The sequence below is a fragment of the Rhinopithecus roxellana genome, chromosome 13, assembly GCF_007565055.1.
Source record: "Rhinopithecus roxellana isolate Shanxi Qingling chromosome 13, ASM756505v1, whole genome shotgun sequence".
NCBI classification, from domain to species: domain Eukaryota; kingdom Metazoa; phylum Chordata; class Mammalia; order Primates; family Cercopithecidae; genus Rhinopithecus; species Rhinopithecus roxellana.
In genome coordinates, this window is record NC_044561.1 from 15,424,975 (window position 1) to 16,365,276 (window position 940,302).

Sequence of the window (940,302 nt, forward strand, 5' to 3'; positions counted from 1 at the left end):
TTCAATTAGCTGTTTGCATTCTTGTTTTACAGATGAGAACACCGAGCCCCAGACAGGATACGTGCTCTGCTTAAGGTCACACCAAGAATCTCACAGCAACAGAAAGTCTGTCTGGCGTTTCCAAAGCCCACAATCTTTCCACAAGTCTATACTGCCTCTAATCCAAAACCGGGACCTGATTCTCTATCCTCAGCAGTTCTTGTTTGTTGAACATTAAATATGGGATGACTTGCTGATCTATCAAGTATTTAAATGCTTCACTCATCTGCAAAGCATTTTGCACTCCTGGATCTTCACGTGACTTTCATTTTATTTCCATTTGGGCAAACACCATGCTGCAGGTGGATAACAGGACCTCCATGTACTGTACTCATGCCTCTAATGGTAAGAAAAAGTTACTTATCTTCACTGACCTTGAGCGCCACCCCTACTCCACCTATCCTCCTCCTATTCATCTCCCTCCTTCTGTACCTCAGTCCACATAGAAGGAATCCCTCCAGGCCACAGAATCCTCCACGTAGCAGGATGTATTGGGAACGTTATACCTTGGTTCTACTTTAGGGAAGGGTAAAATTTTATTTAAAAAATAAAAAAGACTAGGCCAGGCACGGTGGCTCACGCTTGTAATCCCAGCACTTTGGGAGGCTAAGGCAGGCAGATCACGAGGTCAGGAGATCGAGACCATCCTGGCTAACACTGTGAAAACCCGTCTCTATGAAAAATACAAAAAAATTAGCCAGGCTTGGTAGCGGGCGCCTGTAGTCCCAGCTACTAGGGAGGCTGAGGCAGGAAAATGGTGTGAACCCGGGAGGCGGAGCTTGCAGTGAGCTGAGATTGCACCACTGCACTCCAGCCTGGATGACAAAAAAATAAAAACAACTAAATTAAATAAGCGTACCCCCAAAAGCCTTGGATTTAAACTCAGTTATGGCATTTGTCACCTTCTAATTGGCTTCTGAGTCAGCTGCAGAATGTGGTCCCTCTCACTCTATGTAAGTGCTTTGTGGTCAGAGCCAGAGTCTTCCCTATCTTTGTATCCACAAAGTTGTCCTCACCCAGTGCCTGGGCAAGTAATTAATGCCTTCGATGTCCACTTTCCTCATCTCAGAATGGGAAGAACAATGCCCAACCGAGCAGGTTGATGTCAATAAATGAGATAAGCATATGCCCAGCAGATAGAAGCTACTCAATGAATTTTTAGCTTTCTTAGTTCTTTTGTTTGGTGGTGGTGGGAGACAAGGTCTCTCCCTCTCTCTGTTGCCTAGGCTGTAGTTCAGTGTCATGACCATAGCTCACTGTAACCTCAAACTCCTAGGCTCAAGCAATCCTCCTGCCTCAGCCTCCCAAGTACCTAGGCTTACAGGCACATGTCAGAGGGTCTTACTCTGTTGCCCAGGCTGGTATCAAACTCCTGGCCTCAAGTGATACTACCTCCTTAGACTCCCAAACTGAATTTTCTTAGTTCTTAAAGGAATGTGGGAAAAATTAAATACAAGAAGGATAGCTTTATATTTAAATAAGTTTTACCGTGTGTTGTGCAAGACTAGCCTTTTTTTTCTTCTGTAAAGGCATTTCACACTTCTTCTAGGTATAATTTGTTATGAGAATATATTAGTACCTATGGTATTCTTACCACGATGCCAGTGATTATTGCAAGGATGGGCAGGAGAAGGCAATAAATATGATAGAAGGAAAAGAAGGACTAACACTTATTGAATAACTACTAATTGTCAGGCATTGTTAAGAGCTGAATTTTGCCCCCATCTCAATTCATATATTGAAGCTCCAAACCCCAGCACCACAGAATGAATGTACTTAAGAGACAAAGCCTTTAAAGAGGTGATTACAGTAAAACGAGGTCAAATGGGTGAATCCTAATCTGATATGATGGTGTCCTTCTAAGAAGAGGAGATGAGGACACAGACATGCACAAAGGGAAGACTGTGTGGGCATGCACGGAGAAGACAGCCACCTGCAAGCCATGGAGAGAGGCCTCAGAAAAAAAAACAGCCCTGCTGGGCTGTGTGCTGTGGCTCATGCCTGTAATCCCAGCACTTTGGGAGGCAGAGGCGGGAGGATCACCTGAGGTCAGGAGTTCGAGACCAGCCTGGCCAACATGGCGAAACCCTGTCTCTACTAAAAATACAAAATTAGCTGGGTGTGGTGGTGCGTGCCTGTAATCCCAGCTACTCAGGAGGCTGAAGCAGGAGAATCGCTTAAACACGGGAGGCGGAGGTTGCGGTGGGCTGAGATTGTGCCACTGCGCTCCAGCCTGGGTGACAGAGCAAGACTTCATCTCGGGGAGGAAAAAAAAAAAAAAGGAGAAACAGCCCTGCTGACAACTTGATCTTGCACTTCCATGTTTATCAGACATTCACATGGTAGCTACAGTGGACTGGGCCTAGTATAAAACAAGCCAAATGTGGTTCCTGCCTTCTGGGAACTTCCAGTCTGGTGTTTGTTATTTCAATCATCCCCATTGTACAGATGGAGAAACAGAGACTCTAAAAGAGCAGCTAGGCAGCATGATCCACAATGTCGAAAGATCCATAGGACACTTAGGGAAGATTAAAACAGACTAAGGATCTGAGAAGACCCAATCCAATGGCATGGCATTTGGAATTCAAATCCAGTGACATGGTGGCTCATTCAAGGCCCTCTGTTAGTAACCAGGAAGCAAAGGACAGGGCTAGATCCACCCTCACCCCTTAGGAAAGGAACTGACAAGAGGTAGGTAGCATGAACCCATGTCAAGGGCACAGCCTCTGTGGAGTCATAGAAAATCTGTGCCAGTTTGGGAGTAGACACGGGGTCTCTGGGCCTCTCAATCAGGACGCATCCTGGGTAAGTCCATAGGAGATTTTCTAACCTATTTGCTGGGGATTCTACATACTCTGCACTACCTTCTCACAAAAAAACTTACCAAAACTACAAAACCTACAATACAATTGAATTTGGCATCAGAGTCAACGAAGAGTCAGTGTTTGTAGGAAGGTCAGCTCAAAGCTAGAGGAAAGCCAGCTCATAGAGTGGAAGGGATGGCTAGTGTTTGAGTTATTAAAAAAAGAAAAAGAAAAAAGAGTTACATTACTGTTTCCTTTTATCAAACACAGACTGTGTGCCTGAGATCATTACACAGATTAATTCATTTAACATTTACAATATCCTTACAAGAAAAGGAATGCTATCCTTTGCATTTGCCATTGAAGAACAAAAGGGGCCAGAGAAGTTCCTAAGGTTGCTCGAGACTGTAGAGTCAGTAACAGGCAGGACTTGGGTTTGAACTCAGATCTGTCCAATCCCCAATTCGTGCTCTTAACTACTGTTTGCTCTACAACTTCCCAGATTAAGCAATTGGGCCCGTCCTGCAGAGGGGAATGTCTAGGAAAGAGTAAGATCGACAAGGTTTTTTTCTTTTTGATTCCCCACGACCCTTTCCTCCAATTCACCAGGTGCTTTTCTTTTACATTTAGGTAGCTTCTTGCAGGAGGAAAGGTCAATTACATGGCCCTACATCCTGCTCGCATCCCAAAACCCTATAACTAGGAGGATATATTTGAAAAAGGCTACGTCTATGGCAGGGATGAAAACCATTAAAGGACAAGTGGGTCAGAGGAATATCTGAGAGATCAGAAGGCAAACAGGATCAGGCCCGTGGAGGAAGACATGACCTAAAACATCAATAGGGGCTTGCTGGATACTGGAGGAGTTCCAATATTAGAGATAATGCACGTGAGAAGCAGGTAAGGGACCTGCCGAAAACCTCAAGAGGATTGGCTGGGAGACCCTAATTTAAGCATCCAGCTACGTTAGTGCCTTCTGTGCCCTCTTATGCCAAGCAGGGGCAGTAAAGGCTCCGACCCCACCCCCATCCCCATCCAGGCTAGAATTAGGAGTGTGGTTGTTTTGGCTAAAGAACCAAGACCAGGCCGGGCGCAGTGGCTCATGCCTGTAATCCCAGCACTTTGGGAGGCCGAGGCGGGCGGATCAGGAGGTCAGGAGTTTGAGACCAGCCTGACCAACATGGTGAAACCCCGTCTCTACTGAAAATACAAAAATTAGCCAGGCGTGGTGGCACATGCCTGTAATCCCAGCTACTTGGGAGCCTGAGACAGGAGAATCGCTTGAACCCGGGAGGTGGAGGGTGCAGTGAGCCTAGATAGTGCCACTGTATTCCAGCCTGAGTGACAGAATGAGGCTCCATCTCAAAAAAAAAAAAAAAAGAAAAGAAAGAAAGAACCAAGACCAAGGTAACATCAAAGAAGAATGGGGACCCCCCATTTGTTAAAGAAAAGAATTTACTGAAAGGCCTTCTTGTAATCACGTCCTGTTGCTTCTCTGCAACCTTCAAGATAGATGGTAGTAAACAAAAAGAAGCCACAGATAGGCAGGTAGGGAAGTTCAAATGCAAAGATAGGCGTGAGGCCTGAACTCACTGATTATCAGAGAAAAGCAACACCCTGAGAGATATCCTAGCTTTAAATAGGTTCACCAAGAAGTTATCTTGAAGTCCTAACTTCCATAACTGTGAATGTGACCTTATTTGGAAATAGAGCCTTTGCAGATGTAATCACGTTAAGATTAAGTCATATTGGATCAGGGCCCCTAATTCAACAACTGCAGTCCTTATAAGTAGGGGGAATTTGAACATGGAGACATATTCAATGTGTCAAAAGGTAGAACGTAACAAAGATTAAGACACAGAAATAACTAGAAAAAAGCCCAAGCATCTTCAAATAGGAATCCCAGAAGAAAGAATGGAGCAAATATAGGAGAAATAACAGTAATATGAAAAAGAGAAAGAAACATTTCTCACAGCTAAAGAAAGATGTGTGGCTTCTGATTTAAAGGGCACAGGAATGCTGAACAGTCTGAATGAGAAAGACATTATTTTGACCTCATAAATGTGGGTACTCGGCACAAGAAGGACTCAGAGGTTTCCCACCTTTACCCTTCACATTTGATGCTAGGCACATCGTTCTATGGAGATAGCTTCCTTTCTCTCTCATCTTCAACGGGACTTCTCTCTGTTATCTAAGATGAAATAAAAGCATTCATTTTTAATTCATCTTTGATTCTGGGCCGATATTTGTGGTGTATGGAATTGGAAGTGTCCATTTCAGAAGAGGGTTGTGGTGTAATTAGAGTTTATTAGTCTCTGCAGTGTGTATTCATCAGAAGTTCATCCAGTTTGACAGTGTTGGCCTGTGACAGGCTAAAGCTTTAATCCCTGCCAAATTAGAGGGGAAATCATGATAAGGAACCATCTTGAGATTTTTTAAATGCAGATAAAACATACAAAATGTTTTTTGAAATCTCATGTAACGATCTGTTTGGATAATATTATTGGAGATGTTGACATTTAAGTGAGAAAATTATTGTGCATAAAGTGAAGCAGAATGAAGATGGTAAGAATCTCTGAGCAGATAGCAAAAATAAAATGCTACGTAAACCAATCGATTTTTAAAATTAGCACAGCTTTAATCTGAGATGCGAGATACCAATTTTGTAAGCATTATTCAGGGCTGGTGAGGTCCTGGTGAGGTCCGGGTCACTTGGTGAGGTCCTACGTCTCTGGAGGAGTAAACAGTTCATGGGATTATTTTGTTAATCAACTCTGAGGAGAGAGATTGGGACAAAAACACGTTACTTAGTAAATGAAACATATTTAATTTGCTGTCTCATTCTTTGTCAGTTTGTCATTAGAGGAACCCATATCAAGACTTACAGCAACAGCTTTCCATCAATAATTGTTTGACAGTTACTATGCTACTAGGTGCACCTTTCAAATTTATAATTAGGAAGACTTGGCAGATGGGACATATTGATCAATAACATAGTCAATTTTCTATTACGGAAATAAATTGATATTTCCACTGTAAAAGCATGTCTTTCAGTACCTCAGAACAACACTATTTATTTCCAGCAAGAAGGTGACTAAGAGGAGGCATAAATGTTAGACAAATTATAGTAGGTATTTACCAATTCTTTCAACTACATTCCATTCTCAGTATTCCTAGGAGATATCAGGGCTTAGCAACTTTCTTACGGGAAATTATTCTCAGATTTTTGCCTTCGGTCAAAAGAACTGGATCCAATACTCCTCATATAGTTCATCCTATCAGGATCAACGTTATCGGAGATGGAACTGGCATTTGTGGGAGAAATAATACAATGGAATGAGCATAGTTTTAAGAATCAGACAGATATAGACACAGGTCTTAGCTTTGAACTTGAAGACATTGCTAATTTTGTCTGAACCTTAGCTTCCTTGCCTATAAATTGGAATCAACTCAATCCAGATTCAAATTCTGACCCTTTTACTTATGCTAGCAAGGTGAACTTGATGAGTTTACTAGGCTTCTCTTAGCTTTGCTTTCCTCAATGAACTGTGATGAGAGTGAAACAAAATACATACATAAATATCACAGCACCAGGGGCATGCCTAACGAATTTTAGTTCCTCTCACCTTCCCTATGCTACGTTATCTGAGCAATGTACAAACAAGGCACCAAGGTATAGAAATTTGAGGCACAGTTGTGCAAAGTATTCAGTCTTTTCCTCAGAGGCATTTCCTCTTAGAAGATGAATTTATATTCCAATATGAAATCACATGAATGTACCAGCTTTGTCATCCATTGTTGATGGCACCTAAATAAGCAAATCAATCTCATATCTTTGTTGAGAAGCAATTACACACAAGGTATGAGAGCGGATGATATGAAGACCATGTCATACCGCCAAACTCAAGAAGGTTAAATCCAGCGGGGAAGGTCTCTGCTCAGTCCAAGAACAAACATAGTTATGACAATGACACTAATGTCTCCCAGGGTGAAGGGGAGCCTAGACTCTCAGGATCTCAGGAATTTTCACCAGTAGCTAACTTCTGCTGAAATAGATCAGATCTTCTATGTTCTGAGTCTCCTGGCTCCTGGGGTATGCCTTTCCCACGATGAATCTAGCCTGCTTGAGGAGGTGGGAATGAGTCAGTCCTGCTTTAATTACTGACAGTGTTATCATCAGCACAGTCTACCTCAGGTTGAGCTATTATCTACTCTCTCCATTGCAGCCACTTCCATATTGAAGAATGATCTGAATCAGAATCAAACCTGGCCACTGCCTTGGGACTCGGGTCTTGGAAACCAACTCACGATGCTCAGGATGGACAATGGTACCATTTATAAGGAAGATAAGCAGAAAAAAAAATTTTTTTAAATCCTTGTTTGGGAAGAGTATGAGAATGGAAAATCAAGAGTTCTATTTTGAATATGTTAAGTTTTACATTCCCACTCAACACCTGTGTGGAGATGTTTAGTAGAATTTTAGATATGTGAGTCAGGAACTCAAAAAAGATGGCTGAAATAGTGAACTGATGTTATAAATTGGAGAACTATTATTACATGGAGCTAAGAGAGCCATGAAATTATTATAGATTTCCAGAGGCAAGAATGTAGAGAAAGAAAATACACCAGCCCAGGGGAAGATCTCCTGAGGATATGGCATTGAAGAATGAACAAGATTTGGATGAATAGAGAGAGAGGAATGCCTTCAGGTAGTTCAGCATATGAACAAAGACCCTGGAGAACACATTGTGATGTCTTGTTTGGGGATACTAAAGATACTAACTAAATGAGTTTTCAAATAGTGTCCTATGGAACCCTGTGGTTCCCCAGACCTACTGGGGGCTACCATTTTGGGTCTAAAAAGAGGTCAGCCATGTGGGTCTCTAGTCTCCCATCCCTGCTTCAACCATAACTACTTATTTCTAGTCTCTTTTATGATTTTTCATATAACATTGTATGTAAAGAAATTCAATGCTTCTTAAAATTATATATTTTTTTGTTTTTTGTTTTTAGTTGACATATAATAATTGTACATATTTATGGAGTAAAGTGTGATGCTTTGATGCATGTATACATTGTGTACAAATTAAATCAGGGTTTTAGCATACCCATCACCTCATATGTTTATTATTTCTTTGTGGTAAGAACATTCAAATTTTGGCCTTCTAGTACTTGAAATATACAATCCAATATTGTTAACCATAGTCACCCTACTGTGCAATAGAACACCAGAACTTATTTCTCCTATTTAACTGTAACTTTGTATCTGTTGACCAGTCCCTCTCTACTGCCCCCTCACCCTTTCCAGCCTCTAGTATCCATTATTCTACCCTCAACTTGTACAAAATCAATGTAATGTTTAGATTCCACATATGAGTGAAATAGTGTGGTATTTATGTTTCTGTGCCTGGCTTAGTTTACCTAACATAATGTCCTCCAGGTTCATCTATATTGCTCCAAATGACAGGATTTCATTCTTTTGTTGTGACTGAATAGTATTCCATTATCTATATGGAGATTATATATATATATTTGTATACATACTTGGATATTTACATATATCACATTTTCTTTATCCATTCATCTGTAGTTAAGACACTTAAGTTGACTCCATATTTTGGCTATTGTAAATAGTGCTGCAATAGACATGGGGGTGCAGATATCTCTTCGACATACTGATTTCATTTCCTTTGGCTATACACCCAGTAGTAGGATTGCTGGATCATATGGTAGTTCTATTTTTAATTTTTTGAGTAGCCTCCATACTGTTTTGCATAATTGCTTTGCTATTTGCATTTCCACCAACAGTGTATAAGAGTTTCTTTCTCCACATCCATGCTGGCATTTGTGTGTGGTTTCTTTTGATAATAGCCAATCTAATTGCAATGAGATGGTATCTTGTTGCAGTTTTGATTTGCATTTCCCTGGTGCTTAGTGATGTTGAACATTTTTTCGTATATCTGTTGGCCATTTGTATGTCTTTTGAGAAATGTCCAAACAGGTATTTTGCTCATTTTTAAATCAGAATTTTTGGTTTTTTGCTATTGAGTTGTTTGAGTTTCTTATATATTCTGGATGTTAACACCCTGTCAGATGCATAGTTTGCAATTATTTTCTCCCATTCCGTAGATTGTCTTTTCACTCTGTTGCTTATTTCCTTTGCTGTGCAGAAGCTTTTAGTTTGATGTAATCCCATTTGTTTATGTTTGCTTTGGTTGTCTGTGCTTTTGAGGTCTTATCCAAAAAACCCTTGCCCAGATCAATATAATGAAGTCTATGTTTCTTTCTAGTGGTTTCATAGTTTTAGGTCTCACACTTAAGTTTTTAATCCATTTTGAGTTGATTTTTGCATATGGTTAGTAGAGATAGGGGGTCTAGCTTTATTCTTCTGCATGTGAATATCCAGTTTTCCCAGATGCTTTATTGAAGAGATATCCTTTCTCTATTGTGTGTTCTTGACACCTTTGTTTCAATTCAGTTGGTTGTATGTGCAGGGATTTATTTTGGTGTTCCCTACTCTGTTTTATTGATCTATGTGTCTGTTTTTATGCCAGTACCATGCTATTTTGATTATTATAGCTTTGCAGCATATTCCAAAGTCAGGTAGTTTGATGCCTCTAGCTTTGGTCTTTCTTCTCAAGGTTGCTTTGGCTATTAAGGGTCTTTTGTGATGTCATACAAATTTTAGGATTGTTTTTTCTATTTCTGTGAAGAATGTCATTTTTATAGGTATTGCATTGAATCTGTAGATTGCTCTGGGTACTATGACATTTTAACAATATCAATTCCTCCAAGTCATGAGCATGGAATATCTTCCCATTTATTTAATTATTTTAAAATAAGTAGGTTTTCTTACAATATCACAGGTCCAGGAGTACCAAGAAATATCTTGTCATCTAGATTCTGGCACTTACGTCGATCGTTTGCTCACATATAAAATGAGGCTACTAGCCTTTCCAACTTAGTCAATTAGCTGAGAGAATTAAATAAGAAAATTTGTAAAAGTAATTAACAGAGCATCTGACATCTAGTAGATTCTCAACCCTTGCTGGTTTCTTTCCTTTCTTAAATGAGTGCTGACCTGGAAAAATTAATCCCAGGAACAGCAGTTTCTAGATTCTCTAGCATTGCTAGCCTGATTCCCAAGTCTTTTCATCTCCTTCGGGGTCTTTTTTTCTACTCCCAATCTCAGCAACATACACACACACGCTCACACACAGGCACTTATACACAACTTTATTTTCTTCCTGTTGCCAACAACATCAAGTTTTCATTTTATTACAGCCTCACCTGTTCAGGCTCCCTCTCATACCTGTGAATTCCTACATGGCAGTCCTGCTGGACCAATGCCTCCCCAGGGCCCAGTGAGCTCCCTGGTGCTCTGTGCAGCTACCTGGTCCTGTCTGGGAACCTGCTGTAGGGAGGAAACTGCCCAGTGGCCACTTAAGTGTGAGACCAAAACTATGAAACTGTTCATGCTCCTCTTAGGGGCCGGGCTTGAATGGGAGGCTTTGAGAGTTCGTGAACTCACTTTACCCCACTTGGAGCCAGAACTGAAGATGTCTGGGGAGAGAGCTAGGTGCCTGGAGAATGGAAAGAGAAATATTTTAGACGTTCGGGACTTCTTTTTTTTTTTTTTTTTTTTTTTTTTTGAGACAGAGTCTCACTGTGTTGCTCAGACTGGAGTGCAATGGTGTAATCATGGCTCACTGCAACCTCAAACTCCTGAGCTGAAGCAATCCTCCCACTTCAGCCCCCTGAGTAGCTAGGATGACAGGCCTGAGCCACCACACACAGCTGATTTTTAAATTTTTTTGTAGAGACAGAGTCTTACTATGTTGCCCAGGCTGGTCTTGAGATCCTGGCCTCAAGCCATCCTCCTGCCTCAACATCCCAGAGTGCTGGGATTACAAACATGAGCCACCACTCCTGACTGACAAGAGAGACATTTTAAAGGTCTCTTTAAATGATGGAAAAGTGATAAAAGTCTGCTTTCCTCCCTGGGCCAGAGTGTATTTTCCAAAGACGGCAGCACCATTTCCATCCCTCGGGCTCTTCTACAATGTGACTCTGACACTCCTCCATCAAGAGGTAGGATCCATTTCTCCTCCTTTTGAAATCGGAGCTGATTGTAGGACTTCCTTGTAACCAGCAGAATGCAGCAGAAGTGCTCTGTGACTTCCAACACTGAGTAAGAAAAGGCCAGGCAGCTCCCACCTGGTTTTCACAGAATGCTCCCTCTGCCGACACTCCCTCTCGGAAATGAGCCTTCATGCCACGTGGAGAGGCCACACAGAGGTGCTCTGTTGACAGGCCCAGCTGTGCACAGCCTTTGAGTCATCCCAGCCCAGGGACCAGATGATAATACGTGAGTGAAGGAGCCTCCAGAGGACTCCAGCTCCCAGTTGTCTGAGTGTCCTCAAGGGAAGCCCCAGACATTGTGGCCCAGAGACAAACCATCCCCTTTGTTCCCTGCATGAATTCCCAACCCTCATCATCTGTGAGCTTAACAAAATGAGCATCATTTTACACCACTCAGCACGGAGTGGTTTGTTACACAACATGAGTGACTCGAACACTCCCCCAATGCATAAAATAAGTAAACATACATACACACGTGCACACACACACGCATCTTCACTCGTGGTGGAGAATGGGTTAAATGTTAAAGAAGAAAGATCAACTCACCAGCTCTCTCTACATCCCAGTTTCTTCATCCATCAGGTGATAGGGAAAAAAGGCCCTCCCTGCTCTGACACCCTGCCTCTGTGATCTTCCCCCACTTCCCTTCAGTTAAGCCTGGTTGAAACCCTTCATTTTCTCTGAGGTAGCTGACAACTTCCCTGGACTAGTTGCACTTTAGACAGCCTCGGAGCCTAAAGGGAAAGGAACAAAGCTTTGATGGTGGAATTTCAGAGCCAGTGGATTATTATTATTGTTTTTTTAAGAGATGGGGAGAAGTGGTTATCTTAAGTCTTGAAATTAATAGTATCGATGTATCCTTATTATATAAATGAATTCTATGATATACAGTGGTTGTTATTGTACATGGAATGTTACTATGTGTTGATGCTCACTTTGGGCTAAGTATTCTTCTGGGCATTGAGCATGCATTATCCTATTTAAATCTCACAGCAAGAAATTCCCTCACCCCGTCATGAGCTGTACCTGCCCTGGCACCACGTTAGGGAGTATAAAATGTCACGTGGAGACGTGAAGATGCCTGAGAATTCCGCACAGAATGTTGGTTTTAAAATTTGCTGCAGCAAGAAACGTTCTATACTTTGAATTGAGGTGTTCTCCTAACAGAATCGGATCGTATTAATTTCTTCATTTGCAGGGGAACTATGTTAATGCAGAGGGCTTTCACTTTTCCTCCCATAATTTTTGTTTAAAAATCTTTGATGTCCGCTCCCACTTGCTGGTGAAGAAAATCAGTTCTAGCTCGAAGGGAAAGCAAATGTCACAGTAATTATGAGAATGAGCTCGAATTGGACCTAGGTACCAAAAAATGAACAAAATGAATCTGCCGTTTACTGGGGCGTGACCTTGGACTTGTCATTTAACTGTTCCAATGCTTAAACCTGTTGTCTGTAATGTGGGGTAATTATAGCTCCTCTCTTACAGGGTTGCCTTGGCATTGAAGAGATTATGTATTCAGCACAATGCCTAACACACATAAATAGTTCATAAAAGTTTGCTGCTTTTGGCCGGGCATGGTGGCTCATGCCTGTAATCCCAAGACTTTGGGAGGCTGAGGTGGGCGGATCACAAGGTCAGGAGATTGAGACCATTCTGGCTAACACTATGAAACCCTGTCTTTACTAAAAATACAAAAAATTGGCCAGGCATGCTGGTGGGCGCCTGTAGTCCCAGCTACTCAGGAGGCTGAGGCAGGAGAATGGCGTGGACCTGGGAGGCGAAGCTTGCAGTGAGCCGAGATCACACCACTGCACTTCAGCCTGGGTGACAGAACAAGACTCCGTCTCAAAAAAAAAAAAAAAGTTTGCTGCGTTTACTAATAATCCACTCCTGTATCATGGTAGGCAAATTCAAGAGAGATGGCAATTTCCAAAGTAATATTGACCTGCTAGAGGAATTTTTTGAAAAAAGGAAAATTGTGTGTGCCTGCATGAACATCTGAGTTTTGCAAGCTACATAATTTCTTCCAGTAATAGTTCCATATTGTTCATTAACTTTCCACTTTTCTTTTCTGATATAAAAATACCCTGCAGAAAAGTAATACACTGATTGGGAAAAAACATTCAGAGAAGAACAAAAATAAATTCTAATCCTTAGATAAGTTACTTATGTTCTCTAAACCTTGGTGCAGACATATATAAAGCGCTCAATACATGTTTGGTGAAGAAAATTCTAAAAGTTATTATACTAATAGCTGTTTTTCATTTTAGGATTAAATGAGATACAAAATGAAGGTACTTCTCACAGTTACTAGTTGGTGAATATTAGTTTTCTTTATTTTTCTCTGAGCAACAAAGTAAGACCCCGTCTCTACAAAAAAAAAAAAAAAAAAAGAAACTCCAAATTTGATCATTTCTGTTCATTCCTGATAAATTTTAATTCTCTGTTTATCATACAGATAACAGTGTTTTAGCTCTCAGAGAAACTGAACAGGCTGCACAGAAATTAACCTAAGAGGCAGCTGTGTCTGCTTTTGTCACTGAGACACACACACACACACACACACACACACACCCCTTGAATATAGTGTCTCATAACCATGAAGTCTGAGATAGTCCTGGAATCATTAGACTCTCTTCCTCTGGAGATAAATTTAGATATCCATATCTTCCTAAAGAAAATCATTTGTTTCATCTTTAAAATTAAGGAAGGGGGGATGAGGATTCCAGTGGTTCTTTTTTAATGCTCAGCAATTTCTACTCTTCCACTTAGAAGCAACTAAATTTCCATCACATGACTCACCTTCCTGCCATGAATCAGGTGATCAATCTAAAAGCCCCAGCCTGTCAGCCATTTCCTAGGTAACCAACCCCAAGTGATTTTATTGGACGGCCCATAACAGACAGAAACCAGCCAGAGATAGGAAAAACCTGTTGTTTTGAGCTTTTTTCTCAATACTTTTAAATAATTAAAAACACCATCAAGAAGCTAATCCATAGATAAAATGATATGTAAAATATGATTGCATAGTGCTTTTCTGCCTTCATTAATTCATTCTAGATGGGAAAGAACCATTTACTCCAAGCTTTATTTGTCCTAAAAGAAATTTCTCCTAACCTTTGATGTGGAGTTAGAATTATCAAACCAGATCTTGTTAAGGGAGTGAGTTTCAAATGAGCCTGAGCTAATTATTTGCAGCAGTAATGACCTCTAAGTTTCTTTTTAATCTGAAAAGCTAAACTAACTCTTTTGGGGGTGCACATTGCCTTGAATTTAGTAACTCAAGTAAGTTTAAAGGTTAGGGTCATTCCATTAGGGAATCAGTCCTCAGTGACTCTTTGGTCCAACACTTAGCAGTTGCATGACTTTTGGAAAGGATACATAAGCTTTCTGAGACCCTATTTATTCATCTGTAAATGGGAATAATAAGAATTAGTTGTATCCTGTCACAGTGCTGGGAATCAGGAAATTCAGATAAAGCACTGAATACAATAGGAGCCGCATAGTAAACACGTAATAAAGGTTAGAAATAAGTGAACACAAGAATAATCAGCTTTTCATATGTAAATACTTACTAAATGTCAGACACCAGACTAAAATACTTACACACATTAAAATGCTAGAGCTATCAAGAATTAAATGGCTCCTGAATTGAAAGGAAGAAAATAATTAACCTGAGAATATTGGCAGCAGCATCATAAACAGCAAACATACCTTGAGCACCCTCGATTAATGAAACAGTGGAGCAGAAGGAGACAGCATGGGCTTTAGAATAAGAGAGAATCACATTTAGATCCTCCTTCTGTCTTATGAGCCATGTGGCCATTACTAAAGTAAATTAAGACAAAAAATAGGCCAGAAGAATCCCTGAGCAGAAAAAGCCAGTTAGACCTCATAAGTTACCTTAACCTTGCTTGATATGCAAACATAAGCAAAACTAAACCTCGAGCTATTTCTTTTCATGCCTGTATTAAGCAAAACCAGAACTTCAGCTCAACCAACCAGAAGCAGCCAACGATTTATAATTAGATGACTAGGAACTTTTCAGGGAGATAGACCAAATAAGGCAACTTTATAACCAATTAAATATTTAACCAATTAAATATTTTCTTTCGATTATTTCTGCATTCACTCTATAAAAGCCTCTTTTGGTTCACGGCATCCTGATTCATGAACCGCTTTTTGCTCAAATAAATTCTTTTTTTTAAAAAAAAGTTATTGTGGGCCAGGTGCGATGGCTCACACCTGTAATCCTAGCACTTTGGGAGGTCAAGGAGGGCAGAATCACTTGAGGTCAGGAGTTCGAGACCAGCCTGGCCAACATGGTGAAACCCCATCTCTACTAAAAATGCAAAAGTTAGCCAGGCGTGGTGGTGGGCATCTGTAATTCCAGCTACTCGGGAAGGCTGAGACAGGAGAATTGCTTGAACCGGAGAGGCGGAGGTTGCAGTGAGCCAAGATTGCGTCATTGCACTCCAGCCTGGGCAACAGAGCAAGACTCCATCTCAAAAAAAAAAAAAAAAAAAAGGTATACTGTCTCTGTTTACCTTTTAACACCATGAAAAACCAACCTGCCCTCTCATCTTCAAAATGAGTAAGTCCATCAGAGCTTACAGTTGCAATCAACATAAATGATTCAGCAATGTTAACCAAAAAAGCAATTCATTAGAAGTACAATAGATGCTTACAGGGTCAATGAGAAACTGGAAGAACTGTTTGGGAAACTGGTAAAAGTTTGCTAAGATAAGACACCAGAGGGTTAGGTGGAAGGAACCATGGAAAAACCACACAGCAGCTGCTGGCATGAATACCACCTCCAACTGGCCCTATGTTGTTGGGTTCCTGGCTCAAAATTCAAAGTCTTCAGTTATGACTGCTGTATCACTCACAAGCTGCTGCTATCTCTCCCAGGATAAAAGAGGCCTCCTCAACCTCCATCATTGGAAGTAGATATTACCTCCACCATGACCGTACATATTGAGCTCTTCCAAAAAGGCTGCAGTTGGGTACCCAAATGGCAAATGCCCACTCTGATAGGAATAATGTTACAACATCTTTGTTGTGAGAACAAAGGAACTAAGGTCTTTGAAATACAGCACAATGCCCGGCATATGGTTGGCACCCAAGTGGAACTGTTAAATTGGAAGCTATTATTATTAGATGTTGAAAGTATACCCTCTGGGCCGGGTGCGGTGGCTCACGCCTGTAATCCCAGCACTTTGGGAGGCTAAGGCGGGCGGATCACAAGGTCAGGAGATCTAGACCATCCTGGCTAACACGGTGAAACCCCATCTCTACTAAAAATACAAAAAAATTAGCCGGGCGTGGTGGCAGGCGCCTGTAGTCCCAGCTACTCAGGAGGCTGAGGCAGGAGAATGGTGTGAACCCAGGAGGCGGAGCTCGCAGTGAGCTGAGATCGCACCACTGCACTCCAGCCTGGGTGACAGAGCGAGACTCCGTCTCAAAAAAAAAAAAGGAAAGAAAGAAAGTATACCCTCTGGAACAAAACAAACTTTAATCTACCACTTATTCTGTGCCTGGTTCTATGCTAGGCTGAGGATACACTAGTGACAATATAGGTTAGTATGGTAATACATCTCTTCACCGTGTAATGAGGATGGCAGATGAGTGAACAATAATAACTGGAAATACCTGTGATGAGGACTATAGGTTCCAGGTAGGCACAAAGTGCTCTGGACTCAAAGAAGAAGGAACTATTCATTCTCTTTTGTGTGTCTGGAGGAAGTGGAAAGGGAAAGGAATTCCTCACTGAAATGGTGGCATTTGAGTCTGGAAGACATTCTTTTCTCCAACTATCCTGATGCTTCACATTCTTCAAGATTCTGCTTCTAATGAAACAGCCTTGACTCTGAATCCAAAATGCAGGTTGTAAGATTTGAATAGAGAAAAGCTCTGGAATGAAATCCTCCAGGTGGGCAAGAAGTTGTCAATTAAAGAAATTCTTACATGAAATGTTGTTCTTCATTATTTTCCATAGTTATCCCTTCCTCACATCCAAGGGGACATTTTTCCTCCATTATTCATTATCTGGCCCAAAGGAAAGCTTTTTCTTTCATTATTCATCATTTCAATGGATGGTCAACTTTTATTGAGGAGGTGACCCAGGCAGTATTTCCTAGTGATTAGGCACTGGGTTATGGAATCAAGCAGATCCCAATATAGATCCTACCTTTGCCCTCAATTCTCCAGGTAACCTTCAGCAATCTGTTTGATTGAATCTCATTGAATCTGTTTGACCTTATGTAAACCAAAGATGACCATAGTAAGCACAAACAGAGCTGGTGTGACACTGCACACATAAACCTTTGCAAGATAATAGGTATTCAGTGAACGTTAGCTATATTCTTACTATAATCAGAGTTGGGAGAAAGTGCTTTTTATCAGCAAGGAGAAGAGGGGGCTGTAATTTTCAAAGCCTTTGCTAAATACTAGCAGAGACAGGAAGGAAATAAAGAAAATTCAAGAAATACTACAAAGTTCGACATAATCAAGGGCAGATTTCTGATTCTTCCATAGCTAGCCCGTTCCATTTCACTGTTTTTTCAGGACCTATGACAGCGGCTGGCACCAACAAGGTGTTCTATAAATATATTGTGAATTATATCTTGTGAATTATTTAATTAATGGCACCTGTTTAATCAGTCAACGAGGTTTACCCCTTGCACCACTCCAGGAGATACCATTTATATATGACACACATAGATGACAACATCATGCTTCAGAGCAGTGGTTCTCAAACTTAGTGGGACTTTGGAACTACCTGAGAACATTTCAAAAATACTAATGCCTAGGTCCCACCCCTAGGGAATTCTGATTTTAATTGGTATGTAGCATGGGCTAGGCATCAGAATTGTCTAAAGCTCCCAGCAGATTAGCATGTGCGGCAAAGTGTGAGCACCAATTCTCCAAGAGGCCATTGTATTCTGTGTGAGTTTTGAGTCCTGGTCTGTGCAACAAAGTGGTCCACACTGCTCAAGTTCTGTGTTCCCTAAGATATACAGTGAGGGGGGAACGTGGGTGATTCTGCTAAAGGTGGCAGTTTATTGTGGTAAAAGAATACAGAATGGAGGTTGTTTAAACCTAGGTTTAAGTCTAGGCAAATGTATTACTAAATTGTGTAACCTTGGGCAACTCACCCTGGAGGCCTCAAAATTCAATGAGCTATAATAGAGTGCCTGGAGGAAGGGTGAGCCCTGTATGAAAGATGATTATATTTATGTCTTCCCTGACTGTTCAGGAGTAATCACGTCTGTACCCTTCTCTCACATTCAGAGTCTGCACCAGGGGTTGGAAAAGTGCCTATGTATAGATCAAATCCAATTGGCCACTTGCTTTTGTAGCTAGTTTGACTGGAACACAGTCATGCCCATTCCTTTATGTATTATCTAAGGCTGTTTTTGCTCTACAGCATTAGAGTTGAGTATCTACAACAGAGACCATATGGCCCACAAAACCTAAAATATTTACTGTCTGGCTCGTTAAAGAAAAAGTGTATTGGTCTCTGGTCCAATCACCAATTAATTACATTTTACATGCTACTTTGGATAATGAAGATCGATTGTTATTTGCAAACCCCCTCCCCCGTTAAGATTTTAAGTTCTTTGAAGCTGAACCACCCTCCTGCAGTTTTTCCCTAATAGTACTATTTGACATTCACTTCCTGCTTTCCAAAGAACTTTGATGTGTGAGCTATCATTTCCCACAGAGTCTAGTCTAGTGTTGAGCAAACAGAAGACACTCAAAAAATATTTGACTGATTGATTGCATTTATCTGATTTATTTCAAGTTCTAAGCAATTGGGCCAGTGGTTATTTTTGTCACTGATGTGAAGGGTCATGAAAACCGTCACAAATCCCTATATCAAGTGGGAATGGAATATTTCAAACCATTGTACAAAATGGCTTTTTGTTACATTTCTGGTTGTCACTAGTTTTTATCCAAACCCTTTATAAGCATTATGTGATTCCTCCCACAAGAGACAGAGCTGTTTCTGTAAAAGAGAGCAATGTTTACAATCAGACTTGAGTTAAGACTCCAGCTTGGCCTTTTCCTAGCTTTGAGGCCTTGGCCATATGGCTCATGTCTTAGTATCATTTAGAATCTAGACAAGTCAGAAACATATTCTCCCCTCCACTTGTATGTCTAAGTTTCACTTATCTACCTATTAGCTCCACAGAAACAACAGTTTAGACTGGGAAATGGCTTTTTATAGTTGTAGATGAGGTTTAGACTGGGAAATTGCTTTTTATAGTTGTAGAGGAGGGCACAGACCAATCTAAAGTCAGGTAAACTTGCTAAGAGAAAAAAATGATGAGAAGCAAATGTTCAAACATGAAACACGCATGCCTGTCTGTGAAGCTCTGGAATGATATGACATGTCTTGTCGCTGGTTTGACCTACTTAAAGCTCTTCTATGTAATAAATGACAAAGCACTCAATACTGTTAAATATTCTACTTCTGCACAATGTATAGTTAATTTGAATGATGCTCTCTAGTTATTTTATGCTTGTTATTATATGAGCCAGGAAGGCTTATTTTTTTTTATTTTTTATTTTTTATCATGGAGTTAACCAGGGAGATTTCATTATAAACCTAAAGCTGAACGTGGCCCACTGCTTAATGTTGTGGCTAAGAGTGATCCACTTTGAGATTTTCTTTCTATTATTTGGATATTTATATAATTATTTTTGGTTAATTCTGTCTTTATTCCAGGTATTGGATGCTTCTTTGTTGGACTCTTGTATATATTTTGTGCTGTATTTGTGTGTTGTTAAGAATGTGGATAATTGGCTGGGCATGGTGGCTGAAACCTGTAATCCCAGCACTTTGGGAGGCCGAGGCGGGTGGATCATGAGGTCAGGAGATTGAGACCAGCCTGGCTAACATGGTGAAACCCCGTCTCTACTAAAAATACAAAAACTTAGCCGGGAGTGGTGGCAGGCGCCTGTGGTCCCAGCTACTCGGGAGGCTGAGGCAGGAGAATGGCGTGAACCTGGAAGGCGGAGCTTGCAGTGAGCCGAGATCACGCCACTGCACTCCAGTCTGGGCGACAGAGTGAGACGCCGTCTCAAAAAAAAAAGAATGTGGATAATTTATAAAAGAGCCCCAGACATGGATTATTCTGCAGCTAGAAAACAAAATCAAGTGCGGAATTGAAGAAAAGAAGCTGGAAAAGATGATTTCCAACTATATGAGAAGACGGCATAGTCACTAGCAGTTCCGTACACTATTGCAGGTAGCCAAAGATATGAATTATCTTCTCTACAAGCCTAGATTTGGCAGCAGAAATGAATTCTTATATTTATATTTGAATATGGAAGAATATTGTATTAGGAGAAACTCACTTCAAATTAAATAATGAGCCATGAGAACTTAAATGTGGGTACTCTTCAGAACCTTAAACATGATAAGGCTGACTAACAGATAACAATAATCTCTCCATGGTACCTATCTTACCTCATTTGATCATTACAATGATGTTATAAAGTAGCCATGGCAGGCATGAACATTTCTATTTTATGGAAAAAGAAACTCTCCTCAAGGAAAGCCGGAGCTTTCCCCATGCACATGTACCTGGGCTTTAAGCCCATAGCTGACTTCAGGTACTTTGAGGTCTCCAACCCTTTATATATGAGCCATCCTCTGCTCCCCAGAAGAGGGGCAAGCCTGGTCCTAACAATTTTTCTATGCTCGCTCTTCCTACTTCATTCCAGGTTCTGACTTTCTTTTTTTTTTTTTTTTTTTCTGAGATGGAGTCTCATTCTGTCACCAGGCTAGAGTGCAGTGGCACCATCTCAGCTCACTGCAACCTCCACCTCCCAGGTTCAAGCGATTCTCCTGCCTCAGCCTCCCGAATAGCTGGGACTATAGATGTGCGCCACCACGCCCAGCTAATTTTTGTATTTTTAGTAGAGACGGGTTTCACCATGTTGGCCAGGATGGTCTCGATCTCTTGACTTCCTGATCCGCCTGCCTCGTCCTCCCAAAGTGCTGGGATTACATGCGTGAGCCACCGCGCCAGGTCTGGTTCTGACATGCTCTTTGGTTTTGTTTCACAGCTCTAATCTGCACTTTCCCCTTGGGAATCATCACACAGTTTACCTTGCCTCTTTGTGACTAGATTTCTGGCTCCTGATTGCATGAAGCTAACTACCCAGTCCTATGAAACTCTGCTTCTAAACCCAAATCTCTTCCTTTTTTTTTTTTTTTTTTTTTTTTTTGAGACAGGATCTCTCTGTCACCCAGGCTGGAGTGTGGTGGCACTATCTCAGCTCACTGCAAACTTCGCCTCCCGGGTTCAAGTGATTCTCATGCCTCAGCCTCCTAAGCTGGGATTACAGGTGTGTGCCACCACACTTGGCTAACTTTTTGTATTTTTAGTAGAGACAGGGTTTCACCATGTTGGCCAGGCTCGTCTCGAACCCCTGACCTCAGGTGATCCACCCACTGCGACCTCCTGAATTGCTGGGATTACAGGTGTGAGTCACTGTGCCTGACCCCAAATCTATTCCTCTTCACCCTTGTCAAACAGAGCCTGTTCTAAGAATGTATTTTGGTACTGCAAAGAATCTGTGCATGCCATTTACTCTGGGGGCCTCTATTTAGAGACTACTGGTAGAGACTAGAGTTCTTGCTGGGGTCTGGGGACAGAAGAGATGAAGACTATGAAGAGAATGTCCTCGTCCGTCTGGCTGGCTACAAGAGCTGGTTTTAGATAGGAACAAGACAGGCAGGTTGTTTGTTTGTTTGTTTGTTTTCCTTGAGATGTGAGCAAAATCAAAGCTACTTTGGGGCTTAGGATGGTTATTCATTCAAGAAATATTTAACGAGCAACTACTGTCTACCAGACACTGTTAATAGACACTGAAGCTACATCAAGAAATGAAACAGAAAAATATTGCTGCCCTCAAAGAGCTTGTGTTCTATGGGGAGATGCAGATAAAAAACATATAAACAAAAACATGTAAGTTTGAGAGTTCCAATCCTTGAACATGGTATATGTTTCTATTTATTTTGTTATTTTATGTATTGCAGTAATGTTTCATAATTTTAGTGATTATATCTTGACTTGCATTAAATTTAGTTTTAGGTATTTTGTGTTTTGAAAGCAATTATACATGGAATTTTAAAATTCCATTTTCCAATTGTTTGCTGCTAATATACAAAAATAGCTCCTTTTTGTATTAACATTCTGTACAACCTTATCAAATGTATTTATTAGCTTTAGTAGTTGTTTTGTGGATTCCTTGGACTTTTCCTATGTAAATTACCATGACATCTACAAATAGAGACAATTTTGCTTCTTTCTTTCTGGTCTTTATGCCTTTTATTTCCTTATCTTGCCTTATTGTAAAGGCTAAGACATCCAGTACAATATAAATAGAATGATAACAGTGGACATCCTTGTCTTAATCTTAGAGGGAATGATTCAATATTTTACTATTAATTATGATGTTAGATACATAAGTTCTTTATAATGTCCTCCGGGCGTGGTGGTGGGTACCTGTAGTCCCAGCTACTCAGGAGGCTGAGGCAGGAGAATGGCGTGAACGTGAAAGGTAGAGCTTGCCGTGAGCTGAGATTGTGCCACTGCACTCCAGCCTGGGTGACACAGCGAGACTCTTGTCTCAAAAAATAAACACATAAATACATAAATAAAACATCCTCTAACAGATTGAGGAAGTTTCCTTCTGTTCCTAGTTTGTAGAGAGATTTTTATCATGACTAGGCATTGACTTATGTTAAATGTGTTTTTGCATCTGTTGAAATAATCATATGGTATCTTAGTCCATTGGTACTGCTGTAACAATGTACTACACACTGAATAATTTGTAAATAATTGAAATTGATTTTTTATGGTTTTGAAGGCTGGGAAGTCCAAGATCAAGGCACCAGCAGAAAATGTGGTACTTATAAACAATGGAGTACTATTCAGCCACAAAAAGAATGAAATTCGGTAATCCGCAACAACATGGATGGAACTGGAGGTCATTAGGTTAATTGAAATAAGCCAGGCACAGAAAAACAAACATCACATGTTATCACTTATTTGTGGGATCTAAAGATCAATACAATTGAACCCGTGGAGAAGAGAACAGAAGAATGGCTACCAGAGGCTGGGAAGGGGAGTGGGGTGGGTGAGGGGGAGGTAGGTATGGATAATGGGTACAAAAATAGAGTGAAAAAATAAGGCCTAGTATGTGATAGCACAACAGGGTGACTATAAGCAGTAATAATTTAATTGTGCATTTTAAAATAAAGAAAAGATTATAAATCGATTGTTTGTAATACAAAGGATAAATGCTTGAAGGAATGGATACCCAATCTTCCATGATGTGATTATCACACATTGCATACCTGGATCAAAACATCTCAGGTATTGCATAAATGTATATTTCTATTTTGTACCCACAAATATTAAAAAGAAAGACACCAGCAGGATTGGTGTCTATTGAGGGCTGCTCTCTGCTGCTGAGATGGTGCCGTATTACTACATTCTCTGGAGAGGAGGAATTGTGTCCTCCCCTGATGGAAGGGACAGAAGGGCAAGAGAACTCCCTCTCTTCAACCTTAAGCCCTTTTATAAGGGTACTAATTCCATTCATGAGGGTAGAGCCTCCCAAAGGCCATACCTCCTAATACTGCTGCATTGGGAATTAAGTCTCAACATGAATTTTGGAGGGGACATCGTTATTCAAACTATGGCATATGGCTTTTTAAATTTAGTCTGTTAATATATGAACTACACCAAATCTTTAAACACAGATACATTTTAAAAAGTCATAGAATAAATGCAATAAGGAAAACAAACAAGTTAAAGGGAGGAAGAGTAATGAGATGCACTGTTTCAAACAGCGTGGGCAAGGAAGGTCTCTCTGAAGAGAAGACATTTGAGTAGAGACCGAAATAAAGTGAGAGAGCAAGCTATGCAAAAGCATGAAGGAAAGAGCATTCTAGAAACCAAATGGTAGAAGACAGGTTTGAAGAGATAACCAGGGGCTGATTATACAAGCCCTTGGGGGCCATGAGAAGGAGTTGGGGATTTTATCTTGAGTGTCATGGGAAGTCATGAATAGGTTGTAAGCAACAGAGCTCCATGAATTGATTTATGGTTTTAAAAGAACATTCCACCTATTATGTGGAGAATTGAATGTGGGTGGCAAAAGCGGATGAGAAAATTAACCAATAGACTATTTTATTATGCCACAGGGATTATAGCATGGTATATGCTATAATTAGAAAAGTAACAGAAGAGCTAGTCAAAGGTGATCTATATGGGATCAATTTTGAAAGCTGAGTCAATAGACTTTGCTATTGCATTGGACCTGGGTTAAGGAAAAGTGAGAATGCAAGATCTCCTTGGGTTTGGAGCCTGAACAACTGGATATATGATGGTGCCATTTACTGAGGAGGGAGAAGAGGATTGGAATAAAGAACCAAAATATGTGCTTTTGGAATTTAGACATTCACCTATTTGGGTGAATCCAAAATAGCCTGGGTGCAGTGACTCATGCTTGTAATCCCAGCACTTTGGGAGGCCAAGGCGGGCAGATCACGAGGTTAAGAGTTCGAGACCAGCCTGGCCAACACAGTGAAACCCAGACACTACTAAAAAATACAAAAAATTAGTCAGGCGTGGTGGCACACGCCTATAATCCCAGCCACTCGGGAGGCTGAGGCAGGAGAATCACTTGAACCTGGGAGTCGGAGGTTGCAGTGAGCCAAGATCGTGCCCCTGCACTCCAGCCCAGACAACAGTGTGAGACTCCATCCCCCACCCCCACCAAAAAAGAAAAAGATAACAATCCAAAATAGATGGCTGAGTATACAATTCTGGAGCTCAGAGAAGAAATGAGAGTATAAAAATAATTGGAGAGTCATAAATGTAATCCCACGGGGCTAAGTGAGTTCACAGAGGAAATGAAAGTAAATAAAATTGTGCACTAGGAAATTCCAATGCATAAAGAGTCAGGAAGCAGAGGAAAGACCAGCTAAGGAAGTTGAGATGCAGCAGCCAGTGGAAGAAGAGGAAGATTAAAAGAGTGAAGGTGGTGCAAATGCCAAGTGAAGAAAAAATGTCCAGAAGAGAGTGCCCAATGTTCCTGAGAGGCTAAGTGAGATAAAGATCACAAAATTGACCATGGAATTTGGCTGGAAGACACAGGAACCTCGAAAAGAGCAACTTCAGTGCAGACAGTGTTGTAGGAGTGCTAAATAGAATAAATTAAAGAAGAGAGAGATTTGGAGTGGCTTGGTTGAGTGGATTGCCGTCAGCAAGTATAGACAAATTTTTTACAAGTTTCATTTTAAGGGAGCGCAAAGAAATTACTCAGGCCAGGAATGAGAAGCAAAACCTAAGGATAGTTTAATTTTGTGTAAATATCATAGATATTTCTTACATGTGTATATGTGGTGGGAATGAGTCAGTAGAAAGGGAGAAGTTGATGATGCAAGAAATAGATGGGATAATTGAAGGGGCAGCAAAGTCTGAAAATTGTGGGGGCAGGATAAGGTCCAGTGTGCAGCAGCCAGAGCTGGCCTAATTCAGGAGCTGGACCAATTTGCCCACTGTCACAGCAGGAGAAGCAGGGTATCGGGGAAGCGAAGATTGGTGAGTAGATTAGAAAGTGCCAAGATGAGGCAGTTCTCTTCTGCTTGATTCCATCACCACAGCACAATAAGATATGAGATCATCAGCTGGACTGAAGAGGCTGGAGCAGGGATGGAAGTTGAGGGAGAGAAGTTATTAAATACCAGTCTAAAGGGTTAGAGAATGAGTGGATTAGGAAAATCTAGGACAGTCAGACAATGCTAAAGTCCAACTAGGAGTCGTTATCATAATTTGAATTGTGATCCACCAGCTCAGTCCCTATGTGCATTTTTCTACCTCTGTGTTCTGCTACTTAGGCAAAGAAACACGTAAGGAGGAGAGCAGAGTACATGGGGTGTAGCATGCTCGTTTAATGGAGGTGCAGGGAGGGAGAAGGAAAGCAGGGTGTAGTACGCCACCATTATTGCATTGCTCTAAAGAAATATCTGAGGCTGGGGAATTTACAAAGCGAAGAGGTTTAATTGACTCACGGTTTTGCAGGTTGTACAAGCATGGCACTGGCATCTGCTGGGCTTCTGGGAAGGCCCCAGGGAGATTTTACCCATGGTGGAAGGTGAAGAAGGAGCAGGCAAGTCACATGGCAAGAGTGGAAGCAAGATGGATGGGTGGGGAGGTGCCACCCACTTTTAAACAACCAAATCTTGGGAAAACTCACTCACTATCTGAGGACAGCACTAAGCCATGAGGGATCTGCCCCCATAACCCAAATACCTCCCACCAGGTCCCACCTCCAACATTGGGGATGACATTTCAACATGAGATTTGGATGGGACAAATACCCAAACAATATCACAGAGTATACACCAGGGATTGATTGCAGGGATGGACAATGTTATCTACACCGAGTAAAGGAGAGAGTGACAGATAGCAAAACAGTGTTAGGGTCGATGGAGGCCCCAGTGAGGTTGGAGGAGTGTGTTTGTGGAGATAGAGTGGTAGTCAAGTGAATGAGTTAGAAAAACAGAAAGTAGTTATCGAAGCAAATGGATGTTTAAATGAAGAATTTGAAGATAGCCGAGCTGTGGCTAATGACAAGGTCTATGATTTAACCATGTGAAAAGATCCTTGACATTTGGGGGTGGAATGAGATCCTGTGAGGTGAGAAGGGTATGAAATGGAAGACCGAGGCCTGGGTGTTGGACGAATCACTTACCTAAATGTTGCTCTTGATGTCTTGTATTTACACGTCGTTCCCCTCTGATATCTGCACAGCTTACTCCCTATTAACTGGCTTTCTCTTACAGTTCTCACTGCTGTCCATCCCCTGCCCACCCTGCTTTATTGTCTGTGCTATTTATCACCAGCCAACACGTTACATGGGCGTTTGTTATTTGTCACCATGCTCACCATGAAGGCAAGGACTTTCTGCACTTTGGTTTACAGCTATAGCTTCAGAATGGAGGGACAGTAGGTAGAAGAGACGATGACAATCACTGAGGACACATATCTCACCTCCTAGCCTGGTGACCCTTGTGCAGATAGAAAATATCAACGAGTTTTTTTTTTTTTTTTTTTTTTGAGAGACAGAGTCTCTCTCTGTTGCCCAGGCTGAAGTGCAGGAGCACAATCTCAGCTCATCTCAGCTCACCACAACCTCTGCCTCCTGGGTTCAAGTGATTCCCCTGCCTCAGCCTCCCAAGTAGCTGGGACTATAGGCATGCGCCACCATGCCCAGCTAATTTTTGTATTTTTAGTAGAGATGGGGTTTCACCATTCAACCAGCTCTTGAAAGGGCTGCCAAGGAGGCAGTGCTCTCAGAGGAGTCAGGGTCATGAGGGGAAGGGGATGCAGAGAGAAGGGGTTACAGCTGTAGAATTTGTGAGTGTGTGTCAGAGGACAAGGTAAATGGGTATGAAATTGGGTCAAATTAGTGGATGTGTGGGGTGGTCTAGGGATGTGCCCGGGGCAGGGATGGCCAGAGAGGCCTGGGAGTGTGATAGTGACTGAAGTAACAGGGATGGAAGGGCATAACGGGATCAGTGCTAGTGGTCTTATAGGGGAAGGTGAGTTTGCAATTTTCACCACGGACTCCCTTTAGGGATTGGCCTAGTGAGTAGTTTGTTGTGGGGCGGTGGATGGTCTTACCAAGAGTTCAAAGACTTCTGGGGACCTCTTTAAAGAGTGTGGTGGGTTACATTATGGGGTGTCTCTCCCCACCTCTGCACAGAACGCTGCACCCAAGAACTGGCAATTTGGAAAGAACTGAGTCACTCCACACTTGTGTGGATCTAGGCATCCTCATGACATCACAGCAATGACAGCTGTGTGCAGGGATCCTTTAAGCAGATGCCAAAGTAGTAGAGGTGAATGATGAGAGCTGAAGCAGGAGAGGAGATGTGGGATGGAGAGCTTCCGAGTCACTGCAATTTGAGAATCAGTGTGAAGTCATCCCATCCTCTAATAGGTAGATAAGGCCAGAAGTCATAGAAGTGACAGACAACAGTTTTAATATAAAGCCTCTACATCACTGTCTCTATATAGCCAAAACTTTTCTCTATGTATGTATGTATGTATGTATGTATGTAAGTATGTATGCATGTATGGATGGATGTATGTATTTATCTATTTATTTTGGAGACAGAGTCTCACTCTGTCGCCCAGGCTGGAGTGCAATGGTGCGATCTTGGCTCACCGCAACCTCCACCTCCTGGGTTCAAGCAATTCTCCTGCCTCAGCCTCCTGAATAGCTGGCATTACAGTTGTGCACCACCACATCTGGCTAATTTTTGTATTTTTAGTAGAGATGGGGTTTCACCATGTTAGCCAGGCTGGTCTTGAACTCCTGATCTCAGGTGATCTGCCTGCCTCGGCCTCCCAAAGTGCTGGGATTACAGGCATGAGCCACCACACTTAGCATCCAAAACCTTTCTCTACATAACTCACTTCTTGCTTCCCCTCTTTAAAAATATGGCAAAATTTGCCTTTTTAAAAAGCTTCCCTAATGTAGAGTTTCTTAAGCACTGAGATTTCAAAGGATGTCTCAGTTTGCAGAGTTACCCAGAGTTGAGATGTCAGCAAAGTTAGAAAGTCGAGAATCACAGCACTTTCCCCTACAATTGTGCAAGTTATTCTTCACCAGGGCACACTTTCCCGATTTCAAGAAACATCCTTTACTAATTTGAACAAAGACATTAGATGGGCAAATGGCAGTCCTGAGTCAATCAATTTGAAAGCAGAATCAGAGCATATGTTGAAGAGGCAACAGAGTACTTTTCATCTGTATAACATGGGAGGATGTGGATCTCATTTATGGGAGGAGACATTCAGGTTAAAAGTGGAGAAAGAGACCCAGGGGTTTCTTTCTAAGGAGCCATTGAGAACAGCCTTTTCAGCAAGTCCTCCAAAAGACAATGTATGAAGTTTTAACATCAATTCTTCCTGGGGTAGAGGGTCTCTCAAGGTCTCTTCTCGTCCTAGTAATATATTTGCTTTTGTGTTTTCCCTCTTATTCAGAGGGTTAGGATCATAACCTTATTTATCTTTGTGTGTCCAGGACTTGGCCAAAAGTGAACACTCAGAATACTTTAGAGGGGCCTGGTGCGGTGGTTCAGGCCTGTAATCCCAGCCCTTTGGGAGGCCGAGGTGAGCGGATCACCTGAGGTCGGGAGTTCCAGACCAGCCTGGCCAATATGGTAAAACCCCATCTCTACTAAAAATACAAAAAAAAAGAAAAAAAAGGAAAAAAAATTTGCCAGGCGTGGTGGCAGGTGCCTGTAATCCCAGCTATTCAGGAGGCTGAGGAAGGAGAATTACTTGAACCTGGGAAGTGAAGGCTGCAGTGAGCCAAGATTGCACCAATGCACTACAGTCTAGGTGACAGAGTGAGACTCTGTCTCAAAGGAAAAAAAAAATATATATATATATATATATATACACACACACACATACATATATGTTTTTGAACTAAATTGTATAAAATACTGCATGTAATAATGTAAAGTTTCAGTTCTCAGGCAATTCTGAGCTCAGAACTTTAAAACCACAAAATCAGAATACATACTAAGCCTAACTAATCTTTTTTGAAAGCACTATATGAATTATTTAATACTCATTACAAAGCTCATAAGGTATAGTTACCTCCCTTTTACTAATAACAATAATAATAAATGCTTACATAGTACTTAATACATGCCAGCATATGGTTCTAGGTATTTCTACTCTTGTTGGAAGAACAGACCTTTGAGGGAGGTACCATTATTATCCCCATGAAACTGATAGCAAAACCGAGTTGTAGGAAACACATTTAGTAAGTAGCAAAGCTTATAACCTCTCTGGCTCCAACATCCATGTGATTAACCAATCAATTTTACTGTCTGCCCAAATTATTTGGTCAAAATAGCAACCATACCAGGATCTTTCAAAACATCTATACTGATCTTATCCCAAAACCAGTATTTCTCTGAACTTTGAATCCCAAAAACAAAAATCAGTGTTTTTTTTGTTTGTTTGTTTGTTGGTTTTTGAGACAGTCTCACTCTGTCACCTAGGCTGGAGTGCAATGTCACGATCTCGGCCCACTGCAACCTCCGCCTCCAGGGTTCAAGTGATTCTCCTGCCTGAGACTCCTGAGTAGCTGGGATTACAGGCATGCGCCACCACACCCAGCTAATTTTTGTATTTTTAGTAGAGATGGGGTTTCACCATGTTGGTCAGGCTGGTCTCAAACTCCTGACCTCATGATCTGCCCACCTTGGGCTCCCAATGTGCTGGGATTACAAGTGTGAGCCACCCAGACCGGCCAAGATTAGTGTTCTTAAGAGAAGGGAGACTAACAAGAAATGGGACAGTGCGTCTATGAATATGTTCAATTCCAACGAAACATTGAAGGAAGAAAAAAATCCCAAGAGTTTAAAAATGTTATTTGAAAGCCTGACTGCACACCTTCAATGATCAGAATGCCACCCTCACAGCAAGTGGCTCGAGTATAGATTTCCCGTTTGGTCATTAACACCCATTATCTCACTCCCGCTACAGACTTGCCAAATTTACTTTTAACTGCTCTCAGCACTGAGACAGGAGGAGGGCAGGATAATGAGTCTTCACAATGTATAATTATTATAAATGAGCAGAGATAAACTACACCTGTCAAAATAAATGATCAGCATCCGAAATCGCTGGTTTCTCCATTTACTGTTTTGTAAACTTGAGTTATTCACCCTTGCTAATCTCTCCCACTGCTGTTCCCAAGATATTTTTTCCTGATCCGAGCCCCTAGAGTTAGCTCAGAAGGTGCTTGTCACCTCCAAAGTCTTCTGAGGATGAGAGAAAAGCGTGAAGTAAATTGTTCCTGCAGGAAATGAATTACTAAATAACTAGACTTCCCTGAAAGAATGTCAGACATGGGTCGGTTCATTGTAGCTCAGTCTATCAACGTTCAGCCTTTCAATAATACCCCCTTTTTGTTCTTTTCCTACGGTTCTGCCAAGTGACAAAGAGACAATAGCCACACAGCATAGGAGCCAAACCAATTTTAAGTATAATTGTATTTAGAAAATGTTCAGCCGACAGTATTTTAGACGCAGGGAAACTTATTTCCATACTTATTTCCAATACTTAATTCCAGGAATACTTATTTCTGAAGTTCAAATCCAACAGATAAAACTATTGACTGGTTTCCCTGCATTCACTCAGGAGTAAAGTAAAATAATTGTGTACATGGTTTTTAATGATAGTACGCTTACATTTTTTTTTTCCTGAGAATTTGTTTTCTTATTATCTAGGTGCACCATTCAAAATTCTTAGGATGTGAGCAACAGGAATAAGGAAAGAAGCCTTACTAGAAGGACAATGAGATCACTGAGCAAGTCATAGAGCTGAACAGTCAGATGGGAACCGGGGCCACTCTGAGCATGTCAGACACAGGAACACAGTACTTCCTAGAGGGTCCCAATCAGATGAATTTTAGCATCTTCCACTTCCTTTGGGAGAAAATCTGATTGACCTCGATAGAGTTATGCAACTGCAAGAGCAGGTGAGAAGGATACTCCGTGAAAGGTGAGCTAGAACCAGAGAAAGGGTGAACAAAGAACAAACAAAAATATAGCTCTCACCATGAGTTTGGTTTCTGACTTCATACAAGAAACCATTTAGAGACCAGCCTGGACAACATAGCGAGACCCTGTCTCTATAAGAAAATTAAAAACTGGCAGGGTGTGGTACATAGTCCCAGATAGTTGGGAGGCTGAGGCAGGAGGATTGCTTAAGCCCAAAAGTTCAAGACTGCAGCGAGCTGTAATCATGTCACTGCATTCTGGCCTAGGCAGCAGAGTGAGACTCTATTTCCACAAAAAATTTTGAAACTGACCAGGTGTGATACATACCCGTAGTCCCAGCTACTTGAGAGACTGGGGCAGGAGGATCAGCTTGAGCCCAGGAGGTCGAGGATGCAGTAAGCCAGGATCACGCCACTGCATTCCAGTCTAGGCGACATAGTGAAACTCAGCCTCAAAAAATAAAATAAAATAAAAAGGAAAGGAAAGAAAGAAACTCTCAGCCTTCCAAAATTTAGTTCCTGTTTCAACACACTCTGACCCAAGACATAAATCCATACTTCTTTAAGTTCCTGGGTGTCAAGCAGCTCTAAGAAAAGAAAGACAAGCAGTGGTCAGTACATGAGGCTGTTTGGACAAGGCTGAGACCATGGATTTGCTCTTTGCTGGACTGGCCTGGTATGATGGTTAAGACTGAGTGTCAACTTGATTGGATTGAAGAATGCAAAGTATTGATTCTGGGTGTGTCTGTGAGGGGGTTGCTAAAGGAGATTAACGTTTGAGTCAGTGGGCTGGAAAAAGCAGACCCATCCTCAATCTGGGTGGGAATAATCTAATCAACTCCCAACACGGCTAGAATAAAAGCAGGCAGAAGAACGTGGAAAGACTAGACTGGTTTAGTCTTCTGGCCTCCATCTTTCTCCTTTGCTGGATGCTTCCTGCCCTCCAATGTCCGACTCCAAGTTCTTCAGCTTTGGGACTCAGACTGGCTTCCTTGCTCCTCAGCTTGCAGACAGCTTATTGTGGGACCTCAACTTGTGATCATGTGAGTCAATACTCCTTAATAAACTCCACTTTACATATACATCTATCCTATTAGTTCTGTCCCCCTAGAGAACCTGACTAATACACCTGGATTCAGTGTAAGGAGGGTAAAGATTAGCTGGCCTCTATTTACCAAACACCCCTATAGTATTAGTCTTTTCCTGACTTGCTATAAAGAAATACCTGAAACTGGGTATTTTAAAAAGAGGTTTAATTGGCTCATGGTGCTGCAGGCTATACAGGTAGCATGGCTGGGGAGGACTCAATGAAGTTTCCGCCAGGCACGGTGGCTCACACCTGTAATCCCAGCACTTTGGGAGGCCCAGGTGGGTGGATCACGAGGTCAAGAGTTCGAGACCATCCTGACCCCAACATGGTAAAACCTCGTCTCTACTAAAAGTACAAAAATTAGCTGGGCATGGTGGCGCACGCCTGTAATCCTAGCTACTCTGGAGGCTGAGGCAGGAGAATCACTTCAACCCGGGATTCAGAGGTTGCAGTGAGCTGAGATCATGCCACTGCACTCCAGCCTGGCAACAGAGCAAGACTCTGTCTCCAAAAAAAAAAAAAAAAAAAAAAAAAGAAGAAGAAGAAACTTTCAATCTTGGCGGAATGCAAAGGGGAAGAAGGCACATCTTATACGGTGGGCGCAGGAGAGAAAGAAAGTGGAGGTGCTACAGACTTCTTTTTTTTTTTTTCCCCGAGACAGAGTCTCGCTCTGTCACCCAGGCTGGAGTGCAGTGGCCGGATCTCAGCTCACTGCAAGCTCTGCCTCCCGGGTTTACACCATTCTCCTGCCTCAGCCTCTCGAGTAGCTGGGACTACAGGGGCCCACGACCACGCCCGGCTAGTTTTTTTTCTATTTTTTTTAGTAAAGACGGGGTTTCACCGTGTTAGCCAGGATGGTCTCGATTTCCTGACCTCGTGATCCACCTGTCTCAGCCTCCCAAAGTGCTGGGATTACAGGCTTGAGCCACTGCGCCCGGCCGGTGCTGCAGACTTCTAAACAACCAGATCTCATGAGAACTCACTATCACGAGAATAGCAAGGGGGAAGTCCACCCCCGTGATCCAATCACCTCCCACCATTCTCTTCTTCCAACATTAGGGATGATAATTTGACATGAGATTTGGGCAGGAGCACAAATCCAAACCATATCACCCCCGTAAGACTACTTACTTAAAGATATCTCTCAGACACCCCCCATCCAATGGTGATCCTGTGGTTCGTTTAACCTTGGGGATGAATCCAAGTGTGATTGACACTCAAAACCTTTAATGATCTGCATGGCAGAGCCTCTTCTACCCCCCAGAATAGCTTCAGCCCCTCCTGTGCCAGAAATTACCCCTTTAGTTGCTGGATCATGGAAAGGTCCAATTCTCTAGGGGAGAAGCTGGGTGGTCAGGACAGGACCAGGACCACTCAGGGGTCTCAACATCACAGCTTGTTTACCCACCCGCACAGAATGTTTCGGTATTTTAACCATCAGTATGCCTGTTTTGGTGTATTTCTTTTTTTTTTTTTTTTTTTTTTTTTTTTTTTTTTTTTTTGAGACAGAGTCTCGCTCTGCCGCCCAGGCTGGAGTGCAGTGGCCGGATCTCAGCTCACTGCAAGCTCCGCCTCCCGGGTTTACGCCATTCTCCTGCCTCAGCCTCCCGAGTAGCTGGGACTACAAGCGCCACCCACCTCGCCCGGCTAGTTTTTTTTGTATTTTTTAGTAGAGACGGGGTTTCACCGTGTTAGCCAGGATGGTCTCGATCTCCTGACCTCGTGATCCACCCGTCTCGGCCTCCCAAAGTGCTGGGATTACAGGCTTGAGCCACCGCGCCCGGCAGTATTTCTTAATATTAGCCTGGTATACAGCCCCTGGAGGACTTAAGCATGTGGGTCTTTGGTTCTTTAAACAGATTAAAAATCTGACTAAAAGCAGCCTTAGCCATTGGAAGTTTTGATTGAAGAAGGAGAAACAGAGGGGATTAAAAAAAAAAAAAAAAGATGTTAGGCAGATAAATCCCAACAGCAACCCAATGCTTCCTCCTTCTCCCAGGTGAGGGTCCTCTAGTCTTAGGGACCCTGTCCTTTTTCCTGCAGTTGCAGCCTCTTGATGCTCACCTATAGCCCAGGTCTCAGGAGCATTCTGGAGCCCTAGTCTGGGACTTGGCATCAAGCCCTTTCTCTTCTTATCTGAATCTGATGGGTTGCCCCAGTTGGAAAGCTGGGCTCCAGCCCTACTCAGGAGCTCTAGTCCCCTCTGAGTGACCCAATCTAGAGAAGCTAATGACACTCTTTGTCCCCTAAGGCCACCCTTTGTCCCTTGTAACTGGCTTCTGTTACAATAATCTGCCTGGTGTCTCCTTCCAGACCCATGATGGGGGCACGACCTGCTCTGCATCATTTCCTGCCATTCATTCATTGGGCCACTTACAGACATTCCCCGGGGAGCCCGGTGTGGTGGCTCATGCCTGTAATCCCAACACTTTGGGAGGCCAAGGCAGGCGGATCATGAGGTCAGGAGATCGAGACCATCCTGGCTAACACAGTGAAACCCCATCTCTACTAAAAATACAAAAAACACAAAAAATTAGCCGGGTGTGGTGGTGGGCCCCTGTAGTCCCAGCTACTTGGGAGGCTGAGGCAGGAGAATGGCGTGAACCTAGGAGGCGGAGCTTGCAGTGAGCCGAGATCACACCACTGCACTCCAGCCTGGGTGACAGAGAGAGACTCTGTCTCAAAAAAAAAAAAAAAAAAAAAAAAAAAAAAAAAAAAAAAAAATTCCCTGGAGATTGCAGAATTAATCTAACACAATTAATTCTTGTAGACCTTGAAGAATCAAAGTTCTACTCTTGAGCACCAGTTTGTGCCTGGACTTGACTACCTGTCGATGGACCTTTGTGGAAGGAATAACCTACTTGTATATCTAGACGTCTCTGTGTATGAAATTCCAGAAGATATTCTCCACCCATTTGTTGGGAAACCTGAATACTGGGGTGGTCACTGGAGACTGGAACATTTAGATATTAGAATGTATCCTTCCTTTGCTATTGTGAGAGGTTGCATTCCCCACAAACGGGATGATTTTAGCCCTCCTGTCTCTCTCTCTCACCTTCCCTGGTCTTACTAAGTAACCAGGCACATCTAGCAATGGCCCCACATAGCAATCTTTTTTTTGTTTGTTTGAGACAAAGTCTCGCTCTGTTGCCCAGGCTGGAGTGCAGTGGCACGATCTCGGCTCACTGCTCACTGCAACCTCCACCTCCTGGGTTTAAGCAATTCCCCTGCCTCAGCCTCCCGAGTAGCTGGGATTACAGGCGCGCACCACTATGCCTGGCTAATTTTTGAATTTCTAGTAGAGACGGGGTTTCACCATGTTGGTCAGGATGGTCTCGAACTCCCGACCTCGTGATCTGCCCGCCTCGGCCTCCCAGAGTGCTGGGATTACAGGCGTGAGCCACTGTGCCCGGCCACCACATAGCAATCTTAAGTTCCTCCTACATTCTTGGTTCATCATCATGGAGATTCCTGTGTTTTCCCTATTTATTGGAAAGTTCAAGGCCATGGGCTATACTAAATGTGAATGTTCCACTTTTCCCGAAGTCTCTGCTTTAAAATAAAAAATATAATATGAGCTTAGAGAGGTCACCATAAAAAATCATCACTAAAAATAGGTTATTAATTCAGTAGATGCCTGATTTTGAAATGTCCTACTTTGTTACCCTAAATTTCAACCTTTGCAATATCCATGTTTGGCTAACAATTAGCTATCATAGTGTTTATAGAATATAGGAGATTGGAAGAATTGCCAGAAATGTGTTTGAGGGTATATTTGTCCTTCAGAGAGAAAATAGCCCCCAAAGCAAAATGTTGCACATATCAGACAAATTTTTGTTTTATTCTAAAGGCAACCAAGACACATAACTGGTGATAACGAAGCAGGCACCAAATTGTCTTCTGCTATTAGTTTTGTAGTGAAGCGAAACCTACAAAGGTTAGCAGGTAAGGTTGTGTTGGCTGCACGAAAGCATCTTATCAATGTCCTAAGATGTGAAGAAGAATATTTCTAGGTGCAAAAGGCCATTGGTATTCAGCCCTGCAAGAACCTGTCTCTCTGATTCATAAACCTAGACTTCAAATACCCAGTGTCACCTGGTCTGACGCTCTTTCCCAGGACCACTCAGCAAATTGCATTCTCACCTGGTCCCAATTCCCCAGACTTCCAATCCCGTTATCCATTTTCTAGCTAACAGCCTTGGTCCATCTTGAAAGCCTAATATTCAGTCCTTCTTTCCAAGCAATGACTTTGACTGACATTCGGAAACCCTCTCCAGCTACTCTGCCTCTAGATGCAATGAGTAAATTCCTTTCTGGGCACTTCCATAGTGTCTCCATTTACAGAGAGAGAGAGAGAAAGAGAGAGAGAGAGAGAGAGAGAGAGAGAGAGAGAGAGAGAGAGAGAGAGAGAGAAAGAAAGGATTATTAGCTAAGCATAGTTATTCTCTAGAATAAGCTAACACATGTCTTTCCCATAAAGATTGGCAATGACATGAGGCCATTCCCTTCAAAAGAAGCTATGAAATCAACTGCCTTTACTTCTATCTGGAATTTCATAAGGTTTTGTGCAAAAAAAAAAAGAGAAAAGCCCAAAACTAAAATCCTGATTTGCTGTGTAAGTGGTAAATTGGGAAGTTATGTGGACTTCATAGCTTGTCTTTGGTTTAAGCAGCAGGACTTCCCAGCTGGTTTCTCTTGGCCCAGCTCTTGGATGTTGACATGATCTCTACAAAGAATACTCATCACTTTTGGCTATTTGGTATGCTGTAATAATTTGCTGGCAGTTTAAATGATAGATAACAGAGCTTTTCAAAACAGATTTTTTTCCTGCCCCCCTGGTCAAAAATGCAGGGCTTAATTGTTCTTTCAGAGCATTACTGGAAGAGTTGAGGGAAGGTGTGGAAACTAAAACAACACTGAAGTCTGTGTGACAAATTTTCTGAAAACGTTCCATCATGCACCTGCTTGCTGGGCAGTGAAATTTGTTAAGAAAAACATTTGAAAAGGAGAGGTAACTCCTAGACTTAATGTACTGCTGGATTTCGTTGTTGATCAAAGCAAGGAAGCAAAACCATTCTTTTGGTTCCATTATTTCAAAAATATAAAAATTATACACCTCAGCCTTACTGTGTAAAGCTCTGTCAAAATATGTTTTAATAGCAAGAATTCTGGACTCTGAATTATAGACTGGATTCTGCCCCCAACACATCATATGATCTAGAGTATGCACTCATTCATTCATTCTTAAATATTTATTGAATAGCTAGTATGTGCCAGACACTAAACTGGGCATGAAGTATACTTAAGTAAGGCAAACACCCTTCCTACTGAAGAAGTCAAAAATAAGAACTGAGTCCAGACAGGTGGAGGTCAGTGGCAACCTTAGCGAGAGTCATTTTCCTGGAAGTAACAACATCAGAAACTTTACTGGAGTGGGTGGAAGAGTAACTGGCAGGAGAACTAGAGATAGCAAGGACCAACAAGTGTTTCTAAACTTCTCAAGAAGGCAAACATATCTGAATTGCCCACTCTTACAGCAGAGACCTGATTTGCTGCCTAAGTGGTAAATAGGTACACAGATCAAATCCCCTCCCCAGATATAGTAAAAGGATAGTGCCAAAATTAAGCATGTGATGGGCAATTTCTCTCAATGAACTTTAAATTCAGAATCATTTGGATTCTCTTCCACTGGTGCAGAATGATTGCCATCTTAACAAGGCTTAACCAAGGAAGATTTTTCTCTTCTAGGCGTACACGTCAGTCCTCAGATACCACTGATTCTCTGCTGTGCCTTTTGGCAACTATAACATGAGTTCAGACTAAGGGCTTGGCTTTTAGAACACAATTTTGCTTCGAGTAGATGATCGAAGAGCTGAAGACTGACATACTCTCTTTTTTTTTTTTTTTTTTTTTTTTTTTGAGACTGAGTCTGGCTCTTGTCACCCAGGCTGGAGTGCAATGGCCTGATCTGGGCTCACTGCAACTTCCACCTCCCGGTTCAAGTGATCCTCCTGCCTCAGCCTCCCGAGTAGCTGGGGACTACAGGTGCATGCCACCACGCCTGGCTAATTTTTTTGTATTTTTAATAGAGACGGGGTTTTGCCATTTTGGTCAGGCTGATCTCGAACTACTGACCTCAGGTGATCTGCCCGCCCAGCCTCCCAAAGTGCTGGGATTACAGGAGTGAGCCACCACATCTGGCTGACAGACATACTCTTAAATTTTGTGGGGGTTGGGCTGGTGCCAGGAAAATTGTATGAGTACTATTGCTAAAAACCTTCCCTGATCCTCAAGCTACTTCTCTGTTTATCTCTTAACAGGGAACACTTCTCAAAACACATGATACAAAGCACCTGGAATAATAGTACCTGGAACATAGTAAACATATGTAAGTGTTTGTTGTTGTTCTTGTTCCTAGGACTTAGTTCCTCTGTCTCCAGTTAGGACTTTGATGATGGGTGTTCCATGTTATCACTGGTAATTCTTGAGCATTAGGCAGGTGATTACAGAGAGCTACCAAAAAGAAACACTTTTATATATAGTAGAGTTTTAAAAAACTATAAAGTTGATCATTACAAATATTGGGGGATTGGGGGACCTAAGTGAATGGCTCTTGAGATATGTGTATGAGAATGCATTCAGCTACAAGTAACAGAAAACATGGACCCACTCAATCTAAACAGTTAAGGAAATTTTGAAATTTCAAATTACCAGCATCCTGAAGGAGAGTGGCTTCAGAGTCGATTAATTCAGGGTCCAGTGACATCATCAAGGACCCATATTTCTTCTGCTTTTCTTTTCTTTTCTTTTCTTTTTTTTTTTTTTGAGACAGAATCTCACTCTGTCGCCTAGGCTGGAGTGCAGTGGAGTGATCTTGGCTCACTGCAACCTCCGCCTCCTGGGTTGAAGCGATTCTCATGCCTCAGCCTCCTGAGTAGCTGGGATTACAGGCATGCACCACCACGCCCAACTAATTTTTGTATTTTTAGTAGAGATGGGGGTTTCACCATGTTGGTCAGGCTGGTCTCGAACTCCTGACCTCGTGATCCGCCCACCTCGGCCTCCCAAAGTGCTGGAATTACAGGCATGAGCCACTGCGCCCAGCTCTTCTAATTTTCAACTGTACCACGGTGCTAGCTTTATCAGCTTTGTCCTTGGTGAAACTATGTTCACGAGATGGCTGCTGCCATTCCACGCACTGCATGCAAGCACTGCAATGTCCAAAGGAAGGAAAGAGCCTATCTCTTCCACTGTCTTTTTTTGTCAGTAGTGAAAACTATATCCCAAAGCTTCAGCATATTTCTAACATCTCATTGGCCAGAACTAAGTCACATTTCTAAACAAGTGTCCGGCAGGGGAGATGCGGATTTAGATGGTAGATTTTGGTAGATTTTGAAGCTTGAGACTTTGCCAGCAAGGATGAGGGCGAATGGCCTTGGCAGTAGGCAATGGACACAGTGTGTATGGCAGAATTACTGCCTGGCCAGCATGTGAGCAGTAAGCAGACTGGTTGCTTTGCTTTAAAGAGTAGAGAATAATCAGGCTTCCTAGGACCTTCATTCAATGCAAAAGTATATTGAGTAGACTAAGTGTTTTTTTTGTTTCATTTTTTTTTTTTTTTGAGATGGAGCCTCGCTCTGTCGCCAGGCTGGAGTGCAGTGGCGCGATCTCGGCTCACTGCAACCTCCGCTCCCAGGTTCAAGCGATTCTCCTGCCTCAGCTTCCCAAGTAGCTGGGACTGCAGGCACGCGCCACCATACCCGGCTAATTTTTGTATTTTTAGTAGAGACGAGGTTTCACCATGTTGACCAAGATGGTCTTGATCTCTCGACCTTGTGATCCGGCCGCCTCGGCCTTCCAAAGTGCTGGGATTACAGGCGTGAGCCACCGCGCCCCGCCGACTAAGAGTATTTTATTGAAAAGTATTTAACAAAGGCCTGCTTTGCTATGCTAAGATTGATAAAGGAACAGTTTTGGAAACACTGCCTTGGGTTGTTTCCTGCTGGATATACATTTATAGCAACTAATCAAAAACTTTCTGTGGACAATGGAAGCTCCAAACTCCTCCTGTGACCCACTGGCTGGAAGCATCTGTTACACGACAAATTTAGTGAGGCTCGACAGTAAAATGTTTAAAACCTTTATAAAAATAAACCCCAAACAAATGAAACAACCACAGCAACAAAAGCCCTGCTTTTCTTTTTCCTAATTGATTCCTTGGGAAATACAGTAGGAAGAGGTTAATGAAAAAGGAGCCCAGATAAATAGTTAAGGTGTTCCTGAGATGTAGGAAGGGCTAGAAGGGAGATTAAGAAATAAAGACTCATGGCCAGGCACGGTGGCTCATGCCTCTAATCCCAGCACTTTGGAAGGCAGAGGTGGGTGGATCACCAGAGGTCAGGAGTTCAAAACCAGCCTGGCCAACATGGTGAAACCCTGTCTCTACTAAAAATACAAAAATTAGCCGGGTGCGGTGGTGCATGCCTGTAATCCCAGCTACTCGGGAGGCTGGAGGCTGAGGCAGGAGAATTGTTTGAACCCGGAAGGTGGAGGTTGCAGTGAGCCAAGATCGCCATTGCACTCCAGCCTGGGCAACAAGCCAGACTCCGTCTCTCCAGAAAAAATAAAAATAAAAATAAAAATAAAGACTCACAATAAAAATCTGTGCTTTGCCCTTTAAAACCCCAAGAGAGAATGTATTTCTCTCTCATAGAAACTGTGCTGTGCGACAGTTGCATGTCTGATGAGGCCAGATTACAGCTTCTTGAAGCTTTTTTAGGGGTAAGTATCATTGTATTAGACACTTGGCTCGACAGTGTTTTCCATGATGACCACTAAAGTTTTCAAATCTGGTTCTTGTTTACCACAATTTAAGTGATAATCATGTATCTCCCACCTTTACCAATAATATTTTGTACTTTTAGATCAATCACAACTCTTCTGAGTTAGCTTTCATAAGTTAACTAAGTACCCACTCTTCACAGAGAAAATAAAATATATAATGTAAAATATATATCACTCTTTAAAGTCTTAATCAAAATCATTTTAAAAATTTTAAGTAGAATTTCTGAATGTTATAACTAAAGGTAGATCGGCTTACACCATCTGGCCAACATCTGTAGCCAAAATATCAGTGAGATCACTAGCTGTTTCTGAATAGTCCCGAAACCTCCGATTTTGCTAGTATCACAAACTGACAAGAGCACGAAAGCTTCTACAAAAAGACAACTAAAATGATAAAGTAGATGGAAGGATCATTCTAATATAGACTAACAATGATTGTACTTGATAGAATGAGACAGAGGGTTTTGGAGATTAGTTAATAAAATCATAAAGGTTAACAAGAAAAACAATAGTCATTATGTATTGGTCATCTATTATGTGGCAAGCATCATACCGCGAGACTTCCAATGAGCAGGGTTTAGGGTTACAAACAACAGAAACCGTTTCTGGTTAAGCGGAGCAGAAAAGGACATTTTGGGAAGGAAAGGCTGGTAAACTCCACACTGAAATCTGGCAGGAAATAACAGGGCCCAGGAAACTGAGACCACAGGGAAGGATGTACCTCAAAGTTAATCTGTTTAGGACATGACCACATCTGAACAACTGCGTATGCCTCCCTGGGACTCTGTGGCTTTCATTTGGTCAGCCTCTACTGACTGCAACATGTCTTAGCTGCCAGAGAAAGGGAACTTCTGCCTTTCCTCAGCTTCCTTATTGAACGGAGAGTTGTATCTCACCAAGGTCCTTCCAAAAGGGAATTTCACCATAGTAAGAATGATATCTTCCAGCTTCATCCATGTCCCCACAAAGGACATGAACTCATTCTTTTTTGTGGCTGCATAATATTCCATGGTGTATATATGCCACATTTTCTCTATCCAGTCTTTATCCATGTCTTTGCTATTATAAATAGTGCTGCAGCAAATATATACACTGGGGCCTGTTTGCGGGTGGGGAGAAAGGGAAGGGAGAGCATTAGGATAAATACCTAATGCATGCAGGGCTTAAAACCTAGATGACAGTTTTTAGGTGCAGCAAACCACCATGGCACATGTATACCTATGTAACAAATCTGCACGTTCAGCACTTGTATCCCAGAACTTAAAGAAAAATAATAAAATAAAATATATATTAAAAAACAATTTATATACTGTACATTCTGAGAAATTATCATTAAAGAATTCTGAGCCAGAAAAAAAACAGAATGATATTCAGGTGCTGGATAGTCTAACAGATAAATAAATGGTCACTGAGGTCCATAACCCTTCTTCCTATATTAAAAAAAAAGACTTTAAAAGATTGCTTTCCACTAACCTAATACCCATGCAGCTATCCTTTTTACAACTGAAAATGAGCTATGAAATGTTCTGCTTGAAACACTGCCTATGGTGAGATGGTGCTCCTTCATTCTCCTGCAAGATCACCCATGAGGGCCACCACAGCGCTAGATATTAGCTTATGTGCACAAGGCAGACTCACAGCACACCCAACTCAAAGGTTTCCTCTTCTGTCATTGGAAAAATCTCATGATGTCATAGATGTGGAATGGCAGCAAAGTAAAAGGAGTAAGTATACTTGGAATCTGAGCAAGGGATGGATCCAATTTATTTGTGTCTTCAAAATCATTTGGGGCCCAGTCTTTGTGTGTGTGTGTGTGTATGTGTGTGTGTATACATTTTAGTCAACCAACCAAGTCATCAATTAGAATGACTTGCAGTTGTTTAAGCTAGTATACTGGATTGAGTCTAAAGAATGTGTGCCCAGATCAAAATTATCTTGCAACTGACCCTTTTTCACTAAGACTATGGTTTTTAATTGAACTCCCAGCTCCCAGCATGCTAGCATATGAGTTTATTTATAAGCATGGAACACATAAATAGAACTAGCTTCTTCTTCAAAGATAATGGCCTTAGGAAAGAGAGTTTTAATACCTTCAAGCAAGAGGAAAAGAGCCTCATCAAACATGAGGAGGAACAGCTGCCTCACTTAATTCTAAGTGGGAGAATTACTGAGGGCTGGGAGTGTCCACTGCTCTGAATCCTCTCATATATCCCTATTCCAACTCTTAAGGGCCTGTTATTTTGTCAACAATAACCTAGTGTATAGAATAACCTAGTTAAAAGACATTTGGTGATGCCGTGAATTCAACAGACATTGCGTTGGCAGCCAACAGAATCAAACTTTGCTTTTGGTTTTCAGCTGTAATCGATGGGAGATTATTTAACTCTAGTCATTCAAAGTTTCTGGTTTCTGAGTTGTGAGCGAACATTTTAGAGATCTGAGGATGTCATCTCATCTCTTTACATTGTCACCCATAGTCCATGAATTCCTCATGCTCTTGTAGATACAAAACACGACACAAACCCAACACATAACTTTCTCTTTCTGCCTTTGTCTTTTCCATATTTTAAGTTTTAAAGCTTCTCAACCTGTTTACCCCCCTCACGGCTAACAATGTGATTTAACTACTAAGCTTGAAGCTGCCCCTTCTAACCTCTGATGAAAGAAATCTCATTAAAGATATTATTATCTCAAGAAAAATAAAGAGATAAATGTTCACTCTTTCCCTTCAGCTACAGAAAAGCAGATATGATTTTGTGTGAGGATGCCACACATACAGTACATTTTCACAACAAAGAAGTCTTGTAAAACTCTCAGACATGAGATGGTTTCAGTGGTCTGGAAAAGTTCCCTTTAACCTAAAGAAGAAAAGCTGCAATTGTCTATTATTTTAATTATTTGATGCCTGAATATAATATGTAGAGTGATAGCCTCATTTTTATAAAGGCTACAAATACTTGTGAAGTTTCTTTGATAAACCAGAAGGGTTTTATTAGTACCTCTCTGTTTATACTACATGCATGGATGTAAGAAAATTTAAAAAACATTTTCACTCTGTTAGATTTCTTATTTAAACAAAGTATCTCAGACTATTTCCATAACATCCTTTAGATTGTTCTATGACAGCAAACACTCACTATGCCTTTGAGGGGATCAGATGCACTGATTTAATTAACCGTAAGACCACCAATATACTTTAGTCTGCCAGATTCTCACAACCCCAATTAGGCTATAAATTATTACAGATTATTCCCTTTCCCCTAACAGTCTACCATTGTCTGTAACCTACTCACTAGTGGCAATTTCTTTACCAATGAGTGTTCTTGGTTGCAAACATCAGATAGAAAATTACCTTATTGGAAGGTTATCATATAGCTCACAGAATATACAGAAGGAATTGACATTAAAGTTCAAAACAAATGTAGTATTAAAGAAAGCGAAGACACTAAAATCACGATCAAGGCCATGTCTCAGAGAGAATGTGGTTAGGGTGCTACTATAGGTACTGTCATCTCTCGAGAGTCACTGCTGCTGCCACAGATTTTTTATTCTGCTGTGTCCACCAGGAACAAACTTTGTATTGCCCTGTATGTTTGTTTTGCTTCCTCAAACGGGACATTTGATTGGTTCAGCCTAGGTCACACGCTCGTGCTCTCCTTGCAAGAGTGTGGAGAGAGGAATCTCTGCCTTGTAATAGATATTTGCATATCATTATCCATGTGTTCTGGCTGCTCAGGACCCTTTGAACATCTTGTAATCTCTAAGTAGTCCACCCTGCCCCGATGGGTCCCACCTTCCCAAGGTAGAAATTTGAAAAAATCTCTCCTCCAGGTACCTTTACTGCTTTGACCCAGACTTGTGACCTCAGCTTCACCCATCAGCAGGGAACTACACAGGGAACCAGGCTCTGTGTGGAACACCCATTTTGTGGGGTTGCTAGACGCAAGTTGAGTTTCTCATGCAGAAGTGGCATCGAAGCTGTAGTAAGATATTGAGATCCTAACAGGGGTGCAAACGCTAGTACTCAGGGCAGCACAGCAGTCTCCTCAACAGGCCAGCTCCCCAGCATGGTCTTGGGCATTGTTCCTAAGCTCTTGAGTTTATTTCTTCATCCCTCCCAGTGATGTAAGTTAGCTCTCTTCAGCTTAGTCATCCAGAATCAGTTTGTTTTGATCAAAGTCAGGAGCTCCTGGCTGGTGATATGTACTCTACTTCAGTTTCCACATCAGATATTGGGACCCTGGGCCGGGCGCGGTGGCTCACGTCTGCAATCCCAGAACTTCTGAAGGCTGAGGCGGTTGGATCATGAGGTCAAGAGATCAAGACCATCCTGGCCAACATGGTGAAACCTTATCTCTACTAAAAATACAAAAATTAGTTGGGCGTGGTGGCACATGCCTGTAGTCTCAGCTACTCAGGAGGCTGAGGCAGGAGAATTGCTTGAATCCTGGAGGAAGAGGTTGCAGTGAGCCGAGGTCACACCACGGAATTCCAGCCTGGCAACAGAGCAAGACTCCATCTCAAAAAAAAAAAAAAAAAAAAAAAAAAGAAAGAAAGAAAGAAATTGGGACACTGCTTCCCACTAAAACCAAAGTAATGAGAATTTCATCCTGAATAAGAAGGATATTCTGGCAGGGAGAAGTGGCTCACACTTGTAATACCAACACTTTGGGAGGCCAAGTGGGCAGATTACTTGAACTCAGGAGTTTAAGACTAGCCTGGGCAACATGGTGAAATCCTGTCTCTACACATGTTTTTTTTTTTTCAATTAGCTGGGTATGGTGGCATGACTCTGTGGTCTCAGGTACTCTGGAGGCTGAGGTGGGAGGATCACTTGAACCTAGGAGGTTGAGGCTGCAGTGAGCTGTGATCATGCCACTGGACTCCAGCAGCACAACATACACACATACAGACACACACACACACACACACACAGGAATAAAAAAAAAAAAAAGAAGGATATTCCAACCTCGGGTAGTCCCCTGCCCCCACAGAAATGACACGCTAATACTACAATAGTATTCTCACATGTATTATCTCCAGTGCTTATAGCAATCCTTAAATTTGCTATGACTTTGTCACTTTAGAAATTAAATTAATCAAGCCTCAAAGAGATAAAACAACTTGTATAAAGTTACACAAGCATGCAGGTGACAGAGCAGCAACTAAACCCATCAAGTTTCGATTCCCAGCAAGCATTCTAAGCCAAAACTAATCCCTAACTCTTGTTATTTTCCACTAGGACACACCTTTTCACTCACTGAAAGTACTAATAAAAACACAAAACAGGCCAGGCACGGTGGTTCACTCCTGTAATCGCAGCACTTTGGGAGACTGAGGCGGGTGAATCACCTGAGGTCAGGAGTTCAAGACCAGCCTGTTCAACGTGGCGAAACCCCGTCTCTACTAAAAATACAAAAAATTAGCTGGGCATGGTGGCCGGTGCCTGTAATCCCAGCTACTCCGGAGGCTGAGGCAGGAGAATCGCTTGAACACGGGAGGTGGAGGTAGATCGCGCCACTGCACTCCAGCCTGGCGACAGAGCGAGACTCTGTCTCAAACAAAACAAAACACGAAACAAAAACCACAATGTTAACAACAACAAATTTTTTCCTCCAAGAAAGCATGTTGTAACTATTGAGAGAATTTTCCGAAAGCAGGTATTATATAAGAACATTCTGGCTGGCCACGGTGGCTCCCACCTGTAATCCCAGCCCTCTGGGAGGCTGAGGCGAGCAGATCACAAGGTCAGGAGATCGAGACCATCCTGGCTAACGTGGTGAAACTCCGTCTCTACTAAAAATATAAAAAATTAGCCAGGCATGGTGGTGGGTGCCTGTAGTCCCAGCTACTTGGGAGGCTGAGGCAGGAGAATGGCCTGAACCCAGGAGGCGGAGGTTGCAGTGAGCTGAGATCGTGTCACTGCACTCCAGCCTGGGCGACCGAGTGAGACTCCATCTCAAAAACAACAACAACAACAACAACAAAAACATTCCATAAGGTGAGAGATAATGCCCTCACCAAGAATTCCACAATGAACAGAGGAGAGGTCCGTTCAGTTGATCCTTGGGGCAGTAAAGCCTTCTATCTGAGCACACAGGGACTGAAGCTTCTGCTATTTGAGCTGAGATGATCCAGAGCAAGTCCTTTGCCTCCTTGAGCCTTATCTTACTTGTCTGATAATAGAACATCTCCTTCATCATGACGGTGGAAAAATAAGATGCATATAAAGCACTCAGGGAGTACAGTGTCTGACATACATTAAATGCTCAAGAAAGGTTGGCTATTATTATCCTTGGGTGACCTTTGATAAAATATGGAGGCATTCCACAGAGAAGCACGTCAGCTAAGGTTCTGAGGGAGGCTATAGTGATGTGGTTGAAGCCTTACATGGGTCCAACTGGATCCTATTCCTCTACCAGAGTAACTCCAGGCTGAGTTTTATTGTTTTTTCCAGAGAAAATAACATTCTGCCTTCCCTAATTCATAGTCATTAAGTGAGCAAAAGAAGATATGTACTTGCCAAAAAAAAAAAAAAAAAAAAAAAGCACTGGGAAAAAAAGTTAAATGCCATCAAGTTGCAAGGTATTGTTGTCCTTGTGGTTGTTATTATTTCTGGAAAGCTTTTACTCTAGTAAATAATAAGACTTGCCCTTAAAACCCTTTAAGTACATAGGGTCTAAATATGCGATCAAAAGGGAGAAAAAGGTTTCAGGAATTTAAATTAGTCTGGCAAAAGGCAGGTTGAACAGGGTGATTTAATTATTTTTTGTAACTTGAGTATTGCCTCCACATGGAGGGTGGTGACCAAATCGTCTGGTTTCTACCAAGGTCTAAAGAATAGGGAATTAGGCCGGGCGCGGTGGCTCAAGCCTGTAATCCCAGCACTTTGGGAGGCCGAGACGGGCGGATCACGAGGTCAGGAGATCGAGACCATCCTGGCGAACACTGTGAAACCCCGTCTCTACTAAAAAATACAAAAACTAGCCGGGCGAGGTGGCGGGCGCCTGTAGTCCCAGCTACTTGGGAGGCTGAGGCGGGAGAATGGCGTAAACCCGGGAGGCGGAGCTTGCAGTGAGCTGAGATCCGGCCACTGTACTCCAGCCTGGGCGACAGAGCGAGACTCCGCCTCAAAAAAAAAAAAAGAAAAAAAAAAAAAAGAATAGGAAATTAGTTTTTGGTGCAAGTGGAGAAGATTAAGTTAACACTGAGAAATACCTCCAGACATTCGGTTGGAAGGATTAAAGATGCCATATGTAAATGCTATCCATGTAACATTAGGGGTTTTCCAGAATGAGAAGTCAAGGTGGATGCTTGAACCAAAAAAAAGAGCCAGTGGTTTATAAAATAAGACGATAAATGTTATTCTAAAGGGAAGTTGGGATGGGCCAAGAGCTCTCTAAAATGGAAGCTCAGAGCCAAGAAGCTGATAGGAAGAAGTCCCAGCAAATCCATGATTATGATGATGATGATGATGATGATGATGATGATGATTTTTCAGATGGAGTCCGCTGCCCAGGCTGGAGTGCAGTGGTGTGATCTCTGTTCACTGCAACCTCTGCCCTCGGGTTCAAGCGATTCTCCTCTCTCAGCATCCCAAGTAGCTGGGACTACAGGCATGTGCCACCAAGCCTGGCTAGTTTTTGTATTTTTAGTAGAGACAGGGTTTCACCATCTTGGCCAGGCTGGTCTCGAACTCCTGACCTGGTGATCGACCCACCTTGGCCTTCCAAAGTGTTGGAATTACAGGCGTGAGCCACCATGCCGGGCCAAATCCATGATTATTAAAAGGCCATCCTATTCCCACTGGGGGAGGGAGGTAGAAGGGGAGGGGGTGAGAGAGAATAGCATAAACCAATTCAGTTTTGAGTCAAAGAAGCACTGACAGTTTTCAGGTAACCTCCCTGTTGAAGACACGGTATTTGCAGAATAGGGTTTAAGATTATGCTACATGAGGAGGTTAAGTCTGTCTCCCGGCGAGAATTAGAGGGATGCAGTTGAGGGCACCAGATGTACCATGACAAAAGTTTGAGCTGGGTTTCCTGCTCCTCCTAACAGAGGCAAAAGTGGAAGACAGAGTGATAGAATATTGTTGGAGAAGGTTCCAGAACTGTGCTGACTCGGATCAGCATTAATTTATGCTAAGGGAATTAGTGAAACCCTGTCTCTACTAAAAATACAAAAATTAGTTGGACATGGTGGTGCACGCCTGTAGTCCCAGTTGCTTGGGAAGCTGAGGCAGGAGAATCGGAAACTCAAGGTAACTCAAGCCTGAGTTTTCAGTAGGACCACACTGCTACTTGGCAATCCATTTATTCATCTCTTTTGATTCCCCTAAATACCGTCAATAGCTGTTCATGTCCTATTCTTCTTTTCAAGACTCTCCCTCCTACTCACTAAGTTTTAGCTATACTGACCTTTGTTTAATTGTTCAGACATGCCAAGTTCTCCTGCCTCATTGCTTTGCACATGCTCTACCTCCTACCTGGAACGCTTTTTAAACTAATTCTCTGAATAACTCCTACTTTATTTATTTATTTATTTATTTATTTATTTATTTATTTATTTATTTTTAGATGGAGTCTTGCTCTGTCACCCAGGCTGGAGTGTAATGGCACGATCTCGGCTCACTGCATACTCCACCTCCCAGGTTCAAGCGATTCTCCTGTCTCAGCCTCCCGAGTAGCTGGGGTTACAGGTGCATGCCACCACACCTGGCTAATTTTTTGTATTTTAGTAGAGATGGGACTTCACCATATTGCCCAGGCTGGTCTCGAACCCCTGAGCTCAGGCAATCCACCCACCTCGGCCTCCCAAACTGCTAAGATTACAGGTGTGAGCCACCATGCCCAGCCCATTACTCCTACTTTATATCTCAGCCTCAATGTCCCTTCCTCAGAAAGACTGTCTTTTTAAAAATTATTTTACTTTAAGTTCCAGGATACACGTGCAGAATGTGCAGGTTTGTTACTTAGGTATACATGTGCCGTGGTGCTTTGCTGAACCTATCAACCTATTATCTAGGTTTTAAGCCCTGCATGCATTAAGTATTTGTCCTAATGCTCACCCTCCCCTTGCCCCACCCGCCCCACAGCCAGGCGCTGGTGTGTGTTGTTCTTCTCCCTGTGACCACGTGTTCTCATTGTTCAACTCCTGCTTATGATTGAGAATATGCGGTGTTTGGTTTTCTGTTCCTGTGCTAGTTTGCTGAGAATGATGGCTTCCAGCTTCATCCATGTCCCTGCAAAGCACATGATCTCATTCTTTTTTATGGTGGCACAGTATTCCATGGTGTATATGTCTCACATTTTCTTTATCCAGTCTATCATTGATGGGCATTTGAATTAGTTCCAAGTCTTTGCTACCGTAAATAGTGCTTCAATAAACATATGTGTGCATGTGTCTTTATAGTAGAATGACTGATAATCCTTTGGGTACATACCCAGTAATGGGATTGCTGGGTCAAATGGTATTTCTGGTTCTAGATGCTCGAGGAATTGCCACACTGTCAGAAAGACTGTCTTGAACTCTAACTTTGCTTATGTCCCATAGTACCTCTCTCATTTTCTTTGTGGCATTTGCCCCACTTAATAATTATGTACATAGTTGTGTTCATTTGCTTAATGTTTGTCTGTGCAACTAGAGAAGAGCTTCTGGGAGACAAAGAACATGTCTGTTCTGTTGATTACTAGCACCAGTCTAGAACGGTAGGCCCTCCATTAATCCTGGTTGAATGAATTAATATTCATCAACTCTGATGTCTCCATTAGAGACCTTTTCCACCAGTTTTCAGCATGGACTTTACCTGTCTTAAGGAATGTGGTAAGAGTTAACTTCCTTACCACACTGGTGTCCATAAAACGATGAATCTAAAACAATAATTTGGTTAGGCTAATCTGGCTTACTTTGGTGATCTCCCCATTCCAAGTATGTTTTCCTGTGCTCTGTTGAAGTGGACAGTTATCTCCAAGAAAAGCAGCAGTATCTGACGTCCCCTCCCCTATCCAACCCCATCCTGTTTCTGTCAGGAAGTTGAAGGATGTGCTTTTCACTAAAATTACAGCATCAAGCACGTCTTCCAGAAGTCGATGCACATGAGCAGACACCCTAGAATCATGGGACAAAAAAATAATAAGCTACAACCGCTCCCTCATGAGCATGAAATAGCTTTGTCCGATTACACCTTGCCTTTCACACTTTTTTGCCAAAAAATGGTATGTATGTAACTGCAGAAAAATAACAAGCTGCACCACACAATAACAAGGCAAAGTGGGCCTGTTAGTTGAGTTTTGTTTTTTGCTTTTTTTGTTTTTTGAGATGGAGTCTTGCTGTGTCACCCAGGCTGGAGTGCAGTGGTATGATCTCGGCTCACTGCAAGCTCTGCCTTCTGGGTTCACACCATTCTCTTGCCTCAGCCTCCTGAGTAGCTGGGACTACAGGTGCCTGCCACCACTCCTGACTAATTTTTTGTATTTTTTTCTTTTTTTTTTTTTTTGTAGAGACGGGGTTTCACCGTGTTAGCCAGGATGCTCTCGATCTCCTGATCTCATGATCCACTTGCCTCGGCCTCCCAAAATGCTGGGATTACAGGCGTGAGCCACTGAGCCCGGCCTTTTTTTTTTTTTTTTTTTTTTTTTTTTTTGAGAGACAGGGAGTCTCACTTTTTCACCAAGCTGGGGTGCAGTGGTGCGATCTTGGCTCACTGCAACCTCGACCTCCCAGGTTCCAGTGATTCTTCTGCCTCAGCCTCCCGAGTAGCTGGGATTACAGGTGCATGCCACCACGCCTGGCTAATTTTTGTATTTTTAGTAGAGATAGGGTTTCACCATATTGGCCAGGATGGTCTCGATCTCTTGACCTCGTGATCTGCCCACCCAGGCCTCCCAAAGTGCTGGGATTACAGGCGTGAGCCACTGTGCTTGGCGGAGTTTTAATTTTCAACTACACAGCTATCGGTGGAGATGGAGAAGCTTAGTCATGCGCTACCTTTATTGGGCCTATAGAAACGGCAGGAGCCTGGAATTCGTAGACGGACCCTTCAACAGAACTCCAACCACCTGCCTTCTATTTCAGAAACTCTAGGTATTGACTCACCAGACTCTGAAAGGTCTAGACGCCACAGGAAAAGCAGAATAGGGACATACAGTGAGAGGAAGAGCTGGGAATTGTAGTTTTGCACACTCCACTTGTTCAGAGTATCAGAAAGCCAGCTGGAAGGGAAAGAGAAGTTTTTTTAGTCTTGATTCAGCAAAGCCACATAAGATGCAAGTCAGCCAGGGAGGGGACTTTCAACCAGGAGTTATTTGTGCATATCAACCTTTTGTCTAGCTATAGAGCTGAAAAATAGTTCAAAACTACTACTCTAAGAATTGGGCGATGGGAAATCCATCAACCTAGGGTATTAGTAAACACTGGGTGTAGATGGATTTGTTCTTACTTGAGGATAAATGAGAAGACAGCACCAACCACACTAAGTCAGTGGAAAACACTGCCCAGTAAGAGAAAGGGAAGGAAAGGGAATATCTTAAAGACTTAAAGAAAGAGAAATTGTCTCCAAATGATTTACTATGGGAAATAAAGTAATGCTTTAGAATGTGCTTGACATCAATAAAACTGTAGCAGAAAGGCCAAGATGTCAAGACAAAGAAAATGAAATTAAAAGGGAGATGGGTGACATAAATAAGGATTGTAAGGAGAACGAAAAATGGAACAGAAATGGAAAAATTAAAGCCTACAATGAAGCCGTAAAGAGCAGAATTGAACATACGGAAATTTAAGTCAGTAATATGGAAGATGAACCAGGGTCGCCCTCTCAGAAGGCATTTATCAATGATTTGGGTTGAAAATAATGAGATAGTGAATGACACTTATATTAGATGGCACATACAGAGAAAAAGTACAAGGCACTATCCTGAATCTTTACCCACTTCCTCCTCAGTTCTTTAGTTAAGACTGCTAACAACCAGCCGGGCGCTGTGGCTCATGCCTGTAATCCCAGTACTTTGGGAGGCCGAGGTGGGCAGATCACGAGGTCAGGAGTTCAAGACCAGCCTGTCCAGAATGGTGAAACCCCACCTCTACTAAAAAAAAATACAAAAAGTTAGCCAGGCATGGTGGCACGTGCGTGTAATCCCAGCTATTTGGGAGGTTGAGGTAGGAGAAATTGCTTGAACCCAGGAGGCGGAGGTTGCAGTGAGCAGAGATCGTGTCACACTCCAGCCTGGGCAACAGAGTGAGACTCCATCTCAAAAAAAAAAAAAAAAGAAAGAAAAGATTGCGAACAACTAGCTGGGTGCAGTGGCTCACACCTGATATACCAGCACTTTGGGAGGTTGAGGCAGGTGGATCACGAGGTCAGGAGTTCAAGACCAGCTTGGCCAGTTTAGTGAAACCCGTCTCTACTAAAAAATACCAAAACATGGCTGGGCATGGTGGCTCACGCCTGTAATCCCAGCACTTTGGGAGGCCGAGGTGGGTGGATCACGAGATCAGGGAAGCGAGACCATCCTGGCTAACGTGGTGAAACCCCGTCTCTACTAAAAATACAAAAAAAATTAGCTGGGCGTGGTGGCGTGCACCTGTAGTCCCAGCTACTTGGGAGGCTGAGTCAGGAGAATGGGGGAACCCGGGAGGCAGAGCTTGCAGTGAGCCGAGATTGCGCCACTGCACTCCAGCCTGGGCGACAGAGCGAGACTCCGTCTCAAAAACAAAACAAAACAAAAAAAACCAGAAAATTAGCCAGGCATGGTGGTGTGTACCTGTAATCTCAGCTACTCGGGAGGCTGAGGTAGGAGAATTGCTTGAACCTGGGAGGTGGAGGTTGCAGTGAGTTGAGATCGTGCCACTGCACTCCAGCCTGGGCAGCAGAGGGAGACTCCATCTCAAAAAAAAAAAAAAAAAAAAAAAAAAAAAAAAGATTGTAAACAACCTTCAGAAAGCCCCTGCGGTTTTGCTTCTAGTGGCTCAGAGCTGTCCCTCCAACTTCATGTCTTCATGTCTTACCTTTTATTCTGATGTCCTTTGTTTGTTTGTTTGTTTGTTTGTTTTAAAGTACTGACACTTTACTTTATAGAGGCAAGGTGGCATGGTGGTTAAGAGCACGCATCTAGAAATAAACCGCCTGTGTTTGGATTCCAGGTCTACTGTTACTGTGTTATGTTTGGTAAGTTATCTGACTGCTTTAGGTCCTAGTTATCTAATCTGTGAAGTGGCCATGATGGTGACAGTAACAGTAACTGTTAACACCTCACAGGGCTTACTATAATTAAATGAGCTAATGCGTGAAGGTGTTTTGAATAGTGCTAGTTGCAAATTGCAACTCCATGGTAAATCATTATTCTAATTTTTTACATTGTCCCTGGTTTCTTCCTTTCTATTCAACCCCAATTAGTACTTCAGGGTTGATATTTCATTTGAGACTTTTAAGGGATGCTCTAGATTTTGGGTTCTCTCTTGGCTGTACTTTCTGGAGGTCATGGAGAAATCTTATCCTTACTGCTTGAATGCTACCCAAACCACGGTCTGGGGCTAGTATCCCAGATCCTCACATAGGGAAGTCAAACTAGAATTACCGATATTTATTGAAAGGAACTAGAATAAATAAGTAAACAGAAGTAAGAAAGCTAGGCGCAGTGGCTCACGCTTGTAATCCCAGCACTTTGGAAGACCAAGGAGGGCGGATCACGAGGTCAGGAGATCAAGACCATCCTGGCTAACACGGTGAAACCCCATCTCTACTAAAAATACAAAAATTTAGCCGGGTGTGGTTGCGGGCACCTGTAGTCCCAGATACATGGGAGGCTGAGGCAGGAGAATGGCGTGAACCTGGGAGGCGGAGATTGCAGTGAGCCGAGATCGGGCCACTGCACTCCAGCCTGGGGGACAGAGCGAGACTCTGTCACAAAAAAAAAAAAAAAAAAAAAAGTAAGAAATATGCCCAGACGTACACTCTGTGGGGGCAATTTGGTTAGCATTTAGGAACTGCGGGACGCGGTGGAGGGGGGGGGGAGGCTATATTAGGAGGCTGATGATAGACAGGTGGGTTTTGTGAGATTCCAGGTGAGAAACAGGGTCTGAGTTAAGACAGTAACAGTTTGGATGAGCAGAGGGAATGGATTTGAAGGATATTCTGAGGGTAGGTTGGACAGGGATTGGTAATTGAGGAAAAACAGTAGATGAAGCTCATGAGTAGTTAAGAATTCAACTTATTACCTTTCTGTGTTTTATCTCTATCTACTTGACCGGGAACCACTAAAAGAACAAGAACTGTCCTTATTTTTCTTAAAATCCTCCATGGTCAGCATAGTAACTGACACAAAGCAGGGATGTATTTTCAACTAATCCTAGAGCAAACTTAGCTTTTCAGTCTCTGATCTCTTAAACAAATGCTTTACCACAGTAATCGCACCCTCTGCTTAACATTCTTGCTGTTTCTCAAAGCTCAAAACTTCTTCCCTTTACAGATGGCCAAATCTTGACAAATCTTCAAAGTTCAACAAGGGCCTTCTCCTTTTAGAGGTCTTCCAAAGACAACATGGACCATGGTAGCCTTGCTCTTGCAGACTCACGGCACTGGTTGTCCTCAATGCATCTTTCATGATTACTCAGTGACAACTCTTCCACTTATCTAACACTCATAAAAGTAGACTTTGTTCCATGAATTGGATCTGGAGATTCTCAAGTATAGGAAACATATCCATATTTCTTTCAGCACATTCTCACCACTACTCTCACCCTGTAGAATGCATAGCACTTGAGCATGTGAATAGTAGCTACCCAATAAATCATGGGCCACATAACCACTCAGTTTCCACTCCTAAATACACAGGTTGTATTTAAAATCTTTTTAAGTTAGAAATTCTTTTGAAATATTGTTTAAGATAAGAAATTCCTCACTTTCTAGCAGGACTGGATAAAACACTGCCAGAAACAGCCCCTCCCTGGCATACAGACATTCTTTAATCTCCCAAGAGAGAGAAGACCAATTTGAGGCTTGGATCTGGGAGTTTAACTGGGACACAATTACTTGCCCTCTTCTCACAGAGGTCATCAATCCACATCCCCTAATTCTGTGAGCACAGCGCACTCAAGTCCAACTGTACAAAAATCAAAGCCGAAGCTCCAAGTGCCAAGGTGAATAAAGGACCTGTTACAGGAACTTTAAATCATGAGCATTTCTCAAGTCAGATTCTTGCCAGAGTGTAGATCTACCAAAGTTAAAGCAAGTGTTCTGGAAGCAGACTCCAGGTCCCACGACGGAAACACTAGCAGGAACTACACGGCAGAGGCAAGGATGGTTAAAGGACCAACCAAGCAGGTGGGGTGTCAGGATTTGATTGCAGATGCAAAACGAAATTAGAATGATATCCAGTCCCCCAGGCAAAAGAAAGGTGTGGTTGAGCAGAACAACCATATGTGATGAGTGTTGGGTGGAGCATGGGAACTTTTTTTCTTTCACAGAAAAGTGGAAGAAAGCAAACCCACTCCCTCAAGCTCTTTTATAAGGGCCCTAATCCCTGCCGTCATGACTTAATCACCTACTAAAGGCTCCACCTCTTAATACAATTATGCATATGGGACATCTAGGCCTCTGTTCATACCATTATAGAACAGTAAATAATTTCCAAACTGAATTTCACTCTGCAGGAAAGGGAGTTCCTTGTACCCTTCCAGCACTGTTTATAATTGCATCCAGGAATAGGGTGGACGAGAATTGCTGAGTCTGAACCTTTTGGCAGTAGGTCTTTATTACCTGTATCAGTTAGGATGTTCAAGTAAGAGAAGACTCAATTAAAACTTACACAATAGTTAGTGGTTTTTGGCTCACATAAACAAGGAGCTTGGAGTCAGGACAAATGGGTTGGTTTCATTCAGCGACTCAATGATATCATCAAGGGTCCTAGAGCAGGTAGTTAGTTGGTACCCAAGAGCCACTTCTTCTCCTCCTTTGCTAACAAAATCAAAAAAATGTTCCATTTCTAGATGGTGATTCTTGACAAATTTAATCACAAGAAGTCTACTAATAAAAGGGAACGCTCTTTCTACCTGCTTCTGTTGATGACTGTTGTGAAACTTTAGTTTTTGTCTTCTTAGTTTAAAATACTTTAAACAAGAGACACACAGCAAAGGAGATGCAGCATAGAGCAATTTATTGCAAAGGAGGAAGTATACTCTGAAAGCTAGGTGCGAAATAGACGGTACAACCTGAGAAAAGATTCAGGGCGGGTTGCTCCCAAGGATGAGACAGCAAAGACTGGCACTAGGGAGACTCACTTTATTGGAGTCTTATATGATTATTCATAAGGGGGTGGGGAGAGGTGTTACTAGTAATCATGTTCTGGGTGGTCCTCTGGGAGCCCATGCGCAGTAGCTGTACATGCTTACTCATATGTTGCATGTCTTATTAGGATCTTAAATATTCACCCAGGGGTGCATTTTTTTTTTATCATTACAATGAGCAAACGGTCAGTCTGAGGACAGGTAAAATAAAAATGCACATGCATTTTGCACAGGGGAAATTCCCAACGGGAGATAGCTTTGCTTGAGTGGGCTTGACCACAGTATGAATGCTGGGGCTTACTGTGTTGATGATGCAATTAGTACAGTTCCTGCATCCCGAGGACATGGTTACTTACTTGACTACCTATCCTGCCTCAATTTGGATTCTGGTTTGAGAACACATTGTCTGGAGCCCTCACAGCCATCTTGTGATCATGAGGGAACATGGAATGCCAATATGCTGAGAAGGCAGAATATCAAGAGTAGAAGATCTTGAGTCCTTGATGAAAATGTTGAGCGGTTGCACCAAACCTGGACTTACTTACCTTGAGATTTCTCATTATGTGAGATCACTATTATTTAAGGTTAGCTGGGTATTTCTGTTATTTGCAGCTCAAGGCATTGCTAACTGATATGGGTTGGGTTTTCTGTCTCTGTGCTCTGTTATCCTCAGTGTCAGCTTTATCCTCTGTGATGGCAAATGACTGCAGAAATACTAAGCTTTGTATCTGTACATCACATTCGTCCAGAAGGTAAAAACACACTTTTAGTGATGCAGCATACACATAAGAGTTGTGAGATTCACCTTGACTGGACCAGCCTAGGTTACCTACTCAGCTTTGAACCAATGATAGTGGTCAGTGATATGGAATATATTGATTAGTTTATGCTATTCAGGATCTGCTCCCAGAACTGAGAATAAGAATCAAAATAAAACCAGGATTCTTTTAGCAAATGCCCTCAATGCCTTGCTCATATCTCCTAGGCTCATCTTGGTGATCACCTCTACCTTTGATGGGCAGTTTCCATATACACTAAAGACTTCCGACCTTAAGCACCTGCAACTCTCTGCTAAGGTTATTCTCTGGCCATGGAAGCACAAGTGAAGTCTCAGGCATTATCAGTTCCCAGGAACCGCCCTCAACAGATGATGGAGTTTGATGGATAAATATTTCTTTAAGTTTCTTGATCTAGTGAGATGGTTCTTATGTTCCACATTTGTAGTGTCCAACACAATAAGCCAACACATGTGGTTATTACAGTTTAATTGACAATAGATAAAATGAAACATTCAGTTCCTCAGTCACACTGGCCTCATTTCAAGTACACAACAATTGCATGTGGCTAGAGGTTACCATATTGGACTGTGTAGATAGGTCATTCCATTGCACAGAAAGTTCTTTTGGGTAGTGCTATTCTGTATAGTCTCTCTGAGTATCCTCTCAGAACTGAGCACATGTTGATCACTTATTAATTCACCTTTTCTTAGCCTTCTTTCCTTACCTATTTTGTTTCCTCATATCTTCACTCTTTCTTAGTCCATTTGTGCTGCTATAACAAAATATCTAAGACTGGTAATTTATAAAGAACAAAAATTTATTTTTTACATTTTTGGTGGTTGGGAAGTCCAAAATTATGGCACTGGCGTTAGGTGTCTGGTAAGGGCCTTCCTGCTGTATCCTCACATGACAGAAAAGCAGAAGAACACAAACCCACTCCCTCAAGTCCTTTTATAAGGACCCTAATCCCTGCCCTCATGATTTAATCACTGCCTAAAGGCTCCATCTCTTAATACAATCACACTGGTGATTACCTTTCAACATATGAACTTCAGGAAATATCCAAATTGCAGCACTCTGCTTCCTGGAATCACCTTCCAAATAAGCTTGCCCCAAAGTCCTTGTCTCAGTGTTTTGAAGAATCCTAACCAAGGAAACACTCTGAGGAAGAGGAAAGAGAGGGAAGGATGTTGTCGATGACCAACACATGTCTTCTACATTCTTGCTACTCAAAGCATGGTCCACGACTGGCAGATATTTAGGAAAGCAGAATCTTGCCAGGTGTGGTGGCTCACACCTGTAATCTCACCACTTTGGGAGGCTGAGGCGGGCAGATCACTCGAGGTCAGGAGTTCGAGATCAGCCTGGTCAATATGGTGAAACCCCGTTTCAACTAAAAATACAAAAATTAGCTGGACATGGTGGCGGTCGCCTGTAATTCCAGCTACTCAGGAGGCTGAGGCAGGAGAATCTCTTGAACCTGGGAGGCAGAGGTTGCAGTGAGCCGAGACTGCACTCCAGCCTGGGCGACAGAGTGAGACTCTGTCGCAAAAAAAAAAAAAAAAAAAAAAAAGGAAAGAAAAGCAGAGTCTCAGGCCTCACCCCAAACCTACAGAACCGGGATCTGCATTTTAAAAAGATTCCCCAGGTGATCTGGCTACACAGTCAACTTTGAGATGTTCTGCCTCACAGCTCTCTTAAACAGAGGGAGGAGAAAACAGAAACTGATAAAACACACCCTTTGAACAGGGCTTCTCACTAAAAAGCTCCAAAAGGTATATGTCAGCATCTTTCATTTCAGGACTCTGGTGCTTTTACTAATGTTTAAATTTTTCATTTTCATTTGTGTCTTGAGGATCTTACGGCCCACTAGCTTGAGCTCCCCTTTCCTTGAGAAGAAAAGCTCCCCTTGTCCTTTGAGTTGACCTCTTTGGCACTGAGTTTTTCCTTTCTGTCTCTAGAGGGTCTTTGACTCCCCAGTTCAGCATTTTATCATAAGGTGGTCAGAGAGCCAACACCTGACAAAGTCCTACTCCGATGGACTTTCACAGCTGGCGAGCGAATAAACCCTCTCTCCTATAGACAATGGGATTCTCTATCTACAGCCAAATTTGTTCTAATTAGCTGGCTCTCAGCTTTGCAGGACAAGTCTTCTGGAGGTTAATAATGTTATTTTGAGAATATCTATATCTTGCCTGTTAATGAACATGATGATGTGAACGTAAAATATTTTTCATTCCACAAAGAAAGACTGTCCCCATTCCCTATCTGATGTCTCCATTCTGGACTTGCTTTGTTTTTACTTAAATTATGTTCAAATCACACTTCCATTAGTGTTAATTTGGTGGCTTTTGCAATGTTTTTTTCGTTCTTTACCTAACAAGTGACTTCTTTGCTTAGTCCTGATGGAGGCATTTGTTTTGCTCAGGAATGTCTTTTGATTATTGGCCTAAATAAAAGAGCAATGTTTCATGCTGGGTGCTTAAATTTTTGCTTGAAGTGTGTCGGGACACAGCATCTTTGGCAGATATTTATCTAGCATCGGTTTAAGGAAAACTAGGCTTTTTCAAACCCGTGCTATCTGAATGCTGTTTGATTCTTGACCCTCATAAAGGACATCTTAACTTTACCTACTGGTAAGATGTGGAAAAAATATGTGACTGCTAAGGATCCGGAAGCCCTGAAAATTTGATTGCTAGTTAAAAATTTTAGGCAGCTTTCTGTAGGATCAGACCCGACATTTAGTTGTTTTGACAAATATAACATTAATTAAGATACTGCAATCCTTCCATACTGGCTAAGTTGCCCTTGCAGTAAGCACCCCTCCACTACCACTGGCTGCCATTCCCACTATACCCTGCCTCCTCACGCCTGCTGCAGGAACCACTCCTTCCTCCCAACATTAACACCACCATTTCACCAGAACTCGGCACTAAAGAATACATGTCTGGCCTAGCAGAGGCCTTCAGGACTCAGCTCTAACGCTAGTGCCCCTGTGGCTGGCTTGACTTCAGATAAGTTGGCAGGTGGGTGCCCTGCTGTACAGGTTGCTAAATATTTTAAATATCCTCTTTGTGAGAATTCAATCATCTTGTTATCTGGCTCTTGAAGAATGTGCAAAACATTCAGAAAACAGTCCTCAAATCTTTGAAAGAATGTCCTGTTTGGAATGACAAACAGAATTGTGCTGACCTTAAGAAGGTTGAGAGTATTAGGTAACCCTCCTTTCAAGGATACAGTATTTCCTTTCGTGGAGGTGGGAAAAGAGTTGAGAAACTAGATTGACTTAGGAGTCAAAATTGGACTCAGGTCATGTATTACATAAAACTAGATTTGCCTCCAAAGTTTGCATTATTATTATTGTTACTTTTTTTTGAGATAGAGTTTTGCTCTTGTCGCCCAGGCTGAGTGCAATGGTGTGATCTCGGCTCACTGCAACCTCTGTCTCCCGGGTTCAAGCGATTCTCCTGTCTCAGCCTCCTGAGTAGCTGGGATTACAGGTACCCACCACCACACCCGGATAATTTTACTATTTTTCGTAGAGTCGGGGTTTCGCCATGTTGGCCAGGCTGGTCTCGAACTTCTGACCTCATGTGATCTGCCCGCCTCAGCCTCCCAAAGTGCTGGGACTACAGTGCACTGTGTTCTTAACGTGTCTTTAGATTCCCCAGTTCCTTGTATCAGGTACACAGAAAAACGGAGTGTTTTCTGGCTTCCTCTTTGAGATGCCTTTAGGGCCCCCTAGTGGCTGTTTTAAGACCTCAGGTTTCTTAGGATTAGGTCTCCTTGACCCTAATAAAAAAAAATAAGAGAGAGACCTTTCCGAATCTCTTCAGTGACAGGTACAATAACTGTGTGCAGATAAATAGATAACAGTTGGCTGGAGCTAGATAGCTCAATTTTTTTTTTCATTTTTCGGTTCTCAGCAAAAGCTGTGCTCATTCTTTAGAAATAACAGATATATCTTACATATTTTATTCTGCATTCTCATACTATATCGTAGAGGAAATCCTTTTAAGACATTTATTTCTTGGTTTATGTCAAAGGGCTGTAATTCCTAGTAACTACATCCTACTTCAGGGTTTCCATGTATATTCATATACATATTTAGTTGCTTGGACTGGGGACTTGAGGTGCTTTACAATTTTCCAACGTAATACTTTAAACGTGGGGGCTTGATGTACTAACCAGAGGGCTCAGTATGTGGCATATTTCAGTCTGACAACATTAATATCATTTAGAGCACTAGCTATGCCAGTGACTGTAGGAACTTGCAACCTTTATTTGATAAAACAAAGCTTTTCCACATTTAAGGTGCTTATTGACCAATGCAAGTACATTTTGTGAAATCCACTAATAAGGCATTATGTCTTCAACATGTCTTACTGACCAGTGTGAATATTGCTATCTCCCACACGATGGTCACATTTTTCTTTCTGAGATTCTATCCAGAGAATGTACACTTGAATAATTATAATGGAGATATTTCTTTCCCGCAAGCTTATCTTTTAGATTCTGATGTTATTCAATTATTTCTCCTTCGTTGGTAAATTTCAGGTCTCTTTTCCTTTCCTCAGTCACGTTATCTTTATTAATATGCTAATATGCTGTAACAATGCATTTTACACCACTAATGAAGTGAAGCAAAGCAAAACGTAAAAAGAAAGTACAAATTCTGGCTTTAACTTTACCCGGTTCCGGGGCGGGGGTGGGGGTGAGAGAGGAGGAAGAGAGTAGGAAGGAAGGACATTCGGGCGGCAAAAAAATAAAAATGATCCCCTTGTTTTCAGCGTGTTCTAGAACTGAGCTGCACGTCAGAGGAAGAACTGAGCAACCTTCGAGCTAAAACACTTGGCATTAAACTTTGACACTTCAATGGTCTGTAGAATATTAGGTAATAGTTTTTCATATAATGTTCTTCTCCGACACGGTAATGGCATCAAAAACAGATAGGATCGGCTATGCCTGCAACGTGCACGGTGAGACTTATCCCCGCAGAGATAAGACAGCAGGACCCCAGCTTCGCAGTTAACTTATCCCGAAGCTCCAAAGCAAACGTCTTTTACTTCTTCGCCGGGGACGCTGCTGTGCCACCGCTGCCTCCCTTTCGCATTCTGCTGGGCTCCGTCAGCCGCTGAGATTAGGTAAACAGCGCCCCGGAGCCGGGGCAGAGCGGGCGCTGCTGCTGCTGGTGGGGGTCGTTGTTTCAAGAGGCTGGAGGGAAGGGGGATGGGAGAAGGGTCCCAGCTCGGTCAAGCCAAAGGCCGAGAGTGTGGTTACCCAGGCGGGAGCCAGGTCCGGAGGGGAGCAGGGGCCGAGCCTCGGAAGCCCCTGCCCACCCCCAGCCCGACCTCGAGGAGTGGGGTCAGCTCGGCAGCCCGAGCTCGGCGGCCTTTTCCCGCGCGCCCCCTCACCAGCCCATCCTTCCCCTGCCCCTTCCAAGAACTAGGGTGGGCTTCCCGCTGCCTCGCCAGACTCCTGGAGCGCGGAGAGGCGCGTAGAGAGGAGGCAGACACCCGGCGGCCCGCGCGGCTGGGGAGAGGTGGAAACCCGGGGGGAAGGGGACCCCAGAAGCCCTGGGACCGAGCTGGGGAAAAACCCGGGAGCTGGATCGCGCGCCCGGAACTCCGGTCTCCGAGTCGGAGTTGTGCAGCCCTCGGCGTCCTCTTCCTCTCCCTGCCTCTCTGCTTTCGCCTCCTCTGGGTCTTCTCTTGAGAGCATCCTCCTTCCATCCATTCTCACACCCCCGCCCTTGTACCCTGACCCATTTCACCCACTCCTCCTGTGGCTTGGGAGGACTCTCAGCACCCCACCCTCGTCCCTAGAACTGGGAGGCTGGAAGTCCATTCAAGGGATGTTGCGCGTCGGGTTCTTATGCCAAGAGGGAAAGAGCGAGAATAAAACCAGCAGGGGAGGGGCGTGTTGTGCGTGCATGGGGTGTGTGTTTGGGGTGGGGGAAACAGAATGTAGTTTCCTCAGAGGAACAGGAAGCCTTGGACAGGATTCTTGGATACTGAGCCCAGAAGATGCCGTCAGAGCCCTTCAGCGGGGCTCCTCACAGACTCCGGCTGCCCCACACCATGCGCACCTCTGAGAGAAGCGGCGACCCGAGGCGGGGAAACTTCCTCCTTCTCACGACGGCTGTTTTGTGCAATTTGGGGAGCAGGCTGCATGGTCCTGCAAGCCTGCGAGCGTCTCTAACACGGCAGCTGCGAGCCTGTCCCGCTTCCCTTCCCCCTCTTTCCGCGAGGCACGCCAAACCAGAGGCGGCCGGGAGCGGCCGGGTTGGGCGGGAAGAAGGGCGGGGAGCTCCCAGCTTGCACCCTTTCATCCCGACCCAGCCCGGGATCCCAGCTCCGGGTGTTGCTTTCGCCTGCCTGCCAGCGAGCTGAAGAAGCACTGGGGCGGAGTCTCGCCGGGGGGGCGGAGCCTGTGCGGGGGCGAACTCTCGGTCCGCGCGGCTGCGGAGCTTGCCATTGGTCGGCCGCTCGGTCACGGGGTCGGAGGCGGGCGCCGAGAGGGCGCCGGCCCCGCCCCCGCTCGGAACCCAGCCCCGGCTCGCGGTCCCCCCCCGGCTGCACAGACATGACACAGACACACAGTCACTGCAGCTGCTAAGCGAGTCCGGCGCTCTGGGCACGCGGAGGCGGCGGGGCCAGTCCGAAGCCCCGACCCCATCGCCCGCCCCTGTCGGCCCCCGCGCGGCAGCCCCCTCCTGGCCGGGGGCGGGAGGCGGGGATCGCGCGCCGGCTCCGGCCAGCGGCGCCCGGCTGCCCGTGCCGGCTGCAGCGGCCGCCCAGCTCCGAGCGCCGGGCGCTCCGGGAAGCCGGTGCATCTCGGAGGCGGCGGCGGCCGAGGCCGGCGAGCGCTCCCGGCGGCGGGGGCCGCCCGCCTCGGCTCCCCGTACCCACCGCGCCGCGATCCGCTCGCCGCGCCTCCGCTCCCGTGACCTTCCCGCGGCGCCTCCCCTAGCCCCGCGCCCCCGGCCCCGCGCCCCAGGCCGGGGCGAGGCCCTCTCCGGCGCCTCCTTCCCGCGGAGCCGCGGGCGGGCGGCGCAGGCCCTGGGGGAGAGCGCGCCGCGGCCGGCTGCAGCGCCCCCTCCACGCGCCGCCGCGCTCGGCGCCCGGCCCGGCCGGTCTGTTCCTGCCCCGCCGCCGCGCTGGAGCCCGGGCGCCTGAAGCTGGGGGCGCGGCCGCGCTCGGCTCGCCGGGCCGTTCGCGGGCAGGCCCTGCCCTGAAGGGACGAATCGGCTGGGAGCGCGGGAGGTGGAGTCGGCCCCGGCGGCCGCTCCCTGGACCCAACCCGAGGCAGACCCAGGCCCCTGCCCATGCGGGGCGTCCCTGGCTCGGAAGAGTCTCCTGGGCCGGGAGCAGCTCCAGGCAGCGGCCCCGGAGGAAGAGGAAGAAGGGACAGGGCTCAGCTTGGGCGACCTGGACCCTCGCCGCGGCATTTGGAGCCGGGGGCAGTCCCGAACTCTGTGATTGGCACCGCCGTTCCGAGTAGGGCAGCGCCTGCCGGGACCCTGATCCGGACCCCGTGCACCTCGTAGGCGGCGTCGCCGCCGCGCCACCCCGTTCTTCCGCGTCTCCCTCTGCCTGGCGGCGGTCACGGCTAAGGTAAGAGCCCCGGAGCGCGAGAGTCGCCGCGGGGCGCCGTGGTGTGCAGCGCCGGACAAGTTCTCCGAACCTGTCGCTGGTACCCCCTGTACTCTGGATGCCGGTGGGAGGAGACCGGGCACACCCTCTGCTGCCCTGGCCGGGAGCCCTGGAGAGGCTGGAGGTGGAAGCCCCCAGTCTCCGACGTCCCGAGGACCCCCTCAGGGCCTGCTCCACTTCTGGGCACACAGGCTGCTGGCAGGGAGCGAGCCAGGAGGAGTTTCTGGTTTACACCAGGAGTGCATGTGACCGATACCCGCACCCCGGGCCTCACTTGTTAGCGGTGAGCACCTGTGGTTTGCGGAGCCTGCCGTGTTTGGAGAGGGCCCTCTTGGGCGGTACGCAACTACCTTTCCTGGTGTGATGCTGTGAATAACTTTTCTTGTTTCTTCTTGCAGACAGTCCGGGGCAATTTGGGGGCGAGCAGCCACAGCTTGCGAGTCCCTCTTTAGGACAGAGTGGTTGGTTGGCATTGCTATCTGTAGGGGGGGAACCCAGCCAGCATGTCCTTCCTATTAGGCAAAGCTGCTTGTGAGGAGTGATCAGTGTACAGCTATCCAGACATTCTTGTAAATGTCACTGCTTTTGAAGTTTTGGAGTGAGGACTCCAAAGTTTGTGTATCCTCAAGTTACTTAGTTCATTGCCTTATCCTCTTTTAAATGTTCTTCTTAAGGAACCTCAGTTGTACAAGCCTGACCTTGCCTGTTTGAAATTTATTAAACCTATGAGCTTCCCCCAGAACAATCTGATTTTAAGTGGGTCACTTCGGAGGGAACAGATTGTCTCTTGCACACTGAATCCATCCCTTGGGTGACCCTGTTTAATGGGGATGGATTTTTTTTTTTTGTCCCTATGCATGTACCTCGGTTGAGCAGGTTGCTGCTGAATTCAGAATCCGTGAATTTTGTCACTCAGTCCATTAAAATGATCTCCTGAGGGAGCAAAATAGCAGCTTACATTTTCCGTGAATGTCACTGGAAGTTTTACAGGGTCTTATGTAAGTGCCCAGAAAGAAAGAGAGAGAGAGAGAGAGGAGGGAGTAGGGGGAGATCAGGCTCCTGCTTCCTTCAAGGGAAGGAAGGGAGGGGGTGGCAGGTGGGGGCGTCCACCTCCCTGACATACAGATGGCTTTTCTCTCTGACACAGGTGTGGAAACCTGAAGTGCTTACCAGTCCGTGGAGGCAGTCACCTCAGGTTAATTTTTCTCCTCACCTTTCCTCTCTTCCCAACTCAGGAGTCAGCTTCGATAGACTTAAGATAAGGAAAGCTTCTAAATTAAGAAAGGAACAAGTGGTGGTGGTTTATTTTCCCATCTCTCACAAATGGGTGACATGAATGAATTACTCACCGGCACACTTGGTCCTCACTAGGGATCAAAATAAAAGAAATAAAAACGCCGGCTTTAAGATTTCGCACATCTCTTAGTGTACCTTTATTGTTCAAGAGTACTTTACTTTAGTGAAAATTGCTTGTGGAGAATGCATTTATCGAGCCTGTCCCTGTTAATTCCATACCAGGAAGAAAACTCACTCGAACAGAGAGGCAAAAGTCACCAAGATTTAGAGGTTAGTGGGTTTTCGAGAGTGGCGAAGAAAGGAATCAAACCCCCCTAGCAGGACAGAGAGGGTTTTAAAGGGAAGATGGCATTGCTGTGGAGTGAGCAGTAGCTGCTGACAAGTGTGGGCCCTCCTGCTTCACCTAATGAAGTGTGCTGGGGTGTGGATTAACTTTTTGATGTGAGCTAATGCAGATACCTTTGGTTTTTAAACCATACCTGGAAGGGCCTTAGAAATGAAATGAAAGGGTTTTTTTCATCTCAGCATAGGTCTCGGAAGTGCTTCCATCTCTTGGGAAGGTTGTGAAGGTTTCCTTTGTTTCTGGGTTCCTGAGGTGCGCTTTAAAGTTGATGCACAGTGCAGGGAGGGTGCGTCCTGTAATGTCGCCATCCTTCAGCCACCTACAGTAGCAGGACACTAGGGGGGACTAGTTATCTTTTCCACCATTGAAGAAGAAAACACCAGGGCCCGTGTTACTGTGGTTTATCTTGAGGGCTCATGAGCCTATATGGTTTATGTTGAGGGTTCGTGAGACTGTCGTTTAATCTTGAGGATTCGTGAGACAAACTTTTTGGTATCCAGTACATGCTTGCACTAATGAGTGGATTCTGAGTGCCTAACGGATGGGCCTGCTCACATCTAAATTGTCATTTGGACAACTTAGAACCAGTTAACTGCAAAATGTTATGTGACATTCTGAAAAGACTCAGTTACCATCTCTAAGTATTTAAGGACTGTACAAAGGCTCTATCCTTTGAATATTAGACCATCCTAACTTTCAGTTCCCTAACAGTTTGTAATCAACACTTCTGTTTGGTTTTTGACGGCCTGTTTCCTGCAGTCATCATAAAATCACCTGGCTTCAAAATGTCTCTGCAGTGGACTCCATCAAACTTCAAATTCCCTTTAAAAATACATTCTTTATACTTAGAGATGTTTTGACTGCGTAGCTGCACTTCCATCTCAGATGCTCTCTGCACTTTTAATAGTATGAAATCATTAGTGTCTACGGGCCTTCCAGCAGAATTGGAAGATAATTCTGCTTCCCTGAAGAGCACTGACTGCTCCATTGCCTAGATTTACCCAAGTAGCTAAGTCTTATCAAAGCTGATTCCAGAGGTTGAGGGAGACAGGAAAGATGCAAGGTAGAGGCCAAGAAGAGCCTGCTCAGTTTAGAATACTGTCACAAAAACAGGTAGATATCACCAAGATGTTGGTCATACTGGATTCCTAAAGGCCCAGTTCAGCATGGAGAGTTAGACTCTTGTTTGAAACCCGTGAACCCACCTGAGTTATTACTTCTCCCTGAACCCTGGGGTCTGGTAGACTCCATTTGTGACCCTTTACCCATATGTGTAATGCATATTTAGGTGGTTGAAGGGGAGCTATTGTTGTGGTCTAGGAAAAATGATCAGTAGAAAGCTTTATTTCTAACATTAGGGCTTTATAGATTGATTCTCTTGGGCGCAGTGCAGCCAAGGGGTAAGAGATTGGAACAGGAAAATACCATTGCATTTGCCATTGAGCACCAATGATTGAAAACCGATCCTGTGGAGGATATATGCTGTCATCCTAAGACATGAATGGGGTCTTATGAATTTGATGGAAGCCAGGTGGCAGAAGTAGAGGCAGGAGGCTGGCCTTCCTTATGGTCCGTGAACAAGATGAAGGTGTCTTTTTGGCTAGAGATTCTCAGAAAGGAGGAGCATCCTGAATTGGGGGTGGGGGATATAAGACCCAAAACGCTGAGGGCTCCAGGCACCCTGCCACTGACAAACCTTGGGGATACAGCCACCTTGCAAAATCTGCTTAGTGTTGGTGAGGCTGCTCTACCTGGAGTATTTACCATTGAGAGGTGTTCAGCATTTCTCTGTCACATTGGCGTGTGGAGAGTAGCAGACAGCAGCCAGTGAAGTTAAGGCTTCATTAAATGTATTTTATAAGACTTTTCATCTTTTCGTTTAACAGATAATAATAGACCATTTACCCTGTGGCAGGTGCCATGCTCTGTGTGGAGGTTATAGAGGTTCTACGTTTAGCTTCTAGTCTTTTATGGGAGGCAGACATTCAGCTATTTTTTGTTTGTTTGTTTCTTTGTTTTTTCTTTTTTTTTGAGATGGAGTCTTTCTCTGTCAGACAGACTAGAGTGCATGATCTTGGCTCACTGCAACCTCTGCCTCCTGGGTTCAGGCGATTCTCCTGCCTCAGCCTCCCGAGTAGCTGGGATTACAGGTGCCCGCCACCGTGCCCAGCTAATTTTTGTATTTTTAGTAGAGACGGGGTTTCACCATTTTGGCTAGGCTGGTCTCGAACTCCTGACCTCGTGATCCACCTGCTTTGGCCTCCCAGAGTGCTGGGATTACAGGCATGAGCCACCATACCCGGCCCAGACATTCAACTATTATTACCCAATAAGTACTATCCTGCAAACTTGTTCAAGAGATGAGTTTGAACTTCCCAGGGGAGTAGGAAGGAAAGGAATCGCAGGCAGACAGAACAGCATGGAAACCCTAAAGTTATCTATTGTGGTGTGTATGGAGAATAGTCATAGTATGGCTAGAAGGTGAGATGTGCCCAAAGGGAAATGCAGTTTTAGAAGAGAAATAATTTAATAGGATTCCATGCTGAGGACCGTGCCCCAGCTTCTTGCTCTGTGTATTCAAATAGTGGCAAGAATGGTTGCGAGATAAAATCTGAGAATGTTAATTGGTTATTCCTCATTGTTATTACAAACAAAGTTTCCTTTTTTGTCCATTATCATTCCACATATAGCATTTTGTCTGTGCTTTAAAAAACTATTAGCAATGCAGATAAAGAAAGTGTCCCTTGTCAACCCTAAGTCTGCCCTCTTGTGTACATGAATTACACTTGGCACTTTCATTATGTCATTATGCAGCAGTGGGAAAAATGACAGTGTTACCTGACAAATGATATAGTATGAAAAAAACACACTTAGGTGAGAACAAATTCCATTGTGTCAGATTTGCTCTGGGTAGAGTTACGGTTGTGTTTTAACACCTGAACAAGATTCTTGTATTATAATCATTTCAGTTCTAGTCTAAACTTTCTTTGCTGTTAGAAAAGAAACAGTTTTGAATATTTGGAATGGGAGCTAGGTGCACGTGTCTGCATGTGTGTGTTTCTTGAAATGAGGAAACTAAGGTGAGGAAGAACAAGCAACAATGTAACCGCCTGAAGGATGTTAGAGAGCTTGGAAAATCACAGTTGTAACAGCCATCTCCAGGGCCAGGTATATTTAGTGTATTTTTTAGAAACAGCAAGCAGGACAATGGGGATAAAAGTTAGAAGCCTCTCTCTGTCCCTCTGTGTGTGTGTGTGTGTCTGTATGTCTGTTTGTGTGTTTACGATTGTATGTTTATCTTGTCTCTATCATCCATCCCTATGTTGATTGGGAGACAGGGTGCTTTAATCAAGCCTGGGGGATCTGAAGTTTAGTCTTGCATCATCCTGTGCTGACTTGCTGTGTGACCTTAGAATAAATATTTCTTGATATCTCTGGGGTTCAGGCGCTGTCTCTATACATTAGCGTGTTATTGACCTTTTAAGTAGGAATTTAGAGGCCCAGGGAGGGAAAGGGTTTGCCTCAGTCAGTTAGCTTAGCGTCTACACTTACCACTCTTTAGATTTTCTAGTTTTTTCCCTCTGAAAGGGAAAGAAAGAGGCCTGATCAGTTCAAAGGTGCACTATTCCTTGAAATGTAAAGCACTACAAATACATAAGGCTGAAGAAAAGAGTCACAAAGTCTGTGATTGGTCATAGCCATTTTCATAAAGTAGCAGCCAGACTTGCTTGCTAACTTCTTACCTATGATGGAAGCCCGTTAGTTCTGAAATGTTACACTGTTCCTTGACCACTGTGTGAGAATTAAGTGCTTTGTGATTAAAAACAACAGCAACAATGCTGAATATTGTGATTATTTCATAATTAAGCAAATAAAAGCGGAGTTGACCTCTCTGGATTTTGCAAAGCCCTAACTGTAACTTGGAAAGGGAAACCCATTCATTTGGCCTGAATGGGAGATTACCTTGTAGGGGAGCTGTTGGGTGAATACCAAGGGTCTTTCGAAGAAAAATAGAGTAGAAGAGCAATTGGGTAGATACATAAGTCAGGAAAATTGCAGAGTGACTTAGTTTGATGCCTCCAAATGTGTGAGTTGCTAGAAAGAGGGCTCCTCACTATGGCTAATCTCCTGGGGGTAGAAGGCATTGCTTATTGGAGAGAGGAGATCTGAAGTAAGTACGGTGTAAATAAAAGGTTTGTTACATTCTTATTTGGAAGTTGAAGCCAGTGGATAGGAGAAGTGGGCATATAAAATGGGATCTTAAAACCAAATAATTTGAGATAAGTTAATTGCAGTACAAAAAGATTTTTACCTTACTAAAGGGATTCATAGGGAGTCTCTTTTTAATAGCTATCAAATTATTTGATGAACACAATCATGAGAGACCCTTTTGGGAGCCTCACCTGTTGTGTAAAACCAAGGACTTTTCAGCTGGGCACAGTAGCTCTTGCCTGTAATCCCAGCGCTTTGGGAAGCTGAGGTGGGCAGATCACGAGGTCAAGAGATCGGGACCATCCTGGCCAACATGCTGAAACCCCATCTCTACTAAAAATACAAAAAAAATTGGCTGAGCGTGGCGTTGCATGCCTATAGTGCCAGCTACAAAGGAGGCTGAGGCAGGAGAATCACTTGAACCTGGGAGGCAGAGGTTGCAGTGAGTCGAGATTGCGCCGCTGCACTCCAGCCTGGCGACAGAGTGAGATTCTGTCTCAAAAAAAAAAAAAAAAAAAAAAATTCAAAGCAAAACAAACAATAAAACAAAAACGAAACCAAGGACTTTTCAAACATAAACTAGAATGTTTTAACAAATAACCGACTAGGAGCCTAGTATTCAACTGTATTGCAGAAAGCAGTACAGTGGTTATGTAAACTGTCGTAACTGCTAACCTAACACATGGAGTTACATCGCTTACTTACTTTTGGCAGATTACTTATTTAACTACTGTTCTTCCTGGAGATAACAGTATTCACCTACCTACCTTCATAAGTTCCTTAACCACCCGCACATTCTACCTCTAAGAATATATCAAGAACAGAAGTGGTTTAAAAAGTAAATTAGGTAAGAGTTTCCAGGATTCTGAGTTTTTATAATTGCAGAAACATAGAATTCATTTTGTTCTGCTTGAGTATACAGGAGAGGTGGTGTGTATGAGACATTAAAAGATATCAAAATCAGGCTGGGCACGGTGGCTCACGCCTGTAATCCCAGCACTTTGGGAGGCCAAGGTGGGCGGATCACCTGAGGTCAGGAGTTCGAGACCAGCCTGGCCAACATGGTGAAACCCTGTCTCTACTAAAAATACAAAAAATTAGCCGGGCATGGTGGTGCATGCCAGTAATCCCAGCTACTTGGGAGGCTGAGGCAGGAGAGTCACTTGAACCCCAGAGGCAGAGGTTACAGTGAGCCGAGATCACGGCCATTGTACTCCAGCCTGGAAACAGAGTGAGACTTCGTCTCAAAAAAAAAAAAAAAAAAAAAAAAAAAAAAATCAAAATCATGCTTATCTGCTGGTTCTTCCTTCACTGTAACGGAAATATCTAGGGCTTTTTTTCCCCCCATTGTTGTTGTTCCTTTATCTCTTATGAAGGTTTCCAAAAAAGAATTTGCTCTAGAAATGGAATAAAATGTAAGATGTTTAAGGCTTCAGAGGTAATTTTGGGCAACCTGGAGTTGCAGGTAATCACAGGCTAGGGCTGGAATTGAAAATGCAGCCTCACCCATAATTTGAGCCTCTTTTGTCACATTATGGGGCTGTGCCTTGGACAGGCAGCAGACGCAGATGGAGATGGAACCCTGACTACTGAGAGAGCTTTGCTCTTAACATAGTCCTTTTCTGAATTACCAAGGCCAATTGGGAAGAAAGGACTTGCGAATCTTTCCAGCTCTCTGTGGTAGCCATAGAAATTAGGAGGATTTACGGCAGAACATGGGCATCTAGGGATTTCTTTCTTCCGATTTTTTGTTTTTTTTTTTTTTAATTCAGAAGGGAATCTTGGGCTCTTGAATGTTATTCTGTGGTTAGGGATTGCTGCGTCTGCCTTGGATGCATTAAATGCATACTTGTTATTACTGAGTAAGGTGAACCTTGCTGCGGCTAACTAGAAGCCATCCCCTCCCCTTTTGTTTTTAGAACAGTTGGCGTAGATCCTTCATGTGCCAACACTGTTTGTTTAATAGCCTCCTTGACTGATGTCAGCTCTTACCTGGGAATGGCATTTTGTGGTTGTTTTAGAAGCCAAGGGAGGCACAGAGGCAAGCTGATAGGCTGGTGAGGCTTTTCCTTTCTTCAAGAGTGGCGCTGGTGCTTAGTAGGTCTGCAGTTAGTAAGTAGTCGTGTCCACACTGAATGATTTTGTTTTGCCAATGAATGGTCATGTTTTCGGTACTGGGGTGGAGGTGATGGGGGAGGGAGAGGTGGGTGAGTAACAGTAGACTTAAATGGTGATGAGATAGACTTAAACTCCTCAAGGCATCTCCCAGCAGCTTTTATTTTAGAAATGTGAAGGATATTTCAGATCAGCAGAATGAATTCTCTGAAGGATCATTGTTGTGGTACAAACATTGATGGCTTTGTAAAAAGGCAAGGAGAGTACAATACCAAAATGCGTGCTTTCCTTCCTTCCGAGTTTGTAGGGATTTTAACTTATCTGGAATGAGAAGAATGGACATGCTGTCAAGCTTGTTCACATTTACACGCCAAGTTGCCTTGACAATGCCTGGGAAGACATTTTCAATATGAGAAACTTTAGGATGGTTGTTGTCCAGCATGGATGATGATGATTATGAAATGACTTAGATGTAGACAGGCGCTCCCATGTCAGGAGGACGATGAAGTGAACTTGGGAGAATGGAGGGAGGGACTCAGTACTTGGTCCCCAGCAGGAAGAACTCTCCTCAGCCATATTGGTGTCTTTACCCCTTTCCCAATATGACTCCATCCCTGCTGGGTTTCTCAGTTACACGAGTGCTCTCTGATGCCTACCTTCTGTAAGGTAGAGCTGCTCTGTTGAGAGACTACCAAGGCTGGAAGAGACCTTGGAGCCCCACTAGACCAACACCTTCATTTTACATCTGTGGAAACTAAGGCCAGACCTAAGGGAGGTCAAGATGATTATTCAGAGGAGAGGTAGAACCAGAACCCAGGCTCCCTGGTCCTCAGCCCTCCCTTCTCTGCAGCATGCTCTGCTTCCGTCTGATCTGCACCCAAAGCACCTTCTTCAGGTGTTTCTTTTGTGCCGGGCACTCTCTCATTTGATCATTTTTGTTATTTTATTCTTACAGCAATCTTGGGAGGGGGATGTGCTCACTCACCCACTTCACAGATATGGAAACTGACACTTGTGCACGGCCCACAGCCATGAAGAAGGAGCCAGGACTCAACTCTCAGCTGTTCAGACTACTCAGTTTGTTGTTCCAGGACTGACCTTGCCCCTGGCTCCCCTGCCTCTCTGGCCTCGCTATATTTCCTAGGACTCCTCTCCAGGTTTTCTCTGTTCCCAGCCTACTAGCCTACTCGCCTAAAAATGCCCCTTGTTTTCCCACTTGAGTGGCCTTGTTATGCTGCTTTGTTTTTGCTGGATCGAAGCCCCCATCCTCTCTCTTGTCTCTGTCTGGCTGAAATCTTTCCTGACTGTAGGGTCTGTGGCACTCTGTCTCTTTGTGGCGTTTCCTTCACTTGCTCAGCCAACGTTGATCAAGCTCCTACTGTGTGCAGGTCCTGACTTGACAGCAGAACACAGAGGTGCAGAGTCACTCATCATCCTTTCAGGAGCCTCGTCTTGGTGAGGGAGGAAGCGTCTCATAAGGGGATGAGTGAAATTCAGAGGGCCCAGAGGACAGTGTATTAGGTAGCATTTTCCTTGAAGAGGTCAAGATGAGAATATTTGATTTGGGTCTTAGTGATTAGGAGATGGGAGGATCGAGTAGGAAAAGGCATCACCAAACACCAACCAAATCAAGGGCTGTGCTTGGCCATCTTCGGCTTGGCATTGTCAATATCTACATACTTTAATTCTTATTCCTTCACTTAGATGTTAGAGGCTGTGACTAGGTGACACCCATCCTTGTATCTGTGAAAGCACCTTGCTAAGCTCTTAGTACTTACTACTCCTCCACTAAACATTTGTTAAATTCAGAGCCTCCTGTCCTTGCCCTCAGGGACATAGTTGGAGAGCTTGGAAAAAATGTGTCATAAGGTAAGCAACAATAGAAGATTAAATGAACAGTTCTGAGCAACCATAGAAAGGATGTAGCAGTGCACTGAATGGATGTGTGCATTGTGGAGGCTGAACACGGATGGGAAGTCAGAGGTGGGAGCTTCCTTTAGCTTCCCAAACTGAAAGGAGGGGTGGGACTTGAGTTGGGTCTTTGGATACAAGACAGGTACGATCTGAATGGAAGGATTAAGGGAGGGTAGTTTGGCAAGTACAAATACATTTTTCGGGTTGGAGAGGAAGCCACCTTGGGTTTCTGTTAGCGAGGCATTGCAGATGAAGTTGGTGAGTTAGTTAGGGCCTGTGGGCTTTGGGAAGGCAGGGTGACTTTTCATCAGGAGGATGTGGTGTGCTCAAGGCCCTTGGTTTGGAAGGTGCACCTGCATCGTGCCGGGGACAGATTGAAGTGGGGAGAGATAGAGGCTGGGAGACCACTGGACAGGATTTTGTACCAGTTCATATATGAAGTTCTAAGGGCCGCTGGGCTGGAACTGTTATAGGAGGACAGAAGCCCAGGGAAGCTTGTGGAGTTTTCTCTGTTGAATCACTGACTCACACACCTTTGCTTGGTATGGAAGTCTGAGACGGCTTTCATTGCCCCCTGTAATATGGCCTTGTTGGAATAAAGTCCACTTGTGACACAAGCAGCAAGTCTTAAAATAGCACTTTCTCCTTTGGCTTGGCTTGGGGTAGGGCTTTGGTGAAAATACACTTTTTGGGGCCTCTCTTATTGGGGATATGTTTAAATGGGCTCAGGGTTATAGAACAACCTTTTTCCTAGCCTTGGATGACACCCAGTAAGGGGCATAATAGAGAAAATTCTTTTCCTCATGAGTGGCTCCTAAAGCAGCTGCACAGAGCTGAGAGTGAAATGCTTGGAGCTCTGACATCTGGGTTCTGGATTCACCTTAAAAGGGAAGCCAGTTTCTTTGCTTCCTGTGATGGCTAGTGTTTCTCTGCCTGAGGAGGAGCTGGCTTTGAGATTACGGTTCACACTTTCCAGCATTGTGGGGTAAGCCATTCTGGATGACAGAATTTCTCAAATAGGATAATCTAATCCCTTACAGACAGCAAGTCTTTATTTTTAATCTAAGGAACGAGGGATTTTCTAGAATGTTCTGTGTGCTTGCCCTCGCTGGCTCACCGTCAGCCCCTGGAAAACATCAGCTCTCTTATTGGGACACACAAAGCTTGTTATGAACCAGGCCTACCTTTCTCTGCAATCTCATCCCCCACCCCTGGCCACCCCCATTTCATGCATCACCAATCTGTAACTTAATCGTTTTCTTCTTTACTGATTATTTCCCCCCTAGACCTGTCAAGCTGTGCACATACCCCTCCTGCCCGGTAAGCTCTCTCCTCCTTTATCTGCCCGGGACACTTGTTTTTTTCCTTCAGAACCCGGCTCAGGTAGTCCTGCCTCTTAAGCTTTTCCTCATACTGAGCATTGAACTGCATCTGCACCTCGGTCTGACTTCTGCGGCTGCACTTTCTGTGCAATAACCTGACTGTTTTGCTAGAGAGCGGGAGCCTTTCAGTAAAACTGCATCTCAGGGGATCTTCTAGGTTTTACGGTATGCCTGGAACATGCAGTCAATACAATAAATAGTTGTTGTTGTCGTTTGAGATTTCATTGACTCAGGCATAATGTAACCCTTTCTGGCTAAACCTTGAGTATCATACTGTGCTGCAGGGGTAGATGGGTTGATGTGAATTAGCCTCTCAAAGTATTCCAGAAGCTGAAGAATCCCTTCCCCCCTCACCAATGACCAGAATGGCTATTGGGCCTTCCTGGGGTGCACTGATGCCTTCAGGAAATCTGGTGGTGCTGGTGAGGGAGAGTGCATCTTAGTAATCACTCCAGACCTAGAAATGTCTTCACACAGGTCAGGCTTGGTGGCTCACACCTGTAATCCCAGAACTTTGGGGGGCCGAGGCAGGTGGATCACAAGGTCAGGAGATGGAGACCATCCTGGCTAATGTGGTGAAACCCCATCTCTACTAAAAATACAAAAAAAAATTAGCCGGGCGTGGTGGTGGGTGCCTGTAGTCCCAGCTACTTGGGAGGCTGAGGCAGGAGAATGGTGTGAACCAGGGAGGCGGAGCTTGCAGTGAGCCAAGATCACACCACTGCACTCCAGCCTGGGCGACAGAGCGGGACTCCGTCTCAAAAAAAAAGAAAAAAGAAATGTCTTCACATAAGCTCTCAAGGGCTGAGTATTGAAGTGGAGGATTAGCAGGTAGGAGGACTTGAAGAACCTTGTACCTTTTATGTTTAATAGCATTCCCCATTCTTTAAAGAGCCAGATGCAGAATGGCAGTCATAATTGATGGAGAAATTATCAGACAGTGATGGAGAGTGGCTAGGGAGGATTGGATAAATTTGTACTGGAGCTTAGCAGCGGTGCCTAAAGACTCTTCTCCACATAACCACATGTTTATGTTAGAATATTTAGTATTGCCTCTAGTATTTGTGAGGTCCATTTGGGTTTTTATGGCACTGCCCTTGTAAGCCAGGCGTGAGCGCTACATGAATAGGTTTGCTTAGCAAATCACAGAGGAGTGACAGAGGAGCCCTGGGCATATCAGAGGGTTTGTGTGATCCAGGCACTAGCAAAACTTTATGAACTTGCACTTGGCATGCGGTGTTGGTTATATGGTTCAGGAAGCCCTGCTGCTTCTCCAGTAGTGGTCTGATTTAATCCATAGCAAGGGATGCTTTCTCTGGGTCTTAGCTTCTGCCATTTTCCTTTTTCCTCTGCTTGGAATTATCCATAACTCCTTTGGAAATACAGCATTTTTGAGCTCATTAAATTTGTTAATGTGTGTGTTATGTTGAGAAAGCACTCAGTTATTTAGAGTTGCTTCATTTCCTTTCCCTTCATCTCTGCCTTCCCCACTTTGTGGTAATTGTGCTTGGTTCAACCAGAAAACCAAAAGCTCCTGGGGATGAGGAAGAGGCCATAGTCTTTCTTTTCTTAGCCCTATCCAGAGATCTCAGAAAATTTGCAGAGGCCGTGAAAGTAAAAGCAAAAGCCTGCCCCCTAATCACCTGAGGCAATTTTTCAGGAGTTTTCTGTCCACCTTACACTTTTCTCTCAGGAAATTTGGGCTCTGACAATTAAGAGAGATGGGAGCCAATGAATGGGATAGGAAAGGCCCTTTCCTTAGCAATTTGTTAGAAACAGTACTGAGGCGTGCTTCCTTTTGACAGCTTTCTAAGCGGAGTAGTTTCATTTTACAGCTAAGGAAACTGAGGCTTGGAGAGGTTATTTGCTCAAGTAACAAAGTACAGAGACTGGAAATGAATTTTGTTTTCAGAATATTTGCTTTTAATCTCTGTTCTATAATCCAACAACCCAGGTATCCTGATAGTAGAAATATACATACCCCTGGGAAATCCATGAAGACTTTTCATGGAATATGCAGATGTGGGTAGTTCTAAGAAAATCAATTTTCACATCTCCAGCCTCACATAGGTGCCCTTCCCTGAAATTGATCGACCTGAGACTATCCCTGTCTGTTCCACGGTTCTCCCAATCCACCTTTCATGGTTATCCTCCCTCATTTTATTTATTTTTATTTTTATTAATTTTTGAGACAAAAGTCTCGCTCTGTCACCCAGGCTGGAGTGCAGTGGCGCAATCTCGGCTCACTGCAATCTCCACCTCCCAGGTTTAAGCCATTCTTCTGTCTCAGCCTCCCGAGTAGCTGGAACTACAGGCGCCCACCACCACGTCTGGATAATTTTTGTATTTTTAATAGAGATGGGGTTTCACCTTGTTGGTCTGGCTGGTCTCAAACTCCTGACCTCAGTTGATACACCCTCCTCGGCCTCCCAAAGTGCTGAGAATACAGGTATGAGCCACTGCGCCTGGCCCTATCCTCCCTCATTTTGTAAAGGCGCAGCTCTTAGCCAGAAGTAGTCTTATTCTGGCATGTTGCTCTGGGTATGAAAACCTCAAGGGCCACCTAACAAAGGAACTATTTGAAAGTAGTATGTTGAGGTCCTTCTAATCACAGCACTGCCACATGGTTGTCCCTTTCCCTTTTGTCTTCACCCTGTTGGAACTTGGTGCCAGAAACAGGGCATTTAAACCCCTTTCTCATGTGAAAGAATGATATAATATTTTCAGTTCTTAAAAAATAACTTGCTGTTGGATTTTGAAAATGAATGATGGATATCAGATTGCTAGATTCCATTTAAAACTGTGATGTGAAAGTTTTATTTTAAAATGTTAATGTTTACAATATGCTGAAAATTGTATCCTTAGAAATTATGTAGTTTAGGATGAAAACTTTATGTCAGACTAAAAATAGGCACAGCAGTACACGTTTTTCAAATTTCAGAATTCAAGGGCCCAGGCATGGTGGCTCATGCCTGTTATCTCAGCACACTGAGGGGCCAAGGTGGGAGGATTGCTTGAGCCTAAGAGTTCGAGACCAGCCGTGGCAACATAGCAAAACCCCATCTGTTAAAAAAAAAAAAAAAAAAAAAAAAAAATTAGCTGGGCATCATGGTGCGTGCCTGTGGTCCCATCTACTCGGGAGACTGGGAGGTGGATTCCTTGAGCCCAGAAAGTTGAGGGTGCAGTGAGCCGTGGTCATGCCATTGCACTCCAGCCTGGGTGACACAAGATGCTATCTCAAAAAAAAAAAAAAAAAAAAAGAAAATTAAAAAAAAAAAAGCTTAAATACTTATACCTCTGTACTATTCTGTCTCAGATACTAAAGTTTGGAGTGGGTAATTTTTAGGTTGTTTTCTGCTGTAGACCCTTATACACCTGAATATTTCTTTCCATAGAATTTAAAGGACATCAGTATTTCTTTTTTCTTTTTTTTTCTTTTTTTTTTTGAGACGGAGTCTCGCTCTGTCGCCCAGGCTGGAGTGCAGTGGCCGGATCTCAGCTCACTGCAAGCTCTGCCTCCCGGGTTTACGCCATTCTCCTGCCTCAGCCTCCCGAGTAGCTGGGACTACAGGCGCCCGCCACCTCGCCCGGCTAGTTTTTTGTATTTTTTAGTAGAGACGGGGTTTCACCGGGTTAGCCAGGATGGTCTCGATCTCCTGACCTCGTGATCCGCCCTGTCTCGGCCTCCCAAAGTGCTGGGATTACAGGCTTGAGCCACCGCGCCCGGCCGACATCAGTATTTCTTAAAGCTCATACATTGCCCTCCTGATAAAGCACACTTGAAATTCTGTGGGGTTTCAGGATAATATAAACATCCTTTAAATGTTGATGAAACTTTTACACATGTAGCTAGTCATGTGATCGTGTATGCCAGAGTACCTCAGGGGCTCACTGAGGACTGTTTCAGGTACGAATTCTAGAAACGGAACTCATTGTGATGTTAAAAAACCATTCCACTTTATCTGCTTAAGTAACTGAAAACCCGAGGGCAGTGTCAGGTAGGGCTGGATCTAAGTCCTTGAACAGCATCACTGACTCTGCTTCCCCACGCCTGGCTCTGCCTTCTGTGTTGGCTGGGTTCTCAGGCAGCCTGTCACCACGGGATGCCGGGAGCCCTGGGTGCACGTTTGACCCACCTCACCATCGCAACTGAGGAAAAGCATCTTTTCTCCAGTATATCTGGCAAAAGTCCTGGTTGTGGCTGGGTGCGGTGGCTGATACCTGTTATCCCAGCACTTTGGGAGACTGAGACGGGTGGACCACGAGGTCAGGAGATCAAGACCGGCCTGGCCAACATGGTGAAACCGCATCTCTACTAAAAATACAAAAATTAGCCGAGCATGGTGGCACACGCCTGTAATCCCAGCTACTCGGGAGGCTGAGGCAGGAGAATCACTTGAACTAGGAAGTCAGAGGTTGCAGTGAGCCCAGCCTGGTAACAGACTGAGACTAAAAGCCCATGTTGTAATCTGGTTGGAAGAACCTCCACCACATCCCTGGAGCTAGTAGGAGGAAAGGGGTCAGTCCTATTTGAATTGTTGGAAGAGTAGGGAAGGAGTGGTTCTAGGAGAGAAGCTGGGTAGACAAAATGCCCCAAAATATTCAGTAGGACGATTAATCTGAAGATCTAGAAGTCACGCAAAAGAGACCACAGGTTTCTATAAAACCTTTTGACTGTCCTGTGTGCACTTCCCCTACCAGTGCCAGTCAACACTTTCCCTGCTAGGATACTCATCTGCCCATTAACACAATGGCGTCAGTGCTACCTTCTGTTCCCTGCATTGGTCATTTCAAGAGTTTTTTTATTTTGTTTTGTTTTGAGATGATGTCTCCCTCTGTCGCCAGACTAGAGTGCAGTGGTGCGATCTTGGTTCACTGCAACCTCCGCCTCCCGGGTTCAAGTGATCCTTCTGCCTCAGCCTCCCAAGTAGCTGGGATTACAGGTGCCTGCCACCACGCCCAGCTAATTTTTGTATTTTCAGTAGAGACAAGGTTTCACCATGTTGCCAGGCTGATCTCATTCTCTTGACCTCGTGATCTGCCTGCCTCACCTCCCAAAGTGCTGGGATGACAGGCGTGAGCCACTGGGCCCGGCCAATTTCAAGACTTTTAAGGACACAGTGAAGAATCCCTGACAGTGTGTTTTGCCATTTTTTTTTAAACCGTTATGTGATTGTATTTATTTTTTTAAAAAATTCAGAATGGTGAAATTCCATCTATTTTAGTTTGCCAGGGTGGCCGTAACAAAGTACCATAGACTGTGGCGCTTAAACAATATTAATGTATTTTCTCACTGTCCTGGAGGCTTGAAGTCTGAGGTCAGGGTGTTGGCAAAAGCCTCGCCCCTTGGCTTATATGTGGCTGTCTTTTCCTGCTGTTTTCATATGATCTTCCCTCTGCATGTATCTGTGCTCTAATCTCTTCCTGTTATTAGGACATCAGTCATAGGCCCACCCTAATGACCTCATTTTAACTTAATTACCTTTGTATTTTTTGAGATGAAGTTTCGCTCTTGTTGCCCAGGCTGGAGTGCAGTGGCTCGATCTCGGCTCAGTGCAACCTTCGCCTCCCGGGTTCAAGCAGTTCTCCTCCCTCAGCCTCCAGAGTAGCTGGGATTACAGTAAGGCACCCGCCACTGTGCCCAGCTAATTTTTGTAGTTTTACTAGAGACAAGGTTTCACCACGTTAGCCAGGCTGATCTTGAACTTCTGACCTTAGGTGATCCACCAACCTTGGCCTTCCAAAGTGCTGGGATTACAGACATAAGCCATTGCGCCCAGCCTTAATCACCTTTTTAAAGACCCTGTGTCTAAATATGGTCCCATTTTGAGGTTCTGGGGGTTAGAACTTCAACATACGAAGTTGGGGGAGGGGATGGAATTCAGCCTATAACATCATCTGTTGTTTTAACACTGTGAATGAGTTGTATTTTGAAAAACAGTGTACATATCTTGTTTGAAACACAAATTAGTAATAGATTCACCTAGGCGGTGCAGACTGTTTCAGGGATGGTTCAGTTTGATGTAGAGTTTATCATTTGGGTAGTGCTTTCTCTTTAATAAGAGTAGAGAGAAGACAAAACGTACAGATGAGAACTGGTTATGGGTTTGTGAAAAAGGCTTGGGGTTGGATAGTGAGAACCCAGACCTTCACCTCCCTAGGCTCAGTGCTGCCATGTGGGAATTGTAGCATTGTCTTTGCAGATGACGGCTTCTCTGAGATACTCTGAGGGTGGACTTGGGTTGTAAAATGAGTTTTATGACTTTCTGGGGAATGGGATGGGTGGCTGCCCTGAGGCACAACTCTGTCTTTGAGACCAACAGCTCATGTTATTCTTTCCACTGGAGCAGTGGATTGTCCAAGAGCTCTGCTGGGCATGCCAGCACTCCTGTGTGTGAGAGAGTCTTGTCATCTTGTTTTTTTGTGTGTCTTAGGGACGAAAGTTGTCACGTGTGGGGTTTTATGAGTCCATTTGGCCCAAGTGGTAAAAGTGCCACTGTTGTGTTGGAATGATTTCTGTTCATTCTCAGAGCTAATCTTTAAGGTTCTGCCTGTTCATTGTTCCACTTTGTCAAGAAGTTGTCATTGTTCTCGCTCTTGCACTAATTACTGTTTTAATGTGGCTTGTATGTTCATTGTCTGGTCTGTCTCTGTGTAGAATGAAACATCACAGCCGAAGAGATGTGGGGAGTAGGTAGCAGCTTTCAGATTGTAGTCTTTTCACATCAGAACCCAGAAATCCCCTTCCCAAATTTTGCTTGCCTGCAAACCAGAAATTTCAGTGCAATTTTAGAAAGCCATTTGCTATACGATGTGGTTAAAGTATGCATATGTTCGGGTCGAGGGCCTGAATCAGTCATCCATGTATCATCACCCCTTTATCTGCCAATGTAGATTGTGTTAACTGATGGGAAGATTGTCTTTTCAACATTTTAATTTAACTTTTTATAGAGATGGTGTCTCACTCTGTTGCCCAGGCTGGAGTGCAGTGGTGTGATCCTAGCTCTCTGCAGCCTTGAGCTCCTGGGCTTCAGCGATTCTCCCACCTCAGCCTCTCCAGTAGCTAGGACTTGCAGGCATGTGCCACCTCACCCGGCTAATTGGGGGATTGTCTTTATGGAAAACATTTCACAGTCTCTGAGAGAGTAGGACATAGGATCAAGAAGTTTTGGCAGAACATGGTGTATTGTTATTTCCATGCTAGTATTTCCTGGCTCCCCTTGGGTAAGGCGCTTACTTTCTTTGCATTCATTTCCTATGGCAACCATAACAATGTACCACATGCTGAATGACTTAAAACAACAGACATTAATTGTCTCACAGTTCTGAAGGCCAGAAGTCCAAAGCCAAGGTGTCTGGAGGAGTCATCAGCAGGACCACACTCCCTCTCCAGTGGCTCTTGGTGAGAACCCTTCCTTGCCTTTTCTAGCTTCTGGTGATGGCTGGCAATCCCTGGTGATCCTTGGCTGGTAGACACATCCCTCCAGTCACGTGTCTATTTTCTCCTTGTGTGTCTTCATGTTGTCTTCCCTCTGTATATGTCTGTGTGTGCAAACAACCCCCCCACTTTTTTCTGAGACGGAGTTTTGCTCGTGTCACCCAGGCTGGAGTACAATGGCACAACCTCAGCTCATTGCAACCTCCGCCTCCTGGATTCAAGCGATTCTCCTGTGTCAGCCTCCTGAGTAGCTGGGATTACAGGCATGCGCCACCATGCCTGGCTAATTCTTGTATTTTTAAGTAGAGACGGGGTTTTGCCATGTTGGGCAGGCTGGTCATGAACTCCTCACCTCAGATGATCTGCCTGCCTCGGCCTCCCAAAGTGCTGGGATTACAGGCGTGAGCCACCACACCCGACCAACTTCCCTTTTTATAAGGACAGCAGTCATATTGGATTAAGGCCCACCTAATGATCTCATTTTAACTTGATTATCTCTATAAGGGCCCTATTTCCAATGAAGGTCACATTTTAGGTACCAGGGTTTAGGACCTCCTCATGTCTTTTGGGGGATTATTTCAACCCTTATTACCCTCTGAGCTTCATTTTCTTTCTCCTCTGTAAAACATGGTCTGTCATCTGTTCTCACCTTTCATGGAAGGATCAAACCCAAGTTCATGAGAAAGCAATCTAGAAATCATATCCCCTGGGTGATGGCCGGATGCCCATTGGACATTAGAGGCTCTTCATTCCAAGCACGTGACATCTAGTGAGTGTTTGGGTCTGACACATGACGTGGTCTGTGAGAATTTTCAGTTGTAAGTGTTTGGGAAGTAAGAATGTTGGACCTGAGCTGTGTGTTCGGTGGAAGCGTAGAGTGAGCTGAGGCTGGGCTTGCAAGGAGAGCACCCCCAGGAGCTGAGCTGCATCTTCCTAGATGTTAGGACTGCTGAGTTCCTCTTCGTCCTGACTTGCTGGCCAGTGACTGTTGCCCTGTGGTACAATTTGAGTGTAAATCCTGAGATAGCTGTTCCAACTCTTGAATCTTTCATGGAGAGCGTGGGAATGTATTCTGGTTTTATTGGTTTGTTTTCATGAGCTGTATTTTGCTATTCAGAAGAGGTTCACTTGGGGCAGAGGCTAAGAATGTTTTCAGACTGTGTTTCTCTTTTGTTTCTTCCTAATAACTTGCAATGGTTAGGGAAAAAAGCTACAAAACAAATACACCAAAAACAACCCTCAGAACCCACACACTGACATTGAAAGGATTTGTGCTTTTTACTTGCATTTACTTACAGCATCGTACAGATTGCTGTCTGAATATATACATCTGGATGTATTCTTTGAAAGGCCCAAAGCACTGCAGAAGTCTCACTTCTGTGTTAAATAGATTTTCATGTTATTCCCATCAGTTGCCTCAGAGTTTCTGAGGGCTGCTGGTCATCGATGTCACTTTGCGCAGATTCATTCCTTCATTTGCTGATTCAGTGAACACACAGTTGCTGACCCTCTGTTATATGCCAAGCACTGTGCTGGGCACAGTGAGGGGGCGGGTGAGGAGGAGAACAAGACAAAGTCCCAGTCCCTGCTTGCATGGAACTGTCATTCTGTGCGGCTTAGTTCATTGTGAGATTAGGTCGACCCCTGGCTGTCATGCTTCCAGGCAAAGCTATCCCTTTTGTCACTTGCCACCTGCAGCTCTGGGCTAAAAACTACCATATGTATAACTCCTCTTGGTAGGTATTGGTTCGTTACATCAAATTTTGCAAAGCCTGATGCATCGTTTGGTTAGAAGGAATTGTCTTTATTCCACTCCCAAGAGTCCGCTCAACAGGCTTTGATGATCCATTAAACCCAGTTCCATTTTTGACACGGGAGAGCCTGTAACTTTTTTGCCTGTTTTGATTTTGAGTCGTTTATAGGGTATTTTGAGAGTTAGGCAGCATCAGGTGGGTTTGATGTCAGTGCCTCTCAGGTGGGCGATGAAGTTCTGTGATCAATTTTGTTATATGGCCGCCTTGTACAGTGTCACACTGGAAACTTACATTTCATGGTGAGATTGAGATGTGGTGATTGAAATGGCAATTCCTGAAAGGACTACTGATGTCTCCATACTGCAGGGAGGAGTCCACAGCCATCTTGCTGAAGAGCAGAGGGGGTTTGTGGTCCTGTTCACTTCTGACAGGGAGCAGCATAAATAGCACATCCTGTCTTTACATGCCTGCCCTTACATTCACTTCCTGATGGATACAGTTGTGTGAGGACTTGTTTATAATGAATGGTCCTGGAAAACAACATCTCAGGGAATGAGGAGGCAGGAGGGAACATTTCTGCAAGGATAGGAGAAGGAACTAGTAGAAGATATCTTGGAGAATTGGATAATGGATTGTTTTTATCTTAAGAAGAATCTTTTTTTTTGAAATGGGGTTTTGCTCTTGTTGCCTAGGCTGGAGTGCAGTGGCACAATCTTGGCTCACCGCAGCCTCCACCTCCCAAGTTCAAGCGATTCTCCTGCCTCAGTCTTCCGAGTAGCTGGGATTACAGGCGTGCGCCACCACACCTGGCTGATTTTATATTTTTAGTAGAGACAGGGTTTCCCCGTGTTGGCCAGGGTGGTCTTGAACTCCTGACCTCAGGTGATCCACCTGCCTCAGCCTCCCAAAGTACCGGGATTACAGACGTGAGCCACCACACTTAGCCAGTCTTAAGAAGAATCTTGTAATGATCTTGTGGAAGGAAAGGAGTGTTACCTGGTGTAAAGTGCTTCACACTACCTCTGCATCTCAGAGAAATGCAGAACTTTTGGGCTCTCAAGAGGGATGTGGACGAATGGGATGCCTTATTTTGTGGATGGGGGCACTTGGGCCCAGATCAAGGGAATCGTGTACGGTCACACCAACTTAATGATAAAATCCAGGCCACCTGACCTGCGACCTTTTATTTTCTCCCTCAAGCCCAGGCTGTCTTCCTCATCATTCACTAGCTCTTTTAAGCCTGACTCAAGCTTTCTTGGGGCGTGTGGGCCCCCAAAGAAACTGCATAGTCCTCTTGGTAATTGTTGGGTACCTTTCAGATGGCTACAGCTGCGACCACGTGTATGCTGAAAGGAGTGACAGGACTGGGTCTCCTGTTTTTTAAATAGGATCTCATTGCAACAATTATTGAATGTATCTTTTAAAGATGAATATAAAACAGCTACCCTCCCAAGCAAATCATAAAACAAATTATGCCCTTGCCACCCAGAACTACAGAGAAACAGCAGGCTTTTCGTGGCACAGAGAGTAATGGCTGCAATATTAAAACAATGATGGGAAAACCAGGATCCAATAGCTGAAAGCAGGGAGGAAAACAGCCTCGTAATCCCCCAGGGATAATGGGTCTCACCGACAGGTCCCTGTGATTTATTGTGCTTAATGTACTTATTTTTATTTGTCCCCTTCAACACGGAGCTTTGTCACTGAAGAGATTTGATAATGGCCTGTTTGCAGTCACTTAGACTCCCGTAATAAAGCGCCACATTTTGGCTGTCTGTGGATTCCGCTGGCTTCATTGGCATTCCCCCTCCGATTTCACCTTCACTGGCTGAGCTGGGATAGATCTAGATAAGGGCTGCCTCCCTTGAGTATTCCCGTCATGCTGCCCTGTCCTGACTTCTGCCTGATAGCCAGACTTAACCCGGTGGCTCTCCAGGCCCAGCCTGCCTCCTGCTCTCATTTTGTGCTACTTTGGGACCGCAGACCCCTTATTCTGCCTGAAATAATAATAGATCCCTGGGACTTTATCTTCCTAGACCACCAATGAGAGTTTACTGCTTGCGGCTTTTTGGGTGAGCAAAAATAAAAGCGGAGGAGTGGGTATGTGGGGTTTTGCAAAAGAATGGGCTTGATTTAAAGGCTATAGTGCCTTCTGAATGTGGTAGCCAGCTGCTTTGCAAAGAAGGGTGTGTGGGATTCAACAGTTGTGAGTGAGTCAACCTGAGGCTTTCATTTCAGCTTCTTCCTGGGCTTTGAGGGAAGGGAGGTAGAAGCTCTCCAGGGAGCTCCACAAAGGAGGCGTGACTGGCCCTCCTTCCTGCAAAACTGTCTCTGATTTGCTAACGTTGGGGTGAAGAAATCCAGGAAGTGAGAGACAGGGGCGATAACCGGAAAAGCAGCTTCAACTCTTTTCCAGGGCAGCACGTGTGTTTCCTCTCTTTGAGGACCTCTCTCTGATATCCCACCATCAGGTCTGGTCAGCGGGGAAGGTGCTGTGCTGGGTTGCATCTGACACTTGGCCCTTCTAGCACAGCTGGGAGAGAGCATTGCTTTCATTCTGAATACTGAGAGAGAACAAGTGGGTATCTAATTACAGAAAACTCAAACAGTGTAACTGAAAAAGACTCCTTTAAAATGCAGGAGCAGCAGCGAAAGTCAAGCCCACCAGGGGTGGGAGCTGGGAGCGGAAGGGGTCAGCGTCGCTAGGCCTCAGTAGATGGAGTGCTGCGGACACTGTGAAGTTTGCACGTTCTAGCAAGATGATGGCATCATTGAGGGAGAGATGGTGCTAACAATTAGGACGTTGCTCTCAGTCACCCGGGCACCCTTTACTTTCCTATGCCTCTATCAAAAGTTTTAACAGGCTCCCAAGCCACTGGACCCCAGTACACGGTACACTTTGGCCTCAGATGTGCCCCTGGTACCGTAAGATCCAGCAGTTCTGCTGCTGAGTATATACCCAAAAGAGTTGAAGGCACAGTTCTAAAGAGATACTTGCATACCCACGTTCATAGCAGTGTCATTCACAATAGCCAAAATGTGGATACCACCCAAGTGTTCATCAACGGAAAGGCTAAACACTATGTGGTATAGACATACAATGGAATATTATTCAGCCTTAAAAAGGAAGGAAATCCTGTCACATGCGACAACATGGATGAGCTTTGAGGACATGATGTTGAGTTAAATGAATCAGTCATTAAAAAGATAAATATGTATCATTCCACTTATGTAAAGTCCCTACAGTAGTCAAATTTGTAGAAACAGAAAGTAAAATGGTGATTTCCAGGGACTAGGGGAGGGAGAGAATTGGGAGTGACCTTTTAAGGCAGACAGAGTTTCAGTTTGGGAAGATGAAACAGTTCTGGAGGTGGGTGTTGGTAATGGTTACACAAAAATATGAATGTGATTCTACCGAACCGTTCCCTTAAAAATGGGTAAAATTATTAGTTTTATGTGAAGTGTATTTTACTACAGTGAAATAAGGTGTCTTTGGCAGGCAGACTCTAAGTTGGCCTTCATGATCCTCACCTCCTGATGTGCTCTTGTGTATTCCCTTTCACTTGGGTGTGCAAGGGACTTGTGACTTGCTTCTAACAAGACCGTAGCAGAGGCGAAGGATGTCACTTCTGTGATTACGTTTCCTTATATAAGACCCCATCTTTGTAGCAGACTTGCCGTGAAGGATTTCCTTCTTGGCTTGATGAAGTTGGCATGTTGGGGGAGCCCACGTGGCAAGGAACTGTGGGTGGCTTTGAGGAGCAGAGGGTGACCCCTGCCGACAGCCAGCAAGAAGGCAAGGACCTCAGGTACAGGGAGATGAATTCTGCCAGCACAGGAGGGAGGTTGCAGGTGGATTTGGCCCCAGAGCCCCCTGGGGACACCTTGGCTGTAGCCTTATGAGATTCTTGAACCACAGACACAGCTAAGCCATGCTCAGGCTCACACTGAGCTATAGGAACTGTGAAATAATGAATATGTGCTGTTTTGAGTCATCAACTTTGTGACAGTTTGTTACACAGCAATAGATAACTAATATGTAGCCTCCCAGGAGACCTGCCTGAGTCCATTCCATCCTAGTTTTCCGCTCTGGTCACCTCAGGTCTCCCATCTCCTTCTCTTGTCCTCTGTGAGTGGGCAGATGGCCTGCTTTTCTGTTTTCTGTTTATGCTCAAATGCATTCATAGTTAGAGCCAATTCGTCCTCCCTGTGCCTTCCTGCTCTCTCTGGTTTCTGGTTTGTGTGTCCCATCCAGAGACTGAGGTTGCCAATTCTGCCCACCTCTGTACGGGTGTGCTCTCTTTCCCATCCCCCACAGCATCGCCACTTGCCTCTCCAGTATAAGGTTCATGACACAAAATACAGGTGATCGGTGATCAGATTTTGTAGGGTGACTCTAATTTCAAATATTCTGCCCCATTTGTTATCCCCATAAACCATTAAACAGTCCCAGATACTCCACTTTGGTATATAAGCTCTTCCTGGACTGGCTCCCATATAACAAATTGAGAAGCACCGCTGCCATTTTTTGAGCACCTCCTGAATATCAGACGTTTGATTCATGATTCTCATTGTGTTATCCCAACAGCCTGATGAAGTGGCTGTCATGGTGCTTGACTTACAGAGGAGCACACTAAGACCAAATGAGGTTCATTTCCTTGTACGAGGTCACACACATGGGACTTGCTTCTAGTTCTCTAGGGAGCTCTCTAGGTCACACATGTGTGGCCTCGTACCAGCTATGGGTCCAGACTAGGATGAGAACTCCAAAGCCCAGTCCTAACTTGCCTGGGGCCACTGCCTCGGAAGAGCACAGTAGTGTTTCTGCCAGGTCCCATGTCCCAGTTTTGTTTGAAAAATAGAGTTGCTGCACACGGAGGCTACTAAGAGTTTTCTGATAATTCATTCTGATGGACAGCAGTGGGACAGTGTTGGGTAGGGGACACAACTAAAGCCTCAAATTGAAATAAGGAGAGGAGACAAGGGGGTCAGGAATAAGGTTGCAGCTGGGGTAGCCACCCTAGTGAGTGGAGTAGGGGTCCACAGTGGATCTCACCTAGGATATGTACTAGAATTCTCTGGAAAGCTTTAACTGGTGCTGATGTCTCGGATCCACCCCTAGAAATAGTGATTTTAATGGTTTGTGATGCATCTTGGAGACCAGGATCAAAAACTCCCCAGGTGATCTGCATAGGCGGCCAAGATTTAGAACACATAGGCCTCCATATGGTACAGGCTGAGGAGGAAGTAGAGAAGACACAGCCTTAGGATAAGGGTGGGGCTCGGACCAACAGCACAACCTCCCTCCCCATCTAGAGGATGACCCTGAGTGCTCACAGGGTCATCCTCTAGATGGGGAGGGGAGTTGACCCTTAGAGCATCCAGGTCTGCAGGGCCGGGAGCCCAGTTTGGGGACCCAGTGAGGCCTGCTCATGCTTTTCCTGTGGAATTGATAGATTGCCCTCATCTTCAGTGCCTTCAGTGCACTTCCTATTCAACATGTAGTGAAAGAGGTGCAGGTGCCCTGTGAGACTTGCAACATTCAGCGGGCCTTAATAATATGCATGCATGGACTGCCTTTTGTCATTGCTTAGAGTTCATGGTTAAACGTGGGGTTTGTGGTGTTCCCGTGTGACTTGAATACCACTCGATGAGAGGGATTAGATTGCAAACACCTTGTGGGTGGGGACACAATATTTGTGTCTGCTAGAATGAGTGATGTGATGGTTTACCTGTACCACTTAAATTAATGATTGATTTCAACAGCTTTAGAAAGTTGAAGCACAGAAGCCTTAATGTCACTTACGGAGGTGAAAAACTTGGTGATTTTCATTGTATTTAAATTTGTGGCTCTCTGATAACTCCACCCTTGCCTTTTTTACCCTGCTCTGTTTTTTTCCTGTAGCATCACCATTTGTTAATATGCTGTGCGTTTATCTGAATGTGAGCTGATGATGGCAGGGTTTCTGTCTTTTTGTGTCTCAGGCATAGAGGACTCTCAATGAGTATTTGTTGAGTGAATGGAGTAAATGGTGGCCTCTACTAGTGTTAGTGGATCCAGAAAGGACATAGAATAGTTTAAGATTTATTCCTTGGTTGAGTTCCAGGAGGAACTGCAGGATTTACTGGGGTGGTGGGAAGGGGAAGGGGGACAGTGCTGTGGATACATTTTGTTTTACCTACCCTTTTGGAGCTGGTGTTTTCTTTCTCAAAATGTATTTTCTTTTTTTTTTTTTTTTGAGACGGAGTCTGGCTCTGTCGCCCAGGCTGGAGTGCGGTGGCCTGATCTCAGCTCACTGCAAGCTCCGCCTCCCAGGTTCATGCCATTCTCCTGCCTCCGCCTCCCAAGTAGCTGGGACTACAGGCGCCCGCCTCGTTGCCCGGCTAGTTTTTTGTATTCTTTAGTAGAGACGGGGTTTCACCGTATTAGCCAGGATGGTCTCGATCTCCTGACCTTGTGATCCGCCCGTCTCGGCCTCCCAAAGTGCTGGGATTAGCAGTTACTTTGTAATGGAAGATGACACTTCTGCCGGTTTTAGTCTTATGTCTTCTAAACCGAGTCCTTTCCTCCTGCTGTGGCTTCAATAATGCATCGTTTCATAAATTCACAGAATTTAATGTGCTTCTGCTGAACCCGTAGTCTCAGCTAGATAGTTAAATGTAAATTAACCACCGTAGGTTGGATTCAAAGTCACCTATTCACCTTCTCCCTTTATATCCCCTTCCCTCACTCCACATATGCCAAGCAGTGTTGCATTTTTCTTTTTTGAGAAATAGGGCATGATGTGTGCTTGCACACGGGCTCTTGTATGTGAAAGGGAATATTTATTTGTTTCATAATCAGAGATCCATGAAAAAATAACACTGTGAACATACAAATTTTTGAAATGCTGCCTCTTCCACTAAAGTACAGTGGAGTCTAGGGACCTGCAGCAAACTAATATTTAACGAGGGTGCCACTGTTGTACCACCTTTAGAATTCACAGTGGCTGCTAGTGAAACTGGCATGTGTCTTGACAAGGCTGTGAAATGTAGTCAGTCTTCTTTCATTTATTCATTTGTTCATTTATTCAGAGCCAGATGATCATTTTATATGCATGAAGCACCTGAGTGGTGGATGTGATAGTCTGATTGCATTCATGGCCTCAAATCTTCACACCTTTCTGAATTCCTACCCAGCTCCTTTGACTTTCGACATTGAGTTTCACCACGTGACTTGCTTTGGCCGGAAGTATGAGGTGGAGGGGATGGTATGCCAGTTTTAAGCCTATGCCTTAAAAGATCTTGAGCATTTCTGCTTTTTTGTGTGTCCCTACCTTTGCCACAAAGAGTATGCCCTACCAGCTGCTGGTCAGAAGAGGAGTAGGAGAGGGGAGCAGAGACACACAGCCAATTCGTGGGCCATCAGTGAGATACCAAGCCCAGTCTAGATCAGCCAAGTCCCAGCTGACCTGCAGGTGCATGACTGGAAATAAGTGATCATTACCTCAAGACACTGGTTTTGGGATGATTCATTAGGTAACATTATTATGCAACAAATGACTGATGTGGTGGGTTACTAACATGATTCAGACATGAATCCTGTTTGAAAGAAGCTTTATAGTTTTGTGAGGGTAGCGAGAAGGCCAGGACAAGATTGTGAATTCTCGTACATGGTAGAGAAGGTACGAAACGTCTTAAGAAAGGACCCGTGGTGGGAGTGGCTTTTGAGAAGGCATTTTTAGATGATGTTGTCGAAGTCGAAATAGAGAAACTATTAGACTAGGATCCTATCTGACTAGGATTGTGAGTTAAAAATATGTGATATTTCAAAGTCGATTTCATCACGGCCAATGCATTGATGCCAATTTTCCATTAAATTTCTATTGACTTTGGATAAACCCAAACCAGACTCTTATAACTTAAAGCTAAGTTGTTGTCAGAGAACATTTCCTTTTCAAAATAGCCAACATTTACAGTGCTTATCACAAAGAATTTTACCCTGCATGTATTTGGTCTGTGTACTGCGTGCCAGGGATGTGTTTGCTAAGCATTTTATAGGTATGATCTCATGTAATCCTCCTCATCATCTTAAGAGTTGCAGGTACTAATGTTGGGTCAGTTTTTCAGGTCAATTAACCAAGCCAGAGAAGGGTAAGTTACTTGCTAAGGTCACACAGTAACATCATATTCTCATTCTTCTTCCTGCACCTGTCTCTCCTGCTAGGATGGCATCCTCTCAATACTGTTTTTAAATTTTTATTTATTTATTTTTTTTATGGCTAGCCCATAGCATGGTGCCTTGCACATAGTAGTTGCTCAAAAAGATGTTTTTGTTCAACAAAAAGTGAATGAATCTTTTAAAAAGGAATAATGGCTTCATCCATGTCCATATGGAAGTCGTAGCCAGTAAAGAAATGAATTTCTGGACTAATTGCTGTAAAACAAAGGGGCAAGTTTAGTGGTGGAGATATTGGAAATTTTTATAGGCATTTGGTGTAGAGCACAGAAGAGAGCTTCTTGATTCAGCCTCGAAAGATAATGTTTCTGGAGCTGGTGAACTCTGAAATGAGTCTCAAATGAGGGATCTGAATGAGGCAAGGGGGAAGCAAGGGGGCCTACCTGTTGAGGAGACGAGGGTTTGCAGAACCATATACAGCTTCGCATATGCACAGAACCATATGGAGCCCAGGGTAGCTTCGGGGACAGGTAGGTGCTCAGTTGTAAATGTTTGTTGTTCTGAGCTGTTGCATGCCTTGGCACGAGGGCAGTAAATCTCTAAGCAGCTATGCCCAGTAAAGCCATGAACACTTGAGTCTCTATAGTCTCATAACCCCTTGTTTCCACCTGCCTAATGCTTGTTGCTTTAGGGAAACTGAGGCAGCACACCCCCCCCCCTTCCTCACCCCAAAATTATGACCCACTCTGTCCTAAAGAACCTGAGGAATTGTTGCCTATGAGGGCTGGCTTATCACGAAGGTCATGATCCTTTTGAATAGATCTGGGAATTTTACAGATGTAAAATAAATTGGAAATAGCTTGTTGTTGTTTAAACCTTGACAGCATTATGTGCAGTGATTCTTGGTTGTTGAAACAGTTTTTTGATGATTCTCAACTTGACTCAGACTCCGGCATGTACCTGTGAGATTTTGGTGAAGTTCTGTTGCAACATTTTGAGCCTCAGTTTTTTCATTTCTTGCAGCTTTTTGAGCCTCAGTTTTTTCAATTGTGAAACAGAGATAAAATATGCCTCCTAGAATTGCCGTGTGAGTTAATTTGAAAAAAATAAAAAAAAAAGCTCATTTTTTTTAAACCACCAGCTACTGTGCCAAGCACTCTTTTTAGCCTCTGTATGAATGAATTCATTTGACATTTTAAATCCTCACAGAAAACCCTAAGATGGAATAAACAGGAGTGTGAGCCCCGCCTTGCATCTGAGGCATTGTGGAGTTTGGTAACTTGCTTAGGGTTACAGAGCTGAGTAGGGGAGAAACTAGGATTTGAACACCAGAATTATTAACTTAACCCTGAAGCTATAGTAGCTGTGTTCCTAGAATGTGGGAGGTGCACATGGGTTGCTAGTTCCCCTCTGTCTTCAGACCACTGTCATTGCTCTTTCCCAGACCTGAGGAGCCAGTGGGCCAGCTGGGCTGGGAGGGCTTGGCAGGGCCCTGGCCTGGCTCCCCGCTTATGAGGGGGCAGAAACCTGGGGCCTCCCATTCAGCACTGACATGGCTGGTAGTTTGTATTTGTCTATATGTGCCTCATCTGTCTATCCCATGAGGTTTCACACTACACAAGGGCGGGGGCCATTTTCGTTTTCCTGGTTCACATTGTGTTTCTGGCACCAAGCTTCATATCCTTCATATCCTCATTGAACACTCAGAAAATCATGAATGAATGAATACGTTTTCATTCACTTCTCCCCTCCCCTATATTCTTGTCACTCCAGACCACTCTCCCTTCAAGACCCGGTTCCAATGACCCCATCCCCCTGTAGGTGCCTCCGTGAGTATTGCTTGCGTTTCCTTTGTTTCCTGCCCGTGAGCCCCTCTGGGACCCCCTGCAAACACCAGACCCAGAGCCTTCCTCCCCATGTTGGGTGTTCCCAATCAATGGTCTTGGTGTGAGTTGATTGAACTGAGTCCCCGTTTGAGAAGAGCCCGACTTATGCCTCTGCTAGACTTTTGAGGGGACCAAGAATGAAAGATCTATTTAAGGAAACCATTTTGCGAAATTTCCAGATATGTATTATTCCAGCTCCAGAATCTCAAACTTATGAATGGACGGGCTCCAAAAGACACACATTCTTTTCTCTCATTGAAAAAGATGTCATAAATGGTGCTAAGAAATGCTGCCGGTGTGCAGAAGTCTGCCTAGCCCAGGAGGGAGCTTCCTGGACCTTTGCCACGAAAATTGTCAGACAGATGCACTTGCAAACCTGACAATTGAAACGGAAGACAATGCAGTAGAATAAGAATCTTCTTCATTTCTATTGAGTGAGGGGGCTTGAGAAAAATCTCACGAAATTAAAAGGAGAATGAAGACACTTCTGAAGGGAGCTTGGTAAGAATTTTAGGGGCAGGTGGCATCTGTTATTTATTTATTTATTTATTTATTTTTATTTTTATTTTTTTTGAGATGGAGTCTCGCCCTGTCGCCCGGGCTGGAGTGCAGTGGCCGGATCTCAGCTCACTGCATGCTCTGCCTCCCGGGTTTACGCCATTCTCCTGCCTCAGCCTCGCGAGTAGCTGGGACTACAGACGCCCGCTACCTCGTCCGGCTAGCTTTTTGTATTTTTTTAGTAGAGACAGGGTTTCACCGTGTTAGCCAGGATGGTCTCGATCTCCTGACCTTGTGATCTGCCCGTCTCGGCCTCCCAAAGTGCTGGGATTACAGGCTTGAGCCACCACGCCCGGCCGGCATCTGTTATTTATTGTGCAAATTTTGATTTCAGATTACAGTATATGCTTTCTTTTGGGGAAGTGAGGTGATAATCCTGGTTGAAAGCTCAGGCTTTAGGGTCAGGCAGGTGTTGATTTACATCAGGAACTTAAATGTGTAACTGACTTTAAGTAAGCTACTCAAAAACCACCCGTCTCCTCATCTCTAAAGGGGATGAAGTATTTTACAAGACTCGTGAGTGTTGTATGAAGATATATTTGTTTTTTGTTTTGTTACTGAGACGGAGTCTTGACCTGTTGCCCAGGCTGGAGTGCAGTGGTGTGATCCCAGCTCTCTGCAACCTCTGCCTCCTGGGTTCAAGCGATCTTGTGCTTTAGCCTCCCAAGTAGCTGGGATTACAGGCATGCAGCACCATGCTTGGCTAATTTTTTGTATTTTTAGTAGAGATGGGGTTTCGCCATGTTGCCCAGTCTGGTTTCTAAGTCCTGATCTCATGTGATCCACCCAGCTCGTCCTCCCAAAGTGCTGGGATTACAGGGGTGAGCCACCGCACCCGGCCTGTGTGAGGATATGTTCGAAGGTGCTTTGTAGGTAGTTGGGGCTCCATGAATGTTACCCAGCTCCCCCGTGTGTGATACGAATACTCTTTATCACGAGCTTTATTAGCACAGTTGTCCACCATGTCCACAGCTTTTCTTGGTTGGAAGGGAAATGGAAGGGCATTTGCAAATGCAGAAGGAAGGGATTTTCTTGAGGTCATAAAAGATGGTGACAAAATGGAAGGGAGGAAGGAGTTTGTTTCTCAGTGTTCCTTCATGGGCTCATGGATGTTCTGTAAGACTTTTTTTTTTAATTACTTTTTTTTTCATTTAGTTTAATAAAAATTGACATTTTGATGTCATCTAAAATTAATATAAGCATCTTCTGGGTCATGAATGTGACTACTTATAAACAAATACTGGCCCTAGCTTTGTACCAGTGAGGCATTGCTTTGGTACAAAGTGGTGCCTCTTCAGTTGAAGAAAGAGAAGGAAGTGCAGAGGGACCTGACTGGAATGGGAGCATTGGTGGTTCCACAGTGTTGTCCACGTTGGGAAGGAGCGACGGAATGAGCTCCATGCACAGGGTGGGGCCACCATCTTCAGGAGAACCTGGCTAGCCTGAGCAAAGCGGACCCTACTCCCCCTGGGAAGTGGTGGTTTAGATCAGGGGAATAGAAACAAACGTATGTTGCGTCCACTGAAACTTGTGTTGGCATTGATCTTCAAAAAGAACTTTGGAAGTTTGTTTTGATTTCATGATTGTTTTAGAGCAAAAATCGTAGGCATGAGAACCTTGTCCTAGTCTGTTCAGGCTGCTGAAGTAAAAATACCATCAACTAGGTGACTGTTTTTTTTTTTTTTTTTTTTTGAGATGGAATCTTGCTCTTGTCACCCAGGCTGGAGTGCAACGGCACGATCTCAGCTCACCGCAACTTCCACTTCCGGGTTCAAGCAATTCTCCTGCCTCAACTTCCCGAGGCACCTACTGCCACGCCTGGCTGATTTTTGTATTTTTAATAGAGACGGGGTTTCACCATGTTAGTCAGGCTGATCTCAAGCTCCTGACCTCAGGTTATCCACCTGCCTTGGCCTCCCAAAGTGCCAGGATTACAGCTGTGAGCCACTGCACCCGGCTGGGTGACTTTTAAATAACACAAGCTTATGCATTCCAGTGCTGGAATGTGGGAATTCCAAGATCAAGATACCAGCAGATTCAGCACCTGCTGAGGGCCTGCTGTCTCTTAGCCTTCTCATTGTGTCTCCACCTGAAAGAAGAGGCAAGGGAGCTCTCTGGTGTTTCTGTTTTAATGGCAGTAATCCCATTCTCGAAGACTCCACCTTCATGGTGTGAATACTTCCCAAAGGCCCCACCTTCTAATAATACCATCACATTGTGGGTTAGGATTTTGACAAATCGATTTGGGGGAGGACATAGGTATTCAGACCACAGCAGACCTCATTCGGTGTTCACATGCTGTTCTTTTCACTTGGAATTCTGTTTCCTTCCCTTCCCCACCCCGGCCTTAATGAGCCCTGCTCTGACCCGGGTCTCTGTTTAATTACAGCTTTTTCAGCCTACACTCACCACCTTGCCCAGGTCAAAACTTGCCTTCTGTATTTGTAAAGCCCTGCGAGGCACTTTTCCCAGTTGACTTTAAAGGCTTTTATGGGATGTTCACATTCCTTTCTTTCTTCCCTGCTGGACTGGAAGCTTCACGAGAGGCAGGAGTGTCTTTTTGTCATTTTCCTTGCCACTGTATCCTGCAGTGGTGAGCGTAGTACCTGACTTGGTGCTCAATAAACATTTACTATACAAATACTTTTTAAATTTTAATGTCTTACATGTTTTTCTTTTCTTTTTCCCCTCCCCTCCCCTCCCCTCCCTCCCCCCCCTCCCTCCCCCCCCTCCTCCCTCCCTTCCCTTCCCTTCCCTTCCCTTCCCTCCCCTCCCCTCCCCTCCCCTCCCCTCCCCTCCCCTCCCCTCCCTCCCTCCCTCCCTCCCTCCCTCCCTCCCTCCCTCCCTCCTTCCCTCCCTTCCTTCCTTCCTTCCTTCCTTCCTTCCTTCCTTCCTTTTTTTTTCTTTTTTTGGGCAGAATCTCACTCTATTGTCCAGGTGCATGATCTTGGCTCACTGCAACCTCACGAGTTCAAGCAATTCTCCTGCCTCAGCCTGCCACAGTGCTGGGATTACAGGCATGAGCCACTGTGCCCAGCCCACTTTAATGTTCAAATAACAGGAATAAAAACAATTTAAGCCCAAACTAGATTCTCTGCCAGTTTCTTTTCTGTAAATGTGCCCCCTAGTCATACAAGTCCCAGGAACATCCTGTAGGAGGGCTAGAGGGCCTAAGCAGGAAGTGTCTGAGACCCCAAGTGTAGGAGAGGAAAATGGGAGGTGGGAATTTGTTGGGTCCTTACTGAGCTCCAGGGAGCTGGATTGCTGTGGGCTGGCTTCCATGGATCTAGCCTGCATCTCAGCTTGGCTGCATGGTTACCTGAGATGCTTACAGGAGGAAGTTCTAATTCAGCGATACCCTTCCTGGGGCTCACTTATTTTATTTTATTTTATTATTTTATTTTATCTTTTTTATTATTATTATTATTTTTTTATTATTTTATTTTATTTTATTTATTGACCAGAGTCTCACTCTGTCACCCAGGCTGGAGTGCTGTGGCATGATCTCAGCTCACTGCAGTCTCTGCTTCCCAGGTTCAAGCAATTCTCATACCCCAGCTTCCCCAGTAACTGGGATTATAGGAACACCACCACGTCTGGCTAATTTTTGTATTTTCTGGTAGGGATGGGGTTTTGCCATGTTGACCAGGCTGGTCTCGAACTCCTGGCCTTAAGTGATCCACCTGCCTCGGCCTCCCAAAGTGTTAGGATTACAGATGTGAGTCACCATGCGTGGCCACATCTTTTTTTTTTTTTTTTTTTTTTTGAGACAGAGTCTCGCTCTGTCGCCCAAGCTGGAGTGCAGTGGCCGGATCTCAGCTCACTGCAATCTCCGCCTCCCGGGTTCACGCCATTCTCCTGCCTCAGCCTCCCGAGTAGCTGGGACTACAGGCGCCCGCCACCTCGCCCGGCTAGTTTTTTGTACTTTTTAGTAGAGACGGGCTTTCACCGTGTTAGCCAGGATGGTCTCGATCTCCTGACCTTGTGATCCGCCCGCCTCGGCCTCCCAAAGTGCTGGGACTACAGGCTTGAGCCACCGCGCCCGGCCGTGGCCACATCTTTTATGACATTTTATGAGAAACTCGGGCTCCAGCGGAAGGTGAATAGGAAGTTGTAGCGTGGGTGTTTCATCTGGAGGGTAGCTGAGCTGCTTCTACCTGCGGTGAGACCTATGAATGGGTGTCACTCACTAGATTTCATTATAATTCTAACTTTGTTTTAATAGCCTTTCAGAGTCTATAAAGCACGTTAACAAGCTTCGTATTGCTCTGTCAATTTCAGTAGTTCCTTAAGGCAGCCTTATGATGTTGATGTGAGATAAACATTCCCATTTTTGCAGATGAACAGACTGAGGTTTAGGGGGATTGGTGTGAACCTGGGGCTTGAGACTTCACGTGTATTTAGCCATTTGAAATACTGGTGTGTACCCCAGTTCTACTCCTGGGATGAAGTATCAGAGGCTGGAGTTGGAGCTGCCCCCTCCACAGAGGGTCCGCTAAGATACCAGCTTAAAATAAAGTGGCTCAGTAGCAATGTAATTATATCTTCAGCAACTTAAAAAGTGATAGAGTCATTGGTATAAGGAAGCGTGAGATCTCCTGTGGAACACACACCCTTGTGCCGTGTAAACCTAGGTTTGAAAGCGAAGGCTGTCACTTTCTGGCTCATGTCGATTACTTATCAGATGAGCCTTAGTTTCTTCATGGGCAAAATGAGGATGATAGTGTTTAATCAGAGCGTTAGGATGAAGTGAGTTATCATTTAAAAACTGCCTAACTCAGCATTTAAACAAGTTCCAGTAATTATTTGTATTCTTCTGAAGAGTTTACCTGCCCTTTTACTAATTTTTTTCTCCCCTGTGGAAAGCCTCACAAATACATGTGCTATTGGGGCCATCATGGGCTCAGGGTGACTCCGCCTTTGTGTGCTTGGCAGGCATCTCAGAAGCTGCAGGAAGCTTGGGCTTCAGAGAACAGGAGGGGAGGTTGATTTGTGCCATCAGGAAACCTAGGGTCGCCCCTGTCATTGTCCTTTGTAGACAAAGGTTGACTTTTGGAGTAAGTGCATGCATGCCACTAAGAGGGTGATTTGCAGGAGGTGGAGGATTTCCTTCCCTGGGCAGGCAGATTAAAGGCGGGGTTGCCGGCCCTCCGCAGTGCAAGCGGTGACCTCGAGAATCTGGCAGCTCCGCGGGATGGTGGCATCTGGCCTTTCAGGGCCTCCCCAATCTGGTCTTGCCCGGTCTCCCACAGATTCCCTGCATAGTTGTGACATTCCAGCCAAACTGACAGTCACTTGGATGTGGCACATACCTTCCCATAGTCAGGCCCTTTGCGTGGGCTGGCACAATATGGGGGCCTCAGAAGAGAAGTGGGGTTTGATAAGTGGGCTGCTTCTCCCGCACTGACTCACCCTGAATGACAGCCGTGTGTGAAGAGCACACTCGTTAATGCCATCAGAGGAAAGAGGGTCAACGTACAGTGACCCAGGATAATGTTCCCTGCAAGCGCACGATCGCTTTAAACTGGTGTGTTCCCAGCAGCGTGGACGGACAGCTGCAGTAATGATTCGTACACGGAGGAAGCTGGCATTGACCGAGGCCAATTGCACGGCCTTGGTTTCTGCCCTGAATGAGCTGACATTCTTGTTGAAGGTGAGACAGGTGGTATGGTCAGTGGGCAGAGACCAGCCTGACTTGGATAGGTTCAAGTCTTTATTTTTCTCATTGATTCATCACACAACTATTTATTGTGCGCTACTGTGTATGAGGCACTGTTCTGAGTACTGTGGGACTATTAGTAAACCAAGGGATATGGTCCCTGCCTTCATGGAGTTTGTGTTCTGGCAGAGGGAGATAGACGAACACACAAAATAAAGAAAACATACTGTGTCTCCTGTGGTGGTAAATACTCGGAGAGAAGAAGATACAGAAGGGAGAGAGAGGGAGGATAGAGTGTGTGTGTTGACAGGAGTGGGGTAGGGTTTGCGGTTTTAAAGAGGTTGGTCCAGGAGGGTGTGCAGAGGTATTTGGAGCAGATGCCTGAAGATGGCGAAGGAATGAGTCATGGGGATTTCTGGGGAAAGAGCCAGGCCCATGCCAGTGCAAAGGCCTTCAGGCCATTTCTTAATTGCCCATAGAGAGAACACAGAGGGATCGTGTGCCTGGAAGGGAGCAAGCCCCTAGAAAAGTAGCGAGAGAGGATGACAGGGAACCCCATTGTTCTGGGTCTCCTGGGCACGGTGTGCATTGGAAGAGATAGGTGAGCTGATTCATGTTTATCAGATTCGCAAGGCTACTCCTTGGTTGTGCATTGGCCCCAGGTAGCAAAGGTCGAAACAGGGAGACTTTGGAGGGCTGTACTTCAGGCAGGAGATGAGGGTGACTTGGGCCAGGGTGCAGTACTGGAAGGCTTTGAGAAATACATGAGTCTGGGTCTCTGTTGCTTGCATTCTCTATGACCCTGGTTGAGTTGAATTACTTTATCTTATTATACTTTAATTTTCTTGACTCTGCAATGGAAATAATAATACTGAAACTTCCTGGGGAGGCTGCAAGCTGGCAGCCAAGCATCAGCCTGCTTGCAAAGCAGCACTCCCCCACACTGTGGGTGCTGGAGGTGTGTGCATGGCCCTTTTCATCATATCTCACCAGAAGGGTCTTAAGCTGCTGAGGCTGAAATGTAAAGATAACAGCAGCTTCCTGCTGCACAGACTTCTCCGGCATTGACATCCGAGGATATCTTTAGAAATCTTCTAACCCATTCTTGGTTATTATTTGCAATCCAGGGCCCAAAGTGATGAATTTTCCCATTTTCGACATAATTCATCCAGCTGTGTGTCATGTCTCATGGCCTCTTGGATCTGTGGAGAGATGGGGGTGATTTGTAGACCCACGTGAGGAAAATCGGATTATGGAGTGATTAATTAAAAGAGCGCTCCATCAGCCTATTGAAAACCCCATCATTTGGGGCTCTTGGAGTTCAAGTTAATTGTAGCAGAGGTAGGAGAACAGCAGGAGAAAATTAAAATTTCTGTCCATTTGTGTAAGCAGGGGATGCTTGCCTGTTGTCCCGTGATCGAATCTCATGGGTTTCCTAGACATGCTGAGGTGAGGTAATTCAGTGCATCCCATTACTCTGTGGAATGTATGAAACTTTATTTGCAAAATACCTTATTTGTAATCTTAGTTGCCTTCTATGATAAAGATTAGCCTTGCTGTTCCAATGTTACTGATGAGACACTGCCTTTCATCTTTGGTGTTTTTCCTAAGCTTTAACAATGCCCCCCTGCTGAGAGGTCTCCTGGCTGGCCTCTGCTTCCCTCGCCTGCCCCTTTATCACTGCCCAGCGGGGAACTGGATGGGGGGAGGGGGTGTCTTGGCATGATTTGGATGTAGCCTGCACTGACTTGAAACACAGGCATTTCATTTGCCCCAGGTTACTGACCTTTTATCATTTCATAGAAGGCAAAGAGAATTGATAGCATTTGCTGGTGTGGCAAGGGTGTTAGTACCTCATCTCCTCTATCAAAGTGCTGTTGGAGACTTTCACTGAGCCATGTTTGGCCATCCTGGTTATGGTACTGCCCTGAGGGCTTTGCAGTGTTAGTCTGATGTCTGGAGAACCAGCCCGGTGTGCCACTGTTTTCATATTCAGGCTCGTGAAGATGATCACTCACTCAAGGGTTCCTATTTCCTTAACTCTTTGTAGTGAGACATTGTAATTTGGTTCCTGAATCCCCAAGGCTTAACATGAGAGAAATATATTCTGTAGATGGGTCTTTTTCAAAATAAGATCCACGGGTCTATACTTTGTATGTTTTAGGAGAGGGAACTATTTAAACAAAACTATTCCAATTGGGGTTTGTATTTTGATGAATCTGAAAAACAGATGGCTGTGATTCTTTGCTGTGATAATTTGCCATGGAAACATATTTTCATACGTGCCTTTTAACCACACTTCTCCTTTAAAAAGGGTCAAGTTATTACCCACATTTGAGAAAGCCAATTATAATTCTTATTTCTTTACCTTTCATTTCTCAAAATCCTTTCCAGGTGATGAGGTTTAGACCAGCCTTCCCACACAGATGCTCACCTTTCCTCTGAGTCCTCCAGCTGCTCATTTGGAGAGCTGGAGGTGACTTTGCCTGGGCGATTTAGTGCAGGGACCTCTGGGGGCACCAGGGCCGCTACAGGCTTTGAGCAGGTTGCTTGTTGAGCTGGACAGTAAGCTGTGCAGCGTATTGTCTGTGCAGAGCTTCTTTTGTGGCCCCAGGGGGGCTCGTAACTGTGTTCTGGAAACCTGGTACACAAGAAGGCATCTGGAACGTCAGCCTCTCCATATGGGAGCCTGTCAGGGAATGTCATTGCATTTTGGCCTAGCAGCGTCTGTGGCATCTTTATTGAAAGAAAAAAAAAATTTAAAAAGCTACTTATTAAGTAGAAGAGGACAATTTGGAAGAGGACGGTTTGGGGGAATAGCATTTATTCTTTGCAATCAGAAGGCTAAAAAGCACATTAACGTAAATACAAAGTATATTAAACATAAAATATATTCTAATAAAAAGTACATTCACATGTAAAATAAATCTCGCTTCCATCCCTCTGCTGCTGGGTTTGCTGTCCACAGAATGGTGCACGGCAAGGCAGGTGTGAGAGAGAAGCATTTACCTATGTTTGTATATAGTCCAAAGTAAGAGGACCAGAGGGAATGAAAATATCTATATGATTTTATTTTATTTTTTCCCGGAATTTAAAGCAACATCTAGTTGACGGTTCAGATGAAAGAAAACATCTCAGTCCCTTATGACTGGGAGGTTTAGCAAAGCTTTCCCAGAGGAAGGAACACATCATTTGTGTGGGGTGGCTCTGCTTCGCTTGAAATGACCAGAACATGGCTGTTAAGTCTGGGAGGATGAGTCAGGCCACAGGATCAGGTAAGAGTGTACTCTTCAGGCCCCACATGGCAGAGAGTGGGCATGACTTGTGCACTGATAAGGTCTGGGCCTTATCTCTGTCTCTACTGGCTCTGGACTATAGTACATTTCTCCGTTAAGCCTCAGTTTCCTTATCTAAATGCTGGCATGGCAACGGCAGTCTTGCAGGATTGTTAGAATGTTCAGATGAGAAAGCGTATCATAGTTTGCTCTGCTGTTTGCTCCATAGAAGCTGCAGCTGGTTGAGATTTTGGTCAAGACCTTTCTTTCGTCTGATCTGACTTGAGCCCAAATATTTGGAAAAATGTGGCAATCATGCTGGGACCAAAAGGCCGTGGGATTCTGGCTTTTCCTTCAGCTTAAACCTGTTTTATTGGCCTTCCGGAAACGCTTGCAGAAATAAGAGCATGTTAACGTGGGTGGACACCATTTGGAGTGCTTGATTAACTCAGCAATTAATAAAAATGGAGAGGTGACAATCGGTATTACCAAGTTCCAGTTGAAAGCAGTGCACTTGGCCTCTCTCCATGCAAGCAGATTGGTGGCAAAGCCCCCCATGGGGAAGAACATCAGAATTCAGAAGAGTGAAGCCGGTTGGGAAAAAGGTACTCAGAACAAAAAACAGGGTGTCAAGATGAGCTGGTTGCTTATTGCATTCATTTAATCAGCAGATACTTACTGAGTAATGCCCATGTACCTGATACTGTGCCAGCAGCCAAAGATACCTACTCGGATTAGGCACAGCTTCTTCTATGAAGAGAGGCCCGTGCTGTTGCGGAGGTAACAGATATAGAAGCAACACATTCTAATACACTGTGGCGAGTACAGGACAGATGGTGTTTCAAGTTCACGGGTGACCAAAGGAAAGAGTGGTTAAGTACTTTTAGGAAAAGGGAGATAACAGTATTGGCTTTAAAGAAAAAGTGGTTAGAGCCAGACCTGGCAGAGTAAGTCGATTGGAAAAGACATTCTAGCACAGCGGGGCTAGCGGAGCAAAGACAGGGATGCCTCAAATGAAGGGTGGATTTGCAGTTGTTAAGTGGGAAGACTAGGTGTAGACTGGGTTTGAAGTCTACTCTGCCACTTACTAGCTGGGTGGCTGTGGACAAATCAGTAAGCCTTCCTGGGAGTGGTTTCATCGTCTGTCAAGTGGGGATGCAAGATCCATGTCTCATGGGGCTTTTGGGAGGATTCCATGTTAGTTTAGTGTGCTTGGGAGGTGGCAACCCCTCCTGAACATTACAGCCCTGAGACATCCCATTTTCTTTGATGTGCTGTATATAAGAAGAAAAGAGACGGGCGTGGTGGCTCACGCCTGTAATCCCAGCACTTTGGGAGGCCGAGGCGGGCGGATCACCTGAGTCAGAAGTTCGAGACTAGCCTGACCAACATAGAGAAACCCTGTCTCTACTAAAAATGCAAAATTAGCCAGGCGTGGTGGCGCATGCCTGTAATCCCAGCTACTTGGGAGGCTGAGGCAGGAGAATCGCTTGAACCCAGGAGGCGGAGGTTGTGGTGAGCTGAGATCATGCCATTGCGCTCCAGCCTGGGCTCGAAACTCCATCTCAAAAAAAAAAAAAAAAAAAAAAAAAGAAGGAAAGAAACTAGGACTAGAAATGTCACTATGGCCAAATGTTGAAAGCATCTGAATATCACGCATCCTGATATCTCTGCAAACATTTACCCTCACTCTTTTAAAACTATATCTTAAGCTGTCAAACACTCTTACCCTATTAAACACAGCCACCCATTGGTGATCCCCGTGACAAGTAATTGAATGTTAGTTCTGGAGTCTTTCCTGGGGTGATGGCCTGGAGAAGCCCCTCTTTTAAGGATTAGATTTAGAGGTAGAGGTAAGTGAGTGTTGAGTATCAAAAAGAGCTGAGTTCAGCATTGAGTTAGATCCGGGGTCAGATTCTGGCCTTACCTTTGTTAGCCACTTGACCTTAGGCAAGGCACATCATCAGGTTCATATTTAGTTTCTGTATCCATGAAGTTAACATATTTATACATTGAGATGTAACATTTTCTCTGAAGAGCTGGGATTGAAAATTCGTTTGAGAAAGGAATTGCCTTTGTTTAGGAAAACAGTTCGGTAAGCTAGAACAGCATTTGCCAGATAGAAATACAACATAAGCTGGCCGGGTGTGGTGGCTCATGCCTGTAATCCCAGCACTTTGGGAGGCACAGGGGGGCGGATCACAAGGTCAGGAGTTCGAGACCAGCCTGGCCAATATGGTGAAACCCCGTCTCTACTAAAAATACAAAAATTAGTTGGGTGTGGTGGCGGGCGCCTATAGTCCCAGCTATTTGGGAGACTGAGGCAGGAGAATCGCTTGAAACCAGAAGGTAGAGGTTGCAGTGAGCCGAGATCAGGCCACTGCACTCCAGCCTGGGCAGCTGAGCGAGACTCTGTCTCAAAAAAAAAAAAAAAAAAGAAATATAATATAAACCACATATGTAATTTTAAATATTTTAGTAGTCATATTTTTAAAAAAGTAAAAAGAAACAGGTAAAATTAATTTGATTATATATTGTATGTAGCCCAGCATAACCAAAATATATATATATAAATTCGTATGTTACATTCTTTATTTCATACTGTCTTTGGACTTTGGTATGTATTTTGTTTTATTATTTTTATTTTTATTATTTTTTTGAGACAGGGTCTTGTTCTGTTGCTCAGGCTGGAGTGGAGTGGCATGATCTTGGCTCACTGCAGCCTCTGCCTCCTGGGTTCAAGCGATTCTCGTGCTTCAGCCTCCTGAGTAGCTGGGACTAGAGGTGTGCACCACCACGCCCAACTGATTTTTGTATTTTTGTAGAGACACGGTTTCACCACGTTGGCCAGGCTGGTCTCGAACTCCTGATCTCAAGTGATCCACCTGCCTCAGCCTCCCAAAGTGCTGGGATTACAGGCGTGAGCCACTGTGCCTGTGCCTGGCCTGTATATTAATTTATAGCACGGCTCACTTCAGAGCAGCTATATTTCAAGTGTTCTGTAGTATATTCCTGGATCATCATATTGCATCCTTCCAGAATTCTAAGAAGTAATGATTTCTCTGATTTTGAAAATGGGAAAACTGAGGCATAGAGAGGTTGAGAAACTTGCCTAAAGTCATACAATGAAGGTTTGAACCCAAATAATCTGTCTCCAGAGCCTGCTGTGCTAGTTTCTGAAAAAATATTGGAAAAAAAATTTTTTTGGAGGAGACTTTGGGCTTCCGTTTGGCGTAGACTGGGTGGTTTATACCTCAAATGGAGGGATAACCTTGACTAGATTGAACCTTGCAACAGTGTTAATGATAAAATTATACGGCAGATGCACCACCCAGGACACCATTATTATACATAACAGGGCCTCAGTAAATGGTATTCTTTCCCTTCTCTTCAGATGCATAAAATCAGCTTTTTTTTTTTTTTTTTTTAAAGGGACTTTCTTAGTTTTGTTTACCTCTGGATCCATTTCTGGTACATAGAAGATGCTCAGTAAATACTTGTGGAAGGCAGGGAAGATGCTGTGGAGTCACTGGATATGATGATCGCTCAGAGTTGTTGGGGCCATCTGCAAACACAGTGGTACCATTAGATGGTGGGTTTTATAAATACAGCCCTGGGTGAAGGGGGCTTATGTGGAGAGATGACCACCAGAGTGTTCAGATATGGAGTTCTTACTCTGAGCCGAGGACAGTCATGAAGGCCAGTTTTTATGTCCCACGCCAATGCTTTTTTTTTTTTTTAAAGTACATTTGTATTTTATATTTTACCTATTTATTTATTTATTTATTTTTTATTTTACTTTAAGTTCTGAGATCCATGTACAGAATGTGCAGGTTTGTTACTTAGGTATACATGTGCCATGGTGATTTCCTGCACCTGTCAACCTAACCTGTCATCTAGGTTTTAAGCCCTGCATGCATTAGGCATTTGTCCTAATGCTCTCCCTTCCCTAGCCCCGCACCCTCCGACAGGCCCTGTTGTATATCGTTCTCCTCCCTGTGTCCATGCATGCTCGTTGTTCAGCTCCCACTTGTGAGTGAGAACATGCAGTGTTTGGTTTTCTGTTCCTGTGTTAGTCTGGTTTTAAATAGTATAGCATATTATACCAGCAGCAAAGCACAGAAAGCGTAAGTGTGCAGCTTGGTGACTTTTCACAAAGGTAACATATCTGTATCACCAGCTCCCATAACAAGAATTAGTACGTTGCCAGTGCCCCAAGTGCATCCTTCCCCTCTTCCATCACTGCCCCCTGTGTCTCCAAGGGTATCTGCTCTCCTGATTTGTGACTCCATAAATTACCTTCGTGGGCCCACACTTTTGAGCAAATCCTAATGGTTGGAGTTATCATGGGGACTGGTATGGGGGTCCAGTTAGTTTCAGTCCTGTTTTATCCCCAGGCCTGGGGTTCTAACCTGGTTCCCATGCTGATGGCACAGATGATAAACTAAGGCCCGCAGAGGCCATGCTTCCTGCTGGGTCTCACGATTAGAGAATAGATCAGTGATTCAGACACAGAGATTTCTTGCTCCAAAGCCTGCATTCTTGACCATCCTCTATGTTTTCTTCTATGACATTTTGTTCTAAAATCCCAAGATTGGGATGTTTGGGTTGAGGTCTTTGGACTGAGCCTATCTGGGAGTGGCTGCTGGAAAACTGTGGAGGAGGAACCCATAGCTCTGCATCCCAGATCCCAGATGCAGCATGCTCCTGGCCCCCGGGCACTGAAGGCTGCACCTCACCTAGCAGAAGTGACCTGGCTAGCAGAGCCCGTTGGGTGGGGCTGCCGGAGGTGTCAGAGTATGGGACAGGCAGGCTTCTCATTGCCCTTTGTTTCCCACCTCCACCTGCTGCTGACAGGCACTCTCAGGCACTGGCGAGGGAAACTTTCAATTAAACGAAATCAGGCGGCTTCCTCCCACCAAAGTGAAAATGCCCTGTGCTGCCAAGTGCAAGCTAAATTCATCGGTCACCTGCTCTGTGGCATGAGGCATGGCTAGGGCTGCTGCCTGTCGGTTGCTGTGGATTTTAGCACCAGTCACTGCTCAGGGGATGCAGCAGGCATGGCAGGCTAGGGAGGGCCGTCTCTGCTCAGCCTGGAGTCTCCTTGGCATCGTTGGAGATGGGCGTGTGTATTCAGGAGGAGCTTTGCTCTCTCTGTGGCACAGCCCTCTGCCCCCACGGTTCCCCAGTCAAGAGGGACAGGTGGTGGCTGTCATTCTGCAGTTGGCCCTGGCCACAGAGAGATTTGCCAACAATTCTGGGAGGGAGACACCCCCAGCTTCTTTGGCCCAGAGACTGCAGCTTGATCCTTAAAGCCACAAGCAGGCAGTTCCCCCAGCCTGGCTTTCTCTCCAGAATGGTGGAGGTGGGGTGTGGGTAGAGATACATATTATTACACGAAGGTCAGTGCCCCGGGTCTGAAATTTAATTCAAAAGCTCGAATAAAATTGCCCGTCTGGAGGCAATGGCTCTTATAAAAAGGAAGCCAGTAATATTTAGTATAATCCTAGTGAGTGAGTTGTTGGGCAGCTTATTCTTTGCTGGCCACTGGGGCCTAACCTCATAGAGGGAGTGGTGTATCTCTGGAGCTGGACTGCTTGGGGTGAATCCTGTATCCTCTGCTTAGCCATGTCATCTTGGACGTTTTTCAACTTCGCTGACCTTCTATAAAGTGAGGATTGCAGCAGTCCCTACCTTTTAGAGCTGTGTGAATTATTAATCCATGGAAAGCACTTGGAATAGTGTCTGACATGTCAGTGGCTCCATACACGTGTGTAATGTTGGCGGAGTCAGTTACAGTCCTCTGACTGATCTCTTGTGGTGGGTACTTTATTATTCCATGTTTAACAGGCAAGGAAACTGAGGCACAGACAGGCTGAGTTACTGGCCTGAACTTTCACAGACAGTAAGTACCAAGGTGGAATTTGAACCCAGGGGATGCTGACTCCACACTTTGCAGCGATTGTTGGGTGGAAATAGTGTCTTGCCCAAGATGTATTACCTGAAAATGAAATATATTTCAAAAAAAGATACCCCCAGACTCTAACGCTTGCAGTAAAAACAGGACAAATACTCTTTATTTTATAATCCATTTAAAATAATGAACATAGCTGCAGTTCATTGAGCAAATTGCTCCATTTCAGCAGCCACATGTTACATTGCCTTTCTGTTTGAGTCATGCCCTGAGACATTTGTGAACAAGTTGTGAGGTCAGATCAAAGCAGCGGCTCATGTGCTCCTGGAAGAGGAGGTGTCCTGGGGAGTGAAGACAGTTGCAGTAGCCTCTTAGAGAAGTCAAAACCTGAAGACCAGCTTTCTACCCTTTGTCTGCACGAGGTTTCCTTGAGGTGAGGCGTGCCTGTGGACCTGGCCCCTTGAACCTCTAACCTCAGCATGTCTTAGGTCCTGTCCTCAGATTCAGGCAGGCTGTAAGAAAGGACTGAGTTAGCCAGGAAAGAAGAGGTTTTGCGTTTGACAGAGGTAGGATGCAAAGAGCGGCCTGCGGGGATAATGTACCATTTTCTCACTTAAGTTCCCTGAGTGGAGGCAGGAGAATAGAGGACAGGAGGAGAAGAATAAAGGAGGAGGAAGGGAGGGAGGGAGGAAGGGAGGGAGGGAGAGAAAATACAGGCAGGTGGGGAGGAAGGAAGAAATGTCAGGGTTGGGAGGTGAGAGGAGAGGGGATGGAGCCACAGTGGAGGAGGAGGGAGAGGAGGAGGAGGGAAGTGAAACCAGTGACTTGGGTTTGGCTTCTTGTGACATGGAGGGGAAGGCAGGGCAGGACCCAAGTGGGAGGCAGATCCTAGGCCTGGTGGAAAGGAGGAGGAGGAAGGATGTGAAGTAGCAGACAGTGGGAGGGTAAAGAATGGCGTATGAATCTGAGAAAGGATCATACGAGTTTTAATGCCAGAATTGGTGATGGAGCGTTGTGGATGGGTAAAGGGAGGCACGTTGTTGGCACCTGGTCAGTGGTTGTTTCCAATGCTCTATGGTTGTGACATGCTGCTTTCCTGGGTGGGTGAAGAGGCCGGACCCCAGGCAGACGAGCACACCGAGTGCCACCTGCTCCTCGCTTCCACCCGTCCTGTGTTGCCCGCTGACATCTCAGCTTCCCGGAAGGCCCCAGGAGGGACGTGGCCTTCAGGGCTTTCAGCCGGGGGCAGGAAGTGCTCCACCTGACACCATTCAGAACAGACTATACAAATAACTCCACAGTATGTCTCAGTAGGCCGGGAACGATCCAGCTAATCGAGGCGTGCCTTTGTCGTGTGCTGCTCATGCCAGGGGGGTTAAAAAAAGACATACGCCTGATCCCAAGGGCCTTTTGTGGGCAGGGCAGAAATAATAAACCCAAATACAAAGTCAGGCCACCCAGGAATGAGGTGGTGTGCTCTGTCAGGGCCACCCAGCTCCAGATCATCTGGTCAAATCTGCACCCTCCTCCTGGGCCTCCCTCTTGCTAGGGGCGGTTCAGGCAGAGGTGAGTGGGTGTGCTTTCTGGTAAAAGGATCCAATTTTAATGTAAGAGGCTTGTTTATGTGTTTTCCCAGCTACATTACTTCCATGGCTTTTTTTTTTTTTTTTTTTTTTTTGAGACAGAATTTTGCTCTTGGCACCCAGGCTGGAGTGCAGTGGTGCAATCTTGGCTCACTGTAACTTCTGCCTCATGGGTTCAAGCGATTCTCCTGCCTCAGCTTCCCGAGTAGCTGGGATTACAGGTGTCCGCCACCATGCCCAGCTAATTTTTTGTATTTTTAGTAGAGACAAGGTTTTGCTATGTTGGCCAGGCTGGTCTTGGAACTTCTGACCTCAGGTGATCCACCCGTCTTAGCCTCCCAAAGTGCTGGGATTACAGGCGTGAGCCACTGCGCATGGCCATGACTCTTTACCATGCTCCAAATTCACTTGGTTTCTGGCTCTTCCTGCCAGCGTGTTCCATAAGACCAGCTCCCAGGGAGCCGGAACCAGCCCTCCGGGTGCCCTGCACTTAGCGTTCAGTCTGTAAATTTTCATGGAACTTGCTTCATAGCTGTAGGAACCTCAGGTTCAAGGGCATAAAGGATGTGCCCACAGCTTGTGTGTTGCTGGTGGAGTGGTGGTGGTGGTGGTGATGATGGGGATGGCGATGATGATGGTGGTGACGAAGATGGATAGCAGCTGCTGTGTATTTTCTCAGGAACTGTGTTAAATTTTTTGATGGCAAAGATCGTGCTAGAAATAATAAAAACAATGGATAGCATTGACTGAGTGTCTACTCTGTGCCATGGAAGGTTCTGAGCACTTTTGGTACACTCAACCTGAGAATGACTCTCTGAAGTGGATGCTGGCATGCCCATTTCACAATGCAAGCAATGAAGGCAGTGTCACGTCAGAGTCTGCATTCTTACTGCTAAGCCACATGACAGTCAAGACGGTGTGCTCTGTGTGGAGTGACCAGCCTCTGTGGGTGGACGAGTGACTGACTGAAAGGTTGATGTCAGGGCATGCTCTATTTTGGGTTCTTCAACTCGAAGGAACCCCTTCTGTCACCCCCACCTCCTGCCACCCTAGTTCCTCATTCCTTTCACCAGTATTGTTTTCTTTCGCTGATTTAGAAATAGATTTGAATTCCTGGTGCTGAGACTGTTTAGATGAATCACCATGAAACACTAATCACCATTGCTAGTTAGCTATGAACTTTAGTGCTTCAAGGCTCTGACCTTAAATTTTTTTTTCTGAAGGTCATCAATGAGCTTTATTTACTTCATTATGGATTAGTAATCATTAGGTGAATATTACCATTTGTTCTGTGGGTCACCAGTGTGGTTCATGCAGTGAAAAAATCAAGTGTTTCAGTGAAAAGTTGCAGAGAGAAAGAAAAAAGGAGAGAATGAGGGAAGACAGAGGAGTGCATGTGTGTGCGTGCGTGTGTGTGCGTGTGTGTGCGCGCGCGGGGGCGCTTGTGTGCCCACAGGGGAAGGAGGTTGGTAGTAGTGGTGTTTAGATTAGCCTTAAAGTAAGAAGCTTGAAATTAAGGGTAAAGGTCTGGTACCAGATGCTCTAAAGCCATCTGCTATTTACCTGGGCAGATTTCGATACCTCTCCTCTGTCCTTTAATAGCATCTCTGTTCTGACTTCAGTCCTTGTACTTACCTGGATATATGGTAATGTGGCCATTTCCATGTCCTTCCAGATGGAGCACCTGCCAGGCTGAGTCTGTGTCTTTTGTATCCCCCTTACCTGACGCAGTGCTGGCACACAATATGTGCTCATTAAATGCTTACTGAAATGACCTAGCACATAAAAGCTTTGTAAGACAGGAGCTTTATTTTACTCTGCCTGCTTTGTACTCTAGACACCCCAGGTATTCTTATTCTGATTTCTGTTGCTGCTATAGAGCTGGGTCAGCCTTAAAATGAATATAAATATACTTTAATTTGAGCTAATGGGATATATGGAAACCACTGCTCATCTGATTAATTTGTTTGTGCCATGAAATACTTTTTTTTTTTTTTTTTTTTTTTTTTTTTGAGACGGAGTCTTGCTCTGTCACCCAGGCTGGAGTGCAGTGGCCGGATCTCAGCTCACTGCAAGCTCCACCTCCCAGGTTTATGCCATTCTCCTGTCTCAACCTCCCAAGTAGCTGGGACTACAGACGCCCGCCACCTCACCCGGTTAGTTTTTTTGTATTTTTTTAGTAGAGACGGGGTTTCACCGTGTTAGCCAGGATGGTCTCGATTTCTTAACCTTGTGATCCGCCCATCTCGGCCTCCCAAAGTGCTGGGATTACAGGCTTGAGCCACCGCGCCTGACCGAAATACATGTTTTAAGGTGCTCCTGAGTGCAGAGCATTCTATTAGCAGGTGGAATACCAAGTTGTAAAAGAGGCGAGGGATGTGGGCTGCGTCACCAGACCTTCTGAGTTCCATTCGAGATCAGACACTGTTCTGGTCCTAGTGGGTCAGGGCACAGATTCTGGATCTGGGTTTGAATCCACATTCTACCCCATACAAGCCTTGTGTCCTTATGCAAATGATTTAATCTCTTTATGCCTCAGTTTTCCCTCCTTTAAAATGGGACAGGCCGGGCGCGGTGGCTCACGCCTGTAATCCTAGCACTTTGGGAGGCCAAGACGGGCGGATCACCTGAGGTCAGGAGTTCAAGACAGCCTGGTCAACATGGGGAAACCCTGTCTGTACTAAAAATACAAAAATTATCTAGGTGTGGTGGTGCACACCTGTAATCCCAGCCACTCAGGAGGTTAAGGCAGGAGAGCTGCTGGAACCCGGGAAGTGGAGGTTGCAGTGAGCTGAGATTGCGCCCCTGCACTCCAGCCTGGGCAACAGAGTGAGACTGTCTCAAAAAAAAACCAAAACCAAAACCAAAACGGACAATCATGGGGATGTTGTGGGGTTAGGGTTGTTGTGGGGTTAGGGTTGTTGTGGCAATAAAATGAGTTTGTCTGTAAAGCACTTGGTACCATGTTGATATCTGTCACTGGTATTATTTATTGTTAATGAAGATTTAGTGACTTCATGTGTAAAACCCAACCATGTCAGTACCTGTCTTCATAGAATTGTGGTGAGGACTGTATCAGTTTCCGAAGGCTGCCATAACAAACTGGATGGCTCAAAACAACAGAAATGAGTTAATAATGTCTCTTGATTCCAGAGGCCAGAGTTGTGTTGGCAGAGCCATGCTCTCTGAAACCTGTGTCCTTCCTGGCCTCTGCTTAGCTTTTCTTCGGCACTCCGGCTGGTAGATGCATTACTCTAAGCCCCTGTCATCACTGGAACTCTTTCTGTGTGTCTCATCACATGGCCATCATCTTATGAAGACACCAGTCAGACTGGGTTAAGGGCCGACCCTTCTCCAGTATGAGCTCATCTTAACTGAATTATACCTGTAATGAGCTTGTTTCCAAATAGGGTCACATTCTGATTGGGGATAGGACTTCAGCACATCTTTCTGGAGGATACACAATTCAACTCATAACTAGGGTGAAATGCAAGACTCCACATGAAGTATTGAGCCCAGAACCTAGAACAAAACAGTGCCTTCAACATCAGCGGTGTCTGTTGTTGCTTCTCTGTCCTCCTGATGGCCCTTTGCGGAGTGGCTTTGGGCGGTTCTCTGAACATCTTTGAATTTCCATTTTCCGTCTTTTCACTGTGATGTGGCTCGTCTTCCAGTGACACTGAATTATGTAGTTTTCCTGGTCTGCGTTTGCCTCATCTCTGAAATGGGGAGAAAGGCGAGCCACCTCCCAGAAGGAACCCCCTCCCAGGATGACACGAGGGTACGCACGTATGTGCTGGTGGTCTGGACATGTGAGTGCTTCCCGTGGTTGCTACCTCCTTTTCTGCCTGGTGTTTTCTCGTCCAGTGAGGACAAATGGCTTTTGTAGTTCCCCTGCAAACCACTGCACAGACCCGAGGAGGCTCCTCTTTTCCTTCCCATGGGGTTGGGAAGCTCAGAGGCATGTCCAGATGTGAGGAGGCTTCGATGTTCCAGACCCCTGGGTTGCTTTGCAGTCAGAATGGAAAATACATTTTTTTTTTTTTCCACTTGGGAGGGAGCTGAATGCATTTGCTACAGACAAGTCTAGATATCTATGGAAACAGTCCTAATTTTAGCCTTGCCATACTTAATGCCAACTCTGAGAGTGCTGTTTTGGGTCAGAGCCCAGGGAGTAGGGAAGGTGAGTAGGTCTGCAGGGGTCAGATCAAGCAGGGAGTAGCTAACCAACAAACAAGAGGAGGACACAGTAGAAATCTTAAGTGGATCCAAAGGGGCTGGCTCCAAGGGTAAGAGAGGGCCGGAATGATGAGCATTGATCAGAAAGTCGGATTTCAAATGAAAGGGCCTCCCCTTCTTTCCCCCTTTCGCTCTCCCTGTCTACATTCTGCTCATTTTTGGAGCCTCGTTCATGGCCCTTCTTTCCACATCTCCACGTTTGGAATCAGCCCGTCCTGCCCTGAATGCCTAGCATCTTAGAATTCCGTTGAAGTACTAGTGGCTGCCCGTTTAGTTTGGCTGTTAATCCACGTACCTTGCAACCCCCGCTTCCATTTGGTTTCGAGTCCCTCAAGGTCAGCCATGGTCGTTGTTGAGTCTGTGTGCTGTGCCTGCCATGGGGTAGACATACAGAGAATGCGTGATGAGTTGGGATTTGACATGAGAGGTGATTTCTGGTTGACCAAACCAGGGGGTAGGCAATCACCAGAAAGGGAGGAGTTTAGTGAGGAGTTTAATAAGAAGGAGTTTAAAGAGGCACAGAAATGATTTTTGATGGGAGGAATCCACCTGGTTGGGGGAGTGGAAATTGCCTGTAATTCAATTAAGGACAGATTAGGGAGGGCCGTGGGCAAGAGGAGGTCATGGTGTGGCAGATGCTGGCTGGGATGGTGAGGGGAGAAGTGAGGGACAGGGATCGTTTTAGGCCACGTGGGGAGCATCTCCTAACTTCATTTCAGCCCTGTCCTCCCCACCAGGTGACCTCCTATCAGGAATCCTTGTAGATCAGACACAGGAAGACCCTTACACATCATCTCGTCTTGAAGTGTGATATTCAAGACAGGCATTTTTACGTTAAAACTTGGCTAAAACTTGGCTACGTTAAAACTGGCGTTCCTCAGGGGTTTCTGCTTCCGACGAGGCAGGTCGTGGTAGTTCCCTCTCAGTCCCATGGATTCCAGGGTTGCTGTTCCTACACACCCGTGCACATGTGACACCTGCAATGAGCAAAAGGCCTGTTGTCACCATTTGGAACTAAGGCTTATGCAGATGGATGAGGTTGCTGGTATGAATTCTGGCACTGAATTTCCATATGCTTTGTATTCTTTTCAGCAGGATGAAATGCACCATGGGTGTGGGAAAATGGAGCGGGTAGTGTGCTGCAAGAGATCGCAGGGTAGGTGGCACGGATCCAGTGTGGCCCTCTCCTTTTAAATGAGGAGGGCATTGGGCAAGGTGCAGGTAGACCAGGTGGCCCCGATATGGCCCTCTCCTTTTGAATGAGGAGGGCATTGGGCATGGCGCAGGTAGACCAGGTGGCCCTGATAGATAGTGCCTGCACTGGTACTTAGCTGCATCTCCTCTTCTTGTCTAGCCATCTTGGCATTCTAGATGGGACGTGAGCTGGGTCCTACCAAAGACTTGGGCACTTTATTTAAGTTCTGTCATGTAATCCTACTAACAACGTTGTGAAGCATGCACTATTTTTACTTACTAAACAAAAAAGGAGCGATCGGGACTAGAGGACTTGAAATAACTTTCTGAGGCCCAGCCTGCTGGTAAGGAGTAGATCCAGTGATTCAACGTGGCTCCATCCCATGACATTTAGCTGTCAGGGAGCTGCAAACCTATGAAACAGAGCTTTCAGATTTTGGAAATAGAAACGCAGGCAGGCGCGTGGTGCCACTTGCCGCCTCCCGGGAAAGCCCCTTTGTCGTGAATAATAGAACCAGAGCTAGAAGGCACGTTGCTCAGGCCGGCAGGTGAGTCCGAGGGCTGGGGAGAGGGGTTTTCTGGGCAGTGGGACACCTCCCTCTTAGGGGGTTTCGTTTGTCCAGGGCCAGTGAAAGGCTGTTCGGTCCCTCCGCTGAGTGAACAGCCCCAGCCCACAGGATGAGTCAGAGCAGAGTCCAGAATAGAAGCCAGAGGGCATGTGCGTAAAGGCCATGTTTATCCCAGTCATTTGGATCTTAAGATTCCTGTTCATGATGATGAAGGTTTTATACATAACACTGTTTGCAGACTGTTTTATGATCATTTATGAGTGTCACCTGGCAACCGCTGAGTTAGCCACATGCATCCACCGTGGGGTGATTAACTCTGGACCCACCCAGAGCCCAGTTCATCGCTTGTGCATTATTGAGCCGCCTCCCCACACCCTCATTCATTAATCTATCCATCCATTCGTTCAGTAGAGCCCTTTTGTCAGATGCCACCTTTGTGGGTAGCTTTATGGTTGGCGTTTCTTTTTCGTTGCTGAGAATATGTAATATGCTGGACGTGTTGGTGTTCCTGTTAGCGTAAGCAATAATCAACCCCTTTAGTGAGACTGTACGCTCCCTGAGAGCAAGGCCTTTGTTCACTTCTATGTCTCTGGTGCCTAGAAGAATGCCTAGCCCATAGTAGGTGCTCTGTGAATATTTATTGAAAAAAAAAAAAGTGAATGGACTGAGTGTTTGCTATGTTTGGGCCTGTGGGAGGTGCTTTCTATAAAAATCTTTCTAATCCTTGCAGCAATCCACACTGCACCATAAGGGTGTCTGTCCTCCATTCTAGGGTTCCATCTGGTAAGTGTTTACCATTATCATAAACATTATTGTGAGTGCTTGCAGAGCCCATAATCCTTATGATGACTGAATAAGGTAGCTACATTATCCCCATTTTACAAATGAGGAAATGAGGCACAGAGAGGTGAAGTAACTCGCCCAAGGTCACACAGACCCTCAAGCTTCACGTCACTCCTTCACCTCCATATCAGCACTGTCCTGTAGAACCTTCTGCAGGACGGAACTGCTTTCCATCTGCACCATCCGATGTAGTCACCACTAGATGTTGGTAGTTACTGAGTACTTGAAAGGTGGCTAGTGCAACTGAGGAGCTGAATTTTTAATTTTGTTTAATTTTAATGAAATCTAAATAGCCATATGTGAGTAGTGACTCCCATACTGGGCAGTACAGCCCCCTATATGTTGTCTCTAAAGAACAATAACAGGCTGGGTGCAGTGGCTTGTACCTATAATCTCAGCACTTTGGGAGGCTGAGGCAGACGGTTTTATGATCATTTATGAGTGTCACCTGGCAACAGCTGAGTTAGCCACATCCATCCACCATGGGGTAGTTAACTCTGGGCCCACCCAGAGCTGAGGCTGGAGGCTGAGGCAGGAGGATTGCTTGAACCCAGGAGTCGGAGACCAGCCTGGGCAACATGGCAAAACCCTGTCTCTACTAAAATTACAAAAATTAGCTGGGCATGGTGGTGTTCATCTGTAGTCCCAGCTGCTTGGGAGGCTGAGATGGGGGGATTGCTTGAGCCTGGGAGGCAGAGATTGCAGTGAACTCAGATCATGCCACTGGACTCCAGCCTGGATGACAGAGCGAGACCCTGTCTCAAAACAAAAAACAGAAAACAGCTAACATTGAATGCTTACTATATACTGAGTATTTTTCAGATGTTTTACATGTAGTAAATGCTTCAAGTTAATCCTGACAACCACAAATGAATTAGCAAGAGTCAGAAGTTAAATACCTTCTTCTACTCTCAAGATCTTATAGCAAGATACTAGTGTAGCTGGATTCTCCCCGAGGATGAATTCTGCCTGGCCCAGAGTTTTAAACTATCACCCTGTTTTTCTCCTTATTTTCCCTGTGTACAGCAGTGGATATCACCATGGAAAAGATCTCGTTGTTCATAATATTTGTCAGCCCTAAACACAATGCTACCCACCACCCTTCTTGGTAAAGAGGTCAACCTTTACGCAGGCTTGCGAACTCACTGTTCCAACCAAATGACTCATTTAGGTTGAAAATATTTATTTGCACAAAGTGGAGTTGTGTCAATGTCACTTTGAAAAGAAAAAGACGCCAATATTCCCTACCAGGATGTTCTGTTGTGAAAACAAATAAATGAAACAAAATCTACTTCGAGGTCAGAGTGAGAAGAAGAGAAGGTCCAGCTGAAATTATCTGCAGTCTTGCTGGAGGGAACAAACGGTTGCAGCTTGTGGGTATAGTGACATTTTACAGCTCCCAGCTGTGCCTTCCCTTCTTGAAGATGGGTGAAGGGGAATAGGTTCTGTGCTAGACTTGGGGCTATGGAGCAAAAGCAGAGGGAGCTTGTCCTGCACAGATGTGGAAGCAGAGGTGACTGAATTCTGTTCCACAGTAGAGGTCAGCAGTACTTTATGATAACTGAGCATCCAAACATGTGCTGTCTGCTGAGCTGGGCCTGACACCCACAGCTGTGGCTCTTTCAGAAACTGTGAACCAACCTGGGGTGGGCCAGGGGTCTGGGTCAGGAGCAGAAGTGGGTTAAAGGTGATCGAGAGAGACATGTGAGAGAGTGAGTGAGTGAGAGAGGCCTGCGGGATGAGGCCACATCAGGAGTGCAGTCCAAATATAGGCAGTGATTGTGAAATCCAGGGACTGCAGGCTAAGAGTGCTGTAGATTCTGAAAGTAGGAACAGGGAAAATGTGGCCATGGGCCTCTGGGGAAAGCCCTGTTCTGTGGGCTTTGGCCACTTAAATCTACGTGTCTTCTGCTACTGTGCGCTGACTATCCATCTGCCCATCTATCTATTCATCCATCCATCAATCCAGCGTTTGAGTCTTTATTCTATGCATGGTATTGGGGATAGTGTGGTAAACAGGGCACCATCCCTACCCTCAAGGAGCTTACAGTCTTGCCTGGTAAAACGTATAGAAGTATGCATTTTTGAAAAAAGTAAAGGAAGAACACTTAGGCGCTCTCCACTCCAAGGCCACCTGCACCTTGCCTGTGTAGCTTTCCCCAGCAACACGAAGCCAGCGTTGGTTTCTTTACTTCCCTTCTTGTCTTTATCGTGTATGTGCTTAGTATCTGTTGTGCTTTGGGCTATTTATTTATATCAGTGTAGCACTTTATTGCATCTTTCTTGTAAATAACCTTCCTGAACATAGGGGCCTCCGTGTCTTCACTGGGTCCCGGCTCCATGGTAGGCGTTGATGGGGGCTCCAGGATTATTGAAGTAATTGGGAGCCCCTTAAACCTGCAAGGAACCTTAATAGTCCTCAGTGGTCTGAAGGGTCTTCTTGACCTTCCCTGCCTCCCAACTTCCTTCTGCCTCTGTCGGGTCAAGACTTTACTTGCCTGGTAGGTTCTGTACAAACTATTGCCAGGCAATGGAAGAAGAAAGGGGAACTGCACACCTCACTGGAGGTGGAAGTTCCGTGATGCTTGTCATAGCTCCATATGCCTCACGTTCACCTGGAAACATGGGAGGCATTAGTTAGGCCAGATTAACAGATGTGGGATGTTGCATAATGACTTTGCCTTCAAGTGAAACTGCAATCCAGTGGGAGCATGCCCCAGACATTGGCCTCCTCAAAACTCTGGGTTACTTTTAGTGTCTTCCAGTTCAGGAACCACGATTTTCAATTTTTCTGAAAATGAAAGTACTCCTATCTCCTCTCATTTCTTTTTTTTTTTTTTCTTTTTTCCTTGAGACAGAGTCTTACTCTGTCATCCAGGCTGGAGTGCAATGGCACAATCTTGGCTCACTGCAACCTCCACCTCCTGGGTTCAAGTGATTCTCCTGCCTCAGCCTCCTGAATAACTGGGATTACAGGTGTCCGCCACCACACCCAGCTAATTTTTGCATTTTTTTTTTTTTTCAGTAGAGATGAGGTTTCACCGTGTTGGTTAGGCTGGTCTTGAACTCCTGACCTTGTGATCCACCCGCCTCAGGCTCCCAAAGCGTTGGGATTATAGATGTGAGCCACCGGGCCCGGCTCCTCCTTTATATTTCTAATAAAGTTTATCTGAGCTTATAAGGTCTTCTAGAAATGGGGGTCCCTGGCCCTTCCCCTGAGGCAGGAGACTATTGGGCAAGCTGAGAGGGCAGGGACCCCACCCTCTTGACTGCTAAAGGAAATAAAGACGACAGCATTATTGAGCGCTTCTCTGTGGCAAGTGCTTTGCCTTAATTACCTGATGAGGTTGGATTAACCTCCATTTCAGAAATGGGGGAAGTGAGGCTTGCAGAGGTGACACGCCTGAGATCAAAGAGTGACTGAGTGGCAGAGCTGAGACTTGAACTGTAAACTGTCGGCTCCCGTGTTCCTGTCTGCCACGGTGCTGTGTGAGAAGTGGGAACGGTGAGTTCCCTGCTGAGGCTCAGTATGGAGGCAAACCGCTTTCTGCAACACGTTCCTATGCTTTTGGGCAGCTTAACTGACTTCTGTGCCTCAATTTTCTCATCTGTGAAAGAGCATAATAATAGCAGTAGACTAGAAATTGGCCAGGCCCTTAGTGAGGACTCAGTGTGTGCTACCTCTGATAGATACTAATATATAGGTATAGTAGAAACATCAATCATCAATATTGTTTTGACTGTTTTTACCTCTGGTAGCAGTTTTGACCATGGACTGCCCCTTTTTTGTTAATAGATTTGTTGGGTCAATGAAAACACAGCTCTCACAAAAAGAGCTTATGTTTTTTAACACCAAGCCCACAAACTAATGTCATAATGGCCCACGAGGACACGTAACAGAGCTGGGATGGGAACCAAGGCCTGTCTGGCCTCTGTGTCCCCACACTGTTTCTCCTGGGACCCAGGTGTCCGGCTGGCCTTCCACGTCCTGTGTTCATGGTGATTCTGCCCTGGCGGTCACAGTGTCAGGTACACCCACTTGGAGTGGGTTTATGATACAGTTATGAAGGAGCCCAGGCCTCAACACTGGTAAAGATGAGATTGCAGTGTTGTTCAAGGCCAGGAGCCTCTCTGCTCAGTGACTGCCATCAATCCTCTTCCCTGAGAAGATCGCTTGTATTGTTCAAGATGTTCATATATAACCTCCCCCAGGAAGCCTTCCCTGATGACATACACACCTCGGTCGCAGGCTCCCAGGTGGGGTGAATAGAGTCTTCCTTTGCTCCCGTGGCAGCTTACAGGGTCTTTGGCAGGCTTTTCCATGATGTTTTCTTCCTGGGGGTTTGTGTAGCTTGTCTTCACCACTTGCCATGAGCTCTCGAGGACAGAGGATGTGTCTGCGTTAGAAACGTCTGGTTCCCGCTGGGCGCGGTGGCTCACACCTGTAATCCCAGCACCTTGGGAAGCTGAGGCAGATGGATCATTTGAGAGAGTCAGTAGTTCGAGACCAGCCTGGCCAACATGGTGAGACCCTCTCTCTACTAAAAAAAAAAAAAAGAGCTGGGCATGGTGGCACGTGCCTGTAATCCCAGCTACTTGGGAGGCTGAGGCATGAGAATTGCTTGAACCCAGGAGATGGAGGTTGCAGTGAGCCGAGATCATGCTACTCCAGCCTGGGTGACAGAGTGAGACCTTGTCTCAAAAAAAAAAGAAAAAAAGGAAACGTCTGGTTCCCAAAATCCACTTCTCTTCTACTGAGGACACAGGAATGGCCCCCTTCCCTGCCCCTTTCTAGGGCCATGAGGCTCATTCTGGCTGAAGGGTGGTGAGCAGAAGTGAGTTGCATAATCCCAGTGAAAACATTTATTTGCTGGTGCAGGAGCTCCTGGGGCTGGCGTGAAGTTCTGGGGGGCAGGACTGAGGAGTGGTACCAAATGCTGCGTAGGAGAGTTCTTCAGATTTGACAGTCATGGATCTTCATGGCAACATGGAGAGGCCAGGCTTGTCTGCATGGCCATTCTGTGGGTGAGGAGCCTGAGGCTTAGTGAGGTTAATTGCTTGTCCCAGGGATCTTGTGCAAATTCCATGGCTTGTTCTATGGCAATATGCTACCATTCGCTGCTGTGATTTCTTGTTGTTGCTGTTAATTGTAGGCTAAGGGTGTGTGCGTGCGTGTGTGTGTGTGTGTTTGTGTGTAGGTGGGTGAGGAGTGGGAGTGAGAAACAGCTAGCCGAGTTGCAGTGCTTGGTCCTCTTGCAGAGTGGGTGTTAGCAAAGGCTGGCATGCTTAGCCCAGGTGGTGGCTGCACTCGGCCACCAAGTTAACGGAGGGAAAAACGAGTTAGCTGTTATCTCCTCACAGATGTCAGTTTTCCTTTAATGTGGAGCTTTGGGGAGAATACCAAGATGGAGCTGTGCTTACTGACCTTTTCCTCGCCACACAGATGGGAATAAGGGGAGTGGAAGAAAAGGAGGAAGAAGAGAGGTATTCGAGGCAGAGGCTGCCTGGGCGATGCCGCTTCCTTACCCACTCTCAGCCTAAGGGATCCTTGCCCACCCTGAGATTCCAGGATGAAATCTCTCTAGCGACAATGCCCGGGATTGCACTGGGCAGGAGTGCAGGCTTCACCCTCCAAGGACCTTGCTGAGGGTGCATGGATGTGCGGGCTAGGGTCGTGGCTGTGGTGGCAGTGCAGTGGGTTATCAGAGAGGCCTCAGGCTGGCCGGGCCCACTGTTCCCCCTGCTGGCTCCTGCTTGCAGGCAGTTGCACCATTCTAATTGTTGTGGGCAGCTGGAGTTGAGGACTAGCCCAGGAGGGTCAGGGTAGTGGCCTGGTAGTTTGCACGTGTTGGTCTTGTCCCCACGTTGCTCTGGTGAGCCCTGAAGTCATGTTTGTATGGGCCAGGCATTCTCCTGATCACCGTTGCACGTCCGTCCTCAGAAGAGCTCCCTCTGAGGTGCTGATCACACCACCACTTTCACAGCTCAGGACGCTGAGTGTCAGAGAGGCTAGGTCACCTTCCCGAGGCCACGCTTGCTGCTGAGTAGAGAATCCAGTGTGGAGCCAGGACACTGTGGCCCTGGAGTTCCGAACCACTAGGATTGCCCCTCCAGGCATTTAACTTCTCTGATCACAACTTTATTTCTTATTCTGGAAACAAAGACAGTGGGAGAAACAAATGTTTATTTGAACATCTAAGGTATGCCAGGTGCTATGGCTAGATTGTGTACATTATTTTCTTTAAGTCTTATTTCAAGCCCTGGGGTTAAGTATCAGCTTCTTGACTTAAAAAATTCAGAAAAGGCCAGGCGTCGTGGCTCACACCTGTAATCCTAACACTTTGGGAGGCCGAAGCAGGAGGCTCACTTGAGTCCAGGAGTTCAAGACCAGTCTGGGCAACATAGTGAGACCCCGTCTGTACAAAAAAAAAAAAAAAAAAAAAATCTTAATTTATCAAAAACCTTAAAATATTTTAATTGTAAAATACACATAAGATTGACGATCTTAAATATTTTGGGGTGGACAGTTCAGTAGTGTTAAGTATCTTCAGATTGTTGTGCAGCTAATCTCCAGAACTGTTTGGATCTTGCAGAACTGAAATTGTGCATCCTTTGAACAAGAACTCCTTATTCTCCCCTCCTCCCAGCCCCTGGCAAGCAGCATTCTCTATGGGTTTTTGTCCTCCAGATACCTTATATGAGTGGAGTCACACAGCATTTGTCCTTTTGTGACTGGCCTATTTCACTTAGCATGAGGTCTGCAAAGTTTGTATCACGTGGTGTAGCGTGTGATGATATTTCCTTCTACTGTATGTATTTGCCACGTATCACATTGGTTTGCCCATTTATCTGTTGCTGGACACGTCCTTGATGAATCTTACATGTCGTAATGGGTTGCTTCCAGCTCCTGGCTACATTTTGTTGATTTCGTTAATCACTCAAGACCAAGAAAACACACCCGGATTTAAGCCCCCCGTCTCTGTTTGATACCCGATTTCTGACTGCTTTTTACTTCCAAGGATCCTCCAGCTTTAGGAGTTGAGAAGAATTTTATACTAATATGGCCTTTGTTAAGCCTGAAACTGCTTTGGGCCCGTTGAAAACTCCCTTTTTTTTCTGAGTCACTGCTCAGACAGCACTTCTTCCAGAAGCCTCGTGGGGACCCAGTTTGTACCGCCAGAGGCCACCGTGTGAGACAAAGGCTTTTTGTTTCTATCTGTTGGGTGCCCATTGTTTTCCTAGTGTCACTTCTTCATCTGCTGAATCTTCTTCCAAAACTTGTGTGTTTGTTTCCATGTTCTAAAAATGACTATGATGAGATGTCATTCTGAAATTAGGAAGTACAGTGATACAACATTATTATCATGATATAGGTTTGCATTTGTAAGGTGAGCGCCCTTGAGGCTAGTCATTTTTTGTTTTAATTAGCCTTTAAGTTCTAGGAATACATGTGCAGAATGTGCAGTTTTGTTACACAGGTATACATGTGCTGTGGCGGTTTGCTGCACCCATCAACCTGTCGTCTACATTAGGTATTTGTCCTAATGCTATTCCTCCCCTAGTCCGCCACCCACCGACAGACCCCGGTGTGTGATGTTCCCCTCCCTGTGTCCATGTGTTCTCATTGTTCAACTCCCACCTATGAGTGAGAAGATGCAGTGTTTGGTTTTCTGTTCTTGTGTTAGTTTGCTGAGAATGATGGTTTCCAGCTTCACCCATGTCCCTGCAAAAGACATGAACTCATCCTTTTTTATGGCTGCATAGTATTCCGTGGTATATATGTGCCACATTTTCTTTATCCAGTCTATCATTGGCATTTGGATTGGTTCCAAGACTTTGCTATTGTGAATAGTGCCACAATAAACATGCGTGTGCATATGTCTTTATAGTAGAATAATTTATAATCTTTTGGGTATATACTCAGTAATGGAATGGCTGGGTCAAATGGTATTTCTGGTTCTTGATCCTTGAGGAATTGCCACACAGTCTTCCACAATGGTTGAACTAATTTACACTCCTACCAACAGTGTAAAAGTGTTCCTGTTTCTCCACTTCCTCTCCAGCATCTGTTGTTTCCTAGAGGCGAGTCATTTTTTCTCAAGCCCAGGTCCTAAGCAGGTAGCTGCCCTGGGTGTGCAGTAATATGGTTTATGGTGTCAAAGGTGAGATCTCTTGTGTGATAGGCCAGAGATTCTCTCTGATGCACTCGATTACTGTTTTCTATTTAAAATAGGCATTTTGTTTATGTAGGAGAGCATTAATTACTAATTACTAATGTTTACCGATAAACAATTATAAGAAATATTTCAGTAAGTGTTTTGTTAGTATGTTTCCTTGAAAACTTACTGCAAGTGAACATGTAATTTAACTTGGCCGTTTTCTGATTGCGTCATTTCTTGCAGTTGCATGTCCAGTGGGAGTATTTATTGAATTCTTGCCTTTTGGGGCTTCCCAGCTGTCTGGGTATCAAAAGCTCACAATGGATTTTTTTCTCCTGCCCTTGAGGAGCGTCTGTTTCTTTTGACTTCCAGCTTAGAATAAAAGAGCCTCGGCCGGGCGCGGTGGCTCAAGCCTGTAATCCCAGCACTTTGGGAGGCCGAGACGGGCGGATCACAAGGTCAGGAGATCGAGACCATCCTGGCTAATACGGTGAAACCCCGTCTCTACTAAAGAATACAAAAAACTAGCCGGGCGACGAGGCGGGCGCCTGTAGTCCCAGCTACTTGGGAGGCGGAGGCAGGAGAATGGCGTGAACCTGGGAGGCGGATGGCGTGAACCTGGGAGGCGGATGGCGTGAACCTGGGAGGCGGAGCTTGCAGTGAGCTGAGATCCGGCCACTGCACTCCAGCCTGGGCGACAGAGCCAGACTCCGTCTAAAAAAAAAAATAAATAAAAAAAATAAAATAAAAGAGCCTCTAGTCTGTCTGCCCCATGAACCTTCCCTTAAAAGATGTTATTTTAGGCTGGGCACGGTGGTTCACCCCTGTAATCCCAGCACTTTGGGAGGCTGAGAAGGGCGGATACCTGGAGCCCAGGAGTTCGAGACCAGTCTGGCCAACATGGTAAAACCTCGTCTCTACTAAAAATACACAAATTAGCTGAGCCTGTAATCCCAGCTACTGGGGAGGCTGAGGCACAAGAATCACTTGAATTCAGACGGCAGGGGTTGCAGTGAACTGAGATCACGCCGCTGTATTCCAGCCTGGGCAATAGAGCGAGACTCTGTCTCAAAAAAAGAAAAAGAAAAAAAAGTTATTTTAGCTTTTTCTGCTTGCTCTTGGAAAAACAAAAATTAGGGAGCAGAGGGGATACAAAAAAGGATAATGACAGACAGGTTCATCTGACCTTAAAGGGGCCTTGTCTATTTTTCAGAACCTACATTAAGAAACAGATTCAGATCCATCAGCCGTTTGTAGAGCACCTGTCATGAGCCAGGTAAGATGTGTAGCGTTTTCAAAGCTGTTTTATTAAATCCTCACAGAAACCTTTGCGAGTTGCTGTTTTTCAGCTGGGCAATCTGTGCTGAAGTAAGCTACCTCGCTTGGCTCACACGGCTAAAAGTAGAAGCACCAGCCTAGGGCTTGGTGTTGTCCGCTTCTAAGTTTAGGGCTGTAATCTGGTTCTTCCACCAAAGAAGACACAGTGGCTGCCTCAGAGGGATCTGGAAACGGGGTCTAATTCCCAGTTCTGGTGGGATTTCCCCTGTGTCTTCCTCTCTTGACTGATGATCAGTAGATCTGTTTATCACTCCTAGGAGCTGCGCCTTGCGGCTTCATTTCAGCCTCTTTATACAGACCTCACTGAGGCTCTGAGGGGGAAGTGGCTGCTTAGACCCACCACCCATCCACCCACCCACCCAGCTTGTTCTATCAGGAATGGTTCCGACCCTCTTCCATGGAGAGGCATGTGACTGTCTGGGTGTAGGACATTTCCAGAGGAGGATGGCCCCCGGAGAACTGGTCCGGGGATGGCCACAGTTCGGCACTCTGGTTGGATTCTGCACATGAAACATTTTGGAATCTTTTCAGTGGAAGTTTGGCTCTTGGACAGCTCTCTTCTGCTGTCCCCTAAATCCCCTATTCCTACTGAGGTTAGAGGCCATTTTTTGTGCATGGTCATCACCCAAGTGCCAGCATAGGGCTGGGTGCCCGGGAAGCCTCCAGTAAGCAGCACTGAAGTGAGGGTTGCATCTCAGGATGCCAAGACTTGATCCCGACTCCATCATTTATTGTTCCAGTTCTCTTAACCTTTTAAGCTTCAGTTTCGTTGTCTTAATAAAAAGGGGACATGTGAAGAGATGACAGTAGTCCTTCGTGGTTTGCTGTAAGGACTCAATGAGCAAAAAACGTGTAATGAGGGCAGGTATGGGCTTTATTATTTTTTGTATCTTGAGGTTGGTATTCACTACATATTCATCAGAATGATGATGAAAATGTAAGGAACCTCCTCTCTGAGTTTCATTTGCCCGATTTTAAAAACTAGGATACTGGTGTTAATCTGTGGTTCCTGGGGGGAGAGGGCTGCTCATCAGAAATTCCTGAGGGCCTTTACCAGAAGCACAGGACCAGGCCCCATCCCTGAAATTCTGATTCCTGCCATCTTGGCTGGAGTGTGGCACGTGGGTTCTGAAACATGGGTCCTGGGGATTGTGCTACACAGCCCTGGTGAGGCGTGATGGACCCTCTAGCCTCTGAGTTCTCTCGCCAGGTCCTTTCTGGGTTGGGCAGGTTGGAGGCTCATGGAGTGTCTAGCAAATGGTTAGGGTTCTGACAGTTTCCCACTCCACCCCTCTACCTCCCACCCATTCTTCAAGGCCCCCTTTAAATGGCACCTTCTCCAGAACGACTCCCTGGGCCTTCTGAGCTGGAAAGTACTCTCTCTCTGCTGAGTGCCCCGTGGTCCTGCCTCTGGGGTTTTGTCATGCTGCAATCAGCCATAAGCTTGTGGAGGGCACAGCCTCGGTTGATACAGCAATGACACCCCACAGCATCTTCGCCGGGCTCTTGCATCCAGTTGGCATATCATATATATTTACATATGTCACCAATACATTTATGAATAACTGTTTCAACAGCTAACTCTTTGGTTTTATAAATCACAAGTGCATCTCCCAAGATTCCTTCTGTTTCTCTTCAGACCAGTAACACAGAATGTCTTTGTTAAATTGGTCCTTTTTCTTTTTTTTTAATAAACTGGAGATACTTGGGGAGAAAAAAGTGATGTACTCTTCCTTTGTAATTAGCTATGATGATGAGACTATCTTTTCCATTATGTTTTATTTTTACTTGCCTTGGAATTTATCAAGTGGCCTCTTTTCTATGAAGGTTACCCTTCAAGTAAGTAAGGGAGCTTGGTGAGAACACTGGGGGATTTACTTTGTACTTTTTTAAAAATAAGACTCATGATGGAGAAGGCTGATGTGAGCTGATGGTGAAAGCTCAGCCTGGAGCTATAAAAAGGGGGTCTCTGAGCTGAGAAACTGAAACCGATCCTCCATGATCAAGATTTATTTTTTCTGCCATCAACTGCCGAAGTAATTAATAGTCACTTTTATTTTAGAATTTGTTTTATATATTTAACAAAGCCTTCTGAGTAGCCCTTCATGGCTTCTCTTCATACCCAGGGCAAGGTCTTTTTTTTTTCCCTTAAGTACATTTATAATTGCATTGATCAACTCTGACTTTGTGATATGCCAGCTCCTTGAATGTGATCCTCATTTGATTTCATGTTTTTGATGCAAATGGATCTTGGAATCCATTCTAGAGTGCTTTGGTAGATTTCTTCATCCATAAGAGGCAGTTTATCTTGTTCAGCCTCTACAAGGACTGTCTGGTATGGCCGGTCTGGGCATCTGGCTGGCCACGAGCCTGCCCAGTAGGGACTCAGTTAGGACCTGCTGAGAGCGGTTTCGCTTTCACATTTGCTGCTGCTTGTCCACAGCTGAACTGAGAGGTGTTCTCGGGGATCCCTGGAGTATTGAGAACAAAGAGCAGAAGGAAGAACTTGCATCCTTCTATTTTCCATCCATTCAGTGAATATTTAGTGCCTGCCCCAAGGCAGTTCTGAGGATACAGCAGACGGCACAACAGGCAGTCCCTGTCCTTGTGGACGTGCTCTGGCACCAAGCTGTTTCCAACTCAGCACATGTGGGAAAGGAACTGGCATTTTTTCATATCCTTGCTATCTTCGGCATATGTGGGCATACTTATTTAAACCTCACAACTCTCTGTGAAGTAGGTATTATTAGGGGTTCTGTAGGCCACATGTATCTGTGAACATCATACTGGTGTGTGGTGTTTTGCATAATAGAGCTATGAAATTATGCAGCTGGGGTTTGAAAATAAACCCTGCCTTTTGCCATCTAAATGTTGAACAAGGGACTTAAACGCTCACAGCCTCCTCCTCTTCCCCTGTTTTGAATGAGGCTAAAGGTTAGACCTCTTAGGATCTTTTGGTAGTTAACACTTTGCAGGTTGGCGTGGATACACACAGGTATTGTAAACCCGTGTGTGCTTGGAAAACCGAGGCTCTTTCTGCCTGTGATTCTGGAGTGACTTCTGGATTTGATCCTATACAGAATGCTCTTACATCCTATTCGTTATAGGGAAGGAAGCTTGTGGCAGGGAATCTGGAGACCCACGTTCCATCTGGTTCTGCCCTCAAATTGTGTGTTCTCGGACAAGTTCCTAGACTTCTCTAGTTCTCAGTTGTCGCATATCTGAAATGAGACAATGGTGCTGATTTCCCTTTGGATTAATTTCTCCTTGGATAAATTTATCTTTGGTGGCTTTGTTTGGGCCCTCCTCTTCATTTTCATCAAGACTTCTCATGTTTAAATTTCACATGGTGGAGGGCTTGCCTGGTTGCCTCATTGATCACTGTGACCCTCGCCTGGCATTCCCAACCCTCTTTACCCTGTTCTGCTTTTTCTTTATTTTCATAGCACTATAGCACTTATCACTTTCTTTCTTTCTTTCTTTTTTTTGGAGATGGAATCTCACTCTGTTGCCCAGGCTGGAGTGTAGTGGCGCAATCTCCACTCACTGTAACCTCTGTCTCCCAGGTTCAAACCATTCTCCTGCCTCAGCCTCCCAAGTAGCTGGGACTATAGGCGTACGCTGCCACGCCCGGCTAATTTTTTTTTTTTTTTTTTTAAGCATAGACAGGTTTCACTGTGTTGCCCAGGCTAGGCTGGTCTCGAACTCCTGAGCTCAGGCAGTCTGCCCACCTCGGCCTCCGAAAGTGCTGGGATTACAAGTGTGAGCCACCGCGCCCGGCCTTCATAATACTTACCACTTTTTAACAGACTGTATGTTTTTTTAAATTTATTGTGTTTATTTTTATAAACAAAAAAGAAATCTTACCTTTACTGGAATGTAACCTAATTAAAGAGTGAAATCTTTATCGATCTTGTGCCCAGACCACCTTGAAGCCATGAAGGGCTGCTCAGGAGGCTTTGTTAAATATAAAACAAATTCTGAAATAAAAGTGACTATTAATTACTTCAGCAGTTGATGGCAGGGAAAAAAATATTGATCTGGGAACATCTGTTTCAGTTTCTCAGCTCAGAGGCCCCTTTTTGTAGCTCCAGGGCTGACTTTTCATGGTCGACTCATATCAGCCTTCTGCATCATGAGGCTTATTTTTAAAAAGTACAAAGTAAATACCACAAACAGGTATTGTGACTTGTGGAACAAGTTGTCGAGAAAATTACAAAGAATAGTTCCTTCTGCTGCTATTTGCTTAGAGCCAGCCTGGCTCTAATAGCTAGGGCCCTTGTGTGTTCTTTTCTTGAGCATAAAGAGTTTCGCAGAATACGGACATAGGAGGGAGTCACTCTATATTGGTGGTAGAACAAGGCAAAAACAAGACCACTTAATCATCAACACGGAGCACAGATAAAAGCAAGATCCCTGCGAGGCGCAGAAACGACCAAACGTTCCCCAGTCTCAGCTCACATGAATGTTTCTTTACCAATTGTGGCTTTAGCCTCATTCTGTTCCTCCTGCCTCTTAGATAAAAATTAGGAAGCTACGTCATCATAAAATTTCTGCTCTGTTGACAGCGCACCCAATTCAGAGCAAAACTGTGTTTCTCTGAGCCTACCCCTAAATCACTGAACACAGTCCAAATTGTATAATGAGCTCCTCCTGACATCCTCGTGCTGAGATATCTGAAATTCTGCCTGGCATCGTGTCTACCTTGTTGCAGTCAACCAATAAACTCAACTTTGTTTGACTACAGGTATGTTTCTGGTAGTCTTTAACTGGAGCCAGTGGCACAGTCACTTGGTGAATAAAACCTTGTCATAGGCATCACTGTAGAAATGTGTAGGTTATTTTACAGCTGAATGGTATTGAATAGACTCACACACAGCTTAATTGGAGAGCTGAGTCACTTGATCATTGTGGAAACAGAGCAGGATGTGACAGAAGGCGGAAATGCAAAGGTTGGGTAAGTGTGCCTCGAAGTGAGTAGGTTGAGAGAAGGAGAAAGCCTAGAAGGCTGGGGTGGTAGAGAGGAGAAGGTGGGTAGGGCTGGAAGAGACAGTGGGGTCTTGAGTAAATCGCTTGTTTAGGAGTCTAGACACCCAAGGTCTTATCCTGGATTTACTGCATATGAGCTCTTGACAACTCCAGTAGTTAGGTTTTTCACTTGTAAAAAACAGGGTCAGTAATCTCTCCTCCTTATCTCACATAGTAGTTAATTTGTGTGAAACACCTTATAAAGTGTCCTGTGCTGGAAAAGTATAAGGCCTGGCTCTAATTGTGGAGAAAATCAAAAAACACGCAGTTTCAAGGTGTTTCACCCATAAGCCAGTTGCTAAATGATCCCTCTCTGTCTTCCACCACCCAAACTTTAGAGATGAGGGTTGCCATAGGAACCTTGTCATTATCATTCAGCAGCTGTAGACTTGCTTTGGTGGTGTATGTTTTTTAAGACCGGTTAGGTTACTTAAAGGGTCTTGGGAGCATGAGTGTGGTGGGAGGGGCTTAAGAGAGAGGCAGGGATAGAATTAGAGAAAGGAGCCAGCAAAACCCTTCCCCCATCAGATGAAGGGCCTAGGATCCACCTGCTACCTTTACACCCTCTGCCCTATCCCCCTCCACTCTGAGTCAGACTTGGTTGTTCAAGGATTTAAATGGGAAAATGTGTTAGCCAGATTATCCTTCCAAATAAGGTTATAAAGTCTACCGTATTAAAGAGGGGAAGATTTCCTTCTGTGGAATTTCAGATCTTGATGATAATAATGGTAATATTAATAATATGACTGTCTGTCGTTTATTAGGTGTTTGTTATATGCTGGACACTGAATTCAGCATTTATGGGTGTTGCTTCATTTAGTACTTGAAATAAATTCATTGTTATCCTTCTTTGCAAATGAGGAAGCGGAAACATAGAGGTTAAATGACCTACCCACAGTCACCAGTCAGCCGGCCTCATGGGAATTGGACTAGGTCCTTCTGACCTCAGATGTGGAAGACTTAACTCTGCTCCCTGGTTTCCTTGCAGATAATCCTGGGATATGAGAACTATTATCTAGGACGCTCATCTTTTAGATGGGAAAATAGGGGTTAGAAGAGGTGAAATCCCTCTTTGAAGGCCATGTTATTGCTGCTGCTGGTGGTAGGTCCTGGGTGAGGCCCGAGATCTTCTGATCATTATTGCAGACAGTGAATAGGACTTTTCTCCTGGTGGGTTTAAATATGAGTGGTTGTGGTCGCTGGCAGTTTCCGCAACAGAGGTATGGTCCTCCTTTAACTTTTCTGTGGAAAAGGCCCTGAAGCTACGGAACCAGATTATCTGGTCTCTCATTGTACCTCTACCTGCTAACATCCATCTGACCCTGGGCTACTTCTTTAATTTCTCTGTCCCTTTGTACTTCCTTGTATGGAAAATTGGGATAACAACTGTACCTATGCCTTAGTGTTGTAATAAGAACTAAAGGAGGCTGGGCGCAGTGGCTCACACCTGTAATCCCAGTACTTTGGGAGGCAGAGGCGGGTGGATCGCCTGAGGTCAGGAGTTTGAGACCAGACTGGCCAACATGGTGAAACCCCGTCTCTGTTTAAAATAAAAAAAAATTAGCTGGGCATGGTGGTGCTCATCTGTAATCCCAGCTTCTTGGAAGGCTGAGGCAGGAGAATTGCTTGAACCTGGGAGGCAGAGGTTGCAATGAGCCAAGATTGCACCATTGCACTCCAGCCTGGGCAACAGAGTGAGACCCTGTCTCAAAAACAAACAAACAAACAAAAAACTAAAGGGATTAATATGTTGAAAACTTGTAGCCTGGTGTCTAGTACCTAGTAGGTTTTGAGTAAGTACTGCCTGTTAATAATGTATCCCATCCCTCGTTTGAAAGATGTAATCCTCATTTGAGTTTTTTTCAGTAGACCGGAGCTCCTGCCTGCGCCCCGTGGAATTAATATCCTCTGAGATACATGGATACTGTTGACGTTATGGTGAAGATGGTGAGGTGTTGGGAGGTGGAGTGGAGAGAGACTGATTGATGTAAAAACGACATTAGCTTGCTAAGGACACCCAAGTGGTTGAGATGTTCTGTGAAGTGGGCCTGTGTGTCTGCTGGACCTGGAGTTGAGGGGACAGGTTTCTTTTGATGCAGCGTCTTATCCTGGGGTGACTCTGGGAGGCAAAAGCATTGCCTTTTCATGAGACTGATGACACACTATCATTCCTAGACCAGAAATGGTGCAAGAACAGAGAGGATTTATCCTGCTTTTCTTTCTCTACACAGTCCCTGTGACAGAGAAGGTGTCTGCTGAGTGGACAGGCCAAGAACTGTTCTCCAGGACTGAGTGCAGATGAAATAGGGGGTATAAACCCATGAAGAACAATGAGGCAGAGGGAGTGAAGCGGGACACGCTGGGGTGGAGGAGAAAGAATTTGCCTTTATTACGCGGTTAGCCTTTTTGGTTCTTTAAGAGCTTTAGGAGGTAGTGAATATGGTCCTCCAGTCTACAGACCAGAAGAGGCATCTCAGGCAAGTGATTTGCCCAGTACTAGTTAGGGATGGATCAAGGACCTGGCCCCAGGTCCCTCTCTCTGCCTCAGAGGCCCTCTGGGATCCGTTTAAGGGACTTGTCTTGAGTAATTAACTGAATACTGGTTTATTCAGAATGAGGGGTCTTTAGTTGGAGCATAGGCTTGTCTTTGGTGAAACCACTGGGGTTTTTGGGTCCAGCGTCTGGCAGTGTGCAAGGAGCCTGGGGCATCTTTGTCACAATGTGGCTTCAGGAAGAGCCCTCCTTCCCTTCCTGAGTAAGGCAGAATTTGAGTCAGGCTGGGGTGGGCTCCTGTTGTGGGAACAGGTTACTGTGGGTGCTGGAGGGAATGACTTTTAGTCTGAGTCATTCAGTGGCCTGCGGGAGTGCAGGGCTGGGGGTGGAGAGAGAAATAGAGGTGCTGGCCAAAAAGTCTCAGTGCCTGCCCTTTCTTACCCCTAGGGCCCATGAGCCTGGTTTAAAAACCACTTATCCACCACCTTGTTTTCATTCTCACTCACTGAGTCCTTGAGATGTAAGCGTGTTGGTGAGGAAAACTACTGCGGTGGCTGAGATGTGCTGGGCGAAAGATTTTCAACCAGTCTTTTCCTAATAAGCAGCGACTTGTTTATATTCTGAGCTTTCACAGCAGCATTCTAGAAAAAAAAAAGAATACGGAGGACTCAAAAAAAAATGTGCTGCCTGATTTAGTTTTGATTGCTCATGTCTCTGGCTTCTTTCACGGAACTATTAATTGACTGTAGGGAGTTGCTGCTTTTCGCACAGTAAGCTCCTAGGCATGAAGCAAAAGGATGACATTGATCATTTTGGGGTCCCTCAGACTCTGGCCACGTTGAAACAGGCTGTCAGGTTTTTTTTTTTTTGTAACCCTCAGACTCTGGCCACGTTGAAACAGGCTGTCAGTTTTTTTTTTTTTTTTTTTTTGTAACCCTCAGACTCTGGCAACGTTGAAACAGGCTGTCAGTTTTTTTTTTTTTTTTTTTTTTTTTGTAACCACCAGTTAGCATGAGTGGGGGTGGCAGAAATTACCGGTTTGATTTTTGATCAGGGGCTATGGCTTATACTTAAGCTATTTGGAGGGAGGAGGAAGCGTGAATGAGTGAGTTAAGGCAGGAACAAGATGGAGCCATGCTGGGTTTTTTAGGCAGTTGTTTCAAAAACAACACAAAGTAAGAAATGGTGAAAACCAGGAACTGTTTGACTTTTTCTAGTTTACAATGAGAGAAGAAAGATGTTTGGGGAGTTTTAGAAGACTTGAGTCTGTTGCCTAGTAAGTACCTCTGGTGGCGTCCTTGTACAGATCAGTTCACAGTATACCACTGCTTAGAAGTGGACTAGATTTAATGGGACTGGCTATTTATTCAGCAACAACTTATTATTCACCTTCTATGTATAAAGCACTATTCTGAATAAATGTCTTCTGAATTGTTAGAATCTAAACTGTACTCGATATTGTTACCATGTGAAGCATATCTTATGGAATTCTGATTTTTTAAAAAACTATTACTCCCGTGTCATTCAATGAAAAGTTTCAGAACAATGGTAGTTGAATGCAGTTTGGGTACAACTGTGAATATCTAATGTTCTATATTTGTATATGGGTGAAACATTTCGGAAGATGGGTAAGATGCTGTAAAATAATCAGTCTAATAAAGTCAGTGTTTTAATCTGTGGCTGCCAGTATTACCAGAGAGAAACAGCCAGAGGTCATGTGCCTCTCAGTGGAACTTGGATCTGATCAAGACCCTCCATCTAGCTAGGAAGTCACAGGAAATACACGGAGGGCAGAGACGCAGGTTAGATGACAAACAGAGACACTGTCATGAAAATTCAGACAGCAGAGAACTCTGTAGAAAAACAACCCTGTTCTTCATCAAGGGAATTGTAAGGGGGAAAATTGGATAGTGCCAGTGGCTTGTGGATGTTAGATGAAGTTAAGGAATTAATGTTCTTTTTTTTTTTTTTGAGACGGAGTCTCGCTCTGTCGCCCGGGCTGGAGTGCAGTGGCCGGATCTCAGCTCACTGCAAGCTCCGCCTCCCGGGTTTACGCCATTCTCCTGCCTCAGCCTCCCGAGTAGCTGGGACTACAGGCGCCAGCCACCTCGCCCGGCTAGCTTTTTTTGTATTTTTTAGTAGAGACGGGGTTTCACTGTGTTAGCCAGGATGGTCTCGAACTCCTGACCTCGTGATCCGCCCGTCTCGGCCTCCCAAAGTGCTGGGATTACAGGCTTGAGCCACCGCGCCCGGCCTAATGTTCTTTTCTTAGTGTGGTAATGAAATTGAGATTTAAAAATAAAGGTTTTGAAACCATTAGGACCAAGATGATAGTATATTGGGGATTTGCTTGAAAGTAATCGCGGGGTGGGGAGAGAGGGAGTCATGGGAATGAGTAGGGTAGAGAGGAAACAAGACTGTAATGATCATGACTTGATAATTACTGATACCAGGTCACAGATATATAGGGACTCTCTTTTTTTAAATGTTTTTAACATTTTTCATAATACAAATGTTAAAGGAAATAATGATTTAGTCTGTTTCTTAGCCATTTCCTAAAGATAGGCATTATAAGGTCCGTTATAGGCCAGGTGCAGTGACTCACGCTTGTAATCCTAGCACTTTGGGGTAGATGATCTGAGATCGGGAGTTCGAGACCAGCCTGACCAACATGGAGAAACCCCGTCTCTACTAAAAGTACAACATTAGCCAGGCATGGTGGCGCATGCCTGTAATCTCAGCTACTCAGGATGACTGAGGCAGAAGAACCGCCTGAACCCGGGAGGCAGAGGTTGTGGTGAGCCTAGATCGTGCCATTGCACTGCAGCCTGGGCAACAAGAGTGAAACTCTGTCTCAAAAAATAAAAATAGATAAGTAAGATCTGTTATAAGTAACATCCTGGAGTTTTTCAACTTGATGTGATGCTCGAAAGATGGTGTAGTTCCCTAACATCATTCCATGAACTTCTAGGATTCTGGGTTTCCGGGGGGCGGGGGAGGTAAGGGAGAGAGACCCAGGTCAGTGGGACTTCAGAATCCTGGAAATACACTTCAGTCACAGATGTGTCACCTGTACATTTTAGATCTTTGTGTTTCCCAGAAGATTTTGTTGGGGACAAAAAGGAGGCTCGTTATTTACAGAAAGAAAAGTTTGGGGCCAGGCGCAGTGGCTCACGTCTGTAATCCCAGCACTTTGGGAGACCGAGGCGGATGGATCACGAGGTCAGGAGTTCAAGACCAGCCTAACCAACATGGAGAAACCCCGTCTCTATTAAAAATACAACATTAGCCAGGCGTGGTGGCGCGTGCCTGTAATCCCAGCCACTCAGGAGGCTGAGGCAGGAGAATCACCGAGCCCAGGAGGCGGAGGTTGCAGTGAGCCGAGATTGCGCCATTGCACTCCAGCCTGGGCAACAAGAGCCAAACTCCATCTCAAAAAAAAAAAAAAGAAAGTTTGGAAACCACACTCTTGTTTTATAAACAAGGAAACCAAAGCACACAGAGGGGAGGTGATATACTCAAGTTTGCACAGCAGGCAAGTTGCCAGTCCTCAGACCTCATGGCAGCTGTTCTTACACTCTTCAGTCACGCCAGTCCCCAGTCATTACCCTTTAGACCTCTTGGACAGGGGCCCCAAGGAAGATAGGTCACCTGCATGCAGGCTTCCAGTGCTGCCTGATCCTCCTAAGTGGAAGCTGTGCTGATAATGGAAATCACTTTCTACGTTCAAAGCACCGAAAGGAAAGCCACATTGGAGATGCACTTACTGCATGCTCCCAGCTCCCAGCTTTCTCTTTTACTAAACTCCCTGTGCCAGGGAGCATTGTAGCAGGAGGGAGACATTGAATTTGGGAAACAAACAGTCCCACTGGGACTCTTCCTGGGCTAGAAAACCTGTATGTTGAACACTTAATCATTTTTAGTGCTTGTTTCATCTGCTGCTCATGTTTATTTGTCCTCAATAAAACCAAGAAACCTTGGAGGGTCTCGAGGTATCCTGTCTTTCAGGGTTAGGGACACTGGAGCACAGTTAGAATCTAGGGTTACACGTGGTGTCTGTAAATCGGATGGTTTCCATTTTTTTTGTTTCTTTTTTTTTTTTTTTGAGATGGAGTTTTGCTTTTGTCACCTAGGTGGAGTGCAGTGGTGCCATCTCGGCTCACTGCAACCTCCGCCTCCCCGGTTCAAGTGATTCTCCTGCCTCAGCCTCTTGAGTAGCTGAGATTATAGGTTCCCGCCACTACACCCACCTAATTTTTTGTATTTTTAGTAGAGACGGGGTTTTACCATGTTGGGTAGCCTGGTCTCGAACTGCTGACCTCAGGTGATCCCCGCCCCCCTCGGCCTCCTAGGAAAGAAAGGAGATGAGTAAACTGGAAGTGGGAGGAAGGGCGCCGGGAACAGACTGTGGGAACTAAATTGTACATCTGTTCTCTTACGGCCTTGTTAGACCAGTGGCTTTTAAACTTCTTTTACTGCATTCAAACCTGCAGGATAAGGCTTGTTTTCATCCGTAACATTTTAGTAGCGGTTTGGCCAGGTTGTGGATACAGGGAGGGCTTGGGGCAGGGGTGGGACCTCTGGGGAGGATGGTGATGTCTCACTAGAGGGTTTGAGTGCAGTTTGAATAAACCCACATATGCATTTTGGATGTTCCTGCATGCTCACTACTCTTCCTCTGTCTACCTCTGTTGAGACCTCTTTAATTTTTAATTATTTATTTATTTATTTATTTATTTATTTATTTATTTATTGAGAGGGAGTCTTGCCCTGTCCCTCAAGCTAGAGTGCAGTGGCGCGATCTCAGCTTACAGCAAACTCCATCTCCCGGGGTCAGGCGATTCTCATGCCTCAGCCTCCGGAGTAGCTGGGATTATAGACATGCGCCACCATGCCCGGCTAATTTTTTGTATTTTTAGTAGAGAAGGGGTTTCGCCATGTTGGCCAGGGTGGTCTCGAACTCCTGACCTCAAGTGATCCACCCACCTCGGCTTCTCAAAGTGCTGTGATTACAGGCATGAGCCACTGAGCCCAGCTGAGACATCTTTTTAGTTTCCTAGTTTGACCTTTAGAGTAAGGCCCTTTAGCATTATGGGGAATACTTAGAATTGAGTTCAGGGCTGGCATCCATCCACTGGAGGCATCATTAGTCATTTTAATTTTTAATGAGTACCCACTGTATGCTGTGCTCCTGGGTTTCAGGGATGGCTAAGATCTAGTCTATACTTAAAAGTGCACAGTCTAATAATATAATGAAAAACAATACATAAGAGATTAATGTTATGACATTTTTGCTCTTTGCCAGGTACCCAGGCAAATGTTGTGCTTGTGTTTGGACGTTTACTTAATCTTTGCAACAGCCATCAAGAAGGGTTATCATTAATAACCTAATTTTACAGATGAGACACCAAGGCTTGGAGAGATCATCTAACTTGCATAAGATCTTAGAGGTAGTAGTAAGTGTTGGAGACAGGATTTAATGCTAGGCAGCCATCTCCAAAGTGCTTTTTTTTCTTTTTGTTTCTTTTAAAGACGGAGTCTTGCTCTGTTGCCCAGGCTGGAGTGCCGTGGCGCGATCTCGGCTTACTGCAAGTTCCACCTCCCGGGTTCTAGCCGATTCTCCTGCCTTAGCCTCCCGAGTAGCTGGGATTACAGGCACATGCCACCACAACGGGCTGAATTTTGTATTTTTAGTAGTTGCGGGGTTTCACCATGTTGGCCAGGCTGGTCTTGAACTCCTGACCTCACGTAATCCACTCGCCTCAGCCTCCCAAAGTGCTGGGATTACAGGCGTGAACCACTGTGCCCGGCCCAAAGTGCTCATTGTTACAGCCACCCTCTCTGCCTTTCAATCTGGAAAGGACGTGCTCCCGACCCATTGCAGTATAATGAACATAGCCACAGAGACGTTCACATGCACAGGGCAGTGGGGAAGCAGAGTTCACGCATTCACAAGCAGGGAAGATAGAACGAAAAATCAAGGACAGCTTCACAGAAGAGATAAAGCCTGGGTTGGGTTGTGAGGATGAAAAGGAATGTCTACCAGGAAGGCTAGGAGTATGGAAATCCATATGAATAACATAGACAGGACCCCAGAGGAAGAAAACAGATGCCTTGTTTGGAGAACTGTAGGTGTTTTTGTGTGTGTGTGTGGGCTAGAATGGGAAATGTGAGTGAGAGAGAGCAACAGGTAAAATGCTGGAGAAATTCTCAAGGGTAACATCCCAGCTGCCCTCCCAGTCAGTAGCCATTAGCAGCATGTGGCTACTTTAAATGAGTTGAAATGAAATAAAATTAAAAATATAGTTCCTTAGTCTCAATAACCACCACATGCAGCTAGCAGCCACCATATTTTAGAGCACAGATGTAGAAAATATACATCATGACTGAAAGTTCTGTTGGGCAGTGCTGGGCTGAATATTTCCTTATTTGGCTCACATCTGTCAAGCTGCACCTGGTGTTTTTTGACACCTGCACACGTCAGGTTTCAGAGGGGTTTGCTTTGTTTTGGTAGAAGAGCCTGCACTGGCTGCTTAGGGCCACAGTGGAAGTGCCAGAGAGATTGAATGTATAGTTAGAAGCAATGTACAGTTGCTCAAGATATATTAGTAACTTGGTTTTTTTTTACCACTGCTCAGATGAATATATAAAAATCCCAAGAAATATGTTATTTCCCCTCTAAGCCAGCAGAGCTACTAGTTTTATTAAACAGACAATGGCAAATCTATTTTTAATTTTATTTTTTATTAAAAAATGCCCTACTGCTTGAGATTCTAATCTCTAGCTGAATAATAAGTGTCATTTTCGAGTTGCAAATTGCCAGAGCAGTAGCGTGCGTTGAAGGCACTTAATAAATAGGATTCAGTGCTTTGCGTCCATGTAGAGACAAAAATAGGTCAAAAAGCTTTTCCCTTTTTCTTTTGAGTACAGTGTTCTGACTTTCCAGGTGGTAAGGAACCATTTAGAACTATAAAGGGATTTTGATTTTGATAACGGTAACTGTGTTTAATTTAACAAACTTTCTATTTTGTAAGAGGCTTTCTTTGAAGTCCTGTCGGCAGTTTGTTAATATTTTAGACTGTTATTTGTGACCAAGAGATTCAGTTTGGAGGACTTTTTGTGATCCACCTGTGTGTTTTAAAATAATTTGCCACTATTTTTGGAGTACATGGTCCCGGGAGATTTGTGCATGAGTCCTGATTTTGTCTCTTAGTCACGGTGTGACTCTGGGCAAGTGTGTGCTGAGGATCTCTTGGCTTTCTGACTTTGTATTTATTCACCTTGCTCAGTTTTCCCACGGAGACCCACACTCACACCCACCCTTTAGCACGTGGACTTTGGTGGAGATGATATTGTGCAGGGCTTCAGGGGGAGACATAGGACTCAGATTATTCCTGATACTGGCTTTTAGTAATTGGCTTAGAGGTGGTTTCATGACCTAGTTGGAGCCCATAAGATGTGATGAGACTTTTGTTGGGGCTGTTGAGAGGCACATGTGTTCTTTTCCACTGGCCTTGAACCTCAGAGGGTGGAGCTGCAGATATCGTAGCTGCATCCAACCTAGCAGCTGTCTTGCCACTGCATGACGCCTGAGAATGAAGTCCATGTGGATGAGAGCAGAGCTGAGAGGTGGAGAGGGACCAGGCCACCTCCTGGACCCAGATCAGACCTTGCCAGAGGGTAGATTCCCCTCTGGATCTTACAGATTGTGAACTATTCAGTCCTTTATTTTGCCTCCGTTAGTTTGAGTTGGATTTTCTGTCACTTTCATTGGAAAGCTCCCTCATAAACTCTGACACCTTTTTTCTACATTTGTAAGAGGAAAAAAAAAAAATGAGAGTAACAGAACAGATGCACCTTGGCTTAGCATAGATTGCATCCTGCTAATCTCATCATAAGTTGAAAATATCAAGTTCAGAATTTGCATTTAATACATTTAACCTACATTACAGCGTGGTTTAACTTAGCCTACCTTTCATTGGCCTGTATTTGGGCAAAATCATGCAACCTAAGCCTAGATATATTGAATACTGTACTGAAAATGAAAAACAGAAGGGTTATGTGGGTACTCAAGTATAGTTTCTATTGAATGCATATTGCTTTTGTATCATCATAAAGCTGAAAAGTCACCCAGATGAGGTGGCTCACACCTGTAATCCCAGCACTTTGGGAGGCTGAGGTAGGTGGATCACTTGAGTCCAGGAATTCGAGACCAGCCTGGGCAACATGATGAAATCTTGTCTCTACAAAAACTAGAAAAATTAGCTGGGCATGGTGGCATGTGTCTGGGGAGTTTAGGCTGCAGTGAGCCATGATGATGATGACGCCACTGTACTCCAGCCTGGGTGAGTGAGTGAATGAGAGAGACCCTTTCTCAAAAAAAAAAAAAAAAAAAAAAAAAAAAAAAAAAGCTGAAAAATCTAAGTCAAATTATCCTAAATTGGGGACTGTCTGTACTTGCCTCATACCTTGGGCTGCTGTAAAGATGAAGGAGGGCAATAGATCCAACAGCACTTTAAACGTGGTAAAATATTAGATATTTGCAAGAAAAGATGCCAAAACCTTTCACACCAAATTTTGACTCTTTGTGTTAGAAATAAATCAACAATGTAGTTTCACAGCTCCAAGCTAATAGAGATTAAACTGTATCACTCTCAGTATTTTGCCGAAGTGAGTTGGTCTCCAAAAATAGTTTTAAAAGGATATATGTATACAGAGTTCTTAAAGACAGGAAGTAAGACTGCAACAGGATTTCTTACTGATTTTTATGACCGTTTTTGTTTTTTTAAAACTAGGTCTCTTTCTGTGCATGGATTCTATTATTTTTCCTAGATTTTACAATGGGGGGATGTGCATTTTCTTGAGGGGGTGCAGATTTGGTGCAGTGCTAGCTGTTTTGCATATATTATTAAATCAATTATTATTATTTTTTTTGAGACGGAGTCTCGCTCTGTCGCCCGAGCTGGAGTGCAGTGGCCGGATCTCAGCTCACTGCAAGCTCCGCCTCCCGGGTTTACGCCATTCTCCTGCCTCAGCCTCCCGAGTAGCTGGGACTACAGGCGCCCGCCACCTCGCCCGGCTAGTTTTTTGTATTTTTTTTTTTAGTAGAGATGGGGTTTCACCGTGTTAGCCAGGATGGTCTCGATCTCCTGACCTTGTGATCCGCCCGTCTCGGCCTCCCAAAGTGCTGGGATTACAGGCTTGAGCCACCGTGCCCGGCAAATCAAATAGTTTTATAATTGAATATGAAGTAGGGCAAAATCCTAAACCTAGTTAGTATGGATGTGCGTTTCCTGCGTATTCATTTTCCTATATTGGTTTACGTAGTTTCCTACCACCTTTGATTCAGAGGCATTTTAGAGGCATTTTCTCCAATGATCTGGCCCATAGGTAATGCCCTCATGATCCATAAGTAAATGGGATCAGCGGAGTGTTATGTCTCCTACAGCAGAAGGTGCCTGGGCTTTAGGGTTGAACGCATCTGGGTTTGAAGCCTGGAGCCCCCGTGTTCCCTGGGTTCAGGTGATCTTCTCCGAAACAGTGAGGGGCATAGTTCCCTGTAGTAGGTATGCATGAAAGTTAGATGAGGTGACGTAAGTCAAAGTGCCTCATACCTGGTAGGTAGTTAATAATCGCTTTTCTTATTTTTTTAATTAATGTAAACGTGTGGTTTGAAGGCAGTCAGTCTGTCTCTGGGGAAATTAAGAATTTTATTAACAGAATCAATTGGTCCCCGTAGCATTCATATTTTAATTCTTTAGGCTACTAAATCTTATTCTCACTAGTTGTTCTGTGTTTGTAATCTATACAGGCTGTGGTAGAATGAGAATGTTCTCTATTGGCATGCTAGCGTATGGTCACTTACTTGTTCAGTTATTTGTTTGTTCCAACATATGTGTAAATGGGGATCTTCTCTGCCAGGGGTTGAGGAAAACACCCTTTTTTTCTCTCTGATATAGTTTGGATGTTTGTCTCCTCCAAATCTCATGTTGCAGTGAAATCCACAGTGTTGGAGATGGGGCTGGTAGAAGGTAACTGAATTATGGTGACTGATTCCTTATGAATGGGTTAGCACCATCCCCTTGGTGATGAGACAGTTCTCACTCATGGGAGATCTGGTTGTTTAAAAGAGTCTGAGACCTCCTCCCTCTCTCTTGCTCCCACTTTTGGCATGTGACATGTCTGCTCCTCTTTCACCTCCCGCTATGATTGTAAGCTTCCTGAGGCCCAGCAGATGTGGGTGTCATGCTTCCTGTACAACCCTGCAGAACCATGAGCCAATTAAACCTCTTTTCTTTATAAATTACTCAGCCTCAGGAATTTCTTTCTAGCAGTGCAAAAATAGATTAATATATTCTCCTAAATTATTTCTTGACTTTTTGGTAGGTCTATGCATTGGGCTATTTCTGAAGCCTCTGTTTAGGTAAAGCATTGTTTGCTATTAGAAATTCTACATTCACTTCCTCTCCTGGCAAAGATTTTTCTATTATGGGAATAGTTCATTCCTTTCATTTTTTTCCTCCCCTGATATAAACAAAAAATGTGGAGAGCTGTCATGGGTAAGATGGATTTGTTTAATTCTGCGGACACCATCAGGGAGACCCAGGAGCCCTTGCTTGGGGGAGTGAGGGAGATGAACATCATCTAAGGAAGAACTTTTAACCTCTGGAGCTCCCCATCAGTAGGATGGACTGTTCCAGAATGCAGTTGAGATCTACTGCCAAAGATGTTTTATTAGGATAGAAATCCCTAAAGGGCAATTATTTATTTATTGTTTTTGGGGACAGGGTGGAGTACAGTGGCACAATCGTAGCTCACACTGCAGCCTCAAACTCTTGGGTTCAAGCGATCCTCCTGCCTCAGCCTCCCAAGTAGCTGGGACTGCAGGCATGCTCAGCAATATCCCACTAATTTTTAAACTTTTTGTAGAGATGGGGTCTCGCTCTGTTGCTCAGGCTGGTCTCAAACTCCTGGCTTAAAGCAATCTTCCCACCTTGGCCTTCCAAAGTGCTGGGAATACAGGCATAAGCCACTACACCTGTCCAATTTTTTAAAAAGCATTTTTTGAGATCCTAGTACTGTATGAGTCACCGAAGATTGAATAGATGAGATTTCAGCAGCCATAGTCAGAAGCTTGAAATTCCATGTTGTTAGAGATCGTGTTGGGGTAATGACTGAGAGCAAGAGTTGGCACGCTATGGGTCAGTCTGTCTTCCTGTAGCCCATGAGCTAAGAATGGCTTTTACATGTTGAAAGTGTCCAAAAAAAATCAAAACAAGAGTACTGTTTTGTAGCACGTAAAAATTAAATTTCAGTGTCCATAGATTAAGTTTTCTTGGCATACAACCATGCCTGTTTCCTCTTATCTGTGGTTACTTTCCTACTACAGTCATTGAGAGTTGCCAGAGAGATGGTATGGCATGCAGAGCTTTCGTGACTTACTGTCTCACCTTACACATAAAAAGTTTGCTGGCCTGTGTTCTAAAGTAGAGTATCCTTAACTTTCCCACCCTGAAACTTTGTGGAAAATGATGTTTGTTCAGCATACTGGGATAAGTGGATGATACCTTGCTGGCCTGAGGCTGAAGGCACCACCCAGCACACCCGAGGCTCATTTGCTGCAGAGCCTCTAGAAGTTCTCACTGAGAGCCGGCCGTGGCCATAGGTTTCAGCCCGACCTGCAGCTGTTTGATACTAACATGCCCACCTGGGTCAGCTCTTCTTAGCCATCTTCAGGATGCCTGGACTCACATGATCATAGTCATCTACGTAGCTAAGTCTCACAAAGGTTTTCGCAGTTTACAAATGCTTTTCACTTAGGGCTGCTCGCTTTTTCTCTGTTTTCAGTGGTTATGTTTATCTCTCATAATCCTTTTGGTCCTGGTCTCTCTCCACTTGAATTAGCCTTTCTTGAAGATGTTAGGGCATGTATGAAAGTGTTTGTTATTTAAAAAAATCGTAATGTTGCAGGGGGAGACAGGAAGGATATATACATACCCTCACACACATATATACACGTATATATACACACAGATATGTATACTACATATCTGTGTGTATATATCCTGTTTGTATCCATATGTATCCATATGTATGTATGTATACGTATGTATGTGTGTTTATGTGTATGTGTGTATATATGTAATACTCCATATATATATATGGAGTGGCATGTGAAAAATAAATTTCACTGCCCTTAAGAGTATTACAAAGTCCCTGTGCCTTTGGCATTTTAATCACAATCATGGATGTAGCAGTGGGACGGGAGGCTGCAGAAGACAGAGCCAGACCTTACAGAGTTAGCTGGAGGCAAAGCTCACCCTCTCCCACGGAGCTCACAGAGCTCACTGTCCCCCACAGAGGTCCCATGTGCTGCCTGGGCTCTAGCTACATCTTCTGTATTGCTCGGTTTTACTACACTTATTATTCTGGGATTCATGTGCGGGCCCATCTCCCTTTTCGTCCTCAATGTGTTCATGGCAAACTGCTATTATCTGAACTGGCTTATTGAGTCTCTGTTTGTTGTGATCAGGGCATAATGGTAGTTGGTACTTACAGTGTTCCAGGTCTTGTCCTCACACTTTACATGGATTAATTTGTTTTGTTTTGTTTTCCAGTAAGGTAGATAATGATGGCCATCCCTATTTTACAGATAAAGAATCGAAATCACAGAAAGGTTAAGTTACTGGTCTAGGCCACCAACTAGGAAATGAGAGGACTGAGGCTTGAACCCAGGTGGCTTGTTGCTGAAGCTCATACTCTTTGATACCTTGGGCTGCCACTTGAAGCCATGGAATGCAGCTGAAATACCTGGGTGTGGAACTTGGTGGGAACAGAGGGAACATTGAACTGTAGATGGGTGGCCAACCTAGATAAGTGAGATTGGGCCTGGCCTGGTGCAGCAGCTGTAGAAGTTGCAGGGTTCATGGTGTGCAGGAAGCAAATGGACAGAAAAATATGACAAGGCTGGTCCTTGGTCCTGCTGGCCAGAGGGAGCCTTCCAGTTTTCTGGCAGGGACTGTGAATGGGGAGACGAACACAGTTGACACCATTGTGTGCCAGGCGTTTGTTACGGTATTTAATCCTCCTAATAACTCTGCCAGCTGGTGGTCTTGCTTCCATGTTCCCATTTTACATAGGAGCTACCGTGGTCAGAGAGGTCAAGAGCTCCCCCAGGATTAACTAGTGAGTAGAGGCTAGAGCCAGAATTTAAGCTTTGGAATCATCTGCCTCCACTGTCTTTCCTTTCCATCACACCAGCTCTGTAGGAAGCAGGCTGAACTGGACCCTCCACACTAGTCATTGTCAACCTTATCCCTTTGATAGTCTCTTGAAATATGGCCTCTTCCCCAGAAGTGCTTGTTTGTGTACGGCATGCACACAGTTTTGAATGCAAAATCTGGAGCTTTACTAATCCCATCTATAGGTTCAGAGCTGTTTCTGACCTTGTAAAGTCAAGCTAAACCAGGGCTAATACAGTTGGGAGGAAGAGGAATGGAGTGATTGCTAACTACTGACTTCATCTGGATCTTTTTCCCGATTAGCAGTGACTTTGCTCATTCTGGGTAGTTAGTGCCTAATGTGTGTTAGGTTCCGGACCCAGACCTCACATGCTCGATTTTATTTCAGGACCCCTTTAACCCTATGCCGTAATTTCCCCTATTTTAAAGATGATAAACGGAAACTTGGAACTTGGAAATTTATCCATGCCAGGTGAGCTGGAGAACCTGGCTTCTAACTTAGCTCTTCATTATAATGACTTTCAAAATAGTCAGGCTACAGTTAGTGCCAGCAGGTCTTTAGCATGAATAAGTGAGTGCTTGAGGATATTGCCAGGCCCTCAAATGTCATTTCTCACCTGCCTCTGTTAGGCAGCTCAGATCCACCAGCCTGGGGAATGCTGCTGAATTTCTGGTTTTATTCTGAATGCCATCCGATGCATTAATTAACATGACTGTGAAAGCACCTCACACTCTTGGAGGGTTATAGAACTAGGAAGTCCTTGCAGCCTCTATTGCAGGCAGCAGTGCAGTTAATCCCTGCTGAGACAGTGCCAAGCTGTCTAGGGGGTTGAAAATCACAGGAGGTTTGCAAAGACTTGCCTGCCTTTACAGACTGCAAAGTGTAGAATTGTAAATGACAGGACACTTAAAGATGCCGTGTATTGTGTGAATGCTTCTCTAGCAGTAAAATATTATACCACCATAAAGCCCTTATGAACATGCAATCATAATTTCTGCATAAGCACCAGCAATAAAGTGAAATTCAGCTCCATCCAGTTTTGCAAGAATTTTCCCTGGTGGTGAGTGCTAGCCATTGTGTGAATTCTCATCTGGGTGAAGAGAAACAAAATCCATTTCTCTGAACATGGTTATTCTTTGAAATAGCTTTGGCCTCAAACTTTAGAGCAAAAATTATCCTGCATGGGAAATGCTAACTGTATCATTTCTAAAGCTGTAGCTTTGTCGCTGAGGCATATTAACGTGATAGAAACTTTTCCTTGGGGCTCATGACTTGCCTCTGCCTGATTTTTTTTCATAAACTTAAAGACCAGTGAATGGAGTGAGCAGTGCTCCCGTGAAAATTCACTGTTACCGTTTGGCTTTTTTGAAAGACAACTTTGTTTGGCTTAAATGTTTATAGTAAAAACTGTAGAATGGGATGAGAAAAAAAAATTGCTCACATTCCTACCACCCTCCAGTTATTGCTGAAGGTACTTTCACTCGCGACCCTGTGAAGAGGCCACCAAGCTTTGTGTGAACTATAAAGCTTTTTTTTTTTTTTTTTTTTTGAGACGGAGTCTTGCTCTGCCACCCAGGCTGGAGTGCAGTGGCCGGATCTCAGCTCACTGCAAGCTCCGCCTCCCGGGTTTACGCCATTCTCCTGCCTCAGCCTCCCAAGTAGCTGGGACTACAGGTGCCCGCCTCGTCGCCCGGCTAGTTTTTTGTATTTTTTAGTAGAGACAGGGTTTCACCGTATTAGCCAGGATGGTCTCGATCTCCTGACCTCGTGATCCGCCCGTCTCGGCCTCCACAGGCTTGAGCCACTGCGCCCGGGCTCTATAAAGCTTTTTAATCACCTGGGTGCAGGCGGGCTGAGTCGGAAAAGAGAGTCAGCAAAGGGACATAAGGGTGGGGCTGTTTTATAGGATTTGGGTAGGTAGTAGAAAATTACAATCAAAGGGGGTTGTTCTATGGCTGGCAGGGATGGGGGACACAAGGTGCTCACTGGGAGAGCTTTTGAGCCAGGATGAGCCAGGAGAAGGAATTTCACAAGGTAATGTCATCAGTTAAGGCAGGAACCGGCCATTTTCACTTCTTTTGTGATTCTTCCGTTACTTCAGGCCATCTGGATGTATACTTGCAGGTCACAGGGGATATGATGGCTTAGCTTGGACTCGGAGGCCTGACAGGTACATATTTTATATTTTCTTGATTATGGTTATTTTTCCTCCCTATTTGTCTGAAAGCTCTACTAGAGAACAAATTTTGTCCCTTTTGGCTGCTGTAGTATCCTTAGCACTTTAAAAAGATCTTAGCAATAATAGATGCCAAACAAATATTAGTTGAGTAAGTATTATATTCTTGGTGGTAGAAGGAGTCAGGCTTTATGACCTTGAATCCCAGCTTTCCCACTTAGTGGCTGGGTGGCTCCAGCAAGTTACTTAGCTTCTCCGAATTCCAGTGTGCTGCTAAAATGACAATAATTGGGTTGGGCGCAGTGGCTCATGCCCGTAATCCCAGTACTTTGGGAGGCCGAGATGGGTGAATCACTTGAGGTCAGGAGTTCTAGACCAGCCTGACCAACATAGTGAAACCTCATCTCTACTAAATAAGAAAAATTAGCCAGGTGTGGTGGCGCATGTCTGTAACCCCAACTACTTGGGAGGCTGAGGCAGGGGAATCGCTTGAACCCTGGAGGCAGAGGTTGCAGTGAGCTGAGATCACACCATTGCACTCCAGCCTGGGCAACAAGAGTGAAACTCTATCTCCAAAAACAAAAATAAAATAAATATAAATGACAATAATTGTTCACCAAGACTGACCTCACCTGGTGTATTAGTTTGCTAGCCCTCTCATAACAAAGTACCACAAACTGGGTGGCTTAAACAATAAAAATATATTATGTCACAGTTCTGCAGGCTAGAAGTCCAAGATGAAGTTGTTAGCAAGGTTGGTTTCTTCGGGGCCTCTCTCCTTGGCTTGTGGAAGGTGGTCTTCCTGTGCCTCCATATGGTTTCCCCTCTCTGTGTGTCTGTATCTTTATCTCGTCTTATAAGGACACTGGTTATTCTAGATTAGGACCCACTCATACATTCCCATCTTACCCTAATTACTTCTTTAAAGATCCTGTCTTCAAATACAATCACATTCTTAGGTACTGATGGTTAGAACTTTAACATATGCATTTTAGGGGAGGCACAGTTAAGCCTGTAACCCAGGGTCACTGGTTTGATTAGACTTTGTAATTGGTAACCTGCCATTCAGATGTTTTAGTATTACATTAGTTTCAAATCTAATTGAGGAGATAATGTAATTAAAGGTTAACATAAAAGTCAGCTACCTCTACAGGCTGAGACATCATCTGCTTGGTGAACACAGTGCTCTTGGGGTTCTGGAGTTGACTGCCACCCCTGTACTGGGGTATCCTGCAGTTACCCCGAAGGATGAAGACACAGGTGCCTCTGAGACTTACTAAATCACTGTGGCCTGTGTTTACCCCCCTGAGGGCAGGCATCACACCTCAGACCAGATGGGCCTGTAGTGCCTGCCAGGCCATGTCTGGCCCAGTCCAACAACAGTTGTCTAATAACATTTAGCACTTATTGAGTGCTTACTGTATACTGGACATAGATCCTGATGGGCCTCAGTCTAGAGTTCCAGTTAACTGCCCCAGGACTACACAGTATGTGCCAGAGTCTGTGTCAGGCTCTGTGCTCTCTTGCCTGCTGGGCTGGACCGGTTCCCAGGGAAGGTATCTTTCTGGTGGCAGCTGGGAGCCCCAGCCAGTAGCAAGTCTGGGGCTGCAGCTTACCCAGCCTGTGCCCAGTAAGTACAACCAGCTGATTGAGAGCCCTCTGGGGTTGCCCCATCTTGATCGATCCTTCCTTCCTTCCATGCTGTTGAGGCCTGTATTGGAGGATCCGAGCCACAGCTTGCATGAAGCCTGGGTGCTCTGGGTCCAGGCCCCCTTGGTCGCTGACAGCACTGTGTGTGTTAAGGCTCGAGTATGTCCCATGGGCCCTCCAGTTGTGTTTTGGACTTCTGTACCTCCACTCCCTCTCAGTTCTGTTCCTGATCTGTCTTGTTCTTTAGACAAGAGCTTACAGGGTACCTCGGTACTTGGGCTTTGCTGTAGACTTGGGACTTTTCACCGATGAGAATGGGACTCCATACATGAGAGAGGAAGATGGCTGTGTGCTTTCTTCTGGTTCCGGAGCTCGAGCTAAGTGAGCTCTGCATGTCTGAGCTTTCTAGGAGACTGGTTATTATGATAGGTGCCGGCACTCATGCTGAAAGTACTCCAGTAAGAAAAGCACCGTATTATGGGAGCCCAGGAAAGGGACCACTGACCAGAAGCTAATAATTCCTGAATCTTGAAAGCTGAGTTGGTGTTAGCCGGGTGAAAGGAAGAAGGGAGGGCTTTGTAGACAGTGGGAACTGCAGGAACAGAGAGGTGAGAAGTGTTTGAGGTGTGAAAGAGAGCATTATTCTAGGGCCGTTACTACAAATGTCCAGAAGCTTACGATTTGCAAAGGTGAAGTGGTTGCCTCGGGATTACGCCTGGGCCAGGCTGGGAGGAGCTTTGTGTGCAAAGCCAAGCAGCTTGAATGTTACCCTCTTTGGGGGCTCACGTCTGTGTCTGTGTCTGTGTATGCGTGTATATGTGTGTACATGCGTGCGCGTGTGTGTTGTGTGAGGACCTGACCCTGTAGCTTCCACTGTTCCCTAGTGGTATGTCTGTGTCTCAGTTTGCAAACTGTGCAAGTTCTTGTCCAGTTATATTTTTTAAAATCTTAGGAATACTTTTCCAATCCAATTGCTGGTTTCGGGAAGCCATTGTCAGTGGCTTGAGAGTGCTACTCTGGCCCCAGGGGCCACCTAGGGACCTGGGCAGGCATCGGTCCTAGGGCAAGAGGAGAAAAGGCAGCTTCCGATGAGCCTTCCACTTCATCCTCATGGCAGGACTCCCTGCCCTCTCACCTGACATCTTCCAGCTCTCCAGGCCCTGGCTCCCTGTCTTCAGAGTGTTCTGGAGAAACAGGAAGGCAGAAGCAGAGGGAGAGAGCATGTATGTATCCACATGCAGGATCAGAAGGGACTTTTTACAAATTCTCTTCTTGACACTCCTTTTTTTGTGTCACGACTTTGCCTGTGAACCCTTAGAATCTCTGCTAATGAGCTGGTCATGGTGGCTCATGCCTGTAATCCCAGCACTTTGAGAAGCAGAGGCAGGTGGATCACCTGAGGTCAGGAGTTCGAGACCAGCCTGGCCAACATGATGAAACCCTGTCTCTACTAAAAATACAAAACTTAGCCGGGCGCAGTGGTGGGCGCCTGTAATCCCAGCTGCTTGGTGCTCAGGAGGCTGAGACAGGAGGACTGCATGAACCGGGGAGGCAGAGGTTGCAGTGAGCCGAGATCGCGCCACTGCACTCCAGCCTGGGCGACAGAGACAAAAAAAGAAAAAAAGAATATCTGCTAATATGTGAGCAGTATCATCGTCATCACCACCATTGTCGTCAACATTGCTATGGACCACATGTTTGTGCCCCTGCAAAATCCATAGGAAACCTAACTTTCAAGGTGATGGTTTAAGCCTTTAGGTGACACTTAGGTCATGAAGGCAGAGCCCTCATGAATGAGATTAATGCTTTTATGTAAAGAGACCTCAGAGAGCCCCCTCACTCTTCTTCAGCATGAGGGTATAGCAAGAAGACCATGGTCTGTGAAGCAGCAAGGGTGCCCTCACCAGACACCGAATCTGCTGTTTCCTGATCTTAAACTTCTCAGCCTCCAGAATTGTGAGAATTTGTTGGTAAGCCACCCAGTCTATGGTATTCAGTTAAATTTAAAGCAGCCTGAATGGGCCAACAGAACAACCACCACCGCCTCTGTCATCATCTCCAGCCTCTATAAGCTTGTGTGTATCAGCATTTGCTTGAGGTATGTTTAATTCTCACAGTAACCGTAGGAGTTAGCTACTTGTTGCATCCTCATTTCACCCTTGAGGAAACTGAGGCAGGGAAATGCTCAATAAGTTGTCCAAGGTCACACAGCTGATAAGTAGCAGAGCTGGAGTTCAAAGGCAGGCCATCTGGCACAAGAGTCGGCTTTGAACCATTTCCTCCTGCCTCTCGCAGAGGAAACGTGTCCCTGACAGTTCCTTCACCTGTGAGCTGGAAGGAAGGAAGAATCGACAGCAGCCAACTCCCTTTGCCTTGGCATCTGCGTGATGTTGCTGTCCTCTTCTCTGTAGAGCTCCCCTGAGTTTTATGTTATAATCAAATGTGGTCAGCATTTGCTTATGGAATCTGATTTAGCTGGACAGGTTCTCTCTGTAAATTTTGCAGGTGCAGTGTGCCATGAAGACAGAGTGGCCATGGGTCTCAGGCCTTGGGTGTCACGGTGGGAGCACACACGGTTGCTTTAATAAATGAGCGGAGAGCATGGCTGGCGCCTAGCCCAAAGGACCTTGTTGACTGGTGGGCACATGGTATGTTACATCTGTCGTTGCGAGAGAATTCCTCATCTTCCTACAGACATTATCTTGCCAAAGCACTTTTGCTTCCATCTCATCCTTTCCTTGGACAAGTCATCTATAATCTCTCAAGCAGGGGCCTCATCTGCCTCCTGCCTTCACCCTTGTAGGGAATGGTGGTTTCTTCTCAGGATGTCTGGGAGCTCCTTGGCTCAGAATGGGTTAAGTCCAACCCGGGTTGCCTCCTGAGGACCTGTCCCCCTGGATCACTGTTGGTTTTAATCTTCATTATCTTGAATGGCAATGCTGTCAGCACTCGGGAGGGGTCCTTGAACAGCCAGATGGTGGCTGGATTTTTCTGCCAGTCATCAGTTTTTGTCTGATTGCAGTGCAGGTGCAGGGAGGAGGAGGGGTTTTAGTACTTCCCATGCCTTCTAGTGTTCAAGCACATTCCTCCAGGAACCCTTAAAAGAGCTATTAAGGCTGGGAGAATTTTTGAGAGGTAATATAGTGGATTCATTCACTTAATAAATATTTATTGAGCACCTACTGTGTGCCGGGAACTGTACTAGGCACCGGGGATAAAGGAATGATTGAAGCAAAGCCCTGTTCCAGTGGGTCTTATAGTAAACAAATAGGTATGAAATATGTCAGGTGGCATAGAGTGCTGAGAAGGGGAAATACAGCAGGTTAATGGTACTGGGGTCAAAGGCTCACTGGGGCATGCATGAAGGGTGGGATGATGTTGTTTTAGAAAAAGAGACTACCAGACCAGGCGCAGTGGCTCGCGCCTGTAATCCCAGCCCTTTGGGAGACCGAGGTGGGTGGATCACTTGAGGTCAGGAGTTCGAGACCAGCCTGGACAACATGGTGAAACCCCTCTCTATTAAAAATACAAAAATTAGCTGGGCACGGTGGCACGTGCCTGTAATCCCAGCTACTCAGGAGGCTGAGGCAGGAGAATCGCTTGAACCCAGGAGGAGTTGGTTGCAGTGAGCTGAGATCACGCCACTGCACTGCAGCCTGGGCAACAGAGCAAGACCCTCTCAAAAAAAAAAAAAAGAAAAAGACTGCACAAAGTGTCTCTGAGAAAGTAGCATTTGATCTAGCACTGCATGAAGTGAGAAAGCAAACCTCTTAGATAATTGAGGAAGAACATTCCAGAGAGAGGGAACAGAAAGTATAAGGACCTTGATTAGCGAGGAGGCTGTGGTGGCTGAATGAAGCTAGGGAATTCTACACACCAAATGTATGTGCAAAGAACTTTTTCCCTTCTCTTCTTGTAGCATTGTTGTGTTTTCTCATTCATGCGTTTATGCGTGCATTCATTTAGTAATTCTTTTCTGAGGGTAACATTGGTTTTGGGCACAACATTAGGAACTGGGACTTCACAGATGTTCCTTTGGGGAAACCGCAGGGGTGCTGGATGCTGTCATGGAAGGTACCCTTAGAGTTGTCTTTCTCAATGTTGCTTCCTTCTCACTCCTCCTTCATCACTAGGCTTCAAAGAAGAGCCTGCAGTCAAAGTTTTCACTTTTTTAGCTTTGCCACCCAAACTTGGCTTCCTTCCCACAAGCTGCTGCCGTGTGCTGTTAATGACCTAGTTGTCAGATCTAAGCACCTTTCTTCCATCCTCATCTTTTCTGAACTCTGCAGTGGCAGTTCATGCCATTGACCATCTCTTTCCTTGTTTAGAAGCCTTTCTGTCTGCCTTCCTTGAAGAAGACTGTCTCAGGATGCCCTGGGTTCTTTGAGAACTCCCATCCAATCACCTTTGTCAGCGTCTCTCTTCTTGCCCTTCAAAGTCAGGTCAACTCCAGGTTCTGTGACTTCTTCTCATGGATGAACTTACTCCCTTGGTATGTGAGTTACCCTATCTGTCCTGCTGGCACCTTTAAACTTAGTATCTTCAGTGGAGAGCTCATCTTCTCCCCTCCTGATAATTCTTCCTTTACACTGCGTCTGTGCTGGTGAATACACCTGTGTCCCCTTCCGCTTCCGCCATCTCATTTCTTCTCATCTGCCCAAATCTTAGCAATTTCTGTAATGCTCTCTCTGATATCATCTTTTTTTTTCTAGTTCTTCTGCTCCCTGGGCTAAGTCTTCCACAGGACAATGGCTTTCAAACTGTGCTTCCCAGCCCTGTAGTACGCATCACCTGGGAACTTGTCGGAAATCCAAATTATCGAATCCCACCTAGATCTCTAGAATCTGAAACTCTGGGGGAAGTGATATTGAGGGGAGAGCAGCAATCTGTTTGAACAAAGCTCTGCAGGCGACAGTGATGTTCCTAAAGTTTGGGAACTGCTGAAGTAGACAGTGGAAGTAGCTTCCTTCCCAGTCTCCATGACGGGCCCACTTGGCTCTACACCACGATGTCAGCTTTTTCTTCAAAAAGAACAGCCCTGATCTGATGCCTCTTCTCATCACACGCCCTCTGTGGCTTCTGCATTGGCTCCGATGGGACAGATCTGAGTTTATATTGTCCAGGAGCGAATTCAGGCCAGGCATTTTGCACTTATTTCCACTCTTCAGGGCTAACCCAGAGTTGCTTTTTAAGTGTAGATTACATTCCTCTGTAAAGATGTGTCTCATTTTTTGCAGTCCATGTGCCAAAAGTTTATGCATGATATATTTTTTTTTGGCAGGGGGATGGAGGGGCGAGGAGGGTAATAGGACATTCTTTTCAGTGAAGTCTTTTAAATGTCTTAGGAGAAACCATTGATCAAAGTAGCTTTAGTTTGGTAGGCTGCATCTTATGGGTAATCCAGGGTGAATTGCCTCCATCCCAGACCCTTTTCAGGTGGAGGAGGCTGGAGTTAGCTGATTTCTAAGGCTACTTCCAGCTTGGATATTCTAGGGTGAGAAGGGTGGTGACTCTTATTTATCTGTTTTAAAAGGTTAATTTTTTTTTATTGTTTAAAAACTGAGGTAAGATGAGAACTGTAGTAGGCCAATGATAACAGACTCCAGTTCCTGAAACCTGTAGCTGTTTCCTGATTTGGAAATAGGAAAAGACCCTTTGTGGATGTGATTAAGTTAAGGATCCTGAGAAGAGAGAAGCATGGATTATCCAGGTGGGTACTAAAGGCAATCACATGTCTCCTTATAAGAGGGAGGCAAAGCCGGGCATGGTGGCTCTCACCTGTAATCTCAGCACTTTGGGAGGCTGAGGTGTGCAGATCATGAGGTCAGGAGTTCAAGACCAGCCTGGACAAGATGGTGAAATTCCATCTCTACTAAAAATGCAAAAACTAGCTGGGTGCTGTGGCAGGAGCCTGTAATCCCAGCTACTCAGGAGGCTGAGGCAGGAGAATTGCTTGAACCCAGGAGGCGGAGGTTGCAGTGAGCCGAGATTGCGCCACTGCACTCCAGCCTGGGCGACAGAGTGAAATTTCATCTTAAAAAAAAAAAAAGAGGGAGGCAGAGGGAGACTGAACATATAGCAGAAGGCAGTGTGACCGTGGGGGTAGAGATTGCAGTCATGCAGCCACAGGTCAAGGAATGCTGGCAGTTATCAGAAGGTGCAAGAGTTGAGTAATAGATGTGTTTTCCCTAGAGTGCCTGGAGGGAGCACAGCCCTGCAGCATCTTGATTTTGGACTTCTGGCTTCCAAACTTGTGAGAGAGTATGTTTCTGTTGTTTTCAGCCACCAAGTTTGTACTATAGCAGATGTGGAATTTTACCACTATATTAAAAAAAGAGAGAGAGAGAAATGAACACTCCTGTGTTGAAATGTGATCTGGACAGCGGGTCTCTCTGTCCTTGGCATCAAGGTTCCTGGCAGGATGTATGTCCTTGGCACTGCCCTCCCTAGCTCTGCGCTCTTACTCAGGAGTGGCAGTTTCTGTCTCCCAGCCTTGTCCCTCCATTATAACGCCTTCTCATATCCACACCTGCTGTTCTGTTTCATTAATTGCAGCTGGGGAATTTAGCAGCTTCCAGTCTCTGTTGGAGTCAGGATTGATGGGTAGTGGGAAAAAGCCACAGTGGGCTTTGTTCCCTCTCTCTTTCACCATCTGATATGGTTTTGCTGTGTCCCCACCCAAATCTCACCTTGAATTGTAGTTCCTATAATCCCCAATGTCATGGGAGGGACCTGGTGGGAGGTAATTGAATCAAGGGGCAGTTACCCCGATGCTGTTGTCCTTGTGTTAGTGGTGATAGTGAGTGAGTTCTCAGAAGATCTGATAGTTTTAGAAGGGGCTTCCTCCCTTTTGCTCAGCATTTCTCCTTGCTGCCACCATGTGAAGAAGGACATGTTTGCTTCCCCTTCCATCATGATTGTAAGTTTCCTGAGGCCTCTCCAGCCACCCTGAACTATGAGTCAATTAAACCTCTTTCCTTTATAAATTACCCAGTCTCGGGTGTGTCTTTATGAGCAGTGTGAGAACAGACTAATACAGCATCCTGTATTTGGGGATTGGATAAACATCCATATTCTGAAATGAACAAATTGTCTCTGGAACATTCCTTTACAAAGGATTTCCTTCATAATGCAAAGTTATTTTGGGCCACTCCATAGTGCTTTCTAGTAGAAGCCAGCATTCTCTAAAGAGCAAACTGGGGGAATTGTCTGGGATGCTCAGTCTTTAAGTTGCTCATTGACTGATAACTGCTAGAATGACAAATCATAGCTTTTTAAAACTGGTCTCTGGAGATGACCAAATTTACTTTCATCATCTTGCAAATAAGAAAACAAAGACCCAAAGTGTTCCTGGGATGAGCTGTAGTGGAATATAGCATTATACTTGGCCCCTGCTGCCCACCTGTGTCTGTCCCTTCTTCCCCAAAATTGTGCAAAACTGTGTTGTTGGACAATAGCTGTTATTATATTCAGTGTTATAAACTGACATTTATTGAAGCCATACTGTGTATCAGTACTTCTCTTAACACTTTTCTTGTATTAAGTCATTTCATTTTCATTATAGTTACTATGAGTTACATGCTACTGTTAGTAGAAAATGTTTGGACTTTATAATTGGTCAGACTTTTAAATTCTGGAGTCACCATTTTCTGGTTAAATATAAACCTCATGTGTAGAGTAGGGGTAATGTGGTTCCAGCACGGGTCCTTAATGAATGTCTATAGGTGAAAGGAATAAATGAATGAGTGGGTAAGTGATATGGTTTGGCCCTGTGTCCCCACCCAAGTCTCTTGTCGAATTGTAATCCCCAAGTGTTGGAGGAGGGGCCTGGTGGGAGGAGATTGAATCATGGGGGTGAACGTCCCCCTTGCTGTTCTTGTGATAGTGAATGAGTTCTCATGAGATCTGATTGTTTAAAAGTGTATAGCAGGCCGGGCGCAGTGGCTCAGGCCTATAATCCCAGCACTTTGGGAGGCCGAGACGGGCAGATGACGAGGTCAGGAGATCGAGACCATCCTGGCTAACACGGTGAAACTCTGTCTCTACTAAAAAATACAAAAAACTAGCCGGGCGAGGTGGCGGGCCTGTAGTCCCAGCTACTCGGGAGGCTGAGGCAGGAGAATGACATAAACTGGGAGGTGGAGCTTGCAGTGAGCTGAGATCCGGCCACTGCACTCCAGCCTGGGTGACAGAGCGAGACTCCATCTCAAAAAAAAAAAAAAAAAAAGTGTATAGCATTTCCTCTTTTGCTCTCTCTTTCTCCTGCCAGCATGTGAAGACATGCTTGCTTCCCCTTTGCCTTTTGCCATGATTGTAAGTTTCATGAGGCTTCCCAGCCATGCTTCCTGTACAGCTTGCAGAACTGGGAGTCAGCTAAACCTCTTCTGCTCATAAATTACCCAGTCGCAGGTAGTTCTTAATAGCAGTGTGAGAATGGACTAATAGAGTAAATCATGGACATGGGGAAATACATATAATGAAGAAATGTTCATCAATAAAATGTTAGCAAAACTCAGTCGGGCATGTGGCATCAACCTTTTGGGTCTATCGTTTTCTCATCTGTAAAGTGAGGATAATGATATCAGCCTTAAAGGATTGCTCTAAGGATGTGATGGGATAATAATATAGGTACCTACCATGATGGCTTGAAGTTACTGAGCACTCAGCTAATGGCAATAATTACTATTAACTGGTAGGCACTTAACAGGGCAAATGAGGAATGAACTATCACTGGGTGGTGGGGTGGTGCTGTCAGGTAACTGTGAAGCCCTGTATCGAGACGTGCCCTTTAAATAGGACAGCATGGAGGCATGAACTGCAGATGACTCAGTTCGAACAAAGATAATCCTGACCCCAAAGGGCAGCAGAAAGAGCTCTCTCCATAAACTGGCCTAGCTGGAAAATTCCTCGCTATCTATGGGGAAGGCACAATGGGTGGGATAAGTCATTGGCTGTGTGCAGATGCATCTGTCTACAGTCACACTGTATATAGGGATGAGTCACTGCTGTGTCCTCAGATGCGAAGGGCAAGGACAGGGACAAACCATGTCATCGGACCTATCTGAGGGGTGCGTGAGGCTCTGTGCTGGAAGTATGGCCGGACCTCATTTCCTTTTCTGGTTACAAGTTCCACGTAAACTTGGATAAGGTGTTGTAATTATTTTTTCCTTCCTAAGAGATAGCAGGATGGTTAACTGAGATGAGTTTTTATGGACCTCTGCTCTGTACCAGGCACTGTATCAGATTCTGGGAAGACAGGATGAACACATAAGGCTTCTGTCTTTGGGCAGCTTATTACACAGGCAAGGAAGCCAGCATTAACAGGTGTACCATGATCCTGTGAAAGCGTTTATACATGTGTCCATACACACAGACACACAGCCTTTGGGCAGCCGAGGTATGTGTTATGGTCTGAGTTTAAGCTCATGACTTTTTCTCATTGGAAGGCCTCTTGACTGATGAGTCATGAACTTGTTATTCTTTTTTAATACGTCATTTATATTTGTCAGGATGGATTAGGTTGTGCTATTTATATGAACAGCCTCAATATATCTGTGTAGTTCAAAAAAACAAAGATTTATTTCTTATGCAACACGTTCATCTGCGGTTGGTATGCAGGTGGGGGGTTTTATTCTTCCCCCGATAACTTACACCCTGGGATGCAGGTGTTTCCATTAGCTGGAGTGTCACAGATCACTGTAGGCAGAGGAAATTGGAAATTGGGGGATCATGTTCTACTTCTGGCTTTTGATTATAGTTCATTGGCCAAAGCAAGTCACATGACCACTGCTCGCTTCCAGGAGCTGAGGAAGATCATTCCTACCTGTGGCTGGAAGAATAGAAACCAGAGGATTTCTGATAGCCTTAATGACTTCCCCTTTGTTCTGACCAGCTTTTTACATTGGCATTTCTTTTTTTTTATTCATATTTTTTTGAGATGGAGTCTTACTCTGTCACCCAGGCTGGAGTGCAGTGGCGTGATCTCGGTTCCCTGCAACCTCCGCCTCCCGGCTCAAGTGATTCTCCTGTCTCAGCCTCCCGAGTAGCTGGGATTACAGGCGTCTGCCACCACACCCAGCTAATGGTTGTATTTTTAGTAGAGACAGGGCTTCACCGTGTTGGCCAGGCTAGTCTCAAACTCCTGACCTCAGGTTATCTTCCTGCCTCAGCCTCCCAAACTGCTGGGATTACAGGTATGATCCACTGCACCTGGGCTACATTTGCATTTCTAATACTACAGGAGATCAGCACAACAATGCATTTGAAAGGAGAACTTCAGAAGCCAGCCAGAAACAGGAGCAAGAAGTGACAATCTGACCTCTAGGAGAAGTGTAAGAAAGCCCTGCTTTCCAGCTGTAAGAACTCAAACTGGGGCAGAATGGAACCACGGCATAGGGTAGGGCTGATTGTCCAGATGTGTTTATAGCTCCCAAGGGCACACATAGTGCTGTTGGCAGCTTAGTGAGATTTAATGCTACACAGTGCCTATGCCAGGCATCAGGCCAAGGTTGGGAATATATAATTAACCGGGATCATTAAGAAAAATTTAGAATATATTTATTATAGATTACAAGATCAGGGAAGTGTCTTTTCACTTAGTTAAAACTAAATGTATCCGCAGTAGAAAGATATCTTTTTTTTTTTTAACCTAAAAAAGTCACTTAAACAGAACCCGAGTGATTGGGACATCACTGTTTATAGTTTTCCATTTCCTTCATATGAAGTTTTTAATGCACTTGGGCAGACTTTTCAGTCCAATTCCTTTGCTCCTGTTTTTTTTCTTAGTCATTATACTTAATGATTGTTGAAGATTTCTAATAATGTATTGAAAATTGAACTCCTTTGATAACATGTATACACACACACACGTATGTATACATACACACACCTTTCTGCTGGGAAAAATATGGGCTTTATTGGTCAAAGGCAGTGATTGGTTGGGGCTAAGGCGGGTACAAGTCATCACTGGAGCAGCCTTGCCTGTTATCTCCACTCTGTTCCCCTTCTCGGCATGCTCTTAGATGGTTTTTACGCAGGCTGGTGGAGAGAAATCTTTCTAGATACATTTGGCTCACTTTCTTGGACATCCTTACCATCTCATTAGTTCAGACAAACATTTGTCAGATGTGGTTTATATCCGTGAGGCATGGTGGAGAAAGAATGAGAAGTGTAAGGCATGACCTCTGTACTCTAGGAGTTTATCTTTTCAGAGTGGGGAGGTAAACTAGTATTTGCTTGCTGTGTGTCAGGCACTGTTCCAAGCATTTTTTTTGGACTACACCGTCTCCTTTGACCCCACAGTAGCCCTCAGTAGCTGCCATTTTTTTCTAACTTCGTGATGATGAAGACATTGAAACTTAGAGAAGGTAACCAAGGTCATCTGTGCTTAGGAAGCAACAGCATTTGCGAGTGAAGCTGGAATTCTCCTAACGCCTTCTCTGCCTTAGTCACCACCTCTGCCAGCCATGAAGCAATTAGAGATTCCTAAACTGGAGGAGAATCTTGGGAGGACAGAGATATTTGTTTGTTCTCTTCACACTGTATCCCTGGTGACTAAACAGACATCTGCAATAGAAACAGTGGTGATTAAGGAAGGTTCCTGCCCTCAAGGAGCTTGCAGTCTGGGGCTGTGAAACTGATAAGTAAATATATGATGTTGGTGGTGCAGGGTGTCAGGTACCTTGGAGCAGAGAGCCATGTGGGAGGCAGAAGAGGAGGTGGTGCACTTAGCCCAGGAGGAGCCTCTGGAGGTTTCCAGCAGGGGTGTAGCATTGCTGGGGTGGGTTAGACAGCGTGTGTCTCCTGAGCAGCAGCAGGGAGAAGAACCAGAAGAAAAGGGCAAGTGTGGATATAGCAAGCCTGGTTCAGGTGCCACGACGAATGAGAAGGTGGTGAATCAGATGGTAGCACTGGGGTAGAGAGGAAGTATAGGGCCTGGCAATATAATCGGTGTGTGATTAATTTTTTTCTTCTTTATTTTATCCTGTAGTATTTAGCCCCAAGACTTTAAAATGAGAGACTGTGGATGGTGGCTCAAGTCTATAATCCTAGCACTTTGGGAGGCTGAGGCGGGAGGATTGCTTGAGGCCAGAAGTTCTAGACCAACTTGGACAACACCACAAGACCACATCTGATCTCTACTAAAAATAAAAAATTAGCTGAGCGTGGTGGCATGCGCTTGTAGTCCCAGGGACTCAGGAGGCTAAGGTGGGAGGATCTCTTGAGCCCCCGAGTTTGAGGCTGTAGCGAACTATGATTATGCCACTGCCCTCCAGCCTTGGTGACAAAGTGAGACCTAGTCTCTAAAAAAATTAATAAACATAAAATGACAATAGAAGTTATGGCAAAATGCTGTGGGAGAAAATGAAGGGAAGAAAAAAACATCTATTTTATTGTCAGGCCTTACGTCAGATCTTATATGGGGAGGTTTGCAAATTTTCATTATTTGATCAGCATAACTATTCCTTTAGGCAGGAAGAATAGTGCATTAGTTAAAGCAGGCTGAATGGACCCCAAAATGCATAATGGCCCAGGATGTTTATTTTGCACTCACAGAATGAGTGACTATGTGGAGTAAATGAAAGCAGGGGAGGTGCCTCTGCTCCACACAGTGACCCCGGCTTAAGGAAACACCCTGGATCATCCACATGCAAGCTCTGGACACTGATGTCCAGTGAGCAGAGGGCATTACCTGCGGGTAGGGCCCACATCACGCTGCGCATGTCCTACTGGCTAGGGCTTAGTCACGTGGTCACATTTCACTGTGTGGAGGCTAGGAAATGTCTCACCCTGTGCCCAGGCTTTGGTGAACAACTGGTCCACGAGTGGCCCAGAGTGTAAAAAAAGAAATGGAGTTTCTTAGAAACAAACTTCCTTAGGGTTACAGAGATTTTATACGGAGTAGGCAAGGTTCAGATTCAGGGCAGTCTTTCACCCCATGGGAAATGTGGAAGGGGTGGTTGAGGAGGTGGGGATTAAATGAGGTGGATTTAGTGGGATTAGGTAATTAATAAAGGTAACTTAATTATCTGAAGTCTAGGCAGTTGACTTCAACCCTTAGATGATGTCAGGGGCTGGAGCTGGTGCTAAGGAGGTTCGGTGGGGAGGTTTGTTGATATCAGGGAAATTAAGGATTTAGTGAAACAGCCTGTGGATGGATAGCCACAGGCCTGCTGGAGTTGCCCTGGATAGTGGCATAATTGGCAAGGGGAGAAAAACCTGAGATTGTTAGATGACAGCAGAGGGATAAAGCTTGTGACCAGAAGGTCTGAACTTTAAAAAAGTCATCCAGAGCATTCGTATGTGTGAAATAGCTCATTTTTCAGCTGTGCCATGAACTTTGTAGAATATTAGCGCAATGAAGAGCTTTGTACTCCCACACCACTGGGAGGAGACATAATGAGATATGATGATGGGACTGACAAAAGTTGGCTGTTATGAGCCATACTTTTGGATCACAAAGCCCCCAGGAGCCCATGCGAACTCTGAAGTGGTTTGACATCTGGGACTGTGCTGCTGGTGACGTCAGTCCATCCAGTCCTCCTCAGGCTGGTGGTCTTTGAAGTTGTTTTTGGGCATGATGATAAATCAGCCTGTCAGTCAGTATTTATTGAGTGCATACCATGTGCCCAAGTAGTAATTAGGCATCCGTTCCTGGGATGGTGCTGGGAAATAGGAATGCTGTGTAGTCTGCAGCCCTAGTCAGAATCTAGTTGTGGAGGGACTAATAGAACTTTCAGCCCACCCAAGGGAGACCACAGTGTACAAAGTTTCTGAAGGTGGGGAAGTCCTGGACTCTTGCCCTGCTGAGTTCTTACCCTGCCAATTTGCCATGAAAAAGCCACTGGGCTCCCTGGTCCTGCCTGGGGTGCCTAATGTGTTTAAAAACCAACAAAAATCACAGGCAAATCTCTTTGTTTTCATTATTCGGTAGGTATTTGCTGTGTATCATTTCTTCAGGTCCATGAAGCATGGAAGGGCAGGATACAGAGAGACTACCCTCAAGAAGCAGAAGGAACAAGCTTAATTCATTCAGGAGGGAAAAGTCAGGCTTTTATAGGCTGTCAACAAATACTGATTGAGAACCTCCCTTTTTCTGGAGCTCTTCTCAGGGCCACAGTTCACCTTCCTTCTCTCAGGTCAGTTACCATCTAGTGCAGCTGCTGAATGAACTTCCTCCCCTCCTCTCTTCTCCCTCTTACTCTTCCTTCCCTTCCCTGTCCTGTATTTATTCAGAAAATATTCATTGAACACCTATAATTTATCAGGCTCTGGAAAGACAACCCTGAGTGAGTTGATAGGGTCCCTGTCCTTGTAGAGTGTATGTTCTCCTTGCAGCGACAGACTACAAACAAACTATAAACCAATAGGGTGATTTCAGATTTTAACCCATGCCCTGAATCAACTGAAGACGGCAGGGTTTGGTACGTGACTTGATGGGGCACGGTTGGATGGGAAGGTCTGAGTCTTGATGAGAAGGAACCGCCACCTGGCTGGGGGACTAGTGCCTAATCCAAGAGTGGAGACATGAACCATCCCCATTTTTATAGGAGAGAAACTAAAGCATAGAACCTGCCCAACGTCAAATTAGTTGTGGATCTGGGGTCTGAACCTAGGTCATCTGCCTGTAAAGGCCCTTCTTCCGCAGTGTGAAGCTGCCTGCACCACCATGCTACCCTGTTCTTCCTTCCTCCCCTCCCCCTTTCCTCCCTCCTTCAGCTTCTCCATCTATCATGAATGGATAATGATTTTGTCCTACCTTACCGCTGACCCCCTTGATAATATTGACCTAGCGGGGAAGTTGTAAGGCATAACTAATAAAAATGACAATGAAGCATTTGCCAATAGAAGGTGTGCTACTGAATGCTAATATCGGTGAGAGCCTGTCTGTGATGGGAGGGCAGATTTATTAGGCAGCTGTTTAGCCAGCATGAATCTCCCTGCCCCCAACTTTATCAGGCAGCTGAATCCAGTTCCAGCAGCTCCGTGCTCTAGACTTTGCCTGTTACCTCTCTGTGGTCCCTTCTTGTCTGGATGTGCAGCAACTCAAACACTCTTGTGCAGTGAATTGGGCTTGGCTGTCATGAGAACAATGGATAGCGTGCTGGGTATGCAGCCATGAAGGTTGTGGGGTCTGCTCCAAGGCTCCCCTGCAAGAGAGAGAGAGAGAGAGAGAAAGAGAGAAACACAAACAAGTGATCTGTCTATGGCTGTAAAATGGGGTGGCAGTACTGATTCCCTCACAGAGCTATTTAGAGCATTAAATGAATGTATATATATGCAAAGGGCTTAGAAAGTATCCAGTAGACAAGTACTTTAAATACCTCTAAGTGGAGGTGTCAGTACCTGCAAATGTACTGACATTTGACTTTGAAAATAAGTGCCTTCAAAGGGACTAGATGGGAGACAGGGTTGTCAGCAAGCACCAGGTTTTGAAGAAACTTGTGTGCCTGGCTGAGGTGAACCTTAGGGAAACTGCTGAGCCTCCAGTGTATATATTTGATTGTATGTATATGTGTTTGCATATATGTATATCTGTATACATATAGCATGTGTGTATGTATAGAAACAGGTATACACATATAAATGTCTATGTGTGTGTATACATGCCCCCCCTCTCCCCCCCCACACTTCCCAGGGTCTTAGCTGTCGAGGCAGATTGTGGTGGGTGAGGTCAGGTTGAGGAGAATGACTTGAGTGAGAGAGGCACTTAGAGGAGGTTGACAGTGTGTTAGACTCACTTTTCCTGGAGAGCATCCTGGAATTTGAAATGATTGAGAATACTGTGTTGTGAAAAGGATATTAATTTTGGCAGTCAGATATGGCTGACTTTGAATCTTGGCCCCAACATTGTCTGTATCTATCTGTCTGTCCATCCGTCTGTCCATCCACCCATCCATCCGTCTGTCTGTCCGCTTACCCGCTTGCCTGCCCACCCGCTTGCCTGCCTGCCTGCTTGCTATGGTCTGAATGTGTGTGTTGAATATATGTCAGAATTTGTATGTTGAAATCTAACCTGCTATGTGATGGTATTAGGAGTTGGGCCTTTGGGCAGTGAGGTCTTGAGGGTGGAGTCCTCATGAGTAGGATTAGTGCCCTTAAAAATAGACACAAGGGAGCCTTTCACCATGTGAGGACGTAGCAAGATGACCATCTGTGAACAGAAAGCAGACTCTCACCAGACACTGAATCTGCTGTGGCCTTGACCTTGGGCTTCCCAGCCTCCAGAACTGTGAGAAATAAATGTCTGTTGTTTATAAGCTACCTAGTCTGTGGCATTTTGTTATAATAACTCGAACAAATTAAGAGTCTGCCTACCTACCTGGAAGCCAGACTGCTTATGGAGGATGAAACCAGGCATGAAAATCCAGGTGCTGTCCTGCCCTGTTCATGGATGAATTTTTGCTCTTCATTTCCTCCCCCGCAGCCCACAGGCGTTGCTCGCCAAGTCAGGCCTGGAGTTCCCATCACTCTTACACCCTTTTTATTTGTGAAAACAGTATGGGCATTGGAACACCAGGCCATGCCTTTGTTTGCTTATTTAATGACAAAATTGAATACAAAAGAGGAAAAGTTTGGAGATAATTGGACTCAGGAGGGTTGCCTGTGTTTTTGGAGGTGATGAACAGTTGATAGTCTCATAAGTAGTACTTACAATGATCTGCAAATGGTTCAGCAGCTGAATCTCTTACTTCCATGGCACCTCTCCTGGTGATTTTACTCACACCACAAACCCTTTCTGGTTCTCTGAAGATGCATGAGACTGCACAGCCCTAGCCATATGCATGGATGTGAATACATACATGCCTTCCAGTGTGATTCACAGAAAGACAGAGTTAGATCTTTGCTACAATTCTGTGCTGAGAATTCATGGCCAGGCAGTCTCTTCCCTGAAGTGGCAAGCCCAGGTGTGCGAGTCCCTGGGCTGGGTTGACAGACAGATGCTTGTACTTTGCACACCATCAGATTACTAAGAATGGTTCTTGGCTGAAGAGTCCTTTCTGGTTGTAGAAGCCACCATCAAAAGCCAATCCCTCACCTACTTATTTTAAAACAGATGAAGGCAACCCAGTGTTTTTTCTCCGATGGCGCATTCTCCCGGCATGAGGAAAGGAACATAATTGGAAAATGGGCAATATTCACAGAACAATTACAGTGCCTCTTAATGAGGTTTGCATGACGGCTTCCAGTGAATTAATGAAGAACAATGATTTTTGGCATTCGTGTTGAACAGCTGGACAGCAGCGATAAGGGTGCAGACTGTGAGGTCCCTGGCTTAGACGAGGTGATGAGGACTGGAGGAAGTTCTAGCTTCTGCTGGCCCCTTCCTCAGTTCTCCTTTGGTCTCACTACTGTCCTGGGAGAAATTGAATGTGCTAGGCTGCCAGACTGTGCCTCCCCAACAAAAGGTGAGAAGAACCAGTTTGGCTGGGCTGTGGGCTTGCATCTTGGACTGTTTTTCTAGATATATTCAGTGGCAGATCATTAAATCTCCTCCTTGCCTGGGCTATTCTCATTAGGAATTATGGTGACTTTTGCGGGGCAGCGTGTCTTGTGGAAAGCAGCATGCCATGTTGAGTTGAAGATATGAGTCTAAATTATGGCCTTGTCATTTAATATCTGTGTGTTCCTTGGACATGTTATTTAGCTGCAGGCAGGGAGCTGCAGTTTCTTCACTTCAACAAAAAGGGATCATACTTACATAGGTGACCTGTTATGAGTATCAGATAGCCTGTATGAAATTACATTATGCATATGTTAGTATCAATCAGGGTTCTCCAGAGAAACAGACCCAATAGGATGGTGTAGTTGTGTAAACACACACACATACACACGCGCGCGCACGCGCCTGCGCATGTACCTTGATTTTAAGGAATTAGTTTATGTGATTGTAGGGCTAAGTCCAAAGTTGTAGGTCACACTGGCAGGCTGGACACTTGGGCAGAAAATAAAGCTGTGGTCCTGAGGCACAGGCAGCATTTTTCTTCCAGGAAAACTCGGTTTTTCCTCTTAAGGCCTTTAGCTGATTAGATGAGGCCCATCAATACAATGGAGGATAGTCTCCTTTACGTAAAGTCAACTGATGGTAGATATTAACCGCATCTACAAAATAACCACAGGAGCACCTGGACGGTGTTTGATTAAGTAACTGGGGACCATAGCCTAGCCAAGCTGACGTAAAACTAACCATCACAGTCATTATTATTGATATGTCCAGAACCAAAGTATTTGACCCTGTTGGGCCCAGGTGGGGACTGTTGGAAAAGCATCATTTGCTTGCCTGTCATGTGCTCAGTGTCATCCCTAGCTTTAGGGATAGATTATCAGGGGTGAGGTCAGGTTGAAGAGAATGACTTGAGTGATAGAGGCACTTAGAAGAGGTTGACAGTCCATCCGACTAGCCTTTCTTGGAGAGCATTCTGGAATTTGAAATGAATGAATGAGAGTGAATACTATGTCATGGAAAGGATATTAATTTTGGAGACGAGATATGATTTACACTCTTGGCCTCAGCATCTCTTGGCCTCAGCATCTTCCCCCATTGAGATAAGTAAGTTAACTTCAGTGATGCTTTTAAAGGTTTTCCTCTAAACAGGGAAAAGTAATACTTACGTTTTAGGCTTGTTGCAAGAGTGTGGAGTATCTCTGGCATGATTTAAACACTCAGTAAATAATTGTTTCCCTCCTTGCATATTTGTTCAGTGTTTGTTGAGTTGTTCTAATGTGACATTTGTTCTATTGTGGAGATTTTCCTATAAGGTATTTAAGGCTGAAGTTTGGAGCATCACAGAATGCAAGAGTTTGGGAAATACTGGAGATACCAGTCAAGATGGAGAAAAGGATGGAGTTCAAGGGTACCTGGGCTTCCTCTCTTTACTGTGAAGATGCATTTCACTATGAGATCTTTACTAGGCAGAAAAGATGGAACATCCTGCAGTAGTGTTTTGTCATCAAGCCACAGCCGAGGTCGAACAGAAGCTGCATGTTGTTCCTCAATGGTTGTGTTCAAATGGGAGTGACTAGACTTCAACTTTTCTGAAGATGAATGGTCACCGTTCTCAATTCTGTTTTATGTATCTGATGGGCCATTGAGCAGAAGAGATTCCAGATGTCAGACTCATCTGTCCTCCACCAGGATGTTTGTGTGGGACATTGCTTTTGTTTTGTTTCTGGTTTTGTTTCTGGTCTTGTGGCATTTGACTATCAGAGATGAACAAAAGAATATGCAATCCTGGTATATTTCCACAAGCTTCTTAGGACTAGGGCTTGACAGTCTTGCCTGAGGAAGCTTGTTGCTTCTTAAGAGTGGCACTTTTTTTTTTTTTTTCCCCTTGAGACAGAGTTTTGCCCTTGTTGCCCAGGGTGGAGTGTAATGGTGCGATCTTGTATTTTTATCAGAGACGGGATTTTGCCATGTTGGCCAGGCTAGTCTCGAGCTCCTGACCTCAGATGATCCACCTGCCTCGACCTCCTAAAGGAGTTGCGATTACAGGGGTGAGCAACCGTGCCCGGTCTAGAGTGGCACTTCTTAATGCAGTAGATGTACTTCATACCACCACTTAAACCAATACTAAGAGAATAGTCTGTATTCATACGCCAATTTGGAACCACCTAATGGGAGAAAACCAGAAATATCTCTGTCTTACTTGTCTTTTAGTATCTTTGTCTCCTTGAGGAGGCTGTGGACTTCTTGAAGGACAGATCATTTTCATCTCTGTGCTTCATTGTCTAGCACAGGGCCTGGTGTGTTGTCAGGTCTGAGTACATATTTGTTGGATGAGCAAATAAACTGTGAAGACACTTCTTGATCTGTGTTGGCCTGGACAGCTGTTGAGGCTTGACTGTGCTTATGGAATGAAATATCCACACAAAGGGAAACTTGGTAATAGCCCAGAACCCCAAGGGGATCATTGCAGAGGGACTGATAGATGGACAGGATGGCCCGGCAAGGCCTGGGCCATCTGTGCCTTCAACCCGGCAGATGAAAGATGAATGTGTGATTGAGTGAGGCCTCACCAGTGACAATGCACCCTGGCTGGAAAATGCACACCAGGAGGCTCTGGTTTGAATCTCAGTTTTCCTAGAAGACTTGAATGAAGAGAAAAGGCACCGTAGTATGCAAAGAGAGAGTCATCACTTGTGCACGTGTCTGTGGGAAGTGATGAATAGAAGACATTACATGTCAAAAAGAGCCTCGTCCAAAATGAAACCAAGTGACCGTCACAAGTTCTGGGCAGGTGAGATGCTATGTCAGAACGTGAGAAGGCAGGGGAGGCCAGGCACAATTCCCAGTATGTTTTAGAGCATACGTGGAGCTTAGCATGGCCCTGACTTCATGGTCCAACCCTTTGGGGCGTGTACTCCTGGAACCTTAGTTATTAAGTGCCCTTGAGTGGGAAAATAAATGAGTTTTTAATGTCTGTGTGTACCTGTTGTTAATGGTTTTGTGCATTTGCCACCTGGGTTAAACCTATCAAATTAGTTTCCAGTAGTCCCCTGTAAGGCATTGTTATATACCCAAGGTGGAAATTTCACAGTCATCCTTAGAGACTTTCTCTATCCAATTTCCCCTTTCCTTGTTCCTCTCTTACTTAGGTCATCCAATTGAGCGCTCAGCCCTGGTCAGCCCATTTCCTGTGTGCTGGTCTTTTTCTTTCCATCTGTCACAGTTCTGGGCTGGGCTCCCATTATCCCTGGCCTGAAGTATTGCACTAGCTGATGCTCCGGCCTCCTCCTTCCTGTGTCTCCTAATCCATCATTCTTATACTGCCAGAATGACTTTTCTAAGGCTCAGAGCAGCTCATGGCATTCCCTGCTTGAGCCTCTTTGATTACTTCTTCTTGCCTCTAGAAAAAGTTGGAACAACTTACCCTGACATAATAAAGCTGTTCCCAGTTGGGCTCCGGCATTCTTTCCTGGTCTTGGGCCCAACCTCTGTATACCAAATCATGATTTTACCCCTTCCTAAATTCAGCATGCTCTTCCACGTTGCGAATATTTGGGAAATCTTTTTTTCCTTGGAAAGCCTGTTCACTTTTTTTCCCTGTCAGACTCCTAGTAATCCTTCAAGACTCAGGTTTTGTTGGTTGAACTGAATCTCATGCAAATGATCACTTAAGAGGTGCTGAGATTGGCATACTTCTCCGGAGTACCTGGCTTTAGTGTAGTGGAAATTCTCTTCAGCCATGAGTGTCCCACAAGGGAACCTAGTTTGTTCATGTCTTTACTCGCTCTGCTGAATTGTATTTTATTAATGTGTGTGCTTGTACTGTTGCTCAGGCTACTGTGCTAATGACTGATAATTGCCTTAATGAGCTATTTGTAAGAAATACAGTAATACCAGTAGGGATGAAACCAGACCCCCACTGCAGTTGGTGGTCTAATAGCCTTTTGACTGACTTTAGGGAGGAGCAGACTGCAGGGTTATTGCAGTTAACATAAGCAAGAGCTCAGAATCACCCACTTTTCCCTGAACACCCAATTTACCCATCTTCCGTTCATGTGTTAATCATGTGTATATGAGTTGGGGGCAGGTTAGGTTTTGCTGCAGTAACAAATCTTGCATAGAACAAAAAAATCACTTTGGGAGGCCGAGGTGGGCGGGTCACAAGGTCAGGAGATCGAGATCATCCTGGCCAGCATGGTGAAACCCCGTCTGTACTAAAAATACAAAAAGCTAGGCGTGGTGGTGCACGCCTGTAGTCCCAGCTACTCGGGAGACTGAGGCAGGAGAATCGCTTGAACCCAGGAGGCGGAGGTGGCAGTGAGCCAAGATCGTGCCACTGCACTCCAGCCTGGGCAACAGAGCGGAGACTCCATCTCAAAAAAAAAAAAAAAAAAAGAAATTCTTCCCACTCCCTATACTACAAGTGCATCACAGGCTACTCATGGCACTGCTGCATGTTGTCTTCACTATGGGATCCTGATAGTGAGGCAGTTTCTATCAGGACTACTGCTAGTCCTTAAGGTAGAGAGAAAAGGGCGCATAATGGTTCCTAAAGCTTCCAGTGAGTTGCATGCATTCTTATTTCATTGGCCAGAGTAGGTCCCATGGCTGTTCTGGGCCAGAGGAGTTCTATCTTGGTGTGCTCAGAGCTAAACAGCTGATATTTGTGAACAATATGAGAGTCACCACATCATGGTAGAGTCGTGCATTCATGTGCCTTATGTAATTTGCTTCTAGGGAGTCAAGAAGGAAATTTTAATTGCCTTCCTTGGAGGCCCAGAGAGTACTGTGGGACCAAGAGTATCGAGCTATGGCTTTGGGTTCAGCCAGTCACTGGTTCAGATCCTGACCAGCGCTTACTAGCTATATGATCTTGGTCAGTGTAAACTCTCTCAACCAGTTTCTTTACCTGCAAACGTGAAAACAGCAATACCTGTTTTATAGGATTGTTATGTATTCCATGAGATAATGGGTTGGAAAGTTTTATAATTTTGTCATAATAAATGCTAGTTCTCTTCCCCTCCCCCATGCTGTGTCTTGTTCAGAGTGAGAGATCTGGTGTCTGTTGCATGCAGACTACTGTAGTTTTTTTCTGTGCTCTCCTGGGTGGTAGCAAAACCCGCCTATAACTACCAAGTGCTTGAAATGTAGCTAGTACCACTGAGGAACTGAACTGCAAATTTTAAAATCTATTACATCTAAAAACTGAAGCAGTGTAAAGTGTGTGTGTGTGGTTTGTTTGTTTGTTTGTTTAACACAAACTTCTGGTTTTGGAGGGATTATTTCACTTCTGTCATTGAAAATTTAGCACCCCAATCGAGATATACTTAAGTGTAAAATATGCATCTGATTTTGAATATTTAGTATGAAAAACTATAAAATATCTCAGTTATTTTTATATTAATGACATGTTGAAATGATAGTATTTTCAGACATTGGAGGAAATAAAATATATTATTTAAATTAGTTTCACCTGTTAGCTCTTTTTAACATGTGGCTACTAGAAAATGAAAAAACTACACATGTGGCTAACTAGCATTATATAATATTTCCATTGAAAGTGCTGGTTTAGACATACAGAGTGTGAGGCCCACGCCTCACTGGAAATTTAGACTATTTATCCATCTGTCCTTGCATCTAATAATACATATTTATTGACAACTTCCTATGTGCTGTGCACAGGTGCTATGCTAAGTTTTTGGGAACTAGTGCTGGTCAAAACAGGCACATTCTCTGAGCTCACTGCTTAGTGGGGGCATGGAAGCTAATCATATAGTTGTATATGTTCATAAGTATAAATGGTAATTCCATCTAGAAAAGTCCAGGAGGCTAGGGAAATACATCACACAGGACCTAATTTTTTTTTTTTTTTTGAGATGGAGTCTCACTCTGTCACCAGGCTGGAGTGCAGTGGCACAATCTCAACTTACTGCAACCTCTGCCTTCCAGGTTCAAGCGATTCTCTTGCCTGAGCCTCCTGAGTAGCTGGGATTACAGGCGCCCACCACCACGCCCAGCTAATTTTTGTATTTTTAGTAGAGACAGGGTTTTTCCATGTTGGCCAGGCTGCTCTCGAACTCCTGACCTCAGGTAATCTGCCCACCTTGGCCTCCCAAAGTGCTAGGATTCCAGGTGTGAGCCACCACACCTGGCAGGACCTAATCTTTTTAATACATGGGGTGGGTGGGTGGGGTTAGGGAAGGATGTACTGAGATTCTGAATAAGGTAAGAAGAATGGATGAGGATGGGTCTGGGATTTGAGACCCAGCAGGCAGTGTCAAGAGCTTGTGCCCAGGTTCTGAGGCTGAGGGGGAAATAGGTTCAATGGTGCTATTGGGTCTGTCTTCAACAGCTTTGGAAGTTCACAAACAGTTCATGGGGAGATGCAAAGAGGATAGTCTTTGTGTGAAACACCGGTTCCTTTTGCTGCATCCTCAAAGAAGTGCAACTCCAGTGTACGTATCACTGTGTGAAATTGATCCAGTGATACGATACATGTGGGATCGTGAGCATCATCAGGGCAGGGGAATACTGGGCTTTTTTCTTGTTTATGATCCCAGCATTGTGCAGGGTGCCTTGTGGTTTGTAAACATTCCATAAATACTGTTTGATTCCATTTACTTATTACTGCAGAAGACTTACTATCTGGATTCCCCCCAACCTACATGTGCCACACACCTTGGTGGTAGGGGCAGGGAGCAGCTGCTGTTGTCTTCTTGCTGACTCTCAGCACTCTGGCAAGGCTTCCTTTTTCTTTTCTCCCTACAAGGAGCTGGATGAACATACCAAGAAGAAAACAGACAGCCCAATTTAAAAAGTGGATCAAAGACCTTAACGGATACCTCCCCAAAGAAAATACACAGATGGCAGATAAGCACATGAAAAGATGCTCCATGTCGTATGTCATCAGGGAAATGCAAATAAAACCACAGTGACATACTGCTACACACCTATTAAAATGGCCAAAACCTAGAACACTGACAACCCCAAATGCTGGTGAGGATGTAGAGCAACAGGAACTCTCATTTGTTGCTGTCGGAATGCAAAATGGTACAGCCACTTTGGAAGACAGTTGGGCAATTTCATATGCAACTGAACATACTCTTACCATACAACCCGGAATCTCACAACTTGATATTTACCCAAAGGAGCTGAAAACTTATGTCCACACAGAAACCTTCACATAGATGTTTAAAGCAACTTTATTCATGATTGCCAAAACTTGGAAGCAGCTAAGGTGAATGGATAAATAAACCATAGCATATCCAGGCAATGGAATATTATTCAGCGCTGAAAAGAAATGAGCTATCAAGCCATGAAAAAACATGGAAGAAATTTAAATACATATGACTAAGTGAAAGAAGCCAGTTTGAAAAGGCTACTTACTGTTTTCCAACTGTGACATTCTGGAAAAGGCGCAAAACTATGGAGATAGTAAAAAGATCAGTGGTTGCCAGGGGTTGGGAAGAGGAAAGGATGAATCAGCAGAGCTCAGACTATTTTTAGCGCAGTATAACTACTCTGTATGATATGTGTAAGTACACATTCCTCAAAACCAATAGAATATTTATCAAAAATGAACTCTAATGGAAACAGTGGGCTTTAGGCAATAATGATGTATCAATGTATGCTCACCAGTTGTAAGAAACTTACCACTCTGATGGGGGATGTTGAGAATGGGGGAATCTGTGCATATGTGGGAGGAGGAGGTATATGGGAAATCTCTCTGTGCCTTCCTATCTTGCTGTGATCCTAAAAATAAAGTCTATTTTTAAAAAAGTGAAGACTTGGTTATGAAAGTGAATGCTTATTGAACACTTACAATGCACTGGTTCCTTATCTAAACACTCCATGTAATTTATTTAATCCCAAACAGTCCTGTGAGGTAGGTACCATGACTGTCCTCCTGATTTTGCAGATAATGAAACTGAGCACAGAGAAGTTAAGAAATTAACTCAGGGTCACATAGCTTGGAGGTGGGAGAGCTGGGATTTGCACACAGACACACTGTCTCTAGGGCTTTGCTCTTAATGACTTGTTGTTGCTTTACCTGCTGCAACAAACTGCCTATCCAGCTGTCTTTCTGGAAGTTGCATGGTTTGAAATTGCAAGGAAGAGGATTTGAAGTCAGCTCAGAGTCTTATCTTCCTTCGAGCAGCACAGCTGGCATCACTGCATCACTGAAAGCCTTCCAAGGCCCGGACACTGCTCTGGGTACCCAGATTCAAAGATGAATTAGCTCTTGCCCCATTTTCAAGGAGCTTATAGTTGACGAGATGTCACATTACAGGTAATTTTAATGTAATGATATAGCCATGTTCCTGGAAAGTGTTCAAGGAACCATTGTCCTCTTGCTGTATGTGATTATGTGAAGAGGTGTTTCTGCAGAAGATCCTGTAAACACTGGGTCTGGAAAATGTGCCAAGCTTATTGGTGAGACTCTGGGCTGCCCTGGAGGCCAGACTTTTGGACTGCAGCACGCTCACTTGTGTCTCTAGCTCCATTTGCTACAGCTACCCACTCCTGGTTTTGGTTTCAGTATCTGATCCTCCCAACACCTCACATGAAGCTTACAAAACTCTTGCCATAAACTTAATTTCTAGCAGGGGGTAGAGAAAGAAGTCAGATACAAGAGGTCACATTATTGTTTGATCTCATTCATAAGATATATCCAGAGTGGGTAAATTTATGGAGATGGAACATAGATTGGTTATTACCAGGGGCTGGGAGGGAGGGAGAAAGGGCAGAAGCTGCCTGATGGGCATGGGGTTTTGTTTTGGAGTTAATGGGAAAGTTTTGGAATTAGATTGAGGTGGTGGTTGCACAACATTGTGAATGCACTAAATGCCACTGAGTTGTTTAAAATAGTTCATTTTATTTTATGTGAATGTCACCTTAATAAATTTCAAAAAATAATAATCATAACAATGTAGCAAGAGGAGGGAGGCATTAGACAAAGTTCATAATGACAATGAACATTTTTTAAATGGAAGAGAAATGGGACATTAGGTATAATGATGGTTGTTATTTTAATTTATTATTTATTTAGGTTTTGAGACGGAGTCTTGCTCTGTCACCCAGGCTGGAGTGCAGTGGTGTGATCTGGGCTCACTGCAACCTCTGCCTCCCGGGTTCAAGCGATTCTCCTGCCTCAGCCTCCCCAGTAGCTGGAATTATAGGCATCTGCCAACATACCTGGCTAAGTTTTGTATTTTTGTAGAGACAGGGGTTCACCATGTTGACCAGGCCGGTCTCAAACTCCTGACCTCAGGTGATCCACCCATCTCAGCCTCCCAAAGTGCTGGGATTACAGGTGTGAGCCACCGTGCCCGGCCAGGGTCGAGTCTTTACTCTGAAGTTGGGAGCCACTGGAGTGGTTGGGGCAGAGGAAAGAGATTCCTTGGCTTGCTTTTCTAAAAGACCTCCTTGGTTACTGACTTGAGAAGAGCTTGCAGACAAGAGTAGAGGCAGGGAGATCAGTTGGGAAACTAGGACAGTTGTCTTATTCAAGCTGGAGATGCTGGTGGTTTGGACCAAGCGTTGTAGTGGCCAAAGTGTTGGGATATAGTCCGAATCCAGGTGTGTCTTCAAGGTAAATTCAGCAGGATTTTCAGAGATATTGGATATGAGACTAACAGAGGAAGAGGAGTCAAAGGTGTGTCTAAAGCTAAAGGAAGCTAAAGGAATGAAGCTGGTGGAGTTCATTTGAGCAGCTAAAGGAATGAAGTTGGTGGAGTTTGGGAGCTGTCCATGTATTCTAACTGGGAAGACTGCAAGAGGAACCAGTCTGGAAGAGAACATTAGGAGTTCCGTTTCAGTCTCATTGAATTAGTGGTACTTTTTCCATATATCCAAGTGAATATATTGGGCCAGGTAGTGGGATATGAGCCAGGAGTTCTGGAGCAAGGTTAGGGTGGGAGATACAGATTGGAGGTTGCTGGCCTTTACAGGCCATTGAAAGCCAGGAACCTGACTGGAATCAGCTAGAAAATGAATGAAGGTAGAGAAGAGGAGGCTGAACTTGACTGCACTCTGCATGCTCTGGAAAAATAAAACCTGGGTTGCACTGGGGACATTGGAGGCTAGTTCAGTCATTTTTTAAAACAGGGGTTTTGTTGTTGTTGTTGTTTTTGTTGAAGCTAGGCATTTTAATCTTACTTTCAGGGAAAATCAAAGTAGGTTGCTCAAGGTACCCAAAACACACAGATACGCAGCTGGCTTTCTGCAAAGTGTTCATGGGAAGGGGTGCCAGGTGTGTGCCTGGTAAGTGTGTGTTTTACTGAGCAGCAGGGAGCTGAACTGTAGATCTTTTGGAGCCTCCTTTTTCATAGGTGTGTCTCAAGCAGTCAGCCTGCACATTGTTTTGTATTCAGAAGGTGCCAAATACATGTTCCTGGAATGAATGGATAAATGGTCCTTGCCCTTTGTGCCTGAAGACCATGGTAGAAAGGTGCAGTTTATTATTTTATTGTTGACTCGTAGTTTGAACCAAAGAGGTTTTTGCATATATGTTGGCTATTAGAGATCAAGTCTGCCTTCAATGTTGGAGATTTATTATAGTTTGGATAGATAGAGGTCTCTAAAGGCAATTCCCAAAGAAATCCAAAACTATTGTCGACAAAGGCAGCCTTAGTGGAATCACTGACTAACTTCCCAAAAAGTTATGTTAAGCAGGCCTTTCTAAGGATAGCAGTCAGGATTGCTATGTTGTCTTCTGTATAGGGAGGAGAGTACAGGATGGCAGCCAGGATGGCTGTGTTAATTCTCTTCTGTATAAAGAAGAGAGTACAGAAGACAGTTAACATAACAATCCTGACTGCCATCCTTAGACAGGCCTGCTTACGAGGTTGACTTTGGCTGTCATCTGGGGACTTGGATTTTAGGAGGGTTTCCACCATTCTCAGACCCGATAAGACTGGGTCACTGTGCTTAAACTGTTGATGCAAACAATATAGTTTACTTTGAACATCTGTTTTCCTTCTGGGAGTCTACAATTTTGGATGGCTGCCTAACCAGTCCTGGGTAAAACCCCTAGGCACTGAACCTCTAATGAGCTTCCCTGGTAAACATGTTTTCACACATGTTGTCACAACTCGTTGCTGGAGGAATTAAGTGTGTCCTGTGTGACTCTACTGGGAGAGGACTCGAAGCTTGAACCTGGTTCCCTCCAGACTTTGCCTCATTTACCTTCTTCCTTTGCTGGTTCTACTCTATGTCCTTTCGCTGTGATGAGTCATAGCCATGAGATGCTGTAAGTCATAGCCACATCTATATGCTGAGTCTGGCGAGTCCTCCTAGTGAATCGTTGAACTTTACCTGCTCTGCATTTTTGGTGGTTGTTGTTGTTAAACAGCCAGTCGCGTCATCTTACGGAGCTATGAATTCCATTAGCATTTACTGGATTCCAGCTATTTACAACATACTTGTAAAACTCCAGTTTGCCTTAGAAACCGAGTCACACCACCAAATATGTCCAGGAGTAACTCGTTCCCAAGACATTTCCAGATATCAGGCAATATGGAAGCTACAGAGATGATTGAGGTCTAGACCAATGAAATCTCAATTTGAGATAGGAAATATAAGTTGTGTAGAAGCAGAACCCCTAGAACATTGGGAGAAATGAGTGCTCTACCAATTCCGTAATGTAATAGTAGCTTTTATTAAGAGGAAGGTCGTGAATGCTATCTTGGGGGAGTTAGATAAGTGACTTTAAGGCATTGGTGGACTTTGCTGGTGTTGAGAAAGAATATTTTGATCTTCTCTGCTATCCCTAGTCGTCTTTTAGCTTTCATTTTTGTGTTGATCTATTCACCCGTCATCCTGTCCATCCAGTTGTCTGTCTACCCACTCACCCACCCATCTATCCAGCATCGCCAGGCAGCTTGTTACATTCATGAGCTTTGATTATGTGTTAGGCTGTGTTCAAGGCACTGGAGCACTGGGGTGAATTGAGTAGGGTCCCTGCCCTCTTGTGCAAAGGAATGATTTGGTTGGTTGGGAGATGACTAATGAATCCGTACCATGGTGGTATTGTTTAGGGAGAGGGAGATAGACCTGGGAATAAATATTTATTCCTACATAGAAAGATGTGCACAGTTCTTTCTAGGGATACACAGGTACACATGCACCTTGGTGGGTTGAGTGGGGAGAGGGGCAGGGTGACAAATAAGACTTACTTGTCATGTTACCTACTGTATATCTAAACAGATTATCCATCCAAAGAGATCAGTGCAGGAGATGTCCTGTGTCCTTGTCTTCATAACTATTTAAGTAAAGAAGGGGGAAGAGAACCTCTTCCTTTGAGTTCCCTGAAAGTTAATTTAAAATATTATTTTCATTTGGCTTTAAGATTACTCAGAGCCATCTTTAATACACAATTAGGGACATAACCATTCCTAAAGGTAGATGGCAGCTGCCTTCATTCACCTGCCAATAATAATCAAAGGAAGATTCCTGGCCTGCCTAGTTTGGAACATTCAGCAGGGCCTAAGAGCTCTTCTCTAAGTGATGATGGGACTGAAGCCATCTCTGTAGTGCTTTCCTTGCCTTTCTGAGCCATTTGCAGTGGGAATAAGTGTTGATGGAGTTAGCATTTGTGAGTTGGAGGAGGCAAATTATTACTTTTATTTTTGGCTCTGCTTGGGGTCAGAATTTCTTTTGTTTCTGATTTACCTTTTATTTGAGAAACTTGGCATGATGTCTGTGTTCAGAGGATTCATTAGTCATCTGCCTCTCAACCAAATCATTCCTTTGCACTTAAAATGTGGCTTTGTAGGAGAATCTGTTAGGAGGGCAAAAAGAGAAGCCACTGACTGGGAGAAAAGTGTGTAAATGACACATTTGACAGAGGACTCATATCCTGAATATATAAAAATCTCTCCAGACTCAACATTAAAAACCAAACAATCCAATTAGAAAATGGGCAAAAGACTTAGACATGTCACCAAGGAAAATACACAGATGGCAAATAAGCACATGAAAAGATGTTCAACAACATCAGGGAAATATAAATTAAGACCATAATTAGCTACCACTACACACCTATTAAAATGAATAAGGTAAAATTTGCTGGCAATATCAGATGCTGGTGAGGTTGCAGAGAAACTGTGTCTTTGGTGGGAATGTAAAATGGTATGACCATCTGTTTGTCAATTTCTTAAAAAGTTAAATATATACCATATGTGTTAGTACATTTTCATGCTATTGATAAAGACATACCCGAGACTGGGAAGAAAAAGAGTTTTAATTGGACTTACAGTGCCACATGTCTGGGGAGGCCTCAGAATCATGGTGCAAGGCAAAAGGCACTTCTTACATGGCGGCGGCAAGAGAAAAAGGAAGAAGAAGCAAAAGCGGAAACCCCTGATAAACACATCAGATCTTGTGAGATTTATTCACTATCATTAGAATAGCATGGGAAAGATCAGTCCCCATGACTCAGTTACCTCCCCCTGGGTCCCTCCCATAACATGTGGGAATTCTGGGAGATACAATTCAAGTTGAGATTTGGGTGGGGACACAGCCAAACCATATCACCGTATGATCCAGAAGTCATACTTCCGGAAAAATGAAAACTTGTGTTTATGGAAATACCTGTACACAAATCTTTTTACGAGCTTTATTTGTAATAGCTCAAAACTTGTAAACTACCCCAAAGTCCTTAACAGGTGAATGAATGAACAAAATACATATCCTTACAAGTGAACACTACTCAGCAAGAAAAAGGAATGAACTTGATGCATGAGACTCTTGTTGCCCAGGCTGGAGTGCAAAGGCCAGATCTTGGCTCACTACAACATCTACCTCCCAGGTTCAAGCAATTCTCCTGCCTCAACCTCCGACTAGCTGGGCTTACAGGTGCCTGCCATCATGCCTGGCTAAATTTTGTATTTTTAGTGGAGATGGGGTTTCGCCATGTTGACCAGGCTGGTCTTGAACTCCTGACCTCGGGTGATCCGCCTGCCGTGGGCTCCCTAAGTGCTAGGATTACAGGCACGAGCCACTGCGCCCAGCCAACATCTAGGTACCTTAATGTGTAGGTATGATAGCATGTATTGCTTTATGTAATTCATGCAACACCTCTGTGCACTAGGATTATGATCCTCATTTTATAAAAGGTGAGCCACATGGAGGTTAGGCGAGGAGGGATGGTTAGGTTGCAGTTGTAAATGGCAAAGCTGAGATAAGACTCAAAATCAGTTTATCTTCAGAACCATTTTGCAAGTAAGGGAGGATCCCAGACCTCCAAGTGCCTGTATCAGTTAGGATGCCTTTGTGCCTTTGTGCCTTTGGTTGTGAGAAGAATCTACAAACTGGCTTAAGCAGGTGACGGAATATACTGGAAGTTTGCCATAACTGAGAACCCCAGAGGCAGAGCCAGCTTAGGGGAGATTGGTTAGGGCCGTCACTTGTTTCCTGCAGTTTCCTAGGCTCTGTCCTCTTCCATGTGCTTCTCCTCTTCCTCCAACTACCTTTGGCTCCTCCATCATTGGAGTAACTCCGGCTCATGCCCACTGGAATCAGTCACTATGGCAAGGAGGCTTTGATTGTACTGGTTGTGTAGGTTAACACAATGGTTTTACAGAACCATCTGTAAAATTTGGATGGTGGGATATCTCCCCAAACCCAGACTTCTGGGCACCCTAGATCCTTTTGGGAAGAAGAAAGAGGAGAAAATACCTGTCGACAACGTCCAAAGGCAGAGAAAGGTGGAGCTAAGGTCTTGGTGAAGGGGAGCTGAGAAGGGAGGAGGTGCAGGCTAGGGAAGGTGAATAAGCTGGCCAGAGGGATTCGCCCTTCTTGTCTTTTTCCTCTGCCTGCTGCTTCTGTGCTGACTTAAATACCCAGCTACTCACGGGTCCATCACCCTCTTCTGTCCCTGATGTTCTTTGCCAAGCTCCCACTCTTTTTAATTAACAACTTTTTAAAAGAGCCCAAGTCTGGCCAGGCGTGGTGGCTCACGCCTGTGATCACAGCACTTCGGGAGGCTGAGACGGGTGGATCACTTGAGGTCAGGAGTTCAAGACCAGCCTGGCCAACATGGTGAAACCTGGTCTCTACTAACAAAGCAAAAATTAGCCGAGTGTGGTGGCACACTCCTATAATCCCAGCTACTCGGGAGGCTAGGGTAGGAGAATTGCTTGAACCCAGGAGGCGGAGGCTGCAGTGAGCTGAGATCTCCAGCCTAGGAGACAGAGAGACATCCCATCTAGGGGAGGGGGGGAAGCCCAAGTCTTACTGCATCACCTTTAAGGTACACATCTCCCCTCCTCCTCCACCTGTGTCTGTTTCTTTGCATTTTCCAAGTTCTTCCACAAGAGGGACTTTGCTGTTTTCTTTCAGCAGTTTTTTTTTATTGGTGTTTTGGTATGATGCTTTTGGTGGGATAATTTTACTTGGAAAATAATATTTCTGACCTATCTCCTTCTTTGATTAATTTTTAAAAGATTTATATTTTGCTTTTCTTATGAATCTTCTGGATTATTTTGGGTGTTTCTCTCTTTTTTGTTTTCCCTGGGAATTTGAGTCTAATGGGGCCTCAAAAGAGGTTCCTTTCTGTAGTTGCTTTGCCTGGTGTCCTCCCAGTCAGAAGTCGGCGAGGCTGGTCGGTGGTGCAGCCTTCCCTCCAAACTCTGTCTGCCTCCTTCTTTTCTGATATTCTGAATCCCTAGCTGCCTCCTCTCCACTTCTCATTGAAACCAACTGTTAGAAAAAGTGCTGATGACATATTAAATTAGCTACTTTGAGTAGGTATATATATGGATATATACTTGAGTAATACTTGAACTCTTAATTTGTTTTATTTTTATTTTTATTTTTATTTTTTTTTTGAGACGGAGTCTCACTCTGCCGCCGGGACTGGAGTGCAGTGGCCGGATCTCAGCTCACTGCAAGCTCCGCCTCCCGGGTTCCCGCCATTCTCCTGCCTCAGCCTCCCGAGTAGCTGGGACTATAGGCGCCCGCCACCTCGCCCGGCTAGATTTTTGTATTTTTTGGTAGAGACGGGGTTTCACCGTGTTAGCCAGGATGGTCTCAAACTCCTGACCTCGTGATCCGCCCGTCTCGGCCTCCCAAAGTGCTGGGATTACAGGCTTGAGCCACCGCGCCCGGCCATAATTTATTTTAATTATTATACCTTGATTATGTTATTTAAACTTCAGAATTCCTATGAGGTACGTACGAATGCCACATTTTACAGATGAAGAAACTGAGGCCCAGAGATGTCAATTGACTTGCATAAAGTTATACAGTTTAGAAATAGCAAAGGTGGGATTTGAACCTAGGTAGTCTCTGGCTCCACAGCCTATATTCTTAACCACTATGTCTAGTGTGTTTCTCTCTCTCTCTCTCTCTCTCTCTCTCTCTCTCTCTCCCCCCCCTCTCTCTCTCTTTCTCTCTCTCCCTCCCTCCCTCCCTCTCCCTCTCCCTCTCCCTCTCCCTCTCCCTCCCTCTCCCTCTCCCTCCCTCTCCCTCTCCCTCTCCCTCTCCCTCTCCCTCTCCCTCTCCCCCTCTCTCTCTCTCTCTCACTCTCCATCTCCCTCCTAAAACTCCTTATACATAGATCCATTAATATATATAGTCATGGTTGCTGCAAGGATCAAGTTGTTTGCTTCTGTGTAAACGTACATATAAGTAAGTAGTGGTAGTAATTATTATGGCTAACAGTTAATGAAATACTTACTGTATACCAGCAATTGTGCTAAGTGCTAAGTGCTTAAATTCTCCCATGCTGAGCTTTCAGCAGCCCAACAACTTGTTACTGTATTTATCCTACTCCTACTTTTTAGATGAAATTGAGTTTTAGGATTAATTTATACCAGATTACGCAGTTTACAGAGACGGAGCCTGAATTCAAACGTCTTTAAAGACTAGTTCTCTTAAAATGGGATCAGCAACAACTCTTACTATTCATTGAGTCCTATGACATGCTAAAGATAAAGGAAAACAATGCTTACGCAGTCTCACTTCAAGCATCCTCTGAGGGATTTTGGCCTCATTTTACATGAATGGTGTTCCGTTTTACCCTTGAAATTGTCCCATTTTAAGGCCGGGTGCCGTGGCTCACAACTGTAATCCCAGCACTTCGGGAGGTAGAGGCGGACAGATCACCTAAGGTCGGGAATTTGAGATCAGCCTGGCCAATATGGTGAAACCCTATCTCTACTAAAAATATAAAAATCAGCTGGGTGTGGTGGCACATGCCTGTAATCGCAGCTACTTGGGAGGCTGAGGCAGGAGAATCACTTGAACCCAAGAGGTGGAGGTTGCAGTGAGCCGAGATTGTGCCACTGCACTCCAGCCTAGGTGATAGCGAGACTCCGTCTAAAAAAAAAAAATTTCCCACTTTCACCAAATGAGTCTGTGGTTTCTAGACGGATGAGAAAACTGAGTTTAGAGAACTTGTGCCACTTGTCCAAGGCCACACGGCAGCAAAAGGATAGACTGAGGTTGGAACTCTGGTCTGTCTGAAGAGGTCAGGCTCTTCACCCTGACAGCTATCTGACTCCTGGTATTTGCTGTTCTTGCTCCTCTTTGAGAGCAGTTCTGACTTTAAAAACAAGTTCTGTGGGCAGAGGTACTCCATACCCCAGCCTGAGCCCTCGGGGCCCACCTGTGATTGGTGGTGTCTGGGCGATCCCAGTCTGAGCCCTCGGGGCCCACCTGTGATTGGTGGTGTCTGGGCGATCCCAGTCTGAGCCCTCGGGGCCCACCTGTGATTGGTGGTGTCTGGGCGATCCCAGTCTGAGCCCTCGGGGCCCACCTGTGATTGGTGGTGTCTGGGCGATCCCAGTCTGAGCCCTCGGGGCCCACCTGTGATTGGTGGTGTCTGGGCGATCTCAGGGTTCCCTTCCCCCTTCCCTCCCTCCTGAGAAGAATCAAACTCAGACACCATCTTTTGTGGTCTAGTGTTTGGGAAAAGACGGCTGCACAGTCTCCACCAGCATTTGCAAATTATTCACAAATTATATACACAGACACGTGGGGCCCAACTGCATATGTCGTGGACTTGAATGTGGGTCCTGGGAAGCTTCTGGATATGTGAGTTTGGGGGTTGGACATCACATCTAGTGTAAACTTACCATCTTCATGCTTGCAGCCTTACAATATACAGGCCCTGTTTTCCCCTCAACATTAATAAACTTTATTTTCCTTGCAGTTGTAGGAGACAGAGGCCCTATAGAAAACTTGGAAACAAAAATATATTCTTTTGGAAAAAAGCAAAAAAAGCTATGGTTATCAATTCCTTCTTTATTAGTTTTCCTTTATTTTTAGATCCATTTGCATGAAAGCAAGAGATTCTCACGCCACCCCCTCTTTGTCTGATTATGACAGAGAGGCAGTAAGAGGACAGATTCTTATGAACAAAAAAAGTTTGGGGGGTGCTTGCCTTATATGAGAAGGCAGAAATCTGCAATGATGAAGCTACACATACCACGTGGCTTAAGAGAGGAGCTGGAAAAAAGTTCTATTTAGGGAGAAGGATTTTTTCCCGTGTTCTTGCGGGAGGTAGGAGGGACTCTGGAAGTGACAGTAGCTATCCGTATTCTGGAATAAAAGCCGTTCTCCTGAGAGAAGAAGCAACATTCTTCACTTCTCACAGCCTGTGCCGGGTTTCAGGTTTGGGAGTGGGAATTGGACATTTGAACCGTTTATTTCCTAAATGGAATTGCAATAAATAAAACCACAGTTAAGTCTTAATTTCAGTAAACATGGGGGAGCTCTTGGAAGCTGCTGCTCCCTGTTTCGGAGGATTATCTTCCATTCAGTCCTGGTGGGCATTATGTATGCCAGGTGGGAGCGGAGACTGATTTGGTTCTTCCTCGTTGAAGCCTGGAAAAGTCTAGTATCTTTTATCAGATGTGGGGTGGTTGGCTGTTTCATTTTCTCCTCCAGCCGTGGTATTTTTAAAATTGACAGCCCCGTTGTGATCCAGGGTGATGAGAGAGAGACTGACATTTTAAAGTTTCAGAACATGTTTTTCAGCTCTTCTTTGGATTGCTAATGTGAATAATAATGCCACATTGAACACTTATCTGTGCGATGCTGTAGGAGTGTGGTAAACATCTCATAAATCTTCGTGGCACTGCTCGCTGCAGCATGGCCAGTCGTGGAACTCCCTGCCTCTGTCTCCTCTGGGCACAGGCACGCTCAGCGGCTTTCGCTGTTTGGGTGAAAAGCTGTTTGTGGATATTAAAGGAGATGGTACTTGGCCTAGAGGAGGTGCTCAATGTCAGTGTCTTCTTTAGCCCCTCCCCGGCCCCACCTTCTCCTTTCTTTTTTCCATGGGTGGGGTTTTGGAGAAGTCCCTGAACACAGTGAGAAAGGGAGTCTGTTTTCTCCTGAGTAATTTGAAAATCTTGGCTAAGGATGGGGGAGAGAAAGGAGGATGTGGATGGCACTGGGAGAGAGCTTGGAAAGTCCTACATTTCCTATGGATGAAGAGTTTCAAAACTTGTGTTTTTTTGCTTCTGTGCTTTGCTTTTTTGTTTTTGAATATGTGACTTGATTATTCTGGTTTGTACCAGTGTCTTTAGGGAATGAAAGATGCCTCATTATTTTCTGATTCCCCAACATCCTGCCCTCTTAGGGGTTTCCAGTAACAGATTTTCCTGGTTAGACCTTGCCCTCCTGTGTTAGTTCATTCTCACGCTGCTAATAAAGACATACTCTAGACTGGGTGGTTTATAAAGGAAAGAGATTTAATTGATTCGCACTTCAGCATCGTTGGGGAGGCCTCAGGAAACTTACCATCATGGTGGAAGGGGAAGCAAGCACATCCTTCTTCACATGGCGGGAGCAAGGAGAAGTGCCAGCAGGGAAAATGCCAGACACTTACAAAACCATCAGATCTGAGACACACTCATTATCACGAGAATAGCATGTGGGTAACCGCCCCCTGTGATTCAGTTACCTCCTAACAGGTCCCTCCCATGACGTGGGGATTGTGGGAACTACTGTTCAAGGTGAGATTTGGGTGGGGACACAGCCAAAGCATGTCACCTCCTAACAAGTATAATCCTAGGGTGTCTGTGGCTATAGTGCGTTCTGTCTTACGGAATTGACGTCTCTGAATCTGAACACTGGTTCTGCTGCTGACTAAGTGCTCTGGGACTCTGAGGCTCTGCATTTAAGCTCTCTGGGCATCTATTTCTCACACAGAAAAGGGAACAGATAATAAAAAAGCCTACCCTTTGGGGCTGTTGTGAGTAGTAAACAAGGTAATGTTATCAAGTGCCTATCTTAGCATGCAGTATGCACTTCACAAATAAGACACATAAAGATTTCTTTTTCCCTTGGTCACAAGACTTAGAGTATTTTTCCTGGGACAATGGTGGTAGTTGTAAGTAGTAATATGAGTAATAATGGTACTAGTGCTGGCAGTAATAGTAGTAGCACTAGTGCTGGTGGTAATAGAAATAGTAAGTCTTTGGCTTGGCTTCCATAATGAAAGTCTAGAATGATTTCTTTATAATAATCTGTGATCTTTAGCAGCAGTTTTCCAACAGAAATTTATCCATAAAGTGCTCAATAACCTAATGATAAGGCATTGTTAGCAGTAAAATATTCCGTAGAAATGAATTTTCAGATGAAGTGGCACTTTTCTCTTTGGGCAGTAACATTGCTAAGCACAAAATGAAACCAAAGAGGCATAATCACTTTGTGGAAAATTTTCTAAACTAGTATTTTTCTTCCTTTGCAAACAGAAAAGTCTGAAAATAATTAAATTTTTTTTTGTAATATGACTCAGTTCCCCTTTGTGCCATATTGTAATCCATGGAAATTACTGAGGTGTGCAGAAAAGTTTACTCCTAGAGTATACAACCTCAAAGGATCACACTTTTTAAATTCTTGAGACTGCTCTTTGTTCTTTTTTAATTTTTTTGGCTAGCCATCATGGTACTGTGCAGATATGCTCACCATTCCTAAACTGCCATGGGGAACGTTTAAAGGTGGCTACAGCCTTTCCAGTGTACAGCACAAAGACATTTTAATTTTAATGATTTATCTCACTCATGAGCTTTTTCTCATTTACTTATAGAATAAAGTTTTCATTCTTCATTTAGAAGGCTTTTTTTAAAACTAGTGCAAGTTATAAAACAGACCATCTATTCTTTATGTTCTTAAGAAAATTGTGTTTGTGGTAGGTACAATGAAAAGTTACTGCCGTTGTTTTTGGTAGAATTTGCCTGGTGTTCACCTTGAAACAAGATGTGCTTGTGGGCATTTTAAAGCAAAAACAAAATAAAAAGAGGATTGAAACTTCTGAAGTTATCTAAATAAATATTATGGGTATGTATTGCTGTGAAAACAAAATTCGAAAGAGCTTTTAGATGTACCTGTCAGTTTTATCTTATATTTTGTGGAACTTGAGAAGTTGACATATCAGATTAGTAGATGCTCTGGATGCGGAGTTTTTCAATCTTTGTGACAGGTAGGATACACTTAAACTTTGGTCAGCTTCCGGAGAGGCATAGCCTGGTCTTTCATCATATATCTGAAGGCAAAAAGATAGATGGAAATCTCTGAGCAGTATGAATTGTAAGTATTTCTGTTGAGTTATAAATACCTCAAGGAAAAGAACTATCTTAGTTTTCTTTTATTCGCTTAACAAATATATATTGGCTTTTGAAGTAGTCGAGTGTAGAGTTCTAGAGTTAAAAGTATTTTGGACTTAGAGAAAAAAAATATTGGTTTAAATTCCTGCTGTATCCTTGGATGGTTCAGTCTAGGCCAGTTTCCCTTCACAATAGTTATTGAGGGGCTACTGGGTGTCAGTTGCTATGCCAGGTGTATTAGCATGTTCTCATGCTGCTAATGAATACATACTGGTCACTGGGTAATTTATAAAGGAAAAGGTTTAATGGACTCACAGTTCCACATGGCTGGGCAGACCTCACAATCATGGCAGAAGGTGAATGATCAGCAAAGTTATGTCTTACATGATGGCAGGAAAGAGAGGTTTTTCAGGGGAACTCCCATTTATAAAATTCTCAGATCTTATGAGATGTATTCAGTACCATGAAAACAGTATGGGGGAACCCCCATGATTCAGTTATCTCCACCTGACCCCGCCCTTGACATGTGGGGATTATTACAATTCAAGGGGAGTTTTGGGGACACAGCCAAACTATATCATTCTGCCCTTGGCCCCTCTCAAATCTCATGTTCTCTCATTTCAAAACAAATTATGCCTTCCTAACAGTCCCCCAAAGTCTTAACTCATTTCAGCATTAACTCAAAAGTCCACAGTCCAAAGTCTCATCTGAGACAAGGCAAGTCCTTTCCACCTATAAGCCCGTAAAATCAAATGCAAGTTAGTTACTTCCTAGATACAATGGGAGTACAGGCCTTGGGTAAAAATACCCATTCCAAATTTGAGACATTGGCCAAAATGAAGGAACCAGAGGCCCCATATAAGTCCGAAATCCTATGGGGCAGTCAAATTTTAAAGTTCCGAAATGATTTCCTTCTATACTCACATCCTTTAGGTCGTGCTGATGCAAGAGGTAGACTCCCATGGAGTTGGGTAGCTCTGCCCCTGTGGCTTTGTAGAGTGCCTGAGGCTTGATGCAAGCTGTTGCTGGATCTACCATTCCAGGGTCTAAAGGACAGTGGCCCTCTTCTCACAGTTCCACTAGGCAGTGCCCCAGTGGGCACTCTGTGTGGGGGATCCAATCCCACATTTCCATTCCACACTGTCCTAGCCGAGGTTCTCTATGAGGGCTCTGCCCCTGCAGCAGACTTCTGGCTGGACATCCAGGCATTTCCATACATCCTTTGAAATCCAGGCAGGGGTTCCCAAACCTCAATTACTGACTTCTCTTTACCCCCAGGCCCAACAGCATGTGGAAGCCACCAAGGCTTCAGCCTTGCACCCTCTGAAGCAGTGGCCTGAGCTGTACGTTGGCTCCTTTTAGCCTTGACTGGGACACAGGACACTAAGTCCTGAGACTGCAGAAAGCAGCAAGGCCCTGGGCTTGACCCACGAAACCATTTTTTCCTCCTAGGCCTCCAAGCCTGTGATGTGAGAGGCTGCTGTGAAGACTTCTGACATGCCCTGGAGACGTTTTCCTTATTGTCTTGGCAATTAACATTTGGCTCCTCATTACTTATGCAAATTTCTGCAGCAGGCTTCAATCTCTTCTCAGAAAATGGGTTTTTTTTTTTTTTTGAGACGGAGTCCTGCTCTGTCACCCAGGCTGGAGTGCTGGAGTGCAGTGGCATGATCTCAGCTCAGTGCAAGCTCCGCCTCCTGGGTTCACGCCATTCTCCTGCCTCAGCCTCCTGAGTAGCTGGGACCACAGGCACCTGCCACTACGCCCGGCTAATTTTTTGTGTTTTTTAGTAGAGACGGGGTTTCACTGTGTTAGCCAGGATGGTCTCGATCTCCTGACCTCATGATCCGCCCACCTCGGCCTCCCAAAGTGCTGGGATTACAGGCCTGAGCCACCACACCCGGCTGGGTTTTTCTTTTCTATTGCATTATCAGGCTGCACATTTTCTAAACTTTTATGTTCTGCTTCTCTTTGAAACATAAGTTCCAATTCTAAACCATATCTTTGTGAATACTTAAAACTGAATGCTTTTAATAGCACCCAATTCACCTCTTGAACACTTTGCTGTTTAGAAATTTCTTCCACCAGATGCCCGAAATCCTCTCTCTCAAGTTCAAGTTTCTACAAATTTCTAGGGCAGGGGCAAAATGTGACCAGTCTCTTTGCCAAAACCTAGCAAGAGTCACCTTTATTCCACTCTGTTCTCACACTGCTAATTAAGATACACCTAAGACTGGATAATTTATAAAGAAAAGAAGTTTAATGGACTCACAGTTCCACATGACTGGGAATGCAAAGGAGAAGCAAAGGCACATCTTACATGGCAGCAGGCAAGAAAGCTTGTGCAGGGGAATGCCCTTTTTTGTAAAACCATCAGATCTCATGAAACTTATTCACTACCCTGAGAACAGTGTGGGGAAAACCGACACCATGATTCAGTTATCTCCACCTGGCCCTGCCCGTGACATGTGGGGATTATTACAATTCAAGGTAAGATTTGGTTGAGGACACAGCCAACAAATAAAACCAGGTATGGTGGACATAGCTGAGAACCTTGGATGCTTGGCCCCTGGCCTCCTGGACTTTACTGGGCAGGGTTTCATGAACTCTGTCATCCTCATCTCTATTTATAGTGTTTGGCCACATCTTCTTAAGACATTGTTATTTACTTAAATACATTTAAGACATTCAGAAGTTTATGTCATTCTCTGTAAATAGGAGGGAATCAAAGGAACTAAACCATGTTCAAGTCTAGCTGGATGCTGCTACTAGCCCAAAGCTATCTGAATGGGAACGTTCAGTTCCCTCTTACCATAGTTGAAGGGCTGTAAGGACACACTAACAATGTACTGAGACTTGCCTGGAATGCATTAGAAGAGTTGTCAGGGGAGGGGGTAACTTTCTCACTAAGTCCTTTTGAACCAAGAGATGAAGATTTTTAAGGTGGACTTAAATACCTGATTTTTCTCATTCTGATTGAGCTGAGTGCAACACGTTGGGAAGGGCTTCATGCAGGAAGCCTGCGGTGAATGGGATTTGGAAGAAGACTTTGGAGTTTTTTTGGAAGGAAGATAGTTTGGAGGCGGACTGGTCATAAAATTGCCTTTATTTGCTTTTGAAATATTATTTTGTATCAGGTGTCAATTGTAGAAATCTGAAATTCTGGAAATGAAAAGCTATTTCAGAACAATATTGAGATATCACCCATGAAAATCCTGTTTTGTTAGGAGGAGTGTAGGGAAAATGCCATGCTCAGTGCACTCACTTATTGCCGTGGACGATAACATCACCACTGGGAATAAGGTTACCAGTCTAACTAGTGCCCCATAGTCTGTAAAACTTGCCTCTCCAGTGCTTTTCCAGAGGTGTAGGTTAACCAGCAAATCAGAAGTCTCGAAGATCTTCTCTAGTTCCTGCTTAAAATTGGGTAGAAGATAATACCAGCTGTTAGGTGGAAGTGGAGCATGACATTCACTTAAGGTGGAACGAAACAAGCCTCTGCTCACATGGAGCTTACATTCTGAGAGGGAAGACCCATTACAGTGCATGTGCACCATTATCTTACCTTTTTTTTTTTCTTTTTGAGATGGAGTCTTGCTTTGTCACCCAGGCTGAAGTGCAGTGGTGTGATCTGGGCTCACTGCAACCTCTGCCTCCCGGGTTCAAGCGATTCTCCTGCCTCAGCCTCCCCAGTAGCTGGGACTGCAGGCATGCACCACCATGCCTGGCTAATTTTTGTATTTTTTTGTTGTTGTTGTTGAGACAGAGTCTCGCTCTGTCGCCCAGGCTGGAGTGCAGTGGCCGGATCTCAGCTCACTGCAAGCTCCGCCTCCCGGGTTTACGCCATTCTCCTGCCTCAGTCTCCCGAGTAGCTGGGACTACAGGCGCCCGCCACCTTGCCTGGCTAGTTTTTTGTATTTTTAGTAGAGATGGGGTTTCACCGTGTTAGCCAGGATGGTCTCGATCTCCTGACCTCGTGATCCGCCCGTCTCGGCCTCCCAAAGTGCTGGGATTACAGGCTTGAGCCACCATGCCCGGCAATTTTTGTGTTTTTAAATACAGATGGAGTTTCACTGTATTGGCCAGGCTGGTCTCGAGCTCCTGACCTGGTGATCCACCCACCTTGGCCTCCCAAAGTGCTGGGATTACAGGCGCCCAGCCTATCTTACTGTTAAGTTGTAATGGTGGTTTAGGCAGGACAGGTATTTGGTACTGAGGGAGGCTCTTCAAGGATGTGAGAATTAAGCTGAGTGAGACCTGAAGGAAATGCCAGAGGACCCCCTCAGGAGGGGAGGCTCTGGAAGGAGGAGAATTCTCAGAGACCCTCTGGAGGGAGTGGGGGGAGAGAGAGGTCCCTAACCCCCTTCCAGGGTGCCTTTTTATAAGATTGGAATATTTTATACTGTTTCTTATCTTTTGGAGAGAAGAGTCCACCCTTTCCCAGGTAACCTCTCCCAGCTTTGGAGAGGCTGAGATGGAATTCCAGGGCTGTGACTGGGACCAAATCTAATTAATTCCTCAAAAGAGAAGTGCGTTTTGGCTGGGAGTAGCAATGTTGAATCTCACCTTGATAGCTCCTGGTGGAGCAATTTGGAGAGAATATATTGGGGATGCTTTTCTCCAATTAGTATGCTTCAATAAGAACTTTGGTCCTCCTTTGCAGCATAAAATGAATGAATAGTAAAAATAAGAGCCTTTTTCTTCTAACAAGGGCCTTTATTAGAACTTGGAAAACCACCTTCCTAGTCTTCCCAGCACCTGAATACTGTGCCCTACTTATGCCCAAAAGACAATGGACTTCTTGAGGAATTTTGGTACTTTAGAAGCATGTTTTTGCTACCTACAGGATTAAAAAAATAAAAATAATAAAGATGCTGTCAGACTTGGCCTCCAGGCAATTTAGTGCTGCCTGTGGCTTCTGATACTGTGCATTTTAAACAGTCCTGCTGCTTCTCCTTTTTATTTTTTTTACCACCCTGCCCTGCTTATGGCAACTTAATACAGCATGTCTAAATATCTACCCCTTGTTTGCACAGAAATAGTGCACAAATTAGATAAAATGGCATTTCCTTTCTCTCTTGACAGCTTGGATTTTTTTTTTTAAGTGGCTTTGACAAGAGTCAGGGCCAAATTATGAAATCACCAGGTGACCCTTTCTGTTCATCAGCTGCTAATGAACTTAGAAAATTGAGATCTCATCTGGCAGACAAACTCATTTTGTTTGACAAACAGCTTAAAAGTATTTGTAAATGAACAAATTATGTTTTTTTCCCCTCCAATTGGCCCCGTGATCACTACACACGGGCTTTACAGTTTTGTTTGTTTGTTTCTTTTTTAAACTTGTCAGAGGTCTGTAGAAACCAGGCACTGGGTTTCTTCCTGTCTTGATTCCTTTCTTGTTGTGCACTGTTAGCCTAGGGTAGCTGATTCACACTAGCTATTCTGGAATTCACTGGCTAGGGTATTAGAAGGAGTGCTGGATGTGGAACAGGCAGACCTGGGGTGAGATACACCCGTTATTCATCGAGTGACCTTGTGAGTTGTGTAACATCTGAATACTGCAGTTTTCTAATTCATAAAATGGATGGTTAACTTAAGTGATGTGTGTATGTGTGTATATATACACATATACCCATGTATATATGCATATATACACATGCATATATACACGTATGTATACACATATACATATATACACACATGTATATACACACATATATAATATACAGTATATATAATGTGCGAATTATAGTATAAATATTTGTGTACAAATATCAACTGTGTCTATGGGCATACATTATACATATATGTATATATGTATATGTGTGTATGTATATATACTATGCAGTATACATACTGTATGAATATACAGTATACATATTGTTTATGTACAAATATAAACTGTGTGTGTGTGTGTATAAAATAAAGATTCATTTTGTTCATATAAGTACCTGTGACTGTCTCCCGAAAGCAGGACAGACTTCTTTGAGGGTAGAATGTCACTTTTAGTCTAACTTTTCAATACATTATTGATCTTGCACTGGAGCACCTAAACTCTGAACTGGTTTAAAAAGTAACTTAGGGCCGGGCGCGGTGGCTCAAGCCTGTAATCCCAGCACTTTGGGAGGCCGAGACGGGCGGATCACGAGGTCAGGAGATCGAGACCATCCTGGCTAACACAGTGAAACCCCGTCTCTACTAAAAAATACAAAAAACTAGCCGGGCGTGGTGGCGGACGCCTGTAGTCCCAGCTACTCAGGAGGCTGAGGCAGGAGAATGGCGTAAACCTGGGAGGCGGAGCTTGCAGTGAGCTGAGATCCGGCCACTGCACTCCAGCCTGGGCGATAGAGCAAGACTCCGTCTCAAAAAAAAAAAAAAAAAAAAAAAAAGTAACTTAGGGCACTAGAAATCCTTCTTTTGCTCCCTCAAATTTAAGCGAGAAGTTAGTAGTTCTTTAGTTAACTTCCAGGCGCTCCCACGCTATCCACAGGCCATATGGTGGCAAGTAGACATTCTGGAGTCAGATTGCTGGGTTTATAGTTTTGTTCCATCATTTACTGGCTTGTGACTTTGAGCAAATTGCTTTATTTCCTCTTCTGTACATTGGGGATAGTACTACCTAATTTATAGGGTTGGATTTTAGTAAGACAACGTATGTAAAGCACTCACGTATGTAGAGCTTGGCATTGGCAGAGAGATACTGCTCAGTATATGATAGAAAATCCTACTACAAGTCGTAATGTTATTGTTTTATTCATTAGCAGTAAAGCATTGTTGCAGTTGTTAAACAAAATGGAACAGAAAGGCATTCTAATTAAACAAAGTCTAGTGAGAGCTCAGAGGAGTCTGAGTTGGTTTTACCAATGAGGAGGTCTCTAAAGGATGGATTGGAAGTAATCTTGGATCTGTCATGCACAAAAAGGGGAAAAAGGAAAAAGAAGAAAGAGAGAAATTGTCTTACTGATTCAGAATTGATTGGCTTTACTAACTTGGACGTTCCTTTTAAACACATAGGTCCTCTTTAGAGTCCATTGATGAAAGACCACTTTGATCTCCCTCTACTGCCCACTGCCTGCCCACTACTTTCAGTAGAGCCTGGTGATCAATAACCCCCAGGGAAGTTAGAGCCCGTTCTCCAGCAGCGATTGTCAGAATCATGCAGTGGCACCAGCACTGCCATTCTCTTGTCCTGCGACCATATCCCCTGGCTGGATTGCAAACAATTTCTCATATATAGTAGGCCACAATGGATGCTTGTTTGATTAAATCAACAACAACCACAACAACAAAATATTGCTCTTCTGTCTGGAGAATACTTTTAGTAGACACCTCTCCTTCCTTTCGTGGTAACTCTCCATACAAATTTGTGTTTTTTGAGATGGAGTTTTGCTCTGTCACCCAGGCTGGAGTGCAGTGGCACAATCTCAGGTCGCTGCAACCTCCACCTCCTTGGTTCAAGTGATTCTCCTGCCTCAGCCTCCAGAGTAGCTGGGATTACAGGCACGAGCCGCCGCGCCCGGCCCAATTTGATTCTTTATTTTGGTAGTAGCTAATCCTTGTGATGAAGCTCTGACTCTTCATTGTTCTCATGTCACTGATTTAAAAAAACAAGAACACATTGAAATATGTGTTTAAAATGTGCAATTCATATAGTGTACAATTCACTGGTTTTTAGTATTTTCACAAGGTTGTGTGATTGTCACAACTAATTCTAGAACATTTTCCTCACTCCCAAAAGAAACCCCATATGCATTATCAGTCACTGCCACTCTCCTCTTCTCCCAGCTCCTGATAACCATGTTCTGTCTCTGTGGATTTGGACTGGCTGAGTCATAAAGGGTTACTGTCCCTCCCATCTTAAATGCTTCGCAGTCATGAACCTTGCCATGTTTTAGTCCTTTAAACATTTTAAAAAATAGTTGATTTGAGGAGGAGGAGGAAGATAAAACAGACACAGCAGAACCCAAAAACAAGAACTTGGACTCCAGACTTAATTCTGTCCTTTGCCCTCTGGCTAACTCTGGAGATGCCAGTTCTTTGAGCCTCATTTTCCCCATACAGATCATTTACATTGTATTAGAGAACTACCTCCTCCCCAAGCTCTCTTTCAGGCTTAAATTCAGTGATCTTGAGTTTGTGTGTGTGTATATATATATATATACACACACACACACATACACACACACACACACACACACACACACACACACACACACACATTGATTTTCTTTTACCATGTGCTGATTCTTTCAGTCTCTTGCTGCTTTCTGTTATCCACAGAGCTGGCATTGCTTTCTATTTTTATCAGTGTACTATTTAAATATAGAAATAAATATCTTATGTATCTCTATTTGTGCGTGTGCATAAAGCAGTGGCATTTATGGACTAATGAGGTCACTTACGTAAATTACTTCACACAGGGTTTGGCACATACTAAGTGCTAGATAAATATTATTTGCTAGGTGAGTGATGGGTCACCCTGGGGTAGACCAGTTGACATTTGCTCATATGGAACTTGTTCAGTGAGTTGTGTTAAATGATCACAGTTGGAAGCTGTTTTTGGTCTTTGGATGGGGCTTCTGCTGTCTGCATTCTTTCCTCTTTGCTTTCACTAGTTTCTGGAACACGTCAGTGTGATTTTTTTTTTTTTTTTTTTTTTTTTAAGACAGAGTCTCAGTCTCATTCTGTCGCCCAGGCTGGAATTCGGTGGCGCAATCTCGTCTCACTTCAACCTCCACTTCCCAGGTTCAAGTGATTCTCCTGCCTCAGCCTCCCGAGTAGCTGGGATTACAGGCACCCACCACCATGCCCGGCTAATTGTTGTATTTTTAGTATAGACAGGATTTCACCCCGTGTTGGCCAGGTTGGTCTTGAACTCCTGACCTCAGGTGATCTACCCATCTCGGCCTTCCAAAGTGCTGAGATTACAGGTGTGAACCACCGCACCCAGCCGTCAGTGTGAAATCATAGATTTGGAAAAGCAAATTCTGTGAGAAGAGCAATTTGCCTTACCCTGCTCTCTTCAAGTGGCACGGGAAATGAAAAACGTTCAAACTAAGACAAATTTATTGGATACCAAAACCACCAGGCTATTGATTCTTAAAACCAGACAACAAGGTTATGAATTGGGTGATAAAAATGGAAAGCATTTAGGTTGACTTCTAAGATGGGGGCACCTTTGTGTGCTGTCACAGTTATTGGGTTCTACTGACAGCCCCACAACTGATGACCTAGCACTTGTTAACCAGACTGTTTACTTTAGGTGCTACATCTGTCTAATGTGTTGCGTGAGTGAGATATATCTAAACAATTTGGTTTTGTATAGAGGCCGGGATGCCTGAGACTCACTCTGTAACTTTGAAGGTTGCGAGAACATTAGCTAAAAGTTCTTAGCTGCAGCAAGGAAAGCAAGAAATTGTTCTAAGCCCTAAATAGTTTTGCACTGCTGCAGAGGAGGGATTTATATCTCCTGATGGATTTTGGAATGGATAAGCAGATGCTGTGTGTTAGATGTTAGAGATCAGTTATTGAACCCACAGTTATTTTAATTTGGATGCTGAGATTCAGAGAGGCTGTGTTCATCAGGGTCATAGTCAGTTGCTGACTGAGATTTCCTGAAGCTTTGCTTCATGTTCCTTCTTTCACACCATTCAAAATGTTGAGGCCTGTGGCAGCTGTCCAGGCCGTCCTGTCCATCCTCCAGCTGCCTGGAGTCAGCCCCTCTGCTCTTCGACAGGGGCTGCTGGGGACTGGGTGTCACTGACTTCGTGGAACTGAAATGCCTCTTTTTGACTCTGTCTCACTGTGGTTTACTCTTGTCTTTTACTCGATGGTGCAGGTAACTGTTACAGGTTGAATTCTGTCTCCAGAATTCATATGTTGAAATTCCAATCCTCAGTGCCTCAGAATGTGACCTTATTTGGAAATTGGGTTGTTGCAGATGCAATTAGTTGAGGTCATACTGGAGCCAGTTGGGTCCTTAATCCATTATGAGCAGTGTCCCTATAACAGGGGAAGTTTGGACACAGATGTGCACACAGGCAGAATGCCGCGTGAAGATTGGAGTTCTGTTGCCACAAGCTAAGGTCCTACCAGGAGCTAGGAGAGAGGCCTGGAACAGATCTTTCCCTAGTATGTTGAGAGTGAGTGTGCCCTTGTTCACACCATGATCTTGAACTTCTAGCCTACAGAACTGTGAGACAAATTTCTGCTGTTTAAGCCACGCAATTTGTAGCACTTTTTGTTACAGAAGCCCTGGCAAACTGATACAGTAGCCTAGTAAGCATTCTATACCATGAAAGTAGAATTACGAGAGGAGGATATAATAGACTGTACCTTCTTACCACCCTCTAGTTCTTTTTTTTAATTTTTTAAGTTTTTTTGAGACGGAGTTTTGCTCTTGTTGCCCAGGCCAGAGTGCAGTGGCGTGATCTCGGCTCACTGCAACCTCTGCCTCCTGGGTTCAAGCAATTCTCCTGCCTCAGCCTCACAAGTAGCTGGGATTACAGCACAAGCCACCCCTCCTCCACACCTGGCTATTTTTGTATTTTTAGTACAGATGGGGTTTCACTGTGTTGGATAGGCTGGTCTCCAACTCTTGACCTCTGGTGATCCACCCACCTCAGCCTCCCAAAGTGCTGAGATTACAGGCGTGAGCCACCACGCCTGGCCTTCTGTTTTAAAATTATCAGACTGTCACTAAGAACTTAACTACTTCTCACTGTAGACCTGCTGGGTGCCAGATTACAAGCTAGGTACGTTTCTACCATGATTAATCCTGGTTCTGCCCCATACTACTGTGTGTGATATATGGCATATTATTTAACCCACCCTGAGCTGTGCTTGTCTGATCTGTACAATAATGGGTGAAATAATGACAGACAAATATTAGGAGTTTGGGGTGGATTTAACACCCACCGTAGAGCCAGACATATATAATGAAATAGCTACCATTCCTTGAGCTCCTTATGTGCTAGATTCTAGAAATTTAGAATCATTAATAATAACAAAGATAAATCCCATGTATGCAGATCAAAGAGATTTAGATAACCTTAAGAAAAGGCATTCTTCTCAAACAAGTACTCACATGCAAATGTTTGTAGCAAAACTATTCAAAGTAAAAACATACCAAATATAACATCACCTGATGAAAGGATAAACCAAATGTGGCATATCCATGCGAATCAGCTGTGAAACAGGATGCCAGGCCAGGCGCAGTGGCTCACACTTGTAATCCCAGCACCTTGGGAGGCCGAGGCGAGTGGATCACCCGAGGTCGAGAGTTTGAGACCAGCCTGCCCAACATGGGGAAACCCCATCTATACTAAAAATACAAAAATCAGCTGGGCTTGGTGGCGTGCACCTGTAATCTCAGCTACTGGGGAGGCTGAGGCAGGAGAATTGCTTGAACTCAGGGGACGGAGGGTGCAGTGAGCCAAGATCACACCACTGCACTCCAGTCTGGGCAACAGAGTGAGACTCTTTCTCAAAATAATAAAAAAAAAAAAGGATGCTGTGTGACAAGTTCTGACAAGTGCTACAACACGGATAAACCTTGGGCACGTGATGCTGAGTGACAGGAGCCAGACACAGAAGGCCACGTGTTGAATGGTCTCACGTACATGCAATATACAGAACTGCTAACTCTGTAGAGTCAGAAAGCAGACGTTGGTTGCCAGGGACGAGGAATAAGGGAAAATGGGAGGTGACTTTTGTTTCAGATTGATGGAAATGTTTTAGAGTTAGATAAAGGAGTGGTTGCTCAACATTGTGAATGTACTAAATGCCATTGAATTGCACTTGTTAAAATGGTTAATTTTATGCCGTGTGTATTTCGCTGCAATAAAAAGAAAAAAGCCCATCTCACCACAAGGATATTTATGTGACTCAAATCAGGGGGACATTGAAACAAGGGTTAAAGGGCATTCCTGTTGGAAACCATCACATGGTACAATTCAAGGTTCTTGGAATCAAGAGTCCCTTCAGAATCTGTGCTTTATCCTTACAGAGACTTTTTCTATGACCTGAGGCAACTAATGTTTCCATCTGTCTAAAAGAATTTCTTTCCTGACTGTTTTCCTTCTGTAGTGGCTTTGGTGACACTTTGATGACTTCTCCTTTCATTGCAGCTCATAACTAGAACTGTGTCACAGGTCATCCCTGAACCAATTCCGGGCAAAGGAGATGTTGCTCTAAAGCATGAGACCAGTCATGGTTTATCCGCTGCAGCTAGAGGCCCCACTCCTCAGCATAGTGTTACCCTGTGTGACGGAATCTGCAATGTGTTAACAAGGAAAGCCCCCCAAAACAGGGGCATAACTGTTGGGAGGGCCCCCAGAAGGGCGTCCCAGAAGAAAGTTTCACATTGGCCTTTGGGCCTCCACCTAAACAAGCCCTTCTTGTGCTCCACCTCAGGGTCATTAGTCCTCCCTCCCTCCCTCCCTCCAGCTGCCTTCCCTTCGTCTGCCTTCCCCTCCCCCTCCCCCTCCCCCTTCCCCTTCCCCTCCCTCCCTCTCTGTTGCCCAGGCTGGAGTGTAGTGGTATCATCGTGGCTTACTGCAGCCTTGACCTCCTGGGTTCAAACGATCATTTCACCTTGGCCTCTCAAGTAGCTGGGACTATAGGCATGTGGCACCACACCTGGCTAATTTAATTTGGTACAATCTTTTTTGTAGAGATGAGGTCTCATGTTGTAGCCCAGGCTGGTCTTGAACTCCTGGGCTTAAGAGATCGTCCAGCTCAGCCTCCCCAAGTGCTGGGATTACAGGTGTGACCCACCATGCTTGGCCATTGATTGTCTTAAGCACAGATCCCATCATTCCTGCTCGGGAATCTCAAGTGGCTCCCTAGGGGCCGTGGAAAGAAGTTCAAATTCTCCTTCACTGAGCATTCAAGTCCTGTCCCAGTCCCATTATCTGAGTGTTCTCTGTACCTTTTCTTCTAGAAGGAGCGGTTGGTTGCCACACCCTGGTTCCAGGCCTTTCATTTTTTTCTAGTGGTTCTTTCTGCCAGGAATGACTTCTCTGTCCTTCTCACTCTTTTGAAATTGTGCCATCCTCTGGCTCAGCTTATTTTTCCCTGAGAGTCATGTGTCCCTGGCTCCCGACTTATATTCATGTTTGTGGTGTTTGTGTCTGCCAGACTGTCCCGTACGCTCTCTTAAGGCCCCTCAAGAGCAGGGGCCCGTGTCCTGTCCACGTCTGCATCCCCATTCTCCAGCCCTGGACCTGGCCTAGCCATGTACCCCAGTCAGTAGGCGCCTTGTGGACTGTAGTGAATGGCAAGAGGTAGAGAAAAGGTAAAGCAATAGCTGTCTTCCCTGTATCATTTGGCACCAGAGATATTTACATGAAATCTCCCTAGGCCTTGGAACTTGGAGGAACAATACACTGCACATCAGACAAGGCAGGTCCCTTCAACACTAAGGAATACCGAAGTGCATTTGCCAGTGTTGGTTCTTGTGAAATGCTTATGAGTATTTGCTTAAGCAGAATGGAAATGTGAGGCCTGCCTGCTTACATCGTCCGTTTCCAGAATGAAAATCAGAAGAACGAAGATGGAAATACTCCAAGGCAGGGCTTCATAGGTAGCCTCATGGATGTGATTAAGGGCTGATTTAACATTCAGAAGAAAAACATAAAAATCAGCCTTCCTGAAGCTGTAGTCTGACCCTGGGAAGAAGGTATATCCTCAGGAAAGATAAATTTGCATTAAAGATCTCTTTGGCAATGCATTGTTGAAAGAGGTTAGTATTGGAAGTGGAAATTTTTGATTACTTCTCCATTCTTTCTCCCCATTTGGTTCCGTACCTGTGTCACCCCAGAGAGAGCTCTATGCTAGAAGTAATGTCCACACCACCTGCCTGCCTGTGGCTCAATTAAACTTGAGTTCCTGCCCTTTTAAAGCACAGTCCAGATTGTGTGGAACAGTACCAAGGGTAGAAATTAAGAAAACTCGTTGGGATGCAGATCAATGGACTTCACTTCCCCAAGCCAAGGAAGATGACTCTGGAGGAAAAGATAAAGATGACCACAGTGCATTTGCAGGTCATCTTTTGTGCCTGTGCTCGATTGAAACATCCTTGGAGCCTTTCAGTGAGGGAAGGGTCCTCTCTGAAGTGCTTACCTTAAACTGGGGTTTCCCAGTCTGAGCCTTGTTGTCATTTGGGACATTATCCTTCTTTGTTGTGGGACTGTCCTCTGCCTGGTAAGATGTTTATTAGCATTCCTGACCTTGACCCACCCAATGCTAGTAGCATCCCACCCTCCTGAGTCTTTTTTTTTTTTAAAAAACAGTGACTTGTTCTGTTGCCCAGGCTGGAGTGCAGTGGCATGATCTTGGGTCACTGCAACGTCTGCCTCCCGGGTTCAAGTGATTCTCCTGCCTCAGCCTCCTGAGTCGCTGGGATTACAGGTGCGCACCACCACAATTTTTATATTTTTTAGTAGAGATGGGGTTGCATCATGTTGGCCAGGCTGGTCTTGAACTCCTGACCTCAGGTGATCTGCCCGCCTCAGCCTCCCAAAGTGCTGGGATTACAGGCATGAGCCACTGTGCCTGGCCAAGCCCCCAGTCTTAATAATCAAAATTGTCTCCACATTGCCAAATGTCCCCTGGGGGTAAATTACCCCCTATTGAGAACCACTGACTTAGAGGCTCCCCATGGGGAAAGGCAGAGTTGGTGTGGGAAAGTCTAGCAGTTAAAAGAGGCAGCAAGTGGAAAGGCAGAGAAGTGTGAGGCCACATAGCAGCTTTGCCCATGTGGTGTTCCTGGATTAGAAGGCGTGATTTGGACCATGCCAGGGTATGAAGCTGGAAAGGCGAGGTTGACAGGGATCAGATTTTGGAAGCTTTTGCTACCATGTTGAGAGAAGCACATTCAATTTGAAGCCAGAAATCTTGGGGTTATTCCCAGCATCTCTCTTACAGCTGTGGGACCTAAGCCACTTAACTTCTTTGAACCTCAGTGCCCTTCTCTGTTAAGTGCAGTCGCACAGATGGATTGTAAAAGCTGAGTGAATTAAGGCCATGAGAAAGTGTCAGTGTGGTACCTGGGTATCCTAGTTGCCCAATAAATGTTTTCTTCTTTCCAAAGCACTGTCACATCCAGTTAAATCCGGTTCTCTGTAGTTCTGCTGCCACTAACTCCTACTGCTATTTATCCAGCCTGTATTACGGCAAAGCTTCCCGGGCTCTCTGCCTCAACTCCATTCTCAAACAGTGTGATGTAAAGGTTTGGAAAATACTGACACCTGCACAGTCCAGTACCGTGGCCACTAGCCCATGTGGCTCTTAAGCACTTGAAACGTGGCTACTTCCAACTGAGATGTGCTGTCAGTGATAAGATAAGATGTGTTCTGTGAAGACTGAGATGAGAAAAAGAACTAAAGCATCTCATTAGTGGTGCTTTGTATTAATTACGTGTTAACAGGCTAATATATTAAGCATACTAGGTTAAATAAAATATTAAGATTAATGTCTGGCTGGGTGTGGTGACTGACGCCTGTAATCCCATCACTTTGGGAGGCCAAGGCGAATGGATCACCTGAGGTCAGGAGTTTGAGACCAGCCTTGCCAACATGGTGAAACCCCATCTCTACTAAAAATAGAAAAATTAGCCGGATGTGTTGGCACGCGCCTGTAATCCCAGCTACTTGGGAGGCTGAGTCAGGAGAATTGCTTGAACCCGGGAGGTAGAGCTTGCAGTGAGCCGAGATCATGCCACTTCACTCCAGCCTGGGCCACAGAGCAAGACTCTGTCTCAAAAAAAGAAAAATAAAAAGCTTATTATCTCCTATTTTTTTAACCCTTTTTTTAAGTCGACTATGGAGAACGAGGTAAGTTTTGTAAGAATGGCCATTGTCTTATCCAGGGAAGCCTATGAACTCTTAGGAGAGAATCATTTCCTGGTGCTAAATTTTGAGACATAATTTGTTTCATAGGGATGGTCTCTTTTGAAAAATGGATATGATTCCTTCAAAAAGAGCAGTAACATATTGAATAATGTGTTTGGAGGAGTTCCTCCTGCCTTCTGGTATATGTAAGAGTATTCTTTCCTTTTTCAATACTTCTTCCTTTTCCAAGATACACAGCCTTGAGGCAGAATCAGAGCACATCCTCCCCACCTCACACCTGATTTGTGGTTATCAAAGGAAGGAAACAGTAGTGTCTGTACTGTCCTTAGATTTTGATTAGTCGAGCAGCTATAGTCAATCAATTTATTTTAGTCATATTAATACTACATAGCATCTCATATTGTGTTATAATCGCATTTTGGATTTCATTTGATCTCTTGCAATCCTTGGAACAACCACGAGTGCCTGATATTGCCATGGGCTTTCCCAGAAAATTGATGGGAGGCTCCAGGATAACGAATCAGTTGCCAGGCTCCTGCAGCTTGTGTCTGCAGAGCTGATACTTGAGGCCAGGTTTCCTGACTCCCAGAGCTTTGTAAATGCTGTGAGGCCCATGTGAAATGCAAACTGTGCATTGGAGTTTGCTTGTCTTATAACAGAGACAAGATGGGCAAAACTCAGGTGACAAGTAATGTGTCTTGACTGCAGAGCTGTATGAAAATGGGTGGTTGAGGACTGTGTTGGATGCCTCAGGGGGGACCACTGCCCTGATCTGTGACGTCACAGTGGTTCTGAGGGCAAATGTGAATGTTTCTCTGTAGCCAGAGAATTTGACTTCACAGCAGGATGAAGACAAACTGAGTTGGCAGGAGTGGACCCTTGTGGTCCTTTCAACATCGTGAACTCGGAAGTTTTCAGTGTTTGTTTGAGAGCATATTGCATGCGGCCTTTAAATTAGAGTTTACACGATGAATTTTTTAATAGTGCCTCCAAGGCCAAGTGCCATTAAGGAGTGCCAGTTTGACAGGCCACAGGATCACCTTCAGGGAGGAAATTCTACAGAGACCCTTGCGTGGCCCCGGACCCAGAGGAGGCACCAGTTGCTCCCTGTGTGATCATTCCCATGGAGCAGGGAGAAGGAGAGAAAGTTACCAAAATGAACTTTGCAAATGACCTCACATGTACGAGAGGGTGTCTGAGGGGCAGTACTTCATTGCCACAGGGACCTCTGTGGGATGCTGCATGGATTTCATTTCTCATGTTACAGATGTTGTATGGTCAGACAGCTAGTTCCTGGACCTTTGTTTTAAAGGGTTTATTGGAGCAGTACGAGAGTGACTGCAGGCTTCCTGATGGTGGAACATTTGTTCATTTATTCATTAGTTCATTCATTCATTCTGCAGATATTCCCTGAGTGCTTCCCCTGTGTCTGAGTATACCTTGAATATAAAGTAGTCATGGTTTGTGCCCAAGTAGAAATTAAAATCTAGCGGGCGCAGCAGCTATTAAGCAAGTAATCAATCAAATAATTGTTTAATTTAGAAATCTGATGAGTACTATGAACGAAACGACCACAGCATGGTGATGGACAAAGTTGGGGAGGGGACTACTGAGGCATAGGATTGTCTGGGAAGAGTTCTCTGAGTCAACAGCATTCAAGGTCTAGTCTAGAGGGATAAGGATGCAGTCCAGCAAAGAGCCCAACATAAGCATTTCAGGCACAGGGAGCACACTCGCAAAGACGCTGAGGCATATTCCAGAAGTGAAAGGGTCAGTGTGGCTGGAGTAGAGCAGAGAAGAGTGGCCAGAGACGAGGTCGGAGAGATCGAGGTCAAGCCAGGTGCTTCTAGGTGGAGCAAAGAGTTTGGATTTAAGAGTTGATGAGAAACACTGAGTAATTTCCATTTTTTTTTTTTTGGAGACAGAGTCTCGCTCTGTCGTCCAGGCTGGAGTGCAGTGGCGCGATCTTGGCTCACTGCAAGCTCCACCTCCCACGTTCACGCCATTCTTCTGCCTAAGCCTCTCGAGTAGCTGGGACTACAGGCGCCCACCACACGCCTGGCTAATTTTTTTGTATTTTTAGTAAAGACAGGATTTCACTGTGTTAGCCAGGATGGTCTCGATCTCCTGACCTCGTGATTCGCCCACTTCGGCCTTCCAAAGTGCTGGGATTACAGGTGTGAGCCACCGCACCCAGCCAACATGGAGTAATTTCAAGTGGAGTTTGAATGAGGCTGCTAATGCAGAAGCCATGGGCATGGGGTGCAATGGTAGCTTCGATTCATATAGTGGCAGGAGAAATGGAGAGAGGAAGATGTATCCGAGGCATGGAATAGCAGAAATTTGCCTGAATTGGAGGATGCGTGGATTGCCCAAGATGAGCTGTTTGAGTGAGGAATTGAGACTGGCTCCTATATATGTGGCTTGAGCAATGGAGTCAATGATACTGTCCTTTCTGAGCAGGTTCGGAGGAGGAAATCAGGAGTTGAGGTCTGAGATGCATGCGGATTTATCCAGTGGGTATATAGGAAGAAGGTCATTGTACACATGGACCTGGAGCTAAGAAGAGAGGCCAGAGCTACAGGGAGGAATATGGGAGTCGTCAGCCTGGAGATTGTTTTGCAAGCTGTTGGCATGGGGGTTTTCAACTAGGGAGAAATAGAAAGTGTGGACCCCACATTGAATTCTGGAATACTCCTGAAATTTATCATTCAGGACGGAAGAGGTTTGAGGAAAAAATCTATGAAATAAGTATCTCAGAGGTTGGGGAAGTGAGCTTACTAGAGAAAGGCAGTAGCATTTCTGAGCAGTTGACTGCCCATTTGAAATCAGAAATGATTAACTGAAACATATCTGCCAGCCTGCTAGTGTGATTTCCTACCCCGTTTGGCTTCACACGTAAAGCTGTGAAGAGCAAGGAAAGTTGCATTCATCTGAAGCATCGGATTTTCCCAGGCTAGTGCGGTCTGAAACAAAAAGGGCCAAGGGAGGGGGTTACTATAAATAGAAGGGGTTTATAGTAACGAACCGTGGCAGCATCTACACTGAACAAGAGAGAATACAAAAAACAAACAAACAAACAAAAAAACTAGACCTGGATAGAGAGTGTGATAAAGAAGGGCAGTGGATTGGGGGTCATGGTGACAGTAAAGAATATCTGTGCAATTGTAGCCTTAGAGGGCTGGCAGTGGGACTGTGAGGGATTGTGGGGGATATTGACATTTGACATTTGAAACTATGCAGGTTGCGCTGCTTTGGGTGACAAGGCCTAGAATGTGAACGTGGTTTATGTGAAGTGGCAGATATTTTGAATGGGCATTTTCATCACGGAAGTGAGTGGAGAGGAGGAAGAGTGTGAGAATGGTCTTGGGGAGATTACAGTTATCGAGAATGGGAGGAGTAAATGACCTCCCCTTATGGATTATGGGTGATTGCTTGTGTGTGATATGGGGGATTGTATGTGCACACACATACACATATATATATATTTTTCATCTGCAATAGCAATATAGGATGTTGCCTTTCACCTTTTTTTCTTTTTTCTTTTTTAGAGATAGGGTCTCACTCTGTTGCCCAGGCTGGAGTGCAGTGGTGTGATTTTTAGCTCACTGCAACCTTAGACTCTTTGCTGAAGTGATCATCCTCCCTCAGCCTCTGGAGTAGCTGTGACTACAGGCAGATGCCGCCATGCCCAGCTAACGTCTTTACATTTTCTTAGAGATGGAAGGTCTCTCTGTGTTGCCCAGGCTGGTCTTGAACTCCTGGCCTCAAGCAGTTCTTCCCCCTTTGCCCTCCCAAATGTTGGGATTATAGACATGAGCCACTTTGCCTGGCATGTCTTTCACCTTTTAAGTTCAGGGAACAGTTTGTCCTGGCCACACATATGTTATCAGTGCAATGCTTTATGAAGCGTTAGAAATGAGCTGAAGACTTTCTTAAATAATGAAACATAAACATGACATTATTTTAGTGTCTTCAAATAAATGATCTGAGGATGTGTTACACGTTTTAACATCAACACTTAAGTTGTAATTTGTACGTTTGCATTGGCTATATATGCGAAAAGATTATTAGCTACAATGAGATGGATTCCTTAATATCTATGTTGTTCTACCTTGCTAATGCCATATAATAACTTGCATTTTAAAGTACATTTGTGCATTTTGTGTATTATGTTCTATGGTTGCTTTTGGGTTTTCCATACAGATTATTTTTGCTGATATTAAATGGAAATTGTAGGCCTGAAATATGCTGTTCTTATGTGAACTAAATTACTGTAACCTATTGGCTTAAAAACGTGAATGAGAGCCGTGACCAGTAGTTGCCAAGGACAGGACGATGGTGAGCCACAGTGGGAACAGGCATCTTCATAAGAGAGAGTGGCAGGAGGATCCAGTAGAGACAACTGGAAGCCAGAAGGACAGAGACCTGTTTCCTATCCCTTAGTTGGGTACATGCTTTGCAAGAGGGGAGCAGATCTTTCTTTTAGGGGAAGCAGTGATTTAGGGGACAGCTCCATTTTCACATAAAAGCAAGAGGTAGGAATGACGTGAGAGGAAGCAAGTTGGATATAAAGAGGAGTTTTCTGATCTCATAGTAGAAGTTCATGGCATTCCACAGATGGGCTTGGAGGGGAAGGGTGGGCTGAGGGGTGTTGTGTGATTGGAGTAGTTTGTATGGTAATGAATATCCAGGGAGATTGCTGCCGTGATGGAGACAGTCATTGATCCATTCAATAAATATTTATTGATCAGCTTCTTTTCTATATGCTAGATACTGTGCCAGTAATGAACAAGGCAGCAGTGGGCAGAATGGACAAGTCCCTGCCCTTGTGACATTGATGGTCTGATAGGGGAGATAGACCGTAAAGGAAACAATACGAGAATTTGAGTGCCAGGGTTTCCAACCACTAAGTCAGCGTCTTTAGCCTCTCTTAGTCTCAGTTTTCCCTTTGGTACGGTGGGTGTAATGAAGTGGGTGGTGCTGGTGCCATTCAGTCAGTATTCACGTGTGGGAGAAGTTTTTGATGAGAAGTCCAGCACATCATGAGAGCCAACCCTAGTCCATAGATGTTTTTGTTTGGTTAGAAAAAGGCACGTGTTTAGAAACTCTGCTTTCGTGTCTCAGAAAGCTGTTGTAACAAATTTGCAATCAAGGAAGTCTAGGATGTGAACAGTTTGCCCTACTGCCCTGGCGGATTCCTGCTCTGGTGAAGCGAGGAGCGGAGAGGAGAAGGGGCGGCCAGCTCTGTTTATTAACCAGTTATTTACTAAGTGCTTTAGTACAGGCTTCTCAGACAGTCATGTATACATGAATCACCTGAGATCTTGTTAAAATGCCAATTCTGATTCAGTGAGGCTAGGGTGAGACCTGAGATTCTGCGTGCCTGAAAAGATCAGCTGATGCTGATGGCTGTTGGTTCAAGGACCAACACCTTTGAGTAGAGGTGGGTTAGTGTAAACATTCCGTGGTCTTAGATGCTGGTCTCAGAGAGAGACTTGAAACTAACTCTAGATCCTTTGCCCTGAAGGAGTTTTAGTCCAATGAAGAGAGATTAAGTAATGCCTAGGAAATGACTAGAAGATAATTAAGTGATTAGGAGTGTGCTGCTGACTCCTGTTGGAGTTGAGAAGCAAAAAGGGAGAGCCTTCAGGGCTAGACTTGACAGAGAGGTCCTATAGAAGCAGTGAAGACTTGATTCTACTGAGGCTCCAGAGAGGAGGAAAGACGTCCAGGATATAGTAGGCAGGGCAGGAGACTGTGTGTGTGTGTGTGTGTGTGTGTGTGTGTGTGTGTGTGTGTGTGTGTGTGTGTCTGGAGTGTGTGTGTGTGTCTGTGTGTGTGTATGTGCACAGGAGAGTGTGGCCTGGGTAAAGGTGTGCATTGGGAAAATAATAATGGCAGTAATACAAATAATGATAATAAAGCTAACATCTTTCAACTATCCATCTGCCATAGGACCGTTTTTTTTGTTGTTGTTGTTTGTTTGTTTTTTTGAGACGGAGTCACGCTCTGTCGCCCAGGCTGGAGTGCAGCAGTGTGATCCTGGCTCACTGCAAGCTCCGCCTCCCGGGTTCATGCCATTCTCCTGCCTCAGCCTCCTGAGTAGCTGGGACTACAGACTCCTGCCACCACACCTGGCTAATTTTTTGTATTTTTAGTAGAGATGGGGTTTCACTGTGTTAGCCAGAATGGTCTTGATCTCCTGACCTTGTGATTCACCTGCCTCGGCCTCCGAAAGTGTTGGGATTACAGGCGTCAGCCACTGCGCCCGGCCTATAGGACCTGTTTTATAACAAAACCTCGGTGGTGTCCAGCTCTTTCTCTTTCAGGTGCTGGGACAGCACCTTGTAAGAAAGGTTCACTGAATATGAGTGACAATATGAGAGTGGCAGGATTCAGGCAATCTTCTAGTTAGAATCAGTGGTCCAAATCCTCCAACTGTTGTATACACCTAGGATCAGTTTGGGATCCTAAGCAACTCTGAAGGGTTTGAGTCATTTCGTTCCCCATATATATGTGTGTTTGTGTGTATGTGTGTATATATATTTTTTCTTAGATTTTTATTCCTTCTTCATGTGCAGTGTTTCTAGACAATCCACACATCTCGAACACCCATGAAAAATTATTTCTAACATCCATGATGCTAATTAAAAGACAGCCTCTGGTGCTGACAAGAGATAGCTGGAGTACACGCTTGAAATGTAGGCTTCTGACTGAAGTCTCTCAAATGGTAACCAGCCATCCCTGGAGGGTGTATTCCCAATTAGGACACAAGAGATGTTAACTCACTGCACTGAACTTGTAAATTAAAGCTTATATATATACACACACGTATATATACACATATATATATATTTTATACTGTCTGTGCTGAGGTATTTTGAATTGCAAGCAATATAATTAAGACGTAGAGATCAAAACTTTTAAATAACATTTATTTATGAGATGGAGTCTCGCTCTGTCGCCCAGGCTGGAGTGCAGTGGCAAGCTCTTAGCTCACTGTAACCTCCGCCTCCCGCGTTCAAGCGATTCTCCTGCCTCAGCCTCTCCAGTAGCTGGGATTACAGGCATGCACCACTGCGCCCAGCTGATTTATTTTTATTTTTATTTTTTTTTAGTAGAGACAGGGTTTCACCATGCTGCCCAGGCTGGTCTTGAACGCCTGATGTCAGGTGATCCACCTGCCTCAGCATCCCAAAGTGCTGAGATTACAGGTGTGAGCCACCGCACCTGGCCAATTTTTAAATAACTTTTAAATTATAAAAGCAATGCTGGCCGGGCACAGTGACTCACACCTGTAATCCCAGCACTTTGGAAAGCCAAGGCGGGCGGATCATGAGGTCAGGAGATCGAGACCATCCTGGCTAACACGGTGAAACCCCGTCTCTACTAAAAATACAGAAAATTAGCCGGGCGTTGTGGTGGACACCTGTAGTCCCAGCTACTCGGGAGGCTGAGGCAGGAGAATGGCATGAACCCGGGAGGTGGAGCTTGCAGTGAGCTGAGATCTTGCCACTGCGCTCCAGCCTGGGCGACAGAGAGAGACTCTGTCGCAAAAAAAAAGAAAAGCAATGTAGGCTTCTTGTATCAAATTTCAGGAAGTATATATATAATGTGTATATATACACATATATATAAATGTGTTGAAATTAGTCATATTCTATACCGAAAGATAATTTACAACATTTAAGCCTTTTTTTCGTATATCGATATGTAGGTATTTGTACACATATATAAAATTTATTGCTTTGGACTGAAGGATATTTGTGATCACATTATATAATACATTTAGCTTTGAATTCTGTGTTTGTAGTTTAACAGATCAGCCAGGCATGGTGGCTCACACTTGTAATTCCAGCACTTTGGGAGACCAAGACAGGTGGATCACCTGAGGTCAGGAGTTTGAGACCAGCCTGGCTAACATGGTGAAACCCTGTCTCTACTAAAAATACAAAAAATAGCTGGACGTGGTGGCAGGCGCCTGTAATCCCAGCTATTCAGGAGGCTGAGGCAGGAGAATCACATGAACCTGGGAGGCGGTGAGCTGAGATCATGCCATTGCACTCCAGCCTGTGCCACAAGAGTGAAACCCTGTCTCAAACAAAAACAAAAACAAACAGATCATGGTGATTTTTTTGGGTTCATACAATGTTCTTCATAAACGTAAATTTCGTTGGTTAAGACAGATGGGAGATGACAGATGGAGTACATGTTTAGGAGGAGGAGTTGGCCAGCATGGCCGAAGAGTTGGATGTTGGAGTTGAGGGAGAGGTGTTTAGGGATGACTCTTAGACACCTGGGTTAACAGGTGGGGAGGTCTCCCTCGCACCAGGCAGCAGTAGGGAGAGAGCAGGTTAGAAGCTGGTTTTCCCAGTTAATTCACTAACACTTACACATGTTTGGGATGTAATTTCCAGCCCACCTCCTGTTTCTTCCTTCCTTTCTTCTTGTGTTGATTTCTGTGTTGACTTCCTGGAGTAACTTCTGATATAGATTGAGATTTTTCTTAAAAATGTGTTTTTAGTACACAGAGGTGTCATTTAAAAGTGAAATCCATGAAGGAGTATTTTTTACCTGCTGGGTTTAATTTCAGATGCCTGTGTTATCATAAAAGGGAAACCACCATAGATTCTGTTTTAAAACTGTTTTAAAACTTTGTACAAATTGTATGTATTGATACTAACTTCTGCAGATGGAGAGAGGAAAAGAGAAAAGTAAGTGTTTTATTAAAGAGTTTTTTTTCCCCAGTGTTATTTGAGTATTATTAATACCAAATGAGTTCAGTTCCTATCCTCCTCCCTTCCTTTACAATTTGTCTATAGCTTTTTTTTTTGAGATGGAGTTTTGCTCTTGTTGCCCAGGCTGGAGTGCAATTATGTGATCTCGGCTCACTGCAGTCTCCACCTCCCAGGTTCAAATGATTCTCCTGCCTCCGCCTCCCGAGTCGCTGGGATTACAGGTGCGCACCACCACAATTTTTATATTTTTTAGTAGAGATGGGGTTTCATCATGTTGGCCAGGCTGGTCTTGAACTCCTGACCTCAGGTGATCCGTCTGCCTCAGCATGCCAAAGTGCTGGGATTACAGGTGTTAGCCACTGGGCCCAACCCTAGTCTGTAGCTTTTTAATGTCTTTCTTTTGTACTTTTTTCTGGAATAAGAGTGAACAGTTATGATATATTTGACCCTGGGAAAGAAATAATCATAATATTCAATAGGAAGGATTTGGTTTAAAGCAAAAGGAAAAACGCCCTCTGGCAAGAGTTCTCTTAGGATCAATTGCTGAGGGAGAGCAGAGCCTGAGGTGCTTTCGCCTCTTACTAGTAGTGTGTAATCCTTGGCCAGGTAATTAATCTCTCTAGGCCTTAATTTTCTCATCCATACAGTGGGGACTGGAAATAGTGTTTATCTCATAGGTTATTTTGAGAATTACATAAACAGTTATTTGCAAAAAATACAGAAAAGTGCTTGACATAGAAGTGCTGCTTACTGCTAGTTGCCTTGACTTATTGCTGTAAGTAAACTGTGAAAACAAAAATTGCGATTTGAATGTTGTGATACAGTCAGCCCTTCATATCAGAGGCTTTCACATTCACAGATTCAACCAACTGCAATTGAAAATCTTCAGGAAAAAGGCCGGGCGCGGTGGCTCACGCCTATAATCCCAGCACTTTGGGAGGCGAGGCGGGCGGATCACAAGGTCAGGAGTTCGAGACCACGGTGAAACCCCGTCTCTACTAAAAATACAAAAATTAGCCGGGCGTGGTGGCGGGCGCCTGTAGTCCCAGCAACTTGGGAGGCTGAGGCAGGAGATTGGCGTGAACCCGGGAGGCAGAGCTTGCAGTGAGCCGAGATGGCACTGCTACACTCCAGCCTGGGTGACAGAGCGAGACTCTGTCTCAAAAAAAAAGAAAGAAAATTTACAGGAAAAAACGGATGGTTGCATCTATACTGAACATGTGCAGACTTTTTTGTCATTCTCTAAACAATACAGTATAACTATGTCGCATTCACATTGCATTCAACGTTTTTTTGTTAAGTTTTTTAAAAATGTATTATTATTATTACTATTTTGAGATGGAGTCTTGCTCTGTTGCCCAGGCTGGAGTGCGGTGGCACAATCTCGGCTCACTGTAACCTCCATCTCCCGGGTTCAAGTGATTCTCCTGCCTCAGCTTCCCGAGTAGCTGGGATTACAGGTGCACGCCACCACACCTGGCTAATTTTTGCATTTTTAGTAGAGACAGGGTTTCTCCATGTTGGCCAGGCTGGTCTCAAATTCCTGACTTCAGGTGATCCACCTGCCTTGGTCTCAAACTCCTGACCTCAGGTGATCTACCCACCTCAGCATCCCAGAGTGCTGGGATTACAGGCATGAGCCACCGTACCCGGCCTGCATTAGGTATTATAAGTAATCTAGAGATGATTTAGAGTAAAGTATATAGGAGGATAGGTGTAGGTTATATGCAAATACTATGCCCATTTATATGAGGGACTTGAGCCATCTGTGGATTTTGGTATCTGTGGGGGGTCCTGAACCCACCCCTCACAGATCCCTAGGGAGAATGGTAACTCTGGTAGGAGAATTGAGTAGGTGGATCCTTCAGGTTTAAATCACCTATCTGGCCTATTGGGCAATACCTATTTTTTGGGATCTGTTTCCTACCCAACCCTGTGGGGGAAGTGAGGGAGTGGAGAAAGAGAAAAAACCTCATTAAAGGCCGGGTGTGGTGGCTCACGCCTATAATCCCAGCACTTTGGGAGGCTGAGGTGGATGGATCACAAGGTCAAAAGATTGAGACCATCTTGGCCAACATGGTGAAACCCCATCTCTACTGAAAATACAAAGATTAGCTGGATGTGGTGGCGTGTGCCTGTAATCCCAGCTACTCAGGAGGCTGAGGCAGGAGAATCGCTTAAACACGGGAGGCATAGGTTGCAATGAGCCAAGATCGCACCACTGTACTCTAGCCTGGCGACAGAGCAAGTCTCTGTCTCCAAAAAGGAAAAACAAACAAACAAACCTCATTAAGGCTGCTTTTCTGCCCTCCAGGAAGGAAGGATCGACCCTGAAATGTACTTAAAATATCTTTGGTAAGCACTTCGTCAAGGGCTCTCTCATTTGAGCCTCAAAGCAACCCTCCAAGATAAAGGGTATCATCTCAATTTATAGATGAATGAGGAAGTTTATCCAGAGACAGGGGACTTGTCAAGGTCACAGCCAGCCGAGTGCAGCATCTGGGCTTGAACCCACCTCTATCTGACTGCACAGCCCTCTTTTCCTGCACTTCCTTCTTCTAAGAGATTCACGGGTCTTGGTGGTTCTCATTCTCTGTGACTAGTGGAATGTGTACGTAGGGTTTGTTTTCTATGCTTTAGAATGAACATTCCCTAGAGGGGACTTTTTTCAAGTCAACATTCTCTGTTCAGAAGGATTTTGCTTTTTTCAGTTTTACTTTCTAGTCTACACCCTCCAGCCCTGTGGTCTTTCATCTGTTCCAAAAGAAGGCCATGTAGAAAACCGTGTCAGAGTGATTGCAGAAGCAGGCTCAGTGTTGACAGTTGTGATCGGCTCCGTTAGGTGTTTATTGTCGGCAACTCGCTGAACATAAACTCCTGAAGCTTGAGAGGGTGGCCTTTGGATAGAATCTGATTCCATGTATTCATTTAGCAGATGGTTGTCAGGCACCTGCAGCTGACAGGCAATATGCTAAGTCTTAAAGAATGCGAGGTGGATCTGATGGGGCGGGTACCCGTCTTCTGGAAGGTGGTGGGGAAAGGAGTCAGTTCAACCAGACCTTCGTCATGGCAGTATAAGGGTTACTCAAGAGGGAGGGATGCATTTGGGAATATAGAAGGGGAGAACCAAGCCAGCTGTTTTACAGACATGTGTTCCTTGGGAATCTGAGGCCTTTTATAGCTGTGTGCAATGGGTGAGTTCTGCTCTGTTACGGAGGCACCATGTGGGTTTATCTTTCTTTCCACCTATAGTCAGCGTGACACCTATGTTAGGAGGTGGGTAGAGATGAGGTCTTAGAGTCCATTGGATTTTTAACTCCTTTGTAGGTTTCATGATTCCCTGGCCAAATATTCAGGTGAAAGATCATGGGCTGTCCACTCTGTCTGCACTGACCTGCTCCCTCTTCCGGTGACACATTCACGGCCACTCTGCTGCCATGGTCTGAAGAAATGCCCTCCCCAGGCTATCCGTTTGTTCTTATCCCTTCTCTGCATGTTTTAATGGTTTCTGTGATTCTCTGGACCTCTTCTTCCGTGTTGAAGGTGGAAGCTATGAAGACAGTCCCTAGTGAGTGTGTTCAGTTGTGATTAGGGTACAGTCCCATGCAGATGGAGGTGGTGGCCTCTCCCATCTCCTTGCCTTGGCATGTGCTCTTTAGTCCATACCAGTGCCTTTCTCAGTTCTCCTCTGCCCAGAATGCTGGAACTGCTCTGCCATCCTGACCACATACAAGGCAGTCAGTACCTTTATCTGCCTTTCCAGAGTGGTCCATGCAGATCTCAGCTTGGGGTTCTCATAGATCTTTTCTGTTGGGCTATCTCATTAGACTGCACTTTTTGAATCCATCTTCTGTTATAGTATTCTTTTTTTTTTTTTTGAGATGGAGTCTCGCTCTGTCCCCCAGGCTGGAGTGCAGTGGCGCGATCTTGGCTCACTGCAACCTCCGCCTCCCAGATTCAAGCGAGTCTCGTGCCTCTGCCTCCTGAGTAGCTGGGATTGCAGGCGTGCCACCATGCCCGGGTCATTTTTGTATTTTTAGTACAGACGGGGTTTTACCATGTTGACCAGCTGGTCTTGAACTCCTGATCTCATGTGATCCACTCATCTCAGCCTCTCAAAGTGCTGAGATTACAGGTGTAAGCCACCGCGGCCAGCCTGTTCTAGTCTTCTTTTGAAGCATAGCACGTGATTCGTACATGGTACATAATAGGTGCTAACTAAATGCTCCTTTAAGTATGTTAGTTCAGGTCTCAAAGTTAACCTGTACTATAAAGTGTTCATGTATGTGCGTGTGCATGTGTGTGTATGCATGTGTGTGAGAGAGAGATCTCACAGTTTTTGTCATTTACTTATTTATTTATTGTCTCAGTTGTGAAGACTGCAAGACTCTAGCATCATCTCTTGGGATGAAAGGTTAGCAGGAAGCCTAGATCGGTCAAAACCCTTTCAGGATCTATGAGATATTTCTCTTCCGTAACTTACATCCATCTCCAGTACTAAGAACTCAGGCCTTCCTCTTTGCTCTTCCTTTCAGAAAGTATTATGAGGGAGGCCGAGGACTTCATGCTCCGGACAGAGAAACGGCTCTGGGATTAGGGATTGCCACTTCCGAGAGGATGCTGGGAATCTGCAGGGGGAGACGGAAATTCTTGGCTGCCTCATTGAGTCTTCTCTGCATCCCAGCCATCACCTGGATTTACCTGTTTTCTGGGAGCTTCGAAGGTAAGAGTGGAAGCCAAAGTGAGAGGGAAGGAGGGAAGAAAGGGAACATCAGCTGTCACAGAACCCTAGAAAAGAAACTCAAAGCCATCTATTGGGAATGTGGATTTCCAGTCACGGGAAGTGACTTGTCTAGGGTCACATGGGTAGTTGGCGGCAGTCAACAATGTGAGGAGAAAAAGGGAAAAACAAGCAAAATAAGGCATACCTTGATGCAGTGGGAGGGTAGTGGGTACAGAAATGTCAAATCAAGTCAATTACTTTGTCGATAATGGGGGAAAATGTTGGGCCCTAGAGAAATTACTGAGATATTCATGGAGCCATATGTTTCAAGAGTTGGTCCATCTTTTCATTCGTTTATTCACCCATTCAACATCGTGGTGGTGGTGGTGATGGTGGTGTTTTTTGTTTGTTTGTGTGGGTTTTCTTGTTTTGTTTTATTTTGTTTTGTTTGAGACGGAGTCTCGCTCTGTCACCAGGCTGGAGTGCAGTGGTGCGATCATGGCTCTCTGCAACCCCCGCCTCCTGTGTTCAAGTGATTCTCCTTCCTCAGCCTCCCGAGTAGCTAGGACTACAGGTGCCTGCCACCAAACCCAGCTAATTCTTGTATTTTTCATAGAAACGGGATTTCACCATGTTGGCCAGGATGGTCTCGATCTCTTGACCTTGTGATCTGCCCACCTCGGCCTCCCAAAGTGCTGGGATTACAAGCGTGAGCCACTGCGACCGGCCGTGTGGTTGTTGTTACTGGATGCCTGCACTAAACTTGGTGCTGAGAATATGGAGATAACAGATCTGGAGAGTCACAGGATAGTGGAGGAGACAGATAGGCTAACAAACCATCGCGGCACGTTGCGATCTGCGTTGTGATGGAGGAAGGCAGGGTGCTGTGGGAGAGGGTTGTTGGAGCTGTCAGGCCTGGGCTGGGGATGAAAGATGATCAGTTACATGACAGGCCGAGCACAGGGAGGCAACAAAAGATTTGCTCTCTCCAAAGAAATAAAAACAAATGATGATACCTGCTACTTTCCAGAAATCAGTGGGAACAGCAAAACTCGCCATTTTTCTAGCCAGCAATTTCAAATACAGTGCAATGTTTTGCCTATCAAAGATGGTTTTCTAGGCTTCAGAGAGAGAGGGAACGGCAGTGGTGAAGAGCTTACTGTATTTTTATTTACCCCCACACTTGAATTTAAGAATGAAGATCTCAAATGAAAATCTGTCTCAAGGAAGTCACAACTGTGTTTTTAAACGTTTCCTTTATGCATAATTTTATTGGCAGCTCAAGGCTACCTTTTAATTAGGATCTCCACTTCACTTTCTGAGATTCGCCTTGAGTTAGCTAGACTGAATATAAACAAGGTGGAACTGGGTGCCTGCCTAGCAGGGAGGGCTCAGGATGCTTAGCCCAGGGCTGAGGCCGGGTGACACACCCCTGTCCCTGTTCCTGCCCCTGAGCTGCATCCCTGGAGCAGTCAGAACCTTCATCTAAGCAGGTAGATAAATTATGCCATGGCAGTGGATGGTAAGTTTGTGGAAAAGGGACTAAAGAGAGGGGAAGGGAAGTTGATGTTGGTCTTGATATAAGGAAAGCTTCTCCCAGAGATCATGGAAAAGCCCCTTTTATAAAAGAAGGCAGAGCTACCCATGCTAGTATAGGTTTAATAAGTAAAACATTGACTTTTAACTAAGCTGGTAATAATAATAATAATAATGGTATAACAATGACAGTGATGACAGACACTGTGATTCTGTCATCACAGTGATGACAACAGTACAAACGACTAGTATTTTGCATATTTCTACAGGCCAGGTATTGTTATAAGGACTTTTACATGTGTTCACTCTTTCTTCACAATGATTCTTTGTGGCAGGTACATTTAATAACACCTATTTTACAGATGGGGAGGATGAGGCAGATAAGCTTCAGTGATCTGCCCATGGCCCCAGAGGCGGTCAAGATGGAGCCCGGATTGGACTCAAGAGCTTGAGTTTTTAACTGCAATACCATGCTATAGATTGGGGCCTCAGTGAGTGATTAAACTTTGGTCAGGGATTTGACAGGGTGTCACACAGTCTGGGTGAGGAAAGTTGCAGAATTTTGATTTGTACTCTTTGGCAGAAAGCCAACCCAAATTGATTTTTGGTGAAAAGGGAATTTGATAGTTAATAGGATTTGTAAGTTCAGAGATAGGGCAGGCTTCAGGTAGAGTTGGATCCAGGGGCTTTGTAGCTAGATCTCTGTATCTCTGTCCCTTTGTTCTGTTTTGCTCTGCCTTGGTTTTTCTCAGGGTGACTTTATCTACGTGGAGGAAGTTTCAGGCTTGCATCCTGTCCTCACCAACCCCAGTAGAAAGAGGATTTTTTCCTTTTTCTAATTCCCTAATATTGCCTCTGTTGCCTGTGGTAACTCCTGAAATCAGTCACTGCGGTTATGGGAGGGTAGTGAGGGAGGCTGGTACTTTTTTGTTAACTTGAAGCCCTGTGCCTATTTCTGGTCACAGGATGATGGAGAGTTGCTTAAAACACATGGGGTGAGATTGGGTGACTGGGATGGCCACCAAAGGCAAATGGCATAGTTTCCCAAAGAGAAGAGATTAGAAGTTGATCTGGATTATGGACAATTCATAACTGTCTGTGTTTATGGTTAGATGTGTTTATGGTCAGTTTGAAGGCAGCTTAGAACCATCATGACCAGTGGAGTGACTGCGATCACTAACTTTGAGCAATTTGACCAGACTGGCAGATGGATTATGGGAAACTGGAAAGATAGTGAAAATGCTTTGAGGCAGCATGACAGACTGGGTGTAAAGGCTGTATCTATCAACATGATCCTTTAGAATGAGAATGAACCCCACGCTTGGGACCAAATCACAAGCAGCATTTAGTAGGGGCGGGGTGATGTGGGCATGTTAACACGGTATTTTAGCTAGGATGACAAAGGCAGCAGATTTCTGTTACTGAGTGTCAGTGTGCCTTAGGGCTGCTGCATTTGTGTTTGTGGACTCTACACTGTAAGGACAATCTAGATGAGGCAGCACACTTAGGAAAATCCAGGTGAGTGACAGAGCCTGTTCAAATCTGTTTATGTAAGAAACGGTGGGAAGAATTGAGGATGTTTACCTTGGAGAAGCAGAGGCTCAGGGTGTACATGCTCAGCTTCAGCAAACAGACAAAGGGCTGTCCCCTGAAAGAGACATTGGGATTGCTCTGGTGGCCCCGAACCTACGGAGGGACGTGACAAGGAGCCAGATGTCAAGCTCCTCATAATGAGGACCATTCTGTCCAGAGCTGGAATGAGCTGCTCAGGGGGTAGTGAAACACCTGGCATGAGAGACGCAGAAACACAAGTCCAGTATCGTGAGAGGGAGCTGAGCGAGAGGGGCAGTTACACAAGGTGACCCAACTGACCCCTCCTGACCCAGAGATCCTGAAGCTCTGGGAAAGGCTGAGTATATCAGAACACAAAGGCAATAATACCTCCATGAAGCTCCCTGCCGGTTGCTGCAGACATCAGTGCATTTCCCAAAGGGCCCGCAGAGACATTATTTTCTCTGTAATTAAACATCACAACAATGTTACAATCCATTTATTGACACCTTTGAGTGTTTGGTTTTGTGGCAGGTGAAGCCATAAATAAGGGGCAGAGTTGCTGCCTGTATTCATGGAAATACTATTCATACTTTACATGGGTTTATTTATTTTTCGACTCTGTTTAATTTCAATGGATCTTCTGAGAGCAGAGCCAAGAACTCCTTCCGAGATGTGGATGCTCTCAGCATAGGGTTTTGGAGTTGGATTACACGCCACAGCATGATATATTGAGAGAGCCCTGGAGGGGGTCAGCTGTCTCAGGATCTCCAATCAGCTCAGCCAGAGGAGCTGGGTGATCTGGGGCACACTTGCTCTTCATGCTAGGCCTTCGTTTCTTCCAATGTGAAATGAAGTTGTCGCGTGTACGTAGCAGGGCGCTGACATTCTAACTACAAGCTTTTTTTTTTTTTTTTTGAGATGGAGTCTCGCTCTGTTGCCCAGGCTGGAGTGCAGTGGCGCGATCTCAGCTCACTGCAACCTCCGCCTCCTGGGTTCACGCCATTCTCCTGCCTCAGCCTCTCGAGTAGCTGGGACTACAGGCACCCACCAACATGCCCGGCTAATTTTTTGTATTTTCAGTAGAGATGGGGTTTCACTGTGTTAGCCAGGATGGTCTCGATCTCCTGACCTTGTGATCCACCTGCCTCGGCCTCCCAAACTGCTGGGATTACAGGCGTGAGCCACCGTGCCTGGCCTTCAAGCTTCTGATTCTAACATCTGATGTAAGTGAATTGAAAATGACCAGACTCTTCACCGATTAAGGGGAACTATGACACTAAGAGGGAGTCGGTTTATTGTGATTTGCTCCTGAGCGTGGAAGCAGGATCAATGCATAAATGTTATGGGGAGGCAGGCATTATCTCCCTGTAAGAAAAAACACCTGTTCCAGCAACTCAGTTGTCAGGCATGAAAGAGATGAGATTCCCATTCCTTGAGCCACCTTTCCAAGGCCCAATGACCACTGGTAAAGGACGCTCATCAGGTGGTGTTTTTGTTAGTGCATTAACCCCTTAGTTCTCAAACCTAACTCCTTGTTTTTCTTTCTTTCCCAGTCCACCTTTCTTTCTCTGACACCTCAGTCAGCATTCCTAGCTCCACGCTGTTCAGGCCCTAAACTTGGGAGTAATCCTTGTCTCCCTTCATTCACTCCGTGTCTAGGATGCCACCTCTTGTTGAATCTAAGCTTGGCCTTGTAGCTGCGTCGGTTGTTTCCCGGCTTTTACCACTGCTGTCGCCCTGGCTCTTTGTCCTTTGTGATTAGGACTAAACACAACAGCCCACTTTCTTGCAGGTCACCTTCGTTCTTCAGAGTCCTCAGAGCTAAATCACTGCACCTCTCTGCTCCTTCTCAGCCCCTCTGGCCCATCCCCTAACCCCCACCATCCTGCCTCCCATCATCTGGCATCCTCTGCCCAGCCATGCTGGATACCTGTAAGTCCTGGCGTACATCGCCCTCTGTGGGCTCTGCTCTTCCCACCTGCTCTTCCTGCTCCCTGACACCCTCTATTGCTCGTTTCCTTCCTCTCCTTTGCCTGGCTGCCTTGATCCTTGGGTCTCAGCTGAAACACAATTAATGTCTCCTGACCCTTAACTAGCGGGCTTCCTCAGCTCCCATTTACCTAACTTCCTTGTATGTACCCTTAATACTCGGGGCTCTTTATTTTTCTTGTTTTTACAATCTTTTGTTTTCACAACAGATTGACAAGCATTGGGAATGGAGGCAACAGGTCTCTTGAGCCTGCCCTTCCACCTCTAGCACCTACTGCAGTGCTGGGAGAAGATTTGGTCCCCAGATGTTTGTTGAATGAATGCGTGAACGAACACAGGCTCCCTCTTCTGGCTTGGAGTGCTCACAGGTCTCATCATTGCCTCCTGGATCCACTGTGGACTCGTTACCATGACTCTGGGGTCTTCCCCACTTATTTTTTCCTCAACCTATACTGTCTGTCTTCAGGGTATAATACTCTGTTGAACTCCCTGAGAAAACGACTTCTCTGATTCTTAATTTTCATTCTTGTGTTCTCTCTGCCCACTATTCAGTTCTTTTTTTCCGTAACCCTCCCTCCCAGCCAACACCTTCGATGCCCATATTCAATGTCATTTTCCCCCTAATGCCAGATCCCATGTGGAAACTTCTATGACCAGCACTCATCGAAAGATATTTTGCTTGTTTGCTGTCCTTCTAACCACTTACCTATGCGTTTCTTGAGAGAAGGAAGTGTTTTACTCATCGTTACACTCCCAGTGTCGAACTGAGCACTCACTCCTAATGTGTCCTTAGTGAATGTTTCCTGAGAAGGGCTCTGGTATTGAGGGATGCAGGAGCCACCGGTAGGGAAGGGCTCCTGGTGCTGCGAGCATCTGTGATTTTTGAGACCTGAGGACATGGTTCCTTTCGTTTGGTCGTGATGTTAATTCTAGGACGGGAATAAATCTGCTCAACTACAGCCCCATTAGAATTTAGAGCCTGCCTGTTATTTTCTATCAGAATCACCTTTTCTCAGAGCCCAGTGGGTTTTATTGTGGGATGTGGTTCTTCTTTTCTGTCCATCAAGGAGATGCGTTCAGCTATTAGACACTTATCAGCATGTGGAAAAAGGGTGCTTTTCCGCCATTCAGAAAACTCTTCACACATGCTGCCCTCTGATAATTCATAACCAGTTCAGTGCAAGGTTTCCCATTGTCAGGGAGGCGGGCTGGGACAATGTGGGTGTTATTTAAAAGCAAATGTCTTCAGAGGATGCAAAGTCCTGAACACTTAAAACCAGTGTCATGAAAAGGCAGAGGATCTTCACTTCTGAACTGGTATCAGCCTGTACCCCTGTTTTGTCATCCTAAAGCCCGAGTTCACTGTTCATTCCGTTTTTATCAATATGAACCCCCTCTGAAATGAATGTTTTTGAGTGTTGTCACAGTAAATTTCAACAGAAAGAAATGAGGTCCCGATACTGGGCTATTTTGAAGAGTTAGAGTGAGAATGAAAGAATTGTAAGTTAAAGCTTTTTCTTTGCATTATTATTATGGGGGAATCCCAGGGCACTTGTGTGGTGGAATAGGCAAGATGAGGGCGGTGCATTTTACCCAAGGAGGGCTTGTCCAGACATGACTGATTCCCCATCCCCGTGTCTGCTCCCCCGTCTCTCAGCCCAGACAGAGAGTGTGCTAGAAGGTCTGGGAAGTTAGACTGTACAGGGTACTGGTGAATATTCTGCTGGAGCTTTCAGTATCCCCCAAGTCTAGGCTATGCAGCAGCTTTGGCAGGAAAGCCTATTTTTGGTGTCCTGACAGTGGTCCAAATGTATCATTTAATAAGGGTATTATGGAGTATAAGAAAATAGGATGCTGAATGCAAAATGAAATGTGACTTATAATACAAAAGTTGTGTTTTTTAAAAAATGGATAAAAAATGAAGAGCTTTTCTAGCCCATGCTTAATAACTGTTACTGCTGAGCTTGAGCAAAATCTTGCAACAAATGAGAATAGTGCCCAGGTGACACATACATCCCGAAAAATGCCCAGTGCATGTGTCTGTAGTTCTTACCTTAGGACTATTAAGAGTCTCTTTAAGGTCTTGGCATCTGAGAGGGCAGTAAAGCCTATCCCAATTATTTGTGAGATGGTTACAAAGATGACCTCTACTTTCCTTTTCCTTTTTTTTTTTTTTTTTTTTTTTGAGATGAAGTCTTGCTCTGTTGCCCAGGCTGGAGTGCAGTGACACAATCTAAGCTCATTGCAACCTCTACCTCCCAGGTTCAAGCAATTCTCCTGCCTCAGCCTCCTAAGTAGTTGGGATTACAGGTGCCTGCCACCACAGTTGGCTAATTTTTTTGTATTTTTAGTAGAGATGCAGTTTCACCACCTTGGCCAGGCTGGTCTTGAACTCCTGACCTCAGGTGATCCACCTGCCTTCGCCTTCCAAAGTGCTGGGATTATAGGCATGAGCCACTGCGCCTGACGACCTCTGCTTTTCTTATACACAGCCTTTGATCTTAAAATAATATTGGCCATCCTGCTAGGGTGGAAAAAATTGACCCTGCTGCATCTGTTGGGTACATCTCCTTTAAGAGGTCATGGCAAGAGGCCTGGACCAGGACTCAGGAAATGTGGTTGCCATGATTCCCAACATGCAACTTGTATGAGTTTCCTGTGGCTGCTGTAAGAAACCACCACAAACTTAGTGGCTTAAAAAACCCATACATTTATTATCTTACAGTTCTAGAGGTCAGAAGCTCAAAATCATCCTCACTGGGCTAAAGTCAAGGTGTTGGCAAGGCTGGTTCCTTCTGTAGGCTCCAGTGAAGAATCTGTCTCCTGGTCTTTTTAAGCTTTTTGAGGCTGCCCACTTTCTTTGGCTTGTGGCGCCTTCCTCCATCCCCAAGGCCAGCGGTGTGGCATCTTCAAATCTTTCTCTCTGACGCTGACCTCTACTTCTATTGTTACATTTCCTTCTCTGACTGTGACTCTCTTCCCCCTCTCTTATGATGACCCTTGTAATTATCATTATTATTATTATTACTATTTGTGTGTGTGTGTGTGTGCGACGGAGTCTTGCTCTGTCACCAGGCTAGAGTGCAGTGGTTCATTCTCAGTTCACTGCAACTTCTGACTCCCTGGTTCAAGGGATTCTCCAGCCTCAGCCTCCCGAGTAGCTGGGATTACAGGCACGTACCACCATGCCCAGGTAATTTTTGTATTTTTAGTAGAGATGGGGTTTCACCATGTTGGCCAGGATAGTCTCTATCTCCTGACCTCATGATCCACCCGCCTTGGCCTCCCAAAATGCTGGGATTACAGGCATGAGCCACCCCGCCCGGCCGGACCCTTGTAATTACATTGAGCCTACCCAGAAAATCCAAGATAACTCCCCTATCTGAAAATCCTTAATTTAATGGTACTGGTGAAGCCCTTTTGGCCATGGAAGATGACATATTCATTGGCCATGGGGATTAGGATGTGGACATCTTTTGAGGGGTCATTGTTGCACCTTACATACCACTTTCCCATAGTCCCGTGCTCCTACATCCTCTCCATCCTCTTCTTGTGCTTTATGGATAGAGCAGAGATGATGTGCCATGCACTTTTCATGTGGACATCTTATCCTTCCCTTGGAGTTTTGGGTTCTTGCATTTGAATTTGACATGTATGTATCCAGTATTTCATTTACAGCTCATGAGAAAGGCATTGTATTCAGATGTATTGGTCTGAATCGTCTGAATGATTTAAGGCCATAATATTTCATCTGTGATTGGTGTTTAATCAGTAACTGATGATGAGTTAAGATTTTCTGAAAAGATAAGTTCAGAATATCTGCTCTTTGTTGCGGGTTTCCTGGTTTTAAGTCAATTGTATTTTATTTTATTTGTTGATTTTGGATACGAATTTAACAAAAGGAGGGAGGATTTTACTCCGAGGGTACTTTTGATGTCTGAATAGGTCTCTCAATTTTAAGAAAAGGATAGCCATTTATATAACTACTTTGGAAAACTTACCCAAAGTATCACCAAGCAAAGCCAAGCATACCACATGATCCCTTAGCTCTAGCGCTAGCCATACACCCAAGAGAAATGCACGTAGGTGGGAACAAAAGACTAGTACTAGAATGCTCACATCAGCGTTATTTATAATAGCACCAGACAGGAAACTGTGAAATGTTCATGAACACTAAAATGCATAGTGGGACTGGGTGTGGTGGCTCACACCTGTAATCCCAGCACTTTGGGAGGCCAACGCGGGCAGATTACTTGAGGCCAGGAGCTCAAGACCAGCCTGACCAACATGGCGAACCCCCCTCTGTACTAAAAGTACAAAATAGCTGGGCATGGTGGTAATTAGGTAGTAATTAGTGTACCTGTAGCTCCACCTGATAGGGAGGCTGAGGCAGGAGAATCGCTTGAACCCTGGAGGCAAATGTTCCAGTGAGCCAAGATCATGCCACTGCACTCCAGCCTGGGCAACAGAGCAAGACTGTCTCAAAAAAAAAAAAAAGACTAGTGGTACGTTTATATACTGAAGTACTATAGAGTGATGAAAATGAAAGTACTCTCAATATTGAGCAAAAGAAGACATACACAAAATAATACATACTCTAGGGTTCCAATTATACCAAGTTCAAAAACGGGCAAAAATTAATGTAGGTTCTTACCAACCCAGATGGTGGTTAACTCTGGTAGGGAGGGTAGAACAGAGACTGGGGCAGGGCCCAAGGAAGACTTTAGGATGCTGCTAATATTTAATTTTAATTTTAACCTATGTGATGATTATATAGCTGGGCTCACTTTATGGTAATTCACCAAGTATTTCACTCAGGACTTGTTCATTTTTCTGAGTATGTTATTTTAGTTTTCAAAAAAACTATGCAAATCTTGATGGTAGCAGAATTTGAAATGATTTTGTAGGTTTTGCATTGTTTTTAGATGAGAGGAATTTTATTAACCTTTGGGATTTATGAATCTATGTCCTTGTTCAACTTTGAAGTTCAAATGCTTTTTAAGAATGAAACTTTTCTTTAGGGATCATTGTTTAACACTTCTATGCTATGACATTGGCTTTTTTCCTTTCTGATATACCTTACCATTTGGACAGATATTTACCCTATGAGAGTGGATCACAGCACTGACTTCAAGATCTGAAATTTACTCATGAAATCCCTAATCTGTGTGAGTGTTTTCATCAGTTGGAAACAAGACCAGTATTCTTACCAGCTCTTGCAATGACACGGCTCTAATTAATATTAAAACAATATTATTGCTTGATATTGACTCCAAGCCACATTAGATAATGTTCTTCTTTGTGTTATTCAACAAACATGCATTTTCATAAAATCCTGATTCCTGGAAATGGAAAAAAAAAACCCTTTTATTATTGTATTGTGGAAGATATAGAAACACAATAAGGAAATGTACTATTTAAACTATAACGATAATGGAAACTGTAGCAGTCGTTTCTATTTATCTCATGTTAAATCAAGATTGGCTGCATCTGGCTTGCACTTGTGTTGGGTTTGGCCCGCCTACTGCTTTTACCATTTCTGAATTTGTTGCTAATGGTTAAACATTGAGAGATTGCACATACAAAGCCATGGTTTTTGGCTTTCCTTAAAAAAAAAAAAAAAAAAAGAAAAGATCTGCAAAACCAGACCCTCATTTCGTCATAGTAGCTACTAGCTGGAGCTGAGTGCTGGCTCTCCATGTGCACAGAGCTCAGATGATCCCTTTTGTCACGGTCTCCATCCTTCCCTGTTGATCCCCGTGTCATCCCTGCACTGTTGTTTACATAGAACAGAATGGAGAGGGAAGAGCTTCTGGTATCTGCGTATGGCAGTGGTTGACCTGTCTGGCTCACTTAGACTTTTGAGTTTCCACCTTTTGGCCTGGTGCTGGGCTAGGAATTTTACACATATTATCTCATTTTTTCCCCCAAACAACTTCATCCTCGTCCCATTTTATAGATGAGGAAACTGAGGCTCAGGGACATTGTACCGTTTGAGCAAGACCACCAAGATAGCAAGCAAGGGAGCCTGTCCTTGTCTTAAAAGGTCCTTTACTCTGTAGTCACCCAAGAACTTGCAGATATAGAAACAACTGGTAGATAACATTTCAAAGTCAATAAGCTCAAGCTTTAGGCAAGGACAAGACAAACCCCGAGACAAGTGAAAATGGGGTATCTTGGACAAGAGAGAAGACACACCATCTTCTGTGGCTAGCAGGATTCTTATAAACCAGTATAACGAAAAAATTCAGTTAATTCTTTAATGCAGTTTACATTTTGTTTCTGTCATAGACTCATACAATTAAGAGAAGGAATGGACATTAGGAGTCATCTAGGCAGGCTTACAACCTAAGCAGATAAAACCTTTGAAAATTACAGAAGGACTTTTTATAGGGCAAATGTTGATGGTTGAGGGAACATAGCCCCTGAGGACAAGTGGATGGGAGTTTGAATTTTAGTAGACACCATTTAAATCACAGAGTGAAATAGACAAGTTACTCAACATCATTGCAGGTCAGTTTCTTCTCCATTAAAAGGAGAGCACAGGGCTGGGTGCTGTGGCTCACACCTGTAATCCTAGCACTCTGGGAGGCCGAGGCGGGCGGATCACCTGAGGTCGGGAGTTCAAGACCAGCCTGACCAACATGGAAAAACCCTGTCTCTACTGAAAATACAAAATTAGCCGGGCGTGGTGGCACATGCCTGTAATCCCAGCTACTCTGGAGGCTGAGACAGGAGAATCACTTGAACCCAGGAGTCGGATGTTGCGGTGAGCCGAGATCGCGCCATTGCACTCCAGCCTGGGCAACAAGAATGAAACTCTATCTCAAAAAAAAGAGGAGAGCACAACCTATAGCTTACACCGCTGTTATAAAGACTAAATATCCTGTTATATCTGACAGTGATCATTTAACAAATCTTTGTTTTTCCTTTCATTCTCATATTTTTCTAGAATCCTGGAAAGTCTCCTGGGAGGGATGCAAAACATCACCCACCTGGTCCAGAGAGACCCTTGTTTTGCAACTGAGGAACTGAAACCTAGAAAACTGTGGTATAATGAATCTCACAGCCTCAGCAGCCTTCTTTAGGCATTAGAAAGGGGCAGGGAGAGACTCCCTAACATACTGTAGCTGTGGTCATAAATGCACTGGCACTTTCTTGTGAATGCATTGGCCATGTTTGGAGAAAATTAAATTATTTCACCAAAATCACCTGTAGTGAGAACTTTAAAGAACAAAGAGGAAAGGGCCATCCTGTGATGCAGAGTTTAATCCCTTTCCTAACAGATTTGTCGGATGCGGCTGTCTAAGTCCCAGTCCTCCTTTTAAATGCTGTGTGTCCACACTGAGTCACTGAACCTCTCTTACCCCAAATTGGCTCTGCATAAATTGGGGGTGCTGTTGAGGGTTTTTGCAAAGATGAAAAGGAGTCCATGGTCCCTAGCATGGATTAGGTTTTGCTGAGTGTTGATAAGTGCAACAAAGTAAAATAAAGCAGAGTGAGATGATAGTGCCGGGGCAATGGGCTTGGTGAGGTGTGGGGAAAGGGAAGTGCTGTGTTAGTAGGGTGATCTGGGCAGGCCTGTCTTACAGGTGACATTAAACAGAGCCAGGTGGCGAGGGGAAGGAAAAGTGTTTCAGGCAGGGAGAAGAGCAAGAGATGATGAGCGCTTGGTGCTTTTGTAGGATGCCAAGGAGGAGTCTGGGTGGCTGGAGAGAAAGAGAAGAGAGGAGAAGCAACATGATTGATGAGGTCTGGAGGAGAAGCGACATGGTGGATGAGGTCAGGAAGCATAGGCAGGGACCTATCACACAGGCCTGCAAAGTGGATCTTGGCACCTTGACCCCTGGCTTCTCATTCCTTGTTCTCCTCTGCTCAGGAAGCTGAGTCCTTGCAATCTGGACTTGCCTCTAGCTGCTAATCAAAGTTGAGAGGAACCTGAGAGAGTATTTCCTTTTCTTGCCTATTAAGGAGGTCACCTAGATCTCTGGTTCCAGCATTTGCTAGCTGGTAAGAATCACCTGGTGCATTTGTTTAACATATAGACTCCCAGTCCACCCTGCAGCACTTAATGAACAAGACAGCCCAGAATCCTGCCCTAGATCTACTAAATGGGGTTCCTCGGGGGAGGTGCCCAGGTGTCTGTATTTTTAACAAGTGCCTCTCTTCTGGCCCGTTTGAGAAGTTTGACCTGGATAAAGTACAGCCCCTGGGTTCCTGGTCTCCGCTCCCCTCCTCCTCTCCTGGGCCCCGGGACTTGGGTTTAATAATAACCAGCGTGGTAACGACATTGCTGATGGAGTGCCTACTGTTTGTCTTGCCTAGCAGCCTCACTCCCTATTTTATCTCCTCTGACTTAAATCTTAGTCTCCACACCAAGTGCCTGGCCACTATGTTGTTTGTACTTCTGTTAATCATTGATTATGTTGAATTGCACTTCATTTATATAGATAACTTCCTTTTTAGAACTTTCCTGTGGACTCTAATAATGTCGCCTAGAAAAGTGCCCAGCACTTACTGAGTGAGTGCTGGCAAAATCATTGTTATTATTATTTGTTTGGATTTCACACACTTCAGATAGTGAGGACTCACCTTTCCATAGTCATATCCAAATCCTTAGTCTTCGGCAAAATACCTGAAATAGAGTAGATACTCAATGAATCTTGAAGTGCCAGAAATAAAAATAATATTAGTTACTCTTTATGGAGCATTTATTGTACATCAAGCACCAAGTCCTTGACTTGTAGTAACTAGTTTCTTCCGCAGAACTGTCCTATGAGGTAGGTGCTAATATTCTTTTTTTTTTTTAAGACGGAGTCTTGCTCTGTCGTCCAGGCTGGAGTGCAGTGGCGCGATCTCTGCTCCCTGCAAGCTCCACCTCCCGTGTTCACGCCATTCTCCTGCCTCAGCCCCCTGTGTAGCTGGGACTACAGACGCCAGCCACCGCGCCTGGCTAATTTTGGTGCTAATATTCTTATTGTGCAGATGGGGGAACAGAGGCACAGAGAAGTTTGGTAATAGGTAAAGCTGAGATTGAACCCAGGCAGGCGTGTCTTCCGTGATCTCTCTAAGGTTTCTTTCATTTCTTAAATGGACATGATTCTGGATCTCCTTTTTTCTGTGTAAGTTTGCTTTCTGCTGCTTAGTTCTCCATAGAGATTCGGTAGAGTTGGTTCTCTCCCTGTGTATGAATAATGCTTCACAGATCCTAAGAAATGAACTAGATCGGAACTTCCACCCAGGCTTAGTGGGCTTGGTTGTGTTGATTTTATCACTTTTCAAGCCATGCGTTTTCTTTGCCTCCTGGGATCATGTGCCAGTTGCCTTGGCTCCTGTGGCTGATGGATAATTGGATCCAGCCTTTCAGGGCAGATTAGGGTCAGCCTGCTCCAAGCAGTAGCGAGAACCAGGCCCTTGCCTTTCCTTTCCTAGAAGCCTTACCTGTGAGTTAGCGCTTCTCAAAATGCTGCACTTAGCTCACTTGAGAGCAGTTTGGGGGCAGATTGGTTCTTGGACTCTTCAGATCCCCAGTGCAGACAGGAATAGTCTTCTGGGTGCTCAGATTGTCAGGGCACACACAGGCACTGGTTCTGAGCCAGCACTGAAGGAGACAGGTCTGAGAGAGACAAGCACCTCACCCACGGCTTAATTTCATGTTTTGGATAAACACTGAGAAGTGAGTGGCATGAAGGGGCGGATAAGCAAAGATCGCCGAGAGTGAGTATTTACAAAATCTTTTCATTTTGCTCTCACCAGTCTTCTTCCTAATAGCTCTTGCTGCTCTAATGGCTCTCTGACAAATTGAAAGGAGCCTATTTTCCCTTTGGTCCATACCTCTGCTCCAGACAATCCCTGTCTTGCATTCCAGATGCTTCAGTGACAGGTAGTCATCAGAAAGAGACCCTGGGATTGTATTTTTCTTGGCTTCTTCGCTTGTTCTGTTCCCCGGGTGAAATCCCTCAGCTCCTTCAGGCTTCGAGGCAATTCCTTCCCTCTGTCCTTAGCATAGGATAATAGAAGTTAACACTTGGTGGGGCTTTGCCGTGTGTGTTTCTCGAAAGCACTTGAATTTATGTTGAGGACACATCACCCAGGGAGGCACTAGCGTCACCCTCCTTTTAGAGGGAAAGGCAGGTGCAGGATGTTGAGAAACTTGCCCTAGGTCCCACCCTGGGATTGGCAGAGCCGCTTGTGTGGCCTGGAGCCCACGTTCTCACCCACCATATACACAGTGCATCTTGCTGCCTGTTTTCCCTCCTTCTCCTCCCTCCCTTCTGTGACAATCGTTCGGCTGTAGTTCCTCCTCTGTGTTGAGCACCGTACCAGTCAGTAGGGAACAGGGACGAATGAGGCGTTTTCCTGGGCGTGAGCGTGGCAGAGCCATCCCGAAGTCCAAGTGCAAGTGTGTCCCCCGTGCGATGAGAACACAGTACGCAAGACCTAATGGGGCCCCGTAGGGCCAGAGGTCAGGAGAAGGCATCGTGGCAGCAGGCATGCTCCGGTGACCCATGAGAAAGCACATTGTCATTTGGGAAGACACAGAGGAGCCACATAGGCTGGGCAAGAGGGAGACTAGCAGCTCCCAGGTATGCCAGGCATCCCCATTCCATTCCCATCACAGAGAGCATCCACCTCCTGAGAGTGGGGATAGTAGGACTGGAGCGGACGTGGGCTTTGCAGTCAGAACACTGTGGGTTTGAAACCTGTCTGTTCCACTTACTAGCTGGGTGACCATGGGCTTGTCTCTTTCCTTCTGTAAGTTTTCTCATGTATAAGTGGAAACAATACCATCCTGATAGATGTATTTGAAAGTCTAAGAATGATGACTTTTGCAGGCAACTGACACGTATTAGGCTCTCAGCAAATTGCAGATACTTGTTTTCTTTCTTTTTTGAGGGTGTCATGTATTGATAAACTTCAGATCTGTGATTGCAAATAAAATAGAGTGTTAAAAAAGTCTGTTGCAGCGTATAGTTGTTGCTCAATAAATATAAAGCAAAGGCTTAATTTGCACACAGTTGGACTGGATTCATAGCCAGCGGGGCATGATGGAAAATTGCACAAAATGACAACTGAGAGTGGCTAAGTGGATTGCTCAGGGTCACTCAGCTGGTACGTGAAAGAGCTCACTTTCTTGTTGAATCTCCATAACAGCCCTGTGAGTCAAGCTGGGCTAACATTGTCTGTCTCTTAGAGAAACGTAAAACCCAGGGAAGGTGAATGTCTTGTGCAAGTCAAATTACTGGATCCTAGAATAATGGACTTCATCACTAAATAGCCGTGTGACAAGTCGAGGACTCCCTTTCCTCATCTGTAAAATGGGGGTGGTGATGTCTGCCCTGACCACCTCAAAGAGTTGTGGTGGAGGTCAGATGGAAGAGAGATAATAAGCTTGGCTTCGGTATAGAGAATGAGCTATGGTGGGCAGGAATTTAGGCCAGATCACCAGCTGGCTAGCCAACATGGTTATCCAGATAAGCAGTGAGGTGACGTGAACTTAGATGGTGGCAGTGGCAATGGAGATGAGGCCGAAGTGGCTGCCTGGGAATAGGTTTTGGAGGTAGAGGCTTCAGGCCTTGGTGATGTTTGGGTTGTGAAGGAGAGAGAAAGAAAGAGTCAATGATGACTCCAGGTTTTGACGTGAGCAAATGGATACTGGCAGAGAGGTTGGTCGGAAGAGCTGTGTGGGATGGGTGATCCATGGCTGGTTCAGGACATATTGATAACTGATCAAAGATCTGACAGTGAACTTCCGACACGCTCCTACCTGGGTATATTGAGCCATTCTTGCGTTGCTCTAAAGAAATACCTAAGGCTGGGTAATTTATAAAGAAAAGAGGCTTATTTGGCTCATGGTTGTGCAGGCTATACAGGCATGGCACCAGCATCTGCTTCACTTCTGGGGAGGCCTCAGGGAGCTTACAATCAGGACAGAAGGCAAAGTAGGAGCAGATGTGTCACGTGACCAGAGGAGAAGCAGGAGAGAGAGTAAGGGGAGGTGCCATACATTTTTTAAACAACCATATCTCACAAGGATTGCACCGAGAGAATGGTGCTAAACCATTCATGAGAAATCTGCCCCCATGATCCAAGCCTCTCCTACCAGGCTCCTCTGCTAACTTTGGAGATTAGATTTCAACATGAGATTTGGAGGGGACAAAGATCCAGACTCTATCACTGGGTGCTGGAACACCTGAACCAGTGACATCCAGTAGTGAGGTGAGCTAGAAGCCGGTGTCAACCATCTTTATTAGGAAAACAATAAAAAAGACATTATATAGAAAGAAAGATTTGGATGCCTTTTAAAAATTTCCAGTGTGAAAAAGACATTGTAGTTTTATTTTTATTATAAAGAAAAATCCGGTTGAAATAAAGCTGAAGTGTCCACGTGGTTTTACTAGGCAGTGCTCTCGCCATGTGGTAGGGTAGAAAGTGCGGGGATTCTTGTACCGGAAAACCTGGGTCCTGAATCTGATGCTGCGACTCGCTGGCTACGTGGCCTTGGAGGGGTCCCCTGACCTTTCTGAACCTCAGACCAAGTGGGCTTCTAGTCCTTGCTTTAGGGGCTCGTATGCTAAGTAAGGGAACTCATCCTACATGACAGCTTCCTTGTACACAGTGTGCTCGGTGCATGAAGGTTGATGAGTGAGTGATCACCTCCTTTAGGAGAAAAGGATAGGAACGAACAGCTACGTCATCACATCAAGAGTAGTCACTGATGCTTGTATGGAGCACTTGCCATATGCTAGGTGCTGTTCTCTGTGATTTACTTAGATTAACTCATTCTGTCTTCACAACCGCCCTATGAGGCTGGTCCTATTATCCCTGCTTACAGGCGAGGAAACTGAGGTACACAGAGGTTCAATGACTTTCCCAAAGTCACTCCCCTGGGAAGTAGAGTCAGGAGGACTCCAGGGCTCACCGTCTTGTCTCCAGGGACCATGCTTTTGCTTACCACGCTATATTGTCTCAGCATGTAAGGAGGAACCCTTGTTAGCCTCATCTTACATATGAGCAAACTGAGGCCCCAAATGGTTTAATGCACGACAGAAGCACAGCAGTTTGGTGACAACTGGTACATTCTCACTTGTGAGTGGTTAAAAGTGGGGTGTCCGAAGCTTGTTCTGCTGAGACCTTCAGCCAAGGAGCAGTTCTTTGTCCTGAACGGAGGCTCCATCCATCTGGAGGGTGGGCATGGAACCCACTCACATTCTCTTGCACTCCCCTCCTGGCCCTGGGCTTTGGAAAGGTTGGATTTCTCGCTAGGTGATTGCAGGACCACAGAGCTCTCTCTCTCTTCCCGCTGCCATTCCAGGCGCTCGGGCTATGCTTTCTCAGTGTCTGTTTCTGTGCAGTCACTCTCACGGGGTCCTCCCCTCATCCTGCTCGTGGCATCGTGAGAAATTATGGTCATGGGTATTTGCAGGCTGTATTGGTGCTGCCAGAAACCTGCTCTTCTTGTGACTCCAAGCCCAGCGGGACTGGGTGCAGTTGTTGGTTCTGCATTGCTGCACTTGGCTCGAGCACACTTGGGTGTGTAGGAGGGTCTCAGCTCCCTCCACCAGAAATGTTTGCAGCTAATCCAGGTGACTAATATTTGATGTTACAGTTGTTGGTCTTTCTATAGATATTTATATTGCTATCAACCTGTAAGTGCCTTGAAGGTTAAAACTGGCTTTTGGGCCTCTTTAAACCACCTACTGTGCTTTGCACTTAGTGGGAATGCATTCAGTAGTTGAGGTGGTGTTCCTATTTCTGACACTTAATTTGCATTTTTAACCTACCCGAGGGAGCATGTTATTGCATGATCTATCAGGTGAGCTGTTGTCAAGACTATAATCTAGTTAATTGCTGGGGCCCAGAAGCCTCAGTGCTTATAATGCTGCAGCATTTATTCCACATGTGTGGCCTTCATGCTCAGTGTGCCGCTTATCATACACACAGCAGACATATTTTGACAAAGGCTTGCCTTCTTTTGTGAATCCCAAACTAGTAGCCTTCACATTTGCAATTTTCCTTCTATTTAATGAAATGGTTCCAGATCATTCTGTGACAATCGAAGGTAAGCACTGCTCTGCACAAGGCCCACTCTTCTGGGATTCTTCCATGCCTGTTTCACATTTCTCAAACTCTTAGGCCCAAATGTCAGATGGTGTGGGATTTGGAAAGTCGGGAATCCTGAGCATATTTGAGTTGAAAATTCACCCAGAGCTGGAGTGAGTGAGGATGGAGGTGGCGGGGGAGGGCATGAAGTGTTTTTGCTTGTATTTAATGGCACACCTTTGAGAATGATCTTGTGGCTTTTGAGCAGATAAGAGTGGGTTGCAGGACTTCAAGGTCTCCATAGTGGTTTGTTTTGCACCTTTCTTTTTGGATGTGGAGGTTTCCCCTCGGTGGCCAGCTGATTTTTTGGTGCCTCCGTTTATGCCCTAACCCCTTGTTTTTCTCTTAGATCATTGCATACTGAGCACATAAATTAAGTACCAAGTATACGTCTGATACTGGACTAGAGTCCGAGAAAGACAGTAAGATTAAGACATAGTTTCTGCCTTGATGAAAATTGTTCTTTTTCAGTCTTAGGTGGTAATGACCTTTCTTCATGTGGTCATTTTCTGAAGATAATAGGTCCTCGGAGGAAACCAGGAGATGAGATGATGGCAACACTGATTAATGAGTAAAAAGGGAAATTATAGAATGGTGGGAAGCAAGAATTTAAGGCTGAGAGCAATCTTCTTTTGGAGGGGAGGACTCACTGTTGCCATTTAACATACTTGCTATAATAGAAGTATGTATGCTGGTGTTCAAGAATCCAGAAAAAGGGACACCTAAGTATCTGCGGACATCCAAAAAAGCTTTTGTGGAAGAAGATGCCTCCTGGGCTGAATCTTGAAGCATGCCTAGGAGTAGGCCAAGGAGAGGAGTCAGAAGGCCACCCTTGAGTCCTGCCATCGTTGGGATCTCCAGGAAGCGGTGGTCAAGGTCTGTGTGCTGAGATCATATGCCAGATGTGGTGTTTGTTTAACCCAATCAGTCAGATGATCCCAGTGGGAAAAGCAACACAGCGAGTCTGAAACACTGTATCATACCACACAGTGCCTCAGCTCTCAAATTTCTCTGTTAGCTTTGTGAGCCCTGCAGAAAATCAGCTGTGTCTTTCTACTTTCAGGGGGTCCTTCTCTACTTCTGCACTCATACCTTGAGGTGCTCTCATCTCATGCCCTGCCTCCTTCCATGCCCTCATCTTTGGCTTTCAGTGATTCTGTATTAATAGCTACGATTAAACTGACTCATCTCGTCAGGGAGAGATATTAATCTTCATCAGGCCCAGGGAAGAGTTTCGCTTTTTTCTGCTCTTCTCCTCTCCCCAGGCTGCCCCACTGAGCTCAGGTGCTGTCAGCTGCACCACTGTCTGTGGGACGTGTAGTGATCTGCTTCTGCAGATGCATTTTGTTGAGTTCACTTCTCTGACTCTGTCCCTTAGCCTCCCTGCACCCAGAGCTTCACAGGCTGTAATTGAAGACCACTGTCAGGAGAGGGAAAGAAGGGGAAAAATACTCCCTCAAATAGAAATTCCCAACTTCATTGTCTTGCGCTGCTGCAGGGTAAATTAGACCAGGACGGTACCGCCGCTGGAAGCTGTAGGCTTTTTGGTTTATGAAATCCTATTCAGCCCTTGGAGAAGTATGCCTCTTTTCATGCTATGATTCTGGTGATTAGCTATGAACTGAGGATGTTAGATGCCCAGGGGCAGAAACAGCAGACAGGGAGGCTTGAGAGTTCACCAGGCAATTAGGATGGAAAAGAGCTATTCCCAAAGCCAGGCATCCCAGGCTGGTCCTGCCGGTGTGCACCAACAGCCAGTGACCCAAAGCCAGGCGTCCCGGGCTGGTCCTGCGGGTACGCACCAACAGCCAGTGACCCAAAGCCGGGCGTCCCGGGCTGGTCCTGCTGGTGCGCACCAACAGCCAGTGACCCAAAGCCGGGCGTCCCGGGCTGGTCCAGCTGGTCCTGCCGGTGTGCTCAGCATCCATCGAGTTTCTGCATGTGCCCAGTGAGCACAGGGCTGGCACGGTAAATGACACATAGTATCTCATTTAATTTGACAAGCTTGCCAGGCTTGTACTGTTATTCCATTTTTCCAATAAGGGAACTAAGGCTCGAGAGAGTAAGTACGCAGGCTGAGGTTACATGGCTTGCAAATTCTGTCTCAGCTTTCTTCACTCTTCGTGTCACACTCTGTGCACTGTATCTAGGATGACTGTATAATGTCTTGTCCAACCTGGAACACTGTTAAGAATGCAAGGGGGATAGGGACATACATGGGGAGTGGTCCATGGAAACTGAGAAGCATGGTCTCTTACTACTACCCAACACTTCCATGCTCCTTTGGAAGCAGGGCTAGCCAGATGGACACCATTCCCCCTTCCTCATTTCCCTGCCCTCCTCTCCTCCCATCTGAGTCATCTAAGGCCCCTGAGTGCCCTGCTGGCTTTCCAAATGCCTGATGCTAGAGAGCCTGATTAGTTTGCTTTCACAATGAAGAATCTCAAATAACCACTGCCCCTTGGCTCAGCAAGGAGCCTTCATACCCAGACCACCTCCTAGGATCTATTTAACTCCCTCTACTCTGTGGGATTGGCCTTTGTTCAGCCTTTGAGCACACCTGGGTTGGGGAAATGATTCTTTTTCCCAGAATGGGCTTTATTTGCATTCCACCAGCAATCTTCTTACTCGGAGGGATTCCTGGGACATTAAATTAGCAGAAAATGACATTAGCGCTAAGAACCAAATTCGATTACCTGAAATACAAGTATTATTGTAAGAAATAAAACAACCTCATCTCCGCCTCCACACCCCCAGATCATACCCTCACACTGAATTGTATTAATGCCAGTTTCCTTTTAGTTGCTGGCTTTGTGTGTGTGCGTGGCAGGTTGTCTCAAAGGCACAGAGTGTATAATAATAGTACATGTCAGCACAAGGCGAGCTTGTACGGGGTTTTTCCCCATGTAATTTGCCGGCTCTTCTGGCCATGGTGTGTGAATGTGAATTCTGGCAGAGGCTTGTACACTCTGCCTTTACACAGCCCTATCTCCCTAGAATCCAGCCACATCACTACTCACTTTTTCTTCAACTTGACAGGTATTTTTAATGCCTTTATTGTTGCCCCACTCTTTGCTTTTTCTCCAGGGAAGATTCTACAGTGAAAGCTCCACCTACTTCCCCCTGTACTTGAAACCTTGCCAAACTCTTCACTCTTTGCTCCTGGAGGCCTCTAGGTATTCCTCTGTTGGTGCTGATCTCTAGGTAGAGTGCTTTGCTCAGGGTGGCGTGTGATATGTCCTGGAAAATGGAACAGTGATCACTTCCTCATAACGCTGTTACGGACTTAAGTAATGCACCTAAAGCACAAAAACAGAGCCAGGTGTGTAGTAATTAATATTAGCAGTTAACGCTTGTTATGACTAAATGTTGACAAAGTGTTAAAATGCCGGGACTTAGCGTGTGTCGCTCCCACAAAACTGACAGCTCTGGGAGGGCAGGGCTGTGTCATCTTGTTCAATTTTGCATCCCCAAAGCCAAAGACAAGAGTACCTGGGAAATGCTCAGTGAGTTCAGCTGAGTGAATGAGACAAAAGCCCATGAAAAAGCCCATGACAAAAGCTTTGGAGAAGCCATTCTATTCCCTATATACCTGGGGTAGGTTTCGAGGGTGGAGTGTAGGGCCTGAGATTTATCAGAAACAGTTATGGGACGAATAAGAAGCAAATGACACAGGGTCATTTCAGGCTGCTGCACATCTGAATCTGACTGTTTACATGGGGGGGGCGCCATAGTCTTGTGTGAAGAGAGGGGAGGATCCCTTCTGGCCTACACAGCATCCAGGTCTTCATGCGTGTCGGGGAGGTTTGACCTGTATCTCTTTTGTAGGAAACCAGAGTCATCTGTTGACATCGAGGCAGAGATCTTGCCTCTGAGTCCATCCATGCCTGAAACTCGTTTTGTGCCCAAGTTATTTATCTCCTTTCTAGAATCTAAAATATGTGTTTTAACTCCCCCAACCCCAAGCCACCATTTTATATGGATTGCTATCCTCTAAAAAGAGTAAAAATGAAAATAAACTCAAAGTAAATCAACCGAAAGATCAGAGCTAAAGCTGTGAGATTCTTAGAAGGAAACATAAGAATAAATCTTTGTAACTTTAGATTAGGCAACAGTTTCTGAGATATGACACTAAAAGCACAACCAACAAAAGAAGAAAATAGATAAATTGGACTTCATCAAATTAAAATATTTTGTGTTTCAAAGGGTTCCTTCAAGAAAATTAAAAGACACAAAATAGGAGAAAATGTTTGTAGTCATTTATCTGATAAGGGACTTATGTACAGAATAGATGAAGAACTCTTATAACTTAACAATGAAAAGACAGATAACCCAATTAAAAAATTGAGTGATGGATTTGAGTAGGTATTTCTCCAAAGAAGATACATAAGTTGTCAAAAAGCACATGACAAAATGCTCAGCATCATTAGTTATTGGGGAAATGCAAATCAAAACCACAATGGGATACCACTTCACACTCACTAGGGTGGCTGTTATCAAAAAGATAGAAAATAACAAGCATTAGAGAGGATAGGGAGAAATTGGAACCCTTATACATTGCTGGTGGGAATATAAAATGGAACAGCCACTTTGGAAAACATTTGAGTGAAATGTAGAGTTGACCCAGGTATCTATGCCCAAAAGAACTGAAAACAGGTTCTCAATCAAAAATGTGTACAAAATTCTTCAAGACAGCATTATTCATGATAACCAAGAAGTGAAAACTACCTGAATGTCTATCAATTAATAAATGGATAAACAAAATGTGGCCTAGTCATACAATGGAATATTATTCAGCTATTACAAGGAATGAAGTATTAATACATGCTATAACGTGAGTGAAATTTGAAAATTTGAAAACATGCTGAGTAGAAGAAGCCAGATAGCAAAGGCCACATATGTATATGTGATTCCATTTTTTGTGAAATGTCAGAATCAGCCAGTCCATAGAGATAGAAAGTAGATTGGTGATTTTGAAGGTTTGGGGAAGGGGGGAATATGGGGGGGGTCTGTGTTTGTGTTTTGGGTGACTAAAATGCTGTGGAATTAGATAGTGGTGATAGCTACACAACTCTGTGGATACCCTAAAAACCACTGAAATGTACATGTTAAAAGGGTGAATTATTTGGTATATAAATTATATCTCAATGGAATTATTTAAAGAAGGGAAATGGAGCTGCTGAAGGCAAAACAGGACCAGGAGACTTGGATCCCCTCATTAACTGGTTCTTTCGAGCCTCCCTTTCCTCTGCTGCTGGGGTATTTTCTGAGATACCTTTGTTGGGGAGAAAAAAAATCAATTTTCCCTCTACTCTTAGTTCTTAGCTGGGACGGACCTCTGTAACAAAAGACAGATTAACAGGAGAAAATCAAACAGAAGTTTATTAAGGTGTGGCATTTCGTGTATGCAGGGGGCACACCCAGGGAAGGCATGGTTCTCAAAGAGGTGGTTTAGAAATCCAGCTTATAGAGTGTCTTCGACAAAGAACAGTAAGTTTTTAGATAAGTAACAAAACAAAGGAAAAAGGCTTCGAGTCCCTAGGTGCAGCAACTGCGGGAAGGCAAATATCAAATACATGGGAATTTGTTAAGTAGATTCCTCCAGCGCCTTCTCCGGGCTGAGAAGGACCAAAGCTTCTTTCATGATCAACCTTTGTCCTTCCTGGAAGAGGAGGAGGAGGGACGCTGCTACCTTTGTAAACTGATGTCCTGCTTTTAAGCACATAGTGGGAGGGCAGAGAGCTTAGATTCTGTTTATTCTCAGTTGTCTCTCATTCAAAATAATGCTTTTGCTAAAGTGACATGTTTTTGGCTGGCAGATTCTGATCTCCTACACTTTCCAAGTTCCAGGAACATATTTTGGAGGACTTCTATAGATCCTTCCAACTTGGTTATTGTGTGTTTCCAGGAAACAGGAGTGAAGCATCCCGTGGTAGCCAGGGGTAGCATGGAAGATGTTTCCTTTTGCCTGTGTCTCTGAACCCCTTACTCTGAAGGGGCATGACCACCGACTCTCCCAGTTTAAATAGAAGTGGGAGAAGGTCTTTGTGATGACTTTCCACTTAGTTTATAGACCAGTCCTATACCATAGCTGAGGCCAGGATTGTTAGGAAGGAGAAACATGAACCCCATACCCCTCTCCTTCATCGAAACATGAAAGCTAAACAGGGCTTCCATGCAATTTCCTAGGACAAAGAGAAACAAGCAAGAGAGAAAGCAAAAAGCCCTCCCACAGATGGACAAAGAGTATTTCAAAGCACAATACTGTTGTTGTAGTTCCTCTCATGAAACTCTTCAGTGATCTCTCACCACTAATAGGATGAAGTCCAGCATCGAGGCCTCTCATCACCAGTGTCATCCCTCACCTCTGCACCAGCTCCCCCATCCCATGGTCTCCCATCCTCTGTTCCTTTGACCACATCAGTACCCTCTTCTGCCTTCCTTGTAGGCAAGCTCATGTTCCTCTTTCAAGATCCAATGCATCACTATGATGGCTAGAATTGTGTCTTCCACAAAAGATGTTGAAGTCCTAACCCCCTGGTGCCTGTGAACATGACCTTATGTGGAAAGAGAGTCTTTGCAGATAATTAAACTAGGATGAGGTCATTAAGTCGGCTGTAATTCAATTTGACTGTGTCCTTGTGCAAAGGGGAAATTTGGACACAGAATGATGTGTACAGAGGATCAGATGATGTGAGACACACGGAGGATGTCATTTACAAGCTAAGGACTCCTGAGGTTAGTAGAAGTTTGAAGAAAGCCCTAAGCATATCCCTCCCTCACACCCTTCAGAACCAATCCTGTTGATGGTTTGATCTCAGTCTCCTAACCTCTAAAACTGTGAGGCAGTACATTTCTATTGTGTAAGCCATCCAGGTTGTGGTTCTTTGTTGTGGCAGCCCTGGAAAATGAATACCCATCATCTCCATGAATGCTATGGTCTTTCTGCTTCTCCCCAGCAAGCCATTCAACAAGCCGTATCTCCTAGCACTTTGTCATTTGATTATTATACTTAATTTACATTATATTCACTGCTGTTTGTCTCCCTAAATATACTGTGATGGCAAGGTTTATCTCTTTGCATTCCCAACAACTAGTGATTTACCTGTCACTTAGGAAAGATGTGCTGGCTGGATGGATAGATGGATGGATGGGTAAAACATCAGTCTTTTGATTTATTCATTCCAAAAGAGAAAAACCAACTTGTATCAAAGCTCAAAGTTTAAAATGCAAATTAACATGTGAAAGATATATGTGTCATCTTTATTTGAGTCTCTTTGGCAGGCAATCTTAAGCATGCATTTCCCAGTGTAAATAACTCCGGATGTGTTAAAAAGTTCACCAGTGTTTAAGTTCATTAAATTAATGTTGTCATTTTGAGCTGCCGAGTGTGTTGCAGGTTGTAAGCTGTTCATCACATTTCTTTAATTTTGCAGTAGTGTCATCTTCAGGAATGTAGGGTGTATTAAAAATAGAAGAGTTATTTTATATCAAAGAGCCCGGGACCAGGAATTAAATTACTAGAGTCTGCCACTTAATGCTGTGTGACTTTTATTGATTCCTTCATTCAGAAATGCAGCTAAAATCTGAGAGCTGACTTTGTGCCATGGACTCTGTTGGGCATGAGAGGTGCAGAGGTAAAACACCAGCTTCCACCCTCCAGTGGCTTAATACTCTGGGGTTGTTGCAAGATGAATGAAGCCAAATTCACGAGCAGAATGATGAGTGATATGGGGAACATTGTCACAAGGGGCCATGAAGGCATGGATAGAGGGCACCCCGCTCCAAGTTGGTCATCAGGAAGGGCTTGGTACAGGAGATGACATGACCACAGGAGGTGCTTTGCCTGCCCACAGGTGAGGGGATAGATTGTGTTCCAGACTCATAGAAAGGCAAATGCAAAGGCCCTGAGGTCCATGCAAAGACCCTGAGGCCCATGCAGGAACTTGAAGGCAAATCCCTAGGAAAAGGGCCGAGGTGAATGGCTGTCACAGGAGAGTGTGCAAGTGGCCTCTGGTGGTGAGTGCTTCGAAGGTGACTGCAATCTTCTGGATGCAGAGATTCCAGGGGCTTCTGATATATGCAGTCCTATACATTCAATCTTTTCTCCTTTTGCAAAGAATTTGCTTACTTAGCCTTTTATTACTCACCTGTTCTTCCATTTCTGGAACACAGACTCTGGTATCTGGTACTATGCTCAGCACCGTACATGTGTCACTGAATCAACCAAGCCTCCTGGAGTTTCTGTTTGGAGAGGAGGCTTCGTATTCTCTGTCAACTTTCCAAATCTTATTCACTGTGTTCCTGGATCATAGGCTGGTTCTTTCTACCCGCTCCTCACGTGAACTCCTGCCCCAGGGCCTTTGCAGTGGATTCTGGTTCTGTTCTACTGCCCTTTCAGATCTACTCATTCTTCTTCAGGGCATCCACAGGCTTCCTGGCCCCCAGCTCCCTGTTGTGAGGTCTCTGGCAGAAGATCAGCCAAAAGGAAAGGAGGGAGGCCAGGGATTCCCCAGCCCCACCCCCTGCCCTGGGCTGCTTCTCTGTGGGCAGAAGGAATGAAGCGATGAAGACCACAGCTCCTGCACACTACCTTTCTGTGTTGTTCTCTTGTCTCATTCTTGATCTCCTTTCTGGGACCACTTCAGGCCTAGAGGTGGCGTGGTGCCTGCTATCACTAACCCAGGGCTACCGAAGCTCTTGTCATTTCCCTAAGCCCTGCTTTTTTTTGTTTGTTTGTTTCATGAATTTACTGCATAATAGATAAGGTGATTTCAGAAGACATAGTATAGCTGAATAAAAGCAAGGCATTTGAATGCTTAATCATTATTTTCCTGTAGAGAAATATGGTCTGAATACAAGGACTTTTAAGTAGATTAATTACTGATTCAGTGACTGTATCTAAAGCTGCCTTGTTTGTTTTTAAAACGACTTTATGGAGGATGAATGACATACAAAAAGCTGTACATATTTAATGTGTACAAGTTGATGAGTTTGTAGATAAATGTATACTGGTGAACCCATCACCACAGTCCATAATCCATCACCTCTGTTTCCTGCTGCTCTCTTTAGTTATTCTTAGTGATAGGGCTTAACATAAAACCTACCCTCCCAGCAAACTTTGAAGGCTACAATAGATACAGTATTGTTAACTGCAGGCTCTGTGTTTTGCAGTAGCTTTCTAGGACTTACTCATCTTGTATAACTGTAACTCTGTACTCTTTGAATCATACCTCCCCAGTTCTTCCTCCCCCCAGCCCCAAGAAGCACCATTCTACTCTTTTACTGCACACTCTTCAAATTACCCAGTTTGAGTATGCCCTCTTTTTCCTGCTACAGCTCTGACGTATACAACTAGCCATTCCCTTTCCTGAATTTAACCCCCTCAGATACCCCAATTTTGCACCAGTATCACCATCTCAGTAAGTTTCCTCGAATCATTCTACTTAGAAATGCAGGCTGGGCCAGGCGCGGTGGCTCACCCCTGTAATCCCAGCACTTTGGGAGGCCGAGGCGGGCGGATCACGAAGTCAGGAGATCGAGACCATCCTGGCTAACACGGTGAAACCCCGGCTCTACTGAAAATACAAAAAATTAGCCAGGCGCGGTGGCGGGCGCCTATAGTCCCAGCTACTCGGAAGGCTGAGGAAGGAGAATGGTGTGAACCCGGGAAGTGGAGCTTGCAGTGAGCCAAGATCGCACCACTGCACTCCAGCCTGGGCGACAGAGCGAGACTGTCTCAAACAAAACAAAACAAAATAAAACAAAACAAAACAAAAAAACTGCAGGCTGCGCACGGTGTCTCACGCCTGTAATCCTAGCACTTTGGGAGGCCGAAGCGGTTGGATCACCTGAGGTCAGGAGTTTGAGACCAGCCTCACCAACATGGTGAAATCCTGTCTCTACTAAATACAAAAAAAAAAAAAAAAAAAAAAAATTAGCTGGGCGTGGTGGCGCATCCCTGTAATCCCAGCTACATGGGAAGCTGAGGAAAAAGAATCGCTTGACCCTGGGAGGTGGAGGTTGCAGTGAGCCGAGATAGCACCTCCAGCCTGGGCAACAAGAGTAAAACTCCATCTCAAATAATAATAATAATAATAATATAAATAAATAAATAAATAAATAAAATAAAATAGAAACACAACCCCCTCTCCACTTCTCATTTTTCATCCCTACTTTATTTTTCTCCTTACTGCTTTTTAGTATGTTGTATAATGCAGTTATTTACAGTTGACTCTTGAATAACATGGGAATTAGGGGCACTAATGCCCGCTCAGTCAAAAATTGGTGTAAGCTTTCAAAACAATTTTATGGATACATAGTAGGTGTATAGATGTACAGCGTGCATGAATTGTTTTGGTATAGGCATACAATGTGAAATAAGCACATCGTGGAGATGCATATAACTTTTGACTTCCTGAACGTTTGACTCCTGATAACCTACTGTTGACCAGAAGCTTTAACAGTAACAGTTGATTCACATGTTGTTTGTATGTATGTTATATATTATATACTGTACTCTTACAGTAAACTAGAGAGGAGAAATTGTTATTAAGAACATCAAAGGGAAAATATATTTACTATGTATTAAATGGAAGCAGATCATCATAGAGGTTTTCATCTCCATCTTAATGTTGAATAGGCTGAGGAGGAGGAGGGGTTGGTCTTGCTGTCTCAGGGGTGGCAGAGGTGAGAGAAAATTTGTGTATTTGTAGACTCATGCGCTTTAAACCTCTGTTGTTCAAGGGTCAGCTGTGTTTTGTTCTCTATCACTCACACACACACACACACACACACACACACACACACAAGCATACACTTCATGAGGGCAGGGACTTCTGTCATTTCCATACCCCAACATTGAGACTCATGCCTGGCATCTTATAGGTCAAAGACTTGATGAGGGGAGAACGGGTAAGCATGAGAGCCTCTACATGTGTGTACGTGAACTCATTTGCTTCTATTGACAGCCCTCTTCAGGAAGCAGAGATAATGATCTTTGCAACTGTAGGAACCAAGGCTTAGGGAAGGGGCCAGGGCCGTGTCCATCCTGCGTTCCTGTTGTTGATCTTCATTGTCCTTGATATTGCCTGTTGCTTGGGAATGGGCTTTGCAGGCCCTTAAATAAGGGCACCCAGCTCTTTGAGGGATTGGTGGCATTTTCAGTGGAAGTAAATGAAAAGCCTCCTAATGTGGCTACTTTGAAGCAGACAGAGTCATTAGATGGAGAAGGTCTGGTGGGTTAGACCCTAACTGATCATATTATTAGCACATTTATCTCCTAGGATATTGAGCACAGCAAGTAAATTTGATTCCTCATCTTCTGGAATGCATTAGTGATAGTTTATATCACTTGAAAGGCTGAGGCTTAACCCATTTCCCATGACATTGTTCAATGTCCCTTCTGTCACAGGAGAGAGACCTAATTCAACTCATGTCTTTTTCTCTTCCTTCTGTGGCTGCCTTAAAATTGGATGGTTGATTGCAGTCAGTATCTTTGGCTGTGACTTCATGTAATTATTTCCTTCCCAATTCCTTTCCCCATTGCATATCGCCTTTTGCTTAATCTGCACTTTGGTGTTCTATATACATGTATTTTAATTGTAAGTTAACTCATTTTGGGGGAGGGCAGGAATTAAGGCTTACATTATAAATGAAACAAGAATTCTTATCACTATACCATCGTCAGTTCATCATCTCTATGCATTATTTTATGATGACACTACATAAATTAGTTTCTTTTCTGAAATAAAGGCTCATTCCAAGAATACCTTTAAAAAAATTTATTTATTTTATTTTTTTTATGACAGTTAATACCCTTGAGCTTCTGGATCTTTTTACAAACATTATCAGACAAGTAAAGAAAGCTGGATATTACTTCTTTGACAAAATAGAGAAAGTTGAGGTCAGCCGTAGGCCAAGGACTCACTCATCTCATGCTATATTTGCTCCCTTCCTCTATTCGTAATCGTCTCTTTGTAGACTTGATAATTACTGAGTGTCTACTACATGGGTGTAGACCTATGGGTCCTGTCCTCTGGAAGCTAGTGAGGAAGTGGGACATAGCAGGACAGTCTAGTATAGCAGTATGGCATCCTACCTGCCTGGCAGAGGCATTGTCTACTAGGAGTGGATCTGTCCTGTAGTGTCAGGGACAACTTCCCACTGGTGGCGGCCCTGGAAGAAATCCCCTGGAATTTCTTTTTTTTTTTTGAGACGTAGTCTTGCTCTTTTGCCCCAGGCTGGAGTGCATTGGCGTGATCTTGGCTCACTGTAGCCTCTGCCTCCCAGGTTCAAGTGATTCTCCTGCCTCAGCCCCCTGAGTAGCTGGGATTACAGGCATGCACCAGCATGCCTGGCTAATTTTTGTATCTTTAGTAGAGACGGGATTTCACTATGTTGGTCCAGCTGGTCCTGAACTCCTGACCTCAAGTGATCCACCTGCTTTGGCCTCCCAAAGTGCTGGGATTACAGGAGTAAGCCACTGACCCTGCCATCCTGTAATATTTTTGATTTGTGGGATAAAGAGTCTGTAGGCTTGGAGGAACAGCCTGCTTGTGTGTATAGGGGTAGATGATGAATTTGGGATACTCCAAGTGGAGTTGGGGCTACTAGAGAGGAGCCAGATCATATGAATTGAGTAGCACAGTTGATGTGAAGTCATTTCAAGGGCTTTGAGCAAGACATTGCTGGGTCAGACTTGGGTGTTCTCTCTGTTTATGTGGACCCTTGGTCTTTCATATCAGGGCTTGTGAGTGCAGATCCATCTACCTGACCCCTGAATGCCCCTTACCTGTCCCCAGTCCTTTGATCTCACCTCTCCTCCCTGCTGATGTCTTCAATGCTGGCCTTGCTCTGCTCAAATCTCACCCGCCTTAAGAAGCTTCCGCTGACCTTTCCAAGCCTCAGGAAGTCCTGCCTTCCCTGACTGTCTTTGCCTTGGTTTTCTGTGTTAGCCATTTAGAGAGAGGAACTAGTTTCAGGTCCCAGCCTTATCAGCCAGTAGATTTGTGATGTCATGTGTATCATGAGATTTTCTGGGTCTTACTTTCTGCATCTATAAAGTGGACATGATAATAATACTTTCCAGACCAAGAAGATAAACAGACATACATTTGTATTCTTCCTCAAGCAAATGTGAATTTGGGCTTGATCACCTTCCTCTTAAACAACATTCATGGTGGGGATTGAAGCCACAGGGCTCTAGTAAGCTATATCTCTCTCCATGTTATGTTGTCCATCTTCACTGACATTGCTGTAGGGTGGTGAGACAAACAGGGCATTAGATACACTCTTTTACTTTATTTGGTTTAGCAAAATATTAGCACCTTTATGGGCCTTGGTTTCCTCATTGCGATATATACAAGAGTAACATCTGCTACATCCTTTAATATGAGAATTGAATCAGATGGTGAATGGATCACCCTCTGTTCAGTGCCCAGCCCCAAATAAATGCTAATTAAATGGCTTAATCAAACCAGCTCAGGCTGTGACTGGATGTCATCCCTTGGTACAGTCTGACATTTCTTGATTCTTGTTAACAGCCCTATAACAATATTGTCATAAGAAATAGAAAACATTTTCTTTAGGGACCAATTTGGAGCCCATCCATAACTGTCTTCCAACTCCTCCTGGCTTCCCCCTGTCACCTTGACCTTCAGGGAGCCTTGTTTCTGCTGCTGGCATTGACCCATCCATGGTAGCCATGACAAACTGATTCTCCCCACCCGGCTTTTCCGAATCTACTCCCATCTCATCTCAGAACCTCTTTCTGTCATCCATATTGCCTTGCTTTCTCATTCCTTTGCCATTTAGTAGGTATTGATTTCTATTAAGATGATCATCAGGATTTATTGAGCAGAGAAGTAGATATTGACACTGGCTGGGAGACATGATCCTAATGGGAAGGGAATTCTGTCCCTGCACCCCAATTCCCCCAGTCTTGCCTGCTGCTGATAAAGTTAACTGGAGTCCCAGTGTGGTGCCCCATCTGTGCAGTAGGGAAATTATTGCTCACCTTGGCCCTGGCTCAGTAATGGACGCTTCACAAATGCACCATATTAAAAGGGGCTTTGCACATCTGGTATTAGAATATTTCCAGCCCTGGCTCAGTGCATGGCACAGGTGACTATTCACAGATATTTTTAGAAGCAAGGAAAGGAGGAGGGGAGGAGCATATCATAAGGCATTTGGCATCTCCTGCCTTTGCTGAGTAAAGGGGAAGGAATTTAGGATTTGTACGGGGAATATTACCACATGTTTACGAGTATTTATATAAAGCTAATATTTCAGCTGCAGGGAAAAACTTGCCCTGAAAATGTTAAAGCTGGAAGTCAGTGATCTCCTACACCCTCCTGTAATTTTATAGCTGTGTGCACTCAGGTTTAGAGTCAGGAGAGGAAGGCCCAGGGCCATGTGTCATTTCTTGGCATAACTTGGCGTAGGACTGCTTTTCATCCATTCCCTGTACTTTTCCGTATTTCCCAGTCTTCCCATTTTTGTCGCAATCTGTCTGCCTATCTGTTCCCTCTACCCATCTATGTATTGACCTGTCGGCTCCCTCGTTTGTGCTCTCGAATGTGGCCCACTGTGATCTCTCGGGCAAGTTAATGTCTCAGGGCCCATTTTCCTCAACTGGGGAAAAAAGAGTAGCTGTGAAGATTAAATAAGCTGAGTGGTTTATAAGCGTTAGATTTTGGGGGCTGGAAAATCCTTCGTTACAGGGGGCCGGGGGGGACTGTCTTGTGCATTGTATGATGTTTTGCAACTTTCCTAACCTACTAGGTACCAGCAGCATCTCTCCCCGATTTGTGATTCCAAAAGTATCTCCAGACATTGCCAAATGTCTCCGGGGCAGGGGGGCATATTGCCCCTGTCTGTAAAGTACTGGCATAGAGTAAGCAATTATTAAATATTGTTTAAAAAAAAGAACACTGTTGTTATGACTATTCTGCAATTATTTAATTTATCTGAAAAGTATTCATTTGGTGCTTACTGTATATACTGCAGAGCACTGAGCCCTGAGAGGCAAGTGAAAAATGTAAGCCTGATGTTTTTGCTTTCTAGGAGATTACGACGCGGTTCACAGTCACACACACGAGGATGGGCTTTCGAGGTGGCTTTGAACGTGTTGTTCCAACCTAAATTTAGCAAAAGGACAATTGTGAGGCTTGAGAGGCACATCTGCATGCTCCCAGACCTTCTCTTTGGGTTCGTGGTCCCACCGTACCCTGCCCCTTTTGATTACCAGTAAATGCAGCAATGGCGACAGGTAATGACCTTGTTGACTGGTCCTCTAGTTCCTGAGGAACCCTCAACTGGGAGGGTCTGTCTGTGAATCAGAGCAGCTGGCTCTTTGAAAAGAAAGGCACTATTGCACAGTTGCTGCTGCTGACCCTTGCATTCAGAATACCGCCCGAGGCCAATGGACAGGTCACCACCCTGTCGCCTCTGTGCTCCTGCCTCCCAGACCACATCCTGGGATTCTTCCCTTGCCCCATGTGGTAGCAGAACGGTGTCACAAAGCGACTCTGCTCAGACCCACCATCAGACCTGACCGCCGGCCTTTCCAGAGCTTCCAGAACCCCTCAGCCCTGCCCTCCTGGCTCCACCTCCCGTGGCCCCCACCCTTGTGTCTTCTCTTGCTCACCTCACACACAGCTGCTCTCCTCACTGTGTGCACTGCCCTGGCCCCAGTTCTGGGAATGCTCTTTCCATGGATCCCTTGTAGCCCCTTTACTTCCTGTAGGTATTTGTTCACACTTCACCTTGTAAGAGAGGGCCCTTTATGAAGTCAGAACCCTCCTCCACCCACCCCACCTTTCCTTCCTTTATTTCCTTCACAACTCTGATCACTGCCTGATGCCTCCACTGTATTTACTGGCTGTTGAGACTGTCTCTTTTCTGTATTCTCCTGCTAGACTGTAAAATCCCTAAGGACAGGTGATTGGTTGGTCATGTTCAATACGTTTAGAAGTGCCCAGCTTGTCCCAGACACTCAGTAATAATTGGCGAATGAATGAATGGATGAATAAATGAATGAACCAAGGAGGAGAAGTTACTATGACTGTTACAGAGTTGATAAGTGCATGCAGAACCTTTGTTCACCATTTTCTGGGAGGGGTGGGTCTCCGGTACCATAGCCCACGGGCATGGCTGGGTGTAGTTTGGTCTACATTATATCAACTCTTCCCTCCTTCATCTAGAGATAATTCTGTCCTTGTAATGAGCCCACTGGGGCATACAGATGAGGGCATGAGGGTGACACTTACAGAACTGTGGCTGAGAGCCAGAGATTCCCACTTCCACCTCCACCTCTGCCCCCATAGCATCATCAGCCTAGTCAAGAAAGACCCGTGGTCTCTGGCCACTGCACTCCAGCCTGGGCGACAGAGCGAGACTCCGTCTCAAAAAAAAAAAAAAAAAAAAGGAAAGAAAGAAAGACCCTTGGTCTTTGTGTTCTGGGACTTAGTCCTTCATTGACCCTGTGGCTCTGCTTTTCACCCCGTCTCATGCTCTCCTTCTTCACCGTTCCTATCTGATGCATGCCAAATTGTTAGGAGAACAGAAAACATGCATTCGTTTGCTGACGCTTCTCTACCTGTGATTGTCTTCCACTCTGCATCATGTGCTGTATCCGCCTGTCACCCCGGCACACTCTGTCACCCACGCAGCCACTCGTTCCCTGTGTTTCCTTGCACACTCGTGCTCTGCTGGCCTCTGTCACTTTCACTGGGCATCCTGCCTGCCTTCCCACCCCCGGCACGTGTCCCTCTTGGCACTTCCCTATTCACACTCTCCTCTCCACCAAGTTTCCTTTGACGCTTCCTCTTTCAAGCTGTGCAGCCTTCTTCAGCTGACGCTTCAGTATCGTTCCATTTTTGAAGCAGAGGACTGGTTTGGTCGGCACTAGCTCCAAGTTTGTCTTTATGGTATTTCTAGCCTCCTTCATTCTCTTTCCTGTTTTGGCTGCAACCAAAGGCTGGGCTCAGTGATGAATCCCAATTGGGTTGGTGGCCCAGCCAGGCCCCTTCTCAGGCTAAGGGTGGTGTAGGGAGCTGTGTGAATGAATGAGGTCCCGCAGAGAGACCATCACAAATGGGTAGAGGGGGAAAAAAAGGGGGCTCAGAATGCCTGTGTGGATGGCAGTCTCCTGATATAGAGGAGTTTCTCTTTAAGGTACACCACACAAATTTTATCTTTCAACATTTCTTAGTCATTTCCCAAATTCCATGTCCCTTTTCCCTTTTACCTTGATTCCTTGATTAACTTCACATGACCCTTACCCAAATCCACCTGATATCAGAGATGTGTGTCTGTGTGTAAGGTTTTTGGAATCAGCAAGCACCTTTTTCATTCTTGTTTCCACTCATCACCTTACAGTACCTCACTGGACACAATGGATTTCCGAAACATCTATAGACATGAGCTGATTCTAGAATTTCTTTGCACATCACCTGGAGCTGTTTCTTGGGAGAAAGAAAGATGCCATGCCTCCCTTTGTCCCTGGATCCTGAAGGCTGTGCTCTTTACACAGTGAACCCAAATCTGAGCTTGCTCTGCAGCCAACCTGGAAATTCACGACTGCATTTTCTTTTTGACAAGAACTTCATAAAGTTCTTTTAAACTAGAAACTTCTCTTTCTTGTAATTGTTTCTAATGGCTGCCTTGTTCGAATAAGCCTTTGCTAGCTCCTGTCTGACCCCTTTGACTTTGCCTTCTGCCTCCTTTTATCCTCCAGCCTTTCGTATGGATTCCAGAGAAATCTTCCTCAAAGGCTGTGCCACTCCCTGTTCAAAAGCTTTCTGTGGCTCCTCGTTGCCTAGAAAGCAAACGAGTAAGGCCAGATATTGTTAGTGGCTCACTTACCGCCTTCTAGGATCTCGCTCTAATTTCCCTGTACAACTTCATCAGAACAGCTCAGGCCCAAGCTCCCACCTCAGTTCACACTTGCGACCCCAATCAGCAGTCTACCCATGCCACGGCCAAGATGGTTCCCCAAATGCACGTGTTCCTTTTCTGTCTCTGAGTTGTTAACTCGGGCAAGGTCCACCCTCTTCTTCCTAGACCTACCTCACCGTTACTGTAGAGTCCCTCTTCCCTGTTTCTTCCATTCTGTCTTATCAGGGTTATTTTTCTGTCTTTGGTCTTGCCATTATACTTCCCTCCGTTGGGTGACTTACTATAACGTGCCTTCTGCTGTGACTCTGTGGTGTTTTTGTCTGTTCATTCAATTCTAAGGGCAAGAATGATGTATTTTCCCCCATAATGTGCAGCTCGGTTCCGTGCACATCATAGGTGCTCAGCACGTTTTCATTCAGTTCAAGGACTTTTACCATTGTATATGTCACAATATTTGTTACTGTTATTTTTGTCATCACCACATCATTGTCCTTAGTATCTTCATAATGACTTATAATTGACAAAGTAATTCCCTCCCTTTCTCCCTCCCTTTCTCTCCCCTTTCCTTCCTTCCTTCCTTCCTTCCTTCCTTCCTTCCTTCCTTCCTTCCTTCCTTCCTTCCTTCCTTCCTTTCCTTCCTTTCCTTTCTTCTCTCTCTTTCCCTCTCCTTTTCCTTCTCTGTCTCTCTCTCCCCCCTCTCCATCCCTCCCTCCTTCTCCCTCCCTCTCTCTTTCTCCCTCCCTTTCTCCCTCCCTCTCTCCCTCTATCCCTCCCAGGCTGGAGGGCAGTGGCGATCTCGGCTCACTGCAACCTCCGTCTCCCAGGTTCAAGTGATTTTCCTGCCTCAGCCTCCCAAGTAGCTGAGATTACAGATGGCTGCCACCATTTTTTGTATTTTTAGTAGAGACGAGTTTTCACCATGTTGGCCAGACTGGTCTTGAACTCCTGACCTCAGGTGATCCGCCCGCCTCGGCCTCCCAAAGTGCTGAGATTACAGGTGTGAACCACCGCGGCCGGCCAACAAAGTAATTTCTTATTCAAGGATCTCCACTGTGGCTGTGACTGCTGCCTATAAAACAATACACCAAAGACAAAAATAAAGAGTACAAAACAGTATAGGGGTTGTACATAAGGCTTTTGTGTTCCTGTGTAGTACTGAGGAGAAAGATACCACTCAGACCAATCAGGGTGCACAGTCCAGAGCTTCTGTGAGAAGTTCTTTGTCCTTCTATGCCACTTAAGAGCTTTTCTACAATACCTTTAACCTACACCATTTAATAAGCTTAAAAGGAGCAGCATATGCATTTACTGTGTGGCTGCTGTGATTCTTTGGCAAATGTATAAGCTGCTCTTCAGTTGGGGGCATGGATTTGCCTTGGAAGATCATCTTTAAAGACACTTGCTGAGAATGTTCACAAGTGTGTTGCCTCTTTATGCTCACAGGTGTGTGTACTTTCTTGTTCTTTGCCTTTCCCTATTTCATCCAGACATTTAAGGTAAGTGGGTGAATTTCGATATGGTATGAATTGATAATCGTCCCCTGTGATTATCAAGCGTGGCACCCATAAGAAACTTGCACATTCAAATTCTCACCTAATCGTCATAATACACCGGTGGAAACAGGAATTTTTGCCCATATTCTGTGAGTGAAACTAATGCAATTCAGAAGGAATGTCTGTTTTGTTCTGGTTTAATGTCTTGTTCAAGGTCCTACATCTGGAAAGCCAGGATTCCAGTGTAGAACTAGCAAGTCTTAAGTTCAATCCTCTTCTCCTCCACAACACCTGATTCCAAAGTCACTTCTACATAGATAACCTCACTAAATATTGTAGCAGCTGCAAATTATAAAGCCCAGTTCTGTCGTTTAGTTGACACCGCACTGTTGAATTCCACTTCCCTTGCCTCCATTTCTTTGTTTTCCATCAAGAAGATTTGGTTTACTTTCGTGCTCTGAATTTCTGGTTTTCTTTCACTCCTCCAGGAATCTCATACATACAAAGGACCCCAAAATTACCCTCCCAAAGCAGGCTGTCTTTCCCTGCTTGCGGAGGGCATTCCTGGGAATTGGGCTGTTCTTTTTCCAGCAGCCCCCTGGCCTCAGTTGCCTTATCTTTTCTTAGGAACCATCTCTGCTGTGACACCAGATCAGCAGACCAACCACTACACTCCCTTGCTTAAACCACCCGTGGCTTAAGGCAGGCTGCACTTCTTCAGGCCTACAAGAATCTGTGGGATATGGACCCTGTCCACTTTGTAGCCAGTTCCTTCTCTGACATTTTCTTTTCCAGTCTTATGTAACCACAGGCCACGTTCTCTGGCCTCTGGGACTTGGACCTCAGGTGTGTGCTGGTACAGTCACTCTCAGAAAAGAAAACAAATTATTAAAAAGTAATTGTAGCCAGGCGTCGTGGCTCACGCCTGTAATCCCAGCATTTTGGGAGGTCAAGGCGGGCGGATCACAAGGTCAGGAGATTGAGACCATCCTGGCTAGCACGGGGAAACCCCGTCTCTACTAAAATTACAAAAAATTAGCCGGGTGTGGTGGTGGGCGCCTGTGGTCCCAGCTGTTCGGGAGGCTGAGGCAGGAGATTGGCGTGAACCCGGGAGGCAGAGGTTGCAGTGAGCTGAGATCACGCCACTGCACTCCAGCCTGGGCGACAGAGCGAGACTCTGTCTCAAAAAAAAAAAAAAAAAGTTATTGTAGTACTTTTGTAGTATAGTCATGCATATGACGGAGATACATTCTGAGAAATGCATTGTTTGGCAATTTCATTGTTGTGTAAATATCATATAGTATACACCTAGCCTATATGGTATAGCCCAGGGGTCTTCAGCTGCTGGTACCAGTCCGTGGCCTGTTAGGAACGTGACCACACAACAGGAGGTTAGGGACTGCCGGCTAGTGAGAGAAGCTTCATCTGTATTTACAGCCACTCCCCATCACTCACGTTACCCCCGAGCTCTGCCTCCTGTCACATTGGCAGTGGCATTAGATTATTGCTAACCCTACTGTGAACTGAGCATGAGCGGGATCTAGGTTGTGGACTCCTTATGAGACTCTAATGCCTGATGATCTGTCACGGTGTCCCATCACCCCCAGATGGGACCATCTAAGTTGCAGGAAAACAAACTCAGGACTCATGCTGATTTTACATTATGGTGAGTAGTATAATTATTTCATTATATATTAATGTAATAATAATAGAAATAAAGTAACAATAAAGATAATGTATTTGAATCATCCCTAAACCATCCCCTTCCCTCAACCTTTGTCTGTGGAAACATGGTCTTCCAAAAAATCGGTACCTGGTACCAAAAAGGCTGGGGACTGCTGGTATAGCCTTTGCCTCTAGGCAGCAAACCTGTGTAGCATGTGACTGTACTGACTACCGGAGGCAATTGTAACACAATGGTAAGCATTTGTGCACCTAAACATGGAAAAGGTACAGTAAAAATATGGTATAGATGGGCCGGGCGCGGTGGCTCATGTCTGTAATCCCAACACTTTGGGAGGCCGAGGCGGACAGATTACGAGGTCAGGAGATCGAGACCATCCTGGCTAACACGTGAAACCCCATCTCTACTAAAAATACGAAACATTAGCCAGGCGTGGTGGTGTGCCCCTGTAGTCCCAGCTACTTGGGAGGCTGAGGCAGGAGAATTACTTGAATCCGGGAGGCGGAGGTTGCAGTGAGCAGAGACCATGTCACTATACTCCAGCCTGGGTGACAGAGTGAGACTCTGTCTCAAAAAACAAAACAAAACAATATATATATATATATATGTAGATGTGTATATGATATGGTATAGAAGGCATACCTGTATAGGGCACTTACTGTGAATGGCGCTTGCAGCACTGGAAGTTTCTTTCTCTGGGTGAGTCAGCGAGTGAGTGGTGTGTGAATGTGAAGGACTAGGACGTTACCGTGAACCACCATAGACTTTCTAAACACTGTGCACTTACGCTACAGTAAATTTGTAAAACTGTTTTGCCATCTTTGTCATGCTACGTTAGTTTACTGTAACTTTTTTACTTTATAAACTTTGAAATATTTGTAAACTTTTTGACTCTTCTGTCATAACACTCAGCTTCTAACAAACACATTGTATAGCTGTACAAAAATGTTTTATATCCTTACACTGTAAGCTTTTTGCTGTTTTAAAATCTTTTAATTTTTACTTTTTAAACTTTTTTGTTGAACACAAAGATACAGCCTGGTGTGGTGGCTCACGGCTATAATCCCAGCACTCTGGGAGGCTGAGGCAGGTGGATCACCTGAGCTCAGGAATTTGAGATGAGCCTGGACAACATGGTGAAACCCCATTTCTACTGAAAATAAAAAAAATAGCCGGGCATGGTGGCGGGCACCTGTAATCCCAGCCACTTGGGAGGCTGAGGCAGGAGAATCACTTGAACCTGGGAGGCGGATGTTGCAGTGAACCATGTTCATGCCACTGCACTCCAGCCTGGTGACCGAGCCTGGGCGACAGAGCGAGACTCTGTGTCAGAAAAAAAAAGAAAAGAAAACAAAGATACAAGTGCACACTTTACTTTAGCTGAGGCCCACACAGGTTCTGGATTATCAGTATCACTGTCTTCCACCTCCACTTTTTCTTTCACTGAGAGGTTTTCAGGGGCATGAACATGCATTGAGTTGGAGTTAGGATAGGGAAGCCACCTCACCATAAAATAGTTATGGATGAGGATGGAAAGAAAGAACTTAGCCCACTGGCCATGTGGCCAGCCAAAAAGCTCATGTTGTTTTCACCCAATAAGAACCTATGTCTATTAAAAATAATCATGGCTTCAGTTTCTGTGACTACCTCTGTGAGTCCATTCAACACATTAATTAATTATCCTCAGTGTGAACAGATTTCCTTTCTTGTTTATTTTCTTAGCCTCATTCTGTGCCTTCCAGTTTGTCCAATCTAGTTCCTCTCATAAATTGGTCACTGTCTTAGCTTTTTCCCAGCATGTTGTCTAGCTCTGCCCAGTGCTGTCTTTGGTGAGCAGCTGAGGTCCTGATGGATCACACTTAGCCAGGGTTTCTCAGAGCAGGAGGATGGGCCTCTGCTTTGGTCAGCCTGTTGGTATTGATCCCCAGACGTTTGTTCTCTGGACATAGTTAGTCAATGTGCTAATAAGGGACCCTCAGCTGACTGTAAATAACAGCGTATTTGGTGTGCTTGAAGGGAAAGCCTAGCTAGTGTACATAATTTTCTGCAACCACATGGAAAAGTTGTCTCTACTGCAGTGTTGTGATTGAGCCTCTCTTCAAATGGCGTATCTCACAAAGTACAGCAGGAACCTGGAGATTAGAAAGGGAAATTTTAGAGCCGAGATGGAAGGAATGAAAACAGAGTGATGACAAATAAAGGGATTGCTCAGCGTGGACATGAGTGGTGACTGGACTGGGCAGGCCTGGCACAGAGGCCTGGAGTAGGGGTGGACACTCTGGCTCATGGGGACAAAGCGACTTTGGCAGAATGCATTTGACATGGGATTTCAGAATGGTTAGTTAAGTGGTTTTCTGTATGGTTTTATTAATTTTCATCCTTCATTCCTTGTTTCTTTTTTCATTTGTCACATCAGAGAATTAGTGCTAGTTGTTTTCTTGAGTCCATTCACTAGTGCTTGGGACTGTTCACAAAAGAAACATCTGTTAGGTCAAAAGCCTTCTCCAGTAACCTGTGGCTTTGAGCCCTCGATTCCACTGTGGGGATTTGAGTGTTCTCAAGTGGATGTATTGATCTTTAAAGGCTCCTCTGTGGCTTTCTGGATTTCTGCAAGATTATAATCTGACCCCAAGGAAATACTGAGTAGATGAGGAGAAGAACTGGGTCAACAGAGAGTCCGGGAATGTGTCAATACTGGAAAGGAAAAGAAAAAGCTCTTATTCTGTCGTAGCAGCTGAGAGCAGATTCACAAAATACACCTCCAAAAGAGGTCCTTGATGGAAAATGTCAGTGATTGACTCAGAGTCAGTCAGAAGCACTCATTGGGATGCCTCCCAATAGTTCTAGAGCCTGGTTTCATTGGATATTACAAGAAAATGAATCGATAAATCCATGGTACACTGTGGGGGTAGATGGATGGATGAATGGGTAGGAAGGTGAGTGAGTGGGTGAATGAGTGAATACATGAAGGAGATGGAGGGAGGAAAGAAGAGACCCACCAATGTGGGCCATGCAGAAACAGGTGTTAATATATTTGGAGAGGGAGAGTACAACATATACAGTGAAGAGGGGTATCCTTTGGGTATCAGTTGGGAATCATTTGTCATTTCTAATAACAACAACAACAACAAAATTAACTTGTTTAATGTTTTAAACAAGTAAGAACTCATTCATTTGATCTATAACGAGATCTTGGTTGTTGACCCTGGTCTTGTGGCTCCATAATGTCTGTGCTGTGAATGGGCATCTTGGCAGGTCTTTTTGCCTTCTCATATTTGCAGGATGGCTTGCAGGGTCTCCAACCATGAGCCAACAGTAACATTTATCCCCTTCTCGCTAACCGGTTGTTAAACATTTACCAACACACTCTGGCTCCAGGTCTTGTATTCACAGCAAGTGACACACAGTAGAGGCTCAGTAAATATTTTGGGGGTGGCCAGGTGTGGTGGCTCATGCCTATAATCCTAGCACTTTGGGAGGCTGAGGCAGGTGGATTGATCTTGAATGTAGGAATTTAAGACCAGCCTGGGCAACATGGTGAAAACCTGTCTTTACAAAAAGTATGTAAGTTAGCTGGGTATAGTGGTATGTGCCTGTGGTCCCAGCTACTCAGGAGACTGAGATGGAAGGATCGCTTGAGCCTGGGAGGTCAAGGCTGCAGTGAGCTATGATCACACCACTGTTTTTGAGCCTGGGTGACTGAGATTCTGTTTCAAAACAACAACAACAAAGAAAACAAAAAGAAAAAAATTTCTGAACAGATGCACAGATGAGGTAGAGTTGCCATATAAAAATGTAGTCCCCGCTGTTAAATTGGAATTTCACATAAACAATGGACAATTTTTTTAGTATAAATATATCCTAAATATTGCAGGGCACATGTTCATACAAAAAAAATTTATTGTTTATCAGAAATTCAAATCTAACGGCCATCCTATAGTTTAATTTCCTAAATTTGTCAACCCAAGGATATAGGAATCATTTTATGGGAACAGATTTGAAGACTTATCTCTGTTTCCCAAAGTAAGGGCTACCTGTGACCTGTGTTGATCATACTGAATTAAGCATATAGGGTGAGATGGAAATTTGAGTGTACATTGTGCAAGGAACTGGGACAATTTATCTGGAGGGAAACATGAGTTTGGAATTAGTAGTTAGTAATGGGGAATTAACTCAGAATTAAATAAATTTGTGGATGGTTTATAATTCTTTAGAGAAATTTCTTAGTGCTGGTTTCAGAACAGTAAAAGGAAAGCCATTGTCAGCTGGGATCTGCCGCGTTTCCATGGGGGCCCTTTGCTCAATGATGTCTGTCTGTGATCCTGTGAGAGTGACAACTTTAGCCTCGCCTGTGCGATGCCACTGCATTTGCAACTGGGGGCTCATCTGCTTTCCAATCCTTGCCACGTGTTGTTTGACTGGGGAGCTAGGGGAAGAGAATTTCTGAACTGGGAACTTGTTTGAAATACAAATACTTGGACTCTGTTTCAGAGGCAGATGCTCTGGGGGCGTAGGGCCTGGTGATCCTACATTTCACGCAGCCCTCCAGAGGACCTTGATGCTGGATAAAGTTTAGGAGCCACTGCTGTAGATGGTACAAGGGGATGGGGCTGTGGAAGAATGTTTGCTTTACAGTTAAAAGGATGACTGCATATGCAGTGTGGGGATGAGAGTGCAGCCAGCCAGGAAGACCACTTTGAAAAAGTCACTCAGGTGTTACCCAGTATCCAGTTACCAGTCTGCTCATAAGAACATTAATTCAAAGAACTAGGACGACATGGATCTGTTGTACCTCTAAGAAGTATGGGAGGACTCAGTGAGCTTGGAAAAAGACCATCCTATTAGTGGTAAAAAGAGAGTCATGAGTGATGTTAAGAAATGGGAAAAGCCTGAGGTGATAGGCCGGTAACTCTGGGTTGTAGGCCTGACCTAGCCAGTAACTTAACAGAGTGATCTCATACAACTGCTTAATTTTCTCTGGACTTTGTGTAAAGTGAAGATTTTGAAGGAACGACTCTCTAATTCTGATTTTTTCTAGCTCTAGCTTCTCATGCAAAGGTAGGAGCCCAAAGATGGCGGAAGTGGAGCCTCCATCAATTAAGCATGGAGTTCAGGTATTCCTGCTACTTAAATGGTCTCTTCTCCTTCCTGATTTCTTTCCACCTCTTGACAACATGTCCTTCTGGCAGCATGCCTCCAAAGGATATGAGAGGGGACTGCCTTTGAATTCCAGAAGACAATCTGAAGGGGGTGAGGAATGTGTCCTATGTTCATTACATAAGAGGTAATCTTCCCATAACCTGAGATGGTGTAGATTGGAATTTAGAGTACGTGGAGGCAGAGTGGGGTTTGAATGGGTCAGAGAGCTGCGTGTGGTTGCTGTTCCTTCATACAAGTACTTGAGGCCAGTTGGGCCAAGGGAGGCCACAGGCCTGAGTGAGAACAACTTGGGTAGCAACGTAGGACCATGGCACAGTCAGTTTCACCTGAACAGTGAAAATTATCCTACCAATTTCTTTTGTTTTTCCTTTCTTCAGTTGATTTGTTATCAAGATAAATTTATATTACAGTTCTTAATTTGGCATTTATATGATTAAACCAGTTATTATTTGTCATTGTCCCGAGTAGATCATGTGTTGTCTTTTATCTCATTTTTGACTTTGGTCATCTAATTCTATTAGATGGGTATAATTATGTCTCCCAGTTTACAGATGAGGCCTCAGGCTTAGTGAGGGTAAGGAATGTCTCCATGGTATCCTGCCAGAGAAGATGAGGGTTGAACCAGCCTTATCTGACTCTGGAGCTGGGATTTTTTGTCTCCATGCTCTTGAATATGAGGCTATTCTCTGAACAAGGGGGTCCTCATTTTTCCAGGCCAAGACCAGCTTTTTGCATTTCTTTGGAACTTGAGCATGTGTGTGATGGAAGAGGGGCGGCATTTTTAGCCTGCCGATCACCATGGTGGTAGGAGGGCAGGAGTCAGTCTGCATGGACCAGTTTTCAGGATGATTCTGCTTTTCATTATTAACTATTGGGTACTCATTGTTTTGTTTTGATTGTTTTATTTTATTTTATTTTATTTTTATATACTTTTTCTTTGAGACAGGGTCTTGCTGTCACACAGGCTGGAGTGCAGCAGCACCATCCTGGCTCACTATAGCTTCAATCTCCCAAACTCAAGTGATCCTCTCACCTCAGCCTCCTAAATCGCTGGGAACACAGGCACACGCCACCATAGCTGGCTAAGTTTTTAAATTTCTTTGTAGGCGCGGGGTCTCGCCATGTTTTCCACGCTGGTCTTGAACTCCTGGGGTGAATCGATCCTCTCACCTTGGACACCCAAAGTGCTGTGATTACACGTGGGAGCCACTGTGCCCAGTCCTGGGCACTCATTTTAAAATGCTGAATATCAAGGAGGAAGAGTAAACAAATACATGGATTGATCATTTATGTATTAAGAAACTTTAACCTGAAGAAAAAAAAAGAAAAAGAAAAAGAGCCTAAAACAGAACCACCAATTAGGTAATTAAGAGTGCCGACCTGGTTTGCTGCCGACCTGGTTTGCTGTGTCCAACTGTGTGTGCTGGCTTATGTGTTTCAAATAAACCACCAGTGACCACGGAATGAATGAATTCTGAGCTGTGATTGATGTGCCTCCCAGTAGCCAGATATGGTTCCCTGCATTTATGTACTAGTGGAATAGCAGGGGGGATTCCTAGCAAAAGGCTGTTTAGGGATACATTTTAATGTGGTTCCAGAAGGGAGCAGAAACAGCCCTCTCATTTTTCTTTATGTGATCCTGGGGGAGCTGGGACTTTTTTTTACAAAACCAACTCTATCCGTTCCTTTAATGATCATCTGAACAGCCAAACCTTCTGGGACTATTATGTATAATCCTTCTCTAAGCTGAATCTATTTTCCCTCATCTGTAGATATATCTATCCCCCTCCTCCTCTTAAAATAAAACTGATTAATTATAAGAAAATAGATATGAAATGAAGCACTGAGTTTCTTCTTAGCACATGTCAGCCCTCAAGTGATAGGATTTTGCTTTCAAGATGGAGAGGTTCCATAAAGGGCGATTTTTCAGAACAAACACACAACAAATTAGCCACAGGATAGGCAATTTAGGTGCCTTTGAAAGTGTAACTGTCTTCCTCACCGTTGACAAATACTTATGATATACCTTCTGTGAGGACAAAGGCGATGCAGAGCAAATTCCTAAGGCACAGAGTCCGCACCATAGAAACATAATTTAAATTTCACTCCGGTTGAGGCTGTTGAAGAATGCTCGGGGTCAAGGTTTCTTCCCTGTGTTGTTGCCTCTGCTTTCTTTTTTAGAGACTAATAGGTTAGTGGCTTTTCTTGCTGGCCTCAGCAGGGTGTATGCTACCCACATGTAGACACACACACACACACACACACACACACACACACACACTCTCTGTACCCCTCACCCCTCAATTTCTATGACTCTAATTACTGTTTGTTTCCTACACTTCTCCACCCATACTTCTCCACCCATTTCTTTCATCTCTTCACCACTTGGAGTCAAGGAGGGGTTTCCTTATTAATTTCCATTGATGATGGAATGGACTGTATGACTCACCTAGTTACCCCATGGCTGGACCCACCTTGTAGCCAGTGGGTTCCCGGCCTCCGTGAACATGCCCCTCTTGTGCTGGTCTCCTCTAGAAGCCTTCGAGCCTGTGATCCGTCTGCTGCTGCCTGCCTGAAGACTGTTGAGATGCTCAGTGCAGGGCCATTTCTCCCACTGAGGCTGGCATCTTTACTGGCTCAAGGCCATTCATTTCTAGTGTTAGGTCTGCCATCCAGGCTCCAGCTTTCCTGTCCAGGTAGGATTTGCCCTTTCCCCGCCCCCCATCCCCAGGGTTGTGCCAAATGGGATAGTGGTAGTGGTTAACATTCTCCAGACTCAAACTGCCTGGGGTTGAATCTTGGCATATGCTCTGCTCGTTGGATGGTTTGGTTGGGACAAGTACTCCAACTTCTCTGGACTTCAATTTCCTCCTTTACAAAATGGCATACCACTCAATATGCAGCACACATTAGCTCTTACCTTTATCTTCTGAAATCTGGAGAACGCAATGCCTGTTTAAAACCCTTATTTCTAGGTCAGGCACTGTGGCTCACACCTACAATCCCTCAACACTCTGGGAGGCTGAGGCAGGAGGATTACTTGAGGCCGGGAGTTTGAGAGTAACCTGTGCAACATAGCAAGACCCCATCTCTGCAAAAAAAAAAAAAAAAAAACAATAAAAATAAAAATTAGGCAAGCATAGTGGTGCTCACTTGTAGTCCCAGCTCCCTGGGAGGCTGAGGAAGGAGGATCGCTGGGAGCCCAGAAGTTTGAGGCTGTAGTGAGCTGTGATCACACCACTGCTCTCCAGCCTGGTGGTAAAGCAAGACCCCAACTCTAAAACAAACACAGACAAACTCATATTCTTACCTTTTCCCTTCTGTGTGCTCTTTCCTTTTAGTCTTCTTTCTGCTTATATCATTTGGCCATAGGTAGCAGTCAGTTTTCCTGAACAGCATCCTGTGTATCAGTCAGCTGTGGACAGCTCACCTAACTTCTCTCCAGTAAGGAGGTCGGCCTCATTCCTGGTTTCCAGGGTATCCTTCAGACCCATGTTCTATTCAGTATTTTAGGACACATTTAAACGAAAGTGTGAAGAATTCCAGATTGAGGCATGGTATAGCAGAGGATTTTAATACAGGGGTTAGAACCCTTGACAGAGACCAATCTATTCTAACCTTCAGATCTCGGTTCTTCCCTGTCTCCTTTCCTGCTGCAGACCCCCTGGAACCCTTTGCTCCGGCAGGTTACAAACGTGGGAGCCTGGTGACCACACCTTGCTCTTGCACAGCTCCTAACTTGGCTGGGCTCTTCTCTCTCCTGCCTTGCTTCACCTTGTTCACCTGGGGAAACTGCTGCACCTCTGTGGGATTAAGCTGGAGCTTGGTGTTTGTCACCCTACAACTGCTCCTATAAGACTTGGCCCACTCTTGCTTGCTTGGGATCTGTATCCAGCACAGTGCCTCGTACACAGCAGGGGCACAATAAACGATGAGCAAATGATTTCCTACATAAAGCTTTGGGACAGTTTGCTACCAAAGATCTTTTCCAGCTGTGTGATTTGTTGCTTTGGACATTTCTAAGTTTTAACTGGTCTTTTGAGAAGAAACATCATACAGCATTTATCTTGCATTCTAATGCCTCTTTTTCAAAATAATGACTTCCCATTGAAATGTGCCCCTGGTTTTAAAGAATTTTGCCATTTCCTTCTCTAGTGTGTAGGACCACCCCGTTACACTGGGATCGGCATACCTGCCATTGTGGTGATCCTTGATTTATTCTACTCAAATGACAGCAGAGCTGTTGGAATGTTATGAATTCCTCAGGAATTTGCATCATTCTATTCCTCTGCTCAGAAAAATCAAATGAGTGCCTTGTGCCCATTGTGACCAGTCTAAATGCCTCTGATTAAAAGAACCTTTTGTGGTCCTCCAGGAACTCTCTGCACCTGCTGCTGTCATTCCCATTCTCCTTTCTCCAGCCAGCCAGGGACGAGTTGTTCTTTTCCCCTTGACACACAGTTTGGCTTCTGAGCCTTTATTGCCGCTGTCTTCCTAACTTGTTCAGTTCCCTGGCCAGTTCATCACCATGGCCATCCATTAGACCATGACCTAGCCATTTTCTGGGGCCAATTCTTCCAGTTTTCATTTTTAATTTGATTCTTTGATTCATGGATTCAGTGTCTTCTCTTCTGAGCAGACTTTAGTCTTTTAAAACCTTTACCCAGACAGGTTATTCCTCAAAGGCTTAACACTGAATACAATTTGTATTACATTATTCTGCATTCTTAAGTTGTTTTTTTTCTTTTTTTAATCTCCATGAATTGCTTGTAAGTGCCTTGCTGTCATGAGCTATTGTCTTCTGCTTCTTTGGAAAGTGCCCAGGGTAGTTCTTTGCTTGTATAGCTACTCACACAGACATTTGTTGAAGGGCAGTAGCATTTTCCAAGTGGGAACATAGACAGCAGGGACAGTGGAATTATACAGTGATGATGAAGTTTTCCTTTTTTTTTTTTCTTCTGTTTTGTTTTTGTTTTCCACCTAGCAAAGGTCTGATGAGAGAGGAAAGTACATCAAAGTAGCATTGGCCAGCTGGGCATGGTTGCTCATGCCTGTAATCCTAGCACTTTGAGAGGCCGAGGTGGGCGGATCACCTGAGGTCAGGAGTTCGAGACCAGCCTCGAACTAACGTTGCTAACATGGCAAAACTCTGTCTGTACGAAAAATGTAAAAATTAGCTGGGCGTGGTGGTGCATGCCTATAATCCCAGCTACTTGGGAGGCAGAGGCACGAGAATCGCTTGAACCCGGGAATGGAGGTTGCCGTGAGCCAAGATGACACCACTGCATTCCAGCCTGGGTGACAGAGCATTACTGCATCTCAGGAAAAAAAAAAAGTATTGGCTTTAATTATAAAGGAAAAGTTTAATTGGTTCCCAGAGCTTTCTATCATTTTGTGCCTGGGCAAAAGCCCATTATTCTCAAAAACAGCTTCTTATCCCTGCCTTGATTTGGTTGGTGATGCTGCCCTGACATGCTGGCTTTGTTGGAGGAAGATACACTGAAGAGATCAAAAGTTCTGGTTTAGATCTAATGCAGTGCTCAGCCATAGGGCAGCAGTCCCACTGTGTCACCCCCTAGAGCAGAATCATGAAGCTTAAAGCTGGGAAGGGCCTTTTGAGGTTCCTTGAACCACTTTGTCTGTCCATCCATTCATGCATTCAGCAAATATTTATTGGGAAACTACTAAGTACAAGGTTTTATAGTAAGCACCACGGAGAGTCCCCAAGGAAGCATAAAGTACAAATCGGAGAGCCAGTGTCAGTTACATGGGGACTCACTGAAGGATGCTGTGATCATATAGTTGAATGGCCTTTAATGAAGGATTTTAAATACCTTTCTTAAGATTTGTAAATATTAAGAAATTAATTTAAGAATTGGAGAATTAGGCCGGGCATGGTGGCTCATGCCTGTAATCCTAGCACTTTGGGAGGCCGAGGCGGGTGGATCACGAGGTCAGGAGATCGAGACCATCCTGGCGAACACGGTGAAACCCCGTCTCACTAAAAATACAAAAAATTAGCCAGGCGAGGTGGCGGGTGCCTGTAGTGCCAGCTACTCAGGAGGCTGAGGCAGGAGAATGGCATGAACCCGGGAGGCGGAGCTTGCAGTGAGCTGAAATTGCACCATTGCACTCCAACCTGGGCAACAGAGCGAGACTCCATCTCAAAAAAAATAAAAATAAAAATAAAGAATTAAAATGGAGAAAATGGAGAATAGGTACCTCTAAACAACCATGCTGCCTGGACCACCCTGAATAGAGGAGAACGAGTTATGAAGGAAGGGCACTACTGCCTCACCAACGAAGAGTTTAAATCCAAGTGCAGTCAGTCTTGGCGTGCATTCAACGCAAATGACTAGTAGGGGTAAAGCTAGATAGACCCTAGGTATGAGTCCCAGTGCACTCTTTTTAGATCCATGACCCTCTGGTAAGTTCCTTCACCTTCCTTAGCCTTGGCTCTCTTACCTGTAAAACAGGGCCTGATGCCAGCAACCTCACGGGTCTAGGCAGCTTCGTGGCGTGGTGGGATCGTGTTTTCAGGGTCTTGGAGGTTTGGATTTTAATCCTGGCTCTGCTGCTGATGAGTGGTGTGGCTTCTGAGAAGTCACTTATTTCCTGTGTGTCTCATTTCGCTCAGTGGTATGAAAGTGGTAATGACTGTGATTGGCTGAATCATGCCCCTCCATTTCCAAAATTATGTGTTGAAGCCCTAACCCCTGGTACCCAGGAATGTGACTGTTGGGGATAGGGTCTTTACAGAGGTGATTAAAGTAAAATGAGGTCATTATGGTGGCCCGTAGTCCGATGCGACTGGTGTCCCTGTAAGAAGAGGAGATTAGAACACAGATACAGAGTAAAGACCTTGTGAAGACACAGGCAGAAGACGGCCAGCTGCAGGCCAAGGACAGGCCTCAGAAGAAACTAACTCTGGACTGGGCACAGTGGCTCATGACTGTAATCCCAGCACTTTGGGAGGCCGAGGCGGGCAGATCACAAGGTCAGGAGTTCGAGACCAGCCTGACCAACATCGTGAAACCCTGTCTCTACTGACAATACAAAAATTAGCTGGGTGTGGTGGCACACACCTGCAATCCCAGCTACTCAGGAGGCTGAGGCAGGAGAATCGCTTGAACCCCAGAGGCAGAGGTTGCAGTGAACCGAGATCACACCACCTCACTCCAGCCTGGGCGACAGAGCAAGACTCCGTCTCACACACACAAAAAAGAAGAAACAAACTCTGCCAACACTTTGATATCAGACTTCCAACCTCCAGATCTTTAAGAGAATGAATTCCTGTTGTTTCAGCTCCCCCAGTCTGGTATTCTGTTACATCCGCCCTAGCAACATAGTACGATGACAATCACCTGAAGGGATGAAATGCCTCAAGCAGGCATGTAATGTCTGTTATGGCGAGGGGCGCTCAGGAGGGCTCCTGGCTGGGCTGGGTATGAGGGTCTCTGTCTACACACTGGCCACCACAACCCCCTTCCAGAGCCTCTTTTCCCACAGACAGCCTCAGTCCCCAGTGCACTGTCATATTCCTTAGATTTTTCTTTTCTCTTCCCCTCCCTCTTTTCCTCCCTGCAATAGCAGCTCCACATCAGCAACTTCTAACTTCTGTTCAGTCTGTGGAGGCTGGACTCACCACAGTGCCAAGCTTGGTTGAAAACACTCTTTTCTCCTCTGGGACAGGTGCTTTCTTAGTCCCGAGCCTGACATTCTACACATTGGCCAAGGGAATTTTCCCAAAGGGTGGTACTGAGTGATATTTGGGACTGGATCCTTCTCAGCAGCTTGGACATCATCAGCCTGGTCAAGTGTCATCCTCTCTAAGGCCCTGGCTCATTCCATCGTGTGTGTGTGCACAGATGTCCATATGATGCATCTCTGCTTGGTGATTCTGCAGACACTTCCAGAGCTAAGCACACTCTGGTTCCCTAGTTTCTGTCTCTCTGGCTTTCTCAGATATGGTTGATATTGTTGATTTCTATGGGGGTTCTCGCCCCCAGGGCCCTCACAGTGCTACTAAAATCATAACGGTGACATCAGCCACTTGGGTGTGTGGGTCGACCGTGGGAGGCAGCTCCATCTGGAAACTAAAAAGAGACACAAAATCTCTTTTGCTTCCCCCGGACTTATCTGTATCTGTGCAGGTAGATAGGGCCAAGTGGAGAATTTACAAATTGACACTTCTCTAAAGCAACTTGATATTTTAGAAGGTTCCCTTGATTCCCAAGAACTGAGACCAGGGAGTAGGATTGGCTGCAAAGCCAGAGCAGTTGGAGAAAGGAGGGAGGGAGCATGATGCATGTGTGCTTGGACAGTCTTGGCTGTTGTGCATCAGAAATGTAACCATAAACCCCAGCTATAGGATTTCAGGAACCTAATAACCACTTCCAGCTGTTAACACCTTGAGACTCTCTAAGTTATAGTCAAAGAGGATCCCTGGCAAGCCAGCGTTGATTTTATAAATCTTGTTATATGGAGGTTGAATGCTTTTCCTATTCACCTGGATACTCCCTCTATTTTACCGATGGACTCACAGTAAAATGATGGGGTTGCTTGTGCCAAGGGGCAGGTGTGGCCCCGGGAGCTCTCCCTTTCTCACCTGGCATGTTCATCTAGTGTCAGGGCAGTGAAGGAGTGAAGCCAGCGTGTTTTCCCCATTCCCTCCAACGTCTTTAGTAGCCATGACATTTTTCAGCTGGAATTGGTCTCGCGTGCCAGTTCTGGATCTACTGAAGATGATAGAATTCTTACTCGATGATGGGGTAATGGTTTCTTTTTCAGGCTGCTTTCATTCTGCAGTGGTTTCAGGATCTGAGATGCTGTGGATCAGGAAGAATCTGAGATTGTACCTGTCTGAGGGCAGAAAGGGGCCAATTCACAGGGATTTATGTCTCTGTCTTTTGATGAAAAGAACTTCTAAGAAGGTAGGTTAGCTATGCAAGTGATCTGGAGACCAGGTATTTTCTGTCTGGATTTGCCAAATCATTTCCTTTCTTTAAAGCGATTCAGTTTATTTTTACTAGAACCTCTTCCATCCCCTTCCAGGAGGGAAATCTGAAATTACATCAAGTTACTTGTTTAATAATTTTATTAGTTGTCCTGTGACCAAGACTGACTTACCCCAGGTCACACATTGAGTTATGTGCAGAGTTGGGACTTGAACCTGTAGCTTCTTTCCTAGCCTCGAAGCTCGTCCCTTATGCCAGGATACTCTTGCTGCTTTCTAGGAGCTCCCCCTTCCTGTTTCCTCCTCTGCAGTGCAGATGGTGCCCTGAGAGGGAGCTTTCCCTCTGTTCTCAGGCCCTGACGAGGTCCCTCTTGGCCATTGGAGGCGGTACCCTGGAGGCTTGTGTGGGGGTGTGGGCTGAGCCGTGTGATCCATGTTTGCTATAATGGGAAGCAGCCCCCAGAAGAGAAAGACATGCATTTGTATGCAGCCAGTCTGATGGGGTTGAAATAAACTCAGCGCTGATCAAACGACACACAGCCGGCACATTGCAGGGAAGACAAACTAACACGGAATGCTGATTTTTCTCACTGTCATCTTTAGAAACCGTCTTTCTTGTCGTCCACCTGAGGCAGTTAACTGTTAGGAGCCAGCCCTGTGTTCAAATCCATTTATTGATGGATGTGTTTTCCATTTATCATCTGTGGGACTCTTGGGGGATGTCTCTTTTCTGAGCTCCAGTTCTTTCATCTATAAACTGGGCATGTTCAGACTAACTCATTTTTAGAGTTAAAATAATGTAAGTACCTTACACAATGCCTGCATGTATTAAACATTCAGTAGTAGGTAGGTGCTACTATCATCATTAGCAACATTATCATGTTTATTGCCTTATTGACTTGGACGAACGCGGTAGTGTGTATAATCAAGTAGCCTCTAGAACCTGGCCTATGGTTATGTGTAATAAATGAGAGCTGTTGAAGTAGTGTGGGATAACTCAAAGACCTGAATAATTCAGCAGATACAATGGAGTTGGAAGATTCCAGGGACTTAGATCCTTCTCCCAGCTCTGTATCAAAATAACTGCATTGCCTTGGGCAAGTCGCTTTGCTTTCCATAACTTCACTTTCCTCATCAGTCAAATGGGGCTGAGCATTGTGTGATATTGGAAAAGAATAACTGAAGTGCTTGGTTCCATGCTGGAATGAAGTAGGGACATGAGCAGTGCTGTCTGATCTGACTTGGTGGGATCGACATTGCTCTTCCTGGAGAGAGCCAGGTCATCACAAGAACCATAAATTGTGCATATCCTTTAACTCTGTGATAGACCCTTCAACTCAATGCTTTTATTTCCAGGGAAGTACTGTCTCCAAATACAGATTCTAAAAGAAAAGATGAAAGGGGGTGGAATAGACTGCAAGAATCTGTTCATGACAACACTGTTGAAAACAGCTCAAATTTGAGGCTTCAACATGCCCAGTGTTGCCAGGTGTGTGTTGTGTTGTGTTGTGTTGTGTTTCCACCACAGAGCCCTCTGTGGCTGTGGGACCTGTCAGATGCATGGGAAGTGTCGCTTTCTAACTTGTGGGGTGCACCATGGTGGCAAGCGTAGGTGATGGCCATACCCTCCTGTTTTGATGGAAGGACAGTGACTTGGCCAAGGTTCCATAGCCGTGAAGTGTCTCAGTGAGGATTTGAACTCAGGCTTCTTATGCCTTGGATCCTCCTTGGTTTGGGTCCCCTGCTCTGGCAACAGCCAGAGCACTGCTTTAGAGCCTCTGCGTGTCTGGCCATGGCCTCAGGGGTCTAGCGGCAGTGCTAGAGCAGACCCAGCTTGTCAGATCCGGGGCTGCTTACAGGCCACCTAAGTGATTCCTTTGGCAGCAAGCAACATTCGGCCAAAGACATAGCTGGCAGGGGCCCTGATGCAGGGTGTGTGAGTGCATAAAGGTTGGTGTACCAAGAGTGAGTGAGAAGGAGGAGGCCGGCTGGAATTCTACCCTTCAGGGCTTTTCTGTGTGTAGACAGAGACTGGGCAGAGGTAGGTAGGGACCATGTGTAGGTGGATTATCATCTTTTCCAGGCTTCACTGATGGGTGTCGTGCCTTGCAACAGCAGTGCTCAGGGAATCGGGCTCAGTTACAAGAGACTCCTGGCAGCTGAGGGTACTGCCCAGGAGGATCGTGGAGAGCTCAATGATAGGACGTTCACAAAGCTTCTGGCCCTAAGAGAGCACTCAGTGAACATGGGTTGCCTATCCTGTTCCTGGAGTTGAGGCAGGGTGGGACATTTGAACAAGATCTTTGTAGCCATACAGCAGTCATCAGGCCAGGATTCTGGGGAGAAATCCCCAATTTCCAGTAAGTCTCCCTGTCTGCACACCCATGCTTATACTGGATCACAGCCCTGCAGATACGTGTATGCATCTTCAAGAACATTAGAGTGGAATTTGGAGGGATGAAATAGCCTTCTATATTCCATTAGGTTATTCCTTTGTTTTATACAGCCATTACAGTCTATAATAAAAGAAATGAGTCAATAAAATGGAGAATTAGACATGTGGTCATTGCTAAGATTTAAGATCCAGAAATTTGATGAGTCAGCGCTTTAGTATCCCTCTGCTAAGACGCTTTAGTGGACGCTCCGCATTGAGGATAAAACTTAAACTCAGGCTGGTGCACAGATCCTTCCATGACTTGGCCTGAGCCTGCCTCCTCTGATTCAGTTTTCTGATGTTCTTCCTTAACATTCTGGAATACACACCCTTAACATGTGTATGTTAGTTTTCTGTTGCTACTGTATCAAATCACCATAAACTTAATGGCTTAAAATAATACAGATTTACTCTTTTAAATAATACAGATTTACTCTTTTATAGTTCTGGAGGTCAGAAGTCCAAAATCAGTCTCACTGAACTAAATTCAGGGTGTCCATAGGGCTGTTTTCTTCTGGAAGCTCTGAGGGAGAATCCCATCCCCTTACCTTTTTCAGCTTCTAGCAGCCACTTGCATCCCTTGGCTTGTGGCCCCATCCTCTGCAAATGAATCACACCACTTTCTGCTTCCATTATCACACCAACATTCCCTCTGATGCTGACTCTTCCTGCATCTCTCTTACAAGGACCTTTGTGATTATATCAGGCCCAGCAGGATAATCTGGGATCATCTTCCACCTCAAGGTCTTTAATCATACCTACAAAGTCCTTTTTTTGTTATGTAATGTGATACTCACAAATTTCAGGAATTATCAGGTGGTCATCTTTGGGAGGCATTATTTAGCCTATCATGATGTATCTCTCTAGTCTTTTTTTTTCTTTTTTTTCCACTTTAAGTTCTGGGATACATGACCTGAACGTGCATGTTTGTTACATAGGCATACATGTGCCACGGTGGTTTGCTGCACCTGTCAGCCCGTCATCTAGGTTTTAAGCCCCGCATGCATTAGGTATTTGTCCTAATGCTCTCCCTCCCCTTTCCCTCCAACCCCTCCCCCCACCAGCTAGGCCCTGGTGTGTGATGTTCCTCACCCTGTGTCCATGTGTTCTCATTGTTCAAGTCCTATTTATGAGTGAGAAAATGCGGTGTTTGGTTTTCTGTTCCTGTGTTAGTTTGTTGAGGATGATGGTTTTGAGCTTCATCAGTGTCCCTGGAAAGGACATGAACTCATGCTCTCTAGTCTTTGTACCTGGTGGTCTCACTTCCTAGAACACCTTTTCCTGCCTTCTTTGCCGGGGTAACTTCTATTCACCTTTTAGAACCCCGCCTCAGGGTCTTCTGTTCTACAAGAAGACAACTTTGTACCTAATCTTTCTCCTGCTCTGTTGTTCTGGCAATCTGCCCCTCTTCCTTGCTTATCTAATATCTTGAGTCTGCACATCTCGTAACATTTACTTCACACTGTATTGTAGTTATTGGTTTATTTTTCTTGCCTCTGTAGTCCTTGGGGACAGGAGCTGCTATAATCACCTTTTTGTCCCTACCAGTCAGACCTGTGGCTGCATATAGTAGGCACTAATTTGATGGATGCCCAGGAAAACAGGGACCACCATAGGAACCTCATCTCACACCATAGAGGCATCCCAAGGAGAAACCCTTTGTCCCGATTTCCATGTAGCCTTCGTTGTTGGCCTGGAATTACATTTCCTGCTGGAAACTACAGTCTGTTGGGCTTCAGCCTGTCAAGGTCCTGTGTTTTCCTGTCCCACTGGCTGTCTAATTCCCTCTTTGTTGGTCTGCCGTAGATTAGCCTAAGTAAAAGTGAATAGACAATCTCCTATTAACATTTATATTGCTTTTCTTTTCTATTTCTTGGCAAGGCCCTGAAAACTAGGATGGCTGTCGAAAAATGTTCTTTCATCTAAATAATGTCCCTGTTGGGGCTAGATTCTGGCTTTTGGCTGGGCCTTGGAGAATGGTAGGTGTGGTGGACACATGAGCCACAGGAAAAAAACTAAGGCACAGAGGTCAGTCCAGAAGCTACAGATTAGATTCAGCCAAAGCACATTGAGTGCCTACTGTGTGTCTGCACCCATACTGGGTCTTGGTGCATATAATTCATATCTAGCATTTATTAAGTGATTATTATGTGCCCAGCGCATAATATGTGCCAACCATTGTTCCAAGTGCTTTATCTCCTTGACTTCTTAGAACAACCCTGTGAAATGCAGCCACCATTATTGGAGGAGATGGCAGTGGAACTGGCTCTTGCAGATGAGAAGGATTGGGACAGGTTTTTTATGACAGAGGAGAGGAACACTCACACTAATGAACTAGCGAAATCACAAGACACAAGTAGATTTAGACACCCGTGAGCACAAGAGGCTGACACTCAAGTATCCCCTAAGAATCTGATTACTTCACTGTGCCCTCCCCCTTTTGAGTTGTCACCATGGATTCCACTTGCAGCAAGGACTGCCACGTTGCCTCCCTACATCCATTGTCCCTTTTCTGCTTAGGAACAGACCTCTGCTTACATTCAGGAGAGCAAAACAACCAGAGAAATGACTATGTCTCCCTGCCCCTGTGGCAGTTGGGCATAGCCATGGAACTTCAGGGAAGCCACTTACAATGACTTTTGCTGTTGAGATGCATCCCCATCTTTGGCTTTCTCTTCCACTACTTTTGGCTGCCAGCCTGCAACAAGGATGTTGATGCTCTAGCATGATATTGGACACTGAGGGGCCTCAACCTACAGCTGAGGATGGCAAAGCAGAATGATGGGATCCTGGGAAGCCAATGGCACTATTAAATCACATTCCACCCTGCACTACCAACTTACTGACTTTCTGGATGTGAGAGAGACATAAAAGTCCCTCTGGTTTAAGCCACCGTTATCAGGAACTTATTGTCACACACTGCCTGAGACTAATTGCGGTGGATGCACTGTTCTGTTTCCAACAACCTCGTTTTCGTCTGCGGAACTCCATGTTCCGCCTTCGCTTTATAAAAAACTTTTGCCCCCAATTCCCGTTTTCCTTTCCATCTATTGCCATTCTTCTGAAAACACCATCATGGGCCCACCCAACCATGTATCCTGACAGCAATGTAAAGGCATCATTTCCAAGCATCTTCATGCACTCTCCCTGTAGCACCTGCATTCACCACTCCGAGTGTGATCCCAGCATCACCTTGGAGCTGCTCAAAAAGACACAACTGCAGGCCCATCCCGAGATTATGAATCAGATCCCGCAGTTTAACGAGATTCCAGGAAATCCCATGTTCCTCTTACAGGGTGAGAAACACTGCTGTCAACATCTTTGTTCTCACTGCCAGCTGCTCACATCAGACCATGGATGTGGAAATCCACTCTCAGGCTACACTCTCCTGTCCCTCCCGATCTCTCACTCGTCAGCCTTTTCTACAAGCTTAAAAGGTACCTAAACTACTGCAGATTGCTACCCACTCTTCCCTGAACAAAATAATTACTTTCACACTTCCCTACTTTTGTTTCTGTTTTTCCCTCTACTCGGAATGTCCTTCAAGACCTCTGCCTACCTGTGGGTTTACTACTCACTCTTCAAGGCCAGCTCAGACACTGCCTCCAGGCCACCAGCATTTGGGGGAGAGGGACTGTGCCTCTCCATCGGTAAGAGAGCACCACAGTGGACTCTGAACAGCTTCTTCACCTATAAAATTCAGAGATGAAGTCCACCGGAACTCTTGGATCAGAATCAGTCCTCTATTCCCCTGAACAGAGCATGGTTCTGGCATCCCCGCCAGCCCTCACGTCATCCCATTTTTGTATTTTATTTAGTCATTTACACACATACCACTTTGGATTGTGAGGCAGCATTCAGCCTTCCACATAGTGCCTGGTGCACAGTTAATTATCTGGACATTTTAGTTAAGCTTCAATGAGTGGTGACACTTGAGTGGTCAAGTTGATGGTAGATGGTACTGGGTGTTTTTCCTGGAGCAGCGATTCTCAAACTCTATAGCATGAGTCATAATGACCTGAAAGACTTGTTGGAACACCCTTCTTCTCCTCCAGTGTCTGAATTAGCAGGTCTTGGGAGGCCTCAGAATGTGCATTTCTTTTTTATGGTTTTTTTTTTTTGAGGCAGAGTCTCGCTCTGTTGCCCAGGCTGGGGTGCAGTGGTGCGATCTCGGCTCACTGCAAGTTCTGTGTCCCGGGTTCACGCCATTCTCCTGCCTCAGCCTCCCAAGTAGCTGGGACTACAAGCGCCTACCACCATGCCTGGCTATGTTTTTGTATTTCTAGTAGAGATGAGGTTTCACTGTGTTAGCCAGGATGGTCTCAATCTCCTGACCTCGTGATCCACCCGCCTCGGCCACCAAAAGTGCTGGGATTACAGGCGTGAGCCACCGTGCCCGGCAAATGTGCATTGCTAACTACTGTCTAGGTGATGCTGATGCTGCTGGTCCCGGGACAACGCTTTGAGAACCACTGTCCTTAAGGAATACATAGTTTTGTTGACTTTCCTGGAGGCAACAAATCTCATGCCCCTGGAGAGAAGGCAACAAATCTATGTACACGTTAAGGACAGTAGGTGCATTGGAACCTGCAATGTAAGTCAGTGGTTGTTTTGGAATCTGCAACGTAAGTCAGTCTTGAAAATAGACATGGGAATTAAATACAGGGAAATTAGGTCAATGGATGAACCAGTAGAGAAGTGTCTGGGGTCAAGAGTGCTTTGAAGTCTTGTTTTTCAGTTTTTTTTTTTCAAACAAATTCACCTAACCTTAGATGCTGCTGAGTGTAAGACATGGCATTATTTTATGTAAAGCCAAGAAATCTTTTAATTAAATCATGGCACAATTTTTTTTTTTAATCGCTTTGAATCTTTCTTTTATGCTTATTGAAAGAACTATTTTAGACTTGGGTTTTTGCCATGTTTTATTGCTATGCGTACATATAAAGGAAAGTATAAGCAAATATATTGGCTCAGATATTGCAAAAGCTTCTTCTCTTGGAGTCTCACTCTTCAAAATCCATTTTTCAACTCAGTGCCGTCTCCTGCATCTGTCTATATTGTGCTGTCCTCTGCGTCATTGTGAGCATGCAGCATTTCTTATGAGAATCCTGTGAAGACGACGCTTAACCCACTTTGCAGTTCTGTGGAGCTGGCCTCCTCCTGGCTTGGCTTCTAGGAATGTTGCTAAACACATCTGGTTCTCCATTTCTTCCTGCCTCTTCCCACAACCATTTGGTTCATAGTGGTTAAAAGAGTGACGCCCTTCATTGTCTCTGGGATTTTCACGGAAGCCTCTGACACCCATTCTGCGAAGAGGCATTAGTGGGAACAACTGTGTCAACCTCTGCTCTGTGATCTCCAGTGATTGCTCAAACTTTCTCAACTTCAGAGATGTTAGAATGTGAAAAACAGTTTTTCTTAGAAACAATGAAACTTGTAAAATGCTCACTACATGCTGAGCACATGTTTTCAGGATCGTGGATTTTAATATAACCAGTCTCAGTTCATATTTACAGCAGTTGTTCAAGGTCAGCTTTGGGAGGTCAGCCTACAGAGGAGGACCCCGAGTCTCTGTCAAACTTGCAGGCAGACATTCATTCACTCCTGAAAGATTTATGGAGTTCCTACTATGTGCCAGTCACAGGGGATAATCAGTGAAGAAATAGGTATGTATATAAGATTGAGACATTTGAGTGTTATGGGGGAAAAGGTAAGTCAGGGGAGCAGGGTGTTACGGAAAGCTTTTTGAGCAGACACTAGAGTGAAGTCAGGGTGCACAGCACACAAATATCAAGAGGATGCAGATTCCATCCAGTGGACATTGCACGTGTGAAGGTCCTGTGGCAGGAGTGTGCTTGTCTTGTTGGAAGATCAGCAAGGAAGCCAGCTGGGCTGGATGAGTGGAAGCTCAGTAAAGGTTCAGTCAATGGCCCTACCTGGGATGTAGCTGAGCTGAAATGTCCATCCAGATCTTTTTGAGTTCCAAGCTAAGGGTTTGTTGGCTGGGCGCAGTGGCTCACGTTTATAAACTCATCACTTTGGGAGGACTGAGGTGGGTGGATCGCTTGAGGCCAGGAGTTCAAGACCAGCCTGGCCAACATGGTGAAATCCCATCTCTACAAAAAAATACAAAAATTAGCCGAGCATGGTGGCGTGCTTCTGTACTCACAGCTACTTGGGGAACTGAGGCAAGAGAATCACTCGAACCTGGGAGACAGAGGTTGCAGTGAGCAGAGATTGCACCACTGTACTGCACTGCACTCCAGCCTGGGTGACAGAGTGAGTGAGACTCCGTCTTAAAAAATGAATAATAAATAAGGGTTTGTCCACATGCAGTGAAGTGTGAGAAGCCACTGCAGATTACATCTTTCTCTGTTTATTGCAGTGAGTTGAATCTTTTAAGAAACAAATATCTTGATTAATCTAGCCCAGTAGCAAGGCACGGGAGAAAAATATGCTCATTGCTGTCACCATTGTGCTGCCTAAGAAACACCCACAGTGTCTCATTCCTGAGCAGTGGTTTAACTCACCCAGGCAAAGATAACCACACATGTAGAGTGAAAAGGATGTGACAGAGAAATACAAACATTTCATTCCCAGTGTGTGTTCTCAAAATAGAATGTGGGACTTTCAACTCTTTCTTCTTTGAAGAACATTGTTGAGAGAAAGACTGCAGCGCACTGCAGAAGAAAGAACGGAGATCTGAGTTTTGATCCCAGCTCTGCCAGTAATTAGCTGTGGGACTATAACCATTAGAGTTCAGTTACAGACAAGAGGATGCATGAGCTTCAACAGAAAAAGATGTATTTCTTTTTTCTTTTTTTTTTTTTTTTTTTTTGAGACAGAGTCTCGCTCTGTTGCCAGGCTGTAGTGCCCTGTTGGTCAGGCTGGTCTCAATCTCCTGACCTCGTGGTCCGCCCGCCTTGGCCTCCCAAAGTGCTGGGATTATAGGCATGAGCCACTGCGCCCAGCCAGTGTATTGCTATTCTTTTTTTTTTTTTTTTTTTTTTTTTTTTGAGACGGAGTCTAACTCTGTCGCCTGGGCTGGAGTGCAGTGACCGGATCTCAGCTCACTGCAAGCTCCGCCTCCTGGGTTTATGCTATTCTCCTGCCTCAGCCTCCCGAGTAGCTGGGACTACAGGCGCCCGCCACCTCGCCCGGCTAGTTTTTTGTATTTTTTTAGTAGAGACGGGGTTTCACCGTATTAGCAGGATGGTCTCGATCTCGTGACCTTGTGATCCGCCCATCTCGGCCTCCCAAAGTGCCGGGATTACAGGCTTGAGCCACCTGCGCCCGGCCGTGTATTGCTATTCTTAAGTGCCTTGCAGAATCCTAAGAGAGGCTAGAGGCACAGGCGAGAACCGTATCAAACCAGACCACCAAGGAAACTGTGGTTAAGAAGCCACGGGGCGGCTGCTCCCTTAAGGACCCTACCGTGTCTGCTGAGAACTGTGTGAGCAGGATGAGAACCATACTTTTTGATACTTGAGAAGTTTGGGACCGGACTCACAGCTCTAACAACAGCTACCTCAAAAGCAAAATAACATCCCTTGCTCATGCTTGCCAGAAAACAGCAGAAGCAGGCCCAAGAGCATCCTCTACCTCCTGACTTTCATTTTTGCCTCTGTCATCTCATGCAGGTGTGTGTGCTTGGTGGAAACTGAGTTTCACAACAGAGTCCGAGTTGTAAAGGAGTTTGGAAAATGTCTAATGTGGCTTTTGATGTATGTAAGGGAAGTATTTAAGGCCATCCTACTGTAAATGAGAGAGGATAAAGGGATACAATAGGAGTTAAGTGTGCTGCAGTTCACTCGAACTGGTAAAATGTCAGCCCCAGTAGACTTTGATAAATTATGCATATGTAATGTAATATCTAGAGCAACTGTTCAAAAAGCTATACAAAGAGATGCATTAAAAACCACCGTAGGTAAATTACAATGGAATTCTAAAAAATGTTCAGGTAACTCATAGGAAGCAGGAAAAACCACAATGAGATGCCATTTCAAACCCACCAGCGTGGCTAAAATTAAAACAAAACTAACAACATCAGATGTTGGTAAGGATGTGTTGCAACTGTAACTCTCACATATTACTGGTGGGAATATAAATGGTTCATCCCCTTTAAAGAAAGGTCTGGTGATTTCCTATAAAACTGAATAGATAGGTCTGTAATCCTAGCACTTTGGGAGGCCGAGGCGGGCAGATTGCTTGAGGTCAGGAGTTCGAGACCATCCGGCCCACATAGTGAAACCCTGTCTCTTTTAAAAATATAAAAAGTTAGCTGGGTGTGGTGATGTACGCCTGTAGTCCTAGCTACTCAGGAGACTGAGGCAGGAGAGTCGCTTCAACCTGGGAGGCAGAGGTTGCATTGAACCGAGATCGCGCCATTGTACTCCAGCCTGGGCAATAGACTGAGACTCTGTCTCAAAAAAAAAAAAAAAAAAAATACTGAATAGATATCTACCTCTGACCCTTCCATTGCAGTTGTAGTTATCGCTGGACTATGAAGCTGTTATTGCAAAAACAGCCCAGGTATTCATCACTGAGAGAATAGATAAATAATTTGTGTTCTGTTAATATTATGGTATGCCACTCACCAAGCAGTAAGTAAAAACAGATTAGCAGTACATGAAACAACTTGAATGAATTGCAGAAACTTGATGCTATGAGAGAAAGCTTACTCAAAGAGTGTGTACTTCAGGATTCCTAATAGATTGAGTTTGGGGACAGGAAGAACCAATCTGTAACTAAGCTTAATCAAGAAGGGATTGCCTATGGTGGGAGGATGCAGATATTGTCAAAGGAGGAGCTTGAGGGAACTTCCTCATCACTCCAGAACTTTCTGCATCTTGAAAAGTGTTTGGGTTACATAGGAGTATGCACTGTCAAAATTTACCCAGTGGTTTGTGCATTTCATTGTATGTAACTTTTACCTTGAAGGTGGGGGGAAAATCCCATAAACACTATTGAACCTGGTTAATGATATACACATTAAAATGCCTAGGAAGTAATGTGCTGCTGACTGTCTTACTGTTTTGAAATGCATTAAAAAAAACCAAAGATGTGTTGACGGATGGATAGAAGGATAAATATGATAAAAGCAAATATGGTGAGAGGGTCATGGTACATTATAGGTGCAGCTATATATATGTTCATTGTAAAATTCTTTCAACTTTACTGTGTGTTTGGAATTTTTCATAATAAAATCTTAGGGAAAAATCTGAAAATAAAATCATATAGGATGTGATTTCATCCTTCATCTGCATCAGGTGGCAGTTGTTTGTCAAGAAAATCACGGCTGGGTGCTGTGGCTCACTCCTGTAATTCTAACACTTTGGGAGGCTGAGGTGGGTGGATCCCTTGAGGTCAGGAATTCAAGACCAGCCTGGCCAACGTGGTGAAACCCCGTCTCTACTAAAAATAGAAAAATTAGCTGGGTATGGTGGCGCGTGCTTGTAATCCCAGCTACTCAGGAAACTGAGGCACGAGAATTGCTCAAACCCGGGAGGCAGAGTTGCAGTGAGCCAAGGTCGTGCCACTGTGCTCCAGCCTGGGAGACAGAGTGAGACTCTGTCTCAAAAAAAATAAAAAAGAAAATCACTGCAGCTATCTGATCATTGCTTTATGGGACAAGGGTGATTTTTGCTGAATTGAATAGAGAGTACACAAAATTAAAATCTTAGGGGACTGAAATAACTGGGATTGGGGATATGGTCTGGATACAGCATTCACTAAAGATGCTCGGTAAGCAATTTATTTCTTTTACTTTGTAAAGATAAGCCCAAAGTCTCATTCTCTAATCTCCTCATCCTTGCTCGTGCCCCCCAAAGTCAGTGCTGGCCATGCAAACGTGACCACTAGTCATCTCTTAGGTAAGGTTCAGTGCAAACTTTTGTAATTGGAAGAGACTAGGGGACTACCTGATCCTATTTTTTTCATTCTCTCCTCTCTCTCCCTTCCCCCTCCTATCTCTCTCTCTCTCTGTCTCTCTCCGTGTGTGTGTGTATGTGAGTGTGTGAATTTACCTAAATCAATTTGGTCATGGACAACTCTTAGCTGAATTTGTAGGTAATAGTAGTGGCCAAAAAGTTGAAGATGAAAGAACCTCAAACTAGAATTTCACTAACATATTGTGATGAAAAAAAAAATTATTCCACCAGATTCTGCCACACAGAAAGACATTTATTGATCAAACATTCATTAGTAGGCACACAATGATTCAGCCAACAGTAAAGATATGTTTCTGCCCTCTGTCCTTTCAAATGCTCTGACCACTCTCTTATAGAAAGGTTCACTAGAGGCAAGCGTGACACTGTGACAGGGACCATTGCTGTCACCCTCATAGTTGGCATTAGGCAAACAGAGTTTCTTCTAAGCAGCAGCTGGAAACAGGCTCGCTGTGGATCACCCCTTAGACAGCATCACTAAGAATGTTGATGTCAGCCTCTCCAGATTTTCATTCTGTGTTATGAAAAAGTGGCAAGTATCTCTGATAAACTGTAGCCAGTCCACATTGTTGATAGCACTTTTATCTTACCAATGAGAGCCCTTTCCTAACATCTAACATGTCATTTGACATGCTGCTGATGTCACCAGGAAAAACTGATGCCAGAATTCACTCGATCAAGACAGTGGTAACAGAGGGAGCCACCTCAGGACTGTATCGGGCCTCAAATACTGTGAGCAGATACTGCTCCTTCCTCCAGGGTGAGCCCCTGAGTAAAATGGTCACTGGCTACAGCTGGGTTGCAGGGCAACCTAAGACTTAGCATATAAAGTCTATCATGATGCATAGGCACACCCTACAGCATGCTTCTGGGTTGAGCTTTTCTTTTCTTTTCCTTTTTCTTTTCTTTGTTTTTCTTTTCCTTTTTTTTTTTTTTTAAATAGAGATGGAGTCTCACCCTGTCGCCTAGGCTGGAGTGCAATGGTGTAATCTCAGCTCACTGCAGCCTCTGCCTCCCAGGTTCCAGTGATTCTCCTGCCTCAGCCTCCCAAGCAGCTGGGACCACAGGCATGCGCCACCACACCTGGGCCACCTTCTGCATCTTTAGCAGAGTTGGGGTTTCACCATGTTGGCCAGGCTGGTCTTGAACTCCTGACCTCGTGATCCGCCCACCTCGGCCTCCCAAAGTACTGGGATCACAGGTGTGAGCCACCACGCCCGGCCATGAGTTGAGGTTTTCATAGTAGAATGAGTCTTGTTTGTTTGTTTCAATTTGGTAAAATATACATAACACAAAATGTACCATTCTAACCATTTTTAAGTGTGCACTTCAGTGACATTAAGCACAGTCACAGTGTTGTGCATCTGTTGTCACCACCCATCTCCAGGATGGTTTCATCACCTCAAACAGAAAGTCTATATTGATGAAAAAATAACTCCCTATTACTCACCCCCGTCCCCCACCTTTGGCCCCTGGTGACCTGTATTTCTGTTTCTGTGAGTTTGACTACTCCAGATCCTTCCTCTATATGGAATTATAGATTGGTCCTTTTGTGTCTGGCTTGTTTCACTTAGCACAATGTCTTCAAGATTCCGGTATGTTGTAGTATGTGTTAGAATTTCCTTTCTTGTGAAGGCGGAGTAGTATTCCATTGTATGTACATATCACAGTGTGTTTACCCATTCATCTGTAGATGGACATTTGTGTTTTTTCCACCTTGCCTATTGTTAATAATGCTGCTGCCCCTTGGTTTTTTAAAAAACATGATCTGGCTGGGTACGGTGGCTCATGCCTGTAATCCTAGCCCTTGGGGAGGCCGACGCGGGCGTATTGCCTTAGCTCAGGAGTTCAAGACCAGCCTGGGCAACATGGTGAAACCCCGTCTCTACTGAAAATACAAAAATTAGCCGGGTGTGGTGGTGGACACCTGTAATCCCAGCTACTCGGGGGGCTGAGGCACGAGAATTGCTTGAATCCAGGAGGCGGAGGTTGCAGTTAGCCGAGATCACGCCATTGCACTGCAGCCTGGATGACAGAGCGAGACTCTGTCTCCAAAATAAATAAATAAATAATCTCCTTTCCTTCCCTTCTTGCCTTCCTTGTCTTCCTTGCCTTCCTTCCCTTCCTTCCCTCCTCCCTTTCTCTCTCTTTCTCTCTTTTTCTTTCTTTTCTTTTTCTATTCTTTTTTTTTTATTTCAGTAGCTTTAAGGTTATAGGTGGTTTTGGGGTACAAAAATAAATTGTGTAGTGGTTAAGTCTGAGATTTTAGTGGACCTGTCACCCAAGTAGTGTACATTGTACCCAGCAGGTAGTGTTTTGGCTCTCACTTCCCCGAGCCTTCCCGCTTCTGAGTCTCCAGTGTCCATTGTACTGCTCTTTCTGCCTTTGCGAACCATAGTTTAGCTCTCACTTGTAAGTGAAAACGTGGTATTTGGTTTTCTGTTCTTCCGTCAATTTGCCTAGTATAATGGCCTCCAGTTCCATCCAGGTTGCTGTAGAGGAGATGATTTCATTCTTTTTTATGGCTACATAGTGTTCCATGGTGTATATGCACCACATTTTCTTTATCCAATCCACTGTTGATGTACATTTAGGTTGGCTCCATGTCTTTGCTATTGTGAATAGTGCTGCAGTGAACATATGTGTGCATATGTCTTTATAACAGAATGATTTATATTCTTTTGGGTATATACTCAGGAATGGGATTGCAGGTTTGAATGGTAGTTCTCTGCCTTTTTTTAAAAAAATACCTAAACTTCATAAAAAGGACATATGTCATATTTTTGGAGTGATGTTTACATACAGAGAATTTATACTTACATTGTAAAAATTAATACAATACTTTTAGCAAAATGATGTGTGTGATAAATATTGAGTTACAGGACTGATACAATTGGTAGAACGTCAGAATGATATATACACATTTTGAAAACCTTAAGCATCAACAAGAGGATAATCAGGGTCTAAAATGGTGCCGTCGGCCGGGTACAGTGGCTCATGCCTGTAATCCTAGCATTTTGGGAGGCCAAGGCGGGCAGATCACCTGAGGTCAGGAGTTCATGACCAGCCTAGCCAACATGGTGAAACCCCATCTCTACTAAAACTACAAAAATAAGCCAGATGTGATGACGGGTGCCTGTACTCCCATCTACTCGGGAGGCTGAGGCAGGAGCAACACTTGAACCCAGGAGGCGGAGGTTGCAGTGAGCTGAGATCGTGCCATTTGCACTCCAGCCTGGGTGACAGAGCAAAACTTCGTTAAAATAAAATAAAATAAAATAAAATAAAATAAGATAAAAGTTGTTGTTATTGGGAAAGGCCGTGTTACTGCATGCATAGCCACTATTGGCTGATGGCTGCATAGATAGTTTTGAGATCAGGAAGCAGTGTTTTAAGCATTTTGTATCCTAACAAGAGAAGTTGTCATGTACATACAAGTATCTAATGGTACTTTCTTTTCTATTTTGGACATTGATTGGAAAGGGAAGTGGGCAGTTTGCTTAGCATACAATAAATTTTAATTTTTAATTGTAATTTATAATTTTAATTATAATTTGTCCTACTTAAAATAATAGGAGATTGGTTCCATGGTGGCCTTTTGGCACAAAACATTTTATTTTCAGAAACAATTCAGGGACATAATGAGGGAGATGCTTTTCTCTAAGGTCTATTCAAGGTACTGTAACCCTTTTCACTTAGGAGAAAAGAAATATGGGGGTGGAGAGAGGAAGAGAACTGCTCTCCTATAGTCCAAGGAGCTGCCTAGAGAGGATGAGAGGCCACCTCTCCTAGGCCAAGGCTGTTCTAAGTTCCATGTGGGTCTCCCATTGTCTTCCTGTGAGACCCATTGAAGGATCTGACCCAGACAGTAGGAGGAGGCTAATTGTTAAGTGGAGTCATGGCCTTTGCAAATGCTTGTTAGAAATCAGCCATGATGGCCCAGGACATGCTGCGAATCTTAGATGAATGGGGCTTAGCAGATTTTTATGTCTGAACCTGTGTAGAGATATATGGATGTGAGCAGAGAGGCATGCGTTTTGCTTGCTGACTGACTTGTTTCCTGCCCCACGAGGAGCCGTATTCCAGTCTTGAGTTTCTTACTGCGCAGTCAATATTTGCCGGTGAGAAATGAGCTCACTGGTACTGCTGCATCTGATCCTCTGCCGTGCTTATTCTCTCTGGGATCAATGTCGTGTGCATGGCTTGTAGAGTTAAGGCAGCAACAAATCTATTTTTAATTCCCTCCTCCTTCCTATCTTTTAGAAATGGCCGAAACCATTTCTCCTGACCAGTAAGCCTCTTCTTCTCCTCCTCCCTCCCTCTCTCCTCCCTCCCTCAAAATGTCAATTGGATTAACATTTTGCAGTTGTGGCTGCCTCCTCATCTGCTAACAGAGCGTGGCTGGACTTTGGAAAACAGTTGCCCAGAGCCATTCTGGGATTTCTATATTTATTTCTTTCAATGACATCCATAGCAAATTTGCACTGCTCTCAAGCCAAAGGTTGATTTGTTCCATGGGCTGCCCAGTCAACCTGGGTTTCCCCTGGAGATGAGGACTTAGGGTCTGGTGCCCTGCCAGCCCTGGTGTAGGTTCCAGAGTTAGGAAAGAACTGGCAGACTTGTTGTGGAGGCGCCATGACAAGGTCCACGTGAGTGCCTGCTCTGTGTTGTGGCAGTGGTTCTGTGGTACTGGATGAGACTGCGAGGGTGATGGATGGAACCATGGAAAGGTGTGGGTGGAGGGATGGACAGGCATGTGTGCGGAACAGCAGGAAGTTGCCAGGGAGTTGGCAGCCTGCAACATCAAGTGCCAGTCTCACCAGCTAGCAGGGCCCCTGATGTCAGATGGAGATGGCCCCCAAGCCAGCCTCCACCTTGGCTGCCTCTGTCAAGGGACCTCAGGATATCTCTTACCATTCTTTTTTTTTTTTCTCTACTCTGGTCTCTTTGCCTTCTCACTCTCTCTGTCCTCACCCTACAGGGAAAGGTCCTTCTCCCTTTCTTTTCTTCCCTGTTTTCCACACTTCCCTCCCTCCTTTTCCCTAGTCTCTAGTAGAAGGAGCATTAGGTGTGTTGGAATTCCACCTCCTGTTGATCTTTGGGAGAGTAACTCAGGTCAGGCTTCCTCCAGCCTCACCTGGGGATGTAGATACCTATTTCTGGGGTTTGTGGGAGGGTGGAATGACAAACTTTTACAACCTTTACATTCACATAGCACTTACTTCATGAGTGCTGCTTCATGAGTACACTTAGTCCTGAGGACAGCCCATGAGATGAGGGCCATTATCTTCAGTTTATAAAGGAGAAAACTGAGGCGTAGGAACATTAACCAACTTGTTGAAGTTCACTTAGCTGTTACGTCATCTTGCCTAACTCTTCTTTCTTTTTGTCATTTCTACCTTTTGGGTTCCATTTTCCCTCTTCCTATTTCCATTTCCTTTCTGCCTTTTTCTTTTGCCCCAGGCAACTCAGGGCAGCCTGGCCACAGAGTACCCTCTCTTACCCTTCATACCCTTCCTTGGAGACTCCCCATGGAAACAGCTAGCACGGGAGGGATGGAGGACAGACATCTAGTGATCATGTAGGAGTGAAGGTTCTGTCATGTGTAATGTGAAAGGTGTACATCATAAGTATCTACAAGATTAGTTATTTGTATAAATTTTCCCTCTTTTTTTTTTTTTTTTTTTTGGAGACAGTCTCACCCCGTCACTCAGGCTGGAGTGCAATGGCACGATCTCGGCTCACTGCACCCTCTGCCTCCCAGGTTAAAGCGATTCTCCTGCCTCAGCCTCCCAGGTAGCTGGGATTACAGGCAGGCACCACCACGCTTGGCTAATTTTTTGTATCTTTAGTAGAGATGGGTTTTCACCATGCTGGCCAGGCTGGTCTCGAACCCCTGACCTCGTGATCTGCCTACCTCGGCCTCCCAAAGTGCTGGGATTACAGGCGTGAGCCACCGTGCCTGGTGTTCTCTCCATTTTAATTCTTCCCCCTGCCACTCCCCTCCACCCGCCCTTTACTTTACATTTCCTTCTTCTGAGTATTTGCCTATCTCTTCTTCTTTGTGTCATTTCTACTTCTTGGAGTCCCCAATATATTCCTTCCTCTCAGTACCCATTTCCTTTTTGCCTCTTTCTTTCGTGCTCCTCAAATCACTCTTCCCCTAACCCTGCCCCTTGCTTGTTTGGTTTTTCCCTTCGGTCACCGCCGTCTGTCTCGTCTCTCTGTGTTTTATCTGTCACGATACTGGCCAAACCAAGCCCTAGAGATGCGCTGAAAGCAGCTTCCTGGGCATTCATCCGGGTGTGCTCTGGAGTTCTTCCTGCTCGAGCAACCATACAGCGCCCACTGCCGCTGAGAATTTAACCTCACCAGAGTCAGAAAAGTGCTGAGATTTTGCACTCCTCATAAACTTAGCCAACCTGACATACACACATGCACGTGCACGCACACAGAGAGAGAGAGAGGGAGAGAGAGAGAAAGAGACAATAAATTTGTCAGGCCTTACAGTAGCACGCAGTTCTAAATACGGGCATAGTAGGAAGAGAGATGGTTACTGTGGGAACTATAACTTTTAATTTCCTGGCCTGAAGCTCTAAACCAGGGCTTGATGTTTCATGTAGTGTTTTTACATTTGCATGTGTGCTTAGGAAAGGCATAAAACTTTTCAAATCTAGGGCCAGTGCTGGGGGGAGTCACTGAAGGAGGTTCAGGAGTGGTGGAAAAATTAGGGAGGTGGAATGGGCCGCCTGGGACCCATCAGTGTACCCTGCCAATCAGAAGAGGCAGAAATAGACACATTACGGACAGCACAGTTGGTCAGGATAGGAGGCTTAATGACCAGACCAGCAAGGGAGGGAGACTTTATGACCATCCCTCCACTTGCAAAGGAGACCAAGATCTGGAGAGAAAAGATGATACAGCCAGGGGAGGAGGCTGAAGATGCATGACTTTTGGAAGTCTGAGTTCAAAACAATGCAGGGCTGGGTGCAGTGGCTCACACCTGTAATCCCAGCACTTTAGGAGGCCAAGGCAGGCAGGTCACGTGAGGTCGGGAGTTCAAGACCAACCTGACCAACATGGAGAAACCCCATCTCTACTAAAAATACAAAATTAGCCAGGCGTGGTGGCGCATGGCTATAATCCCAGCCACTCAGGAGGCTGAGGCAGGAGAATCGCCTGAACCCAGGAAGTGGAGGTTGCAGTGAGCCGAGATCGCACCATTGCACTCCAGCCTGGGTGACAAGAGCGAAACTCCGTCTCAAAAAAAAGAAGAAAAAAGAAACAATGCAAACTGCAGGGGATTTGGACTCTGACAATCTGAGCGTAAAGAAATGATGATCACTTACCTACTGCTTCCTATGGGCTAGCACTGTTTCCAGCAAGTTAGTACTCACCCATTTAATTTTGACCACAGCTCTGTGGGGAGGGACTTCTCACCTCTACTTTATAGGTGGACATTGAGATAGAGACAGCATTCGAGTAGGATCTCATCCCAAGGAGCCTGGCTTCAGGGTTGATGCACTTCATTACTTTCGTTTTGCTGCATTTAAATCCTGACATTGTTACTTACATGCTGTGTTATCTTGGATAAGTTTCTTCACCTCTTTGAGCCTTGACTTTCTCTCCAGGAAGATGAGGGCAGGAATACCTTCCATGTGAGGTTGTGGTGGGTCTAGGGAGGGAATAAGCATATGGAAGTTCTCTGTAGGTGTGTCACTGTATTATGTTTACCATCAAGAGAGAAGGTGAATGGAGGCGCCATCAGATAAAGAATAGGACAAATATTAGTATTTGGTATTTTTACTTTTTAAGTGGGTAGCACTCAGGTTGGCATCAGGCCTACCTGGTGAACGGCAGATTCTCTTCCCACCTCCCACCTCCTCCATCTTCCATGTGAGTGGGTGCATTGGTCCCAAGTGCTCCTCTTCCCCTCCCATCTCTCCACACTTTCCCTAACACGTGACATAACTGAGAAGTCAGTAACACCTGCTGGGGTGTGTCGGCCTGGCACAGCTTCGTGTGCGGCTCTCAAGAACACGCAATGCCTCCTGGAGCCTTCACTCATTGAACAAATGTCTGCTTCTTACCTACTCTGTGCTCCCTGTTGTTCTCAGTCCTGGGGATATGTTAGTGACCAAGGCAGATGCAGTCTTTGCCCTCATAATACTTACTTTCCAGTAAGAGAAATGATAAGAACCAAGTTCTATCAGCTGGTGATGAATATTACGGAAAAAAAAAAAAAAAAGGCAGCAAGGTAAAGAGATGGAGACTGGGGCATTGGGTGGAGAGTAGGATTTTAGAAGGTCAGAGAGGACTTCTTTGAAGAGGTCAGCTTGAGGCCATGCACGGTGGCACATGCCTGTAATCCTAACACTTGGGGAGGCCAAGGAGGGAGGATTGCCTGAAGCCAGGAGTTTGAGACCAGCCTGGGTAATGTGGCAGAACTCCATCTCTACAAAAAAAAAAAAAAAAAGGAAAAAGAGAGAGAGAGAGAGAAGAGGTGGTCATCTTGGAGCAGGATGGTCATCTTGGAGTGGGAAACCAAGCAGAGATCTGAGGGAAGAATATTCCAGATGGAGGGAGCAGCCAGTGCAGTGATCCCGAGACAGAACAAGCTTGGCATGTTCAAGGGACAACAAGGAGGAAGAGATGAGAACAGAGAGTCAGGCCAGCATCCATGATTGGGGGCCTCACAGATGCTAGCCAGGAGATTGAGTTTTGTTCCAAGTGCAGTGGGAAGCCACTGGCATTGGGATTGCCAGATAAAATAGAAGACAGCCTGTTAAATTTGAATTTCAGATAAACGATGGATAATTGTTTGGTTTGGACGTAACTGGACATCCTATATTTTTGTTTGCTAAATCTGGCAACCCTACATTGATGGGCTCAGAGCAGGGATCTGCCGTGTGGAGAGAACATTGGGCTGGAAGGAAAAAAGCGGTCAGGAGACCAGGAGGGAAGGGCGCCATAGTCCCCAAGACCAAAGCATGGCTGGTCTAGGCCATGATAGGCCAAGTGGACATGCTGAGAAGTGTTTGGATTTGGGGGTATGTTGTGATGCCTGTGTAGCTTGTTAGTGGATTGGGTACACCAGGGAAAGAGGGCAGTCAGACAGAGCCAATCCTAAGCTCCAGTTTACAGGGAGGGATATGGAGCATCTCAGGGCCCGGTCGGCTGTACACCAAGTCTCCACTTGTTTGCCTGAGCCCAACCCACATGCCTCTAGATGGGTTAGCTTTAGGTGCCCACAAGGAAAGAGAGTCGGCTGATTTAATTTGCCATGGCTTGCTGCATTTTTTTTTGAACTCTCAGTGAATTTTTATGCACTCTGTATAGATAGATGAGTCGATAAATACTACCGTAAAAGAATTCATCATCTTTTGAGCACTTACCCTGTGCCAGATTCTCTGCTAATTAATTGCTCTGCATGTTTGTCTCTTGGTTGAGCCTCACAACAGGTGGGGTTGTGCTGTGATGGTCCTCATTTTACAGCTAAGAAAATCGAGACTCAGGAGAGTGTGACACACATTCTACTGTATTTGCTTTATGGTGTCATGGTTATTTCTTTCTCTCCTGAAGTTTTGTTGGCACATGTATCTCCCAGACCCACAGTCAGCTCTCAGAGGGAACATGGTTTAGATGAGGGCACATCTTGGAAAGCTGCCTCAATCCTAAATGCTAGAATTAGAACCCAGTTCTGATTCCAGAACTTTATAGAGCAGTGTTCACAGACTTTAGTGGAAATAAAAAGTACCTAACAAATTTGTTTATAGTACATATGCCTGAGTCTCGTGCCTAGGATTCTAGTTCGGTCAGACAGGGGGTGTAATTTAGGAATCTGCATGTTAACAAAACCACAATTGATTCAGATGCCACTATTCCTGTATCTGCTTTGGGAAATGCTGTAGGACTTTGCCTTAATCATACCAAAGAGAAAACCCTGTCCCCCAAATGATCCCAAGGAGTATGACTGGGTTCTATAATTTGGGTATTAGGGATGCAAGTTTGACTACAGGTTGATGTCACTCATATTCCTGTTGTTAGGCATTTGCACATGCTTTACTAAATGTCTTCAGGAAGTGCTTTGTTCAGCATTTCAGGCAGGATGGCTGGGATTTCTTTTGTGTTTAATATCCCCTGGCATTTGTTCAGCACTTTCCAGGGCCCAGGGTTTCCAGGTCACCATCACACTACCTCTCTCCACTCTCTTCTCATCTCCAGAGCCTATGCCAGTTACCCCAGTCACTGTCTTGACCAGAAGCTCTTGCCCTTTTCTTGTGTGTGTGGGTTAGGGTGGGTTCCCACTGACTGTGTTTCCATCCCATCTCATCTCAAGGGAAATCTCTGGAGTGAGGAGCTTGCAGTGCTAGGATTGCTCTGTGCTTGGTGGCTCCACCCCCCCGTACACCTGAAAATCCTCAGAATGAAACCAATGGACACGGAGCCTCAGCAAACATCATTCATCACCTTGAAGAAGTGAAATGAAATATGAACAACCTTGGTTGAAAAGTAGGGGAACAAGTTGATCTCAATCAACTGTGGTTTGTTAAAATGCAGATTCCTAGGCCACACACCCCCTTTTTGATGGAGAAAAGGGAAGGCCATCACTGTAGGAAGCACATGGGGTTGGGTGGCATCCCGGGGTGAGCTTTAGAATGAGTTCTCAGCTTTTTAGCTCCGCCCTAGCTGGCTTGGCAATATTTTTCTTCATCCTTGCATGTCCTAATGAGGAACTTACCATTATGCACACAGTAACCTCTACTGAGCTAGGTTCTCAATTTCCTCAGTTCCTCATGGAGTTACAGGCAACCACTAACTGTCCCTAAACGGGCCATCCCTTAGTTAATAGGCAGTGCAACTTAGAAGAGCAGTGGAACACCAGATTCATTCTCAAAGGAAGGGTTCTCAGGGTGACCTCTATGGGATTTTTCTCTTCTATCTGTCTTGTTTCTCGGGGGCAGATCAGGGCCTGTGGGAGCCGGGGATGTGAACAGTATAAATCACATGGGTAGCCTGAGCCCGAGGCTGAGGCTCTTCTCTAGGTCCTTGCACTCTCGTTGGCCTTGATAATTGTATATTTCTCTTACGTAAATTTGTTACCAAGGTGTCGGTGGTGGGGATTGAGGGCAGAGAAGGGAGTGGATGATATAGAGAAGGGATTCCAGAGGGAGGTGTTGCACAACAGCGCTCGTTCCCCAAACACATTCCACATTCACCGGGTGTACAACCTGCAATGATTTCTGCTGTTGCTGACTTAAGAGCAAGCACATTCAGTACTAAATCTTGCCTCGTGTCTTATTAAATTGCTGCTCACTACAAAACTGTTAGTATCTCAGAACGGTTTACTCTCAGCACCTTCCTATTCTCCTGGCTGTCATGCCAAAGGACAGTCTTCCAGCGAGGGCCATCTTGCTGCTATTCGTACAGCCACTGGTGATGCTGAGATAACTGCCACGGACCAGACTCTGGTGGTGCTTTACCTGCAGTAAACCCCCAGCTCCATGCTAGTACTTCTGGACCCGGGCTGGGCTTTTCATCAAGGGCTCCAGAGAGAGTATACTCTGTTATCTTGGTGGTGTATAGTCAACTTGCTGGGAAGAGAAGGCATGGACCCAGACTGGCAGAGTTCAGATAGTATCTCTGTCATTTAGTAACTATGTGACTTTGGGTATATTGCCTTACCATTCTTTTCCTCAGTTTTCCTCTATCTCCATCTGTCTTCTCTCTGTCTGTTGTCTGTCTGTCTAACCATTCTGTTTCTCAGTTTTCCTCTATCTCTACCTATCATCTGTTCATCCGTCTGTCCATCTGTCCATCCATCCATCCTATTGATTCTGTTACATATAATATATAAAGAGATTTATTATAAGGAATTGGCTCATTTAATTATGGAGGCTGAGAAGTCCCAAGATCTTCCATCAGCAAAGCTGGAGACCCAGGAGAGCTAATGATATAGTTCCAGTCTGAAAGCCAACAGACTCAAAACCCACAGCTATATTTCTGTTCACGTTTAAAGGCAAGAAAAGACCAGTGTCCCAGCTCAGCTGTCAGGCAGGCAGAGTTTCTTTTGACTCAGCCTTTTTATTCTACTCAGATCTTCAGTGAATGGATGAAGCCCCTCCCCGTTAGGGAGGGCAGTCTCCTTTATTCATTCTACCAAATCAAATGTTAATCTCATCTAGAAACACACTCATAGGCACAACCGGAATAATGTTTGACCAAATGTCTGGGCACCCTGTAGCCTAGTCAAGTCAATTTATTACCATCACAGATTACATCATATATCTTATGGTATTATAAAACAAGAGCACAGAATGGCTAGAACAATTCTTGTGATATAGGAGACCCTCAGTATATGTTACCCATGATCATTTCTACCATCATCTTTGTTGTTGCCATCATCATTGTTTTCATTACTAACCGGAAGTGGGTTGGAGCCAGCAAACTTGGAATGGGACTGCTGGCTCTGTTCCCTGCCATTGGTATGGCCTTGGGCCTGAGCCTCTGTAAAATAAAACCATGTGTCTCTGGTTTTCCTTTGGGTTCAGATAACAGCAGCAAGCTCACAGCAGAGTGCCTGACTCACAGCAGGTCACACACTGTACCAAGTTTTTACTCTGTGCCCGCCATTGTGTGTATTACTAGAGATCCAGTAATTCAAAGATTCATGGTTCTTGATTTCAGAGTACCTACTATTTCCCAAGAGCTCAGGTGTGATGAGAAGGGATTTCATACAATGAGAGGGTTGCAGAAATGGAAGATGGTATGAGGGCAGAGGAACCAGTCAGGAGGTGCTCATTTTGTCCACCAGCAGGAGTCAAGAAGATTTCTCATGGATTTATGATGAGGGAGACTTGAGAGTTGAGTAAGAATTTCCCATTTGCGGGCAATAGTAGCTGCCTGGATGTCAGGGAACAGCCTGGGGATGTCCTGGTGCAGGAGAAGAGGTGGGAAGGGTGGGAGAAGGAGGCCAGGGCCAGATCACAGGTCATTTGGACTCAATTTCTTCAATTTGGTATCTTGCCATCCCAAGGTACAGTTTTCACAGACCACTGTGTTAATGTAAATTCTTTTCATTTTAATATTACTTAAATGTGCAATTTGGTGCAACCTCTGTATAGAGATAGCCTGCATGAACTGGAGGAGTACAACAGATTTATATAGTAAATTCTAACAAAACTATAAAACTAATGAAGTTTAAGTTATCAGCATGTTAACGTGTCAGGTGATACTGTGTTAATATGGTGTGGATCACTTTGGCATGGAATTTGCAGTGTCCACGCATCACACCATGGCTCATATTTCTTTCCAACCAGAGAGCACCCAACCACTTTGCAGCAGATTCTTGGTCTTTGCATGGTAGAAGTTCATCAGTTAGGTATCTAGCCTTTTGCTGGTATCTTCTGATCAGCGTGGGGCAGTTAAGGTAGTGGGTACAATCTGGGGCTAGCATGAGCATAGACTTAGGTACAAAAGTGGGCTGTGACATTGGGCTCCACTAAAAGATGACTGTCCAGATGACCCTGAACGTGCCTCTGTACATTTTTAAAAAGATAATTATCAAAGTAAAAATTCCAAATTAGCAAATACTTTTAGAAAACACAGAAACCCCAGCCACTATTACATTTGAGACATAGCAGTGATAAAGAGAAATTTTGGAGAGACCTGGTTGATTAAATCATGCTAATGTAGAGTGGGAGACTGATGATTGTTATTGCACAAATGATGGTAATCTTTAGTAGTATAGGAAATACTGATTCTAGCAAGTGCTTAAATTTTGCTTCCCATGTGCCACATACTGTTCTGAGAACTTTATATATGTTATCTGTTTTAATCTTCACCATATCCGTATGAGGTAGGTGTTATTAGTGTTCCTATGTAACAGAAGAGGACGATGAGGCCCAGAAATCGTAAGTCATGAACCTAAGGATACAGGGTTAATAAACAGCAGACCTGGGATTCGAACCCTCGTAGTTTGGCCCTTGACTCCTCGCTTCTAACAACTGAAAGTATGAATTAACATTTCAACGCCTTTTTAAATAACTTTCTACGCAAATAACTAATGGCCCATTCACATTATCCCCTGCAAACGTTTTGGGGTGACAGCTTGTTAAAATTCAACATTCAGAGCAGTATGGCCCCAGCTATTTGACAATTTCAGATATAAATCTACCTAAAAATGTACAAGTACAAATTATGCAATTTGATTTTTAAGTGCTTTTCTAGCAATATAAATAATGAAGTGTGTTGGAACTGGCAGGTATAGTACATTAAATTGAGTGCAATTAAAACACTGTGATATTTTTAAATTAACAAGAAAAAAATAAGTGGCAAAATTAAGAAACCTGAATCTGTCTTTGCAGCCTCCTCCAGCCGATAACTGGGTGGGCGACTGCAGAGGGTATTAGTAACATTTATACTCTGGATTTCAAGTATGATGGTTGTCACATTTAACACAAAGAGCACTTCAATTTCACTTCTGCATAACAGGCAGATGACATTTCCCACAACATCATCTTTTCAGTTTTTTTTTTTCCTAAAGCAGATGACAAGGGGGTATTCTGAGAAGACATCTGAGATTGAAATAATGACTTGCCTTCTGGATAATGTCTCAATGAGACATCTGAAAGTCAGGATTCTCTTTGTTAGACACAGGAAGCATTTGCATCTTTCCCACTCATGCATGGCCTTCACCCTCTCCAAAAGCTAACAGTCTGTTCATTGGAAACCAGGAAGGTGGTGCAACTGTTGAGGTTGCTTTTCACGACCCTCCCAGAGGTTTGATATGGACAGAGTGAGATCTGCTTTCAGTCAGTAGTTATTGTAAAAATAAAGCCTGATCAATACAGATTTGTACATCACAGATCTGTTCTGCACCCCGCCCCATTCTGGAGTTAGAAATCTCCCAAGGGTTTGATATGGATAGAGTGGGATCTGCTCTCCGTCAGTAGTTATTGTAAAAGTAAAGCCGGATCAATTTTGTGCATCAAAGGTCTCTTCTGCATCCGCGCCGAGCCCCATTCTGGAGTTAGAAAAGTCCAGGCATAGACTGTGGACTGATTTTGTCATACACACACCTGTACCTTTGCATTTCTTCTGATTGTGTTTTCCCTGGAATGGACCATCTCACTTACTTCTCCACTTACTGCCATTACTTAGCGCCCTTCATCAGTGTTGACAGACTCCGAGGGAACTCTGTGTTTAAAACTGGATGCATGACCTGAAGCATGTTGTTTTGAGTGGGCCAAATCAGGGCCATGAGCCACTTTAGACTGGAATGTAATCCCCTCCATTTGAAGTCCCTGCAGCTGCTGTAACAAAGTACCACAAACTGGATGACTGAAAAAAAAGAAATTTGTGTCATACTTGTGGAGGCTAGAAGCCCAAAATCAAGGTATTGGCTAAACAGTACTCCTTCTGGAGATGCTAGGGAAGGATGTTTCAGGCCTCTCTCCTAACTTTTTTCTTTTTTTTTTGAGACGGAGTTTTGCTCTTGTTGCGCAGGCTGGAGCGCAGTGGCACGATCTCGGCTCACTGCAACCTCCACCTCCCGGGTTCAAGCAATTCTCCTGCCTTAGCCTCCCGAGTAGCTGAGATTACAGGTACCCGCCATCACACCCAGCTAATTTTTGTACTTTTGGTAGAGACAGGGTTTCATCACGTTGGCCAGGCTGGTCTCAAACTCCTGACCTCACGTGATCCACCTGCCTCGGCCTCCCAAAGTTCTGGGATTACAGGTGTGAGCCACCGCACCCGGCCTTTCTCCTGACCTCTGATAGTTCTTTGGCTTGTGGCAGCATGACTCCAATCTTCACAAGGCATTCTTCATGTGTGTGTGTGTGTGTGTGTGTGTGTGTGTCCAAATTTCCCCTTTATATAAGAACATTGGTTATAATGGATTCATGGCCATTTCTACTCCGGTATGACCTCATCTTAACCAGTTACGTCTTCAACAGCCTTACTGCCAAATAAGGTCACATTCTGAGGTGCTGGGGGTTAGTACTTCAACGTATAAATTTTAGGGGTGGGACACAATTAAATCTATAATGCTCTGTAAGGAGCAAAGTGTCTGGCACATAGATGATTGATTCATACATTCATTGTTCATTGAGTGAATATTTGAGTGTATGAATCAGGCAGTGTTCTAGATACTGAGGATAAGGGGATGACCAAAGCAGACAGACTTCTTGGTCTTCAGAAGCTTTTATTTTAATGGCAGAGATAGATATTAAACAAAAAATACCATCTGGAGAGTTCTGCAGGTGGCCGATTCTGGGGTCCCCACCACTACTTGCTGAATTGAGGGAGTCTGGGCTTGGCATCTATTTTTTTATACAAAGCTCTGAGGTTAATTCTGCTACACACTCAGGGTTAAGCATCGCTGCCCTAATGCATTGGCACAATTTCTGTAGTGGTCAACTGTTTCATCAAGGAAAGTGGATGGGCAGTGGACTTCAGTTCCCACCACAGTGTTTTGACCATGGCATGGCAAGACGGTCTCAGATGTGCCTCTTCCTCAGGGTAGTTATGCAGGGTTCTGTCCCATGGTGCGCTCTGCTCTCATTCGTGGAGGATATGTCATCTTACCCACACTCTCTTCAGATCTCCCAGTGTCATTAAGAAATGCTGAGAGATCTGGGTCAGCTTGGAGAAGCAGGAAAGAGAGAATTAGTTGCTAGTGCTGGTGCTGAAAATAGAACTTGAGCTGAGATTTATCTTCTCGTCTCCTAAGCACCACTAGAATGGAGAAATTAAAGACAATAATGAGGCTTCCTATTCTAGCATCTTCCTGGTACAATTTTATGTAAAGTGAGGAATTCTTTGCAGTATCAGTCACCCCTCCTCCCCCAAATGTTTTGTGTATGCATTTAGGTGGTGGTTTATACTAGGTTATCTGTGTTAATTTAGATAGTTCATGGTATCCATTAGCAATCTATATTAGAATATATGGTCAGATTCTTCAAGTCAAAGAGGAGGCCCCAACTCGAGTTATTGTTCCTTCTCACTGTCTCCTTTATAGGGATAAAAAGCAGCCTTTCGCAGCTGTGGAAATAGTATCCCTTTACATAAAATAAGAACCCTCTCCACATGCATAATGTAGTTTTACATACTGGGTTTCTCATCTATATGACTATCACTCTGTTTTGGTCTCTTTTGAGCTCTCCAGATTCTTCCTGAATTGAGTAAATATGTCCCACTTCTTTTATGTTATTTTTACAAATGCATTTTTTATTCCCGTTGGTTTCTGCTCCTCTGATCTGTCTGCTGGTTTTCTCAGATTGTAGATCCCTATAGTCCTCTCGCTTTTCCTGATACTAGACACATTGAGGTGCGTGCCCAACTGTCAAGAACTGACTTTGTCTCTAGCTCCTGCATTCTGAAATATGTCTGGTACTGGAGGACCGCGTTCCATCTTTGGCCATAACTGGACTAAGATTGCACCTGTAACCCATGCCTAGCTAACTCCTGTGCTCACATGTGACTAATTGGGTCTCAGGAATTTGGACAGATAAACAGGGTGTATAGCTGTTGGTCTGGACCAGGAGAAGCTGACTCAGGGCAGTGGTACCCCTCTGGCAGGCATCCTTGTTCCCATGTCGACTGGAGAGGCAGGCACCCTTGGGCAAAAGAAGAGCTGGTAGGAAAAAGACCATGCTGCAAACCCCAGGTAAAACACAAATGAGAAAAGCTTAGGCTTCTGACTGAGGGCCATGGTGGGGCACAGGGAAAGAAGAGAGAAGGGGAAAGAAGGAGGGAGGAGATAAAGAGTGATGGAGAAAAATATGAAATATGGAGAGAGTGAGGGAGGGGTAAGGGGGAGATAGATGGAAGAGACAGAGATAAATATGGAGAGATAACTGTCGTAATTTCCAGTGGGTGTCCAGTTCCTGCAAGAATCAGAATACGTTGTTCCTATACTAGTTCCGTTGTTTATGTGTTTATGTTAAACTGTCTTTTTCCCTTGGGACAGTTCGAGTGGATTTCTTTCTTTCTTTCCTTCCTTCTTTCTTTTCTTTTCTTTCCTTCCTTTCCTTCCTTCCTTTCCTTCCTTTCCTTCCTTGTCTTTTCTTGTCTTTCTTTTCTTGTTCGTTCTTTCTTTCTTTCTTTCTTTCTTTCTTTCTTTCTTTCTTTCTTTCTTTCTTTTCTTTCTTTCTTTCTTTCTTTCTTTCTTTCTCTTTCTTTCTTTCTTTGTCTGTCTTTCGTCTGTCTGTCTTTCTTTCTTTCTTTCTGTCTGTCTTTTGTCTTTCTTTCTTTCTCTTTCTGTCTTTTGTCTTCCTTCCTCCCTCCCTCCCTCCCTCCCTCCCTCCCTTCCTTCCTTCCTTCCTTCCTTCCTTCCTTCCTTCCTTCCTTCCTTCCTTCCTTCCTTCCTTCCTTCCTTCCATCTTTCTTGTCTTTCTCTCCTGGAAGACTGGACTGAATCACACTAGGAGCTGTTACATCTTGAGGATCATTTTATTATCCTCCCCTGTCTTTTTCACCGAGGGATTGTTTCTCTGTCATTAAGCAGTTAACCGCATGGGATGGTGAGAAGAACCTGATCATTAACACATCAACACACCTGGGTTCTAATCCTGGCCCTGCCACTTGTGAGCTGGCCGGCCCTGTGCAAATGGTCAGAGGTCTCTGAGCCGTTGATTTTTTCTTCTGTAAAATGAGGATAAATGATATTTGCTTTATGACATAGGGTTTTATGAAAAACAAAAACTTTTGGAAACATTTTAATTTTCCTTCTTGTGTGATATTGAAGCTCTGTGTTATTGCTCTGAAGAATCTGAGAAGGCTTCTTCTTGACCTTTAAGGACAGGTTGCCAAGTTATGGCCTGCAGGTTAAATCTTGCTCCCTACATGCGTCTGTAAATACACTTCTATTGAAACAGAACCATGTCTCGATCTCTGGTGGCCACTTTCAAGCTACAATGGCAACAATGGATATTTTGACCCACAAAGTCTAAAATATTTAGTATTTAGACCTTTGTAGGAAACGTTTGCCAGTGCCTGTTCAAGGATCTTACAGTCTTGATGAGAATTAATAAAATGTTCTTCTGATATACATGTTGTTTATTATTGTAGATTTTCTTTTTTTTTTTTTTTTTTTTTTTTTTTGGTGGTGTTTTTCTTTTCCTGTACCTGCTGATGGCAGATATTGTAGATTTAGCTTTTTATTTTATTGTATAGCTATCTTGGTCTTTGATATGTATTTTGGCTTTTCACGTAGAAGTCTGGGATGTTTTATGTCATCCTCAGTTATCTATCACTATTGTTATAAAACACTTTGAGCCAGCCAGCATTTTTTTTTTTTTTTTTTTTTGCCATTGAATATGTAACATATGATGTGTAGGTTTAACCTGCTGGACGTATTCTCTCATGTGCAAATAATTTGATGTAGTTGGTGACATCTCTCAGAGGATTCTCCCACCTGCAGCTGACTGGCTTCTCATTGTCCAGTTTCATCTCCAGAATTTGGTCTCTTTGGAGGAAACTCAAGCTGTGACCTAAGTCTCTGCAGCCAGTATAGTGAGCAGTGTATCTGCAGAAGCCACTTTTTGATGTTTTGTGCAAAAATATCTTTTGTTACTAAAATATCACTCTACAACTTGTACTGCTAGTGCCTTTAATGCATAAAAACATAGAACTCTCTTTGGAACAAGAATTTAAATAAGCATTAAAAAAAAAAAATCCTCCAGGCTTTATAGGAGCTATGGTTTGGTGAAAATATCGTGGATTTTGGAGTCAGATTTTTGTTCACACCTGAGGCCCTTTCACTTACCAGCTGAATGACCTTGGGCCAATTATTTCACTTTCCAATTATTTGACTTTTCTTACCTTTAATATGCTGTCCTCTAAATTGGAGTGAACACCAATTGTAGAGGCTATTGAAGGGATTAACTGAGAAGATATCTACAAAGCAGTTTGGGTCATAAACGCCTTTTGTGAGGGGAGTGGTCTTGGAGAGTTATTTAGAGACAGGTCCTTTGGCAAGTGACCCAACATTGTGGTACCAGGTATAATAGAACTTCCTTGAACCGGAAGTCTGGCTTCAGAGACCACCAATGTGCCATTGTCTTTAGGTCAGGCAGTTCATCGCTGGGTCTCCTTGTTCACCCTGTTCCACCCACACTGGCCTTTGTTTTGTCTTATTTTGTGGTTTTTTTGTTACCCAAGTACATCAACCTCTTTCTGACCCCACAGCTTTTATACCTGTCCAATCTGAGATATGCGCTTCTCTGCCACAGTCGACGCCCCACTTCCCGGTTATTTTCTTCTTATTCATTCCTTCTGGTTCTTCAGTTCTTGGATCAAATCTCACTTTCTCAGGCATGCCTTTCCTGAACCAGTCTTGGTCAGGTTCTGCTCTTGTGTTCTTTTATTTTTATTTATTTATATATGTATTTATTTATTATTTTTTATCTTTTTTTTTTTTTTTTTTTGAGATGAAGTTTCACTCTTGTCGCCCGGGCTGGAGTACAATGGCGCGATCTCGGCTGACTACAACCTCCGCTCACCGCAACCTCCACCTCCTGGGTTCAAGCGATTCTTCTGCCTCAGCCTCCCAAGTAGCTGGAATTACAGGCATGCGCCACCACGCCTGGCTAATTTTTTGTATTTTTAGTAGAGACAGGGTTTCTCCATGTTGGTCAGGCTGATCTCGAACTCCCGACCTCAGGTGATCTGCCTGCCTTGGCCTCCCGGAGTGCTGGGATTATAGGCGTGAGTCACCGCGCCTGACCCCTTGTGTTCTTTTGTAAGCAAGCAAACATTTGTTTTCTGAGCCCCTACTATATGCTAGTACATATGCTGGATGCTGCAGATAGAATGGAAATTTAAAACATACACTCCCTCTCCTCATTTGAAACTTCTGCACTCAGCAGAAGAGAGGTATTGCAAGCATGCAAGCATACAGATAGGTTTTGATGTCACTGCAATTGAGCTCCACACAGGAGAAAGTCATGCTGCCAAGACAGCTCATAGTCAACAAATTGGATGTGCTGGAGATTTCAGGGGAGACTTTCCTGAGGTTGAGGATCATGGGCCCTTATCTGAAGGATCAATGGGAGTGGGTAGACAAGATCCTGGAAGAGTGATCCATGCAGTGGGAATGGCATACAAAGGCCTGGCAGTAGGAGAGATGGATGAGACAGTTTGCTGCACCCGGGGCACTGAGAGTGGGAGTGGCATGCTGGGAAGTCACTGGGGGCTGAGCATGCACGGACTTGAGCGATGCGAAAGAGTTTGGTCTTAGTCTTTTGAGAAACTAAAGCTACGTGGAGGGCTGGCAAGATCAGATTGGCATTTTGAACAGCTCCCACTATGCAGAGAATAGATTGGGAGGCAAGAGTGGATTCCAGTTAAGGACATGATAGTAGGTGAAATAAGCCAGTAATAAAGGAGTAAATACTATATGATTCTAATTATGTGAGATTCCTAGAGCAGTCAAAGTCAAAGCAACAGAAAGTGGAATGGTGGCTACCAGGGGCTTGGGGGAGGGAAGAATGGGAAGTTGGCTGAGTGTGGTGGCTCACATCTATAATCCCAGCACTTTGGGAGGCCGAGACGGGTAGATCACATGAGGTCAGGAGTTCGAGACCAGCCTGGCCAACATGGCAAAACTCAATCTCTACTAAAAATAAAAAATAATAATAATAATAAAATTAGCAGGATGCAGTGGCTCACACCTGTAATCCCAGCACTTTGGGAGGCTGAGGAAATGTGGATCACATGAGGTCTGGAGTTCAAGACCAGCCTGACCAACATGGCAAAACCCTGTCTCTACTAAAAATACCAAAAAAAAAAAAAAAAAAGAAAGAAAAAAGAAAAAAAAATTAGTTGAAATTAGTTGGGTGTGGTGGCGTGTAATCTCAGCTACCCAACAGGCTGAGGCAAGAGAGTCCTAGAACCCGGGAGGGAGAGGCAGCAGTGAGCCGAGATTGCACCACTGCACTCCAGCCTGGGCGACAGAGCAAGACTCCGTCACAAAATTAAAAAAAAAAAAAAAAGAATGGGGAGTTATTTCATTAGGTCTGGAGTTTCCATTTTACAAGATGAAGAAGTTCTGGAGATGGATAGTGATGATGGCTGCACAGCAGTGTAAATATGCTTCATGCCACTGAGCTGTGCACTTCACATGGTAAAGATGGTCAACTTTATGTTGTGTATATTTTACCACGATTAATAATTTTTTTGACAAGAACGGATGCAAGGGGATCAGCTGGCAAGCTGTTGCAGCAGTCAGACAGAGAGACCTGCTGAGAGTTTGGGATGTGGAATTGGGGGTGGAGATGGATCTGAGAGGTGAGAGGGGATGGATTAGCTGTGGTGCGGTTGGCAGCATGGAAGAGAGTACAGTGTCAAGGGAGGCTGTGGGTCAGCCTTATCCAACTGGTGGGGCATTTACCAACACAGAGAATCCTTTTTTGAGACAGAGTTTTCACACTTGTTGTCCAGGCTGGAGTGCAGTGACGTGATCTGTGCTCTCTGCAACCTCCGCCTCTCAGGTACAAGCAATTCTCCTGCCTCAGGCTTCCAAGTAGCTGGGATCACAGGCATGTGCCACCATGTCTGGCTAATTTTTTTTGTATTTTTAGTAGAGACAGGTTTCACCATGTTGGCCAGGCTGGTCTCAAACTCCTGACCTCATGATCTGCCCGCCTCAGCCTCCCAAAGTGCTGGGATTACAAGTGTGAGCCGCTACACCTGGCCAACACAGAGCGTCTTGATGCAATCTCTCAGAGCACCCTGCACTTATCACAGTGTAACTAAATAATTATTTGGGCGATCGATTGTCCTCCTCATAAGCTGTAAAGAACACACAGGTAGAGACCATATCTGCCTTCTTCACCAGCTGTCTTCAGCACCTGGCATTGGCTTGCACATAATAGGTGCCTTATAGATATTTGTGAAATGCAGATGATTTGGGGTATTTTAAATCTACCTCCCTACCAACTCCTTTGGTTCTTAAGCTTATAGATGGGATAGTTTTTCTTGCCGCAATTTTCAGAGCTGTTGGTTTTTCTGAGGGAGGTGTTATGAGTGGCCAAAGTCTCTGGTCCTCTGACCATTTTCTGTCTAGTGTAAGAAAGAACATGAGAGACATGTGGGTACCTGTCTCCTCTTCTATGCTTATCTGGGACAGCCTTTATGACATCTGTCTTCTTAGTTCTTCTTCTTTCTAGCACCCAGGGGTGTACATGATGATTTTTTATTACCTAATATGTAAATGTTTCCTAACTTTTGGAACTGCCTGATGAATTGGCTGATAGAGCAAGTGTAGCTTAAGATTGATAAAATTTTTTTGTGCCTGGTAAGAAATGTCTCCTAAACATAATATTTGAAAGGTAAAACATCTTCGTGTAAAATGTTTTAGGAGATCAATTGTCAGTATTCTTTATTGTCAAGTATATCACACATGCAGACAAGAATGGCCATCATTCTTAACCCACTTACGCTGGAGGTTGCAATTTTTTGAATTTTTGCAATTAGACCTTAGCGATGACCTTGAACAGTAGGCGATCAATAACCCTCACGTGCTTAGTGTTCCAATAATGGAATACTAGGTGTATATCGGTTAAAAATCTTACACAATGCTTCAGAGAAAGGAACATTATGTTGATTCTGCATGCTGAACATATTGCATCATGAAGTTAAGCAGTTCAGATTTCACCATATAGCCTTTTCTCTTCATATCCAAATGTTGTGTTACAGATTAGAGAATGAGTGGTTCTAGCTATATCTAGCATAAGCTTTGGTAATAATATGGAACCAGGAAAGGAGACATTAACAGCTTGAGGGTTTGAGGCAGGACTCAACTTTGCTGTAGATTGACTAATTGTAGAGTGTGAAACACATATATGCAAATGCTAGGTAATAACTTTTCTTCGTAAAGCATTTTACACTTTACATATAGCATTTACTTTGGTTCAGTGTTTAATGAGGTATCTACATAATGGATGGTGAAATGTAGCCATTCTGGGAACTGGGGAAATCCAGTAAAACTCCTGTGGTGGTGTACTTCCTGCAGCAGGGAAGTTTAGAGAACAACTCTTTTTTAGCTCCCCCTGGCCTCGGGATAAAATTCAGGTTTTTTGGTGTGCCTAGAAGGCCCTCTGGAATCTGATCCACTTGTTTTTCCAGCAGTTTCTTTCACTGGTCCCCACCTCGACCAGGGCTTGAGTCATATCACAGTATTTTATGTTCACTGGAAACTCTGCTCCCTCTGATCTCCAAACATAGGATCTCACATTTTCTCATTTTTTGGTACCTTTGGCATCTCAGTAAGTTTTTCACAGCACCCGTAGGTAAAATGAAATACCTATTTTGTTTATTAAGCATTTATGTCCTAACAACTTAGTAGCTCTCTGAAAAAAAGAATACGTATAAATTGAAGGGAAAAATACAATTATTTCACTCTTATCCACATTTACTTACTTATGGGATGTATGCACCTGTTGGACACTACAATTTTTCAAACTCTGGCATCAGATTGGACAGGTGTTGCACACTGATTTCCATGCAGTTATTGCTTTTTATCATAGCAAGTTCTGAAAATTCAGCTGTGTTTAAATACAGCCACCAAAGGAATTAGTGCATTCTAATGTTGAAACCTGTTGTCCAGCAGGTGCTGAGAATTGCTGCCCTTCTCTGGAAGTTTTAAAGTATCCTGCGGTGCCCCCGTGGGTTCACTTTGGCTCCCTGGGGCACCTTGGCACACAGTTTGGGAACCATGGTTCTAAGACATTGTATATGCCACTTCCTCTGCTTGAACATGTCCCTCAATCCAGCATTTTGGTGCTCACCTTTTCCATCTCAACATGTACATGATGAGTCCTCAAAGTTTTCCCTTTATTTTTAAGACTGAGCTAGGAGGTGCTTCTAAATGCTATTTCAGCACTCTGTCCTTCACCCTGCTGTTTTTCTCTTTGCAGTGTGATTTTATCTTTTTTCTTCTCCTAGGCTTTATAGTGATTGATAGGGAAAGTGACTCTATAGTGACATTGCAGATATTTCATAAATGTATGACTTTAATGAGCGAAAGAATGAATGAATAACTACTATTGGATCTTAAGCAGAATGAGCTTGTTGGCTAGAGAAAATCAAATAAACAAACTGATTGACAAGTACAGGGCTCCTTTCATTTGTAGGAGAAGAGCTTCTGTAAAAGCCTCACCTTGGGGACGTGCAGTGTCTCTTGCATCCTGCGACCTCACATGCTCTTTGGTTGCACACAATGGCACTCCCTAGTTACAGCAGAAGGCCTCATGAATTACAATACAAACAGCAGTGCAGGTCAATATGAGCCGTTTGCATTTATTCATGTTTTGAGACATTCACCCATATGCATGTCTCTGTTCAGAAATTGTAGGTATAACTTGGTTCATATGTATTTGTTCTTTCCTTTAGAGGGAAATATATTAAGTTACCTGATGGCTCAAACTCCTGGCATATTGCAGCATTACAGAAAATACGGATGTGCTGCAGTAATTTAATCTAGAGGTGATGGAGGCTTGGGGACTGTGGCACAGCTGCCGTCACAGGGAGCAAATCTTAGGCTTTACCCCACAGCAGGTGGGAAAGGTCTCCCCAGGCCTCAGCTAGCAGGTATTTCTGTTTCTGGAACTAGTAGAACATCAGGAACCTTCTGATACAATGAATATCAAGGAAGAGGGATGTGCCTTTCGCCTTCCAGACTGAAAGAACTCAAGTGGCTTTTCTGAGCTCTGTGGACATTGTTTTACTTCGGTTTTGCCTTATCCCCATAATGGGATGATTCTAATGCTATAATCTACCACAGATGGCTGTTTTTATGACTAAATTGAAGAGCGTGGTGCATGAATGTTGGCTAATGATAACAGTAATAGTAATCTCCATCAGTCCTGTGCATCTCCACTTAAGGAGAAGGTCATGTCCCATTCCCTTAAGATTTCCTGTTTTCCCTAGGCCTTTCCCGTAGGCTTAAAAATGCATTTTCAAAAGAGCCCTGAAAGATAGATGGAAAGCTCTTCCCAGTTAATGGAGGCTGAGAGATATAAAATTACTTCCCCAAGGTCAACATGGCTGGTAACTCTTCTGAGTCCTCCTTTGTAATGGCTCAGTTGCTGCAAAGCAAGGGGAGCCTTTTCTCCACTCTGCTGCCACTCTGTGGGTCTGGGAGATGCCAGTAACACAGTCTGAGGTGTCAAGACTCAAGGTTGGCTGAAATGTACCATGAGGAAGGACAGAGGTCTGCTGAAGGGTCTTCATGAGTGCTGCAAATCAACCCTCTCTTGCCCTTTCATTATTGTGAGGGAGGATCTGTTTCTATCCATCTTTTTACGCCATTACATACTTACCACAGTGCTTCCAAAGTTAGGAAGGTGAGAAGACGCAGCGAAATGTGTACTAAACGCAGGTTCAGGGAATGGGAAATAACAAAAGAGGAAAGGAGTTGATTCTCTCTGGGGTCCTGCTTCCAACCTTCCTGCAGATCTTCGGAAAGTGCCTGTGAGTCTCTGGGTCTCACCTGCCTCATGTAGAGTGTGCACAATCACTGTCTCTTCTATACCTGCATCAGTGGACATGAGAGATCAACGCCTAGCACAGCCTCAGATGCTCCAAAATCCGTCTCCAAGTTCTGCCGATCTCAGGGAGTATTATTTTTCTCAGAAGCATATGGGAGTTTATTTCAGAGAAACACTCACACTTGACAGGGAAAGTGACTTAACCAATATAATAAGGTAAATAATAAGAACTTTTGTCTAGCCCTTATCTCATACTTAGCTGGGGCAGCTAAATGCCTCTAGTGCTTCATCTCATTTATACGACAATACCACGAGGTAAGTGCTCAGTGGAAGATCCTTAACTCCCCTCCACTGAAGAACACGTCCAGTAAGCAAGGATTCCTCCGTTCCCTCTGTCAAAGGAGGGTTCGCTGCCCCCTGAATGTGGAGTTTCCAGCTACCAGCTTACTTTCTACTACCGTTTAGCATTGCTGATTGCACCAGTTAAACCAGTTAAATGGTGTGCTTAGTATCATCAAACTTATTATGGCATATCTTTACCTATAATTAACAAATACAGTTGAATTAATTATTCCATAGAGCAGTGAAATATGAGTGCAGGAAGGAGTGTTTCTATAAGAAATAAGAAGTTGTGTACTTTGGAACAGTAGCCTAAAGGCAAATTGCCTTAAAAGAGCTGTCAAATAAAATGTCAAGACAACTAAAAAGTGGGGGAACAGATTAAAATAGGAAAGAAATTCTGTACTCTGATTGGTTTACAAATTTAAGTTTACCCCACACTATAAAAACAAACAAACAAACAAACAAAACAAGATAAAAGTGTGTGGCAATGTCTTCGAGATTTATGCAAGGAAGGCAATGTAGGATTTCAGACAGCGGGCCTGTCCTTACAGAAAAGGCCTTTGCCCCCTATCCAAAAATTGTCCAATGAATGCATGTTTGTATGTGATAAGCTAAAGTGTTCCTAGTTTATATATGCCTTGATGGTGGTGTATAACAGTATGCCTATTTTTACCCCCATTTAACAGATGACAGTGAGGACCAGGGGATCATGATCTTAACCAGTGATGAAGAGACCCAGAGTTAATAATTTATATTATTTGTTAATCCTGTTGTCTGCTTCTGTCTTTCGAATGTTTTAAGTGTAATTTTAGGCACCTTTTCTTGGGCCCAGTGGCTTTCTCATTCCAATCAGGCTGTAGTGCCTACAGCTGACACTGGTATTTAGCCGTCTCTGATTTTTCAGGCCGGGCTAAGGCTGGTGTTCCTGGCTTTTCTCCTGGGAGTGATGGCTTTTCTGTTAAGGCATCCTTTCCTGTAGGAGGAGGAGCTCAGTGACTTTCCTCACAAACTGAGATCAACGTCATGATAGAGATAAGCCATCAGATACTTAGAATTTGATGCTGTTTGCATTTCCTTCTGGCTTGTTCTTTGGGGCTGACGCTTCTTAGTCCACAGGTGCAAAGATGGAAAAAAGTGTCAGGAATATGTGAGAAGGATGGAAGCCTTCTTTCTGGAGAAACTCATATAACACTCCCATCATCCAGCAAAACAACCCAGGTGTGTGTAGATGCGAGGGTGTGTGCACGTGGGTGCGTGCACCGGGCTGAGTAATTATAACCCTTATAGAGGCTTATTGTGGTGGAATGCAGCCTTCTGGGATCTGGAGAGCGAGAGGTCTCTTATGTGAGCTCTGGATTTTGACAAATGGCATATTTTGGGATGTGGGGTTTATTTCTGCTGAATATCTGGCTTGATTAGCGTGGAGAAGCACATGCAAAGCAGGCTGGAGCCCCACCCACACAAGCCTCCCCAGTGCTGTACAATCAGGAAGTGCATTCTCACTCCCATTGTGGCTTTGGAGGGAAGTGTGCTTTACATATGCAAATCCAAGCCCCAAGTTTCACTTAATAATTATCAGCTGGAGATTCTATTGATGAGCAGCTGAAGCTACTCATCAGGAGAGAAACTGTGAATTAACCATTTCTAGGCCATCCTAGAGACTGCTGCCTCAGACCAGCCTCTGAATCCACTGGTGATTGCAGAAAAAGATTTCTGATTCCCCCTGTGTGTCACTTCTCCTGTCTGACCTGAGCCTGGCAGCTGAGACCTCCTGACCCCTTTTATTATCATGTATGCATCTCTTCCCTGCTCCCACCTCCTTTGTTTTGTAGGCTGCAGAAGGCAGAATAGATCCATCTCTATTGGCAGTAGCAGAATTGCTTACAGCTCTAGAAATAATGGCCTCATGCACTCTCTGCAGTCGCTCTCCTGCTTAGGCAGCTGCCAGTGTCCTTTTGAAAGGACACAGGACAACTCAGGCAGGGTAGCCAGGGTGTTCAGATTAAGATGTCAGGAAATCGCCTTCTTTCTGATTCTTCTTTCCTTTCTTCTGCATCCATGCTTGCCCTCTGAGTGTAATAATAGTATACTTGGGCTGCTTTATCAGCCTCGCTTGTTCTTGCTGGGCCTTGGTAGAGTTCAGCAGACTGTTAAAAATGGTATGATTTGATGTTCCCCTTCTGTGTCCAAGTGACTTAAAGTATAATAATAAAAAAATTAAAAAATTTTAAAAAATGGTATGATTTGGATTCTCTTGGTTATTCATCTTTCTGCACTGAGTTCCTTACTTTCCTGAATCTTATTGAAACGAGGCTGCTGCTTCTCTTTCGTGCAAGTGGTATCTCGCAAGAGGGTATCCTCAGCTTGTTGCATAGAAGGACAACCTTTATTTCCTGGAAAGAGATATTTAGATGCAGAAAGTAAAATGAAAATCAAGGGGTTTTTTGGAGTCAATTTGATCTTTTTTTTTATAACTTCTTTTTGCAGTAAATCTTGCAAGTTACTTAAGCCCAGTGAGGCTCTATTTCTGCTTTTCTTTTTTTTTTTTTCTTGAGACGGAGTCTCGCTCTGTCGCCCAGGCCAGAGTGCAGTGGCGCGATCTCTGCTCATTGCAAGCTCCGCCTCCTGGGTTTACACTGTTCTCCTGCCTCAGCCTCCTGAGTAGCTGGGACTACAGGTGCCCGCCACCACGCCCAGCTAATTTTATTTTTTTTAGTAGAGATGAGATAATTCTCCGTGTTAGCCAGGATGGTCTCTATCTCCTGACCTTGTGATCCACCCGCCTCGGTCTCCCAAAGTGCAAGAATTACAAGCGTGAGCCACCGTGCCTGGCCCTGTTTCTGCTTCTTTAGAACGGGGACAATAAACCTGTTTCCAAGAACTGAAATAACTACATAAGATAATGTATGACATTCATCCAGCCAAAGTGGCTGGTCAGTAAGGGAGTCCTAATCATGCTCCTCATTTGAAATCTGATTCTCATCACTGAACTGCTGCAATAGTTGCTTGTATTCACCTGCATTCTAGATTTAGTGTTCAAGATGTGTCTTTTCAGTGCTTACTATGTGCTTGGTTCGAGACCCCGGAGATATTGTTGTTGAAACAGATCCACAGAAGACTCTGCTACCATTGAACTTGTGTTCTAGAGGTGGAGACAGGCAAATAAAAAGGAAACAGATAAGTTTATACTTGACGGGCGTGTTGTGATGTGTGGAGTGGAGAAGAATAAACCAGGGGACAGAGTGAAAGAAACACTCTGGCCTCAGGGTGGGCAGGGATGGGGTTTTAAAGGCTGGTTTACAGATGCTGCTCTGAAGAATGGTATTATATTTAAACAGATTCCTAATGAACAGGGTGAGAGGCAACAGCAAGTGTAGAGGCCCTGAGTGGGAGAGTGCTTGCTGTGTATCCCAGGAGCATCTGCCAGGCCGGCATGGCTGGCGCCCGGGAAGCAGAGGAGCATTTTGACATCAGAAAGATAACTGTGGTTGAGACCTTATGTGCAAGTCACTATAAGGTATTTGAGTTTTGTTTTAAGTTTGATGGGAAGCCCTGGGAAGACAGGTTCGAAGCCCTGGGTTCGAACAGGATAGACATGTGGTCTGATTACCAGTTTTTTTCTGTTGTTGTTGTTTTGAGATGGAGTCTTGCTCTGTCACCAGGCTGGAGTGCAGTGGCCCAATCTTGGCTCACTGTAGTCTCTGCCTCCCGGGTTCAAGCGATTCTTCTGCCTCAGCCTCCCGAGTAGCTGAGACTACAGGCGCACGCCACCACACCCAGCTAATTTCTGTATTTTTAGTAGAGATGAGGTTTCATCATGTTGGCCAGGATGGTCTTGATCTCTTGACCTTGTGATCCACCCACCTTGGCCTCCCAAAGTTCTGGGATCACAGGCATGAGCCACCGTGCCCGGCCCTGATAACCATTTTTAAAGGCCACCTGGCTGTGAGTGACAAGTAGAATGAGTGAGGCAGAGTAACCTGTTAGGTGGCTATTGAGTGAGTCCAGGTAAGAGGTCCCAGAACTGGGGTCATAGTGGTGGGGGTTGTGGGGAAGTGTTTGTATCCAGGGTATATTTTGAAGATCAAACCAATATTCAAATACATTGCTAATGACGTGCATGTGGGACACGAGGAAAGAAATTCAGGAGTGAGTCCTAGATTTTTGGCCTGTGCAGTGAGAACAAAAGTAATGACATTTGCTGAGAAAAGAAGCAGAAGGTTTTGGAGGTGGAAATCCAAGGCTGTTGTTTGGATGTGGGGACGTGAAAGGGCTCCTAAGTCATCTCCTTCCACAGTGTTGTGGCAGCATAAGAATGGCCGCTGCGTATGCACATTGTGCCAGGCACTGGGAAACCCAGATGATTCAGCCTGGCTCCTGCCCTGAACAGGTGTTCAGCTGATGTGCTGAGACAATGGAGGTAGAATAAAGAGCTGTTACACGTGGAGTGAGAGCCACTACCTTATCTGTGTTGTGGAAGGTAGTAGGAAGTCCGAGATGGTGAAAGAAGAGGAGGAACCGGCTCACCTGGGGCAGATTGGAGAAGGGTTTCTAGAAGGGATTGTTGAGCCTGGTGTTGAGGGTCCATGGTAATTCACCAAATGACAAAACATGCAAAGGAAATAACACAACATTCTTAATGCTTATTCCAACTGCCAGCCTTGCATTCAGGAACTTGGCCTAGGGCTTGTATGTGTAGGGGCTTCTGAAATCCTTGGTGATGAAGATCATTGGTTCACTGAGGACGCTTCAGAGCCAGAACATGGAGGTATAAAGTGCAGGAGATTTCACCAGCAATTTCAAAAAGTTTAGCAAAACTTGAACCAGGATCTCCTCTTGGCAGATCAGCCCCGTCATCCCCATCCTGACACCGTCTCTGAGATCAGTCCCTCAGGTGGGCCTCTGTCCTGCAAGGGGCTTTTCTCTTTGGAGTCAGAAAGTAGGATCCTGTACTGGAGGCTTCACCATCATAGACTTCCCCTTGGTCCTCTGTGCCTGTTACTGCTTTCTGCACTCAAGCCCATCCTTCCTCTCAACTTGCAGAGGAAAATCCTGACTTTGCCTTATAGTGGTGTTGAGTTGAGCATTCTTAGTTTTATTCTTTTTACCTTTATAAGACTGCTGGAAGCACCTTATAAAAACTCTCAGGTGTAGGACTTGGAAGAAAATACCCGTTCCGTCAAAAGTAGAGATGCTGGGTTTTGATCTTAATAGGTATTAGCACGATATTTTATCCAAACATCTATCTTGCTCTTGGTAACATGTTATCTTTGCCAAGTGCCCATCCTGATAAAGCGTTATTTCTGTCAAGCTGAACTCCTGATGAAATCTTCTATTCCCCTCTCTCCCTGATCTATTTCGATAAAACCTCATTCCTCATTCTGATTTTCTCCTAAGGGATGGTTTGGATTTGTCAGGAAAGGGGGAAAAAAGAGGTGATTTTTTTTTTTTTCATTTTCCTCCTCATTTCTTTTTCTAATGTAGATACTTGTGAGAATTGGAATATAACTCTAATGTAAGTCAAACTGATAAAGGGGGGTTGGACACTACTATGAATAAGGAAAAGAAGATAGGAAAAAGGAGGGCAGTCACTTATAGGCAAAAGAATGTCCAGGCAGGCTTTTGCTTGTTTTCTCTTGTTTTTAATTTACAATGGAGCTGAGGAAGATAACACTGATTTAGGTGAAGGGGCCGTTTACAGCAGAGGGATGCCATTGAAGGAATCAGCCACATTCACAAAACTACTTGCTTCCATTTCTTTTTAGAATATTCTGGATGGCAGCTACTCATGCTGTTGGATGGCTGTGTTGCCACTGCTAACTTTAACAAGTACAGAGTCCTCCTTATCTTTGATAACTAGCTCTTTCTTTTCCTCTTTTTACCAGCCTTTCTTTCTCTCTTCTGGTTCTTTTTCTTTCTCTCGTCTGGTTCCACTATCGTACAGTGAACACTGCAGGCCAGAGTTGGACACTTCTGGTGAAGTGTGGCTTCCACACCAGGTGGTCTCCATAGAAGGTTGGGCAAGGGGTGGGGAGTTTGGATGAAGGGCGGTGGTTTGTCTCAAAGCCAGTTGACTGTAGAGGAGATGGGGTATGTCACAGGGCCCCAAGAATATGGTGCAAATCAAGTCCGTCCTCACTGATGCTGGAGCTCCTGAAAAGATGGGGCAGGGGCTGCTTACGTGCAGTATAAGGGAAGAGAACTTTTACTCAGGTTTGGCAGGTGCGCCCCTTCAGGTGCAGTGGTCAGATAGGCAAACTGACCACTCTCCCTGACGCATAGCCTAAAGAACACTCTAGACCAAGCTTGTCCAACCTGTGGCCCAGGACAGCTTTGAATGAGGCCCAACACAAATGTGAACACTTTTAAAACATTATGAGATTCTTGTGCATTTTCTTGTTTGTTTGTTTTGTTTTGTTTTGTTTTAGCTCCTCAGCTGTCCTTAGTGTTAGTGTGTTTGTGTGTGGCCCAAGACAATTCTTCCATTGTGGCCCGGGGAAGCCAAAAGATTGGACACCCCTGCTATAGACTTTCAGTAGTGCTTCACATTCAGTTTTCTTCTTACAGTCCCAAGACATACGTGGAACTACTATCTTCCAAATACAGAGAAGGATATCAAAGTCTAAGTAGGTTATCCGGTAGTCCCCCTTCCTCCCAAGGACAGCAGAACACCATAGTTCAATTCTGATGCAGTCCAATTAGAGACACACTCACGATGTAAGGTCATCATTCTGTTGGATCCTTGTTGATAAGGGTCCCTAACTCTTCTCTGTAGATCTCAATATCACTTGGATATTTCACCCCTGAAGTGAAGTAGGAGGGGCATAGAAGCCCAAGGAGCAGGAATGAATGGGGTCAGGGCTTTGCTGATTTGTCTGGCATCCTCAAATAGCTGCTGTTTGCCATTGAAATCTTTCATCCTCTGTAACCCAAACCAGACATTATTGTCAGTGCTCCTCTTAAAAAAAAAAAAAAAAAAAAATCACAGAAATGCCGGGTGCAGAGGCTCACGTCTGTAATCCCAGCACTTTGGGAAGCTGAGGCAGATGGATCACTTGAGGGCAGGAGTTCAAGAACAGCCTGGCCAACATGGTGAAACCCCGTCTCTACTAAAAATACAAAAATTAGCCGAGCTTGGTGGCATGCGCCTGTAATCCCAGCTACTCGGGAGGCTGAGGCAAGAGAATCACTTGAAACTGGGAGGTGGAGGTTGCAATGAGCCGAGATGAAGCCCCTGCACTCAAATCTGGGCAACAGAGCGAGACCTTGTCTCAAAAAAAAAAAAAAAAAAAAAAAAGGAAAAGAAAAGAAATCACAGAACCTTTTTTGGTAAATGAATATGGCCAATAAGAATGACAATTTGAGGCTTACAGCAAGTATGGATTCACAAAGTGAGAAAAGGATAGTTTTCAACATACTTAGTGTGATGAATGCAAAATAAAATTAAAAACCTTTGCTAAAAATTCATCCCATGTGGGTCTTTTGATTGGAACAAGATTTTAGCAACAAAAAAAAATCAAACCTCATTAAAAATTTTTACTGTAAAATATGATTCTTCTCAGCACATGTGATTCGCCTCACTCTTGGAACATTTTAGTGGGATTTTATAAGGGCTATGAATATTTCATATAAAATAACACATTTATTGCAAAGATTTTAAAAAATTTAATCAGTGGAAAAAACACTTATGAAATCTTTCATCTTGAGTGCTGCTAAAGAGAAAATTAAGAAATTCTATAGTATTTTCGCATCTGATTTTGTAGTAAATAGCCACATTGAGGACATTCAATTGACGCTTTGCAAAGGATAAAATCGTTATGGTTGTTTAGCTTTTCGTCTTGATGAATCTACCAACAAAGGGGATTGTGTCCAACTATGGCATATGTATGAAATAGGACTCAAGGAACTGGGGAAGGAGAAAGGCTGCTTTCTCAAACTCACCCATTGGAGACTGCCACTAACGCTGGTGTTGTCTTCGAGGCTATGTAAAAAGTGATTGAAGCTTAGGGGCTCTTCAGTCGGGGCAGAGGCTCTTCAAAGATGACGGGAATGTGAATTTATTGTGCTCTCACACACAGATCAATGGTCAGGATTTGCGGTGAATATCTATTCTTTTCTAGTATACACTGTTATCATTACCCTCCAATGATGGTTTTCTAAACCACCTGGTGATCTAAGAGAAGACCTTGACTCTGCTGTCAAGTCCTTTCATTTTTCTAGGAAACAGAGCACTAAATACATTATCTTTTTTCTGGCCTTGTTTGGTGACAATTTGAATGCTACTAACAAAGCCCTTTTGTCCATACTCAGACTCCTTGGGAATATGATGGACCAGTTATAGAAGCAGGAAGACGTGGTTGCCCCACCATGGTAACAGCAGTTCAAAGACCAACTGCCTCCAACTTTCAGAACTTAGCATATTTGGCAAACAAACAAACAAACAAACAAACAAAAAACACAACAAAACATTTAAAGCTGGCTGGGCGCGGTGGCTCACGCCTGTAATCCCAGCACTTTGGGAGGTCGAGGTGGGCGGATCACGAGGTCAGGAGATCGAGACCATCCTGGCTAACATGGTGAAACCCTGTCTCTACTAAAAATACAAAAAATTAGCCGAGCGTGGTGGTGGGCGCCTGTAGTCCTGGCTTCTCGGGAGGCTGAGGTAGGAGAATGGCGTGAACCCGGGAGGCGGAGCTTGCAGTGATCCGAGATCACGCCACTGCACTCCAGCCTGGGCGACAGAGCAAGACTGTGTGTGAAAAAAAACCCAAACAAACAAACAAAAAAAATCTGAAGCTTTGAAATCATTGAACCTCAAGTTTCAAGAGACAAAAACTGGTATCATTGCTCGTTAGAATACACTTCAAGCATTTATAGTCTAAACCCAGGTATGGGTACAACAAATTGGTGCTAAAAATGTCTTCATTTTCTTGACTTAATGAAGCTCTTTAAGCTAACGTTCTTGGAAATGATTTTATGGAAGACAAAAGTCAGATCTCATTCAGCCTATTATGGTGCAATGAATTCAGGCCTCTTTCCCTGGCACTGTGGTTGCAAATTCTTTTTAGAAGCTTGTGAGGGACTCTCTTTTTTTTTTTTTTCAACTGTTCTTCCGTCTTTGTCAGAAGATCTGTCTCCAGGGCCTTTGCTGGAACTCAAGTTTGCTTTGGTTGCCAAAGATAACTTCCAGAAAATCACTTAGGGGAATTTTGGGGTAAAACATTCCCTGTGTACCTCGTAACAAGCGAGCAGCCTTTGTGTGTCATCATTGCCATTTTCCTTCCCACAGCAAATCTGATTCCATGCTTTTGAAACTCAACCTGGACCTATGTCTTGCTGGGACTTATAAACTGCCTAGAAAGGAAAAGCTGATGACACGTTGGCAGACTCAGCTCTCCTGTGGACATCTCGTGATCAAAATTAACTTTTAAGATCAAACTGAGTTATCTAAATTTTTCTAAAATGACTTTGGCTGCAATATTTAATTTACTTTGAAATATCAAATGATATTGGATATTTGGCATTGGATGAGGGTATGAAATCTTTATGTTAATTAAAAGGAGGGCATTTTCTAACAAAAATTACAAATTGCTCAATGAAGAGAGTCTCGTGGAAAATGAAAAACTGAAACATTTCTTGGAATAAGGTGACCTATGATTGGTCAACAGAAGGGAGCCAGAAACCAGGGAAGCTGGATAGTCAGACAGCTGAGCTAGAAGGGAACTGCTTCTGAAGGAGACTTTCTTCCAGAAAGCAGGGGGATGCCAAAGAGCAAAGCAGGCCCTATGCTTGGAGGAGCTAGAGTACCAGGAAATCATGTGGGTCTGGGTCACATGATGGTAGCTGCTGAAAGAATACAGTAGAGGCTTGTGTTAGGGAAATGGGGTGCAGGGTCAAAGCAATACTATAATTAAGTGTGGCAATGCTAAGTGTTCCTTTGCATCTAAGTTAGAGAGTTTGGGGAAATGCCTCAGCTAGCATTTCTCAACCTTGACCACACATGAGAATCCCATGGGAGTGGTTGCTTTTAAAAATGCTGAAAACCCAAAGGAATATAAATCATTCTGTTACAAAGATATATGCACACATATGTTTATTGAAGCACTATTCCCAATAGCAAGGACTGGAATCAACCCAGATGCCCATCAGTGATAGATTGAATAAAGAAAATGTGCTACATATACACCATGAAATACTATGCAGCCATAAAAAGGAATGAGATCATGTCCTTTGCATGGAGATGGATGAAGCTGGAGACCATCATTCTCAGCAAACTAACACAGAAACAGAAAACCAAACACCACAGGTTCTCACTTAAAAGTGGAAGCTGAACAATGAGCACATGGACACAAGGAGGGGAACAACACACACTGGGGCCTGTTAGGGAATTGGCGGGGGAGGGAGAACATCAGGAAAAATAGCTAATGGAATCTGGGCTTAATACCTAGGTGATGGGTTGAACTGTTGCAGCAAACCACCATGGCACATGTTTACCTACGTAACCTGCACGTCCTGCACATGTATCCCGGACCTTAAAATTAAATAAAAAAGTTTTTCTAATGCCAATAACTAGACCCCCACCTCCAGAGATGCTATATGAATTCATCTAGGTTGGGACCTGTGCGCATTCATACTTTTAAGTTTCCCCAGTTATGTACTGGCAGCCCAGATTGAGAACCACTGGCCTGACGGACCAGGGAATGAAGCAGAAGCAACAACCACAACCACAAATTAGGCTGGACTTGTTCCGAGAGTGTTGAACGGGAGACATTCCGGTTTGGTGCGGAAAGAGCCATTTATCTGGAGCCACTGAAGCTGGGTTCAAGACTGTCCCTCTGCCATTGTTGCTGGGATGACATTGAACTAGATCATGTGCCTGTTTCTCTTTCTCTCTTTTTTTTTTGTTTTCATTAGTCAGATGGAAATAGTGAGAACACCCACTTCATGACAGTGTTGCATAAATTAACATGAGACGATGCAGACACAGCACCCAAGGACATGTACTCAGGGGGAGCTGACCAAGTGTTTGTTGAATTTGACGGATGACCTTGAAGTAGATAGAGTTGTTTTTGTGCATTATCAGACTGCAAACATGGGGGAAGTAGGATTGAAGAGTGTTATCCACGGCACCTGCAAATGAGCTGACAGGAACAGGGAGAAATCGGAGGCAGGGGCACTAGCCCAGGAGACCTACACAATGTTCTAGGACAGGGTCCATAATCTCTGGCCAAAAAGTGTGCCTGATCTGGCCCTCTGCTTGTGTTTGGAAATAAAATTTGACTGGAACACAGCCACAGCCATTTGTTATGTATTTCTGTGGCCGCTTTTATGCTACAATGGCAGTCGAGTGCTTGCAGCAGAGATAGCGTAGCCTGCAAAGTAAAGCACATTGACTCTCTGGATATTTACAGAAAAAGTTTGATGACCCCTGTTTTAGGATAAGATTAAGAGGCTTGGCTTTGGATGAGATGTTTGAAATCAAAGGAGAAGAGCAAGTGCTTCAAACATCAGGAAGGAAGAATTGGCAGGCTTCAGCGACAGATTGTACGTAGGGAGATTTTGCCATATAAAGGTTAGGGATGTGTCTTTATCACGGGCAGGATGATGCAACAGGACAACCTTCCTGAAATCTGGCACTGAGTGCAAGAGTTTGCTTTCCTAGACTAGAGAGATCTGGGTCTGTCACCCCTGAAAGGCCCCGGCCCTGCCTGCGTTAATGAGTCCCAGTCCTATTCATTTCAAAGTGATGGATCCCACACGCAGTACCAGATGCCAGCACTCTGGAGAGATCCAGAGATATTCAGCACATTCAGATTGATTGAGATCATCACTTAGGACATTTTGGATGGTAAGTCCCTAATCTCTGTCACTGCACTGCACGGAGGTTGATTTTCAATTTACCTTCTTTGTTCTGAATCTTAGATGTTTTGATTCTTAATTCAGAACATTCATCTCAAGTGGATTCAGCGATTCAGAGTCGATGATAAATTCATGTTTGTTGAGAAGTTTTGCAGGGAGGAGGATGATGTTGTCAGCTTAGTTTTTGAATAATGTCTTGTTTGACATTTTAAGCTGAAAGTGGGCTGAACTGCAGATCAACACACACACGTATTCCGTGATAGAATGATACATCATGTTCATACATAGATTGTGTATATCTAAAGAGTAGAAACCTGGAAGGAAAGGTAATAGAGAAACAAAGGTAAAGGCACTAACACACAACGGATCCTGTCCACTGCTGCCTTTATGTGCCCTGCCTACAGCTTCAGTGGGCTTGGGCTGGAAGAAGAGCAGGGGTTTTGAGTATTGATATGGTTTGGCTGTGTCCCCACCCAAATCTCATCTTGAATCGTAGCTCTCCTAATTCCCACATGTTGTGGGAGGGACGCAGCAGGAGATAATTGAATCATGGGGGCGGTTCCCTCATACTGTTCTCGCGGTAGCGAATAAGTCTCGCAAGATCCGATGGTTTTATAAGGGAAACCCCTTTTGCTTCACTCTCATTCTCTTTTTGCCTGCCGCCATGTAAGATGTGCCTTCGTTCTTCCTTCACCTTCCACCATAATTGTGAGACCTCCTGAACCATGAGGAACTCTGAGTCCATTAAACCTCTTTTTTGTTATAAATTACCCAGTCTCAGGTATGTCTTTATCAGCAGTGTGAAAATTGACTAATACAAGTATCTACTCTGTGTAAGCCTGATAATGAAGTAATATTTGTGCATGCACGCACACACACACACACTTATGCTTACGCTCCCATGTCCCCCATTTTACATAAGAAGACACTGAGTCACAGAAAAGTTAAGTATTTTGCCTAAGTTATTTATTAGTAAGTGGATGAACCATAATTCAAGCTCCACTCTTTCTTACTCCAAATCCCATGCTCTTACTCATCTACTTGATTTGTTTGCTTTTCTCACTTCTCTCTCTCTCTTCCCCAGCATTTAATATTACAATGAGATGTCTTTTAAAATAACTGGCAGTTTATGATGTGCTAGGCATATTACACCGTTTTTTAACAAAAAGTTCTAGGTGTTAGTTTTTCTCTTTCTCTCTTCTTCAAATGCTTGTTAAGTATAGAGAGCATGCCAGGACCTTGGGATGGAGACTAGAGATTGGCAGTGCCACTCAAGGTGTAATCTGAAGGCCGTTGTTCGTCCTTGTATTTGTCAGGGCTCTTTAGAAAAGCAGAACCAGGCCGGGCACGGTGGCTCAAGCCTGTAATCCCAGCACTTTGGGAGGCCGAGACGGGCGGATCACGAGGTCAGGAGATAGAGACCATCCTGGCTAACACGGTGAAACCCCGTCTCTACTAAAAAAATACAAAAAGCTAGCCGGGCGAGGTGGCGGGCGCCTGTAGTCCCAGCTACTCGGGAGGCTGAGGCAGGAGAATGGCGTCAACCCGGGAGGCGGAGCTTGCAGTGAGCTGAGATCCGGCCACTGCACTCCAGCCTGGGCGACAGAGCGAGACTCCGTCTCAAAAAAAAAAAAAAAAAGAAAAGAAAAGCAGAACCAATAGAGAGTGCATATACAGCTATGTTTATTGTAAGGAATTGGCTTGCATGATTATGGAAGCTGACAAGTTCCAAGATCTGCAGGGTGAGTCAGCAAGCTGGAGACCCAGGAGAGCCGATGTGTAGTTCTAGTCTGAGTCCGAAAGCCTGAGAACCAGGAGATCTCATGATGTAGTTCCAGTCCAAATTCCAGCAGGCTCGAGACCCAGGAAGATTTGGTGATTCAGTTTGAGTTCAAAGGCAAGAAAAAGATGATGTCCCAATTCAAAGGCTGTCAGGCAAGATGAGTTCTCTTGAATTTGGAGGATGGTCAGCATTTTTGTTCTCTTCATGCCTTCAGCTAATGGGAGGTAGCCAACCCACAGCAGGGGAGGACACCTGCTTTACTCTGTCTACCAGTTTAAATGCTAACCTCATCCAGAAACACCCAAAGTGATGTTTGACCACATGTTTGGTTACCACCTGGCCCAGTTGAGCTGACACATAAAATTAACCGTGCCCTCAACAATAAGTATCTGGTCTGCAACAAGATACATATGGAACTTGAGACTAGGCATTTAGAAGCATCTAGAGCAAGTGGACTTTGTGGCCAGCGTCAAGTGTATGATAATCTTGATTAACATAGTGTAGACCAGTTTGTTTAATTCAAGTGTTGAGTGACACATGGGCCAAGCTCTATTTTACCTTTGAGGGTTAGGGGCAAATTTTTGTCCAGGATGGATTGGGGGAAGGAGGAAAACTGGTTCTTCACCCAAGCTCCTTGGGCTTCCGTGCCTCTCCTGCTGTCTTCACCACTGGTAGTTTGAGAAATATCTGTGTGGGCACAGTTGTTTACATAGCCATAAAATCCTATGTAGTGGGCTTTATAACTACGACCTGTACATAAAGCTTGGGGAGCGTTCCTGGGAGGAACCAATACCTGTGAAACATAACAGAAATGCAGACCGCATTTAAGGAGGCTGGCTGTTCACTACCCTGACCCTCTCTCCTCCGACTCCCAGAGAGTCAGGAAAAGCCTGAGCAAAGAGGTCAGGCACCGGAAAAAGGAATAGTCAGGAATAAAAACAAGAGTTGGGATGAATAAAACAAGAATGAGCTGTGAATCTGGCCAGGCAGCAGGGCCCACTGTATTCACTTCTGATCGTGCGGTGTTGGGAATCACCTGGACCTCACAGCTGTGGAGAGTTAGAGCTGAGAGAGGACTCTGAGCACATCTGCAGGACCCCGCCTTTCAGAAGGTGAAACTGGCGGAGGAAAAGGAAGGGACCAGCCCAAGACAACGGACCATTAAAACAAACAAACCAGAAACAACAGTTCTGCCATTCATTGAGCACTTCCTCCATGCCAGGAGTTGGGCACAGCATGAACGTTGCTTTTTTCAACATTGGTTCCTCTGAGACCTGACATTAATTATTTAGTGTGGCTTCATTGGTGACAAATCTATAGGGCTTTTAAAAGTGGGAAAACCCCTGCACGTCTTTGAGAGTTAAGTTTGGTTAAAACCATTTGGGGTCTAAAGCAGGGGAGAAATGGACACAGGATGTCGATAGCATTTCTTTTAAGCCAACAATCAGAAAATCATAATTTACCTAAATGTTTAAAATATGGGACTTTCAGGAGGTGGGCTAGAGAATGTGACCTGGCCTCTTTGGTGAAGCCTGCCTGCCTGCTCCCCCTTGTTCTTAAGGATGAACCATGACCTGGCTAAGGATGAAGGCAGGAAACTCAGCAGTGTCTCCTCTCAGAGTATATCTCAAAGGAAGCCAAGGTCTGTTACCTACTTCTTCCCCCATATAACACACGGAACAACCCTGTGTTCGGAAAATACACAGTGCTTTACACCTTAAATTACATCATCGACTCATCTTACCCATGACATCACCTTCCCTCACTGAGACAGGGTCACAGGAACTCACTGATGCCAAGCGCCTCCCAATAAGGGGCACAGTGCTCTGTATTTTGTTATCTTGCTTCAGCCTCCCATCATTCTTACTGGAACATTTTATGTTCCCATTTCACAGAAGAGAAAATCAAAGCCCAGAGCATTGATTTAACTCCTCCAATGAGGAATCTCACAGGTCCCATTTGTTAATTTTCTAGAGACCCTGAGACCTTGTTGAGCTTCCTGCATTTCTGCCCAAATGCTCCAAAATCCTTTCCCGAGAAGGAAGACCCTCTCAGTCTCTGGAGCGTCTTTACCTCTAACTTAGCATGTAAATGCAGGAGCATAGCTGAGTGCAAAGTCCAGGAGACCTTGTTTACAGCCAAGCTGCAACATAATAGGAACAGGGTTTAAACTTTAGTCTCGGTTTCTGCATCAGCAATGGGGATAACTATTACCACTTCATTGTACTGATAGCAACCTAGGGCATTATCAGCATGAACTACCTAGCGTGATGCAGATCCATGATAGACACTACAGAAAGTATAACTCCTGGGGAAGCCAGAGGTTCATCTTTACCCACCCCTGCTCAAAGGGTCGATGTTGGTTGAGAAAATGCGGTTATTAATAGCTGCCTATTCTTTTTCATTCTCAGTTGTACCAAACAGGGAGACAGGTTTCAAAAGCTTGGGTTGGAGCTTGTAATTGGCCAGTCCGGTGACAATGCAACCCTAATCAACCTGTGATTTCATGTCCCCTACTGATTCTGCCTCGGCCTTTGATTTGTGGTCCCAGGCAGTGCAATTCATTGAGTCATATTTGTTGCATTGATAGGGAGAGGACCAGGAGCTTAGGCGTTTAACCCTGAGGTGATTAAGGGGGAAAAAAATGAGTCATATTTGTTAAGGTCCAAAGATACATCAAAAAGCCCTGGTCAGAGGCCGACACAAGCACAGGTGAGACCTGCAGGGTGTAATTCATCACATTCTTTGATCCTCAAGTTTGTGAGTCACAGAGACTCTCTGGGACAGTTTTGAAGCTCATGGGGTCTGGGCAAGAAGGAAAAACTTGAAGTATGGAAAAAGAGGAGCGTTTTTTTGACAGGCAGCTGACAGAGGATGATTTTCTAGAGATATGCTTTTTTTGCTTGGTAACCCCTGAGGTGGCTGTAAATGTAGCTGGAGCCCAGGATTTCTGCAGAGTGGAAACAGAAATTTTAAGTGATAGCTTTGGGTATGCCTTGTGCCACTGAGACTCCTGAACAGTAAGCATGCCTTGAGCACCTACTGTATACAAGGTGATTAAAATATCTTTGGGAGATGAGGTTTTTATACTAATACTTTTTTTTTTTTTCCCATGTTAGCTCTCTGAATAGCCTATAATGAAAGTTTATTGAAGTGGAGAGTGTACAGGCCCAGATATCAGAGAGACCTGGGCACGAATTCTGATACCACCATTCTGGTGGCGTCACATTGAGAGACCCGCTTATCTTCTCTGTGCCTCAGTTTTTTGTGTTTGTTTGTTTTTTGAGACAGAGTCTTGCTCTGTTGCCAGGCTGGAGTGCAGTGGTGCAATCTCGGCTCACTGCAACCCCTGCCTTCTGGGTTCAAGTAATTCCCCTGCCTCAGCCTCCTGAGTAGCTGGGACTACAGGTGCGTGCCACCATGCCCAGCTAACTTTTTGTATTTTAGTAGAGATAGGGTTTCACCATCTTGGCCAGGATGGTCTCGATCTACTGACCTCGTAATTGGCCCACCTTGGCCTCACAAAGTGCTGGGATTACAGGCGTGAGCCACCACACCCGGATGTGCCTGTTTTTATTGCAGGGTTATATGATTGTTACACGGAGTGTTGCTGGCACTCAATTTAGTGGTAACTTTTTCTGGGAAAACCATGAGATGGGTCATGCTTCTACTTCTTTTGTCCTTGTTGCCTTTAATTATTTTATTCTTGGCATGGAGCTATGCATCCACCCTTTCAGCATTTCTCAGACTTTGTGACATGTTACCACAAAGACAGGTAAGACCCGCCTTTGCCTACATTGAACTCCCAGTCTTCATAGGAAACATGTAGTAAAGCTGTTTATTAAATACAATATGGCAGATACATGTTTTCATAGCGCTACATACAAATTATTGGAATATGTGGAAGGATATCTTGCCTGCAAATGGAGGAAGGTTTCCCCTGAGAGGTGATGGCTTTCAAAACAGGATTTTGAAAGATGTATAGGAGTCTGCATAGGAAGAGTTCAATAAACTTAGTGATTATTATTCTCTTTTTTCTTTTCTTTTTTTCTTTCTTTTGTTTTTTTTTTTGTTTTGTTTTGCTTTTGAGACGGAGTCTCACTGTCTCCCAGGCTGGAGTGCAGTGATGCAATCTTGGCTCACTGCAGGCTCCGCCTCCTGGGTTCATGCCATTCTCCTGCCTCAGCCTTCCTAGTAGCTGGGACTACAGGCACATGCCACCACGCCCGGCTTGCTTGCTTGCTTATTTATTTATTTATTTATTTATTTATTTATTTATTTATTTGTTTGTATTTTTAGTAGAGACAGGGTTTCACCATGTTAGCTAGGGTGGTCTTAATCTCCTGATCTCATGATCCGCCTATCTTGGCCTCCTCAAGTGCTGGGATTACAGACATGAGCCACCGCACCCGGCCTATTTTTTTTTTTATTTTTACTCCTTCTGTTCCTCTTTTGCTCTCCTCCACTTCCTGGTACTCCTTCTCCCCTCCCTTGTCTTTCTCCCCAATCCCCCCACTTTGTATTCATAGTTCTTTATTGTTAAGAAACCTACCTGGAAACATGACAAGTAGGGAGAGGAAGACAGTGCATTTAATTAGAAACAATTTTATTATGATTGCCTCCTCTAAAAGGCATATTAGCTTTTATCGCCATAATAAGTTGTTCCGTTCTCAACTTTGTTCCCAGTTCAATCTGGATGCGTTTGTTTGTAACTCACTTTCCATCTGTTTCCCTTAAACATGGGATTGTGCAAGGAGCCTCACCATGTAATAATGGCTGTCTGGGGAACTTGGAGGGGCTTGAGGCATGGCTCATCCCGATTAACGCTTCCCTGGTGTTTTGCTCCCCAGATGGAAAGCCCGTGTCTCTGTCTCCGCTGGAGTCCCAGGCGCACAGCCCCAGGTACACAGCCTCCAGCCAGAGGGAGCGTGAGAGCCTGGAGGTGCGCATGCGGGAGGTGGAGGAGGAGAACCGCGCCCTCCGCAGGCAGCTCAGCCTGGCCCAGGGCCGAGCCCCAGCCCATCGCCGAGGCAACCACTCCAAGACCTACTCCATGGAGGAGGGCACTGGAGACAGCGAGAACCTTCGGGCTGGCATCGTGGCAGGCAACAGCTCCGAGTGTGGGCAGCAGCCGGTCGTGGAGAAATGCGAGGTAAAGGGCACCTGGAGCCTGGGGAGGAAGTTGTCCAAAGTCCCGATTGCCCTCACCCCTTGCAGATGCCGCCTGGAAACACAGTCAGATGCCAAGAGCTGGCATTCTTGATTCTAGCCCGGATGTGTAAGTCTGGCTTGCTAATTTTGCTGAATGGCCTGACAAGTCATTTAGCCTCTGTGAGCCTCCGTTTTCCCGTCTGAAAATGGGGATAAGAGGGCGTAATCTGCAGATATTAAGAGGAGCTAACTGATGGAACCTACCGCTTGTTTCTGTGTGGCTCATTTTGACATGGTCAGGGTTTCAACACCTAGCTGTCATCCTGTAGGCCCCTGTTTCTTAGACTATAGTGTGAATGGTACACCTTGAGTTGTGTAGCCCAGTTGAGCAGTTCTCTTAGACCTCATTATCACTTCACCGTATAAACAACCGCTCCGGTTCAGAACCACAGACTCGTTCCTTATCTAAAGCAGTAATTTGAACTCTTATAGCTTAATATCACTTCTCCCCTTTTAGGGTATGCTTTCTTTCTTAGCAGCTCTTTGGAAATGTGGGATATTTATTGTCCTCTATTTCCTCAAATACCTGCATCCATGCTTCTAGGTGCAGTGAACACACATACACTCGTTCTCTACTATTTCCAGTTCTCGTGGTGGAGACGAATTAGGGCATGCCTATTCACAGGAAGGCCTTTTGAGACATGGGCAAGACTGAATTCATATCCCAGCTTTAGTGGTTTATGCAGTGAGCTCCCTTGAGCCAGTTGCGTAACTTCTGTGAACTCCAGGTGTCTCATCAGTAAACTTCAGGAAATAATACCTGCTTCATGAAGTATTTGTGAGAATTAAACAGGATGGCCGTATAAAGCCTTGACTAGCGCCTAGTACATAGTATATTTTCAAAATTATGGTTAGCTTTTACTATTTTTAAACACAGATAGGACCTGCTGTTTCTTTATTCCATTTTATGGAATAAAGAGTGGTTAGACTTCAAACTCCCTAAAGAGAGAACACTTTGCAAACTGTAGTATGCTATTCGTGTGAATGGGATTATTAGTAATATTGCTGATACTATCCAATGTCACTAAAAAATGGCTTCCTCAGTGATGTAGACTAAGTTCTTTGGAAGTTCAGTGATGAGGGAGGAGGACAAGGAGAGCCCCTGAGGACAGGAGCATTTCTCAGATTTCTTCAAGCCTGGTTGAAGTATGGATTGGTAGAGAGGTAGAGGACGTCCGACAGAGGATATCCAAAGAGGAATGTGTCATATGAGTAGGAACTATGTGAAACAAGCATCCGTCATAGCAGGATTCAGGACACTGTGAGTTGGTCTTTCAGCCAAGCCCAGAGAACCCAGGCAAGGAGGTGGTTCTATCGCATCATCATCATTCATTGATTTATCCATTCATTCGGCAAACATACTGCACTCGTGTTTTGCATCTCACTCTGTTTTGTGTGTTGGGAAACAGCAGTGAACAACAATAAAAAGACAGAACCCCCTTCCCTCTGGTTCTTACATTCTGTCATCGGAGGTAGGGGGAGAGATGATAAACAAATAAAGAAATACAAATGTCAGGACACGATAAATGCTGCGCATTTATTCAGCCCTGACTGTATGCCAGGCCCACTGCCCTTTAGTCTTTGACAGCCACTGTCAGTGGCTTGTGTTACTTAATATCTCTATGTATGAAAACTGGCATTCAGCCACGTTAACAAATTTCTTTAGTCTAGGCTGGTCTGAGGAGGTCCCTAATTTCTTCTGTTCTTGCCTTGGTGAAGGCATATTTGATTTCTTTCAGGTACTCTGCTAGCAGATCACAGCCATGGTGTTGGTTTAAGAAAGGGTTAGTTCGGCCGGGCGCGATGGCTCAAGCCTGTAATCCCAGCACTTTGGGAGGCCGAGACGGGCGGATCACGAGGTCAGGAGATCGAGACCATCCTGGCTAACATGGTGAAACCCCGTCTCTACTAAAAAATACAAAAAAAAACTAACCGGGCGAGGTGGCGGGCGCCTGTAGTCCCAGCTACTCGGGAGGCTGAGGCAGGAAAATGGTGTGAACCCAGGAGGCGGAGCTTGCAGTGAGCTGAGATCCGGCCACTGCACTCCAGCCCCGGCGACAGAGTGAGACTCCGTCTCAAAAAAAAAAAAAAAAAAAAAAAAAAAGAAAGGGTTAGTTCAGATGGGAACTCTGCTACCCAGGTGAGATGGCCCAAAGCAAGCAAATTTTTTCCCCAAGTGTATTTACACTACTATGACATAGAACCTAAAGAACAAATAAGAATCGAGGAGGGGAAAAATAAAAAAGGAAAAAGGGAAAAGAAGGCATAAAGGAGAGAAAATGAGTTGTGTTTGTGGGGAGGTTTCTCTTCCTTCTGTAATCTCTCTAGCCAGGAGTTTCACTCAGTTTTCTGAGAAATACTTATTGTAATTTGGGAGTCCCCTGCACAATTGTGTAGACCAAAGACCATTGGCTTTTGAAGCTTGGAGTTGTGAGTCTAAATCCTGGCCCCATTTCTAGTTTAATAGCTATGTAGCTTTGAGCAAGTGAGATCACTTTTCTGTGGCTCAGTTTCCTCATTTGCAAACTGTGAGTTAAAGTTAAGTTCTGGGCCTGGAGCAGTGGCTCATGCCTGTAATCCCAGCACTTTGGGAGTCCGAGGTGGGCGGATCACAAGGTCAACAGATCGAGACCATCCTGGCCAACATGGTGAAACCTCGTCTCTACTAAAAATACCAAAAATTAGCCAGGTGTGGTGGCGCGCATCTGTAGTCCCAGCTACTTGGGAGGCTGAGGCAGGAGAATCACTTAAACCCAGGAGGCAGAGATTGCAGTGAGCCAAGATCCTGCCACTGCACTCCAGCCTAGGTGACAGAGCAAAACTCAATCTCAAAAGAAAGAAAAAAAAATCAAGTTCCTGCCTTGTACTATTTCAGTGGTGACAATAGATATTGGAACTTGAGGGAAGCTCTAACATAGTTAGTTGTGTCAGCCTTAGATTTCACTGCAGGTTATCAAAAATCCCAGCTAACACTGGCTTAAGCAAGATTTGCATCTTCTGTCTCATTGTGTTTAAGATGTCTGGAGGCCATCAGTGTAGGGATGGCAGTATTGGGGATTTGGGATTTCTTTGTCTTTCACCCCAGCCTACTTGATTGACATTCCCAAGATCATCTCATGACCTATAATGATTGTCAGAGCTTCAGCTATGTTGTCCACATTCCAGCTGGCAGGAAAGAAGTGTTAAGGTGGGACATACCACTTTCCTTAAAGAACGTATCTTGGAAATTTCACACTTCAGATCCTTTTAGATCCTATTGACACGACTTAGTTACAGGGATACCCTTAGCTGCCACCTAGGTCCAAGAGAGCCTGGAACAGATAGATTTTACTCAAGGAAGCCATGTTTTTTGGAACGTTCTGGAATTCTATTACTATGGTCACAATGAACAATGTCTATCACATGGGTGGTTCTCAAACTTGGTTGAGTTTTTAAATTACGTATCAAAAATGCATATTCATGGGACCTACCCCAGACCTACTGACTGAGAATCTGGGAGTAGCACCTGAGAATATGGGTATTTAACAAAATAATATATCCAGATGATTCTAAGATAGGAGAGATTGTTTGGAAACCATTGCTTTAGGCTGGGCACAGTGGCTCACACCTATAATCCCAGCACTTTGGTAGGCCGAGGCGGGTGGATCACCTGAAGTCAGGAGTTGGAGACCAGCCTGGACAACATAGTGAAACCCCGTCTCTACTAAAAATAGCCGGGCATGGTGGAGGGTACCTGAAATCCCAGCTACTTGGGAGGCTGAGGAAGGAGAATCGTTTGAACCTGGAAGGTGGAGGTTGCAGTGAGCTGAGGTCATGCCATTGCACTCCAGCCTGGGCAACAGAGTGAGACTCCATCTGAAAAAACAAAACAAAACAAAAAAAGGAAACCACTGCTTTAAGGAGCAGCACATAGGATTGATGAATTTTCTTTATCCCTGTGTTCCTTGAAAAATAAAATAGTCATACAGGAGTTCAGATCTTGAACTCATTGACTTTTTTTTTTTTTAAGTTCTGGAATATATGTGCAGAACTTGCAGGTTTGTTACATAGGTATACATGTGCCGTGGTGGTTTGCAGTACCCATCAACCCATCATCTAGGTTTTATGCGTCACATGTATTAGGTATTTGTCCTAATGCTCTCCCTCTCCTTGCTCCCCACCCCCCTACAGGTCCTGGTGTGTGATGTTCCCCTCCCTGTGTCCATGCTTTCTCGTTGTTCAGCTCCCACTTATGAGTGAGAACATACGGTGTTTGGTTTTCTGTTCCTGTGTTAGCTTGCTGAGAATGATGTTTTCCAGCTTTATCCATGTCCCCACAAAGGACATGAACTCATTCTTTTTTATGGCGGCATAATATTCCATGGTGTTTATGTGCTACATTTTCTTTATCCAGTTTATCATTGATGGGCATTTGGGTTGGTTCCAAGTCTTTGCTATTGTGAATAGCACTGCAGTTAACTTACATGTGCATGTGTCTTCATGGTAGAATGATTTATAATCCTTTGGGTATATACCCAGTAGATTGCTGGGTCAAATGGTATTTCTTATTTTAGATCCTTGAGGAATCACCACACTCTTTTACACAATGGTTGAACTTATTTACATTCCCACCAACAGTGTAAAAGCATTCCTTTTTCTCCATATTCTTTCCAGCATCTGTTGTTTCCTGACTTTTTAATGATCGCCATTCTAACTGGCATGAGATGGTATCTCATTGTGGTTTTGATGTGCATTTCTTTGATGAGAAGTGATGCTGAGATTTTCTTCACATGTTTGTTGGTTGTATAAATGTCTTCTTTTAAGAAGTGTTTCTTCATACCTTCACCACTTTTTGATGGGGTCATTTGTTTTTTTCTTGTAAATTTGTTTAAGTTCCTTGTGGATACTGGATATTAGCCCTTTGTCAGATGGATAGACTGCAAAAATTTTCTCCCATTCTGTAGGTTCCCTGTTTACTCTGATGATAGTTTCTTTTGCTGTGCAGAAGCTCTTTAGTTTCATTAGATCCCATTTGTCAATTTTGGCTTTTGTTGCCACTGCTTTTGGTGTTTCAGTCTTGAAGTCTTTGCCCAAGACTATGTCCTGAATGGTATTGCCTAGGTTTTCTTCTGGGGATTTTATGATTTTAGGTCTTATGTTTAAGTCTTTAATCCATCTTGAGTTAATTTTTGTATAAAGTGTAAGGAAGGTGTCCAGTTTCAGTTTTCTGCATATAGCTAGCCAGTTTTTCCAGCACCATTTATTAAATAGGAAATCCTTTCCCCATTTCTTGTTTTTGTCAGGTTTGTCAGAGATCAGAAGGTTGTAAATGTGTGGTTAATTTCTGTGGCCTCTATTCTTTTCCATTGATCTATATATCTCTTTTGGTACCAGTATCATACTGTTTTGGTTAATCTAGCCTTGTAGGAGTACCATGCTGCTTTGGTTACTGTAGCCTTGTAGTATAGTTTAAAGTCAGGTGGCATGATGCCTCCAGCTTTTTTTTTTTTTTTTTTGCTTAAAATTGTCTTGGCTCTACGGGCTCTTTTTTGGTTCCATATGAAATTTAAAGTAGTTTTTTCTATTTCTTTGAAGAACGTTAATGGTAGCTTGATGGGAATAGCATTGAATATATAAATTACTTTGGACAGTATGGCCATTTTCATGATATTGATTTTCCTATCCATGAGCATGGAATGTTTTTCCATTTGTTTGTGTCCTCTCTTATTTCCTTGAGCAGTGGTTTGTAGTTCTCCTTGAAGAGGTCCTTCACATCCCTTATAAGTTGTATTCCTCAGTATTTTATTTTCTTTGTAGTAATTGTAAATGGGACTTCACTCATGATTTGACTCTCTGTTTGTCTGTTATTGGTGTATAAGAATGTTTGTGATTTTTGCACATTGGTTTTGTATCTGGTTTTGTATCCTGCAATTTTGTGAAGTTGCTTATCAGCTTAAGAAGTTTTGATCTGAGAAGATGAGGTTTTCTAAATATACAATCATGTCATCTGCAAACAGGACAATTTCACTTCCTTACTTCCCGTTTGAATACCCTTTAATTCTTTCTCTTGCTTGATTGCCCTGGCCAGAACTTCCAATACTGTGTTGAATAGGAGTGATGAGAGAGGGCATCCTTGTCTTGTGCCGGTTTTCAAAGGGAATGCTTCCAGCTTTTGCCCATTCAGTATGATATTGGCTATTGGTTTGTCATAAATAGCTCTTACTATTTTGAGATTTTTTTCCATCAATACCTAGTTTATTGAGTGTTTTTAGCATGAAGGGTTGTTGAATTTTATCGAAGACGTTCTCTGCATCTGTTGATGTAATCATGTGGTTTTTGTCATTGGTTCTGTTTATGTGATGGATTACATTTATTGATTTGCGTGTGTTGAACCAGCCTTGCATCCCAGGGATGAAGCCAATTTGATAGTGGTGGATAAGCTTCTTAATGTGCTGCTGATGGATTCGGTTTGCCAGTATTTATTGAGGATTTTTCCATCGATGTTCCTCAGGGATATTGGCCTGAAATTTTCTTTTTTTGTTGTGTCTCTGCCAGGTTTTGGTGTCAGGATGATGCTGGCCTCATAAAATGAGTTAGGGAGGAATCCCTCTTTTTTTGTTGTTTGGAATAGTTTCAGAAGGAAGGCATCGGCTCCTCTTTGTACCTCTGGTAGGAATTGGCTGTGAATCCATCGGGTCCTAGGCTTTTTTTGGTTGGTAGGCTATTAATTACTGCGTCAACTTCAGAACTTGTTATTGGTCTATTCAGGGATTTGATTTCTTCCTGGTTTAGTCTTGGGAGGGTGTATATGTCCAGGAATTAATCATTTCTTCTAGATTTCCTAGTTTATTTGTGTAGAGATGTTTATAGTATTCTCTGATGATAGTTTGTATTTCTGTGGAATCGGTGATATCCCCTTTATCATCTTTTATTGTGTCTATTTGGTTCTTCTCCCTTTTTTCTTTATTAGTTTAGCTAGTGGCCTATGTATTTTGTTAATCTTTTCAAAAGAACAGCTCCTGGATTCATTGATTTTTTTTTTGAAGGGTTTTCCATGTCTCTGTCTTCTTTATCCATGAGCATGGAATGTTTTTCCATTTGTTTCTGCTCGATCTTAGTTATTTCTTGTCTTCTGCTAGGTTTTGAATTTGTTTGCTTTTGCTTCTCTAGTTGTTAGGGTGTCAATTTTAGATCTTTCCTGCTTTCTGTTGTGGACAGTTAGTGCTATAAATTTCCCTGTAAACACTGCTTTAGCTGTGTCCCAGAGATTCTGGTATATTGTGTCTTTGTTCTCATTAGTTTCGGAGAACTTATTTATTTCTGCCTTAATTTCGTTATTTACTCAGTAGTCATTCAGGAACACGTTGTTCAGTTTCCATGTAGTTGTGCGATTTTGAGTGAGTTTCTTAATCCTGAGTTCTAATTTGATTGCACTGTGGTCTGAGAGACTGTTTGTTACAATTTCCTTTCTTTGCATTTGCTGAGGAGTGTTTTACTTCCAATTATGTGATTGATTTTAGAATAAGTGCTTTATGGTGCTGGGAAGAATGTATATTCTGTTGATTTGGGGTGGGGAGTTCTGTAGATATCTATTAAGTCTGCTTGGTCCAGAGCTGAGTTCAAGTTCTCAATATTCTTGTAAATTTTCTGCTATTTGATCTGTCTAATACTGACAATGGAGTATTACAGTCTCCCCCTATTATTTTGTGGGAGTCTAAGTCTCTTTGTAGACATCTAAGAACTTGCTTTATGAATCTGGGTGCTCCAGTATTGGGTGCGTATTTATTTAGGATAGTTAGCTCTTCATGTTGCATTGATCCTTTTACCGTTATGTAATGCACTTCTTTGTCTGTTTTGATCTTTGTTGATTTAAAGTCTGTTTTATCAGAGACTAGGCTTGCATCTTCTGGTTGTTTTTTTGTTTCGTTTTGTTTTGTTTTGTTTTTTGGTTTCCATTTGCTTGGTAAATATTCCTTAGTTTCTTTATTTTGAACTTATGTGTGTCTTTGTACATGAGATAGGTCTCCTGAATACAGCACACGGATGAGTCTTTACTCTTTATCCAATTTGCCAGTCTGTGTCTTTTAACTGCGGTATTTAGCCCATTTACATTTAAGGTTAATATTGTTATGTGTGAATTTGGTCCTGTCATCATGATGCTAGCTGGTTATTTTGCACATTAGTTGATGCAGTTTCTTCATAGTGCCATTGGTCTTTATAATTTGGTATGTTTTTGCAGTGGCTGGTACCAGTCTTTCCTTTCCATATTTAGTGCTTCCTTCAGAAACTCTTGTAAGGCAGGCCTGGTGGTGATAAAATCCTTCAGGAGGATTTACTTGTCTGTAAAGGATTTTATTTCTCCTTCACTTATGAAACACAGTTTGGCTAGATATGAAATTCTGGTTTGAAAATTCTTTTCTTTAAAAATGTATTGGCCCCTACTCTCTGGCTTGTAGGGTTTCAGCAGATTGATCCACTGTTATCTGATGGGCTTCCCTTCATAGGTAACCTGACCTTGCTATCTGGATGCCCTTAACATTTTTTCCTTTGTTTCAACCTTGGAGAATGTGACAATTATGTCTTCGGGTTGCCTTTCTGGAAGAGTATCTTTGTGGTGGTCTCTGTATTTCCTGAATTTGAATGTTGGTCTGTCTTGCTAGGTTGGGAGAAGTTCTCCTGGATAATATCCTGAAGAGTGTTTTCCAACTTGGTTCCATTCTCTCCGTCACTTTCAGGTACACCAATCAAATGTAGGTTTGGTCTTTTCACATAGTCCCATATTTCTTGGAGACTTCATTCATTAGTTTTCTTGTTTTTTTTTTTTTTTTTTCCCACTAATCTTGTCTTCACGCTTTATTTCATTAAGTTTATCTCCAATCTCTGATATCCTTTCTTCTGCTTGACCGATTCAGCTCTTGATACTTGTGTATGCTTCACTAAGTTCTCGTGCTGTGTTTTTCAGCTCCATCAGATCATTGATGTTCTTCTCTAACTTGGTTATTCTAGTTAGCATTTCCTGTAACTTCTTTTCAAGGTTCTTCACTTCCTTGCATTGGGTTAGAACATGCTCCTTTAGCTTGGAGGAGTTTCTCATTACCCACCCTCTGAAGCCTACTTCTGTCAGTTTGTCAAACTCATTCTCCATTCGGTTTTGTGCCCTTGCTGGAGAGGAGATGCAGTCATTTGGAGGAGAAGAGGCATTCTGGTTTTTGTTATTTTCAGCATTTTTGCAGTGGTTTTTCTTCATCTTCATAGATTTATCTACCTTTGATCTTGGATGCTGATGGCCTTTGGATAGGGTTTTTTTGTGGGCATCCTTTTTGTTGATGTTGATGTTATTGCTTTCTGTTGGTTAGTTTTCCTTCTAACAGTCAGGCCCCTCTTCTGCAGGTCTGCTGGAGTTTGGTGGAGGTCCACTCCATACCCTGTTTGCTTGGGTATCACCAGTGGAGGCTGCAGAACAGCAAAGATTTCTGCCTGCTCCTTCCTCTGGAAGCTTTGTCCCAGAGGGGCACCTGCCTGATGCCATCTGGAGCTCTCCTGTTTGAGGTGTCTCCCAATCAGGAGGTACAGGAGTCAGTGACCCACTTGAGGAGGCAGAGTCTGTCCCTTAGCAGTGCTCAAGTGCTGTGCTGGGAGATCCACTACTGTCTTCAGAGCCAGTAGGCAGGAACGTTTAAGTCCGCTGAAGCTGTGCCCACAGCTGCCTTTTCCCCCAGGTGCTCTGTCTCAGGGAGATGGGAGTTTTATCTATAAGCCCCTGAATGGAGCTGCTGCCTTTCTTTCAGAGGTACCCTGCCCAGTGAGGAGGAATCTAGAGAGGCAGTCTGGCCCCAGGTGCTTTGCCATGCTGTGGTGAATTCTGCACAGTCAGAGTTAACAGTGTGAGGGGAAAAACCACGTACTCAAGCTTCAGTATGGTGGACGCCCCCTTCCCCATCAAGCTCAGTCATCCCAGGTAGACTTCAGACTGCTGTGCTGGTGGGGAGAATTTCAAGCCAGTGGTTCTTAGCTTGCTGGGCTCTGTGGGAGTGGAACCTGTTGAGTGAGACCACATGGCTCCCTACCTTCCGCCCCTTTTCCAGGGGAGTGACCGGTTATGTCTCTCTGGGATTCCAGCCTCCACCAGGGTATGAACAAAAATTCCTGCAGCTAGCTGGGTGTCTGCCTGAGCAGCCACGGTGACTTTTAGTATAACTTATTTTCTAGTCTTTTGCACCTGAGAATTAGGTTTTGTTTTTCTTCTCTTTCTTTGTGTTTACTGATCACGTTCACTTCTTAGATTCTTAAAAAGTTATTTTTGGTAGAATTCTTCTGTGATGAACCCCTGGTCCTGTTCAGAAGCTCCAGTAGACGCACTTAAAAGTCTTGGCCTGCTGCAGCCATATTTCAAAGCACACTCTCTGCAAGCTGCTGGCCTCCTGCCCATGAGCAGTACGCTTCCTCTGTCTCCATTGTTTGGTGTCTTTAAGGATTTTAATGAAAAAGCCATAGAGGCAGACAAGAAATGTCAGTCAGTGGAGTCAAAATAGAAACTCTCTTCATCACAGCGCTTTTTGGTTCCAAGTGCTGAAGCTCATCTTGACATCCTGTCACGGTACAGGGCCACGTAACCAGGGGTGCCGCCACCATCTGTGGGTGTTGCTGAAACTTCTCTGGGCTCTGAAAAGCATTTCTGAAAACTCTTCTATCACAATGCCAAGGCTGTCCGCTGAGCTATCTGGTGATAGGAACAACGGGCCCTCATCCGTCCCTTTGCGCTCTTATCATTTGGTAATTATGTGTGTTTCAAACAGCTGCCTGTCTTACTCTTGCTTATTTCTGTTGCCTGGGCAGTGCTGTTTCAGTGATGGCCTGGCCTCTGTGTGCCTCAGAAGTTGGAGCAGAATGATCCCCTTTGATCTTCACTCATTCACATGTTTGTATGGATATGTGTATTTTTCTTGCCTTTCCGGTTCAGGTCTATTCTGGGACTCAGCTATTGTACAGAAGAAAAAACAGTCACTGGAACTGGTATCAGAATTCCTGAACAGGAGACTTTCCTTTGCTACTCATTAGTCCTGTGACATTAGACAATTCAGTTACCTTTGGGGAGTCTATTTCATCATTGTAAAATGAAAATAATAACATGTTCTTCCCAGTGCAATTGTGAGGATGAAATGAGGTGGAGGCAGAGGAAGCTAACTGTGTAGGAGTGTCACATATACTCATTATAAATATTCTACTTCTCCACTGCTACCTGAAAAATCAGCTAACAGTCAAATGATTTAAAACAGCACCAGTTATTTTATTAGCTCTCATGGTTTCTGTGGGTCAGAGATTTGAGAAGGGCTTAGCTGAGTGGTTCTGGTATGGGGTCCCTCATACAGGTGGCATTAGTGTGTGGCTGGAGCTGGAACAGTACAATGCTGGAACAATGGGTGCTGACCCAGCCTCCCTTTCTTTTAGACTCAGGTCCTCACGTGGTCTCTGCATGGGCTAGTTTGAGCTTCCTCACAACATGGCGGCTCTAGGTAGTCAGCTGCTTGCTTACATGGTAGCTACAGGCTTTAAGTACAAGTATTCCTGTAAGCAAAGCAGAAAGGAAGCACTTTTCATGACCTGGCCTCAGAAGCCACACAGTGTCACTTCTGCTGATAGTGTATTCTGTTAGTTGAAATGGTCATGAAAGCCCACTCAGCACATACCCATCTCTCAATGCGAGTAACGTCTAGGAATTTGTTGATGTACTTAAGAACTGCCATGATGGATATTGTTATTATGGAACGTTAATGCATGTTACCCTCTGATGTCAGACCACTCCTTAAGGAAGTACCTATTTTTCCTTCTGCTCCTTGCTTTGAACTTCATATCTCAGTAGTAATGTATTATAGTAGTAACAGTTAATCAGTCTCCTTGAAATGTATCAGACTTCATGCTAGAGCTTTACATAAAATATCTCATGTAATTCACACAACATACTTTCTTCATTTGACAGATTAAAAAACTGCTAGGAAAGGTTTTGTCATGATTTCAGGGTCATACAGCCAGAAAGAGGTGGAGCTTGGGATTAAACCTAGGCAGTTTGATTCCAAAACCTGTTCTTTGAACCATTGCACTGAAGCTCTGTGAATTAGAGCTTGTGGGACCCAGACCCTCATCAGCTGCTGAGCCCAGATCCTTATTGTGTTTTTCACAGGGGCCTCACCTCTGCAGACTTTAGGGTCACCAGTCATGATATGGGGATCATCTTTCACCTTGATTGCTTTAGCAGCCCCATGAGGTAATCATTCCTCCGTGAGTTTAGGCAAAGATCTGTCTGTTCTTCTAAAAGAAGTTGGAATGTTTTAAATTATTTTCCAGACTATGGATGTATTTATTAGCTCAGTGGGACATTGGTGTTTGCTGGAGACAACATGTTTATAAAACTCAATGCTTCTCACCTGTATATTCTGGGTCCTAACTAACCCTACAGTATTTTGATGCACTTTTTCTTTCTTTTTTTTTTTATTGTGTCTTCATGGACTTACGGACTTCATGGACATAATGACCCAGCAGTGAAGGGATTTGCCAGCTGTCTTCCCATATCCCACATTGTTGTTGGAGGATACTATCATAGCATTTAGGCTCACATTTCATTAACTTCATATGCCTTCTTTGGGGCTTCTTCAAGGATGTAAATCCACAAAAATAAAAATGTCTTCTTTAAATTTCAGACCCTGGAATTAGGGGATGTTATAGCTGGAAGAAACCTGGTGGTATTGTCTCGTGCAGTTGTTTTCAGGGCACCTTAGGTACCCTCCCTGTATATGAGTTATTTATTGCTACACAGCCAGATACCCTCAAAACTTAACAACTTAAAATGTCAAGCATTTATTATCTTGTACAGTTTCTGAAAATTAGGAATCTGGGAGCAGCTTGGTTGGGGATTATGACTCTCAATCTTTAAAGAGATTGCAATTAAGATGACATCAGGGGTTGCAGTCATCCGAAGGCTTGATTGGGGCTGAAAACTCTGCATCCATGTAGTTTACTCACATGATTGGAGTTCTCATTTCCTTCAAGTGTTCTCATAACATAGCAGCTAGTTTTTCCCAGAGTAAGCAGTTTAAATGGAGAAGAAGTAAAAAGCTACAATGACTTTTATAACTTAGCCTCGGATGTCATATACCATTACTTCTACTGAATTCCATTGGTCATACAGCCCAGCTCTGACACAGTATAGGAGAGGCTACACAGGGCATGAAAACCAGGGGGCAGGGATTTTTGGGGACAGTCTTGGAGGCTGGCTCCCACACTATGGCCAAAGCAAGGTACCATATCTCTGCCAGCCCCTTGTCTGCTGGCCTCAGAGTAGCCTTCTGTTGTGGCATATTGTGCTTTCTTGTAAAATTTATTTTAGATATTGTGCCACTGAGAGTAACAACAAATAAAGATGCAACTCTCTCATTTTAAAAACGATGAAAGGGTTTTGCCTAAGGTTACAAAGTTGCAGCCACAGCCCAGATGATGAGTCAGGTGTCTCACCTCCTTATTCCTGTGTTATCTGGGGAGAGGTGACAGGCAGTGTCGGCATTTGATGGAACAGAGGGAATTGGGTACCTTGAAGACCTTCCTTTCAATGATGGGAAAAGTACTATCCCAACCTTACTTGAAGGTAGAGGAAAGAGTAAGAAGAAAAGAACTTGATGCCTGACATTTGAGGAAATTTTGGGCTCATACCTTAAATGTAGAACCTTCTGCTTACAATAAACTATAATTGTTATTATTATTGATGATTGCTGATACATACCCATTACTTACAAGGTACCGGGCTCTACACCCTTTACGCGAGTCATCTCAGTTACTTTGCCCAACATGGGGCTGGGCACGGTGGCTCATGCCTGTAATCCTAGTACCTTGGGAGGCTGAAGTGGAAGGATTACTTGAACACAGGGGTTCAAGACCAGCCTGGGCAACTTAGCGAGACCCCGTCTCTCCAAAAAAAAAATACAAAATTTAGCTGGGCATGGTGGAGAACACCTATAATCCCAGCTTCTTGGGAAGCTAAGGTGAGAGGATCACTTGAGCCCAGGAATTTGAGGCTGCAGTGAGCCATGATTGTGCCACTGCACTCCAGCCTGGGTGACAGAGCAAGACCCTGTCTCTAAAATAAATAGTTGACACTATTTCTTACTCTTCTTTATAGATGAGGAAACTGAGGTCCCAAGACGTGGAGTTATGTCTTGAAATGTGGGGAAGAGTTGGATAGGTGAGGTGAAGGGTCAGAGCATTCTAGAATGAAGGCACATTCAAGAAAGCTTGATGAGTCATCTAGCATGACCATAGCATAGCGCTACAATGATCATTGTTGAGTGATTGGCTAATGCATGTGGACTTTTTGGACCAGGCCAGTCTTCCAGAGGCCCCCATGATGGATCAGTATTGGATTGTTGTTAGATAACCCACCTACCCCAGACATGGGTCTCCCTGTATCGATTACACTTCTCTTCACCGACCCCAAAATCGGTCTCATCCTTTAATATGTTTTCTGTGTAAAATTTGGGTTTCTGATTTCTCAGGTGGCTATGCTCTTCATAACACAAACAAGTCAATCCTAAAGCAGGTTGGGATATGCAGGATAGAAAATCCCGGATGGTTCATTCATTCATCATCCGTTTATGTGCCTTGTCCATGGAGGGGACACCCAGAGACTCCCTGTTCTCACACCAGGCCCTGGAACCCATGTGGTCACACCTGTTCCTTGCTGAGCCCCTGAAGGCTTGGCTTACAAAGCTAGGAGGTACATCTACTTCCGTTTTCTGCATAGTTGAAATAATTTTGTCTTTGCATCTGTGGTTCAGCATTTAGAGTGGACAGATTTAGATCAGTGGTGTCCCAAATCCTAGAGGTTTGTAAGATGATTTGAGAGGGCACATTTGCCATATGTTTTAAAAATGTTAATAGGTACATATGTGTTTTATTGAGGCCATTACTGCAGGCTTAACAGCAGGACCGTGAATTCAACCCATCACTTCATCATGGACTAGCTGAGCCCTCGGACCTTGGGCAAGTTACTTAACCACTCTGTGTCTTACCTTCTTCAGCTTGAATTTGGGAAAAACCTGGATGTTAGGAAAATGCTGTATAGAAATTCTAAATCCTTTGTTTGATAGAGGCAGTGGCTGAGGATCCAAGAGGTTAGGTAATTTGCCCCAAATCACTTAGCTGGCACAACTGTGTCATACTGGACCCCTGTTGACTCCAATAAGGACAACACCATGTTCGAGAGGTTGAAGAAGAGACTCAGAGCCAGTGAAGGAGACAGGGTTTATGGAGAACTTACATACAGGGGTAGACCAGTGACCGCAGGCTGAACAGCAGAACTGCTACCGTTTGTAAAAAGCATGCAGTTGATACCGTGTTTTCACTTAGCAGTCTCCACCCTGCAACCATCACTTAACCAAAAATAAAGGGCCTCGTTCCCCTGTACAGTCTGTATCCCAGGAAATGGGGTGGCGTTCGGACACTCCATGATTCTTTTTGTTTGTTTGTTTGTTTGTTTGTTTGTTTGTTTGGAGATGGAGTCTTGCTCTGTCACCCAGGCTAGAGTGCAGTGGCGCACTGTCGGCTCACTGCAACCTCCACCTCCCGGGTTCAAGTGATTCTCCTGCCTCAGCCTCCTGAGTAGCTGGGATTACAGGCACCCACCACTGCGCCCAGCTAATTTTTGTATTTTATGAGTAGAGGTGGGGTTTCACCATCTTCATCAGGCTGGTCTTGAACTCCTGACCTGTGATCCACCTGCCTTGGCCTCCCAAAGTGTTGGCATTACAGGCGTGAGCCACCGCGCTTGGCTTAGGATTCTTAGCTCAGAACTCCAAACACACATCCTTCTTAGACCATATGGTCATTCTCAGAAATTGCCTAGGTAGAAGCCTGCACCCGTTCTCATCTCTTTACATTTTTCCTCACCCTGAAAAGAGTAACAAATTCCAAGGCCTTGGGACACGTGGTGGTAGCTGTAGGAAGAACGCAGCCCTTGTTTTATCCAAGTGAGGAAAAGTGGTGCTCTCTACTTGAGAGGAATTGGAAATAGATTATTTGCACACCCTCATACTCTCTCAAAATAATCACAGTTAACATCTGTTCAGTTTTTACTATAGAGTCTCTTCAAAGTGCTTCTGCTGGAGCAGCAGTTCTCAAAGTGTGGTCCCTGGGCCAGCAGCAGCAATGTCGCCTGGATGCAGACTGTTCTCAGGCCCCCACTCCAGAGATCCTGGATCAGAAACTGGGGAATAGCCTGCACTCTGTTTTAACAAGCCCCCCAGGTGATTCTGATGCATACTGGAGTTGGAGAGCCACGTACTCTGTGTCCTCAACAAGCCCTTTAAGATTATGTCCCCCATTATACAGATGATGAAGTCAAACCAGGCGGACTCTGAACAGCATCTTGTGCTGTTTATTCATTCAGGAAACATTAATAAGGATTTATTAGGGATACTTTATTGCACTTATTTGTTTGATCCTCACACAACCCAATCAGTAGCTATTTTTAACTCCATTTTACGGATGAGACAAGTGAAGCTCAGGGACACTAAATAACTCTTCCAAGGTCACGCGGCCACTTAGCTTTGAGGTTGTGGCTCCAATCAAGATCTCTCTACTCTTGTTGCGGGATTTTCACACTACGTTGCACCTGCCTCTGACCCTCACTGCTGCCTGTCTGACCCCAGCTGTTTGCTTCTCCCCAGCTCTCAGAGCATCTGTCCTCTGGGAAGTCTTGCCTGTCCCCCTCAACCCCACCAAAAGTCTGCAGCTGCCATCCAGAATCTGGGCTGAGCCTGTCTTTCCATAGCACACCTGATGCCCAAGTTTAAATGGGTTTCGCCTCTCACTCCCTCAGTCTCTCTGATAGGAGATGCGTTAACTGAATCGTGCCCCCAGGCAGAATGACCTGAAGGGATCACCAGGCCCTGTGGGCAAGAGAAGCAGGGTGGGCAGGGTGTTGAAGGCTTCTGCCAGGGCCACAGCTTGCCTGGCATCCGTTAGTTTGGTGTGAATTTCTTCTGGGATGATGATGATTTTTTTTCCCTGTATTTGTGTGTGAAAAACTGTCCCCTGGCGATTCTTTCCTGCTGGGAGGCAGAGCATGGAGAACTTTGTTTTTCAGGTTTTCATAGAGCCTGACCAGCACAAAGTCACAAATGCAGGCTGGCCCTGATATCACCAGTTGCTCTTGTGTAGTCACTGAAATACCTTCTCCTCCAGGATGCTCTCCCTGCATCATCTCTATCTGGGTGATGCTGGCCACTCTGGGATACAAAGACACTGAGCTTGCCGTCGTAGGATCGCTCTCATTCTCCTGGGGGATCTCCTGGTTAGCTATCACATTGTCTCTGCACCTGACTTTGGGGAATGGGAATTGTCTTAAAATGTACCTTTATTTCCTCCAAGCCCAGCACAGTGCCTGGATCGCTGGCAACTCTAAAAACATCAATGTTATGAATCTTTTGTGCAGGTTCTAAGACAAGGGTCATCCCTTGACCCCAGCGGGGTCAGGAATGAACCCAGTTCACAGTTCTGCACTACCTTACCTGTATCATCAGGTACAGCCTGCAAGATTCAAGGTGTGCTGGGCACCATGTCTAGGATGACAGGAAATGAGTGGAAGCCTTAGCATTGCCTTAGAAAGAGATTTTATGGTTCATTACTCAAGAGCTTTGTAAAACTTTTAAAAAGTATAAAATGTATAAATTCTCAAGTTGGTTACATTGGTGCCGTTTCCTTTAGGGATCAGAAATTATCTATGAATGGCTGAAAGTCTTCCGTGCTTTCTTTCCAGCCAACAGGATACGTGGGATGCTGAGGAAAGGTCCTCAGTGTTGGGCAGGTCCTGGCAGGTTACAGCTTGCATGCTCAGGGGCTGAAATGGCTCCAGGAGAGGCCAAGAGGTGTGGGCAGCGCTGAGGGGAGGCAATACACAGGCAGGAAGGTGTTAAGGAACTCAGTAAGGACTGGAACTGTGGGATCGGGGCCCTGACAGAAGCCGGGGAAATCTGACCTCTGAGACCCCCACTGGTGCCTTCTAATGACCAAACTCAACCCAAAATCTGAGGCAAAAGGAGCCCACTCAACTTGGTCTATAAAGTTCAGACTCGGGCAGGCACGGTGGCTCACACCTGTAATCCCAGCACTTTGGGAGGCCGAGGTGAGTGGATCACGTGACGCCAGGAGTTAAAGACCAGTCTGACCAACATGGCCAGACCCCATCTCTACTAAAAATACAAAAATTAGCTGGGCATGATGGCCGCATGCCTATAGTCCCAGCTACTTGAAAGGCTGAGGCAAGAGAATCGCTTGAACATGGGATGTAGAGGTTGGAGTGAGCTGAGATCATACCACTGCATTCCAACCTGGGCAACAGATAGAGACTCGGTCTCAAAAAACCAAACAAAAAGGCCAGACTCTCCAGACACAGGACAATTAGGAGAAGGGTAGAGAGTGAGTTGGAGGGGCAAATGAGAACATCATATCATCCTCCATCTGGACTTTGTGACAGAGAAACATGAGTGTTATGTCTATACAGTCATGTGTTGCATAATGACATCTGTCAATAGCAGACTGCATATACCACACTGCTCCCATCAGATCATAATGGAGCTAAACATTCCTATTGCCTAGTGACATCATAGCCATCTTAACATCACGTGCAACACATTACTAGTGTTTGGTGATGTTGGTGTCAACAAACCTACTGCACTGCCATTTGTATAAAACTATAGTGCAATTATGTACAGTACATAATACTTGATAAAAAATGGCCGTTACTAGTGTATGTATTTATCATACTATCATTATTTTAGTGTATTCCTTCTACTTATTTTTTTTTTAAGTTAACTGTAAAACAGCCTCAGGCAGGTCCTTCAGGAGGTGTTTCAGAAGGCATTATTATCCCAGGAGATGACAGCTCCATGTGTGTTAATGCCCCTGAAGACCTTCCAGTGGGACAAGGTAAGAAGGTAGAAGACAGTGCTATTGATGATCCTGACTCTATGTAGGCCTAGGCTAAGGTGTGTGTTTGTGTCTTAGTTTTTAACAAAAGAGTTTTAAAAGTTAAAAATACTTTATTTTAAAAATAGAAAACTGCTTATAGAATAAGAATATAAAGAAAAATATTTTCATACAGCTGTACAAGGTGTTTGTGTTTCAAACTATGTGTTGTTATAAAAGAGTCGAAAAGTTAAGAGCCAGGCACAGTGCGGCGCACTTATAGTCCCAGATACTCTGGAAGCTGAGACGGGAAGGTTGCTTGAGCCCAGGAGTTCGAGGCTGTTGTGTGCTGTGATCATGGCTGTGAATAACCACTGTACTCTAGCCTGGACAATATAGCAAGACCCCATCTCTTTAAAAATAGAGATAGTTTTAAAAAAAATAAAATTTGTAAAGTAAAAAAGTTCCAGTAAGCTAAGTTTAATTTATTATTGAAGAAAGAAAAATATGTTTTATAAATTTAGTGTAGTCTAAGTGTACCATGTTTATGAACTAAGTGTACACAGTAGTGTACTAGAATGTCCCAGGCCTTCACATTCTTTGACCACTCACTCACTGACTCACCCAGAGCTACTTCCATTTCTGGGAACTGTAATCATGATGAGTACCCTATACAGGTGTACCATTTTTTTCTCTTATATTTTTACTGTACCTTTTCTATGTTAAGAGAGAGAAGTACTCACCATTGTGTTACAGTTGTCTACAGAATTCAGTGTAGTATCACGTATACACATTTGTAGACTAGGAGCAATAGACTGTACTATATAGCCTTTGTGTGTTGAAGGCTATACCATCTAGGGTTGTGTAAGTGCACTCTAAAGTTACTCAGAAGACAAAGTCACCTGACGATGATAGGCTACTCAGAAGATATCTGTGGTTTTTTGTTTATTTATTTTTTTGAGACAGAGTCTCACTCTGTTGCCCAGGCTGGAGTGCAGTGGCGCGGTCTCGGCTCACTGCAAGCTCCGCCTCCCGGGTTCATGCCTTTTTCCTGCCTCAGCCTCTCGAGTAGCTGGGACTACAGGTGCCCACTACCACGCCTGGCTAATTTTTTTTTTTTTTTTGTATTTTTAGTAGAGACGGGGTTTCACCGTGTTAGCCAGGATGATCTCGGTCTCCTGACCTCGTGATCCGCCCACCTTGGCCTCCCAAAGTGCTGGGATTACAGGCGTGAGCCACCACGCCCGGCCGTCTGTGTTGTTAAGCAAAGCATGACTGTAACTGCAGGTGTAGAGAGGAAGGCCTAGTGCAAGGACCAGTGGTCACTGATTCTGACATTCAGATCCCAACCTTTGGTTTGTTTGTTTGGTTTTTGGTTTTTGGGTTTTTTTGAGAGAGGGTGCGGTTTGAGACAGAGTTTTCTCTTGTTGCCTAAGCTGGAGTGCAATGGCGAGATCTGGGCTCAGTGCACCTTCTGCCTCCCAGGTTCAAGCGACTCTCCTGCCTCAGACTCCTGAGTAGCTGGGATTATAGGCACGTGCCACCACGCCTGGCTAATTTTTTGTATTTTTAGTAGAAACGGGGTTTCACCATGTTAGCCAGGCTGGTCTCAAACTCCTGACCTCAGGTGATCTGCCCACCTCGGCCTCCCAAAGCGCTGGGATTACAGGCATGAGTCACCACACCCAGCAAAATTAGCCAGCAGTGATGGTGTGTGCCACCGTGTTGGCCAGGCTGGTCTCGAACTCTTTACCTCAGATGATCCGCCCGCCTTGGCCTCCCAGAGTGAGCCACAGGCATGAGCCAAGACCCCACCCTTTGATAGGAGGAATGTTGAGTAGTTGTAACCATTTTTAATCTACCACACCAAGAAACTTAAAAACTGAACTTAATAGCTTGAAGCCCTAAAGTCACAGGACAAAACCATTTTTGAGACCCCATTCTTTCGAGGATCATTTAGCTTTCTCCCTACTCTCCCCATTCTCACTCCAACCCCTGCCCCACTCATGGTTCACTTCTGTAACCCCAAATTTTGCACCACCCAAAACTCCTCTAAGAGCATAGTCGATGCCACTGTGATTTTCTGCTTTCCCGGGTAGCAGGGCCCTGCTGCTACGCCTCCAGATGATGCATTTATTCATGGTGGCAGGTGTATTCGATGAAACTAAAGATATTGGAAAATTATGTAAAATGTTTGAGAATGTGCATGCTTATGCTTGGATTTAATGGGTCCGTTTAAAAAAGTCCCTGAACCCTGAAGCCAAGACAAAGTTTGATATCTCTGAGGCCGTATGTTTACATATTTGCGATTCTGAAGAGCCTGATTCAGCGTGTTTTTCCCCATTCTCATCCCCTTCCCAGTTATGTCTTCCATGTGCAGGCGTTTTCCTATTCATTTCCCTCATGATTGAAATGGTGACAGTTACATCTGCATTATAATCTTTCATCCTGAGTCTTTTACAGATATTATCCAGAGATAAGCCATGGTGTCTTTCTTTTACAGGTGGAGAAATTAAAATATGCATAAATTAGCCTGAAAAAAAGGTACCAGAAAACCCAGAGCGATCTGACATCACTTCATTTTGCTTCATTTTGCTTCATTTTGCTCCATTTTGCTCCCTCATCCCTCATACAGGGTTTTATAACAGCAGTCCTCTTGACCTTTGGGGAAGGATAGGTCTTTGTTCTGGGGGCTGTCTTGTGCATTGCGGGATGTTTAGCAGCATCCCTGGCCTCTACTCAGAGATGCTAGGAGCATCCCCCTGCCCCCAACCCCGGACCCACCAAGTAGTGACATCCAAGACTGCTTCCAGGCATTGCAGATTTCCTGAGGGTTGGAGGATAGGGAGGTGAGTTGTCCCTGGTTGAGAAGTACTGCCTTCCAGTAGAGCATTTGAAGCTCCTGGGCGTCAGGGACTGTGAATTACTGGTTTGAGGGATGGAGGGCCTGGGGCACAGAGTATACCTTAAAAATCTTTTGAGTGTTTCTGATGTACCACCAGGGTTAAGAATCTGTTCCAGGCGGGGCACAATGGCTTATGCCTGTAATCCCAGCACTTTGGGAGGCCGAGGTGAGTGGATCACTTGAGGTCAGGAGTTTGAGACCAGCCTGACCAACGTGGTGAAACCCCAGCTCTACTAAAAATACAAAAATTACCTGGGCATAGTGGTGGGTGCTTATAATCCTAGCTACTCAGGAGTCTGAGGCAGGAGAATCACTTGAACCCAGGAGGCGAAGGTTGCAGTGAGCTGAGATCGCACTACTTCATTCCAGCCTGGGTGACAAAGTGAGACTCTTGTCTCAGAAAACAGCAAAAACAATCTGTTCCAGAATTCAAATCCCAATTCTCTAAGCCTGAGTTTCCTGATCTGTGATACTAAAATGATAATATTGTACCTGTCTCATACAACTGTGAGCCTGAAATCTGGTAATATTAAGCACAGTGTCTGGAATGTCATCATTTGCTCACTGCATACTAGCTTTCATGATGCTTCTCATTCCTCTCTTTCATCTCCCCTCCTCTTTCTTCTTGGAAGCAAGTATAAGAGCAGAGGCCAGGCTGTAGCACCCATCTGGGTTGGGAATTTGCATTTTGAGTGTGGGGGTAGGGTATATACGGGAGATGAGAGCAGAGTGGGGTGACGGTTCAGATGAGCCCTGGTGGGGGCCGGCATGGAGCCTCACAGTCAAGGGCAAAGGGACCCTCCATAGAAGAAGAGGAGTGGTAGAGTGATACGAGGCTCTGAGAGTCCTACTCATATGGCAAGCCCATAATTGTAGGATTTCTGAGAAATTTAGATTCTATATGAAGCCAAGGTCCAGTTTCTCATACTGGGAATAGGTGTCCAAGGTGGGGTGAAGGTCATTGGGGTTACATGGGTCATGGATGTGGATTTGAGGCTGTGGGATGGTTCATCCCTGATGGCCGAACCTCCCGTGCTGATGTAAGAAAGTGGGGTGATGAAGGAGGCCTGGGAACCAGAGGACGTTGTCACGTCACCCTGTATGGGAGGGACCCAGATATCAGAACTGCATTTTGACATGACTGTTTGGGATAACGAGGTATCTGGAAGCCCGTGTCGTGGGAGCAAGAGCTGTGAGGAGTCCTGGAAAAGAAAAGACATCTCTCAGGTGCCCTCCTTTAATGGATGTACTGAGTACTGGAGGAAACGTCATCGTTCTACAATACTCCCAGGACAGAACGCAACTGGAGTGGGTGTTAAGAGGCAGGTTTCCATTCAAGGAAGGCTGTGCTTCCGTAGAAAGGACAAAATCCAGAAGTGTGAACTGTCCATTCTTTCTGAGGCTGGATGATGATGTCTTGTCCGGGATGCCCTAGAGTGGTGCTTTCCGATCTTTTTCAAGTTGTGCTACACATAGAAAATGATAACTGCTGTGGTGCAGGAGGAAAATAGAAAAGTTGCTTGAGGATGCCAACCCTGCCCAGTAACTTAGAGGGCGTAAACAGATGAGTATATTTGTCACCTGTAATTCGATCATGGCACACTGGGGTGCCTCGGCACTCCATTTGGGAAGCCCAGCTCTGGAGGTCCTTTTTTGGCATCATTGAAACTCAGTGTGGTGGGCAGCATATTCCCCTCTTGGCATTGTTCCCTCACTCCTTAGCACCATCCTGCAAGACACGTGTCGTGACGCTTAAGTGGCAATGAGTTAGTGGACCCTGCAGCTCTCCCAGGGTCACCCTGGGTTCAAGGATTCATGTCTGAGGCCCATGCTCCTGGCTACTTAGTTGAGATGACCCCTTGGGTTCCCTTCAGTTCTGCCAGTTTTCTGTTCTTTGAACTGTATCCCAGATGGGGTGCAGGGGTGTCCATGTGTCCCCTTTGGCCCTTTTATTAGGTTGCCTCTAACCCAACACATCTTGTGGGAACATTTCACAAACTCTCTGAGCCATAACTTCTTAGTGTGAGATCCCCGATTGTTGGTTCATACTTTCAGGACGTATTTCTTTCCTCTCTGTTTAACCAGTTGTCATTGTCACTCAGCTTGGGGACAGGAGACTCACTGTTTGCCTATTTGAGCCAATCACCATCTCTCTTGTCCCCAAAATGTAATTGGAAGGAGACTTAATGGTTTCCAAATGATAATAGCTCCATAAACCGATTAAAAAGGCCTTCATAAAACTGTCTTGAGTTATTTTCCACAGCTGCAGACGGTGTCCTTTGTTTTCTAATGATGCCAAAAAGAAATCAGGGCCATTTTTCTTTCTAGTGTGATCTGAAGCACCAGGAAGGCCTTCTTCCGTCTGTCTGACTGCTCACCCTGTCCTCTTTTCTTCCCAGACAATCCACGTTGCTATTGTCTGCGCCGGATACAATGCCAGCCGGGATGTCGTCACCCTGGTCAAATCCGTCCTGTTCCATAGGTAAGAACAACTTCTGTGCTGTGTGGGCAGAGGTCTGTCACTGCCTGCCTGTGTATTTCCTTGGGGAAGGGTTAAATAACAGCAAAAGTTCTCATCAATCATTCTAGCTGCCATAAAAGTGTAATTTTTGTCTGAAACCCTGAGGAGATGATTGTGTTAACAATGTTTAATGACAGCGATTAGGTGCTGTCTTGCCGTGTTTAGAATTGTAACTCTCAGACCTAATGCAATCTTAAAGGGTACCTCACATCTGATGCTTCAGTCTCTCTATCGGCTTCCCCTGCCTGGCATTTACCAGACCTCAGTTGTTATACATCCTTGTCGGTAGGTTGTGTTATGGATTGAGTTATGTCCACCACAGTTCTTATGTTGAGGCCCTCATCCCTGGTACCTGAGAATATGACTGTATTTGGAGATAGGGTATTTAATTAGATTAAAATGGGGTCCTTATAGTAGGCCCTAATCTAATATGACAGGTGTCCTTTAAAAAAAAAAAAAGGAGATTAGGATACAGACATGTGCCAAACACAGACCATGTAAACATACACTGAGAAGGAGGCCATCTGCAAGTCAAGAGAGCGGACTCAAAAGATGTTGGACTTCTAGCCGCATAGATGGTGGGAAAATAAATTTCTCTTGTTTTATCCACCTAGTCCGTGGTGTTCCACTGACTTTCTCTATTCTGATGTGGGCTGTCCCACTACTGGGCATTTCTGACTAAAAAAGTCCTGCCTTACATTAAAGTTTCCCAACCTGTGGATGATCCCCATTGACTCTGATGGATCCCCCATGGGAACCATCATCTTAAGGATTGGTTCTTCTTCTACCTGGAAGTGATAATGCCTCTGGATGCTCATCACTTCTCCTTGTGACACTTCCAGCACTGGCTTCTGCTTTCTCTGGGAACTTTTCTTCTGTTCCTCACTATTTTGATTGGCATCTACACCTACCCAGGGTCCTATCCAGAATGGCGTTCACGGTTCCAACCAGTGCCCTTGGTTCTGCTTTAACACTCTGGCCAAGGGTTTGGATGAAGCTTATCCACAGCTGTAGCCAACAGCATGGAAACCTGTTGGGTGGATGAGTCAGGATCCAGGAGGCTCTCCATAGTAGGAATAGTGGTGAAAAGTTTTCAGAGGTCAGCTGAACAGAGATCCATGTAAAATGCTGCACCTGAATCTGTCAATGGCATAAACAAAGATGGGAGCCATGGTGGGCTTCCCAGACCTACCAACCCTGCAAGGAACTGGGATTTCATCATTGGTTCCACCTTCTCTCTGTCTTCCAACAAGCCCATCTGCAGTCAGTGCTTTGCGATTCTCCCTCTGAGATAGTTTTCACTTTCTCCCCCTTTCTCTCCATCCCCTCGGCAACTGATGTCGTTCAGGGCCACCTGTCCTCTCACCTTCATGTGTCCTTCCTGCCTCCCCAGTGTCTACTCTTCAGATCATCTGCTGTGAGTCCAGAATGACATTTCAAACAGGCACATCTGGTTTCTCAAAACCTTTTAGCGGCTTCTCCTTGTCAAGGGGTGGAAATGAAACCTCTTTACCGTGGCACAAAGACCAGGTTGATCTCCATGGTGCTTTCTGTCTCCTCTTTTTGCTTTGACTTCAGACTCCAGCAGCTCTGAACTGCTTGTAGCTCCCCAGCCCCCGCATAGCGTGTCCGGCCTGTTGTGTCTCGTTATGCTGCTCTGTCTACCCATTTCTCCCTCCTTCTCCATTTCCTCCCACCCTCACATTGGCAAACTCCCTCTTAGTCTTTCAGACTTTACATAAGCATCTTTTCTAACAGGAAGCCAACCTTCTGCCTGGATTGGGGTTTCTCGTCTACCAGCCCACAATACCCCGTGCGTCTTTCCATCATTAGATTTATTACATTATGTTTTATATATTTATTCATTATAGGTCTGCTGTAGCAGAATGTGGGCTTTCTGGAAGACAGAACCCATGCTGTCATTTTCTATGTCCCTAGTATCTTAGCAAAGTACCTGACACATATTACATGCTCAATGAATGTTAACTTACTTGACAAGTCAGTCTGGGGGAGTTCATTAATAAAGAACATGAAGATATTTATTATTCAATCAGTTAACCAATATATCCAGCCCAGACTTAGTTCAGTTCCACATTCATGACACTATATAGCTGAGTGATTTTCATCAGGTCATTTTAACTTTATTTTTATTTTTATTTATTTATTTTTCTGAGATGGAGTTTCACTCTTGTCGTCAAGGCTGGAGTGCGATGGTGCAATCTTGGCTCACTATAACCTCTTCCTCCTGGATTTCAGTGATTCTCCTGCCTCAGCCTCCCCAAGTAGCTGGCTTTATAGGCGCCCGCCACCACACCCAGCTAATTTTTGTATTTTTAGTAGAGACAGGATTTCTCCATGTTGGCCAGGCTGGTCCCGAACTCCTGACCTCAGGTGATCCACCCACTTTGGCCTCCCAAAGTGCTGGGATTACAGGTGTGAGCCACTGCCCCCAGCCATTTTAACTCCTTATACTTTAGTTGTTTTATAATCAGTTAACTTTTGCTGTGTGTCAGTTCACCCTAAAACTTATTGGTCTAAAACATTTTCATATTCGTTCGGTTGTTTCTACTGGAGTTACCAGTGCGGTTCTTTTGCTGGGCCCCTTATGTGCCTGCAGCAAGCTGGCAGGTTAGCAAGCGTCAAATTCACTGCCCAACCTGAATGAGGAAGTGGATAGGAGAAGTAAGCAATCGACAAATAGATAACAGTTCACTATAGAGGCTGTCAGTTCTTCGTCAGTTCTTCGTCATAGCGCTCTCCAGTTGGAGTTATGATTTCAGTTGTATATTTGAGGAGGAAATGGGAACACCAGATAAAGAATGACCAAATGGGGCTTGACCTACTGTCTTCTGAACTGAGGTGAGATGCCCTTTCCCCATTGTTATTGTTTCTCTGCAGTTTTGAAGGCTCCTTTCAGTACTCCGGCCTTCATCCTGTGGCTTAAAACCAGGCATTTTGTACACTAAGCATTGAAGTAGATGAATGGTCTTCAGCCTTTTATGTATTTACTACTTGTTGCCATGAGGTATCAGGTCCCTCCCTGATTAACAACAACTACAACAAAAAAGCCCACTTTCTACGAAAGGGCCTTTGCATGATTAAAGGTATTCAATTATGCTATTTGTCAATTATGACAAAGTTAAAGGTCATAAAAACCTCTGGTGTTGTGTACAAATTTTATTCCTGTTGCTTTGGCTGCAAATCAAATAATCTAATAGTTGTTGAAACTAAGAATCCTGTTGGGTATAAACTTTTACTCCTACAGTAACAGTGTAGCACAAAGATGTTAAATTTAAAAATAGCAGTAGTAGTATTATTAACTGCTGATGGCATGTCATACTTTTAAGGTGGCGTGGGGACTTGAGAAGAAAGCAAATCCTTAGTATGTGCTATGAAAATTCTGTATCCCATTTGTTATGCTGAGCCCCTGTCTACTCCAGTGGGCATGGCACCAGGTTCAAGAGGCCAAAGAAGAGACCCAGGGCCAGCAAATGAGATATTGGGTTTAACTGAGGGCTTACATATATGGGAAGAGATTCCAGTGGCAGTGGGCTGGACAGATCTGCTGTATGTACAGCCCAGTGGCAACAAGCTGGTCAGGAGAACCCCAGGACGCAGTGGCAGCAGGCTAGGCAGGAAAACTGCAACTACTTATGAAAGGCACACAGTTTATATAACATTTTCACTTAGTACCTGTATTAGTCCATTTTCATACTAGTATGAAGAACTGCTTGAGAGTGGGTAATTTATAAAGGAAAGGGGTTTAATTGACTCACAGCTTAGCATGGCTGGGGAAGCCTCAGGAAACCTACAGTCATGGCGGAAGGTGAAGGGGAAGCAAGGCATCTTCTTCACAAGACGGCAGGAAGGCGAAGTGCTGAGTGAAGGGGGAAGATCCCCCTAGAAAGCCATCAGATCTGGTGAGAACTCACTCACTCACTATCATGAGAACAGCATGGGGGAAACCACCCCCACAATTCAGTAACCTCCACCTGGTCTCTCCCTCCACACGTGGCGATTATAGGGATTATAGGGATTACAATTCAAGATGAGATTTGGGTGGGGACACAAAGCTTACCCATACCAGCACCCTTTCCCTAACAACCTCCAGTGGGGGTGGCACCAGGAGGTTGCCAAGTAGCACCACTTCAATCACCCCAAAACTCAGGGCCTCAATTCCCCATATGGCCTGTATTCTGTGGTACAGTTTGGGAGCTCTGAAGGTTCTTATAGACAAGGAATGAATCTCAAGGTTGGCCTCTCCTGGATTCTCCAGTTCAGAACACACATTCAGGTGCATCTGTCATACAGGGTCATTCTCAGGGTATGCTTAAGTTGTTGCTGTCAGGTGCATTTACCATACACCATTTTAATGACTACTGACCACCTTGGACCAAATTACCATGGAAGTTCCTGTCATCCCTGAAATTATACAAATGGGAATGATTCTGTGAATTGATATGCTGGTGATGAGTTGAGATATCAAGACAAAAGGACTTTTGAAAGACTTTCGGCTCAGAAAGTCCAGCTATAAATATCTTCATTGCTTCCCAAGCACATTATGGGGATTAACTAATACATGGTTATAAAATACATTGACAAATGAAGTACCTTACTAATGTTAATAATAGTATAATAATAGTGGTGCAGGATGCTTCTTTTGGCTTTCACTGTTAATTACAGTAATTAAATTTATTTTCCAGACAAGATTTTTAGCAAATTTTCATTTAAGGCTTGCTTTGTTACATCAAATCAGTTTTACTTCTGCCATATGCTTGATGACATCTTTTAAAAGATAATAAAAGAGGAATAAAGGCACACTTGCACACTAATGCCAACACTGACAATTGCTGTGACCTGTTGGAGAGAAATTCATACAATGTGGGAAGACCTTGACCCAGTATGCCCACCTTAGGGACTCTCCCTTAAAAAGATAACCCTAACAATAGAAAAGCCTTTTATAAAATATTGCTTTGTAATTATAAAATTGGATAATACTTAAGAACGGAATAAAAAATGGAGCATTCTCTTATAGTAAACCGTGTACTCAGTTTTGAAAAGTATGGCATACCATGAAGCAATGCTTATATAAAATAAGGGAAAATATAATTTAAAATGGGATGCATAGTATATGTTTCAATATATAAACACATGCATATATGTGACAGTACACATATACAGGGTCAAAATACAGACTAGCAGAAAATACGTAAGAAATAGAACTTTTGCATGTTGTGTTTGCGTGATAGAAATAAAGGTAATCTTGTTTTTTTTAGACAGAATCTCGTCCTGTCATGCAGGCTGGAGTGCAGTGGCCTGATCTTGACGCAATCTCGGCTCACTGAAACCTCCACCTTCTGGGTTCAACCGATTCTTCTGCCTCAGCCTCTTAAGTAGCTGGGACTATAGGCATGCGCCACCACGCCCGGCTAATTTTTTTTGTATTTGTTTAGTGGAGATGGTGTTTTACCATGTTAGCCTGGCTGGTCTGAAACTCCTGACCTCAGGTGATCCACCTGCATCAGCTTCCCAAAAAGCTGGGTGGGGTTACAGGTGTGAGCCACTGTGCCTGGGCATAATCTTGTTTTCGTTTTCAGTGTTAAATATATTTTTGGTTGTGTCACCATACAACCTCTATGGTGAAAAAGAAAGATGGATGAGAAAAATATATACAAATTATAAAGGACAAAGGTTTGTTTGTTACCCAGTAGAAAATGGCACAATATATGTCTGTATCACCTAGACGGCAGGATATTCAGAGGAAAATTGGGGGGCATGCCTGTGACTCCAATACCAGTTGCAAATAAACTGGGAAATATTGCTGGTCTTCAAAGAAACTAAACTCTTAGGGAGCAGAGAGAAGAAATATTTATTTAGCAACTAAGTGTTTACCTCCTGGGCAGGAAGGTGGATCAGCTTGTAAAAATTTAATATTTGTTTGCTAGCATGATCTACATACTCTCATACTCTATAGCCCTGTTGGCAGGATGAAGCTGGGCTATTTGCCTTACTTTGCATATCAAGTAGTTGTTTTTGGTTTTGTTTTTTTAAACCTCACTTGTGCCCCTGAAGGACATGGTGAATAAAAAAGCATATTCATGACCAGTATCTGCCTTTTATTGTCTTTTCCCTTATTCAGGCTTGAATTCATTGTAGAACTGTCTAAGTTGTGCATAGAATTTGAATAAAACAAAGAAGCAGGCCTAGGTTCTGGTTCTGCTCCTACCAGGACTAAGCTGGGTGACGCTAAGCGAGTGACTCTACATCTTGGAGCTTTGACTTGTTTCTCAACCTGCCATAGAGCCCCGTTTTGAATATGGGAAGACAGGCTCTTTGTAAAACTTGTCTGTATTTTATTTATGTAACAAATAGAAATGTAGCTCTTGCTCTGTGTCAGGGTCTGTTCCAAGTGTTTCCCAGATACGAATGCATTGATTCCTCATATGCCTTCAGGAGGTGAGCACTAGTATGATGCCCATTTTACTGAGAGTGAAACTAAGGAACAATTTGCTAAGTCATGGCTCGAGGTCTCAGGGAGAAGATGGGCAGAGCCCGGATGGAAACCAGGCAGTCTAGCTTTGGAATCTGAGCTTCTCACCACAAAGAAGTTATCATTTTTATGCCTTTTTTTTGAGACAGAGTCTTACTCTGTCACCCAGGCTGGAGTGCAGTGGCACAATCTCGGCTCGCTGCAACCTCCGCCTCCCAGGTTCAAGCGATTCTCCTTCCTCAACCTCCCAAGTATCTGGGATAACAGGTGCCTGCCACCACACCTGGCTAATTTTTGTGTTTTTAGTAGAGACGGGGTTTCACCATGTTGGCCAGGCTGGCCTCGAGCTCCTGACTTCCAGTGATCTGCCTGCCTTAGCCTCCCAAAGTGCTGGGATGACAGGTGTGAGCCACTGTGCCCGGCCTCATTATTCTTACTTTTTCTTAATTTTCATTTTGGGTGATAGTGTAGACGTTGTGATCTCCATAATCATTTTGATGCAGGATTTTTTGTTCCTTAGCTCAGCTAGGTCTGGGTTCTTGCCTCGTGACCAGGACGAATTAGGCACACGGACACTTAAAGAATGAGCAAGATAGGAAGTTTTATTGAGTGATGAAACAGCTTTTAGTGGGAGAGGATGTGGGGGTGGTCCCCCTACCCAAAGGCAGGAGAGTTCCCAGTATGGCTGAGTGCAAGACTTTTGTGGGCTCAGAGTAGGAAATGCATGCTGATTAGTTTGTGACTATGCAAAAGAGGTTAGAGCAAAGACACCACACAAAGGTGGGCATGATAGTGTGGAAAACCAATTAGGAAAGGGTAGGTATGTGTAAAATAGGTGAAGGATGTGGATTAATTAGAGGAAAGCATGCCAAACAGTAAGGTGGGTTCTCAATTTAGTTCAAGGATTTACCCAGGACTGTTTCTGGCTTGAAGGTTGGATTTCACCAGGGACCTGCTCCTTTCTGCCTAGGCATTTGTCTGCCTTTTGCCTCTATCAGTTCTCACCCCTTCCAGGTATGTATTTTTGAGGTGTTAAGTGTAGACTCAATACAGGTTTTAAAGGCCTGGGCATCAGTATTTCTACTAAGTCTGAGAAAAATAGCATGGGCAGGTGATATCTATGAACAGGTAAGAGATCGGTGGTACTTGGTCATACCCACAAATATTAAAACCAAAGGGAACTGCTTTTTATAGTGAAGATGTTAAGCTTCACATGGGCTATTGCATTTGAATGTCATCCCAACCTGGTGCAGTAGATGCCATTATCCCCACAAACAGATGAGGAAACCAAGGCTCAGGCAGGTTGAATAGCTTGTTCAAGGTCACAGGTGAATCAGTCTCCAACCTGGGCTCTGCCAGCCCCTACAATCCATGCTGCTTTTACTGCATTAGAAGGTCTTTTGATTTTTCTTTTCTTTTTTTTTTTTTTTCTTTTTGAGACGGAGTCTTGCTCTGTTGCCCAGGCTGGAGTGCAGTGGGACGCGATCTCGGCTCACTGCAAGCTCCGCCTCCCGGGTTTACGTCATTCTCCTGCCTCAGCCTCCCGAGTAGCTGGGACTACAGGCGCCCACCACCGTGCCTGGCTAATTTTTTTGTATTTTTTAGTAGAGACGGGGTTTCATTGTGTTAGCCAGGATGGTCTCGATCTCCTGACCTCGTAATCCGCCTGCCTTGGCCTCCCAAAGGGCTGGGATTACAGGCGTGAGCGACCGTGCCCGGCCTGGATTTTTCTTGAAAGTTGCTCTGTTCTTCTTTTCTGGAAAGCTTTTCTGATACGGCACTGACTTGTCCTTGATTCTTCCCATATCCTCAAAGGCACTTGGCCACTCTCAAATGAAAGACTTACTGAAAACCCCTCATTCTGTCTGTGGTGATTTTCTGACACGAGTCCTATTAAATCTGTAAGTGCAACAGATTCACTGAGAATTCGAGTTGCTCTCACAGGTGCTTTCTTTTCCTAAGATTACCATTGCATTGTAAACTGAATAATTAAAGATTATTTCAGCTCAAATGTCCTTGTATATTTTAATGAACACAGGCCCTAGATTGCCTTGGAGGGACCGTGGCAATCCTGACAAAATAAGAAAGAGTGGCAGGAAGAAAGCAATGGTTTAATCATCTTTGCCTCTTTGTAGTACCAGATTTATTGCATCTCAGCCTGGAACAAGGGAGCAGTTAAGGAAACCAGAGGCAGCAGGAGCGTTGCTCATTAAGAGTGAAGTCTGCAGGCTCTACTGGAGAAGAAGCACACCCTTGCTTCCTTCTTTGGTGTAGAATTGTGGTCTGGTCTGTCTGTGGACCACACTTGATGTCTGAAGCAATATCTGGGTGAGAGTAACTTTGTGTTAAGATGCGTACCCAAGCTGGCCCGTCCAGGCAGAAGCTTTTCCTAATAGGCCTCAGGCAATGCTCGCAAATGTATTTATAACTGGTAGCTGGCATAAAAGACTATTTTAGATGTTATACAAATATAAAACTGAATCGCCTTGAATCATATATTGAGAAAATTATTCCTCTGAATGAGTTTTTATTATCTGCAGTTGGTGAAATTCTCTTTGGTGTAAATATGTCCTTAACATCTGTCTAACTCTTGCTAATCTCCCTTTGAACAAAAGAGAATAGGATATAGACTCACAGGCTTTGGCTGATTTTTGGAATTTGCAGGGCTCTGTCATTAACACGATTTCTTACCTTCCTGAGTTAGGAACCAAATGTGAAATGAGGCTCAGAAGTCGCACATATGAGGAATGAAATAGTCTCCTTTATTGCTGTTAGTCTTGAATACAGGATGTTCTTTCAACTGTGTCCACAAATAGGGCTCTCACTTATGTCTCCATGAATTGGACTTACCTCCGGGTCAGAGGCCAACCTGGACAATTGCAGGGTTTCCCACGTGGGCACACCATTTACTGCTTAGCACATCCCCCTAGAGAAGGAAGTCCAGAAACAGAAGGAGAGCAGACCTGCTTCCCTCTCCCAAATATGCAGGTCAGACGCACATTCCAATATTTACCTATTCCTGTGAGATGAATAAGTAAATACGATAAAATTTGCTCTTTAAAAGTTTACAATTTAGTGGTTGTTTAGTAAATTCACAGAATTGTGCAACTATCCTTGGTATTTAATATCAGAGCATTTTTATAACCTTAAAAAGAAATCCCCAGCCCCAATACTACTCATTTCCTCGTCTTCCCATCTCATACCAACCACTCATCTGCTTTCTGTCTTTTTGGATTTGCCTGTTCTGGACATTTCATGGAAGTGAAATCATAAAATATTTAGTCTTTTGGACTGGCTTTTTTCATTTGGCAGAATGTTGTCAGAGTTCATCCCTGATGTAGCATGTATCAGTTCTTCAGTTATTTCAATTATCCAGAAATATTCCATTGTATGGATATACCCCATTGCATTGTCCATTATCAACTGATGGCCATTTCAGTCCCCCCCCCCCGCCTTTTTTTTTTTTTTTTTTTTTTTAATTGAGACAGAGTCTTGCTTTGTTGCCCAGGCTGGAGCGCAATGGCGCGATCTCGGCACACTGCAACCTCTGCCTCTTGGGTTCAAGCAGTCCTCCTGCCTCAGTCTCCCAAGTAGCTTGGATTATAGGTGCCCACCACTATGCCCAGCTAATTTTTTTTTTTTTTTTTTAATTTTTGGGAGACACAGGGTTTGCCATCTTGGCCAGCCTGGTCTTGAACTCCTGACCTCAGGTGATCCACCCGCCTCCGCCTCCCAGAGTGCTGGGATTACTGAGCCACAGTGCCCGGCCATCCACTTCTTGACTATTATGAACAATTTTGCTAAGAATGTTCTGTATAAGCTTTTGTGTTGACATCTGTTTTCATATTTTTATAGATATTTTTATTTTTATGCTTCACTTTTTGAGAAATTGCCAAACTGTTTCTCCAAGCAGCTGCTTCATTTTACAGTTCCACCGGTAACCATTGAGGGTTCCAATATCTCCAAATTCTTAATCACCATTTGTTATATATCTTTTTTTTTTTTTTTTTTTTTTTGCCATTCTAGTGGGTAAGTAGCTTATTGTGGTTTTGATTTGCTTTTTCCTAATGATTAATGATGTTGAGTGTCGTTTCGTGTGCTTATTGGCCATTTGTATATCTTCTTTGAGAAAAGGTTATTTAAATCCTTTGCTCAATTTTTATTGGCTTACTTGTCCTTTTATTGTTTGAGCTGTAAAGTATCTTTATATATTGTGGATACAAGTTGCTTATCAAATATATGCTTGAAAATATTATCTGGTAGTTCTCACTTTCTTGATCATGTCCTGTGAAGCACAAAATTTCTTCCTCTTTTTTTTTTTTTGTCTTAATACTAATTTATTTCATATGGTTCCAAAGTTGGGGAAGTCTGAGATCAGGGTGCTGGTCTGAGATCAGGTTCTGGTAGGGACGGACCCCCTTCCTGGTTTGCAGATGGCCACCTTCTTGCTGTGTCTTCACATGGCAGACAGCAGAAAGAGAGAAAGCGTTTTTTAAAAATTATTTCAGTGAAATCTATTTTTTTTTCTTTCATGGTTTGCGCTTCAGGTATCATATCTAAGAAACAATTACTTAACCCAATGTTAAAAGATTTGCTCCTACATTTTTTTCTAAGTGCCTCTGTACCTAACTTCCAGGTAATTGTGTCAAGCTGTGGGCATTTGAATCTCTTTGGCAATGGTGTCAAACTGAGGGCATTTGGATCTTTTTGGTAATTATTCATTTGGTATTATTTATTCATTCTTTCCTTAAACAATCACTGAGTGTTTTTACCTGTAAGGGGCTGTAAAAAAGAAAAATCTAGGGATAAGGTTATTAACAAAATAAGGCACCCATGCTAAGATTCCATCTAGCAGGGAACAAAGAAGTAAATAGTAGATTATTTCAAAGACCTGAACTAAGGTTTGAGCATAGACTCAGCTGGAGCCACTAAGAAGGGCATCTATCACAGTGGAATGGCCTCCTCAGAGCCTTGGTGTCTAACTTGAGAACAGAAGGCCAGACGCAGTTAGTGGGGTGAAGTGTAGATGGTCCAGGAAAAGGCGACAGCATGGGCACAAGCCTGCCAGGAGAGCATGCTCAACCCTGGAACTGCACCCAAGACCAGCTAGATGCTCTCTAAGCACTGGGGTTGTAGAGGGAGTAAACAAGAGAGGAGGTAGTTTGTGAAGCTGGAGAGGCTCTATCCTCCACAGCTGACAGTCTCGTGGAGGGTAGGAGATAGTCTTGGAAGTTAACATGGAGATTTCCAGTAGTAATAAATGCTAGGAAGAAATTTGACGGGACAGTGGGATGGAGAGTGATGGGGGAGATGGGGCTGTGTTGGATGGGGTGGTCCTGGAAGGTTTCCCTGGGGATGTGGCTCTTGACTTTATTCCTGCAGGAAGAGCAGGAGCTGGTCACAGGCAAAACTGAGGGAGAAACGGCTGGCGTGCAGGGTTTAAGGAAGGGGTGTGAAGACATGAGTTTTGAGGGACAGATAGGGTGAGATCGCGGAAGGTCTTGTTTGCTGCATGCAAGAGGCTGGGGCTTATATATCGTACAGTGAGCAGGGGGTTGTGTGATTACATTAGAGCAAACATATGGCTTAGGGGCTAGAGGATATATCAGAGAGAGTAAGAGAGTCAGAAGAACAGTGAATATATTCATGAGAAAAAAGAGTGAATATATTCATGAGATATCCCCAAGGTTGGATAGGATAATGAAGCTAACATTTACTCACTTCCTGCCAGTCCTGGTTCTAAGTGCTGCATATGTTTTAGCTCAATCGATCTGACAATAACTATAAGGTAGGAGCTATTGTGATCAAGCCCATTTTGAAGATTTGGAAACTGAGACTCAGAGATGAAGAAGCTTTCCGAAGTTTGAACATTTGTTCATGACAGAACATGAACAAGTTAAGAAAAAAAAAAACAGGCAGTTGTGCTTTCAAGACCCAGCTCCTAACCATTAAGCTAAGCTGCCTTTCAGGGCTTGAGGTTGATTGAGTGTGTGGCATATAGCTGGGGAGGGGGCCCAGGGCGTGCCCCCATTTCTAGCTTATGAGGCTGGGTGAATGGGGCACCTTTAACCCAGGCAGGAAATTCAAGGGGAAACTTGCATAAGGGACCAAGAGAGGGAAAACTGATTTCTGTTTTGGAAATTGAGGACGCCACTCATCCATGCAGTCCTGCATAATAAACACAGGCCCCTGCTTACTGTGTCAGGCGGTGTTCTGGGAGCTAGGATGCAGCAGTAAATGCAAGACCCAGTCTCTGTCCTCAAGGAGTTTATATTCGAAAGAAGAGACAAGTCCCAGACAAACACTCCACAAATCATTGGAAACTTGGTGTGTAGTAGCATTGAAACTGGGGATTTCTTGATTCCCAGGGACCTGTGGGATGTGGAAGTGGGGCCATCTGGTTGGCAGTCAGATTTACAGGTTAAAGCTCAGGGGAACTATTTCGGCTCACACAGAAGCTCCAGGAAAGGTGGTTTGGGCGGTATTTTCAGGTGCTTGTGCCATGGCTCGGTGAGCCTAAAAGAAAAAGGCCACTGTCAGGAACTGCAGTCTGGGCCCAGACTCTTATCATGGTACCCAAAGTGGAATATTAATGGAACCCCTCCAGCATGCTGTCTGATAGGAGTCAGACACAGGCTGCTGATAGCCCGCCTTTGATTGCTGAGACAGTGTCAGCAAACTGCCAAGGTCTTGGTGTTCACCTGGGCTGAGGGGCTCATGTGTTTTCTGATTAAGCATTTTCATATTCTCAGGGAAGCTAATGAGACACTCTATTCCCTTTGACAATGCAGACACCTACTATTGCCATAAAGGTGAGGCTGAGGCTTCTTTCTGGGTTTACTCAGCCTTCTAGAGAGATGCTTTAAATAGACCAGAGGCAGAAGAAGATTGGAGGAGGAAGCCCCATCCTAATGTTTGCAGCATCTTTCTCTAGGGCTTGCTCCTCTTACCCCACACTGGTCCAACTTCTGCTCTGTAACCAGGTTAAAACTTCCCAGATTTATAACTTCTGTTTGCTCCTGCCGAGCCTCCAAACCTTGTCTGGCTGTTTCTCTGACAGAATGCAATTTGCAGTTCTTAGGAACTCACACATTCTAGCCCAGTCTGTCCTGAAGACGTGGTCTCTCTTTCTTCTTTTTATGCTCCCTATTTCTGGCATGAAGCAGGTGTCCAGTAAATGTTGTTGTATGATCCACCCAAATATGACTATTGTTCTTTCACAGACCTGCTCTGTACTTTGCCACCTTTGTTCCTTTCTTGTTCTATCAGAGTCTTCCCTTGGTATACAGCGGGGATTGGTTCCAGGAAACCCACGTATCTAGAATCTGCACATATTCAAGTCGTGTAGTCAGCCCTGTGGTACCTACCTCTGTTAGACGGTTCTTGTGTAAAGAAATACCTGAGGCCGGGTGCGGTAGCTCATTCCTGTAATCCCAGCACTTTGGCGGATCTTGAGGTCAAGAGTTCAAGACCAGCCTGGCCAACATGGTGAAACCCCATCGCTACTAAAAATACAAAAATTAGCTGGGTGTGGTGGCGGGCATCTGTATTCTCAGTTACATGGGAGGCTGAGGCAGGAGAATAACTTGAACCCAGGAGGCAGAGGTTGCAGTGAGCCAAGACCGTGCCACTGCACTCCAGCCTGGGCAATAAGAGTGAAACTCTGTCTCTGCGGGAGGCGGTGGGGGGGGGGGGGGTCTTGATACTGGGCAATTTAGAAAGAAAAGAGATTTAATTGGCTCACAGTTCTGCAGACTGCACAAGTATGGTGCTAGCATCTGCTTGGCCTCTGGGGAGGCCTCAGGGAGCATTTACTTATGTCAGAAGGTGAAGAGGAGCAGACATATCACATGGTGAAAGTAGGAGCAAGAGAGAGGGTGGGAGGTGCCACACCCTTTTAAACAGCCAGCTCACGTGAGAACTCACTCAGTATTGTGAGGACAGCACCAAGCCATTAGGAATCCGTCCCCATAACCCAGACATCTTCCATCAGGCTCCACCTTCAGTGCTGCGGATTACATATCAACATGAGATCTGAGTGGGGGAAAAATATCTAAACTATATCATTCCGCTCCTGGCCCCCCAAATGTCATGTCCTTCTCACATTTCAAAATACAATCATTGTTTCTCAGTAGCCTCCCAAAGTCTTATTCCATTCTTAACTCAAAAGTCCCAAGTTCAAAGTCCCATCTGGAGATGAGTTCCTTCTACCTATGAAACTGTAAAATAAAAAACGCAGTATTTATTTCCAAGATACAATGGTGGTACAGGCATGAGGTCAATACTTTCATTCCAAAAAGGAGAAACTGGCCAAAAGAAAGATGCTACAGGCCCCCACACAAGTCTGCAACCCAGCAGGGCAGTCATTAAATCTTAAAGCTCCAAAATAATTCTTGACTCCATGTCCCATATCTAGGGCACACTGGTGCAATGGGCAGGCTCCCAAAGCCTTGGGCAGGTACACTCCTGTGGCTTTGCCGTACATAGCCCCTGCAGCTCCTCTCATGGGTTGGAGATGAGTGCCTGTGGCTTTTCCAGGCACAAGGTGCATGTTGCCAGTGGATCTACCATTCTAGAACGTGGACGATAGTAGCCCCCTTCCCACAGCTCCACTAGGCAGTGTCCCAGAGGGGACTTTGTGTGGGGTCTCCAATCCCACATATACCCTAAGCAGTGCCCTAATAGAACATCTCTGGTGGGCTCTGCCCCTGTAGCAGGGTTCTGCATGAGCACCCAGGCTTTCTTATACATTCTCTGAAATCTGGTAGAGACTGCCAAGCCTCCTTCCCTCTTGCACTCTGCATCCTGACAGGCTTAACACCCCATGGAAGTTGCCAAGGTTTATAGCTTGCACTCTCTGAAGCTGCAGCCTGAGCTGTATCTTGGGCCCTTTGGGCTGAGGCTGGAACTGGAGGGGCCACGATGCAGAGCAGCCTTTTAGGATGGTGCAGGGCAATGGTGTCCTGGCCCAGGAAACCATTCTTTCCTCCTGGGACTCTGGACCTGTGATGGGAGGGGCAGCCTGGAAGACTTTTAAAATTGTCTTCAGGGCCTTTTTCCCATTGTCTTGGCTGTCAGTACCTTGCCCCTTTTTAGTTATGCCAAATATTTCTAGCAAGTTGTGGGTTCTTCTCCCCGCAACTCCACCGCCATCCTAAAAAGCCTTTTCTTTCTTTTCCACATGGTTGGGCTACAAAATTTCCAAATTTTTACACCCTGCTTCCCTCTTTAAGTTCCAACTTTTAGATTATTTCTTTTCTCCTCTATCTGGACACTTTGCTGCTTCGAAATTTCCTTTGCCAGATACCCTAGGTTGTCCTTCTTAAGTTAAAACTTCCACAGATCTCTAGGGCATGGACACAATACAGTCAAGTTCTTTGCTACAGCATATCAAGGGCGACTTTTAGTCAAGTTCCCAGTAAGTTCCTCATTCCCATCTGAGAACCTGTCAGCCTGGACTTCACTGTCCTTGTCACTATCTGCATTTTGACCACAACCATCAAACCAGTCTATAAGAAGTTCCAGACTTTCCCTCATCTTCCTGTCTTCTTCTGAGCCCTCCAAACTCTTTTAGCCCCTGTATGTTACCCAGATCCAGAGTTGCTTCCATATTTTCATATATGTTTATAGCAGTATCTCACTCCTGGTACCAGTTTTTCTGTGTTAGGCTGTTCTTGCATTGCTATAAACACCTGTGACTGGATAATTTATAAAGAAAAATGGTTTAATTGGCTCGTGATTCTGCAGGCAGTACAAGCATGGCACCAGCATCTCCTGGGCTTCTAGGGACACCTCAAGGAGTGTTTACTTATGGCAGAAAGTGAAGCAGGAACAGGCACATCACATGCAAGAGGAGAGTGGGAGCAAGAGAAAGTGTGGGCAGGTGCCACACTCTTTTTTTAGATAACCAGATCTTGAGAAAATTCACACCATGAGGACAGCATCAAGCCTTGAGGGATCCGCTGCCATGACCCAGACACTAACCATCAGGCCCCACCTCCAACATTTGCGATTACGTTTCAACGTGAGATTTGGTTGGGGAAAAGTGCTCAAACTATATCACTGCCTGTGGGAAAAATCAGCCCTCCGTATACTTGGGTTTCCCATTCCAGGTTTTGTTGAAAAAAATCCATAGGTAAGTGGACCCGTACAGTTCAACCCCGTGTTGCTCAAGGGTCACCTGTACTTCCTGCTTGAATACCTCCCTCTCTCCTCTTCCTTTACCCATTTAAAGCTCCAGTTTACTTGCCACATAGTTCATGGAAACCTCCCAGATTCTTCACTACCAAAATATCATCTCTCTCACTCTCAGCGCCACGTAGCTTTTGTGCTCCTCCTTGTAGAATCATCATGTATGGTTGTGCAGGTTGTGCTCCATCTAATTCTAAGAGTATCCTGCACATTATTACCCGTTAGTCTTTGTGGAAGGCTCCCTGGGAAGTGGGCCGTTCTCAAGCTGTGCAGTTGTGTGTGGCAGCCCAGCACAGAGGCGAATCCATGTTCTGATGTGTGTGGCCTTTTTTGTATTCTGTCTTCCTCTGACTCTCCAAGATTGCAAGCTGCCTGAAGAGAACACTCATAGCTCATTCATCACCTATATCCCTGTTGTAAATTATATGTAGTTATTGCTTAATAGCTCTTTGTTGGATATTTGTTCATTCAGCCCGTTTTTTTATCTGTGCTTGGAAGAACTAATTGAAAATACTTCATCGAACAGTCGATGCAAAAGTAGTAGAGGAAAAAAAAGCAGTATCGTAAGTTAATATTGATAATAGATAACCTGTATTGAAATCTTACCATATATCAGGTAGTACTTTACTAAGCACTTTATGTTTATTATGTCACTTTATCCTCACAATTATCCAATATAATATTCCTTGCTTCCCATGATCTCTCCTGCTTTGAAGATGAGGAAATTGAGGCCTTGAGAGATGAAGTGACTTGCTTATAGTCACTCAGCAGGTACTGCAGCCGGGATGCCAAGCCAGGCATTCTGGAACACAGCCCAAACTCCGAACTCTTGATAACGGAGTGTGCCATCAACTGTTTCTGCCCTCCTATGATGGTGGTTACAGTGATAACAGAAGGAGGGGCATTGGCTTTTTGTTGTTCTTACAAGAGTATCTGTGGAGGACCCATGAGTCACCAGGCTCTTTGCTGGATACTGTGGATGGAGATGAAAAGATGGTTTCTGTCCCCCGTGATCTCACAATAGGGACAGGGAGCCAGCGGTTTGAATCCGTATCATAATGCCTTCCTACAGATGGCAGGTGAGCTTTTCACACGAGGTGCAGAGTTAGCGGGAGAAAGACACAAGGAAGGGCTCACGGAAGGTTTCCAGGAGGAGGTGACTTACACAGGGAATTTTGAAGAATGACAGGAATTCATGGGGCTTCCAAGCAGGGAAGGGCATTCCATGGAGAGGGAACAGAAAGATATAGAAATGTGGGAAGTATGATGCGTTAGAGCAAATACAAGAAGCTTGGGCCTTTTATTATTGTCACCCCCTGGCTCAAATTAAGCTGCCCCTCCACTGTAGATGAACATGCAACTTGACCGTGCCATAGGCTTACCTTTATCCATTCTCCATTAATAAGACTCCATTATGGCAACTTGGCCTTGGGAGACAGTCGTGGAAACGGTGAGGGCCAAATGGACCATCTATATCCCAGTGACTTTGTCCTACTGCCTCTGACTTGGCCCTCAGGTAAGCCAATGGGCCAACACAGCATTGTCCCTTCATGCCACCAAACATCACCACGGCCCAGTGGCAGCTTCTTATAGGGCGTTTAGGGAAGCTGTAAGGAAGATATGCCCCTTTCCACTGAGCGTGGTGAGCGTGGATAATTTTATGGGAAAGTTGCAGTCTTTACGCAGTGGGTCCCGTGGGGAAATTCTGCAGTGCTGACTGCTTTTTGATTCGTTCATTCAGTTTATTACCCTCAGGCACCTGTCACGTGTATGGCGGGTTGACTTTCTTCAGGTCTAGACCCACCTATTCAGCAACAGCACTGGCTTTGCCACCCCCGCCTTCAGCTTGGTGTGCCCAATCCCAGACTCATGTCCTCCTCCACAGTGCCTTCCTCATCGTATCCCTGGTCCTGGAGCCGTTGCCACCCACCCAGGAACCCCAATGTTGCCCTCCGCTCCTCCTTCTCTTTTTTTTCTCATATCTAAGATCTGTTCTTCTGAAATCCTCTAGATTTAGCTTCCTTGTCGCTCTTCCTGGCATAGACACTGGTTTGGGTTTTTTTTTTTTTTTCTCTTTGAGACAGCGTTTCTCCCAGGCTGGAGCGCGATGGAGCAATTTCCGCTCACTGCAACCTCTGCCTCCTGGGTTCAAGTGATTTTCCTGCCTCAGCCTCCCAAGTAGCTGGGATTACAGGCATGCACCACCACGTCTGGCTAACTTTGTATTTTTAGTAGAGACGGGGTTTCTCCATGTTTCTCCATGTTGGTCAGGCTGGTCTCAAACTCCTGACCTCAGGTGACCCACCCGCCTCAGCCTCCCAAAGTGCTGGGATTACAGGTATGAGCCACGGCACCTGGCCAACACTTTTAATCAGATTCTCATTTCACACCCCCAAGTCTGATGATCTCCTAAATGACATGTCTACATCTGTTCCCCTCATCTGTCCACAACTCACCACCCATCGATCCATTCAGTTCACTTATTAAACTCTTCCTGTCTTCTAGGCACTGTGCTGTAGATCATGGATCTGTCCATTTGAACACATCTGATGTGATCCTTAACCTTGCGGAGCTCCCAGGGGGGTTGTAGACAAGTAGACAGGCAACCACTACCTAAGGACGAGTAGGTGGGTACATACGGCTGGGATAACAGTTAGGGCCCCTGACCTAGACATGGGGAGTCAGGAAAGGATTCTAGGAGCAAATGATGGTGGCCCTAAAGCGGACTAAGATAACCAAGTACTGAACGTGGAGGTGCAGGGTGGGCAAGACTGTGAGCTCCATGACAATGGGGACAGTGCAGGTGTGTCTGACTCACCACTGTGGCCCCCAGCATCCGGCTCATCCCCTGACAAATGGGGTGTTCTCAGTAAGGATTTATTGAATGAGCAACTGCGGGACAGTTCCCTGCAGAGCAAGCTGAACATGATAAGGCCCAGGGTGGAGAGACAGCACAGGGTAGGGGGTGGGAAACTGAGAGAGAGTCTGTATGTCTGGAACATAGGACAGGGCTGGGGAGTGACCAAGCCGACGGCTGGAAGCTAAAAAGCCAGTCATCCTGCCCCCAACACCTCCCTGAGGTCTAGTCTGTTTGTTTTTATTTTATTTATTTATTTATTTATTATTTATTTATTTGGAGACGGGGTCTTGCTCCGTCACCCGGGCTGGAGTGCAGTGGCACAATGTCGGCTCACTGCAGTCTCCACCTCCCAGGTTCAAGCAGTGTTCCTGCCTCAGCCTCCCAGGTAGCTGGGACTACAGGCAAGTGCCACCATGTCTGGCTAAATTTTTGTATTTTTAGTAGAGACGGGGTTTCACTGTGTTAGCCAGGATGGTCTCGATCTCCTGACCTCATTATCCGCCCACCTTGGCCTCCCAAAGTACTGGGATTACAGGTGTGAGCCACCACGCCCGGTCTGGACTGTTTCAATTAAACTTTCATTGCATTCTCATGTCCATCCTTCTCTGCTCCAACCGTGGAGCCCTGCTAAGCCCCACCACCCCCGGCCCCCACTCCTAATACACCCTGGGCCCAGCCTTTGTCTCCTGTTGCTCACCTCGGATTGCATCCCCTCTGCCGTCTCTTCTTGTCAAAGTCCTGTGTTTCCCTTTAGGGCACAGCTTCCCTCTCCTCTTACACGTCCTTCTGACCCCGTCAGAATTGGCTGCTGCTTTACTCCCATGGAACGTTGTGTTCTTTTGTAGTCCTTATCACATTCCGCGCCGTGCTTATATTTAACTGCGCTCATCTGTCTCTGAGCAGTATGAGCTCTTTGAGGTCAGCGGGCCGGGTCATTCTCATCTTTGTATTTGCCACAGTGCTCTATTGCTAGTCGGTACTCATGCCATGAATGAGTTACGCTGTAACTCATGGCATTAGGCTGTATGTCATTACTTGTAGTAGCGCAATAGTATTTATGCCAGTAGTTCTTGACTGACGTATTGTTTTGTGTCTAGCCGGTTCCTCATTAGGGCACATCTGCTATTGATTATTATCCCATGTTTATTTTTGATGTGCCATAGTTTGCACTTCTTATCGTATTTAATCAACACAGCAGCCTTATGAGAAGGTGTTTCTCCACATTTTCCAGAATGCAGAAATAGCAGTGCAAAGGGGTAAGTGACATGCTTAAGATTCCCACTCATAAATTTCAGACCTGGGTTTGAAACCCATTTCCATTTAACTCCGGAAGTTTTGCCCTTGCGTAATGCTCTTTGATGTTTTGGGTGCTGCCTCAGTAAAAGCAGCATCAGACATCTCAGCTCCTAACTGAAAGTGTTCAGGGCATAATGAGGTTGTTTCCCACCAGAATCTGATTTTATTACCAAAAGTATTAAAGTAATCACTTTGTTAGCACAAAATCCACTTTGGTCTGAGTTCTGGCCACCAAGGCTTTCTGTAGAGGCTGGAGGCCATTGGCCTGGTATACAATCTGAAAGTGGTCTATTTTGGATGAGTAAAAGCTATAGAAATATTAAAAGGGTGGATCACGAGGTCAGGAGATCGAGACCCTCCTGGCTAACACGGTGAAACCCCGTCTCTACTAAAAATACAAAAAACTAGCCGGGCGAGGTGGCGGGCGCCTGTAGTCCCAGCTACTGGGAGGCTGAGGCGGGAGAATGGCGGGAACCCGGGAGGCGGAGCTTGCAGTGAGCGGAGATCGCGCCACTGCACTCCAGCCTGGGCGACACAGCGAAACTCCATCTCAAAAAAAAAAAAAAAAAGGCAAGCTGACACTGGGCGATGGGATCTCCGGATGACTCCGTCTTAAAGCCTTATTTTCTTTTGGAGAGGAACAAGCAGAAGACTGAATTTACACCATGCTGTGAGAGAAGTCTCTTGCCAGCCGCCTGCAGCCAGTCTAAAAAACTTACCCTATGTTGATGTGTTTCTGCGTTAAGGCTGATAAGTCCAGGTGGCAGATATAAAGGTTGACCAAATTGTTAACACATGCTCTACTTACGACTTTCAGGAAAAAAATGAATATCCTCATAACAGGTATGGCATTTGGCCTGAATTGGGTGTCAGTAGTGATCGGTGGTTGGTTGTCACTTCTCTGAATCACGGAGGTTGGGTGAGATGCCTTCTCTCCTTTTCAGCTCCTGCAGCCTCACCAGTGAGTACTGGTTTTGTAACATGCCAGATTTACTCTCGCAATTCCCTTTAGAAAGGAGCCCCGCCATAGGAACTGTGAAGAGTGTGTTTTTGCAGCTGTGATTCAAAGAGCCTTACATCTCTGCCTGACCCTTCCTTCTCACACTCCCCACAGACGGAACCCTCTGCACTTCCACCTTATTGCTGACTCCATTGCGGAGCAGATCCTGGCCACGCTCTTCCAGACCTGGATGGTGCCCGCCGTGCGTGTGGACTTCTACAATGCAGACGAGCTCAAGGTATGGGCAGGAGGGGAGGCACCTCCGTGATCTCCTCTAGCTGGAAGCGGTACTACTTGTGGTTTAGTAGACTGTAGCAATGCCAGAAATCTCAGCTCCTAACTGAAAGTGCCTACGGCGTAATGAGGTTGTTTGCCACCAGAATTTGATTTTATTATCAAAAGTATTAAAGTAACCACTTTGTGTGCACAGAATCCACTTTGGTCTGAGTTTTGACCACCAAGTCTTTGTGGAGACGCTGGAGGCCATTGTTCTGGTGTAGAATCTGAAAGTGGTCTATGGTAGCTGTCATCTAGAGAGTTCTATTACCCAGTGAAGTAAGTGCTAAACTCAGACCCCCATGGGCTGGAGTTTAAATCTGCGTAATGTCACTTACTGGTCAAAAGACACAAAGTAAACCACGCACCTCTGCTGGACCTGTTTTCTCATCAGTAGAAAAGGTGGATGAAATACCAAACTCATGGGGATAATTAAGAGACTCAAATGCGAGAATATATTTGAATGTGCTTTAAAAAGACACTGGTGAATAAATATTAAAGGTTATGTCAGGCTGGAGGGATTTCAACCAAATGAAACCTTTTTGGTCATCTCATCACCTTACAATTTTTTTGTAGTACCATTTCGCTTGCATCATGTTGAGACCCACAGACCAATTAAGAAGTCCTGAATATTCTGGCTCTTGATTCTACTTCCGGTCTTGTCACTGGCATTCCTGTAAACCTTTACTATTCCTTTAACTCTAAGTAGCAGAGCACACCTCTGGTTCCCTTTGCCCCCTCTTCTGTGTTTGAGTCTTTGCTTATTCTGTTCCTTCCATCTGATATGCCCTTCCCACCTATCTTGCCACAACTCCTGTTCATCGTTCAGGACTCAGCTGCGGTGCCAACTCCTCTTAAGAAACACCTGACTTTCACAGGAAAGAGGAAGACATTTTTTGTTCACTTCTCTGTCTACTGGACCCTTCTTAATGGGATAGGAGGAGAGGAGCCACATCTTCTTTTCTGTATTTCTGGTGCATAGTAGGTACCTGCTAATGCTTGTGGATTTAACAAATTGCTGTGATTAGAGGAACATGTAACTTTGCAGAAATACACTGATGCTCTGTCTCCGATCACCTTAGGAAGGACTTAACACCTAAGCATGAAGCTGACTCTGGCAAATTGCTTGTTCCAAACCTCATAAAACCATTATCTTTTCATTTTACAGCCATAACATTTTTAATAGATCACTGACATGCTGGCAGGCCAGAGTTTCCGATTTTCACATATTTCAGGCTCTGAGGTTGATGGAGATGTTCAGAATTTAGCATTTGGGGATTGTCGTGGTAATTTGCGTGCCATTCCAATCTATTCTGAGCTAAAATTGATTAACACTCTTAAAAAGGGAAAAACAAAATTTAGCAAATTGCTGCGCTAATTAAGGTGAAAGCAAGCCACTCTGTCTCCCAGGGTCTTAGTGCCAACACCATGGGGAAAAGCACCCTGGAAGGAGGAGCGGCAGCTGGTTCCGAAGGATGCCTCTGCCACTGCGTTCACCATTTGCCTTTCTTTCGGTCGGAGTCCAGTGCCACGTCCCCTGTGAGCCTGCACAGGGAAGACACCGAAGTGGGCTGGGCGTAATGGCTCATGCCTGTAATCCCAACACTTTAGGAGGCTGCGGTCGGGAAGATCACTTGAGCCCAGGAGTTTGAGACCAGCCGGGGCAATATAGTGAGACCCCCCACCTCTACAAAATATTTTAAAAATTATCCAAGTATGATGGCACACACCTGTAGTCAGTCGAAGCTGCTCTGGAGGCTGAGGCAGGTGCTCTGGAGGCACTTGAGCCCAGGAGTTTCAGACCAGCCTGGGAAACGTAGTGAGATGCCTGCCCCTACAAAAAGCTAGCTGGATGTGATGACTGCACTTGTAGTCCCAGCTACTCTGGAGGCTGAAAAAGGAAGCTCACTTGAGCCCAGGAGTTCAAGACTGCAGTGAACTATGATCGTACCACTGTATGCCAGCCTGGGTGATAGAGCTGACATGGGGTACGATTGTAGTGGTATGCGGTATGATGTGGTATGATCATAGTGGTAAGATCATGGCTAAATGAATGTATCATTTTTTTTTCTCCAAAAAAAAAAAAAAAGAGGAAAAAAGGAAAAGAAAATACAAAGTGATTGGGGAAAAAACTAATTTCAAGTCCTGGTTTACTGCTGAAGAATTCTCTAACTGGTTTTGAACCTTGGTTCTCTCAGCTCTCAGATGGCTTGGGACTGAGCCACAAAGGAAGGGATGAGATAAGATGGCCCAGTGTACACAACATGGCAGGTTCTTAAAAATGCTTCATTCCACTTGCAGCTAAGGCCAGAATGACTTAAAATGCACTTGGGTGGTGTGGCCTGTTGTGAAATCCATCAATAGCTAAGAAGTGGAAGGAGTAAGGTACTGTGGACTGGAATTCCCTCCTGGAAGCCCCTTCCGTGAGGTCTCGGATGAAAGGGGAGAAGGGGAGGAAACACTGATGCTCTGACTCTGTCATGCCTACTTTAATCCAGGGAGACCAGCTGTCTATTATTTTACATGCTGGCTTTTTTTTTTTTAATACATCCGAAATGAATCCTTCATAGCTTAAAAAATGATAATTTAGAAAATACAATCTGATACGTTCAGAAGAATATTGTCTCTAGAGTCCTGTCCTCTAACCCGATCTCTACTATTGAAGACTTCATTGAAGTTTCCTGACACCTGCTTTTTATTCCCCTACCAATTAACCACCTATCTCTCTCACATTCCTGAGTCCCCTGAGAGCGTTGTCAGAATCCAGTACAACAGTGAGTATGAAAGTATTTATAAAAAGTAATTTTTTCATAATAATAATATGATTTATGGCAAAGCCAGGATGAAAACCCAGACCTGACTTCATGATCTATTAGATGTATTATAATACATCTGTCTATGTATTAGTTTATACATAACCCAGATCAACAACTCCAAAGCCATGATCTGCCTACTCCACCAGCTTGACAACCCCCTCTGCAGTGGCATCGCCATCTGCTTAGTTGCTGATACGGAACTGAGAGCTCATCTTTGTCCCTTTCTCTTGCCCCGGGTCTAACCACATCACATCCTAGTGTGGCTCCACCACCCACTGCACCTACCTAGTCCATGCTTTGTGATCTTTCCCCAGCACAATGGCAAGTGTTTTTCAGACTAGTCTCCTCCCACCACTGCTCACCTCTCCTCCCCCATATCTTTTCTCTCATTAGCAAAAGTCAGCTTTCCAAAAACAAGTGCAGTCATGCCACTCTTTTCCTCTGGGTAAAACCTTCCCTGGTTTCCTACTGCTGTGAGATAGAGGCCATAGTGTGTGTTTGTTTGTTTGTTTTTTGCAGATGGAGTCTCGCTGTGTCGCCCAGGCTGGAGTGCAGTGGCATGATCTCGGCTCACTGAAACCTCCACCTCCTGGGTTCAAGCGATTCTCCTGCCTCGGCCTCCTGAGTAGAGTAGCTGGGACCACAGGTGCGCACCACCGGGCCCAGCTAATTTTTATATTTTTAGTAAAGACAGGGTTTCACCAGGTTGGCCAGGTTGGTCTCGAACTCCTGTCCTCAAGTGATCCGTCTACCTCAAGTGATCCACCTACCTCAGTCTCCCAAAGTGCTGGGATTATGAGCATGAGCCACTGCCCCCAGCCGAGGCCACAGTTCTTAACCGAGTCGCATCTCTCTGTAGACTCTGGCTCCTGCCTCTTTCTAAGGTGTACTCGCACCACTTGTGTCCTTCCTTACTCTCCAGTCCTGCAGATTCACTTTGCTCCTTCTTTCCCACCAGAGCACCTTTGAACAGGTGATTTCTCCTATTTATTAAACCGTTCCTCCCCATTGCTAACGAATAACAAGTTCTTTTGCTAAAGTTACATGTACTCAGGGAAACTTTCCCTGCCTTTATCATTTCATTGGGGTTGCTTTGTTACATGTTCTCCTAGAATCACATACATTTCTTCGGTAAACTCAACACACAGAGTATTATTTCATGCTTTTGTGTGATGAGCTAATACATGTCTGTCTGTCTCCTATACTGTAAGCTCCCAAACCAGGATCACGTCTGTTTTTCACCACCTTTGTATCCCAAATGCCTGGTGTAAGGCTTTTAAAGATGTTTGCTAAAACATTTTTCAAAGAAGTTTTATAGATGTGTGCTACAACTTATAAAAATGCTTGCTAAATGACTGGCTTGTAAAGATGTTTATTAAATGACTGATACACAATGAATTTAGAGCTGGATCCCTAAGAATAATAAAACCAATGGCAAGGAGTTTCTCTATCACTGTCAGGCCCAGGAGTTCACGTTTCTTTATCACTGTGGAGCCCAGGATCACCACATTCCTAATACCTGTTTGTGTCCTGGAGGCTTGTGTGGGCAGCTAGGAGTTTGCCCACCAGCCACCCTGAAGTCGCATAGATAAGGCCTCTCCATTTGCACCAGCTCACCTCCTAAGAGCAGTTCTGGGACAGGTGAGTGAGTGTCTTTCCATGACAGGTATGCTAGGAAGGAAACACATTAAAACACCATCCAGTAGACGGCCTCAGGGAAGGAGAAAGAACAGGAGAGAAATGGCCTTGTGCTGTGGTCTGTAGTTGAGTTCAGGAAACAAGTCAGACGGTACCCTCAGCAGACACATGTGACGGTCTCCCCCGATATAGCTCCAAGAAATCACTTGGTACAGCTGTTGGAAATGGCATTTCTCAGAAATGCTCCTGTGGGCCCCTTATGAAATCTGTTAGTACTGGAGAATGAAGTAATAGGGAACAGGAAATTTGTGAGGGATCGGGCATGATTATAAATGAACTGTGGGAAATTCGCAGTGGACCGGTGCACTTCCCTCTGTAATGACCAATTAGGGCGGGATTTGCAAGTAGTGATGGCTCAGCCTGCCTATCTCGGTGGCCTGTGAAATGCTCATTGGTCTTCCCGATGTTTACATGGCCCATTTGTTTCCGGCCTCCAAGTCCTGGTACCAACCGGCTACCAGGACTGAAGGTGCCTCTCCTCTGAACTCTACTCAAAACATGCAGCTCCTGTCTACAGGAGGAGAACTTATTTTTGCGTAGAGCTTTGTCAGTGGTGCGTGCTGTCACTCATTTCTCATGACGAACCTGGGGGTTGGAAAGAGAAGTATGATTACCTCCATCTCACAGATAATTCTTAAGTTCAAGTGCGGGGTTGAAGAGCATTTGCTGAAGATTAGGCTGCTAACAAGTGCTGACGCTGATATTCGACTTTTCCCTTCCCAGATGAAATGACATGAGATAGAGGATTGTATAATTCAGTAGGCATGGATGTGCCGGAGATCTTAAGGGAAGTTGAAAGACATGGGCCACAGCCCCTGGGAAATGACTGTTGGTTATGACCATCGATTTGCACTTGAATTCAAAATTCCTCTTTTCCATGACTTTGGATCCCACAGGCTGTGATCTAACATCTATTGCTTAAGAATCACTTAATCATTGTGGGAGACAGTGTGGTAATTCCTCAAGGATCTAGAACCAGAACTACCATTTAACTCAGCAATCCCATTACTGGGTATATACCCAAAGGATTTTAAATCATTCTACTGTAAAGATACATGCACATGTATGTTTATTGCGGCACTGTTCACAATAGCAAAGACTTGAAACTGACCCACATGCCCATCAATGATAGACTGGGTAAAGAAAATGTGACACATATATACCATGGAATACTATGCAGCCTTTAAAAAGGATAAGTTCGTGTCCTTTGCAGGGACATGGATGAAGCTGGAAACCATCATTCTCAGTAAACTACACAGGAACAGAAAACCAAACACCGCATGTTCTCACTCGTAAGGGAGTTGAACAATGAGAACACATGGACACAGTGAGGGGAACATCACACACCGGGGCCTGTCAGAGGGTTGGGATTGGGGGAGGGATAGCATTAGGAGAAGTCCCTAATGTAGATGATGTGTTGACGGGTGCAGCAAACCACCATAGCACGTGTATCCCCGTATAACAAAACTGTATGTTCTGCACATGTATCCCAGAACTTTAAGTATAATAATAATAAAAAAGAATCATTTACTTCATTTCTCATGTTTTACATGGTTCTCTCATGGTCTGTTTCTCACAACACCTCTATGGACTAGGTCCTGTTGTTATTCCCACTGTACATACAAAGGAACCAAGACATAGGGGAGTTAACTAACTCCAAATCACGTAGCTGGTACATGGCAGAGCCAGGGTGAATATCCAGAACTGTCTGACTCCAGAATCTGTGCCCTTTATCCTATGTCCTATTTCCCTCTCTGTGGCTTATTTCAGTTCAGTTACTGTCATTGTGTCTAGACAAGGACTCTCTGAGCTTTTGCGAGGGGGGTTCCTTCTCTGGCTGTTACTAAAGAACCAGTACATTAAGCATGGCCCCTGCGTGGAAGGCCTGCTGGGAATGGTACTTCCTGTAGGGGATAAAAGGGAGTCCTTCTAAGGATGCTGCTGAGAATAGGGATGGCCCTGTCACTTCCATCCAAGGATCCTATTCTAAACTAACAGTCATCACTCTAGACAGTTGGCTTTAAATCGGGAAAACATTTCTTGCCAGTTTTCAGACAAGGCCCTACATGTCTACCAGCCTTTGATCTTGCCCCAGCTGGCCCAGAAAGTCACCCCCATGCCATCACTGGGGTGCGCATGATCCCGAGCTCAGGAAGGGAAGCGGCAGGGCAGTGGCTGTTTCATGATTCACCTGTCCAGCTGGGAACCCTAATTTATCTCCTTTTCTCTTAGCCCCGATGCCCGCTTGTTACCAACATCAGAAAGATGATGAAGTGAGATTCAGGACTGTGGTTGCAGAAAATATTGATGGTGGAACTCTAAAAATTGGCCTCCTACTCATCCTTAATTGCCTTTGTGCTGGTCTCTATGGAGGATGACAGAGGTTGTCTTCAGATAACTCATCTTTCAGCCCCCTGCCATCCTTTAGGAGGCAGACTCATTGTTCCTCGCAAGTAGGGGGTGGGTAAGCTGCTGCCTACCCTGTCTGTTTCCTGGGAAGCTATGCTTCCTGAATACTGGACATTTTCTTCTGGGAGAGACTGAAGAGAACATGAAATCATAGGATTCTAGCATGGGAAGGAGGCTTAATACTTACAGTTTGTTGTTGTTGTTGTTGTTTTTGATGAATTAGGCAAAGAAGGGCAACTGAATTGCCCAACAAGATATCACATATGTTTCTTTCTAACATATATGTTTTCCCAGAATGGGATCTGGGTTTTCTGGCTGCTGAGCCTGGTTTATAGTTCAATGGGGACCACACTTAACAATGGTTGAACTTCAGGTGCTGTGACCAAATGCTCTCATGAGGCTGGAGCAGTTCCAGTGAAGCTGGGCCTGCAGAGGAAAGACAGAAGATGTAGATATGTCTCATGGAAGGGCATTATCTGCTCTGGGATGCCCTGTAGAAACATGAGAAATGCAGTAAGGTGTGTGTGGCCTTCCGAATCCCCCAGATGACTAATAATGTGGTAATACCCAGAGCAATGGACAGAGGTGAATAAATAGCCTATCAAAATGGTTATTTCTGGCTCTTCTTTACTGGTGAAGATTAAATGCAGTTAAATGAGGACTTGTAATGGAAAGCAATGCTTGGCACATAATAGGCACTCAACAAATCCTGCTTTCTTCTTTTTGTTCCTAATGTGGCTGCCTTTCATATATTTAAAGATGACTGTAATTAACTTCTTAAATCTTTTCTAAGCCCACCATGTCAACCCTTCCTCTTCTCCTCCAACAATGACTGCCGACCTCTCATCAGAGGGTCTACATTATGGCTTATTTTTCTAGAATAGTTGATGGATTGATGCTCTTGTTCCTTCTTTCCTTTGTGGTCCTGTGTTATTCGGCAGGGTGACAGAGGTTAAATATTATGTGCAGGTCTGGAAAAATTACCACTTTCCCATTTTCTTTATTGTTTTATTGGTTCTTGGATTATCTGTGTGGTTTCTGAATGTGAAGCCTGGTTCTGTAAGGTCAGCAGTGTACTTCTGGCCTCTGTCATGGGCTTTTCTCTCTCACACAATGAGGGCAAGATCACAGAATGGACATGGAAAAACGTAAAGCACTTGAAAGCATACCTTTGTGTATTTATAAGACTGATGTTTGACTGTGAAATACTGGACATGGAAAATTTTAGACAATGAACGCAAACTCTAATCTGCATTAGAAAATAATCTTTTTATGTCATTTGTTCAATTCACTTTTTACACAGGCAGATTTTTCTTTATTTAACAGTCTTCTAATGAATGGGTCTTGTCCCCTTTTGAGAAGCATAGAATCTTAATTAGAAAGAAACTTGGCAGTCATCTAGCATAACCTTCCACTTTCTTCTATAATATTCTATAGAATTGGTCATTAATCTTCTGCTTTTGAATACTTCCAGAGATAAGAGATCATTACCTCCCAAAGGACCCTGTTCCATATTTGGAAACTCTATTAGAAACATTCGCCTTAGGCTTTACCAGAGTCTTCATCTTTTTTATTCTCCTCATTGGTCCACCTGAGCATTAATGAAGCTCAAGTGCAAGCCTGTGTACCATTTGTCTGTTCCCTCATCTGCCTTCTCTACTAGACAGAGGGAACCTAGAGGGCAAGGTCTGTAACATTTATGTTCATGCCCAGCCTTTGGACAAAATCTGGCCAATCCTGGCCTCCAACAAATGCCTGGCTTCTATGTGTTGAGCTACACAGTGTGGATCAACCAGTTGTTTGAAGACCTGACACATTTACTGAGTCCTCTCTTCTCAGTAATCACTACTCCATTTCTTCAGCTGTCCCCGAAATGACAGTGCATGGAGCCTAGTTGGCAGTTGACCCTTAAACATGTCTTCTCATCAGCTTGCGGAATAAACTTCTTCCAGATTGCTGACTTGCTTAAATGTGCTCCCCATTGTGTCTCCATCCCATAGATAGAGACATTCTCCGTGGTTCTGCAGATCACAGCACTTGGTCTAGATCCGCATATGTGACATGCCCCACCTAGAGCTACGATTGGTCTGAGCTCAGAGTCTTAAACTCATTTAAAAGCAGTGAAGTGTCCCAACTCACCTTTTTTCTCATCCTGAGTGTTGTTTCCTTCTCATTCTTATTTATTGTGGTCTTCTTGTTCATACTTCATTCACTTGATAAGGAAATACTTTATCTGTACCAAAACATGTCTTGTACCCCATAAATATGTACACCTGCTATGTACCCACAAAAAATAAAATTTAAAATTTAAAAAAAAGAGAGAAATGATTTCATATACCTACCTACTTTCATTGTGGTTCCTCCCAAGAACTCCATGCTACAGAGAAGACATGTGTTTTATTATGTTTTATTTCTAAGGAATTTGCCAAAACCATTAACCAAATGCTGCTAAGGAGAGCAGCATTTGGATGGAGCAGATGCCAGAATCTCGTTCTTGTGAGCCTTCCCTGCTGTGCTATTCTCATGCACCACAAATCTTACCTACCAGAAACTTGAGTTAAAAAGCAACTTCAGGGGCCCAGCACTTTGGGAGGCCGAGACGGGCGGATCATGAGGTCAGGAGATCGAGACCATCCTGGCTAACACGATGAAACCCCGTCTCTACTAAAAAAATACAAAAAACTAGCCGGGCGCGGTGGCGGGCGCCTGTAGTCCCAGCTACTCGGGAGGCTGAGGCAGGAGAATGGCGTCAACCCGGGAGGCGGAGCTTGCAGTGAGCTGAGATCCGGCCACTGCACTCCAGCCTGGGCGACAGAGCAAGACTCCGTCTCAAAAAAAAAGAAAAAGAAAAAAAAAAAAAAGCGACTTCAACCGGGCCTGGTGGCTCATGCCTGTAATACCAGCACTTTGGGAGGCTGAGGCGGGCAGACCACCTACGGTCAGGAGTTCAAGACCAGCCAGGCCAACATGGTGAAACTCTGTTTCTCCTAAAAATGCAAAAATTAGCCGGGCGTGGTGGTGGGTGCCTGTAATCCCAGCTACACAGGAGGCCGAGGCAGGAAAATTGTTTGAACCCAGCAGGCGGAGGTTGCAGTGAGCTGAGATTGCGCAATTGCACTCCAGGCTGGGCGACAAGAGCAAAACTCCATCTAAAAAACAAAAACAAAAAACTTCATTGATTCAAGGGTGTGGTTATAATGACGGAGTTTGGATCAAAAAAAGAAAGACAGACCAGAGGTGTCTGACAAATAATGAGAAAGCGATGGGCAAGGTAAACTGGAAATTCTGATGAAGTTAGGAAATTTTTGCACTGAGCACAGAGTCTTTGTCCAAATGTTATGAAAGGATAAAAGGCTAGATTTGAGGAGTGAGATGTTAGAGATTTGGTATTTTTATGAGGCCCTTTTTTGGGGTTTTTTTTTTTGGCATGTTAGCCTCGGATTGAGTGGCTGAGGTGTTGTTGGAAAAAGTTAATGAAAACTATGGTCTCCAGATACTGCAAGAGCCAGGGTGCTGGCTGCTTCATCCCTAGGATGATGGAACTCAAGGAAAATTGTCAGGCACCGAAAAGAATTGTATACATGCAGATCTAAAGGAGCCTCTACAATCCAGGTAAAATCAGTGATTAGTTGCCCACGTTAGCGTACACCCTAGAAAATTATTTGAATTGCAAGGATTAAAACAAAATCCTTCTTTTAAGAATAATAATTCTCATTAATAAGAGTTGATTATGTGCCAGCCTAATATGCTTAACCTGCATAATCTTCTTTTATCCCTACTATTTCCTGGCGAGGAAACTGAAGCTTAGGAAAGAGACTTGTTCAGATTACTCAGCAAATGCATTGTAGAACCAAAACATAAATTCTGACTCTTGAGCAGCACTGTCCAGTGGAAATAAAATGGCAAGTCATCTGTGTGATTTTAAATTTTCCAGTAGTCACACTTTGAAAAGCAAAATAGAACCACTGCAATAAATTTTAATGATCTTATTTAATACTATTTATCCAAAATAGTATCATTTCAACCTGTGATCAGTATTTTAAGAATTCCTGAGATATTTTACAGATTGTAAATATTAAGTCTTTGAAAACTGGTATATATTTTGAACATCTCACTTTGGGCACGCATATTTTAAGTGCTCAGTAACACGTATGGTTGTTGATGTCTGTGGACAAGGTATGGAGCTTGGTTTCTCACACTACATGGTAATACCAGGGCAGAGGGTGGAGACAAGCTTATTATCTTGGAAGAATAAAAATCCCACCTCAGCTTTTGCACTGTAAGAGTAGGTGTCCAGATAAAATGTCTGTAGAGTTTTGAGCAAAATAGACAGAGATCCAAGAATACCAACCAAGTTCTCTCATGTTATAAGGCAACAGAAAAAAAATGATAGGCTGTGCAGGAACTCAGAAAATATACACCAAAACGCAAGGTGCAGTGGCTCACGCCTGTAATCCCAGCACTTTGGGAGGCTGAAGTGGGTGGATCGCTTGAGCCCAGGAGTTCGAGACCCACCTGAGCAACATGGCGAAACTCCGTCTCTACCAAGAAAATATACAAATTAGCCAGTCTTATAACCTGGTCTCTAAATAAATAGATTTAAAAATTTTTTACAAACAGAAAAAATATATATACACAAGTGTATTGTTCTTGAAGAAACTATAGCTTATTTGCAAGCCACCCCCAAAAAGTGATCAAAATGAATATTCAGGAATGAAAAGATATTGTCATAAAGGGCAGACAGTGTGTACTGAGTTACACATAGAGTGATCTGGAAATAATTGTTTTAAGTCAGTTGCAAGGCTGATTGCAAATGCCAAAAAGTATTTGCCCTCAGAACATACGCAAATAATAAGCTGATCGCAGCCATTTTTAAAACACACTGGAGAGTATGAGTTGGGTTTAAAAGCTGTTAAATATAAGGGATTTTCTGGGGTAACTTAGGTGGTATCTTTTAACTCTTCACTTTGATCATCCTGGGAAAAAGGGTAAAATATTTCTGCAAAGCTCAGACGTGACCTCTGATGAAATAAGTAGAATTAGATCTACCTGATTAGTGATGATTATTTCCAATGAAATAAAGCCTAAGTAAAATAGGTAAGAAGCAAAGAAGATGAGACAGAAAAACATAATAAAAAGAAATAAATAATAAACTATTAGATAGCCACATGGGAAAAAATAAATCTTGCTCCTCACTTCATACCACATACAAAAATTAACTTGAAATGAATCTTAACACCTAAATATAGGAGCTAAATCTGTAGAACTTACAGAGGAAAACAAAGAAAGTTATAGTGACTTCAAGTCACTATAGGAAGGGAGGGGAGGGGAGGGAACCTCAGCCTCAGCCCTCCGTAAACTTTACTGTGAAATGTTCCTCTTATGTAAGTACTGGGATTACAGGCATGAGCCACCACACCCAGCCTTGGCAGCTTTTTGAAAAGTTAAACATATACTCACAATATGACCTAGAGGTTCCTCTCCTAGGTGTTCAACCAAGAGAAATAAAACCTATGTCCACTGGAAAACTTATACATGGATATTCATGGCAGCTTTATTCATGGACTTCACTGTCTGTCAGCTGAAGAATTGTAAACAGCTGTGGTATATCTCAGCAATGAAAAGGAATGAAATGATGGCACATACAGCAATACCAGTGAAAAGGTTTGATGCTAAGTGAAAGAAAGCCAGACCAAAAGACTACATGGTAAATGATTCCATTTATGTGACATTCTTGAAAGCAAGACAAAGTTAATAGGAACCAGAGGGTGGTGTGGTGGGGATTACCCAGAAAGGGGCACTAGGGAATTTCTGAGGGTGATCGAATTGTTTTATAAAGTGATTGCCGTGGTAGTTGTTGCAAACTGTATACATTTATTAAATTGAATTGTCCATTTAAAAGAGGTGAATTGTGACAACGTAAAATGTTTTTCTCAAAGCTAAAAAAGAATGCATAAAAATACGATTACAGAAGTAAAATCAAGCATCAATTATTTTAATAAATGTAAATACTTTAAACTCTTCCATTACTGGCAAGCAACTTTAATTCTTGGTTAAATAGCAATATGGTGTATGTTAATTTTTGACTAACTCAAATACAATAAAATATATTTAATTAGATAAAACCAATAATTTTAAATTGATACACTTAATACCTGTTAGAGGATGTAATAGCCAAGTTATTTTCCAAGTAGAAAACTTCCAGATACACAAAAAGCAAAAATTGATAGAAATATATGGTGGGAGAGCTTCGGCCACAGAAAAGTAAGATGAATCATCTTGTTAATGACAGAAATGATTTTTAAACCATAATATCAATAGTTACCGAACTGCCTGTCTTGTGGAATGAAAATGAGTTAAGTGTTTATCAAAAAAATTACACAAATGATAGATACTATGGCACAAGAAACCTCATTAAATTCCAAACCATAAAAATTACACAGGCCCTACTCTTGACCACAGTGCAACAGAACTACATATCAGAAACAAACTTTTAAATGGGAAATTCAAACTACTTGGAAACTAGAGGAGGGTGAGGAATTTTCCTAAATGCTATTTAATCCAAAAGGAAATAAAAACTAAAATTATAGCCTGTTTTGGTATCAGCAGAAGAAGAACATTTCACAGTAAAGTTTATGGAATGTGCCCAAAGCTGTCACTGGAGATATTTTAATAGCCTCTACTTCTTTCATTATTCAAAAACAAAGATAATGATAAATGAATCTTACATTTCATGCGTTAATTGAAATAGGAACAATGGTGTGTCCCTAAGGAAAGCAGAAGGGAAGTGGAGTTCACAGCAGAAGTCTGTGAAGTAAGAAAAATAATAAACAGAAAAACAAATATTTTTCTAATATTTGTTAAACTAAACAAATATTTTGATTAATTAAAATATTATTTTAATTAATTTCCATATATAAGAAGATGGCAAACCTCTGGTAAATTTAATAAAACAATGGAGGAAATATTAATAAGCAAAACAATGAATAAGATGGTACACAACAATATAAATTTGAAAAATGGTAATCAAAATCAACAATAGGCAACATTTACTTGTCACTTATCATGTGTCAGACATAGTACTGAACATTTAGTGTTGATTAGCTCATTGAAATCTCATGACAGACCCTTGAAATTAGTGCTGTGATACAACCTTTTACAGAGGAGGAACCTGAGAGTAGAGGCAGCTAGACCAAGACTTCTAGCTGTGGAGTGGTGGAAACAAGAACTGAGCCCTTCCGCCTAGCCCTGGGCCCTAGCCTTTCCTCCTTACTTACTGCAGTTGAACTCTCTGTGAAATTCCATGCAGATTTATGAAAGCCTGAGGTGTAATGTTGTGTTTGCCAGAAAGAAGCTTTGCATTTATTGCGGCCAGTCACCTGAGGCAATGGCAGTCCTAATCACTTTGAATTAAATTCTGCATTTGAGGTCTGTCAGATACCAGGTAGCTTGAGTCCAGACAACACACCACTCTGTGATCCATCTTGAGGGTGCTAATTCTCAGGGAAGGCCTCCTACCCCCACTTTAGTAGTCATCCAGATAAAAATCTGTGTGTTTTCTGTTCCTCCCTTCTGTGGGGGGGAGTTTTGTTTCTAAATCACCTTTATGCTAAGAGTGTAGGATGTGGGGTCCTAACTTTAGGCAAAGGTTCTCTCTCTGACTCCCCCTTAAGCCAGGCCATTGGCCTCATCTCCTAAGCAGAAGTTCAAGAGCCGTTCCCCTCAAAGCAATACTGAGTTTCAGAAATTACTTATATTCTAATTTTCCAACTTGGACTTGCTTTTAATTTTTGTAGTTTTGCTTTGATGCCAACTCAAGTTTTATGCACGCACTCACACACATACACAAACACACAAACACACACACACACACATATATGTTACTTGTTAACTTTCCAAAATGTTTTTACTGTGAGGGTTTTGAGGTTATCTAGTTCACTATGTTACCTGAAATAGGAATCTGCCCTCCTCATCTTTCTTCTAGAGCTCAGTTATCATCTCAAGGAAAGTGTTCTGGGCCCGGCATTCTGTTCAAATTTGGGTTCCCTTGCTAAAGGTCATCTTTCCACCTGTTACTTCATTCTCTATGACATGGATCCTCGGGTACTTATTTGTTAAATACCTTTGATGCATGGGTATTGGTGGATGTTTGTCTCACTTGCCCACTGCAGTGTGGAGCCTACGTGGATGGACCCCTCTGCTCTTACCTCTGCTTCCCAATTCTTAGCATGTGCTTGCTCATAATTGACTCTAACCAGGTGTTTGAATGACGAAGTCTTGGTAAGAATTTTGAGGCTGTTTGATTTAGCACAGAGGAATCCCAGTACCGTTATTTTATCTGCTGTGAACATAAAAAGAGAAGGCTGATAACTTAAGTTCTGGGTGTCCATGGTCCCTTGCTCAAGGACGAATTTCCAACCTGTAGAGAATGAATAGATTTATGCAACAAAAGGCATGAATGTGATTGAGGATTTGGAAAATGATCTAATAAGATATTACCAGATTAAAAAAATAAATTTTGTATTGATTAAAGGCTTGAATTTTAAAACAGATAACATTAAACAAAACTAGAAGAAACATACGGAAATGTTGGTCTAAGAGTGAGGAAGGTTTCTGTGTGCCCAAGGAAAATGAAAAAAAAAAAAAAAAAAATCTTGAAGGAAAACTCCAGTAGATTTGATTAATTACAATGGAAAAAATTAAGGGAAAAATTCTGAATAAACTGAAACAAAATTAAAGGACAAGTGATAAATTGGAAAAATTGTAGTTGAAACAGATATAGCATGTAATACATAAAGAGCTGTTACAGATAAATAGGAAATACAGACCCACAGAAAAATGGGTAAAGGATAAGAATAAGGGAACTCGTGAAAAAATGCAAATGGTAAAAATATATATTCAAAGAAAGAGGAAAATCTGTAAAAAAATCTTACAAAGGATTTTATATCTGTATAGGAGTCTTTAAAAATTTATATTACTTATTAATGGCAAGTATCCATGAGGGCCAACCCTCCTTAAATTGTCTATTGTAAGTCAACATCAGAATACCCTTTTTGTGATATTTTGGCAATATCAAGATTCTTAAAAATTATATACAGATTCTGTGATGCAGAAATTCTTTGCTCCAAGGAAATAAAGGTGGAATCAAAGGATTTTCATCACGGTATTGTTTCTTTGCAGCAGTAAACCTTAGACACAACCTAAATCCCAACATTCGTGAAAGAGTAGACAAATTATGGTACATCGTTGCAATAAGATAGTTGAAGCTTTTCCAAACCATTTTTAAATAACCTTTTATTGATTTAATAGCAAGGTTGAATGTTGCTTGAATAAATGGAAAGGGAAATACTCATGATGTAATATTAAGCAAAGACACAAAACTAGTTCCCTTCAAAGTTTAAAAATGTCTGTATAGTTATATAATTATTTACAAAGGCAGATCATATGGCAGTGTTCAGTGTTACCTCTGGGTACCAGTATTCTAGTTTTCTTGTTTTCATTGCATTTTGCAAAATTTCTGTAGTAGCAGTTTTTAAAAATATATTTTTCTCTCGACTTTGCAAGGAACAGAGGGAGAGAAGGAAAGAGAAGGGCCGGGTGCGGTGGCTCACGCCTGTAATCCCAGCACTTCGGGAGGCCGAGGCGGGCGGATCACGAGGTCAAGAGATCGAGACCACCCTGGCTCACACGGTGAAACCCCGCCTCTACTAAAAATACAAAAAATGTAGCCGGGCGTGGTGGTGGGCACCTGTAGTCCCAGCTACTTGGGAGGCCGAGGCAGGAGAATGGCGTGAATCCAGGAGGCGGAGCTTGCAGTGAGCTGAGATCGCGCCATTGTACTCCAGCCTGGGTGACAGAGCAAGACTCCGTCTCAAAAAAAAAAAAAAAAAAAAAAAAGAGGAAAGAGAAGGTAATGACTTCAAATATATAGATAATAAGAATAGAAACCTTGTTGTTCTCCCTGTTTGGGGGCAGCATGGCATATTCACAGGTATAAGGGCACAGCATACCACGGAGTTCAGCTCACCTGCATTATGACTTGTGACTGTCATGGGTGTCATTGTTTCTGTAAGAAGGGCTTGCAAGGGATAATCCAGGTAGAAGAGCACCCACAAACTTATAGAGGCTTTGTGCGCATTCGAGCGCCCACCCTTTTTACTTAGATCATTTTGGAGGTGTCTTTTGGGAACACGTGAAGAGTAACATCAGGTTTTCCAAGCCAGCTGGTTTCCCTGTGCTACTTAAAAAAAAATGAAAACTCAACTGGCAGTCCATCCATCTTAATCCTGAAGGAACTGGGACCTTCCCCACGTACTTACTAGGTGACTCAGAAAATCCTAACGTGATCCAACCCAAACTCCAAACAGACTAACTTAGAAGTCACAGATGAAGAAGAGAGAGTGGGCCGGGTGCAGGGCCTCATGCCTGTAATCCCAGCTCTTTGGGAGGCCGAGGTGGGTGGATCATTTTAGGTCGAGAGTTGGAGACCAGCCTGGCCAACATGGTGAAACCCCATCTCTACTAAAAATACAAAAACTATCTGGGCATGGTGAGCGTGAAGGAACCTAATGGGGAGAGGTCACGAAAGACTCACTTTACATCCTTTTGTGCATCTACAGTGTTTCCTCCCATTATTACCTATGTGGTCAGTTTCCTGGTCTTTTATGTTGTGATCTTATGTGTAACCTGAGTAAAGTGTCTTAAACAGTGTGCTAGTTTTGTCTCAAATATCAAGAAGCCCATAGATTGGCAGTTCCAAGGGTAGTGGTTGTGATTGTGGGGATTTTCATGGGCTTGTCGTGGTCGAGGGGTGAGAATAAATCCAGAAGTCTGCTGTTTACAGGACTGGAGATAGGAAGAAGGAAGGCAGCCTTGTTCTCATATGCACTCTCTCTCTCATTACCAGAGAGGGAATCTTCTCCCCCAGATTTCCTAGGAGACTTTGCTTCAGGTACGTTGGCCAAGTTGGTGTCTCACGCCCGTGACCTGTCTTCAGGGAAGACTGAGAAAGTGATTATTCTTTGTGTCTTTGCCTGTGTGTTTTTATGTGTGTCTCAGTGTGTGTGTCTGTGTGTTCTCCACCTTCTCAGTAGGGAATCTGAAGTGTAGCTCTCTGGATAGGCAACCAAAAGAATCTCTCCCGTTTCCTTTGTAGGTTTGTTGTGAGAAGAAAATGCTTATCTTAGGAGCAGGAATAATTAATATATATAAGTGAGTTTCTCCTCTCACACTCCTTTTTCTGTGGTTTTTTGTTGTTATTGTTTTGTTGTTGTTTGTTTGTTGTTTGCTTTTTCCTTGAGACGGAGTCTTGCTGTGTCGCCCAGGCTGGAGTGCAGTGGTGCGATCTCGGCTCACTGCAAGCTCCACCTCCCAGATTCAAGCAATTCTCGTGCCTCAGCCTCTGGAGTAGCTGGGATTACAGGCACACATCGTGACGCCTGGCTAATTTTTGTATTGTTAGTAGAGACAGGGTTTCACCATGTTGGCCAGGCTGGTCTCAAACTCCCGACCTCAAGTGGTCCGCCAGCCTCGGCCTCCCAAAGAGCTGGGATTACAGGCGTGAGCCAACACGCTCAGTCTACTTTCTCTTTTTCATCTGTGACTTTTAAGCCAGTTTGGAGTTTGGGTTGGATCACGTTAGGATTTTCCGAGACACCTAGTACGTACGTGGGGAAGGTCCCACTTCCTTCAAGATTCAGATGGATGGACTGCCAGCTGAGTTTTCATTTTTTTCCGTAGCGCAGGGAAACCAGCTGGCTTGGAAAACCTGATGCTAACTCTATTTAATAGGTAGCTGAATTCTCATCTGATTAGAAGGAAGCAACTCAGGTCTGTACCTTGATACAAATCAGTCAGTGGATAAGGATTTGCCGAATGCACACTGTTCCAGAATTCAGGTGAGGAAAAGCTCATGTCTTCTCCAAGAATTTAGTGAAAACGAATGAAATAGGGAAGAGTGTAATGCAAATAAGTTACCAGCTGGATAGTCAGGAATGACTTCACAGAGGAAGGGGGACCCTGAGCCGAGCCTTGGGGGCCACTGTGATTTCCAGGACTGGAGCGGAAGTATGGTGTTCCCCATGCTAGATACATCATTATCAAGAACACAGAAGCTTTGAGGAGGTGGTGAAGAGGAGGCGTAAGAGCATTTTATCTTGCTCTTTGAGTTAATGACAGGCTTTCATTGCCCAAAGAAGAGAATACCTTTCCCCAAGCAAAACTCCTTTGCCTGCTTATTATCTGCTCAGCTTAGCTATAAAAGTTAATACTCTTATCATTAAACTTTTTCTATTAGAAAAGAAAGAAATGCATTTCTTTTCTCTGCCTAACACTTCCTTCGCTTTTTCGCTTATGAAGGGCATACCTTTTTGATAATTGAGGAAACTAGTAAACCAGATCTCTAAAACTAACATCCAGGACTGGTCAGGATGCCCATAGTGGAGAAAGTTGAGCCAATTTTTATCTCTGAGGTTTCAGTATCAGTATAGTCAGTATGTCCACATTTTGATTAAAAGAAAGCAAATAAATGGAATGCCTATGTATGTGTCTTGGAAAGTTCTAAAGGAGTTTCCCAGGTAAAAATAGTAAATATCTATCACAAAGGGTGTTCTTATGGGGGAGATATATGTGTACTCCAGTTCTTTACTGAAGGGGTAAACAAGGCGAGGGAAGCACAGTTTGTACTGGATAGGTGGGGACCCAACTGTCCTCATATTTGGAAAATTGAACTTTCATTTTACAGTGTGCAGAATCCATTTTAAAGTCAATGTCCCTGACCCATTCATTGGGTTCAGGGGCAGAAGATAGAGCTGAATGAGATAGGCATTGTTAAATTTCCTTCCGAGGTTCTCATTTTCTTATTTATCAGGTAACTTGCAACAGGCTGCCTGCTGTATACCTTGTGAAGCACTGATTGCTACTAAGTCCAAAACCCTGACCTTAAAGGTTTTCAAGTCCGGTGACCTGGTGACAGTATGGATCCTGAGGGTAGGAATCTTCTTGGTGGATGAGTAGAAAATCAAGAGATAAAATTGATTTGTTTTCTCCAGACTTAGTGTTTTGCCCTGTGATGATTCTCAAAAAGCAGGTGTTTTGGTGGAAAAGTACTTCCATGCACTGCCTTCATCCTGTGGAGGTGACTGCCTTGAGAGGCAGATTCATTTTTACAGCTGACTTGACAGGGAGGGTTTGACATGGTGGCTGTGACAGAAAGGTAGATCTGGGATGTGGGGGAGAGGGATCGTGTCTAGCTCCTAGAATTCTGGAACAAGCTGGTGGGTACATGGTGGTAGGAAGATGGAGAAAATTGAGGAAGGATTGAGCTTTAGCAGGAAGAACAGAAGTCCTGTTTGTCATCTAGACAGGCTATAATATATGTGACCAGAGCTGTCCAAGGTAGACACATGCTCATACTTAATATGGTTTGTTTCCCCTGAACAATGACATAGTACAGTATCAGCAGGGGGCACAAATGCCCATTCTTTCAGCGTCCTGCAGTGAGGTATTCCTGGTTGAAAGCAGAGCCAGGTACGGCTTGGAGCTACTATCTAGCAGAAGGAATTCACTCTCCTCTTCTTGTTGTACAAGACAAGCATGAGGGTGCTCTTGACCTAGTGAAGTTACCATTTGGGGCTCAGATGCTGAGAGTCTGAACTTTGGTGGAAGTATTTAGGGGAATGCCAGGTAACATCAGCTGTCCAGCACCTGGAGCTTGGAGACCTTGGTTCAGTGTGAAGTTGGGTTTAGGATGAGGCATACCTGCTGGGTGGACAAAGTGCCTAGGTAGGGTGGAAAGGCGTAATCCCTCTTGTTAAGAGAATGGCAGCCAATGGCTAGTTCATTGCCTCCAGCCAAGAGAGATGTCCCTGAGTCAGTCATTGGACAATCTAGCTTATCTAAACTTTATATTCTCTCATGTGTAAGTCTCATTCAATTCTCTTATATGTAGGAGTTAAAGAGTTGTCACTTTTCTTTCTTTAAGTAAGGATTCTGAGGACTTCAAACTCATCTTTTTTCCTCTTTCAAGGTCTTTCTTACCTCCAGATAATGAAGTATTTTCCATTAGGTCAAAACTTGGACAAAATGTGTACTCTCATGTACCAGGACAAAGACTCTGCATCCACATCCATTTTGTTCTGAGTTTCAGCTGGTACTTTTCAGCAAGGTGCCTCGACCTTAGCACTCATGATGTTCTGGGTCAGATAGTTTTTTTGTTGTGGGGGCCGTCCTGTCTGAGGATATTGAGTGGCGTGCCTTGCCTCTGCCCCCCAGATCCAGTAGCACCCCAATGCCCAAGTCATGACAACCAAAAGTGTCTCCAAGTATTGCCAAGTGTCCCTTGGGGGCAAAATTGCCCTTCATATTAGAAACTGACACAATTGGGGTGACTTCACGGTCTAGGCAGGTGCTGACTGTGAAGGTGATGGGATAGAAAATGGAAGCACTCAAGTCAGAGGCCAGTTCAATGGATTTGTGCCGTTTTATTCCCAACCATGTGAAGCATTAAGATGTTGCCATCACCTGGTGACCCCATGGTGATGTCTATTCATTATTCTCTTTCCTCATTTGGGACACTGATGGGTCAAATTCTTTTTTTTTTTTTTTTGAGACAGAGTCTTACTCTGTCACCCAGGCTGGACTGCAGTGGCATAATCTCGGCTCACTGCAACCTCTGCCTCCCGGGTTCAAGCAACTCTCCTGCCTCAGCCTCCTGAGTAGCTGGGACTACAGGCACGTGCTACAGGCACACCCGGCTAATTTTTGTATTTTTAGTAGAGATGGGGTTTCACCATACTGGTCAGGCTGGTCTCGAACTCTTGACCTCATAATCTGCCTGCCTCGGCCTCCCAGAGTCCTGGGATTACAGGTGTGAGCCACTGTGCCCCGCCAGATTCTCCCTGTCTTCTAACTGAAGCATGGAAAACAAGCCATGTAAACAAAATAACTTTATTTCTAAACAAAGCTAACTTTGGATAGGAAACTTGGAAACATTTCAAGTTTTCATCCTTGATTGTACCATTTCACCAAGCTGATTTTAGGAAAAGGTGCACAAAGGTATCAAAATGTGAATTTTCTTGCCGAGAACAATAGATGATACTTCACAGTCTCTTAATTCCATCTGTTTCCCATGATAAAGTTCCAGCATTAGGTGCTGGTGTTAGAAGGCCCTCGACATTTTAACAGTGATTTTCCTGAAGGTCAGAAGGGGCAAATTTTAACTCTCTCACTTACTACCTGTGCAATTTGAGACAATGATGTGTTTAAGTCTCAGTTTCCTACATGTAAAATAGAGATATGAATCCCTGACTTGCTTAATTCACAGACTTATTTCAAGCATCCAATGAAATGATAGATGGAAAAATTCATTGTAAATGAGAAAATGCTGCACACGCATCCTCATTATTACTATTACCGTCATCATTGTTCCTATTACCATTTTTGAAAGATGGACGTCTTACAAACTGACCGGTTATGTATCCTTTTGTATAGTCAACTCCCTTGGCTAACAACCCATCTAACTAGAATATTTTCATTGGATTTAACCACTCAGCCAGGCTCAATTCAAGAACCCCAGTGGGTTTTAAATCTGCTCACTACTGGCTAAATAACATGTTTGAAGAGAAAATAGCAAGCAATGATCAACATCTTATTCAGAGGCATAATAGCACTGCTGAAACTCCCCTTTCTCATCCCCTGTTATTATTAATGTGCTGCTATTACTTACTGTACATTGTGTTCCAGAGTGTGTGTGTTGCCTTTACACTGTATATATACGTAAGTCCCACCCTCCAAAACCAACCATTATAAAGAAGGAGAGAAAATCACAGCTGATGACATGTGGTAAAGGACTAGCATCTCGAGCTCACTCACTGTGATCAGGCCTTTATTCCACCTGTCACATAATGAAATATTTCTTCCTTCTTGATGCAGAATAAGCCAGCAGCTCGGTTCTGTCAGATCCTCTGCTGGGTATTTTCCTGTACATCATCCCATTTTCACGCTGACAGAGCAATAGGTGGCCTTGTGTCTGCTTTTTTTTTCCCCCCCTTCCTTTTGTGACGGAGTTTCACTCTTGTTGCCTAGGCTGGAGTGCAATGGTGTGATCTCAACTCAATGCAACCTCCACCACCTGGGTTCAAGCGATTTTCCTGCCTCCGCCTCACGAGGCATGCACCACCACGCCCGGCTAATTTTGTATCTTTAGTTGAGATGCGGTTTCTCCATGTTGGTCAGGCTGGTCTCAAACTCCCAAACTCAGGTGATCTGTCCGCCTCGGCCTCCCAAAGTACTGGGATTACAGGCATGAGCTACTGTGCCCGGCTGCCTTGTGTCTGCTTTGCAGATGTAGAACCTGAAATTCAGAGAAGGGAATTGACCACACTCCAGCTTGTATTCAGGACAGTGCTTGTGCCATCATTCCATGTTGCTTCCAGATCAAGGACACTTAAATATTCCCAGGAGATTAAAAAATATGTATACTATGTAGGAACTCAGCAATGCCTGTGCAAACAGAAAATAAAGTTACAGAGCCGTGCTTTTAAGTTGGGTGTTGATCTTCCCCAGTTAGAATTAATTAATTGGCTCACTTCCCAATTGTTGTGTGTCTCAGACTTGATTGCACATAAGAATCAGTTGGTACTGTTGGTAACACAAAACAACACACCCAAAACAATGCTAGGGGCCACTCTGGATGACTCTTTAGCATGGCTTGTGATCCAAACCCAAACAAGCAGCAATGCCAGGCCCTACCACTAGATGTCATAGTTTAGTTTTTCTGGGGCAGGCCCAGTAGTGTGGGCCCATGTGATTCCAAAGTGTAGCCAGCCCTGGGCTGGGGCTGCAGCAGGTCTTTGTCCGTGTCCTGAAGGAGGACACCCAGGCTCCGCTTGGCTCCTGCTCAGGACCCTGCGTAATGTGCAAATGCTAGCCGTTAGTTTTAGAAGGCTGAGACTTTCCCTGGCACACTGTGTTAGTTCATTTTCACAGTGCTGATAATACCTGAGACTGGGCAATTTACAAAAGAAAGAGATTTAACTGGACTTAGAATTCCCCATGACTGGGGAAGCCTCGCAATCATGGTGGAAGGCAAGGAGGAGCAAGTCCCATCTTACACGGATGGTAGCCGGCAAAGAGAGAGCTTGTGCAGGGGAACTCCTCTTTTTAAAACCATTGGATCTCATGAGACTTATTCACTGACACAAGAACAGCACGGGAAAGACTTGCCTCCATGATTCAATTACCTCCCACGAGGTCCCTCCCACAACACCTGGGATTTCAAGGTGAGATTTGGGTGGGGACACAGCCAAACCATATCACACACTCTTTGGATATTAAAGTACAGAAGTTAAAAATCCATTATCATAATCTTCCTGGGTCTGGACGTATGTTTCCAAGCGTCCCTTCCTGCTTTGTGTTTTGGTATTAACAGTTGCGTCAGTTGAGTGTTACTGGCCACTTGCAGTCCTTGGAGAAACATTTGTACTGAGAAGGTATATGACTCTATTATAACTACATTGGAATGTTTGTTTATGCTAAAAGTATGAGCTCAATCTAGTAGTCACCTTTGTCTTTCCTGATTTTATTTCCTGTTTCTGAGTACAATTAATTTTGCTATGTTCTGAGAATGTTGATAAGAATTTCAGATTTCACTGCGTAATCATCATGTGAGTATCATATTTGAATCAGTTTCCAAAAACAATTAAGGTTTTTGGAAAGAGGCAAATCTGATTTTTAATCCCAGCTTCTATAATTCATTATAATTGGGTGATTTCCTTGATGTCTACATCACACATAGTAATAAAGGTTATTGTGTGAATTAAAAGATACTTGTAAATTGCTTTAGTATACTGTCTGTTACATAGTAAGCATTCAATAAATGTTATTGTTATTATAAACATAATAATATTCTCTCCCATTTAATGGTGATCTAAGAAAGGAACATTTTTCATTTACTCCTCTTTCCTGAGGATCTAGTACAGAATTTGGCACACACAATGAATGTTTAGATAAGTGAGTCACTTTTGGAATTAGGTGATTTTTTTTAAACGGGATTTAGAGCATTAGGAATTCCTTTGATCAGTAGCCAAATCCCCAAGTGGAAGTAAAAGCATAATGGAATTACCTTGTACCATGTACCGTCTTCTGTAGTACCTTCTAAGGGTGACATTTTTCCCTTCTGCATTCTCATGTATGATAAATTCTAAATCTAGACAGGTTAGACAGCCATCCTCACAATCTGGTTGCCTTGACAACCATCATATTAAACAGTAAGGGCCTGTTGTTGGGGGGTGAATGTCAACATTACCACGGTCTAAATCTTCTGAAGCAGGGCTTCAAGGTCAAGGTTAAAAATATTCAAAATTGCAATAAGACCTTTGGTTAATGTTCGTTAGATGTATTACAAGAGCTGAGTGAAGCCATCATCTTTTCCGGGTGACCAGTGAAGAGACTCCTTTTGGCTGTCAGCCGGAAGAAATTCGGACTGCCATTGACAAGGTTTTCCTTTTACTACACCAAGAGACTTTTGCCTTGTATGTGTGGTGAAAGAAAACAGTTTTTAAACCAACCAGAAATTAATAAAGGGACACCTCTGGGTCATCCTCCTCAACTCTTTTTGCCTGCTTGTACGTTGCTGCCCATGTGTTTAAATTCAACTGCAAGGTAGATCTCCACAGCTGGCAACAGAGATTGTCACAGGCAAGGATGTCACCTACAAAGTGCTAAAGAGCCCTCTAAAAATGAAAAGCAAAATGCCTCATTAATGCAGAGCAGTGTGGGGCTTCTTTAATTGCAGCCTATGTGGCTGCCCTTTTTAGATGGCTCCATGGGAAGGCGGAGGTAAGAGTGGAAGAAGGAATGGTTGTGATAGCGAGAGAAATTGCTCCCCAAATATCCGGATGAACTTGACAACAGAGAAGTGTGTTTTCTGATTCAGCTGCCTTCTGATTAAATTCAGAAAGGCAGGAAAGAACTGTTGGATTCAGCAGAGGCTAAGATCAGGGAGCAGGTTTTTGAGATGTGTGTGTGTGTGCTTTTGCATACTTCTCTGTTTTGTGACTATTTTAGTGTTGTATGATCCTGGAGGGTGATATTTCGTAATCTCTTTTTAAACAATATCACTCCCCTCTCCTGTGTGCCTTTTTATACTTTTTATTTCCCTGATTAAACCTCTAACATGATATTTTCATACCAAACCATTGGAATATCTGATTTTTTTTTTTGATCCCCACAAGAACCAACTTTTGTATCTGTTAAGAATGCATGCAATAGAATAAATTTATGGTAACAGAAATGAAGTCTTTTTTTCCACTTGCATTTAATAGCAGAATGATTATCTCTCTTCTTAGCACTTTGAATGGGAATTAAATATAACTAAATACACCACACATATATAGTCACCTATATATATCTGTGGGTTCTGTATTCTTGGATTCAACCAACCAAGACTTGACAGTATTCAGGGGAAAAGAATAGATGGGTACACCTGAACTGAACATGTATAGATATTTATTTTCTTTTCAGTATTCTCTAAACAATACTGTATGACGGCCATTTACATAGCATTTACATTGCACTAGGTATTAATAAGCAATCTAGGATGACAAAGTATATGGGAAGATATACCTAGGCTATATGCAAATACTACACTATTTTATGTCAGGGCATTTGTGCACCTAAGGATTTTGGTATCCTTGAGGGTGCTGCAACCAATCCCCCACAAATAGAGAGGGTATGTATACACACACACGTATGTATCCATATGCATACATATGACTTTAAGTTACAGTCAGAGTCCAGTTTAACCAGTGTATCTTCTCTGTAGGCCACACTCTTGTACCTAGGTTGCTGGTGATATACGTACATATGAGCATATTCACATACATATGAAGACTGCAGATAGACAGGTTATGGCATACACTGATAAAGCACCATGTCATCTAACTTAAAACTAGAACAATAGCACCAAAGCCACCTGGATATCTTCACCATCCCATGCCCCAGCCTCCCTCACTCCCACTTCCTATCAGGGTAAACCATGACCGTGACAGCTGTGATCATCCTTTTTGAAATATATTTTGAAATAAAATAAATAAATATTATATATATATTTTAAAAATGAAATAAATATTATAACAAATATTATTTGTTATAATTTCAAAAACGGTGCTGTTATTTCCTCAAAGCAAGCGTCTGGCACAGAACTTGACACTTAGAAGTCTCTGAAGTGTTTGTTGAGTAAATGAATGAGTGAATGAATGATGAATGAATGAAGCAGGTCCGTCCATCAGTATATCCCCATCAGAAGCAATGGTTCTCAGTAAGTGTTGTTTGCATAAATGCGTTGTTTTGGTTTTTCAAAACTATTCATTGAGTGCCTATATGTCAGACACTGTGCTAAGTCTACATACATAAATACATACTGTGCACTGTAATAAGAAGAATTGCAGCTTCTAAAAATATTAAGATCAGGCTACGCAGGAGCTAATGCAATTTTCTCCTCAGTGCATTGAAAAATCTATTAGTTAAGAAGGCAGCTATATTTCAGGAAATTAAACCACTGTAGCAGTCCAGTTCACAAATCAGAACTCCCAGTGCTTTGAAATGCTCCATTTCGTAACATAAAGTACTGAGGGATGTTCCAGCAATCTGTAAATGCTCCAGTGACCAATCCTCTCAAGCTTCGCAAAGCTAAGTAGAGGATGCGTCTTGCTGGGCGATGAGAGAGGAAGGGGTTTTGTGCCACCGATAGGAGGAGGGACGTGTCTGTAGATCCACGATCACATTCCCTTTGGTTCACTTCACCTTTGTCGTCATTCTGGAATGACTTATGTTTGCAGAAGATCATTTCTTAGTAGACCTCTGAATAATGAGCATTTTTAGGTGCAAGCCAGCTAATCTTATTATGGGCTTGGGTTTTATGTCTGAATAAATGTTCATTGATGCTTACAGGAGATTGCTGTCACCTGCAAAGACCAGTTTTAAAGCTCTCACAACATTTTCTTCTAAGTTGCTAATGTAAGAAGACATGAAATATGTCATTCAGTTCTCCTGTTGATGCTGGTTACTGAATTTTGCTGTAGCTGACCTAGAGCTGCTTGTATTGAAATAGGACTTCTAAATGTAAAGAGAAGTACAGCCAAGAAGCCTTCCTGGCCTCACTGTCATTAACTACCTATGAGGCATAGAGATAGCTAAAGAACTCCTGATCTTACGTCAACACTTTCTTTTATTAATATGTGAGAAAGGTCTACTCTCCCTATAAATCCAACAAAGTATCAGTTTCAGATGGGGCACTTAAGCTTGGGGCTATCTTATGACTTGTTTCTGAACAATAAGTTGGTTGTTGATCCAGTGCAAATGATTCAGCCAAGAAGACCTTGAGAAATAGCATTTTCTGTGTCTCCTAACTTGGTGTTTCTTAGAGTGTAATCTGTGGAGATTTGCTTTTGAGTCACCCGGGGTGCTGGTTTTAAAATACGGATTTCTAGGCCCTTCCACAGATCTAATGAATCATAACCTCTCAGTAGGATCCTGGGAATCTGCATTTTCACCAGGCTTCCTCCAAGGTTCTGATGCCTCTCAGCTGCCTTCTGTTAATCTTTCCTCCATAAATCATTAGAGTATATTCCAAAAATACAGATGAGATCACATCTCTTAGCTAATGAAACCCGTTTTGTTTTTCCAACCATCTCTGGGATATTATCCAGTGCTCTTTTGCATGGCATATGGTCCTGGTCTTCTCCAACATTTGATCCTGTCCTGCCTTTTCATATCCATCTCTATCATTTTCAGCTGTAAGTTTTTTCATTAAGTGTATCAGACTATAGTTATGTTACACACAAACACACACACACACAATTGTTTATTTATCTGTGCCTTCATTGTCCTATCATGCTTTTCTCCCAATATTTGAGAATCTCAATTTTCAACTCATTTTTCAAGACCAACTTTAAGGTTTATTTCCTCCAGACATCTCTATCTGATTGTTGTCCCTCCTTTCTTATCACTCCCCTTTAATCGTCCTTCTAGTGGACCACTGCTGTACATATCTCAACCCACCAAGGGTTGAAAACACTTGAAAAAAAAAATCAGATGGTTGCATCTATATTGAACATGTGTAGACTTTCTTGTCATTCCCAAAACAATACAACAACTGTTTACGTAATTTTTACACTGTAGTAGGTGTTAGAAGTAATCTAGAGATGATTTAAAGTATACAGGAGGATGTGCGTAGGTTATATGCAATATGGCACCATTTTATATCAAGACTTGAGCATCTTTGGATTTTGATATCCAAGAGGGGTCCTGTAACCAGTACCCCACAGACTCCGAGGATGGCTGTACTTGGAAATATCACAGTGCAGTTTCATACCATTTTATAATTAGAGATGTGGTAGCCAATTTCCAAGATGGCACCCAGTAATTCCCACCTCCTAGCATTCATTCACTCCCATGTCTAGTCCCTTCCCACATTGCATAAACTTACCTGTATAACCAGTAAGACATTGCAGGAATGATACCATGTTCCTTCTGAGGCCAAGTCTTCAAAATAGCCTTCCCTCCACCTTGCTGTCTTTGGGACTTCACTTTGGGGAAACCCAGCCAGCATGTTGTAAAGACTCTCAAGCAGCCTTCTGGACTGGTCCATGTGGCAAAAACCTGAGCCTTCTTATTGACAGCTGGCATCACCTGCCAGGCACGTATGTGGGAGTCAGCATAGAATTAGATCTTACATCCCAGAGCGAGTATTCAGATGACTGCAACCTCATGAGGAATCCTAAGAACCACCCCCAGTGAATACACTCCCAGATTCCTGACACACGGAAACCATTTGAGTTTATAACTGTTGCTATTTTAAGCTGCTGCATTTTGAGGTAACTTGTTGTGCAGTCCTGGATACTGAATATCCGCTAAACCACAGACTCCTTGAGAACATCAGCCATGTTTCCTTCATCATGGACCCTGGTCCCTCACCCTCCTCAGTACCTGCCCCATATTAAGGTGTTCCATAAATGTCCCATTAAATGATCTCAGCCGAGCTAAACTGGAGTTTCTCTGTGCTGCCAAGGATGAATACTCACAAATGCAGAGGACTTTTTGTTTGTTTGTTTTGAGATGGAGTCTTACTTTGTTGCCCAGGCTGGAGTGCAGTGGCTTGATCTCAGCTCACCGCAACCTCCACTTCCTGGATTCAAGTGATTCTCCTGCCTCAGCCTCCCGAGTAGCTGGGATTACAGGCGTCTGCCACCACATCCAGCTAATTTTTGTGTTTTTAGTAGAGATGGGGTTTCACCATGTTGGCCAGGCTGGTCTTGAACTCCTGACCTCAGGTGATCTGTCTGCCTCGGCCTCCCAAAGTGCTGGGATTACAGGTGTGTGACAGCAGATGCCTTTAATAGAGGTGAATATTGTCTTTTGCTCTTATTATCATCAGTCATAATATTAACAGTTAACAATAGCCATTGCTTATATATAGCGCCAGAATTCTCACAATCCCATGGAATATGTGCTGTAAGTAGCCCCATTTTACAGATGAAAACTGAGGTACATAGAGATTTAACTGCTTGCCCAGAATGACCCAGACAGTGAATGATGGAGCCAGTATTCAAACCTAGACAGTCTCCAGAGTATGTGTTGTTAACCATTTTATTTATTTTATTTTGTTTTATTTCTATTTATTTATTTATTTATTTATTTATTTTGAAACAAAGTCTCACTCTGTCGCCCAGGCTGGAGTGCAGTGGTGCAATTTCAGCTCACTCCAGCCTCCACCTCCTGGGCTCAAGTGATTCTCCTGCCTCAGCCTCCCAAGTAGCTGGGATTACAGGCATGCACCACCATGCCCAGCTAATTTTTGCATTTTTAGTAGAGATGGGGTTGTACCATGTTGGCCAGGCTGGTCTTGAACTCCTGACCTCAAGTGATCCACCCACCTTGGCCTCCCAAAGTGCTGGGATTAATGGCATGTGTCATGAACCATTTTAAACACTCATATTGAGCCCTTATGTGGCAAGCATTGTGCTAGGCACTATGATTCTACTACCTCATTTAATGCTTTTTCAAACCTCATGCAATGTGTATTGTTTTCTCTGTTTTATGGGTGGGGAGATTGAGACATAGGTGAGTTTGCCAGGCTGGTTATGGTAGAGTCAGGATTCAGAATTGGGCCAAACAGACTCCAAAGCTCGTGCTCATTTCACGATCTTCTTCCAAGGCATCCGCCAGTGTCTCTGTCCCAGCATCTTAAGCCCCACCCCACTTCTATTTCTTAACAATTATACTCTGAACATATAGGTTGGTTGCCAAGACAACCACTCAGAAACAACATGAAAGGCAAATGACTTTTCAAACATTCTGCAGCTGAGATGACTTCTTTTTTTAATTTTTTAAAATATGTCAAGGTGATTTGCAATCCACAGCAAAATGTTAATATAGGTAAGCAGTCTGTTTTGAGCAAAAAATATTTCCAGTATGGTAGAGGGGAGCTTACAGATTACAAATATAGTAACACGTTAGGAAGGAAGCAGGATATGCTACTATTACCCTTTTTACAGGTGAGAAAATTTAGGCCTGGAGAGATTTGGAAGCCAGGAATGCCCAGCTCTAAAGACATTGTACCTAATTATCTGAAAAGCTGCTTGGAGAATGAAAATTTGTCTGGATGGAGGCAGAGGCTCAGTCCTGACCCTATAGTAAATCAGAAGAGTGAAGAGCACATCTGAATAGGCCAGGGCCAGTGGGAAAGGAGGGGAAGAGAGAAACACATCATTTCAGAATAGAGTATCTAGGACTGGAGGACTGAAAGTTGAGGTAAGGGAAAGGACCCCCAAACTTTGGGTACTAAGTAATATATAACCCTTAAGCTTGTTAGGAGGGGTTTAAATAGGCCAGCCCATATAAAGGTCTTGCCACAATGCCTGACACCCAGTATGTGCTAGGCGTATTTTCTATTATTATCTTGACTAGGGTATCTCAATGACTCCTGGAAATCCACATCTCGAAGAAGGAATGAGCATCATTTCCTGACAAAACCAGCCTCTTTTCCTGTCTTTCCCTTATTCATCAAAGGTCAGAAATGTGTCATCACCATTGAGACATGGCTTTCCTCCATCCCCTGTGTTTTGAGCAGTCACCTTTAGAGGTGAGGTGTGTCCACTGTCTAGTCCTCTGCCTCCATGCTCATACTGCTAATCTGGTCAACTTTTCTGTGGACCACCTGGCATCAGATACACCCTAGAACCACCTGCACCGCCTCATAGATGCTCCCCTTTGGGTACACCTGGTAATTGGCAGCTTCTTCAGGACAGCAAATTTCCCTTTGAAAGCATCCCCCACCCCCCAGTTTACATAAAACCCTTAAAACCTGGGGTTGCCTGTGCTCCCTTTACGTAAGTGAATTAGGTGATAATCTTGGGCATGACTGCATTTTTGCTGATTGGAGTTGAGACCATGCTGCTTAGAATTATTAACAGCCATTGCAAGGATAATGATCTGCCCCTTAGAATAAACTAACTCTCATTTTTATTATCTTTTTAATTACATGAACCCTTTGGCGTGTTGATAATGATGAACAACACGGTGGGTTATTACTCTGCCAGGTGTTGTCTTCTGTATGGGATGCTCTTGGGGAAATCTGCGTGGCGCTCTCCAGGTTTCCTCAACCTGCCTTTGAGGGTGCTCTTCTCTCCGTTGAGCCCATGATGTGAGAAGTTCCTGGTTGGACTGAAGTGTGTTGCGGCGTGGAAATGAGATTAATACCGGTGTGGATTGCATGAAGAGACTGCCCCAAAGGTTGCATGGCTAATCACTCCCACGCACTTTTCCTCCTCCTCAAACCCAAAGTGTGCTGTCCAGGTTTGGAGATCTACCAGAGGGAGGGACTTTACATTTTCCAGATTTCAGCTTGTGATTTTTTCTTTTTTCTTTTTTTTTTTTTTTTTGAGATGGAGTCTCGTTCTGTCGCCAGGCTGGGGTGCATTGGCGCTGTCTCGGTTCACTGCAAGCTCTGCCTCCTGAGTTCAAGCAGTTCTCCTGCCTCAGCCTCCTGAGTAACTGGGACTTCAGGAGCCCGCCACCATGCCCAAGTAATTTCTGTATTTTTAGTAGAAACGGGGTTTCACCATGTTGGCCAGGATGGTCTCCATATCCTGACCTCATGATCCGCCTGCCTCGTTTTTTACAGAAACATAGGACAAGGTGATAAGTAGCTTATTTCCCGTGACAAAACCATCTGCATTCCTGACTTCCCCTTTACTTTCAAAGGTACCAGAATTTGCTGCTTTTATCATGCCCCAAATTCTGAGTCATCTTAACTTGGGTATTGCTGATAGGCATTCACTGAGAGAGGAGAAATGGGCTTGGCGGAGACCTGTTGCTTGCCCAGCATGAGGCTGGATGCTACACCTTCTCCTGTGAATACCATAACATTGTAGGCCCCCATTTTCCAGATGAGAAAAATAAGACTCAAGAAGGTTAAGTGAGTGACCTGAGGTCACACAGCTCATTAAAAGTGGAACCAGTTCTATAGCCCAGGCTTCGGGGCTCAACAAACTGCCTCTTCCATTGCACCGTACTGACCCTGGATTTTACCAATCGTGAACATTTCTGCTCCTAGGTGAGGAAAATGTCAGAGGAAAATGAACTCAGGCCTGGCTGACTCCATAGTCATGCACATTCATCAAGCAGTTTTTGAGTAATTACTATGTTGTTACCACAGTAAAAAAGACATTGTCCCTGCCTCAAGGAGTTTCAGTCAAGTGCAGGAGAGGGGCATGGAAAATTGAACCCAGCAGGATAACATGCTGTGCTAGAGGAAGGGAAACAGCTTGCTTCTTGCTTTGGGAGCCCCTAATCCAGCCTGGGGCTGTGGGGGTGGTGGTGGCTGGAAGGCAGTGATTTCTAAGTTGAGACTTGGAGGAGGAGAGTATGGACGGAGGTGGGGGAAGAGTGTGCTAGATATCATGCTGTTTCTAAGAGGCTGAGCTATTCGTAATAAATGTACCTGCTTCTTGCCACACGTTCTTTCCCCTCCACAAAATTTCTTAATTTTCCACCTTTTCCTGGGGCTTTCTTTCTGAATACAAACTCATCCCATTGCCTCCTTTATGACTAATTGGACACTCGGACTTAATTGATTATGTATTAAGTTGGGGACTTGGAGCGACATTCAGGACTGGGCTCATGTTGAGATTAATTTATTCCTGTAGTCTTCCTGTTTTGCGGTGTAACTGAGTGCCTCACATGTGTGTTAAAAATAAAACGGAGAGTCAGGGCAATCTAATTAGACAGCTTAACCCATCACTCTGGTGTTCAGTCTTCACCCAGCTCTCCTGCTTTGATGGTAACCAAAATAGATGAGTAAGTTAATCAAAGGTCTGATTAAATAGCACGGCTCTGCAGCATGGACTGATGATTGCCAAGCCTCAGTTCAGGCAGATTGTTAGAGGAGAGAGGAGGCTGAGCTGAGCCCCAAAGGCCAGGGCTTTCATGAGGAAGATGTTTATAAAGCACATGGGAGGGAATTCCTCACTGAGTCCTCGGATCTTACTGTGATGGCTAGTCAGGAATCTCACTCCAAAGGAAGGATGATGTAGTTTGGGGAAAGAACACAAACCTTCTCCTGGCAAATTGTGACTCTTAGAGCTTTGCACCTTGCTTGCTGTGGGATTGTAGACAAATCGCCTGCCCTCCTGTGCCTGCCTGCCATCCATCATCCATCCATCCATTCATCCATCATCCATCCATCCATCCATTCATCCATCATCCATTCATCCATCCATCTGTCCATCCATCCATCATCCATTCATCCATCCATCCATCCATCCATCATCCATTCATCCATCCATCCATCCATCCATCTGTTCCAGAAATGTGTTTTGGATGGATTCATCCATTCATCCATCCATTCATCCATCATCCATCCATCCATCCATCCATCCATCCATCCATTCATTCATCCATCATCCATCCATCCATCTATTCATCCATCATCCATTCATCCATTCATTCATCCATTCATCCATCATCCATCCATCCATCCATCATCCATCCATCTGTTCCAGAAACGTGTTTTGTACCTATTATATACAAGACATTGTGCTTTTTTTTTTTTTTTTTTTTTTTTGAGACAGAGTTTCGCTTTTGTTGCCCAGGCTGGAGTACAATGGTGTGATCTCTGCTCAGTGCAACCTCTGCCTCCCAGGTTCCAGCGATTCTCCTGCCTGAGCCTCCCGAGTAGCTGGGATTACAGGCGTGTGCCACCACACCCAGCTAATTTTGTATTTTTAGTAGAGATGGCATTTCTCCATGTTGTTCAGGCTGGTCTCAAGCTCCTGACCTCAGGTGATCCACCCGCCTCAGCCTCCTAAAATTCTGGGATTACAGGCGTGAGCCACTGCACCCGGCCAAGGCATTGTGCTTTGATTTTGTTGTTCATTTAATTTGTCCTTTTGTTAACTGTATGACTCTGTTGGTTGTGTGAGTTTTTTCCTTCTAGGTACTCTCTTGCCCTAACCCTCACTTTATGCTCCATGAGGCTGATGCATAAAGCATCTCTAATCTCACTTTCGCTCTGGTTTCCATTAGGGTTGACCAGAGGGCTCCCCTCCCGGGATACTGGTGGGCAGGAGGAGGGTAACATTGAGATGTTTTTTCCTGTTCTGGCTTATGGGTTGCCACAGGTAGGCTGTGTCCCTCTGCTGAAGGTCACTGCCTCAGCCAGATGGCCTTACTCATACGGCAGTTCTCTCTGGATTCCAGCATCTGTTGGCCTAGACGCTTTTGGCCTTGGGGTAGTACTGGCCCCAAGTACTCTTCCTGTCCTCTAGTAACTGTACAGTTCTTGTTAAACTGCCCCTAATTCTGCATATACTTAGATTAAATAGTCCTTTTATTAAATCTTCCTTAGATTCCCCAGGAGAGTGTGCTGTTTCCACCCACACCCTGCCTGATAAGATGAAGTAAGTGTAGCAACATGGATGGAGCTGGAGGCCATTATCCTAAGTGAGCTAACTCAGAAGCAGAAAATCAAATATCACACGTTCTCACTTACAGGTGGAAGCTAAACAATAGGCATACATGGATACAAAGTTGGAAATAATAGACACTGGGGTCTCCAAAAGAAGAGAGGGTGAGAGCTGGGTAAGGGGTGAAAAATTGCCTGCTGGATACAGTGTTCAACATTCAGGTGACAGGTGTATGGGAAGTCCAGTCTCCACCATTACACAGTGTACTCATATAACAAACATGTGTGTGTACCCCCAGAATCTAAACTTAAAATTTTTTTTAAAAAGGAGGGATGACCTTTATAAATAGCAGAAACTCAGACAAGCTGAGCAAACCTGTCCAAGGTGACATGGCGATGAAGTGATGATACCAGAATCTAAATCCAGGCATGTCTGACCCTGCCACCTCGGTTTTTTGTTCTCCTGCATACATCCTGGAGACCCTTACCTTCATCAGGAAGTACTGAAAGAGGCATTGATGTCTAAATACTTGGAATAAGATAGAGGGATCAGGAAGAAGGGTGGGTACCAGGCCCTTGAGTCCTTTAATATCTTTTAATTTTTATACCACCGTGTGAAGTAGGCATCATCTCCATTTTACCAACTTTTAAAAATGAGCAACTACTCTTAAAAGAAAAACTAAGTAACCACATTGTTTTCAAACATGTCATAGTCTGGTGATGGTGGGAAAACAGGCACACAGGAGGCCAATTTAGGGAAGCTATGAGACAGGCTCTCCATGCTGACTCATGAGACCCATTCCATCTCTGAAACACACTCCATTTTACAGGTAAAGAAAACAAGGCTTAGAGAGATCAAATGCTCTGTGGGGCTAGAGCCCAGTTTTGAACTCCTGTCCGTTTTCCCCTCCTCCATGATGCCTGGGTATAAGGTGACAGGGTCTCATACACAGAGTTAGGGATGCTTTTTCTTGAAACTAATGAGAAGTAAAGCCAGTGGACTTCCTGGGTCGAGTGGGGACTTGGAGAACTTTTGTGTCTAGCTAAAGGATTGTAACTGCACCAATCAGCACTCTGTAAAAACGCACCAATCAGCGCTTTGTGTCTAGCTAAAGGATTGTAAGTGCACCAATCAGCATTCTGTAAAAACGCACCAATCAGTGCTTTGTGTCTAGCTAAAGGATTGTAAATGCTCCAATCAGCACTCTGTAAAATCGCACCAATCAGTGCTCTGTGTCTAGCTAAAGGATTGTAAACACGCCAGTCAGCACTCTGTAAAATGGACCAATCAGCAGGATGTGGGCGGGGACAAATAAGGGAATAAAAGCTGGCCATCTCAGCCAGCAGCAGCATCCTGCTGGGGTTCCCTTCCAAGCTGTAGAAGCTTTGTTCTTTTGTTCTTCACAATAAATCTTGCTGCTGCTCACTCTTTGGGTCTGCACCCCCTTTAAGAGCTGTGCCACTCACCACAAAGGTCTGCAGCTTCATTCTTGAAGTCAGTGAGACTAAGAACCCACCAGAAGGAACCAACTCCGGACACAATTGGATGTCTTGCTGCTATTTTTTCTTTCTCTGCATAAAATTTGGGTGAATGTGTTTCATTTGGTTTGATTACACATAGTTGCTTTTAAGTAAAAGCAGTTTTAAAGCTTGTTTTTTTCCCCTTTAACATCATATGCAGGTTTTTAGAAACTACATCTTAATCCACTTTGTTTTAAACAATTACATAGGATGCTATCAGAAAGAAAAGAGTCTCATGTTTGAATTAATTGTTCCATTTTGGGGCATTTTGATGGCTGCCTTTGGTAACATGGGAATGAACATCTTTGGTGTCTAAAACAGAATTTTTAAATCTGAATTTTTTAACGAACATCTCCTCAACATAGTCAAAGGTAAGGTCAAAGGAGATGAATATTTTTTGGAATCCTGGTAAGGTGGCCATATTCCCCATTTTAAAGGGTTCTATTAAAAGGGTTACCCGCTTGAAAATAAGTGTGCTTTGGCTCCCATGGAAACTCCCCATAGCGGCCAGGTTGGGGCCTCTGCCCACGATGATCTTCATAAATGACTGTGCATATATGAGAGCTTTCATCACACTGGTGCTTTTATTTTTATCCTTGCCTTTGGACACAAAATGGCACCCGTGTGTGTGCCTTGCTGATGACTCTGCCCATCTGCGAGCCATTGATTGTTCCATTATATTATGTGAGGATCACAATGTCAGTGCTCCATGGGTGGTTGATTTCTGTCCTATGTGTGTGTCCTCTATTGCTGTCAGGTGAAGAGTGTCGCATGATGACTAGGTCCTCCTTGTGGGTTTATCTGAGAATAAAGAGAAGGCAGTAGTAGCAATCTATTCAATTACAGTTTTAAAAGAATAAGCATAAGCTTTAACAATACCGTTACCCACTAATCTTTAATGACACGTAAATGGAATATGATTTAAAGAAATATATGTACATAGGAACAATTTGATATTGGTTGCAAAAGTATATGTAGTGGGATTCAGTTTTTGGACCTTTATGTTTTTGCGTGTCCTTTTTTTCTCTAGTGGATCTATTTAATTTCTATAATAACAAAAGTTTTATTTAAAAATCTCAACATAGGATTTGTGGTAATAATTATTTCACAACTATTACTTTTCCTCTCCCTTAATTCAGATACATTTTCCTCCAGAAAACTTCACGTGTCAAAATGCAAATTATATAAATCTTTAAAAGAAAACTCATTCATTTATTCAACAAATTTGTATTGGATACTTTTCGTGTGTTAGGCTCTATTTATGATGTTTAAGCAAAGAATTAATATAGTGATTTTTCTTTTTTTCCCTTTCTCCAACTCCCTCTCTGCCTTGTTCTGTCTAGTCTGAAGTTTCCTGGATCCCCAATAAACATTACTCTGGGATTTATGGTCTGATGAAGCTTGTCCTGACCAAGACTCTTCCTGCCAACCTGGAGAGAGTCATCGTCCTTGACACAGATATCACCTTTGCCACCGACATTGCAGAGCTGTGGGCTGTGTTCCACAAGTTCAAAGGTAATAGTAGCCCATTTGCTTCCTCCCGATATCCTTGTAGGTATCACCTTGCCAAGAGTAGGGGTTGATTGTTTAAAAAAGGTGAGGTCACCTCAAATGAGGTTGTGCTAATGCGGTAGGTAAGGAATTACAAATACAGTTCAATATCAGCTCTGCTTGGATTTGAAAAATAATAGAGTAAAACAGAAACATGTTTACATTTCTTTAGTAAATGAAGATTTTTTAACAGATGAATATCAAATGTGTGTATTTTGTATGCAGATAGTGGAGTGTTCACATACTGGTGTTGGCACGTGCGTTCATTGGTTTTCTTTTTATCCACGGATAGTCTAATTGCCAAGAAAGCCTGTGAGGTAGTAGAGATGAGTATTGATTCCAGAGTTTTTGAAAATGTTCTTAGAGCTTTTGCTTTCATTAACGTTGTGGTTTATCATTTTAAGGAGATGTATGTGTTTGGCTTTACAAGACATTCTTTCTAGTCTGGTGGGTTTCTTTATAGCTGCTATTGTAACTCTCGTCACAGCCTCGAAGTACAGGAGAGTACCTAGTGGGAAGTCGTGAGCTCGGTAGGTGTATTAACTGTGGCATGGATATGTGAGAGAAGTGGCAGGTTAGCACAAATCTCAGACTGTTACTTTAATACCTCTCTCCCAGATGTCTTTTTAAAAATTATATTGTTTTAAAAATTCTTCTATATTGGATGAGTACATTGAGAAAGAAATTCGACAGTGAAATTTTTCCTTTTTTTTTTTTTTTTTTAATTGCACACTGGCCCCTTCTATGTTTAAAATGCCTTCTGCCATTCCTCTTAGCTCCATATGCTATGAAAGCAAGACACTACTTAATGATTTTAAATCCCAGCATTTTCATAAATCACGGGATATTCCTGTTGGTTTCTGTTTCTATTCATGAACAGAGAGTGAATTTCCTTGCCTGCCCCAGTCACTCCCTGCTTCCTTCTCAGGGCGTCTGAGTTCTGGGCTAATTGAGGAAAGTCTTCACCAAATCATGGGAATGACATTGTGATCCCTGGGACTCTTTCCCTTGTCGGAATCAAAATTTACTTTTCTTATTCATGTCAATAATGACACTGACAATGACCTCATTTAGGACAACTGTTGAAAATGAGTATGTCACAGCTCTCTAATCTTCATAGAACGCGTGGACATGTCCTTTTATTTCATAAAGAAAGAAACGGAAGCTCAGAGGGATGCAGGCTTTTCCCAGAGGTGAGATCAGAGTGCCTGTGTCTTGGCTTCCATCCACTGCCCTTTTCAAGTTCCCCTATCGTGTCTGCTTTGTTTTTCTCTTTCTGATCACAGTGAACTCACGAGGGGCAGTTTTTCTATAATTACATGGTGTTTTATTCATTTCTTTATGCTGATGTTGAGTGTTCAGTGATACATGTCTTCAGCCAGCGTTTATTGCATCCCTACTGGGTGTCAAGCAGTATGACTGGCTCTGCAAATAAGGAGATGAGTAATGAGAGGACAGTGAGAGTTGTCACCTCTCCTAGAGGGGTTAGAGAAGGTAGCTGGGAAGGTGTCATGGAGGAGCTCCTAATTGTGCTCTGTCTCATCGGATGAGAATGGTGGTCGTATGCACTAGACTCCCACATTCTCCTTTGGGAATAAAGACCTTATTACCCCAGCTGCTGGGAGTAGTCCCTGCAAAAGAGGCTCCCCGGCATCGGCCCTTTTTGCAGTTGCCTTAGTTGAAGTGAGTGGCCATGCCTGTGGCCACACCCCTTCCCGGGACGCCACACATCATGGAATGACTGATGGACATGAGATCCTGCAGGATCATCTGCTACACTCGGAGACTGCCTCACAGGTCGATTTTCCCCTCTGCCTAGTCCTGCTTTCCCCTTCCCTTTCATAGGTGCTGTTCTCAAGAGCTCTCTCTAATAAACCTTGTATACTGACTTCCATCTTAGAGTCTTTTTCCAAAAATACTCAACCTGCACCATACAGTTAGAGCTATAAGTCTCCGTTGGATAAGTATAACCACCATAGTCACCAGAACAGGTCATCAGAAATTGTAGAGCTGTAGCTAGGAAATCACGTTTATTCTCTTGCAGCTTGCAATGGCTATAGTGCTAGTGGAGCTCTGTAGCCAATAACAACATGAATTATCATGGTTATTTTAAATACACTGATATCATCCATTCCAGGGAAGGCACCAGAGCTCTTGTTGCTCCCGTAGCTGGCCCAAGGACTTGATTTGGAGGACTCTTAGATTCAAGGCAGCTCCTGGGGCTGAGCAGGGTATATGGGCCAAGGTCAGGACAGGGACAAGGTAAATTTGAATGCAAGGAGCTGAGTTAATGGACTGCATTTTATTTGCTCGTTCTTTTGTTGGTTTATTTCTAGCATTTGTTAGGCCCCCACTGTGAAGAGGAATACATTAGATGCTGTTGTTACCTAAGGCTGTTGAGAACACAGCACCTGCCTTCAAGGAACTCAATAACAAGGCAGAGTGCATTGCGCGTTTATCTATCACCAGCAAAGGAGTACAAAACATCAGAGGTTTTCCCATGCCCACCCTAATTTTTCTGGAAAAATACAGAGATGAAAAGAAAATAAGTAAGCTCATCTCTTCTCCATATGTCCCTATTTTGTATCACTTTTGTATGTGTGCGATCGTTTTTCTAAACCGAACTATCAAAAGCCAGGTCATGGAATAGGAAGAAAGCCTGTTAGGCCCATAAATGTAGAATGTTCAGATCCGAGAGAGAGTGTCCTTCATAAAGGCAATTGTCGTTGACATCTTTCACTGTAAACAGTTGGAGTGATGTTGATACAATGTGGCCTGGCTAATTTTTCTCTCTGAGAACACCTGGTTGTCTGGGGCTGCAGTGGCTCTTGGTCAGATCGCGCGTAGACTAGGTTCCTTTGTGGCGTGCTGTGAAAGCCCCTTGTTCCTAAATTCATTACTGGGAGAATTACGAAGAAGCCTTTTTAAGGACTTAGACCCATCCTCAGCCTCTACCAGAAGAAGCCTCTTAGAGATGTCTCCATCTTCCCTGAGCTCGACTTCAGCTAAGTAGCAGATACCTCCCTCCCAAGTCAGTGGTTTGCACCTTTCCCCAGCCTGCACCAGCAGCTGGAAGATTTTCAGAACCACCCATTCTTGGCAGAAAGAATCAGACATACCATTATTGGCCAGGTTCAGGAGCCACCCATTCGGTCAGTATTTACTGGGCTCCTTCTAGGTGCCAGGTAGTTTTATAACTGTTGGGACTGTTGCAAGAATAAGACTGTTTGGAGAGCCCCTAGCTACACTGGGGTGGTAGTACCAGAGTGGCTAGCAGCCCTGTCCTAACAGAAAATTCAGGGGAGCTGAACGTGGGTATGGTATGCTTCTCACGAGATACATCTGGTGTACCTGGCAGGGGTCCCTCATATGGGAAACTTATTTTTATAGGCAGATGTCCTTACAGCTCTTGTCTGACCTATGTTCAGTTTACACCTGTCTGAGCACCAACTACTCTGCCACTGGGAACCTGACCTTGTCCTCTCCCTGGCATACAAGGGAAAACCGGCCTGGGGCAGCCCCTGGTTCTTCAATGGAAAGTGCAAATTCAGCACCCCCTTACAATGGAAACAAGTTCAAAGATTTTTTACCTCCTTTTTTTTTTTTTTTTTTTTTTTTTTTTTTTGATACAGAGTCTCGCTCTATCACCCAGGCTGGTGTGCAGTGGCATCATCTCAGCTCACTACAGCCTCCACCTCCTGGGTTCAAGTGATTCTTCTGCCTCAGCCTCCCAGGTAACTGGCATTACAGGTGCACGCCACCACACCTGGCTAATTTTGTATTGTTAGTAGAGACAGGGTTTCACCATGTTGGCCAGGCTGGTCTTGAACTTCTGACCTCAAGTGATCCACCTGCCTCAGTCTTCCAAAGTGCTGGGATTACAGGCGTGAGCCACTGTGCCTGGCCGATTTTTTACTTTCAAATCCTGAGCAGGGAACATGCAGTGGATCAGGAAGGCAGTCCTCCATCCATGGTCACACGAGGCAGGAACGAAGAGTCAGGCACAGAGAAACACCTAGCTGTAGATTAAGCAAATAGGGTGTGGGTCACTGTGAATTCTAGGGCAAATGCCTGAATATTCCATTTAAAGAAAGTGGGAAAAGTTGGCCAGGCCCAGTGGCTCATGCCTGTAATTCCAGCACTTCAGGCGGTCAAGGTGGGCAGATCACCTGAGGTTGAGAGTTCAAGACCAGCCTGACCAACATGGAGAAACCCCACCTCTACTAAAAATACAAAATTAGCCAGACATGGTGGCACATGCCTGTAATCCCAGCTACTCTGGAGGCTGGGGCAGGAGAATCGCTTGAAACCAGGTGACAGAGGTTGCGGTGAGCTGAGATCGTGCCATTGTACTCCAGTGTGGGCAACAAGAGTGAAACTCTGTCTCAAAAAAAAAGAAAAGAGGGCCGGGCGCGGTGGCTCAAGCCTGTAATCCCAGCACTTTGGGAGGCCGAGACGGGCGGACCACGAGGTCAGGAGATCGAGACCATCCTGGCTAACACGGTGAAACCCCGTCTCTACTAAAAATACAAAAAACTAGCCGGGCGAGGTGGCGGCGCCTGTAGTCCCAACTACTTGGGAGGCTGAGGCAGGAGAATGGCGTGAACCCGGGAGGCGGAGCTTGCAGTGAGCTGAGATCTGGCCACTGCACTCCAGCCTGGGTGGCAGAGCGAGACTCCGTCTCAAAAAAAAAAAAAAAAAAAAAGAAAAGAGAAAGAAAGTGGGAAAAGCAAGGAGCCCAGTCTACATACTGATCTTCCGCCACCAGCTTGTGTGGTGTGGAACCCGAAACCCTGTCAAGGGTGACTGAGCCCTGGGTCAGTATACGAAAGTTAAACATATGTTCCAAATTGATACGAGGCAACAGAAAATTATAAGAATTCACTACAAAGCAAAACCCAGTCCCTCCCCCGTGGGAGGGAGTGGAGGGAGACAGACAACAGAAAAATAAACAAGTAAAGTATCTAATGTGTTAGAGGTGATTGGCGCTCTGCCTTTATCCAGGGGAAGAGTGCAAGGCGCCCTAGCACTAAAGGTAGCAAGGATGAACTTTGCAGAGTGGAGTGGCCTGTTTCAGGAACGAATGGAGGTTGGATCAGAGCAGAGGGAGCCCAAGGGCATGCTGGGAGGCTGCTAAGTTCAGGTCATAGGGGCTACAAAGGTCAGGTTGTGGGGACCTTATTTGTCAGGTCATGAGAAGACTTTGCCTTTCTGTTCAGTGGTTTGGGGAGCCATTGGCGGGCTTTGAGCAGAGGCGTGATTCAGTCTGATTTAGTATTGTTAATGACTTACCCTGGCTGCTCTTTTGAGACTAGGATGAACAGTAAAACCTATCCTCAAAAGGTTTAGGAGGTAATCCAGTCATCCAGGGGAGAGATGATTTTGGCTGAGACCCAGGTGGAACAGTAGAGATGGTAGAAGTCATCATATTAGGGGTGCATTTTGAAGCTCGAGTCATTGGGATGTTCCATTGATTGGATATGGGGAATGAAAAAAGTGGGCTTGAGGATGACCCCATGGTGGCTGGCTGGGTGAGGTGACATCTGTGAGACACAGAAGACTGCAGGAAGAACAGGGTGTGTGGGAAGATCAGGAGTTTGGTGTGAGGCTTGTGAAATCTGAGATGCCTAACACACATCCACATGGAGCTGGTGAGGAGCCAAGTGGCTAAATGAGTGTTTGTAAAACACAGGGAAAGCTAACTACCATTTCTTAAGCAGGTCTTAGGTTCTGGGCACTGAGCTAGAAGCTTTGCACACTTGAAAGTTAAATAAACTGGCGGCTCACGCCTGTAATCCCAGCACTTTGGGAGGCTGAGGCGGGCGGATCAGGAGGTCAAGAGATCGAGACCATCCTGGCTAACACAGTGAAACCCCATCTCTACTAAGAAAATACAAAAAAATTAGCCAGGTATGGTGGTGGGCGCCTGTAGTCCCAGTCACTCGGGAGGCTGAAGCAGGAGAATGGCGTGAACCCGGGAGGTGGAGCTTGCAGTGAGCTGAGTTCATGCCACTGCACTCCAGCCTGAGCAACAGAGCAAGACTCTGTCTCAAAAAAAAAAAAAGAAGTTAAATAAACTGGGCTCAGGAGAGATTAAATTACATGCTCAGAGAGCTATTACATACCAAAATTGAACCCCAGTCCATATGGCTTTAGATTTTGTGCTCTGTCCACTGACCCAGGAGGCTGTGCTGTGCTTAGAACAGGTGTGATTGCCAAGTACCTGTCACCTTGGACCCCTGCGTGCCTTGGTTTTTACTGCACAAAACACTGGAAATAATATGTGATTGTCATCATTTGGGGAGGCTGTTATGAAGACATAAATAATACATGCACACCCATAATCTGAAGCTTTTGGAAGGAGGCCGTGCTGAATATTCAAGATAGTGTTTTGATCCATAAGCACAGATGCCTCCTCTCTAAGAGGGTCTTCTTGCCACAGTGTAAAATTCTGACCCTAAGCAGGTATGGTCAAACTATCCGGCATACGTGGGCACTACCTTCCTCACCCTCATGGCACCGCAGATGTGCCATGCCACTGGGTATCGTTCAGGGCCTAATAGACTCTGTGTGGTTCCTTACAGCTAACATGTTTAAGCACTTAGTCTGTGCCAGCCACTCTGTTAAGTACTTTATGGATAAACTTATTTAATCCTCACAACCCTCCCATGAAGTGATTACTGTTCATGTTCCTATATTAGAGATTTGGGACCTGATGCTTAGGGAGGCATAGTTTACCTGGAGCCTCACATGTCTTGTCATGAAACTGAGATTTGAACCCAAACGGTCTGACTTTGAATCCAGTCCTCTTTACTCTGCACCCTTCTTTCCTTTGAAGAGGAGTAAGAGAAATCATTGTCATGTGGGTGGAGTTAAGAGTGTCTTTGGAGAGACCAAAGTTAGATTCGTGAAAGAACTCAAAGTGATCATATACACCAGTTTGTAGAGGGCGGGCCCAGGGCGATCCAGGCATTTAGAGAACAAAGGCAGGGAAGCAAAATTAGCATAGAAAAGTGTAGTTTTCCTAGGATTTGAGAAATAAAATCCCAATCTCCAGAATTCTGGCCCAGCATGTGACTTCCCAGAACATTGTCTTTAAGTAGCTAGAGGTGGGGTCCAAGAGCTCTACCTAGAGACTCAGCATGTCCAGAGAATAAGTCAGGATCGCCCTGATGACTCCGTCACCACGGGCACATGCAGTGGCCTGAAGGTTTGTGTCCTCGCAAAGTTCCTGTGTTGAAACCTAACCCCCAGTGCAATGGCATTAAGAGTAGAGCCTTTAGGAGGCGATTAGCTCATGACAGCTGTATGAGTGGGATTAGTACCTTTGTAAAAGAGGCTTGACAGACCTTGCTCACCCCTTATATGTGAGGACACAGTAAAAGGGATACCATCAGCAGGGTGCGGTGGCTCACACTTGTAATCCCAGCACTTTGGGAGGCCGAGGGCGGTGGATCACCTGAGGTCAGGAGTTCAAGACCAGCTTGGCCAAGATGGTGAAACTCTGCCTCTACTAAAAATACAAAAATTAGCTGGGCCTGGTGGTGCATGCCTGTAATCCCAGCTACTCGGGAGGCTGAGGCAGTAGAATCGCTTGACACTGGGAGACAAAGGTTGTAGTGAGCCAAGATCACACCATTGCACTCTAGCCTGGGCGACAGAGCAAGACTGCATCTCAAAAGAAAAGGGTACCATCAGTGAGGCAGAGAGTTCTCACCATGCATCTGATCTGTTGGTGCCTTGATCTTGGACTTCCCAGCCTCTAGAACTGCAAGCAATACATTTCTGTTTTTTATAAATTACCCAGTGTCAGATATTTTGTTTTATCAGCTCAAACTGAATAAGACAGCAATCTTAGTTGATTTAGGCTCAGAGAAGGAATAATGCTAGCGGGGTCTTTGTGAGAATTGCACAAGGTAATGTGCATTATTTTTCCACATTCCATTTTCTCTAAGGACTCCTGCCGGAGTGAATGGGATGACGGCGGACATCATTAATGTGTGTCTGCTCCATTAGCTCACAGTTCCGTCCACAGAGCCATTGGGGCTGTAAAATAATATAGAAAAGCTGAACATGAAGAACATTGAAGTATTACTTTTGAAAAGTAATACATTTGTAGAAATGTTATGCTTATAATCAGTTGCCTCGAAGGAGTTTTTAACACTCTTTGAAGTTTCTTCAGGTCTCATCTTTCTTTGTTACCTTGCTGCCCTGCCTGTCTCCTCTGATGGAATTGGTGGAGTCAGAAGAGCTTAGCAAAGAAGAGACCAAGTTTCAAGTCCCTGCTGGTCTTCTGTATCAGCAGGGTGATCTTAGGGAGGTCATTGAACCACTCTTGACCTCGCCTCTGCACCTGTAGAAAGAAAATACTGACATCTGCTCAGAGCGGTTGTGTGAGATTTGAGGAGGTGATTCAGTGATCCTGGTACCCAACAGACACTTGGGCCTTGTGTGTTCCTTTCCCCTTTCCTTCCTCCTGTCTCCTGTGGTTACATTTGGTATTGTCCCATTGGCCCGTTTTTCCTCGACTTTAAATCTTTCTCCTTTCCTGCCTTCCCTTATCTCCAAATGAAACTCAGTGTCCCCCGCCCTGTTAGCCCATAGAAAAGGAATCAAAGAAGACCTTATAAGACAATCCCATGACCTCATGCCAGTCAGATTTTCCTGATTAAAGCCTTCCCTTCTTGGCTGACCCAGTGTGCCCCTTTCTAGGGCTCAGCATAGACAGATTTCCACGCATCTCACATTGACTCCTGACAGTTCCTAAACTTCAGAGACTGTTTTGCCACGGGGAAAAAAAATAGAAATTTTAAAAGATGAAATTCTCAAAGTCCTGTAAAATGACACCAACAGCTGGTGTCTGTAGAGGCAATGCGCTCTTATCACAGAAGGCACTGGAATTCAGCTGGGAAAGAGAGAGGCTGGGCTTGTTCTTGGTCAGCAATCATCCTGGGCATTTCTTTTTAATCTGTGCTGGGCCTTTAGATGTTCTCCTGGGCTGGGCACAGTGGCTCACGCCCATAATCCCAGCACTTTGGGAGGCTAAGGCGGGTGGATCACCTGAGGTCAGGAGTTCAAGACCAGGCTGGCAAACATGGCGAAACCCTGTCTCTACTAAAAATACAAAAAATTAGCCAAGCGTGGTGCTGGTCACCTGTAATTCCATTTACTTGGGAGGCTGAGGCAGGAGAATTGCTTGAACCCTGGAGGCAGAGGTTGCAGTGAGCCAAGATTGTACCACTGCATTCCAGCCTGGGTGACAGAGCGAGACTCTGTCTCAAAAAATAAATAAATAAAAAGTTCTCCTGCACTCCCAGTATTGATAAAGTTGCCTCCTCACTACCAGTTTTCATGGTTTTGTTTAGGTCTTTAAACGCCCTCTAGCTCCTAGTTGATTTTCCACTTGGAGAATTTTGATGACCTCTTCCATTATTTCCTCCTTGTACCCTCCTGCTTTCTCCGCCTCTCTTAACCAGCCTGCCTTCTACTCAGAATCAGAAACTAGTGCTTTGATTTTCTTAATAGATGCTTCCATTGCTTAATAGGTTCTTCCATTGGTCCAGCCCAGATGTACAACACTGAAGCAACCCCAAGAATTTTTTCACTGGCAGAATTGGGTGAAGAGGTTTTAATTATTTTCAGATTAACTTTGAAGCAAATCTGCCTTGTCTTACTATATTAGGAAGATCATTTAACTTCTCAGAGCCTCGTTTTTGTTGTTCTGTAAAAGTGAGGGAATGATGCATTAATAACTGCCCCATAGGCTTTATTTTGGTGATTAAGTCAGATAATGGCTCTGTATTGCACAATACCTAGTAAGTGATAATTCTGTTCTTTTCTTTCTGTGTCTTAGGGGGGTTTGTTTGTTTGTGAAACAGAGTCTCACTCTGTCGCCAGGCTGGAGTGCAGTGGCACTGTTATGCCCAGACCGTTTATTCCCCGAAGAAGACCACCAGAGTCCAGAGTCAAAGCCAGGCGGCAAGGATCTTTAATGCAAGTTTGAACTTGGTCCCTCCGTTCTACAACATACAAGAGGGCCTGGAACAATGCCTGCGCTTGCTTTTTATAGCTCGAGGTAAACAGGACTTTTCAGGTTACGGAGGAACAAAGCATTTCTCTAGGCTACCGCATTACAATTGGTTTACCTTTTAAATTATGCTTTTAGCAGCTTTCTTATTGGTTCCTGCGCTTTTACAAACAGTTGTAACCTTATCAGAGATTTTCCAGGTGTTGTTTTTCTTTGAAATATATGGAGGAATGTGTTTGTGTCAGGCCCAGGAAGTGGAGGCATTGCTCAAGGCTGTGATGTGTTTGTGTCGGGCCCAGGAAGTGGAGGCATTGCTCAAGGCTGTGATGTGTTTGTGTCGGGCTCAGGAAGTGGAGGCATATGGGGGGATGTGATGTGCTCAAGGCTGTGATGTGTTTGTGTCGGGCCCAGGAAGTGGAGGCATATGGGGGGATGTGATGTGCTCAAGGCTATGATGTGTTTGTGTTCTTTCAGCACGATCTCCGCTCACTGCAACCTCTGCCTCCCAGGTTCAAGTGATTCCCCTGCCTCAGCCTCCCGAGTAGCCGGAAGTACAGGCGTGCACCACCATGCCTGGCTAATTTTTTGTATTTTAGTAGAAACGGGGTTTCACCATGTTGGCCAGGCTGGTCTCGATCTCCTGACCTTGTAATCTGCCCGCCTCGGCCTCCCAAAGTGCTGGATTACAGGCGTGAGCCACTGCGGCCGGCCTCTTTCTTTTTGTTTTTTTTTCTTGCTCTTCAGCCTGAAATTTTGGAGAGTTCACGGACCAGAAACTAACCCTAACCTCTACCTACCTTCCTGAGTTCCTTTCTCCCTCCTTCCCTCCTTCCCTCCCTCCCTCCCTCCCTCCCTTCCTCCCTTCCTTCCTTCCTTCCTTCCTTCCTTCCTTGCCTGCTGCACCCATTCAGTCATTCATTCTTTCATTAATTTACTACATTCTGAGCCTCTTGGCCTGCCCTAGGCCCTGGGGGTAAAATATTAACTGAGACAGACCCAGCTGTATCCTCCTGTTGCTTATATCTATTAAATGTGTTTTATGTGTCGTGCCCTGGACCATCTCATTTAGCCTTCATAAAAAACTCTTTACGTCTGTTGCCTGAAATCACTAACTACAAGTTAGTGGCAAAACCTGGACTGAAGCCAGGCTGATCTCAGAGCCCACACTTAACCACTAGATTCTAGATACATCTGAACACATAGTTACATGCAAGTGTAGAAAGTCTCTTGAAAGGGAAAAGTCCGGGTGAGGTTGAATCACATTTTAGGGAAAGCATTGCTAGTGAGGGAAGTTGGAGGGAGTCAGGAGGGCTTCTGAAGGGAAAGAGGTGGATGCACTGCCCTCTAGTCTCACTTAGAGCAGCATATGCGAAGACCTGAGATCCAGAGAGAGAGTGGTACAGACAGAAACCGAAAGAAACATTCAATCTACTTTTTTTTTTTTTTTTTTGAGATGGAGTCTTGCTCTGTCCACCCAATCTGGAGTGCAGTGGTGTGATCTCCACTCACTGCAACCTCCACCCCCTAGGCTCAGGCGATTCTCCTGCCTCAGCCTCCCGAGTTGCTGGGATTACAGGAATGCGCCACCACACCCGGCTAATTTTTTGTATTTTTAGTAGAGATGGGGTTTCACCATATTGGCCAGGCTGGTCTCAAACTCCTGACCTCCGTCGATCCACCTACCTCGGCCTCCCAAAGTACTGGGATTACAAGCATGAGCCACTGCACCCAGCCCCTCAATCTACTTTTCAGACAGGCCAGACAAGCTTCTACCTTTGGTCCTCTGCTCTAACGTTCCCTGTAGTACCTGGAATGCTTCTCTCTTCCAGATCATTCCCTGTCTCGCTACCATAATGCCCTTGGATTCTTTGCCCAAACCTCAGCTTCTCAGCAAGGCTTTTCCTGACTGTCCCATTGAATCCTACAGCCTGAGACACCATCCCATTTTTCTCCACTGCTCTTTCATTTTTATTTTTTTTCAAGAGGACTCATCACCTTCTAATGAGTATGTAATTACTTATCAAGAGGGCTGCTCTGCCTCACCCCATAGGCAGCACAGACCCAGGTACCAGGATACAGCTGGCTCCATCTGGTTATTGTGTGTTCTTTCTAGGGACCTCCCACAGATACCAAAATCTGCAGATGCTCGAGTCCCTGATATATAAAATAGTGCATTTACACATCATCTGTGGACATCCTCCTGTATGCTTTAAATCATCTCTAGATTATTTATAATTCCTCATGCAATTCAGTTCAGAAGATTTGAAAAGATCCCTTTGGCTGACGTGTGGGGATGATCTGAAGAGTGAGACAGGAAAACAGTACTTTCAAAAAGAGTTGGCAGCAGGTAGGAGGCTCCAGTCTCAGCAAAAGACCATTGTGGCCCATAGCCGGATGTTAGCCTTGGAGGCAGAGCGAGGGATGCAGATTAGAGATTAATGGGGACGTAGAGTGGATAGCACCAGATGGTGAGTTCGGTCTCGGACATGCAGAGATGGGGTAAACAGGTCTAGATCTTACAAGAAGGGTCAGGGCTAGGGGTCTCTTCATTTTTTTTTTTCTCAAAAAAGGTCTCTTCTGAAATAGAGCTTTTTTGGTGTTAAAATAGATATTCTCACCAGATGGTTACAGTTTCCTTTTCTGGATGGCCAGGTGAGCCCCATTGTAGAATCCAGTGGGGGCAGCCTTGTAGTGCCTCATACAATGTAAATGCCCCGCAGGGAGAGCTGGGGGGTAGGGGGGCGCGGGGGAGGATTTGATGAATCTAAAACGGGGCTCATTGGATGGGGGCAGGATGAAATCAGCAAGCGCAAAGGCTGGGCAAGGTGTGATTGGCAAGCTGTGATTTGCGAGGAGGAAGAACGGAATGGATGCCGAGCGGAATTCATGAGGCAGGATCCCTGGACTCTCCCTGATTGTGTCCTGAGCTCCTCCTTGTACAGCCCACATCCAGTGAATGGTGTTCGCTGCTGCCTCCAGCTGCCGCTGCGTTGTAAAGCCAGCTGTGCCCTGGGTCCCTGGCTCTGTGCTGCTTACTGGGTGGGGCAGAGGAGCCTCTTGGATCCATCACCAGGATTCCACGGACCTCTCTATCAGTTTGGGGACTTTCTTAGATTCACAGGGCTCAGACTCTCAGGGAGGTGAGCTGGAGGACACTTCTAGGCTCCTCACCAAGGGGAGGAGAGACATCTCTGGAGGTAGACATGAGATGTTTCTTTCCCCACTCCCTTTCCCAACTCAGGTATTCACTCCAAGGGTGGAGGGACAGATGTGTCAAGGGCCCTTCCTTGGGGTTGCTTTGCATCCTCTTGCCATCTTTGCAATGTCGGGGTGTTGGGCTCAACTCTAAACCTCTGTCTCCTGTGGGCAAGATGGGGAGAATGATACTCCTGGGGTATTGGTGTGAGGGTAACGTGACGTGATACATAGCAAAGTCTTAGTGCTCTTCCTGACACAGTAAGCTCTTGACAGTGTTAGCTTCTGCTGTTACTAATATTAGAGCTATTTTGTTTTGTTTTGTTTTTGTGACAGGGTCTTGCTGTGTCACCCAGGCTGGAGCGCAGTCGTGGGATCATAGCTCATTGACACCTGAAATTCCTGGACTCAAGGGATTCTCCCGCCTCAGTTTCCAGAGGAGTTGGGACTATAGGCATGTGCCACCACGTCCGGCTATTTTTTTTTTAATTTTTTATTTTTGCAGACACAGGGTCTCACTTTGTTCCCCAGACTAGTCTCAAATTCCTGGGCTCAAGCGATCCTCCCACCTCAGCCTCCCAAAGTGCTGGGATTACAGGCCTGAGCTGCTGTGCCCAGCTGAGACATTTTATTGTAATCACAATGAGATGGCTGTCTACATACCTCTAAACAATTCAGGATGGGAGAGGTTCTTAATATCAGAGGAGACAATACTAGGCCTTGGAGTAAACACATTTCCCAGAATAATCTCTATCAAGATGGAGAAAAAAGCCTGAGAAATGGTTATGGAAAAGCACAGGAGTTGGGGGTTTGCTCCTGATTGGAAAGAGCTGGCTGTGGGTCCCAGTGGACAAAGTACGGGCTGTAGAGTGGGATGATTCCGAGACGTGGGTTTGAGGCCTCACTCTTCCGTGCACTTTACAATTCAGCTTCTCATTCTCAATGGGAATATTATGTTAGGAGCAAAATATGTAACTCACCTAGTATTTTGCAAGTATTTTGCCCTATTATCTCAGTTCTGTGATACAGGACTTTTCACATTTTCCCATGTCCAAAATCGAGATGTCACTTAACAAAGCAACTTGACAGATGGACTTTTTCTCCTGGCAAATGTTTTGATATATCGTACAATCAGCAGCCTCTTAGAATCCAGAAAATACGTTGTGATTATTTTTATTAGCAGTATCTCTGTAGCTTTTCTTTTTATCTTTGAGTTGTACAGGGGAGAAGGAGGGCGAATAGGACCATAGACTGAAAAGAAGAAAGAGCGGAGTCCGTCAAAGAGAGGATTTGGGGGTCTTAGCAGACTATTCATTGATTAACTTTTATTGTTTGACCATAGGGTCCTGGAGCATGTGCACCATTGCTGTTTTGTTGTTGTTGTTGTTGTTGTTGTTGTTTTCTTCTGTAAATATCCTGCTTGTGTCTCCCATGTTGGAATAGGTGCCATCTTTTGGTAAGCCTTCCCATGTGGAGACCGACGCCTGTTTCCTGGAAGCAAGTGTTTGTATAGGTTGGGGTCAAGGAGAGAGGGGAGGTCAAGGGGCAGAGTTGTGGTACAGAAACATTTGGAATTTATTTGAGAATATCAGGAAGAAATATTGAAAAGCAGAACAGCATTAAATCCAGAACTCCAGGAAGCTGCTCTGCCATGATGTCTCTTCTTGCTCATTCAGACATTTATAAATATTTATTGAGCACCTACTTGTTACCAGATGCACAAGTTATACTCTTTAATACTCAGTCCGTTAGAAATTCATGACTGATTTAGCCTTCCTTGAAAAGATCTGATATTTCTGGGAACATTTTAGCATTACATGTGATTAATGTGAATGTTTTAGCTAGATGACTTTTTTTTTTTTTTTTTTTTTTGAGACAGAGGTTTGCTCTGTCGCCCAGGCTGGAGTGCAGTGGCGTGATCTCGGCTCACTGCAAGCTCCGCCTCCTGGGTTCACACCATTCTCCTGCCTTAGCCTCCCAAGTAGCTGGGACTACAGGTGCCCGCCACCACACCCACCTAATTATTTTTATATTTTTAGTAGAGATGGGGTTGCTAGATCACTCTTAACATCAGCAGCCTTGAGTTCAAGACATTTTTATCACAAACACAGCTATTGTGGATGCATAGAGGGGACAGGGCTTTCCAAAGACATTCTGGACAAAGAGGGTGAGTGAGTAGGTTAGGACTTAATAAAGGCAATAAATCCCTTAAGGCAAGAAACAAATGCTTGTTGAATGAATTTGTGGAGATAAAGTCCACACCTTTAGAATCATGTGCTAAGAAAAGAAGCCAGTTTCCTTTTTCTTGTTTATTCTAGATGTATCTTGGCTGGGAATCCTACATGAAAGTTAGGGTTACTCCTACTCTATGTAAGCAACAGGCCAAATTGAATTAATAGCCATGTGAAGGCTAAACAACAACCTCATGATCATTGACAGCTCTGCCTTTTGAACAGTAATTCTGAGCCATGGGGAGGAGGGTAGCTGAAGTATTGGAATTACCTGTGGGGTCTTTTCAAATTGCACAGGTTCGTGTCCACTGTCATCCCTCCACAGTGGCCTGCTCATCACCAGTGACTGGAGAATCTTTGCCTTAGTACAGGGCTTCTCCATGTTGGCACTATTGATATTTTGGGCTGTATATGTCTTTGTGTGTTTTTAACAGTTGTGCAAATGTATGGGGTACATATACAATTATATTACAGGCGTAGATTTTGTAGTGGTGAAGTCATGGCTTTTAGGGTATCTATTATACAAATAATGCGCATTATACCCTATACCCATTAATTTCTCATCATCCACCCCCTTCCCATCCCTCCACCCTTCCGAGTTTCCATTTTCTGTTTTTCCACTCTCTACATCCATGTGTACACATTTTTTAGCACCCGTTTATAAATGAGAGCATGTGATAGTTGACTTTCCCTGTCTGGCTTGTTTCACTTAGACAATAACCTCCAGTTCCACCTATGTTGTTTCAGAAGACATGATTTTATTCTTTTTTGTGGCTAAATAGTATTTCGTTGTACTGTGGTATACATCTATGTACCACATTTGCCTTATGCATTGATGGGCGCGTCGGTTGATTTCATGTCTTTGCTATTGTGATATTGTGAGTAGTGTTGTGATAAACATGAGTGCAGGCGTCTTTCTTATATAATGTTTTTTTTTTTTTTTCTTTGGTGAGATACCGAGTGGTGGGATTGCTGGATTGAATGGTAGTTCTATTCCTAGTTCTTCAAGAAATCTCCATACTGTTTTCTTCTAATTTACATTCCTACCAACAGTATATAAGAGTTCCTTTTTCTCCACATCCTCACTAATGTCTTTTATTTTTTATCTTAGCAGTGGTCATTCTGACTGAGTTTAAGATGATAGCTCATAACTTTTTGTGGTGGAAGGGCTGTCTTTCACACTGTGGGATGTTTAGCAGTATCCCTGGCCTCTTCCCTCTATCCCATGCCCCCCAGCTGTGACACGCAAAAATATCTCTAGGCATTGCCAAATGTCCCCTTGGGGAAATATCTTTCCCTTTTGAGAACCACTTCCTTAATGACCCACTGTTACTGATGGAAATGTGTAGGGTCCTTGAGGAATATGTAGTGGACTTGGTGGTTTTAAGTGGTTAATAACGACTGACCCAAGAAATGAAATCTAAACCTTCCACAACCTCTTTTTTTTTTAATACTTTAAGTTCTCGGGGACATGTGCACAACGTGCAGGTTTGTTACATGTGTATACATGTGCCATGTTGGTGTGCTGCACCCATCAACTCATCATTTACATTAGGTATTTCTCCTAATGCTATCCCTCCCCCCACCCCCACCCCGATGGACTAGATTAAGAAAATGTGGCACATATACACTACGGAATACTATGCAGCCATAAAAAAGGATGAGTTCATGTCCTTTGTAGCGACATGGGGGAAACTGGAAACTATTATTCTGGGCAAACTATCGCAAGGACAGAAAACCAAACACTGCATGTTCTCACTCATAGGTGGGAATTGAACAATGAGAACACTTGGACACAGGAAGGGGAACACCACAACTTCTTTTTCAGTTCATAACTCATAGTCCCCGATCCATGTGTTCTTTGACTTGACTTCTTAAACTCCTGTTGTATGTGCTTCTGACTTCCTTCTTATTTGTAATCAACACTAGCCTCAAAAAGATGCATGAACTGTGAATTTTCACTTTCAGGGCCACAGATAGTTGAACATCTAGTAGTGAATTTCCTCTTTCAGATGATAAATAAATACATTCATTCCCCTGGATCTAGAAGGATACACAATACCAAAAGAAAGTGTGATCGAATTAACCAGACTCAAAAGCATTCACATCCACAGAAGGGCACGGATTCAATTAGGATTCATTAGAATGTATGATCTTCCCTCGAAATTACAAGAGGGCAGAACTTGCAGCTCATCTGCATATCTGTGAAGAGGGGAACCAGTGTATGCCCTTCTATGACTATCAAGAGGACACAACCTTTTTTTCCCTCCTAAATGCATATACACAGATTATGAGAAGCATCTAATATATGACAGAGACATACGTGGCCTGTCAGTGAAGAGAAATATGCTGGTCTCTCCTCTGTATCATGCACTGGGCTTGCCCATCTGGAAGGATGCAGCAGGCAGAGCTATGTATGCAGGGGCCTTACTGAGATGAATGGAGGGGCCTTTTAAAGGAACACTGTCAACCAGAGTAGGTCCTGGTGGAAATTACCAGCGTCCCTAGAAGCAAAGGGATGCTTTTTTCATTAATAACCACCTCCATCAGAAAAGGAAGGTCTGGCTTTTATTTTCTTATTTGCCTTCTAATGACTTTTAGGGACAAAGAAGGCATGATGAATTTAGGCTTCTCTTCTTTACTGCTTAGATGTCAAAAATGACCACAGGTCATATCCCATGGTAGCAAAAATTCTTATGAGATAAAAGAGAAGATTTCCCAAATCCAGCCAATAATCCTCTGTTTATATTTTATTGTTGAGACGATGTATACTGCAATATAGATAACAGAGGGAGCCTGTATTAGTCTGTTCTCACACTGCTGTAAAGAAATACCTGAACTGGGCGCGGTGGCTCACACCTGTAATCCCAGTACTTTGGGAGGCCGAGGCAGGTGGATCACTTGAGGTTGGGAGTTCGAGACCAGCCTTACCAACATGGAGAAACCCCGTCTCTCCTAAAAATACAAAATTAGCCAGGCATGGTGACACATGCCTGCAATCCCAGCTACTCAGGAGGCTGAGGCAGGAGAATTGCCTGAACCCGGGAAGTGGAGGTTGCAGTGAGCAGAGATTGCGCCATTGCACTCCAGCCTGGTCAACAAGAGCAAAAAGTCCATCTCAAAAAAAAAAAAAAAAAAAAAAAAACGGAGCACCTGAGACCAGGTAATTAATATGAAAAGTGGTTTAATTGGCTCCCAGTTCTGCAGACTGTACAGGAAGCATGGCAGTATCTGTTTCTTGGGAGGCCTCAGGGAGCTTACAGTCACGGCAGAAGGCAGAGCAGGGGCAGGCATCTTACATGGCAGGAGCAAAAGCAAAAGAGAGTAGGGGAAGGTGCTACACATTTTTTAATAAACAGATCTGATGAGAACTCTATCACCAGAATAACAAGGGATGGTGCTAAACCATTCGTGAAGGATCCACCCCAGTGAACCATTCACTTCCCAGTAGGCCCCACCTCCAACGTTGGGGATCACAATTGAACATGAGATTTGGGTGGGGACACAGATCCAAACCATATGAATCCTTGAAGCACCTGCCTTATATTGGGAGTTGTGGGGTGACGTACGGTTGGTCGGCAGTGATGGACTTTTTATTTTCTTTTTTAAAAATAACTTTTTTTATGGCAACAGTTTTAGATTATAGAAAAATTATGAAGATAATACAGAGAGTTCTGATATACCCTACAGCCTGTTCCCCTTATTATTAATATGGTACTTTTGTTTTTTAGAGAACTTACTTTTTATTTTTTGAGACAGAGTCTCACTCTGTCACCCAGGCTGGAGTGCAGTGGCACAATTTCAGCTCACTGCAACCTCCGCCTCCCGGATTCAAGCAGTTCTCCTGCCTCAGCCTCCTGAGTAGCTGGGATTATAGGCACATGCCACCACATCCAGCTAATTTTCTTTTCTTTTCTTTTCTTTTCTTTTTTTTTTTTTAAGTAGACATGGGGTTTCACCATGTTGGTCAGACTGGTCTTGAACTCTTGACCTCATGATCCACCTGCCTCAGCCTCCTAAAGTGATGGGATTACAGGTGTGAGCCATGAGAACCTGCTTTTAAGAAGCCTGGTATGGTCTAGACCAGGGGTTCCCAAACCCTGAGCCCCAGACCGGTGTGGTCTGTGGCCTGTTAGGAACCAGGCGAGCAAGCATTACAGCCTGACCTTCATCTCCTGTCAGATCAGCGCTGGAATTAGATTCTCATAGCAGCGCAAACCCTGTTGTGAACTGCACATGTGAGGAATCTGGGTTGCATGCACCTTATGAGAATCTAGCTAATGCCTGATGATCTGATGATCTAAGGTGGAACAGTTTCATCCCCAAACTGTCCTGCCTTCCCCAGCCCCACCACCCTTCATGGAAAATTGTCTTCCATGAAACTGGTCCCTGGTGCCAAAAAGGTTGGTCTGGGACTGCTGTACATACAATTTAGGTATTCTACATACATTAGCTTCTTTCATCTTCACAATAGACCCGGCAATAATAGTCCTATCCCCATTTTAGAAGAGAAAAAAATGCTTAAAAGGGTTAAATAATACTCAATACTAAAATCATCTAACTGGCAGGTGGCAGAGCCAAGATTACAACCATCTCCACTATTACGGGTTGATTTACTCCACAGGTTTTGAAACACTGTTCCTCATCAATCTCTAAATCAGTACTGAGTTTGTAAGAATGGATAAGATGGGCTAGGTGCAGTGGCTCACGCCTGTAATCCCAGCACTTTGGGAGGCCAAGGCGGGCAGATCACCTAAGGTCAGGAGTTCAAGACCAGCCTGGCTAATGTCGTGAAACCCCATCTCTACTAAAAATAAAAAATAAAAAATTAGCCGGACTTGGTGGCGCGAGCCTGTAGTCCCAGCCACTTGGGAGGCTGAGGCTAATAATTGCTTGAACACAGGAGGCACAAGTTGCAGTGAGCCGAGATCGCACCATTGCACCCCAGCCTGGGTGACGGAGTGAGACCTTATCTCAAAAAAAATAAAAAATAAAAAAAAAAATGGATAAGATGGTTCACCTGCCTTCATGGAGGTCCTGTTCTACCTGAGAATCCAGAAGGGCAGACAAAGATAAAGGAGAATGGTGAGAGAAAAGGGGGCGTGTGCCAAACATAATGGTATTGCCATGGAGAGAGTCATTAATTTTGAAACCTGGGAAAGACGTCCCCTGTAACCCAAGAGAAATCGGTCCTTGTTGATTGGCTGGAGCTCTCCACCCGGGAAAAGGGGAACGAACAGGCCATTCCAAACAGAAGGCACAGAATGGACCAAAGGCAGGAAGGCAAGATAGAGCGTGGTGTGTTCCCTTTGTCACTTGCATTCCCTATGGCTGTAATATTTAGTACAAAGAATCAGGTGGTTGGCGAGAGGGGAGGGTTTGGGAAGGTGATGGCAGATTGAAAAGTGGGTAGGAGCTAGGTCATGGAGAGTTCAGCATGCTGTGCCATGCCGAGGAGTTTGACCTTTTCTGGAAGACACTGAAAATCCACTTATAGTCTCATAAGGAGAAGACTGACCGGGTCATACTAATCAGTCCTCAGTATAGAAAGGTAAGTGTGCTCTAGTAAGAGAAATGGTTTGGAGGAACCAAAAACAGAGCGTCCAATTAGGAAGCCATGTCAATAATTCATGTAAGGAATGATCATGGCCTGAACTAAGGCAGAGGTTTAGTACAAAAGCAGAATCAAATGCTATTAAAGGATTAGAATGGGTGTCCAGGGCATCTGCTATGGCTCATGCCTGTAATCCCAGCACTTTAGGAGGCCAAGGCTGGTGGATCCCTTGAGCTCAGGAGTTCGAAACCAGCCTGGGCAACATGGCGAAACCCTGTCCATACAAAACATATAAAAATTAGCTGAGTGTTGGCTGGGCACAGGGACTCATGCCTATAATCCTAGCACTTTGGGAACCTGAGGCAGACAGATCACTTGAGGTCAGAAGTTCGAGACCAGCCTGGCCAACATGGCAGAACGCCGTCTCTGCAAAATATACAATTAGCCAGGCATGGTGGTGTGTGCCTGTAGTCCCAGCTACTTGGAAGGCTGAGGCAGGAGAATCACTTGAACGCGGGAGGTAGAAGTTGCAGTGAGCCGAGATTGCGCCACTGCACTCCAGCCTGGGCAACAGAGCAAGACTCCGACTCGAAAAAAAATTGTGTGTGTTTGTGTGTATTAGCTGGGTGTAGTGGTGCATACCTGTAGTCCCAGCTACGTGGTAGGCTGAGTTGGGAGAATCAGTTGAATCCCAGGAGGCTGCGGCTGCAGTGAGCTGAGATCATACCACTGCTCTCCAGCCTAGGCAACAGACTGAGACCCTGTCTCCAAAAAAAAAAAGAAAAGAAAAGAAATACGTATTCTGGTCAGATGTAGTATAAAAGAAAAAAGATTTGTACATGACCTACTTTCCCAGTTTACAGATTAGGTGGGGAATACAAAAAGAAGCACAGATTTGGAGTGAGAATGAATTCATCTCTTCTATGTCTGTGACTTTTCTTTTTGTTGTTGTGTTTTGATGTTTCACTATAACACGTGCTTCCTCATGATATACAATATTTGTGCTCTACTGTGCTAGTTGTGGTGTTCTGCCTGCTCAGCATACATTTCTTCCTTCCACTAACATCAGCAGAATGGCTCTTTTTCTGTTGGAAACCATCTCTCTCCTTGCTTGTTTCAGTTGGTTTTTAGTGTGTGTGAGGAGTGTTGATCTCATCCCTGGCTGCAGAGAAAAGAACATGACCCAGTCCTGGCCAGCTGCAAGACCACAGACATCTCCCTGGCTGTTGTGATTGGTTTAGGGCAGATATGTGACCCAAGCTGAGCCAATCAGAACTAGTAAGCATTACGCCAAGGCTTTTTGCTAGCACTGTTGGGAAAGGTACTCGTTGTTGTTGTTGTTGTTGTTGTTTTGAGACAGGGTCTCGCTCTCTTTGCCCAGGCTGGAGTGCAGTGGTGTGATCTCAGCTCACTGCAACCTCCACCTCCCTGGTTCGAGTGATTCTCCTTCTTCAGTCTCCCAAGTATCTGGGATTACAGGCGCACCACTACACCCGGCTAATTTTTGTAATTTTAGTAGAGATGGAGTTTCACCATGTTGGCCAGGCAGGTCTCAGACTCCTGACCTCAGGGGATCTGCCTGCCTCGGCCTCCCAAAGTGCTGGGATTACAGGCGTGAGCCACCGTGCCCGGCAGAAAGGTACTCTTTCCACTGTATTTGCTAAACTATGGTGAGGCGAAGCTGGAGCCACCATTTGTCATTTCGACACTGCCAGGGGTTTCCAAGACCACCCCTAAATTCACTGGTTTGCTAGGAGGACTCACCAGACTTAGTATATGTCATACTCACAGATACGATTTATTACAGCAAAAAGATATAAGGCAGAATCCACAAAGGAAAGAGGCTCATGGGGTGAAGTCCAGAGGAAACCAGGCTCAAGCTTCAAGAGTCCTCCCCCAGTGGAGTCACACAGGACATGCCAGTTCCCCCAAAAATACACTGTGACAGCACACATGAAATGTTGCCCAAGAGGGAATCTCATGAGAGACTCAGCACCTAGGATTTTTATTGGGGGCTGGTCGTGTGGACATCCTCTAGGACATACCAAAATTCCAGACTCCCAGAAGGAAAGCAGCCATGTATCATAAACTATTTTGTTTGCACAGTTTAGACACAGTGAGCTCTTAGAGAATAGCAGGAAGCTTCCCAAAACCCCAGTTCTCAGATGCCAGCCAAGGGCCAGTCTTGCAAGCAGTTCATCGTTCTAAGGACAGCAGTGTCAAGCCTGCTGTGTTACCTCTTTCCTACACAGTCACTTTGTCTGAGAGGGCAAACAGATCTGAGAGCTTGAAAAGAGAAGACAGATTTTAGATTACATTGTGTTGGAGTCTCTAGTTCCAGCCATGCCTGAAGCAAAATTTCTCTTTTTAAAAATTGCTTAAGTCTCAGTAAAGTCTCTGTCACTTGCAACCTTAAGAAGCATGCTGGCTGATAGAACCCATGCTAAGTAAATAAATGTTTGCTTTTGACTTCTCTCCCACTTACTACCATCATTGTTTCCCTTCTTAAATTGTCAGAGCCTCCTTCTTGACAGGGCCTTCACCCCCATAGCCTAGCATAGCACCCAGCTTATGATAGACATTTGTAAATTTTTGATGCATGAATGAGTTTTCTGTAGCAGTTTAGAGGATTAATCTGTTTAGATGGAAAAGGTAGAACCTGCAGCCTATTTATCCACGAAAGTGACCTAAACTAAAATTCTGACCAAGCTGAATTATCTCTTTGAGCTTCCCTTTTTACAAATTCCTCTTCACTGAGCAACTGGTCACTGCTCTTACTAAGTAGTACTTCCCACTTGGACTCACCATCCTAAGCTTTTTTTTTTTTTTTTTTCTTGTTTGGCCTAATTAACTGTGTCACCATTCAAGCCAATTAGGTGTGTACCTTATTGGGAGATCAATTATAAAAGAAATTAGTGTCAAAGTGGGAAGGGATGTGTCGAAAGATAAATTTTCTTTCCAGTCTTGTACAGAGGAAGTGGGAAACAGAGCATTTTGTCGTGCTTTGCTGACACATACACATGTAGGAAAGAAGGACTGGAAGGGATCTTAGAGGTCATGAGTTAGCTCAGTGCCTTTTGTTGCAAAGGTCTCAAGAAAGGTCTAGGAAGGTCTTTGACTTGGGTGATGCAATTTCAAGGAACTTCGCTTGGATTCAAGTCTGTGTTTCATCTTTACTAGCTGTAGGCAAGTCCCTCTACCTTTCTGATCCTAAGCTGTCTGTTCAGTACGTACTTCACTGAATGACTGTAGAAAGCATGAATGATTAGTAAAATAAATGGATTTGAGTAGTGGACTCAGTGTCTCTCAGTTCTATGGATCTGATGCAAAGTCACACTGTCAGGGGCAAAGCCAGAATCATATAAATGAGGGTGTCTTTGGTACCGCTCTTGTCGTCATACCCTACATTTATCTTCCAGTAAGTCCTGCTGTCTCTGCCTTCAAGGTTCTATACCTATCCAAGTCTAATAGATACTAAAATATTAGTTACTGAATAAACAAAATTAGGTCTCTGGCCTCTGGGCTCTTTGGATTCTACGATACGTTTTTCTCCCTTCTGTTCCTTTAAAGTAGCAAATAACAGGTACCCTGAAGTCACCAAGGGGGACTTGAATCGCTGAGTTTATATCCAGGCATGAAACACTGTCCAAGGCAGGAATGGAGACACAGAGTGAGGAAGAATGATGAAATCTGCCCCAAACAGGGTTCCCAGGAGAGTTCAACTAAGTGAATAGTGACCTGTTGGCTCAGCCCAGGGACAATCTCAAAACATAACATTTGGCTTCCAAATCATGCTAGATTGTAGTCTGTATCTCTGGAGACAGATCTGGTAGCAGTTACAATGGAAGTGGGCTTTCGAATAGCTTTTTTTTTTTTTTTTTTTTTTTTTTTGAGACGGAGTTTCACTCTTGTTGCTTAGGCAACAAGAGTAGTGCAATCTCAGCTCAATGCAACTTCCACCTCCTAGGTTCGAGGATTTCTCCTGCGTCAGCCTCCTGAGTAGCTGGGATTACAGGCGGCTGCCGCCACACCCCGCTAATTTTTGTATTTTAGTAGAGACGGAGTTTCACCATGTTGGCCAGGCTGGTCTCGAACTCTTGACCTCAGGTGATCCACCCGCCTTGGCCTCCCAAAATGCCGGGATTACAGACATGAGCCACCGTGCCCAGCTTTGAATAGCTCTTTTTTTTTTTTTTTTAAGACGGAGTCTCGCTCTGTCGCCTAGGCTGGAGTGCAGTGGTGTGATCTCAACTCACTGCAAGCTCCACCTCCTGGGTTCACGCCATTCTCCTGCCTCAGCCTCCCGAGTAGCTGGGACCACAGGCGCCCGCCACCACGCCCAGCTAATTTTTTGTATTTTTAGTAGAGACGAGGTTTCACTGTGTTAGCCAGGATGGTCTTGATCTCCTGACCTTGTGATCCACCCGCCTCGGCCTCCCAAAGTGCTGGGATTACAGGTATGAGCCACCACACCCGGCCCTTGAATAGCTCCTAATGTTTCTCATGGACACATACAGTAGGGGCTCAAACCCAAGTGTTTGTTTCCTTGACTTAAGTTTTTAGAGATACCCTGATATCCCATGACGTCAGCACTGCCTTTTTTATTTTTTATTTTTTTAATTTTTGGAAAGAAAATGTGTTTTCCTTGTAGAATAGTAAGAGGATAACTCCAGACAGGATGAGGGCAGTCAGCACAAAAAGGCCCTCTGGGCCTCATTGTAATAGTGAAGGAAAAAACAAGAATTGACTAGACCTTTTCAAGAATGGATTGCTCTGCTGGAGGCATCATTAAGGTTCTCCAAACTGATCCACTTTATACATGTGTGTCATGAATAAAACAATGCATGTCCGTATCAGCACAAAGGTAAAGAATGAAACTCAATTGTGTTTATTTCTACTACCTAGAGTTAGCTATTGTTAATATTTCAGATGCTTTTCTGTGCATATAGGATGGATTCTTTTATAAAATTGGGATCATAATATAATCCCGTTTGTATACCAGTCTTTTTCGTCTTAACTTTTCTTCACAACCATTTATCCTTGTTACACTAAAACATAAAAGTCAAAAAGTCAGCTGGCCCGGTGTTCAAGTCCCAGCCCTGGCTCTATAATCTTGGTGATCCAATTAACCTCTCCCTGCCATATTTTCTTTCTTTTTTTTTCCCTCCACTTTTTTTGAGACAGGGTCTTGCTCTGTAGCCCAGGCTGGAGTGCAGTGGCACAATCACGGCTCACTGCAGCCTCAACCTCCTGGGCTTGGCTGATTCTTCCACTGCTCCGCCTGCGCCCACCCCCCCGCCACCATGAGTAGCTGTGACTACAGGTGTGCACCACCACACCCGGCTAATTTATATATGTATACTTTTTAATAGAGATGGGTTTTTGCCACATTGCCCAAACTGGTCTTAGACTCCTGTGCTCAAGCAATCCGCCTACCTCCACCTCTCAAAGTGCTAGGGTTACTGGTGTGAGCCACACTGTGCCCACCTGCCATACTTTCTTTATAGGAAAACTGGGCACCTTCTCTTCTCTGACTATACAGTTGTTGTCAACACTGCCTTTGAGTTATAATCATCTGGGGAGCACGTGAAGAATAATGATGCCCAGGTCTACCCCACATCAGCCAAGTCAGAAGCTCTGGTATGGGCACTGGCCTGCCATATTTTTAAAAGCTTCCTGCATCATGCTGAAATGTGGCCGGGGTTGAGATTCACTGCCCTAAGGTTGCTATCTCGGGATCTGCCGGCTACTGCAACAAAAGAGACACTGTGTCTTGGCTGTTTTGTCATGGGGGCAGTGGGGCAGGATTGGGAGGAGTGTTTGGAGACAGGATTAAAGTCCTGGCGCTTGTGCCTCCCAGGGAAAAGGGTCAACCTGTTTATTTTGTGTCAAGAACTCAAACAGTGATCAAAATCCAATCCGACATCATAAATACCAGGAAAGGTCAGGGCTGGGCTGGTCATAGGATCGAGCACACACAGCCGAGCCGAGGTTGGCACTTAGTCAACTCCAAACTCTTCACTGGCAAACAGCACGGAGCGGGGGACTTGGCAAGGCCCGGCCACTTGGCGCCCCAGTCACAGAATGGAGGTTCACATGGCTCTGTTGTTTTTGTCGAAGGAGGAGAAATGCCATTTTCTCAGCAGTCCTTCTCCTTGACTCATTAGTGTAGTTGGCATGTGGTTATTTTTTAACTTCTCTGTAAATATTCATAGAAAGAGAAGGGGAGTAGAAGGCGGGAGCTGTTAATGTGTACCGAGCTCCTATTTTTTGCAGGCCTCCGCAGGGTGAAAGGGGCTGGCCCCATGCACCAGGCCACTGCCAGTGGTGCAGTTGAGGGACCTGAGCCCCCGCAGGCATCTGAGGTCACATGGTCGGTAGAACTGGGAATTTTATCCCGGGTCAGAAGAATTTCAAAGCCCATATTTTTTCTTATTACTATACATCTTAAGAGATTAGAGGGCCGGGCACAGTGGCTCACACCTGTAATCCCAGCGCTTTGGGAGGGCAAGGCAAGGAAATTGCATTGTAGGCTATTGAAAGTAACTTTCCACATAAGTTTGTCAAGCCAGCATAGGTAATAGAACAAGATACATTTGAGCAAGTTACTTACCCCGTTGGGTCTACGTGGAATCCCTCTGGCTCCTTTAATAAAAGAACATCTAGTCCTCAGGGTTAGGTGATAGGATGAATGTGAAATGCGGATGCCTGTGGGCATGGGGAATTTATTTACCAGTTCTTTTACTAAAAGAGCTGGTGGGATTCTATTACCAGGACTTGCTTTTTTTTATTTCTTTTAATCAGAAAATTTTGACAAAGAATCTATGAAGTGCAGATGTAGGGCCAGTAATACTTTTCACACTTTTTTGATTGTATCCTACAGTCAGAAATACATTTTTCATCACAATCCAAAAGACATATATGTGTGTGTATGTTTATATAGGCATATATATATATACACACACACATACGCAGATGAGCAATTAAAACAATATATTCCAGCCCTGCCAACATCTTGACTTTAACCTGCTAAGACTGATTTCAGGCTTTCTGACCTCCAGAACTGTAAGAGAACAAACACGTATGATTTCAAGCCACGTCATTTGTGGTAAGATGTGGTACAGAAAGAATAGGAAACTAACACAGTTCTTTAAATGGCCTTTCACCGGGCGCAGTGGCTCACGCCTGTAATCCCAGCCCTTTGGGAGGCCTAGGCGGGCAGATCATCTGAGGCCAGGAGTTCAAGACCAGCCTGGCCAACATGGTGAAACCCTGTCTCTACTAAAAATACAAAATTAGCCGGTCATGGTGGCGCACCCCTGTAATACCAGCTACTCAGGAGACTAAGGCAGGAGAATCGCTTGAACCTGGGAGGCGGAGGTTGTAGTGAGCTGAGATTGTGCCATAGCACTCCAGCCTGGGCAACAAGAGTGAAACTCTGTCTCAAAAAATAAGAAAATAAATAAATAAATAAATAAAATGGCCTTTCAACTTTATTCCCCCTCTGTAAGCCTCAGTGTCCTCATGTGTGAAAATGGGGATAGATGGGAGTCATCATGCCTGAAGTGCCAGCCTCATCGGGTAAACCTCCTTCTGGTAAGGACGGTGTACGTGTCCTGAAACATGGGCCTTAGCCTACTCTGTGGCACATCATAAGACCAAATTTATTTATAGAAGTAGATAAAGATGAAACAGGAGAGGTAATCACGGATCAGATTTATGCTTTATTGAAAATGCTTGTTGACTTGTCTTTGTTTCTGGCTAAGCTACAAGTGTGGAGTGGAAAGGGCCTTATCTGTCTGGTTTATCACTCTCCTCAGTGCATAGCATGGCACTCAGCATGTTAAGCCTTCTATAATTAATTGATCACTGATTAAATGCGTGCTCTGTTCTATTTGGAGATCCCAAATCATGAAACGTACAGAAGACCATTTGTAGAGAGAGAGAGAGATTACAGGTAGGGAGGCCAATGTGGCCACCACAGTAATCTTCATGAGAGATGATTTTTCATATCTACTTAAAATCCTTCATGTTGCACTTTTCTGCTCATGCCCTTTCGTTCTGTTCTCAGAGCAAGAGAACAGCTGCAGATTGTCCTCAAATAGTCTCGTCCCTACCATTAATTTGTTCTTCAGCCTTCTCTTTCCAAGCAAAATGACCCAAATTATTTTGGCTTTCCCTTGTTCAGAGTGCCGTATTGTAATGCCCTGCAGATGTTGCAAGCGGATGGCCCAGAGGACAAAGTGGGCTTGCACATGTGTTTTAAGTGACCGTGCGGACTCTTTTGTTTAATGTGAATTGTAAAACAGAGCAACTTGAACACATGAACTCATTTCCATGCTCTCTCAAAGTCCACCAAGATGTCGGGAAAGGAATAAAAGAAGGCATCGTTCACAAGGACTAAGATACTGGAAGAGGAGAATGCAGACAAGGGTTGCTGGCAAATTTGAGGAGTGAAAATACAGATGGGACAGGAGGAACCGACATCACAGATCAGCGGTCCCATCGGGCAGCAAGGCGAGGAGGAGGCTGATTGGCTTTGTTGATCCCAGACAGGGCTCAGCCATGAGAGGCTCCAGGTATTCCCGAATGCCACATGGAATGGATCCCCAGCCCTATGAGGGGGTCGGTCCATAGTTTGTATACGAAATAGTTAGAATTCCTACCCTTCCTCCAGCCTATACAGCCAGGGAAATATTCCTCTTTGGTCCTCCCTGCTGGAGTTTTTGTTGTTGTTGTTTTGTTTTTTGTTTTCTTTTGGAGTTTTGCTCTCATCACCCAGGTTGGAGTGCAATAGTGCGATCTCAGCTCACTGCATCCTCCACCTCCTGTGTTCAAGCGATTCTCCTGTCTCAGCCTCCCAAGTAGCTGGGATTACAAGCACCTGCTGCCACATCTAGCAAATTTTCGTATTTTTGGTAGAGACAGAGTTTTGCCATGTTGACCAGGCTGGTCTCAAACTCCTGACCTCAGGTGATCTACCCACCTCAGCCTCCCCAAGTGCTGGGATTACAGGCATGAGCCACCACGCCCGGCTTGCTGGAGGTTTTTCTCTTGGACCCACAGCATCAGCGTGGCTCTGGACACACACACTTCATTGTGCACAGATAGGGTCGCAGCAGGGTGCTGGGGTGAAACCAAGGAGATGAACAGAAGGTGTACGCCCTGACAGCGGAGGCCCCTCAGCCCCTGCTCTACTCAGCAGTCAAAAGGCTTGAGGCCAGTTTTCTGTCCTCCAGACAAGAGATTGTATGATTCCCCTCTGGGGAAACAGCGCAGCCCGAGATTGTGATACTGATGCTTAGGATATGCCGTGTGCTCATGTAAAGTCGTATTATTACTCTCGGCTTCAACCCACCCTACTGGACCCTGCACTGAGACAGTGGGAATGGGACTCTGTATTTCAGCATTACCAGTATCTTTTGGGGGTTTTACACATGGAGTGCCTTGGGGAGACTGAGGCCAGAGGGGAAGAAGAGACTTGCTCCTGCCTGTCTGCTTCCTGTTTTTTTGTCAGAATCAGCCCAGCATTGCAACCTCACCTAGTCGTGTTGTTGATTCTAGTTGCAGTTCATCCTCTCCCTAAACCCAGAACCAGCACTAGGGCAGCCCCTCCTCGGAGGCCTGGGTCCAGCACTGTGGGGCTCCAAATTCTAATAATCCACACTCTTTCTCTGTGTTACCCCAGCCCGAGGATTGCAATTGACACCTGCAGTCGCCATTTGTGTGACATGTCAGCATTCCCCCTTTGCTCTTACAGCTCCCACGCCTGGCCAGCAGCTCTTTATGAAAGTTCCTCTAGCTGGGGTTTCTTGACTAGACCCCGACTTGCAGATGCAGTAGAAGTCAGGGAGTGACTTCATCTCTTTTTTTTTTTCTTTGAGACAGAGTCTCACTGTGTCACCCAGGTTGGAGTGCAGTGGCACGATCTCGGCTCACTGCAAGCTCCGCCTCCTGGGTTCACGCTGTTCTCCTGCCTCAGCCTCCCGAGTAGCTGGGACTACAGGTGCCCGCCACCACGCCCGGCTAATTTTTTGTATTTTTAGTGGAGACAGGGTTTCACCGTGTTAGCCAGGATGGTCTCGATCTCCAGACCTCATGATCCGCCTGCCTCGGCCTCCCAAAGTGCTGGGATTACAGGCTTATTAGACAATGGAGGAAAAGCTATGATAAAAAAGTCAGAGGTTAGTTTTGACAAAATAAAAAAAAAGAAATGGATAGGAAACAGACAAGACAGAGAAGAGCAGAAAACATTAAAAAAAAAAAAAAAAACCTGAAATTAATGGCCTCAGAAAGATGAAACAGCTATTTCACTCGTAAAATATGAACAAGATCCTACATTTTAACAAAAAGGTGGCTTTGAAAACAAGGAAGAGCTTTAGGAAATTAAAAGCATGAGTGTTGACATGTTTTAAAATGGGTTAAAAATCAGAAGATGAAGTGGGGCAGTTTACCATCTAGGTTCTTTGAGATGACTTTACTCATGAGAAATAAACAAAAACATACATTTATTGAGTGCAGTTGCTGGGCTATCATTTCCCGACTTGATATTAGCCCATTTATTACTGATAAAAATCCACAAAGTTGGGCATTTTACATCTGTTGGATTAAACAACTAAGGCTGAGGAAGCCCCGCCTGATTTCACAGCTGCTGTTAGCCTCATCGCCTCTGAGAAAGAGAACCGTACGCCAACTGAGGCGGTCTGCCGCAAAGTTTCCAAGGGGCCACGAGGGGAGACAGCCTCTTCATTGTCTAGCTAATTGAAAAAAAGGAAGGTGCTCAAATGGAACTCAGCTGATATGAATAGTCCCAAGTGAGGACTCGGTCTTTCAGGCATGGACAGGGCCACCCGGCAGCTGACGGCGTTAATAAAAGTGTCAGGCGGCTATTAGAATAGCTTAAAATTATTCCATTTTTATAGGTACCTAAAAAAGCCGAACAGCACTTGTCTGCTCATAAAACGAACATCTGTTAGCTCCCGGAAGACTGGTACCCATTGTTAATGGCTGGCCCTTGGTACGTCGCTCAGCCCAGGATGCTCATAATGTAGTAGGGTTTTACCCCCTTCTTTAACGTGGGCCCTGCAGTAGACATGCATATACTTGCTGTTTCTTTTTTCTAAATAGTGTTTTTACTTTTCTCATTCCTTCCACTGAAAGACCATGAAATCAAACATTTGGATTCAACACGCACCTCTTTGAGCTCTAACCTACCACGTGTCTTGCTCTGTACTGGCCCTTTGCGGCTCTAGCTCATGCTCTCAGTGGCCATTTCAAGTAAACAACTAACTGGACATCATCAAGCAGCAGGTTCCAGGGTCGTTGTGCCTAACACTGCTTGACACTCACCAAGGAGTGAACACGTTCTCGGTGTATGTATAGTGGAAAAGGATCTTAGGGCTGAATTCTTTTCTTGCATTCTGATGGCTCAGCACAGTCTGAATGTTACGTCTTAGACATGTCAACAGAAGGACCCAAGAAGCCTGAAACTTAAGCACAGATTATAATGATAATGAGAATAATTTGCAAGCAAGAACTATGCCACCTCTCACCGTGCGTTGGTGTCGGCCAGCCTCTGTTAGCCTTGGTTTTTATATCTGTAAAGCGGGGATGAAAATCTCTGCCTTAGAGTGTTGTTGTCTGGATCATTTGAGATAATGTGTGTAAAATATATGAATTGGTGTCTGGCACAGAGTAGGGGTTCAGGAAATGGCTGTTCTTTAGTCTCCCCCTTGTCAGGGCTTGCACATCGAGGGATTTCTTTGCTACAGGTACAGACCCAACCTAGAGCCTGTGGGGACAGAAACAAGTATAAAACAGAACATTTTTCCTCAAGAAGCTTACTGTATCACACGTTGTAGCCTCCTAAAATTTCTCAAAGGTGGTTAGAACAGGTGTTGTAGGTGGGGAGGAAATAAAACATCAAAAGAAATTCGGAAGCCCAAGATTTCCTTGTACAAGGAAACAAAAGCTTGGAGAGATTATTAGAGTTAGCAAGTGGTGGGAATGAAATAAGGGGTAGATTTGGTCCTCTTCATCCCTGTTCTATTCATCCGTTTATTTAGCAAATGTTAATTAAATGCTTACTATATGCTAGGCACATCAAAGTGGTGCACCACTACTGCATCTAAGTTGATGGCAAAAATGTACTGAAACAGCTTTCTACATCATCTTGGCACTCCTGAGGCTTCAAACACCTCCTTGCAATCCCCACCTGGCAGGCCTGCAGCGTCTGTTGCGTGGATCCATTGGAAGGAAGCTCACCAGGCAAGATAAGCTTCTCTTGTTCTGGGCAGCTTGAGCAAACCTTGCATCCTAAACCATTCTTTCTAACTTCCTCTCCCTTCTGTGAGTTTGGTCCTTGAAACCCTACAGCTGAGGCTGATTGGTTGTACTGTGACTGTCCTTCAGGTCATTAAAAGTCTGCTATCAGAGCCTCCTGGGTGGCTTCCCTCCTCCATTCTGCATTCCTCCAGGTGAAGGATTCCAAGTTCATCAGGATCTTTATCTTAAGACAGCAGCACACAATTACAAAACCAACATCGGTGCAACATATTCATGTTTCCTTGTGCCATTTTCTAGCTGTGTGATCTTCAGTCAGTAAATTAATCTGCATTAGGCTCCTCAGAAGGAAGTGTGGAGGTCACAGTGGTGTCCACATCCAGGTAGTTGGAGAGATAATTGATGTAATTCAAAAGAATGCTGGCCAGGTGCAGTGTCTCAGGCCTGTAATCCTAGCACTTTGGGAGGTCAAGGCGGGTGGATCACCTGAGGTTAGGAGTTCGAGACCAGCCTGGCCAACACGGTGAAACCCCATCTCTACTAAAAATACAAAAATTAGCTGGGCATGGTGGTGGGCGCCTATAATCCCAGCTACTCGGGAGGCTGAGGCAGGAGAATCACTTGAACCCAGGAGGAGGAGGTTGCAGTGAGCCGAGATCGTGCCATTGCACTGCAGCCTGGGCAACAAGAGCGAAACTCCGTCTCAAAAAAAAAAGAGAGAAAAAAAGTAAAAACAAGAATGGAGTAGGTGATCCAGTTTGTCTACAAGTACAGCACTACTGGCTTGATGTTGTCAGGTCTCGGGTTATGGATGGAGAGGCCAAAGTACAATTAGGTCAAGTCAGTCACCAAGACTGTCACATCTGTTAGTGTAAAGATGAGGAATGAGACCAGATATCAGTGCCCTGTCCGCATTGAATGACTGGGTATAGAGTCAGGCTCTGCAGTTCCTGAGTCTCTGGTGTGTACTCTGTGGTACTTAATGGCCAGTCAATAAGACACTGTTCTTTTAGTGGCAAAGAAAATGACTAGATAGCCAAATAATTGCATCGGAGTCCAGGGCATATCATGTAGGCTGCTGTTTCTCAAATTTGAATCTGCGTGATAGTTCATCACACAGGGAGCTTTTAGCTCCTGGTCCTCAAATTTGAATCTGCGTGATAGTTCATCACACAGGGAGCTTTTAGCTCCTGGTCCTCATCCCTGGAGATTCAGGCTCTGCAGGGACTGTGTGATAGGCCTTGTACTTATGAAGCTGATACATGATCCTCATGGGACATGGTCCTCAGAGCACAACTATGCCTAGCTTCTAAATGCCTAAGTGAGCTGAATCTTGTAAGGCCAGAGAAAACAAGAGTGCTTAAAGGAGAAGGAAGTTTTCTGCCTAGTTGTTTTGTTTTCGTTTTAACTTACATGGAAAATATAAAAACTGTATCATTAGGAGGCTTATCTGATGGCTAAAAAAATTGCCTCAGCAAGAGTCTTTTCCAATAGGCAATGGTGTTTGCTACCTTTCAATGGGCACTCTTACGTTTCCAAGTTCTGTGCCAGATGTTATTTATATAGTCTCAGTTAGGAGAGCTTTTGGCTGCAAGTAACTGTGCTGTAAGCCATAAGGAGATAGACAGTCCATTGCCTGTGCAGCAGCTCAGCAGTGTTTCCAAGACCCCTGATTCTTTTCATCGTTTTTCCATTCTCAGCACATTGGATTTTTATCTTCATACTTCCCACTTCGTAGCTGCAAGATGGCTACCATAGCCCCGGGTGTCTTGTCTTCAGAGTCCCAAACAGGAAACAAGAAGCAAAGCCAAAATTCCTTCTTCTCAGAAGTCTCTGCCTTTTTATTCAGGATAGGAACCTCCAAAGCAGACTGCTCTTTACATCTCATAGTTTAGAAATTAGTTATAAACTGAACCCTAGACCCTATCGCTGCTAATAGAGAAGGGGATTACCGTGGCTGGTTTATACAGCTTATGAGTTATTTCCTGGGGATAGGAAGAGGCCCACCTTTCCTGAAATCAGCAGTCTCCTGCTGTTGCCAAAACACAAACACATGGTTCTGTTAGCTGGTGAGAAGGGGGAAGATGTTTGGGTAGATATTAATAACAGTGAGAATCCCTCATGAAGCTCAGAAAGGAGAACTAGTCTTCCGAGGACACACAGCCAGCAAAGACAGAGTCAGTCTTCAAATTTAGGTTTGCCTTTGAAGCCCATATGCTTCCTATTTTACCATCCTGCATCTTAGACCACGCAGCCTTCTCATCAACCAGAGATGCTTTCTGTTCCAGCAAACCTCAGAAAAAGATCCGATCCCCTGCCCTCGTTTCACAGATGGGAAAATGATGGCCAGCATGGGGGAAGTGATTCACCTAAGTTCACTGGCCTATTTGGCAGGCTGTGAGCCTTGTCATCTTTCCTTTTGGCATTTAGTATTTTCTGCCCTGCTAATCGCTAGGCACGTTGGCGCTGCTTTTGTCTTGTGTATACTTGTCTGCTATCATTTTTTGCTTTAGCATCCCCATTGGTAAGTGCTCTTGCATGGATTCCCAGTAGGTAATGGGGCATCCACGGTAAATTAGGAAGGTAATTCGAGCTATTGCATTTTGATGCACCTCAGTGGTAGGATGGTGACTGTTTTGCTAGTTCAACCCGAGGGACACATGAGCAGGAAGAAGGATAGAGAGCTCAGGGCTTGGACTGCCAAGGCAAGGGGCCATGATGGCACTCAAAGGCGATGAGCCAGGGATTAGAGAGGGCTCGCCATTTCCACTCCTGAAAAACAAGCAAGATAACCTTTAAAGTCCCTTCCCAATTCTTTAGAGAGTTTCCTTTGATTAAGGTGTAAGCTGGTAGGAAAGATACTGAGGAAGGACAAAAGAGAGAATAATTAGAGAAAAAATGCTATTCCATGTGCAGGAAGTGAGATAAGGAAAGTGGTGAGTTGATGAGTTTCTCTCCTGTAAAAGATGAGGTTGATGACATGAACTGCCTTTCAGGGTTGTTCTAAAGAAGAAATGACTCCATACATGCACAATGTATAGATACAGAACAATGCCCGTCATGTAGTAGACACTCAATAAATGTTAAGTACTGAGAAGTAAAAATAAAATCCTAAGCCCCCCAACCAACCAGACCATCTCTTGGTCAAGGAGACCCCAGAGTAACCTTGACAACTAAGTTGTCGGCCATGATGGGATGGGGGTGTCAGTGTCAGATATACCTCGTTATACCCCCTCCCTTGCTAACCACCATTAGGCTTTCTTCTGCAAGGGATTAACAAAAACCAGCCCTCTCAAAAGACTGATATCCACCAACCTACTGATGCAGCCCCTCCTTTTTCACCTGATCAGAGACCACCCAACACAGAGTGGTTCTGGCCAGTCTTTGGAGAATGCGCAGTAAGATTTTTTGTGTGCTTTGCTTCACCTTTTGGCATCAGAGGATCGAAGCCTCCACCCTTGGATAATGCTAACTGTGCCATTTTTTGTACATGAGACACGTGAAGAGCCATGAAACTCAATTGCACATGGGCATGTGTCTCCTTTTATAAATATTCATGACTCCTCCTATAGCTTATTGAATATGTATATTTGGTCACCCTACTCAGCATAAATTTGTTTCCTTTCTCCCTCTGGTGAAGAGTCTGTTTCTGGTTTCTGGCTGGAGTTGACAGCCCCCAGCCTGTTAGAATAACCACCCCACAGGCTGCGACCCATTATGAGAAATAAAGCTCTCCTTTCCAAATTTATGAACTTCATCATTCTTTAGCTGACACTACTGTATTATCCTTAATATTGGACATCTTGTGAGATTTTACCCCGCCCCGCCCCCCCGACCTCTGCCAGGACCCACAGTTTGAAGAACAAAGTGGGTATGTCTACTTTGTGCAAGGATCTGTTGCTAGAACATTTTACTCATACGCTTTTTTTTCTTATGTAATCTTTCCAACAGCCTGAGAGATCAATATTAATATTCTGATGTTGCAGAGCAGAAAATTTAGGGGACCCTGAAAGATTAAGCTGTTTGTTCAAGTCCAGAAAGTTGTTGGCACCAAAGCTGCCCTGTTTTTCTGTACAGGCACTCCACCTCTGCCTGCAGCCAGCTGAGTCCTGCTCTAGGAGCAGGTGTGGTTTGTCATTTGGGAACCACTGTTTACAACTCCTCCACTGCCTCCTGGGCCCTTTCTCTCCCTCCCTTCTTTCCTTTTGTTATTATGGTTTGTTCTGGCCAAGCGGCCAGTCACTTTCTCTTTGTGCTGTCACCTTCCTTTAATGGGTTCCGCATCTGGGCAGATGATTTTGCCTTCCCTCTAAAGAGGGTGTAGAGGAGCCAGGGAACCTCAGACTCTGGGTGGAGTGGGTGTCACACTGATGCAGGAGCATGTCAAGTCACCTTGACGGAGAAAGACAGCAAGAGGGGTTAAAGTTGGCACTCATCTTTGAGAGAGTCTCTGAACTGATTCTCATCCGAGTACTACCCACCGATGAAAGAGCTGTTCAGAATTTCTGTCCCCTGGGAAGATAAATCCAGTCACCTTGGCTCTGTGTCTCCACTGCATCACCTCACTGGCCCTTTGAGCTCCTTCCACATGGTAATGCCGTTATCTTTGTATGTGGACCACCTGCCTCAGAACCATTTGGGGCACCCTTGGGAAAGAGATTTCCAAATCTAGCTCATCAGACCTATGGGGGGTTTTTATCCCTGGAATTCGCTTTTTTTTTTTTTTTTTTTTTTTGTGAGATGGAGTTTTGCTCTTGTTGCCCAGGCTGGAGTGCAGTGGTGCAATCTCGGCTCACCGCAACCTCCGCCTCCCAGGTTCAAGCGATTCTCCTGCCTCAGCCTTCCGAGTAGCTAGGGCTACAGGCATGTGCCACCATGCCTGGCTAATTTTGTATTTTTAGCAGAGATGGGATTTCTCCATGTGGGTCAGGCTGGTCTCGAACTCCCAACTTCAGGTGATCTGCCTGCCTCGGCCTCCTAAAGTGCTGTGATTACAGGCATGAGCCACTGCGCCCCGGCAGGAATTCGCATTTTAAAGCAACTCCCTTGGTAATGCAGGCGCTGTCTTCAGGCCATGCTTTGAGAAATGCTGCAGTCAACTGTGAGCTGCAGAGGAGGATGTCTGTGACTCTCTCTTTGTATTCACAACCCCTCGCCTTGTGTATTTTTTTAATCGAATGGTGGATTGAGTATTTGATTAATTAGTGTACAAAGAGAACAGAAGGAAGTCCAGGAAATGGAAAGTTTTAGTTTCTCAAGAGTAAAGGAAAACAGAATAAATCAAAGTTGCCCTGGAAGACCAGAACGGCCTTTGCAGTTGATGGACTTGCGTTCTGTGTTCTCACTCTGAACTCTTCCCGGCATCTGTCCAGCGCAGGGTCTCTGTTGAGCCATGTGAGAACACACGGATACGGCACTCTCTGAATCTTGTACACTATGGAAGTTTCATCACAAGCAAAACCCTTAGCCCAGACACCTAGCTGAAATGTGAACCGATGCCCGTACTACCCTTCTTCATCTGATAAATGCCTCCAAAGGCCCCAAGTCCAGTATTCAATACTTCCTTTTCTCTGAAGCCTATTCTCTCCCCTCAAGCCACGTTAGGTCCATCTCTCTTTTATTTAAGTGTCATCTGGGCCGGGCGCGGTGGCTCATGCCTGTAATCCCAAAACTTTGGGAGGCCGAGGTGGGCGGATCATGAGGTCAGGAGATCGAAACCATCCTGGCTAACACGGTGAAACCCCGTCTCTACTAAAAATACAAAAAACTAGCCGGGCGTGGTGGCAGTGCCTGTAGTCCCAGCTGCTGGGGAGACTGAGGCAGGAGAATGGTGTGAACCCGGGAGGCGGAGCTTGCAGTGAGCTGAGATCGCGCCACTGCACTCCAGCCTGGGTGACAGAGCAAGACTCCGTCTCAAAAAAAAAAAAAAAAAAAAGTGTCATCTGTGGCGAAAACAGGCCTCTTTAATAAAGTGCCTGACATTGTACCTGTTTGTTCACGTGTATGTTTCCTTCATTAGACTAGAAACTCTTGAAGACAGGCTTTCCACTAATCCTCTGTAGAATTTTTTCATATAAATACAGCTTTTTTCTCTTATACAATCGTAAAACATGTTATCTTTTGTGACTTCTTTCACATGACATAATGTTTTCAAGGTTTGTCCATGTTGTAGCATGTGTCTGTAGCACATTTTTTAGGGCCAAGTTAGACTCCCCTTTTTGGATATATACCACATTTTTTAATGTTTTCGTCAGTTGGTAGATATTTGGGCTGTTTTCACTTTTTGACTTCCATGAATAATGTTGCTATGAGTATTTATGTACACAGTTTGTGTGGACATACATTTTCAGTTCTCTTGAGTATATTCCTAGGAGTGGGACTGCCGGGTAATATGTTGACTCCACGTTTAACATTTCAAGGAATTGCCAAACTATTTTCCAACTGGCTGCACCATTTGCAAGCCTGTATTTTACACTTAGCTGTTCATGTGCTAAGAATACCAATACGTACCAATACGCTGTGTCTTCACTGAATGCCAGCTAACCAGACAGGTGAAACACAGGTGATGAATGTGGAGTCGAGACCTGCAGAAGCTTCCCGTCCCTGTAGCCTCTCTGAGCACCCATTCAGAAATAATGAGTGGATCCAGTATGCTGGGGGGAAACAAAGGGGACCCGGGACTGACGGGGTCACCTAGGAACAGGTGAAGTTGTTTAACCATGAGCTAAAGGCAGGATGGTATTTAATAGATAGATTTTCATGTCTGGGACCTGCATCTTAATTAGAGATCAAATATCACTTGCATTTGTTTTTCTTTATTCTCAGTGTCATGCCACAGAAGAGAGGCTTTATTTGAGAGGCTGTTTCGTGCAGCTTTCAGCTTGCTTCAGTCTGTTTGTCTACCTTGCCCAGTAGTCACGATGAAGATTCTGAATACCTCCAGTTTCTTCTTGGAGATCATACTTCTTATGCTGCAAATCACGGTGGTACTATGGGCCTGGGGTAGTAGTGGAATTTGCAGCAGAAGCAGTTTCATTGAAGACATGTTTTCTTTGCGCCTCAATCTTGAAGTACCAAGCTGAGCATATTTACTGTCAGAAGGTCAAGGGACCCTCTGTACTCTGTGGCAGACCTGCAGAATGGATTCAGGTTTAATTCTCTTCCTCCTTCCTCCGTGCCCTAATTATCATTTGTCTTGAGTAAGCCATGAGTTCCATCTTGATGACATCAACACATTGCCTGATGGAAAGATGCTAAACAAAAGATTAAACATTTACACCTTCCTAATCCAGAAGATCTGTGTGCTAAAGAAATAGTACTAAACCATCTCAGTGTTTGGCAACCTTTCTGGATTTCAGACAATTCTCTGGGATGCCTCTTGCCTGGTTTCTCTACCAAGACAAACTACTTCTGCTGTCCAGAGATAAATTCAGTAGATAAACACGGGACAGAAAGCACCTTCTTTGCAGTACTTTTTCCCAGTGGGCTGTACTTTGCTTATAGCTTTTGTGGGACTTAGGTTGTTTTTGTTTGGTTTGGTTTTGCTTCTTTTTTTTAGCTTTACCTAGAAAGTTTTGGCAGATCAGTGACTTCAGCCAACCAGGAAGAGTGAAGTTGTTTTCTCACACCGTGGGGGAGACTTGTTCTATTTTCTCACACTCATGTTGGAGTGGGAAAAGAGGGCTTACTCCAAGCCCTCCGGGAGGAAAATCGTTGTCTGGTACCAGATGTATTTTCGGAAAGGGGTGGGTTGGAGCGAATGGGAGAGCATGGGACAATGATGAGGGGTGAGACATTCTGTGGCCCCAGGATTGAGTTGGACGTTTCTTTTGCTCAGGTAAACAAATTTTGCATCTGATCCTGTGCTAAGAAACTTATTAGAGAAGATTTTGTAAGATGACAAGAGGGTAAATAAAAAAATAGGTTAGAAAGGTGATAATATTGGCAGGTACCAGGAGTTAGGGATGTGGGGAGCCTGGCAAGGAAATGGGCTTGATTTTATTATTTATTTATTTATTTACTTACTTACTTACTTACTTACTTATTTTGAGATGGAGTCTCACTCTGTTGCCCGGGCTGGAGTACAATGGCGCAATCTTGGCTTACTGCAACTTCTGCCTCCTGGGTTCAAGCAGTTCTCCTGTCTCAGCCTTCTGAGTAGCTGGGATTATAGGTGTGAGCCACCACGCCCTGCTAATTTTTGTATTTTTAGTAGAGACAGGGTTTCACCATGTCAGTCAGGCTGATCTCGAACTCCTGACCTCATGATCCGCCCACCTCGGCCTCCTAAAGTGCTGGGATTACAGGCGTGAGCCATCGCACCCGGCTGGACTTGATTTTTATAGAGGTGCAGATTTAAGGAGATTTTAGTGATGATGGCACAGTTCTCTGTTTTGATTGCCTTGATAGTTTCTGAACACATACGATAAAATGGCCTAGAACCATACACACATATTGTACCCATGACAGTTTCTTCATTTGGATATTGTACTAAAGTTATCTAAGACAACAACATTGGCGGAAACTGAGTAATGGGTACATAGGACCTCTCTGTACGTTTTTTGCAATTTCCTATGCATCTATTGTTATTTCAAAATAAAAAGTTATTTTTAAAACCTGGAATGGGGAAAGGAAATAGTAACACAAATAGAAAAAAAAAAAAATGATATGATGGACAATGCAGATAATGGCATAGCATTAAGCAGGTATAACCTCTACTCGGCTCCTGACAAATGGTGACATTTAAAACAGGGCAACCACACTGCAGCTAATGCGGTGGCCTTCATTAAGATTTTCCAAGAGGAAAATGTTTGTGACTCATGTCACAGACAATGGGCTAATCTCAAAATTATGTACAAAGAACCCCTAGAAATTAGTATTTTAAAAGACCAGTAACCATGGCACAGAGTATCAACCCATAGTTCACAGAGGAGGAAGTGCAAATTGTTGGTTTTTAACCACAGAAAGAGAAGCAACTTCTGCCTCACAAAAATAAAAAGAAAGGAATGCAAATAAAAACAATAGTGAGGGCTGGGCAGGGTGGCTCACGCCTGTAATTCCAGCACTTTGGGAGGCGAAGGTGGGCAGATACCTGAAGTCAGGAGTTGGAGACCAGCCTGACCAACATGGTGAAACCCCATCTCTACTAAAAATACAGAATTAACCGGGTGTGGTGGCACATGCCTGTAATCCCAGCTACTCAGGAGGCTGAGGCAGGAGAATTGCTTGAACCCGGGAGGCAGAGGTTGCAGTGAGCCGAGATCACGCCATTGCACTCCAGTCTAGGCAACAAGAGTGAAACACCTTTTCAAAAAAACAAAACAAAACAAAAAAAACAGTCACCCAAGCTGAAGTACAGTGACGCAGTCCTGGCTCACTACAGCCTCTACCTCCCAGGCTCAAGTCATCCTCCCACCTCAGCCCCCCAAGTAACTGAGACTACAGGTGTGTGTCACCATGCCTGGCTAGTTTTTGTTCTTTTTTTTTTTTTTTTTTTTTTGAGACAGAGTCTTGCTGTTGACCAGGCTGGAGTGCAGTGGCACAATCTCAGCTCACTGCAACCTCCACCTCTTGGGTTCAAGTGATTCTTCTGCCTCAGCCTCCCAAGTAGCTGGGATTACAGGGGCATGCCACCATGCCCAGCTAATTTTTGTATTTTTAGTAGAGACAGGGTTTCACCATGTTGACTAGGCTGGTCTTGAACTCCTGACCTCGTGATCCACCACACCTGGCCTTTTTTGTTTCTTTTTTAAAGACAAAGTCTCCCTATATTGCCCAGGCTGCTCTGGAACTCCTGAGCTTAAGCGACCCGCCCGCCTCCACCTCCCAAAGTGCTGGGATTACAGGCATGTGCCAGAGATGCCATTTATTAACTCTCAGACTACTGAAAATCTGTAAGTTTGGTAACACATTCTGTTGGTGATGCTGGTGGGAGTGCAAATGAGCACACCCCCTGTGAACTGCGTTTCAGCAACATCTGCAAAATGCCTGTGACAGAGGTGGCTAACTCTTCACCAGCATTTGTCTTGCTCTTCCTCAGTAATGCAGTTACAGCTGGGAAGTAGCTCAGCAGCTAAGGGCTTGATATAGTTTGGATGTTTGTCACCTCCAAATCTCATGTTGAACTGTGATCCTCAGGGTTTCAGGTAGGGCCTGATGGGAGGTGTTTGGGTTTTGGGGGCGGATCCCTCATGAACGGCTCAGTGCCATCCCTGTGGTAATGAGTGACTTCTTGCTCCGAGTTCACATGAGAGCTAGTTGTTTAAAGAAACTAGCACCTGCCCTTTCTCTCTCCTGCTCCTGTTCTTGCCATGTGACTTGCCTGTTCTCCCTTTGCCTTCTGCCATGATTGGAAGCTTCCTGAGGCCCTCACCAGAAACAGATGCAGGCACTATGCTTTGTATATAGTCTGCAAAGCTATGAGCCAAAATAAACCTCTTTTCTTTATACATTACCCATTCTCAGGTATTCTTTTATAGCAATGTGAATAGACTAACACAGAGCTATACCTCCCAGCTTCTCTTGCAGACATTGCTAGTACTCTGCATTAGAAAGAATGTGAATAGAAAAAAAGCGGTGTAAGTATATGTGTTTGCAGAAAATGGCCACAAGTTTTTCCCCTGCCTACATTGGTTCCTTTCACCAAGACGGTGTAGCTCCTCCCATTAAGAGGAGGCATCTGTCTCCACTTCCTGAATCTGGGCCGATCCTGTCATTTGTTTTGGCCAATGTAATGGTGTAAGCATGACACAAGCAGAGACCTGGAAAGTACTTGAGCACTGGGGCTCCCCCTGCCACTCTGGGAGCCCTTCTGCCCTGTTGTGAACAAATCCAGGCTAGCCTGTTGGAGGATGACAGCCCATGTGGAGAGAGGCCCCATCATCCAAGCTATCCTGTGCTAGCAGGCAACGCCGCCCTATAGTAGCCAGTCCAGCTGATCCAACAGCTGTATTTACGACTGCAGAGGCATAAGCACCCTAGCCCAAACCAGAACAGGCCAGCTGTGTCAGACCAGCTTGCCTACTTGCATTTTAAGCCACTACATTTGAGGATTACTTGTTACACAGCAATGCTGACTGAAACAGTGTGCTACTTCTTGGAGAAGGTTTTTAAGAACCACGTATTTCTTCACTGTGTTCTCTTTTTACTGTCCTATAGTCATTCCTGAAATAACCCATAGTTCCCAGCCAGTGGGACATCTCATTTTGCAACCAGGCAACAGTGCCAAAAAACACTCATCCAGGCTCCTCTTCGGCAAGTGCTGGGGACTGAAAATCGGTGCCCTGGCCTCAAGGAACTCACCTGCCAGCAAAGACGGACACATGTAAACAACACAATACAATTACTGTTTGTTTTTATTATTAATAGATACATTGACTTCAGGCGTTGATCAGTGCCATGAGAATACAGCTAGAAGCTTGTTATGCCTTAAAGAAGTGAGCTGGTGGGAATCACTTCACAGAGCCACTCCACACTTTCTTTTTACAGTGAAGGAAGAGAGGCCCACACAGAAGTTCCAAAACAGCAGCTCGTGTTTTGCACAGGAATCCCATGAATTTCTGTCAGATCATGTCTCATAGAGCATTACTAAAACCAGGACAGAAAGACGCAGAAATCTTCCGGGAGTCAGGCAGAGCAGACTGGGATTAGGATTCAGATGTGAACAGAAAGCAGCTGCGAGCTGATGTGGCTCAGCTGAACGCCCAGGTGGGCAGTGGGGGCAGGTGTTGGTGGGGAAGTAGGTTAGAGATGGCCCACCTCAGCACCGCTGTGTTCTGCAGAGAGTTCAGAGTCCCCTCCCGTGCTTGTCAGAGAGCAGAAATTTGCTGTCTCCCTGCAGGATTGTGGGATTCGGGGAACAGCCACTCCCATGCATCTCAGGTACAGGATGGTTTAAGAAGCACTGAGGCCAGACACAGTGGCTCCTGCCTGTAATCCCAGCACTTTGGGAGGCTGAGGTGTGAGGATTGCTTTAGTCCAGGGTTTCAAAACGAGCCTGGGCAACGTAGTGAGACCGCCCCCCCCATCAATACAGAAAATAAAAAATTAGCCAGGCATGGTGGCACATGTCTGTAGTCCCAATTTCTCAGGAGGCTGAGCGATACAAAAAGTAGAAAATTAGCCAGGCGTGGCAGCACAGGCCTGTAGCCCCAGCTGCTTGGGAGGCTGAGGAGGGAGGATTGCTTGAGCTCAGGAGATCGAGGCTGCAGTGAGCTCTGATCACACCCCTGCACTCCAGCCTGGGTGACAGAGTGAGACCCTGTCTCAAAAGAAGAAAAGAAAAACCACTGAAACAGACAAACAGTCTCTTAGCTTCTCACCAAGAGGAAGCCAGGGAGTACAAACTTGTTAATCCTAAGGAAAAGAAAATGCTACTTCAACTAAGTATCAAGAAGAGACAAATTCCCTTGTGCGTAAGAACACGACTTGGAAATGTTCTCTTTTTACCCAGCGTCATAAACAGAGTGTGGGCTAGTGATGCAGCCATGTAGATCAGGCCTCTCCAAGAATGAATTGTTTTCTTTCTCTTTTTTTTTTTTTTGCCTTGTTTTTCACTTCTAAAATACTATGTTTCCTCTTTTGGTTAAATGACAGACTTGCTTGAGTAGAGCAGTTAAGGATGTAAAAATAGTGATTTCAAAGAAAGCTGGGAGAGAATCATCATTTACGTGTTTTTGTTTTTTTAATTTGGGAATAAGCTCCCAGTGCGGGTGGGGAGCGTCTGGAGCCTCAGACAGAACCTGGGTGTCTTTGGGAGCCAGTGCAGGGGCTGGTACTTTATTTTATGGGGACCTGTGGCCTGAGATGCATTTTAAAGGTAACAGTGCCCCCTTCTGGTCCAAATGAATAAAGAGTTGAGGTTTTTCTAAGTATAACTTAGAAATCCCTGTGGCAGAGTGGAGCTTTTAAACTGGGGCAGAAATTATGCTTTGGCTGTTCCTCCTCACCACCCGACCCCCACCCCCGGGGAGCCCCCCCCCCACAGTCTCCTTTGAGGCAAGCTTCTCTCTGGGGCATATGTGACCCCCACGCCCCACTCCCCACAGACACACACACACACACACACACACACAGGCAGCTCAGGGACCTGCAGAATTGCCAGATACCATTGCAGTGAGTCAGGATTCCTCTGTTTTGTCTTGGATCTTCATTCTTCAGCTTGAGTATATCCATGAGATTTTTTTTTTTTTTTTTTTTCAATCTGCAGTAAGCCAGAGTGCTCTGTGGAATCAAACTGCCTGTGAAAGTGTTTCTTTTCTTTTCCTTTGCCTAAAACAAATTCCAACTAGCTGTCTTGTTTTAGGTCAGTTCCAACTGGCTGACTTCCATCTGGTCAGCTAGTGTACAGTCATATGTGCATACATCCAGGGGCAGGAACATCTAGGATGTTGGTCCCTGGATGTGCGGGTCCCTGGATATATGTACACATGACCGTCTTTTTCGACATACATCAGGATGTGATCAGAATCAACACTTCAACCCCCACAGTCAGTACCACACCCCTTTCTCTGCCCCACTCTAATCCCCGGCCGAGCTGAATCCTGGTTCCCATTGCCTTGAGAAGAGAGGGAGCCTCAGCTCCCAGAAAAGTCAGTAGGGGTTGGAGTGATCTAATGACAGCAAGGAATGTGAATTTGGGGCCTCACCCAGTTCTCCTTGTAATCTTCAGACCAGTCCTGCTCACTGCAGTCCAACTTTGTAGCCTGATTTTTCCAGATGAAGCTGCTCTTGTTGACCCAGATCTCCCCCTTCTTCTTTAAGGTATGCTGTATCTGTGGGATGCAGACGTAGGGCAGGACTGAGCCAGCTTCTTGCCATGTGTTCCCCTTCCTAAGAGCTTCTTACTCGGGGTCTGTGGGTAGATTCTAGAGCTTCTCAGACTCTCTCGAAAGTTGTATACAAAATTCTCTGTGCAGCCGGACACGGTGGCTCACGCCTATAATCCCAGCACTTTGGGAGGCTGAGGCAGGCGGATCACAAGGTCAGGAGTTCAAGACTATCCTGGCCCATATGGTGAAACCCCGTCTCTACTAAAAATACAAAAATTATCTGGGCCTGGTGGTGGGTGCGTATATTCCCAGCTACTCGGGAGGCTGCGGCAGAAGAATCGCTTGAACCCAGTGAGCCAAGATCGCACCACTGCACTCCAGCCTGAATGACAGAGTAAGACTGTCTCAAAAAAAAAAAATTCTTTGTGCATTATATGTATGTTTTTGTAGCTCTACTCCACCGAGTTCAGCCCTTTTCATTGGGCAACTTTCCTAGAGGCTAGAGTGCGTCTTTAGTATTTGTTGGGTGATGATGGGACAGAGAGCAGTGTGGAGGGGTTGAGGGATATAAGCTTGTAACCACTTCCCAGTTTTTCATCCTCTAGTAACTTTTCTTAGTTATCCAGAGTTAGCGTTCCAGTGGCTCAGGTGTACGGCCCTGGAATGATCAGTTAATACATATTCACAGTTAAGGGGAATTTGTAGGCAAAAAAAAAAAAAAAAAAAAAAGGCCACATGCTGCTTCCCAGAGCTGAGGATTTTCATCAGCTCTTCGGAATTATTCACACTCCTGGTCCCTTTTTTAACGTAGATAACAAAGAGTTGGTAGCAATATAAGAGTGTGTGTTTGCCTTTTAAGGCTATAGTCAACATATAAAAATAAAATGATGTGTCCCCTTGGGTACTTACTACTCTCTAGTAAACAGGGGACAGAGGTGCTTAAATAGGAGGAAGTGGGCTGGGCGCGGTGGCTCACACCAGTAATCACAGCACTTTGGGAGGCCGAGAGGGGCGCATCATGAGATCAAGAGATTGAGGCCATCCTGGCCAACATGGTGAGACCCCATCTCCATTAAAAATAAAGAAATTAGCCAGGTGTAGTGGCGTGTGCCTGTAGTCCCAGCTACTCAGGAGGCTGAGATGGGAGAATCGCTTGAACCTGGAAGGCGGAGGTTGCAGTGAGCGGAGATGGCGCCTCTGCACTCCAGCCTCACGACAGAGCAAGACTCTGTCTCAATAATAATAATAATAATGATAGGAGGAAGTAGAGGAGACTTACACCCCATCATCTTGGTCCATCCTCAGTAGTCTGATGAGATGCAGGACCAGTTGTATAATTTGTGAGGCTTGGTACACAAGAAAGGTGGGGCTTCCTTTAAAAACAAAAAGTGTTAGGAATTTCAGAATGGTGACAGCAAGCCACTAAACCAAGCATAGGGTCTTTGTCAGTACAAGGCCCTTTAGATCCTGTGTCCCTAAAGCTGGCCCTGGTGAGACATAGGGATGTGGGCCTCTCCCCACATCCTCACACCATTTCAGCCCTCTGGATGTCTTGCCTGCCTTCATCACCCCAGGCACACATCTGCCTTGCCTGCTTTGTGCTTCCTGTTCCCCTGCCTTTAAGCCTCTCTCCCCAGATAGCCCTAGCGCTCGCTGCTTCATTTCCTGCAGGTTTCTGCCCAGAGCTCACCTTAGCAGAGGGTCCTCCCCCATCAGCCTTCTCTCAAACAGCATCCCTCACACCCTCCCTGCATCCTCTGCAACAAACACTCAGCTTTCACAATGGATTTATCTGTTTATCATTTATCGCTCTTCTCACGCTGGTAAAGCGCAAGCTCTTACAGGGCCTGGACAAGGTGGCATTGCTCACTCCCAGACTCTCTGAGGCTGGCCAGGTGCCGGGTGCCAGGCTGATGCTGTGTGTGTGGGATACACAGGTAGGAGTGTTCTTTGCTAACTGGGGGAAGGCAAGCCAAAGGGTGAGAGGCCAAGGGGAGGGCAAGGGGTGACTCTGGACTCATCACCTCTCATCCTGATCTTGTCCGGCGGGAGCATCTCCTTCCTGCCAGTGTTCATCATTCTGGATGCCTTTCGTAAGATCCAGGGTACTGACCACAGAACCTTCCATGCACCACCTTTGGGCAGATTAAATCCAGGGACTGCCGCCTCCCCTACCTGAGTTCTTCAGTGTATGAAATGTGAGGGGGTTTCTGGGGCAGGTTTTCTGGCTGTTTTCTCATTGAATGTGTTGTTGATGAGTCCAGAGTTTTTGTTTAGCTCCAGTGTTCTGGGAAAGAGTGTCCTGGCTGTCTATTTTCTGCTCCTTGTGAAAATTAGTTCATTTGTTCAACAAATACATATCAAGTGTCAATCATGTGTCAGGTACTCTTCCAGGCCCTCAGAATGCAGTAGCAACACACAGCAAGCTGACCCTCTGGAGTTTACCTTTTCATGGATGTCTGCAGGGATGAACAATTTGTCATGGATAGATTTGCTGCTGTCTTTCTAGGTCTCTCTGCATCAGTTTTCACTGGAAAAGCCACTCGTAATGCTGTAAAAGAAGGAGTATTTGGAGCAAAAGTCTAGAGACCTGCATTAAAATCTAGGTTCCAAGGCCTCAGCACCAACAAGGGTGGCTTTGGGGTCAAGAGCTTGTGGTCTGGCATCACATCATGCAGGATTCATTCTTTTTTATTGTTTTTTACTATTTATTTATTTATTTATTTTTAGCTACACCTGCTGAAATGGGAGGGGTTCATTCTTGGCTCTACTGTTTTCTGAGAACTTGAACAAATGAACTGCTCAGTATCAATTTGTTTTTGTTTTCAATAGCAACATAGGGATAGGAACATTACCTGCCTGCACGGAGATCCTTTATCTAAAGCACTTAGCACAGTGCATGGTTCATGCTGTTCACGCAGTGCTGTGTGTTCACGTTATTGACAGCCTCAGTGAGCTAAGGTCACTTTGTTTGGGCCTTGGCTCTCCCCTTCTGTCAAGTGAAGTGGTTGTTTCCACCCTTTATAGGTCTGTGTCTCTGATTCACTTTAATAGTACTGAAACTTGTGACTGTCTCTCCTCCACATGTGGACTAGCCAACTGAAAGAAGGCTATGTGAGATATATGTACACGTAGTTGTCCCTTGATATCCACAGGGGCCTCGTTCCAGGAACACCGTGGATACCAAAATGTGGCAATGCTCAAGTTCCTTGTATTAAATGGGGTCGTATTTACGTATAATCTGTGCACATCTCCTGCATACTTTAAATCATCTCTAAATTACTTATAATACTTAGTACCATGTAAATAGTTGTTATACTGTGTTAATTTTTTAATTTTGTATTACTTATGTTTACTTTTATTTTTATTGTTTTTTCTTAGAATATTTTTGATCCACATTTGGATGAAGTCGCAAATGTAGAACCTGCAGATACAGAAGGCTGGCTGTATACACCTATGATACATATGTGTGTGCATATGTCTATATATATATACATATATACACACACGTAGGCATAACTATGTGTCATCATTTGTGTGTGTGTGTGTGTGTGTGTGTGGACACACATAGACCAGCCAACTGAAAGAAGGTTATGTGAGATATATACACACGCAGTCGTCCCTCGGTATCCACAGGGGACCGTTCACCTAAACATATATGCAGTCTGTGACACTTAATGATGGGGATATGTTCTGGGAAATGCATCATTAGGTGATTGCATCATTGTGCAAACATCACAGAGTGTACTTATACAAACATAGATTTTATAGCTTCCTACACAGCTAGGCTATATGGTATAGCCTGTTGCTTCTAGGCTACAGCCTGTACAGCCTGTCACTATACTGAATACTGTAGGCAGTTGTAACAAAATGGTAAGGGTTTGTGTAGCTCAACATAGAAAAGGTACAGTAAAAACAGTGTCATAATCTTATGGGACCACAACACTATACTGTCTGTTGTGACCAGTGTGGCACATGACTCTGTGTGTGTGTGTGTGTGTGTGTGTGTGTGTGTGTGTGTGTGTGTGTACATCAGCTCTTAAGTCTCTAGAGCTTTCTGTATCTGTCATTGCAGTCTCTCAGCCAGCATTCACCCTGAGAGATGCTGCTTTGTCACATATGGGAGCGTTCCGAGATTGGAAAAATGAACTCATGTCTCTTCCAACTCAAGGGTTCTATGAGTCCTGTTGCAATCCAGACAGATTTTACTTAATTTCCTCTCTTGCACGTGTCTGTTTTGTTTGTGTATTGGAGAGAGTTGCATCTCGCTGCCTCCCGGATCTCCTTGTCAACACTCTTTTCCGGGAGTGTGTTCTTGCTGCTGCTGGCCTCCCTTATTCTCGATATGCCATTTGTAAGATTCAGGACCCTGGCCATACAACAGTCTGGAACAGGAACCAAAAAGTGTTTGAGTTGCTGTATGCTCAATACTGCACTGATTTCACAAGGTTTAGCCCATTTAGCTCACAGAGGAATCTCAGCCAAAATTTAGACATGGGTAGCTTTTCTTATTACCTTGAAATTAGTCTCGATTACCCTTAAATTATTGAAGATTGACCACCATGCAAAGTGGTTTCTCCTTTCATTAATCTTACTAACTGGCTGCATTGTTACAAATCTTTTTTCCTAGCCAGCACAAGATTCCTTTTCTGCAAAAGAGTTTCTCCCGCAGTGCCTTTCTTTTACATTCCTTACTTTTTAGCGGTTTGATTAATGGTCACACCCGTACACATCCCGATAGCCGTGCTTCCACTTGTGTATCACCAGCAAAACCATCTGGGTGGAAGGATTGCATCTTCTGGGATCCTTGGGCATTAAGCACCTCCTTTTGCATAAACCTGGGTTACAGTGATGTCACACATCTGGTTCAGGCATTTAAAAAACAATATTAAAAAAACAGTGAATGTGTTTGCTTATTATAGAGTACCTTGTGAGCATCACAGGGTACGTCGAAGATAAGAGAAAATTAAGGAGAAAGAGAAGAATCCCTTACTACCTGAAGATCACCATTATTTTATTATTTTATTTTATTTTATTTTATTTTATTTTATTTTATTTTATTTTATTTTATTTTATTTGAGATGGAGTTTCACTATTGTCGCCTGGGCTGGAGTGTAGTGGTATGATCTCTGCTCACTGCAACTTCTGCCTTCCGGGTTTAAGTGATTCTCCTGCCTCAGCCTCCCGAGTAGCTGGGATTACAGGCGCCCACCACCACTCCCAGCTAAATTTTTGTATTTTAGTAGAGATGGGGTTTCACCATGTTGGCCAGGCTGGTCTCGAATTCCTGACCTCAGGTGATCTTCCCGCCTCAGCCTCCCAAAGTGCTGGGATTACAGGCATAAGCCACTGCGCCTGGCCCACAATTATTTGATCAGTTACTTGCAATCTACTTTTCTGTGTATTTTTTAAGACAGTTGTTTCCCTCCTATATGTAATTCTGACTTCTGCCTTTTATTTTCACTTAACATTATCGATCTTTGTAACTATTGCTTTCACTGGCTGGGTAATGTTCCATCTAGTGATAAATCATAATTTTTTGAAAGACATTCTCCTATTTTGGGCCAGTCAGGATGTTTCTGGTATTTTGAAGATTTAATTAAAGACTGTTGAATTTCTTTGGCATACAACATTCCCTATTTCCGATTCATTTTTAATATAAATTAGCATAGTATGATTTCTGGGTCAAAGGATTTGAATTCTCTTAAGATTCTTAATCTATATTGTCAATTTCCTACCTAAGAGGCAAGTGTCTCTTTATACTGCAACCAAAATGTCAGAGAGAGCCCTGTCAGAGGTAAATTTAATATTTTAGCTCATAATGAAGTTCTATGACATTAATTTTTTACAGGACTTTTTTAAGAATAAGGAAAAAAACGTGGCTTTACAAAAAGCAACTGTATGATCAACCCACAAGTAAACAGTTCCCTTTCCCGGGCCTCAGGTACAATAAAGAGATGAGACGAGATGATATACTACAGTCCCATCCACTTGTAGGGGGGTTAGTCATTGCAGTTAGACAGTTTGACAAAAGCCATCTCTAGCTGTGGAATCAAAGGAGGAAAGCTGGGTACTAAGTAGAAAAATGACATTTCGTTTCATGGAAAACAAGCAACCTTGACATTACTCAGATTTGTCTTACCAGGATGGAGTGAGCAGAAACTGCCTTGCCAGAGACGCAGTTCACAGTGGAGGCAGTCAGAGATAAGAAGACAGACTAGGGCCGTGCATAGCTGAATGCATCCCTTCTACCAAGTCCTTTTCCAGGGTAAAGCTCTCCATCACTGTCATAGGGTCTGCAAACATCACAGCTGCTGGGGTGAGGAAGGGTCCATTCTCTAGATTGGATCATGAGATCAATCCCCACTGGTTGTACTTCTTAGGTCACCTAAAATCCATGGAGTATTTGGGAACTATGATTACAGAGCTAGATGTACCCTGGAGTTTATGATGCAAAACTGAATCCCCCTTCACTCTGAGTAACAACACAGAAAACCTCTTTAAATGCCGGGGAAATATCACCCTTGTTGTCTGTATCAGACTCTTCAAGTATTCTTAACAGTTTAAAGGATACTCAGTAAATAGTACCACATGGGGTATTAAGCTTCCAGATTACCCCACCTCAAGGCATAAGGCAGTACACACATAGGTACAACTCATGTGGGTGGCCTCAGCAACATGAAGAAATAGCAACAATAAAAGCTGTGTGTGAAGATACCTGAGTACAGCTGCCACATGTGGAAACATCTGTCCAAATGGGAGCAAAGTCTGGCTGCCCCAGTTTGGTCTCATCAGTCATTTAATGGCCCATCGGTAAAACAGGAAGAAAATCACTATGTGTGTGATGGATTGCCTGACAATACAGAACTGTATCGGCACCCACCGCCTTGAATTGGGTTCATTTGTATATATGCTTGCCTTCTCTCAAGAACAGGGACCATTTGCCAGTCATCGGAGAGCCTGGGGCATGTAGCACAGACTTCAGAACCAAAAGCTAAGCCAGGCTGGGTGCGGTAGCTCCCTCCTGGTAATCCCAGCACTTTGGGCAGCCAAGGTGGGCGGATTGCTTGAGCTCCACGAGTTCAAGACCAGCCTGGGCAACACAGTGAAATTCTGTCTCAACAGCAACAAAGAAATACAAAAAATTAGCCAGGCATGGTGGTATGCACGTATATTCACAGCTACTCAGGAGGCTGAGGTGAGAGGATCATTTGAGCCTGGGAGGCCAAGCTTGCAGTGAGCCAAGATTGCACAACTACACCCCAGCCTACCCTCCTGGAGCCAGACCCTGTCTCAGAAACAAAACAAAAAGCAGCAAGCCAGTTTCTAGCCTCTGTGGGCTTTGGTATTTTCTTATCAGTGAAATGTGGGTAATGCTACTTACCAGCAGAGGTGATAAGAGTATAGCAGTCATTAGCACACCCTCTGGAGACGGGCAGCCTGGGTTCCAACTTTACCTCCACCTTTTACTAGCACAGAGACACAAGCCAATTGTTAGAGGTCTCCTCTCTATGGCTGAATTTCCTCACCTGTACAGTTCCTAACTCATATCATTATTGATTAAATCAGTAAATACGTATAAAATGCTTCAAGGAGACTTGGGACCTAGTAGGCACGTTATTCAAATTTGCTATCGTCACCACTACCCCCTTACAAGGTGGCTACGGGGATTAAGACTTGCATCTTTAGACTGCTTTGTGCATGGTCGGTGCTTAATAAATGTAGTTACTATTATTGTGTTTACATCCTTAACTCCCAGTACATTGCTTGCTTATGGTAGTTTATTAAGTAGAATAATGAGCTCATTTCTCAGGTTTATCCTCTAATCTGTTAGGTAGGTGCTAGAATATTGATTTGGTTTTATTATTGTACTCACACATTCTTGTTCTTTAGGTTTCCAGTGTAGGTCAAAGCAAGGTCAGGGATGAGGGCTTGCAGGGGAGTGGGGAGACTTTTTCCCAAATGCCAAATTGTCATAGCTCGGTGACGCCCAGGTAAACATGCACCGCTCACTTTTCCTTCACTCGCTGTGATTCATTTCTGTCTAAATGAAAGCAGACGAGAGAGATTTTAAATTACCCAATTAGGTTTGGGCAAAACACAGATCATTTATAAAAACACAGAACATTTATAAAATCTTGGGCACAATGGCACACACCTGTAATCCTAGCACTTTCAGAGGCCAAAGTGGGAGGATCACTTGAGCCCAGGAGTTGGAGATGAGATTGGGCAGTATATCTAGACCCTCTCTCTACCGAAACATTTAAAAATTAGCTGGGTGTGGTGGCATGCACCTGTAGTCCCAGCTACTTGGGAGGCTGGGGTGGGAGGATCACTTGAGCCCAGGGCTTTGAGATTGCAGTGAGGTATGATTGTGCTTTGCTCTCCAGGCTGGGCGACAGGGCAAGACTCTGTCTCTTAAAAAAAAAAAAAAAAAAAAAAAACTCCCTCTTTCCATAGAGGTGTATCTGTTAAACGTGGCACCATTTCATCCTTGCAATGGAATGTGTGCTTGGGACCTCCAAAACCATTGTTTTTGTTGCGCTGCCTCCATTTTGCAGATGAGACAGACGAGATGGGAAGAGGGTGCCTTGAATCAGGTTGAGGGAGAGTTTTGATGAGGCCAGTGGTTGTCAGCAGGTGGCCCTGGGACCAGCAGCATCAGCATCACTTGGGAACTTGTTGGTATTCAAAGTCTTGGGGTGCACCCCAGGCCTACTGAATCAGTAACCCTGGGGGTGGGACCCTCAGTGATTATAATGCATGGCAAAATTTGAAACCCACTGGGTTAGATGGATCGTTTGAGGCAGGTGATGTCTTTTGGAAGGACAGCCTAAGGCCTGATATACCTGTTCTTTTCCTCACTCCCCAAGCAAATATATACCTGTGACCACACAATCAGAGCGGTAAATTGAAGCCAATTAGCAGCTAAGTAACTGCCAGCACTTGTCACCAGGGTAGTTGTTAGTAATTAGCACTAATGACTCTAGAGAGGAAAACAGTTGTGGTTCAAAGACATCCCCACCATTTGAATTCACTCTGGGTTTTTTCCCACACTTCCCTGCCATATTTTCCTTTTGCATGCAAACACCATCACAATTGGATGGATGCTTCTCTGGAGACAAATGTCACGTGAAGTAATAATAGGCGATGAGTTTTTTAATGCTTGCCAGGATGAGCTTGTTCTGTTGGGGTATGTATGAAAGTTGCCAATCAACCTTTTGGATACACCCACGTAATTCTGACAGGATGTCATGGATGTACGTTGTAACTTTCTCCAGGAAGCAAAAAGTGATTTATAAGCGTGATGAATTGTTGGATGAGATCACCACATGACAGTTCTCTGCATTTGATGAGAGTGGTGCGAGAAAGAATAGAAACCGAGAGAAGAGAATTTTCATGGAGAAAGTCAAATAGGTGCACTTCAGTGTTGAGTTACCAAATGTAGGTTTTAGAAAACCCTTTTAAGAAAATCGTAAGGGTATAATTAACATGACCCTCTTACCTGCTTACCCATAAGTGTGGTGTGCATTGGAAGAGGAGAAAGGCTGCCTTGGACCCATGTGCTCCTTGAAGTTGGCAGTGATTGTATTTTTTTGTTTGTTTGTTTGTTTGTTTGTTTGTTTGTTTGAGACGGAGTCTCGCTCTGTCACCCAGGCTGGAGTGCAGTGGCGTGATCTCGGCTCACTGCAAGCCCCGCCTCCCAGGTTCACGCCATTCTCCTGCCTCAGCCTCCCGAGTAGCTGGGACTACAGGTGCCCACCACCACGCCCGGCTAATATTTTTTTTGTATTTTAGTAGAGATGGGGTTTCACCGTGTTAGCCAGGATGGTCTCGATCTCCTGACCTCGTGATCTGCCCGTCTCGGCCTCCCAAAGTGCTGGGATTACAGGCGTGAGCCACCGTGCCCAGCCCAGTGATTGTGTTTTACTCATTCCCAGTGCCCTCCAGTGGCCCCTGTGCCTTGCCCAGGGTGACACCCACCAGTAGAGTCTTCAGAATGTCAGATTAAATTGAGCAGAGTTGGATCCAGCACCACCTGGTTTTAGCTGTGTGAAATTCTCTTGTTCGGTGTAGATCCCGTGTGCTCCACTGTGATCAAAGCTCATCTCTGTGAAAGTTTTTGAGGCTGGCAGATGTTTAGTTGTGCGAGGTCTTGTTAATTAGGAGAGGGAGCACATTATCAAAGGGAAGCATGGCTGTTTCAGTTCTGTCTCTTTTCTTCCTTCAACCCAAAGGTATAAAATTAGGAAAGTTTGTCAGAAACGCGAGGAGGAGGTAGGAATTGTGGGATTTAAAGGCCCCCCTCTTCTAGGAGGTGATAGCTGTTAAAAGCTGCTAGATTGTAACGTGTGAATCCCCAATAGTCCCCCTAGGTATGTGATTCTTGTACCACCAGTGTAGAGCAAGCTGGGGTTCCTAAACTTCCACAGATGAGAAAAGGGTGGTCATGAACCTGTGTCTTCCACCAGAACACCATGCTTCCTGGCATGTTGTTTTCAGAAACATTATTATGGTGAAATGTACCTAACAAAATTTTACCATTTAACCATTTTAAAGTACGTCGTTCGGTAGCATTAAGTGCATTCACGTTGTGGTGCGGCCATCGCCACCATCCGTCTCCAGAATGTTTTCGTTATCCTGAACTGAAGCTTTATAGCCATTAATATATATAATAACTTTACATTCTCCCCTCCCCCAGCCCCTGGTAGCCACCAGTCTCCTTTCTGTCTCTATGAATTTGACTATTCTAGGTATCTCATATAAGTGGAGTCATATGATGTTTGGGTGTTTTTTTGTTTTGTTTTGTTTTTTACTATATGTCTGGTTTATTTCACTTAGCATTGATATCTTCAAGTTTGATCCATATCGTAGCATGTATGAGAATTTCCTTCCCCTGGGCATATACTTCAGGACTGTCAGCATCCTTGGCTGTGCACTCAAACCCCCTCTCTAGGATTAACTCCCAGCACCAGATGCCCATTCAGACAACCTTGTTTCATTGGCAACTTTCTAATGCAAACAGCTTATCCGCTCTCAGGTCTCTATACCATTGCAGAAGCTGATCCCTATGCCTGGGATGTTCATGTCATCAGCCTGCTGAATTCTAGCTCACTCTTAAGGATTCCCTTGACTATCACCTTGGCAGGGGTTGGGGGAAGTGTACTTGGATCACAGCATGTGATACCATCATGACCATTGATTGCTTTACCTCTTCAGCCTGTGAGTACCTTAAAAGCAGACTCTGCCTCGCTCTTGTGTCTCCCAAATATCTGACATAAAGTCTTGGGGTATACTCTATGCTTTGTTGGCTCAAGTAATTCAATAATTCTCCTGAGTTTCTTTTTTTTTTTTTTTTTTTTTTGAGACAGAGTCTCACTCTGTCGCCCAGACTGGAGTGCAGTGGCTCGGTTTCGGCTCACTGCAACCTCTGCCTCTGGGTTCAAGCGATTCTCCTGCCTCAGCTTCCTGAGTAGCTGGAACTACAGACATGTGACACCATTCCAGCTTTCTAATTTTTTTTTTTTTTTTTTTTTTTGAGATGGAGTCTCTCTCAGTCACCCAGGCTGGAGTGCAGTGGTGTGATCTCGGCTCACTGCAAGCTCCGCCTCCTGGGTTCATGCCATTCTCCTGCCTCGGCCTCCGGAGCAGCTGGGACTACAGGCGCCCACCACCACACCCAGCTAATTTTTTTGTATTTTCAGTAGAGACAGGGTTTCACCGTGTTAACCAGGATGGTCTCTATCTCCTGACATCATGATCCGCCTGTCTCGGCCTCCCAAAGTGCTGGGATTACAGGCATGAGCCACCGTGCCTGGCCTCTAATTTTTTTATTTTTAGTAGAGATGGGGTTTTGCCATGTTGGCCAGTCTGGTCTGAAACTCCTGACCTCAGATAATCCACCCGCCTCAGCCTCCCAAAGTGCTGGGATTATAGGCGTGAGTCACCGCGCCTGGCCAGTTCTCCTGAGTTTTAAGAAGAGATGGGCAGCTTGCTAGACAAAGGCCAGACAAGACAGAATTCTCCAGTTTTAACTCAAGAAATTGATACATTTGTGACCAGGCAGAGGCATCCTCTGGCTTCATGCCCCTTTCTCGGCTCCTCCCCAGGTGGGATTGTACATGTTGGATTCAGCCTACGGGAAGAGGAAGGGTTTCCTGGAGGACACAGGAATAGTAGCATGTCTCTGATGCCAGATCCCTGCTCTGGGGGTGCTGATCTCTGGCCTCGAGATGTATGGCTGCTGTGCCTAGTCCAGAGTTGGGGTTGATTGCTCGGTTTAAATGGAAAATTGTTTCAAAAGCAGCAGCTCCCTCTCCAGCCCTGAATAAGAAGAATGTATCTTTCTCTGAGTCCAAAAATATATATATATACACACACACACACATACACACACACACACACACACATATACACACATATATATATATGTGGCACATATATATATATATGTAGCACATGTATATATATATATGTAGCACATACTATGTTCAGGGCGTCCTTTGAGGGGAAGATTTGAAATGAGACCCCATTCTTCCCTTCAGGGAAGATCTGATCTCAAAGGGAAGCTGGGTAAGTGCGGGAATTCGTGGCTGTGAGTCCCCTAATTGAGTGGCAGTTGTAAAGCCTGGGGAATGCTGCCACTTTGATTTGCACATTGGCACCTACTATGCTTCAGGGCTCTGGGGTGTCAGGGATTGGCATGATAATTTTGTCCAATACAAACTATCTGGTACTTTGTATAACGGAGCAGAACACAGAGCACTCTGAAAGCAAAGTTGTCAAATCCATCATTTATTAAGCATTGGTAAGTGAGAGAAAAGAAGGGAAATTGATTGCAAGTGACAGGAATCAAGAGATGATTCCCGAAATGACAGTCTCAGCATGACAAGGAATCCTGAAAGCCTGGGATGGCCACTCACCTAACCCAAGTCATCAGGCAGCCTGTGCACAGACTCCCCAGTGACGGGGAACTCGCTGCCTCTCATGAGAGCTCGTTGTGTCTACAAAGAGCTCTGGCTTTTGAACATTCTTCATATTCAGCCCCAAATCTCCTCTTGTAACTTCTCCCTTTGTTCTGGGTTTTACCCCTCACCATGCAGAATAAATCTCTCTTCCCAGCATCACCCTTCAGATGTGTGAGGCATCTATAATGGGCCCTGTGAGCCTTTTCTTCTTCCAGGGAAACCAGCCCAGTCCCTGCCTCCCTTCTAGGGGTGGGGATGACACATGAGCTGGGCAGAGGATTAGTAAAGCCCATTTGGATCCTCTCATCTCTACTACAATAATGGTATTAGCAGTAGCTCCAGAGAGAAACCTGGCATGCCCCTGCAAACCTGACAGTTCAAAGCCTCAGCTTAACCCAGCCTCTGACGAGGCTACAGGACAGATGTCTGCTCTAGCAGGCCACTCTATTCCACTAATCGTGTGCCTGTCCTGAGCCCAGGTGTCCTCTGCGCACTTTGGGACACAGGGAGGGGACAGGACAGGAGACAGACAAGCTGTTGAAGCTGCGTGCCTGTTGAGTGCTCACAAGATTGAGTAATACAGGCTCTTCAGGAATCCTCTGTGTGTTGAGCAGCTTTAACTTTCAGTATTGAGGAGTTAGAGATGTAGTTGCCTCCTCATACGTGATGCCTCTGGCCATGGCTTGAGGTTACCACCTTTGCCACCTGGAGGTTGCCACCTTTGCCCTGTCGCTGCATCCAAATGAGGATAGATGCTATACACTTTAGCAATACAGTACTTGCCTGCGAATTTTCATTAGTTGTGCTTTTAAATGCCATTTGTGGTTTCCAAAATCATTGTCTATTTAAGGTATTATGTTTTGTTAACTACTCCATGTATTTTTTTTAATGTGAGTATCTTATAGCAAATGTGAGACTAATGCTTCCTATGAAATATTTCATTTTATAGTTACAGCAACCCCGTGAGTTGGTGTTATACGCATCTTGGACCAATGTGGGAACTAAAGCAAAGAGAGAGAAATTCATCTGATCTATTTCACATGGCTTAGTAATGAGTAGAACTGGGATTTGAAACCAGCCTGCCAGTCTCTAATGTTTGAACTTTTAGTCAATATTCTTTTATAAAAATATATATTTCTGGTGGCTCATGCCTGTAATCCCAGCACCTTGGGAGGCTGAGGTGGACAGATCACCTGAGGTCAGCAGTTCGAGACCAGTCTGGCCAACATGGTGAAACCCTGTCTCTACTAAAAATACAAAATTGGACAGGGATGGTGGTGAGCACCTATAATCCCAGCTACTCGGAAGGCCGAGGCAGAAGAATTGCTTGAACCTGGGAAGCAGAGGTTGCAATGAGGTGAGATCGCGCCATTGCACTCCAGCCTGGGCAGCAGAGCGAGACTCTGTCTAAAAATAAATAAATAAAAATTCAACCATTTGTAGTGTATAGTTCATGGGATTTTAGTATATTCAGAGATATGTGAACCTCACCACAATCCAACTTTAAACTTTTCAACTCTCCCAAAGGAAATCCTGCATCCGTTAGCAGTAAGTCCCCGTTTTCCCATTACTGTTGTCCTAGGCAGCTACTAATCTACTCTCTGTCTCTGCAGAACTGCCTATTGTAAGCAATTCCTGTAAATGGAATATATATACAACATATGGGCTTTTTCTCTTTGGTGTCTTTGAATTCACATGACATTTTCAAGGTTTGTCCACATCATACCATGTATGGAATTCCTTTTTATGGCACAATAATATTCCACGATATGGCCAAACCACATTCTGTTTATCCGTTCATCAGTTTGATGGACATTTAGGTAGGTTGTTCTCACGGTTTTGGTGGTGGTGGTGGTGGTGGTGGTGGTATTAAGACAGAGTCTTGCTCTGTTGCCCAGGCTAGAGTGCAGTGGTGCGATCTCGGCTCACTGCAAGCTCCACCTCCCGGGTTCAAGTGATTCTCCTGCCACAGCCTTCTGAGTAGCTGGGATTACAGGCGCCCACCACCACACCCAGCTAATTTTTGTATTTTTAGTAGAAACGTGGTTTCACCATGTTGGCCAGGCTGGTCTCAAACTCCTGACCTCGTGATCCACCCGCCTCGGCCTCCCAAAGTGGTTAATTATTGTGAATGATGCTGCTATGAACACTCACATAAAAGTTTTTGCATGGATGTGTGTTTTCATTCTCCTAGTACGTATGTACCTAGAATGGAGTTGCTGGTCATATGGTAAACTGTGTTGAGTATTTTAAGGAATTCCTCCGGTGCCTGTAATCCCAGCTACTCGGGAGGCTGAGGCAGGAAAACTGCTTGAACCCAGGAGGTGGAGGTTGCAGTGAGCCGAGATCGTGCCACTGCCCTCCAACCTGGGCAACAGAGCAAGACTTAATCTCAAAAAATAAATAAATAAATAAATAAAGAGGAACTCCTAAGCCATTTTCCAAAGCAGCTGGACCATTTATTGGCCACTGTTCTTCACTGCATTTTTGAGTAAAGGAATCACGTCTTTGGTGTTGCGGATAACCCTTCCCACATCCTTTTTATTCTAGTTCAGCAACTCACCTGGTGATTTTGGACCTCCTTGCACAAAGCAGCCATGCTATAGAGTTTCTGAAGCATACATGATTCGAATGTCAACCTGAACTCACCACCTCAGTGGCCTTGGATTTTTCAGCTAGTCTTTCTTTCTGTATCAGACAAAATGAATGGATGTGAGGATTCAATGAGATACGATGTGTAAAAGCCTGGTACAAGGCCTAGAGCATAGCAAGCACTCTTTCATTCACCCAGCACTTACACTTAAATTTCTGCTGTGCATCGTAAAAGCACGTGGCTTGGGAGGCTGAAGTGGGCAGATCACGAGGTCAAGAGATTGAGACCATCCTGGCCAACATGGCGAAACCTTGTCTCTACTAAAAACACAAAAATTAGCTGGGCATGGTGGTGGGCGCCTGTACTCCCAGCTACTTGGGAGGCTGAAGCAGGAGAATGGCGTGGACCCAGGAGGCGGAGCTTGCAGTCAGCCGAGATCACGCCACTATACTGCAGCCTGGGTGGCAGAGCAAGACTGTCTCAAAAAAAAAAAAAAAAAGCAGTGGCAGAATATGCAGAGGTGGGTGGTACCTATGCAACATTATATTTGGAGGATGGAGAAAGGCAGTTCTCCATTCCTGCTTGCCTGTTCAACTTCACCTCTCCCCACATGCCTGCTCCGTGGCTCACTTTCTGCAGACACCCTCATGTCCCTTGTTTCCAAAGCAAATAATTCTCCCTCCACCTCAGGCCCTTTACACCTGCTCTTCCTTCGTACTGGAACTTTCTTTCCTCTGTTTCCTAGGTGACCATCCCACCCTTGCTTGACTGATCTCTGCATGTTTTTCCAACCTCAGCCCGCTGTCACTGCCTTGGGAGTGTGTCACCTGTCCAGATAGGTTCCTTCTTTTTTTTTTTTTTTTTTAAGATGGCGTTTCACTCTGCCATCCAGACTGGACTGCAGTGGCGCAATCTCGGCTCACTGCAGCTTCCACCTCCTGGGTTCAAGCGATTCTCCTGCCTCAGCCTCCTGAGTAGCTGGAACTACAGGCGCCTGCCAGCATGCCTGGCTAATTTTTTGTGTTTTTAATAAAGAGATGAGGTTTCACCATGTTGACCAGGCTAGTCTCGAACTCCTGACCTCAGGTGATCTGCCCGCCTCAGCCTCCCAGAGTGCTGGGATTACAGGCGTGAGCCATCACACTCGGCCAGTTCCTCCTACTTTGTATCTCAACAAGCACTGTGTGTTTCCCCTTCCTAACACATGGTTGTCGTTTTGCACTGAAGTGCATTTGCATGACTCTGTAGCTAACATCCACGTCTCCCACTAGACCTATAAGCCGTTGAAAATCAATCACTTGCTTTGGGCTCTAAGGAGAGCATCACCCACATCATGCCTGGGTGAGTGGAGAGTCATATAGTCCAGGCCGCCTGCCGCCCCATCCGGGTGCCAGGCCTGGCGTTCAATTCAAATAAGTGTTGATGGACAGCCAGGTGGTAAGCAGGTTGAGATTAAGAACGACTTGGAGCATTTGCTAACAGTTCCGGGAGAGAAACCCAGAGCACGTTGAGATCAGAATCGAGGGCTGCCCGTGGGCAGTTCCAGGGAAACCAGCTCATCTCCCACTCTATATATTCAATCCTCCTTCATCTCCATCCTCCTCTCCCCTTTGGCCACCTCCAGCTACCGATCATCGCAGGTGTAAGCGTCCAGATTCATCCCCTGTAGGGCTTGGCTCCTTTCGTAGCAGACACAGAGGCGACCTCCTGGCCTCTCCCCAAGTCAGCATCTTTTGTTTCCTGCTCCTGTTTTTGTGAGGAGCACCCCCTCTCCCCAGCCCCTCTGCCACTCATTGCCTTTGAAGTATACGTAATAAACTTTTACAGATGGTGACGAGAAAAGCCTCATTAGCTTCGTCCCTTACTTGGAGAGTGGCTCTAATCCACTCTCCTTCTGAGTATGACTCTCTAATGTACCACTTCAATTCTTTCCCTCTCAAATACAGCCCTGGAGCTTCTTTGAAGTGTCACCACCCACCCTCCGCCTTTGGTTTCTCCTTAGGGTGTTCTAGTTGTGGAGGGTCCTAGGCTGCCCAGGAAGCCTTCTATGGGCACCCCCACCTCCATCCAGTCTCTAAACCCTTTTCACTGGTCTGATAATGATAGTTGTCCCTCTCCCCTGAGCTGCCACCTATGCTGGGAGTGAATGATCCTCTTCCATTTCTTCTGGGGCTAGCAATCCTTCCTGTAGTTTAGCTATGAATTTCCATTAAACCACTTGTTTGGATGGGCTTCTGTGAAGGCCGGTGTTGAAGTAATGATGATAATGATCCATTCCATTTATTGATAATGCCACTCATGAGACTAATGGCTTCCTGTGTACTGCCTTATTTAATCTCCTAACAATCATGTAAGCAAAGATGCTTTCATCATCCCCATTTTATGGATGAGGATGCAAAGACTTAGAGAGGTTAAGTGGTTTGCCTGAAGTCAAAGAGTCACTAAGGAGAGATTCTGCAGTTCGAGTCAGGCAGAGGGATGCTCCCCTGTCCCCTTACCCACGTTGTAAACCAGGAAGCTGTGAGGAAGCTATTTTTCTTTAACAAACTCACTAGAAGTTTTATATCCAAATAGTCTCCCCCCGGGATATTCCACACTTTAGTGATGTTTTTCTTTTGCTTTAATTGTCAACATCATGGTCCTCAAAGAGTGTTTGTACCTATAATTGGACAGGTACTATTAGGAGTTTTCGAAGATTGAGATAAAGTAAGTGCCCTGTTAATTCCTTTGCTGCCTGAAGATGTTCCAAAGCTTACATTGAATGGTCTTTTGAGAAAATCATCTGCCACTTAGCACCTAACTGTCGGCAAAGTAGCGTGCTAATTACGGGGGATTCAAAGGTGAATTAGACCCACTTCCTACTTTGAGAAGCTTCTATGTGTAAAAGAAAAAAGAAACATTGAAGCAGATTTACATACTATCTTATAGATATGCATAATATATGTATATTTCAATGTGTACACGTTATCTTTATGATATAAAATTAGATATTTTAGGCCAGGTTGATGGCTCATGACTGTAATCCCAGCACTTTGGGAGGCTGGGGCAGGCGGATCACCTGAGGTCAGGAGTTCGAGAACAGCCTGACCAACATGCTGAAACCCCTTCTGTACTAAAAATACAAAAATTAGCCAGATGTGGTGGCATGCACCTGTAATCCCAGCTACTCAGGAGACTGAGGCAGGAAAATCGCTTGAACCCAGGAGGCAGAGGTTGCAGTGAGCCGAGATCGCACCATTGCACTCCAGCCTGGGTGACAGAGCGAGACTTCATCTCAAAAAAAAAAAAAAAAAAAAAAGTTGCATATTTTATCTTTGCATACCTAATACCTATTACAACACATAATTGTGTAAGGTGCTGTAGGAACTGACAGAGGAGCTTAGGACTCCTCATGCCTGTAAGTCAGGAAAATCTACCATATTGGATTAAATAATAAAGGAATGAATTGCTTCATATAACTGAAAAAACAGATAGGAAAGGTGTCATTGGGCTCTGGCTCACTTCTCCAAGGTTCTCTCATCCTTGTCCTCAGGCTGGCTCCCCTTTTGGTAGTGGATGATTTCCATCTGCCCCTGGGGCTGCAGGCTTCCACTTTCATTTCTCAGGGAGGAAGAGTCTTGTGCTGCACCATGATTGTGCCATCTCAGGTCACATGCCCATTCCTTAAACAATCGTTATAACTAAATAAGTGGATAATTGCCAACTGCCTTAGTTAGACAGGGCCTGTATTTTGAACAGGGTTGAGGTTAGTTCCATCTAAACCTAACGGTTATCACAAAATGAGAGAAGAGAGTAGGAAATAGGAGGAAACTGTTAAGCACTAGCCGGCTACAGGCACCTTCCTTAGGCATGCTAATCCTGTTCAGGGCAGAAAGCCCTGGGCTTGGGTTCCACTCTGACCCTAGAGTCCACCCTGCTACTAAGCCCAGCCTCATGGTGTGGAAGGTAGCAGGTAAACTGCAGTATCAAAGAGGCTGCTCCAGATGTCTGTCATCCCAAAAATCATATACACAATTGTCTTTAAAGCCACAAGAGTCTCTGTTTCATACTGTTTTTTATTTATTTATTTATTTATTTATTTATTTATTTATTTATTAAGACGGAGTCTCGCTCTGTCGCCCAGGCTGGAGTGCAGTGGCGTGATCTCAGCTCACTGCAACCTCCGCCTCCCGGGTTCACACTGTTCTTCTGCCTCAGCTTCCCGAGTAGTTGGGACTACAGGCCCCCCACCACCATGCCCGGCTAACTTTTTTGTATTTTTGGTAGAGACGAGGTTCGCTATGTTAGCCAGGATGGTCTCGATCTCCTGACCTCGTGATCCGCCCGCCTCGGCCTCCCAAAGTGCTGGGATTACAGGCGTGAGCCACTGTGAGTAGGGCATACTCTTTATAAAAAATAAAACAGGCCAGTAGGATACGCCCTACTATCCTCTATTAGTACTCATCTTATTTACATGGTTTGGAAGTGTATGGGATTGTTGGCTTGTTCTGAAAATTAAATCAACTCTGAAAGGGAAAGATAATGCCAACGCTTACGTGTTTAGAAGAGTATGTTTTAGGATCTAAGGGCAGTTCCAAAACCCTTGGCTGCTGCAGTGGTAATTTTAACAATAGCACCATCGTTAATATATGTATCCAGCCTCCTTGATGACTGTTCTGGAGAAGAAAATGTTCTAATCACAGCTTGCTTTTTCCCACCAAGTCATTCTAAAAAGTTCTAGAGATTATTTTAAGAGAACAGCCCTGCCTGAAGGACTGTTACTGTTATTTGAGGCTGAAGGAAATCTTGCAATTTGCAAAAAAAAGTTAAATCTGAACCCTCCCCTCCACCACGGGGCCAGGGACAAGGCACAATTCCATTTCTGCCCCCCAGCTTTCTTATCTGAAAAATAAACACCCCTGCCGGACACAGTGGCTCACACCTGTAATCCCAGCACTTTGGGAGGCCGAGATGGATGGATCACTTGAGGCCAGGAATTCAAGACCAGCCTAACAAACATGCCAAAACCCCGTCTCTACTAAAAATACAAAAAAATGTAGCTGGGCATGGTGTTACACGTCTGTAATCACAGCTACTCGGGAGGCTGAGGCACGAGACTCGCTTGAACACAGGAGGTGGAGGTTGCAGTGAGCCGAGATCATACCACTGCATTCCAGCCTGAGCAACAGAGCAAGACTGTCTCAAAAATAAATAAATGAATAAATAAATAGACAAGTAAATAAATGAAAAGTAAGCACCCTGTACCCCTTGCTTTGTACAGTATAGATGAACTGAGGTCAAGTACGCAAAAGCTCTTCTAAACCACTAAGATGCAAGTAATATAGAATCGTTATCATTAACATTAGTTACTTATATGAACTACAGTTTTTAGCAGAGTGTTAGTAAATAGTTAGAAGTAATTAATAATATATTGATGCCTTATTCTAGAAGAAGAGTTACTGTCCTTTATTGAACACGTACTGGACACTTTGTATGTTTTGTCACATCGAATTGACAAGAATATAGCCCTAAGCTTCTGGCAGTGATCTTATGTGAATCATCTCTGCTGAAGCACAGGACTCTTTTTAGACACTGTGCGGAATAATTATGATAGCTGGTATTTACATAGCCCTTACTCTGGGCCAATCACCATAAGGCAGGCATTGTTATTTTTGTCCCTAGTTTATAGTGAAGAAACTGAGACATGGAGTGGTCATTTCATTCGCCTAAGAAAATAGCAGGCTGGGTATATTGGCTCACACCTGAAATCCCAGCACTTTGGGAGGCCAAGGTGGGTAGATCACTTGAGGTCAGGAGTTTGAGACCAGCCTTGCCAACTTAGTGAAACCCTATCTGTACTAAAACTACAAAAATGAGTCGGGCATGATGGTGTGTACTTGTAGTCCCAGCTGTTTGGGAGGCTGAGGCAGGAGGATCACTTGAACCAAGGAGTCAGAGGTTGCAGTGAGCCAAGATGGCACCACTGTACTCCATACCCTGGGTGACAGAGTGAGATTCCGACTCAAAAAACAAAAAAAAGAAAAGAAAGAAAAGAAAATAGCAGAACTAGTTTTCCAACTTCTCAGTCTTTCTCCTGAGTCTGGAATTTGAGTCCCTGCATATACTGCCTTTCCAAGTATAAGATTTCTTCAGAAAGAGCCTATTTTTATGAACAAGATCCCAAACAAAAATAAACAGAAAGCAAAAATAAAATGAAAAAGATAAACCAAACAATGTTGAATTTATTATTTACTTTCTGATAGGCAAGAGAACAGATGCCAGTGTAAAAATTCACTGAGTGCATCCCAAAGAGAAAAGTTAGGAGTTTTTAAGTACAAAAGTGGGATGAAAGAGGTGGAATGAGAGATTGAGTCTGAAAACTGTTTTCTGGGCAGGACAGAATAGTTCATAGGTTTGTACAAAGTTGTGGAAAACAATAGCATAGTTCATTGGCCAGAAAAGAAGAATGTTTCTTTAGTCCTGTCGTAGTCCATTCAGGTGACTAACAACATAGTGTAAACTGAATGGCTCATAAACAGAAATGTGTTTTTCACAGTCCTGGAGGCTGGGAAGTTCAAGTTGCTGGCAGACTCGGGTTGGTGTCTGGTAATTGCCCTTTTCCTGGTTCGTGGATTACCCTTCTCGCTGTGTCTTTACTTGGTGGAAGGGGCAAGGTAGCTCTCTGGGGCCTCTTTTATAAGGGCATTAATCTCACTAATGAGGACTCCGCCCTCCTGACGTTATCACTCACTCTGATGGTTAAAATTGAGTGTCAACTTGATTGGATTGAAGGATGGAAAGTATTGTTCCTGGGTGTGTCGATGAGGGTGTTGGCAACGAGATTAACATTTGAGTCAGTGGACTGGGAGAGGCAGACCCACCCTCAGTCTGGGTGGCGACTGTCTAATCAGCTGCCAGCACGGCCAGAATAAAAGCAGGCAGAAGAACGTGGAAAGACTAGACTAGTTTAGCCTTCTGGCCTCCATCTTTCTGCTGTGCTGGATGCTTCCTGCCCTCCAACAGTGGACTCCAAGTTCTTCAGCTTTGGGACTCGGACTGGCTTCCTTGCACCTTAGCTTGTTGACGGCCTACTATGGGAACTCAACTTGTGATTGTGTGAGTCAACACTCCTTAATAAACTCCCCTTTATAGAAACATCTATCCTGTTAGTTCCGTCCCGCTAGAGAACCATGACTAATAGACATACAGAGGTCCCACCTGCTAATACCACCACACTGAGGACTAGGTTTCAACAGAGGAGTTTGGAGGAACACAGATACTCAGACCACAGCAGATCCAGTTAGAGTCTGCCATGATCATGATCCCTTCATGGTTTCAGCTGTTTCAAAGCAGTCGCATTGAAATACAAACTTTAGTTTTTTCGTTTTGTTTTGTTTTGTTTTGAGACAGAGTCTCACTCTGTCACCCAGGCTGGAGTACAGTGGTGCGATCTCAGCTCACTGCAACCTCTGCCTCCCAGGTTCAAGCAATTCTTCCGCCTCAGCCTCCCGAGTAGCTGGGATTACAGGTGCATGCCACCACGCCCAGCTAATTTTTGTATTTTTAATAGAGACAGGGTTTCACCATGTTGGCCAGGCTGGTCTCGAACTCCTGACCTAGTCATCAGCCCACCTGGGCCTCCCAAAGTGCTGGGATTACAGGCGTGAGTCACCACGCCCGGCCAAACTTTAGTTTTGCTGTGTCCTGGGCAAGTGCTACAGGGGATGGAAAACTTGTTTTTACACTATATAGCATGCACTACATAAGGCGACCGAGGCAGTCAAGGGCTTGGGAGAGCGTAAATAAACAAGATAATTCAGATAGCAGTCAGTGCTATGAAAGATGTAAGACTGCAACATGATGGAGACTCAAAGGGAAGTTTAAAGGATGAGAAGCTTCCACCAAGAGAAGATGCTGAGGAAGTGTTCTAAGCAGAGGGAAGAAGGATGCAAAGGAGAGAGCCTGTGATGTTTGATGGAGAGAAAGGAGGCCTCTGTGTGTGTGTGGGTGGGTGGGGAAGAGAGTGTTAGACAGTGGAATCATGTTCACGTGGGCCTTGCTGATGAATTGTGAGGGAGGAGAGAATAGAGGGAACGAGGAAATCAGCCGCAGTTCCAGACTGGGATAGCATTACTGAGTGGAGTGTGGCTCTCCCCTTGAGCCCTAGCGTGCAGTTATCTGCATAGAGGCAGCGCCGAGAGAACAGAGACTTGAGGACAGTTGCCTGCCCTCTCCCAGATTTGCCCTGTGATTCCAGAGAGGCCGATGATCTTTCTTCACTGTGATTTTGCAGAACCTGCAGGCGGTTTGGAAACGGCACTGGCAGAGGAGAAAACAAGACTCAGATTTCTCATTTTAGCTGTGACAGAGATACCAAGTAACCTAGTGGCTTTGAGCAAGTCCTTTAATCACACGAAACCTCATGTTTCTGATCTGCAAAATGAGTGTAATCGTAGTTAAGCTGCATACCTGCTAGGGTAGTTGTGAATATCAGTTGGGAAAATTGGTGGGAAAAGAATTTGGAACCATTTAAAATATACGAATTGGTAAGGAATCCATGCTATGGATCTAACCAATTAAAATAGAATATGGTGGCGTGATATCTAATCTTTTAATGGAATCATCATCGTTTTCTTCTACCACTTTGAGCACTAACTGTTTGACACCGTACTGAGCACTTCCACATACATTAAACTTTGTTGTATTTTAGCAGCAGCTCAGTCACTTCATTCATTTACTTAAGCTATCCAGTAGCATTAAACCAAGGGAAACTTCCTCAGTCAATCTTGACAGCAGCAGGAACAGGCCGTCTCCATTTTACGGGTGGGAAAACTGGCCTAGTGGTGTGCGCCTGTAATCTCAGCTCCTCGGGAGACTGAGGCTGGAGAATTGCTTGAACCCGGGATGCAGGGGTTGCAGTGAGCCGAGATTGCACCACTGCACTCCAGCCTGGGCAACAGAGCAAGACACATCAGTTCAATTCATTGCCCAGGACCCAATAACCTGTAAGTGGAAAAATTCCGGATCCACACCCAGGATTTTTTGGCTTCAGAGCTCATTAAAGACCATATGCAAAGCTTTCTCTCAGCAAAGCTTTATGCAGCTGTTGAGCATCAGTGCCGTCTGTAAATTAGCTAATGTTCAAACTTGGCCTCTGTGCTGAAGAGCTTAAAAAGTTAATTTCTCGTATTTGTCCTTGGACCTGTGTTAGCCAGAGAGTGGGCATCGCCTTGCACAAAGTAGCACCTTTTAAATGAGAGCCTTCACTCGAGATTGAGCAACTGCTGCGTACTTTGCAAATAGAAAGTGTCTTATGACTGCCACCCAGTTGGAAGACAGGGAGCCCTTGTCAGCACCTGGGTTTGGAGGGCCTCTTAATTATTTCAGGAGTCTGGGCACACTGGTATTTATTAACTTTGTACTATGCAGATGTGGGCCACAGCGGCTGGGTACTTGGAGTCATTGTTTAAAATCAAGGATCTTGAGTGCAGCTGTGTGGCTGTGAATCCCAGCCCCAGGACATCCCAACTAGGTCACCTTGGAAAAGTGGTTCAGTCCCTCTGTCTGCAGTTTCCTCATCTGCAAAATGGGTATGATCGTACTGCCTACTTCATAGGGTTGTTGCTGGTGTGGGGGTGGGTGCTGATTTGGAACTATCCACATAAATAAAGCATATTGCCCAATACTTGGACCAGCGCTCAGACTCCGCTGTCATCACCATTAGGCTGAACCATTTTGTCACCTCCATAAATGTCAGATGTGGACATATTAAAAAACATCATGCTTAGGCCAGGCACGGTGGCTCACACCTGTAATCCCAGCACTTTGGGAGGTGGAGGCGGGAGGATCACCTGAGGTCAGGAGTTCGAGACCAGCCTGGTCAACATGGTGAAACCCTGTCTCTACTAAAAATACAAAAATTAGCCGGGCGTAGTGGCGTGTGCCTGTAATCCCAGCTCCTGGAGAGGCTGAGGCAGGAGAATTGCTTGAATCCAGGACGCAGGGGTTGCAGTGAGCCAAGATTGCGCCACTGCACTCCAGCCTGGGCGACAGAGCAAGACTCTGTCTCAAAAAAAAAAGCCCACCATGCTTGTAGGGATATCCATTTGGACAGAGATGGTTTTAGCAGGAAGGAATTTGAAAGAGGACCCTTGAGTTATGTGCCAGAGTACTGCTACTCTTCTCACTTACACAGGCAGTAAGCACAATTTCGACTTTAATGGGATACTCTGATAATTTCTCTTTTGTCCTGCAAATGGATTGTTAGAGAGGAAGCATCACCGTAGAGTATGTTGCCTTTCAAAACAGGGTACACATTGCCCACCCCCACCGCCCACATTTCCCTCCTCCCTGCTGTGGAGATTCGGTTTTTGTCAGATGCTGTTCAAAGCGCCCAGAACAAGGACAGGACGTCCTTCCATATGAAAGTAGTTTAAAACATTTTTTTTTTCAGTTAGCACACAAACAACCATATTATGAGGTAAAATTTAAAATGTGCACAATTGATTAAAAATGGAGACCTCAAAGAAATCACCGGCTCATTGGCAGGCTAATTTGGGCTGTATATTCATTCTCAAGGGCTCTTGGGAATTGTGTAAACGAAAGAATTTGCAAAGCTCTGGGAGCTTACAGCCTTTGCCTTCAGACAGACCAGCGCTGAGTCCCCACTCTGCTTCCTGTTTGCTGTGCAACTGGAGTTAGTTACTTAGAGGCTTAGTTTCCTCTGCTGAAAATCAAGATACCACTTTCCATTTCAAAGGTTTTGGGGGACAAAGGAGATTCACAGATGTAAAAGGAAAGTGCGGTGCCCAGGAGGTGGTTTGCACCCATTGTCATCCCCCCACTCCTTTGCCTTCACTTGAAAGATGCAAAAGTGTCATCGGCAATGTTCTGCATAAAGCAGACATTGGAGAATCAAGATAGGCTTGTTCCTGCCTAGACTTTGGACCCTGCAGCCCCAGCTCCTTGCTCTTTGTGCCTCTCAGCTATAGGGGCTTCATCTGGGAGCCTGGAGTGTCGCCATGCCTCCCTTGCATCTTCCTGGATGAAACATTGGCTCATCTGTCACCTGCCAGTGGCCGACAAGGCCCCATCAGTCTTGCTGTTACCTATTTATCTACCTGCTTTTTCTTCTTTCTGTCATCACTCATTTAGTAATTCAACACTATTCTGGCACCCACTCTGTTCAGAACACTGCCAGTGACACTTTTGTATCTTTCTATTTTGAAATATTCCATGAAACTCTTCTTACCATTTATGGAGCCATACAGCCACATCAAGGGGTCGGCCTTTCATCTCAGCAAAAATTTTGCATTTCAGCTGCCTCAGGAATGGTTTTGTTTTCCCCCTGACCTTGCCTTTGTTTCATAGTAATTTAGCCACATCTTGAATTCCTCGTCTTTTCTGTTTGAGTTTGACAGTTTTATTTTGTTTCAGCTATGCAGCACTAGCCTTCAAGAGTGATAAATTCACACTATTCCAAAGCTTTTAGCACCTACCCAATGCTGGGCACAAAAATGGGGTTATAAGACTGACTTATGATTGAGTTCGAATTTCAGATTAAGTGTCTTATTGTCTAGGCAGAGGCCCTCGTGATTTCTCCTTCATAGGCAAAGAGCTGAGGCTCAGGAGAAATCCAGCCAACCAACATTTTAATTAAAAGGAAGTTTTGAGAAGATTCTTGCATCTTCAGAATCTTCTCTCACCTTGAAGTGAGCGTCGAGCATTGTCTTTTAAATTATTGAATCCAGGCTGGATGGGATAGCTCAGTCGGGAAAATGCATTCATCTTTTTTAACTACTTTTGTCAGAGGTTCTTTCTGACTCTCCATGCATGTGAGTATAATGACCCTAACCTCTTTCTAGCTGTATGCAGTTATATGTAAAACCGCTTCCTGCTCTTTCCTACTTAAAAATTCTTGTACTGCATTTTTACATTATTACAGGTAGTAGGTAGCCAGCTATCGGGAAACAGCATTTTAGTGCCCTCAAGCTTTTAGAATGTCCCCAAAATGGAGTTAGGCATAGAACAACAATACTATTAACAATTCCATATACTGTGTACCAACACTGTCATCTTAAGAGATGTATATCCACTCAACTGCCCTCAAAGCAGCTTTGTGTTGTCCTAATTGTACAAGAGAAGATCCTGAGACCAAAGATGTGTCTGGCTGAGATGGTCTCACAGCAATTGAAGGGGGATGTTTGGGTATCAGGCTCAGGTTTGTCTGGCTGGGTTGCTGAAATTCTTGCCACTTTCTCCCAGAGAACATGGAGGGAACAATAAAGAGAAAAACAGGAATAAGAGAGAAGAGTACCCAGGAAATTGGTGACAATGGTAGGAAGAGGTGAACAACAAAGAAAACTCAAGAAGTGGAGCAGCTCCACAGCTCAGGGTCACGGGCAAAGAGCTACCAAAGTGTCAGTCCTGTGGGTTTTGAAGACAAAGCATCTCCACCATATTTGAATATAGAGAGTGTCAGAGATGATGTAAAGAGTCAGTAACCATCATTCTTAGCAAACTATCACAAGAAGAGAAAAACCAAACACCGCATGTTCTCACTCATAGGTGGGAACTGAACAATGAGATCACTTGGACTCGAGAAGGGGAACATCACACACTGGGGCCTATTATGGGGAGGGGGGAGGGGGGAGGGATTGCACTGGGGAGTTATACCTGATATAAATGATGAATTGATGGGTGCTGACGAGTTGATGGGTGCAGCACACCAACATGGCACAAGTATACATATGTAACAAACCTGCACGTTATGCACATGTACCCTAGAACTTGAAGTATAATAAAAATAAATATAAATAAATAAAGAGTCAGTAACTACCCCTAACTCGGGGCGATGCCTTCAAATGTGAACCTTGTCTTTAGTGAGCAGGGAAGCTGTATGGGATTCCCAGGTCCTCTGGCATCCACTATCAGATTGATCTTATTCTAGTTGGAGACTAAAATCAGAAGTGCTACAGCAGTGTATTGGATAATGAATGGAGTGATGTAGTTAGAAAACAGTTGGCATACACAAAATTCTATTTAGTGTAGTAATAGTTATAGAAACAACACATATTTACTGAGCCGTTTTCATGTTCTTGGCACTGTGCTAAACACTCTCCATGCACTATTTCATTTAAATTGCACTATTTCATTTAAATAACACCTCAGTCCTTTGTGAGAGATGAATGAGGCGGAAAGAAAATAAGGACAAAATGACAGGGATTCCTCTTCATTCTCTGGTAGGGAAGCGGGGCAAGGTTCATGGTTGATGTTCCATGGAGCTTCTGGCGTGAGTAAATGAAGATGGATACGACGCAGTCCCAGCCCTTGGTAGGAATAACTTACCCAAATATGTAAATATGATGTAATATTGCATGATGCTAGATTAATCAAGTTCTTTACAATTTACAGTGATCCAGTTGAGGGAGCAAGTAATTATGCCTGAGCAGAGCACCATCCGCCCCCACCGCCCCCCCACCAGCTCCAGAAGGAAAGTGCTACTGGAGTCAGGAGTTGGCAGAGAAGGAGGAAGTGGCCAGGGATACAAGGCAGGGAAACTGTGTTCTAGCAAAACAATAAGATGTGCATGTGAAGTCACTGCCTTCCCTGGGATAGGGACCCTCTTTAGAGACAGCAACACCACCCAGCCCAGCCCCATCAACGCTTGTTAATGTCCCCTTAGCACTTACATTCATCTGAGCACCTGCAGTGTGGTGTTTGCTTCTTGTTTCTCTCTGCCACTAGGATGTCAGCTCCCTCAAGCCAGGGCTTTGTTTTGTTCATTGTTTCTATCAGTTTGTTTTCACGCTGCTGAGAACGACACACCTGAGACTGGCTAGTTTATAAAGAAAAAGAAGGTTTAATGGACTCACAGTTTAATGGACTCACAGTTCCACATGGCTGGGGAGGCCTCACAGTCATGGCAGAAGGGGAAAGGCACATCTTACATGGTGGCAGACAAGAGAGAATGAGAGCCAACCGAAAGGGGAAACCTGTTCTAAAACCATCAGATCTCGTGAGATGTATTCACTACCACAGGAACAGTATGGGGGAAACCACCTCCATGATTCAATTTTCTCCCACTGGGTCCTTCCCACAACGCATGAGAATTATGGGAGCTACAATTCAAGATGAGATTTGGATGGGGACACAGCCAGACCCTATCATTGTCCTCACCCCAGCGCTCAGAACGCTGGCCTGCACATAGTAAAGTGTTCAATAAAAATTTCTTGAATGAATGAATGACAGTTTGAAAAGACTTGGGAAGGTAACATCTACATATAAAGAAAGTTGCCCACTTCCCTCTTCCTCCACCACCACGCGTTTTGTGGTCTTCGTAGCACCTATCATCACCATTTGGCATTGTGTACCTTACATATTTATTTTTCTGCTGCCTGTTTTCTCCTGCTACACTATAAGCTCCACGAGGATAGGCACCTGACTTTGCATTCTGTTTTCTTCACCTCTGTCGCCTCAGCACCTAGCATCATATGTAGACATAGAAGCACTTGATAAATATTTGTGGAATGAATTAATGACCAAATGAGACGACTGCTGGTAGATTGAGCAGACAGGGGGAGGTGGTGAACTACAGGTAGGTTGTGAAGGGGGTCACGACTTCTTCGGAGTTGGCAGCCGAGATCGGAATGGCAGAAATCCCAGTTCATGTTGCTCAGAAGAGAATCAAGGCCGTGTCCCTGTGTTCTAATGCTGCACACCAGTTACTGTTCATGGCACCCGGGAATGACTTGGGCCAATCACTGAGTTTGTGGTGATCGCGCAAGGACGTTTGGGACTGTCTTGAGAAAACTGATGATCCTATGCCAAGCCAAGGACTTTGATAGGTACTCCGGGGAAAGGATTGCTTTGTGAAGTTTTTGAAGTTGGGTGTTGTGATTATATTTGCACTTCATAAGGAGCATTTGGTGTGGTCCCAGGGAGATTTAGAGAGGTAGGTTATGTCTGGAATGATGACTCCTTGCATCTTGGAATATTACAAAGCATTTCCCCAGATCATGATGATTAGCACATGATTTATTTTGGGGAAACTCTTCCTTTAGTGCTAGGTTATTAGAATTAACATTGTCAGGGCAAATGGTAGTAGGTGAACCATTTGGCTTATGGGAATGGATTCTATATGACTTTTTAATGTCTTTATTTTTATCTTTACTAATTAGTAAGATACAATACTTCTGAATGGTGCTGAACTCTTAGTAACCATAGCTACTAAAGCTGTCCTGTGAAACCATCCAAATACCCCAGAAAGTACTTAAGACAGCCTCAAAATGAGAACAGTCTCACTCTGTTAGCCATGAAAAATTACTGAAAACACGCCAACATTTTACAAACCTCCATGGAATTGACTCTCTTGCCTTCTCATTCACTTTCTCTTATTTCTCCTCCCATGTCTTATTCTCCATCCCTAAGCTCTATCCAACATAACTTTCTGGACTAATGGAAATGTTTTACATCTGCGCTGTTTGATATGGTAACCACTACCATGTGGTCACTGAGCACAGGAGATGTGCCTGGCATGAATGAAGAACAGAGTTTTAATTTAATCTGAGTTTGATTAATTATGTAAATTTAAATTGCCACATGTGGCTAGGGGCTGCTATGTTCAAGAAGCACAATTCTAGACATTTGGAAGTCAACTGTGTTTGAAATTTCACCAAGTCCTTTGGGCACCAAAGCCTCTTTCTGGGAAACAAATGGCAAAATTCCTCCCCAGTACTTTCACTCTGAGGCTAACGTGAGTAGCACAATTGAATTAAATAAGATTCTGGTTGATAAGCTGCTTCACACAGTGCCTGGCTTATAGTTAATGCTTAATAAATGATAACAATTATTTAATCTTCATGGCAAGCCTAAAGGGAGATATCATGATCTCTATTTTGCAGATAGGGAAACAGAAACTCAGAGTTTCACATCAAGTGGTCAAGAGGTCTTGCCGTCATGAGCAGCAGAGCAGAGCTTCCTTGTCGGTGTGTGCTTTCCAGTACACCAGGCCAAGAAGCAATCTTATTTTCTAGATTTCAGTGAGTTTTATCCTCTTACTCAGCTAAAGGAGGTCATCTCACCAACAGCACAAGCTCTGCATCCTTGGTGGCAGGTTCTTCGTCCTTCTTGATCAGTAAGTCTACTGACCCTGCGAGAGGGATAGGCACTTTCTCTGATTACCCAGCTTGACAGCTGGAGGAAATGTCTTTACAACTAAAGTACTCTCCAAAGGTCCTGCTTTGAGAAACTCATGAGCCGGAAAAGCAAGCAGAGGAGTAGATACTGGGGGGAAGGACCTTAGGCTGCTGTCAAGAAACCCATTAGACTGATGCAAATCAGAACGAGAGGAATTGGTGATTTTCATCACCAACATGGAGTGGAGATCAGGGAATTCAGCAGACCTGTGGTGAGGACAGGAGGCAGCTTTCCAACTCCTGATGCTAGTGAATTGCATCTTTCTCACCAGTTTGAATGAGACTCTTTATCCCGATTGCCTGAATCAGTGTCTTGTTGATGGTACAGGCACAGCAATTATCCATCAGATGGATGAACAGGTGAATGAATGAATAATTTGATAAGCATAAGTTTACTGTTGCCCTGAAGCACACTCCTTCTTAAGGGGGTGGGTGGGGAAGCTTGCTCCTGCAAGCTTGCAGCAATCCAAAAGGGCTAGAGAATAGACTTAGGCTGCAGTCACTCATCCAGAGCGAATGTAAAAAGGAATATTTGCGTCTGCAATTTGGATCTAGCCTTTTGATAAAAGTCACAGAATTACAATAAGAGCACAGTTATATAACCCAGTAAACAGATTTGACAGAGACCTAGATATGTCCTTCTAAATGTGTTGCAGAAGTTTCACCCTCAGATATCTGAGGATTCTGCAACCTTCAAGCCAAGTTTGGGGGGTGAGAGCCAGAGACACTCATCCAGGTCCCCTCTCTCCATCAGAGGGACAAGGAGAAAGCAACAGGAGTCAATGAAGACGGCTAGATCAACAGCAGATTGTGTAATTCCCATTGGATTAGTGAAGTTTGATGGTTGCCAAAGGGGTATTTAAGAACTGGATGAATTCTGTGAAAATTAACTCCCCTGCCTTTTGGTGCTCTTTTTCTCCCTCTCTCTGAAGTTGCAGTTAATTTCTCCAATGGATTTCCTCAGTCTTTTCCTGGCGCGCGCGCGCTCGCTCTCTCTCTCTCTCTCTCTCTCTCTCTCTCTCTCTCTCTCTCTCTCTCTCTCTCTCTCTCTCTCTCTCCTATTTAGTCCTGCTGACTCTGCCATGCCATTTTAGGTGCTCTCCATGCTTGATTTTGATGCTCTGTTTGAGATTCCTGGGCTGATTAGCCAATTGATAAAAGTAATGAGATAATCTAAGCAAAAGCACTTTGTAAACTGTCAAGTCCTGCACCAGTGGAAGGAGGGATGGGTGATCAGATCCTGCTTTCCGTGGCTTTGGGCTAGAGCCCCAGAAACTTCATGCTGTCTTCTCTCTAGACACTGTATGATCTCACTGAACAAAGAGATGGAAGTGCCTTCAGACACCACCCACACCCCGCCCTCTCATTTCTATCAGTGCAAAACTGAGGCTCAGAGTGGGCAAGCCACATGCCCTGGATCACCCAGAGAGTTAGCAGCACACCTGACACTGAGAGCCAAGTCTCAGAATATCTTTCCTCTTCTTCCCTTTGCTGGCAGAAGTGCCAGGGAGCACATCTGCAAGGCCATTGTCCTGAGCGATGGTCCTTGGCTCTATGAGTGATTTACTGTTGTGAAAGAGAAGCACCTGCTCTTCTTGAGATAATCAGGGCTTATGTATCCCTGGGCCCCAGAGGTATAGCAGCAAACAAAACAGACAAAAATTTCTGCCCACATGGAGCTTCTGTTCTCCCCTGGGGAAATACATATGAGTATATATAGTATGTCAGATGGTGATACGAGCCATGGTAAAAAATAAAGCTGAGTAAGTGCGGTTGAGAGTGTGAGGGGAGAGGCGATGCTGTGTTAAATAGGGGGTGTGGACCAGGGTGGCCTCACGGATAATGTGGCATTGGAACTGATGGTTGAATTTGGGAGATGATCTAACTTAGAACTTAATTTGGTAGAAATCAGGACAAGAGTTTAAAAACAACTGAACATCTAAATGATAGAAAGTCCTGGAATATTCACTAAAATGTTAACCATCCCAATCTCTAGTTAATGGGATTAGTTATTTCTAGTTTTGTATATTTTTGTTTCCTAAATTTCCTGCAAGGAACATGTATTCCTTTCTTTATTTAAAAAAAATGACTCCCCAGCACTTTGGGAGGCTGAGGCAGGCAGATCACCTGAGGTTGGGAGTTCAAGACCAGCCTGACCAACATGGTGAAACCCTGTCTCTACTAAAAATACAAAAATTAGCCGGATGTGGTGGCACATGCCCGTAATCCCATCTACTCAGGAGGCTGGGGCAGGAGAATCGCTTGAACCCGGGAGGCAGAGGTTGCAGCGAGCCGCGATCGTGCCACTGCTCTCCAGCCTGGGCAACAGAGCGAGACTCTCTCAAAACGAACAAACAAAAGACTCACACCGGGTGCGGTGGCTCACGCCTATAATCCTAACACTTTGGGAGGCCAACGCAGTCAGATTGCCTGAGCTAAGGAGTTCAAGACTAGCCTAGCTAACATGGCAAAACCCAAGTCTCTACTAAAAATACAAAAAATTAGCCGGGCATGGTGGTGGGAACCTGTAATCCCACCTACTCAGGAGGCTGAGGCAGGAGAATCTCTTGAACCCTGAAGTCCGAGGTTGCAGTGAGCCAAGATCGTGCCACTGCATTCCAGCCTGGGTGACAGAGCGAGACTCTGTCTCAAAAAATAACAAACGAACAAACAAACAAAAAACTCATTAATTACTTTGGGTGAGTGGATATCACTCTAGGACAATAAGTGACAATAGTGACAATTGTGACAATAATGTCACAAAAGTGACAATAAGGAAGAATGAGTAAGAGAGGTCAGAGGATGTGAAGAGGAAGAGAGACTGAACAGAGAGACTGAACAGGAATAACCAGATGGGGCAGGAGGGGGATGGCTTTAGTCCTGATGCTGTACTTATTGACAGACGGTTTCAAAACAATTTGGAGGAAAGAAAGTAAAAGCAACCATTGACTCATTAAGTTAAAGTCAACAAGGCAGTAGAACCCACCGCTCTCCTGTCGTGAAAGCACTTCTGTCATGGAGGCCAGAACTCCTGTTTTGAAGCTCTGATCTCCAGAAACAGTCACAGCCCCTCAAAGCCTTCCTGCAAACCCTCCTTTAACATAGCTCTCGCCTTTAAGATGCAGAAACTCTAAGATGACAGGAAAAGAGGAAATTGATCATCCTTTAACATTTGTTTTCCAGAAACATTATTCTCTTTCCAAGTATGATTCACAATAAGATTTATTGAATAAGTCCTGTTGCTGCATTTAAATCATGATGACATTGGTTTTAGAATAAGAAAGATTTGTATATCATCATTACGTTGAAACTCCTCAAGGTTAGAGACCTGGCTCATTTTTCTTTGAATCACCGATAGCACCTAGCCCCGTAAATATTTATTGATTTTATCAGGAAAGATTGTGTGATGAAGTGAGAGGAACATAAGAACTGTAGCTGACTAATTTTTTAAAAAAAACCCAGGAACATCAGACTCTTCCCGAAGGTGTCTGTTATCCCAGGCTCTTCGTGTATTTGGTGAAGTGCAGCTTTAGAAGGTGTCACGTGTACAACCCAGGTAGATAGATGTATTTGTAGCACTGAGGCCCAGGTCACAGCTTTTCACTGTTTGCACCCCACACGCTCAAGAAAATTCTAAAAGCGAGTGGCCCACTGTCCTGCCTCTATCGGTTTAACAGAGTGAAGATAATTTAATCGTCCTTTAACGAGGCAGGATCTTCAGTGCCTTGTGGTTATAATTAAGAGCATCAGCGATCATTACCAGCATCCATTATCTCAGCCCAACCCCTCCTCTTTCGTTCCCCTTGGCTACTTCCTTGCCCACACTCACCTGTCTCTTTCCTTAAATGCCTAGAGCTGCTGTTTGACCATCTTTAACCTGCCTTTTCACTGCCCTTACTCTTTTACCTCCGTCCTTTCTGTCCCCATCTGTTCACCATCACCCTCTCCGTCCTCTGGACATGAGAACTCAATAGCCAGTTCTGCATGACACTACCTCTGCCCCCAGTATCAGTGTGTTTCCAAGCTTTGCTGGACTGGTGGTTGCGAGGGGAAGCATTTCCATTAATAAAATGAAATCTTGGATCTCCAGAGTGGCTCTGGAAGTAAAAATACCTTCCTTTCTAAGAGAGAGAGCTGTATGAAAGCTTGTATTGGGGTCCTCTGAATTTGACCTTCCCAGGTGAGGCCTCTCTGCCCAGCCTCTGGATGATGCCATGTAAGCCTTAGTGCTCTCACTCAGGTGTGAACCAAATGGAAGGCGGACCAGCCAAGACTTTCGAAAAGATTGAAATCTTACAGGTAGAAAGGACATGGAAGAAAACGATAATAGTGAACAGAACACAGGACGCATAACAACAACCTAATGTAGATGCACGGCAACGGTTTCTGGAGCTGCACTGGTTGGTTTGCTTCCAAGTCCTGTCCATCCCGCATGAAATCTCTGCTTTCCTGGCTTCCCAGCATCAGGTGGAGAAGGTGCCATTTGTACCTCCACCATCCTGGAGCTGCCTCAAGTGCTCAAACTCTTGGCATTGCCAGGATCTATGGAGCCAACTTTCCATTTTGCTTCCCAACACCCCAATAGGGACAAGAGTCTTTTTTTTTTAATAGGGTGCCTACAATCAATAATAATTTCATTGTACATTTTAAAATAACTGAAAGAGTATAACTGGATTGTTTGGGTTTTTTTTTTTATTATTATACTTTAAGTTCTGGGGTACATGTGCAGAATGTGCAGGTTTGTGACAATGGTATATGTGTGCCATGGTGGTTTGCTGCACCCATCAACCCGTCATCTACGTTAGGCATTTCTCCTAATACTATCCCCCAATCCCCCAACAGGCCCCAGTGTGTGATGCTCTTTTAACATGCAGTGAGATCCTCCTTTAACAAGCAGGAAGTGGTTTTCCAAATCCAGAAACTGTGAGTCCCTTGAGGATCCCTATGATATTTTGCTCATCCCTGAGACCCCAATTGCTGGGACAGGGCTCAGCATAGAACACCATAGGTTAATGCCTGATAAATGTGTGAGAAATACAAAAACAGAAGAAAGGAAAAAGGAAAGAGGAGGAGAAAAGCATGAATAACAACACCTTGTATTTGCTAATATTATAGCCATCACCAACCCGTTGCAAAAGGGATAAAGTCTCCAAGAGGTTTTTCTAGGTTATGACCTTTCTTGCAAGTCAGCTTCCAAGACTCCTGCTTTTGACCTCAAACCAAGTAATTCTACCTAATTCCTGATTCAAATCGGTCATAAAATGTAGCGATCATTTTGATAACATTTAACAGTTCAGGAAGCGCTTTCGGTTAGATTTAAGAGCTAGTTTGTGGAGTACAGTAGATATGATCATGATGGTAATGATATCTGATAGGCAGTGAGAAAACTGAAAATCAAAGAAGTTGACCTAACTGCCTGGTAGGTAGACAAGAAGAAACTCTAATGCAGGTTTCCTCACTGTAGATTCTTGACTCTGTCTGTGACCTGTATGTCACTCAAAATTTTACTGTCCTAAATGAGGTGGCCACTGCCTGACTTTTGCTAAGAGAACTGGTACCAATCTCTTTATGACCAATTTTTACATCGTCTGTCAGCCTCTGTTTCGACTGGACAGTAGCTCTAATGGGCAATGTTTACCCAGGGAATATCCACCTTGAATGTTGGCAGTTGCTCTAATGGGTGAGGTTTACCCAGGGAATATCTACCTGGAATGAAATCTCTGCTCATCCAACAGATAAATTAGTGATACACTTGCCATGAATAGTGGTGTTTCTCTCATCTGCCTTAGTATGACTTTACTAGGTACTGTTTGACAAGTAAGAAGCCAAATGAAAAATTCATAGGGTGCATAAGAAGAGGTAACAAAACACCATTAAATTTTTGTTTGAAGCAAACTACTCTAGAAAACATCTACACCATGGATTAAAAATCATGGATCGATATTTCAATATGTAAAATGTTCCTACAAATCATTTAAAAAATAAAGAGAGGAGTGGCCCACAGACATGAAGATTCCTCACTGAAGAAGTAAACCCAAATAAGTCATTTAACACATGAAAAAAACTCTACTTCACAAACTAAACAAAAACTTGAAAACCAAAGCAGTAATTAAACACTGGCAGTGCTTAAAAAAAAAAAAGAAATATGTGTGTGTACGTGTGTTTGTGTGTGTATTTGTGTTATCTATAGTACCAATGATAATAGAGGTATGAAAAATATAACTACTTCTTGCTGGAAAAAGTAAAAATCACTAAAGCATTTTCTTTCTTTTTTTTTGCAGGGCAATTTGAAAGTATGTATCTAAGTTTTAAAATATGTATATATTTGACACAGCCATTTCATTTCCAGGAAATTTTAAGAGATAAAAATAGGGAGCTTTTAGTATTATCGATAATGAGGAAATTTTGAAAACATACGCAACTTCCAAAAACAGATACATTTAAATTTAAGTTGTTAAATTTTGATGTATCCATACAATTGAATAACATGGAAATCATACATAAAATGTGGACTGTCAACATGGGGAATTGTTAATAACGTATTTATAGAACAGCTGTTAAGAGTAAGTAGGTTATATAGTAATTCTACCATTATCCTGTTTTTGTCAAAATATCTATCAGTATATCTAAACACGTAATGAAAGTCTAAGATTGCATTATAAAATTATCTCTAAGTGGTAAGATTGCAAGTAACTTTTGTTCTTTTTGTGTTTTTTCAAGTGTGCACATTTCATGAAAGGATTTTTTTGGTTTTGTCATCAGAACTAAAGATGAAATGCATCCAATGTTATTGGAAACAATGAAATTTGATTTACTGAGATTTCATTTACATGCAGCCCTTGGAGAATGTATACATTACTTAAAGCAGGGCCTGGTTCTCCTCTACTGGAAGAAGGCTGCTTTCTGGAAAACCCTCCCTGGGAGGACAGGAACCTCTACGGGGCTCACCTCCCCTCCCTGGGCAGAGAACCAGAGAAATGAGCAGGAGATTTATACCCGCTTGACTTCTCGTTCTTATCCTTTTTGATTAAAAAATACATCAAGACATGAGACGGATGGGAAAACCCATAAAAATTGTTTTACTGCATCATAAAAGGCTTACATTTCTGACATTAGAATCATGAAGGGATTAATTGATACTGTCACTCTCTGCATTTCTAGCAGAACACACTCTAGCTGGGATGGCGCAGCCCTGCTCCAAGGTCTGTGTGAAGCCGTCCAGGGTACCTGTCCCTTCTGCTTCGGTTGTCATTCACTCTCCTGTGTTCAGTTCAGGCACCACTGGTTTATGTCGTTCCTGGGTGGCAGGGTCAGTGTCTTGATGTAATCACTGAACTTTGTATATTGCTTGACCAATAAGAGGCGTTCTTGCCAGGTGCGGTGGCTCACGCCTATAATCCCAGCACTTTGGGAGGTGGAGGCAGGCAGATCACCTGAGGTCAGGAGTTCGAGACCAGCCTGGCCAACATGGTGAAACCCCTTTTCTACCAAAAATACAAAAATTAGCTGGGTGTGGTAGTGCACACCTGTAATCCCAGCTACTTGAGAGGCTGCGGCACACAAGAATTGCTTGAACCCGGGACGCAGAGGTTGCAGTGAGCCGAGACCGCACCACTGCACTGCAGCGGTGCAACGAAGCGAGACTTGGTCTCAAAAAAATAATAAAATAGGCCAGGTGCGGTGGCTCAAGCCTGTAATCCCAGCACTTTGGGAGGCCGAGACGGGCGGATCATGAGGTCAGGAGATCGAGACCATCCTGGCTAACACAGTGAAACCCCGTCTCTACTAAAAAATGCAAAAAACTAGCCAGGCGTGGTGGCGGGCGCCTGTAGTCCCAGCTACTCGGGAGGCTGAGGCAGGAGAATGGCGTAAACCCGGGAGGCGGAGCTTGCAGTGAGCTGAGATCCGGCCACTGCACTCCAGCCTGGGAGACAGAGCGAGACTCTGTCTCAAAAAATAATAATAATAATAATGATAATAATAATAATCATAAAATAAAATAAGAAAGACATTATTTTTTGTTAATATCCCTTGCTCCTCATTTTGATTTACATGAATTTTAAAATATTCTAGTAATTATGGGGAGCAAACAGATCAGGAAGTAATCTCAGAGCAATTTGATTTGTTGGTGAGTAGCAATTATTTACCACTCATATTCCAAATAGTAGCTTGGCTTATTCAGTCATTCATCCTTTCATTTAAGAAACTTAGACCATCCTGGCTAACATGGTGAAACCCCGTCTCTACTAAAAAAATACAAAAAACTAACTGGGCGTGGTGGCGGGCGCCTGTAGTCCCAGCTACTCGGGAGGCTGAGGCAGGAGAATGGCGCAAACCCAGGAGGCGGAGCTTGCAGTGAGCTGAGATCCGGCCACTGCACTCCAGCCTGGGCGACAGAGCGAGACTCTGTCTCAAAGAGAAAAAAAAAAGTTTGATTTAGTTTCTGTTTTATGCCAGGCACTGTTCTAATCCTGTTGACTACAGAAGTAACTGACAAAGTCCCTGTTTTTACGGAGTTTATCTTCCCATGGAATGGAGACCAGATCCTTCCTTACTTTCTCCCTTCCCTTTCCCTCTTCCTTCCGTTTGTTCATCCAACAGTCCATCCAATCATCCATTCATTTTATCCACCCATCACTTGCTGAATGCTTATCAGGTGCCAGGTGCTGTGCTAGGCATTGGAGGATACCAATAAACAAGGCCGTGTTCCCGTTCTGAAAGAGCATAGGGTCTCATCGGGGGAAGGGGACAATGTCAGGGCTGCCTAGTAAATGCAACATCAGGTATAACCCCAGGGCAGCACCAAGGGGTGCATGGGAGTCTCCTTCCCCCAGTTAGAGAACACCTTTCTCTTGGCCACAGAGGAAACTGGCATCTGCTGGCAGGAGGAAAGTTGGCCTCAGGAATTCAGGCTTAAACAATAAAGGATGCCACTTGCTACCAGGAACACTCATATGAATGGTGAGGTTCCTTGGGGGAAAAGCTGTTGTACAATAAAAATCCTTGGTATCAACTACATGTTGAGCCACCTGCTCCATTCCAGGGGCTAAATGGAAGGTCTGAGTCCCCCAGTACCCAACATCCATGTTCTAGGAAATCTGTCCACTGGAGAAGATAGTTAGCGATGCTCTCTCACATCTTTAAGTGCCACATCAGGGACTTGGACTATCCCTGCTATGGGAACACAGTGAAACTAAGAGAAGAAAGAAAGAAATGCTTATCGAGCACCTACTAGATTCCTCCTAGGCATTGTGCCAGATGCTTTCATGTGCTATCTCATTTAATTCACACAGAAATCCTGTGACAATTCATTATGTTTTTACAGATGAAGAATTTGTGGTTCAGAGGGGTTAATTCACTTGGCCAAGGTCACAGGTAGCAAACGGCAAAACTGAGTTCCCAAACAAATCTGTTTGACCTCTTCATCGTTCTGCAATTAAGAAAGCAGCATGGAGGAAGTTTCGCCCTTTGGCTCTTTATTTGAAGTTCTCTCATGGCCATTATTTCATCCTACTTTGCAATGCAGTGCGGTTTCCCAGACTATTTTGCAGAACACAAGATGTTAATAGGTGTTCTAAGCAGAAGAGCCTCCATGGCTGAATACACTGGAGAGATTCTGGGTGAAACTGGTTTAAGCCTGGAGCTCCTTTAGCCTTCAGTGTACTTACATGTGTTTTGAAGCTCAAAGAAGAAACTATGGCAGGCACACAATGGCTCAGGGCACTGGTGTCCAGTGGAAGCCCATTTGGAAAGTATTGCTTATTTCCCAAGCATTTCATGAGCTTCTCCTCTGAGAATGGTCCCTGTGGTCCACGTTATTGCTCCCTCTGGACTGTGAGCAGAGATGGGACCCTATCCTCCTCCCTCTCCCAGTGCCCATTGAACTTGACATAATTAGAGCTTAATCAACCTAAGGATGGGTGAGTGAAATAGGGCTCACCTTTAACCCTGAAGAGGTAGAGGAGAGAGCCATTGAGTTAGAGAAGGGCTTCCAGGAAAGGAAGGAGTTAGACCTGTGACTCAGATGCAAATAGAGATGCTGCCTGTTTGAGAAATGTAGAAAGAGGTTTGGTTTCGGCAGAGGGTATTTTAGATCAGCGACAGTCAAGGATCCTTTATCCAAGCGCTTGGACTATTTTTACTGCAATGAAATGGAATTTGCAGGACATCAACAGACTGATGGTGACCAAAGGCCTTAATTCTCCATTTGTTACCGATGAATTGCAATGCTTAGTACTTTCCTAGGTCATAGCCCTACTGGTTCTAACCCATTGCTTGAAGGTGGAATTACTCAGCTGAGCCCTAAGACCTGGAGGAGCTCACTGGCATTTTGTGGGGAACGTGGGGGTGGGTGTGCGCATGGCTGGGGATCGTTGTGTCTAACCACAGGCAAGCTTTGGGGGTATTCTGAACGCTTTTACTACTTTTCTTGGACATGGAAATTAAGGTCCCATGATGACAGGCAGTTTTCATTTACCTTATTTGGAATACAGATTGACAAATCTTTCCCTGATCTTTTGTTGAACCCAAAAGAACAAGCAAGCATAGTTGCTAAACAAGGAGGGACTTTGACAAAGAATCTTTAGATGGCATAATTATCAAGTAGAAACTTTTCACAAAGAGCTCTTTAAAGATTGCAAAATTCCCCATTCCTTGGAACTGACAGCAAACCCTTTCTTGGAAGGGACCCATCGGCCTTGCCTTGCTTTTGCTGCAGCCCCGTAATTATAGTCAATTGATCTCCTGATTCATCTAAGAAGGAAGAAATCTATACCTACGAAGTGCCAGGTTCTCTTATGCTCCAGGTGGGGCTTTTTCTGAGAACATTCCTCCCAGAATTTCTTGTCACCAGCGGCACTTTGAAAACTTAACGGTGAGCCGCCACGCAGCTCTGAGCTGTTTCTTTTTTATCTCTTTGGAAACTTTTCCCAGGAAAGTTATTTCTGTGACCTAAGAAAAGAGCACTGTGACAGGCTCAGAAGGCTCCCCACTGTCCTTCGATTCCAGCGAGTGTCACTGAGCCGAAGAATCGCAGGGCAGCACCTCATGACTCACATCCGAGTCATGTCACCCAAGCTGCATGTTGCGTGCATGAAGAGGGTCCTGCATGCACGTTCTGCTAATGTTAGTTAGCCACGCTTTGACATCGCCATTTGAGTTTCTCTGCTTCTGCCCTCCTCGCTTACAATTTTTGGATGTAATTAATACCCTAGTATTCTCTGGGCTGAGGGGCTGGGGGGCAGGATAGGGAAGAGAACCAAAAAGGAAATGCTACTTCATCCAATCATCCATTCATTTTATCCACCCATCACTTGCTACTTCATTTAAACGACATATGAATGCAAAGTATCTGAGAGCAGTCTCAATCAATGTAGAAAGTTTATTTTGCCAAGGTTAAGGACGTGCCTATGACACAGCCTCAGGATGTCCTGACAAAGTGTGCCCCACGGTGGTCAGGTGACCGCTTGCTTGTATACACTTTACAGAGACGTGACACATCAGTCAATATGTATAAGATGTGCCTTGGTTTGGTCCAGAAAGGAGGGACAAGTTGAAGTCGTGGGGGGAGCTTCCAGGTCATAGGTAGATAAGAGACAAAGGGGTTGCATTCTTTTGAGTCTTTGATCATCCATTCACTGAATCCACCATTTACAGTGAGAAGGGGGTGGATAATTAGTCACTTATACCTTAGTCTGGCTCAGTGAATCTGCATTTTTACATAAATGGGGCAGAGGAAGCAATCAGGTATGTGTTTGTCTCAGGTGAGCAGAGGAAGGAGGACTCTCTGTCCCACACCTGTGAAGGTCAGCTAATCATGTATCCGTTTGCATTGCCAGGTGAAGTTCAACAGAATTGTTTTAGAATAAAGATATTGAGTTTCACAGGGAATCTCCTTGTGGGCAAATTGTGAGGGAGATACCTAGCTTTTTAAAAAAAATATTTGTAGCTATCTTATTTAGGAATAAAATGGGAAGCAGGTTTGCCTGAGGCAGTTCCCAGCTTGACTTTTTTCTTTGGCTTACTGATTTTGGGGTCCCACGATTTATTTTCCTTTCACAGACAATATTCTCTAATAGCACCTATCCAAATTAGGGGCTCTGGATGGTGTTTGGGCAGCAGACATGGTTAAAAAGAATGGCTGATTGTACAGTATGCTAATTATATCTCAATAAAGCTATGACAAAAATGACTTAGGCCAGGTGTGGTGGCTCACGCCTGTAATCCCAACACTTTGGGAGGCTGAGGTGGGCAGATAACCTGAGGTCAGGAGTTTGAGACCACCCTGAGAAACATGGAGAAACCCCATCTCTACTAAAAATAAAAAACAATTAGCCAGGCGTGGTGGTGCATGCCTCTAATCCCAGCTACTTGGGAGGCTAAGGCAAGAGAATCCCTTGAACCCAGGAGGCAGAGGTTGCAGTGAGCCGGAATCACGCCATTGCACTCCAGCCTGGGCAACAAGAGCGAAACTCCATCTCAATAAATAAATAAATAAATAAATAAATAAATAAATAAATAAAATGACTTACTAATGCTGATTATCAAGTAAGTACTAGGAAATGGACTAAATATTTGCTCTACCTTGATCTCCCTCAGTTTGTCTTCATAACCATCTCTGTCACATAAATCCTGTTATTATCATCCTTGTTTAACAAGTAAGGAGACTGATTAAGAGATATGCAACTTGCCCTTGACTGGTAAAGTGATGCAAATAGGAAGAAACAGAGATTCAAACCCTGGTAGTCCCACCCCAGTATTCATCTTCTATATGGGATTAGGCAAGATTCCTGAAAAAGCTTCTAAACTCATCATATTAAACACAAAAACTCTGTTCCAGTGAGGAGACTATGCCATTCCCTGCCCCCAAATTCAGCCTGGCTCCCCGTCCCTGGTGCACCTCCTGTAGATGGTGGAGTAAAAAGAGGTGCAGTTTGACAAAAGAGGGCATTCCATCTCCGTAATATTATTCTGATATTACTGTCAGAAACAAGTTCCTGGCCTCTCACTTCTGCTGTCTTCTTTTCAGCCAGTTATCCCCTGAACAAAATTGCCTCAAGATTACAGATGCACAGCTGTGTTTCAGATGCAGGAGCGTTGCCATCTTGCTGACAGCTGCGTTTTCTCTAGGGACATCAGCTAACCCACAGCACCCCACTCCATGCTCCTTATTTTCCTGTAAGCTGTGGTTGGTTTCCTCTTGTGACCGCAAACAAATCAAAAAGAGAACTGTTTCCCAGTTATTCCTTATTATCTCAAAGCAGTTGTTCAAGGTGAGACTCAGGATGACTTATCAAGACTCCAGAGGTGGTTTGTGTCCTGATAACAGTGAGGTCTCAGACTCACATATATGCAGGTGGAAGGCGGGCAGTGTCAATATGCAAAGCGTGCCAGGTGTAAGGGAGTAAGTGCCATGTCTCTACCATTGTCACCAAGCACAACACTTGTCTAGTTGTATAGCCTTTTAAAAGACAGACTAGGCCGGGCACAGTGGCTCACGCCTGTAATCCCAGCACTTTGGGAGGCCAAGGCGGGTGGATCACTTGAGGTCAGGAGTTCGAGACCAGCCTGACCAAAATGGTGAAATCCTGTTTCTACTAAGAATACAAAATTAGTCAGGTGTGGTGGCGCATGCTTATAATCCCAGCTACTTGGGAGGCTAAGGCAGGAGAATTGCTTGAACCCGGGAGGCGGAGGTTGCAGTGAGCCGAGATTGCACCATTGCACTTCAGCCCAGGCAACAAGAGTGAAACTCCGTCTCAAAAAATAAATAGATAAATAAAAATAAAAGACTCGATACATTGACCAACAATATATGTTTGAGGCCCTTTGAGTGAAAAAGATTATCGAGATTTAGTAACCTTGAAGTTCCCGTGAAATATGTGATTCTGTGATATCGTGATTCCTTTTCAGAAGGCAGGCCAACCTCTTTTCCCCTCCAAAGATGTTTTGGAGAATACTTTGCAAAATATATAAGAATATGAGATGTCTTCAAACTGTGGGATGGTGAGAAGGTGTGCCTTGGTATCAGCTGCACATTTCTAGAAAAGCGCATAGTCATAGAACAGGATTAATTTTAGCAACTCTGAGAAAATGTCCTGTTTTTTCTCTCCCTCTTCTCCCATTCATTTAATAAATATTTTTTTCCATCACTTTTCATATGCCCAGCACCTTGTGTATGTAGAGGGTATAAAAAAGCGCTGGGCGCAGTGGCTCACGCCTGTAATCCCAGCACTTTGGGAGGCCGAGGTGGGTGGATCACGAAGTCAGGAGTTTGAGACCAGCCTGACCAATAGGGTGAAAGCTCGTCTCTACAAAAATACAAAAATTAACTGGGCGTGGTGGTGGCGTGTGCCTGTAATCCCAGCTGCTCAGGAGGCTGAGGCAGGAGAATCGCTTGAACCTGGGAGGCAGAGGTTGCAGTGAACCAAGATAGTACCACTGCACTCCAGTCTGAGCAATAGAGTGAGACTCCATCTCAAAAAAATAAAAAATAAAAATGCAAAAAATTAGCCAGGCATGGTGGTTGGCGCCTGTAAACCCAGCTACTTGGGAGGCTGAGGTAGGAGAATCGCTTGAACCTGGGAGGTGGAGGTTGCAGCGAGCCGAGATTGTGCCATTGCACTCCAGCCTGAGCAATAACAGCGAAACTCTATCTCAAAGAAGAAAAAAAAAAAGAGAGATATGAAAAAGTATAGGTTGTATCATTTTGAAAGTATAATGCATCTCAATATGTTAATACTCAGTAGAGTGGCTCACTCATCCTCATTTGCCTGGAACTCTCCCAATTTTAGCATTAAAAGTTCTACATTCAGGAAACCCCTCAGTCCCAGGCAAGCCAAGATACTTGACCACCCCAGTGCTCTGGAAGACAAGATGAAATGGTCTTGTGCAGGCATCAACAGAATTCCTGTACACGTGACAGCTACAAATGCAGAAAGATACAGGTGCGTCGTTTGATGACTCAGATGCTGCCAGCAGCACTGCCACTGGTATCATTGCTTTACAAAATGACGAGCAGCTCTTGGTAAAATTCCAAACAAAGCAGAGTACGATCTTCCCTCAATTTACATGGTAGAGGCTTTGCTGGAAAAGTCAGCATATATTAAAATGTGCAGAAACACTCAGAGTTTAAATGTAAAATGTGGTTTAGATTTTATACATAGCTGCTTATTGACGTCTTTTTCATGAAAATGACAATCTGCTGAGATATTTGAAAGTCATGAGAGGCAAGGGACTATTGTGTGTGGTGTGGAATTTCCCCGTACAGTGCAGAATATTGATCATCCCTTGACCTCACCTTCTAAATTTAGCCAATGGCATCCTCTAATTATAGTGACAACAAAAACCACCTGCAGAGATTTCCAAACTACCCCGCTAGGAATCAGTCCTGCTCTCACTGGAAACCACTATACTAGATATTTTAAAAGAAAGAAATACTCAAAAAGAGGTAAGCAACAGTGAGATCCTTTCTCTGTCATCCCTTTTTCTTTATCTCCTCTCCCTCTGCATGCCCCTCTCCTTCTCCTTCATCAGTACAAACTGTTGACATTTTCTCTGTGTTTAATAACATCCTGCAAAGTGCTTGGGAAAGTCTGCAGGTAACTACCATCTTTGCCTCCAAAGAGCTTAAAGTATGCTTGACAATATGAAACCAACTGAATGAATCAGCTCAAAGATAACCCATGGCACTAAATCAGGATTGCCTGCTCAGCTCCACCTGTAACTGAATTGATTGGATGGTCCTCCCATTGTCTCCCCTGGCTCTCCACTGAGGCTCTACTCCTTATCTTTTTTTTTTTTTTTTTTTTTTTTTTTTTTTTTTTGAGTCAGAGTCTCACTCTGTCACCCAGGCTGGAGTGCAATGGTGTGATCTCGACTCACTGCAACCTCAACCTCCTAGGTTCAAACAATTCTTCTGCCTCAGCCTCCCGAGTAGCTTAGGTTACAGGCACCCACCACCACACCCAGCTCATTTTTATATTTTTAGTAGAGATGGGATTTCACCATATTGGCCAGGCCTGTCTCTTGGCCAGGCTGGTCTCAAACTCCTGACCTCATGATCCGCCCGCCTTGGCCTCCCAAAGTGCTGGGACTACAGGGGTGAGCCACTCCTACTTATCTTTTATTGATCATAAGATCAGCCCAGTGCTTTCAGCCTCTTTTTGTACTTTGGCACCTGAGAAGGAGGCCTACACCTCTCTGAGTGGAAGAGTTTCCTGGGCAGCCTTGTGTTTGATCCCAACCGGTTATTCAGCGTGGTCCATATGGGCATTCTTTTGGGTGGGGCACAGGAGTTGGAAACAAGCAATGAATAAAATACAGAAAATTCATGATGAGAGAGAAGAGACCATAATAAATTATTAAAGAGCCACATTGGAAAATTGAGCAAATGCTTTGCATATAAAAGCAACGGTTATAATAAGAGGTATTATTATTATTATTATTGTTTTTATACTTTATGGGGTTGTTCGGGGCTTTCCAGAATCAGTATCTTGTTGTTAGAAGAAAGACTGGGCTGAGCGTGGTGGCTCATGCCTGTAATCCCAGCATTTTGGGAGGCCAAGGTGGGTAGATCAACTGAGGTCAGGGGTTCAAGACCAGCTTGGCCACCATGGTGCTAAAAATCTCTGCTAAAAATATATCTCTACTAAAAATACAAATATGAGCTAGGCGTGGTAGAGTGTGCCTGTAACCCCGGCTACTTGGAAGGCTGAGGCATGAGAATCACTTGAACCCAGGTGGCAGAGGTTGCCATGAGCAGAGATCACGCCACTGCACTCCAGCCTGGGAGTCAGAGCGAGACTCTGTCTCAAAAAAGAAAAAGAAGAAGAAAGACTATTAAGTCTCATCAGTCCTACCACATTTATAAGTCATTTTACAAACATTACCATACATGGTCCTCACAACAACCAACTTAATATCCTATTTTACAAAAGTCCAACCTGACGTTCAGGGAAACTCGGGTTGGCCAAGGTCCCACGTTGTAAAATAGCTCTCTCAAATTCATACATGGTGTTTCTATGAGACTACACTGCCTTTTCCCCAGAGGAGGCATTTGAACTGAATCTAAATGAAATGTTAGATGGTGTGGGCCAGACCAGAATGGGGTCCTGCATTCAGAGAAGCCAGTGCTCCCCCACAAAGAGGTCGAGGTCAGTATGGAAGAAGTGGAACTCACAAGGTGAGGAGGGCTTATGGACTAGAGGAATGAGGGGCCCTTCTAGGGAGGTGAGGGAGAGCATGTGCCCATGCAGGGCTGATGGAGATTTGGGCCCACAGGGAGTCTGCTGGGGAAGATAGGATGAAGATTCTATGAGACTTTTTGGGAGGTAGCTTTGTGTGATGGAAAGAACAGGCCTTTGAAGTCAGACAAACCTGGATTTGAATCCTGGCTCTACCATATTCTAGCTATGTGCCCTTGGACAAGTAGCTTAAGCTGTCAACTTTAGTTTCCTGATCCATACGAATGGGGATTAATATACGTATCTCAGAGAGCCACTGGGAAGAATAAAATAGATGTATGCAGATCTTGTGTTCCTAGGCAATATTCAATAGTTTTGATTTTGTGTCCTCCTTTTTGCCAAAGGAATTACTGATCAGCAGTTGATAAGTAATGGGATTTGGGGCTCCAGAATGTGCTGCCTAAAGATGGTGACTGTAATCAAAAAATTAGATATTGGGGTTTGTTTATTTGTGTTTTTAAAAAGAAATGGGATCTTGCTGTGTTGCCCAGGCTGGCCTTGAATTCCTGAACTCAAGTGATCCTCCTGCCTCAGTCTTCCAAGGGACTGGGACTAGAGGCATGCACCACTGCACCCAAATCAATGGGTTTTTGACATGTTAACTTCGAGTGACAGCCTAGTTGAGATGTCTGGTGTAGAATTGATGATATGGGGCCAGAACTCAGCTGAGACTTGAGAGGGGTGACTTGTGCAGAGACATTGATTTGGAGAGTCCTCAACAAAGGAATGAATGCTCTGATCAAAGAGTCACAAGATCAGAACAGAGACCAGGCTGTTGGTGTTCCATGCGCTCATCAATGCTGTTCATTAGCATTACCCCATCTTAGGAAACATAGCGGATTGCTTCCAGATGTTACCTTCAAGATCTACATTCCTTTCAGATTGCTCGTCTTCTGCCACAGCTAGCAAGATTTGCCTGAACATTGAGGTCACAGCCCCAAATGAGCCCCTCAAAGCCTCAGAATGACAGGAGAGAAGCTCGGTCAGGCACTCCACTGGCATCTAAGGTAGACTGAGCTCTGCCAGTTTCCAAAGACAGATGGAACTGAAGAGCCAAGTTTTGGTAACTTGGACAAAAACCAAAGCAATTCCAGATGTTAGAGCCAGAGCAGCCGGCGCCTCTGTTGCTTTCCACCCCTGTAGCATTAAAATTAGAGAGCAACCGCCAAGTAATGAAGTCTGGGTCACTCCCCATCTGTCTCACTAAATGCCACTTGGAACCAGTGTCTTTTCATTTGACAATAAAATCAATGAATGAAATATCCCAGGGTTGAAAGCAATGCTGTACAGAATTCATTACGGGGGATGCTGTGTTCCAAAGGATGGAAGACTCAACCCTCTGCACTTTACTTTCCGGTAACATCAACACATCTACTTAATGAAACTTGAACCTTCTGCTAATCCTTCACCTATTTGCTTTTAAACTGAGTCCTTTTGAGGAAAGTCTAAAGGCCTTCTCTTTGGATTCTGCCTCTTAATGAATTAGCTATCATAAAACATTGGAAGATGCAGTTGTTTAAGGAAAGAGGGACTAGTTAATTAGGAAAACAGCTCAAGATTGGAGGACTTTTGCCGATAATCACTGGGTCGCTTATCAGCCAACACCGTTTCTTTTGAATTGTTCTTTCCTTTTGAGAAGTATCTCAACACTGAACACACCGAGCTGAGGGTCACAATTTATGCAGATTCAGATACAGTTATGGGGTGGGAGAGAGAGCAAAGAAGGGTGGCCAAGAGAAGAGAGAATGTCCTCACTCTTGGAATTAACACCTGCCTCTGGAAGAATGGGAGACCCAGTTGAAACAATATCATTCCTTTTAAGTAATGAAAACTAGGATCAACATGAGAGAACAGACTCTTTTTTTGAAAGAGTTTTGCTCTTGTTGCCCAGGCTGGAGTACAATGGCATGATCTCGGCTCACCGCAACCTCTGCCTCCTGGGTTCAAGTGATTCTCTCCTGCCTCAGCCTCCCAAGTAGGTGGGATTACAGGTGTGCTCCACCACACCCAGCTAATTTTTTTTATTATTTTTAGTAGAGACTGAGTTTCACCATGTTGGTCAGGCTGGTCTTGAACTCCTGACCTTAGGTGATCCACCCGCCTCAGCCTCCCAAAGTGCTGGGATTACAGGCGTGAGCCACCGTGCCTGGTGAGAGCAAACTCTTAAGGTGTGTGTGTGTGTGTGTGTGTAGAGAGAAAGGTAAATGAGGCCAGGGCTCATTATCTGCTGCCCTTTCTACAAGGGAAGTGTTATTTCCTTGGGATAGTGGGTGTTTGATTTACATATGGGTATTAAACAACAACAACAAAAAAGAAATATCTGAGATGACAGGTAACATTCACAACTCATCTAAGAAATATCTTAAGACTTAATCCAGGCTTCCTTTTTTTTTTTTTTTCTTCAACAAATATTTATTGAGCACTTACTATATTCCTGCTGGGTCCTAGAAAGAATAAGTCATAGATTTCCCTCAAGAGCCTGGGTGTTCAAGTATGAGAGAGAGAGAGGCAAGAGAAAAAGCAAGAAAAAAAACAGTGATGGGCATTAGAAGGCAACAGAGAAAGAGAGAACAAAAGAAAGGAAGGGCAGGGAAAGCTACTTTGGAGAGAGGGACATGAAGGAAGCCTTCTCCAAGGAGGAGAAATTCAAGCTGGAAACGTAGAAAGGCGCTGACCGTGACAAGAGTTGGGGCGAGCATTTCAGCATGTGTGTGGGCTTGAGACAGGACAGAGCGGGTGGTCTTGAAAGGATGGAAAGTCCAACATGGCAGGGATATAGGGAGTGACAGGTGGTATTAGGAAGTGAGCATGGAAATGAGCAGGGGCACATTGGGTAGGGATGTATAGGCTACCACAGTAAGTTTGCGTTTTTATGTCTGGAATTTTCAAGTAGGGAACTGGATGGGAGAAGATGTCATGGAAACAAGGTGACCACTTAGGACCAGGTAATGAAGTTGGTACAGCAGCATTTGCAAGTGGAGGTGGCAAGATCCAAGATATATTTTGGAGTTAGCATGATAAGGATGCCATTGGTGAGGGAGAGGAGGAATTTGGGCAGACTAGCAGATTTCTGTTGTGAGTCACACTAGGAGGATAGAGTCACTGTCACTCAGCCTTTTAAGGAAAGTTCGTGGCACATTAGCAGTGCACTTTGTCTGTGCCAGGACTGGAGAAGCAAACAAGTGTAGAATGCAGTTCCTTCCCTCACTGGGTTCACAGTCAAAACAGGAAGATGGATGTGTGAATAGACACTTAAAGAACACCTTATGGTACTGGCATCCACCTGGAGGTTTTCTGAAGAATGCCCTGCAAAGCCTATTGTTCCCTCATCCACAACCCCCATGTTTGTTTTGTTGCAATCATTATTATTTTGTATTTGTTGGTATATGTGAAATCTATGGCATATGTTCTACTTGGGAAGGAACATATATAATGTTTACATTCTGTTTCAAGAATAATAAACCTAACATCCATGCACGCACCGTCTAGCTTAAGACACATCCTCACCCAAAGACTTGGAGCTCCATATTGTCTTTGCCCCAGAGCTAACTATTGCACCACATTTTGGATTTATCACTTCCATGTACTTAGTGGTTTTAACAGTGACGATCACAAGCAATATATATTTCTTTTGCCTCTTTTAACTTTATACGGTGGAAGCTTTCTATATTAATACTTCTGTGACTTGCTTCTTTTGCTCAAATTATGTTAGTGAGATGCATCCATGTTGCACCATATAAATTGAGTTCATTCATTTCACTGCTGCATGTGAATAAGTCACATTAGATTGATCTCTTCTTTTGTCATAGGACATTTGGATGTTTGCCATTTTTGGCTATTCCTAATACTTCTATGAGTACTATTTATATATCTCCTAGGGTTTTCCTGAGAGGTTACACATAGGAGTGGGTTAGAGAATGTGTGTATGTGTGCGTGTGTGCGTGTGTGTATGTGTGCATGGGTGTGCGCGTGTGCTTGTGTGCATGTGTGCATGCGCGTGGGTGTGCGTGTGCACGTGTGTGCATGTGTGTACACGCGTGTGTGTATACACACAGTCAACTTTATTAGTGGCTGCCAGTGGTTTTCCAAAATGTTTGATTATTCCAGTTTATACCCCTACCCTAGTGATGAAGTGTTCTTATTGCCACCCATCTTAACCAGTTCTTACTCATTATCGTTTTACATACTATGATCTTTTCCAATCTAGAAGAATGATACCTGAGATATTAATTTGCATTTTTTCATCATTAATGAGGTGGTACATTTTTGGTATGTTCATTGGCTGGTAGAATTTCTGAGAAATATCTGTTTATATCTTTTGCCCATTTTTTTCATTGCTCGTCTTTTCCATATTGACTTGTAGCCACACTTTATCTGTTCTGCGAACTAAGCCTTTGCCAGTTTTATATGCTGCAAATATCAGCCCTCAGTTTATTGCATGTCTAATTTTTATGATGTCTTATGATGCGCTGAAGTTCTGCAGTGAAGTTGAATTTATCAGTCATTTTCTTTACGGTCTTACATGTTTTTGGATTCGACTTATGAAAATAAACCAAAACCTGGGGTCATAAAAATGCTCTTCTTATTGTATTCTAAGTTTTTGAAAGCTTTGCCTTTCACATGTAACTCCTTCATTCGGATGAGATTAAATACTTTTTGTATGGTAATGATTTGTCCCAAGATTTTTTTTATTAGCTTTTCCACGCTTATTTGTCACAAATCAAGTTCGTATATATGAATGAATAAGTTCCATTGGTTGTTTATGTATTCCTAAGTCAAAACTACATTGTGTTTAGATTATTATGCCTTTATAATAATCTTGATAGCTAGTAGTGCTAGTTTTCTCACCTGCTCTCCTTCCTTTTTTATAACTTAAAAATTGAACTATTAAAAACATATACAGGACGAGTGCAGTGGCTCACGCCTGTAATCCCAGCACTTTGGGAGGCCAAGGCAGGCAGATCACCTGAGGTCAGGAGTTCGAGACCAGCCTGGCCAACATGGTGAAACCCTATCTCTACTAAAAATACAAAAATTAGCTGAATGTGGTGGCAGGCACTTGTAATCCCAGCTACTAGGGAGGCTGAGGCAGGAGAATCACTTGAACCTGGGAGGCGGAGGTTGTGGTGAGCCGAGGTTGCGCCACTGCACTCCAGCCTGGGCGACGGAGTAAGACTCCTTCTCCAAAAAAATATAGTACCAGCTCAATTAATTGTCACAATCTTGGCCGTTCTTAACTGTATATATTTTGGGATGAGTTTGTCAAGTTCCTTGCATATGTACAAACACACACACATTGGGATTTTCATTGCAATTTTATTTCTGTCTGTAAATCAATTTGATGAGAATTGTTGTCTTTGTGATAATGAATCTTCCTATCTATAAACCTGATTTGTTATTATTTTATTTGTTCTTTAATATCATCCAATAACATTTTACAATATTCCCCTTAAAGTCTTATACATCTTGTATACTTTATCGGTAGACTTCAATTTTTTATGATGTAAAGACTGTATCTAGTAATGTGTTTTTTGTCTATTTTGAATACAAATTGATCAGCTTTTTTTGTATTTGTATTTTCTTTTTCCCTCTTTTTATTTTCCGAGTTTTTCTTTTAAATGATATATAGTTGGATTTATTTAAATTTCCAAATGAAGATCTTTCACCTAAAAAGTAAGAGTCTATTTACTAGATGGCGACCACCAAGATGGCAGGTATTATTTCTACTGCTTGACATTGTGCTTTCTAGTTGTCATACTTTTTAGATTTCTTCATTTCTCCTTTCTAACCTTCTTTAGAATGACTGTAGATTTTTATTTCTCATTCTAATTTTAACCCCTACTAGACTGAAAGTTATATACCAAGCATCTTAACATGAATATTTAACTTCAAGTCTGAAATTAATATCTTCACTATTCTCCAACACAATGTGAGAATGTTAGAAACTCTCATCACCTCCTCCTGGGTTACATGCTTGTTATTTTAAAAGTTTGTTTGTTCTAATTTCATTAATTAGATACCCTTGTTGATTTTCCAGTTAGATAGATAGATGGAAAGATAGATATCTTTTTTTTTTCTTTTTTTTTTTTTTTGAGATGGAGTCTTGCTCCGTCACCCAGGCTAGAGTGCAGTGGCGCGATCTCGGCTCAGTGCAACCTCTACCTCTTGGGCTGAAGCCTCCCGAGTAGCTGGGATTATGGGCACATGCCGCTACACCCAGCTAATTTTTCTATTTTTAATAGAGATAGGATTTCAATATGTTTGCCAGGCTGGTCTCAAACTCCTGACCTCGTGATCCACCCACCTTGGCCTCCCAAAGTGCTGGGATTACAGGCGTGAGCCACCACGCCTGGCCTCAGTTGGTATATTTTAAAATGTTTATCTGTAAAGTTGCTGTTTTATTTTCTCGCTATTCTTCACGTTTCAGACCTTCCTTCTTGGATTATTTTCCTTCCTCCTAAAGTATATCTTTTAAAATTTTCCTTCATGTAAGTGTCTGGTACTAGTAGCATCTGTTTCTTATTATCTGAAAAAATCTTTATTTTGCCATCCTGAAGGGTGTTTTTCCTGGATCTACAATTCTCGGTTGACACTTATTTTCTCTCAGTGCACTGAAGGTATTCCACTCCCTTAATGCTTCCATTGTCTCTGTTGGTGAGTCAGTTGCCAGGCAATTTTTACTTCTGCAACGTTTGTTTGGTTCCTTTTCAAATACACCTGGTCATTTTTGACAGTTTTCTTGTTCTTTTATCATAACATTGTATACTCTGTATAGTTATCTATTCATGAGTAATAAATTACCATAAAACTTACTGGCTTAAAATAAGTAGATGTATTATGTCTCAGATTTTCTGTTAGACAGAAATCCAGGAGGAGCTCAGCTAAGCAAATGTCCTTTGGGAACTTTCCTGCAGCTGCAGTCACACATTAGCATGGGATGGATAATTGACTTCTAAGGTGGCTTGCTCAAGTAGCTGGCAAGTTGATCCCTGCTGTAGGCCAGGGGCTTCATTTCTCCTCTATGTGGGCCTCTCCATAGGGCATCCTGAGTGTCCCTACAACGTGGAAATTGGCTTCTTCCAAAGAAAGTAAACAATAAGAGAGAGAGAGTGTGTGTCTGTGTGTATGCGTGCGCATGCACCAGGCATGGGTCATAAGTTTTTTTTTCTAATTTCTCTTTTTTTTTTCTTTTTTGTAATTATACTGTAAGTTCTAGGGTACATGTGCACAACGTGCAGGTTTGTTACGTATGTATACATGTGCCATGTTGGTGTGCTGCACCCATTAACTCGTCATTTACATTAGGTATTTCTCCTAATGCTGTCCCTCCCCCCTCCCCCTACCCCATGACAGGCCCCGGTGTGTGATGTTCCCCACCCTGTGTCCAAGGGTCATAACATTTTTAATACCTATATTCACATGTCACTTCTGTCAGATTCTATTTATTATCACTTCTGTCCCATTCTATTTATTAGAAATGAGTCACTGAAACAATTCAATGGGAGGGGATCTCTGCCTTTTAAAGGGAGGAAAGGGAAAGAATTTAGAGACAAATTGTATTTGTTTGTTTGTTTTTTAGAGACAGGGTCTCACTCTGTGACCCAGGCTGGAGCACAGTGATACAGTCATAGCTCACTGTAACCTCCAACTCCTGGGTTCTAGCAATCCTTGGAGACATATTTTAAAACCACCACCTACTTCCTATTATTTCTTGAAACATATTAAACAGATTTTCCTTATGTTCTGTGCATGATGATTTTATCAGTCTTTTGGGGTTGAATTCATTGTTACTTCTGCAGTTTTTGTTTATTGTCGTTGTAAGTTCACGTTGTTGGAAATTTATCTTTGAGGCCAGGTTTTAAAATACAGTCCTCTAAGTAGGATTTGTATTTGCTTCTGCCAGGCTACAAGATTGTTGGCTTTCAGACCAACAAGGTAGCTATGATTCTGGCCCCCAAACTACCTGAGAATGGGCCTAGAATTAAGAATTGTCAGTGGAGATCAATGTTGTTTACCCAGACCTGAGGCTAAGACAGGCAAATTTCCTATAGAACTGGCTCCTTACTTCTTTACCCATCAAAGGTGTGACTTCTGGGGGATCCTGTCTTTACTTTTTGTTCTCCAGGGTGTTTTTGTGTAATCCTGGTCTTCATCTCCTTCTCCTGTGTTTGCCCCATTAAAACCAATGCTTAATTCCACTAGTGATAGGCAGTCTTCCCAGAGCAGGCACTGCCTTCAGCTTGCTTAGCTCTCAGGGTTTGTGCTATCTTACCAGTTTCCATTACTGACTGAGGATCTGCCTTATGTTCTTGCCTCCTCATGTATTTCTGTTACACATACATAAACACACCTATGTGCATATATACATACATTATTTTCACATAGCATTTTTATGCCAGAGTTTTGTTTTCCATGATTTATTTTTCTCTATGGTATCAGACACCAAACTACCCAGGCAGCTCTTTAGAAATGCAAGTTTGCCGGCCCAACCCAGAGTTGGGAAATTAGCAATTAGAATCTTCTGAGATGGGTACCAGCTACCTATATATGTTTTTTTAAAACCTCCCCAGAGGATGCTGATGCCTGTCACTGTCAAAGATAATTATTATGATGAAGACATGGTCCAGAAACCGTGGATGCTCAGCAGGAGAGCCAAATTTGGCCCACAAAACTGAGGAAGACTTTATAGAGGAGGAAATTGCATTTTGCCTTTTTTAAACATTTCCTCTCATCCTTTGACTGCTACAGTTAACTTGATAGTATGTAAGCACCTGAGCATCATGCCATGTGTTTGAAGACCCCAGGGGAATGTCCAGAGGCAGCTATCGTCTCACTGTGTGTGGAGCAAGGTCGTGGGACTTGGCCACTGTGTAGGATAAGATTCTCTAGCACTTATCAGTACCCATCCACTTACCTGCCCATTGCCTAGGCTCGGAGCCACTATGGACCAGCTTACAGAGCAGGAGCTTACCTGCATTGTTCTTGGTGCTGCTGGGGTTATGAATTGGGCTGTCTGGGCTGGCGGTGCAATGTAAATATCAGATAAATGTGGCAAGGAGGATTCTATAGAGGTGATAGCTCTCAGAAGGTTGGATTCTATTATTTCACAACCCAGAGCCATAGCAAACCCTGCAATGTCAGGGAGAGAGAGAGAGAGAGCTTTGTTTGACTTTACTGTTCACTGCCCTGTAAAAGACTTTCACCGTGGATCATGCTCCTCGATTCACGTTGAGAGCAGATGCTAAACAGTGCCTGAGGCCTGTGCATTTGGCGGGAAGAAAACGCAGTTTGAATCTCAGCTCTACAACTTATTAGCAGCATGACAAGGAATTTCACTGTCTCCGAGCTCCAGTTTTCGTTCTGTTAAATGGAAGGTAAAAATACCTATCTTCACATTGAGAACACATGGACACAGAGAGGGGAACAACACACACCAGGGTCAGGTGGGGGCCGAGGGGTGAGGGGAGGGAACTTAGAAGACGGATCAATAGATGCAGCAAACCACCATGGCACACGTATACCTATGAAACAGACCTGCATGTTCTGCACACCTTTTTTTTTTTTAGAAGAAATAAAAAAAAAAAATACCTGTCTTCTAAGGTTATTGAAAGACTTAAGTGAAGCAATGTATTTTAAATGCCCTATACTGTACCTGGTATCTAGTGGACATTTCTGTTTATTATTTTTGCTGTTGTCATTCTGAAAGACTCTAATGGATAAGTAGGGCAAGGATTATTTCCATGTTCTTGTGTTTAGCATACATAATGCCTGCTCACCTCTGCATTCAAGTCAAGGACCAGACTTACATATCCATAGCTTGAGCCAACTCTTCCCTTCTAGATTTAGTTCCTAATAAAAAAAGTAAAAATGGGCCGGACACGTTGGCTCATGCCTATAATCCCAGCACTTTGGGAGGCCGAGGTGGGCAGATCACCCAAGATTGGGAGTTCGAGACCAGCCTGACCAACATGGAGAAACCCCATCTCTACTAAAAATACAAAAACATTAGCCGGGCATGGTGGCGCATGCTTATAATCCCAGCTACTCAGGAGACTGAGGCAGGAGAATCGCTTGAACCAGGAGGCGGTGGTTGTGGTAAGCCAAGATCGTGCCATTGCACTCCAGCCTGGGCAACAAGACCGAAACTCTGTCTCAAAAAATAAAAATAAAAAATAACAGTAAAAATATACATTTTTAAAATTTATTAAACGAGTCTCATTTATTTAATTTTTTTTTTTTTTTTTTTTTTTTGAGGCGGAGTCTCGCTCTGTCACCCTGGCTGGAGTGCAGTGGCCGGATCTCAGCTCACTGCAAGCTCCGCCTCCCGGGTTTACGCCATTCTCCTGCCTCAGCCTCCCGAGTAGCTGGGACTACAGGCGCCCGCCACCTCGCCCGGCTAGTTTTTTGTATTTTTTAGTAGAGACGGGGTTTCACCATATTAGCCAGGATTGTCTCAATCTCCTGACCTCGTGATCCACCCGTCTCGGCCTCCCAAAGTGCTGGGATTACAGGCTTGAGCCACCGCGCCCGGCCAACGAGTCTCATTTATTAAACAAATCTGAAGTATCCAGCACCAAGTTAGATGCTTTACAGACATGGTCTCTAGTCTTTTTTTGCGGGGGGACGGAGTCTTGCTCTATCGCCCAGGGTCTGGAGTGCAGTGGTGCGATCTTAGCTCACTGCAAGCTCCGCCTCCTGGGTTCACACCATTCTCCTGCCTCATGCTCCCAAGTAGCTGGGACTACAGGCACCCACCACCACGCCTGGCTAATTTTTTTTGTATTTTTATTACGGAGATGGGGTTTCACTGTGTTAGCCGGGATGGTCTTCATCTCCTGATCTCATCATCTGCCCACCTTGGCCTCCCAAAGTGCTGGGATTACAGGCATGAGTCACCGCACCTGGCTGGTCTCTAGTCTTTATAATAAACTCTAGGTAGGTTTTATTAGCTTCATTTGACAGGAGCAAATCAAAGCTCAGAGGGTAAACGATGCTGCAAGATTATATTCTTGGCCATTGGGTAAGCTGGGATTTGAAACTAAGATTGTGCTGTTTTCTGTATACATACACAGCCTCTCCTTCACCTTACACTTCTCTACCACAATTGCTGTGCTCAGGGCCTTTCCTCAGCCTGGAAGGCCTTTCACCTCCTACTCTGCCCAATAAACTCTTTTGTATCCTTTAAGACCTAACAAATGCTACCTTCCTTGTGAAGAGGCTCTGGCTCCCTCAGGTGCAAAAAAAAATTACTCTTTTGCAATATTTTCATGGAATTTTACTTACATTCCTTTTTTGTACACTTACATTCCATTTTTTGTCTTATGTCTCTTAGGCATATGCATGTCTCTTGTACTTATTTGTAGCATGTTTGAACTCAGCAATTATATCTTATTCTTTTTTATTTAATACAGACTACCTTTATGTTTTGTAGATGTTTATTAAATGTTTATTGAATTAAGAAATAAAAATTAGGCCAGGCACGGCGGCTCACGCCTGTAATCCCAGTACGTTGGGAGGCCAAGGTGGGCAGGTGAATCACTTGAGGTCAGGAGATGGAGACCAGCCTGGCCAACATGGTGAAACCCCGTCTCTAATAAAAATACAAGAAAAATAAATAAATGAGCTAGGTGTGGTGGCAGGCACCTGTAATCCCAGCTACTTGGGAGGCTGAGGCACAAGAATCGCTTGAACTTGGGAGACAGAGGTTTCAGTGAGCCAAGATCACGCCACTGCACTCCGTCTAGCCTGGGTGACAGAGTGAGATGCCGTCTAAATAAATAAATAATAAAATGTTCAGAAAGGTTGTTAGACAGATACATTCTTAAGTATATTTGTCCTTAAATCTTCAGTGATGCTCTACAAGTGACTACCATCTGTTAGCGGGGGAAAAAGTTGACACACACTTGCCCTAGTGCCTGGCTTTACCCTTCTCTGTGAAGTTTCCACATTGCAAGTGCACAAGTGAAGGAGCTTCTGTCTACCCAAGTTTTATAAGTTGCAGAAGTTTATTTGACTTGATCGTATCTCCTGTTCCCAGTCCAGGTCTTTATCTGTGGCCCCTCCAGCTTCTTCATGACCTGTCACATAATTCTACATTTACAGAAGGTCACTGGACCGCATGTTGAGTTCTATTAGCTCAGAGCTGCAGCCGCTCCCATGAACAAGTTCTTAAAATGAGTCATCATGAGGAGACTTTCACCTGAGTTACTGGGTCACTGTCACTCAAAAATTGCATAAGTGGAATGGAATTAGAACCTCTCAGGAGCTAAAAGGTTACATTTACAACAGGTTTTGCCATTTCTGTGATGTCTTTCATTCAGTGACACTTCGATAGAAAGTTAATTGAAATGGAAAAGATCAAGCACAAAGGCAAAAAGCAAAAAGGACTTTACAAGATGTTTAGCCTTATTTATTCCATGCTTTGAGGAGGCAGAGATGTGGAAGCCACAGGCAAGCCAAAAGCTTTGTGTTTCAAAAACTAGTAAAACAATAGTATTTCCAAAATCGGCCTGTCTCCAAGAAAAACTCACAGTACCCCAAATTGGGGAGTATTGATACAGCAAATACGGTAGGTCAGAGTCATTAGATCATTTGGAAGAATCTCGGTTTAGATGGGGTTGGTGATTGTGTCCAGGGTCTTCAGCGGCTCAACAGCTATGAAATAATTGGCAACCACAGAATCCTGGACCATCAGAACTCCAAGAATCTTTGTGGGTTCTTCTGTGGAAATATTAATAATCTTATTTCGCAAGAGCGGAGGTCCAGGGCTAACAACAAGTGGGCCTAGCCTGGAACTCAGACCTCTTGTTGCTTGTTTCCAGTGCTTACCTGTAGTAATTGCTCAGCCAGCCACAAAGCTGCCCATAGCATACGGAGAAAATGTACAGACAAGTCGTTGCTGTGTGATGGAAGAATGGCTGTGGGTAGGGATACTTTGGAGTCACAATCTTATCTCTGAGTGAGGGTCCACCAATTAGAATTAGGTGTCATGTTTCCTGCAGTGCCTGTACCCACAATGCAGTTTCAAATACCAGTTACTTAAAGCAAAGATAGTATTCAAACTCACTCTTCAAACACAAGAATGCAGACTCTGAGGAGATTTCTACTATCCTTCCCAGTTGTTTAAACCAATAGCAACTTTATTTATGTATTTATTTATTTATTTATTTATTTAATTTTTTTTGTTTTTTGTCTGAGACAGAGTTTCACTCAGTCACCCAGGCTGGAGTGCAGTGGCGTGATCTCAGCTCACTGCAACCTCTGCCTCCTGGGTTCAAGTGATTCCCCTGCTTCAACTTCCTGAATAGCTGGGACTACAGGCGCACACCACCACGCCTGACTAATTTTTTGTTTTTTAGTAGAGATGGGGTTTCACCATGTTGGCTAGGATGGTCTCGATCTCCTAACCTCTTGATCCACCCACCTCGGCCTTCGCCTTCTTCCAAAGGGCCTGGATTACAGGCGTGAGCCACTGTGCCCGGCCAAAGTCAACCTCTTTTCTTGTAATTAACCTAGTCTCAGGCATTTCTTTTTTTTTTTTTTTTTTGAGACGGAGTCTCGCTCTGTCACCCAGGCTGGACTGCAGTGGCCGGATCTCAGCTCACTGCAAGCTCCGCCTCCCGGGTTTTTTACACCATTCTCCTGCCTCAGCCTCCCCAGTAGCTGGGACTACAGGCGGCCGCCACCTCACCCGGCTAGTCTCAGGCATTTCTTTATAGCAATGTGAGAATGGACTAATACATACCTGGACTAGGATTACTATGGGAAACAAGTCTGTAATTAATGGGTTTATGGGACATGCACCCCCTGGAAAATAGCACAGAAACTCTGAAATTGTTGGAATATAAAATTGAGATGTTTCATGACCAACAGAGCTCCGTTTAGTGTAAGCAGTGATGCATACACAACTCAGACCTCATATGTTAAATCAGGGCCAGAACACTTTTCCACGTGCCAAGGAATTGGAGGGTGGCATGGGTGGTCCTGGGCTTCTCTCTGCCTTGCCTAATAATTACTTGACACCAAGGCATGAGCTCTGATACTTGTGAATCTGATCCTTTGTGTTATCTCAATTGCTTAATTCAGCATGTTGATTAGACACTCAAATAAAACAGCCTCTGAGAGATGTTCGAAATGCAGTAGGAAAAAGATAAATACCTGGTTTTCCCATTTTTCAGAAGAGATTTTACTAGAAATCCCTTATGAGAAAACTTTGAGAGAACCTAGATCTCTAGTGGAAGCAAAACCATCATAGAAACTGGAAGTTGGAACAAAGTCCACTCCTAGGTGAGTTTAGCGAGAACCAAGTGAATAAAACCAGGACCCAGGAAAGAGAGACAGACGGACACAGACAGAATGAAGATGGACTGCCTCAGACTGCCAGTCAGATGTACTCCAAATCACGGTGCATGCAGAGGACCTGGCTTTTCAGTGATAAGAGTGAACCATTATCTCACTGATTGTAGCTGACTCTCTACATATTCTTGGTAGTTTGATAAACCCTCACCACCAGTGGTGGTAGTTTTGGTTGCTCCCTGGGAAACCAAACTGAAGTATGTAGCTGTCCAAGTTAAGAGTGAAACAACAACTTTTTTTTTTTTTTGAGGCTGAGTCTCCCTCTGTTGCCCAGGCTGGAATGCAGTGGCATGATCTCGGTTCATTGCAACCTGTGCCTCCCAGGTTCAAGCGATTCTCCTGCCTCAGCCTCCTGAGTAGCTGGGATTACAGGCGCGTGCCACCATGCCCAGCTAATTTTTGTATTTTTAATAGAGATGGGATTTCACCATATTGACCAGGCTGGTCTTGAACTCCTGACCTCATAATTCACCCGCCTCTGCCTCCCAAAGGGCTGGGATTACAGGTGTGAGCCACCGCGCCGGGCCTGAAACAACAACCTTCCAACATCTTAGGTTTAGCACTACAAACCTTTCTGTAGAGATGATGAAGTTGGCTTGTCTCTGTCTATTCAGTTTCCTTTTGGGAAAGCTGGAGGGCAGGCCAGGGTGGTATGGCTTAAGCACACAGCATTCTGTGGTTCCTTGCTGCCTTTCAAACAATCCTCTATCATGGTAACTCCTCTCTACCAGGCCTTTGGCAAGCCATATGTAGTAGATTGTGCAGGGTTCATTTCTTGAAGTAAAGGAAATGAGCATTTTGTAAGCTATAGTATCCATTAATTAAAATTGTAATAATTTTGAGTAAGGAAAAGGATGGAAATGCCTCAGCTATTTTCAAGGGGTCCTATTTAAACATCTAGACCTCTGAGCTAAGGGAGCGTGTTGTTTCTATCCAGTCCTCTTTGTGTACCTGAGATGGGCATTCCTGCCAGCACCTTTGATGGTGCAGAAATGCTTTTCTGACAAATCCACTACGTGGCCTTCGTCACCGATTAATTCTCAAATGGCCTTGAGCCCTAAATAAGGAACAGACGTCCCCCCAGGCAGACTTGCCCTGCCACTTGCTACTAAACTAGTGACCTTTTCCAGATTGAGCTTGTGACAACAGCCTCTTTATGTGGCCAGCTCACCTGAGACAGGTGTACCAGGCCTGCCATGGGCCCTTTCCTGGAGGAAAAGCCACCACCTCTGCCTTCTCTGCCACTCTTTCTTCTTTTGCTGGCAGTGCTCTGAGCAAGGGCAATGGCCTTTCTCCTCAAATGTCACCTCAGCTGTGCTTCCCCAAGCCCCACCTTCTGTCTTCTACATAGACCACCCACCCTGCACCCTTTATCTGCTTTCCTTTTTGTAGCATCTCTTGTCACCACTTCGCATTTCATTAGGTGTTTTTTTGTGATCTAGCTTCCGCATTGGAATGAAAGTACCAACAAGGTAGGAACTTTTTGGGTTTTTGTTTTTGTTTTTTTGTTTTAACACTCAGAGCCCAGAGTAGTGCCTGACATACGATCACCGCTCAATAAGTAACTTTTGTATGAATAGATGTGTGGATGAATAAACAAACAGCTGAATGAACAAATGAGCAAATTCAGGTTGGAATGCGGTCTCTGGCTCCTTGTGAAGAGGAACCTGGGTGTAACTGGAGACCTTTAGTCTCAGTGAAGTAACTCAAGAGTGGAAAACCAAACATTGTATGTTCTCACTCATAAGTGGGAGCTAAGCTATGAGGATGCAGAGGCATAAGAATGATAGTGTTCCACAGAGTGGACGTTGGGGACTGGGGGAGAGTTTGAGGGGGTGAGGGATAAAAGATTATACATTGGGTACAATGTCTACTGCTCGATTCATGGGTTCACAAAAATCTCAGAAGTCACCACTAAAGAACTTATTCATGTAACCAAGCACCACCTGTTCCCCAAAAACCTATTGAAATAAATAAGATAAGAAATTTTTTGGCAGCTGAGCATTCTTTTCTTGGTGTTCACCTACGTACACATAGACAAATGTGTTCCCTCTTTTGTTCTCTCCCACCGCTGCCCACCCCCATCTCTGAAACTTTGCCAGACGAAGTTGTTTTCTACCCTGAACTTGGATGCCTCCATCGGAAAGGATATCGAGACTATGAAAAGGCAAGGTCTTATGCACTGGAATTCTTGGTGATTTAATGCCATGCCAGGAGAAGACCACTAGCTAGCCATTGTAGCTGTGTTCTCTTTGGCTTGCTAAGGGGGAATTCGCTCCGAAGAGGGCAGTGGCAAGAGGGAGATCAGCAGGCTGCATCTGCACTGGCTTTGCTGACAGAGCCCCACTCTGCTTTACCCGTGGTTTATGTGGAGTGTGAGTGTGTGCTGTTCAGCATTTGGAGGTGTTGGATAAGAAGGCTCTTGTGTGATGGCCTAAACAAAGCCAGGATCCATCCAGACACCCCATTTTAGCTATTAATTTCAGCAACCTTCATTTCCAGGCTGATACCACGTGGCTGATAAGGACAGTTGTGTTAGGAAACAAGGGTTCCGGCCTTTACTCATCTGTGTGATCTTGGGAATATCATTTACCCTCACAACAAGTCAGTTTTTATCAGTAATATGATGAAAAGGTTGACTAGATGAGTATTAAGGTTTTCTTCCAGGTGTAATATTTTTAACCATATTGGGATATCCATTCATTTATCTGTCTATTTATTTATGAGATGGAGTCTTGCTGTGTTGCCCAGGCTGGAGTGCAGTATCTCGGCTCACTGCAGCCTCTGCCTGCTGTGTTCCAGCGATTCTCCTGCCTCAGCCTCCTAGGTAGCTGGGACTACAGGCGCCCGCCACCACACCTGGTTAATTTTTTTTTTTTTTAGTAGAGATGGGGTTTTACCATGTTGGCCAGGCTGTTCTCAAACTCCCGACCTCACGTGATCACCCACTTCGGCCTCCCAAGGGATCTCCTCTTTATATTGGAGTTCTAATGTTCTTTTTCTCGTCATTCAAATGAGAAGTTTGGTCCAAAACATCGTACAGGCGCTTGCAACTCTGATTCCTGTGCTGTGATGCTGCATCAAATTTGATAGAAGTACAAAAGCCTCAGCCGGGTGCAGTGGCTCACACCTGTAATCCCAGCACTTTGGGAGGTGGAGGCGGATGGATCACTTGAGGTCAGGAGTTTGAGACCAGCCTGGCCAACATGGCAAAACTCCGTCTCTAGTAAAATACAAAAATTAGCTGAGCATGGTGGCGGGCACCTGTAGTCCCAGCTACTTGGAAGGCCGAGGCAGTAGAATCACTTGAGAATCCAAGAGGCAGAAGTTGCAGTGAGCCAAGATCGTACTACTGCGCTCCAGCTTGGGCAACAGAGCAAGACTTTTCAAAAAATAAAAATAAAAAATACGAAAGCCTCATCCTCAATACAGGAGTCCCCTTAGACATAGCAGACTGTTCATAAACATGAGGGACACAGTCTTCTTGATGGGCAGTTTCAGGGCACTGGCAGCCAGGAATGTGGGTTGGGGCTCAGCTTTCTTTTGAAAGTGGGCTGGCTTGGCCAGCATGTTGTTCCATTGGCAAAAGACTGGCAATTGATTGCTCACCTCGAAGCATGTGCATTGAGTTGTATCTCTTCCAGGCAGCCTAACCCAAAGTTGATGAGAATGATTCAGAAACCTTGGTTTTTCACTGAGGATGTTAAGGAAGCCAATTGTGAATCTCACCATAGACAGAGCATCTTGTCTTGTGAGTGAAATGAGGTTGTAGCTGTAATGAACTGGCAGTACGTACCATCTTTGGAGTCAGAGTGCTCGATTGCAAATTTTACATCTAGAAAATTGTGCTACGTTGATAATCTAAAACCCGCACCTGTGGATTTTCCATTGCCTCCCTGTCTCCCATTGACCACTAATTTGCTCTCTGTGGTATTAATACAATACCACAGAGTTGATTGCTGCTGTTACCCTGAGGGAGCTCTGCACAACCCTGCCCAGGGAGACTCCTTTTCTTCCTTCCCTTCCTCTTTGCTCAACAGCTAAGCATCGGAGAGCGCCAACACTCTGCCTTGGTCTTCTCTATAAGCGTCTCCTTTAAATGAGCTCACATTTTAAAATACTATTCATGTTCCAATGATATGCAAATCTATAACTTGAATCTCAGGCAGCTTGGATCTCAGGCTTAACTTCGGGAAAACAGAAGTCTTGATTCCACTCAAATTATGGTATATCCATGCTTGGAAATACCACTCAGCAATAAAAAGGAAGGCAGTATTAATACACATAACACTTGGATGGATTTCAAAAACATCATGCCAAGTACAAGAAGTCAAACAGGAAAAACTACATGCTATATGATTATAATTCTATTTATATGAAATTCTAGAATAAGCTCAACTGCAGTGACAGAAAGAAAATCAGTGGTTGCCTGGAGCGGGTGTGTGGAGAAGTGGATTCACCCAAAAAGAGCACGAGAAGACTTCACGTCTTTGGAACAGTTCTGTATCTTGATGGTCGTGATACACTGTAGCCACCGGACCCATGACTATACCCAGTTACTAACATTTGCTGAACTGCGCTTAAAATGGGTGAATTCATTGAACTGTATGGTACTTCAATAAAGTTGGGGAGGCAGGGAGGATGACGCCACAGTTTTCTGGCTTAAGGGAGAGAATGGATTGCCGTTGACTGACATGGGGAAGGCTGGGGGAAGAGCAGGTGTGAGGGATGAAAACAAGGGTTTGATCTGGGACACCTTACAGTCTGAGATGCTGAGCTGATCAGTGACCCCGAGGGGGCAACCAAGGCCACAGGGGTACACAGAGAGCAGCAGAGCTCTGAGGACTGGGTCCTGGAGCCCCAGCATTTGCGGTGAAGACTAAATAGGATAAACTATGTGAGAATATTATCGACATATACCAAATAATACTTTCTTTTCTTAATTTATTGTTTAATTAACAAATAAAATTGTGTATACTAAGGTATACAAGCCGATGTTTTGATATTTGTGCACATTGTGGAATGAGCGAATCAAGCTACTTGACATACGCATTACCTCCAAGTATTACTTTCAAACTAGCTTCATCATTTTCTGTGGAGGTGAAATTCACATACTTCCCTGTAGTAAACCGTTTTAAAGGGTGCGATCCAGTGGCATTTAGTGTTTTCACAACGTTGTGCAGCCACTTGATGTCTCTAGTTTCAAGACGTCTTTATCACCCCAGGAAAGCACCCCATACCCACCAAATAATCATTCCACACCCGCCTCTCCCTGTCTCCCATTGACCACTAATTTGCTCTCTGTCTTCATGAATGTGGCTATTCTAGATACATCATGTAAAAGGAATCATGCAATATGTGACATTTTGTGTCTGGCATCTTTCCCTTGGCATAAGGTTTCCAAGGTTCATCCAGGTGGCAGCATCTGTTAGTACTGTGCTCCTTTTTATGGCTGAATGTGTTATTTTATTATTCCATTCCTTTCCCCGCACCGGCTCCAGAGTGTGAATGAGTGTTCTTAGCTGAGCCCTTCCTCCTTCCACCTGCTCTGCCCAGCCTGTCCCTCCTCCTCCTGTCTGTGCTGCACCTGCCTTTGTGTCAGTGGTGCCGCCCACCTGCTCCCGAGGGACTCACCCCACGCCCAGCAGCACCTCTTCTTCATCCCCAAGACACACACCATAGTAATTCCTTGAATTCACCTTCACCGCCTCTTTGGCAGAGCCAGATTGGCTCCTAACACAAGCCACAGTGTTGTCTTTTCAACGATTCTGTTCAGCACACAAGAAGAGAGTGCTAGGAGGCCATGCGTTGGGACATGCTGGGGTTACCGGAGCTGCAGAGCCCGCCGTGCCCCTTCCTTCCGGGCTCAAGCCCTTACGTAGATCCCAGGGGAGACAAGCACTCTCGCCTCCCGGCTCCAGGTTTGGCCTTCAGCCCCTGCATGTCACCTGCACACAAGCCCCTCAGAAGATGTTGCTGACCATGATTCATGTCTCCAGCCGTTACCTCTGCCCTCACCTCCGGGCTTGTGTATCCATCATGGAATATCGCTAAAGCAAAGAATGAAAAGTAAACGTTTGATTTCCACCCCCTCAAATCATTCCTCATCCTACTCCACATAGCAGCAAGGATGTTCTCTTCAAAACACAATTCTGGGCCAGTTGCGGTGGCTCCTGCCTTATAATCCCAGCACTTTGGGAGGCCAAGATGGGTGGATCACCTGAGGTCAGGAGTTCCAGACCAGCCTGACCAACATGGTGAAACCCCATCTCTACTGAAAATACAAAAAGTAGCCGAGTGCGGTGTTGCGCGCCTGTAGTTCTAACTACTTGGGAGGCTGAGGCAGGAGAATCGCTTGAGTCTGGGAGGCAGATGTTGCAGTAAGCCAAGATGGTGCCACCGTACTCCAGCCTGGGCGACAGAGCAAGACTCCGTCTCAAAAACACAAACCAACAAACAAAACCCACAATTCTGACCACATCAGCACCTACTCTCAACACCGCCGTGTCACTCAACTCCAAGGGACACTGTTCATGTTGCCTGTGTGCAGACGGTGCCCCGGTGTCGTACAACAGGATGGTCCTGCCCGCCTGCCCCCTTCAGTGGTTCGCCCTGCTTGTCCTTCATGGAGAAACCCGCTTACTCTGGCCATGACCACAAGGCCCCCAAACCAGCCCTCCTGACTTCAGCCTCTTCTCCCTCACCATCTCCTCCTTGGTCTATTCGTCTCAGCCACATTGACCTTGAGTCCCTGCAGAAGTGTTTTTTCCCTCCCGACACAAAGCGATGATCAGATTCTGTGCAGACACCCACTAAGTGTCCTGCAATTCAATTCAATTCAATTCTGACGCTGACTACCCAAAATGAGTGTCAGGCTGCAAGGACTTAAGAGCTCCATCCCACAAAACCAGCATCACCTCAGACGCCAGCCACACATAGTGGGTCCTCAGGCTGCAAAGTCAGAGCTTCCCACAGCACCCACCTCAGGTTCCGTAATTTCTTAGAAGGATATAAAGCTTTAGGAAAGTTATTTTACTTTCTGTTGCAGGTTTGTTGTAAAGGATACAGCCCAGGAACGGCCATATGGAAGAGATGTGAGCTATGGGGGCAGGGCGCCCCCATACATTTTTCAGACATGCCACCCTCCCAGACCTGGATGTGTTTTCCTGCCCACTAGCTCTCTGAGCCCTATCATTTAGGGGTTTTAATGTTGGTTTAAGTACATAGGCATGATTGACTAAGTCAGTAATGATTGGTGATTAAGTCAATCTCCAGCCACTGCCCCCTTCCTTCAGGTTGAGGGTGGAGTTCAAAGTTCCAACCCTCTAATTCTGCCCTATTGTTTCTGTCAGCCAGCCCCCATTCTGAAGCTCTCTAGGGGCCTAGTAAGAGTGGCCCCCTTAGGGCTGGGCGTGTGTCTCATGCCTGTAATCCTAGCACTTTGAGAGGCTGAAGCAGGTGGATCACCTGAGGCCAGGAGTTCAAGACCAGCCTGGCCAATACGGTGAAACTCCATCTCTATTAAAAATACAAAAGGTAGCCGGGCATGGTGGCAGGTGCCTGTAATCCAAGCTCTCGGGAGGCTGAGACAGGAGAATTGCTTGAACCTGGGAGGTGGAGGTTACAGTGAGCCAAGATCCTGCCATTGTGCTCCAACCTGGGCAACAAGAGTGAAACTCGGTCTCAAAAAAAAATAAAGAGTGGCCCCCTTAGAACAAAAGGTGTTGCCCCTGTCACCCAGGAAATTCCAAGGGGTTTAAGAGCTCTGTCTCAGCAATCTAGCCTGGGCGACAGAGCAAGACGATGTCTCATCGTCTCAAAAAAATAAAAATAAAATAAAATAAACTGGTAGCTCCACCGAGGGAAGGGATCGCCTCCGCCCTGCATGGTGCTAGACTCTGACTCTGATATAGATGCAATAAGTATTTGTTGAATAGATGAATAACTTACCTCATGATGTTGACAGAGACCTTTGAAATATGCCTTTCATTAACCTTATACCGAATGGTGCCAAGCCAGCATACCTTTATCCTTTTATTAAGCCCTGGCTTCAATTTCATCCACATTCTTCCTCAATCAACAAGAATTACTACATCTTTATAATCTACCCAAGAATCAGGCTTAAGAATATAAAGAGATTTTCTGCTTAAGTTTCCTGACCACTTCACCATGCAAGGAGGGCCTCTCTCATCAGTGGTTTCACCTCTCAGATTCTGTTTCAGAGAATAACATTTGTGTAAAGTCCAGCCTCTTGGAAAAGTAAAATAGCCGTGAGTAATAAGGTAATTTTTGAAATACTATAAGGGGGACCGGGCACGATGGGTCATGCCTGTAATCCTAGCACTTTGGGTGGCTGAGGTGGGCAGATCACCTGAGGTCAGGGGTTTGTGACCAGCCTGGCCAACATGGTGAAACCTCGTCTCTATTCAAAAATACAAAAATTAGCTGGGCGTGGTGGTGCATGCCTGTAACCCCAGCCACTCAGGAGGCTGAGGCAGGAGAACTGCTTCAACCCAGGAAGTGGAGTTGAAGTGAGCCGAGATCATGCCACTGCACTCCAGCCTGGGTGACAGAGCGAGACTCCATCTCAAAAAAGATAAAAGGAATACTACAGGGGGAAAAAAATTAAACGATAACTACTTAAAACTCAGAAATTTTTGGTGATAGTGATAATACTTAATCAAAATTGGACAGTTATTTTACAATTTAACAATTCATTTTACAGTCAAAACAGGGTTATGATAACAATAGGGTGAGTTTTACTATTATTCACTGTTAAAAAGTAAAAATTAAAGTTCGGAAATTGAGTCATTTGACCCAGGTGGCACAGTTAATAATTGAAAAAGCCAGAACTTAAATGTTGGCCTTATCCTGTAGGTATACAAGTGCTTATTCTACAACCCCTCTTTGCAGCATTCTGGAGAAATTAACAAACAATTTCTCCTAGACACTGATAATAGTAAGTCAAAGAAATGTCTGTGAGTGAACTATTTAAAAGATGCCAACAAATTCTGTTTTTTAAAAAAGACAAATCCAAAATTTCCATGGATGGAGGTTGTAGCTGGGCTGAGGCCGGCTCTGCCGCCTCGTGGAGGCCTCGTCTGAGAGGTGGTGGCAGCCATGTGTCCTGGCAGTCAGTGGGATAAAAGCAGCCTTGGAAGAGAGCCCAGCAGCTCTGCGTTCCTTTTTTAGTTTTTCCCATTTCCAAAGACCAAAGATCACGAAAGGAAGAAGAGAAAAATCATTATTTCAGATGGAACTGAAGTTTTAACCTGTAAATTCAGTTAATGTGCGCCTGTTGGGGATGTCTTGGGGGTTGGGGAGGGTGGACTTGTTCTTGGATCTTGGCAGAAGGAATCGTTATCTGGACCTTTATTGGATTGGATACATTTTTCTGCGTCTTGAGCCTTCCTTCTTTATGCTCCCGAGGTGCCCTGGGTAGGATGTCCTCTCAGCTCAGTGTACTGGGATTGACGCCAAAGGAAATTAAACTCAGAGCATCCCAGTGGGCACCAGAGGGTTCTGCAGAGGGGCCTGGGCTCCTGCCTGCAACCCCAGGTGGCAGTGCAGACAGGAACAGGTGGGCTGGGCACATACACTTCGACCACCCTTTCTCCTCTTCCTTTCTGTGCCCTTTAGAGTCTACCCCATGGTGGTGCCCGCTGTAGCCGTTGCCTTGGGGAGAGAAATGCTTTGCAGATGGTCCTAACCATGAGTGTAGGTGTGAAAACGTGGGCTTTTGTAACTGAGAGGTGGGAATGCAATCCCTTGCTCTGAGATTTCTTGACCTTGACATGTGACTTTAACTCTCTACACCTCAGTTTCCTTCTGAAAGGTAGAAGTAAGTACACTGCCCACCTCGTGGTGTCATTGTATCTCTTTGATGATGCATAAAAAGCAATCAGTGGCCAGGCACAGCGGCTCACGCCTGTAATCCCAGCACTTCGGGAGGCCAAGGCAGGCGGATCACGAGGTCAGGAGATTGAGACCATCCTGGCTAACCCGGTGAAACCCCGTCTCTACTAAAAAATACAAAAAAAATTAACTGGGCGTGGTGGCGGGCACCTGTAGTCTCAGCTACTTGGGAGGCTGAGGCAGGAGAATAGCGTGAACCCAGGAGGCGGAGCTTGCAGTGAGCGGAGATCACGCCACTGCACTCCAGCCTGGGTGGCAGAGCAAGACTCCATCTCAAAAAAAAAAAAGAAAAAGAAAGCAATCAGTATCCCAGTGCCTAGACCAAGTACTAACTAGAGGGAGCAGCACTGAGAAAAACTGACTCTGCTCATAGGGCAGCTGTCCATACGCACATGGACGGCACAAGTAAAAGAAGAACAAGTATGGGGATGTTCTTGATGAGGATGTTGAGAAAACTCATCATTGGCATAGCATAGAGAGAGCTCCCCATCAGGTTGGAAGGGAGCTTTGAGGTCTTCAAATCTAGTCTTCTGCTCAGTGCAGAAATCCCCCTTCCCACAGCATGCCTGGTAGGTGACCACCCCCTTTCAGAGGTCCCCACACCTACCCTGTATCAGAATTAATGGGGGCTATTGTTGAAAAAGAAATTCCCAGGGCTCAGCCTGAGAGTAGCTGCATCCATGAGATTTGAGGCAAAGCCTGGCAAGTGGTAGCTGGACCGTTCGAGAAGCTCTTTGTAAAGATAAAATTCAGAAGGGCCGAGAGCGTGCCTGTTTTCTTCCCTGCTGTGTGTGTAGCAGTTAGCACAATCCTGGTGCAGAGTTGGGACTCCATAAATACCTGCTGGATGAGGGCTGAATCACGCAGCCTCTTCCAGAACCACTCCGGTGACGGGAAGCTTCTCCCTAGAAAGGCAGCTTGTTTCTGTTTTGATTAACTGATGACTAGTTATGGTCTTGCTTATAATAAGCAAAATCTTTCTTCCTCTCATCTTCACTCATTCAGCCTAACTCTTCTTTCAAGAGTGACACAGATTCTATTTCCTCTGAGAAGGGATTATCCCTGAGCCATAGTTCAGTAAGGGTAGAGTATTTTTTCCAAGTGAAATGAGGGCTGAGTGATGAATAAAGTGACGTAGAGGTGCTTCATCAAGTAACTGAAACCCAAGGAACCAGACTGAGTGGCAATGGGTTGGAGTACATAGATTCCATCTGAAGGACATGCAATATAAACCTGGGCTCCCCAAACCTGATTTAAGAGTCCCAGTGAAGCCCTATGAAATAGATACCATTTTACACATGAGAAAAATAAAGAACTGAGAGTTTACTCACTATTACCTATGAGCTGGGTGTGGTGGCACATGCCAGCACTATGGGAAGCTGAGGTGGGAAGATCATCTGAGGCCAAGAGTTCAAGACCAGCCTGGGCAACGTAGCGAGACCCCCATGTCTACAAAAAAAAAAAAAATTAAAGTTAGCTGGATGTGGTAGCACACACCTGTAGTCCTGTAGCTGCTCAGGAGGCTGGGGCGGGAGGATAGCTTGAGCCCAGGAGTTCAAGGCTGCAGTGAGCCATGATCGTACCACTGCATTCCAGCCTGGGAGACATAGTGAGACCTTGTCTCTTTATTAGAGAGAGGGAGAGAATTACCTATTAAATATAGAAGAGCTAGAACTTAAACCAGGTGGAAAATTATATTCAAGTTCAAAGAGGCTGGCTGCGGTGGCTCACGTCTGTAATCCTAGCACTCTGGGAGGCTGAGGCGGGTGGATCACCTGAGGTCAGGAGTTCGAGACTAGCCTGGCCAACATGATGAAATCTTGTCTCTACTAAAAATACGAAAATTAGCCGGGCGTGGTGGCAAGTGCCTGTAATCCCAGCTACTCGGGAGGCTGAGGCAGGAGAATCTCTTGAACCAGGAAGTAGAGGTTGCAGTGAGCCGAGATTGCACCATTGTACTGCAGCCTGGGCGACAAGAGCAAAACTCCCTCTCAAAAAAAAAAAAAAAAAAAAAAAAAAAATTCAAAGAAAGAAGAAGCAGCCGAGTTTGAGACGCATAGAAAATAAGAGGTTCAAGCCAGAGTTTCGGCTCCTGGCTCTTCCATTGACTGTGTGTTTCTATACACAGCTCATGCCCTTGGCGGGCTTCATGTGCAGTAGTAGGTGATTCCAGAGAAGTCATTAAGACCATCACAGCTCATCTGACTGTCTGTGATCCTAGGGTGCTTTGAGCTGGAGCCGAACTGCAAAGTAGGAGCTATGAAACACGCAGGTTCAAAAATTCTCCTTTTCAATCTATTCAGGGTTGTTTAAATATCGTTCTGTGTGCATCTTCTCAGAAAATGTTTTCTTATTCTACACTGACTAGCCAGGAACACCTGGGGCTGTATAGCAGTTCTTTCAGGATGTTTAGTAAACGGTAATATGATACTATATGTTTTCCTATTTATAGACATCCTGCACTCAGACACACATTGAATGGTACTATTAAAGGCTTTTCTATTTTAAAATAGCTTATTAGAATGAATATGAAGTTGGGATAGCACTATTAGGTTCTCTGCTGATAGTCAGGGCAGCCTCTGGTTTTAATATTTTAATATTCACCTAGTGGTATAAGCACTGCTGGTTTGATAGGCAGCAGTGATTGGCAGACTTCCTCTGTGTGCCCAGGAGCTTTTCTGGGGCTGGGAAAAAGGAGACAGCACTGAAAGCATCCTGCAGATCACAGCTTGAGCCTGGTGTTTACCTGGAGAAGTTAACTAGTACGCACCTACTTCCACTCCATTCAGATAGAACTTACCAATTCCAAATGGGCTAGGATGGTGGGTTGTGGATAGTGTTTATTTTTTGTTCATTCTCCCATTCATTCATTCATCCATTCATCCACACACCCACAGTATGATGGACCCCTAGGGCACTGAAGCTTTTTAATCAAGGAAGCAGAATCATCAAATTTGTGCTTTCAGAACATTTCTATGGCTAGGTAGGCAGAATGGAATAGCACAGGGATACCCTGAGGAAAAGGTGATGAGGTACAAATTTGCTAATCCAGGAGAGAGAGAGAGAGAGAGAGGAGGAGGGCATGGTAGAGCAAGGGAAGGGATGAATTTGAGAAATACTCCATAGATAAAATCTGTGGGATGTGGCCGTGGCGAGGACGTGAGGAACAAGGAGCAAGAGCGTTCAAGGTTGATTGAAAGACTTCTAGCTTTGGTGACAAGTTTGATCTTGATGCTGCCAACTAAGAAAACAGGTAGGGGTCACACCTGTTTTGCAGGAGGAGGAGATTGTGGAGTGAGTTTTGGTCAGCCTGCATTGAAAGTCATTGTGGAACAGCCAAATCACCTAAGAAGATGGTGGGCTGATACATAGATTGAAGAGTAGGGCGCTTTGGAAAGAAGTCTGAGCTGAACACGGAGATTGGTGATCATCTTCCAGTCAATGGTATCTGAAGCCACCGGAGTAGATCCCATCATCTGTGGATAAAATAGAGAGCAACAAAAGGGAGCCAAGAAAGGGGAGTTGGGGAGCACCAGCATGTTAAGGGAGGCGGAGAGAGGGAAGCCCCATGGAGGAGGTAGTGGAAGGATGTTCGGAGGGAGTACATCAGCCAAGGAACTGATGTCACAGACGCTAAAGGCTTCAGAAAGGTGGAGTGGGGTGAAATCCAGAGACAGCAGGGATGGGGTGAGGGGTAATGTAGCCAAATTTTGCAGAGTCCAGTCTGTGCAGCTAATGTCAGTGCTTGGGTAGAAAAACCTAGACACTGTGAGCACTGTTCATCCCGAAAGGGAGGAAGGGAAGTGCCTTTAGTTGAGCATCTACCATGAGCCAGCACATTGCATATATCGTCCTTTTTTTTTGAGATGGAGTCTCACTCTGTTCCCTAGGCTGGAGTGCAGTGGCACAATCTCGGCTAACTGCAGCCTCCGCCTCCCAAGTTCAAGTGCTTCTCATGCCTCAGCCTCCCAAGTAGCTGGGATTACAGGTGCATGTCACCACACCCAGCTAATTTTTTTGCATTTTTAGTAGAGGCAGGATTTCACTATGTTGGCCAGGCTGGTCTTGAACTCCTGACCTCAAGTGGTCTGCCCACCTTGGCCTCCCAAAGTGCTGGGATTACAGGCGTGAGCCACTGCACCCAGCCTTGTATCATCTTAATTTGATCTGAATATCCATTCTTGGAGGTCAGAGATAGATTTTATACTTAACCTTTTATGATAAGGAAACTGAGGCCCAGAGAAGCTATACCTTGGTCAAATCATACACAAGTGGGGCTAGAACCCTATTTTGCCAAGTTTTAAAATCCTTTGTCTTCCTAATTTATCATGCTGCCTTTTTTATACCCAATGGACGAATGCTCAGCTCAACCTTTTCATGCCAGATGCACCATGTGGAAGAATTGTGGTTCTCTGCTCCTTGGTTCTCACCTCCTGAGCAGCAGGAGCCGGGCCTTGAGCCAAAAGCTGCAGAAGGGAGAAGAGAGGGGAGTTCCCTGCCTAGAGCCATCCGTCTGCTGGCTGGTGACACCAACACCAGGGCCCCAGCAGAATAGCAAGCTTGTTCGCTCTTGTCTGGCTGTTAGTGGTGATGTATGAATAAGCCAAGAAGACAGCTTCATTTTCATAAGTTAACTTGTGCCTAGAGTAAGGAAGATGGAGAACAGCACACTTAATCGTAACCACAGGCCCAGCATGGAAAACAATGACAAAGCCTTTTCCGTGAGTCACAGTGTTTTATTACAATAACTCCTAAGAAGACGAGACAGGCGGTGCAGCATGCTGAGCGAGCCAGCACCCTGTGGCCACCTGTGTCATCTTCCCCCAAGGAATGCCCTGGGATTTTACCTCTTCACACAATGGCAAGCCGAAGATGTTTGCGTCATCAAGATTACAGCTTTAGACTTGGGCCTCTGGAGACCAGGATTTAGATGCCACCTGGTTGATGGGCTGGAATTGCCGGAGCTGTCACAGATCACCTGTATCATCCATGCTGTCACCTGGTAGCAGAGGGGACTTCTCTCCTGGAAGGGTGTTACCCGACAGAACCCTTATCGGAAAAGCTTTTAGGGAGGTCTGGCTGCAGTGCTGGAAGGGATGTGATAGGTGACTCAGTACAGAGCTTGCCAAGCAGGTATCACCCACTTACCCCCACAGAATCAATTACTCCCTACTCATTATTCCCCCAACTTCTCAGTGTTTCTGTCATTGCTAATATCATGCTGTTTCAGAATTGTTTATCTGTCTCCTCTTCTAGCTGCCCCCAGGGCAAGAACTATGTTTTATTTGTCTTTAGTATTTTGTGTGGTGTCTGACACAAATCAAACCCTCAATCGATACTAAGCTGAACCACTGTCTCAGCAAACTAAGGGCCATGTCAGCTAAGGACAGGAGGAGATGGCTGAGCTGGAGGTCCAGGCAGATGGAGCAGGGTGTAGGGACAGCGAGTTCTGGGTGCTTCCAGAAGAGCAAATGCCTACTGAATGCTTTACTGTTTTCTCGACGCTTTTAGTGGTAATGTTTGAATAAGCACAAAACACAGTGTCATTTTCACAAATTAACTTGTGCTTAGAGGAAAAAAAATTGAATTCAGTGAGGTATGTACTTACTATCTCTATTTTACAAATGAATGAAGAAGCAAGCACAGAGAGGCTAAGTACCTTGTCCAGGGTCACACAGCTAGTAAGCGGAGGAGCCAGGATTTGAGCCCAGGCGTCTGGCCCTGGTGTTCATTTTCTTCGCCTCTTTACTGTACTCAGGAAGTATGGCACTGGAGAGTACCAGTGAATTTTGCTGGTTTATGAGGTGAATGTAGACACACATGAGTTTATTATGTGCCAGTCACCCTACAGGTTTACCCTTGACTAAAGCAGGGACAGAGCTTCCAAACTCCAATCAGTAATTCTCAAACTTGAATGTGCATCTGAATTACCTGGGGAGTTGGTTTATTTCAATTCAAATTACTAGACCCCATGGCCAGAATTCTTATGCAGAAATATTGTGGAGTGAGGGAATTAATATGGGATATTGCTTTCCCATATGCACCATCCCCACCCCTGCCAATATTGAACCAACTTAGAGATAAAGGAGAGAGAGCCAGATGTCACCTTATTTTCGTGATAAAGGTGAAATTGGAGGACTCAACTTTAGAGCCCTTTAATATCTACAATGGCTATTCCTAGCTCCAAAACCCAAAATTGGAATTGGGTCAGCTATCCCAAGAAGTATTAGGCAACCACAGCCTCATTGAGAGGAGGTCTGCTCTATGCAACTTAACAGCATGAAAGAACAGATTCAATGCAGGCTATCTGTCAGCGGGCATGCTGGCTCCTGGAAGAAGGGACAGAGGAAAAGGCTGGGCCACATCAACTTGGTTCCCTCTGAAACTCACCTTTCTTTTCCCCATGGATGTGGAAGGAGTTATCTGTCTCCAGTCAGATAACTGTCACTAGTCAGTTAATTCCTTCCACACCCATGGGGGAGAGAAAAGGTTGACTCAAGATGCGAGGAAATCCCTCCTTCTAGAAACCAGAGAAGTGGGGGAAAGCAGCCTCCCACTAATAACTAACTCCTAGGTTGAGTGAAGCCCGGGAGCCTGTGCTTTTAGCAAGAACCTCAGGTGTTTCTGAAACAGATAGTCCTCAGACCATACTTAGAGAAGCAGAGTTCTAGAATGGTCTAATTGTTTTGCTGGATGACCTCCAAAGAAAACCTCATGGATAAGCTTTCCGTCTGTCAGGGGCTTACTGGTTGGATAGACAATGACATTTTAAAACAGCTATCCTATGTACAGTGCTTAGAGTTCCAGCTTCTGTTCTAAGTATTTAACATACATGAAGTCATTTTAGCGTGTGAAATCACAGCACCTGTAAGAGTTTTAGATAGCAAGGCAGAGATAGGTTAAGTGATTTTTTTCACAGCTACGCAGCTAGAAGGTGGCAGGGCTAGGAACTGGAACCAGGCGGCCTGAGTTCAGTCCACACTGTTTTTTTTTTTTTTTTTTTTTTTTGAGACGGAGTCTCGCTCTGTCGCCCAGGCTGGAGTGCAGTAGCCGGATCTCAGCTCACTGCAAGCTCTGCCTCCCAGGTTTACGCCATTCTCCTGCCTCAGCCTCCTGACTAGCTGGGACTACAGGCGCCCGCCACCACGCCCAGCTAGTTTTTTGTTGGTTTTTTTTTTTTTTTTTTTTTGTATTTTTTAGTAGAGACGGGGTTTCACCGTGTTAGCCAGGATAGTCTCGATCTCCGGACCTCGTGATCCGCCCGTCTCAGCGTCCCAAAGTGCTGGGATTACAGGCGTGAGCCACCATGGCCGGCCCAGTCCACACTCTTTATCTCCAACTATATTGACGTTCACGGTTCCCTCTTCACACAGAAGCAGGGAAAGCACAGCCTGAAAGCAAAACTCAACACCGTTGACAGGCTAAGCAAAATCACTTACCGTTACTACTGTTTTGATCATTGATATGGCAGCTAATGAATTTCTTTTAAAAAGCAAAATGAAGTCTCAGTAGCTGTTGATTATTCTGCTTTTTTTCTCATCAATGGATATTAAAGTTCTAACTATCATGTTGCTAATGAAGGATTTTTTTTTTAAGAGGATTGGCATACGTGAAAGGGTTATGTGGTACTATCAAAAGCAATGCAGCCCAGGTGCAAATTGAGAGAAGAGCAATTTGGATATTATTCTTTGGGATAACGTGACTTTAGGTTAACCATGAAAATCATTCCTTCTCTGGAAATTAAGACCTTGAGTTTAAGCCTTATGTAGAGCAACCCAAGTGGGTGCTGCCTCCCCATCTTTGCAGTTTTACATACAGGGGAGGTGGGTACCTGAGTTCCCAGAGCTGGGTGGAAGGTCTGTTAATGTAGGTGACTGCAGAGAAAGTGAAATGATTTGTGGGGACACTAACACACACCCGATCAGGAAAGATTTACCCACCAGATGTCATTTATTTAGCAGGCATTTATTAAGCACCTACTGTGTGTTCAGTACTACACCTTGTAGTATCTTGCCCTTGGAATAATGCAGGAAGTGGATATTTACAAATGAGGTGTGCATGTGCCTGAATATTACCAACTTTATCCTTTATAGGGTGTAAGTCAGCTGATGGCAAAAATACCAGTAGGGGCCAGGCATGGTGGCTCATGCCTGTAATCCCGGCACTTTGGGAGGCTGAGGTAGATGGATGACCTCAGGTCAGGAGTTCGAGATCAGCCGAGCCAGCATGGTGAAACCCTGTCTCTGCTAAAAATACAAAAATTAGCCAGACATGGTGGCGGGCGCCTGTAATCCCACCTACTCAGGAGGCTGAGGCAGGAGAATTGCTAGAACCTGGGAGGCAGAGCTTGCAGTGAGCCGAGATGGCACCACTGGCACTCCAGCCTGGGCAACAGAGTGAGACTCCATCTCAAAAACAAAACAAAATAAAACAGCAGGAAGTACTAAATAGTGATGTCTTCCATCTAATACAGGAATGAAGATAAAGTAATAGTTCAGAGTTGGGCTTATTCATATTAGGCTTCATGCTGGAGATGGGCCTTGAAAGGATTGTGGGTGGGGATTGGCATGGGGGCAAGGGCAATGCCTGCCAAGGGAGACCTATATGAGCAAGGTAGAAATTAGACCACAAGAGGCCGGGCGCCGTGGCTCACGCCTGTAATCCCAGCCTTTTGGGAGGCCGAGGCAGGCAGATCACGAGGTCAGGAGATTGAGACCATCCTGGTTAACATGGTGAAACCCCGTCTCTACTAAAAATACAAAAAATTAGTTGGGCGTGGTGGCGGGCACCTGTAGTCCCAACTACTCAGGAGGCTGAGGCAGGAGAATGGTGTGAACCCGGGAGGCAGAGCTTGCAGTAAGCCAAGATCATGCCACTGTACTCCAGCCTGGGCGACAGAGTAAGACTCCATCTCAAAAAAAAAAAAGAAAAGAAAAGAAAAGAAATTAGACCACAGGCAACAAAACTATATATTTTTGTTTGGCAGGAATAAAGTATAGCTCATAGAGTATTTGTCTGAAGAAGTAAACAGGCAAAATAAAATGTATGAGATGCCACAGTATAAAATTTGGACTTTCAGATATCTGAAGATGACTTTACCTGAAATTTCGATGGACACCCTAAATTCAATAAAAGATCATTCCCAGGTTGGGCACAGTGGCTCACACCTGTAATCCCAGCACTTTGGGAGGCCGAGGCGGGCGGATCACAAGGTCGGGAGATCGAGACCATCGTGGCCAACGTGGCGAAACCCGGCCTCTACTAAAATACAAAAAATCAGCCGGGTATGGTGGTACGTGCCTGTAGTCCCAGCTACTTGGGAGGCTGAGGTGGGGGAATTACTTGAAGCCAGGAGGCGAAGGTTGCAGTGAGCCCAGATTGTGCCACTGCACTCCAACTTGGCAACAGAGACTATGTCTCAAAAAAGAAAAACCCTTGGGATACCCACCTGGGGCCTTAGTAATTATGTATCACCTCTCTCCCCCAACAATGACACTTCCCCTTTGCGTCCCATCCTCATTGTGAGGTTATTAAATGAGGTCTCTAGCCGGGGCATAGCATCAGGACAGGACACACAGCTTTCCCAACTAAGGGCACCACGCCTTTCAGATCTAATTGTTCTGCACAAATGTCCTAAGCTTGTTGCACGTGGAATTGATTGACTCATGTACTCCCTGAATTGGTGACATGTTTTTCTGAGGAATTCTACAAGTTTTAGATGTAATCATATACAATGACAAAGTGGGTGGTAGTATTTTCCCCATGCCTCTAATTTGTGTATTTGTGCCCGAGGTGGTGATTTAGATGGGAGCTTAATAAAATTGATCAAATAAACTACCCCAAACCCACACACCATCGTTTCCGGGAGCTGTCATCATACGAAGGAGATTCTATATCACCCAGCGTGGTGTTCCAAAACAACCCCTGTGTTTTCTTTCTTTTTTTTTTTTTTTTTTTTTTTTTGAGATGGAGTCTCGCTCTGTCGCCCAAGTTGGAGTGCAGTGGCCGGATCTCAGCTTACTGCAAGCTCCGCCTCCTGGTTCACGCCATTCTCCTGCCTCAACCTCCCGAGTAGCTGGGACTACAGGCGCCCGCCACCTCGCCCGGCTAGTTTTTTTTTTTGTATTTTTAGTAGAGATGGGGTTTCACCGTGTTAGCCAGGATGGTCTCGATCTCCTGACCTCGTGATCCGCCCGCCTCGGCCTCCCAAAGTGCTGGGATTACAGGCTTGAGCCACTGCGCCTGCAGCTGGGCTTTCATGTGGTCAGAAAGGTCTTTTATTTCTCAAACTGGCCAACAATATAACAGCGTAAATTCAAAAGGTATTGGTTAGCTGTGGAAGAGAGTCATTGTTAGTTGCGTGACTTTTGCAAGTTGTTTAAACTCTCTAAACCTCAATTTCCCTTTCTACAAAATGTGGATTGATAATTCCTACCTCAAATACTTGTTTTTGTAAGGATAAGCAATAATGTATCGAGACAGTGGGAGGAATCTTTGTTTCAAACAAATGTAGATGTCTGTCCTAGCTCCACCTTTAGCTGTGCATATCACTGGTCCCTTGTGAGCCTTTTTTCCTAGGCTGTGACATGGTATTGGTTATAATTGCAAGAGAAGACCTTCTGTGTGATGGAGTTGTCTAAAGGAGCCAGGTGGATCTGATGTGGAGGCCCAGAGACGTGTACGTCCTAAGAGAATGACTACAAGGCTAACTTGCCTAAGTTGCTAAGATGCAGCAGAGACTGAGGCCAACATCAACGCCAGCTCTGGGGACAGAGGAGCAGTTGTTATTTAGACAACACTCTTGCATTGATATGATATTGACATGATGCTTGTTGACACAGATAAATATATTTGAGAGGAAGCAGTGAGGGTGAGAACAAAAACCCTGTAAGAAGGTGGACAAAGAGTGGCTCTTCTCTTTGGGCTCTTGTCTCAGCAAACAAGGGTAATCCCTCCTCCCTGATGTGAGAAACCGATCTCAGTCCTTGCCCAGAAAACCAGTAATATGAATGTACAGCGGAAAATGCCAGAATGGGAATGCTTGAGAATAACTACAAGGGGAGGTTCATTTGAGTAGTTTATTTTCGGTTAGGGAGGCAAGTGGTATTAGGGTTAAAACTGTGGTGAATAAATATGTGCTCCATGAGTTAGGAAGTAAATGTGTGTCAATAAATATGTGCTCCATGAGTTAGGAAAGAAATGCATGCGTGAATGAATGCATGGTTTGGGATTCTAGCTTTACCAGATTCACTAGGTGACCTGGGACAAATCAATTAACTGTTCTGGGCCTCCATTTCTTCTCTGTAAAATGGAAATAATAAAAATGGCTGCCTAATGGTGAGAATTAAATACGTTATTGCAAGTTAAGCTCTTAGGTGAGAGGCTGGCACTTCATAAAACCTCTCGATAAGTGAACACTATTGTTGTGATGATTTGTCATTACACTGTGTGTTCAGTAGTCACTGATCCAGATGGCTTGGCGTCTCCTTTTAAGATGTTTATATTCTCTGTACTTTACAGGTCAGCAAGTCCTGGGCTTGGTGGAGAACCAGAGTGACTGGTACCTTGGAAACCTGTGGAAAAATCACCGCCCATGGCCAGCCCTTGGAAGGGGCTACAACACAGGTGAATCCTCAGGGTGGTACGGGCAGAGTTGCAAAAGGTGATGTGAGAGCCCAGTGCTCCTTTCTCAGGAGAGGAGATTGCAAAAGCTCAGGAGGCCACCTGATTGCTTGAATTCAGCAGTGGATGGTATGTGGGCAGTTGGCATTCCAATTCCTTCTTGGTGCTGTAGCCACAGGTGGAGCAGCTATTGGGCCATGGCAGTCTGTGGCGTCTCTCACCAGAAAGCCCCTCTCCTGACCTCTAATCCAAATCCTATTGGTTATCTTTATCAGTATGACCTGTAGGTTCCCTGGCTCTGTTAATATGGACCAGAAGGCCGGGCGCGGTGGCTCAAGCCTGTAATCCCAGCACTTTGGGAGGCCGAGACGGGTGGATCACGAGGTCAGGAGATCGAGACCATCCTAGCTAACACAATGAAACCCCGTTTCTACTAAAAAATACAAAAAACTAGCCAGGCGAGGTGGCGGGCGCCTGTAGTCCCAGCTACTCTGGAGGCTGAGGCAGGAGAATGGCATAAACCCAGGAGGTGGAGCTTGCAGTGAGCGGAGATCCGGCCACTGCACTCCAGCCTGGGCGACAGAGCCAGACTCTGTCTCAAAAAAAAAAAAAAAAAAAATATGGACCAGAGATGATTTTTCAGTAACAACCCCAACATTTCAGTTTCTTAACACAACGGATATGTATTTTTGCCAATCACATTCCACGTCCACTTGAGGTTTTCAGGGATCTGGGTTCACTGTAGGTATTCAGGATTCATCTCCATGCACACTTCCATGTATGTGGTGGGAAAGTAGCAGAAGTCGTATTATCTCTTAAAGTTTTTTGTTTAGAAGTGACACAATTTCATATTTCATTGGCTAAGCATGTTGTGTGGCCATGCCTCCCTTCAAAGAGTATGGGCAAGGGCAGTCTACCGTGTGCCTGGCAGGAGAAAAGGCAGAAATATTTGCTAATCAGCACTTTTGAGGACCACATGTGCCTGGCAGGAGAAAATGCAGAAATATTTGGTAATCAGCTCTTTTGAGGACTACAGACCTCTAACCATATGTCTAAAATAAAATCCATTATTCTACCTTGTTACTAGCCACAAACTTGCATCTCCTTTTTAGTTTCTTTCTCTGTTATTGTCCCTCATTCATCCATCAACCCTTCTTGTTCACCAGCTATCTCTTCAATGCTTACTGTGTACGAGGCCCTACACTGGGTGCAGCAGACACAGTCCATGACCTCATGGAGTATATAAGCAGTGAAACTAGAGTAGCCTCTTCCTTCTGAGGCTCAATTCCCATCAGTGTCTATCTTTGAAATGCTTCTGGATCCTTCTGCCTCTCTCCTCCATCCTCATTGCCACTGCTGTGGTATCCCATTCTCAAAGGATGCAGACTCCTGATCTTTATCAGACTAGAATGTGGAACTCAGGGAACAGTAGAGTGGGTGAGACCAAGAAGCGCTGGAAGTTGGCATCTGAGACCAGCAAATGAGGTGGGTTGGGACAGGTATCTGGCTCTGGGGACAGTACCACCTAAAAGTGATAGGTGAAGCCTGCCCTGGAGGCTGAGGCCAGTCTGTAGTGGGATCAGCCAAAAAGAGATCAAAACTCCGAGAGCCGATGGTCAGACTCCAGAAAAGTCTAATGCAAACACAGGGCCCCAGAGAACAAAGGAGAAGGGACATGAGTCAAGCTTGCAGAGGTGAGAGTTCATAGATGGGGTCAGAATGGGGGTCAAAGCTGGAGGAGGACAAGGAAAGAAAGTCCCGCATCAGTGTCCAGAGGTGGCAGGCAGCCAGGGAGACCTCTATTGAAGCCCATCCTGAGACACGGGATAGTCCTTAGCTAACATTTGCTGGAGTATTAGGTATGCCTTGTGCTATGCAATTTTTTTTTCCTGTAACGCCTACCAGGTAACAGAGGTTGCAGTTGAAGAATGTCAACCACCAGCCCTTCACAGACCCCAGAGCCCCACCCTGGAGTCTCCCATGCTGTGTTGGGCGTTAACCCTTTACTTGCTGGATGGTGGGGAAGTCTGAGGAGTTCCTGAGAGGGGCCAGGTTGGGGAAAGGCAGCTGAAGGCATCAGAGCAGTGGTTCTCTTAGCAGGTCAGGAAGTATTTCACTTTTTCAATAATGGGTAAGGCAGTGCCTCTATATATAATTAGCTGAGTATTAGCCAGGCACCATGTTAGGTGCTTTATGGGTGTCAGTCTCCTTTGATCTCACACTCGCCCCATGAGGCAGGTGCCGTGCTTATCTGTATTCTATGCCAGAGGAAACTGAAGCTTAGAGCATTGAAGGCTGCAACGCTGAAAAATCAAGGAGGCTGTGGTGGTAACTACCAGCCTGTCTTGCTTGAACTTTAATGGCTTCAGGATTAAACACTTTTCAACAATGGAGATTCCCGGGCTCTGCCCTTCAAGAGTCTGATTGACTGGTTCTGTGCAGGAGACTGGGATTCTGCCCTTCAGGAAGCCTCCAGGATGTTTCTGGGGCAGAAATATCCAAGGGCCTGCTCTGATTAAACATGGCACTCCGTTTCCTGTCCCAGCAAGCTGTCCCAGACGCCGTTTTCTCAGAGCCTTGGAGACTGGACCCTCTATGAACCCACAGCACGCCAGGGACGGGGGCTCCACGTGCTTTCCTCTGGCAAGCGACTAGTCACCCCATGTTGATCTTTTGTGTCTGGATTTTCAGACACGTTCCCTCCAAACTTTCATGGAGGTGGAGACACCCATGTTTCTGGGTGGGAGAAAGGAAGTCTCAGGAAAACGCTGGTGTATACATTTCGTTTCTCTCTTCCAAAATACATAATAGAAAATGTCACATAGAAATATACTGCAGTGCCTCAGGGATGCAGCATCAAGATCACGGTTACCTGTGTAAAACAAAAGCCGCTGGTCATCAATCCGGGTTTGCAGGGAAAAGAAGAATGTGGCACACTGGGGAATTTATTACGACCAAAATGGCGTGTCTCCTCCTGCCCGTCCCTATTTGCTATAGAATGTAGCATCAGGAGACACAGGAGCACATAAACCACCTCCAGTTCCCCCTTGATACGCCAAGGCAGTGAGTTACTTCCCTCCTCACTGGTACTCAAAGGGCAGAGCAGAAGGGGGAAAGCCCTGTTGAAGTGATGTGTTCATTTAAATAAGCCAGTGACACTGAGTGATTATTTTGAAAGCACTTAGGCAACATCAAAATGCATTGAGTTAGGCAACATCAAAATGCATTGACTTAGGCAACATCTAAATGCATTGGCTTTCACGATGGGGATGTGTCACTTTAAAACCAAGGATTGCACCACACAGTGAATGAGTCATCCAGACATGTACATTCTCATGGAAACTGAAGACACCACTGGAGAGAACCTGCCACCCTAAATCCCAGCACATCTGAAGCCTCCAAAAAGGATATCTCCAGCAGAGCCTCCTGTCATATGCCTTCAGCTTGATGTTAAGAACCCAAGCAGATCTGGGTTAGAGCTGCAGGACATTTAGTGTTCGTATGCACTTGGCCAAGTCACTTCACTCCTTGAACCTCAGCTGTCTCCGTTTTTAAGATAGGACAAGACTGGGTGTGGTGGCTCACGCCTGTAATCCCAGCACTTTGGGAAGTCACGAGGTGGGTGGATCACGAGGTCAGGAGTTCAAGACCAGCCTGGCCAAGATGGTGAAACCCCATCTCTACTAAAAATACAAAAAATTAGCTGGGCATGGTGGCCGGTGCCTGTAATCCCAGCTACTCGGGAGGCTGAGGCAGAGAATTGCTTGAACCCAGGAGGCAGAGGTTGCAGTGAGCTAAGATCACGCCACTGCACTCTAACTGGGCGACAGACTGAGACTCTGTCTCAAAAAAAAAAAAAAGACATAACAAACCTAGTATGTGAGGATTAGCAACTAATGTTGTAACTTGTTTGATGAGCCTAGCCTGATTGAGGGTACAAAATAAGTACTTAGTAAATCTTAGTCTTTCTCCTCTTGCATTTTTCTCTACTTGCTCTATCAGGAAATGAGATTTACTCACTGGAAAAAGGAGGTTATATGACTGACTGGGGTTTGCTAAGGTCTCCCAAACCCTTCGGTCAGAAAGAACGAGTATTTTACTTTCCCCAGGTGTAATCCAGCTACCTAGCAGTTTTTCCTGTGTCTCTTTACTATTTGAAAAGGTTAGCTTTTTGTATCACATTAGGAAAAAAAAAATGACTATTTAGTTCGAATATCAGCTTCCTCGCTGTGTTTTACTTTGAAAATCCCCAGAAAAAGCATACGAGATGTTTGTGTTGGAAGCTCTACCTTCAAGACCTGGCTTTGTTGCTTTTAAATTCTGTGCCTTTTAGAAAGCTTACCCAAGCTCAGGGAGCCTTGGGCTTCTCATCTGCGAACTGGGGACCTCGGAACCCACTCAGAGGCTCCATTGTGGTCGTGCAGCCATGTGTGCCTGGTAAACCAAAGTGCTTTAGGAAGTTGGTTGTGATTTGTATTTATCCTCCTAACCACAGCCCAACTGAATAACTCTTTTCAGGTAATTCAGATTCAACCGCAGACATCAAACACGGCCTCTTCACTACACATTCATTCATTCACTCATTCCACCAGGCCTCACACCAGGCACCATAGCATGCGTGGGCTTTGTTAATTCCTTGAATTATCTTATAAACTAGATTTTTCCTCTTACAAGGGCCAGTCAGGTTCCCCCGTTCTCTTTGTTTGCTTTTCTTTCCCAGTCTGCTTTTACAAAGCCTACACGGCCACAAAAGATTAGAGAAGATCTTTCTACCATCTCCCATTTATCTCCTTCCCTTCTTACTAGAGCTGTTCCCAACTTAATTCCAGAAGCTACTGAGCCACCGCAGCTTCGGATGGATAACCAGGCAGATCCTAGCACAAAGCTCTTGCCCGTAACTGTTCAGGTGGAATTACGGGCGCGTCTTTCACAGTCTTGCACAGAGATGGGTCCGTTTCTAGCCACTCTGCCCAGGCATCATCTCCTAGATGCAAAAAGCTGTCATTCACCCAGCATTCAGCTGTGAGCAGGACTTTTAGAAAACGACAACAACGAAAATACACCTAGGATTTTGACAGGCTCATTGAGATTCAGCTGTCTTCAGTTCCTAAGCTGATGGATGAATATCTTAAAAACAACAGCAAAGAAAAGGGGAAGGAGGGCTAAACATAGCAGAGGATTGGAGAATGAGGTGAGGGAAGGCAGATGGGTAGAAAGAAGATGGCATGTTTGCAGATAGGTTTATTTGCATGGGATCCCAAAGGCGACTCAAGCACAAGGTGCATCCTCCCCAAGTTGAAGGGCGTAACACTAGCCAGAGAATGTGCTTTTTAAAACAATTTAAAAATAAAATGTATCGTGTTTCATCCAGCCCCCAAATTAGGGCAGAGACAGGCAGAGAGAGACCTGGCTGTTTAGGGAGGGAGGAAGAATTTCTCTAGGAATCCTTCTCTGCAGGACAACAAAATTGGAATGCTTAAGGACTGACCTCTGAGGTTGGAGCAAACCATGGAAGGTGATGGGCAGTCAAGTCAGATACCATGGAAAATTTCGTGGCAGAGATTCAAAAGGAGAAAACACTGGACAGTTTGCCAAAGGACTGTTAAACAAATAGCTTAGTGGGATAAATAGAAATACGCAACCTAGGCTCAACTTACTTCCGCCTCTGACATCCAGCATTCTGGGACCCTGAGCAAGTCCCTTCATTTCTCTGCATCTTAATTGTCTCTGCTGTCAGGAACGAAGATCTCTTCATGTTCTGAAAGAATACTGTGATTGGGTGATTTCTGTCTGTAATAATTGCATCCAGAGAAACTACATTTAAATATAATGTATTTATTCATCACATGCTACTGAATACCTATAAGACTGGCAAGGATAGGGTAGAAAACTGTTTTGTTTTTTTTTTTAATGGGTAATACCAAGAACCTTCCTTGAAAAAGTTTATAGTCCAATAGAGAAGTGTTTGCATATCTGCAAAAAAAGTTAGTATGGCTTGAGCCTCTTCCATGATTGAGATCCAGAATTCATCATGAGCCCTGCACTAGCATCATAACCCCTGGACTAGCGTTTTCTACACTAATTCCAGAAGTCATTGCAAGGGATGTGAATGTGTGTTTAGAAATTGTGAACAGAGGCCAGGCGCGGTGGCTCACACCTGTAATCCCCAGCACTTTGGGAGGCCAAGGCAGGCAGATCATAATGTCAGGAGATCAAGACCATCCTGGCTAACATGGTGAAACCCCGTCTCTACTAAAAATACAAAAAAAAAAAAAAAAAAAAAAAAAAATTAGCTGGGCAAGATGGCACACGCCTGTAGTCCCAGCTACTCAGGAGGCTGAGGCAGGAGAATCGCTTGAACCTGGGAGGAGGAGCTTGCAGTGAGCCGAGATCGCGCCTGCATTCTGTGTCTGCTCTTTGGAGATTCATATGTGCGTACTGGAGATCTTATAAAGTCTGGAAGTAAAGAAAGCAATTACACCCAGAAGCATTTCCCAGTTTTACTTGATCCTAGAGCTATGGAAACACATTGGGGACACACTGCCTGTAGATGGAGTCTGTAGAATAATCCCATTGAAAGATGTGTGCTATTCTAAGAACAGTTCCTCTGACATTGTGCTCAACAGAAATGTCTACTCCCTACTTTCTTTTGTACTGTAGGTTTTCATTCATCTTTCTGCTGCAAGGATGCAGACATTGTCTTCGGTGCTGTAACAGATGTCCCATAGACTGGGTGGCTTAACTACAAACATTTCTCACAGTTCTGGAGCCTGGGGAGTCTAAGATCAAGGCACCCAGCCATTCTAGTGTCTGGTGAGGGCTTCCTTTCTTGTTTGCACATGGACACCTTCTCATTGTGTCCTGACATGGCAGAGAACAGGGAAAGGAAATATTCTGTCTTGTGTCTGGTTTTTTTTGTTTTTGTTTTTGTTTTTTTTTTTTTTTTTTTTTTTTGAGATGGAGTCTCGCTCTGTCACCCAGGCTGAAGTGCAATGGCAATATCTCGGCTCACTGCAACCTCCGCCTCCCAGGTTCAAGCGATTATCCTGCCTCAGCCTCCTGAGTAGCTGGGATTATAGGCACATGCCACAACACCTCGCTAATTTTTGTATTTTTAGTAGAGGTGGGGTTTCATCATGTTGGTCAGGGTGGTCTTGAACTCCTAACCTCGTGATCCACCCGCCTCGGCCTCCCAAAGTGCTGGGATTACAGGGGTGAGTCACCACACCCAGTCTTGTGTCTCTTCTTACAATGTCATTAATCACATTAATGAAGTCTTTACCTTCATGACCCTAATTACTTCCCAAAGGCCCCACCTTCTAATACTGTCTCATTAGGAATTAGGATTTTAAAGTATTTTATTTTATTTTTTGAAATAGGGTCTTGCTCTGTCAGTCAGGCAGGAGTACAATGGCGCGGTCACAGCTTGCTGCAGCCTCGACCTCCTAGGCTCAAGCAGACCTCGCAGGCTCAACGGATCCTCTCACCTCAGCCTCCAGAGTAGCTTGGACTACAACTGTACACCCCCACCCGGGGCCTCATTTTCTTACAGGATCTCACTATGTTGCTCAGGCTGGTCTCAAATCCTGAGCTCAAGTGATCCTCCCACCTCTGCTTCCCAAAGTGCTGGGATTACAGGCATGAGCCAACATGCCTGTATGGGGTTAGGACTTTAATGTGTGAATTTGGGGGAGATATGACATTCAGTCCATTGCAGGTACCATATCATTGCACCTTCTTAATCACTGTGCTGTGTGTCATTGCATAGCCGAAGCAAGCATCCTTCCAAAACCTTCTGTCCATCTGTAGGAATTCTGTGAGAGATGCCTTCTACACCTTTTCCCATCCTGACTGGACATCCCTCTGTGACAACATGGATGGCATGCACCCTTCATGAACGGGGACTCGCTATGCCTTGTGTTCAAGAAGGCAGTGAGCAGTTTTAAAAAGCCCCAGTAGGCCGGGCGCAGTGGGTCACACCTGTAATCCCAGCACTTTGGGAGGCCAGGGCAGGCAGATCACAAGGTTAGGAGTTCAAGACCAGCCTGGTCAGCATGATGAAACACCATCTCTACAAAAAATACAAAAAACTTAGCCGGGCATGGTGGCGGCTCACCTGCAGTCCCAGCTACTCGGGAGGCTGAGGCAGGAGAATTGCTTGAACCGGGCAGGGAGAGGTTGCAGTGAGCCGACATCACACCACTGCACTCCAGTCTGGGCGACAGAGTGAGACTCTGTCTCAAAAAATAATAATGATAAAATAAGCCAGGCGTGGTGGTGTGCGCCTGTAGTCCCAGCTACTCGGGAGGCTGAGGTGGGAGAATGGCATGAACCCGGGAGTCGGAGCTTGTAGTGTGCCAAAATCACGCCACTGCACTCCAGCCTGGGCGACAGAGCGAGATTCCATCTCAAAAATAAATTAATTAATTAATTAATTAATTAATTAAATATAAAAAGCCCCTAGTAATGATGCCTGTGTCAGAGTGTCAGGGAGAGACAGGGGTATCATAAGGCATATATATAAAGTATATGTAGGGGAAATTTATATTCTGGCATATAGCAGGCACTTAATAAACTGTGGCTCTTTTTGCAGAATGTGCTACACAATAGGTAGGAATAGAAGTTAAGAATTATTATTCCACTCTTTCAGAAAGAGTGGTTCAATTGCTTTAAAACTCCACTATAGACATTGCCAGTTATTAGTGAATCTATAGATTCTGATTCTAGATTACCACTGAAGAATGGGATTTTTTTATACCATTTTTAATAGTGTATTAATAGACTATTATTAATAGAATTTTGACAACTCATATTGACATTTGTTATAAAGGACAAATAGTCTGGAAATGCAGTGATGTGCTGGGTTCCTAGCTCACATCGGCTAGTGAAAGCCTACTGTTAAATTTTTAGGAAATATGGGATCCAGTTGTTAAACATAGCCACTATTAAAAATCAAGGCTGGGCACAGTGGCTCATGCCTGTAATCCCAGCACTTTGGGAGGCCAAGGCGGGCGGATCACCTGAGGCCAAGAGATCGAGACCAGCCTGGCCAACGTGGAAAACCCCATCTCTACTAAAAATGCAAAAATTACCCCAGCATGGGGTCACATGCCTGTAGTCCCAGCTACTCAGGAGCCTGAGGCAGGAGAATCGCTTGAACCAGGAAGGCAGAGGTTGCAGTGAGCTGAGATCGCATCACTGCACTCCAGCCTGGGCAACACAGCAAGACTCCATCTCAAAAATAAATAAATAAATAAAATAAAATAAAAATCAAATGATGTAAACTTACAATGAAATATGTCATTTGAAAAACAAAGGTAACAAATACTCAAAACTCTTAAAACCCGTTACTTCCTAATCACTTTACTCTCTGTGCTTCTAAGGTTGTTTGCATCTGCCGTGTCCGTATGGTGGAAATGCCGTGCAATGGGGTCCTGCTGCACGTCTCTTCATAACCGTTCAGTAGCATTGCATTGGTAGTTTGAAATCTTCCTTGGTGGGACTAGTATAGTCTGGAAATTGGAAAACCCTACCATCAGGGGTTTTCTTTCTTTCTGAAGAGTCAGTTGTTGAACATTTACCAGCATACTGCTGAAATATAATAATTATATATATATATATATATAATGTTTTTTGAGATGGAGTCTCACTCTCATCACCCAGGATAGAGTGCAGTGGCACGATCTAGACTCACTGCAACCTCCACCTCCCGGGTTCAAGCAATTCTCTTGCCTCAGCCTCCCAAGTAGCTGGGACTGCAGTCGCATGCCACCATACCCAGCTAATTTTTGTACTTTTAGTAGAGATGGGGTTTTGCCATATTGGCCAGACTGGTCTCGAACTCCTGACCTCAGGTGATCTGCCCGCCTTGGCCTCCCAAAGTGCCGGGATTACAGGTATGAGCCACCACGCCCAGCCAATAATATATATTTTTCGCATTCCCTGAAAGTAAGTACTGTTGACAGTTTGCTTTCCACATATGTAATTATCTACTTTTCTCTCTATATGCATATTCTTTTTGAATAGACTTGTTTACTTAAAAATAAAATATTGGGTATCTTCTACATTAATACAATGGTATATTTTCTTCTTTCTTACTAAGAACTGCATAGTTTGCCATTTGCTGGAGGTACTGTAATTCATTTATTCCATTTTCTATGAGTTGGTATTTTAGCTGTCCCTAGGTTTTCCCCTCAATTATAAACAATACCATACATAAGTCTTCTCATTACCCATGTTTGTTTGCTTACTCAAGTATTCGTACACAATAGCTCCTAAGCTATTGTGGTACTGCTATATTAAATGTTATGGACATTTTAAATTCTGATAGATCAAAATTTAAATTTGCCAAATGTGTCAGTTTACAATCGAGATAAAATTTTAAATTAAACAGATGTGTGCGTGTTTATGTATGCATGTGTTTTGCTTGTTTGTTTTCTGTGTTGGGCATACAGTCTGTGTATTTGCAAAGAATCAGTATTTTGCCAAGGAGCTACTTCATAGGAACCCAACTTGAGCTTTTTCAATTTAGGGAGATGATCTCTGACTAAAAGGTCCAGGTGTCTGAAGCCGTGGATCGTTGACCAGTGGCCAAGTGAAATAAGATGTTTCCTTGCTGTGGCTAACTCTGCCTGGCTCCAACATTCCAACACCTGGTTAAGTGAATTGACCTGGCTTAGTAGTTACACAGGGGTGACCATTCCTGAAAATGTGTCTGCCCCACTCTGCTAACCCATACAAGGTCAGGGGTTTACTCTGTCACTCACTCAGGTCTTTAGCATTGCAAGAGCTAACCGGAGTTATGACCCAAGCACCCAGGCACCTGTATGGTTCCGTGTGCAGTAGAAGGGAAAGAAGGAAGGATATGATCCTAACTCCCCTGGATCCTAACTCTTCCTGACATAAGGAAAATAATCTGGCCATCATTCAGCACATGGTTTCCTTGAAGACATATTTGTGATGGGAAGAGGCACTTGATTTCTTTGGGGCCTCTTAGGTTCACAGTACTAATTGCTTAGATTTGATCCGTGATTTCATGGGCACTAGCTCAAGTAATTCCCATTCTACAGAGGAAGCTGATGGAGGAGGCTCAGCAAGGTTCGTTGATTTCGCAAGTTAGCAGAACCAGTAAATGTCAGAGCCCAGTGCTTAAGCCTGCCTTCCAATCTCTTCTTGGGCCTTCAGTGCTTGAAAGTGGTTGGTAGAGCAGTATATGAATCCATTCTCACACTGCTATAAAAAAATTTAAAAAAAAATACCGGAGACTGGGTAATTTGTAAAGGAAAGAGGTTTAATTGACTCACAGTTCCACATGGCTGGGGAGGCCTCAGGTAACTTACAATCATGGTGTGAGGTGAAGGGGAAGCAAGGACCTTCTTCACATGGCAGCAGGAGAGAGAAGAGTGAGCATCAAAGGCAGAAGAGCCCCTTATAAAACCATCAGATCTCACTCACTGTCACAAGAACAGCATAGAGGAAACTGCCCCTGGCCCTCATGACTCAGTCACCTCCCACCATATAGGCATGTAGGGATTATGGGGATTACAATTCAAGATGAGATTTGGCTGGAGACACAGCCAAACCATATCAAGCAGTTACTTAGCTCTGGGGATTTTTCTAGCTCCCTCCCCAGTCTATAAGGTTAGAGGGCTATGGACCATCATAACAACGTCGTGCTGTCTACTAAATTTACAATAGTACTTGCAATCATGGCGTCATGTTGGAATCACCTGGGAGATCTGAAATAATCCTGGCATCCAGGGCTTATCTCAAACCACTTAAATTAGAACCTCTAGGGTGAGACTCCTCCTTCAGTAGTTTCTGAAACCAAGCAGGTGATCCCTTTATACTGGATAGGCATGTCCTCGTTTCCTTCCAAAACCTGCATTATAAAGACACCATTTGTAATGCAGCCACTCTGTACCTGCTTTCCCTCTTCATTACCTATACCCTATTTTTCTAACCATGACTGGACTCCTAGACTCCATAGCTGCTTGAATTTGTGAACATTCAACCAAGATTTTTTTTTTTTTTTTTTTTTTTTTTTTTTAGACAGAGTCTCACTCTGTCGCCCAGGCTGGAGTGCAGTGGTGTGATCTCAGCTCGCTGCAACCTCTGCCTCCCAGGTTCAAGCAATTCTCCTGCCTCAGCCTCCTGAGTAGCTGGGACTACAGGCATGTGCTACCACACCCGGCTAATTTTTTGTAGTTTTAGTAGAGATGGGGTTTCATTGTGGTAGCCAAGATGGTCTCGATCTCCTGCCCTTGTGATCCACCCACCTTGGCCTCCCCAAGTGGACATTTTATTATTATTATTAACTGTGTATAATGTCAGACCCCATGTTGGGCTCTGGGGATACTTCAGTGGAACAAAGGATCCTAGCCTCAGACTGCCGCTAAGGAAGACCTACAGACACAAGCCATGTGGATGCAGAAGTGCCCTGATGAAGAAAGCCCTTAGACAGCAGGGAAAAGGGGACAGGCAGTGATGTACCACCAGTGGCTTGTTTAAATCCCTATTGTTGCCTGGATCCTGACCTGTTACCCTACACTTTCCCCTGGGGCTGCCAGTGACATCACATAGAGAAAGAGACCAGCCTCCTCCTCCTTCTGTCTCACTGTAAGGTGTTCCCTGTCATCCACCATTATGCTTCAATAGCCCCTCCTTGTTCCCCTGAGCCCTTGCCTGCCGCATCTCCTTTATTGCATATTTGACATTTCACCACAGCAGGTCAGACGTATTTGAATCCGAATGGCACAGAGGGTCCCTGAATTGGTAGGCAGAGCCCTGTGGGACTGCTCCAAGTGAAGGGAATCTCCATGAAGACAATTATCCAAGAGAAACAGCCCATCTCAGCAGGCATCGTTCTGCTTTGCTTATTGAGCCAACGTTTATGAAGCACAGACTTCGTACCCAGCTCAATGCAAATAGGTTCACCTCTAGCAAGGCTCAAGGGAGGGAACAAAAGAAATAGAAAACACAGCCCTTGTCAACAAACCCAGGATTAAGTTGGAGTGTCCGGGCGAATATACCGAGGAAACAGTTGGTTTTCTTTTTTTAACCCTTTTCAGCGTCTATTTAGTATCTGTTCATCGAATGTTTAATTATTGACCGCAGGAGTTGACCCCCTTGCCCATTTTTATATGTCCCAAGCTGGGTTTTTACATTTTCAGATAGTTGAGAAAACTTTAAGACAGGTCTATTTTGTGGCACATGAAAATCATATGAAATTCTAATTGCAGTGTCCGCTAATAAAGTTGTATGGGCTCACAGCCACAGCATTCATTTTTATTTTGTCTATGGCTGTATGAAAGTTGTCAGGACCAAGATGGAATCACTAATATGAGAAAACCCTGATAAATAGGGGAAAGGCCACGAAGGCACGATTCTCACACTTACATGCCTGATAATGAAACAGACTCTACAAAAACCACCGCCTTGCACAAAGACCTCACAACCTTACACAAAAACATTTGTGCAAGGACATCTGCATCTCCAACCTTGGACCAGCGTCATCCTTATTATTGATCTTTGTAGCCAAAGATAATTACTCAAAACAATTATGTACTCCTCCTTATTTTTTCCTTTAAAAATGTTTATCTTTGGCTGGGCGCGGTGGCTCATGCCTGTAATCCCAGCACTTTGGGAGGCCAAGGCGGATGGATCACCTGAGGTCAGGAGATCGAAACCATCCTGGCCAACATGGCAAAAATCTGTTAAAAATACAAAAAAAAAAAAAATTAGCTGGGCGTGGTGGTGCACGCCTGTAATACCAGCTACTTAGGAGGCTGAGGCAGGAGAATCTCTTGAACCCCGGAGGCAGAGGTTGCAATGAGCTGAGATCGTGCCACTGCCCTCCAGTCTGGGCAACAGAGAAAGACTCCGTCTGAAAAGTTTATCTTCTTTACCACCCTGAATGCACGCATACTTTACTATGACATGTGTATTCCCATTACAATATTTAATTCCCAAATATATTTTCTTTTATAGAGTGTCTCTCTGCTTGTTATTTAGATGGACAGCTGCTTTGAGGTTACAAAGACAGAAATTAAGTAGTTGCAACAGAGTCCTTTTCACTTCCAAAGCCAAAGATACGTATTTACTGGCCCTTTCAGAAAAAATTTGCTGATCGAGGTCCACTGCATAGCAGAAAGAGGGTGGTCTGTGGAGTCTAGCAGACTTGGGTTAGGATCTTGCCTGTGCCAGTTAGCTTTCTACATCTAGTCAATAGGAATAATAACATGTTCTTAACAGGCTGAGATTGAATAAAGCCACTGTAAAGGTAACATAAACCCCAGTGATCTAGAACAAGTATTGACGCCTAGTAAATATTGGTTACCTTCACCCACCTTAATTATATACAAATATAATTTCCTATATAGGCAGAAAAAGAAAGAATTACATGAGGCTAGTTCTACTCTCAACTGGGAAGATATGCACAAGAAATAGAAGGAAAGGGAATGAGACTAATACATTCATTGGATACTTTATAAGAGCAGAGTCTCCTCACTCTTATTCAATCCTTTATTCCCCAGCAGCTAGAGTTGTCCTGCTGGGCACAGTGGTGCACACCTATAGTTCCCACTACTTGGGAGGCTGAGTCAGGAGAATCGCTTAAGCCCAGGAGTTCAAAACTGTAGTGTGCTATGATCATGCCTGTGAATAGCCACTGCACTCCAGCCTGCTCAACATAGTAACACCCGGTCTTTAAAAAAGTAATAATAGAGTGGTCCCTGGCATATGGTAAAGGCATAGCATACAGTATATATTATATGCATTTTTGGCTGGGCACGGTGGCTCACACCTGTAATCCCAACACTTTGGGAGGCTGACGTGAGTGGATTACCTGAGGTCAGGAGTTCAAAACCAAAACCATCCTGGCCAACATGGTGAAACCCCATCTCTGCTAAAAATATAAAAATTAGCTGGGCATGGTAGCAGGTGCCTATAATTCCAGCTTCTTAGGAGGCTGAGGTGGGAGAATCACCTAAACCTGGGAGGTGGAGATTGCAGGGGGCCAAGATCCTGCCATTGCACTCCAGCCTGGGTGATGAGGGCGAAACTCCTTCTCAAAAAAATAAATAAATGCATTTTCACATTCAGCCCTCTTAATAATTGATATACTTGTCAAACGTTTTACTTGTGGAGTCATCATCAGGATGAGGCCCCAGATTCTGCTCCTCCACACACCATCACACAGCCCTGGGCATGCCAACTTCTCTGTGCCAGTGTTCACACCTGCAAATGCAGGTCATGGGAAAACGTAATGCGTAGGATCGTCTTGAAGACTGAATGAGATTTAAAGTGTGCCAGATACCCCTGCAACCCAAAAGAGGGAAGGACAGACAAACAGGGAGGGTGTGTGCATTCAAGTCAAAACATGGATGTTTCCTCACACAAGCTTCTTTGAACTCTGTCTCGGTGTGGTAGGAAGCAGGAAATCCTGCAAGGTTTCAAGATGCAAATCTGGCAAGGATCACTGTTTAAGGAACAGCTTCACGGGCCGGGTATCAAGGGGTAGAACTGCACAGACTGTTGAACAGAACGGGAAAGGGATGACCTGCAGGTGGAGGGCGTACGCCAGGCTGTGAACGGGTGTGGCCAGGCAAGTCTGGGTACACAGAGCGGGAAGAGCTGTGGTCATGGAGGAAGCCTTAGGATTGGACTTGAGAAGACTGGAGTCACTACTCACTTGCTTTATGTCTGGAGATCTGATAAGAATGTATCATCAGATTCCCTTATAATGAATCCCATACCTGTTTCTACCAAACACATATTCAGCCTAGTTTCACAGTTTCTTTCTGGTTTCCAAGTTCTTTGGATTGACTCTATACTAGTGATTGGATAAGATTGAGGAAATGTATGTGTTAAGGGAAATGGCAGTGCATTCCCATTGCAATTGTTAATCTTTCCGAAGATTCCTGACTCTGATTTTTAATGGACTTCATTTAATGAGTTAATGTAACCACAGATTAGTGAACAGGGACTATCGATCTTCACAGAGAGCAAGGAAGGAATTTACACTTAGTAAGGGCCCAGTGTTGTACTAAAATCACCGACTTTTCATTCAGCATTGACTCTGCACCAGACCCTGTGCTAAGTGCTTCTCATACTTGCTCTCACTTAATGCCCACTACATCGTTTATAAGGAACGTTACACCATTTATTCAAAATCTCACTGTTAGTTGGCAGCAAAGTCAAGATTGGAACATGGAGCATTCTGTATTGAAAGCAGAAGGCTCCTCCTGCCCCTGTAGTGCTTTAAGTATGTGGTCTGTTGAAATCTTCACTCCCCACCTAGAAAAAAGGAAGAGGGAAGAAAGAAATTACACATAGTAATGTTGATTATTCCCGAAAGTAATTAACTAGGATTGTGCAATGAATGACAACAGAGACAGACCTCTCTTAGGAGGTGACAGTTTAGCCGAGATCTGAAGCGTGTCCTGAAGCCAGCCACACAATTGGCCAGAGAACGAGAATGTAGCAGCCCTGATGTGGGCTCCAGCTTGGCCTGTTCTGGAACTGACAGGTTGGAGGCTGGAAGGAGGAACCTGAGTTGAGACTGGGGAGCTAGGCTAGAGCTTCCTGGACCATGATATGATGACACAGAATTTGCATTTTGTTCTGTAACACACTGGCAAAGGCGGCACCTGACTGAGAATATCCATGAGCTTCTGAACAGTAGCAATAAGAAGTATTGCACATTAATTTATATGCATCATTCTTTGTTCAGTAGTAACTTTACAGGACCACCTCCATGCATTTCCATCAGCTGTTTATTAATGTCCTTTACTTTGCTTGACATACATTCTAAGAGGTGTTTCTCCACCCATCCCTCATTTCTGGTCCTCTCACCAAATGTTTGTATGATTCCTAATTCAGTGTTCCAACTGTGGCTTAGATTATTGGGACAAAATAGACTCTTGCTAGCCTTTATTAATCATCATGTGTTTCTCAGAGATATACCAGCTTCATGTCACTACCCCTTATGGCTCCCTCCAGCACTCAGGGTAGGATAGTCCAGAGGACGCTGGAATGTGGGACCCGGGAAGGAGGGCTGCTGCAGCATCACTTAACCACTTTGCCTTACTCCCCCATTTCCTCTTTTTTTGGGAATTATCACCAACAGGCGCACTCAAAATCTTCATATGATTAAAGTTAAAAAGCTTCTGTTAGAGGACAAGATCCACAGATATCATCCTGCCCAGAGTTGAATATTCCCTAATAGAAACCTACTTTTGGGGAAAAGGACTGTACTGTTGCTCTCATTACAAAGATAAGAACAGAAACACAGAGAGGTTAGTTCACTGTCCCAGTGTCACACAGCCAGAAGGTGTTCAAGACCAGATTCAGATCCAGGTCTGTCTGACTCCGAGACCAGGCTCTTTCCAGTACCTTTGCAGTGGCCTAAAAATATCAAATGGGCTGAGGAGTTGGCTAGAGAAAACTGCCTGATGGCAAAGTTTTTGACATCTCTTGCCATGAGTGGAGATGGGTAATCACTTAACAGAAGATGGGTTTTGACCACATGGTCTATTTGGTTTCGGCTGAAGACAGGGGCTAGGTGGGCCCCTACCCCACCCATTCATCCAGGACAAACTATCTCCTCCAGAGTCCCTGGGATCCTTGTTTTTAATCAGTCAATTGATGAGTGTCACAGCACTTTTTACAGTTAGTCATTTTGCAGATGTTAATCGAGTCTCTGTTAACCATCACTGGGCGGGACCACTGTCTTACTTCTGAACTCATTCATCCATTCACCAGCTCATTCCTAGACATTCTCTGAGTTTGTCTGCTATGCCTCTGGTAGGCCCTGGGCTAGAGACATGACACCAGCCGTGTCCTAGAGAGTTCAGCATCTAGTGGGGGGTTCCTGTAAACGAACAACTGCTGGGCAAGGAGATCAGCGTTTTCACCAGACTGCGTCAGGGTAGAGTGGAGGTACAAAGGCAGGTGGCCATCTCTGCCAGGAGGATCCAGGAAGACTTCAGAAGAGAAAGCTGGGAAGAGAAGGAGGAGAAGAGAGAGTAGAAAGCAAATGAAGAAATGAGGAAGAAAAAGCAAATGCAAGTGGCAGAAAAGTAGAGAATTATACTTTGCTGAATTAGAGCTCAGAATTCTGGAATTTTAAAGAGATCCATAATTAGTTTTCAAGGGATCCAATATTCACCAGTTCCAAAGTAAGGGGAATGAGGGCTACAATTGCATTGTCCTTTTAAGGATCTGTTGAATGCAGGACAATCTTTCTTCCTAGAAAGAAATAAAGAAACAAAGACAAAAATAAAAGACGCAGAGCTTAGGACGGTCCCATTCCCTTAAAAGCCAACAGGAGGAGGACAGCAAACTCCTTTATGCTCCTTTTCCCTACTACACAATGCAAAGTGCAGAGTCCTTCCAACTGGGAGCCTCTTTTGTGGCCATGATGACTAAGAATCACCCTGGATAATTGCTCAGGTATAGCTTTCACCACACTTCCCCCGACTGAACAGAAGCAAAATTCCTTGCTAGGGAAAAAGTTCACCCTGCACTCAGTAGATCCTGCAAAGAACCATGCAGTTTGTCTCCAACCCCTTTCCCCCTTACTTTGGGGTTGTTGAATACTGGAAAAGTGATCAAGGAAAGTACATTTATCACTCTCTTGCCTGAAAGCTTGAGCCGGGGTAATTTTGCACATTCTGTTGAAACGATTGATACGAGAAAGCTGGATTTAGTTCTCCCTTCTTACTTCCCAGCACTAAATGCACACCTCGCTAATCCAATTTCTAAGAAATCCTCCCTCATGAGCAGGACAGCCTGTGGGTTTGCCCGGATCAGGTTGGCAGAGAGTAGATAGGCTCGTTTGTGAGAGCACGTTCAGACCCCAAGGATTACTATGGCCTTATGGCCGCCAGAGCCACTTTCTAGTAGGTAGGGGACCTTTATGTGCCCCCAGAAATAATGTTAATAGTCGTAGCTAACATTTATTGAGCAGTGGTTATGAATGTGGCATTGCAAATGGATTATGATCTTATTTAATTTTCACAGCAGCCTAGGAGACAGGCACTTCTTGCTGTTTTTCCAATTTATCAGCTGGCTTAAGGGCCTTTGCACTTGTGGCTAATTCTGCCTGAGTTCCTCCTTCTTATCAGCATGGCATGCTACCTTGCCTCCTGCAGATCCTGTCTTAGATATCATCTTCTCGGAAAAGTCTTCGCTGACCACTCATTGAAAATTTCACCACGTCTCCCAGCTGAGCTCTCCTTATCTCCCCTCCCTGCTTTATTCTTATCATACAATAGACTATATGTTTAACCTACTTACTTGTTTATCCCTCTTCTGTTAGCACATAGGCTTCCCGAGGACAAGGATTTCTATTTTCAGATGGGTTCTGGTACATAGGAGACTTGCAGAACATACCGGTGTAACGAAACACATAATAGCATCATAACTACTTTGCAAACTAGGAAAGAGAAATTTATAGAAATGAGCTAGTATGGGCTGGGTGTGGTGGCTCACGCCTGTAATACCAACACTTTGGGAAGATGGGTGGATCGCCTGAGGTCAGGAGTTTGAGTCAAGCCTGGCCAACATGACAAAACCCCGTCTCTACTAAAGATACAAAAATTAGCCAGGCATGGTGGCTCACGTCTGTAATCCCAGCGCTTTGGGAGGCTGAGGCAGGCGGATCACCTGAGATCAGGAATTCAAGACCAGCCTGACCAACATGGAGAAATCCTGTCTCTACTAGAAATACGAAATTAGCCGGGCATGGAGGCGCATACCTGTAATCCCAGCTACTCAGGAGGCTGAGGCAGGAGAATCGCTTGAACCCGGGAGGCAGAGGTTGCAGTGAGTCAAGATTGCCCCACTGCGCTCCAGCCTGGGTGACAAGAACAAAACTCCATCTCAAAAAAAAAAGAAATGAAATGAGCTAGTATGGTCCAGGTAAGACAGAAAACAAGTAGCAGACTAGAATTAACCTAGGCCTCAGACCTCCCAAGTGTTTACAACACTACAGAGCCAGCACGTAGCCAAATACAAAGCCTTCTGTGGAACTGTGGTTGTGCTGGGAAATAAGGAGACACTACTCGCTACTACTCCCATTAAAACTTTCCTTTGAAATCAACTTCTTAGTCCTTCAGGATGACAGTTATTGATGTTAACAGAAGTGGAACTTTTTAGCCCCTCTTCTGCTCTAGGACTCTGCTTGTTGAGATCCAGAGGAAATAAGTTATGGTCTCATCTCTCTGGAAGCTCACTCCAGTTCATTGCCAGTGCAGGAGCTTATACTTGTATTGAGTAGACCTACTGTGTGGCACATACTGTGCAGGAAGCTGTGGGTATGGAGTCAGTAACACACACCACTGCCCTCAGGGAGCTCAGAGTTTGGTGCCACAAAGCACCTACAATAACTGCAGCTCTGAAAGGCACAGATGTAGATTGCACTGTGTAGTGGTTTTGTTTGTTTGTTTGCAGCCATAGCCCTGTAAGTAATGTAATGTGTAATGTTCCACATCATCCCATAGGCATCAGTATTGGAAAACGCATGGATTTTGGGACAAGTGAAACTGGATTTGAATCTGGGTTGTCACTAGTTAGTTGCTTACTCAATCTTTCTGTGATGTTTGAAGGAATAGAGTTAATAAGGATGCCTAGCGCGTGGGTCCTGGTAAGCTGCCGCCATCACCGTTAGCTCTCAGTATCATCATTATCATCGTTCTGCCTCTAAGTGACAGTGAGCAGTGAAGTCAGTGCCTACAGGTCAATAGAAAGAAACTAGTCTGGTTAAAAATACACCCCAGGTAATAACAATAGCCCCTTATTTAATTAGGACTGATGTGTGTTAGTCACTGTGCTATGCTGAGTATTTCGTTATCTTACTTGATTCTCCCAACAGTCCTGTGAGTTATGATTAATATCCGTTTTGCAGAAGAGTACCCTAAAGCACAGAGCAGTTATTAAGTAACCTGCCCAAGGTCATGCATGGTGTGTGGGTAGATGCTAGGACCCTGACCCTTGATTTTTTTGCTCAACTGCCCCAGGTCATCAAAGTTGTGTACTGGGGAGGTGACTGTATTCTTGCTGTCATTCCCAAATCAGTCAGAGAAGCAGCAAAAAGTACCAAATCTAGCATCGAGAGACTTGTATTCAAGCCCAAATTCTACCACTGTATCAGCTTCCTGACCTCAGGCCACTGACCTCACTTCGAAGTCTTGGTTTCCTCATCTATAAAATGAAGACGTTGACTTAGTGATGCCCAGCCCCTGGGCCTCTGGTTCTGGGATATGACTCTTTCATTCATCACACAGCAGATCTACCAAAGCCAGCACGCAATGTCATCAGAGTTAGAAAGACCTCAGCTGAAACCCCAGCTCTGTCACTCAGCAGCTGTATGACCACTCCAAACCTCAGTTTCCTTGTTTGTAAAAACAAGCATAAACATACCAATTTCATGGGGCTGTTCCGAGGACTCACTGAAATAACATAACAATCAGGATACCATCACGAAAGACATCTGCCCTTGGGAGTCAACATATTTGAATGAAGGGACTGCATATGGGGGTGAAGGGGCAGGATCAAAGGCATCAGCAAGGGATGCTGGGGCACCCAGGGACTAGCCGGAGCTGAGAGCTGGTACCAGTTCTGGGCTGAGAGATGTGTGTTAGTTTGCTAGGGCTGCCATAACAAAGTACCACAGACTGGGAGGCTTAAACAACATAGATTTATTTTTTTCTCACAGTTCTAGAAGCCAGAAGTCTGAGACCAAGGTGTTGACAGGGTTGGTTTTATCGCACCCTTCTCTCCTTGGCTTGTATATATAGATGCTTCCTCTCCCTACGTCTATAATCTCCCTTCTGCGCATGTCTGCATCCTAATTGCTTCTTCACATGAGGACACCAGTCCTATTGGATTAGCCTGGGACAGCACTGCAGAGCCTCTTCAGGGAGGGTAAAACCACACAGGCTATATACCAGCTACTAAAAAAATGACTACAACTCTCTAAACAGAAATCCAATCTGCTGACTGGCTGGTTGGCATGGAGATTTTCTTTCTTTTCTTTTTTTTTTTTTTTTTTTTTTTTTTCCGAATAATGGGCTGGCCTCTCCCCACCAATCTGGCTAGATGCTTCACTGCACAAGATGATGTCTCATTTGCCTCCCAAGAAGGACGAGACAGTGTGGATGGCCAAGCATTTCTGACCAGTTGAATGGGCACTGGTCACCCGTCTGACCTCATTTTAACTTAATTATGTTTTTAAAGACCTTGTTTCCAAATTCAGTCCCATTCTGAGGTTGCTGGGGATTACAGCTTCAACAGATGAAATTGGGGGAGGACACGATCAACTCATAACAAGATATAAAGAGAAGCAATAATGGTGCCAGAAGCCACTGAAGGCTTAAACCATGGAGATAGCTGCCAAGCAGAGGCTGAAATGGAGGACACAGCCATTGCTGGGAACGTTGCCCATAGGCAAGAGTGTGCGAGGGAGAAATGCACTCTCTTTCCTCCCACCCTCCAAGCTGTTGCCGAAGCTTCCGATTAGGAACCAGCCACCAGGGATGCCAGGTGATCCCCGGGCACAGAGAAGGGCAGAGTATGGACCTGGGAGTGGAAAAACTGAGAATATGTGTCTGGCACAGAAGGGGCACTCACTAAGTGTTCATCCTTCCCACCTCATAAATGAGAAGGGAAAAGTAGAGAAGACGCCTGTGACCTCTGCACCCCTCCCGGAGTGTGTTTTCAGCATCTGCTTTTTTTTTGAGCATGTGAATGAGTGAATAATGAAGGCATACTCAGTTGTACCCTTCCATGCAGGCTCACTTTGTTTAAGCTAGAAGTTGCAGAAAGCTTCTTGCCCTTTCGGCTGTTTAGGAGCTCCACATTCCAGCAGGTGCCAGCACACATTCAACTGGTCAGAGCTGCTCTGCCATCCACGCCATCTTGCCCTTCTGGGGAGGCAAATGAGACATCATGTGCCGTGAAGCATCTCGCCGGACTGATAGAGACAGGCAGATTCATTATTTGGTTAAAAAAAAATAAATAAATATCCATACCACCCAACAAACTGCCCAGCAGATCTGATTTCTGTTGAGAGTTGTGGCCATTTTTCAGTAGCTGGTATATAGCCCGTGGGGTGTCAGACCCTCCCATCCCTCCCCAAGGTGGCTCTGCAGTGCTGTTCTATGCTTCTGCATCTACCCCAGCTCTTCCAATCATTGCACGGTGCTCTGTTTTATTTAGTGCCAATTTTAAGACCAATATCTTGGCACTACTCTGTATATTGTTCCTGCTATACAGCTGCAGAAAATACTTCCTCCTTTCTGAAATAGGCTGGAGAGTTTTTAGTAACTACTTTAACTGCAGTGACCTGGACACAGCCAGAATATCTTCATTCAGTAAATGTTATCTCCCGCATTCTGATGGACTGCCTGTGAAAGCTGTCTTGTCTCAGAGCAGGACCTCTCAGGGACTCGACATCTTGGTGGATTTCTGAGCGGGAGAAGAGACAACGACAGCCCAGTGAGCATGATTTCTGCCTTGGGTTTTTCTTATCATCTACTGTCTACAATGTGCAAAATTACTTGCCTTCTGTGATTTAGTGATTAGCTGAAAATCTGTCCAAATCTGGAAAATGACAGTAGTATTACTTTCCTGGAACTGCTATAACAAAGCACCACAAACAGTGGCTTAAAACAGCAGAAGTTGGCCAGGCACGGTGGCTCATGCCTGTAATCCCAGCACTTTGGGAGGCCGAGGCAGGCGGATCACGAGGTCAGGAGATCGAGACCATGCTGGCTAACACGGTGAAACCCCATCTCTACTAAAAATACAAAAAATTAGCCGGGTGTGGTGGTGGGCACCTGTAGTCCCAGCTACTTGGGAGGCTGAGGTGGGAGAATGGTGTGAATCTGGCAGATGGAGCTTGCAGTTAGCCAAGATGGCACCACTGCACTCCAGCCTGGGCGACAGAGCAAGACTCCATCTCAAAAAATAAAAATTAAAATTAGAAAAAGCAGAAGTTTCTGGTTCTAGATCCTTGAGGAATCGCCACACTGTCTTCCACAATGGTTGACCCAGCAATCCCATTACTGGGTATGTACCCAAAGGATTATAAATCATTCTACTGTAAAGACACATGCACACATATGTTTATTGCAGCACTATTTACAATAGCAAAGACTTGGAACCAACCCAAATGCCCATCAGTGACACACTGGATAAAGAAAATGTGGCACATATATACCATGGAATACTATACAGCCATAAGAAAGAATGAGTTCATGTCCTTTGCAGGGACATGGATGAAGCTGGAAGCCAATATTCTCAGCACTCACACAGGAACAGAAAACCAAGCATCACATGTTCTCACTCATATGTGGGAGTTGAACAGTGAGAACACATGGACTACAGGGAGGGGAACATCACACATGGGGGCCTCTTGCAGGGTAGGGGCAAGGGGATGGAGAGAATTAGGACAAATACCTAATGCATGCAGGGCTTAAAACCTAAATGATGGGTTGATAGGTGCAGCAAACCACCCTGCCACATGTATATCTGGGTAACCAACCTGCATGTTCTGCACATGTATCCCAGAACTTAAAATAAATTTTTTTTTAAAAAAAGCAGAAGTTTATTCTTCCACAGTCCTGGAGGCTAGAAGTCCACGTGAAGGTGTTAGCCAAATCACGCTCTTTCTGAAGCCTCTAGGGGAAGGTTCTTCCGATTCTTCCTTGCCTCTTCCAGCTCTGGTAGCACCAGGCATTCCGGAGGGGCATATCTTCAACCCCTGCCTCTGTCGGGCCTCTTCCCTTCGTGTCTGTCTCTTATGTCTTCTTCTTATAAGGACACTAGCCCTTGGGTTGGAGTCTACTCTAATCCACTGTGACCTCATGTTGACTTGATTACATCTGCAAAGACTGTTTCCAAAAAAAGGGGTCACATGCACAGGTATTGGGGGTCAGGACTTGAACATACCTTTTGGAAGGAACCTAATTCAATCCCTAAGAACACTTTTCCTCAACTTTTTGTTTGCAAAGCACTCTGTGGTTAAAAGAAACTATTTGTGGAATCTCCTCAGATCTGCGGGGTTGACCACGAATTATCCCTCTAGTTTGGCAAGTAAGTCTGAACGGACTAAGGAAAGCTGAGATGAGCTTAAACAGATGGACTATAGAGAAGCAGAGAGTTGGAGGCGTAAGAAATAGCTCAGGAGGAAAGGCGGGGGGAGTCTTAGGGACGTAGATCCTTGACCTTTTTTTTTTTAACTTTGTATTAGTTGTTTTGCTTTGACCAGCCACTTAGTGGCCTTTCTGAGCCTCAGTTTCCTCAAGCCAATGCGGATAGAGAGGGGACATGGATTTGATAACCTTCCTTGAGTTTTGTTTTGTTTTTTTTTCTAGCTTGATGTAGATTCCAGAAAAGACTAGCAAAGTAGGCAGCAGGCATCGCCCAGCCAGCTTTGTGAAGGGGGTCTCTGTTGGTGCATAGCTGGACACGCAAAGCCAGAAATTCACTCATTTCCAGTCAGCTTCGGGACCCACATTCCTTTGCTTTAAAAGTGGGAAGAAAAATATATGAAGAACTCGTCCCAACCAGTAAGAAAAAGGGCAGGCAACCCAATAGAAAAATGAGCCAAAGAATAGGCAGTTCCCAAAAGAGGACAAAATGGGCAATTAACATATCAAAAGACTATGAGCTTCATTAGTCATGAAAAAATGCAAATTAAAATCCATATTGCTATACCACTATACAAAGTGTAGACCTACCCGAAGGCCTAAAATGCAAACATTGAGACAATGCCAGTTTTTAGTGGGACGATGGAACAATTGGAATACTTCAGAAGCACTTTGCAATATCTACTTAACCTGAGCACGTGCACACTCAATGACCTGGAAGTTCCACTTGGAGGTTTGTACTCAACAGAAATGCATACACATGCCGTCGAAAGACATGTTCCAGAATGTTTATAACAGCCCAAATGTCCATCAGTGACACAATGGATAGAATAAGATATTCACGTCATAGATTATTATACAGCATTAAGATGAACAAATGACAACGGCATGCATAGGATGGATGGATTTCACAAACGTAATATTCATACAGAGGGCATGTACGGTATGATTCAAAGCATATAAAGCTCAGAAATGGATAAAACTATGCTATTGTGTAAGAAGGCGAGACAAGGCCAGGCGCGGTGGCTCACACCTGTAATCCCAGCACTTTGGGAGGCTGAGGCAGGCGGATCACCTGAGGTCGGGAGTTTGAGACCAGCCTGACCAACGTGGAGAAACTCCGTCTCTACTAAAAATACAAAATTAGCCAGGCATAGTGGCGCATGCCTGTTATCTAGCTACTCAGGAGGCTGAGGCAGGAGAATTGCTTGAACCCAGAAGGCGGAGGTTGCAGTGAGAAGAGATCACACCATTGTACTCCAGCCTGGGCAACAAAAGCAAAACTCCATCTCAAAAAAAAAGAAAGAGAGATGATGGCAAGATAGTGGGTATGTTTTTGGCTGTAAGGGGGATTCTGGTCTAGTAATATTCTGTTTCTTGGTCTGGGTTCTAGTTATTCAGTTTGTGAACATTCATCAAGCTATACAGTTATGATCTATGCACTTTTCTGAATGTACATTCCACTCTAATAAAAAGTTTGTTTATAAAAGTAAAAAACAAAAGTACTCTGCAAGTTTTTGTTGAAAGGATTTGCCAGCCACCAAACCCTTTGTGTTCTTGGTTCTATCACAACCTTGGCCAGATGATTTCTGTCCAGTGAGATGAAGAGGAAAGGTGAAGTGTTGTCTAAAAAGACCACTTCCCACAACATGAGATGCAACCACACCCTGTCTGCCTAGAACATACCTCCATTTGAGCACCCATAACACCTCCGAGCTCCCTCAAGCAGGGACCACTGTGTTCTTTGTCTCTGTGTACCTTGTGCCTGGCCCATAGAAGTTGCTAAAATATGTATTTATTGAATGAATGAGTGAGTGGATGACCACACTCCATTCCATTCATACTTGAGAAAAACCCAGCCAAGTTAGGGAAGGTTTGAGATGAAGGATTTCCACTTTCTCTCCCACCCCTCCCTCTTTCCCTATCTCTCTCTCTCTCTCTCTCTCTCTCTCACACACACACTCTCAGTCTCACTCTGTCTCTCTCTCTCTCTCTCTCTCTCGAATAGCTTTCAGGAAGAAATAATTTAAAAAGCAAAAGCTAGATTACAGAACCTTTTCATTTATATGATCAAAAGTGAGTCCCAGGTAAAATCAGCAGGGGATTTTAAATTAAGTGGTTTTTAATAAACTTACTTTCTGTCAGATTATGATTAAGAAGAGAACTCTAGTGCTTCAAAGCAGAAGGGAGGAAGGTCGTGATTGTGAGGGTGATTTTCATCAGCATTTCTGAGATGAGAGTCCTCGCGCTCCCCAGAGCCTCCTGCTGAGCAGCTGTACTGTGTCCACTTAGGATTTCTCTGATTCAAACCAGCAAAGCCTCAAAAACCACTGAAGGACTAAGGATCTAATCTTCATTTTCACGTAGTGGCTCTTGCATTACAGGTGGAGAGGCGAAGAAGTGCAGACAGAAGCCAGTGAGGACTCAAACTGAAGGGACAAGCAATATCCTATCAGATTCCTGGGGGGAAAGGGGCAAAGCATTCTGACAATGTTGGAAGCCATAACCACCTTTGAGATTCACTGTACACATTGATATATCAAACCCTGTTTAACTTTATTTAACCCTAATAAATAATATCCTACACTTATGTAACTTATTTAGCCCTGCTTCCACAACATTTACTAGCATCCTACAGAATGCTACATCAGACGCTGTGAGAAGCACTGAGTTTAGGAGTAAAAGGTTTAATCTGAAACTTGCTCTGAACCTCATTCAAAGGAGTCATCCAGGAACTTTGGGTCCTACTTTCTCCTCCTGAGCCAAGGAAGCATGTGGTCTGAATTGACCAACCCAATTCTAGCTACATTCTTGTAGCTGGGCTAAAGAATGAAAATGGGCCAGGGAGGGAATAGTGGCAGAACCTTTTCTTAAACAGTAAGTTTTCATAATGCAAGCTTAAGGCATTCCCCTTTGCTGAAAAAGTTTTAAAGAGTTCTTGCCTGCAAGAAGTAGTCCTGCACATGCTGTGAAGTTACTTGGGTAGTTTCAGATGCAGAAGGAAGGGAATCTCCCTAACACGCAGGAGGGAAAGTTGACATAAGTTAGCGCTGACACAGTGTCCTGAGTTGAATATATCTTGGCTCCATCCGGTTACCCACCATCACTAATCTTGATCAGGCCCTACCCTAGGCCTACAGCTTCCTTTTCACACAGGACTGTCCTCAGGGAAGCCTTCGTTTTCCTGGCTTTTTTTTTTTTTTTTTTTTTTTTTTTGAGACGAAGTCTCACTCTGTCGCCCAGACTGGAGTGCAGTGGTGCAATCTCGGCTTACTGCAAGCTCCGCCTCCCGGGTTCACACCCTTCTCCTGCCTCAGCCTCCCAAGTAGCTGGGACTACAGGCGCCCGCCACCACGCCCGGCTAATTGTTTTGTATTTTTAGTAGAGACGGAGTTTCGCCGTGTGTTAGCCAGGTTGGTCTTGATCTCCTGACCTCATGGTCCGCCCGCCTTGGCCTCCCAAAGTGCTGGGATTACAGGCGTGAGCCACCGCTCCCAGCTATTTTCTGGCCTTTTATAATGATTAGGATCTCCCAGGTTTTTACAGAGGCAGTCTGGTTATGGCCTGTGGTCTTCTCAAAGCCCTTCAAACATTTACTTACTGCTCCTCCAGGAGTTACTCTTTTGTTTTGGCTTTAGACCCCTGATTCATCAAAGCCTCACCATTTTTAGTTATGAGCATGTACGTAGACACACACACACACACATGCATCTCAAGAGGCAACATGGTATGGTTGAGACCACAAATCAAAGAGTGAAATTAATTTCGCCACACATTAGCTGTATGGAAGCTTTAGTTTCCTCATCTGTAAAATGGAGATAATTCCATCTACTTTGCAAGTTTGTCATAAGAATCAGAGGTCATCTGGCTGGGCGTGGTGGCTCACGCCTGTAATCCCAGGACTTTGGGAGGCCGAGGCAGGTGGATCATGAGGTCAGGAGTTCGAGACCAGCCTGGCCAACATGCTGAAACCCCATCTCTACTAAAAATACAAAAAAGTAGCTGGGCGTGGTGGCGCGTGCCTGTAATCCCAGCTACTCAGGAGGCTGAGGCAGGAGAATCGCTTGAACCCGGGAGGCAGAGGTTGCGGTGAGCCAAGATTGTGCCACTGCACTCCAGCCTGGGTGACAGAGTGAGATTTTGTCTCAAAAAAAAAAAAAAAAAAAAAAATCAGAGGTCATCTAAGTTAAGTTCCTTCTCTCTAGTATACAGCAGTTGCTTGATAAATGGTAGGTATTATCATCATCGTCACCATTTTTAGCTTGTTCTCTTTTGATTTTTTTTTTTTTTTTTTTTTTTTTTTGCAGTTGCACTGGCAAAAAATAATGTCTAGCGCATAAAAAAGCATTATTCTCACTTTCCTCTCTGCACAGATACCACCTTTTCTTTCCCTGCCATCTTGATTACTGAGCTATTGCTAAAAAGAAAACATTGCCCTCTGATCCACAGATGAAAAGCCCTACCACTTGACCAGATGTTCACGAGAGGATCCTTTGATTTTTTATTTATTCATTTATTTACTTAGTGTTGGTCTCTATGCTCCCAGCACAACAGCTGTAGGTAAAGCACTGCGGGTCACATGCATCCCAGCCAGCTCCCTTGACAGTGCTTGTCAAATTTAAGGCACGTTGCCTCTGTGCAGAGCACTCAGGGGCAAGGGGCTTGCTCCAAGCTCCCAGACCCCGACGACAAGGATGGGAATAGGAGAATCAGGCGGCAACCAATGCCAGGCAAAGGTCAAAGTCAAGCTTTTTGGCACCACCTTCCTCCTGACAGCAGAAAAGCAGGGTCAAAAGTCTGATTTGGGGCATGCATTCCAAAGCCGAATCCGTGTTGTTTTACCTTAAAAGGGTCCAGTTTCAAACGGAGCCATTTTCATAACTTGAAGCAGTATTCACTTAAAAATCCTGTTTCTATTTTGCACGCATGCACATAATTTATATGAAATCCAGTAGGAATTATGCAAGTTCAGTGAGGGATAATTAGGCACCTTAATGAGGAAATGTATAGTTTCTGTAACTGTCATTTATTAAGCTTTTATATACCACTTCATATTTTGAAAGCCCTTTACAGCCATTAATTAGGATACTTCCGCAGCCCCATAGGAGCAAGGTCAATAAATAGAGTTCTGTTTCTCTTGGAAATGTTGTTACTCAAGTCTTTTATGACCTGGGTGCAAACTCTTAACCTTTGAAGAAACTGGCAGATAGTCTTATAAGCTCGTATCAATATGATGATTATATTTAACATCCTAAACAGACTCCTTAGCTGCTTAATACAATTTATGCACATAATTTTCCATACAGTGGATTTTCTTTCCTTTATTATTTGCTTCCTTCCTGTGGATGTATCTCTTAGCTGCCACTTCGAATAACCTCAAGAGATCTCCTAAGCAGGCAGGCTGTGACACTGTAAGTCAACTCTTTTCAGAACACTGAGAAGGCTATGGGCCTGGAATTATTTCCAAATATTGCAAATATTTCAAGTTGTCCAGTACATTCCACACTCACGGAAATTTTGAAGATTATTAGAATAATCAGTGGATTACAGAGAGAAATTATTTACTAGGTGTGGACATTAATTATCCATTTATAATTCCCACTACAGCACTGATGGATACTCTTCTGCTGTACCAGATAACTTAAAGATGCTATTTTTCTTGTTTTTGTTGTTTTTTTTTTTGTTTGTTTTTTTCTTGAGACGAAATCTCGCTCTATCACCCAGGCTGGAGTGCAGTGGTGGGATCTCAGCTCACTGCAAGCTCCGCCTCCCAGGTTCACACTGTTCTCCTGCCTCAGCCTCCCGAGTAGCTGGGACTACAGGCACCTGCCACCACGCCCGACTAATTTTTTGTATTTTTTTTAGTAGAGATGGGATTTCACCGTGTTAGCCAGGATGGTCTCGATCTCCTGACCTCGTGATCCGCCCACCTCGGCCTCCCAAAATGCTGGGATTACAGGCCTGATCCACTGCACCCAGCCTGTTGTTGTTTTTAAGACGGAGTCTTGCTCTCGTTGCCCAGGCTGGAGTAATGGGGCGATCTCGGCTCACCACAACCTCCGCCTCCCAGGTTCACGCTATTCTCCTGCCTCAGCCTCCCGAGTAGCTGGGACTACAGGCACCTACCACCACGCCCGACTAATTTTTTGTATTTTTTTTTAGTAGAGATGGGATTTCACCGTGTTAGCCAGGATGGTCTCGATCTCCTGACCTCGTGATCCGCCCGCCTCGGCCTCCCAAAATGCTGGGATTACAGGCCTGAGCCACTGCGCCCAGCCTGTTGTTTTTAAGACGGAGTCTCGCTCTTGTTGCCCAGGCTGGAGTAATGGGGCGATCTCGGCTCACCACAACCTCCACCTCCCAGGTTCAAGCAATTCTCCTGCCTCAGCCTCCTAAGTAACTGTGATTACAGGCACCCACCACCACGTCTGGCTAATTTTTGTATTTTTGGTAGAGATGGAGTTTCGTCATGTTGGCCAGGCTGGTTTCAAACTCCTGACCTCAGGTGATCCATCCTCTTCCGCCTCCCAAAGTGCTGGGATTATGGGCATGAGCCACCGCGCCTGGCCCCTATTTTCTTTTTTGTTCCTCATAATCACCTTGGAGTTAATGTGGGATTGTCACTATATTACAAATAAAGATCTGAGATTTAGAAACACAGTGACTTTTTTCAAGAATCATACTGATACTAAGCAGTGACATCAGGACTCAGAGCCAGGAGTGTGTTTTCCAAGTCCACTGTAGTTTTTTCTTTATATGCAACTCCTTCCCCTTCTGGGATAGCTACAAAAAAATAATAATAATAATAAGCCTGTGTTCCCAGAATTCATTCTGCTGTGTCACTCTGAGGATGTGAGGATATCAGTTACAGGAATAACCTGTGGTAGACTGGGCACAGTGGCTCACGCCTGTAATCCCAGCACTTGGGGAGGCCAAGGCAGCTGAATCATGAGGTCAGGAGTTCGAGAGCAGCTTGGCCAACATAGTGAAACCCTGTCTCTACTAAAAATATAAAAAATTAGCTGGGTGTGGTGGTGGGCACCTGTAATCCCAGCGACTCAGGAAGCTGAGGCAGGAGAATCGCTAGAACCCGGGAGGCAGAAGTTGCAGTGAACCGAGTTCACACCACTGCCCTCCAGCCTGAGAGACAGTGCAAGACTCTGTCTCAAAAAAAAAAAAAAAGAAATAACCTGTGGTTAATTATAGATTTATGAGCAAACAAATGTTTTCACCCATGCCAGACAACTTTATGCAGCCTTTCTAAAATTTGGTTTTTGGGGAGAAGAGGGAGGACATGGGTCATTACCTTCTGAGGTCTGCAGTTCAAATGTGGTGGACAGTATTTGCTACCTGCTAGATATTCAGCAACCCATTCCTTTGAAATCAGTGTCCTAAAGAGAGAAACCTGTCTGATTTGACCTTTGTTCTTCCTGTCTCTCACTTGCATAACCTTTTTTATCCTTAAGTTTCAGTGTAGACATCTTTTCAAGATGCCCTTCCCTAATGCTTCCCTTGGGACACAGTCAGTTTCCCTGTACCCCAGCTCCCATAGTTCTTCCCCACCTCCCATTGATCACAGTGCTTTGTGTTTTTGTGATTACCTATCTCCCTTCCCTATCAGGCCTTGCTCGCTGAGAACAAGGACTGTGTTTCAAAAACTTCCAAGTCCCCAGTTAACTAATGAATAGAACCAAAGCAGGTGCTCAAATAAAAAAAATTCTGAAAGGAATCATAGACGAAATACCTTCTGAATGCAGGACCTATGATTAAAAGTAGACAGAGTCAGCTGGGCATGGTGGCTTACACCTGTGTTCCCAGCACTTTGGGAGGCCGAGGTGGGCGGATCACTTGAGTTCAGGAGTTCGAGACCAGCCTGGCTAACATGGTGAAACCCCATCTCTATTAAAAATACAAAAAACATTAGCCAGGCATGGCGGCGAGCACCTGTGGTCCCAGTTACTCAGGAGGCTGAGTCACAAGAATGACTTAAACCTGGAAGGTGGAGGTTGCAGTGAGCTAAGATCGTGCCACTCACTGCACTCCAGCCTGGGCAACAGAGTAAGACTCTGTCTCAAAAAAAAAAAAAAAAAACACAACAAAAGCAGACAGAGTCCCCCTCTGGTTTGGCATGCCAGGGGCAGCTTTCCTGTGGCCCAGCTGCTGGTGTCTGGGAGCCCTGATTCCCACATGAGCCTATGTCAGCCAAACATGTGTGACATTCCTGTTTAAGAGGAAGAAGCATGGTCTTTAAAAATGTCGAGGTACAAAGAAGAGCCGTCCATGGGTTCTGCTGGCACAGGAAGCACAGGGTCTTTATTAGTTCTAATGTTGTAAGATAAACAGGGCAGTCGGAAGCATTTGCCAGCACTGTGACATTGGAAACATCACCTCCGTCCTGGGCACCTCGCTTCCCACATCGAGGCAAACTCAGTAGGAATGTGTAACCAGCCCCCTTTCTAAGAATGTTGTGAAATTAGAGGCGGCTCAGGAAGCTGAGAGTGAAATTCATAAGCTCTGTGACATGTTTGCTCATGAATCGTTTGTGTTTGTTTTGGTTTCTGATTCTTGGTTGAATCGGGGTACAGAGAGTGGTATATTTAGTAAACTTTCCGGAATTCCAAGGAGAAAAGCAGCCTGAGAATCAGCTCATCAAGTTCACAGAGGCAGAGGTTGCGGTTGTTTTATGGCAGAGTGCCATTGTGCCAGTTTTCCTGGAAGAAGTGGTTTGATGAAAGAAAATTAAATTATGCCGAGAACCAGATCGTCTGGCCCCAACCAAGGGGTTATAGCTTGTTCTGAAGACCACCCTGAAATACTGGAGGCCTTTGATCTTGTGAAATGACAGGATAAATGACAGCAACATTTTTAGCCTGGATTTTTCTTTTCTTTTTTTTTTTTTTTTTTTTTTTTGAGACTGAGTCTCACTCTGTCACCCAGGCTGGAGTGCAATGGTGCAATCTCGGCTCACTGCAACCTCCGCCTCCCAGGTTCAAGTGATTCTCCTGCCTCAGCCTCCCAAGTAACTGGGACTACAGGCACACACCACCACATCCGGCTCATTTTTGTATTTTTGGTAGAGACGGGGTTTCACCGTGTTGGCCAGGCTGGTCTCAAACTCATGACCTCGGGTGATCCGCCGGCCTCAGCCTCCCCAAGTGCTGGGATTACAGGCGTGAGCCACCACACCCAGCTAGTTTGGCTTTTCTAAAACATTCTGTTGCAGTCACTCTCTTGCCCCACATCCTTCTCTGGCTCTCAGTTGTCCTCGGTAGGGCTTCCCAACCAGTGTGTCACACATGAGTGACAAGTGCCAACAAAATCATCTCCTCAGCCTGGGGGACACTTTGGTAGGGCCTGGGGCCTCTGAAACCATTGGATCAGCCTTTCCAGCCATAAGCCCCTTAACTCCCAGTAGGTTTTAAGAATAGTATTTTCTCTGTAGGAAATGGCATAAGCGTGGTTGGAATGCACCTGTGTTGCATAGATGCAAGCCTCTTCCTGATGTATTGCCGGCTCATGTGTTCAGGCTTCTGTCCTGGCATTTGCCTAAGCCTGCGATTGAAACCGTCTGGCCATGATACACTCTAGTTCTTATGTAGCCCAATCTTATCATGCATCTTCTGACCTCCGTGCTTTGGCCATGGTGTTTCCTCAGACAGCTTCCCCAACTGCCTGACCAAGTCCTAGCCCAGGCCACTCAGGCCTTCCTCCTTTGAGCTCTCTTCATAAGCACTGGCGTGTTCTCAGTGTTTGCAGTCATCACATTGAATCCTAATGATGGACGTGTCTTATGTGTGTTTCCACAAAAGGGCCTGGCAAAGAATGAATGTTACACCTCCAGTAAATATATGCTGAGCTAATAATATGTTGAATAAAGCCCATGAGATTGGCCAGGCATGGTGGCTCACACCTGTAATCCCAGCATTTTGGGAGGCCAAAGTGGGTGGATCACCTGAGTTCAGGAGTTTGAGAACAGCCTGGCCAACATGGCGAAACCCCGTCTCTACTAAAAATACAAAAAAATTAGCCAGGCGTGGTGGCTGGCGCCTGTAATCCCAGCTACTTGGGAGGCTGAGGCAGCAGAATCACTTGAACCTGGGAGGCAGAGGTTACAGTGAGCCAAGGTTGCGCCACTGCACTCCAGCCTGGGCAACAGAGCAAGACTCTGTCTAAAACAATATAAATAAAAAAGCCCATGAGATTGATGAATGTTGGGAAGCAAAATAAGTACAAGTCTATTTCTACAAATTCACACATAGTAGCTACTCAATAAATAACTGTTGAATGAATGAATAAAATAAATGTAAAAGGCGTTTTAAATTTAGAATCTGTGGACTCAGTAATGGCTGACTGTAAGAGAAAAGGAAGATTGAGTAGTTGAAGATGTCACCAGACAAGGAGCGCCTTCAACACAGCAATCCCAGTCCACCTTTGGAAGCTGTACCTAGCTAAGCTCTCGAGACATCAGTCAAGATTAGGATATTTATTGCAGCATTGTTTATAACGGCAAAAACATAGTAAACAACCAAAATGTGCTTCAGGAGAGGAATGGATAAATAAATGGTGGTATATGTATAAAATGGATGATATGGTTACAGTGACTAAACTACATAGGAAATACAAACATGGTTGAATCTTAAAGACGTAACAGTGGGTGAAAAGGCAAGTTAGAAGAGGAAATACGCAATCCAAAACACACTAAAAATACCATGTGTTGTTATTATATGCATAGAGGATAAAAATGTAAAAACAAGCCTAGAAATAAAACACAGACCCCTCAGAATACTGTCTGCCTTTGAGGAAGAGAGGAGGTAGAATGAGATGAACTTTAGATTTATCTGTAATGCTTTAATTTTTTAATAGTAAATGTGGCAATGTATCATAGGATCCATTATATCTAGGTGGTGGGTATTCATTATATTAGTTTCTGTGCTTTCTTGTTACTTTGAAGTAGATCATAATCTTAAAAATTAAAGTCACACAAAAGAAAAGACTGGCTAACAGGGAGAATGATCCTGCATTTCTGCATTTAGTCATCTGTTTTAGACAGGACACTTTTCAAGCAACCTGGCAAATCACATCTGCCACTTAGGACTTGCCAAGTCTCATACCATTTAAAACTATCAGTTCTCAGCTTGGTCTCCAGAGACTCATAGATTTATCCTGGACCTCTCTAGAGGCTTCAAAATGTGCATTAATGTATTAATCATGCTTGTTTCTAGCTTCCCACCATCCCCCCTCATTTTTTTAATACATTGGAGCATCTATCCAACCTAATTATAATTCATTTTTGTAATAAGATTAATGAAATTCTTTCTTTTTTTTTTTCTTGAGACAGAGTCTCACTCTGTTACCCACACTGGAGGACAGTGGTGCAATCTCAGCTCACTGCATCCTCCATCTCCTGGGTTCAAGCTATTCTTATTCCTCGGCCTCACGAGTAGCTGGGACTACAGGCGTGTGCCACCACACCCGGCTAGTTTTTTTTGTATTTTTAGTAGAGATGGGGTTTCGCCATGTTGGCAGGGCTGGTCTTGGACTCCTGACTTCAAGTGATCCACGTACCTTAGCCTCTCAAAGTGCTGGGATTACAGGCATGAGCCACCACGCCCGCCCGCCCTTTTTTTTTTTTTTTTTTTTTTTTTGAGATGGGAGTCTTGCTCTGTTACCCAGGCTGGAATACAGTGGCACAATCTCGGTTCACTGCACCCTCTGCCTTCTGGGTTCAAGCAATTCTCCTGCCTCAGCCTCCTGAGTAGCTGCGATTACAAGCACACACCACAATGCCTAGCAAATTTTGTTGTATTTTTAGTAGAGACGGGGTTTCACCATGTTGGCCAGGCTGGTCTTGAACTCCTGACCTCAAGTGATCCACCCGACTTGGCCTCCCAAAGTGCTGGGATCACAGGTGTGAGCCACCATGCCCAGCTTCATTCGTATTTATTCGTATATACTGGAATATATTTTCTTAGTCACCAGTGACTTCCATCACTATATTCTCTTGGTTTGTAACTTTCTAAATGTTTCTTTTCCTTCTACCCCTCCCCTCATTGTTTATCTGAGTAAAACAATCAGATAAGACATTTATGGTGAACAATTTCCACTGTGTACCTTCCTCCCCAACTCGGTGTTCAGTGACATCACATTGCTAGCTTGAAATTAGCCATGACAGGAGTGTTTACACCTTGGCAATTGGCAAATGCTACAAATCTGGCCCTTTTCTTCCCCCGGAGAGCTGATGGTTAAACATTACCAACCTACCACAAGAGCGCTTGACAGTTTTCTGAGCTGTGCAGAGCAAGTAGCATTTTTCTCATTCACCACTCATAGAAACTGAGAGTCAACGAAAGACAAGTCTTGACCTGAGTCCCATGGTCCCAAAGTGACATTGCTGGAGCTGTAGTCTATGTGGTTGAGTGGAAGAAGCCCTGGCTTTGGAATCAGGCAGATCCGAGTTTGAATCTGACGTAGCTACTTTTGAACTGTGAATTCACAAGTATCTGATTTAGCCCCCTCAGTTTCCTCACCTATAAAATAAGGACATCAAAATCTATCTTATAGAGATCTGGGGGAGCATTAGGGGAAATGGTATGTCATGTAAACCTAACAAAGCACAAAGGACCTATGCAGCAGATATAATTTGTCCATCAGACTTACAAGTTCAGATCTCTGTGTATTAGCCCATTCTTCCCATGACCATATAGACACTATTTTTTTTTTTAACTCTACCTGGCCAACCACCTTTCACTAAATGGTGAATATGTCTTTTCTCCAAATATGTGCCACTGGAATAAGTAAAAAGGCTTAGAGTTGACATGTGTATGTGATTTGGGGAAATCAGTTTCTTTCCTTGAGTCTTGGAAATGCAGGTACTAGGTTTCAGCTAAGATCATTTTTCAACTGCCTTTAGTCTTCCCGACTGACCATTCTGCTGAGCTAAGCATCCTGAAGAGGACTGATTTGGGGGCCCATGGGTGCTACAGTTCCCCCCACCAAATTGACTGCAGTGGCCTGCAGGGAAATTCTCTTGGCTTTTTGTGTTCTATGCTCTGGGCTTTTTCTGCTAGCTCTAACTGACCTGATGGTAGATAGTTGCTTCTCAGCCATTCAGCTAAGCCTACATGTATTTTTCTTTTTTAGATTTTAACTGGTGTATTTATTTTTTGCCTGAATAATACATTTAGCTGTTTTAGCTTTTTTTTTCTTTTTTCTTTTTTTTTTGAGATGAAGTCCTGCTCTGTCGCCCAGGCTGGTGGAATTCAGTGGCACGATCTCAGCTCACTGCAATCTCCGCCTCCCAGGTTCAAGCGATTCTCCTGCCTCAGCCTCCCAAGTAGCTGGGATCACAGGCATGCACCACCACACCCAGCTAATTTTGTATTTTTAGTAGAGACAGGGTTTCACCAAGTTGGCCAGGCTAATCTAACCCCAGGTGATCCACCCTCCTCCCCTCCCAAAGTGCTGGGTTTACAGGCGAGAGCCACCACTGCACCCCGCTGTTGTTTTAGCGTTTTAAAAAATACAAAAGGGTATAGACAATGGAAATTTCCCTCCCTAAACAACCCTCCATTCACCCAGATCCCTCCCACAGAAAGTAACCAAGAAAAGATATCAAGAAAGAGGAACCACCTCTTATTATTCATTTCTTATGAGCTTCCAGGCTTCTGGAGCTCACCTTAAAGACCCAGTGTGGGTGGACCAAAAAGACCCCTTTGAAATCAGGAAGACTGAGACAGGCCCATGTGGCTTGTCAGTAATCATCGAGCAAATTGGCAAAGCCATACCCAGAATAAAGTCACAGAGGAGCTGCTTTTTGTGTGTACGGATCAGCTCAACCTAGTAGGTGGTCATATCTCTGGGGGAAAACACAGGAGAACCTAATATTTATAAAGAATATGCTGGCCGGGCGCGGTGGCTCAAGCCTGTAATCCCAGCACTTTGGGAGGCCGAGACGGGCGGATCACGAGGTCAGGAGATCGAGACCATCCTGGCTAACACGGTGAAACCCCGTCTCTACTAAAAAAATACAAAAAACTAGCCGGGCGAGGTGGCGGGCGCCTGTAGTGCCAGCTACTCGGCAGGCTGAGGCAGGAGAATGGCGTAAACCCGGGAGGCGGAGCTTGCAGTGAGCTGAGATCCAGCCACTGCACTCCAGCCTGGGCGACAGAGCGAGACTCTGTCTCAAAAAAAAAAAAAAAAAAAAAAAAGAATATGCTCTGTATCCAGTGCAGAGCTAGAATCTTCTTTTCATTATTGTGGTGAAATATACATAAGTTTACCATGTTAACCATGTTTACACATACAGTTGAGTGGCATGAAGTCCATTCACACTGTTGTGCGGCCACCACCACTGCCCATCTCCAGACAATGCTAGGCTGTCCCTGCCCTCCTCACTTACTCCTTACAACAGTCCTTTGAGGCCTGCATGACCAGTCTCCATACAATGAGGAGGTCTCAGGGAGATGGTTTCACGTCTCTTATCAAGTAACTGGTAGGTCCTAGGCTTGAACCCAGGCATATTCATCTCCAAAACAGGTGCCCCATACTGTGGAGCCACATTGGAAGAATTTTTAGAGGGAAGATTCATCTGCAGCAGTGCATAGGCCTCTTGTCCGCATAAGACAGTCATCCCCGAGAGACTGTGGCTGTGCTGTGAGTAGGCGTGCCTAGCTCTCCACCTTACTTTCTTATTTTTTAATTTTCTCTTTTATCCTGTGCTGTTGCCCAGGGGTGATCCTGTTACTTCTGGATAAGCTGCGGAAGATGAAATGGGAGCAGATGTGGAGGCTGACCGCAGAGAGGGAGCTCATGGGCATGCTGTCTACATCCTTAGCTGACCAGGTGAGTGGCCAGGTTCGCTGGTGCTGTTTCTCAAGGAAACCTAAAAGTCAATCAGTCTGAATGGTTTTCTATGTATTGTGTGACCCTGTATGCTCTGATACAGCTGCCTTATTCTTGCCAGTCTAAGACAGCAGCTCAACTCTCTAGTGCCTTCCCTTTGTTCATTCATTTGTTTGTTCAGCAGACTTGCACTGAGTACTGTGTACACCAGGAGCCAAGTTCAGAAAAAGGATGACAGAGATAGACGAAGGATGCAACACTTGCCCTCATAGAGCTTAGAGTCTACTGATACAGACTTATAAGGAGATGTTGATGCCCTCTTCATCGCCAGGTGGAGTGCATAGGGCCTGCTCTCTGGGACCCCAGAATGCCACAGCGTATTTCCCAGGCAAGATTTCACTTGCCTTGCTGGCAAATAGAATCTAACTTTTTTTGTTTTGTTTTGTTTTTTGGGATGAAGTCTTGCTCTGTCGCCCAGGCTGGAGAGCAGTGGCACGATCTCGGCTCACAGCAAGCTCCGCATCCCAGGTTCATGCCATTCTCCTGCCTTAGCCTCCCGAGTAGCTGGGACTACAGGCGACCGCCACCACGCCCGGCTATTTTTTTTTTTTTTTTTTTTTTTTTTTGTATTTTTAGTAGAGACGGGGTTTCACCGTGTTAGCCAGGATGGTCTCAATGTCCTGACCTCGTGATCTGCCCGCCTCAGCCTCCCAAAGTGCTGGGATTACAGGCGTGAGCCTCCGCGCCCCGCCCCAAGTCTAACCTTTAATCTAAGCCTTTTACTCAGATGCTGCACTAGTGTCCCTTTACTCAAGGGAAATGCACTTAAATAGAAAGGATAAACTGCCAGGAAACCACCTTGCTATGCAGGCAGCCTCAGAAACTCCACCAAACTGTTAGCAAATATTCATTTTTATTTATTTTTATTATTTTATTTTATTTTTGAGATGGAGTCTCGCTCTGTCACCCAGGCTGGGATGCAGTGGTGCAATCTCGGCTCACAGCAACCTCCACCTCGTGGGTTCAAGCAATTCTCCTGCCTCAGCCTCCCAAGTAGCTGGGATTACAGGCGTGCAGCACCACACCAGGCTAGTTTTTATACTTTTAGTAGAGACAGGGTTTCTCCACGTTGGCCAAGCTGGTTTCAAACTCCTGACCTCAGATGATCCACCCGCCTCAGCCTCCCAAAGTGCTTGGATTACAGGCATGAGTCTCTGCACCCAGCCAATAAATACTCATTTTGTAAAAACCCATTCCTCATTTTGACGTCCTAGGAAAGTCAGAGGGCTCCAGTCTTTGACTTTGAGTCTACCAGAATCACTCATTTAAATTTTCATCTTCCTGTGGCACTGACAGCTGTCTTCAGGCACGAAGATGACTTCTCTGAGTTTTCTGCATTTCACCCTTTCCTTTTCATCCAAAGAGCCAGCTCACTCTGCATGTTTTTGTTCCAAGTGCAATTTCCTGGTTCGTCGAATGCCTGCAAAGTTTCGTAATACGGAGGAAACAAGAAACCCTGCATGATTACTTTACTATTTTTTAAAGCATTATTATTCAGTATTTCCCAAGCAGCTAGAAACTGATTTCCTTTTTCAAACATGAGATAAGAGTATAATGAATGAGTTTAAGAAAAAAATAATACCCAGGTAGCTGTTTTTAACCTGAGGGGGAAATCGTCCACCAGCCTCATATTTCAAGTCGGGTCACAGTGACTTGAGCATGTCCCCCAAAGCTAGCAATTGTGTGCCCGTGTCCAGTGAGGATAGTTTATTCAGCCATCTTCTGCCACGAAGGCCCATAATTCACCTCCCGGCGCCACCTGTCAGCAGCTAGTTAATAAGTATGGCCTGGTGCAAGAGCTTGGAGAAGAGCCCAGAAAAGGTAAAACCTCCCTAGACAAGTCAGGGTTGGATTTTGAAATGGAGAATGCATATCCTGGGCACCATGGCCTGCAGAAATCCAAGGAGCATCCATCACTGAGTCCACCGCAGGCCCCAGGAAGCGCTGCTGAAAGGGAGGATCTGTAATTTGTCTCAGTCCCTGAATGAGTGGGGCTACTTGTCATCATGCAGTTTCCTCTCCAGGAGGCTCGGGATGGGTAACACAGGGCTCCTGCCTAGGAGGCCAGAGGGGAAGGAGACTTCATTTTTCATATGCCAGCGAGGGTAGGGGAAGACACCGCATGTCTGCACGTGTGAGCTCACTGGATAGGGCTTTATGAGACCAGCAGGACTCTGGAACTTCCAGTCAGCCTGGGGCATTCCCCAGTCTCTATCCAAACATTATTGCTTGGTTCCTAGAGATAACAGGCAAGAGAGATGCCCCACAGTGCGAGCCAGCCTGTGTTCAGAGCAGGTGGTTCAAGAGAAGCCCTATCACAGGGGATGCCACTGCCACTTGAGAGCCAAAATGGGCAGCTGGACCATCCGATTGTCTTGACTGTGTCTTTGGCTTTCATCCCCTAGGATATTTTCAATGCCGTCATCAAACAAAACCCCTTCCTTGTGTACCAGCTTCCCTGCTTCTGGAATGTGCAGCTGTCGGACCACACCCGCTCCGAGCAGTGTTACAGAGACGTGTCTGATCTAAAGGTAGGGTCAACACAGGCACATCCCCGGACGTAGGGTGAGGTGGGCTGAGGGGACCCCTCAGGGGCATGGATGGCTAGGAGATTGATGTGCAATGTGGTGAGAGAGATAAGGGCACAGGAGACCAGAACGAGTATGCTTTTCATCTTTGTGGGGTGTTGGGTTTTTTCCACCCTTATTTGGGCTTTCTGGAAAGCCTAAAGCCTCCTGGCATAAGAACCAGCTTGTGTGGTTATTATTCTTACCATCTGCTGCTGGCTCTTTTGGTTCATGTCAGCTCCCCAAATCTATTCATTCAACTCAAGCAAAAACATTTATTGAGGGCCTGCTCTGCCAGGTGCTGTAGATGTGGATGTGAATAACTAACCTGCTTCCAACTCATGTATGGCTTGGAGGAGGAGAGAAATGTGCAAAGAAATAGGTATTTTAAAAAGGACAAGTGCTATGACAGGTGTGGGTGGGTGAGTGGGGGAGATGCAAGCATAAATGTCTCATTCTTCCTCACAGAGGGGGGACAATGACAGAAAAAGCCTTCATCACCACTCTGTAGGTACCAAACACTGTGGATGGACCTGGCTATAGAAAGAGGAAGAAGACAGGGTGTATTAGTCATCTACTGCTATAGATAATGCTGCATAACAAGCTTTCTGATAGTGGCCTAAATCAGCAACCATTTATATAGTTGATGAGTTTCTAGGCTGGTTGGATGGTTCATTTTTTTTACTGCTTTAACAGAGTATCTGTGGTCTGCTTCAGATGGGACAGCTGCTGACTGGGGCAACTTGGCTATCCTCTGGTGTGTCCTCTGTCCCCTCAGCAGGCCAGTGTGGTATCTTCTCCTGGTGAGGCAGAGGTGGCAGAGGAAGCCTTAACACACAGGAGGAAACTCTGAGTCATGGTTGCTAATATCCCTCATTGGCCAAAGTAACCGCATGGCTGATCCCATATGATTACTTTGAGTAAGGAGTGTGAGTTAAGGAGTGTGTCAGAATTCCCTCCCTACAGTGGAAGGAGTAAAGAATTGACCACAACTATTCACAGAACTATTCACACAGAACGAAGATTTCAACACAGGCCTGTCTGACAGCAAGGGCATTTGCCTCTCAAGTTGTATCGGGGAGGATTTAGATACATGCATCGTTAAAGAGTTTGTTTCATATGAAGTTTATATCCACTGCAAGTTTTAAAAAGGAAAAAGGATTGCAAAGCTGGCTTTTCTAATCAATTAGTCTTTTCTACTTGGCTTCTGATCCATGTCCCCATGTGGGTATTATGTCTTATTTATAGTCATAATGCATGTTAAATATGGTTTTCTGCTTTTCATTTGTTTCACATCATAAGCATTTTCTGGGTCAGCCACACGGTGTTAATGAACATTATATCCAATAGTTAACAGACTATTACCTAGCCATTCCCTCGACCTCAGTTGTTTTCAAATTTTCATAAATATAAATTATATCTTAATTAACAGGTTTGTCCGTGAAGCTCTTCCCTCCAATATTGTTGTAGCTCGCCTTTCCAGGCGAGAGGCAGGAGGCTGTGCTACAAATCAAGCTCTTTAAATTCTCTTTAATAACAAGATTTGATGAACTTCTGGGTTGGTGAACACTATTGTTGCCGGAGGGTGATGTGCCCAGAGAAGGCATGGAAGCTCCATACCCCCCTCAGCCCACACCCCCATATTTTGCCCTATGTCCCTTTTCCCTCTGACTGTTCCCAGGTTCCATCATTGATGATAAACTGGTAAATGTAAGGGTTTTCCAGAGTTTCAGGAGCCATTCTAGTAAATTATGGAACCCAAGGAGGGGATCATAGGAATCCTTGATTTACAGCAAATCTGTCAGAGGACAGAAGGCCGGGACTTGCAACTGGCATCTGAAGTGGGCCACCTCATGGGACGAAGCCACTAACCCATGGCGTCTGATGCTTTTGTCAAGGAGGTAGTGTCACTGTTGTATTAAAGTATGGGGACCCAGCTACTGTTGGAGAATTGGTCATTGAGGAAAATAACCCCACAATATCTGGCATCAGAAGTCTTCTATGTGGGAGTGTAGAAAAACAGTGGTTTTTCTCAATAGGTAACTGTATAATTTATAGTGCAAACAAGGGAATGCTATTATGGGTTACAGAGGGATAGTAGGCCAACAGGCAAAACATAGAATTATTCTGTTGAAATACTATACATAGGACCTTAGGCCCACAGGAAGAAAGACCTCACGTAAAGGCCTCACATAAAATCAGGATCCACAAAGAGTATTATCCTCAGTGGATAAACAGTTAATAAAACTCAGAGTGTAGAAGAAGACAGTAGAGGTTGTTGTCTGTTTCATCCTTGGTTTTAGGTAGAATAAGGGGGAAATGTTTCCTTTGAGATTTTATTTTAAGCCTATGCCTATATTATTTTGGGGGCTGAAATTACATGTGTGGGAGCAAAAATGGAAAGAAAAAAATTAAAAATTTGCCAGGTACCTGGCAGAAACTAACATAAATCTGATCTAGAAGAATATTCTTAAAAACAAGTCTTCAAAATTTTTTAGAGGAAGTTACAAGGAAAGCAAGGTTCTCAGTTAGGAATCACAAAACACATAAGGAAGTAGGCTACCCTGAGAAAATGCAAAAACTGAAGACTGGAGTTAAATCTGAAAGACTGCAAATATTGGACTTACCAGATATAAAACATAAGTATTTTTATTTACATGTAGGAATAAAAAATTAATATTGAAAGTAGGATGAAGGAATAGTAGATTCTCAAAAAAATGAATAGCCCTTTTGGATTAAATAGTATTTTTAGAAGTGAAAGATATAATTATTGAAATTAAATGGATATGTTAAGCAATAGCTTAAACACAGTTGAAGAGAGAATTAGTGAACTGGAAGAGGTATAAGAAATTACCCAAAATTCAACACAGAATGAAAAAGAGATAGAAAAACTGAGAAAGAAGCAAAGAAATTGGGATATGTCTCATTGGACTATCAGAAGGAGATAATAGAGAAAATTGGAAGTGAGGCATATCTTAAGTATGCCAAGAAATAGTAACAGGTTGTATACCTATAAGAATAATCTTTCAAGCATAAGATAACAAAGAGAATTTTCTGCAAATATGCAAAGAAACTTCTAAAGTATTGTCAGCCTTAATAATGAAGAGATTCTCTCTAAAAGAAAATTATATTTATTCTGGAATAGTGCATTACAGTGGGAATATACATGCCATAGCAAACTATGTGCATACCCAGGGAGGTAAAGGAAGAGAAAGGTTTTTAAAGGAAAAATGAAGAGGCTTTTACAATTGGAGATAATTTTCTTTGGCCAAAGGATCAGTAACAGAGTTGACACTAGTCCAAGACTGGACAGGCAGTTGCTGGGCAGACATGCCTGCCGAAGTTTTTATTTTGTGTGTGTAAAGTTACAATGGCATTTGTGCAAGATTGTGGTTTTCACGGAGTCTTTTGTGATCATTCTCGTTACCAGACACTTATGAAATACCTGTCTCCATGGCCTTCCTGGTTCTGTTTGTCAGGGTTTTGTTAACACAAATGACTCCATTTTTATTTTGGCAACATTCACATTTCACCCTTTTGATCAAGATGTTTCTCCAAAAGTGTCACTGATCAATCATCCTTTAGTTAGGTTTTCATGTCTTTCAGTGCCAGGATGGACCTCTCCCAGCTTTCTGGTCTTGTTTCATATCGGAGAGAATGAATGGCAGCTAGGAGTCAATGTCAAAACCTTTTTAACCACATTTGAGCTTAAGTTTAAGTTTAAGGAAGTTTAAGCGGGGTGCTCCTGGCTGTCTACTTGGAGTCTGTAATTAAGTTCAATTTTGTCTGTTCCATAGGCCTATGTTACCATCTCAAAGTGCTGGGTTAGCATTATACTGTTAGGATTTGTACTTTTATAAAAAACTTGAACAAGTAACAGATACAAAATTAAAGAAGAAAATGCAAAGTAAAATTAATAGTGATGTGCCAAGAACAATTTGCATAGGGACTTTGAGCAACAAACCTAGGCTTTGAAGACAACCAATTAAATAAACAAAATGACCATTAACCTACCAAGTGAAAAAGGTGGGTATTATTATATCATTATGACATAGAGTCTTGTTCTGACATCTTGAAAAAAGCTATCTACAGCATGGAAACAATCAACTGTCATCCTGGTTTGCAGTTTGAATGTCTCTGGTAATGGCATCGGGCAGTTTAGTGAACTTTGTGTGGCCCAGACATCAGGCATGAGACTTATTTCTTAAAATTCATCTAGTTTCAGCTTATAGGGCTTCCAAAACAGAGAAATTCCCATTTTTGGTAACTGCGTGGAAGAAAGTAGGATTGTAGAAATTTAGAAGAGTTCTATAGGCAAATAACAAATAGCAAATTGCTCTATAGGCAAGTAAGAACTTGAAAACAGTGCACACAGCTATCATCTAATAACAGTTGTATTCTAGCTTTCCTTTAGCAACATAACTCGTGTCTGCATTTTCTTCTTTACATCATAGCCATATGGTAAATTTTCTGTTTTGTTATGGTTCTCTTTTATTGATGGGCATGCAGTGAGTGTTTCTTGGAAATGGTCAATTTTTATTAAAATATTTCTGGAAGAAAAAGAAAAGCAACAACTTTTTCTTCCTACGGTGATACTGACTTTTCCAAAAATAGAGTAAGACAGATTTGCTTCTAAAATAAATTTAGTTTTTATCAAATATTGTCTGCAAGAATAGTGATTTGACCACAGAGTAATCTCAGATCTAAAAACCTTTTGAAGCTAAGCTGGTGGCAAGTGCCTATAGTTCTAGCTACTGGGGAGGCTGAGGTGGGAGAATTGCTTCACCCCAGGAGTTTGAGGTTACAGTGAGCTGTGATTGTGCCACTGTACTCCAGCATGGGTAACAAAGAGAAACCATGTCTCTAAATAAATAAATAAATAAATAAATAATAAACATAAATAAAAACTTCTTGAGGTTAGTAAGATAACCCAAGACAGACTTTAGGTTATACTTACAGTCCTAAGGTTCCTGGATCTGCCAGGAGAAGACAATTTTTATTCATTTACTGTAAGGCTGAGAACCCTAGAAGTCAGGCAGTTTATACATATTCTCAGATATGACATTTCAGTCAAAGCCTTGATAATATAACACATTGTTTCCATTGTATCCTGCTATAAAGAGAGAGTAAAATTTTTTTTTTCTTTTTAATGGAGTCTCACTCTGTCACCCAGGCCAGAGCAGTGGTGCAATCTTGGCTCATTGCAATCTTCACCTCCCGGGTTCACGTGATTCTCATGCCTCAGCCTCCTGAGTAGCTGGGCTTTACAGGCATGTGCCACCTCACCTAGCTACTTTTTTTTTTTTTGTATTTTTAGCAGAGACAGGGTTTTACCATGTATGCCAGGCTGGTCTCAAACTCCTGGCCTCAAGTGATCTGCCCACCTGGCTTACAGACATGAGCTACTGTGGCAAGTGGAGACAGCAAATGTTATTGAACTTGTACAAATAACCATATTGCCATAAAAAATAAGAATACTCACAAAAACTCTCCAAACTTTGGAGAGATAAAATTGGAAGAAAAAGGAAATGCTTCTACCTTGTTCACAAATGTATAGTGTACCAAATTGTTGTGTACTATAGATAGCTTAGGGAAGAAAATTTCCTTCAATCTGGAAAACAAAACATTTAAGTGAAGAACTAACTGTGTTTTAAATAAAAGTCAAAAACATTATCAGTTACTTAATCTCATGCAGTTTATTTTTGTTCTGTTTGAGCTTGATTAGTAGTTTCATGAATTCATGTTTCTTCATTAGAGTTCTCAAACATTTGCATTTAGTCCATTGATCTTAAAGTTATTATTAACCTATATCTAAGAGTACTTGTTAGAGTCGCTTCCATAAATTTGTTTGCAAATGCCTTTAAAGAAGAATTCAAAACAATAGCTGTGAATAAAAACTTAGAATACCCATGGCTAAAAATCTGATGGGAGTTCATTATAATAAGCAATTAACATGGAAATTTAGTTATTTTTGTGCCACACGACATCATGTCTAGAATTTTAACTAATGTCACATTAGATTTTTAAGAATTTTATATAATTTGGGTACATACCCATAAATGTAATGCAAAGATCTAGCATCACTTATTATTTGATAGCATTTAGCATGCAGTTCACAAAATAAGACTAATCATTTAATATTTCTACAAGATGATAGATAAATTCTTTGAGACTCTCCAGAGGTCCTTCTGGAAAATCCAAAAGTTAATTTCAGGTCAATAAAACTTAAGTTAGAATTTTGATTCAGGGAAACCTGCCAAAGATTTTAAAAGGTTGAAAGCACTTGATGAGAAGTTACTGTGAAGTAATAGTCATTCATGTAACCAGAGCAATTATCAAAAGACAATATGGAAACTTACATGGAAGCTTAGTGCTTTCAAAACTCCATTTTCCTAAGTAATCAAATACTGAATAAAGATAACACAGGAAATTATATTGATAACATATAAAATGTTTGTTTCTTAGGTCAGTTACTAAAAAGGTGAAAAACAACTTCTGCAGGTTGAAAACTTCTCCTTATGAGAAGCCAATGTATAATAGATAACCAGGTAGTCGACCTGATGAAAAGGGTACTTGAGTTTAATCTGACACAGAAAGAATGGGTCCAAGGTTATGGGTGTAGACCATATTATACAGGAATGTAAACAAGAAAACTAGCACCTTGAGCAGGGGAATACATGGCCCTTAGTAATATCATGGGCAGTTTCTTGGTTACATGGGATAATTAAGACATGTCAAGAAAAGGCAAGAGTACAAAATCAAGGTATACTGGTGAAAACATTGCCTTTTTAGACCTTCAAGATAAACTTTTTTGTTGTTTGTTTGTTTGTTTGTTTTTGAGACGGAGTCTCGCTCTGTCCCCAGGCTGGAGTGCAGTGGCACAGTCTTGGCTCACTGCAACCTCCACCTCCCGGGTTCAAGCGATTCTCCTGCCTCAGCCTCCCGAGTAGCTGGGACTACAGGTACATGCCACCACGCCTGGCTAATAGTTTGTATTTTTAGTAGAGATGAGGTTTCACCATATTAGCCAGGATGGTCTTGATCTCCTGACCTCATGATCTGCCCACCTCTGCCTCCCAAAGTGCTGGGATTACAGGTGTGAGCCACCATGCCTGGCCCAAGATAAACACTTAATGGACAAGCCATAACAGCAGAGTTAGAACAGGTGGTGGGGGGTGGGGGTGGTGGGGGAAAGTTACAGGAAGGAATGGAAAACTTAAAGGAGAGAGTTATCCCAGGCCTTCTCAACGGTAGAAAGAGGACGAGCAGAAGGCAATGATGTAAGACCTGAAAATCACATGCAACAAGATACAGCAAAAGTTGAACTTCTGAGATATGAATCTGAAAAGCTTCCAGAGGAAAACTCTACCTCAGGAAGTGAAATTACCATTCTAAATGAAGACGGCATTTCTTTTTCTTTTTTTCCTTTCTTTTTTTTTTTTTTTTTTTTTTTTTTTTTTTGAGACAGAGTCTTGCTCTGTTGCCCAGGCTGGAGTGCAGTGGCACAACTGCAGCTCACTGCAACCTCCATCTCCCAGGTTCAAGCAATTTTCCTGTCTCAGCCCCCTGAGTAGCTGGGATTACAGGCATGTGCTACCATGCCTGGCTAATTTTTGTATTTTTAGTAGAGATGGGGTTTTGCCATGTTGGCCAAGCTGGTCTCAAACTCCTGACCTCAGGTGATCCACCTGCTTTGACCTCCCAAAGTGCTGGATTATAGGTGTGAAGAAGACAGCATTTCTGACCTGAAACTGGGGAAATTAAAATATATCTCAGGAAGAAATTTTGCAGAAATAGAAACTGCACTTCAGAAGATGGCAGTTAAACAGATTTCAGAATTAAAAATTATAATCTCTTGGGGTTTTACTAAGAGCAGATCAGTACCTCAAGAAAACCTTGTTCTAACATAGGGGATGAAATTTTTAGTTTTGTTTTAGTGTATTTTGTTGATAGCAAAGCTCAATCTTTAGGAAGACTTAGAAACAATTCCCTTCTAATTACAGGCAACTTGATCACACACACAATTTCTTTTATAAATTCATCCTTTACAAACTTTATCATGGCTTACTCAGACCTTTCACAACATGCTTAAACTTTCTGCTGTGTTGTTTACTTTCTCTTTATTAAATAACCAGTCATTTTACTTTAAGACAAAAATTTACCACATAAGATTCTTTCTCATAGAAAATTCTCCTTTCTTTTTAAAAAACCATCCTTACCAAAAATACATCCTTATATCCATAACTTTCTTCACATCACTCTCCTGCATACTGATTCCTATCTTGTTTCTCTTTCTTTTCTAAATTTACTTTTCAAGGCAACCTTTGAGTAACCTCTGAACTGGACAAAATTATTCTGTTTTCTCAGTAAGGAACGTATTTTTTATGCATTGTAATTTTGCTCATCAAAACACATCTTATTTTGGTATACTTTGTGATATGGTTTGGCTGTGTCCCCACCCAAATCTCATCTTGAATTGTAGCTCCCATAATTCCCACATGTTGTGGGAGGCACCTGGTGGGAGATAATTGAATCATGGGAGCAGTTTCCCTCATAAATTTCTCATGGTAGTGAATAAGTCTCACGAGATCTGATGGTTTTATAAGAGGTTTCCCCTGTTGCTTGGCTGTCACTCTCTCTTCCCTGCTGCCATGTAAGACTTGCCTTTTGCCTTCCACCTTGATTGGGAGGCCTCCTCAGCCACGTGGAACTGTAGTCCCTTAAACCTCTTTTTCTTTATCAATTACCAAGTCTCAGATATGTTTTTATCAGTAGCATGAAAATGGATTAATACACTTTGTATACAGAATTATATATAAATTAATTAGGATTTTATTCTTAGTAACCTGAATTTCTAGTGAAAACCTAGGAAGCCAAAAATTTTGAATTCTTTGTCACATATCAGGATTTTATAATAAGAATCATTTTATAATTTTTAGAAACATGTTTTAATAGACTCAAATACATTTAAGAAGCCAAAAACAACTTTTATTTATATTCAGCAATTTGTTCTTATTTTTATGGAAATGACCCAGACATTTGATGAGTGTTTATTATAACATAGCATAACCTTATGATTTTAAAGTACATGAAAAGTTATTTTATAAACATTTATTCCACATTCCATTTATTCCGAATGTTTATTTTATAAACATTTACTCCATTTACATTTACCTGATTTACTTATTTTTAACAATTCACCTAGATTGCTTATGAAAACTGAAATATTACACAAAGTGAATCATCATTTCAAGTTATATTACTGTTAACCATTTTTGTATTTTGTGAATACCAGGTGTTTGCTTAAGTAAGAACCTGAAAGTAAAATACATGAGTATTTTGCCTATAACTCAGAAGCTACAACTGTTTTTATTAAACCAATAGTATTAAATTAGTCCTACTTATCAAAGAATTACACAAAGATTATTCTGTTTTCAAGTTGAGTTCATAGTTTCATGACTTTAAAACATGTAGCAGAAACAAATACAAAATGCAGCCAAAAATGTGTGCTGCCAGTTTTGAAGATATTTGTATTTTTATTTTACCAGTGATTTAAAAACCAACTTGTTTATCAAAAGTTTTATTTAAGTCACAGGAACTAAAAGGCATTTGGGTTAATTACTATATATTTTATATGTGTGATAATTCATCTAAGCCAATCAAAATACAATTTCTTAGATTTTTTTTGACCAACTATTCCACATTTTACTATGTAGATTATAGCATAACATATATTATATAACATAATACATGTCATATAATATATGTTATTCATATAACATTATATAACATGTATTCACATTATGTTATAGGAATAATATACTATGAATATATTTCATTATACATTTTATTATACATTTCTAAGATTTTACTATGTAGATATAACATAACATTATAAAACATAAATGTTACATAATAACATTCATGTTATGTTTTATGAATATTATTCATTATGTTATATTCATTAACATAATATTCATTGTTATGTGTATTATTCATACAATATAATATATAATAATATATTATATATAATACAATAATGTTATATGATAACATGTATTATTATAACAACTATTCCAGATTTTACTTTGTAAATACATCATGACATATTATATAACATAATACCTGTACATGGTGGTAACCACACCTAAACACATAGACACACATACACAAAGATCTTCCTGCTTTTATTTTAGAATTTTAGTCATGAGATAGTAATACAAATTTACCCGTTTATAAAACAATGGTTGGATTCAAACTATGTTTCTGACAAAACTGGCACCTTTTTACATGGCTAAACTTTATTTGCTTCAATTGCTAATCTAATGAAGGCTAGCAATTGAATGCTATCAAAGCAATTGAATGGATCAAAGTTTTGGATAAAGCAGTTTGGTTTTTTAAAAAACCTCTTTTACCTGTTTTTGTTTGCGTTCTTCAGCTTCAAATGAGTTTACATATTAGCTGGGACTGACTGAATTGTATAAGAAAAACAAAATCTCCAGTGGCCTTGAATTAGTAACACATTTATCTTTTGTTCGCTGATCCCCTTTGCTAGTCAATGGTTATGGGGAAGCATCTTAACAAGAGTTTTGTTTTCCAGCTATTTTTTTTTTAACGGCCTCTCTATGGCAGACACAACAGTTTTTATGCTGGAAAGAGATACCTTATATTACTGCTCTGACCTCAAGATTTTGACCTGAGAGCCTAACCTTCATAATCACTTATCTAATTTTTATTCTTTTAGGCTGTGGATCCCCTTAATTAATTGCTCTAGCACCCTAAGCAGTTGGTAGCCAGGCAAACCCAAATTTACATTTGCAAAAGATGTATAGGTTGTTGGTTACTGTGGAGCTGTTGTAATATGTAAAGCCATTTATTTGAAAGCCCTTTAACACGTTTTTGTTTTAATCTTGGCTAGAATGCCATAAGCACTGAATTTTATCTCAACACCAGCAGAAAAGTCAACTGATTTAGGCCAGGCGCAGTGGCTCACGCCTGTAATCCCAGCACTTTGGGAGGCCGAGACAGGTGGATCACTTTAGGTCAGGAATTCAAGACCAGCTCGGCCAACATGGGGAAACCTGGTCTCTACTAAAAATATAAAAATTAGCCAGGTGTGATGGTGTGCACCTGTAATCCCAGCTATAAGGAGGCTGAGGCAGGCAAATTGCTTGAACCCTGGAGGCAGAGGTTGCAGTGAGCCCAGATTGTGCCACCGCACTCCAGTCTGGGCAAGAGATCAACACTCTGTCTCAAAAAAAAAGAAAAGAAAAGGAAAAAAAGTCAACAGATTTAAAGTAGGCAGTAAAAAAAGTAGAGATAGAGAACTAAGAAGGCTCTATGTGTTGTCTATATAATCACAAACTCTTAATTTGGAAAAAAAAAAACAAAAAAAAACAAAAAAAAAACAAGAAAAAAGAAGCTTGGGGAGGTCAAATGATCCGTGTTGTGACTGCTGATCCAAAAACATGCATGAGGAAAGCCTTGTAATTGGCTGGAATCTGAACACCTGGCACACCTTCATGTTGGAGAATCCCATTCTATTTCTTATCAATCTCTTGAAAGCAAAGAAAATTCCATAAATCCTATCAGAGAATGTCAGGATTTTGGATTCATGTCTCTTCCTGTGACATTTTGGTAATGTTCATTATTACTATATCTGATTTAAAATACTACATAAACTTAGTTGACAAAGCAGCAGCCGGATTTGAGAAGACTGACTCCAATTTTGAAAGAAGTTCTGTTGTAGGTAAAAATTATCAAACTGCATCACTTGCCACAGAGAAACTTTTCATGAAAGGAAGAGTCGATCCTTGTGGGAAACTTCATTGTTACCTTATTTTACGAAATTACCACAACCACCCCAACCTTTAACAACCACCGCCCTGATCAGTCAGCAGCCATCAACACCAAGACAGGACCCTCCACCCACAAACGGACTGTGACTCACTGAAGGCCAGGTGATCATTAACATTTCTTAGAAATACAGTATTTCTTAATTAAAGTACGTATTTTTTTAAGACATAATGCTGTTGTACACTTCACAGACTACAGTGTAGTTTAAACACAATTTTTATATGCATTGGAAAACCAAAAAATGTGACTTGCCTCACACAGTATTCACTTTATTGCAGTAGTCTGAAACCAAACCCACAATATCTCCAAGTTATGCCTGTATATGTATATATCTGTCCAAATACACACACACACTCAAAGAGAGCTCATTAGAACTCCAGGGAGAAATTGATAAGTCCATTTTCATCATGAAATATTTAACATGTTTTTTTATTTTTTCCTTTTTTTTTTTTTTTTTAAGAAAGAGTCTTGCTCTGTTGCCTAGGCTGTGGTGCAGTGGCATGATCTCAGCCCACTGCAACCTTCGCCTCCCGTGTTCAAACGATTCTCCTGCCTCAGCCTGCCAAGTAGCTAGGACTATAGGTGGCCTCTACCATGCCCAGCTAATTTTTGCATTTTTGGTAGAGACAGGGTTTCACCATGTTGGCCAGGCTGATCTTAAACTCTTGACCTCAGGTGATCCACCCACCTCAGCCTCCCAAAGTGCTGGGATTACAGGTATGAGCCACCGCACCCAGCCCATATTTTTTTCAAATGTTGAAATATCAAAAGACAAAAATTACTAAGACTGTAGAAGATTTAGACTACACAGTTAACACGCTTGACTTATTGGGCAAATAAGGAACCTTGTACCTAATGACCTGAGAGTATACATCCTTCTTAGGCTCATATGGAACATTAATTAAAAAGAAACCAAGTAGTAGACATCAGTACATTTCAAAGAATGATATTATACCATAGTTCTCTGAAGAAAGCAAAATTAAATAAGAAGGCAGTAACAATAATTTTTTTTTTTTTTTTTTTTTTTTGAGATGGAGTGTCGCTCTGTTGCCCAGCCTGGAGTGCAGTGGCCCAATCTCGGCTCACTGCAAGCTCCGCCTCCCGGATTCACACCATTGTCCTGCCTCAGCCTCCCGAGTAGCTGGGACTACAGGTCCCCACGACCATAGCCAGCTAATTTTTTGTAATTTTAGTAGAGACGGGGTTTCACCGTGTTAGTCAGCATGGTCTGGATCTCCTGACCTCATGATCCTCCCGCCTCAGCCTCCCAAAGTGCTGGGATTACAGGCATGAGCCACTGTGCCTGGCCAAGATTTTTAAAAATCTATTTGATTACAAATGAAAACATATTTTTACATTACTCATGGTTCTAAACAGAAATCATAATTTAAACTGAAAACTACTTAGAGCCTAAATGAAAATAAAAATAATATGTCAAAATTAGTGGGATAAAATAACATGTAGGGAAAGGTATATCCTTAAATATTTATATTGAAAAGAAGAAAAGTTGAAAATTAATAAGACAAGTTTACAAATCAAGATGATATATTAATATAAATAACGTGAGAGTCAGCCAGGCATGGTGGCTCATGCCTGTAATCCCAGCAACTCAGGAGGCTGAGATGGGAGGATCCCTTGAGTTCAGGAGTTTGAGACCAGCCTCAGCAACATAGCAAGACTCCCATCTCTACAAAAAAATAAATAAATGCAGGATTGGGGGTGGGGCAGTGGTGGTAGCTACTCGAGTCCCAGCTCCTAGGGAGACTGAGGCAGGATTACTTGAGCCCAAGAGTTCCAGACTGCAGTAAACTATGATTGCACCACAGTACTATAGCCTGGGTAACAGAATGAGACTCTGTCTCTAAAAACAAAACACAATAAAACAGAACATCAAATTCAAATAAAATAAAATTGAAGTTGGTCAACAAATGGTTCAATAAAGTCAAAAATTTGAAAGGGATCAGTAAAATAGACAAAACTATGGCGAGACTCATCAAGAATAAAGAAAGTGAATTCACCAAGAAATGAATAGGGGTGCATAATTCCAGGTCCATTTACTCATTCTCTCAGTGTTTTTGAGCAAGTGACTTCTGAGTTCTAGATATATAGCAAAGATTAAAGCAAACAGTCTCAGTTGGTAGAGCTTTCAATCAATTAACAGAAGTGAAAAAAATAGAATATTGTGAACATTATGTCAAATTTGAGAATTTTTGTTAAATGGACAAATTCCTAGAAATATGTTATTTACCAACACTGATTCAAGAAAAAAATACAAAGTTTAGATTATCTTTTGGCCATTGAACCTTTGAAAACAGAACCCCTAGACAGTAAGTAGAAATAAGTTCTACTCATTTTTTTAATCCAAGGACATTTCCAATTTTAAATAAACTTTTCTAGAGAATATGAAAAGAGGCCGGGCGCGGTGGCTCAAGCCTGTAATCCCAGCACTTTGGGAGGCCGAGACGGGTGGATCACGAGGTCAGGAGTTCGAGACCATCCTGGCTAACACAGTGAAACCCCGTCTCTACTAAAAAATACAAAAAACTAGCCGGGCGAGGTGGCGGGCGCCTGTAGTCCCAGCTACTCGGGAGGCTGAGGCAGGAGAATGGCGTAAACCCGGGAGGTGGAGCTTGCAGTGAGCTGAGATCCCGCCACTGCACTCCAGCCTGGGCGGTAGAGCGAGACTCCGTCTCAAAAAAAAAAAAAAAAAGAGAATATGAAAAGAGGAACACTTTTTAACCCATTCCGCAAGCAGGATATTATCAACACCAAAATCAGACAAAAACAAAAGTGTATTAGTCTGTTATCATGCTACTAATAAAGACACACCCGAGACTGGGTAATTTATAAAGTAAAAAGGTGTAATTGACTCACAACTCCACATGGCCGGGGAGGCCTCACAATCATGGCGGACTCACAGTTTCACAGGGTCGGGGAGGCCTCACAATCATGGCAGACTCAGTTCCACAGGGCCGGGGAGGCCTTACAATCATGGCGGACTCACAGTTCCACAGTGCGGGGGAGACCTCACAATCATGGCGGAAGACAAAAGCGGAGCAAAGTCACCTCACAAGATAGGAAGATTGCAAGCCAGTCTCATGCATGAATATAGATGCAAAAATCTTAAGCAAAATATTTAGCAAACCAAATCTAGCCATGAATAAAATGGATAATATATCATCGCCAAGTTGGGTTTAAAGACAAGAGTGATTTAGCATTGAAAAATCCACAAGTGTCGTTCAGCATGTTAATAGATTAAAGGAGAAATACGAAATAATCATCTAAACAGATGAAGCAAAGTTATTTGACAAAATTACATGCTCATTCATGATAAAACCTCTCATAAATAGTAACTAGTGAAAACCTACAGTAAACTATTGCGAGCATTTGCTCAGGCCGTGCCAATTAATCAGTTGGAAAGAGGAGAACATGCAAGAGCACACACACATTTATGAAAGTATTTTGGTATGTGAAGAGGCGACATACCTGATCACTGAATAAATGATTAAGTTTCCCGTAAACGGTGCTGAGACACCTGATTATCCACATGGAAAAAATTTAAGTGGATCTCTGTCTCATACCATGCACAAAATTAATTCCAGATAGATTAGAAACTTAGACAGTGAAGGGCTAAAATAAACTATTTTTTAAATGAAAAGGGAAACTAGCTTTAAGACTTCAGAATGGAAAAGTATGTATTCAACAAGACATCAAAAATACATATCATAAATGAATGAATCTGTAAATTCAATCACATTGATATTAATAACACCATCAAAGGGGCGTTAAAAAGAGAAAAGCAGGCCAGGCACAGTGGCTCATGCCTGTAATCCCAGCACTTTGGGAGGCCACCGCAGGTGGCTCACTTGAGCTCAGGAGTTCGAGACCAGCCTGGCCAACATGTGAAACCCCATCTCTACTAAAAATACAAAAATTAGCCAGGCATGGTGGCACACGCCTGTAGTCCCAGCTACTTGGGAGGCTAAGGCAGGAGAATTGCTTGAGTCCGGGAGGTGGAGAGGTTGCAGTGAGCCGAGATCATGCCACTGCACTTCCGCCTAGGCAACAGAGCAAGACTGCGTCTCAAAAAAAAAAAAGAGAGAGAGAGAGAAAAGCAAAAGATAGATATTTCAACACATGTAACTGACAGAAGAGCAGTAAACAAAATATATAAACAATTCTTAATGAATGATAAATCTGTAAAAGATGTAAACAGTCCTTTTACTTGGTTGCCAGGCAAATGGCCAATAAACACATGAAAAGGTATACAGCCTCACTGTTAATCAGGGAAATGAAAAGGAAGACCACATTATTAAAATCATAAATAATGTTATAGCCACCAAATTGGAAGAGTGATACTATCAAGTCTTAGTTGATCAGCGGTGTTCTCTTATGTTACCCATAGGAGTGTGTATGGATACACCAAATTGGAAAACACTTTGGCACTATATTGAAAAATTGAAGTGGAATATACCTTACAATCTGGGTCTTGGATGTAATTGGTCACAAATGGAGAAGTGGATGACTTTCTAAAGAAAGTCAGATTCCGCTATCAGTGAGCAAATTACAACAGATAGAAGTAGTGCTTTGGAAGGCCTGTGTCTTCCTGATAAATGACATTTCTTGACCAGGCAGGGCACAGGAGAATTCTAAACTCTCAAGTCTTTTTATATCAAAAATAAAAACGTAAAAATTCCATAAAAATAAGTACAACTAAAAACTTTGGCAGGCCTTGAAAAGGAATAAAATTCTGAAGGCCAGGCGTGGTGGTTCATGCCAGTAATCTCAGCACTTTGGGAGGCTGAGGCAGGTGGATTGCTTGAGCCCAGGAGTTTGAGAGCAGCCTGGGCAACATAATGAGACCCCCATCTCTACAAAAAATACAAAAATTAGCTGGGCGTGGTGGCGTGTGCCTGTAGTCCCAGCTACTTGGGTGGCTGCGGTGGGATGTTCCTGTGAACCCAGGAGGCAGAGGATGCAGTGAGCTGTGGTTGTGCCACTGCACTCCAGCCTGGGCAGCAGAGTGAGACCCTGTCTCAAAAACAAACAAAACAAAACAAAAAACTGACATATGCTATAACTTGGATGAACTTTGAGGACGTTATGCTAAGTGACCTAAGCCAAACACAAAAGGACGAATACTGTATTATTTCACTTAAATGAGTTATGTAAAGTGGCATGAAACATGCTACTTAAAATGGCATGCAATTTAAAATATGAATTATTTCTGGAATCTTCCATTTAATATTTTCAGGCAGCGGTTGACCGCTGGTAACTGAAGTGGAGAAAAGCAAAACCGCAAGTAAGGAGGGGCTGTTGTACTCCCAAGGGAGGAACATAAAAAACAGCAAACAGGCGGTCCTTCATAAATGTGGAACCGGATTCAAAAAAAAAACAAAAGATGGGAGGAAGCGGGGAAAAGAATGAAAATAGCAAAGATGCACTATGACCAGGACTCTGAGACCCAGATTGGCCTGGTGGGACACACGGAGTTCTTAGGTCATCCCTGAGGGCTCCACGGAAATATCCAGGCACTGAGAAGACCTAGAGGGTCTCCCCATCCCGCTCAGTCCCACCGGGAGGTGAATCATCGCTTCATCCAGCATATCCATGCTGTCTACACTACTGGCCCGCGAATCACTTAGTAGCCATCTTAGTTATCAGATTGACTGTCTGGGCATCACAGTGCTTGTGTTCAAGTCGCCCTAATTTTACTTCATCATGGCCCCAAAGTACAAAAGCAGCGGTGCTGACATATTATGATTATTCAGTTTTATTATGTTATTGTTATTCATCTTTTGCTGTGCCTAATTATGAATTAAACTAATCATAAGTATGCATGTATAGGAAAAAATGTGGTATGGGGTTAGGTACTTGATATGGTTTGACTGTCTCACCACCCAAATCTCATCTTGACTTGTAGCTACCATAAGCCCCAGGTGTTGTGGGAGGAACCCAGTGGGAGGTGATTGAATCATGGGGGCGATTTTCCCCATACAGTTCTCATGGTAGTGAAGAAGTCTCACGAGATCTGATGGTTTTATAAGGGGCTTCCTGTTTCACTTGGGTCTCGTTCTTTCTCTTGCTTGTTGCCAATCTAAGCCATGCCTTTCACCTTCCACCATGATTGTGAGGCCTCCCCAGCCACATGGAACTGTGAGTTCTCCCTTAAACCTCTTTTTCTTTATAAATTACCCAGTCTTGGGTATGTCTTTATCAGCAGTGTGAAAACGGAATTATACAGCACTATTGCATAGTTTCAGGCACCCGTTCTGGGTCTTGGAATGTGTGCAGATACTACTGTAGTCAGGGGGACCCTGCCTCTCCTGGTCTCCCTCAGCTCACACTCTGCTACTTTAAAGGAAAGTCAGCCTGCGCAGCCCACCTGTGGGAAATGCGGGGGCCCCATGCTGGGTCAGGTGATTGAAAATGTCAGTTAAAGCAAGAATCATAAAAATATTTTAACCTTGATTTGCTTTCTTTTCATCCACAGGCCGGGTTTTTTGGTCTGCTAATTGAGTGCTGTATTAACTTGCATAAACCACCCTAATGAATCTGCTGTGGTTATCAGTGTCCTTTCATTCAAAGTGAAACAAGAACTTTAGGACTCTTCCAAAACAATTGGAGGACAGTCCTGGGTTAGTTCTATTTTCCCACCTCTTTAGTCTCACCCACACCTAACGCAAAGGCGAATTTGTTTAGGGACTTCTTTTCATTGAGCTATTGCAAAGCGTTTAGTTTGCCTTTCAGGGAAACAGCAGTTCTTTACAGTTACATGCCATAAACTCAAATAATAGCTAATTAGATTTCAAATTGCGTTAGAAATACAAGATATAAAAACGGCTTCGGTAACAATCACAGCTCACTCTTGCTGAGCATAGAGCCCATTTGTAGGAACAGACATCCTCTGACATCCTGCTAGCGAGAGGCTTACCAGCCTGGGGCATCTAGTCTGCCCTAGGTGTCCATGGAGAACTTTGTGCTAAGTAGAGGTTGGTTAAGAGAACTTCTGAGAGGAGAGGTGTTTTCACTGAAGAGGCAAAGGTGTATATCCTTTGGGAGCCAAGCAATCTTGTAAATTCTGATAACGGTTCTGCTTCTTACCAACCGAGGGACTTGAGTAAATCACTTAGCCTCTCCCAGGTTCAGTTACATTATTGAGAACATTGAGGCCGTTATTCTTTGCCCCATTCTCAGCCATGCCCCTTGAGTGGTCCGTAGAAAAACACTTGACTTTACCTCATTCTTTTGTGTTTCAGAGACCTTCATTTTTATCTCTTTAGTCCTTACGCTTGATGACTCAGCCTTCCCTGGTTGAGTCTTAAGAAGAGAAGGGAAAGGCCCAAGGGAGCGTCTTTTTATCACTTACCAGTAGCACAAACTCTTAGGAGACCAGACCGTGTAGTGTGCTGGTTTGGAGAAAGGAGCATGAGAGAGATTCTGTGAAACTTTGCTCTAGTTCTTGAGCCTTTGATGGACCATTAGGGAATGAAGCTGTGGTCAGAATCAGTTGTTAATGACCAGGAAAGGGCAAGCAGAGGGTCTAGCACTGGGTCTCTCTAGGGGTTTCTAGAGTCCCAGAACTGAGTAAGCCATGGTTCCTGCTCTCAGGAAAGTCTCTAGTGAGACCTAACTGGTGAGTAATGGAAAATTCCAGTAGAGGCATCTCCAGAAGCAGATGCCACCATGCTTCCCGTACAGCCTGCAGAACCGTGAGCCAATTAGATCTCTTTTCTTTATAAATTACCAGCTCTGAGGGTTTTTTGTTTTTGTTTTTGGAAGCACAGCCTCACTCTGTTACCCAGGCTGGAATGCAGTGGCATGGTGTTGGCTCACTGCAACCTCCACCTCCCAAGCTCAAGCAGTTCTCCTCCCTCAGCCTCCCAAGTAGCTGGGACTACAGGCACACATCACCACGCCTGGCTAATTTTTGTATTTTTAATAGAGTCGGAGTTCCACTGTGTTGGCCAGGCTGGTGTCAAACTCCTGACCTCAAGGGATCTGCCCACCACAGCCTCCCAAAGTGCAGGGATTACAGATGTGATTTCTTTATAGCAATGTGAGAATGTACTAATACAGAACTCTAACTGGCTACCTTCATTTAACCCAAAACTCCGGACTTTGGTCCCATATATGGGCTCAGATGTTCCTTATAGACAAGGAAGGAATCTCTGGGTTGGCCACTTCTAGATTATGTAGCTCAGAGCACACGTTAAGATGAGTCTGCCATATAGGGTCATTCTAAGGGTATGCTTAAGTTGCTGTTCTCAGGTGTGTTTACCCTACAGAAGTAAGCTGTCACAGCTTCATTGTGGGCCTCAAAAGATGAAAAGGAGTTTTCCAGGATGATTGGGTGGGAATAGTGTTCCAGGCATGGCCTCACTTAATCTTCCCAAGTGTCACAAGGTAAATCTTGTTTTGTTTTATAAGTCAGAAAATGAAGGATCACACAGGTGAAGTCACTTTTCTTGCCCAGTCACGCAGCTAAATATGACAGAGCTGAGGTTCCAACTCACATCTGTCTGATTCAAAAGTCCACAGCATTTTCCTCTGATACAGCAATGAGTTTCTACCTGAAAATACTTTCCGGCCAGGCGCGGTGGCTCTCGCCTGTAATCCCAGCTACTTGGGAGGCTGAGGCAGGCGGATCACAAGGTCAGGAGATCGAGACCATCCTGGCTAACACGGTGAAACCCCGTCTCTACTAAAAATACAAAAAATTTCCTGGGTGTGGTGACGGGTACCTGTAGTCCCAGCTACTTGGGAGGCTGAGGCAGGAGAATGGCATGAATCCGGGAGGCGGAGCTTGCAGTGAGCCGAGATCACGCCACTGCACTCCAGCCTGGGTGACAGAGCAAGACTCTGTCTCAAAAAAAAAAAAAAAGAAAAGAAAATATTTTCCAATGAAAACATGATATATAGGCCGGGCGCGGTGGCTCAAGCCTGTAATCCCAGCACTTTGGGAGGCCGAGACGGGCGGATCACGAGGTCAGGAGATTGAGACCATCCTGGCTAACACAGTGAAACCCCGTCTCTACTAAAAACTACAAAAAACTAGCCAGGCGAAGTGGCGGCGCCTATAGTCCCAGCTGCCTGGGAGGCTGAGGCAGGAGAATGGCATGAACCTGGGAGGCGGAGCTTGCAGTGAGCTGAGATCCAGCCACAGCACTCCAGCCTGGGTGACAGAGCAAGACTCCGTCTCAAAAAAAAAAAAAAAAGAAAACATGATATATAACATAATGACTACATAGAACTATTGTGTGGGAACTGTATGCAGTCCTCTTGTGTAGGACTATTCTGCATGAACTCTGTTTGGATTAAGTAGATTTTCAAGGGTTAACTCCAGAACAGAGACCCTTAATAACACTGTATCCTTGAAAGGACATTTGAATTTATTTATTTATTTATTTATTTATTTTATTTTTTATTTTTTATTTTATTTATTTATTTTTTGAGATGGAGTCTCACTCTGTCACCAGGCTGGAGTGCAGTGGTGCAATCTTGGCTCACTTCAAGCTCTGCCTCCTGAGTTCACGCCATTCTCCTACCTTAGCCTCCCGAGTAGCTGGGACTACAGGCACCTGCCACCACGCCCGGCTAATTTTTTTTTTTTTTTTTAGTAGAGATGGGGTTTCACCGTGTTAGCCAGAGTGGTCTCGAACTCCTGACCTCATGATCCACCTGGCTCGGCCTCCCAAAGTGCTGGGATTACAGGCGTGAGCCACCGCACCCGGCCAGGACATTTGAATTTTAAACAACAGACTCAGAGGCTGAATTTTAGACCCCAGTCCATTTATAAATTGGGAATTGAGTACACCTAAAAGAAAAATCCTAAAGCAGAAGAGAAAAACCAAGAGAAAACATGCCAGCCATAGGAGGAAATGATGTATCTTCTTAGGGGCAATTTGTAGCATTTGCATAAAAAGAGTAGCCCATAACTCAAGCACTGAAACATTTTATAATACTTAGAGTTGTGTCAGTTTCTACATCTTTGGGGGAAGATGAGGGGCTACCATATATCAGCGTACTGAACATGTCACAGCTAAGCAGACTACAGTGAAAAATGAGGCAGGGAAAACACAGGGTAATAAGAATGATGAATGTTAAGGTTGATTTTGGAGGATTGGGATGGATCGAGGAAGAAAAAAAACAGTTGGTTTGGGGGAGAAGATCTAAAATCTCGAATTACTAGCTTCCAGTCAGACTTCTTTTTCAGTTCAGGCCAGTGCCGATTTCATTTCATTGCATGACCTACGTCCAAGGGCTGTCAGTGTTTTATGATCTCTGTGTACACTGCTGTGACCAGTAAACTCAAGGAGTCCTCAGGATTAAATATGAGGCAGCTGGCTCCTGTTTAAGTAGCCTGTCCTTTGGGACTCTTGCCCTGTGGCTTGTACACAGGGATCTCTCATTCCCCCAGCAGACATGGCAGAGTACCCACTCTGGGCCAGGCTGTCACTGAGTTCTTTAGCTTACCCTAACCAAGTCTTTTCATCTGAAAAGCTAGGAACTTTTCCTCATGACTGTAAAGTCATCCTCATGGCTTTATAGAAGCGATGGAAAGATTTAAAAGGGACAATACATAAAATAGTACAAGGCTTTAAGACATTCTAGTGAACCTATTATTCTTTTGTGTATATATTTTTTTCTTTTTTGAGACGGTGTTTCGCTCTTGTTGCCTGGGCTGGAGTGCAATGGTGCAATCTCGGCTCCCCTCAACCTCCGCCTCCCTGGTTGAAGCGATTCTCCTGCCTCAGCCTCCTGAGTAGCTGGGATTACAGACATGGGCCACCACACCCGGCTAATTTTGTATTTTTAGTAGAGATGGGGTTTCTCCATGTTGGTCCTGCTGGTTCTTGAACTCCCAATCTCAGGTGATCTGCCTGTCTCAGCCTCCCAAAGTGCTGGGATTACAGGTATGAGCCACTGTGCCAGGCCTCTGTTTTGTATAAATTTAAGTGGTACAAGTGTAGTTTTGTTACATGGATATATTACATAGTGATGAAGTCTGGGCTTTTAGGATAACCATCACCCAAAATAATGTACATTGTACCCATTAAGTAATTACTCATCCATCTCCCCTCTCCCACCCTCCCACCCTTCAGAGTCTCCAGTGTCTTTTATTCCACACTCTTTGTCCATGTGCCCTCACTATTTAGCTCCCACTTAAAATGAGAACATGTGGTTATTTGGCTTTCTGTTTCTGATTATTTCACTTAAAATAAGGCCTCCAGTCCCATCCATGTTTTCATTCTTTTTCACGGCTGAATAGTATTCATATATATGTATACCTACACCTCACATTTTCTTTCTCCATTAATCCATTGATAGACACTTAGGCTGACTCTGCATCTTTGCTATTGTGAATAGTGCTGCAGTAAACACACAAGTATAGCTATCTTTTTGATACAATGATGTATTTTCCTTTGGGTAGATACTGAGTAGTAGGATGGTTAGATCGAATGGCAGCTCTGTTTTTAGTTCTTTGAGAAATCTCCATGCTGTTTTCCATAGAGGTACTAATCTGCATTCCCACCAACAAGGTATAAGCATTCTCTGCAAGTAATTTCCATTTGGCTGGTGGGCAGACACATAAAAAGGCACTCTTCCTACTCCTTTGTTCTGTCTTATTTCTTTTCTTTTCTCTTCTCTTCTCTTTCTTTCTTTCCTTTTTTTTTTTTTTTTCTTTTTGAGATGGAGTCTTACTGTATTGCCCAGGCACAGTGCAATGGCATGATCCCTGCTCACTGCAACCTCTGCCTCCTGGGTTCAAGCAATTCTCCTGCCCCAGCCTCCCGAGTAGCTGGGATTACTGGCACACACCACCATGCTGGCTAATTTTTGTATTTTTAGTAGAGACGGGTCTCACCATGTTGGCCAGGCTGGTCTCAAACTCCTGACTTCAATCAATCCACCCACCTCAGCCTCCCAAAGTGCTGTAATTACAGGCATGAGCCACTGCGCCTGGCCAACTTTCTTATTTCAAAGATGGGAAATAGAGACACTCAAAGGGGAAATGACTTGTCTAAGGCTAAACACCAGTTGGTGGCACAGCTGGGATAAGTACCTGACCTTCACCTCATGTGTCCTTGGATCATGCCGGAGAATGGCAGGCTAAGCAGATAGGACCTTGGGTGACTTAAGCTTGAGTCTGTTGTCTTCCCCCAGCACTCATCCATTTTTTGCTCATGGTTAATTTTCAGAACTGAACTCTTGAGTTTTATTGATTTCAGTTGTCCTTCATTGGCTTTGTTACACATAGCTGATAAACTTCCGATGCAGTTATTGCTAGAAACGACAACAAGATTCCTAGAAGCAAAGTGATGTCTCTGGAAATTTTACCCTACAACAGCCTTTTCCAGAGTATATGTCCAAACAGTTCTAAGAGCTGTTAATTGGACTCTTTAAAATGGGGGAACTGGAGAGGAGGATGGGGAGAGAGGAGTTCTATGTACTACATACCAAATACTGTATTAGAAAGTCCTGCAGCCAGAAAATCTGATTGATTTTGTTAATCCCAGCATTTTCTACATCTATTTTATATCAACACACAGGAAAGACCCCTTTGATTATAGAATGCCTGGTTGGACAAGTTCCTTAGAAGCCCATTCTTCCTTACATAAATCCTGGCTCTATTAAGAAGAACACAATTTTGAGCAAAGGAAGCATCATTGTAAAGCCGTATTTGACGACCATGGACATTGAGCCACTAACTGAGAGCCTCCCATATAGAAGGCTCAGGTGCATGATATTAACACCGAGCCTCAGAAAGCCAGCAGGCTAGGCAGAGAAAGGGTGGTCCAGGAGGAGTTAGAAGATCTACTTTCGAGATTCTGGAAAAGACCATAAATTGAATGGATCATGGGTTCGTAGCTTGGCCGTGATCAGAGAAGAGTAACCAAGGTGAGCAAGAGACCAAGGTTTAATTTTCCGGTTATAACGAAGGGGGCAGGCAGGTAGCATATCCAGGTATACATCTGAAGATCCAAACTGCCCTTGAGGAAAGGGCTGCAAAATGCATTTCAGCCTCGCAAGCTACCCAGTACTGAGTGCCCGTGGTATGCAAGGGTTTGAAGACACTTAGTGAAGTTGAGGATATAGAGACAAGTTCATCATAATTCCTGCCCTGAAAGAGCCTCACAAACAGGGGAGACAGAAGTTTCAATTGCTAATTTCTACATACTGTGAACAATACTGTGCAATATTGCTTAGAGGTATCCAGGTCAGAAATGAAGGTGCTACATAAAAAGGGATAGTATGAATGAACACAGGGGCCTAAAAGATCATGGTGTCCAGAAATAACAAGGAAACAGGCAGAGAGCTCAGGCTGTGTACTAAGGAACTTGGACTCTGTGGGTCACAGTACTAAAATATTTCTTATCTGACCTATTCCAGTGCAAACATATTTTTATCGTGGTACATGAATATACTATAAAACAGAAAAGTTTCATTTTATGATATGTTTGAGTAATTTGAAGTCAATTTAGTAATAATAAACCCTTTTGCTCTTATGAAAAACTATAAGTATTCATGTTTAAACATAGCAATATTATTGAATGTGCTTCATTATTTTTGAAATGTTGGTTTAGTACTTTATGACACAGTGGTTCGTAGTCTTAGTTTTAAAGGCATGTTATACAAGTACTTGGATTTAATGGCTATGACTGCAAAAAAAAAGATGCCTCCTAAAATTCACAGATCCAAATGGAAATAAAGTACATCATTGACTGTGCTTAATACATTTTATACTCATTGTTTCAGTTGAATCTGAAAGTCATACAAAAATATTTGTAGCAGTCAGCTGTTATATTTAAGTCTCTCTTGATGACCATCATTTGCTTTTGATAATTTATTAAATATTCTTTAGCATTTTGATAACACATTGAAAACCCACTGTACAATAAGTCCTCACTTTAATGTCAACAGGTTCACGGGAACTGTGACTTTTAAGTGAAACAACACACTATGTGTCATAAGAACTTAACTCTTGTTTATATCAACTAACAAGGTAAATTGATTTCTTTATAGGGTATATAATTTCACTTAAAGCTGCAGCCTCCAAGTATCTATCAACCTTAAGTGAAGACTGTAATTTTTTTTATTTGGAAGTTCATTTGGAAGGTTAAATCTATTTTGAAGTTTCCTAAGTATATAGAAATGAGGGCTTTGATAGGTAACATCATTTTTTGGCCTCGCAATCCCATAATGAGGGAAACAATTTCAAACATTTATTTTCTAAAAGCTCTATCCTGTTTCAGAGTTTCTGTCTGAATGCACAATATTTACTTTCTCATCTGTCACCTTTCCACTGAAGGGTCAGATTTAAAGTGGGTGTGTTTTTTCAAAAGTGTAAGATAGAATACTACCAGCATCCATCCTTTCTTCACGTGTGCCATCTCTTACATGTCCTTTGCTTTGAGTTAGCCAGCAAAGCTGTGTGTTACACACATTTTCATTGCCCCCTCATGTCATTAGAAAGTACTGTAAAATTGTAATGCTATTTTTAGTCTTGCCTGTATAAAATTACCTAAATCAATGGCATCTAGCAGTGCATGTGCCTGCCGGCTTCAAGTACTTTGTTGCAGGCTTGCTTAGCAATGATGGAGTCAAAGGAATGCATTGCAGGGTGCTGACTCTGTGACCTGACTCCGGAATCCTTTTGTTATTCCAGTTAAAGCACCGTACCTCTAATGATTCCACATACTCTCTTTTCATAAAATATTGTTATCATTAAAGTAGGAATTTACCGCTCAGTATATAACTCTGCAGGACATCTTGCCTTTAGTACTCACAAAAAAGTCATTCTTTGTGTCTTTCATTATCTAAACAGAATCTATCAAATAGCGTAAGCCCACACACAGTACTCTGTACTTTAATGTAATTCCATAGCAAATCTCCCATGTAATTCAATCTAATACTAGTTGCTTCAGTCCTTCAGCGTAGTTTTCTCTGACTCTTCCTGCAATATTTGCTGACAAAGGAACTTACTTCATTTTCTTACCATAGTATCTTTGTATATTTTTACAGCCATTTTTGCCAAGGCAAAAAAAAAAAAAAAAGAAAGAAAGAAAAGCAAGTATTCTCCTTACTGGACTTCATTATCCTTTATTCTGATGAAAGAAATCTCTAAAGAGACTTCTAACCTCTTTTCACGGAGTTCAGTGAAACATTGTCAAGCTTAAGACCAACTATCACAAGACTTTAAACATCATCCAGAAATGACGGAGACTTCGTCTGCATATTCTGAATGCTTTTGTTTTTAAATGTCTTGCTAATCACGCATCTTTATACTAACATTAAGTAATATCTCAAGGAGTAATACACAGTTTGAAGTTCTCCCTGAATGATAGTGGTTGTAAGTTCATATTTCAAATAGTCTTGAGAATTTAAATTTTTTGCCAATTTCTTGTCAGATCCAATTAGGGAGTCATTTCTCTACTTTGTAATGGAGCTAAGGAAGAGCTTGTACTGGGAACAGAAGTGTCAGCTCAGCTGTTTTCTTACTACTCACATCAACTGGTCTTATTGCTATTCTCAGTCTGTAGCTCCTTTGTAGAACTCCCTTTTTTAATTATAAGCTTTTATTTGGAAGGATGTTAGACTCAAAAGTTTAAAAGGTAGCATAAAGAGTTTGTATATATCTATCATCTGGTTTCACTTTCCCCTCATGTTAACACCTTTTTTTTTTTTTTTTTTTTTTTTTTTTTTTGGTGGAGGGGTAGTGTGGAGTCTCACTCCGTCGCCCAGGCTGGAGTGCAGTGGTACAATCTCAGCTCACTGCAACCTCCACCTCCCAGGTTCAAGCAATTCTGTCCCTGCCTCAGTCTCCCAAGTAGCTGGGATTACAGGCGCCCACTACCATGCCTGACTAATTTTTGTATTTTCTTTTAGTAGAAATGGGGTTTTGCCATGTTGGCCAGGCTGGTCTTGAATTCCTGACCTCAGGTGATCTGCCCGCCTCCGCCTTCCAGAGTGCCGGGATTATAGGCATGAGCCATGAGCCATGAGCCACCGTGCCTGGCCAGCATCTTCTAACAGTGGTACCTTCATCGAAACTGACAAACCAACATCAATATATTGCTTTTCAAGTTAAACTTCAAGCTTTCATTGCCTTTCACTCAATTGTTCCATTTAAGCTTTATTTCCTTAAGTCTCCTTGGGTCTGTCATAATTTCAGAGTCTTTCCTGGTTTTTCTGACTGACCTCAATCATTTTGAGGAGTACTGGTCAGGTAGTTTCTAAAATGTCCCTTAAGTAGGTTTGTCTAGTATACTTTCTCACGATTAGACTGAGGTGATCGGTTTTTGGAAAGAATATCATGGATGTGAAGTGCCCTCCTCCTCACATTGTATCAGGAGGCACACGATGCCCACACACAGCATCTCTAGGGATGTTAGCTCTTCTTATGTAGTAAAGGCAATGTTTGCTAGGTTTCTCCACTATAAACGTACTAGTTTTCGCCTGGGCACGGGGGCTCACGCCTGTAATCCCAGCACTTTGGGAGGCCAAAGTGGGCAGGTCATGAATGCACGAGATCCAGACCATCCTGGCCAACATGGTGAAACCCCGTCTCTACTAAAAATACAAAAATTAGCTGGGTGTGGTGGTGCGTGCATGTAGTGCCAGGTACTCGGGAGGCTGAGACAGGAGAATCGCTTGAACCCTGGAGGCAGCGGTTACAGTGAGCCAAGATCACGCCATTGCACTCCAGCCTGGGTTACTCCATCTCAATACATACATACATACGTACATACATAAATAAATAAATAAATAAATGTTTCTAATTTTCCCTTTCATACTCTATTTTTGGGAAGTGAGTCATTACATCTACCCTGCACTGGAAATGGAGGGATTAAGATGCATCTCCTCAAAAAGGGGGTGGTAGTATCTACATATATTATTAGAATTTCTCTGAAATTGAAGATTGGTCACTTTTTCTCCATTTATATTTATTTATTTTAAAAACCATTTATATCTATATACACTCATTTATTTTATACTTTGGGTTATAATGCCGGACTCTTCTTTAAGCCATTCATTTTGTGAGCGCTATTTTAATTACATATTAGTAATTATAATGCTAATGAAATACACTAAAAATAAGTAATAGTATGGTTGGTTGGTAGAAGATTTTGCCAGAACACCTCAGTATTTGAGAGCGCAGTGCCACCGTATCATGCCTTCTGCATTGATGCAGCTAGATATGGGTGCTCACATGACAGCCTCTCCCTCTCCCTCTCTGCCTTTGCTTTTCTCTTTTATGGCAGAGTGGCTTCCTGAGGCCTCCAGCCAGTAGTTAGAGCTTAGTCATTGATCAGATATTAATTGCACACTTGCTATGAGCTTAGTCATTCAACAGGTATTAATTGCACACTTGCTATGACCTAGACACTGGTTACACAACAATGAACAAGGCAGTCCAGGCCTTTGCTGTCCTTGAACTTACATTCTAGTATGGAATACAGCTATCACACAAGAAAACAAATGATCAATTGTCATTTCAGGCAGAATGTGCAATGAAAACATAAAAAAAGCAAAGGCTAATGGAAGAGTTACTGGTACTCATGGACCCAGATTGAAGAGAGAGGCCTTTTGCTCTCGATGTCTCCTCAAAAGGACTCTGTTGACCCTTCATGGGACAGGTGTCCATGCAAGAGCCCATCTCTGTGTTCTTAGGAATGGTCAGAGTCCATGTCCGTGCTTCTGGCGGGTCAGGCATGACTGACAACCCCATTAGAATCATGGGAAGAAGGCCTGGTCTACTTCTGCAAAGGACGGTGATGCAGGGTAGACAAAAGAGCGATAGTGGGCCCCATGGAAGGTGCCTGCTGGGAACCAAGAAGCTCAGCTGCCTCTCCCAGGGTTTCCAAGCAACGAATCCTATGGTGCTCACCCCCAAGGACATTACTGAAATTCAGCCAAGTTGGCAACATCTCATGGGACTCAAGCCAGCTGCTCCTCAACCCACCTTGGTCAATTTCCTCAGCTAAGGATCCCATGCCAACCTCTAGAATTGGGATCTGCTTCCTTCTAGCCTGCCTGTCCTCCAATCACACCCCCGAGGAGGACACTGTGGGGAGGCTAAAACGTGAATACAGTCTTAGTAATTAATTCCATACAGACAGGAAGAATACGGGCTGGTTATCACTCCTGGTCTTGTGTGGGTTGTCTGCAGGGAAGTCGCATAAAGGCAGCAGTCATTGAGGACACTTAACGCTGTTTGCATCTTTCTTCATGTCCTGCTATCAAGGCATCATCAGGAATTCTTTGCATGTAACAGAATCCAGTTCAAATTGGTTTTTACCCCCATTTTATAGCATAAAGGAACCCAACACATTGAACATGATGAACATTAGAGAAAATACAGCTGAATCGTCTCATGGATTCATGACCTTCCCAGCCCTGAATATTGTGAAGAGTCTCCATTTTCCTGTTGTCCTTTTATCCCCTCCTTAGCCTCTACCTCCTTGGGCAGGGAAAAATAAGAAGTGTTACAGAGGACAGAACAAGAAATGATAGGATATGACACAAGGCCTGGGGTTCATGCATTGGCCTAAGTGTCTACATTTTCCACATGAGAAGACTTAAGTCATGAATGAGTTGGATCTCTTTTCTTCCCCTTTCCTGGATAATGATGTATTTTTTGTCTGGGAAGAAATTTTTCTTTTCTTTTTTGGCCAAGACTACTAAAAACCAAAAGGCAACAGGAATCTGTGTGACAGGAGCCGAAGAGTTATGAGTGCCAGGACCCCAGACTGCACTGTGGCAAACTTTTGTGGCTGAAAGAGATGTCTTGGTGTAAAGGGCACCATTTTTATTTAATTTTTATATAATAGCAGTACCTGATAATTGTCAGGAGTTGGAAAGGAAAAGGAAGAGGGATGGAAAGGAAGCTTCAGCAGCTCATGGGGAAGCTGATCGTTGACAATCCACGGCGAGTCAACAAACATTGGCCAAGCCTCCTTTTGCCTGCAAAGTTGGATAGAACACAGCTCTTGCGTTCAAGGATCCAACAATCCGGGATGTTGGACAGTGTCACTTTAGCTAATGCTGAGCCTTCCTCAGAGAGAGCATCATGTGGGAATGGAGTATGTATATTCCACAGACTTGATTCATATCACAAGCACTGAGCACAGATCTGCTGCAGGCTCCATGGTGGACACCTACATTAAATTCTCCAGAGAAGCAGAACCAATAGGAAATAGAATGTGTATCTATCTGAAGATACTAATTATGAGAATTGACTCATGGGTCATGGAGGCAGAGAAGGCCCACTCTCTGCCGTCTACAAGCTGGATTCTCAGGAAAGCCAGTGATATATTTCAATCTGAGTCTGAAGGCCTGAGAACCAAGGAAGCTGATGGTTAAGTCCCTGTATTCATCCATCTTCATACTTCTATGAAGAAATACCTGAGACTGGGTAATTCATAAAGAAAAAGAAGTTTAATGGACTGACAGCTGCACCGAGCTAGGGAGGCCTCACAATCATGGCAGAAGGCAAAGGAGGAGCAAAGGCATGTCTTGCATGGCGGCAGGCAAGAGGGCATGTGCAGGGGAACTGCTATTTATAAAATCATCAGATCTTGTGAGACTTATTCACAATCATGAGAACAGCACAGGAAAAACCCACCCCGATGATTAAATTACCTCCCACCAGGCCCCTCCCGCAACACCTGGAGATTATGGGAGCTACAGTTCAAGATGAGATTTGGGTGGGGACACAGCCAAACCATATCGGTCCCAGTCTGAAAGGAGGAGAAGACTGATGTCCCAGCTCAAAGAGTGAGCCAAAAAAAAAAAAAAAAAAAACAGCAACTTTCTCCTTCCTCTGCTTTTTGTCCTATTCAGGGCTTCAATGGATTGGACGATGGCTTCCCATACTGGGAAGAGCCATTTGCTTTGCCGAGTCCGCTAATTCAGATGCTAATCTCATCTGCAAACACCCTCACAGACACACCTGGAATAATTGTTTCACCAAATATCAGGGCACACCATGATCCAGTCAAGTTGATACATAAAATTACCTACTACAATGCCATTACAGCTTTTGTTTCATTGATCCTATGCAGCAGATATTATTATTTTCTTTTAAGAGGTTGGAAAATAGAGGTTCAAATATAGTAGGTAGTTTGGAGTGACAGAAAAGGCAATGGTACAATTTGAACCTAAGTCTTACCAGATCAGTGCCTTGCCCTTGCCCTCTTGATCTGTGCCTAGTACTTTTGTGTGTGTGTTGGCGGGGGGCGGGCAGAGTTTCGCTCTGTTGCCCAGGCTGGGGTGCAGTGGTGCAATCTTGGCTCACCACAACCTCCGCCTCCCATCTGCCCAGTACTTTAAACCCAACTTAAAGTGCCTGTGTTTCAGAATAGTCCCCTGTTCGAGTCTCTCCTTGAAGTCTAGCCAGGAGGACCTGCCTTTGGCCTGGTTCATCTCTGGACTGTGTTGTCTGTACCTTCCCTATCCTTGCCCCTCAGGTTGTGTGACAATCTGCAGTCCCTTATTTAAAATCTTGTTTCTTACTCCTCCTTCCCCCATACAGGTTCTGTTTTCATCCAGCCTTCTTCATTGGCAAGGTGACTCTTTCATGAAGTCTAAACCAGATGTCTTTTATAACTGAATGAACACATGCAATATACCTTTATCTCCATCACTGCATCAGTCCTGATATTGACCACAACTTTGCAAAGTAGTTGTGGTTATGCTCCTTCTACAGATGAGGGGCTATCTCTGTGATATTAGGCAACTAGGTGCGAGTTACATAGCAACTAAGTGCATATCAGAGCTGGAGCTGGGTCTGGCTTGTAGGTTTGTCTGCTCCTCCTTTTCTCTCATGTGTCATAATCCCAAAGATGACAAGGAGAAGGACTTGTGAAAATATTGCCCTTCTCTTTGAAAATCCAAACAAGGGGATAACAGCGGGAGCTTAAACTCCTTCAAGAAAAAATGACAAGCTGTTTGTCCCTTAGACAAAGAAAAGGAGAATATGTTTCTCCATCCCAAAGCCCACATTAGTACAGCTTTTATAATTGATTTACCATAGACAGACAGAATGTGAGGATTATTGAGAATGTCATCATCATGATTTCCATTCTTGAACCAAAGGGCAGCTACTGAATACTAACTACGTGCCAGGCACTGTGGCACTCCAAAAGAATAATAAGTCAAATTCCCTGCCAGCCTGGAAATTCACATCCCAGTGCTGCCAGGTGTGGGCATGTAAATAAATAATTACAAGAAGCATACAATGAGTTCTCTAATAGAGCTAACTGCAAGAGCCTGCAGAGCACTGAAGAAGGACCTAGCAACTGCCTAGGGTGTTATATTAGGAATACTTACAATGTGAATCAGAAAACCCAATTTGCAGTGGCTTAAAATAAAGTAGGGGGTTTGTCTTACCTAAGAACTCCAGAGTAGGCAAACACAGACACTGGCTCATAGGAGAGCAATGTGTTGACCTGTCATGGTCACAGGATGGCTGTCATGATTCTAGTCATCACATCTGTTTATGATAGAAAGGTGAGTGAAGTGAGAAGAGGACACTAGCCATATGTGAACGTTTTTATTAGGAAATCGGTGCTTCCCTATGCAACTTTTTAGGCGTTCCTAGGTCACGTGGCTACCCTTGGCTGCAAGGTAGTCTGGGAAATCAGAGACTTGGATCATGATTGGCTTAAATCTTGGGTCATGATCCATTCACAGGGGTGGGGGGCATTGCACCTACAAACAAAATTAGTGTTCTGTTAGGAAGAATGGGGTGGAGGGGGAGACACGCAAGGAGGCAGCCTTCTACCGTGAGTGTTCAGGGAAAGCTTTGCAGAAGATGTGCATTTGAGCTCAGCCATGAAAGATTAGCTGGCATTGGTATGAAAAGAAGGTAGGAGGCCAGGCGCGGTGGCTCACGCCTGTAATCCCAGCACTTTGGGAGGCCAAGGTGGGCAGATCACCTGAGGTCAGGAGTTTGAGACCAGACTGGCCAACACGGCGAAACCTCGTCTCTACTAAAAATACAAAAATTAGCCAGGTGTGGTGGTGCATGTCTGTAGTCCCAGCTACTCGGGAAGCTGAGGCGGGAGAATCGCTTAAACCTGAGAGGTGGAGGTTGCAGTGAGCTGAGATCGCATCATTGCACTCCAGCCTGGGCAACAAGAGCGAGACTCTGTCTCAGAAAGAAGAAAAGAAAAGAAGGTAGGGCATTGTAGAGAGAAAGTAAGGCCATTCTAGCAAGGCGGAGAGCATATGGAAAGACCCAGCATCATGAGAAACACGTTTAAGAAATACCAGGAATGCTTTTAGCCTAGATATAGAGCTGGAATCATAAGTGGAAGGCAGTTTGCATCAGGCTTACCTGTCAGGCTAGGTGTTATTCTGTGGATCGTAGAAGGTCGATAGGAGTGTTGAGATGGAGACCCATTTTCCAATGCCTGTTATCCCAGTAACTTGGAAGAGATAAGATCTATGTTCTTATTCACCTGGGCGTTTGCACACAGGCTCTGATTTCTTTCTTCGCTCTTTTGCGCCATTAATGACTTTTAGGAACCCTCTGGGGTCTGAGTGCATCAGAAGTGTTGGCTGAACTCTTTCCATAGCCTTGTCCTTGTACTGAGGTCTTGTTTCTGCCTTTGAACTGCTTTTTCCTGTGCCTTTGATGGGTGATAGAGTTTCTCATGTCTCCTTTAATCACATTGACTTCTGCTGCCTTCCCAGATGATGTTTAAGTTTCCTGGACAATAATCAATTTCTGTCCATTTTCTCTGGCTCAGTAGAGGCTCACTCCAAGTCTGCACATATACTCAGCCTTTATAGGCATTTCAGATCCAATCAGATCACACCCATGGGGCCTCTGATGCTTGGCAGCTCCTGCAGCCCACCTGGCATGCAACCTCCATGCCCCGCTCTCTCTACTTCCCGCCAGACTGGAGGCTCCACCTGTGTATCTGGGAAATCCTGAATCACCCTGCGGCCTTAGTATCCCAGGGGTGGGTATTAGAAGGGGAAAGTAGGTTTCATTTCTGATCCTGTCATCTTTTGTCAGTCTCGTGTTCATTTCTGTAAACAGAGTTATTTAATATGATGACAGATACGGGAGAAATAAGGGACACAGATTTCTAATTTTTCTATCTGCTTGGGTTCAAATCCTGACTCTCCTACTTTCTAGCTCTGTAATTCAGGCAACGTGCTAAATTTTTCTCACCTGACAGGTAACATAGTGAGAGCTTCACTTGTCTCATGGAGTTGTGTAAAGAGTAAACGAGCTATTAGAAGCAAAGTTCTCAGAACGGTGCCTGGCGTACAGTAAGTGTTGGATATATGTTAGCTGCTAATAATTATTATTATTACTACAGTGATAACGTGCCTCAGAAAGTGGAACAAGGTATCGTAGATTTTTATCACAATCCTTGTAGATCCACATGCACTTATCAGCTCCTCACAAAAATCTATTTTGGGTGCATTCTCCAGTGTCACTCTGTCCCAGAGGTGAAAGCCTGTCAATAAATGTCTACACCACCAGCTTTTGCTACCCCCAAGCCAGCAGTGATGACTGATTCTTTCCCTCAGGGGACCAGGACACGACATTTCTTAGTAGTCACCAGCTTGCTGCCCCCAAGCCAGCAATGATGGGTGATTCTTTCCTTCAAGGGACCAGGACTTGACATTTCTTAGTAGTCAAACAAGCAGTGATAAAAAAAAAAAATATCAGCAACACAGATCCTAAGTCAGATTTCCAGAGTGAGAAATGTGGTTTAGTGGACAGAGCAGTGGCCCGGTAGACAGAAGCTGGACTCTACCTCTACCTCTACCTCTACCTCTGCCGTGTGACTCTGGGTAAGTCACTTTCCCATGCTGGGTCTTGGTTTCTTTCCACTTAATATGACCCTACGCAGGAAGAATCACCAACAGCCTCTTTAAATGCACGTTATCATACTTGTAGTTTAAAAATGGACAGTTTTATGATACCTGCCTCTCTAAGTTGTAAGTTTCAGGAAGAGAGTTAGGGTCTCTTGTGTGTATCTCTGCATTCACAGCCCCTAGATCAGTGTCTGGCACAAAATCAGTGTTCATCTTACTATCTGTTGAATGAATACATGAGATATAAAAGAAAGAAAATCATTTCTGAGTGTGATGATTGATACTGAGTGTCAACTTGATGGGATTGAAGGATACAGAGTATTGATCCCAGGTGTGTCTATGAGGGTGTTGCCAAAAGAGATTAACATTTGAGTCACTGGGCTGGGGAAGGCAGACCCACCCTTAATCGGGTGGGCACCATCTAATCAACTGCCAGCAAATATAAAGGAGGCAGAAAAACGTGAAAAGGAGAGATTGGCCTAGCCTCCCAGCCTATATCTTTCTCCCGTGCTGGACGCTTCCTGCCCTCAAACATCAGACTCCAAGCTCTTCAGTTCTGGGACTTGGACTGGCTCTCCTTGCTCCTCAGCTTACAGACAACCTATTGGGGGACCTTGTGATCGTGTAAGTTAAGACTTAATAAACTCCTTTATATATCTATCCTATTAGTTCTGTCCCTCTAGAGAACCCTGACTAATATCCTGAGCAAGACAGATCTGATTTCGTATTAAGCTTGAGCACGTACGCACTTAGTGACCCTGGGCTAGTCTGAGGTTCAGACTCATCCTCTGTAAAAATGAAGATAGTAATAGAAACCACCGTACCAGGTCGTTTTGATTGAATGTGATCTCATGGTCACATTCATACATTTTGAGGAGGAGTGGGAGACAGTCCATTACATCTGATAAGCTATTCGACCCCCACAGGAGAAAGTAAGGGCAGTAGGGGGCTATGGAGGGAAAGGTGAGAGCTGTTTTGTGTCCTCTCTAATCCCATGATCACATTCAACGTAGAGAAGTAAATAATAGGTATTGTATATTTAACATTCATATATATGTATATGGATACACACATACATTAAAAACCCTGGCCTGGCCAGATGCAGTGGCTCAAAGTGCTGTAATCCCAGCAGTTTGGGAGGCTGAGGCAGGAGGATCACTTTGGTTTAGGAGTTTGAGACCAGCCTGGGCAACATAGTGAGACCTCATCTCTACAAAAAATAAACAAAACTAGCTGGGCATGGTGGTGTGTGCCTGTAGTCCCAGCCACTCAGGAGCCTGAAGAGGAAGGATCACTTGAGTCTGGGAGATTGAGGCTGCTGTGAGCCCAGATTGCACCACTGTACTCCAGCCTGGGTGATAGAGGAAGATCCTGTCTCCAAAACAACAAACAAACAAAAAACACCAGCCTAATGTCTAGCATATAATGGGTATTAGATACATGATAGGTATTTAGGTTGGTGCAAAAGTAATTGCAGTTTTTGCTATTTTCATGGCAAAAACCACAAGTACTTTTTGCACCAAACTAAATATTATTTATTTAGATCCTAGCACAAGGTAATGGAGTATTCTGTGTCCTGATGATTAAAAACTCAGGAGCAAAATGTAAATCTGAATATACCTTAATAGACTTCTGAATGGGCTTGCCGGTCAGAGGGAGCTGGATTGCAAAGAACTCTTCAGAACCCCCTTTGCTTGCCCATGACCTCACCATCCACTCCCCAGTGTTCCTTCTTATATAACACCAGCACTTGCCTGTAGTAAATACACAAACCCAGATCTAGTTTGTGAATACACAAACTAGACAGCTGCAGAGCAGGATGAGGCTTGATGAGCTAACAGATGGCTTGGGGTGTGTTGTGGGGCACCAGGAGACCCGGGTCCTAGTTCCAACCCTGACTTGGCACAGATTCCCCATGTGATGTGGAGTGGACTCATTTCTCTGTAAATTTCACTCTCCTCGTCTGTAAAATGCTCAGCCCTTTAGGACTAGATAGGATAGTAGTTAAGAACCTCAGGTTTAGGCTTTAGAGCTGGCTGCCAGTCTCAGCTCTGCAACTTACCAGCTGTGAGAGACAGGCAAGTCACATACCATCTCCATAAAGTGGACAGTGGGATTCAAATGGGCTTGTTTGGAGGATTTAATGAGACCATGTCTCTTAAGTACCTGGCAGAGTTGTGCACAATACATTAAGCTTTGTTTGTTTGTGAGCCCATAGGCCAGCCCTTCTTTTCACTTAGTTTAAGTTTCTCCCTGTTGAGGAAGCTTACATTTCCTCAGTCAGATCCACATCCATCAACTTTCCTGCTGGCTCAGCACTTGGCAAGCACCGGAATCATTCTCAGAGAAGACAACGATCCCCACTGGGTATGAGTGACACCAGCCCTCATGCAATTATTTTAATGCATGGCCCAAGATCTTCTTATGCCCAGATCGAATGTGTTCTCAGGGGAGAGTCTTCCCTCTCCTACCCTTCAAAAGGCACAAGAAGAAAACCACATATTGCACACTCATCCGTCCCTGAAATGTAAGCCTCATCAAATAGTTTCATCCCTGCCAGCCCTCTGTACCCTCCTGAATGCTGAGTGCTTGCTTCCTGACTGATGCTGGCAGGAAGGAGAAAGGAGGGCAAAACTCCTCCTTCCCTGCCCCATCTTTGAGAGGGAAGGAAACCCACACTTATGGAGCCACTCTGACATGCAAGCACGGAGCTAGGCATTTATTTAACCCTCTTACCTACTTTGTCAGGCTTGCTGATCCCCTCCTTGCACTTGAGGAAACAGGTTCCAAGAAGATAAACCAGTTGTTCAAGGACACACACAGCTAAGTAAAGAGCATAGCTGGGATTCAGACCTCAGCTGGTCTGAGGTCCACAGTTCTAACTCTGGCTACTGTATCATTCATTGCTAGTTATGGGAGGTCGTGGGGATGTGGTTTGGACCAAATAGATTTCCCATCCTTCATTATGCCATGAGAGAGAAAATTGGTCTTCTAGAGCAGTATTTATCCAGCCAGCTTCCATGGGTATTGCTAATGCACATTCCCAAAACAGAGGGCAGAGGGAGCTGGGTCTTCCAGTCCTCCCTTCAGATGGCAGGCTCTGGACCCTGCTGCAGACTCTCATAGATAGAACCCAACCAAAGGAGGAAGCAGGAAGTGACTGAGCTGTGGACACCCAGTTCCTTCCCTCAGTGTCTTAGTCCAGTCTGGCTGCTTGATGTTTATTTCTCAGTTCTGGAGGCTGGGAAGTCCAAGGTTAGGGCGCCAGCAGATCAGATTCGGTGTCTGGTGAGGGCATGCTTTCTGGTTCATAGCTGGCACCTTTCCCATCTGTCTTCACATGGTGGAAGCAAGCAAGGGAGCACTTTGGGGTCTCTTTTCTAAGGGCACTAATGCACTCATGAGGGTTCTTCCCTCGTGACCTAATGACTTCTCGAAGATCCCACCTCCTAATGTCATCATCTTGGCGATTAGACTTTCAGCATGTGAATTTGGTGGGAGAGTGGAAGACAGTCCCTTACATTTGATATACTGTTCAACTGCCACGGGAGGAGAGAGTAAGGGCAGTAGGGGGCTATTGAGGGAAAGGCTATTTTGTTTCCTCTATAATCAGATAAAGCATGAAACAACGTTTTAAAAGCTTGACTTCTGTCCTCCACAGTGTAGAGGAAAGAACGTGGGCTTGGAAATCAGACATGCTTACGTTTGAAGCCTAGCTCCCATGTTTACCAGCCAGGTGGCCATAGGCACGTCACTTCTTCACTGTTTCTTCCTCTTTACGATTGCGTGCCTTGCTAGGGTCATTGTGAGGACTAAAAGAAGCCAGTGAATGTAAAATTGCTGGTGAAGCGCTCAACCCATGGGTGAGCCCCCCAGGAGAAGGCTCCCAGCCAAGGGCATGAAAAGTGGCCCCTCAGTACAGGCTTCCCTTTCCCGTGACAGGTGTCCCATGGAGGGTTCTCTGTGGACTGTGCTCAGGTATTGATGCCATTGCACTGGGCTCAGCTTTGCCTTGGTGTCTGCCAAGGAACATTGAGAATATGATCATATGTGACCAGGGCCACCTCACAGTGCAGCCCCCTTGGGGTCTTTCCCCGGCTTAGCTGTTTTTGATGGTGTGCGATTTCCCTCATCTGGACTCCACCTGTCCCCTTGGACGCTCTGCCTCCACCCATCATTCAGGGTTCAGCTCGTGTGGCTGAGCTGTGAGAGACCATCTCATTGGCCTAGTCCTCAGTCTCCTCGGTCCCTGTGTGCTGATCTCAGACACAGTGCAAGCCCAGTGAGTGGCTAAGCAGGTGGACTCTGGAATCAGGCTACAGAGGTTCTAAGCCTACTTTTCTGTGACCACAGGCAAATTACAGAGTTTTTCTGCCTCTACTTCCCCATCCGTAAAATGGAGTTAGTAATCGTGGTACCCCATAGGCCTGTTATAAGTATTAAATAAACTAATACAAATTATGTCTTACTAATCATGGTTATTCTATAGTAATAATGAATCATTTTTAATACTAACAATGAATGCCACCAGATATTAATAATAAATTAAGGTGCTTTCTTAGAACAAATTTTAGTACTATTTAAATATTCTAGGCCAGGCATAGTGGCTCACACCTGTAATCCCAGAACTTTGGGAGGCCAAGGTGGGAGGATCACTTGAGCCCAAGAGTTTGAGACCAGCCTGGGCAACATGGCCCAGTCATGCCCCCTCTGAGCGGCACCTACAGGCAGCAGTTGGCCGAGCAGAAATAAGGTTTGCAGAGTCGCGTCCTAAGCATCTGCTGAGAGTCCTAAGCATTAGGGCTGAGAGATGACAATGTAATAACTGGCACAGATTATTTCCATTTCATGGATGAGGAAACTGAGGCACAGAGATTCAGTCACTTGTGCGAGATTAAAGGACTACCTAGAGCAGAGTCAGGGTTTGATCCCAGGTGACCTGGCCTCAGAGCCCTTACCCTTAACCACTCTGCCAAAATGTTGAATGAGTGAACGAACAGAGCCTCAAATAATGCTTAGCCTAGTGCTGAGCCATGGCTTCCTACAGGTGTGAGGGCCCCCCCATCCACGCCGCACATGACCACCTCCTTATCTCCCTGCCAGGTCATTCACTGGAACTCCCCCAAGAAGCTCCGGGTGAAGAACAAGCACGTGGAGTTTTTTCGCAACCTCTACCTGACCTTCCTGGAGTATGACGGCAATCTTCTGAGGCGGGAACTGTTTGGCTGCCCCAGTGAGGCTGATGTCAACAGTGAAAACGTAAGTGGCTCGTAAGGCTCGACAGGGAAGGGGCGGCTTCTCTGCTTGTCCATCATCAAGGACCTCCCCCATGCCAGGGTCTACGTCAGGCTCACGGCAGGACCTAGATGAACACAATGCCATTGGTGCCCAGGGTCCACCGTCTAGTGGGGGAGACAGGTACATCAGCGGGTCCCTCGCATGCTGGTCACTGTGGATGCAGACAGTATATTTGATCCAGACGAGGTGAAGTCAGAAGTGAGTTTCCAAGCAGGGGAAACAGATTAAGCAAAACCACCATTGAAAGGAAAAATCAAGTGTCTCTCGTAGCCAGGAAATGCCAGCGTTTTTGCGGACATGACATCCACATGGGAGACCCAGGATTCAGTGGAGTTAGTGCGTGGGAAAACACAAAAAGAGCTTTTCACGGGTAACTGGCTCTTTTAGGGGTCAGCATGGGTGAAGACAGTGTTAAGCAGGTACTCAGTCACCAGCATGGCTATAGTCTACTATAGCTATTCCCGTTTCTCTGTTTCTTCACCACTTACAATTTGTTCATGTTGTATCTCATTTGATGTTCATAGAAACCCACTTTTTTATTGTTGTTGTTTTTTTTTTTTTTTTTTTTAGACAGAGTTTCACTCTGTCACCCAGGCTGAAGTGCAGTGGCGTGATCTCGGCTCACTGCAACCTCTGCCTCCCAGGTTCAAGCGATTCTCCCACCTCAGCCTCCCAAGTAGTTGGGATTACAGGCATGCACCACCACCCCCGGCTAATTTTTTGTATCTTTAGCAGAGACGAGGTGTCACCGTGTTAGCCAGGATGGTCTCGATCTCCTGACCTCGTGATCCGCCTGCCTCAGCCTCCCAAAGTGCTGGAATTACAGGTGTGAGCCACCGCGCCCAGCCAAAACCCACTTTTTAGAGTTGAGTAAATTGAGGCACAGAGAGATTAGGCAGGTTGCCCATGGTCCCACAGGAAACAAGGAGCAACGCTGAGACTTTTTGTGAGTTCTTAGGATATAGAGAAGAGGCACTTTAACAGAAAAAGCAGGGCATGGGGAATCAGGCTGACCTGGGTTTGACTTTAATTCCTTCTAGTTACTACCTGTGTGATCTCAAATAAGTGATTCAACCTCCGTGCTTCGTTTTCTTCAGCTGTCAAATGGGGAATAAAAACTTTTCTGAGGCCAGGCGCGGTGGCTCATGCCTGTAATCTCAGCACTTTGGGAGGGCAAGGCGGGCGGATCACCTGAGGTCAGGAGTTCGAGACCAGCCTGGCTATCATGGTGAAACCCCATCTCTACTAAAAATATAAAAATTAGCCAGGCGTGGTGGCAGGCACCTATAATCCCAGCTACTCGGGAGGCTGAGGCAAGAGAATTGCTTGAACCCCGGAGGCGGAGGTTGCAGTGAACCGAGATCATGCCACTTCACTCCAGCCTGGGCAACAGAGTGAGACTCTGTCTCAAAAACCAACAACAACAACAGCAAAATAAATAAACAAATAAATCTTATGTGGTATGTTTTGAGAGTAGCCGAGAAGTTGCATGCAAAGCACCTAGCTCGGTGTTGGCCCTGTGTTAGATGCTTAGTAAATATTTGCACTCTGCTCTTCCCTTGACCCTTAGTATTAGACACAGAAGCATCTGGTTCATTCATTTAGGCAGCAAACATTTACTGAGGACCTTCTACTTATTCTGTGCACTGAGTAGTCATAGGTGAAAAAGGACTTTGGTTCCTGATCTCATGATATTTGTATTCTGGTGGAGGAGACACAGTTAATAACTAAAGTCTCAGAAAACAGTGATCAGCCAGTGGCAACCGCTACATAGCAATGTATTAGTGAGCAGCTGAGCAGCTCCACTGGTTTGAGGATTTCTATGAGGAGGTGACGTTGAGTCTAAAACCTAAATGACATGAACGAGCCTCCCATAGAAGAGCAAGGGGAGCACATTCCAGGTAGCGGAAGTAGCCGGTGCAAAGGCCCTGAGGCAGGACAGGTTCGGGGTGCGGAACAGAAGGATGGCCAGTGTGCCCAGGAGCTGGTGGGGAGGGAGGGCTCAGGTAGGCAGGAGCCAGATTGGTATGAGGTTGTATGTTGGGTTTAAGAGTTGGAATTTTGATTTGTTGTTGTTGTTGTTGTTGCTGCTGTTTTTATAGTTATTTTGGATGTAGTGAGAATTCTTTTAGGCTCCCAATGGCAGGGAAGGGCACCTATGGAAGGACCAGAGGCATGTACTCGCCTGGTCTTTTATCAGGATGACGCTGGTCACAGTGCACCCCTACTCTAGGTGATTGGGTCCCCAGGTCACAGAGGATCGCCACTGGCTCCAGCCCTTCTCCCCATCACCCTAGAGGCCTTCTCGGCATCTGCCCTCCTTCACATCTGGTGATAAAAGAAAGAAAACCATCAGACACTCCAACTTTCTCAGATTCTGAGAAGCACTCAGAGGCTCAGCAAACACTGTTCTTTCGGTTTTTCCTTCCGTTCTCTTTGCTCACATCCGTATTTGTCATCATCAAGATTCCAGGGTCCATTCGGCACATTTTTCCAAACGTTAAATGGAAACTGTTCTCGTGCCTCATTTATTTCCCCCTCCGTGGAGAAGGTTCCCATAAAAAGCCCTGCAGGATGAAGCCGTCAGTTAATCATCTGTATCGGTGTGTTCCCGTGCCATGCTGCTGCTCAGTGTCATAAGAAATGAGACTCGTTTTATAAGTGACTCACCAGCTTTTCCTACCATCTCCTTCCCCTGGGGGGATCGTCGAGGTGAAGAAGTCGTCAGTGGTCTTTCTTGGAATCTGTGACCGTATTTATTTGCTTATTTGCTCAGGAAGAATGCGTGAATGCTAGCCATCTGCCAGGAGCCATGTAGAGCACGGGGGTTGAACTTAGAGACTGAGCCCGCCCTGTATGTAAGTGGCCTGCCGCTTAACAACTCTTAGAGATGCCAAGAGGAAGGTCTGCCCAGGAGGCCCAAGAATGAGAGAGCAGCTTGCTCTAAGCAGTCACCATGGCTGTCATCCCAGTCTGTCTCCCCTCTCTCATTGACCACTCTGCATGGGCCATACCCACCTCCTTTCTGTGCCTTCATTCCGGGCTCACAATAGGGCCTTGGTGCTTGCTGTTCTCACTGGCGGGAACACCTGTCCCTCTGTGTTTAAATGTCTCAGCTGTGACATCACAGAAACTTTCCAATCCCCTACCCCCACCCGCACACAAAGTAACCTATTAAGCCACTGTCTGTGACATGCCCTGTTTCTTTTTGATTTTTTTTTTTTTTTTTTTTTTTTTTGTGAGACAGAGTCTTGCTCTGTTGCCAGGCTGGAGTGCAGTGGCACAATCTCGGCTCACTGCAACCTCTGCCTCTCGGGTTCAAGCAATTCTCCTGCAACAGCCTCCCAAGTAGCCGGGACTACAGGCACACGCCACCATGCCCAGCTAATTTTTGTATTTTTAGTAGAGACAGGGTTTCACCATGTTGGCCAGGATGGTCTCGATCTCTCGACTTCGTGATCTACCTGCCTTAGCCTCCCAAAGTGCTGAGATTACAGGCATGAGCCACTGCACCTGACTTTTTTTTTTCTTTTCTTTTCTTTTCTTTTTTTTTTTTTTTTTTTTAACAGAATCTCGCACTGTCGCCTGAGCTGGAGTGCAGTGCCGCTATCTCGGCTCACTGCAACCTCCGCCTCCCAAATTTAAGTGATTCTCCTTGCCTTAGCCTCCCAGGTAGCTGGGATTAGAGGTGCCTGCCACCATGTCCAGTTAACTTTTTGTATTTTTAGTAGAGACGGGGTTTCACTGTGTTGGCCAGGCTGGTCTGGAACTCCTGACCTGAGGTGATCCACCCGCCTCAGCCTCCCAAAGTGCTTGGATTACAGGCATGAGGCACTGTGCCCAGCCCGTTTTCTTTTTGTCAGAGCATCTACTCCTGTTTACAATTACCAGATTCATACGTTTGTTTCCTAGGTTTTTTCATAAATGTAATACCAAAACATAAGACTCTTAAAGACTTTGTGCTATTCACCTCTGAGGTTCTCTGCCCTAGCACAGGATAGAATCAAGCACATAATAAGCACTTAATAAATCTTTATTGGATGAATGTACTAAGCAAATTTAAGAAGAAAGAATGACGTACCACCAAGTAAAGGGAAGAGCAGAAGAAAAAGTGAACTGTTGAAAGAGAACATGCTGGAAGTTTGTGTTCCAGAGCACAGGCATGTTGGGGGCATGGCTAGGAACGAAACTGACCAGGAGGCACCCTTGCTATGCTTAGAAGCTTGGAGTTTCTCCTCATGGCAGTGAGGAGCCCCTAAAGGGTTTTAGTGATGGGCAGATTTATATTAGAGAAAAATCACTCCAGGTGGAGGATGAAATGAAAAAGACAAAACTGGAGGGACCACTTAAAGGACATGCCCCATCCCAGGCAAAAACACGATGGGCGGGTCTCTGATCTAGGACAGTAGAAGTGGGAATGGAGAGAACAGATATTGTTTCGTGGGTGCTAAGAACATAGGAGCAGGTGCAGCTAGCACTCATAAATCAAGACAAGCAGGTTCCCGTGCCCTGCTCCAGCCCCGTTCCTCTGCTGGCAGGGACTGGAGCTGGAGCTGGGGCAAAGAGAGAGTCTGTAAACATTGCACTCCTGAACCACAGCTCTATAGGGAGTTTACCACCTGGTCCTCCGCAGCATGTCAAGTGTTATCTGCAAACACAACTGGAGGAAAAGGGTACGATCTTGGATCCAGCCCAAAGCCGATGCTCCCAGCTCTGTAGCAGGAGGTCACTAGAGCTGTGATAAGTGCACAGATGGTGGTGAGTCTGAAAGAAACCAAGTCAGGAACCTCTTCTTTGGACTTGAGATCCTAGATGGGAGCAGGCTCTGATGGCAGTGTCTAAGTGACTTTAGACCCGTTTCATCCACTGGATTAGTCCATTTTCATGCTGCTGATAAAGACATACCCGAGACTGGGTAATTTATAAAGGAAAGAAGTTTAATTGGCTCACAGTTCCACACAGCTGGGGAGGCCTCACAATCATGGCGGAAGAGCAAGGGGCGTCTTACATGGCGGCAGGCAAGAGAGAGGATGAGAACCAAGTGGGAGGGGTTTCCCCTTATGAAACCATCAGATCTTATGAGACATATACACTACCATGATAACAGTATGAGGGGAGCCTGCCCCCATGTTTCAATTAACTCCCACTGAGTCCCTCCCACAACATGTAGGAATTATGGGAGCTACAATTCAAGATGAGATTTGGGTGGGGACACAGCCAAACCATATCATCCACCCAGTTGATAATTCACTTAGTTGCCAGACACAGGGCTAGTGTTCCAGCAGGCAGCATTGCAGATTGAAGCTCGGCTCTTGCAGTGCCTGTTGAGTGAGGGATACAGACAAGCAGAGCATTATTAAGTAGTGCGATTAGTGCCAGAATAGTGGTAGTACTTTCAGAGCACACGAGAAGGGCATTTTACACAACTAGGGAGAGAAGGTGCATCAAGGAAGACTTCCTGGAGGAGGTGAGATTTAAAGGATGAATAGGAGTGAAGGAGTCTGAAGGGTAAACTTGGTGGGTGGGAGGGAGCAGCATGAACACTGGAGACCAGGAGCGAACACAAGCGTGATCACTCGAGGACCTGCTGGGAGCTCAGATTCAAATGAAGGCAGTGTGAGAACTATAAAAATGGTTGCGCCTGGGGCATGGTGGCTCACTCCGGTAATCCCAGCACTTCGGGAGGCCGAAAGCACTTCCAGCCCAAAGCAAGTGATTTTCAGTGGCTTATAGCCTAGTGTGAGATGTGGACATTAGCTACAGAGTCATGCAAATGCGCTTCAGTGTAAAATGACAACCATGTGTTAGGAAGGGGAAACACACGGTGCTTGTGGAGATACAAAGTAGGAGGAACCGGCCGGGCGTGATGACTCACGCCTGTAATCCCAGCACTTTGGGAAGCTGAGGCAGGCAAATTACCTGAGTTCAGGAGTTCGAGACCAGCCTGGCCAACATGTCAAAACCCCATCTTTACTGAAAATACAAAAAGTAACTGGGCATATTGGCGCGCACCTGTAGTCCCAGCTACCCGGGAAGCTGAGACAGGAGAATCGCTTGAATCTGGGAGGCAGAGGTTGCAGTGAGCTGAAATCATGGCATTGTACTCCAGCCTGGGCATTGTACTCCAGCCTGGGCAATAAGAGCAAGATTCCATCGAACGAACGAACGAAAGAAAGAAAGAAAGAGAGAGAGAGAGAGAGAAAGAGAAAGAAAGAAAGAGGGAGGGAGGGAGGGAGGGAAGGAAGGAGGGAAGGAAGGAAGGAGAGACAGAAAGAAAGAAAAAGAAAGAAAGAGAGAGAGAGAGAGGAAGGAAGGAAGGAAGGAAGGAAGGAAGGAAGGAAGGAAGGAAGGGGCTGCACAAGTGAATTTTATTTTAATTTTTTCACTGGGAAATTGATAATGACAATAAGGGTGTGAGCTCTCTGGTAATCTGAATCGCTCATCTAATAGACACATGACCTCAGAGAAGTCACCTAAATGCTCTAAGCCTTGGGTTTACCATTTGAGAAATGGGTCCATGGCGCCATTGCCATGGGGTTTTGTGGACAATTTATGGCCAAAAAAGAAGCACTTGGCACCAGGAACACAGTGTGCCGTGGGATGAGTTTCTTCACAGACCCCAGTATCTGGCCCATGTGATCATAATCCACTGTTCCACAAATAGGCTTTGGGTTTTATTAGCAACTCAGGTAAAAAGATCTAGCAGAGAAGGGCACCTGTAGTGTCTCTGAGAAATCTGTCTGTGAAGAATGTGAGGGGGTGTCACATTTGCTGTAGGTCAGACAATCCCACGTATCCCCATCAATTCAGAAATTCAGGGTAAGAAGAAGAGGCCATTTGGTTTGCCTTACTGCCAAAATAAAAATAAAAATAAATCCATCTAGTCAGAGATGCAATTCTTCATCAAGGAGGTAAGATGTGAAGGGCAGAGCCCCATTTCAGAGCCTCTGGTTGGGCTACTTGCTCTAGGACAAGACTGTTTGATTTGCAAGAGAGCAGGCTCCCCCAGTGCTATGGAATGACAGCAGCTGATTGGCTACAGGCACTTCTCTCCCATAGTTTGGGCATCTCTCCCTGGAACTTGTAAATTCTTTATGTAATGCGGTAAGCATTTGGTATGCATTGGTTATTATTAGTTGATTGATTTAAATAGGGACGGAGGTTAGAATTCTGTACCTTAGCATTTCTCTCCCTTTTCCTCAGCAACCCAGCCCTTCAAGAATATCCAAGAAATGGCAGGGTGCAGTAGCTCATGCCTGTAATCCTAGCACTTTTGGAGGTAGAGGCGCAAGGATTGTTTGAGCCCAGAAGTTCAAGGTTGAAGTGAGCTATGATCGATCCGTTATATTCCATCCTCTGTGATGGAGCGAAACCCCGTCCCTAAAATTAAATTAAATTTATAAAAGAATATCCAAGAAACCCCGGGACTCTCCCAGAACATAGTTGGATAATCAGAGCTATTCTCCACCGTTTTATCTATTCAGAATCATTCCACAGTGTCCCTAATAGGCTTGCATCTGGCTTCTGCTGGAATCCTCCCAAAGACAGGGAGCTCACCACCTTTCAAGGCAGCTTACTCTGCTGTTGGAAAGCTCCAGATGCTAAACTGTTCTACCTCATGCTGGGCTGAAATATTCCCCTCTGTAAAGAACCCACTGATCTGAGCCCTGTCCTCTGGAGTGTGTGTTTTGTTGTTTGTTTTTTTTTTTTTAATGAAACATAAGGAAATAAGGATCCTGCCACCTCCCATGTACCTGACAGCCCAGAAGATAGCATAGGAAGTTTCCATTCAGTTTGCTATTTAGAAACATAGGACTCCCCTAAGTATCGTATTTGTAGAGCGATGCTTTATCATCAAAAGGGCCTTACTCCACCTAAGGGTATTTCCAAGTAAAGGAACCTCATCTTTTTAAATGCAAAACCCATTAAAATAGATGGGTTTTAACCAATTTGGACAGGAAACTTGCTGCTAAAGTATATGCCCTTCCTTTATTAAGCAGATACTAAACTCAGTTTAGTATTAAACTCAGTTTACAATTTCTGATGACTATGGTTGCATTGAAAAGGCTGGAGGAGGTTGGGGGGGTGGCCAGAGGAGGAAACATACTGTTTATCCTGGCAGGAAATGGCCCCAGACTATTCACTGCTTATTCTGTGAATTCCTTTCTGACAGCTGTCACTTTCTGCTTATCAGCTTCAGAGCAACCCTTTCTGGGCTCGCTTCCTTGTTCCTTCTTTCCAAGGGAGCCAACGCCCCCCAACCCCCCACAACCCGCAAAAAAAAAAAAACCCACAAAACCCCACAAAGGTATTTAATTTAGAAAGCCTGATGGTAAAAGAATGATCTGTTGTTATGTTAAAAGCTAGATTATGAAACATATCAAACATCCACAAAGTACAAAAAAAAAAAAAAGACTGGACACCAGTGAATTTTTGAATGTATATGGAATTGCAAGTCAACAGCCAGTGTCTCCGTCCCCTGCCCACAGCAGACATCACTAATTGATGACTGCATTATTCATCTATGCCCAACTTCTTTATCCTCCTCAAGACAGCACTCTGAGTAATCAGTATTGGTCTCCTAGCCTCCTAGTGATAGCAGGGAACCAAAGCCTGCTCGGTATCCCTATGATAGGTATTAGTCATTCTGGTCTCTCCTGCATGAGCACAGCTCTTTGTGCTGTTCTAAGACCTTTCTCTGCTTGCTTCTAGATTTTGGGAATTGGAAATTTTCTGCAGGGAAAGAAAGAGAAAGGGAAATACAACTTTAATCTTCACCACAAAGGGAGGGAGGCATTATGAGTCACATTTCACAGATAAGGAAAGGAAGGCTTCAAAGAAATGATTTACTTGTCCAAGGCCACACAACTCCTGAGTGCTGGGGGCGAGATTAGAAACCATGTCTACCTAACTCTAAAGCCACAAGACAAGGAAGGGCTTCCCAAATGGATGTAGCTATGTATGTTGTATTAATGTAATAGTAAGTTACATTATTACATATATCCAGGTTATTTCACAATTCTCCTAGTTGTTATATGGATACAGTTTTCCTATTCTTTCACTAACCCTTCAAGGTAGTTCCTGTTATCTCTTTTTATTTTTTTATTTTTTATTGTTTTTTGAGACAGAGTCTCACTCTGTCACCCAGGCTGTAGTGCAGTGGTGCGATCTCGGCTCACTGCAAGCTCCGCCTCCCGGGTTTACGCCATTCTCCTGCCTCAGCCTCCCGAGTAGCTGGGACTACAGGCGCCCACCACCTCGCCCGGCTAGTTTTTCGTATTTTTTAGTAGAGACGGGGTTTCACCGTGTTAGCCAGGATGATTTCGATCTCCTGACCTCGTGATCCGCCCGTCTCGGCCTCCCAAAGTGCTGGGATTACAGGCTTGAGCCACCGCACCCGGCCAATTTTTGTATTTTTAAGAGAGACAGAGCTTCACCATCTTGGTCAGGCTGGTCTCGATCTCCTGACCTCATGATCCACCCGCCTTAGCCTCCCAAAGTGCTGGGATTATAGGCGTGAGCCACTACTGTTATCTCCATTTTATACAGAAGGAAATAGAGGCTCAGAGAGGTGAATTCACAGAACAGGTTGGTGGCAGAGCTGAAGCCAGTATCAAGCCCTGATTCATAGTTGAGTGGTCTCTCTACGGCTGTTTAAAATACTCCTCTCTCTAAAATTGCTATGCCTGCCCCGTACCCCAGCACTCCCTCTCTCCAGGGCTCCTTCATTTTTTCCATAGTACTTATCACTAATATATTCATGACTTATTTATTTTTGTTGATTATGTCTGTACCCACTAGAATGTAAGCTCTGTGACTACAGGGCTTTTTATCTGTTTTATTCATCAGTACATCTTCATTAAAGAGTGCCTGGCACCTGATCCATGCTCAATAAATCTTGTTGAACAAATGAACTAGAACAAGTCCTTTTCTTGAAGCATTTGTGGTGTGCCAGAAACATCCCTCCACTTGGACGCGGAAAATTTGGCCCAAGCTGGGCATAGTGGCTCATACCTGTAATCCCAGCACTTTGAGAGGCTGAGGCAGGAAGATCACTTGAGCCTCAGGAGTTTGAAACCAACCCAGGCACCATCGTGAGACCTCGTCTCTGTGAAAAATAAGCAAACCACACATGCCTGTGGTCCTAGCTACTCAGAAGGTTGTGGTGGGAGGATCACTTGAGCCTGGGAGGTCGAGGCTGCAGTGAGTCGAGACGGCACCATCACACTCTAGCCTGAGTGACAGAACAAGACCCTGTGGCCCTAGACTAGATCTATGACTTTAGGCATAACTCTAGCCTTATATGAACCTCAGTTTTCCCATCTGTAAAATGGTCGGTAAATGTACCCACACCAGGCTCTTTGAGGAACGTTAAAGGGGTTAAAGCATTCAAAGTGCTGCGCCACCTAGGCAGTTACTGTTACGAGTACTTTCCAGAAAGCTTGCCTTGGATACCCGCTGTCTCAACTGCTATGAGATCACTGCCTCGCCTCTGAAATGAAGAAGGCTTCCGAGCTCAATTCTCTCACGCTATGAAGGTGACAGGCCACTTCCAAGGCCACGTTCCCTGACGCTCAGCCCACTAAGAAGAAATGACAACAGTATCACCTCAATTAGAAGTTAAGACACATATACACAGATTCTTTTTTTTTTTTTTTTTTTTTTTTTTTTGAGACGGAGTCTCGCTCTGTCGCCCAGGCTGGAGTGCAGTGGCCAGATCTGAGCTCACTGCAAGCTCCGCCTCCCGGGTTTATGCCATTCTCCTGCCTCAGCCTCCCGAGTAGCTGGGACTACAGGCACCCGCCACCTCGCCCGGCTAGTTTTTTGTATTTTTTAGTAGAGACGGGGTTTCACCGTGTTAGCCAGGATGGTCTCGATCTCCTGACCTCGTGATCCGCCCGTCTCGGCCTCCCACAGTGCTGGGATTACAGGCTTGAGCCACCGCATATACACAGATTCTATAAACACTTTATGGCATCACCCTGCAAGGCAATGCCAAGAAACAAATGGCTCTGTGGAAACAGCTGTATCTCAGAAAAACCCCGGAGAAAGCCCAGAATGCATTCCTGCTCTCACATGCGAGCCGCATGTCACCAACTGTTCAGCACACAGCAGGCAGCAGAGCCCAGGATGGACAGCACCCCAAACCCTAAGACAGGCTAGGCTGCTCAAGGCCAGTCTTCAAGGACCCTCTAGGAATGTGTTAAGCTCCAGAGCAGAGGGGGTGAAGGGAAGAGGAGCTGTGGGATCAGGAGACTCAGTGGATATAAGTCTGGGCGCCAGTTTCCCCTTGTGGCCTGGCTGCTTTGATCCTGTTTGGCTGTAACTGACACAGAGCCCTGTTTGACCCCTCTGGGTGCTGTTTGTCATCCTTCTGCACTTGCCAGGTGTTCGGCCCTCCCTTGTCTATAAAGCAGCGCACTCCCTTCCTCTCCTTCCTACTAGATCTCCCACTCTCAAGTGGCGTCTCTTACTTGTGCAGTAGGTAAGGAGGCAGCTCTGGAATGAGGCTGCCTCATGTGAAATCCCAGCTGGACTGCCAGCTGCGGGATTCCCGGTGATCTGCTTAAACTCCCTGCCCCTCAGTTTTCTCATCTATAAGATGGAAATCAGTTATGCCTACCTGATAGACTTAAGAATCAAAAGGTAAGACAGGCCAGGAGCTTAGAACAATGTGGCAGATGGCAAAGACCCCCCCAAAATTAAGGTTTGTGTTACGATTGCACTGTGTTTGTAATTAGTGGCTGACTTCATTGCCTCTCCTCCTAGACCATAGAAATAATATAAATGCAGAAGCAGAAGCTCATTCCCCGTTCATAGCACAAGACTTGACATAAAATAGGAGCCTATGAATTGTATGTGATGTGTGAATTAATACTGATAACTGGGAGGGAGGAGACCGATCCTTTTTCTTATCTCCACTAAGTCGAGGTCAGGGCTGGGCAGACCCTCTCTGAACCTTCACTCAACAGTCCTGATGCAGCCCCCTACCTCCCTGCAAAAGAATGAAAATGGACTCATAGTTTGGTTTCCTTAGTAAAAAATGTGTTGGGTTCCTGGAACTTGTTGATTAATACACACAGCAGGCAACGAGGGAGGTCGTGAGGTTTTTCTACTTGTCTGTGTGACTTAATAAGATGTAACAGCTTTGTGGAAACCACAGGGACAAGCTCTGGGTTAGGTTTCAGGAGACCAGAGTTGGAGCCCCAGCTTCTCTGAGCACTTGGTCCCTCATCTGTCAACTGAGGGCCCTAAGGGCAGCCTCGCCTGTCTTATACAAGAATTGGGGAGGAGAAAAAATGAAATCGTGGATATGAAGCCACTAAAAAGTGAAAGCAAGTTCAAAGTGCAAAGCAACATGCTTGAGTGGAGAATTCCCCATGAACAATTTCACCCGTTGCCCCAAGACGTCAGAAGGAGGGGTGTCCCAGGAAGAAAGAAACGGTGGCCTCCCAGACTCCTTAATTGGTCCATTGTACTATGTCTCCATCACTTACAGGCTATAAGCATTCAAATGTGCCTGTTAGTTAAGGTAGCACAAGCAACTGTAATGTGGCTCAACTTGCTGGAAGTTTATTACTTGCAGAAAGTCCAAATGGGTGTCCATGATTGGCAGGTAGCTTTCCTGCAGGCTGAAGGACCCAGGCTCCTTTCATCTTGTGGCTCCCCCCTCCACAGAACCCCAGCCTGCTCTACAGGATTCTCTTGCTCTGGCTGTCAGCCAGGAAAAGAAGGTCAGTAAAGTTTGTGCCTGAGCAAGGCTTCAGAGTAGTCCGTGTACTAGCCAGAGCCTTTCCAGATACCACTGGCCAGAGCTCTATCACAGAGTTATTCTTAACTGAGGCTGGAGATACAGCCTAGTTCTGTGCCATGGAAGAGAGAATATGGATATTGGTGAGCACGGGATGTTTCTGCCACCGCATGAAACACGTGTGTTGAGTCCTCTGCGGTCACAGAATTGTTTACTGTTAGAACGAGAAAGAAGCCCAGAGGCTGACGAACTAGGCGTTGTAGTGACTTGGTTACCTGCAAGAACACAGAGGAAATACACTTGGGTTTGAATCTCAGCTGCTCTGTTCGTGCGTTGTGTAACCTTGAGCAATGGCTAAACCTTTCAGATGATGGATATCTTCCTCTACTAAAGAGGACTAAGAGTGGTTCCTAATCTATAGAGTTGGTGTGAGTCTTACATGAGAAAGAACCTGCAAAGCTCTCCCCTCTTTACCTGACCCAGTGAGTGCGTGATCCTTGAGAGTCACTTTATGAATCCCAAACCCTTTGTCTTACTAATTCAGAGGCATGACTTGCTCAAGGTCACATAGAAAATGAGTGTCAGAGACATCAGGTCTCGCTTTTCAGTTATCCCCGTAATCTCACTCCTTAGTTTGCCCAACTGTGAACAGAAGTCTGTAAGGCCAGAGCCCAGGATGCACTTGTACTCCCTCTGGATCCTCGGGCATAACCAGCCATCATTTCCAGCAGCTCAAAAGATCAATCTAGGCCACTGTCCTTATGGATGAGGAGAAATAAATGCAGACTGCCTAAAGGGCCATTTTCCCTTGAGTCCAAATCTCCCTCTGCCTCAGCTGGCTGCCCAAAGAAGCAATTTAGCAAATGCATTTTATCTCAGGAGAAATCTGTCTTTTGTTTCTGTGCCTCCCTCATCAGGAGCCCTCTGTTCCCTGTGGCAGTGGTTGGAGAGCAGGGCAGAGTAGCATTCAGACCCTGTTAATGAAATACTCCCTCCGGCTCCACGGCTCTCCAGAGAAATTACCCAAACCCTGGGTGAAAAGGAGGCAGGTTTTGTTTTTGTTTTGTTGTTGTTGTTGTTGTTTGTTTTTTTGGGAGGTTTTGTTTGTTTTTATTTTTTATTTTATTTATTTATTTATTTATTTATTTTGAGATGGAGTCTTGTTCTGTCGCTCAGGCTAGAGTGCAGTGGCATGATCTCAGCTCACTGCAACCTCCACCTCCTGGGTTCAAGCTATTCTCCTGCCTCAGCTTCCCGAGTAGCTGGGATTACAGGCACCCGCCAGCACACCCAACTGACTTTTGTATTTTTAGTAGAAACGGGATTTCCCCATCTTGGCCAGGCTGGTCTCAAACTCCCGACCTCAGGTGATCCGCCTGCCTCGGCTTCCCAAAGTACTGGGATTACTGGGATTACAGGCATGAGCCACTGCATCCGGCTGAGGAGGCAGTTTCTAAACTGCTAGAGTCTCCCCACTGAGATAACATTAGCCACGCAGTCAGGAATAAGCAAGCCTAAATTAGAATTTGAAAAGGTACATAATATAATCATAACCACATTGCCTAGGTTTCTGCAGCACTTGAAGGTTAACAAAGCACTTTTACATGCATAAGCTCATTTGAGAAAATTGCAGGGAACTAGTTAACTACAGGAAAGTTTAAGAAGCCAATACAATTCATCTGTGAATCCACCACTCAGAAAATCTTTGTTAACATTGTAATGTGTTCCCTTCTATTTTTGAGTGGGTTTTTCTTTTTCCTTTTGTCTTTTTCCTGCATTGGGACCACACTTTTTTATGGCCTGCTTCGTTCACGGAACATTGGGTCTTCCACCATCTCATTTGATTCTCACCTCCATCCCCTGGGAAGAAGTAATTGTGTTGCGAAACGTCCCTGGTTTGAGTTCCGAAGACTGGATTCCCATCCCAGACTGCTTCTCACTCGCTGAAGCAGATTACTGAAAGCTTTTGAGCCTTAGTTTCCTCCTTTGTACAACAGATACCTTTGCTGAAGGATTAAACTGATGAAGCAATGCACCTGAAAACATTTAGCATTGCATCAGTCACATAGTAGGTACCCAGATAGTATTAGCTGGATCAAGGTATAAAACACCATGTAGAGGAGAAATGAACATGCATGTTCAAGGATGGCAACTGGTTGGCCCAGAGTCTGGCGACAGGTGTGTCTAACAGCATACCTGACTTTCTTTCTTTCCTGTTTTGTTGTTGTTACTGTTGTTGTTGTTTTGTTGTTTTTGAGACAGAATCTCACTCTGTCACCCAGGCTGGAGTGCAATGGTGAGATCTCAGCTCACTGCAACCTCCCACTCCCGGGTTCAAGCGATTCTCCTGCCTCAGCCTCCCAAGTAGCTGTGATTACAGGCGCACACCACCACACCCAGCTAATTTTTTGTATTTTTAGTAGAGACGAGGTTTCACCGTGTTAGCCAGGATGGTCTCGATCTCCTGACCTCATGATCCGCCTGCCTCAGCCTCCCAAAGTGCTGGGATTACAGGCATGAGCCACAGTGCCCGACCACCTGACTTTTTTTCTACAACACCCAGTGTGGTTGGTAAATGACAATATTCTCTAGGTAATACCCTTTAAACACCGCAGCAGGGACTGCAGGTGAGCTTGGGATGTGGATGCCACCGAATCCCATTGTTGGTACCATGAAGTTCAGAGCTGGAGGTGGCCTCTTCCCCAGGACTGCCCTAGTCAATCCCAGTAGGGCAGGGTGTACTTTAGAAGCCCTGAGAGCACCTCCGTTGATCAGTACTCCCTCTCCTCACATGCAGGGGCTGAGCTGAGCATCCAACAGAGGCTTGCTGAGCATCCAAGATGGATCACGTCGGCCATGCAGTCAGCAATAAGCAAGCCTAGATTAGAATTTGAAAAGGTACATGATATAATCATAACCACATTGCTTAGGTTTCTGCAGCACTTTATAGTTTCCAAAACACTTTACATGCATTAGCTCATTTGAGAAAATTACAGGGAATTAATTAACTACAGAAAAGTATAAAGAAGCCAATAAAATTCATCTGTGAATCCACCACTCAGAAAATCTTTAACATTCGTTATAGAACCTGGATATTCTAGGTTCAGATGGTTCAGAAATGAAGGGGATATAGCTCCTGCTGTTAGGAACCCACCATATGGATGCTTTTTAGAAAGTGGTTCCTGGAACCATTTACCTGGAAATGTCTTTTTCCCCAACTCAAGGGTATATACCTGTGTGTGCACATAGAGGAGGAGAGGCCAGACATAGTAGATCATGCCTGCAATCCCAGCACTTTGGGAGGCTGAGGCGGGCAGATCACCTGAGGTCAAGACCAGCCTGGCCAACATGGCGAAACTCTGTCTCTGGGCCCTTGCCATACAGTCTCCTTCAGGTGAGGTTTGAGGACAAAAAGTGTCCACGTAGGTGTGTTCAGGGGCCCAGGTGTTTCCCTTTCCTGTGATAATAGCTACGATAATAAGTGACATCCATTGAAGGTTTTCTTCAACCGCTATTTTCTCTCTATGCAGCATCTGTCAGAATCCTTCTATAACCTTCTGGGGTAGTGACCACTGTCCTCATTTTACAGCTGAGGACCCTGAAGCTCAGAAAGGTTAGGTCATTCACCCACTTACCTGAGATCATCCAGGCAGGAGTGGGTTAGAACCAGTCACCTTAGCCACTACGTTGCATCTACGTCTTCACGTGAGGCCAAGCAGGCATCTTTCCTGAAGCAGCAGCATGGTGGTAGAGGGGCACAGACCCAGGTTTGACACCGCTACCCTTCTCAACTGTCAGATGAGGCTGCAGATGACTCACAGGGGCTCTGGGGAGGAGAGGAAATCACCTGTACCCAGCACCTTACGTGGAGCTGGGCACATGCTTGTTTGTTTTCCAAAAGCTTTTCAGCCGTCACAGACCCTTGGATGCAAATATTGAAGCAAATGAGGGGCTGAAGAATGGGCTTATTGATCACGTTCTGTGCATATAATTAGAGGATACAAAAGGAAAATTGAAAGGATAGTCTTGACTTCACAGTGATCGCAGGTTTGTTGTATACAGCAAATATTTTTCAGGCATGCAACACATGATACTGAGCACCTGTCACAAGCCAGGCACGGTGCTCGGGACAATGGTAAAGTGTCACAGTCTCACCGGGAAAGTTGCCCTTAAATAATTTCAGTTCAAGTTGATAAGTGCTTTAATGGAGTTGCGAACTGAGCACTCTTGGAGCGCAGAGAAGAAATGGATCGCTTCTCCCCAGCGGGATCAGCAGAGGTCTCACAGAGCAGGTGCCATCTGGGCTGAATCTTGAAAGGTAAATGGAAGGTTTTTAGGTGGAGGAGAGTGGAGCGAGGTGAGGGAGGGCATTCCCGAGAGGGGAAGAGCATGGCACGGAACAAAGTCATGGAGGTGTGAGGGAAAGGCAGGTTTGGGGAGCACAGAGACCAGTGATGAGGCCATAGAGTGTGGGGGGGGGGGTGGGTCAGAGAGAGCAACTCATAATTGTCAACAGGGAAATCTGGGTTTAATCCTACAGGTCAGAAGGAAGCAGAGGGGTCTTAGATCTTAGATGGAATGAGAATTTCAGCTTCCTTGTCTTACATTAAACTGCTGGCCTGGTGAGAATCTTCAAACAGGCAAGGACAGCAAATTGACTTGAAAAGCTGAATATCCCTAATTGCATTCTTTGAACAGTTAAAAATTTTAGAGATAGTTGACAATGTCTCACAGATCACTGGATCTCAACCAGTTTCCCAAGCTGCATTGGGAAATACGCAAGTGCATTCGGAGCTTCACAGGGCTGTCTGGAGAATGCTGTAAGCATTTAGTGGGTAGGAGCTCGGGAGGTTGACTGTCCTTCAATATGTGGGACAGGTCCCCATAATAAAAAAGTGCCCCCCACAAAATACCAGTAGCACTGTATCCGTATCTATTGCTCAAAACCAGTAAGACCTCAGTCGCCTTCACGAAGAAGTATTTATTGGCCGGGCGCGGTAGCTCACGCCTGTAATCTCAGCACTGTGGGAGGCCGAGGCAGGCAGATCACTTGAGGTCAGGAGTTCAAAACCAGCCTGGCCAACATGGTGAAACCCTGTCTCTACTAAAAATACAGAAATTAGCTGGGCGTGGTGGTGTGTGCCTATGATCCCAGCTACTCAGGAGGCTGAGGCAGGAGAATCACTTGAACCCAGGAGGCAGAGGTTGCAGTGAGCTGAGATCACGCCACTGCACTCCCGCCTGGACAACAGAGCTAGACTCTGTCTCAAAAAAAAATAAGTAGTATTTATTGAGGCAGCTGGGCTGGGCTGGCTTATATGACTTGGGCAGTTGGGGCGGGGGGCTGCTCTGCTCCAAATGTCTCATCTTCCAGCAAGCTAGCCTCGGTATCCTCTCATGGCAGTGGTAGGGGTGCAAGAAACACTCTCTTGAGGTCTAGCCTCGAAAGTGAGACAATATTACTTCCCCTGCTTTCTGTTAGCAGAAGTACATCATGATTCCAGCCCTTACTGAAGGCCCGAGAAATAAACTGTGACTCTTTAGTAAGCACCACTGCAAAGGCAAGGATATCTGAGGTGGCAGGGAGTGGGGGAGAGAGAAGGAATTGGAGCAATTAATGCCATCATCTTCCATAGCACACATCTTGAGAAATAACGCCATTAAGTAATCTGTCAAGGCAATGGTCTTAACAGGTACAAGACTATCCAGAAGCAAGTTAATATATTTTCTTGTCAACTGCTATACTGTTAATTTGGGGATTTAAAGAAAGTACACCTTCTTGGAAAAACATTCTCTGATATTTAGCTAGGTTAGTGACCCTTGCCATGTAAACTTTTGTCTGTATTCTATCCTGTGATAGACAAGGCTGATTTAACAGGGAAAAAAATGGAACCAACCCTTCTGTGACCTTTGGCAAATTATCATTTTTTTAAGTTGATTTTTATGGAAATACAGATTGCATCCGACAAGTCTTCCCATTCTTTTTTTTTTTTCATTTTGAGACAGAGTCTCACTCTGTCACCCAGGGTGGCGTGCAGTGTCGTGATCTTGGCTCGCTGCAACCTCTGCCCCCTGGGTTCAAGCAATTCTCTGCCTCAGCCTCCCGAGTAGCTGGGATTAGAGGTGCCCGCCACCATGCCCGGCTAATTTTTTGTATTTTTAGTAGAGATGGGCTGTCACCATCTTGGCCAAGCTGGTCTTGAACTCCTGACCTCGTGATCCACCTGCCTCAGGCTCCCAAAGTGCTGGGATTACAGGCGTGAGCCACCGCGCCCGGCCAAGTCCTCCCATTCGAAGTGCACAGTTAGTTGAATTTTCACGAAAGTGCACGTCCACGTACCCCTCGCGAGTCACGATGGAGTGGGTTTCTGCCCCTCCCAACCCTCTCTTGCCTCTTCCCAGGCCTCTCACTCCCCCACCCCACATGCCCTGGTCCAATTTTTTGTCACTGTGGATTAGCTTTTTGCTAAGTTGTGTCACTTTTTAATTTCAGTTCTTCATCTGTAAAACATACATCATACCTGCCTGGTGGGGGTTCCCGTGAGACCATGTCGGTTGGGCTGCTGCAGATTTGCACATCTGTGTATCTTCCTTGGCATATCTGAAATGTTAACTCCTTAGCTCCCTGTCAGCAGGTGTGCCTGCTCTTTTCACAAGTTGGTGAAGGAAGATAGAAGTACAGCTAGTTAAACAAGTTCTACAAGCAGATTAATGAAGTAAGACTTTGAGAGAGTTCAAAAAGAGAAAAGAGAAAAAAAGTACGGGTGCCAAGATTCTGGTTAAACTTAGGTGAAATGAAAGGAAAAGAATTTCTGTTCTGTTAATGTGCTGGTTTTGTTTTATTTTGTTTTTTCCAAGACCTAGTACAAAGATTGAAATCAGTAGCTCTAGGGAGAGAAAAGCATCAGGTCATACGGAGGTCCTTGTCAGTTTTGACCATTGTCTTCTTTGGACATTTTCTTGTGTTATTTTTGTTTTGTTTTGTTTTTGAGATGGAATGTGACTGTGTCACCCAGGCTGGAGGGCAGTGGTGCGATCTCGGCTCACTGCAACCTCCGCCTCCCGGGTTCAAGAGCTTCTCCTGCCTCAGCCTCCTGAGTAGGTGGGATTACAGGCGTCCGCCACCATGCCCAGCTAATTTTCATATATTTTGTAGAGACAGTGTTTCCCCACGTTGGCCAGGGTGGTCTCGAACTCCTGACCTCAGGTGATCCGCCCACCTTGGCCTCCCAAAGTGCTGGGATTACAGGCATGAGCCACCGTGCCCAGCCCGTTTTCCTATGTTATTTGAAATTGTTACGCTGAGTTGTCTAGGAAAACATTTCTCATTTGTTTCTAAGGAGTTTATGGTTGGTTATATGTTTTTTAGTGAGCACCACCTTTGTTCTTAGCTAAGAGGGGACTCGTTTCTCAGGTGTTCATTGGCATCCTCTTTTTTTGTTTGTTTTTTGGTTTTGTTTGTTTTTGTTTTGAAACAGGGTTTTGCTCTGTAGCCTAGGCTGGAGTGCAGTGGTGCCGTCTCAGCTCACTGCAGCCTCCATGTCCTGGGCTCAGGTGATTCTCCCACCTCAACCTCCTGAGTAGCACTGCAGTCACGCACCTCCATGCCCAGCTAATTTTTCTATTTTCAGTAGAGACGGGGTTTTGCTTTGTTGCCCAGGTTGGTCTCGAACTCTCAGGCTCAAGCGATCTGCTCGCCTCAGCCTCCCAAAGTGCTGGCATTACAGGTGTGAGCCGCCACACCCGGTCCCCAGGCATCTGATTCTTACCATCACCTTTTTGAAATTAGATTAAGTTGCAGAGGGAGATAAAAGTGGTGATCCCTTCCATGTACATCTGACCCATCAATGTCCTGATGGGTGATAAACTCCAGGGAGGGCAGGGCTCGAGGGGCAAGCTCATGGGCACCCTGGGACCTCTTCTTCACGTGCCCAAGCCCTCTCTCCTACCCTGCAGCTCCAGAAGCAGCTGTCTGAGCTGGACGAGGACGACCTGTGCTATGAGTTCCGGCGAGAGCGCTTCACTGTCCACCGTACCCACCTGTACTTCCTGCACTACGAGTACGAGCCTGCGGCAGACAGCACGGACGTCACCCTGGTTGCTCAGCTGTCCATGGACAGGTATGGCAGACGGCCTCACCCACCCCAGTCTCCTCACGGCGGCGCTTTGCATGGAGGATAGAGAATGGAGAAGGGTGTGCTCGCTTCCGCAACACATAATAAAATTGGAGGATGGAGCAGGAAGAGATGGCGCACAGGCTTAGAATATTGAAGCCTGGGCTGGGGGCGGTGGCTCACGCCTGTAGTCCCAGCACTTTGGGAGGCCGAGGCAGGCGGATCACAAGGTCAGGAGTTTGAGACCAGCCTGGCCAACATGGTGAAACCCCATCTCTACTAAAAATACAAAAATTAGCTGGGCATGGTGGTGTGCGCCTGTAATCCCAGCTACTGGGGAGGCTGAGGCAGGAGAATTGCTTGAGCCCAGGAAGCAGAGGTTGCAGTGAGCCGAGATCATACCACTGCACTCCAGCAACAAAGCAACTGTGTCTCAAAAAAGTAAAAATAAAAAAAGAGTACTGATAAGGGTGAGCTGGGTCACATCCCCCCACCTCCCCAGCACTGAAAACCAAGGACTCTTGTCTTATGGTTGTTGTCTGAGGATAGATGAAAGGATCCATTCTTAAGAAGTAGAGCCCTACTCGAATTACGTCAGGAAGAGGGGGAGTGGGGAGACTGGAGCCACAATTGCAACTGGAAAGCAACTGCTGTTTCTTTTCCTTCTATGTGTATTGATGAAACAAACATCATCAAGCACTTCCAGGCAGTACTGACATGAGCCCCGCCCTGATGTAGCTTACAGGCCCACGCACTGCTTCTCAACCTTGTCCAGGGAGATTGAATCACCTCGGGAATTGTATAACATGTTCACGTCCAGGCTGCCTTGCAGAACAGTAAAATAAGGACCTTTGTAGGACGGAGCCCTTGGCATTGTTTTGTTTTAAGCTTATAATGTGTAGCCAGGTCTGAGAAGATGGAGCTAGTCACATAAACAGCAATACACAATTTTTAAAAATGACCGTAATTGCATAAGTGCTTGGAAGGCACCGGGAGAATAATCCCAATGCCAGCTTGGAGACCTTCTTTAGGTCGTGTGGTCGGGAGAAGGCTCTCTGAGGAAGGCACATTTCTACAGAGACCTGGAGGACAAGAAAAGGAGTCAGACATGCGAGTTATTGAGAGAAGAGTTTCCCAGGCAGATGAAATAGCAAGTGCAAAGGGCCTGTAGTGGGAAAGATACCTGCACATTCAGAAACGTCACAGAAGACCAGAGTGGCTGCAGTATAACAGGGGCTTGGGGGGAAGCAGCATGAGAGAAGACTGTAGGAGGTTAGACACTCATGAGATATCCTAAGTGTGGTAGGGAGTTATTGAACAAATTTATGCAGTTACCTAATGTAATTTTTTTTTTTTTTTTTTTTTTTTTTTTTTTGAGGCAGAGTCTTGCTCTGTCACCCAGGCTAGAGTGCAGTGACACAATCTCAGCTCACTGCAACCTCCACCTCCCAGGTTCAAGCAATTCTCCTGCCTCAGCCTCCCCAGTAGCTAGGACTACAGGCATCCGCCACCACCCCCGGCTGATTTTTTGTATTTTTAGTAGAGACAGGGTTTCACCATGTTGGCCTGGATGGTCTCAATCTCCGGACCTCGTGATCCTCCCACCTTGGCCTCCCAAAGTGCTGGGATTACCGATGTGAGCCACCACGCCCATCCTAATTTATATATTTTTAAAAACATCTCTGGCTGCCAAGAAGTGAATGGATGTGAAGCGCCAAGGTCACTCAGCCAGGGCTATGTGGCTTTTCTATACCTGGCCACTTCAGGTGCCCCTTCCCGCCTTGTCTGACTGGCTTCTGCTTCTGTTCACACATGGCCCACGGTGGCTGCCCTTGCCCCTACTCCCTCTTGTGTCATCCCCTGCAATTAGGTTCAGCTCCTACAATTAGGAAGGAAGTTTGATTCCTCATTCTGTGTTTTGAGCCACCTCAGAGATGCCATCGAGCCTATGGGTGAGATTCCATGGGATTGTTCTAAGGATTAAATGAGCTAATGCCTGTACAGTGCCAAGAACAGTGCCTGGGACATCATAAGTGTTCCATAAATACCAGGTGTTATTAGTCATGAATGACGAAAGAATAAACAAACAGATGAAGGAACAAATACCTGGACGCAAAAACGTTTTCGTAAAGGCACCTGAGAGCCCCAGGAAGTGAGAGGAACCTTGCGCTGGAGGCAACGTAGACTGATTCATATTGAAGATGACCTAGGGAAGTGGATTCCTTGCTCTGTGAGTCCCGCCACGTGCAAGCGAATGACCACATGCATAATTCAGTGGCTTCAGGGGCTGGCAGTCTCCTGGGGATTCACAGGCTCCAAGAGAACTTGGAGAAAGGCCACTGGGACTCCTGTGCACAGAGAACTTGCAGATCCTAGCAGGTAACAGGTAAAGTTTGACAGCATGGGACAAAAGAGCAAGGGACAGGCCCGGAGGCTCTAGCACCAGCTCTATGCTTGACCTGCTGGGAGGGCCCTAGCGAGGCGTGTCCCTTCTTGTGGCCACAGTTTTCTCATCTCCACATCCACGTGATCACTCAGCAAATACGGCTCACCATTCTGCACCAGGCACTTAAGGGGAGAGGAATATGTGTTAAAAGACCTATCCCTGTCTTTCAGGAGTATGCAGCCTATTGGGGGCTCAGGCAACCCATTCGTTTTCTCTTGTTAGGTGACAAAGTACCACACAATGAGCAGCTTACAAAGTACACCTTTGTTACCTTGTGGCCGCTCCGGGTCAGGAATCTGGAGGATGCTAGCAGGGCCCTCTGCCCAGGGTCTCAGGACTGAAATCTCAAGGGATTATCCAGGGCTGGGATGTCATCTGGGGATTGGCATCCACATCCACGCTCATTTGGGTTGCAGCAGAATTCAGTTCCATGATGGAGGTCCCGTTTCCTTGCTGGCTGTTGATGGGTGTCCCCCTCAGCTCCTTGAAGCCACTCTCAGTTGCTAGCCATGCAGCCCCGTCCCTACAGGGCAGCCCACTTCTTCAAGGCCAGCAGGAGAATCTCTCTCTGGCCCGTGACACCGGAGCCTTCTATAACATCACATGATCACAATGTGATATTCACAAGCCCTGCCCACACCTGAGAGGGCGATTACACAGGGCGTGTCCACCAGCAGGGTGGGAATCTGGGGGGCCTTCATAGAACTCTGCCTGCCACTGACAGGTAAACAGGTCTACAGTAGAATGTTGAGTTCTGAGTGGCGTGCAGGAGGTGCACCAATGCAATGAGATCCCACAGAGATGGAAAAAGGAAAAGGCAGGGAATATGTCCAAGGGAAGGCAGCACCTGAATTGAGTGGGAGGCTGGGTAAACGGAGAGTAGAAGGCACAGAAGGAGAGAAGGAAGGCTCCCCAAGGTAGTGCGTGCAGCATGTTCACGGGACAGAGAGGACGTCAGGCCCAGTGGGGAACACAATAGTGAAATGTGGTTAGGGCTTAGGGTGTAGGAGGGAGAAAGAGGAGAGCAAATACACATGGCCAGGTAGGCAGGGCTGGATCACAGAGGGCCTCAGGGAACCCAGGGGAGGTGGCCAGCCCTTCTGGCTCAACTCTGGCATCCTGTGTGGGGCTCCATAGGGACACCCAGCTAGTGTCCCAGAGTCACCCCTAAAATTCTCACGTCCCTTTGGCTTCTCACCCAAATTTCAGTTTGGACACCCAGGCTCCCCGCCACTAAGCAGCCACATCAGGAAGTCACCTCACCACAGAAGTCCCTCTTTCCACATGTGTGTTTCCTTCTCCTCCATGGCATTTATAGTAAAAAAAAAAAAAAAAAATCGAATACTCCACATCAGTGCTGAATGATGGTCTGGATTGGTCTCTTTTGACTGCACCTGGCCCCTCCCGTGAGCTACCTGAAACTCAGGTACTATAATCCGTGCAAATGAGAGGGTTTCACTTGAAGCCAGGTGCCCGTCTCTCCAACCATCGCTGGCTCTCTGTGGCATTCAAGCCTCCTGATAATGCATTCAGATTATCAGCAAAATATTCTGAGTCAAGATTAGTGGCCAGTGGCTACCAAAGAAATCTGATATACTTTCTAATCAAAGTAAAGAGTAGCGTAACAATGAAGGACACTTGGTCCCTGGAGTCAGGCACTGTGGGTTGTTTGTTGCCCTGTCACTTTGTTTTTGGACAAGTCACTTAACTTTTTTTTTTGGTTTTTTTTTTTTTTTGTCAGACAGTCTTGCTGTGTCGCCAGGCCAGAGTGCAGTGATGCAATCTCTCAGCTCACTGCAACTTCCGCCTTCTGTGTTCAAGCGATTCTCCTGTCTCAGCCTCCCAATAGCTGGGACTACAGGCGCACACCTACCACGCCCAGCTAACTTTGGATTTTTAGTAGAGATGGGGTTTCACCACGTTGAGCAGCATGGTCTCAATCTCTTGATTTCGTGATCCTCCCGCCTCGGCCTCCCAAAGTGCATCACTGAACTTCTTTAAGCCTCTGTGTCTTCATCTGTATTCTGAAAGTGATAATTATATCATTATCCTCATTATCCTCAAGGTTGTTGTAAAGATCAAATGAGAGAAGGCATGCCCAGTGCTTAGTCCTGACATACATTCAGAGGCTCCCTAAATGATACCAGTACTGTTGACCAGAATCGAAAGGACAGAGAGCCCCGGCTTCAAATCCCACCAACTCGTTCAATCCTCAGCTGGTGTTCTGGGCAAGTCACTTAACATCATTGGGTTTCTGTTTCCTCCTATAAAAGAAGGTTAAAATTACTTGCCTCATAGGGTCCTGGTTAGGAGTAAATAAGAGATCCTCTATAAAAGCCCTGAGCACGTATTTGACATCCAGTAAATACTGGCTAGACCTGAACGTTCTTACGCAGGCATGTGCACGTGATACTTATTTAGGACAGGTAAAGTGATGTAGTAGAAAAGAAAAAAAAGCAAGAATTGGATTCAAACTGCACTTGTGCCACTTCCTAACTGTGTAAGTTTGAACAACTTACTTACCCTTTTTTGAGCCTCACTTGACTCATCTATGAGATGTTGATAATGTCGCTAAATTCACTGATTCTTGTCTGTGTTCTACAAAATAAGATGTAAAGTGCCTAGTAAGTAGTTAATGTGAACAAATATTAATTTCTCTTAATGTTTCTCACCTCTCTGCTGGCTATAGAATTTGCTATCTGGAATTTGCAAACAAGTAGAACAAACATGTTTCTAGTTATTAACAGCTCAAACCCATCCTTCTGTATACACTTGTTAGCAAGAAGAGAATACAGGCAAAACCGAGTCCCTCCTTCTGTTGCCAGTGGGATCCATCCTTCTGGTCTGGACTGCAGACACAATCCATTTAAAAGAAAGCCTGTGGCCAGGCGCGGTGACTCACACCTGTAATCACAGCACTTTGGGAGGCCGAGGCAGGCGAATCACTAGGTCAGGAGATGGAGACCATCCTGGCTAACACAGTGAAACCTCATCTCTACTAAAAATAATACAAAAAAATAGCCAGGCGTAGTGTCAGGTGCCAGTAGTCCCAGCTACTCAGGAGGCTGAGGCAGGAGAATGGCATGAACCCAGGAGGTGGAGCTTGCAGTGAGCCGAGATCGCGCCACTGCACTCCAGCCTGGGCGACAGAGCAAGACTCTGTCTCAAAAAAAAAAAGTCTGGTCCCCACTCACGTCTGCAGCAAGCACCGACCATAGCGGTCTTCCCTTTAAAGCCTGGACAGCCCAAGTGTAGCAGACACACGATACCCACTCCTGTATTGTGACATGTATCGCCATCAGGACAATATCTCAAGAGAACCGAAGGGATTCCAAGCCCTAATGAGAGGTGCTTAGCGGGCCGCAATTAAAAATTATAAAGTGGCACTGCAGGCTGATGAAGAATGGTAGAAATTCCTGCAGCCACTTCCACTCTGTCAACACATCCGATTACGATGCAGCACGCTGACTGGTGCCTGTTAGATTGATTTTTAATTTAAGAAACGTTTCAGATGTGTTTGTAAACCTTCGAGTCAGAAGTAGGGTCTACGTGAATGCCACAACGAATTAGGAGAGCCGGCCTTCGCGCTCCCGTGCCCAGCTCTCTCTGGAATTCCGTTCAGAAAGAGTGAACGTTGCAACCGTGGCCGTGAAGCCAGGAGATCTGCTTCTCCTTCAGCAGCTCAGCACCCTTCCCTCCCGTCCCAGCAGAAGACACCAGTGGTGAAGGGACAGAGGGAGCTGATCACGAGGGGGTCACCTGTCTTCTGACACCTGTCCAGGGAGAGCCTGGTGCTTTAGTGTGTCTTTGACAAAGATGTTAAGTGTTGACTACAGTTGCGGGGCCTCATGGGAATGGCGGGTCACTTCTCTGCTCTCTGTGAGTGAAGGAGAGAGAATGCGCTGGGCTCACAGGGCCCCACTCTTTAGAACAGTGTTGCTTCAAGCCTGCTCCTGGGACCAGCAACACAGCATTGCATGGGAGCTTATCAGAAATACAGATTCTCAGACCCCACCCCAGACCTCCTGAACCAGAATCTCTTGGGTGGGGCCTGGAAATGGGGGTTTTAGTAAGCCCCCTAGGTGATCTTAAACAAGCTTACATTTGAAAGCACTGACCGTTCTAGAGAGCGAAAGGTAATTTTTTCTCCATGTAACAGGCAGAGTGATATTTTAAAAATGTAACTCAGGTCACATCATTGAAACCCTCAGATGACTTCTTGTTACATGTGGAACAGTGTCCCACCTGCCTGCTGTAGTCTTCAAGGCCCATCCAGCCTGGCATCTGTACAACCCCTCATACCTTCATCTCACCTCTGCCCCTCACTGTCCTGTGCTGCACCCACACTGGTCATGTCTCTTCCAGCTTGAACATGCTGAGCCCATTGTTACCCCAAGGGCCATCCCCTCTTCTTGGAAAGCTTTCCCCCAGACTTTTCACAATGCCAGATCCTTCTCATTATCTGCTGTAACAAAATGCCATAAATTATTTGATATATAAACAATGGAAATGTATTTATCACAGTGCTGGAAGTTGGAAGTCTAAGATGAAGGCTTCAGTCGATTTGGTGTCTGGTGAGGATGCACTTCCTGGCTCACAGAGAGTGCCTCACCACTATGTCCTCACATGGTGGAAGGAGCCGGCTAGCTCCTGGGCCTCTTAAAAGGGCATGAAGGCTGGATGTGGTGGCTCATGCCTGTAATCCCATCACTTTGGGAGGCCAAGGCAGGCAGATCACCTGAGGTCAGGAGTTTGAGACCAGCCTGACCAACATGGCGAAATCCCATCTCTATTAAAAATATAAAAATTAGCCAGGCGTGGTGGCACACACCTGTAATCCCAGCTACTCGGGAGGCTGAGACAGAAAAATCACTTGAACCTGGGAGGTGGAGGTTGCAGTGAGCCAAGATCGCAACACTGCACCCCATCCTGGGCAACAGAGTGAGACTCAGTCTCAAAAAAAAAAAGTCGGCGGGACACGAATCTCATTCAAGAGAGTTCCACCCTCATGACCTAATCACCCCGCTATTCAAACCTCTGGTTTGTTGACTGTCTTTTTTCCCCACTAGAATAAAAGCTCCTGAAATGCGGGTGCCTAGGCCCCTTGTCTGTATAGTATACCTGATGCATTGGAAATAACAAATTTGTATTAGGTGAAGACATGTTTCAGAAGCAGAAATAGCACCTAAGGAGGAAATAACAGCTGTCGTATACCGAGTACCTGCTGTATATCTAGCTTTGCACCAGACACTTTGTACCATTAACTCATTTAATCCTCAAATCCAACTAGATGTTGCTGCTTCACAAACTGCCCTGAGTCTTAGCAGCTTAGTACAAGAACTGGAATGAGCTTGTGATTCTTTGGATCGGCAGTGTGGGCTAGACTCTGCTGAGCTCATTCGCGTGTCTGCCGTAAACTAGGTAGCTTTCTGGGGGGTTGTCTGGCTATCAGCAGAGACCAGGGTTACACCAGGGCAAGGTGGTGTAGGGCTAGTTCACGTGGCAGCAGGCACAAGCCCGTTATCTCACCTCTGCTCATGTCGTGCTTACTAACAGCCCATGGACCAAAGCAAGTCATGTGGCCAGAATTCACGTGGGAGATTATTTCCAGAGGATATGGACAGAGGGAGAGGGATGATTTATGGCTATTTTGTAATCTACCAAAGGCATTATTATCCCCAAAATACATATGTGGAAATTGAAGCCCAAAGAACCGTCACTTGCCCAGGAATACTGACACAGCTCAGAGGACAACTCCAGGTCTCTCTGACCCCAAAACCTACAGTTACACGCTGTGTGATATGCTGCGCAGCCTGCCTCACGGGCCGTGCACCAGATTAGAATGGTCTGCCCTGGTGGGTGTCAGTTCCCTATCCCAGCAGACACTGGGTGGTCACTGCCTGGGCTGCTTGGTCCTACCGATGCTCTAGAATTCCTTCCAGCCCTGGTCTTCTGGGTTTCTGACCCAGCCATCTCCCTACCTGCTCCTTTATGACTACACAGACTGTGTGAGGCTTCCAGCCTTAGTGAGACTCTATGGAGTAGCCCTCGCCTGTTTCTAGATCTGCCAGACATTTGTGAGCCTTTGCCCGCCCCTCCCTAGATGAAGCAATGGTGGTCTCCATGGGGAGGTGGGAACCAGCATGGGACAGAGGCAGGCCTTCTGGGTTTAGGGTCAGCTCTTCCATGGACTCATCCAGCGAAAGAAAGCCTGGCCACAGAGCTTGGCATCAGCAAGAACTGCACTGGGACGACCCTTAGGGAACAGACGAGGGGAGAGAACGTGGGAGGTGGAGGTTGCAGTGAGCCGAGATCGCACCACCGTACGCCAGCCTGGGCAACAGAGTGAGACTCAGTCTCAAAAAAAAAAAAAAAAGTAAAAGAAAAGGGGTATGAACCTCATTCATGAGAGTTCCACCTTCATAACCTAATCACCTCCCTAATCAAACCTCTGGTTTGTTGATTTGTCTTTTTTCCCCACTAGAATAAAAGCTGCTGAAATGCAGGTGCCTAGGCCCCTTGTCTGTGTAGTATACCTGATGCATTGGAAATAACAAATTTGTATTAGGTGAAGACATGTTTCAGAGGCAGAAATAGAACCTAAGGAGAGGGCCGAGGGGATTGTGAAACTTTGAGACAGATACCAAGAGGGACTGAGGAGGGGAAGGAGTAGGGAGGCACTGACACCAGGAGGAGAACATACTCTTACTTGGGGAAACAGGCAATGAAGCTAAGGTATTTGGGAACTTTGTTCTCAGCCTAACTCCAATCCATATTAAATAATGACTTGGATCCAGGCTTTGGGGTTAGGTAGACCCGAATGTGAATCTAGGTCCTTCACTTTGTGACTGGGTGACTTGAAAGAAGTTATTTCATCCCCTTAAGCTTCCTTGCCTGTAAGATGGTGATAAGAATCTCAATGTTATAGTTACTATGAGGATTAAATGTGATAGCCACAGTGTGGCAAAGACATGGCAAGCAGCAGGTAAAGGGAGAGATGACTGAGATCATGATCACACCTTAAATATTACCATCCTTTATAGAAAGCTCCGTTTGTCACAGTTATTCAGGTCCTGGCAGGAAGGTTGGTTCTAAGGGACTAAAGATTGGAGAGATTGGGGCTGGGGGACGTAGAAACAGCAGTGCATTGTGTCACCATTCCATCTCACTTGTGGAGGTTCCACAGGACAACATCCAGCTGCGTTATCTCTAAAGCTCGACTTATTTTTCACGTGCAGAGCACCTTTCTTCTGAAAACCTTGAGTATTTTTTCTCTACTTTTTTTTTTTTTTTTGAGACAGTCTCACTCTGGAGTGCAATGGTGCAATCTCAGCTCACTGAAACCTCCGCCCCCCAGGGTTCCAGCGATTCTCCTGCCTCAGCCTCTTGAGTATCTCCTGCCTCAGCCTCCCAAATAGCTGGGACTACAGGTGTGTGCTACCACGCCTGGCTAATATTTTTGTATTTTTAGTAGAGATGGAGTTTCACCATGTCGGTCAGGCTGGTCTTGAATTCCTGACCTCAAACGATCCACCCACCTTGGCCTCCAAAAGTGCTGGGATTATAGGCGTGAGCCACCACGCCTGGCCTCTGTGTTCTTACTCTAAACTCTTGACTGAGCTTAGGAGAGGGACTGTGGCAGGTCACGGGGCAGGGGAAGGGTTCCTTTCTTGGAAAACTGAGACACAGAGGCGAAAACCAAGCCAATGGGAGAATCCCAAGAGGTGGTCCTCTCTTCATGCCCAGCCAAACCCCCCTCCTCCCGCCCACTTCCTTCAGCAGGTCTCATGTCTACATGCTGGAAATTATTCTTGCCTTTTGCTCTCCAGTTCTCAGAGGATTTGTACAAATGGCCTCTCGTGAAGCACAGAGTCCCCCACATTTGCAGAAGGTGAAACAGGTACAGGAGGCATAATTCAAAATTGCAGATCCTCAGAGCCCAGGAGAGGGCAGGCCCCCGCAGCAAAAGCCTGGCACAAAGTTCGGTGCCATTAGGCGTCATGGGGAATGCAGTGCCTTTGTAAGAAATGGCTCTGGTCAATTTGGTTAGCAAGCATTATAATGGATGAGAAATGGAGAGCATTTTGCACTGGTGAATATCTTAACCCTCCCAATTGAATGAGAAAGCTAATCTGGGCAGTGCCAATTCACAGAATTACTGAGAGAAAACTCTGGAAGTCATCAAAAAGGCCACTGAAAAAACATAGGTGTGCCCATTTCCTTTTGTTTAGAAGCATGGAAATGCATGCAATCGATTTCCTGGTAATGGTCCGAATAAAGTGGGCATTCTGACCAGGAGACTGCTGATTACGTACCTCTTGCTGGGTAAGGAAAAACAATTCAGGTAGGCTTTTACTGTTGCTTCGCCATAGATTTTATGTACCAGACACTTCTAACACCTTTGAAAGAAAATATCTTTATAGATTTATCTTCAGACATTTTTGCAGAACCCTCTGTTGCAAACAACCCCCCCTCTCCCTGGCTCAGCATCTCTCAGGTAGCTTTGCAAAGTTGACTGGTGCCCTGGGGTAGTAAGGGCTCTGAAGACAGTGATGAAGATGGCATCACCCCAGGTAGACTTTCGTTTTCAACATTCACATGTTTTTCTATTCCCTTTGTTAGTGTTATTTTTTTCTCACTGACTCCAAGGTCCCATCACGGTACCTGTCTCCACATGTCTAACCTCTCAGTGCAAGAGGCAGAGCCGACTGAACCTATGGCACCTCCATTCCTCCATCAGGAAAATGGGGAGAATGACAGCTAGTGCTGGGGTTGTTGAGAGAATTCTCGGAAGCTCCTGGCACATTGCAGCACATCTTCTATTATAGTTGTTGTTGCTCTTGTGTTTACTGTTTATTTTACCATTCCTGTAACTTAGTGGCCTCTTAGTTTGTCTAAGTCCTCTCTGGCTGGTCACTGTCTTAGGAGATCAGCAGAACTGTTTTATACGTTTGCAGAGAGACAAGTATAGGACTTTGGGGCTGGAAGGGGGTCTTCAGATCATTTAATATACTCACCACCCAGCTTTGAAATGAGGAGTCCAAGGCTTATAGTGGGATACGACTTGATATCACATGTTCAGTTGGAAGCAGGGAAGGACGAGAACCAGCAAGGTGTGTTGATGCCTGTTTTATAGGTAAAGGAACTGAATGAGTCACGTTGAAAGCAGGGATTTGATCCACAGCTGGTTGATCCAGCATCACTGGAGGCAAAGCCCCACGACAGGCCGGGTGGATGATGCATGGATGGCCCAGGTCCCGTGGCTCACCCTCCCTGTCTCTTCCAGGCTCCAGATGCTGGAGGCCATCTGCAAGCACTGGGAGGGGCCCATCAGCCTGGCCCTCTACCTGTCAGACGCCGAGGCCCAGCAGTTCCTCCGCTACGCGCAGGGCTCCGAGGTGCTTATGAGCCGCCACAACGTGGGCTACCACATCGTGTACAAGGAGGGCCAGTTCTACCCTGTGAACCTGCTGCGCAACGTGGCCATGAAGCACATCAGCACTCCCTACATGTTCCTGTCTGACATTGACTTCCTGCCCATGTATGGGCTCTATGAGTACCTCAGGTAAGGACCTGCAGGGGCCTGGCCATCAGGCCAGAAGGCACATAGGGCCTTGCAGTGCCAGGACCAGAAGGCCCTTAGGGTCATCGTCTAGTCCAACAGCTTTCTTTTCCAGATGGGGCAGCAGAGACCCAGAAAACGGAAGGGAACTGCCCACAGCCACCCAGCAATAGAGTTCTCAGTGAACAGACTGCAACCTGAGTTTGCAGAAGGAAATGCTGATAGCAGAGCTTGGTCCAGGAAGCATCTCTTTTTGCCTGCCAGTCTATTGCTTTTTCTGTAGCATCTATGAAAACATACCCTCCTCAGGCGGGCGCGATGGCTCACGCCTGTAATCCCAGCACTTTGGGAGGCTGAGGCAGGCAGATCACGAGGTCAGGAGTTCGAGACCATCCTGGCCAACATGGTGAAACCCCCTCTCTACTAAAAATACCAAAAAAAATTAGCCGAGCGTGGTGGCGGGAGCCTGTAATCCCAGCTCTTGGGAAGCTGAGGTAGGAGAATCACTTGAACCAGGGAGTCGGAGGTTGCAGTGAGCCGAAATCGCTCCACTGCACTCCAGCCTGGCGACAGAGCAAGACTCCGTCTCAAATAATAATAATAAAAGAAAACATACCCTCCTTCTTCCAGTTTTAGACCAGACAACCTTCATGTAACCCAAGAAAGATTTATTGCCCAGCCTTTTAAACAAATCTAAGTGATGATGATGCCCTAGTACTTATGGAAGTGCTTGCTGTGTGCCAGACACTGTTCTGAGTGCTTCACAGATAGGATCTCATTTCCTCCCCCAGAGCCCCTGCCATGGGTGGTAATATGACCTTCCTTTTCTAAATGGGGAACTGTGGGACCGAGACCAGGAGCCGCTGGCCCAGGGTTACTCATCTAGTAAAGGGAAGCTGGGGTCGAAACAGCCAGTCTGACGGCAGAGCCAAGTACGTAAGCACCATCACGACTGCTTCTGTGAATCTGCAGTGTCCCTTTCCAGCTCCCCCGACGTCGTGGGACAGGGTGTCAGCAGATAGAGAAAGCACTCGGCTAATGGAAGGCTTAGATGGATGACTGTGTGAAGAGTGCGTTTATTATAGAATAGTATACAATTAGGACTGATAGGAACCTTGGAAGTCACATGGCCCAAAGGTCCCATTTCACACAAGAAAACTAAAGTTACACGGTATCATGGTGCAGTGACATTTAAAAAAAAATCCTTTATTTACTGCCATTGGTCAGCATGAATTAGGCCTATACCGAGTGAGTGCCTGCCTAGATCCAGGTACCATGAGAGGTGATTTGCATATATCATCCCATCGGTTCTGCACATCGAGCCCCAGAGGCAGGTATAGCTACCTGCATTCTACAGGGAGGAAGAGTGGGGCTCAGACAAGCAAAATAACAGTTCAAGTCCAGAGAGCTTGCGCCAGGGTGTGAACCAGCGTCTGCAGCCCCAGGCCTGCCGGTCATGCTGCTGCACATTGTTGGCCTGCGCTGGGGTTTCTATTTGTCCCAAACCAGACAGGGTCTGATTTCTTTCTCTCTTGTTCTCTTGCTCTCCCTCCCTCCCTCTGACTCTCTCTCTCTGTCTCTTAGTATCTTTCTCTTACTGCCTCTGTCTCTTTCTCTCTTAAAAGAGCTTCTAGGAGTGTTTAAACCTTCTGTAGAGGAGCCAAAGCATCGGTTTAGTCTGCGTACCCTCCGTGCCCTGCGCTCTCTGGAGCAAAGTTAGGCGGCCTGTGCTCTCTCTCCGGCTTCTGAGTCCATGTCCTTCCAGGGACATCTTCGGGTTTCCTAGTGTCAATCCTTCCCCCAGGGCGGGAGGAGTCCCTACCAGACTCTGTTAAAAACAGTAACGTGAGCTACCCCTAGGCAGCATGACCCTGAATCAGGGATGGAAGGTGCTGTGGTACCCAGCACCATCAGCCTTAACCCTTGAACCGCCAGGCTGCAGAAAGGGAACGCTCCCTCCAGCCCCAGCACCTGTGCCAGTGCCTGCTGGGTCTTGGAATCCAGTGTGTGGAGCCAGGGTGCCCCCATGTGGCCAGATAGGGCTTGCAGCCTCTGATCCCTGCAGATTCTGAAACTTGGGCAGCTTGCGGGATGACAGGCTCCCAAGGGAACAGATAGATGATGGGAGTGAGTGCCACCCTAGACCAAGAAAAGAGGCTTCAGGATTGGACCCCTGCCCGCCCTCCACCCCTCTGGGACTCTTCCTTCGCTCCAACCAATCGAAAGTGAGCTGGCCCCATATGAGTCTGTGGTCTCTATTCTCCCTGTGCAAGGACTGTTTAATTATTTGACCTCGTGGGCATCATGTTTTTAAAAACCATACACATGAATAGGCTGGGTTTTTTTTTCTTTGTCTTTCTATGTTTTTATTGATTAAAGACATCGTTCACTGCTAATGCAGACCCTACTTGATGTGAAGTAGCTCGTGTGTCCTTCTACTTAGCATTTGCTTAATGCAGAGTCACTTGAGGTGGTAGTTGGCCTTAGCCACCTTGTCACAAGAAGGTATGTGGTTCCTCTCAGAGGTTTTGAAATATTGCAAATTGCTTTTAAAACTTTATTACCTTCTTCCCAGACTTTTCCCAAGAATGCTGAGTACAATTCAATAGAGAGACCGGAGCCCTGGTCTCAAGGAGCCAGTCATCTCTCCACACAATTGTACAATTATTGCTTTAGGGAGGCAGGGAAGCTTACTGGGTATTCCTATTTTTCAAGAGGAGTTGGGAATCTGGATTTTCATACGAAATGTTTTCTTTAATGTTGGCAACTAATTTTTAAAAATTGGTTTTGGATGATGATTTGGAGCAAAAAAATTGTTTCCAATGCTGTTGAGGCCTACCAAATGTGTCTTCAGGCTGCCTTGACCCCTCACAACCCCACCCCAAACGATCGGAGTGTAACCACTGACCTAGACAATTCCTAGGGCACCAGAGTATTTATGAGAATCAATGAGGAATGTGATTCTCTTTGAAGTCCCAAATAAGCAGGCACTGTTCTTTTCATATGAAGTAATCACATCAACTTACCCTTGGCTTCAGGGACATTTTTTCAGGTGAGTCGACAGATTCGTTTCTGATCCAGACGTTACCAGTGGATGCCTCTTGTACACACCATAGCATCACTGGTGTGAGCTAAGGTTAAGGGTGCTGTTTGCTGTGGCAGCTGAGGACTCCAACGAAGCCCCCAGACCCTTCTAGAAACTGACTTCCTCAGCACTGATCTCCCACAAAATACCCAAGCTCTGTCAAGATATTAATATTGGCCAGGTGCAGTGGCTAACACCTGTAACCCAGCATTTTAGGAGGCTGAGGCGGGAGGATTGCCCGAGCCCAGGAATTTGAGACCAGCCTGAGCAATATAGTGAGACCCCATAGCTATGAAAACTTTTAAAAATTGGCAGGGCACCATGACTCAGACCTGTAATCCCAGCCCTTTGGGAGGCTGAGGCAGGTGGATCACGAGGTCAGAAGATCGAGACCATCCTGATCAACATGGTGAAACCCCATCTCTACTAAAATACCAAAAATTAGCCAGGCATGGTGGTACACGCCTGTATTCCCAGCTACTCAGGAGGCTGAGGCAGGGGAATCGCTTGAACCTGGAAGGTGGAGGTTGCAGTGAGCCGAGGTCACACCACTGCACTCCAGCCTGGCAACAGAGTGAGACTCCATCTCAAAAAAAAAAAAAAAAAAAAAAAAAAAAAAAAAAAATTAAAAAAATTGCCAAGCATTGTGGAGCACGCCTGTGGTTTCAGCTAGTCGGGAGGTTGAGACAGGAGGATCGCCTGAGCCCAGGCAATGGAAGATAGAATGAGCCATGATTGTGCCACTGCACTCCATCCTGAACAGCAGAGCAACACCCTATCTCAAAAAAACACATTTTTGAATTATGAAAAAGATGACAGTTACAAGTTATTGAGCCCTTACCATGCACCGGAAACCCTGCCAGTTGCGCTCTGTCATTACCTCTGTTCTTCACACTGCTCTTTAAGGTAACCACCATTACGGGTGACCAAACTGAGGCCCCAGAGAGGTTAAATGTTAGCGTTAGAGGAGGAAGAAAGCAGCTTTCCTCCATGCCAGACTGCTCACTCTGTCGAAGGGGCCAGGTTACTCCCAAACCTCCAGGGTACCAGAGCAGGCTGACTGGCAGCCCTCAGCTTGTACCCCCAAACACTTAATTATATCACCCTTTTTGGGGTTCTACTTAGTTACCAAAAAAAGTTAAGCATCTTAGCTCTTTGAGCAGTTGCTTACCAACAAGCTAATAGTACAGCCATAACAAACAGATCAATTGGAAAATAATGGAATCAGCTGTATGCATGGACAGTAGCTGCAGAGTTTCACTAAAATCTCCTTCCAGCCCCTTCACCTGCTTTTTCTAAAGAATGAGCTCCTGGATGTCCAGCTTTCACTCTTGATCTCAGAAATGTCAAGTGAAAGTCAGCGGGGCATGACAGAGGTTGCGCAGGCTTGCCTTTGAAGCCAGGTTCCACAGCACTAATCAAGTGTGTGACTTGGGGGCTGCTTGCTTCATCTCCCCATTCTTTCACTTCCTCAGTTAACATAGGAGCTAATCATAGCCTCCTGTGGGGTTATGGTGGGTGCCCAGCAGGAGTTCATTTTCTGCCCCTTGGCCTATTCCGTATTGGGCTTCTGATAGGACTTCTGTGCTAGGCCCCTGCCCCAACCCAACCCCTGCCATTGCAAACTCTGCCACCTTCTGTACAGCCTGGGTAGCTTCATGTGACCATCAACATTTTTTCTCTTTCTGAAAATGAGAAACTATATATTGATACTCATTCTTTCAAAAACGATGTAGCGAGTATGTACTATGTGCCAGGTAGTATACTACATTGTAGGTGACGTTGCTGTCCCTGGGCGTCATTCAGACCTGCATTTCAGTGCAGAGGACTCTCCCTCCCTTTCCCTTCCCTCTTTCCCTTCCCCTTTTTTTCTCCTCCCCCCTCCACACCTTTCCTTCCCTTCCTTTCTTTCTCTCTCTCTTTCTTTCTCTTTCTCTCTTTTCTCATTTTCTCTCTTTTCTTCCTTTCTTTCCATGTTTCTTCCTCTCTCTCTCTCTCTCTCTCTCTCTCTCTCTCTCTCTCTCTTGCTCAGGCTGGAGTGTAATGGTGCAATCATGGCTCACTGCAGCCTCAACCTCCCCCGGCTCCAGTGATTCTCCCACTTTAGTCTCCCCAGTAGCTGGGATTATAGCCGTGCACCATCACTCCCGGCCTTTTTTTTTTTTTTTTTTTTTTTTTTTAACCATTTGTAGAGACAGGGTTTCGCTGTGTTGCCCAGGCTGGTCTTGAACTCCTGGGCTCAAGTGATCCGCCCTCCCAGGCCTCCCAAAGTGCTGGGATTACAGGCAAGAGCCACTGCTTCCGGCTTCTCTCTCTCTTTCCTTTTCTCTTTCTTTCCATGTTTCCTTTCTCCTTTCCTTTCCTTTTTCCTTTCCTTTCCTTCTTCTTTCCTTTACTTCTTTTTAGACACAGGGTCTTCCTCTCTCACCCAGGCTGCAGTGCAGTGGTGCCCTCATAGGTTACTGCAGCCTCGAACTCCTGGGCTCAAGCAATCTTCCTGCCTCAGCCTCCCAAGTAGCTGGGACTACAGGTGTATACCACCATGCCCAGCTAATTTTTAAATTTCCTTTTAGAAAAATAAACATAACCCAGACCATATTGTCCAGGCTAGTCTCAAAATCCTGGGCTCAAGCAATCCTCCTGCCTCAGCCTCCCACAGCCCTGGGATTACAGGCGTGAACCACCGTGACTGACTGATGCTGAGTACTCTTTATTTGGAATTTATTTAACCTTGGGAAATGCACTAAACCTCTCTAACTTGCTTTATCTGTGAAATGGGAATCATACTGCGTTTTCCTCTTCCCCAGTTCTTAAGGAACTGAGAAGATTAGAGCTGATAGTATTTGGAAAGCACCCAGGAATGCCCGAAACATTCTTTGTTCCATGTGTCTGCGTGACCAGGCACTGTTTCAGGTGCTGGGGCTAGAACAGTGAACAGGGGAGACAAAGTTCTGGCCCTCAGAGGTTTGCACCCTGGTGGTCATTGCAACTGTATGTGCCATTGCTAGCATCAGGATTCACACAGATATGAGGCTGAGAGATACAGGAGCTTAAACTAACAAGCGAATGGCCCGATGTGGGTGCATACTGAAGGTCTCTAAATGAGGAGCGAGAAGGGCCTGAGACATGGTGGCATTTCCAGGACCTGGACAGCTTCACTCTACTGAGACTTTCCACATTCATGAGACTGGTACAGGTTTCCGACCTTTCGCTGACCCTGCAGAATCCTCATCTTCTTTTTTTTTTGAGATGAAGTCTCGCCCTTGTCCCCAGGCTGGAGTGCAATGTCGGTCACTGCAACCTCTGCCTCCCCAGTTCAAGCGATTCTCCTGCCTCAGCCTCCTGAGTAGCTGGGATTACAGGCACTTGTCACCACGCCCGGCTAATTTTTGTATTCTTAATAGAGATGGGGTTTCACCATGTTGGCCAGGCTGGTCTCAAACTCCTGACCTCAGGTGATCCGCCCGCCTTGGCCTCCCAAAGTGCTGGGATTACAGGCGTGAGGAATCCTCATCTTTAATCCATGCCCAAAATGTAAAGTACCTCTACTGTCCTCACTGCCTTTGCCTTCTTGGGGACAAACCCTTTTTTTTTTTTTTTTTTTTTTTTTTTTTTTTTGAGACAGAGTTTTATGCCGCCCAGGCTGGAGTGCAATAGCGTGATCTTGGCTCACTGCAATCTCCGCCCCCCAGTTTCAAGCAATTGTCCTGCCTCAGCCTCCCAAGTAGCTGGGATTACAGGCACGTGCCACCACACTTGGCTAATTTTTTTGTATTTTTTAGTAGAGACGGGGTTTTGCCGTGTTGGCCAGGCTGGTCTCGAACTCCTGACCTCAAGTGATCCGCCCACCTCTGCCTCTCAAAGTACTGGGATTACAGGCGTGAGCCACCGCACCCAGCACCCCTCTTGAGGACAAATGTGCCACACTGGGTAGAGACTATATTCTGACACTGTGTAGGAATGCCAGCTTTCTGTTCGATTCTTTTCTCCCCGGCTTGACATCTAACCACCTACCCCTCACATTTTCCCTGGCACATCGTGGTTGTTCTATAAATACTTGTTGAATGAGTGCAGACACGTGAACAAATCCAGGTAGAGGTGGCACCAGGCGAAGCTGACTGGCTGTCTGCCCGGAGACATTACCAGGTGACATTTCCTTGGGCTCATTCATTGTTTTAACTCTGCTGTATCTATAACATTTAACATTTATTGAGCACTTACTATGCACCAAGCACTGTTAGGAGCCCTTTCACCTGTGTTTTACCATTAAAGCCTACCGCAATTCATCTTACAAATGAGGATGTTCAGGCTAAGTAACATGCCCACGGGCACAGCAGTACTAAAAGGATAAGTGGCGGGCTGGGCACACTCGCTCACGCCTGTAGTCCCAGCACTGTGGGAGGCCAAGGTGGGCAGATCACCTGAGGTTGGGAGTTCAAGACCAGCCTGACCAACATGGAGAAACGCCGTCTCAACTAAAAACACAAAAATTAGCTGTACATGGTGGCGCATGCTTGTAATCCCAGCTACTCAGGAGGCTGAGGCAGGAAAATTGCTTGAACCTGGGAGGTAGAGATTGCAGTGAGCCGAGATCACGCCATTGCACTCCAGCCTGGGCAAGAAGAGAGAAACTCCATCTCAAAAAAAAAAAAAGAAAGAAAGAAAAAGGATAACTGGCTCATCTTAGGCTTACCCATAGGTGTTCTATGCTTAGCCTGTTTATTGATCCAGTTGCCCAATAGGCCCATCTTCTCTTCATCATGATGGCCATGACTGTCATCGTGGCTTGCATTTGCCAAGTGTATCCTATCCACTAGGGAACTGTTTTAATCTTTGCACCAGATAATCCACGTAGTTCTTACAAAGTCGCACAGCACAGGTACTAATACAGTCCCCGGCTCACAGAGGAGAAAACTGTGGCACAAAGATGGAATGTGTTCAAGAGTATGAGCTGGTGAGTGTCCACGCAGGTGGTCTCTGAATCCGGGCAGTGTGCCGCACAGCTGCCCTCCTTAGTGTCAGGCTCCCCGTGATCCCCAGCCAGGGTTTAACTCTATGCCAGCACATGGCAAGTGCTCTACAGTGTTTAGCTGTTATTAGTAACAGTAAACATCAGGACAGTGGGGTAATTAGAGAGGAATGTTGACTGTTACTGAGATGATGGCGACAGACTCTCTATCCCAGAGCCTTGCACATAGTCAAGTGCTCAGTAAACTGTGGCAATCGTTATTACTGGTTATTTGTAAAATTTGCCCCAAAAGCTTCTTAGCTTCTCTTTCTCACCTGCCCCTCTCTGACTGACAGGTTCTCCCTCAGAAAATCTTAACGCCATCCATTAAGGAGCCACCGGATCTTGCTCATGCCTGGGAGCCCTTCTGGCTCTCAGAGGCCATGCTCATGTGTGACCTCGTGTATGACGTGTATATTCTACAGTGGCACTATGTGGGCCGCCCTGTCTCCCTTGTTTGCAAGTCCTTGCTGTTGTCGCCACATAGCTCCTGGAAGCCAGTCTGCCAAAAACTCATTTCCTAGACAACTGGCATAGAATCGAGCAAATCCTACTCCCTGGCTTTTATGTTTAGGGATGAGACAAGAGGAGGACGGGGCTGTGCTGAGATCTGCCTCCAGAGTGAGCAGCACAGATGGCTCCTTCCTTCCTCTCTGCCCACGGGTTGTCACCCTGAGGTAGGTTGCCCAATCCTCCGGTGTCATTCACATGATTTCCCATTGCGCTGGTCAAAAGCAGTGCTTACGTCTAGCACTGTTATGTCAGTTTAAACGGCTGTGAGGGACAGCTGGAGACAAGAGGGCTTCTCGTAGTCTCCCAAAGTCACATGGGCACCCACACGCATGCACACACGCATGTGTGCCCTTCTTTGCCTCTCACTGGTTGATCACACCTGTGGCTGCACTGGCCCTGCTGCTCCTCACCGCACATCATGAGCTCACTGGTTCATGCCCACATACCTTGCCAGGAATAAGCTGAAATAAGAAAATGATAGTGCACCTCAGACTCGGGCCTCTGCTTTGTGTTTGACTGCCACTGGCTGATCCACTTCTTACGAGCATCCATCAGAATATGAGTGCATGACCATCTGTAAAGGACCAAATAAGGAAAAAACACTGTTTATAAGTGCCCTCTCTCGTGGCAGGTGCTGTGCTAGGCCCTGGGCAAATGTTATCTTTTTTATGACAACCTAGTCAAAGATAAGTGCTTTTACTCCCATTATACAAGTGAAATTAAAACACAGAAGGTAAGTTTGCCCAAAGGTCATAGGTATTTAAATGGCAGAGCTATCATGTCAACTCAGGTCTTTGTCACTTCCAGAGAGCCCTCTTCACAGTCCCATCCTCTCTACCACATAGGGCAATTGTAAATAGATTCCTCCATTCCCTGTACACTTACTGAGCGCCTACTGTTTGCCTGGCACTGTGCGGGACCTGGAAACGTAACCATGAACAGAGGCTCACCCCAGATCTCAAGCCCAGCAGGGCTAATAGGTGCATGCGCAGGCAGCCACCACCAATGAGCGAAACAGCCTAGGATGAACCAGTCCCAAAGAAGATGCAGACCCAACGTGAAGGGGAGCATCAAGGGAGACACATCAAGGCCCACGGAGGTGGGGAAGGGAGGTGCGGGGAGGCCAGTTTTTCTAATTGCCTGTGCAGCAAGCCTTGAGAGAAATCGATACTGTTCCAGGGTTCTGAAACAGATGCACGCTCCAGCACAGGTTTCTTTACCTCCTCCCATCCCCTTCTAATGTAACTTTCATAGGAGTCCCTGGGAACTTGTGTGAGAACCCCATGGATTCCTTATGACTCAGGTTTCATTAAACAGTGGGCTCTCTGACATTTGATGCTGCAGAACAGGGCTGTGGAAACCCAGGGCTCTGAGAGCTGACAAGTGTGGCTTTCTCCTGGCATTCTGACAGCAGCCCCAGTGCCTTCAGCTCTGCGATTCCCGATAGTTTGTCGCTTGTCAGCATTGGCCTCAGCCATGTATTGCCACACCACAAAGAAGTCAGCATGGGCTCTGCTGTTACAGGCATGGAAACTTGCACAGCAGAGATGGGGAATTCCCCAACCCCTGCCCAAGGAGTAGGGGCCACAAGAGGTCCCAAATGGTTACCAGCATCCAGTGGGCTGAACGGCAGTTACCCTGGTGAGAACAAGAGAGAGGAGAAAGATGCCTTCAGAATTAGGGGCCAGTAGGAGTGGTCGTTAGTGCTAAATGCAGAGAATTCAAACGAGGTGAGAATAAACAAATCTATTAGACTTGACAGTGAGGGGACATTGCTGACTTTGGCCAGATCATAGAGTCAAAGACAGATTATAGTAGTTTGAGAAACTCATGGATGGTAATGAAAGGAAATAGCCAGTATAGGAGGCTCAGTCAGCCAGTGACATGTAGGATCAGTACACATGTTCCTAATCTCATAATACTCTTTGTTTTCTGACCTCCGCCACAGTTTGCTTCTTCAAGGTGGAATCTGCCATGTGGATGAGATTGCATTTAAGGAGCATAGGTACACACATCGTAGCCTCCTGCCTTCTCCCTTTTTTCCATTCCCAACCACTCTCCCACCACTGCCTTGACCCATGAACTCAAAGAAGTTCATTGTTCCAGTTGCAGGGTTGGGAAGACAGACACAATCCCCGCATTAACACACTTGGCCCCAATATATCTTTATTGACTATTGATCTTTCGTGCTTAATTTTAAGCTGGTGCAGACTTTACTAGCATCATTATATGATCATGACGATAAGTACTAGCTGTGTGGTAGTTACTTGTTAACCTCTCAGAACTTTACTGTCTTTATCGTTAAACTGAAAACACGAGTACGTAAGTCATAGGTTGCACTGATTAAGAGAAGTAATGCATATAAAGCACTTAGCATGGGGCTTGATACTCAATGCATGTAAGCATTTATTATCATTTATCGGCCACCTACAATATACCAGGCAGGTGCTAAGAAATTCAGTTTCTCCAATCCTATATGCTTCCTCATTATCAGAGCTTTGCAAATAACCTGGAACACCCTTTCCTGACTGGCTAACTCCTGCTTCTTGATTGGAACACATCTCAGTGATGAGAAGTCTTCCATGACTCTGCACCCAGAGAGGAGTATGCTTCTGTCTTCCTCCCTCCCTACACTGTGAGCTATGCACGGACAAAGGTTATATCTGTTCATTTAGCTCTGTACCCAGCGTCTAGGTCTTGGCTTTATCAATATTCATTAATTGATGAATGTATTATCTTCGTTCTCTTAATCACCAAGTCCATAAAGCATTTATTATTATCAAGATAAGGAAACAAAAGCCCAGGGTGTTAAGACAATGGCCCACAATTGCACAGTTAGTGAAGTGGTGGAATTAAGATGGAATCTATATCATCTGATTAAAAAGATCATGCTCTTTTTTCTCACTCTTCAGCCTCCCTTCAAACTGGCATGCCATGAAATATACCCAGCCCTCAAGTGAGTTGAAGATAATTTCAGTTGGCGCCTCTTGAAATATCAGACTCTGTGGCTCCAATCCCATATGTCAGGCACACAGCTGGAATTGAGGAGCAGCTGAGCATGGGCTCTCCTGTTTATCCCATCCCCTGCTCTCTCCCCTCCCTTTTGTCTCCTCCACGCAGAAGCCTGGCATCCACTGCCATTGAGCACCCTGCTCTATCCCCACCAGCCCACACCATTATCCACATCACTGGCCTGGCCCTGCAGCGGCTTGAGTTTGCCCCCCGAACCACCCAGTTTAGAAAGACACAAACAGGAGATAATTCTAGAATCCTTTGTCCCTGCTTTAACTTGACTGTGCTCTCTCATTTTCTTAACCTCAGTGATGGATTATTTTTCTAATTTTGTTTTCTTGAAGATGACATCAAATTGGGTTTGTAGTATGTCCAGTTCATTTTGTGGTGCTGTAACAGAATACCGAAGACTGGGTAATTTTTAAAGAATAGAAATGTATTCCCCACAGTTCTGGAGGCTGAGAAGTCTGAGAACAAACTTGGTGACAGATTCGTTGTCTGGGAGGGCTGCTCTCTGCTGTCAGGATGGTTCTTTGTGAGTTTTGTTTGCTTCTTTGTGTTTGTTTTTGTTTTGAGACAGAGTCTCACTCTGTCGCCCAGACTGGAGTGCAGTGGCACGATCTCGGCTCATTGCAACCTCCACCTCCCTGGTTCAAGTGATTCTCCTGCCTCAGCCTCCTGTGTAGCTGGGATTATAGGTGTGCGCCACCATGCCTGGCTAATTTTTTGTATTTTTAATGGAGACAGGGTTTCACCATGTTGGCCAAGCTGGTGTCGATTTCCTGACCTCAGGTTATCCGCTCACCTTGGCCTCCCAAAGTGCTGGAATTATAGGCGTGAGTCACTACACCCGGCCCCAAAATGGTTCTTTGAACACTGCATCCTGCAGGGAAACCCATCCAGCTAACACTCTGCCCTTCCATCCATGCTGTTTCTTTGGTTTATGCAGAACCCGGGCAAGCCTACCTTCTGCACCCATCCCTACCCCTTCAGTTGGCATAGGAAGCCTCACTGCTCACTCACATCCTCTCCCCTGCTTGCCAGTTTTGCCAGATTGGAGCAAAAGAGGATATGAACTATTCACATACGTGAGTGAGCTGAGAGCAGGGGCTTGGGGAAGAAAGATACACAGAAGAGGAGGTTGGGGGGCTTTGGAAGATAACTTTCTCAAATTCAGTTTCCCCACTGGTTAGCTCACAGGCTGGAAGAGGTGAATTTACTGTGTGAGCAACACCTGAACTATTTTTGACACAGAGAGGGTCTCAGAGGACTGGCTAGAGACTGAGATCTCATAAGCTCTGTTTCTGTAGATGAGCAAGCAGAAGTCCTCCCTGGCTGTAAGTAGTATGTCGACTTTTCTGAATCCTCCTTCACTCTCGCCCATTCTCTTGCCTTGGATGCACCAGTAGGCTCAGCTGTGAAAGGGGAAGGGGACTTGTTTGTTCAATGAGTTAATTCTAAGTCGGCCACTGCTTTGGGCTCTAGAGCCCTGAGAGATGAGAGATAAGCCTTTATTGTCTCCATGTACACATGGGGAACCTGTGGTTGGAAGAGGTTGCAGAATGTGCACAAGTCAGGAGAGAGAGAGGAGCAATCAGGTTTGGAAGCTGCTGCTGGCTGGCCCCAAGTCACTTATATTCACAGGGTTTCCTGTTGTATCAGCAAGGTTCTGAGTTATGTAGATTGTTTTAAGAACTCCTTGGTCCAGCTGGGCACGGTGGCTCACGCCTGTAATCCCAGAACTTTGGGAGGCCGAGGCGGGCGGATCACGAGGTCAGGAGATCGAGACCATCCTGGCTAACACAGTGAAAACCCGTCTCTAGTAAAAATACAAAAAATTAGCTGGGTGTTGTGGTGGGCACCTGTAGTCCCAGCTACTCTGGAGGCTGAGGCAGGAGCATGGCGTGAACCCAGGAGGCGGAGCTTGCAGTGAGCTGAGATCCGGCCACTGCACTCCAGCCTGGGCGACAGAGCGAGACTCTGTCTCAAAATAATAATCATAATAATCATAATAATAATTCCTTGATCCAATATACTGTAGTAGGTTTGTGAATGTTTTTGCAGGTGTCTTGGACAAGACAAGGGCAACAAAACTTTGAACCTGTGCATAGGCAGGGACTAGGGTCTGCAAAGAGGAGTCAGACCATAAGGAAGTGACTCTGTCAGCTCAGGCCCATGTAGGGGACAAGAACAGCGTGACAGTCCAAGAAGGACATCAACAGAGCTTGGGATCATTGAATGATGAGGAGGAATCCGGACCAGGTCAGAATCAGGACAGTGTTTATTTTGGGTAAGCTACTTGGTATTAATTTATGTTGCTTCCAACTAAACAACCCTAAGCAATATATTACAAGACCCACAGTAGACAGACCCAGGAAGCAGCATGCCTTACCATCACAGTCCTCAGGGGTCTCCAGAGACACAGAGCCAATAGGAGATATATATATATAGTATATTCTATGGATAGTAATATATGTATCAATATGTAGAGCTAGATAGTGATATATGTACTGATAGATTGATAGAGCTTAAGGAATTGGCTCACACAGTTGTGCGGTTGGCAAGTCTGAAATTCACAGAGCAGGCCAGCAGGCTGGAAACTGAGGCAGGGTTTCTATGTTACTGTCCTAAGGCAGTATTCCATCTTTTCTGGGAAAGCTCAGTTTTTGTTCTCTTTTTTTTTTTTGGAGATGGAGTCTCGCTCTGTCACCCAGGCTGGAGTGCAGTGGCACGATCTCGGCTCACTGCAAGCTCTGCTTCCTGGGTTCACGCCATTCTCCTGCCTCAGCCTCCCGAGTAGCTGGGACTACAGGTGCCCGCCACCACGCCTGGCTAATTTTTTTGTATTTTTAGTAGATATGGGGTTTCATCATGTTAGCCAGGATGGTCTCGATCTCCTGACCTCGTGATTCACCCGCCTTGGCCTCCCAAAGTGCTACAGGTGTGAGCCACCACACCTGGCCCAGTTTTTGTTCTTAAGGCCTTCAACTGATTAGATGTGGCCTTCCCACATTATCGAGGGAAATCTCCTTTCCTTAAAGTTAACTGATTATACATGTTAATTATTAGGTTGGTGCAAAAGTAATTGCAGTTTAATGCATCTATGAAACACTTGCACAGCAGTGTCTAAACTAGTACGTGACCAAGTAACTGGGAACCATAGCCCGGGCCATCTGATACAGAAAAGGAACCATCATAGGCATCATGTACCCCGTGCTTAATGTGTGCCAGGCATTGTAGCAAGCCCTTCCACAAGCACTGTGTTTATCTTCATCAACATATTTTACAAATGCATCAACCCCAGGACTCAAAATAGTGAAAGCAATTTGCCCAAGAAGACAGCCTAGTAGGGTCAGAGCTAGATGCCTGGTCTGTTACCACTACACCTGACTGTCTTCCAAAGCTCCCATCTTAATAATCTAAATTTAGCAATCTAAAGAGTAATGGAGTGACCCAAAGTCACTCAGCTTCTCAGGGTGGACCTAGAATTCAGGTCTCCTGGCTCTTCGCCCAGCTTTCTCGCTCATCGTCCTGCCTCATTGTTCCTGGAAGACTGCACTTCATCCTCTGCAGGACTGACTTTCCAGAGGACTAATGGCTGCAAATTGTTGACCCCTAGGACAGCAAGCCCCATCCAGGGTAAGATGTACTAACAACACAGAGCAGAAAGACCCAGGCTGCCGTTACCTTCTCAAAAAACAGATGTGCTCAGAGTTTGTACTATGAAGTCTCTTTATTGCTGAAACAACTTCATAATGAGACCTTTTCAGGACATCAGTATTGAAACCTCCTTGAACTGAGTCTGAAATGGAGCTATCTGGTGATAGATCCATGTTTGTGGCAGTTTGTATTTTAGTGAGATTAAAGGGAGTTTGCCGAAAGCACTCCAGAATCTGGTGCTTTCTATGCAGAGGGAAATAAGGCTTGCTAGGACTGCATTTGTGAGGCATGCTGCTTACTGGATGTGTCTGCTTTGGGTCTTCCAGTATATTGGATAGGGTTGTTTAGTTGCAGGCAACAGAAACCAATACCAGGTAGCTTAAGTAAAATAAAAACAAATCAAAGAAAAACAAAGCAAATAATGGATGGGTTATCTTATGAAATCAAACTAGGACTTGGAAAACCAACAGATAAGACTACAATTAACCAGGGTAGCTCTGGGCCCCTCTGCAGCAGTTCAGAAGTCTTTAGAGCATGATCTGTCATCACTGAAAGTCAGTGCTTTCCCTCTATTTCTATTCAAATTTCCAAGAGTAAGAAACTGATGTGCTCAGCCTGGGTCAAGTGTCCAATCCTAAAAAACCTGCCCTTGCCAGGGATGCAGGTAGGGCAGGCAGAGAACTCTGAGAGCTTGCTTCTATGTATAGAGGGCAGGTTGCCCCCAGAGAAAGGGGAATTATTTTCTAGCAGGAATTAATCTCCAAGAAGCAGCTCCTACAGCAACTGATGATAATAGCAACTTGAGCCTTATGTAGATACAAACATCCATGTTTGTAGATCTCCGTATCCATTGCATATATATGTGTATGTGTCTGTATGTTTTGCCCATTCCCTTTATAGTTCTGCCCTCGCAGCCTTCTATTCTGTTTCTATAGCATTGTATTATAAAATAATCAGCTACAAATATAGTCTGGGACCCCATTTACAAAGATTTTGTCCCTAGGCTTGTAGCATCCTGAGATGTTTATATGAATGTAAGCACCATGCGGGCAGAGACTTTGCTTGTTCTTTTCACCCTGTATCTTCACGTGCCTGGCACATCATAGGTGCTGGGTGATTGTTGAATGGGTAGCAACCACCCACCAGCACAGGGACACCTTCCCCCCTGCCCCAGGGATTCCAAGGGCTTTGCTGTCTTGGTCCAGGGATATTCTTTAGACCCATATATCCCACCCCCAATACCCAGAATCAATAGATAAGGTACCCACCTTTCCAGGGGGAATGGTAAAGAGCCTGGCTCTGCCCATATCTAATCCAGGTTTGATACAAAAGAGAGTGCTAGCTGACACTAGACACCTGGCCATAGAGGAGGGAATGTTGGATGTTTGAAAACTAACATTATTCAGACAAAGTGGGAGAAGAATCCAGGCCAGGACAGGCTGACTCAAACCTCTAAGCCCTCAGACTGGCTAAGTAGAGCTCGCCACACGCTATATCTTGCTGTCGTCCTTTAGGAACCTCCTCTGGAATAGTGGGGAGACAGCTATATAGTATTTGGTATATAGTGAACGTGAGCACTGTGGTAAAGAGTGAACTGCAAATGATATTCAGAGGGTTCCAAAATGAACTTCCAGCCCATCCCAACCACCCCCTCTCTACTGGGAGCTGGTGAGATCCATTAACCAAGGATGGTTTTAGGAAACTGTCCTTATTCTGACCTGATCCAGATTCCCCCTCATCATTCAGTGGTACGAAGCCCTACTGATGTCCTGTGTCCTTCTGGGACTGCCACCCTGTTTTGTCCCATTCAGGCCTGGGCTGACTTAGTCACTTCCTTACGGTGTGAATCCTCTTTGCATGCCAGCTCTAGTCCTTGTTAATGCACACGCTCCAAGTCTGGTTGAGTGAAGTGACTTTAATAATACAGCAGTGGAGGACAGTTTTTTGATTTTTGGTTTTTGTTTGTTTGTTTGTTTTTTGTTTTTTTTTTTTTGAGACAGAGTCTTGCTCTGTCACCCAGGGTGGAGTGCCGTGGCACAATCTCGGCTCACTGCAACTTCCGCCTCCCAGGTTCAAGTGATTCTCTTCCCTCAGCCTCCTGAGTAGCTGGGACTATCAGCACCCGCACCACACCCGGCTAATTTTTGTATTTTTAGTAGAGACAGGGTTTTACCATATTGGCCAGGCTGGTCTCGAACTCCTGACCTTGTGATCCACCTACCTCAGCCTCCCAAAGGGCTGGGATTACAGGCGTGAGCCACTGTCCCAGCCTTCAATGGACAGTTTTATGGCCACGGAAGGCTGCTACTTTCAGTGGTTTTTCAAAATGCCTTACAATGCCTACCTCTTCCCCAGGAAAGTCTGCTTTCTCCATTTTAGAGATAGAAACCGACAGCCATGATGACCTTGAGACCCAAAGGTCAGTGTCCACGCAGGAGGCCAGAATGAATTCCTAGGTCCTGGCCGAAAGAGATCACAGAAGATCCAAGTCAGGGAGTCATGATAGCGCTGCAGTATAATAGTGACCACTTGTCACAGCATGCCTGCCCCTGGCCAGATGTGTCAAGTGGCAGTATATGATTTGTTCAGTCTCCAGGAGGTAGATGTTATTGCCATCGTTTTAGGGATGAGGGACCAAAGGTAGTGAGGAGCTAAATCTCTTTCCCAGGATGGCAGGACCCATAAAGTCACCTTGCCAGGGTTCAAATCCAGTCTGTGTTTATTAAAAACCTCATGCTGGCCAGGCGCGGTGACTCACACCTGTAATCCCAGCACTTTGGGAGGCCGAGGCGGGCGGATAACGACCAGCCTGGCCAACATGGTGAAACCTGTCTCTAATAAAAATACAAAAATTAGATGGATGTGGCGGCATGCGCCTGCCGTCCTAGCTACTCAGGAGGCTGAGACAGGAGAATCACTTGAATCTGGGAGGCGGAGGTTGCAGTGAGCTGAGATCACGCCACTGCACTTCAGCCTGGGTGACAAAGCAAGACTCCATGTCAAAAAAAAAGTCCTTGTGCCATATGGCACTAGATACTTGGCCATTTATGGTCCACCATGAGCCTTTCTCCCTTTCCAAGTGTCAGCCACAGAGCAGGGAAAAGGCAGACAAACCCAGGCGTGCAGAATCGCGGCTCAGAGGAGCAGAGTGGAAGGCCAGGCACTAAGGCAAGACTTTACAGAACCTTCCCCCAAGGGGGATACCAGAGCTGTCTTACCAGTGCTGGCTGCCTACGGTGGCTCTGGCTACTTTAAAGGCTTGGAGTCTGGAAAATTCAAGGAGTTGAGGAGTCACTAAAATGGAACCTGAAAGTACCCAGTTGGGTGATTCTCTCATCGGCTCTCTGTCCACCTGATCTGCTATGGCCAGGGCTGCAGTTGGAGTGATTGACCAGCACAGGGAACCAAGCAGACTGGGCTGTAACCCCTGTGGTCCTTTGAAGCCTTCCTTCTGTGCCTGACTCTGGCAGGAGCACACACTGAAAATGTGTGGGAGGTTCTCCTAGCCCCTCAGTCTGATCTGCCCTCTGTTTATTCTCCAGGAAGACCAAGCTCGCTCTCTCGGGGACAGCAGATCCCGTTCCACACTGGGTTCCGCAAGTGTTTGGCAAGCTGCTTTGCCTCCCAGGGCTCCCTGTCTTTCTTTTCTCTTTTCTTTTCTTTTCTTCTTTCCTTTCTTTCTTTTTCTTTCTTTTCCTTCTTTTCTGTTTCTTTTCTTTCCTTTTTTTTCTTTCCTTTCTTCCCTTTCTTTCCTTTCTTTGCCTGTTTTTTGTTTTGTTTTGTTTTGTTTTGACAGAATCTATCTCAGTCACCCAGGCTGGAGTGCAGCAGCATGATATCAGCTCATTGCAACCTCTGCCTCCCTGGCTCCAGCAATTGTCGTGCCTCAGCCTCCCAAGTAGTTGGGACTACAGGTGTGCTCCGCCACGCCCCTCCAATTTCTTTGTATTTTTAGTGGAGACGGGATTTCACCATGTTGACCAAGATGGTCTCGAACTCATGAACTCAAGTGATCTGCCTGCCTCAGCCTCTCAAAGGCTGGGGTTACAGACGTGAGCCATCGCACCTGGCCCAGTCTCCCCATCTTTAATTGAGAGTCTGACCTGAGCTTTCTCTCCCACACTTCCCTGGGCCAGTGACCACCCCGCCCTCATGGGGAAAAGACTTTGGCCTGGTGTCACAGGGACTCTGTCTCTCTGCCTGTCCCCTCTTTTCAGGAAGTCTGTCATCCAGCTCGACCTTGCCAACACCAAGAAAGCAATGATCGTCCCCGCGTTCGAGACGCTGCGCTACCGGCTCTCCTTCCCCAAGTCGAAAGCGGAGTTGCTGTCAATGCTGGACATGGGGACCCTCTTCACATTCAGGTGAGTGGCTCTATCTGCTGTACTCTGGAGCTGCTCGAAGGCCTTCTTTCTCCTGGGAAACCCAGATGCCAAAGTTATCGATCCGGAAGTTTGTTGCTCACCTTAGTCCATTGTGACGCCAGGAAAGCACCACTTTCTCCAGACAATGTCTGTGTAATCTCCCTCCTCTCCCCCATGCCGGTACGTGCCATGTACTTTTTTGTGCATGGATGACAGACATTATGTGTTCAGATGGAAGGGTAGGCATGTTTGGAGGGCTGAAGGGTAGGAAGGTTTAGCTTATTTCTGTTTGTCCTTTTTACTAAACTCAGTTTAGGTTCCTGCTCCCATCTCCTGGCTCCGAGCTCTCTCTTTTGTGTGCTTGTCCATCCATTCGTTTAGTAGGTGGGTTTCGTTCTATTAGCACCATGGCGGTGGTTTTCCTTCTTCTTTGTGGTATGAGTCGTCTGTTCTCTGAGCCCCTGAGGCCTGGGGGATGTATAGCCGTTGTGTTAACAAATTCAAGTCATCAAGGTGACCCAGCACATGTGGCAGCCAGCTTTCCTGTTGCCCAACTGACCATCGCAAATGGAACCCTGATTTCCTTCTTTCCCAGGCCCCTGAGTCCTACAGGAACATTGCAAGGGAGCTCCCCTGTCACCTGTCCCGAGTGTTGCAGGAGTCTGTGCCACTGCACAGGTGCAAACAGACAGGCTGCAGCATTACATGTAGTGATCCAGGGAGAAGTAGGTGGCCTGCTGCGTGCCATAACTGAGCAGTCTGAAGAGAGGGCTGGTGCTTCCGCCTTCTCCAGTTTGTTTGTTTGTTTGTTTGTTTGTTTGTTTGTTTGTTTGTTTTTGAGACAGAGCTTCGCTCTTGTTGCCCAGGCTAGAGTGCAATGGCATGGTCTCGGCTCACTGCGACCTCCGCCTCCCGGGTTCAAGCGATTCTCCTGCTTCAGCCTCCTGAGTAGCTAGGATTACAGGTGCCCACCACCACACCCGGCTAATTTTTGTACTTTTAGTAAAGACAGGGTTTCGCCATGTTGGCCAGGCAGGTCTCGAACTCCTGACCTCAGGTGATCTGCCCACCTCGGCCTCCCAAAAGTGCTGGGATTACAGGCGTAAGCCACCACGCCTGGCCCTGCTCCAGTTTTAAAGCGAGGCCACTATTGTGAATGATGTCAGAATGGCCAACACTTCCTTGGAGCTAAAAAGCCTACCTTTCTAGACCATCGGTGTTTTATTGAAAACACTATAGTCATAATAAGTTGGGTTTTCATACCACGATTAAGTTTCTAGAAATTTCTAGAAAGTTTCCCCAAATAAACTATATCTTGTGAAAATAACTATGAGACGGGTAGTTCATTCAACAGTTCAGAGGTTATCATTTTTCACATTTTATACAGACGAAGAAACTGAGGAGTGGAGAGGTCCCAGTAGAGCCAGGACTCAAACTCCAGCCTTCTTCCTCTATCAAGAATTCTAGAAAGTGACCTGGAAGAGTTAGTAGGCCCCCACCCAACCCAAGCCTTCCTTCTTCTCGAAAAAAATAACTACCACTTATTGCGTGCTTAGCGTGTGCCAGGCACTGTGATTACATATTTAATTCTCACAATAAATCTATGTGACAGATACTATTATCCCCATTGCCTGGATAATGAAACTGAGGCTCTGAGAAGTTTAACAACTTGCCAGTGACACACAGTCAGTAAATAGCAGAGCCTGGATTTGGCCCAGGTCTGAGGAACCTGTGTTCTTAGTCAGAATACCATCTGGCTACTGATTGAGTCCTGGATTTTTTTTTTTTTTTTTTAACCCAGTGTTTTAAAATGCAGGGTAAAAACTTGCTCCTCGAAATGGAGACTTTCAGACCAAACCTGAGTCTGAGTCTCCCATGGATGCCGTAGTCTGAGCATCTGACACATTTCCAAGGCATCCTTCCTGCCATCTTCATACCACGGTGAACCGAGAACTCATTCCACAGCCACATTTGTGGCCACAAGAGCTGGGGTGTGGCCTGCTGTGTCCATGATTGCCGCTCTGTTCAGCAGCTTGCAAGCCATCATGCCAAATGCTAAATTACAGCCCCTGTCTCTGAGAGATTGCTATTGTCACCTGCTCTCCAAATAACAAACTCTTCAGCCTCTGAGCAGCCGAAATCTGCTCCCTACTACACCTAGAATGAGAAAGCGTCCACACCCCTACAAGTCCTCTAGGGCGGTGGCTCCAGAATGTGGTCCCTGGGCCAGTAGCTTCAGCATCACTTAGGAACTTGTTAGAAATGCAGAGGCTCAAGCCTAGCCCAGACCTCCTGCATCAGAAACTCTGGAGTTGGAACCAGTCCTCCAGATCATTCTAACGCATACTCAAGTTTGAGAACCACTGCTCAAAGCAAAGTGCCCCAAATCTCTTCTCCCCAGTAGCATCCTGTAAGGTGTACCTAGGAAACCTCTCTCATCTTCCCATCCCTTTTTTAGCGGGGAAGGAGGCTACCTGGCATTGCTAGTCTCAGACAGCAAGACTCAAAGTTCGGTGTCTACTGGCCTGGCAATAGGTCATTCACAGGCTGGGGCTTGTTTGAACAATAGGTTCATTATAACCTAACTGCACCCTGTGATGCCCAGCCATTCAGCAGGCTGTCAGTGTCCAGGCCGAAGTGATCAAAGCTGCCTCCTCAGCCAGATGAGTAGAACTGACCGAGCTGTCCCTACAGTGGAGTGCAATGGCACCGCCTCCCCGTTCTTTTCCTTTCCTTTTCACATTATCATTGTCCAACAGTTTAGATTCTAAAAATGGATGGCCAATAATATGGCTGTCAATATCACTGAGAGCAAGACCACTAGGAATCGGCGTCATATCTGGGAAGCAAACAAGGAGAAATAACAGAGAATTTTCTCTCTCTCTCCCTTTTTTTTTTTTCTTTTTTTTTTTGAGACGGAGTCTGGCTCTGTCGCCCAGGCTGGAGTGCAGTGGCTGGATCTCAGCTCACTGCAAGCTCCGCCTCCCGGGTTGACGCCATTCTCCTGCCTCAGCCTCCCGAGTAGCTGGGACCACAGGTGCCCGCCACCTCGCCCGGCTAGTTTTTTGTATTTTTTAGTAGAGACGGGGTTTCACCGTGTTAGCCAGGATGGTCTCGATCTCCTGACCTCGTGATCCGTCCGTCTCGGCCTCCCAAAGTGCTGGGATTACAGGCTTAAGCCACCACGCCCGGCCTCTTTTTTTTTTTTTTTTTTTTTTTTTTTTTTTTTGAGGAATTACCATGTATCAGAAACTGCTCAGTACTGTGTGTGAATCAAGTCACATAATCATTACAAATCTATGAAGTAGATACAGCTATGTCCGTTTTGCCAAGAGAAGGAAACAGAGGTGCCAAGTAGTTAATGTACCCATACCTGTTGAATGACAGAATTCCAACCCAGGCAGGCTGCCTCCAGAACCATTGTTTTTTAACCACTTTGTTAAACTAGCATTTATTGAATTCCTCTTCTATGCCGATATTGTGCCAGGCTCTTTACATTTTCTCATTCAAGCTCCTTGGCAGTTCAACCAGATAGGTACTATTTTCCCCAGTTGACACAAAAGGAAATTAATGCCTAGTTAAAGCATTTGGTTCTGCAAGGCGTTCAGCTCCTAAGTGGCAGAGGTGGGATTTGAACCCTGGCCCGATCACTCCATTGTGCTGTGCTTTAAACCTCATACAAGTTCACGACCATCAGCTGTGCTGTGTCAGTTCTGTCAAAGGCATCAGGTGTCAAGACTGCCCGTTCAGCAAGTTCGCCAATGGAAAAGCAACTGCTTCTGGGCCTAATTTTTGGATCACACCCAAGATTGACATCTCCCGCAATATCCCTTTTCCACACTCCATGAAAATGACATTGCTTCACCTTTCATTTTTCTTCCATTTAAGTGGCTTTGGTTTTGATGGAAGTTGCTGTGTTGATGGGGCTGAAGTTCAAGTTCCTGCCCTCCCCGAGCCTGGCTGTCTCACCCAACAGCACAACTTGATCAAAGCCCACCTATTGGCCACCGCCCGTTCATCCACACTGGCCAGTTCCCTGAGGGTTTGGGGGGAGTCCAGCCTCAATGGTAGAAAAGCAAAAGAAGGAAGCAGCTGCGTTCCCTGCCAGAAAGTGTCCCTTTGGCCACACAGAACACTCACCCTCAGCGCCTCCCTTGCTTTGGAGAGTCTGCCCGCAGGATGAGATAGAATCCAGGACTTCCAATTCCTCTCTTTCTGCAGCTAAGCTCTTGGGTTCCCACCCTTCTGTCCTGTTTTCATTTCATGAAGCTTTTCTTTCCGGCTCTGGATACTCCTTTTCCTAACTGTTCTCTTGGTCCCTGTCTACTCCTTCACTAGATGCCCAGCTTCCTGCCATCTCTCTGTAGCTTTCAGAGGCATATTGCCATCCCACACATGGGCCCATCTCCGGTGCCTGTCATGTTGTTAGGTTACTCATTCATTCATTCAGTTTAGTGCACGATTGTTGAGTACTCGTTCAACAGGCCAGGAAGTGTGGGGGACAGGGACATGTAAGAGAGGTGACCCAGCTGGCCGTGGTGGCTCACGCCTGTAATCCCAGCACTGTGGGAGGCCAAGACAGGCGGATCACGAGGTCAAGAAATGGAGACCATCCTGGCCAACGTGGTAAAATCCCGTGTCTACTGAAAATACAGAAATTAGCCAGGTGTGGTGGTGGATGTCTATAGTCCCAGCCACTTGGGAGGTTGAGGCAGGAGAATCGCTTGAACGCTTGAACTGGGGAGGCAGAGGTTGCAGTGAGCCGAGATTGCACCACTGCACTCCAGCCTGGCAACAGAGCAAGACTCCATCTCAAAAAAAAAAAAAGAGAGAGAGAGAGAGAGTTAGAGGTGACCCAGCCAGTGCTTAAGGAGGCTCCTGGCTCTTGAGCGAGGCTTCCTGGGTTTGAATTGCAACTCCAGCACTTACTGCTTTTACTTTGACATTTGGTAAGTTATAAGAATTTAAAACAATGTCTCTCTGTGTGTGTGTGTGAGAGAGAGAGAGAGAGACAGAGAGACAGATTTAAAATAGTCTCAGTACACAGTAAGTGGTTAACTAATATTAGCTGTTTCTTATTATGGTTATATGACTATATTCATTTTCTACTACTGTATAACAATTTATCACAAACATAGCGGCTTGAAACAAACTTGTGATCTCACAGTCTAGGGGTCAGAGATCCGGCCACGAAATGACTGGATCCTCTGCTCGAGATCTCACTGGGCTGAAATCAAGGAGTCAGCAGACCTGCAATTCTCCTCTTCCCAGATCACTGGTGGTTAGCAGAATTTCTTTCCTTTCATTCCTAGGCCTAAGGTTCCATTTTCCTGCTGGCTTTTGGCCAGGGACTGCTCTCCTAGAGTCTAGTTCTTTGCCACATGGCCCCCATAGGCAGCTCCCAACATAGCTCCTTGCTTTCTTCCAGACCCAGGTCTAAAGGGTCACATGATTCCATTATCTCCCATTTTCACGCAAGGTAAACTGGTGAGTAACCTCATTTATATTTACAACAATCCCTTCTGCCATATAATGTAACATAATCCCAGGAGCGATCACACATATACTCACAGGTTCTGCCCCAAGGGGAGAGCACTGTACAGGGTGAGTCATGGGGGACCATCTTATACTCCTGCCTACCACAGTGGCCTCTGGCAGCAATGACTCTACACAAGCTGACCTGCAGTCAGTTCCTGAGAAATAGCATGGAGCCCTCTAGGAGTTCCTTTTCATATTGACAATCTCCTCGTTAGTGAAGTGTGCAGATAGCAGATGGGATTAGGGTTTCCTGTAGCTGCTGCAGCAAAATAGTAAAACCTGGATGGCTTAACACAATAGAAATTCATTCTCTCATGATTCTGGAGGCCAGAAGTCCAAGATCAAGCTGTCGGCAGGTCCATGCTTCTTCCCTGAGGTCCTAGGCCTCTTTCTGGTGGTTGCCAGTCATGTTTGGCAATCTTTGATTTACAGATGCACCCATCATTCCAGTCTCTGCTGATGCCTGTACATGGTATTCTTGCAGTGCGTCTCTGTGTCTAAATTTTCCCCTCTTGTAAGGATAGCAATCATTGGATTAGTGCCCACCCCAATCCACTGTGATCTTGTCATAACCTCATTATATCTGCAAAGATCCTGATTCCAAATAGGTCCCATTCACAGGCACTGGGGGTTAGGACTTCAACATAGCTTTTGGGAGGAGACAGTTCCACTCTCACCCAAGAACTACATCCATGTACACCTCTTCCTCCTCCACATCGACTGCATTTGGAGAGCTTGCCTTCCTTCCCTCCACCCAATGGCTTTTCTCCGTGTGTCTCAGGTACCATGTCTGGACGAAAGGCCACGCACCCACAAACTTCGCCAAGTGGCGGACCGCCACCACGCCTTACCGGGTGGAGTGGGAGGCCGATTTTGAGCCGTATGTTGTCGTGAGACGCGACTGCCCGGAGTATGACCGGAGGTTTGTAGGCTTCGGCTGGAACAAAGTGGCGCATATCATGGAACTGGATGTGCAGGTGAGAAGAGCGGAGCATCCACCTGGTGCGGCCAACCGGGGAGAGGCCTAGATCCTAGAGCTTAAGGGATCCTTGGAGACAAGAAAGCCAAGAGCTAAGAGGGAATAAGGCATGCTCGAGGACCAGTGGTAATACTGATCCTCGGGCTCTTGATCCCAAACCGTTGCTCCTTCCTCAACCCTTGGGTGAGAGTTGGGTTCTTGGCCGGGACCCAGGTAAACATGAGTTTCCTGTGACAAACCATTTCACCTCCTCATCCTCACCCAACCTGATGATGAAGACACGCAAATGTGACCATTCGTCACTTGGCCTTTGAGTCACGTAACTGACACAAAGCATCCTTGGAGTTCCATATACACAACAAAGCATGCTGCTAAGATGCAGCTAATTATTCCACCCTTTACTAAAAGATTTGTAGATGCATACATCATTACTAACAGAGTGGTGACTCTGAGACTGTGTTTAGTCATGAACTCCTTCATTCATTCCATTGATACATATTGAGCTCCTACTTCAAAGTAGATCTACAGAATTCTAATAGGTGAAACCAAGGATCAACAAACTTTTTCTGTAAAGGATCAGATAGTAAGTGTTCTGAGCTTTATGAGACCTACAGGTCTCCTTTTCAACTACTTACCTTTGCCATTGTAGTTCAGTCTTAGACAGTCTTTAAACAAATGGGTGTGGCTGTTTCAATAAAACTTTATTTACAAAAACATGAAATGGACCAGACATGCTCTAATTTTTCAGCCCCTGTGTTAAACAAACAAAAGCAAAGCTGCTGTGGTTGAATTAGAAGAAGGATTCCTGGGTCCCCCCAACCCAATTTTGGGTTTTTTTTTTTTTGGTTTTTTTTTTTGTGCTCTTCTCCAAGACCTCTCCTCCTGGTGCACAGTGCACATATTTTTCAACAAGAGCACCTCCAATTCAGAAAAAGCTAAGGTTGGATACTGAGTGCTGGCCATTCACGAGAATCACCAGGAGAACTTTCCTTCCCATAGTTCCAGTGTTTGAGAGCAGTCCCAGGTGATTGAGAAGCGCTGGGGTTGAGAACCACTGATGTAGACAGAAGGTTATAGAATCATGTCCATATTTAACAACAGAAAGCAGGGCTGTCAGTATCCATATTTTTGATAATACTTTGAATGAGCAGAGTGCTACTCACGGGCAACAGTGTTCAGTCTGCCTCAGCTTCAGCTTCAAAGGAATGTCGTGTTCATGTGTCCAGCAGTACTGTGAGATGAACTGGTTCAAAGAAAGTTAATACTTCCAGCCATGAGACCTGGACTTTGTTTGTTTTAGAAAGTTTTGACAGAATTCTTGAAAATATGTTGCATATTTTCTTTTCTTTGCCAGCAGCATGTCCCAAACATACTCTTACCCTTTCCAATACCTTAAGGAAGCAATGAGTGCACACCTGCCAGGTAATAACACCCATACCCATGGAGCTAGTGCGGTTGGTGGGGCCTCTTTGTCCCTCCATTAAATGTCCCAGACAGTTCAGCTCTGGGAGATCTTGCATTTTCTTTTGATGGTTTTTCTCACTCATTCCTCACCAGCAACTGTCTTTTCTGGCTGCTGTTGTATTGTTCTACCTATAACAGCCACCTTTCCCCATCCCAATTTTCCCCGAGTTTATTCTTATCTGCTCTGGGCTGGGAAACTAGACAACAAAAGCTTATCAGACAATATGTCCAAAATGAGAGTAAACAGATCTGAGTAAAAGTGTGCTGAGTTCTCCTCTAAGCGATATGACCTAAATCTGGGTCACCTGTTTTGGCTCTTCAGAGGCCTTTTATTTTTGGTCTGAGAATTAAGCTGTATTCTGCCAAGTTGAGAACACTGGATGACAGTGTGACCTGCTATGAGGATGTGTCAGGGAGAGGTTTGTTCTTGGTGAGCTTACGTCCAGCGAAACATTTGTTTTTATTTCACTGTGTCGCTCATTTTTTCTGGTACCTTCTTTTGCACTCATCTGTTGAGGCTGTCAGATCACATTAAGTCCTATGAGGAATCATAAACAGATGTCAGCTAATTGAGCAAGAGAATATCCCATGGCGTGTGTCATCCTAGAGTGTCCATGTGGGTGTGAGCCCACATCTATTAAGAAACCTTTTCTAGCCCATGAGCTCGGCTCAGCCCTTTTTATACAGTATTGGCTTCCCCGTCATGGTCATCATTCAAGGATATTATTACTTTCACCTTATAGATGACAACATGAAGGCTCAGAGAAGCCAGTTTCCTGGTCCAAGGTCATGGAAACAGCCCTGAATTGCCCCACTCCAAAACTATCATGCTGTCCATGTACCACATGCTTGTGGGTGCCATTATCAAGTCATTCATTCACTAGCCATTCAGTCATTCTCTTGGGCCTTCATCATGCATGACCCCGGCCAGGCTCTGGCAGGTTCTCACGCTGCTCTTGTCTTCTTCCAGGAGTATGAATTCATTGTGCTGCCTAACGCCTACATGATCCACATGCCTCATGCCCCCAGCTTCGACATTACCAAGTTCCGTTCCAACAAGCAATACCGCATCTGTCTCAAAACCCTCAAGGAAGAGTTTCAGCAGGACATGTCCCGCCGCTATGGCTTTGCTGCCCTGAAATATCTCACAGCCGAGAACAACAGCTAGCACCAAGAAGCCCACCACTAGGGGGAGACATGCTGCAGGGGAAGTGCCACTCGCTGTTTGGGGCCCAGCCTTCAAATTCAAAATTGAGCCATGCTTTTTTGGTTTGTTTTTATTTATCTCTTTGGCCCAGCCAAGCTGCCCTCACTACAGAGACCTTGCACAAGGATCCAGCCAGTCCCTCTCTGCCCCACAACCCTGCATTCCCAGAGGTTAGATATGCAACCCACCTAGATGAGTCTCTTCAAGAATTTTCGGAAATCAAGGGGTGAGAGGGAGTAAAAGGGTTTTCATCTTACTGCAAAGCCACAAGATCAAGGCAGGGCTTTAGGATGTTCTGGTTGCTTTTTAATAATTATACTTTGCATCATAACTAGGGAGAAAGGGAAATCAGGGTGCTAGGGGTTATTCGTCCCAGGAAATAGAAGCGAAATTGTCTTTATTTAGTGGAAACTTTCCCCTTTGCCCTGCAATGTAGCTGGGCATTCAAACGGAGGGGAAACCAATGACCTGAACCAACCACATGGAAAAACCCAATGGGGACATTGTAGCCAGAGGGTCCTGGAGGTGGGGACGATGGGTTTCCTTATCCCCAAAGTCACTCCTGTTTTGTTTTTATTTGTTTTTCTTTGGGGAGTTTGTTTGTTTATTTTGGGGACTGGCAATCCAAAACAGAAAATCTGATCCTTTGAGGCTCTGCAGGAAAATCAGCTGCCTCTACCAATCACCCTCTATCAGCAGTGGCCCGGGAAGGAGATCAGCCATCTTCGGCCAATACTGAAACATGGGCAGCTTCCTTCAGGATGATCACCGAGGCTCCCGTGACTTTGAACTCCCTACTGTCCAGAATCCAGGGGCCACGATGCGGACTGCGGCATTACGAGGGCTGACTGTTTTACACCGGTCACATTTTCTATTGGCAGTGACTGATTCATGGGAAAGGGCTTTGAAGGAACGATTTCAGTGCACACACAAGGTACGAACCTCTCAGGCCTTTAGAAGAACTTTAATAACTCATGCAAGCCCAGTTCTGAAGATTGACGGATCCATCTAGAGACCTACAGGAAGAACGTGATTGGGTTCCTCTGGTTCTTGCCTGCTTCACTGTGGATGGGAAGAGGTGACAACCTCAGTCTCCCTTTGGGACCTGGCCAAGGGTAGGCAACCACCTTCACCTTCACACAGATTGAGGAGACACTGGACTTTTTACCCATTTTCTTTAATCTTCAATATTAATGTTGTGTTTACATTGATGAGAACAAGAGTTAATGCCCTACCCTCTGCTGGGCTGTTTGTATTGAGTTGCAATGTGACCAGCGAAAGCTGCATTTAATAAATGAAAGTACAGACTGTTTCTTCCCCATTCCCCTCCCACTCTTGCAAGAAGCTACTGAGACACACCTTGACATAGAGAGCTAAATTGCAACGGATAAACAGCAACTTCACACTTTTCTGTTCTCCCATTCTATTTTTCTCATCATTTGAACTTTAACCCTTTTCTTCCCCTTTTGCCTGAGGTTAGATCCCACTCTGTCTCTAACTCAAACCATCTTCAAGTTTTTCCATTCAGCATCCTTCTCAACAGTGAAGCCAGATGTTGTCTTCTACCAGATGTGGGCTCGGAGGGTAAATTCTGGTAATCATTTGTAAAGAGAACATTCCATCCTTGGGCCTGGTAGTCATGTGGCACCCTATAGCAATCCGGTTTGTGAGATCAGTCAGTACGTTAACACGTTCACGTGGATGTTGCACTGAAATTTATACAAGAATTAGGAAAATTACAGTTAGGACTAATTTTTGCATACATATAGCTAGGCTTATGTATATATGTAGAGATATACATATTATAGACAGCATACACGTATATAGCATATATATAAGCATTTATAAATAAAAAGTGATATATATGTACAAAGCAGAACAAAGAAAGTTTTCAGAGTACATGTCAAAAGTCCAATTTCTTCAGTGGCGTGCCAGGCCAGCTTCTACATGCTCACAAGACCTTTGTGGGCGTATCTCCAGTTTCCATGTTCAGTGATTCCTCCCTGCCCATCCCCAAGAACTGGTTGTTAAATATTTACCAGCAGCACATCGTTGACTTTTTCTGTCCCCTTTGTACACACAGACACACACAGACAGATACACAGACACAGAGGCACTCACTAATTTCTCCTCCTTCCCTAGAGAGAATCACTGTTAGGTGATGTACACATACCAATACAGTTGTTGAATTAATCATTACTGGCTACTTGAGCCAAGTGAAAACCTGGTGGCAGCACTGGTTCCTCAATGTTAAAAATCAATTTTTAATTCTCTAAAGCCTTTTTATTTTTAAAATTTTGCTTGGCGCCTGACTCATGCCCAGCCACCTTGCTTTCACTTGCATTTTTATGGGCATAGCTGGTGACCATATAATTTGTCATCTAAACCGGATCACTTCTGAGAATGAAAGGTGCTAATTATTTTTACACAATAGGTGTAAACTAGAAGACGATGTAGCTTCATGTACAGTGAATGTATTAAGGCCAGAAACTGATACTCACACCAACGGGAGAAAATCCTATTTCCCCAAAGACAGGTGCCTGACATTGTAAGCCAATCTCACTTAAGGCTGGAGCTCAGACATTGGCGGATGCCCAACTTCAACAGAGAGGCTGCCAACTCAATGGAGGCTGAGGTCCGCGGAGCCAACAGCCTGCTTTCCCAGAACTTAAATTGGGAGCAGCAGTTCACTGCCAGCCCTAGCTCCTGTGTGGGGAGCTGCAGCCATTTGGGCAGAGGTAATTGCAAAAGATGTTGATTCCTTTGCATCAATTCCCTGGGGGGGTAAAACAGGCTTTTAAATGTGTCACACTGATGTTTTCATGCTTAAATAAGCCAATGCCATCTTGGCTTTCAGTTGAGGGGAAAGACAAGATTCCCTCATTTGGCCCCCTTAACAGTCAGTGTGCAGGGGAACTGAGATGTTTTCAGTAATCACTATGTACAGAAGCCTTTGACACGCATGAGTTCACCGAACCCTTGGAACAAAACTGCAAAGTGGATATTAACATTCCTAGATAGGGAACCTGAGTGCATTCTGTGTAATTAAGTAACTCCTCCCAAATTCAGACCTAGAATTTAAACCGAATCCTTCTTCTTTGAATCCAAAGCCACATAACTTGCAATGCTACTTCCTTTCCCAATGAAAAGGAAACAGACATGAAATAGTGACAGACAAGAGAATTTGAGCCTACGTAGGAAGATTGTTGGATTTCTAGTCTTCTTCCTTCCACATCCATCCAATAACACACACAATCCAGACAGTAATGTCTCCTAAAATAACTCAAAATCTTGCTATGCTCATGGACTTACTGAAAATTCATTTGAAATAGACCTGGGTGATCTATAATCATATTCAGACAGCTGGCTTCCACTCTAGGGCGTAGTAACTGATTGTTTCTCCTTGGTTGGTTCTTAGATTACATGGCTCAGGTAGAGTCACTAAGTTTTAAGCTCTGCCTTGTACCGCGACTTAGCATGCTGCCTCAGAGTGACCTCTCTGAATGTGTTGAACTGATTTACAGAGCACATATTTGCTGAGTTGACTAATAGCCTCTTTGTGCCCCATCATGAAAGGACAGACCCTACTTTAATTCTGTTCCTTTCAAAGACTCTACTGTCTTTGAGTTAAGGCTTCATTTGTGGTCACCAGGCCTTTAGGGAGCTCTGTGTTAGTGAAAGAAATGTGATTAAAATCCCCTCTCAGACACAGCTCCTGCCACTCTTGGTAGAGATAATAAGAACTACCCTTTATTGAACCAAGACTTCTATGGTAGTTGGCAGTGATGGATCCTCACAGCTATGTTATAAAATAAGGGAGGTATTATTATCCCCATTATTTAGCTAGTAAGACTAACTCCCAGAGAAATTATGTGACTTGCCCAAGATCACACAGGCTGCTAACGGAGTGCCAGAATTTGAACCAAAATCTGGCTGGCTTCAAAAACCCCCGTCTTCCCACTAAAATGTGCTACTGCCTTCCCATACAATACTGAAATCAGCTTAGCTGCGAGGCTTATACAGTCGTATCTTCATGTGCTTCATATACTTTGTTTTCCTTATTTTTTTAGCCCTAAGGGTTTATTCTTCAGCTTAGTGCCATTCAAGTTTATGAAATGTCACTTATCTGCCATATGCAGGTTTCAGACCCATAGAATCTAATGTCGGACAAACATGATCTTTGTTTTCATTCATTTAACGAAACTACTTTAATGAAGGTCCTTTAATTTGAAGGAAGAACTGGTGATATCCAAAAGGAGGTAATGGGAGTGCCACAAAAATGTAAGGTTTCTGATTGTGAATATTTAATGGATTTGGTCATTGGTTTGTTCTAACACATTCATGTAGTCTTAAGAGATAATGTCTTCTGGAATGAAAACATGCCAGGCAGTCTGGGAAAGCGTTGCCCAAAGTGTGGTACCAAGGCCATCTGATCAATGAGGCCAGGACAATGTCATGAAATGATTGACAGGGCTCACTGAGAGCAAAGCTTTGACAGATTCCTGGGTACGTAATGCTGCAGTGGTGCTGAAGAAAGAAAAGGGCTCCAGTGACATCAGTAATTTCATTGTACTTTTTATCGGTTTTTTTTCTGAATTCCACAAGTAATTTATTGAGCATCTACTCTGTGATGGACATCATGAATGCAACAGTGAACCAGGTACAGTCTACTTTGATGTAAGTGCAATTCACTAGACAGCAGAAAAGTAAACAGATAATGCTAAGGCTGGTTTCACCTTACGTTTTTCACATAAACAGTTTCAGTTTTGTTTTATTTTCATTTGTTTTTGAAGCTGTAAGTTTGAAAACTTACAAGAAAATTGCAAGGATAATACAAAGAACTTTATCCCTTACATTTAGATTAACCATTTATTAACATTTTGCCACATGCTTTTCATAGTTTTTTCCTCAAACATTTGAAAATGAATTGTAGATGCCATGCCCCTTTAAATTTAAATATTTTTTAAAAACATGACATTGTCTTGTATAACCAAAATACAAGGGTTAAATTCAGAAGTTGTTTTTGTTCAGTGTTTTGAATGAAAAATAAGCATGCATACACAAGGCAATGTATATGTCTATGCATATGATTTTTTGAGTTTATTAATATTATATAGCATATTATGTGACAAAATTTTATGGCAGGTAGTGCTAAAAAGCCAGATTCAGAAGGTGTACCATCAAGATGTATACATTTCTGAGATGATTCAATAGGTGGGTCCCTAACGCAATGTGTACTATAATATGTCACTAACTTAGTCGCCTTATTACCAGACAATGAAAGTGATTATTTTCTACCTGCTTAAAAGTTTTATAACAACTAGGCCGGACACGGTGGCTCATGCCTGTAATCCCAGCACTTTGGGAGGCCGAGGTGGGCGGATCACGAGGTCAGGAGATCAAGACCATCCTGGCTAACAGTGAAACCCTGTCTCTACAAAAATATAAAAAATTAGCCGGACGTGGTGGCGGGCACCTGTAGTCCCAGCTACTTGGGAGGCTGAGGCAAGAGAATGGTGTGAACCCGGAGGACGGAGCTTGCAATGAGCCAAGACTGCACCACCGCACTCCTGCCTGGGCAACAGAGAGAGACTCCGTCTCAAAAAAAGAAAAAGTTTTCTAACAGCTATTAAGATACATTTATCAGTTGAAATGCTTTTTGTGTGAGAATGCACGTCTATGTGTGGATACAAATGTGAACCTTCTTAGTTTTTTTAGTTTCTCAGATATACAAGGAGAAAGATACATCAAAACGGCTATGTAAGAATTTTTGACTTTTGGGGGCCGGGCACGGTGGCTCACGCCTGTAATCCCAGCACTTTGGGAGGCTGGGGCAGATGAATCACTTGAGGCCAGGTGTTCCAGACCAGCCTGGCCAACATGGTGAAACCCCATCTTTACTAAAAATACAAAAATTAGCCGGGTACAGTGGCAGGTGCCTATAATCCCAGCTACTCAGGAGGCTGAGAGGACAATCGTCTGAGCCCAGAAGGCAGAGGTTGCAGTGAGCCAAGATTGTGCCACTGAACTCCAGCCTGGGCAACAGAGCAAGACCCCATCTCACAAAAAACAAACAAACAAACAAAATTCTTGACTTTTCCCATTATGAATGGGTCCACATAATCTAGCTCTTTAATTTTCCAGTTTTGAATCTTCACCCTCCCCAAAGATTATGTAATACTTAGATAAAACTGAGTGACTTGCTTTCCTTCCCCATGAATGTTAAGATGAACATTTAATATTGAGAAGATCAGAAACATCTTTTACGGAAGTGATAGAAAACTGCCTCACCCTACTGATTCCAATACCAATGCAATGGGAGAACATAGAGGCCTCTTTATGTGCAGTGGCCTGGCAATCTGGCCTCAAAGCAAAAAGCTCCACTCAGAAGTCTCTAAGAAATGCCTCTGTTTTCTTGGTGGTCCATGGGTGCTGGGTCACAATCAGCTGATCACTCTCAGAACCCCGAATCCCAGGAAAACCACGTAAGTGATGTGTTCTGCAGTCTAGTGCATCTTGTAGTAAACAAAAGGCAATTCTGAGCTTCACAATTTCATTAACTGAGCTGTTTGAACATAACCCATGTCTAATTCAGCAGAAAGAAATTGATGGAAGACTTTGATGTAATCCTGTCCTTTGACAACAGATCTGCCTTCACGTTCTAATATTGTTCAGAGCTGTCTTTAAGCAATTGCAGCTACCATCGATGGAGCACTTGGGTGCTGGTGTGCTAAATTTGTTGCTTCTGTAGCTTACAGGCCTCCCATGAGAGAAGGGATTTTTTTTTTTATTTTTTGTATGTTTTCTTTTGAGACAGGGTCTCCCTCTGTTGCCCAGACTGGAGTGCAATGGCACAATCTCAGCTCACTGCAACCTCTGCCTCCCTGGATTCAAGCAATTCTTGTGCCTCAGCCTCCCGAGTAGCTGGGCTTACAGGCGCACGCCACCACACCCGGCTAATTTTTGTATTTTTACTAGATACAGGGTTTTGTCACATTGGCCAGGCTGGTCTCGAACTCCTGGCCTCAAGTGATCCACCTGCTTCGGACTCCCAAAGTGCTAGGATTACAGGCGTGAATCACTGTGACTGGCCATGAGAAGGTATTATTATTTTACTAGACGAGGAAACTGAGGCTTGATGAGATTGAGTAATTGGTGGAGTCATAAATCAAACTCTTTTTTTTTTTTCCTCTGACTCCAAGACTGTTCTCTACAGCTTCCTGAATGGGAGTGAAATGAGTGTGAGGTATAAGGACAGGGAGCATGGAGTAAATCAGCAGACAGGAGTCTGTTGGCTGGCCTCCTATGATGTTCCCAAATCCGTCATATGTTCATATGTAGGCTCAGCCAGACCCGCTGTTCCCCCCTGCCCCCTTTAGCGTCTTAGCCTTTTCATACTCTTGCTGGAGAGTCGTGGAGAACAAACGTATGCTGGACAATATACGTTTTCTTATTTAATCAGCAATGGGAAGCATGATGTAGTATTCTCTATATTTTAAAGATAAGGAAACAGAAGCTCAGAGAGGTTTTAAATAAGAGCCCTGGCTGGGCACCGTGGCTCATGCCTGTAATCCCGGCACTTCGGGAGGCCGAGGCAGGTGGACCACCTGAGGTCAGGAGTTCGAGACCAATTCCTGCCCTCAGAGTTCAAGACCAGCCTGGCCAAGATGGTGAAACCCCATCTCTACTAAAAATACAAAAATTAGCCAGGTGTGGTGGTGAGTGCCTGTAGTCCCAGCTACTCGGGAGGCTGAGGAGGCAGGAATCGCTTGAACCCAGGAGGCGGACATTGCAGTGAGGCGAGATAGCACCATTGTACTCCAGCCTGGGCAACAAAAGTGAAATTCCATCTCAAAAAAAAAAAGAAAAAAAAAAAAAAGCCCTGAAAATCAAACCTAGGCCCATGTGGCCCCAGTGCTCATGTTTTCTTTCTTTCTTTCTTTTCTTTTCTTTCTTTCTTTTCTTTCGTTTCTTTCTTTCTTTCTTTTTCTTTCTTTCTTTCTCCTTATTGAGTTCTTGCTTACTGATTTTTATCTCATCTTATATTTTCATGTCTTCGTTTGTCTTGATAGTTTACCAGGAATTCAGATGAACACAAGATTAAGGAATCTTTGCTTTAGAAAGGACTTTAGTAGTTAAAATATGCCTAGTTCTTGGGGAATTTATCTTTTCTTGGCCTATGCCAGTGCTTCTCAAACTTGAATGTGTATATGAATCGTTTGTGAGAGTCTCAGGAAAGTCCGAGTCTGTTGGTGCTGCCTGCGATTCTGCATTTTCTAGCGAATGCCCTTGTGATGCAGAGGACCGCACATAACACTGTCTCCTTACATCTTTAAGAATCCCCTTATTTCCAGATATTGTGGAGCCTTAGCAGCGTGTCTGGCATTCACTGGTTGTGGGAAGAATTCAGTTCCTGATGGTTACAGGACTGAGAGCTCTGTTCTCTAGATGGCTGTTGACCCAGGGCTTTTCTCAGCTCCTAGAGAGCACACACCACTCCCTGCAAAGGGGTCCTCTCTGCCACGTAGCAGCTCACCTCTTCCAAGCCAGCAAGAGCACCTCTCCCTTCATCCTGCTGAGCCTGAGTCTTCTACAACACAGAAAAATCACAGGCGTGATATCCCATCATATTCCCAGGTCCTGTTCATCTTCAAGGAGAGGAAACTATGCTGGGGGATACACCAGGGGTTGGGAATCTTGGAGGGCCTCTCAGAAGTCTGTCTGCCACAGAGGGGAATTCTGGTAGGAATTTGTGATCAAAGAAAGGATGTCTGCAAGGGGAGCCCACTGCCTCTGACAGAGAATGAGATCATTGGTTATCATCCTGACCGGCAGGCGTAATAGAGTGCTGCAGGATTGTGGAGGAGCTGCCTGACCCAGGCTGGGCATCAGTGAAGGGTTCCTAAGGAGGTGACTCTGAGTCCAACATTGACAGGTAGGGCACTGAAGGTCTTCCAGCAGAGGAAACAGTTCACAGAGAAGGAAGATGGCACGAGTGGCAGGTGTGCTCAGAAGGAGCAATGGTCTGGGGCCACTCACAGGCACCCGGGACCCTCTCTAGCCTATGTCCCCTGGCTGCAGGAGGCCCAGTCGTAGACCAGCAACCACAGTGATGACTGACTATGGGGCTTTCAACAGAAAGGAATGGGACTTTCCTAACCGTTCCATGTACTCCCAGAAAGGGTTTGACTGAAAATCAAAGGAAAAGGGAGAATTTCCAGGAGTTCTTTTAGGAAGTGGTGGGCCTGGTCATGAGAGCTCCATTCTTGAAGTCGGACGTGCCAGGGCCGCTGTCTCTACTCACCGCTAGACAACCAGGTGATGGTGAAGCCGATTTACATCTCTGCCCTTGGTTTGCTCAACTATAAAAAAGGAGGAAATCCTGCCCGTCTGTTAAGGCTTTCGTGGAGATGAAAGGCGCTAACACGAGTGTTTACAATGCTTTGTCAACTCCAAGCATCCCATCAGTACATGGTGTCGTTTGCTAGAGAACTCTTTATCCGTTATTTTTTTCTCTTGTTCAGACGTAGTGCTTCATTAACTGGGAAAAGGGAGCCAAGAGTTTGGTTCTTAAGAACATTCCTGCAACAGAGATTCCTCTGAGGCACTGATCTTAAGAGCTGAGAGCAAACATCACAGGCAGCACTGCAACTGGTTGCTGTACAGTTTGATTACTACAGAGAGAATCATTTCAGAGATGAGAAAACAGGCAAAAGAGCATTATTTTCTTTTTTTTTTTTTTTTTTTTTTTTTGAGACGGATCTCACTCTGCCACCCAGGCTGGAGTGCAGTGGCCGGATCTCCGCTCACTGCAAGCTCCGCCTCCCGGGTTCACGCCATTCTCCTGCCTCAGCCTCCCCAGTAGCTGGGACTACAGGCGCCCGCCACCTCGCCCGGCTAGTTTTTTGTATTTTTTGGTAGAGACGGGGTTTCACCATGTTAGCCAGGATGGTCTCGATCTCCTGACCTCGTGATCCACCCGTCTCGGCCTCCCAAAGTGCTAGGATTACAGGCTTGAGCCACCGCACCTGGCCAAGAGCATTATTTTCTAAACTCATTAGCAGAGCAGTCATTGTCTTCTGATTCTGAGCCTCATTTTCTTCACCCCGCCCCACACTAGCAGAAAGTCAGTATAATTCACTCTCCTCAACTTCTGGAATCAAATACAAATCAAATGCTGGTTATGGTTTTTTTTTTTTTTCTTGTTTGATTTTTGTTTTGTATTATGTCTTGGTTTTTGTTCATTTGTTTTTCTTTTTCATACCTTTTATAAAAGAAACAAGATTTTCACACACGCTGTCCTTCTGAGAACCATGTTTGAATTACAATTTGAATTTGGGACACAGAAAAATGGCCCAAGTGCCTTTGGCAGAGGCAGCGTGAGATCGTCTAAGGAGTGAGCATAGGTAAAGAAGAGAAGGGAGCCTGATATAGGGCCCCAGAACACTTCCAGAAGCCTCCATTTCACTGTTCTCTGGAAGTTTAAACATGGCAAAACTTCCATCAAGATAGAATAGATAAACGAAGGGAAACCATGAGAATATCAGCTACAATACTGTGTGGAGAAGCCCCTAGCTGTCACAATAAGTAACCACCTCCACCCTCCTGTCTTCAGGCTTACCTAGGCACTGCTTGAGAGAAAGAACCGTGTCTTGTTCACCACTGTGTCCCCACCTCCGGCACACAGGCAAGCACGAAGGGGTGCTGGTACACGCATGCTGAATGAGTGTTGACTGAAATGCCATAATGTTCCGGAGACTAAACCACTCTTACTTTGGGTCATGCCAGGCATGGTTCTTCCTTCGGGCAATGCATTGGCATTTCATTTTGGAAACCCTGACATTTCTAGGGTGGGGATGTGCCTTTTTCAAGTTCCGTGCTCTTTGGAGCACTCTTCGACGAGCCATCAGCAAGACAGAGCAGCCAGGGTGAGCGTTGGGTCCAAGCGGTTTATCAAAAGTACTCTTTCAGAGCCTGCCAGAGCCCGCAAGGGGCTTATGAAGGGGAAAATAAAAGACTCTGGTTGGATGGAGGTTAACAAATAAAGGAAGCAAAGGTTGAAAAGCTTGCAATAAATCTTCCATGGTTTTTCTCAAGATTCCTGCGTGACTGAACAATAAAACTGGCAGGCAGAGGCAGACAGCAAAGGAGGCTCTCGGTTCACTGAAGGCAACTAACGTGGGTTAAGCAAACCCCTGTCCCGGGTCCTCTGCTGGATGCATGGCCGGCATTATCTCATTTAATCCTCAGTCAACCCTATGAAGGAGACGCCGTGATCCTCATTACTCCAGATGGGTCGAGAAGGTGGCATAAGAGACTCACAGTCCAGCGGCTGGAAAGGGGCACAATGGTGCTATCAGCTCAGGCCAGCCAGACCCCAAAACCCAAGCCTTCCAGCTAGCACATGCCAAGGAGGCCAGAGAGATTTCAAGTGGGGATTCTCAGAAGCAAATGAAAGACGAGAGTCTGAGGAAGGTGTTTTGAAATGTTGGTTTTACTATTCAGGGATGCCGTTGAAAAGGTGGTTTGTTACGCACCATTCCAGAGGAGAGGAGGGGGCATGCCACACCTTACAGGGCCACAGGGGAAGCACCAGGGTGGATCAGGAGGCAGGGGAGTGGGAAGAAAACGTGGGCAATAGCCTTTGGAGGGTTTCAGTGGGGAGGAGCAAGTGAGGTAGGATAAACAGGCTTAGGATTGGCTAGTGTGAATAATTTCAGTGAGCTCTGCGGTGTAAGGGTGATCTCTAATTGCTCGGTACCTGGCCCTGGTATGTTTACAGCAAGGGAATAATGGCCCAAAGTGAAACTGCTTGATTAAGGGAGTTGAGGGTGGTTATAAGCATGGGCTTGGTTAATTTGCATATGGAAGGCAAACTGGCCAGCCCTGGGAGGGCCAGTCTCTCCAGGGTCAGCAAGGCCCCGGATGTCAAAATACCAGACACACATGGTAGATACAGAAGAGCAACACTCAACAAGGCAGGCAGGTTGCCGCACAGACCTTCCAAAGTGGCTTAAGAATGGCACTCCTGGGTCTTCTCTCACTTCTGGAAGCAGAGAGTGGAACTTCATCACACCAGGAGAGACCTCGCCATTGAATTTTCGTCATTTGGAGAAGCCAGGATGGGCATTCTTTTCAGCATCATGACAGCAAGTAATTGTGGATTCAATGACCCAAGTGGGTAAACTAATTGGAATTTAATGAGATCAATCAGAATAAGCTCTGTAGTTCCTGTATCAGAAATGTCAAGACATTGTTTGCTAAGATGAAGACATACATGTAAAGTGTGTGTCTGTCCATGCACACACACACGTACCGTGCACACACAAATCAGGCTTGCAGAGAAACGGAAGGCAGTTGACCAGCCAGGCTGCTAGAAAACTGTGATGTGGCAAGAAACTGAAGGAATTTTTTCCTAAGTGTGTGCGCGCGCGCGTGTGTGTGTGTGTGTGTGTTGCTGTTTGGATTTCTTATGGATAGTAACTGAATCTGCCTTCTCTCTCACTTGTCCTTAACATTATTTGTCAGTGTGGTTAAACGTAAGGAATGAGAATAAGAATCAGATAAACCCTTCAGCGTCTCTTAGAATAAAGATAAAGTTGGCTGGGCGCAGTGGCTCACACCTGTAATCCCAGTATTTTGGGAAGCCGAGGCAGGAAGATCACAAGGTCAGGGGTTCAAGACCATCCTGGCCAACATGGTGAACCCTCGTCTCTACTAAAAATACAAAAATATTAGCTAGGTGTGGTGGCAGGCGCCTGTAATCCCAGCTACTCAGGAGGCTGAGGCAGGAGAATTGCTTCAACCTGGGAGGTGGAGGTTGCAGTGAGCCAAGATCGCACCACTGTACTCCAGCCTGGGTGACAGATCAAGACTGCCTCTTGGAAAAAAAAAAAAAAAAAGAAAGATAAAGTTTATATCAAGGCCTACATGGTGCTACAGGTTCTGTTCTCTCCTTCTGTTATAGGAAAGGGGTCCCAATCCAGACTCGAGAGAGGTAAAGGAAACAGGACGAGTCCACAGTACAAAGGTAAAGCTAGTTTATGAAGAAAGTTAACTGGTAAAGGTATAGCTACTCTGTAAGCAGAGTAAAATGTTCCCAAAGTAAGAGGAGGAACACGTCCACCCTAGGTACAATACTTGTTTATATATAGGATAAAAAAAGATCATGGGGAGATGTACCCTGCTACAAGGGTTTGTAATAAAGAATTAGTTTTCTTAATTACTACATTAATTACTCTATTTTGCAAGAATTGATATTATTATCTTTAAAACAAAATTGGGAATGCTTCTGTTCTCAAGATAGCAGGATATCAGGACACTCCCAATCTGGGTTTGTTTAGCGAATGTATTAATTTGTTCCTTTAACCATAAACATCTAGAGGCTAGAAATACCGAACTTTCTGGAAATGCAACCCAGAAAGTCCCAGCCTCATGTTCCTAGACCTCACTCAAGATGGAGTTGTTCTGATTCAAATGCCTCTGACACTTCCATTTCTCCACATCTAATGCCACACTCTAGCCAGTTGCCTAAAATGGGCTTTGCTCCTTTACCCAGCAACCTCTCAGGCATTCTTCAGCACTCAGTTCTAGCATCTTTCCCTCAAGAATGCATTGCTTGGCTGGGCATGGTGGCTAACATCTGTAATCCCAGTACTTTGGGAGGCCGAGGCAGGTGGATCACCTGAGGTCAGGAGTTCAAGACTAGACTGGCCAACATGGCGAAACCCCATCCCTACTAAAAAATGCAAAAATTAGCCAGGCGTGGTGGCAGGTGCCTGTAATCCCAGCTACTTGGGAGGCTGAGGCAGGGAGAATCACTTGAACCTAGGAGGCGGAGGTTGCAGTGAGCCAAGATCGTACCACTGCCCTACAGCCTGGGTGCTAGAGCCAGACTCCATAGTCTCAAAAAAAAAAAAAAAAAAAATTTCTTGATCCCCCCATCCAAGTCAATCCCCCCAACCTATGCTCTCACAACACCAAGTACTTCTCCTTCCTAACACCGGTCACTGATGAATTTCACATTTGTTTGTGCAACGATTTGTTTGATGACTACCTCTCTCTCAAGGCTGTGACTTCTACATATGGGTAAGAACTGGAATGGTTTTTATTCACCAGAGTAGCTCCAGTTCCTAACATGTAGTAGGTCCTAAATAGATATTTGTTTTTGTTTTTGAGACGGGGTCTCGCTCTGTCTCCCAGGCTGGAATGGGCTCACTGCAAGCCCCGCCTCCTGGCTTTGTGCCATTCTCCTGCCTCAGCCTCCCGAGCAGCTGGGACTACAGGTGCCCGCCACCACGCCCGGCTAATTTTTTGTATTTTTAGTAGACGTGGAGTTTCACCATGTTGGCCAGGATGGTCTCGATATCTTGACCTCGTGATCTGCCCACCTCGGCCTCCCAAAGTGCTGGGATTACAGGCGTGAGCCACCGCGCCCGGCCACAGATACTTGTTAAATGAATGGGTGGACGAGTGAATGTAGATTTCTTCCCAAACCCACCTCTCCACAGCTGCTCATTCTTGAGCAAATTATTCCCCTCTCTGAGCTTCCTCTTCCTCATCCCTAGCATGGGAGCGTTGGTTGAGATGATTTCTAAAGCCCTTCCTGCTCCTATCCTGTTCACGGCTGTTTAAAGGCTTTCGGTGTCCTGTGGGGAGACATGTTATCTCCTAGGGAGGTCTACTTCCTCCTCACAGTCAGGAGAAAGTGGCTTCTTTAAGATTAATTGGAATTTCAGCTACTCATTCCCTCCCTCCCAGCTCTGCCTTTTTTTTTTTTTTTAACCTTCCAAGTAGCGGGGACTACAGGTGTGTGCCATCTGATTTTTGTATTTTTTGTAGTGATGGGATTTCAGCATGCTGCCTAGTCTGGTCTCAAACTCCTGGGCTCAAGTGATCCACCCGCCTCCACCTCCCAAAGTGCTGGGATTACAAGCATGAGCCACTATGCCCAGCCTTCGCCTCCATTTTTTTATTGTTGTTCTTATTGTTGTTTTTGAGATGGAGCTTTGTTCTTGATGCCCAGGCTGGAGTGAAATGGCGCAATCTCGGCTCACCACAACCTCCGCCTCCTGGGTTCAATCGATTCTCCTGCCTCAGCCTCCCAAGTAGCTGGGATTACAGGCATACACCACCATGCCCGGCCTCACCTCCGTTTTTAATGATCTGTGTGTGATCACCAGCTTTGGAGAAATTTGAATTTTGTCTCTGAAATTTACCAGCTCTGAGACTGTGGTTAACTAATCATGTAAACTCTTTGAGTCTTGTCTGCAAAATGAATATACGAACAAAATGAATATATGAACAAAATGAATATACGAACAAAATGAACAGAAATATATGAGTTGATATAGACCACATGATGCTAGGGTGAAGGTGAAAGGAAAACGCATGTGTAACATCCTTAGCATAGTGCCTGGTACCTACTTGGTGCTGAATCGATGCTACTTTTCTTTCTTCTCCTTCCACATGCATGATGGAACAATAATTAATATGGGAATGGAAGGCTGGGACTGTTGGCATATTCAGGTCATGGCAATATTATACACTGTTATGTTCCCTAACACTTTACCAGACAATGTTGTCAGCTATCCAGAAAAGAGATTAATTATCCCCATTTTATAGATGAGAAATGTAAAACCTAGAAGGTTAAAATGACTTGCCCAGGATCACAGTGAATTAGTGGCAGAGCAGGAGGTTTAAGTCTCACACTCCTGGTGCCCATTTCTCTCTGTGTTCTTTTCAACATCTCTCCAACTTTTGGCTTCAGTTTATTTAACAGTCAACCCATTTCAAAGAACGTTGGCTCTGTAAATGGTTTAAATTACACAGACATTCCCCATAGATATTACTCATACCACGCCTGAGAATCTCTTCTATTGTCCTCCAGATGTGCAAAACCACATTTGGAAGACTGAAGAAGCTGTACTTCTGCAGACTAATTCTGCAGGAAGAATTACAGCTGATAAATTCTTGGCTTGTCTTGCTGACAGTTCCCTGCTTCGCTGGCAGAGGAAGCAGCAAGAACTGCCATTCTGGACTCGATTTAGACCGTTAAGGGACAACTGACTGGTTGTCTGGAGATGACGAGGAAATGAAAGAAACAGGTCAGCGTGGAATCTGCAGGGGGTGAAGGCAGGAAGCCCTGGGCACTAAACTTTGATAATGCGGCTGTCAAATGGGAAGTGAGATATGGACTTGATCCCGGGAACTGACTCTTCAAAAGCAAAACACCTCAAGTTGGATAACAGGACCCTCAAAATGAGTCTGACAATATGATTCAAAATATTCTTAGCCAGAGATAAAAGAAGACATTTTAAGAAATGAATGTGGGCTGCACAGATACAACCTATGTTTTAGGTAGGGTCCTTTTGAATGCAAGTAACAAATTCACTTTGAGTAAACTTAAAAAATCAAATAAAGGGGAAGGCATTTAAATGATTCTGGGATAAATTTAAAAAGCCAAGGGCAGCTAAGCCTGTGTAACTTGTTATGAATCTCAAGCTTCAAACTCAGATATATGAGACCATTGCATGACCTCCTTTGATTAAAATCAACTTACATCTGGCTTTGATTCTCTCATTTTGCCAGGCTGGAGGGACACAAAATTTTGATTGTTTTGTAGACATCCTCACCCAACTTCATCCAAGGGGATGCCAGAGAGCAGAGGAAGCCTCTCCAGCATTTGGCCAGCAGTCCAGAGTGTCCATGCATTGTTCCATTTTTCCTGCTGTTTCAGTCTGCGCAGATCTAGCAACTCGACTACTTTCCTGCTGTATGAGAAAGAGTTCTATATTACCAAATGTGAAAGTTCAAAACAAAATAGCAGTGACTCAACTAAGATAGAAGTTTACTTCCCGGGCCAGGCACAGTGGCTCAGCGCTTTGGGAGGCCGAGGCGGGCGGATCACTTGAGGTCAGGAGTTCAAGACCAGCCTGACCAACATGGTGAAACCCCATCTCTACTAAAAATACAAAAAACTAGCCAGGTGTGGTGGCGGGTGCCTGTAATCTCAGCTACTCGGGAGGCTGAGGCAGGAGAATTGCTTGAACCCGGGAGGCGGAGGTTGCAGTGAGCTGAGATCTCGCCACTGCACTCTAGCCTGGGTGACAGAGTGAGACTCCATTTCAAAAAAAAAAAAAAAAAAAAAAAACTACAGGTAGACCATACAGGACTGGGGCAGTGACTACGAGATTATTAGATGTAAGCTCCTTTTATGTCACCACCTCCAGCCTCAGAATTCTGCTTTAAGATCCAAGATAGTTTAAATACCTTGAACTATAGACCAAATAGAAAAAGAGAAGAAGAATGATACTCTCAATAAACCTAGTAAGTACTATGGACCAGAGACTGTCCTAAGTGCTTTACATATTATTTCATTACTTCTTCTAGCAACCCAGTGAGGCAGGTTCTATTATTATCCCATTTAAGAATTGGAAATTGAACCACAGAGAGGTTGGGTGACTTGCTCAAGGTCACACAGCTTTAAGTGGCAGACCTGGAATTTAAACTGAGTCATTCTGGCTCTGGAGTCTATAGCCTTAGCTATCCCTCCTTTGAAAGGAGATGTCCCCAAAGTGATATATAGCACATTTGCTTAGCTCGGAGAAACTGTATATAAAATGGACAATGGCCAGACCGTATCTGACAATGGAACTCTAACCCACAATCTCTGTAGCAACCAACCAAACCACAACCTCTTCAACAATGGGCCTAGTATTGTCAGAGCTTGGTCAAAGACTGTCAACTGTCCTAGTTTTTGTCTGCTGCTTCCAACACAGGCCCAACCAGAGACATCCAAACATCCTCCCCAAACCAGTCACGCATGACTGTCCCATTTCTAGTTAGCCCACCTCCAGCTTCCCCAGGCCAAAAACCTCCAATCAGAGCACTCCTGAAGCCTTCCCCTTTTCTTCATGAAAAGCTTTCTCACTCTTCAGCCTGCCTTTAAGTTCCTGCCAAATGCATGTGGTGGTGGCTGCTTTCATTGCTGTAGCAAGCTCTGAAGAAACAGCCAGTTTGTTCCGCTTTGGGTAGCTTTCACTTATTCCCACACATCTCATTGGCTAGAACTTGGTCACATAACCAAACCTTGCTAAAAGGAGGCTGGGAAATGTAGTCTTTTACAGAGGTGGCCAGCTAAAGATTTGCATTCTTTTACTAAAAAACAAAAGAAGAAGGAAAGAATGAAAATTGGGAAGGAGCTAGCAGTGTTGGTCATACCCACCATCCCCTGGGCATAGGGACCTTTGCCTTCCCCTCTGTGGTGCAGCTCCGTCCTCAGACACTACTCTAGAGTGTTGCACAAGGTGCTGCTCTTCCTGCAAAGGAGTCTGGCTCTGTCACCAGGCTGGAGTGCAGTGGTGCTATCTTGGCTCACTGCAAACTCCGCCTTATGGGTTCAAGCAATTCTCCTGCCTCAGCCTCCCGAGTAGCTGAGATTACAGGCACCCACCACTGCACCCAGCTAATGTTTGTATTTTTAGTAGACACAGGGTTTCACCGTGTTGGCCAGGCTGGTCTCAAACTCCTGACCTTAAGTGATCCGCCACTTAAGGCCCACCTAGGCCTCCCAAAGTGCTGGGATTACAGGCATGAGCCATGTAATCTCTGTTCTTTCCCTAGTCTGTTTCCTCCCAACACACTCATGGTCTCAGAGGCATTCCTCCATCTTCTTTCACCCTCTGAGACATGTAGTACTACTCTTTAATTAGTTTAAGGCTTGGGGGAAAAACAAGGGTAATAAAAAGGACTCGCACTTACTAGTTCCCTCATGATATGATTATCATTGTTCTAAGAACTTTATGTTTTTAATCAATTTAATTGTCACAACAACCCTATAAGATAGGCAGCATTATCCCTGTTATATCTATGAGCAAACAGAGTGCTAAGTAGCTTTCTCAGGGTCTCACAGCCTGGTTCGCTGTCTCCACTTCACTTGACACGTCCGTTCATTCTCCTTTCAACAATTCATTTTGTACAATCCAGTCACATTCCACTTCACACCTTCTGAGCTCATACTCTCCCCATTCTGATGACCAGCCCAGACCAAAAACGCCAATTCAGTCTCAGCTCCAAATTGCTGGGAGAAAGAGTCTGATTCCCCATGTATCCATCCCTTGTCTACCAAACTTTGGTCAAAGAGCATGATGACGTTACACAAACTCTAAATCTAGCAGTGGGCTCTCAGGAAAAGGGAGTGACCCCAAAGAGTGTCTCCTAACCTCTGTTCTTTAAGCATTTGTAAATAATACGATGGGACTCATAACCAAAGAGAAAAACCAACAAAAAATTACATGAACCCAAAAGAACGTGGCTTGGCAGAGCAGAGGCTGACAAAGTTGTAAATAACATCACCAACAAACAAAGGAAGGTACACGTCTTTGGGCAAATGTTAGAATGTTAAAACTTAAAAGGCAGAAAAATAAATGACTCAATTCCTACTTTGCTTCACTGCCAAAGGGAACAATTCCTAACTATAAACAGTAGAAAAGTTATCTTTAAGAGGACACTTCCCTAAAGATAGAAGATAATAATAAGAGAACGTTTAATATGGTTTAAAAGAATTCAAATTCCCAGGACCAGAATAATTACATCTCAGGGCACAGGATGTATTAATAAAATGCATGCATGTTGATGAAGTCAACATTACTACTCATTAAGAAATGATGGAGAAGGAGAGTTAGGCTGGAAGACTAGCGTAAGGTAAATACTGATTTGTTTTACCAACAAGGAAAAAAGGAGGGATTCCAGATATGTATTAATGAGTTTGAAATGAGGGGGGAAAAACTGAAGGAAGTATCATTAAAAAGATGGCTTATAAATATTTATAACTTAAAAAGATAATTATGAGGAGTTAGCAAAAGTTTGAGTAATTAACTCATTCATGAAACATTTGTTGAGTATGCAGTATATCCCAGATATAGAGGTAATAAAAAATTTATAAGATTTAGCTTTGCCATCCATCTAGTGTAGCCTTTACTAACAAAAGGTCAGGACAAACTTAGTGTCACTTTCTTTTCTGTTGCTTTTGCCGACTGAATAGAACATTGGGATGCATTTAGATTTCAGCAAGCTCTGTGAGATAGACTCTAATAGCTTATGGACCAGATGGAGATATATGGACTGGCTGGTAGTTGTTAAATTTTGACTCAGCTGGATAGATCACCATAGACAGAGGTTATTGTCTAATTGTCAGCCTTACCATAGTTCGCACTTCTTTATGAGCCAGGCATATTTTTCCCCGAACAGTGAGAAAGACTGAGCTGAAAGACTGTGCAAATTCCCATCACCAAAGTTGGACAGCTATGGCAGAAACTGATCTGGCAATAGAGGCTTGCAATGGGGTTTGAAAGAAGCTAAATAATAGCACCTCTTTTTCCAACTTAATTTATCAAAGGGTGAGAGATATAAAAATAACAAGTAAAGGAAAAACCAAAATTCTGCCTTTATTACCAAGAGTTGCTATTGATAAGTGTAACATATCTTCAGGCCAGGAGAATCTTTAGTACTAGAATTAAGCATATATATCCACCATGTCACAGGAAGTGTTGAATCATGTCCAGATTGCCCATGTGACAACAGACCCTATTTCATGTTTGGCATGTTTGACTTTCAATTAAATCTTAAAATTTAAAATGAAGATGCTCATAGTCAAAGTGAACCAATAACATACTACATTGCTTATATGTTAAAATTTTCTTAATGTCTTAACTCTTCTTGGTATCTGTTTCTGTTTCTGCCTTTCTTTATACTGATTTAATTCCCGGACGTATTTTGTTTGACCATCCGTATGTTTACTCTTTATTTTCTTTTATTCTGTTTTCTATTTACTATCTCTCTTGTCCTAAGTCTGTTTCAATATACTGTTCATTATCTTTCAACTTTTCTTTTATAACTTCACTTCAGTTTTGAAAGAGTATCACTTGAGTCGAAATTACAGCCTGATTTCATGCCCAAAAAAGTGATTGATGGCTTGTTTCAATTTGAAGGCATGTTCTCAAAGTTATGGTTACTGACTAATACCACTTAGAACACTCTACTTTCAAGGTGTAATTGATCATATTGAAGTTAATTGTGTTTCCTGAGACGAAATTCTATAGTTTTTAATCATAAAATTAATAATTCTATAGTTGTTGCATAGAATCAATAATTCTAGTTGTTGCATGTATTGACAACTACAGAATTATTGATTCCATAGTTGTTGCATATATTGAGTTATATGTATATATATACACACACACATATACAGTTGTTGCATATATAGTTGTTGCATAAATGATGAGGTTGACTATTGAAGGCAAATAACAGATTCAGGGTTTAAAATAAGAAGTGCATTCATAGAAGTGAGAATAATGCAACCAAATTGTTATTGGTTTGACATCTCAGTGAAATGAAAGCCATTTAACTAAATAAAAATGCCAAAGGTGGTGGAAAAGAGTAGCTGGCTAATTCAGTGTTTGGTATTAATTCATTCACCATCCAAGAATTATTCATCATACATCTTTTATGTTCCAAGCACGTAGAGATAGAGCAGTAGCCAGAAGACACAGAATATAGGAAATGGGCAAAGCAAATGCTCAATCATCATAAGAACATGATTCCTCAAACTGATTATTTAAATATAACTGCTAAACAGATGGCAGGAGGCTCCAAGTCCCCCAAGAAACAACCTCTAGAGTTGGCATGAATTTGAGAAAGCAGAATCGTTTTCAAGCAGAATGTATTCACGCAGAATGATTTTCTTGTGCCCAATATGAAAGCACATCAACTTAAAGTGCCTCATAACCTTCTCTGTATGTGTCATAACATCGATGCATGTCGTGTTTGCTAGACCTGAAGACCAAAAGAACATTGATTTCTTGGAATTGTAAAAACATGTTGTTACTTGACAAAGTTAGTAGTACTACTCCTTCAAGGACAGCTGACCCATCTCCCAACCTACTCGAAACTTTGTCCATTTTCATCGACTCCAGGTTTCCGGATTCTTGGCTTCATTCATCTCATTACTTGTGGTTGACATCCAGTCTTCAGGAGATCCTCCACCATTTGAATCTTGAGAGCGCCCAGGATTTCCACAGCCCAGAAGTCTTACAGGGCCGTCTGGTCCACCAAGTGAAAAAACCCATTTGCTCTATTAGCCTTTCGTTGTTTCTCTTTGATTGAAGTGTTCATAGACCCAGTTGAACTCTTCCAGGTGATCTGATGAGAATATTGATCACTGAGTTAAGTCATTTTTGGTAACAAATGACAATAAGTTTTTTTTTCTCAACCCTGAGTAACCATAAGATTGATTTGCTAACAGCTTCTGAATCCCAAGAAATCTAAAGAACTCTGTGGACACATGCAGTCCAACTTGAGATTATCCCTGCAGCTGCACATCAGGGTAAATCACTCACATTGGTGTCACACAGGGTAGGTATTAGTTTAGTTTTTAGATTTTTTTTTATTTTTGAGACAGAGTTTCGCTCTTTATTGCCCAGGCTGGAGTGCAGTGGCATGATCTCGGCTCACTGCAACCTCTGCCTCCTGAGTTCAAGCGATTTTCCTGTCTCAGCCTCCCGAGTAGCTGAAATTACAGGTGCCCACGATCATGCCTGGCTAATTTTTGTATTTTTAGTAGAGACTGGGTTTCACCATGTTGGCCAGGCTGGTCTCGAACTCCTGACCTCAGGTGATCTACCTGCCTCAGCCTCCCAAAGTGCTGGGATTACAGGTGTGAGCCACCAGGTATAAGTTTATTAAGTCATACGTCAGGCACATGGAGTCAGCAGATGTGTTGGGCTCTTGTTCTCTTGTCATCCTGTTGAGAGGTATACCAGGCTAAGCTCAGATGGGAATCCTATCAACTCTGAACTTCTACTGAAACTGTATGGCTCTACAGCAATGATTTTCAAATCTAGCTGAGCACCGGAATCACCCATGTGCCCCTGTCAGGGCCCAAATGAAGCATTACTACTTCCAAGAAGCCTCTCCTTTCCACTCCAGACTTGGAAACATTTTATTTCTTTGCCATGAGATACCATCTCTGGTATTTACTGTTGCCATAGCTACAAAGGATTATCACAAATAATTAAAATTCCTTTCTTGTCTAGACTGGGAGCCAAGGTCTTACTCAATTTTGTTTCTAAATGTCATTCTCAGTATCAGTTTTAACCTTAGCCCTCAAAGTGTATTCAGTGAATGAATAATTAAATGAATAAATATATAAATCAATCTTCAAACAAGCACTGTGATGTCTTTTCTTTACTATAAACCTGAGGGATCACTATTGGGAAAAAGTTACCTGGAAAAATCCAGGTAACACATGCTAGAATGTAATGGGAGTTTTAAGCAGTGGTGTCCAAACATGCCTGTTTAGTATAACCAGTCGTGAAGCCTTGCCCCCAACCTATCTCCCCATCACTCAGGGCCAGGTTATACTGTGGCCCTTGAGAATGAGAATCTCTGGGGGTGGAGACTGGGAACTTACATGTTTAACTAGTGTAGTATTTCGTTGTATGGAGATGTAGACCATTTAATTGTATGACTATACCACGATTTGTTTATCCACTCTTCTGTTGATGGATATTTGAATGGCTTCCAGGGATAGATTATTATAAGTAAAGCAGTTATATACATTATTGATTATGCCTTTTGTGCCTTTTGTAACACAAACTCTCATTTCTTTCAGGTATATACATCTGAGTGATGAGGATCTTTGAGTAGATGTATGTTTAAAAATTAGTAAAATGGACACAGATTTTTCAAAGTAATAGAACCAATTTATACCACCAACAAGAACATATGAGTGATCGAGTTGGGCCTCATCCTCACAAAGATTTCATGTTATTGAGTTTTAAATTTTAACCATTTTGGTGAGTTTATAGACTATAATTTGGTTTTAGTTTATTTTCTCCAGATAAGTAATAATGTTAAAATGTTTTAAACATTGTATTTGAAATAATTTTGGACTCACATAGGAGTTGCAAAACAATGCAGAGATTTTCCATGTAACCTCACCCAGGTCTCACAATTATAGCTTTTTACATATATGTGATCCAATTATCAAAACCAGAAAACCGACATTGAAAGAATACTAATTCAACTTAGTATTGACTGTCTATGTAAGCAAACCTTATTTGGTTTTCAGCAGTTTTTGCATACACTTTTTTTGGGTAAATAGTTCTATGAAATTTCATCACATTTATAAATTCATATAACTTCCACTACAATTAGGATAATTTAATTACTAATTTAATTACCATTTAATTACCCCAGAGAAACATCACCATCCTACCCCATAAAGTAACAACACAAATCTATTCCATCAACCACTGATCTGTTCCCCATCTGCTATGGTTTAAATGTCCCTACCAAAATTCATGTTGAAATTTACTTGCCATTGTAACAGTAGTAAGAAGTAATCCTTTAAGAGGTAAATGAGGGCTCTGTTCTCATGCATAAATGAATGCTGTTATCATGGGAGTGGATAAGTTACCAGGGAAGTAGGCTCCTCTTCAAGGGAAGAGTTTGGGCCCGTTTCCTCTTTCTGACACCCACATGCCGTGTGATGTCTTCTGCCATGGGATGACCCTCTCCAGATGTCAATGCCATGCTCTCGGACTTTCCAGACTTCAGAGCCTGGAGCCAAATAAACTTCTGTTCTCTATAAATTACCCAGTCTGTGTATCCTGTTATAGCAACAGAACATAGACTAAGATGCCATCACTATAGTTTTTAACATTGAGACTGTATTATAAACGGAATACTACAATATGCGATCTATCACTTGTATTTTTCACTCAACACCATGAACTTGAGATCCATCTAAGTTGTGTTCATCAATTTTTTTTTCTTTTTTGTTGCTCAATAGTAGGCCATTGCATGAATATGCCACAGTGTGTTTATCCATTCCCTCACTGAAGACCATTTGTGTTGTTTCAAGTTTGGGGCTATAACAAACAAAACTCCTGTGAACATCCATACACAAGTTTTTGTTTGAACATAAATTTTTATTTTGCTAGGATTCCCAGGAGGGAGATTGTTGAGTCATATAAAATGTATATACACAGTATAAAATTCATATATAAATTTTGCCACACTTTTTTTTTTTTTCAAAATCAGCTGTATTATTTTACTTCCCCTCAGCAATATTTGAGAGTTCCAGTTGCTCTCCATCCTTGATATCAGTTATGTTAGTTTATTATTTTAGCTATTCTAGTAGGTGTGTAATATCTCATTGTGGCTTTAGTTTGCAATTCCCTACTGGCTAAAAATATTAAATTTTTTGTGTTAATTTACTATTTGTGTATCCTCTTTGGTGCAATGGCTGTCTAGGTTTTGCCCATTTTCTAATGAGACTGTTTGGTATCTTACTAAATTTGGAGAGTGATTTAAAATATATATTTACAGTGTAAGTGCTTTTTCAGATACTTGATTCAGAATTTTTTTTCCTGGTTTATGGCTTCATTTTTGTTTTCTTAACAGTGTCTTTCATGAAGCAAAAGTTTTAGATTTAATAAGGCCCACTATATTGGTCTTTTTTTTTTCATGAATCATGCTTTGGTGTTTTGTGCAAGAACTCTTTGCCTAAACCTAGGTCATAAAGGTTTTCTCCTAAATTTTTTTTTTTTTTTTTTTTTTGAGACGGAGACTCGCTCTGTCACCCAGGCTGGAGTGCAGTGGCCGGATCTCAGTTCACTGCAAGCTCCGCCTCCCGGGTTCACGCCATTCTCCTGCCTCAGCCTCCCGAGTGGCTGGGACTACAGGCGCCCGCCACCTCGCCCGGCTAATTTTTGTGTTTTTTAGTAGAGACGGGGTTTCACTGTGTTCGCCAGGATGGTCTTGATCTCCTGACCTTGTGATCCGCCCGTCTCAGCCTCCCAAAGTGCTGGGATTACAGGCTTGAGCCACCGCGCCGGGCCCTCCTAAATATTTTTCTAAAAGTTTTGTAGTTTTACATTTAGATATGTGTTTGTTTCCCATTGCTGCCATAACAAATTACCACAACTTAGCTGATGAAAACAGTATCAATTTATTTTTTCCTTTCTGTAGGTCAAAAGTCCTGATAAGTTTAATTAGTTACTTTACTCTTTCACAAAGCTGAAATTAAGGTGTCAGCTGACTGGGCTCTTATTGGGAGTTTCCAGGAGATTGCACTTCTGGAGTAATTCTGGTTTGGGGCAAAATTCAGCTCCTTATGGTTGTTGGACTGAGGTCTCTATTTCTTGGCTTGCTGACAGAGGCCAATCTTAGCCTCTAAAGGCCTCTTTCCAGTCTTTGCATTTCAGAGCCAGCAATGCATCATTAAATATTTCTCATGCTTAGGATCTGTCTGAATTTCTATTCTGCTGTGGCTTCCTTCTACCTAATATTTTTTAATCACTTCTGTGTCACCTCAGTTGGAAAAAGTTTTCTGCTTTAAGGGTTCATGTTAAAACTGACCCAAAAATCCCATAGACAGGATTTTTAAAATAAAAGTAGAAATTGACCCTTCTTGTCTTAAAGCTTAAAACTTAACATTTGTTTTATCTGAGTTTCTTCTTCAGGAAAGAACCCGTGAGCCTCTTAAAAAGTATCAAAGAACTGAAACTCACCAGATCACCATATCCAGACAATGAGACACCAGGCCCTTTGTTCATCAGGATTGCTTCCTTATCACCCCTTAGTTCCTGTTTTCCCACACATAGTTACATTTCTTCCCTGCTAAATAAACCCCTCATTTTAGTCAGTAGGAGAGATGAAATTGAGACTGATCTCCCATCTCCTCAGGCGGCATATGGAAACTCTTAGTATCTTTGTCTCTCAATTTCGCTGTGAACCTAAAACTGCTCTTCAAAAGTAAAGACTTTAAAAAAGAAATCAGAATGAGTCACGGGTCAAACCTCAGTTATGAGGTTCCAATCTTGGCAAAAGGAAATGGCAAGAATGAGTACTATTGTTAAATTTGTCAAGAGTTGGTGATTCAGGGTAAATTCCCTGGTCCAGGGTCAGAGGCTTTCAGAAGTAAGAGAAGCCTAGTGAGAATTTCTGCAATAGTGTTTCTCAGTTCCTCTGCATTTCCAGACCAGCTCACGGGCATCTGTTGCAGGCAAGGCACCAGTCAGGTTATCTATGTCTAGCTTGATAATGAATAGCTTGAGACGTATGTCCAGGCTCGACAATCAGTACACTGCCTTGTTCTTTATCCCATCAATATTGGAAGATTCCTATTCACACTTATAAGAACACTTAGATAATTATTGATATTCAAATAAAACATTGATGCAGAAAGAACAGATTTATCACTGAAGATTATTGTCCACATTTCATTAGACATAAACACAGCATGTGCAAAGATTTAGCTTTCAGCTAATCTTTCAATTTGAAAGATGAATATCAGTCAATTTTTTGGTTGAATATGTCTCTGGAAAATATTTTCACATGATCTGTGGCAGCATCTGGATGTGATTTTTCAAACATCATCAATAGTATATCATTAGTTTCTTTCACTGACAAAGGAAGAAAATTATCAGCTGCAATGATTGACAAATTTCTTCACAGCTTGGTCTTCTTAAGACATTCTAATATTGTGTCCTGAGTATTATAAATTATACTCCTTTAGCCCCGAAATGATAGATTCAGTTTATTCTAGATACTGACTACAATTTTGAAATGTATCAATCCATTCTAAGTAATTGAAGTAATTAAATCATAAAGAAATCTTTCCTTTTTATGCCTAACTTTTTTTAAAAAAGAACATTTTTTTTTAATTGAACCACTGTATGCCAGTATTTTAAAAGTAGAGTTTTATATTCACTGACCTTTTCTCAACATATCACACGGAAAAGATACACACACACACACACACACACATATACTGGCTGCAATTCTCTTAGTAAAAATTTTCACGGTGCCTTTCAACCTTAGATCAAGATTGTGAGACAAGTTGTTGGCTACTGATTATTCTCTGTGAATAAAATGCTAGAGAAAATTTATGTGTACTGTTGGCATAGATCCCAACACATTTTGTGCTGTTCTTCTCATGGCTCACAAAATCACTTTAATGTTTTTAAAGGCTTTTCTTGTGCCACAGGCTTTCAGTGATAAGAAGCTGTTGACCACCCTCTATGTCATATATACGTTACACATATTTGAGAAATTGATTCACACTCTGCATATCAGTGGTTTAATCCAAATGTAAAGCAAAATATGTGCTGGAAATTCATTCTTAATAATTTCTCTTCACTTTCTAAAATTTATTATTTATTTAGTTTCTAGATGGAGTGTCGCTCTGGCACCCAGGCTGGAGTGCAGTGGCATGATCTCAGCTCACTGCAACCTCCACCTCCTGGGTTCAATGTATTCTCTGGCCTCAACCTCCTAAGTAGCTGGGATTACAGGTGTACACCACCACACCTGGCTAATTTTTGTGTTTTTGTTGGAGACCGGGTTTTTCCATATTGGCCAGGCTGGTCTCAATCTCCTGGCCTCAGGAGATCCACCCGCCTCAGCCTCCCAAAGTGCTGGGATTAGAGGGGTAAGCCACCACGCCTGGCCACTTTACTTTATAAAATCATTGACAGTACATAATATCCCAAAGTGTTACTTGATTAAGAAATTTGGCAAAATTTCCATTAAAATGTTGACTAGTATGGTGGGGTTTTCAGCAATGGTGTGATTTGTACATGTTTTGAATGATGTCTCTTCAGTTTTGGACTCTTCTACACTTGAACATAAAATTCTCATATCACCCTAAAAAGCATTATTTGGTGGAAGGACTTGAGGAAAGAACTTTACTGGATTTCCAAAGAGGTTGCTATTTTATTTTAAAATGGTGCATTTCTATGGCTACAGCAGTATTTGCAAGGTTTCAAGATTGACAGTTCCCTGAGCAGCAGAAGCCAATGAATTGCAAGGTCAATAAAATACATTTTCAGATACTTCATATTATCTTTTAATTTACATTTTTCATTTTTTGGATGAATTTATTTCTTTTTGTTTTTGAGATGGAGTCTTGCTCTGTTGCCCAGGCTGGAGTGCAGTGGCACAATCTCAGCTCACTGCAACCTCCGCCTCCCAGGTTCAAGTGATTCTCCTGCCTCAGCGCCCAAGTAGCAGGGATTACAGGCACCTGCCACCACGCTCGGCTAATTTTTTTTTGTATTTTTAGTAGCGATGGGGTTTCACCATCTTGGCCAGGCTGGTCTTGAACTCCTGACCTTGTGATCCACCTGCCATGGCCTCCCAAAGTGCTGGGATTACAGGCATGAGCCACTGCGCCTAGCCGGATGAATATTTTTTACTCTATATTGTAGAAACACTTTTCCACAATTTATACTTACAATATCATTACAATTTTCATTACTTTTATGTTTTAAATAACTACTTTAAGCCAATGGTACATTTTTTAAAGAACATTTTCGATCATAATGTAGCACAATATAGTAAAATGAAAAGGTAACAAATAAAAGCAACTACACTAATTATATAAATGATATATAATGTTATAGGATGGCTTTGTGGTATGCATAAAACTTTTAAGAATGTAATGATTTTAGGAAACAATAAGATTGCTATAAATATTACAACTAATTCTAATTAATTTCAAATATATGAACAAAATTATTTCCTCACTTTTATTTCTGACACTGCCAAACTACCTGTAAACCATTGGCTATTTTGGGTAGGGTGTATACTCTTGGCACACAGCTGGAAATGATGAGGTAGGGGAAGAGGAGGTCAGGATGTGGAATGGAGTGTACCATGCCAGGAGTGGTTCAGCATGTCATCTTAACTCCCTCATCAGAGGCAGAAGAGAGACCTAAAGGCATAGCTGGGCCACCAACTCACAGAGTCTGAGAGCAAGACTCAACTACAAGCCTTGCTGCTGGCCGGGCGCGGTGGCTCATGCCTGTAATCCCAGCATTTTGGGAGTCCAAGGCGGGCAGATCACCTGAAGTCAGGAGTTTGAGACCAGCCTGACCAACACAGAGAAACCCCGTCTCTACCAAAAATACAAGATTAGCCAGGCATGGTAGTGCATGACTATAATCCCAGCTACTCGGGAGGCTGAGACAGGAGAATCACTTGAACCCAGGAGGCGAGGGTTGTGGTGAGCCAAGATCACGCCATTGCACTCCAGTCTGGGCAACAAGAGCGAAATTCCATCTCAAAAAAAAAAAAAAAAAAAAAAAAAAGCTTTGTTGCTGATAAGGGATGGGAGAAGGTAATCGAAACTTGCTTCAGCTTAGCTCTTCTCAGGAGCTTGAGAGAGGTGAAAGCTGATGGTGGCTCCAGATTCCTGAGCCCAGAGTCAGCAGAAGCAAAGGAACTAAAGTGGGGCTGTAATCTGTTATCAGAACCCCAGATGTACTCACAGAAGGGAAGCTTATCACACCCACTGGGTAAGATCTAATGGTGAATGACAGAAAGAGGACTCAAGACTATCCCAGCAAACTAACACAATAACAGAAAACCAAACACAGCATGTTCTTACTCGTAAGTGGGAGTTGAACAATGAGATCACATAGACACAAGGAGGGGAACATCCCACACGGGGGCCTGTCGGGGGATTGGGGAGCAGAGGAGGGATAGCATTAGGAGAAATACTTAATGTTGGTAATAGGTTGATGGGCGCAGCAAACCACCATGGCACATGGATACCTATGTGACAAACATGCACGTTCTGCACATGAACTTAGAGTATAATAAAAAAATATTTAAAAAGATTATCCCAACAGACTGGAATGATGTGTCTAAATCAACTAAGTAAATTTGTATAGTGTCAAATGAAAATGTGTGTTTAGGTTCTAAAAAATCAGTTGTGTAAGTGTAGATTGGAAGGACACCCAAATGGACAGAGTTCTTATGAGAACAAAAGGGAGAGGTATTTGTAGCACCACAAATTCAATTGTGCCAGTTCAGTCTCTAGAGCATTAATGCAACTCTACATTAATGCAGGCTACATTAATAACCATATCCAGGCATAGATATGTGATAAAGTAATGATAATAATAATGGCTTATCATTTCACAATACAGTTTTAGCAAAACATTTTCATCCTCTGTGTGTTTTTTCCTATTGCAGTTTGCATTATTTGGTCCAAAGTGTGGTAGTTCTTATTTTCACTTTTTAAAAGATTCTGGCACTTTAAGAGTTGTTTTCATGAGGTCATCATACAGAAATAAGATTAGATATGAGAAGCCAGCACAGAGCCTGACACACAGTATGAAGCTCAGTAAATGACAGTAGAATCTGAATGAGTTAAGTCCACAGGGATAAATGGGAGCATGAGGATAACATTTACCTAAATCATTTTATCCAATTGAATCTTCCTGATAACTCCGTAAGCTTGGTTCCACATTCTCGTCACCTAATTAACTGCTCTATACCCTTAAGGACTTACTTTAGATGTCGCGCCTCAGGGCAAATCTTAAAAGCTTTCCACCCCAGTTCCCAAAGTTAGATGTTACATGCAAAATGTTTATTTAGGAAGAGAATGCTTGTTCCCCAGTGCTGCAAATAAATAGCACTCAAACATTAATTTAATTCTCTCATCAAGGCCATTTTTACTTTCTGCAGAAAGGGTGCTCGTCGCAGATGGAACAATGGCAAGAGCACACCTGAACAAAGGAGGGAAGCAATTTTTATTCCTTAAGCAGTTTGTCCTTCCTACTGTAACCCATCTCCATTGGCTGGAGCCAGACCTCACAATTTAAACTAAAATCCGATTGGCTAACAGTTTAAAACTTTTCTAAACAGGTGAAAGTATTGGAAAGAAAAAGGAAAAGAGGAAGTTGCTTATGCCAAACAAGGAAGGGGCATAGGCTATGAGCTGGAACGTGCCTGGGAGCATATTTAACAGCTACATAGGATAGGGCTTTATAAAGAGTTATTAGCACAAAGCAAGGAGGCTTGAAGGAAGTTAGTCTATCAAAGAAACTATTATTTCTAACACTTATGATTTATTCTTTAATAAGAAGGGAAACTTTGAAGAGGAACTTTTTACTTTCTACATTAAATAACTCTGTTCCATGCCTCTGTCTAATTCTGTAATTTCCACCTCAGGACACCTGTCTCAGTTTCATGTTTTGCTTGTTTCATTGTCATTACTCCCATTGGATTCCATGCTTTATGCAGGTGGCAACTACATCTGTTTATCTCCATGTTATTTCCCTAGTACCTTAGACAATGCTTGGTTAAAGTAACAGTGCTTAATAAAGATTGTTTAACTGAATGAATGAATAAAATTGAATTCAGCATGTCTGAGACATTAAAAATCTCATAGTCTGCAAGGGTAGGTGCCCAGACCAACACTCAAATGGTTTGGGAACTATGTCCTGTGCATTTAGCTTAAGAAAGACCTAAATTTATTCAAATCATTGAAAGTCTACCATGTAGAAGAAGTCGACTTATTCTGTTACTTCAGTCAACAAATCTGTATCTCATTACCTACAGAGCAGGGGATTTAAACTCCAAATAGAAATACTGTAAAAAAAAAATTGAATGTTACTAACAATGACATTTAGTCCATCTGCAGTGAGTCATCATTGGATGCTTTCGAGAAAAAGCAAGTAACTGCCTGTGAAAAATGCTGGGAAAAGACTTCTGAAGTTGGAGGAAGTAGGGAACCAACAACTTTAAAAAATTTTTAATTGTGATAAAATACACATAACATAAAAATTTACCATCTTAACCATTTGTAAATGTACAGTTTAGGAGTGCTACAAGTATATTCACGTGTTGTGCAATAGTTCTCAAGAACATTTTCATCTTGCAAAACTGAAACCCTACACCCATTGAACAACTGCTCCCTGTTTTAGACCCTGGTAACCATCCTTCCTCTTTCTGTTTCTACAGACATTTCCTGTAAGTGCTATCTTATGGTATTTATCCTTTTGTGACTGGCTTATTTCACTTAGTATAATGTTCTCGACACCTATCCATATTGTAGCATGTGTCAGAATTTCCTTTCTTTTTTTTTTTTTTTTTTTTTTTTTTTTTTTTTTTTGAGACGGAGTCTCGCTCTGTCGCTCGGGCTGGAGTGCAGTGGCCGGACCTCAGCTCACTGCAAGCTCCGGCTTCCGGGTTTACGCCATTCTCCTGCCTCAGCCTCCCGAGTAGCTGGGACTACAGGCGCCCGCCACCTCGCCCGGCTAGTTTTTTGTATTTTTTAGTAGAGACGGGGTTTCACAGTGTTAGCCAGGATGGTCTCGATCTCCTGACCTCGTGATCCGCCCGTCTCAGCCTCCCAAAGTGCTGGGATTACAGGCTTGAGCCACCGCGCCCGGCCTCCTTTCTTTTTAACACAGAAGGTTATTTCATTATATGTACACTGTATACCACATTCTGTTTATCCATTCATTCATCAGTAAACATTTAGATTGCTTCTACCTTTCAACTATTGTGAATAATACGGCTGTTAACATGGTTGTACAAATATCTCTTTAAGACCCAGGCTGGGCGCGGTGGCTCATACCTGTAATCCCAGCACTTGGGAGGCCAAGGCGGGTGGATTACTTGAGGTCATGAGTTTGAGATCAGCCTGCCCAACATGGTAAAACCCCGTCTCTACTAACAATACAAGAAAGTTTATGCTCATTCCTCTCATCAAACAAGGGCTAATTTGCAAGTGTTTCAATGCATCATAAGACAACCACCTTGCAGTCTTGATTTGGCTCCTTCTGACTTCTTTCTGTTTCCTAATCTTAAAAAATCTTTAAAGGGCACTCAGTTTTCTTCAGTTAATAACGAAAAAAGAGGGCATTGACATAGTTAAATTCCCAGGACCTTCAGTTCTCTACGGATGGACTAAATGGCTGGTATCATTGCTTACAAAAGTGTCTTGAACTCGATGGCGCTTATGTTGAGAAATACAATTTGCATTTTTTATTTTTATCGTTTAATTTTATTTTTCCACAAACTTTTTGAAGTCCCCTTGTATGAAGACTTGGTGGGGCATTTTGAGGGTAGGAGCTGTTGTTTTCGCCACTGTTTAAGTTGTTGTTGTTATCTACTTCCCCTCCCCCTCCTTACATACACTGTATGATTAGAAGCATCCTGGTGATCACTAAGAGCTCCACCATTTCAACATCCTTTCTTCTAATTATTTCATGAATGGATCAGATTTTAGACATGATTTACGCCATCAGTTAAAGATCCTTAGCTGTGGCAGGCATAGTTGATTTCTAACTGCCTACCGAGACTAGTGTATATCTTTTCTTTGAAGACCCCTAAAGGCAGATCTGGTGCCCATGTTCAAAGGGGCTTAGGTTGCCCTGCAAAGTGCTTCTTCCAGGGACTCCCTTCCACTTTGATCCAAACAAACGGAATTTTGGATAAAATTGGGGCTAAAGAATGGAGTTCAGGGAGCACAAAATGATGAGTTGAAGGCTTGGATTCATCCAGCTCTCTTGTAAATAATTGCTTGGCCTCTTTGAGACTCAGTTTCCTCATCTGCACAATGGGGATGGTCATCTTTGCTCAGATTTTAGAATCTGTGACAGTAATTGAATTAGACAAAGAATATGAAAAGACTTTAAAAACTGTAAACCACCACACAAAGTGAAATGACCACATTATTTACCACTGGAATGATGATACCTACACTTTTGCCTGGAGTGGGTTTCAGGATTTTTTTTATCAAGAATGGGCTCCATGGGTAGTGGCTAACGCCAATGACGTGCTTGGCTGATTTTACCACTTTCAGAATAAAAAAAAAAGTGACCTGAAAACTGTTTGTGCATGACTCAACACTTTAATGACTCAACACTTTCTTCTCTTTTCTTTTTCTTCCTTTTTTTTTTTTTTTTTTTTTTTTTGAGACCGAATCTCGCTCTGTCGCCCAGGCTGGAGTGCAGTGGCGCGATCTCGGCTCACTGCACGCTCCGCCTCCCGGGTTTACGCCATTCTCCTGCCTCAGCCTCCTGAGTAGCTGGGACTACAGGCGCCCGCCACCTCGCCCGGCTAATTTTTTTGTATTTTTAGTAGAGACGGGGTTTCACCGTGTTAGCCAGGACGGTCTCGATCTCCTGATCTCGTGATCCGCCCGCTTCGGCCTCCCAAAGTACTGGGATTACAGACGTGAGCCACCGTGCCCGGCCAATGTTGGCATATTCTTGAAGTGAAATACTACTCAGCAATAAAAGGAAAAAATTACTGATACACATAAAATGGATGAATCTCACAGGCATTACATTTACAGAAAAAATGCCTGACACTGAAGACTACAAAGTATATAATTCCAAGGAATATTTGATGTTCTAGAACAGGCAAAACTAATCATTGGTGACGGAAATCAAAGAAGTGGTTGCCAGAATGGTGAGTGGGGTGGGGAATATTAATTAAAAAGAGAAGCAAAGGAACTTTCCGGGGTGATAAAAATGTTTTATATTTTGATAGTGGTAGAAGTTAAATAGATGTGTACATGTGTCAAAATGCATCAAAATGTACACTTAAAATATATATAAATTATATCTAAATAAAGTTTTACTTAAAAGTATGTTTTGATATAAAGCTTTATTTAAAGTTTTCAGTGGTTATTGTTAATTCTGTCTTGTTGTGGGTTGAGTTAGCTCTCCTGCCCCCCATGCAAATTCATATGTTGAAGTCCTATCCCTTGCTACCTCAGAATGTGGCTATTTGTAAATGGAGTCACTGCAGATAGAATTAGATAAGATGAGGTCATCCTGGAGAAAGGTGAGCATCCAATCCAATATGACTGATGTCCTTATAGAAAGGGGAAATTCAGACAAATAGACACGCACACAGGGGAAATGCCATGTGAAGAGGAAGGCAGAGATGGAGGTGATGCTTGTACTAGGCAAAAGTGTCAAAGATTGCCAGCAAACCACCAGAAGCTGCTGTGAAACATGGGACAGGTTGTTCTTCACAGTCCTCAGATGCAACCAATCCTATGTGACATCTCAGTCTTCTAGGCTCCAGAACTATGAGACAATACTTTTCTGTTCATATGCCACCAATTGTGGTACTTTGTTACAGTCGCCCTAGCAAACTCATACATATCCCTAGAGGTTAGTTCTCAGTTCACTAACTGCTCAACTCAACTATGTTAATTGAGCACCAGCAAGACCCTGTGAGAAAAACATAAATAAAAATTGTCCTTCTTGGATAACATATATATGAAAAAAAGGGAAAGAAAAACTTAGTTCTGTTAGTTCCCAGCAGGAGTGCTGAGACTGCGTCCATATCATCCAAAATTATGTAAAATAGCTTTAAAAAGTACAGAGCCAACATACTCACTTACAGTGTGCAATCTATCTAGCAATAGACTGAGAATGTATCACTCAGCCAACACATTTCTGTTCCAGTTTAAGAAATCTACTTGGGGAAGTGCATTAAGACTAGAAGATTGATAGGTGCATATAAATTGAATTTGGTTAAGGGATATTTTTAACAAGTGCTGGGAGAAGAATGAATCACCTTTCCCCACCAGAGGTACGTAACTGCCCTGAGGTCATTAGTGATTCAGGGTTTCTACCTGCTAACAGTATTCTATGAATATACTGAAAGTCTACTTACTATTCATTCTTGATCTTTAAAAATTTATTTTTAATTGAAAAACAACATCTTAAATATATTTATGGGACACAATGTGATGTTTTGATATATGTTTACAACGTGAAATGACTAAATCAGGCTAGTTAACATATTCACTACCTCACATACTTTTTTTATGGTGAAAACATTTAAGATATACTTTCAGCAATTTTGAATTACGTAACGCATTATTATTTATTATAGTCACCATTCTGTGAAACAGATCACTAAAGCTTATTCCTCTTGTCTAAATGAAACTTTCTACCCTTTGATGGACAGCTCTGCTTTCCCCATCCTCTCCCGTCCCCCAGCCCTTGGTAACCATCATCCTACTCTCTACTCTAAACTCTCTACTCTAAACTCTCAACTTGTTTAGATTTTGTGAATAAGAACATGTGGTAGTTGCCTTTAGTGTCCTCTAGGTTTACCACATTGTCTCAATGACAGGATTCCCCGCCTTTTTAAGGCTGAATAGTATTTCACTGTGTGTGTGTGTGTGTGTGTGTGTGTGTATATACACACTCGTTTGCTATATATTCACACTCATTTGGTTTCAAACAGCAACAACACACACACATACATTGTATATATACACATTGTGTATATATATACATTGCGTATATACACACACAAATATATACATATATGTACATATATATGTAACTTTTTTTCATTTATCCACTCACTTAATACATATGATGGAGGGCTTTGTATGTGCCAGGCTCTGTGATGAATGCTAGAAATTCAATAGTGAGAAAGACTCAAAGCAATATTGAAAACCCAGGAAAAATTAGGAGGACTGACACAATCTGATTTCCAAACTTACCATTATCAAGACAGAGTGTTATTGGCTCAAGGAGAGACAAATAGATACACAGAATGTGGTAGTCTGGAGATGCACCCACACGTATGTGGTCAATTGATTTCTGGCCAAGGCACCAAATCAATTCAAAGGAGCAAGGAAAGTGGTACAGAAACAGCTGAATATTGTTTTGGAAAATAATGACAAAGGACTTATAACCAGAATATAAGCATATAAATATAATTCTTTCAAATCAATAAGAAGGCAAATATCTAATAAAAATGAGCAAAGACTTGAAAAGTAACTTAAAAAGGCATGTTAATTAAAAATATGCAAATGTGATTAGTCTTCAGTGGAATTTAAATTAAACCACAAGAGACACTATTATATCTTATGCCCACTAGAATAACCAAAGGAAAAAAGACAAAACAAAATGCTGGTGAGGATGTGAAGCAACTGGAAACCTCATACATTATTGGTGGCAATGTAAAAATTATACAACCATTATGAATAAAGCTTTGGCAGTTTCTTACAAAGTTGAATGCACTGCTCCACGATGACTAGGCTTTTCACTCGTAGGCATCTGGCTCCCTAGAATTGAAAACATATGTTCACAAGAAGACTTGCAAATATATATTCTCCCACGTCAGGAGATACTTGCTATGCGTTTAACTGACACAAGATTAGTGCTAGAGTTTATAATGAGGTTCTTCAAATATAAAAGAAAACGCAAAGAATGTAATAGTAAGGGGTGCAAAAGATGTGAAAAGGTAATTCACAGAGGAAACATATGGAAGTATCCTCAGTTTAGTAACCAGGAAAGTGCAATTAAAACCACTGTGATACCATTTCACACTCGTTTGGTTTCAACCAACAACAACAAAAATCTGTTGATACTAAATGCTGGCCAGCCTGTGTGTAAGTGGGCAGTATCTTCCTGGTAGGACTGTAAATTACACTAATTACTTTGGAAAGAAGTTGGCAATATGTATTCAAGTAGACTATGTATAACCTCTTTGATGCAGCAGTTTCACTAGGTATGTACCCATCCCCTTAAATTCCAGCATGAACAGAGAAACAATAATGTTTAGCATAGTATTCTATTACGGTTTATAAAATATGCAGGTCTGTTGAGGTTTTTGGGGTTTTCTTACGTTCCTAATAAGTTAATTTTTGCCTTCTGTCTCCTTTTTGCGATGAATCTTGCCAAAGTTTTAATTGATTAGTTTTTTGAAGATAACTTTGATTTGGTTGATCTTATGTTTTTTCTATTTTATTAATTTTGACCCTTACTTTTATTATTGTTTCCATTCTATTCGTTTTGGATTTAATCTGTTATTTCTCTTTGATCTTCTTAAATGTAACCACTTCCTAAAGTATTTTCAGTGTTCCTTATTTCTCAATTTATGAATTTAAGGCTATACATTTTCCATGAACCACTACTTCAGTAATGTCATAAAGGGTTCTGTATGTACTGGCTTCACTGTTATGTGATGCTAAATGTTTGCTAATTCCATTGTAATTTTTCCTTCAAAGCATGAATTATAAAGATGTGTATTTTCAGTTACCAAGTGAGTGTGACTCTGTATTCTTGTTATTGACTTCTAATTTTATGGCACTATAAAATATTTCTTCTTTGGTACTTGCTGAGATTTTACTTACAGGCTATTCTGTGGTCAATTTTTTCAATAATTTCACATGAGCCAGAAAGCAAATGTATTTTCTTTAGTGGTAAATTTCTCTATTTTGTCCATTAACTCAACTTTGCTCATGAGATTATTTAAATGTTCTAATTCCCACTAATATTTGGTATACTAAATATATCAGTTCCTGACACAGACATTGTCAAATCACATCCTATGATTATAGATATATTACTTTTTCTTTGCAATTATGTCAATTTTTGAGGTTCTCTGGCTAGCCACTTACAGGTTCAAGATATATTCCAGACAGTCTCATTTTATCACCTATGTCTCTAACTTTTATTTTATATTTTCTCTTTATCTCTTTTTGTTGCATTCTGGCTAATTTTCCTGGTTTACTCATTCTCTCTCTAGTTGCATCTAATTTTATTTTAACCTAACTACTGAGTTTTTAATTAATTGTAGTTATATTTGTTGCTCCTGTAAAAATTCTAAACAGCTTTTTTTGGTTGTTGTTTCCAATTTATTATTATTGTAACCAGCAGCTTAGCAGCTGAGCCTCAAACTGCATTTAAAACCTTTTCCTTCTGTCCCCTTTCCACTTCCCCATCCCGGTCTCAAGACATAATTTTGAGACAAACTGCATATATGTTACCTTTCATCTTAAAATACAGCCTCTGAATGTGCTGTGAACCTCCACTTCCTTTCCTTTACCATACTATACTCCCATGCCTTATGCACATTTATTTACCTAAGTGCTTGTTAAGCATGGACCATGCTGTCTCATCTGGTCATATATTTCCTTAGAAGCTTCAGGAGTAGGATCTTGATAGGGGCCAGGCACCGCTGGATATCTCTTTCCAACAAAAGATTACTTCAAGGATGGAACCCACACCTGCCTGAAGAGTGGAATTGCTTTCTGCTCTTCCTCTGCTAGCATGGATAATGAAATCTCACTCCCTTTTATCACAACTCATTATTATTTTTGACTTTTTTCCACAAGTGGTGAGCAGCCAGACCCTTTTGCCAGTTACAGTATTTCTATTTCTTATTACTTTGTTCATTTGAAATATACTTCTAGTTCTTTTAGATTTAATGTATTGGTTGCAGGTTGGTTTTTACAGGGGGAGTAATTCTTATTATATCACCTCATAAATATTCATCTCCTTAAATATTCTTTTTTTCCCTAGCAAAGTCAACTTTAGCAGGATTATTATTATTATTTTTTCTTTTAGGTCAAAAGGAGAAAACCAGGAAACCACAGAGTTCAAGTATCTTGGGACTAATTTTAGATTTCCTTTCTCAACTTGTGTTTCTTACCATGCATGTTTAAACTTATCATGGTTTAAATATACCATGCATGTTTAATTCTTATACTCATGCATGGCAAAGTCATGACATTTTGCTAATAAACTGGACAGAGAGCAAGTTTCCTCACCATTGATGGCTGGATCCTTAAAATGTCCATATGGCAGTGAGCTCCCTGTCAGTGAAGAAATTCAGGCCAAGCTGCATAATCTCCAGAGGGATGTAGTGGCAGGATTTGGTAAGAGTTGGACTAAAACACCGTTATGGTTCAATTCTAACCACCCATGATGATCTCTACTCTCTTACATTTGTTACATTTCAAAGCTTGTCCACATCCACTGTCTTACTTGTCAATGAGATGCCAGTGATTCGATGGTCTTTAGGCTTCATGCTTTAAATCTCCTATGCTATACAGGCATGTTCAGAAGGCCCAGGACACTTACTTAAGTCTCTCTTTCCCATGATTGGGACAGACTCCATCTTTTCAGACCCTGAGGTAGCTGCCACATCTACCCAATTCCTGTGGTCTCCTGGTAGGTTTGGGCTAGACTGGTCCTAATGCTTTGTGGGAAGGAGCATGGAGAGGAGCAGCAGCATCCACCAACACCTTCATGATTAATTATGGTTCCTTGGTCTCAGCCACAGCAGGAGCTCAGAAATTGTCAAAGCTTGAGTTCAGTGTTTACATCCTGCTGAGAAAGTGTTTGAAATTCAGTCTGGCAGAAAAAATCATGAAATTTGCAGGTTGAGGTGTAAGCTGTAGTACTAACTCAGGGGAAAATGTTGGTTTGCTCATGTTCCAGCACTTCCCAAAGAAGATTTTTAGGAGACTTATCACAAGGAACACATACACACAGTCATGAACAGAAACAGAACATATGAATTCCCAAAGAAAAAGGAAATCAAGCTGGCAACTACTGAGTCTATTATTGCTTTTGGATATAAACAGTTGTAGCAGATTGTCCTTTCCAAAGATGGCACCAGAGTCTCCCATCATTGTTTTATTATTCTGTAATGCAACCTTAACCCACTCGGGCAGGGTATTTCTCCACTTGTGTATTCGTTTCCTAGGGCTGTCATGCAAAACGGGAGGCTCAAAACAATGGAAATTTATGCTCTCACAGTTCTGGAGGTCAGAAGTTCAAAGTCAAGGTGACAGCAGAGTTGGTTCCTTCTGGGGGATCTAAGGAGGGATCTGTTCCATGCCTCTCTCCAGCTGTGGTGGTTGCTGGCAACCCTTGGTGTTCCTCGACTTAAGGTTGCATCACTCATCGCCGCCTCCATCATCACATGGCTTTCTTCCCTGCATCCCTCTGTGTCTGTATATCTCCTCCTGTAAGAATATCAGCCATTGGATTTAGGCCCCACTCTAATCGAGTATGACCTCATCTTAACTAATTACACCTGCAAAGAACCTATAAAATAAAGCCATATCCCGACATTCTGGGCAGATAGAAATTTTAGAGGACATTTTCTACCCAGTATAACTCCTTTGAATCTGAGCAGGTCTTGTGATTGCTTTGACCACTAGAATATTGGAGGAGGCTTTTCGCCTCCTGGGATATTTAGTCTTGGACATCTTCTCTTGGAACCAAGCCATCCTGCTACGAGAAGTCCATGCCACCCGGAGAAGCTACATGTAGGGAGAAGATGTTTAGATGGAACTTCAGTTAAGCTTCTAGATAACAGCTACCATCACTTGCCAACCATATGCCTGAACCACCTTGGACATTCAGTCTAATGGAGCCTTCACGTGACCACAGCCTCAGCCAGCATTTGCAACTACATGAGAGATCTGTTTGTTTGTTAAATGCACCAAGCTTGTCCCAGACTTGGGACCTTGGAACTAACTCTTCCTTTCGTACAAATTACTTTTCCCTCAAGCATTCACATGGACAGTTCCTTAACATACAGGTCTGAGGGCAAATATTACTTCCTCAAAATAGCCACTCAAATGCATAACCCGTGTTATTTTCATTATAGTACTTATTGATATCTGAAACTCTCTTGTTTATGTATTTGTCTACTGTTTTTTATTCCAGATTTCCTAGTCTTTCCCTTAAAATTTAACCTGCATGCAGGAGAAACCTTGTCTCTCTTGCTTACTGCACTATTGGCAACTTCCTAACAATGTTGGACATATAGTTGATTCTCAATAAAGAAATGTTGAATGAATAAACAAATGAGAATATGTGTTTTCAAGTTAGAAGGGAGTCAGGTAGACTGGGGTCCAAATTTTAGCTGTACCATTTGTTTCAGTCCTCATGCAAGTTATTTAATTTCTCATAGCTCAGTTTTGTGGTCTGTAAAATGGGAATCAAAATATTCATCTCAAAGTGCTCTTATAATTATTTGATGAAATAATTTATGTGTAGCATGTACACACTCCAGTTGGGGAACTCAGATTTTTTAAAAATACAATTAATGTTATTAGAACTTGCTTTTTTAAGATGTGGTGGCTCACACTTGTAATCCCAGCATTTTAGGAGGTTGAGGCAGGCAGATCATCTGAGGTGGGGAGTTCAAGACCAGCCTGGCCAATATGGAGAAAACCCAGCTCTACTAAAAATACAAAATTAGCTGGGCTGTGGTGGCTCACGCCTGTGATCCCAGCCACTCGGGAGGCTGAGGCAGGAGAATCACTTGAACCCAGGAGGTGGAGGTTGCAGTGAGCCGAGATGGTGCCACTGCACTCCAGCCTGGGCAACAAGAGCAAAACTCTGTCTCAAAAAACAAACAGAAACAACAATAAAAAATCAACTTGCTTTTTTATTATAAATCCACTGTGTCATAAGCATAATCTCAAAACATTCAGGATTCTCAGGTTCTGTTGTCTTGTCACTAAGTGCTAGGTATGTGGGGCAGTCATTAATGCTCATCACCAAACATTTCTACTTTCTTCCTTCCAGACACATGACAAGCAGGATTGTTCCCTTTGAAGACAGGCATATGCCAATGTGATTCACATTGGCCAATGAAATTTAAGTGGGCATGATATATGTCACTGCCTTGAAGGAGCATTGACAGTCAGTGTTTAATATGCCATAGTCTCATTCTGCAAGCATTTTCACTGTGCAAGCGCATAGTGAGATGAAGGCTTCATTTGCTAGCCTGCTGAGTGATTTGGATGAGCAGAGACTCCTTATTGACACACCCTGGATATGTAACATGAGCAAGACTTTTGTAGATTAATTTGCTGGGTGTGAAGGTTGTTACTGCAGCCTATCTTGAATGATGCAATGCATTTCCTAGGGCAAAGGCATTTGGTAGGACATTTTGGTTCACGGGAAGCAGTGTAATATAGAAGTATAGGGCAAGATGTGTTCAAAATATTTCACAATTAGTATAACAGAGGCATGCCAATCTAAATGGCAGGAAGAACCACTTGAAGATGCAGAGAGAAAACACCATCTACGAGCCAAGGAGAGAGATCTTACAAGAAACTCATCTTGTCCACACCTTGATCCCGGACTTCTAGCCTCCAGAATCATGAGGATATGTATAAATTTCCATTGGTTACAAGTTTGTGTTACTTTGTTATGACAGCCCTAAAAAGCAAAGAAAGTTATCTCTTAGGGTGTCAAACTATGAGGCCCTTTTCTTAGGGACTCTCACCAACATTGAAGGTAGGTGTCCCCAAAGGATTATAAATTATGCTGCTATAAAGACACATGCACATGTATGTTTATTGCGGCACTATTCACAATAGTGAAGACTTGGAACCAACCCAAATGTCCATCAGTGATAGACTGGATTAAGAAAATGTGGCACATATTCACCATGGAATACTACGCAGCCATAAAAAGGATGAATTAATGTCCTTTGCAGGGACATGGATGGAGCTGGAAATCATCATTCTGAGCAAACTATTGCAAGGACAGAGAACCAAGCACCACATGTTCTCACTCATGGGTGGGAACTGAATAATGAGAACACTTGGACACAGGGTGGGGAACATCACACACTGGGGCCTGTCGTGGGTTGGGGGTATAGGGGAGGGATAGCATTGGGAGATATACCTAATGTAAATGACGAGTTAATGGGTGCAGCGCACCAGTATGGCGCACGTATACATATATAACAAACCTGCACATTGTGCACATGTACCCTAGAACTTAAAGTATAATAAAAAAAAAAAAAATGACTGAGGATATCAAAGGTCTAAGAAAAAAAAAAAAAGAAGCAGCTAGGTGTTCCCTCTCCCCTATCCTTTGTCTGGGAACTCTTTTCTCATCTGCCCAAGCATACCTCTATCCCGGGAATTCTTATCATGCATTCTCCATGGTCTGAGACCCCCGCACAGCCTAGACTTTTCAATCCTAGAGTAAACATGAGGGAGGAAAGAGGCCAAGTAAAGAAGAAATGGGGTGAAAGCCAGAGAGAGGACAAGAGGAAGGAGAAAACATGACATCTGTAGACATAGGACACGTGTCACATATAAAAGTTCTTAGCACAGGCTTGGCATAAAGTGAATGCTTTACTAGTGGTAGCTGCTATTATTGTATCATCATTGTCATCATCAATCATCATCATCATCATCATCATCACTAACACCACCACCACATAGGCTGCTAACAACCTGACTTAGACAACTTCCTATACCTGGAAGTTACCTCTCCTCCACCCTCATTCTGCTTTGTCTCTCCCCAGAGTCTACTCGAAATTTCTCCTTGCTACCTTGCATGCTCAGATGTCTGGACCTGCTTTAGAAAACAAGCTCTTGATGGGGTTTAGCAGCCCTTGGAAAAATGAGAATTTGAATGAGTTCAAATAACTTAGAATTCAAAGCACATTCAACCTTTGAAGCTTTGCAGAGTTTTCCAGGGTTCGTGAATCCCCCAGGCCAGATGATGAATGGTGCACAGAAATACCACATGAGGCATAAGCACAGGCTCCTGCTCCCTGCCCCCAGAAACATGGGTTATATTTGGTGTGCAGTCATTTCCTCGTTTTTCTCCATCATTTTGAAGCACTAACTCCAGATTCTAAAAGACTTATGAGTCCATAAGTCAAGCACCTTGCAAAATGGCTGCCATTACTCCCCCATTTTTCACCCTGCCTTGAGAATAGGCCCCATTTATCTGCGGCTTCCATGCTGCACAGCTTTCTTCTCCCCTTTACTGCTCTGCATTTCTGTCAACTAGACTCCAGTGAGACCATCATTTAGGGATGCACTTATCAAAATAATCAGGCCAGGAGCTGGAATGCAAAAGCCAAAATAAGAAAGCTAAAGGGTCAAGGCTTTCCAAATACCAGAAGGAAGAAGAGACTTATTTTAAGCTAATCTTCAGTCCATCCTCTGCCAGATTCCCACCCTGAGGTGTTTTATCTTGGTCATATTTTGCTCCCTTTCTCCTGGTGGATGAGCATGACCGAACTCATCCCTGCCCTGTCTCCCAGCAGATGAAATCTATGGACTTGTCACTTGCAGGAAACATTGCAAATCAGTGGGTGCCCTTTACTTTGATGCTGTTATAGTTCTTGGAACAGAGGCATCTGCTGTGTGTAGAAAAAGCCATCGGCCTGTGCTTTTCTAAATCATTAAAATGCCATGGGCATTTTGACAAATTGGCACAGATCTTTAGGCTTAGCTACTGGGAGCAATCTGTTTTGCAGGCTGAGAAAAACAGCTGTAAGACTTTGGTGAAAATCTGTTCTATTGTGTTCAAATAACTTTTAGGCAGAGAGGCAGACTGGTAAAATGAAAATGCATGGTCTTAGGAAGCAGAGGGATCTAGTTTGGAACCTTGACCCCTCTGCCAACTGGCTGTGAATGGTAAGCAAGTGAGTTAAAAATTTCCTCATCTGTAAAATGGGGACACGCATACAATTCTTTCAGGATTGTTGTGATGATTAGAGATAATACCTTTAAAGTGTCTGCCAAAAGTTATGCATCATAAATGGTTTCTAGTAGAGAAGAGAGCACAACAGCAGAATTAATGATGGTTGTAGTAATAGTAGTAATAGCAATAGTTGTAGTATTATGAGTACTAATAGTAGTTGTAGTTGTAATAGCAAAAAATAAAGTGATGGAAAGTGCTAGAGAGGAGCCAGGAGACTTGGATTGTACAAGCAGTGGAATTAATGGAGTAAGTGGTAGACTGAGAATCAAAAGACTTGGATTAGTCTTCATAGTTTCTCAACATTTTGAGAGTCAGTACAGAATTACAGAAAATTGAAAAAGTTTTATGGTCTCCTCCAAATCTTCATTTAGATGCCTTCTCTTCACCTGCAATAACATATAAATTAAATAGCAGATGTTTCTTCCTTCTGTGTGATTTAAATGCTAATAAAAATAATGGCACCCTGTGCTAACTTATATTGAGCATGTGCTATGTATCAAACACATTTCAATTTTACACATATTGCTTCATTAAATTCTTTCAAGTGCCCTATGAAATATATCATAATTTTATTTCTATAGTTAGTTAGGTATTGAAGTACAAAGGAATCTAATATCTTACCCCTGGTTACAGACCTAGTTGGAGAATCAGAATTACAGCTCAGGAACCTGACTCCAAAACTTCTGTCTAAACTCCTGTTCTGTACTATACTATGAAAGCTGTCACAACCCAGAGTTGAGGGCACATGGCTTGCATGTTTGATAGAGAAGATTTACATTTTTTAATGTACAGTCTTGTGTTATAATTTGTCAGCAGTGGTTTAGCACAGATTAGATGCCAAGATATAAGGACATAAGAACTGTTTTTGTTTATTAAAACAGTCAACAAATCAACCAACAAACAACCAGTATTTACCAATATTTATTTAATCATAGTTATTAAAATTTGACTTCTTTTAAAGGTTAAAGAAGAGTCCATTTGAGAAGGAGAGGGTTAATTCTGGGACAATTGAAAGAGTATATTGGAAAAATTATAATAGGACATGATGGCGAAAGGCCTAGAATATCAATCTAAGTCTGAACTATAGATGACGAGGAGTTGGACACCTGCTCTCTGGATGGTCATAGAGGTGTCTATGGATGGTCTGAATGGTCTCTTTTTGAGCACACACATGCTTTACGATTATGAACTTACCTGTTTCCTTTAGTAAGCTATTTATAAGCTCTTTGAGATCTGTGACAATTTCAAAATTCTTCTGACCAGTGCAGACAACTGTGCATCCACCATTAAGGCCCCATGGGCCAGTCCAATTACCCACCCATAATATGAGCCCCACCTATCTCTGAGAAGGGATTTTCTCTCAGAAGTTGGAATAGATTAAGAACCTAAAATCAGCTCAAACTTATCGGCTTTGGGCTTCCTTTCTTTTTCTTGGGAGAAAAAGACATGTTTGTTTTCTTTATGGAAATTCTAGGTTTATAAATACTGGTTTTTTCTCTGATTTTCAGGGTCCTTCTAATCTGCTGCTCTGTAAGGGTAAGACTTAGAAATAATTACTCTAGGAATCTCATCAAAGCAATATCTCACCATTGCTCTTGAATATAAGAGAGCTGGCACAGAATTTCAGCGTGGCAGTTATTTTACATGAGAACTTTGAGGCCAGGTGCGGTGGCTCAAGCCTGTAATCTCAGCAATTTGGGAGGCTGAGTTGGGCGGATCACGAAGTCGAGAGATTCACCTGGCCAACATGGTGAAACCCTATCTCTACTAAAAAAAAAAAATACAAAAATTAGCTGGGCATGGTGGCATGCTCCTGTAGTCCCAGCTACTAGGGAAGCTGAGGCAGAATTGCTTGAACCCAGGAGGTGGAGGTTGCAGTGAGCAGAGATCGCACCACTGTACTCCAGCCTGGTGACAGAGCAAAACTCTGTCTCAAAAAAACAACAACAACAACAACAAAAAAAAAACAAACAAACAAAAATAAAAAACAAAGAACTTTGAAAATGTCCCTCCATAGTTCTGTGAATTCAATTGTTGTTTATGAGACTCCGCTGTCAATCTAACTATAATTATTTTGTAGGATATTTTTCCCCCTCTCCTTGCTTTTAAGGTTTTGCTTTTGTCTTTATTGTTCAGAAGTTTTACCATGATGTGTTAAGATATGGATTGGTTTTTAATTTATTCTTCTCAGGACTCACTGTACTGTTTCAAGTCATCTTTTTTCCACTCAGAAAAATTCTTAGCCATTGTCTCTCCAAATATTGCCTACACTCCATCTTTCTATTTCCTCCTACTAGAATCTTCTAATTTTCCTTTTCTGAACATCCTGTAAGATATGTCCTTGCACCTTCTTATGTTATTATTTTCAAATATCTCATAATTTCTGTGACAAGCTCTAAACTCTACTTTATTTCCTTATGTTTATCTTCCAGTTTACTGAGTCTCTTTTCAGCTGCATCTATTTAAATCTACCAGACTGCTTACAATTTTAATGACTATCTTTTATTCCTCAAAGTATTATTTATTTTAAAAATATGCATAGTCTTTTTTCATGTTCCCTTTATAATTTCTGTTTTGTCTTTTTGTCTCTAATTGTATATATATATATATATGCACAGAGACACACACATGCATATATATATAAATTATTTTTTCTAGTTTGTGAGATGCTAATTTTCCTCATTATTACTTGCTGAATTTCCTTCATTATAATTTATTTTGTTAGTTTATAATCTTAAGTGGAAACTTATATTTGGATGATGTTGTTTCTTCTGTGGGAGGGTCATGTGTCTTGGAACTATTCTTACATAGTGGTTTTGAATTTGTAACTGCTAAGATCCTTGTGGTCACACTAATTTCAAAACAAATTTTGCCTTTATTTCTTATTTGGAGTTTTTAAAATTATGGCAATAATGTGAATTTAGATCACCTACAACACAAGCTTCAGGCTTGGCATTTCCATTTCTTATGGTAACTTTATTTTCTCACTTACAGTTAGATAAAAACTTCCTTGACCTGAATTAAATATTATCTCCTTTTCATAGATGGAATGGCATTTAAAGGTACCTAGCCTTATGCAAGGGTCTCTGTTACAACTTGTTTCCTTTCTCTCTCTCTCTCTCTCTCTCTCTCTCTCTCTCTCTCTCTCTCTCTCTCTCTTTCTCCACCTACCCCTTTTTCTATCTCTCCACCCTCTCACCTCCCCAGGCCAAATCTCCTACCTACTGTGTGGTTGTAAAACTCCCAGTCACTGGTTGATAAGATCCCTGTGAATCAGTGCAACATTATCTCTTACTTAACACTCTTGCCTTAATTTTCCATTTTGTTTTTATCCCTTAAGTATTTTTTTCTTTCCTTTGAGCTCAGCATAAAGGCCAGGAGCAAAGCTGGTATTGCAGAGAAAGATGTATTTAATTAAAAGACTGTGTATTACTTTTTTTCCTGACTTTGGCCAGTATTTGTGGTAGTAAGGAAGTCCTGCAACATGAGCTCAGCCTGCCAAGTTGTTAGAGGTTGCCTTCACTCAATATCGTGAATATTTAGTTTTCAGATAGAGCCAATGTTTGAAAGAATTTGCAGGGTTAACTTCAGAGTAGCACCACTCTGATTTTGAGACACTAGTCAAGAAGCAGAATAATTGTGCTGGGTAAAATTTTACTCCCATGTAACATTTGCCTAACAATGTAGCAGTCAGGGTAAGGATGCACTTCCATTGTCGTTATAATGATTTAATTTGAATTGCAGCTATGCTGCATTTATCTGTGTCACTGCTACCCATTGTTATGGTTGGCAAATAATAACAAAGAACATTTATTGAGCTCTTACCTATGTGCCAGGCAGTGCTCTAAATACTTCAGATATATAATTCCATTTTATCTTTACAACAAAGAACTGAAGCACAGAGAGAATAAATAACTTGCTCGTGGTCACACAAGTGGTAGAGCCAATATTCAAATCTGGGCATTCTAATGCTACAGCCTCATGCTTATTTAAGTGAGCACTTAAATAAACATATGTTGAATGAATGAATAGAAATATGTTGAAATTATTACCATTACTGTGGTCATCATCATCATTATCTTTGGGGAAGAAGAATGCATTTAAAATAGATCCTTGCTGACTGTGAGCAAATGGATGACGGATGAACAAGAAAACCTACAGGCAAGAATTACATTAAGTAGGTTGCATAGGAATGTGCCCAGCCCAAAGGTTTACTTTTTAATTAGAACCGTGACAAATTGTCCTTTTTTCCCCATACATAGCTCCAAGCACACTACTTATGTAGCTAAGCATTGTGGAACTTTTTCTTTTAGATCCAGCTGTACTTCTTCTAAAATCTTCCATTCTTAGAACTGCAGATAGAAGACTTGAAATAAAGCAAATTTTAAAATGATCTTTGGTAATATCCTGTAGATACAATGTTCTGTATAGCGGAAAGAGCATATTTTTAAGACAGGTTTGAGGTCAAATCCAAACTTTACTGCTTCCTGTACCTCAGTTTCCCGACTTGTAGAGTGAACAATGGAGAGATAAACTAGCAGGGCTGTTTTGAAGACTAATTTAGATAATGTAACTGGGTGAGGGAGTTCCATGTCTGAGTCATAGTACTTCTGAACTCCTAATGATGGAAAGAGTGGACACATCATTTCTTCTCTAAGGCCTCACCATTTAAGATTGGGTTTGTCCTTGGGATTGGCTCTCCCTCTGAGCAGAAGAGAACCACTGCAGAGCAGCATGGTCTAGTAGTCAGGAGCACTAACTACAGAGCCAAATGACCTGCTGTAAACCTTAATCTGCCACTAGCTGGCTGTATGACTTTGGGCAAGGCTCTGTGCACCTCAGTGTCCTTGTCTGTCAAATGGGCATAAAAATAGATGCTATCTTATAAGGTAGCTATAAAAATTAAATGAGCTGGCCGGGCACGGTGGCTCACGCCTGTAATCCCAGCACTTTGGGAGGCCGAGGTGGGCGGATCACAAGGCCAGGAGATCGAGACCATCCTGGCAAACACAGTGAAACCCCGTCTCTACTAAAAAATACAAAAAAATTAGCCGGGTGTGGTGGCAGGCGCCTGTAGTCCCAGCTTCTCGGGAGGCTGAGGCAGGAGAATGGTGTGAACCCAGGAGGCGGCAGAGCTTGCAGTGAGCGGAGATCGCGACACTGCACTCCAGCCTGGGCGACAGAGCGAGATTCTGTCTCAAAAAAAAAAAAAAAAATTAAATGAGCTAATATTTGGTAGCTGTCACTTAGTAGGTGTTTACGTAAGGATCTGTTAAATAAATAAATAACATAGTCACTCAGAGTTAAAGATGAATGGTGAGTTTCAAGTGCATATGCTTTGGACACTTATTTAAAACCTCTACTTAATAATTTAAAAGTTATCTTCATCATAGGTGGATGCATCTCCAGTGAGATGTTTTCGTTAAGTTTTTTATTTTGTTGCTTCCTCTTGTGAGGCCTAGAGAATGAGAAGGTATTGGAATTGAAATTGCAGGACTTTAAAACGTGGATTCTCGTCTGGGTAGATAAGTGAGGCTGAGCTCCTCATGGCTACAGGTCAGTGGCTTTAGGTCCTGGTAACAGGAGTGGCCTCCTAGGAACAGACAGGGTGGATGTGTCCTAGAAGCAATGATGTCTGACATCCAGTCACAGTGTAGTGTCCTCATTTTATTTTTGCACTTTGGCAAAACACATCCAATCTGAAGACCTTGTGTTTGCTGTGTATTGGGACTTTGAGAAGACCTTTGGGTCTACTATGGTGGAGAAATAAATGTGCAAAGTGGCCCTGAGAGGCTGGTGGCAATGTGGAGACATGATTTCAAGGCAACCATGGTGAACAGACCTTAGCTCAGAGAAGCAGCCCAATAGGAGAGGGGACAAGCAGCAAAAATATTTTTGAAACATAAACTAGTCTTTGGAAATTCTCAGCATGCCAGTGTGGCAATTCCTCAAAGAACTAAAAACAACAGAACTACCATTCAATGTACCAATCTCATCACTGGGTATATACCCAAAGGAATGTAAGTTCTTCCATAAAGACTCATGCACACAAACGTTTATTGCAGCACTATTTGCCATAGCAAAGACATGAAATCAACCTAGATGCCCACCAATGGCAGACTGGAGAAAGAAAATGTGGTACATGTACTCCATAGAATACTACGCAGCCATAAAAAAGAATAAGATCATGTCCTTTGCAGGAACATAGATGGAGCTGGAGGCCATTATCCTTGGCAAACCAATGCAGGAACAGAAAACAGAATACCATATGTTATCATTTATAAGTAAGAGCTGAATGATGAGAACACATAGACACATAGAGGGGAACAACAGACACTGGGGCCTAGTTGAGGGTAGAGGGTGAAGGTCAGAAAAAAAAAAAAACTATTGTGTATTATGTTTAGTACCTGGATGATAAAATAATCTGTACGCCAAACCCCCGTGACGCAAGTTTACCTATATAACAAACCTGCACATGTACCCCTGAACCTAAGATACAAGTTTAAAAAAGAAAGAAAATAAAGAAATGAAAAGAAAAAAACAGAAATGTCTGGAAAATGTCCTGGCCTTCCAGCAAGCTGTAGGATGAGTGCTTATATTATTTGATTATTTAAAAATAAAGACTTTGCTGGGTGCGGTGGCTCACGCCTGTTATCCCAGCACTCTGGAAGGCCGAAGCGGGTGGATCACAAGGTCAGGAGATCGAGACCATCCTGGCTAACATGGTGAAACCCCGTCTCTACTAAAAATACAAAAAAATTTAGCTGGGAGTGGTGGCGGGCACCTTTAGTCCCAGCTACTCGGGAGGCTGAGGCAGGAGAATGGTGTGAACCCGGGAGGTGGAGCTTGCAGTGAGTCGAGATCTCGCCACTGCACCCCAGCCTGGGCGAAAGTGCGAGACTCCATCTCAAAATAATAATAATAATAATAATAAAGATTTAACTATCTGTACAAGATAGGCATCCAATGTTTATTCTTAAAGCAGCTAACACAGTGCCTAGCACATTGCAGATGCTCAATCATTGATCCCCTTATTTTTCTTTTTTATCTTTTGTGAACTAAGGCCCTCCCAAGGCACCCAGAACTAGTGCCAAGAGGGCAGTGGCTTCCTTGTGTCCTGCTCCCAGGCCTAGAACAGCCTCAACTGCTTTGCCAAGCAGACCGTCCTACCCTGCCTCTCCTGGTTGATCTCTATCACACGCAAGGCTGTACCACCCAGGGACACCGCTTTCCCGACATCAGAGCGGATGTGGAAAAGCAGTGTCTTCTGTTGGCATGCTGAGCAGAGGCTTTCTCAATGAACAATTTGACAGCCCTGACGCCCATGCCAGAGGGACCTTCATCCAGAAAATGTGGAGTATAGAATTATCTGGGTTTCCAGCCAGTGACCTGGCAGGTGCTTGCCTACCCTGCAGGGTCTGCGCTTACCTAAGTATTTCCTGCAAAAGAAGAAAAATCAATCCCTTCATTCTTGTCCTCCAAACAAATGACTTTGAATAATTGTTCTGATTCACTAGAGGAATCCTCTGGCTGGCAGGCCTGGCTCTGTCTTCTTCTGACAGGGGCTGACATCCTGTGAGCCTGTGGCCTACCTCTCCTTGTTCTTCTAGACACCAGCTCTTTTTGTCCTGTTGCTAACAAGTGTGACACTCTGTGCTGCCTTTGACAAGGCATGCAGGCTGGGATCAGACACATTATTCAGCTGGCACAAAGGAGCTTGTTGGATCTCGGTTTAGGTCATGGTGGACCCAAGTCCTAGGCCCACACTACTCAAAGTGTGGTATGTGCACAACGGGTAACAGATGACATGGTTTTCCATGGTACGTGGACTGAACACTTCACTACAGTAGAAAGACACCTGTTTTCACTTAGCATACAGAGCTTCGCCTTAGGTTAGGTTTTTTACTCAAATCACTTAAGGAAAAAAGTGAGTCAGTTTAAAGGAGGTAATAGTGCTGGCAGAATATGGGTATGGAAAAAGTCATGAAGGCAATCTATGAAAAAATATCATGTAGACAAATTTGACTCAGGGAGGAAGCTGAGCTGTCTACACATACAGAGCATTTATTCATCTATCTGTTCACTCAGCGCTTTTTGAGCACTTTTTTTTTCTTTTTTTTTTTTTTTTTTGTGAGACAGAGTCTTGCTTTGTCACCCAGGCTGGAGTGCAGTGGCATGATGATCTCGGCTCACAGCAAGCTCCGCCTCCTGGGTTCACACCATTCTCCTGCCTCAGCCTCCTGAGTAGCTGGGACTATAGGCGCCCGCCACCACGCGTGGCTAATTTTTTGTATTTTTAGTAGAGGCGGGGTTTCACCGCATTACCCATTATGGTCTCGATCTCCTGACCTCGTGGTCCGCCCATCTCGGCCTCCCAAAGTTCCGGGATTACAGGCGTGAGCCACCGCGCCCGGCCTGAGCACTTTCTATGTGCCCCTCACTATCCTAGGCTGTTGCAGAGCTGGGGGCCTACAGGTGACTGTGAGCATACAAGGATGCCGACTAGTGGTGGGGCTGGGTGAGCATTTGTGAATTGTTTTAGGATTGACTGACTGGCGTATAGCAAAAACGAGCTGCAGGGCCAGGTGCTTTGTAGTTCTGAGAGGAAGGGTCTGGTACCAGACCTAAAGTAAGATAACGTCAAAGGCTGGTCCAGGTAGAACTTGACATTTTTAGATACATATATAACAAGCACAGTTCCTTGAGTCTAAACCGAGTCGCAGACATGCAAGCCTAATCCAGTAGGTGACCTTTGAGGGGCTGAATTGCATGAGAGCTGCTTCTATTGAACGAGCTAGGGAGAAGTGTGGCATATGGGTATCACCCTTTTCCCTAATATGGTATAAGAACCATCACTTACTGACCACTTGACAGATCGGGCACTGCACAACCCTGGAGGGCGTCATTCTCATCTTAGGCATTGCTTGCATCTGAATTGTGGCAATTCCAGGCAGATGACAGTAAACTCTCTGGTTCTATCCCAGTCAGCCCACTATAATCATTTTCTAGTAGATGGAAGTAAAGTATCTTGACGAAAAGGTGCCTTTAGCAAATGCACAGGTCGATTCTTGAAATGCCCAAGTGGTACCACATGAGGCATCATTTTTTTTTGTTTGTTTTTTTAATCTGGATGTTGCCTACCATCAAATTCTTGGCTCATTTTCTGCTCAAGCATCTGTCCTGCCCCTTTGACTTATTTCAAGGCTTTAGGAAGCAAACGAATAACAGTCTACTTTCTCCACCCGAGAGGCCAAAGAATCAGGCAGATAGAGATGAAAATATCACCATTATTACGAATAAAACTGGAGTACAGTGGGTCAGCCGGTTGGAAAGCCATCTTGCTAACTAATCCTGAATAAGGCATGTTTATTCATCCAGATGCTGGCACAACTTCTTCACACCCACACATCTCCTTTGATAGGGGCCGGCTATTTACAACGTGTAAGCGAGCAAGTGAGAAAAAGTGTGCAGGTAGGCAGACCCCATTTAGGGGAGACTGGTGAGGGGGTTCTGAAACTCTGTAGTTTAAGTCATGTTGCTTCCTCTGGGGAAAAAGGCCAGGAATATTACTCAAATGGAGACCCCTCTACGTGTGAATGAGGTACCTAGGGCTGCGGTAACAAATTGCCAAACAATCAGGTGCCAAAACCAACAGGTATTTATTCTATTGCAGTCTGGTGGCCCAAAGTCCCAAATCAAAGTGTGGGCAAGACCACGCTCCCCTTGAAGGCTCTACTCCTTGCCTCTTCCAGTTTCTGGTGGCTCTAGGGTTCCTTGGCTTGTGGCTGCATCATTCCAGTCTCTGCCTCTGTCTTCACATGGTCTTCTCCTCCTGTGTGTGTCTCCTCTTCCAGCTCTTATAACATCTCTTGCTATTGGACTGAGAGCTTACCCGGATAATTTAGGATAATGTCATCTCGAGGTCCTTAACTTAATTATATTGCAAAGACCTTTCCTCCAAAGAAGGTCACATTTGCACATTTTGGGAGTTAGGATGTAGACATATATATATATATATATATATATATATATATATATATATATATATATATTTGGAGGCAGCACCATTCAACATGCTGCAGTATGAAAACATGAAGAATGGAGGATAAATGCTCTCCCCAAGGCCTTCTTTCTCAGCAGTGTAGACCCCAGGTTCATGCTGGTAACCCTCCCTTCTAGACCCCTAACCCCTAATCCTGGCTGTCTCTCCTGTTGGAGCACTCAGATGCAGCACCCTAGAGGCACAGGAAGGTCCCACGCAGTCTGCTTGCATCATCAGTGGTGACCACCAACTTCTCTGCCCTTTTTCTTTTTTCTTAAATATATTTTAAGTGTCATGTTTGAAATGATTCCTTGGTGTGTCCTTCCCTTGTCACCCATCCCACATGCTGGCTAGAGCTAAGGCTTTAGTGGAAATAGAGAGAAATTATGTTTTAATGCTCCAGAAAGAAGTAGGAAGGAAAAGAGAGGGAGGGAGAAAAATGGCAAAGAGCCAGCAGAATTAAGTGGAACAAGCTGAGGGGCCAAAGAAAATGTTTAGCTGATATGTAGCCCGCCCATAGATATTTTAAGAAGGGTGAGGACTATAGTGTTCTTATTGCTATCATATAAACCTCCTTTCCCTTTTAAAATCTTTAGTATAGGCTTAGTGTTCACAAATGATTGGTGGGGCTGGTTCCTATTTGGTGGGTGGAGGTTTCAGGAAGTTTCATATCTGGGTCAACCCAAAGCCCAGAAAAGAGGCAGTCCACAATGAGTCAGTATCCAGGAAGTAGAGGGGGGTATGGAAAAGGAAGATTCCAAGCATTTTCAAAAATACAAGAAAAGAGTTTTGGACTTTCACAGGCTGTGGATTGGGGAGAGGTACAAGCCAATATAAGTCCGTCTTTTGGGAATAAGGAGATATCCACCTAATAGCTGGGTTACGTTTTTTCTAGTCTTTTTTTCCTCAATTATTGAAATAAATGCAAATTTCCTTTGATGAATCCACATTTGCTTGACTTTTAAATTCCAGAATAGTGACCTTGAAGATGTATATCCATTTTTAAATAACTTGCATCTTTTTAATGCTTCTTAGCAGCAAAATTTTGACTTTAAAACTATGTCCCAACCTTTACTCAGCAGGTGACCCCTTGCAGAAGAATATCCAGATTGGCAGGAGAGAGAGAGTGGAGATATGAGAAAAAACCGGCACAGGCATTTCCCCTCGATGTTTGTAACTGACCTTGCTAGAGATGTAAACGGCACTAAATTTGTAATCAGAATTGTGTGGAGATAACCTTTGGCTTAATTCCTTTGTGTTATTCTCTCTCCTCTCTCTCTCTCTCTCTGTCTCTCTGTCTCTCTCTTTTTAACAACAGCAAGGTATTAAGCTGAAGCTAGATGAACCTTATAATGTTATAAGTTTCTTAATGACAGGGGGATGTCTGCTTTTGCCTTCAGGTGTGTCTGGGGAGGGTGTGCTGAAGGGGAAACCCAGGGGTTCCAGAGGAATCTTCCCTGACCTTCCAGTTTCTCAGGGCCTCATTCCTGTGGGAGTGAGAAAGAGAGAGAGGAATCGCAAGATCAGAGCCCAGAATCCTTGCTCTAACCATGCAAGGCCGAATCTCTGTCCCCTGCATAGCAAGGGATTACATGCAGCTGTTTATCCGAGAGAGTGAGCATGAAGGATTCAGCTGAAAGCTTTTCCGGGAGATGGTAGGAGAGGGAGGAGGGCAGCCAGCATGGGCCGATAAAGGTACAAGATTCAGAGATTGATTCCTTTTCTGTGCTGCATCCTCTGTTGAACACAACAGACTCCCAGTAGTCAATGGGCAGCTTCAGCACTGTGCTCAGGTAATTTAAAACTTTCTAAGATCATCCCTCAATACCTGTTCCAGACTCAGGAGAGAAGAAACAGGGTCACTGACAATTGTTATGGGTCAGGAAAGTGAAAAGCTGATGTCCAAGCTTTCTTCAAATGAAAAGGGAGGGAGGTAGAATCTATTTTTTCCCCTTTCACTCTACCCTGTTCTTTTATCTGTCTCTATATTTACTCTGTATTTTTCCCCCTCGTATGCTGACTCTCCATTTCCCTCTCTCTTTAGTCTTTTTGCCTGTTTATTTTTCTGTTCTTCCTTTTTTTTCACGTTTTAAACAACTGCTAAAGCAAAAACCAAAGCTGACAAAACAGCAAACACATATCGTTTTATTACCTAGCCTCCGAGTTTCTAACAGTATTAGCATAATATCTCTCCCTAGAGAGATGGTCATTTTGAGAAAATGGCTTGAGCTGGCAGCAAACTCAGTAAATTTCATTCCTCCTGGGCTGTGCATGACCTCACAAATCCAAAGGTGGCCTTTCTTTGTCCTCTTCCATTAACACAGGTTAGCGGTTCTCACAGGAGCCTTCTGCAGTGGAATCCAGGATTGAATCAAATTCACCATCGGCTGTATGATCCCAGCAGTTATCAGCCCTTGTAGAACGCTACAACAAAAACCAAGGTTAGAGTGGACTGTTATGAGAAAGCATTTTTCTTTTTCTCTCTCTTTTTTTTTTTTCTCTCTCTCTCTCTCTTCTCAGGACTAAGGCTGTGTGAGGGGAGGATTCCAGGTCCTTTATGAGAGAGATTGTTGGGAACAAAGTGTCCCTTGTGACAGTGGGGGAGTTTGACCTTCACTGTCGCTCTGCGTTTCAGACTAATTACCGCTCCGTGGGCAGGCTGAACAGTAAATCCACCAGGCATGGCGTCTGAGCTCTGGCAGCTTCAAAGTGAGGCTTCAGCATCAAGAATAGCAGAGGGTCACTTCTGGCAATGGTTGAACGCCTTTCTGACTCAAGAAGGAATCCTGACGGATACTGTCCACTAGGATTTAGGGAATCAGCACTGGATTTAGGATCCAGAAGAGATGGAAAGTTTGGGATCTCTTTCCACAGAAATGCCCTATTGGCTCACACTTTTGTTCATACACTTATGCAGTGCTGCCTGATTCCCTATTCTCTGTAAAATGCTGTGCTGAATATTAGGAGGGAGACAATATCGTTCATAGAAAAGTTTCTCAATATTTAGCCTATGCCAGGTTCTCCTGGGAAGATTGTTAACAAGGCAGATTTTTATTACAAATACGGAAGATTTTCATTTGGAAAATCTGGAGTGAGGTCCCATGTTTACATCTTTTTCAGGCAGCTTTGTAATCCTTGTAGAAATGACCCTTGACTGACATGATGAGAGATACTAGCTTTGTGGTGAAAAGTGCAGGCTTCTGCTGGGCACAGTGGCTCACGCCTGTAATCCCAGCACTTTGGGAGGCCGAGGCAGGTGGATCATGAGGTCAGGAGATCGAGGACATGCTGGCTAACATGGTGAAACCCCGTCTCTACTAAAAATACAAAAATCAGCTGGGCGTGGTGGCACCTGCCTGTAATCCCAGCTACTCGGGAGGCTGAGGCAGGAGAATCGCTTGAACCCGGGACTCTGAGGTTGCAGTGAGCCAAGATCGCGCCACTGCACTCCAGCCTGGTAACAGAGCAAGACTCCATCTTAAAAAAAAAAAAAGAAAGAAAAAGAAAAAAAAGAAAAGTGCAGTCTTCTGATCTTATAGATATGGAGTCATATCAATCACAGCCTCTGAAGCCTAGTTCCACCTCTTACTAGCTGTTTGAATTAGTTAAGATAATGCCAGCAGCTGTATAAACTCCCCAATTTCAGTGCCTCAATACATTTGTTTCTCATGTAGGTGGTGCTTCCAGGTGGATATTCCTGGTTGATTGGTGTAGTCAGAGAGACTCAAGAGCCTTTCTTTAGAGTGGGCTCCTTAGGGTTCTCTGCATCCAGATAGCAGATAAAGGCAGAAGTGGGGAAAGGCACAACTGATTCCTAAACACCTTCGCTTGGAATGGACACACATCATTTGCACTTGGATTCTGTTGCTGAGAACTAGTCACAGGTCCTGCCTGGATGCAAGGTGGCTGGGGAATAATCATGTTGGGTTCCACTTCCATGCAACCACTCTATATTATGGCAATGAAACAACACATTTTGTCAGACCGTAGCCTTCTTCGCCACATTGCGTAAACTTGGCTGAGTCTCTAAATCTCACTGTCCTTATCTGTAAAATGGAGCTAACACTGCCTACCTCATCAGGTTGATGAAAGGATCATAGGAGTAAATAAATATGATACTATATGTACAGTGCCTGGCACACAGTAGGCACCCAATACATTTTAGCTGTTAGTTATGAATTCTGTCCCAGGGAGATCATGGCATGTACAGACAACAAGCTAGTCAGATGTGAGTACCCTGAGAAAGGAGAAGTTAGAGTGTCATGGGGATTTGGAAGAGGGAAGAGATCACTTGCAAATATTGAAATCAGGGAAGACTTCAAAGAATTGACCTATGAACTGCGTTTTGGAGGATAAATAGTATTTGTGCACGCAAGGTATGAGATAAGGGTATTCCAAGCAAAAACAATGGTATGCATATAGGCATAGCAGAGGAAAAGGACTAAAGATGTGCAGAGGACATTTAATATGGTTGGAATATATAGGTGAGTGATGGTGGCTTAAATGTCAGAAAAATGAAGTATTCAAGAAGATAATTAAGAAGTTATGGGACCCAGCACGGTGGCTCATGCCTGTAATCCCAGCACTTTGGGAGGCTGAGGTGGCAGGATCTCCTGTGGTCAGGAGTTAGAGACAAGCCTGGCCAACATGATGAAATTCCATCTCTACTAAAAATATACAAATTAGCTGGGCGTGGTGGCAGGCACCTGTAATCCCAGCTGCTTGGGAGGCTGGGGCAGGAGAATAGCTTGAACCTGGGAGGCAGAGGCTGCAGTGAGCCAAGATTGTACCACTTCACTCCAGCCTGGGCAACAGTGAGACTCCATCTCAAAAAAAAAAAAAGTTATGATAAGGCCAGCTGCAGTGGCTTACACCTGTAATACCAGCACTTTGAGAGGCTAAGTAGGGGAGGATCACTTGGGGCCAGGAGTTCAAGACCAGCCTGGGCAACACAGTGAGATCCTGGTTTTAATTGTGTAATAAGGTATAGTGTAGGGAGTATGGTTATGATGATGGTGAACCATGTAGATGTACCTAGTTGAGGCATTTTACTGCAGAAAGGGGTGCTTCTCTCAACCTTTAACTTAAAAGGTTAATGCTGAAATAGCTGTGCAGTGGGTCTGTAGGAATATTTAAGGGGGAAAAAGAAGTGTAGAGTGGGAAGTGATATGTCTAGAGGGTAAACGTGGGCCCTATTTCAAAAATTTTTAGTGGGATTAATTCTGCGACGATAGGCATGAAGCTGTGATTGGCGCCGCAAATTTCTGAGCATTGTCCGTAATAGACGCCTGGTCATATAGTAGTGAATGTAGTTTGGTTTAAGCGCCCAGGGACTGCATCTGTTTTTAGGCCTAGTGTGGGAATAGTCCATGAGTGCAAGATGTCTTGAGATGTAATTATTATACGGACGGGAGCTTCAATTGGAAGAACTACTCGGTTGTCAACTTCTAGGAGTCAAAGGTCTCCTGGATTTAAGAACAATGGGGGAAGTATATAAGAGTTAAAGACTAATCCCCCATAATCTGTATACTCGTAGGTTCAGTATCATTGATGTCCAATTGATTTGATAGTAAAGGAGGGGTTGTTAACTTCATCTGTTAAATATAGGATGCATAGGGATGGAAGGGCGATTAAGACTAAAATGGTCGCGGGTAAGATGGTTCAAATAGTCTCTATTTCTTGGGCATCTGTAATGTTAGTATTGGTTAGTTTTGTTGTCAGTATTGAGGATAGAATGTATAAGACTAGAAAGCTGATTAAGGATACGATTATAAGAGCGTGATCACAGAAGGCGATTAGTTCTTCTATAATAGGGGATGTGGCATCTTGTAAACCTAGTTGAACTGGGTGAGCCATATAAGATATATAGGGTTTAACCTATAATTTAGCTTTGACAAAGCTATGAAATAATTTTTCTAATATCTTATTGAAAAAGTTATAGAGGTTATAGGATTGGCTTGAAATCAGTTTTAGGAGTTCGATTCCTTCCTTTTTTATCTAGTTTTAATATAGGTTGGTTCTTCAAATGTATGGTAGGGTGGAGGACAGCCATGTAATCACTCTAGATTAGTAGAGGGTTGTTCGATTGATAAGATTTTACGTTTTGAGGCAAAGGCTTCTCAGGTTATGTAGACTATTAATATTATCGCCACTAGGGAGATAAAGGAGCCTATAGATGATAGAATGTTTCATGTGGTATAGCCATCAGGGTAGTCAGAATAGCGTCGGGGTATTCCGGACAAGCTGAGAAAGTGCTGTGGAAAGAAGCTTAAATTTACGCCTACAAATGTAATGGCGAAGTGGGCTTTGGCACAGGCTTGGTCTAGAGTATAGCCTGAAAATAAGGGAAATCAGTGAATAAATCCTCCTATGATAGCGAATACAGCTCCTATTGACAAGACGTAGTGAAAGTGGGCTACAACGTAGTATGTGTCGTGTAGTACAATATCTAGTGATGAGTTTGCTAATACAATACCGGTTAAGCCCCCCACGGTAAAGAGAAAAATAAAACCTAAGGCTCAGAGTATTGCGGGAGATCATTTGATATTACCCCTGTGGAGTGTAGCAAGTCAGCTGAAGACTTTAACGCCAGTGGGAGTTGCAATAATTATAGTGATGGAGGTAAAGTAGGCTCATGTATCTATCTATACCTACTGTAAATATGTGATGGGCTCATACAATAAAGCCTAAAAACCCAATTGACATCATAGCTCAAACTATACCCATATATCCAAATGGTTCTTTTTTTCCAGAGTAATATGCTACAATGTGAGAAATTATCCCAAACCCAGCCAGAATGAGGATATAAACTTCAGGGTGGCCGAAAAATCAAAATAAGTGTTGGTATAAGATGGGATCTCCTCCTCCGGCAGTATCAAAGAAAGTGGTATTGAGATTATGGTCTGTTAGTAGTATTGTGATGCCAGCAGCTAATACTGGTAGAGAGAGGAGTAATAGAACTGCTATGATTAAGACTGATCAAATAAATAAGGGGGTTTGATACTGAGATATCGCAGGGGGTTTAATAATAGTCATGATGAAATTGATTGCCCCTAAAATAGAGGAAATGCCTGCTAGATGAAGTGAGAAGATAGTTCGGTCTACAGAGACTCCTGGTAAATTTCATGTTGTATGTTTTTTAAACCATTATTTCTATTATAAGGAATAATACAATAAATTATTTAAGGAATACCATATTATCAATATAGTTGAAGTCCCCTGTATACCCCTGCAAACTATATATCCTATTCGTTTCCCTCCCAGAGGCAGTCACCAGCCTGAACTTAGTATTTATCATTCCCATGCATTTCTGTTTCATTTTACTACTTCAGATGTATGCATTCATGGGCAGTATAATAATATAGTGAATATTTAAACATTTTCTATAATGGTGTCATATGAATGTATTATCATGCACCCGACTTTTTGCTCCACATGATGTTTGGGAGACTAATCTGTGCTGCCATAGCTCAACTTCAGTGGTTCTCAAACTTTAGCGTGCACTAAAATTGCCTGAAGGACTTGGTAATACACAGATTGCTGAGCTCAACCCCCAGAGTTTCTGCAGTCAGGCTAAGTAAGGACCTGAGAATAAATATTTCTCATAAGTTCCTAGATGATGCCAATGCTATCAGTCCTGGAGAACTACTGCTCGTTATTTATTTATTTATTTTATTTATTTTTTTGCTGTTATTGTTAACTACCTATCATAATTTATTTATTCATTCTACTGTTGATAGATATTTAGGTTGCTTCCAGATTATTTTGTATGATGCTATGAATATTGTGTACATGTGGGACAGTTTCACTTACATAGAAAAGGCTTGCCCAAGTCTTTGCTATTGTGAATAGTGCTACAATAAATATACGTGTGCATGTGTCTTTGTAGCAGCATGATATATAATCCTTTGAGTATATACCCAGTAATGGGATTGCTGGGTCAAATGGTATTTCTAGTTCTAGATCCTTGAGGAATCACCACACTGTCTTCCACAGTGGTTGAACTAGTTTACCATCCCGCCAACAGTATAAAAGTGTTTCTATTTCTCCACATCTTCTCCAGCACCTATTGTTTCCTGACTTTTTAATGATCACCATTCTAACTGGTGTGAGATGGTATCTCATTGTGTTTTTTTTTTTTTTTTTTTTTTTTTTTTTTTTTTTTTTTTTTGAGACGGAGTCTTGCTCTGTCGCCTGGGCTGGAGTGCAGTGGCCGGATCTCAGCTCACTGCAAGCTCTGCCCGCGAGTTTACGCCATTCTCCTGCCTCAGCCTCCCGAGTAGCTGGGACTACAGGCACCCGCCACCTCGCCCGGCTAGTTTTTTTTTATTTTTAGTAGAGACGGGGTTTCACCGTGTTAGCCAGGATGGTCTCGATCTCCTGACCTCGTGATCCGCCCGTCTCGGCCTCCCAAAGTGCTGGGATTACAGGCTTGAGCCACCGCGCCCGGCCTCATTGTGGTTTTAATTTGCATTTCTCTGATGGCCAGTGATGACAAGCATTTTTTCATGTGTCCATCAATGATAGACTGGATTAAGAAAATGTGGCACATATACACCATGGAATACTATGCAGCCATAAAAAAGGATGAGTTCATGTCCATTGTAGGGACATGGATGAAGCTGGAAACCATCATTCTCAGCAAACTATCACAAGGACAAGAAACCAAACACCGCATGTTCTCACTCATAGGTGGGAATTGAACAATGAGAACAATAGGACACAGGAAGGGGAACATCACACACTGGGGCTTGTCGTGGGGTGGGGGAGGGGGGAGGGATAGCACTAGGAGATATACCTAATGTAAATGACAAGTTAATGGGTGCAGCACACCAACCTGGCACATATATACATATGTAACAAATCTGCACGTTGTGCACATGTACCCTAGAATTTAAAGTATCATATAAAAAAGGAAATTTAAAAAAAGAAATAAAAAAAAAGAAAAGGCTTGTCCAGTTCTATCCATCCTTGTTGATTAGCCTTCATGAAAGAGTCCCCATTGTCCCACATTCTTGCCAGCCGTAAGTACTGTCAGACGTTTTAACTTTTGCCAATCTCAGAAGGGTGAAATGCTTATTGTTGTTTTCATGTACGTTTTCCTATTAATGAGACTGAGCACCTGCAGCAACTGCTCCATTTTCCTTGCCTTACCTGAGTCTGCCTCTAGCTCCCACATGTCCAAGCCCTCTGCTGGCTTCCCACTGCAGTCTCCCGCATCTATCTTTCTTCTTTTCTGCCTGAGGGCTTTACCCAGCAGATGGGATAGCTCCTCTGCTGTGATGGATTGGGGTCATGTGCCACATGGTATCTCAGAGAGTACCACTGGGGCTCTACTTCGTTGACCTCCATGGTGAAATGATCATTAATTCTTGTTTGTTTTTGTTTTATTTTCTACAATCTTTGTCTTACTGTCCCTATTTTCTTTTCTTTCTTTTTTTTTTTGAGATGGAGTCTTGCTCTGTTGCCCAGGCTGGAGTGCATTGGTGCGATCTCTGCTCACTGCAAGCTCTGCCTCCCGGATTCACGCCATTCTCCTGCCTCAGCCTCCCAAGTAGCTGGGACCACAGGTGCCCACCACCACGCCCAGCTAACTTTTTTGTATTTTTAGTAGAGACGGGTTTTCACTGTGTTAGCCAGGATGGTCTCGATCTCCTGACCTCATGATCCGCCAGCCTCAGCCTCCCAAAGTTCTGGGATTACAGGCATGAGCCACCGCACTTGGCCTTATTGTTCCTACTTCTTGTGATTCTTGGAGTCACCTTTCGAGTAAACTACTTGCACCAGAGGTCTTGTTTCATGCTGTACTTTTAGGGGGAACCCAAACTAAGAGCATCGCTTTATGTTTATAGGTCCTTTATCTATTTATTTTTTAATAACAGGTTATTTCTATTTTTGCCCATTTTCCTATAGGGATGTTTATCTTTCCCTATTTAACTTGTAATAGTTATTGTATATACTGAATATTGACCTTAATTATTTATGTAGAGAGAGAATATTTTATCCCAGTTTGTGATTATCTTTCCGCTTTTCGATGTTGTCCCTGATGAGTGGAAATTTCAAATGCAATGTAGGAGAAACTGTCAATACTCTCCTTTATGATTTGTGTATGTGCTTTTGTTTTTCCCCTTAAGACTTCATTCTTGAAGTTATAGAAATATTCCTCATCTGTTTAAGACTGGGCGCAGTGGCTCATGCCTGTAATCCTAGCACTTTGGGAGGCCAAGACAGGTGGCTCACCTGAGGTCATGAGTTTGAGACCAGCCTTGCCAACATGGCAAAACCCTGTCTCTTCCAAAAATACAAAAATTAGCCAGGTGTGGTGGCGCATGCCTGTAATCCCAGCTACTTAGGAGGCTGAGGCTGGAGAATCACTTGAATTTGGGAGGCAGAGGTTGCAGTGAGCCAAGATTACGCCACTTCACTCCAGCCTGGGTGACAGAGCAAAACTCCATCTCAAAATAAATAAATAAATAAATAAATAAATAAATAAATAAATAAATAAATATTCGTCTGTTTCTAAAATCGAGATCTCTAATTCAACTGGAATTGGTATTTATTTGGTAGAAGGAAAGGATCCAATTTTATTTTTTTCATATGGGTAATCATTTGTCTCTATGCCTTTTACAGAATACTCCTTCCTTCCTGCATTGTTCTTCAGTACTAGCTCTGTCATGTGCTAAATGTCCATATGTGCCTGGGTCTAGTTCTCTCTTTATTCTGCACCACTGTTCTGTTTGCCAGTTCCTGCACTAATAATACCACATGCTATGGTATGAATGTGCCCCCCCCAAAATTCTTGTGCCAAATCAACAGTGTTGGGAGGTGGGACCTAAGGAGAGCTATCCCACTCTCTCAAGTGCATTAAAGAAGGCTTGTGGGAGCAGGTTCACTCTCTTTCGCTTTTCCACCATGTGAGGACACAGCATCCATCTCCTTTCTGCCTTTCTTCCTTCCACCATGTGAGGACAAACTGAAAGGACACTCAAATACCAGTGTCTTGATCTTGAACTTCCCAGCCTCCAGAATTGTGAGAAATCAATTTCTTTTCTTCATAAATGACCAGTCTCAGGTACTCTGTTATAGGAGCACAAAACAGACTAAGACAGGAATTGGTACCACAGAAGTGGGCTGTTGCTATGAGTACCTAAGAATGTGGAGCCACTTTTTTTCCCCCTGGGCAAGATGGCCAAATAGGAAGAGCTCTGGTCTGCAGCTCCCAGCAAGACCAATGCAGAAGGTGGGTGATTTCTGCATTTCCAACTGAAGTACCCATTTCATCTCATTGGGACTAGTTAGACAGTGGGTGCAGCCCATGGAGGACAAGCAGAAGGAGGGTGGGGCACCACCTCACCCGGGAAGCACAAGGGGTTGGGGAACTGCCTCGCCTAACCAAGGGAAACTGTGAGGGACTGTGCCATGAGGGATGGGGCTATCAAGCCCAGATAATATGCTTTTCCCACAGTTTTCGCAACCCTCAGACAAAGAGAGTCCCTTGGGTGCCTACACCACCAGGGCCCTGGGTTTCAAGCATAAAACTGGGCAGCCATTTGGGAAGACATTGAGCTAGCTACAGGAGTTATTTATTTATTTATTTATTTATTTCATACCCCAGTGGTCCCTGGAATGCCAGCGAGACAGAACCTTTCGCTTCCCTGGAAAGGGGGCTGAAGCCAGGGAGCCTAGTGGTGTTGTTCAGCAGATACAACCACCACAGAGCCCAACAAGCTAAGATCCCCACTGGCTTGAAATTCTTGATGCCAGCACAACAGTCTGAAGTCAACTTGGGATGCTTGAGCTTGGTCAGGGGAGGGGTGTCCACCATTACTGAGGCTTAAGTAGGCGGTTTTCCCCTCACAGTGTTAACAAAGCCTCCAGGAAATTTGGACTGGCCGGAGCCCACTGCAGTGCTGTCAAAGCCGCTATAGCCAGACTACTTCTCTAGATTCTTCCTCTCCAGGCAGGGCATCTCTGAAAGAAAGGCAGCAGCCCCAGTCAGGGGCTTATAGATAAAACTCCCATTTCCCTGGGACAGGGCACCTGGGGGAAGGGGTGGTTGTGGGCACAGCTTCAGCAGACTTAAACATCCCTATCTGCTGGCTTCTGAAGAGAGCAATGGATCTCCCAGCACAGCACTCAAGCTCTGCTAAGGGACAGACTGCCTCCTCAAGTGGGTCCCTGACCCCTGTGCCTCCTGATAGGGAGACACCTCCCAGCAGGGGTTGACAGACACTTCATACAGGAGAGCTCTGGCTGGCATCTAATGGGTGCCCCTTTGAGATGAAGCTTCCAGAGGAAGGAGCAGGCAGCAATCTTTGCTGTTCTGCAGGCTCTGCTGGTGAAATTCAGGCAAACAAGGTCTGGAGTGGACCTCCAGCAAACTCCAGCAGACCTGCAGAAGAGGGGCCTGACTGTTAGAATGAAAACTAACAAACAAAAAGCAATAGCATCAACCTCAACAAAAAGGACAACCATGCAAAAACCCCATCTGAAGGTCACCAACATCAAAGACCAAAGGTAGCTAAATCCATGAAAATGAACAACCAGTGCAAAAATGCTGAAAATTCCAAAAACTGGAAGGCCTCTTCTCCTCCAAAGGATCACAACTCCTCACCAGCAAGGGAACAAAACTGGACAGGGAATGAGTTTGATGAATTGACAGAAGTAGGCTTCAGAAGGTGGGTAATAACAAACTCCTCTGAGCTAAAGGAGCATGTGCTAACCCAATGCAAGGAAGCTAAGAACCTTGATAAAAAGGTTACAGGAACTGCTAACTAGAATAACCAGAGAAGAAGTTTAGAGAAGAAGCTAACTTCTAGCTAACTACAAGTTTAGAGATGAAGATAAATGACCTGATGGAGCTGAAAAACACAGCACGAGAATTTCATGATGCATAAACAAGTATCAGTAGCCGAATTGATCAAGCAGAAGAAAGGATGTCAGAGATGGAAGATCAACTTAATGAAATAAAGCATGAAGACAAGATTAGAGAAAAGAGAGTAAAAAAGAATGAACAAAGCCTCCAAGAAACATGGGACTGTGTGAAAAGACCAACACTGCGTTTGTTTGGTGTACCTGAAAGTGATGGGGAGAATGGAACCAAGTTGGAAAACATACTTCAGGATATTATCCAAGAGAACTTCCCCAACCTAGAAAGACAGGCCAACATTCAAATTCAGGAAATATGGAGAACACCACAATGATACTCCTCGAGAAGAGCAACCCCAAGACACATAATCGTCAGATTCACCAAGGTTAAAATGAAGGAAAAAGTGTTAAAGGCGCCCAGAAAGAAAGGTTGGGTTGCCCATAAAGAGAAGCCCATCAGACTAACAGCAGATCTCTCTGCAGAAACCTGTAAGCCAGAAGACAGTGGGGGCCAATATTCAATATTCTTAAAGAAAAGAATTTTCAAACCAGAATTTCATATCCAGCCAAACAAACTAAGCTTCACAAGTGAAGGAGAAATAAAATCCTTTACAGACAAACAAATGCTGAGAGATTTTGTCACCCCCAGGCCTGCCTTACAAGAGCTCCTAAAGGAAGCACTAAACCTGCAAAGGAAAAACCGGTACCAGCCACTGCAAAAACATACCAAACTGTAAAGACCATCAACACTATGAAGAAACTGCATCATCAACTAATAGGCAAAATAACCAGCTAGCATCATAATGACAGTATCATCAGATTCACACATGACAATATTAACCTTAAATGTAAATGGGCTAAATGCCCCAATTAAAAGACAGAGCCTGGCAAATTGGATAAAGAGTAAAGACCCATCAGTGTGCTGTATTCAGAAGACCCATCTCACATGCAAAGACACACATAGGCTCAAGATAAAAGGAAGGAGGAAGATTTACCAAGCAAATGGAAAGAAAAAAAAAAAAAAAAAAAAAGCAGGGGTTGCAATCCTAGTCTCTGATAAAACACATTTTAAACCAACAAAGATCAAAAAAGACAAAGAAGGACATTACATAATGGTAAAGGGATCAATGTAACAAGAAGAGCTAACTATCCTAAATGTATATGCACCCAATATGGGAGCACCCAGATTCATAAAGCAAGTTCTTAGACACCTACAAAGAGACTTGGACTCCCACACAATAATAGTGGGAGACTTTAATACCCCACTGTCAATACTAGACAGATCAATGAGATGGAAAATTATAAGAATATTCAGGACTTGAACTCAGCTCTGGACCAAGCAGACCTAATAGACATCTACAGAATTCTCCACCCCAAATCAACAGAATATACATTCTTCTCTGCACCTCATCACCCTTATTCTAAAATTTATCACATAATTGGAAGTAAAACACTCCTCAGCAAATGCAAAAGAATGGAAATCATAAACAGTCTCTCCGACCACAGTGCAATCAAATTAGAACTCAGGATTAAGAAACTCACTCAAAACCGCAAAACTACCTGGAAACTGAACAACTTGCTTCTGAATGACAACTGGGTAAATAACAAAATGAAGGCAGAAAGAAAGATGTTCTTTGAAACCATTCAGAACAAAGACACAATATACCAGAATCCCTGGGACACAGTGAAAGCAGTGTTTAGAGGGAAATTTATAGCAATAAATGCCCACATGAGAAAGCACGAAAGATCTAAAATTGACACCCTAACATACAATTAAAAGAACTAGAGAAGTAAGAGCAAATAAATTCAAAAGCTAGCAGAAGGCAAGAAATAACTAAGATCAGAGCAGAACTAAAGGAGATAAAGACACAAAAAACCCTTCAAAAAATCAATGAATCCAGGAGCTTGGTTTTTTAGAAGATTAACAAAATAGATATACTGCCAGACTAATAAAGAAGAAAAGAGAGAAGAATCAAATAGACACAATAAAAATGATAAAGGGGATATCACTACTGATCCCACAGAAATACAAACTACCATCAGAGAATAATATAAATACCTCTATGCAAATAAACTAGAAAATCTAGAAGAAATTGATAAATTCCTGGACACATACATCCCCCCCAAGTCTAAACCAGGAATAAGTTAAATCCCTGAATAGACTAATAACAAGTTCTGAAATTGAGGCAGTAACTAATAGCCTACCAACAAAAAAGAGCCCAGGACCAGACAGTTTCACAGTCAAATTCTACCAGTGGTACAAAGAGGAGCTTGTACCATTCCTTCTAAAACTAGTCCAAACAATACAAAAAGAGGGACTTCTCCCTAACTCATTTTATGAGGCCAGCATCCTCCTGATACCAAAAACTGGCAGAGACACAACAAAAAATGAAAATTTCAGGCCAATATCCTCATGAACATCGAAGCAAAAAATCCTCAATAAAATGCTGGCAAACCAAATCCAGCAGCAAGTTATAAAGCTTATCCACTACGATCAAGTGGGTTTCATCCCTGGGATGCAAGCGCTCGTTCAACATATGCAAATCAATAAACATAATTCATCACATAAACAGAACCAATGACAAGAACCACATGATTATCTCAATAGCTGCAGAAAAGGCCTTCGATAAAATTCAACACTACTTCATGCTAAAAACACTCAATAAACTAGGTGTTGATGAAACATATCTGAAAATAATCAGAGCTATTTATGACAAACCCACGGCCAGTATCATATGAATGGGCAAAAACGGGAAGCATTCCCTTTGAAAACCGGCACAAGACAAGGATGCTCTCTCTCACCACTCCTATTCAACATAGTATTGGAAGTTCTGGCTGGGACAACTAGAAAAAAGAAAGAAAGAAAGGGTATTCAAATAGGAAGAGGAAGTCAAATTATCTCTTGTTTGCAGATGACATGATTGTATATTGAGGAAACCCCATTATCTCAGCCCCAAAACTCCTTAAGCTGATAAGCAACTTCAGCAAAGTCTCAGGATTCAAAATCAATGTGCAAAAATCACAAGCATTTCTACACACCAATAATAGAGAGCCAAATCATGATGAACTCCCATTAATAATTGCTTCAAAGAGAATACAATACCTAGGAATACAACTTACAAGGGATATGAAGGACCTCTTCAAGGAGAACTACAAACCACTACTCGAGGAGATAAGAGAGGACACAAACAAATGGAAGAACATTCCACGCTCATGGATAGGAAGAATCAATATTCTGAAAACGGCCATACGGCCCAAAGTAATTTATAAATTCAGTGCTATTCCCATCAAGCTACCATTGACTTTCTTCACAGAACTAGAAAAAAACTATTTTAACTTTCATATGGAACCAAAAAAGAGCCTGCATAGCCAAGACAATACTAAGCAAAAAGAACAAAGCTGGAGGCATCACACTACCTGACTTCAAACTATACTACAAGGCTACAGTAACCAAAACAGCATGGTACTGGTACTAAAGCAGATATATAGACCAATGGAACAGAACAGAAGCCTCAGAAATAACATCTACAACCATCTGATCTTTGACAAACCTGACAAAAACAAGCAATGGGGAAAAGATTCCCTATTTTAAAAATGGTGTTGGGAAAACTGGCTAGCCATATGCAGAAAAATGAAACTAGACCCCTTCCTTACACCTTATACAAAAATTAACTCAAGATGGATTAAAGACTTAAATGCAAGACCTAAAACCATAAAAACCCTAGAAGAAAACCTGGGCAATACCATTCAGGACATAGACATGGGCAAATACTTTATGACTAAAACACCAAAAGCAACGGCAACAAAAGCCAAAATTGACAAATGGGATCTCATTAAACTGAAGAGCTTCTGCACAGCAAAAGAAACTATCATCATAGTTAACAGGCAACCTACAGAATGCGAGATAAATTTTGCAATCTATCTGACAAAGGGCTAATATCCAGAATCTACAAGGAACTTAAATTTACAAGAAAAAAACAAACAAACAACTTCATCAAAAAGTGGGCAAAGGATATGAACAGACACTTTTCAGAAGAAGAGATTTACGCAGCCAACAAACATATCAAAAAAAGCTCATCATCACTAGTCATTAGAGAAATGCAAATCAAAACCACAATGAAATACCATCTAATGCCAGTTAGAATGGCGATCATTAGAAGGTCAGGAAACAACAGATGCTGGAGAGGATGTGGAGAAATAGGGATGCTTTTACACTGTTGGTGGGAGTGTAAATTAGTTCAACCATTGTGGAAGACAGTGTGGCAATTCCTCAAGGATCTAGAACTAGAAATACCATTTGACCCAGCCATCCCATTACTGGGTATATACCCAAAGGATTATAAGTCATTCTACTATAAAGACACATGTACACTTGTGTTTATTGCAGCATTATTCACAATAGCAAAGACTTGGAACCAACCCAAATGCCCATCAATGATAGATTGGATAAAGAAACTGTGGCACATATACACCACGGAATACTATGCAGCCATAAAAAAGGATGAGTTCATATCCTTTGCAGGGACATGGATGAAGCTGGATATCATCATTCTCAGCAAACACAAGAACAGAAAACCAAACACCTTCTCACTCATAAGTGGGAGTTGAACAGTGAGAACATATGGGCACAGGGCAGGGAATGTCAGACACTGGGGCCTGTTGGGGGATGGGGGGCTAGGGGAGGGATTAGCAGTAGGAGAAATACCTAATGTAGATGATGGGTTGATGGGTGCAGCAAACCACCATGGCACATGTATAGCTGTGTAACAAACCTGCATGTTCTGCACATGTATCCCAGAACTTAAAGTATAATTTTAAAAAAATGTGGAGGCCACACTGGAACTGGGTGATAGGGAGAGGCTGGAGCAGTTTTGAAGCAAATGCTGGTAAAAGCCTGTATTGCTGGGAATGGAGTTCTAGGGCTCAGAGGAAAAGCAGAGCTGTGGAGAAATCCTCATTCTTCTTAAAGATTACCTAGATGGTCAGCAACAGAATATTGGTAGAAATATGGATAGTAAATGGCATTCTGATGAGATCTGAGATGGAAATCAGGAACAAGGTTTGAAGCTAGAATATTGGTAGAAATATGGATAGTAAAGGGCATTCTGATGAGAGCTCAGGTGGAAATAAAGAACAAGGTATTGAAGCTGCAGGAAAGGCCATCCTTGTTATAAAGGGGCTGAAACCTTAGCTGAGTTATGTCATATCCTAGGACTTTATGGAAGGCAGGGCATAAGAGCAATGAACTAGGATATATGGCAGAAGAAATCTCTAAGCAGCAAAGCATTCAGGGTGTGGCATGGCTTCTGTTAACTGCTTACAGTAAAATGCAAGAAGAGATACGTGCTTTAAAGAAGGAATTTATAATTAAAAGGGAAGCAAAATGTAAAGATCTGGAAAATTCTCAGCATGACCATGTGAAAAAAATAAAGAAGGACAGTTTGGAGAGAAAATCAAGGGTGTGGCCAAGTAACCATTTGGTAAGGAGCTTAGCACTGATAGAAGAAAGCCAGGTTGTAGTCACCAAGAAAATGGAAGAATGCCCCTGAAAGTATATCAGAGATTTTTGAGGCTTCTCTTCACATTACAGGCCCAGAGTAGGGCCTTGGGGGCAGAGTGGTTTCCAGGGCACCAGGAGGACCCAGGATGCGCATGTGACCTTGGGGTTTGCTGTCCAGCGCCACCTCAAGTCTTTACTCCCTCCTTTCTGGCCCAGCACTCCTCAGCTGCCCCAGCTGAGGCCAGGCTGTAACACAAAGGAATAAAGCCACATTGCAAAGTCAATGCTCCCAGAAAATTCTAATTCTGCCTCAGGTTGGTGAAAACAGATAATTTCATGTGAAAGACCGGGCTCCCTAGAAAATGGAACCTGAAGGAAAATTCTGCATGCAAACATTTCAGTAGGGAGCCATTCTCTCAGCAAAGAAGGTACGAGATCAAAGAGGGAGTGCAGCAAGGAAGGAGGGAGAGCAAATTGAAGAGTGTGCTGGCGACTGGCCACAGACTTGTACAGGGCCAGGAGATTCCTTGGTCTCTGAGGTCATCCTCAGAAGGGCTGTCTCAAATGACTGTGTCTTCAAATACATCATGGGAAGAGGAAAGGAGAGGAATTTTTCTATTTGAGCACATTTTTCACACTCACCAAACATGCCTGTTATTTATATATTTTGCTCCTCCCAACCCCCCAAATTTGTATGTTGAAGTAGTAGACAGGACTTTCAAGGGCAATTAAGTTAAGATTAGGTCTTTAGGTTGGGCCCTACTCCAATATTACTTGTGTCCTTATAAGAAGAAGAGACGAGGATGCAGATACACAAAGAGAACCCACGTGAAGACACAGGGAGAAGATGGCCATCTACAAGTGAAGAAGAGAGATCCCAGAAGAAATGAACCATGTAAACACTCTGATCTTGGTCTTGCAGCCTCCAGAACTGTGAGAAATAAGTTTCTACTCTTTAAGCTACTCAGTTTGTGGCATACGCACACCTTGAAGACATTGGAGGTTCCATTTCAGACCACTGCAATAAAGAAGGCGGATCATGAGGTCAGGAGATCGAGACCATCCTGGCTAGCACGGCGAAATGCTGTCTCTACTGAAAATACAAAAAATTAGCTGGGCATGGTGGCGGGTGCCTGTAGTCCCAGCTGCTTGGGAGGCTGAGGCGGAGAATAGCGTGAACCCAGGAGGCGGAGCTTGCAGTGAGCCAAGATCGTGCCATTGCGCTCCAGCCTGGGGGACAGACAGAGCAAGGACTCCGTCTCAAAAAAAAAAAAAAGAAAGAAAGAAAAGATAAAAAGAAAATATCACAATAAAGTGAGTCACACAAAGTTTTTGGTTTCCCAATACATATAAAAGTAATGTTTAAACTGCAGTCTGTTTGGTTTGCATTTGCATTATATTTTAAAAAGACAAAGTATAGACCTTAATTTACATATACTTTAAATTTTTATTGCCCCAAAAATGCTAACAATGATCTGAACCTTCAGTGAATCCTCAACTTTTTGCTGGCAGAAGATCTTGCCTTGATGTTGATGGCTGCTGACTGACAGGTTGGCGGTTGCTGAAAGCTGGGGTGGCTGTGGCAATTCGTTAAAATAAGACAACAATGAAGTCTACCGCATTGATTGACGCTTCCTTTAATGAAAGATGTTCTGCAGCGTGAGATGCTGTTGGATAGCATTTTATCCGCAGTAGAATTTCTTTCGAAATTGGAGTTGATCCTCTGAAATCCTGCCACTGCTTTATCATTTAGGTTTATGTAATATTCTAAATACCTCATTGTCATTTTAAGAATGTTCACAGCAGTTTCACCATGGATAGATTTTATCTCAAGAAACCACTTCCTCTGCTGATGCATAAGAAGAAACGTCTTATCCATTCAAGCTTTATTATGAGGCTGCAGCATCTCTACCTCTTCAGACTCTACTTCTAATGCTAGTTCTCTTGGTATTTCCACATCTTCAACTCCTTCTTCCACTGAAATCTTCCACGCCTTAAAGTCATCCCTGAGGGTTGGAATAAACTTCTTCCAGACTCCTATTAATGTTGGTATTTTGACCTCCTCCCATGAATCACAAATATTCTTTTTTTTTTTTTTTAGATGGAGTCTCACTCTGTCGCCCAGGCTGGAGTGCAGTGGTGTGATCTCAGCTCACTGCAAACTCCACCTCCTGGGTTCACGCCATTCTCCTGCCTCAGCCTCCCAAGTAGCTGGGATTACAGGCACCTGCCACCACACCTGGCTAATTTTTTTGTATTTTTAGTAGAGACGGAGTTTCACGACGTTAGTCAGGATGGTCTCAATCTCCTGACCTCGTGATCCGCCTGTCTTAGCCTCCCAAAGTGCTGGGATTACAGGTGTGAGCTACCGCACCTGGCCCAAAAATATTCTTGATAGTATCTAGAATGGTGAATCCTCTCCAGAAGATTTTCAATTTACTTTGTCCAGATTCATCAGAGGAATCACTGTCTATGGCAGCTATAGCCTTATAAAATGTATTTCTTAAATAAGAAGACTTGAAAGTTAAACGTACTTCTTGATTCATGAGCTGCAGAATGGATGTTGTGTTAAAAGACATGAAAGCAACATTAATCTTATATATCTCCCTCAGAACTGTTGCATGACCAGATGCATTGTGAATGAGCAGTAATATTTTGAAAGAAATCTTTTTTCTGAATATTTCTCAACACTGGGCTTAAAATATTCAGTTAACCATGCTGTAAATGATACACTGTTATCCAGGCTTGTCGTTCCATTCATAGAACACAGAGAGTAGATATGGCATAATTCTAGGGGCCCTAAAGTTTTTGGAATGGTAAATGAGTACTGGCTTCAATTTAAAGTCGCCACCTACATTAGCCCCTCACAAGAGAGGCAGCCTGTCCTTTGAAGTTTTGAAGCCAGGCATTGACTTCTCTCTAGCTAAGAAAGTCCTAGATGGCTTTTTTTTTTTTTTAACCTTGAAAATCTGTTGTTTAGTGGAGCTCCCTTCATCAACGATCTTAGCCGGATCTTCTGGCTTCAGCTTCTCCATCAGCACTTACTGCTTCACCTTGTACTTTTTGTATTACGGAGACAACTTCTTTCTTTAATCCTCATGAATCAATCTCTGCTAGCTTCAAACTTCCTTCTGCAGCTTCCTCACCTCTCTCGGCCTTCACAGAATTGAAGAGTTAGGGTCTTGCCCTGATGAGGCTTTGGTTTAAGGGAATGTTGTAACTGGTTTGATCTTTATTCAGATGACTCAAACTTTCTCCGTATCAACAATAGGGCTGTTTGGCTTCCATATCATGTGTGCATTCACTGGAGTCACAGCACTTTTTTTTCTTTGAGACGGAGTCTCACTCTGTTGCCCAGGCTAGAGTGTAGTGGTGCAATCTTGGCTCACTGCAACCACCGTCTCTGGGCTTCAAGCGATTCTCATGCCTCAGCCTCCTGAGTAGCTGGGACTACAGGTGTGTGCCACCACGCCCAGCTATTTTTTTGTATTTTTAGTAGAGACGGGATTTCACCATGTTAGCCAAACTGGTCTCGAACTCCTGACCTCAGGTGATCCACCCGCCTCGGTCTCCCAAAGTGCTGGGATTACAGGTTTGAGCCACCACGACCGGCCTCACAGCACTTTTAATTCCCTTTAAGAACCTTCCCTTTGTGTTCACAGCTAGGCTTTTTGGGGCAAGAGGCCTAGCTTTCGGCCTGTCTCCACTTTCAACATGTCTTCCTCACTAAGTGTAATCATTTCCAGCTTCCGATTTAAAGTGAGAGGTGTGTGTCTTCCTTTCACTCGAACACTTAGAGCCTTGTGAGTGTAACACTTGTAGCGTTATGAATTGTCCTTATTTCAAAACTGTTGTGTCTCAGAGAATAGGGAGGCCTGATGAGGGGGAGCAGGATGGGGGAATGGCCAGTTAGAACATTTATAGATTAAGTTCTCTGCCTTCCATGGTTCATGGAGGCCCCAAACAATTACAGTGGTAACATCACAAATCACAGATCACCGTAACAGATATAATAATAATAATAATAAATTTGAAATATTTGAAATATTGAGAATTACCAAAATGTGACAGAGAGACACAAAGACACAGAAACACAGAATTACCAAAATGTGAGCACAGGCTGTTGGAAAAATAGCACCAATAGACTTGCTCCATGCAGGGTTGCCACAAACCTTCGATTTGTAAATAATGTGACTATCTTCAAAGTTCAATAAAGCCAAGTGCGGGAAAACGAGGTCTGCCTGTACCTTGTTACGGCAGCCAGAGCCAATGAATGCAAGGTCCCTGGGCAATGACTCTCCCACATTTTTGGGGAGCCACAGAGGCATCTGTGATGAGAGCATAGGGGCAGCCTGGGTCAGAGAGGTCCACCATCCACCAGCAGCCCAAGGAACCAGGCCAGGTGAGCCCGTGGCGTGTGAGCGTCCAGTTCTTCTCTACGACACCGGGAGTGGAAGCACGCATGGTGCGATGGGTTAGGCTTGAGGCAAGGTGCCATCAGGTCATGTCTGCCGGTGATACAAGGGCTGGGAACAGCCACCACAGCAGCGGGCCTGGTGGCGGGGTAGGCAAAACATCATGAAGGCTAAGACTGAGTTCAAGGAGGACCTCCCTCTGAGGCCTCCAAGAATGAGGTTCAGCCCTGTAGGCCTCCTAGAGCATCGTCAGTTGCAGAGGACAGGAAACCATGGCTGAGCCAATCCCAGGTGGCACACAGACCAGATTCCACCGGTGTCGTTCTCTTGTCATTTTACAGAGAATGGGACTATTAAGATGAACTTCATTTTTTTAACCACTAGATGTCACCCTTGTGCCACCCCATCTATCTGCGCCAGGCCGTGCTCTGTGGAGGGCAAACAGGACAAGGACACACGCCCCAAAGGCCTGTGGAGGCTGCGAGGGAGGCTGGTAGGGACCCCGGGTCAAGGACCAAGGTTAAGAAGGAGCTAATGGAAAGCGACAGCCTCCTGGATCTGGAGAACACGGCTCTGGACGACTTTCCAACAGTGTTTCTCAACTTTGGCTGCATACAAGGAAAGCTTTAAAAAAACTGATGCCTGGTTCCCACCCTCAAGAACTTCTGTGTGAATTAGTAGAGCATTGGGGTGGGCACTGACAGTTTTGAAAAATCCCCCAGTAGTTTTAATGTAGAGCCAAGATGGTTAAGATTGAGAACCACAGCCGGGCGTGGTGACTCATGCCTGTAATACCAGTGCTTTGGGAAGCTGAAATGGGAGGATCCCTTGAAGCCAGAAGTTCGAGACCAGCCCGGGAAAAATAGCCAGACCCCATCTCTACAAAAAAATAAAAATACAATCAGCTGGTCTGGTGGTGTACTCCTGTAGTCCCAGCTACTCAGGAAGCTGAGGTGGGAGATCACTTGAGCCCAGGAGGTCGAGGCTGCAGTGAACTGTGAGTATACCACGGCACTCCAGCCTGGGAGACAGAGTGAGACCCTGATACCCTGTCTCTATTATTTAACAGAAACGATTGAGAACTGCTACTGTAGGAATCCAGATATTGTACGTAGAGCAAATATTTATCAATTGATTCACAGTTGAAATGTACTCTAGGAGTTTGTTTTTATGAGCAAAACTGAATAAAGGAAAGTCAATGGATTTTTTGGAGCGGGGGTCAGAGTGTGGAAATTGAACTCACCACATCATATTTTCATATGATTGAATTTAATTTGAAAGGTATCTAACAAACATACATTTTATGTGGCACCCTGTGTGAGTCTCATAATATTCTATCACTGAAGAGCTCTAATGTTGGAGGAAAATTACCATATATACCATCTGCTACCTCCTACCTTTGCAGTTGTTAGTTCTGGAGGATGAAGGTGGTGGAAAAGAGCTATAGAAAGAAAGTTAGGCAATGAAAGCTGTAAAGGGCTTAATACACAGTTATTAAAATGTGACTTGTTTAGTTCAACCATTGTGGAAGACAGTGTGGCGATTCCTCAAGGATCTAGAACCAGAAATACCATTTGACCCAGCAATCCCATTACTGGGTATATACCCAAAGGATTATAAATCATTCTACTATAAAGATACATGCACACGTATGTTTATTGTGGCACTATTCACAATAGCAAAGACTTTGAACCAACCCAAATGCCCATCAACGATAGACTGGATAAAGAAAATGTGGTACATATATACCACGGAATACTATGCAGCCATAAAAAAGGATGAGTTCATGTCCTTTGCAGGGACATGGATGAAGTTGGAAACCATCATTCTCAGCAAACTAACACAAGAACAGAAAACCAAACACTGCATGTTCTCACTCATAAATGGGAGTTGAACAATGGGAATACATGGACACAGGGAGGGGAATATCACACACTACAACCTGTCTGGTGGTGGGGGGCTAGGGGAAGGATAGCATTAGGAGAAATACTTAATGTAGATGACAGGTTGATGGGTGTAGCAAACCACTATGGCACATGTATACCTATGTAACAAACCTGCACATTCTGCACATGTATCCCAGAACTTAAAGTATAATAATAAAAAAAAAAGTAATTTGTTTTTAAAGGTTAGTAAAGTGTCCATTTGAGACTCTCCTTTCTTCTAGAAGGATGCTCACAGACCTCCAATGACTACTACACTGGGAAAGTTTGGAATGCAGTGACTACAATGAATAACAATGTTTGATCTTCGTGACATAGTTACCTTGTACTTATCTTGTTGATTGCTAAGAAATCCAAGCATCTTTGAAGACCTGGGTTGCTTGAAACCTAAAACATCCATGCAAGGTGGAGGGGTCTGACATATTCTTAGTTTCTTGGAAGAGAAAATAGAGGGAGATCTTCCAGCCTATTCTATGTGGCCTATACAATTTTCATAGATCTCATTTCCTTGGCCTTCCATTTCTAAAATCCTCACCCTAATTCCTCTCTTTTCTAGAACACCTGCATCTAAACAGGTATAATAAGATGGTAAATATACTCGTTGGTGATACTGGAAGCTAGTGCCCCGAAATGGAGCAGTGAGCCTTAAGCATCCCACTCTGTAAAATGAAAGCATGGCTTCCCTCTTCAGGATTGTTAAAATGAGGTAGAGCTAGTCCTACAGCCAACACTCATCCATACCCTCTCCAGTCTAAAGAAAAGACTAGAAATTTGAAAAGATTGCCTCAACTCAATGGAATTTGTGAAAATGTGGAGTAATTGTGCCTTTAGGGGAGGAAAAACTTCATTTTTTCCTCTCCCCTCCCCTCCTAATGGGACCCACTCCCCACCCAAGTCAAACTAGGGAGTATTCTGCAAGGACCACTTGCAGAGACTACGCATGCCTAAAAGACAAGAACCTGGCACCCCCTTTGCCCTGTTGGATACCTGTTGGAGCAGTGGACTTGCCAATCTTCAATCTGTCTGTGTGAGCAAAGGAAAAAGAAAGAAATAGAACAATGGCTGGGTGGAAAAAGAAGCTCGTAATGGGGCCACCGGTACTCTCACTCCGTGGTGGGTGAGGATCATGAGTTTTCAATGGGCCACATGGAAATGAGAGTCAGCCAGTATTGAGCTTGTCTTGCCAGTGCCCTCCCTCCCACCTGCAAGAAATCTAGCCAGCAGGGGAGAAGTAACAGAGCAATAAGGTATTTTGGAAAGTATTACCTGGGGCAGAAGGGGAATAGATATTTGGAGGAAGTCAAGTCAAAAAGGTTCTCCCACATAAGAGAATTATGCAGTGAGAAGCCTCAGGGACCTCTGGAAGCACTGAACTAGCAGGGAAGAAGCATCAACTGTAGCTGCAAAATAAAAGTGCTTTTGTCACTTACCCATAATCCTCACTTTCAGATCCTGATCTTAGAGAACTTCAAAGCATTAGGAGGAAAAGGGAAGTGGTAATGAAGGAGAATTGAAAGGGCCTACTTCCCAGTGTGCAAGGCAGTTCTGCACTGGAGAGAGGAAATGCTTTGAATTGAATATAAAAATAAAATTTCAAGCTGGACTAACTGGGCTGGACATTTTAACAGCACCTGTGGGATCTGCCCTATATGCCATGAAGGATCTGGAAAGGAACAGCCAACAGCATTTGTTTGAAGACTGATAGAAGAAAAACAAAATCATTTTGTCTTGTGGTCCACCATGTACATGATTGTTCAAAAAACTATTTATGAGAGTTTCACACAGAATCCAACTTTTCTCAAAGACAGTTAATAAGGAGGAGCAGAGACCCATTTGACTGTCCTATGCTTTCCATATGGTTTCTTTTTGACTGCAGGCATGCCAGCCTGGATATATGTGCTTGGGTGACTGGTCATTTGTTCTAGACTAAGTTATCTGTCCCAAAGGACTTGTGAATGAAAGTTTCAACCCTAATGCAAAAAGTCATAGAAAGCATAAACTCATTTAAAAACATCTGAATCTGTAACTAAGTAAGGCAGTAGGGAAGGGAAAACTTGCATGGCAAAATGGAAATAAAAAGTCATGCAATTTGGTCGGTTGCGGTGGCTCACGCCTGTAATCCCAACACTTTGGGAGGCTGAGGTAGGAGGATCACTTGAGGTCAGGAGTTCGAGACCAGCCTGGCCAATATGGTGAAACCCGTCTCTATTAAAAATACACAAATTAGGCCAGGTGCAGTGGCTTTCGCCTGTAATCCCAGCACTTTGGGAAGCTGAGGCGGGTGGATCACAAGGTCAGGAGATCGAGACCATCCTGGCTAACACAGTGAAACCCCATCTGTACTAAAAATACACAAAAAATTAACCAGGCGTGGTGGCGGGCGCCTGTAGTCCCAGCTACTCGGGAGGCTGAGGCAGGAAGAGGCAGAGCTTGCAGTGAGTGGAGATCGCGCCACTGCACTCCAGCCTGGGTGACAGAGCAAGACTCCTTCTCAATAAAAAAAAAAAAGAGCATGGCATGATGGCGGGCGCCTGTAATCCCAGTTGCTCAGGAGGCTGAGGCAGGAGAATCGCTTGACTTGGGAGGTGGAGGCTGCAGTGAGCTGAGATCGGGCCATTGCACTCCAGCCTGGGTATCACAGGGAGACTGTCTCAAAAAAACCCAAAACAACAACAACAATAACAAAGTCACACAATTTAATCAGATTCCAATGAATGTTTTCTCCTCTCTTGAGTAGTACTAAATCAGTGACTCTCCGCATGTATCACATGCTAGAGATGAAATGTTCACTTTTTTCTTTTTTTTTTTTTTGCTGGAAACTTGACAAAAACCTGTTTCTTGAGTCTTTCTGATGAGTTTTTGGAGGAATCCTGCTTCATAAATTCTCCTTTTGTGAAACTGAATTCTGCTGGCTACAAATGAGAATGCTGAGGGAAACACTATTACATTATCCAGTTTCATTGTCCTTAAAACACTGAAACTCTCTTTTTATTTATTTGTTTATATGCTATTTATTATCTGTCTCCATCCACTGAAATATAAGCTTCAAGAGAACAGAGACCTTTTCTATTTTGTTCAAGTCTTTGTGCTCAGCATTGGGAACTTTTTAAAAGCTGCATTAGGGGTCTGCCTTAGAGATTCAGCTTTGGAAAGAGACTTTCCTGTGGCTGGCACAGAGCAGTCTCCCAATTTATTTTGTGTATTTTTTATTGTTTTAGTGCATGATCTTTCATAAAATGTAGTAGGTGATGAGTGCCATGTGAGCATTGCCCAGAAGAAAGGGCTGCATGTTGATCAATTATAGACAGAAGCTTGAAAGGGGCAGCATTTGAGACAGGTCTTAAAGAATGGGTATGATCTGGGGTAGAAATAATGGGACAAGGTGTGACCAGTATATACTGTTGTGATCAGGAGCTACGCAGACTGGTAAAGCTATTTTTTTTTCAGCCTAATATGTCCTTCATGCTTGTCCCTTCATTTGTTTCCATTTCTTTATTCACTTATTTCATAAATGTGTTCTGAGCATTCCTTTGCTATATTTCATCCATGTGCTACAACGGAAGACTACAAAGATACTGAAGCTGTGTACCTCCTTTATGTTGCTTTCAGACACTGGGGAACAGGTCAGGATACTTTCAACAGAAACTTTGTATAGTAATTCCTACAATAGAGGCTTGAAAAAAAAAAATACGGGAATTAGGGCATAAACACAGTGCAAGGGGAACACAGTTGAGGAATGGCCACCTTTGCTGTGTGAAAATGGGGAAGTCTCTTCCCAAAGCTGAGTCTCTAGGGAAGACCTCTAATTCTGTCTTTTTTAAAAAAGGGATCCAAACATATTCCCAGTAGAGGAAATAGCACATTTCTGCTCAAAGGTCTAGACAAGTGTAAGTGTTTGGAGGTGACTTAAGGTGTTTAAGAGACATTTCTGGGATAACAGTGCTTGACTTTGATTAATTAGGTGTTAGAATCAGGGAGAGTGGAGGTTTCTAGGAGTCTTGAAGATACTGAGATTGGGAAGCTGATAAGCCCATTAAGTGAGACGTTTTCAAGCAAAAGGTCTTACATTTTAGTGAAATGCAAAGCTGGAATCCTCTCTGATGATTTTAGTGATCTTCTGAGTTGCAACCCTTTAAATAAGCCATTCTATGACTCTCTTGTGCTTCTGAGATAATAACCATTATTATATTAATTCTGGCATTACATAAATAGCTCCTTCTCTGGCGGTGAAACGAGTTATTTTCTACAACTCAGTAACACTCCCTATCAGTTTTCAGCTCTCTCCAGTCCCTCAATTCTGGCATTTCTTCCCTCAGTTCTGGTATTTCTCCCCTCTCCTAATAACATTGATTTTCCTGCTTTAAAGGCTTTTAATCTGAAATGAATGGCTTTAAGATCCCTTTGATTAAGAAGGCCAAGCTGGCCTATGGTTTCATGCCTGAGAAAGGAAGTACAGTTATCATGTGGAAAGATAAGGTGGCCATAGTCTGTCCACCCCAGGAAGCACTGAGGTCAAGGAGACCTGCCACTCTTGCTGAATGTGGCACAGACTCTGTTCACAGTATAGAAATGGTGGATCATATTCACCTGCCAGGGGCTGGATTCTAAAGTTTGGAGTGGGGAGAATAACTCTCTGTTCCAGTGTCCCAGTGCTTCATGTCAAAGCAGACCTAAGCTCCTGATGTAGTAACAATTGTTACGTTTCTCAGGACAGCAGCCAGAATGATTTTTTTGTTGTTGTTATTTTTTATCACGCCGTGGTGCAATCTCAGCTCACTGCAACCTCCGCCTCCCTGGTTCAAGTGATTCTCCTGCCTCAGCTTCCCAAGTAGCTGGGACTACAGGCAAGTGCCACCATGCCCAGCTAATTTTTGTATTTTTAGTAGAGACGGGGTTTCACTGTGTTAGCCAGGATGGTCTCGATCTCCTGACCTCGTGATCTGACCACTTCGGCCTTCCAAAGTGCTGGGATTACAGGCGTGAGCCACCATGCCCGGCCCAGAATGATTCTTTAAATGTAACTTGGATCAGGCTACTTGTTTGTTCAAAACACTTCAGTGGATCTCCATTTCGCTCATGGTAAAAGCTTAAGTTCTGATGATGACCTACAAGACCCAGCAGGATCTGGCCCTTATCACTTCTCTGACCCTCAGCCCCCTCCACTCTCTTTCTTTACTCAGGCCACACTGGGCGTTTCTTGTTTCCCAAATTCCCTCCTGTCCTTCTGCTTTTTCTGGAGTACCTCTCCCAGATGATGACCTGACCATTTCCCATACCTTTTCCAAATTCTTGCTTGGGTGTCCTCTTCTCAGTGAAAATAAGTTTGACCACTCTATTTCAAATTCCAAGCTGTCTCCCAATCCATTTCAGTTACCCCTTACCTGTTCTATTTTTCCTTTTCTCCCTTCCTTCCTTCTTTCCTTCCTCCCTCCCTCGCTCCCTCTCTCTCTCTTTCTTTCTTCTTTTTCTTTTCTTTTTCTTCCTTGTCTCTTTCCTTCCTTCCTTCTCTTTCTTTTCTTCCTTGTCTCCCTTCCTTCTTTCTTCTTTTTCTTTCTTCCTTTCTTTTCTTTTTTTCTTCCTTTCCTTCCTTTCTTTCTTTTCTTTTCTTTTTCTTCCTTGTCTCTCTTCCTTCCTTCTTTCTTTTTTCTTTTTCTTTCTTCCTTTCTTTTCTTTCTTTCTTTCTTTTTCTTTTCTTTCTTTTTTTCCTTGTCTCTCTCCTTCCTTCCTTCCTTCCTCTCTCTTTCTCTCTTTCTTTTTGAGATGGGGTTTCCCTCTTGTTACCCAGGCCGGAGTGCAATGGTGCAGTCTCAGCTCACTATAACCTCTGCCTCATGAGTTCAAGTGATTCTCCTGCCTCAGCCTCCCAAGTAGCTGGGGTTACAGGCAAGCACTGCTATGCCCAGCTAATTTTGTATTTTTAGCAGAGATGGGATTTCATCACGCTGGTCAGGCTGGTCACAAACTCCTGACTTCAAGTAATCCACCTGCCTCAGCCTCCCAAAATGCTGGAATTACAGGCGAGAGCCACTTGGCCCTGTTCTATTTTTCTTTCATTTCATAGCAACCATGACCTTTTAAAAAAATTGAGATAATTCTTATAGTAGAAAATCACCTCTTTGATGTATACCATTCAGTGGTTTTTTAGGATATTCATAAAGTTGTGACGATCATCACCACTGTCTAATTCCAGAATATTTTCATCATCCCCCAAAGAATCTCTGAACCCATTAGCACTCCCTCTCCAACGCTTCCTTTGCTTGGCTGCTGAAAACCACTGATTTACTTTCTGTCTTTATGGATCTGACTATTCTGTACATTTTATATAAGTTGAATCACAACATCTGTGGCATTTTGTGCCTGCCTTCTTTCTTAACATAACATCTTCAAGTTTCATCCAGGTTGTAGGATATATCCAGGTTGTATGGATACATAACATTTTGTACATCCATTCATCAGTGGATGAACATTCCAGTTTTTTCTACTTTTTGACTAATATGAATAATGTTGTTATGAATAAATCGTGAGAAATTTTTATGTGGAGATATGTTTTCGATCTTTTGGGTATATGCCTAGGAGTGGACATTGCTGGATCACATAGTAACTCCACATTGAACTTTCTGAGGAACTGCCAAAATATTTTCTAAAGTGGCTGCCCCATTTTACATTCCCACCAGCGATGTAAGAGGGTTTTGATTTCTCCACATCCTCGCCAGAACTTGTTATTTTCTCTTTGATATCACCATTACAATGGATGTAAAGTAATATCTCATTGTGATTTATGGTATTTTATATTCTGTATAATTTACTTATTGACTATATTTATCTGTCTCTCCCTGCTGGAATGAAAGTTTTTAAGGGGAAGAATCTTGGTCGCTTTTGTTCACTGACGTTTCCTAGCAATTAAAAGAGAGTCAGCCGGGCACGGTGGCTCATGCCTGTAATCCCAGCACTTTGGGAGGCTGAGGCGGGCAGATCACCTGAGGTCAGGAGTTTGAGACCAGCCTGACCAAGATGGTGAAACTCCGTCTCTACTAAAAATACAAAAATTAGCTAGGCATGGTGGCAGGCACCTGTTATCCCAGCGACTCGGGAAGCTGAGGCAGAGAATTGCTTGAACCCAGGAGGCAGAGGTTGCAGTGAGCCGAGATTGTGCCACTGCACTCCAGCCTGGGTGACAGAGGGAGACTCCTTCTCAAAAAAAAAAAAAAAAAAAAAAAAAAAAAAAAAAAAGGGTGTCTGCACATACCTGGCACACACTATGGACTGAATGTGTCCTTCAAAAATTCCTGTGCTGAAACCCCAATCCTCAGTGTGACATATATGGAGATAGAGTCTTTGGGGGTAATTAGGTCATGAGAGTGGAGGCCTTATGGTGGAATTAGTGCACTCATGAGAAAAGACACCAAGGAGTTTGTTTTCTCTCTCTCTCCACCATGTGAATATTACAGCAAGAAGGCAGCGATCTGCAAACCAGGAAGAGAGCTCTAACCAGAAACTGAATTGGCTGATACACTGATCTTTGACTTCTCAGCTTCCAAAATGGTCAAGGAATAAGTCTCTATTGTATAAGTCACTCAGTCCATGGTATTTTTATAGTGACACCTTGAACTAAGACAGCACACGATAATTAGGTGAATAAATTGAAGTAAACATAGAAAACAGTAAATACTGTTGTGTTTTTATTCCATGCTACTGTTTTACACCATAGTAACTCACTCAATCTTCCCCACAACTTTATGGGGCAGACGCTGTTAGTTTCCTCATTTTCAAGTGAGGAAACTGAGTATCATAGAGATTAAGTAGTTTGTCCAAGATTATGTCGCAAGTAGTTCATGGAACTGTAATTTGTACTCAGGAAAATTTGCCCCCAAAATTTGTGCTCTTAACCACTGTTCTTTTGGGTCACCTATACATACAAGCATTCATTATAAGTACATGCATAAACATATCTGCACACCTAGCAGGCTAGACTAGGACAACACGCAATGCCACGGCAGCTAGCTTAAAGGAATTTTAGCATTAGCTACTCAATGTGTGTAGAACCAGCCCCCTCCAATAACACAGGGCCAGTATTAAGTTCCAGAAGCACCACTCCCCCGCCAACTCTCTCTCACCATATGTTTTTTGCTTGGTACCCCTAGTCATCTTTCTTGATAGTAAACTCAACCAAGATTTCTCTAGTTTATCAGAGATATTCTAATGAGAATCGACCCCATACAGAAGAGGATACAATCTTGGTAATTTTTTTTTTTAATTGGAGATGGAGTCTCGCTGTGTCACCCAGGCTGGAGTGCAGTGGTGTGATCTCGGCTCACTGCAAGCTCCACCTCCCAGATTCACACCATTCTCCTGCCTCAGCCTCCCGAGTGGCTGGGACTACAGGCGCCGCCACCACACCAGGCTAATTTTTTTTTTTTTTTTTTTTTTTTTTTTTTTGTATTTTTAGTAGAGACGGGGTTTCACCGTGTTGGCCAGGATGGTCTCAATCTCCTGACCTCGTGATCCGCCCGCCTGGGCCTTCCAAAGTGCTGGGATTACAGGCGTGAGTCACTGCGCCCGGCCTTGATCATTTTTTTAAAAAAAAGGCTCTGTTCTCCTACACACGTGTCCAGCCTTCCCAAGAGCCTTTCAGCCTTTTATCTCAACTGATGTGGGCATGTGAGGTATCAGGACTCTCTCTGCTGCTGTCTTAGTCTGTTTGGGATGCCATAACCAAATACCATGGACTGGATAGCTTACAAACAATAGCGCTTTATTTCCCGCAGTTCTGGAGGCTGGGAAGTCCAAGATCAAAGTGCCAACAGATTCTGTGTCTGGTGAAGGTTCATTTCCTGAAGATAGTACCTTTTTCCTTCATCTTACAGTGGAAGGGGTGAGCAGGCTCAATCAGCCTCTTTCATAAGGACACTAATCCCATTTACAAAGGATCTAATTACCTTCCAAATACCCCACCTCTTAATCCCCTTGAGAATTAAGGTTTCAACCTAAGAATTGTAGGAGAACACAAAATTGAAGATCAGGGCAACTACTATAGCTAGGATATGAAGCCAAGCTTGCTAACCTGCCCCCCAAAACCTCATATTACTTTCCTTCAAAACAAACACAAAGGCCGATTACTGTTTTACATTTATGTGGTATGACAAAAATGGGCCACTCAAATTGGTATTTTGCCAAACAAAAATCTCCTCTATCAGTGTAAATGAAAAAGACTGCTTGGTAAATGTTTTTTTTTTTTTTTTTTTTTTTTTTTTTTTTTTTTGTCAGTTTTGATGATAACAATAATCACATTTGGCATTTCTTAGCACCCGTAACACTTCTTTTTTGTTTGTTTTTTTTTGAGATTGAATTTTGCTCTTGTTGCCCAGGCTGGAGTGCAATAGTGCGATCTTGGCTCATTGCAACCTCTGCCTCCCAGGTTCAAGTGATTCTCCCGCCTCAGCCTCCCAAGTAGCTGGGATTACAGGCACGTACCACCATGCCCGGTTAATTTTTCATTGTATTTTTAGTACAGACGGGATTTCACCATGTCGGCCAGGCTGGTCTCAATGAGATACTGTAAAACAGTATGTTATAAATCGGGGGTGGGGGGGGAAGCAAATATAAAACATAAAGTAGAGTCAGGGTCAAAGCAAATATGCAAATGCTTGTCATAAAGTCCTTCATATCTGCTGTGAGGGTAAGACACAGAGTTGAATATGAATGTTCTCAGTCACTGTAAAATGAATTCCTGGCAAGTTTAATTATTTGAAGTTATTATTTGATTTAATACATTGATACCTGGACAATAAAATAAAAGCAAATCTGTTGCTAAGGAGAAATACAATTATTCCCATGGTATAATAGCATAACATTCTGAGCAACATCCTTTACATAGATAAAGCAGTTGGTTTCTTGGACCTGTTTATGACCATGTTACTCACGTAGGCCAATGTCCTAATCAGAGTGCAAATAAGCAAGAACTATATAGGATGACACCATGACGGTCCAGTTTTATGGCCACATGACAGTGAGAGCTTCAGGATACAAATAATTCACTCTCTTTGACTTAATTTTTTATTTTAAATGCATGCATTTTTAATATTTAGTTGTATTCTGTGTGGTCTCAGTCCTTTATAATTTGTCAACATTTGTTTCATGGTCCAGCATATGGTCTGTTTTGGTGAATGTTCAATGTCCACTTGAAAAGTAATATACCATGATCAGGTGGAGCTTACACCAGGGATGCAAGGATGGCTCAACATACATGAATCAATAAACATGATACATCATATCATAATAGAGTTAAGGACAAAAACCATATGATCATTTCAATAGATGCAGAAAGAGCATTTAATAAATTTCAGCATCTATTCATGATAAAAATCCTCAACAAGACATAGAAAGAATATACTTCAACGTAATAAAGTCCGTATATGACAAACCCACAGCCAACATTGTTCTTAATGGGGAAAAATGGAACAGGACAAGGATGCCCACTTTCACCACTTTTATTGAGCACAGTGCTGGAAGTCCTCACTAGAGCAATCAGGAAAAACGAATAAATAAAAGGCATCCTTTTATCGAAAAAGAAATTGAAAACAAAGGGGTCAAATTATCCCTGTTTGCTGGTGATAGGATCTTATATCTAGAAAACCCTAAAAACTCCACCAAAAAATTCTTAGATTTGATGAATGAATAGGAAAGCTTCAGGATGCAAAATTCAGATACAGAAATCAGTAGCATTTCCTTTTTTTTAACTTTTATTTTAAGTTCAAGGGTACAAGTGAAGGTTTATTACATAGGTAAACTTGTGTCATGGGGGTTTGTTGTACAAATTATTTCATCACCCAGGTATTAAGCCTAGTACCCCTTAGTTATTCTTCCTAATCCTCTCCCTCCTTACACTCTCCACCCTCCAAAAGAGAAGTGTTGTCGAGTGTGTGTTGTTCCCCTCTATGTATCCATGTGTTCTCATCATTTAGCTCCCACTTATAAGTGAGAACACGTGGTATTTGGTTTTCTGTTCCTGTGTTAGTTTGCTAAGGATAATGGCAAGACCTAAAGACAGAAATACTATTCAACCCAGCAATCCCATTACTGGGAATACATGCAAAGGGATATAAATCATTCTATTATGAAGACACATGCATGTGTATGTTTATTGCAGCACTATTCACAATAGCAAAGACATGGAATCAACTTAGATACCCATCAATGATAGACTGGATAAAAAAAATGTGGTACATATACACCATGGAGTACTATGCAGCCATAAAAATGAATGAGATCCTGTCCTTTGCAGCGACATGAATGGAGCTGGAGGTCATTAACAGTAGCATTTCTGTACACCAGTAATAATCTAGCTGAGGAGCAAATCAAGAAGGCAATCCCATTTACAATATCTACAAGAAAATACCTAAAAATATATTTAACCAAGGAGGTGAAAGATCTCTATGAGGAGAACTACAAAACACTGATTAAAGAAATCATAGACACAAACAAATGGCAAAACATTCCATGCTCACGCGTTAGAAGAATCAATATTGTTAAAATGACTATACTGCTCAAAACAATCTATAGATTCAATGTAATCTCTATCAAGTTACCAACATCATCTTTCATAGAATTAGGAACAAAATCCCAGAATTCATATGGAACCAAAAAAGAGCCCCAATAGCCAAAATAATCCTAAGCAAAAAGAACAAAGCTGGAGACATCACATTACCTGACTTCAAATTATACTACAAGGCTATAGTAACTAAAACAGCATGGTACTGGTATAAAACTAGACATATAGATTAACAGAACAGAATAGAGACCCAAGAAGTAAAGCCACATACGTACAATTAATTGCTCTTTGACAAAGTCAAAAAAATATACACTGAGGAAATGATACCCTTTCCAATAAATAGTGCTGGGAAAATTGGATAGCCATATGGAGAAGAATGAAACTGGACTCACAACTCTCACCATATACAAAAATTAACTCAAGATGCGGTAAAGACCTAAATGTAAGACCTGAAACTATAAAAATCCTAAAAGAAAACCTAGAAAAAACTCTTCTGAACATTGGCTTAGGCAAATAATTTATGACTAAGTTCTCAAAAGCAAATGGAACAAAGACAAAAGTAGATAAATGGGACTTAATTAAACTAAAAATCTTCTGCATAGCAAAATAAACAGTCAACAAAGTAAACAGTTAACCTACAGCATGGGGAAAAGTATTTGCAAACTATGCATCCAACAAAGGACTAATATCTAGAATCTGTAAGGAGCTCAAACAACTCAATAAGAAAAAAGAAAAAAAAAACTCAACAAACAACGCTATTAAAAATTAAGCAAAGGACACAAAGAAACATTTTTAAAAAGAAGACATACAAGTGGCCGACAAATATATTAAAAAATGCTCAACATCACGATCATCAGATAAATGCAAATTAAAACCACAATGAGATAGTGAGATACCATCTCACACCAGTCAGAATGGCTATTATCAGAAAGTCAAAACACAATATGTTGGCAAAGATGTGGAGAAAAGGAAATACTTATACACTGTTGGTGGGAATGTAACTTAGTATGACCTTTATGGAAAACAACATGGAAATTATTCAAAGAACTAAAAGTCTAAATATCATTCAATTCAGCAATCTCACTACTGGGTATATACCCAAAGAGGAACAAATCATTATATCAAAAAGAGACTGGTACTAGTGTGTTTATCACAGCACTATTCACAATAACAAAGGTATGGAATTAACCTAAGTGTCCTTCTACAGAGGGTTGGATGAAGACAATGTTCTATATATATATGTATCTCACATTCCATGTAGTATAGTATTATATATACATACGTGTGTGTGTGTGTGTGTGTGTGTGTGTTTTATGGTGTATATATATACTACAAAAGTTTGGAGGGTGGGAGGGAAGTGAGGATTGAAAAATCACCTACTGGGTACAATATTCACTATTCTGGTGAATATTCCAAAAATTCTAGTTTTAGTCCGGTAGCAGAGTGAGACTCCGTCTCAGATACATGCATTTTATGTCAAAGCTTGCAGATGTCTTAAAAGTGTCTTTCCTTAAAGATATCTTTCAAAGAACAGAGACTCTTAATCTTTATACAATTGAATTCGTTAGTATTTTTCTCTTAATACCTCGTACTTGTTATATTTTTTAAAATGATTTTCCTAATCAATGTCTTTCTCCTTTTCCGCCCTGCCACTGCACCGCTCTGGAGATTGTATATTTTCGCTTTTACATTTAGATTTGTCATCCACTTCAAACTATTTTTTGTGTGCATGTGTGGTTTGAGCTGAGGGTCAGTGTCGATGTTTTATATATATACAAATTTTCTCTTTTTGTCGCACAGCATTTTGTTGAAGATCATTTGATCCCATTTTAGTGGGTCTGTTTCTGGACTCTATTATGTGGCATTGATCCATATGTCTGTTTATATACCAATTCCATACTTAATTGATTGCTACAGAGTTGTCAATTTTGATGTCAGTTCTACCACTGTTATTTTTTAACTGCTTTGCTATCTCAGCCTTTTATATTTACATAACAATTTTAGTATTAGATTATCAGTGTCTCTGAAAAGCCTTTTGGGCTTTTGATTGAGAGTGCATTGGTTATATAAATTCATTTGAGGAGAATTGACATCTTTACAAAATTGAAACTTCAATTTTAAAAATATTGTACATCTCTTCATTTATTCAGAACTTCATTTATTTAGAACTACTGTTCTCTCAACAGTATTACACTTCTTTTATTAAATTAATCCTAAATAAATTTATGTTTATGTTTTTGGTGCTAGTATAAATGAAATTAATTTTTAATTGCGTTTACCATTTTTTATTTCTAGAAGATAATACAATTGAATTTTATTAACCTTATACTCTGCAAATTTAATAAATTCACTTTTTATCTCTAGTAATTGTTTTTATAATTTTTTTGAAGTTTTTATATAAACAATCACCTTTTCTGTAAATGAAGACAGTTTTCCTTCCTTTCAAACATTTGTGCTCTTTGTTTTATTTTACGTATCTTTGCCTTACTGTACTTCTGGAACCTCTTATACAAAGTTGAATATAAGTTAAAAGAGCAGGTATCCTTGCTTTGTTTCCACTCTTGTGGGAAATTATTTAATATTTCACCATTAATTATGTTGGCAGGGGGATTTTTGTAGCTATTCTTTAACAGATTTCTTCTCTTACTATTTTTCTGAGTTTTGTTTCCATGAAAGTGTATGGCATTTTGTCAAATTCTTTTCTCTGTATCTGTTGAAATAACCAAAAGTGCTTTAATTCTGTTAATACATCGAATTAATTCATTAATTTTCAAATGTTAATCTAACATGAAATTTCTGGGAAAACCACATCATGGGGAATTATCCGTTTTATACATTATGCTAGTATGTTGTATATATGTATTTTTTGCATTACGCTAGTATTGTGTAGTTCATTTTGCTAGTTAAGAACTTTTGAGTGTAAAGCCATGAGGCATAGTGGCCTGTAATTATCTTTTCTCTTCTTTTTTCATCCTTTCTCACTCTCCTCACGCTTTTCCTCCTCTTCTTCTTTCTACTTTTTTTATTACTCCTTATTCTTCAGTTCCTCTCTCCCTCTCTCTTCCTCATCCTTTTGCTCTTTTCATTTATAATATCCTTATTAGTATTTACTATTATTGCTATGGTGATCTCAAAGTTGAATGAAGTAACTGTTCCCTCTTCCCTATTTTGTGAAAAATTTTATTTAAGGTGAATTTTCTTCTTCATTTGCCGTTTGATATAATTTATCAGTGAAGCAATCTAGGCATGATGTTTTCTTAATAAAAATAATTTTTAATTACATATTTTATTTTTAATAGATATATGTTTGCTTAGAATTTGTTTGATCTTGCATTGTTTTAGCTAATTACTTTTAAAAATACATTTCCCCATTTCATCTAACTTATTAAATTGAATGCCATAAAGTTGCTCATGATATTTGCTTCATACCCTTTTGAAGTCTGCAGCATCTCTAGTGATAACCCTGCTTTCTTTCCTGTATATGTGTTCCTTCTCTTTTATTGCCCAGTTTAGCTAGGAATTTATCAATTTTATTGATCTCTTCAAAGATACAATTTTTGGCTTTATTATTTTTCTCCATTGTTTCTCTCTTTTTTAGTTTGTTGATACCTGTTTTTATCCTTACTGCTTTTTTTTTTTTTTTTTAATTTACTTTGGGTTTACTTTGCTTTTTTTTTTCTGGTTTATAAAGGTGGTATGTTAAGAAACTAACTTTAGGCCGGGCGCAGTGGCTCACGCCTGTAATCCCAGCACTTTGGGAGACCGAGGCAGGCGGATCATGAGGTCAGGAGATCGAGACCATCCTGGCTAACACAGTGAAACCCGTCTCTACTAAAACTACAGAAAAATTAGCCGGGTGTGGTGGCGGCCACCTGTAGTCCCAGCTACTCGGGAGGCTGAGGCAGGAGAATGGCGTGAACCCGGGAGGTGGAGCTTGCAGTGAGTCGAGATGGCGCCACTGCACTCCAGCTTGGGCAACAGAGCGAGACTCTGTCTCAAAAAGAAAAAAAAAAAAGAAAAAGAAATTAATTTTAGGCATTACTTCTTTTTTAATAGAAGTGTAGAGTGTCATAAATGTTTCTTTAAGCATTGCCTTAGCTGTATCATATAGATTTTGATATATATGCATTTTCATTTAATTTAAAACAGTTTTCTAGTTTCTTTTTTATTTTTTCTTGGACCCATACATTATTTTAAATCTATAATTTAATGTCAAATATTTATGGTTTTCTTAGTTACCCTTTTGTTACTTGTGTCTAATTTAATTCTGCTGATGTCAGATAAGTATTCTGGGTAATTTCAATCTTTTAATTTATTAAGATTTATTTTATGACCCAAAATAAAGCCAATATTGATAAATATAATATAAAATCTTAAAATTAATATGTATTCTGCAATTGTTGGGTCAAGTTTTCTACAGATACCAGTTAGTTCAGAGTAGTTCATAATGTTCAGATGATTTCTCTGCTTACTATTTTACCAGTTGCTGAGTGAGGAATGCCCAAATGTCTAATTATGGAGTTGTCAACTTACGCCTTTTGGAGAAGTATAGTTATTATATTTAGGAGCATCTGTTTGAAAGAAGGGTATTTTCCTATACTAAAAGTAACCAATTTAAATCTTGATTGAGATATGACAGTTCTGATAACTTGATACAGACACATATACTACACCACTTCCTGATAAACGCTTGAACAAAGATTTTAAAAAAGAAATCGTTGGTTAATTTATTCCTTTAATGTATTATCCCCTTAGCAAGCTGAAAAAACTTGGGCAACTTTAGGCCGTTGACAGGGTAGTTAAAATATCGGAGCAATGAGTTGTCTAGAGATTTGGCCTCGCCGCTTTTTTTCCGCGACCTGCCTCAACCTCCCCCTGGAACCCTGGGTGCCTGTCCTTGTCCCCCGGGTTCTTGCCGCTTTGGGGTGTCCCCGCGGGAAGAGACACACACCCTGGGTGAAAGTCAGGGACTCCACAACCCCCCCCCCCCCACACACACACACACGCACCGGGTCGGGCGCGGCGTTTACCGGGAAAGCACGGACAGTACATCCCGGGATAATGAACCTATTCCGCCAGCTTTTTACCAATCTGGCTGTGCTGTATCCTCCCTCACCGCCAGGAACCGCAGCAGCGAGGCGAGCCAGCTCAAGCTCCAGCCTCCAGCATGCGCGGGGACTGCCTCCCCCTTCTTCTCCTCTAAACCAGGAACAGAGCAGCTACGGGTGCCGATGCAGAAAAACCTGTAATCGCAAGCCTCCCCTCTTGGCATCCCTTATATATAAGGTTTAATGCAAATGTAGTTCCTGGACTACATGTTCTGATTGGATGAGGGAAACCTCTAGGCCTATTCTGATTGGACTTTGTTGTCATGTTCTGATTGGATGAGAGCAAGCATTAGCACGCCCAATGAGAGTATGATAATAAAGTCCAATCAGAGTAAGCCTAGGGGTTCATCTTATCCAATCAGAACAGGTAGTCTAGGAGCCGCCATTGCCGTCATTGCCTAACCGCAGTATATAAAGCATGCTGAGGCGGAGGAACACTCTAGGCGTCTCTGCGTCTTCCTGCCCAGGTGTTCTGCGTTAGCTTAGGAAGCCAGTTGCTGCACGTTCTGCTAATGGGTAATACATGCTAGAGGCTGGAGGCTGGAGACTGGAGCCGGGGCCACCAAGGGTGGACTTTCGCCTTGCTTCGCTGCGGTTGGCGGTGGCGACCGAGACTGTGGCGCCCTAAGAACGGTAGGAGGGCCTCCGGCAGCGGGAGGTGCTCCTGTCCCAGCGCTCCGTTCCCCACGTTGGAGGCTGGGGCCTGTGATACCCACCTTGCCTCGCTGCAGTTGGTTACGGCCACGGAGACGGTGCAACTGGAGTGGTAGGAGGGGAGAAAACAGTTTTGGGGTAGATGGAGGGGTAAGAAGAGGGTGGTGAGTGCCAAAGGGAAAAAAGGATTCCGAGCAGGAGTAGGCATTGCAGACAGGGCATGGGGGAAAAGATGGTGGGAAAATAAGTTTTTTGGTAGATGGAGGGAGAAAAGAGGGTGGTGAGCAGCAGGGGTGGGGAGAAGGCTTTGGGAAAAGACGGGGGAAAATATTTTTGGGTAGATGGAGGCGCAAAAGAGGGTGATGAGAGCGCAAGTGGGGAAAAGGTGGTGTGCGGGAGAGTAGAGACGGCTTTCCGAAAAAATGATGGTGGAAAAATGGTGGGGAAAAAGTTTTGGGGTAGATGGAGAAAGAAAAAAGGGTGGCGAGAGGGAGGGGGGCCGAAGGCAGTCGGGAAAAGAAGGTGGGGAAATAATGGTGGGGGAACAAAGGTTTTGGGTATTTTTCTGGTTTTTAAATTAGATGATTTGTGTTTTTGCTTCTGAGTAGCTTTGCTTTCTATACTTTGTATCTTAACCGCTTGCCTGATGCATAGTTTGCAAATACTTTCTTCCGTTCTCTGGATTGTTTTTTCATTCTACTGATTGCTTCCTCTGCTTTTCAGAAGCTTTTAAGTTTAATGTAATTAATTCCATTTGTCTATTTTTGCTTTTGTTGCTTGTACTTTTGATGTCTATTTGAAAATTCCTTGTCCTAATCAATTTTATTAAGCATTTATCGTATGTTTTCCTCTCTAGTAATTTCATAGTTTCAGGTCCTACATTTAAATCTTTATTTTGAGTTGAGTTTTGTAAGATAACGGTGTAGATGTATTCTTCTACATGTGGGTGTTGGGTTTTCCTTATTGAAGAGATTGCCCTTCCCGAAGGTGTGTTCTTGGTGCCTTTGTTAAAAATGAGTTGACTGTAAATGCGTGAATTTGAGTTCTCTATTCTGTTCTGTCTGTCCCTCATTCTCTTGTCTCTCCCCTGCCCGTTTTTTTGACAGTACCCTGCTGCTTTGATGTTATACTGTAGATTTGCAGTTACTGTGGATTTATAGTATATTTTGAAATCAGGTAGTGTGATGCCTCCAGGGTTTGTTTTTATTTAAGATTCTTTTGTCTATCTGAGGTGTTTTGCATTTCAATGTGAATTTTATAATCTTTTTTTTCTATGTCTAAGAAGAATGTCTGTAGGTTTACATGAATTGCGTTGTTTCTGTAGATCACATTGAGTGATACAGATATTTGAACAATATTCTTCCAGTGCATGGACATCAGGATATCTTTCCATTTACTTGTGTCTGCTTTGATATCTTTGGTCTATGTTTTACAGTTTTCGTTGTAGGATCTTTCAGTTTATTGGTTAAGTTTATTCCTAGGTGTCATCATTTTGTGGGGGGTGGGTAGCTGCTGTCCTGATTTCTTATGTGTTTCACAATTGGTGCATCTGTGTGCTACTCATTTTTGTGTGTTGATATTGTATGTTGCAACTTGACTAAAATTATTTCTAGTAGGTTTTGTGTGTGGAATCTTTAGGGTTCTCTATGTATATATGGTCATGTCACCTGCAAACAGAGACAATTTGACTTATTTTTTTTTTCCAATTTGGATGGCTTTTATTGCATTCTCCTAATTGCTCTAGCCAGGACTTGTAGTACCATGATGAATAAAAGCGGTCAAAGTAGCCACGCTTGTTCGAGTGGCTTAGAGGAAGAGTTTTACATACTCTCCATTGATTACGATGTTAGCTGTGGGTGTGTCATATATGGCCTTTGTTGTGCTGATATGTTCCTTCTGTACTCATTTTGAGTTTTTGTGAAGGAATGAAGGAATGTTGAATTTTATTTTTTTAGCATCTGCTGAAATGATCATATGGTTTTTGTTCTTGATTCGCTTGATGTGATGTATGACTTTTATTATTTGTGTTTATTGAGTCATCTTCATATTCCTCCAATGAATCCCCCTTCATCGTGGCAGATGATCTTTTTTATTGTGTTCAAATGCAATTTTCTTAAAGAATTTTGTTGAAGACTTTTGCGTCTATGTTCATCAGGGATATTTGCCTGTGGTTTTCTTTCTGTGTTGTGTCTTGGTCTGGTTTTTGTAGCAGGGTAATGCTAACCTCATAGAACAAGTTTGGATGTATTCTTTCCTCTTCAATTTTGGGGGAACATTTTGAGTAAAATTGTTATTGTCTCTTAAAAATGTTTGGTAGAATTCAGCAGTAAAACCGTAATTCTTTTGTTTTTCTTTGATGGGAGATTTTTATTACTGCTTTAATTGCATTACTCATTATTAGTCTGTTCAGGTTTTTTTTTTTTTTTTTGAGGGGGAGTCTTGCTCTGTCGCCCAGGCTGGAGTGCAGTGGCACGATCTCTGCTCACAGCAACCACGGCCTTCCAAGTTCAAGCGATTCTCCCACCTCAACCTCCCAAGTAGCCGGTATTACAGGCGCACGCCCGGTTAATTTTTGTATTTTTAGTAGAGACAGGGTTTCACCATGTTGGCCAGGCTGTTAACTAAATTTTTGTGGGTTTGAGTCCCATTGATCTAGCAAGGGCTTAGCTTAATTAAAGTAATTGATTTGCGTTCAGTTGATGCAGAGTGGAGTTTTGCAGTCCTTATATATCTCAGAAACTAAGTATGGTGTAACTTACTAAGGGCTTTGAAGGCTCTTGGTCTTAACCTAAATTTCTAGCAAATAGTTAGGGTTAGTGGAGAGATTGGTAAGAGGAAGGTAGTGAGGATAATGAGCGGGGGGATGAGAAGTGTAGGTTTTGTGTTTTCAAATTGTCATTTTATTTTTACATTATTAGATGTGGGGAGTAGTGTTATGGAGGTAGCATAGATTAGGTGTATGTAGAAATACAAGTTAAGTAGGGTTATTTATAATAACTATAATGATAGGAATGATGAAGTTGTTGTTAGTTGTAAGTTCTTGAATGGTAATTCATTTGGGCAGGAAGCTGGTTCATGGAGGTAAGCCTCCTATGGATAGAAGAGTGGATATTAATGGTATTAAGTTAATTTGTTTCAAGTGCGAGATAATATGAGGGTTGTGGTGTTTGAGTTTAGATTTAGGGCTAGAAATGCGGTGGTTGTTAAAATAATGTATACAGTTAGGTAAAAGATTGTGACATTTGGGTTTATGTTAGTGTTATCATTATTCAGCCTATATGTGTAATTGAGGAATATGCTAGGATTTTACGTAGTTGTGTTTGGTTGAGGCCTCCTCAGCTGCCTGCTATGATAGATAGGATTGAGAGGGTTAGGAGAATACTCATGTTAATTGATGGGTGGATTTGATATATAATTGAGATAGGGGCTAGTTTTTGTCATGTGAGGAGAAGTAGGCCAGGAGTTAAGGGTGTTCCTTGGGTGACTTCTGGGATTCAGAAGTGGAAGGGGGCTATTCCTAGTTTTATAATGAGAGCTATTGTTATGATTAGAGATGAGAATTGATTGATGTTGTTTATTATGGTTCAATGTCCGGAGAGTAGGTTGTTGGAAATGATTGCTATTATGAGAATTATAGATGCGGTGGATTGTATGAGGAAATATTTAGTGGCAGCTTCTGTGGAACGAGGGTTTGTTTTTTTAATTAGAATTGGAGTAAAAGCTAGTATATTTATCTCTAGGCCCGCTCAGGCAAGGAATCAATGTGAGCTTAGTGATGTAATGAGAGTGCCTGCGATTATGGTAAGGTAAATAATTTGGGCCAATGGGTTAATCAGTACGGGAAGGGTGTAACCAACATTTTCCAGGTATGGGCCCGATAACTTATTTAGCTGACCTTACTTTAGGATAGAGTGTGATAGGTAGCACGGAGAAATTTGGGTTCTCAGGAGTAGGTTCAACACCTATAGTTCTAGAAATAAGAGGGTTAAGACCTCTATTGTTTACTCTATCAAAGTAACTCTTTTGTCAGACATATTTCTAGGTTTGAGGGGGAATGCCGGAGATTGTGATGGGTATTGAGATGTATCATATGTGGAATGCTAGTGTAAGTGGGAGGAAATTCTTTCATAGTAGATGTATAAGTTGATCATAACGGAATCGGGGGTATGTTGCTGGAGTTCATAGGAATAGGGAGGTTAAGAGGAGAGTTTTGGTAATAAAGCATGTTGTGAATAGCTCTCCATGATAGATGGGGTATAATGTTCCTAGGAAGATTGTAGTTGTTAGGGCTTTTATCATAATAATGTTTATCTATTCAGCTATGCAGAATAGAGCGAATGGACCTGCGGCATATTCAATGTTGAAGCCTGAGACTAGCTCTGATTCACCTTCTGTGAGGTTGAAGGGAGCTCTATTAGTCTCTGCTAATGTGGAAATGAACCATATTATGGCTAAGGGTCATGATGGTAGGAGGAGTCAGAGGTGTTCTTGTGTTGTGATGAGTGCGTGAAGGTTGAATGAACCGCTTATTAGTAACACTGACAATAGAATGATAGCAAGGGTAACTCCATATGAAATTGTCTGGGCGATGGCTCGTAGTGCTCTGATTAGTGCGTAGTTTGAATTTGATGCTCATCCTGATCATAAAATGGAGTAGACAGCTAGGCTAGATGTAGCTTAGAATAAATAAAAGTCCTAGGTTAAAGTTGACTAGAGGGTTGGGCATGGGGAGGGGTGTTATAGTAGGAGGGCAATGGAAAAGGCCAAGGCCGGTGCAGTGGTGTAGAGAGTGGTAGTGGAGGTTGAAGGTTTTAAGGGTTCTTTGGTGAGGAGGTTTATTGCATCGGCAAAGGGTTGTAACAGTCCGTAGGGGCCTATGACATTAGGTCCTTTGCGTAGTTGCATGTAGCCTAGTAATTTTCGTTCAGTAAGTGTGAGAAATGCTATGGCGGCTAGCACAGGTACGATGGTGAGTAGGAGGTTTGTTGTGAACATAATGTTAAGAAGAGGAGTTGAACCTCTGATTGTAAAGTTTTAAATTTTATGCAATTGCCGGGCTCTGCCATCTTAACAAACCCTGTTCTTGGGTTGTGTGTGTAATTTTTTTGTTAAGATTAGGTCATTTATGGAATGAGGGTACTTTATGAAGTGGGCCCTATTTCTTTTGTCCTTTCGTACAGGGAGAAATATAGAATAGATAGCAACCGACCTGGATTGCTCCGGTCTGAACTCAGATCCTGTAGGGCTTTAATTTCTGTTTATGAAAATCAATTACAACAGAATAAAAATGACCTGCTTCTCATATACAGTTGATAATGAAATTTTCAGGGTGAAAAGGGACAAAGATAGCATGTTGGAAAAAAAAAGAGGTTCCATTCTTGATTAGAAATACCATCCCCCTCACTTCTTCTATTCCTGAGTTATCACACTTTTCTACATCAGTGTAAAATTTGTGCCAGACTAAATTTTTAAAAGTAATATAAACTAAATTTTTAAAACTTAGTGTCTTTCTGTAAGAATAGAATTACGAAATCATATAAATCCTATTCATCACCTATATATATAGTGCCTGTTTGATTTTTGTATGCAGCTAAGTCTGTGTACTCAATTATTCCTCAATTCCTGTGACTTAATTTAGCAATCTCTATTGCATTGTATATGTGAAATATTGGCTATTCCTGGAGTAATTTAAAAGAATAGTCCCTCTGCATTTACCTGTGGGTCGACCGAAAACATATAATGGATGCTATTTTAAATGGAGAGATTTAGATAACTTCAAACTCCAAAACTAAATATGTGCTCTGGTTTATACTTCTCTTTGCAGTCACAGCCATTCTATTGATCTGATGATAGATATGAGCTATAAGGAAGTTGATTGACAAACCTTCAAAAACGTGTGTCAAGTAAAAATTTTAGGATAAAAGCAGGAGTGTTGTCATGAAAAGTTGGAACCCTTCAGGAGGTGAACCACTTCAGTGCAAATCTCTATCACTGCTGATTCACGTCACATTTGCAGAACTAATGAATCAAACAGACCATTGTGAGGTATGAAAGTCCCTTAACATAGGTAGTGCCGTATTTTCTAAAGGATTTGTCCAGTTGAGTCTCATTGAGAAGGTATGGGACAGAACAGGTGATACGACTCTGTTGTAAGTAGAGGATTTTAAGAATGCCCAGTTGGTGAGTAAACTGTGTGTGTCTTTGTGTGTGTGTTGTTCCACCAGCCCCTTTGCATGCCAGTTTTTGTCAGGCCCCTTTTACCATACTTAAGTGAAACTGACCCAGCACATCACATAATGCCTGAAATCAAGGGTCTTCAAACAATGGCCTCACGTAGGCTGCTTATTTTCCTTGCCCGTGGCGGCACTGGTGCAGGGTCCGATGTTAAGGATGCTGTCACACACCTCAAAGGTAAGTGGCCAGCTGTGTGCCCAACTGGGCCTTGCTGCCGTACACTTCAATCTCGTCCACGTCATCCTGTGACAGGGACTTGTCCCTGGCTGACCAGCTGACGGTGTGTCCACTCATTTCTTCTCTGAGGGAGGCTTTTCCTTGTCAGCAGCCTCACAGATGGCACTGGCCGGGGGCTACTGCAGCTTCTCTGTGTACTTGAGGAGGAGGGAGTTGCCCAGGTGAGAACCCAGGAACAGGTTCGCAGGCTCCATGGTGACCATGCTGGTGGTGAGGACGCTGGTGACCACCTTGTCAAAAGTGGAATGTTTGGATGCTGCACATGCCATCGGTGATGAGGGTCAGCACTTAGATCTCGCCGTGCTTGAAGGAGATTGACCATCTTGTCATAGGAGATGAAGATGGCCTGGGCGTAGTCCAGGATGATCTGCACAGCCATCTGGGTGTGCAGTGGGAAAGCCATGGTGCCTGTGGTGAGGCTGTTGAGAGCTACGCCGTGTGGGGGAACACTCTGGTTCAGAACAGCGAGCTGACGACAAAGACCACCACCCCACCTATGGACTTGGGCACGGCCAGAGCCTGCATGCAGTCAGTGGGTAGCTGGTGAGGAACTAGATGAAGGGGTGCACCTTCTGCCTGATGTCAGCAAGATGGCCACAAAGCAGCACTGTCTGCTGCGGTCATCGTCCACCATTGCAGTGCGGCTCACTGGTTCCGCCGCCCGGGTTCACGCCATTCTCCTGCCTCAGCCTCCTGAGTAGCTGGGACTTACAGGCGCCCGAGACCACGCCCAACTACTTTTTTGTATTTTTAGTAGAGACAGGGTTTCACCGTGTTGGCGAGGACGGTCTCGATCTCCTGACCTCGTGATCCGCCACCCTCAGCCTCCTAAAGTGCTGGGATTAGAGGCATGAGCCACCGCGCCCGGCCAGGACTTGATTCTTTCTTTGGGAAACTGATGTCGTAGAAGTGTCTATACTTTACTGTCCTGCCACGTGTGGCCCTTGAGCACCTGAAATGGGGCATATAGAATTGAGATGTGCTTTCAGTGTAAAATGCACAATGGATTTGGAAAATGTAATTAGAAATAGAGAACGTAAATGATGTTGTTAAGATCTTTTATTTTTGCTTTTTTTTTTTTTTGAGATGGAGTCTCGCTCTGTCGCCAGGTTGGAGGGCAGTGGCGTAATCTTGGCTCACTGCAACCTCTGCCTCCCAGGTTCACGCCGTTCTCCTGCCTCAGCCTCCCGAGTAGCTGGGACTACAGGCGCCCGCCACCTTGCCTGGCTAATTTTTTTGTTTTTTTTTTTTTTGTTTTTTTTTTGAGACGGAGTCTCGCTCTGTTGCCCAGGCTGGAGTGCAGTGGCCGGATCTCGGCTCACTGCAAGCTCCGCCTCCCAGGTTTACGCCATTCTCCTGCCTCAGCCTCCCGAATAGCTGGGACTACAGGCGCCTGCCACCTCGCCCGGCTAGTTTTTTGTATTTTTTAGTAGAGACGGGGTTTCACCATGTTACCCAGGATGGTCTCGATCTCCTGACCTCGTGATCCGCCCGTCTCGGCCTCCCGAAGTGCCGGGATTACAGGCTTGAGCCACCGCGCCCGGCCAAGAACTTTTAAAGGTTGGCTGGGTGCAGTGGCATGTGCCTATAGTCCTAGCTCCCTGGGAGGCTAAGTCAGGAGGATCACCTGAGCCCAAGAGGTTGAAGCTACAGTGAACTGTGATCGTGCCACTGCACTCCAGCCTGGGTGATGGAGGGAGACCTTATCTCTTAAAAACAATTTTAAAATGGATTTCATGCTGAAATAACATTTTCTGTATTAAAATTTTAATTTTGTTCTTAATTTATTCTCACCTCTGCTCTGCTAGGTGAGACCCTACGGAGACCCTGGCCTCCAACTGCTTCCACTGACAACTCAGTTGGAGGGAGCTCCACTTACAAGGGGTTTTTGTGTAGAATATCCCTCCTCCCACCTTATTCACATCCTGTTTATCATTCTTAATCCAATCAGATTTTGATTTAATTATGCCATGTATTAGATTTTTACTGAAGTCATAAGCAGATTGCCACAAAGGAGATCATCCTCACTGAAAGGTTTTCAAAGTTGATATGGACAAATATTGCCACATAATTCTAAATTAGGTCTTGTATATAGTGGATGTTGATAAGATTTGGGATGGGGATTGAAACTATTCAAACAAAATAATTGGCATCAAAATTAATTGTTATGAACGGAGCTAATTTCAAATTGTTTTTGATCATGAAAATAAAAACTCATAGTTTGATTAAGAAAATTAGTCAGACTTACTCAGAGAAAACCACATTCATTAGACCAGTCGTTTATTAAAAAGGACTTACTCTTGTGAAGATACACGTTTAGAAGAGGTTGAATTCACTTCCACATAATAAATTGTAAATATATTTTTTCTTCATTATGATTTTCTTAAGAACATTTTCTTTTGTCTAGCTTACTTTATTGTAAGAACACAGTATATAACACATACACGAAATATGTGTTAACTGACTTGATATTATGGTAAGGCTTCCAATCAACAATGGGCTATTCATCCTTATTATTGGGAAGTCAAAAGTTATGCACAGATATTGGACTGCCGGGGGCTCAGTGCCTCTAAAAGCTCACGTTGTTTAAGGGTTAGCTGTATCTAAAAATCTCAAGGACATTACCCGTGGCCAATATTTATAATTTTTTCTTTGCTTTCAGACAAAATCATTCCTGTCCATTTAATTTCATTAATATTACTCCCTATATTTGTAAATAGCTTGTACTTAATCTGTGAAGTGTGAACAGGTTTTAGTTTTTGCGTGACTCTTGCAGACATATTTAACCACATTTGATGAGTGAAGTGATAGTGAAACTACCTGGGGTTTTCTCTCAGCTGCCTCCCTCTTCTCTCTCCAGGTAACGCTGTGTGGAAGTTTACGAAGAGACCTGGTCCGGATTCAAGCTTTCTGTTCCCATTCTACTTTCTGAAATGCCCACCAAAAGACACGGACCCCTGGCATCTCATGACCACTCGGGTTAGTCATCATTTCTGTTTTTTAATAGCTGAGGATATCCTGACTACCTGCTCCCCACAAGATTATTACAAATTATACTAGTTTAAATTCAAAGGCAAAGTTTCCTCCTTTCTGCTCCCTGGAAACCTTTATCCCTGAATGACATGGCTAAATGGCTAAGCTCCCCTGCACCCAATGCCCTGATGAAGTGTTTCTTCCTGTAGGAGCCTTTCCTTTTGCCCCAAGGCAGATCCTTTCTCTTTTGTTCTCCCCTGACAGTTTATAAACACTTGTAACAGAATCTGTTACTATTCTTATTTGTATTGATGTGGTCTTTTTTTTTTTTTTTTTTTTGAGACGGAGTCTCGCTCTGTCGCCCAGGCTGGAGTGCAGTGGCCGGATCTCAGCTCACTGCAAGCTCCGCCTCCCGGGTTTACTCCGTTCTCCTGTCTCAGCCTCCCGAGTAGATGGGACTACAGGCGCCCGCCACCTCGCCTGGCTAGTTTTTTGTATTTTTTAGTAGAGACGGGGTTTCACCGTGTTGGCCAGGATGGTCTCGATCTCCTGACCTCGTGATCCGCCTGTCTCGGCCTCCCAGAGTGCTGGGATTGCAGCCTTGAGCCACTGCGCCCGGCCTGATGTGGTGTTAAAAGAGTTAGACAGTTGAGAGCTGTATCTGTGGCCTACATTTTGTTCTGTTTTTGTTTTGTTTTTTCTTTTTTTTTTTGTTTTTGAGACAGAGTCTCACTCGGTCACCCAGGCTAGAGTACAGTGGTGTGATCTTAGCTCACTGCACCCTCCACCTCCCTGGTTCAAGCGTTTCTCGTGCCTCTCCCTCCCACAGAGCTGGAATTACAAGCATGTGCCACCACACCTGGCTAATTTTTGTATTTTTAGTGGAGAGGGGGTTTCACCATGTTGGCTGGGCTGGTCTCGAACACCTGACCTCAAGTGATCCACCCACTTCAGCCTCCCAAAGTGTGTGGCCTACATTTTGGATATGAAATATGAAAAATATTTACCAAAAAATAAACAACAAATAATTACTATTGGATCCATATATAATTTAATCAATCTGGTTTCCTTCATATTTCTTCTTGCTTTTCATCCTCTTGCAATTTCATGGTTCTCTGGAGGTCATCTAAAACAATAATATAATTTAAGGAAGCAAATTTTTTTTCTTGAGACGGGATCTTGCTCTGTTGCCCAGGCTGGAGTGCAGTGGTACAATTACAGCTCACTGTAACCTCAAACTCCTGGGCTGAAGCCATCCTCCTGCATCAGCCTCCCCAGTAGCTGGTACTACCAGTGTGTGCTACCAAGACTGGTTAATTTTTAAACTATTTTATAGAGATGAGGGTCTCACTATATTGCCAGAACTGGTCTTAAGCAATCTTTCCATCTTGGCCTCCCAAAGTGCTGGGATAGCAGGTGTGAGCCACCAAACCTGGCAAGGAAGCAAATTTGATTTTACGTCATCCAAAGACTACGCAAAGGAAGTGTATCTGAGTTGTAGTACGTCAATAAGTGGAAATATTCAGATTCTATATAAATTACTTGTGATTTCCTTTCTGAGAAGGAAGAGACTACAGTTCTCATTATACATGTGCATTTTCAAACATTTCCAAACTTGAGATGAAAAAAAGAAAGAAAATATGAGACAGTGACTGTATTTGAGGTATATTCTTTCAACAGACTATGAACATGTGGGGTTCACACATTTGGTCAGCCAACAACAGGTTCAAAATACATACATTCTTAGTGTTAACAAGGGCTACAAAAAAGTGTAGAACAGCTATCAGTAATATTTTTGTGTTAATAGGAATTCTAGGCTTGGATAAAACACACAGGATATGATTTATTACAACTCTAGATGTCTGCTTTTTAAATGTTATTTCTTTTTTAGGACTTCAGTCTGATTAAATGTTACTTTCTTTTTTAGGACTTCGGTCTGATTAATAGATGTCTTCTTCATCTCTTTTTTCTGGTTTCTTGTTTGTTTTGGTTTGTTTTGTTTGAGACTGGGTCTCTGTCGCCCACTGCTGCTGGAGTGCAGTGGCATAATCATGGCTCACTGTAACCTTAACTTCATGGGCTCAGATGATTCTCTCACCTCTGCCTCCCGAGAAGCTGGGACCACAGGCACATGCCACTATGCCCAATGAATTTTTTCTATTTTTTGTAGAGATAGGAGTCCCACCATGTTGCCCAGGCTGGTCTAGAACCTCTGGCTCAAGTGATCCTCCTGCCTTGGCCTCCCAAAGTGCTGAGATTACAGGCGTGAGCCACCACACCTGGTTGAGATTTCTTAGTTCTATTATATTCTCTAATACAAAGAAAGAAAGGTCATCATCCAGTTTTAAGTGCTTTCAGGGCAATTTCTTTTTTTAATTTTTTTAAAATTATACTTTTAAGTTCTGGGATACATGTGCAGAACGTGCATGTTTGTTACATACGTATACGCTTGCCATGGTGGTTTGCTGCGCCCATCATCAACCCATCATCTACATTAGGTATTTCTCCTAATGCTATCCCTCTGCCAACCCCCAATCCCCTGACAGGCCCCAATGTATGATGTTCGGTGTTCATGTGTTCTCATTGTTCAACTCCCCTTATGAGTGTGAACATGTGGTGTTTGGTTTTCTGTTCTTGCGATAGTTTGCCGAGAATGGTGGTTCCCAGCTTCATCCATGTCCCCGCAAAGGACATGAACTCATCCTTTTTATGGCTGCATAGTATTCCATGGTGTATATGTGCCACATTTTCTTTATCCAGTCTATCATTGATGGTCACTCGGTTTGGTTCCAAGTCTTCGCTAGTTGTGAACAGTACCACAATAAAAATACGTGTGCATGTGTCTTTATAGTAGAATGATTTATAATCCTCTGGGTATATACCCGATAATGGAATTGCTGGGTCAAACTGTATTTCTGGTTCTAGATCCTTGAGGAATGGCCACACTGTCTTCCACAATGATTGAACTTACATACACTCCCACCAGCAGTGTAAAAGCGTCCTATTTCTCCACATCCTCTCTAGCATCTGTTGTTTCCTGACTTTTTAATGATTGCCATTCTAACTGGCGTGAGATGGTATCTCATTGTGGTTTTGGTTGGCATTTCTCTAATGACCAGTGATGATGAGCTTTTTTTCGTATGTTTCTTGGCCACATAAATGGGTAGACTGTATGTTTCTAAGGAACTGGTTCATTTTATCTGGGGTAACCAACTTGTTGGCATACAAATGTTTATAGCATTCTCTTAAAATATTTTAAATTTTTATAAATCAGTATTGAGGCAGGGCTCAGTGGCTCATGCCTGTAATCACAGCACTTTGGGAGGCTGAATCACTTGAACCCAGTGTTTGAGACCAGCCTGAACAACATGGTGAAACCCTGTCTCTAACAAAAAACAACAAACAGACAAAAAGTAGCCAGGCATGGTGGTGTATGCTTGTAGTCCCAGCTACTCAGCAGGCTGTGCATGTGCTCCAGCCTGGTCGACAGTGATACCATGTCAAAAAAAAAAAAAAAAAACGGAACGTGGTCAAGGCCTGTATCCCAGCATTTGGGACGAGTGATACGGGCAGAGATCGAGACCTGGCTACACGGTGACCCCATCAATGCCGGGGGGGTGGCATCACGAGGCAGGGAGGCGTCTTGGGAGGCCGAGGCGGGTGGATCACGAGGTCAGGAGATCGAGACCAGGCTAACACGGTGAAACCCCGTCTGTACTAAAAATACAAAAAATTAGCCGGGAGAGGTGGCGGGCACCTGTAGTCCCAGCTACTCGGGAGGCTGAGGCAGGAGAATGGCGTGAACCCAGGAGGCGGAGGCTGCAGTGGGCTGAGATCGCACCACTGCATTCCAGCCTGGGTGACAGAGCAAGACTCCGTCTCAAAAACAAAAAAAAAAAAGGTAGTAATGTATGCACTTTTATTTCTGACTGTAGGAATTTGAACTTTATTTCTTGCACTTGGGCGTTCGTACATGTATCCCAGAACTTAAAGTATAAACAAAAAAAGAAACATGCAGTCCACCAGCTATGAGTCATGAGGAAGGAAACAACAGACCTGGAACTGGGAAGAAGACTGAGTCGATAATCAAAAACTTGTCGATAAAGAAGAGCCCTTCAGCGGGGACACAGGCCCCCTAGACCTGTCCTGCCTGGCCCCCGAGGCTGCATTTACCCACCTGCCCGCAGAAGGTGGGCCATCAGGGTATCTAGAAGCTGCCAGCCATCAGTTTTCACAGTGAGGCCCCCCCGAGTCCGTCTCATCAGACTTGCTGTGAGCAGCAGCCTGTAGCTGTGGCTGTGACTGGCAGAGGCATCGGGAGTGGGGCCAGAGTAGTCCCTTGGAGCCCTCACACACTATTGGTGGGAATGTAAATTAGTACAACCACTATGGAGAACAGTGTGAAGACTCCTCAGAAAACTACAATTAGGGCCACCACGTGATCCAGCAATCCCACTGTTGGGCATATACCCAAAAGAAAGAAAATCAGTGTATTGAAGAGATATTTGCACTCCCGTATTTATTGCAGCACTGTTCACAATAGCCAAGATATAGAAGCAACGTAAGTGTCCATCAACAAATGAATGGATAAAGAAAATGTGATGTATATGCACAATGGAATACTATTCAGGCATAAAAAAGGAAGTCATGTCATTTGCAACAACATGGATGGAACCGAAGATTATTATGTCAAGTGAAATAAGCTAGTCACAGAAAGACAAACATCTCACATTCTCACTTGTTTGTGGGATCTAAAAATCAAAACAGTTGAACTCATGGCCATAGAAAATAGAAGGATGGTTATGAGAGGTTGGAGAGGGTACTGTGGAGCTGGGAGGGAGGTGAGGATGGTGAATGGGTGCAAAAAAATAGAATGAATAAAACATACTATTTGATAGCACAACAGGGTGACTATAGTCAATATTAATTTAATTGTACACTAAAAAACAAACACAAAGTTGCCCCCTGGCTTTGCTCCTTTGGGGGAGAGTTGTACAAATTGGACTAGTGGCCCAGCACCCTGGGCGACCATCCTGTGCTGGCCAGGCTGTGCCAACCTCATCTGGCTGGAAGTTCGGGGTAGCAGGACTCTGACCCTGCCTCTGCTAAGGGGCTTCCCCAACCAGTGCCACTTAGTGGGATGCTCTGGGTGTGAACCTGAAAGTTCCAGCTCTCTGCCTTGCCATGTGAATGTATTCTTTGCGCCACAAGCACCCACCTTGCTCATGCCTCGCTCCTGCCTCACTCCTGGGAACAACGGGTGGACAATTGCTTTGGGGGCTGCAGAGAGAAAGCTAACTGGACTGAGTAGGGGCCTGTGAAGGGGGCAGGAGGATGGACTTTCAAAGGCTAAGGAGTGGGCAGCTTAAGGTTGCAATGGTAGAGGGGGCTCTGACCCAGGACCTGAACTGCAGAGCTCTTGGGATGTGGGCCACCCAACTCTGCAGCTGACCCCTCCACTGACCAAACGGGAGAAGAATGAGTGTTCTCCCCTGTGCATATTGATGCATTGTTTAGCCTTGGCCGACGGTGGGGTGAAGAGAAGTGTGGGTCTCCTGGGTCAGGGGAGGCTGCCTTTTCTAGTGCTCATGACTTTTTTTTTTTTTTTTTTTGAGATAGTCTTGCCTTGTCACCCAGGCTGGAGTGCAATGGTGTGATCTCAGCTCACTGCAATCCTCTGCCTCCTGGGTTCAAATGATTCTCCTGCTTAGCCTCCTGACTAGCTGGGATTACAGGTGCCTGCCACCATGCCCAGCTAATTTTTGTATTTTTAGCAGAGACGGGGTTTCACCATGTTGGCCAGGCTGGTCTCGAACTCCTGACTTCAGATTATCCACCCACCTCAGTCTCCCAAATTGTTGGGATTACAGGCGTGAGCCACCGTGCCTGGCCTCATGACTTCTTATTCCTCGTCCCATACCTGGACTTGTCTCCATCCGTGTTCAGATTTGTGATAGTTTGTTTTGTCTTTTAGGTTTTTCATCGAACTCCTCCCGTAGACCGCATTGCTCAGAGTGCACTGTTAGGGCACACGGTTCTGCCACTGCCACCCTCCATGAACAGATTTCTCCCTCCTGCCCTGGGGATATGGAGAGTGGCTTGTTTCTTTCCCTATCCTAGAAAGATGATTTGTGGGTTTTTGTTTTTTTTTTTTTTTTTTTCCCCACCAAAGTGGCAACTGGGTTGGTGTTGGGGATTCAAGCTGGCCTCGGGTGGTAGCGCTCCTCCACCGTTTCTCCCTGGTTTCAACAGTGTTAGCATTTGTCCGTGAAAAGACAATCTTTTCTCTAAAGCAATAAGGGGTAACAGCGGGGTGTAGTGACTGCTGCTGCCGCCCCCAGCTCCCCCTATCCCCTAGCCAGGTGTGGGGGAGATTCCTGTTGTGACTGAATGTAAGGACCCCCAGCTCTGCTGCAGCCAGTGTAGAGGAAGTGGGGCACTCCTCCTGTCTCTTTTGCTCTTTACCTCCAGCTAAGAAACTTTGGAGTTAGGAGGCCCAGGAACCTGGAGAGGTCTTAACCCTGTGAGGAAGTATAGGGGGACCCCTCTCCCGCCCTCATCCCCTTCTGAGAGTGGTCAGTGTTTACTAGCTCCTGAGTCCCCAGCCCAGGGACCCTGTTGCTTTCCTTCACCAGCCTCAATCTTCCTGGGCCTTCGCTGCCCCCCTCCCCTTCTTGGGGTTGGGGTGGGGGCAGGCGTTGCTCTGTGTTCCCCTGTCTACCTTGTACCCACAATCATCCCACCGTTCCACCCTGTGTGACTTCCTTTCTTTTACCTACTCCTGTGAGTAGTCCCTTCTCCCAATAAAACTTGGTGTGTATTCTCAAAAAATTCAAAAGAAAAGCCCTTCACCAAATGACTCCCTGGTGAATCCTACCCAACAATTATGGAAGAATTAACACCAATCCACCTTAATCTCTTCCAAAAAAATGAAGAGGAAAGAATACATCTTAACTCATTACAGGAGGCTTGCATGACCCTGATACCAAAAAGAGACAAAGACAGTACAAGAACAGAAAAATACAGAGCAGTGTCCTTTATCAACACTAATGCAAAAATCATCTAAAAAATACTAACCTAATATAGCAGCATATTAAATTATACACCAAGAACATGGGGAATTTTTTCTCAGAATGCAGGGATAGTTCAACATCAGAAAATCAGTCAACATATGAAAAGCAGCCACATTAATAGAACAAAGCAGAAAAAAACACTTGGTGCAGAAAAAGCATTGACAAAATTCAGCCCTTTTTGGATAAAAAACAGTCAACATGGAATATAAGAAAACTCCTTCAACATAATAAAGCCACATATGAAAAGCCTACAGCTAATACCATACTCAATGCTGAAAGACTAAAAGCTTTTCCCCTGAGATGATCTAGACCGTATGGTCTACTTTCATGACTTTAATAAAAAATTATGCGATTAGAACACTTAACATGAGCTTTACCCCCTTAACAAATTTTTCAGTGTACAAAACAGTACTTTTAATTATAAGTACAATGTTGTACAGCAGATCTCTGCCACTTATTCATCTTGTTTAACTGGAACTTTCTTCCTGTTAATTAGCAACTCTCCATTTACCTACCCCCACGCTCTCTGGCAACTGCCATTCCACTCACTAATTCTATGTGTTTGACCATTTGGAGTACCTCATATAAGTGGAATTACACAATAGTTGACCTCGTGTGACAGGTGATTTCACTTAGCGTTAATGTTCTCAAGGTTCATGCACATTGTCGCATATTGTAGACTATTCTACCTTTCAAAGGCTGAAGAATATTCCATTGATGCATATACCACAGTCTTTATCCATGCATCCACTGATGGACATTAGGTTGATTCTGTAGCTTTTGTGAATAGTACTTAAGAACATGGGTATCCAGATACATCTTTTTGAGATGCCGATTTCAATTTTTTTTGGATACATGCCCTGAAATGGATTGCTAGATCACTTGATAGTTCTATTTTTAACTTTTTGAGGAAACTTCCTACTGTTTTCCATAGGAGCTGCACCATTTTACATCCTCAGTGTACAAGGGTTCCAGTTTCTCCACATCCTTGATTCTTGTTGTCTTTTTTTTTTTTTTTTTTTTTTTTTATGATTAACAGCTATCCTGACAGGTGTGAGGTGATACTTCATACTGGTTTTGATTTGTATTTTCCCAATGATTAGTGATGTTGAACAATTTTTTATATACCTCTTGGCCATTGGTATGTGTTTTTTGAGAAATGTCTATTTCATTCTTTAGCCCATTTTAATTGGCTTATTCGTTTTTTTGTTTTTGCCATTGAGTTGTGGGGGATTCTTTTATATTTTGGAATCAACCATACTTCCTCTATTCAACTTAGTATTGGAAGTCCCAGCCAGAATAAGCGGGTAAGAAATAGAAATAATTAAAAGGCATTGTAGTTGGAAAAGAAGTAAAATCATCTCTATTCACAAATGACATGAGATCAGGAGTTCAGGACCAGCCTGGCCAACATGACACAAACCCGTCTCCACTAAAAATATAAAAATTAGCTGGAAATGGTGGCGCATGCCTGTAATACCAGCAACTCGGGAGGCTGAGGCAGGAGAAGAATCGTTTGAACCTACGAGGTGGGGGTTGCAGTGAGCGGAGATTGTATCACCACCCTCCAGCCTGGGCAACAGAGCAAGACTCTGTCTCACAAATAAAATAAAGAATACATAAAGAAAACCTTAGCTGGGCACGGTGGCTCACGCCTGTAATCCCAGCACTTTGGGAGGTCAAGTCAGGTAGATTGCTTGAGCTCAGAAATCCAAGACCAACCTGGGAAACATGGTGAAACCCTGTCTCTACAGAAAATACAAAATTTAGCCAGGCGTGGGGGCACACCTGTGGTCCTAGCTCCTCAGGAGGCTGAGGTGGGAGGATACTGGATCCTGGGAAGTCGAGGCGGCAGTGAGCTGTGATCCACTGCACTCCAGCCTGGGCAACAGAATGAGACCTTGTCAGGGAAGCAGAGCTCAGGAGAGGTTTTCTTTTTTCTTTCCTTTTAAAAACCTTTTTATTTTGAAACAATTGTAGACTCAGAGGAAGTTGCAACAATAGTAAGTAGAATCCCCACAACTCTCCCCGGCTCCCCCAGTATGACACTTTGTATAACTATAGCACATTAGCAGAGTCAGGAAATTGACTGGTGCAATCTGTTCACTACACACCCTGTTTGGTTCTCACCAGTTTTTACAGGCACACATTTGTTCGCTGTGTGTGTGCGCGTGCCATCTGTAGTGCTATGCCATTTTCTTCTTCCACGTATATAGATTCGTGCAACAATCAACACAGTCATGATACAAAACTATTCTGTCACCACAAAATAACTGCCATGTGATACCCCTTTATCACGGCTCCCTACCTCCTATCTGATAGGGAGCACCTTGAGAGCAGAACCCCAAACAATAGAAATAGAAATAATTAAAAGGCATTGTAATTGGAAAAGAAGTAAAATCATCTCTATTCACAAATGACATGAGATCAGTTCAGGACCAGCCTGGCCAACATGACACAACCCCGTCTCCACTAAAAATACAAAAATTAGCTGGAAATGGTGGCGCATGCCTGTAATACCAGCAACTCGGGAGGCTGAGGCAGGAGAAGAATCGTTTGAACCTATGAGGTGGGGATTGCAGTGAGCGGAGATTGTACCACCATCCTCCAGCCTGGGCAACAGAGCAAGACTCTGTCTCACAAATAAAACGAATACATAAAACCTTAGCTGGGCACGGTGGCTCATGCCTGTAATCCCAGCACTTTGGGAGGCCGAGGCAAGAGAATCACCTGAGGTCAGGAGTTCGAGACCAGCCTCGTCAATATGATGAAACCCCGTTTCTACTAAAAATACAAAAAATAGCCAGGCATGGTGGTGTGTTCCTGTAATCCCAGCTACTCAGGAGGCTGAGGCAGGAGATTTGCTTGAACCCAGGAGATGCAGGTTGCAGTGAGCCAAGATTGTGTGTGCCATTGCCCTCCAGCCTGGGCAACAAGAGCGAAACTCCATCTCAAAAAAAAGAAGAAGAAGAAAAAGAAAACTTTACTGGGTGCAGTGGCTCATGCCTGTAATCCCAGTACTCTGAGAGGCTGAGGCAATAGGATTACTTGAGCCCAGGTGTTCAGGACCAACGTGGACAACAAGGTAAAAGACCCCCACCTCTAAAAAAATAAATAAATAAATAAAGTTAGCCAGGCATGGGTGGCATGTGCCTGTGGTCCCAGCTACGGGGGAGGCTGAGATGGGAGGATCACTTGAGCCCAGGAGGTTGAGGCTGCAGTGAGCCATGCTTACCTCACTGCGCTCCAACCTGGGTGACAAAATGAGAACCTGTCTCTGAGAAATAAAAAGGAAATTTTACAATTCAACAACAACAAAAACACAACATAAGGCTATTCTGGGTACACTGCCTATGAGTTGGTCCTGCTCCACAAGAAGTGGTATAAAAAAGAATACAACATAATTTTTCAATGGGCCAAGAAGTTGAATATATAGCCCTCCAAAAAGATGCACAAATGGCTATAAGCACATGAAAAATCATGAACATTACTAGCGATTGTGTTAGTGTAAATCAAAACTATATTGTGATACCCACTTGATACCTACTAGCATGTCTATAATTAAAAGATAAATGACAAGTATTGAGGATATGGAGAAATTAACTCTCCTATGTACTGTGGGAAGAATGTAAAATGGTGCAGCTGCTATGAACAACAGTTTGGCAGTTCTACAAAAAGTTAAACACAGAATTGTCACATGCAATTCCACTTCTACATATATACTCAAAAGAATTGAAAGTAGGGATTCCAACAGATCCTTGCACACCAATGTTTACAGCAGCATTACTTATAATAGCCAAGTATAGAAAGAACCTAACTGCCCATCAACAGTTAAATGGATAAACAAAATGTGGCCTATGCATGTATTGGAATATTATTCAGCCTTAAAAAGAAAGGAAATTCTGATACGTGCTACAATATGGACGAATCTTGAAAATGTTATTACTAAGTGAAATAAACCAAAGAGGAAAATATTGTATGATTTCATTTGTATGAGGTACCTAGAATAGGCAAATTTATATAGTAAGAAAGAATAACAGAGGTTACCAGGGCATGGAGAGAGGGAGAGACAGGGAGTTAGTTTTTAGTGGGTGGTACGTACTTCTGTTTGGAGATGATGAAAAAGTTCTGGAAATGGATAGTGGTAATGGTTGCACAACACTGTAAATGTACTTAATGCCGATGAATTGTATACTTAAAAGGGACTAAAATGGTAAATTTTATGCTATGTATATTTTGCCACAATAAAAAAATGAACTATTAAAGAAGAATTTCTGGGCTTTCCAGTTTTTTTTTTTGTTTGTTTTTTGTTTTGTTTTGTTTTTTTTGAGACAGGATCTTGCTCGGTTGCCCAGGCTGGAGTGCAGTGGCATGATCATGGCTCACTATAGCTTTGACCTCCCAATCACAGGTGATCCTCCCTCTTCGGCCTCCCAAGTAGCTGGGACCACAGGCATGCATCACCACACTCAGCTAATTTTTGTAGAGACAAAGACTCCCTATGTTGCCCAAGCTGGTCTCGAACTCCTGGTCTCAAGTGATGCTCTCTCCTTGACCTACCAAAGTGCTGGGATTACAGGTGTCAGCCACCACGTAGGCTTTACTTCTAACTTCTTCTTAGCTGTGGTCCAGGGGTCTTGTTTCCTGAGTCCTCATGATCCCCATCACATGCTTCCAGGTTGATTCACTTCTCGTACAACCCTCTGACCCAGTGCTCTCCACAGCTCTGCGCAGCCTCAACTCTCCACATATGGTGCCTGAAGAGCCACTTCCTTTCCTATACAGGCCACCAATGTCTTTGTGGCATATGAAACTCACTTCAGAGAAATGTGGGACTTTGGAATCCATGAAAGGCATAATTCACTTCACTGTCAAGGGATATAGCTCATTGGTCAGAAATTGTAGCTGTTCTCTGAGGAACCATTGCATTCGGTCTCTCCTGGCTGATTTCTGGTTCCTTCTCCCCTCCTTGTCTGTCTTCATTTCTCTCAAATCCCCCCTCCACCTGGTCAGATCTCCTTAAAGACCCTGTCTTTGCACTCAAGAGAATGCCCCATGCTCCACCTCAGATTCTCCCCTCATTTCTGGCCCTGCATCCCTCATTCTCACACTCTACCTAGGCTAGCACTCACTGGTGGAGGGCTGGGGTGCCATAGCTTTGGAGGAGAGGTTTAAAGGTCTCCATATCCAGGAGCTGGCTCTGATATCTCGCCCCACCTGCCTGAGGCTGATCATTAACCCAGAACTTATATAAAGATGGTTCATGCTGTGGAATGAATATAGCACTGCCTGCAGCCATGGCCAGTACGGTTAGCCCCAGCACCATGATTGAGACCCCAGAGCCACCTCCATTGTCTGATCGCATCCAAAATGCTGCTGACATCTCAATCATTGTCATCTATTTTCTGGTGGTGATGGCTGTTGGGCTGTGGGTAGGTGGAATCCCAGTGGCACAAGGGTGGGCACAAGGTTTAGGAGGGGGCATCTTAAGGGGGGGGAGGGGTGTGGTCATGACAAAGCTTTTCACAAATGTGTTAGTATCAGAATCATTTTCTTGTGTGTTGCATAAATAATGCTTACAATGAGCTAATGTGTTCTCCTAACAACCCCATCGTGTGCACAGAGGCCGCACCGGGACCTTCAGATTTACTTTGCATCCCCAACACCTGGCGTAATGGATAAAGATGGTATTTTTATTATTGCATTTCTTTCACTTTCTTTTGTTGTTTGCTCACTTTCTGATTGAGTGAGTTGGACTCTTCATTTACGTTGACTTTTTTTCTTTTTGATAAGTTTGAGACTGCAAATTTTCCTGCAAGCATGGCTCACTGATACCTCACATGGTTTTCATAAGTGAGAATAATCACAGCAGTTAAGACAGAAGTTGAGGATTATGATTTTTTTTTAAGTTCTTCCGGCTCTGGGTTTTTACGAAGTGATTGTTTTTGAAGTCCTTTAAAACTTGATAGCTGCAGAACACTTTCCAGCAAAATGTTTCTCTCTGTAGGAGTGCTGAAGTAACCCCTGTCAGCACCCTGGCCAGAGCCTCTGGGGTATCTGGGTGCACTTGCTGTGACTTGACCCTCATCTCTCTTCCCTTCCACTCAGGCGATGCTGAGGACCAACCGAGGTACTATAGGAGGCTTCTTCCTCGCTGGTCGTGATGTGGCCTGGTGGCCGGTAAGTTTTCTGGACCGGTAAGTGGACCAAAGTTTTCTGGAGATAAATTTTCTGAGTGTGTGCTTAAAAGTGAATGTAGGACGGGCGCAGTGGCTCACGCCTGTAATCCCAGCACTTGGGGAGGCCAAGGCTGGCAAATCATCTGAAGTCAGGAGTTTGAGACCAGCCTGACCAACATGGTGAAACCATCTCTACTAAAAATACAAAAATTAGCCGGGCGTGGTGGTGCATGTCTGCAATCCCAGCTACTCAGGAGGCTGAGGCAGGAGAATCACTTGAACCTGGGAGGCAGAGGTTACAGTGAGCCTAGATCATGCCACTGCACTCCAGCCTGGGCAACAAGAGTGAAACTCCATTTCAAAGAAAAAACACAGTGAATGTAGAAAACACTGGGAATGTTGATCAGTTCTGATGTACATTGGTTGCCTAGTCGCTGAGGCTGCTTTCCTAAATCCCTGACCTCATGGCTCCTCTCTGTAATTCCAGGACATGACAGTATGTCACCTATTATGACAGCAGGTTCAGTCTGGCACTGAAGGGCCCCAGTTCAGCCCCACCTCATATTCTTTTCTTCTGCTCTTTATCAAGAGTTTTCTCCTGGCTTATGAGCTCTGCACATTCCTGCTTTGTTGCCAGTCCTGAGCTGATGCTGGCCCTCTTCTTAGGATTGGCCCTCCCTTGTCTGCTGTCCTCCTTCAATCCCTCACCTCAGCCCTTCCTCATCTGAGGAGCCGCCCGGCTCTCCCCATGGGTCCTTATGTCCCAGTGCAGTTATTTATTGTGTTCCCTGTGATGGTGCTAATGCTGGTGCTTCCTGATTCGTGCCCAGTGGGTGTTCTTGTGGGGTTTTGATGTGCGGCCCCCTCAGCCAGGGTCCCACTGCAGCAGAGGCTGCACCTTCCCCTCTGCACCTGGAGAGTACCAGCCCACCATCACATTATACGGTGGGTGCTTAGCAAATGCTTCCTTCACAGGTCTGACTCATTTTCTAAATGATATGAGGAGAAGTGGAGATGGGCAACTGTCCTGGCTGGGGTGATGGAAGCAGAACAACTGGAAGTTTGAAATAAATTTTATTTGGGGCATCCAATCAGACATCGCATTTTTAGGACTGTTTAGTGAAACACGCAAGGAGGCTCAAGCGATCTTGAAACCAAAAAGCAGCTCAATTCCATCCTCTGACCCCATGTAGCTGAGTAGAAAAAGTGATTTTACAGAGGCCTTAAAAAGTGGGAAGAGCCACACCCCAATTCTCTTCTGCCAGGACTGGTGCTCATCCACGCCCACTCAAGAGACCTCTCTTGATCTTTGGGTCTTTAAAACAGCAGGCACTGTGATGGCGAGGGGATGAATGAGAATGAAAAAAGGGTCCCGTGGCTGGGAGGGTGGAGAGAAATTCCCTCCCAGCCAGCTTGGGGTCTTTGCGTATGATTAAAGGGACAAGAGATGGTGGGAGATCTGGCAGTGCTTGGCCAAGGACAGGCTCAACTCAGCATTTTAGTAGATTGACCAATGCTCTCCCAAGACGGGCCAACAAGCTTTTCTGTAAAAGGCCAGATTGTAAATATTTTAGGGTTTTCTAGCCATATCGTCTATTGCAGACACAGAACCCTGCTATTGTAGCACAAAAAGCAGCCCAAGTCCGTATGGAAAACCAATGAGCGTAGTTGTGTTCCAGACAATGAAATTTGAATCATATAATTTCACATTTTTACAATTTCACATTTCACAAAATATTATGCTTATTTAGATTGTTAACTATTATTTAACAATGCAAAAATGTAAAAACACATTCTTGGCTCATGGGCCATTCAGAAATTGACCATGGGCTGGATTAGCCCAGGGGCCGTTGTTTGCTTGACTCCTGCTCTGAGGAGTAGTGACTGAAACATCTCAGCATCTATTTTCTTTCTTTTCTTTTTTTTTTTTTTTTTGAGACAGAGTCTCGCTCTGTCGCCCAGGCTGGAGTGGAATGACTGGATCTCGGCTCACTACAAGCTCCGCCTCCCGGGTTCACGCCATTCTCCCGCCTCAGCCTCCCGAGTAGCTGGGACTAGAGGCGCCCGCCACCACGCCCGGCTAATTTTTTGTATTTTTAGTAGAGATGGGGTTTCACCATGTTAGCCAGGATGGTCTCGATCTCCTGACCTCGTGATCCGCCCGTCTCGGCCTCCCAAAGTGCTTGGATTACAGGCTTGAGCCACCGCGCCCGGCTATCAGTATCTATTTTCAAGAAGTCTGATTTGGATCTTTTAACCCCAACCCTGGTCTGTTCTCTTGCATTCCAGATGGGCGCCTCTCTCTTTGCCAGTAACATCGGCAGCAACCACTATGTGGGGCTGGCTGGTACAGGAGCAGCTTCAGGAGTCGCCACTGTCACATTTGAATGGACTGTAAGTGACATCATAGGGTTTTTCCTTTAAATCAAAACCATATCCAGTGTCTTAGGATGTTTTATGCTGCTATGACAGAATATCACAGGCTGGGTAATTTATAAAGAACAGAAATGTGTCTCTCACACCTCTGAAAGCTGGGAAGTGCAAGAGCTGAGGGACCCACATCTGGCAAGGGCTTCTTACTTCGTCATCCCACGGTGGAAGGTGGAAGGTGGAAGGGAATAGGGCACAAGAGAGAGGGAGAGAGGGATGGAGGATGAGAGAAAGAAAGAGAGAGGAGAAGGGGAGGGGAGGGGAGGGGAAAGGAGAGGAGAGGGTGAAACTCATTTTTTAAACTCAGGAACCCACTCCTACTATAACCAACCTACTATCTTGATAATGGTGAACATCTATTTATGAGAGAAGAGCTCTCGTGACCTAATAACCACTTAATGGTCCAACCTCTCAATACTGTTGCATTGGGGGTTAAGTTTCCGACACATGAACTTGGTGGTACACGAAGTTGAAACCATAGCATCCAGGCATATTAATGAAAGTCATATCCCAGGTTTTTCTGGGTGTCTGTATAGAATGTTCGCCTTTTTGGTTTGATTTTTTTTTTTCGCTTATTTGTTTGTTGTTGTTTTCTTTGTCAATTTTAAGTTCTGGGATACGTGTGCAGAACCTGCAGGTTTGTTACATAGGTATACATGTGCCATGGTGGTTTGCCGCACCTATGAACCCATCATCTAGGTTTTAAGCCCTGCATGCATTAGGTATTTGTCCTAATGCTCTCCCTCCCCTTGCCCCCCACCCTCTGACAGGCCCCAGTGTCTGATGTTCCCCTCCCTGTGTCCGTGTGTTCTCATTGTTCAGCTCCTACTCATGAATGAGAACATGTGGTGTTTGATTTCCTGTTCCTGGGTTAGTTTGCTGAGAATGATGGCTTCCAGCTTCATCCATGTCCCTGCAAAGGACATGAACTGATCCTTTCTTATGGCTGCGTAGTATTCCGTGGTATATATGTGCCACATTTTCTTTATCCAGTCTATCATTGTTGAGCATTTGGGTTGATTCCAAGTATTTGCTATTATTACTATTTTTTTATTTTTAAATTTTTTTATTTTTGAGACGGAGTCTCGCTCTGTCACCCAGGCTGGAGTGCTGTGGCCGGATATCAGCTCACTGCAAGCTCCGCCTCCCGGGTTTATGCCATTCTCCTGTCTCAGCCTCCCGCGTAGCTGGGACTACAGGCGCCGCCACCTCACCCGGCTAGTTTTTTGTAGTTTTTTTTAGTAGAGACGGGGTTTCACCGTGTTAGCCAGGATGGTCTCGATCTCCTGACCTGGTGATCCACCCGTCTCCGCCTCCCAAAGTGCTGGGATTACAGGCTTGAGCCACCACGCCCGGCCAGTATTTGCTATTATAAATAGTGCTGCAGTAAACATGCATGTGCATGTGTGTTTATAGTAGAATGATTTATAATCCTTTGGGTACATACCCAGTAATGAGATTGATGGGTCAAATGGTATTTCTGGTTCTAAATCCTTGAGGAATCGCCACACTGTCTTCCACAATGGTTGAACTAATTTACACTCCCGCAGCCTTGCTCTGTAACCCAAGTTGGAGTGCAGTGGCAGGATCATGGCTCACTGACCTCCTGGGCTCAAGCCATCCTCCCACCACAGCCTCCCATGTAGCTGGGACTACAGGTGTGCACCACCCTGCCCAGCTAGGTTTTTGGTTTTTTGTAGATATGGGGGTCTCCCTATGTTGCCCAGGCTGGTCTCTTAACTCCTGAGCTCTGTGATCCTCTCACCTCAGCCTCCCAAAATGCTAGGATTACAGGTGTGAGCCACTGCACCCAGCCTCCACCTCTTATTTGACCTTCAGCACTTCTGTGGCCCCATTCTGCCTAGCCCATTCCATGCACATTATTGCTCACCTCTAAGATTTTTCTCAAGCAGTTATTCCCACCAGGAATGTCATTTCTATATGCCTCGATCTCTGTTCACTTGATCATTTTAGCTCTCCTTTTCATCTCTCCTCCCTGAGTTCCCACTATGTGTCCAGCCCATCCTCTAGCACCGGGGTATCCAATCTAGCACCGGGGTATCCAATCTTTTGACTGCCCTAGACCACACTGGAAGAAGAAGAATTATCTTGAACCACACATAAAATACACTAACACTAACGATAGCTGATGAGCTAAAAAAAAAAAAAATCACCAAAAAACCTTATTATTTTTAAAGAAAGTTTACAAGTTTGTGTTGGGCCACATTCAAAGCCAGCTTGAGCCACAGGTTGGACAAGTTTGTCTAGCACATGGCTGGACATGTGATGGATATGCTACCAGTAGCTCTTGAGCTGCCTGAGTTTTTCTGTTCGTCTGTCTTACTCTTCCTGGTGTTTTCATTTACATGCATGTGCATATTAGGTAGAAGACGATGCCTGTGTAAAGAAAAGTTGTATCATAGTGGAAGTTTAAACAGACCATCCCTGGCTGAACTCAGAAAGTGACCTTGAGTGATCACACATGCCTGTACCCCTCCCCTGTTGAAGATTTTGCCCCTACATGTACTTCAGTAGTATCCAGGAGTCCAGGATGGACCCAACCTCCAGATATGCCCTTGCCTGGAGCTTTGTTTTAATAGTGCCATGGACACCAGAATTAAGCCAGTCTCCAGAGGCATGACCAGAATGACCTATGGACCAAGTGGGTGTGACAAGCCAGCTGCAGAGAACTCAGCTGCTCCCCCTGTCGCTGTGACCTTGGGCCCCCTTAATCGCTGTAAGGTGTAAGGCTCAAGATTCCCCCTCTGTAAGATAAGAATAACTGTGCTTCTCATATCTGCCTCACTTAGGCTGAGAGCAGCGTAAGTGATATATGTGAAGACTCTGTAAAAGTTGCATATTAATGCTAGATTGCATTACTATCATCATTGTATGTGGGAAGACTTAGGGAGCACTGGTGATATTCTTCTATCTCCAGGTTCCTTTCTCATTGCTTTGTCACTCCATTTATCATTTATGCAACTCAAGAAAAATTCCCTTTGGCCAAGATTGTATGATCTTCCAGGGGTTCCACTGGGATCAGAACCCTTATCTTCTTTCCCTTTTTCACCACAACTTAATCCCCAGAAAATTGTGGCCCCTGAGTCATAGAAACAGAAAAAAAGGAACTCACAATTATATCGGGATTGTAATTGTTTGAATGGGACGGGATTAAGCCAACTTTTTTTTTTTAATATCCAGACTCAGAGGTCATATAAGGAGAAGGTCCACAAGCCAAGCCTCTTTAACGTCTCACTGTCTCTTATTTTGGTTCCTTGTAGTCCTCAGTAATGTTGCCGATTCTCGGGTGGATCTTTGTCCCCATCTACATCAAGTCGGGGGTGAGTATCTGTTACCAAAATGCCAGAGTTCAGTCCTAGGCACTGCTGCTCACTGCACAGAAGACCACTCACTGAGACAATGAGTATTGCCAGGAAAAAAGGCTTTATTTGGGTGCTGCAGCCAGGAAGATGGGAGCTCAGTCTCAAATCCATCTTCCTGATGGACCAAAATTAGGGATTTATATTACAGGGAAGATATGTAACCATGTATAGGAAAACATGGAATTAAGGGTGGGGATAAGGAAGAGAAGTCAGTCAACAGGAAGCAGGTGGTGGGTTAGACAATTATAACGGGCGAGGAGTCTGGCTTCTCACTGTCCAGGTGTGGTGATCTAGTGAGTTTCAGCTCTTTGACCCTATCTGGGAGAAGTGATGGTTGATTTCCTGAGAGAGGAACTCAGATAAGACAAAGATAACTTTCTCAATTTGTAACAGTGGGAGGATCAGTTTCTATGCTTATTCAAATAAACCACAGACATCAGTTCTGTGGGAGAACTGGGCCAGTTCCATATCCTTAGTGTTTGGGTAAATCTGTCAGACATTCATTTATTTACTTATTTTTTCTCTTCAATCATGAAACATGGGTTCCTGCCCTTCACCTGGCCTATTGCTAGAAATATACAGAGAGACAAAAAATCAGATTTCTTGACTAGAGAGGTTTCTGGTATAGAATGTGGCTGCAGCCAGTGGGGAAATCTGTGGTGCCCCTGCATAATGACCCTGGAGCAGAGATGACAGGTTTGATGGCAGAGTAAAGGTGAAGGCAGTGGAGGGTGAAGCATTATGATCAGCTCTAAGACTTGAAGCTCGAGGGTCGGAGTACACGAGGCCACCATTAATGGAGCCAAGGATTCCGGATCAGAGGCAGATGATGGATGACAAGAATGATGATTTCACTTTTCAACAGGATGAGTGTTTGGTGCATTCAGGACACTAAGGTGGAGATGCCCAGCCGGCAGTGGGAAAGTGAGGTCTGCAGATGGGTCAGGAGAGAGACTTTTGCTGGAGTTATCCATGGGAGTGTCCATCTCTTCAGAAGCATGGTTTGAGCACCCACCCTCTGCCAGGCACAGTCATTGTGCCTGGCATCAGGGATGCCTCTACGAATAAGAAGCCATGGTTCCATCACCAGGAAGGGGCCATACACAGCACTTTCACTCATAGGTGCTTAGGAAATGCTGAGTAATCTGAACGCACAGGGCACTAAGGGTAAGTCCCTGTCAATGTCTGTCTCTGCAGGTGATGACGATGCCGGAATATCTCAAGAAGCGGTTTGGTGGGGAGCGACTCCAGGTCTACCTCTCCATCCTCTCCCTCTTCGTCTGTGTGGTTTTGTTAATTTCTGTGAGTTCAGAGCCTCCTGGCATTTTAACTTCAAGAGGTTGTCAGATGGGGCCAGAGTGCTAATATCAGCGAGCTGGATGTGTAGACTGTCAACAGCCTTTAAAGGGTCAAGGTTATGGATGTCTTAAATTCGCAGGGGTGTCTCTTCAAAGTCTTAATGAGAAAAAAGGGAGCTTCCAAGATCCTGTGTTCACAGAGTAGTAGACTTTTAAGTCGTGAGAGGCTCTAGGGTATAAATCTCCCCTCTTATCAAGGATATGAAAAAATGGATGTAAAGAAAGAATAAAACGTCTCATTCAAGAACTTGTGTATATCTGGGGAGGCTGGCAGTGGAGGCTGGCAGTGGAGGCTGGCAGTGGTATAAATGCCAAACACAGCTCTTTAGTAGTAAAGAGAAGGACTTGGTCTCCTGCCTTTTCCATTGCGAGATAACCTTTATATTCATTTCTCAGACCATGTCCAGATTTATATTTTCATTTTCAGTTTGATTATCTGACACATGAACCACAAGGAAAGTACTTTGTATTATTATACTGATTTTTCTTAAGTTCACTCTATCTAAGACCACCATGGTAAGACATATGTCACAAATAAGTGTTAAAAAATTTTAAAGTACATTTTAAGTACTTTTTTAATAAAGTCACATTATTGGGGGGCCTGGTGCAGTGGCGCACACTTGTAATCCCAGGACTTTGGGAGGCTGAGGCAGGTGGATCACTTGAGGTCAGGAGTTTGAGACCAGCCTGGCCAACATGGTGAAACCCTGTCTCTACTAAAAATACAAAAATTAGCCAGACATGGTGATGCGCACCAGTAATCCCAGCTACTTGTGAGGCTTAGGCAGAATAACTTGAACCTGGGAGGCGGAGGTTGCATTGAGCCAAGATCACACCACTGCACTCCAGTCTCGGAGACAGAGCGAGACTCCATCTCAAAAATAAATAAATAAACAAACGTTACATTTTGGGGAGATAATCAGTGAGGAAAGAAGGAATCTGAAGATTCAGCAGCAGGTGTAAAAAACAAAGAGTAACTTATTTGCTCCTCATGTATCAGTGACTAACAAAATAATCTCAAGTTCACAGTCTAGGCAGGTGTCTGAGAGTTCATGAGAGAAAAGGCTGACCTTTCCTATTGCTTCTCTGTTGTGCTGAGTCATTGTTGGAAGTGAACTAGATGCTTAGATTAGATGGCATGAGCCTTCCCAATGCAATGTGAGCATTGCCCAGCACTGACTGCATATTATTGAGCTGTGAGTGAGTGTAGCAAAGATTCTTGAGCAATGGGAGTTTACCATATGGCTAAGGAGATAAGAATTCTGCACATGAAATAGTTAGTCTCGTATGACAGTACATGCAAACGTACTAAAATACATGCTGAACTAGAGTGCACGGACACATAGAGAAAATGTGCTGTGCACACCCAGAGAAGAGGATACTCCCTGATGGATGGCATTGGGGGTCGTACTCTTGGAGAGGGCACTTAAGTATTCCCCAGGATGGGAAGGTTAGGTGAGGCAGAGGGAAGCAGAGTAGCTCACAGGTGTCAGGGGCTTAGAGTTCACACATTTATTAAATCGTTGGACTTGCTAATCTCCCAGTTCTCCTCTGGTGCTGAAATCTACAGCTTTATGGTTCTGAAGCAGACCAGGGGCAGTGGCTCACACCTGTAATCCCAACACTGTGGGAGGCCGAGGTAGGCAGATCATGAGGTCAAGAGATGGAGACCATCCTGGCCAATGTGGTGAAACCTCATCTCTACTAAAAATACAGAAATTAGCTGGGCATGGTGGAATGCACCTGTAGTCCTGGCTACTCAGGAGGCTGAGGCAGGAGAAATGCTTGAACCCGGGAGGCGGAGGTTGCAGTGAACCAAGATCACACCACTGCACTCCGGCCTGGCGACAAGAGCGAGACTCTGTCTCAAAAAAGTAAATCGATAATTTTTTTTTTTTTTAAAGAAAATGAGCAGGCATGAAGACAGAGAACAGAGGACAATGCACAGTGAAAGGGGCCCCCCGAAGGATGCAACCTCCCAGGCTGGAGGGTTGCTGGTGGATGGGGAGGGACAGAATGTTGGTGATCTGAGTGTGGGTGCAGGGAAGCCATGTATAGGTCCGTGGCTGTGCAGAGTCCATGGTTGGCTGGAAAGACACCTTAGCAGGAGTCCATTCTTGCCTGCAAGTTTATGTCTTAAGTGACATTAATAATGATTAACCTTAGACATGACCTTTTGTGTACTCTTACACTGTGATAACGGATTGTGTCCTAGTTACTTATTAAACAGATCGTTATGAGACATTAGGACAGTACAGTTTTCATAACTCTCCTCTGCCCAGGTTGGAAAAGATCATCTTGTTCACTGGTTCTCAAACTGTAATAACATTTGTATTGAGATTTGATACAAACTATTATCTAATCTACAGTCTTTATTCAGATATTGACTATTGTTTTAATACAGTCCTTTATAGCAAAAGAAAATTCTGATCCTTGCAATTCCTCTTTATTATGAGAAATATTTTACAGTCATTGTTAGTGTAACTAATGCCACTGAATTATATACTTAAATGGTTAAAATGGTAAATTTTATGTCATACATGTTTTACCACAATTAAAAAAAAGTCATTGGTGGCTGAGCCCAGTGACTTCTGCCTGTAATCCCAGCACTTCGGGAGACTAAGGCAGGAGGATCGCTGGAGGCCAGGGGTTCCAGAGCTGCCTGGGCTAAATAGTGAGACCTTTGTCTCTTAAAAAAAAAAAGGATTATTTAGCCAGGTGTGGTGGCACACATTTATTGTCCCAGCTACTTTGGCTGAGGCAGAAGGAGCACTTGAACCCAGGAGCTAAGTTATAGTGAGCTAAGATCATGCCACTGCACCCCAGCCTGAGTGACCTGGAGTAGTCCCTATTTCTTTAGAAAAAAAATCATTGATAATGTGTTGACTACTTATATATAATTTCAAAACCATGGATTTAATTCCTTAATAGTGCTATATAATAGAAACAAAGGTCAAGGAATCCACAATAAGATAGTGTGTTTTAATATGAAAATGATTAAGTAGAACTACACATCAAGTCAAAATGCTGTGGTGTAATACTCACCCCTCTGTGGATGAGGATAAAGCAGTATGAGTGAAGACAGCTATAAATGCAGGCAGAGGCAGATATGCATGTGTGGCACCTCCACAAGTAACACTCTTTCTGAAATGCTGAACATTTTTTTAAAAGTGAAATGTTCCCTCAATATTAGTTGGTATTCCTGGAAAACCCCACTGTGCATTAGAGTTACAGAAAGTACTTTGTATTTGTACAACTGAGTTGGGATCTAGGCTCAGAAAATCAAGAACAGGTTTTTGGCCAACATCAATATCGGGTGGGATGATAAAATGTCAGATTTTATTTCAAATCTTAGAGAAAAATACAACCGTCTCCTGCTACACTTGTTTCCAGTCCCAAGTTCTGCAAAGAAACAGAGGCAGTCTCACTATGTCCTCCAGGCTGGAGTGCCGTGGCACAGTCTTGGCTCACTCGGCTCACTGCAACCTGTGCCTCTCAGGTTCAAGCGATTCTTCTGCCTCAGCCACCCTAGTAGCCAGGCACGCACCAACACGCTTGGTTAATTTTTTTTGTATTTTTAGTAGAGATGGGGTTTCACCATGTTGGCCAGGTTGGTCTCGAACTCCTGATCTCAAATGATCCACGCTGCTCAGCCTCCCAAAGTGTCTCTCATATGTTTTTAACTATTTGAGATTGTTATATACATCATTGCCCTTTAACCCCAAAAAGTTCAATGTAAATTTCCCCCCAGATTTAACACTCATTGATGATTCTACCTGATCCAGTGATTTTTACCTGATCCAGTCTTTACTGTGGCAGTTGTAAAATGATGGGTTTTTTTTTTTTTTTTTTTTGAGACGGAGTCTCGCTGTGTCGCCCAGTCTGGAGTGCAGTGGCCAGATCTCAGCTCACTGCAAGCTCCGCCTCCCGGGTTTACGCCATTCTCCTGCCTCAGCCTCCTGAGTAGCTGGGACTACAGGCGCCCGCCACCTCGCCCGGCTAGTTTTTTATATTTTTTAGTAGAGACGGGGTTTCACTGTGTTAGCCAGGATGGTCTCGATCTCCTGACCTCGTGATCCGCCCGTCTCGGCCTCCCAAAGTGCTGGGATTACAGGCTTGAGCCACCGTGCCTGGCCAAATGATGGTTTTTTTAAACTAAGCCTTCCCTGTATATCGTTATTCCTAGGAGCAGGGATAATTTCTTGCAAAACCACAGTGGAATGATCAACTCAAGTAAACATAACATGGATACACTAATCTACCATTTACATTCCAGCTTTGTCAATTGACCCAGTAATATCCTTTTTATCATCTTTTCTTCTCCAGTGCAGGATGCGGTTCTAGGGTTAGGTGCCACATTCAGTTGCCAAAGGTCTTCAGCCTCCTTTCTTCTGGAACATTTCCATACCCCCTTTTCTGTCTTTGATGACACTGACATTTTGAAGGACAGAGTCCCTACTCCACCCTTCTTAATATGACAATCTTTATTTTGGATTTGCCTGATATTTCTTCATGGTTGGATTCAGGTTATGCATTCTTCTTGGCTGGAATACTGCATAAGTGATATATCCTACTAAGAGTATCTTATCTAGAAGTATTCAGGGCCCATCTGTTCCTCAATGGTGATGTTAATTTTAATCACCTGGTCAAAGTATTGCCCAGTTTCTCCACTGTAGAATTACCGTTTTATTTTCCCCTGTAACCAATAAGTGGTCTGTGATAGACGCTTTAAACCATTGAAATATCCCGTTCCTTTTCAAATTTTTCCAGTAGATTTAACATTCATAAATGATTCTTATTAGATCCAATCTTTACTATGATGGTTGCCAAATAATAATTTTCCAACTCTACCACTCCTTCCATAGTTCCCAGCCAGCATTCAGCAGGCTACTGAGGGCAGGAGTCTTCCCTTCTCTATTTATCTATTACTGATATTGGACTGATACATTCCTATTTATCATTGGTTTACCAATATTATTATATGCAGTTATTGGATACTTTTTTTTTTTTTTTTTTGAAATGGAGTCTCACTCTGTCACCCTCGCTGGAGTGCAGTGGCACGACCTCAGCTCACTGCAACCTCCACGCCTGCCAGGTTTGTATTTTCAGTAGAGACGGGGTTTCACCATGCTAGTCAGGCTGGTCTCAAACTCCTGACCTTGTGATCTGCCTGCCTCGGCCTCCCAAAGTGCTGCAATTATAGGCATGAGTCACCGCACCCGGCCAGTTATTTTGATACTTATACCACATTTGGCCAGTGAGAGTTCCTCAAACTGGATTCTGTGTAAAGGATGGAGCATGATCCCATCATTTTGTTGAGCAATTTCTTAAATTCTGGCCTAACAAAATGTTTCAGACTCATCTTGTACCAGCCCTGCTCCAGCCCTGGGGTCATCTGTTTTTCTGGGACAGCCCTGGTTCCTTTAGTGGGGAACGGTATTAGAAACAAAAATCTAGGTGCTAAGTGTGCTTATTGGGTTGACTTTTTTTCTTGACTCTTTTAGCTGACAGAATTAGGAAATAAATGCATACATACACACATGTAAATGCACACACAGAAACAGATATATTCATACACATACATATACTTTCTAGGCAGCTATACACATACATATACAGTTTAGAAATCATGAGTTCACACGAATACCTCCAATTCCAATCCAGCTTTATAGAGTATTTTATTGCCTTTTGCAATTCTATATTTATATGTTCCTTCTTCCACAATTGAGAATCCTGGCCCTCCAAGTCATCAACATATATATATATACACACACACATAAACACACATATATATACACACACACCCATACACATATATACACACACATATATATATATAGTTTGTTTGCTCAATCCTATAATGCATCAAAAATGGTTTCAGAAATGCTTCAGGACATTGGCCTGAGCAAATATTTTTTTGGATAAGATCTCAAAACCACAGATAGCAAAAGCATAAATTGACAAAAGACCTCAAGTGATCCACCCGCTTTGGCCTCCCAAAATGCTGGGATTACAGGCATCAGCCACTATGCCTGGCCGAAACAAAAATAAGTAAATATTTTTAACAAGAAAATTACTTCCAAATTGCCTCACCCGTACTGTTACAAACAAACAAACAAACTAAAAATGAATTCAGAACTTATTTGCAGTCGTTCTCCATCCCCACCAGAAGACTAGTGTATCATCAAGCATGGTGTTCCTCACTTCACCAAATTTTTTTGCCTTTTCTAGAGGTTTCTCCTGGGTGTAGATCCCTGTTCTGAAAGGCAGCTTTGGCTGTTGCTTTTGAGAGCTTGTTTGACCCAGACTACTCTAAACCCTTTTGGAATTTACCAAGTAGCATTTATAGTTGCCCACTGGTTATTAAAACAAAACCTCTTCTATGCTCTGCTATAGTTCTGGAATTGTCCCACTGTGCTTCTCAGCAGTCACCTGGTGGCTCTGTGGGGATGTCGAAGTTTCTTCAGATAAGCTACTGTTCCTCTCTGCCTTCTCCCAGATCTTGCTGTCATGCAGATCTTACGGCTGAGGTTGATTTGCACCTGCCGTCTTGCCTTTTGGGCTTCATGGAAATACCCGGTCATCTAATTTTGTTGGTTTTGCCATAAACTTGCTCTGTCTAATGTAGAGAGTCATGGAAGTTCACAAACCATGCTGCCACATTCACCATCTTCCTAGAATAATTTGTCTATACTTCTCTAAGTGTTCCCCACATATTTCACTAAGTAAAATTCCATGATAACAGTATAACAAAGTGCTTAACCATGTAAGCTTCTGAGTCACACCACACGGGTTTAAATCCTGAGCTTACCACTTTCTATCTGGGTGATCCAGGACAAATTCCCTAAGCCTCCGTTTTCTCAGATGCAAAATGATGACAATAATGCCTTACCTGACAGGTAGTTTGGGGACATGGAGAAGGGTAAGGGTGGATTCTGTCAAGGTTTCAAGGCAGAGATGATCCATGGGCAGCTTAAGTTTTTCCAGAACAGAGAAAAAAATGTTACCCAATTCGTCTCTTAAAAACGGACTCAGTTCTGTTAATAATTTTAGGAAAATTAAAACGAGCAGATAATTATAAAAATCCTCATTGGCAAACAGGAATACTAATTTTAAGAACATATATCTTATTCGTTTTATATATATATAGACACACACATATAATAACTAGCAGGAAATTGTCCTGAATTATTCATGTTAATTATGCTGAGCCAAACCTTGTAGATAGGAAAATGTACTTCCCACTGAAATATGTTTGCCTTAGAGAGATTTCTAAGTTGATCATAAGCTCCCTTTTTTATGGTTAGACCTAAGGGCCCTAGGAGAGTCAGAGACACATGTAATTAATTGAATTCCAGCCAGCATCATGCTTTTACAGCACAGTCTGCATAATCTAAATTAATTCTACATTTTCCCTTCAATTTCAAAACTAATCATAACTGACCCCCCAATTCAAACCAATTTTCAATCATTGTAGCACATATATATTTGGAATATATATGAAACAATGTTCTTTGGTTGTATTCTATTTTGGTACATACATTCTTTCTTTCTTTCTTTTTTTTTTTTTTTTTTTTTTTTTTGAGACGGAGTCTCGCTCTGTCGCCCGGGCTGGAGTGCAGTGGTGCGATCTCGGCTCACTGCAAGCTCCGCCTCCTGGGTTCATGCCATTTTCCTGCCTCAGCCTCTGAGTAGCTGGGACTACAAGCCCCCGGCCACCATGCCCAGCCCATTTTTTGTATTTTTAGTAGAGACGGGGTTTCACCGTGTTAGCCCAGCCCATTTTTTGTATTTTTAGTAGAGACGGGGTTTCACCGTGTTAGCCAGGATGGTGTCGATCTCCTGATCTCGTGATCCGCCCGCCTCAGTCTCCCAAAGTGCTGGGATTACAGGCTTGAGCCACCCCGCCCGGCTGCTTGGTACATACTTTCTATCCAATTACCGCTCACTGCAGCCTCAAACTCCTGGGCTCGAGGAGAAGATATATTTCTAAATACTCCATCACAGTCGAGGAGCTTCCTATAAGCAATTACTCAGCCTCTCTAAACCTCATGGTACAGAAAAAGTTCTCAGGACATGTCACCTCATTTAATAAGCACCTCAACTGAGCAAAGAACTAACTTCTATGAGAATATAGAAGAGAGTGAAGACAGTGAAAATCAGTTTTGAGGCTTTATGGAAGGTATTCCTCTGGGGCCATCTCAGTGCCTTTCTTGAAGGATAAGTAGGAGTCTATCAGAAAAAGAAGGGTTAAGAAGAGTGGACATTGGGGCAGAGAAACCAGTGGCCTCAAATGCATGTTTCTTTCTCATCCTGACTGTTCCCTTTTCAGTCAGACATGTTCGCTGGCGCTATATTCATCAAGCTGGCCTTGGGATTGGACCTTTACCTGGCAATCTTCATCCTCTTGGCTATGACTGCTGTTTACACCATCACTGGTGAGTATGTTGTATATTCTGCTCACTCAGACTGTCTTTTGCTGATCCCACCCCAACCTGCAATTAGCATTCTCAGTGTTAGCCTTGTCGCTGCTGAGGTAAAGGCACCATTTCATTCCCACTATGAGAGTCAAGCACAGCACCAGAAACACAAGTAGAGCATAGAACACAGAATCCTCCGTATTAGAAGTGAGTATCTTGATGGAAGGGAATTATGTGGGGGATGGGGTAGGAAACAGGTCATTTGGTTCAGCTATGTGTTTGGTACCCAGACTGGCACTCAGAATTCAGCATGTCATCCCCACAGACGGTTGAGAGGAAATAGCAGCTCAGACAGGAGACTAGCAAATGAAAGGTGAGGTTCAAATGAACACAGGATGCCAGGGCATGGCCTTGGCCGTGAATGGTACAGTTGAGAGAGGAGAACTGGAGCAGTGGGTTGCTGGTGGGACATGATGTGTGACAATAGTCCAAGCAGGCCCTCGTGAACCAGGTATGTTGATATGCTGCTCATGCATACTAACATAAAAATTAAAGTATACCAGCTGAGTTGGAAGACGTAAGGAAAAATACCAGCTAGAACAGTCAAAACAGTTTTGGGGCCATTTCGGTGCATTTGAGCTGTCAACCTAAAATAAGTGACAGAGAGACCAACTCTCCAAAATGAGGAGTTTCTTCGGGAATAGTGAGGGATTGCAAACAGGATATGTCCTATGGCAGACTATAGGACTTCCAAGGGGGTTGGGGCAAAGGGGAGACTTTTAAAGACAGAGAGCAAAAGTCCATATAAGCTGTTTTGAAACAAAGATGATTGTTTCACCTGCTTCTTGCAGGTGCTGGTGTTCGTTTATTGGTGGTACTGGCTGTTGCTAGGAGACAGTCTTCATGATAATGTCTTCCAACAGTTCCTGTTACCGGCATGGGTGTATGAGGCCCCTACCTGCATGGCCTCCCAGCCCCATTTTGTTAGGGTTTAACATAAGTGTCTCTATTTTGGTACAGACAACTTCCACAGAGCATGTGTTTCAGAATAAGGGAGCGATAAGGGCATGAGTCTCCTGTGTTCAGGATTCATCTTATTTTCTCATGACACTCTCATAAAGGGAATATCTTGTTGCAGGTGCTGGTGACTAACTAGTCTGACAGCCTAGTTAGTCTAGACTTGAAAAAGAAGCTGGGTTTGGGTTTTGTTGTTGTTCAACACTACAGCAAAAGACAAAACACAGTAATTATATCTGGTACTGAATTAATGAAACAATAATACGTTCCAACACTAGAGCAAAAGTGGTTTCGCTAGATATTTTAGAGCAAGTGCACTGTGCTGAATGGGTGTAAATTGAGGGATTGTTAAGAGAAACTTTCATAGTATTAAAGTGCTGCCTTTTCCCCTGCTTAATATTCAAAAACTGACACAAAGATGAAACCTCACTGTAATTCACAGAAACTTTGAATCAGGGCAAAGCAAGGGAATTAGGAGAACCAGTGCTGAGGAGATCATGATGTCAGGACAAGCTTGTGGCTCACCTAGGAGCTTTTGATGTCTTCTGCTGGGTCATTTCCAGGGTTCTGGGTGGAGGAGAACCCAGTGGTGAAGGCAAATACATGGGAACACATGGATAAAATGTCCTGGTTCTTTTCTTTCTCTCACCAGGGGGGTTGGCCTCGGTGATTTACACAGACACCCTCCAGACCATCATCATGCTGATTGGCTCTTTTATTCTCATGGGGTTTGGTAAGTGATGACCCTGCGTGCAGTGCCCAGGGGCCAGAAGTCACGGGACTTGTTTCTGTTCAGTCTGTCTGCTCCTTATTGGGATGCCTTCCAGTTCCATCTGGTCACACTTTCCCGTCATTTATATAATCCCCATCACTGAAATAACTGCCTGACTTCTTTCTTACTTTATTATCTCAGCATAAGGAAATGGATGGTGGGGAAAAGAACATTACTTTCTTTTAAAAATTATTGCTGGCCAGGCGCGGTGGCTCAAGCCTGTAATCCCAGCACTTTGGAGGCCGAGATGGGCAGATCACAAGGTCAGGAGATCGAGACCATCCTGGCTAACACGGTGAAACCCCAGTCTGTACTAAAAAATACGAAAAACTAGCCAGGCAAGGTGGTGGGCACCTATAGTCCCAGCTACTCGGGAGGCTGAGGCAGGAAAATGGCGTAAACCCGGGAGGTGGAGCTTGCAGTGAGCTGAGATCTGGCCACTGCACTCCAGCCTGGGCAACAGAGCAAGACTCCGTCTCAAAAAAAAAAAAAAAATATTATTGCTTAGGTAAGTTATCTCATTTAACCTTAATTTCTTTGTGTGAAGGACAGACAAAATCAGTAGCAGTGGGTTGATAATTTTACAGAAGTATTTGTACATTAGATTCAAAGTCTAGAAACCTTTCATTTACACAGAATTTTTATGAAATGAAGGATTCAATAGTAGGAAAAAATTTGAGAACTGAATATTAGTTCAACTGAATCATACACAGACATAGAATACACAACCTATCTTTGTGTATCTAACAATGTATTGTAGTGGATTTTCATCCAAAACATCCATAACCTCATTATGACTATTTTGGATGGAAATCTATTGCATTGTGACAATACACAAATATAGGTTGGAGTTTTCTTAATAATGCTCACTTATTAGTATCGTTCAGTTCATTGCCATCAAGCAATATTGACCTAATTTACAGCTTGCCAATATTTGTTTTCTCTTATTATGGTATTTATCTTTGCATAGGAAAACTAGCCATACTGGACGGCGTGGATACAGGACAGTTCTATCACTGCAGAATGTTTCTGTTGCACAGTGCCACTCCAGAGGCTAGTTGTTAGCACCAGTTCTTTGTGTACTTTCTATTCAGTTATCCAGAACTTCTGTGCTGTTCTTGTTCATGGTGCCTTGGTTTCTGGCCTCAGTGATGCACTCCCTGGCATTAGGTCTCTAAACCTCAATTCTGCCATCTTTAGGATGAAGAGGGGGACTCTCATCCCTTAGAGTCTCCTATGTATTTTTGTTACAATCCATATTTATCTAATCAAAGCAACTTCCTTGTATTGTCTGTATCCTCCACTCGGCTAAGTTCCTGCCTTGCACGTTTATTTTGCACATGATCCTAGCACGGTGTTTGGCACATTGTAGTCCTTCAGCTAAATAACGAAGTAGATTAATGTTAACTCAACCCTATAATTGTATAATACCCTGATGAATTTTTCATCATTTAAAGCTATACTAAGCTACACCAGATGCCTGGGCTCAGCTTTTTAAGAGCAATCACAATTCTCTTCTGTACCTGACTAGCCTTTCCAGACCCGAACAGGCTGGGTCTCATCATTTTCCCTTGTCACGTCTAACCTGCCACCCCCAATTTCTGCCTCTTATCTTTCCAATTTTTTTTATTGTAACAGGCAAAATATAATGTTGCACCAGAAAGCCAGATTGCAAGTAAGATCAAAAGAGCCAAGCTCTGGGTCAAGAAGAGAGGCCTTTTCCTCCTGATCTTTTCAGAGGAGCTGGGGCTTTCTGATGGATAATTTCATGGGGCTCACTTTGTTAGTTCACATTCCAGTTTGCTTATGCTCTAAATGGTTCTGAGATATCAGTGTCGGCCTGTTGGATAACAGCTTCGTTTTTACCTTAAAAGAGACACTAACTCAAAATTTCAAAGAGCAATATAGGAAGACATGTCAGAGTTATTTGCTTTCTGTACTTCGTGAAAGTCAATCTGGTAGCATAGGCAGTGCCAGTGGAGGTACCAGAAAGACATGGATCTGGGAGAGGGTCACTGAGGATTGGACTGGGCTGATGGGAGGTGCTTGTGTACCTCCACCAAAAAGTAGTCATCATAAACATTGGACGTCTTAGATTTCAGTAAGACATCTCATTTTACTCTGATGCCTTTTTAGCATTTAACGAAGTTGGAGGTTACGAGAGCTTTACCGAGAAGTACATGAATGCCATCCCGTCCGTAGTCGAGGGGGACAACTTGACAATCAGTGCCAGCTGCTACACACCTCGGGAGGACTCCTTCCACATCTTCCGAGATCCTGTGACTGGGGACATTCCATGGCCCGGAATTATATTTGGAATGCCCATTACAGCTTTGTGGTACTGGTGCACAAATCAGGTGAAGTGTGTGTGTGTGTGTCTGTGTGTGTGTCTGTGTGTGTACGTGTGTTTGTTGTTCTTGTCTCATAGAAAAACATTTAGTTTCCATTTTGCACACATATCGTTTAAAGAGTCAAACACTTCTTCATTTTTGTTTTTTGTGTTTTTTTAGGTGGAGTCTCACTCTGTCACACAGGCTGGAGTGCAGTGGCATGATCTAAACTAACTGCAACCTCCACCTCCCGGGTTCAGGTGATTCTCCTGCCTCAGCCTCCTGAGTAGCTGGGATTACAGGTGTGCACCACCACGCCCGGCTAACTTTTGTATTTTCAGTAGAGACGGGGTTTCACCATGATGTTGGCCAGGCTGGTCTCAAACACCTGACCTCAGGTGATCTGCCCACCTCGGCGTCTCAAAGTACTGAGATTACAGGGATGAGCCACCACACCCAGCTTTAAGAGTCAAGCACTTCTACAAAGCTTGCTATTTAGAAACAGCTGCACGGTACCCTGCTTTCTACCCTATTTCTTGTCCTTTAGAGGCAAATGCTTTCAGCTCTTTTAAGTAAGTGTTTTGGCATTTATTTCTGTTCCCTAAATCCTTGTGTTCAGTGTGCAGTCTGTGAGCCATCAACATGGACATCACCTTGGAGCTCACTAGGAGTAAATGCTCTCAGACCCTATAACCCTATCTAGACCCTTTGAATTGGAATCTGCTCATTAACTTGATCCCCAAGTGATTCAGATAAATGCTTGTGTTGCTCCCTGTTGGTTTTAGGATTTTATTGTTGGCTTCCCTATGATGAAGGATGAGAGTTTAGCTGTCTTTCAACTTTCCCTTCCCAGCCCCATGGAAGCACACCTGTTCCCCCATCCTCCCAATAGCTGTCAGTCACAATTTTGGAGAGATCAGCATTCGGTGCCACCATTTTTGTGACTACCCGAATGTAATTCACATGAACCATGTGATGTACATTCCCTGACTTTTCCTTAGCTTTTTTTTTGTTGTTGTTGTTCCTGGAATTAATAATTTTAAGTCTTGTTTTCTTTCTTTTTAAAAAAACATTATTTTTTGAATAGAGACAGGGTCTCACTATGTTGTCTAGGCTAGTCTCAAACTCCTGGACTCCAGCAATCCTTCTGTCTCGGCCTCCCAAAGTGCTGCACTTACAGGTGTGAGCCACCGCACCAGGCCAATTCTTAATTTTTCATTTTGAATTTTCTTGCTAATTATTACTCATTGAATGAAAGGTTCTCCTAGAGTCTTTTGCCCTCTCACAGTCTGGCAGCACTCCCTCTGGTGCCCAACTAACTTATCCAATGACCCCTTCACTGTCATCTTTGGGAATTCGTTTTTGCCCTACTCAGGTTATTTCTCCTTTTTCCAGTATCACCAGTTGTCTTCTTTCTTAGTTTATTCCGTCTTTCAGGGCAAATCAAGCCTTCAGTATCTTCCTGAGCTAGGCCTCAGGAAGTGAGAGTGAGTGAGAATGTGTGATATTTGTGTTTCTGTGCCTGGCTTATTTCATGTAGCGTAATGACCTCCAGTTCCATCCGTGTTGCTGCAAATGACAGGGCTTCGTTGTTGTGTGTGGCTGAATGGTTTTGCATTGTGTATTATGCACATTTTCCTAATCCACTCATCCGCTGATGGACACTCAGGCTGATTCCACATGCTGGCTATTGTGAATAGTGCTGCAGTGAACATAGGAGTGTAGATAGCTCTTTGGTATACTGGTCCACATCATTTCTTTTGTTTTTTTTTTTTTTTTTTGAGACGGAGTCTCGCTCTGTCGCCCGGGCTGGAGTGCTGTGGCCAGATCTCAGCTCACTGCAAGCTCCGCCTCCCGGGTTTACGCCATTCTCCTGCCTCAGCCTCCCGAATAGCTGGGACTACAGGCACCCGCCACCTCGCCCGGCTAGCTTTTTGTATTTTTTAGTAGAGACGGGGTTTCACCGTGTTAGCCAGGATGGTCTCGATCTCCTGACCTCGAGATCCACCCGTCTCGGCCTCCCAAAGTGCTGGGATTACAGGCTTGAGCCACCGCGCCCGGCCTGTCCACAGCATTTCTTATGGCAACATTAAACTCTGGAAAGAGACACTCACTGCCTTGGAAATCATCCCCTGGTTGTTTCATGAGTGTGTCACGTTCTGCCGGCAGGTCATCGTGCAGCGCTGCCTGAGTGGCAAGGACATGTCTCACGTGAAGGCCGCTTGCGTCATGTGTGCTTACCTGAAGCTGCTGCCCATGTTCCTCATGGTGATGCCAGGGATGATCAGCCGCATCCTGTACACAGGTAAGCCCTGAATCGGTATGTTCTCTCTTTTTTTTATGCTTGTATTCTGAGAAGTGTTCTTAAAATGTCATAAAGCCTTGAGAAAATCCATTCTGGATGGAAGTAAAAGCAGAATTCCAGGTGAAGGGCACAGCCTGCACAGCGGTCAAAGGCAGGAAAATGTGGCATATTGAACGCTCTGTTCCTTTATCCTTTTCATACCATCTGCCTGTCTCATAGACATTTGAGTCTGTGAGTTCCGTCTTCATGAGTTGCTTAGATTTAAGGACGTCCAGAGAATATGGCAAAACGACACTGCCAGATGAGGTAGGATTGGGTTAATTTGAGTCAAGTGAGTTGTACTGTCTGAGTTTGGTGACATCTCTGACTGAGAAGGTCTTGGTCCCTCTGAGAAAACTGGAGAACTGAATCAGTTTTCACTGCTTTGGAATCAGGCTGTTTGAGGATATGTAAATTTCTGAGTCAGCTGAGAGTAACTGCTAGTGTTGAATTCAACTTCCTTTATTATGAAAAGTGAAGAAAATACAACCAAATCTTTCTTGACTTATCGAGGAATCATTTTTATCGGGGTAATCCATCAGATAACACTAAATCCACGTCATGTTTTCTCAACTGGGCATCAGTTGATTTCACTGAAATATTGTTAAGTGAACATCAAGGAACCAGCATCCTCCTTATTGCAGCTTTGTAATATTCTTTATAAGGGTAAAGAATATTCATGCCTGTAATCTCACCTACTTGGGAGGCTGAGGCAGGAGAATCGCTTGAGGCCCAGGACTTTGAGACCAGCCTGAGCAATACAGCAAGATCCCATCTCTAAATAATAAGATAAAGTAGCTAGGCATGATGGTGTGTTCCTATAGTCTCAGCTGCTTGGGAGGCTGAGGCGGGAGGATTGCTTGAGCCCAGGAGTTCAAGGCTACAGTGAACTATGATTGCATCATTGCACTACAGCTTGGGTGACAAAGTGAGATCCCATCTCTTCAAAAAAAAAAAAAAGTGTAGGTATCTAACTAGTGGGGAATGGCCAAAGAAATTATTGTGCACCTCCTTTATGGAAAAATGAAAACAGGAGACTGAAGACTATCTCAAAACTTGGGAAAATACTGAGGTTAGGATACTAAGTGTACAAAGAAACTTGAAAAATAATGTCTCAACAACTACCATAGTTTTACAAAAAAGACATTTCTCTATGGAAAAGGATTAGGAAGGAATGAAAAGAAGCTAATGTGCTGAGGTGTTATTTTTCTGGGTGATTCTTTATCAAGCCTCCCTGTCTGTTGTCATAATGTCGTTTAAGCAAAAACAAAAACCAACAAGGTATTGTGCAACTGCCACAGAGGTGAGGCATCATGACACATGGGACAGTCACCCAACTGACCATCACAAGCGACACCTCTTCTTAGATGCAGGTGCAAGATACTAGTCTAAATGTGACTGCACTCAGGACCTAACTTCCCGTTGCTATTGTTGTCAATCTCTTGAGTTCTGTGTTCCTGGAAGAATGTCTTCTTTTGCTGTTTTCCCAGAGGATGGGGTCCACTCCCTCTCTTTGCTCAAATGCTCTTGCTAGGCCACGTCCCAAGAGAGCCCCTGTCCCATTGGTCAGTGCAAGGGGGCTACAGGGATGAGATACTTAGGGTTGTGTTATGGGAATAGAGGGGCCAGATCTATGGTATGGAGTTCAAAGTTGAATCTTCAGTTTCCAGGCAAATATCTTTCCTTCCTTATGATCTTACAACTTTTCTCTTTGTTTAATGGTTGTTGGTTTTGCCTATTTGGGCCTCACTGGACTCACTTCTGAATTCTTCCTCAGATAAGGTAGCATGTGTGGTACCTTCTGAATGCGTGAAACACTGTGGCGTTGATGTCGGCTGCACTAACTATGCATACCCAACGATGGTGCTGGAACTGATGCCCCAAGGTAGGAAAATGTCCCTGCTGAAACAGCCGCAGAGCCCTGTCTACAGACGGGTCTCGTGGAAGGGTTATGGTGCAATTCTTGTACCTTCCATTAATTCAATCCTACTCATCAGACATTTCTTGAGCACCTTCCACAGGCTACCAGCTCTGTGCTAGGCCTGAACATTTCAGAGATGAACCAGTACAACTACTGTTAGAAGAATTCTTACTCCTTCAGATTCAAGACTGTTTTCTGAGGCAGCCAAGAACAAATTAAATGATCCATTTGTCAATAAAAGAGTTGCATAGTCATAAACTTGTAAACACAAGACCTAGAGGTAAACTATTTTTTCTGCTTTTTGTGGGCTAGTGATAACCAAATAAACCAAACAGAATAAACTATTTATCCTTCTTTTTGGAGGGCATTTTTGGGGCTAGTGATAACCGAATAATAGATCTCAATCTATTTAATCTGCAACTATTTATTGAGTGCCTACTAAGTGCCAGGCACTGCTTTGGTGCTAACAAAACATCATTGAAATAGGCACAAAGTCCCCTACCTCTTGGAACTCAAAATCTAGTAATGTGAGATAGAAAATAAACCACATAGGAAATATGTAAATTATTAGGATGCCAGAAGGTGATCATTGCTGTGGTGAACAGAAATGGAGCAGGGTACAGAGCTCAGGACTTGACCAGGTGATCTCGTACCCCATCAAGAGTTGGCTACACTTCTTCCACCTTCCTCCACCCTGACACACAGGAGGGAGGAAGGGACCAGGGCTCACAACCATGACACCACATACTCCCCATCCACACACACGCTGTCCTAGGAGGCCTAGGGCCATTACTGATGGGCAGAGGGAACTGGAGGATGAAGTTCCCATCATGGCTCAAAACTCTTGGCTTTGCCCCTCCAAAGACTTGTTTAGCAGAACCACCTACTGGACTTCTTCTTTTCCAGTTCTCTTAAGTCTTCAGGAAACCAACAGCCCCTACCCAAAGAAAGATAGTGTGATGTTGTTTCCTCTCTTCTAAAACTGGGTTCCAGTAGATGATCTCTAAGTTCATGTTTAGGACTAAAATTCTTTTTGCTTTAATCTGTCCCCTCAAGCATTTATTTTTTGAGTTACAAACAATTCAATTACACTCTTTAAGTTATTTTAAAATGTACAATTAATTTATTACTGATGATGGTTACCCTGCTTTCCTATCAAACAGTAGGTCTTATTCATTCTTTCTCTCTTTTCTGTACCCATTAACCATCCCGCCACCACCCCTAGTCCCCCACTACCCTTCCCAGCCTCTGGTAACCATCCTTCTGCTCTCTATATCCATGAGTTCAATTGTTTTTGATTTTTAGATGACACAAGTAAGTGAGAACATGTGATGTTTTGTCTTTCTGTGCCTGACTTAGTTATACTGGATTATTCTCAGGTGACCAGGAAAATATGCAGGAAACTCCACATGCTGATGTGTATTGATAAGGACATCAGTTAACCAATGTTCCCGATGGTGCTTTTACCTTTCAACGCTCTCTGGTTTAGCAAGGCGCTGTCCAGCCACTAACCAGTGCTTGTACCCTCTCCCGGCTCCAGGACTGCGAGGCCTGATGCTTTCGGTCATGCTGGCCTCTCTCATGAGCTCCCTGACCTCCATCTTCAACAGCGCCAGCACCCTCTTCGCTATTGACCTCTACACCAAGGTGCGAAAGCAAGCGTCGGAGAAAGAGATCCTGATAGCTGGACGGTGAGTTCCCACCTAGAATCCTCTGGAGAAGTGCAGATGTAGAAGTGAACTAGAGTTCCCTTGCCTTTGACTTTGGTGAAAGTAATCCTAGCATCTGGGTGCAGTGACGAGACATTGGAGTACATCGAATTCAAGTGATCACTTTCCAGATACAAAAATTTGAACCATATCTTTAAATGAAATAATCACTTTTTCAGTCTTTGAAATGCTTCTGAATGAATGGCTCTTATTTCTTCCCCTCCTCACATCACCCCCCTATTCACAGCTTCATAAAACTCCACCAGTATTTTAATGGGGTGTAAAATTCCCACCTACTCTGATAGGTGAATGCATTGTTTCTAGCAGTTTCTGTGTATATCACATGGAGGTAACAGAGTACGTCTTCTACACATGAACACAGAGGACTTTATCAGTCATATTCATGAATGATTGGGCTGTGTTACAAAGGAGCAGAGAAGAGACTAATTCCAAGAGGATGCTTGGAGAGTTAAGGCAACCCAGGGGACCCTGAGCAACCTGGGGGCCTTGAAGATAGTGGGAGTGAGATGGAAGGAAATGAGGAAAAAATGGATACCAGAATGTCCTTCCCCTTCACAATTTTCGAGAAGACCCTATATTATCATGGCTTTTTTTTTTTTTTTTTTGGACAGAGTTTCACTCTTTTTGCCCAGGCTGGAGTGCAATGGCACACTCCCAACTCACTGCAACTGCCTCCCAGGTTCAAGCGATTCTCCTGCCTCAGCCTCCTGAGTAACTGGGATTACAGGCGCCCACCACCATGCCCAGCTAATGTTTTGTATTTTTAGTAGAGATAGAGATTCACAGTGTTCGCCAGGCTGGTCCCAAACTACTGACCTTGGGTGATCCATTCCCCTCGGCCTCCCAAAGTGCTGGGATTACAGGTGTGAGCCACCGCCCCTGGCCTGTCACAGCATTTTGTAAAATGTTTTAAAAATCAAAGTACAGCACACATAAAGAAAACAGTTAAAACATGGATGCACAGCTCAGAGATGCGTCACAAAATGAGGACCCATGTAACCATCGATCAAGTCAAGACATGGAAATTGCCAGCACCCAGAAGCTCGTCTTGGGCTACATCATTCCAAAGCTAACCACTGTGACTTGTGACGTGATAGCTTAGTCTTTTCCAACTTCATGCTATTATAAGTAGAATAATTGCATTTGTATCCCTTGAAATACGATTTTTTTTAAAGATGGAGTCTTGCTCTGTCACCAGGCTGGAGTGCAGTGGCACGATCTTGGCTCACTGCAACCTCTGCCTCCCAAGTTCAAGCAATTCTCCTGCCTCGGCCTCCTGAGTAGCTGGGACTACAGGCACCCACCACCATGCCTGGCTAATTTTTGTATTTTTAGTAGAGACGGAGTTTCACCATGTTGGCCAGATGGTCTTGATCTCTTGACCTCGTGATCCGCCCACCTCGGCCTCCCAAAGTCCTGGGATTACAGGCGTGAGCCACTACCACCTGCCGAAATATGGCTTATTTTGCTCATGTTATGTTTGCAACATTCATTCAACCGTGTTGCTATGTGTAGTTGTAGTATAATCATTTTCTTTCTCTGTGATGTTCCGCTGTAGTCAGATATCGGAATTTGTCTAGTCTTTTCAAAGAAATTGGTATGAAGAGAAACTGACAAACTATTTAAAAGACTGTCCTTTGTTGTTGACAGTAACAATAGCTTTAGCAAATTAAACACTTGGGGAAAAACCCAAAGGTCTCACTTGGCCCAGAGCTTGACTCTGGACAAATGCTGTAGGAGAGGGAGTACAGGAAGGCAGGAGCATACTTGTAGTAGAGAAAGTACTGGTTGGTGTTCAGGAGGCCCAAGATGCAGTCATCCCACTAATAGGTGTATGATCTTGGACACACATCCTCCTTAAGTCTCAATGATAAAGCAATGACTTGTTCTTTTCCCCTCTCTCTCTCTGTTATCAAATGCCTACTATCTCACAAAACACAAATAGGAAAAAAACACATATGCTTTTAAAATTCCTGCCTCATAGAATGTATGCCTTTGTCAGGAAGATAGATAATTAATAAAGGTATGCTACCTCAGGTGACCAGAGGCGCTAGAAAGACAAAGCAGGAAGAAAGGATGGAAGCAACCTCATCCAGGTGTTCAGGGAGTCCTCTCTGAGGGGGTGGTGTCTGAGCAGAGCCTGCAGGAAGTGTGGGAGTGAAGCCCATGGTGCTCTCAGGGAAGGAACAATGAGGGCTGCTTTCCTCCTACAGTCACGTATGTGGTATGTTTGAGAACAACCAGGAGTGAGGTTCGTCCGTGAGAAGCCAGTGGGAGAGTGAAGAGCAAGGTCAGAAAGGTGCCTGGAGGCGAGGTCATGCAGGGCCATTGAAGTCATAACAAGACAGGATTTTATTCTACATGTGATAGGAAACTGGAACTGAATGAGTTGGGAAAGCACGTGACTTGCCTTCCAATGGTGATACAGAATAAATACCAACAGTAAGTGTAATTTATTGAATCCTTAGTGTGGTTTAGGCATTATGCTAAGACTTCCCATAGTTTATCACATTTAGTTGTTACAAGGATGCAGTGATTTTGTAATGTTTAAATGAGACACTTGTCTCCTTCAGTCTCCTGCCCAAATACTTGTTCCTTCCTCCACCCCACAACTGCTTCTCTGTTTCATGTGAGCAGAGAGATGAATGGCCTTTTATGCACATTCTAGTAAATTACGTTGGTTCATTTACTCACACAACAAGCACAGACAACGCTGGAGCTTGGAAAGGTGAAGAAGTCATGCTCCCTGGACAACAGGAGCCTTTAACACGCTTTTTACCTGCTGAAGTACTCAAGTAGTAAAATGCGCAAGTTAGCATTTCTTGCTGATTTACTCAACATTCTGAGGTAGAGCCTGTTTCCATTCTAACCTATGCAAACCAGCTTTGTTCCCTGCAAGCTAGGAAAAGAACAAAAAATGGGTCTGCTTTCTTTATTGTACAAGTAATTGCTGGTTAATAGAAATAGTGTGGTACTTATTTCCAATTGATATACTACATATAGTGTGTTGGAGTTATTAATCGCTGATATTTTAACTTCTTATGAAGAGATATTTAATCTCATAGATGAAGCTATTATGATTGATTATAGACAAGCAATTGCTTTATGGCATTTTACTAAAAGATCACCATTAAGCACAGCATGGGTGTATGTACGGTCGAGGAGCTTGATTTTGTTTGGAAAATCAATGAATGGCACAAGAATGAACTCTAGAACTAAAGCACAGTGAAAGTACCTATAGTGCTTTTGTTTAATGTTTAAATTATGTTGTTTTCTTCTCAGAATATTTGTTCTTCTATTAACTGTTGTGAGCATTGTGTGGGTCCCATTGGTACAAGTGTCTCAAAATGGACAACTAATCCATTACACAGAATCAATTTCTAGCTACCTTGGACCTCCAATTGCAGCTGTCTTTGTGCTTGCCATCTTCTGTAAAAGAGTCAATGAACAGGTAAATGAAAACTGGAAAAAAATTTCCCTGCTGGAGTGAGAAAAAATTGCTTATTTCACTGGGGTATCAAAATACATTCTTTCTACCCTATTTATGCAAGTCATGGCCCATCTTAATTTTAGTTGAGGTCAGCCACAATTCCTGATCCTTACTAAAGTATAAAAATATAGCACGCATTCATAGTACAGTCTTTATGTGTTTGTTACAAAGTATTACATACATACATGGTGCAGAGTTGAGGAACATGTTTGGGAAGCAGACTGCCAGGGCCCAATCATGGCTATACCACCTAATCGTATTGTGATCCTAAGCAAATTACTTGAGTCTCTGTAAAATGAAGATAATGATAGCACCTATCCTATGGGATTGTTGTGAGGATTAAGTGAGATGAAATATGTGAAATTCTTAGAAGAAAACCTACCACACTAGTAAGAATTCAAAATATGTTCATTGCTATTTTGATATATGTAATTAATTGATTATTGTGCATCATGTACCCTTAATCTTTCCATGTTCCCTAAGTACTGCCTTACTATTATGATTTTCAGATGAGGAACAGGTGCAGAGGGGTTAGTATCTATGTGCTTTCCACATGTTACTTAGTATTAGTAAGTGGGATCTTGGTATTCAGGCTTAGATCTTCTTCCATCCAAAGCTCACACCATTAGTCTCCATGCAATACTGTTTTTCTAAAACATGACATCTTGAGCAAAGGAACAGACACATGTTTCCACCCCCCATCAACTCCTTACAGACATAAATTATCAAGAGCTTCATAGAACTGTCAAAACTACCTAATACCAGCTCTGGAAATTGTGTAACATAATTGATACTTCTGCTTATTTTATCAAATAAATCACAAGTGTTTTGATCTAACTGTGAAACAAAAGTCAAGGAAAACTTCAGCTTGGGTCAGTGTAGACAGTAGTGTCCTGGTATTGGAGAATCAACAACGGTGCAGTGTTATGTACAGTTCAGGACCATGGAAAGCAGCATCCAACTAACAAGCACTGGTATTTGCAATTTTCTCTACTTCGGTAACCTTGTGCCCAGGGTTAGCCATTTGTGGGTCCTTAACTGAGAAAGCAGGCAGGATTATAATTATGACTTACTTGAATAAGCTTCTCATATTTTCTAAACATTCTGATTTTCTTCTTGCTTCTTTTGCAGGGAGCATTCTGGGGTCTAATGGTCGGACTTGCCATGGGCCTCATTCGTATGATAACAGAGTTTGTTTATGGAACAGCGAGTTGCTTGGCTCCAAGTACCTGTCCCAAGATTATCTGTGGAGTGCACTATCTCTACTTTTCCATCATTCTCTTTTTTGGGTCCATGCTGGTCGTCCTGGGAATTTCCCTCTTAACAAAACCCATTCCTGATGTACATGTGAGTGATGAGTAATGGATATATGCTAATTTTAAAATAAGAGTTATTTGCCTTTTAATGTATGAGTGTATGAGTTCCAGGAAATGTATTTATTGTACCTCTAGAGTTAGAAGAACCCTAAGATTATCATTCGGTCATTGAAATAAAGAACAGTTTGCACCTAGTATGTGCAAAGCACAGTGAATTAAAAAGTAAGGGATTAGAAAATGGACATTATATTTTGTAAATTTCACAGTGTAGTTGGGAAGTCAATCTACAGCATTGTCATAAGACACCAGGAAGAGAATAATTGGTGTTTCCAAAGACACTGGGAAAGACTTCACAGCAGGGCTGTCATCTGGGCTGTGCCTGTTTGGGCCAATAGGATTTCATATACAGCGGCCGGGCGCGGTGGCTCAAGCCTGTAATCCCAGCACTTTGGGAGGCCGAGACGGGCGGATCACGAGGTCAGGAGATCGAGACCATCCTGGCTAACACGGTGAAACCCCATCTCTACTAAAAATACAAAAAACTAGCCGGGCGTGGTGGCGGGCGCCTGTAGTCCCAGCTACTCGGGAGGCTGAGGCAGGAGAATGGCGGGAACCCGGGAGATGGAGCTTGCAGTGAGCCGAGATTGCGCCACTGCACTCCAGCCTGGGCAACAGAGCGAGACTCCGTCTCAAAAAAAAAAAAAAAAAAAAAAAAAAGGATTTCATATACAGCACGAACACTGACTGGCCCAGAGATGGAGGAAAGTACATGGTACCAGGGGGCAGGAAAAGAAAGAATAGAACAATGAGATGCATTTTTGCCTTTCAATTTAGCAAAAATGTTTAATATGAATAATATTTAATGTTAGTGGTTAATATTAGCATTGTGGGAAAATTCTCACAGTCCAAACCTGTTGGAAAGTACATAGATTTTATAATTTATAGTAGAGCAATGGGTAGTATTTATGGATAAATACTTACGAATACTTATGAATCAGCAATCCCAGTTTTAGGAGTTTATTGTGTATAAATAGTTGTTCAAGTAGGAAAAATGTGTATAAGGATTTTCTCTGCAAAAGTTTTCAAACAGGAAGTAGCTGGGAGAAAAATCCAGATTTCATCATGAAGGGAAAGATCACACAAACACAGTGCATTGAACATTATACAGCTGTTTAGAAACACGAGGGAGCTCTATTACTTGTTTTGAAAAAATGTTCATAATATGGTTAAGTGGAAAAATATGTGCAGAATAATATAATGTATAATAGCACTTTCTGAAATAAAACACATGTAGGCATATAGATGTTTGTCTAAGCATACAAGAAAAAATCTTAGAGCATATCCACCTAAGATTTTCAACAAGAGGCATTTCAGGGAGTGGGGAGACACTATAGGGGCCTGGCAAATATTAATTAATTATTTTTAAAATATAAATACTGCTTATATACTAATATTGTTTGAATTGTTTGAATTTATGACTAAATATGTGTAGCTTTTATATATTTTGAATGTATCACTCATAATTTTTGAAGCAATGCTTCTTTATGTATTTTCCTGAGAAGTGGCCAGTAGATTATGTGTGGATGGGAAACCTGAAGTAAGCACAGTTCAAAATGTTTTACCAAGGACATGTCACTGAAATTCCTAACTAAATAGTTACACTGAATATTGAGTTAGATGAAAGAACACTAGAAAACCTAGTTTTTCAATAAATATATATGTTAAATTCTTACTTGCCAATAGGAATAAACAATTTAATTTTTTGTAGGAAAAATTTTTTTAGGAAAAAATTTTTAGGAAAAATATATTGCCTGAAGGACCAAGTGAGACCATTTTTCTGATTTGTTTCTGTTTCATTAATATGCTGCGAGGTTTAACTTTCAAAATAGACTTGATAAATATCATGGTTATTTCAGAGAAAGTCATGAAAACTGTTGTGAATCTAGCCTAACAGTGCAGAAATGAGATGTCCCAGGATGATAGTCTTTCAGCAAAACTAGTAATTACGCTATGCAAGTTAAAAAGAAGTTGAAGGACTCCCAAGAAGAGAGTTTTAACAAAGAAAGTGGATCTAGTACAAGAAATCCTGTGAATGAGAGCTTATGAAGATATGATTAGGAATCTTACTGAGAAGGTGAAGGCATATGTCAAGAACAAATAAAACCAATTACAAATTCTAGTAAATTTGTACAAGAAAGTCATGAGCCAAATTAAAATGAGGCATAACTTAGAATATGATAGATTATGAAGGTTTAAAACCCATTGATAGGCTGGGCACGGTGGCTCACGTCTGTCATCCCAGCACTTTGGGAGGCCAAGGTGGGTGGATCATCTGAGGTCAGGGGTTTGAGACCAGCCTGGTCAAAAACCTAGTGAAATCCCATCTCTGCTAAAAATACAAAGATTAGCCAGGCGTGCTGGCAGTCCACCTTTAGTAATCCCACCTCTTTGGGAGGCTGAGGGAGGAGAATTGCTTGAGCCCAGGAGGTGGAGGTTGTAGTGAGCCAAGATCGTACCATTGCACTCCAGCTGGGCGACAAGATAGAAACTCCATCTTATTAAAAACAAACAAACAAACAGAAAAAGCCATTGATACTTAGAGCAATTTCCTTAGAATGACCCAGGGCTGATATTTACTTCTTGTGTCCAGTCGGTACATACAGCATCAATTCTATTTATTTTCAAATGCTTAAATCAACATACAGACTATGGAAATCTTAATATATTTACAGAAAATAATAAAAATTATATAAAGCACAATAGTTTAAAATGATGGTACAGCTGACAGCAGTTTGGAGGTGGGTAAGGAAAAGGGGTGTGTAAGCGTACTAATTGCAACTGGAATTCAAGAATAGCACATAGATACCAGCCAAATGTGATGAATCCAGAAATGAATTTAAGAAGATGGTTTGAAAGTTATAAAAGCAAAGACTAGATAAACTGAATGAAATAATGATGTGGCTAATAACTGTTGGATGTTAAGGACAATGAGTGAAGCTGGCGTATAGTGTAGGTTAGCTAAATCTTCAACTTTGCTGAAATTACAAATCCAGAAGTAGGTATTTTTAAGTATGTCATTTGAGGTTCTGAATAGCAACCAGAAGAATTAAAAACAAAAAATTTTTTTAAATGATTAGTGTGTTTTGGTGAGTGTGGTAGGAGGCCTTTTCTTTGCGATCTATATTCTCCTATGTGGTTTGACTTTTTAAAAAAACAGACAATAAACAAAGGTACCGTTGCATTATATTATTGCAAACATTTACCTATTACTAATGTATTTTTGTATGGTCCCTGTTCAGCTGTACCGCCTGTGCTGGGTTCTTCGGAACAGTACAGAGGAGCGAATCGATATAGATGCAGAAGAGAAAAGTCAGGAAGAAACAGATGATGGTGTTGAAGAAGGTAATATTTGATTTACATTTGGTTTTCATGTAGGAACTCTGCACAGGCTTTCTAAATGGTTTTCTTTTAATGTTATTAAATCCAGCTTCTGAAAAGGCTGTTAGATTTATGATAAACTGAAACTTAAAATTTTTACCTTTCCAAAAATCAAGACAATATTATTAAATCCATCTATTCATCTGCCTGTCCATTGGTTTGTCCCCCCATCATCCATCCGTAGTTACTGAGATCTCAGTCAGTTACAGACTCGCCTGTTCCTAGTTACATAGTAAGTGTTCAATCTTTTTTTTTTTTTTTTTTTTTTAATGAGACAGAGTCTCGCTCTGTCGCCCAGGCTGGAGTGCAGTGGCCGGATCTCAGCTCACTGCAAGCCCGGCCTCCCGGGTTCACGCCATTCTCCTGCCTCAGCCTCCCAAGTAGCTGGGACCACAGGCGGCCGCCACCTCGCCTGGCTAGTTTTCTGTATTTTTTAGTAGAGACGGGGTTTCACCGTGTTCGCCAGGATGGTCTCGATCTCCTGACCTCGTGATCCACCCGTCTCGGCCTCCCAAAGTGCTGGGATTACAGGCTTGAGCCACTGCGCCCGGCCAAGTGTCCAATCTTGATTGACTGCAAATAAGCATCTAGCCCCACCTTCTCTCCAACTTTATTTCTCAGTATTTTCTCTAACAGACCCTCTATTCCAGGCAGACAGCTTTTCTCACTTTTCCCCACATGTGCCAAGCTCCCTAAAATATTTCTACCTCCTGTCCAAGAGAAAAAAATGCTTATTCTTTAAAACTAAGTTCTAATCTTACTTCCTTCATGAAAATTTCTCCATCAAGTCATCCCTATGGCTCTTTGTTTACCTAATATTTTTTAAGCCTCAGATAAGGTTTAGCACTTCACAATATGTTGTCTTAAATTGGACAATAATTGCTTTGTCTGTTTTGGTTTGGTTTCTTCAAAGTGAAGGAAGAGTCAATGCTTTCTGTTCTTTTTGATTTTTTATATCAGTGTTCCTGAGTATGACTGGCCTATCATTTTCTGGTTTTGTACTAAGTTTTTGGTTTTTGTATTACGATTATAGAGTTATCACAGAATGAATCAGAAATTAGCCCATTTTTCCATTTTATGAAAATATTTCAATAAGATTGAAATAATGTTGCCATTGAGTGTTGGTATTTTGCCAATAATACCATAAGGGCTGTGTGTGTGTGTGTGTGTGTGTGTTGCACATCTTAATTACTGATCACATTTATATAATGGCTATGGAACTATTTAGAGTTTCCATTTCGTCATTAATCACTTTTGGAAAATTATGTATTTCTAGGATTGTGTCCATTTAGTGCACATTTTAAATATATCGGCACAGAGTTATTCATAGTGTCTGCTTATCCATCTATGCTGCCTCTATAGTCGTGTTATCTTTTCAATCTCTAGTATATTTTGTGATTTATCTTTTTTCTTAATCTTACTAAGGATTTGTCTAGTTGGCCGGGCGCGGTGGCTCAAGCCTGTAATCCCAGCACTTTGGGAGGCCGAGACGGGCGGATCACGAGGTCAGGAGATCGAGACCATCCTGGCTAACACTGTGAAACCCTGTCTCTACTAAAAAAATACAAAAAACTAGCCGGGCGAGGTGGCGGGCGCCTGTAGTCCCAGCTACTCGGGAGGCTGAGGCAGGAGAATGGCGTGAACCCGGGAGGTGGAGCTTGCAGTGAGCTGAGATCTGGCCACAGCACTCCAGCCTGGGCGGCAGAGCGAGACTCCGTCTCAAAAAAAAAAAAAAAAAAAAAAAAAGAAAGATTTGTCTAGTTTACTTTTCTCAAAGAACTAACTTCTGGCTTTGTCATTTCTATTATTTTCCTTCTTTTCTATTTCATCCTTTCTGTTTTTATTTGTATTCCCTTCCATTTACATTATTTGGGTTTATTCTCTTATTTTTTTTACTAAGTTGGATATTAACTCATTCATTTCCTCTGGAAATTTGATTTTTCTTTTGATTTTTCTTTGATTGTTCTTTTCTATATAAATAACTAAGGCCATGTAAATTTCCCTCAAAGCAATACTGTTTTAAATCTGACAGCTTTTAATTTGTATAATTTTCATTATCATTTATTTTGAAGTATAACCTTACTTTATGATTTTTATAAACATTTGAGTTTAGAAGTATTAAATTTTCCAGTGCTGCAACAGATAGCCATATATATGAGTCTTTTTGTATTTTTGCCCGTATAACTTGGGGATAGATTTTGTGGAGTTTAGTTGTTGGGTCAAAGGGTTCATGCCTATATGATTTTTGCAATATGCTACTAATTCCCTACTAATTTCCATGCAAACTCACTAATTATGTTGTGAAACTTCGGAATTTTTCCCACTGATAGATGAGAAAGTGGTATAGGTTTAGTTTAAATCTCTCTTTTTTGGGTGAGCTTGAGAACCATGTGTCTTTTTTCTTTCAACTCTTTATTCATCTCTCTAATATGCTGACATGGGCTGTTGATAGCCTTTTCTTACTGATTTTTAGAAACCTGTTATATATTAAAGATATTAAACCCTTTGTAATAGAATACGCAGATGTTTCCCCCATTTTGTCGTTTGTTTTTACTTTGTTTATTGAACTTTATGCCATGCAAAAGTTGCCTGTTTTTATATGATTAAATCTATCTACATTTTCTCAGGGATTCCTCTTAACATTCCCAGGTGATTGTAATCATTTTTTACCGTCATAGGTACTACACTGACAAGGATTTCTAGTTCTTTTGTGATCTAGATCTTCTGCAATCATTTGCTTATCTTTGTTCCAGATTATCCTGAGCAATCACGTGGATGCCTCAAGAAAGCTTATGACTTGTTCTGCGGTTTGCAGAAGGGACCCAAGAAGGGACCCAAGCTAACCAAGGAGGAAGAGGAAGCCTTGAGAAAGAAGCTCACAGACACATCTGAGAGGCCCTTGTGGAGGACAATAGTGAACATCAACGCCATCCTCCTCCTGGCTGTGGTGGTCTTTATTCATGGCTACTATGCCTGAACTGTATCTGAGCCATTGGAATAATGAATAATTCTTAATAATGAACCAAAGGATAAGTTGAGTGATTTTCATTTTATAGTGTGTTGTGTGGCAAAAAAAATCAGCAGTTGGTAATTTTATCCAATGAGATGACTACAGACTTGATATTTTGCTTTTGTTGTTCCTTTGTGTCACTAAGAGTTGATATACAACTGTGAAGTGACCTCTACGTGTGTAAACAAGGCACACAGGTCTAAATTTTATTTTTCCAGCTTTATTGAGGTATAGTAAACAAATGAAAATTGTTTATATTTAGGATGTATGATGTGATGATTTGATATATGTATACCTTCTGAAACAATAACCACAATCAAGTTAACACATCTATCACCTCACATGTTTACCTTTTCTCTGTGTGTGGTAAGAACAACTGAGAGACTCTTAGTAAATTTCGAGCACACAATACAGTATTATTAACTATAGTCACCATGCTGTCCTTTGCACCCTCAGAATATATTCATCTTATTGAGTGAAGGTTTGTACTCTTTGACTAATACCTCCCCAGTTACCTACATCTTCACCCCAGGCAACCATCATCTACTCTCTGCTGCTATGAGTTCAACTTTTCACTGCAGCACTATTCACAATAGCTAAGATACAGAAACAATTTAAGTGTGCTGTGATGGATGAATGATGAGAATGTTATATATATACTTAATAGAATACTATTCAGCCATAAAAATGAAGGAAATCCTGCCACTTGTAACAATGTGGATGAACCTGCAGAACATTATGCTAAGTGAAATAAGCCAGACACAGAAAGACAAATGCTATAGGATCTCACTTATATGTGAAGCCTTAAAATGAAAATGACCAAGTGATACGGTTTGGCTGTGTCCCCATCCAACTCTCATCATGGGTTGTAGTTCCCATAATCTCCACGCGTTGTGGGAAGGATCTGGTGGGAGGTAATTGAATTGTGAGGGCGGTTATCCCCATGCTGCTGCTGCTGTGATAGTGAGTTCTCATGAGATCTGATGGTTTTATAAGGGGCTTTCCCCCCACTTCACTTGGCACTTCTTTCTCTTGCCACCTTGTGAAGAAGGATGTGTTGTTCCACCATGACTGAAAGTTTCCTGAGGCCTCCTCAGCCATGCTGAACTGTGAGTTCACTAAACCTCTTTCCTGTATAAATTACCTAGTCTTGGGTATGTCTTTATTATCAGTGTGAGAATAGACTAATACACCAGGCAAATTGCCCCACCTCATACTTGCTTTCTGAAGTTTCCAGAGATTTCCATTTGAAAAGAATGCCTCTTCCAACTCTGCCTCACCTAGTAACCTCCTCATCTACACAACAGTGACTTCTCCTGTGGAGCGACCTTCACTCAGTTACTTCAAGGATTTAAAAAATAAAAATATTTGATAATAGTTGATGGGGGTGAACTAGAAATATCCATTGTAAATATCTTTTAAATATACTGGAAATTATTGCTTACATCTTAAAGTCATTTGTCACTAAATACTAAAACATCAAACCATTGATTTTTAACTGCTTCATTAAAATATAATTCATATAGTATAAAATGTATCTAGAGCATATAATTCAGTGTATTTTAATATATTCACAGTTTTCCAATAATTATCAAAATCTAATTTTAGATAGTAACATTTATTGGCATCCTTGAATATACGTATTTCTCTGTCTATTTCTGTTTTAACACAGTGAATGACAATTATCTCTATGTAGAATTGTAGAGAGGTTTAAAACACCTTTTTGTAAGCAAGTCAACAAACTAAAATATGTTTTAATAAATTACGTAAGAAACATGGAAGACGGCCAGGCGCAGTGGCTCACACCTGTAATCCCAGCACTTTGGGAGGATGAGGCGGGCGCATGACAAGGTCAGGAGTTCAAGACAAGCTTGGCCAACATAGTGAAACCCTGTCTCTACTAAAAATACAAAAAATTAGCTGGGCGTGGTGGCACACGCCTGTAGTCCCAGCTACTCAGGAGGCTGAGGCAGGAGAATAGTTTGAACCCGGGAGGCGGAGGTTGCAGTGAGCCGAGACTGCCACTGCACTCCAGCCTGGGTGACAGAGTGAGACTCCGTCTCAAAAAAAAAAAAAAACATGGAAGAGAGAGCACTTTCAGCACATGCTGGAGACTCTCTCTTCTTGGGTAAAAATAATAAAAATTAAACACATCTATCATATTATAAAAATCCAAACAATGCCCTTGGGTCTGTAGAATTAAATATAATACTCTTCACTGACAACCCAATCCTCTCATCTACTGTCACTAACTTCCCAAAGAAGTGTTGACAGGTTAAAACATACGTTCCAGTAAGTAATTTTTCTATTCATTTATATACATATGTAAACATACACATACATTTACAAAATGTAATCTTCCTTTATGTGTTAATTTTGTGACTGGCTTTTTCACATACAATATATCTTGGAGATCTTTGCCTATCTGTACAAATAGATCTCCCTCATTTTTCTTATACTTGCACTATTGTTCCATAGGATAGTTCACTATAATTTGGCCACTTTTCTACTGAGGAACATTCATGTTGGTTTCAATTATTTGCTATTATCTACAATACTCAAAGAGACATACCTGTATATTCATCTTTTGACATACTTGCTAGTTTTATTTTCTTTAACTCTATTTTCCTAGAAATAGAATACTGGAGCAAAGGGTACAAGCATTAATATTTTGATTAAAAATTACATTTCAAAAAGAATTTGCTAATTTATATTCTCATCAGTGTATGAGAGTTTTTATTTACTCACATGCTTGACTACAGGGTATATTATCAATCGTCAATTTTTGTCAGCTTGATTGCAAAATAATTTCATTTTTTAAATTGGTGTTTCTCCACTTACTAGTGAGATTGTATATGTTTGCATGTATTTATTGCTATTCATATTTTTTCCGTGAATTACTTAATATCCTTTACCAACTCTCTAATTCATTTACAGATATTCTTTACATATTCTGTATATTATTTGTATATGAATAGCAAATATTTTTTCTTAGAGTCTGTGTCTTGCTTTGTAACTTTATGTTGTCTTTTATCGTACAGAAGCTTTAATTTATATTTAGTCAAATTGTTTCATTTTCTTATGGCTTCTGGGTTTTGTGACTTACTTTCAATTGTCTTTTTAGGGTTTTGTTGTCTTTGTTTTGTTTGAAATGACATACATGAAATCCTACATTATATTGCAATTCACTTTTTTCTCTTTATACTGCAGTGTGGACATTACTAAGCCTAACTAATGTAGATCAAATGTATTTATTTTAATTTCTGCCTAATAATTTATAATATTTAGTGTATTTGATTTCCTTAGCAATTCCCCCTTTTTCTTTTCATTTTTTTAAGACAAATTCTTGCTCTGTCGCCCAAGCAGTGGTACTATCATGGTTTGCTGCAGCCTCCAACTTCTGGGCTCAATGATTCAGTAAGGCCAGAAATTAAAAGAAAAGAAAAACTTCTGGGTCAAAGAAATCCTCCTGCCTCAGCCTTCCAAGTATCTGGGACTACAGGCATATGCCACCACACCCTATTTTTTTAGAGATGGGATCTTGCCATGTTGCCCAGGCTGATCTTGAACTCCTGGCTTCAAGTTACTCACCTCAGCCTCCCAAAGGGCTGCGAATACAGGCATGAGCTACTGCACCCAGCCAACAATTCCCCTTTATATGGACATTCAGGTTAAGTACCCTTTGCCACTACAATGTTGTAGCAATCATCTTTCACACTGGATGATTTCATTTCTACAGGATAGAATCTTTGTAGTGGTATGACTCAGCCATAGCTATGTTTACTTACACTTTTAATAGCTACTGATTAGTCACTTTGCAAAAAGTTGATGCAATTCACATTCCTATCAACAGGGAACAAGCAGGAGGACTGTTTCCCCTGTAGGCTCAGTAGCAACAAAAGTTGTTGCTTTTTCAAATATATATATATATATATATGTATAGCTAATTTTCTTGGTGAAAAATCTCACAGGAGTGCTAACTAATCAGTTATTTTAACTTCAGTGAGTTACCTATTTATAACCTTTTCCTATTTTTCTATCAGGTGGTTTAAGGTGAGGAACATTCTTAAAACAGGAAACCTAAAAATAATAAACCATTGACATTTTGTATATCAAAAGGCAGCGCAAACGAAATTGAAAATGTGGAGTCCAAAACATATTACAAAACATGAAAAAAAGAGCTCCCATAAATAAATGAGAAAAAGACAGACCCAATTGTTGAAGTGCATTTGGATTCGGATAGGAAGAAACAGACTTGGGCTTCCCTGCGCGCGCTCGCTCTCTCTATGTATGTATAATGTATATATATGTATGTATATGTATATAGTGTGTGTGTGTGTATATACACACATTGTATACATTCACATTGTTGCCCAGGCTGGTCTCAAGCTCCTGGGCTCAAGCAGTACTCTTGCCTTGACCTCCCAAAGTGCTGGGATTACAACCCTGAGCCACCGCACCCGGCATATACCCAAAGGATTGTAAATCATGCAGCTATAAAGACACATGCACACATATGTTTACTGCAGCACTATTCACAATAGCAAAGACTTGGAACCAACCCAAATGTCCATCAATGATAGACTGGATTAAGAAAATGTGGCCCGTATACACCATGGAATACTATGCAACCATAAAAAAAGGATGAGTTCATGTCCTTTGTAGGGACATGGATGAAGTTAGAAACCATCATTCTGGCCGGGCGCGGTGGCTCAAGCCTGTAATCCCAGCACTTTGGGAGGCCGAGACGGGCGGATCACGAGGTCAGGAGATCGAGACCATCCTGGCTAACACGGTGAAACCCCCGTCTCTACTAAAAATACAAAAACTAGCCGGGCGAGGTGGCGGGCGCCTGTAGTCCCAGCTACTCGGGAGGCTGAGGCAGGAGAATGGCGTGAACCCGGGAGGCGGAGCTTGCAGTGAGCTGAGATCTGGCCACTGCACTCCAGACCGGGCGACAGAGCGAGACTCCGCCTCAAAAAAAAAAAAAGAAAAAGAAGCCATCATTCTGAGCAAACTATCGCAAGGACAGAAAACCAAACACCTCATGTTCTACTCATAAGTGGGAATTGAACAGTGAGAACACTTGGACACAGGAAGGGGAACATCACACACCTGGGGCCTGTTGTGGGGTTGGGGCAGGGGGGAGAGAGAGCATTAGGAGATATACCTAATATAAATGACGAGTTAACGGGTGCAGCACACCAACATGGCACATGTATACATATGTAACAAACCTGCATGTTGTGCACATGTATCCAAGAACTTAAAGTATAATAATAAAAAATAAGTAAAAACAAAAAGAAAATAAAAGAACTTGGCTTCTGGACTGTGGGTGTGAAGAAAGAAAAGCTCTTTGCAGCCAGCACTGTGCCTTTACCCTCTGGGTGAGTCCCGGGCTACACAGGGTAGGCGTTTTCCTGGATATGGGTATGAGAATGATTTCCTTTTATAACATTAATGATGGGACCCATATCTTTACATTTGCTAAGATTTCTGCTACAGAGCCACTGTGCCCATTGTTTGCTCTTGCAGATTCAATTATCGATGACCAAGGCTTTGTGAGTATCTGTCCTGTGACTAATCTTGGCATTGACAAATCTACAGTTTCTCCTGAGCAGGGCAAATAAACTTTTAGCCACAAAACCATTTAGACACTCACTTTACGCTCAATGCTAGAAACTTTTCTGCTTGGTACAAGATAATGGAACAAAGTTACAGCAGAAAAATATGGAACATCTCAAATTATGAATGCCAATTAAGTAGATTAATAAGAAATTGCATTTTAAATACTAAAAAGTATTGTTACAGTTGTCCTTTGGGTTTTATGGGCCGTGGCTCCGTGTCCCTCCCACACCTGTCCGAGTGGCTTCTGCTGCCTCTCTGTGCTCTGGCTGCCTCACCCTGCACTGTGCCGCTGTCTCACTGACATCACAACTCTTCTGCAAATCTATCTTGCTGTCTGTCTGTTCCTTCTTCGCTGGAGCAGCTGAAAGGATCATCTTGTGAATTTGACTCATTTCATAAGTCATTCTCACACTCTTTACGTTGTATCCAGCCTGGTTTTGGCAGAAAGTTTTTCTCACATACAGGATACGCCCCGGTTGGACTGTGTCTTTATATGTGTATGTGGAGTGACCCAGAATCCAGCCAAAAGCAAACCCCAAACGGTTACTTTATGACCGGAATCCAATTCATTCCAATCACCTAAAGTTCACCTGGCTCCCCACACACTGTCTCCCGAGCTTTGTTTTCTTGTTCAGACACTGAATCCCGAGGAGTGATCTCGTCCCATTGTACGCCATTTTTAATAGAACTAAATACAGGTCTTTTAAAAATATACATACAAAGAAAAACTCTTCATTTAATATGTGATACACTTTAGAAGGGGGAAATAGATTATATTCAAGTTATTTGAAATTTGAAAACAAAGCTATTATTTTATGAATTAAGTACAAATTAAGTGCTAACCTGGCCATTTCCACGATACCTGCAGATTCGTCAGATCTCTCGGTCAAGACCTGAGTCTCAGCCTGGAGGACATGACGTTAAGCAAAATAAATCAGGTCCGGAAAGATAAATACTGCATGTTCTCACTCCTATATGGGAGCTAAAAGAATGCTGAGCAGAGAATAGAATTGTGGGTGTAGAGGCTGGGAGGGTAAGGGGGAGGGGAGCTTGGGGAGAGGTTGGTTATTGGATACAGAATTACAGCTAGATGGGAGAAATGGGCTCTGGTGGAGGCTGGGAAGGGTAAGGGGGAGGGGAGCTTGGGGAGAGGTTGGTAATTGGATATAAAATTACACCTAATTGGGAGAAATGGGCTCTAACACAACTGTAGTTTAGGTAAATATGGTTACTTGTACATGCTTGCGTATTTTCAAAAAGCTAAGAGGATTCTGAAGGCTCCCATCACAAAGAAATAATAAATGTTGGCCAGGCATGGTGACTCACTCCTGTAATCCCAGCACTTTGGGAGGCCAAGGCAGGCGGGTTACCTGAGGTCAGGAGTTCGAGACCAGCCTAGCCAAAATGGTAAAACCCCATTTCTACTAAAAATACAAAAAAAAAAAAAAAAAATAGCCAGGCATGGTGGCACATACCTGTAATCCCAGCTACTCAGGAGGCTGAGGCAGGAGAATTCCTTGAGCCCAGGAGCCAGATGTTGCAGTGAGCCAAGTTCATGCCACTGCACTCCAGCCTGGCCGACAGAGCAAGACTCTGTCTCAAAAAAAAAAAAAAAGGCCGGGCGCGGTGGCTCAAGCCTGTAATCCCAGCACTTTGGGAGGCCGAGACGGGCGGATCACAAGGTCAGGAGATCGAGACCATCCTGGCTAACATGGTGAAACCCCGTCTCTACTAAAAAATACAAAAAAAAAAAAACTAGCTGGGCGAGGTGGTGGGCGCCTATAGTCCCAGCTACTCGGGAGGCTGAGGCAGGAGAATGGCGTAAACCCGGGAGGCAGAGCTTGTAGTGAGCGGAGATCCAGCCACTAAACTCCAGCCTGGGTGACAGAGCAAGACTCCGTCTCAAAAAAAAAAAAAAAAAAAATGTTTAGAGTGTGCTAATTATCCTGATTTGATTTTTACACACTTTATGCATGTATCAAAATATTACTGTGTGCCATAAATATGTACAATTGTTACACGTCAACTGAAAGTAAAGAGAAAAAAAAGTAAACCAAAACAAGACCTGAGTGTCTCAGAGTCCTCTAATCCCATGACGGATATTTAAAGCTGACCAAAATTAGGTCTTTATATTTAATTATGCAAAAAGAGAAAATTCCTTTAATATGTGTCAAAGGGGATAGGGAAAATAATAAGATTATATTCAAATTATTTGAAATTTGAAAACAAAGCAGTAAAGATCCCACTACACAGAAAGGCATGAAAAGGAAAGAAGCGGGGTTGATTCAAATGGAAGAAAGCACAGCTCACATCGCGGGTAGCAATTTCTATTTGAGAACACAAGTTTCACCAGAAAATCATCTTTTTTTTTTTTAATTGTGGTTTTTATCCTAACACTCTCTGAAGTACTCAAGGTCCAAGAAGCTTAAGGTTCATTTGTCAAGATAGTAATTATCCAATTTTTTCCTAAGAATTATGAAATTTTTTCAAAACCAGAAATAAACCAATGGAAATAAAAAAAAAAAAATACCTAGAATTTCCTCAATGGGATGCATGCCCTTATTACCTTTGAGTCTGATGTATATGAATTTAAACCACTTTGTAAAATTGCAAGTCCAATCATACTTAATACTTTAGGATTCCAAGCAAAGCTTGAAGCCTACAACATATTACAGGAATTATCTTTACTGACAACTGGTAGAAACATCTCTAAAATAAGCTTTTGAAGTTAGTACATTAAGCCTAACTTAATATAAAGGTAATTTAATCTTACCTTCACAGGAAAGAAAAATACACTCTCAGGATGAAGGATTTACTAAAGTTACAATTAGCTGGAGATATATCACCAATAAAAACCTAATTCCCTGTTATAATTAAATCAAAGCCTCATTAGGCTAGAGGGCGTGGCAGGGTGTGACCCAGTGGGAGGTGGGAATCTCACCAATAAAAGGCCCTCCTGTGCCCCTTCCCCACAAGACCTGAGCTCCTGGTGGAAGCAGCTGGAGGACAGAGGAGCTTCCAGCAGAAGAGGTGAGTCCATGCCTGTGTGTGTTTTTCCTCCTTAGATGTCTAGAAATGGGGATTATGACTTGGGGGAATGAATGAGAGAAATTTGTAATTAATGAATTCAACAAAGGCTGTCTGAGCGCTGCCTCAGAGTTGAAAACCAGTCACCCTGGATCCCCAGTATAGGAGTGGTGGCAGTCAATTTGGTATTAATTTCCAAGGCTGGAGAAGGATGTAATTTTTTTTTTTTTTTTTTTTTTGGTGAGACAGGGTCTTAACTCTGTTGTCCAGGTTGGAGAGACCTGATGTGGTCTCTGCTCACTGCTAATTTTTGTATTATTTGTAGAGACGGGGTCTTCCTGTGTTGCCCAGACTGGTCTCAAACTCCTGGGCTCAAGGGATCTTCCTGCCTCGGCCTTGCAAAGTGCTGGGATTACAGATGTGAGCTACCGCATCCAGCCCCTCTTTCCCTTTTTTTTTTTTTTTTTTTTTGAGATGGTGTCTCACTCTGGCCCAGGCCGGAGTGCAATGGCACAATCTCGGCTCACTGCAACCTCTGCCTCCCAGGTTCAAGCGATTCTCCTGCCTCAGCCTCCCAAGTATCTGGGATTATAGGCGTCTGCCACCGTGCCTGGCTAATTCTTTTGTATTTTCAGTAGAGATGGCGTTTCACCATGTTGATCAGGCTGGTCTCAAACTTTTGATGGCCTCAGATGATCCACCCACCTCGGCCTCCCAAAGTGCTGAGATTACAGGCACGCCTGGCCTCCCAACCACTAATTCTTATGTTCATCAATCAGTCTCTTGCTCGGGCTGCCCTAGGAGGAGGTGAAGTGACCCCAGCTCTCTGCTCCTCACACGGGTGCTGTCACTGGCTCAGGCTCAGCTGCTGGGTCCCCAGGAGAATGAACCCTTCCTCCACCTCAGCTCAGAGCACAGTGATGACTGGTGACTTCCTTCCCAGTAGAACTTCAGCTCTCTGAAGGCGGGGGCGGGGCGGGGCCGGGGAGTGGATGTGGTTGAGTGTTTGTACTCATGGCCTTGTTCTAGGAGTGACAAAGCTGGAACACAATACCTGTATGCATGAAAAGGTTGTCACTTGTCACAACTAACAGGCTTTCATGTCATGGAAATTTTCTTCCCTTGTGCACTTTTCCCCTGGCAGTGGACATGGCTGCACTCTTCCAAGAAGCAAGCAGCTGTCCCGTCTGCTCAGACTATCTAGAAAAACCAATGTCCCTGGAGTGTGGATGCAGCGTCTGCCTCAAGTGCATCAACTCACTGCAGAAGGAGCCGAATGGGGAGGGTCTACTTTGCTATTGCTGTTCTGTGGTCTCTCAGAAGGACAAAGTCAGGCCCAATCGGCAGCTAGAGAGGCTGGTTTCCCACATCAAGGAACTGGAGCCCAAGCTGAAGAAGATTCTACAGATGAACCCAAGGATGCGCAAGTTCCAAGGTAAGGAATCTGTATATCCTGCCACCTTCCCACGACCAGACCAGGAAAAATCATCTGTGCAATTGGCCCCCCATCGCATATGGGGATTAGCTGCTGTCTGGCATCTAAAATTGAGATGCTTCTTCATCATCAGATTCGCAGCCCTGACAACACACAGAATCACCTGGTGATCTCAAAAACAAAAACAAACAAAAACCCGATGTCTATGTCGTGGGTTAGACAAGGGATTCTCTAAACTTAGTGTGCTTAAATTACCTGGAAATCTTGTTAAAAGGCAGATTCTGAACTAGGAGGTCTCAGGATTGTTCCCACTGGCTTATGGACTTTGCTAAGTAGCAAAAACATAGAGCAACTGAATTTGAATTTCTCTTTAGCAAAGGTTCCAGGACTCTGACATTAAAATGGGCCTGGTAATTCTAATGCACAGTGAATATTGGCATCCATTGCACCAAACAACCTCACCCCAGGGTTGGGAAGAGTTTGGAATGGAGCACCTATGGTTTCTGTGACTGTGGGGAGAGCTGCAGACGCTGGTCTCCTCATCCACACGCCATGGGCTTCAACAGGGGTCCTGGCTACAGAAAATACTATCACTCTCCATAACTCTGGAGAAAAGGGACATTTAAATGAACAGATTATGGTCAGCCTGGGCAAAGAATTACACCTATAAATGGTGGTGGGCCCCTATGATGTCCCTGACACTAGTAGCTTCTGCCCTGACATGATCTCTACTCCTCCACCTACCAATACCTGACTGTCTCTCTGCTGAAATATGGAGGACACATTCACCTTGGCCAAGTCATGTTTGGAACCATCTTCCTCCTTCCTTGCCTATGTTCATTCATTTCATTCCCTAATTCACCATCAAACAGCAATCAATCCCCTCAAGTCTTACTGTAATCTATAAAATCTATATTGGTGATCATATCAGTTTTTTGACTTGAAGGATTATATGTTCTGTAGATTTCTTTTTCTGAATGTTCTGGACAATTAATTTTCTCTAGGCCAGATCACACTGCCTCCTTCCTCTGTCATCACACTGTCCGCTGCAGAGATGTCCCATCTGCTGTCAGAACTGTGCACAATTAATTTGTTTACAAACATGGAAAACAAAGGCCTGGGATCATGCTCTAGATACTATTTAAATTGAAGCAATAAAACATGGAAACAAATATCATTTAATATCAACCACTTGCATTGTCTTATTATTTATTTGTTCCTGCATCAAGGTGGTAGAAAGGGGGTCATGGCGTCTGCCTTCAGAGACCCTCCGCTCTAAATGAAGAAAAGTCCAATGAAGCAAACACGTGACATAAAGTCAAATAAGAATTGCTACTGCGAATAAGAGTCGGGCATTGCTACAAAGCATACCTGTGAGAATTTGAACCTAGTCAAGGAAGTTGCCTCATGAAGTTTTGATTTTGGGGGAGAATTAAAGAAACTAAAGTCAAGAGATATTTGGGCCTTTGAAGTAGAGGAGACACATGGGGTGGGCTTCTGTCCATTTGCTGAGCAACCTTTTTTCCTTTTCACAGTGGATATGACCTTGGATGCCAACACAGCCAACAACTTCCTCCTCATTTCTGACGACCTCAGGAGCGTCCGAAGTGGGCGCATCAGACAGAATTGGCCAGACCTTGCTGAGAGATTTGACTTCTCCGTTTGTGTCCTGGGCTCCTCTTGCTTTACCTGTGGCCGCCACTACTGGGAGGTAGACGTGGGAACAAGCACAGAATGGGACCTGGGAGTCTGCAGAGAATCTGTTCACCGCAAAGGGAAGATCCAGCTGACCACAGAGCGTGGATTCTGGACTGTGAGTTTGAGAACTGGAAGCCACCTCTCTGCCAGCACGGTGCCGCCAACTTTCCTCTTCATAGATGGCAAGCTACAGCGAGTGGGGATTTTTCTGGATATGGGCATGCAGAACGTTTCCTTTTTTGATGCTGAAGGTGGTTCCCATGTATATACATTCAGGAGAGTCTCTGCTGAGGAGCCACTGCGCCCATTTTTGGCTCCTTCAATTCCACCTAATGGTGATCAGGGTGTCTTCAGTATCTGTCCTGTGATGAACCCAGGCACTACTGATGCTCCGGTCCATCCTGGGGAGGCCAAACAAACCCCCACTGCAAAAAAACAAAAAACAGGGTAAGAAAATTACTTGGGTGGGTAGACTTGGGAACTTTCTACTTGGTAAAAGCATTATACAAAGTCATACGAGAAAAATACGGGACATGTCATGATTGTACTTAATCTAATTTGATTAGATTATAAATTGAGTCCTAAGTATTAATTATTGCCACCATCTAACTCATTGAGTCTTATGTTCACATCTTGTTTCCTATAGAAATGTCCTGTATTCTGGGATCAATTTCCAAATGCTTTACTTTTTTATTTCTGTAAGTTCAAATTAGTGTATTATAGAAGTTATGAGTTAAATAAACATTGGAATATCACCTAATGGATTATGTGATTTTCCTTCCTCAGCCTTCTGAGTAGCTAGGATTACAGGCACTCACCATCAACCCCAGCTAATTTTTTGTATTTTTAGTAGACAGAGGGTTTCACCATGTGGCCAGGCTGGTCTCGAACTCTTGACCTCATGATTCACCTGCATCAGCCTCCCAAAGTGCTGGGATTGCAGGCGTGAGCCACCGCACCCAGCTGGATTATGTGATTTTCTAAATGATAGGAGTGCACTAGATTTTATTCATAGTAAAAGCATGAGTGTGTGTGTAGCATGTGTGGTGCAATGTGTGTGTATTTGCAACAGAGAGCTGGATAAATGCCTCTGTCCTATCCAGAACTGAAAAGACAAGTTGTCGCCATCATTGCTCAGTGTGGCTAAGATTTTCCTGGATGTGCGTTCATCTACATTAACAATGATAATTCCCCCAATTAATTATTGTAATTATTAATTGTAATTGTTACAATTAATAAATATACAGGCTAACAAAGCAAAAAAGATAACACACATTATTAATACCAGAAATAAAAGAGGGGCCATGTCTACCAAACTGTTGAGCATTAAAAGGATAATCTGGGACTATTTATGAATGACTCTATTCCCGCAGTCTGTTAACCTAGGTGAAATGTATCAATTCCTTGAGAGACATAATCTTCCCAAGGTCACACTAGAAACAGACCATCTGAACTGCCTCTGCCTGTTAATTGAATTAACATTAAGAACTTTCCAAAAAAGACAACACCAGAACCAAATGATTTCTCATATGAAATCCACCAAATTCTTACGAATCCGAACAGATTTTCACAATATAATCCAAAAATTGTGCTCTTAGGTACGTACCCAGTTGAGATGAAAAGTTATGTCCACACAAAGCCTGCACAGGAATGTTTACAGCAGCTTTATCTATAACCACCGAAACTAGAAGCGAGATGTTCAAGAGGTGAATGAAAAAAATAATCATCCATAAAACACAATATTATTCTGTGATTTAAAGGAGTTCTCCATCAAGGCATAGAAAAGACAATGGCATGAATCAGAAAGACTGTGAGGGCATGGCTTCAAGTGGATGAGACCGTACAGAAAGGCAGCAGAGCAGGGTGACTTTAAGTATATTGATTAGTGAAGTAAGTTCATCTGAAAAAAGCTACATAATACTGGGTTGGTGCAAAAGTAATTGTGCTTTTTGGCATTAAAAGAATGGGGAAACCACAATTACTTTTGCACCACCCTAATATATGACTCCAACTATATGACATTCTGGAAAAGGCAAAACCAAGGGGACGGTAAAAATATCAGTAGTTGGCAAGATTTCTGGAGAAAGAGGACAGAGATTCATAAGTAAAGAAGAGGGAAGTTTTGGAGCAGTGACAGTATTCCTTATGAGATCAAAATGGTAAACATAACATGGTAAATATTTCACAATTCATAGAACTGTGTAACAGGAAGAAAGAACACTATGTGAATGGTAGACTTTAGATACGAATGTATCAATATTTGCCCATTAATTTTAGCAACTACAACACGGTAATGTAAGATGGGAAAGTTAGGTGGAATTATAAGGTAGGGTGAGAGAATAGAATAATACAGGAACTTTGTATATCACACGCTCAATCTTTTTTTTTTTTTTTTTTTTGAGATGGAGTCTCGCTCTGTCGCCCAGGCTGGAGTGCAGTGGCAGGATCTCAGCTCACTGCAAGCTCCACCTCCCGGGTCCACGCCATTCTCCTGCCTCAGCCTCCCGTGTAGCTGGGACTACAGGCGCCCACCACCTCGCCCGGCTAGTTTTTGTATTTTTTAGTAGAGACGGGGTTTCACCGTGTAAGCCAGGATGGTCTCGATCTCCTGACCTCGTGATCTACCCGTCTCGGCCTCCCAAAGTGCTGGGATTACAGGCTTGAGCCACCGCGCCCGGCTCCTCTGCTTTTTGAAGCAACCCTTTTCTTCCTGCGATCACACTCCCTGTGGCCCCTTTTGTGGTCTCTCTTGTGGTCACAGGGTTTGTAAACATTGGTACTTTTTCCAACTACATATACTTTTATTCTTATTTTTCACTCTTCCCCAGGTTGTTTCTTTTTCTTTTAACTCTGAGGGATTTAATTAGACCCCTCTTCAACTTCTGTGATGCACCTATTTATGTATGAGCCACTTGGTTTTGCTCAAATTGCCTTTCAGTTTACTCACTCTTGAGGAAAGACACTATTTGGGATTTGTACCGTGTATCAGGCTTTTCTAAAGTGCAGACTTCTCTATACGTAATTGCCTTTTTCCTAGAGTAGTTATCTGAAAAATCTATTGAAACAGAGAGAAGCTGGTCATGAAAAGAGTTCTTTCTAAACCTCTCCTCTAGAAGAAATGTCTCTAGTCACATGGTGCTTCCTCCCTTCTTGATTTTGTATCGGTCCAAAGCTAATCTGTCCTCACTCTGGATTGCATGAACTTGTGCGTTCTTGGGCATGATGTGTTATTAATTCTCCCTTCTCTTCCAATTGTAAACATGTTTTCTTTATTGGTTCTTACCATTTAACATAAAAGTATACTCACCTTTATTCTGTGGGGGGCGGGGGGAAATGAAAGCTTTCTTAACCATGTATCTGCCTTTAACTATTCCTCCATCTCCCTTTCAGCCAAACTTTTAGGAGGAGAAGCCCTCAGTTGATATCTTTACTTTCTCACCTCTGGTTCACTCTCTCCCCACTGCTGACACTCAGCTTACTCACACACATCCACAATCACTGAGTTGCCACAGGCAATGGCATTTGGGGCTTTTCTGCCTTCTTGGCAAAATATGACTCTGTTCATTGGGGTATTAGGTATAAAGTACCTACTGACCAGGCACTGTGCTAGGTGCAGCCATCACAGAAATGAGAAGCAGACACCACCTCCATTCTGATGAGACTCACCAGATCAGCCATTTCTGATGAACACTCAGGTGCCTTGACTCTCACTTTCCACTTTTGCAGGCTTTACTTCATGCCACGTACATTTCCCCATTCCCCAAGTCTCCTTTCTCTCCAAACCCCTCCCCTTATCAGACACAGCTTTTTAAAGCAATCACGGTCATACCCATGGCTTCAATTGTTTTCTATATGCTGTTATGACAATAGAATTTAAATGTTGTTCTTATATAACAGTTTTCTTTTACGCGACACCTCATTTGTACAACCATAAATTCAAAGTTTCCCTAAGAAAGTAATCACTAAAAAAGTGTCATATTCTTAGTATGTAACTTGTAGGAAATTTCCTTAATGGTTTGAGTTACTGTGTGTGTGTTACTTTTGAAAACATGAGTTGGGATGTCACAGCATGGACTTAGCCTACAGAGGTTTATATCCAATTTTCAACCTGAGGGTTCCATTTCAATGTGACACTTAAAGAGTTCAAAACTGTCTCATTCCGCACACCTATTCTTCTTCCTACATGCTCTGTCTAGGGGAGAATCACTGCTATTTACACAGTCCATCAAACTAGGGCCTTAGCAGCCTGTTTTTCCTCCCCCTCTTCTTCCTCGTCTAATCACCAAGCACTTCCTGTTCTATCTCCCAAATGACCACAGAACTTTTCCTTCCACTTGAGTCACTGCCGCCGCCTTTAGCCTTACTGTTCTCCAGACGAACGTAGGGTCTCTTAATTAATTAGCCCCACTGCTTTCATCAAGTCCTCTCCATTGTGCAGAGTGACATCACTGCAAACACATCTGAGAGAGACTCCTCACCCCTGTGTGGTTCAGTGACTCTCGTTTCCAGAATAAAATTCAAACTCTAGCCCAGCACCTAATTTTGGGTCAGACAGATCTGCGTTTTTATTCCAGGTTGATTCACTGTCCAGCAGTGTAGCCTCAGACAATGAAACCCTTTGTTTGCTCATCTGCCTGAACTCACTGAGGGTTGGGACTGTTTCACACGTGCAGTATTGGATCTTACAAGAGACTTAATGTTGAATGAAGGGGAGGCATTTTAAAATCCACATCAAAAAACTGTTATTCTTTAAAAAAAAAAAAAAAACACTAATCTACTATGTCACTTCCCCTCCAAGCAGGACTTCTGCCTTTACTTTCTGATCATCGTGATCGGCTTGTGGGGATCCAGATTACTCAGGATTAAATTGTGGCCCCATCTTGAGCAGTCATGGAAACTTGGGGAAGCTACTTAACTTCTCCATCTAGATTGATTCTGTAAAATCCATAAAATGGAATGGTTTCTGGGGGTGAAATGAGGATGCCACACTTGGAACACTGTCAGGCTTTCCAGACGTTTACTTTTCATCTTCATCAAATGAGGACAGTGGTATCCCACTGTGTGGTTCTCAATTTTGTATAAGAAAAACATGTTTTATGCATTGTTAGTAAAAGAAATATCTGAATATCCCTGCCATGGAAGAAACAGAGGGAGAAAAGAGAGTTGGTAGGTCCTGGCATTTCAGAACTGGGAAGGATTAATTCAGTCCCTATTTTGTAGACAAGGAAGGGAAAGTGTGATGTGCCCTAGGCTTTCATTCAAGTCACAGTCATCACTCTTTATTGAGAGTGGGACCAGGGCTCTAGGAGTTGCTATGGTCAAGTTGAAGACAAAAACTAACACTTGTAAGACAGGAGAGAAGCATTTCCTTACCAAAGCAGTTCAAAATTTGTGTATAACTACATTTGGTGAGCAAATGAAAGCTGCCAGACTCAGAAAAACAGAGATGCTAATGGAACTGACTTCAGTAACCGGGGTTTTCTATGGAATTCATTGCCCAGGGTGACTTCCAGTAACAACCCCCACTCCCCTGCACTTTTCTCAGGACTGGAAAGCTCAGGCAGCCCAGGACAAATAGTGCAGTCACCGCAGACAGGCAGGGTGGCCACAAGGTGGGCAGCAGCAGGGATGGGCATTGTGAGCCATTGGGTGGGTCTGTGGGGTGGGGCATTGTGAGCCACTAGCCTGACCTGGTTGCTTCCTGGTAACCAGGTGACATAGGAGGCTTTGTGGGTACAAAGCATCAGCCAGGGCCAGCAGCCTTCAGTTGGTAGCTGGGAGTGGGGGGAGAAGGAGCTCCGACTACAACTGTGAAGCTTTTGTGCCCCTTAGCGTTTCTCTTCACCAACTCCATACAGCAGCCACCCTCAGAAGTGGTGGCAGAGGCTCCAGGCTCGCCTGGGGTCACACCACTTCTGCAACACCAGTGTGGCTGCTGAGGCAGTGCAGCCGCCCCATGAACAAACTGCCGTGTCCCATGGGCCCCTGCGGTGGCCTCATCTGTGACTGCTGCAGGCTGAACGTGGGACCCTGCGAGGAATCTGAGACTCCTGAGGCTGTGGCAGCCGCGCCACCAGCATCCACCGCTGCAGAGCCTGCCAGATTTGATCTGGGAGCCACGGAGGTCCATCCCGTGCACTACCACAGCAATGCAAAGATCTCCAAAGGTAAAGAAGCCATGGGTGCCATTTGCTCTCTGGCATCTCTCTGGCTCCCACCGCCCCCACCCCTTTGCCGTCCCTCCCCCTCAGAGACATCCTCAGCTTCCAGCTCCCTCCTGCCCATAGCCGGCTTTCCCGGGGCTCGGCATGGGGGACAAAGGCTGGTTCTGCCTCTGTCTTTGTTGTTGAGCCTTCTTTGTTGAGGCCGTTTTGGCCTAGTCCCTCCCTTTTCTCAGTAAAATTTCAAATCCTCCAGTTTTGGAGTCCCCATCCCATTCTCTATCCTTACCTATGCAGCTGGTCTGGGCCCTAAGTGAACGAGCCAGTTAAGGGCCCAATTGTTTCTTTTCTCCCATTCTTTAAGGTAAGCTAATAACTGGGATAATTCAGACTCAAATATGTGGAGAATTCTGAAATTCAAAATAGAGTTTGCCATGGAAGAGATTATATGGTATTCTCTTTTTTTTTTTTTTTTTTTTTTTGAGACGGATCTCGCTCTGTCGCCCAGGCTGGAGTGCAGTGGCCGGATCTCAGCTCACTGCAAGCTCCGCCTCCCGGGTTTACGCCATTCTCCTGCCTCAACCTCCCAAGTAGCTGGGACTACAGGTGCCCGCCACCTCACCCAGCTAGTTTTTTGTATTTTTTAGTAGAGATGGGGTTCCACCGTGTTACTCCAGGATGATCTCCATCTCCTGACCTCGTGATCCGCCCGTCTCGGCCTCCCAAAGTGCTGGGCTTACAGGCTTGAGCCACCGCGCCCGGCCTATATGGTATTCTTGATAGTGAGTCACATTGACAGAAGCTGCTTTATTTCTTCCAATTGTAATTTGAACAAAGAAGTAAAACAAATTGGAGGACATGCTTAAAATGACTACGAAAGGTATGACATGTTACTGCCAGGGCCGTGAAGAAGTTGTTTTTGTTTTGGTTTTACCCAAAGGAGTTTAGCCATGGAGCTCTGATTACTTTACAATTCCCACTTTGACATGAATGTCTCTTCAGCCCTGCTACAGTTTCGTCCCTATTTTATAGACAAGGAACGGAAAGTGTGATGTGTCCTAGGCTTTCATTCAAGTCACAGTCATCCCTCTTTATTGACAGTGGGACCAGGGCTCTGGGCGTTGCTATGGTCAAGTTAAAGACAAAAACTAACACTTGTAAGACAGGAGAGAAGCATTTCCTTACCAAAGCAGTTCAAAATTTGTGTATTTGGTGAGCAAATGAAAGCTGCCAGACTCCGAAAAACAGAGATGCTAACGGAACTGACTTCAGTAACCCGGGTTTTCTGTTGCGTTCATTGCCCACGGTGACTTCCAATAACAACCTCCCCCCACCCTGCACTTTTCTCAGGACTGGAAAGCTCAGGTAGCCCAGGACGAACAGTGCAGTCACCATAGACGGGCAGGGTGGCCACAAGGTGGGCTGCAGCAGGGATGGGCATTGTGAGCCATTGGGTGGGTCTGCGGGGTGGGGCATTGTGAGCCACTAGCCTGACTTGGTTGCTTCCTGGTAACCAGGTGACATAGGAGGCTTTGTGGGTACTAGGCATCAGCCAGAGCCAGCAGCTGGCAGTGGAATGAGAAGCTCTGACTACACTCTCATGACTGTTTTTGTGCCTCTTGGAGCTTGTTACGTCCCTTTCTTTTTGAAATAAGACAGAAGATCCCCACCTTCACAGACAGAGAGAAAGCCCATCTTACTTGTTTTAAAATAAATAAATAAAAATGTGAGGGGGAGTCTTGTGAGGATGATGGGAGGGGCTTTCAGAGAGGAATATCTTTTTTGGAATTCCTGAAATGGGAACAAACTTGTTTTGGGCAAAGAACAGAAAGACACAAAGGTGGCTGCAGCAGAGTGACATGAATATGATGGGTTAAGGCCTTGTGCACAGTGAGCACTGACAAAGAATATGGACTTTAGTTGAGATGGGAAACCACTGGAGGATTATAGCCTGGGGATCACAGTTAATTCTCCAAGAAAAAGACCAGCGGCTCTGTGAGAATATACTGTAATGCAGGCAAGGGTGGAAGCAGGGAGACCAGCTAGGAGGCTGGTTGGGTAGTTCCGGTGAGAGTCAACAGTGAAGAGACAAACAATAATGACCTGAAATAGGCTGACTTGAGAATCTTTAGATTCAAGTGAATCTGAAAGATAATAAAGTGGTAAATAGGCAAGTCACAGGAAAAGAAATGCAGATGATCCTTAAACACATCTTCACACATAAGAGAAAGGCAAATGTCAACTATACTGCAGTGTCTCTCCTATTGAGGGAAATTCCAAAAACACAGCAATGCATTCTCTGGTTTGGCTGTAAGGGAAGTTGCATTCATATAGTGCTGGTGAAAATGCAAAATGGCTCGACTCCATGAAGGGGAATTTGGCACAATCTCACAACCTTGCAAATACATTTAAACCGGAAACCCTACTTGGAGGCGTTTTATCCTGAAGGTATACTCCAGAAATATGAAACAACCTATGCAGAAAGTCCTTGTCGCACTGTTTTCCGTAGCTCTATATGGGAAATAACTGAAATGTCTAGTAAGGGCCTAGTAAAATTAACTGGTACTTCCGCCTAAAGGAGAACTACGGAGCTGTAAACAAGGGTAAGATGTCTTTTTACTGCTACCGAGTGATTCCCAAGATAGGTTACACAGAAAAGGAAAAAGGGAGAACATGCAGCAATATACACAAAAGAAAGCAGGGGGAATAATGTGTGATTATTAAAACAAACAAAAAAACAACGCTGGGGAATTCTTGATGATGGGACTGTTCTCTCCTTAACTTCAGTGGGTAGCCGAAGTGCGTGTTTTCTCAAAATATTATTGTGTTGTGGTTTTCTAAAGGATGTTAACTGTTTACTTTTGACCTTTGAGTTAATTTGAGAAAGCTTTACTTTGTAATTGATTGTGCATTATGTAGCATATAGACTGCTCTTACATATTATGTGATCCTCTCAATGGGTTTAAGTTAGGTGTAATATGGGAATTTTACTTGTGTTACATGAGAAGTCTGGTTCTAAGTATAAATTGAGTTTTGTGAAGTTTGGAAAAATAAGAGTCAGATCAAGAATGTAAATTCTAGACATAGGGCATATAAAACTAGGATTTATTAAAAGGTGCATATGGGCTGCTTTGGATACTACCTTTTTAAAAAAAACTTTCCTTTAGTTTATTAAAGTAGTTAAGCCTCAGGATTAAAACAGTAACATTAGATCATGAGAAATGAAATGGAGATACTTGTAACTCAGTAATGCTTTTTATTTCCAAGAGACAAGGTCTTGCTTTGTCACCCAGGCTAGAGTGCAGTAGCATGATCATAGCTCACCGCAGCCTCAAACTCCTTGGCTCAAATGATCCTCCCACATCATTCTTCCACGGAGCTAGGTACACAAGAGCTCACCACCACACCTGGCTCATTTTTAAAATACATTTTGTAGAGAAGAGGCCTCACGATGTTGCCCAGGCTGGTCTCAAACTTCTGACCTCAAGCAATCCTCCTGCCTTAGCCTCCAAAAATGTCAGGATTACAGCCATGAGGCAGCACACCTAGCCCACAAATGTTCCTAAAAGTCTGAAAAATGAAGTTACATGCTGTTAAATCTATCAATGGATAACAATAGACTATGATATGTCAAATGTCACAGCTCAGTCATGGTCACTACAACATTGATTAAAACGTAGAACAGTTCAGGCAAGTCTGAGAACTGAGAGGGAAGTACAGGATTGCTTTGGAAGCCAGAATTGGGATTGTCAGAGCTGGGAAAGCAGAAGCAAGGCGTGAGTGTGCACAGGACTGGGGCACGCAGCAGCTCCATGGTACGCTGGGTGTCCTCTTACATGGCAGGCCACCTCCAGGCCAGCACATGAGAATCACCTGATGGGTGGAAAGAGTGGATTTAGGTAAAATCTCAGACTGTGCATCGCAACTGAGAGAATGTATGTGTTTGTCTGATGGGTCATAACGCTAATCAAAGTGACAACACAGGGATAATAGAGCAGGTGAGTAAATGCAGTAAGCCACCTGCCACCTCTCCAGGGCATCAACCATCCCAAAGAAATATTGGGGCAGCAGGATTTGACAAAGCTTGTGAGAAGAGCTCTCAGTTCAGGGTCCAAGGCATGATCTAGAGGACTCAGGTGTTGAGGGAGCTCTGTCCCCAGGGAAGCAACTACATTTTTGCCCCAGATCTTCATGCCTCACTGTGGTAACTCTGGGCAAGTCACTCAAAACGTCTTAAGTTTTAATTCATTGACTTGGAAAATACGGCTTGTAGCCACTGCTCTGCCCGTCCCTCGGGGATACTTTGGGGATCAAGGAAATGACAGATCTCTTTCATGAGCTGGAAAGCATCATGCCCATGGAAACAGTGAAGTCACTTTCCACCCTCCCCAGGCAAGGGAGCCATACATGCTCCCTCTCTGTATCCAACCGCTACCAAGGATCTGGACTATTCTTCCAGACGTTGAATGATTGAACACTTCTGGGCATTTGCAAAGCATGAGTCTTCTTAAGCCTTTATCTGTATCTCATCGGTTTAGCCCAATAGATCTTAGTAGGTCTATAGCATAGACCTACTAACATTCCCACATCTCAGAATAGGGAACTGAGGCACAGAGGGGTTCATTTCACTCTCCCAGGTATGTGCAGATTCTAAGTAGGATTTGAATCCAGGCCATTCTTGGTGACTTGGATCTGCTGCTTTTCTATATTGTCTCATCTAAATAAAGGTATCTGCCTGCACAAACAGTCCGTTTTAAGTGCAATGAACCTTGCAAAATCCTCCTAGAACCCAAATCTAAATTCAGGTAGAGTTGAAAAGCAGACGGTAAAAACTGGGATCAAAAGTTTCATCTGGGAATAAGTTTTTACTAATTTCTCTGCTGTCCTCTGCCAGCAACATGTCAAGCACTGTCTTTATTATAATACATTTCCAAGAATCTATAAGAAGTCTGCTCTGCCTTGCAGGTTTGCCTATGGGTTCCAAGCGCTGGACAACAAAACTATGGAAATGGAGCAGACTTTGTTGTGCAGGAAATAAAGGTAGTGTGGAAATTAAATCATTCAGTTCACTTAAGCAACTAATTGCAGTTTATTCATTCAGTGCCCCATATTAGAGAAACTCAGTAAATGCTGTGTCATGTTCTTCATTTATTTCATTTGTGCCAATTTATGCATTAAATCAATGGTGGGTGACACAAGTACACAAGAAAAGTAACATTGACAACTTAGAGTTCAGTTCTTTTTTTTTAGTATTTTATTTTTTTGTGAAAAGGTCTCCTTTGTCGCCCAGGAGTGCACTGGTGCGATCACAGCTCACTGCGATCTTGACCTCCCCAGGTTCAGGTGATCCTTCCACCTCAGCCTCCCAAGTAGCTGGCCATAAGGCACATGCCACTATACCAAGTTTTTTATTATTATAATTATTATTATTATCATTATTATTGTAGAGAAGGGATTTCACCATTCTGCCCAGGCTGGGTTCACTTTTGATAGTAAAGGACATCTCAAATGTTTAGACATTTGCTTTTCAGTTTGGTCAATTATGAATACAGCTATTACAAACCTTCCTGTGTCTTGTTTGGAAACATAATTTTAAAAATGTAACTGAGGAAATACTTCAGGTTATGATGACTTGCTTGTATGGTAAGACTATATTTTTCTTTGTAAGAATTTTGGTAGAATTTTCCAGTGAAATCATCTGAATATAGTGTTTTAGTTGTTTGAAAAGATATTAATCATTGATTCCATATCTAAAATTCTAAAATAAATATAGGCCTATTCAGATGATCTCTTTCTCCTGAGAAGACTTGGTTTTCTAAAGTAGATTTTATAAATTCGCTCATTTCATCAACTGTATCCAATTGTGAGCACAGATGTGTTCAGAATATTCCTTTATTATTTACTATTTTTTGATTCGACTCCTCTTAAACTAATATTATTAGTATACTGTGACTTCTTTCTTTCCTTTGTGGGTAACCAAGGTAGAGGTTTATCAATGTTACCGATCGTTTCAAAGAACCAGCTTTCGGTTTTGTTGATATTTTCCGGATTTCCTGTTTTCTATTCCATTGTATTCTGCAATCATTATTGATTTTTCATCAGTTCTATGTGACACTGCTGTTTTTCTCTGATTGCCCAAGGTGAAGCTTAGATTATGAATTAAGATTTTTCTCATTATTGACACAGCATCCTGAATATAACTTATTGAATGTAGTCTCATTAAAATGCACACTGAATAATTGAAATGATAAAGATGTATGCTTTACTACAACTTGAAAAATACAACAGGGTAGATGATAAACGTAGTGGCAGGGTATGTAGATCCACAGAAGTTAAATGATCTTGTAACATTTCATAAAACTGGGGATTTGCCTGGACCTTCAAATGGGGAGGAGGTGTGATGAGATGCTGTCGCTGAACCATACAGTGCCTTTCTGTTTTAAACTGTTCTTAAGGTGACTATTTCACATTGATGAGGTTGCCCTAGCTAGAAAGCCAAGGCTCTTTCAGTTCTTTCTGGCCCTCTCCTTTGCCTGCCTTCTGCACCAAGGAGAATGGTCCAGCAGCATCTCAGCCCATGCTTGTCAACCGTCCACTTGCATACACTCCATACACCCCAAGGTTCCCTGTGGGATTCCTCAGCAACACCAATGCACTGACCGTCACTCTGTGTTCTCCTAGATTCTGATGAAGATCTGCAGGCATCTGCACAGAGCGGTGTGGAGGAGAATATGAGATCAGAACTTGTAAGACGTATTTCTTTCTCTGGAAGAGAAATTTTTTTTGTTTTTTCTGGGGTCACTAGAGGTTATGACCAACTGAGGCCTGATTGACGATGGCAGTCAAAGGACGGCTTCACTTACAAACTGTTTGGTAGTGAGTGTATTTCTGAGAAGCAGCCTTTTCTCCCTGAAAAATAATTTTGTATTTGCCAGCCAACATGGACACTTGCTAAATATTCCCAAAAAAAAACCCACTGCATTTTCCACAAGCATCCTCTATGCTTTCTTTCGGGGCCAGTTACCTGATCACTATTTTGTTGTGTTTTTTCTCTTATTGCAGAGCAATTCGAAAGCCCAGCCTCAACTCTGTACGTATTCTTTTTTTTTGTAACAGCTTTATTTAAACGTAGTTGACATGCAAAACAATTTGCTCATTTAAATTAGGTGATTCAGCGTTTTTACTATATTTACACGGTTGTGCAACCATTGTTACAATCTCATCTGAGAACCTCTTTATTCTCCCTGAAAGAAACCCCACTAGTAGTCACTCCTCTGTCTTTCCCAAATCCCACACCCCTGGATCTAGGCAGCCTCGAATCTACTTCCTGTTTCTATAGTACAGTGGCTTTCTATATTAACCGGTTCTTAGGGTGACTGTTTCACATTGATGAGGTTGCCCTTGCTAGAAAGCCAAGGATCTTTCATTTCTTTCTGCCCCTCTCCTTTGCCTTCCTTCAACACAAGGAGAATGGTCCAGCAGCAGCTCAGTCCATGCTTGTCAACCACCCCCCTCCATACACTCCAGCCCTGGTCCACAGCCCCCAAGGCTCCTTGTGGGATTCCTCAGCAACCCCAATGCACTGACCATCACTCTATGTTCTCCTAGGTCCTGTTGAAGATCTGCAGGCGTCTGCACATGACAACATGGAGGATATGAAATCAGAACGTGTAAGACTTTATTTCTTTCTCTGGAAGAGAAATGTTTTTTTTGTTTTGTATTTTGTTTTTTCTGGGGCTTATAGACTATCAAGTGAATATCATTTTTGACTGCCATCATGGACCAGGCTTCAGTTGGTCATGGACTCTAGCGACTGGTCACTAGAGGTTATGACCAACTGAGGCCTGATTGACGATGGTAGTCAAAGGACGGCATCACTTACAAACTGTTTGGTGTAGTGAGTGTATTTCTCAGTAGCAACTTTTCTCCCTGAAAAAATAATTCTGTATTTGTCTGCCAAGATGGACGCTTGCTAAATATTCCAAAAAAAACCCCACTGCACTGTCCACCAGCATCCTCTATGCTTTCTTTCGGGGCCAGTAACCTGATCACTGTTGTTTTTTTTTTTTTTCTCTTGTTGCAGAGCAATTCGAAAGCCCAGCCTCAACTCTGTACGTATTCTTTTTTTTTTAACAGCTTTATTTAAACGTAGTTGACGTGCAAAACAATTTACTCATTTAAATTAGGTGATTCAGCGTTTCTACTATATTTACACGGTTGTGCAACCATTGTTACAATCTCATCTGAGAACCTCTTTATTCTCCCTCAAAGAAACCCCACTAGTAGTCACTCCTCTGTCTTTCCCAACTCCCACACCCCTGGATCTAGGCAGCCTCGAATCTACTTCCTGTTTCTATAGTACAGTGGCTTTCTATATTAACCGGTTCTTAGGGTGACTATTTCACATTGATGAGGTTGCCCTAGCTAGAAAGCCAAGGATCTTTCATTTCTTTCTGCCCCTCTCCTTTGCCTTCCTTCAACACCAAGGAGAATGGTCCAGCAGCAGCTCAGTCCATGCTTGTCAACCACCCCCTCCATACACTCCAGCCCTGGTCCACAGCCCCCAAGGCTCCTTGTGGGATTCCTCAGCAACGCCAGTGCACTGACCGTCACTCTATGTTCTCCTAGGTCCTGTTGAAGATCTGCAGGCGTCTGCACATGACAGCGTGGAGGATATAAAATCAGAACGTGTAAGACTTTATTTCTTTCTCTGGAAGAGAAATGTTTTTTTTTGTTTTGTGTTTTGTTTTTTCTGGGGCTTCTAGACTACCAAGTGAATATCATTTTTGACTGCCATCATGAGTCAGGCCTCAGTTGGTCATGGACTCTAGCGACCGGTCACTAGAGGTTATGACCAACTGAGGCCTGATTGACGATGGTAGTCAAAGGACGGCATCACTTACAAACTGTCTGGTAGTTAGTATGTTTCTCAATAGCAAGCTTTTCTCCCTGAAAAATAATTTTGTATTTGTCAGCCAACATGGACGCTTGCTAAATATTCCAAAAAAAAACCTCACTGCACTGTCCACAAGCATCCTCTATGCTTTCTTTCGGGGCCAGTCACCTGATCACTGTTTTGTTTTGTTTTGTTTTTCTCTTATTGCAGAGAAAGTCGAAAGCCCAGTCTCACCTCTGTACGTATTCTTTTTTTTTTAACAGCTTTATTTAAACGTAGTTGACATGCAAAACAATGTACCCATTTAAAGTAGGTGATTCAGCGTTGTTAGATCTACTAACATTCCCACATCTCAGAATAGGGAACTGAGGCACAGAGGGTTCATTTCACTCTCCCAGATATGTGCAGATTCTAAGTAGGATTTGATCCCAGGCCATTCTTGGTGACTTGGATCTGCTGCTTTTCTATATTGTCTCATCTAAAGAAAGGTATCTCCCTCACAAACAGTCCGTTTTAAGTGCAATGAACCTTGCAAAATCCTCCTAGAACCCAAATCTAAATTCAGGTAGAGTTGAAAAGCAGGCGGTAAAAACTGGGATCCAAAGTTTCATCTGGGAATAAGTTTTTACTAATTTCTCTGCTGTCCTCTGCCAGCAACATGTCAAGCACTGTCTTTATTATAATACATTTCCAAGAATCTATAAGAAGTCTGCTCTACCTTGCAGGTTTCCCTATCCATCCCGAGGGCTGTACAACAAAACTATGGCAATGGAGCAGACTTTGTTGTGCAGGAAATAAAGGTAGTGTGGAAATTAAATCATTCAGTTCACTTAAGCAAATAATTGCAGTTTATTCATTCAGTGCCCCATATTAGAGAAACTCAGTAAATGCTGTGTCATGTTCTTCATTTATTTCATTTGTGCCAATTTATGCATTAAATCAATGGTGGGTGACACAAGTACACAAGTCAAGTAACATTGACAACTTAGAGTTCAGTTCTGTTTTTTAGTATTTTATTTTTTTGTGAAAAGGTCTCCTTTGTCGCCCAGGAGTGCACTGGTGCGATCACAGCTCACTGCGATCTTGACCTCCCCAGGTTCAGGTGATCCTTCCACCTCAGCCTCCCAAGTAGCTGGCCATAAGTCACGTGCCACTTTATCAAGTTTATTATTATTTTTATTATCTTTGTGGAGAAGGGATTTCACCATTCTGCCCAGGCTGGGTTCACTTTTGATGGTAAAGGACATCTCAAATGTTTAGACATTTGCTTTCAGTTTGGTCAATTATGAATACAGCTATTACAAACCTTCCTGTGTCTTGTTTGGAAACATAATTTTTAAAATGTAACTGAGGAAATACTTCAGGTTATGATGACTTGCTTGTATGGTAAGACTATATTTTTCTTTGTAAGAATTTTGGTAGAATTTACCAGTGAGATCATCTGAATATAGTGTTTTAGTTGTTTGAAAAGATATTAATCATTGATTCCATATCTAAAATTCTAAAATAAATATAGGCCTATTCAGATGATCTCTTTCTCCTGAGAAGACTTTTGGTCTTCTAACATAGATTTTACAAATTCGTTCATTTCATCGACTGTATCCAATTGTGAGCACAGATGTGTTCAGAATATTCCTTTATTATTTACTATTTTTTGATTCGACTCCTCTTAAACTAATATTATTAGTATACTGTGACTTCTTTCTTTCCTTTGTGGGTAGCCAAGGTAGAGGTTTATCAATGTTACCGATCTTTTCAAAGAACCGGCTTTCGGTTTTGTTGGTATTTTCTGGATTTCCTGTTTTCTATTTCATTGTACTCTGCAATCATTATTGATTTATCATCTGTTCTATGTTACACTGCTGTTTTTCTCTCATTGCCCAAGGTGAAGCTTAGATTATGAATTAAGATTTTTCTCATTATTGTCACAGCATCCTGAATGTAACTCATTGAATGTAGTCTCATTAAAATGCACACTGAATAATTCAAATGATAAAGATGTATGCTTTACTACAACTTGAAAAATACAACAGGGTAGATGATAAACGTAGTGGCAGGGTATGTAGATCCAAGAAGTTAAAGGATCTTGTAACATTTCATAAATCTGGGGATTTGCCTGGACCTTCAAATGGGGAGGAGGTGTGATGAGATGCTGTCGGCTGAACCATACAGTGCCTTTCTGTTTAAACTGTTCTTAAGGTGACTATTTCACATTGATGAGGTTGCCCTAGCTGGAAAGCCAAGGCTCTTTCAATTCTTTCTGGCCCTCTCCTTTGCCTGCCTTCGACGCCAAGGAGAATGGTCCAGCAGCATCTCAGCCCATGCTTGTCAACCGCCCACTTCCGTACACTCCATACACCCCAAGGTTCCTTGTGGGATTCCTCAGCAACACCAATGCACTGACCGTCACTCTGTGTTCTCCTAGATTCTGATGAAGATCTGCAGGCGTCTGCACATGGCAGTGTGGAGGAGAATATGGCATCAGAATTTGTAAGACGTATTTCTTTGTCTGGAAGAGAAACTTTTTTTGTTTTTTTCTGGGGCTTCTAGACTATCAAGTGAATGTCATTTTTGACTGCCATCGTGAATCAGGCCTCAGTTGGTCATGGACTTGAGCGACAAGTCACTGGAGGTTATGACCAACTGAGGCCTGATTGACGATGGCAGTCAAAGGACGACATCACTTACAAACTGTCTGGTAGTGAGTATGTTTCTCAATAGCAAGCTTTTCTCCTTGAAAAATAATTTTGTATTTATCAGCCAACATGGTCACTTACTAAATACTCCCAAAAAAATCCCACGGCATTTTCCACAAGCATTCTCTATGCTTTATTTGGCAGCCAGTGACTGGATCACTGCTTGACGTCCGATTTCTTATTTCACCAAGTGAATAAAAGGCATTTGGCATCAGAACCCAGCATCATCTGATCCTCATGGTGTTTGTTTTTCTTTTCTCTTTTTGCAGGATTTATCTAGAGCTGAGTATGACCACCGTAAGTATTTATTAAAAAAAAAAAAAAAAAAAGGCAGCTTTGTATAGCTGTAGTTGACATGCAAAACAATTCACCCATTTAAAGTAGGTGATTCACCGTTTTTACTATATTTACACGGTTGTGCAACCATTGTTACAATCTCATCTGAGAACCTGTTTATTACCCCTCAAAGAAACCCCACTAGTAGTCACTCCTCTGTCTTTCCCAACTCTTACGATGACTCTTTCACATTGATGAGGTTGCCCTTGCTAGAAAGCCAAGGATCTTTCATTTCTTTCTGCCCCTCTCCTTTGCCTTCCTTCAACACCAAGGAGAATGGTCCAGCAGCAGCTCAGTCCGTACTTGTCAGCCACCCCACTCCATACACTCCAGCCCTGGTCCACATCCCCCAAGGCTCCTTGTGGGATTCCTCAGCGACACCAATGCACTGACCGTCACTCTATGTTCTCCTAGGTCTTGTTGAAGATCTGCAGGCGTCAGCACATAGCAGCATGGAGGATATGAAATCAGAACGTGTAAGACTTTATTTCTTTCTCTGGAAGAGAAATTTTTGTTTTGTTTTGTTTTTTGTTTTTTCTGGGGCTTCTACACTATCAAGTGAATATCATTTTTGACTGCCATCATAGATCAGACTTCAGTTGGTCATGGACTCTAGCGACTGGTCACTAGAGGTTATGACCAACTGAGGCCTGATTGACGATGGCAGTCAAAGGACGGCATCACTTACAAACTGTTTGGTGTAGTGAGTGTATTTCTGACAAGCAACCTTTTCTCCCTGAAAAATAATTTTTGTATTTGTCAGCCAACATGGACACTTGCTAAATATTCCAAAAAAAACCCCACTGCCCTGTCCACCAGCATCCTCTATGCTTTCTTTCGGGGCCAGTCACCTGATCACTGTTTGGTTTTGTTTTTTTTTCTCTTATTGCAGAGAAAGTCGATCGTCCAGTCTCCCCGCTGTACGTATTCTTTTTTTTTTTAACAGTTTTATTTAAACGTAGTTGACATGCAAAACAATGTACCCATTTAAAGTAGGTGATTCAGCGTTGTTAGATCTACTAACATTCCCACATCTCAGAATAGGGAACTGAGGCACAGAGGGTTCATTTCACTCTCCCAGGTATGTGCAGATTCTAAGTAGGATTTGATCCCAGGCCATTCTTGGTGACTTGGATCTGCTGCTTTTCTATATTGTCTCATCTAAAGAAAGGTATCTGCCTGCACAAACAGTCCGTTTTAAGTGCAATGAAGGAAGAAGTTGAAAAGAAGACGGTTAAAAACTGGTGATCAAAAACTTTCATCTGGGAATAAGTTTTTACTAATTTCTCTGCGTCCTCTGCCAGCGACATGTCAAGCAACTGTTCTTATTATAATACATTTCCAGAAGAATCTATAAGAAGTCTGCTCTGACTTGCAGGTTTGCCTATCGGTTCCCAAGGGCTGGACAACAAAACTAATGGAAGTGGAGGCAGAATTGTTGTGCAGGAGAATAAAGGTAGTAGTGGAAATTAAATCATTTAAGTTCACTTAAGCAATAATTGCAGTTTATTCATTCAGTGCCCCATATTAGAGAAACTCAGTAAATGCTTGCTGTCCTGTTCTTCATTTATTTCATTTGTGCCAATTTATGCATTAAATCAATGGTGGGTGACACAAGTACACAAGAAAAGTAACATTGACAACTTAGAGTTCAGTTCTGTTTTTTAGTATTTTATTTTTTTGTGAAAAGGTCTCCTTTGTCGCCCAGGAGTGCACTGGTGCGATCACAGCTCACTGCGATCTTGACCTCCCCAGCTTCAGGTGATCCTTCCACCTCAGCCTCCCAAGTAGCTGGCCATAAGTCACGTGCCACTTTATCAAGTTTATTATTATTATTATTATCTCTGTAGAGAAGGGATTTCACCATTCTGCCCAGGCTGGGTTCACTTTTGATAGTAAAGGACATCTCAAATGTTTAGACATTTGCTTTCAGTTTGGTCAATTATGAATACAGCTATTACAAACCTTCCTGTGTCTTGTTTGGAAACATAATTTTTAAAATGTAACTGAGGAAATACTTCAGGTTATGATGACTTGCTTGTATGGTAAGACTATATTTTTCTTTGTAAGAATTTTGGTAGAATTTACCAGTGAAATCATCTGAATGTAGTGTTTTAGTTGTTTGAAAAGATATTAATCATTGATTCCATATCTAAAATTCTAAAATAAATATCGGCCTATTCAGATGATCTCTTTCTCCTGAGAAGACTTGGTTTTCTAAAGTAGATTTTATAAATTCGCTCATTTCATCGACTGTATCCAATTGTGAGCACAGATGTGTTCAGAATATTCCTTTATTATTTACTATTTTTTGATTCGACTCCTCTTAAACTAATATTATTAGTATACTGTGACTTCTTTCTTTCCTTTGTGGGTAGCCAAGGTAGAGGTTTATCAATGTTACCGATCTTTTCAAAGAACCGGCTTTCGGTTTTGTTGATATTTTCTGGATTTCCTGTTTTCTATTCCATTGTACTCTGCAATCATTATTGATTTATCATCTGTTCTATGTGACACTGCTGTTTTTCTCTCATTGCCCAAGGTGAAGCTTAGATTATGAATTAAGATTTTTCTCATTATTGTGACAGCATCCTGAATGTAACTCATTGAATGTAGTCTCATTAAAATGCACACTGAATAATTCAAATGATAAAGATGTATGCTTTACTACAACTTGAAAAATACAACAGGGTAGATGATAAACGTAGTGGCAGGGTATGTAGATCCACAGAAGTTAAATGGTCTTGTAACATTTCATAAAACTGGGGATTTGCCTGGACCTTCAAATGGGGAGGAGGTGTGATGAGATGCTGTCGGTGAACCATACAGTGCCTTTCTGTTTTAAACTGTTCTTAAGGTGACTATTTCACATTGATGAGGTTGCCCTAGCTAGAAAGCCAAGGCTCTTTCAGTTCTTTCTGGCCCTCTCCTTTGCCTGCCTTCTGCACCAAGGAGAATGGTCCAGCAGCATCTCAGCCCATGCTTGTCAACCGTCCACTTGCATACACTCCATACACCCCAAGGTTCCCTGTGGGATTCCTCAGCAACACCAATGCACTGACCGTCACTCCGTGTTCTCCTAGATTCTGATGAAGATCTGCAGGACTCTGCACAGAGCGGTGTGGAGGAGAATATGAGATCAGAACTTGTAAGACGTATTTCTTTCTCTGGAAGAGAAATTTTTTTTTTGTTTTTTCTGGGGTCACTAGAGGTTATGACCAACTGAGGCCTGATTGACGATGGCAGTCAAAGGACGGCATCACTTACAAACTGTTTGGTAGTGAGTGTATTTCTGAGAAGCAGCCTTTTCTCCCTGAAAAATAATTTTATATTTGCCAGCCAACATGGACACTTGCTAAATATTCCCAAAAAAAAAAACCCACTGCATTTTCCACAAGCATCCTCTATGCTTTCTTTCGGGGCCAGTTACCTGATCACTATTTTGTTGTGTTTTTTCTCTTATTGCAGAGCAATTCGAAAGCCCAGCCTCAACTCTGTACGTATTCTTTTTTTTCGTAACAGCTTTATTTAAACGTAGTTGACGTGCAAAACAATTTGCTCATTTAAATTAGGTGATTCAGCGTTTTTACTATATTTACACGGTTGTGCAACCATTGTTACAATCTCATCTGAGAACCTCTTTATTCTCCCTGAAAGAAACCCCACTAGTAGTCATTCCTCTGTCTTTCCCAACTCCCACACCCCTGGATCTAGGCAGCCTCGAATCTACTTCCTGTTTCTATAGTACAGTGGCTTTCTATATTAACCGGTTCTTAGGGTGACTATTTCACATTGATGAGGTTGCCCTAGCTAGAAAGCCAAGGATCTTTCATTTCTTTCTGCCCCTCTCCTTTGCCTTCCTTCAACACAAGGAGAATGGTCCAGCATCATGCTCAGTCCATGCTTGTCAACCACCCCCCTCCATACACTCCAGCCCTGGTCCACAGCCCCCAAGGCTCCTTGTGGGATTCCTCAGCAACCCCAATGCACTGACCATCACTCTATGTTCTCCTAGGTCCTGTTGAAGATCTGCAGGCGTCTGCACATGACAACATGGAGGATATGAAATCAGAACTGTGTAAGACTTTATTTCTTTCTCTGGAAGAGAAATGTTTTTTTTGTTTTGTTTTTTGTTTTTTCTGGGGCTTATAGACTATCAAGTGAATATCATTTTTGACTGCCATCATGGACCAGGCTTCAGTTGGTCATGGACTCTAGCGACTGGTCACTAGAGGTTATGACCAACTGAGGCCTGATTGACGATGGCTGTCCAAGGACGGCATCACTTACAAACTGTTTGGTAGTGAGTGTATTTCTCAGTAGCAACTTTTGTCCCTGAAAAATAATTTTGTATTTGTCAGCCAAGATGGACGCTTGCTAAATATTCCAAAAAAAACCTTACTGCACTGTCCACAAGCATTCTCTATGCTTTCTTTCGGGGCCAGTAACCTGATCACTGTTGTTTTTTTTTTTTTTCTCTTGTTGCAGAGCAATTCGAAAGCCCAGCCTCAACTCTGTACGTATTCTTTTTTTTTTAACAGCTTTATTTAAACGTAGTTGACGTGCAAAACAATTTACTCATTTAAATTAGGTGATTCAGCGTTTCTACTATATTTACACGGTTGTGCAACCATTGTTACAATCTCATCTGAGAACCTCTTTATTCTGCCTCAAAGAAACCCCACTAGTAGTCACTCCTCTGTCTTTCCCAACTCCCACACCCCTGGATCTAGGCAGCCTCGAATCTACTTCCTGTTTCTATAGTACAGTGGCTTTCTATATTAACCGGTTCTTAGGGTGACTATTTCACACTGATGAGGTTGCCCTAGCTAGAAAGCCAACGATCTTTCATTTCTTGCTGCCCCTCTCCTTTGCCTTCCTTCAACACCAAGGAGAATGGTCCAGCAGCAGCTCAGTCCATGCTTGTCAGCTAGCCCCCTCCATACACTCCAGCCCTGGTCCACAGCCCCCAAGGCTCCTTGTGGGATTCCTCAGCAACGCCAGTGCACTGACCGTCACTCTATGTTCTCCTAGGTCCTGTTGAAGATCTGCAGGCGTCTGCACATGACAGCATGGAGGATATGGAATCAGAATATGTAAGACTTTATTTCTTTGTCTGGAAGAGAAATGTTTTTTTTTGTTTTGTGTTTTGTTTTTTTCTGGGGCTTCTAGACTATCAATTGAATATCATTTTTGACTGCCATCATGGGTCAGGCCTCAGTTGGTCATGGACTCTAGCAACCGGTCACTAGAGGTTATGACCAACTGAGGCCTGATTGACGATGGTAGTCAAAGGACGGCATCACTTACAAACTGTCTGGTAGTTAGTATGTTTCTCAATAGCAAGCTTTTCTCCCTGAAAAATAATTTTGTATTTGTCAGCCAACATGGACGCTTGCTACATATTCCAAAAAAAAAACCTCACTGCACTGTCCACAAGCATCCTCTATGCTTTCTTTCGGGGCCAGTCACCTGATCACTGTTTTGTTTTGTTTTGTTTTTCTCTTACTGCAGAGAAAGTCGATCATCCAGTCTCGCCTCCGTACGTATTCTTTTTTTTTTAACAGCTTTATTTAAACGTAGTTGACATGCAAAACAATGTACCCATTTAAAGTAGGTGATTCAGCGTTGTTAGATCTACTAACATTCCCACATCTCAGAATAGGGAACTGAGGCACAGAGGGTTCATTTCACTCTCCCAGATATGTGCAGATTCTAAGTAGGATTTGATCCCAGGCCATTCTTGGTGACTTGGATCTGCTGCTTTTCTATATTGTCTCATCTAAATAAAGGTATCTGCCTGCAGAAACAGTCCGTTTTAAGTGCAATGAACCTTGCAAAATCCTCCTAGAACCCAAATCTAAATTCAGGTAGAGTTGAAAAGCAGACGGTAAAAACTGGGATCAAAAGTTTCATCTGGGAATAAGTTTTTACTAATTTCTCTGCTGTCCTCTGCCAGCAACATGTCAAGCACTGTCTTTATTATAATACATTTCCAAGAATCTATAAGAAGTCTGCTCTACCTTGCAGGTTTGCCTATCCGTCCCAAGGGCTGGACAACAAAACTATGGAAATGGAGCAGACTTTGTTGTGCAGGAAATAAAGGTAGTGTGGAAATTAAATCATTAAGTTCACTTAAGCAACTAATTGCAGTTTATTCATTCAGTGCCCCATATTAGAGAAACTCAGTAAATGCTGTGTCATGTTCTTCATTTATTTCATTTGTGCCAATTTATGCATTAAATCAATGGTGGGTGACACAAGTACACAAGTAAAGTAACATTGACAACTTAGAGTTCAGTTCTTTTTTTTAGTATTTTATTTTTTTGTGAAAAGGTCTCCTTTGTCGCCCAGGAGTGCACTGGTGCGATCACAGCTCACTGCGATCTTGACCTCCCCAGCTTCAGGTGATCCTTCCACCTCAGCCTCCCAAGTAGCTGGCCATAAGTCACGTGCCACTTTATCAAGTTTATTATTATTATTATTATCTTTGTGGAGAAGGGATTTCACCATTCTGCCCAGGCTGGGTTCACTTTTGATAGTAAAGGACATCTCAAATGTTTAGACATTTGCTTTCAGTTTGGTCAATTATGAATACAGCTATTACAAACCTTCCTGTGTCTTGTTTGGAAACATAATTTTTAAAATGTAACTGAGGAAATACTTCAGGTTATGATGACTTGCTTGTATGGTAAGACTATATTTTTCTTTGTAAGAATTTTGGTAGAATTTACCAGTGAAATCATCTGAATATAGTGTTTTAGTTGTTTGAAAAGATATTAATCATTGATTCCATATCTAAAATTCTAAAATAAATATAGGCCTATTCAGATGATCTCTTTCTCCTGAGAAGACTTTTGGTCTTCTAACATAGATTTTACAAATTCGTTCATTTCATCGACTGTATCCAATTGTGAGCACAGATGTGTTCAGAATATTCCTTTATTATTTACTATTTTTTGATTCGACTCCTCTTAAACTAATATTATTAGTATACTGTGACTTCTTTCTTTCCTTTGTGGGTAGCCAAGGTAGAGGTTTATCAATGTTACCGATCTTTTCAAAGAACCGGCTTTCGGTTTTGTTGGTATTTTCTGGATTTCCTGTTTTCTATTTCATTGTACTCTGCAATCATTATTGATTTATCATCTGTTCTATGTGACACTGCTGTTTTTCTCTCATTGCCCAAGGTGAAGCTTAGATTATGAATTAAGATTTTTCTCATTATTGTGACAGCATCCTGAATGTAACTCATTGAATGTAGTCTCATTAAAATGCACACTGAATAATTCAAATGATGAAGATGTATGCTTTACTACAACTTGAAAAATACAACAGGGTAGATGATAAACTTAGTGGCAGGGTATGTAGATCCAAGAAGTTAAAGGATCTTGTAACATTTCATAAATGTGGGGATTTGCCTGGACCTTCAAATGGGGAGGAGGTGTGATGAGATGCTGTCGGTGAACCATACAGTGCCTTTCTGTATTAAACTGTTCTTAAGGTGACTATTTCACATTGATGAGGTTGCCCTAGCTGGAAAGCCAAGGCTCTTTCAATTCTTTCTGGCCCTCTCCTTTGCCTGCCTTCGACGCCAAGGAGAATGGTCCAGCAGCATCTCAGCCCATGCTTGTCAAGCGCCCACTTCTGTACACTCCATACACCCCAAGGTTCCTTGTGGGATTCCTCAGCAACACCAATGCACTGACCGTCACTCTGTGTTCTCCTAGATTCTGATGAAGATCTGCAGGCATCTGCACATGGCAGTGTGGAGGAGAATATGGCATCAGAATTTGTAAGACGTATTTCTTTCTCTGGAAGAGAAACTTTTTTTGTTTTTTTCTGGGGCTTCTAGACTATCAAGTGAATGTCATTTTTGACTGCCATCGTGAATCAGGCCTCAGTTGGTCATGGACTTGAGCCACAAGTCACTGGAGGTTATGACCAACTGAGGCCTGATTGACGATGGCAGTCAAAGGACGACATCACTTACAAACTGTCTGGTAGTGAGTATGTTTCTCAATAGCAAGCTTTTCTCCTTGAAAATAATTTTGTATTTATCAGCCAACATGGTCACTTACTAAATACTCCCAAAAAAATCCCACGGCATTTTCCACAAGCATTCTCTGTGCTTTATTTGGCAGCCAGTGACTGGATCACTGCTTGACGTCCGGTTTTTTATTTCACCAAGTGAATAAAAGGCATTTGCCATCAGAACCCAGCATCATCTGATCCTATGGTGTTTGTTTTTCTTTTCTCTTTTGCAGGATTTACCTAGAGCTTTGTATGAACACCGTAAGTATTTTTAAAAAAAAATAAAAGCAGCTTCAGCTTTGTTTAGCTGTAGTGACATGCAAACAACAATTCACCATTTACAGTAGGTTGTGATTCAGCGTTTTACTCATTTACACGGTTGTGCAACCACTGTACAATCTCATCTGAGAGGAGAACCTCTTTTATTACCCCTCAAAGACCCCACTCGTGTCACCTCTGTCTTTCCAAACTCTTAAGCTGACTGTTTCACATTGATGAGGTTGCCCTGATAGAAAGCCAGGCTCTTCATTTCTTTCGCCCTCTCCTTTGCCTTCCTCAACACCAAGGAGAAATTGGCCAGCAGCAGCTCAGTCGTCTTGTCAACCCACCCCCGCCATACACTCCAGCCCTGGGTGCCACATCCCACAAGCTCCTTGTGGGATTCCTCAGCGACACCAATGCACTGACCGTCACTCTAGTCTCCTAGTTTGTGAAGATCTGCAGGTCTGCACATGTTGAGGATTGAAATCAGGTAAGACTATTTTTTCTGAAGAAGTTTTGGTTTTTTCTGGGTTCTACTATCAAGTGAATATCATTTTTACGCATCATGATCAGACTCAGTTGGTCTGGACTTAGCGAGTGAGGTTATGACCAACTGAGCCTGATTGACGATGTAGTCAAAGGACGGCATCCTTACAAACGTTGGTATGAGTGTATTTTTCAGTCGAACTTTCTCCCTGAAAAATAATTTTGTATTTGTCAGCCAAACATGGACACTTGCTAAATATTCCAAAAAAAACCCCACTGCCCTGTCCACCAGCATCCTCTATCTTTCTTTCGGGGCCAGTCACCTGAGCACTGTTTGGTTTTGTTTTGTTTTTCTCTTATTGCAGAGAAAGTCGAAAGCCCAGTCTCCCCGCTGTACGTATTCTTTTTTTTTTAACAGCTTTATTTAAACGTAGTTGACATGCAAAACAATGTACCCATTTAAAGTAGGTGATTCAGCGTTGTTAGATCTACTAACATTCCCACATCTCAGAATAGGGAACTGAGGCACAGAGGGTTCATTTCACTCTCCCAGGTATGTGCAGATTCTAAGTAGGATTTGATCCCAGGCCATTCTTGGTGACTTGGATCTGCTGCTTTTCTATATTGTCTCATCTAAAGAAAGGTATCTGCCTGCACAAACAGTCCGTTTTAAGTGCAATGAACCTTGCAAAATCCTCCTAGAACCCAAATCTAAAATTCAGGTAGAGTTGAAAAGCAGACGGTAAAAACTGGGATCAAAACTTTCATCTGGGAATAAGTTTTTACTAATTTCTCTGCTGTCCTCTGCCAGCAACATGTCAAGCACTGTCTTTATTATAATACATTTCCAAGAATCTATAAGAAGTCTGCTCTACCTTGCAGGTTTGCCTGTGGCTTCCAAGCGCGGGACATCAAAACTATGGAAATCCAACAAAATTTGGCCTGCAGACATTAAAGGTAGTGTGGAAATTAAATCATTCAGTTCACTTAAGCAAGTAATTGCAGTGTATTCATTCAGTGCCCCATATTAGAGAAACTCAGTAAATGCTGTGTCATGTTCTTCATTTATTTCATTTGTGCCAATTTATGCATTAAATCAATGGTGGGTGACACAAGTGCACAAATCAAGTAACATTGACAACTTAGAGTTCACTTCTTTTTTTTAGTATTTTATTTTTTTGTGAAAAGGTCTCCTTTGTCGCCCAGGAGTGCACTGGTGCGATCACAGCTCACTGCGATCTTGACCTCCCCAGCTTCAGGTGATCCTTCCACCTCAGCCTCCCAAGTAGCTGGCCATAAGTCACATGCCACTATATCAAGTTTATTATTATTATTATTATCTCTGTGGAGAAGGGATTTCACCATTCTGCCCAGGCTGGGTTCACTTTTGATAGTAAAGGACATCTCAAATGTTTAGACATTTGCTTTCAGTTTGGTCAATTATGAATACAGCTATTACAAACCTTCCTGTGTCTTGTTTGGAAACATAATTTTAAAAATGTAACTGAGGAAATACTTCAGGTTATGATGACTTGCTTGTATGGTAAGACTATATTTTTCTTTGTAAGAATTTTGGTAGAATTTACCAGTGAAATCATCTGAATGTAGTGTTTTAGTTGTTTGAAAAGATATTAATCATTGATTCCATATCTAAAATTCTAAAATAAATATCGGCCTATTCAGATGATCTCTTTCTCCTGAGAAGACTTGGTTTTCTAAAGTAGATTTTATAAATTCGCTCATTTCATCGACTGTATCCAATTGTGAGCACAGATGTGTTCAGAATATTCCTTTATTATTTACTATTTTTTGATTCGACTCCTCTTAAACTAATATTATTAGTATACTGTGACTTCTTTCTTTCCTTTGTGGGTAGCCAAGGTAGAGGTTTATCAATGTTACCGATCTTTTCAAAGAACCGGCTTTCGGTTTTGTTGATATTTTCTGGATTTCCTGTTTTCTATTCCATTGTACTCTGCAATCATTATTGATTTATCATCTGTTCTATGTGACACTGCTGTTTTTCTCTCATTGCCCAAGGTGAAGCTTAGATTATGAATTAAGATTTTTCTCATTATTGTGACAGCATCCTGAATGTAACTCATGGAATGTAGTCTCATTAAAATGCACACTGAATAATTCAAATGATAAAGATGTATGCTTTACTACAACTTGAAAAATACAACAGGGTAGATGATAAACGTAGTGGCAGGGTATGTAGATCCACAGAAGTTAAATGGTCTTGTAACATTTCATAAAACTGGGGATTTGCCTGGACCTTCAAATGGGGAGGAGGTGTGATGAGATGCTGTCGGTGAACCATAGAGTGCCTTTCTGTTTTAAACTGTTCTTAAGGTGACTATTTCACATTGATGAGGTTGCCCTAGCTAGAAAGCCAAGGCTCTTTCAGTTCTTTCTGGCCCTCTCCTTTGCCTGCCTTCTGCACCAAGGAGAATGGTCCAGCAGCATCTCAGCCCATGCTTGTCAACCGTCCACTTGCATACACTCCATACACCCCAAGGTTCCCTGTGGGATTCCTCAGCAACACCAATGCACTGACCGTCACTCCGTGTTCTCCTAGATTCTGATGAAGATCTGCAGGACTCTGCACAGAGCGGTGTGGAGGAGAATATGAGATCAGAACTTGTAAGACGTATTTCTTTCTCTGGAAGAGAAATTTTTTTTTTGTTTTTTCTGGGGTCACTAGAGGTTATGACCAACTGAGGCCTGATTGACCATGGCAGTCAAAGGACGGCATCACTTACAAACTGTTTGGTAGTGAGTGTATTTCTGAGATGCAGCCTTTTCTCCCTGAAAAATAATTTTGTATTTGCCAGCCAACATGGACACTTGCTAAATATTCCCAAAAAAAAAAACCCACTGCATTTTCCACAAGCATCCTCTATGCTTTCTTTCGGGGCCAGTTACCTGATCACTATTTTGTTGTGTTTTTTCTCTTATTGCAGAGCAATTCGAAAGCCCAGCCTCAACTCTGTACGTATACTTTTTTTCGTAACAGCTTTATTTAAACGTAGTTGACGTGCAAAACAATTTGCTCATTTAAATTAGGTGATTCAGCGTTTTTACTATATTTACACGGTTGTGCAACCATTGTTACAATCTCATCTGAGAACCTCTTTATTCTCCCTGAAAGAAACCCCACTAGTAGTCACTCCTCTGTCTTTCCCAACTCCCACACCCCTGGATCTAGGCAGCCTCGAATCTACTTCCTGTTTCTATAGTACAGTGGCTTTCTATATTAACCGGTTCTTAGGGTGACTATTTCACATTGATGAGGTTGCCCTAGCTAGAAAGCCAAGGATCTTTCATTTCTTTCTGCCCCTCTCCTTTGCCTTCCTTCAACACAAGGAGAATGGTCCAGCATCTGCTCAGTCCATGCTTGTCAACCACCCCCCTCCATACACTCCAGCCCTGGTCCACAGCCCCCAAGGCTCCTTGTGGGATTCCTCAGCAACCCCAATGCACTGACCATCACTCTATGTTCTCCTAGGTCCTGTTGAAGATCTGCAGGCGTCTGCACATGACAACATGGAGGATATGAAATCAGAATGTGTAAGAATTTATTTCTTTCTCTGGAAGAGAAATGGTTTTTTTTGTTTTGTTTTTTGTTTTTTCTGGGGCTTATAGACTATCAAGTGAATATCATTTTTGACTGCCATCATGGACCAGGCTTCAGTTGGTCATGGACTCTAGCGACTGGTCACTAGAGGTTATGACCAACTGAGGCCTGATTGACGATGGTAGTCAAAGGACGGCATCACTTACAAACTGTTTGGTGTAGTGAGTGTATTTCTCAGTAGCAACTTTTCTCCCTGAAAAAATAATTTTGTATTTGTCTGCCAAGATGGACGCTTGCTAAATATTCCAAAAAAAACCCCACTGCACTGTCCACAAGCATCCTCTATGCTTTCTTTCGGGGCCAGTAACCTGATCACTGTTGTTGTTTTTTTTTTCTCTTGTTGCAGAGCAATTCGAAAGCCCAGCCTCAACTCTGTACGTATTCTTTTTTTTTTAACAGCTTTATTTAAACGTAGTTGACGTGCAAAACAATTTACTCATTTAAATTAGGTGATTCAGCGTTTCTACTATATTTACACGGTTGTGCAACCATTGTTACAATCTCATCTGAGAACCTCTTTATTCTCCCTCAAAGAAACCCCACTAGTAGTCACTCCTCTGTCTTTCCCAACTCCCACACCCCTGGATCTAGGCAGCCTCGAATCTACTTCCTGTTTCTATAGTACAGTGGCTTTCTATATTAACCGGTTCTTAGGGTGACTATTTCACATTGATGAAGTTGCCCTTGCTAGAAAGCCAAGGATCTTTCATTTTTTTCTGCCCCTCTCCTTTGCCTTCCTTCAACACCAAGGAGAATGGTCAAGCAGCAGCTCAGTCCATGCTTGTCAGCTAGCCCCCTCCATACACTCCAGCCCTGGTCCACAGCCCCCAAGGCTCCTTGTTGGATTCCTCAGCAACGCCAGTGCACTGACCGTCACTCTATGTTCTCCTAGGTCCTGTTGAAGATCTGCAGGCGTCTGCACATGACGGCGTAGAGGATACGAAATCAGAACGTGTAAGACTTTATTTTTTTCTCTGGAAGAGAAATGGTTTTTTTTTTTGTTTTGTATTTTGTTTTTTCTGGGGCTTCTAGACTATCAAGTGAATATCATTTTTGACTGCCATCGTGAATCAGGCCTCGGTCATGGACTTTAGCGACCAGTCACTGGAGGTTATGACCAACTGAAGCCTGATTGACGATGGTAGTCAAAGGACGGCATCACTTACAAACTGTTTGGTAGTGAGTGTATTTCTCAGTAGCAGCTTTTCTCCCTGAAAAATAATTTTGTATTTGTCAGCCAACATGGACACTTGCTAAATATTCCAAAAAAAACCCCACTGCACTGTCCACAAGCATCCTCTATGCTTTCTTTCGGGGCCAGTGACCTGATCACTGTTTTTTTTTTTTTTTTTTTCTCTTATTGCAGAGCAATTCGAAAGTCCAGCCTCAACTCTGTACGTATTCTTTTTTTTTTTAACAGCTTTATTTAAACGTAGTTGACGTGCAAAACAATTTACTCATTTAAATTAGGTGATTCAGCGTTTCTACTATATTTACACGGTTGTGCAACCATTGTTACAATCTCATCTGAGAACCTCTTTATTCTGCCTCAAAGAAACCCCACTAGTAGTCACTCCTCTGTCTTTCCCAACTCCCACACCCCTGGATCTAGGCAGCCTCGAATCTACTTCCTGTTTCTATAGTACAGTGGCTTTCTATATTAACCAGTTCTTAGGGTGACTATTTCACATTGATGAGGTTGCCCTTGCTAGAAAGCCAACAATCTTTCATTTCTTGCTGCCCCTCTCCTTTGCCTTCCTTCAACACCAAGGAGAATGGTCCAGCAGCAGCTCAGTCCATGCTTGTCAGCTAGCCCCCTCCATACACTCCAGCCCTGGTCCACAGCCCCCAAGGCTCCTTGTGGGATTCCTCAGCAACCCCAATGCACTGACCATCACTCTATGTTCTCCTAGGTCCTGTTGAAGATCTGCAGGCGTCTGCACATGACAGCATGGAGGATATGGAATCAGAATATGTAAGACTTTATTTCTTTCTCTGGAAGAGAAATGTTTTTTTATGTTTTGTGTTTTGTTTTTTTCTGGGGCTTCTAGACTATCAATTGAATATCATTTTTGACTGCCATCATGAATCAGGCCTCAGTTGGTCATGGACTCTAGCAACCGGTCACTAGAGGTTATGACCAACTGAGGCCTGATTGACGATGGCAGTCAAAGGACGGCATCACTTACAAACTGTCTGGTAGTTAGTATGTTTCTCAATAGCAAGCTTTTCTCCCTGAAAAATAATTTTGTATTTATCAGCCAACATGGACGCTTGCTACATATTCCAAAAAAAACCCCACTGCACTGTCCACAAGCATCCTCTATGCTTTCTTTCGGGGCCAGTCACCTGATCACTGTTTTGTTTTGTTTTGTTTTTCTCTTACTGCAGAGAAAGTCGATCATCCAGTCTCGCCTCCGTACGTATTCTTTTTTTTTTTAACAGCTTTATTTAAACGTAGTTGACATGCAAAACAATGTACCCATTTAAAGTAGGTGATTCAGCGTTGTTAGATCTACTAACATTCCCACATCTCAGAATAGGGAACTGAGGCACAGAGGGTTCATTTCACTCTCCCAGGTATGTGCAGATTCTAAGTAGGATTTGATCCCAGGCCATTCTTGGTGACTTGGATCTGCTGCTTTTCTATATTGTCTCCTCTAAATAAAGGTATCTCCCTGCATAAACAGTCCATTTTAAGTGCAATGAACCTTGCAAAATCCTCCTAGAACCCAAATCTAAATTCAGGTAGAGTTGAAAAGCAGACGGTAAAAACTGGGATCAAAAGTTTCATCTGGGAATAAGTTTTTACTCATTTCTCTGCTGTCCTCTGCCAGCAACATGTCAAGCACTGTCTTTATTATAATACATTTCCAAGAATCTATAAGAAGTCTGCTCTGCCTTGCAGGTTTGCCTATGGGTTCCAAGGGCTGGACAACAAAACTATGGAAATGGAGCAGACTTTGTTGTGCAGACAATAAAGGTAGTGTGGAAATTAAATCATTCAGTTCACTTAAGCAAATAATTGCAGTTTATTCATTCAGTGCCCCATATTAGAGAAACTCAGTAAATGCTGTGTCATGTTCTTCATTTATTTCATTTGTGCCAATTTATGCATTAAATCAATGGTGCGTGACACAACTGCACAAGAAAAGTAACATTGACAACTTAGAGTTCAGTTTTTTTTTTTAGTATTTTATTTTTTTGTGAAAAGGTCTCCTTTGTCGCCCAGGAGTGCACTGGTGCGATCACAGCTCACTGCGATCTTGACCTCCCCAGCTTCAGGTGATCCTTCCACCTCAGCCTCCCAAGTAGCTGGCCATAAGTCACGTGCCACTATATCAAGTTTGTTATTATTATTATTATCTTTGTGGAGAAGGGATTTCACCATTCTGCCCAGGCTGGGTTCACTTTTGATGGTAAAGGACATCTCAAATGTTTAGACATTTGCTTTCAGTTTGGTCAATTATGAATACAGCTATTACAAACCTTCCTGTGTCTCGTTTGGAAACATAATTTTTAAAATGTAACTGAGGAAATACTTCAGGTTATGATGAATTGCTTGTATGGTAAGACTATATTTTTCTTTGTAAGAATTTTGGTAGAATTTACCAGTGAGATCATCTGAATATAGTGTTTTAGTTGTTTGAAAAGATATTAATCATTGATTCCATATCTAAAATTCTAAAATAAATATAGGCCTAGTCAGATGATCTATTTCTCCTGAGAAGACTTTTGGTCTTCTATCATAGATTTTACAAATTCGCTCATTTCATCGACTGTACCCAATTGTGAGCACAGATGTGTTCAGAATATTCCTTTATTATGTACTATTTTTTATTCGACTCCTCTTAAACTAATATTATTAGTATACTGTGACTTCTTTCTTTCCTTTGTGGGTAGCCAAGGTAGAGGTTTATCAATGTTACCGATCTTTTCAAAGAACCGGCTTTGGGTTTCGTTGATATTTTCTGGATTTCCTGTTTTATATTCCATTGTACTCTGCAATCATTATTGATTTATCATCTGTTCTATGTGACACTGCTGTTTTTCTCTCATTGCCCAAGGTGAAGCTTAGATGATGAATTAAGATTTTTCTCATTATTGTGACAGCATCCTGAATGTAACTCATTGAATGTAATCTCATTAAAATGCACACTGAATAATTCAAATGATGAAGATGTATGCTTTACTACAACTTGAAAAATACAACAGGGTAGATGATAAACGTAGTGGCAGGGTATGTAGATCCACAGAAGTTAAATGATCTTGTAACATTTCATAAAACTGGGGATTTGCCTGGACCTTCAAATGGGGAGGAGGTGTGATGAGATGCTGTCGCTGAACCATACAGTGCCTTTCTGTTTTAAACTGTTCTTAAGGTGACTATTTCACATTGATGAGGCTGCCCTAGCTAGAAAGCCAAGGCTCTTTCAATTCTTTCTGGCCCTCTCCTTTGCCTGCCTTTGACGCCAAGGAGAATGGTCTCGCAGCAGCTCAGCCCATACTTGTCAAGCGCCCACTTCTGTACACTCCATACACCCTAAGGTTCCTTGTGGGATTCCTCAGCAACACCAATGCACTGACCGTCACTCTGTGTTCTCCTAGATTCTGATGAAGATCTGCAGGCGTCTGCGCATGGCAGTATGGAGGTGAATATGGGATCACAACTTGTAAAATGTATTTCTTTGTCTGGAAGAGAAACTTTTTTTGTTTTTTTCTGGGGCTTCTAGACTATCAAGTGAATGTCATTTTTGACTGCCATCGTGAATCAGGCCTCAGTTGGTCATGGACTTTAGCGACAAGTCACTGGAGGTTATGACCAACTGAGGCCTGATTGACGATGGTAGTCAAAGGATGGCATCACTTACGAACTGTTTGGTAGTGAGTGTATTTCTCAGTAGCAGCTTTTCTCCCTGAAAAATAATTTTGTATTTGTCAGCCAACATGGACACTTGCTAAATATTCCAAAAAAAACCCCACTGCACTGTCCACAAGCATCCTCTATGCTTTCTTTCGGGGCCAGTCACCTGATCACTGTTTTGTTTTGTTTTGTTTTTCTCTTATTGCAGAGAAAGTCGATCTTCCAGTCTCCCCTCTGTACGTATTCTTTTTTTTTTAACAACTTTATTTAAACGTAGTTGACATGCAAAACCATGTACCCATTTAAAGTAGGTGATTCAGCGTTGTTAGATCTACTAACATTCCCACATCTCAGAATAGAGAACTGAGACACAGAGGGTTCATTTCACTCTCCCAGGTATGTGCAGATTCTAAGTAGGATTTGATCCCAGGCCATTCTTGTTGACTTGGATCTGCTGCTTTTCTATATTGTCTCATCTAATAAAGGTATCTGCCTGCACAAACAGTCCGTTTTAAGTGCAATGAACCTTGCAAAATCCTCCTAGAACCCCAATCTAATTCAGGTAGAGTTGAAAAGCAGACGGTAAAAACTGGGATCAAAAGTTTCATCTGGGAATAAGTTTTTACTAACTCTTCTGCTGTCCTCTGCCAGCAACATGTCAAGCACTGTCTTTATTATAATACATTTGCAAGAATCTATAAGAAGTCTGCTCTACCTTGCAGGTTTGCCTGTGGCTTCCAATCGCTGGACAACAAAACAATGGAAATCAAAGGAAATTTGGCCTGCAGACAATGAAGGTAGTGTGGAAATTAAATCATTCAGTTCACTTAAGCAACTAATTGCAGTTTATTCATTCAGTGCCCCATATTAGAGAAACTCAGTAAATGCTGTGTCATGTTCTTCATTTATTTCATTTGTGCCAATTTATGCATTAAATCAGTGGTGGGTGACACAAGTACACAAGTAAAGTAACATTGACAACTTAGAGTTCAGTTCTTTTTTTTAGTATTTTATTTTTTTGTGAGAAGGTCTCCTTTGTCGCCCAGGAGTGCACTGGTGCGATCACAGCTCACTGCGATCTTGACCTCCCCAGGTTCAGGTGATCCTTCCACCTAAGCCTCCCAAGTAGCTGGCCATAAGTCACGTGCCACTATATCAAGTTTATTATTATTACTATTATCTCTGTAGAGAAGGGATTTCACCATTCTGCCCAGGCTGGGTTCACTTTTGATAGTAAAGGACATCTCAAATGTTTAGACATTTGCTTTCAGTTTGGTCAATTATGAATACAGCTATTACAAACCTTCCTGTGTCTTGTTTGGAAACATAATTTTAAAAATGTAACTGAGGAAATACTTCAGGTTATGATGACTTGCTTGTATGGTAGGACTATATTTTTCTTTGTAAGAATTTTGGTTGAATTTACCAGTGAGATCATCTGAATATAGTGTTTTAGTTGTTTGAAAAGATATTAATCATTGATTCCATATCTAAAATTCTAAAATAAATATCGGCCTATTCAGATGATCTCTTTCTCCTGAGAAGACTTTTGGTCTTCTAACATAGATTTTATAAATTCGCTCATTTCATCGACTGTATCCAATTGTGAGCACAGATGTGTTCAGAATATTCCTTTATTATTTACTATTTTTTGATTTGACTCCTCTTAAACTAATATTATTAGTATATTGTGACTTCTTTCTTTCCTTTGTGGGTAGCCAAGGTAGAGGTTTATCAATGTTACCGATCTTTTCAAAGAACCGGCTTTCGGTTTTGTTGATATTTTCTGGATTTCCTGTTTTCTATTCCATTGTACCCTGCAATCATTATTGATTTATCATCTGTTCTATGTGACACTGCTGTTTTTCTCTCATTGCCCAAGGTGAAGCTTAGATGATGAATTAAGATTGTTCTCATTATTGTCACAGCATCCTGAATGTAACTCATTGAATGTAGTCTCATTAAAATGCACACTGAATAATTCAAATGATGAAGATGTATGCTTTACTACAACTTGAAAAATACAACAGGGTAGATGATAAACGTAGTGGCAGGGTATGTAGATCCACAGAAGTTAAATGATCTTGTAACATTTCATAAAACTGGGGATTTGCCTGGACCTTCAAATGGGGAGGTGTGTTGAGATGCTGTCGCTGAACCATACAGTGCCTTTCTGTATTAAACTGTTCTTAAGGTGACTATTTCACATTGATGAGGCTGCCCTAGCTAGAAAGCCAAGGCTCTTTCAATTCTTTCTGGCCCTCTCCTTTGCCTGCCTTTGACGCCAAGGAGAATGGTCTAGCAGCAGCTCAGCCCATGCTTGTCAAGCGCCCACTTCTGTACACTCCATACACCCTAAGGTTCCTTGTGGGATTCCTCAGCAACACCAATGCACTGACCGTCACTCTGTGTTCTCCTAGATTCTGATGAAGATCTGCAGGCGTCTGCACATGGCAGTATGGAGGTGAATATGGGATCAGAACTTGTAAGACGTATTTCTTTCTCTGGAAGAGAAACTTTTTTTGTTTTTTTCTGGGGCTTCTAGACTATCAAGTGAATGTCATTTTTGACTGCCATCAGTGAATCAGGCCTCAGTTGGTCATGGACTTTAGCGACCAGTCACTGGAGGTTATGACCAACTGAGGCCTGATTGACGATGGTAGTCAAAGGATGGCATCACTTACAAACTGTCTGGTAGTGAGTGTATTTCTCAGTAGCAACTTTTCTCCCTGAAAAATAATTTTGTATTTGTCAGCCAACATGGACACTTGCTAAATATTCCAAAAAAAACCCCACTGCACTGTCCACAAGCATCCTCTATGCTTTCTTTCGGGGCCAGTCACCTGATCACTGTTTTGTTTTGTTTTGTTTTTCTCTTATTGCAGAGAAAGTCGATCTTTCAGTCTCCCCTCTGTACGTATTCTTTTTTTTTTAACAGCTTTATTTAAACGTAGTTGACATGCAAAACAATGTACCCATTTAAAGTAGGTGATTCAGCGTTGTTAGATCTACTAACATTCCCACATCTCAGAATAGAGAACTGAGACACAGAGGGTTCATTTCACTCTCCCAGGTATGTGCAGATTCTAAGTAGGATTTGATCCCAGGCCATTCTTGGTGACTTGGATCTGCTGCTTTTCTATACTGTCTCATCTAAAGAAAGGTATCTGCCTGCAACAGTCCGTTTTAAGTGCAATGAACCTTGCAAAATCCTCCTAGAACCCAAATCTAATTCAGGTAGAGTTGAAAAGCAGACGGTAAAAACTGGGATCAAAAGTTTCATCTGGGAATAAGTTTTTACTAACTCTTCTGCTGTCCTCTGCCAGCAACATGTCAAGCACTGTCTTTATTATAATACATTTCCAAGAATCTATAAGAAGTCTGCTCTACCTTGCAGGTTTGCCTGTGGCTTCCAATCGCTGGACAACAAAACAATGGAAATCAAAGGAAATTTGGCCTGCAGACAATGAAGGTAGTGTGGAAATTAAATCATTCAGTTCACTTAAGCAACTAATTGCAGTTTATTCATTCAGTGCCCCATATTAGAGAAACTCAGTAAATGCTGTGTCATGTTCTTCATTTATTTCATTTGTGCCAATTTATGCATTAAATCAATGGTGGGTGACACAAGTGCACAAGTAAAAAACATTGACAACTTGGAGTTCAGTTTTTTTTTTTAGTATTTTATTTTTTTGTGAAAAGGTCTCCTTTGTCGCCCAGGAGTGCACTGGTGCGATCACAGCTCACTGCGATCTTGACCTCCCCAGCTTCAGGTGATCCTTCCACCTCAGCCTCCCAAGTAGCTGGCCATAAGTCACGTGCCACTATATCAAGTTTATTATTATTATTATTATCTCTGTAGAGAAGGGATTTCACCATTCTGCCCAGGCTGGGTTCACTTTTGATAGGTAAAGGACATCTCAAATGTTTAGACATTTGCTTTCAGTTTGGTCAATTATGAATACAGCTATTACAAACCTTCCTGTGTCTTGTTTGGAAACATAATTTTTCAAATGTAACTGAGGAAATACTTCAGGTTATGATGACTTGCTTGTATGGTAAGACTATATTTTTCTTTGTAAGAATTTTGGTAGAATTTACCAGTGAGATCATCTGAATATAGTGTTTTAGTTGTTTGAAAAGATATTAATCATTGATTCCATATCTAAAATTCTAAAATAAATATCGGCCTATTCAGATGATCTATTTCTCCTGAGAAGACTTTTGGTCTTCTATCATAGATTTTATAAATTCGCTCATTTCATCGACTGTATCCAATTGTGAGCACAGATGTGTTCAGAATATTCCTTTATTATTTACTATTTTTTGATTTGACTCCTCTTAAACTAATATTATTAGTATATTGTGACTTCTTTCTTTCCTTTGTGGGTAGCCAAGGTAGAGGTTTATCAATGTTACCGATCTTTTCAAAGAACCGGCTTTCGGTTTTGTTGATATTTTCTGGATCTCCTGTTTTCTATTCCATTGTACCCTGCAATCATTATTGATTTATCATCTGTTCTATGTGACACTGCTGTTTTTCTCTCATTGCCCAAGGTGAAGCTTAGATTATGAATTAAGATTGTTCTCATTATTGTCACAGCATCCTGAATGTAACTCATTGAATGTAGTCTCATTAAAATGCACACTGAATAATTCAAATGATGAAGATGTATGCTTTACTACAACTTGAAAAATACAACAGGGTAGATGATAAACGTAGTGGCAGGGTATGTAGATCCACAGAAGTTAAATGGTCTTGTAACATTTCATAAAACTGGGGATTTGCCTGGACCTTCAAATGGGGAGGAGGTGTGATGAGATGCTGTTGCTGAACCATACAGTGCCTTTCTGTTTTAAACTGTTCTTAAGGTGACTATTTCACATTGATGAGGCTGCCCTAGCTAGAAAGCCAAGGCTCTTTCAATTCTTTCTGGCCCTCTCCTTTGCCTGCCTTCGACGCCAAGGAGAATGGTCTAGCAGCAGCTCAGCCCATACTTGTCAAGCGCCCACTTCCGTACACTCCATACACCCCAAGATTCCTTGTGGGATTCCTCAGCAACACCAGTGCACTGACCGTCACTCTGTGTTCTCCTAGATTCTGATGAAGATCTGCAGGCGTCTGAACATGGCAGTGTGGAGGTGAATATGGGATCAGAACTTGTAAGACGTATTTCTTTCTCTGGAAGAGAAACTTTTTTTGTTTTTTTCTGGGGCTTCTAGACTATCAAGTGAATATCATTTTTGACTGCCATCGTGAATCAGGCCTCAGTTGGTCATGGACTTTAGTGACAAGTCACTGGAGGTTATGACCAACTGAGGCCTGATTGACGATGGCAGTCAAAGGACGGCATCACTTACAAACTGTTTGGTAGTGAGTGTATTTCTCAGTAGCAACTTTTCTCCCTGAAAAATAATTTTGTATTTGTCAGCCAACATGGACACTTGCTAAATATTCCAAAAAAAACCCCACTGCACTGTCCACAAGCATCCTCTATGCTTTCTTTCAGGGCCAGTCACCTGATCACTGTTTTGTTTTGTTTTGTTTTCTCTTATTGCAGAGCAATTCGAAAGCCCAGCCGTCAACTCTGTACGTATTCTTTTTTTTTTAACAGCTTTATTTAAACGTAGTTGACGTGCAAAACAATTTACTCATTTAAATTAGGTGATTCAGCGTTTCTACTATATTTACACGGTTGTGCAACCATTGTTACAATCTAATCTGAGAACCTCTTTATTCTCCCTCAAAGAAACCCCACTAGTAGTCACTCCTATGTCTTTCCCAACTCCCACACCCCTGGATCTAGGCAGCCTCGAATCTACTTCCTGTTTCTATAGTACAGTGGCTTTCTATATTAACCGGTTCTTAGGGTGACTATTTCACATTGATGAGGTTGCCCTAGCTAGAAAGCCAAGGATCTTTCATTTCTTTCTGCCCCTCTCCTTTGCCTTCCTTCAACACCAAGGAGAATGGTCCAGCAGCAGCTCAGTCCATGCTTGTCAACCTACCCCCCTTCCATACACTCCAGCCCTGGTCCACAGCCCCCAAGGCTCCTTGTGGGATTCCTCAGCAACCCCAATGCACTGACCATCACTCTATGTTCTCCTAGGTCCTGTTGAAGATCTGCAGGCGTCTGCACATGACAGCGTGGAGGATACGAAATCAGAACGTGTAAGACTTTATTTCTTTCTCTGGAAGAGAAATGGTTTTTTTTGTTTTGTTTTTTGTTTTTTCTGGGGCTTCTAGACTATCAAGTGAATTTCATTTTTGACTGCCATCATGGACCAGGCTTCAGTTGGTCATGGACTCTAGCGACTGGTCACTAGAGGTTATGACCAACTGAGGTCTCATTGACCATGGCAGTCAAAGGACGGCATCACTTACAAACTGTTTGGTAGTGAGTGTATTTCTCAGTAGCAACTTTTCTCCCTGAAAAATAATTTTGTATTTGTCAGTCCAACATGGACACTTGCTAAATATTCCCAAAAAAAACCCCACTGCACTGTCCACAAGCATTCTCTATGCTTTCTTTCGGGGCCAGTGACCTGATCACTGTTTGTTTTTCTTTTTTCCTCTCTCTTATTGCAGAGCAATTCGAAAGCCCAGCGTCAACTCTGTACGTATTCTTTTTTTTTTAACAGCTTTATTTAAACGTAGTTGACGTGCAAAACAATTTACTCATTTAAATTAGGTGATTCAGCGTTTCTACTATATTTACACGGTTGTGCAACCATTGTTACAATCTCATCTGAGAACCTCTTTATTCTCCCTCAAAGAAACCCCACTAGTAGTCACTCCTCTGTCTTTCCCAACTCCCACACCCCTGGATCTAGGCAGCCTCGAATCTACTTCCTGTTTCTATAGTACAGTGGCTTTCTATATTGACCGGTTCTTAGGGTGACTATTTCACATTGATGAGGTTGCCCTAGCTAGAAAGCCAAGGATCTTTCATTTCTTTCTGCCCCTCTCCTTTGCCTTCCTTCAACACCAAGGAGAATGGTCCAGCAGCACCTGAGTCCATGTTAGTCAACGGCCCACCTCCATGCACTCCAGCCCCAGTCCACATCCCCCAAGGCTCCTTGTGGGATTCCTCAGCAGCACCAATGCACTGACTGTCACTCTATCTTCTCCTAGATTTGGTCGAAGATCTCAGTGAGGGTCCCCCTGTTAGTTTTGAAGATTACATGACACCGGAGATGGTAAGATTCATTTCTTTGTCTGAAGAAATGTTTTTCCTGGTTCCTCTTGCCTTATTAATGAAATGAAGATACAAAAATCTGACCAAGTACATTATAGAAGACAATTGCAATTTTTTGTTGGCTGGAATATCAAGGGAATACCATATTTGATGGCTGTCATCCATCAGGTCTTAGTTGATCATGGACTCTAGTGACTGGTCACCGGAGTTTATGACCAACTGAGTCCGGTTGGATGATGGTGGTCAAAAATGAGAGCATCACTTAGAAACTATCCTTTAGTGAGCATATTTCTCAGTAGCAACTTTTTCTTCTTGAAAAATATTTTGTATTTGCCAGCCAACATGGATTTGCTAAATATTCCATGAAAACCCATTGCCTTTTCCACAAGCATCGTCTATGCTTCATTCACGGGGCCCGTGACTTGATCACTGTTTGACATGTTGTTTTCTAATGTCACCAAGTGAATAAAAGATTAGTACTGGCTGGGCGTGGTGGCTCATGCCTGTAATCCCAGCACTTTGGGAGGCCGAGGCAGGCGGATCACGAGGTCAGGAGATTGAGACCATCCTGGCTAACACGGTGAAACCCCGTCTCTACTAAAAATACAAAAAATTAGCTAGGCGTGGTGGCAGGCACCTGTAGTCCTAGCTACTCGGGAGGCTGAGGCAGGAGAATGGCGTGAACCCGGGACGTGGAGCTTGCAGTGAGCCAAGAGCGCGCCACTGCACTCCAGCCTGGGCGACAGAGCAAGACTCTGTCAAAAAAAATAAAAGGTCTGTGCCAACAGGACTCCATGTGATCTGATCCTCATAGTGTTTTCCTTTCTCCTATTGCAGGCAAAGAGGGGACGCGAAGCTTACCTCCGTAAGTGTGTGTGTGTGTGTGTGTGTGTGTGTGTGTGTGCATATATTTTGTTTGTTTGTTTGAGACGAAGCCTTGTTCTTGTCCCCTAGGCTGGGCTGAGATGGTAGAATCTCGGCTGAAGGAATCCCCCACCTACCAGGTTCCAGGAGTTCTCTGGCTTCCGCGTCCCAAGTAGCTGGGATCACGGACGTCTGCCACCACGCCCAGCTACCATCATTTTATGAATGCATATTTCCATCTGGGTGAAAAAATATATCACAAACCCCTTTCTCTTCCTACTGAGCACCTGTGAACAGTGACCTGCAGTTTGTGGCTGCAGCCAGTCCTCATGGAGCCTGGTGTTCTTACATTTCATTCTGCAGCTCACATTCTCAGTCACCCTGCAGGAGAACACCCGCCCCATCCTGGGTCATTACAGAGTGTGCCCGTCCATCTGCTGCATCTGAGGAGCTGGGGCCAGCTTCTACGGTGAATCCATATATTTCTGTGTTTCCTGGATAAGAAAGAGGAAAGGAGCTGAGCTGGGGGAGGAAGAGGTAATATTAACTGACTCCTTAGTTTGTACCAGGCACTGTACTGGTTACATATCCTTTTATCTCATGTAATTCTTACCAAACAGTAAGGGGGTTGGGAGTGATAGGGACAATACTGTTACCTCCATTTTAGGGTGAGAAAATTAAGGCTCAGAAAGGTTAAATAACTTGCCCAAGGTCACTCAGTTGCTAAGAGCCAGGATATGAAACAGAAGCTTTACATTACATGGGTTCAAATTTCTTTTCAATTTCCCTGCTCCATTCTGAATACGTATTGGCATTTACCCTTGGGCTATGTAGGACAAGTGCTTTGTCACCAAAACACCTATTGTGAACTCTTTCTGCCCTAGTATGATTCATGCATTTTATCTTCTTCAAACTAAAAACCTTTAAGAGTCAGGAACGGGCCATACTGACTCTCAACTTAAACCTCAGCCACTTTGACCCTAAAATTCAGACTTGTGTAGACATCTCTAGAAGACTTGGTGGACTAATCTTTAAGAGCCCACTGTACAGCCCACTGTAAGTGTGTATATATATAAGAGAAATATAATACATATGGCTGGGCACGGTGGCTCACGCCTGTAATCCCAGCACTTTGGGAGGCTGAGGCGGGTGGATCACGAGATCAGGAGATTGAGACCATCCTAGCTAACACAGTGAAACTCCGTCTCTACTAAAAATACAAAAAATTAGCCGGGCGTGATAGTGGGCGCCTGTGGTCCCAGCTACTCTGGAGGAGAAAGGTGTGAACCCAGGAGGCAGAGCTTGTGGTGAGCCAAGATCGTACCACTGCACTCCAGCCTGGGCGACAGAGCGAGACTCTGGCTCAAAAAATATACATATATATAAATATATAATATATAAATATATATTTATATATAATATAGTATATAACATATGCTTTATAATATATTGTGTACATATACTATATAATATAAATATATAATATATATGATATTACATATAATACAAATATATAATATATATGATATTATATATAACATAATCACATTTCTGGGCTGGAAGTGTGTTTCAACTAGACGTAGCCCCCCAGTTCTTGGCCAGGGCAGTGACAGCGCTCCCGAGTAGCAGGGGAGGTGGGGAGAGACATGAGATCCAGCAGAGGGTGAGCTCAGCAAAGGGTTGGGGACTGACCCTAGAGTCCAGGTCATCCTCGCAACTCTTCTGTGGAATCCGCAACACCTCAGTTTCCACTTACTTTGGAGATGGTTTAACATCATCAGTATCACACTCGGGGTCTTCCCGCAGATGGAAGAGGAACCCTGGCCATGGGTGTTTACTGCCAGGGCAGCGACTGTCTCTTCCTCGTTTGTCCTTATCCCAGAGTTCAGTCCTGGGGTAGACATGTTAGGCCCAATGGATGTTTTAATGAACACACCCCTAGGATGAGTTCTAGGTCGCCCCCAGGCTGGGATCTAGTGCAGGTGTGGAAGGGTTTTCTTCTCAGCCTGTTGCGCCCCAGACTCATCCTGGAGCCTGCTCAGCTTCTGCATCAGGGTCCCTGGAGATGAGGGTGAGTTTCTGAGGACAGCGAGATGCCCCTACCCCTCTGCTCCTGCTGCTCTGATCTTGTCTAAACAGGGCGTGGAGAGCCATGCTGGTCCACTGGGTGCAAGAGCGCCCCCTGCTGGAGTCCCTCTGGACCTGGATATTGTCCTCATGATCATCTCCCCAGCCCCACAGAGTGACTGACCCTTGTGCAGATGCCCAGGAAGTAACCTTAAATGTAGGCTAGAATCAGAGCAGCAAATGATTCTGCAAAAAAAAAAAAAACTCCAGGATAAGGGAGTCATGTCTTCCTGGTTTCTGGATCTCTGGAGCTGTCCCGTCTAGTGTGGTTCTCAGTCATATATGTGCCTCTTCATGGTTAAATAAATTTAAATATATTCAATTAAAAATTCAGAACCTCATCACAACCGCCACCATGCAATGGCCCAGCAGCCACATGTTTATACAGCTCGAGTTTTCCTTCTTTCTACCCTTTGATGAGAACATGATCTTCAGGCTGGTGCTGGTTTACCGGAAATTCTAGGGGTGGTACATGTGCTAAAAGACTTTTAGTTTTGAGGGAAAGCAAAGTGAAAGATGAAATCAAGTATATAATTTTTAAGAAATGGACCTTTTGTTTTAAATGTGGGGACATCAGCAGTGAACTTTATAGTCCTTGGTGCCTTCTTACCTGAGAAATTTCCTTTAGCATCTATTTTTATTAGTTTTTAAGACCAAAGAACTCCAAACACCATTTTATATTTGACAATGCTTCCTGTATGTTTATACCAGATAAGCTAGATTTCACCTTTATATTAGTGTTATTAATGTTAAACTTAGTTTGAAGAAAACTTTGTAAACATATTTATTCAATTTTTAATATCTGACCATAAGATAAGATTTTTATAGACTTTTTTAACCTTTTATAACTTTTGTCAAGGAGCAGGCTAGTGCTTTCAGAAAAACCCGTTGTATCTTTATTTTAATGTCCAGTTCACAGAAAAACTGGATGATACCCTTTAACTGTAGCCAATATGTTTCCACACAGAATTTTCTTTACAATTAACGTTTCAAAACTTGCTTAAACCTTCAAAACAATTTTTTAACCTTTTAATGTAAGTAAAAATAAACATTCTTAGGCCTCCTTATAATCCTTTTACCAAAGGCATATTTTACTTTCCTTATACACCTTGCACATAAACTGTTTCTTCAATAGTTTTACATTCAGGAGGATTAATTAATTTAAATCATACAACATTTCTTGCATAAATTTTTCTAATACTTTTATTATGACTTTCACAGACAATTCTTCGACATGCCTCAACTTTGACTTATTGCAAACATCCCTTTCTTTAAACAAGTAGTTAATTTATTTCAGGTCAAGAATTTTCCATATAACATTCCTTTTTATATAAATTCTGCCCCCCTTCCTTTTTTTTTTTTATTGTTGTTTTCAGAGATGATAACTATTCTTTTCCAAAGCAAACTTCCTTCATATCTGTGGACTAGACTGTCTAAGGCCACAGACAGACAGAAGTTACTATAATACATGTTACATTGTTAACTTTTAACAAACTTTACTTTTGTGGAAAACTTTGTAAGTGTGGGATTTCAATTATCCTTTGTATTAACAAGACTTTGTTTAGTCCAAATTAACTTAGAAGTAGTATAGATGGCTTTTTTTTTTTTTTTTTTTCCTGGTTCTGTAAGTACTTTAAGGCTTGGCTAAGTGCAAACAGCTCGCATATTTGAGCAGACCAATTATTAGGCAATTTTCCTAACTCTGCTTCTATAAGAGTTTCCCTCAATTACAGAATACCCATTGTGGTTTTTCTCCTCAGTCACCTGGGAGAAACTATGTATCATCCTGTCCTGGGGGACAGAAACCCTACCTCAAACAAACAAAAAAGAACAAGCACAGTACTGGCACGTAGTACATACTGTATAGATGCCAACTCCCCACTTCCTCCGACTTGGAGGGGATCTTGTGGTTAAGACCATGAGTCAGGTGAGCCCCAGCCGGGGGACCTGCGCAATTCCCTCCACCTCTCTAAGTTGGAGCTCCCTCATCTAGAAAGCGAGGGATGATGATGAAAGCTGCATTAAAGACTCTAGTGTGTGGAAAGCACCCGGCAGAGCCCCAGACACCCAGTGAGAATTCAATGGGCAGTGGCTCTGGTGCTACCCGTCTACTGAACTCAACAGAGGTGCTCTGGGCTTCTGCAAGCTCCCAGGCCAGGCCAGGCCTATGCCCACAGCAGGCACTGAGCTGACTGCCCAAGGCAACTCTCCTGCCTCCCTGGCTCTGGAGAGTTGGGAAGCAGGCAGGCCTCCCCTTTAGGTGTGTCTGAGGATAGGTTGTGGGGCAAGGCAGTAGAAAGGGGCCCACTAAGGCCCAAGGCCCAGTGCCTGGTTGGAGCCCCTGAGGACCAGGGTCCTCAGGCTGGGCTGGCAAGCAAGGGGCAGCCCGCTCACTTCTGGGCCTCACGGTCGTCCTTGGGTGTATAGTTGGCCAAGCAGTCCAGGATGAAGATCTGGCCCCACTCGGTGCACTCGTTCAGGGCTGTCAGCAGCTTGTTGACGGACTAGTGGGTTCAGATTGAGCAGGTTGCTGCTGGGGTGACACTCGGCAATTTCTGAGAGCGCTGCCACCACGTTGGCCACCACCTGGTTGAGAGGGTAGAAGGGACAGAGGCTGGGGGTGCTGCTCACAGGCCAGGGGGCAGTGGGCTAATGATGCTGGCTGGTCAGAGGTCAAGTATCCTGAAAGAAATATGACCCAATGGGCAGGGTCTGGAGCTGCAACGAGACCCACTCCAAGCACTCACCCTGTTGACTCCTCTGCAAACTGGAACAAAAACAAGTGTGCCTGCCATTTAGAAAAACAAGAAAGACCTGGCTCCAAGTGCCTAGCCATAGAAAGCATTCCCAGCTTCTTAACACAGCAGCCCCTGCCTACCAGCAACAGCAGCTCACTTCAATGCTTGTCAGCTGTGCTTCTCAGCGCTAGGGGATTCCTGCCGATCTCCTTGAGGCTACTGGGAGTGGATGGGGGCTGGAGAAGAGGGGCTTGCCAGGTGAAGCTCCAGGCCCTCAATCCATTTCCACTACAGCAGATGTTTTGGGTTTTTTGTTTGTTTGTTTTTGAGGCACAGACGTGCTCTTGTCGTCCAGGTTGGAGTGCAATGGTGTGATCTCAGCTCACTGCAACCTCCACCTCTTGGGTTCAAGTGTTTCTCATGCCTCAGCCTCCCGAGTAGCTGGGATTGATGACAGGCATGCACCACCACGCCTGGCTAATTTTTGTATTTTCAGTACAGATGGGGTTTCCTCATGTTGGCCAGGCTGGTCTCAGACTCCTGACCACAGGTGATCCTCCCGCCTCGGCCTCCCAAAGTTCTAGGATTACAGGTGTGAGCCACTGCACCCAGTCTGTTTTGTTGTTGTTGTTGTTGTTGAGATGGAGTTTCGCTGTGTTGCCCAGTCTGGAGTGCAGTGGCTCAATCTTGGCTTACTGCAACCTCCGCCTCCTGGACTCAAGCAATCCTCCTGCCTCAGCTTCCTGAGTAGCTGGGATTGCAGGCATGCGCCACCACGCCCAGCTAATATTTGTATTTTTAGTAGAGACAGGGTTTCACCATGTTGGCCAGAGGCTGGTCTCGAATTCCTAACCTCAGGTGATCCGCCCACCTCAGCCTCTCAAAGTGCTGGAATATACAGGCATGAGCCACCGCACTCGGCCTCAGGCAGCTATTTGGTTTTTTTAGTTTCTTTTTTGTTTTTGTTTTTTGAGACGGAGTCTAGCTCTGTTGCCAGGCTGGAGTGCTAGTGGCGCGATCTTGGCTCACCGCAACCTCTGACACCCAGGTTCAAGCGATTCTCCTGCCTCAGCTTCCTGAATAGCTGGGACTACAGAAGCACGCCACCACGCCCGGCTAATTTTTGTGTTTTGAGTAGAGACAGGGTTTCACCCATGTTGGCCAGGATGGTCTCAATCTCCTGACCTCGTGATCCACCCACCTCGGCCTCCCAAGTGCTGGGATTACAAGCGTGAGCCACCACACCCGGCCCGTTTCTTCCTTTTCTTTGTGGCTTCATACTTGAGCTGGGAGACTCTCTAGCCATAGCCCTGTTCATTTTGTGTCTTCTCTAATCTTCAAGGCTGAAACAATCCTGGACCTCCAGAAGTCTTGGCAACAGGGTTTCTGCATCATCTCAGTTCCTGCACGCACAGTCAGGTGGCCCTCTGGTGTTACGGCTGTGGCTGTTCAGCCTCTCGGTCAGGCCCAGTAGATGCCGTGATTAAGCGAGCGTGTGTGTTACCATGTGCACAGTGTTATGTGTGAGACAGCAAGAATTGTTTCCCCACTGCCATGAGCACAGGGGGTGGCCCCAGGCACATTATTGCCCATGGGAAGCCTCCCCATCCTGACCTGACCTCGATCTCCTTCTCCATGGAGCTCCACATCCACTGGGCTCTTCTTGTCTTCTCACCAATGTGGATATGCTTATCGTGTCACAAACTGGCTTAGCCTGAGCACCTCTGTTAGCCCCTCAGGAGGTATCGGGTCTTCTCAGTAGGCAAACAGATCTTCTCTTGCACCTGTGGGAGTGGGGACATAACTGCAGGTAATAACAGCATCCAGCAGCTTGGCTGGGTGCGGTGGCTCACGCCTGTAATCCCAGCACTTTGGGAGGCTGAGGTGGGTGGATCATGAGGTCAAGAGATCAAGACTATCCTGGCCCACATGGTGAAACCCCGTCTTTACTAAAAATACAAAAATTAGCTGGGCGTAGTGGTGTGCACCTGATGTCCCAGCAACTCGGGAGGCTGAGGAAGGAGAATTGCTTGAACCTCAGAGGCGGAGGGTGCAGTCAGCCGAGATCACGCCACTGCACTCCAGCCTGGCGACAGAGCAAGACTCCGTCAAAGAAAAAAACAAAAAAAAAGCAGCCAATATCATAGTTATAAATGTACAACCTTACCAACTTCAAAGGAAGCATCCAGGTCACCTCCAAGATCTCTGTGGACTTGTGGCCAATGGTGTTTCAGTCATGTCTTGTGCTCTCTGCCAGCAGCCTGACATCAGCCATTGCTATCCCATAGTCGCCATTTGCACGCTGCTGTGCATATCGATCACTTCTCTTTTGCCGATCTGGATCAAGTCACTCTCACCAAACACTGGCATGTCTTTGTGTGTACTGTACTCTCCACTGCCAGCCTCTGCTGCATGGTCCCCTTACAGATGCTGAATGTCCCGTGTGTGGCTGCTCTGAGCCATGGAATATGATAATGTGGAGTCCCTCCGACTCCATGAACTCCTTCATACTGTCTTCTTCGCTCCTCACAAAGCACCCAGTCCTCGTCCACGTGAGTAGATGGGCAAGCGCTGTCCCCATAGGCTCTTTTCACTGGACTCCCATGGGTGGCACTGAGGACTGGTTGGGGGCACCTAGGACTACTGACTGTTTTGCCTTTGGATAGACATGGTCTATCCTGGAATAAATCCATTTTCCGAGGGAGTAGATGAAGGGGCCACTGTATTCATGATGCCCCAGGGACCTGCTCACATCTGCTCATCCTTTCTGTAACCTCTGCCTTGGCTGGACCTGCCTGTGGGCCGCCTTTAAACCTCTGCAGCCCACTGTGACCATTCACCGTTACACAACACTGTGTGTCTCCATCTACACAAAGACACCCTGGCAGGAAAGGACACTCTCCTCCTCTCAAAGACTGACACTTTTCAGCAAAAGGTGACCCAGAAAAGATGCAGACAGAACTAGGCAATACCTACCTGAGGAATGCCCAACTTTCTATAGTACAAGAAACTCATACTTAATTTCTGTGGACTTCACAGAAGAGTTTAGAAATGAAGATTGGATAAACTATAGAAGACACATGTCAGTATAAATACACAGAGATGTTGGGCAGATATGCCAGGCAATCACTCATGAAACAGAAAGATGATGTGGCTGTGGTGATCAACAGCAAACTCAATATGCTTGAAGACAACATGGTTTATTTTGTCTCTAGAAGATCAATACCCAGGCTTGACGCGATGGCTCACACCTACAATCCCAGCACTTTGGGAGGCTGTGGTCAGCAGATCACCTGATATCAGAGGTTCAAGACCAGCCTGACTAACATGGAGAAACCCCATCTCTACTAAAAATACAAAATTAGCCAGGCACGGTGGCACATGCCTGTAATCCCAGCTGCTTGGGAGGCTGAGGTGGGAGAATCGCTTGATCCAGGGAGGCAGAGGTTGTGGTGAGCCAAGATCACACCATGGCACTCCAGCCTGGGCAACAAGAGCGAAACTCTGTCTCAAAAAAAAAAAAAAAAGAACATCAATGCCTATGCCTATTAATAAATGGTTCAATTCAAAGAAGAAAATTTGTTATCAGCTCCAACACTGATGAGCTGTGTGACCCTGGACAAATCCCTTCCCCTCTCTGGACCTTGTTTTTTGGGTACTTCACATGGGGATAAAAACAGCACTGATGAGTGAGTTGTGGTAAGAATTACAGTCTGCATAGTAAATCCTCCATAAAAACGGGCTTCTGTGACTTAGGGTGAGCTCCTGGAGGACATGGCCCCACCTCCAGGACCTCGCTCTATGCCAGACGCACAGTAGGAACACACATTGCTGAAGGAACCGAGTCTCCGTCTCTGTGGCTACTGGCCACAGACCCAGAGAGCCAAGTGCTGAGTCTGGTGGGGGCCAGCGGCAGCTGCTCCTCCAGGGGAGCACCTCCCAGTGGAGGCCAGGAAGGAGGCAAGGGCTGGGGGTGGTGGTGGTACTGGAAAGGGGTCCTAATCCAGACCCCAAGAAAGAGTTCTTGGATTTCTCAAAAGAAAGAATTCAACACAAAACTAAATTTTATTTTTGCATTAATGCATCTTTAATGCTAAAGTTACTTTTTAATAAAATTTATGAATCTATCCAGTTTTAATTAATTTGACTATAAGGTAAGATTTTTGTAACTATAACTCTTGACAATATTTTTTTCTTATTAAAGAACAGATCAAAGTTCAAAAAAACCCTATTATTTTGACATATGGGCCCAGATTCTGGACTTTGTTACCATGTTCTGATTGGTTATCCTAAGACTTCCTCTCATCCAGTCAGAACATGAAAATAAAGCCCAATCATAGTAGACCTAAAGAGTTTTCTCTCATCCAATCAGAACATGTAGTACAGAAACCTAATTTGCATAACCTGGTAAGAGGGAGTCTTGCCAGTCTGGGTTCTTCTCCTTCTGCTCGCCCATCTGCTCCGACCCCAGCTTAGAGGAGGAGTCATCCCCGGTTGCATGCTGGAGGCTTGAGCCTGCGGCAGCATGGCTCCCCTCGCTGCAGTTGGTGGCAGTGAGGGAGAGTACAGTGCAGCCACAGTGGTAGAAAGGTGGCGGAGTAGGTGAGCTATCCAGGGCGCACAGCCTGCAGCAGGGGGCGAGGGGCGAGAGGTGAGGGGCGGCGGGGGCAGGGGGCACGGGTTGGATGCACTATCGCGAACCACACTGCCCGAGGCAAGGAGAGTATTGGGGGCGCCATCTTGTGTGTGGGGTGTGTTAGGGGCAGTAGTGGGTGTTGCACTGCCCATGGCGTGGGAGGCTTGGGTGCGTTATCCCGGGTGTCATTTCCCGCAGTGGCGGGGGGAGCTTCTTGGGGGTGCTATCCATGGCTGCACTGGTGGCGGCGGGGCACAGGTTGGGGGTGCTACCTGGGACATCAGTGCCCATGGCGGGGAACTTGTTGGGTGTGATATGCGAGGTGTCACTGCCCGTGGCTGGGGGCTGGTTGGGGGCGCTGTCTATGGGCTGCACTGCCCACAGCCAGGAATGTGTTGGGGGCATTATTAGGGGCGGACTGCCAGTGGCGGGGATTGGGGGCGAGTTGGGTGCTATTAGGGAGCCGTACTGCCCAGCAGGGGGTATGTTGGGTTCGCTATTCGGGGTTTCACTGCCGGTGGGTGGCAGATTGGGTGCACTTTCAGGGGCTACACTGCCGCGTCGAGTGGGGGGTTGGCGGCGCTATCCTGGGCTACACCGCCGGTGGCGGGGGGCGTGTTAGGGGCGCTATCTGGTACTGCACTCTCCGCGATAGGGGCTGGGTTGGGTGACCTACCCCGGGTGTCACTGCCCGAGGCGGGGGTCTGTTTGGGGGCACTATCCGGGAAGTCACTTCCCGTGGGAGGAGGCTGGTTGGGGGCGCTATCTGTGGCTGCACTGCCAACACCAGGGAGCGGGTTGGGGGCGTTATCCTGGGCTGCACTGCCAGTGGCAGGGGGCAGGTTGCAGGCGCCATCAGGTGCTGCAGTGTCCTAGGCGGGGATGAGTTATGGGGCGCTATCGTGGGCTGCACTGTGGGTGGTGGGTGATGGAGGCATTAGTGACAGCGGTGGTCTCCAGGAGAGGCGCGGGGTCCTCCTCTCCCTGAGGACGCCCTCCTCCTGCTGAGGCCTGAGACAGGTGTGAGTGGCAGGATTGCGTCATTATTAAAGTTTGGGGGGTGACTATTTGTGTATCTTTTTGCTTATTTTCTGTTGGAATAGTCTTGGACTTTTTCAAATTTCATGAATCAGGGAGGGGACAAAATGTAGAATAGGCCTCCTGATTCCCTTGCCTGTTCTTTTTCCTTTTTTTTCCAGTCTGGTTTTTCTTCTCCTTGTCATCATTTTCTTGTTCCTTTTCATTTTCCTATGCTACTGCTTCTATTTCTTGTATCTGTTCTTGTTCTCCTCCTCCCTTTGTTTTCTTTATCCCAAGCAATAGCCTTAACAGACAACAATCCAGAACTGAGTTTAAAATAGACCACTTGTCAGTGTGTTGTATTCCCCCGCTCCCCTGAGACAGAGTCTTGCCCTGTTGCCCAGGCTGGAGTGCAGTGGTGCCATATGGGTTCACTGCAACATTTGCCTCCCAGGTTCAAGCGGTTCTCCTGCCTCAGCCTCCCAAGAAGCTGAGTTTACAAGTGCACACCACCATGCCTGGCTAATTTTTGTATTTTTAGTAGAGACGGGGTTTCACCGTGTTGGCCAGGCTTGTCTTGAACTCCTGACCTCGTGATCTGCCGGTCTCCGCCTCCCAAAGTGCTGGGATTACAGGCGTGCGCCACCTCGCCGTGCCCAGTGTGTTGTATTGTAAAAATAATCAGTCCATCATTGTTTTAAAGATGAGGAAAAAAAATAGTTGTATAAATATTTAGATACTTGAGTAGCTGTGCTCTGAGCACTACCTAAGCTGCATCCCTTTAGTTCTGGTATGTTACATTTTCATTTTAATTCATCTCTAAGTATTTTCTAATTTCCCTTGTGGTTTCTTTGACACATTGGTCATTTAAGAGCATGTCATTTAATTTCCATATATTTGTGAATTTTTGAGTTTTTTCTTCTATTATTGATTTGTAATTTCATTCCATGTTGGTTGGAAAAGATAATTTGATGACTTCAATCTTTTAAAATTTATTGAGATTTGTTTTATGGCCTAACATACAGTCAATCCTGGAGAATATCCATGTGCACTTGGGCAGAATGTGCATTTTGCTGTTAGACTGAATATCTGTTAAGCCTGGTTTATAATGTTGTTCAAGTCCTTTATTTCCTTCTTGATCTTTCTAGATGTTCTGTGCATTATGGAAAGTGGTATATTGAAGTCTCCAACTATTATTGTAGAATTATCTAACTCTTCTATCATCTTCTATTCAATGCTATCAATATTTGCTTCGTGTATTCTGAAGCTCTGTGGTTTGGTGCACATTGTGTAAGAAAAAATGTTATTCTGGCACTTGTTAAAACAGTAAGGCAGACCTTATTTAGCACTATTGCAATAGGTGTAGTGACTACTGCATTGGGTTTTTGCAGTAGGGAAGAGATTGGGTTTAACTTTAAATACAAGGAAAAATGGAACAGAGGGGTAGAGAGTTAGTAGATGGAAAATTACTAAGCACATAAGGTGATGCTTGCTAAACTAGCCGAACAGGACTTTTGCTGAAGACAGGCCAAAGTAGTCAGATATCACCTGAAGAACGGTGGGAGATGAGGAGGATGATCAGATATCAAAGGTGATCTGATATTGAGGATGGGGGAGTCTGGCTAAATCGACTTGAAAGGATTCTTGCTAAAACTGGGTGATGCCAAGATGAACATGGAAGCCCAAATCTTGGGCCTGGTCAAACAGAGGGCTCAGAGGAGCCTGACTAAAGTTTGTTTGAGAGGATCTTTATGAATATGTTTATAATGGTTATATCTTATTAATAAACTGACCCTTTTATCGATATATATAATGTTCTTGTTTCTCTTAGCAGTTTTTGTTTTGTTTTGTTTTTTGAGATAGAGTCTCACTTTGTCACCCAGGCTGGAGTGGATCTTGTCTCACTGCAACCTCCACCTCCCAGGTTCAAGTGATTCTCCTGCCTCAGCCTCCCGATAGCTAGGACTACAGGTACCCACCACCATGCTTGCCTACTTTTTGTATTTTTAGCAGAGATGGGGTTTCACCATACTGGCCATACTGGTCACGAACTCCTAACGTCAAGTGATCCACCTGCCTCCAGCTCCCAAAGTGCTGGGATTACAGGCATGAGCCACCACGCCCAGCCCACTTTTAACAGTTTTTAAGGTCTTGTTTTCTGATTTTTCTTTTTCTTTTTTTTTTTTTTTTGAGACCGAGTCTCGCTCTGTCGCCCAGGCTGGAGTGCAGTGGCCGGATCTCAGCTCACTGCAAGCTCTGCCTCCCTGGGTTCACGCCATTCTCCTGCCTCAGCCTCCTGAGTAGCTGGGACTATAGGCGCCCGCCACCTCGCCCAGCTAGTTTTTTGTATTTTTTAGTAGAGACGAGGTTTCACTGGGTTAGCCAGGATGGTCTCGATCTCCTGACTTCGTGATCCGCCTGTCTCGGCCACCCAAAGTGCTGGGATTACAGGCTTGAGGCACCGTGCCCAGCCCTAATTTTTCTGATATAGCTCAACTCTCTTTTGGTTATCATTGGCATGGAATCTCTTTTTCCATCCCTGCACTTTCAGTCTATTTGTGTCTTTGGATCTAAAGTGGATGCTTCATGAATAACACACGGTTTAATCATGTTTTTATTACCCATTCTGATGATCTCTACCTTTTGATGTAATTCATTTACATACAAACAAATTACTGATCAGAGAGAACTTATTTCTGCCATTTTGCTATTTGTTTTCTGTATATTATACCTTTTTAGTCGATTTCCCTCATTACTGTCACCTTTTGTGTTTAGATTTTTTATAGTAAACTTTTTATTTTCTCGTTTCATTTTATGTATATTCTTAGATATATCCTTTGTGATGACCATGGGGATTCCATTTAACATCCTAAAGTTACCACAATCTCTTTTAAATTGAGATCAACTTCAAAAGCATAGAGAACTCCACTTCTTTTTTTTTTTTTTTTTTTTTTTTTTGAGGCGGAGTCTCGCCGCTCTGTCGCCCAGACTGGAGTGCAGTGGCGCAATCTCAGCTCACTGCAAGCTCCACCTCCCGGGTTCACCCCATTCTCCTGCCTCAGCCTCCCAAGTAGCTGGGACTACAGGCGCCCGCCACCACGCCCGGCTAGTTTTTTGTATTTTTAGTAGAGATGGGGTTTCACCATGTTAGCCAGGATGGTCTCGATCTCCTGACCTCGTGATCTGCCCGTCTCGGCCTCCCAAAGTGCTGGGATTACAGGCTTGAGCCACCGCGCCCGGCCCACTTCTTTTTTTAATGCAGTTTTTACTATTATTGAGGTATGGTGAGGCCAAGAGATCAGAAGACAATTGCCATTGAAAAGATAGTTTGTAATTTACAGTTCCCAGGCGAAGGGGCACGCCACACCACGAAAGTCCACATGGGGAAGCCCCAGGGTTGCTCAGGAGGCAGGGGAATGGGAGAAAAACATGGACAAGGGCATTTATGATGGTTTTGTGGGAAGAAATGCATAAAGCAAGGTAAGCAGGACTGGCTAGTTTGCATAATTTCAGAGGGCTCCGGGGCATAGGGGAGGAAAGGGATGAAAAGTGAACGTAGAGACTGAGGTCCATAAAATAACTGGACCAGGAAATAAGGAATGGGTGGAGAAGAATGGGCACAAAGAGAGAATAAGAGAAGGTAAAGGGGCCAGAAGAAAGGTTGAGAAAGAGATGGATGGCCTTTTAAGGAAATGATGGTGCAATTCCTGATCAACAGGCTGATGGTGTCCTGCAGCCCTTTGAGCTAACTATAGGAAGTGGAAGGGATTTTGTTCTAAGCATGTAGGTGTTGGGTAAGATATGGTCAAGTTGGTATGGCCCCAGGAGGAGAGAACAAGGTCTGAAAGGATGAAGTTTATTATACTCTCAGATCCCAGAGAGAGGGGATAGTCATATGCCACACAGGGCCATAAGGAAAGCTCTGGTGTCGTTAGGAGGCAGAAAGGAGTAAAGGAATGGCCCAGCACCTTAATTGGAGTTTCCTTGGGAAAGGAAGAACACAGCAGAGTAAATGGTTTAGGATTGACTAGTTTGAACAATTCCAGTGGGCTTTGGGCTATTGAATTGGTCTCTAGTTGCCTTGTGCCTGGTCCTAGGATTATTCAGTGCAGAGGAAATACTGGCTTGGTGTGTGGAAGTTGGATATGGAGTTGATTTGGGGCGATAGACTTGGGACTGGTTGGTTTGTATACGAAAGACACGCTCCCAGGCAAGCTCTTTACTATCCGTAAGATAGAAAAGCAGACCTTAATATTTGAAGGTAGTAAAGCAGAAGCTGCTTTGACCTCCCTGGGAAAAGCAGTCTTTCCCTGAGTCTGCAAGATCACCGAAATCCCAGAGCATCAAGAATCAAGAAAATAATAAACATATATTCATTGGCCGTGTGATAAATTGATACCAACTGCACAAATACAGAATCTTAAGAAAACACAGAACAGAATCTAATCAGTTTGACAAAGATTAGGGTAGGTGATCTCTGTTCCAAGTGTTAGCACCTAACACTTCTAGCTGACAGATGTGTACTCTTTGTTGAACCATTTTCTTAGGAGGAAATTCTTTCATTTAAATTTAATCAATTCTTTTAATTACACTTGTGAAATCTCAATTATGTTGTAATGTAATCCCATGGAAAAAATCATGATGTTAGTATTGGCTGGTTTCAAGAGAACTTAGAAAAGAACTGAGAGTGGTTCCTGTGTATAAACATGGTTCACGAGGTAAAGGGATGGCTTGTTCTCATGGAAGGAAGGAAACCACAGAGCGCTATTTGTAGTGCCTTCTCAGTCTCCTGAAGTGAGGCAGAGGAGAGGCAAAAGAGAAGAATTTCACATGGCTGGCATTCCCTGGAGGACTGGATCTGACATGAAGCTTGTGTTATGTTTTGAGTTTTGAAAGGGAGAGGAAGGAAAGCCACTGGAAGGGGTGGATAGTGGATAATATCTAGACTGTCCTGGATTCGGTTTCTGGTTTTGCCAATGATTTGCTGTGTATATTTTGGCAAATTATTTTGTCTCAACTGTGTATTTTGGTTTTTTGAAAAATGAGGACCTTGGTGCTTGTAGCATCTACCTACCTCGTGGTTGTGATGAGGACTCTTTGAAAACGGGATGGGAGCTACATATGCGAAACATGCCATACAGATGCTATATTAGCCTGCATTATAGTCCCATAAATTAAAATGTATTCCTTTGATAAAAATAAAAACATTAAAACCCCATAACATCCTGATTCCCTGTTCTCCAGAGATTTTAGACAAATACTAAATATATCTATGGTGAGCTTAGTTAGCACAAGATATGAGTCAGGAAGCAGGAGGCCAGGATAGTTGATAATTGGATCTAGCAACTTGAACAATTTTTTAAAATATAGGTAAGTTTAGGGATTATTTCAACTGCAGAGCCACTAGTAAACATGAGGTGAGTAACTGCCTGTACAATGCCCCGTTAGAATAGACTGAGTTACTTACGGTGAGCAAATGATAAATTATGCTACAATAATTTCAGGGGCACTATTCATTTCCTCAAATTGAAGATGGTGTTCTAGGCTGAGAGCAGTGGCTCACGCCTGTAAGCCCAGCACTTTGGGAGTCCAAGGCGGGTGGATCATGACATCGGGAGATTGAGACCGTCCTGGCTAACACGGTGAAACACTGTCTGTACTAAAAATACAAAAAATTAGCCAGGCATGGTGGCACATGCCTGTAATCCCAGCTACTTGGGAGGCTGAGGCAGGAGAATCACCCCTGCTGACCCCAGGAGTCGGAGGTTGCAGTGAACCGAGATCATACCGTTGCACTCCAGCCTGGGCAACAGAGCAAGACTCCTGTCTCAAAAAAAAAAAAAAAAAAAAAAAAAAAAAAAAAAGGTATTCTATATGGGGTTGAATGACTGCTTATCAATCCTCAGTTTATAGAACTGAAAAATCATGCCTTATCAGGCAAAATCTTTATAGATGCCTATTTCAAAAGGAATCTCTCAAAATGCAAAGCCAGGCCTCTGTTGCTACAGAGTGAAGTTGGTCCTGGGGCCTTTGACCTACCTGAGAGCACTGCTTTGCTTGTGTGTAGCTGTGCCAGGCATTGCTGTTCCCTCAGTGACATTCCTACTTTGGAACTCACTGGAACACTCTTTCCTAGTGCTGAAGTCACCATCTCCTAAAAGAGGTGCTGCAGCTTGTGTTTTCTTGTCCTCCTTCACAAAAGTGAACCTCAAGAGAAAAGCCTAAGTGTGCTTGCCTGGAAGAGAGGGGCTTCTTAACATCCTTCCTATCCTGTCCAAAGACAATCTCACCTAACCTCCAAATTATAATCTGACGGATGAAGTTGTTTCAGTGAGGTGGCATTGTCTTGGTAGTTTGGTGGGGATGGGATTAGGGAGGTGTGGATGAGTTCAGTGGGGCCAGTGTTGTGTGACTGGCTCCAAGGGACTCAGATAAAAGTACCATTCAGCCCTAGAGCCCCAAGTTGCATCCTTAAACCAGCCAGCTTTTGAAGTCCTGAGAGCCACTCAGTGAAAAACAGGCAATTGAATACCATTTATCTCATGCTTGGAAAACTGGTAGCAAAAACCCATCTGATAAAGGGGCCTTCTTCACACAAGAGTGCTGGCAGCACACAAACATGCAGTTCAGAACCAGACCAAGGGCTGCTTAGTGATTCTCAAACTATAGCTTGCATCGGAACCCCTGGAGGGCTTGTTGAAACACAGATTTGGGGGATGCACCCCCTCCCCTGACGTTTTTGACTTTGTAGGTGAGGAATAGGCCCTGAGAATGTGCGTTTCTAACAAGTTCCCGGATGATTTTGCAGCTGCTGGTCTGAAGATCACATTTTGAAAACCACTATGTAGAGTTAACTTCTAAAGGGGCTTCATTTCCTCACCAACACTGGAAGAATGGAGAAACCTTTTCCCCAGTTCCTCCTTTGAGATTTGTAGAGCTGTGTTAGGACCAAAAGTCTTTTCTGAAGCCAAAGGTGTGTAGGTATGGCTGAGGCACGTTATAGCACCAAGGGAAAGAAAAATCTGACTCCATTGACTTTTAGGGCCCATCTGCTTAATTCTGGCCTCTCCTCTACATGTCCAATGCCTGTCACATGTTTTGGAAATTATTTTTATTTTTTAAATTCACAAATAATAATTACATATACTTATGGCATACAACATGTTTTTATATATGTACATATTGTGGAATGGACTAAATTAAGGTAATTAACATCTATTACTGCACTTTTTTTTGTGGTAGAACACTTACACTACTCTCAGCAGTTTTCAAGTATGTGTTATATTGCTGTTAACCCACAGAACGTGGACCACCTGCCAGGTTCTTTACCAAGCACATTACCTGCGTTATCTCATTTAAACTTCATGACAATCTAGATAAGGAGATGGTACTATTTTTAGCCCCATTTTACAGATGAGGGAACTGAGGCATAGAAAGTTTTAGTATCCAGTGATGGAGCTAGAGTGTGAACCAGGCAGCCTAAGTCCAAAGGCTCATAACCCTGAATCCTGCCCCCCTGAATGTACCAGACTTCACATCCTGAATGGGCCAAAGCAACGTATGCTGGCTCTCTGTTTAAAATACCCCAGTCTACCAAACACTGATCTGTATGCAGATATATCTTATTGCATCTAGCTACTATCAGTTTTCTTTTTGATAGTCGAGAAAACAGAGCCCCAGAGAGATGAGCTAGCCCAAGGTGACAAAGCTAGTTCTCACCAAGTCTATTTCTAGAACATGATTCTATTCCCACTGCCCAACACAGGGCCATGGCTGCATTTGCACCTCTAGCTATAGGGCTGTCAGGATCATGCTGTGAACTCCATGACCTTTAGGATAGTCTCAAGGGAGTGATCTGAACACGGCCTACTGTCCTGCTCTGTTCCTTCCCCCACAAGTGTGGATTCTGCCATCCAGTCTGCATGAGACAGAAACAAGTGCATTATAAACAGGGCTCACATTGCTTTTACTGAACTAGAGCGGGACTGAGCATGAGCTCTCTGTGGGTCTCATGGGGTAGAAGTTCTGAGCTTGTGACGTGTGGGAGAAAGAACTAGACACATGGTGTGGAAAGTGCAGATTCTTAGAGCTAAGAAACAAAGAGGAAGCAGAAGAATGGTTTGAGGCAGGGTTTCTGGAGCTGCGAGGAAGGAGATCATTCGCTGGTAACGAAAGGTTTGGAAGCCCTTGGAAAAGATGGAGAAGTTTGGAATGAAGGTGGGGCGCTGTTGAAGCAGATGGAAAGAGACAGACTGCTTGGCATTGAGGTGGAAAATTATCACTACAGATACTTATAAACACCTATCCACACCAGGTCTCGTTCCAAGAGCTCATTGATTAAGAGAGAACATTTCAAATTCAGAACCCAGGAGTGGACCAGACAGGACAGTGCAGACCAAGAATGTAGGATGGCAGCTAGAAGTATCAGTAACACCATTCTAAAGAACTGGCCTGTAAGATGGGCTTACCCATGGTAAATCTAGAGACTGTGCACCTGGAACCTGGCTCCCTGTGGGGTTTGGGCTTGAGGCCAGTGAGAGCCCGCCCTGCTCATGTCTTCCCTACTGCTCGGTGGCATCAGGTGGGCGGTTTGGGATGGGCCATGGTACGAGTATTTACATCACGGGGATCAGCAAATGCTACAGATCGGAGCTGCTCCCTTTCCTCGCCTCGAGAGACATTTGACAGCACATCAGCCTAGAACTATGACAACTTATGGGGTGCTCCCTAACCTATTTAGTGAAGCCATCCAACAAGCTTTGATGCAGTAGCTACTTTGTCTAAGCTGCTGACTCTAAGGTATCATGTAAGGTGCCAGGGATAAAGCAGTGAGCAAGACAGACGCAGACCCTGTCCTCTGGTTGTTAACAGATAGGGAGGGAAACAGAAAAAGGTTGACCCAAATGCTACCTCAGTTAATTCAATCGTGAGTAATGCCGCAAAGGAGACAGGCAGGGTCCGGAAGCCACTTCACCCTCTACCCCTGACCAGCAGCTCCACTCTCTGGGTTCCAATGGAAAGGCAAAGCACCACTGCCCTCACTGTCTTCTTACAGCTCATGCCTCCAGCCCAGCTTTCCTTACATAATGGGCAACAATTAGCACCTCCACGTCCCTGGTTCTCAGAGAGGTTTAGCAGAGCAGTCTTTGGAAAGCCAACCTCCTCCCACCAGCACCTGGCCAGGCCTAGCCCTGCCCCTCTCCGCTCCTCAGGACACCATGGTTTCCATGGAACCCACTCACTTCAAAGGGGAACGAAGGAGACTGGAGGGGAGAGGGTGAGGGAAAGCTGGATTAACCTCACCCTTTTGGCCCTGCCTGTGCACTGCTGGCAAGCTAATCCCCCGATTTAGGCAGCACCTAACATCTGAACCCATCACCAGCATGGGCAGATGGGTACTGTGGCCAAGCTAAGCTTGAACTTCTGGGGAGAAAACCCCAGGGTTGAGGTGGGGGCTGGGGAAGGAGAGAACTGAGGTTTGGGAGGTTCAAACCTGTTGTCCCTCACTCCACTGGCCTTCCCTCTTGGACCCTCTCTCAGTGGGCTCCTGGGCCACAAACACAATTACCGCGATGTGTATCCAATCATGGGATCTGCTCGGATTAGACGCAATCATTAATCTGAGCGGAGCCCCGGTTGCTTGCTGATTAGTCAGATGATGCTCTGTATGATCCAATTAAAGACAGACGCTGCCCTCCGTCCCCCACCCCACAGCTTCCACATCAGAAGGGAACTAGTACATTTCATTACAACATCCTCATACACAAATAAAACCTCCTGGGCACTGGCAGGCTCCTCCCCTTTGTCACACTGTCCCTCTGCCACCCAGCAGGGCCCTAGGCAGGGAGGGGCCACCCTCACCCTTCTCATCTGTGGTTCTAGGAGGGGCCATGATGGGGGCTCCCAAAAGCCGGTGTGGGGCACTCATCTGAATGGAAAGGGTCTGGTTACATTTGTTGACATGAGAACGCCGACTCCCCGATGGGCTTTGGAGCAGCCAGGCTGCCCCAGGCAGGCAAATCTAATTAAAATTACCTGACCCTACAGGAGGCTGAGCTCCCTGCCCGGTCATCCCGGGCAATGCTGCAGAGAGGGCGTGGTACTAATGGGAGAGGTGTGGTTGTAGGAGACAATCCTGGGGCTGCCGGGCCAGGAGGCAGCAGCAGGACTGGAGAGAGGGAAGCCAGCATGCGCTGCTGTCAGTTCGGTGTCCTGAGGTGCTGGGGCAGCCACGTTTGCCTGGGATTCCCTCTTCCAGGTCAGACAGCTGCAGACATACTTGGGCAAACATAAGGGTTGCAGGTGGTCAGTCCCATGGGAGAAGTAAAGCCCAGGAGGGAAGGGGAGTAGGAAGAAGTGTTAATTGCAGAAAGGTCTAGGCCAACTTCAAGTGATTCATGTGATGGCTCCCATGGGAGCGGTGACCCACCTCTCCTGCAGGTTGGCCTGGGTAGGGTACGTGCCTGGTATTGTGAGAAGGCTTTGGAACCATGGTTCGCATTGGTGAGGACCTAATAAACCCATCTGTTTGGTGCCAGACGCGGGGCCAGGTGCCTCCATGGGCCATCTCATGATTCTTATCATGTCTGCGCTTAGGTTCCATCGGGACATGAAAGCTCAGAGAGGCTAGGACATGGTGGAGGTGGGACTCAAACCTAGGTTTTCTAAAAACTGTTGTTACACCATCACTAGGGGTCTTTCCAACCATGATCTATGCTCCTACAGGCCCTGTCCAGGGTCTGAGCAGCTGTGAGGTGAGTCTTCAGTATGCATAGGAACCCCTGAGATCTTGTGAAAATTCAGATTGTGAGTCCTTAGGCCTGAGTGAGCCGTGAGAGCCTGCATTTCTAATCTACTCCCAGGTGATTGTGATGCTGACAAGTCAACAGGCCATACTTTGAGTAGCAATGCTCCAAATAGAGTATGACAAGCATATGTCATCAGGCTGTTCGGGTGGTTTTCAGAGGCCATGTTACTCCCTTCCCTCCTTATGCTCCCCACAAAAGCACAAGCCCACCGACCTTGCCCGGGTTAATTACAGGTGGCTGTGCAGTTCTCACTCTCCACTCCCAGCTTCTCTGACCACTGGCTGTCCTGAAAGGTCGTCTCTCATCCCATTTCTCCACCTAGTGGGGTCTCTTACTCAACCTTTAGGACCAAACTCAAATATTGCCTTCTTTGTGAAGCCTTCCCTGTTGCTCTGACCACGTAGCTCTGGTTTCTTGTTTGCACATGAGACGGTGCCTGGAGAGACGGAGGGAAGAGCCTGTACCTTGACCCTCCTTCTGTTGGAGTCTAGCACAGCCCGCACATAGGAATAGTAAGGATTCAATAAGAGAGTGTAAAGAGGGAAAGGCAGAGGGAAGGAGGCCCATCCCACATTGGGGTGGCTAGCTTGACCTTTCTTACGGTCTCCCTGACAGGTACCATGATCAGGTCCTAGAGTTCTTTGGGGCCCAAGCCAGAGCTCTCCACCGGCAGGCAGCTGGGCCTGGCCTATGTGTTTCACAGGGCAGGGCACAGGTGCTGTGTTTTTTCCCTCTGCTGGGCCTGGGAGGCCCCCAGTGCCAGGATCCGTGATCAGAGGCCACTGCTCTGGACTCCCAACTGTTGGTATTAGAGGCATTTGGCTTATCTGAGGAACTAAAATAATGCCGATGAGAATGAAAAACAGCCCTAATACCACCATACCATAAAGGCACTGTCATTGGGGGTGGTGGGGGAGGAGTCAGAAAGAAATAAATCTTCCATTCATTAGTCTTGGGGAATCATTCCACGTGTGTATGGCATTCGCACCTGCTGCAGTGTGTGCCCAGCCAGAGGCGAGCTATGCTGCTGATGCATGTGAACATATAAGCTCCACAAGGGAATGTGAGCAAGGGTCCAGCCTCAATACTGAGTGCAGACTTGGGCACCTAGTCCCCACCTTCGGTTATCATATTCTTAGTGGATATGATAACCAAAGTCCCTGTAGGAACCTCATTCAGGTTGGTTCTCAGGTGACAGCATCTTCCCCCAACTATGTACAAGAACGGGAGTTCATCAAGGAGAGAGGCATTTCCCTGAGCCCCATCCCCCCTCTGCAACATTCAAGACTCAGCCTGGATGCGTGGGGCAGATTCGAACAAGACGAAACAAGCGTGCCGTCCTCAGCAAACGCCCTTCTTGGGGAAAAGTGCCAGAACTACAATCATACCAATATCTATTATGTAAAAACAAAGACTACCATGGATCCAAGTGTGTCCAATAACCAGCCACTCAGATTCACCTGGAATGCTTTTAAAAAATCATACCCTCTTCCTATAGCTGTGACTCTACTGATTGGCATCTTCAGGATGGAGCCCAAACCACGTGTTTTAACAAGCCCTCATGTGATTTTCAAGCCTCCTAAAGTTTGTGGACTGCCAAGTCTTAGAGGGTGCGTCAGAGGTCCGCAAGCTCTGGTGGGCGGATGGAGGGAAAGCAACATGGGGCACAGGGCGAGGACAGGGTCACTGATGCAGCTGCTGTTTGACTGAGCTGAGGGTTTCTGATACCCATTAGGGGTACCATCACCTGGGTTGAGATAGGAAGTGCTGCTCTTGGAGATGCTGCCAGGCCTCCATATCCCTCCCTAGACATTCCAGAAAGCTAGAGTCACTGTTGCCAGCTGAGGGGTTTCTGAATTGACTAGAGAGAGGAGGACCGAGGGAAATAGCTATTGGCTCATCTCTGTTGAGCCCCCTTTTGGCTGCATTCTCACTCACGCTGAGCTAGGCCTGAAGCTGGTGAGGTGTAGACACAGCTGAAGTGTCTCCTACCTGTAACCAGCTCGCTTTGCCAGCCTCAGCTGGGCCTGGGGTCGTATGGGCACTGGGTACAGGTTGGCTGGCAGCAGTCTGAGGGGGCAGAGATGTGGACAGCGGGCCTTGGAGGTGGCTGGGCGGTTGCCGTCATCGGCAGAGAGAGAAAGGGGAGATGGGGGTTAGCATGGCACGGTACTGGTCTTCAGGCTGTAGTGTGAGGTCTGCCTTGGCCGTGCTGTGCCGGAGAGCATGTGGGCAACAGAACTGTGAGCACACACTGAGCGTCATTCATATGTGTGCACCGTGGGGAGAAAAGCTGCTTTCTTCAAATGGCATGTTCTAGAAAACAACTTCAGGCCATCCAAAACCAGGAGACGCCCGCACACTCTGAAAAGAGATGACCTTAACGCAAATATGGTAACCCTTGCCCAGAGGAGAAAAAACAATAGGATGAACTTTAAATGTGCTATTGAGTCGTTTGGACCATCATAAGTTGTTTTGATGACTTTAAAAGCAGGAAGAAAGGAGCTGAACAGCTGTCTTTGGACAAGGTTTATTTATTCCCTTTAACGCAAGCCTACAGGCAATGGCCCCAGCAGTTTTGACTGACGACGATGGCTTCCAAATTGGTTTACCTGGCCACTTCAAGACAAGCAGTCTTTAGTGGGCAATGGACAGATTCTTGTCCTTGTCCACACAAATATTTAGGACAGGAGTTTTTCATAATCTGTGACATGTTTATGAGGTGTCCCGAGGTCGGCAATTTTGTACCAACAGAGCAACTCCTTTTAATACATCTGTTAGATTTCATCAACAAGGTTTTGTTTAAAGAAAGGGTCAACGATTTTAATTTTTTAAAAACCACATATTATGGAATTGTCATGCTTTTCGGATTTCCTTCAGTCAAAGAATATGTCAAAGTGTGAATGATAAGCTCAACTGATCTCTTATAAACCACCCGCGTCCCATAGTACGATGGTAGCTCTCGCCCACATGGGTTTGTGTTGGGCTCATTGTACTTAAGTCTTCTCCTCTAGGCCGTGTCCCTCCTTCATAGCCAGCTTCCAACTGGCACATACTAGTAACAAGGTTGGATGCTTATTAAAAACGTGTTGAGAGAAATGAGTGAGTAAATAAAGGAATGAACGTGCCTTGAAAGAATCAGATATTTAAGTTGCAAAGTATCATATGAATCAAGTAGCTCTGCTTCTGGAAGAAAAAGTATTATACATGTCTGTGAACCCAAGCATTGCTGGTGCCATTATCCCCAAGACATTTGCATGTCTTCATTTAGATCTCTTCATTGGATCTTCCCGCCTCAGATGCCCCTCTTTGGAGTACCATTCAGCTCCGCCACCTTTTGCTTTATTTTCTTCAAGCCCTTACCATGACTATATTCTGTAATTTAGTGTCTTATGATTTTCTCTTCACTCCCAGCTAAAACATAAACTCAAGAGTGATTGAACGTTGAATTCGTAGGGCCCAGAATAGCCTGGCACTAGTAGGTGTTCAATAAATATTTGTTGAATCAATGAATAGAGAATGAATGGGTGGTGAATGAGATTGAGCACTGTAAAAGAATGTACCTGCTTTCCTAGATTGTTCATTGTTATAGGCAAAATACCCTGCCATGTTTGGCTGATCTGGGGAGGCCTTTCCAATCTCAATGGGTAAAGGCTAGACATAGCATCATGGTGCCTGGGAGCCAGAAGACAAATTGCTTGAATCTTACCGTCTCCCCATTACCCTTTGCACCTTGGGCAAATTCTTTAAGTTCTTAAGCTCCTATTTTCTCATCAGTAAGCAATTGGTGACCTTTCTTCTGGAATTCATGATAGTTAAGGAGGTGCTGTAAGAGAAAGAAAGGAGAAGCAAATGCTATTCCAATTTCCAAAATCGAGAAAGAAAGTGAATTCTGAAAAAAACTAAACCCAGTCATCTCACACTTATCTGGGCCAGATTCAATCCCTTCATTCACTAACGCAACTGATCATTCTTCAAATACTTCTTGAGTCCCTGCCATGTACCAGGCACCATGCTGGGCACTGGGTCACAAAGATGAGAACTGCGCAGAAAGCTCAGTTCGTGGATCTGACATGATCGTAAGCTGCAGATCAGGAAAGCAGGTGTAAGCGCCTCAGCAAGGTATTTCCCATGAAGCCTGGCAGAAAACGCGGAGAGACGCAGCCTGGTGGACAATTGCATGGATTAGCAAACACACCCAAGGGATGACAATTAAATGGATAGATAGCAGTTTGGGGCCGGTTTCCAAAAGGTGTCACATGCTGTCCTCCTTATCCTCTTCTTCAGCAACTTTAATCAGAGTTAGAGAACGTCTGAAAAAATGCTCAACAAATTTATGAACTGCCGTGCAACGGGTGCCAAAAGATCTTTCCAGATTTTGGCCAGGGGCTAAATCTGTAAGATAACTCATCTAAAAGTTAAAATTAACACTTCAACATTTGGGCCAGAAAAATCATAATTTGAAGTGCAGGGAAGGAAGAGGACCTGGCTTAATGTGTTTTTAGTTGACAGCTGGCTCAACGATCAAAGTGGTAATGTGTCTGTCCAAAATCCAATACGGCTAAGCGAACTAATGCTGAGCTGGGAGGCATAACAGAGGCATTGGCTACAGAGATGCAGACTTCTGTCTTGCACTATCTGATTAAACAAGCTTACAGAGAAACACATTGCAAACAGTGTCGGCCAGGATGGTAAAGGGTTTCAGGTACTTCGTTTGTAAGGGAGGAATATTTGAAGGAACCTGGAAATATAAGCAAGATTTGGAGGATGGGGAGAGAGGGGGAGACATGAAGCCCCCTTGAATACTAATGAGGGGATTTGATTATATCAGTTCTGTATGACTTGAAAGGGCCGAACTACAAGCCATGCATTTGATCTATAACAGGAAGACAACCTAAATAATACTTCCATCCCCCAACTGCTTTAAGGCTGGCAATGGGCCTGCTTGCCTTCCAGGTGAATTTCCTGCCATGCCGAGGCCAAGTACAGTCGGGAGCTGGACGACCAGATGGGGCCACAGCGTGAGAAGATGGGAGCTTCGCTGGTGGCTGGGTTAATGATACCTAGGTCCCTCCAACGTCCAACAGGCTCAGACACCATGAGGGATGTTTTATCATCACCACCCACCCACACAGGGCTGCGGTGTGAGGCCGGGATTTGAGATCGGGTAGTATGTACACAAGTGCTTTGGCAACTCTGAGGCTATCACGATGGAGGAGAGGTTGTATTATTTTCAACCACGAGATTCCGGGATTACTGTGCTGCCATCAAGAGCACACGGTCAAAGCTACTCTGCACAGCTCTTTGAGGTGTGAATGTAGGGGGAAGAGTGTGCTCTGCTTGCCCACGAGAGGAAGTTTCCTCGTGTCCTTGAAGGAAGCCACAACGGTTCTGTAGCTGAGCTCCTCCAATGAAGAGGGATGAAGGGGGATGAAGGCCCCCTCCGGGCAGGAGTTTCGGGGGAAAGGTGGTGGGGAGGCCCTGGTGGTGAAAGAGGAAAGCTCAGAATAAATGTAAATCAAAAGTCGGTCACTTTGCCAGTGCCTAAAAAGAGAAGGCCCCAGCGGAGAGGCTGTGACTGGCAAGTATGGGAAGAAACAAGCAGAGTTGGTCTGAGGAAGGACGATGACTAAATTATATCGCTCATGGGGGCCAAGTCAGCAAACTCGCATTTCCGGCCAGGTTGGTAGAATGAGTGTTTTATCCCCAAATAGGTTTCGTTTTCTAGCCAGAAATCCACTTCCCAATAACTGGAGCTCAAAGGGAGAGGACCTCAGCTGTCCACAGGTCTTGGGGGCCAGGAGAGGGGAATAACTGGAAGTAAAGTTTTGTGGGGGAATTTTACTGGCAGCACGTCTAAAAAGTAAGGCGCAGGTGTGACTCAGGCGAAGGCTTTGCTTATTAAGCATTGGTCTGAAACTGCCTTGTTCTGGCCTGGTGAAAGCCAATTTGTTAAATCTTCAGAAATTTCAAATTTGGGTTTTTTTTTTTTGACATCACATGGGGACTTGAAATTGCCATGGTGGGAGAAGTTACACCACGGAAATTGGCAAATGCTGCAAATCAAGGGCTTGCCCCTGCGGCTCCCCCCCCGACTCTGAGAGCAAGTTGTTAAAGTATTTACTAGCAAATCTCTAATGTCAGGTTTCCCCAAGTAGCTTTCTTCCATTCTTTTTGGTCTGGCAAGAAGAGCTCATCTTACCCACTCCAGTAGGCCACCTGGTGCATGCACACTGGTCCTCAGAACTGGCACTTTTCCCCCAGATTTGGAGCTTGTAGCTCAAGGCCCCTCAGAGCACTCTGGAGAGCCTGCCCTGCAGCCCGCTATGGGAAAGAACAGGTAGGCAATCAGTCAGGCCTGGAGGACTGTCCCTTTTTAACCAGGGGAAGCTCAGGCAATGTTGAACAATGGCCTGAGAACTTGCCTGGGAGATAAAAAAGCCTCATAGAATGAAGAGGCAGAGGATCCGGGCCCTGGGTTTGATGCTCCTCTGCCAATTATTAGCTACGTGTTTTTGGGACAAGTTTTCCTGATTTCTCTTTGGTTCCTAATCTGTAAAATGCAGGAGATAAATAGCTCACTCTGCAGGTTGTGCTGATTAATCAAGAAACAAAAGAACCAGACAATGGTTACTCGGGTGACAGGAGGCAGCACTCCCTGTGGAGGCCCTATAGATGTGACCTTGCCAGCACCGCCCACATGCTAAGAAAATATTCTGGAGTGGGTGCAGTGGCGCAACGCCTGCATCCCAGTGCTTTGGGAGGCTGAAGTGTGGGTTTCTGTGCTTCCCAGGCCTGTCTTGGCCTAGAAAGTGTTTCTTGGGGCAAAAATACCCTGGGCCATCACCGTCCCTGCACGTCCCTCCCGTAGATGCTAGAACACTGGCTTCTCTCTGTCCATCGAGCCAGAAACCAGTTCTCCCTTAAGCTTGCAGCTAAGGAAACCCCTGATTCGTGGTTTAGAATCAGATTCTCGGTTTTGAGGTTTCTTTATTTTTCCCATTCTAAAAGGAATGGGAAGAGTCGGAGTTGTTTCAGATGTTATGCAGTGTGTAAAATATGGGTGGGGCTGGAGATCCAGCCACGATGGCATCTGGTCTTCCACTCATGAAAATGAGTAGGAGATGGTCCCTGGTGTGTTGTAAGGGGTGCGGGAAATCGTACTTGCCCTCATGACACCCAACACCCACAATGCTTATTTTCGGGAAAGCCATCTTGTTTCCAGTTGTAAGGAAGAGTGACAGGTTTTTGGTTCTAGTAAGCTAATAAAAACTTCTGGGGCTGGGGGGCAGAAGCTCACGCTCACGGAATCGTAATCTCAGTGATATGGGAGGCGAAGCGGGAGGACGCTTGAAGCCAGAGTCAAGACCAGCCTGACACAAAACAAAACCCATCTCGCAAAAAGGTAAACAAATAGGCAAGGATGTGGTGGTGTGTGCCGGTAGGAATCAGCTACTCGAGAGGCTGAGGCAGGAAGGATGCATGAGTCCAGAATCTAGGCTGCAGTGAACTATGGTCGTACCCTGTGCTCCAGCCTGGGAGACAGAAGCGATACCCGTGTCTCTTAAAAACAAAAAAAACAAAAAATAGAAAAAAGCTATGTGGGCTTTCCAGGTTTCACATAATCCGCACAGTAGGTTATCATCTGCTCGGCATTGTCGCAGATGAGAAAACAAAGCCCACAGAGGGCCTTCTGACTCATCGACTATATGAACGGGAGCAGTTAATTACTTTTCTTTGAAGAGGAGAATGGAAAGATTTTTTTTTTTCCCTCTTA

The 940,302-nt window shown here is 43.9% G+C and overlaps 4 protein-coding genes, 3 long non-coding RNA genes and 1 other non-coding gene across 17 annotated transcripts; 6 read left to right on the top strand and 2 right to left on the bottom strand.

Moving 5' to 3' along the window:
* Window positions 1-65,233: 65,233 nt before the first annotated feature.
* On the top strand, window positions 65,234-699,436 carry LARGE1 (LARGE xylosyl- and glucuronyltransferase 1). 2 transcript variants are annotated; one of them, XM_030915190.1, is made up of 16 exons: window positions 65,784-66,217; window positions 129,961-130,023; window positions 222,808-222,995; window positions 335,082-335,383; window positions 359,677-359,759; window positions 381,750-381,873; window positions 420,662-420,833; window positions 552,697-552,801; window positions 592,681-592,793; window positions 595,259-595,384; window positions 636,227-636,382; window positions 657,129-657,292; window positions 669,019-669,297; window positions 688,790-688,936; window positions 695,256-695,451; window positions 697,888-699,436. In XM_030915190.1, exons 3-16 carry the CDS (start codon window positions 222,890-222,892, stop codon window positions 698,083-698,085), a joined length of 2,271 nt encoding a protein of 756 aa, XP_030771050.1. In that variant the 5' UTR covers window positions 65,784-66,217; window positions 129,961-130,023; window positions 222,808-222,889; the 3' UTR covers window positions 698,086-699,436. The 2 variants fall into 2 exon arrangements, with proteins under 2 accessions (XP_010369706.1, XP_030771050.1); XM_010371404.2 differs by lacking the exon at window positions 129,961-130,023 and having other exon boundaries at window positions 65,234-66,217.
* Window positions 233,204-257,942, bottom strand: LOC104668643. The gene is made up of 7 exons (XR_748857.1): window positions 257,827-257,942; window positions 257,173-257,317; window positions 255,291-255,432; window positions 245,198-245,417; window positions 238,795-238,997; window positions 236,667-236,709; window positions 233,204-233,416 (listed from the first exon to the last, which is right to left on the bottom strand). It is a non-coding gene; the product is annotated as an uncharacterized LOC104668643 (long non-coding RNA).
* On the top strand, window positions 279,133-279,267 carry LOC115893070. The gene has a single exon (XR_004053026.1). It is a non-coding gene; the product is annotated as a small nucleolar RNA SNORA76 (small nucleolar RNA).
* A 124-nt stretch (window positions 699,437-699,560) lies between the features above and the next one.
* Window positions 699,561-716,125, bottom strand: LOC115892808. Of its 3 annotated transcripts, XR_004052727.1 has the most exons (4): window positions 715,977-716,125; window positions 714,686-714,896; window positions 710,125-710,310; window positions 708,432-709,456 (listed from the first exon to the last, which is right to left on the bottom strand). It is a non-coding gene; the product is annotated as an uncharacterized LOC115892808 (long non-coding RNA). The 3 variants fall into 3 exon arrangements; XR_004052725.1 differs by lacking the exons at window positions 708,432-709,456; window positions 710,125-710,310 and adding an exon at window positions 699,561-699,833; XR_004052726.1 differs by lacking the exon at window positions 708,432-709,456 and having other exon boundaries at window positions 709,605-710,310.
* Window positions 716,126-796,075: 79,950 nt separating this feature from the next.
* Window positions 796,076-856,062, top strand: LOC104668645 (solute carrier family 5 member 4-like). Of its 7 annotated transcripts, none has more exons than XM_030915078.1 (18): window positions 796,082-796,428; window positions 802,141-802,361; window positions 805,648-805,766; window positions 818,942-819,013; window positions 821,302-821,406; window positions 824,724-824,783; window positions 826,023-826,127; window positions 834,516-834,621; window positions 836,273-836,353; window positions 838,529-838,749; window positions 840,892-841,027; window positions 842,844-842,951; window positions 844,528-844,678; window positions 847,088-847,159; window positions 848,000-848,168; window positions 849,339-849,554; window positions 852,823-852,925; window positions 855,715-856,062. In XM_030915078.1, the coding sequence occupies exons 3-18, from the start codon at window positions 805,755-805,757 to the stop codon at window positions 855,936-855,938; spliced, it is 1,941 nt and encodes a 646-aa protein (XP_030770938.1). In that variant the 5' UTR covers window positions 796,082-796,428; window positions 802,141-802,361; window positions 805,648-805,754; the 3' UTR covers window positions 855,939-856,062. The 7 variants fall into 7 exon arrangements, with proteins under 7 accessions (XP_030770936.1, XP_030770938.1, XP_030770940.1 ...); XM_030915080.1 differs by having other exon boundaries at window positions 796,082-796,295; XM_030915077.1 differs by lacking the exon at window positions 802,141-802,361.
* Window positions 856,063-865,471: 9,409 nt separating this feature from the next.
* Window positions 865,472-868,514, top strand: LOC104672182 (ret finger protein-like 3). The gene is made up of 2 exons (XM_010375920.2): window positions 865,472-866,061; window positions 867,597-868,514. Exons 1-2 carry the CDS (start codon window positions 865,689-865,691, stop codon window positions 868,208-868,210), a joined length of 987 nt encoding a protein of 328 aa, XP_010374222.2. The 5' UTR covers window positions 865,472-865,688; the 3' UTR covers window positions 868,211-868,514.
* A 5,201-nt stretch (window positions 868,515-873,715) lies between these two features.
* Window positions 873,716-908,279, top strand: C13H22orf42 (chromosome 13 C22orf42 homolog). Its single transcript, XM_030915293.1, has 19 exons — window positions 873,716-873,926; window positions 878,886-878,960; window positions 880,602-880,666; window positions 880,983-881,010; window positions 881,529-881,590; window positions 882,004-882,031; window positions 882,549-882,610; window positions 883,027-883,054; window positions 891,879-891,953; window positions 897,211-897,275; window positions 897,596-897,623; window positions 898,141-898,202; window positions 898,616-898,643; window positions 900,183-900,244; window positions 900,661-900,688; window positions 901,178-901,252; window positions 902,878-902,913; window positions 905,554-905,618; window positions 908,232-908,279. Exons 1-19 carry the CDS (start codon window positions 873,716-873,718, stop codon window positions 908,277-908,279), a joined length of 1,131 nt encoding a protein of 376 aa, XP_030771153.1.
* On the top strand, window positions 883,560-886,345 carry LOC115892881. The gene is made up of 4 exons (XR_004052794.1): window positions 883,560-883,616; window positions 885,242-885,306; window positions 885,782-885,809; window positions 886,263-886,345. It is a non-coding gene; the product is annotated as an uncharacterized LOC115892881 (long non-coding RNA).
* Window positions 908,280-940,302: the final 32,023 nt, after the last annotated feature.

Bases quoted from the DNA above. Each gene is read 5' to 3' on its own strand.
- LOC104668645 (XM_030915076.1), top strand. The intron at 834,622-836,272 runs GTGAGTATGTTG...TTCTCTCACCAG, and splicing joins TGCTGTTTACACCATCACTG to GGGGGTTGGCCTCGGTGATT. The intron at 848,169-849,338 runs GTAAATGAAAAC...CTTCTTTTGCAG, and splicing joins GTAAAAGAGTCAATGAACAG to GGAGCATTCTGGGGTCTAAT.
- LOC104672182 (XM_010375920.2), top strand. From the start codon at position 865,689: ATGAAAAGGTTGTCACTTGTCACAACTAACAGGCTTTCATGTCATGGA. The intron at 866,062-867,596 runs GTAAGGAATCTG...TCCTTTTCACAG, and splicing joins AAGGATGCGCAAGTTCCAAG to TGGATATGACCTTGGATGCC.
- C13H22orf42 (XM_030915293.1), top strand. From the start codon at position 873,716: ATGAACAAACTGCCGTGTCCCATGGGCCCCTGCGGTGGCCTCATCTGT. The intron at 873,927-878,885 runs GTAAAGAAGCCA...TCTGCCTTGCAG, and splicing joins CAATGCAAAGATCTCCAAAG to GTTTGCCTATGGGTTCCAAG. The intron at 882,611-883,026 runs GTAAGACTTTAT...CTCTTATTGCAG, and splicing joins AGGATATAAAATCAGAACGT to AGAAAGTCGAAAGCCCAGTC.
- LARGE1 (XM_010371404.2), top strand. From the start codon at position 222,890: ATGCTGGGAATCTGCAGGGGGAGACGGAAATTCTTGGCTGCCTCATTG. The intron at 222,996-335,081 runs GTAAGAGTGGAA...TTTGCTCCCCAG, and splicing joins GTTTTCTGGGAGCTTCGAAG to ATGGAAAGCCCGTGTCTCTG. The intron at 592,794-595,258 runs GTGAGTGGCCAG...TTCATCCCCTAG, and splicing joins CTACATCCTTAGCTGACCAG to GATATTTTCAATGCCGTCAT.